We start from the raw sequence: 1,153,433 nt of genomic DNA on the forward strand, positions 1-1,153,433 counted from the left end.
AACTTTTTAAAAGTAGGATGTACTGTACCTTTATTTTTTTTTTTATTTCCAGCATAACAGTATTCATTATTTTTGCACCACACCCCGTGCTCCATGCAATCCGTGCCCTCTATAATACCCACCACCTGGTACCCCAACCTCCCACCCCCCGTCCCTTCAAAACTCTCAGATTGTTTTTCAGAGTCCATATGATCCAAAGGGGCACATGCACCCGAATGTTTATAGCAGCAATGTCCACAATAGCCAAACTATGGAAAGAACCTAGATGTCCATCAACAGATGAATGGATCAAGAAGATGTGGTATATATACACAATGGAATACTATGCAGCCATCAAAAGAAATGAAATCTTGCCATTTGTACTGTACCTTTAAATGAATAAATGAGTGAATGAGTGAAGTCCACAAAATCATGTTTGTATGTTTGTGGGAATGATATGGTAGATGAAGCAGAGAACAGTTTCTCGTTGGAAGCAGTGAAGCTCCTGTGAGAAATGAGAGCTACAAGATTCAGAGCAAACACTGAGGGATTGGCCTTTGACAAGGTAACTGTTCTTATGTTATAAAGTAAGACAGAACTTTTGGGGCCAGATGCAGCAAACTTGTAAAATTGCTAATGACAGTGTTCTTCTCTGAGGGCTTCTGTGTTTTCAAAGAAGTAAAACCAGGGGTGGGGGCAAATGAGGTGTGAGGGCTTGGAGGAAAGGAAGTGTGAAATCGTTCCAGAGTAGAGGAAGGTGAACTTCCTTTTGACCTGTACAGTACAGGAATTGAAAGCTGAGGTATTTATCCAAATGAGAACCTGAGTAGTTTATCAGCAAACTTTGAAAGCAGATTGGAAGTAGTCCAGCAGATCTGGCTGAAGCCTGGACCTAGGCCTGACTATGAAAATTGGTAAGGACACTGGTGAAGAAAGAGTAGGACCCTGAAAGTGGGGTGTGGGCCTGTGATCAAACTCAGATGTGACTAAGAAGTTTGAACTCTCAAACTCTCCTGAGCTCTCCCTTGGTAATAAACAGGAGAGCAACTTTTCTTAACCAATAGCCATTTCATGGCTGTACCTGAGTCATTTGCTTCTCAAGCTGATGTGGATTTGCCTCAAGATTCATCCCCAATACCCTCCATTTTCTCCAGGAGTCTAACAAGATACCAGTATGTTTTGAATAGAGAAGTAGAAAGTCCACTTCAAGTCAAAATATCCTGTCTACTGAAAATGTCAAACTTCACCACTCTGTTTAAGGAGCACGTAAAGGATAGAAATCTATAGGTGTCACACAGGGAGAATGAAATATAAGGCTTGAATGGACCAATATCTTTAGTCAGTGCACTCACATAGAATTTGAGATTTTGTGTGTTGGCTTGAGCACTTAGAAGACATGTCAATTTTATGCACTGGCATAGAATTGGTTAATCCTTGGCAAACAGACAAAAGAGTCCAAAGGCTCATACTAATTACTCATGACCTACCCTCTAGCCCCAAGAAGTCCCTTAAGAGAACTCATTGGTCACTTCCTTCCTGGAGAAGAGGATGTGGAAGAGGGCGTCAGTGTTGTGGGAAACCCTGGGATGGTTGTCCTCTGAAATAGGGTCACAAAAATTGAATTGAATCTTCTTTTCCCAGTAGGAATAATGGGATCCTGAGACAGAAGAAGCCAAGGAAGTGCTTCACTATTGCAGTCAGGTGGGCACAGTTTCCATAATAAGCTTCAGAGACTTACACTAAAAGGCAAATCAGTCATGGAGTTCATGGTAGTGAATTATATGAGCAGCTTCCCACATAAAATTGGGGGGAAAATCTGCATCCTAACTCAACTCAAGGATCATAAGAAGGATTAAAGACCTCAGCTACTTCCCAGATCTAAATGTGTTCCTTGAAAGGAGGCTATGTCTCTTTGAGAAAGAACACTGCAGCACAGGCAAGGATGTGTTTAGTGCTTCCCCTCACACTTTCCTCAGAGGAATGCAGTGAAAAAACACAAGTGTCTTGTGGCCATTTATCAGGGAACTTGTGCATTGGTGAAAAGAACAAGATCTCCATATATAGCTGCTAATTTTCTGCAGTCTTCAGTGACACATAATACCCTCTGATTCACTAGACAAAGAAGAGGTCTATGAAGGACAAGCAATAGATGCATTTTTGAGCTAAGTTCGTACAATAGTTGATCCTGTAGGATAGTGGACCAATCCTGTGGTTATTTCCCCAGCTCCAGAATGAGTCCCAGGAAAGATACATCAAATAATTATCAGAGTCTCCATTTTTTTCCATATTATTTTAAGAAAGTTTCCGCATTCACACCACGACAATAAAAAGAAAAAAAATATGACATCCTGATGCAAATGGCAGATGTTAGTGCCAATGATTCCTTAAAATTACTCTGCAAAGTGAGAGACAAATTGTTGCACACACACATTAAATACAAAATACAATTCTTCTTGGTCTACTTTTTATTTTATAGGCAATGTTAAGTCAGATTGGAGAATCTATTCTAACCTCATGAGGCTACATGATTTGAGGGTGACCAAAGCAAGCAAAAACCTTTCAGCAGGGCCAGGTTGTAGTGCAAGCTGCCTGGCCACACTGACCTTCTCTAATGGCACAATACATTGAGGGGAGGTCTTGACAAACCTCAATGGGAGAATCACCGTACAGATCCCGAGGATTTAGTTAAAGTCTCTGCCTTCTTATTCTGACTACTCATCTCCACTAAAAGCAACTCCTAGATGCCCTGGTTCAGATTGAGGACCTGATTATGAGAAACAGTGTGACCAGACAAGTTGAGCTGTGCATCATAACCAACCAACCATAAAGTTGGTCTTCTCTTACATGGTGGTTAAAAAACTGGGCCCAGGCATGTCTGAAAGGCACACATAATTTGCAGGAGGAAGTTGCTCAGATTCCCATGGCAGCTGTGTCTGGTGCTTTGCCACCTCTTCTTCCATGCATGCCTGTATCTGGCCTTGGGAGTATATGTGGGGCAAGGCACCTGTCAAAGGTAATACACAACTACTAATGCAAGTTCAGAATCCTCATATGCAGAAAAGAAAATACACAATGGAATACTATGCAGCCATCAAAAGAAATGAAATCTTGCCATTTGCGACAACATGGATGGAACTAGAGCGTATCATGCTTAGCGAAATAAGTCAAGCAGAGAAAGATAACTATCATATGATCTCCCTGATATGAGGAAGTGGTGATGCAACATGGGGGCTTAAGTGGGTAGGAGAAGAATCAATGAAACAAGATGGGATTGGGAGGGAGACAAACCATAAGTGACTCTTAATCTCACAAAACAAACTGAGGGTTGCTGGGGGGAGGGGGTTTGGGAGAAGGGGGTGGGATTATGGACATTGGGGAGGGTATGTGCTTCGGTGAGTGCTGTGAAGTGTGTAAACCTGGTGATTCACAGACCTGTACCCCTGGGGATAAAAAATATATGTTTATAAAAAATAAAAAATTAAAAAAAAAAAGAAAATAGATTTTCATCTTGATTTCATGGTAAATTCAGACTATAAAAGGATGTCTTCATGGTCTTTGTGTCCCCGAGGGGTTTATGCATGAGGTATCAGAACAACTCCAACAAGGATAACTGGCCTATAGTGGTGCCATAAATATAGCAAAGCTACAGTTTGTCCCTTCAATATAGCCTTTTCCTATCATGATGAAATGGGGTTTAATGAGCATTGGATTATTCACCTATTAATTCTGGAGACAGTGTCAGGAGGGAGTATAGACAAACTTGCATTGTCTCCTGGTGACAAGAAAGCTGACGGCACTTTCAATGTCTCCTTTATTGCAGATATGAGCTTTTTATCTGCTGAAGAGCAGAACTGGTGGATGGAATAGTGTATCTTCTAACTGCTCCTTCAAACCCACTTTACATGCTACTTGCCCTGCTTTGTATCCATAGGAGCTGACTTGTGTAAACAACATCAACAGTTCCTTTCCACTTCTGACTTCTGGCTGGCTTCAGTCAATGGGAAGGACATTAGAAATCAAAGGGAGTAAAAGGAGTGAAGTCAAGATAATTCACACAGCCCCCTCCCAGCAAAGTTACTGTTGCTGGCTGTAACCAACTGCAGAAGGGCACAGGTTCCATCAGAGGCCTCTGGCCATCCAGTTCCCTGCATCTCTATGTTCTGCTATTTCCCCCTCTCAACCTTCAACCAGTCTGAAGGAGTGCCACATACTGGTTAAATTCCCTCTAAGTTAACCCAATTTGAGCAGCTATGTGTTTCTAGCCAGGATTCTGACAGCTGCCCTAGGAAAATGCAAGAAATGAGTCTGGTAGATTGAGTGTCCATTTGATGCTTGTTTTCTCTATTTTGAAGTAAAACCAGTCATTCCAACTGATAAATTATCTCAGCACTATTCAGGTGCTTAAACACAGGGCCATAAAAGAGAGAGTAGTGGCAATTCATTTAAGAGTGTTTTTGAATTTAAAGCAGAAGTAGAAAACTAATCTAGGAGGGAACTGATGTGGGAGGTTAGCAGGGGAGTGACTGATGAACTGGAGACATCAGTGGAGGAAGGTGTTTATGTGGTGATCTGGAGCAGATGACCACAAGTGTCCGAGAGAGAGATGTGAGATGAAGAATTCAAGTGGCAGCTACTGGAGACAAAGTTCAGATATAGTGAAGCTTGAATATTGAGTGGGGAGTGCTGAGAAACTGAGGGGCTCAAGATCCAAGGGTATTTAAGAGTGAGAAGGAGTGACTGAGGCCTGAGGAAGGCACCAGTGAGGATAGGTGGGAGGTGGAGAGACAGAGGGTGCAGCATCATGGGGGAGGAAATGTAAAGGAGGAAAGAAGACCTGTAAATTAGAAGCAGCAGCTGGGCACAAGGAAGGCACCAATACCACCACGAGACATGAAAATATGTGGGAGAAGAGAAGACCATGGCTTTTAGTGAAAGACATTAGGGATATCTAGGCATCAGTAAGGCAACATGAAAAGGGAGCAGAGCTAGAACAGCTGTCAGGTCTCCTTCCTGGGGAAGTCTGGGTTGTAGGCTCCTCTGGAGCACTGTGTCAGGGTCACACAGCAGCTTCTATGACCAAGATCAGATTTTAAAACAAATTGGGACTTCATGTCATCTTTGCTGTCAAAGAATTCAAAGATGGCTCATGCATTCAAAGGTCATATTCTCATAAACTCTCTCCCTACCTTTCAGGAAAGACACAGGTTGCCATTTAACAAATATAGATTCTAAACTGTAGAAAGGGCACATTCATCCTAAGAGTGCCAGGGACAGAAATATAACTAGAAAGATCTCCTATTTCCCACTATTTAGTGCCCTGGGGATCCTAAACCTTTTGAAATCAGACACTTCATACAACTATCACTTCTAGGAGAGTCCCCAGTAAACATTTTCATCTCAAGGAATCACACAGAGTAGAACAAAAACTGAAGAAGAGGTCGGTTGTCTGGGCTATAACAATAGTACTGACCAAGCAAAGCAGATGAGACCTCAGATCCCCTTGCTCTTTGCTCTCACTACCTTTGTCTCACACATAATACTCCACAAAAGAACAACATTTAATAAACACTGACTGAAACCCTAGAGTCCTGTGCAGTGTGCAGAACTGGGTGCATTAACCACACTTTGTATAATCATTGGAAATAGCATGTACCACCTTCAAAACTGAAGATTATTATTCTAGATATTAAATATGTAAAATATTATTTTAAAAACACTTATGACATTCTTACAAGTCAAATTTATGCCCTTGTACATTTTTTAGAAGATTTTATTTATTTGAGAGAGAGAGAGAGAGAGAGAGAGCACAAGTGGAGGGAGGGGCAGAGGGAAAGGGAGATCTCTCTGCTCTCAGCTGAGCAGAGAGCCCAATGCAGGGCTTGAATCCTGGAATCATGACCTAAGCTGAAGGCAGACGCCTGACAGACAGCCACTTAGGCACCCTGCACTTGTAACTGAGGACTTAAAAACTCCAGAGGAAAAAATATAAATGGATAAAATACAATTTTACACAATGTAAACAACTAAAAAATTAGAAGACTAACAAATGCTAAATCTTTTGTCAAGATAGTTTATTTTTTTTTTTAACACATAAAATGTTTCCTTACAAACTCTCTTCCTTTTCCAAGGGAGAATATGTATTTGGAGAGTATACAATTTGAATGCTGATTATTTTAACATGAAAAGTGATTATATGAAAAAACTCTAGAAGGCCTCAGGAAAGTGACAGTTACATAGCATAAGCCATTTGGGTAAGAATACTGCATTTGTGTCTTTTCTTACAGAGCATAGCAAGATGTGTTTTGAAATATACATATTTTCCCATAGTGGAATCTTTAGTAAGTTATTTCATACTTCCTGTGATTTTCCAGCATTAACCTGAATAAATATGGATGCCAAAATTCTCCACTCCAGAGCACCCCCATGATGAGCACCTTTTCTTCTCCCAAGAGTGGTCTTGGGTGTTTTTCTACTGATGTTGGTGATGGGTCAAGTTTCCTTTAGTCTTCAAATGATGTATATCTATTAATTCCATCCCATCACAACATGAGCAACAAGGAGGTAGCACATTCCAACTGTGCAGGAGACAACCATCATTGGGAAGCCCAACCTGAAAAACAAAGAAAAGTGGATTGTGGTGTCTGGTATCTGGTAAGTACTGTAAGATCTAGACTCATTATTACATTTTTTATTGCATCATTATATTTGTCATGATTTAGGAGCTTTCCGTATCTGTAAAGTCAATTATTTCTTATTTCTAGAAATTGAAAAGTTGGTTTTAGTCTAGATGGTATGGATGTGTGCCTTCATTAGATATATGACATTTTGAGATGTGCTTATAATTTTTGCAAATGTTAGTTGACATTTTATAGCCTCAACTTATTCATCTATAATATTAGAGTGTTGATATTGATAATGACACTTACAACTGCCAATATTGTGTAACTGGACCATTATTTAAATCTCTGCATCATCTTCCAATTGTCCTGAGAGAACTGGTTTCCCAGAAAGGTCATATTTCCACAGACCTGGGAAGTTTGTAATGCTTAAAATTGAAGAGAGCTTCAGAGGCAGGATTGGGAAATAATATTTTGTCTTAGGAAGGGAAGATGAGAGTGTAGATAAGCACAAATACAAAAGAAGTCATAAAAAGATGAAAGTTCCCCTCACTATATGCCTCCCATAATATACTTGTATTCCCACAAACCCCTATCCAGGCTAATAAATCCCAGTCAATTCCCACTTTGCATTTGGAACTCATGCTTTGAAGACATTGCTTAGTGGTTCATTGTCACTGAGGGAAGTTACTGCAGAGATTGAAGTTTTTGTCTTGAAAAAGCTTTAAAAAATCACTGGTAAGAGCCCAGTGTGTGATAATGACAAGAATTTTGACATTTCCCTGACCTTCCTCTCCCTGACCATGGCATGAGGAGTGGCTACTCAGAAAGAGCCACAGCAAGGCTCTGTTCACAAAGCTGTAATTTAAACACAGAAACTACATCCACAAGTGAAACAGTTCCTTAAATCCCAAGCCAGAATTGGACATTTCAGGAAGGGGGTAGCTGCTGCTGCTTCTTAAAATTAAATAAATAAATAAACATTTAAAAAAATTTAAAAATGTTTATTTATTTGACAGGAAGAGAGAAAGAATACAAGCAAGTGGAGCAGCAGGCAGAGAGAGAGGGAGAACCAGGCTCCCTGCAGTGCCGGGAGTCCAATGCAGAGCTTGATCCCAGGATCCTGGGATCATGACCTGAACTGAAGGCAGACACTTAACCGACTGAGCTACCCAGTGCCCCAAGGAGGTGGTAGCTTCTATTCTGACATTTCTTTTACAAAACAGAAAACCGAAACAACAGGTTTTACTAAGATTATCTAAATTTCTTGAGATTAATAAACTTGGTTATTATTTTTTTTTTAAATACCTAGACATGTTTGCAATAAGTCAACCCTGATCATTGAATTCTGGAAAAATACACCCAGGAACAGTGTCTGGTCAACTCCAAGCACCACAGATATCATCACAAGCTTTCATACAAATGCAAACCTTTCTTCACACTGTGACAGATTGTGTTAAATTACATCAGTGTTGAGTAAGATGTTGAACACATCAACCTGGGTCCTGGGACATCTGGTATGTTTCACAGGCAAATCTGCCTTGCAACAGATGGATCCCACAAAAAGAAGACATTATACTTGGGGAGTCCAAACCCAGAGGAAGTTCCCTGTAGATGGTTCTGGTGTGCTTCCAATTAAGAGTTACTGGTGGCTCAGAGATAACACCAATCCTAAGAAGGAGCATCATCTGGGGATCTGACACCATCAGAAAAATGACTGTTTACTTAGTATCTAGACACCATGTAAATCCTCACACAGATGACCACATCAACTGCTTATATCACCTTTCAAGACTATTATCATTGCATCCACTGTACAGATGGAATTTGGAAAAGGAAGCAAATTTATCCAGGTCACTTGGGTAACCTGTTATGGTATAGACATTCAAACCCATTCAATCTAACTCTAAAGTCCATGTTCAAAATCATTATACATTCTGCTTCCCTGTGGGTATAAATAAACCATAAAATGAAATATACCACTCAGAAATAAGTGACGTACTGAATATCTGCTATACCTTGAGGGTTTCATCGATAAACATTGACATTTCCCAAACACAATACGGTAGGCCATACATATCATCCCTATTTTATAGACAAAGAAACTGAAGCTTAAATATATTAAGGAATTTCATAAAGTATACCACCACTATGATGCCGATGATATTTTGGAATATTTTTCTGGCTTCAAAACCTGCTTGCATTCCTACCACAACACATTAGTTAAGGGCCCAGCTCTTGTCCAGCTGCATGATCTTGGGACATATCCATGACTCAATTTCTTCATTTTTGAAATGGAAATAGTAGTACTTACTTACTGAAGTTATTATGAGGATTATATGAGTTCATCCCTATAAATGCCTTAGGCCAGTGTCTGGTCACATAATGAGCCACCAGAGCAAGATTGATGAGATACTCCTTTGAGTCCATTTAACATGACAGTGAGTCTCAGACACGATATTCAGGACTACAAAGGAGACATTTTAGTATTCACTGAGCTTCAGGAGACTGGAGCAGTCTAAGCCTATCCTAATACCACCTACAGTGCCTTAAATAAGGAACCCCAGAGGGTACAAACTCCAGCCAAACCAGTGGGAGGAGAGAGATGGAGACAGAGACAAAAGCAGAAACAGAGAGGCAGGTGAGAGATACAGAAAAAGAGGGAGAAGGGAAGAAAAAGGAAAGGGGAGAGTGAGGAAGGTAAAGAAGGAAGGGAGAGATGGAGAGACAGAGAGAAAGAGAGAGAAGGGAATTCACATCAGATGCCAGCTCTATTATTTTAGATTCCAGCTTCATCATTTGTTAGTTATGACATGCCAAAGTCATAATAATACTCACAAAGATATTTGCATGTACCATAAGATCTCTCAAGCCATAAACTTGCATACAGTAAGGATTCTATGAATGAAAAATGTGCTTTTCCAGTCCAAAGAGAACTCACTTAAGTAAATCACCCATTTTTACAGATCAAGAAACAATAAACTATAGCCCCAGGCTAATACTGGCCCACTGCCTGTTTTGGTAAATAAAGTTTTATTGGAACATATTCTCTCTCATTCATTTACTTATCAATGGTTGCTTTACCATCTAGGTGGCTGTGTCTGGCACAGCACAGTAGAGTTGAGTAGTTGCAATAGAAACCATGTGGTCCACAAAGCCTGAAATGTATACTATCTGACCCTTTACAAAAAATATTTTCCTCTCCCATTATAAAAAAATACAGTCTTAAGAAGGTGAAATAAAGTGTCATCTTCTTGTCAACTCCTACTCAAAATAAAAGGTACTTGCAGTCCACCAAGCAACAGAAAAGTACATGAGTCACTATGTAATTTCAAATTTCTAGTACCACATATTCAAAAAACAGCAAAAGAAAACAAATGAAATTAAATTTAATAATATATTTTATTTATTCCAACATATCCAAATTATTATTTTAACATATGATCACATAAAATTCCTAATGGAATATTTTACTTTCACTTTTGTATACTTAATTTTCAAAATCCAGTGTAGGTTTTCTATTTACAAGATATCTTACTTTGACTTGCCACATTTCAAGGCTCAATTGTGTCAAAGTGACTGGGGGCTGTGCAGTCCAATGCAGCTCTAGGAGCATCACAATTTCTGGTTGAAAACATGTGAAAAGGCAGGTTTAAGACCTTGACTAGATGGAGGGGATGCTAGCTCTAGATGGAGTTTTTGGAGAGGATACGCTCGAGCAAGGCCTTCTCAGAGAAAGCAGGTTCAGACTGCCTTACAGAGTCTCTGCCATCCTCTCTGTACATCTCCCCCAGAGGAGCAAGCTCATCAGGGTGACCTTTTCCTTATACATTTTGGAAGTCAAACATAGGCACAAAGAATCCTCTAAGGTTAGGGTCAAGACAAATGATGAAGCTGTTTATTGGCAATTTGAAGACAACACTGACAACAGTGGCTACACACCTAAGTATCTGATGGGTAAAGACAAGGGTGGGGCACCTCTTTCTGTAGAAACTGCTAATGCTGGCATGTTCCTTCTTGGGGTGAGCCCCTGCTGCTTTTTCCTGGTGGTTAGCTTGATTAGTGTTTCAATGTTTCACTCACTGCCCAGGCTGGAGTCTGCTGGAAGGAGATTTATTTGAAGAAAGGGCAGTAATGACTTCCTGTCACTGCCAGCAGTTCTCTTCGTATACACATTTATGCTCTACATTTACCAAGAGCAGTTCCATTTCCCAGAAGATCCATTTGTCTTGCTCCCCAAGCCTCTCAGAAAAGAAGTACCTTTACCAAAAGACTTAGGGAAAGCAAATTTGCTCAAAATCCAGCATCACATCATGCTTTCATTTCCCTCTGGGATTATTTTTAATCTATGGTGGCTCCAAACATCACATTCTGTTACAAAAGACAAAAACACTTGAATGTCAAAGCACAAATCAAGATGCAAAATGTCAGATGGATGCCCAGACAAATGCATTCCGTTTTAGGTTAAAAACATAACTGTGATGACACACAGTACTCCCAGGAACCAAAGCTTCCAAATTGCTGGGAAACAAGCTGCTCAGAACCATGCCATTTCCAATGGGTCAGGCATTTGCACTGAGAGTGGAATTCCACACACTGAAGACTGGCCTAGTTTCAAAAGGAAATGTTTGCTAATGAAGTCTCCTACTTGAGTTTTAGACTGAAACCATTCTTCCTATCATTCTTCCTTCCCAAAAGTCTTTATAACATACCATGATTATAGATCTTAATCAAAAGTCATTTCATTGTTTTCTTTCCACAAAGGTAATGCATGTTTCTCAGCAGAACAGCTTCAGCTTCTACAGGACTGTGGGAGCTTATCACAGGGATGGACAGCTTGCCCCACCATCCATAGACCCTGGATACCTTGAGAGCCATACTCTTCAGTCCCTTAACATGTCCTCATGTTATTCAGGGCCTCAGGACATGAATTGTTCTCTCATCCTCAGCCATCATTTGAAATTTGAACAGCCTCATACCTCATGTCTTGGATTTCTCCAGGTGACAATTAGCTAATCCACTTCACGAAGAAAGGCTGAATGAACTTCCTGCATCCTGGAAATAAAGCCCCATCATTGTATTTCCCATAGAGAGAGGAGTTCCTGGTGGGGTAGAAGGTAGTGACCCAGAGGGAAAGCTACAGAAGAGAGAAGGCACATCTAAGTTAGGAGGCGATCTTATGGTATTTTCAGAGTGTTCCCCATCATATTGTGTTGGTGATGAGCTTCCAGCAGCAGAGCTTACATGGCTAAAGACTAGAAAGAATGACAGAGGAACAAATAGAAATCATAGTAAGGAGCAAAAGCAACAAAGTAAAAAGGCAAAACTTAGAGGAAAAAAGGCAGGTGGCAATGAAATTGTTGAAATTGTAAAAATTTGCTTTTCTCCCCATCAGAATAGCCTCAAGCTTGCATGGTTTCTTTTTCATGTGTTCAAACTTATGACATGTATGTACCATCTTTATAGCAAGCAAAAGAGAAAGAATTCGAGAAAATTATGTCTTGTTCTTTCTCCTTCTGAAAAAAAAAAAAAAAAAAAAGCATTTTCATTACATACTTTGTGCCCACCTCTGCTAGTTCCCTCTGTCTCTTGACCAGTACCAGTGCTCTTGGGCCATCTGTAGAGCTGGGACTCTTATCTCTCCCTCCATGATATCTGCAGCCAGCCAGTCTCTCCCTTCCATGTTGGAGAACCCCTTTACCCATTGAGGGTCTCCACTGAACATAAATGGAAAGTCAGACAGCCCTGCAAATACTTGGCTTCATATGAAAACACTTTATAAATGTTTTTTGCTCAATACCTTTGCTGAAAATTCCTGGCTCCTCCCATATTCTCATATTTGGAATATGACCTTCCTTCTGACTTTTGTTTTTTTAATTGAATTCCACTATAGTTGACGTGCAATGTTATATTAAGTTCAGGTGTGTAATATAGTGATTCAACAATTCTGTACAGTTTTCAGTGCTCATCATGGTAAGTGTACTCTCAATCCCCTTCACTTATTTCACCCATCCCCCATACCCACTTCCCCTCTGGTAATCATCAGTTTGTTCTCTATATTTAAGAGTCTATTTTTTGGTTTGTCTCTCTTTCTTTTCCTTTGTTCATTTGTTTTGTTTCTCAAATTCTACATGAGTGAAATCATATGGTATTTGTCTTTCTCAGCTTGACATATTTCACTTAATATTGTACTCTCTAGCTCTGTGCATATTATTACAAATGACAAGACTTCATTCTTTTTATGGCTGAATAACATTCCATTGTATGTATATACTCCATCTTATTTATCCATTCATCTGTTGATGAATGGACTGTGTCTATAATGTGGCTATTGCAAATGGTGCAGCAATAAACATAGGGTTTCAAGAATCCCTTCTGACTTTTTAAAGAACATCATATTTAGCTGAGTTAAATAGCAGCAGCATTCCTCATCTATACCCAGCAAGCCTTTATCTTTACCTTTCTTTTTTCCCTCTATTGAGTATTGGACTCAAACTTTGGACTGCATCTCTTTGGCCCTCCTCTAAGAACTTTGTTCACCAAGAGCTTTTTTTCTTTCATACCTTTAATGCCTCCTTTTGACTGACATCTTCTTCTATCCTATAAACACCTGCAAATCTTCCTTTGTTACAAATAATTGTTCCTCTCCTTACTCCAACCCCTCTAAAATTACTTAATGCCTTTGTTATTTACATTACACTCTTTGTTGGATAATACCTAGGCGAGATAAAAAGAAATAATAGGCACTCCCTGCCTATAAGTAGCCCACAGTGAAAGGAGCAAATAGAAAATCAAATTTGCAACACAATGTAGTGAGTACTAAACAAAGGCCCATACTCAAGATTGTGAAGGAAAGCACCAAAAGCAAGTAACTCCTTTACCTGGTGGTGCTCAACTGTTGGTGTAAGGGGCTGAGCAGAAAGAGGAGGTTTGTAAGAAAAATAACTTTTAAGTCTGTTGTTCAACAGAAAATGGGAATTGAACAGCCAAAGAGGAGGAGAATGGACATGAGAAATTTCAGAGAGCATCCATATGGATCTACTACTTAAAATAACCTTGATGATTTATATTTTTCCTGAAAAACATTAATTTTATAAAAACTCTTTTATTAGCTCATTTATATAATATCCTAATATAATTTTAATGTTTATCTCTGTAGCTTTATTCCCTTTGTACCTAATTTTTGTATTTATTCTTTTTCTTGATTAATGCCAAAGCTTTATTTATAACATCAAAAGCATTTACAAAAAAAAAAAAAATCACCTCTTGACTTATCAGTTCCACTGTTTACAGTTTTCGTGTGTGTGTGTGTGTGTGTCTTTTTGTTTGTTTTTATTTAAATTCCAGTTAGTTAACATACATTGTAATATTTGTTTCAGGTGTTGAATTTATTGATTCAACAATTACATATAACACCTGGTGCTCATCACAAGTGCACTCCTAATGTCCACCACCTATTTCCCCCATTCCTCACTCACCTGTCCTCAAGTAACCATTGATTTGTTCTCTATAGTTAAGAGTCTGTTTCCTGATTTGCCTCTCTCTCTTTTTCTCGCATGATCATTTGTTTTGTTTCTTAAACAATCAATCAGCTGCCAGTAAATCATAAGGGTGGAGGTTTTTGATCACATCACTGGTTCAATCTCATTAATGGTTATTAGTCCATTCATATTATCAATTTCTTCCTGTTTCAGTCTTGGTAGTTTATAGGTTTCCAGGAATGCAGGCATTTCTTCCAGGTTGCTTAGTTCATTGGCATGTAGTGGTTGGTAATAATTTCTGATGATTGTTTCTATCTCCTTTGTGTTAGTCATGATCTCTCCCCTTTCATTCAAAATTTTATTAATTTGGTCCTGTCTCTTTTCTTTTGGATAAATCTGGCCAGTGGTTTATTGATCTTATTAATTCTTTCAAAGAACCAGCTTCTAGTTTTGTTGATGTGTTCTACTGTATTTCTAGTTCCTAACTCAATGATCTCTGTTCTCATCTTAATTATTTCCCTTCTCATGCATGAGGCAGGCTTAATTTGTTGTTGATTCTCCAGTCCTTTAAGATGTAAAGAGAATGTGTGTATTCTGGTTTTTTTTTTTTTTTGAGTGAGGCTTAGGTGGTTATGCATTTCCCACTTAGGACCAACTTTGCCAAATCCCATGGGTTTTGGACCAATGTGTTTTCTTTCTCACTGGTTCCCATGAATTGTTTAAGTTCTTCTTTGATTTCCTGGTTGATCCAAACATTCTTGAGCAAGGTGTTCTTTAACTTCCAAGTATTTAAATTTCTTCTAAACTTTTTCTTGTGAAAAATGCTTTCAAAGCACTGTATTCTGAGAATTTGCAGGGAATAATCTCAGTCTTTTGGGATCAGTTGAGACCTGATTCATGACCCAGTATGTGGTCTATTCTGGAGAAAGTTCCATGTGTGCTTGAGAAGAATGAGTATTCTCTTGTATTAGGGTGGAATGTTCTTTATGTATGTATCTATGAGGTCCATTTGTTCCAGGGTGTCATTCAAAGCTTGTGTTTCTTTGTTGATTTTCTGCTTAGTTGATCTGTCTGTCTTTGAGAGTGTAGTGTTGAGGTCTCCTACAATTAATGCAGATATCAATATGTCTTTATTTTGGTTAACAGTTGGCTTGTGTAGTTGGCCACTCACATTTGGGGGTATAGATATTTACAATTGTTAGATCTTCTTGTTGGACAGACCCTTTAAGAATGATGTAGTGTCCCTCTGTATCTCTAACTACAAGCTTTAGCTTAAAATCTAATTTGTCTGATATGAGAATTGCTATCCCAGCTTTCTTTTGGGTCCATTGACATAAAAGAGTCCATCCCTTCACTTTCAGCCTGCATGTATCCTTAGGTTCAAAATTAGCCTCTTATAGACAGCATATGGATGGGTCCTGCCTTTTTATCCAATCTGCAATCCTATGCCATTTTATGGGAGCATTTAGGCAGCTCACATTGAGAGTGACTAATGAAAGATAATATTTCAATTGACATCATGCTGCTTGTGAAGTCCTTGTTTCTGTGGATTATAGCTGTATATCTCTGTTCTGGATCACTGTTGTAGTCTTTCTACTTTCAGAGAACTCTCCTTAATATTTCTTGCAGAGTCAGCTAGTGATCATGTATTCTTATAGTTTCTGCTGGTCATGAAAGCTCTTTATCTCTCCATCCATTCCAAATGACAACCTTGTCAGATAAAGTATTTTTTTTAATTAATTAATTTATTTATTTTGATTTTTTAATTTCTTTTCAACATAACAGTATTCATTGTTTTTGCCCCATACCCAATGCTCCATGCAATCCATGCCTTCTATAATACCCACCACCTGGTTCCCCCAACCTCCCACCATCCACCCCTTCAAAACCCTCAGATTGTTTTTCAGAGTCCATAGTCTCTCATGGTTCACCTCCCCTTCCAATTTCCCTCAACTCCTTTCTCCTCTCCATCTCCCCTTGTCCTCCATGCTATTTGTTATGCTCCACAAATAAGTGAAGCCATATAATTGACTCTCTCTGCTTGACTTATTTCACTCAGCATAATCTCTTCCAGTCCCGTCCACGTTGCTACAAAAGTTGGGTATTCATCCTTTCTGATGGAGGCATAATACTCCATAGTGTATATGGACCACATCTTCCTTATCCATTCGTCCATTGAAGGGCATCTTTGTTCTTTCCACAGTTTGGCGACCGTGGCCATTGCCGCTATAAACATTGGGTTATAGATGGCCCTTCTTTTCACTACATCTGTATCTTTGGGGTAAATACCCAGTAAGTGTAATTGTAGGGTCATAGGGAAGCTCTATTTTTAATTTCTCAAGGAATCTCCACACTGTTTTCCAAAGTGGCTGCACCAACTTGCATTCCCACCAACAGTGTAAGAGGGTTCCCCTTTCTCCACATCCTCTCCAACACATGTTGTTTCCTGTCTTGCTAATTTTGGCCATTCTAAGTGGTGTAAGGTGGTATCTCAATGTGGTTTTAATTTGAATCTCCCTGATGGCTAGTGATGATGAACATTTTTTCATGTGTCTGATAGCCATTTGTGTGTCTTCATTGGAGAAGTGTCTGTTCATATCTTCATATGTAGAAGAATGAAACTCGGCCATTCTCTTACACTGTACACAAAGATAAATTCAAAATGGATAAAAGACCTCAATGTGAGACAGGAATCCATCAGAATCCTAGAGGAGAACATAGGCAGTAATCGCTTCGATATCAGCCACAGCAACTTCTTTCAAGATATGCCTCCAAATGCAAAGGAAACAAAAGCGAAGATGAACTTTTGGGACTTCATCAAGATCAAAAGTTTCTGCACAGCAAAGGAAACAGTCAAGAAAACAAAGAGGCAACCCATGGAATGGGAGAAGATATTTGCAAATGACAGTACAGACAAAAGGTTGATATCCAGGATCTATAAAGGACTCCTCAAACTCAACACACACAAAACAGACAATCATATTAAAAAAAAAAAAAATGGGCAGAAGATATGAACAGATAAAGTATTTTTGATGGGACGGTCTTCTCATTTAGTACCCTGAATATGTCTTGCCAGCCCTTTCTGGCTTGCCAAATCTCTATGGGAAAGTCGGGTGTTATTCTGATGTTCCTCCCTCAGTAGGTAAGGAACCTCTTCCCCCTAGCTGCCCTTAAGATGGTTTCCTTGGTTCTGAGAATTACAAGTTTTACTATTACTATTACATACCAGGGTAGTGGTTTATTCTTCTTAACTTGGGAGGGGTCCTTCCTGCCTCTAGGACATGAAATCTTGTTTCATTTCCCAGATTAAGGAAGTTCCCAGCTATGGTTTGCTCAAATATATCTTCTAGTTCTCTCTGTCTCTACCCCCTCAGGGATCCCAATAATTCTGACTTGGAATGTTTCATGGCATCATCTATTTCTTTAATTCTGTTTTCATGTATTCTAAGCTGGTTTTATCCAGTCCTCCTCCTGTTCCTTCTTTTATATCAGTTTGTCTTCTAGATTACTAATTAGCTCTTTTGTCTCATTTACACTAGCTGTTAGAGTATCTAGATTAGATTGTATCTCACTGATAACATTTTTAAGTTCTACCAGATGAACTTTCATCTCTGCCCTTAGAGAATCTATGTTGCCATTAATGGTGTCCTCTATCCCAGGTATTGTCTTCTATTTCTGACATCTTGCTTATATCTATATCCATTAGTTCTGTAGAAGAGGCCACAGTCTCTGAATATTTCCTGTGTTAGGGGTTCCTCCTTTTAGTCATTCTGTTGATGGGTGGTTGAGGGAATATACAGAATCCAAATCATTGACCACAACCTAAGCAAGATGTACCTGTTTTATAGGGACCTTAGGGTTGATGGCCTCTTGTTCTACCAGCCTGTCTTCTGGGACAGGGGCCTGCCACCATGTTACTCAGGCAACCCTGTTTGAACAGGAGTTACCCTGCCCCCTTGGGGGGATGGGCCCAGTGAAAACTGGTTTTGGGGGTCTTTTGTTCTCAGATGTCTTTCCCTGGTGGATTTCTGCATCTCTTTTGAGAGTCAAAGCAGAAGTGACTGTATCCAAACCTCTGTCTCAGAACAGAGATCGCAGTCTGTTCTTCAATGTGCATCCAAGCCACACTGTCTCCGTTTCTGTCTGTGTAGCTAAAAACCGAGTGTCCTGGGTTGTGTACCCCATGGCAGCACTCCAAGCCCTCACTTCCAGGTCCAGGCACATCTTTGCCTTTTGTGCTTCTAAAACCACCAGCTGCCCCCAATTCACATGCATGACCCCACAGCTCCAGGTTTCAGTCTGGGAGACTGCCCTAAATTCTTTCCTCTGACACTGCTATTCTGTGAGTCTGTGCCTGGTCTCCAGCACAGAGGGCTTTTTTGCTGCAGTGGTGCAGGATCCTGGAGGCCCACTCCCCCTTCCATTTAACTTCTGATATCTGCCCAGGGAATCACAGCTCCCCCCTTCACACCTGGAAACCAATCTCCAGGGATATTCTGTTTGTAGAGATCTAGATATATCTTCTTACATCTCAGGATGATTTTGTGGGTATTCAGAGTGGTCTAGTAGATAACCTGCTCAATTAAGGGGACTGGTTGAAATAGGGTCCCTACCCCTCTGCCATCTTTGCAACCACTTAAGTGACTTTTCAATGTAGACTATCAGGTGAGGAAAATCTTTAAGCACAATTAATCTATTAGGTTTCCCCATTTTTTTGGAATTCAGATTTCATTTTTTATTATTTTTTTAATTTTTTGTTTTATTTACTATTATTTTATAAAGAGAGAGCACATGGGAGTAGGGATAGAGAGAGGAAAAGCAAGAGGGGGAGAAAGAATCCCAAGCATGTTCTACTCCCAGCATGGAGCCTCACAACTCTGAGACCATGACTTGAGTCAAAACCAAGTCGGATGCCTAACCAACTAAGCTACCCAGATAACCCCCAGAGCTCTTTTTTTTTTTCCTAAACCAATTCAGGCATATCAGGATTACAATGGCACTGGGGAAACATAATTTCATCAGTTAATGTTAGTTTTTAGCATCAACTTCTTCCTGAATCTGAAACCACTAAGGCCATTAGACCTTCTAAAATCCAAATGGCTTTTCTTTCTAGTTTTACAACATTGTGTTCAACAGAGATCTTACCTGGCAGTATACATTTTTCTGACTTAACACATATGCATGAGAAGAACCCAACCATAGAAAGAATGGGGAAAAGGAGGAAAAACCCATGTGAGAGGCTTTGTTTTTGACAAGGCATCTGGGAGGTTTTCGGCTGATTAGATACTAAATAAGCCACAATGTGCACATTTTCTACAGCACCCCACATAGGAGGAGAGCCCTAGGGTATCTATTTTTAGAATTATAATGTTCAATTTATATCTGTTTAAAGTTGTATGTCATGTAGAAAACAACATGTCACACCAGAGTCATTGTATGACAGAAAAGAAAACCTGTTGGAAATTTCCCAGAACTCTCACCAAGACATCCTCATACACAGAAGCAAGTAAACACTTGAGGAAGAGGAAAGTTACAGCAACTCCAGAGGGAGAACCAGCTATCACCTGGGAAAAGCAGTCACAGAGACTGAACTCGCAGTTCAGGGAAAGGGGATTCAGGAATTTCTATGTTAATAGAAAGTTGCAAATTTGGTTCCTTACATGAAGAGAAAGGAAAGAAAACATGCAGGAATTTCACTTAAGTATTATATCCCATTGTTTTATGACTTTTTTATTCTTCCTTTATTTATTTTTTACAACAACCTGGATATTATTAGATAGCATTATCCCTACATTACAGAAAAAAAGACTGAGGTTCAAATACATTGCAAAAACAGAAAGCAGAGACAGAAATCATTCAGACTGTTAAACACTAAGTCTCTGGGGGTTTCCTTTAGTACTTAAATTGTCATAAGTGACAGAATGCATTAACACAGAATTAGAATATGGTTGAAAACAGAGTCCTTATCTTAAAGGGATTTAAAAATATTTCTGACTGCACCATCCACCCCAATTGCATTCAAGGAAGTGCTGTATCAAAATGACCAGTCTTTCCATTCCCAGAAAAAAACAGGAGAAAGTGAACTATGACCTTGATCATATGTGATCCTTTCTGCTAGGCCACCTTCTGCTTCCTGGTGCTCAAGTCCTATCTGTTTCAGTCTGTTCTGGCTGTACCCAGAGGCTGCTACTATTGTTTCCCTCATCTCCAGCCACATTTGGCAACCTAAACATCTTGTTCTGGATGGAGGGCTCTAACTTACTGCAAGGGAGCTCTGTTACCCATCAGAACAGCATATGCTGCCCATCATGCAGCCAATAAAAGCTCCCTGTGCTACAGTTTTATTTTATTTTTTTTTAAGATTTTATTTATTTATTTGACAGATCACAAGTAGGCAGAGAGGCAGGCAGAGAGTGAGAGAGGAGGAAGCAGGCTCCCTACTGAGCAGAGAGCCCGATGTGGGGCTCGATCCCAGGACCCTGGGATCATGACCTGAGCTGAAGGCAGAGGCTTTAACCCACTGAGCCACCCAGGCGCCCCCGCTGTGCTACAGTTTTAAGGCTTTCAGGGTAGCCATACCTGACTACCCTGCTTCCAACATGGGCTCATTTGAATGTCTCCAAATGTTATTCAAAATGAAATTTCAAGGTCAAATACATTTGAGAAACACTGGCTAAAGAATAGCACAGGTCACTGAGGTAATTAACTACAGGGATCCTTGAAATCCAATATTCTAATGTGGGCTGTGGTTCTCCAAGGGTTGGGTGTATTATGCAGTGTTTCCAAAATGATTTGACCTGGAAACCCTCTTTCTTGAGTTACTTCAAGGGAACAGTGCTCTGTGGGATATCCTTTAAAGAGGAATAGAGATAAATAAAGTTCTAGGACCAAGAATTAGGAAAATATCAAGACCCAAAACCTATTTTAGCTAACTCAGCTACAAAAAAAGAAAGACCAAAAGGCCATGATTCATATATGTGTCTTTGTATAAGAGTATGAGGAAAAATGCTTAAGCTCTGGCCTAATTTAGAATGATTCTAACATTGTATCAAAATACCTTCTCTATACCATTTTAAGACAAATGTCCCCTTTCATAAATTTCAGATCGTGGCCATCAAACACATCTCCATCATTTTTTCAATGCTCTAATCTTAAACTGGACATTTACAGGATTCAAGAGTTAGTTGCCTTGTGAAACGTTCCATCATGAGCTCTGATTATTAAAAGTCTTCCCTTTCACTGAGTCAAAAAAAACCCACTTGTACTCATAGGTCCCATTTCTATTCCTCGCAGTATGGAAATATTTTTCTCAGCATGTACCAAGTCCCCTTCATATTCTCTTTGCCAGTATATCTAGTTCCTTCAACTCTTTCTTAGATTGAACTGTTCTTAAATCCTTGCCCAGTCTCATTCTGTGGAAGAGGACTAGTTCAAAGTCTCTCCTACTTCAGATATTTAAAGCAGACTATCCTGTATCACTTATGGAGAGTACCCACCTCAGAAAGTTGGCTTCCCTATTATTTTGTCACTCAAAAACTACAATATATTTTTTTTTACTTTTGCCATTACTTAGTATTGACTTCTTCAAATCTCAGGAGATTTAACCTGTGATCCTTAAATCTATTTATTTATCATCTTTAAAAACTGCTTCATCCTTTCTTATATATCATATCAGAGAATAAGACATTTCTTAAAACCTTAAAAATAGCTTATCAGACATTAAGGTTATAATAAATTTCTAGAATTGTAAAGTTAAATTTACCTACTTTGGAGGTAACCTTGTCTAAAACTTCTTTTTACACATGAAGAAACTAAAACATGAGTAGTAAAGGGATTTGCTATAGTCAATTCTTTTAATACATGTTTTTGAGCATTTACCTAATATGCTCAACACTATTCCATGGCTAAAGATACACAGCAGGGGGGAAAAAAAGTTTCTGCTCTATTGTGACTTACATTCTATTTTGACAAAGAATTGAGTTGAACCCAATTCTTTCTCTTGCTCGTCTTTCTGTCTCTATCTTATCCTTTTTAATACAAAAATAGCTCTATAAAACTTTCATATATATAATGCCCAAAACTGATGAAAGAACATTTATATTTAAATTAAAGCTGAATTATTTCCAACAGGTCTCAAACTCCAAAATTTACCGTTCCTTTTCCCCCAACTTTCCAAATAACCCGTTTTATGCCCATATAACCCTTGCCTTCAAGGTTTGTCAGTTAATAGCTAATTAGGAAATGATGCTTTGTCTGCAGATATGAGCCACCTTCCACAGACTGCAGGCAAAAATACCACTCTCCTTGGGGCTGGGTATGCTCAGGTGAATACACATTCCTCACAGGATAGTGTGTAGGGACCACACTTGTAAAGTCTGTACCTGGAACTGATGGGGCAATCTCAATGAGATGAAATGGAAGGAAAAAGGATAGTTTGATCTTCCTGAGTACATGCTTCTGTAACAAAATGCAGCTGTCTAAAGAAGAAAAAAAAATGTGTGGAAAGTATCCAAAGGAACTTCACTAAGGTTATTTTCTAATGCAAGTTGAGAAGAAATCTATCACAAATTTAGTTATCAGGGACATACTAGAACTTTTGTATTTTGTAGTCAAAATTGAAAAACACAGCAAAATATTAACTCACAAAGAAGTTGACATTTCTAAGAATAATCAATTATTTACACATCTTTTGCTTATAGTAAACTGGTAGCCAACTATTCCATATAATAGGTGAAGAAAACATGTCAAAAAATGGTCAGAAGACATGAACAGACACTTCTCCAATGAAAGCATACAAATGGCTAGCAGGCATTATGATAATGATGATGGCATCATTAGCCATGGAGGAAATGCAAATCAAGACCACACACACACCTGTTAGAATAGCAAAGATTAACATGGCAGGAAACAACAAATGTTGGAGAGGATGTGGAGAAAAGGGAACCCTCTTACACTGTTGGTGGGAATGCAAGTTGGTGCAGCCACTTTGAAAACAGTGTGGAGATTCCTCAAAAAATTAAAAATAGGGCTAACCTATGATTTGGCAATGGCACTATTGGGTATTTACCCGAAAGACACATATGTAGTGAAAAGAAAGGCCATATGTACCCTAATGTTCATAGCAACAATGTCTACAATCACAAACTATGGAAAGAGCCAAAATGCTCTTTAACAGGTGAATGGATAAAGATGTGGTCCATATATGCAATGGAATATTACTCAGCCATCAGAAAGGATGAATATCCAACTTTTGCATCAATATGGATGGGACTGGAGGAGATTATGCTAAGTGAAATAAGTCAAGCAGAGAAGGTCAATTATCTCATGGTTTCACTTACTTGTGGAACATAAGGAATAACATGAAGGACATTAGGAGAAGGAAAGGAAAAGTGAACTGGGGGAAATCAGTGGGGGAGATGAACTATGAGAGACTGTGCACTCTGAGAAACAAACTGAGGGTTTTAGAGGGGAAGGAAGTGGGAAGATGGGTGAGCCAGGTGTTGGGTACTAAGGAGGGCATGTATTGCATGGAGCACCGGGTGTTGTACATAAACAATGAATCTTGGAACACTGCATCAAAAACTAATGATGTATTTTATGGTGACTAACATAAAACCATAAAAAATAATTTTGTGCACAGTAAAAAAAAAAAAAAGTGAAAGAAAAGAAAACCTCCCATAAATTAATTTGCAGGCACTATGCTGAATGGTCATGCCTTAGCAGAATGGGGACTGGAAAATGGTTGACCATAGGAGTCTTTGTGGCACCTAATTCAGCATCCTTCCTTTTCTTATCCACTTCATCATTCCCTTTCTCCTTGCTTTCCCTGAAAGTGCCACTGAGTATCAATCTTTAAAGGTTTTTGTTTATTCACTTATTAATATATATTAGAAACCTACTATCACCATAAGAACTATAAAGTAAATAAGATAAATTTTGCCTTCAGTACCTCATAAATTTGTAAAAAAGACAGATACATAAACAACTACTATAACACAATGTATATGTTAAATTATTCTTAACTTGTTCTGACTAAGCCTTGTTCATTAAATCACTCATCAGAGTTTTACTATAGTGGCATCTAGGCTAGGTGTATGGGATTATAGGAAAATGTACACAGTGTTCTGGGTAGCATAAGGCATAAGTAATTACGTCCTAAATGGGACCAGTTAAAAAACACACCCTGCTATGATGCACTATGAATATTTTATTCAGAAAGTATTGTTCCAACTGGACTTTAAACAGTGAGTTGTTACTGGCACTCAGGGAGGATCTGGGTGAGCATTCCAGATGAGAAGCACTGTGTGAACACAGGTCCCAAAACAAAAAAGTGAAGGTCATTCTGGAAAATATATGTGAAGGTGAATTACCAAAATGTTATCAAGAGAGGATTCAGTCAGTTTTTGAAATTTGTTCCCCCACATTGTATACTTTGATTTAATGAATATATCAAAGTGACTCCCATCCTGGTAAGTTAAATTTCCATGAAAGACTTCCAGTTAGAAGAAAGCAGAAAGAACATCATTCTGAATCATACAGCAGAAAAGATCCAGGCAAACTTCAAATCAAAAACTTCACAAACCTCCCTAGAGCTGAGATGTTGGAGCAGCTAACTAACCTGAAGTCTAAGGAAAAGTATGCACTTGCAAAGAGAGATGGAGGGTAATCACTTGCAGACATAGGTCAGCCAATACCACAAACAACTTAGTCAACATCTTTCAACAAATTGGCAAAAACAGAATGTGAAATAAAAACAAGAGAATATAGAAATCTTGGGGACTTCAGATGAAAGAGGAATGCAGTATCTTCATCATGGACCTCATTGAGTACTCACAGAAGAGACTGGCCAGGTCCTGAAAAATCATCCCTTGTGGTGCTGACCTGGCAGAGACATCAGCACTTCCTGCTGGAAGGAATGACACCAGGCCCAGATTTTTATCCATAATCTCCTCAGGGACTAAAGCCTACAACTATGGGCCAAAGACAGCAGCAAACAGTATACTCCCATGGTACTGAGGAGAATCCATTTCAATCAAGGGAAAGAAACAGACATAAAGCCATACGTCCAGAAGGTGAGGCAAGAACAGTGTATGGAATGAGAAACACAGCTTGGGAGGGGCAGGAACCTTAAAAGGTCACAGAGCCAAGACTCAGAGACATGGTGCCCACTTGAGAAAAAAGTATGATGCAAATAACAAAGACACCCACTACACTCCTACCAGGTGAACAAGTGTTGCGCTACAAATAATAGTATTGTGCTTTAAAAGCATGGAGAGAGATTCTCTGTAACTCGGTGCAAAGGAAAGACCTAAAAATGAGGAAGAAAAAAACGTTGAAAAAAATTTTTTGACAAACCAATTCCCAATCTTAAACACAAGATAACACTAGAAGATTGAGAATTATGGCACCTGAAGGTGATCAAGCAGCAAGACACACACCAAGTCAATTCGTGACCAGTCTGAATCAAATATCCACATGAAAGACCTAACAGAAGAAAAGGTGCATTCATTTCCAAGCATTAATGAATATCTGCCTTAGTTTCTCTCATCCACCTTTCAACAAAAAAATTGAGACATATGAATAAGCTAGAATAAAGCCAATATACTCTCAAGAGATAATGTAACTAATAAAGCCAGAATCAGTCATAACATTACCAGATTAGAAATTTTATTTTATAAATTTTTTTAATTTTTTTTTCAGCTTAACAGTATTCATTGTTTTTGCACCACACCCAGTGTTCCATGCAATCCGTGCCCTCTCTAATACCCACCACCTGGTTCCCCCAACCTCCCAACCCCCGCCCCTTAAATAACTGAGCTTAACATGTTAAAGACTCTAATGGAAAATGTGAACAATATACAAAATCAATGGGTAATTTGAGAAGAGAGATAGAAATTATGAGAAAGATTTCAATGCAAATTGTAGAAATGAGAATCATATTAGCAAAAATGAAAAGTGCCTTTGACAGACTCATCAGCAGACATGACAAATCGAGAAAGTAATTAGTGAATTTAAATACAGACCAAAAAAATTATACACACTGAAAAATGAAGAGAAAAAAGAAGAGGAAAAAAATAACAATGCATCCGAGTATTGTAGGACAATATCAAATCATCTAATGTGTGTAACCAGAATCCTAAAGGTAGGGAAAGAAAAATGAGAACGGGGCAAAAAAATAATATCCAGGAATCTCTAATGAAATCACATCACAAATCTAACAAGCATGGAAAACACCATGCTGAATAAATGTTATAAAACAAAACAACCAAAGTCAAACCTTAGATGTTGAAAATCAAAGACAGAGAAATTGGCTAAGGTAGCCAGAGAAAAGCCCACATTATGCACAGAAAAACAACCCCCTCCCAAAAAAAAATTATGGCAGAGCTCTTGCCAGACTATGCAACAAGAAGATGATGGGGAGGCATCTTTAGAGTGCTGGAAAGAAAAACATGTCTACATTAAATTCTATATGCAGCAAAAATAAATATATATTTCAAAAATAAGGGAAACCTGACAATTCCACAACTAGGAATATATACAAAAGAATTAAAAACAGGTATTCTAACAAACCCTATGTACGTTCACCCATGACTACAGAAGCACTATCTGCAATAGCAAGAAGGTAGAAATGACAGAAATGTCCATCAATGCATGAATGGATAAATAAAACATTTGGTATATCTCTACAATGGAATTTCATTCTACTATTACAAAAAGAATGAAACTAAGCAAAATGGTGAACTAGGAAGCTCCTTGCCCTTTTTCCCGCAGCAACATTAAATAAACAAATAAGAACTAACCAAAATAACTTCAGAGGAATTTTGGAAATCAGTCAAGGATCTACTGCAATAAAGTAAACAACCAATCAATAAACAAATCACCGCATTTGAAACAGTAAATATTTTTATGGTGTTTTTACTCACACTTGCCCTACACCCTCCCTGGTATCAGACATTTTGGGAGAAGCAGTGGACCAATGCCTAGATCCCTTCCATAAACCTGAGGAAATAAAGAGAATAAAACTTGCAACATTTCTAGGAGGTGCATAAGGGATTGGTCTCCATTACCCCTACCTTGAAATTCAAATGGTTAAAAGAGGCACAGCTCTGGTTCCAGACTAGGGAAAACCACAGGAACTAGCAGCTCAACTCCTGAAAGCCACAGGGGACTACAAACTCTAAGACACATGGGGTAAGAATTACTGATAGAGGAATACTACTGAACAGCTAAGGATCCAAGAAAAAGCAAGAGATGTATCTAGAAAAGTGTTTCTGTAGCCAATGTCAAAAAAATTACTATGTTTTCCTCTAGACGTTTCATAATTTCAGACCTCATCATAGGTCTTTAATCCATTTGGGGTTTATTTTTACCTGTGGCATAAAAAAGTGGTCCAGTTAGCATGTTAACTATCCAGTTTCCTAAGCATCATTTGTTAAAAAATCAGCAGAGAACCTGAATAGATATTTTTTTTTCCAAAGGAAAACATGCAGATGGACAACACACACATGAAAAGATGTTCATATCACAAATCAAATCATTAAGGAAATGCAAATTAAAACCTCAATGACATATCACTTTACACCTGTCAGAATGACTAAAATTAAAAAACACAAGAAATAACAAGTGTTGGCTAAGATGTGGTGAAAAAGGAACCCTTGTTCACTCTTGGTAGGAATGCAAATTGGTGTGACCACTGTAGAAAATAGTATAGAGGCTCTTCAAATAATTAAAAATAGAAATACCATTTTACCCAATAATTCCACAAACAAAGAAAGAAAAAAGAAACAAAAGAAAAAATAAATCTTAAATATAGAGAATAAATTGACAGTTGTCAGAGGGAATGTGGGCAGGAGAATGAGTGAAATGGATAAGGGGGTTCAAGAGTACACTCATCTTGATGAGTACTGAGAAATGTATAGAATTGTTGAACCATTATGAAAATAACATCACACTGTATGTTAATTATACTTTGATTTTTAAAGATGTGACATACTGGCCGCACCACAAAAAAAAAATAAAATGTATTAGGACAATGGAAATGAAAACACAATATACCAAAACTTATGTCATTCAGTAAAAGCACTAAGAAGACAGCTTAAGGTAGCAAATGCCTACATTAAAATAGAAGAAATATCTTAAATCAACAACTAAATTTTACACCTCAAGGAACTAGAAAAAAAGAACAAATGAAAGCGGAAAGAGTAAAATAATAAAAATTAAAACACTAATGAAGAAAATAGAAAAACAACAGAAAAGGATCAGTTAAACTAAGAGCCGATTTTTTAAAAAGATCAGCAAAACTGACAAATTCCTAGCTAGACTAAAATAAAAAAGAGAAAAAAATCAAATTTTAAAGATCAGAAATGAAAGAAGAGACATTAAAACTGATGCTATATTTTCTTTGCCAATTTGTATACATTTTATTTCTTTTTGTTGTCTGATTGCTGTTGCTAGGACTTCTATACTATGTTGAACAACAGTGGCCAGAGTGGACATCCTTGTCATGTTCCTCATCTCAAAGGGAAGGCTGTGAGCTTTTCCCATTGAGAATGATATTCACTGTGGGTGATTATGCTGAGTGAAACAAGTCAAGCAGAGAAAGTCAATTATCATATGGTTTCACTTACTTGTGGAGCATAAGGAATAACATGGAAGACATTAGGAGAAAGAAGGGAAAAGTGAACCAGGGGAAATCAGAGGGGAAGATGAACCATGAGAGACTGCAGACTCTGCGAAACAAACCGAGGGCTTTGGAAGGGAGGGGGTAAAGGGATGGGTGAGCCTGATGGTGGGTATTATGGAGGGCACATATTACATGGAGTACTGGGTGTTAGATGTAAACAGTGAATCTTGGAACACTACATCAAAAACTAATGATGTACTATATAGTGACTAACATAACACAATAAAGAATAAATAAAAAATAAATGACCCACACGTCTTGACTTTAAACCATACTACAAAGCCATAGTAATCAAAATCATATTGGCACTGTCATAAAGATAGACCTATTGACCAATGAGTAGTCTAGAGAATAGAGAGCTCCAAAATAAGCCTTTGCAGATATGATCAAATGGTCTTTGGCAATGATTCAAAGGCTAAAAATGGGGAAAAGACAGTCTCTCCAACAAATGGTGCTTGGAAAACTAGACATCCACATGCAAAAGAATGAATTTGGACCCCTCACACCATAAACAAAAATTATATCAAATTGAAGACTCATATGTAAGTCTTGAAACTATGTAACTCCTGGAAAAACTTTTTTTAAAAAAGGAGAAAAGCTTCATGACATTAGATTTTGCAATCACTTATTGCATATGACACCAAAAGCACAGACAACAAAAGCAAAAATGAACAAATAGGACTACATCAAATTTAAAAACCTCTGTACAGCAAATAAAACAATCCAGAGTGAAATGGCAACCTACAGAATAGAAAATATTTTCTAACTATATATCTGATAAGGGATGAATATCCAGAATATAAGTAGCTCCTACAAATTAACAACAAAAGAGAAACGCCCATATTTTTAGGACTAAAAATTGAAACCTTTTCCCAAGGAAAATATACAAATGAACAAGCATATGAAAAGATGCTCAATATCACTAATAAACATGGAAATGCAAATCAAAACCACGAGATAATCACCTCACCCGCATAAAGATGATCACCATCAAAATAAATAAATAAATAAATAACAACAAAATATCAAGTGCTGGCAAGAGTGTGAAGAAATTAGAACCTTTATACACTATAAGTGGGAATGTAAAATGAATAGTGCAGCTGCTATGAAAAACAGTATGGTTCTTAAAGTACCCATTGGAACTTATCAAAGCCTACTCTAGCTGTCATATATCCTGGAACACTTACTAAATGTATGGACCTTTTGTTTGATTTTTTACAAAAATACCAAAGCAGCTCAATGTAAAAGTTATAGTCTTTTCTATAAATGATGCTGTACCTGTCGCAAAAATGAATATTTACTCATTCGTTATACCATAAACAAAAGCAAGCAAACTCAAAAAAGGATCACAGACCCAGAAGAAAAATGTAAAACTTATTGAAGTATACCTAAAAGAAAAAAGTCTGTGACCTTGTACTAAGCAGATATTTCTTTTTTTTATTATGTTCAATTAGCCAACATATAGTACACCATTAGTTTTTGATGTAGTGTTCAATGATTCATTAGTTGCATATAACACCCGCCCCTTATCACCACATGTGCCCTCCCTAATACCCATCACCTGGTTACCTCAAACCCCAAGCCCCTCTGTTCTGTAACCCCCAGTTTGGTTCATAGAGCCCAGAGTTTCACATGTGTTTTTTTTTTATTTATTTTTTATTTTCAGCATAACAGTATTCATTATTTTTGCACCACACCCAGTGCTCCATGCAATCCGTGCCCTCTATAATACCCACCACCTGGTACCCCGACCTCCCACCCCCCCGCCCCTTCAAAACCCTCAGATGTTTTCCCCGCCCTGATTTCTTCCCATTCAGTTTTCCCTCCTTTCCCTATGATCCTCCACACTATTCCTTATGTTCCACATATGAGTGAAACAATATGATAATTGTCTTTCTAGCAAAGATTTCTTTGATATAACACAAAAAGCATGATCCACAATAGAATAAACTTATAAATTGGACTTTATCAGAATTTCAAAACTTTGTCTGAGAAAGATACTATTGCAAGAATGGAAAGACAAGGAAATTTTGCAAATCACAGCTGTAACAAAGAACTCATACCTTAAGAATATAATAACCTCTCAAAACTTAACAATAAGAGAATAATCCAATTTTTAGAAGGCAAAAGATTTTAATAGATATCTCACCAAAGGACATCAATAGATTAAAAACAGGTTCAACATCATTAGTCATTAGTGAAATGTAAATTAAAACCACCTACCAATACACACTCATATTAGAATGGCTAAAAATCAAATCTGACTGGAACTCTCACACATTAATGGTGGATTGATACAAAATCATACAGCAACTTCAAAAAGTTAAATGTACACAAACCACATGGCCATGCAATTCTATGGCTCAGTATCTTTCCAAAAGAAATGAAAACATACATGTACATGAAGACCTCTGGGTAAACGATGGTATACCTATGCAATAGAATACTACTCAGAAGTAAGACGAGACATTTAACTATTGAAAAGTACAAGAACATGATTGAATCTCAAAAACATCATGTCAAGTGAAGGATCTAGATTCCATTTTTATGAGATTCTGAAAACAGTGAAACTATGGGGGCAACTCCTCACTAAAAAAGATATAAAGATGGCAAATAAGCATATAAAAAGATGCTCCACCTCAGATGTCATTAAGGAAATGCAAATTAAAACAACAATGACAAACCACTACACATCTGTTAGAATAAAATCCAAAACACTGATAACACCAAATGCTGGTGAAAGTGTGGAGAACAGAAACTCTCATTCACTGCTGATGAGAATGCCAAATGGTGCAGCCACTTTGAAAGGTAGTTTAGCAATTTCTCACAAAGCCAAACATACTGATACCATATGCTCTAACAATTGCACTCCTTGGTTATTTACCCAAAGGAACTGAAAATTTACATCCAAACAAAAATGTGCACGTGGATATTTATAGAAGCTTTATTCATACTTGCCAAAACTTGGAAGATGCCTCTCAGTAGGTAATTGGATAAACAAGCTGGTACATAGAGACAATGCAATATTATTCAGTGTTAAAAAGAAATGAGCTATCAAGTCATGAAAAGACATGGAAGAACCTTAAATGAATATTGCAAGTGAAAGAAGCCAAACTAAAAAGTCTACAGGCTGTGTGATTCCAGCTATAATAAATACATTCTGGAAAAGGAGAAACCATGATGGCAGTGAAAACATCATTGGTTGCCAGGGTTTGGGGTGGGGTGATGACAGAGGGTTTTTTTAGGGCAGTGAAAATACTTTGTATGATACTATAATGACAGATGTAAGACATATAAATTTGTCTAAACTCATACAATGTAAAATACCATGAGTGACCCTTGAGGTAGACTATGGACTTTGGTGATAATGATGTGTCAGTGCAGGTTCATCAATTACAACAAATACACCACTCTGGTGGAGGGTTTTGAAAATGGGGGAGGCTGTGCTTGAGTGGAGACAGGGGGGAAATCTCTATACGTTCCTCTCACTTTTGCTGTGAACCTAAAACCACTATAAAAAATAAACTAAATATTTAAAATAATTTTTAAACCTCTAAGCTAAAAAATGTCAAACAAACAACAACCTAAAACAAACTGAAACACTACACAGACAGAAATCAGTTGAGTTCTTAGCAGTAGGTAGGAGAAGGAATTGAACATGAAGAGATACCCAGGAACCTTGGGGAGAAATATTCTGTCTCAGTTGAGATGGTGGTTACATGACTATATATATTTGTCTAAACTCATTGAACTAAACATCTAAAAAGGGCCAAGTTTATTGATGAAATTATACCTCAATTATTCTCATTTTTTAAAAACTGAATTGAGGGTCACCTGGGTGGCTCAGTGGGTTAAAGCCTCTGCCTTTGGCTCAGGTCATGATCCCAGGGTCCGGGGACTGAGCCCCGCATGGGGCTCTCTGCTCAATGGGGAGCCTGCTTCCTCCTCTCTCTCTGCGCCTGCTTGTGATCTCTGTCTGTCAAATAAATAAATAAAATCTTTAAAAAAAACCAAACTGAATTGAGATACAGAGTCTTTGTCACTAGACCCTCAAATTGCATGCAACCTATTCCCAGGCATGTTCAATAGAAAATTTATGTTCATATGAAAACATGAACATGAGTGCTCAGAATAGCTCTATTCATATTTATCTAAAATTGAAAAAATAAAAATGACTTTCAACTGGTAAATAAACAAACCGCTGATCACTCAACAACAGAATAACCCACAGAAATATAAAGGAACAAGAGTGGAGAAGGGAGTTGGGGGAAATTGGAAGGGGAGGTGAACCATGAGAGACTATGGACTCTGAAAAACAATCTGAGGGTTTTGAAGGGACGGGGGGTGGGAGGTTGGGGTACCAGGTGGTGGGTATTATAGAGGGCACGGATTGCATGGAGCACGGGGTGTGGTGCAAAAATAATGAATACTGTTATGCTGGAAATAAAAAAAAAATAAAAAATAAATTAAATATTAAAAAAAAAAAAAACAATTCCAGAAACTCAAAAAAAAAAAAAAAAAAAAAAAGAAAAGAAATATAAAGGAACAAACTCCTGATATATGCAACAGCATAGATGAATCTCAATGCATTTTGGTAAATGAAAGAAGCAGACCCAAAAGACTTTAACAAGGTACAGAGATTTCCCAACTACCCTTTGCTCCCACTTATGCTTAGCCACCCCCATTATTCCACTTTTATGACATCTTGGTAAAGGAAAAATTATAGGATGGCAATTAAATCAGTGGTTGTCAGCAGTCACAGGTGAGGGAAGGGGTTATCTATAAAGGATCAGCATAAAGGAATTTTTTTCCCAGGTAATAGAATTGATTTGTTTCTTGATCATGGTGCTAGATATGAAACAACAGATTCCTAAAAATTCATGGAACTCTACACTATAAGACTGAATTTTACTACATGTATATTGAAATATAAATTAAAAATTTAAATCTCTATGTAAAATGTGTGGAAAATGGATTCCTTGTAATTTGCATCAATTTCTTGGACTATATATTTTGCTAGGGTCTCTGAATGCTATACCTTTAATACTTGTTTTCCCTTGTGTATGTTTTCTTCTTATGAATTTCAATGTTAAGAGCAAATTTCCCTAAGAAATATGCAAAATTTACATTCTAAAGTAAACATTCTCCCATCCTTGGCAGAGCTCATTCAGGGCCTGGAGGATGTGCTATTAGAAGTGGGTGGAAGTAAAGGTTCTCTAATTGGCAGAACTTTGCAACCCCAACCTCTAAAGGCACGGCTCCAAGAAGGTGAATGTTGGGGGCCTCTGCTTTATTCATGTGTGCCCAGGCTGAGAGATAGACCAGGAGCATATCATCCCAGGTACATAAAAGGCAGAATGTTCCCCAAGTTTGCACTACCACATCTGAAATTGTCACTAACATTCTACAGCTATAGTTAAAGGACATTTTCACTATTCAATATTTGGGTTAGTTAAATAGTCAGAAGATATTTCAAACTAGTTAATTTCTGATTTTTTCACTTGAATTTGTGACTCCTGAGACAGCCTTCCTTTTAGAAATGAGTTCATTTTTGGTTTGTTTGTTTTTTTCTTTTCACAATGGTCATTTTCTTTTTCTTTATTCAAATTCAATTAGCCAATATATAGTACATCATTATTTTCAGAAATAAGTTCATTTTATTTTGTTTTAATTTTTTAGAAATAAATTCACTTTGGGGTGCGTGAGTGGCTCAGATTGTTAAGGACCTGCCTTCAGCTCAGGTCATAATCTCTGGTCCTGGGATCAAGCCCCACAGTCAGGCTTCTGGCTCAGTGGGGAGTCTGCTTCTCCCTCTCCCTCTGCCTGTCTCTTGTTTGTGTTCTCTCTCTCATCTCAAATGAATAAATAAAATCTTAAAAAAAAAAAGTTTATTTTAAAAGCCTTCAAAGACAATGCTATAAATTTACTTTTGTATTCTGCTTTCAGAGTGGTGCTACTCCATCCTGCACAACACTTTGTGGGAAACAACATGGTCACCATGTTGGGGAGGAGGAAACAGCATGTGGTGACTGCTAAAGCTGACAACTGGGCCCAGAGGCCTTGATATCAGGGCTCTTTTCATCTTCAAGGTGCCTTCAGAGCAATTATCTTCACATCTTAGAGAAAACTGCCCCACTTTAAAGTTTTGCACTTCTCTATATAGGAAATGGGTCATCAACATGGAGATTGTCTAGAACGGTTTTCTTTATCCAGGAATAAACTCTCCAAGTATTGATGTCATAATAACAATACCGGAAAAAAAAAAAAAAAAAACTAACAACATTTTCTGATGCTTGCTACATCCGCAAACTAAAGTTTGTAAATAAATTTGAATGCAAAGAAAAGATGTCCACATTGAAGTAAAGATGTGAAAATCCGAGAGTAGGTAAATCCAACAGGGATGAGACAGATGATCAATCAGGAGATAGCCTCAACAAAGGGACTTTGAACAAGATATGAGGAATACCACAAGTTTGTTTGGGAGAACACAGAAAAGAGTAAGTTAAGAATTCCTTTACATCTCCTTCCTCCGCCCTCAAAAGGAGCAAATATCTGCATATGTCCCACAGTGATAGGGAGCAAACTTTCTAATCTGAAAGTTTCTCAAGACCTCTGTGCTCCATTTCCCTGTTGCTGCACTATGATCCCAGTTGAGAAGGAGAGTGGGTGATTAACATAGGCCCGGCGCTGTACTCTGTCAGCTTCCTGTTGCCTCATTAGCTGAGGGTGAAAGTATTCATGTTTAGTTCATGCATTTCATGCATTTACTCATCATGTTCTGGTATTCATTATAGAGGCACAGAGCTGGATGTTGGTAAAAAACCATGATAAACAGCCACAGCTTCCAAGGGCTTGAAGTATAGGAGAGTCTCATAGGAAATGTAAGAGGGGAATATTGTTTCTCTCAGTCAGCTAATGTTTATCATGCACAAAAACGGAAAAGCATTATGACATTACAAAGAAACACAGAAAAAGCCTCACAGCTGGTCTCCTTGCCCAAGCTACCTTTCCCTTTCCTACTTTATCTTTTATGTGGCAGTGGATATCTAATTGGGTTTTATGGGCAAAATTACCCACTGGTTAATAAATAGAATTTCTCACCTGCATGAGACTGCAGAGTCCTTTCTGGCAGCCTGCCCACCACCCAGCCTCATCGTATGTCTTCACTATAACTATCCCTTCCTCTGTGTGGTTCTTCTGGAATTATCTGTGCAATCTGCACCTTCCCCTAAATGTGAACCCACCACAGCTGAGTTAGGAGCTTTGCTTTTCCACAACTCTTCAAATTTCCACAGTATACTGGGCTGTAATCACACTGGAGTCTACCTGTCTTTCTTCATCAGAGTTTAATCTCCTGTGCACCAAGGAAGGAAACTAATTTATTTCTGAGTCCCCCATGGCCGATAAAACTTGGCTTTGTTCCCCTAAATTGGAAGGAAAAGTAGAGTCTGAATTGAGGACTAGAGGCTGGAGAGAAGGGCAGAGAAGAGATGTGCCCTGTGCTGGCCCATGGTCACACTGAGGTCCCAGGTGAAGACAGCACAGCTTTCAGAGGAGGGGCATGCAGGGCATAAGGCAATCCTGGTATCTGCAGGTCTGACAGCTCCCCAGGTTGTTTACAAACTCTAAACCTTATCCTTATAATCACTGACAATGCTGCTTTATTTCTGGTCCAACCAGCTTTGAGTGAAGCAAAACCATGATGGAACTAATGGACTGACTAACATAGACACAGATCAATGGGGCTCTGATACTCAAAGCTGGCATCTTATAATGTGGAACACTTCTTCCATTTGGACCAAAAATTTATCACGATGTGTAGCTCAGCCAGGTTTGGAAAGTATAAAGCTGATAGCGAATTAGTTATGTGACGTCTTATGAGTGTTCAGTAAACTACTGCTAAAATTGGACTATGAAAATGTTATCTATACTCTTCAGGGATGTTTACAGTGCCCATCAAGTAAAAACAATGAGCTAGCCCAGAAAAACACAATGTGAAAACAGCTTTCACCATTTAAAAAAAATAATAATAATTGCAGATGAATCTTAGCTGGAGATTTTCTCCTGCCAAGATGGTCAGGATTTGGTTTTTTAAAAGTAAAATACTGATTCTTCTCCAGTTGCTGTTTTATTACTGAAATAACTTTCATGAGATTTTTATTTAGCTATGAAGCTTTGTTAGTTCTTGCTTCACTTCTTCCATGCATAGAATCATAGAATTTGAGAGCAGGATATCACCTCAAACTCTGTGTCATCCAGTCCTTCATATTCATTTACTCATTCATTCATTCATTCATTCACTCAAAGAACTTTTATGGTTCACTCTAACCTGTCAGTCCTCCACGCAGTGGGAAAGAGGAACTACATAAAAAGATGGAAAGCCAGGCACACAGTCAGGTTGACAGATTTGGTGTGGAGGCAGGCCTCTGTGCCTCCCCATGTTCCCATCTCACTCCTCAGCATCATTCCCTTAGATCTTCCTGGGCCTGTGATTCTGACACCAACAGAGTTCCTCCAGAGTGTACGCAATGGTTTCACTACACAGATTCCCCTTCAACTCAGCTGTGATTGTTCCACTTCCATGAAAGGAAGTCCCTGGAACACTCTGGAACAGACAAGAGTTTCACTGGAGCAGCAGCCTGACATCAAATGTGGTAAGAACAGGGATGACAGATTCTCTAAGTTCCCACGTTATGCTACAGGATGCATGGGCCTGCCTGAGAGGCAACACTGTGTAGCGGTCTTCTGGCTCATTCTAAGGGAGCCCTGTCCTTTGTGTATGCTTTCTTATGGACTGTGGTGGTGGTGTTGAGAGTGTCTGGGAGAGGCTTTCGTGGGCTGCATGAGTGGATATACCTATCCATAGGCTCTGAGACCCTCTGCAGCACTCAGGAAAGAGGACACACTGCCACATTTCATCACTGCCACATACTTGGTAGTTGGCCCTTCTGGCACCCCCACAGCACACATGGGGGCTGTGGAATACACTGAATGCAGAGAGAGGGACGTGGCAAGGGATGAGGCCCTGTTACTGAGGTGTGATTTTACCCCCTTTCCATGCACTGCTCTAAAGCTTCTTCTCTTAGGGCTGTCTGGTGAATGCCTTGAGGGAGGTAGCAGGGAGCAAAATAAGCATGAGCTTCTCCATTCTGTTTCTGCCTCTTGTTTGATCTGGTGCAGATTATCTGATTATCTGACCTTTGATCCTCAGTGTTTCAGCTCAAATAATGACACATTTCTTGCATAGTGCCTACTATGTGCCAGATGTGTCTTTATGAGTTCATATCATTATCTATCCTGTTCAGCCAATGTCATTATTGAAACTGGTATCAAACAAAAGCCTAGTCAGGGCCGAGCCCATGGCAGAGCTATGCCTCAGACCTCAACGGATTATATGATTACATTATATCCATTCAGAAAAGGCAACAGAAAGCCTTGGCTTAAACTCCCAGAAAGACATATGACATTGCACAACATACATCTGTTATCTTTCTAAATACTATCCTTCTAAATACTAAGTGATAGTATCAACCACTGTGTGTTTACTGCTTATCGTGGAACCAGGTTTTCCAGAAGAGCTGGCAAAGCCATGGGTGAGAGAGCCGGGAAAGCACCCTCAGTCTGGGCCTCTCACACACCTTCCATGCCAATTTTCTTTCACTGGTTTTGTGAAGCTGCTGAGATCCTAGATACTCAGAAGTGGCCATGAAGCCTGGAGGTTTGTCAGATACAAGTATATCTGGTGGACCCTGGGGGGGGTTCATTAGGAACCAATTAAAGGAAAGTGCTCTGGGGGGTCAGCACTCTGCTAGTTTCCTACAGAAATTCTTTCCTAGGGAAGGAAGATCTTTGCTTAGTAGATCAAACCTTCAAAAAGCCTGCATCCAAAAGGAGGAGCAAAAGCTATGTGTGATAAAATCTCACCTGGAGCTAGCAGCTCTGCATTGGGACCCCTCTGAAAACCAGAAAGAAGTCAGGCAGTTGGCTACCTTTTAGAGGTATGGCCAGCTGCCATCCTGAGTCCCATAGTGGACCACAGACACCGTGTGTGGGCAGAGGCCACTTCTGTGGTGACAGCCTGCGTCAGCACAGGTCCTGGGCAATCCCCAAACCAGAAGGCCCCAGCCAAGTGGGGATGCTGTGGGGAGGTCCACACCAACTGACTTTCTCTGGGGCACATGCATTCTCCCCTACTCCCCATTTACTACCTTAAATTCCTACAGAAGCTTATGCTTCTGTTATCTTCAGTCTTATGACTTATGAGCTATGATTTATTTCCTATTGGATTATATGATCTCCAAGCTAGATTCTTCTTATGGAAAACCATCCACTTTGGAGCACGGCTGGTTTAGAAACCATGCCTAGTGGTGTGGTCCTGACAATTAGATCCCCCCAGAAAACACGCTGCCATCTTAGATCTGATGCTAATACACACCAATTAACAGGAGAGCTCCTTCTTTCTTTTAGTATTAATTAAAGTGGAAGTAAACAGACAATACCTCCCATTCCTGCATGTGAATATCAGCAAGTGCTAGCGACACCACTTCCATAGGGAAGCTCACACAGAATTGCCTAATGGCCAACTCCGCATTATACAGAATCCATAGAAAGTACTATAGTTACACCCTACCCAGCCCCACGTACACATCTGGTGTTCAAAAGGAATCACATATGGCTCTTGGCTGAGTGGTCATACTCAGAGCAGCCATTCTTCATGCTCTAAGTGCATTGACAGTACCTACCCTTTTGTAGGCTAAAAAAACAATTTAGAATTCCACACATTTCCCTCATCTCTTGCTGATTCAGGAATGGGGTTACTGCTGTCATATTTAAATACCAGAAACACAGACAAAATGTGGAAAACTGTTTGAAGTATTGACTTAGTAGCTTCAACCACCTTGTTCTAGAGATGGTGGAGCCCATACCAATTTCAACACACGTGAAGGTCTCTCAAGGTCTGCTTCCCCTCGACCCTCACTGCTTGAGGCTGAATCTCCTGCCCCGCCACTCATTTCTAAGCTATTTTCTGTGAGAACTCCTCCACTGTCCCTTGAAGAATACAGCATGATGTGACTGCAACATCCAAGGAGGTACACCAGGAATCACAAGGCCACCATCATTTCTGAACCTTTAGCTTAGTTACATTTTAACATACAGATTGAGGATTAAGTCTAAAAGAAACAGAGAATTAAAAAGAATTTTATAGCAAGTAGATGGATGGAAGGAATCTATTATATCTAAATGAAGGGATCCAGGTTACCATTCTAACATGTAAAAAATGAGATGACACGTATCAGTGCCTGATCCAGAGCCTGGAGCAAAGCAGGCACTCAACAATGGTAGATGTTTTCAATATTAGAAATTAGATAGTTAGATAGTACTGCACTCTAAAGTGATATAGCATGATTTTTAGTGCATAAGGATTTATACACCAAGATTTTCAAGGGAGAAAATATTCTCCTTATAGACTAAGAGTGCTGGTAAAAATAACTGGTGTTAATACTCCCACCATGACTAATTACAAGCACAAATGTGATGCCACCAAACATCGAACGGGGAGTGATCGCTGCAGCGCACTTATGTAATATTTCTACCACACAGATCAAACAAATGGAAATAACCTCAAGAACATAGGGAAGAGCAAAATGTAGTAAACTCATTATAAAGAGATATATTTTGAATATTATTTTTGTTTTAGTATACTTAATTATAAGTTAACATAACTTAATTTTTAATAACAACTATGTTTAATAACTGAGTGACAAAAATTCTGAAAATTTAGCGATCAGCTCTCACAAGCCAGGTCTTGCACACACATTAGTACCAGAGTATCCAAGTTTCTGTGATCCTCCAAGAAATTCCATGAACACAAGTTCAGCAGATTTGGGTAGTTCTGTCCTCTGGTGTGTTTGCACCCTTGAGACATGCAAGTTTCAGATGAGAACGCTCTGCCCTACCATGTGGAAGGCACACAGCTCATTCACCCAAGAGGCATGAGGAAACCACACTTGGATTGGAGGAAGCTCTGGGGGACTAAATGTGAGTGTTCTAGCAATAGTAAATTCTGGAGCTGGAAATTTAGAAGTGAATTTTTATACATGGTTCTTCTTCATTCTGTTTAGGCAACACCTTCAAATGAGTTGGAGGTATATCAATAAATAGCAGGAGTATAGCCATGAATACCCTTGACATTAATATGCCTGTTGGTCTAAACCTAAAGAACCGTGACTTAAGAAATTTCCAGTAAATAATTGTGTGCAAATGCTGAAAAGTGCATCCATCACCAGTATCACCCTGAATGTTACATAAAAGGAAGTATGCTATAGAGCCAGGAACTTAAAAGGAAAATATACGCAGGCACACATTTAAATATATATCCTCACTTCCAAGCGATGGTGTAAGAAATGTATTTATAAATAATATGGTCTTAAGACTTTATTCTTGTTGAAATGCCTACATCCTTCTTAAATGCCAATTTTACCTTGAAGTCCCACATGGAAGGGCATATTTTGGATGATCAATGAAAACATAAATGCATTATTTGTCCTCAGCACAAATACCTACTTCACTAGTTTTGTCTTTTCAATTACTAGTTCTTTTCAGATTATATAGCCTGAAAATAACTTTTTCAGGCAGTTCATTTATTGTATTGAGAAAGAGAACAGAGCAGACCATTTCTATAGCACTGGGAAGAAGATGGGAAATATTGTACAAGGGGTTGATTTCTAGCTTGTTAATCATTAATGTGCTTCCTTTCATTTTATTCTGGGGGTGACTGCACTTCAACCTAATGCAAGACAACACCACCATCCATCAAATTACTGGTGCCTAGGAAAAACTTCGTTCTGGGTTAAATGAGTTTAAATTAAGCACATTTCCATCACCTCAGGCTGCTGTGATCCACTTAGCACAGAGCCCTTATCTGACATGGTGTTTTATGTAATTTACAGAGAATATTGGCATTGTTCAGAGTGGACTGGCCTGTAACAATAACTGTTTTTATTCTTGTGTCTTTATTTTTGGCTGAATATTCAAGCCATTTAAAGTCATCCATCTAACCAAGGGTTTTAGAGGGGAAGGGACTGGAGGGATGGATTAGCCTGGTGATGGGTATTGAGGAGGGTATGTATTGCATGGAACACGGGAACACTGCATGTTCCATGCAAACAATGAATCATGGAACACTACATCAAAAACTAATTATGTACTCTATGGTGACTAACATAACTTAATAATAATAATAAAAAGTCATCCATCTAACATTAGAGCTCTCCTTTCTCAATAAATGACATTGTTATTGACCCAGTTTCTCAAGCCACAAACTCAGACGTCTCCTTAAATGTTCTCTTCTTTCCCTTTCCTTGTCCACACCACTAACTCATCGCAAGCTAGTTGGTTCCCTATCTCTCACCATTGCAGTCTTCCAGCTAATGCTCCACCCAGACCAGTCTTATCTCTTCAAGAACTGTCTCTCTGCTTTCCTGTGGCTTTCAAGGAGATCTTTTAAAAATTAAAACCCAGTCAAGTGTTTCGGATCTGAGAGAAGAGTGGTCACTGGAAGCAGAGCCCTGCCTGGAAGGACTACCTCACTGTTGAACTGTCCACAAGGCTCCAACACTGCATTCTCTCATTGCTGCTCTGTGCAGCAGCTCTCCATATATACCACTGCTTGTATTAGAAGAGGAACTTCACAAATGACAGGGCTATAGCCTTTGGGAGTGTTTCACTTATAAGATTTGTAACATTGTGTAATGTACTTCAATTCATTTAAATTTTCCTATTCAAGAAAAGAAATCAATATATGCCTTAAAGTAACATTTCTTTGTGCTTTCTCCAGTATCTTAATTGAGTTCTTTAGTCTTTACTGCTTGTATACTAACCATAAGCTGATTATGTACTGGCAGAGTGGATACAGATGCTCTGAGCCATCAATGATCCCACAGGACCACAAGTGCTGCTGATGCACACATCTGCTTTCTGGGTTGAGGAATAGGCAACATTTCCTGTCATATTTACTGAATTACCACCAAGTTCTGAACATCCATGCAAATTACTTTCCACTAAAACATGTCTTTCAATACATATATGGGAAAAGTCTGTGTGGCAGAAAGAACTTGGACTTGGGGCAGAGAGAGTTGTGAAGACTCCAGCCCTGCCAGTTGCCTCTGAAATGTTTGAACAAGTTCCCATCCACTGGTCCACTGTGAGCACCAGTCCCTTCATCTAACAATGGCTCATTATGATGCCTAGGGACTTATGGAAACAGCACCTGCTGGGCACTTACTATAATGCCAGGTGAGGCAGGACCTCCAAGCATCAATTTCCCCCCACATTTGTAATAGAGCTAAAAGCAGAGTCATGTGAGAAGCATCATTTGTCATCATCAGGAGCATATCCCTTCTCAACTATTGCAGCATTCCCTAGCCCCACTTTGGAAGTAACAACTAGTAGTACCAAATTATATAAAAAGAGAAGAATCAATGAAACAAGATGGGATTGGGAGGGAGACAAACCATAAGTGACTCTTAATCTCACAAAACAAACTGAGGGTTGCTGGGGGGAGGGGGTTTGGGAGAAGGGGGTGGAATTATGGACATTGGGGAGGGTATGTGCTTTGGTGAGTGCTGTGAAGTGTGTAAACCTGGTGATTCACAGACCTGTACCCCTGGGGATAAAAACATATGTTTATAAAAAATTAAAAATTTAAAAAAAAAAATTCCTCAGGAAGCAAAGTCTAGGCAAGGCAGGCCTGCATCCCCATGCTTCCCCTATTTCTCTTCAAAGGTTTCCCATTCCTCTGCTCCTGCATGTCTTTTCCAATTTCAAATCTTAGGGCCAGAGTGCTAGACTCATTGGTCCTACTGATCAGGGCCCAAGGGCTGGACCACACAGCTGACCTTCTCTGAGTATCTTCCCCAGGGAATGGGGAGGATTCTCCAACTTTCACAAGGAGGAGCTGGGTGGCTCATTCATTAAATGTCTGCCTTCAGCTCAGGTCATGATCCCAGAGTCCTGGGATTGAGCCCAGCATCAGGCTCCCTGCTCAGTGGGAAGCCTGCTTCTCCCTCTGCTGTTCCCTCTGCTTGTGTTCCCTCTCTCGCTGTCTCTTTCTCCTGGTCAAATAAATAAATAATTTTTTAAAATTTAAAAAAATAATAATATAAAAAAAGATGCACAAGTCTTTTGAGATGGGAGGTGAGGCCAAAGAAGAGGATTTGAAGGAAGATGAAGGGCCAAGCTGTGACCAGCAGTTTGGTTTACAACAGCCTGACAAGGGGCTTTGATGAGTTCCAGCCTGCTGCCAAGGCCCCTGTGAGCGCCATCCTGATACCAAGTCCCATTCTGATGCCAATTTGGAGTGATATTTTCTCCTCCATGGTACAACAAAGTTTGACAGAGGAGAAGTGGTTTTGTTTTTTAATGTAATGTGACCTTATTCTCTGGACTTCTATTTTAAAATTTTCTGTGTAATGATGACTTAAAAGAACGCTGCAGGAGGTTATGATGAAGAGATGAACTGATGAAGGAAGAAAGACTGCAAAGTGATCTCTACCATTTTCAAGCTATGGAAGTCTTTCTGACCCTGTCTTACTGATTGGAAGAGAAAATCTTTTGGCATCAAAATAAACACACAAAAAGCACCAGGCCCATTCAAGATGCTCTTTCATTGATCACTACACAAACAGTGTATTTGAGTTTGGATGTTGATTCCAACATCTATTTGTTTGTTTTTAAGATTTATTTATTTATTTGAGAGAGAGCAAGAGAGCACAAGTGAGGGTAGGGACAGAGGGAGAGGGAGAGAGAATCTGATGTAGACTGAGTACTGACTTGCAGAGCCCAGTGTGGGGCCCAATCCCATGACCCCGAGATCTCTACCTGAGCTGAGATATTGACCTGAACTATAGCCATGAGTCAGATGTTTAACCAAGTGTGTGACCCAGACACCCCCATTTCCAACATTTAAAATAACATTGATGGTTACAGAATTTTATGCTCTTCTTTAAAATTTGTAAGCCTTTGGAATTACAAAGCATTTAGCAAACCTAGACCAGTAAGTACTGAGTCACAATGTAGCTATGTAAAAACTTGCTTTAAAAGAGAGAGAGAGGAGAGAGACAGAGAGAGAAAGGGTGCCACTTTAAAGAATTCCATTTGGAATAAGGTTTTCTTAAGAAGAACCCAGATGGGCTTTTAGATAAAAAGAGAGAACAGCTGCATGCACTGTCAGATCTGCATTACAATTGGATCTTATGAAAACCAAACAATGTTTTTCATTAAACAAGAGAGCTCTTAATAAGCTGCTTTAAAAACCATGACTATTTCTCATTATTCTACAAAATGGAAGCCATTTTCTTTGTAGTTGTCAGGGAAACTCAATGTGTAAGATAGAGGGGTGCATTTACAGAGAAGAGCCAGTCTGAGCTGAACCTGGAGCAACCCCGGGGGCTCAGTGGACAGTATTCATTCATTCACTCAATATGTATTAAACATCTATTGTAAGCAGGTACCATTCCCACCCTGGGCACCTAACAGCAAGCACTTCAGGACATCTGTTCCCAATGGCTTTACTGCACTGCAAGAGGTGGAAAGTGGTATGGATCAAAACAGGGCAGGAAAGGTGTGGGGGCTCCATGTGGTTTGAGAGGTAAATGGCCTCTTTGCTAAGGTGACACTGAATAGAACACTGAGAATCAAACTGAGGAGTCAAGCATGTGCCTGACTGATGGACAAAAATCCCAGGGACAAAGACCTTGGGTTTAGAATGTTCAAAACACAGTATAAAGATTGGACTGAGGAGGGAGAAAATGGTAGGAGATATGGTTAAACTGGAGGAGCCAGAGCTCATGAGACCTCATGGGTTCCTATAAGAGAATACAAATTATATTATTCAACTGCATGAAATTAAATTAGATATCAATGACAGGAAAATCTTTGGAAGATGCCCAAATATTTAAAAACTAAATAATACATTTCTAAGTAACCTGTGTGCTAAAGAAGAAAGAAAAAGAGAAATAGAAAGTATTATACTTTGAACTGAATGAATACATCAGAATTTGTTGGGCTGTCAAGCAGTACTAAGGAGGGAATTTATAGCACTAAAATACTAAAATTGGAAAAGTTTCAAATCAAAGACCTCAGGTTCTACATTAAGAAACCAGAAAAGAAAAATAGTAAAGGAAATCAGTAAAATCAGAAGAAGATTCTTTCAGAATATCAATAAAATTGTTGAACTCAGTCAAACTAATCAGGAAAAAAAGAGAGAAGACAGAAATTATCAATGTCAGGGATAAGAGTGACAACACTACAGATTATACAGATATTAAAAGGATAATAAGAAAATAACATAAACTATTTTAGGTAAATAAATGTGACTATAGATTAAGTGAACAAATTCTTTGAAGATAAAAATTGTCAAAATTCACTCAAGAAGAAAAGGGTAATATGAATAGCTCTGTATCTATTAAAGAAATTGAAATCATAGTAAAAATTATTTCCATAAGGAAAATCCTAGATTCAGATGGCTTTACTGGTGAGTTTTATCAAATATACAAGGATGGAATTAGAGTAATTCTACATAAACTCTTCCAAAAAATTGAATAAAAGACAATACTTCCCTACTTATGTGATGAAGCCAGAATTACACAGATATAAAAACCAGACAAAAACATTAAAAGAAAACCACAGAACAATATATCTTATAAATATAGATGTAAAATTTCTTAACCAAAATTTTATAAATCTAATAAAAAATATATTCAAAGGAAAATATATCATGACCAACTCAAATTTGTCCAGGATAAAAGAGTTAAACATTGAAAATCAATCAATATAATTCACTACATTAACAAACTGAAAGTATATATTGAATCATCTCAATAGACACAAAAGAAACATCTGAAAAATCCAACATGCCTTCTTAATAAAAACTCTCAGGAAACCATGAATAGAAGGTAAATTCCTCAAACTGACAAACAACATCTAACCACACACACACACACACACACACAGAGCCAATATCTTACGTAATGGTGAAAGTCTAAGTGATTCCCCATTAATATCAGGAACAAGACAAGATATCCTCTCCCACCACATCTATTCAATATTTTACTGGAGATAATGGTCAATGCAACCAGTCAAGAAAAGGAAGAAAAAGGAATATAAATTGGAAAGAAGTAAAATTGTGTTTATTGGATTACACACATAATAAATTTGATGACATATACAAAAAGTCTACTAGAACTAATAAATAAGTTTAATAAGGCTGCAGGATCTGAGACTAATATACATAATTCTACTATATTTCTATATATCAATAATAAGCTATCAGAAATTAAAATTTAAAGAAATATCTACAATAGCATCAAAAATATGAAATACTTTGCAATAAACCTGGCAAAAGATATAAAACACTTGTACACTGAAAACTACACAATATTTCTTAGAGAAATAAAAAGGACTAAATAAACGGAGAGATATACCTTAGCCAAGATTGGAAGAATTCAAGTGTTAGGAAGTCAATTTTTTCCAAATCGTTCTATCAATTCAAAGCAATCCCAATAAAAGTCTCAGTAGTATTTTTGTAGAAGTTGACAAACTGATCTTCAAATTCACATGGAAATGCAAATAACCTAAAATAGCCCAAACAATACTGAAAAAGAAAAACAAAGATGGAGAAATAACACTACTTTCTTCCAATAATCACTATAAATCTACAGTAATCAAGACAGTCGGGTATTGGTATAAAGATAGACAAATCACGGTTTGGAAATAAACTCTCATAAATATGTACAAGTGAATTTTGACAAAATCACAAAAGAAATGTAGTAGAAAATGCATGCATTTTCAACAAATGCTTCTGGAATAATTGTATATCCATATGCAAAACAAAAATAAATAAACTTGGATCCATACCTCACAGCATATTCAAAAATTAACTCAAAATGGATTGCAGACCTAAATGTAAAACATAAAACTGTAAAATGTGTAATAGAAAACACAGTTAAGCAAAGATTTCTTAGATACAATACCAAAAGCATAATTCACAAAAAGTACTTGGTTAATTAAAATTTAAAATCTCAAGATTTAAAAACCACTCCTCTTCAAAAGTCACTCTTAAAAGAATGAACAGATAAGCCATAAACAGGAGAAAATATTTGCAAAGTATATATACCACAAAGAACCTGTATCTAGACTATATAAAGAATTCTGAAAATTCAATAATAAGAAGACATACAGCATACACAAGAATTTGCCAAATATTTGAACACTTTAACAAAGAGGAAATACAAATATGCACATGAAAAAAGCCAAATGTGATCAGTCAATAGGATAGTGCAAGTTAAAACCATGATGAAACTGTACAATTCAGAAATTCCACTACTGGGTATATACCCAAAAGAATTGAAAACAGGGACTAGAACAGATATTTGTACACCCATGTTCATAACACTGTTCTCCCAACACTTATCTAGTCTTTAAAAAGAAAAATTCACTAACAAACTCACAGATACAATCTTCACCCAGAAATTGTTAGAAGAATGGTAAACCCTTCAAAGGGCTGATATTCAAGATCTATAAAGCTTCTCAAACTCAACACTCAAAAAACAGATAATCATGTCAAAAAATGGGCAGAAGACATGAGCATACACTTCTCCAAAGAAGACATACAAATGGCTAACAGACACATAAAAAAATATTCATCGTCTCTAGCCATCAGGGAGATTCAAATCAAAACCATATTGAGATATCACCTATACCGGTTAGAATGGCCAAAATTAACAGGACAAGAAACAATAAGTGTTAGGAGAGGATGTAGAAAAAGGGGAGGGGAACCTTCTAACACTGTTGGTGGGAATGCAAGTGGGTGCAACCACTTTAGAAAACAGTGTGGAGATTCCTTAAGAAATTAAAAATAGAGCCATCCTAAGACCCTGAAATTTCACTACGGGTATTTACCCTAAAGATACAGATACAGTGAAATGAAGGGCCATATGTACCCTCAATGTTCATAGCAGCAATGACCACAATTGCCAAACTGTGGAAAGAGCCAAGATGCCCTTCAACAGATGAATGGATAAAGAAGATGTGGTACTTATATAAAATAGAATACTACACCTCCATCAGAAAGGATGAATACCTAACTTTTGTATCAACATGGACAGGACTGGAAGAAATTATGCTGAGTGAAATAAGTCAAGCAGAGAGAGTCAAGCATCATATGGTGTCACTTACTTGTGGAGCATAAGGAATAACACGGAGGACATTAGGAGAAGGAAAGGAAAAGTGAATTGGGGGAAATTGGAGGGGGACATGAAGCATGAGAGACCATAAACTCTGAGAAAAAAACTGAGGGTTTTGGAAGGGAGAGGGGGGATGGGTGAGCCTGGTGGTGGGTATTAAGGAGGGCATATATTGCATGAGTACTGGGTGTGGTGCATAAACAATGAATCTTGGAACAGTGAAAAAATAAAATTAAATAAATGAAAAAAAAATGGTAAACTCTTGCCCTTCGTCTTTGTCTACTATAGAGTTTGGGAAACTGAACATTGATATTTTGCTCACTGACTGTAAATTTTAATCCAAACCATACTTAAGGAACATTTACACTCAAGGAATGAAAAATTAACCATATTAAAAATATCAGATTCCTTGTACTTAAATTGTAAAACTTGAAACTTAAAAGAGAAAAGTCACCCAGATTGACTTTGTGAAGTAGAAAGCCAGAATGGCCCAATTTCATATGGATGGAAATAGCATCATTTCTTAGGAATATAAAAAAGGAATTGCCTACAGCACTTTCAAATAGAATGTTCTTTTTTATTTTCATTATTTACACTGCAGTTTTATTTCCTGAGGGGCTTTGACAAAAATAGAAGCATAAAATGCTAGCACCACAAAGGACTTCAGAAACCATCTGGTTCAACCTCTTCTTTCTCGGGTGAGTAAACTGAAGCCCAGGGAAGATGGGAAGATGCTTAGGAAGACACCAGGGAGAAGGCTAGAAAGGGGGGCGGGGGGCAGGACTGCACTCCTCCTTCCCTTGGCCTAGAAAGACAACAAAATTATCAGTATCTTTGGAATCACCAGTGTCCTGGAACCTAATACACCAGTCATCATTGCTAGAACTAGGCTAATTCCTTAAGAGTTCCTTCCTTCCTTCCTTCTTTCCTTCTTTCCTTCCTCCCTTATATTTATCCATCCATATTTACTTAGCATTTAGGGCATACCAAGTCCTGTGTTAGGTTCTCTTCCAGCCATGATCATGACCCAAAACCTCACTGAATTTGCATTCCAGCAAGACATACAGACATTAAACAACTCTGTACAATTAGTTATTTAACTGCAACTGCCATCAGTGCCATAAAGAAGCACTTGTCTGGAAGCCTTGCCTTGGGAGCATGATCAAGACAGAGAGAAGTTAGCAGAGCAGGTGTGTGAGAGTGGAGAGGGCTGTCCTGGGCTGAGGAGGTGCTTGAGCAAGGTGAGGGCAGAAGCTCTGCCTAAGACGTACCAGCACCAGGGCACAGGTAAGTGAGGAGCAGTCATGTCCATGCAGGATGAAAACAGGTTACCCACTTAGATGTGATACTTAATATAATGCAAAGCTGTTATTTAAATAGGCATTTTGAAAATATTGTGTATACAGGGTGCACAAGGAGACAAAAGTAGACTAGCAGTTACTTCCACCAACAGGGTAAAAGCTGCTTTGGGCACAGCAGTAAGGAAGAGATAAGGGAAGTGGATAAGTGGGCCAGATACTTCACAGGAAGGCACAGTAGGCAGATGGCTATACAATGTGGGGACCCAGTGCAAAATGAAAATTCAGTGCCCCAGGTTCAAAAATTACTAAAAACGTCAAAATGGCTAGACTAGAAACACAGAACCCTGAGCAGAACCCTGGGAGATCTGGGTCATGCACTACACTGGCAGCATGCCAAGGGAGCTACCCTGCCCAGAATTTGGCCATTGACTAGGCATGAAGGAGGAGAAGAAGGAGGATGATGCCAATGTCCAGGGGTCTGCCTATGACTGGCAGAGCTAGGCTGGAATTAGCTACTCAGCAGATGCTCTGGACCAGCCTGGAAGCAGAGCCTGGGGCATCCATGTAGAGGTGTGGAGTAAGCAGGAAGGTGCCTAATGACCACTTGATCAGAGGGAACACCTGTCTCCAACATCTAGATGGAAACAGGAAGAGTGCACAGATGACCCAGCAACAACAGAGAAGCAGCCCAGGGAGTCTTTATGTGGCCAGATTCAAGGTACACCAGAGACAAGTGAGCTGGTGGTCATAGAGAACCAAGAAGTCAGGAGGAGCTCCAGAGCCTTTAGCATCATCTCTCCATGCCCACCTCTTAGACTGAATGGTAGAGCCTCATTCCCAAAGGGAAATTACAATGAAAGTTTTCTGAGGCAATGAGAAAACAGTAAAAAAAAAAAAAAAAAAAAAAAAAAGACTGACTTTAGAAGATGCCCACTTTTGTGTGCTGCCTGACTAAAGGTGCACAGTGGTGCTCTGACTATCCACAAAGCTGTAGGCTTTTCCACACCCTGATCTCCTGTTGGCCTTCCTCCATGGGAGAAAAACACAGCTGAGAACAGAGAGCCAAGGGCTCATTTCTAGCTTTTGTCTTCAAATATGAGTTTTAAACAATCCAAGGATTTCACTGAGAAAGGTCACAATTTTTGAGAGAGAAAGGACTTTGTTTTTATTGTGCTTTGTTTAAAGTTTCCAAATCTTATGAGCTCAAAAGAACATGATGCTTGTATCATGATTTACAGATGTGTAAAGAGTCCACAAGTCTTAAAAACTGGTTTTCCCTCCCAGAAGGATAAAATACTCCAAAGTGAGTTAGCAGAGTTTGGAGAGAATCAGGGAATCAAATGTGAATGGCTCCACCTTCTTAGGCCACACTCCCCATTGGAGAAGGGTCAGGATGTGATTCTCCTGACAGTTCTGCAGTGTGGGGAGTGGTGTTAGAAGCCCAGATTCTTTCTCCAACTCTCCTTGTCTTTTCTTGCTGACAAAAGCTGTGCCTCAACAGGGCTCTATTCCTTAACTGGCATAGCTCTACCCTGAGTGCATAGGTACTGCTTTACCAAGACCATCTTGTATGTTCATTTCTGTCATTAGATGGTCCTACTTGGACATGATGCTGTGACCAGCTGATTTTACTAGCATAAAATCACTTTAACATGGTTCTCTGGATAGAAGAGGCATGAAAGTTTGTCCCCACCATCTTATGATGTTGGTGGGAATGTAAACTGGCACAGCCACTCTGGAATGCAGCATGGAATTTTCTCAAAAAGTTAAAAATAGGGGCGCCTGGGTGGCTCAGAGGGTTGAGCCTCTGCCTTCGGCTCAGGTCATGATCTCAGGGTCTTGGGATCGAGCCCCGTGTTGGGATCTCTGCTCAGCGGGGAACCTGCTTCCCTTCCTCTCTCTCTCTGCCTGCCTCTCTGCCTACTTGTGATCTTTGTCTGTCAAATAAATAAATAAAATCTTTAAAAAAAAAAAAGTTAAAAATAGAGCTACCCTACAACCCAGCAACTGCATAACTAGGTATTTATCCAAAGGATACAAACTCTGGAGAGGACTTCTGGCTGCTTTAATAAAAGCTGACTGGTAACAAACAAGATGTGTGTCACCAAGCCTGACTAGCTGTTCACCAGGTTCCTCACACTTATCTCTGTGCTCCTTCCCTCATCCAGAATGGTCCAGACCAGACCTGGAAATCTTCCCTGATTGTTGCCCAGCCCTCAAACCCCACCTCTGACACAGCCCTCAGTCCTACCAGGAACATATGTCCCAGGTCACACCCAGCCTATGCCTTCCCCAGTCCGAACCACCAGCATTCCCAGGCTAGACAACTGCAATCACCCTAACTTCCTCTGGTTGCCACTCTGTCCATCTATAGGGCAGCCAGAATGATAATGGCAAATGAGAATCTGATCAGATCACATGCTGTCCAAACCTTTCTGATGGCTTCTTATAATACAGGAACAATTCCCAAGTTCCTGACTGGGTCTGCAAGGCTATGTCTGGCCTGAGCTGCCCCCTTACCCCCATGCTGCAGGGCCTTTACCCACTGAGGGCTTCTTTACCCAGTCCTTACTCCCCACACATCTGCTCACTTACCCTCACTTCTCTCAGAACAAAGGGCATCTCAGACAGTCTTTACTGACCTACTCCTCAAAAGAAGCACTACCCAACCTCTACCAGACACTTTCAAGCACCTCATTGTGACTTATTTTCTCAATATCACTTGTCACTACCTGCAAATGTAGATGAATATGCATGCACTTGTACACATATGTACAAGCATGCATATGCACATATATGCATACACACATACATGCACACGTGAATTCATGCAGTGATAAATGCTGTCAATGCACATGCAGTGAGGAATAAGAAAATAGAGTCGTACCCTCAGGGAACTCACAGACCTCTTCCCATGGACAGCAAATACTTCCCTGTATAAGGGGAACCTTGCTTCATGTCCTAACACCTAGTTTATATAACCAGATTAAAGGAACATTTGAAAAAAACTTTCCTTTAGAGAGTACTTCAGTAAGTTGGATGTCATGAGTGATTTTCTTTCCTGAGAATATCTTTTTTTTTTTTAAATATGAGAGAAGATTATTATTAAAGCCCATTTTCTTCAGGAGAGTGAAAAAGGCTAAGCAATAAATCCAAAGCTCTGCCACTTATTTCAAAGTAACTCCAATCCTTGCTTTGTTAGTACCCCTTCACTCAAAAGAGCAGATTTAGATCTTGTCTACCAAATAAAGGGAAGTGCGAGCTGTCTGGGGATGGGATGAAGGAGCCTCCCCTGGTGATGGAAGTAATAAGAAAGCAAAGGCAATTGGTTTTCTTAACTCACTTAGGTAATTGCTTCACACCTGTCTGCACCAGCAGACAGCAGACATACCAGGCAAAGGAAATGGAATTCAAACAATCCCTGAATCCTTTGCCCCAGCAGACATCCCTTTCTTTTTACTCCACACGGGGTTTAGTGCAGAATCAGGCTTCAGGAGTAGAGGGATAGACTATAAAACAAGGAGGAAATGCTTTCTTTCTGCTATGGCAAGGCCACACTTTATAGAGGAAATAGAAGAACTCACACTGGCTCAGATAGAAGGGACGAGAATATGACTATCTCCCAAGGATTTTAGGTGGAGAAGGGAAATTGCAGGGGAGGTGGGGGGCGATTGGCTATTTGCTATAAATGTTTGTATCTCCCCAAATTCATGTTAAATCATAAACCACAATTTGAAGGTATTTGGAGGTGAAGTCTTTGAAAGGTGACTAGGTCATGAGCGTGGAAACTTCATGAAAGTGCCCTAGAGTGTTCTCTTGCTTTCTTTCTACCACATGAAGACATATTGAGAAGTCAAGTCTGAGACCTGGAAGAGAACCTGACCATGCTGGAACACTGATCTCAGACTTCCAGCCTCCAGAGCTGTGAGAAATAAATGTCTATTGTTTACAAGCCAACTAGTCTGTGGTACTTTGTTATAGTAGCATGAACTGCCAAAGTCACTGACCAGGGGAAGAAGTTAAAATCACTTTCCTTTTGGGCTGAGCATTTCGCACTAGCACCTATGAGTAGAAAGCAAGGGAGAAGACCATTGGAGGCAGAATCCACTTTCTTATGAGGAAAAATTGTTCAACTGTGGAACTATACCCAAAACTGGCATTCTTAGGAGCTGGAAGACATGTGAAATTGGGAAATGATGCATAGTTTTGAGCGAGGATTGGAAAATGACCTATAAATTTCAGTATAACATTGACATTCTAAGACTCAGGTTTCTGGCCTGAATATTTAGGAAAAGTACCAGATTAACTAAAAAAGGGAGGACATGCCCTGAAGAAAGGGGAGGGTATGAGGTGTGTATATGGGGCAACAGGGCACCAGAGAGGATGGGCTTTAGAAAATTGGGTCTGGAGTCAAGAAGGGCACTGGAGGTGGGTTGGTGGGAGGTAGTGAGTGAGGAATCCAGATGGACTATTACTCCAAACCCAGACTGGTTTGCATCTGCCATGCCCCAGGATAATAGATGTCCTGCTCCTGCCTCAGTATCTTCTGGACCTTCTCTCCTGAGCTGAATGGACCTTCTTCACCTCAATGTTCTTGTCTATCCATCTAGCTCTCATTGTCACCTCTGGGAGAACACCAGGTTTCCTCCACATCATTTGCTTCCTCCAGCCTCCTCCAGGATCCCCAGCCTCCCAGCCCCTTCCTCTTGGCCCTCTTTCTGCTTCACATGAACATATTCTTGTCTATGCAAGCCTTTCTACCTATCTTCCAGTATCCCAGATTTCTTCAATTTCTTATAAATTCCATTTGGAGCAATGCTGAATCTCACCGTTCTGGAGTGTTTTATTCACTTTGACAATGGATGGCATTTCCCCTCCCTCTTCTGTTGCTTCCCATTTCAGAAGAACTATTCTAATTCAAAAAGTTATCAACTTTTGAAGTTTAGGAAACTCAGATCTATTGATTTTTTGTTCAATTTATAAGTCAGTCAAGAAAAGAAAATGGTATAGTGCTATTTCAGAGTCTTGAAATACCGTGATAAAATCTCATCTTTTCTCTCTATAAAGGGAGAAATGCAACAACTCTGTGTCTGGGATTGACAGCACCCACATCACCTGAGCAATAGGATGATATAGCTTTGTCATCATGATCAAGTCACAGAAATCATGTCAGCCTCAGCTACCTATAAAATAAAACTAATAAGGCCTGATCATCTAGATAATATGGTGACCAAATAGTAAAGGGCACCAATTACCATCCCTATGCCAGGTGCAGGAGGCCTCTGCAGATGTGAGTCCTTTGCCCCTGCACTGACCTTGTGGCCAGAGGGTTTGACCATGATTAAACAGGTGCAGGATAAATTCATTTTTACTTCAAACCACTTTGTAAAAATGATTTCAAATTTGGATTGGGGCATTCCATAAATAATTTTCACAACATGCTGAGCATTTTTTTTTTTATTTCCAGCATAACAGTATTCATTATTTTTGCACCACACCCCGTGCTCCATGCAATCCGTGCCCTCTATAATACCCACCACCTGGTACCCCAACCTCCCACCCCCCGTCCCTTCAAAACCCTCAGATTGTTTTTCAGAGTCCATAGTCTCTCATGGTTCACCTCCCCTTCCAATTTCCCCCAACTCCCTTCTCCACTCTAAGTCCCCATGTCCTCCATGCTATTTGTTATGCTCCACAAATAAGTGAAACCATATGATAATTGACTCTCTCTGCTTGACTTATTTCACTCAGCATAATCTCTTCCAGTCCCGTCCATGTTGCTACAAAAGTTGGGTATTCATCCTTTCTGATGGAGGCATAATACTCTATCCCCAGGGGTACAGGTCTGTGAATCACCAGGTTTACACACTTCACAGCACTCACCAAAGCACATACCCTCCCCAATGTCCATAATCCCATCTTGTTTCCTTTATTCTTCTCCTACCCACTTAAGCCCCCATGTTGCATCACCACTTCCTCATATCAAGGAGATCATATGATAGTTGTCTCTCTGCTTGACTTATTTCGCTAAGCATGATACGCTCTAGTTCCATCCATGTTGTCGCAAATGGCAAGATTTCATTTCTTTTGATGGCTGCATAGTATTCCATTGTGTATATATACCACATCTTCTTGATCCATTCATCTGTTGATGGACATCTAGGTTCTTTCCATAGTTTGGCTATTGTGGACATTGCTGCTATAAACATTCGGGTGCACGTGCCCCTTTGGATCACTACGTTTGTGTCCTTAGGGTAAATACCCAATAGTGCAATTGCTGGGTCATAGGGCAGTTCTATTTTCAACATTTTGAGGAACCTCCATGCTGTTTTCCAGAGTGGCTGCACCAGCTTGCATTCCCACCAACAGTGTAGGAGGGTTCCCCTTTCTCCGCATCCTCGCCAGCATCTGTCATTTCCTGACTTGTTTATTTTAGCCATTCTGACTGGTGTGAGGTGGTATCTCATTGTGGTTTTGATTTGTATTTCCCTGATGCCGAGTGATATGGAGCACGAAACGAATTTGTGTATTTCTATGGGCAGAAGGTTGTAATGGATTTTGATGAATGAAGACTTTCATCCAGGAATTTGCCTAATGGTAGGTCTTCACTACAACATCTACCTCATGATTGAGTCATCCACCTCATTATACACACATTATCACTTAATAAAAATGCTCAGACACATGAAAAAGTGCTGAGCATTTTTATTAAGTGATAATGTGTGTATAATGAGGTGGATGACTCAATCATGAGGTAGATGTTGTAGTGAAGACCTACCATTAGGCAAATTCCTGGATGAAAGTCTTCATTCATCAAAATCCATTACAACCTTCTGCCCATAGAAATACACAAATTCGTTTCATCAACAACATATAGAATAATATACATCTAGACATTAAATATTCAATTATTCAATTGAATTCAATTATAGTTGAATTAAAATTGAATTCTATTATAAAATTATAAGGATTTTCCAAAAGAAAAATTCTTGAGAGAAAATATTTCCTCTTGTTGAGTTCCTAGCAAAAAGAGGACAATTACATCTATTACATAATGCAAAGGTAAGAAAATGCCCTTGTTTCCCTCATTAATCTCACTTAAACTGATTACAATATAATGTAATAGAGTGGTGACACTTGGGCTGGAAAGAATTTCATAACAGATTTTAGTATTGATAGGAAGAAGAATAAAACTTTAAAAAATCTTTCACTAAAAAGATTAAAGACAATTATGTGATAAATTGCACTTTTGTCCATGGCACTACCATTTTAGTAAAGTTACTATTCATTTCCCAATTAAGGATCTAAAACTGTCAGCTTGCTTTTCTTTTTCTAAAGTGCCTAAATAATATCCAATTCCAATATGAACAAAAGAGTAGGAAGAGAAGGAAGGAACTAGAAGAAGGTAGAAATGTGTGATGTAAGGAACGCTCTAGGTACTCACCATCCCAATTAAATAGCACCTGTCTCCTACTGTGACTGTCTAACTGTAACTGCTAACTAGAGGTAAAACACACAAAGGCCATCCTTGCCTGTATTTTGCTTTGCCAAGGCCCTCATTAATACATGTCTGGCAGTCGCCCCAGTCTGTCTACAACCGCTCCTCATCATAAAAATACTTGTCTCCAAAACACATTTCTCCCACAAGCCAATTACAGATGATCAGGGGTTCCCTGTGCCACCCCAGCCAGGGTCCTAGTCAATGCTCTGGCCCCACAAATAGGGGCATAAGAACAGTAGTGGGCTCAGAGGGACCACAGGGGCCGCTGCTGGAAAGTAAATGTTTCTCTGAAGAGGGGAGAGAGAAAGGGCTGGCTTTGCAGCAGGAATGTGAGAACATTGGGCAAAGTACCTCGCCGAGCTGTAGCCACATCTGGATAAGAGGTGTGGGGCCAGGGGAGCCTGGGTGGCTCAATTGGTTAAGCCTTCGACTTTGGCTCAAGTCATGATTTCAGGGTTGTGGGATGGAGCTCTGTGCTCCCTCTCAAGGAAGAGTCTGTTTCTCTCTCCCCCTCCACCTTTCCCTCTCCCCCACCCCACTTGTGCTCGCTCTCTCTCTCCCTCAAATAAATAAATAATACCTTAAAAAAAAAAAGTCGGCCAGCCTCTCTCCAGGGTCCCAGGCAAATGGGAAAGTCCTCTCCTTCCCTGCCCCTTCTTTGCGTCTTCCGAGTTCAGTAGGGGTTTAAACCACTTCCAAGGACTTCTTTACCTGCCTTTACACAGTAATACACACACACTTATATGCACAACCTAAGAAGACAGCACACCTTAGTCAGGCTCAAGTAACACAGAAATTACAGAAAATGTCCTTAGTCTTCCAGGTCCCAATGAACCTTTATTTGAAAAATGGAAATAAGAGAATAGAAACCATCAGATATACAAGGTACTTGAGCTCATAAAAGGGGACTATTTCATCTTCTTTGTTCAAAGCTTTTCCATGAGGACAATGCATTAAGATCTGTAATTACAGTGGGGTGTAGTAGTACACCGAATATCATGATGTAGAATAAGGAGACTTCTCACTCATGTTTCATGCTCAAAAGGCTGGAAATAACAAATCCAGGGTATCATCAGTAAGCACTGATAAAAGATGGTAAAGAAACCTCTTAAACCAGAGCTGAGGAAACAGAAATATGTTGCATCTTTTAAGACCTATACATATAAGATGAACATAGGGGAAAATCAGTTTATTTTGGCAAAGACATAAATAAATAAATAAATAAATAAATAAACTAAGCAAGAGAAACATAAGAAAGATCTTATTAGTGGAGAAGAATGGGATCTTACATAAGTATGGAAAAGTGGTGAATAAGACAGCAGAATATAAATAAATAAAATGTACAGCAATAAATACAGAATGATTAAGAAATGTTTAAGACATGTGACGATGCCAATGACAAAAGACAGATGAAGATGATGTAGAATATTTGACATATCTAGGGTAGTAACACAATTATTAAAAATTCTACAATTGTCCACTGACTATTCAAGGAAAAGCTGAAACACAAAAACAAGTATTATAAATGTTAAAACATTAGTTAAGTTTGGTTCAATTTATCTTTAAGATCATTGTGTTATTATACTAAAACAGGTGTGTTCATATTAAAACAAAAATGTGACTTTGCCCACAGATAAATGAAGAAATGATTGTGGCCATCAAAAAGGAGTGTCCAGTATGCCCCGGGAAGATCCACCCCCTGGAACAGTGCTTTTGCTGTGCCTTCTGGCTGCCAACACAGCAGGGAGAGATGAGAAACACTCACCTCCAGCCAGCAATCCAAGTAAGATACCACAGAATAAAATACTGAAATATTTGAGGAAATAATTTTAACTAAATGAATGGGGAAGGTGAGAAGCTCTTTTAGTTTGCTCCAAGCCTCAGCCCATGGTGAAATCTGTGGAGAATCACCTAACAGCTGGACTTTGCTGGCATGCATCAGGAACAAGGGACACACCTTGCAGGAAAGGCTTCATGATGGCTGTGCCCAAATAATACACGTACAAAGCATATAAACTCCCCCAAAGCAGTGCTTAACCTAAGGGATTATACAATGAGATGAAATTTTTTATACATTTAATTGACAAAGATAAAAAGATAGCATACAATATTGGTACGGGTTTAGAGAACAAGCACCCCCATACTTGTGGGATGAGGTAAATTAGTATAATTTATTGAGAAAGCAATTGGGCAAAACCCAGCAAATTATTAATAACCAAGAATACTTACACTAGCATTCAACTTGTAAGAGTACGATCTAGAGACATGTACATATCCAAAGGCATCTATAACAGGTTAGCAAAATCCAGAAAAACATCTCCATCAACGGACAACACATAAAGTAAATAATGATCCATCACATAATAGAATACAAAGCAACATTAAAGGGCAGGAGAGTTATATGAATTCTAATGGGAAATGTCTTTTAAGCTTTATTGTTAACTGAAAAAATAAAGTGCTGCAAAATAGTGTACACAGTTTGCTCTCATTTTTAATCTTTTAAAAGGAATATATATTTATGTGCAAAATGTATGTATACATAAATACATATGCAAAACTGCATATGCTTTTGTATGCATATATGTGTGTTTACATACTATGTATACTGGGAGCAAGGTCCCAGCTAGCCTGGAAAGTTTGTCAAAGAAGAGCATTAATTGGCCAGCTGTAATCTGCCTCCTTCTCCAAATTCCCATAACATCCTTCCCTTGTGCCTTCAAGCCCAAGGACAGTGATGCCCTCCCTCTTACTAAATTCTCCCATGTAAATATTTCTTGTAAAAACTTCTCAAATTTCCCTGGGGTTTATACGGACAGACCTTAGCTAAGATGCTCCTAAGTTCCCACGAGGGATGCGAGCAGGACAGCATCTGAAAGATCCCCCTGCCTTTGTCTGCGACATCATTTAAGATGGGAGGGAAACCCAGAAAACTCACTATCTTAAGGGGAAAAAAAAAAGAGGAAAGACTGGTATAGGAAAGCTGGTTTTCCCTCTGTTTAAAAGGGCAAAGTTTTCTTAGGTTAGTTGATCTGTAAATGGTTTTCTCTTTGCCTGCCCAGAGTTGTAAATGAGATCTCTTTGACTCTTCAGGCTTTTCCTTGATATGCTAGGTTAGTCAGGGAGTACTTCTAAACCAAGGATAAACGTTGCCTTATGTTTGGGTAACCGCCATAAAGGAAATTCATATGAGACATGTTTGGGACAAATACAGGTCTTTGATATGTTAAAATCCTGGGAACTGAAATGGGTAAGAATTTCCAGAAGTAAAAGCTGCTTTCGGACTAAACCAGAATTAGTAACATGGGACTAGATGAACTGAAGGAAGTTGTAATGTTGTGTCTCTTAATGTGTTGTCTTATTTTAAACATGACCAGTTCTGTAATGTTTGCTCTTCCAGACTAGGGAAACTTTTTCTTATCTGTAACTTAGATGTAAAAGTGCTCATTTGTAAATGAATCAAGGCATTCAACTTTTCTCTCTATCTGAACCCTCTGAAACCAAAAGGCTTACTAAGTATTCTTTCATGGCAGTCAGTCATTTGCATAAGTTCAATAAGAATCTGTTCTCTTTGTAACAGGACAGTATTGGAAACACTGGCTATTTTACCAAGACTTTGACTGGGATGTCATATTTGAAAAGACTCCGATATGACCAGACAGTTTAAAGGAACTAAGGTTGACTTTATGAAACCTGGAGCCGTAGAGCCCTTTGGAACTGTTGGCCTAATACCTTGCTTACAGAGTTCCCAGCAGCCTTACCAGGCAAGTAAAGAATGTCACTCCCTGGCAGGGGCAGAAACTCAGGAAGAGTAATTTGCCCAAATCGACAGGTATTGCAGGCATGTCTGATGGCAACTATGTGGCTTGGCTTCTGGCCCAGAGAGGCACTAAAAGTTCAACCTAGAGATTCCTTATAAGAGGTTCCAGCAAAGCAGATTCTAAAAGATATATATGATTACTTACTGTTCTTGCTGAGCTTATGTAAATAATCAGGCCAAGTTTGTTAAAACTGTACTTGTTTTCAAGTGAATTAGTCCTGATTTGGCTATCTCTGGAAATGAGGGTTATCTTAGGGAGAAAAAGTAGTTTTAATAACATACCTTTATGGGTGTTAAATTCTAGATTTGGTTGTCTTTAAATGTTTATTTACCTAAGCTAGGCAACTTGAAGTAAACTTCAGATAAGTTGCACAATAGCTCATTTAGATGATCTTGCTTTTGCTAGTCAGTCAGCCCCAGAGATACAGAGGAAACTTCAGAAAATTGAAGGATTTGAAAGGAGGAATCTGACTGAGTTAGTGGGAATAGTGGAAATAGCCGCTGAGGACTATGGGTCATGCTTGCAGGGGACGAGGGCTGTCTTACAGAAGGGTATCAGGTGTCAGCAACGAAAGCACAGCTTTGTCAGAGATGTGCCACTTATTTAGGCTTTGATCTCCAAGAGGAAGTTTCTTGGGATGGTGGACTACTGCAGGCTGTGGATACCGCGGTTCGCAAGATGGCACGACCTCTCTACGAACTGACTAAGGGAGGTTTGACTCAGACTCTGGGGCCGTGGCAAAGGCCAGAAGCCTATCTTAGCAAGAAACTAGATCCAGTAGCAGCTGGGTTCCCCCCTTGCCTCTGCATAATTGCTGCCACAGCCCTCCTGGTCAAGGATGCAAGCAAATTGAATTTGGGTCAAAATCTCATCTTGGGGGGTGCCTGGGTGGCTCAGTGGGTTAAAGCCTCTGCTTTCAGCTCAGGTTGTGATCCCGGGGTCCTGGGATCAAGCCCCACATCGGGCTCTCTGCTCAGCAGGGAGCCTGCTTCCCCCTCTCTCTCTGCCTGCCTCTCTGCCTACTTGTGATCTCTCTCTCTGTTAAGTGGATAAATAAAATCTTTAAAAAAAAAAAAATCTCATCTTGGGTGGTTGACCACCAACCACGCTATCAAGGGCCTTCTCTGGACTCCACCAGACCAGTGGATGACAAATGCCTGAGTGACAGGGTATCAGGCCCTCCTCCTCAACAAATCAAAAGTGACCTTCTGGCCCCCAGCAGTGCTAAATCCAGCCACAATGCTACCAGAGGAGCTGACTGACCACCCACACAACTGCAGGAAGGTCCTAACCCAGGTCGCAGGAATAAGGCCAGACCTCACAGACACTCCCCTCCAGGATGCAGATATGACTCTACTCTGTTCACAGACGGGAGAGTTCACAGACTCTATTCTGTTCACAGCTACATGGTCGATGGAAAGAGGTAAGCAGAGCTACACCTACACCAAGGCGCTACAGATGGCCAAGGGTAAGACTGCCAACATCTATACGGACGGTAGGCTGGGTAGAGGATTTTTCTGCCAAGAGATGGCAAGAGTGGTAGGTAAAAAACACCTAGAGGTTTGGGTTACCTCTCGTGATTGGGTCAGACAACAGCCCTGCATTTGTGAGTTCAGTCTCACAGACATTGGCCAAGGCCATGGGCACTGATTGGAAACTACATTGTGCCTACCAGCCCAGAGCTCTGGGCAAGGAGAGAGCATGAACCGGACTCTCAGAGACCTTGGCAGAGCTAAATCTGGAGGCTGGCGGTGGAGGGATGGATCTCCTTCCTTTTGCCCTCCTCAGGGTGTGATGTACACCTTGCTTAAACAAGGTGACCCCATTTGAAATAATGTTTGGGAGACCTCCCCTGCTCTGCCCTCGGCTACAAGAGGTTCCTGTAGTAGAAATGACTGATCAGTCTGTACTCCAGTCACTGCAGGCATTACAGTCTGTCTTAGAACCCATGCAGGGATCTGGACTGCCCACACTGGGACGGAGATGGAGGTGGAGCCACATCCCTACCAACCGGAAGACTTGGTTTGGATACACTGCCACCAAGTGGGAAACTTGGAGCCTCTCTGGAAGGGACCGTTTGCTGTCATCCCGACCACCCCCACGGCGGTGAAAGTAAACATGTCAGGGCCTGGATTAACACGAGTCACGTCAAACAAGCCAAGGATGAGGATGCCCCCCAGAGGTGGATGCCACTGCAGATGGACCCTGCCGATCATGGACTAAAGCTAAGACTGGGGAACAATGAGTTCATTGAGTTCATTGTTGCTCCTATTGTTAAAGTATAGGTGGGAAATACAGACAATAAGGGTTTGATATACTATTTCTAAAAAGGGGGGCTCTGCATAGCCCTAGGAGAGAAATGCTGTTTCTGGGTAAATCACTCTGGAATCATTAAAACAGTCTGGCAGCTGTTAAAAAAGGGACATAGAACTGGCTGAAAAGTCAAAGATTTGACTAATCTCCAAAGAAAAGGGGGGAATGTAAGGGCCTATTCAGCCAGGGCAGCCCCACCCTGGTTGAACTGCCACTTTGTCATAAAACTTAAATTGACTCCCCCCCAAAAAGGGGAACTTATTTAGAAGCAAGTCCCGGAAACCAGTCCCAGGTAACAAAGTCCAAATACAAGGGTGGGTCAGGCCAGGTGGAGGTATTCAATCAGTGGGGGCACATACTGTCTCCTAGCTACCAAGGAGTATGGGCCCCCGCCCTTTGGGAGCCTTTTGGCACCAATCCTAACCAAGGTGTGATAGGCTAAATCAAATGTCTACTAGGGTAAATTGTAATTCAATTGGTCACCTGGCATCACTGTGGAGTTTCCTGTGTGTGTTACAATCTCATTGGCCACCTGTGTGTGACCAGGCCCAACCACATGGCCTTTGCTTTACAAAAGTTAGTCTTGAAAGCAAGGAGGGGTCGTCCTCTTTGTAGGGGCAGCCCCAACCAGTCTGTTTGATGGTCGGTCAGATTCCTGATGCTTGGCATGAAATAAAGCTTTGCTTGACCTTTGCTTTGTATCAGTCTCGCTCCTTTAATCACGGACCCATTATTGGGGTACCCAATCTGGGGGGACCCAACACTCACCAGGAGCTAAATCAGCTGGAAGCTTTGTCTTAGACCTTCCAGCCTCTAGAACTGTGAGAAACAAACTTCTGTTGTTTAAGCCACCTACTCTGTGGTATTTTGTTATAGCATCCCAAGTTAACTAATACAATTGAGAAAGAATATTTTTATAAGTTTTTCATACATAAGCCTTTTCTCTCAGAAAGCTTTTGAATATATAATGATAATTTTCAAAATAATAAAATTAACATTCCTGGTCATATATAAAAATTAATACATGAAACTGTGATCCTTTAAATTGATCATTCTCCCTAACATCAGGGTCTTAGTGAAGTAATAGTAAAATTTCCCATTTATAACATTAATGTTACTGACAGACTTAAGATTCATTGCCAAGAATGATATGTTAATTATTGAATCATGCTTCTCTTTAATCCTAAAATCTCAGCATTTAATCTAAACAACTTAGACTTTATACATTGATCTAAGGTAATGACAAAACTTAGATTCCTGCCAGATAAATGATAAAAGTTACGCATATTTTTAAAATAACTTACAAAATTATACAACCATTTCAGAAGACAATTTGGCAAGTATTTACAAAGCTAAACATAGTCTCATGATACAACTCAGCAATCATGCTCCTAAGTATTTACTCAACTGATCTTAAAACTCATGACTACATAGTTGCATAATTGTACAAAGTTGTACATTTATAACAGTTTTATTAATAGTTTATTCATAATTTCCAGTAACTGGAAGCTAACAAAATGCCCTTCAGTAGGTGAATGATTAACTTTAGTATAGCCATACAGTGAGATACTATTCAGTGATAACAAGCTATCCAATTAGCTATTAAGTGAAGAAAAGACATCCATAAATCTTAAGTGCATACTCTTAAGTGAAAAAAAAAAAGCCTATCTTAAAAGACTATAAACAATAAGATTAGATGTGTGTGACATTCTAAAAAGACAAAGCTATAGAGATAGTAAAAAGCTCAGTGATCCCCTGGAGCTGTGGAGGAGGGAAGGATAAACTAAATAGGTGAAGCACAAGGATTCTTTAAATTGGTGAAACAGCAACTCTAGTACATAAAGTTGGGAGTACAGGTTAAGAAATCTAATATTGAGATATATGTGTATTGGAACTGGACAATTTAAGTAGACAGACAGCAGATGGTGAGAGTTAATACTCACTGGTGGAATGAGAGGTTACAGTCAAGCAATGGGTAGAGGCTAGAATGGCCTCTAGAATGGTAGAGGCCTATACGTTAATGGATTAGAGTTGGAGACATCAATATGAACTCGTGTTTAGCTTATATAGAAGCAGATGGTTGCTTTAGAAATATTTATATACCTGTATGTGTGTGTGTATCACAGGCTCATAAAGGATGAGCCTGTGACATACTGTAATGCTAAGAAATAAGGAAGAGCTCAAAGAAACACACAATAAAACACAATGTTGGGTTATGTCAATGGGACACAAGAGACAACAGGAAGAGTTCCCAATGGCCAAAGGTGAAATAACTTGAATAAAAAAATTAAGTAGTATTGCATTGAGAAAGTATAAAATTTTACAAGTATGAGCCCATACTGATAAAAATAAAATGAGTGAATAAGTAAATAGTTGGAAGGGAATAAACAAATCTATGTAGAAGAATTCAAAATATGTTCTGTAGCTACTCCACCCTGGAGCATATCTCCACTCCAATAAGTGTGGTCTACACACACTGACTTTTTTCCAAAGAGGATAGTATGGGGAATGGGGAAGGAGCTTTGCAGTGAAGAAACCTAGAAATTACTGCTTCAGCCCAGGGATCAAGTTAACATCAAGGGTTATAAATCATGTTGATAAAATGTACCCTTGGTGCACCTGGGTGGCTCAGTCAATTAAGCATCTGCCTTCAGCTCAGATCATGATCTCAGGGTCCTGGAATTGAGCCCCATGTTGAGCTTCCAGCTCAGCAGATGAGTCTGCTTCTCTATCTGTCCCTACTACTACTTATGTATTCTCTCTCTCCCTAATAAATAAATAAAATATTTTTTTAAAAGGATAATGTGTACCCTTAACATGATGTGATGAAAATAACACTTTAAACCTGTGGTCTTCCTCTCCAAAACACATAACCCCAGTCTAGGCATGAGAATAATGTCAGACAAATCTGAAGTGAGTATTATTCACAAAACATCCGACTAATATATCTCAAAAGTGCCAAGGGCATTAAAAACATGGAAATGCAGAAACTGGCGTAGCCAAGGAGAGACTTAGGAGATACGATAACTACATATAACGTGGTCTCCTTAATGGAATCCTGGAAAAGAAAAAAGAAAAAACACTAGGGAAAAAATAAGGATATATAAATAAAGTTTGGATCATAGTTAATTAATTAATTTATTTTTTTAAAAGATTATTTATTTATTTATTTATTTGACAGACAGATACCACAAGTAGGCAGAGAGGCAGACAGAGAGAGAGAGGAGGAAGCAGGCTCCCTGCTGAGCAGAGAGCCCAACACGGGGCTTGATCCCAGGACCCCGGGATCATGACCTGAGCCAAAGGCAGAGGCTGTAACCCACTGAGCCACCCAGGCACCCCATAGTTAATTTTTTTAAACCCACTTTCCTTTTCATTCAAAAATGGCCTCAAATAAGGCCCATGAACTGGAAAAAAAATAGTTTGGATATAAAAACAGAAGAATAATTTTTCCATATTCTGGTTATTCTTCATTGTTACAGACTTTCAAATAGCAACATGCCCTGGGATTAATTATCTACTAAAACATTTCAAGACACTCACATAAGTAATCAAAGGTGTGTGCATATATTTTTCCTAGGTGGCTGGGTCAGACAGTACAAGAGAGAAATACAAGTGGCTCTTGTAGGTAGATGCAGACTCCCTCCCTCTGCTGGAAAGAAAGCAATAATCTGGAAAAAAATATCTCAAAGGATTTGTCTTTGATATTCCATAAATCTTTCTTTTTAAAATGCAACACGAACATAAACATGCACACACATACACATGAGCATGTGTTCAGGCAAACACATGGATGAATACATGCAGGATCACTTATGCATGCATTCTCATACACAAGTGTACATGTATGCACACTAAATCACAATATAGGTCACACATGTATGCATGCATTTATGTGAGCCATATGCATTTTTAGCTCTATGCATGTGTACAAATATGTGCAGAGATGTATGCAGGCTCATATGCATACATGCACCCACCCATACATACATACAAATACTCATACAAACACATTTACAAATGCACATATATAAGCTCACATGGATACACACATTCATGCACCCTATATGCACACACATACATGGACATGCATACTCACATGTACATATACACAGACTCACATACACATGCAAACACCTAGCACAAACACACATATTTGCAGCTCCATATTTCCTTGTCTATTTCTGAACAAAACTTGTTTGCCTATTTTTAAGTACTGTGGATCTGGCAACTTAACTCTCCATTATAGTATGAAAGTAGACATAGACAATATATCACTGAATGAGTATCTGTGTTCCAATAAAGCTTTAGTTAAAAAGCAAAAAAAGTCACCACCAGCCAATAGGCAGTTGATCCATGGATAGAGTATAAACACAAAAATAAGTACATGTGTACATCAATGAGATTATTACAAACTGAGCATGCACTGTCATAAAATATGACATTATTAGCACCCAAAGTCTCTCCATGATTTCATTTTTTTCAGTGTTCCAAAATTCATTGTTAATGCACCACACCCAGTGCTCCATGCAACATGTGCCCTCCGTAATACCCACCACCAGACTCACCCAACCCCAACTCCTCTCCCCACCAAAACCCTCATTCCATGATTTCTTTTTCTTTTTTTAATTTAAATTCAATTAGCCAACATATATTACACCATTAGTTCTTGATATAGTGTTCAGTGATTCATTAGTTGCATAATGCCCAGTGCTCATCACAGCACATACCCTCCTTAATGCTCATAACTCAGTTACCCCATTCCCTTACCCCCTCCCATCTGTAACTCTTTTGTTTCCTGAAGCCAAGGGTCTCTCATGGTTTGTCTCCCTCTCTGATCTTCCCATTCAGTTTTCCCTCCCTTCCTCTTCACTAGTCGTTATATTCCACCTATGAGGGAAACCATATGATAATTATGTTTCTCCGATTGCCTTACTTCACTTAGCATAATACCCTCCAGTTCCACCCATGTCAATGCAAATAGAAGGTATTCATCCTTTCTGATGGCTGAGCAATATTCCATTGTATATATGAACCACGTCATTTTTATCCATTTGTCTGTCAGAGGACATCTGGGGTCCTTCCACAGTTTGGCTATTGCAGACAATTGCTGCTATGAACATTGGGGTGCAGGTGCCCCATCTTTTCATTACATCACTCTTCAAGAGGAATCACTATTCTATCTTCTAACAACACAAATTAGTTTTCCTATATTGGTACTTAATGTTACTGAAATCATATATACTCTTTTGCATCTGACTTGTTTCACATAACATCATGCTTTTGAGATTCTTCCATAGGGTTACATATTGTATATCTAATTTGTAATGCTAGTGTTAGCATCCTAATATATTTTTAAATGGAAATAAAGTTGTGTTTCTATTAGGAATGTACTTAGGAGTGGGGCTGAGAGTGGATGTGCAAATGTTCAGCTTTAGAGTATACTATCAAGGTGTTTCCAAAACAATGGCAGCAATTTACATTTCCATTAAATGAGTATACATGGGTTCCAATTGCTTCACATCCCCACCAACATTTACTATTTTTGTCTTTTTCAATTTAGTCATTTATAGAGGTCTGTGGTTTCTTATTATGGTTTTTATTTGAATTTCCCTTATGACTAATGAATTTCAGAATCATTTCATGTGATTACTGGCTACTGGATATCCTCTCCCAGTGAAATGTCAGTCAAATATTTTGCTCATTTTTCTATTGGACTATGTGTGTAGGGATTATCACTGATTTTTAGTAGATCCTTATATATTCTTAATATGAATCCTTCCTTGTATGTAAATATTCTCTCCCACTTTTTAAGTTGCATTTTCACTCTTTTTTTTTTAAGGATTCATTGATGATCAAAAGGTCTTTAATATAGTTTGATTTCTCTTCTTTTTTTCTTTTATGGTTACTGCTTTTTAGATCCTGTTTATTAAATTTGTCCTATTGTGAGTTCACTAATAACCTTTTGAACGTTTCCTTTTAAAAGACTTACATTCTACCTTTCATGTTCAGATCTGAAATCCTCATGGAAATGCTTTTGGTGTATGATGTGAGGTAGGAGTGAAGGTACATTTTTTCCCCATATAGAGAGCCAATTGACAGAGCACCATCTATTATAATAAAAATATTTCATGACTAAACTACTGTGTAAACTTTGTCCTAAATCAGAGAACAATAATCAATTTGAGTTTCTCTCTGGGTTCTCCACTCTTTTCTGTTTAATCCCACTGAACCATTTTTCTAGTGTTGCATCAATACCACACTATTCTCTTTATTAGAGCTCATAATAGTTCTTGGTCTCTGCTAGTATTAGACCTCAAGCATTATTTTGTTTACATGTTAGTAAATGAAGGAAGAAAGGAGGGGAGGGAGGGAAAACAGAAACAAAATCAGAAGAGAGAGAGGAAGAGAAATTGTAGACTTATTTGAATTAGTCATATAGTGGTAATAGTGATGATTTTATTTGCTATTTAAGGAATGACAGTTAGTTGTTTTCTCCAAAATAATAAATCTGTTATAGGTAAAAATTAATTTAAGACCATGTTTACCTAGTGTTAACAATATAGCTGAAGATCAAAACACATTTTAACTTGAATTTTTTCACTTTTTAATCTTAGCATTTTCTGGATAATAATTCTATCCTAAGAACAGTTAATTTTTTAAATGACTAATAAATGGTACTGAAAACCCTTTATTCAATTACAGAATGAATGAACTGAAAAACACCTTTATTCAATTATAGATTTAGCACTCATTCTCCAAACACATACACAAATCATCCATAAATTCTATATTAGTTTATAATAATGCTAGTTGTCTTTGAAACTTTTAATTAGTTCTATAGCTACAACAATGAGAATAAAATGTAATGTTGACTTATTTCCTAATCAAGATGCTCATTTAAAAAGCATTTTGAAGCAGTAAAATGATTTACACTGCAATACCAGGCAGCCTGAAGTGTATATGAATTTGAATTAGATAGGATAATGAAGCTCATCAATAGCTTTAGAATATCAATGGGAATCCAGGCATGCTTCTTAAACACCATAAACTCAAAGGGTAATCTTGCTGTTCCAGTATCAAAAAGATCATGAAATCATTTTAAAAATGTGGTTGTACTTTTATTTATTTTATCTTTAAGGTGCTGGTGCTGTAAATTATGCAGCTGTCCAAGTGATGCACAAAATAAGAGAAAATTATCAAGGCCTTGAGTTTAGGGTAGTACATAAAGACAGGCTGAAGTAAAGGGAGGGAATAATTTAAATAGAATGAAAAACAATTATGTGAAATTAAACTGTCAAAAGCTTAGGTTTTCTTGAATAAATAAAATTTCAATATAAAAATTAGGTTGTTAAAATATCAGTTCTTTGTTGGTTGGCAATTTCAGGTCTAAAAATTATGACAATGGAGTACCAAATATCTATCCAACTCTCTCTTTGTATGTAAAGTAAGCTGTTATCTGACATCTTGTTGAAATACTTCAATGTTTGAAGCAGAAGTGTTAGATTGAATAGACCAAATAATTTCTCCTCTATAATTATCTGTACAACCAAATCTCACTAAAAATAACAGAACCACAATGAGATACCACTTCACACCTCTTAGGATGGCTATTATGAAGAACACAGAAAATAACAAGTGTTGGTGAGGATGTGGAGAAATTGAAACCCTTGTACTTTACTGGTAGGAAAGTAAAATGGTGTGGCCACTGTAGAGAATAGTATGGCAGGTGCCTGGGTGAGTCAGTTAAGCATTTGCCTTTGGCTCAGTTCACCGTCAGGCTCCCTGCTCAGCGGGGAGTCTGCTTCTCCCTCTGCCCCTCCTCTCACTCTTGCTAGCTCACTTGTTCTCTCTCACTCTCTCTCACAAAAATAAACAAATTAAAAAGAAAATAGTATGGCAACTTCTCAAAAAATTAATATGATGCACTAATTCTATTTCTGGGTATCTATCCAAAATAAGGGAAAAACAGAGACTACATCGCATATCTGTACGCCCATGTTCATAGCAGCATTTTCCTCAATAACCAAAAAGTAGCAACCATTCAAATGTCCATTGATCAATGAATGTATAAACAAAATGTGGTATCTTCATACAATGAAGGAGTATTCAGCCTAAAAAGGAATAGTAACTCTGACACATGCTACAGTGTGACTAAATCTTGAGGACAATATGCTAAGTGAAACAAGACAGGCACAAAAGAACAAATATTGTATGACTGCACTCATAAGAGGTACCTAGAAGAGTCAAATTTATAGAGACATAAAGTAGAATGATGGATGCCAGGGACAAGGGATAGGTGAGAAAGGCAAGTTATTTAATGAATACAGAGTTTAGTTTGACATAATGAAGAGTTCTGTGGAGATGGTTGCATAACAATGTGGATATATTTAATTCCACTGAGCAACACACTTAAAATTGTTTAAAATGGTAAATGTTATATTATATATATTTTACCAAAATAAAAAAGCAAATACACATACCCACACATGCACATGTGCACACAAACACACACAAACACACACCTCAATTGGAAGTAATCTCTGAAAGTATTATTACTAACTTAAATATTTGAGACTTAAACTGTCTCAAATAGTTATGTGTCAGGGGGCCCACAACCACTTCCAGATTCAATGATTCTGTAGGACAACTCAGTACATAGTCATAGTCAGGGCTACATTTATTATAGCAAAGCAAAATCAGCAACCAAAGGATGAAAGCAAAATCAGCAAGCTTCCAAGAGTCCTCTCTCAGTGGAGTCCCATGGAGTGTATTTAATTCCCCCCAGCAAAGAGTTGTGATAACACATGTGCAGTACTGTCTAACAAGGAAGCTCATTAGACACTCAGGTAACCCAGAGTTATCATTGGCACAGGTCAAGTAGGCACACTCACCTGGCACACCCAAGTTCCAGACCCCTGGAAGGAATTAGGTGTCAACAGAGACCACATTTCTCTGTTTAGGCACAGCAAGGCCTCTTGTCAGGAAATGATGGGAGCCCTCCTGAAATCCAGGTTCCCAGAGGCAGCTGATGGTGACCTTGCAAGAAGGCCTTTCTAAGGACAGCAGTCTCAGGGTGCTCTGTTAGCTCTTCTCTGCATGTAACACACTCAACTAAAGAGCTACACAATTTTTCTAAAGCCCACTTCGCACATGAGTCAAGATCTATCCCACAACTGAGCTCTGCAAAAGAATGATATTCATAGCCTCTCTGTGGGAGTTGGGACCTCAATGGACAGTTGATTGTATACCTGGTTATCTTACCTACATTGGCATTAATCACAGGTAACATGCACAAAAATCTCCATCAGTAAAGATAACAATTGTTCTCTACACTCATAAGTGGCCCTGTTGGGGACCAATTAGGAATTTAAGAATTTTAATTAAGACCTCATCTGTGTCTTAAATAATCCACAATCATTACCTTGTCATTACATGACACAATCATTACATTAGACAAAACTGAAAACTGACTCTAGATGATTCTCTCAACTGGGAAATGATTGCTCAGTGTCTTGATTCCTTGAGGAAGGCCAACAACCCTGCCCATATGGCCAGTGCTAAAGAGGGTAACCCCTGCACATGAGTTGTGGACATCTTCCTCCCTCCCCATACGGGTTTGAGGCCCAGCCTATTGTATGCCCACTGTTGTCTGAGGACACGTGTTTGGAGACAAAAGGAAATTTGATTTTCACATTGAATTGCCTCCTCCATCATGAGACGGGCTGTTTCTACTCTGTGTAGCAAGAGACACTAGAGAGACTTGCCACTGCGAAGCACAGGAATTGTCAGCTACCAGGGGCTTCTTAAGGGGCATGAGCCTGCCTCTGCTTCAAAGCTGAGTAGCAGTGAGGAAGGTGGGGAAGGGGCCAAGAGCTAGCAGTGGATGGGGAGGGAACTCCAGGCAAACAGGTAGATGGGTATATGGAAACCTGAGGTGTCCCCAGCGAGAGTGAAGGTGGAATGATGGAGTAGGCCAAAAGTTGCTGTGGGTATCGGCTGCAATGACAGAGCTCAGGGGGACCAAGAGAACCCACTGAGGCACTTCAGGGAGATGGCCCTGGCCAGGACAACAGAAGATGAGAACCCATGTCTACTGCAGATATACAGTGGGCCACCAGAATTTGTATAATAGATTGCCTTCTAAATTCTATTATATTTAAGGAAATAAAATAAGTTTCTGTCACTCTCTTTTTTTTTTAAGATTTTATTTATTTATATGACAGAGAAAGAGAGCAGAAGCAGGGGGAGCAGCAGTCAGAGGGAGAGGGAAAAGCAGGCTTCCTACTGAGGAAGGAGTCTGATGCAGGTCTCAGTCCCAGTACCCTGGGATCATGACCTGAGCTGAAGGCAGACACTTAACCAACTGAGCCACCCAAGTGCCCCAATTTTCTGTTTCTCAATTTCAGACTACACTGGATATGAGAGCTAAGATCAATGCAGAGAAAGCCAGACAGGACTGAGTGCACATAAAATCTGCAAAAGACGTCATCAGACAAGGTACTTTTTTTTTTTAAGATTTTATTTATTTATTTGACAGAGAGAGATCACAAGTAGGCAGAGAGGCAGGCAGAGAGAGAGAGGAGGAAGTAGGCTCCCTGCTGAGCAGAGAGCCTGATGCGGGACTTGATCCCAGGACCCTGAGATCATGACCTGAGCCGAAGGCAGTGGCTTAACCCACTGAGCCATCCAGGCACCCCAGACAAGGTTCTTTTAAATAAGGTTATAAGAATTTGTGCCCTTGTCCACCAAAGGTGGCAAGCAGTTGCCTGCCCTTTACACAGCTTTTCCCAACTGGTGAGTCACAGTTATCTGGGAGAAAGCAGAAAGTGTCTCCCAGAAAAAATACTCTTGTTTCATAAGGTATGTTGTGGGACCAGGCAGTTTTCTGAGTGCTTTTCCCTAAACTAAAGAGTGATCATATCTCATGTTTGCAACAGCATGCTGAGACAGGAGTAGATCATAGGCCCATTTTGCAAATGAGGAGCTGTAGCACAGAGAAGTCAAGGAACCTCCTCATTCATACACACTAGTAAATAGTAAGATGGGAGTTCAGGCCTAAGAGAGAGCCCTCAATCACTAGACTGCACCACAGCCAAGTGGTGCATCCTAAGCATGAAGGGGTATAGTGAAGAAGATATCAGGGCATCTCACAGATTAGGGATTCAGCTGACACTGAGAGCAGACTGGAACTGAGACATGAGCACCACTGGGTACTACCTCTGCCTCTCCTCTCATCCCCCTCTGCACAAATCATTCCTCCTTTCTCAGCACATGAGAACACATGCATGCCAAGCTCCTGTATTCATGCCTCCTTTGCGGCTCTCAGACTCAGGCCCAACATCACATTCTAAGGAAAGGAACTCAGAGGGGCCCAAATCTCCTTCACCAGACAACTGATGTCATCTTGCAAATGGGGGTGGCTTGGACAGTTCCAAAGCTGGTGGATGAGAACTCCGTCAAGATGAACCTTGAGTGGCCTAACAGCTTGAGACATTTCTTATAGTTTAGGATCCCCTTAAAGACTCACAAGCCATATTAACATATTAAAAGCTGAGACACTTTTGCAGTAAGAAAGTGTTTAGCTTTGTTTAACCAGATGTGTTCCAAACTTAAACATAAGACACTCACTTTATGACTCTTCCATTAACATCTTACAGGAGAATTCAGCAGGATTCTCAGTAGGAAGCGCTGTGTGGCATGTGCTTCCCCCTATAAGATTCTACGTCCTCAAGGACAGAGGCCTGCTGCACGTGGTTGGATGATCTTTCAAAACCCAAATGAGCACAGAAGATTAAGTTCCCTCTCACAGCATGTTTATCAGTATATTAAACCCATCTCTGGATGTTGAAATATATAATATGACAATAAGCCTGGTACATCTGACAATTACACAAACCTAGAAACTAAAAGTAGCTAGCCATGCAGAAATCACACAATCCTGAAGGAGCTGACAAACCAAGAATTGGAAAATCAAACTCTGATTTAAATTAAAACAAAACAAAACAAATAAATGGCAAGAGATCTTGTAACTAATTCTCAAAGGTCGCTATTAAGTTGCATTTTGGAAGGAAGAGCCTAAAACTCAGAAAGTCTGAGTTTACTAGAATAAAAGCAAATTCAGGAAGATATCACCTTCCACATAATGCAGACAGAGCTGGAGATTGTAATTAGCATACCAGCCATGTTTGACCCTCAAGTAGTTGTTCTACTGGGTACTTTGGTTAATTCTTATAATTCTTATGAGTCATTTAAAAAAAAGTCAGCTGAGGAAAATAAAAAGAAAACCACTAAGATGCTATGAGTTTGTTCAAAATACCCAGCTTACTGGAAGGTGGAAACAAAAACCATTTAAATTCTGAAAGGGAGAATAGTTTATTTTAAATCTTGTGGAAAATTCACAAAATAGTTAAAACTTGTGAACGAGCTAAATATAGAAATGTTTAAAATAAGCATGACTATTTTGTCATTGTTTTATTCAGGAGAAAAGTAAATCATCATTTAAAATTGGACAATCAGGTTTCTAAAAGTTGTTGTCCATTTACTTTTTTGCTCTTTACAAACTGATAGGCTTCACTGATAGACTTTTCACAATCTTTAGTGAAATTAAGACACTTGAGAGTGTGGTTGGTCACTGGGTAAGATGATCACCAGCACAAGACCCTACTTTTATTGTCAATCCTCTGACTATGAAGAGATTTTGCTGGGCTTTTTTTTTTTTTCTTATGCCTTTCTTATGGCTCTGTGTGAGTGGTGGGGTAGAAAAGAAGAGAAGAACCACATGGTCCTCTCAATTGATGCAGAAAAAGCATTTGACAAAATCCAGCATCTGTTCCTGATTAAAACGCTTCAAAGTATAGGGTTAGAGGGAACATTCCTGAACTTCATAAAATCTATCTATGAAAGACCCACAGCAACTATCATCCTCAATGGGAAAAAGCTTGCAGCCTTCCCGTTGAGATCAGGAACACAACAAGGATGCCCACTCTCACCACTCTTGTTCAACAAAGTATTAGAAGTCCTAGCAACAGCAATCAGACAACAAAGAGAAATAAAAGGTATCCAAAGTGTCAATGAAGAAGTCAAACTCTCTCTCTTCACAGATGACATGATTCTTTATATGAAAAACCAAAAAGACTCCACTCCCAAACTACTAGAACTCATACAGCAATTCAGCAACATGGCAGGATACAAAGTCAATGTACAGAAATCAGTGGCTTTCTTATACACTAACAATGAAAATACAGAAAGGGAAATTAGAGAACCGATTCCATTTACTATAGTACCAAGAACCATAAGATACCTGGGAATAAACCTACCCAAAGAGGTAAAGGATCTGTACTTGAGGAACTACAGAACACTCCTGATAGAAATTGAAGAAGACACAAAAAGATGGAAGACCATTCCAAGCTCTTGGATCGGAAGAATAAACATTGTTAAAATGTCTATACTGCCTAGAGAAATCTATACTTTAATGCCATTCTGATCAAAATTCCACCGGTATTCTTCAAAGAGCTGGAGCAAATAATCCAAAAATTTGTATGGAATCAGAAGAGACCCCAAATCTCTAAGGAAATGTTGAAAAACAAAAATAAAATGGGGGGCATCACGTTACCTGATTTCAAGCTTTACTACAAAGCTGTGATCACCAAGACAGCATGGTACTGGCATAAAAACAGACACATAGACCAGTGGAACAGAGTAGAGAGCCCAGCTATGGACCCTCAACTCTATGGGCAAATAATCTTCGACAAAGCAGGAAAAAATATACAGCGGAAAATAAACAGTTTCTTCAATAAATGGTGCTGGGAAAAATGGGCAGCTATATGTAGAAGAATGAAACTTGACCATTCTCTTACACCGTACACAAAGATAAACTCAAAATGGATAAAAGATCTCAACGTGAGACAGGAATCCATCAGAATCCTAGAGGAGAACATAGGCAGTAATCTCTTCGATATCAGCCACAGCAACTTCTTTCAAGATATGTCTCCAAAGGCAAAGGAAACAAAAGCGAAAATAAACTTTTGGGACTTCATCAAAATCAAAAGCTTCTGCAAAGCAAAGGAAACAGTCAAGAAAACAAAGAGGAAACCCATGGAATGGGAGAAGATATTTGCAAATGACAGTACAGAAAAAAAGGTTGATATCCAGAATCTATAAAGAACTCCTCAAACTCAACACACACAAAACAGACAATCATATCAAAAAATGGGCAGAAGATATAACAGAGACTTCTCCATGAAGACATACAAATGGCTATCAGACACATGAAAAAATATTCATCATCACTAGCCATCAGAGAGATTCAAATTAAAATCACCTTGAGATATCACCTTACACCAGTTAGAATGGCCAAAATTAGCAAGACAGGAAACAACATGTGCTGGAGGGGATGTGGTGGGAATGCAAGTTGGTGCAGCCTCTTTGGAGAACAGTGAGGAGATTCCTCAAGAAATTAAAAATAGAGCTTCCCTATGACCCTGAAATTGCACTCCTGGGTATTCACCCCAAAGATACAGATGTCGTTAAAAGAAGGGCCATCTGTACCCCAATGTTTATAGCAGCAATGGCCACAGTCACCAAACTGTGGAAAGAACCAAGATGCTCTTCAACGGATGAATGGATAAGGAAGATGTGGTCCATATACACTATGGAGTATTATGCCTCCATCAGAAAGGATGAATACACAACTTTTGTAGCAACATGAACGGGACTGGAAGAGATTATGCTGAGTGAAATAAGTCAAGCAGAGAGAGTCAATTATCATAATGGTTTCACTTATTTGTGGAGCATAACAAATAGCATGGAGGACATGGGGAGTTAGAGAGAAGGGAGTTGGGGGAAATTGGAAGGGGAGGTAAACCATGAGAGACTATGGACTCTGAAAAACAATCTGAGGGGTTTGAATGGGCGGGTGGGTGGGAGGTTGGGGTACCAGGTGGTGGGCATTATAGAGGACACAGATTGCATGGAGCACTGGGTGTGGTGAAAAAATAATGAATATTGTTATGCTGAAAATAAATTAAAAAAAAAAAGAAAAGAAAACTTCACATAGGTAAAGTGAGGTTAGAGCAGATAACAAATTCCAACTCTAGACTGGCATCAGGCCACTTCTGCCTCATCCCATGTCGCTCCATGCACCACCCACACTCCATTCAGGGTCACGCCTTCAGCTAGTGGTCTTCGGTAGGGACTTCCTTACCAATATACCCAGTGGGCTCTCTTCACCAGTCCTGAGGCCCCTGCACACAGCCATATTGGCCTGCCCCCTCCTAAAGCAGGTTCTCCTAGGGATAGGGATTGCACACCCTGTGCATTTTTCATTCCAAGCTTCACAAATCATCTCAGAAAGAGGCAGAGGGAAGAATTCACAGAGAAAAGCAATTTCTGCCCAAAACATTCAGCTATTCCTGGTAAGTTCTTAAAGTGCTGCCAAGTTTAGCTAGAGACTTGCATGGCCCAGATAATCACAAGCTGATAAAAATCACAGGGCTTTCAAACTGAATATAACATCACAAAATCTATGTTGTGAAAAATATCCATCAAGATTGTAGAAAATAGGGACGCCTGAGTGGCTCAGTTGGTTAAGCAGCTGCCTTCGGCTCAGGTCATGATCCCAGCGTCCTGGGATCGAGTCCCACATCGGGCTCCTTGCTCAGCAGGGAGCCTGCTTCTCCCTCTGCCTCTGCCTGCCATTCTGCCTGTGCTCGCTCTCTCCCCCTCTCTCTCTGATAAATAAATAAAATCTTTAAAAAAAAAAAAAAAAAAAAAAAGATTGTAGAAAATAAAGTGATGATTTATCTGGGACAAACTCCTATTCCAGGTTTGGATAGAAGGTTGCTTAGAATAAACCATTATAAGTGGGAGAAATTGGGAGTGTTTGTAGTCTGTCTGGGGTTGCATGCTTTAGGGAGAAGACATGCTTTAGGGTTCTCTGTAGCATCAGATAATAGCAGAAGCCAGATGTTGGTGTTCTGCCACCCACTGAGGGTGCTAGAAGATCCCCCAAGGTATATAAATTAGGGAAGGGCTACACAAGCCCACTTTCTGAGTGTTGTCTTGAAGACACATCTGTCCTGCTGACAAAATTACTAATAGAATACAGAGATAGGAACTGCCCCAAAGAAATTGCAGCCCACATGTGGAGGGGGCACAGAGGTTAGTAACCTAGGGAGAACAACCAACATGGCATGTGAATAAGCAGTTCCCACCTACTTAAAGTGAAGGAAGAGTAAGACCTGCAATATTAGAGAAGATAGAAAAATAGACAGTGAAATCAGGACAAATGAAAGACACTTTTGGAATGTTAGTAATTGGAGCACATACCTGAAGAACTGCTCACTGTGAAAGACATTTTTTTGGAATGCAAGTAATTGGAGCACATTCCTGAGGACCTGGTCACTGCCTCTCACCTAGAATTGAAGTACTAGATGCTCATTTATAGAGTTCTTTGCAGCTAAAACAAAGCACATGACCTAAGCTTTGTTCGTTAAATTCACCTGTCCAGAACTTTGAGCTCCAGATACACAGAAGCAGAGGCCAAAGAGGATCTATTCAGGTGGTTGGTCTCAGAATATAGGGCAACAGCAACATGGAGTGTCCAGAAGCAGATGGAATATGTGAGCTATGGATAGGACCAACCCTGCCTTTGTATCTGTACTACATCCCCAGCCTCATCCCTATTGAAATTAGGGAGCCAATATCAATGATAGAGTTTTCCATTAGCATTTCTGAGCTACAGATAAAGGGCCAACATTTGGCTACAAACCCCCTCTTAGTTCTCCATTTTGACTTATACAGAAGATGGAGAGCTCCTGGAAACAGACAGTATATTATGAGTATCTTAACCAAAGGGTGAATCTAATTGAAATACTCTTCTATATAACTCTCACACCTTTAAGGAAAAAACATAAGCATCTCAGCTACGCCACAATTTAATCCTCAGAGAATTTAACCAACATGACTCCACAGGGCCTATGGCTTTTGAAGACCTACGGAGCATGAAATAGCAGGGGCTTAAGAGGCTTTGATAAGACACAAGCATAACAAAGGGTGATGGCTAAGTGGATATTCGTAGACAAATCCCATAAAGATGCAGAAATTGAAGTTACTATGGGTGGGTCAATGAGCAAGGGCCTGCACAGTACCAGAGCCTGTACTTTCTAAGATGCCACAACATTTGATATAACATGCATTGTTTTGAAGGAAGTACATACCATTTGGGGGTGACTATGCTTATCTACTTGCCAGGTGACTGAAAAGGTTACCTGTGAGTAGGGTAATAGAGAATCAGTAGTTTTTTAATCATATGAAACTAATTTGCACAACTCTACAAATATATTTGAAGGCATGGATGGAAATATAATTTAACAAAACTAAGGAAAAGATTGAAAATCTAAAGAAGCTAATTTCCAAAGAAAGTATGGGAAAAAAAATTGTAAACAGATAACATCTCCTCAATAATAAAAGTATCGGGTCCAAATAATTTCACAGGGAAAATTGTACCAAATCTTTGAAAAACAGGTAAGTCCAATGCAATTCAAATTGTTCCAGAGAAAGAAAACTTTAAACTTTATGAACTATAAAGAAAACTTTTAACTTTATAAACTATAACATTGACTCCAAAATTTAACAAAGAGTATATAAGTTAAAGACAAGTAACAAGTTAAAGAAAACTTTTAACTTTATGAACTATAACATTGACTACAAAATTTTATAAAGAGTATACAATAAATACTGCATGTTAACTCAGTTGTAAATATCAATAGAAAACTCTTAAATGAAATATTATCAGAATGAATCCAGATAACACTAAAAAATATGCCATCACCAAATGACAATGATATCCACTAACATCATTGCTATTTTAAACTTGTACTTTAGCTATTAACTAAAATTAATAGATGGAAGGGGGAATTAGATGGAAGGGGGAAAAAAAGCAAAATGTAAAAACTGGAAATAATGGGCAAAACTATAGCCAAAAATTTAAATAGAAAAACACTAATTTAGTAAAATATTAGCATATAAAATTAATAGCTAAAAATCAAAGCTTTAAAATATGAAATGACAAGCAGTTAGATGTTATAATGGAAAATATAATTTCATTTGCCACTGATATTACATAGGCCAAAATACTTTCGAATAAATTTGCCATAACCATGTACATCAGACATGTGGAAAATTTTACATATAAATTATAATTGAATAACATGTTCTTTATAGGGAAAACTTGATATTAAAAAGATGTTAACTGGGGCGCCTGGGTGGCTCAGTGGTTTAAGCCGCTGCCTTCGGCTCGGGTCATGATCTCAGGGTCCTGGGATCGAGTCCCGCATCGGGCTCTCTGCTCAGCAAGGAGCCTGCTTCCCTCTCTCTCTCTCTCTGCCTGCCTCTCCATCTACTGTCAAATAAATAAATAAAATCTTAAAAAAAAAAAAAGATGTTAACCTTCTTGAAGTTAACTTAAGATTTATTATAATCCTGGGGTGCCTGCGTGACTCAATGGGTTAAAGCCTCTGCCTTCGGCTCAGGTCATGATCCCAGGTTCCTAGGGGTCCTAGGGGTCGTGGGATCAAGCCCTGAATCAGGTTTTCTGCTCAGCAGAGAGCCTGTTTCCCTTCCTCTCTCTGCCTGTCTCTCTGCCTACTTGTAATCTCTCTCTGTCAAATAAATAAATAAAATCTTTTTTTTTATCAATTTTTTTTTTATTTCCAGCATAACAGTATTCATTATTTTTGCACCACACCCCGTGCTCCATGCAATCCGTGCCCTCTATAATACCCACCACCTGGTACCCCAACCTCCCACCCCCCGTCCCTTCAAAACCCTCAGATTGTTTTTCAGAGTCCATAGTCTCTCATGGTTCACCTCCCCTTCCAATTTCCCCCAACTCCCTTCTCCACTCTAAGTCCCCATGTCCTCCATAAAAAAGATTTATTATAATCCTAATCAAAATAATAATTTTTAAAACTAATCTAAAGGATTTCTTCTTTTTTTTTTAATTAACATATAATGTATTATTTGTTTCAGAGGTACTGGTCTGTGATTCATCAGTCTTATATAATACCCATATACTCTCTATAATTTATCTGAAAAGATAAACAATTAAGGATAGCCAAAAAAAAAAAAAACTAAAAAGGAAAAACATAAAGGGATACTTTCCCTCTAACATAGTAAAACATTCCACAGAGTCCCAACAAAGTAAACCCATGGTGTTGGCACGCTGATCTCATAAAACACAATTGATTGTCCACCAACATATCCAAAACCCCACAGGAATGTTTTTTATCGTAAAGGTTATATATGAAATCAGTGAGGTGAAGATAAACATTTTATTAAAGAATTTTGGGAGACCTGCTTACCATCTTGCAAAGGATGAGTTGCGTCCATTTCTTACACCATATAAAAGAATACATTCCAAATGGATCAATAATTTAAATGTGTAAAGTGAAATCACAAAGATCTTGGTCAAATAGAAGGGCAAAATACTTTATAACATTGGAGTATACAGACCTTTTCAACTATGATTTAAAACAAAAAAAGACATGAATTTAACAGCACAAAGAAATGTAAATAACTTTTGCATGACACATTTTAAAAAGAGGAGTTGGTAATTGAAGGCAAAAGACAAAAGAAAACTATGAAAAAATACTTATAACTCATCTTACAAAGGATTAATTTTCCTAATTTATAAAGAATTTTTTATTTTAAAAATTAAATAAATAAGTTGGGTGAGCCTGGTGGTGGGTATTATGGAGGGCACGTATTGCATGGAGCACTGGGTGTGATGCATAAATAATAAATTCTGGTACACTGAATAGAAATTTAAAAAATTAAAGATTAAAACAAATTAAATAAATAAATAAACTCAATTTTAAGAAGTCCAATACTACCACAAAAAATGGGGAAAAAAAAACCCCAGGAAGAGCTCAAAAGAAAAGAAAACTGTACCCTAAGCTGTAAAAATGTATTCAACTTCACTAATTATGTTTTATTTATTTATTTATTTTTTAATTTTTTTAAGTTTTTCATTTCTTTTCAGCGTAACAGTATTCATTGTTTTTGCACCACACCCAGTGCTCCATGCAATCCGTGCCTCTCCAATACCCACCACCTGGTTACCCCAACCTGCCACCCCCTGCCCCTTCAAAACCCTCAGATTGTTTTTCAGAATCCATAGTCTCTCATGGTTCACCTCCCCTTCCAATTTCCCTCAACTCCCTTCTCCTCTCCATCTCCCCTTGTCCTCCATGCTATTTTTTTTTAAGATTTTTATTTATTGGAGGGGAGGAGTCAAGATGGCGAAGAAGTAGCAGGCTGAGACTGCTTCAGCTAGCCGGAGATCAGCTAGATAGCTTATCTAAAGATTGCAAACACCTGAAAATCCATCGGCAGATCGAAGAGAAGAAGAACAGCAATTCTGGAAACAGAAAAACAACCACTTTCTGAAAGGTAGGACCGGCGGAGAAGTGAATCCAAAGCGACGGGAAGATAGACCCCGGGGGGAGGGGCCGGCTCCCGGCAAGCGGCGGAGCAACGGCGCACAAAATCAGGACTTTTAAAAGTCTGTTCCGCTGAGGGACATCGCTCCAGAGGCTAAACCGGGGCGAAGCCCACGCGGGTTCAGCGTGGCCTCAGGTCCCGCAGGGTCACAGAAGGATCAGGGGTGTCTGAGTGTCGCAGAGCTTGCGGGTATTGGAACGGGAAAGCCGGCTACAGAGACAGAGCCGACAGTAAGCTCACAGCTCGGTGTTACCTTGAACTGGTCGCAGGCTCGGTGAGCTCGGAGTGCGGCCGGAGGTCAGGCAGACAGGAGTAACTGGGCGCTGTTCTCTGAGGGCGCACTGAGGAGTGCGGCCCTGGGCTCTCGGCTCCTCCGGGCCGGAGACCAGGAGGCCGCCATTTGTATTCCCGTCCTCCGGAACTCTACGGAAAGCGCTCAGGGAACAAAAGCTCCTGAAAGCAAACCCAAGCGGATTACTCACCCCGGCCCCGGGTAAGGGCGGTGTAATTCCGCCTGGGGCAAAGACACTTGAGAATCACTACAACAGGCCCCTCTCCCAGAAGATCAACAAGAAATCCAGCCGAGACCAAGTTCACCTACCAAGGAGTGCGGTTTCAATACCAAGGAGAGCAGCAGAATTCCAGAGGAGGAGAAAGCCAAACACGGAACTCATGGCTTTTTCCCTGTGATTTTTTTTTAGTCTTGCAGTTAATTTAATTTTTTTCTTTTTCTTTTTTTTTTTTTTTTTCTCGCCTTCGGTTAAATTTTTTTTTTTTTAACTGTTACCTTTTTCTTTTATAACGATTTTTTACTAGTTTATCTAATATATATATATTTTTTCTTTTTTACATGTTTCTTAGGTGTTTTCCTTTTTTTTTTAATTCTTTTCTTTTCTTTTTTTTTTTTTCTTTTTTCTTTTTTTTTCTTTCTTCCTTTTTGAACCTCTTTATGTCCCCTTTCTCCCCCCTCACGATTTTGGATCTCTTCTAATTTGGTTAAAGCATTTTTTCCTGGGGTTGTTGCCACCCTTTTAGTATTTTACTTGCTCCTTCATATACTCTTATCTGGACAAAATAACAAGACGGAAAAATTCAACACAAAAAAAAGAACAAGAGGCAGTACCGAAGGCTAGGGACTTAATCAATACAGACATTGGTAATATGTCAGATCTAGAGTTCAGAATGACAATTCTCAAGGTTCTAGCCGGGCTCGAAAAAGGCATGGAAGATATTAGAGAAACCCTCTCGAGAGATATAAAAGCCCTTTCTGGAGAAATAAAAGAAGTAAAATTTAACCAAGTTGAAATCAAAAAAGCTATTAATGAGGTGCAATCAAAAATGGAGGCTCTCACTGCTAGGATAAATGAGGCAGAAGAAAGAATTAGTGATATAGAAGACCAAATGACAGAGAATAAAGAAGCTGAGCAAAAGAGGGACAAACAGCTACTGGACCACGAAGGGAGAATTCGAGAGATAAGTGACACCATAAGACGAAACAACACTAGAATAATTGGGATTCCAGAAGAAGAAGAAAGAGAGAGGGGAGCAGAAGGTATACTGGAGAGAATTATTGGGGAGAATTTTCCCAATATGGCAAAGGGAACGAGCATCAAAATTCAGGAGGTTCAGAGAACGCCCCTCAAAATCAATAAGAATAAGCCCACACCCCGTCACCTAATAGTAAAATTTACAAGTCTCAGTGACAAAGAGAAAATCCTGAAAGCAGCCCAGGAAAAGAAGTCTGTAACATACAATGGTAAAAATATTAGATTGGCAGCTGACTTATCCACAGAGACCTGGCAGGCCAGAAAGAGCTGGCATGATATTTTCAGAGCACTAAACGAGAAAAACATGCAGCCAAGAATACTATATCCAGCTAGGCTATCATTGAATATAGAAGGAGAGATTAAAAGCTTCCAGGACAAAGAAAAACTGAAAGAATTTGCAAATACCAAACCAGCTCTACAGGAAATATTGAAAGGGGTCCTCTAAGCAAAGAGAGAGCCTACAAGTGGTAGATCAGAAAGGAACAGAGACCATGTACAGTAACACTCACCTTACAGGCAATACAATGGCACTAAATTCATATCTCTCAATAGTTACCCTGAATGTTAATGGGCTAAATGCCCCTGTAAAAAGACACAGGCTATCAGAATGGATAAAAAAACAAAACCCATCTATATGTTGCCTCCAAGAAACTCATTTTAAGCCCAAAGACACCTCCAGATTTAAAGTGAGGGGGTGGAAAAGAATTTACCATGCTAATGGACATCAGAAGAAAGCAGGAGTGGCAATCCTTATATCAGATCAATTAGATTTTAAGCCAAAGACTATAATAAGAGATGAGGAAGGACACTATATCATACTCAAAGGGTCTGTCCAACAAGAAGATTTAACAATTTTAAATATCTATGCCCCCAACTGGGAGCAGCCAACTATATAAACCAATTAATAACAAAATCAAATAAACACATCAACAATAATACAATAATAGTAGGGGACTTTAACACTCCCCTCACTGAAATGGACAGAGCATCCAAGCAAAAGATCAGCAAGGAAATAAAGGCCTTAAACGACACACTGGACCAGATGGACATCACAGATATATTCAGAAATTTTCATCCCAAAGCAACAGAATACACATTCTTCTCTAGTGCACATGGAACATTCTCCAGAATAGATCACATCCTCGGTCCTAAATCAGGACTCAACCGGTATCAAAAGATTGGGATCATTCCCTGCATATTTTCAGACCACAATGCTCTAAAGCTAGAACTCAACCACAAAAGGAAGTTTGGAAAGAACCCAAATACATGGAGACTAAACAGCATCCTTCTAAAGAATGAATGGGTCAACCGGGAAATTAAAGAAGAATTGAAAAAAATCATGGAAACAAATGATAATGAAAATACAACGGTTCAAAATCTGTGGGACACAACAAAGGCCGTCCTGAGAGGAAAATATATAGCGGTACAAGCCTTTCTCAAGAAACAAGAAAGGTCTCAGGTACACAACCTAACCCTACACCTAAAGGAGCTGGAGAAAGAACAAGAAAGAAACCCTAAGCCCAGCAGGAGAAGAGAAATCATAAAGATCAGAGCAGAAATCAATGAAATAGAAACCAAAAAAACAATAGAACAAATCAATGAAACTAGGCGCTGGTTCTTTGAAAGAATTAATAAAATTGATAAACCCCTGCCCCAACTTATCAAAAAGAAAAGAGAAAGGACCCAAATAAATAAAATCATGAATGAAAGAGGAGAGATCACAACTAACACCAAAGAAATACAAACTATTATAAGAACATACTATGAGCAACTCTACGCCAATAAATTTGACAATCTGGAAGAAATGGATGCATTCCTAGAAACATATAAACTACCACAACTGAACCAGGAAGAAGTAGAAAGCCTGAACAGACCCATAACCAGTAAGGAGATTGAAACAGTCATGAAAAATCTCCAAACAAACAAAAGCCCAGGGCCAGACGGCTTCCCGGGGGAATTCTACCAAACATTTAAAGAAGAACTAATTCCTATTCTCCTGAAACTGTTCCAAAAAATAGAAATGGAAGGAAAACTTCCAAACTCATTTTATGAGGCAAGCATCACCTTGATCCCCAAACCAGACAAGGATCCCATCAAAAAAGAGAGCTATAGACCAATATCCTTGATGAACACAGATGCGAAAATACTCAACAAAATACTAGCCAATAGGATTCAACAGTACATTAAAAGGATTATTCACCACGACCAAGTGGGATTTATTCCAGGGCTGCAAGGTTGGTTCAACATCCGCAAATCAGTCAATGTGATACAACACATCAATAAAAGAAAGAACAAGAACCATATGATACTCTCAATAGATGTTGAAAAAGCATTTGACAAAGTACAGCATCCCTTCCTGATCAAAACTCTTCAAAGTGTAGGGATAGAGGGCACATACCAATATCATGAAAGCCATCTATGAAAAACCCACTGCAAATATCATTCTCAATGGAGAAAAACTGAAAGCGTTTCCGCTAAGGTCAGGAACACGGCAGGGATGTCCATTATCACCACTGCTATTCAACATAGTACTAGAGGTCCTAGCCTCAGCAATCAGACAACAAAAGGAAATTAAAGGCATCCAAATCGGCAAAGAAGAAGTCAAATTATCACTCTTCGCAGATGATATGATACTATATGTGGAAAACCCAAAAGACTCCACTCCAAAACTGCTAGAACTTGTACAGGAATTCAGTAAAGTGTCAGGATATAAAATCAATGCACAGAAATCAGTTGCATTTCTCTACACCAACAGCAAGACAGAAGAAAGAGAAATTAAGGAGTCCATCCCATTTACAATTGCACCCAAAACCATAAGATACCTAGGAATAAACCTAACCAAAGAGGCACAGAATCTATACTCAGAAAACTATAAAGTACTCATGAAAGAAATTGAGGAAGACACAAAGAAATGGAAAAATGTTCCATGCTCCTGGATTGGAAGAATAAATATTGTGAAAATGTCTATGCTACCTAAAGCAATCTACACATTTATTTTTTTTTTAAAGATTTTTTCTTTATTTATCTGACAGAGATCACAAGTAGGCAGAGAGGCAGGCAGAGAGAGAGGAGGAAGCAGGCTACCTGCAGAGCAGAAAGCCCGATGTGGGGCTCGATCCCAGGACCCTGGGATCATGACCTGAGCCGAAGGCAGAGGCTTAACCCACTGAGCCACCCAGGTGCCCCAAGCAATCTACACATTTAATGCAATTCCTATCAAAGTACCATCCATCTTTTTCAACGAAATGGAACAAATAATTCTAAAATTTATATGGAACCAGAAAAGACCTCGAATAGCCAAAGGGATATTGAAAAAGAAAGCCAACGTTGGTGGCATCACAATTCCGGACTTCAAGCTCTATTACAAAGCTGTCATCATCAAGACAGCACTGTACTGGCACAAAAACAGACACATAGATCAATGGAACAGAATAGAGAGACCAGAAATAGACCCTCAACTCTACGGTCAACTAATCTTTGACAAAGCAGGAAAGAATGTCCAATGGAAAAAAGACAGCCTCTTCAATAAATGGTGCTGGGAAAATTGGACAGCCACATGCAGAAAAATGAAATTGGACCATTTCCTTACACCACACACAAAAATAGACTCAAATGGATGAAGGACCTCAATGTGCGAAAGGAATCCATCAAAATCCTTGAGGAGAACACAGGCAGCAACCTCTTCGACCTCAGCCGCAGCAGCATCTTCCTAGGAACAACGCCAAAGGCAAGGGAAGCAAGGGCAAAAATGAACTATTGGGATTTCATCAAGATCAAAAGCTTTTGCACAGCAAAGGAAACAGTTAACAAAACCAAAAGACAACTGACAGAATGGGAGAAGATATTTGCAAATGACATATCAGATAAAGGGCTAGTGTCCAGAATCTATAAATAACTTAGGAAACTCAACACCCAAAGAACAAATAATCCAATCAAGAAATGGGCAGAGGACATGAACAGACATTTCTGCAAAGAAGACATCCAGATGGCCAACAGACACGTGAAAAAGTGCTCCATATCACTCGGCATCAGGGAAATACAAATCAAAACCACAATGAGATATCACCTCACACCAGTCAGAATGGCTAAAATCAACAAGTCAGGAAATGACAGATGCTGGCGAGGATGCGGAGAAAGGGGAACCCTCCTACACTGTTGGTGGGAATGCAAGCTGGTGCAGCCACTTTGGAAAACAGCATGGAGGTTCCTCAAAATGTTGAAAATAGAACTGCCCTATGACCCAGCAATTGCACTATTAGGTATTTACCCTAAAGATACAAACGTAGTGATCCAAAGGGGCACGTGCACCCGAATGTTTATAGCAGCAATGTCCACAATAGCCAAACTATGGAAAGAACCTAGATGTCCATCAACAGATGAATGGATCAAGAAGATGTGGTATATATACACAATGGAATACTATGCAGCCATCAAAAGAAATGAAATCTTGCCATTTGCGACAACATGGATGGAACTAGAGCGTATCATGCTTAGCGAAATAAGTCAAGCAGAGAAAGACAACTATCATATGATCTCCCTGATATGAGGAAGTGGTGATGCAACATGGGGGCTTAAGTGGGTAGGAGAAGAATCAATGAAACAAGATGGGATTGGGAGGGAGACAAACCATAAGTGACTCTTAATCTCACAAAACAAACTGTGGGTTGCTGGGGGGAGGGGGTTTGGGAGAAGGGGGTGGGATTATGGACATTGGGGAGGGTATGTGCTTTGGTGAGTGCTGTGAAGTGTGTAAACCTGGTAATTCACAGACCTGTACCCCTGGGGATAAAAATATATGTTTATAAAAAATAAAAAATTAAAAAAAAAATCCAGGAGACACAGAGATCCACCCTCAAAATCACTAGAAACAGGTCAACACCCCGACATATAATAAGAAGACTTATAAGTCTCGAGGACAAAGAGAAAATCCTGAAAGCAGCTTGGAACAAGATATCTGTAACTTACAATGGCAGAAACATTAGATTGGCAGCAGATCTATCCACAGAGACTTGGCAGGCCAGAAAGGACTGGCATGATATACTCAGAGCACTAGATGTGAAAAATAAGCAGCCAAGAATACTATATCTACCTAGGCAGTCACTAAAAATAGAAGGACAGATGAAAAGTTTCCAGGACAAACAAAAACTAAAAGAATTTGCAAACCCCAAACCAGCCCTATAGGAAATATTCAAAGGGTCTTCTAAGCAAAGAGAAGGCCTAAAACTAGCATAAACCAGAAAGGAATAGAGACAATACAGAGTAAGAGTCAATACAATGGCACAAAATTCATACCTTCCATTAGTTACCCTGGATGTAAATAGGCTAAAATGTCACAGACAAAAGAAACAGAATATCAGAATGAATAAAAAACAAGATCCATCAATATGCTGTCTGCAAGAGACTCATTTAGACCCAAAGAAAAGGGTCCAGATTTAATGTGAGGGGGTGGAAAACAATTTACCATGGTAATGGAAATCAAAAGAAAGCTGGGGTATATATCAGACAAATTAGATGTTAAAACAAAGACTGTAACAAGAGATGAGGAAGGTCACTATATCATACTTAAAATGTCTATCCAAAAAGAAGATCTAACAATTTTAAATATCTCTGCCCTAAGATGATAGCAGCCAATTATGTAAGCCAATTAAAAACAAAATCAAATAAACACATTGACAATAATACAATAATATGGGGGCTTTAACACCCCATTCACTGAAATAGATCATGTAAGCAAAAGATCAACAAGGAAATAAAGGCTTTAAATGACACATTGGAACAGATGAACATCACAGATATATTCAGAACATTCCATTCCAAAGCAATAGAATCCACATTCTTCTCTAGTGCACAGGGAACATTCTCCAGAACAGATCACATCCTGGGTAACAAATAAGTTCTCAAATGGCACCAAAATATTAGGATCATTTTCTGCATATTTTCAACCACAATGCTTTGAAACTGGAACTCAACCACAAGAAGAAAGTTGGAAAGAACTCAAATACATGGAGATTAAAATATCCTACTAAAGAATGAGTGGGTCCACCAGAAAATTTAAAAAGAATTTTTAAAAATTTATGGAAACAAATGAAAATGAAAACACAACTGTTTAAAATCCTTGGGATGCAGCAAAGGTGGTCCTCAGGGAAGTGTAGAGCAATACAAGCCTTTGACAAGAAACAAGAAAGGTCTCAAGTACGCAACCTAACCCTATACCTAAAGGAGCTGGAGAAAAAACAGCAAATAAAGCCTAAATCCAGCAGGAGAAGAGAAATAATAAAGATCAGAGCAGAAATCAAGGAAACAGAAACCAAAAGAACATTAGAACAGATCAACAAATGTAGGGGCTGGTTCTTTGAAAGAATTAATAAAATTATTAAAATTACAAATGAAAAGGGAGAGATCACAACTAACACCAAGGAAATACAAACAAACATCAGAAATTATTATCAACAGTTATATGGCAATAAATTAAGCAACCTAGATGAAATGGATGCATTCCTGGAAAACTATAAACTTCCAAAATTGAACCAGAAAGAAATTGACAACCTGAATAGACCTATATCTAGTAACGAGATTGAAGCAGTGATCAAAAACCTCCCAAAACACAAAAGTCCAGGACCTGACTGATTCCCTGGGGAATTCTAACAAACTTTCAAAGAAGAAATAACACCTATTCTCCTGAAACTCATTCAAAAAACTGAAGGAGAAGGAAAACTTCCAGACTCTTTATGAAGCCTGATCCCCAAACCAGGCAAAGACTCCACCAAATAGGAGAATTTCAGACCAATATCACTGATGAATATGGATGCTAAGATTCTCAAAAAGATCCTAGCCAACAGATTAGAACAGCACATTAAAAAGATTATCCACTGTGACAAGGTGGGATTCATCCCTGAATTACAAAGATGGTTCAACATTTGCAAATCAATCAATGTGATAGAACAAATCAATAAGAGAAGAGAGAAGAACCACATGGTCCTCTCAATTGATGCAGAAATAGCATTTGACAAAATCCAGCATCTGTTTCTGATTAAAACACGTCAAAGTATAGGGATAGAGGGAACATTCCTGAACTTCATCAAATCTATCTATGAAAAACACACAGCAAATTTCATCCTCAATGGGAAAAAACTCACAGCCTTCCCACTGAGATCAGATACATGGCAAGGATGTCCACTCTCACCACTCTTGTTCAGCATAGTATTAGAAGTCCTAGCAACAGCAATCAGACAACAAAGAGAAATAAAAGGTATCCAAATTGGCAGTGAAGAAGTCAAACTCTCTCTCTTCGCAGATGACATGATACTTTATATGGAAGACCCAAAAGACTCCACCCCCAAACTACTAGAACTCATACAGCAATTCAGTAATGTGGCAGGATACAAAGTCAATGTATAGAAATCAGCTGCTTTCTTATTCACTAACAATGAAAATACAGAAAGGGAAATTAGAGAATCGATTCCATTTACTCTAGCACCAAGAACCATAAGATACCTGGGAATAAACCTACCCAAAGAGGAAAAGGATCTGTACTTGAGGAACTACAGAACACTCCTGATAGAAATTGAAGAAGACACAAAAAGATGGAAGACCATTCCATTCTCTTGGATCAGAAGAATAAACATAGTTAAAATGTCTATAGTGCCTCGAGCAATCTATACTTTTAATGCCATTCAGATCAAAATCTACCGGTATTCATTAAGAGCTGGAGCAAATAATCCTAAAATTTGTATGGAATCAGAAGAGATGCCAAATTGCTAAGGAAATGTTGAAAAATCAAAATACAACTGGGGGCAGCACATTACCTGATTTCAAGCTTTACTACAAAGCTGTGATCACCAAGACAGCATGGTACTGACATAAAAACAGACACAAAGACCAGTGGAACAGAGTAGAGAGCCGAGATAGGGACCCTCAACTCTATGGTCAAATAAACTTCGACAAAGCAGGGGAAAAATATACAGTGGAAAAAAGACAGTCTCTTCAATAAATGGTCTTGTCAATAACTGGAGAGCTAGATGTAGAAGAATGAATCTCAACCATTCTCTTATACCGTACACAAAGATAAACTCAAAATGGATGAAAGACCTCAACGTAAGACAGGAATCCATCAGAATCCTAGAGGAGAACATAGGCAGTAACCTCTTTGATATAAGCCACAGCAACTTCTTTCAAGATATGTCTCCAAAGGCAAAGGAAACAAAAGTGAAAATGAACTTTTGGGAGTTCATCAAGATCAAAAGCTTCTGCACAGCAAAGGAAACAGCCAACAAAACAAAGAGGCAACCCACGGAATGGGAGAAGATATTTGCAAATGACAGTACAGTCAAAAGGTTGATATCCAGGATCTATAAAGAACTTCTCAAACTCAACACACACAAAACAGATAATCATGTCAAAAAATGGGCAGAAGACATGAACAGACACTTCTCCAATGAAGACATACAAATGGTTATCAAACACATGAAAAAATGTTCATCATCACTAGCCATCAAGGAGATTCAAATTAAAACCACATTGAGATACCACCTTACACCAGTTAGAATGGCCAAAATTAGCAAGACAGGAAACAACATGTGTTGGAGAGGATGTGGAGAAAGGGGAACTCTCTTCCACTGTTGGTGGGAATGCAAGTTGGTGCAGCCTCTTTGGAGAACAGTGAGGAGATTCCTCAAGAAATTAAAAAAAGAGCTTCCCTATGACCCTGCAATTGCACTCCTGGGTATTTACCCCAAAGATACAGATGTAGTGAAAAGAAGGACCATCTGTACCCCAATGTTTATAGCAACAATGGCCACGGTCGCCAAACTGTGGAAAGAACCAAGATGCCCTTCAATGGACAAATGGATAAGGAAGATGTGGTCCATATACACTATGGAGTATTGCCTCCATCAGAAAGGATGAATATGCAACTTTTGTAGCAACATGGACGGGACTGGAAGAGATTATGCTGAGTGAAATAAGTCAAGCAGAGAGAGTCAATTATCATTTATTTGTGGACCATAGCAAATAACATGGAGGACATAGGGAGATGGAGAGGAGAAGGGAGTTGAGGGAAATTGGAAGGGGAGATGAACCATGAGAGACTATGGACTCTGAAAAACAATCAGATGGTTTTGAAGGGGCAGGGAGTGGAAGGTTGGGGGAGCTAGGTGGTGGGTATTATGGAGGGCACGTATTGCATGGAGCTCTGGCTGTGGTGCATAAACAATGAATTCTGTTATGCTGAAAAGAAATTTTAAAAAAGAATTAATAAGATTGATAAACCATTGACCAGATTTATGAAAAAGAAAACAGAAAGGACCCAAATTAATAAACTCATGAATGAAAGAAGAGAGTTCACAACTGATACCAAAGAAATACAAACAATTATAAGAATATATTATGAACAGCAAATTATGCCAGCAAATTAGACAATCTGGAAGAAATGGGTGCATTCCTAGAGACATATAAACTACTAAAACTGAACCTGGACCAAACAGAAATCCTGAACAGACTCATAACCGATAAGGAAATTGAAGCAGTCAACAAAAATTTCCCAACAAACAAGGGCCCAGTTTCAGATGACTTCCCAGGGGAATTCTACTAAACATTTAAAAAATAATTAATACCTATTCTCCTGAAACTGTTCTAAAACATATTAATGGAGGGAGACTTCTGAACTCATTTTATAAGGCCAGCATTACCTTGATCCCAAAACCAGAGAAAGACCTCACTAAAAGGGAGAATTAAAGACCAATATCTCTGATGAACATCCCTGATGCAAAAATTCTCACCAAAATACTAGCCAACAGGATCCAACAGTACATTAAAATAATTATTCACCATGACCAAGTGGGATTTGTTTCTGGGCTGTAAGGTTGGTTCAACATCTGCAGATCAAAAAATGTGATACAATACATTAATAAAAGGAAGAACAAGAACTATATGTGCTCTTCTTAACAGATGCTGAAAAAGCATTTGACAAAGTACAGCATCCTTTCTTGATTAAAACTCTTCAAAGTATAGGGATAGAGGGTACATACCTCAATATCATCAAAGCCATCTATGAAAAACCCACAGCAAATAGGAAAAACAGAAAGCTTTTCCCGTAAGGTCAGGAACATGGCAGGAATGTCCAGTATCACTACTGCTATTCAACATAGTACTAGAAGTCCTAGCCTCAGCAATCAGACAACAAAAAGAAATAAAAGGCATCTGAATCAGCAAAGAAACAGTCAAACTCTCACTCTTTGCTGATGATATGATACTTAATGTGGAAAACCCAAAAGACTCCAACCACCCCCAAACTGCTTGAACTCATACAGGAATTTACTAGTGTCAGGATATAAAAATCAATGCACAGAAATCAGCTGCATTTCTATACACCACCAACAAGACAGAAGAAAGAGAAATTAAGGGGTCAATCCCATTTACAGTTGCACCCAAAAACATAAGATACCTAGGAGTAAATCTAACCAAAGAAGCAAAGAATCTGTACTCAGAAAACTATGAATACTCATGAAAGAAATTGAGGAAGACACAAAGAAATAGGAAAACGTTCCATTTTCATGGATTGGAAGAACAAATATTGTGAAAATGTTTATACTATCTAGAGCAATCTACATATCTAATTCAGTCCCTATCAGAATGCCATCAACTTTTTTTCAAAGAAATGGAACAAATAATCCTAAAACTTGTATGGAACAAGAAAAGACCCTGAATAGCCATAGGAATGCTGAAAAAGAAAAGCAAAGCTGGTGGCATCACCACTCTGACTTCAAGCTTTATTACAAAACTATAATCATAAAGACATTATGGTACTGGCACAAAAACAGATAGATCAATAGAACAGAATATGACAAAGCAGGAAACAATGTCCAGTGGAAAAAAGACAGTCTCTTCAACAAATCACGTTGGGAAAATTGGAGAGCCACATGCAGAAGAATGAAATGGACAATTTCCTTACACCATACACAAAAATAGACTCAAAATGGATGAAAAACCTCAAGAGACAAGAATCCCTCAAAATCCTTGAGGAGAACACAGGCAGCTACCTTTTCCACCTCAGTCACAGCAACTTCTTTTTAGAAACATTGCCAAAGGCAAGAGAAGCAAGGGTTCATTTTTAAATGAACTACTGGGACCTCATCAAGATAAAAAGCTTTTGCCCAACAAAGGAATCAGCTAACAAAACTACAAGATAATGGGCAGAATGGGAGAAGATATTTACAAATGACACATCAGATAAAGGGCTAGTGTCCAAAATCTATAGAGAACTTATTAAACTCAACACCCAAGAAACAAATAATCCAATGGGCAGAAGACATGAACAGACATTTCTTCAAAGAAAACATCCAAGTGGACAAAAAGACACATGAAAAAGTATTCAACATCACTCAGAATCAAATCAAAACTACAGTAAGATACTACCTCACACAAGTCACAATGGCTAAAATTAACACTCTTGGTAGGAATGCAAGCGGGTGTAGCCACTCTGGAAAACAGTAGGAAACTTCCTCAAAAAGTTGAAAACAGAGCTATCCTACAACCCAGCAATTGCACTATTGGGTATTTACCCCAAACATAAAAATATAGTGACCCAGAAGGGCACATGCACCCCAATGTTTATAGTAGCAATGTCCACAATAATCAAGCTATGGAAAGAGTCTAGATGTCCATCAACAGATGGATAAAGAAGATGTGGTATTTATACACAATGGAATATTATGTAGACATTAAAAATGAAATCTTGCCATTTGCAATGATGTGGGTGGAACTAGAGGGTATTATACTAAGTGAAATAAGCCAATCAGAGAAAGAAAATTATCATATTATCTCACTGATATGTGGAATTTGAGAAACAAGACAGAGGATTATAGGGATAGGGAGGAAAAAGTGAAAAAAGATGAAACCAGAGAGGGAGACAAAGCATAAGAGACTCTGAATCTCAGGAAAGAAACTGAGGGTTGTTGGAGTGGGGGTGGAGGGATGAGGTGGCTAGGTAATGGACATTGGGGAGGGTCTATGCTATGGTGAGTGCTGTGAATTGTGTAAGGCTGATGAATCACAGACCTGTATCACTGAAACAATACATTATATGTTAGTAAAGTAATAATAATAATAATAATAAAGTAAAAAAAGAAAACTGAAAGTAAAAACTAAAAATCTATATAAAGTATGTATAAAAATTTAAAATTGGAAAGTTAATAAAAAATTTTTAAAGGAAATTGAAAAAATGGAAAATAATAATAATAAATAAAGAATAAAAATAAAGGAGGCTAGATTCTATTTCCACTATAGCTAAAGCTTTGCAGAATTCTATGATCAGTAGATATCATGGGCAAATGAATTGTTTGTGCTAATCTTCTGGGAAAAGGGCCTGCTAGGATGATTCTCAGGCTAACTTGTTTCAGTGGAAATGTGTCTCCAGGGAGCAGAGGGGAGAAGCTTGGTGTAAGCAGCTTCCACGGGACTCCTACAGCATGGATCTGAGCTGTTCCTCCATGGGAGGGTCCCCCCATGTTTTTGTCTTTTGCCAAGAGGTCCCAGGAAAGTGGTCACACGGTTTTCAGTTTATGGCAAAACTGGCCATGAAAACAGGCACCAAGACTTGGTGCTCTCAGCCAGCTTCCCTGCTACTATCCCTGGGTAAAGTGCAGCAGGTTGGTGGCACCCATTCTTCTTATGGCCCAGGGGATCCTCAGACCATTCTGTGACTTCCAGGATTCTTCACCCCCTCCCCTCACCACCTAGGCACCCTTAAGCCAGGCACATCCTGCATGATAGCAGATCTGTAAAAATTCAGTTTTTGCCCTCACTGCTTATAATACTTTACAATAGCCTCTGTAAGCAGGCTCCCTCCCTGCCATGTTATTCACAGCTCTATCTCCCCCAAGTCAACTCTGCATACCTCCTACCTTCTAAAATGTGGTTGCTTTTCTACTTGTAGACAGACTTGCAGTTTTTCTTCTCTCAGACCTCCAATTGATTTCTTCAGTGTTCAGAATGATTTGATAATTATCTAGCCGTGTTTGAGGGACAAAACAAGCTTAGTGGTCCCCTGCTCCTCCACCATCTTAACTCTTCTCTAGAAAATTATTTAAATAAATTATGTTCTATATACCATGCATTGCTGTGCAGCTCTTAAAAATAAATATACAAAAAGAATGATGAAATTCTCTATGGGGAGGTCTTAGGATATAAGAGGAAAAAGCAAAATGCATAGCAGCACATGTAATGTGCTAATTTATGTATAAGAAAGTGGGTGAAATAGGATTTACATTTAGAGTTTCATGTATCTGCAGAAAGGTAGACTGAAAAAAGCACATAAGAAAGTAATGTAAGCAGACATAATAGATGGGGAGGAAGTGAAGTAAATGGTGATGGGCTGAGAATAAGATTTCTCAATGTACTATTTTTTCTAATTTATTTAACCATCGGAATGTATTAACTATGTGACATAAAAAGGAAAACAGCAATAAAATTGATTAAAATAACTTAGATAAAATTAATAAATATTCTTCTGAATAACACCTAAATTTAAAAAAAAAATCAAAATGAATGAAAAATAATAAAGAAAGTAATAAAATGAAAAGCATTTAATATACTTCATGGGACACAGAAAAGGTGTACAATCTGAAATATACAAACCCTTTCATTACTTTCTATCTGTAGATAACTGAAAAATAAATAAAATATTTGACATTATAAGAAAACAAAAGAGCATGGGGCGCCTGGGTGGCTCAGTGGGTTAAGCTGCTGCCTTCGGCTCAGGTCATGATCTCAGGGTCCTGGGATTGAGTCCCACATCAGGCTCTCTGCTCAGCAGGGAGCCTGCCTTCCTCCCTCTCTCTCTGCCTGCCTCTCTGTCTACTCGTGATCTCTTCAAATAAATAAATAAAAATCTTTAAAAAAAAAAAACAAAAGAGCACAATAAATATTGTTTAAACAAAAGAGGGGTCAATTAGGATAAAAAAAAAAAATACCTGAAAGTAATGTAGTACAGAAACAAAGTATATAAGGACTAAAAGGCTAAAAATATACTTTCTGAAATGTCAAATAAAAACTTCTGAGAAGTTTCATTAAGGAAAAAAATAAAAAGAATACATGCATATATATGCACACACATGCATATACATATGCATATATATACCTATACTATATATATACACATATTTTATATATATATGTCTTAGAATATTTTAAGACTATATGGGGTGGGTAAGTGTGTTTCAGCAGAGAAGGGAGATATGACCGTAGATATAAGGATACTGAGGAGTTTCAAGTTATTTCCTAGCAAGATATAAGAATCAGGGGCACCTGGGTGGCTCAGTGGGTTAAAGCCTCTGCCTTCAGCTCAGGTCATGATCCCAGGGTCCTGGGATCGAGCCCCGCATTGGGCTTTCTGCTCCATGGAGAGTCTGCTTCCTCCTCTCTCTCTGCCTGCCTTTCTGCCTACTTGTGATCTCTGTCTGTCAAATAAATAAATAAAATATTTTTTTAAAAAAGGAATCACATCCAAATGGATTTACAATTACACTATTCAAAGTTAAATATGGAAAGCTCCCTGATTCATTTGATAAAGCTAATATAATTGTAAAAACCTAATATAGTACAAAAAGAAACACCATGACCAAATTTACCTCTGAATATAGGTTCAAAAATTCTGATAAAAAAAATTTCAGAAGCAAAGGGAATGTACTAAATAGGACTTATTCCAGAAATACAAAAATTATCTGATATTAGAAAATCTAAAACGTGATTCATTGCATAAATGACTTAAAAGGGGAAAAAATCATATAATTATATTAACAGATTCACTAATAGTGTATAATAAAATGCAGTGATAATTGACAATAAAAGTATAATGTGATTAAAAACTATTGACAAACTAGCAAAAAACAACAGCAAATTAAACAGTAAAATGCACAACTTCATTAAAAGCAGGAAAATAAGGATGTTTGCAATAACTGCTCTTTTGGCACACTGTTTTTGGAGATTCTGATAAATAAAATATGAAAATTATATTTTAAAAGCATAAATTCTGAAGAAGAAAAGAAAATCATATTTATGGATGATATGACTATGTTCCTAAGAAAATACAAGAAAACTTAATTTTTAAAAAACATCAGAGAATCAAAAGTATCAGCCAGATTCAAGATAAACACAAAAGATATCAATCAGTTTTTTCAAGGTTGTGAATAAAGAGTAAAAAAAGACATAAAACAACCAAATTTACAACAACTAAACAAAAGAATAAAATATCAAGGAAAAAGTCCAAAGCCTATATGAAGCCTATTCAAGTCCAAAGCCTATATGAAGAAAGAGCAAAACCTTATTAAAGTAAGATAAAATATTTTGTTAAAACAAGACTTGAATAAACAGAGAAATAAATCAAGTTTCCAAAAGTAAGGATGTTCTAATAGTGTAATGTCATTTTTAGTCAGAATCTCAACTTATAATAAAAGTAAAATGACAGAAGTCTCTTTGAAAAATTAATGATTCAAAATGTACAATTATTTTTAAAAAGAGTAAGTTGTCTTATAATATTTTTAAATTATTTTAAAACTACCTCTCTCTCTCTCTCTTTCTCTCTCTCCCTAGGTACTGGCTCTAGGACAGTCAGTCATATGACCAAAATTGAATGGATAAATCCAACTAGAGAGTGGAACTTATTATATCAAAGGATACATTGTGTCTCCATGGGAAAAGAAAGTTTGTTTACTGTAGGGTGCTCAGGGAAGCAGGCTGGATAAAAGTGAGTGTCTGCCCTTTTGGTAAGGCCAGGAAACCCCAATAGAGAACTATGTTTCTTTAAGATTCTTCCAGGGAACCTTGTGAATAAAAGCATCAGCAGTGTTAGTGCCTGGGGATTTTGATGCTAAGGGGCAAATAGGGACTTCCCCAGTGCCCTTCATATCTCCCATGCACATGGTACATGCCTACTGTTTTGAGTCCCCAAACAGCATCCACTCCCCTCTTCTGGGAGGCATACCTGCTCCCCCATGGTGAATGTGTTGCCATGGTGACTGGCAACAAGCACTAGGTACACACTGAAAACAACTTGGAATGGGTACCACAGCCCTTGGTCAAAGTGTTGCACCTAACCTAAGTTAGACCATTTAGAGCCCTTCCCTGAGAATTTTGGAAAGGATGTTAGAGAGAACCTATTTCAGTTCATCTCTGGAGCTGTAGATGGCCATTCCCTAGCATATGAAAGAAACTATAGAATCATCCCCACATTGAATGAAGCAGAGATGAAAGTTGGGGAGAGCTGTCTCCTATTGTCTCTGAAGACACTGCCCATCAGAATTGGTAGATTGCTGTCCCATTCTCCCTCTTGCCCAACCTAATTTGATGAAGCCTTCTGTCACCCACAACCAAGAGTGCTGATAAGCAGTGCATCCTCCATTCTTTCTTCTCCTTCTCCCACAGCATCCATGGCTGATTACAAATGCCCACTCCTAAGGTTTTTGCAAGATGTCCCCGCACTGCCCCATCTTTCCAACATCATTAAACACTGCTGATTCCATTTCCAAACTGTATGTCAAACTGCTCCATTTCCCCACCTTCCCTTCCTAAGGTAAACACCTTGCCCCACAACCCACCCGCCCTGCCTCAGCCTCTAACTAGTCTGCTACTACTCTTGACTCCTCCAATCTTTGCTGCTATGAAACGTGGCCTTTTTCACATAAAAATCATATCACATTGCTTTCTTGTTTAAAGCCCTTCTATATGCTCCCACCACAGCTGGAATAAACCCAGTCTCTCTCCATTGAGTCTAAGTGGCAAGGTATGCAATCTCTTTAAGGTCTCTCCCTACACCACAGTGATGGTTGCTTGGTTTCCTCAGAGAAGATACACAATTTGCCTTCTTGGAGATATTTCTTATCTCAAAAAATTAGTATTTTTAGCATAGCAGAACTTGTTTACATTAAGGTTAGTTTATGTAGTCTATGCCAGGTTGTATGTATTGCTCCTCACCTGACCAGACTCAAAGCTTACCAGGACCATGGCTGTCTGGTTTACCTGTGCACCACTTGAGCCTACTTCTTGGTAGTTACAAATATGTGTTGAGTGAACAGATGAACATAAATGAACGTTATTTATACAATGATTATTCATGAAATAAGGCTTGATTGAATAGCTGATAAATTCTTTCGTTGTCCATAAATACATAATTTTATAATTAATGTGAATCTATGTTAATATAAATGTCTAAATTCATAATCAAAAGTTTTTATTATATTACTTTCCAAAATAGGATATTCTAAGAGGAAAAGTTTAGACCAAACACTTTTTACTTAAAAAATTCAATCAATAAGGGCACCTGAATGGCTCAGATGGTTGAGTGTGTGATCTCTAGGTCCTTGGATTGAGCCCCACATTGGGCTTCCAGCTCAGCAGGAAGTCTTTCTCCATTTCCCTCTGCCTCTCCCCTGCTTGTCCTCTCTCTCTCAAATGAATCAATAAAACTTTTTTAAAAAATTTAGCCAATAAATGTACTCTCTGTCATGAAAGGATACATGAGGAATGGACAGCATTTCTGCCATCCATAATCACTGAATGGCACTCCATTGTTAATCCCAGAAAGTTGCCAAATATGCATTTTGTTTGTGGAGACTGTTTTAGAAAATGACAGAAACTGTATTGGACTACTCTGCCCCACCTTACCTTATTTCCCTCTTCCAAGATATTTACTTTTTCATCCTTCTAAGTTTCTTGTGCTTTTTTAAGTCATTGTAAATTATTTTAATTTGCACATTATTTCTGAATTCCATAATGGTTGAAAATAATTCTCTGTCTTTCAATTAATAATATATTGAAAACAAGTTGCATAAATATAATCATTTAGTATACAAGTGGTTCTACTTTATTTCTTTTCAGCTGTAGGAAATTTGATCAACGCAAAGACAAAGGGAAATTCTCCATTAGACAACTCATTTTCAGTTTTATATTTTACAGAATAAAGTTTTAGCATATGAAGAAATACTGGCAGTGAATGGCTTTCTCAGCAAACATCTCATCCCTGCTTTCGTGAACGGTCTATACAACGCTGCACTGTCCTCTGTGAACACCCAGCTGATCACTATCACACAGAGTTTGCCCTTTTCCGAGTGGTGAATAGTTAGTAAGATATTTGATCTCTGTCCCTAGTTCCTGGCATACAACTCCTAAATCCCCTGGAATTTCATGAATGATAAAGGTAATAGGAGGGTCTTTGTTCTAATGAAGCATCTCTTGGTAGGCCTTTGGATAGCTTCAGGATGGCAGGCGGTCACCAGAAAGACTACAACTTGATTAGAAACTCAGAAATTTCAGCCCCATTTCCCAATCTTCAGGAAGGGAAGGGAAGCTGAAGACCAAGTTAATCACCAATTAATTATGTCCATAATTATGCCCACATAATAAAACTCCCATAATTCTCCCTAAACAACAGGGTTCTTGGAACTACTGGGGTGGTAAACACATCCATGCACTAGGAGGATAGCATTCCCCCACCCTGCAGGAACAGAAGCATCAGTATCGGGGACTCTTCCATTCTTTGCCCTATGTACCTCTTCATCTGACTGTCCATTTGTACCCTTTAAAATAAAATGGCAAATGTAGTTAAAGTGCTTTCCTGAGTTCTGTTGGTGTTGTAGAAAATTACTGAAACCAAAGCGGGAGATTATAGAAACCTCCCAACTTATTAGAAGTGGAGTAACCTGGGGACCTGATACTTGCAACTGATATCTGAAGTGGGGCCAGCCCTGAAGACTGAGCTCTTAACCTGTGAGTCTGTGCTAACTCCAGATGGTTAGAATTGAATTGAATTATAGGATACCCAGCTGGTGTCAGGGAGTTGGAGAACTGGTTGGTATGAGGACAAAAAAATCATTCACTGGTGGTGGCAGAATTTTGCTGAATCAGCTTCTCTAACCTGTCCTCTCAGTAACCAGTGGCTCCTGGCAAGGGTCAGGAGTGTAGCCACAGTAGAAACAAAGTACTTCACAGTATATTGTGCTAAGAAATACTTGTCCTATATGACTTGACAAGGACAAATTTGTGATCAAATTACTCACCCAATTAAGACAACTACACTTGTATGAGTTCTTAAAAATGATCATAAAGTGGTGACATTGTGGGAGACCTTTCCAATAGTTAGGACTCTTATAGTTATAAGTAATGGAACATCCAAAACAGAATGGCTAAAGCAAAAGGTGAGTTACAAGATATTATTAGCTTAAAGTCTGGGGATTGATAAAATGACATGGCACCTTGCATTTTCCAAATTTGGCTACACCAATATAGTCTATCCCATATGTTCCTCTTACTATATGAAATGACTACTCCATTAGGAGGGTCCTTTCTCCAAATTTGGGAGGGCCTGTGACACACAATTACAGACTGTTGCCTAGGATACTTTAGTCATTTAGCCCTTAAGACTTTGGATCTCCATAGTCCAGTCATCAGACAAGTAAGGAAGCAAGCTTCACATGATTATAGTCTCCAGCCTTCGAGTAGACACTGATGATTCTGAGTGGGGCAGAAACAAGCTGGCACTTCCACATCCTGCAAAGATGGTACAGCTAAAGGACAAAATAATTATTCCTGTTGCTTGAAGCCACTACATGTTGGGGTAACTTATGCATCCATAATGACAGGGATAGAGGATGTTATCAAGATCCTTGCTCTGGATCTAGTTCCTCTAGGCTCAGAACACAGATTCAGGCTTCTAATAATGGCATACAACACCTTTAGGATTTCCATATTACCCTCATCTAGTGGATGGAATTTCCTTTCTCAAACAACTCAACAGTTGAGTTGTATGCCATCCTTCAATTTTTCCTTAGTTGCTTTGTATCCCTCCTACCATTCTGGGGCATGCCTTCCTGGGAAGTGCATTAGTGAGGGAAGGGTGGTTACTTTAAATCAAAACTTGGCCATTGTTTCCATAAAAATGGAAAGCAAAATCAAAAAATGCTTAGTGGAACCTTTTTTGCACCACTTCTCAGGGCATCCTCTGAGTGGATATATTGGGCTCATGTAGCTTTCTTGAACTATTTGGAACTCTTTTATTCTCAAAGATCTCAAATAATCTTCCAGTGCTCTGAACAGTCCAAATCCTGCCTGCTTATAATAGCCATACTCAGCATCACTGCTTTGAAGTGTTAAAGAACATGCTAATCATGGAGAACAAGGGGAGTTAGAGAGGAGAAGGGAGTTGGGGGAAATTGGAAGGGGAAGTGAACCATGAGAGACTATGGACTCTGAAAAACAATCAGAGGGGTTTGAAGCGGTGAGGGGTGGGAGGCTGGGGGAACCAGGTGGTGGATATTAGAGAGGGCACGGATTGCATGGAGCACTGGGTGTAGTGCAAAAACAATGAATACTGTTATGCTGAAAATTTAAAAAAAAAAAAAAAAAGAACATGCTAATCTACTCAACTAATTTCACTCCAATGCTGAAGATTTTATGTCTCAATGCAAAACCAACAGAGAATATTCCTGTTTGTCTAAGGGTAGGAGAGTGAGGAGTGGGGGTTTTAAATGTTCCTTTAGACACAAAAAGGCTCCACCTGCTCAGAGAAGCCTTAGGACCACTTCTGGTCTAAACATAAGAGAGCTACATGAAAATAACCCTTTTTTCTTAGTAAACTTTTTAAAATTTTATTTTATTTTTTCATTGTTCCAAGATTCATTGTTTATGCACCACACCCAGTGCTCCAAGCAATACATACCCTCCTTAATACCCACCACGAGGCTCTCCCATCCCCCACCTCTCTCCCCTCCAAAACCCTGTCTGTTTCTCAGAGTCCACAGTCTCTCAAACTTTGCTCCTCCTCCAATTTACCCCAATTCACTTTTCCATCCTTTTTCCTAATGTCCTCCATGCTATTCCCTATGCTCCACAAGTAAGTGAAACCATATAATTGGCTTTCTCTGCTGGACTTATTTCACACAGCATAATCTCTTCCAGGCCCATCTATGTTGATATAAAAGATGGGTATTCATCCTTTCCGATGACTGTGTAATATTCCATTGTGCATATGAACCATATCTTCTTTATCCATTCATCAGTTGAAGGGCATCTTGGCCCTTTCCACAGTTTGGCAATTGTGACCATTGCTGCTGTGACATTGGAGTACATTTGGCCCTTCTTCTCACTACATCTGTATCTTTGGGGTAAATACCCAGTAGTGCAATTGCAGGGTCACAGGGTAGCTCTATTTTTAATTTCTTAAGGAAACTCCACACTGTTTTCCAAAGTGGCTGCATCAACTAGCATTCCCACCAACAGTGTAAGAGGTTTCCCCTTTTCCACATCCTCTCCAACATTTTTTGTTTCCTGTCTTGTTAATCTTTGCCATTCTAACTGGAGTAAGGTGGTATCTCAATGTGGTTTTTATTTTAATTTCCCTGATGGCTAATGATGATGAACATTTTTTTCATGTGTCTCTTAGTCTTTTGTATTTCTTCTTTGGAGAAGTGTCTGTTCATCTCTTCTACCCATTTTTCTGACTGGATTATCTTTTTTTAGGGTGTTGAGTTTGAGGAGTTGGAGAAGATGAAGCATGAGAGACTGTGGACTCTGAGAAACAAACTGAGGGTTTTGGAGGGGAAGGGGGGAGGGCATGGCTGAGTCTGGTGGTGGGTATTAAGGAGGGCACAAATTATATGGAGCACTGGGTGTGGTGCATAAACAATGAGTCTTGGAACACTGAAAAAATAAAATAAAATTTTAGAAAAATGTTGCTTTTAGAATAATAATTTCTAAATAGGAGGAGTCAAGATGCTGGAGAAGTAGCAGGCTGAGACTACTTCAGCTAGCAGGAGATCAGATAGATAGCTTAACTAAAGATTGCAAACACCCACAATCTCCAATGGGAGATCGAAGAGAAGAAGAACAGCAATTCTAGAAACAGAAAATCAACCACTTTCTGAAAGGTAGGACTGGCAGAGAAGTGAATCCAAAGCAATGGGATGATAGACCACGAGGGGAGGGGCCAGCTCCCAGCAAGCGGCAGAGCAACGGAGCACAAAACCAGGACTTTTAAAAGTCTGTTCCGCTGAGGGACATCGCTCCAGAGGCTAAACTGGGGTGAAGCCCACACGGGGTCAGCATGCCCTCAGGTCCCGCAGGGTCACAGAAGGATCGGGGGTTTCTGAGTGTCACAGAGCTTACAGGTATTAGAACAGGGAAGCCAGCTACAGAGACAGAACCAAGGAGTGAGCTCCCAGCTTGGAGTTACCTTGAACCGGTCTCAGGCTCGATGAGCTTGGAGCATGGCTGTAGGCCAGGAAGACGGGAGTAATTGGGCGCTGTTCTCTGAGGGTGCACTGAGGAGTGGGGACCCAGGCTCTGGGCCGGAGACCAGGAAGCCGCCATTTTCATTCACGTCCTCCAGAACCCTACGGAAAGCGCTCAGGGGACAAAAGCTCCCAAAAGCAAACCCAAGTCGATTACTCATCCCAGCCCCTGGTAAGGGCGGTGAAATTCCACCTGAGGCAAAGACACTTGAGAATCATTACAATAGGCCCCTCCCCGAGAAGATCAACAAGAAATCCAGCCAGGACCAAGTTCACCTACCAAGGAATGCAGTTTCAATACCAAGGAGAGCAGCGGAATTCCAGAGGAGGAGAAAGCAAAGCATGGAACTCATGGTTTTCTCCCCATGATTCTTTAGTCTTGCAGTTAATTTAATTTTTTCTTCTTTTTCAATTTTTTTCTCTTCTTCTGCTAAATTTTTTTTAACTTTTACCCTTTTCATTTTTAACGTTTTTTAAATTAGTTTACCTAATATGTAATTTTTTTATACTTTTTCTTTATTCGTTTTCTTTTTTTAATTGTTTCTTTTCTTTTCTTTTTTTTTTCTTTCTGAACCTCTTTTTACCCACTTTCTCTCCCCTCACGATTTGGGATCTCTTCTGATTTAGTTAAAGCATATTTTCCTGGGGTTGTTGCCACCCTTTTAGTATTTTACTTGCTCCTTCATATACTCCTATCTGGACAAAATGACAAGGCAAAAAAATTCACCACAAAAAAAAGAACAAGAGGCAGTACCGAAGGCTAGAGCCCTAATCAACACAGACATTAGTAATATGTCAGATCTAGAGTTCAGAATGACGATTCTCAGGATCCTAGAAGGGCTCGAAAAAGGCATGGAAGATATGAGAGAAACCCTCTCGGGAGATATAAAAGCCCTTTCTGGAAAAATAAAATAACTAAAATCTAACCAAGTTGAAATCAAAAAAGCTATTAATGAGGTGCAATCAAAAATGGAGGCTCTCACTGCTAGGATAAATGAGGCAGAAGAAAGAATTAGTGATATAAAAGACCAAATGACAGAGAATAAAGAAGCTGAGCAAAAGAGGGACAAACAGCTACTGGACCACGAGGGCAGAATTCGAGAGATAAGTGATACCATAAGATGAAACAACATTAGAATAATTGGGATTCCAGAAGAAGAAGAATGAGAGAGGGGAGCAGAAGGTATACTGGAGAGAATTATTGGAAAGAATTTCCCCAATATGGCAAAGAGAACAAGCATCAAAATCCAGGAGGTGCAGAGAACCCCCCTCAAAATCAATAAGAATAGGCCCACACCCCATCATCTAATAGTAAAATTTACAAGTCTTAGTGACAGAGAAAATCCTGAAAGCAGCCCAGGAAAAGAAGTCTGTGACATAAAATAGTAAAAATATTAGATTGGCAGCAGACCTATCCACAGAGACCTGGCAGGCCATAAAGAGCTGGCATGATATATTCAGAGCACTAAATGAGAAAAACAGGCAGCCAAGAATACTATATCCAGCTAGATTATCATTGAAAATAGAAGGAGAGATTAAAAGCTTCCAGGACAAACAAAAACTGAAAGAGGTTGCAAACACCAAACCAGCTCTGCAAGAAATATTGAAAGGGGTCCTCTAAGCAAAGAGAGAGCCTAAAATTAGTAGATCAGGAAGGAATAGAGACAATATACAGTAACAGTCACCTTACAGGCAACACAATGGCACCAAATTCATAGCTCTCAATAGCTACCCTGAGTGTTAATGGGCTAAATGCCCCAATCAAAAGACACAGGGTATTAGAATGGATAAAAAAACAAAACCCATATATATGTTGCCTACAAGAAACTCATTTTAAACCAGAATACACCACCAGACTATAATAAGAGATGAGGAAGGACACTATATCATACTCAACGATTTGTCCAACAAGAAGATCTAACAATTTTAAATATCTATTCCCCTAACGTGGGAGCAGCCAACTATATAAACCAATTAATAACAAAATCAAAGAAACACACAAACAATAACACAATAATAGTGGGGGACTTTAACACTGCCCTCACTGAAATGGACAGATCATCCAAGCAAAAGATCAACAAGGAAATAAAGGCCTTAAATGACACACTGGACCTGATGGACATCACAGATATATTCAGAACATTTCATCTCAAAGCAACATAATACTCATTCTTCTCTAGTGCACATGAAACATTCTCCAGAATAGATCACATCCTCGGTCCTAAATCAGGCCTCAACAGGTATCAAAAGATTGGGATCATTCCCCACATATTTTCAGACCACAATGCTCTGAAGCTAGAACTCAATCACAAGAGGAAATTTGGAAAGAACCTAAATACATGGAGACTAAACATCATCCTTCTAAAGAATGAATGGGTCAACCAGGAAATTAAAGAAGAATTGAAAAAATTCATGGAAACAAATGATAATGAAAACACAAGGGTTCAAAATCTGTGGGACACAACAAAGGCAGTCCTGAGAGGAAAATATATAGCAGTTTAAGCCTTTTTCAAGAAATAAGACAGGTCTCAGGTACACAACCTAACCCTTCATTTAAAGAATCTGGAGAAAGAACAAGCAAGGAACCCTAAATCCAGCAGGAGAAGAGAAATTATAAAGATCAGAGCAGAAATCAATGAAATAGGAACCAAAAAACAAAAGAACAAATCAACGAAACAAGGAGCTGGTTCTTTGAAAGAATTAATAAGATTGATAAACCCCTGGCCAGACTTATCAAAAAGAAAAGAGAAAAGACCCAAATAAATAAAATCATGAATGAAAGAGGAGAGATCACAACTAACACCAAAGAAATACAAACAATTATAAGAACATACTATGAGCAACTCTACGCCAACAAATTTGACAATCTGGAAGATATGGATGCATTCCTAGAGACATATAAACTATCACAACTGAACCAGGAAGAAATAGAAAGCCTGAACAGACCCATAACCAATAAGGAGATTGAAACAGTCATGAAAAATCTCCAAACAAACAAAAGCCCAGGGCCAGACGGCTTCCCGGGGGAATTCTAGCAAACATTTAAAGAAGAACTAATTCCTATTCTCCTGAAACTGTTCCAAAAAATAGAAATGGAAGGAAAACTTCCAAACTCATTTTATGAGGCCAGCATTACCTTGACCCCAAAACCAGACAAGGGTCCCATCACAAAAGAGAACTACAGGCCAATATCCTTGATGAACACAGATGCGAAAATTCTCACTAAAATATTAGCCAATAGGATTCAACAGTATATTAAAAGGATTATTCACCACGACCAAGTGGGATTTATTCCAGGGCTGCAAGTTTGGTTCAACATCCGCAAACCAATCAATGTGATACAAGACATTAATAAAAGAAAGAACAAGAACCATATGATACTCTCAATAGGGTATTTGACAAAGTACAGCATCCCTTCCTGATCAAAACTCTTCAAAGTGCAGGGATAGAGGGCACAACCTCAATATCATCAAAGCCATCTATGAAAAACACACCACAAATATCATTCTCAATAGAGAAAAACTGAAAGCTTTTCCGCTAAGGTCAGGATTACGGCAGGGATGTCCATTATCACCACTGCTATTCAACATAGTACTAGAAGTCCTAAGCCTCAGCAATCAGACAACAAAAAGAAATTGAAGGCATCTGAATCAGCAAAGAAGAAGTCAAACTATCACTCTTCACAGATGATATGATACTATATGTGGAAAACCCAAAAGACTCCACTCCAAAACTGCTAGAACTTGTACAGGAATTCAGTAAAGTGTCAGGATATAAAGTCAATGCACAGAAATCAGTTGCATCTCTCTACACCAACAACAAGACAGAAGAAAGAGAAATCAAGGAGTCAATCCCATTTATAAATGCACCAAAAACCATAAGATACCTAGGAATAAACCTAGACAAAGAGGCAAAAAATCTATTCTCAGAAAACTATAAAGTACTAATGAAAGAAATTGAGGAAGACACAAAGACATGGAAAAATGTTCCATGCTCCTGGATTGGAAGAATAAATATTGTGAAAATGTCTATGGTACCTAAAGCAATCTACATATTTAATGCAATTCCTATCAAAGTACCATCCATCTTTTTCAAAGAAATGGAACAAAAAATCCTAAAATTTATATGGAACCAGAAAAGACCTCGAATAGCCAAAGGGATATTGAAAAAGAAAGCCAAAGTTGGTGGCATCACAATTCCGGACTTCAAGCTCTATTACAAAGCTGTCATAATCAAGACAGCATGGTACTGGCACAAAAACAGACACATAGATCAATGGAACAGAATAGAGAGCCCAGAAATAGACCCTCAACTCTATGGTCAACTCTATGGTCAACTAATGTTCAATAAAGCAGGAAAGAATATCCAATGGAAAAAAGACAGCCTCTTCAACAAATGGTGTTGGGAAAATTGGATAGCCACATGCAGAAAAGTGAAATTGGACCATTTCCTTACACTACACATGAAAATGGACTCAAAATGGATGAAGGACCTCAATGTGAGAAAGGAATCCATCAAAATCCTTGAGGAGAACACAGGCAGCAACCTCTTCGACCTCAGCTGCAGCAACATTTTTCCTAGGAACATCGCCAAAGGCAAGGGAAGCAAGGGCAAAAATGAACTTTTGGGACTTCATCAAGATCAAAAGCTTTTGCACAGCAAAGGAAACAGTTAACAAAACCAAAAGACAACTGACAGAATGGGAGAAGATATTTGCAAACGACATATCAGATAAAGGGCTAGTGTCCAAAATCTATACAGAACTTAGAAAACTCAACACCCAAAGAACAAATAATCCAATCAAGAAATGGGCAGAAGACACGAACAGAAATTTCTGCAAAGAAGACATCCAGATGGCCATCAGACACATGAAAAAGTGCTCCACATCACTTGGCATCAGGGAAATACAAATCAAAACCACAGTGAGATATCACCTCACACCAGTCAGAATGGCTAAAATCAACAAGTCAGGAAATGACAGATGCTGGCGAGGATGTGGAGAAAGGGAAACCCTCCTACACTGTTGGTGGGAATGCAAGCTGGTGCAGCCACTCTGGAAAACAGCATGGAGGTCCCTCAAAATGTTGAAAATAGAACTACCCTATGACCCAGCAATTGCACTACTGGGTATTTACCCTAAAGATACAAACGTAGTGATCCGAAGGGGCACGTACACCTGAATGTTTATAGCAGCAATGTCCACAATAGCCAAACTATGGAAAGAACCTAGATGTCCATCAACAGATGAATGGATCAAGAAGATGTTGTATATATACACAATGGAATACTATGCAGCCATCAAAAGAAATGAAATCTTGCCATTTGTGATGATGTGGATGGAACTAGAGTGTATCATGCTTAGCAAAATAAGTCAATCAGAGAAAGACAACTATCATATGATCTCCCTGATATGAGGAAGTGGAGATGCAACATGGGGGGTTAAGGGGGTAGGAGAAGAATAAATGAAACAAGATGGGATTGGGAGGGAGACAAACCATAAGTGACTCTTAATCTCACAAAACCAACTGAGGGTTGCTGGGGTAAGGGGGGGTGTGAGAAGGGGGATGTGGCTATGGACATTGGGGAGGGTATGTGCTATGGTGAGTGCTGTGAAGTGTGTAAACCTGGCGATTCACAGACCTGTACCTCTGGTGATCAAAATATATGTTTTTAAAATATTAAAAAAATAATAATAATTTCTAAATAGTTTATTTTCTAGATTTTTTAATCTTTCATTTAATTTAACAGCTTGTTTATTTTCCCCCCAATTTGTTTATTTATTTAAAAAGCATCGCAATAGTTCGTTGTGTCCTTATAAATATCAAAAGGAAACAAAAGAGAAAATGAAAAAGTTATGTGGAGGCTAGTTTCCACAATAAAATTCATTTTATTGTGTCTCCAAATCTAAAGAAATAGTAAAAATCTGCATCATTAACTGATGAAACAACTTTTAGTTGATGCATGTGTATTGCCTGGTAGTGTTTCATGGAGGGATACCCTATGGAAGTGTGCCCTATGAAGGGGTGCTCCATCGAGGGTTGCCCCATGGAGGGCTGTCCCATGGAGGGGTGTCCCATTGAGACTATGGTCTTTCTCAGTTAGAGAACCCAACATGAGTATAATCACCGTTCAGAAGATAATCCTCCCCAAAGAGAACAAGATAAAATTCTATTGTACCCTGGCAGCCATCACAGAAGGTCACAAGGGAGAAATGAGTAATACCAATATATTCAGAAGGAAGGCAGGGGACTTCTGGTGGCCAAGGTGACAACAGCCACCAAAATCCAGAACTCTCCAAGCAGGTCACAGTAAAATCTATAGAAAAATAATAAGCACAAATAAAACCACATAGACACTGTGCCTCTAATGTAACTGGAAGACAGAGAGCACCATAAACTTTATATTATTTGTCAGCAAAGAAATGAACACTAATTCCCAGCAGAGCTGGCTCTGCCAGTGCCCCAGGTCTTTATAAATTGCTGGAAGAATCAGAAAACTTCATGAAAAAAACAAAGAAGCAATAAAATTTGTAGGGCTGAGTAAGTAACAACAACCATAGAAAGAAACTCCAACCTAAGTGTTAAAATACTGAAAGATAACCCCCTTCAATCAGAGAAAAGACAATGGAAAAAGGATGCAAACATGCAGAGGGTAACAGGTGGCAGCCTTTGCACTCATCCTTGCTAGAAAAGAAGACAATAGAAAGGAAAGCAGGAGTGCTCATTGGAGTTTGGGAGGGGAAGGGAAAAGGCAGCAAGAGGAGGAAATAATCTTATAAGATTAAAAAAAACAAAATAACAGAAATCGATAGATATCCCTTCACCTTCAAAAATGCAAATACAATAAAACCATCCTTTAAAAAACTATTGTCTATGGCACTGATCACAGAGGGTCCTCTTGAAGTAGGAATCTTCAAACTGAGCTCAATGGCCAAACCCACCCACGAAAGTCCATGGATGAAAGAAAATTTCACCTATACAAGGCTTTAATAAGAAAACAACAGAACATGAGAATCTAAATACTGAAATTGATAAAGATTTCTCCAAAAGGCTAAACATGAACTAGGAAAAAAAAACCTGCATTAAAATCTATACTGAATTATATATATTAAATAAGTACATGGAAATCTGGAGGGAAAAAACAGCAGCAAAAGAACATCTTAAATCAAAATATCAAATCAAATATTAAGAACAGAAATATTCAAAACAGAAATATTCAAATATTAAGAACAGAAATAGGCAAAACCACAAAGAAATAAAATGATAAATCAAAGCGAAAGACCAATTCATGTGGGAAATAAAGATTAAATTATAAAGTGTCCCAGAAAAATACAATCAAATGAAAATTTAATGAGACATTAAAGAAAGAAGAAAAGAAAAGGAGTAAAAATAAATTAAGTAATAACATCAGTCCAGGGGAAAAGAGTTGAAATGGAAGACAAGTCATGAAGATCCAACATGAACAGATCCATGAAATAATGAATATTAACACTTAAAACTGATCCAAGAAAACTTTCTGAAGCTTAAAAAGAAAAAAAGGACTTTATTCTACATGTGACAAGAGCCCATGAGATATTTGAGAAAATTGACATGAACAATCAAATCCAGGGCCTATCTTAGTAAAACTATTACACTTCAAAGATAAATTAAAAGCACTCTGGCCTCAGCTCTTCACATGCTGCTCTTGCGGCTCAGATCCCACCTGCAAGGAGTCCCGGTAGCAAGCCTTATCCAAAAGGCAGGCAAAAGCTGGAGGAAGAGTCATAGGCACTGAAACCCCAGGGCCATCTTCTTGTTTTCCCAGAAGAGAAGGTGAAATCCCAGTGAAGGAAGCAACATGAGCAACTTCCTGCATTGACCAGTACAGAAGCAAAACTGGGAAGAGGAGCTCCTGACTTCCTACCTGGTGCTTTTCCTTCCAGCCACATTTCTTTTTCTCCAGTGGAGTGAAAATAAAAGTGCTTAAACTGAAAAATTTGCACTATATTGCATCAAATAAAAAACTGTGAAACACTTCATAATCTTCCACTTTAGAAAAAATGCAGAGAGGCTGGGAAGAAAGTAGAGTAGGAGAACCCTAACCTCACCTCCTCCCACAGATGTAACTAGATAACACATCAGTCAGAAAACCATCCAAAAACTGGCAGAACAAACCCCTCTACAACTGGCAGAACAAACCCCTCTACAACTAATGTAGAGAAAAGGCCCACATCAAAGAGGGTCAGAAGGGCAGAGAAGTGGTGGAGAGCTAAACGGACATCTGGCTGTCTTCCAGAGGGAAGAAGCCCTGGGCATAGAATAGGAAAAGAAATAGACTATCACACTGGGGCTGCATGGGGAAGATGAATACCTGTAACAATTGGCTTTGAAAACCAGAAGGGTTGAATTTTATGAGTTCTTAGAACCAGTGGGGCTTAAAAGCTGGAATTTTAAAAACCAACTAGCCGTGCTCCAGGAGACACTGGAGGGTGCTAGGAAATGGAATCCCTGCCCTTAAAGAAACAGCATAATGAACAGCCCACAGAGATACAGAATAGAAGCAGCTGTTTAAAAAAACATCTCGGACATAAGGGAGGTAACGTTAGTTACTCAACTCAGAGCATGTTCTGGAAGGACAGAGACCCTTGAGATACTCTTCCAGGAAAAAAGGAGCCAGTACGTGCTATTTCCCTATCCCATTCCCCAGCACAAATGCAGGTCACCTGTGGGAACTTGTGCAGCACGTACATTTGCTAACTTGCTTATGTTTCACACACTTCAGCAGATCTTCCCCCTCCAGCCAGGCCAGCATTAGTCATGATATTATAGGCCCCTTCCCCCAGAGGACCAGGAAACCTTGCTAAAACTGCATATTCAGCCCCTGTGCATGTGGATCTACCTCCTCCAACCTGGCTGGCCTTGGCCCCAGTCTTCTTACAGAGGACCAGCAGGAAAACCTTCCTAACATTGCATGCCACACATGTGCAGATCTCTCCCCTCTGGCAAACTCTTCCTAGAGCCCATCCAAAACAGTGACACAAACCTAATACTATGCAAGCAGCCCCAACAGGGAACAGAACCACTCCAAAATGATTTCTGCCCCAGGGAAAGGGAAAGATAAACACACATACAAGTCAGACTGCAGTTCCAGCACTGGACTGGGGGCAAATAGCCAGTCTTATTGCAGGCCCTGCCCACCAAAGAAAACGTCTCAGGACAACACAGGGAAAACATCAAGCAGTTTGGTGCTACTACATCTCTGGTAAACACCTGGGCTGACTCAACTCAAGCTCCTGGTGGCCCCAGACTCTTGCATTAACACCAGAGGAACTGAACACTACCCATATGGGGCAAAAAGAGTTACTGCAGACAACTTGAATGAAGGAAAAGGCAACTCAACCACAATAATAGGATGAATACAACACACATAGTACATACTCCTGAAGCACCAGGTTCCAGTGAACAAAAATATTGCACTGAAGGGTCTCTTTTATAAGGATAGCACTTTATTTAAAAAGGCATTTATTTACTTTAGCAAGAAAGAGAAAGCATGCAAGCAGGGAGAGGGACAGAGAGTCCCTCAAAGAGACTCAAGCTGACTCCTCGCTGAGTGTGGAGCCCAGTGAGGAACTCAATCTCAGGACCTTCAGGTCATGATCTAAACCAAAATCAAGAGTTGGCTGCCCAACCAAATGAGCCACCTGGTGCCCCAGAACAGCACGTACAAGAGCAAGAGGCATAGTTTACTTTCCTGACACATATAAACAAAGAGAGTTTGACAAAATGAGGTGACAGAAAAATATGTCCCAAATGAAAGAACACAACAAAATCACTACAAGAGACCTAAGAGAAATGAAAATAAGTAATATGCCTGATAGGGAACTGAAATACTGATCATAAATATACACACTGGACTTAAAAAGAGTGTAGAAGACATCAGTGAGACCTTTAACAAAGAGATAAAAAGGAGACATTCAGAGTTGAAGAACACAATCAATGTAATTTAAAATACACTAACTGCGCTGTTTCTTGAAGATGGCAGAGAAGTAGCAGGCTGAGACTACTTCAGCTAGCCAGAGATCAGCTAGATAGCTTATCTAAAGATTGCAAACACCTGAAAATCCATCGGCAGATCGAAGAGAAGAAGAACAGCAATTCCAGAAACAGAAAAACAACCACTTTCTGAAAGGTAGGACCGGCGGAGAAGTGAATCCAAAGCGAGGGGAAGATAGACCCCGGGGGGAGGGGCCGGCTCCCGACAAGCGGCGGAGCAGCGGCGCACAAAATCAGGTTTTAAAAGTCTGTTCCGCTGAGGGACATCGCTCCAGAGGCTAAACCGGGGCGAAGCCCACGCGGGGTCAGCGTGGCCTCAGGTCCCGCAGGGTCACAGAAGGATCGGGGGTGTCTGAGTGTCGCAGACCTTGCGGGTATTGGAACTGGAAAGCCGGTTACAGAGACAGAGCCGACAGTAAGCTCACAGCTCGGTGTTACCTTGAACCGGTCGCAGGCTCGGTGAGCTCGGAGAGCGGCCTGAGGTGAGGCAGACGGGAGTAACTGGGCGCTGTTCTCTGAAGGTGCACTGAGGAGTGGGGCACCGGGCTCTCGGCTCCTCCGGGCCGGAGACCAGGAGGCCGCCATTTGTATTCCCCGTCCTCCGGAACTCTACGGAAAGCGCTCAGGGAACAAAAGCTCCTGAAAGCAAACCCGAGCGGATTACTCACCCCGGCCCCTGGTAAGGGCGGTGCAAATCCGCCTGGGGCAAAGACACTTGAGAATCACTACAACAGGCCCCTCCCCCAGAAGATCAACCAGAAATCCAGCCGAGACCAAGTTCACCTACCAAGGAGTGCGATTTCAATACCAAGGAGAGCAGCAGAATTCCAGAGGAGGAGAAAGCAAAACACGGAACTCGTGGCTTTTTCCCTGTGATTTTTTTTTAGACTTGCAGTTAATTTAATTTTTTTCTTTTTAATTTTTGTTTTTTTTCTCACCTTCTGGTAAATTTTTTTTAACTTTTACCTTTTTATTTTTTAACGTTTTTTAACTAGTTTATCTAATATATATATATACTTTCTTTTTTATATTTTTCTTATTTGTTTTCTTTTTTTAAATTCTTTTCTTTTTTCTTTCTTTTTGCTTTTTTTTTCTTTATTCCTTTTTGAACCTCTTTCTATCCACTTTCTCCCCCTCACGATTTGGGATCTCTTCTAATTTGGTTAAAGCATATTTTCCTGGGGTTGGTGCCACCCTTTTAGTACTTTACTTGCCCCTTCATATACTCTTATCTGGACAAAATGACAAGACGGAAAAATTCAACACAAAAAAAAAAAAAAAACAAGAAGCAGTACCAAAGCCTAGAGACCTAATCAATACAGACATTGGTAATATGTCAGATCTAGAGTTCAGAATGACAATTCTCAAGGTTCTAGCCGGGCTCGAAAAAGGCATGGAAGATATTAGAGAAACCCTCTCAAGAGATATAAAAGCCCTTTCTGGAGAAATAAAAGAACTAAAATCTAACCAAGTTGAAATCAAAAAAGCTATTAATGAGGTGCAATAAAAAATGGAGGCTCTCACTGCTAGGATAAATGAGGCAGAAGAAAGAATTAGTGATATAGAAGACCAAATGACAGAGAATAAAGAAGCTGAGCAAAAGAGGGACAAACAGCTACTGGACCACGAGGGGAGAATTCGAGAGATAAGTGACACCATAAGATGAAACAACATTAGAATAATTGGGATTCCAGAAGAAGAAGAAAGAGAGAGGGGAGCAGAAGGTATACTCGGGAGAATTATTGGGGAGAATTTCCCGAATATGGCAAAGGGAACGAGCATTAAAATTCAGGAGGTTCAGAGAACGCCCCTCAAAATCAATAAGAATAGGCCCACACCCCGTCACCTAATAGTAAAATTTACAAGTCTCAGTGACAAAGAGAAAATCCTGAAAGCAGCCCGGGAAAAGAAGTCTGTAACATACAATGGTAAAAATGTTAGATTGGCAGCTGACTTATCCACAGAGACCTGGCAGGCCAGAAAGAGCTGGCACGATATTTTCAGAGCAGTGAACGAGAAAAACATGCAGCCAAGAATACTATATCCAGCTAGGCTATCATTGAAAATAGAAGGAGAGATTAAAAGCTTCCAGGACAAACAAAAACTGAAAGAATTTGCAAATACCAAACCAGCTCTACAGGAAATATTGAAAGGGGTCCTCTAAGCAAAGAGAGAGCCTACAAGTGGTAGATCAGAAAGGAACAGAGACCATATACAGTAACAGTCACCTTACAGGCAATACAATGGCACTAAATTCATATCTCTCAATAGTTACCCTGAATGTTAATGGGCTAAATGCCCCTGTCAAAAGACACAGGCTATCAGAATGGATAAAAAAACAAAACCCATCTATATGCTGCCTCCAAGAAACTCATTTTAAGCCCAAAGACACCTCCAGATTTAAAGTGAGGGGGTGGAAAAGAATTTACCATGCTAATGGACATCAGAGAAAGCAGGAGTGGCAATCCTTATATCAGATCAATTAGATTTTAAGCCAAAGACTATAATAAGAGATGAGGAAGGACACTATACCATACTCAAAGGGTCTGTCCAACAAGAAGATTTAACAATTTTAAATATCTATGCCCCCAACGTGGGAGCAGCCAACTATATAAACCAATTAATAACAAAATCAAAGAAACACGTCAACAATAATACAATAATAGTAGGGGACTTTAACACTCCCCTCACTGAAATGGACAGATCATCCAAGCAAAAGATCAGCAATAAAGGCCTTAAACGACACACTGGACCAGATGGACATCACAGATATATTCAGAACATTTCATCCCAAAGCAACAGAATACACATTCTTCTCTAGTGCACATGGAACATTCTCCAGAATAGATCACATCCTCGGTCCTAAATCAGGACTCAACCGGTATCAAAAGATTGGGATCATTCCCTGCTTTTTTCAGACCACAATGCTCTAAAGCTAGAACTCAACCACAAAAGGAAGTTTGGAAAGAACCCAAATACATGGAGACTAAACAGCATCCTTCTAAAGAATGAATGGGTCAACCGGGAAATTAAAGAAGAATTGAAAAAAATCATGGAAACAAAGGATAATGAAAATACAACGGTTCAAAATCTGTGGGACACAACAAAGGCAGTCCTGAGAGGAAAATATATAGCGGTACAAGCCTTTTCAAGAAACAAGAAAGGTCTCAGGTACACAACCTAACCCTACACCTAAAGGAACTGGAGAAAGAACAAGAAAGAAACCCTAAGCCCAGCAGGAGAAGAGAAATCATAAAGATCAGAGCAGAAATCAATGAAATAGAAACCAAAAAAACAATAGAACAAATCAATGAAACTAGGCGCTGGTTCTTTGAAAGAATTAATACAATTGATAAACCCCGGCCCAACTTATCAAAAAGAAAAGAGAAAGGACCCAAATAAATAAAATCATGAATGAAAGAGGAGAGATCACAACTAACACCAAAGAAATACAAACTATTATAAGAACATACTATGAGCAACTAACGCCAACAAATTTGACAATCTGGAAGAAATGGATGCATTCCTAGAAACTACCACAACTGAACCAGGAAGAAATAGAAAGCCTACATAACCAGTAAGGAGATTGAAACAGTCATTAAAAATCTCCAAACAAACAAAAGCCCAGGGCCAGACGGCTTCCCGGGGGAATTCTACCAAACATTTAAAGAAGAACTAATTCCTATTCTCCTGAAACTGTTCCAAAAAATAGAAGTGGAAGGAAAACTTCCAAACTCATTTTATGAGGCCAGCATCACCTTGATCCTAAAACCAGACAAGGATCCCATCAAAAAAGAGAGCTATAGACCAATATCCTTGATGAACACAGATGCGAAAATACTCAACAAAATACTAGCCAATAGGATTCAACAGTACATTAAAAGGATTATTCACCACGACCAAGTGGGATTTATTCCAGGGCTGCAAGGTTGGTTCAACATCCGCAAATCAGTCAATGTGATACAACACATCAATAAAAGAAAGAACAAGAACCATATGATACTCTCCATAGATGCTGAAAAAGCATTTGAAAAGTGCAGCATCCCTTCCTGATCAAAACTCTTCAAAGTGTAGGGATAGAGGGCACATACCTCAATATCATCAAAGCCATCTATGAAAAACCCACCGCAAATATCATTCTCAATGGAGAAAAACTGAAAGCGTTTCCGCTAAGGTCAGGAACACGGCAGGGATGTCCATTATCACCACTGCTATTCAACATAGTACTAGAGGTCCTAGCCTCAGCAATCAGACAACAAAAGGAAATTAAAGGCATCCAAATCGGCAAAGAAGAAGTCAAATTATCACTCTTCGCAGATGATATGATACTATATGTGGAAAACCCAAAAGACTCCACTCCAAAACTGCTAGAACTTATACAGGAATTCAGTAAAGTGTCAGGATATAAAATCAATGCACAGAAATCAGTTGCATTTCTCTACACCAACAGCAAGACAGAAGAAAGAGAAATTAAGGAGTCCATCCCATTTACAATTGCACCCAAAACCATAAGATACCTAGGAATAAACCTAACCAAAGAGGCACAGAATCTATACTCAGAAAACTATAAAGTACTCATGAAAGAAATTGAGGAAGACACAAAGAAATGGAAAAATGTTCCATGCTCCTGGATTGGAAGAATAAATATTGTGAAAATGTCTATGCTCCCTAAAGCAATCTACATATTTAATGCAATTCCTATCAAAGTACCATCCATGTTTTTCAAAGAAATGGAACAAATAATTCTAAAACTTATATGGAACCAGAAAAGACTTCGAATAGCCAAAGGGATATTGAAAAAGAAAGCCAACGTCGGTGGCATCACAATTCCGGACTTCAAGCTCTATTACAAAGCTGTCATCATCAAGACAGCATGGTACTGGCACAAAAACAGACACATAGATCAACGGAACAGAATAGAGAGCCCAGATAGACCCTCAACTCTACAGTCAACTAATCTTCGACAAATCAGGAAAGAATGTACAATGGAGAAAAGACAGCCTCTTCAATAAATGGTGCTGGGAAAATTGGACAGCCACATGCAGAAAAATGAAATTGGACCATTTCCTTACACCACATACAAAAATAGACTCAAAACGGATGAAGGACCTCAATGTGCGAAAGGAATCCATCAAAATCCTTGAGGAGAACACAGGCAGCAACCTCTTCGACCTCTGCCGCAGCAACATCTTCCTAGGAGCAACGCCAAAGGCAAGGGAAGCAAGGGCAAAAATGAACTATTGGGATTTCATCAAGATCAAAAGCTTTTGCACAGCAAAGGAAACAGTTAACAAAACCAAAAGACAACTGACAGAATGGGAGAAGATATTTGCAAAGGACATATCAGATAAAGGACTAGTGTCCAGAATCTATAAAGAACTTAGCAAACTCAACACCCAAAGAACAAATAATCCAATCAAGAAATGGGCAGAGGACATGAACAGAAATTTCTGCAAAGAAGACATCCAGATGGCCAACAGACACGTGGAAAAGTGCTCCAAATCACTCGGCTTCGGGGAAATACAAATCAAAACCACAATGAGATATCACCTCACACCAGTCAGAATGGCTAAAATCAACAAGTCAGGAAATGACAGATGCTGGCGAGGATGCGGAGAAAGGGGAACCCTCCTACACTGTTGGTGGGAATGCAAGCTGGTGCAGCCACTCTGGAAAACAGCATGGAGGTTCCTCAAAATGTTGAAAATAGAACTGCCCTATGACCCAGCAATTGCACTATTGGGTATTTACCCTAAGGATACAAACGTAGTGATCCAAAGGGGCACATGCACCCGAATGTTTATAGCAGCAATGTCCACAATAGCCAAACTATGGAAAGAACCTAGATGTCCATCAACAGATGAATGGATCAAGAAGATGTGGTATATATACACAATGGAATACTATGCAGCCATCAAAAGAAATGAAATCTTGCCATTTGGGACAACATGGATGGAACTAGAGCGTATCATGATTAGCGAAATAAGTCAAGCAGAGAAAGACAACTATCATATGATCTCCCTGATATGAGGAAGTGGTGATGCAACATGGGGGCTTAAGTGGGTAGGAGAAGAATCAATGAAACAAGATGGGATTGGGAGGGAGACAAACCATAAGTGACTCTTAATCTCACAAAACAAACTGAGGGTTGCTGGGGGGAGGGGGTTTGGGAGAAGGAGGTGGGATTATGGACATTGGGGAGGGTATGTGCTTTGGTGAGTGCTGTGAAGTGTGTAAACCTGGTGATTCACAGACCTGTACCCTTGGGGATAAAAATATATGTTTATAAAAAAATGAAAAAATGAAAAAATGAAAAATAAATACACTAACTGCAATAAATAGCAGACTAAAGGAAACAGAACAAATCAGTAACCTGGAGCTCAGAAAAGGGAAAGCAACCAAGCTGAGCAGGTGAGAGGAAAAAAAATGTGTAAAATGAGAATAGATTTAAGGACTTGGCAATATCATCATGAGTAATAATATTTGCTCTATAGGGATCCCAGAAGGAGAAGAGAGAGGAAAGGGGAAAGATAATTTATTGGAAGAAATAATAGCTGAAACACATTCTGAATCTGGGAAAGGAAACAGAAATCCAGATGCAGGAGGCACAGAATGCCCCCAACAAAATCAGCCCAAAGAACTCCCAAGACACACAGTAATTTTAAAAAGTAGTGATAAAGAAAGAACTTTAAAAGCAGGAGGAGAAAATAAAACAGTTAACTACAAGGAAACCCCATAAATCAATCAGCAGATTTCTCACCAGAAACTTTGCAGGCCAGAAGATAATGACATGATATATTCAAAGTACTGAAAGGGAAAAACCTCAACCAAGAATACTCTGTCCAACAAGGCTATCATTCCAAATGGAAAAAGAGATAAAGTTTCCCAGACAAACAAAAGTTAAAGGAGTTCATGACCACTAAACCAGCCCTACAAGCTATGTTAAAGCGGACTCTTTGAATAGAAAGGAAAGATCATAGTAAGAGCCACAAAAGTAGAAACACAAAAGCAGAAAAATAAGTATAACTGTAAATATCAGTGAAAGAACTCACAAAATATGACACCATTTACCTAAAATCTGCCAAGATGAGGAATTTAAAGAACGGGTTCAAACTTAAGTGGCCATCAACTTAATACAGACTTCCATATGCAGAAGACTGCTATATACAAACCTAATAGTAGCAACAAATCAAATACCAGCAATAGATATGCAGAAATAAAGACAAAGGAATCCAAGTATATGACTAAAGAAGGCCAGCTTATTGTGAGAGAAGAGGACAAGAGGAGGAAAAGAGAACTACAAAACTACCATAAAACCATAACAAAATGGCAATAAATACATATCTTTCAAAAACTACTCTGAAAGTAAATGGACTAAACACTCCAATCAAAAACATAGGGTAATGGAAAAAATAAAAAAGCAATACCCATCTATTTCCTGCCTATAAGAGACTCATTTTAGACCTAAAGACAGATTGAAAGTGAGAGGATGGAGAAATATTTATCATGAAATGAAAAACAAAAGAAAAGCCAGAGTTGCAATACTTACATCAGACAAAATAGACTTTAAAACAAAGACTGCAACAAGAGATAAGGAAGGACACTACAGTCCCTCATTGTTCATCTCCCTCTCTGATTTCCCCCTTCATTTCTCCCTTCCTTCTCTTATTGTCTTCCATACTACTCCTTATGTTCCACATATGAATGAAACCATATGATAATTGTCTTTCTCTGCTAGAATATGGAATCTGGAAAACAAACAGGGTTTTAGAGATGAGAGGGGTTGGAGGATGGGCTAGCCCAGTGGATGGTATTAAGGAGGACATGTATTGCATTGAGCACTAGATGTTATATGCAAATACTGAATCATGGAACACTACATTAAAAATGAATGAAGTACTGTACAGTGACTAACATAACCTGATAAATAAAAAGGACTCTATGTAATAATAAAGGGGACAATCCAACAAAAAGAAACAATTGTAAATATTTAGATACCCAACATAGGAGCACCCAAATACACAAAGCAGTTAATAAAAAACATAAAATAAGTAATTGATAGTAATACAATAAAAATAAGGGACTATAACATCTCACTTATATCAACAGACAGATCATCCACACATAAAATCAACAAGGAAACGGTGGCTTTAAATGACACATTGGACCCAAAGGATTTAACAGGTATATTCAGAACATTCCAACCTAAAAAAGCAGAATACACATTCTTTTCAATTGCACATTGAACATTCTCCAGAATATATATCACATATTAGGCCACAAAACAAGTCTCAAAAAATTTAAAAAGATCAAAGTCATACAACACATCTTTTCTGAACACAATGCTATGAAACTAGAAATCAATCACAAGAAAAAACATGGAAAGAGCACATATATATGATTAAATAATATCCTACTAATAAATGAGTGTGTCAAATAAGAAATCAAAGAGGAAATTACAAAATACATGGAGACAAATGAAAATGAAAACACAACAGTCCAAATTTTGGGATGCAGCAAAAGCAGAGAGATTCTAAGAGAGAGCTTGGTGATAGTAAAGAGAGCACATATTGCATGCAGCACTGGGTATGGTGCATAAACAATGAATCTTGGAACACTGAAAAAAAATTAAATTAAATAAGAAAAAAGGGAGTTCCATGTTGGAAGTTTATCACCATATTGTCTTACCTCAAGAATCAAGAATATTTTCAAACAAACTAAACTTACACCTAAAAGAGCTAGAAAAAGAACAAAAAACAAAACCCCTACACAGTAGAAGAAGGAAACAATAAATATTAGAGAAGAAATAAATGAAATAGAAACTAAAAATAATATAGATCAATGAAATCAGGAGCTGATTGTGGGAAATATCAACAAAATTGATAAGCCTTTAGCCAGATTCATTTAAAAAAAAAAGTGAGAGAGAGAGGACTCAAATAAACAAAATCAGAAATGAAAGAGGGAAAATAATAATTGACATCACAGAAATATAGAGGATTATTGGAGAATACTATGAAAAATTATACACAAATTAAACAACCTAGAAGAAATGGATAAATTCCTAGAAACATATGACTTTCCAAAACCAAGCCAAGAATAAATAGAAAATTTGAACAGACTGATTACCAGCAATGAAATTGAGTCAGTAATGAAAAAACTCCCACGAAAAAACCTCCAGGACCGGACAGCGTCACAGGTGAATTCTACCAAACATTTAAAGGAGAGCCAGTTTTATGTCTTCACTGGAGAAGTGTGTGTTCATGTCTTCTGCCCATTTTTTTACATGAGTATCTGTTTTTTAGGTGTTGAGTTTGAGAAGTTCTTTATAGATCCTAGATATAAGCCCTTTGTCTATAGTGTCATTTGTGAATATCTTCTCCCATTCCATGGGTTGCTTCTTTGTTTTTTTGACTGTTTCCTTTGCTGTGCAGAAGCTTTTTATCTTAATGAAGTCTCAAAAGTTCATTTTCACTTTTGTTTCCTTTGCCTATGGAGACATATCTTGAAAGAAGTTGCTATGGCCAATGTCACTTCTGATAGGTTCCTGGATTCTGATATATGACTGCCTCACATTAAAGTCTTTCATCCATTTTGAGTTTATCTTTGTGTATGGTGTGAGAGAATGATCGAGTTTCATTCTTCTATACATAGCTGTCCAATTTTCCCAGCACCATTTATTGAAGATAATGCCTTTTTTCCACTGGATATTTTTTCCTGCTTTGTCAAATATTATTTGACCATAGAGGTGAGGGTCCATATCTGGGCTCTCTACTCTGTTCCACTAGTATATGTGTCTGTTTTTGTGCCAGTAGCGTTCTGTCTTGGTGATCACAGCTTTGTAATAAAGCTTGAAATCAGGCAATGTGATGCCCAACATGATGCATTGTTTCTCCTTTTCAACATTTCCTTGATGATTCAGGGTCTTTTCTGCCTCCATACAAATTTTAGGATTGTCTGTTCCACCACTTTGAAAAATGCCACTAGTGTTTTGATTGGGATGGCATTGAAAGTATAGATTGCAAAGGAGAGTTAATACCTATTTTTTTTAATACCTACATTTTATAAACTATTTAAAAAAAAAAAACAGAAGAGAAAAGCAAACTTCCAAATTCATTCTAGGAGGCCAGGATTAATTTGATACCAAAACCAGATTAAGACACTAGAAAGAGGGGCGCCTGGGTGGCTCAGTGGATTAAGCCGCTGCCTTCGGCTCAGGTCATGATCTCAGTGTCCTGGGATCGAGCCCCGCATCGGGCTCTTTGCTCAGCGGGAGCCTGCTTCTCTCTCTCTCTCTCTCTGCCTGACTCTCCGCCGACTTGTGATCTCTCTGTCAAATAAATAAATAAAATCTTTAAAAAAAAAAAAAAAATGGCTGGCTGCCAATGCTTTAAAAAGACACTAGAAAGAAAGAGAACTACTATCCTCAACAAAATACTAGCAAACTGAATACAACAATACATTACAAAAAATTATTCACCATGATCAAGTAGGATTTATCACTGAGTTACAAGGGTGGTTAATATTCACAAATCAATGTGCTACATCACAACATGGTCATGACAGTAAGAGAAAGAATTTTTAAAAATATGATCATTTCAATAAACAGAAAAAAACATTTGAAAAAGTAAAAAAAAAAATCTATTCATGAAAAAAGACTTCAAAAATGTAGGTACAGAAGAAAATTACCTCAACATTTTAAAGGCTATCCATGAAGAAACCCCAGTGAACATCATCATCAATAAGAAAAAAATGCGCACTTTCCTCCTAAGGTCAGGAAAAAGACAAAGATATCCACTCTTACCACTTTTATTCAACATAGTACTCGAAGTCCTAGCCACAACAATCAGACAAGAATAAAAGCATCCATGCGTCTGATAGCCATTTGTATGTCTTCATTGGCGAAGTGTCTGTTCATATCTTCTGCCCATTTTTTAATATGATTGTCTCTTTTGTGTATGTTGAGTTTGAGAAGTTCTTTATAGATCCTGGATATCAACTTTTTTGTCTGTACTGTCATTTACAAATATCTTCTCCCATTCTGTGGGTTGCCTCTTTGTTTTCTTGACTGTTTCCTTTGCTGTGCAGAAGCTTTTGATTTTGATGAAGTCCCAAAAGTTCATCTTCACTTTTGTTTCCTTTGCATTTGGAGACATATCTTGAAAGAAGTTGCTGTGGCTGATATCGAAGAGGTTACTGCCTATGTTCTCCTCTAGGATTCTGATGGATTCCTGTCTCACGTTGAGGTCTTTTATACATTTTGAGTTTATCTTTGTGTATGGTGTAAGAGAATGGTCGAGTTTCATTCTTCCACATATAGCTGTCCAGTTTTCCCAGCACCATTTATTGAAGAGACTGTCTTTTTTCCACTGTATATATTTTCCTGTTTTGTCAAAGATTATTTGCCCATAGAGTTGCGGGTCCATATCTGGGCTCTCTACTCTGTTCCACTGGTCTATGTGTCTGTTTTTATGCCAGTACCATGCTGTCTTGGTGATCACAGCTTTGTAGTAAAGCTTGAAATCAGGTAACATGATGCCCCCAGTTTTATTTTTGTTTTTCAACATTTCCTTAGCGATTTGGGGCCTCTTCTGGTTCTATGCAAATTTTTGGATTATTTGCTCCAGCTCTTTGAAAAATACCAGTGGAATTTTGATCAGAATGGCATTAAAAGTATAGATTGCTCTAGGCAGTATAGACATCTTAACGATGTTTATTTTTCCACTCCAACAGCATGGAATGGTCTTCCATCTTTTTGTGTCTTCAATTTCTTTCTGAGTGTTCTGTAGTTCCTCGAGTACGGTTCCTTTACCTCTTTGGAAAAAATGTTCATCATCAGTAGCCATCAGGGAGATTCAAATTAAAACCACATTGAGATACCACCTTACACCAGTTAGAATGGCCAAAATTAGCAAGACAGGAAACAACATGTGTTGGAGAGGATGTGGAGAATGGGGAACCCTCTTACACTGTTGGTGGGAATGCAAGTTGGGGCAGCCACTTTGGAAAACAGTGTGGAGATTCCTCAAGAAATTAAAAATAGAGCTTCCCTATGGCCCTGCAATTGCACTCCTGGGTATTTACCCCAAAGATACAGATGTCATGAAAAGAAGGGCCATCTGTACCCCAATGTTTAGAGAAGCAATGGCCATGGTCGCCAAACTGTGGAAAGAACCAAGATGCCCTTCAATGGACAAATGGATAAGGAAGATATGGTCCATATACACTATGGAGTATTATGCCTCCATCAGAAAGGATGAATACCCAACTTTTGCAGCAACGTGGAGAGGACTGGAAGAGATTATGCTGAGTGAAATAAGTCAAGCAGAGGGAGTCAATTAATACATGGTTTCACTTATTTGTGGAGCATAACAAATAACATGGAGGACAAGGGGAGATGGAGAGGAGAAGGAAGTTGAAGGAAATTGGAAGGGGAGGTGAACCATGAGAGACTATGGACTCTGAAAAACAATCTGAGGGTTTTAAAGGGGCGGGGGATGAGAGGTTGGGGCAACCAGGTGGTGGGTATTGGAGAGGGCATGGATTGCATGGAGCACTGGGTGTGGTGCAAAAACAATGAATACTGTTATGCTGAAAAGAAATTTTTAAAAAAAGTTAAAAAAATAAAATTTTTTTTAAAAAAGAATAAAAGTATCCACACTGGTAAGGAAGAAGTAAAACTTTCACTGTTTGCAAATGACACAATACTCTTATATACAGAAAACCCTAAAAACACTCTACCAAAAACTTTCTAGCACTGATAAATGAATTCAGTGAAGTCATAGGATATGAAATCAATGTACAGAATCTCTTTCATTTCTATACACTAATAGTAAGGCCCCAGAAAGAGAAATTAAGAAAATAATCATGTATAATTGCACCAAAAAATAATAATACCTAGGAATAAATTTAACCAAGGAGGTGAAAGACATGTACTCTGAAAACTGTAAAACACTGATGAAAAAAAACTAAAGAGGACAATTGGAAAGACAGACATTCCATTCTCATGGATTGGAGAACACATGGATTGTTAAAATGTCCATACTATCCAAATCAATCTTCAGATTTAATGGAATCCCTATCAAAATACCACTGTCATTTTTCACAGAGCTAGAACAAAAAATCCTAAAATTTATATGGAAACACAAAAGAACCTGAAAAGCCAAAGCATTCTTAAAAAAAAAAGAAAAGAAAAATAAGCTGAAGGTATTAATTCCAAATTTCAAGTTATATTATAAAACTGCAGTAACAAAAATAGTATGGCACTTAAAGGAACATAGTAGAAAGCCCAGAAGCAAACCTTAGATTATACAGTCAGTTAATTAATCAGTGAAGGAGGCAAGAACATCTACATCCAAAAAATGAAACTGAACCACTTTTTTTACACCATCACAAAAAAACACCTCAAAATGTGTTAAAGTCCTAAATGTGAAAACCAAAACCGTAAAAATCCTAGAAGAAAGCGCAGGCAGTAATTTCTCTGACATCAGCAGTAACAATTTTTTCTACATATGTCTCCTAAAGCAAAGGAAGCAAAAGCAAAAATAAGCTATTGGGACTACATCAAAATAGAAGTTTCAACACAACAAAGGAAACAATCAACAAAACTAAAAGACAACGTACTGAATGGCAAATCATATATCTAATAAAGCATTAGTATCCAAAATATAAAAAGAACTTACAAAACTCAACACGTAAAAAACAAACAATCCAATTAAAAATGGGCAGAAGACATGAATAGACATTTTTCCAAAGAAGACCTACAGATAACCAACAGACACATGAAAAAATGCTCAACATCACTCATCATCAGGGAAATTCAAATCAAAACCACAATGAGATATCACCTCATCCTTGTCAGAATGGCTAAAATTAAAACACACACACACACATACAGAAACAAGTGTTGATGAGGATGCAGAGAAAAAGGAACCCTTATGTACTGTTGGTGAGAATGAGAAGTGGTGCAGCCTTTATGGAAGACAGTAGAGAATGAGAAGTGGTGCAGCCTCTGTGGAAGACAGTATGGAGAGTTCTCAAAGAATTAAAAATAGAACAACCATATGCTATAGTAATCATGCTACTAAATATTTACCCAAAGAATATAAGAACACTAATTCAAAAGGATATATGTACCCCTATGTTTATTGCAGCATTATTTACAATAGTCACAAACAGAAGTGGCCTAAGTGTCCATTAATGGATGGATAAAAAAGATGTGGTATGTATACAGATGATGATGATAAATATATAGGTAGACAGATAATTGATAGATATAATGAAATATTGTTCCGCCATAAAGAAAGAATGTCTTATTATTTGCAATGACATGAATGGATCTAGGGAGTATAATGCTTACTGAAATAAGTCAGTCAGAGAAAGACAAATACCATATGATTTCACTCATATGTGGAATTTAAAAAACAAAACAAATTAACATAGGGAAAAAAGAGACAAACCAAGAAACTACGGAGAGTAAACTGATGGTTACTGGATGAGAGGTGAGTGGCGGGATATGAGTGAAATAGGTATTTGGGATTAAAGAGTACTTATCATGATGAGCACTGAGTAATGTATAGAACTATTAAAATCACTGCATTGTACACCTGAAATTAATAATACTCTATGTTAACTGTAATGGCATTCAAATGAAAAACTTAACTAAACAATTCACTTAACCCACAATTGTATGTCAGGAAATTTGTCATCGGTGAGCAAGAATGAAACAGTTTTATCTATGAAGATATTCAAAACAGAATCGGTAACAAAGAATAGAAAGCGACCAACATGACCAACAAAGGTAAAATAGTGATATATCTACATGTTGTAAGCATAAATATATTCTATTTTGAAAGAATAACTAGTGGCCTGGTAAAATGTTCACAATATATTATGAAAAATGAAAGGTAAGACACAATGAGATTAAAATTTTTGTTAACCAGTATATATGTATCATGAGAGGTATGTAAAATGTAAGAAAACACAACAAATTTTTATCAGTGGTTATTTCTTGGTAGCAAAATTATGAGTTGATTTTCTATTTTATTCTTTTACTTTCAAATATTCCTTTGAATATATATTTATATAGTCAGAAAAATAGTATTTTTGATTTTTTTTTAAATAAAATGGGAAGTCAACATTTTGCACTGTGTATCGCAGGAAGCCACCTTTTTTGAAAGAAATTTTGAAATGGGGTAGATTAAAGTCAATTCAGTGCATTTGCAACTGCAAACTAAGAATTTTATGCAAATAAGGGCTGAATATTTAGATGACTATCTTTTTAATGATTTTATTTATTTGACAGAGAGAGAGCAGGGACAAGCAGGGGGAGCAGCAGGGAGAGGGAGAGGCAGACTCCACACTGAGCAGAGAGCCCGACCTGGGACTCAATTCTGGGACCCTTAACCAACTAATGATCATATTTCATGACCAAACTGCTCTGATTTGTGAACAGAAATGACCTGAGAAGAATGATCAGAGGTGGAACCAGACAAAAATAAGACATGGCTTTTGAACATTACTAACCAGAGAGACATTTTTCCTTCATCTATGAAGGTGGATGCAATTCTTAAGGCCACTAGCTAAGGAGGTTTTAGAAAAGATAACTGGCAGTCTTGCCCCAGTCTTTCTGAGGTCCCCAACTTCCTAGCTTTCACCACTGTAACTCTGCACACAAGGTGCTCATATAGAATAGAAATACAAGGCCTATTGGATAAGTTCAGTGTGCACAATATTTTACCCACTGGAGCTGAACCCTGAGCCCTGTGCATAATCTGAGTAACTGCACACAAACTCTTTCAGTCAGGCAGAAGTCCTGATGATGATGATGATGATGATGGTGATGATTAGTTTTTCGGGGGTAAAATTTAGTAACTCATCAGTTGCATATAACAACCAGTGCTCATTACATCAAATGTTCTCCTTAATGCCCATCACCCAATTACCCCATCCCCCCACCTACCTCCCATCCAGCAACCCTCAGTTTCTTTCCTATAATTAATAGTCCCTTTATGATTTGCCTCCCTCTCTATTTTCCTGTTATTTTATTTTTTCTTCCCTTCCCCTATGTTCATCTGTTTTGTTTCTTAAATTCCACATATGAATGAATTCATATGGTATTTATTTTTCTCTGACTGACTTATTTCACTTAGCATCATACCTTCTAGTTCCATCCCCATTCTTGCAAATGGCAAGATTTCATTCTTTCACATGGCTGAGTAATATTCCATTGTATATACACACCACCTCTCATCCATTCATCTGTTGATGGACTTCCAGGCTTTTTCCATATTCCTGATTATTATGTCAAAGTTACACTGGAGAAAATATCAGACTAGCACGTACTGTTGCCCTAAAAACCTTCTAATCTTTTATGAAATTACTATCAGTCCTCTGAAGCCTACTTGTGAGACCAACCAGTATTTTTAAATGGCCATGAGAGTCCCTATGGTTGAGTCCAGGTAGAGCTGTCAGCAGGTAGAAGGCTAGTGTATCATATGCTTGGCTGACCAAAGAAAATAAGACCAGGGGCATGTGAATGACAGCCTTCCAGGTCTACAGAAATTGGGAATCCAGTCCAAAGAAAAAGCCCTGGAATTTGGGGGTGCAAGTCTATATCTCCCATTGCTGCCCCTTTAAGGGCACTTGTCTCTGAAAGCTGTTGTTGTTGTTTTGGTTTTTTTAGCTGTGCTCCAGTGAAGAACCATCACTGATTACAGCAAAAATAAGATGATGAGGTGAGTTACACTGCTAAGGCCACTGATGTATTTGCTATAGTAAAAGTTGTTTTCATTAAGAAAACTCTTGTTGAACTGATCGGATTATGCCTTTTATGCTTGGCAGAGACTGATGACATCTAAACACGAAGAAGTGGTCAATTGCTAAGTTTCAGATTTTGTCTCTTAGCTGTGGGGGAAGCAATGTGTCAGAGTTCTGCTGAGAGACGTATGTTCAAGTGTCCCCTTGGCTCCCTGCCCAGTCTTGTACCTCCATCCCATGCCCAAGTCTTCCAGGAGTGTTGATTAATAAATGTTAGTGTCCCATCAAAATTGTCAAAATTATCAAGAATTGGGGCACCTGGGTGGCTCAGTGGGTTAAAGCCTCTGCCTTTGGCTCAGGTCATGATCCCAGGCTCCTGGGATCGAGCCCCGCATCAGGTTCTCTGCTCAGCAGGAAGCCTGCTTCCCTCTCTCTCTGCCCTGCTTGTGATCTCTGTTAAATAAATAAATAAATAATCTTTTTAAAAAAATTGTCAAGAATTATTAGCCACTCATGAACAACACAAATGGTCAGTATTTAAGTCTTCCAAAATTCAGTGTTATATGTAGAGGCTGATGTTGATTCTTACCTGGGTACGACAGTTGGGGTTTTCTACCAAGCTCAGCCCAGCCAAGTAGTGCCCTGCCAAAGCCCAAGGTCACAGCCTCCACAGGCTGCAGGTCACTCTGCCTCTCAGGCAGAGCTGCTGTTCCAATCTTAAGCAGGACTGGTTCTGAGAATCATTGCTGTGCATACATGAGCTGTGAGTTTACAGTCCAAGAACTTTAACGAAAACCTTGTTCAACACCAAATGAATGTCAGTTTATTTTAGCAGCACTGTTTTATGGGGACCCTCAATGTTCATTCTGCCCATTCATCTGCCTCCATGGGGCCACATGAAAACAGGCATGCTGGGAGCCAGGACCCCAACAAGGGCCCTGTTCCTTTGGAGCAGCTTCTCCTTTGCAGGAGCAAGCACTGGCCACTCTTCCCCATGCTGGACCCCATCTCTGTACTGCCCTCCTGATAGGTGCCCACTCATGTCCTTTCAAGTGCAGGCTTTTTCATTGGTCAGTCTGGTAGGAGGTCTTCAGACTCATTAAGCATCCCAGTCATATATAGTCAAGTCACAAATCTCTGTTAGAATTTTCAAGAGAACAACATAAAACACCCAGCAAGCCTAAAACTATTTCTTGACCTCTAGACTCAATCTGAATTATTCAGAATATCTGAATCATGCTCTGTGTTATGAAGCTAATCCCAGTAATAAATTTTTAATTTATTTAGCTAAACTCACCTACACTAACGTCTAATTGCTAAAATCATGCTTTTCCTACTGCTTAACACTTTGCTTTGCTATTTTTTTCTAATTAAGTGAGTTTAGGGATTAAGCAGACAAATTTAAAATGAGTTTTAAAGTACCTGAAAAATTCCATGAAAGAGAATCCATATCCATGCTGCTCTGCAATTCCTGCACAAACAACATTTGCTGATGCGCCAATCAGTGTCCCATTGCCTGGAATCAAAATTTTAAAAGTAAAATAAAATCTCAGTTTGTCTCGGTGGTAGGCTTCTGTTCTCTTTTGTTCTGAAATATGCAATCATCTCACAGGCTTTTGATTTGATGATTACTTTATAGGTACTATCAAAGTGATTGCTTTGCAAATATCTGCAGAAAAAAAAAAAACTGATAACCAGAAAATAAGTTTGCTGCTTGTAAATTCTGTAATTCATTTACAGAAAAGACTATGACTGCTCTATGTAATAGAAAAGAAGAAATGTTAAGTAGAATTGGCAAATCACTGTGGCACATGGTGACATCTATATTTTAGAGGGAAATGTAAGCCAGACCAACCACCATAGGAGAGAACAGGTATTTTCAGAGCAGTAGAATTGGGATCTCAGATAAGAACCAACTTTCTTAGGACTTCAGGCCTGGACACTCACCAGAAAACACTGTGGATAGAAAGATGGATGCAAACAAAGACGATAATAAAATACCATTCTGTGAAAGCCTTTTTAACAGTGTACATGGTCTGTGGGAAATCATAACTTGTACATGATTAAATATTAGTGAGACCTTGTGGTAAGGGATATGGCCCAAGGCCAGCCCCCAACATGTTGACTAATTCAGGGAAGGATGAATTCGCTTGATGAAACCGATCAGCATCTTCTAACTCCCAACCACAGATGTCAGGGTTCAGGAATAGGCATATGACCCAGGCTCACCCAGTTTTACTCAGTTCTGACATATGTGTATAAACCACTAAGGAAAAGACTCTCTGTTTCCTAAAGAATGGGGAACTATGAGACACAAATATGGAGCTTCTTACTGCATGTTGGCACAAGGGAGAAGACTCTCTGAAATCAGACAACATAAATAACAAAGCAGGAGGAGGAGGACCTAGGGTGAAGTCCTGGCTGCATAAGCTGAGCCCTTGTGTGCTATCTTTTCTGAGCACCCAGCATCATATTATCTCTGGGTCTTCTGGGGGCACTGAGCATGGAGAGAAGTACAGAGCAATGTGGACTTCTGAAGTTCTCTACTAGAGGAGGCATACAACCTCAGCCTATTTTCTAGGAGATCTCCTTGCAGAGAAGATATCAGTGCAGATGACACTCCACTGAACACATGCTTCTGCTCCCCTCCTTCTTCATGGTCCTTACCTTCTCCTTGAAACACATGGCAGGCAACACAACCTCCTGTCAGGCATGCAGCCTGGACTGCTTGTGCAAAGGCTCATGAAAGCAAGATCAAGCTTCATCTTATTCTCTCTGCTTTTCATCCATAGAAGACTTAGACTGGGTTTTTCAGTGAAAACCTTTGAAATGGCATGCTGCATCCATTTATCTGCTTGTTTAAAGGGTGAAATATAGTTGAGGAATCAAAATTATGAGACTTTGGTTCTTAAGAACTCGGTAAAATCTTCCAGAGTCTCCCCAGCACCCTGCAGCCACTGATCCCAAACCTTGTGATAGTAATGCCTCCCTGAGGTTGATCCACTCTGCTTGTGGCCACTGTGTTCCTGATGTCCCATTTTTGTGACAGTCCCACTATTTCTCAGTGCACTTCAGAGTATATGGCCCTACCCAGAGAATCAGGAAGGGCAGTGGAGGATTTGCCCATGACCAAGGAGAAAGTAGGTCATGACAGGCTGACATGACAGGCTACTGTGTGAAGGACAGACTTTAGGGTGGTCATAGAGGAAGCTGATTAGGAGACACACAGACTATAAGTGATACCAGCTTGCTCCAGATGATGTGGGAGGCAGATCAATGTTCCCAAAAGCCACAGCCAAGAAGTCCACACCTTAATCCTTAGAAGCTGTGCTTATGTCATCATGTTACCCTGTATGGCAAATGGGACTTTGCAGAAGTAATTTAGGTTATGGACCCTGAAAGAGAGGGATTACACTGGATTTTCTGGGTGGACCCATTGAATCACATGAACCCTTAAAAGCAAAAAACTTTCCCCAGTTAGAAACAGAAGAGAAGCCTCAAAGAGAGAGTCAGACAGATCCCAGGAGGGTCAGAGAGAACCCAGTGGGGGTGGTAGAGGAAATGGAGTGGGGAAAGTCAGAGAGATCCCAGAAGGTCAGAGGGATCCTAGGAGAGAACCCAGAGGGGAGTGGAGGTATTCCCACCATGATCAGAATTCCACAGTGTTGCTAACTCTGGGATTTAGGTCCAAGTGTCAGAATAAGAGAGGCCTTTAGGAGCTAAAGGCATCCCTTCTGACAGCCAACAAAGGATGGGGACCCAATCTTAGAACTCCAGACACCTGGATCCTAGCAATAATCTGAGTAAGCTCAGAAGCAGATCCATCCCAGAGCTACCAGAAAGGAGCACAGCCTGGGGACATCTTGATCTTGGCCTTATGAGACTCTAAGTAGAGGCATAGCTGAGATAATATAGTTTGTCTATGTGTTATGGTAGTGATAGAAAGCTCATGTAGGTGATTCCAGGATTCCAGGACCACTCTGAGACCTCTTGTCAGAGGTCAGAGAACTGAGTCTATATTTTCATCTCAGCGCTGACATCTGTCTCAACCTACCTCCCTGATTTATATTAGCTTCTTCTAACTTCCTAGCCTTAGGCAGCTCTCCTTTCCACCCAGCAGGCTGACCTCTGTGGACAGATCAGCTCATACCTTCTGGGGGCTCATTGGCAATCTATTCCTAGAGAGAATGCATAGCAGGCATGAGGTCAGAGAGGCCAAGAGAAATGTTCAGAGGGCTGGGGTCACCAGGCCATGGCCAGGTAGTAGGGCTTCCCCAAGGAGGAAGAGATTTAGGAAGCACCAAAAAAATGAGAAGAAACAACAGGTTCAACAAGACATAGGGGCATATATAGGTCTGAGTATGGGATGAGTTCTGCTGAAGGATTTGAGGAGGACAAAACCAGATTTCTGCTCAGTGTCTCTTCAGTGTCAGAAGCATTCTAAAGACGGCATCTCATCTTCACCATGACCCCTGAGGTCCCCAGTGTCTCCAAGAAGAAACTAAGGCACAGAAAGGGAACATGCTGAAATATCAGGGCTAGGAAGTGATCAGTCCAGGACTAGAACCAACTGTTTTGACTCCAGAAGAGGATCAGAGAAAGCAAGATTCAATCTGCATGATAAAGGCCCAAGGCTCTTCTATTGTCAGTCATGCAGAGCATCTGAAGTTCTCGAACAGGTGGTGATGTACAAATTCCACAACAATGATGACTCCAGAGAGTCTTCTCTTGGTGCTGTTATACCAACATACCTACCCCTTGACCCTGCCAACCCGCTGGCTCCTGCTCTGGGTGAGAAAACCTGTCAATGAAATTCCATACCCTGGTAAGCCATCAGGCCCTACAATTGTTTCCCAAAGTCTGCCAAAGCCCAGGATCCTCAGATAATCCTGCCCCACCAGCCTCCTTTGCAGACCATGACCCTCAGTGTCTGGGTGGTGTCTGCCCTGCCACCCCCAAACAATGCTACTCCATGACTTGACATGGAGAGCTCTGCTTCTGGACAACATGGAGCTTAACAGGTGGCCCAGGGTCACATTCAGCAACTTGTGTGAGCCCTAAACTAAAAAGCAACATTTTATTCTCTCCTGTTAGGGATTAATGATTGAAAAAAATACCCCCTTCTTTCCAGTTAAAATGGCATTGTCTGGATCAATAGTATCTTGTCATAGTACAGTTGGTATGAATTCCTTAATAGACCACTTGCCAGAAAATGGAAGGTCCTTTCCATTTCCCACCTCATGTTGCCAGAGTGCACTGGCTTGGTAGGTAAATTTGTTCCAGAGTACTTCTAGATTCAGGGAATGGAATGGGGATATTTTCAAGGATCCAAGGGAAGGTGTAGCAGCTTGGTCCTCTGGCTGCATGACAATGCGGGCATTATGAGGGCAGCTGGGTGGGGAGAAAGGGGTAAAGGGGAGGAGCCACATGATTCAAACTCTTTCCTTAGAGAGAAGATGTGGCAGAGAAATGAGCAAGGGCTGTGCTAACTGCTCCCATGTAAGGCAGTTGTTCAGTTTTTTAAATCAGGCTCCTAGCCACCTTTTCAGGAATATAGCACAGATGGCACAATCGCTATTCCTCAAAAGCTTTTTCTACCCTGGGATATGTCCTCACAGCCTGACCTCCTTCTCTAGACTTGCCTTTCAGTCACCTCTTTGCATGAAGTCATTTGACCTCCTAAATGCCTCATAACTTGGGAGGTGTTACATTAACTTATTAAGTTTCACTGACCAGTTTCTTTTTTTTTAATTCCTTATTTAAATTCAACTATGCTGAGTGAAATAAGTCAAGCAGAGAAAGTCAATTATCATATGGTTTCATGTACTTGTGGAGCATAAGGAATAACACAGAGGACATTATGAGAATGAAAGGAAAAGTGAATTGGGGGAAAGCAGAGGGGGAGATGAACCATGAGAGACTGTGGACTCTGAGAAACAAACTGAGGGTTTTGGAGGGAAGGAGGGTGGGGAGGATGGTTGAGCCTGGTGGTGGGTAGTAGGGAGGGTACCTATTGCATGCAGCACTGGGTGTGGTGCATAAACAATGAATCTTGGAACACTGAAAAAATAAAATTAACTTAAAAAATTAAATTCAATTTAGGTAACATATAGTATATTATTAGTTTTGGGGATAGAATTTAGTGATTCATCAGTTGCATATTAAAACCCAGTGGTCATTACATCAAATGCCCTCCTTGATGCCCATCATCCAATTACCCCATCTCCCTACTCACCTCCGCTCCAGCAACTGTCAGTTTGTTTCCTAGAGTTCAACATCTCTAGTGTTTTGCCTTCCTCTCTGTTTTCATCTTATTTTATTTTTCCTTTTTCCCTATGTTCTTTTACTTTGTTTCTTAAACTCCACATATGAGTGAAATCATGTGGTATTTGTCTTTCTCTGACTGACTGATTTAGCTTAGTATAATACCCTCTAGTTCCATCCACATAGTTGCAAATGGCAAGATTTCATTCTTTTGGATGGCTGATTCTTTTAAGAATGTTTTCAGCTATAGGTAATAGAAAACCTGGATGACAGTGCTTCACACACAAAGGAAAATAAATCTCCTCCCATGTAACAGGAAGCCTGGAGGCAGAAGGCTGCCAAGCATCAGGTCATTGTCTCATAAGTAATTTCAGAGGTGGATCTTCACAATTCTCTTGTCCTCTCTCTCCCATCACAGATGGCTTCATGGTCACATCTAAGGTAAGAAGCATGGAAAAGAACTGGCACCAGTACATTTTTGTCAGAAGGCCAAAACCCATGTGAGGAGACTCCCAAACAGGTTTCCCTCATGTCTTATTGGTCAGCAAAATGCAACTGTATAGACCAGTTACCAGAACAACTATTATAGTAGAGGGACACAAAAGAGAAGAGATTGGGAGCGGTGTTGGGTTAGTCAGAGAGCAGAGAGCAGCCAGAGAGCAATGCACACTTTGGAAATAGAGTATATCAGCAGGTAGAGTGGAAGGAATGCTAAATTTGAGTTCTAAAGACCTCCAAATAAAATTTTAAAAGCTTGATTGTCAAGGAAATTAACAACCGTAATATGTTTTACAAGTAGCTGGGTTGGAAATAGGTTTGTTCCAACTGAGAAAAACAGTCAGTAATATTCACATCATCCAAGACTATGTAAATGCCACCCCTGTAGGGCCAAGACATCAACCAGGACCAAGGCCCAATGAAGTCTCATTTCTTATGTTCTATCATTTGCTTAAGATCATGTCTCATTTTAACTTGCTTCAAATTTGAATACTAATATTTTTGTACCATTTTTTTCCTGAACCTGGTATTTCTAATTACCTGTTTTCAACACAAAGAGAGCTTAGGAAAACAAACTTTGGAGCTGAACTGCTAGATGCCCAGTTTTGAGATTTACTATTGTATGACAATTGGGCAAGTTTCTAAGCCTCTATAGAGTTCTAAAACTTCAGAAAGATGGCATTAGGTATATATCCACTCGTGTGCTGCTTTTGTTCTGGAATATCCGCTCCTAATTTATTTATTTATTTTTTTTTTTTAGATAAATTCCTTCCTTCATTTTGTTCTGTGCTTCCTGAGATTTATTTTCTTGGAGTCCAGTGTTGGATTTCCCATATTGAACTTTTGTGTTTATTATTTTTCTTCTATAATTTATTCTTTGACTTTTACCTCTAGATTCTGGAATATTTCCTTGACTTTATTTTTCATTGAGCCCCTCTATCTATATTTACTTTAGTTCAGCAATTATTTAGTAATTGTGGATTTAATCAACAAGAAAATTCTTCCCTCTGGCTTTTTCTTTTTCTATTATTGTAACTAAAGTTTTATTGTACAGAAACTATACATTTACATGAAGCTGTAAGGAATAATATGAGGACATCCCATGTACCATTTACCAGTTTCCCTCAAAGATAATATAATTCAAGACTATACAACTACATCACAGTTGGAATACTGACTTTGATAAATAAACAACATTTTCATCACCAAAATGATCCCTCCTATTGTCCTTTTATAGCAAGACAATCTTCCTTCCACCTTGTCCTGTACTTAACCCCCACTAACCACTAATCTAGTCTACATTTCTACAACTGTATCACTTCAAGAATACCATATATATAGAATCATACAGTCTGTAACCTGGGGAATCAGCACTAGCCAAAGAGGTTTCTCACCCTTTGAGACCAAGCTCAAAAGTTTCCTCCCTGGAGGACCTTCTCAGACTTTCCCTAGAGGGAACTAGACTAGACTAGAGTCTGTCTCTGGTGCTCCCTAAGCACTCTCTGCATTCCATCTTAAGAGGACATATCTGTTTAAGGCATAACCTTAGCTTAGGTGATTGTCTCCCTTCTCAAAAGCACAATGTCAAGTTATAGCAGATGCTCAGTGAGGTTTAATGAACAAAATTCCACACACAGAGAACACATTTCAGTTTCCTCTGGATACTATCAATGGTGTTAAATGTAGCTATGAACACTTTTCCAGGGGGCTAATGCATAAATGGGGGCTATTTTAACAGGTCTATAGTCTCAGAAGAACTTGAGGTCTCAAATGCTGAATGAGGTGAATTAGCTGCCTCCAGAAATCATTGCAACTTCACTGAATAACAGTAATCCCCCTTTATAAACAAAGAGATAAACTAAACAGAAAGTTATTGATTTATAGGGATCAAATAACAAAGCAAGCTGGATTATCTAAACATGTCTAGATTTAAGAATAACAACTTAAAGTGTATCTAGTATGTTTATCTAAGATTCTCCGAAATCCTCTTGTGTTCCCAAAGGTGATTAGGCCTCCTAAATATGAGAGGGACTCTTAACTCTAACACGGCTCCCTCAAAAGATTATCAAAACCTTTCTGTTTGCTCACCAGAGGTTAGTCTCTCCTGACACTTTCACTAATTCACTTCTCAAATTCTCTAAAGGACAGTATCCCTCTCCAAAAAAGAAAAACCTTTTATCTTAAATCTTTCTTCTTACTCTTAAGTTAGAGCCTCTAGTTCAGCACTTGCAACCCCTTATGGGAGGGAATAAGAAACTGCAACTGAGGATGTCTTCTGATTCAAAATCTGTTTCTAAACATAAGCCACATCTGTGTGGGCATGGTGTGGGAGCATATTCACTTTGAGATGTCAGTAATGATCATCCTCAGGTTGCAGTTTGGAATTTCTGGGGAAATTCTGCAGAGGGTGTAAAGTCACAGGCTTCACTTCACTAGATCTGCTTTAGTCAAAGCTGAAGGTGAGTTTCTACTCGGGAAATCATCCAAACTCTCCTTAATTTTCAATTAGGCATGTATAAACCATCACTTTGGGGTCACTACAGTGTAAGTAACCCCTTCCCTGCATACATCAGCACCCCCTTACCTCCCAAGCAGGCACCAAGGGCCAAGGCATACATGAGTGGTGGTGCAGGCAGGCTGACCTCGGGGTCTTGGCTGAGGCTCAGGAGCACAGGAATCTGTAGTGGAAAAAAACACTAAAATCACATCGATGGAAACCCAGAGGAGCTTCCTGTACTCTGACTGATTTGCAAGATCCAAAGCACTCCTTCAGTAAACCATAAGAAACATAGGATGTAAACGGAATCGATTCTCTAATTTCCCTTTCTGTATTTTCATTGTTAGTGTATAAGAAAGTCACTGATTTCTGTACATTGACTTTGTATCCTGCCACGTTGCTGAATTGTTTTATGAGTTCCAGTAGTTCGGGGGTGGAGACTTTTGGGTTTTCCATATAAAGAATCATATCATCTGCGAAGAAAGAGAGTTTGACTTCTTCACTGCCAATTCGGATACCTTTTATTTCTCTTTGTTGTCTGATTGCTGCTGCTAGGACTTCTAATACTATGTTGAACACGTGATTATGCTGAGTGAAATAAGTCAAGCAGAGAGAGTCAATTATCATATGGTTTCACTTATTTGTGGAGCATAACAAATAGCATGGAGGACAAGGGGAGATGGAGAGGAGAAGGAAGTTGAAGGAAATTGGAAGGGGAGGTGAACCATGAGAGACTATGGACTCTGAAAAACAATCCAAGGGTTTTGAAGGGGCAGGGGGTGGAAGGTTGGGGGAACCAGGTGGTGGGTATTAGAGAGGGCACAAATACTGGGTGTGGTGCAAAAACAATGAATACTGTTACACTGAAAAGATATAAAAATTTAAAAAAAAGAAAGAAGCATAGGATGTTCAATAGGAAACCAAAGTAAACTTCAGAATCCACAAAACCTAGAGTTTGAGCCCACTGGTATGTTTTTGTTTCCAGCCATATGACCAACTAAATGGTCTTTTTTTGGCTCAACTGCCCTGACTATGGTTTTGGATCTTAGGTGGGGTAAAGTCCTGTAGGATATCTTACAATGGCTAAGACCATAACCATAACCATCTAAATAGTGTTTCTTTCTTTCTTTTTTTTTTTTGAAGATTTTTTGTTTGTTTTGTGTTGGTAAAGATTTTATTTATTTATTTGTCAGAGAGAGAGAGCGTGCACAGGCAGACGAGTGGCAGGCAGGGGCAGAGGGAGAAGCAGGCTCCCTGCTGAGCAAGGAGCCTGATGTGGGACTCGATCCCAGCACACTGAGATCATGACCTGAGTCGAAGGCAGCTGCTTAACTGACTGAGTCACCCAAGCACCCCCTAACTAGCATTTCTTAGCCCTGTAGTGGACTAAGTCCTATACTAACTCTATGCATTTATCATTTTATTTAATCCTCAGACATCCCTCAGGTGTATTTCTTATTCCTTCAATCAATATATGAGGAAATCAAGGCATAGAAAGACACATATCTTATAAGTGACCAAACTGGAACCTGAACACAGTCCTCTGATTTCAAAGTGCAGAATGGTAAACCTGTGCTAAACCACTTCTCACAACTGCCCTCTGTGAAGTCTTCCTCACCCTGTTGATGTTCATATAATAACAGACATCGGTTCAATAATTGGAATGTAGTATTTTCTAGTAAGTCATGCCAGCATCCAGTGTACCTTTTTGACAGAGATGAATTTTACATTATTGTTATCAAAGAAACATGTATGTAGCACTTGCAACGTTTCTATAACAAATTTGTGTTCCAAAAGCATGTCCCCTTGTGATTCATGTTGCTGATGTAAAGAATGTAGCCAGAGGGAGGATGTAGCTATGAGGTCTACTTTCAGCTGGCTTGGGGGGAATGTTGGTCTATATTGTCACTGCTAGGTACCTCAGCCCACAAGATGTTAAGGAGGGACCCTTGAATCTTCTGCCTCAGGGAAGTTTCCTTGTGTGAACATCTCTAAAGAGCAGGATGAGGGGAGCTCCAATGGTAACCTGTTCAGAAAGGATTTCCCAAAGTCACAAGCAGAAAGCTGAAACCAATGTGAAGATATGGGACATGGGATTTCATTTGCTGTAGAGAATCAGGGGGCAGCAGAACCATGCTTTTCTGGAGAGCAGGTCAGTTTCACTCCCTAGTTCTTTATCCCTACAATAGTACTTCACATGAATGCTTCTGCAATATTTCCCAGTGAGGCAAAAATATCCACTCCCCCATCCCACTGACAATGGACTTGGCCAGTGACCTGCTTGAACCAATGAAAGGTAGGTGGACTAGAAAGAAGCACCCCTGTTACTGCAAGCCTCCATGGAGCTTCAGGTTAAGTCACGATAAGAGTATGCCCTAGGAAATACTGCTACTTTATGGGGTACCCAGAGGAAGGATGTGTTGAGGGGGCCCCAACAGCCCCAGAAGAGACTGACCAGTAGGCTGCAGCCAACCATCAGTCCTATGTACCTACTGCACACACTCCTACTGCATAGGTTGCTCTGCCAGCCCTGCATACAGTTATCCAGGGTAGCCTTGTAAGGTCTAAGAATGAGCTCTTACTATTTGTTGGGTCATAAGGAGCATTTCAGAAAGCTCCTTTTTCATTTTTGGTAGCCCCAAAACTGAAATGGAAAAGAAAACATCCTAGGAAATCTATCTGATACAGAAATAGAAACTCCTTGCCCAAGAACCCCTGAGCAGTTCTCATGGCAGGTTCCAATCTTAGCTTCTGTTTTCTCATAATGAACCCAAATGCTGTCACAGAGGCAGTTTCAAACTTGAAGTTTTGACTCTCTGGAGGAGCAAACAAAGTGCAACATCACATAATATTGGACATCTGTCCTCTGGAACCTTCCGTGACTTTCCCAAAGTGGCTGAGGTTTTATATCACATTATGCCCAGAACATACTTCCATAGTGACATTTAACACACACCTCACTTCACCAGGGTGGGACCATATTACTTTGTCCATGTTTCTTTGTCTTAAAGCACTCAATAATTATTCATAAATGACCAATTTGTCTGTCATTGTTATGTCCACATAGCAGCTCTTATGAAAGACAAAGTTCCCTGCCCTCATAGAGCTTACATTAGAGTAAGCAGAGAGAGAGAGAAAAATTAAATAATAAATAAGGATGTCATAGAAGATGATAGAGTAGGAATCTTTAGAAATCCACCTCTCTACCCAAACAATTATTGAAGAGAACAACTGTAAAGTAACAGTCTAAATTTCCTAGGGCTGCCAAAACAAAGTAGCTTGAAACAAGAGAAATACACTATCTTGCAGTTATAAACACTAGAAGTCTGAAATCCTGTTAGTAGAGCCATGCTTTCCCCGAACTCTAGGGGAAGATTCTTGCTGCCTCTCCTAATTTCTGATGGTTGCCACCAATCCTTGCTTATAGGTGTCTCACTCCAGTGACATAGTTAACTTCACCTTATGTGTCTTCATATGTTCTTCCTTCTTTGCATGCCTGCTTTTGCATCCAAACTCCCCCTTTTTATAAGGATACGAGTCATATAAGATTAGGGCCTATTCTAATGAACTAATTTTAATTTCATGATCTCTATAAAGACCATTTTTCCAAATAAGGTCACAGTCTCAGGAACCTGGGATTAGGACTTTAACCTATCTTTTGGGAAGATGCAATTCAACTCAAAACAATACAAGCATACCTTCTTTATCACACTATTTTTATGGTGCCTCACAGATAACTGCATTTTTTATAAATTGAAGGTCTGTGGAAACCTTGCATGGAGCAAGCCAATTGGCAAGCCATTTCTCCAACAACATTTGCTCACTTTGGGTCTCTGTGTCACAGTTTGGTAGTTTTCACAATATTTCAAACTTTTTCATTATTGTTAATTTATTTTTTATTTGATGTAGAGAGAGATAACAAGAGACAGAACACAAGCAGGGGGAGTGGGAGAGGGAAAAGCAGGCTTCCCACTGAGCAGCGAACCAGATGTGGGGTTCAATCCCAGGACCATGGGATTATGAGCTGAGCCAAGAGCAGACACGTAATGATTGAGCCACCCAGGCATCCCTCGTTATTGTTATTTTTGTTATGGTGATCTGTGATCAGTGATCTTTGATGTTACTATTAAATGCTATGGAGCACCATGAACTTCACTCAAATAAAATGGCACAATTAATTCATAAATGTTATGGGTGTTCTGACAGCTCCACTGACCAGCTATCCCCCAACTCTCTCCCTCTCCTCAGGCTTCCCTAGTCTTTAAGACACAACAACATTGAAATAACACCCAAAATGCCCAGTTCTCAACAAAAGAAAAACAAGAACAACAAATTTAAAAACATAAAAAAGAGGTAAAGTCTCATAGCTCCATACTGAACCAGCTAGGCATACATGCTGGTGCAGCCACTCTGGAAAACAGTATGGAGGTTCCTCAGAAAGTTGAAAATAGAGCTACCCTATAACCCAGCCATAGCACTACTGGGTATTTACCCTAAAGATACAAATGTAGTGATCCAAAGGGGCCCATGCACTCAAATGTTTATAGCAGCAATGTCCACAATAGCCAAACTATGGAAAGAATCTAGCTGTGTATCAAAAGATGAATGGATAATTTGGCCAAGAATACTTTATCCAGCAAGACTAACATTCAAAATGGATGGAGAGATTTAGAGCTTCCAAGACCAGCAAGGTATAAAAGAATATGTGAGCACCAACCCAGCACTATAAGAAATATTCAGGGGGTATTCTATAAATGAGGAAAAAACCCAAGAGTGTCCCAGAACAGAAATTTATGGAGCCAATCTATACAAACAAGAACTTCACAGCTAACACTATGTCAATTAAAAAAAAAAATCTCTCAATAATCACTCTCAATGTGAATGGCCTAAACACTACCATAAAATGGCACAGGGCTGCAGACTGAGTAAAACAACAGACCCTATCCATATGTTGTCTACAACAGACCCATTTTGAACCTAAGGATACATCCAGACTGAAAGTAAAGGATGGAGAAGCATCTTTCATGCCAATGGGTCTCGAAAGAAGGCTGGGATAGTGATTCTCATATCAAATAAATTAGATTTTAAACTAAAGACTATAGTCAGAGATACAGAAGGATGCACTACATCATTCTTAAAGGGCCTACCCACCAAGAAGATCTAACATATGCAAATATTATGACCCCAATATGGGAGCAGCCAACTACATAAGAAAACTGTTAGTCAAGAAAAAGAGTCATATTGATATGAATACATTAATACTAGGAGATCTTAACCCAACTCTCTCAGTAATAGACAGATCATTCAAGCAGAAAATCATAAAGAAAGAGGGGCATTGAATGACACATTGGACCAGATGGACCTCATAGATATATACAGAACATTTCACCCTAAAAGAACAGAATATTCATTCTTCTTGAGTGCACATGGAACCTACTCCAGAACAGACCACATACTGGGTCACAAATCAGGGTTCAACAGATACAAAAAGATTGAGATTATTCCCTGCATGTTCTCAGATCACAATGCATTAAAACTGGAGCTCAATCAAAAGGAAAAGTTTGGAAGGAATTCAAAGACCTGGAAGCTTAAGAATGCTTGGATCAACCAGGAAATCAAAGAAGAACGTCAACAATTCATGGAAAGCAATGAGAATGAAGACGCTTTTGTCCAAAACCTATGGGATACAGCAAAGGCGGTCCTAAGGAGGAAATACATAGCCATCCAAACCTCCCTCAAAAAATGGAAAAATCCAGAATACACCAGCTGTCTCTATACCTTAAAGAACTGGAGAATCAACAACAAATTAAGCCAACTCCACACATAAGAAGGGAAACAATCAAGATTAGAGAAGAGATCAATGAGATAGAAACTAGAGATACAGTAGAATGCATCAATGAAACTGGCTTTTTGAAAAAAATCAATAAGATCAATAAACCATTGGTCAAACTAATCCAAAAGAAAAGAGAGAAGGCCCAGATTAATAAAATTATGAATGAAAAGGGAGAGATCACAACTAACAACAAGGTAGAAACAATCATCAGAAATTATTACCAACAGTTATATGCCAATAAGTTAAGCAACATAGAAGAAATGGATGCATTCCTGGAAAACTATAAACTTCCAAAACTGAGCCAGAAAGAAATTGACAACCTGAATAGACCAATACCTAGTAACGAGATTGAAGCAGCGATCACAAACCTCCCCCCAAAAAAGAGCCCACGACCTGATGGATTCCCTGGGGAATTCAACCAAACTTTCAAAGAAGAAATAACACCTGTTCTCTTGAAGCTCGTTCAAAAAATCGAAGCAGAAAGAAAACTTCCAGACTCTCTTTATGAAGCCAGCATTACTCTAATCCCCAAGCCAGGCAAAGACCCCAGCAAAAAGGAGAATTTCAGAACAATATCCCTGATGAATACAGATGCTAAGATTCTCAACAAGATCCTAGTTATACTATCCAACAGTACATTAAAAAGATTATCCATCATGACCAGGTGGGATTCATCCTTGGGCTTCAAGGATGTTTCAATATTCATAAATCAATCAATGTGATAGAAAAAAATCAGTAAGAGAAAAGATAAGAACCACATGGTGCTCTCAATTGATGCAGAAAAAGCATTTGACAAAATCCAGCATCTGTTCCTGATTAAAATGCTTCAAAGTATAGGGATAGAGGGAACATTCCTGAACTTCATAAAATCTATCTATGAAAAACCGACAGAGAATATCATTCTCAATGGGAAAAAGCTCGCAGCCTTCCCTTTGAGATCAGGAACATGACAAGGATGCCCACTCTCACCAATCTTGTTCAACATAGTATTAGAAGTCCTAGCAACAGCAATCAGACAACAAAGAGAAATAAAAGGTATCCAAATTGGCAATGAAGAAGTCAAACTCTCTCTCTTCACAGATGGCATGATACTTTATATGGAAAACCCAAAAGACTCCACCCCCAAACTAAATAGAACTCATACAGCAATTCAGTAATGTGGCAGAATACAAAGTCAATGTACAGAAATCAGTGGCTTTCTTATACACTAACAATGAAAATACAGAAAGGGAAATTAGAGAATCGATTCCATTTACTATAGAACCAAGAACCATAAGATACCTGGGAATAAACCTAACCAAAGTTCCTGTACTTGAAGAACTACAGAACACTCATGAAAGAAATTGAAGGAGGCACAAAAAGATGGAAGACCATTCCATGCTCATGGATTGGAAGAATAAACATTGTTAAAATATCTCTACTGCCTAGAGCAATCTATACTTGTAATGTCATTCTGATCAAAACTCCACCAGTATTTTTCAAAGAGCTGGAGCAAACAATCCTAAAATTTGCATGGAATCAGGGGAGACCCCAAGTTGCTAAGGGAATGTTGAAAAAGAAAAGCAATACTGGCAGCATCACGTTGCCTGATTTCAAGTTTTACTACAAAGCTGTGATCACCAACACAGTATGGTACTGGCATAAACACAGACACATAGTCCAGTGGAAAAGAGTAGAGAGCTCAGATATGGACCCTCACCTCTATCATCAAATAATCTTCAAAAAAAAGGGAAAAATATACAGTGGAAAAAAAGCCAGTCTCTTCAATAAATGGTGCTGACAAAATTGGACAGTTATATGTAGAAGAATGAAACTCAACCATTCTCTTATACCATACATAAACATAAACTCAAAATGGATAAAAGACCTCAGTGTGAGGCAGGAATCCATCAGAATCCTAGAGGAGAACATAGGCAGTAACCTCTTTAACATTGGCCATACCAAGTTCTTTCAAGATATGTCTCCAAAGGCAAAGGAAACAAAAATGAAAATGAACTTTTGGGAGTTCATCAAGATCAAAAGCTTCTGCACAACAAAGAAAACAGTCAACAAAAAAAGAGGCAACCCATGGAATGGGAGAAGATATTCACAAATGACACTACAGACAAAGGGCTGATATCCAATATCTAGAAAGAACTCTTCAAACTCAACACACACAAAAACAGATAATCACATCAAAAAAATGGGCAGAAGACATGAACATACACTTCTCCAATGAAGACATACAAATGGCTATGATGAAAAAAAATATTCATCATCACTAGCCATCAGGGAGATTAAAATCAAAACTACATTGAGATATCAGCTTACACCAGTTAGAATGGCCAAAATTAACAAGACAGTAAACAACAAGTGTTGCAGAGAATGGGGAGAAAGGGGAACCCTTTTACATTGTTGGTGGGAATGTAAGTTGGGGCAGCCACTTTGGAAAACAGTGTGGAGAATCCTCAAGAAATTAATAATAGAGCTTCCCTGTGACCCTGCAATTGCACTACTGGTTATTTACCCCAAAGATACAGATGTAGTGAAAAGAAGGGCCATCTGTACCTCAATGTTCATAGCAGCAATGGCCACGGTCACCAAACTGTGGAAAGAACCAAGATGCCCTTCAACAGATGAATGGATAAAGAAGATATGGCTCATATAAACAATTGAGTATTATGCTTCCATCAGAAAAGATGAATACCCAACTTTTGTATCCACATGGATGGAACTGGAAGAGATTATGCTGAGTGAAATAAGTCAAACAGAGAGAGTCAATTGTCATATGTTTTTTCTTATTTTGTGGAGAATAAGGAATAACACAGAGGACATGGGGAGATGGAGAGAAGTGAGTTGGGGAAAATTGGAGGGGGAGACAAACCATGAAAGACTGTGGACTCTGAGAAACAAACTGAGGGTTTTGGAGGAGATGGGGGTGAGGGGATGGGTGAGCGTGGTGGTGGGTGTTAAGGAGGGCATGTATTGCATGGAGCACTGGGTGTGGTGCATAAACAATTAATTCTGGAACACTGAAAAGAAATTTAAAAAAACAAAAATTTAAAAAAAGAAGAGATGGTGTGTGTGTGTGTGTGTGTGTGTGTGTGTGTGTATACACACACAATGGAATACTATGTAGCCATAAAAAAACCCCTAAATCTTGCCATTTACTACAACATGGGTAGAACAGAGGGTATTATGCTAAGTGATATAAGTCAATCAGAGAAAGACAATTATCATATGATCTCCCTGATATGAGGAATTTGAGAGGAAGGTCATGGGGGGTAGGGAGCAAAAAATGAAACACCTATACCTCCCCTCTCTGGGGAAGGAGAAATCATAAGAAACTCTTAATCTCTAAACAAACTGAGCATTTTTGGGGGGTGGGGGGAGGTATAGGGTGGCTGTGTTATGGACATTGGGGAGAGTATGTGCTATGGTGAATGCTGTGAATTGTGTTAAGACTGATAATTCACAGACCTATACTCCTGAAGCAAATAATACATTATATGTTGATAAATAAATCAATAAATAATTTTTAAAAATTTAAAAATTTACAATTTATTGTTTTTAATATATTCGCAGAGCTGTGCAATTATCGCAAAAGAAAAAAGAGAGATAAGAATATGTGGTCCAGGGGCACCTGGGTGGCTCAGTGAGTTAAAGCTTCCGCCTTCACCTCAGGTCATGATCCCCGAGTCCTGGGACCGAGCCCCACATCAGGCTCACTGCTCAGCAGGGAGCCTTCTTCCCACTCTCTCTCTGCCTGCCTCTCTGATTACTTGTGATCGCTGTCTGTCAAATAAATAAAATCTTTAAAAATATATATATATATATATATGGTCCATTTGCAGGTAAAAAAAATTTAAAATACTTTGACATAAACCATCCCTGAAGCCAGACATTATAATTATTAGTCAAAGATGTTAATTCAACTATCTCAAATGCATTCATTGAGCAAAAGGAAACCATAAAGAAAAAAATGAAATCAAGAAAATGATATATAAACAAAATAAGAATATTAATAAAGAGACAATTATAAAAAAGAATGAAGTACACATTTTGGAGGTGAAAAGCACAACTAAAATAAAATCTCACTATAATTCAACAGCAGATTTTACCAGGCAAAAGGAAGAGTCAGCAAACCTCAAGATAAGGTATTTGGAATGATCTAGTCTGGGAAGCAGAAGGAAAAATGAATGAAAAAATATTTAAGAGAGCCTCAGAAACCTGTGAGAACCATCAAACATACCAACATCTGTATTATAGAAGTCCCAAAAGAAGATTAAAAAAAAAGAGGCAGAGAAAATATTTGAATATTTTACCAAAAACTTTCCAAGTCTGAGGAAATCCATGAATATACATGTCCAAGAAGTTCCACAAACTACAAATAGGATAAACTCAAGGAGACCCACACTAAGATATTTTATAGCCAAATCATCACATCCAAAAGACAAAGAAAAAATATTGAAATCAGCAAGAGAGAAACAACTCATCTCATACAAGAGATAATTGGAGTGCTGTCACCAAAACGGTGGAGTATGAGACCCAGCCTCAGTAACTTCTCAAAGATGAACAATTAGACAGAAATCCACAAACAAAAGCACCTCTGAGAGAAGACTAGGTTTTACTTAAGAAATTTCAGGGGGACAGAGCACCAGTTGGTTAAGCATCTGACTCTTGGTTTTTGCTCAGGGCATGATCTCAGGACTCTGGGATCAACCCCTGCATCTAGATCCATGTTCAGTGTGGAGTATGCTTGAGATTTTCTCTCCTCCTTCCTCTTCCCCTCCCATTTGTACTCCCAATCTCTCTTTCTCTCTAAAATAAATAAACAAACAAACAAACAAATCTATCCTTTTTTTTGGGAGGGGGGATGTCAGTGGAAAAAGAAAAACAAAGCTGGGGCATCGCATTGTCTGATTTCATGCTATATTACAAAGCTATGATTACCAAGACAGCATAGCATTGGCACAAAAACAGACACATAGATCAATGAAACAGAATAGAATCTCCAGGAAATTGACCCTCAACTCTATAGTTAACTAATCTTCAACAAAGCAGGAAAAAAATCCAGTGGAAAAAAAAGACAGTCTCTTCAATAAATGGTACTGGGAAAATTGGACAGTATGTATAGAAGAATGAAACTTGATTATTGTCTTACACTATACACAAAGATAAACTTTAAATGGATGAAAGACCTCAGGGTGAGACAGGAATCCACCAAAATCCTAGATGAGAACACAGACAGTAACCTCTTCCACAATGGCCACAACAATTTCTTTCATGACACACCTCCAAAGGCAAGGGAGACAAATGTGAAAATGAAGTTTTGGGACTTCATCAAAATAAAATCTTCTGCACAGCAACAGAAATGGTCAACAAAACAGTGGCAACCCAAAGAATGTGAGAAGATATTTGCAAATGACACTACAGATAAAAGGCTGGTATCCAAGATCTGTAAAGAATTTCTCAAACTCAACACCCAAAAACAAAAAAGAAACAAAAAATCAAGTCAAAAAATGGGCAGAGAACATGAACAGACACTTCTCCAAACAAGACATACAAGTGGCTAACAGACACATGAAAAAATGCTCAACATTAGTAGCCATCAGGGAAATTCAAATCAAAACCATACTGAGATGCCTCCTAACACCAGTTAGAATGGCAAAAATTGACAAGGCAAGAAACAACAAATGTTGGAGAGGATGTGGAGAGGGGGGATCCCTCTTTCATTGTTGGTGGGAATGCAAGCTAGCACAGCCACTCTGTTTTTTCTTACAACATATAGCCAGCTGTCCCTTGAAGCTTCTAAATATGGCCAATTTCCATAGCCTTTATCATTGCCCCCAAATCCTAGCCAACATTCCCCACCTGTGTATTGCAGTTACCTTCAAATTGTTCTGTTTCCACAGTTGAGGAGATTCCTCAAAAAGTTAAAAATAGAGCTGTTCTGTGATCCAGCAATTGCACTACTGGGTATCTACCCCAAAGATATGGATGTAGTGAAAATAGGGCACATGCACCCTAATGTTTTTAACAGCAATGTACACAATAGTCAGACTGTGGAAGGAGATGAGATGCCCTTCAACAGACAAATGAATAAAGAAGATGTGCTCCATACATACAATGGAATATTACTCAGCCATCAGAAAGGATGAATACCCACCATTTGCATTGACATGGATGGAACTGGAGAGGATTACGCTAAGTGAAATAAGTCAGGCAGAGAAAGACAATTATCATATGGTTTCACTTATATGTGGAATATAAGGAATAGCACGAGGACATTAGGGGAAGGAAGAGAAAAATGAAGTGGGGGGAAATCAGAGGGGGAGATGAAACATGAGAGACTATGGACCCTGGGAAATAACCTGAGGGTTTCAGAGGGAAAGGGGCAGAGGAATGGGTTGGCCTCATGATAGGTACTAAGGAAGGCATATATTGCAAGGACCACTCACTGCTATATGCAAACGGTCAGTCATGGAACACTCCAAAAGCTAATGATGTACTGTATTATGTTATGTATTATGTATCATGGAACACTCCAAAAGCTAATGATGTACTGTATTATGTTATGTACTAACATAACATAATAACATTTTAAAAAGTGGAGAAAAAAATAAGCAAAAAGGAAATGGGGGCATCACTTTAGCACTGGGTAATATTTTAAGAAAACTTAATGAAAGGTGAGGAGGTAAGACTAAGCTCCTAACGATCTGTGCAAGGAGTCTCAGCCTGAAGGAATAGAAAGTAAAAAGGCAGGAGCTTGCTTGACATGTCCGAGGAAAGCTGTGGAAGTCAGTGTAACTGGAGCTAAGTGGATAAAGAGAAGACTGATAGGAAGTGACATCAGAGGTGACTATGGCCAGATCAGCAAGGCATGTAGGCACTGCGAAACTGAGTTGTGTTGAGGAAAGTGGAAATCCTCAGTGGAGAATAGATGCTTGGGGGTAGAGCAAGAGTGGAAACAGAACAATTTGAAGGTAACTGCAATACACAGGTGGGGAATGTTGGCTAGGATTTGGGGGCAATGATAAAGGCTATGGAAATTGGCCATATTTAGAAGCTTCAAGGGACAGCTGGCTATATGTTGTAAGAAAAAACAAGGGCTCAGACTGGTTCTAGGATTTGGAGCCCTGAGAAATTGAGAAAATGATATTTTTATGAAAATGAGTAAGATTTGGGAAGGACACATCAGGGTTTGATTTGGGGCACATTAAGTTTGAGATGCATGTTTTAGCTCAGTGGAGAGGTGAAGGGGCAACTGGATACCTGAGCCCTGGAGTCTGCAGAGAAGCCCAGGAGTGGATGGAATTTAAAGCATGAACTTGGATAAGGCCACTTGTAATGAGTCTAGGGAATGAATTAGCCATAACTGAGTCCAGTGTTTGGGAGCTGAAAGGTGAAGAAGGCCATTGGAAGAAGACCAAGAAGGAATGACTGCATGAATAAGAGGAGAACCTTGAGGAGTCAAACAGGGAAAGGAGCACAAGGAGAAGAGAGGTTGCTTCTAACCTGCCGACAGGCCAGGTTAGAAGAGAACTAGGAGCATCACTGGATTTCTCACAAAGGTGAATATCATGAGGTCTTGAAGTGGGGTCAAGAGAAAAATGAAGAAGGATTACAGCAAGATGAGGATGGCAAGGATAGACAGTGATTTCAAAGAGTTTGGCTGTTAAAGAAAGTAGAAGAAAGGGAAGGGAGTCACAGAGTTGCATGGCTCATTGAGATTCTTCATGAGAGGGAGATGGTAGCATGTTTAGATCTTGATAAGAATGATGCAGTAGAGAGTGAAAAAAACATTACGGAGGAAAGAACTCTGGCTTTTGTGCTGGGTGGAGGTGCTGGCCTCCACTGAGAATAGGAATTCCCTCCATATAACTGGAAGGAATGTAGTATGTACTAGGCACCTACAGTGGTCATTGTTTGTGAAACCTCTACATGACTGCTTTCATCTTTGCTTCACAAAAGGGAAGCAAAGTCATCAACTTCTAGGAAGGAAGGAAAAGGCACTTGGAGGCTCAAAGGGAGATGAGACATATGCAGAAGTCGTCAAGACTCTTGGGAGAATGAGGCCCAGGGAGAAGTTGTGTGGCAGGCAGCAGTGAGGAGCCATGAGGGAAGTGCTGTGCTGTGGCTGGGAAGCAAGATGGCAATGTAGGACTTGCTGCTCCGCTCCACTATCTGTGCATATGGGGTGGGGGAAAAGGAGACAGACTTAACCTGGCAACAGGTGGTACTTTGCCAAAGGAAGGCTGTGAAACCAAATAGAGGCAAGGGAGTTGAGGATTAATACACAGAGATAATAATAGTCATGACAGATAGGTGTTTAAGGAGGAAAGAGACTGTAAAGGAGGGTGGATTAGCCAGAAGGACTGTTGAGCTGGGTCACAAAGTTATCAGCCACAAACAAGCAGGGTCCGGAACTGGGTTACATTTCTCTTTAGGGGTACAAAAAACTTTAAGGGAGCTAAAGCACATGGGTATTATTAAGGGAATCAATTACCAGATCTTCCATACATCATCAAAATGAGCTGCTTTCAGTCCTACACAATGGATGTCTGTGGAAAGAGACCCTGGAAAGAGACCAAGGAGGAGTGAATCCTGAATCATGGCCCTGTGGATGTTGAAAATCATGCAGGTGTTGGGAAAGGCTCTGCTTGGACTGATCCCAGCTGGGCCGCAAGTGATCCCCAACATAGGGAGAAATGCATGTGAGGTTGGACAGCTGCCTACCTCCAGGCCCATTGGGATGCCAGCCAGGGCTACACACACTGCTTGATGTGCTGAGCCAGGACCCTCTGTGTTCCTCTGAGATTGCTAGTTTGGATTTAGGTCTGCACAAAACAACTTCTTTTCTTGATATTGCTACAGGGTCATCCTAGGACAGCCATCACACTACCCCCTGAAATATTATTTGCAACAGCCCAGCACAGAGCCCAGTACAAGAACACCCAGCTAAGTGTCCACCACTGGGCTGGTCACTTCACCTATGTCCCCAAGGAATTCCGGGGGAAAAAAATGTGGCTAGCTCATACATTTTAAGTTAATATGTAAAATTTGTCATGCTAATTTAAAATAGTTCCCAAGAATGTAATTGCTACTGTATGTTGACATTATCAAACAAAAGCATTCCATCATTCTTTTAAATATACACACTTACATTTAAATACTGTAGTATCAATTCATCTAAAAATACATATAAAGCCCTTTTTCAGCTGTCTAAGCAGGAAGACACATGCCTTGCTGCCTGACCTCTAACCCCTACAATTAACATCCAATCCAGGACTCTGAGAATGATAGCTCCTGACTGAGTGCAAGATAATTAACAATTAAAGGGAGGCTAGAAAATGTAGTGATCTGAAGGGGCACGTGCACCCAAATGTTTATAGCAGCAATGTCCACAATAGCCAAACTATGGAAAGAACCTAGATGTCCATCAACAGATGAATGGATAAAGAAGATGTGGTATATATATATATATACAATGGAACACTACTATGCAGCCATCAAAAGAAATGAAATCTTGCCATTTGTGATGACGTGGATAGAATGAGAGGGTATTATGCTGAGCAAAATAAGTCAATCGGAGAAAGACAACTATCATATGATCTCCCTGATATGAGGAGGTGGAGTTGCAACATGGAGGGTTTGCAGGGTAGGAAAAGAATAAATGAAACAAGATGGGATCGGGAGGGAGACAAACCATAAGAGACTCTTAATGTCACAAAACAAACTGAGGGTGGCCAGGCAGAGGGGGTAGAGAGAGAGTGGTGGGGTTATGGACATGGGGGGAAGGTATGTGCTATGGTGAGTACTGTGAAGTGTGTAAACCTGGCGATTCACAGACCTGTACTCATGGAGCTAATAATAAATTATATGTTTATTAAAAAATTTTAAAATTTCAAAAAAATAAAATAAAGGGAGGCTAGATAGGCTGTCCCTTATAGGAATGAAAGAGACATGTGGCAGGAGATGCCCAGAGAGGGGCTGAGGTGGCCCAGATAGACAACAACAGGAAGAAATAGTGGTTCTCAGGGCAAGGGGCTGCCTGGGGACATGAAGCAATGCCAAAGGGGCAGCACAGCACTTTCAGGTGGACAGCTGCCCTAAGACAATGCAGTGTAATATCAGACAGTGAGTACCAAGAGGAGAGCCTGTTCTGCTAAAGAGAATGTAAAGAGCAGAAGCCAACAGGGTCAGTTTTGAAATTTGAGTTTATTGTCAACATTCGAGAATTGAGAATTTTTCATAGAAAAATAGTGATACCCTATTTTTTTTTGAAAAATCAAATGAGTTCATACACCAAGCCTACTTCCCTGCAGGGAGAAGATGCACCACACCTGGACAGGTACTGCCCTCCCTCTGACCCATCACACCTTGCCCTCCCTATGCCTATAGTACCTGCCCTTCCTGTCTTCATCACACCTCCTCTCCCTGGCCTAGCACACCTGCTCTCCCTCTACACCACCACACCTACCCTCCCTGCACCTACCACCTGCCTTCCTTAAACCCACCACCACTGGGGTCAGTGTTCACTTATCCTCAGCTAGCACTCTTGCTTGTTGTCATTTTGCTGCTGATGCCTGCGGACTCTCCCCAGGTGAGACATTAAATTTGGACACTCAGCTTAGAGACATGTTCCAGCCATCTCTGATAGAAGGGAAAGTGCTTGAGCCTGTGAGGAATTACCTACTCCTGGTTGGATTTCTTTTGTGTGGAATTTAATAAGCCATCTAAGGATGGCTTGCATCTTCACAGGGGATCCTGAGAGTAGAGAGGGTGGGATCATTATTCTGCAATGGCAGGCATATTGATAGTTGTAGGGGAACACCCCTGGTTGGAGCCTTGGCCCAGACCAGCACATCTCCAATGTACATGTGCAGGTGGTCACCCAGCATCTTGTCCAGGTAGGTTCTGACTTGACAGTTCTGACTAGCCAAGGCATGCATTTGTACAAGCTCCAAGGCTGCTGCCACCAAGACCCCACTTGAGATGGAGAGGCTGCACATTGTCAATGCAAAGCATTCCTTTTCTTCTTCCTGGAACTCCTATCATTACCATGCTTGGTCTCCTGGGTCTCACCAAATCTCTTATCTTTTTTCATGATTTTGATCCTTTGTATTTTTGCTCTGTACTTTTAGTTTTCTCTTTCACTTGGCTTCAAACCCACTTACTCAGGCCTAAAGCACTGACTCTTCAATTCATTATTCAACGTTTTTTTTTTTTTAAGTTATGGGTTTTAGTTCCAGAAAGTGTTATCACAATTTATTGTTTGTTTTCCTATGTCTCTGGGACATGTTATGATCAACCTTCTCTGAGGTTACTAGTGTCCCAAATGTGCCACTTGGGTTCCATGGAACTAGGATCTGGCAGTGTAATGACCAGTCCTTGGGTCATGGAAGGTGAAGGCACTGCAGGGTCCTCTCTCTATGCTCATAGCACCTGCCCTTCCTGTCCCCACCACACCTGCTCTCCTCAGCCGAGGCACTGCAGGGCCCCTCAGAAGTCGTTCTCTTTGGGAAGGGGGAAGCCCCTCCCAAAAAGGTGTGCACTGCCCCAAAGGGCTGACTTCCAACCTGACAGCCTGCCAGTACCACAGTGATCCAACTGCAGGAGCTCCTCCAACCTAATGGGGAAAACAGCATCTCTGCTGCTGTCATTTCTGTTTCTCTAACCCAGTGTGTTCTCAGCCTACACTATGATAGAGCTGGGATTCAAGCCCAGGCCCACCTTCTCCACAACCTGAACTATTTATTGCTACAAATGCTCATGTTATTAAACCCAACTGCAATCTGCTGGACCAGGTTCAACCCTCCACATTATTTTGATCCTGGATGTTTTAAGAAAAGATGAAAGATGAACTGGATATTGTACATAAACAATGAATCTTGGAACACTACATCAAAAACTAATGATATATTTTAGAGTGACTCACATAACACAATAAAAAAAAAAAGAAAAGATGAATGAAAACAAAATGAGATTATGTAAATAGCAAAAGCAAATGTGAAATGCTTCTGACTTTTACCACCCTGCAAGAGCATTTTTCTTTGCTAATAGTCTGCCCTCTGCCCTAGCACCTCCTGCAGGGCAGGTAGCAGGGAGGAGAAACCTAAAGGAAGAAGGTACATGAGAACAAGCCATGAAAAACTGACTTTCTCACCAAGGCTGAATGATAATACAGATAATGATGAGGATCCAAGAAGTCAGAGACAACCCACAAAATTATGTGCATAAATTACCATCCTTTGAGTTCAACATCCAGGACAAGAATAATCACATTTTAACTTGAAAATAGCCTGAGAATTCTTCCTATTCAAATGAGGCTGAAAAGATAAGGTTTAAATGGAAAAAGCTTGTCAGGGAATTCTCAATCATTAGCAATGTATTGCAGGTTTCCAATACAGTCTCTAGTACAATGTACTAGGGAGACCTAAGAAGGTGCCTACAAAATCAGGTCTGAGTTCATGTGTGGTTCCCATAGCTCCTTATCAGCTGTAGATAGGAAGGGGAAAGAAGGTAAACACAGATGTTAATGGGATTACCCTGTATGAAAATATTTGTTAAAGCTGAGAAACACAAACACCATATGATTTCACTCATAAGTGGAATTTAAGAAAACAACAACAAATGAATAAACAAAAAGCAGAATCAGACTTATAAATACAAAGAACAAACTAGTTGCTGGAGGGGAGGAAGGGAAAGGGTTGGGCAAAATGGGTGAAGGGGAGTGGGAGATACTGGTGCTCAGATATGGAATGAATAAATCACAGAAATAAAAAGCACAGCATAAATGATACAGTTATGATATGATAATAGGAATATATTGGGACAGATGATAGTTACACTGTGGTGAATACAGCATAATGTGTAAACTTGTCAAATCACTATGTTGTACACCTGAAACTGATATAACATTGTGTGTCAACTATATCTACAAAAAAAAAAGGAACACACTTAAAGCTATGGGCACTGAGTAATGTATAGAATTGTTGAATCATTATATTGTATAAAACAACATAACACTGCATGTTAACTATACTTCAATTAAAAAAATAAAAATTAAAGGGGCGACTGAGTGGCTCAGTCAGTTAAATGTACGACTCTTGTAGGCTCAGGTCTTGCCTCTCTCATGGTTGCAAGTTTGAACCCCCCACTAGGCTCCATGATAGGTGTGAAGCCTACTTAAAAATTAATTAATTGGGTGGGGGACAAGATGGCGGGGAAGTAGGAGGAGGCGCCTTTTCAACCTGTACCCTAAAGTGAGCTGATTACCTACCAAAGAACTCCAATCACCCATGAAATCAGCCTGAGATCAGAATTATACACATCTGGATCTCTACAGGGGCAGAAGACGCCAGTGGACAGGTAAAGCAGAGTGGGAATGGCGGACTGATATCGGAAGATTAACAAAAGGGGGAGGGAGCCACCAGAGGCCACCGGTTGGAAAGTAATACCCCCAATACCAGTGAGAGTGCCCTGCGTCTGGGGACCAGCATTAACTTGGAGACTGGTTGAAAGCACTCCAAAAGAGCAAAGGATCTCAGGGGGAAACTGTGGGAATTGGGGCTAGGGACAGGGGCTTAAGTCCCTGGTCCCAGGACAGCCTCCCCTGGCGCTGAGCCAGAGAGAGTGCGGTAGAGAAACCAGGTCTTTGTCCCTAAGCGCGCCCAAGAACACATGGGGTCCAGCTCCTGTGAGGGGCTGGGAGCCACACCAGATGGCAGAACGAGCGAGCCCTGCTATAGAGTCTGAGATGCGCATGCCCCTCATCCTCCCCTGAGAGAGGTACAAAGGCCCAGCTGGCGCCCTTTGATTACACGCCATTGTTTCAGAGCCTAAGACACGTGCACCAAACTCTCCCCCCAGAGAGGTGCGCAAAGGCCCAGCCTGGTGCTTTCGGACCTGCACCCCGTTCTCAGATCCTGAGACCCGTGCACAACCCACAGCCTTCCCTGAAAGAGGTGCACGCAAACCAGGTGCTCTTAGACCCAGAATGACCAGGCACTCCCAGCCCGGGCCAGCGGGAAAATCTCAGTGTGCAATCACTGCTTGGAACCTCTCTGGTGGTCTGGAGCTGCTCAGACAGCCACCGCTGCTGTGGCTTTGGGTACAAGCAAAAGATCCTGTGTCCCCAGGGACCACGACTCGGAACCTGCTCTGCCAGCGGCCAAGGGGGAACTTATTTGGGCTCTGCAGGCAGACTGAGGCTTCGCTCTGAGAGGGAGGTCAGTGTCCAGTTTATTTTCCTCTAAAACTACAAAAACCATCAAAAACGGTCAAGGTGAGAGAAAAAAAAGTGAACAAACATAAAAACCGCCAGAGAACAAAAGCTTGAAAAAAACCAGTTTCCTCAATGCCCACCCCCTTGAGGGGAGTGGGAGGACTTAACTCAGGGAACATCATTGACTGAAAACCCACGTGGCAGGCCCCTTCCCCAGAAAACAAATGAAGAAAGAGAAAGAAAAAAAAAAAGGCGGGGGGGGGGGACGACAAGAGAACAACCACGACTACTTCATAGGAAAACTTTTATTTTTTACTCGTTCCCACTATTCTGGTTCATTTTTTTATATATGGATAATTTTTTTAACCTATTTACCATCACAGTGGTATTCCATTATAACCTTCTAACCTGAATTTTTTGATACATACACCTATGTTTTTCTTTTGCATTTCAATTTTTGAAATTCTTTTTCTTAATTTTAGTTTAGTTTAGTCTAGTTTATTCCTTTTTATTTTTATTTTCTAATATTCATATAGAGTTAAACTTCACAGTAATCCCCTTTCCCCAATCAATATTGATTTCCCCAATCAATAAATAGGTTTATCCCTATAGGTAAACAAATTTATAATCCCCCTTTATCTTAGGAAAGTTGAGACCTTTAAGAAAGATATCAAGATACATCCATGAAGAATCAAAACAATGTTCCTTGCCCACACTGAGAATTTATAACAACTCTCCCACCTTTTTCTTCCACAACTGTTTCAGTGTTTTTGTGTTTGTCCTGATAGTATATAAATCTTACACTTGGGGTTCTTTTTGACAAGGTTCTAACTTTATTTGCATATATTTTTTTCTCCTGTCATGTACTTTTTTTTTTTAAGATTTTATTTATTTATCGGGGCGGGGGAGAGCAAGCACAGGCAGACAGAGTGGCAGCAGAGGCAGAGGGAGAAGCAGGCTCCCTGCTGAGCAAGGAGCCCGATGTGGGACTCGATCCCAGGACGCTAGGATCATGACCTGAGCCGAAGGCAGCTGCTTAACCAACTGAGCCACCCAGGCGTCCATCTTGTCATGTACTTTTATCAGTCTTTTTGTTTCTCTGTTTTTGTTTGTCTACTTCATAAATCTTACCATGGGACCCATTTGGGCTGAATATTCTCTTTCATCTTCCCTTTCTTTACTGTCTCTCTCTCTCTCTCTTTTTTTTTTCTTTTTCTTTTCTTTTTTCTCTTGTTTGGGTGGGGAATCCTGATTGCTCAGAAGAGTTCCAGGGTGCACCCTGACTGCACTGTGGTCAATATATCCAGCTACATCTGTTCAGTCATCTCTCACCAAAATGACTAGGAGGAGCAATGACCAACAGAAGAAAAATACAGAGATGGACGTTCTGCAACAGAGCTAATGGCTATCAACACAGACAATATGTCAGAAAGAGAATTCAGGCTAACAATTATCCAGGCAATAGCTAGGTTGGAGAAAGCCATGGATGACCAAATGCAATTGATTAGGGCTACGCTGAAAGCGACCAGACAGGATGTTCACGATGTTAGGGCAGAGCTAAAAGCTACCAGGGATGAGGTTCACAATGCTCTCAATGAGTTCCAATCTAATCAAAATTCTCTCAAAGCTAGGGTAACTGAGACAGAAGATTGAATTAGTGATCTGGAGGACAAAGAGATAGAGAGAAAGGATCATGAGGAAGCCTGGAACAAACAGCTTAGAAACCACAATAACAGAATCAGGGAAATAAATGATGCCATGAAACGTTCCAACGTCAGAATTATTGGAATCCCTAAAGGGGAGGAGAAAGAAAGAAGTCTAGAAGATATAGTGGAACAAGTTCTTCATGAAAATTTTCCCAATCTCGCGAATGGAACCAGTGTTCATGTACTAGAGGCTGAACGGTCTCCACCCAAGATTATACATTCCAAAAAAAATCACGACAGCTGATAGTCAAATTGGGGAATCATAATTGTAGGTATAATCTCTTGAAAGCCACTAGGACAAAGAAGCTCCTTATGTACAGAGGAAAGCCCATCAGAATAACTTCAGACCTGTCCACAGAGACCTGGCAAGCCAGAAAGGGCTGGCAAGATATATTCAGGGCACTAAATGAGAAGAACATGCAGCCAAGAATACTTTATCCAGCAAGACTGATATGCAAAATGGATGGAGAGATAAAGAGTTTCCAAGACCAGAAAGGCTTAAAAGACTATGCAACCACCAAGCCGACACTGCAGGAAATATTAAGGGGGGTTCTATAAAAGAGAAAAATCCTAAGAATAGCATTGAACAGAAATAAAGAGACAATATACAGAAAGAAAGATTTCAAAGGTAACACGATGTCAATAAAACCATATATATCAATAATCACTCGCAATGTGAATGACCTAAATGCGCCCATAAAATGGCCCAGGGTTGCAGATTGGATAAAACGACAGGACCCACCCATATGTTGTCTACAAGAGACCCATTTTGAACCTAAAGATACACCCAGACTGAAAGTGAAGGGATGGAGAAGCATTTTTCATGCCAATGGGCCTCAAAAGAAGGCCAGGGTAGCAATTCTCACATCAGATAAATTAGATTTTAAACTAAAGACTGTAGTCAGAGACACAGAAGGACACTATGTAATTATTAAAGGGACTATCCACCAAGATGATCTAACAATTGTAAATATCTATGCCCCCAATATGGGAGGAGCCAATTACATAAGAAAACTGTTAATCAAGATAAGGAGTCATATTGATATGAATACACTAGTAGTAGGAGATCTTAACACACCTGTCTCAGAAACAGACAGGTCATTGAAGCAGAAAATCAATAAAGAAACAAGAGCATTGAATGACACATTGGACCAGATGGACCTCATAAATATATACAGAACGTTCCACCCTAAAACAACAGAATACTCATTCTTCTCAAGTGCACATGGAACCTTCTCAAGAATAGACCACATACTGGCTCACAAATCAGGACTCAACCAATACCAAAAGACTGATATTAATCCCTGCATATTCTCAGATCACAATGCTTTGAAACTGGAGCTCAATCACAAGGAAAAGTTCCAAAGGAACTCAAACACCTGGAAGCTAAAGACCACCTTGCTTAAGAATGCTTGGATCAACCAGGAAATCAAAGAAGAACTGAAACAATTCATGGAAACCAATGAGAATGAAGACACTTTGGTCCAAAACCTATGGGATATAGCAAAGGCAGTCCTAAGGGGGAAATACATAGCCATCCAAGCTTCCCTCCAAAAAAATTGAAAAACCCAGAATACACAAGCTGTCTCTACACCTTAAAGAACAGGAGAATCAACAACAAATCAAACCAACTCCACACATAAGAAGGGAAATAATCAAGATTGGAGCTGAGATCAATGAGGTAGAAACCAGAGATACAGTAGAACGTATCAATGAAACTAGAAGCTGGTTTTTTTGAAAGAATCAATAAGATCGATAAACCATTGGACACACTAATCCAAAAGAAAAGAGAGAAAGCCCATATTCATAAAATTATGAGTGAAAAGGGAGAGATCACAACTAACACCAAAGAAGTAGAAACAATCATCAGAAGTTATTATCAACAGTTATATGCCAATAAGCTAAGCAACCTAGATGAAATGGATGCATTTCTGGAAAACTATAAACTCCCCAAATTGAACCAGGAAGAAATGGACAACCTGAAGAGACTGATATCTAGTAACGAGATTGGAGCAGTGATTAAAAACCTCCCAAAAAACAAGAGCCCAGGACCTGACGGATTCCCTGGGGAATTCTAAAATCTTTCAAAGAAGAAATAATACCTATTCTCCTGAAGCTGTTTCAAAAAACTGAGGCAGAAGGAAAACTTCCAGACCCTTTCTATGAAGCCAGCATTACCCTGATCCCCAAACCAGGCAAAGACCCTACCAAAAAGGAGAATTTCAGACCAATATCACTGACGAATATGGATGCTAAGATTCTCAACAAGTACCTACCAAACAGGATCCAACAGCACATTAAAAAGATTATCCACCATGACCAGTGGGATTCATTCCTGGGCTACAAGGATGGTTCAACATTCACAAATCAATCAATGTGATAGAACAAATTAATATGAGAAGAGAGAAGAGCCACATGGTCCTTTCCATTGATGCAGAAAAAGCATTTGACAAAATCCAGCATCCGTTCCTGATTAAAACACTTCAAAGTATAGAGATAGAGGGAACATTCCTGAACTTCATAAAATCTATCTATGAAAGACCCACAGCAAATATCCTCAATGGGAAAAAGCTTGCAGCCTTCCCGTTGAGATCAGGTACAAGACAAGGATGCCCACTTTCACCAATCTTGTTCAACATAGTATTAGAAGTCCTAGCAACAGCAATCAGAAAACAAAGAGAAATAAAAGGTATCCAAATTGGCAATGAAGAAGTCAAACTCTCTCTCTTCACAGATGACATAATCCTTTATATGGAAAACCCAAAAGAATCCACCCCCAAACTACTAGAACTCATACAGCAATTCAGCAACGTGGCAGGATACAAAGTCAATGTACAGAAATCAGTGGCTTTCTTATACACTAACAATGAAAAGACAGAAAGGGAAATTAGAGAATTGATTCCATTTACTATAACACCAAGAACCATAAGATACCTGGGAATAAACCTTACCAAAGAGGTAAAGGATCTGTACTCGAGGAACTACAACACTCATGAAAGAAATTGAAGAAGACACAAAAAGATGGAAGACCATTCCATGCTCTTGGATCGGAAGAATAAACATCTTTAAGATGTCTATACTGCCTAGTGCAATCTATACTTTTAATGCCATTCTGATCAAAATTCCACCGGTATTCTTCAAAGAGATGGAGCAAATAATCCTAAAATTTGTATGGAATCGGAAGAGACTCCAAATCGCTAAGGTAACGTTGAAAAACAAAAATAAAACTGGGGGTATCATGTTACCTCATTTCAAACATTATTACAAAGCTGTGATCACCAAGACAGCATGGTACTGACATAAAAACAGACACATAGACCAGTGGAACAGAGTAGAGAGCCCAGATAGGGACCCTCAACTCTATGGCCAAATAATCTTCGACAAAACAGGAAAAAATATACAGTGGAAAAAGGACAGTCTCTTCAATAAATGGTGCTGGGAAAATTGGACAGCTATATGTAGAAGAATGAAACTCGACCATTCTCTTACACCATACACAAAGATAAACTCAAAATGTATAAAAGACCTCAACGTGAGACAGGAATCCATCAGAATCCTAGAGGAGAACATAGGCAGTAATCTCTTCGATATCAGCCACAGCAACTTCTTTCAAGATATGTCTCCAAAGGCAAAGGAAACAAAAGCGAAGATGAACTTTTGGGACTTCATCAAAATCAAAAGCTTCTGCACAGCAAGGAAACAGTCAAGAAAACAAAGAGGCAACCCATGGAATGGGAGAAGATATTTGCAAATGACAGTACAGTCAAAAGGTTGATATTCAGGATCTATAATGAACTCCTCAAACTCAACACACACAAAACAGAAAATCATATCAAAAAATGGGCAGAAGATATGGACAGACACTTCTCCAATGAAGACATACAAATGGCTATCAGACACATCAAAAATTTTTCATTATCACTGGCCCTCAGGGAGATTCAAATTAAAACCACATTGAGATATCACCTTACAGCAGTTAGAATGGCCAAAATTAGCAAGACAGGAAACAACATGTATTGGAGAGGATGTGGAGAAAGGGGAACCCTCTTCCACTGTTGGTGGGAATGCAAGTTGGTGCAGCCTCTTTGGAGAACAGTGAGGAGATTCCTCAAGATATTAAAAATAGAGCTTCCCTATGACCCTGCAATTGCACTCCTGGGTATTCACCCCAAAGATACAGATGTAGTGAAAAGAAGGGCCATCTGTACCCCAATGTTTATAGCAGCAATGGCCACGGTCACCAAACTGTGGAAAGAACTAAGATGCCCTTCAATGGACAAATGGATAAGGAAGATGTGGTCCATATACACTATGGAGTATTATGCCTCCATCAGAAAGGATGAATACGCAACTTTGTAGCAACATGGACGGGACTGGAAGAGATTATGCTGAGTGAAATAAGTCAAGTAGAGAGACTCAATTATCATATGGTCTCACTTATTTGTGGAGCACAACAAATAGCATGGAGGACATGGGGAGTTAGAGAGGAGAAGGGAGTTGGGGGAAATTGGAAGGGGAGGTGAACCATGAGAGACTATGGACTCTGAAAAACAATCTGAGGGGTTTGAAGTGGCGGGGGTGTGGGAAGTTGCAGTACCAGGTGGTGGGTATTATAGAGGGCACGGATTACATGGAGCCCTGGGTGATGTGAAAAAATAATGAATACTGTTATGCTGAAAATAAATAAAAAATAAATTTAAAAAAAAGAAAGGAAGGAAAAAATAATTAATTAATTAAAAATTAAAGACAAAACAAAACAAAAAGGAAATATTTCCAAACAACTGGTGGACAGCCACTGTCAAAAGCCTCCAGTGCCATCATGCTCCAGCCATTTGGGTCGCACTCTGTTCCAAGCAAGTGAGAAATTAACAATGACACAAAGAGTAAGAAGAAAGGGGGCTTCAAGCTTCCTGCTTCAGAGGCTCCGTGTCTGTTCTGATTGCCCTAAACAATGATGAAATAGCAATATTAAGTTGATCTACTAATGTTAAATATTGTTTAATAGTATTACCATTAAAGATAAACAAAAGTCAAAATGAAGGGGAAAGCTCAATGAATAAGGAAAATTTAAAGGAACAAATCTAATCCCCAAAAAGCCCTGGGGTGCTCTTCCAAAGTCTGGCTGTGCTTGTGTTTTAATCTTCACTGAAGCCCCGTCCAGCCAAATTAGAGAGATAAACCCATCTATGATCTAGTTCTTTTGACTCTGGACACTGTGAAATAAGCACAAACTCAATGGCATGATCCTGCCAGTTAGAATTTAAGTCTTCTGCATTTTCTGAATTATTTAGTTTTCTATTCTGACCATTGGAGGAAGAGAAAGGTCACGAATAAAGGTGAATAGTGCTTCCTCCCTGCTCAGCTCACAGTTGACAGTATGAACACTGGAGGAATGCCCTCCAACTTAAAGATGCACTCTGGAGAGAAGACACCACCCAGAGAGAGATGGGGTTTTGTTTGTTTGTTTGTTTGGTCTATCCAACTAACTGCCTTGGAAAAATGGAATCATGCTCATAATTTTCTAAAGAAATTTTGAGTAAATGCCCCACAAACTTGTCAGGCACAGCCTCCATCTCCCCACCAGCACATCTGCCAGCATTACTAGTCATTGGAAATGCTGAATGTATCTGCCAGCTTTCTGATACTTTTTAATTAAGTTTCCACACATGTTAAAATCTCTACAGACGTGTCCTGTTGACCTGGAGAATGACTTTGGCCAGAGCATGTTCTCACAGCAGAATGAGGTTGGGCTGAAACACAGGCTCTCCTCTGCATGCTCAGCAGCAGGAACCTGGGTTGCAGCTCCAGTGTGTTTACTGCATTTCTGATGGGCACAGGCAGGCAAACCTATCTCTACCCCCATATTGACCTGATAGTATTTCCATAAAATTCTCTTGAGTCTTCTTGTTCAACCCCCAGGAAAACAGCAAAGCTGAGAACATGGGAATGTCACCAACATGAAATTCCACCCACCAGCCAGACATGTTTGGGCCCTCCAGACTAAGATGAAAATCTGTGTGGCTCCCCATGTTCTCCTCTGATGCAGCCACTGTGGACACCACCCACCAACCTGCTGAGTCACAGAACAGATTGGGCAATTTTAGAAAGCTGCATGCCAATTTATGCAATAACTGTATCTTTGGTCTCTCAGCATTTGGTGTCTGTCCATGTTGACTCACATAAACCAAGATCTTTCCTTTGGTCTGCTCCATAGTGAGCCATCGAGTGAATGGATATGCCCCGGATTCATGAGGGTAGTCCTCTCAGTACAGGGAAGGATGGACATGATCCTGGAGTTTGAGGCATGCAACAGAGAATGTCATGTTTATTTCTTAAAAATAAAACAAACAGGGGCACCTGGGTGGCTCAGTGGGTTAAAGCCTCTGCTTTCAGTTCAGGTCATGATCCCAGGGTTCTGGGTTGAGGCATCTGCCTTCAACTCAGGTCCCAGGGTCCTGAGATTGAGACCTGCATCGGGCTCTGTGCTCAGTGGGGAGCCTGCTTCCCTTCCTCTCTCTCTGCCTGCCTCTCTGCCTACTTGTGATCTTTGTCTGTCAAATAAATAAATAAAAATCTTTTAAAAACATAAAAAAATAAAACAAACAAGAAAACTCAAAGCAAAGAGAATACAATGTTTGAATTTCTTCATTTTGGGTGGTGAGCATACAGATATTTATTATACTATCCTCCATGATTCTGTAATAAAATTAACTGTTAAAATAAAAACATCAGAAGTGTCATATTTTTAGAAAATGGAGGGGCCTACATTACTAACAATAGGTACCTTCTCATTCACTCCCAGAGAGGATCTGGGTCCTAAAACCTAGAAGCTTCCCCAGGAGGCAGGTATAGCAGCTTCATGAATATGCAGAGCCCCAAGGGCAGATTAGGGTTTGCTGTGGCTGCACTGTGTAGCATCATGGGTTCACACATGTTGGGTCTTCTGGAGACTACCTCATCTGGAGAATGGAAGGAACACACAAGCTGGTCCAGTGTTTCAGAAGCCCAGAGCCCAGCTGCTTTAGTCTTCTTGAGAAATGCCACTGTTGTTGGCCCTCTGTGGGGCCACAGCATCACAGCCAGTCATGACAGTGCCTGCTGAGCCGATACCAGGACATTCAACAACATGTGTACAACTTCTCTAACACAGAACTTCATGACTAAATAACAGGCACAAAATGAGCTCAGAATTACTGAACCTGGACCATGGAAGAATAGTAGCTAGTAGAGAGTCAATCGGGTGACAATCTCAGGGAATGAGTGAGCAACATTGAGTGCCAGGTCAGCCTAAGGTCCTGTGAGAGAGAGAAGCACTGTCCTACTCCTCACTGCAGATTCTCCACTCTACTCACTTGGGCCAATGTGTTACAAGACGATGAATATCATGGAGCCCCCTGGCATAGGCTGTTGTGCAGGAGTATGGTTGGGCCCTCGACATCACAAGAACAGAGAAAATTCCCCTGTCCAGAATCCAGTCATGTCTTCATGCATTCACACATGTTTAGCACACCTGGGGCCTCAGTTGTTCATGACATTATCCCAGGTTCCTGTATGCAAGCTCCCATTCCTGCCTTTACATTGTCCATCAGGAATTAACAGTTCTACCATACACCTATCAGCAGTGTCAGAAGACAGCAGAAACTGGGCTAGTCATCCTTGTATAAGGTCTCTAATATGTATCCCAATTTCACCTGCAGTCAGGACCACACAGAAAACTCAAAATCCTGCCCAAGCCAAGCATCAGAAGCCACACAAGCCAATTAGAACACATTCTGTTTTCACAGGAAATAAATAATGAATGTCTTGTCTTCAACCAGCCTATCTTTGGTATCTTACAATTTTCTTTAAAAAAGAAAAAAATAAACATTGTTTTTTCCATGAGATGTGGCAGCTCTCAGTTGGGCTAACCCTGAAACAACTAATTACTGATGTACTACCCACTGTAGCTGCAGGCCCATGGATTCCAGCCTACAGTGTGGACTCAGCACTCCTGGTCCTGCTGGCCCCAACACTTGCCACAAATTTCCTCTATCGCTATGATTGCAGCAAAGGGACTAGGTTCATTCTCTGCTTCCTCTGGTGAGCCTAGATCATGTCCAGGCTGAAAGTCGGGTCATTATCACATGGAGGAATGGTGCAACTCACCATTGTTGCCGTGAATGGGATGTTGTCAATCAAGGATGATGCAATGGCTGAAACCCATACTACCAGGATGATGGCAGTTGTGAGACGCTGATCCTCTGGGACCATCTGGAAGGGAGCAGATAGTACCAGTGCTACATATCACAGAGGCATTGATAAATCATATACATTGAGGAGGTGATGGTAAGACACGTGGAACTCACAGGGCTATTGGTCCGTCCTTTCACACAAGAGAAGACCAAGACAGACCCAGGTGTACAAACAGGACCAGCCTGGGCTTTCCTGGCTAATACCATGAGCCTCAGCAAGGTCTACAAGAAACTGAGGAGAATGACCCTTAGCCACACCTAAGCCAATGCCCCTGGGGAGGGGAGAAGGGTCACCCCATTCTTTGTGGCAGCACACACTAATTACACAAAACTTATCTCCTGGCAGAGCCCTGTGTCTGTGCATTCATTTATCAACACTGTTGTCCCTTTTGCTCTCCTTCTTAGACAGTTTTAACTGAAGGCTAATAGCAAAATTGCAGGCATCTATAATTATATATTCTTTGGAACAATCTCCCCTCATTTCTAGGCTACACAGGAAAAAAATGTTCCCTGCTATAATTTTTACATAATCTGTGACATATTCTTAACCAGATTTTTTTTTTACAAATCAAAGTAACAGTGGATGAAACACATTCTATTGCAGTATTTAATGTACCTTTATTAGCAAAGCAGTCTGTTCTCCAACATATTCTATTAAGTGGAGATGTGCCAGTGCCTAGAAGAAATGGATATATGATGAGAATCAGTTTAAAACCCCAATATTATGTGCAAATTTTTTTTTCAAAAAATCTTTAAAATGAAAACAAGTGAACATAAGGCAAGTTCAGGCTCTCATGTCTTATGAAGGATCAAACATAAGTACACAGTCTATAAATAATTTACTATCAGGTAAACACACTGAAGATTCACTGAAAAGAAAGCACAATACCACAGGCAGGAATTTCTCATCGATTTGTGTTACTGTCCACATTAAATTTAAATTCAAATGGAATGCTTTTTAATCTCTTTAAGATTGGTGTATAGGGGCACTGTTCAACTGTACATAAAGAAATGTCATTCCATGTAGGTCATTCAAGTAAGTTGCATTTCAAATTTATTTTTGAAGTTCAACATCATAGTTAGAGTTTTAGAAGAATCAAAGAAAATGCATGGTTTTTGTAACTGTCAAAGAAAAAAATAAAAGATCTATTTAACTGAAGCATGTAACTATTTTCTCAAGACTAGACAAATTGAGAAAATTGTGTCCAAGGAAAGGTAGGAAAGAAAATTAGATGAAGGTGGTGAGTTCAAGAACTGTTTTGCTCAGGCTGCCACCTTGGTTCCAGCCAAGGAAGGGATGCTCTGCTGCTCATGATGAATCCTGAACAGTAAGCACCAATAGAGAACCAAACATGGGCATGACATAGCTTCCTTTGCACCTCTCAAGTATGACCTTTACACTGTGATGTCACCACTGAATGACTATAAATATTGAAAACTTTAGCTAGACCATGTTTAAATACATGTTTACAACTCCTCTACTCACATGTAGAGCTATTTGTTAACCCTCATTTAAAAGCTGTGGAAGGGGCACCTGGGTGGTTCAGTGGGTTAAGCCTCTGCCTTTGGCACAGGTCATGGTCTCAGGGTCCTGGGAGCGAGCCCTGCATTGGGCTTTCTGCTCAGCAGGGAGCCTGCTTCCCCCTCTCTCTCTGCCTGCCTCTCTGCCTACTTGTGATCTCTCCCTCTCTCTCTCTCTCTGTCAAATAAATAAATAAAATCTTTTAGAAAAAGTGAATAAAAGCTGTGGAAACAAAATGTTGGTTTTTTAAAATCACAATTCTCAATCAAATATGCTATTATATCAAGAAAACCACAAAGATAAATCATTTTATATAAAACTGTTCATAAATCAAGTCAGCAGTGTTGACCTTAGGAAATAAACCATTCTTTATTGCAGCAGTTATCCTATACATTGTGGGATGTTTAACATCCCTGGCTTCCAGTCCCCAGTGTGAAAATGAAAAATGTCTCCAGACTGTGCCAACAGTGCCACAAAATAAGCCCTGACCACTTGATAAGAAACACTCATAATAATTCATAATAATCCATAAATAAATAAAAATTTTAATTTGCAAAACACAATCACATTGGTCATTTTATTTCATTCTATACTATTGATTGAAAGAAAAGCCAGAGGTCTAAAACAGATTAAAATTTCCTGCTACCCAAAAAATGAATAATCAAGTCAAGAAATAGGCAGAAGACATGAAGAGACTCTTCTCCAAATAAGACATACAAATGGCTAACAGACACATGAAAAAATGCTCAACATCATTAGCCATCAGGGAAATTCAAATCAAAACCACAATGAGATACCACCTTATACAAGTTAGAATGGCAAAAATTTACAAGGTAAGAAAGAACAGATGTTGGAGAGGATGTGAAACCCTTTTTCATTGTTGGTGGGAATACAAACTGGTATAGCCACTTTGGAAAGCAGTATTGAGGTTCCTCAAAAAGTTAAAAATAGAGCTACTCTATGACCCAGCAATTGCAATATTAGGTATTTACTCCAAAGATACAGATGAACTGAAAATAAGGGGCACATACACCCCAATGCTCATAGCAGCAATATTCCCAATAGCCAAACTGTGGAAGGAGACAAGACACCCATTAACAGATGAATGGATAAAGATGTGGTCTATATATACAACGGAATATTACTCTGTCATCAGAAAGGATGAATACCCACCATTTCCATCGACATGGAAGGAACTGGAAGGGATAATGACAAGTGAAATAAACCAAGCAGAGAAAGACAATTATCATATGGTTTCACTCATATGTGGAACATAAGGAATAGCACTGAGGACATTAGGGGAAGAAAGGGAAAGCTGAAGGGAGGGAAATCAGAGGGGAATATGAACCATGAGAGACTCTGGACTCTGGGGAAAAAATCTGAGGGTTTCAGAGGTGTAGAAGGTGTAGATTAGGGTAGCATGGTGATGGGTTTTAAGGAGGCACGTGTTGCAATGAGCACTGCTATACACAAATAAATCATAGTACACTACATCAAAAACTAATGATGTTTAGTGACTAACATAACATAATTTTTAAAAAATCCTTCCTGCTAGAAATCAAATAGAGATGATTATATATGTGTGTATACATACACATACATATACACGTACATACACATACACAGGATTATGTCCACACCTTGATGTGTGCCTATAAACAACCACCTATTTATATATTTATTGTCATATAATTAACCAACATACCAATATTCATGGTATGCAGTATAAAAGAACATAAAGGAAAATCTTTAAAATACTTGAACATTACATCTAATAACTCAGATCAAAGTAACTGATTTTTTTTATTGTGTTATGTTAGTCACCATAAAATACATCATTAGTTTTTTTTATGTAGTATTCCAAGATTCATTGTTTACATATAACATGTAGTGTTCCATGCAATACATGCCTTCCTTAATACCCACCACTAGGCTCATCCATTGTGCCACACTTCTCCCCTCTAAAGTCCTCCGTTTGTTTCTCAGAGTCCGCATTCTCTCATGGTTCATCTTCCCCTCCGATTCCTCCCCGGCTTTCAATTCTCCTTTCCACTTCTTTGGAGAAGTGTCTGCTTATATCTTCTACCCATTATTTCACATGATTATCTGTTTTTTGGGTGTTGAATTTGAGGAGTTCTTTCAAGATCTTGGATATCAGCCCTTTGTCTGTAGTGTCATTTGTGAATATCCTCTCCCATTCCATGAGTTGCCTCTTTGTTTTGTTAAGTGTTTCCTTTTGCTTTACAGAGGCTTCTTATCTTGATGAAGTCCCAAAAGTTCATTTTGCTTTTGTTTCCTTTGCCTTTGGATACATGTCTTGAAAGAAGTTGCTATGGCCAATGTTGAAGACATTACTGCTTATGTTCTCTTCTAAGATTTTGGTAGATTCCTGCCTCACATTGAGGTCTTTCATCCATTTCGAGTTTACCTTTGTGTATGGTGTAAGAGAATGGGTCAAGTTTCATTCCTCTATACATAGTTTTCCAATTTTTCAAGCACCATTTATTGAAGACATTGTCTTTTTTCCACTGTGTATTTTTTCCTGCTTTGTCAAAGATTATTTGACCATAGAGTTGTGGGTCCATATCTGGGCTCTCTGTTCCATTGGTCTGTGTGTCTGTTTTTTGCTAGCACCATGCTGTCTTGGTGATCACAGCTTTGTAGTAAAGCTTGAAATCAGGCAACATGATGGCCCCAGCTGTGTGTTTTTCTTTTTCAGCATTTCCTTAGCAACTCAGGGACTTTTCTGGTTCCACACAAATTTTAGGACTGTTTGTACCAGCACTTTGAAGAATGCCAGTGGAATTTTTGCTGGAATGGCATTGAAAGTATAGCTTGCTCTTGGGGGAGAAGTCAAGATGGCAGAGAAGTAACAGGCTGAGATGACATCGGGTAACAGGAGATCAGCTAGGTAGCTTATCAAGCCATTCTGACCACCTACAAATCCAACAGGAGATCAAAGGGAAGAAGAGAAGCAATTCTAGAAACAGAAAATTGATCACTTTCTGAAAGGTAGGACGGGCAGAGAAGTGAATCCAAAGCAACGGGAAGATAGACCACAGAGGGAGGGTCTGGCTCCTGACAACTGGCAAAGCAATGGAGCACAAAATCAGAACTTTTAAAAGTCAGATCCACTGAGGGACATTGCTCCAGAGGCTAAGCTGGGGTAAAGCCCATGCGGGGACATCGTGGTCTCAGGTCCTGTGGGGTCAAGAAGGATCAGGGTGTCTGAGTGTCACAGAGTTCACAGGTATTAGAGTGGGGAAGCCAGCTACAGAGACAGAGCTGAGAAGTGAGCTCTCTTCTTGGGATTACCTTCAATTGTGATCCATGGCAAGGGCCACTGTTTGTAAGTAGGGACCCCACAAGATCCAAGATACCCCTCTGGAAGAGCACAGGGATCTGCAGGTTTTGGGGACTCCAGGCAGGGCTGTGTGCCAGAGACAGAGACAATTGGTCACAGTCTGGATGGGCTCAGAGTGCAGCTGGAGGCCAGGGAGATGGGAGTGATTGAGTGTTTTTCTCTGAGGGTGCACTGAGGACTGGGGCCCTGAGCTCTTGGCTTCTCTGAGCTGGAGATTGGGAGGCCGCCATTTTCATTCCCATCCTCCAGAACTCTACAGAAAGCAGTCAGGGAACAAAAGTTCCCGAAAGTGAAGACTATAGGATTACATAGCCTGGCCCCTGGTAAGGGCGGGGCATTCCGTCTCGGACAAAGACACTTGAGAATCAAGTGTCTCGGAACCCTCCCCCAGAAGATTCCAAGAAATTCAGCCAAGACCAAGTTCACTTACCGAGGAGAACAGAGGAATTCCAGAGGAGGAGAAAGCAAGGCATGGAATTCATGGCTTTCTCCCAATGATTCTTTAGTCTTGCAAAATTAATTAATTTTTTTAATTTTATTTTTTCTTATGCTAAATTTTTTTAACTTTTACTCTTTCCTCTTTTAATGTTTTTTAACTAGTTTATCTTAAAAATACCTTTCAAAAAATCTGTCTTGAACCTTCATTATTATAGTCGTATTTTATCCTTCATTGTATCTAACTTTATTTTTTGTATACACATTAGTGTTTTTTCCTCTAAAAAAATCTGGGATACAACTTCTTCTAATAGATCAAAATATACCATAAATCTAGCACAGGCCTTTGTTCTAGTCTCCAGCCTGAACAAATTCTCTCCACTTTCTTTTTCTTTAGTCTCCCAACCAACTTATCAACTCCATTTTTAGAAATTAAAAAAAAAAATTCTTTTGCATCTGTTTTTGTTTTTTTAAATTTTTTATTTCTTTTCAGCGTAACAGTATTCATTGTTTTTGCACCACACCATTGCTCCATGCAATCCGTGCCCCCTCCAATAACCAACAATTGGTTCCCTTTTTTTTTTTTCAGCATAACAGTATTCATTATTTTTTCACATCACCCAGTGCTCCATGCAATCCGTGCCCTCTATAATACCCACCACCAGGTACCCCGACCTCCCACCCCCTGCCCCTTCAAAACCCTCAGATTGTTTTTCAGAGTCCATAGTCTCTCATGGTTCACCTCCCCTTCCAATTTCCCACAACTCCCTTCTCCTCTCTAACTCCCCATGTCCTCCATGCTATTTGTTATGCTCTACAAATAAGTGAAACCATATGATAATTGACTCTCTCTGCTTGACTGATTTCACTCAGTATAATCTCTTCATGTCCCGTCCATGTTGCTACAAAAGTTGGGTATTCGTCCACACATAATACTCCATAGTGTATATGGACCACATCTTCCTTATACATTCATCCATTGAAGGGCATCTTGGTTCTTTCCACAGTTTGGCGACCGTGGCCATTGCTGCTATAAACATTGGGGTAGAGAGGGCCCTTCTTTTCACTACATCTGTATCTTTGGGGTAAATACCCAGTAGTGCAATGGCAGGGTCATAGGGAAGCACCAAGATCCATAATATACCTGGGAATAAACCTAACCGAAGAGGTAAAGGATCTGTACTCGAGGAACTACAGAACACTCATGAAAGAAATTGAAGAAGACACAAAAAGATGGAAGACCATTCCATGCTCTTGGATCGGAAGAATAAACATTGTTAAAATGTCTATACTACCTAGAGCAATCTACACTTTCAATGCTATTCTGATCAAAATTCCACCAGTATTCTTCAAAGAGATGAAGCAAATAATCCTAAAATTTGTATAGAATCAGAAGAGACCCCAAATCACTAAGGAAATGTTGAAAAACAAAAATAAAACGGGGGGCATCACGTTACCTGATTTCAAGCTTTACTACAAAGCTGTGATCACCAAGACAGCATGGTACTGGCATAAAAACAGACATATAGACCAGTGGAACAGAGTAGAGAGCCCCTCAACTCTATGGTCAAATAATCTTTGACAAAACAGGAAAAAATATACAATGGAAAAAAGACAGTCTCTTCAATAAATGGTGCTGGGAAAACTGGGCAGCTATATGTAGAAGAATGAAACTCGACCATTCTCTTACACCATACACAAAGATAAACTCAAAATGGATAAAGGACCTCAACGTGAGATAGGAATCCATCAGAATCCTAGAGGAGAACATAGGCAGTAATCTCTTCGATATCAGCCACAGCAACTTCTTTCAAGATATGTCTCCAAAGGCAAAGGAAACAAAAGCGAAGATGAACTTTTGGGACTTCATCAAAATCAAAAGCTTCTGCACAGCAAAGGAAACAGTCAAGAAAACAAAGAGGCAACCCACAGAATGGGAGAAGATATTTGCAAATGACAGTACAGACAAAAAGTTGATATCCAGGTTCTATAATGAACTCCTCAAACTCAACACACACAAAACAGAAAATCATATCAAAAAATGGGCAGAAGATATGGACAGACACTTCTCTAATAAAGACATACAAATGGCTATCAGACACATGAAAAAATGTTCATCATCACTAGCCATCAGAGAGATTCAAATTAAAACCACATTGAGATATCACCTTACACCAGTTAGAATGGCCAAAATTAGCAAGACAGGAAACAACATGTGTTGGAGAGGATGTGGAGAAAGGGGAACCCTCTTCCACTGTTGGTGGGAATGCAAGTTGGTGCAGTCTCTTTGGAGAACAGTGTGGAGATTCCTCAAGAAATTAAAAATAGAACTTTTTCATCATTATAGTCATATTCCATCCCTTCATTGTGTGTACCCTTATATATGTTTTTCCTTCTTTAAAATTTTGGGAGGTAGTTTCTTCTAAAAGATCAAAATACTCCCCAAAATAAGTTGGTGACCCTGTTCTATTCACCAGCCTAATATATATATTTTTTCTGTTTTATATTTTTTCCCTTTTTTAAAAAATTTTCTTTCTTTTTTCTCTTTCCTGAACTTCTTTTTGCCCCCTTTCTTCTTCCCACAATTTGAGGTCTCTTCTGATTTGGTTAAAGCACATTTTCCTAGGGCCTTTGCCACCTTTTTAGAATTTTACTCGCACCTTCATATATTCTTATCTGGATAAAATGACAAGATGCAAAACTCATCACAAAAATAAGAACAAGAGGCAGTATCAAATGTTAAGAACCTAATCAATATGGACATTGGTAATATGTCAGATCTAGAGTTCATAATGATGACTCTCAAGGTTCTAGCCAGGATCAAAAAAAGCATGGAAGATATTAGAGAAACCCTGTCTGGAGAAATAGAAGTACTTTTTGGAGAAATAAAAGAACTAAAATCTAACCAAGTTTAAATAAAAAAAAAAAAAAGCTATTCATGAGGTGCAATCCAACAGGAAGGCTCAAAAAAAAAAATGGAGGCTCTTACTGCTAGAATAAATGAGGCAGAAGAAAGAATTAGTGATATAGAAGACAAAATGATGGAGAATAAAGAAGCTGAGCAAAAGAGGGACAAACAACTCCTGGACCACAAGGGGAGTATTCAAGAGATAAGTGATACTGTAAAATGAAACAACCTTAGAATAATTGGGATTCCAGAAAAAGAAGAAAGAGAGAGGGAAGCAGAAGGTATATTGGAGAGAATTATTGTAGAGAATTTCCTTAAAATGACAAAGGAAATAAGCATCAAAATCCAGGAGGCGCTGAAACCCCCCTCAAAATCAATAAGAATAGGTCCACACCCCATCATCTACTAGTAAAATTTACAAGTCTTAGCGACAAAGAGAAAATCCTGAAAGCAGCCAGGGAAAAGAAGTCCGTAACATATAATGGTAAAAATATTAGATTGGCAGCAGACTTATCCACAGAGGCCTAGCAGGCCAGAAAAAAACTGGCGTGATATATTCAGGCCACTAAACAAGAAAAACATGCAGCCAAGAATACTATATCCAGCTAGGCTATCATTGAAAAAAGGAGAGATAAAAGGCTTCCAGGACAAACAAAAACTAAAAGAATTTGTAAACACCAAACCAGCTCTACAGGAATTATTGAAATGGGTCCTCTCAGCAAAGAGAGAACCTGAAAGTAGTAGAACAGAAAGGAACAGAGATAATACACAGTAATAGTCACCTTACAGGCAATACAATGACACTAAATTCATATCTTCAAATAGTTACCCTGAATGTAAATGGGCTAAATGCCTCAATCAAAGGACATAGGGTATCATTAAAAAAAAAAAATCAATATGCTGTCTACAAGAAACTCACTCTAGACCCAAAGAAAACTCCAGATTTAAAGGGAGGGGGTGGGAAAAAATTTCCATGCTAATGGACATCAAGAGAAAGCTGGGTGGCAATCCTTATACCAGATCAATTAGATTTTAAGCCAAAGACTATAAAAACAGATGAGGAAGGACACTATATTATACTCAAAGGGTCTGTCCAATAAGAAGATCTCACAATTTTAAATATCTATGCCCCCAACATGGGAGCAGCCAACTATATAAACCAAGTAATAACAAAATCAAAGAAACACATTTACCATAATACAATATTAGTAGGGGACTTTAACACTATCCTCACTGAAATGGACAGATCATCCAAGCAAAAGATCAACAAGGAAATAAAGGCCTTAAATGACACACTGGACCAGATGGACATCACAGATATATTCAGAAAATTCTATTCCAAAGTAAAAGATACACATTCTTCTCTAGTGCACATGGAACATTCTCCAGAATAGATCACATCCTGGGTCCTAAATCAGGTCTCAGCCAGTATCAAAAGATTGGGATCATTCCCTGCATATTTTCAGACCACAATGCTCTGAAGCTAGAACAAAATTACAAAAGGAAATTTGGAAAGAACCCAAATACATGGATACTAAACAGCATACTTCTAAAAAATGAATGGGTCAACCAGGAAATTAAAGAAGAATTGAAAAGATTCATGGAAACAAATGATAATGAAAACACAAGGGTTCAAAATTTGTGTGACACAGCAAAGGCAATCCTGAGAGGAAAACATATAGTGATATAAGCCTTTCTCAAGAAACAAGAAAGGTCTCAAATACACAACCTAACCCTACACCTAAAGGAGCTGGAGAAAGAACAGCAAAGAAAGCCTAAACCCAGAAGAAGAAGAGAAATCATAAAGGAGCTGGTTCTTTGAAAGAATTAATAAGATTGATAAACCCCTGGCCAGACTTATCAAAAAGAAAAGAGAAAGGAACCAAAAAAATAAAAACATGAGGGAAAGAGTAGAGATTAGAACCAACACCAAAGAAATAAAACAATTAAGAACATATTAGGAGCAACTATATGCCAGCAAATTTGACAATCGGGAAGAAATGGATGCATTCTTAGAGACATATAAACTACGAAAACTGAACCAGGAAGAAATAGAAAACCTGAACAGACCCATAACCAATAAGAAGATTGAAGCAGTCATCAAAAACCTCCCAACAAACAAGAGTCCAGGGACAGATGGCTTCCCAGGGGCATTCTACCAAACATTTAAAGAATTAATTCCTATTCTCCTGAAACTGTTCCAAAAAATAGAAATGGAAGGAAAACTTCCAAACTCATTTTATGAGTTTACCTTGATCCCAAAACCAGACAAGGATCCTATCAAAAAAGAGAATTACAGCCCAATATCCTTGATGAACACAGATGCAAAAATTCTCTCCAAAATACTAGCCAATAGGATCCAACAGTACATTAAAAGGATTATTCACTACGATCAAGTGGGATTTATTCCAGGGCGACATTTGGTTCAACATTCACAAATCAATCAATGAGATACAATACATTAGTAAAAGAATGAACAAGAACCATATGATCCTCTCAATAGATGCTGAAAAAGCATTTGAAAAAGTACAGCATCCTTTCCTGATCAAAACTCTGCAAAGTGTAGGGATAGAGGGCATAGACCTCAATGTTATCAAAGCCATCTATGAAAAACCCACCGCAAATATCATTCTCAATAGGGAAAAACTGAAAGCTTTTCTGCTAAGGTTGGGAACATAGCACGGATGTCCATTATCACCACTTCTATTCAACATAGTACTAGAAGTCCTAGCTTCAGCAATCAGACAACAAAAAGAAATTAAAGGCATCTAAATTATCAAAGAAGTCAAACTCTCACTCTTTGTAGATAATATGATACTTTCTGTGGAAAACCCAAAAGACTCCATTCCAAATCTGCTAGAACTTGTACAGGAATTCAGTAAAGTGTCAGGATATAAAATCAATGTCCAAAAATCAGTTACATTTCTTTACACCAACAACAAGACATAAGAAAGATAAATTAGGGAGTCAATCCCATTTACAATTACACTCAAAACCATAAAATACCTAGGAATAAACCTAACCAAAGAGGCAAAGAATCTGTACTCATAAAACTATAAAATATTCATGAGAGAAATTGAGGAAGACACAAAGAAATGGAAAAATGTTCCATGCTCATGGATTGGAAGAAAAAACATTGTGAAAATGTCTTTGCTACCTAAAGCAGTCTACACATTTATGCGATCCCTATCAAAACCTCATCCATTTTTTTTTAAGAAATGGAACAAATTATCCTATAATTTATATGGAACCAGAAAAGACCCCAAATAGCCAGAGGAATATTGAAAAAGAAAGCCAAAGTTGGTGGCATCACAATTCCAGACTTCAAGCTCTATTACAAAGCTGTCATCATCAAGTATGGTCCTGGCACAAAAACAGATATATAGATCAATGGAACAGAATAGAGAACCCAGAAGTAGACCCTCAACTCTATGGTCAACTCATCTTCAACAAAGCAGGAAAGCTGTCCAATGGAAAAAAGATAGACTTTTCAAAAAATGGTGTTGGGAAAATTGGACAGCCACATGCAGAAGAATGAAACTGGACCATTTCCTTACACCACACACAAAAATAGATTCAAAGTGGATGAAAGACCTCAATGAGAGAAAGGAATCCATCAAAATCATTGAGGAGAACGTGGGCAGAAACCTCTTCGACCTCAGCCGCAGCAACTTTTTCCTAGGAACATCACCAAAGGCAAGGGAAGCAAGGGCAAAAATGAACTTTTGGGACTTTATCAAGATCAAAAGCTTTTGCACAGCAAAGGAAACAAAAGACAACTGACAGAATGGGAGAGCATATTTGCAAATGACATAACAGATAAAGGGCTAGTATCCCAAATCTATAAATAACTTATCAAACTCAACACCCAAAGAACCAGTAATCCAATCAAGAAATGGGCAGAGAACATAAACAGATATTTCTGCAAAGAAGACATTCAGATGGCCAACAGACACATGAAAAAATGCTCCACATCACTCGGCATCAGGGAAATACAAGTCAAAACCACAATGAGATACCACCTCACACCAGTCAGAATAGCTAAAATTAACAAGTCAGGAAATGACAGATGCTGGTTAGGATGCAGAGAAAGGGGAACCGTCCTACACTCTTGGTGGGAATGCAAGCTGGCACCATCACTCTGGAAAACAGCATGGAGGTTCCTCAGAAATTTGAAAATAGAGCTACCCTATAACCCAGCAATTGTACTACTGGGTATTTACCCTAAAGATACAAATAGTGATACAAGTAGTGATCCAAAGGGGCATGTGCACCTGAATGTTTATAGCAGCAATGTCCACAATAGCCAAACTATGGAAAGAACCTAGATGTCCATCAACAGATGAATGGATAAAGAGGTATAAGAGAAGGTATTATGCTTAGTGAAATAAGTCAATTAGAGAAAGACAACTACGATATGATCTCCCTGATATGAGGAAGTGGAGATGCAATGTGGGAGGTCTGGGGGTTGGGGAAAGAATAAATGGAACAAGATGGGATGAGGAGGGAGACAAACCATAAGAGACTCTTACTCTCACAAAAAAAAAAAAAAAAAAAACTGAGGGCTGCCGGGAGGAGGAGGGTAGTGAGAGGGTGGTGGGGTTATGGACATTGGATAAGGTATGTGCTATGATGAATTCTGTGAAGTGTGTAAACGTGGCAACTCACAGGCCTGTACGCCTGGGACTAATAATACATTATGTGTTAATTTAAAAAAAAAAGAAAGTATAGCTTGTTCTCAACAGTATAGACATTTTAACTATGTTTATTCTTCCGATCCATGAGCATGGAATGATTTTCCATATTTTTGTGTCTTTCTCAATTTCCTTCATGAGTGTTCTGCAGTTCCTCAAGGACTAGATCCTTTACCTCTTTGGTTAGGTTTATTCCCAGGTATCTTATGGTTCTTGGTGTTAGAGCAAATGCAACCGATTCTCTAATTTCCCTTTCTATAGTTTCATTGCTAGTGTATAAGAAAGTCATTGATTTCTGTACATTGATTTTGTATCTTGCCACATTATTGAATTGCTGTATGAGTTCTAGTAGTTTGGGGGTGGAGTCTTTGGGGTTTTACATATAAAATATCATGTCATCTGTGAAGAGAGAGAATTTGACTTCTTCATTGCCAATTTAAATACCTTTTATTTCTTTTTGTTGTCTGACTGCTATTGCTAGGACTTCTAGTACTATGCTGAACAACCGTGGTGAGTGTGGGCATCCCTGTTGTATCCCTGATCTCAAAGGGAAGGCTGTCCGCTTTTCCCCATTGAGAATGATATTTGCTGTGGTTTTTTCATAGATAGATTTTATGAAGTTGAGGAATATTCCCTCTATCCATATACTTTGAATTGTTTTAGTCAGGAACGGATGCTGTATCTTGTTGATTTGTCCTCTCTTCTTTTATTGATTTGTTCTATCACAGTGATTGTTTTGTGAATGTGAACTTCCCCTGCATCCCAGGGATGAATCCCACCGGTCATGGTGGATAATATTTTTAATGTACTGTTGGATCCTATTAGTTACAATCTTGTTGAGAATCTTGGCATCCATATTCATCAGGGATATGGGTCTGAAATTCTCCTTTTTGATTTGGTCTTTGCCTGGTTTGGGGATAAGGGTAATGTTGGCTTTGTAAAAAGAGTCTGGGGGTAGAGACAAGATGGCGGGGAAGTAGGAGGAGGCGCCTTCTCAACCTGTACCCTAAAGTGAGCTGATTACCTACAAAAGAACTCCAATCACCCATGAAATCAGCCTGAGATTGTATGGGGTCTGTCTTTTGTGAAGGGCTGGGAGCCACGCCAGATGGCAGAACACCGACCCCTGCTACAGAGCCTAAGACATGCGTGCCCCTCACCCTCCCCTGAGAGAGGTGTACAAAGGCCCATCTGGTGCTCTTAGACCCGCGCCATTGTTTCAGAGCCCAAGACACATGCCCCAAACTCTCCCCTGAGAGAGGTGTGTGAAGGCCCAGCCTGGTGCTTTCGGACCTGCGCCCTGCTCTCAGAGCCTGAGACATGCGCGTGCGTGCCCACAGCCTCACTTGAGATTGGTGCGTGCAAGCCGGGTGCTCTTAGACCCAGAAAGACCAGGCACTCCCAGCCCAGGCCATCGGGAAAATCTCAGTGTGCATTTGCTGCTTGGAACCTCTCTGGCAGTCTGGAGCTGCCCAGACAGCCGCCACAGCTATGGTTTTGGGTACAAGCAGAAGATCCTGCATCCCCACGGACCGCGACTCGGAACCTGCTCTGTCAGCGGCCAAGGGGGAATTTATATCAGCTCTGCAGCCAGACTGAGGCTTCTCTCTGAGAGGGAGGTCAGGGTGTAGTTTGCTTTCCTCTAAACCTACAAAAACCATCAAAAGCGGTGAAGGCGAGAGAAAAAAAAAGTAAACAAACATAAAAACCTCCAGAGAACAAAAGCCTGAAAAAAAAGGTTTCCTCAGAGCCCACCCCCTTGAGGGGGGTGGGAGGACTTAACTCAGGGAACATCATTGACCGAAAACCCACGTGGCACACCCCTCCCCCAGAAAACCAACCAGGAACGAAAAAAAAAAAAAAAACTACAAGAGAACCACCGCCACTACTTCATAGGACAACTTTTATTTTTTACTTTTTCCCACTATTCTGGCACATTTTTTTATATAGATAATTTTTTAACCTATTTACTATCACATTGAGCTGTCCAGTACATCAAATTCCATAATAACCTTCTAACTTGAACTTTTTGATACATACACCTGTGTTTTTCTTTTGCATTTCTATTTTTTAAATTTTTTTTATTTTAGTTTAGTTTAGTCTAGTTTATTCATTTTTTATTTTTATTTTCTAATATTCATATAGAGTTCAACTTCAAAGTAATCCCCTTTCCACAGATGGATAAGGAAGATGTGGTCCATATACACTATCGAATATTATGCCTCCATCAGAAAGGATGAATACCCAACTTTTGTAGCAACATGGACAGGACTGGAAGAGATTATGCTGAGTGAAATAAGTCAAGCAGAGAGAGTCAATTATCATATGGTTTCACTTATTTGTGGAGCATAACAAATAGCATGGAGGACATGGGGAGTTAGAGAGGAGAAATTGGAAGAGGAGATGAACCATGAGAGACTATGAACTCTGAAAAACAATCTGAGGGGTTTGAAGCGGTGGGGGTGGGACGTTGGGGAACCAGATGGTGGGTATTAGAGAGGGCACGGATAGCATGGAGTACTGGGTGTGGTGCAAAAATAATGAATACTCCTTGGTTAGGTTTATTCCTAGGTATCTTATGGTTTTGGGTGCAATTGTAAATGGGATTGACTCCTTAATTTCTCTTTCTTCTGTCTTGCTGTTGGTGTAGAGAAATGCAACTGATTTCTGTGCATTGATTTTATATCCTGACACTTTACTGAATTCCTGGGACTGGAAGAGATTATGCTGAGTGAAATAAGTCAAGCAGAGAGAGTCAATTATCATATGGTTTCACTTATTTGTGGAGCATAAGAAATAGCATGGAGGACATGGGGACTTAGAGTGGAGAAGGGAGTTGGGGGAAATTGGAAGGGGAGGTGAACCATGAGAGACTATGGACTCTGAAAAACAATCTGAGGGTTTTGAAGGGACGGGGGGTGGGAGGTTGGGGTACCAGGTGGTGGGTATTATAGAGGGCACGGATTGCATGGAGCACGGGGTGTGGTGCAAAAATAATGAATACTGTTATGCTGGAAAGAAAGAAAGAAAGAAAGAAAGAAAGAAAGAAAGAAAGAAAGAAAGAAAGAAAGAAAGAAAGAATACTGTTATGCTGAAAATAAATTTTAAAAAAATGTAATCCCCCCCTTTTTCCAATCAATACTATCTGACAATATGTCAGAAAGAAAATTCAGGCTAACAATTATCCAGGCAATAGCTAGGTTGAAGAAAGCCATGGATGACCAAAGGGAATTGATTAGGGCTGAACTGAAAGTGACCAAAGATGATGTTCACAATGTTAGGGCAGAGCTGAAAGTTACCAGGGATGAGCTTCACAATGCTCTCAATGAGTTCTGATCTAATCTAAATTCTCTAAGCTAGAGTAACTGAGACAGAAGATAGAATTAGTGATCTGGAGGACAGATAGAGAGAAAGGATCAGGAGGAAGCCTGGAACAAACAGCTTAGAAACCACAATAACAGAATCAGGGAAATAAATGATGCCATGAAACGTTCCAACGTCAGAATTATTGGAATCCCTGAAGGGGAGGAGAAAGAAAAAAGTCTAGAAGATATAGTGGAACAAGTCCTTCATGAAAATTTTTGCAATCTTGCGAATGGAACCAGCGTTCGTGTACTAGAGGCTGAACAGTCTCCACCCAAGATTATACATTCCAAAAAAAATCACGACACCTGATAGTCAAATTGAGGAATTATAATGGTAGGTATAATCTCTTGAAAGCTGCTAGGACAAAGAGGCTCCTTTTGTACAGAGGAAAGCCCATCAGAATAACATCAGACCTGTCCACAGAGACCTGGCAAGCCAGAAAGGGCTGGCAAGATATATTCAGGGCACTAAAGGAGAAGAACATGCAGCCAAGAATACTTGATCCAGCAAGACTGACATGCAAAATGGATGGAGAGTTAAAGAGTTTCCAAGACCGGGAAGGCTTAAAAGACTATGCAACCACCAAGCCGACACTGCAGGAAATATTAAGGGGCGTTCTATAAAAGAGGAAAAATCCTAAGAATAGCATTGAACAGAAATATAGAGAAAGAAACAGAAATATACAGAAAGAAAGGCTTCAAAGGTAACACGATGTCAATAAAACCATATATATCAATAATCACTCGCAATGTGAATGGCCTAAATGTGCCCATAAAATGGCCCAGGGTTGCAGATTGGATAAAACGACAGGACCCATCCATATGTTCTCTACAAGAGACCCATTTTGAACCTAAAGATACACCCAGACTGAAAGTGAAGGGATGGAGAAGCATCTTTCATGCCAATGGGCCTCAAAAGAAGCAATTCTCATATCAGATAAATTAGATTTTAAACTAAAGACTGTAGTCAGAGACACAAAAGGACACTATGTAATTATTAAAGGGACTATCCACCGAGATGATCTAACAATTGTAAATATCTATGCTCCCAATATGGGAGGAGCCAATTACATAAGAAAACTGTTAATCAAGATAAAGAGTCATATTGATATGACTACACTAGTAGTAGTAGGAGATCTTAACGCACGTCTCTCAGAAACAGACAGGTCATCGAAGCAGAAAATCAATAAAGAAACAAGAGCATTGAATGACACATTGGACCAGATGGACTGAAACAATTCATGGAAACCAATGAGAAACAATTCATGGAAACCAATGAGAATGAAGACACTTTGGTCCAAAACCTATGGGATACAGCAAAGGCAGCCCTAAGGGGGAAATACATAGCCATCCAAGTCTTCCTCAAAAAAAGTGAAAAACTCAGAATACACCAGCTGTCTCTACACCTTAAAGAACAGGAGAATCAACAACAAATCAAACCAACTCCACACATAAGAAGGGAAATAATCAAGATTGGAGCTGAGATCAATGAGGTAGAAACCAGAGATACAGTAGAACGTATCAATGAAACTAGAAGCTGGTTTTTTGAAAGAATCAATAAGATCGATAAACCATTGGCCACACTAATCCAAAAGAAAAGAGAGAAAGCCCAAATTCATAAAATTATGAATGAAAAGGGAGAGATCACAACTAACATCAAGGAAGTAGAAACATTCATCAGAAGTTATTATCAACAGTTATATGCCAATAAGCTAAGCAACCTAGATGAAATGGATGCATTTCTGGAAAACTATAAACTCCCCAAATTGAACCAGGAAGAAATGGACAACCTGAATAGACTGATATCTAGTAACGAGATTGGAGCAGTGATTAAAAACCTCCCAAAAAGCAAGAGCCCAGGACCTGACGGATTCCCTGGGGAATTCTAAAATCTTTCAAAGAAGAAATAATACCTATTCTCCTGAAGCTGTTTCAAAAAACTGAGGCAGAAGGAAAACTTCCAGACCCTTTCTATGAAGCCAGCATTACCCTGATCCCCAAACCAGGCAAAGACCCTACCAAAAAGGAGAATTTCAGACCAATATCACTGACGAATATGGATGCTAAGATTCTCAACAAGTACCTACCAAACAGGATCCAACAGCACATTAAAAAGATTATCCACCATGACCAGTGGGATTCATTCCTGGGCTACAAGGATGGTTCAACATTCACAAATCAATCAATGTGATAGAACAAATTAATATGAGAAGAGAGAAGAGCCACATGGTCCTTTCCATTGATGCAGAAAAAGCATTTGACAAAATCCAGCATCCGTTCCTGATTAAAACACTTCAAAGTATAGAGATAGAGGGAACATTCCTGAACTTCATAAAATCTATCTATGAAAGACCCACAGCAAATATCCTCAATGGGAAAAAGCTTGCAGCCTTCCCGTTGAGATCAGGTACAAGACAAGGATGCCCACTCTCACCAATCTTGTTCAACATAGTATTAGAAGTCCTAGCAACAGCAATCAGAAAACAAAGAGAAATAAAAGGTATCCAAATTGGCAATGAAGAAGTCAAACTCTCTCTCTTCACAGATGACATGATTCTTTATATGGAAAACCCAAAAGACTCCACCACAAACTACTAGAACTCATATAGCAATTCAGTAACATGGCAGGATACAAAGTCAATGTACAGAAATCAGTGGCTTTCTTATACACTAACAATGAAAACACAGAAAAGGAAATTAGAGAAGCAATTCCATTTACTATAGCACCAAGAACCATAAGGTACCTGGGAATAAACCTAACCAAAAAGGTAAAGAATCTGTACTCGAGGAACTACAACACTCATGAAAGAAATTGAAGAAGACACAAAAAGATGGAAGACCATTCCATGCTCTTGGATCAGAAGAATAAACATTGTTAAGATGTCTATACTGCCTAGAGTTATTTGTACTTTTAATGCCATTCCGATCAAAATTCCACCATTATTCTTCAAAGAGCTGGAGCAAATAATCCAGAAATTTGTATGGAACCAGAAGAGACACCGAATTGCTAAGGAAATGTTGAAAAACAAAATTACAACTAGGAGCATCACATTACCTGATTTTAAGCTTTGCTACAAAGCTGTGAATACCAAGACAGCATGGTACTGGCATAAAAACAGACACATAGACCAGTGGAACAGAGTAGAGAGTCCAGATATGGACCCTCAACTCTATCGGCAAAGAATCTTTGACAAAGCAGGAAAAAATATACAGTGGAAAAAAGACAGTCTCTTCAATAAATGGTGCTGGGAAAAGTGGACAGCTATATGTAGAAGAATGAAACTCGACCATTCTCTTACACCATACACAAAGATAAACTCAAGCAAAGCTTTATTCATGCCAAACATCAAGAATCAACTGACCAGTCAGTGTTGCCTCTAAAGAGAGGGACCCCTCCTAATCTTACAGGCTATCTTTTATTGGGTAAAACCACAACCCATATCTCATTATCTCAACCCACCATGTTCATGTGTCTCTTGCTGATTGGCTAGTTCCATCTGCTTTGAACTAGCCTATCATTCTGGTCAGAATTGGTGGCCAAGTTTGGTGGCCAAAAGGCAGGGTTTACATTCTTTGGTGGTTAGGGAGGTTGCATATGTGCTTTATACTGATTAGATGTTTCCATCTGGCCTGACTCATCCTTGTATTCTGGGCTCCATTATCAGGAACTAGCCGACTACATTTTACTGGTTTCTTGGACTTGCTTTTAAGTAAATTCCTCTGGGGGGAGGGTTCAATTTAAGTTTACTGCATAAGCAACAAAATGGCTATTTAACTGAGATGGAGTCCCTCTGGCTAAGTAGGACCTTACAGTCTTTAACTACCAAGTGTTTGAATTCCTTACAAACTTTTTCTTGTGGTTGAGTTCCAGTTTCAAAGCATTGTGATCTTAGATTATGTAGAGAATAATCTCAATCTTTTGGTATTGGTTGAGTCCTGATTTGCGACCCAGTATCTGAGAAAATTCCTTGTGTGCTCGAGAAGAATGATTATTCTGTTATTTTAGGGTGGAATGTTCTGTATATATCTATGAGGTCCATCTGGTCCAATGTGTCATTCAAAGTTCTAGTCTCTTTGTTGATTTTCTTCTGTCTGTTGCTGAGAGTGGCGTCATAAGATCCTCTACAATTAACATATACTTATCAATATGTTTCTTTACTTTGATTAACATTTGGCTTATGTAGTTAGCTGCTCCCATGTTGGTGGCATAAATATTTACAATTGTTAGATATGTTAGATCTTCTTGGTGGATAGCCCCTTTAAGAATGATATACTGTCCTTCTGTATCTCTGACTGCAGTCTTTAAGTTAAAATCTAATCCATCAGGGTACCTGGGTCGCTCAGTGGTTGGGCTTCTGCCTTTGGCTCGTGTCATGCTCTCGGTCCTGGGATTGAGCCCTGCATCAGGGTCTCTGTTGAGCAGGGAGCCTGCTTCTCCCCTCTCTCTCTCTGCCTGCCTCTCTGCTTACTCATAATCTCTCTTTCTCTCTGTCAAATAAATAAATAAAATTTTTTAAAAATAAGTAAATAAAATAAAATCTAATTTGTCTGATATGAGAATCATTACCCCAGCTTCCTTTTGAGGTATATTGGTATGAAAGATGGTTCTCCATCCCTTCACTTTCAGCCTGGAAGTATCTTTAGGTTCAAAATGCCTTTCATGTAGACAGCATATGGGTGGGTCATTTTATCCAGTCTTCAACCCTGTGCTGTTTTATGGGAGCATTTAGGTCTTTAATGTTGAGTGATTTTTGAAAGATATGTTTTTATTGTCATCATGTTACCTATGAGAACCTTTTTCTATAGATTTTTATCTGTAAATTTCTGTTCTGTATCACTCTTGGGGTCCTTCTTCCTTTATAGAACCCCCCCTTAATATTTTTTGTAGTGCCAGCTTCATGGTCACATAGTCTTTTAGTCTTTGCTGGTCTTGGAAGCTCTTTATCTCTCCATTCATTCTGAATGTCAGCTTACCAAATAAAGTATTCTTGGCTGCATGTTCTTCTCATTTAATGCCCTGAATATGTCTTGCCAGCCCTTTCTGGATTGCCAAGTTTCTGTGGACAGGTTTGAGATTATTCTGATGTTCCCCCTAGATTCCCTTAAGACATTATCTCTGAATTTATGATTTGAGAATTTCACAATTACATGTCTGGAGGTCTCTAACCGCATTTATCTTGGAAGGTGTTCTCTCTGCCTCTAGGACATGAACACTTGATCCATTTCCCAGATTAGGGAAACTCTCACCTATGATTTTTTTTCAGCTATATCTTCTAGTCCTCTTTCTCTCTTTGCTCCCTCAGGGATCCCAATAATTCTGACATTGGAATACTTCATGGCATCATTTATTTCTCTACTCCTATTTTCATGGCTTCTGTGCTGAGTTCCAAGCCTCCTCCTGATCCCTCTTTTCTATCACTTTGTCTTCTAGATCATTAATTTGATCTTCTGCCTCATTTACCCTAGCTTTCAGAGTATTTAGATTAGATTAGATCTCACTGATAGCATTTTTTCCATTTATTTTATTTTATTTATTTTCAGTGTTCCAGCATTCATTGTTTATGCACCACACCCAATGCTCCATGCAATATGTGCCCTCCATAATACCCACCACCAGGGTCACCCAACCCCCACCCCCGCCCCTCCAAAACCCTCAGTTTGTTTCTCAGAGTCCACAGTCACTCATGCTTTGTCTCCCCCTCCAATTTACCCCAACTCACTACTCCACTCCATCTCCCAATGTCCTCCGTGTTATTCCTTATGCTCCACAAGTAAGTGAAACTATATGCTCTCCTTGACTTATTTCACCCAGCATAATCTCTTCCATCCCCTCAGCGTTGATTCAAAAGTTGGGCATTTATCCTTTCTGACTGAGGCATAATACTCCATTGTATATATGGGCCATATCTTCTTCATCCATTTGTCTGCTGAAGGGCTTCTTGGCTCTTTCCACAGTTTGGTGACTTTGGCAATTGCTGCTATGAACATTGGGGTACAGATAGCCCTTCTTTTCACTATTTCTGTATCTTTGGGGTAAATACCCAGCAGTACATTGCAGGGTCATAGGTTAGCTTTATTTTTAATGTCTTAAGGAATCTCCACACTGTTTTCCAAAACGGCTGCACCAACTTGCATTCCCACCAACAGTGGAAGAGGGTTCCCCCTTCTCCACATCTTCTCCAACACATGTTGTTTACTCTCTTGTTAATTTTGGCCATTCTAACTGGTGTAAGTTGGTATCTCAATGTGGCTTTGATTTGAATCTCCCTGGTGTCTAATGATGATGAACGTTTTTTCATGTGTCTGTTAGCCATTTGTATATCTTCATTGGAGAAGTGTCTGTTCATGTCTTCTGCCCATTTTTGGACGTGATTATCTGTTTTGTGTGTGTTGAGTTTGAGGAGTTCTTTCAAGATCTTGGATATCATCCCTTTGTCTGTAGTGTCATTTGAGAATATCCTCTCCCCTTCCATGGGTTGCCTCTTTGTTTTGTTGAGTGTTTCCTTTTGCTTTACAGAAGCTTCTTGTCTTGATGAAGTCCCAAAAGTTCATTTTCGCTTTTGTTTCCTTTGCCTTTGGAGACATATTTTCAAAGAAATTGTTGTGACTGATGTTGAAGACATTACTGCCTACATTCTCCTCTAGAATTTTGATAGATTCCTGCCATTGAGGGCTTTTATCTGTTTCAAGTTTATCTTTGTGTATGATGTAAGAGAATGGTTGAGTTTCATTATTCTATATGAGCTGTCCAATTTTCCCAGCACCATTTATTGAAGACAGGGTATTTTTTCCATTGTATATTTTTTCCTGCTTTGTTGAAGATTATTTGACCATAGAGTTGAGGGTCCATATCTGGGTTCTCTACTCTGTTCCACTGGTATTTCTGTTTGGTTTTGTGCCAGTGCCATGCTGTTGTGCCCATAGCATTTTTAAGTTCTTCCAGATCAGCTCTCACTTCTGCCCTTAGAAATTCTATGTTGCCACTAATGGTTTTCTCCAACCTTTCCATTGTCTGGGTAACTGTTACCCTGAATTCTATTTCCAACATCTTGCTTATATCCATATCCAATAGTTCTGTGGCAGAGGTCACAGTCTCTGAATTTTTCCTCTGTTGGGGTTTTTCCTCCTAGTCATTCTGTTGAGGTACAGTTGAGGGAATTTGCACGGTCCAAACTATTGACCACAATCCAAGCAAGATGCATTTTCTAATAGGAAATTTAGGGTTCTTGGCCTATTGTTCTTTCAGGCTGTTTTCAGGGAGTGGGGTGCCTACCACGCTGTTACTCAGGCAAACCTGTATGGGCAGAATTGCCTTGCTCCTTGTGGTGGGGGATGGGATCAGTGAAAACCAGTTGGGAGGGCTTTTGTTCTCTGGTGGCTTTCCCTGGTGGGTTTCCGTGTTCCTTCCAAGAGTCAGAGCAGAAATGACTGTGTCCAAACTTCTGTCTCAGAACAGAGAGACTGCAGAAATTCTGCTCTCTAGAAAGCCTTCCAGGTCACACTGACTGTTTTTGTCTAAGCTGCTAAATACCACAGTGACCTGGGTTGTGTGCCCAAGAGCACCACTCCTAGCCCCTGCTTTCAGGTCCAGGCAAGTCTCTGCCCTTTGTGCTTCTAAAACCACCAGCTACCCCCAGTTCACACACATGCCCCCGCAGCTCCAGGTTTCAGCGTGGGTGACTACCCTAAAGTCCTTTCTCTCTGGCTACTGGTCTGTGAGTCTGTGCCAGGGCCCCAGCATGGGATATTTTTGCACTCCTCTGTTATTTCACCTTCCCAGTGTCAGCACTTATGGTCACTGCCTCTCTCTTCCATTTATCTTCTGATGTCTGCCCACAGAATCATAACTCTCCTCTTCATACCTTGAAACCAGCCATTGGAGATATTCTGTTGGTATAGATCCTGATTTATCTTCTTATATCTCAGGCTGTTTCATGGGGGTTCAGAGTGGTCTGGCAGATATCCAGCTCAATTCAGGGGACTGGTTGAAATAGGATCCCCTACTTCACTGCCATCTTGCCTCCCTCCACCAGTAACTGATTCTTAATTGAAAAAAGGAAGTCAAAATAAAACTTATAAGAACTCCTTTATAAAATGGAAAATGAAATAAATATGTCACACTTTACCAAGCCTTTCAGATTGGATGACATATATTGTTCTATTTTCAATTCACTGACCTTTTCCTTGTAATAGTCATTCAATCGCTGAACCTATAAAGGGTTTTTAATGCAAGCGTTATATTTTTAAGTTCTGACCTTTGCATTCGCTTCTGTTTTATAATTTCTGTTTCTCTACTAAAAAGTCCTATCTTTTCATTCATTTGAAATTTATTTTTCTTTACTTCATTGAGCATGTTACAATAAATGGCTTAAATTCTTTGGTCATTTCAACATCAGGATCATGTCAGGATTCAGAACTCTTTATTGTTTTTTCCTGTTAGAATTAATTGTATACTCCTCATTCTTTGTATGTTGAGTCCTTTAGCATCATCTTCTGGATATTGTCAATGTTATGTCAAGATATGTAGACTCTGGGTCCTATTATAATCTTCTGGAGATTATTTTTTTCTTTTTCAGTTAGAAGTTAAGTTCAGACCACAATTTCTTTCTCACCTTCCATGGATACTGGTTCAAATTCATATTTTCCATGATAGTTTCAGTCTGTATCACATATGCTGAGTTCAGCACTTGTGCAGATGGTTCAAATTTCTGTTGAGTTCTTTAAATTTTGTTATGTTGATTTGTGCCTGTTTGGACTCTGGACTCTCTGTCTAGAGTTAGAGACTTATATGTGTGGTTCTAATCTCAAATAGTTCTCTAGGATTCACTAGGCTGGTTTTGGTCTCTACCACACATGCATTATTCAGAATTCTACTTATTCATGCACAGAACTAGGGGGTGTGGAATTCCCTGGCCCTCTTCTCTGGGATTCCTTCATTCTCCAACCCACAGGTGCTACTTTTCCTGGTTTCTCTGGATAGAAAGATGAGGATACTATGGAAGTGCTAGGCATTTATGCCACCATGCTATACTATGACTTAGGTTTGCCTGTCCTGGAGGGAAATCTAAGAGAAAGAAAAAAATCATCCCAAGAGAGTTACTTCTCCACGTATCAACTCCCTTCCACAATCCACCTGGTTTTTGTTTATTTTTCAGCATCTATGGATATTTGGTTTTTATATTTTGTGTACAGTTTCAGTTGCAATCAGAAAGGGGGAGAACAACTGGAAGTCAATATTCTTTCTTATTATGTAACTCAGTTAAAATATTCTTCCTTCAGCTAACTTCTAGATTTAAAAATAGATTAAATGTGCTATTTCTTCTCTGCCAAATCTTCTGCAATTGATCTGTGCACCCATAATCACCACCAAGGGATCTGGGAAGGGACATAGCTAGAACTGTGTCCATCCTAGAGCCAGCCCTCTGTGGGGTAACACAGGTCAGCATGAGTCACACCGTAACTCTGAATAAAGACAGAAGGATGCGAGTCAACCTGAACCCTGTCAGAATTTGAAAGGAGGTGCTTAAAAGTCCCATGACCATCAGTTGTACCAAGGTGGAAGCACAAGTATGTCAGTATTCAAGAGGTCAAATAGAATGTCATGAGCTCTTTGGGGTCCTTTTATCAGATACCTTCTGATCTCCCTTTCCCTGCTGTTTCTTTTTTTTCCATGAACTCATCTTATTTTAAAATCATCTCCATCAAAATCTGACCTAATCAAACACACACACACACACACACACACACAGACCCTGATATTTAAAACCTTTTAGTATCTGAGACCATTCAGCTATTTTCACAAACATCTAGAATATATTATAATTGAAATTATTTTTAACTGACTTAAATACCAGCACTATTTTTAGAGAACGTCACAGTTTGGTTAGAAACAGATTATTGAAATTGATAAGAGCTCATTTTAAATCCTTTTTTCTACAAACATCTAAAAATGAAAATACCTGTGTGTCCATCTCCCCCCAGAATTATGCATGTATCTTCCCAATGCACTCACTACAATCTTGTTTGTAAATGACCCTCGTGTTCAGGTGCCTAGTAGAAAAGCTAGACAACCACTATCAGTCTCTAAAAATAAATGTCATATGTTGCTCCTTCACACTGAGTCAGAAATCCATTGAAGGCATTTATAATTTTAAAAACAAATTCTATTTTTATATTCCATGGAAGAGATACATTAGAAGAAACTTGAATACTTATTGAAAAATATTAAAAGAATAAAATAAAATTTAAAAAATTTATTAAGTGTTTTTGGTAGTAATAATAGTGCTGTGTTTTCCTGTGTTTTAATTTGCTTAGTTTTATTTTTAAGGGGGGGGTAATTTCTATATTTGTTAGTTTTCCCCAAAGGCAAGAAGAATGAGTCATTGGTACTTTTGAACTTTTAATCTGAATATATTGATGGTCAATCTGAGGGTCAAATGTAGGCAACTGTACTTTCTGCCACAGAACTCCTCAAAACCAATTTTTCCAGTGAGTGAACACTCTTTTACTCATTTGCATTATTTTAATTCTCATTTGTTCTTAAAATTTCTTAACACAGTTGAGAATATAAGAAACATATGACTTTTACATTATAAACCTTGGGGCTTATAAATAAAGTTGACTTATGCCAAAAAGTAACTTATATACAAGGAAATGATGGATAGCCAAGGAGAACATGGAATGCTGCAGTGAAATGTGGTTTGGAAGCATGAGTTATTAACATGAAATTGTTACATGAAACCTACAAATTAGAGCCTTTATCCCTCTTATTATTAGCACTATTATTATTTTCAGTGACAGACTCTTGGCATAGATAAAATGTCCTACTGAAAAAGACACAAATAAATCTAGATGCACAGGAAGACTTTGCAAACATCCTGGACACCCAAATATGGAAATGTCCGCAAAGCATGAATATGCCTAAAAGGATAACTCATTGTTTAGGAACCAAGAAATCACCAAAGCTTCCTAATACTTCTTAAAGATTACATTTTTTTTTATTTCTTCTTGGTTTAAGACACCAATAAAAATATCCTTACAAGAATCCTTCTTAGATGAATCCATACAAGAACAACTCTCCACACAGCATCTGTGACAATTATTGTGAATGACTATGATATCTCTGGACACACAATTCCATTTATAAACATAAGTATTTTAGAAATGTAAAATCCTCATAAAGCAAAATTTCATGTTGCTTAGTCCCGTTCATTCCTTTACTTGTGTGACAAATATTTACTGAGTGCCTATTATGTGCCAGGCACTGTTAGGCAGCCAGCAGCATATTTAGGAAGAACACCCAGATAGAACTGACAAGTACAAATACACATTCACCTAGTAAGAAGGCCATTAGGTCTGGTTTCAGTGAAAAAGTGCACATATGATGGAAAATAATGTGTGAGTGGCAGCTGCAGCCAGATCATTCATGTTCAATAAGTTATGGTTGAGGCTTTGGATTTTATTTATTTATTTATTTATTTATTTATTTTCAGAAGAACAGTATTCATTATTTTTTCACCACACCCAGTGCTCCATGCAATCCGTGCCCTCTATAATACCCACCACCTGGTACCCCAACTTCCCACACCCCCGCCACTTCAAACCCCTCAGATTGTTTTTCAGAGTCCATAGTCTCTCATGATTCACCTCCCCTTCCAATTTCCCCCAACTCCCTTCTCCTCTCTAACTCCCCATGTTCTCCATGCTGTTTGTTATGCTGCACAAGTAAGTGAAACCATATGATAATTGACTCTCTCTACTTGACTTATTTCACTCAGCATATTTTAAGTGCAATGAGGACAACACACTGCTGTGAAAACACCAAATGTTATTATTCTTGCCAAACATTCTAAGAAAATGGATGGCACTTGCAGCAGTACAGAAGGACATCTGCTGCTTAAACATTTTTCCCAAAAGATCCAAGAAACACCTGAAGGCTAACTTTCCAATATCACAGGACAAAATTCTCAAACCCAAACCTACCACCTGAGAAATCAATAAATCTACTTAATGTCTCTCAACTCCCTAAAACAGTCAATGCTTGTTTTATTCTTGTTATCATAGATAAAGATAAGTTGAGCTATTTTCTAATGCTTTAGCTAATAATTAAGAGAATTCAAATATTATCTATAGCTTCAAAACACATGGGAAAATAGATACAAAAGCATTTTAACAATATGCTCATCAGTAGATGGGAAAAGAAAATGCCAAAGAAATATATCAAATATAAGGCATAACAGTGAATAGTTTAAAATTAGGCCCAAATGTATATTCTTTACTGGAAATCAACTAAAAACAAAATGAAAGAGATTAAAAATAAGTGAATGAGCAATTTCAGGAGACTTCCAGTCCAAACAGAATGGTATAGACCCCCTTCTATCTGCTCATCTGTGCTAAGCACAACTATAAACCCTAGAAGTAAATCAAAAGACAACCAAAAGAGAACTCTTAAAGGTGGTAATAGGAAAGCAAATTTGGTACCCCAGGATAAGAAGAATGATGAGCAGTAGGCCATCATCTGTCTCCCAGAACCAACATTTTCTGACCCACCCACCATAGAAGGACAAGGCAGCCACATGGGCTTGTTCTTCCCCTATGTGGAATGGGATCCTGCTGACAATACAAGATGATTATGGTTCCCCAACAAGAAATATCAGTAGAAGTCCTGCCAACAAAGGTAACCAGGAAAGCTATCCCTTCCCTGTTGAGAAATACCTGGTAGGCACACAGATCCTACAGAGAGATGCCACTATAACACAAACCGGGGATCTCAGTCCTTTGGACACCAGGCCTGTGGGATGCTGGTGGAAGTATCCCATCATAGTGCATGCCCCCCCAAAAATGTTCTGAGGTCCCCATGGGAAGGGGGATCCTACTATAATAAACAACCACTTAGGAGGCCTCTTCATTCCTGCAGGCCTGAGACTCCTCTTTTCCAACATAGGAAAACCCACGCAGCCCAACCTGGGGAAATCCCCTCTATCAGCTCTTTGAAAATTAAGCTGTCATTAAAATCATAGATCACAGGACAGAACTTGAGGGCTAAACTTAAAACAGAATGACTGCTTGATGAAATAAAAGATTTCAGTATGACTCGGAGTCCCCTAAAATAATGTATTAAATATTCAGGATACAACCAAAAGTCATCCATTATATCAGAAACCAAAAAAAAAAAAAAAAAAAAAAAAAAAAAACACAACAACAAGAATGACAAAACAGATTGAATGAAAAAGTACAATCAAATTGACATCAACACTAAGATAAATCAGATGTTGGATTATCTAAGCAGGATTTTAAACAGCCATCATAAAAATGTCCAATAATTAATTACAAATTCTCTTTAAAGTTTTTTTTTAATATAAAATCAGAGAGGAGAAATAGAGCTTATTATTCTTAAAGGAAATTATAGAACTAAAAAATGCAGTAAAATAAATCTTTAAAAAAAATTCTTAGTATAGGCTCGAGGTAGAGTGGATACAACAGAGGAAACAATCAGTGAATTTGAAAACAGATCAATAGAATTCACCCAGTATGACCAACAGAGAGAAAACAAATTGAAAAAAAAAAGTGAATAGAGCCTCAGGCCTGAGGGATTATTAAAAAAACATATTTCTAATATCTATGTCATTGGATTCCAAGGTGAGAATGTGGGTAGTGTTGAGAAAGTATTTTCTGAAATAAAAGCTGAAATTTCCCCAAATTTGACAAAGACATGCACCTGTACACAAAAGACACAAATCTTTAGATTCAAAAACCTAAGCAAACCCCTCAAACATAGAAATAGGATGAATCGGGGCGCCTGGGTGGCTCAGTGCGTTAAGCCGCTGCTTGAGGCTCAGGTCATGATCTCAGGGTCCTGGGATCGAGTCCCGCATCGGGCTCTCTGCTCAGCAGGGAGCCTGCTTCCTCCTCTCTCTCTGCCTGCCTCTCTACCTACTTGTGATCTCTCTCTGTCAAATAAATAAATAAAATCTTAAAAAAAAAAAAAGAAATAGGATGAATCAAAAAAGATCCACACTAAGATATACCATAAATTTCTGAAACTAAAGAAAAAAAATAATAATACTGAGAGCATCCAGACAATTCCATGTATTACATATAAGGGAACATGAATTTGAATGGCAAAATATTTCTTATCTGAAACCATGAGGGCCAGGAAGAAATGATATAGCGTTTTTTGAGGGATTAAAGAAAAGAACTGCCAACTATACATTCTATATCCGGCAAAACTATCCTTCAAGAATGAAAATGAAATAAGGATACTCTCAAATAAAGGAAAACCTAAAGAATCTGTTTCTACCTGACTTATCCTTAAATATTGCCTAAAAGGAGTACTTCAAACACAATGGAAATTATAAAGAGAAGAATTCTGAGGTATCAGGAAAGAAAGGGAACAACAGAGTAGAAAGGTGTGCATACAACAAACTATTCTTTTCCTTGTGAGTTTTATATATCATGTTTTATAATTAAAATAAAAATTATGATATCATCTGATAATCAAGATAATGATTTTAAACACAGTAGGTTAAAGAAATCTCAATAGAGATGATGTTTTCTTTGTTTTGTTGACTGTTTCCTTTGCTGTGCAGAAGCTTTTGATCTTTCAGAAAGGATGAATACCCAACTTTTGTAGCAACATAGACAGGACTGGAAGAGAGTATGCTGAGTGAAATAAGTCAAGCAGAGAGAGTCAATTATCATATGGTTTCACTTATTTGTGGAGCATAACAAATAACATGGAGGACATGGGGAGATGAAGAGGAGAAGGGAGTTGAGGGAAATTGGAAGGGGAGATGAACCATGAGAGACTATGGACTCTGAAAAACAATCTGAGGGTTTTGAAGGGGCGGGGTGTTGGAGGTTGGGGGAACCAGGTGGTGGGTATTAAGGAGGGCATGGATTGCATGGAGCACTGGGTGTGGTGCAAAAACAATGAATACTGTTATGCTGAAAAGAAATTAAAAAAAAAAAAGAAATGAAGTTTTCACACTTCACTCAAATGATAATACCAGTAAACTCTAATAAGTCACAAATGTATATTGTAACTCTCAATGTAACCACTACAAAAACTATTCAAAGAGATTATACTCAAATATACTATAAGTAAATCAAGATACAACCCCAAAACCTCAAGGAAGTCAAGGAAAGAGAAACACAGAAACTAGAAACAGAAGAAATAAACAGAAAATAAATAAGGTAAGTTGCAGATTTAAATCTTAAAATTTTTTTAAATAACTACTTACTATCTGCCAAAAAAATTATTTATAAGTAAATAATATGGGAAGATTGAAATTAGAATGACAGTAAAAGATATATCACACACAGAAATTAAGTGATTATATTAATATCAAAGTTAGTAGAGACCAAAAAGGTCATTAAATAATGAAAATACATCACTTCAATGGAAAGCCATAACAATCCTAAATGTGTACACAAGGAATAATAAAATAGCAAAAAAAATATGGTAGAGCTAAAAGAAAAATTAGACAAATCCATGCTTGTAGTAGGGGGCTTCAATAACCCCCTTGCAGGGACGCCTGGGTGGCTCAGTTGGTTAAGCAGCTGCCTTCAGCTCAGGTCATGATCCCAGCATCCTGGGATCGAGTCCCACATCGGGCTCCTTGCTCAGCAGGGAGTCTGCTTCTCCCTCTGCCTCTGCCTGCCATTCTGTCTGCCTGTGCTCGCTCTCTCCCCCCCCCCTCTGATAAATAAATAAAAAAAAAAATAACCCCCTTTCAGCATCTAATACAACTATTATATATAAAAATTATTTAAGATATAGAAAAACTGAATGACACTGGATCAAAAAAAATTTATTCACATATATGGAACATTCCAGTCAACAATGGAATACATTTTTTTTTTTCAAGTTCTCATAGATTTGCCAAGAGACCATGTTAAAGAATGGAAATCATACAAACCATGTTCTCCAAACATAATTATGGAATAAAAATAGAAATCCATAACAGGAAGACAATAGAAAAATCTCTAAAATATATGAAAACTAAACAACATACTTCTAAATAATCTGTGGGTCAATGAAGTGGCCTCAAAGTAAAATTTAAAATACAGATAAATGAATGGTAATAAAAATACAACATATCAAAATGCATAGTTGAAGAGGAACTGAAAGGAAATTTTATAGCACTAGATGTTATCATTAGAAAAGAAGAAAACTTTTGGGGCACCTGGGTGGCTCAGTGGGTTAAAGCCTCTGCCTTCAGCTCAGATCATGATCCCAGGGTCCTGGGATCAAGTCCCGTATCAGCTCTCTGCTCAGCAGGGAGCCTGCTTCCTCCCCCCGCCCTGCCTGCCTCTCTGCCTACTTGTGACCTCTGTCAAATAAATAAACAAAATCTTAAAAAAAAAAAAAAAGAAAAGATGAAAAATTTCAAATCAGCAAGCTAAACTTCTACTTCAATAAAGAAATAGAAAAAAGGAGCAAAAGACACTAAAATGAAGCAGAAGGGAGGAAATAATAAAGTCAGAGCAAAAATCAAAAAATTAAAATACAAACACAATAGAGAAAACCAGTGGTTGGGGGGAGGTCTTTGGGAAAGATCAATAAAATTGACAAACCTATAACAAGACTGACAATATGCAAATAGAGATACACAAATTACCAACATCAAGAATGGAATACAGAATTGCACTACAAAGACTGTAGTCATAAAAAAAAATAGTAAAAGAATACTAGCAGGGCACCTGGATGACTGAGTCGGTTAAGTGTCTGACTTTGGCTCAGGTCCTGAGATAAAGCTCCACATTAGATTCCATACTAAGTGGGGAGTCTGCTTCCTGCCTGCTCCTTCTCCCCCTACTCCCCACTTAAGCGCTCCTTCTCTCAAATAAATAAATAAAATCCTTTTTTCTTTTTTTTGGGTTCCAAGATTCATTGTTTATGCACCACACCCAGTGCTCCATGCAATATGTCCCCTCCACCAGGCTCACCACCAGGCTCATACATCCCCCCACCCCTCTCCCCTCCAAAACCCTCAGTTTGTTTCTCAGACTCCACAGTCTCTCATGCTTTATCTCCCCCTCTTATTTCCCCCAATTCACTTTTCCTTTCCATCTCCTCATATCCAATAAAATCTTTTATTTATTTGTTTGTTTGTTTGTCTGTTTGACAGAGAGAGAGATCACAAGTATGCAGAGAAGCAGGAAGGCGGGGAGCAGGCTCCCCGCCAAACAGAGAGCCCATTGCGGGGCTCGATCCCAGGACCCTGGGATCATGACCTGAGCCAAAGGCAGAGGCTTTAATCCACTGAGCCACCCAGGCACCCCCAATAAAATCTTTAAAAAAAAAAACAATATGGAAACCTTAATACCCACAAATTCAATAACCAAGAAGAAATGGACCAACTCCTCAAGAAACACAAAATATCAAAACTTAGCTTAGATAAACTAGATAATCTGAATATCTCTTTAGCCTTTAAAAAGGTGAACTTCATATTTTAAAATCTCAAAAAAAAAAAAAGAAAGAAAGAAAGAAAAAGGAAGGCAGAAAGGGAGGAAGGAAGGGAGGGAAGGTGGGAGGGAAGAGGGAATCTCCAGGTTCAGAAGGTTTCACTGAAGAGTTCTACCAAACATGTAAAGAAGAACACCAATTCTATACAATCTTTTCCAGAAAATAAGATGAAAGACTTCCTAACTCATTTTATGAAGGTGAAGTCATACAAAGATAGTATAAAAAGTAAAACTACATATCAGTGTATCTCATGAACTCAAACACAAAAATCCCCAGCAAAATGTCAAAAAACTGAACTCACAAATATATGAAAAAATTATATACCATAACCAAATGGGATTACTTCCAGGTATTTTTTATTATTTGAAAATCCACCCATTTTTTTATTTATTTGAAAATAAGTTTTCAAATAATATTTATTATTTGAAATCCACCAATTTATTATTTGAAAATCCACCAATGTAATCAACCAGATTAATAAGTTGAAGGATAAAAATCATGATTTTGCTGTGAAGCCTCGGAAGTAACACCCTGAGTTTAGACATTCTCTGAAACCTCCTGCCTACACTGAGTTCAAACTTCTGGTCTCCACAACTGTAAGAGAATAAATCTAGGTTGTTTAAAGGGTTCTTGTGATTAGGTTGAAAAAAAATACATGTTACAGATAAAAATTCCCTTTCTCATCTTGCAAGGCTTCAACCAGCCCCCATCATTTATTGACTTAAAGATTTTGCTTTTCAATCCTTAGTTTCCTCCCCAGTTCTTTTGATAGGAATTCCTAACACAATGAAGGAATTACATCATAACAGAATCCACTAGTCTTAACATGTGCTCTACTACCCAGAAACACTAGACTCAATAGAATGGTGGCTGGTTGAAATTTCAGCTGCACTACCTGCTGCTGCAACCTAAACCTCTGCAATATTGGGGTGTCCTCCTACATTATGCAGCATATATTTTAAACAAATGACCAATACATGTATGTCATTATCTCCTGCATACCTACTAGAAAGCATGAGTGCAAGAACCAGACGGTAGAGACAGGAGGAATCCTTCTTGCTCTAATACCCAGTAACCCAGCTAATGGATTTTTACTCTCTGTCTCTACAGTCTTGAGCTCAGGGAATACAGATAACAGAAAACACAATGAAAGTGCTGTTATTTTGGAAACTGAGAGCATCCTGTGAAATTGAAAGATCCTTTTGGGATCCTTATATGTTGTAACCAGCAAGCAGACAAGAAGAGTCCCTCTGCTATCCAGGATGATCAGTCCCAATTATTAGAGAGAGATGGGCTGCTATTATTTCATAGGGGCAAGGAGAACTATCCAGAAGTGGGGCATTCAGTCATACGTGTTTCCTTGCATTCTGTCAGTCCTAATCCATGGACACCTCAGCATTCCAGTGAAGACAGATCACCAAGGACTCAGATCCTATGGAAATGAAGGTTTGAGTCACCTCCAACAGTGAATAAAATCCATGTAGCTGAGGTGGTGGTAGGGTAAGGCAAAGATGATGTTAGAGAAGAAAGCTGGTTAACAATCCAGACTTCATTTCAGCTATAGAATCTGGGACTGAAGGAGATATGTGTTATGGTATTTCACTGTTTCTTCCCCCACCCCTGCCCTTCATTCTCCATTGCCATATATGAAGAGCACGAGAGTAACACTTTAAGCTAACACTTTAAGTTTCAGGTATAACTGATTAACATCACCCTACACTTCAAGTGGCTGATGGGATGATAAGCAACTCCTGTGTTGGGGAGAGGTGGTTTTCTCCTGGACTAGGATGAAAAATAGATCTTTTATTTATTTATTTTTTATTTATTTTCAGCATGACAGTATTCATTATTTTTGCACCACACCCAGTGCTCCATGCAATCCGTGCCCTCTATAATACCCACCACCTGGTACCCTAACCTCCCACCCCCCGCCCCTTCAAAACCCTCAGATTGTTTTTCAGAGTTCATAGTCTCTCATGGTTCACCTCCCCTTCCAATTTCCCACAACTCCATTCTCCTCTCTAACTCCCCATGTCCTCCATGCTATTTGTTATGCTCCACAAATAAGTGAAACCATATAATAACTGACCCTCTCTGCTTGACTTATTTCACTCAACATAATCTCTTCCAGTCTTGTCCATGTTGCTACAAAAGTTGGATATTCGTCCTTTCTGATGGAGGCATAATACTCCATAGTGTATATGGACCACATCTTCCTTATCCATTCCTCCATTGAAGGGCATCTTGGTTCTTTCCACAGTTTGGCGACCACGGCCATTGCTGCTATAAACATTGGGGTACAGAGAATTCAGGCTAACAATTATCCAGGAAATAGCTAGGTTGGAGAAAGCCATGGATGACCAAATGGAACTGATTAGGGCCAAACTGAAAGCGACCAGACAGGATGTTCACAATGTTAGGGCTGAGCTGAAAGCTACCAGGGATGAGCTTCAATGCTCTCAATGAGTTCCAACCTAATCTAAATTCTCTCAAAGCTAGGGTGACTGAGACAGAAGATGGAATTAGTGATCTGGAGGACAGATAGAGAGAAAGGATCAGGAGGAAGCCTGGAACAAACAGCTTAGAAACCACAATAACAGAATCAGGGAAATAAATGATGCCATGAAAAGTTCCAATGTCAGAATTATTGGAATCCCTGAAGGGGAGGAGAAAGAAAGAAGTCTAGAAGATATAGTGGAGCAAGTTCTTCATGAAAATTTTCCCAATCTCGCAAATGGAACCAGCGTTCATGTACTAGAGGCTGAACAGTCTCCACCCAAGATTATACATTCCAAAAAAAATCACGACACCTGATAGTCAAATTGAGGAATTATAATGGTAGGTATAATCTCTTGAAAGCTCCTAGGACAAAGAGTCTCCTTATGTACAGAGGAAAGCCCATCAGAATAACATCAGACCTGTCCACAGAGACCTGGCAAGCCAGAAAGGGCTGGCAAGATATATTCAGGGCACTAAATGAGAAGAACATGCAGCCAAGAATACTTGATTCAGCAAGACTGACATGCAAAATGGATGGAGAGATAAAGAGTTTCCAAGACCGGGAAGGCTTAAAAGACTATGCAACCACCAAGCTGACACTGCAGGAAATATTAAGGGGGGTTCTATAAAAAAGAGGAAAAATCCTAAGAATAGCATTGAACAGAAATATAGAGACAATCTACAGAAAGAAAGACTTCAAAGGCAACACAATGTCAATAAAAACGTATCTATCAGTAATCACTCTCAATGAAAAATAGATCTTAATGGTCACAGGAGCAGGACTAAACAGAAACAGCCCACGTTTTCCCCCATCCTCTCAGCCTTCTCTTTGGTTCTGTGAACCTGGAAGTTATGCTGCCTGGTCTACCTCAGTCAAGCTCTCCTATCTTCTAGTCTTGTGTGAGTCTGGACAATGGAACACACTGGAAAAACTCAACAGTTGGAAAGAAGAGGGAGTGTTTAATTTCATGGCTCCTTCCTGATCAGGCTCCAGACTATTAGGCAGCATCCTGCTACAAACCAGGGCTGAGCAGCACTCTCCAGAGCTACAAATCCCACCTTTCCCTTTGTCCCTTTGGGCCATGCTGTCATGACATCTGTTCTTATCTGGTGCAGAACTTCAACACAAACATTCTTTCCCCAAACACTTGACCTTCCAGTACATAATCTCTTTCTTGCTGAGACCCTACACAACAAGAGGAGTCAGAGTCACCCAGTTTCAAAAATGTTCTTTATTTTTTTATATAAATTTTTTTAGTTTATTTATTTTCAGCATAACAGTATCATTATTTTTTCACCACACCCAGTGTTTCATGCAATCCGTGCCCTCTATAATACCCACCACCTGGTACCCTGACCTCCCACCACCCTGCCACTTCAAACCCCTCAGATTGTTTTTCAGACTCCATAGTCTCTCGTGATTCACCTCCCCTTCCAATTTACCCCAACCCCCTTCTCTCTAACTCCCCATGTCCTCCATGCTTTTTGTTATGCTCCACAAATAAGTGAAACCATATGATAATTGACTCTCTCTGCTTGACTTATTTCACTCAGCATAATCTCTTCCAGTCCTGTCCATGTTGCTACAAAAGTTGGGTATTCGTCCTTTCTGATGGAGGCATAATACTCCATAGTGTATATGGACCACATCTTCCTTATCCATTCATCCGTTGAAGGGCATATTGGTTCTTTCCACCGACTGGCGACCGAGGCCATTGCTACTATAAATATTGGGGTACAGATAGCCCTTCTTTTCACTACATCTGTATCATGGGGTAAATACCCAGGAGTGCAATGGCAGGGTCATAGGGAAGCTCTATTTTTAATTTCTTGAGGAATCTCCACACTGTTCTCCAAAGAGGCTGCACCAACTTGCATTCCCACCAACAGTGGAAGAGGGTTCCCCTTTTTCCACATCCTCTCCAACACATGTTGTTTCCTGTCTTGCTAATTTTGGCCATTCTAACTGGTGTAAGGTGATATCTCAATGTAGTTTTAATTTGAATCTCCCTGATGGCTAGTGATGATGAACATTTTTCATGTGTCTGATAGCCATTTGTATATCTTTATTGGAGAAGTGTCTGTCCATATCTTCTGCCCATTTTTTTGATATGATTGTCTGTTTTGTGTGTGTTGAGTTTGAGGAGTTCATTATAGATCCTGGATATCAACCTTTTGTCTGTACTGTCATTTGTAAATATCTTCTCCCATTACGTGGGTTGCCTCTTTGTTTTCTTGACTGTTTCCTTGCTGTGCAGAAGCTTTTGACTTTGATGAAGTCCCAAAAGTTCATCTTCGCTTTTGTTTCCTTTGCCTTTGGAGACATATCTTGAAAGAAGTTGCTGTGGCTGATATCGAAGAGATTACTGCCTATGTTCCCCTCTAGGATTCTGATGGATTCCTGTCTCACATTGAGGTCTTTTATCCATTTTGAGTTTATCTTTGTGTACAGTGTAAGAGAATGGTCGAGTTTCCTTCTTCTACATATAGCTGCCCAGTTTTCCCAGCACCATTTATTGAAGAGACTGTCTTTTTTCCACTGTATATTTTTTCCTGTTTTGTCGAAGATAAATTGACCATAGAGTTGAGGGTCCATATCTGGGCTATCTATTCTGTTTCTCTGGTCAGAAGGAAAACTTCCTGACTCTTTCTATGAAGCCAGCCCAAACCAGGCAAAGACCCTACCAAAAAGGAGAATTTCAGACCAATATCAGTGATGAATATGGATGCTAAGATTCTCAACAAGATCCTACCAAACAGGATCCAACAGCACATTAAAAAAATTATCCACCATGACCAGGTGGGATTCATTCCTGGGCTACAAGGATGGTTCAACATTCGCAAATCAATCAATGTGATATAACAAATTAATAAGAGAAGAGAAAAGAACCACATGGTCCTCTCAATTGATGCAGAAAAAGCATTTGACAAAATCCATCATCCATTCCTGATAAAACACTTCAAAGTATAGGGATAGAGGGAACATTCCTGAACTTCATCAAATCTATCTATGAAAGACCCACAGAAAATATCATCCTCAATGGGAAAATGCTTGTATCCTTTGCGTTGAGATCAGGAACACAACAAGGATGCCCACTCTCACCACTCTTGTTCAACATAGTATTAGAAGTCCTAGCAACAGCAATCAGAAAACAAAGAGAAATAAAAGGTATCCGAATTGGTAATGAAGAAGTCAAACTCTCTCTCTTTGCAGATGACATGATTCTTTATATGGAAAACCCAAAAGACTCAACCCACAAACTACCTGAACTCATACAGCAATTCAGCAACATGGCAGGATACAAAGTCAATGTACAGAAATCAGTGGCTTTCTTATACACTAACAATGAAAATACAGAAAGGGAAATTAGAGAATCGATTCCATTTACTATAGCACCAAGAACCATAAGATACCTGGGAATAAACCTACCCAAAGAGGTAAAGGAACTGTACTCGAGGAACTACAGAACACTCATGAAAGAAATTGAAGAAGACATAAAAAGATGGAAGACAATTCCATGCTCTTGGATCAGAAGAATAAACATTGTTAAATTGTCTATACTGCCTAGAGTAATTTATACTTTTAATGCTATTCCGTTCAAAATTACACCAGTATTCTTCAAAGAGCTGGAGTAAATAATCCTAAAATTTGTATGGAATCAGAAGAGACCACAAATCGCTAAGGAAATGTTGAAAAACAAAAATAAAACTGGGGGCATCACGTTACCTGCTTTCAAGCTTTACTACAAAGCTGTGATCACCAAGACACCATGGTACTGGCATAAAAACAGACACATAGACCAGTGGAACAGAGTAGAGAGCCCAGATATGGACCCTCAACTCTATGATCAATTAATCTTCGACAAAACAGGAAAAAATATACAATTGAAAAAAGACAGTCTCTTCAATAAATGGTGCTGGGAAAACTGGGCAGCTATATGTAGAAGAATGAAACTTGACCGTTCTCTTACACCGTACACAAAGATAAACTCAAAATGGATAAAAGACCTCAATGTGAGACAGGAATCCATCAGAACCCTAGAAGAGAACATAGGCAGTAATCTCTTCGATATCAGCCACAGCAACTTCTTTCAAGATATGTCTCCAAAGGCAAAGGAAACAAAAGCGAAAATAAACTTTTGGGACTTCATCAAGATCAAAAGCTTCTGCACAGCAAATGAAACAATAAAAAAAACAAAGAGGCAACCCATGGAATGGGAGAAGATATTTGCAAATGACAGTACAGACAAAAGGTTGATATCCAGGATCTATAATGAACTCCTCAAACTCAACACACACGAAACAGGCAAACATATCAAAAAATGGGCAGAAGATATGAACAGACACTTCTCCAATAAAGATATACAAATGGCTATCAGACACATGAAAAATGTTCATCATCATTAGCCCTCAGGGAGATTCAAATTAAAACCACATTGAGATATCACCTTACACCAGTTAAAATGGCCAAAATTAGCAAGACAGGAAACAACATGTGTTGGAGAGGATGTGGAGAAAGGGGAACCCTCTTCCACTGTTGGTGGGAATGCAAGTTGGTGCAGCCACTTTGGAGAACAGTGTGGAGATTCCTCAAAAAATTAAAAATAGAACTTCCCTATAACCCTGCAATTGCACTACTGGGTATTTACCGCAAAGATACAGATGCCGTGAAAAGAGGGGCCATCTGTACCCCAATGTTTATAGCAACAATGGCCACAGTCACCAAACTGTGGAAAGAACAAAGATGCCCCTCAGTGGACGAATGGATAAGGAAGATGTGGTCCATATACACTATGAAGTATTATGCCTCCATCAGAAAGATGAATACGCAACTTTGTAGCAACATGGACAGGGCTAGAAGAGATTATGCTGAGTGAAATAAGTCAAGCAGAGAGGGTCAGTTATCATATGGTTTCACTTGTTTGTGGAGCATAACAAATAGCATGGAGGACAAGGGGTGTTAGAGAGAAGAAGGGAGTTGGGGAAAATTGGAAGGGGAGGTGAATCACGACAGACTATGGACTCTGAAAAACAATCTGAAGGGTTTGAAGTGGCGGGGGGAGTGGGAGGTTGGGGTACCAGGTGGTGGGTATTATAGAGGGCACGGATTGCATGGAGCACTGGGTGTGGTGAAAAAATAATGAATACTGTTTTTCTGAAAATAAATAAGTCGAAAAATATATAAATAAATAAATAAAATTTTTAGAAATTAAATAAATAAATACTTTATTGCTAAAAGTGCTAAAAAAATAAAAATAAAAATAAAATAAAACAAATCCTTCACAAACACTCCCAAAGAACACTTCTCAACTTATTCTATTGTACTCATTCAGTATTATGCTGATACCAAAGCCAGAGACATCACATAAAAATAATAATACAGACTAATATCCATCATGAATATACAAACTAAACTCAACAATTTATTATACACCATTACCAAGTGAGATTTATTCTAAGAATATAAAGTAGATTGACATCTGAAAATCCATTAATGTAATATACCATATTAGTAGATTCAAATTAATTTAATTAAGGGTAAAAATCACATGGTCATATCACTAGATAGAGACAAGGATTTTTCAAAATCCAATATTCATTTCTGATAAAAATTTAAAACCAACCAGGGATGTATTGGAACTTTTATTAAGGAGGGCACACATTGCATGGAACACTGGGTGTGGTGCATAAACAATGAACCTTGGAACACTGAAAAAAATAAAATTAAATTAAGTTAAAAGAAAGAAAACCCTGGAACAGCCATTACACATAATAGTGAAAATGCTTTGCCCCTAAACTCAAGATGGATGTCACTGCTCACCACTTCTATCCAACAGTAAACTGGAAGTTCTAGATAACAAGACAAGAGGAAAAGAATGGGAAAGAGAGGAAGCGAGAGACTGTGAACTAGTTAGAGGCATCCAGATTAGAAAAAGAAGAATATTTTTATTAGCAAATGATATGAAAGAAAATTCTAAGGAATCCAAAAATGACTACTACAATAATAAATTAGTTCAACAAGGTCACAGGATACAACATTAATATAAAAATTATTAATAATTGTATTTCTATATCATGGAAATGTACAGTCAGAATCAAATCACATATTTAGTGAAAGATTAATATATAAAGGACTATTATGACTCAAAAAAGAAAAAACCCAAATAAAAAGTAGTGAGAAGTCTTGAATAGAAATTTGCCAAACATATAAAAATGACTAATAACATGATGTTGAATATCACAATGAGATACCACTTCATACATACAGAATATCTAATAATCAAAATGAAAGCCAATAGGTGATAGTGAGAATGTAGAGACACTGGAATCCTATTTCGTTACTGGTGAGAATGTAAAATGGTGCGGCCACAGTGGCAAACATTTTGGCTGTTTTTTAAGAAGCTAACCTTATGATAAAGCCTAACATCTACCTCAAAGAAATGAAAATATATTTCCACACAAAGACTTATACACAAATGTTTCTGAAAGTAATATTCATAAAATTCAAAATACAAATATTCATCAAATGGTGACTGGGTAAATAAATATAGTATATGCACATAGTGAATTACTATTCAGTAATAAAAAATGAGATAAAGATACATATAATGGCATGAACATTACTATCATTATTCTAATTAAAGAAATCAGACAAAAGGGCTATACAGTATATGATTCTTTTAGATAAAATGTACAGGAAGGACAAATAAATAGAAACATTAGTAGTTGCCTAAAGCTGGAGTTGGGAGCTAGAATTGTAAAAGATATACAGGATCTTTTTGGATGACAAAAATGTTCTGAATTTATTAAAAAATAAAAATTTTTTTAAAAAATTATTGAATTATAAACTTACCATAGGTGAATTTCATGATATGTAATCTACATCTCAACAAGGTTGTTTTTAAAATCCCATTGTTTATTTCATTGAAACAAAGTGAAATATAAAACTAGGAAAAATATGCCCCAAACCTAGATGAGATAGCAATATATACCTGGAGTAAACATGTAATCAAGGCAGAGACTTTCAAAGTCCAGTCATGAAAACAGTAACCAGAAATTTCCCCTCCATATTCTATGAGTCTAGTGTTGGAAGAATACCCAGAAGAAAAAAGGTGAAGTTTCTGAGTAGAAAACCAAAGACCTTGAATATAATTCACAACTCCCTGAGAGATCTGAAGGGACTAAAGGAATCACTTGATTACATTCACACAATCATTATGAGTAAAGACACAATTACAAAAATTCAAGGACCTGTTTTAAAGACAATGGGTGGGGTGGGGAATGTGAAAGTTTTAATCCAGAGAGGAAATAGAACTGCATGTGTCTGTCATCAGCAAGTTAAGGTAATTAATGTGAGGTATTTGTTGTACTTGATGATATCTTTTAGGGAGTAGTATTTTTCTACATCATCAAACCTTGCATTTGAGTTCATAAATCAAGTCTCAAGACCGAACAATAATGTGAATAATATTTTAATAAATTTTGTAACAATAACTATAACTAAAACAAAACATATTATTCACTCTTTGATGTAGTCTTTTCCATGATAGCATAAAATATTTACTTAAGTATTACACAAAATAAATTGATCATCAAGATAATATTACCCTGCCAATTTTCTGTAACAAGTCATTCAGCTCAAAACACAACTTACAGCAAATTCTACTTTATAGCAAATGAAATTCAAACAAGTTTACAAGCCACAAAGATAATTTTTAAAAAGCAACTAAATAAACAGTTTCATCAGAAATATTTAGATGGCTGAGATAAAAGCTGATTTAACGTAAAATACTCTAATTACAAAATCCATCACTTTCTCATTGGTGAATATGTGGAAAGTTATAGACTTGGGTTTTTTTAATTCACTCAATAAAATATGAAATATAAAAGTCAGGTAAAAGATTACATTGCAAATGTTCTAAAGTCTTACCTCCATCAAAACAAAGAGTGCTGCGAAGAATAGAAGAGTTGCCCATTCCACTCGGTGTAGAATGATCTCAAAATCATGAATATCAGCTAAAATTAGTAACCAGATGGCACCCAGAATAGCAATCCACCCTGAAAAACAAGTGGACATATAGACATAGATGGGGTTCAGTTTTAATACACTGAATTTGTATTTTCTGATTGTTTTCTTTGTTGTTGAAGAAAATTTATATTCTGCAAGCTGAACATATTCAAAATGTACAATTTATATTTTGGTTAATGTATATACCCACAAAACCACTAATACAATCAAAATAATGAAAACATTCACGACCCTCAGCAGTTTACTAATGTCTGTATTCATTTTTTTTAATTTATTTTCAGCATAACAGTATTCATTCACACCCAGTGCTCCATGCAATCCGTGCCCTCTATAATACCCACCACCTGGTACCCCAACCTCCCACTGCCCCCGCCACTTCAAACCCCTCAGATTGTTTTTCAGAGTCCATAGTCTCTCATGATTCACCTCCCCTTCCAATTTCCCCCAACTCTCTTCTCCTCTCTAACTCCCCATGTCCTCCATGCTTTTTGTTATGCTCCACAAATAAGTGAAACCATATGATAATTGACTCTCTCTGCTTGACTTATTTCACTCAGCATAATCTCTTCCAGCCCCGTCCATGTTGCTACAAAGTTGCGTATTCATCCTTTCTGATGGAGTCATAATACTCCATAGTGTATATGGACCACATTTTCGTTATCCATTCGTCCATTGAAGGGCATCTTGGTTCTTTCCACAGTTTGGCAACCGTGGCCATTGTTGCTATAAACATTGGGGTACAGATGGCCCCTCTTTTCATGACATCTGTATCTTTGGGGTAAATACCCAGGAGTGCAATTGCAGGGTTATAGGGAAGTACTATTTTTAATTTCTTGAGGAATCTCCACACTGTTCTCCAAAGTGGCTGCACCAACTTTCATTCCCAACAACAGTGGAAGAAGGTTCCCCTTTCTCCACATCCCCTCCAACACATGTTGTTTCCTGTCTTGCTAATTTTGGCCATTCTAACTGGTGTAAGGTGATATCCCAATGTGGTTTTAATTTGGATCTCCCTGATGGCTAGTGATGATGAACATTTTTCATGTGTCTGATAGCCATTTGTATTTCTTCATTGGAGAAGTGTCTAATATGGATGCTAAGATTCCCAACAAGATCCTAGCAAACAGGATCCAACAGCACATTAAAAAGATTATCCACCATGACCAGGTGGGATTCATCCCTGGGCTACAAGGATGGTTCAACATTCGCAAATCAATCAATGTGGTAGAACCAATTAATATGAGAAGAGAGAAGAACCACATGGTCCTCTCCATTAATGCAGAAAAAGCATTTGACAAAATCCAGCAACCATTCCTGATTAAAACGTTTCAAAGTATAGGGATAGAGGGAACATTCCTGAACTTCATAAAATCTATCTATGAAAGACCCACACCAAGTATCATCCTCAATGGGAAAAAGCTTGCAGCCTTCCCATTCTGATCAGGAACACAACAAGGATGCCCACCCTCACCACTCTTGTTCAACATAGTATTAAAAGTCCTAGCAACAGCAATCAGACAACAAAGAGAAATAAAAGGTATCCGAATTGGTAATGAAGAAGTCAAACTCTCTCTCTTCGCAGATGACATGATTCTTTATATGGAAAACCCAAAAGACTCCACCCACAAACTACTAGAACTCATACAGCAATTCAGCAACGTGGCAGGATACAAAGTCAATGTATAGAAATCAGTGGCTTTCTTATACACTAACAATGAAAATACAGAAAGGGAAATTAGAGAATCGATTCCATATTCTTGTTATCAAAGCCCATGACAATTGCTGCCTCCTCCAAGAGGCATTTCCTTGCCTTTTCAGTTGGATGTGATCTCTTCCAACTCTTCCTTTTCCTGCTCCTCCCTTTCTTTCTTCCTCTTTCTCCTATTCCATTTCCTTCACCCTCCTATTTCTAGCTCTCTTTAATTCTGAGAGCAATAATAGTTCATCTGTCCCTGGATTATGGAAGTGATCACATTTGGTTTTATAACTTGGTACCCTTGCCCTGCCTCTGCAACAAACGGTGAGAGCTCTGAAGATCTGCGTCTTAATTAGCTGTGTAGTTCTCACTGCACCTTATGTGAATCAATATAGACCTCCTTTCTCTAATGGGAGACCAGTGAGAGCAGTGATAGAGTTTTTATGTTCTACACTATACCCAGCCCCTACACAACTGTTTGCATTTGTTGTACAAATGCTTGAATGGATGACTGAATTAATGAATGATGTAATTGAAATGAATTACCTACCAGATGTCAGAGTACCTGATAAAGATGCTAGGAAGCTTTGGAGATGTCTGTCTAGCTCATAATGACCCCTTTCCTCTAAGAACTTTACCTCCAGTCCCTCCCATATAAAACATGTGACCCCTGTCCTGGTCGTAATTTCTAGGTTTGAAAAGGACGTTGACACAATCTCGGCCAATCAGACTCTTCACCAGGGAATCTGGAATTCAAAATAACTTTTTCTCTCTGCGTTGCTGAAAGTGAGATTCTACAGATCAGGAAAGAAATGAGATCATCTCTATTTTGCTGTGAACAGAGAAAAGATGAGAAAATGGTGCATGGAGGAGCACCAGGCTATGAGAAGAGAATGGAGAGTGTTTGGGAATCAGGAGCATGACTTTTGTCTGGATGCCTTTCTTTTTCCTGAGTCTGCCCAGTCTGCCAGCTGAGCCCAGTATCCTTCAATAATCTTTATTTTGCTCAAGACTGATCAAGTAAGTTGCCTTATTGGTAGTTTAAAAATACTTAAACAAGGACAATAAAACTATTCAACAATAGGACACCAAGGGACAATGAGAACACTAGCAATTTTAAAACCATAATCAGGAAATAACTATAGAAAAACCTCCAAAACTGAAATCTAATCAAACATATTGTGAGAGAACTTGGGAGACATTCTAAACTAATTATCAAAGAGGAGACCTAGGAAACTGCTGATCAAAGTTATAAATCATAAGGTCAAAGACAACATTTTAAAGCTGGTTCACTGATTCTTATAGTTTCCTAATCAATTATCCACAATTCTGAAATCCTAAAGTTCAGAAAAAACAAAAACATTGTAAGTTTTATGTCCAAATTCAATAAAACCTGATTTGAACTAAAATGAGGCAATTTATGGTCTTAATTTATCCTACCCTATATAAATATTCATCTTTCACTGCAGAAATATTAATGCTTAGATAGCAAGATGCTGGCTCTGGACCTCTTGGGGGTGTTACATTATATACAATTCAGTATGTACACTGAAATGTCTTTGTAAAATACAAACAAAGATATCAGAATTTTGAAACGTGTCTAATAGCAAGAGTTTCCTGTAGGGACTATGGACCTATGTGTAACAGCTGAGCAGACTAGAATTAATTCTAGCGAATGTTGTGAGATAAAGATCCTTGCACATTGGGGAACTTCTCTTTGCCAGATGCACATGCCGGGAATCTACTACTTCACCTACGACATCACGCTGGCCGATGGCCAGGTGCACAACGGCCAATACCACATCCGGACCTTCGATGCCAACACGGGCAATCACGATGTGGCCTCGGGCTCCACCATCTTGGCTCTGAAGCAGAGTGACAAGGTCTGGCTGCAGATCTTCTACTCAGAGCAGAACAGGCTTTTCTATGACGCTTACTGGACCAACAGCCTCTTCACGGGCTTCCTCATCTATGCCGACCAGGACAACCCCAATGAAGTGTAGACAGGCAGGTGCTGGGGCTCCAAGGAGGGAACAAACTCCTGGACTTCTACAACAAGACCCCTCAGCTCTCTGCCTGGAGGGTGTGGGAACTGCCGGCCTTGGACATTCTTCCTCTGCCCATTTTCCCCTTCATCATTAAATCCAAGCTTTTTTATTATTATTTATTATTTACTACATTATGTATTATATTATTTTTTTATTTTATTACATAAATTGTAATCCGGGCCCTTTTCTTTCTTCACTATTGTAGCACCTCTTGCTCCTCTGGGTCCCTCTAAGTTCTCCTGTCTCTTACTTAAATTCTGTGGCAGTAACCAGCTCTGTGCAACTGTGCCCTCATAAAGATGTACTCTGACCGAGACTGTCCCTGAATCCATGCATCTGCTTCCCAGCTGTAGCCTTTCTGCTGCTTGACCTTCATGCACATATCAGCTGTATACATGGGCAAGTTAGCCTTCCATAATAAGGAACTCAAACCAATGGGTAGTGGAGCCCCTTGGACAGACCTGAGACATATTCTATACTTCTTCTCAGCCAGTCCTATGAGATAGAGACACCAGTGACCCACATCAGTGGCCATATAATGATGCAGTCTTGTTTTGGCTTGCTCTCCTCACTATTCTGCTTTCATGTTTCCACAGCTGTAGTGATTATCACATACTCCTGATACTACTCTGCCTCCCTATCTTTCACTTCTCTTCCCTGGAATCATACTTCCCAATAAAAAACCCCACACAAGCCTTTGCCTAGGCTTTGTTCTCTAGAGAACCTAGATCAAGTCAGCCAGATCTAATATTTTCATAATTAAGTTGGAATCTTGAGAATCAATAAGAAGTTTGTTCATGCATTCTATGACCTTATAATTTCTATTAATGTATAGGGCATTTATACAAGGCACAGGAGAGAAAATTTTAGCAGACATGGACCATGCCCTTGAGTCTAGCTGGGGCAAGGGGGATATTAGGGGACAGAGACACAAACAAATGGTTGGAATAACATGTGAGTTCTTGATCTAAGGTGCTTGGAATGCCAGGGGTGAGTGCCTAACCATGCCAAATGCTGGCAAAGATGTGGAATAGTTGGAGCTCCCAGGGTATGGGAACATGAAGTCCTAAAGCCTGGAAAATGGTGCAGCAATTTCTTTTAAAGTTAAAGATACACTCACCATATGACCCAGCAGTCCCATACTTGGGTGATTTACCCAATAGAAGTGAAAACTTAAGTTCACAAAACACCATGTACATGAATGTTTGGAATAGCTCTACTTACAATCATCAAACACTAGAAACAATTCAAATGTCCTTCAATGGGTAAATGGATAAACAAAATGTATCCATACCACAGAAGACTACTGAGCAACAGAAGGAATGAACTATTGATACACAGAGCAACTTGGATGATTTTGAAAGGTTTTATGCTGTGTGAGAAAAGCCAATCCCAAAGGTTGCATAGAGTCTGATTTGTTAGACAGACATCCTCTGAAAGACAAAACTATAGGGATAGAGAAAAATCAGGAGTTGCTGCTACAAAATGGTAACACTGAAGTTTTGGGGGGTGATGGAACTGTTCTATATTCCAATTATGGTGGTTACATAAATTTACATCCTTGTTAGAATTCATAAAATTTTGTACCAAAAGGAAAAGTCAATTTTTCTCTATGGCATCTTAAAAAATAAAATGAAAAAGAGAAGTTAATGCTGTGTTTGGTTATGATGTTTAAATGAAGGAATGTATTGTATGATACTATGTTTTGTTACATGGCAAGACCTGAGGTTAAATGATGCCACAGTGTAATTATGTTATGTCACATTGTACACAGTGCTATATGACACCAGTTTATCATGTGATATCATGCTGTTTTATGTAATGTCATTTTTCATGATGTACATTGTGTGATGTGACATCACCTCATTTTATATGACATCATATTGTATTATGCTCAACTTACACAGCACATCACATTCAAAACAGCAGTTCACCAAAAACAAATGGTCACACCTACTGACTGAAGCCCTGGGAAGATCTTGCAACAGTTTTGTTCCTGTTCCCATCAGCTGGGTTACTGTAACTCTAAGGAAACTGCACTCCATTTAAAACAGATGCTAATTGAACTTTTCTTCTAGTCAATCTAACTTTCAACATGATGAATGCAAATATATGAGTTACGTATTCCGGGATCCCCAGATAAAATCCTTCCCTTCACAAAACCTAACTGAAAACATAATATTTAAAAGCAAAAAAGAAGCCCTTTGATTACATGAAACAACCACACAAGAAGAGATTTAACATCTTAGTAAAAAGTGTCAACTTCTCAGGCTAAAATAAAATGTTTTGCAGCAATTGAGATTTTTTTAAATCCATATAGTTAAAATACATGACTAAATTTTTAAAGTACTTTTTTTTGTACAGTGTTCAGAGCCAAAATCTAAAAAAAAAAAAAAAAACATGCAAACTTCATATATTTTTTACTCCTTAAAATGCATACTATGTTCTTTAAGTGTGATCTCAAATAAAATTAGAAACAAAATATTATTTAAAAACCCAAAAGAATTACCTAATGGAACTTCTTTGCCCAAAAAACACCAGTTTTGTATTTGCTTAATTGTATTTGCTTAATTATCAGTGGTGATCACCTCTTAAGGTTTTATAATGCTAAAATTCCATTATGTCTGTAGTGTAATTTAGAATAATTACATTGCAACAATAATTTCTAGATGTAATACACCAAATACAATTAAAATTCATGACATTTTTACCAGTCTAGATTTGGCATTCTTTATTACATCAGGATTCTATGTGGATTGGCTCTCAATTGTGTATAAAGAACATTTATCAGCTTAGAACCTAGTCCACGCTGTCAGGGATATTGGATTTGAGATTATTTAAGGAAATAAATTCTGAGAGGTTCAAAATACATGATATAAAGTTGGACACCCAGTCAAAAGCATGTATATCATGTACTATATATAAGACTCTAGCAATATCTTTTTCTACATGAGACAGAAAAGGGACTGTAGATTAATTAATCTACAGTCTAAAGATTTCTGATGGTAGCCTAGAACCAAAGGAGCAATGCCATGGTGTGAATAACTGAAACTTGCTCACGTTAGCCATCTATTTTACAAAGTTAAGAGGCTCTGCTTTCTATAGAAATTGTAGTCTTCAAATGCTGTAGTAAATCAAATTTTTTATTAAAAGATATTTAAATTATCTTTTTTAAAAAGGTTTTATTTATTTATTTGACAGAGAGATATCACAAGTAGGCAGAGCAGCAGGCAGAGAGAGAGGGGGAAGCAGGCTTCCTGCTAAGCAGGGAGCCCAATGTGGGGCTTGATCCCAGGATCCCGAGATCATGACCTGAGCAGAAGACAGAGGCTTAACCAAATAAGCCACCTGGCACCCCAAATTATCTTTTTTTTTTTTACTTTTTTTAAATTAACTTATTTATTTTCAGAAAAACAGTATTATTTTTTCACCACACCCAGTGCTCCATGCAATCCGTGCTTTCTATAATACCCACCACCTGATACCCCAACCTCCCACCCTTGCTTTACATTTTTTTTTCATTTTCTTATTTTTTAATTTTTTATAAACATATATTTTTATCCCCAGGGGTACAGGTCTGTGAATCACCAGGTTTACACACTTCACAGCACTCACCAAAGCACATACCCTCCCCAATGTCCATAATCCCACACCCCAAATTATCTTAACAGAGCTTCCTTTTGAAGGAAAAAAATGAAACTTTTGGTTATAAAGAAAATATTCCTGGAAAGGATTTTAAATTTATCTTTCTCATAAATCTATAAGTTCATGTGAGGTTCATTTTGGAAGTGGTTTGGGTTTTGTTTTAAGTAATAACATCAATAGAATAATGGTTAAATCGGTGATAAAAACCTAAGGAATGTGGAAAATACTGATGAAGAGTGGAAGGATGCCGGAGTTAACAAGATATGTGGTGAGCTCAATCTGCAAGACAGGCATGTCTCAAGTGGGAACAAGCTATGCAACCTCAACAAAGGGCTTGAGAAAGTGGAAAGTGAGAGCCATAGCAACGAGAAAGTAAGAGAAAGGAAACGTATGGGAGAGGGCAGGAGAAAGGGTTCTCTGTGGAGAAAATGGATGCACCATAGGGGAAAGGAGTTTTGTAAATCTCTTTCACTCCTCTGGCCTTTTCAGTTCTTCATTTAATCCTCATGTCAAGTTGCACAAACTGCAAGATTGTGGCCTTGCTGATGGGACCTCCTGTTTTTTCTGGGGGTTCTTCTTAAGCAACATTTTAAAGATCTGGTTATCAAATTTGAGAGAGATTATAATAACCACTCTATGTTTCTTCTAACATTCAACCCTAGAAGGGCTGAGGACCATGCACTGAGACACTAAGAGCTGGAAATGCACCTCTCTCTCCGGTAGTAGATAAAGGTTTCCTTCTTTCCATCAAAGGTTGGCCACACTCCACATCAGCCCTCCTCACCAATGTCTAGGAACAAGCTTTGAAATCTCCCCTTGCAGACTGAGATAGCATGCAGAACCTATCAGCAAAATGTAACAAAAAATTAGACTCACCAAGATCAAGATGAACACCAGAGACAAAGGAATTGAGAAAGAACATGAAGATAACAAATCCCAACACCATCAGGCATTTGGTGAGCAGAATCTTGTCTGATATCCTGTGCTGTGAGAGAGGAAAACAGAATTCATTTACTGGGTTTTACTCTCTTCTGTTTCCTGCAATGTGTCCATCATCTTATGTGACTCAAATCACTACAAATTTCTCAAGATGAAAAATATAACATCTTGAAATTGAAAGATTATAAGGTAATGCATTATAAGGAAGATTGTACAGATTTGGGATTATAGCATTCAAAATTTTTGTAAAAAAATAAACACAATAAATTTAAAATATAGTACATAGGGTGCCTGTATGGTTCAGTCCATTAAGGTCTGTCTTCAGCTCCCGGTCCTAGGATCAAGCCCCGCATTGGACTCCTTGCTCAGAGGGGAGTCCGTGTCTCCCTCTCCCTCTGCCCCTTCTCCCTACTCATGCTTGCTCTCTCTCTTGCTCTCTCTCACATAAGTGAATAAAAGCGTTAAATATATATATATATATATATATATATATATATATAGCATAATCCTTTTATAAAATACTTGATTAAATATCTTCTCAATATGATGCAGAAAACGCTCCCAGTGCCACCATGAGCATTAGGTGAGATGTTGGGAAAATCACTGGAGAAACATGTAACTTCCAGGGTACTGACCATGCATTTCCACAGGTGTTACTTGCTCAAATCTTTTAATTCAACTTTCCTCCTACTACACAAATTCCTGCTCATGGTAGCATTGAGATTAACATGTTCTTGCAATAACATGACTCCTGCTGAACATTATTACTATATCCTTTCATGTTCACAGGGACCCTGGAAGGCACTTGGCAGTATCCTATTCACCAAGATAACATCTGTGGGAGCCTGACACATTTTCAGGGGTGAGGGGTGGTGACAGAAGGTTCTATAGTACCTTCATTAACTCAGAGGTACAAACCTTCCAGTGGGCTTGAACCACATGGCAAGATGGGCAAGATCCCCAGAGGGTGCTATGCTCTGGATCACTGCCATGTGGAGCTGGGTAACAGAGCAAGTTCCCACAAAACCTGTGCAGATGGGCACTGAGTTGTCCTACCCCGCCCAACCAGGCCCTCGTGTGAATCATGCTCCACCATGTGAACTGACAATGGTGTCATGTACTCTCTTAAGTGTGGTCCCACCAGCATATCTGCCTTTCTGTCTATTAAATATAGTATAGATATAAACATAAGTATGGATATAGAGACAGAGATAGATACTAGATAGTTAGAGACAGAGATAGAGAAAGATGGTACAGGTATATAGAGATAAGAGAGATCTGCATATAGGTATAGATTTTCTCTCTGGATTTCTCTGGTCATGCAATTAGAGCTGCTGCCATGAAAACCACAAGTATATTCCTCCCTGTTGCACTGGCTCTAGCTGCAGCCCCTGACCCTCTGTTCACAGATTACATGGGCTACCTCCTGAGTATATGTTTCTTTTCTTACCTACTGCCAAAACTTGTGGCTCAACTGGCCACAAGCCAACTCATCTTCCCCTTCCCACCCCTAAGGAAGGACAGTTTTGCTATCTGAGTTTGTGATGGTGAATTTTGAGGAAAAGGGCATGACAACTACCAGTTGTGAGGAGGGACACTACAAACCTTCTTGCAGTCATGTTAATCATAGAAAATAGGTATGACAATTGGCAGTTACAGAATTGGAAATGGAGGGAGCAGGCAGGTCAAAAAACATTCCAGCATCACTTGGCTGGTACAAGTAGAGATGACCTATAGTTTGTACTCATCTGTTATTTCAGGTGTCTATCAAATTTTCTCCTTTGGCTATCTGGAGCTATCACAGTTAAGAACTCCTAGATTCAATACAAACTCCTTGCTTGTCCCTTCCATCTCTCCTCAATCTTCATTCACCAGGTACACAGAGAGGTACACAATCTCTTCCCTAACTCACAGCCAGCATTACATGACTGCAAAGCAGTAAGGGTCTGCATAAACCTGGGGCCCATAAAAGTGTCAAAGGCACACCCTTTTCTCCTAACCCTAACCATTTCAAGGGGACAGAGACTGGGAAGAGACACATTACCTACCAGGAACCCGATGTCTAAACTTCCTTTAGAAAGAGACAAAATGTTCTTATCATAATTAGAAAGTTGGCACTCTCCCTCCCTCTCAGGAAAGAAACTACCTGGATTTGAAAGTTCACAAAGATAAAAATGTCTCCCAGCAGACCTGGAGCAGAGTTCTCTAGGCTAGATAAGGGGTACTATGTGTGCCCACCAGAAATGAGAGCGATATGACAGGACATACACACACTCCATCTCTGTCCCTAATGCTTCTCCATCTCACACAGCATTCCTTACCTGTCTCTACCTCCACCTCCTTATCTATACAATGGGAGCCTCAAGATTTCCCTTTTAGGATCAAGAAGAACTGCAAGAGCCAGAGGCACCCAGCCAACTTTCTCTGCAGCTACATTAACCATAGAAAGGGCCACCCTATCTCAAAGGAAATATAAAAAATGGTAACTTTTCGATTTCTGGGAAAAATAAGCCTACCATGACAGGAAAATGATTTTCCCTATTAACTCCTAGAAATAACTTATGTCTTGTGTACAACCACAGGAATAAAAGGAGAAATCGCTTTCAGTTTTAACTCCATGTGAAGCTAGAGGTGAATCAGAAATCCCTGAGAATTCTCCAATCAAGACATACAAATGGCTATCAGACACATGAAAAAATGTTCATCATCACTAGCCATCAGGGAGATTCAAATTAAAACCAAATTGAGATATCAGCTTACACCAGTTAGAATGGCCAAAATTAACAAGACAGGAAACAACATGTATTGGAGGGGATGTGAAGAAAGGGGAACCCTCTTATACTGTTGGTGGGAATGCAAGTTGGTGCAGCCTCTTTGGAGAACAGTGTGGAGATTCCTCGAGAAATTAAAAATAGAACTTCCCTATGACCCTGCCATTGCACTCCTGGGTATTTACCCCCAAAGATACAGATGTCGTGAAAAGAAGGGCCATCTGTACCCCAATGTTTATAGCAACAATGGCCACGGTCGCCAAACTATGGAAAAAACCAAGATGCCCTTCAACAGATGAATAGATAAGGAAGATGTGGTCCATATACACTATGGAGTATTATGCCTCCATCAGAAAGGATGAATACCCAACTTTTGTAGCAACATGGACGGGACTGGAAGAGATTATGCTGAGTGAAAGAAGTCAAGCAGAGAGAGTCAATTATCATATGGTTTCACTTATTTGTGGAGCATAACAAATATCATGGAGAACAAGGGATGTTAGAGAGGAGAAGGGATTTGGGGTAAATTGGAAGGGGAGGTGAACCATGAGAGACTATGGACTCTGAAAAACAGTCTGAGGGGTTTGAAGTGGCAGGGGGTTGCGAGGTTGGGGTACCAGGTGGTGGGTATTATAGAGGGCACGGATTGCATGGAGCACTGGGTGTGGTGAAAACATAATGAATACTGTTTTTCTGAAAATAAATAAATTAATTTAATTTTTGAAAAAAAGAAATCCCTGAGAAAAGAAAGCACAATACCTTTTTTTGTAGTTCCTGGATATTGGTCTCCCAATTTTTATCTTCCTGTGATATTTGTCTAAAGGAGGAAAAAGACGGACTCATTATTTTCCTGGTGATATTGAGCAGTGAGATCAGCGGGGCAGCAGTCAGCAGCACATCTAGTATGGATGTGCTGGCCTGGATACCATCTACTGATACCTAATGTAGCCACATAATGGTTCACATCTAGCTGGGTTTATGGATGGGAAAAAATGCATCATCTATATTTCCAAAGAAAAGTGATATAGGAAACGAATGGAATGTCGATTAGGTGTGTGCAAGCATGTGTACATGTAACCTGAGAATGGGGAACATCAGAAGAACACTGACCAAAATGTGAACAAGGGGAATGACAGTAAGCTACTTTTAGCTCTTTTCATTTTCTACTTTTCTAAACTTTTTTTCAAATGAGGTTATGTTATATTTACAACTAAACTACTAACAGAAAATATAGTAAAAGAAATGCCACTTGTTTTGGTGTTGACTTTCATCAATTAGAACAGTGGAGAATTTAGTTTTAATGAACACTTGTGTGTCATAAATATCAAAGGAGGCTGATCACACAGTGAGAACATACCCTAAAGGAAATCACAGCAGACCTAGATAAATCCTGAGGACATTTCTTTTTATTTTATTTCTTCAGTGTTCCAAGATTCCTTGATTATGCACCACACCCAGTGCTCCATGCAATATATGCCCCTGAGGACATTTTTTAAAAAGAATATATAAAAACTAGGCCTGCAGAGCCAACACTTACAGCACCCTCATTCTAATCTGCTCCTCAGTGACTGTGTGGCCCTGCAAAGCCACCAGCCTCTCTAGGCCTCAGTTTTGTTATCTGTAATCAACACAGAATGAGATGATGGAAGCTTGGTGAGCCTCTGGACCCCCATGGTTCTTCACATGTGTAACCCTGAGATGCACTGAGTATATCTTTAATACCCCACAGCAGAGAAAGGATGCTGAAGCTTGAAGGTCCATGAATTAAATACATTTAGGGAAATTTACTCCTGCATCTTTAATTTACAAAGTTTCTCCTTTTAAGATTCATGCCTGTTGTTGAAGCTGGGACCCACCCTGCAATTCTGGCCTCCCTGAAGCCTCAGGACCTGCTTCCTCAGCACCACTCTGTGGAGGTGGGTACTGGGCTAGGATGGAACTGAGATAACACTTTACCCTGGGCTGCCTCACTGGAAAGAATAGGTCTCCATGGACTCACCTGTGGCCTTTTCTTACACTAACAGAACGGGCTGCGAGATTGCAATACTGGATGACCCTCTAGGGTCAGTGCTTGTCTTCAGCCTGAGAACTCAGGGCTGATTTCAGCAAACTACAACATGCAAGGTCATTTACACTACATTCACAAGGACTCACAATTCCCTTGCCTTGACATATTTCTCCTTTCCACCCAGTTCCCAGCTCCGTGGCAATAAAGCTTCAATATCCCTAAGGGGTGGACAAACTCCCTACTCCATTGCTATCTTTTACATCTCAGCTTTGATTAAAAGCAAATGACAAGAAATGAATTGAGAAAGACTTAGGTATCTTTGAGATCCCTGAAAATCAACTACTGGGAGAGTACTTTGTTAGATTCCTTTGTTATATTGTTTTTTATTCTTTTTGTTTGTTTGTTTTTGATTCTTTTTATGCAACGTGTTATGTGTGGAAGTGTGACAGGTAGTAGTTGAGTGTGGATTCAGTCCCTGGTGTCATTCTTTCCTTGCTGTAGAATCCTGGACAAATTAGTGAAATTCTCTGAGCCTCAGTTTTCTCATCCTTAAACTAGGGCTAGGACCAACACACATTCCAGAAATCCAAGCAGGGGTTAGATAAAATAATGTGCCACAAGAGAATTACTACACATTGTATGGTGCTCCAAACCTGCTCACTGGCATGAAGATAGAGTTACAGTTTTAGAGTACCATGAAGTATTCTGAAGACCCATAATTTTAACTTACTTGAATGGTATACTCTGACATTTGGACACCACGGGGGTGGTAGTAAATAGGTTGTTGATACACTCCAATCACTGAGCACAACTGGTAAAGATGAGAACCACCACTGTAAACCTAAAGTAGCCTGAGCAGGGCCCTCGCTTGGTACCTGTGGAAGGTGTGCAGCCTTTGGGCCAGCAGGTGCTCCAGTGCCTGCACCTTTCCCAGGAGCAGGCCCCGAACTGCTGTCTCCTCTCGACTGGCTGGACTAATGCGCTGTGCGGTCAGGCGCCAGACGTGGATCTCGTGCTTCAGTTCTGCAGGAAAGGAAACCTGAGGCTTGAGTCTCCCACAACCTCAGACACCAGCAGACATTCCACTCTCCTCACCACCTTCCAAGATCAGAAACACATACCTCATGATGCACAGATAGCAAGGGCCAAATCAAAGCAGTGACTTCTTAGCATTCATGTCATTGTAATGGAACAGGAAACAAAGCCCACATTAAAAAATTACCATGGATGTGAAGTAATGTGATTTGGATGAGGAATAAATTCCTGAACATATATATCCATGCTAGACCCCAAGAACATCTCCCCCTCCCCAGGAAATTATGTTTTGCAGCCATAAGTTTGGGTCTCTCAGCCAAGATCCAGATATTGAAATAGTTGAAATAGATCATTGAAATAATTGTTGAAATAGATCTAGTGAACATTGGAAATACGAGTGTAGTCTGAGCAGGAGGACATCTGGTAAGAGGCAGAGGTAGGAAATGCCTCCCTCCTGACCAGGCCTCCAAGCTGAGTTTGTGTCTGTGAAAGAAAACAGGTGGAAAGATGTAGACAACCTTATGAAATGCTCAGATTAATAGAATGAGGCAAATGTCACCCTTCAATGAATTCAGACATCTTCTGGTATAGAAGAGTAGAGAGAAATGAATTGTCAATTCATTGGCTACTATAATATCAAAATCTTTTATGAAAATTTAAGCTTAAACACTATTTTATAGTCAAAGATATTACACAAATTTCTCAAAATATCCACCAAAAAAATATAAGGAATAATGTTATGTTCATAAATCACTTCTTATGTGCAATGCCCTGTACCACATATCACAAGAATTCCAGATGAAATTAAAAGACAAAACCCTTCTGAGCAGGACTAGAGCACTTGACAACTAGCTCAAAGCAGAGGCAAGGCAGGGTAGTTATCTAAACTGCAAAGGAGCATGTAGTTGTGGGTTCAATGACTAGGAAAATACCATCTTTTAAGACCCCTCTATTCAGTACACAAGCATTGATCACAGACTAGGTGAAATACCTACTGCAAACGCTGTGGGGGAAAAGTATATAAGCTAGGCAGAGACACAGACTGCAAATAAAGCGTGTCAAGAGAATTGGTTAAGGACAGGAGCACTAACACCATTTCAGTTAACACATGGTTTTCTCCAAAGAATCGGCCTTACAAAGAGGAAGACCCTTTAGTACTGAGATATGTAATGTGCTTTCATTCAGTACATATTGATACTTTGTAGCTTGCAAAATAAAGAAATTTAACACTTGGGTATAATGTAAAAGTCTCTTCAGAAAAACAAATTATAATTTCTTTTCAGAGAGCCTTATGACTCATTAAACAACCTATGAGGTTAAGATAGCATTAGAAGAAGGAGCAGGAGGAGGAGGAGGAGAAAAATGAATAAACTAGCCCTTGAAACACTAAGCACAAAAATGCCACACAGGTACCGGAAAGGGGAGATGAGGCCATCACGCCTGGGTGGCTCAGTGGGTTAAAGCCTCTGCCTTCAGCTCGGGTCATGATCTCAGGGTCCTGGGATCGAGCCCCGCATTGGGCTCTCTGCTCAGCGGGGAGCCTGCTTCCTCCTGTCTCTCCACCTGCCTCTCTGCCTACTTGTGATTTCTGTCTGTCAAATAAATAAATAAAATCTTTAAAAAAAAAAAAAAAAGTCTGCAGTGCCAGTGATTCCTCCAGTGCTCTGAAACACATTACACAGAAGATATCATTCAAAGCCCAGCCATGAAGCACAAAGATTTCCCAGCTAGTCTTTCAAGGCACGCTAGTGATGATTACTCTTCCAAATAGATGATCAGCTTTAAAGAGCTAAACAAGAGCGTGCTTAGTTTCTGGGGCTGGTCTACTGGGGGCAGGCTGGGAGTTCTCGCTCCATCTGTGTGTGAAAAGCAGAGCCTGGGAATCACTGCCACATCTGCAAAACTGCCCTTTCAGGTACCCCCTGGCTCCTTTCCATAGGTGCCCTCTCCAGGGATAGCTTCAGCCCCCTCATACACACATATACACAGAGGCTAGCTGACTTCTAACCCATCAAATCAAACAGGTGGAGCTATTCTCCCCGGCTAAACCTATGAATTAAAGGCTCAAGTTGCACACTTTTGTATTCCTAATTTTGAAATGAAATATATCATCAATTAGCAGGGTATTTAGTGAAGAGAGAGATTTTGCCCAGGGAAATGAAGCTTACTGCCTGCACCCAGAACTCATTTTACTCAAGTGTATGTGCTCCTCAGTTAGTTCCCAGACTTCCTCCACACCTCTGACATTTCCCCTCCCTGTCTCCTCTGCTAAGCTCTAAGGCCATGTCCCCTGCATCTTGTGCTGCTAGATTCAAAGATAGACATTCCATCTCCCCTGCCCCAACAAAACTCTCTCCCCTCACTTTCTTCATTTTAATATGACATCTTTATCTTCCAGGTTCACAAGCCTGAAATGTCATTTTGGTCTTATCAGTGCCACTCTCCACTATTTCTGCATTAACATTGCTAGTCATATAATAGCTGTCAGATACCATGCTAAATGTTAAAGGAGAAAAACTAATAAGTTACAGGATAAGCTTCCAACAAGCTATCAAGAGATATAAGCTACAACATAAGTAAACATGAGTCAGGACAGTACTAGGTCACAAAAGGAGTTCAGGATGTATTGGTATGGTTCTCACAGGGTCCACTTGTTCCCATCCCAGTACACCAGCTTGCCCAGGCCTCATCTCCTCATACTTACTGATTCTGATTGCTCCTCAGTAACCTCTGACTGGAGTCACTTACTACCAATCCACCCAAGGTTAGTCATAGATAGATACAATTATATAGGTAGATATACAGAAAAGAAATATATCTGTCTATGTTCTTATTTACCCATCTGCTAGGATGATAAATCTATCAAGGCTGAGCTATCTAGAAAGATAGATAAATGTAGGTAGACAGACGAATTCCTTCTTTCAAATAACCGTTGGTTCCCCCATGGACTGCAGAATAAAGCCAAAGATCTTCAGGGAAGACAAGATCCTCAAATGGCAAGCACCATTGTGATAGATAAATGTAGGTAGACAGACAGATTCCTTCTTTCAAATAACCATTGGTTCCCCATGGATTGCAGAATAAAGCCAGAGATCTTCAGGGAAGACAATATCCTCAAATGGCAAGCACCATTGTGAGCTCTGATCCTGCTGTATCATCTCTTACTTTTGTCACACTGACCTCTGACCAGGAGACATCATCAGATGTCTCATATATTACCTCCAACCCCTATTTTCCTGAGCTTCTCAACCAACCTCCTACGACATTACTTGGGGTCAATGTACACATGGTACAAACAGGCAAAGACATTACCATGTGGGATACACTCTCTCACAGGAGGTGGTGGCTGCCAGAAAGCCCAGAGGAGAGTCATCCAGCTCAAAGTGATGAATCTCAGGGGAAGATGCCTAGGCCAGAAGTTGAGAAATGGAATTCTACTATTTTTTTGTTTATGTTTGTTTGTCTTAATTGTTAGTTATGTTCAGTTAGCCATCCTATAGTATATATCATTAGTTTTTGATATAGTGCTCAACAATTCATTTGTTGCATATAACACCCAGTGCTCATCACAAAACAAGCTCTCCTTAATGCCCATCACCCAGCTACTCCATTCCTTCACACCCCTCCCTTCTATAACCCTCAGTTTGTTTCCCAAGGTCCAGGATCTCTCATGGTTTGTCTCACTCTTTGATTTCTTCCCATTCAGTTTTCCCCTCCCTTCCCCTGTAGTCCTCCAATAGCATGGAACAGCATGCTATACCTTATGCTCCACATAGGAGTGAAACCTTATGATAATTGTCTTTCTCTGACTGGCTTACTTCACTTAGTATAATCCCCTCCAGTTTCATCTATGCCAATGCAAAGTGTGGGTATTCATCCTTTCTGATGTCTGAGTAATATTCCATTGTATATTTGGACCACATCTTCATTATCTCTTCATCTGCTGAAGAACATCTCAGCTCCTTCCACAGGTTCAATATTGTAGACATTGCTGCTTTGAACATTAGGGTGAATGTGTCCCTTCCTTTCACTGCATCTGTATGTTTGGTGTAGTACCTAGTAGTGCAATTGCAGGGTTGGAGAGTACTATTATAAAATTCTTACATTCTTATGCTAAGCAGTACAATATCACTTGAAGTTAGTTGTATAATTATCACTAAACTCACAAAAGTTAGTGGTATAATTATCACTAAACTCACAAAACACAACTATACCCAAAAATGTAACAGGGAAAAAATGTATAGTTTTTTTAACCCATTTTTTAATTATTTTAATAAACATATAATATATTTTCATCCCCAGGGGTACAGGTCTGTGAATCGCCAGGTTCACACACTTCACAGCACTCACCATAGCACATACCCTCCCCAATGTCCATAACCCCATCCCCTTTCTCCCAACCCTCCTCCCCCCAGCAACCCTCAGTTTGTTGTGTGAGATTAAGAGTCACTTATGGTTTGTCTCCCTCCCAATCCCATCTTGCTTCATTTATTCTTCTCCTACCCTCTTAACCCTCTTAACCCCCCATGTTGCATCTCCACTTCCTCATATCAGGGAGATCATATGACAGTTGTCTATCTCCGCTTGACTTATTTCGCTAAGCATGATACCCTCTAGTTCCATCCACGTTGTCGCAAAAGGCAAGATTTCATTTCTTTTGATTGCTGCATAGTATTCCATTTTGTATATATACCACTTCTTCTTTATCCATTCATCTGTTGATGGACATCTAGGTTCTTTCCATAGTTTGGCTATTGAAGACATTGCTGCTATAAATATTCGGGTGCACGTGCCCCTTCAGATCACTACGTTGTGTCTTTAGGGTAAATACCCAGTAGTGCAATTGCTGGGTCATAGGGTAGTTCTATTTTCAACATTTGAGGAACCTCCATACTGTTTTCCAGAGTAGTTGCACCAGCTTGCATTCCCACCAACAGTGTAGGAGGGTTCCCCTTTCTCCACATCCTCGCCAGCATCTGTCATTTCCTGACTTGTTTATTTTAGCCATTCTGACTGGTGTGAGGTGATATCTCATTGTGGTTTTGATTTGTATTTCCCTGATGCCGAGTGATATGGAGCACTTTTTCATGTGTCTGTTGGCCATCTGGATGTCTTCTTTGCAGAAATGTCTGTTCATGTCTTCTGCCCATTTCTTGATTGGATTATTTGTTCTTTGGGTGTTGAGTTTGCTAAGTTCTTCATACATTTTGGAAAGTAGCCCTTTATCTGATATGACGTTTGCAAATATCTTCTCCCATTCTGTCAGTTGTCTTTTGGTTTTGTTAACTGTTTCCTTTGCTGTGCAAAAGCTTTTGATCTTGATGAAATCCCAATAGTTCATTTTTGCCCTTGCTTCTCTTGCCTTTGGCGATGTTCCTAGGAAAAATGTTGCTATGGCTGAGGTCGAAGAGGTTGCTGCCTGTGTTCTCCTCAAGGATTTTGATGGATTCCTTTCTTACATTAAGGTCCTTCATCTATTTTGAGTCTATTTTCGTGTGTGGTGTAAGGAAATGGTTTAATTTCATTTTTCTGCATGTGGCTGTCCAATCTTCCCAACACCATTTATTGAAGAGATTTTTCTTCCTTTGGACATTCTTTCCTGCTTTATTGAACATTAGTTGACCATAGAGTTGAGGGTCTATTTCTGGGCTCTCTATTCTGTTCCATTGATCTATGTGTCTGTTTTTGGGCCAGTACCATGCTGTCTTGATGACGACAGCTTTGCAATAGAGCTTGAAGTTTGGAATTATGATGCCACCAACTTTGGCTTTCTTTTTCAATATTCCTTTGGCTCTTCGAGGTCTTTTCTGGTTCCATATAAATTTTAGGATTGTTTGTTCTATTTCTTTGAAAAAATGGATGGGATTTTGATAGGGATTGCATTAAATGTGTAGATTGCTTTAGGTAGCATAGACATTTTCACAATATTTATTCTTCCAATCCAGGAGCATGGAACATTTTTCCATTTCTTTGTGTCTTCCTCAATTTCTTTCATGAGTACTTTATAGTTTTCTGAGTATAGATTCTTTTCCTCACTGAGAATGATATTTGCGGTGGGTTTTTCATAGATGGCTTTGATGATATTGAGGTATGTGCCCTCTATCCCTACACTTTGAAGAGTTTTGATCAGGAAGGGATGCTGTCCTTTGTCAAATGCTTTTTCAGCACGTATTGAGAGTATCATATGGTTCTTGTTCTTTCATTTATTAATGTGTTATATCACATTGATTGATTTGCGGATGTTGAACCAACCTTGCAGCCCTGGAATAAATCCCACTTGGTCGTGGTGAATGATCCTTTTAATGTACTGTTGAATCCTATTGGTTAGTATTTTGTTGAGAATTTTTGCATCTGTATTCATCAAGGATATTGGTCTGTAGTTCTCTTTTTTTATAGGATCCCTGTCTGGTTTGGGGATCAAGGTAATGCTGGCCTCATAAAATGAGTTTGGAAGTTTTCCTTCCATTTCTATTTTTTGGAACAGTTTCAGGAGAATAGGAATCAGTCCTTCCTTAAATGTTTGGTAGAATTCCCCTGGGAGCCATCCGGCCCTGGGCTTTTGTTTGTTTGGAGATTTTTTTTTTTTTTTTTTTTGTTTGGAGATTTTTGATGACTGTTTCAATCTCCTTACTGGTTATGGGTCTGTTCAGGCTTTCTAATTCTTCTTGGTTAAGTTGTGGTAGTTTATATGTCTCTAGGAATGCATCCATTTCTTCCAGATTGTCAAATTTGTTTGTGTAGAGTTGCTCATAGTATGTTCTTATAATTGTTTGTGTTTCTTTGGTGTTAGTTGTGATCTCTCCTCTTTCATTCATGATTTTATTTGTTTGGGTCTTTTCTCTTTTCTTTTTGATAATTCTGGCCAGGGGTTTATCAATCTTATTAATTCTTTCAAAGAACCAGCTCCTAGTTTCGTTGATTTATTCTATTGTTTTTTTGGTTTCTATTTCATTGATTTCTGCTCTGATCTTTATGATTTTTCTTCTCCTGCTGGGTTTAGGGTTTCATTCTTGTTCTTTCTCCAGATCTTTTAGGTGTAGGGTTAGGTTGTGTATCTGAGACCTTTCTTGTCTCTTAAGAAAGGCTTGTACCGCTACATATTTTCCTCTCAGGACTGCCTTTGTTGTGTCCCACAGATTTTGAACTGTTGTGCTTTCATTATCATTTGTTTCCATGAATTTTTTCAATTCTTCTTTAATTTCCTGGTTGGCCCATTCATTCTTTAGAAGGATGCTGTTTAGTCTCCATGTATTTAGGTTCTTTCCAAATTTCCTCTTGTGATTGAGATACAGCTTCAGAGCATTGTGGTCTGAAAATACGCAGGGAATGATCCCAATCTTTTGATACCAGCTGAGACCTGATTTAGGACCCAGGATGTGATCTATTCTGGAGAATTTTCCATGTGCACTAGAGAAGAATGTGTATTCTGTTGCTTTGGGATGAAATGTTCTGAATATATCTGTGATGTCCCTCTGGTCCAGTGTGTCATTTAAGGCCTTTATTTCCTTGTTGATCTTTTGCTTGGATGATCTGTCCATTTCAGTGAGGGGAGTGTTAAAGTCCCCTACTATTATTGTATTATTGTTGATGTGTTTATTTGATTTTGTTATTAACTGGTTTATATAGTGGGCTGCTCCCATGTTGGGGGCATAGATATTTAAAATTGTTAGATTTTCTTGTTGAACAGATCCTTTGAGTATGATATAGTGTCCTTCCTCATCTCTTATTATAGTCTTTGCCTTAAAATCTAATTGATCTGATATAAGGATTGCCACTCCTGCTTTCTTCTGATGTCCATTAGCATGATAAATTCTTTTCCACTCCCTCACTTTAAATCTGGAGGTGTCTTTGGGTTTAAAATAAGTTTCTTGTAGGCAACATATAGATGGGTTTTGTTTCTTTATCCATTCTGATACCCTGTGTTTTTTGATTGGAGCATTTAGCCCATTAACATTCAGGGTAACTATTGAGAGATATGAATTTAGTGCCATTGTATTGCCTGTAAGGTGACTGTTACTGTATATTGTCTCTTCTCCTTTATGATCTACTACTTTTAGGGTCTCTCTTTGCTTAGCGGACCCCGTTCAATATTTCCTGTAGAGCTGGTTTGGTGTTTGCAAATTCTATCAGTTTTTGTTTGTCCTGGAAGCTTTTAATCTCTCCTTCTATTTTCAATGATAGCCTAGCTGGATATAGTATTCTTGGCTGCATGTTTTTCTCGTTTAGTTCTCTGAATATATCATGCCAGCTCTTTCTGGCCTGCCGGGTCTCTGTGGATAAGTCTGCTGCCAATCTAATATTTTTACCATTGTATGTTACAGACTTCTTTTCCCGGGCTGCTTTCAGGATTTTCTCTTTGTCACTAAGACTTGTAAATTTTACTATTAGGTGACGGGGTGTGGGCCTATTCTTATTGATTTTGAGGGGGGTTCTCTGCACCTCCTGGATTTTGATGCTTGTTCCCTTTTCCATATTGCGGAAATTCTCTCCAATAATTCTCTCCAGTATACCTTCTGCTCTCCTCTCTCTCTGTAATCCCAATTATTCTAATGTTGTTTCGTCTTATGGTATCACTTATCTCTCGAATTCTCCCCTTGTGGTTTAGTAGCTGTTTGTCCCTCTTTTGCTCAGCTTCTTTATTCTCTGTCATTTGGTCTTCTATATCGCTAATTCTTTCTTCTGCCTCATTTATCCTAGCAGTGAGAGCTTCCATTTTTTATTGTACCTCATTAATAGCTTTTTTGATTTCAACTTGTTTAGATTTTAGTTCTTTTATTTCTCCAGAAAGGGCTTTTATATCTCCCGAGAGGGTTTCTCTAATATCTTCCATGCCTTTTATAAGCCCGGCTAGGACCTTGAGAATCGTCATTCTGAAGTCTACATATTACCAATGTCTGTATTGATTAGGTCCCTAGCCTTCAGTACTGCCTCTTGTTCTTTTTTTTTTTGTGGTGAATTTTTCTGCCTTGCCATTTTTTCCAGATAAGAGTATATGAAGCAGCAAGTAAAATACTAAAAGGGTGGCAACAACCCCAGGAAAATATGCTTTAACCAAATGAGAAGAGATCCCAAATCGTGAGGGGGGAGAAAGGGGATAAAAAGAGGTTCAGAAAGAAAAAAAGAAAAGAAGCAATTAAAAAAAAAGAAAACAACAAAGAAAAAGTATAAAAAAGAAAAATATATATATTAGATAAACTACTTTAAAAACGTTAAAAAAAAGTTAAAAAAATTAAAATAACTGCAAGACTAAAGAATCATGGGGAGAAAGCCATGAGTTCCGTGCTTTGCTTTCCTCCTCTGGAATTCCGCTACTCTCCTTGGTATTGAAACTTCCATCCTTGGTAGGTGAACTTGGTCCTGGCTGGATTTCTTGTTGATCTTCTGGGGGAGAGGCCTGTTGTAGTGATTGTCAAGTGTCTTTGCCCCAGGCGGAATTGCACTGCCCTTACTAGGGGCCGGGCTGAGTAATCCGCTTGGGTTTGCTTTCGGGAGCTTTTGTTCCCTGAGCACTTTCCGTAGAGTTCCAGAGGATGGGAATGAAAATGGCGGCCTCCCAGTCTCTGGCCAGGAGGAGCCAAGAGCCCGGGGCCCCACTCCTCAGTGCACCCTCAGAGAACAGCGCCCAATTATTCCCGTCTCTGTGGCCTCCGGCCGCACTCAGAACTCACCAAGCCTGCGACCGGTTCAAGGTAACCCCGAGCTGGGAGCTCACTACTTGGCTCTGTCTCTGTAGCTGGCATCCCTGTTCTAATACCTGTATGCTCTGCGACACTCAGACACCCCCGATCCTTCTGTGACCCTGCGGGACCTGAGGCCACGCTGACCCCGCGTGGGCTTCTCCCCGGTTTAGCCTCTGGAGTGATGTCCCTCAGCAGAACAGACTTTTTAAAGTCCTGATTTTGTGCACCATTGCTCCGCCGCTTGCCAGGAGCCGGCCCCTCATCCCAGGGTCTACCTTCCCATTGCCTTGGATTCACTTTGCCTCCAGTCCTACCTTTCAGAAAGTGGTTGATTTTCTGTTTCTGGAATTGCTGTTCTTCTTCTCTTCGATCTGCCATTGGATTTGTAGGTGTTTGCAATCTTTAGATAATCTATCTAGCTGATCTCCTGCTATCTGAAGTAGTGTCAGCCTGCTACTTCTCCGCCATCTTGACTCCTCCCCAAAAATGAATATTTTTAAAATACTAAATTAATCCAAAAGAAGGAATAAAGTGAGGGAAAAGGCAATAAAGAAGAGAAGGCACACATAGAAAACAACATGACAATACACTTCAATTTAATCATATCATTAATCATCTTAAATATAAATAATCTAAACATATCAATTAAAGGGCAGAGATTATAAAGTTGGATTAAAAAAACAAGACCCAAATGTTAGCTTCTTGCAAGAAATGCACTTTAAATATAAAGGCACAGTGATATCCAATATCTGTAAAGAACTTTTCAAACTCAACACCCAAAAGAAAAACAGAAAATACAGTCAAGAAATGGACAGAAGACATGAACACATTTCTCAAAAGAAGACATACAAATGGTCAAGAGACACATGAAAAAATGCTCAACATCACTTGGCATCAGGAAAATACAAATCAAGACCACAATGAGATTCCACCTCACATCAGTCAGAATGGCTAAAATTAGCAAGTCATGAAAAGACAGATGTTGGCAAGGATGTGAAGAAACAGGAACCCTCTTATACTATTGGTGGGAGTGCAAGCAGGTTACAGCCCCTCTGGAAATCAGTATGAAGGTTCATCAAAAAGTTGAAAATAGAGCTACTCTGTGACCCAGCAATTGCCCAACATAGTGACTCAAAAGGCACATACACTCTAGTGTTTATAGCAGCAATGTCCATAATAGCCAAACTACGGAAAGAGCACACATGTCCATTTACAGATGAATGGATAAAGAAAAAGTGGTATATATAGACAGTGGACTACTACTCATGCATTAAAAAAATAAATCTTGCCATTTGCAACAATGTGGATAGAACTAGAGGATATTATGCTAAGTGAAATAAGTCAATCAGAAAAAGACAATTATCATATTATTTCACTGATGTGTGGAATTTAAGAAACAAAACAGAGGATCACTGGAGAAGAGAGAAAAAATAAAACAAGATGAAATCAAGGAGGGAGACAAACCATAAGAGACTCTTGATCATGGGAAACAAACTGAGGGTTGCTAGAGGGGATGGGGATAGGGGGATGGGGTTACTGGATGATGGACATGAAGGAGGGCGCATGATGTAATGAGTACCGAGTATTATATAAGATTGATGAATCACTGACCTCTACCTCTGAAACCAATAATACATTATATGTTAATTAATTGAATTTCAATTTAAAAACTAAACAAAAAACAAAAGACGGTGAAAGGATGGAAAAGATATACTATACTACCACTAGTGAAGAGAAATCTGGAAATGCTATATTAGCAACAAAATTGATTTCAGAGCAAGAACATGATTATGGATAGGGAAGGTCATTTTATAATGATTTATATGGTGTTAATTCTTCAAGAGGAAATAACAACTTTAAATATTTACATATTCTAGTAACAGAATTTTGAAATATATAAAGCAAAAAATCACATAACTGCAAAAAAAGAGACAAATCCACAATGATAGAGATTTCTATTTCCATCCTTTAGTAATTGATAGAACAAGTGGACAGAAAATCAAATACAGAAGACTTGAATAATGTTATCAACCAACTTGACCTAACTGACTATACTGACAACGCTCCACCCAACAGAGCAGAGTACATATTCTGTTCTGGTGCACATAGAACATTTATAATGCTAGACATCCTGGCTATAAAACAGTATTAATAACTTTTAAAGGATTCAAGCTTTATCAAGGGTATTCTCTGATACAGGTAACTGCAAAATCTCTATTTGGTGAATTATTTACATGTAAAATATCCAAGGATCAAAGAAATAAATGGGAAATCAGAAAGTAATTTAAACTGTATTGAAATTAAATAAAACATATGAGAATTAGTGGCAGGTCACTAAAGTATTAATTGGACAGAAATTCAGAGCACTGAACACCTGTATTAGAAAAGAAGGCATATATAAAAACAATAACCTTAGCTTCTACTTTAAGAAACTCGCAAAAGGGGGGGCCTGGGTGGCTCAGTGGGTTAAGCCTCTGCCTTCGGCTCAGGTCCTGGGATGTGTGCAAATGTCTTGGCAAATATTTAAGGGGACAGTACTAGCAATTCTACACCATCTCGTTCAAAAAAATTGAAGAGAAGGGTGTGCTTCTATGCAGACAGCAAAAAAGCCATTATGAGAAAGTAAATTCTACACAGGTATCCCTAATGTACACAGACACAAAAATTCTGTACAAAATATTAACAAGAAGCAGCCTTAGCTGATATTTGGTGAGGAGGGCAGACTTTGGTAGTTATTTGTGCTTTTTACCAAATAAGTCATTTTCTTTTCCAATCTGGGCACTTGCTAGTCTGACTCACCCTGTGACCAGTGGAGCCTAGCGACAATCAGGATGACAAGCTATGAACAGAGTCATCATGTGTCAGTCAATAATGGGGTGGAACAAGTGGTTCTCTCTGCTTCGATGACCAACATCCCAAGGCTCTGAGAAATGATAATGCCAGCGCATGGTGGGAATGAAGCCAAAGATGGGAAAAGAATAGGGCAGCGTTACTTTTTCACTGCAACATAGCCAAGCCTGGTTCATACAGATGCTCTGGATGCCATAATAGACCTACTAAAACCAAATCTCTAGGATAGGGCTTGAGAATTTGTACTTATAATAAGCATTCTCAAATTGGAGAGCCCTATGACCCATGGTGGCCCACAGCAATTGCCCTGACACTCTGTGTCACTCTGTGCTGACTCATAGCTTGCCTTGGCCTTGCCATAGGGTTTCAGCATCAGGAAGGTCCCAGCCATCTCCTCCCACTTCCCTCAAAGCTTTTTTCAGCTCCTTACTCAGGAAGAGTGGAGGAGTTGATTATACAGACTTGTTTCATATACTTCTAAATCTGTGTATCCCAAATTCATGTTAAGACAGCATTATCCAGAAGAGCTTATTAACAGCACAGAATTTCTGGGGGTGGGCTGGTAACCTAAACCTGCAAAAATTGTTCTCAGGTAATTATGATCACTAGGGCAGTTAGGTAGAACCTGGCATAACTGGACAAGATAACTTTCTAACTCTCCACTGAAGTACAGCTATGCCCACACAATCATCCATTGTAATCAATTTCCTTAGTTCTCCAATCAGAATCCTTTCCATCAGAAAACTAACCCTATATATTAAATTATCACATTTTATGTATACTAGTGGATGATAAAACATTCTGAATATCTCTGGTTGTTATGGGTTGAATTTTGTCCCCCTCCAAAAAAAAATTCATGTGGTGAAGACTTAATCTCAAGTACCTCACAATGTGACCTTACTTAAAAATGGGGTTGTTGCAGGTATAATTAGTTAAGTGAGGTCATTAGGGTGGCTACAAATCCAAGATGACTGGTATCCTTATAAATGGGGGAATTGTGGACACAGACACAAATGGAAAAATCCATTTAAACGTAAATATGACCATCTAAAAGCCAAAGAAACAGGCCTGGAACATATCCTACGTCAGAGCCAACCAACTTACAGGCCCTTTGATTTTGGACTTCCAGCCTCCAGAACTGTGAGGAAATAAGCCATCTGTTCTGGCTTATTAAGTCCTCTTAGCATCTGTAGAAATAAGCCATCTGTTGTTTAAGCCACTCAGTCTGTGGTACTCTGTCACAGCAGTCCTGGAAAACTAATACATCAGTCAATGGCAAAAGTGGATCAAGGCATTTTAAAAAGTGAATTTTGATTAAGTTTTTCTTCAAAACAGGGAAAAAATGGGATCATGTGTAGTTACTTTCCCCATTATAAAGCTGTAAGATGACAGCACGGTCTGGGACTCTTTTTTCTCAAGAAAGGCACACAGCCTGTTCTGTAGACTGCCAGAGATGATGAATTATCAATGCTATGAAGAAAATACAGTCTTCATCCAAAAGAAGTAAACTACACTACATCAGCATGAAGTTATAGCAACCTTGCAACCAAAACCACTTTTCTATTTGGCCTCCAACACCTGTGTCTGCACCCCCTCTTCCCTCCAGTCCCCCACCCTGGGCTTATCCCCTACACTCAAATCCGGTCAGGTGGGGTCTATACCATTCCTACTCTGCCATGAGCAGCCAAAGCATAGGGAGTGTGCTCACTTGTCGTGAACTTACATCACCTTCACTTGGGGCTAGGCTGAGAGGCCACCCAGAAATTCCTTATGGCTTGATCATATTTGAAGTACCATTTCTACATTCACAAGGACACTCCAATGTCTTGTGCATGTTGTTAATAAGTATTGCCTAAAATAGAAATTTCTGCTTATCATTTCATTTCTCTGGAAGATCTGGGTGACTAAATTTTACTACAAACAAGCTTGTTTTACATAGATGACTCTTGAGAGGGTATATGAGAGGAAGACAATGTTTTCCAAACTAGAACAAAAATAGTCAACTTTCAAATACAAAAATCACACATGAAAGAAAGGCCAATCTGCTTTGTACAGTCACCATCTGATGATCAGGAGGACTGATAAGAATATACTTAGATCCTCAGCTTTTCATACAGAAATGACATTTGTTTATCTTACTAAATATAAAGAAAAATTTAAGTCCTGTACAACACAAGGACAGAGGAATAAGAGAATGAGGGGGTAAATATACAATCTATGAGCTCTGAAACCACAAAGAAACAAATGTACCTTTGTCACTGTACTCCTGTCACCCAGATATGCTGTGTTACCCAGGAAACCTGCACAACATCCTCTACAGGCTGAGGAGAGTCTGGCTGGCTGAGGAGAGTCTGGCTGTTTCCCAAATAATTTATTGCTTCTAATATATCCTGATCAGTAACTAAAACATTTACTAAAAATTTTAAGTAAGGAAAATGCAAAGCCATAAGGTGATCATGAGCCGTCTTCCTGCTGGCTGGTAACTCATCAATACACTCTTGATTGACAAGGTAAAGTATCCTCTGTGCTGGGTTATGTTGCTATTTTTGTAATCACCTTTAAACTCAAAGTATGACAGGTTTGAACACTACAGTCTCCATGCCATACTACTTGTTTTGTACATACGTGATTTAATGATGTCATGACATGCAAACTATATACAGTGGCCACTGCTTCCCACATTTCACCCTGAAGAAATAGGAAAGGCCCATGAATTTATAGCCCCTGAAAGCACAGAGCATACCAGGAGGCAGCCAGGAACATACTAAGCATGCAACATCCCAATGACTGACACTTCCCTCATGTTCTACATGTAAGAAACCTTCTCCATTGTTGTGGCAACTTCCTCTGGAAAATAATAATATTATGATAGTACACTCTGAGGCTATGTGAGGAGGTGCTTATACTCACCAACAATTTCACTGGGTTCCTTGTTATAAAGTTTTTTGTTCCAGAAAAGGAGTCTGAAGAGTGGAAAGGAGAACAGGAGAATGATGCAAATCCCAACAAACATGTGTGCAGTAAATCCTGCAAAGTCCAGGCCCTGGAAATAGGAAAGGGGGAATGAATTGACAGAAGGGATTTTCCACTGCACAGGCATAGCTCCCAATTCAAGACTGCTCCCCAAATGATGGATCCAGGGAGTGCTAAGCACTGAAAGCCAGCAGGGGCAGGCACATCAGGGTGATAGATGTTAATTCAAGGGTCACAGGGCCCAACCCAAAACCCACAGAACAGGTGTTCTTCTCTACAACTTTGAAAATGTTTAAAGTTTGTTTCCTTCTTGTCAATAAACCAATCCCTACCTGAATAGCAAGAAACCTTAGGAGAAAACAAAAACAGGCTATCACAGACAATCTCAATGTTAACTGGGTGTACACTCACCACTGGACTGACACAATCTCCCAGGATGAAAAGAGACAGATGGGGGCAAAGCATAAAACTATATGGCAATATTTGTCCATTTCAAGGCAAGTTGGGTTTTTTAAATACTTGGTTTAAGTCCCTGTAAGTTTTAATGAAAGAACATCCTTGGTTGGAGAGCACAACCCTCTTCAGGGTTGCCTCTGCAGGGAAGCCAATGGCCAACAGGACTGAGGTGGCCCAGAGCATCCCAGGTGGCCAAAATGGGTCCAGGCAGGACCTTCTCCCTCTCCTCAGACTTCCTTTCCCTCTCTGCAGAACTACTTGCCATGGTCAGCTACTGAGGATGTTTTGGAGTAAAATCCCCCACTAGGTTAATCTGTCAGGGAATAAGTTAGCAACATCACTGGCTGGTTTTTTCTGTCTTTGACCCTGTGCTTACACCTTCAGCAGATATATACAGATGATCCCTGAATGTAATTAATATTTTTTGAAGGAAGGTGTGAGGCAGAGGTGCTTGCATCCTGAGTTCTGGATCCTTTTTTGCACATGTTAGCTATAAATTTTTGTCCAATTAGAAATGATGGGACAGGGCGCCTGGGTGGCTCAGTGGGTTAAGCCGCTGCCTTCGGCTCAGGTCATGATCTCAGGGTCCTGGGATCGAGTCCCGCATCGGGCTCTCTGCTCAGCAGGGAGCCTGCTTCCCTCTCTCTCTCTCTCTGCCTGCCTCTCCGTCTACTTGTGATTTCTCTCTGTCAAGTAAATAAATAAAATCTTTAAAAAAAAAAAAAAAAAGAAATGATGGGACAATTAGGGGGGGAAAAGGGAAGGGTAAATTAAAGAAAGAAAAGGAAGGAGTTTCTGGAAGGGGCGCCACAACAAAATAACACAGCCTTGAGTGGAAGTGTTTGGTTGCTACTCAAGTTGTAATGGGTGGACTTATCAAGTGAGAACAATGCAGAGGGGGACAATCCCAGCTGAAAAATTTTAAGAAATAATACAGGCAGATGCTATATATCATGGAATGTAAATATTTTCACTAAGCTTATTAGGTGCATGTATCTGGGCTTCCCTGCTGCTTTACACACCTCTCTAATTTCCTACACTCTTCTCTTTTTTTTTTTTAAAGATTTTATTTATTTATTTGACAGAGAGAGATCACAAGCAGGCAGAGAGGCAGGCAGAGAGAGAGGAAGGGAAGCAGGCCCCCTGCTGAGCAGAGAGCCTGATGCGGGACTCGACCCCAGGACCCTGAGATCATGACCTGAGCTGAAGGTAGTGGCTTAACCCACTGAGCCACCCAGGCGCCCCCTACACTCTTCTCTTTAATGTCTTTGGTAACAAACCCAACCATTATTATAATTGCATCAGTACAATGCTTAAACACAGCATTGTGACTCTCATTAGCTGAATCTGTTGACTGTCTTAGTAAATATCATGGTGTAATCTGAAGATAGAATCATCTGTGGAGACTCAACAAGGAAAAGACCCCCAGCGCTGTAAGAATGGGTGTGATAACAGGAAGGATCTGATGTAGGACAAGCTGCATGTGAAGAATGCATTGAATATATAAAGGAGAAGTCATGACATACATGGATCTGAGGGAAGTAAGAACTTTCCATGTTCTGCAGACATGCAGAAGTGGGTGATCCCAGTACACAGAAAACAGAGCAGGCCATGGGGGCATGAGCTCTGCTACAGAATGCTGACCAAAGAGGAAAGATGATCAAAAAAGCAGAACCCCAAGGCCCACAGAAATTGAAGAGCCATGTGGAAGCAGAAAACCCACAAAGACGACAGAGAAGAAGTGACCAGAAAGAAAGAGCATGAAGCAGCTGAGAGCAACACCATCTAAGTTGTCAGTTGATGAAGTGGAAGAAATCAGCGGTAGAAGAGCACCAAAAGAACACCCCAGCATGGTGGGAAAGCCCAGAGAAACATCCCAGTGTACACATCCCTGCGACACCATGGAGGAAGCCTTCTTCTGACCTGTGAGATGTCATTCAGAAGCACCGGGGACACGGCTCCCCCTATTCACATTTTTCAACAGTTACTTAAAAGATAGTTAAGGAGCACCTAGGTAGCTTAGTCAGTTAAGTGTCCAATTTTTTATTTCAGCTCAAGTCATGATTTCAGGGTCATGAAAATTACATAATTTTAATTCTTAAGACAAATAAAATACCATTTTTACTCTCTAATACTTTGTTTTTACTTTAGTGTGCAAAGAAATTATACATTCTTTCTTTTATTTATTTTCAGCATAACAGAATTCATTGTTTTTGCACCACACCCAGTGCTCCATGCAATATGTTCCTTCCTTAATACCCACCACCTGGCTCCCCCAACCTCCCACCCCCAACCCCTTCAAAACATTCAGATTATTTTTCAGAGTCCATAGTCTTTCATGGTTCACCTCCCCTTCCAATTTCCCTCAATTCTCATCATCTCTTCATCTCCCTATGTCCTCCATGCTATTTGTTATGCTCCACAAATAAGTGAAACCATATGATAATTGACTCTCTCTGCTTGACTTATTTCACTCAGCATAATCTCTTCCAGTCCTGTCCATGTTGCTACAAAAGTTGGGTATTCATCTTTTCTGATGGAGGCATAATACTCCATAGTGTATATGAACCACATCTTCCTTATCCATTCATCCATTGAAGGGCATCTTGGTTCTTTCCACAGTCTGGCGATGGTAGCCATTGCTGCTATGAACATTGGGGTACAGATGGCTCTTCTTTCCACTACATTTGTATCTTCGGGGTGAATACCCAGTAGTGCAATTGAAGGGTCATAGGGAAGCTCTATTTTTAATTTCTTGAGGAATCTCCACACTGTTCTCCAAAGAGGCTGCACCAACTTGCATTCCCACCAACAGTGGAAGAGGGTTCCCCTTTCTCCACATCCCCTCCAACACATGTTGTTTCCTGTCTTGCTAGTTTTGGCAATTCTAAGTGGTGTAAGATGGTATCTCAATGTAATTTTAATTTGAATCTCCCTGATGGCTAGTGATGATAACATTTTTTCATGTGTCTGATAGCCATTTATACATTCATATTTATAAGAGCTTTCAAAAAATTCCTAAACACCTTCATTTTATGATCCTTTCTAAAAAAAATCTTAAATTCTTCACTATATTCATTCACTACATTGAAAAATGCAAGGGGACATTTGATAAAAGGGGACAAATGAGAAAAGATCATTTTATCCTTTATATTAGTTGGAAGAAACTTCAGTTCCCACTAATATAACATACTATGATTAAGTAGGTAATGTTATCTTATCATCAGACCACCTCACTCTACACTGCTGGATCAGTCACCTAACCTCCCTCTCAAGATAACCAATAGCACTTAATATGAAGAAGTGATATGGAAGAGGTTAGTTTCTAATAAAAGCTTCCACGTTGGGTAGAATGTTAAGTGAGCAAGTAAGCTGGGATCTATATTTATTGAAAGCAACCCTGTTACACTGGTACATACATACCATCTTCCTCAACTCCTGGTTGGAAACAATAATGACATTTGGTGGGTCCCCAATGGCAGTGGCAGCTCCTCCAATATTTGTGAAGATCACTTCTGCTATCAGGACTTGTCTGGGATTGAGGTTGAGCACCTCACATAATCTGTCACATGGAGGAAAATAAAAGTAGTAGCCATGCTATTCAATTGACAAGCCCATGTGCAACCTAAATATTCTTAAAGCACTTGCTTGTACAGGACAGGTGCACACACATACACACACACCTCTAAGAAATGCAATGTTGGGGGATAAACAAAGACAACAATGTTGCAACAATGTTGCAGTTAACGCTTAGAATTGCATTTCTCTGAAAGTTAAATGAAATTGACCATCCATCTTAACCATCCATGTGGACATATACCCCATCAGATTCCCCACATATCTGGAGGGAGCACATTTCCCTGAGTGCATGCCCTGGCACAAGTGAATGGTGCTGGCCACCAGATCCCTCTGAGTCAGGGGTGGGGCAGCACACAAAGTAACAACACTCAGTAACTCACACCAAGCCTACCACCCTAATTCTTTACCCACCTTCCCTTTCTCAGATGCTGAGCCCTTAACGTGTCTCCTCACCCTTCCTGTGGACCTCCTACTTGGAGAAGGAGTACACATTCTACAGTTGTGTGTACCTACCTTGGCTGCACACTAGATTTGTCTGGGAACCTTTGAAAATCCTGCTGTCCAGCCCCATGACAGATCAATCCCTGGGAGTGGGTTTGGACAGACAGCAGCATTCTACAGCTCCCTAGGTAGATCCAGTGAGCATGAAATTGAAAAACATTGCCTTAAAGAAGGTTTGGGAAACATATCATGGCCCACCACACCTACACATCAGCAGTGCCCACTTCTATACAGAAACCAGGCTTTGGGTCTCCAGGCTGCTGCAGTCAGGGGCCCTTCCTACCATCTCCCAGCACAGAGCATAACCAACAGCACACCTAGGTGTGGGGTGGGGCAGTAATCCACCTACAGAGCTGTGTGTAAGCTGAAGAGGAAATGGTATCCAGGAACCAGGGACAGAAATGAATCCAAAAAGAGGATCAGACCCCAAACAGTAACAGCAGCAGCTCTCAGCTGAGAAAGCTCCCAGGATCTGCCTCCAGCAAGAAAATAGCGTACACTAATCAATAATGCTGGAGCAAGCACAGAGATGGCATCTGATGTAAATGGGCTTAGCCGTTTAACTGTGAAGAATAATGCTACTCCAGACAGAGGCAGAATGTGATTAAGCTCATAAAGTCATGAATAGTACGGTAATATAAATAGTGAATCTGAGCACACTAACACTTGAATCTTGAAAGATGCCATGTTTAGATAATAAATGGAATTGCTATTCTCACAGAAAATTACAGAGTTGGCTCCTGGAACCATGAGGATATAAACAAATCCTAACAAGGCTGAGGGATGCCAGGAATATGGGCTTCCTCTGGAAGCCCACTCTCACTGGAGCTGCCATCAGAGAATGCAGTGAATGAGATGCTAGGACCTGGCACATGTAGGCAACACTATGGTTTTCAAATCAGTGACCGCAGCAGAGTCGCCCTGGTTGGAGGGGGGTGAGTGTGGCCTTCCTCTTGCCCCCTGAGGTCTCCTTGAAGCAGAGTTTGGTGCCTGCCATTAGTAGTACATTTACAGTTTAGAACACCCTTTAAACACGTTCATTCTAGCCTTCATTTGCCCTCAGAAGAACCCCACATACTAGGAGGTGCCACGTTCCCCTCACAGGAAGCCTGAGTCCAGTGTCCCTCATCCCAAATCTGTGCCTAAGTGCACAGAGGGGACAAGGCAGCCAAGTTTGCAGGAACTTAGACAAAAAACCAACTCTCCATACTGTAGGCTGCACCCATGGGGACTCTGTCTGCTCTCTGCTCCTCTCCACCCTCTTGCTCCTCTCCCCAAACTCTTCTCTCTGCGCCAATTCACTCCACCTCTGAGAGTAACCATTCTTCAAATGCCAAAGACGCAACCTAGAATTAGTACTGAGCCCTGGAAGTAGCCTTATGATTACTTTGAACTTGCTATGCCTCATGCCTCATGCCTCATGACCAGGAGGGTCTCTTGTCCAGCAGAATCCTCAAAACACTAGCTTGGGTTAGTCCCTTTGATGGTACAACCCAGATTAGTGTAGCTAAAGTGACTTGTCTGGGACCCTTCATTATGTAGCTAGCTCCCCTCAACCCCTAGAATACCTGCTTTCCTGAGACCAGCCAAACACCAGAATATGATGGGTCCAAGCAGGGAAGGACCATGATATGCTGGGGAACCAACCTCAAAATCAAGAACATTAAGTATGGATAAATGGGGATGGCTCAGTAGGTTGAGAGTCCAATTCTTGATTTCAGCTCAGCTCATGATCTCAGGGTTCTGAGATCAAGCCCTGCATCAGGCTCCAAGCTCAGTACAGAGTCTGTTTGAGATTCTCTTTCTCCCTCTGCCTTTCTCCCCACTTATGTTCTCTCTCTCAAGTAAATAAATAAAATCTTTTTTAAAAAGTATGGATAAAATTATAGTCCCATGGTCTTGCAAGAGGCCTGAATAATGACAGGCTCTGAAGCTCAAGCTTCAGAAGATTCAGGGCAACTGGGCTTTGTTGCTCAATAAATGTCTAATTAATAAAGTGGGTGGAATTAAAAGAAATAAAATGAAATCAAACTGAATCTCTCTTTCCCAAAGTTACCCTGCAAAGTCTTTTCAGGCCAGGTTCTGCAACCCTCCAAGGAGCCTGGTGAGAGCAAGATGGCTGCTCCACCCTTCCCAGACCTCCCACACTGCTCTGTCACACCTGTGACCAGTCCAGTGGACAAGAACTTCTGGCACCTTATAGTCTGCCCCCCACCCCTGGACAGAACGCCAGAGTCTTCTGACTCCCACAAGTATTTCTGTGGCCATTGCTGCTGCTGTCATAGCCATAACCACAGCCAAAACCATAGCCTTAGCTAAGAGCACTGATCACCACAGTCCCAAGGGATGCACAGGCTAGACCAGGGCAAAACAGCAAAGGAAAGTGGGGACTAGACTGAACAGTGAGAACATACCACCATGAGCCTGACCTAATGCCCAGGTAGGGGCAATCTGCCTACCTACCTTATGGTCACAGGAGTAAAAAGCAGCAATGTGGTGACATTGTCCAGGAAGGCAGACAGGACAGCGGCAATAAAACACAACATGATGACCATGGCCCATACTCTTCCTCTAGATAGTCGGTATGTCTGAGATGCACACACATAGAAAAAAACAAGCCAGGATCAGTGGGGTAGTGGGGTTGAAGAATAAATATGACTTTTCATTAGGGTTCTAAGAACGAAGGGTCCAAAAAACACTGAATGGTGGAAAAATTTAGACCCATGAATTCCTAAATTTGCTAAGATGAGGAAATGATGTTTTGTACCTGAACTTTCTGAACCCACAATGGCTTACATTCCTTCCCTCTGATTCTCCTTCTCACAGTGCCCTGTGATGGTTCACTGATTACAAGGCTATGGCCCTCTATCCCTTTAACATTATCCGTATTTTACAATCTCCTTTTGGTTAGACAGACTGGGCCATGACCCTTAACCCTGGTGATTGTTGGCAACTTAAATCTTGGGAACTTTTAGTACCAATATTGAGAGGAAGAGGCCAGATATTTGAAAGTACATGAAGATGGCAAAAATCATAGCATAGTTCTATCATTCAGAGTTTGCAAAAGGCTTTGATGAGTAAATAATGTTTTAAAAGAACTTTCCAGTTCAAAAAAAAAAAAAAATCAAGCACAACATTAGCCTTTGCATTAGTAAAGCATAGCAAGATCTCTCACCAGCCCTGAGTGTTAGCTCCAGTGCACAGTCTGGCTGTCAGAACTTGCTGGTGGATTCCTCAGGAGTACACTTATAAAAGTGAATGTTTGTATGTTCAATGATTAGAAAGTAATCACTGAAATCATTTCACCAAAAAGCAAGTAATCAGAAGTTGATAACTTAAAATATTTAGATGTTCTAAAATGCAAAACAGTATTTGATATGTAGCTTTCAACTTGCCAATTAAACTAATGCTACACAAACATTCAACTCAAATACCCTTTTCCTTTATCTTTTTTCAGTTTGACGAGAAAAGGGAAGTGTTGCTCAGAGCCACCTAACTCTGTACAACAACTGTACCAGTCTTACAGCTGTCATTTTGAAAAGGAGATGGAACTTTAAAATATTTGCTTTAAAAAAAAAGAAAAAGAAAAAAAGTATTTGCTTTAAATGGTAGTTTTATTAACTGAATATGTCATGGCAAAAAATAAATTAATTAATTAATACATAAATATAAAATATCACATCAAACCTACCTTTACAGCACAATAATCAAAAAATCCAGTTTCTGAAAATATGGCTACTAAGATCATCTGTGGGGAAAACAGAAAAAGGAGATATGGACAATCTTTGAGCAGTGCACCACACTGAACAGACATCAGAATGATCAGTTACAGATCTCAGCTCTGGCCTCTGCGTGAAAGCTGCCTCTTCATCAAGCTTCTTGCTCTCTTGCTGAGTGTAGTCCACTAACTTCCTGAATGGAGCAGGTTTGTCCCTCTATATTTTTGTCCAGGGATATATACCCAAGGTACATTATCATTCCACCTAATCTTCACAACAAACATCAGGTATTATCATTACTCTCTTTTTTTTTTTTTTTAAGATTTTATTTATTGGAGCGCCTGGGTGGCTCAGTGTTTTAAGCCTCTGCCTTCAGCTCAGGTCATGATCCCAGGGTCCTGGGATCGAGCCCCACGTGGGGCTCTCTGCTCAGCAGGGGGCCTGCTTCCCTCCTTCCTCTGCTTCTCTGCCTACTTGTGATCTCTCTCTCTGTCAAATAAATAAATAAAATCTTTTGATTTTATTTATTTATGTTAGAAAGAAAAAGAGCACACAGGGAAAGGAAGAGAGCGAGAGGGACAAGCAGACTCTGAGCTGAGCATGGAGCCTGATGCAAGGCCCAATCCCATGACCCTGAGACCATGACTCAAGCCAAAACCAAGAGCTGGATGTTCAACCAACTGAGCCACCTAGTACCCATCATTACTCTGTTACAGACCAGGAAACCACGGGACAGAGATGGAAGATGACTTGCTGGCAGTCACAAAGCTAGAAGCAGGAAAGGAAATGAGCCAGAATGTGGCCTTCTGTACCTATGTGTCCATAAAAGCAACAGCTAAATATTTTAAGATTTTTAAACAGGGTTAAATTTTGTTTCCTAAAATAAACATTTTCATCACCAATTTGATCAAGATATGCAAAAAAGAACAATTACACTGAAATGTTTATTCTCTATGTATATATGTATATAAACCCAGAACTTGTGCTTCTTTCCAGTGATGTATATAAATGTATATAAATCCAGAACTTGTGCTTCTTTCTAGTGATGACACACAGACACTAATAAAAATTATGTCCCATTTACTCTAAATCTAATCAACCAGACATTTCAACCAGCCTGAACTTTCTGGAAAATTCTTTATTCTCTCTCCCAAGATGGCACTATACCAATGTATTGAAACTGGAGCAAGAAGATGCAGGTTCAAGTACTAATTTTGCCACTTAGAAGTAGTTTAACCTTGTACAAACAAAATTATTTAATCCTCTATATTTCAGTTTTCTTGCCTCACCTTTAAATTTTTTATTCCTTGTAAGGCTGTTGTAAAAATTCAATTAAATTATGTAAATTACATAGAAAATAGTAGGTCCAATACTATCTTTCAAATAAAACGCATAAAACAGAAATTTCCAAAAATGAATTTAGACTCAATACAAATATCTGTCTCATCTATAGTGACCACTGATGTTCTTCCTAACCCAAATGACCACCTCTACCTGTTGCTGTCTGTAGAATGTGGTGCTTCACTCACTAATAGATGCTTCGCATGGACTGAATTGAACAGGTAGGTCCTGTATGGTTCTCCATTGTTGTGGGAAGCTGGCCCACACATTTGCTGCCAATACTACCCAGAAGAGACAGAGATTTGGGGATTGGGGTAAGTAGCCCCACAGGTGGCTGACTGCCACGAAATAAAGAAAAGGCAGGGGGCTGGACAGATAGACTATCTTTCCTCCTCCAAAATTCTAGAATCTTGCTGAACTGACTTCAACTGAGAAAAAAATTAAACCGTTTGTTATGGGCTCAATTGTGCCACTTTCCCCAACAAATTCCTATGGTAAAATCCTAACCCTAGTACCTCAGAATAAGTTAAAGTGAAGCCCTAATCCAGTATGACTGATATCCTTATAAGAAGAGGAGATAGCACACAGACACACACACAGAGGAAAGACCAGGTAAAGATACAGGGGAAAGATGTCATCCACAATTCAAGCAGAGACGCCTCAGAAGGTACCAACCATGCGTACACCTCAATCTCAGAAATCCAGCCTCCAGAAATGTGAGGAAATAAATTTCTGTTTTTGAAGCCATCAATCTCTGGTACTTTATTATGGCAGCCCCAGGAAACTAATACAACATCCATTTAAAGGGTTTTTTTACAAACTGTTTCAAATATTAACAAAATGGTAAATATACACTTCCCTAAGTTTTGTTTTGTTTTGTTTTTAAGACTATTTTATGAGATATCTGTTAGGTCTTCTTTCTTCTTTCCAGGTGCCCAGGCCCTACTGTATACTTTTCAGGACCAAGAGAATTATGAGTTTCTCTTTAAAGCCTAAGTTCAGAGCATTGCCTTGCCTCCTTACACCCTACCCAGAGAGGAGGCAACTAGTTTGGATCACATTAAAGCCTACAGTAGCATGGCCTTCTGTTTTGACTACCAGGGGTATAAAAATTACAAAAAAAAAAAGAAAGAAAGAAAAGAAATACAGTAACCTGCTTTATGCAAAGCAGGTCTTTTGTCCAGAAAGAGAAAACCCTCCTTCAGACCAGTTATCTGTTTTGGGGTCTGTTCAAGAACACATGCAGCATTCCCACTGCTGTCCAAGCCCTTATCAGATTTTACTTATTCTAGTTAAATCAGTTTATGACACCCAAACTATTACTTAAGGACAATTTCTTCCATTTTCCATGTAACTATAGGTGTTTTTCCAATCACCAAAATTTACTTGGTTCACTTATTTAAAATATTCCATTTTATATATTAAGAGAAGTAACTTTATATTTGAAGGTCATTTTAAAATTTTGCTAAATTTTTTAAATGGCAATATTACTTAACTATCAGACAGGCCTATGACTACAATTCTCCATCTAACTAACCAGAGCACCAATCATTCCATTCCTCCACAGAAGAAACTGTCTAGACCTGCATGAACACTTCTTAATCAAGCCCTAATTGTCAAGCAGTACAATATATTTAATATAATGAAAGATTATCAGCAGTAACAGCAAAAGGGAGGGTGCTGGGTTACAGCAGGCTTGGAGCCCTGTCCCACTGGGAAGATTGTAATTACCATGCCAAATAGCAGGGCCAAGGTCTCAAAATCAATCCACTCCACCACATGGGTCAGGCTGGGTCTCTGCAATCAAAGCACATATTTCCTAATTAATGTTGGACATTATCCTCCTGGTGATAAGTTTAAAAAAAAATGTGCTATTCTTTATGGCAAGCCCATTCATTAGGCCATAGTCAAAAATACCACCCCCTTGCCTTTGAAATTAGAGTATATTATCAAGGAAAACCACTTGTGACTGAAGGCATAATAATGTCAAGCCTATGCATTTAGTTATAAGAAAAACAAATTTCTTAAATCCTGTCCCTGGAAACTCCATGAACTGCAACCTGAATTGCAGGATTGATCCCTGAGGTTAGTGAGGTCCCCATATATCTTCCTTGGTGTTGGACCATGAAGCCAGGATGGCAATAACTGAAGGACACACATGTCCTACTCATCAGTTGTCCATCCACACTCACTTTTTCTTCTAACAGCCCTGCAGAGTAGGGAAGTCTGGAGTCATGGGGAAATGGGAACATGGAGTGTGAAGCAAGGGCACTTCGAGATTCTAGTTGTTGGGAAAGATTGCACTGTGGCTCAGGGAGCTACCCACAGCACAGGCTGTGTGCTACATTAATGTTTTCTAAATTAAATAACTAATACTATACTACTACTTCAGAGTTAATAGAAATAACAGTGGCTTATGTGTAAGCTCTAGGACTCTGGGACATTTTACCCTTAAAGTTAGTATTTGTTTATACCAACTCTAGGCTAGAAAAATTAAATAAATAAATAGATAGATAAATAAATAAATAAATAAATAAATAGCCATAGCTCCACGTAGTTTTTTAAGCCAGTTATTATTCTTTGGTTGACTGAACAGCCTGTAGTAGTGCTTTGCAGAACCCTCCTTTAGATTCTATAGAGTTGTTTTCAAATCCAGTTCTGTGTGCTGCTCCTCAAACAATGGCAGGCCTCCATCTCCAATGGGTGCTTGGCCTCTCCTGCCTCCCTGCATTCATTCCTATATTCTTGCCAGACAAGCCACACACAGACACTGATGGGGTGCCATCAACCTCCAAACACACATCTCTAGGGACTTCCTGGTATCTGCAAGACAGAACCCCAACCTCACCATTTCTCACTTCTGCTCCAGGCAGGATGGCCCCCTCTAGTTCCCAAGGGCTGACAGCATCCAGAGTCAACTCTAACACCACTCTGCTATACAGCCCGGGGCAAATGAGTGACCATGATGAGCCTTTCCTCAACTAACATGAGGAATAAAAAAAAGTGTTTGCAATAAAGTCAAATGAAAAATATTCATCAATGTTGAAGGGTTTGTTAGTTCATACTTCTAGCATGGTTCCTGAGGGATAAATGTGGGAATAGTATATAAACGAATGAAAATAATCTGCTAACACTTAGTTCCTGGACTGTCTTTGAATTTTACACTCTATCGAGTGGCAAGCTGTTGGTTCAAAATGTTACAACTTACATCTCCTATCACCGCTAGTGCTGCTAATGCCGCAAGGGAACCCAACATGGCTGCCAGGGTTCTGTGAACAATCTGGAAAGGAATATAGGAAATTATTTCATTCTGGTCCACAGGGGTTTAAAATGCACAAAAACCTATATTGCTATTTGTATCCATTAATGTCAGCCATTCTGTACCATTATCTATTGACAAAATAAATAAATCATGGGTCTTACTGTTTCAGAGCCTGGACACCCCAGAGACACACAAAAATAGCACCAGTCTGCCTTTTAAAGAAAGCTAATTCATTTCCTGAATAATTAGATGACCCAGAAGTAGAAGCAGAAGGCTAAAGTATGGTCTGTAAGGAAGTATGCTGTTAATTGTCATTAATTATTTACCATACATCCCTAGGCAACTAGACCATTAGTTCCACAACATAAATCAATTCTGCCCAATTGCTGAGACTGTTATTAAACCAAAGGCATATAATCAAATGCTTAATCTAATTGAGACTTCAGTGTTATCACTGAATCATGAAAGTACTTTTTCTATTTAATTATAATTCAAATGAACATGAAATTTCTGAGACAAAATATGAAGAAAGGCAAAGATGCAGAGAAATTGGAATCCTCCAACATTGCTGGTGGGAATGTAAAATGGTGCAGCCATTATAGAAAAGTTTGGCAGTTTCTTAAAAAGTTAAATAATAAATTACCAGATGACCAGAAATTCCACTCCTAGGAATTTACTCAAGAGAAATGAAAAAATGTATGTCCAATTAAATTAATTAAATGAGGCCATTAGACAGAAGTGGTTCCAACACCTTGGCAGCCTACATTAAGCAAACCAAAATCTAAGCCTATAATAAATGCCTCAAGGATAAGAAATAAAAATCTAAGGACAACTCATCATAAACAGCCAACTAGACATCCCAAATACAGCAAACACTTAAGCTATAGCTAATCAAATCATTTCCTTGCTGTTTCCCCCTTTACCCTGTATAAGTCTTTCCCATAACTCCTGTCGGTAGAGCACTCCTAAGCACTCCCAGTTTGGCAATGCCCAATTCAAACTTATTTTGGTCAAATAAACTCTTAGAAATTTACTATACCTTGATTTATCTTTGAATAATTCACATAAAGCATAAATGTTCATAGCAACATTATTAAAAATAGACAAAAACTGAAAACATTCCAAATGTCTATCCATGGTAAGTGGATAAAGAAAAAGTAGTATATGTTACAACATGGAACAATTGATACATGCTATGTTAAGAATGAATTGGGTAAATCTGAGGAGGAGACAAAGCATAGAGACTGTGGACTCTGAGAAACAAACTGAGGTTTTGAAGGGGAGAGTGGGGGGGATGGGTGAGCCCGGTGGTGGGTATTAAGGAAGGCATGTATTGCATGGAGCACTGGGTGTGGTGCATAAACAATGAATCTTGGAACACTGAAAAAATTAAAATAAAATAAAAATAACCCAAAATGCATAATGCACAGTGAGAGAAATAAAACACAAAAGGCTGCATATTGTATCATTCCATTTATATGAACTATCCAGAAAAGATTAATTTAGAGAGAGACAAAAAGATTGGGGTTGCCTAAGTCTGGAGGTAACAATAGAGACTGATTGCAAATGGGCCCAGATGTCTTTATGGGGTGATGGAACATTCTAAAACTGTATCATGCTAATGGTTGCTGCTGTGGTCTGAACATTTATGTCCTCCCAAAACTCATATGTTGAAATTCCAATTCCTAAAATGATGATATTAGAAGGTGGGCTTTTGGGAAGTCATGAGGTCATGAGAGCAGATTCCTCATGAATGGATTATAAAAGATAATAAAAGTGCCATTACAAAAGAGGATCCAGAGAGATCTCTTGCTTTTTCCACCATGTGAGGATACAATGAAAAGTCTGCAACCCAGGAGAGTCCCCTCACCTGACTCCTCATCTTGATCTTGCCTTCCATTCTCCAGAACTATGAAATAAATTTCTGTCATTTATAAGCCAGCCAGTTTGTGGCATTTTGCTACAACAGGCCTAAGAAATGAATACTGAAAAGTGGGGACACTCCTATAATACCTAAAAATGTGGAAGCAACTTTGGAACGGGGTAATGGGTAGACGGTGGAAGAGTATGGAAGGGCACACCAGGAAAAGCCTACATTGCTACTAACAGACCATTAAAAGCAATTTTGGTGAGCACTCAGAAAAGAACGCCCTCAGAGAAGCCTCAGTCTTCATAGAGAATATGTAAGTGATCATGAAGAAAATGTTGGTGGAAATATCAGTAAAGACCATTCTGAAGAGGTCTCAGACAGAATGAGGAACATGTTATTGGACAATGGAGACAAGGTGAACCTTGTTATAAAGTGGCAAAGGACTTGGTTGAATTGTGTTTGTATCCTAGTTTGTGTAAGGTAGAACCTGTAAGGAAAGAAATTGGCTAACTGGCTAAGGAGTTTTCTAAGCAAAAAGATGAAAAAGCTGCCTGGTTACTCTTCAGTGCTTGTAAAATGAGAGAAGTGAGAAATGACTTAAAGATGGAACTGTTAATCAGAAAAGAAAGAGCACATGCATCCAAATGTTCATGCAGCAATGTCCACAATAGCCAAACTGGGGAAGGACCCAAGATGCCTTTTAACAGACGAATGGATGAAGGAGATGTGGTCCATATATACAAGGGAATATTACTCAACCATCAGAAAGGATGAATGCTCACTATTCATTGACATGGATGGAAGTGGAAGGGATTATGCTAAGTGAAATAAGTCAAGCAAAGACAATTATCATATGGTTTTATTCATTTGTGGAACATAAGGGATTAGCACAGACGACATTAGGGGAAGGATGGGAAAACTGAAAGGAGGTGGGAATGATTAGAGGAGGAGATAAACCATAAGAGACTATGGACTCTGGGAAACAACCTGAGGGTTTCAGAGTGGAAGGGAATGGGAGGATGGGGTGGCCTGGTGATGGTACTAAGGAGGGCATGTGTTTTAATCAGCACTGAGTATTACACACAAATAATGAATCATGGAACACTAACAAAACTAATGAGGTACTGTATGGTGATTAACATAACAATAAAATGTAAATTTAACATATTAAAAAAAACTAAGATTTACTTTGGAAAATAAGACCTCTAGTAAAGATACCCCTTCCCTTCTCACCACAAAAGATAAATAAATAAATAAGAAGTTGAACTTTGAAATTTGTAATTTTCAGGCTATCCAAACTGAAAAAAGTGAGAAAGTTTATTTAGGAATGAACACAAAGGGCATGGCCAAATTTGGTAGGGTTATCAGTTTGGATCTGCCATCTCAACAGAAGCTAGGAGCTATTCAACAAGACAAGGCAGAGAATAGTCAGCCATCTAAACAGAAGCCAAGACCTACCATCCATCACCATGAAAGAACAGCCCAGAAAACATTTCGGAGATTATCAGTGTTGCCCCTCCCATTTTAGACCCAGAGTACAAGGGCCTATATTGCCATGTAGGATTTCAAAGGGTGGGCCAGTGGTGCTTGGCACTTCTTCACATTGTGGGCTCCAGTGGATCTGGTGTACTCAGTAATGCACAGGGTCATGGCTATCTCCACCTAGATTTTGAAGAATGGAAATCCTGGAGCCTCAGTTTTGGACCCAGGCATAGGATCACCAAGAGCACAAGATCATAGCAGGAAGACCCTGCTAGGGCAAACCCAGAACAGCTGTAGACCAACAGAACCACAAGCCTTTGGTTCCAGACATCAGAATGGGGTGTGCCCAGCAAAGTCATGGGGGCAGGGTTACCCAAAGCAGAAGGCAGAACCCTTACTGGTTTTAGATTTTCTGGGGGACCTATCAATCCTTTCTTCTTTCCTGTATCTGCCTTCTGGAATGGGGATATCTACCCTATGCCTGTTCAACCATTGCATTTTGGAAGCACATAACATGTTTGAGTTCACAGACTCAACATCTTTGGTTCAAAGCTGGGAGAAATTTGTTTCCAGATATACATTGACTCTCATCCAAATCTGATTTAGATGCTATTTAGATGACACTTTGGACTTTAGACTTTTAAGTTAATGCTAGAATGAGTTAGGACTTACAGGATTATTGAAGTAGAATGAATTTTGTCTATACTGCCTAGATATACTTTTAATGCCATTCCGATCAAAACGCCACCAGTATTTTTCAAAGAGCTAGAGCAAATAATCCTAAAATTTGTATGGAACCAAAATTGCTAAGGAAATGTTGAACAACAAAAATAAAACAGGCAGCATCACGTTACCTGATTTCAAGCTTTACTACAAAGCAGTGATCACCAAGACAGCATGGTACTAGCATAAAAACAGACACATAGACCAGTAGAACAGAGTAGAGAGCCCAGATATGGCCCCTCAACTCTATGGTCAAATAATCTTCAACAAAGCAGGAAAAAATATACAGTGGAAAAAAGACAGTCTCTTCAATAAACGGTGCTGGGAAAATTGGAAGCTATATGTAGAAGAATGAATTTTGCATTTAAGAAGAACATGAATTTTGAGAAGCCAGGGGTAGAATTAATTATAGTCTGAATGTTTCTGTGTCCCCAAAGCTGTGAGAAATAAATTTATTGATGATGAGGCACCCAATCAGTGGTATTGCATTATAGCAGCCCAAATAGACTTAGATAGGTGTTAAGGGCTGGTGAACACAGCAGGGAGCACTTCTGCCCTCAGCACAGATGGACACTCAGGGCCTTGAGATATGGAAGGGAGCACTTCTGCCCACCTGTCAGGGATTCCTGAGGTAAGAACCACACCATCCCTGCACAGGACCCCTCAAGGAGGCTGCTGCCTCCAAAATGAAATGCAAATGAGCCTGCTTCTTATTCACGTAACACCAAGGTACCATGTCCAGGCAGTGACAGACAACTGTGCTCAGGGAATGGCCAGGAAACTAAAGCCAACCATGCTCCCTCACGGAGTTCATGATCCACAGGGAACTAAACACAACCATTGGTCTGCACCTCAGAACAAGCTGGAGGGAGAACAGAGGGCAGATGTTTCTCCCACAGAGTCCAGAAGGGGCTTTAGGGCTAGAAACAATGAGATTTCCCAGCACATCTCTGAGAATAGCTAAAATAAAAAGTAGAAACAACACCATATGCTCATGAGGATGCGGAGACTGGCTCACTCACATGTTGAGTGAGGAGTGTTGGTAGGAATGAAAATGGTCCAAAAAACTAAACATGCAACTACCTTATAACCCATCAATTCCATCCCACACATTTTATTCTAGGGAAATGAAAACCCATGTTCACACAAACCCTGTACATGAATAATCATAGCAGCTTTATTTGTAACTGCCCCAAACTAGAAATAGCCAGATGTCCTTCAAGAGGTGAGTGGTGAAATATCTACATCATGGTGAAAAGGTACAAACCACTGATAGAAGCAACATTCTTGAAATGATAAAATTACAGAAATAGCGGGCAGATTAGTAATTGTCAGTGGGAAGGGGATTGTAAGGAATGGAAGGAATTGGATGTGGATATAAAAGGGCAACATGAGGGGTCCTTGGCAGGAATGGAGATATCCTGTATCTTGAATGGCTACATTAATATCCTGGTTGTGATTTTCTACTATAGCTTTATAAAGAGGAGCTGAATATGCTAGACCCATAATATGCCACTTTGGCATATTGATTTTTTTTCTAACATCTTAATTTTATTTTATTTTTTTCAGTGTCCTAAGACTCATTGTTTATTCACCGCACCTAGTGCTCCATGCAATATGTGTCCTCCTTAATATTACTTGAGAAACAGCTGTTACAAAAAAGACACTCTAAACGTTTTTTGTCCCCCTGAAAAGAAAAAATAAATAAATATCCTATGTGAAAGGTATTTTCCCTATACCAGGAGAATAGATGCCATCCTCATCACCAGAAATAGGGAATTCAGGGCTGAGAAGGCTATGTAAACAAGACGTGTTACTTCACTGACTTACTACCCAAACTCAAACTCTTTTTTCTTGTCAATTCTTCAAAAATGTATTATTTTCTTCTCTAAAATATGTAAAAGCTGGCTACTTTGCTTATTTCTTTGAGTCTCATATTTGGAGGGGGGCTTCTATATGTACAAAATTGGTTTGTATTCTCCTAGTAATCTACCTTCTGTCAACTTAATTAGCAAACTGTGATATAATGATGATAAAAAATATATCTTTTGTTATTTGGATGACCAACAATTTTTTCTCAGATATATCTAATCTTCATCCACAGTTCTTGAAAACATTTCAGAGCTATAAAAGTGAAATGAGATTAAAGAGTGCACTAGTGTTGATGAGCACCAGGTGTTATACAGAACACTAAATTGTACACCTGAAACTAATATGACACTATATGTCAACTAGAAGTTAAATAAAAACTTTAAAAAAAAAAAGGAGTCTACATGTCATGATGAGCACCAGGTGTTATATAGGAGTGTTGGATCACTATATTGTACACCAAAACTAATATTACACTGTATGTTAACTAACTGGAATTTAAATTGAACATTTAAATAAGTAAATATAAATTAATTAATAAATAATAAAATCGGTGTCTTATTAATGACAGTGACTTTTGGACCCCACTCAAGGGCAGGAAGATCAACCATGTGATTAGAGGATTAAAACTGCTAGTCTCACTCCCCAAACTCCAGAGAGGATAGAGGGGATGAATCAGCCAATAGCCAATGACTTATTTAATCATTATTATATAATTAAACCTCCATAAAAATCCAAAAGGATAGCTTTTGGTCCTTGTTTTCAGAGAGCTTCCATGCTTGGGGAACCAGAATACTTTCACATGCCATCAAGCTGGGACCCAAGCTCCATGAGATCAGAAGCTCTTTTCTTGGACACCTTGCCTTGTGTATCTCTTCACATTCTTTAATGCACTGGTAGATAAAAGTAAGTGTTTCCCTGAGTTTCGTGAGCCACTCCAGCAAATTAATCAGACCTAAGGAGAAAGTTGTTGGAACCTCGAATTTGTTGCCAGTTGGTCAGAAGCCTGGGGCTTATGATTGGTTTCTGAAGTTGGGAGAGGTCACTGAATGCTTAACCTGTGGAATCTGATTTTATCACTGCGTAGATAGTGTCATAATTGAGTTAAGTTCTCAGACACCAGTAGGGTGTCTGACAATTGCTTAGTGTTGGTGGGGATTCCCATGCTAGAATTGACTCTGAGAACCCTAAAAGATTAGCCAAAGAATGTAGGCTAGAAAAAAGGGAAATGTCTCCCATCTCCACAGTGACAAAACATTACCCTCAGGGGAAAGTGGATAAAGAGTACAGGGAATCACTGTATTTCTTTCAACTCTATGTGAATAGGCAGCTATGTAAAAATTAAAACTTTAATTTAAAAAAAAAAAAGGCCTACTTCTCTCCTCCAAGACACTGCTAAACTTAAAACAAGAAGAGAATGTAGGATCCTATTCAGCTCTAAGAAGCTTTCACAACAAAATGCCCACGTTAATTGAAAAAGAACAACAGTGCACTGCTCACTGCTCGAAGCACTGAGGATTCAGCAGTAAAGAGACAGGAGTGCCGTGGCTGTGTGGAGCCCACTCCTTGTAAACAAGAAATGAGTGTTTGGTAAACAGAGTGAGCGAGGTCCCGGGCCAAAGGGGCCTTAAAGTATGTCACAGTCAGGACACAGGACACCCAGAGAAGGAGGGGAGAGTCAGCTCTGAATAGGTGTCAGGGCCAAAAGGGGCTTCAGTGTCAGAGACAGAAGGGAAGGAGTGGTGGGGCCAGAGTCAGGGCCAGGCAATTGGGCCATGGTCAGAAGAGATTTAGATTTAATTTCGTATTTCTCATTCAAAACAAACCAACTACTTGCCAAAATAAGTTGCATGTATTTCCTGCTTTGTATGTGTGTATATGAGAAAGAATAAAGAACAGTGAGAAAGAATTATAGGAAAATGTTGCAGATCAACAAACTTTAAGACAGCATGGAGCCTTGAGTGAGCTCTAAGCAACCTGAGTGTATGTTAATTTCCCCTGTTTTTGTTTAATCCAATGAGGCAGGTTGCCAAGAAGCAAAGCTCTTTTCCTTCTCACCACGGTTCCAAGGCAGGTTACATTTGTCTTATTTTTTCTATTTTTGAAAAGTATTACATAGAACATTTTTCTAATTTGTCAAAAATAGTTTTTAATACACTTTACATGAAAATCTTTGAAAGCTTCATGAAAGATAATAAAGCACAGTACATAATTTCATGAAGTCTGTACATAAATGCATTCTGTTCAGAGGTTTCAAATCATTTTAGAAACAGCTTTCATGAACAACAATGTATCTCTATATTTTGCCTGCTATGTGTGATATATTACAGAAACATAAAATTAAGTTCAAAAACTACATTGAAATGCAACTTTTCTCAAAAGTGCTCACAGAGATCACTTTTATGTAAAGCAATACCTTTTTAACTATTATTTTTACAAATAACACAGGCAAAATTGTTTCAAAATGTCAATAAACTATTCTGGGCAATGCAGATTCCAACTAATCACAGAGCCTCTGGTAATAAAGACAACCACTTTCAATGTATTATGAAGTAAATTGCACAGGTGATGATAGACTTGCACTTTAACTGCATTCCTTATGATCTCATTAAGGGCTTAAATCAGTTATATTCAGTTATATCAGTTATTCTATTACATTAAGAAATACTACATATTCTGTTATTATGACAATGTAGTCTTATACTAGTGCAAGAAGGAAGAAAAGAGGAAGGAGAAGAATGAGAAGATAGAGGGAGGGAGGAGGGGGGAAAGAGAGACAGAGAAAGTGACACTATCAAACTACACCACAGTGATTCAGGTCTTCATCAGAACCAGTGTTTTGGAACCTAAACATTATCCTCACTTTGAATCACCGTTCTCTCGTCTTCTGCCCCACCCTGTCCTCAGACTAACCACTTTGGGCTGGAATGATCAGGCACTCGGAACAAACCATGACCTCTCACCCTGCACCCCACTTGACAGGCTCCCTTCTCATTAGCAGCACTTTCAGCCAATGCTCTACTGAGTCTCACATGACACAGAACATTAAGTGTGTTCCAAAGATCTTGAGTTCCCTGACGTGTTGATAATCTTAGCTCAACAGAAGACCTAGTGGGCCAACAGGCATGGGAGATGCTGGTTAAACATAGATTCACATATGCCTCTCTACAATGTTTCCAAAACCATAATTACTACTGGAATTCTCTTCTCAAGATACATCCAGAAGAAAGAGATGAAAGAACATGCACCCTGGGAGGGACCACAGGCTATCTGGGAGTCAGTACCCAGCCCCACTAATCCACTGAGGCCACACAAGCAGGCATGACAAATGCCGATCTGAGCAGAGCTTCAGATGTGCTGTGCAGACAAGAGTCTTCTCATCAAGTCCCAGCAGAGCAGAAAGCAGTGGGTTGTAAGTCACTGGGATGTTTGAGTGAGCACATCAAATGTGCTCAGAAAATGTTGACTAATTTGGAAATGGGTCCAGAAGTAGGACACTACAGATAGAAAAAACCTAAAGTACATAGCAAGGCTTTCAAGGCTGGGAAGTAGTCCATAAAAGACTTGACATCAAATGTGATAGAAAATGGCAACTCAATTTATTTGGTAGAAAATCTTTAATAAGAGGTAAGATGCCAAAAATGTATGGATGAGCTTGGAGGTTTGGGTACATGGCTGAGGCAGCTGCTAAAACACAGAAGCTGTGAGGTATGAGGTGAATGCTGGAACAAGAGGTTGTGTGGTGTGAGGTGGATGATGGAAAAGGGGGCTATGAGGTAAGAGGTGGGTACTGGAACATGGAGTTGTAAGGTGTGATGCGGATGTGAGGTGGATGCTGGAACATGGGGCTGTGAGGCGAGAGGTGGATGCTAGAAGATGGGGCTATGAGGTGTGAGGTGGTGCTGGAGCATGGAGATGTGTGACGTGGGTGCTCGAACATGGGGGCTGTGAAGTGTGAGGTGGATGCTGGAATATGGGGCTGTGAGGAAAGAGGTGGGTGCTGGAACATGGGGTTGTAAGGTGTGATGGGGGATGTGAGGTGGATGCTAGAACATGGGCTGTGAGGTGAGAGATGGTGCTGGAACATGGAGGGGTGTGAGGTGTGAGGTGGATGCTGGAACATCCTTATGATCTCATTAAGGGCTTAATGAGATCATGCTGGAACCAGGGGGGTGTGAAGTGTGAAGTGGATGCTGGAACATGAGTTGTGAGGTGTGAGGTAGAAGGTGGAATGGGCTTTTAGGCAATACCCACTGAGTAGGTTCCCTGTAGGCCTGTGGGTTTCCTCACAGTGCCCTCCCAGAGTGAAAGGTGGGTTGTATGTCATCCCCATCTCGCAGTGGTTCACAATGTGAATGAAAGAGAATTTGCACTCAAAGTTTATAGCTCTTGGATTGGACCAGGAGGCTGGAAAAGGTGAGAACTTTAGGGCATCTTGGGAGAAGTATATTTGGGTGCAGAGATAAACATTTTGGCTGGTGGGTGAACTGGGTTGGATTGTATTATATGCTCCTAATCATCACCCTTAACCCCAGGCCATTACCCTACTTTGTCAGATAGCCTGTGATCTGATGGGAGCAATCTACTACCTAGCACCCTGCCTCCAATACTTAGTTTTTTCTGCCCTTAATGTGTATGTTGTCAGTCCTGGCTGCTTGTTCTTGCTGATATCTTACCATTATTGTTATGTATATGGTATATTCCCTTTGCAAGGCCCATCATGCACTATGTGACCCAAGGAGAATGTATATGTACAAATCATATATTTTCTCTTTAGGTGTTACCCAAATAGTACCAAGTTAATTTTCTGGCATGGCTTATGTACCACAAAACTATAGATACTCAAGCTTAAAGGCACCTCAATATGTCATCTGGTATAGTCTTCAAGCATATAAAACATACTGACTCTGACCCAGAACTAAAGTTCCACAGCTGCAGGCTGTGAACATGTAGTCATATGAAGGTCAACCAAATCACCAATTGATCCTGTGTTGCCTAGGAAGACAGGTTGAGTTTCTCCTCAAAAAGGAAAATAAGAATAATTGTGTTACTGAATTTTCAGTGCTAAGTTCATAAGGTATAAATTCCTATTGCATATTGCAAACATTTCTGCTAAGAAACTACATAAGCTTGGCTACCACGGTAAAAGAAAACATGCCATTTGTTAACTCTTCTAGCCTTGGAGAACCACAAAAGGTGGCCACAACTCCCCAAATACATTTAGAGAATTAGGATGTTACCAAAAACTTTTTTTCATGTGTCTATATCTTAAAGGTTGAAATAAAGAAATATCTTAAAGGTTGAAATAAAGATTAGAAAAACACATTGTTTGAAGTTTCCCACAACTTCCTTGCAACATTTTCCAAAATGAGTGGTCTCTGGCCACACATCATCAAATGGACATTATTTCCAGGGCAGGATGAAAATACCATATTAGGTATGTCTACTTTCTTTTTCACAACCCTCAAAGAAGCCAGGTATACATGGGTGGTCTCAACTGTTTCCACCACCTTCCCATACTGTCCTCTTGCCTTGGAGGATAAGCAACTCTACAGAGTTGCTCTGGAATCAGAAATGCCAACACAGCCCAAGTGGGGTATGACCTGTTCTGCCTCAGATATGCATGAATACACCTGACCTGGGGATTTTTGTTTAGCAACATACAGTCACCTGCCAAACTGTGAGACTAAGGTGGGATCACAGTGCTTGATCTTGAAAAGAAAGCAGGTTTACTGAATTTTGTGTGAAGTGTCCATGATGCTCAAACCTCAAAAGCAGTCATGGGACTGACCTAAGTGAGGTGGCAGCCCCCCAAACAAGGAGCAACAAGGTGGGTCTCAATAACTCCAGCTAGACGCATGCCAGGCACAACTATCTGCCTGTTCTGCACATGGGAGACTCTGGAAAGGAGGAAAAGTCATGAGGGCATCAGGTGACACGGGGGATGGGCGGCAAGAAGAGCAGACACCCTCATTGTCAGGGCCACCCAATTCTATGAGGATGGTGCTATCACCCTGAGGAGCTCTGAATTTACACATCCTTCCTGGCTCATTCTGGCCCAGGTGCACTAGGTAAGGCCCACAGGACCCAGGCCACCACCACCTCCACCCCACCCTGCTCAGCAAGCACACCCCCTTCCATTCTTTTCAGAATTTCTTAAGCAAACTTCAAGCAGAGAAAGTCAATTATCATATGGTTTCACTTACTTGTGAAGCATAAGGAATAACATGGAGGACATTAGGAGAAGGAAATAAAAAGCGAAATGGGGGAAATCGGAGGGGAGATGAAGCATGAGAGACTGTGGACTCTGAGAAACAAACTGAGGGTTTTGGAGGGGATGGGGGAGCAAGGTTGGGTGAGCCTGGTGCTGGGTATTAAGGAGGGCACATATTGCATAGAGCACTGGGTGTGGTGCATAAACAATAAATCTTGGAACATTGGAAAAACAAAATAAAATTAAATTAAAATTTAAAATGTTAAAGAAAGAAAAGGTTCACATGGACATTTGCAGAAAAACATGTGTGAGCTTGGAGTAGACTCTAGAACAGTAATGGATGCTGGAAATTCCCTCTGATGGCAGTGCCAGTACTTAAGAACTGGGAACACCCAGTGCTTCCCCAAGGCACAACACCAGCTCGGCAAGAGCCATTATATTCTCTCTACTTAAGAGAGAACCAGACTCGACAGGCTCTGACACTGAAGTTCAATTGCACCATTCCTTCCAGTAGGGCCCTGATTGTCCTACACTTTCAGCTGGCCTCTTAATGTTTGTATGGCTACAGTGCATGGGGCCAGCAGGCCTCTTCCCACTGTGGTCCCTCAGTAACCCAGGCTGCCTCACCACACACCATCACTAAGGCAAGAAGAAGGGAGAGTTGCTCTGCTGATAACCCAACAACCAGGCATAAGGCAAGACAACATCTTACCTCAGAGGGGAGGGTGGTCATCCCACCATGCACTGAAGGACCAGGGTACCTTCACATCATGGGACAAAAGGATGAAGGCCAACCACCTATATAAAATGGCCACATCCTCTTCCTAAGAGACAAGGGAGGGTGGGAAGAAGACCCACCTGGCAGGCAGTGCCACCAGTAACAATATCAGAACAAACATAGATGAAAGCCTGGCCCTGGCCCAGCAGGGGTGCTGTTATGACCTGAGCTATAAGGAAACACAGAAATATAATTCAGTAGAACCAGGAAAACAACACATGAACAAAATGAGGAATTTAACAAATGGATAAGAAATCATAAAAAATAACCAAACAAATTCTGGAGCTGAAGAATTTAATGAATGAAATGAAAAATGCAACAGAGAACATCAGCAGCAGGGTAGATCAAGTAGAAGATAAAATAAATGATCTAAACAACAGAAACTTTGAAACAACCCAAACAGAGTAGAACACAGAGAAAAGAATGAAAAAAGAGCAAAGAAAACCTACATGATCTATGAAACTCCACCAAACATTCAAATAGAATAATTGGGGCTCCTGAAGAAGAAAGAGAAGGGGGGAAGAAAGTATATCTGAATAAATAACTGAGCCAAACCTGGAGAGAGATTTGGACATCTCAATGCAAAAGAACCTCTCCAGGATACATTATATTGTACAAGGTATAATGTGTAATGTACAATGTAATGAAAATTCAAAGATTAAAGAAAATTTTAAAAGCTGTGAGAGAAAAAAAAAGATTGTAACCATAAAGGATCTCCCTTTGGCTTTCAGAGGATCTTTCAACAGAAACACTGCAGGCCAGGAGAGAGTATAATGACATATTCAAAGTGTTAAAAGATATGATAGAGAAACAAAAGCCAAAACAAAAGCTGAAGGAGTTCATCACTATTAGACCTGCCTTGCAAAAAATGCTAAAAATAGTTCTTCAATAATAACAAAAAACAATCTGATTTTATACACAACTAATGAATGATTGAACACTACATCAAAAACCAATAGTGTACTATATGTTGCCTAATTGAATATTTTTTTTAAAAAAACTGATTTTAAAATGGGCAGAGGAGCTGAATAGACATTTTTTCAAAGACATACAAATGGCCAAAAAGCACATGGAAAAGGATGTTCAACATCACTAATCATCTAGGAAATGCAAATCAAAAACCACCTTACACCTTTTAGGGAACGCTTGTGCACTCTTGGTGGGACGGTAAATTGGTTCATCCACTATGGAAAATAGTATGAGAGATCCATTAAAAATAAAAATAGAACTCTTACAGGATCCAGCAATTCCCCTTATGAGTATATATCCAAAATAAATAAAAGTAAGAGTGGAGAGGGGCACCTGGGTGGCTCAGTGGGTTAAGCCTCTGCCTTCGGCTCAGGTCATGATCCCAGGGTACTGGGATCAAGCCCCACATCCGGCTCTCTGCTCAGCAGGGAGCCTGCTTCCCCCCTCTCTCTCTCTGCCTGCCTCTCTGCCTACTTGTGACCTCTGTCTGTCAAATAAATAAACAAAATCTTAAAAAAAAATAAATAAGAGTGGAGGAAGCAAGATGGCAGAGGAGTAGCAGACTGAATTATCATTAGGTCTCAGAGTTCACCTAGATAGTGATCAAACCATTCCAAACACCTACAAACTCAACAGGAGATAGAAAAGAAGAGCAGCAACTCTAGGAACAGAAAATTGACCACCTTCTGGAAGGTAGGATGTGTGGAGAAGTGAATCTGAACCCATGGGAAGAGAGACCACGGTGGGAGGGGCCAGCTTCTGGCCAGTGAAGAAGCAGCAGAGAACAAAATCAGAACGTTTAGAAGCCTGCTTCACTGAGGGACATCACTCCAGAGGCTAAGCGGGGGTAGAGGTCTCATGGGGACATTGTGGTCTCAGGACCTGCAGGGTCACAGAAAGACCAGGGGTGTAAGTGCAGTAGAGCTGCCAAGTATCAGAACAGGGAAACTGGCTACAGAGATGGAGATGAGAAATGCGCACTCTCAGCTCAGGGTTACCTTAAACCATGATCCACAGTCAGGCCACTGCAATTCGATCAAGGACCCCAAAAGTGGCATATCCAGAGAGACCCCCTCCTTCCTCTTTTGGGAGGAGAGGGACAGGAGCTCACAGCAGGAATCTGCTGGGTTCGGAGACTCCAAACAGGGCTGTAAACCAGAGATAGAAATGCTCAGTCACAGGTCAGGTGAGCTCAGAGTGCTGTTGGAAACCAGGGATTGAATGCTTCTCTCTAAGGGCACACAGAGGAGTGGGGCCTCGAGCTCTTGGCTCCTCTGGGCTGAAGATTCAGAGGCTTCCACTTTCATCCCCATCCTCCAAAGCTCTATAGAAAGTGTTCAGGAAACAAAAGCTACCAAGAGTGAACCTGAGCAGATTACTTAGCCTGGCCTCTGACAAGCGTGGTGCAATTCTGCCTTCACAAGGACATTTGAGAATCACTGCAACAGGCCCCTCACCCAGATCAGCAAGAACATCCAGCCAAGACCAAGTTCATCGATCAAGGAGAAATGCACAACTCCAGAGCTAGGGGAAAGGAATGTATAGAATTCATGGCTTTTCTCCCATGATCCTTTAGTCTTGCAAAGTTAAATTCTTTTTCTTATTCTATTTTTGAAATGTTTTCTCTTTCCTCTTAAAACACTTTTTAGCTATTTTATCTTAACAATACTTTTTTTTTAAAAATCTTTTTAAATTCTCATTGTTATAGTCATATTTTATCCCTTCACTGTATTTAACCTTATTTTTGTATATATGTAGGGTTTTTTCCTTTAAAATTTTGGGATACAATCTCTTCTAATGGATCAAAATATACCCTAAATCTAGCACAAGACTTTGTTCTAGTCTCCAGCTTGATCACATTCTCTCCTCTGTTTTTTTAATTTTTCTAACCAACTGATCTTATCAATTCCTTTTTTAGAATCTTTTTTAAATTTTCATCTTTACAGTCATATTCCATCCTTTCATCTTGTTTACCCTTATATTTGTATAAACATAAGTTTTTCTTTTTTTTAAAATTTTGGGAGGTAGTTTCATCTAAGAGACCAGAATACACCCAAAATCAAGTGTGTGTCTCTGTTCTATTCATCAGTCTAATATATATTTATTTTTCTTTTTTTTTATTCCCCCCCCTTTTCTTCTCCGCCCAGTTATGGGTCTCTTCTGACTTGGCTAGCATATATTTTTCTGGGATCTTTGCCACACTTTTAATATTTTATTCTTTCATTTACATGTTCTTATCTGGATAAAATGACAAGGCAGAAAAACTCACCAAAAAAAAATAATAAAAAAAAGAACAAGAGGCAGTACCAATACTTAGCGACCCTAATCAATATGCACATTGGTAATATGTCAGAACTAGAGTTCAGAATGATGCTTACCAAGGTGCTAGCTGGCCTCAAAAAAGACATAGAAGATATTAGGAAATCCCTTTCTGGAGAAATAAAATCCCTTTCTGGAGAAATAAAAGAACTAAAATTTAACAAAGTTGAAATTTTTAAAAAAGCTAGTAATGAAATGCAATAAAAAATGGAGGCTCTTACTGCTAGGATAAATGAGGCAGGAGAGAGACGTTGTGATAAATAAGACCAAATGATGGACATAAACCTGAGCAAAAGAGAGAAAAACAACTAATGGACATGAGGGGAGAATTCAAGACATAAGTGATACCATAAGATGAAACAATATGAGAATAATTGGGATCGCAGAAGAAGAAAGAGAGAGAGGGGCAGAAGTTACATTGGAGCAAATTATAGTAGAGAATTTCCCTAAGGGAACAAGCATCAAAATCCAGGAGATACAGAGAACGCCCTTCAAAATCAAAAATGTCCACACTCCGTCAACTATTAGTAAAACTTACAAGTCTTACTGACAAAGAGAAAATCCCGAAGGCCAGCTCTGGACAAGAAGTCTGTAACATAAAATAGTAAAAATATTACATTGGCAGGAGACTTACCCACAAAGACCTGGCAGGCCAGAAAGAACTGGCATGATATATTCAGAGCACTAAACAAGAAAAATATGCAGGCAAGAATACTGTATCCAGCTAGGTTGTCATTAAAAATAGAAGGAGTTTATTTTGTCTTTTGTTTCCTTTGCCTTTGGAGACATATCTTGAAAGAAGATGCTGTGGCTGATATCGAAGAGATTACTGCCTATGTTCTCCTCTAGGATTCTGATGGAATCCTGTCTCATGTTGAGGACTTTTATCCATTTTGAGTTTATCTTTGTGTACAGTGTAAGAGAATGATCGAGTTTCATTCTTCTACATATAGCTGCCCAGTTTTCCCAGCACCATTTATTGAAGAGACTGTCTTTTTTCCACTGTATATTTTTTCCTGCTTTGTCGAACATTATTTGACCATAGAGTTAAGGGTCCATATCTGGGCTCTCTACTCTGTTCCACTGGTCCATGTGTATGTTTTTATGCCAGTACCATGCTGTCTTGGTGATCACAGCTTTGTAGTAAAGCTTGACATCAGGTAACGTGATGCCCCCAGTTTTATTTTTGTTTTTCAACATCTCCTTAGTGATTCAGGGTCTCTTCTGATTCCATACAAATTTTTGGATTATTTGCTCCAGCTCTTTGAAGAATACCGGTGAAATTTTTTTTTTTTTTGAAGAGTGATATAAATATATATTTTATTTTTTTTTCACAGATACCTTTTTTTTTCTTCTTTTTTTATTTATTTAATTTCAGCATAACAGTATTCGTTGTTTTTGTACCACACCCAGTGCTCCATGCAATCCGTGCCGTCTATAATACCCACGACCTGGTACCCGAACCTCCCACCCCCCGCCCTTCAAACCCCTCAGATTGTTTTTCAGAGTCCATAGTCTCTCATGGTTCAGCTCCCCTTCCAAGTTACCACAACCCCCTTCTCTCTAACTCCCCATGTCCTCCATGCTTTTTGTTATGCTCCACAAATAAGTGAAACCATATGATAATTGAATCTCTCTGCTTGACTTATTTCACTCAGCATAATCTCCTCCAGTCCCGTCCATGTTGCTACAAAAGTTGGGTATTCGTCCTTTCTGATGGAGGCATAATACTCCATAGTTTATATGGACCACATCTTCCTTATCCATTCGTCTGTTGAAGGGCATCTTGGTTCTTTCCACAGTTTGGCGACTGTGGCCATTGCTGCTCTAAACATTGGGGTACAGATGGCCCTTCTTTTCATGACATCTGTATCTTTGGGGTGAATACCCAGTAGTGCAATTGCAGGGTCATAGGGAAGCTCTATTTTTAATTTCTTGAGGAATCTCCACACAGTTCTCCAAAGAAGCTGCACCAACTTGCATTCCCACCAACAGCGTAAGAGGGTTCCCCTTTCTCCACATCCTCTCCAACACATGTTGTTTCCTGTCTTGCTAGTTTTGGCCATTCTAACTGGTGTAAGGTGGTATCTCAATGTGGTTTTGATTTGAATCTCCCTGATGGCTAGTGATGATGAACATTTTTTCATGTGTCTGATAGCCATTTGTATATCTTTATTGGAGAAGTGTCTGTCCATATATTCTGCCCATTTTTTTTATATGATTGTCTGTTTTGTGTGTGTTGAGTTTGAGGAGTTCATTATAGATCCTGGATATCAACCTTTGGTCTGTACTGTCATTTGCAAATACCTTCTCCCATTCCGTGGGTTGCCTCTTTGTTTTCTTGACTGTTTCCTTTGCTGTGCAGAAGCTTTTGATCTTGATGAAGTCCCAAAAGTTCATCTTCGCTTTTGTTTCCTTTGCCTTTGGAGACATATCTTGAAAGAAGTTGCTGTGGCTGATATCGAAGAGATTACTGCCTATGTTCTCCTCTAGGATTCTGATGGATTCCTGTCTCACACTGAGGTCTTTTATCCATTTTGAGTTTATCTTTGTGTACGGTGTAAGAGAATGGTCGAGTTTCATTCTTCTACATATAGCTATCCAGTTTTCCCAGCACCATTTATTGAAGAGACTGTCTTTTTTCCACTGTGTATTTTTTCCTGTTTTGTTGAAGATTATTTGACCATAGAGTTGAGGGTCTCTATCTGGGCTCTCTACTCTGTTCCACTGATCTATGTGTCTGTTTTTATGCCAGTACCATGCTGTCTTGGTGATCACAGCTTTGTAGTAAAACTTGAAATCAGGTAACGTGATGCCCCCAGTTTCATTTTTGTTTTTCAACATTTCCTTAGTGATTCGGGCTCTCTTCTGATTCCATATAAATTTTTGGATTATTTGCTCCAGCTTTTTGAAGAATACTGGTGGAATTTTGATCGGAATAGCATTAAAAGTATAGATTGCTCTAGGCAGTATGGACATTTTAACAATGTTTATTCTTTCAATCCAAGAGCATGGAATGGTCTTCCATCTTTTTGTGTCTTCTTCAATTTCTTTCATGAGTGTTCTGTAGTTCCTCGAGTACAGATCCTTTACCTCTTTGGTTAGGTTTATTCCCTTCTCCAATGAAGACATACAAATGGCTATCAGACACATGAAAAAATGTTCATCATCACTAGCCATCAGGGAGATTCAAATTAAAACTACATTGAGATATCACCTTACACCAGTTAGAATGGCCAAAATTAGCAAGACAGGAAACAACATGTGTTGGAGAGGATGTGGAGAAAGGGGAACCCTCTTACACTGTTGGTGGGAATGCAAGTTGGTGCAGCTTTTTTGAAGAACAGTGAGGAGATTCCTCAAGAAATTAAAAATAGAACTTCCCTATGACCCTGCCATTGCACTACTGGGTATTTACCCCAAAGATACAGATGTCGTGAAAAGAAGGGCCATCTGTACCCCAATGTTTAGAGCAGCAATGGCCACAGTCGCCAAACTGTGGAAAGAACCAAGAAGCTTCAACAGATGAATGGATAAGGAAGATGTGGTCTATATGCACTATGGAGTATTATGCCTCCATCAGAAAGGATGAATACCCAACTTTTGTAGTAACATGGACGGGACTGGAGGAGATTATGCTGAGTGAAATAAGTCAAGCAGAGAGATTCAATTATCATATGGTTTCACTCTTTGTGGAGCATAACAAATAGCATGGTGGGCGTGGGGAGTTAGAAGAAGGGAGTTGGGGGAAATTGGAAGGGGAGGTGAACCATGAGAGACTATGGACTCTGAAAAACAATCTGAGGGGTTTTAAGTGGTGGGGGTGTGGGAAGTTGGGGGAACCAGGTGGTAGGTATTATAGAGGGCATGGATTGCATGGAGCACTGGGTGTGGTGAAAAAAATAACGATACTGTTATGCTGAAAATAAATAAATGAAAAAAAAAAAAAAGAATGTCCAATGCGGGGGGAAAAAAGTCTATTCAACAAATGGTGTTGGGAAAATTGAACAGCCACATGCAGAATGAAACTGGACCATTTCCCTACACCACGCACAAAAATAGACTCAAAATGGATGAAGGACCTCAATGTGAGAGAGGAATCCATCAAAATCCTTAAGGAGAACACAGGTAGCAACCTCTTCGATCTCAGCCATAGCAACTTCTTCCCAGAAACATCGCGAAAGGCAAGGGAAGCAAGGGCAAAAATGAACTATTGGGATTTCAGCAAGAACAAAAGCTTTTGCACAGCAAAGGAAACAGTCAACAAAACCAAAAGACAACTGACAAAATGGAAGAAGATATTTGCAAATGACATATCAGATAAAGGGTTAGTATCTAAAATCTATAGAAAACTTATCAAACTCAGCACCCAAAGAATAAATAATCCAATCAAGAAATGGGCAGAAAACATGAACAGACATTTCTGCAAAGAAGACATCCAGATGGCCAATAGACACATGAAAAACGGCTCCACATCACTCGGCATCAGGGAAATACAAATCAAAACCACAATGAGATACTACCTCACATCAGTCAGAATGGCTAAAATAAACAAGTCAGGAAATGACGGATGTTGCCAAGGATACGGAGAAAGGGGAACCCTCCTACACTATTGGTGGGAATGCAAGCTGGTGCAGCCACTCTGGAAAACAGCATGGAGGTTCCTCAGAAAGTTGAAAATAGAGCTACCCTAGGAGCCAGCAATCACACTACTTGGTATTTACCCTAAAGATACAAATGTAGTGATCCAAAGAGGCACGTGTACCTGAATGTTTATAGCAGCAGTGTCCACAACAGCCAAACTATGGAAGAACCTAGATACCCAACAACAGATGAATGGATAAAGAAGATGTGGTGTGTGTGTGTGTACACACACACACATACACACACACAATGGAATAGTATGCAGCCATCAAAAGAAATGAAATCTTGCCATTTGCAATGACGTGAATGGAACTAGAGGGTATTATGCTGAGCAAAGTTAGTCAATCAGAGAAAGACAATTATCATATGATCTCTCTGATATGAGGAATTTGAGAGGCAGGGCAGGGTGTTTGGGGGATAGAGAGGGAAAAATGAAACAATATGGGATTGGGAGGGAGAAAAACCATAGAGATTCTTAATTTCACAAAACAAACTAAGGTTTTCTGGGGATTGAGGGTGTAGGGAGAGGGTGGCTGGGTTATGGACATTGAGGAGGGTATGTGCTATGGTGAGTGCTGTGAAATGGGTAAGCCTGATGATTCACAAACTTATACCTCTGGGGCAAATAATACATTATAGGTTAATAAAAATAATTAAATTTTAAAAAGAAATGTTAAGAAGATCTCAAAAAGATCTTTACACCCCCATATTTACTGCAGCATTATTCACAGTAGGCAAAATAAGGAAACAACGTAACCATCCATTAAAGAATAAATGGATAAAGAAGATGTAGGGTTTGTGGGTGTGTGTGTGGGTGTGTGTGTCTGTGTGTGTGTGTGTATGTATAATGAAATATTATCCAGCCAGGATAAAAAAATGGAAATATTGCCATTTATGACAACATGGACGGACCTTGAGGGCATTATGCTAATGAAATAAGTCAGACAGAGAAAGACAAATTACTGTATGATCTCACTCATATGTGGAATCTAAAAAAACCTAACTTGTAGAAAAAGAGTAAAATGGTGGTTACCAAGGCCTGGGGGATGGGGAAATTGGAGAGAGGTTTGAGGATACAATATTGCATCTAGACGATAAATAAGTTCTGGAGACCTAATTAATGCACAGCATAGTGATTATAGTCAACAGTAATGTATTATAAACTTCATAGTTGCTGAGAGACTATATCTTAATTGATAATTATGTAACAGTGATAGAGTATTGGTTAAATTTCCAGTGGTAATCATATTGCAATATACAATGTATCAAGTTAATATGTTATACACTTTAAACTTACACAATGTTTAAAAAAACTTATACAATGTTGTATGTCAATTAAATCTCAATTTTAAAAAATATGTGCATTCTAGACCTTGGGTGCTCTAATAATGGCAAAAAAAAAAAAGAAAGAAAGGAAGAAATACTCTGTAAAATGCTAAAATAGAATCTTTTACACATTGTCAGCAAATAAAATAACTTTCCAGAAAGTTTGATATGGTACAAAAATGTACCATATCATCAAGAGACTTGCCCAAGCTAGACCATAAAAGCATACCTGATGGGGGAGAGAAACATCTTCCAACTCCCTTCACTTTCTCTACCCCCAGCAGATCTGCCATAATGTCACCTGTCCCTTGTGGCTCCCATCTCTTCCCAGTGTGGCATCAGTTCCCAAAGCACCAGAGAGAAGGTCCAGGCCAGCCCACACACTGGAAGGTCTCAGGTGGTAAAGGAAAGGAGATAAGCCAGTTTTTGTCCTCAGAGTGATGGCATGGTATGGAAGTGCCTCTTGCACCCTGACTCTGAGCTCTATCACCTACAGGAGTTAACACGGGGAAGGAATGGAACTCTGGCAAGGACCTGAGTATGGACACTCCCTGTGTGGTCAGGATTTGTCTGTCCCCAATCCTGAGAGTACCTAGGCTTCTGAGGAACCAACTCTCCAAACTTCCAGATGCAGGCAACAAGTCAGACTCTCAAACCCCTTGCCTCAGCACAGCCCAGTCATGGCACCAGAGGTGAGCCAGTGACATGAAGACAAAGTAGTATTGGGACCTATCTTGTGCATACACTCAGCACACATTCAGTCTCACATTCATGCATACACAAACACTGTCACATACCCTCACTAACTCAAACACACACAGAGATGCACAGTCTTGCACACTCACATCTCATCTTGCACACTCACACAACATCAACAGTCTCACATACCCACATTTGCCCATGCAGACACAACTCCACAACCTCCTCACACTCTCATTCACACGTAGTCTCACACATGCATACACACTCATCTCAAATGTGCTTCCAATTGATCCCCCCAGCTCACAGAAGCCAGGTCTTTTGATTACAGACAAAGCCCTGACTGATCAAACTGGGGGACAAGGCAAGCACCTGCCTATGAACTTCAGATTTCTTCTTGTATATGTACAAGAGAGTCAGTTCCTTGCATCACCCACATGTGTAAGACGTTAGGGTCAGGGGGCAGCTGGGCTGGGGCACCTACTCTCAGCTGTATACTAAAGCTCAGCAACCATGTGACACCTTTGGATACCTCCACTCCCCCTCCTCAGAGAGGGAGCTTGGTCATGGAAGAACACGAGTTCAGTCCTGCCTCTCCCACTTACCATGGCTGAGATCTGCATCAGGTCATCCTCTCTAAGGTTTCTCCACATATTCACAGGTTCTAGAAATTGGGGCATGGATGTCTGAAATGGGGGTGGGGGAGCTTATTCAACCTACCATATCTTTTTGGAATTAAATAATATAACATTTGAAAACACAAAACTGGACAATGGTGGATGCAGAAGAGATATTCATTCACCGCTTATAAGCTTTTCCTGTTGTGGCTGCAGATGTTTCCCTGCTCCTTGACAAGCAATGCAGACTAGGGAGATGCATGGGTCCCAAAAGGCAATCCACCAAGAACTGAGCTCCTACTTCATCTTTACCAGCACAGGGATTTTTAGCAAGCAATTTAACTTGAGCTTCAATTTCCTCACCTATTAAAATGGGGATAATAATAAAGCCCACCTTGTGGGATTATGGTCAGAGTCCTATTAACACACACAGAATTTTCAGAACTGTGCTTATCTGTCCACTATTGTTGAGCACCAAAAGCATCATTATTTTCTTTGAAGTCAAAAGCCTCATGTCTCACTGTGGCCCTTCCTTATGCACCAGCACTTTATGTCTGGCTTCCTACGTCTCTACAACCCCCCCCTCCCCTGACACACACACACATCTTAACTTGATCTGGCTTCAAACCAGACAATTCAGTTCACAGGCTGCATGTCCAGGAACAGTCAAGGGCATGGGTAACAGAGAGCTATCAAGAGTGCTAAACACTTCCAGCAATTCTACATAATACTGGAATTTTTTTCTAAGGAATTGCTCTAAGAAACCTTGAAATATCAAGTTGTGAGCTTGTCAGAAGAAATGTAGGCAGCATGGCCAAGTATGTTTGGAAATCCCACACTCCATCCCAACTCATTCATTACAAAAGTGTCTTTGCAATTCAGCATTTTTATCTGTTAAGTAAAAGGGCTTATATTACATAATCCACCAGCACTCTTACAGTTCTGAGGTCTCTGATTTTAAAGAAGAAAAAGCACCTCTGTAACAAGGTAAAGGAGTCTGTTAGACAAAGTCTGCCAGATGCTACTAGAAGCAATATGTTCTGTGAATCACAACACTAACTTCTCAGCAATAAGAAAAGGCTCGCAGACAAAGGGAAATGAATAAAGGGGCAAAGCCATTGGCCACAGCTATAATTTAAATTTCAGCCTTCCAAAATACAATAACCAAAATTAGGAAGGCTTGATTTGGAGGTTTCCATTGAAAAGTGGCACTGTGTTATGTACACTGCATTGTGAAAAATAGTATCTCGCCTGTCTCCAAATGCACTTCCCATTTCTAGAAATTAGAGACTCCCTGGAAGAGTAAAGGTGTTCTCTATTCATCTGTTTTGAATTTCATTTCACAGTTAATTTTTAAACCAGATTAAATATGAAAGGACCCAGGGAAATGACACATGATCTCACACAAAGGCTGTATCATTTTGCTTCAATTAGATAAAGTGAGTGAAAAGGAAAGAAAAACTTGCTTGTTTCTGGAATAAAGGAACCTGTGGTGCCAATCCTTCCTAAAACATAATTCCAGATGTTGGATGGACGGCACATGGAGGAAAAGTATTATTTTCTTTAAATTGTGAAATACTTGTCATTAAGTTTGTGCCACACAAACTTATTGTCACACAATTCAATATTATTTTATACAGTATAAGAGCATAAAAGCCTTGGCTATGATAATGGAATTTTTTAGAATGCTGCTTTGGGAAATCTCCTAAAACCCTATGAGAAATGCAAAGTTCAAGAATTAGGAAGATTGGTCTAATTTCATTCCTTGGAACTTTCAACAAGAGCTACTTTACAAGGATAAGAAATACAACTCCAAATCTTCAGGTAAGAAAGTGTCAATCAGAATTGTCTGTAGGGTAAGAAGTTTAAATAACCTAAGGAATTTCCTGAAATGATTTCATCCCATCAAGCTATTAAAAAGCTAAAGGGAACCCTAGCTGATGTTTCATTTCTACAGGGTCACTCAGGGGTCAAAAGTGGATGGTTCCCTGCTTCCAAGAGCCAGGTTAGACAAGACCCGGAGTAGGACTTTGGTACCTAGTCAAATACCTAAAGACATTCTGGAAACATTTTTGTTTAATAAATGTTCAGAGCACTTACTCTGTGCATGGTGCTGTATGAGGCACCAGGAATCAACATAGAACAAAACTGTAGACAACACATAACTCACATAATGGGTGAATTAGATAGCACAATAGAAAGTGGTAAGTATGACACAGCTACAGCAGAGCAGGCCCAGAGGGATCAAGGAGAGTACAGCATGTAAGGAGAGTAGTAGGTGGCAGCAGCAGAGAGGTAGGGCAGATGGGCAGATCGGCAGAGCAGATGGGCAGATCTGCAGGCCACCTCAAGATGCACTCTCCCTGAGTGAGGATGGAGATGGCAACAGAATGGCCTGCACACTCCTGTCTTCAGAGTCTAGAGACCTCAAGTTCTAGGAAAAGAGCTCAACCCCAAGACTTAGGACAACTTCTGAGTCCTCACCTAAAGCAAATTCTACCCCTAGGGTAGACCAGACTCCTACAGTAGATTCTAGGAATGCTACAATGTTAATTCTGCTTCTAGAAAGCCCACAGGGCTAGGTATGCATCCACCTCTCTGTTCATAATGTGCATATACCCCAATGGGATTCTGGAAGCACAAGAGTTTCAGAAACACAAGGTCAAACATACTATTTTCCTAATACCTCTGCAAAATCCTCCACATTCCTTTTTTAGATTTTTTTTTTTTTAGATTTTTTAGATGTTTGTTTGTTTATATTTAAATTCAATTAGCCAAAGTGTAGTACATCTTTTTTCTTTAAGATTTTATTTGTTTGGGGCACCTGGGTGGCTCAGTGGGTTAAAGCCTCTGCCTTTGGCTCAGGTCATGATCCCAGGGTCCTGGGGTCGAGTCCCACATTGGGCTCTGTGCTCAGCAGAGAGCCTGCTTCTCTCTCTTTCTCTCTGCCTGCCTCTCTGCCTACTTGTGATCTCTGTCTGTCAAATAAATAGATAAAATCTTTAAATTAAAAAAGAGATTTTATTTATTTGAAAGAGAGACAACAAGCAGGGAGGAGAGGCAGAGGGAGAGGAGAAGGAGGCTCCCCGCTGAGCAGGGAATCCAATGGAGGGATCTATCCCAGGACTCTGAGATCATGACCTGAGCCCAAGGCAGCTGCCTAACCGACTGATCTACCCAGGTGCCCCCTACTAGTTTTTGATATAATATTTAAGGATTCATCAGTTCAATATACCAGCCAGTGCTCATCACATCACATGATCCTCCACATTCTCTGTCAAATTACAGACAGAACAAACGTGTATTTTGGAGTTTCACAAATTTTTGCCTGGCCTAGGTATATATACAGTTTTTATTTACAAGTTACATTAGTGTTATAAAACAAAGGGAAAATCCTATTACTTCAAGCCCATGGAATATTCACCAAAATAGACCATAAACCTGGGCCATAAATAATTTTTTTCCAACAAATAGTAAAGAACTGAAGTCATACAGACTAAGTTCAATCATAACTGAATCAAACTATAATTCAATAACAGAAAAACAGGAAAATCTCCAAGCATTTGGAAATTAAAGAACACACTTCTAATCATCTATGGGTCAAAGAGGGAGTTTCAAAAGAAGATACTTTAGAAATAAAATCAAAATAGAACTAAATGAGGGGCGCCTGGGTGGCTCAGTGGGTTAAAGCCTCTGCCTTCGGATCAGGTCGTGATCCCAGGGTCCTGGGATCGAGCCCCGCATCGGGCTCTCTGCTCAGTGGGGAGCCTGCTTCCTCCTCTTTCTCTGTCTGCCTCTCTGCCTACTTGTGATCTCTGTTAAATAAATAAATAAAATCTTTAAAAAAAAAATAAAACTAAAGGAAATTGAAAATACAACCTATCAGAATTTGTAGGATGCAACTAAAGTGCTGAGAGGAAAGATTTTACAAATAAATAGTCACATTAGAAAAGAAAGATCTGTTCCAGGTATTCAAGGCTGGTCGAGAATTCTAAAGTAAGTCAGTGTAATCTACCATATCAAACAGCTAAAGAAGGAAATCAATTAACACAAAAAAGTCACAGCAAAAATTCAATACCCAATTATGGCAAAAACTCTCAGTATACCAGGAAAAGAAAGCAATTTACTCAATCTCATAAATAGCATCTGCAAAACCCACATCTAACATCATACTTAATAGTGAATGAAAGACTGAATGCTTTTCCTTTAACGTCAGAAACAGACAAAGATATCCACTCTTATTACACTTGTTTCTGCTACCACTATAAAGCCAGAAAATTAAAGGTATATAAGTTTGAAAAGGAAAAAAAAAAAAAAAACCTGTTCCTATTGCAAATGAGATGGTTATATACATAGAAAATCCCACACAATCTACAAAAAACCTCCAAGAACTAATAAGTAAAAATATTCTTAGTATTGTTATTAACAATAAAATAACAGGATAAAAGATCAACATACAAAAATCAATTGCATTTATATATACTAACAATGAAAAAAGGAAATTAAAATAAGACAAAAGCCATAGAATAGTCAATACAATATCAAAAAATAAAGTGGGAAGAATCATCCATCTCAGTGTCAGGACTTACGATACATCTGTAGTAACCAAGTTATCATGGTACTGGTGGAAGAATACACACATTCTGTTTCAGTGAAACAGAATGGAGAATTTAAAAAATATATTCACACAAATATGTCTAATTTTTTTATTATGTTATTTTAACAAAGGAGCAAAGCAATTCAAAAAACATTGCTGGAGGTCCATAAATTTAAAAGATCGTCCACAGATTAAAAAACTAATCTCCCCTAAACTTCTCACCTTAAACAATGGCTAACTTAAATGGATCAAACACTCAAATGTAAAAGGTAAAACAATATAAATTTTAGGAAAAATCGTAGGAAAAGACCTTTGGAATCTAGTTCTAGGCAAAGAGTTCTTAAACTTAACATCGAAAGCACAATCTATGACAGAAAACATTTATAAACTGAACTAGAGAAAGTATTTGAAAACCACATAACCAACAAAGCCCTCATATCTGGAATACATAAAGAACATTTAGGGGAGGAGTCAAGATGGCGGAGAAGTAGCAGGCTGAGACTGCTTCAGCTAGCCGGAGATCAGCTAGATAGCTTATCTAAAGATTGCAAACACCTGAAAATCCATCGGCAGATCGAAGAGAAGAAGAACAGCAATTCTGGAAACAGAAAAACAACCACTTTCTGAAAGGTAGGACCGGCGGAGAAGTGGATCCAAAGCGACGGGAAGATAGACCCCGGGGGGAGGGGCCGGCTCCCGGCAAGCGGCGGAGCAACGGCGCACAAAATCAGGACTTTTAAAAGTCTGTTCCGCTGAGGGACATCGCTCCAGAGGCTAAACCGGGGCGAAGCCCACGCGGGTTCAGCGTGGCCTCAGGTCCCGCAGGGTCACAGAAGGATCAGGGGTGTCTGAGTGTCGCAGAGCTTGCGGGTATTGGAACGGGAAAGCCGGCTAAAGAGACAGAGCCGACAGTAAGCTCACAGCTAGGTGTTACCTTGAACTGGTCGCAGGCTCGGAGAGCTCGGAGCGCGGCCGGAGCTCAGGCAGACGGGAGTAACTGGGCGCTGTTCTCTGAGGGCGCACTGAGGAGTGCGGCCCTGGGCTCTCGGCTCCTCCGGGCCGGAGACCAGGAGGCCGCCATTTGTATTCCCGTCGTCCGGAACTCTACGGAAAGCGCTCAGGGAACAAAAGCTCCTGAAAGCAAACCCAAGCGGATTACTCACCCCGGCCCCGGGTAAGGGCGGTGTAATTCCGCCTGGGGCAAAGACACTTGAGAATCACTACAACAGGCCCCTCTCCCAGAAGATCAACAAGAAATCCAGCCGAGACCAAGTTCACCTACCAAGGAGTGCGGTTTCAATACCAAGGAGAGCAGCAGAATTCCAGAGGAGGAGAAAGCCAAGCACGGAACTCATGGCTTTTTCCCTGTGATTTTTTTTTAGTCTTGCAGTTAATTTAATTTTTTTCTTTTTCATTTTTTGTTTTTTTTTTTTTTTCCTCGCCTTCGGGTAAAATATTTTTTTTTTAACTGTTACCTTTTTCTTTTTTAACGATTTTTTACTAGTTTATCTAATATATATATTTTTTCTTTTTTACATTTTTCTTAGGTGTTTTCCTTTTTTTTTTTTTTTAAATTCATTTCTTTTTTCTTTTTTTTTTTCTTTCTTCCTTTTTGAACCTCTTTTTATCCCCTTTCTCCCCCCTCACGATTTTGGATCTCTTCTAATTTGGTTAAAGCATTTTTTCCTGGGGTTTTTGCCACCCTTTTAGTATTTTACTTGCCCCTTCATATACTCTTATCTGGACAAAATGACAAGACGGAAAAATTCAACACGAAAAAAAGAACAAGAGGCAGTACCGAAGGCTAGGGACCTAATCAATACAGACATTGGTAATATGTCAGATCTACAGTTCAGAATGACAATTCTCAAAGTTCTAGCCGGGCTCGAAAAAGGCATGGAAGATATTAGAGAAACCCTCTCGAGAGATATAAAAGCCCTTTCTGGAGAAATAAAAGAACTAAAATCTAACCAAGTTGAAATTAAAAAAGCTATTAATGAAGTGCAATCAAAAATGGAGGCTCTCACTGCTAGGATAAATGAGGCAGAAGAAAGAATTAGTGATATAGAGGACCAAATGACAGAGAATAAAGAAGCTGAGCAAAAGAGGGACAAACAGCTACTGGACCACGAGGGGAGAATTCGAGAGATAAGTGACACCATAAGACGAAACAACATTAGAATAATTGGGATTCCAGAAGAAGAAGAAAGAGAGAGGGAAGCAGAAGGTATACTGGAGAGAATTATTGGGGAGAATTTCCCCAATATGGCAAAGGGAACGAGCATCAAAATTCAGGACGTTCAGAGAACACCCCTCAAAATCAATAGGAATAGGCCCACACCCCGTCACCTAATAGTAAAATTTACAAGTCTCAGTGACAAAGAGAAAATCCTGAAAGCAGCCCGGGAAAAGAAGTCTGTAACATACAATGGTAAAAATATTAGATTGGCAGCTGACTTATCCACAGAGACCTGGCAGGCCAGAAAGAGCTGGCATGATATTTTCAGAGCACTAAACGAGAAAAACATGCAGCCAAGAATACTATATCCAGCTAGGCTATCATTGAATATAGAAGGAGAGATTAAAAGCTTCCAGGACAAACAAAAACTGAAAGAATTTGCAAATACCAAACCAGCTCTACAGGAAATATTGAAAGGGGTCCTCTAAGCAAAGAGAGAGCCTACAAGTGGTAGATCAGAAAGGAACAGAGACCATATACAGTAACAGTCAACTTACAGGCAATACAATGCCACTAAATTCATATCTCTCAATAGTTACCCTGAATGTTAATGGGCTAAATGCCCCTGTCAAAAGACACAGGGTATCAGAATGGATAAAAAAACAAAACCCATCTATATGTTGCCTCCAAGAAACTCATTTTAAGCCCGAAGACACCTCCAGATTTAAAATGAGGGGGTGGAAAAGAATTTACCATGCTAATGGACATCAGAAGAAAGCAGGAGTGGCAATCCTTATATCAGATCAATTAGATTTTAAGCCAAAGACTATAATAAGAGATTAGGAAGGACACTATATCATACTCAAAGGGTCTGTCCAACAAGAAGATTTAACAATTTTAAATATCTATGCCCCCAACGTGGGAGCAGCCAACTATATAAACCAATTAATAACAAAATCAAAGAAACACATCAACAATAATACAATAATAGTAGGGGACTTTAACACTCCCCTCACTGAAATGGACAGATCATCCAAGCAAAAGATCAGCAAGGAAATAAAGGCCTTAAACGACACACTGGACCAGATGGACATCACAGATATATTCAGAATATTTCATCCCAAAGCAACAGAATACACATTCTTCTCTAGTGCACATGGAACATTCTCCAGAATAGATCACATGCTCGGTCCTAAATCAGGTCTCAACCGGTATCAAAAGATTGGGATCATTCCCTGCATATTTTCAGACCACAATGCTCTAAAGCTAGAACTCAACCACAAAAGGAAGTTTGGAAAGAACCCAAATACATGGAGACTAAACAGCATCCTTCTAAAGAATGAATGGGTCAACCAGGAAATTAAAGAAGAATTGAAAAAAATCATGGAAACAAATGATAATGAAAATACAACGGTTCAAAATCTGTGGGACACAACAAAGGCCGTCCTGAGAGGAAAATATATAGCGGTACAAGCCTTTCTCAAGAAACAAGAAAGGTCTCAGGTACACAACCTAACCCTACACCTAAAGGAGCTGGAGAAAGAACAAGAAAGAAACCCTAAGCCCAGCAGGAGAAGAGAAATCATAAAGATCAGATCAGAAATCAATGAAATAGAAACCAAAAAACAATAGAACAAATCAACGAAACTAGGAGCTGGTTCTTTGAAAGAATTAATAAAATTGATAAACCCCTGGCCCGACTTATCAAAAAGAAAAGAGAAAGGACCCAAATAAATAAAATCATGAATGAAAGAGGAGAGATCACAACTAACACCAAAGAAATACAAACTATTATAAGAACATACTATGAGCAACTCTACGCCAATAAATTTGACAATCTGGAAGAAATGGATGCATTCCAAGAAACATATAAACTACCACAACTGAACCAGGAAGAAATAGAAAGCCTGAACAGACCCATAACCAGAAAGGAGATTGAAACAGTCATTAAAAATCTCCAAACAAACAAAAGCCCAGGGCCAGACGGCTTCCCGGGGGAATTATACCAAATATTTAAAGAAGAACTAATTCCTATTCTCCTGAAACTGTTCCAAAAAATAGAAATGGAAGGAAAACTTCCAAACTCATTTTATGAGGCCAGCATCACCTTGATCCTAAAACCAGACAAGGATCCCACCAAAAAAGAGAGCTATAGACCGATATCCTTGATGAACACAGATGCGAAAATACTCAACAAAATACTAGCCAATAGGATTCAACAGTACATTAAAAAGATTATTCACCACGACCAAGTGGGATTTATTCCAGGGCTGCAAGGTTGGTTCAACATCCGCAAATCAGTCAATGTGATACAACACATCAATAAAAGAAAGAACAAGAACCATATGATACTCTCAATAGATGCTGAAAAAGCATTTGACAAAGTACAGCATCCCTTCCTGATCAAAACTCTTCAAAGTGTAGGGATAGAGGGCACATACCTCAATATCATCAAAGCCATCTATGAAAAACCCACCAATGGAGAAAAACTGAAAGCTTTTCCGCTAAGGTCAGGAACACGGCAGGGATGTCCATTATCACCACTGCTATTCAACATAGTACTAGAGGTCCTAGCCTCAGCAATCAGACAACAAAAGGAAATTAAAGGCATCCAAATCGGCAAAGAAGAAGTCAAATTATCACTCTTCACAGATGATATGATACTATATGTGGAAAACCCAAAAGACTCCACTCCAAAACTGCTAGAACTTATACAGGAATTCAGTAAAGTGTCAGGATATAAAATCAATGCACAGAAATCAGTTGCATTTCTCTACACCAACAGCAAGACAGAAGAAAGAGAAATTAAGGAGTCAATCCCATTTACAATTGCACCCAAAACCATAAGATACCTAGGAATAAACCTAACCAAAGAGACACAGAATCTATACTCAGAAAACTATAAAGTACTCATGAAAGAAATTGAGGAAGACACAAAGAAATGGAAAAATGTTCCATGCTCCTGGATTGGAAGAATAAATATTGTGAAAATGTCTATGCTACCTAAAGCAATCTACACATTTAATGCAATTCCTATCAAAGTACCATCCATCTTTTTCAAAGAAATGGAACAAATAATTCTAAAATTTATATGGAACCAGAAAAGACCTCGAATAGCCAAAGGGATATTGAAAAAGAAAGCCAACATTGGTGGCATCACAATTCCGGACTTCAAGCTCTATTACAAAGCTGTCGTCATCAAGACAGCATGGTACTGGCACAAAAACAGACACATAGATCAATGGAACAGAATAGAGAGCCCAGAAATAGACCCTCAACTCTATGGTCAACTAATCTTCGACAAAGCAGGAAAGAATGTCCAATGGCAAAAAGACAGCCTCTTCAATAAATGGTGCTGGGAAAATTGGACAGCCACATGCAGAAAAATGAAATTGGACCATTTCCTTACACCACACACAAAAATAGACTCAAAATGGATGAAGGACCTCAATGTGCGAAAGGAATCCATCAAAATCCTTGAGGAGAACACAGGCAGCAACCTCTTTGACCTCAACCGCAGCAACATCTTCCTAGGAACAACGCAAAAGGCAAGGGAAGCAAGGGCAAAAATGAACTATTGGGATTTCATCAAGATCAAAAGCTTTTGCACAGCAAAGGAAACAGTTAACAAAATCAAAAGACAACTGACAGAATGGGAGAAGATATTTGCAAATGACATATCAGATAAAGGACTAGTGTCCAGAATCTATAAAGAACTTAGCAAACTCAACACCCAAAGAACAAATAATCCAATCAAGAAATGATCAGAGGACATGAACAGACATTTCTGCAAAGAAGACATCCAGATGGCCAACAGACACATGAAAAAGTGCTCCATATCACTCGGCATCAGGGAAATACAAATCAAAACCACAATGAGATATCACCTCACACCAGTCAGAATGGCTAAAATAAACAAGTCAGGAAATGACAGATGCTGGCGAGGATGCGGAGAAAGGGGAACCCTTCTACACTGTTGGTGGGAATGCAAGCTGGTGCAGCCACTCTGGAAAACAGCATGGAGGTTCCTCAAAATGTTGAAAATAGAACTGCCCTATGACCCAGCAATTGCACTATTAGGTATTTACCCTAAGGATACAAACGTAGTGATCCAAAGGGGCACATGCACCCGAATGTTTATAGCAGCAATGTCCACAATAGCCAAACTATGGAAAGAACCTAGATGTCCATCAACAGATGAATGGATCAAGAAGATGTGGTATATATACACAATGGAATACTATGCAGCCATCAAAAGAAATGAAATCTTGCCATTTGCGACAAAATGGATGGAACTAGAGCGTATCATTCTTAGCGAAATAAGTCAAGCAGAGAAAGACAACTATCATATGATCTCCCTGATATGAGGAAGTGGTGATGCAACATGGGGGCTTAAGTGGGTAGGAGAAGAATAAATGAAACAAGATGGGATTGGGAGGGAGACAAACCATAAGTGACTTTTAATCTCACAAAACAAACTGAGGGTTGCTGGGGGGAGGGGGTTTGGGAGAAGGGGGTGGGATTATGGACATTGGGGAGGGTATGTGCTTTGGTGAGTGCTGTGAAGTGTGTAAACCTGGTGATTCACAGACCTGTACCCCTGGGGATAGAGTATTATGCCTCCATCAGAAAGGATGAATACCCAACTTTTGTAGCAACATGGACGGGACTGGAAGAGATTATGCTGAGTGAAATAAGTCAAGCAGAGAGAGTCAATTATCATATGGTTTCACTTATTTGTGGAGCATAACAAATAGCATGGAGGACATGAGGACTTAGAGTGGAGAAGGGAGTTGGGGGAAATTGGAAGGGGAGGTGAACCATGAGAGACTATGGACTCTGAAAAACAATCTGAGGGTTTTGAAGGGACGGGGGGTGGGAGGTTGGGGTACCAGGTGGTGGGTATTATAAAGGGCACGGATTGCATGGAGCACAGGGTGTGGTGCAAAAATAATGAATACTGTTATGCTGGAAATAAAAAAAAAAAAAAAGAACATTTAAAATTCAACATTAAAACATCATTAAAAATGCTTTTTAAAAAATACTTTCAAGTGTTCATAGCAGCTTTATTTATGATAGCCCAACACTGAAAAAAAAATTATTTTAGTCTTTCTTTTTTTTAACCTTTCAAATGATGAATGCTTAAACACAGTATTCCATTCATATCACAGGATATTGCTGAATAATAAAAAGGAAAAAAACTAGTGATTTAAGCGACACTTTCAAGGAGCCTCAAGGAAGTCATGCTGAGTGAAAAAAGCCTATCTCAAAGGACATATACTACATTATTCCATTACAAAGCACTGGTGAAATAACCTAATTATAGAGAAGGAGAACAAATTATAGTTGCCAGGCCCTAGGAATGATGGGGAAGAGGAAGACTGTGGCTACACAGAGCTATCACAGGGACTTTGTGGTTATGGTACAGTTTGAGTATCATTATTGGAGTGGTGGTTACACAAGGCTATACACATAAAATTGCATACAGCCACACATGCAAATACACATACACACACACACACACACACACACACACACACGCATATGTATAACTCCTGAAATCTGAATAAGCTTTATGGATTGTACCAATGCCAATGTTTGGTCTTGATATTATTAAATCATAGTTGTATAACATTTTAATATTTAGGGAGGCTAGGGAAGTGTGTACAGGACTTCCCTTCGCATTTCTTTGCAAGCCTCTGTGAATCTGTAATTATTTCAAGAAAAAAACACAAAAGGTTTTTAACAGAAAATATAGCCAGTACATTACAATATGGAGCAGCAGAGTAGTGATGCATTATCCTGAGGAGCACCTGCTCACCTGACTGACTACAGAGTCTGGGGGTGGAGTTAAGATGGTGGAGGACTACAGGACTCTAAGTTTGGCCTTCAAACTTAGCTAGATAGCTATCAAATCATTCTGAATATCTGCAAAATTAATCGGAGATATGAGAAAAGAAAGAAATGTTACAATTATGCAAGCAGAAAAGCTACCACTTTTTGGAAGGTACAAAGACTTGTTTCCAGGGAGATCTATCTGAGGATACAATGGAGGAGAGGGAGCCTGCTTAAGGGGGCTACCACAAAGTATTTTGAGCAGCAGAGCACAAAATCAGAACTTTCAGAAGTCTGCAATAGTGGGGGACATCCCTGACTTAAGGTACTCCGGTGGCAAAATGGGGTGGAATCCCAGGTGGGACAGCATGGTCTCATGATCCCAGTAGTCACAAAAAGAACAGGGGTGCCTGAGTGCAGCAGAATCCCCAGGCACAAGAGGGGAGAAGCCTGCTGAAAACAGTAAGCTTGGATGTGGGCTTTCTGCTCTGTGCTGCCATAAACTATGAAATCCTGCACAGTTGTATGACTGCTTTCCCAGAAGGGGTCCAGCAAAAAGCAGAAGCGTGGCAAAACCTCTGCTTCCATCCTCCAGAGGAACATCGCAGGGTCTGTGAGCAGGATTCCATAAAATTTGAAGTTTTGAAACTCAGTCACCTGCTGAAATAAAAACACTGGGTCACAGGTTGGGTGCACACAGAGTTTGGATGTAAACCAGGGAGACAAGACTGCCTTTCTGTCAAGGGTCACTGAAGAGTAGGGAGTGTGAAATTTCACCTCCAGGTCTAGAAAGAGGGGTACCACCATATTAATCCCACCCATTAGTGCTGAGAGCCTTCAGGGAGCAAAACAGCACCACATAGTGAAATCCAGAGCTGCTTACAATGAGTCCATCCTCCTGGCAAGGGAGGCACAATTACAGTAGGGTGAGTGCACCTGATAATCAGTGCAACCAGACCCTCTCCCAGAAGACCCACAAGAACAGGTGGCTTAATCAACTTTACAGATCATAGAGGGCTACAAATTTTCAATCAGTTCTTCGGTAAAACAGTATATAGCATATTTTTTTTATTCTTTAGTTATTCAGTATTAAATATTCAGTTATTTTTTATTTTTAACTCATTTTTATTCTTTTTTATTTATATATTTTTTAAATTTTTTTCTTCTCATATTTTATTTTATTTCATTTTATTTGGGCATGCGTGTGCATGTGTGTGTGCTTATAGATGATAGATAGATAGATGATAGATAGATAGATAGATAGATGATAGATATAAAAGAAAGAAAAACATACATATATAAGTTTTTCTTTCTTTATTATTTTGGGATCTAGTTTATTTTAACAAGCACACCAAAACACACCCAGGATATAGGTTGCTGTTTTGTTCTGTTTTTGTTTATTTACTTTTATCTTCTTTTATTTTGTTTCTGTTTTTTTTCTGATTTTGGTTTGCTTTGTGGTGGTGGTGGTGGTGGTGATGATGATTTTCTCTTTCTCTCTTCTATTCTTTTCTGGACAAATTGAAAATACAGAGACAGTCACCCCAAAAGAAAGAACAAGTAGTATACTCACTGCCAGGAAATAAATCAATATGGATATAAGTAAGATGTCTAAACTAGAATTTAAAATGATTATAAAGATACTAGCAGGACTTGAATAAAACATAGAAGACACTAGGGAATCTCTTACTGTAGAAATAAAAGAACTGAAATCTAGTAAGGCCAAAATTAAAAATTATATTACCAAGACACAGTACCAAATAGAAGTTCTAAAAAGTGAGGATGAATGAAACAGAAGAAAGAGTGAATGATACAGAATATAAAACAATGGAAAATAAGGAAGCCTATAAGAAAGAAAAGAGGAAGAAAACTACTGGATCACAAAGGAAGCCTTAGAAAACTCAGTAATTCCACAATTGGAAATAATATCCAGATAATAGGGGCCCCAGAATATGAGGGGAGTGAGAGAAGGACAGAGGTTTATTTGAACAAATTATAGCTGAGAATTTCCCTAATATGGGGAAGAAAAAGGGTATTCAAGTCCAGGAGGCAGAGAGAACACCCCTCAAGATCGATAAAAATAGGTGAACACCTCGACATATTCCAGTGAAGCCTGCAAATTACAAAGATAAAGAGAAAATCCTGAAAGCATTACAGAACAAGAGGCCCTTAACCTACAAGGGTAGAATCATAAGCTGGCAGCACTCCTGTCCACACAGACATGGCAGGCCAGAAAGAACTGATATGATACATTAAACATGCACAATGGGAAAATATGCAGCAAATAATACAAGCCAGTCTGTCATCCAGAATACAAGGAGAGATAGAGTTTCCAGGACAAACAAAAACTAAAGGAATTCAAGAACACTAACCCAACCCTGCAATAAACATTAATGGGGATCCTCTCAGCAGAGAGAGAACCCAAAAGTAACAAAGACCAGAAAGGAAAAGAGACAATCTACAGGAATAGAACTTTACAGGTAATAAAATGGCACTAAATTCATATATTTAAATAATTACTCCAGTGAAAATGGACCAAATGCTCCAATCAAAAGAAACAGAATATCAGAATGGATTTTTAAAAGGAGCTATCAATTTACTGTTTACAAGAGACTCATTTTAAACCAAAGGCACCTCCAGATTGAAAGTGAGGGGATGGAGTAATTGATCATGCAGATGGACATCAAAAGAAAACTGGATTAGCCATCCTTGTATCACACAAACGAGATTTGAAACAAAGACTGTGATAAGAGATGAAGGACACTACATCAAACTTAGAGAGTCTATCCAACAAGAGGGTCTAGCAATTGTAAATATGATCCTCTCAACTTGGGAGTAGTCAACTATATAAACCAACTAACAACAAAATTAAAGAAACTCATTGATAAGTATACAAAAATAATAGGGGACTTTAACACCTTACTCACAGCAAGGGACACATCATGTAAGCAGAATTTCAACAAGGAAGCATATGCTTTGAATGGCACACTGGACCACATAGACTTAACACATATATTCAGAGCATTTCATCCTAAAGCAATAGACACACATTCTTCTCAAGTACATATGGAACATTCTTCAAAACAGATCACATACTGGGTCACAAATCTCCATTGGTACAAAAAGACTGAGATCATACCATGCATATTTTTAGATCACAATGCTTTAAAAATTGAAGTCAACCACAAGAAAAAATTTGGAAGGACCACAAATACGCAGAAGTTATGAGCATACTACTAAAGGATGAATGGGTCAACCAGTAAATCAAAGAAGAATTTTAAAAATACACAGAATCAAATGAAAATGAAAACACAACAGTTCAGAAACTTTGGGAAGAAGCAAAGGCAGTCCTAAGAGGGAAGAAGCAATACAGGCCTTTCTCAAGAAACAAGAAAAGTCTCAAATACACAGCCTAGCCTTACACCTAAAGGAGCTATAAGAAGAACAGCAAATAAAGCCTAAATATATCAGGAGAAGAGTAATAAGATTACTTATTACTCTTATTAATAAGACAGATTAAGATTAGAGCAGAGAGCAATGATACAGAAATCAAAACAAAACAGTAGAACAGATCAATGAAACTAGAAGCTGGTTCCTTGAAAGAATTAATAAAATCAATAAACCCCTAGCCAGACTTATCAAAAATTAAAGAGAAAGGACCCAAATAAATAAAATCATAATGAAAGAGGAGAGATCACAACTAACACCATGGAAAGAGAAATAATTATAAAAGAATATTAAAAGCAATTATATGCCGCAAAATTAGGCAATCTGGAAAAAGTGGATACATTCCTGGAACATGTGACCTACCAAAACTGAAACATGAAGAAACAGAAAATCTGAACAGACCCATAGGCATCAAAGAAACTGAAGCAATAATCAAGAATTTCCAAAAAAACAGGGGTCCAGGACCAGATGGCCTCCCAGCAGAATTATACCAAATGTTTAAAGAGGATTTAATACTTATTTTTCTAAAACTGTTCCAAAAAATAGAAATGGAGGAAAACTTCCAAACTTGTTCTATGAGGCCAGCATTACCTTGGTCCCAAAATCAAAGACTCCACCAAAAAGGAGATTTACAGACCAATAATCCCTGATGAACATGAATGTAAAAACTCTCACCAAGATACTAGCTAATAGGATCCAACAGTGCATTAAAAGCATCATTCACCATGACCAAGTAATCTGTGCCCCACTAAATGGGATTTATTCCTGGGTTCAAGGGCGGTTCATAGCCACAAATAAATCAATTTGATACAACACATTAATAAAAGAATGTACAAGAACCATATGATTGTCTCGATAGATAAAAGGCATTTGACAAAATACAGCATCCTTTCATTTTTAAAAAAGATTTTATGTATTTATTTGATAGAGCACAAGTAGACAGAGAGGCAAGAAGACTCCCCATGGAGCAAAGAGTCTGATGTGGGGCTCGATCCCAGGACCCTGGGATCATGACCTGAGCCAAAGGCAGAGGCTTTAACCCACTGAACCACTCAGACACCCCCAGCATCCTTTCTCAATAAAAACTCTCTGCAGTGTAATGAAAGAGGGACCGTACCTCAAAATCATAAAAGCCATATATGAAAGACTCATAGCAAATATCATCCTCAATGGGGAAAAACTGAGAGCTTTTCCCCTAAGCTTAGGAAAATGAAATGGATGTCCACTCTTACCACTGTTGTTTACCATAGTACTAGAAATTCTACATCAGCAATCAGACAACAAAGGAAATAAAAGATATCCAAATCACCAAAGAAGTCAAACTTTCACTCTTCACAGAGGACATGATATTTTTTGGAGAAAACCCAAAAAACTCCATCCAAAAATTGCTATAACTCGTACAGGATTTCAGCAAATTGGCAGGATATAAAATCAATACACGGAATTAATTTGCATTCCTATACACTGAAAATGAAGCAGAAAAAAAGGAAATCAATGAATTGACCCAATATACAATTGCACCAAAAACCATAAGATACCCAGGCATAAATATAACCAAAAAGGTAAAGGATCTGTGCCCTGAAAACAATAGAATACTTTTGAAAGAAATTGAGGAAGACACAAAGAAATGGAAAAACATTCCATGCTTGTGGGTTGGTAGAACAAACATTGTTAAAATGTCTATGCTACCCAGAGTGATCTACACATTCAATTCAATCCCTATCAAAATACCATTGGTATTTTTCACAGACCTGGATCAAATAATCCTAAAATTTGCATGGAACCACGGAAGAACTATCCTATCCCCCCAACCAAATCATCAAAGTAATGTTGAAAAAGAAAACTAGAGCTGGTAGCTTCACAATTTCAAACTTTAAGCTGTATCACAAAGCTGTAATCATAAGGACAGTATGGTACTGGCACAAAAACACACAGATCAATGGAACAGAATAGAAACCCCAGAAATGGACCCTTAACTCTAGAGCCAACTAATCTTCAACAAGGCAGGAAAGAATATTTGATGGAAAAAAGACAACTTCTTCAACAAATGGTGTTGGGAAAATTGGACAGCCACATGCAGCAGAATGATAATGGACCATTTTCTTACACCATACACAAAAATAAACTTAAAATGGATGAAAAATGTAAATGTGAGATAGGAATCCATCAAAATCTTGGAAGAGAACACAAGGAGTAACGTCTTTGACCTCAGCCACAGCAACTTCTTTCTAGACACATCTCCAAAGATAAGGGAAACAAAAGCAAAAATGAACTATTGGAACTTGAAGATAAAAGTTTTTGCCCAGCAAGGGAAATAGCCAAAAAAACTAAAAGGCTCCACAAATAACTGAAACCATATTTGTGGAGCATAAGAAATAACATGGAAGGCGGGGAGATGAAGAAGAGAAGGGAGTTGGGGGAAATTGGAGGGGGAGACAAACCGTGAGAGACTATGGACTCTGAAAAACAATCTGAGGGTTTTGGAGGGGTGGGTGGAGGGAAGTTGGGTGAGCCTGGTGGTGGGTATTATGGAGGGCAAGTATTACATGGAGCACTGGGTGTGGTACATAAACAATGAATTCTGGAACACTGAAAAGAAATTTTAAAAATAAATAAAATTTTTTAAAAAACTAAAAGGCAACCTATGGAATGGGAGAAAATATTTGCAAATGACTTATAAGATAAAAGACTAGTACCCAAAATCTATAAAGAACTTATCAAAAAAAAAAAAAGAACTTATCAAACTCAACAGAGAAAAAAACAAATCCAGTCAAGAAATGAACAGAAGACATGAACATACCTTTCTCCAAAGAAGACATACAAATGGCCAACAGAGAGATGACTGGGTGCCTCAGTTGGTTAAGTGTCTGTCCTAGGCTCAGGTCATGATCCCAGTGTCCAGGGATTGAGCCCTTGTTCAGGCTCCTTGCTCAAAAGGGACTCTGCTTTTCCCTCTGCCCCTCCCCTGCTCATTCTCATTCTCTCTCTCTCTCTCTTTCTCTCTCCTGAATAACTTATATTCTCTCATTCTCTCTGTCAAATAAACAAATTTAAAAAAAAGTCCAACAGACCCATGAAAAATGTGCCACACCACTCTGCATCAGGAAAATACAAACCAAAACCACAATGAGATACCACCTCACACCAGTCAGTATTGCTAAAACTAATAAGTCAGGAAACAACAGATGTTGATGAGGATGCAGAGAAAGGGGAACCCTCTTACACTGTTGGTGGGAATGAAAGCTGGTGCAGCCACTCTGGAAGACAGTATGAAGGTTCCTCAAAAAGTTGAAAGTAGAGCTATTTTATGACCAGAAATTGCACTACTGGATATTTACCACAAAGATACAGATGTAGTGATCCAGAGGGACACATGCACCCCAATGTTTATGGCAGCAATGTCCACAACAGCCAAACTATGGAAAGAGCCCAAATGTCCATCGAAAGATAAATGGAGGAAGAAGAAGTGGTGTATATAGACAATGGAATATTAATTGGCTGTCAAAAAAGAATGAAATCTTGCCCTTTGCAATTATGTGGATGGAGCTAGAGGGAATTATGCTAAGCAAAATAAGTCACAGAAAGACAAGTATGAGATGATTTCACTCACACGTGGAATTTAAGAGACAAAACAGATGATCTTATAGGAAGGGATGGAAAAGTACAATAAGAGAAAAATAGAGAGGGAAACAAACCATAAGAGACTCTTAACTATAGGGAACATAGTGAGGGTTGTTAGAGGGGAGGTGGGAGGAGAAAAGGGGTAATTAGTTGATGAGCATTAAGGAGGGCACTTGAAGTAGTGAGCACTGGGTGTTAAATGCAACTGATGAATGACTAAATTCTAGCTCTGAAACAAATAATATAGTATATGTTAATTGAATTTTCAAAAATTATTAAAAAGAATCTAAGGGTATCCTTAATGAGCCATATCAATGAATTAATTTTCTGGTTTCTTCTCAACAGTTTGCTTTTTGTTTCTGTCAGTGTAGAAACCATGTTGAACTGACTTCTCTTCAGGACTTTTATTACCTTTAACATGGCTGCTGAGAGGGAGGGAAAAGTTTTTTCTGAATGGTTATTAATACAGCTATTGACTTGGGATGGGAAAGATGGTAAAGAAGTAGAAGACCCTGTTTCAACCACTCCCCTAAAGTGGAGTGGGATCTATAAAAGAACAAAGAACCCAAGAGTGACATAGAACAGAAATTTACAGAAACAATCTATAGAAACAAGGACTTCATGGGCAACATGATGTCAATAAAAACTTATCTTTCTTTTTTTTTTAAGATTTTATTTATTTATTTGACAGACAGGGATCACAAGTAGGCAGAGACACAGGCAGAGAGGAGGAAGCAGGCCCCCTGCTGAGCAGAGAGCCCGATGCGGGGCTCGATCCCAGGACCCTGAGATCATGACCCGAGCAGAAAGCAGAGGATTAACCCACTGAGCCACCCAGGTGCCCCAAAACTTATCTTTCAATAATCATTCTCAGTGTGAACGGCCTAAATGCTCCCATAAAACAGCACAGGATTTCAGACTGAATAAAATGACAAGAACTGTCCATGTCCTGTCTACAGGAGACACATTTGGAACCTAAAGCTACATCCAGACTAAAAATTAAGGGATGCAGAAGCATCTTAAATGCCAATGAGCCTCAAAAGAAAGCTGGGGTAGTGATTCTCAAATCAGATAAATTAGATTTTAAGCTAAAAATTGTAGTCAGAGATACAGAAAGACATAACATCATTCTTCAAGGGTCTATCCACCAAGAAGATCTTATGATTATAAGTATTTATGCCTCCAATACGGAAGCAACCACCTATAAAAGCCAACTGTAATCAAAATAGTCATATTGATATGAATACATCAATTATAGGTGATCTTAACACATCACTCTCAATAATAGATCATCCAAGCAGAAAATCAATAAAGAAACAAGAGCTTTGAATGACACTTTGGACCAGATGGACCTCATAGATATATACAACAGAATACTCATTCTTCTCAAGTACACAGGGAACTTGCTCCAGAATAGACCACATACTGGGTCACATATCAGGTCTCAACCAATACCAAAGATTGAGATTATTCCTACATATTCTCTAATTATAATGCTTTGAAACTGGAACTCAACCACAAGAGAAAGTTTGAAAGAAATTAAAACACTTGGAACCTAAAGTCCATCATGCTTAAGAATGTTTGGATCAACCAGGAAATCAAAGAAGAACTTCAACAATTCATGGAAACCAATGAGAATGAAGACATTGGTCCAAAACCTATGGGATACAGCAAAGGTGGTCCAAGGGGGAAATACATAGTCATCCAAGCCTCACTCAAAAAAAATGAAAAAGAAAAAACAGAATACACCTTAAAGAACTGGAAAACCAACAACAAATTAATTATTTCCCACGCACAGGAAGGGAAATAATCAAGATTAGAGTAGAGACCAATGAGATAGAAACTAGAGATACAGTAGAGCACATCAACGAAACTAGAAGCTGGTTCATTGAAAGAATCAATAAGATCAATAAACCACTGGCCAAACTAATCCAAAACAAAAGAGAAAGGACCTAAATTAATAAATTATGAATGAAAAGGGAGAGATCACAACTAACACCAAGGAAATAGAAACAATCATCAGAAATTATTATCAACAGTTATATATTATTAACAGTTAAATTATTATCAACAGCCAATAAGTTAAGAAACCTAAAAGAAATGGATACATTCCTGGAAACCTATAAACTTCCAAGACTGAAACAGGAAGAAACTGACAACCTGAATAGACCAATATCTAGTAACGAGATTGAAGCAGTGATAGAAAATCTCCCAAAAAACAAGAACCCAGGACCTGAGAGATTCCCTGGGGAATTCTACAAAACATTATTTCTTTAAAAAAGAAATAATGGTTATTCTTCTGAAGCTGTTTCAAAAAAACAGAAAGAGAAGGAAAACTTCCAGTCTCCTTTTATGAAGCTAGCATTACCCTGATCCCCAAACCAGGCAAACACCCCATGAAAATGGAGGATTTCAGACCCATATCCCTGATGAATATGTATGCCAAAATTCTCAACAAGATCCTATCTAATAGGATCCAACAGCACATTAAAAAGATTATCCACCATGACCAGGTGGGATTTATCCATGGGATGCAAGGGTGGTTCAACATTCACAAATCAATCAGTGTGACAAAACAAATCAATAAGAGAAGAGAGAAGAACCACAAGGTCCTCTCAATTGACACAGAAAAAGCATTTGAAAAAATACAGCATTTATTCCTGATTAAAACACTTCAAAGTATAGGGATAGAGGGAACATTCCTCAACTTCATCAGATCTATCTATGAAAAACCCACAGCAAATATCATTCTCCATGGGGAAAAGCTAACAACTTTCCCATTGAGATCAGGAACATGACAAGGATTCCCACTCTCCCCACTCTTGTTCAAAATAGTACTAGAAATCCTAGCAACAGCAATCAGACAACGAAAAGAAATAAAAGGTATTCAAATTGGCAAAGAAAAAGTCAAACTCTCTCTCTTCGCAGATGACATGATACTTTATATGGAAAAACCCAAAAGACTCCACCCTCAAACTACTAGAATTCATACAGCAATTCAGTAATGTGGCAGGACCCAAAATCAATTCCCTGAAATCAGTTGCTTTCTTATACACTAGCAATGAAAATATGGAAAGTGAAATTAGAGAATCGATTCCGTTTACTATAGCACCAAGAACTGTAAGATATCTGGGAATAAATCTAACCAAAGAAGTAAAGGATCTGTGCTTGAGGAAATACAGAACACTCATGAAAGAAACTGAAGAAGACACAAAAAGATGGAAAAGCATTCCATGCTAATGGATAAGAAGAATAAATATTATTGAAATGTCTATGCTGCCTAGAGCAATCTATACTTTCAATGCCATCCTGATCAAAATTCCATTTTTGGCATTTTTCAAAGTGTCGGAACAAACAATCCTAAAATTTTTATGGAACCAGAAAAGACCCAAAATTGCTAAGGAAATGTTGAAAAAGAAAAACAAAGCTGGGGTATCATGTTGCCTGATTTCAAGCTTTACTACAAAGCTGTGATCATCAAGACAGCATGGTACTGGCACAAATATCCAGTTGAAGAAAGAAAGTCTCTTCAATAAATGCTGCTGGGGAAATTGGACAGCTATGTATAGAAGAATGAAACTCAACCATTCTCTTATACCATATACAAAGATAAACTCAAAATGGATAAAAGACCTCAATGTGAGGGAAGAATCTATCAAAATCCTAGAGGAGAGCACAGGCAGTAACCTCTTCGATATTGGCCACAGCAACTTCTTTCAAGACACATCTCCGGGCGCCTTGGTGGCTCAGTGGATTAAGCCGCTGCCTTCAGCTCAGGTCATGATCTCAGTGTCCTGGAATCAAGCCCCGCATCGGGCTCTCTGCTCAGCAGGGAGCTTGCTTCCCCCACTCTCTCTGCCTGACTCTCTGCCTACTTGTGATCTCTCTCTCTCTCTGTCAAATAAATAAATAGAATATTTAAAAAAAGACACATCTCCAATGGCAAAAGAAATAAAAATGAAAATGAATTTTGGGACTTCATCAAGACCAAAATCTTCTGCAAAGCAAAGGAAACACTCGACAAAACAAAGAGGCAACCCACAGAATGGGAGAACATATTTGCTAATGACACTACAGACAAAGAGCTGATATCCAAGATCTAGAAAGAACTCCTCAAACTCAACACTCAAAACACAGATAATCACATCAAAAAAATGGGCAGAAGACATGAACAGACACTTAAACAAAGAAGACATACAAATGGCTAACAGACCCATGAAGAAATGCTCATTATTAGCCATCAGAGAGATTCAAATCAAAACCACATTGAGATCCCACCTTACACCAGTTAGAATGGCCAAAATTAACAAGACAAGAAACAACAAGTGTTGTAGAGGATGTGGAGTAGGAGAACCCTCTTACACTGTTGGTGGGAATGCAAGTTGGTGCAGCTACTTTGGAATATAGTGTGGAGATTCCTCAAAAAATTAAAAATAGAGTTACCTTATAACCCTGCAATTGCACTACTGGGTATTTACCCCAAAGATACAAATGTAGTGATTCTAATGTTTATAGCATTATTAACTCATTAGCTGAGTTGATAAACATAACAGATAATAATCTCTCCCTCCATGCGGCCTAAGTGGCCTATAATATATACAATCCTCTGAAGCAAATAGGAGGCATTTTAATATGCATTTCAGAGAGATTCAACACTCACACCCTCCGCGTCACACTTCAAGTGAACAGCAGAGTGAGAGTGAGAAAAATCACATACATATTCAGTTTTCTCAGGTAACTTTTGCTGGGGCCTGCTAAAGCCAGTTGCCAAGATTCAGTGAATATTCCAGTACAGATCAATTCCTACCTAGAATGATGGAAATCTTCCTTTTTAGGAAAAATGTCATTGCAGTGTGATTAAGAAGCAGAACTGAGCCCATCCAGAGCACCTGTATGTTGAAAGACACTTACCTGTGAGCACAAATAAATCTTAGAGAGCTGGCATGAAAGTTACCTCAAATATAATCAGCATGTAGACCCCAGCAAGGATGACCACAGCAATGGTCACTTGTGCTTCTATGCTTGCACGGAGGTACTGATGAGCCATCAACAGAGGAACGGTCTGTGTCTGCTGGAGGGAGGCTCGAATGCTGATAGAAACAGTATCTCTGCAGAATGAAGCAAAGATATTACCACTAGTAAGGGAAACCACACTCTAATGGACAGTTAGTGCTTGCTTCTTTGGTGTTCTTCCCAATGCAAGTCATCCATGGCCATAACCAGAGCCCAAACTGACCTCACAGTGATTTAGCCCAATGTCTTACCCGGCAGATGAGGAGATCTGACTGCGTATGAGCAGTGTAAGATGCAGGCACAGCCTCCTTATAGCCAGATCCATTTGACATAGGCCCCTCAGCCCTCATCTGGCAGTGTCTGCCTTGTGGCAGGTGCCATTCCAACAATTAACAGGGAGGAAGGAGTTTCAGATTGGTTCTAGCCATTTAATTTTCTCTCTTCTCATTACACACTGACTGCTTTACCTGCTAACAATAGAATAGCCAATATTCTCACATGTGGGAGATTCAAAAGAGGGTCACGTGCAACTTGAGAACATGTAGACAGGTTGTCCCCAGATGGTGGGGAAAATTTCCCAGAACAAGAAGCATCTAAGTAATCAACAGTATGTGGCATGATGAAACGAAAATACTTTTCTTAAAGTTTAGTCAGTAACTATTCTGAGCTGAACCATGTCCCCAAAATATAGATGTTGACACCCTAACCCTCAAAACTTCAGAATGTGACTGTATTTGGAGAGAGAGTCTTTATAGTTAAAATGAGGTAACTAATGTGGTCCCTAATTCAGTACAGCTAGTGTCCTTACAAGGAAGGATTGGGACACACACACACACACACACACACACACAGAGAGAGAGAGAGAGAGAAAGAAAGAAAGAGAGAGAGAGAGGTCCACAGAAAAACACAGGAAGAAGCAGCCAAGGAGAGAATACTTGAAGAGAAAAATCCTGCTGAATCCTTGAGGAAATAAATTTCTACTGTTTAAGTCATACGTTCTGTGGTATTTGTTATAGCAGGCATAGCAAACTCATAAAGAAATAATATAGAGGGGAATTAAAGAAAGAGGAAGAATCCTAAAATTTCCTGGAATTCCCCATTGTGGAGTTTCATAATATTAATGAAATTAAAGCATCAGCTATAAAATACCATTTGCTTCAAAATGGACCCTGCAATCAATCCTCATTTCTTGACGCTCATGGCTATGATGTCCTCCTACATCCTTCATGTTTGTCGTCTATACAGTTAAAGCATTCCACCCAAACCACATAACTGATCTATTTCTGTCAAAATTGGAGTCCCACGGGTCAAATATTTTAAGTGAAAATGTCCAGAGGAGACCTTCTCCCCAAATCCTTGATCACCTGAAACCCACCTGCTCAGTATCTCAAAGGTCCTGCTCACCACCAACCGCTCACTTCTTTTTGGATTTAAAAATACTGTCCAATTCTGAGTGACCTGTAAAAGTTGAAATGTAATATCAGAGTAAGTCTTTGAACTTGAACCATCACCTGGGATTGATTCAGTGCTATTCAGTGTAGATGTTAGTTTAGAATAAGAAAAGAAGAAAAAGAAGAACAGCAAGGACTTTGTACACTATCCCTGACACTAGCAATTCCAAGCTGTGCAGAACTGGAAATTTACACAACATAGAGGGCTTTAAGAAAAAAAAGAAAAGAATACAGAAATACAAATACAGAATTAGTATAAAAGGTACAAAGTTATAGAACTAACTCTGATTTATTATGATAAAAAGATATCACTGCACTTTATATGAGAGTTGGGATCTTCTGAGCCCATTGAGGCAATTCATAAGAAATGCATGCTTAGCATTGCTTTCTGCTTGCAAACTGGAGGCAGAAAAGTCTCCATACCCATGTCATAGGAGCCCATGGCAGGTAGGACCCAAGGATGAAGCTTCCTTTGCTGCAAGCAAACCCAACCCACATGTTCCTGTCCTAAGCAGAGCAGTGGAGAAACCAGCTGAGAGGGCCAGATATGAGCAGAGAGGGAAGGGCTACCTGGGCTAGCCAAAGGGCCAAGGAAACTTCAACAGGAAGACAGGCGCTTTGCTGCTCACAAATCATAAAGTAAATGAAAATAGGAACTCTGAAATTGGTCAAAGCATAAAAGAGAGTCCATAAGTTCTCTTAAAACACTTCAGTATTTATAATGAGTATATCAGAAAAAATCTATTAATGTTCTTCATGTTTCTGAGCAGGATTTGTGTGTGAGCACTAGAGCAGAGTAGAGCCCCATGGACAGGCAGCTATGTCAGCAGGCTGCAAAAAGTCCCATCTTCCTCCACACAAGGCCCACAGAGCAGGCAGATGTGTGCCCACCTTGCCTTTACCAAAAAGGCCTTGCCAGCTGGTTGTACACCGCACATGAGGAAGTAAAGTTTACATGCTAAGACCATGGCCAAGGCAACTGGTTTAGAACACTGGTACTGCACAGACCATCACCCATGAAATGGCACCCTCATTCATAATGAGGTCTTTGCTCTGTGGACCCTGCTTTGCATGGCAGGAAAATGCAAGGGGTACAGTAACCCATCAGATGCTTCATTTTTGATGACACAGTATCGTGCACCAGCAGGATTTCCTTTATTGATTATAATAGGGAAAACCCACGAACTTCACAAACAAGTCACCATGATAATCCTGAGAAGTCATCAAGCCCAGGACATGGGGTACAGGTGAGGATGCACACAGAGGGGCCAGGACTTGTCTAGGCTCTGGGTCATGGTAACACCACCACTGTTGGCTCTCCTTGCCTTCAAAAGACAGGAGCTAAGGGTTTTTGTCTAGGAGATGCTAGGCACAAGAGCCTATCACTTTAGAAACAGAATCTTTGGGAAACTATGCAAGTCTAGCCAGGGGTTTCCAAACTCAAGGGAACTATGATGTTGAAGTACCTACTATACCAAAGGGTAAAGCCCAGGTTTAATGGTGCTTTAACAACAAAAAACTACTTTCAAATATAGAATGTTTCCCCCCAGTAAAATCATCTGAATAAAAAAACTTGCAAACCTGATTTTACTGAAATGGCAAGAGTTTTATAATTGTCTTAAACAAAGGAGAAAAGAGTCAAAGACAAAGCAGAAGATGGGGCTTGCCTAATAATGGTGCCATTGCCTCATGGCTCCCCATCAAATCCATTCAAAAGGAAACTCAATTTATAAAGCGATGAAATAAGTTTTTACAATTCTTTTCAAGTAACTTATAAGTGTAACCTGCTGTGGCCGCCGCCTCCTGGAGCCTGGAACATCAGCCTGGGTCACCTCCAGCACGACATGTTCTTCTCTCTCAGTATGACTGGGGCCACCGGCCAGCAGGGCCCCTGCCAAATCCACCTGGAGCAATGTGGAGTCCACATGGCTGGAGAGGTTCAAAGCTGAGGCAAAGTCAAGGTGAACCACAAAGCAAGGAAGAGAGGCCTGAAGTCCCCTCACCACCCACACACAGTCACCCTCCTTAGAAGGTGCACAGAGAAATACCTATCCAGGCTGTTTCCTCCAACTGTACTGCAGCCCTTGAGCACTCCTTCTCTCCTTGTACCTCACTCCTGACATGGAGTTGGTTTTGCACAATGTCTGACCGTATGTGTTTCAAATCCTCTGTTTTAACCTCTAAGTGGTATCCCCCAACCTACCATGATCTCTGCTTCCACTTCTTGCAGCCAGCATAGAACTTCTCCCCAAGTTTTTGGACCCACCGTGAGCTAGTAGACAGGATGGCTGCATGAATGAGCAGATACACTGACCCACAACCATGTCCAAATCCTTAGGTGCCAGGTCTCTAGTTTTAGAATGGGAAATCACAAAGAGAATTGAAAATAAGAATTCCGAAGTCATCTAAATAAGTGACATGCACTGCAGTGAAAGGAGACAAATTTCTTCAAAGCATGTGAAGGGCTCTTGATCAGGGAAAAATTATCAGATAAAGAGGGTTTCCCCCTACAAAATATAATTCCATGGTACTTAAGCCCTGTTGTAGTCTTCCCCTTAACACCAACATCCTGCATTTGGGTGTTGCACAAAAGTAGGAGCCTGTGTTACCCAGCCCTTCTCCCTCTGGTCTGGACAAACTCTTGCCTCTGGTTCTGGGGTCATGACATGGACTCTACACAGCAACTAGCCCAGTCATTTTAATCCAGAACCAAAAACTGTTGTAGGCGGAAAAATGAATCTCAAAATAGTCCATGCTTTTTATGAGGTCTCAAAAGTCTTAACAGCACCTCACTGGTTGCAGGAGGATTCAGTAGCCAATTCATTTACTCTTCCTTAAAAACCTAAAAGAAACAGGCAGTTTATGGAACAGACTTAGGGAAAAGGCAGAACCTCACTGTTGCCAGAGCATACACAAGATTTACTTTGACTATCAAGGGCTAGTGAATGGTTAATCTTTTTTCATTATCTATCTCCTCTAGCAAAATGTACTGGTTTAAAAAACCAATTGTACAAAAAAAATCCTGGTTTAAAAAAAAAAAAAAGGTGTTTTATCAGCACTATTGTCCATATGAGAGCCCAGAATGAGCAGGGGTCCCCAGCACTTTTGTCGGAAAGCCTCTCCACACACTTAGGCTGCTACTTGGGTTCCATCAAGGAGAAATGGAAAACAGAAGTCATGCAAGGCGGGATGTACCAAGAGAAGGCCCAAAAAGACAGTGCTGCTTCTGCGAAAATTACTCGTGTACCAGTCTTTCCCCAGGGCAAACACAAGATACAGGGTGGGGAGAAAAATTTCAGTTCAGAAAAGATTCTAGGGACCTTGCAGAAACTCAGGAGGTGGAACAGCACCACCTAGAGGCTAATATTGGAAAAGCAGAGGCTTCACCTTCAGATTTAATGAATGTTTGTGGAGCATTTATTGCGTTCCAAAAAATAAATGAATAAAACAAGACCTTTGTCCTGGGGGCCAGGGGGCATCTCATACCCTGTTAGGGAGACAACCATGTAACAAAGCACCCTATGATTAACCAACCAAATGGAGTACATACAAAATCACATAGACACAGGACAACATGTATTTGCATCATTCCTTTTTTCTGTCTTTCTACATGCCCACCACGCACTAGGATTCAAAGCCCACTAGGGTGCGCTGGTGTCAGCTGTGCCTTCCAGATCCCAGCAACAGGAACCTCTAACTGAGCCTCACCCTCACAGGCAGCTTCAATCCTGGCTTTCCCCCATGTTGAACTATCTGCCATGTTCCTAACATATAGTCCTCTGCCTTTGCCTCAAATGCCTTCCCCAAATCTGAAGAACTTCTACATTTTTTGAGTTCTCACTCAAGCTTCCCTCTCCTTAAATCTTCCCTTGTCATCCATGATTCCAGCAGATCCTCTGGCCTTCTCCAGTGTGTTCCTCTGTAGATTGGGCTCATGCCATACTACAGTTGTTTTAGACTTTTCTCCCCAAATGGTCTCACTCCTCAAGAGGAATAACTGTACCTTATTCATTTCGTTACTTCTCCAGAAAGTAATGTAGTTCTCACCACATTAGATGCCCCCACTTGTTTCACCAATACCCTGCCAGGTGGGGGCATGAAGAAGTCAGAGAGAAAGCGCCTTCTTCTTCTAGCTGCATCAAAGTAGTCTACTGCCTTTACCACTACCTCAATCACAGCCATCTTTCAAGAGCTAACTTGACATGCCTTCTATGAACTTTATTCCCACTGTGTGAGCTCCCTAGACACCATTCCTCTGAGTTCCTACTTAATCATCTTCCTGTTGTACATCTAATGAGTGTGACCATTAACTCTTCTCTGGCTGTCCCAGTGTGGGCGGCTGTTTTGGCGGCCTCTGAGTGGTAGGCAGAAAAACAAATGAGCAAAGCACTTCTGAACAGCAGGCAATGTGCTGCTCTTGGGCATGGAACAAATCCACAAGAGTCTGAAAAAGGGCCTTCATTTCCACCTAGACTGTAGAGTCCTTTTGGGCTTATGCTTAAGTTTTCTACAGAGCCTGTCTTATGCCAGGTTCAGTTAACACTGGCCAGAACTCCTCCTGGACCAAACTCAAGTCCTCTGAACCCTCTTCTTGATTAATGTTCAACCTTGGCCTGGTGAGCCCAGTTTATCAAGAATCCCTTCTTTTTTTTTTTTTTTTTTTAGAATGCCTTCACTATCCCCAGCCAAGTACCCTTTTGGTAATTTTCCATTATCCCTCTCACCCTTCTGTAGATTTCCTGTTTATTTGAAGTTCAGTTCAGTCTCTTCCCTATTCCCTCAGCCTTTCAAAACCAGACCTGTATCCATTCTTGCCCCAGTCTTGAGTAAAGTCTTCCTTACCTGCTTACCTGATACAATTTTTCTTTGACACAACTTTTGCTTATTTGAATGGAGGTAAGAAAGTGGGTTTCCTTTTGACCCAACTTCTTGATAAAAATGGGAGCAATGTCATCTGATAAAGTATGAAACTTTTAAGATTGATCCATTCACAAAAATAATCTACCTAGTGCTAATATATTTTCTCCAACATTTGGGACCAGATGGATGAAAGACTGCCCTTACTTTCTAGAGTGGTGCTGGCCAATAGAATTTTTTCTGTGGTGATAGAAATGTTTTTATCTGTGCTGTCTGATACAATAGCCACTAATCACATGTGGCTATTAAGCACTTAAAGTGTGGCTGGTGTGAATGAGGAAGTGAAACTTTAATGTTATTTACTTCATTAATACAAACTTAAAGAGCCACAGGTGACTAGTGGCTATCATATTGGACAACATAATTATAAGCTTACTACCTAAGGAGCTTAGGATGTAAGAAAGGAAGAACAGAAGGGAACAAAATCCTTTGTTTTCTTTTTGCACTTTAAAAACCCAGGGCTACTATGAAGGCGGCGATGGAAAAATGAACTGTATGTTAAGAAACAAAGAAAAAGATTGGAAGGGAAGGAGGGCGGAAAACGGGATAGAAGGGAGGAAAAGAGGAAGCCTAATTACCCTGCTTATATATAACCTGGATTGCTGACCATTATTCACCTATCTACTGACCTAAGAGACTTGAACAGGTCTCCCCCATAATAAGCACAGAGAACAATTCAGAGACAAAGAACCTCGGGTGTCTGCAATCACAGCCATTTCCTTTCATAAATCTTCTAAAAAAAAAACCCACACTTACTGAGGTGAAAAATCCCGACTATTCCAAAGTAAACATCACAGGGGAAAATGTAGCTTTGTTATTCTCCAGTTAAAGGATAGTGGGGCTTTCTCCAAAAGCACTTCCCACCAAAACACACATCCCTGGTATCTGGCCAGAAGTCAAGAAGGAAGAACTGTAGGGCTCTTCACCCATGAGGACAACAATGAGAACACTGCTACTGGCCTTTCAAAACCAGACCTGAATCCATTCTTGCCCCAGACCTGCACAATAACATCCCTTTGCTGAGAATCACCTTCAAAGGTCCAAACTCTGGTGCACAGGATAGCCTCCCTTGACTCTGTCCCCACCTTCGATACCAGCTGCAATTGGCTCTCTGGGGACATCTAGGGGCACTTCTGACCTCTGATCTCTCCTTTCACAAACCCCCACAGCACGTTCTCAGCCTACGGTCCTGAGAGAGGGTCTGTGAGCTTCCAGAAATGTACAGAAAATCTACTGATACCAATGTACATTTTCTAAGGAGCCCACGGGAAGCTTAAATCAGCCTTAATATTGGTAAATGACTGACAAGAGAGTCTCTCTTTGGCCAAAACTTTAGTTATGTTCCTTTGAACTCTCTTATCTAAGACTAAGTCCTGACTTTGGGGCGTCTGCATTCATCTGTGTGTGGTCCAGTTTTAGCAAGAATCCTGCTAGGTTAATTTGGTCAGAACCTTCATTCTCCATATCTAATCACAGTTAATATCCAATCACGTTCTATCCCCCCACGTGATGTCTGGTAACTCTGCCTGACTTCAGCAAGAATCCTGTGAAGTCAGTTTGGCCAGGATCTTCTCTTATCCATGATGCTTCCTCTTACTAGTTTTTCACCCACTGCCTCCCCACCCTGCTCCTTGGCTTTAAAATCCCACTTTTTAAAGCTCATTCTCTCTCCCACTGCAAGACTTCACTGCTGTGGTCTCTACAGATATCACTAAGTTCCTGGTGACTTGCCATCTTTAACAAGTGTCACAGAACATTTTTTTTTCCTCTTCAACAGATCCACAGACATATAAGAACCACTCTGCAGCAACCTACCATCTCACACAGCTCTTGCCATCTCTTCCACTTCTCTTTCTCTTTAGCAAAGTACACACACAGCTCAGAGAACAGGAGAGAAACTGCCCAGTTACTCTTGCTGCTGAGAAAAAACATTTGTCTGCCAGCCACTAGGATTGGCTTGGGTTCATTCAAGTTCAGGAAAGAGCATGTGTACTTGAGCTGCTCTAGAGGTAACACTGTGCACAAAGCTGTGGAGGTAGAGTGACACAGTACAGTTCTTGGTGGGTTGAATAGAGGACTCTCATTTGTCATTATCTGAATTTATCCTGGTATTATCCTTACTTGTTATGCTTACTTAGAATTTCTGCTGACTGATAAGCTTCATACAGGAGCAGCTACAGTACACCAGCAACCTACAAATATTTCCCCTTCCCTGTCTGGTTCTCACCGAAGACTGTTTCTGCATAGGATCCCTCCAAGTTCTTGGCTCAGCCTGGACAGTAGGTTATGATCACTTACAGTGAGGTCACATGAACTGAAGGCAGGATCCATCTCCTGGGGACATCATGAAGCCAGGCCTCCACACTGACACTTGCTTTGAGAAGTCCCCAGGGGAAGCTGAGGAAAGCAGGAGGACGTCTTATTGTTTTTAACCCATGAAGATGATATGGAGGTAAGGGATGGGAAATGAAGTTCATTATTATTATTATTATGGAGGTAATAAGATGGGAAATGAAGTTCATTAAAATCACAGCTCTCTCTAGTTCTCTCAGAGGGAGACACATCTTCATCTAAACTGAGAAACAATTTTAAAGTGGTGAAGCATATACCAAGATTTTAGCAAGCTCTCAGATAGACATCAGAGCTACCCTGTCCTGAGAGCAGGTACAGATAAGCACTCTCATTCACTTAAGGGCAGGGATGCACCATGCCCTGCCCACCAGAGCCATCTCATGAGCCCACCTGAAGGCCTTGAGTGCCAGGTCTTTCTGGAATGTTGCTGGTACCCTGTGTGTGGAGAGTGGCTCAGCTGAGTGAGAGGATGTCCTAGGAAGACACAGGGGGAACTCCCCCAAAGAACCAGAGGAAATAAAAATATACAAAAGACTACTGATGACTGCAAGGAAAACAACCCAATTTTCTAAAATTTCAGTTCACCCAAGCTTATCAGTTGAAGATACTAAAGAAAAAAAAATCTGTGAATGATTTAATTCCTTTTTAAAAGGCGATAATCAGGGCGCCTGGGTGGCTCAGTGGGTTAAGCCGCTGCCTTCAGCTCAGGTCATGATCTCAGGGTCCTGGGATCGAGTCCCGCATGGGGCTCTCTGCTCAGTGGGGAGCCTGCTTCCTCCTCTGTCTCTCTCTGTCTGCCTCTCTGCCTACTTGTGATCTCTCTCTGTCAAATAAATAAATAAAATCTTAAAAAAAAAAAAAAAAGGCGATAATCAGGGGAAAAGTGAATAATCAGAAATACTTGAGCTGGACACAACTGTCTCCTTTTCTTCCTCCTCTTCTACAAGCCTTCTCCTCTACTTGCTTCCTCCTCCTCCCTACTCCTTTCTCTTCCACGTCCTCCTCTCCTTCCTGGCTTGCTTTCCAAAATGCTTCCTCTCCCAGGACTGGGAGTTTTAGGGAATTTCATGCATGATTATCCTCATCCAAATATCTATTCAAGAGAAGCTCTGGGCTCTGGACTTTCAGTTTCAGCTGGTATGACCTGAGAGCTAGAAACACACTCCTATTCTCACAACCTGAAAAGGCTGGACAGATGTTAAATTGATGACTTGTTCTGTCAAGAATGAGGTTGCATCATAAACCTCTAACTTGAAATCTAGACTGAGACAGGTAACTGCAGAGAAGAATAAGGCCAAGTGTTTGCTTCCCTGAGACAGGTGCTACTAACACACAGAGAAGCAAGCAAGATTAAATCTGAAAATTTTTTTAAACTGCTCAACGCCAAGTGTGGGCTAGTGTGATAGTAGACAGACCTTGGGAGCCACAGAATTGGGGTGTCCACATGTCCATTATAATAAGCTTTTGCTCCTGGAACCCGAGCAGGTACTTACAAAGAAGATGGAGAGATTGAGGAGACTCATGAAAAAGCCTTAATTTGCTGGGGAAATATATCAAATCTGGTAGCCTAGGACACAGTGGAGCTCCAACACCTGGGAGTGGTGGGGAAGAGGAAAAAGTAGTTCTCCCCTGTGGGAGGAGTAGGAATAATGCACAGCCTGGCAGACAGCAGGAGAAGCCAGGCAATTCCAAGTGTCTGGGATGCTGGAGGTTACCATGGCAACCACACACTGCAACACTGTCAACCTCTGACTAGATTTCCACAGACCCCCAACCAAAACCCACAGTGCTATGGAATGAATGTTTATGTCACCCACAATATTCACATGTTGAAGGCTGGCCTCCCAATGTGACTATATTTGGAGATAGGGCCTCTAAGAAAGTAATTAAGGTTCAATGAAGTCATAGGGTGGGGTCCTGATCTGAGAGGATTTTGTCCTTATAAGAACAGCCATTAGCGGGGCGCCTGGGTGGCTCAGTGGGTTAAAGCCTCTGCCTTCAGCTCAGGTCATGATCCCAAGGTCCTGGAATCGAGCCCCACATCGGGCTCTCTGCTCAGCGGGGAGCCTGCTTCTGCCTCTCTGCCTACTTGTGATCTCTGTCTGTCAAATAAATAAATAAAATCTTTAAAAAAAAAAAAAAAAAAAGAACGGCCATTAGAGAATGCTCTCTCTCCATACATACACACACACAAACACACACACACACACACACACTGAGGAAAGGCCTTGTGAGGACATGGCAAGAAAGGCAGCCATCTGCAAGTCAAAAAGAGAGTTCTCACCAGAAATCCAACTGGCCAGTACCTTGACTTTGGATGTCCAGCCTCCAGCACTGTAAGCAATGTCTGTTAATCCCCAAGCTGTGGTATTTTGTTATGGCAGTCCGAGCTAACACACTCAATATCTATTATCCTATACAACACATCTAGCTTTTCAGTGACAAGCACAAAAGCAGGAGGAGAAAACACAGTATGAAGAAATCAAGCAATCATCATGCCCAGATGACACAGCCAAGGAAAAGAAGCAATGAACTTAAAAATAGGACAGTAGAAACTACCAACACTGAAATGTGAAAGGAAGTGGGGATGGGGTACAAAACAGAGCATGAAAGAGCCCAGGGGAGCCAAGCTGTAACTGGAATGTGCCACTTGGCTATCATCTCCCCAGGGGGAACCTCACCACCAACCACCCAAAATAGTCTCACTAGTGCTCCTCTCCCTTTCTCCTCTGGACTCATCTTTCATCAAATGTCCTGAAGGAACAAAACAGGCATGGGAAGAGCAGTGATCACCTACCCTGGGACCTTCAGCAACAGTTGTAATGGTTCTCTAGTGTCTCTTTGTGACTCTCAGCCATGGGCAACTATCCATCTCAGTATAGACTGGATACAGTAGCTTTGCAGGGGTGACACAGCCAACAACTGCCAGAACTTTCCTTGATCTGGATACAGGCTGAATAAAATCTGTAACAATCAGAAACACTTCATGATAAATTTGTGCCAGGAGAACATTGGGATTTAAATAATTTTGACAAAAGTTAAAAATACAGGAATAATAATGGTATTGACTGATGTATCGAACATTCACCAGCTCACTCTAAACAGTTTTTCTTAGATATTAAGAGATAAAATTCTGATTCATTTTATAATTCTCCACTACAATGGGTCTTGATTACTGATATTTGTTGATTTTAAGGATTAACCACTCAGTCACAAAATTAAATCATCAGAGGAAGGTAAACATGGTTTTCCCATACTGGAGAAAAGGGAATACAACCCATGTGATGGTTAAAGTATATGTTTGTAGAATTTGCACAGCACCTTATACCTCATCAGAAAGTACACTGATGTAGTTATGACAGATTATAGAAGTTCAAAACAAATTCCTCAAATCGCCAAAACTTGAAATCCCAGAAAAAGGCTGAAGACTAAACACAGAGCAGAGGTCAATCCTCAGGAGATCAGGGACAACCTGGCCCACCCTGACCTTCTCCGTGGAAATCCCAGTGCACCACCTACTGGGCCCTGGTAAGCAGCCAGAGCTTCAGAACCACACAACTGTGTGAACTGGTAGCCAAAAAAATAAAAACATGAAGTTTTCAGAGCTCAATGTATTTGTTTCTTTTTTCATGCATAATTTCCTTTCTCTGGGCCACTGCTCCCTTCCCTTGTAGGTTTTTAAAGGGTTGCAGGTATTGACTTCATGAACCACCCTCACTGCTCAATAGGTAATATTGCTCTTATATTTCACACTGAGAAGAGGAGCCTCTTCTCATGCATAATCCTGCATGCACGCACACAGAGCTCTGATATTCATGTCCACCTAGGCAGATAATGAAAACCAAGTATTCACAACCAAATATAGTCATGTGCAGTTTCCAGTCATTCAGGGTTCAGCATGGCCATAACCTCAGGCTGCCTGCACAGAAACGGCACAGCCACACATGTCTTAGAGTCCACAGGGCACAGGCATGAAAACACCACTCACATACCCCATCCTTGCTCACAGTCTCACATGCTGTCAGAGCAGCATGCACCAGCCACTCACTGGAGTCCCCCAACAATGGTGCAGACAAAACTATCTGATGCCAATGCTGTAAATTTGTACACACTCAGCAATAAGACCCCAATCACAGACACAATCTCAAAATGATCACAGACCACAAATGACCCACATGTCCCACACAGGCATGAAGACACACAAACACACAGCAAGCACAGAGAACCTCACATCCATGCATGCACAGACAGACACACACAGCCAAGCATGTACACACACATTTGTGCACAAACAGATATGCACACCTGAGCACAAAGAATCTCACACTCATTCATTTGGCAAAATATTGAGCACCTGAAATGTGATTCCCACTAGGCTACATCAGGATACACACCACACAAATGCTGGCAGTAAGACACATTCTTGGGGCCACCCAGGATGCCGGGCATGCCCAAGACAAATAAAGACTTCCATTGCATGTGGTTGAAACAGAATTGGTAAGATGCTTTCAGGTGGAAAGTTAGACCCAAGGATGAAGCTAACTGCCTTCTATAGAGCAAAGCTTCTATTGTATCACAGCAGAGGAGCACTGCTAAGGGGAGGCCTCCCTCAGCAACCCCAGCCCACAATCCCACATGCATTCAGCATCTCCTCCAAAGAAAGGTGTGAGCCCCATACCTTAGGTGCCTTGCTATCTAGCCCAAGGCACCCAGGGGCTCTGCTGACCCAACAGCAGAGCTCTGTAGTACTCACAGAGCACACCACCACAAAGACAAACAGGCTCGCAACTTTCAGCCACCGTACACAGCACCTGCAAGAGAAAAGGAAGGACCCAAGTCACACCAAAGCAGTCCTATTTGTATGTGCCCAGACTGCCAAGTTGATAGACACCTTTCTGAAGCTTTGGATAATATCAATCTCAAAGCACATGTTAGGAATTCTTTCCATAACGTGGCATAAAGGAAGACACTGCTGACCTATAAATGTATGGCCTCATGAAAAGCAGCTTGGTACAGGTAACAGAGGAGAGCAAAGTTAACCTAGGGTGTTTGCACATGTTTCTTGCTGTAGATGCTAAAATTCAAACTTGGTGGCTCTTCACTGGCATTTTGAAAGCTGAATTTCCTGGAAACAAGCCTTATATGGGTTCTCAGATTCATATTTTCAATTGTATTCCCCTAACTTTTCTGGAAAGTGAGAAAATAGATTTGATCATAGATGATGGCAGATGAGAGATAGATAGATAGATAGATAGATAGATAGATAGATAGATAGATAGATAGAAGATAGATAGAGATTATGATTGTATATAAATATAACATATATAAAAACACTGATGGAAATATAATCAAACAATTCAAAAAAGAAATCGGGGTGCTGTCACTGGTTGTACTAGCAGTTTTTTAAGAATTACTTCAGAGATAATTTAACAAGCAGTCCATGTTCTTGGCACATTCTGCAGTCTCCTGATGGTGTCCTGACCCAGTGACCATCTCACTTTTCTTAACTGCAGCTCTCAGAGCCCAGGTAAATCTGAGTCTAGCCAACCCTTTGCAGTCTTTCCAGTCCCACTCTGCTCATATCACCTCCTCAGATCCACGGATCCCACCTTCTAATGACACTATCATTGCCCAGCCCCAGGGTGTGCTCTACCACTGGCCGCCCCTCAAGAGTGGGCATTTGGTGTCTGTGCTCTGTTCCTGTATGTGGAAAGGTGCTGGCCCACAGCCTGTGCTTGTGTAGAATGTAGAAGGTCTATGTTAGGACATCTTTTTCAGTATCTTTCTGATATTTTGCATTCTCTTAGATTTAATGATTTGATGAATAAGCATTTCACATTTCCAAATTGTAATTTAACAGCCCCTATTTTAATTTAATTTTATCTTTTCAGTGTTCCAAGATCCATTGTTTATGCACCACACCCAGTGCTCCATGCAATACATGCCCTCCTTAATACCCATCACCAGGCTCATCTGTTCTCCCCACCCTTCTCCCCTCCAAAATCTTCAGAATCCACAGGCTCCCATACTTCATCTCCCCCTCCTATTTACCCCAATTCACAATTCATTTTTCCTTTCCTTCTCCTAATGTCCTCCATGTTAGTCCTTATGCTCCATAAGTAAGTGAAACAATATAATAATTGACTCTTTCTGCTTGTTTTTCTTCACTTAGCATAATTTCCTCCAGTCCCCTCCAAGTTGATACAGAAGTTGGGTATTCATCCTTTCTGTGTAATATTCCATTGTATATTTGGACCATGTCTTCTTTATCCATTCATTTGTTGAAGGGCATCTTGGTTCTTTCCACAGTCTGGCAATTGTGGCAATTGCTGCCATGAACATTGGGATATAGATGGCCCTTCTTTTCACTACATTTGTATCTTTGGGGTAAATACCAAGTAGTGCAATTGCAGGGTCATAGGGTAGCTCTATTTTTAATTTTTTGAGGAATCTCCACCTGTTTTCCAAAGTGACTGCACCAACTTGTCTTCCCACCAACAGTGTAAGAGGGGCCCCCTTGCTCCATATCCTCTCCAACACTTGTTGATTATTGTGTGTTAATTTTGGCCATTCTAACTGGTGCAAGGTAGTATCTCAATGTGGTTTTTATTTTAACTTCTCTGATGCAACAGCCCTATTTAAATGGGAATCAAAGCTGGAGGTATCAGAATCCCAGATTTCAAGATATACTATAAAACTATAGTGATCAAAACAATATGGTACTAGCACAAAAACAGATACATAGATTAATGAAACAGAAGAGAGACTACAGAATAAACCCATGCTTATATGGTCAATTAATCTACAACAAAAGATGCAAGAATATACAATAGGGAAAAAAAACAGTCTCTTCAATATATGGTGCTGGAAAAACTGGACAGCTACATGTAGAAGAATAAACCTGGACTACTCTTCTGACACAATACATAAAAATAAGCTCAAAATGGATTAAAGACCTAAATGTGAGATGTGAAACCCTAAAACTCCTAGGCAATAATTTCTTTGACATTGCTCATCGTAACATTTTTCTAGATATGTTTCCTAAGGAAAGTGAAACAGAAGCCAAAATAAACTACTGGGACTACATCAAACTAAACACACAATCAACAAAACAAAAGGCAACATACTGAAAGGGAAAAGACATTTGCAAATGATACAACTGATAAAGTTTTAATATCCAAAATATAGGATAAACTTACATAACTCAACACACACACACATTCACACACACATCCAATTTAAAAAAATGAGCAGAAGACTTGAATAGATGTCCTCCAAAGAGGGCATACAGTTGGCCCACAGACACATCAAAAGATGTGAAAAAATTAATGAATACTGTTATGCTGAAAATAAATAAATTTAATTTAAAAAAAAAAAAAGATGTTCAACATCACTCATCATCAGGGAAACACAAATCAAAACCACAATGAGATATCACCTAACCCAGTGGCTGAAATTAAAAAGAGAAGAAGTAAGAAGAGTTGGTAAGGATGTGGAGAAAAAGGAACCTTCAAGCACTAATGGTAGAAATGTAAATAGATATAGCCATTGTGGAAAATGGTATGGAGATCCTCAAAAAAATTAAAAATAGAAATACCATATGATCCAGTAATTGCACTACTGGGTATTTACCAAAAGAAAGCAAAAACATTAATTCAATTTGCTTTACTACCAAAAAAAAAAAAAAAAAAAAGCATTAATTCAAAAAGATATATGCGCCCTTTTGTTTATTTTAATAATATTTACAATAACCAAGATATGGATGAAGCCCAAGTGTCCGACAGATAAATGGATAAGGAATATGTGGGGAGGTGAACCATGAGAGACTATGGACTGAAAAACAATCTGAGGGGTTTGAAGTGGCAGGGGGGTAGGAGGTTGGGGTACCAGGTGGTGGGTATTATAGAGGGCACGGATTGCATGGAGCACTGGGTGTGGTGAAAAAATAATGAATACTGTTAAGCTGAAAATAAATAAAAAATAAATTTAAAAAAAAAAGAATATGTGGGTGTGGGGGGGGTGTTTACATTTACATATAATGAAATATTACTGTGACAACATGGATGGATTTAGAAGGTATTATGCTAAGTGAAATAAGTCAAACAGAGAAAGACAAATAACAAATGATTTCATTCATATACGGAATCTAAAAAACAAAACAAATGAATAAACAAACAGAAAGCAGACTGAAACCTATAAATACAGAGAATAACTAATGGTTGCCAGAGGGAGGGAGGTAGGGGGATGGGCAAAATGGGTGAGGAGGAGTGGGAGATACAGTCTTCTAGTTACAGAATGTACAAAACATGAGAATAAAAGGTACAGCATAGAGAATATAGTCTGGTATTTTAAGAGCGTTCCATGGTGACAAATGGTAATACACTTGAAGACAGCATAACATATACATTTGTTGAAACACTGTGTTGTATATCTGAAATTAATGGAACATTCTATGTCAATTATACTCAAAAAGAGTAACAAATAAATGGGAATCAAAATGATACTTCTTTTTTAAAGCATGAGACATTGATTTAGCTATCCTAAACACAAATTGTTTTCTACATAATGGCCATATACAGCAAAGCTGACAACCCAAAATATGTTTTACAAGTTTCCCAATGACCATACATGGTATGTTTTAAACTGTTAAAAAGAATGACATTGGGGCGCCTGGGTGGCTCAGTGGGTTAAGCCGCTGCCTTTGGCTCAGGTCATGATCTCAGGTCCTGGGATCGGGTCCCGCATCGGGCTCTCTGCTCGGCAGGGAGCCTGCTTCCCTATCTCTCTCTCTCTCTGGCTGCCTCTCCGTCTACTTGTGATTTCTCTCTGTCAAATTAATAAAATAAAAAATCTTTAAAAAAAAAAAAAAGAAAGAATGACATTAAGTCTTTTAGTTCAGTGGCAAGCTCAATGCAACTATTCCATGAATCCTAGAAGATAAAGCAACTACAGAAAGTAAGGTCCCAAATGTACTTGGTTTAATTTCTCCATGGTATGGGACAGTCGAAGTACCTGGCATCTTCTCAAGCTGTGAACCAATCAGTTAAGGCAGGGTGTTAATAGTGTCAGAGCTCACCATCCTGGTGGTCCTTAGGGCCAGATCCCTATTTACACACTTTCACACAATTTACTGAATTTCATAGCAGACCCTGTGGCCAAATATTTGTCACATTTATGCAGGCAGCTGAGATCAGCAATCATGAAAAAACAATGCATGGCTGGGAAACATGTTGGGAAACACAATCTCCATAGTCAAGAACAGGTGGAGGATATGGAGGACACATCCCTGCCTACCCACCCCCAGCTTACAAGCTGCAGGCCCCCAGGCAAAATCCTTATCCTCCCTAAAGTCCCTTCCTTCATCTACCTCTCAAGATTGATAGAAGGGTCAACAGAACAATGAGAGTGGGCCTCTCAGCATACAAACAGGTGCAATTTGGGCATGCGGATAGGTACATTTCTAATCAGGTCTACAAACAGCTTCAGAAAAGACAGGTACCCTAATGTAGACAAATAATAATACTATTGTTTGATAGCTACAAATTGTCTTCTCACCTATGCATGAGCTTTCCCACAGACCATCTTAGTAGAAGCCCATGCAAGGTTGTGTAGTGAGGGAAACAGAAAGAGACAAGGAGATAGTTGAATGGATGTGTCTGCCTCTGCTGGTGCCTCAGCTACCTCAGAGCATATCTGGAATGAGGATCTGATAGTCCTGGTCCCCAAGCCTTATTCTGTTCTTAGAGATGCCACTTTCAAATATGTGTCTCTCAACAAAACCTTTCTTTAAGTAAATGTACCTATAAAGCCCAGTAGACAAAGCAAAGAGAGAGCAAAAGTGCTCCAGTTCTGGCTAGACCATTCTCTTGGTCCAACATAATGCCCTCAGTGTTCCCACATACATGCATGCCTAAGCCCTCCTCTGTGTGTGCAAGCATAGCCTTTCTACCACCACTACCAGAAACCCCCTTTCTCACAGCCTCAGGGTCCCAACTCACACCAGGCTGGACAGCAGTTTCCTGAAGGATGAGCCCTGGCACTAGAGCCAACCCTTCTAATAACATGTTTCATCACCAACTACCAGGGATAATATCAGTTTTTAAAACACCATGGTGGGGGGACACCTGGGTGGCTCAGTCAGTCAAGTGTCTGCCTTCAGATCAGGCCATGATCCTGGGGTGCTGGGATTGAGTCCTGCATCAGGATCTCTGTTCAGCAGGGACTCTGCTTCTCCCTCTACCTGCTGCTCCCCCTGCCTGTACTCACACTCTCTCTCTCTCTCTCTCTGTGTCAAATTAATTAATTAATTAATTATTTTAATAAATGAATAAATAGATACATATAAAGATAGAGATAGATAGATGATGGGTATAGATAAATGATAAGCTTAGATAGATAGAATGAACAAACCCCACAGGAACTGCTAAAGTGAACTGATTCCATCTGCAAACCGAGGTCATGCCATGAAAACCCCCCGCAACACAAACTAGAAGGAGTGTAGATAGATAAATGTTAGTCATTTATGTCTGTAATCGGGCTGTCCTGTAGCCCTACAGGTTCCATGCTGATTAGCAGTGGTGCTTCCTTACATATCTTCTAGGGCCTAGAGAAGATGTAGATAACCTTTCAGGAAAAGAACAGCCTGGCCAAATGTGAAAACCCTTCTTCCTCAACTTCATTCTGCTGGTTGGGAAGGATGCAGTGAGGCTGAGAACCACCCCCAGCCCATCCTAGGGATGCTCTGTGCAACCATCACCCTGTGCCAGTGCCAGCACTGGAAGTCTTCCTACCTCAGCTTCAAAGGACGGAACCTGATATGAGCACTGTCCAGAGGTTTCCCCTTCTCTTGGGATCCAGAGGAACCAGCCAAGTCTTTGATCAGCAGGGATCCTCCCTCCCACTCAGCTGAGCTGTTTCCCCAAGATTCTTCAGCAGTGATGAAATCTGGGTGGCAAATAGGCATGCGCCATGACCTGGAAAGCAAGTCTTTGTGGTTATTTTCACAGAAATAGTAGCATCTCTAAAATAAGATTTCATTTCAGTGGTAAGTCTGAAATGTGAAACCAATTCTGGTTTTTAAAAGGACCACAGACATTTTAGTGCTGTCATACTGGTGGGACTGGGTCTTTCTTGACATCACAGAGCATTTAGCTTAAGGAAAATCATTTGAGGTCATGCATATGACCTCAAATAAAAACATTAGTTTGTTCTGAGTTTGGAACTTTCCAATAAAGCTGTTTCTGGCTCAGACCAACTCCAGTTCATTTCAGTATTTGCTTTCTCTTTGATTGTGCTGGAGTTCTCAATACCTAGTTGTCACACTCTTCTTGAAGGAGAATGAGTGGTATATGCCTACAGTTGTCTTTCCATAATAGAGCTATAGGGAAGATGGTCTACCTGGCTTTTCCATTCAACCTATACATGAGCATGAGCAAGTGGAGAACATCAGTGCTGGACTCGATGGGCCCAAGAACGGAATCTCTCTCTAGAAGGATGCTTCAAAAGGCATCACAAACTTTTCTCAAAATGACATGTGGACACATCCATTTACTTTTAGTTGAATCTCTGGGCTTCTGAACAAACCTTCAGTTCAGATACACTTGACTCTAGTGAAGTTGCACTAAAGCCTAGTATTTTCATGTATTTCCAGGAATATTCATGGGATAACCGCACTGACATAATGGGCTGTGATCTTAGAAACCAATGATGCCTCTCAAGCCCAACTAGCTCAACAGGTGTAACTGCTTTCAAACTGGTTTACAATAAGAAAAAAAAATAGTCTTATTCATAAAGAGAAGCCCAAAGATGGAAATTAGGCTATGTGAAACCAATGTGTAGCAATAACAAATGAATGCTGACCGTGCTGCAAACTAATCAATATTGAAAATAAAGAGTTTTGTGACTGGGAAATACTTACGTGTAAGGAATGATTATCAGGACTCCCTCAACTGGTGAACAAATACAACTGTAACAAAAACTGAAACCAAGGAAACTTCTTTTAGAAGTGTCCAGAAGAAAGCTAACGCCAGTGTAACTAGAACAATGCTGTGCAATAGAACTTTCTGTGGCAATGGGCATCTTCTCTGTCCTCTCCAGCACGGTAGTCACACATGCTCATTGGCCACTTGAAGTGTGTAACTGAAGAACTGAATTTTTAACCTTACTTAATTTTAATTAATTTAACTTTGAATAATGCCTGTGACAAGTAGCTACTAGGCTGGTCAGTGCAGGCACACAGCCTGCGCCGACCTTTATACCATCAGCTGCACATTCCTGCCCTCAAAACCTTGAAAGGAAGAAAACCTGACCCATGTTCTGTTCCTCTGTAGTGGTTTTTGGTATGAGGCACTTGGAGTTACTCTTAGAAAATATGTTGTAAGCCCTAACGAGTGACTGTGGAAGCAGATGGAAAAGCAGCAGAGTTCTTGTTCTCGAGCTATTGAACGCAATGGTGGGGTAAGAGCGGGACCCCATGATCCCTGGGGGTAGGGCATAAGTTAGGAGCTAGGAAAGAATGTAACCCCCAGTCTCCTCTTTCTGCACCTGGCAATTGCCAGCCCATACAACCCACTCCTCCCTTATCCCATGAATGACTCCCTGCATGCCTTTGCACATGGGAAAATGCAAATTTGCTTCAAGATATTTGCCATCCCTTTGTACTTCTTACAGTTTCTTTTTATTTATTTATTTTCAGCATAACAGCATTCATTATTTTTGCCCTTTGTACTTCTTTCCCACACTTGGAGGCATCTGTCCTTGCATTTCTGACATAAATAAATAAATGAGCAAATAAATAAATAAATGGTATGTGCAGGACTCAGCTGCTGCTGCTCTCCATTGCAGAGGCAGCCCTGCACAACCGCTCAGATTGGTGTCTGAGAACTTTATTTCAGTGTGCAACGACAAGGAACAGCTTGGCATCCCAGGTCATGTTTCTGTGCCCCATGTGCCCAGGACAAATGCTTACACATTATGCTTTTCCAATGAAACATGAGTTCTTTTAGTTTTTAATTTTTCAGTGTAACAGAATTCATTGTTTATGCACCACATGCAATGCTCCATACAATATGTGCCCTCCACGATACCCACCACCTGGCTCCCCCAACCTCCCACACCCCGCCCCTTCAAAACCCTCAGACTGCTTTCCAGAGGCCATAGTCTCTCATCTCCCCTTCCAATTTCCCCCAACTCCCTTCTCCTCTCATTCTCCCCATGTCCTCCATGTTATTTGTTATGCTCCACAAATAAGTGAAACCATATGATAATTGACTCTCTCTGCTTGACTTATTTCACTCAGCATAATCTCTTCCAGTCCTGTCCATGTTACTACAAAAGTTGAGTATTCATCCTTTCTAATGGAGACATAATACTCCATAGTGTATATGGACCCCATCTTCCTTATCCATTCATCCCTTGAAGGGCACCTTGGTTCTTTCCACAATTTGGCAACCGTGGCCATTGCTGCTATAAACATTGGGGTACAGATGGTCCTTCTTTTCACTACATCTGCATTGGGCTAAATACCCAGGAGTGCAATTGCAGGGTCATAGGGAAGCTCTGTTTTTAATTTCTTGAGAGAATTCCACACTGTTCTCCAAAGTGGCTGCACCAACCTTCCCACCACCAGTGTAAGAGGGTTCTCCTTCCTCCACATCCTCTCTAACACACGTTGTTTCCTGTCTTGCTAATTTTGGCCATTCTAACTGGTGTAAGGTGGTATCTCAATGTGGTTTTCATTTGAATCTCCCTGATGGCTAGCGATGATAAACATTTTTTCATGTGTCTGATAGCCATTTGTATGTCTTCATTGGAAAACTTTCTGTTCATATCTTCTGCCCATTTTTTGATAGGATTATCTGTTTTGTGTGTGTTGAGTTTGAGGAGTTCTTGAGCAATCTATACTTTTAATGCCATGCTGATCAAAATTCCACTGGTATTTTTCAAAGAGCTGGAGCAAATAATCCTAAAATTTGTATGGAATCAGAAGAGACCCCGATTGTTAAGGAAATGTTGAAAGAGGAAAACAAAACTGGTGGCATCACGTTGCCGATGCCACCTTGGTGGCATGCCACCATGCCACCATGTAGCTTTACTACAAAAGACAGCATGGTATTCATAAAAACAGACACATAGACCAGTGGAACAGAGTAGAGAGCCCAGATAGGGACCCTCAACTCTATGGTCAAATAATCTTCGACAAAGCAGGAAAAAAATATACAGTGGAAAAAAGACAGTCTATTTCAATAAATGGTGCTGGGAAAATTGGACAGCTATATGTAGAAGAATGAAACTCAACCATTCTCTTACACAAAGATAAACTCAAAAACCTCAACGTAAGACAGGAATCCCTCAGAATCCTAGAGGAGAACATAGGTAGTAACCTCTTCTATAACAGCCACAGCAACTTCTTTCAAGATATGTCTCCAAAGGCAAAGGAAACAAAAGCAAAAATGAACTTTTGGGACTTCATCAAGATCAAAAGCTTCTGTACAGCAAAGGAAATAGTCAACAAAACAAAGGGGCAACCCACGGAATGGGAGAAGATATTTGCAAATGACAAATGACAAAAAGGCTGATATCCAGGATCTATAAAGAACTTCTCAAACTCAACACACACAAAACAGATAATCCTATCAAAAAATGGCCAAAAGACATGAACAGACACTTCTCCAAAGAAGATATACAAATGGCTATCAGACACATGAAAAAATGTTCATCATCGCTAGCCATCAGGGAGATTCAAATGAAAACCACATTGAGATACCACCTTACACCAGTTAGAATGGCCAAAATTAGCAAGACAGGAAACAACGTGTGTTAGAGAGGATGTGGAGGAAGGAGAACCCTCTTACACTGGTGGTGGGAAGGTTGGTGCAGCCACTTTGGAGAACAGTGTGGAATTCTCTCAAGAAATTAAAAACAGAGCTTCCCTATGACCCTGCAATTGCACTCCTGGGTATTTAGCCCAATGCAGATGTAGTGAAAAGAAGGACCATCTGTACCCCAATGTTTATAGCAGCAATGGCCACGGTTGCCAAATTGTGGAAAGAACCAAGGTGCCCTTCAAGGGATGAATGGATAAGGAAGATGGGGTCCATATACACTATGGAGTATTATGTCTCCATCAGAAAGGATGAATACTCAACTTTTGTAGTAACATGGACAGGACTGGAAGAGATTATGCTGAGTGAAATAAGTCAAGCAGAGAGAGTCAATTATCATATGGTTTCACTTATTTGTGGAGCATAACAAATAACATGGAGGACATGGGGAGAATGAGAGGAGAAGGGAGCTGAGGGAAATTGGGAGGGGAGGTGAACCATGAGAGACTATGGCCTCTGAAAAACAGTCTGACGGTTTTGAAGAGGCGGGGTGTGGTGGGTTGGGGGAACCAGGTGGTGGGTATTGGGGAGGGCACATATTGCATGGAGCACTGCGTATGGTGCAAAAACAATGAATACTGTTACGCTGAAAAGAAATTTAAAAAAAAAAAAACTCAATCTTTATCTCAAAAGAAAAAAAAAGTATAGATTGCTGTAGGCAGTATAGACATTTTAACAATGTTTATTCTTCTGATCCAAGAGCATGGAATGGTCTTCCATCTTTTTGTGTCTTCTTCAATTTCTTTCAAGAGTGTTCTGTAGTTCCTCGAGTACAGATCCTTTACCTCTTTGGTTAGGTTTATTCCCAGGTATCTTGTGGTTCTTGGTGCTATAGTAATGGAATCGATTCTCTAATTTCCCTTTCTGTGTTTTCATTGTTAGTGTATAAGAAAGCAACTGATTTTTGTACATTGACTTTGTATCCTGCCACTTTACTGAATTGTTGTATGAGTTCTAGTAGTTTGGGAGTGGAGTCATTTTGGTTTTCCATATAAAGTATCATGTCATCTGTGAAGAGTGAGAGTTTGATTTCTTCATTGCCAATTTGGATACCTTTTTTTCTCTTTGTTGTCTGATTGCTGTTGCTAGGACTTCTGATACTATGTTGAACAAGAGTGGTGAGAGTGGGCATCCTTGTCGTGTTCCTGATCTCAAAGGGAAGTCTGTGAGCTTTTTCCCAATGAGGATGATATTTGTTGTGGGTTTTTCATGGTTTATCAAGTAATTCAAAGGAAAGAATTAAAGGAATTGATGTTTTAAGTGTTTGTTTTTAAAGTTATGTATTAGGAGAAATGGAGAACAAATAAGTTATCCTCCTGGTTGCAGGGGCTGTGCTGGACACTAGGATGTGAGACGAAGAAAAGGTAGGCTGGTAGGCATAACTATGGAACATAAGGCATGTTCTAAAGTATGGGTAAGAGTGTGGTATTTAAGAGCACAGAAGAAGAATTGACTCTTGATGGATTTGGGAGGGGAACCAATGGTGACATTTGAGCCCCTCTGAGTGAGACTTCCCTGGAGAGCAAGAAGGGGAGGAAGTTTGTCTAGTCAATGGTCTTAGTGGGAACTTTTGCAGGAAGACACAACTTGTCATCAGGAATCTCCCGGAGGGAGCCAGACTGTCCCTACACTGGGAGGTGATTAAACCCATATTCTTTCACCCTGTCTAAATGGAGTGAGTCTTCGGCAACTGAGCCTAGAAATCCATATTGCATACAAGTACCCCAAAAAAATTCTGATACACTCTATAAAGTATGAAGTCCCCCCCACAATGTTTGCAGACAGGGCTGAAAAGAGGGTAGGCAACTCCTTAGAGGATGGGAGGGAGGGGTGTAGGTAACACAGCAGCCTGCCTGCTGATGCAGGTGCATGGGGTCAGGCGACAGGAAAGGAAGGGTCTGTCACAAAGCCACCAAGTTTGCAATGTGTGGGATGTGAGGGGATACTGAGCAGGCAGTTCAGGCTTCCAGAAAGTTTGTCTGCAAAAAGAAAAAGAGATGAGCTTGGATACCTGGATCAGGGACCTTTATCCTAGGGGACAGAGTTATCCTCCAGATCAGCTCTGATCAGAGAGTCCAGAACAATCCTATCTGTCCCCAGTAGGACTTTCAAACTTGCAGGGAGTGGAGGTTCCTCTTAAATCATACATTTTCAACCTCATCGCTAATGACATTTGAGACAGATAATCCTTTGTTGTGGAGAAGTGTCCTGTGCTTTGCAAGATGTTAAGCAGCATCCCTGGCCTTTACCCTTAAATGCCAGTAGTACCCCTGCTCCAGCTGTTACAACAAAAAATAACTCTGGACTGTGTCTTCCTCACCCAGCTCAGAATCCCTGGCCTGGTAAGATGGCCCATCAGAGCTGTGTACATGCATGAATGTGTACACGTGTTATTTAAGGGAACAGGGATATGCTCAAGGAAATTCACAAGCTATAGACTACAACTACTAGAATCATGAATGTATACTACATTGAACTGACAAGGATCTGGCAGAGACCAAAAATATGTCAGGTGAAAATTCACATCTCGGGGAGAAATTCTCCAACATAAATGCCAAGGGCAAAGCTCAGAGATTTCTTATTTTACAAGTGGGTTGGGGGGAAACTCACCTTTTCTCTTGTGAGGAATTTCTCAGCAAAGGGGTGTTTTCTGTAAAATAGGGGTCTTTTGACCTGGAGCTGAAGAACTGAGGTAAAGAAGAGTGAGACCTGAAAGACACAGTGAAGGAAAAAGGATCACCAACACAAAAATGGTGGAAGTGTTCACTGGTAATTGGGGCTATATCCAAGAACATCCCTGAAATTCAGTGATAAATTTTACATAAGTTATAACTGAATTGTAAAAAGCTATAGTTTAAAAGAGACCATTAGAAACAACTCTCCTAAAAAAAAAAAAAAAGAAAGAAAGAAAGAAAATGGAAGAAAAAAAGAAACTCTCCTCGCCAGCATAAACCAGGTTGGCAATGCAAAACAGAAACACATAAGAAACCAGACACTGTAGGAGTAATACTTTCAGGCTTTGCAATTCCATGCAGAACTTTTCATGGAGAAAACTGTTCAGAGTCTGATGGGCCTTTCTATACTCGGAAAATTCTACTTCCTAAGATCACAGTATTTAAATATCACACATTTAAAATATCCTACTGGAAAAAAAAAAAAAATCCTACTGGCTCCCATTGAAGACCAGCAAAACTCAGCACCCACGGGGTCAAAATGAAATGACAAAATGGCAACGATGGATCTCTCATGGGGATGGAAGCCACAAGTGAAACAAAGCCAAGCTTCACACTATAGGGACACCCCCTCCACTGTGCTGGCCTGCACTAGAGGAAGGGCTACCATAAACTTATCCAAATCAGGAGCTCAAGAGAGCACAAGAGAGCCCACAAACATATATGGTCCTCATTCAAGGACACGTGATGTTTAAAAGCAACCAGCTTTTCATGAAAAGCTGCAGTAATAATTTTCATTATTAACTGTTGGGAATATGTCATTTTACACACAAATACATTGCCTTTCCTAAAGGATCCCAGGCCACACAGAGCTGCTGTGGATGCCGTGAAACACTCACCAGGGACAATAACAGTAAAGGCAGAGAAAGGAAAAAAATATATTTCCACCCTCTTTCTCCTTTCATTCCAGCATGCACCTGTGACAACAGACAATAAGACTCTGGTCTCATGGGTGGATAAAACCAGGGCCCTGAGCTGTGCCCAACCACACCTACCATTCCACACCAGAGCCTGGAAGGGAGTCTGTCTTGGGCCAGCAATGTGTTCTCTGAGTACACCTCTGGGCAGCCCTGCATACTTTACTGGGGAACACAGATAAGAGAGGACTCTGTCTTCAGGAGCTTAAATAGCCAGGAAGAAGAGCACAGCAGAGAACAAGGTATAGAATAGATGCCCTAACTAGCACACATGAGAGCAAAGATGGAAGATGAATTCCACTTGAGTGATTTAACAATTTATACACTTTAACTGTTAGCTGCTCAAAGTGGTTTAAACAATTAGTTGGGTTTTAAATTTTTCATGTCTCATAACTGTAAATAAAGAAGGGCCTTAGGCACATTTAGATAAATGTCTCAATGAGTCAACTAATAACCAGTGTTTTCCATTACTCCCTGAGGTGGTCTGTTAGATAGCATTCCTGGGAAAGGTGACTGTTACCGAGACCTCACTCACATTATTTAACCACTCTGAGCTTCCATTTTCTCATCTGTATAATGTGGATTAAAAGGAAAAACTCACTAAAGTGAGTCACACTAAATTAGGAGATATAAATGGTAAGCATAGTTTGGCTTCAATTCAATTCAATTATTTCTATAACACTGTGAGCCTCTTATGAATGGCTGCCATGATATTTCCATCTTGTTTTATTGGGTACCATGACTGGTACCCTGTTCAATGTCAGTGCTTAAATACTTAATGAATTTGTTTAATCCCAGTAATCATAGCTTATTTGCATGAGTTGCCTTTTTGACTCCATGAAACAGTTTTGTAAATCATTATCAGATCAATAATGTGCTCAGAAATACCACCTACCCTCTGAAGAGCAGAGCATGTTCAAGAGAATGGAGGTGCCATTGCTCCTTAGAAAGCATTATCCACAGGCTCTCCGCAAAGCTCATGGCAGTGCCACATTGAACAATGCTGAGAATTCACCTTATGGCCACGAAGGAAAAAAATCAAAAATGGGGAAAAGTCAAAGTCCATTTTATTTTCTCTGAGGTGAACACATCTGGAAGATATTAGAGAAACCCTCTCGGGAGATATAAAAGCCCTTTCTGGAGAAATAAAAGAACTAAAATCTAACCAAGTTGAAATAAAAAAAGCTATTAATGGGACGCCTGGGTGGCTCAGTTGGTTAAGCAGCTGCCTTCGGCTCAGGTCATGATCCCAGCGTCCTGGGATCGAGTCCCACATCGGGCTCCTTGCTTGGCAGGGAGCCTGCTTCTCCCTCTGCCTCTGCCTGCCACTCTGTCTGCCTGTGCTTGCTCTCGCTTCTCTCTCTATGACAAATAAAAAAATAAATAAATAAATAAATAAAAAATAATTTAAAAAAAAAGGCTATTAATGAGGTACAATCAAAAATGGAGGCTCTCACTGCTAGGATAAATGAGGGAGAAGAAAGAATTAGTGATATAGAAGACCAAATGACAGAGAATAAAGAAGCTGAGCAAAAGAGGGACAGATGGCTGATTTCATTTTTTAACATTTCTATTGCACTTTGTTTACACACAGTATTTTATAATTGTAGTTAAGTATATAGGAAGTAGTTTCTAAGCTTTTTAATATTTAGTTATGATTCTAAAGAGCCAAAAATAAAATTAGTTTTGCTAGGAAATTTCCCAAAGGCTTCAGGCTATTCCAAATTTAAATTTAATTTTACATTGTCCAGGCATTATTTTCCATTGTTCCCAGTCCTTTTCATTTTTGGAAAGAAGGGAGGCTCAGAGAGGGCTTCAGACCAAATTACTTCACAGGATCCCTGACCTTCTGTCCTTGAAGACAGAAAACTCACAAACTGCATATAAAAAAGATTCAGGATTACCCAAGAAACGTATTTCACAGTGATTTTTCTTTCTGACTTAATTAAGGTAGAAAATATTAATGAGATCTATATTATTCCTGAACTTTTTTCCTTCTGAAAAAAAATCTCATTGACATTTCTCTGACTTCATATCTAAGCCCAGGTTGTTGTCAAAATTCACAAAATTCAAGTGTCTATTTTCCTAGTGTCTCAACAACTCTGTGTATACATGTGTAAAATTCATATATGCCTGTAAACTTATAAGCAGGCAATACTTATTTGGATAATTTGGAAACTACAGAAGAGGATAACAGATAAAATTATTATATATAATTCTGTATTTCAAAGATACACGCTTATCTATAGATGGTTACCAGAGGGGAGGTGGGTGGGGGGATGGGTGAAATAGGTGATGGAGATTAAGGGGTGCCCTTGTCATGAGGAGCACCAGGTGTTGTGTGGAAGTGTTGAATTACTATATTGAGAATATTACAATGTTTGTTAACTACGTGGAATTTAAGTAAAGAGCTAAAAAATAAAAAATAAAGAACATCCTTTCAATCTTTAGTTTTCTACATATAAATGAATATTTTTAAAGTAGCACTTGATGTTATATGCAACTAACAAATTGTTGAACACTACTTCTAAAACTAATGATGTACTATATGTTGGCTAATTGAACATAATAAAAAAAACAATAAAGTCATCCTCAAATATATGAGTTTCCAGACATACATTCAAACAAATAAGTTGCTTTGTTCTCTAATTGTTTAACTTAGATAAGTCATTAACATTTCTGTGTTATTAAATGTTATTCTACAATATTCATATTCCATTACGTGGATCCCCATATTAAGCATAACCATTCTCTGCTATTGGAAATTTAGGGAATTTTTACTTCTTTACTAATATAAGTAACAAACATTATGAAAGTCCTAGTAGATAAGTCTTTGTATGTGCCTCCAAAAGTTTCCTAGGACAGAATCCTAGAAGTGGAGTCACTGGGCAAGAAGTATCTTGGTGCTTATGGTCCACAGAGAGCCTTACTATGCCTTTCAGTTATAGAAGAGAACAAATCCTTGTCCCCAAAGCCCTGGGTATTAGCCACATTTTATTTTTTTTATTTCTTTTTTGTTTTGTTTTTTAAATATTTTGTTTTATCTGTGGAGAAACAGATGAGTCATATGTGGGTGACACCTGTCTTAGGAGCTTATGACACACTTTTTGGGTTTCTTTTTGGCATTTTTTAAAAATTTTTTCAATTTATTTATTTTCAGAAAAACAGTATTCATTATTTTTTCACCACACCCAGTGCTCCATGCAATCCGTGCCCTCTATAATACCCACCACCTGGTACCCCAACCTCCCACCCCCCCGCCACTTCAAACCCCTCAGATTGTTTTTCAGAGTCCATTGTCTCTCATGATTCACCTCCCCTTCCAATTTACCCCAACTCCCTTCTCCTCTCTAACACCCCTTGTCCCTTAAGCAGTAAATTTTAAACAGCTAGAATTGATTCAGGTCCACCATTATCAAGAAACCTTGCTGCCATGATTGTAAATAAGACCCATCTATGCCAACCCGCAAGATGGATACAGTGTGTTTGCAACACCTCCCAGCCCTCAACTGTCTATAACCGTAATCTTAGCTCCAGACACCCTAGTTCTTTCTAGATCCAAACACTGGGTAGTCCTATGGTACTTATGTCATTTTATCAAGGAAAAAAGTATCTAAGAATGTTAAAAATATTAAATACCTAATAAACACTTCTGAGAAGATTCACATTTCTAAAGACCAGATATGAGACAATGATTAATGCAAAGAACATGCTGGAGAGGTAATGGTTTGATCATCAGTGTAGAGAAAGTGGTTTGATCTCATTCTTTCCTCAATCTCTGTATCATGTAGACACCATCAATACAGGACAGAAGCCAGCTCTGCTTGGCAGGGAATCCAGAGCCAGTAACAAGGAGTGCAAAATGATGCCACTGCCTTCCTCTGTCTCTCTTTCCCTCTCTATCTCTGACTCTTGTTTCTGGCCTATTTTATCCTGGATTCACTGGTCCAAGATACCTTTCCAGAAGGAAAAAAGCAAACCAGCAGGCTAGGAAAAGCTGGATTTGCCCCAAAAGTGATCACACGGACAACAGCCAAGTGTGTCCATTGACAGAAAGCAGATCTGAGGAAGGAAAGTGAGCAGCAAACCTGCCACCCACTCATGTGCCATTTTTTAGAAGATTTGGGAGGAAACTGTGATTTCTCACCCAGATATATACAGAGCTTCAGAGAAACTATCCTTGTTCTCTGCAAGCATAACCGGGCTTTTAAGTTTATTTAACTGCAAAAAAGAGAACCTACAGCTCAGGCTGCTCAGAGACAATGTCTATCATCAGTTGTAATCATGAAGGCTGTTTCCCACTTCCTCAGCCTAACACACCACTAGTTATTTTCTGCAAGATTTAAAAAATAAGTCCATAAAAACTTATAAATCTATGATAATGGGTACACAATGTAGAAAAAGGTAATTTGTGATATCGATAACAAAGGGCAGCAGAACTATATAGAAGCAGAATTTTTGTATGCAGTTGAAGTTAAGTTGGTATCAATTCAAATTAGGTTGTTATAACTTTAGAATGTCATACCTAATTGTCACTGTAAACACAAAGAAAATATAATAAAACATACACCAAGAAAATGAGAAGGGAATCAAAACATGTCACTACAAAAGTCAACTAAACACGAAGGAAGGCAGTAAAGGAGGAAGACAGTAATGAAGGAAATGAGGGACAAAACAGAAAACAGAAAACAAAATGCCAAAAGTAGTTCTGTTTTTATGAATGATAACCTTAAATACCAATATACTAAACTTATCAATCAAAAGGCATATAATCAAAGGGATTAAAACGGAAACAAAACAAAACAAAACAAAACAAAAAATATGACTCAACTATATGCTGTCGATAACAATCATAAATAATATACACCAAACATCAGAGCTCCAAAAGATATGAGGCAGACAACTTAAAATTGAAGGGATAGATAGTTCCACAATAATGACTAGAGACTTCAATGCCCCACTCTCAATAATGGTTAGATATCAAACAAAAGATACATATGGCTCTGGAGGCCTCACACTACCCTATAGACCAACTGGACCTAAAAAACCTACAGAGAGCAACCTACCCAACAACAGCAAAATTATACATTTCTCTCTAGTACACATGTAACATTTGCCAAGATAGACCATATGTTATGCCATGAAACCAGTTTTAATAAATTTTAAAAGACTGGAATGATACAATGTATCTTTTCTGATCATAGTAAAATTAACTATTTTTAAATCAATAGCAAATCAATAAAATATCTATTTTATAGCTAGTTTTATAGCTATTTTATAGCTATAGGGAATAGAAATTCCCTAAATTTCCAATTTATTGCTATTTAAATCAATAGCAAAAGGAAAACTGAAAAATTCACAAATACATGAAAATTAAACCAAACACTCAACCAACCAATGGGTAAAAGAAGAAATCACAAGGGAAATTAGAAAATATCTTCTGTGGGCTGAATTGTGTATGCCCTCCAACCAAAAAAGCCCCTCATACGTTGAAGTTTTAACCCCCAGTACCTTATATATAACTGTGTTTGGAGTTATCTTTAAATAAGTGATTAAGTTAGATGAGGTCATTAGGGTGGATTCTAATCCAATTTGACTACTGTCCTTGTAAGAAGAGGAAATTTGATACAGAAAGAGACACCAAAGACTCATGTACAATAACAGTGTGTAGGGGCAATAGGAAGGCAGCCACCTGCATGCCAAGGAGAGAGGCATTTGAGGCAACTGACCTTGTCAGCACCGTGATCTTGGACTTACAGCCTCCAGAACTATGAGGAAATAAATTTGTTGTTTAAAATGCCCTTTCCATGTCACTTTGTTATGGCAGCCCTAGCAAACTAATACAGTTTAAGACAAATGCCCTGAGACAAATGACAATGAAAATGCAACATACCAAAATTTATAGGATGAACCGAAAGCAGTACTAAGAGGGACACTTATAGCTGTAAGTATTTACATTTAAACAGAAGAAAGATCTCAAATCAACAACCTAAATTTATACCTTAAAAAAATTGAAAGTGAAAAATAAACTAAACTCAAAATCTGAAAGAAGTAAGAAAATAAATATGAGAGGTGACTAATAAAGATGAGAAAAGCTATAGAGAAAATCAGTGAAACCAAAAGTAGGTTCTTTACAAAGATCAATAAAATTGACACATCTTTAGCTAGATTGACTAAGAAAAAAAGAGAGAAACTCAAATCACTAAAATCAGAAATGAGAGCAGGAATATTACTACCATTTTACAGGGGGAAAAAAGGATTATAAGAGCATAGTTTGAATGATTATATGTTAACAAATTGGATAACCTAGACAAAATGGGTAAATTCCTATCTATACACAACCTACCAACACTGATAATGAAGAAGAAGAAAAATCTGAATAGACCTACAACTAAATAAGAATCAGACGAGATCGGGCGCGTTCAGGGTGGTATGGCCGTAGAGAGAGTCAATTATCATATGGTTTCACTTATTTGTGGAGCATAACAAATAGCATGGAGGACATGGGGAGTTAGAGGAGAAGGGAGTTGGGGGAAATTGGAAGGGGAGGTGAATCATGAGAGACTATGGACTCTGAAAAACAATCTGAGGGGTTTGAAGTGGCAGGGCGTGGGAGGTTGGGGTACCAGGTGGTGGGCATTATAGAGGGCATGGATTGCATGGAGCACTGGGTGTGGTGAAAAAATAATGAATACTGTTATGCTGAAAATAAATAAATTTAATTTAAAAAAAAAAGAAATAGAATCAGTAGTCAAAAACCTCCCAACATGTATTACATGGAGCGCTAGGTGTGGTACATAAACAATGAATTCTGGAACACTGAAAAGAAACTTAAAAAAATAAATAAAATTTTAAAATAAAAAAAACAAACGAACAAACTTCCCAACAACAACAAAAAGCCCTGAACCAGACTGCTTGGCTGATGCACTCTACCAAAGGTTTAAGGAAGGAGTAACATCACCTCCTCAAACTCTCTTAAAAAACTGAAAAAGAGGGGACACTTATTCAGTGAGGTTAGCATTACCTTGATATCAAAGACACTACAAGAGCAGAAAACCACAGACCAACCTCCCTGGTGAATACTGATGCAAAAAATCCTCAGCAAAATACTAGCAAGTCAGTTCAGCAGCATATTAAAAGGATTATACACTATGACCAAGGGGAATTAATTCCTGGTATTTGAGGATGGTTCAAAATATGAAAATCAATTGATGAAACACACATTAACAGAGTGAAGGAAAAAAAACACATGATCATCTCTTGATGCAGAAAAGTATATGACAAAATTCAACACACTTTCCTTATAAAAATATTCAGCAATTAAGAATAAAAGGAAACTACAGCACAATAAAGGCCATAAAAAACAGCTAACATCATACCCAAAGGTGAAATACTGAAAGATTTTCCTTTAAGATGAACAATTTGAGAATACCTGTTTTGCTTCTAACAAGTGTAGTACTGAAAGCTCTAGCCAGATCAATTAGGCAAGAAAAAGAAATAAAATGCATCCAAATTGGAAAGAAATGCATAAAATTATCTCTGTTCACAGATGACATGATCTTATATGTAGAATATTCTAAAGATTATACACACGTGCATGCACACACACACAACTGTTAGAACTAATAAATTCAAATTCAGCAAAGTTGGAAGATACAAAATCAATATGCAGTAGAATATTCATACAGATGAAATTTTACACAGCAGTGTAACTGGATGTACTACAGCTAAAGAAAGCAATATGGGTAAGTGTTAGGTACATAATGTTGAGTGAAGAAAGGAATTCACGGAAGAATACGTGTAAGATGTAACTTCTATAAAGCTTAAAAATAAGCTTGTTTAGGATCCTTTTACATGGTTTTAGATAGAATAAATAAAGAGATGGGGAGAGAGAGAGAGAGATGTGTATACAAACACACACACAGAGGAATTATAAATACAAAGTTCCAGGAAGTAGTCCCCGTATTAGGAAGCAAAGGGATCAGGCAAAAGAGGTGCCAATTGGTTTATGAAAATTAAACTTCATAACTTACCGATATTCACCCAAATGTGGAATATAAGAAATAATGAAGAAGATCATGGGGGATTAAAAAGTAACTTACTGACACATCACATATATTATTTTGTCTACATAAAATATTACATGCTATTTTATTTTATTTTTATTTAAATTCAATCAGTCGGGGCGCCTGGGTGGCTCAGTGGATTAAGCCGCTGCCTTCGGCTCAGGTCATGATCTCAGTGTCCTGGGATCGAGCCCCGCATCGGGCTCTTTGCTCAGCGGGAGCCTGCTTCTCTCTCTCTCTCTCTCTGCCTGACTCTCCGCCGACTTGTGATCTCTCTGTCAAATAAATAAATAAAATCTTTAAAAAAAAAAAAATAAATAAAAATAAAAAATAAATTCAATCAGTCAACATATAGTAAATCATTAGTTTCAGATGCAGTGTTCAATAATTTATCAGTTGCATATAACTACTTTATTTTATTTTTTTAAAAGATTTTATTTATTTATTTGAAAGAGAGAGAGATCACAAGTAGGCAGAGAGGAAGGCAGAGAGAAAGAGGGAAGCAGGCTCCCTGCTGAGCAGAGAGTCCAATGTGAAGCTCAATCCCAGGACCCTGAGTTCACGACCTGAGCCAAAGACAGAGGCTTAACGCACTGAGCCACCCGGGCACCCGTTTTCTTTTTCTTTTATTTTTTTTTTTAAGATTTTATTTATTTAACTTTATTTTATTTTTTAAAAGATTTTATTTATTTATTTAACAGAGAGAGAGAAACAGCAGAGAGAGAAAGAGAAGCAAACTCCCTGCTGAGCAGGGATCCGAAAGTGGGACCTGATTCCAGGACTTTGGGATCACAACCTGAGCCAAAGGCAGATGCTTCACTAACTGAGCCACTCAGGCACCCCCATATAACTATTTAAAAGGAAAAATGAATTTATCAGTTGTAACAGAAGGGAAGTTATACACAGAAAAGAAATAACATAGAGATGATCAGGTAGAAAATTGGAATTCAAAAAATGGTAAGATGGAAAGCTGTACTGATATCCTGAAATAGAGAATGAAAATAATATATTCTCATAATATATTTAAAATATGTATCTCATGATATTTTCAAGTAACTGATTGTTTCCACTTATCATTCCTAGTTAGTCTAGGAAATAATTATTTTTAAAAGCCTCCTAAAACCAAGCAAGCCAAAGGGGAAAATAGGTATTACAGAACCACTTAAGTCTCAAAAGAGTCACCAAACCAAGAGGTCCTGTACATTATGCAGAAGTAGAAAAAGGGAATTTTAAAAATTCATTCTTTATAAATAAATAGTCCTTTCACTTTCTGTTTGCCAAAATAATGTTCATGTTAATCTTTGTTTAAACAACTAGTTTTGCTACAGATGGTGCAACTTGATATTAAAAAGAATTTCTAGATACTGTTTAAAAATTTTCCCATAAGATGTGTAAGTACAGTTAACACAAGAATGTTAAATATGAATGGATATTACTCATCACACAAAGGGTTAACAGGATACCCAAAGGCTTGGGGAAGTCTTTTTGACGGAGGTTTACCAGGACAATTTAAGGATTTACTTGAATTAAAAACAATCAGATGCATTTAAGATCCAATTTGAATTATTTCCCCCAAGGAAAATAGTTCAAATAGCTAGTTGGCCTGGTGGTGTGATTTTTGCAGTTTACAGTTCAGGTTTGTAGTTTAAAAAGATGGGCTTGCAACAGTCAGGTGGTGACTGGGCCCAGTGAGGCATACAAAGTAGACATATTAGTAATAAAGCCAAGCATGCGTGGTTGTCCTTAGCTAGCTTGCAGCAGAAGACGGTGATTGTTCAGTATAGCCCCCAAAAAAATCACAATAAAAAAAGACTGGTGCCCATTTTTTCCAGGGTTAACACAAATGTAGCAAGATAGAAGTGCTGGTCCTTGGGCTAAGTAATACTTTGGACATAAAAGATGCAATCCCTTTTTTCAAAGCAGATGGTTGGAATGGGAAAGACTTCCATTTGGAAAATTCACTGCAGTATAAAAAGTGTTAAAATCTCAACCAAATAAGCAAAAAATCCGTTTTGGAAAGATTTTTTTAATCAGAAAAAAACCTGTGAGAGGAAATCAGACTAACATTCACTCCAATTGGCTGGAAAATTCAGAAAATAAATCATTAACATTGGATAGGCTTATGACAAATCTGGTTTTTAAAGAGATAAGTCATTTCTATTCTATTACCTAAAAAAACAAAAGTATACTCCTCCCAAAACAAACCAGAGAGACTTGTGTGTTTTCAAGGGAGATGATATAAGACCTCACGTTAATGAAAGGAGTATGGGCCCTGAGAAAAGCTAGATTTTTTTCTTTCATAGTCATTTTTCCCAGGTAGACCAATGAATGTGTGAGTCCAAGGATAAAAAAAATCAGCATTGTTAATAGGAATACAGATTAACTGTAAGTGTCTTAATATATTACCGTATGAAACATAAGATCATTATTATTTTGATGGGTTAGACAGCTCTCTGGAAGACCATTTTACACTTTTTGTTAATATTTTTGATACTGTGTGTGCATGTATACCATATGCTCAGCAGTGATATCCCATATAAGAAAAAGGAAGGCTATTTTTAACAAACTTTTCTGACCTCCCTTTAATTTGAAATCAACAAGATATTCAAGTGTACATGGCAGATTTAGTCCCTATCTCATGTTCCTAGATAGACCCTGCTGGCAACATATTTTAGTCTATTTCCTAAGCTCTTCTTAGAAAACTGCCTGGATAGAGGAGATACTCATCCTGGTGGCCTAGAGCAGACACATGGATCGGAAACATCACAGACAATGATGGACCGCGCCAAATTTCTCTATACACCACAAATCTCTCCCCTGTGTGTGACATACATTTGAATAATTCCAGGCTTCAGGGGTTCCATCAATTAATGAGAGAAGGTCCTGGAATCTCCAACTATGATTTTGGGTTTATCTATTTCTTCTTGTGATCTATCACTTTTTGCTTCATAAATGTCATAGCTCTTCTTAAGTCCATGCCCCTTTTGGGGCACCTGGGTGGCTTGGTCAGTTAACCCTCTGCCTTCGACTCAGGTCATGGTCCCAGTGTCCTGGGATCAGTCCCTCATCTGGCTCCCTGCTCAGCAGGGAACCTGTTTCTGCCTCTCCCTCCCTCATTTTCTCTCACTCTCTCTCTCTCTCCCCCTCTCTCACACAAATAATAAAGTCTTTAAAAAATTATTTTTTTTAAAAGTATTATGCCCTTTTGATAGATTACCCCTTTATGACATGGCCATCTTTATTCCTAGTAATATTCTTTCCTCTATAATCCACTTGTTCTAATATTAATATAGCCACTCTACTTTTCTTGTATCCATTTTAGTATTGTATGTTTTTTTCCCTCTTTTTACTTTTAACCTATCTGTGCCTTTATACTTAAACTGGGTTCTTTTAGGGGTGCCTGAGTGACTCAGTCAGTTAAGTTTTGGCTCAGGTCATGATCTCAGGGTCCTGGGATGAAGCCCTGTGTTGGGCTCCTTGCACAGTGGGGAGTCTGCTTCTCCCTCCCCCTCTCCTTCTGTTCTTTCTCTCTCTCTCTCTCTCTCAAACTAATTAATTAAATATTGTTTAAAAAATAAAGTGAGGGGGAGAGCCTGGGTGGCTCAGTGAGTTGGAGCCTCTGCCTTCAGCTCAAGTCATGATCCCAGGGTCCTGGGATCAAGCCCCGGGTCAGGCTCTCTACTCAGCAGGGAGCCTGTTCCCCCGCTCCCTGCCTCTCTGCCTACTTGTGATCTCTGTCTGTCAAATAAATAAATAAAATCTTCAAATAAATAAATAAATAAAGTGGGTTCCTTTATACATAAGGTATTCAGTCCATTCTCATATAATGTGATTATTGCATATTTAGGTTTAAATATACCATCTTGCTATTTGTTTTCTATTTATTCATCTATTCCTTGCTCCCTTTTTCTCTTTTTCTGCCTTATTTTGCAGTAACTGAGTATTCTGTATGATCCATATTATTCCTTTTGTAGCTGGCTTATTTGCTATAATTCCTTGTTAGCTTAGTTGTTGCCTTAGGATTTACAATATACATCTTTAGCTTCTTACAGTCTAAGTTAAAACTGTATTATACCTGTTCCTCTCTAACACAAAATACTAATATTTGTATTCATAACTATATACATCTATAATGCACAAAGGTACACTTAAAATAATATGCTCCCCTTTCTTTCTTCCCAACCTTTGTGCTCTTGCTGTCATACTTTTACATGTGTTATAAAACATGTACTGCATTTTTATTATTTTTTAAATTATTATCTTTTGAAGACAATAAGAAGAAATACACTTATTGACTAAAACCATTTACATTCTTGGCACTCTTCGTTCCTTTGTGTAGATCCATTTTCCTCCAGGAGAGCTCACCCCACTCCTGCCCTTGCTGTACCTTGCACTCCCCTCTGTTGTGTCACTTACTGCACACTTTGCATACTTGTTTATATATCTACCCCTCAACTATACCATGAGAACAATACCTAGCATTGCACAAACCAACACCAAGCTTAAGATAGAGGGACAAGATCAGCTATAACAACTCACATGATTAGAGCCAGGGAAAGCCATCCATTCCATGGAGTAGGAGAAACTAGCATGTTTTAGCATCTCCCATGCACCTAAGCACAATAGATGGGATGCTGCCACAGCTATGTCTATGTATAGACAACAATATGGTCTGGCCATGCTCACACTTCAAATCAGCATGCCTACAAATGATTAGTGTGCTCCTAAAATCCACTTGCTGAAGTTTCCCTCTTATCACCCTCTTTTTAAACTCTGGGGTCCTAGAATTATCAGGAAAATTCCAAGGGTGTTAGATTCCCATTCCCAAGTCTGCCAACACATCCTCCTCCTGCCATTCTCATTCCATTCTCTTCCTCTGTGACAGTGCTTCCAATTGTAAGCCTACAAGCAAACCCTCTGAGACTCTGCTTCAAGACAATTTCCCATGACCCTATCCTACAGATCCTGATTCAGAAAAGTGGATAGCTCAGGGAGCTATATTTTTACAACACCCAAGGGATTTTGAAATAGTACCACACTGTGAGAAACACTGGCACAGAAGATGAATCTCATACTCTCCAGCGTGATATCAACATCTGCTCATGGTATCATCCTCAAATCTTTCCAAAATAAATCTCCATTTAGCTTTTTTTTTTTAATTTTTAATTTTTTATAAACATATATTTTTATCCCCAGGGGTACAGGTCTGTGAATCGCCAGGTTTACACACTTCACAGCACTCACCAAAGCACATACCCTCCCCAATGTCCATAACCCCACCCCCCTTCTCCCAACCCGGGTGGCCGGCTCCTGGCAAGCGGCAGAGCAAGGGAGCACAAAATCCTTTTAGCTTTAACAGTCTCTAGGGAACAACATGGTCTCAGCCACTGTTCCCCAGTGGTTATGTCTTCTTGTCATCTTCCATCTTAAGCATAACTTCTCTGGGAGAAGGAAGAACACTCAGAAAACTAGGAATAGAAAGAAACTTCTCTCATATGGTAAAAAGAATTTGTGAAAAACACACAGCTAACATCAAATTCAATGGGAGAAGACTGAAAGCTTCCGTGCTAAGATCAGGAACAAATCAAGAATGCCTGTTTTCACCACTGTTGTTCAATACTGTACTGGAAGTTCCAGCCGAAGCCATTAGGCAAGAATTAAAAACATCCAAATTGGAAAGGAGAAAGTAAAACTATCTTCATTTGCAGATGATATGATCCTATGATCCTACATATAGAAAATCCCCCCAAAAAAATTGTTTCATAGGAAAACTACTAAAGCTAACAAATGAATTTAGCAAGTTGCAGGTGAAATAGCAACACAAAAGTGTATTGTATTTCTCCATACCAACAATGAACAATCTGAAAAATAAATTAACATGATTCCATTTACAACAGTAACTAAAAGAATAAAATAAATTTATCTAATAATAAATTTAATAATTAATTTAATTAATTTAATGGTTAATTAAATTAAATGATTCATTAATTAATGAAATAAATTTAACCAAGGAGGTGAAAGATTTGTTTACTGGAAACTTCAAAACATAGCTGAAAGAAATTAAAAAGACTTAAATAAATGGAAAGACATCTCATGTTCATGGCTAGAAATACTTAATAACGCTAAAATGTCAGTTCTCCCTAAGGCATGGGTGCCTGGGTGGCTCAGTCATTAAGCATCTGAGCCTTTGGCTCAGGTCATGATTCCAAGGTCCTGGGGTTGAGCCCCACATCAGGTTCCATGCTCAGCGGGAAGCCTACTTCTCCCCCTCCCACTGCCTTGTTTGTGTCCCCTCTCTCACTGTGTCTCCCTCTGTCAAATAAATAAAATAAAATCTTTAAAAGAAATACTACAATCTACTAAAACAATCTACAGATTCAATACAATCTCTATCAAAGTTCCCATGGCCATTTCTGCAGAAATGGAAAAGCCAGTCCTCAAACTCATGCAATCTCAAGGAGCTCCAAAAAACCCAAAACACCTTGAAAAAGAACAGTTTCAGCACTTAGATTTCCTGATTTCAAAACTTACTACAAAGCTACAGTACTATAAACAGTGTGGTACTGGTATAAGGATAGACATATAAACTTAATGGGATAAAATTAAGAATCCAGAAATAAACCCATAATTTATGGCCAATTGATTTTCCACAACAGTGTCAAGACTATTCAATAGAGAATGAACAGTCTTTTCAATAAATGGGGCTAAGACAACTAGATTCTCACATGCAAAAGAATAAAGTTGGATCCCTTATACCTTATGAAATAACTCAAAATCGAGCATCTATTTAGATAAAACCATAAAACTCCTAGAAAAAACATGGAGGTAAATCCACATGACCTTAGATTTGGCAATGGATTCTTAGATATGACACTGAAAGCATGAAAAGAAAAAAAAAAACCGATAATTGGACTTCATCAAAATTAAATTCTGTCAGTTGTATCTCAGTAAAACTGAAAAAAATAAATTTTAAAAAATGATTCTCTGTGCATCAAAGAACACTATCAAGAAATTGAAAAGACAACCTATTTAATGGGATAAATTGTTTGACTCATATATACCTGATTTAATACTCTGAATATATAAAGAACTCCTACAACTTAACAAAAGACAACCCAATTTTTAAATGGGCAAAGGACTTGAATGGACATTTCTCCAAAGAAGACAGAAGCACAGGAAAAGACTCTCAACATCATTAGAGAAAGGCAAATCAAAACCATGATGAGATATCACTTCACACCCAAAAGGATGGCTAAAATCAAAAGGACAGAAAATAATCGATATTGGCAAGTAACGGAGAAACTGGAGCCCAAATACATTAGAAATGGTAATATAAAGTGTGGAAATATTTGTAAAAAGTATTCTGGCAGATCTTCAAAAAGTCAAATATAAGTTACCACTCAACCCAGCAATTCTGCTCGGTAGATATCCAAGATAATTGAAAACAGGGATGCAAACAGATAACTGTATGACAATGTTCATTGCAGCACTATTCACAATAGCCAAAATGTGGAAAGAACCCAGGTGTCTACAGGTAGGTAGATGAATGGATAAACAAAATTTGTATTCATACAATAGAATGTTAATTGCCCATAAAAAGGAAGTTCTAATACGTGCTACAACATAGATGAACTTTAAAAAATATATATTGTTACTAAGTAAATAATCCAGACACAAATGGACAAATATTGCTTGATTTCACTTATATGGAATATCTGGAATAGATAAATTCATTAGAGATGGAAGGTAGATTAGAGGTACTGGGGGCCAAGAAGGGAGGAGGGAGAGTTACTCCTTACTGGATACAGAGCTCCTGTGGAGAGAGAGAAAAATGTTTTCGAATTAGATAGTGGTGATGGTTGCACACATGTAATTAGTACCACTTAAGTATACAAGTAGTTGTATACTTAAAGAAGGTTAAAATGGCAACTTTTATGTTACATATTGCAACACAAGGAAAACAATTTTAAAAACTAATTTAAACCTTGTAATTTATATAAACTAGCATTTTTATACCCATCTCCTAGGTGAGAAGATAACAGAGTAAGTAGCTCTGCAGAAAACTGAGTAGCTAAAAATGAGTAACGCTGAAAAATAAAGCAATGAGGTTATTTCTGTACTAAGGTCTTAGATCCACACCCATCACACAGATGTGTTCCATGCAGATAAACACCTTGGGCGGTGCAGGGGAGGAGCAGCGCTGGAGATACAACGCAACTAATGCTGGCCCTGAACCCAGCCTCATCCAGCCCCATCCAGTTCCATCTCTCTCCCATCCTGCCCCTAGCCCCTGTCCTATCCACCACCACCACCACCCACCCACCCCGCCTCCCAACAGGTCCTCCTTGGTGTCAGTCCCGCAGAACCTGGCACAGAGGCTCCGAGCTGGGTGCAAGCTCAGCTCCACCCGTGGCGCGGTATCCTGGGCTCTGCCAGGCTCATGCCCACAGCGGAGCAGAGCTCGGACCTGGCGTGGAGGTAGCACAGCCAGCCGGGGCCTCTACCGGAGGGGTCGAGGCAGGAGGGAGCCCTCTGTGGACGTAGCGCGCCTGCAAGGAGGCACACACGACTTAAGGCAGGACAGTGTGGGGTCTGTGGACGCTTGTGGAGTCTCCCCAGAAGAGATGTGAGGTGATCCGGCAGGTCTTACACACAGAGAAAGTCGTAGCGGTGCGCTGACATCCCGAGGACAGGGAGAACGGCTTAGACAACCTAGCTCGCCGTTTGCCAGCACGACCACTTTCCAGTATGTTAAACTCTCTAGGCAAGCGACAAGTGTGGTTGAAAAATTGGCGAAGACATTTGTCCATCTCCCCCCCTCCCCCCGCCTTGAGGCTTCGCTGGATCCTATCTTATTTTTAATTCGGATAAACCTGATCACAGAAGCAAATATTTCTAGAACCTTCCTGGGAGGGAGGAGGCCAAGCTCCAGAGTAGCCTCTGAAGGGTGGACACACACAAGCTGGGACTTTGGGGGCACTTGCCAGCAGAGGGCAGGCAGGGCCTGCTCATGTGAGGATTGCGCAGTTTCTGTCAGCTCTGGTCCACACGTCCCCAGGTGTGACACACGCTACCTTTCCCACAGCTGTGTATTCTCTGGCACACCATTCTGCAGAATGTTCCAGAATGCATTCTGAGAATAAAAGCCAGACTTCTGTAGCTGCCTAACCCCTCTTGCCTGATGGAGATGGAGAAAGACCTCTTATCTGATGCCCAGTGGCCCAACTGCACTGGGACTGCTCTCAGGAACAGGATCTCATATGCTGGCCGGATGATGAATGGCCTGGACCATTCACACTCTGAGCCCTAAGATTCAGCTCCTGCAGCAGAATCCTACAAAGCAGCCTCCTGCCCAGCTCAGCATCACCCTTCCTGAACTTCACTACAGTTCTTCTTTGAGCTCAAGCACCAAAGCTCCCCTTATGAATCCAGAGTCCAAGTCTGCCACAGGCTTATAAAATCACAGATATCAAGGATACTGTGGATTATACACCAGATGGACCCAATTAACTCCCCAACTAATGTGAGTGGGGAAGGAAATAGCTCATTAGACACTTGTAAACTACCAACTCTCACAGCTGTGTTCTAATTACAGTACATTCACATAGAAAAATAATTGGGCCTTTGCTGATAGGCTGTTCATGACCCTTCTAAACTTGGAATCATACAGTGCCCAACTTCAGTCTAACTACCAGCACTGTTGGCCTTAGGGCTAATTGACCAAATGTTAATCTGCCAGTTAAAGATAGCAATCAGTAAGAGTTGATTGGAGAACATGAAAATAAATCCATAAACCCCCTAAATAATTCCACCCTATCATATACTCTATAAACTATGAATAGATGCAAAGCAAATAATAATACTATGAAATGTTACAATACTATTTCTCCATTTTTCACAGATGTATATGCCTCAAATTAAGAAAGCTCACAAGCATAGACAAAATTCCAAACTAAGAAATATTAAATTTTGGAATTCTATATTTCATAATAGCCTACAGTTGTTCTTTTGTGAGTATTAACCCAGGCACTGTTCTGGGAAGGGGATTATGAAAATTGAGTTGGTTGGCCCATCCCCTAATTGAGCAGGTAAATCTCCAACAAGCATACCACAAAGTAAAAGTGTAAAAAAACAGACAGAGGGATATCAGAGGACTTCCCACAAGAACTGCTAGATGAAGCTTCACACAGAGAATTGAAGATTAGTCTTCAAAATAGAGTCAAGTTTTAAGACATAGATAGAAATGAAAATTTTAAATGGGATTCCACTCTCAAAAATCAGATCCAAAGGCAGTTGTCTAATCACCTAAGTTAAGATGCATATGAAAGTACAGTAACATCATAAAATCACCAAAAAATGCTGTTTTGAGAGACTTGCAGCCACAGCTGCTTCATTACCAGAATACCCGCTATCATCATTGGTACCGTTCATCCTCATAATGTGGAGTGTCCACCTCTTGTGAGGAAGTATCACCAGGAAGCTGCCCTGTGAGTGAGCCAGGGAAAGCCACCATGGCCACCAGCTCACCTTCACTCTCCTAGGAAGAAGAATGTCTTAGGAGATATCAGGGTCAGAGAGACAAGAAAGCACTGGCATTACTTCAGCAGCCTGACCTAGAGGATGCCATGCTTCTTTCATCCCAGTAGTGTGTCACACTACAACCCTCTCCCAGCCTGAGTGACAGAAATTAGACCACTTTAAGTAGCTTGGCTATTTCCAGATGTTTCTCATATTATCTCCATAGCGCCCAAAAAGTGATCACTGTGCTGGGCATAGCTTCTCTTCTCAGAGCTGTGATAACTACCTCCCTTTAACCTCCTGAAATGAGTCTAGGCTCTTGCTAGTAAGGTCTCCAGAGTCCAAACATACCACCTGTAGACTATGCAACCAGCCAAGCCCATGCTGAACATTTATTTCTGTCTCATAATGCTCATGTAACCACCAGACATGGATTATTGGTACGCCCACCTTAAAATAAAGGGAAGGAGACTGAGACCTGGTATAAGCAGCAGCCCCAGGTTTGATTACAGGTTGCAGGGCACTGAGGTCTGCTCTCAACTACCCCTCAGACAAGCAGACCATTCCTGGTACACCGTCTTCTTAACCCACAATTGCCCAGGCTAATAGAAACAACTGTGCTGGGGGGTGGCTGGGTGGCTAGGTGGCTCAGTGGGTTAACCCTCTGCCTTCGGCTCAGGTCATGATCCCAAATCTTGGGATCAAATCCCGCATCAGGCTTTCTGGTGAGTGGGGAGTCTACTCCCCCCACCCCACCTGCCTCTCTGCCTACTTGTGATCTCCGTCCGTCAAATAAATAAATAAAATCTTTAAAAAAAAAAAAAAGAAACAACTGTGCTCGTGTATGACATGTATAAATAAGTATGCATGTGTATGTATATGTGAATGTGTATGCATGTAAATATGTGTGTATATGTGTCTCTGATACATGTGTAAATGTGTATGTATATACTGCACACATGTATATATATGTGAGAAATGGATGTAATGTATATGTGTATAAATATGTTCATATGTGTGAATGTACGTGCACATATGCATGTGTATGCAGGTGTATGTCTAAATGTATACATGTATGTATAAATGTGTGCATGTGTATATATGTGTCTACATGTATAAAATATATATGTGTATACATATATAAATGTGTCTATATACGGTTGCATGCAAGTGAGTGTGTATGTGTGTGCATGTATGTGTATATATGCCTGCATTCTTCTATTTATGGTGGCCCTCCAAAGGTAGCTGCACAATCCCTGTTGGTTGAGCAGCATAATTATGGCAAGGAGGAAGATATGCCCCTGTTTTCTGATGCATATAGCACCTCCCACACATATTTGGATTGACCTGACCCCTCATGACAGTGACATTTGCTGACCCTTAGGGCATATTCCTGCCCATATCCTGTCAATGGCCACCAATGGCCACCAATCCATGGCACAAGGCCTCCCAATGTGCCTCCAAGGTACTGAGGGCCCCACCTCTCAACCCAGGACTCTTGGGATGGCCTAAGTACGGGTGGAGCATCAGGGGCACCTGTCTAGTGAGCACTGTATCACTGGGGCTTGTTCTCTACCTAAGTTCATGTACCTCCACAGATTTATACACCTGGGTAATGCTTGGTGGAAAGTGAGATTGACACCTAGCATGACATCTTCCTAAGAGGAGAATAACTTCTGCCACAAACAAAGCATGAATTTTATTTTGAAAACATCTCTCATCAATACCCAATACAAACTCTCAGCAGAGTCAGGAGGACAGTGGACTTCAGATGGGCAACTGGAGAGAGGACACTACCAGATCACCAAACCACTGATGCTTATCCTGCCTACATCACCCAAAGTTGTCTCCAGAAGAAATACAGGATTGAAAGAGCCCTTAAAGGTACTCTCTGCTTACTCAGCATGGCCAAGTTCTGCAGAAACCTGCAGACTGCCTGCTCCAAGCTCAAAATAAGTGAATAAGGCAAAGGCAGTGTGGCTGCCCCAGCGTAGCTGTCTGTCCCATAGTGGTGGGGATCACCTCCTTCTCATCCCTGTTCTTGGCTCTACCTCATGCCTTACTTCACCTAGATGGGGTGATGGGTGTGAATACAGTCCAAGCCCTTCCTCCTTGAGTGAAAGACCAGAAGGAAAAACAACTCTTCCTGGGGGTTGGAGCAGCTGGCAGCCTGAATAGGACCATGATCTAAAACTTTCAGCCTTCAGAATTGTGAGAAATAAATGTCTGTTGTTTGGGCTACCCGGTCGGTGGCATTCTGTTATAGCAGCCCAAGCTGACCAGAACAGTGGCTAAGATTGGAGTTACATGGTTCATTTGGGAGGTCACCCCATGAAACCAGCAAAGCAGTGAAGTTCTTTTTTTTTTAATTAATTTATTTATTTTCAGCATAACAGTATTCATTATTTTTTCACCACACCCAGTGCTCCATGCAATCCATGCCTTCTACAATACCCACCACCTGGTACCCCAACCTCCCACCCCCTGCCACTTCAAACCCCTCAGATTGTTTTTCAGAGTCCATAGTCTCTCATGGTTCACCTCCCCTTCCAATTTCCCCCAACTCCCCTCTCCTCTCTAACTTCCCATGTCCTCCATGCTATTTGTTATGCTCCACAAATAAGTGAAACCATATGATAATTGACTCTCTCTACTTGACTTCTTTCACTCAGCATAATCTCTTCCAGTCCCGTCCATGTTGCTACAAAAGTTGGATATTCATCCTTTCTGATGGAGGCATAATACTCCATAGTATATATGGACCACATTTTCCTTATCCATTCATCCGTTGAAGGGCATCTGGGTTCTTTCCACAGTTTGGCAACCATGGCCATTGCTGCTATAAACATTGGGGTACAGATGGCCCTTCTTTTCACTACATCAGTATCTTTGGGGTAAATACCCAGGAGTGCAATTGCAGGGTCATAGGGAAGCTCTATTTTTAATTTCTTGAGGGATCTCCACACTGTTCTCCAAAGAGGCTGCACCAACTTGCATTCCCACCAACAGTGTAAGAGGGTTCCCCTTTCTCCACATCCCCTCCAACACATGTTGTTTCCTGTCTTGTAAATTTTGGCCATTCTAAATGGTGTAAGGTGATATCTCAATTTGGTTTTAATTTGAATCTCCCTGATGGCTAGTGATGATGAACATTTTTTCATGTGTCTGATAGCCATTTGTATGTCTTCATTGGAGAAGTCTCTGTTCATAAATTCTTTTTTTTATTTTTTTTATTTTTTTTATTTTTTATTTTTTATAAACATATATTTTTATCCCCCGGGGTACAGGTCTGTGAATCACCAGGTTTACACACTTCACAGCACTCACCAAAGCACATACCCTCCCCAATGTCCATAATCCCACCCCCTTCTCCCAACCTCCCTTCCCCCCAGCAACCCTCAGTTTGTTTTGTGAGATTAAGAGTCACTTATGGTTTGTCTCCCTCACAATTCCATCTTGTTTCATTTATTCTTCTTCTACCCACTTAAGCCCCCATGTTGCATCACCACTTCCTCATATCAGGGAGATCATATGATAGTTGTCTTTCTCTGCTTGACTTATTTCGCTAAGCATGATACGCTCTAGTTCCATCCATGTTGTCGCAAATGGCAAGATTTCATTTCTTTTGATGGCTGCATAGTATTCCATTGTGTATATATACCACATCTTCTTGATCCATTCATCTGTTGATGGACATCTAGGTTCTTTCCATAGTTTGGCTATTGTGGACATTGCTGCTATAAACATTCGGGTGCACGTGCCCCTTTGGATCACTACATTTGTATCTCTAGGGTAAATACCCAGTAGTGCAATTACTGGGTCATAGGGCAGTCCTATTTTCAACATTTTGAGGAACCTCCATGCTGTTTTCCAGAGTGGCTGCACCAGCTTGCATTCCCACCAACAGTGTAGGAGGGTTCCCCTTTCTCCGCATCCTCTCCAGCATCTGTCATTTCCTGACTTGTTGATTTTAGCCATTCTGACTGGTGTGAGGTGATATCTCATTGTGGTTTTGATTTGTATTTCCCTGATGCCCAGTGATATGGAGCACTTTTTCATGTGTCTGTTGGCCATCTGGATGTCTTCTTTGCAGAAATGTCTGTTCATGTCCTCTGCCCATTTCTTGATTGGATTATTTGTTCTTTGGGTGTTGAGTTTGCTAAATTCTTTATAGATTTTGGACACTAGTCCTTTATCTGATATGTCGTTTGCAAATATCTTCTCCCATTCTGTCAGTTGTCTTTTGATTTTGTTAACTGTTTCCTTTGCTGTGCAAAAGCTTTTGATCTTGATGAAATCCCAATAGTTCTTTTTTGCCCTTGCTTCCCTTGCCTTTGGCGATGTTCCTAGGAAGATGTTGCTGCGGCTGAGGTCGAAGAGGTTGCTGCCTGTGTTCTCCTCAAGGATTTTGATGGATTCCTTTCACACATTGAGGTCCTTCATCCATTTTGAGTCTATTTTCATGTGGGGTGTAAGGAAATGGTCCAATTTCATTTTTCTGCATGTCGCTGTCCAATTTTCCCAGCACCATTTATTGAAGAGGCTGTCTTTTTTCATTGGACATTCTTTCCTGCTTTGTCAAAGATTAGTTGACCATAGAGTTGAGGGTCTATTTCTGGGCTCTCTATTCTGTTCCATTGATCTATGTGTCTGTTTTTGTGCCAGTACCATGCTGTCTTGATGATGACAGCATCAAAAAAGAGAGCTATAGACCAATATCCTTGATGAACACAGATGCGAAAATTCTCATCAAAATACTAGCCAATAGGATTCAACAGTACATTAAAAGGATTATTCACCACGACCAAGTGGGATTTATTCCAGGGCTGCAAGGTTGGTTCAACATCCGCAAATCAGTCAATGTAGTACAACACATCAATAAAAGAAAGAACAAGAACCATATGATACTCTCAATAGATGCTGAAAAAGCATTTGACAAAGTACAGCATCCCTTCCTGATCAAAACTCTTCAAAGTGTAGGGATAGAGGGCACATACCTCAATATCATCAAAGCCATCTATGAAAAACCCACCGCAAATATCATTCTCAATGGAGAAAAACTGAAAGCTTTTCCGCTAAGGTCAGGAACACGGCAGGGATGGCCATTATCACCACTGCTATTCAACATAGTACTAGAGGTCCTAGCCTCAGCAATCAGACAACAAAAGGAAATTAAAGGCATCCAAATCGGCAAAGAAGAAGTCAAATTATCACTCTTCACAGATGATATGATACTATATGTGGAAAACCCAAAAGACTCCACTCCAAAACTGCTAGAACTTATACAGGAATTCAGTAAAGTGTCAGGATATAAAATCAATGCACAGAAATCAGTTGCATTTCTCAACAACAAGACAGAAGAAAGAGAAATTAAGGAGTCCATCCCATTTACAATTGCACCCAAAACCATAAGATACCTAGGAATAAACCTAACCAAAGAGGCACAGAATCTATACTCAGAAAACTATAAAGTACTCATGAAAGAAATTGAGGAAGACACAAAGAAATGGAAAAATGTTCCATGCTCCTGGATTGGAAGAGTAAATATTGTGAAAATATCTATGCTACCTAAAGCAATCTACACATTTAATGCAATTCCTATCAAAGTACCATCCATCTTTTTCAAAGAAATGGAACAAATAATTCTAAAATTTATATGGAACCAGAAAAGACCTCGAATAGCCAAAGGGATATTGAAAAAGAAAGCCAAAGTTGGTGGCATCACAATTCTGTTCATATCTTCTGCCCATTTTTTGATATGATTGCCTGTTTTGTGTGCGTTGAGTTTGAGGAGTTCATTGAAGTTCTCATGAATCACAGTCATCCTAAACTACATCCTAACTACAGCAACTACTCTGCTACTTGAAGGCTCTACAGTCCATCAGTGCCTGCCCTGGCTCCAGGCCCAGACATGGAGCCCTTGAGACACCCAGTTTCATGAGGTCAATCGTATGTTACTGCCATAGTTGTAGATATCCTAGCCCAAAATTACATATATATTTATTCATAGATACTTGAATTTCAAGTACTTTATGCTATTATTCTTTTCTTAAAGATTTTGTTCATTCATTTGAGGGACAGAAAGCATTAGAGGGGGTAGGAAAAGATGCAGAAGGAGAAGCAGATTCCCCCCTAGCTGGGAGCCCAAGGTGGAGCACAATGTGGGGCTTGATCCCAGGACCTGAAGATCATGATCCGAGCTGAAAGCAGATGCCTAACCATCTGAGCCACCCAGGCACCCCTCATGCTATTAATCTTTACACTTAAATATAAACTTTATTTTGGTGTAAGATTAAATTGAACTTTTTATTCCTCTTCAAAAGTATGTCTGGTTTCATAATATGAATGATCCAAATTTTATCCAATCTCCTGAAATGTTAGGTCATCAAGTTAATTTTCACACATAATTTGGGAGTTTAACTTTAATCTGTTGTTTCCTGTTATTCCTGCTTTAGTACCAGGTTACTGAAACTATGGTAGTTTACAAGACAAATTTCTCCTTATTCTTTCTTATTTTTCATGTTTTTCCAGATGTCTTGCCTTGCACTTAGATTTTTTTTCACATTTTTATCTGGAAAAACATTTTTATCAGGTTGTAAAATGATTGCGTTGAGACTTTCCCCAGTATTGCTCTCATTTTTTTATTCGTGTCAGCATGACTGACATCCTAACATTCATCTCAGTTTTCTCCTGAAAGCCACTAACTGCAGAAGTTCTGGAGTTTCTAAAGCTTCCTAAAGTCTCTTGGAGTTTGCCCTCAGTGTAGGTCTTGAATATTCATAGGAAGTATATTCCTACAGGTTCGTTTGGAGTGGCATTTTCAATAGGAAAATTCTTGTATGTTTTCCTAGTGTGTATTGTGGAGAATGGCTCCTCCAAAGACTCCCTCTACTCACAGTCAGAAGTCTATGGAAATCAGATGTCAGAGGCTGGGATCAGGGATGGAGTGTGTGTCTTGAGTGTGTCCACTGCAGACACAACAGAAACCACAATATGAAAAGGCCAGCACTACCAAGAAGTGCCATCCCAGGTCACCGAGTACAACACAGTCCTCCTTCCCACTCAAAATCCCATTTCAAATTTATCTCCCAAGTCTGGGTTTCCTAAACTGTACCAAGAACACAAAAAGGTGTTTGCCACTGTACGAAGACTAGGATACTGGGCCCTTAATAAATTCAAAGGTGCTGAATGCCTCACTCAGAGTCAGGGATGGAAAAGAGAAGATGACTGCCATCTGCATCTCTGGCGAGCCTGTGTGAGCTGGGGCAGCCCTGTGCCCTCTTGGACTCCCTTCTCTCCTGAGAAATGACCAGCTCAGACAAGGGAGCCACTATACTTCTAGAAGAGAAGAGCCTGTGGAAATGCATGTGTTGGGTTTTTATTGCTTTTCTGAACACACTTCCTCTATTGCAAGTGAATGACTGGTGGTCCAAATGAAACACATGTTTCAGAAAGATAGGATTGGGGCATAACAAGTTTGTTTTCTAAGAGCTTCAAACAGATAATGTATTTAGACTTTATATATTTTACCAAAATGTTGAAAAAGAAATCGTTTTGAACCTACTCAAGTCTTTAGTGCTCTTGGTTGTCATTATTTTTAACTCACAGGAACACCTACAGGAGATATGGTCCAATGCTTATAGAAACCATCTTTTAAAAGCAATGATTCAACTCCATGAAACTCAAAGACATTGCCTTGTGATGCTGCCTTGGCCCTCAATATCATAATAACAGCTCTTCTTTCTGGAATCCTGAAGAAGCTCCCTCCTGTCCTTGTCAGGACCCATGTGGCAACTTGGCCCTCCCAAGACATCCTGGAGTCCAGTGGGCCTCTCTTGCTGCCCAACTACCATCACCACTGTAGTCTGCTCCCGGCAATACAAAGATCCCCTGGAAAATACTTGCTCCTTGCCTGGAAATGGTCTTTCTATACACTCCCCAAAACAACTGGCTCAGAAATACATATACACACATCTCTTCCATTCAAATATTTAATAAGAATTTACTATGCCAGGTGTGTGGAGGGGCAGACATGAATAGGACATGCTCCCTACTTCCAGAAAGAGGGAAACTTCCCTGGGGTATAACCCATCTGAGAACAAAGCAGAGGGTATATATGGCCACTGCCACAAAAGCACGGGTCAGAAAGTCATTATCCTGTGAGAGGAGTGGGACTTTTTCTCAAGAAACTCAGAAGTAAACTCAGAGGGGAACATAGATTGTCCAACAAAATGACCCCTCCCCAGATAAATCTAACTAACATCTCCAGAGAGGGCCTTGAGACACAAATCTATATAAATAGCTGCCATACATGGAGAAGCATTGTAACTCATCTTGGGGTGGCAGGGGATGGGGGTGTCATGTGGGGCCCCACCCAGAGCTGGGGTGCTACAGCAAACTGCCCTAACCCACAAATGTCTCCTCTTACTGGACCAACAGACATTTTCTTGGGGACCTATGAGGGTCTGAAAAACAAGGGAATCCTGACCCTCTTAAGCTTGAGGGTCTGCCCAATGGTGAAATAATAATTTTGGGAAAATGCTATATATATATATATATATATACATATATATATATGTATATATATATATATATATATAGCATTATTTTTTGGGATGCTATATATATATATGAATAGCATTTTCCCAAAATGCTATTCAGAGGCCAAACCTAGCCAGCTGCTGTCCTCACCTCTTGCACTTGCATTTCCTTTAAAATCTTCCTTCTTCTGTGGTGAGGTCTTTATCCCCTTTTTCTGAGTTCTGCCAGAGATTAAGGAAGGAAGAGAGCTGGGAGTATTTAATGGGTTCAGAGTTTATTTTACAAGATAAAAAGAGGTATGGGGGTAGACAGTGGTAATACCTACACAACAACGTGAATGTATTTAATACTGTCAAACTACACACTTAAAAATAGTTAAGATGGTAGATTTTCCATTATGTGTATTTGCAGTGTGTCTGACAATGAGTTTTGATTGTTATGTAAGTGCCAGACATTAAGCATTTGATTGTTGAAGCACCTACTTCAAAGACATCTACCTCAAATAAATACACTCTCGGCTACACAACTAGATAAAGAGCCAGGTGGCCCTGTATCCAACAAGTTCCCCTTTTAGAAAGCTATGGTTGGTCTAGATAACTGACCATTTGACTAACCACTTGCTTCCCCCTTCCTTGCTTTTACTCTTGCTTTTACGTTTTAAATTCACCAATAAAGAGTGAACCTGTGTAACCTTAATACACCCCCCTCTTGACCCGAATAAAGGCAGACACTCAGGTCCACAATCCCTTTCTCTCTACTTTCAACCTTGCTTTTTGGCTCCAGACATGCAGCACATCCTCCAGGACTTGTGAGTAATAAACTTTGCTTTTTCAAAGTTCCCTGATGGTTGCTGCTGAGGTGTATCTTGCAGTCCTAAGAACCACAAGGGCAGGTCCAGCCTCAACTTTGACTGCAATCAAGGAAATGCCTGTAGGGGTTGTCACAAGTAATATGGAGCCAAGGGAGTGCCTCAACATTGCTTACCAATAACATCACCATCAACAGGCTGAGTCTCACACAAAATAGCATATTAACCCAATAAAAAAGTATAAAAATCTTTTTAAAATTGGGACAAAAGGATAATATAGAAATTGAGACATAAAACAAGGAAGACAGCTTAAAAACAAGGGTGAGAGATGTCCAAGCTCCACCTGCAGGTCACCTCCAGCTCTCCAGCATTCCCCCTAATCATACTTGAGACTGCAGGCCCCCTGGTGGTCCTAGTGGGCAAGTGCATCTCCAGCCTTGCACATCTGGTTTCCAGCTATGCCCACTCAATCCACAGAAAGTTCACCTCTCTCTCAGACCTACCTCAAACCTGGATTCGCAGCACAGCTCTTCCTCATTCCGCATAGCTTCCTACCCTGAAATTTTTCTGGCATAAGTCAGAAGTGTCCCTCCGTTTCCTCAGAAGGTCACCCTTGCACAGGACCCTCAGAGTCTCACCCCTGGCCCATGATTCCCAGTGGCTTTGGCCCCTAGTGGGATGGGGTAGGTGGGATTAGGTGTTTTGAACATCTCTCTATCCATGCCCTGCCCTAGGTGGCTGAGTTTTTCCTCCTGGGACTTCCAAAAAACACCAAGATGAATGGCATTTCAAAGCCTTTTATGACAATTGAATTGCTATTCAAAAAAGAGTACATCAATAGAAAACAAACTTGCATATCTATGAGGAGCTTTAGGCGTGCTCTCCAAACCCACCCTGTCAGTACCCCAAGCATCAGGGGGGTGCTCACCAGGAAGGTGCTCACCAGGAAGAGGAGCCAACAACTCCTCTTTCATGTGAGACCAGTGCAGTGTGTCCTTGGGAAGTTGAATAGGGCCCAGGTGAAGCCCAGGATAAAGGAGTCCACCCAACATGCAGGCCAACCCTCTGAAGACCCCCAGAATCATAGCTGAGGAGCAGGCTATTCTACCTGCCCTTAATGTTCCATATGGTTTAGCAGGGTCCTGAGGTTTGATGGGGAGGAACATGAATAATTGCACCAGCCCTTCCATAGAGTCCAGGGTCAGGCAGGTACATAGGAATTAGGAAGCTCTCACCAAACATCTGTATGAGAGGCTTAATGAGGAAGAATTGAATATACACCCAGAACACAGACACTGAGGACCGTGGGGAAGAATGGTCAACCCTTCCAAAGAGAAAAAAAAAAAAAACCTGGATTCACCCATAGGAGTAATATCAAATACATAAGCTTAGGACAAGAGGGGTATGGCTTATTGACTGCCCAAGTGATGTGGACACAGAGCACTGGTTCCCACCAAACACAGGACACAGGCAGAGCAGGTAACATTTCAGAAGTGAATGAGGTTTGGAGATGGTCAAGACCATAGGGGCAGGTGACACAGCGTGGCAAATGTGAAGGAGTGAAAAGTCCTAACACTGGAGTTTTGGCCAGCATGAAGAGAGAAAGGACAACAATGTAACTTGTTGTGACCACTGCATATTAGACAGTACTAGAACTCCTTCCTTGAGTACAGGGAACCAGTTCAGACCTGTACATTCTCTGGGAGACAGAAAGGAGGACACTCACTCCCGTGCCCCCAAAATAACAATGAACAGCACCCCTCTTGCAGACCAGTGGGACTGGAAGAAGTAAGAAATGTAACATGCCAAAGCCCAGCCCAGCCTTGGCAGATGTTTATCAAAGTCCCTGTAGTAGTTAAAGGTTGTCCCATGGTGACAAACCCCTGAGGAACTGACATCTGCGGACAGCTCTGCTAGTACTGGATGAAACAGCATACTCCTACAAGATGCAGAGAAAGTGTAGTGATGCCTCGCTCCCCTCCACCCGGAAAGGGATTCATGCAGGACATAAGAAGATCACATGTTGGTAAAAAATGCACCTCTCTGTTTAGAAGTTGAAAAAATTGCCATCTCTGAAGATGTTTGAAAGAAAGCACGGTCCCTTTGAGCCCAGGACCCTTCCTGTCCCCACACAGAGTGCAAGAGAGCAGAGGTGAAAGACTGGTCCCTGTTTCCAGAATGATAGGGACCACACAGGGCTAGGGCAGGAGAGAGATGAAGCCGCTCTGCATTTGGAGGACATTCAGGTAGTTCTAGGGAGGGTGGGCTCAGGTCCAGCAGCCTTTACTATAGGTCTGGCCAGGGACCAGGCAACACCTTTAAGTGGAATTCCTCCTGATCCAGGAGTGGGGACAGGGCAGTCAAAAACTTCTTCCCTGCTTATATACCACCAGTAGAAATGATGCTGAAGCCACTGACATGACTCCTTAACATAACAGAAAAGTACATACTGAATTGCCCAAATTTATACTGTCTTAATTTGCTGTGAGGAAAGACAAGAGCAAATCCAAGAGCCAACCCTGGTTTCCATCCTCTACTGATTGCATTTCCCCTTACAAACCCCCACCAAAGCCACTCAGCAAATCAAAGGGGGGGAGTGGCAATCTTGCTATGCTCGTTGCCATTACAGATGTCCCTGTGTACTTCACACCATGATCCTACCATGTGGAATGAATAGCACAGAAAGGAGTGGATCCAGTCCAGGTAGCAGCCTGGGTGACAGAGCAGCCCTGCCACAGAGACAAGGGGGGGGGGCAAGGGGTGTGAGCTCAGAGTTGGAAGGGTAACCTAAACTCTTCAGAGTCCAACACTTCAGATTCACCAGCTTCATCCAGCGTCAACAGTTCTGTGCACAAAGCTGAGACACAGAGTTGAGGGTATTCAAGACTGGTGGCCCAAATTCACTCCCTGAAGTAGGAGATAGGGCCATCTGCTGGAAGAGAGGAAGCATGGAAAATGTAGGGAAGGTTTGGAATAACTGCCATGGGTCATAAAATTGAGAGTACAGAATCAAATCATGAAAAAAAATGGGTTGCTCCTGGAAAGCCTGTGAGGTGGCATTCTCTGTTTTGGGGCATTCTCTGTCAGTGCACTCAGCACACTGAGGGTCCAAGTGGGAGAGCCAAAGCTGAGGTACAGCTGGAAGAGAAGGCACAGGTGGCAAGAGTCACAAAGTGACACAGCCCTGGGAACAGGCTGGAGGAAGAGGAAAACACACCCTTGGTGCCAAAAGGAAAAAAACAGCATGTGCCTGAGAGAAGGCTGGGAAGCTTAAAGAGCTCAAGGAAATGTTGGGCATAAGAGAAAAAGAAAGCCGGAAGAGCAGGATGCCAAACAGCTTCAAGACACACACAGGCAAAGACAGTCATGGGCATGAGCTAGTGACACTGAACACGGAAAAAAGGCACCAGGGGCAAGGAGGTTGAGAGGACTTCAGAGTTGGAATTGTCCGTGAGAGAGTAACTCATGAGAATGACCATAAGTGGAGGAAAAGGGAAAACAAAGACTCAAGTGTCAAAATCCTCACAGGGATGCAATAAATGACCAGAATACCAAAGATGCCAGCCAGCAAGGGAAAAGATGCTAATGAGCACTTAGATAATTTAGTACCACCATAATGAAATTTTATTCAAACAAGAAACCCAACAGATGCTAAAGCTATTGGGTGAAAAAATCAGATGATGAATGAGACACTGATATTTCCACAAAGTATTAATTACAGAAAGGAAAAGAGCAACAGCACAGTGAGGAAGCCTGATAGACATCATCTCAATCAAGTGATCAAAGTGAAGAGCAAAAGTAATGGCACATAGTGAAATCAAGCACCACCTAACAGGATGAAATGAGAAGGGCACAGCATCACTTCTCTGATATTGCTGCCAAAAATGCATATCCTGGATCCAATCAGAAGGACACATCAGGAAAACGAAAATGAAGGAACCTTTAATAAAATAACCAGACCCTAGTCTTCAAAACTTTCAACATCATGAAAGTTAAGAAGCGATTAAAAAAAAAAAAAGTTCCAGACTGAAGGAGATAAAAGAAACATCACAACAAAATGCAATATGTGCTTCTGAATTGAATCCTTTGCTATAAAGGCTAAGCACCATTCAGAGAGTTGGCAAAACTGACTGAAGTTTTTAGATGAAGGGTATACAGGAGTTTTTCATATTATGCCATAAATTTTCTGTAAGATTAAAATTATTTCAAAATAATAATTTGTGAAAGCCTAGAAATAAGCCCAAAGTGAGCGAAAGAATAAGCTAAAACCACTCATGAATCTAAGTAACTAAGGAGATTAAATGATATTCTACATAAAACTATGTAAAAAGGAGAATAAGTTTTAAAGACTTCACAATGTTTTTTGCTTCCCGATAATAGTCTTTTGCGGATTTTCCATCATATTGACCTAAGGGAGGGAAGAGCAAATACCATCTGAGAAGGAAGAATGTTTGAGCAGAGTTAGGAATACCCAACCATATCACTTCCACATGTTTAGCAATTAATTAACTCGGGTTCTAAAAGTGGGTCCCCCATTCATTTGATAAATGGGAGAATGGAATGCCAATTGGTAGTTGCTCAGCCTTCGCCTATTTTAAACAGTCTATTTTTGTCTACATTCATTTAATTGAAGGTTCAAACTCCTGATTAGGAGAGTTGTTCCCCTTCAAAGAAATGCCACACACACACAATTGCACTCCATGTTGAAAAGGTTATGAGAACAAGCTCACACCTACATGCCTCTCATCACAACTGTGCTGCTTCCACCACAACCTGGGGGCACTGTACAAGCTTCTAGTGCCCTCTTTATTATCTGTCCTACAAAGTCCTCACATTTTACTTTTCTGATCCCTGTGAGACTCCTCAGGTGTGCTGGCAAGTGGGAGCTATAAGTCCTCAGCATGTCTGCCCAGGATTGAATACCAGGGTTCTATTTCATACCACCTACATGGGCATCTCTTGAGCAATGCTGACATACCCTCTCAGTGGAGCACTGCAAGCAGTGCCCAGCCAGACCAGCACTTCCCTCTCAGCCTTGCAAGCTGCCACCCTGATGTTATGCATTTTTTTTTTAATTCTAGCCTGAAATACAAATGTGAACAATGACTTGTTTCTAAGCCAAACCCAAACTACCTGTACTCTTGCAGAGACAAAAAAGTACTTCCAATTAGTATCTCGAAAATATCATCTTTATGAGATGAGATTTTCTTTCAAATAAAATCAATAGGAGATAAGAGTAGGAATGGCAGAGTAAGAACTGGTAAAATTTTTCTCTTCCATATAAAGCAATGTTGAGACTGGAAGAGATTATGCTGAGTGAAATAAGTCAAGCAGAGAGAGTCAATGATCATATGGTTTCACTTATTTTTGGAGCATAAGAAATAACACGAAGGACATGGGGAGATGGAGAGGAAAAGGAAGTTGAGGGAAATTGGACGGGGGAGACAAACATGAGAGACTATGGACTCTGAAAAACAATCTGAGGGTTTTGAAGGGGAGGGGGAGTGGGAGGTTGGATAAGCCTGGTGGTGGGTATTATGGAGGGCACATATTGCATGGAGCACTGGGTGTGGTGCATAAACAATGAATTCTGGAACACTGAAAAGAAATTTAAAAAATAAATAAAAATTTTAAGAAAACAGGCAAAAATTGGGCAGAATAATATTTTCAGAACTTTAAAAATTAACCAATCTAAAACAATCCAAAGAGCACTTATTGAAAAAAAAAAAAAACCTGAATCATTTTTCTCTTTTTTTTTTAGGATAGTTAACACACAATATTACATTAGTTTCAGGTATGCAACATTAGTGATTCAGCAAGCTTATATGTTATGCTATGCTTAACATACTCGCAAGTGTAGCTACCATCTGTTACCATACAATACTATTACAATTCCCATGACTTATTCATGGGAAGCCTGTAATTCCCACTTCCCTTCACCCATTTTGCCCTTCTTCCACCTCCCCCCACCCAGTAACTACCAATTTGTTATAGGTCTGATTCTGCTTTGTTTATTCATCTCTTTTTTTTTTTTTTTTTAGATTCCACATATGAATGAAGTCATATAGTATTTCTCTTTCTCAGTCTGACTAGTTTCAATTAGCACAATACCCTCTAGGTCCATCCATGTTGTCACAACTGGCATAATCTCATTCTTATTTGGAGATATATAATATATCCTCTGTCATATGTGGAATTTAATAAAGAAAACAAATGAACATATGAGAAGGGGGGAGAAAAAAGGTAGTAAGGAACTTCGCAAACTCAACACCCCAAAAAACAAATAATCCAGTCAAGAAATGGGCAGAATACATGAACAGACACTCCTCCAAAGAATACATACAAATGGCTAACAGACACATGAAAAAAATGTTCAACATCAGTAACCATCAGGGAAACTCAAATCAAAACCACAATAAGATACCACCTTTGCACCAATCAGAACAGGAAAAATTAACAAAACAGGAAACAACAAATGTTGGCAAGTATGTGGATAAAAGGGGAACCGTCTTACATTGTTGGCGGGAAGGCAAGTTGATAGAGCCACTCTGGAAAACAGTATGGAGGTTCCTCTAGATGTTAAAAATAGATCTACACTATGACCCGGCAATTGCACTACTAGGTTTTGTTCCAAAGATACACACAGTTAAAAGAAGGGGCATGTGCACCCCAATGTTCATAGCAGCAATGTCCACAATAGCCAAACTGTAGAAGATGCCCTTCAACAGATGAATGGATAAAGAAGATGCAGTCCATATACACAATGGAATATTATTTAGCCACCCGAAAGGATTAATACCCACCATTTGCATCAACATGGATGGCACTGGAGGGGATTATTCTAAGTGAAAGGAGTCAAGCAAAGAAAGACAATTATCATATGGTTTCATTCATATGTGGAACACAAGGAATAGCATGGAGGACCATAGGGGAAGAGAGTAAAAACTGAAGGGAGAGACATCAGAGAGGGAGATGAACTATGAGAGACTGTGGACTCTGGTTCTGGGAAACAAACTGAGGGTTTCAGAGGGAAGGGGAGTAAGGTTAGGGGGTAACTAGGTGATGGATATTAAGGAGAACACTAGGTGATAGATATTAAGGAGAACACAACTCATCACGTTGTGATGAGCACTAGGTGTTATATGCAACTAATCAATCATTGAACACTACATCAAAAACTAAAGATGTACTATACGGTGGCCAACTGAACATATTTTTAAAAAAAAAAGATAAAAAGAGAGAGAGAGAGGTAAAGAATCCATAAGTGACTCTTAACGTCAGAGAATAAACTGAGGATTAATGGAAGGAAGTGGGTGAGGGATGGGTTGGGTGGGTAATGGGTATTAAAGAAGGCATTTGTTGTGATGAGCTCTGGGTGTTGTATGTAAGTGAGGAATCACTGAACTCTACTACAGAAACCAATATTACACTATATGTTAACTAACAAAATTTAAATTAACAAATGAAATAATTTCACTAGAGTGGCTCAAAACCATGTTCAGAGAGAAAGTCTATCAATTAATAATTCTCCAGACAGTAAAATGACTCCTCAGAATAAAGAAGAGAGAAAAATGGCAATCTGGGAAGCTCTATGCCTTCATTCCCCCACAGAAACATAGAAAGAAAGATGGACAGAAAAAAGGAAGGAAAGGAGAAGGAAGGGAGAGAAAGAAAGGAAGGGAGGAAGGATGGACCAGAAGTTTTCTGAAGCAACTTTGTAGGTGCTCTGGAAAACTGTCAAAGGTTTACAGCAAACAAACAAAACCCTAAACAATAAAAAGCATTTTCAAAAGGCTAGGAAAGTTTGGGGACATTTTACTTGCTTTGACCCACACCCTCCCTGGTATGGAGGTGATCTGAGTCTTAAGCAGGTGGCAGTCTTCTTCTCAGTTCCCCTAATCCTTCAAATTAGAGGGAGCAAGAAAGACTTCACTTAAAACATATTGAGTATGTCCATTCTAAGTTGTCTGGGGGCTATTTGAGAGACTCATGCATGCTGAAATTTGTTCATCTCTGTTTCACATACCTCAAAATGCAAGCGGGAAAAGCAGCAGGACCTCTTCATAAAAACTTCAAGATGGGCTACAAACCCACAAACACCTGGGGCAACAGACTACAAGTGGAGATACACAATAAATCATCTAAGGCCAGAGAAGAAACTGGGGTAAAAGTCTCGGAGAAATTAGGATACTCAAAAGCAGCCATGTATACAAGGAAATTTAGAAAGACACACATATACACAGGCCAGACAAATGCTCGAAAAATTCCTGAGAAAACTTAAAGTTTTACCTCAGGCTGATTTCTAACTCAGAGGAAGTCCAGCTCAGTGTAAAGAAAGAAAAGAAGGGCTGGAGGTTGAGTTCAATCACCAATGGCCAATGATTTAATCAATCATGTCTACATAACAGAATCTCTGTTAAAAAAAAAAAAAAAAAAAAACTAAAAGGTTGGGAGAGCTTCCAAGTTGGTGAATGCATTAAGTTGCTGGAAAGGTGGTTGCACATGGAGTGTCCACAGAAGAAATACCTAGTGCCTAGTATTTATCCCAAAGATACACATATAGTGAAAAGAAGGACCATATGTACCCCCAATGTTCATAGCAGCAATGTCCACAGTCAACAAAATGAAGAGGCAACCCACAGAATGGGAGAAGATATTCACAAATGACACTACAGACAAAGGACTGATATCCAAGATCTAGAAAGAACTCCTCAAACTCACCCAAAAAACAGATAATCATGTCCAAAAATGGACAGAAGACATGAACAGACAGTTCTCCAAAGACATACAAATGGCTAACACACACATGAAAAAATGTTCATCATCATTAGCCATCAGGGAGATTCAAATCAAAACCACACTGAGAAACCACCTTACACCAGTTAGAATGGCCAAAATCAACAGAATAGGAAATAACAAGTGTTGGAAAGGATGTGGATAAAGGGGAACCCTCTTACACTGTTGGTGGGAATGCAAGTTGGTGCAGCCACTTTGGAGAACAGTGTGGAGATTCCTCAAGAAATTAAAAATAGAGCTACCCTATGACCCTGCAATTGCACTACTGGGTATTTACCCCAAAGATACAGATGTCGTGAAAAGAAGGGCCATCTGTACCCCAATGTTCATAGCAGCAATGGCCGCAATCACCAAACTGTGGAAAGAGCCAAGATGCCCTTCAAAAGATGAATGGATAAAGAAGATATGATCCATATATATAATGAAATATTACTCAGCCATCAGAAAGGATGAATATCCAACTTTTTTATCAACATGAACAGGACTGGAGGAGATTATGCTGAGTGAAATAAGTCAAGGAGAGAAAGTCAATTATCATATGGTTTCACTTACATGTGGAGCATAAGGAATAACATGGAGGACATTAGGAAAAGGAAAGGAAAAGTGAATTAGGGGAAACTGGAGAATTAGGGGAAGCATGAGAGAATGTGGACACTGAGAGACAAACTGATAGTTTTGTAGGGAAGGGGGGTGAGGGGTGGGTGAGCTTGGTGGTGGGTATCAAGGACGGCATGTATTGCATGGAACACTGGGTGTGAAACAATGAATCTTGGAACACTGGAAAATTAAATTAAATTTTTAAAAAAGATACAAATTCCCCCTGAACTCATCATATAGATTCAGCGCAGTTCCAATCAAAATGCATGGAGGTTCCTCAAAATGTTGAAAATAGAACTTCCCCATGACCCAGCAATTGCACTACTGGGTATTTACCCTAAAGATACAAACGTAGTGATCCAAAGGGGCACGTGCACCCGAATGTTTATGCCAGCAGAGTGTTTTTAATTGACATAGTTGTGATAGTATTTATACAGAAAGGCAAAGGGCCCAGAATACCCAAAGCAACATGGAGAACAAAGTTGGAGGACTCACACTATTTGATTTCAGAACTTTCTACAAAACTACAGGATACAAAACAGGGTTGTATTAATGATATGATAGTCACATTATCGATATCCTGCCTTGTTTCACAAAGATTTTAATAGTTTTGGGGAAACATTTACTAACCAGTTTGTACACAGGTGATGTAACTGATCCCAGAAACTGCCCCTAGACTTCCTGGAAGTGAAAGGACAAAAGGGTTGCAAAAGGCTGCAAACCTCTGCCTCCTTCCCTTCCATTCAGAATTAACCGCAAATGATCTGTTTCCAAGGGGCATGTTCTCAGAGAGTTCAAAAATATGAAATCCCAAATAACCTTTTCAGCAAAATTTCTTAAGCAATGTATTTGTAGCATCTCAGAACATTCTTTCCTTTCATTCTCTTCATAAACTAACCTGTAATACTGAGTTTTAAATTCTCTGAAGCTAAAGAGTTGGTTGTTTTTTGCATATCCAGTGATTTCCATCTTGCTTCATCTCCATTAAGTTTAAAAATCTCTGTTTTATCATCAATATGAACACATCTCTTTCCATTTCATACTTATTTTCATTAAATAAGAAATGCAAAATGTAATGAATCCCACAAATAACCTTTAAAAAGATGCATCTGGGGTGACCACACAACACTAGCACATGCCTGTTCAGGAGGAGCATGTTGGTTCAGGGACTCACGTAAGTGCACATATGAATAGCACTAAACACTCTGTACTCACACAGACACTCACACCGAGCTGGTACTTCTCCTATGGGCCCACATCATAGGAGAACTAGCCAATAGATATCCTCCCAGGTCTTCTATGAGCTGTCCCTATAGGTTTCCTGATTACTATTGCTCTAGCTCCTGGAACAAGCTCAGCAGGAGAAGTTGTGGCTCAAGAGTGCTCATCTTTACTGGCCCTGGGACCTGCCTTCATCATGTAGGACTTTTTTGCACCGCCCAGCTAGCAGGGCTGTCATAGGACATATGGCAGGCCACTGCTAGCTCACGGGAGCTCTAGTCTCCAGAGATGAGCATATCCTGAGCAACAGGTGGTCAGATTTAGCAAATAAAAATAGAGTGCCCAGCCAAATTTGGTGACAGATAAACTACAAATAATTTTTTAGTACAAGAACTTCCCCCAAAATACTCATTTTTACCTGAAATTCACATTTGCAACCTGCATTCTATCTGGTGACTCTCAGAGCACAGGATGTGACTCTGACCTCCAGTTTGTTGGTGAGATGTTAGCAGACATGAGGTGGCAGAAGCTTATGACCAGCTTCCACACTGGAGTCATGAAACCTCTGGAAGGACGAGAGGTAGGTGACCCATGAGACCTCTAAGTTAGCTGGCAGCCAAGCCTGCACTGGCCTAAAGAGTTAGACTACCACCCTACAACCCACATGATGAAGTTTGTGTTTGGGGTCTGCACCATTATTCTGGCAAGAGATAGCTGAGGTCAATACAGCTTCCAGAGAAGATCTCCAGCCCCAGCTTCCCAACAGTCTGCCGTAATCCAATCCTACATGGAGATTCTGGAGGTACTCCTTCACCTTCCAATGATGCCCTGAATTATTCTTGCATTTCAGACCTAAAATTGTTATCAAAAACTGTACTGGGTTTGGTTTTTATTTTTTGGTATGTATTATTATATTTTTAAGCACTAAAGAGAGAAAGATGAAAGAAGAGAAGGAAAAGAAGGGTGATTTAAAAATAAATTCCAGGTTGGTAAAGGACTAAATCTAAAGAGCAAAGTTTAAAACTTTCAGAAAACAGGAGGAAATTTTTGTGAAATCAAAGAGAAAGTTGAGTTCTTATAAATATCTGAACTTTGAAATACTAGCCCCCCAAAAGAACACAAAACCATGAAAGATTTACAAATATAATCATCTTAATACGTTATTAAAATAAAACATAAATGGGGCACCTGGGTGGCACAATTGGTTGAGCATCTGATTTTTGGTTTCAACTCAAGTTGTGATCTCAGGATCATGGGATCAAACCCCACACTGGGCTCCATGCTCAGCATGGTATCTGCAGGTTCTCTCTCCCTCTCCCTTTGACCCTCCCACCTGTGCACGCTCTCTCTCTCTCTTTCTTTCTCTCCAAAATTAATAAATAAATTTTTTTAAAATCATAAATAAAAAGAAAAGATGATCTTCTGGCTTGGAGAAGACCCTGCAACACAGGACCAAAGAGGGTTAATATGAAGAATCTTAAGAAAAAAGAGAGAGAGAGAGAAAAGTATAAACAAATCATTGTAAAACTGAGCAAAATGTACAAGATGGCACATTATGAAAAACAAACTTAACTGCTTAGTAAACAAGTGGGAAGAAGGTCTGCTTTCCTGGTCAACAAGGAAATACAAACTTCCTTGCAAACCATGACATAGCATATCACATGTATCACATCTTCTCATGTTAAAGTCCCCTGGCACCAAACACTGGAAAGGTGAGAGGGTAAACTGACACAATTATGAATCTGGTACATCTAATAAATCCTAAGGTGCAGACATTTTAGGAACCAACACTTGTTATCAAGTAGAAAGGTACTCTAGAGAATCCCCCCCAACTCATACCCCCAAAAATCTATACAAGAAAATGCATTGTAAGCAGTTTTTAATAGCAAAATACTAGGAAGTGGGGTAGACATTGAATGGCTACCTACAGGAGAAGACATATAAACTGTGGAATATTCAGATACTGACGTTTTAAGTGAGCACTCCAAATGAATTAACAAGAGCTACAGGGAGACACACTGACAAATCCCAAAAAACAAGTTGGACCAAAAAAAAGCAAGTCAATGTTTAACCACTTGCAAGACAAGAGCACATACTATTAAGTGATACATAAACAGTAATAGTATGAACATGCACATTGGTGATATCAACAGTAAACTGGGATAGGTGCTACCCTAGAAAGGAGGAGGGGACAGGATCATGGCAGGTGGTGGGGCTGTACACCACACTTCAATGTATTTTTATGATGCTTTGCCTTTTTCAACATTAGACCACTGGTACTGTGTGGGTCAAGTTCTGGCTGAGCAACTGCTCTGAGCAGGACTTATTGCCTGTGGGGACAAGGATACCCAGATCTTCAGGGTAAACAGTATGTCCCTACATGGGTATGAATTGACACTTATAGGATGCTTTTTATATCTATACATTGGTTTTACTCTGGTAAATATTTAAGGGTTTATCAAAAGTTCCTTTTAATGTAATCTAGATTTTTCTAACATGAAAAATGATATTCAACTGATTTACTTGACATATTTGTAAGACAATGCATGTTCTAAGACATATATATATATTCTTATATGTATATATATCTTATATATAAGCATATGCTTACATATAAGAATATTTTATATATAAGTATATAAATACTATCCTTTTTAAAGTCATGTAATACTTTTAATGCCTTAAAATAATATAGCAAATGCAAATTTCATGAAAAATCTCTATTTTTATAGAGTTTTTAGAGTTTTAGAGTTATATTAGCCACATTTTAGAAAGAGCATTCATTCAAAACAGGCCAGGAAAGTGCTAGAGTATTCTTGCATTTCTTGCATAATATCTGAAAATTTTTCCACAAAAAAATGGAGGAACAATGCTTACAAAAAATCCAGTATTTGTGAATTCCACATTTATAAGATAAAATTCTTATAAATTCACCTCTGCTCTGTGAGAAATGAGTCAAAATCTTGGTCCACAGAAGCCCAACAGCTCTTTCCAGCTGCCCTGCTGGGGTAGGGGGTTGAGGGGTCTTCCCTGTTGACTCCACGCTGTAGCCTGTAGTTGCTGGTGGCAGGTCCTGCCAGCTTTGGCCTTCCCAGGGCAGCACACATGGGAGCAGATGTCTGATGTAACTCCATCTCCAGCACACCAGAGGTCAGCCCACCGTCTTTGTTCTCTAGATGCATGTTCTGTTGTCACTCTTCTCACTAGATCAGTCAGAAAGAAAGCACTCTTGATGAAAAGCAAACTGGGAATATTGTTTGCCCCTTGAGGAATCCATATGGAATCCAGTCAGTCTCTCTCTACCCTTGTTATTTTTTTGGCCTCTTATAATGGAGCCCTTCCAGTGTTCCAGCATTCTACATCACATGGGAAACAGTGTATGCTCAACTCTAAGGATGAACATTGTAGCACATTTCACACTAGTCATGACCTAAGTATTCAACAAGAAAGCATTAGTTAAGTAAGTTACAATATGTGCATAGTATAAAATACTATACAACTAAAAATGCTCTAAAAGGATACTGATTTATAGTGGGAAATATTAAGGATACAGAAAAAAACACGGATAGAGCAGGATATTTTTCTTGAAATAAATATATACATAGCATATGCATAGAACGGGACACCAGAAAGACCCAGCCTCCAAAACATGACCATCTCTGTGTGGTAAGGACTTTCTCCTTTTTTTCTAACTATGTTATGGTTTTATGGGTTTTTGCATCCAGCAAATTAATACTTTTGCAATGAGAAAATAATAATACTTATTATAAAAATGAAAACAATTACTCATTGAAAGTAATAGAGTAATTGAAAGTGAAATTTTAAAAAAAAGTTATGAGGTCCTACTCTTTGGATTACATTTATAACCATTACCATTTTATTCTTTTACATTTGCCAGCTTCCCATGACCCCAGAAATGACCTCTGATTTGCAGCAGAATGGTTTGCTATCAAGGGTTGCTATGAAAATTCATTGTGAGCTTTGGTTAAGGAGGATTTGCAACATGAGAAGCAATGTTCACAACCCATAGTTGGAATCGGTACAATACATGGGCCTGCCATTCTTTGTGGCTCACCATCAGTAAGGAGAAGGTAGAGTGTTAGTAGAATGTGCCTCTATCAAAAATTAAAAAACATTTTAGTTTCATGCAATTGTTTCCATTGTCTAGTAAGTACAAAATCCACATGCATGTATGAACTACAGAATACAAATTTTACAACTTTCCTGATTCTACCTACGAGTTAATGCTCTCATATTTGCATTTAAAATAATGATTCAGATTATGAGACTGAAGCTGAGAATACTTCCCTTTAGATCAGGAACACGACAAGTATCCCCACTCTCTCCAATATTGTTCACCATAGTACTGGAAGTCCTAGCAACAGCAATCATACAACAAAAAGAAATAAAAGGTGTTCAAATTGGCAAGGAAGGAGTCAAACTCTCTCTCTTCACAAGTGACATGATACTTTACATGGAAAAAACAAAAGACTCCACCCCCAAATCACTAGAACTCAGACAGCAATTCACTAATGTGGCAGAATACAAAATCAATTCACAGAAATGAGTTCCTTTTCTATACACTAACAATGTAACTGTAGGAAGAGAAATTAGGGAATTGGTTCCATTTATAATACCACAAAAATCCTTAAGATACTTTGGAATAAACCTAACCAAAGAGGTAAGGGATCTATACTCTAGGAACTGCAGAAAACTTATAAAGAAAAATGAAGAACACACAAAAGATGGAAAAACATTCCATGCTCATGGATTGGAAGAATAAACATTGTTAAAATGTCTCTGTTGCCCAGATCAATCTATACTTTCAACGTGATCAAAATACCAATGGCATTTTTCAAAGTGCTAAAAGAAACAATCCTAAAATTTGTGTGGAACGAGAAAAGACCCCAAATCACCAAGGAAATGTTGAAAAAGAAAAAACAAAGCTGGGGACATCACGTTGCCTGATATCAAGTTATATTACAAAGTTGTGATCATCAAGAAAGCATGGTACTGACACAAAAACAGACATATAGATCAATGGAACAGAGTAGAGATCCCAGATATGGACCCTCAACTCTATGGTCTACTAATCTTTGACAAAGCAGGGGAAAAAAAAATCCAGTAGAAAAAAAGACAGTCTCTTCCACAAATGGTGCTATGAAAATTGGATAGCTATACCCAGAAGAAAGAAACTGGACCATTTTCTTACACCATAAACAAAGACAAACTCTAAATGGATTAAAGACCTCAACTGAGACAGGAATCCATCAAAATCCTAGAGGAGAACATAGGCAGTAACATTTTTGACATCAGCCACAGCAATTTATTTCAAAACACGTCTCCAAAGGCAAGGGAGACAAAAGCAAAGATGAACTTTGGGGACTTCATCAAGATTAAAAGCTTCTGCACAGCATAGGAAACCATCAAACAAAATGGAATGGGCGAAGATATTTTCAAATGACATTAGAGATAAAGGACTTGTATCCACAATCGGTAAAGAACTTCTGAAACTCAACACTCAAAAAACAAATAACCCAGTCAAGAAATGGGCAGAAGACATGAACAGACACTTCTCCAAAGAAGACATACAAATAGCTAACAGACACATGAAAAAATGCTCATCATCTTTAGCTATCAGAGAGATTCAAATCAAAACCATGTTGAGATACCACCTTACACCAGTTAAAATGGCAAAAATTAACACAACAAGAAACAACAAATATTGGAGAGGATGTGGAGAAAGGGGAACCCTCCTACACTGTTGTGGGAACGCAAGTTGGTGCAGCCACTTCGGAAAACAGTGTGGAGGTTCCTCAAGATGTTAAAAATAGAGCTATCTTAAGACCCTACAATTGCACTACTGGGTATTTACCCCAAATATACAGAGGTAGTGAAATGAAGGGACACATGCATGCCAGTGTTCATAGCAGCAATGTCCACAATAGCCAAACCGTGGAAGGAGCTGAGATGTCCTTCAACAGATGAATGGATAAAGAAGATGTGATCCACATATATATAATGGAATATTACTCAGCCATCAAAAATAATAAATAACCACCATTTACATAAACGTGGATGGAACTGGAGGAAATTATGCTAAGATAAGTCAAATATAGAAAGACAATTATAATATGGCTTCATTTATTTGTGGATCATAAGGTATACATGGATAATAAGGGATGAGAAGGAAGGGAAAAATGAAGAGGGGGAAATTAGAGGGGGAGATAAACCATGAGAGACTATGGACTCCAGTAATCAATGAGGGTTTTAGAGGGGAGTAAAGAGGGGGGATGGGTGAGCCCCATGATGGGTATTAAGGAGGGCACATATTGCCATAGCACTGGGTGTTATATGCAAACAATGAATCACAGAACACATCAAAAACTAATGATATACTGTATGGTGACTAACCCAATATAATAAAAAATTATTAAAAAATTAAAATTTAAAAAATTAAATGATGCTTCACAATAAAGATGAATGGTGACTTTCATCCTAATAATTTAAATTTTTATTTTTCCTTACTTAGAATAATGACATTAAGTAGCAACTTTGAAATATTGTGACAAGAAAGGAACTACAAAAGAAAGGAAAAAGCTTTATATTTTAGTATTGTTAACATCACTTTTTCCTGCTTTTTGAACAAGCAACCCCACATGTTCATTTTTCACAGACCTCCACAAATTATGTAATTAGACCTGCTGAGAGTTTGGAAAGGTCTTCTCCTTATTCTCCACTGCCATCTTCTCCACTGCTGCTTTATAGAATGTGCCATTAGAATGCTCCACCAACCCCTTACTACAACAACTATCTACATTCCTTGTCATGTTTCTTCATTCTTTGAAGATCAGAGTCTTAACTGTGGTCTAGATTTCTCTGCCTCTATAACCCAAGGCTTTCTATAATTCTTGTAATATTTTGGCTTCAACATTTACAGAGATGATGTTTCCCACTGCCCAGACTCTCAGTTACATGATCACTTCATTGGCAAGAACTTGTCTGTTTCCAAAGATATGAACAGACACTTCTCCAAAGAAGACATACAAATGGCTAACAGACACATGAAAAAATGTTCATCATTAGCCATCCATGAGATTCAAACCAAAACTACATTGAGATACCATCTTACCCCAATTAGAATGACCAAAATTAACAAGACAGTAAATAACCAGTGTTGGAGAGGATGCAGAGAAAGGGGAACTCTCTGACACTGTTGGTGGGAATGCAAGTTGTTGTAGCCACTTTGGAGAACAGTGTGGAGATTCCTTAAGGAATTAAAAATAGAGCTACCCTATGACCCTGCAATTGCGCCACTGAGTATTTCCCCCAAAGATACAGATGCAGTGAGAAGAAGGGCCATCTGTACCTCAATGTTCATAGCAGCAATGGCTACAGTCGCCAAACTGTGGAAAGAGCCAAGATGCCCTTCAACAGATGAATGGATAAAGAAGATATGGCCCATATATACTATGGAGTATTCTCCACCAGAAAGGATGAATACCCAACTTTTGTATTAACATGAACAGGACTGGAGGAGATTATGCTGAGTGAAATAAGTCAAGCAGAGATAGTCAATTATCATATGGTTTAGTTTATTTGTGGAGCATAAGGAATAACACGGAGGACATTGAGAGTTGGAGAGGAGAAGTGAGTTGAGGGAAATTGGAGGGGGAGATGAACCATGAGAGACTGTGGACTCTGAGAAACAAACTGAGGGTGTTGGAAGGGAGTGGGGTGAAGAGTGGGTGATCCTGGTGGTGGGTATTAAGGAGGGCACATATTGCATGGAGCACTGCACTGGGTGTGGTGCATAAACAATGAATCTTGGAACACTGAAAAATAAAATAAAATATTTTATAAAAGAACTTCTCTGCTTCCACAACAGCCAAACACCCCCTGTCCCCACTCCCTTTCCCAGCTGAGATTCCATAGTCCAGCAAAGACTCTCCTCTTATTTGCCCCAACTCATTGTGTCAAGCTCACCTGTTATGTGAGCTATATGTGAGTTTGCTATTCCTGCGTAACAAATCACTACAAAATTGGTAGCTTAAAACAACACATTTATAATCTCAGAGTTTCTGTGGGTCCAGGGCTGGGGCAGGCTTCACTGGATCATTTACTTAGGATTTCAAGGTGTAATCATGCTGTGTTATCATCTAGAGGCTCAACTAGGGGAAAAATCTGCTTCCAGAATGACCCAATGTTGGCAGAATTCAATTGCTGGTGCTACAGGACTGAAGGCCCTGGCTTCTTGCTAGTTGTTGACCAGAGACCACACTGAGCTCTCAGAAGCCACCCTCACCTTCTACAGGATGCCTGAAGTTCTGTGCCATGTGGACTCCCCAAACATGTCCACTTCATCAAGAACAATGAAGAGTCTCCAAAGTGAGTCAACTAAGAAGGCAAAATTTTACATATTGTAGCACAACCATGGGATTGACCTCCCATCGTCTTTGCTCTATTTTACTGTTTGGAAGTGAGTCATAGATCCTACCCTACCCTCAGGGGAGGGAACTACAAAAGGGAATGACCACCAGGCAATGAGGATCATGGGGACTACCCTTGGGTCTGCATGCTACCCATGAAAAATCTCAAAAGACTGGCTTTCCTGTCCTGTGTCACCATCCAAGCAGCTGACTATAGCCATAAAGAACCTTCTGTGGTCCTGACATTCTGATGTGACCTCCATATGCAGTGTTCCCACTGGGTCCTAGAACTGCCCAGTGATTTTAACATATCTCCCAAGACAATTTTCACTTCTGTTCTCCTCCAACTTCTCCTTTAACATTCATTATGTCCTCTCTCCCTTTCAATCTCAGCTATTGCCCTTGCCTCTTCCTTCCTACACTAACTGAGTCAGCCAGGGTCCAAGAAGGAAATAGAAGCTTCTCTGAATACATAATCATAGAAACTGGTAACACAGGAGATGGACATGGTGAGATGCTATCTAGAGGCTAGAGAAGAGTGGCAGCAAGAAAATTTCCAACCCACCATAGCTAAGGAGCAGAGGGAGAAGGTGAGTGCAGAAACTATGCTGAGCCTTTCTGGAAGAAGCTGGAGTCCACGAAGAGATGCCCCCAAAAGCAGGGTGGAATGGGAAGAAGTACCAACTTCCCCCCCTACCTCCATCAATCTCCCGGCAGAGCTTCCCAAACTCAGCAGGAAGATACTGACCTGAGAGCCAAAGTATGAGCCAGAAACTGAGACTTAGACATGAGTAAAGTGAGGGTGATGAATGTCTCCAAGAGCAAAAGTCCCAGAACTGGCACACTGACAAAACTAGAAGCAATGAGAATAAAATGTCCAGCCTCCTTATTACACGCCTGCCTGCAACACTACTGGGTACGCTGGAGCCCACCCACTCTCACCGACTCAGACTGTGCTGTTGCAATTCTCCTCTCCTGAATCATTCAGGCCACAATGGAAACATAAAGTGATATCTGCCAAAACTAAAAAGATACATCTCCAGGAGGAATTAAGATGGCAGAAGATTAGAGGATCCTAAATTTGTCTTGTCCCTCAAGTACACCCAAATAGCAAATAATTCTGAATACCAAAAACAGAGCACAATATCAGAACTTATGAGGAAGTGGTGATGCAACATGGGGGCTTAAGTGGGTAGGAGAAGAATCAATGAAACAAGATGGAATTGGGAGGGAGACAAACCATAAGTGACTCTTAATCTCACAAAACAAACTGAGGGTTGCTGGGGGGAGGGGGTTGGGAGAAGGGGGGTGGGGTTATGGACATTGGGGAGGGTATGTGCTTTGGTGAGTGCTGTGAAGTGTGTAAACCTGGTGATTCACAGACCTGTACCCCTGGGGATAAAAATATATGTTTATAAAAAATTAAAAATTTAAAAAAAAAAGTCTACTACAGTGGGAGACATGCCTGGCTTAAAGGTGCCCAGGTGGTGAAGTGGGGGCAGAATCCCAGGTGTGACACCATGGTCTGAAGATCCCCTTGGTCACAAGAAGAATGGGTGGTGCCTAAGTGCTGCACTGTTACCAGGCCCATGGAAGCTGGCTGAGAACAGCGAGTCTAGTTTCGGGTTTTCTGCTCTGTATTGCCATAAACTGCAAACCACTGTGTGGTCATGGGACCTTGCCTGGGACAGGTCTAGCACGTGGCAGAATCATGGGGAGACCCTTCCCAGGAGCAACAATAAAGGCCTATGTCATAGGAGTCCCTAAAATTTATAGTTTTAAAACTCAGTCACGCACTTGAGATAAAAGAGCTCAGACACAGGCAGGAAGAACACAGGGTTCTGATGAAACCAGGGAGACAAGAATGATTGATTGTTCTTCTGTAAGGGCTCACTAAAGAGTGGAGGGTGTGAATTTTCAGCTCCAGGATGAAAAAATGGGGTGCCACCATATTCATTCTGACTATCAGTACTGAAAGCCTTCAGGCAGCAAAAGAGTTTCACCTAGTGGAGTCTGGAGCCTCTTATACCAAGCCATTCCTCCTAATGCCCTGGAAGCATATTTCCACTATGGCAAGTCCACCTGAGAATCAGCACAACAGGCTCCTCCCCGAGAAGACCAGTATAAACCACTTGCTCCCACAAAGTTTACTGAGTGTAGAGGAATGCAAATCTTCAGGTCTAGAGGAAAATAGTATCTAGCCTCCTTTGTACTTTAATTCTTTATTTTTATGGTTATTTTCTCATTTATTTTCTTTTTTGTTATTTTATGGTAATTTTTTAATTTTTAATTTTATATATTTTTTGGTTAACTTCACTATTTTTTTTTATTTTTTCTTTCTTATTTTAGGATCTAGATTCTTTTAACAACAGGCTAAAACACACATAGGATCTAATTTTTTTGGTTTTGCTGTTGGTTTTGTTAGGCTTTTTTTGTTTGTTTGTTTTTTCTTTTTCTTTCTTCTTTTCTTTCCTGGACAAAATGACAAGATGGAGAAATTCACCCCAAAAGAAAGAACAGGAGGTAGTACTCACAGCCAGGGATTTATTTAATCAATACAAATGTAAGTACAATTTTGGAACTAGAATTTAAAACAATGATTATATGGATAGTAGCTGGGCTTGGAAAAAAAAGAAAAAACAGAGAAGACACTAGAGAATCCCTTACTATAAAGATAAAAGAATTAAAATATAATCAGGCTGAAATTAAAAATTAAAAATGCTATAACCAAGATTCAATCCCAAGTGGAGGCCATAAAAATAAGGGTGGACAAAGCAGAGGAGTGAATCAGTAACACGGAATATTAAATTATGGAAAATAATGAAGCTGAAATGAAGAGTTAAAGGTAATGGACTAGGAAGGTAGACTTAGGGAACTCAGTTTCTTATTAAAACAATAATATTTGTATCATAGGAGTCCCAGAAAATGAAGAGAGAGATATAGGCACCAAAAGTTTATTCAAACAAATGATAGCTGGGGAAGGACACAGACATGAAAATCCAAGAAGGACAGGAACTCTCATTAAATTTAACAGAAGTAAACCATCGCCAAGGCATATGATGGTTGAATTCATAAAATACACAGACAAGGAAAGAATCCTGAAACCAGAAAAGGAAAAAAAGTCCTTAACCTACAAAGGAAGACAGATCATGTTCACAGCAGATCTGTCCACCAAAATCTGGCAGGCCAGAAGGAAGTAGAGGAAATATTCAAAGCGCTGAGTGGAAACAATATGCAGCCAAGAATTCTTTATCCAGCAAGGTTGTGATTCAGAATAAAAAGAGAGATACAGAGTTTCCCAGACAAACAAAAAGTAGAGTTTGTGACCACTAAGCCAGCCCTATAAGAACTTTCAATAGGGACACTTTGGGTGGACAGAAGAAAAAGACCAAAAGCAACAAAGACTAGAAAGGATCAGAGAACATCAACAGAAACACCAACTCTACAGGTAACACAATGGCACTAAATTCTTATCTTTCAATAATCACTCTAAATATAAATGGTCCAATCAAAAGACACAGGGTACCAGAATGATAACACTATGAGACCATGACAAATAATGTATATATAATTTAATACCTAGAGAAACCACTTGAAAAAGCTATAAAAGAGATACATTTAAAAATACTAGAGATACCACCTTACACCAGTTAGAAAGGCAAAAATTAACAAGGCAAGAAACAACAAATATTGAAGAGGACTTGGAGAAAGGGGAACCCTCTTACACTGTTGTGGGAATGCTAGTTGGCGCAGCCACTTTGGAAAACAATGTGGAGGTTCCTCAAGATGTTGAATTTAGAACTACCCTATGACCTGGCAATTGCACTACTAGGTATTTACCCCAAAGATAGAGATGTAATGAGAAGAAGGGACATATGCACCCCAATGTTCATAATAGCAATGTCCATAATAGCTAAACTGTGGAAACAGCAGAGATGCCCTTCAACAGACGAACAGATAAAGAAGATGAGGTCCATACATATAATGGAATATTACTCAGCCATCAGAAATGATGAATAGCCAACTTTTGGATGAGACTGGAGATTATGCTGAACGAAGTCATTCAAGCAGAGAAATTTAACTATCATGTGGTCTCACTTACTGGTAGAACATAAGGAATAGCATGGAGGACATTAGGAGAAGAAAGGGAAAAAATGAAGGAGAGGTGGAATCAGAAGGGGTGATGAACCATGAAAGACTTGGACTCTGAGAAACAAACTGTGGGTTTTAGAGGGGAGGAGGATGGGTGGATGGGTTGGCCCAGTGATGTGTATTAAGGAGGCACATATTGCAAGGAGCACTGGGTGTTATATGTAAACAATGAATCTTGGAACACTACACCAAATCTAATGATGTACTGAATGGTGACTAAAATAACATAATAAAAAATAATAATAATTTAAAAATACTACAGATATAATGGAATTACAAAATATGTCCACTTAACCCACAACCCTAACATATTAAAATTTCATTGACTATAAATGGTCTGAATACAACAATTAAGACAGAGGTTGGAAGAGTGGATTATAAAACATGACTCAGCTATGTGCAGTCTATAAGAAATTAACTACAAAAATAATTTAAGTAGGCTAAAATGTGAAAGGATGGAAAAACATATATCATTCAAGAGTTAATCCAAAGAAAGGTCATGTGGCTATGTTGATATAAGATAAACTTCAGGGTAAACAAAATGTCTAGGTACAGAAAAAGAGTTTATAGAATAATAATAAAAGGGTCAATTTATCAAAATGACATGGAAATTTTAAATGTGTATTACCAAACAACAAAGCTGCAAAATTAGTGATGAAAAACTAACAAAACTGAAAGGAGAAAGAGAGATGTACAGTTGTATTGTTAGAGAATTCATTTCTTTCTCAGCAGTTAATAGAACAATTACACAGAAAATCAGCAAGTATATAGAAGAACTGAAGAACATCATTGACCAAGAAGATCTAAATGATATGTGTAGAAAACTCTGCCCAACAACAGCAGAACATTCTTTTTAAGTGCCCAAAGAACATATACCAAGATATACTACAACTTGGGTCATAAAGCAAACCTCAGAAAATTTAAAAGAATTGAAACCACACAGTATGTTCTACAGTCACACTCTAATCAAATCAAATTAGAGATTAATAATAGAAAAACAAGCAGAAAGTCTACATTTTTTTAAATTAAAATTAAAACTTCTAATTAATCCAGAAGTCAAAGAGGAAGTCTCAAGAGAAACCAAAATTATACTGAACCAAACAAAATGAAAATACAACATATCAAAATGTGTGGAATAAAGCTAAAGCAGTGATGGAGGGAATTTTACAGCATTAAATGTTCATATTGGGAAGGAGAAAAGGTCTCAAGTCAATAATCTAAAATCTCATCTCAATAATCTAGGGAAAAAATAGCAAAATAAACCTAAGGAAAGTAGAAGAAAATAATAAACATAAGAGCAAGAAAATCAATGAAATAGAAAACAGAAAAACAACAGGGAAAATCAATGAAACAAAGACCTTCTTCTCTGAATTGACAAACACCTCTAGCATGACTGACAAAAAAAGAGAATAGAAATTACCAATATCAGGAATTAAATGGGGAACATTACTACAGACCTTACAGACATCAAAAGGATAATAATGGAATACTGAAAAACTCTACACACATAAATGTGGCAACTCAGATGAAAGGATCAATTCCTCAAAAAGCAGAAGTGAACACAATTCACCCAATATAAAATAGATAATTTGGATAATACTCTAATTATTAAGTAGACTGCATTTGAGTTTTTAAATTCCCAAAATGTAAATCTCCAGACTCAGATAGTTATCTGAAAAGTGCTACCAAACATTTAAAGAAGAATTAACACCAATTCTACCCAATTTCTTCCAGAAAATAAAAAGTGAGATACACTTTACAGGTAATTTTAGGAAGTTAGTGTTATCCTTATGCCAAAATCAGAGGAAAGAAAGAAAGTGAGAAAGAGAGAGAAGAAGGGAGGTAAGAAGAAAGAAAGGAAGGAAGGAAGGAAGGAAAGGAGGAAGGGAAGATGGGAGGGAAAAAGCAAGGAAGGAAGGAAAAGGGAAATGGAAAGGAAGGAAGAAAGAGAGAGAGAGAAGGAGGGAGGGAAAAATGACATAAACAATGACTCTTGGAACACTGCCTCAAAAACTAATGATGCATTTTACGGTGACTAACATAACACAAAAAAAAATTAAATAGGTGTACATCTAATAATACATGTACTGACTCAAACACTGGAAACAATAAAACACTAATGAAAGCAATCAAATATCTATAAATAAACGGAAGGATAAATCATGTTTAGGGACTAGAAGATTCAACATAGTAAATATGTCAACTCCCCCCAAATTTATATACAGATTTAATGCAATTCCTATCAAATTCCAGAATGATATCTTATAGCTATAAACAACATTATTTTATAATTTATATGGAAAGGCAAATGATCTAGAATATTTAACACAATTTGAAAAAAATGGGAGGACCAATCTACAAATTGCAAGATTTACTCTATAGTTATTACAGTAACTAAGAGTGTGTGGTGTGAGCAGAGTCATACACACACAGATCAACAGAAGAGAGGACTCAGAAAGAGACTCGTGTAAATATGCCCAGAGGATTTTGACAAAGGTGCAAACGCAATTTAACATAAGAAAGATAACCTGTACGATAAATGGTTCTTGAGTAATAGGATATTCATAGGCAAAAGAAAAAGCACCTTTATCTATGTCTCATAATTTATATAAAAGTTCACTCAAAGTGGATCACAGACTTAAATGTAAAATCTGAAACTACAAAACTTTAAAAAATCAACATGGGGGCACCTGGATAGCTCAGTGGGTTAAGCCTCTGCCTTCTGCTCAGGTCATGATCTTGGAGTCCTGGGATCGAGCCCTGCATCAGGCTCTCTGCTCAGCGGGAAGCCTGCTTCCCTCTCTCTCTTTCTGCCTCTCTGCCTACTTGTGATCTCTCTCTCTCTGTCAAATAAATAAAATCTTTTTAAAAAACTAACACAGGGAGAAACCCTCAGAATCTAGGGCTAGGCAAAAAGCCTTAAACTTGACACCAAGAGCACAATCCATAAAAAGAAAAAAAATGATAAACTGAACTTAATCAACATTACAATTTTTTGTTCTGTGAAAGGCTGTTAGGAGGTTAAAAAGACAAGCCATGTACTGGAAGAAAATACTTATCAATCACATATCCAGAAAGAGACTGATATCCTGACTACATAAAGAACTCTCAGGGAAGGGAAGATGGCAGAAGAGTAGGAAAACCTTAGGCTCAGTTTGTCCCACAAATACAAGTAAACAACCATTAAATCATCCTAAAGACCACAGAAATTGACCTGAAGATTGGCAGAACAAACTCCATAACTAAAGGTAGAGAAGAGGCCACACTGAAGAAGGTAGAAAGTGCAAAGATTCAGTTTGGGAGAGAAATGGATGATGGGTGCTGCAGTGGGACGTTAACCATCATACTGGAGAAGGGTTAAAGACAGATTAATGCATAAGGGAGCCGGCACAAGGAAGACAAAGCTCCAAAGCAACTGGCTTAGAAAGAAAGAGGAGCCAAAACTTCATGAGTTCTTGCAACCAATGGGACTTAAAGCTGGAGTTTTAAAGGTTGGCAGCCTTGGCTCAGAGAGCCTGAAGGGCATTGGTCTACTCTTGGAGAGAGGTCAGGGAAATAGCATGTGGACATACAGTGTGGAAACAGCGATCTGAAAGTGACTGGGGCCCACAGAGGGGAGGTTATTTGCTCATCTCAGAGCATGTCCCAGAGAGGCAGCATTCACAGAGAGACCCCTCTAAAAACAAAGGAATTGGCATGCACCATTTCCTTCCCCTGCCCCTCAGAATAAGCACAGGGCCACCTGCATGAACCAGTGCATCACTGACACTTGCTACCTAACTTTCTTACACCAAGCCTTGTCCCCCAGGTTCTGGTAGAGCCACCCTTCACATCACACATGCTTCAATCCCAGTGTAGCATCCCCCTCTTCCAAAAGACCAACAAAACCCCTGCTCACAACACATCTCCCAGCCCAGGAGTTTTGGGGGGCTTAATTCTGGCATTGGTGGCAATATGTCACAGTTCAAAAGTGGACTACAGCACACCTAGTTATAATTCAGCACATTCAGGCCAGGGACCAAACACTGCCTATAACAGGCAGAGAGCTTCTGCAGTTCACTGGCCTAAAGCATAAAAAGACCAAGACACAATAGCTGAGAGCCCAACACACTTTGGAGACACTTACTGAAGCAACAGGCCCTTGGGAACAAGGGACACTACACTGCAGGGCACTATAGGACCACTTCATAAAACTATTACTCTAAGAACAGGAGACAGAGCTGACATCTTAAAATAAAAACAGGCACAGAGACATAAACAAAATGAGAAGATAGAAGAATTTGAAAAAATTAAAGAACAAGACAAGGCCACAGCCAGAGATCTAATCAAAACATATATAAATAATGTCTGATAAAGAATTTAAAGTAATGGTTTCACTTACTTGTGGAGCATAAGAAATAACACCAAAGACATTGGGAGATGGAGAGGAGATGTGAGTTGGGGGTAATTGGAGGGGGAGGCCAACCATGAGAGGCTGTGGACTCTGAGAAACAAACTGAGGGTTTTGGAGGGGAGAAGGGAAGGGGGTTAGGGTGAGCCTGTTAGTGGGTATTACAGATGGCACGTATTGCATGGAGCACTGGGTGTGGTGCATAAACTGCTGGAACACTGAAAAGAAATAAAATAAAACAAAATTTTAAAAAATTAAAATAATGAGCATAAAGATATTTGTTGGACTGGAGAAAAGAGTGGAAATCATCCATAAAACCCTTAACACAGATATAATGAATTTTATAGCAAAGATGAACGGTTCAATAAATGAAATGAGAGACATGCTTGATGGAATGAACACCAGGCTGGAAAAAGCAGAAGAATGAATTAATGACCTAGAAGATAGAGTAATGGAGAGTAATCAAGCTGAATAGAAGATACACAAATGATGATAGGGAACTCAGTGACTGCACTGAAATGTAGTAACATTCATATTATAAGAGTCCCAGAAGAAGAAGAGAGAGAAAGGGGGTAGGAAATTTATTTGAAGGAAAACAGCTGAAAACTTCCCTAATCTGGGGAAGGAAACAGATATCCAGATTCAGGAGGCACAGACAACTCCCAACAAAATAAACAAAGCAGATCCACACATGACATAATTAAAATGGCAAAATGGTAGTGATAAAGAAAAAAATTTTTTAAGTGGCAAGACAAAAGAAGAGTTACATACACATACACAGAAAACCTTATATGGCAAAAGACAGATTTTTCATAAGAAACTTTGCAAGTCAGAAGAAAGTGGCATGATAAATTCAAAGTGCTGAATGGGAAAAATATGCAGCCAATAGAAGGAGAGATAAATAGTTTCCCAGACAATCAAAAACTAAAAGAGTTCATGACCACTAAACTGGCCCTGCAAGAAATATTCAAGGTGACTCTTCGAGCAGAAAGGAAACATCAGAAGTCACAGTATGAAAGTACAAAATACAAGAAAAAAAAAATCTGTAAAAAATCAGCCAAGGAATTCACAAAATAAAAAGATGTGAAATATATATACCTAAAACATGGGAAAGAGAGAAGTAAAGAAATGGGTTCAAACTTAAGTGACCATCAACTGCATTTACACTATTCTATGCAGAGTATGTTATATACAAACCTAATGGTAACCACAATCAAAAACCACTATTAGATACACAAAGAATAAAGAAAAAGAAATTCAAATATATCATTAATGAAAACCAGCAAACCATGGAAGAAAGAAGGATCAGAGAAAAACCACAGAAACTACCACAAAACAAGTAATAAAATGGCAATAAATACATATCTATGCATAATTACTTTGAATGTAAAAGAGTTAAATGCTTCAATCAAAAATACAGCACAGATAGAAAAAATCAGACCCATCTCTATGCTACCTACAGGAGACTCACGTTAGGCCTAAAGACACCTGTAGATTGAAAGTGACAGGATGGAGAAACATTTATCATGCAAATGAATGTGCAAAGAAACCCAGATTAGCAATACTTATATTGGACAAAATAGATTTAAAACAAAGACTATAACAACAGACAAAGAAGGACAGCAGAATACACATTCTTTTCAGGTGCATACAGAATATTCTCCAGATACTCAGAGATACCACAAAACAGGCCTCAACAAATACAATAAGACTGAAGTAATACCATGCACCTTTTCCGAACACAATGTTGTAAAACGGGAAGTCAACTACAAGACCTGGAAGGACCACAAATACATGGAGGTTAAATAACATGGGTTAACCAAGAAATAAAAAAATACATAGAAAAAAGGAAAATGAAAACATAACCATCCAAAACCTTTGGGATGTAGCAAGATCAGTCTTAAGAGGGAAGTTCAAAGCCAAATAGGCCTACTTCAAGAAGCAAGAGTAAACTCAAATAAACAGCCTAACCTTACACCTAAAGGAGCTAGAGAAAGAACAAACAAAACCCAAAACCAGCAAAAAGAAGGAAATAAATAGGCAGAAATAAATGACATAGAAACTAAAAAAATAGAACTGATAAATGAAACCAGGAGCTAGTTCTCTGAAAAAATAAAGAGAATTCATAAACCTCTAATCAGACTTATCCAAAAACAAAAGGACACAAATAAATAAAATTCCAAATGAAGGAGGAGAAATACAAGCCAATACCACAGATACACAAACAATTCTAAGAGAATATTATGAAAAACTATACATCAACAGACTGGACAACCTAGAAAAAAATGGATAAATTCCTACAAATATATAACCTCCCAAAACTGAAGCAGGAAGAACTAGAACTAGAAAATTTCAACAGGCCAATTCCAGCAAGAGATTGAATCAGAAATTTTAAAACTCCCAACAAATAAAGTCCAGGACCAGATGGCTTCACAACCAAACATTTAAAGAAGAATTAATACCTATTCTTCTCAAACTATTCCAAAAAATAGAATATGAAGGAAAGCTACCAAACTCATTCTATGAGGCCAGTATCATCCTGATACCAAACCCAGAGAAAGACACCACAAAAAAGAGAACTACAGGCCAACATCTCTGACAATCATGGATGCAAAAATCCTTAACAAAATACTAGTAAAGAGAATCCAACAATACATTTTAAGAAATTATTCACCACGATCAAGTGGGATTTATTTCTGGGATGCAAGGGTTGTTGAATATTTGCAAATCAATTAATGTGATGCATCACATCAATAAGAGATGAGATAAAAGCTGTATAATCATTTCAATAGACTCAGAAAAACTTTTGACAAAGTACAACCTCTATTCATGATAAAAATCCTCGACAGAGGCACCTGGGCGGCTCAGTGGGTTACGGCCTCTGCCTTCGGCTCGGGTCATGATCCCAGGGTGCTGGGATCGAGCCCTGCATTGGGCTCTCTGCTCGGCGGGGAGCCTGCTTCCCCCTCTCTTTCTGTCTGCCTCTCTGCCTACTTGTGATCTCTGTCAAATAAATAAAACCTTAAAAAAAAAAAAACCTCGACAAAGTAGATTTAGAGGGAATATACCTCAGCATAATAAGGTCCTATAAGAAAAATCCACAGCAAACATCATACTTAATGGGGGAAAATCAAGAGATTGCCCCTAAGGTCAGGAACAAGACAATTATGTCCACTCTCACCACTTTTATTCAACATAGTACTGGAAGTCCTAAGCACAGCAATCAGACAACAAAAAGAAATCAAAAGGACCAAACCAGTAAGGAAGAAGTAAAAATTTCACTATTTGCACATGGCATAATACTCTATATAGAAAAGCCTAAAGATCCTACCAAAAACTACTAGAACTGAAAAAATGAACTCAGTAAATTCATAAGATATAAAATCAATGTGAAAATCTGTTGCATTTCTAGACACCAAGAAGAAGAAGAAGAAGCAGAAAGAGAAATCAAAGAATTGATCCCATTTACAACTGCCCCCCAAAATTGTTAAGATACCTAGGAATAAATGTAACCAAAGAGGTAAAAGACCTGTATCTGAAAACTATAAAACATTTGTAAAAGAAATGAAGATGACACAAAGAAATAGAAAGACATTACCTGCCCATGGATTGAAAAATAAATATTGTTACAGTATCTATATTACTCAAAGCAATCCACAGATTTAATGTAATCCCTATCAAAATACCATCAGTATTTTCCACAGAGCTAGAACACACAATCCTAAAATCTGTACAGAACCACAAAAACCCTGAATACCCAAAGCATTTCTAAAAAGAAAAACAAAACTGGAGGCATCACAATTCTGGATTTCAAGCTCTTTTAAAAAGCTGTGGTCATCCAGCATGGTACTGGCATAAAAACAGACACATAGACCAGTGGAACAGAGGAGAGAGCCCAGATATGGACCCTCAACTCTATGGTCAAATAATCTTCGACAAAACAGGAAAAAATATACAGTGGAAAAAAGACAGTCTCTTCAATAAATAGTGCTGGGAAAACTGGACAGCTATATGTAGATGAATGAAACTCAACCATTCTCTTACACCATACACAAAGATAAACTTGAAATGGATAAAAGACCTCAACGTGAGATAGGAATCCATCAGAACCCTAGAGGAGAACATAGGCAGTAACCTCTTCAATATTAGCCACAGCAACGTCTTTCAAGATATGTCTACAAAGGCAAAAAAAAACAAAAGCGAAGATGAACTTTTGGGACTTCATCAAGATCAAAAGCTTCTGCACAGCAAAGGAAACAGTCAAAAAAACAAAGAGGCAACCCACGGAATGGGAGAAGATATTTGCAAATGACAGTACAGACAAAAAGTTGATATCCAGGATCTATCAAGAACTCCTCAAACTCAACACATACAAAACAGATAATCATATCAAAAAATGGGCAGAAGACATGAACAGACACTTCTCCAACAAAGACATACAAATGGCTATCAGACACAAGAAAAAATGTTCATCATCACTAGCCATCAGGGAGATTCAAATGAAAACCACATTGAGATATCGCCTTACACCAGTTAGAATGGCCAAAATTAACAAGACAGGAAACAACATGTGTTAGGAGAGGATGTGGAGAAAGGGGAACCCTCTTACACTGTTGGTGGGAATGTAAGTTGGTGCAGCCTCTTTGGAGAACAGTGTGGAGATTCCTCAAGAAATTAAAAATAGAACTTCCCTATGACCCTGCAATTGCACTACTGGGTATTTACCCCAAAGATACAGATGTAGTGGAAAGAAGGGCCATCTGTACCCCAATGTTTATAGCAGCAATGGCCACGATCGCCAAACTGTGGAAAGAACCAAGATGCCCTTCAACGGACGAATGGATAAGGAAGATGTGGTCCATATACACTATGGAGTATTATGCCTCCATCAGAAAGGACAAATACCCAACTTTTGTAGCAACATGGACGGGGCTGGAAGAGATTATGCTGAGTGAAATAAGTCAAGCAGAGAGAGTCAATTATCATATGGTTTCACTTATTTGTGGAGCATAACAAATAGCATGGAGGACAAGGGAGAGGAGAAGGGAGTTGAGGGAAATTGGAAGGGGAGGTGCACCATGAGAGACTATGGACTCTGAAAAACAACCTGAGGGTTTTGAAGGGGCGGGGGGTGGGAGGTTGGGGGAGCCAGGTGGTGGGTATTAGAGAGGGCACGTATTGCATGGAGCACTGGGTGTGGTGCAAAAACAATGAATACTGTTATGCTGAAAAAAATTAATAATTTTTTTTTAAAAAGCTGTGGTCATCAAGACAGTATAGTATGGCACAAAAACAGATACACAGGTAAGCAGAACAGAATAGACAATCTAGAAGTAAACCCACAATTATACGGTCAATTAATATCTGACAAAGCAGGCAAGAATATGTAATGGGAAAAAGACAAGTCTCTTCAGCAAATGGTATTGGGAAAACTGGTCAGCTACATGCAGAAGAATGAAACTAGACCACTTCCTTACACCATATACAAAAACAAACTCAAAACAGATTAAAGACCTAAATTTGAGACCTAAAACTATAAAAATCCTAGAATAGAAAATAGGCAGTAATATCTCTGACATTGGCTATAGCAACATTTTTCTAGATCCATCTCTTGAGGCAAAGGAAATAAAAGCAAAAATAAGCTATTAGGACCATATAAAAATAAAACCTTCTGCCCAGCAAAGGAAACAATTAACAAAAATAAAAGGCAACCTACAGAATGGGAGAAGATATTTGTAAATGATGTACCCATAAAGGGTTAGAATCCAAAATCTATAAAGAACTTAACAAACTCAATACTCAAAAAATAAAAAATCCAGTTAAGGGCATTTTTTTGAAGAAGACATCCAGATGGCTAACAGATATATGAAAGATGTCCAACATTTCTCATCATCAGGGAAATAAAAATCAAAACTACAATGAGATATCCCCTCCCACCTGTCAGAATGTCTACAATCAACAACATAAGAAACCACAAGTGTTGGTAAGGCTGTAGACAAAAGGGAACCCTCCTGCACTGTTGGTGGGAATCCAAACTGGTAAAACCACTCTGGAAAACACTATAGAGTTTCCTCAAAAAAGTTAAAAGTAGAACTAGCCTATGATCCATTACTAGTTATTTGCCAAACAAACAAACAAAATACAAAAACACTAAGTCAAAGGGATACATGCACCCCAATGTTTATAGCACCATTATTTACAATAGACAAATTGTGAAAGCAGCTCATGTCCATCTATAGATGAGTGGATAAAGAAGAAGTAGTATGTATATAATGTAATATTATTTGGCCACAAAAAAGAATTAAATATTGTCATTTGCAACAACATGGATGCAGCTAGAGAGTATATACTAAGTGAAATAAGTCAGTAAGAGAAAGACATATACCATATAATTTAACTCATATGTGGAATTTAAGAAACAAAACAAATGAGCAAAGGGGAAAAAAGAGAGAGGGAGAGAGAGAGCGCGTGAGAAGAGAGACAAGCCAAGAAAAAGACTTAGCTGTTGGGAACAAACTGATGATTACCAGGCGGGAGGGGATTGAGGAGATGGGTGAAATAGGTGATGGGGATTAAGGAGTGCACTTGTGACGAGGAGCACAAGATAATGTGTGCAATTGTTGAATCACTACACTGTACACACGAAATTAATATAACACTGTATGTTAACTATACTGAAATTTAAAAATATATTTCTAAAAATAATAATATTAAGAATTCTCAAAACTCAACAGTAAGAAAAATTGAAAAATTAAACAAATACTAAATGAGAAAAAGTGCAAAGACAAGAATAGTCACATCACTTAGGAGGATATAAGATAGTAAAGGAGCACATGAGAAAATGTTCAACATCATTAGCTATTAGGGAAATGCAAATTAAAACTATAATGACATGCCATTACATGCCTATGAGAATAGCTAAAATGAAAAAATTAGAGACAACAGCAAGTGCTGGCAGAGGATGCAGAGACAACCCCTCACACAGTGCTAGCAGGAATATAATACAGAATAGACCCTCTAGAAAGCACTTTGACTGTTTGGTTTTTTTTAAAGCTACCCTACAACCTAGCAATTAACCTAGCAATTGCCCTCCTGAACATTTATCCCAGGGGATGAATGAAACTTACATTCACACAATAACCTGTACATGAATGTTCCCAGCAGCTTTATCCATAGTAGTCCAAAACTGGAAATAAACCAAATGGTTGTCAATGGATGAGTGGTTAACTGAACTATAGTACATCTATACCATGGAATCTTACTCATCCTTACAAAGGCACAACTAGTGATACATGCAACAACTTACGTGGATCTACACAGTGAAAGCACTGGGTTAAAAAAAAAAAAAAAAAAAAGCAAAACCTAAAAGGTCATACACTGTATGATTCCCTATGTATAGCACTCTTGAAATAACAAAGTTACAGAGATGGATAATAGATTAGCAGTTCGGAAGGGGGTTTGTTAAATAGGTGGTGTAGGCAGAAGGGATCTGGGTGTAGCTGAAAAAGGTCTCCATGAAGGGTCCTTGCAGTGATGTAAATTCTATCTTCACTGTGTCAATGTGAATATCCTTGTGTGATACTGTATCATAATTTTGCAAGATGTTACCATCAGAGGAAACTGGGTAAAAGGAACATGTAAATCTACCTCAAAATTAAAAAATTAATCTCTCTGTATAGTCACAGAGTTTTCCAGCCACTACCCAACTTTTTTCCCGTCCTTTATATCACAACTTCTCAAAAACACTGTATTCACTTCTCCTTTCTTTCTTTCTTGAACCCACTTCAACTAAGAGAGGAGTCATCTAGACTCTGACTAGACATCTGACTAGAGACTAGTCAGAGTCATCTCTGATAACATCAAAGTTCCGGCCTTTTGTCAGGTTCTCAGCAGCCTTCCCTGCACTGCCTTCTTTTTTAGTCTCAGGGCTTGCTAACGCTCTAGCTTTTCCTCATTCTCCTTTGCCGGCTCCTTCCACTCTTCCCACCTTGCACCTTAAGCCCACCCTCCCTAGAAGATCTCAGTCTTGGCTTTAAACACTGACAACTCTCTGAAGATGTCTGTCTTCTGACCCAACTAGCTCCGAATGAGTCTCCCACCCACAGTGTCCTCTGTACCCTGGCTCAGCACTGCCCAGTGCCTCTGCTCTTGTTCATCTCAGTTCCTAACTCAGTTCCTGAGTCACAAAGGGCTCTGCTCACCCACAGGTCTCTCTTTTTCTCTTACCTTTCTCATTCATTTCTTCTAAACATATCCCAAATCCCGCGGCTTGCACCTGGTCATTAATTTTCATGTGGATGGCTGGAACACTCCAGTTCCACAGTCTGTCCTCTGAGGGGACCCCAAAACCCCAAACCATGGATCACTCTCTTGGAACACCTTCCAACACTCCAGTCCATAGTCTGTCCTCTGAGGATCCCAACATCCCATCCCACTACCCATCCTCTCGGAATGCCCCCCCCCCATATCCCAGGCCATAGCCCATCCTCTGGAAGGACTCTCTGAACATCCTAGACCATGGACTAATCTCTGGGAACAACCCCCAGAACCCCAGTCTGTCGCTGCACTTTTCTGGGACCCACAGTCTCAGTCTGGCCTCTCCCCACGGAGCCCAATATGTCTGACCTACAGAGGGACTCACCTCTGAAGACTCCACAGAACCTGCCCTGAGCATTGGGCTGAGCTCAGACTGGGAGAGACACCTGCAGTCAGCAGAAGAAGGGCTGCACCCCTGAGACCCTGGGTGCAGTTGTGTCCTGAGCAGGAATAGAGATGGGAGAGCCACTATGTGAGGTCTGAGTGGTAACAGAGGGGCAGTGCTCCACTATGCCTCCACTATGGCTGAGCCCAGGCCTTTACTTCTGAGTAAGATTCATACCAAAGTGACCAACTTGCCACCAACTTTTAGAAAAATATAGATATTATAACTGATATTTCAAACTCCATGGAATGCTCCTATCTTCCTACCTGGTCCTGAATCTGTCTGTCCTCTGACTCTGCTTCCCTCCCCAACAGTCTTGTAGCTGTGCTTCCCCATCCCTCCAGGTCCTGTGAGAGCTCTGCCCACCTAGGCCCCTCCTGCTAAGGGCTTGGTCTGTCCTGCTGCAGACTTGACACCCTACCCATGCCTTGCCTGAACACATAGCTGAAGCTAACCAACCCTGCTTTGGGTTGTGCTGTTTGGTCTTGCTGCTCCTCCTGCAAGTATGTTCACAGCATGGAGAGGAGCTAGCTTATTGAGAGGACAGGTCTGGGTTACAAGAGTGGCCAGAGGCCAAGGCTCAGTGCACAGGGGCAGAGCACCAGACACTGGCTCCAACACCTGCCCTTACTGAGGAGTAAATGGAATTGTGCCTTTGGCCCCTTCTCAGCGTGGTCCAGCAGTTGTTAGTTGCTCTAACTCTGACCTGAGAAAATGACCAGACAATTGAGGCAATGTAACAAGGGAAGGTGGGGAGTACATGTGAGCTGTGTTCCCAGATGCTAAAGCCAGGCCTGGGTACCCCCCAGCTCCTTCTGATGGTTCTTGACAGCATAAGTTGGCTGGAGGTTTGTAGGCATGGTGGGGTTTGCTGACATTATGGATCAGAGCTCAGGTTTGGTGCAAATGAGCCGGCAAAGACATGAGGGACAGGAAGCATGAGTATGACCGAGATCCCGAGAACCTGCCCTCAGTGGCCCTCAGTCCAGCAAGCTGCACCTAAACTGTCTCTTTGGCGCACTGTGTTTCCTCCTGTTCTGAGGATTAGGTGCCGTCCCCTACACAGGCGTGCCAATTAAAAAAACTGAATTACTGAATGAAGACCGACACGCTGGTTTTACAGTAGCGCATAAATCAGCAGCAGCAATATACATCATTTGGAATACAGTAACTTCGGAAATTTTAAGGGCACTTTTCTTCAAGTTCTTTATTTTGTTTTTAAGATTTTATTTATTTATTTGACAGACAGAATTACAGGTAGACTGAGAGGCAGGCAGAAAGAGAGGAAGGGAAGCAGGCTCCCTGCTGAGCAGAGAGCCTGATATGGGGCTTTATCCCAGTACCCTGGAATCACGACCTGAGCCAAAGGCAGAGGCTTTAACCCACTGAGCCACCCAGGCGCCCCTCTTCAAGTTCTTTAATCACTTGACATTACACAATAATGAAAAGAGAAGAAAAATGTATATTGGCTGCTGTGAAAATATTAAAAAGAAATCGCTTCGCAGCTAATGCTTTCCTCTTGTGGGCAGTCTAAGGTCCAAGGAAACACTCCAGTCAACTACCTTAAGCACTACTCAGTCCCAAAGCCTCGCAGTCACTTCAGAGCTGTCCAGGGGGCTGTGCCTCCAGGGGTGTGGCTGCCTCTGCCAGTAATGAGGGCGTTTGCAGGGTCGTGGCTACAGTTGCAGGGGGCTGGGGTAGGAGGATCTGAGTCTGCAGGGACGCGTCTGTCCGTGGGGGCGTGGCTACGTTGGAGGTGTCTGAGTCCGTTGAACTTTCCCAGTTGATGAAGCTGGAAAAGTAACAGGCCCAGCCCCTGGGGGGAGAATGGGGCGTCAGCCTCCTTTTCAGCTCCCCCAGGAAAAAACAGATGTGCCTCTGCCCCACGCCGCACCAGCGCACAATGTGACCCTGTGTCCCTTCGGATGAGATTTGCAACATATGAATTTCCGTAGAAGCTTCTAGAACGCTCAACCCAACAGCATCGTCTGTTTCTTTCTTTCTCTTTCTTTCTTTCTTTCTTTCTTTCTTTCTTTTCTTTTTATGCTCTGGTTTTAAATAGTCTCTTAGCCTATGGCGATAGTTGTCCTTCCTGTGCTGTGCCCAGGGAAGGTAGCAAGTGAGTTGTACTCAGAAGCACACCTAAGAGGCCTCCAGGGGCGATGCCACCCTGCTGCAGTCTGGAATTGGGCCGCCCTGGGCTGCCTCCTGCTCTGGACAGGACCCCTTACGCCAGCCCCCACGGCCAGCCGCCACGTGAGAAAGAGGCCGTCTCTTCTACCTTCACTTCAGGCTGTTGCCCTTACTCTTGTAGAAAGGAACTGCAGTGTTGTTGACTTTGGTCCAGCCTGCAAACCAGTTTGAAACTGTCCTTTGCCCCTCAAAAAACAGACTTGCGCTGGGGCGAGTCGTCACTACCGTCTCCTGTGGAGTGTGCCTCCTGCTTGGCAGTGCCCATCAGATTAGGACACTGAAACCACAGCAGTGTGGCCAGAGCACCGACCTCACCACTGAGTGGCCCAAGAGGCCACTAAGTCCGGCCTCACAGCCCGCGGGACTGGCCACTTTGGTAGCACCAGAGCCTGGGCGACTTTATGAGAGGAGCCTGTTCTCTGAGGGTGCGGCCTGTGGGCGGCCCCAAGAGGCAAAGAAAATGCCTCCGCAAGGTGGTGCAGCCACCCACAGGAGTTAACCAGAGAGACTTTGTCTGAGGGGTTTCTTCCTGTATTTCCAATATATAGGAAAGATGGAAAAGTCTCCGAGTTCCTCTACAGGCCATCTCCTCTGAGCCTCTAAGTCTCTAGGTTATCCTTTCCTTTCTCTGGCCTTACATGTCTCCATTGCAGGCCCAAATCCTCCCCACCACACCCCAACCCTCCCTTCAACCCCATCCTCTCCCTGACGCCCTGGAGTTGAAAGGCTCTACTCCTCTCCCCTTTCCCAAGAGGCTTAGATCTCTCTGGTGGACAGTCAATACCCCAAGCTCCCCTCTGCAGCCTAGATCACTATGTGCAGCTGTCTTTTTGTCTCCCTGATGTCTCGAAGGTGCTCACAAACCCAGAGCCTGAGGGCTGTCCTCACCCTGCAGACCCTTTACCTAAGAAGTGCCCCCCAACTCCCCACCCCTGGGCTATGCAGCCATCTCCCAGTGGGTGATCTTTCCAAAATACACATCAGACCATATATGTCCTCTGGCTTAAAACACTTCCCAGGTGTCCCAGGGGTGGGCACTGCTGAATCTGCAGCCAGGGCTCTCCTTTCCTCCATAATTCGCGATGTTCCTCAAACCTGAGCTATCTTCAAAGGGGTCATGAACTTCTCAAAAAACAAAAACAGTATCAGCATTTGCTTTTGCATCAGTATAATAAAACTTACATTCCTAAATCACTTCCACTTTATATCTGATGTGAACAACTACACTCAAATGTTTGTAAACTAAATTGTGGTAACAAGCAGTTCTTGTACAGTCCTTTACAGTTTATCTAGAGCTTTCTTTCACCTCTGTTGTTTTTAATGAGATTTAATCCTCATTGGCAATTATGAGAGTTGGTATCACCAGCCCCCACAAGTTCTGCCCCAGGAGCCTGAACGCAGAGCTTTGCATTCAAACTGAGCAAACTTCAGGGGTAGCATTTTCTAGGTGGTTTGTATTCAGGAGGTAACAACTGCCTACAACTGGTAGTAACAGCCTCCTGGTTTGCTTTTCCTCAAAATCACTGCATATTGTGAACTTGACACATCCTGAAGTCACAGCTCAAAGGATCACCTGGGGACTTCACAAGCAGTCCTGTGTGGTGGACTGCTAGGCACCTGCTGAGCTCCTGGCCCAGGTCTGGGTCTGTAAACACAAAAATGTCCACACACATGGAAGCTGGTGCTTAATATCCATATCCTTGGAAGGAACTAGCGACATGAAATCCATTTATTCCGCTGTGTGTGGCCAGAGTGGGAAAAAAGAGGCTCTGGGGGATTGAATGCCCCCCCCCCCGCCCCGCATTCCATTGCACAGAAACGCCTGACTAGCGCTCACGTGTGTGAAGCCAGCGGTGGGGGCAGATGCCGCCCTGCAGTTCAAGCAGAACATTGTCTGTCTGAACACGTCCAAACTCCGCTCAATATCCCCATGGCCCACCCCAGAGTGACGGACCCGGTTTGTCCTGCGAACCTGCCTCCTAGGGAGCTGCTCCCATCAAATCCGGAAAATGCTTGGTGTGGGAGTGCGCGCCCTGTGCTCATACCAACTACTCATTTTTCCCACAGACCTCCCTTGCTCCATAAAGTAACAACCGAACACAGGATTATTAAAACCCTACCTGCTCCCCAGAATAGACAGGTTAGGTTCCTCACCTCCTGTTCCCCCACTGGCCTGAAGACTTGATCTTTCTCAACAAAAGTGAAGTCGTAAGGTCCAAACTGATAGCTCCGGAAAGCCGAGTGGAGAGCAATACTCCGACTAAGAAAAAGTCTGCAGGCGCTGGACGTGGGCCTGGGCGCCCCGGGGGCGGGGCGATCCCTTCTCCGCACCTCCCGGCCTGACCACGCCCACAGACGTCACAGGAGGCACTGCCCCCCCCCAACCCGGGCAGCCCTCGGGTCTCAGAGAAAGGGGATCCCTCACCCCCTCACCCTTCACCCCGAGAGCTACAGGAGACTCAGGAAACGGAGAAAAAGGCTCTTGGTGAAAGGCCAGACCCTCTCTGAAAGTTGACAATGTCTGCTCGTTATGCCCAGTACAAGTTCTAGTTTATAGAATGTAGCCAAGTACAGGTTTTTCTTTATGAACAAGAATTTGGAAAACGTAAACTGCGTGACTATTTTGACTTCTTTTTTCTCTTCTGCCTTTGAAGAGTTCTCAGCTATTGCTGATAAACCTGACCAGCACTCTTCGTATTTTCTCTTTGCCTGTTCTTCTCCAGCCTAGGCCTGGGCCAATGTTCCATTTGTGGGAAGCTCACTCTTTCTCCCATACAACAGACACAAAGAGAGGTAAACACAGAGAGACACAAACACACGCACAGACACATCAGATACCCAGGCACACAAACTAAACACAGATACAGATAGGTACACACATAGACACACACACCACACAGACACTACACACACATAGACACAAATTGCATACCCTCAGAAGGAAATGCAAGCATACATATAAACACACAAACATACACACAGAACAAAAACTGCACAGACACACACACACAGACACACACATACCACAAGTATACACTATACACAGACATATTAACCACACACAGAAACAGGTCACACACAGAAACACACACAAAAATATAAACAGGCACATAGACACATAAATACACACATACCAACACACATGCACAGACACACACAAGACACACAGAGGCATACATAAACACATACACTACACACAGACACAGACACCCAGGCCTGCAATGCACCAGGCAGCTCAAGTGGGGGGCTAAGGCCCAAGGACTGACAGGAATTCAGAAGCTCCTAAGTCCTCCACCATGTAACAGACAAACCCCAAAAGTTGCCCTTCTGGGAAATGTCTAAACCTCTCTGGGAGAATGATTTCTTTATGGAGTCTGGCTACATTAGGTATATGGGAGGCATAGACTTGATAACAAACACATTGCAAAGGACAGGGTGTGGTCAGGTTACCCAGGAGCCGTTCCAAGGATCCAAAGAGCCTCTGGTCCTCCTGGAGCCTGTGCTCCTCGAGCACAGTCCAGGGCTGGCCACAACCACAAGAGAGCCCAAGTAGTCTGATATAAGGTCCGGTATGGCATTTCAGACCCCTTGTGTCAGATTACTGTACACATCGTGTGTAGACACAGCCCACATGTGCTGTGCCTGGTGACTCCATTCACGTGGGGCAGGGCACCTGTGGAGTTCGTGACCAAAGCAGAAATGCAGATGCATCCACGCTCATCCGTGAGCCTGAGCATCCTCCTCAAACACTGCAAGAAACACAAATAAAGGAGAGAAAATGTCACAGGGAGCAGAGAGTATGAATGTGCAGGCCATCCTTACAGAATGATAGCCACACCTGGGGAGCCTTGGTGTGCAGGCCGACAGGTCCAAAGGAGGATTGTGAAGCACCAGGAGGGCAACTCTGGCTGGCCAAACACATAGTTTACTAATGCCTGTGTTACTAATGTTCACCTGTGTTACTAACATTCACCTGCTGACTCAGCCTGGCCACCGGGCTGACTGCATCCTTCCTTCTTCTTCCTTCATCACAAGCCCCTAATGTTCTTTATGTAGCTGTTGAATGTTTGTGGTGGGATCAACTATCCCTGCTCCAGGAATGAGTGCATACTGCCTAATTATGGAAGAAATCCCACCCCTGCCAGGGATTGGCATCTACATGTCCCAACACACTTGGCAACAAAGCCCACACAGAGCAGAGTTCCATGCTGGACCAAGTTTTAAGCTCTCCATCTCTGGGCTCTTTAGTCATTGCTAACCCATCCTTTTGGTTGCTGAAGCCAGGTTCAATTAGGGATTCCAGCAGTTAAGAATGAGGATTGGATGGAGGTAATGTTGTTGGAAACTACAGCATAATTCATAGTGCTGGTGCTGTACCATGGAGAGGTTCTGAATTTCTTCAGTCAGAAGTGACAGGGGACAGTCTCAGAAATGATGTGGTGATTCCTGAGCTGGGCAGGAACACTTCACCAAAATCTAACCATAGAGTCACTTTTCTCAGATGACTTGAGAAACTCCTGAGAGAAACTCCAAAATAGGAGCTATCTAAATGTTCTTAGCAAAGAGATGCATCATTGGAATCAGATATAAAGGCTAAAAAAAGGTGGCTCTTTCCAAGTATACAGTACTTGGATGTATAAATTCTGAAATACCTGAAATAAAATCCATTTGCTTATAAGATGTAAGTAGCGGTGGGTTTTATATGGATGTGTGGATGTGCATATTTTATGTGTTTGTGGGTGATCCAGTGAAGTGCCCTGGACTGCTCACCCTCAACAGACAGGTATGACTCAGAGCCATTTCCATCCCAGTCTTCCACTCCCACTTCACATGGAAATCTTCCTGCAGCTCCTCTTTGGAAATCCAACCTTCTCTCAGGGGTTGCTGTGATCACCCACTGTGCAAGCCTCTCTGGCCACCAGGCTTTGCCTGCTCTGACTGCATAGGCTGCACATCCTGTTCACGCACTGCTGCCCACAGATTGTTCTACTCAGCCCAGCCTCACTGACCCCTAAGAGATATAGGAGAGATGGGACACTGGCCAGACAGCCAGGGTAGATGTCTTCTGTCCAGCCAAGAGAGGGACCTGAGAAAGAAAAATCAAATGCAGACTTACATGGGTTCCTTTATCTACTGCTGTGTAACAAAGTAACAACGAAAATAACAACCATTTTATCATGCTCCCAGATGCCATGGGTCTGGAACTCAGGCACCATGGAAAGAGATCATCTGAACCCCAGTAAAGTCAAGGTGGCACAAAGGACTGAAAGCAACTTGAGACTGGAGACTGGAATCATCAGGAAGTGGCCTCACTCATTTCTATTGTGGGATTGCATGCCCTACCATGTGGCTGCTGCCCTGATCCTTGGACTTCTTCACAGCATGGTAGCGGGGGCCCAAGGACAGGAAAAGCTGCCAGTTCCTTCAGCCCTGTACCCAGGACTGGCAGATATCACTGTCATCATACTCTACTGGTCAAGCAATCACAGAGGCCAGGTTCAAAGCGTTCTTGATGGGAAAAATGTCAGAGAACATTAGAGCCATATTTTAAATCACCACAGACTGCATCCTAGCCAAGGATTCAGTCAGGGAACAATGAAGGCATGATGCAAACAATGGGAGGAATTCTAGCCTCCAAGTCTGCACTTTGAAGGCAATTTAAAATGTAATGAGCTGTGGAGCAATAGGAACTCATTGTTGGTGGAAATGCAAAACGGTGCAGTCACTTTGGAAGGCAATTTGGCAGTTTCCCACAAAACTCAACATACTCTTGCCACATAATTCAGCAGTTGTATTCCTTACTATTTACCCAAGGGAGTTCAAAACTTACAGGCACAAAAACCTGCACACAGATGTTTATAGCAGCTTTGTTCATAACTGCCAAAACTTGGAAGGAAACAAGATGTCCCTCAGTGGACGAATGCATAAACAAACCATGGTATATTCAGACCATGGAATATTATTCATCAGTAAAATAAATAAATAAATAAATAAATAAATAAATAAATAAAGCTATCAAGTCATGAAAAGACATGAAGGAACCTTAAATTCATTGCTAAGTGAAAGAAACCAATCTAAAATGATTCCAACCATATGATATTCTGGAAAAGGCAAAACTTGAAGGCAATAAAAAGATCAGGGGTTTTGTGGGGAGAGGTAAAGGTAAGTAGAGTACAGAGGATTTTTAAGGTAGTAAAACTGTTCTGTGAAACTACAATGATAAATATGATAAATATATTGGTTGCAAAAAGTGTACTGTTAGGCCGGTGGGCTCCGGGAGTGCAGGAGGAACGAAAAAATGACCGCCGGGTCCCACCGTCTTCCAGCCTCCTCCCTCACCTTTCCTTCACGCTTGACTTTCCTGCCAAAAGGATGTGTGCCCAGATCACGTCTCCATAGGAAACAGATAAAAGACACCACCCCCCGCCCCGCCAACTCCCTCCCAGTGCCACTTCCCCCACTCCCCTTTCCGGAGTCAAGGAACCTGGCCCAAGGGTGCCCACCTCCTCCCGGCGCAACTTTCCTGGCTCCCCTTCTCCTGAGCCCTGAAACTTCGCGGGAGAGTGCCTTGCACCCACTTCACCTGGTGTCATGTTTATCTCGCCTACAAAACCTTACATGTACCACTCTGGTGGGGGCAATGCATGTGTGGGAACAAGGCATATATGGGAAATCTCTGGACCTTCTGCTCAATTTTGCTATAAATATAAAATTGCTCTAATAAAAGTCTGTTTTTAATGGAAAGTGCTAGAAGAAAATTCATTATGTAGATTCCACGGTCTGTGGAAACAAAAATCTTTGAAAAGTGGATGGGGTGGGGCCCACCAGGCATGGCTCTCTGTGGCTGAGAAGAGCCTGCTCCTCACACCTGCTCACCCATGAGGACAGTGTCCCTGAGTCTCCCCACCAGCAGTAGGTCTACCCCCACTCCAGCCCTGGTAAGTCAGGAGGGTAATGCTGAGAGTCCTGTTCCTGTGCCAGCTCCACTAGGACCAGTGTGTTGACCACAGGTTTCCCTCTGCCCTGCCTTGAGACGGATGTTACTGCTTTGAGAAATTATGGTACCTCCAAGGGCTTCTTTCCAACCAAGCTAACTAAAGGAGGAGAGATAGCAAAGGGAACCAGGCAATGGTGCCTCCATTGGGCATGCATATGCACAGGAGAGTGTAAAGCTGGGACTGCGGTCATAGCAATGCTGTACAAGGAATTTCCCATGGACAATAGTGACATCAAATGCCTGTGGCCACTATGACATGCCAGCAAAACCAAGCACAGGAGGCCAGGGACCACTCTTGACCCAGTGGGAGAGTTTACAGTGTGTGGCCCATGTTGCACACAGCAGAGTTCACCTGCCAACAGGCCAAAAGACCCCGCAGTGAAGCAGGGCTGGAGGAACCAGTTCTCAAGCCTTCTGATCTGCCTCTCCCCACCCCATGTTCCTGCACTTCAGCAGACAGCTCAGGCACCCACCTCATGTGGCCTGCAGCCAGGGAGGGGTGTCAGCATTGGGACATCTACCTGTACCTTCTGAGAGCAGTGCCAGGCTGTCCAGCCTGCAGGGTGATGGAATAACCAGGTATCCTGGGGTACTCCCGTGGCCACTTTAGTCTCAGATGGGCTCCCTGTGTGTTGGAAGTCCCTTGGTTGGGGGACTTCTTCAGATCCACAAAGGGGAAGAGGTTCAGCGTGGGTGGCCCTGTGTGGTGGGAAGGACCTAGGGCTAATACCGTGGGAGTGGGTAATCCCTTGTGGCCTATTCCTGAGTGACTGTACAAGCCCTGGCCAGCCTGCCTGGCACCCTGGAGCTCTGGCAGGAAGGAGGCTAGGCTCTCAGGTCAACATACCCACAGAAGGAGCCGTGGCCCTAGCCCCTCCATGCCCAGGACACATGCCCTTCTTACTGAGCCTATCAGGATTTCTGAGAGACATGTCCTAGCAGAGATCCTTGCTATAAAGTATTTACCTACAAAAATACAAATGATTAATCAGCCTTGTGAGTGCCAAAGCTTGAGGTGTACTGAGATTAAGAGCTAGGAAGGATCAGATCAGAAGACCCCAGGCCACAGAGCAGACTAAAACCCCAGGGGTCTCCCACTCCATGTTCCCTGCCTGGGCTAGCAGACGCAATGAGAAGGGGGCCCCAACTCCAGTGCCTGGCCACAGATGTGAATAGCCAGCATGTAGAAACCTAGTTGCCCATACCTCAGACTTCTCCATTCTCTTCCACTATCCCTAAATTAAAGTATCTTGGCTAGTTTTGCAAGTCAAAACAATTTACCTGTACATGGACTTAGGAAGCTTTGTCTGGAATTACTTAGATTTCTAGTCAACCCAGATGTTTCTAGTTAACAACCTCAAAAGCCAGTGGTCCCCTTGATGCTGGACAGTATTCCATGCTGATGAAATGAATAACCCACCTTAGTGTTCATTGTTGAGTACCTGTCAGCCAGGTACTGCTTCCACGTTCTCTAGTGCTCAAACAGCCACTGGGGAGATTGTCACCACTTGTAGACGATGAGTTGTATCTTTCAGAACTGGACCTGTCTGAATCGGGCCCCGTGTCCAGCAACAACACAGAGCCAGCAGTCACTCCTGCAGTCATGGATCACATGGTAGAGCAGGGACTACCTATAATACAACCACCCTGCACTGCTGTGCAGTAGTATAGTACTACTGTATGTATACTATATGTATACTGTAGTATACTGTATGTATACTGTGGTATAGTAGGTACTGCTGGGTTGTCCAGAGCTGGGACAAGCTCAAGAAAACCAATTCCAGCTCCTGAAGTTTGTACTTGGGATCTGAAGGATGGAGCGTACCAAGTGAATAAACTCAGAGCCAAGCAGATGGCCATTTGGTTGTATGGAGGGCAGACAAGTTCAAACAGAGGCATGAGAGGCTGGCAGCCCATGAGCAAGCACTAGGGAGGGGAGGCTATCAGACCCCAGGGGACAATACTGGAGGTGGTCTATGCTAAGAAATTCAAAAGAATTTGTCAGGGATTCTAAAGGTGAACACTAGTGTCAGGCACCATATTAAGTTTTTATAAATTTAACAGAGGCAGCTTCATACGCATTGTAAATGTGTATCTGCTACTTTTATTGGTAGAAAAACACACGAGGGGCACCTGGGTGGCTCAGTGAATTAAGTCTCTGCCTTCAGCTCGGGTCATGATCTCAGGGTCCTGGGATAGGGCCCCGAATCGGGCTTTCTGCTCAGCGGGGAGCCTGCTTTCCCCTCTCTCTCTGCCTGCTGCTCTGCCTTACTTGTGATCTCTCTCTCTCTCTGTGAAATAAATAAATAAAATATTTAAAAAAAGAAAGAAAGAAAAACACACTATACATCACACCATCTAATTGCCTCTGCAGGGATTAATCCACAATTCAAAATGTTAATGGAACCTGCTAATAAAATTAAGGAATCTTCATCAGTGAATGAAGACTTCCACTCCTAGCACAGTTTGGGTCTGTCTTTCCCACAATTTATGTTTCCATAGGTTCTGCCACACTAATTTCAGTCTGCCAAAATGAACCATAACTTCAGGCCGCATACATCGGGTAAGATTGAAGAGTTAAATTGAAAAGGATAGGTAACTTAGAGACTGTCTTGGACAAAAATGAAGAAACTGTTACTATGAAAATCAGTCTTTTTTTTTCCTTGAGTGGAAAAAATGTAGGAAACAGATAATCCCCCAGCATTTCTGAAGGTAAAGGAAAAGAGCTCCTAACAAGTAGGTCCCAGGTAATTGCTTCTGAACAATGTAAACACAACAGAGACAAAGCCTGGTAGGTGGAAGGCATGGCTGTCCAAGCTGTTTGCATTTCCCTGGACCACACTTCCAGTAATGACTTTGCAGTTCCCTCCTCTGCAGCAGTTTGACTCAGAACGCTTTTTCATTCAGTAATTTTTATCTAGGTTCTATCTATCAATAATTACCATATTTGAAATTAAAATTAAAATGTTTTAAAATATTCATTCATTTTTGGGGCTCCTGGGTGGCTCAGCGGGTTAAAGCCTCTGCCTTCGGCTCGGGTCATGATCCCAGGGTCCTGGGATCAAGCCCCGCATCAGGCTCTCTGCTTGGCAGGGAGCCTGTTTCCTCCTCTCTCTCTCTTTCTGCCTGCCTCTCTGCCTACTTGTAATCTCTATCTGTCAAATAAATAAATAAAATCTTTAAGAAAAATATTCATTCATTTTTAAATAGAATAAGCCCATTCTTTTGAGATCTGAGAGAGTGAGAAAAAGAGCGAGTGAGTACAAGTGAGAAGGGCAGATGGAGAGAAAGAGAATCCCAAACAGACTCCATGCTGAGAGTCGAGCCCAATGTGGGGCTTGATCCCACAACCCGAGTGGAACTGAGAGTCAGATGCCTAACCAACTGCACCACCCAAGTGTCCCAACAAACCCATTATTTATTAACATGAATACTATTCTGAAAAACTATATTCCAAAATTAAAAACATTAGTGATTTTCTGAGAAGTAGCATTAAAATGTTTATTAATCTTTTTACTATCTGGCTTATGAAAAGATAGTTGGAATCTCTTTTCTGTTTCTGCCATCCATATATTGCAATACAGTTTAGGTTGCGAGGTATGAAAAAAAATGTTGTTTCCTGCAGATATATAGTTGGAAAGAGGAGGACCTCATGGGACACCATGAAAGGGAAATGGAGGGGTCCTTGAACAAGACTTTCAGAGCAGCTATTCTAGAGGCAAAAGATATTTGTCAGTCCACATGTTTGGGGGTTGGCCCACAGAATGTGGATTGAGGGACAGTTCAGTTATGAACATAGGCCTTGACTGTTTTCAACTGTTCTCTTGCCTTGGGTAGTCAGAAGAGCATGTGAAAAAGAGCCTGGCCCATCCCACTGTCTAAAGCCATTCAGCCAAAACTAGCCAATCCAGATATGTGAAAAAGAAATGTTGCATCTTGCATGCCACCAAATTTAGGAGTAGTTTGTTATGCAGCAAAAGGTGACTGATAGGGGCGCCTGGGTGGCTCAGTTGGTTGGACGACTGCCTTTCAGGTCGTGATCCTGGAGTCCCAGGATCTATTCCCACGTCGGGCTCCCAGCTCCATGGGGAGTCTGCTTCTCCCTCTGACCTTCTCCTCGCTCATGTTCTCTCTCACTGTCTCTCTCTCAAATAAATAAATAAAATCTTTAAAAAAAAAAAAAAAAGGTGACTGATAACAAAAAGGTTGGTGATTTGAAAAACGCCTCACAGATTATAGAGATTTTGAGCCAAGGTAAAAAAAAGATTAACCTGGGCATTCACAAATTTGGTCATAGATAAATTCCCAGAAACTTTTTCTTTGGATATTCTAATGCAAAACATTGTGTCCCTGAATAAAGAAATAACCCCTCAACATAAACATCTTTTGCCTTCATCTAGTTTACCTCAAGTTTGAGCATACCAGGCCCGTTAGCCAACTTTCCTATCCTATTCCCAGTCTTTCCCTTTGCAGAGAACTTACCATTCACACAATTCTAGAACATGCAGCTCTCAAATCCTATCCCATGGCCAACTGGACCAGAAACACACCCCCTGGCCCCAGACCAATGGGATGGGAACCAGGACAGGCGGGAGTGGAGGACAGGGGAACAGATCCTGAAGGCTCCTGGTCTTCAGATCCCAACACCAGCCACTCCCTTTGGAATGTTCCCATTCTTTTACCCATTCCTCCTTTGTCACTGGAATGGATTTTTTTTTTTTTTAATCAAAAATGCATAAACTAGATTGGAATGGCTTTAACTAATGCTCTATCCAAAACTATTTTTTGGATGTAGCACATCCACCAGTGCTAGTCTAACCAGATAAGACTCAGCTTACAATTTTATGACAGATGTTTTATTTATAGGGAATTAAAATTTAGAGATATACAGGACACAAACATTATATATAGTATACTTTCTATGATAGATATTGCTCACAGAAAGGCCTCAATTCAAGTTACATACTGCATATGCTAAAATGTGCACCTGGGGAGAAGAGGGAGATCAACTTTTGTTTTGGTTTTGGTTTAAATAACCTCTAGATGCATTTAAGTAATACTGATCATTTAATGTTCAAAAAACTTTTAATAAACAAATTCAGGGTAATATTAATTGAAATATTTATAATATGATTTAATCATTACACAGGATTTCCAATGTACAATCAAGACAATGCACAACACTTGAAGAAAAAAGAAATAAAAACAATCTATTGCACCCACAAGTAAAAAGGCTTTTTATTCATTTTGGGGATGCTGCAATTCAGTATTTATATAAACATTTACACATTGTAGTAAACACAGAAGTCCTACATGTAATGCAGCATTATGGGTAAGACCCTTTTAAGTCTCAAAAATAAATGTTAGTGTCCACATAGTCCCCCCATGTGCAAGGTTGATTTCCCAATCATTATTCCATTCATTGTTCAATCATGAGTGATCAGTCACCCTGCCCACCCCCATGCATTTTAGAGACCTAATATTTCTCATCAAACACACTACCTCCTGTACTCTAGTCTGCAGCACCCTGCCTCCTTGCTTAGTCTCCTGGTGGCTTGCGATGAATGGCATTTCTCCATCTCAGTGTCCTGTTAAATAATCCTGTGTAGAGTCTGAAGCAAATGAATCCACATCCTCATTCTCTGAGTCGTCACTGCTGTCATCCGCAGCTGGCTCTCCTGTAAGGGCTATGCGAGCATAATCATCTGTGTCTATCGATTTGCAAAAATGGATGGCATATTTTAATTTCTCCTCCAGCACCTGCTTACAGGAATATCTAGGCAACTTCAGCAAAAAGAAGCAGGTGTAGGACTCAGGAAGGAAGTGGTCAGGAGGGTTGTATTTATCCAATACCTGTTGATGAAAAAGATGTTAAATAATCAGAGACTATGTACAAGGACAGGTAGAACTGTTAATCTATTTTATTATGTTCATTAGACTCCTTACTCTCACAAAAATCATAATATTTTTGGTTAAGAATAATGAAGTATCAGAAAACAAATACTCTAGCCCATTTTAGAAATTAAAAGGAGCAACTCAGTAATTCCTAGGACTTATAGTTAAGAATAGTAATTGGTTACTGTGGCAATTACTTTTGACAAATCAGTGCTGAGAACAGGGTCTGGCACAAGGCAGGCAGAAGACACAGGCTCAGCACGCACCCACATGGGGAATTCTCCTTAAACCCATTAGCCCCTTTTGACTACTACAGATAAAACACTATAAAGCCAGCAAGAATTCTGGACCCAGAAATTACCTACTTTTGGAGAGAAAAACTACAGGTTGGTCTCAAAGATCTCTCTGGCACATGACTTCTATTGCAACCCCAGTCAGAGACTGGAGTTAGGCTGTGCTCAGGAAGGAGCCCATCCCCAAATCCTTTCAAATATGGAGGAAGAAAGGATGCTCCACCCTAATCTGCCCCTCCGGGAAGTCCCCCATCCCCATGGTATTGCTACATGGAAAATCACACTTGTTGCCTCAGGATAGAGGAGGGAGGGGGGATTACATCACTTCACCCCATGACTCAGCAGATAAACAAAGCCTGTTTCTGACCATTGGACCACAGAGTTAGAACTCAAAGCAAAACTCTTGTTCTCAATCTGATGGGTGCTCTTACTTTTCCCAATAAGCAACATTACTTAATTCAACCAAAGAATCAAATACATGTTTTAAAAGACATGTGTGCTCAAAATCTCAAATATGCTGACATAATAGCACTATCTTCGGTGGTGGCCAGATAAATTTTCCAGAAGTAGAAAGTGAGATTTAATATCTATAGTCATGAAATTTTGAGCAATCAAATCAAAGAAGTTGTGGGGTGTGCTTTTTATTATTTCCAGGAAGAAGGAAAAAAACCACGTTAACACAAGAGTCCCATTTTCTAATGAGCTGTAGGATCATGTGCAAGGAGCCTACCCCTACAGCTGACACAACAAGATATACAGGAATCGCACCTGGATGACGAAGTCTCTGCCCCGGAAGTCGGCGATGGTCCTGGGCAGTCTTGTCCGACCCCACACAAAGCGAAGGAAGAGGGAGCGCTCTGTGTTGGAGAAGGACTCCATCACCTCCCAGAACCACTGGATCAGGGATGCAGAAGGCTCGATTCCTTTGTAGGTAGCCACTGACTTTAGGAGATGCAGAGGGATATCTGGGCTGCCACATACCTGCAGAAGGACATACCGTCAGGGCTGGCTGACACTTCTGACTTTTCGCTTCAGTATAGAGTCAATCCCTCTTCCTACCAAGGCTTGTTTCAGGCAGGATGTACGTGAGAGCCAGAGTGGACAGTTGGGGGGTTGGGTCCCATGTGTTTGGGTGGATGTGTACTTGACCCTGTGCTCCACCCTGGTGTGGGATGGGGGCTGCAAGGAAAGGAAGGACATAGGCCGGGAACACCCACTTTTCAAACGTGTTTTCACCTCATCTACCAGGCATAAGCATATTTCAGATGTAAATTAAGTGCAAGATTTAACCAAGAAATTAACTAGCGGCACTGATTTAGTGGCTCGATATGAAAAGGCAGGTGTAGGGCAGCAGCTTTCAGGGGCATACCATCGTCTCCAATTCATATCCAGTGAACAGAGAAAGAAGGGGGACAGGCACGACTCGGGCCATTCCCTCCCGAACAGCAGCCACCTGCTCATCAAATTCATGGAGTCTGAAAGAAAAAACTCACTTTGCATTTCTATCTTTGGTAATGTAGGTCTTGTCCTGCTCATAACAAGCCTTACCCCACAGATGACCAAGGCATGTAGCTCATAAAAATAGCATCACAGAGCTTCTCATAGACTGAGTTCAGCTACACTGGCACATAGAGGATAATCTTAAAAACTACCTAGAGCTTCCAAGACACAATTCTTAATACTTATTGCATACCCAGGAAGGAGCCAGAATTAGATGTGCACCAGAAAACCAGGCTCCACAGCACCCACAGTAAGATCCCTCTGGAAGCAAATACTGTGCTCAAGGCCTTCATGACTGGTGAGTTAGGGCATAAGGCAGAAATGAATACAAAGGGACAGCATAGCACACTTGCCGGGACTACCCACAACCAGAACTCAGCAGGCAAAGCCCAGCCAATGTGCAATCTTACCAAGTACCTGGCCAGGTGCTTCTGGAGAACAAAGACTGTGTGGACTTGTAATGTCAGGTGGAAGGAGCAAGGAGCAGCAGAAGCTAGATGGGTCGCTTTGCTGAGGGCCAGGCAGCGGCAATGCTGCCCAGGAGAGCTCACAGAGGGGCATCTACAGGAGGGTACCCACAGGTCCTCTGAGTTCTGCCTGGAGAGCTCCCAAAACAGCACAATTCTAGCCACCTTGGTTTTCTAGTCAGAGCCAGGAATCTCAGACAAAAATAATGAATACTCTGATTTGGATTACAAAATAAGCTTTGATAACTATAGATGTAGTTGTTAGAACCAAGTCTACTAACATTTTACTGTATGGGATTTCTGAAAAATGCAGCCATCCAAGCAAACTATTTCCTATTTTTGCTACTTACTGAACCAAAACAGTAGAAGGCAGATGACCCCACCTGTAGTTTATTGCCAGCCGGACATACTCTGCACGGTTGTCCAGGGTGATGTGTGTATACTTAGAGCTCAGCTGGATGTCCTGGCCACTTGCACTTGGCACAGTGAAGGGCAGGCTCATTGCCTCAAACTCCTCTGAGGTGGCTTCATTGTCACGGATGTACATGAGCCCAGGGATAAAATCTTTATCAACCTTTCGAGGGAAAAAAGGGAGCCCACATGTTAAGCCAGGGTCTTTACCCCACTTCTGACTGTAGTTCAGCCCTGACGGCACCTCAGTCTGCACTGGGTATACCTCAAGGCTGCTGGTGCATTATAAATGCCAGAAAATAAGAGACCAGCAGTGAGAAAGCACTTCACACAGGGAGCTAAGGAAAAGAGCTTGTAATTCAAGGAAGTCCTTAAAATTAACCAACAGCCACTGGTTGGAGACAGATCCCCCCCTATAGTCGTAGTACCAAGGGAAGTATGGCCACAGGGAAGATGCTGGCTGTGGTCAGCCAGTCATGCTTCCCCACCTGAAAGCCAAAGCCACCACCCAGCCATTCACAAGCTCTGATCTTCCACAGGAAAATTGGGTGAATTTTCTTATCTGACAAGATTTCAAGTTGCAAAAGCACCACCAAACAGATGGTCTATCAAGTTCCAGAGGCAAACTGGCCTAACATCCACAGACCTTCTTTGCTACTAGAAAGCAGTCTGTAGCCAGGGGTGCCCCTTGCACTCTGTACCAGGTACACTAGGTGTCACATTTCCCCATCCCCACTTTCCTGGTGGTTACCTCACTGAGGTCTGCAATGGTGAGGCTCATCCCAGCCAGTTGCTTCCAGACAGGCTCAGCCAGGTTGAGGCTCAGGGGACTCCCAGTCCGGATAGCGATGCCCAGTAACACACCTGCTCAGTCAAGGCACAAGTAACAGGAGATACTTGAAATCAATGATAAAACATATAGTTCAATTAACACCACAGAATAGCTCCACACTGGGCCTCAGTGCCTTCTTAACCAATGTTACCCAAATTCATGGAGACAGGTCCATCCTTAATACATTTTGTCCTGTTCTAAATTCATTGTTTCCTTTTGTTCCTATGGGCCTAGTTTCTAACTCTTCTATTTGTACCAATAAGTATAAGCCACACAGAGGCCAATCTCCATTCCTTTAAAACAGATGGAGTTTCTCAAGGAAGGTAGGCCGTACCTGGAGAGGAACAGGCAGCAATAGGAGGACTCAGCATATATATTTAATGGAACAGGAGGGAGGGAATGACCAACTACCAAAACCCTTCAGATCTGACCCCAAGTTTCAGACACATTTAAGCTGCAGAAACATGGTATTTCAGATCCTTGATGCGCCAGACATTTTCTGACCCTTTGCACCTAGCCACTCACTGATGGTTGGCTCTACATGTCCCTGCACCTGTACAGTGAAAAAGTTAAAACCAAATACTCAAAATATTTGTCATTCCCAAGACAGAACAGACATTAAGTAACTGGGGCACACAAAGCCACATAATTGAGGCACCATGCCCGTGCAAGAAGGCTCACCCAGAAAGCGGAACATGTTGGTGTGTACGGGTGCCCTGGCAGCGGGGCTGAACAGGTAGCAGTCGCGGTTGGCCCCTGACTCATCTCTCCCATTGGGCGTCACGATCAGAAGTGGGGTGAGTCCATTCTGCAGTTCTTCACAGATCTCAGCTATGGACTCACTGTAGCCACCACCACAGTCATCCACAGATTCACCTTGAGGGAAAAGAGAGTCAGCAACACTTAGTCACACCAGCAAAGCCCTGCAGGGTGCAGCCAGATGAACTTCTCAGCTCCCCTGTAATAATGCCCACTGCACTACTGTCTGTGCTCAGACTGCCAACCCTCAGGACCACAGGCCTGCTAGTGCATGCAAGTTCTCACCCACAAATTTGACTTTCCAGACACGGTGGGGGAGGAGGAGGCTGTCGGGGCTAAATGAGCTCATCTTAGCACACATCTGCCCAAAGACAGACTTGGTCCCATCAGGGCCTGCTAGGCCGCCTTTACTCCTTGAACGTTTGACCTAGAGAGGAGAAAAGAAATAAATATGAAACAGCCACAGCAGCAGAAAGCACACAGCTACTATCTTCCACAGCTAACCAGCCCTGGGACATCTGTGGCAACAATGAGCCCTACAGCCTCTCCCCCATCTTGTTACCCTTTACTCCTCTGCCCTGGTCACCAGTGTAGAAGTCCAGCCAGCATTCTGCTGCTGGACCTAAAGAGCTGTCATGAGTGGAGCCCACAGTGAGGGGAAAGGAGTGTGAAACCAATCTTTGAGGTTCTCAGAGGGTTTGTGTCCTCAGGCCTCAAAAACAAGGTGCTCGCTGGACAGCTGTGCTAATGGAAGCTGTGCTATCACGATGGAAGACACGGCCCCTGCTCACCATATGCATGCAGCATGTTGCCACAGCATAGCACCCCTCACGACTGGTGGTATCTAAGTAAACATTCCCTCAAGAAAATATAGACCTCGGTTGGCCATTCACATGGGTGCAGCAAATGTGGTCAGTAACCATATGATTCACCCTCACACTTCATAACTTTAACCACGGCCAACCACTTTACCACACTGCCTCGGCCTCCATGAATAGGACGCCAGCAACCCCAAAAGCAGCCCTCCTTAGAAGACTATCAGGACTCTGAGCTTCAAACCAAATGGCTGAGACCAAACCTGGAGGCACCATGTCATCCAAAACAGAATCTTCCCCCCTCCCTTACTCATCTGCACGTATCCTACTCCAACCCTTGGGGGTCACTGCCCCCCCCCAACTACAATCACTTTTTCTACCTGTATTTCTCACCCTAGGCTAAGATTTTCAAACAGATCAGACCAAGAGATCTCCAGGCCCTCACCTAGTAGGGGCTCAGTAACCCTGCAGTTTTGTAGGCTACATAGTGCTTCAGAATCACTTTAGAAACTCAGTCTAAAATAATGGCAAAATGGAAAGTTAAGAAAAAATGTTCATAAAAATGCACTTTTCTGTTACCTCGTCCAGCTAAACTCTCACAATCCTTAACTTCTTAAGTAAGTTCTAGGCTGAGTTTAAATAGCAAATACTCACAAACAAATAATCATAAACAAGACTTATGAATAATGACAATAATGAATTAGCTTCCTATGGAATGAAATGTTCTTTGTGCCACATATTTGACTGTATGTTCACAAATGTGATTTCATTTAAACCTCACAGCAGTTCTTCAAGGTACCCAAAATCCCTGGAGGAAACTGAGCTACAGAAAGGAAGATGGATGTGTCCATCCATGAGAAACAAGATGCAGACCCATCTTCCTACTCTGAATGTCACATCATCTCCATTTACAATACCAATTAAACTGATGCTCTTGGCTCCTCTGAGGGAAATGGCTATGAGAACACAGCTATGACTCTGCAAGGACAAACAGGCACCTGTGTACCTGTGGCTACTTCTGGACAATAGGAATAGAAGTCATTTTAATTGCCTTTAATCTGAATTTTCCAAATTTTCAGAAATGAGCATGCTCATTAATTCTGCAATAAATTTTAAATAAAAAATTTTTATGTACAGTGATATTCATATTCTGTTATAAAACTAAATCATATTCAAACAAAACCCTCCAGGAACATGCCTATGTTTTACTGTCTCTAGAATACTCTGCACAGACAGTATGAGAATATCTACAATGGCATTCCCATGGGAGAAGGTGGATGCCAGCAGCAATCTGTGGCTACAGGACAGCTGACACCACCTTTCTGGATCAACTGGTATCTTGAGCTCAACTTGGATTCATGGAATGCATCCCATTATCATCCTCCATTCTATTTTTGATTAAAAAAACAATTCTATCTTTGTGGAGGATCTTTCTAGCTTCAGGAGGAAGTATGAAATCTGAACTGAAAAGGACCTAACTCTCATACCAGAGGGCCCCAAGGTATACTAGAGCACCCATGGTATAATGCATTGAATGCTGTTTATGTGCATTTTAAAAATGCTAATATGAATTTGTCCTTTACCCGTTCTATTTTTTCAAACATGTACTGAACATTTTTGACACAAATGCTGGAACATAAAGGCAAGAAGGAAAGAGGTGTCCAAACATGATGAATGCAAAATCAACATAAGAGAAAGACAGAAAAGGCATGTTTAACATGGGTTCCACATCACCAAGGCTCAATGATGCCAAAAGCCCGAGATCTGAATACCCATATCAGGCTGCTGTCCCTGGCTAGGCACCTCTGTGTGTGGCTGGGGCAGGCATATGATCTAGGAATGCCCAACCATCTGTGTTAGTTGAACTTTCCTCACTTATAAACTTCAGTGTTTAAGACCTAATAACATAGAACAAACCAAAATGATCCTCAAGGTGAGAAAATAAAAACATTTTTTATAAACCTAATTAAACAGCCCATTTGTTTGTAGAGTGGGCTGACTGACCTCCAGCTTAGCATTAAAGAGTCTGACGTCAGTGAAGGGACTACTTCCATCAGTGTGGTCACATGTGTTCTCCAACAAATGACCAGAGTTTGTGTCTTAATTCAAAAATGCCCCCAAGAGCAACTCTAGAGAAATGTCTAGTCATGCAACCAACATCAGGGTAAAAATCATGTGTTAATATAAAGGAACAAAGAATTTGTTCTTAGTAACTCTCTGTTTCTGTTCCAAGAGGTGGGGCTATTTCATTTGCATGTTAAATGTCAAGTATACACAACATCATATTCAGTGGTGGAGTTCTGTTTTAGTTAATTTTTTAAACTGTTAAGTGTATCTACACTTAGCAGCAGGTTTAAGTCAGAGATGGCTTACTTTTCATTTCTCTGATTACTACAGAACAGTATTAGTGATTCTGGTCTATTAAATAGGCAAAGATAGGTATCAGAGCCAGAAAGGGTGTGAGGCTGGTAGGAATAGGAATTGTCCCCACATACAATTTGATGTATGGAGTGCCTCTGACTGGCCCTGCTTTTCAGAACCTAATACAAGGAAGGCAACTGAAGACACATCTGTAGTTGGGACAGTGCTGAGAAGCCCCGCTATATCCCAGAAAAGTGGGCACAGCCTTCCAGCACCCTGCAGAGAAATCTGACAGACGAAACTAAGAGAACATGGGGTAGGTGGTCAGCGAAAATAATCCCACGGTCTCACTGTAAGGCAAGGAGAGGTGCTTACAACGTTATAAGAGGAAAAAAGGGCAAGTTACAAAAGAGACGAATCCAGTTTCAATTATGACAAACATACAAACACATCTCCAAATGTCAGCAGTAGTTACTACTATTTGGTAGAAATACGGTCATTTTTACTTCTCTCTCTTTGCTTACCTGTATCCATCCTTTTGGATTATCTGAAATAAGTCTTTCTGACTTCTGTTACAAAGAAAACAATTTACATTCCCACTGGAAGCCTTAGCACCACAGAATATCACAGATAGGTAGCACCTTGCTCTCTAAAGCAAGGACACATGAGAAAGTCTGCTCTCATCCCAAGCTGTGGGGGGCCATGACTCCCAACGACAAAACCATCCTATCTAAGAATTGTTAGTTAGACTAAGAACAGTTTTCACTTGTTACCTGAATCCGGTTCAATTCTACCACAGGACCATGCTGGCGATCTCGCACCATAGTTGCTTGTACTACTTTTCGGAAAGCTGCCTCCTAAAACATGACAGATGGACAAAATTTAGAATCTGCTATAGGAAATATTATTACCCATAGGTTTGTTTTAAATATCCTTTCCTAAGTCAAATTTTCTTTTTTTATTTTTATTAAGCTCAATTAGCCAACATGCGATTTTGATGTAGTGTTCAACAATTCATTAGTTGCATATAACACCCAGGGCTCATCACAACCCAGGGCTATCCTTAACACCCATCACCTTGTTACCCCATCCCCACACGCCCCTTTCTACAACCCTCAGTTTGTTCCCAGAATCCAGAGTCTCTCATGGTTTGACTCCCTCTTGGATGTCCTGCTTCAGTTTTCCCTCCCTTCCCCTATGGTCCTTTGTGCTACTTCTTATATTCCACATATGAGTGAAACCATATGATAATCGTCTTTCTCTGCTTGACTTATTTCACTTAGCACAAAACCCTCCAGTTCCATCCATGTCGATGCAAATGGTAGGTATTCATCCTTTCTGATGGCTAAGTAATATTCCAAAAAGTCAAATTTTCTTAAGAACAGTAACTACAAATGCTCTTTTCTGAATCGTGAGGTGGTGTGGGGGCACAGCCTGGAACCCATCCACAAATCTATGCAGAGTCCCACCAGTGCTACATGTCCCCTATTTAGAGGCAAGAGGAGCCCACCACACTCTGGTGGAGGTCCAGATGTCTGCTCTGACTTGGGACTCAGGCCAAGCCCAGAGGATCGACTAGAAAACCAAGGGCTTCCAGACGAACTACAAGTCCACATGGAAGGACTGACATTAAACACTATGCCTCACTGTCATTGTCCTGACAAAACCACTAAAGAGCAGCACGGCCAGGGGGTCCTACAGGTCAGGATAGGCTCAGGGTGGGGGTGGGGAGACCAATGAAGGAGGGAACATATAGTTACCATATACTGAAAGAAACCTGGAATACCCAGGGCAAAACAGCAAAAAAAGAGAATGGGGCCCAATATCACCCAGGTAGAGGCAGGCCCGCCATGCTCATATGGACTAGGGCATAGGCAGCAGCAGTGAGGACAGAAATAGGGAAGGAGACTCAAGAGACTCAAAGAAGGTAGGATCAGTGGGAGTCCCAGATCTCTGCCAAATGGATAACCCTGCTCTTGTCCAAATACAACATGGCCAGGGAAGCCCAAGGTACCTGTAACAGTATCTAGTCCCTCTCCCAGGTCAGAACTCCAGCCTCTGAAAGCAGGAGGGGCAATAGCCCTAAGCAGCCCAAGGAGGTGGCCTCAGAAGCAGAGAAGATCAAGTGAAGGTGTCAGAGAGACAACCAGCCCATAGAGGCGAACCTACCACAGCACACAGGGTCTCAAAGAGGTGCATCCATCACCACGCACCCTTATATAACACCTACCAGCTACTTTTGCCCTCTCCTCTGCCTAACTTCTGTTTTACTAATTGCCCAGAACCAAGGCCAGTTCCTCCTCCACAGGAACATTTTTTTTCTCTGAATGGTCTCACCCAGCTGGCTCTCCTGTGGTGCTCTCTCACTTCTGTGCTCTGAATTGCATCCTGGTAATAACTCTCCATGGTCACAAGCAACATACAGTCCCAATTTTCCAACAGGTATGATCCTTTCCTACCCAGGACCAGAACAGAGGCCTATTACACATCCACACCCACCCTGAGGGTGCCTGCTGGACTCCCTCAGCATTCCTGCTGTCCCAGCCATGCTCACAGCCTCCAGAACACTCATGCAGTCTGTGTGGAACACATCCTGCCTCTCACTTGGTTTTCTCCCTATGTGGGAAGGCTTTTTTCCCCTAGCTGCCTATTCTCACCTCTACTCTGACAGATTAAAAAAAATGGTAAAAGGGATAAAATTTCCTACTTTTATTATTAAAAAATGGTTGAAGTTTCGTATCAATGTTACCCACACACAACTTTTTCTTGTTTCCCACCATCGGAGAGATGTTACCATTACCACAATCCTTATTAATGTCCACCTGCCTCTAAGCTATCCATTAAAATAAAATGTGTGGAGATGCCTATGTGGCCCAGTCGGTTAAGTGTCTGCCTGTGGCTCAGATCATGATCCCAGGGTCCTGGGATCAAGTCCCACATAAGGCTCCCTGCTCAGTGGGGAGGTTGCTTCTCCCTTTCCCTGCTGTTCCCCCTGTTTGTGGGCACTCTCTCTCTAACAAATAAACAAAATCTTTAAAAAAAAAGAGAAAAGAAGATGTGTGTACCAGTCTCCTTCAGCTAAGTGCCAACAAAGCCAATCCTGGGGGGAGAAGGGGAGGATCTGCTCAGATGGGACTCCAAAACATCTAGATTTTATTATTTAAAAAAACAACAAACAAACAAATAAACAAAAAACAATATGGGACGCCTGGGTCTCAGTCAGCTGAGCATCGGACTCTTGGTTTCAGCTCGGGTCATGATCTCATGGGTCATGGCATCAAGCCCTGCATGGGACTCAATGCTCAGCAAGGAGTCTGCTTGAGAGTCTCTCCAGCAGATTCTTCCCCTACCTGCATGCGTGGGGGCTCTCTTTCTAATAAATAAATAATTTTTTTAAAAAAATAAAATAAAAATTAGGGGCGCCTGGATGGCTCAGTTGGTTAAGCGTCTGCCTTTGGCTCAGATCATGATCCTGGGGCCCTGGGGTTGAGTCCTGCCTCAGGCTCCCGGCTCAGTGGGGAGCCTTCTTCTCCCTCTCCCTCTGTCTGCTGTTCCCCTTGCTTGTGCTCTCTCTCTGTCAAATAATTAAATAAAAGTCTTTAAAAAATTAAAAAATTAAATTAAAAATTTAAAAAACCGCAATCTTTGATAACAAAATAGGCTACAAAATAGGTCTCAGAATCAGACTCTTCAGAATTAGGAGTCCTCAAATCTAACCTCTGTGCTTTTTTTTCGGCACAAATATTTCCCCTATTACACAATGGTTCTGTTAGGATATCCTGTCAACTTGCTTGCCAGAAACTTAACTCCTGAATCAGACACCCTATTTCTAAAAAGCTCAAGTTATTACAGATGTCGATGGGTCAAAATCTGTCTGGTGATTTTTATGTGCCCTCTTTCATGATTCTATTCACAGCCTGTTAAAAATTATCCTTTGACAAGGAATCTCTATACATCCTGGTAGTGAACTTTCATCTAAATCATCTAGACTATCAAAGCACCCTCTCCTGGACTTCCCTGGGGAAGAAATTAGCTTCTTTTTCCTTCCTGCTGCCAGTAGGGATTTGCTATAATGCCTTAGGCTAGCCAAGTAGAGAACATTGCCAAGAAGGCTTAGTTTTGCAAACCACCCCACCCTTTTGGGGAGGTGGGAAGCAAGTGGGAAAATACCACACCACACTAGTAATTTTTAATGTAAGCTCTAAAAGAGAAGACATTTTTATCTGTTTTTCACTGATACATTCTGAGCCCCCAGAACAGAGCCTGCCGTATAGTAGGTGCTCAATGAACATCTCCTGAATAAGCTTTACTCTATATATTCTCAGTTCAGGAATTTTCATTGGATTAAAACTGAAATACCAGTTTTGCCTATAGCAAAGCTTGCTACAAGAGTACCTTTCCCTGGGATATCAGAATTCCTCGCAGAGTGTCAAACCCCACAGAAGGCCCAAGTCCAGTTTCATCAAGAGAGCCTTCCAGGTCGAACATGGGGATACAGGGGCAGAAGAGCTCTGAGATGTGATGTAGCAGCAGCAGCCGATTCCGCAGTGCTATTATGGGGATTTCCTGCAAGTGATTGTATTCCATGGGAACCTGAAACATTGAAGCTGCATTAAGTCAACTTAGGTGTCAAATGCACAGATAAGCCATAGTTTGTAGATGAATTCTGAAAATATTTTTTTCAAAAACACCTCTGTAAATATACAATGGAAAATGAAGTGTGAGTGTGGCCTACATGCATAATTCGATACACAGATAGTAACTTTGTCACTACTTATACACTCCTAGCCCAGCTGGCCAAATCTGTACTTACCTGTGCAGGAAGTTTCCCAGCACTGGCAGGCTTGCTGGTTGACCAGGCAAGGGTATGTGCTGAGCCACAGGCCACACGGTTGACCTTCTTACCCTGAAGGGCAGCTACCAACCGAGGCCTCTGAATGGCATTTGTAGTTCCATCTCCCAGTTGCCCCTCATCATTGTCGCCCCATGTATAAACTTCTCCTAAATGAAGTGAATTTAGAATAAGTACTTGTATACTGGGACTAATGAATGCACAACCACCATTTTCCCATCACAATCATACTTCCTTCAATGGGGTGTTGATGATCACCTGTCTTGAAGGTCAACTTCATGTGCGACCTACATGTCTCATCATAACACCCAAAGAGGTAGAGTGCTTCTTAGAACTCCTGACAGTCCCTGCTGGCCAATGTGCCTTTTCTAGTTAAGAGGCACAAGATTCTGGTCTTAAAATAGCATTTGTTCACAGGACCAAGCACATAACTGCAACAGTTCTTAATCAGAACAGTAATAGTAAAACAGATGATAATACCTTAATTGCCCAAATTAATTTTTTATGTTAAATGGAGAGGAAAAAATATCAGTTTTTTTTTTTTTTAAAGATTTTATTTATTTGTCAGAGAGAGCGAGCGAGAGCGAGCACAGGCAGACAGAGTGGAAGGCAGAGTCAGAGGGAGAAGCAGGCTCCCTCCGGAGCAAGGAGCCCGATGTGGGACTCGATCCCAGGACGCTGGGATCATGACCTGAGCCGAAGGCAGCTGCTTAAGCAACTGAGCCACCCAGGCGTCCCATCAGTTTTTTAAAACAACACAACCAGTGGTGCCTGGGTGGCTTAGTGGGTTAAAAAAACACAACCCCCAGGACGCTGGGGTGGCTCAGTTGGTTAAGTGGCTGCCTTCGGCTCGTCATGATCCCACCGTCCTGGGATCGAGTCCCACATCGGGCTCCCTGCGCATCGGGCTCTCTGCTCAGCGGGGAGCCTGCTTCCCCCTCTTCCTCTGCCTGGCTCTCTCCCTACTTGTGATCTCTGTCTACCAAATAAATCAATAAAATCTTTTTTTAAAAAAATATTTTATTGATTTATTTGACAGAGAATCACAAGTAGGGAGAGAGGCAGGCAGAGGAAGAGGGGGAAGCAGGCTCCCCGCTGAGCAGAGAGCCCGATGCGGGGCTCGATCCCAGGACCCTGGGACCATGACCTGAGCGGAAGGCAGAGGCTTTAACCCACTGCGCCACCCAGGCTCTGAAAACTGTTCTAAGGGTCAGATCACTGGGTGACTAAAATAGAAATGAAGTTAGTTGCCATATCCACAAAGATTCCTCAGGGAGCCATGCAGCCACAAGCAGCACTCTGTATAGTGTGATGCCTGCATGATCAAGGACAGTGTGCTTGTGCCCTGCCCCTTCCCAATCTGGACAGCTGGACAGTTTACTCCTAAAGCCATTTGGTGGGCATCATAGCACAATAAGGAGAGGAGGACTTCTCTGCAGAGGTACAGATGGATGCAAAGAATCAGAGTCCACTAATGACAAAAACTTCCATATAGCAGGTGTCCCTGTGTGGGGAATTGGCCTAAGCAGAGAGACAAGTACCCCATGTGTAGGGGTGGCCCAGAGTGGGCAGTCACAGCCCGAGATGCATGAGGATTCATTCAGGGGAGAGGGCAAAGGCAATGGCCAGACACTGGTCACATGAGGCAGAGTAACTGAATCACTGCATTAGGGATAAAGAAACCCAAGATTCTCATCAAAAGAGATGGAAAGAAAGAAAACTAGAATGAACCCTGTGGTACAGAACTGGAACCTGTGGTCTTAGTGGGAATGTATGGTATTCAATATACATATATAGATACAAAAATAACATAGATATAAATTTGTATATTATTTACGTAAGTATTCCCTGGCTCTATCCACTCAGAATGCCTGGGAGCAGTGACATCCCAAAAGCAATGAGCCCATCCATCGACCTGATCTGTCTTCTAAAAACCATTCTCCTCTAAAGACACCACGACTCCTTGGGGAAATGGCCAACGCTAGGCTTGGGCCATGGGGAGTGAAGAAGATACTGTGTCTCATTGTGTCAGAAAGCAAGGAAGTATTCCATGAATGATGGGCACACACCAGCAAATAAAGCTAGCACAATAGGGCCAATCTGAGCATCAAAATTTGTAACAGTAACAGATTATATATATATCCCTTGAATAAATTAGGAAACCTGGCATCTCACATAGATGTAAATGAAAAAATAAACATCTGATGAGAATAAAATATTCAATGAGAAAAGGGATATTTAAATAGTTTCAAATACCGTCCCAAATACTCATTTGTTACAAAGGATACTCAGTGTGGAAAAGCCTGGCAGCTACCACCTTAATCTAGTGATTAAAGTTAACAACACTGGTAATGGGACCAAGAGAAATTGCACAACACCTGATGAACTGAGAATGAATTAAGAACAGAGCATGAATTAAGATCAAAGATGAGAAATTGAATCTACTGAGGAAATATCAGACAAACTCACATGAGGGATGTTCTACAATATAACAAGTCTACAATCTTCAAAGGTGTCACAGTTCAAAAAATCAGGAAGACTGAAGAAGTGTCAAAGAATAATGCTCATGGTCAACTGAAGATTGTCTCAGAGTAGAAGAGACATGAACATGTTTCAGCTAAATGTAACTTGTGTTGTATCATAAAAATGGGCATGAAGATCAGGTGTAGTAATAACCAGTGGGAATTTCCCAAATGTACATTTCCCAAATGTTGGGATTGTTCAGTAGTGTCCTGGTTTGTAGGAAGTAAACACTCAAATGTTCATAGTGATGGGCAGTACCCAACTCTCACATGGATCAAAAAAAGGTCTTTGTACTGCACTACAAACTGTTCTCAAAGTGTGTGATTTGCTTCAAAAATTTAAAGAATGAAAATGAAGTAATTAAAAAATGTGTTCTAAGTTCTTGATTAAGAACGAACAATGTCAGTCCACAATACACCATAAAAATTACTTATTCATATATGAAACTCCTCCATTAATGAAACGATTGAAGGGTACATGTTCATATAATTCACCAAAGGCTTTAAAAGGGAAAAATGGGGAAATGGCTGTTTTAATGAAAGATGGTACACTAGTTTTCTATCATTACCATAACAAATTACCACAACTTACTGGCTTAAACGGTTCTTTCAGTTCTGTGGGTCAGAAGTCCAACATGAATCTGACTAGGCTAATAGCAAGCTATCAGCAGGCTGCGTCCTTATTGGACACTCTAAGGGAGAGAACCCACTTCCTTGTTCATTCAGGCTGTTGGGACAATTAAGTTCTTTGGAGGACCAAGGTCTTACTTCCTATGGGCTGTCAGCTGTCACCTGTTCCTAGCTTCCAGTGCTCACCCACATTCCCTGGCCCCTTTCCTCCATCTTTGTAGCCAACAATGAGGATCAAGACCCTCTCACACTTTGAAAAATCTCTCCTGCCTCTTCTCTGTCACATCTTTGACTGACTCTTCTGCCTCCTTTTCTGCTGTGAAGGATCTGTGTAATTACACTAGCCCATCTAATAATCCAAAATAATTTTCATATTGTAATGTCAGCTGATCATCAACCTTAATTCCATCTGTACAGACCCTTTTGCCATTGTGCTGGGGTCCTCAAGACCACCTTCAGGTTTCCTCATTCACTGGGTAAACTCCCTGGGCTCAGCATACAGTCATACTCAGCTACAATCACAGTGAAAGGACACGAAGAAAAATCAGCAAAGGGAAAAGGCACATGGGGTAAAGTACAGATAAACCAGATACAAGCTTCCAATGATCCAATGCCAATGGAGTTACACAGGACAAGTTTAATTCCTCTAGCAATGAGCTGTGACAACACATGTAAAGTGCTGTCTACTAAGGAAGCTCATTAGAAATTTCGGTGAGCAGAGATTTCACTAGGGCTGTCACATGGACACTTCTGCCTGGCACATACCAAGGTTCTAGGAAACAGGTTTCAGCAGAGACCACATTGTGCTGTTTAGGCACAGCGAGGACTTTTGTCAATTAGGGAAGGGAAGGAGTCCCCCCAAAATTCAGGTTCTCAGAGGCCAGCTGAGGGCCACCTTGCAAGCAGCCCTTCCTAAGGACAGCAGTATCAGATGTGCTCTGTTAGCTCTTTTCTGCACAGCCATGAAATGTAACATATTCACAAGTGTTAATACCAGGGGCTGAAGATGACAAGAGCCAGAGTCCTGCTCACCAGAGAAATTCTCAGATATAATATAATTGCTCCCCGCCCGTTACGGCTGAATGTATTATTCCTGAGCAACCTCTTAGATTTCAAAGGCCTCTGTGTTGCAACATTGGGCCTCCCACCTACCATCCTCAGTGCAGCAAACACAGTGCAGGGAGCCAGTGGCAATAGCAATGACTTTCTTCCCCTGCAACCCTTGGACCTGCCGTGGTCTTCTAACATGGTCATCGGATCCATGGCCCAACCTGTGATAGTCACCTTTGCCCCTGTACAAAAGGAAATATAGAATTATGAGTGCCAAGGCCCTGTCGTTTACCACCTGCCCCACCCTCTTGGCTTAAGCATCATACTTCAGGACACAAATCACAGCCTGCGATAGAAGTTACATCTCAATCTATGAGATGTCAGTTAATATAACTTCACATTAGTAAACTAGTTTTGGTGATATTAAACAAACAGAATCTTACATACCAAGTATAAACAGCACCAGATTTGGTAAGGGCGACAGAAAACTGGGACCCACACTCTACTTTAACCACTCCAAGGCCTGTAAGAGAATCAATCTAGAAGGAAAAAAGATTCAATTAGACTGACTCAAGGTTATTGCTGACTGCTGCAACCACATAGAGACTGAACTAAATCTTCTAAGGAATTCTGAAAATCGTTACTCAGGTCAAATAAAGACCCACTAAAAATGGACATATCACAGTTCAAGGTCTGTGATCATTTTCCCCTAAAATCCACTCTCCCAATTCCATTTCTCTTTGCAGTGTGGTGATTCCATTCTCCAGAAAGCCTTGTACTTCTCCTCTGCCATCCAGCCCTCTCACACCCCATAGGCCTACAGGCAAGGAGCAATAAGCAATGGGGAAGAGGGTTGGCCAAGAGGACCAGAGCTCTGGCCTCCATCTATCTAGGTTTATTAAATTAAATATGACCTTGGTCAGCTAGTACTGGAACTCACCTCCATCCCTGGACACTTAGGTTCCAGGCCCTTCACAGCCAATACCCAGAGGTCTCACTACGGCTCACTAACCTAGTCATCACCCTTTCTCATCCAGCAAGCTATGCTCTTATTATCTGTGACTGTTTTCAGACTTAAGGTTCTCATATTTGATTTTAAATTTAATTAAAACAATCTATTCTCTTAGTTCTCCCCTCACCCTCATCTCTGTCACAATCACATCACTAATGACCTCCAACCCCCCAATGTCCAACATCCTAATCCCTGATGGTTCAAAGCCTGTGTCTAAGCTTTCCTAAGCATAATAAAGTCCATAACAGACAGTTTTCCCATAAATTTGGAAACCCTAAGTAAACTGTAACATGGTTAAAATACCATACAAGAGAAAAGGAACAAGAGATGATAAGACTGAGGAAGAAGCCCTGAGCTTCTAGTTTTCCAGCAGTGCCCAGCAGGGCACAGGGATGCCTCCAAGCACATCTCCACCAGGCTTTGGCTGTAGGTAGCATCAGCCAAAACTACTCTCTGCAATGATGTTAATGTGCTGTGTCCACAATGCCCAAATGGAAGCTACCAGACACATGGAGCTACTGAGCACATGAAATGTGGCCACTATGAAAGAAGAAGTGAATTGTAAATTTACCTACTCTTAACTGAGTTAAATTTAAACTTAAATAGCCAGGTGTGGCTAACAGCTACTGTACGGGGCAGCACAGCTGTGGGAAGAAAAGCTATGTAGCTCTAGCCTGGCTCTCATCCCATCTGAGGGGGCCTCTGGTAGAATGCTGCCTCCCAGGGCTGCCAGTGCACAGTGAGGGTCTCTATTCCACACACACAGTCCCAGATCCCTATCAAGATTAGACACCAAGCAGCAACAGTTTCTATTGTTCTTTCACAGCACACACACTCGCAAATCCACAGCAAAGCACCTCAGCTAAATGACCCGGTCGTGTTCACACACACTGCAGGCAGCACAGCAGTCAGCACATGATCTAAACACATCAATGAACTTCATCTCTGCCAACTGCCCATTCACAAGGGCAAGACAGTCTCACAAAGTTAAGAAATTGCTCAGAATCATGCAGGTCACATGGAGAAAAGCAATCTGACCCCCAATCCAGGCCTGTAGCCTCTTCTCTTAGGCCATCACAGGATGTCCATTTAACACAGGATGTCCTCTGGCTAAACCAGATGCAACCCTTTCAGCAAGCACTATTATATTCATAGCTATAGAACTCTGTAAATTGAAAAGACTATGAAGAATTTGTTACTCTTTTCCTCAAACAGGTCTACATACTACATAAAAACACAGGTCTCACAAAATTACATAAATTTCAGATAGCACTTAAGGTATCTCAATACCTTTGGGCCTTTCACTCACTTTTTACCCAATTATCCATTATATTTTCTGCAAAGAAGGTAAGATGTGCTGAGAGACACATAATGGGGGATGGGGCAGTGAGACTTGGTGCTCCTGAGAGGGTCCAGGGGGCTCTAAGAGCTCCAGAAAGACCTGATACCATCCCAAGATCTTTGGGAATGGTGCCTTTCTCTCACTGCGCAGACACAAATACCTTCATGGGTACTTTACAGCCATCACTGCCTCCTCGGCCAAGTTTGCCATAGTCCCCGTCCCCCCAGGACCAGACAGTATCATCATCAGTGAGGCAGAGGGTCTGGGCATCTCCACTGCCACAGGCAACGTCAACCACGCGGTGGCCCTGTAGCGCCTCCACCTTCAGAAAAAAGGAATCAAAGTTATCCGACTGTAGTAGAAAGGAAGTTTACCTAAGGAAAGATTTTATTTTTCTTAATTTTTAAAAAAAGATTTATTTATGATTGCCTGGGTGGCTCCGTCGGTTAAGCATCTGCCTTTGGCTCAGGTCATGATTCCAGGGTCCTGGGATTGAGCCCCACATCAGGCTCTCTGTTCCACAGGGAGCCTGCTTCTCCCTCTCCCTCTGCCCCTGCTTGTGTTCTCTGTCAAATAAGTATATAAAACCTTCCCCCCACCAAAAAAAGATTTACTTATTTGAATGAAAGAGACAGACGGAGAGAGCAGATGCCCACTCGAGAGTAGGCGATGGGGAGGGAGAGATAGAGAATCTAAGCAGACTTCCCACTGAGTGCAAAGTCTGATGCGGGGCTCAATTTTGCAACCCTGAGATCATGACCTGAACAAAAATCAAGAGGCAGTCACTTAATCCACTTAAACACTCAGGCATCCCAGGAAAGGCTTTAAAGTACTGTGATGCTCTTTCTGTCTGTGTGGAGGGCGGGGAGGGAAGCCTTTGCAAAGAAAGTGCAATTTTAATAATCTTGTAAGATGAGACAGAAACACCTTCATCTGAATGAACCAAATAAATCTAAACTATAGGAGGCAGGAATCAGTGTCCCCAATCAGCCAGTCCTACCACACCAAGAAGTCTTACTTACTGCTTCACCCAAAATACAGTGGGCCTTATAGCAGCCAAAGCATTCAGCTAGATGCCAAGTAATACTAATTTATGTTAATAAATACTATTATATATTTATTATATATATATATATAATAAAATATAAATAAAAGGTAGTATTTCAAATACTACCCTGTTTAAATGACTCACTGAATACAAAACCTGTTTGTATGTGCTTTGGTGAGTACTGTGAAGTGTATAAACTGGGCGATTCACAGACCTGTACCCCTAGGGATAAAAATATATTATGTTTATAAAAAAATATTTTTTTTTAAATGAAAAAAAAAAAAACCTGCTTGTAAATAATGAGTGTAAGGCCATCAATCTAAAATAAAAGAAACTAGAAGAGGAAATACTTTTGACTTTTAAAAATCACAATGGCATAGCTACCTCCCCCACCACCTTCAACAGTGAGGGTGTGAAGAGCCGCCCTAGACCTCTGAGCACCTTTTCAAGGTGCCTTCTCACCAGCTTTGGCTTTAACTGGTCCTCGCTGTCGCTGTGTCCCAGGCGGCCATACCGGCCTTTGCCCCATGTGTAGAGGTCCCCTGCTGCTGTGACGCAGGCACTGTGGGCTCCACCAGCAGCAACATCAACCACTTCAATTCCTCTCAGAGACTCAATGACTCGAGGGCGGTCACATGGACTGCAAATAAGGTCAACAAGGATAACTGTAATAGTTTTATTCTTAAATATTTTAAAAGTATTAAATATTAGACTTTTGGTTTGCTGTTCACTTATTTAATGTACACCTCTCAAATCAGTTAATTAAGAACAATCATTCAGACCTGAAGTCAAAACTTCATTATTTTCTAACTGTCTCCTTTTATACCAGCTACCCTAATGCCAGAGAGCAGAGACTTTCAATCGAAATGAGAAGCCAGGAGAGTAGTGCCCAATGCAGGCCAATCTGGCCCATGGCCTGTTTTTGAAAGGCCAATTAACAAGAATGAATTTTATATTTTTAAAGGGCTATTAAAAAACAAAAACAAAAACTGAAGCATATACAACAAAGACTGCATGTGGCTGGTCTAAAATATTTATTACTACCTGACTCTACCAAACCAAGTTGCCCACCCTTGCTATAAATCAACATTTCATTTAAGGAGTTTTATCATTTGAATGTTAACTAGCCTACAATGGGGCAAACACTGATAGCAAACTTATTTTCTTATTACTGAGTTTTGAAAGACCTTAGCCAGATGTATCATTACAAATAATGTTTTCTCAGTCTGTATGCAGCATGTCTTTTCAATCTATCTTTCGAAAGCCTGAAGTTTACATTTTTATGAAGTTCAATTTATCCTATTTTTCTTTACTGGATTATGTTTTTGGAGTTTTATCTAAAAATCCTTATCTGACCTAAGTCACAAAGGTTTTCTCTCATGTTTTCTTCTAGAAGATTTTGGATTTAGGTTTTACATTTATGATTACCAATCCTTTTGAGTTAAATCTGGATGTGGTGCAAGAAGTTCACTGCTGCTATATGGTAATCCAATTGTTCAAGACCATTTGTTGAAAAAGTTCTGTTCTCCAATAAAATGTCTGCACTTTTGTAAACTGTGCATTGGAAGTTATAAGAGAGAAATCAAGCTTCATTTTTCCAGTCATTATTCAGTATTTGTGATACATTTTTAGACTCTTGTGTTTCACTGGTACCTTTCTCTTTTTACAATACTATACTGTCTCGATTACCGTAGCTTTAAAATGAGGTTTGAAATAATGTCAGTCCTCCAACTTTGCTCCTTATTTTTAAAATTGTTTTGATTATTCTAGGCACTCTGAATTTCCATATGAATTTTACAATCAGTTTGTCAATTTTTACACACATTTTAATTGGGAAGGTAAAGCATGTAGGTTAATTGGAGGAAAACTGACAAAATAATATTGTCTTCTAATCCATGAACACAGAGTATACTCTCCTCCATAATTTTAGGTCTTTTAAAATTTCCCCCACCAGTATTTTACAGTTTTCTGCCTATAAATTCTCCACGGTTTTTTTTTTTTTGGTTTTTTTTTTTTTTACCTCCTCCCCCGACCAAGTCAAATTTGTCCCTTACTATTTCAATTCTGGGAGGAGGATAATATAAATGGTATTTTTAAAACTTTAATTTCTGATTACATTGTGTATGCATAGACACACAACTGCCTTTTACTTAGTGATCTATCCTGCAACCCTGCTAATCTCACTTATTAATTCTAGTAGCTTTTTTGTTGATAGCATGGATTTTCTCTATCAACAATTATACTACATGTAAATAGCTTTAATTCTCTTTCCAATCTGAATGCCTTTTTTATACTGCTATACTGCACGTGCTAATCTTGAAGTACAATACTGAATCTTGATAGTAGATGTCCTTGTCTTTTTCCTGAAATTGGAGGAGGTTCAGTCTGTCACTCTTAAGTATTGTATTAGCTCTATGTGTAACAGAGATGCTCTTCATCAAGTCACAGAAGTTCTCTTTTTTATTCCTAGATTAGTGAAAACTATTTGTCAGGAACTGATGAAGTCTGTCAAATGTTTTTCCTTCCTTCATCTACTAAGATGACCATATGTGGTTTTTCTTTATTACTGGATTCATTTTCCAATGTTAAAAGACAATTATGCAATTTCTGACATAAAACTCACTTGATCATGGTGGTGTATTATCCTTTTATATATTGTCAAATTTGATTTTCTAAAATCTTAAGAATTTTTATATCTACTTTCATGAAGGACATTGGTCTGTATTTCTCTATTAATGTCTAAGTCTAGTTTTGATGTAAGACTAAAGCTATCCACAAAGGAGAGTTGGGGAGAATGCCCTCCTCAATTTTCTAAAATAGTTTGTTAAGAATTGGTATTATCTGTTACTTATACATGTGGCAGAAACCATATCACCCGTTTATGGAGATTTATTTATGGCAAACTCATTTACTTAAATAGACACAAAGCTATCTGAGTCACCTATTGTTTCTTGAGTGAGCTTTAAAGAGTATGTGTCCTTTGAGGAATTTGTCCATCTCATCTAAAAAGCTGCATTTGTTGTCATAAAGATGTTCATTATATTTTTCAATAGCTATTCATTCTGCAGTGATTAAATGCCCTCATTCCTGATATTGCTACAATTTGTATAATCTTTTTTCTTGATCAGTCTAGAGGCAGGTTTTATACTGACTTTCTCAAAAAACTAACTTTTGTTTTCTTTGATTTTTCTCTATTGCTCTATTTTCTGTTTCATGGATTCTCACTCTGATCTTCCTTATTTCCTTTATTCTGCTTATTCTGGGTTGCATTTGTCCTTATTCTAGGTCTCAACATACAAACTGAAGTCATTAAAAAATATGTTTCTTTTATAAATTTTTTTAAAAAGGCATTTTATGCTATAAATCTCCTAAGTACTGCCTTTGCTGGATCACATACATTTTTATACTCTGTTTACATTTTCACTCAGGGATCGCTTCTCGGCCTTTTGGCTAAGATCAAGTGTACATTTTCACTCAGGTGAAAAATCTTTTTCCTTTCTTTCTTTCTTTCTTCTTTTTTTTTTTTTTAAAGATTCTGTTTATTTATTTGACAGAGAGAGAGCATCTGAGCAAGGGGAGTAGCAAGCAGGGGAGAGGGAGAAGCAGGCTCCCTGCAGAGCAGGGAGCCCAATGTAGGGCTTGATCTCAGAACCCTGGGATCATAATCTAAGCTGAAGGCAGACGCTTAACTCACTCAGCCACCCAGGAGCCCCATGGTCAAAATCATTTCTAATTTACTTCTGATTCCCTCTTTGGCCAGTTATTTCAAAAGGTTTTATTTACTTTCCAAATATTTGGAAGATTTCCCAGAGATTTTATTGTTATTGGTTTCTAATTAATTCCATTAGGGTCACAGAATATAATTTATATTACTTGAGTACTCTTGATGTGTATGATTTGGTTTTTTGGCCCAAATTATGGTCTATGTTGGTAGTTGTTACATATGCAGTTGAAAAGAAAGTGCTTTTGCTAAATTGAATGTTCTGTAAATGAGTATTTGATCAAGTTAGTTGACAAGAGTTGTCTTCTGACAGATTTTCTATTTACATGTTTTATTGCTTATTGAGAGAAGGGTATTAAAATCTCCAACTGTAACTGTGGATTTGTCTATTTTTACCTGCAACTCTGTCATTTTGTTTAATTTCATGTATTCAGAAGGTCTACCATTAATTGTGTCAACATTTAAGATATTATGTCCCCTCGATGACTGACCACTTCATCATTACTAATTGACCCTTTTTATCCCTCTCAATATTCTTTGCTGTGAAATCTACTTTGTATGATATTAATACAAGCATACCAGCTTTCTTTTGATTAGTGTTAATATGGTATATATTTTTCCATTTTTTTACTTATAATCTATTTATGTGTCTAATATTTAAAATTAGTTTTAAAATAGATTTAATCTTGCTTTTATATCCCTTCTGACAACCTCTGACTCTTAAATGAAGTGCCTAAACCATTTACATTTGATGTTACTGTTGATATATTTTTGCTTATATCACATCTTGCTATCTTTTTCCTACTTGTCTCCTTTGTTTACTCAATTTTTTTTCTTCTTATAGTATGTTTTACAATTTCACTTTAGCTTCTTGGTTGGTTTATCAAGTAAAGCTTTTTGTTGCATTATATTAATGTTTGTTTTAGGGTATGCAGAATACCTATTACAGTTTAATCTGGTCACATACTACATCATGTATAATATAAGAGCATCACAGTGGAATACTTCTATTTCCTACCCCCAAAGCCTCTGTGTTGATGTTGTCTTCCTCTTATTATTGCTATATATTTTACTTCTGTGTCTCAATTCATTTTTATTATATCCTTGAAATACTTAATTACCTTTTGAAAATATTTATATATTAAGGAAAAAGTCATGATATTAATTAACCCATGCAGCTATTTCCTCATTCATTTGTATAGAACCCTAATTCCATCTGATATAACTTTCCTTCTGTTTGAATAACTCCTTTAACATTTTTGTTGTGCAGGTCTGCAGGTGTTGAATTATCTCAGCTTTTGTTATGTCTGAATGAGTCTACTTCAATTTTATTCTTGAAAAAATATTTTCCTAGAGTAAACAAATTCTAGGTTGACAGTTATTTTTACTTTCAGTACCTCCACCATCTTCTAGCTTGCATTGTTTTCTGTAAGAAATTTGCTGTCATCCTTTGTCTTTTTTCTATATATGTAACATGTATTTTTCCCTCTAGCTACTTTTATGATTTTTTTCTCTTTATCAGCAGTCTTGAGCCTTGACCATGTGCCTTGGTAAGTTTCCTTCATGTTCCTTTTGCCTTAAGTTCTTTGACCTTCTTGAATCTTTGAGTTTATAGTTTTCATCAAATTTGCATATTTTTCGCTATTATTTTTCAAAATCCCCCCCCCCATCCTCCACTGGTGGCTCCAAACTATTCATAGAATAGGCCACTTAAGACTGTATATCCACAATTCACTGATGCTATGTTCATTTTATGTATGTGTATTTCATTTCTGTGTTTCAGTTTCTATTGTTAGGTCATCAAGTTCATCGATCTATTCGTCTGCAATGTTTAATCTACACTAAACATTGTATATACATATACATTAACCTGTATTAAACAGATTATACATTAATCTGTATTAAACATGTACTGTACTTTTCATTTCAGACATATTTCATATCATTAAGACTTTGGTTAAAGCATTTGGTTAAATATCTTTCAGTCTCTAAAATGTTCAAATTTTCCAAAAGTTTCTTAATAACATAGGATTGTGGTTAAAATACTGTTTTAACATTCTTATCCAGTAGTATCACTTATGTCATTTCTGGGTCAGTTTTAATCGACTGATTTTTCTCCTTATATGGGCTCTATTTTCCTGACTTTTTGTATCCCTGATAATTTTTATATAGCTTTGAGATATAACTGACATATAAAAATAAATAAATTCAAGGTGTATAATGTGATGATTTGATACATGTATACATTACAAAATGATTATTACAGTAAGTTTAGTTAACAAACCCATCACCTCACATAATAATATTTTTGTGCGGTGAGAACATTTAAGATCTACCCTCAGGGCGCCTGGGTGGCTCAGTCATTAAGCATCTGCCTTCGGCTCAGGTCACGATCCCAGGGTCCTGGGATGGAGTCCTGCATCAGGCTCCCTGCTTAGCGGGAGGTCTGCTTCTCCCTCTCCTGCTTCCCCTGCTTGTGTTCCCTCTTTCGCTGTATCTGTCTCTGTCAAATAAATAAAAATAAAATCTTTAAAAAAAAAAAATCTACTCTCTCTTAGCAACTTTCAAGGATACAATAAAATGTATTGTTATCTATAGTCACTATACTGTACGTTAAATCCCCATAACTTATTCACCTTATAACTGGAAGTTAGTACACTCTGTCAACATTTCCTCAATCTCCAACCTCGAGCCTTGGGTAACTCCCAACCTACTCTATTTCAATGAGTTTAGCTTTTTTAGATTTCACATATAAGAGAGATCTTAGCGTTTTCTCTTTCTCTGACTCATTTCACTTAAGATAATGTCTTCAAGGTTCATCCAAGTTATCACAAATACCAAGATTTCCTTTTCTATGGCTGAATAATACACATACACACACACATACACACTCCACACACAACCCCACATTTTCTTTATTCATTCATCTGCTGATGAACACTTAGGTTGTTTCCATGTCTTGGCTATTATAAACAATGCCACACTGAACATGAGAGTGCAGATCCTTTCAAGACAATGATTTTGTTTCCTTCAGATATATATCCAAAAGAGGGATTGCTGGATCATATGGTAGTTTTATTTTTTTACTTTTTTCTATGTTTTTCTATAGTTGCTGCACCAATTTATATTCCCACCAACATTGTACAAAGTTTACCTTTTCTCCACGTCCTCACCAGCACTTCCTATTTCGTGCCTTCTTGATAATAGCCATTCTAACAAGTGTGAGGTAATATCTGATTGTGGTTTTGATTTGCATTTCCCTGATGATTAGTGATGTTTAGAAACTTTTCATGTACCTATGAGTACATCTGTATGTATTCTTCGGGGAAAAAATGTCTATTCGGGTCTTTTCCCATTTGTTAATCATGTGGTTTGGTTTTTTTGGTTTTTTTTCTATTGAGTTATATGAATTCCTTACACATTTTCTACATTAATCCCTGACTGGTTATATGGTTTGCAAATATTTCCTCTTATTCTACAGGCTGCTTTTCATTTTGTCAATTGTTTCTTTTGCTGTTTGACGCAGTCCTACTTGTTTATTTTTGGTTTTGGTGCTTGCACTATGAGTGTCATATTCAAAAAGTCACTGCAAACACCAATGTCAAGGAGCTTTTCCCTGTTTTCTTCTAGAAATTTTACAGCTTCAGGTCTTACACTTACATTTAAGTTTTTATTCCACTTTGAGTTAATTTTTGTAAGTGATGTACATGAGGGACCCAATTTCATTCTTTTGCATCTGAACACCCAATTTTCCCAACATTATTTCTTGAAGACACACATGCCTGATAATTTCTGATTGGATGTAGAACACTGTAAAGTTTATCTTGCTGAATGCTTGATATGTTTGTATTCATAAAGATACTCTTGAGCATGGTTCCTTGTAAATAGTATAATCTTTTCATGTCTTGCTTTTAAGCTTTATTGGCAGGATCAGAGCAACACAGTCTATGTTTAATTTTTTCCCCCACTTTTGTGCACATTCTTAATCCTCTAACCAATGCCCTGGGAATTACGAGGTTTTGGGAACAAGGTCTATCATCTGCCCTCTATAAGCTCTGTGGACCATTCTGTCTAATCCTTTTAGGTCGTTTTTCCACTGGCCTCTCAGTTATTCTCCTCATACACATGACTGTCAGCATTCACCTCTGCAGATCACCGTACGTAATTTTACTTCCTCTTATCCAGTATCTTTAGAGCTGCAGTGTCTGGTGCTTTAAGTTATTTGTATATGAAGGTCCTTGTTACTCCCAACTGGGCTGTTAGTTCCCATTAATTTCTAAAACCTAGAGGGTTTGTTTGCTTGCTTTGTTTAAAAAATACTGTCATTTGTGTGTCCCATTCCATTTCCTCTGTATTTACAGCTTTAGTATCACATATGGTACCAAAGTGCCAACTGTGATTCAGTGAATTACTCAGGATCAGAGGAAGGGGAGAAGGACAAAGAGAAACTCAACATACTCAGTACTTAAAAATCAGAAATTCAGAATTGATTTTCTCCTCAACTAGGAAGGTCACGTAGGCAACCCCACACATTGGAACAAGAACTTATTTCTGCCAAATGAGTCATTAACATTTAACTTGAGTAGATACTATAAATGCTGTTCTGAAAAACAAAGTGCCAATATATTACACAAAAATTAAAATAAGAAAAGAAAAGCATAACATCAAAAATGATGTTTTCACATAATACCTTCTGTTGCCATGCCCCAACTTCCCATCTTCTGCCTCACCCCAAGAGTAAACTTCTCCTTCTGAAGAGAGGGCAAGACAGTGTTTTCCTCCTGAGTTCACAGCTACTTTTTTAATAAACACATGCTGAATAGATTCAAGTAACGTTGGGGTAGATACCGACTCTGTCCCTCCAATTCCTAGTCTGCCACCTGCACCATATCCAGTGGCATAAAGCTAAGAAAAGAAAAATATAATTATCAGGTTTTTAATCCAAATTTATCCCTATATTTTAGTAATTAACAAGCTCAATCAGTGTCACAGACATTTTTATCACAGAGAAGTGAAATTAAAAATTAAAAACTACAAGAATATTTAACATTTTTTGTGTTTTATCAAAACTCTAAAAATGAAAGAAATAGTTATGACTATTAGAAATCTCAAATTCACAAGAATATATTCTGAAAAGAAGATCCTAACACTGGAACAAATCCCTAATAATAACACTCACAGAAAATCTTAAATATATTTAATATTTCAGCAAAACAGCATTAAATCATACAGTAGAATACACTATTTTTCTTTCACCTTCAGTGGGTAATTATTTGAGGACACAAGGTTTATCATTAATTTTTTTTAAATCAGACTGCCTTTTTCAAATGCATATCAAACATCCCTCCTATAGAAACTTTAATGTTTCATACTGTTTCAAATGCATTGCTGCACTGACACAAGAGTAAGGAAACCTCAAGGACTAAAACGGGGAATGAAATCAAGAACTCTGGTTGATAGATGAGCCCAGCCAATGTCCCCTTAAAGGTTTTGAGAATCTTCAGCATACTGGATGTCAGGGGAAAAGTGCCAAAGCCTAAAAGGAGACTGTAGAAAGGTGAGGCTCCAGTGGGCCAACAGCAAACAAGAACTAAGAGAACAACAAAGCAAGTTGCTTTTCTCAATCTTAGCACTGAATTAGACAGGGGAAAATCTCTCCTAAGAATTCATAATGACAAAAGCTGGTCATTAGGTTGGTTTTCAGCCCGAATTTATGTTACATTTGGTCTAAATTCCTTAGATAAAGAATTTAATTTATTATGTCTTAGACTGGTAGTACATTAGGGGTTATAAATTCTCTTTTGATGAGTAATTTTAAACTGAGCCTTAAAGAATTTCTAAATAAAATATTCTAAGGAAAATGGTCAGTTCATAGTTGAAAGAAGACACCATGTGGGAGTCAGCAAAAACAACAGTCTAATACTACATTTAAAGAAACGAAAGCTGGAAGGTATCCCCAAGGAATAAGAAAGTACAAAATTACCCAAAGCAGGACTTCCAGGACTTAAAAAGACAATAACTGAAATTTAAAAAAAAAAAAAAAAAACCCAGATATATTTAACAGCAGATCATATAAACAGGTGGTGAAGAGATTACAGAACTAGAAGATGGGTCTGAAGATATTCTCTAGCATAAAGCGCAGAAACAAAGAAAAGAAGAAACATGAAACAAGGTGTTAGAGACAGAACTCATAGTTTCAGGTAGAGATCACACAGTGAATATAAGAGAAGCAACACTGGGAGGTAAGAAAGTCTAGGAATTTACCAGAGTTACTGAAAAATCACTTTTCAAGAGTCAGAAACCCTCCCTCTTCCATTCCTTATCACCTGGCAAAAACAAAGTAAAACAAAAAAGATGCAAAAAAATAAAAATATATCATAGCAAAATTATAGATCACTGACGAAAGATATTAAAAGCAGCAACATTACCTTCATTTGGGTAAAAATCAGTCTGACTGTTGACATCTCATTAGCAACAATGAAGGCCAAAAAACCAGAAAAATTAAGCTTTTAACAGGCTGACTGAAAGTAAGTCAACTGAAAATGTTATACTCTAGAACAGGGGTTGGCAAATTATGGCCCATGAGCCAAATCAGGCCCTACCATCTACTTTCATAAATAAAGTTTTATAGGAACAGAGCCACATACATTCATTTACATACTGTTCACAGCCTGCTTTCATAGTTTCAACAGAGACGATATGACCCATGTAGCCAAAAATACTACCATGACCTTTCCAGAAAATTGTAATCCTTACTTTAAAGAAGAACAAAATACATATTCAAGTAAAGAAAAACAATCTGAGGATTAACCAACAAGAGAATCTCACTAAAAATTGAAAATACATGCTTAAAGTAGAAGAAAAATGATTAAAAGACGTAAGGTCTGAGACATAAGAAACAATGAGACAAAGATTTGTACAACATTGGGTAAATCTGGGGAAAAAAATACTTGGGTCTATATATAAAAACAACTAAAATAATAATACCTATCATTCCCTAAAGGGTTTGCAACAAAACACAGGATAACAAAAGATCAGTATTTGTATTATTTGGAAGGAGGATAGAAATACTAACTCACTTCAGATTTTAAATATACAAGTTAAAATAACCAGGAAACAACTAAAGGACAAAGAATTTTCCAGAGAAGAGAAGAAGGAGGATATACTTCAACCTTTTTAATGAGACCAGCACAATCTTGACACTCTTGGCAGGCAGCTTCTGATGTGGTTCCCAAGGGTCCCTGATTTCCACCCCGTGTAATCTCTTCTCCCTGAACATGGGCTACACCTAGCGACTCAATTTTAATGAACAGACTATGGCAACAGGGATGGACTGTCACTTTTGGATTAGGTCACACAGACTGTGACTTGGTCTTGTTATCATGCTCTCTTGCCCCATCCCCCTTCCTTGCTCTAATTAAGCCAGTGGCCAAGTGTGAGGTGGCAAAGAACTGAGGGCAGCCTCGACCAACAGCTCATGCCAAATCCTCGGTACAGCCTTGAGGCAACTGCAGCCTGCTGAGAGATCCTGGGAGGGAGGACCGAGCTAAACCACCTCCAGAGTCCTGACTCAGAGAAATTACAAGATAATAAATGTGTATTTAAATTAATTGTTGTAAGTTAAACACATAATAGAGTATCAGAACCAGACAAGAAGTGTTTAAGACAGGAACATTGTAATGACTGAATTCATGATCTTGGAGCTCCCCAAAATCCCAAAATATTCACAAATCCCAAAAAAGTTAAACCTATCTTGACCAAGCTGGGTTTCCTCAGAGAATGGAAGAGGGTTTAATATAAGGAAACCAATTAATGTGGCGCCTGGGTGGCTCAACTGTTAACCATCTACTTTCAGCTCAGGTCATGATCCCAGGATGTTGGGATTGAGCCCCGCATCAGGCTCCCTTCTCAGCAGTAAGCCTGCTTCTCCCTCTCCCCCTCACCCTGCTTGGTTCCCTCTCTCGCTGTGTGTGTCTCTCTCTCTCTGTCAAATAAATAAATAAATAAAATCTTTAAAAAAAAGAAAGAAAGAAAACCAATTAATTCAATTCACTATATTAATCCACTAAAAGAGAAAACAAATATAAACAGTTTTTTAAATGCAGAAGGCAAAAGAAATATTCTCAATCTCATAAATAGCATCTACCAAAACCTCATAGTAAGTGGGTGGAATATTCAGAGTTTGCTTTGCTGCCTGGATTAAGAACAAGCCCATGACCACCAACCCTGCTCAATATTATACCATAACTCTTATCCAGAGCAATGAGCTTCCTTTCCTCCACACCAAAGGAAAAAAATAAAAGAGAAGTGAACTGAGAAGGAACAAAATCCATTTATAGATGACTTTAAAGAAGATACAAGAAATACACAATGGAAAGAAAAGAGTAGAATAAAGTCACCAGACATAAAGCCAATAAATAAATATCAACCATTTCATCATACTAAAAGCAATTAATTTTTTTAAAAGAACATTACAATAGCAAACAAAAAATGAATACTTTAAGGTATTACTGATATGCAAATAGTATACTTTTTTATGTAGCCTGTATTTCAAAAACTATAAAGTTATAAAACACATTTATAAAACACACACAGAAATATTTAGAATAATAACCACTTCCAGCACAACATAAATACTATTAACCTTGAGATAATGTTTCAATATAGAATCCTTACACATACTGTGGACCCAACAATGCACTCTAGCCATAGCTGTCTCTTAGTTTTAATGTCATGACACAGAAAATGTACCCTTACCTTTCCATCAGCTGTCACTGCAAAGAGAGTCTGTTCTCCTCCAATTAACTGTACAGGTCTGAGAGTTGCAAGGGCTTCACATGGAGTGGGAACTTTAACTTTTGCACCTTCAATGCCCCCAAGCTGTCCCCTATGATTATGCCCCCATCCATAAATTGTTCCACTGCCACCAGCAGAAAGAATCCAGTCATCTGGTCGCCTACAACAAACATTAAGTGAACAACTGACATGGTAAAGAACTGCACATAAAACATCTTTCTCCAGTACATATTATTCTTGGTTCTGATATAATAACCTGTTCATCCACTGCACAAGTTGCTCATCTTGCTCTCTTTTAAAAATGTCATGGCTCTCATGGAGAACATCCATGGGTTCGCTGTCTGCCATTAACTCACGAATCTTCTTAGCCACCTAGACAATATTATTATGAGATTATCAAACACTCATCTCTCAAAAATAAAACAAATAATATTAAGAACACAGAAGTAATCCCCATCCAACAATCTGAGAGAATAGCAACATCAAAATTGTGATTTTATAGTTAATAAGCAAAACCAATACGATTATATCAAGTCTAAGATATTTGAAAATACCTATTATATCCTTATAATGCCATTATATCTTTAATTAACTAAAAATAAACTTTAACTGAAATTCACAGTGACTGTTTATTCAGTTTCACCTGTGTGCTTTTTTCTTTACGGTACACCTTTGTAAGAGAATGTTGCTGTGTCTCATAAATATCGGCATCTTTTTATACCACAGCTGAAAAAGAAAGTTTTTACATTCCAGAAGTGATTTCAAAATAACATGCAATACCTCATCAAGAAAAAGACGTGGCAATGGTGTTCTTTTGTCCAGGGCCACAGCAACACGGGAGGCCATGCAGTACCTTCGGAACCAAGCCCACTTGTGTGTCTCAGCACAGCAGGGGAGAGTGTCTAGTTCCAGGTCACAAGCAAGAGCTACCAGTACCTGAAGCAACCAAAAATTAATAACACAAGGAAGCTAAAAAATGTAGCTAATACTCTTATTTAACCAATACTGCGTACTAAACACAGACATCATTATAGGATTTCTGTGAATCCTCATTCAGGAGCTCCTTATTCCAAGAGACTGCTATGTACCAACCAAATATTTCACCATCACCAGTGACGTGGATTATTCCTACCCAGCCCCTAGTGATGCACCTGACACATAGGAGCTCAGATCTGACAACTGACAATACTTGCTGCCTAAGTCAAGCATCTTATCAAGTATACTAATACTTACTTAAAGTATTAAGGGCTTAGGTTACATAGTCATTTCTGGACATTTTTCATACCCAACTTCAGCAATACCTACATCTGTCCCCAATGAGGCCTAAAATGCAATGTACTACACATGACCACTCTCAGTGGCTCTCCTTATCACTTTAAAACAAGTCATGCATTACCTTAAAGAACGGGCTGTGGAGCAGCTGCTTGCCACCTCTTACAATAGGATCTTCATATTCAAACTGCCTTTGCAAAGCTTCTGGAAGGCCTTTTACCAAAGCAGCAAGGGCACTACCTGTAAAACTCTAAGAAAACAACAAAATTATATGCTAGTAATCCAAAATGTAGGGAAGATAATAAGCATTTTGTTTCTATACGTCCAATATTTTGTTATGTTGGTACTATTTCCCCTAAAAAAATATGTATTGATATTTTTCAAATAGGTTTGATGAGCACTAAAATTAAAAACAAAGAACCCTTTTTAATGAGACCAGCAACCCTTTTTAATGAGACCAGGTGAAAATTCACCTCAGAATGCTTGGTCTTGATTTCAGTATAGCCACTTGCAGGGAACCAGTCCCCTTCTGGCCTTAAAGCCCCATCTCCTAAGATGGTTAAGATCAAGCATCCTTTCAACAATAACTATCTCATACAGCAAAAACAAGGCGATGCTGTGGGCCAGACTTTTTGCAAAGTCTAACAGACATAATCCTATGCTCATAGCCACTGACACATCTGTTTCTAAAAATCACAAGCCAATCTGCACTGAGTATATGGAACAACATAAAGGAGTCTAGAAGGGACAAAGGCGGCCTTATTCCTATGTAGAATTTCTCAACTCTTCTCAGTGACTTAGAAGCTTAAACTAATTAAACAATATTTTATTCCCAAAGGTCAAATATCTAGAAACTTTAATTTAACGTTCCATACCAAAGCTCTTGCTTCCCCATCATTATCTCCAAGTAGCCTGTTTATGTTGATTGACTGTCCAAATTCAGTTGTAAGCAGCTTCCTCAGTCTTTGGAGGGCCCACATTCTGTGACTGGCAGCTAAAATGAGCAGACAGAAAATATCAGAAGCTTGACCATTTTTCCCACCAAGTACAACAGATGTGATAATAAAGGTGCTATTTACCTAAGGCACTCAGCTGTGCACAGGCTGCCAGCGATGCCGCAAGACGAGGGACAATGCTTCTGTTTGAAGTGAGATTGAGTCGGAAGTCTAACAGACATGTCACCAAGTCCATGGATGGACAGGAGAGGACGCAGCGATCAGAAAGGAGGTCTTTAGGGCCTGGGAAATGAGCACTGTAAATGTCCCTGTGTTGAAAAGGAAGAGGGCTATCCCACAAAAAGACCTACACAAATCTGACCCAGTGGGCCTTGTCTACACGGATGCTGTGATTAGAGGGTACTATGTACCCATGGTACTGCCACTGTCTGTGTCACATAACTACACTCTGTACATTAACATTTTATCTGAAAATCAAACAGATTAAGAAGTGCAAGCAGTGGAGTGCCTCATGGCTCAGTCAGTTAACTGTCTTCAGCTCAGGTCATGATCCCAAGCCGGGGATCGAGCCCCGTGTTGGGCTCTCTGCTCAGCAGGGAGTCTGCTTGTACCTCTCCCTCTGCCCCAGCCCCCACTTTTGCTCTCTTTCTCTCTCAACTAAACAAATAAAATCGAAAAAGAAGGAAGAAGGAAGGAGAAGAAGTGGTAGTAGCAGTAGTAGCAGCAACAGCAGTGGTGGTGGTGGTACTGCAACAGCAGTAACTCCTTCCCCATTAGGTGATGGACTGCTAACACCCCAACAACTGGACAGCTCAGGTGGCTCTTTGGAGTTCTGATCATCACTGCAGTGGGACCTTGGGCAGGGCAGGCTCCCAACACATTAGGAGAAGGCAGACTACAAAGCACTAAATGAAAATGGTTTGTATGTCCACCTTGCTTGAGTCATTAGGACCTGGATGCTGCCAGGCCCCCAACTTACCTGCAGCTGGCATGATGGGATAGACTGTGAAGCGCCAGCCCCACCCATTCACAGACCCATCACTGATGAACTTCCACTTCAACTCATCCCCTGGGATGCGCAGCTCACTGGACCAGTCAGACCATTCTCGGCCTAGCAGAGAAAAGCATGCCGTGGGGTTGGGTCCTATCACGTGATCAACACAAACTTCTTTAGATAAAAAGCAAAATCATCTACATTATATTTGAAGAACAGCTGGCTCCTCCAACCCAAGTTCTCCCAAATTTGAGTTCACACTACTCGTAGTGAATAACATTTAATACATACTGTCTTTCCATACACACTATACCAATTACTAGGGAAACTGAGGACAAGTAGGCAATGCCCTGATGGAAACGCTCATATATAACTACAACACAGTGTGAGAGGACAGCACAGTCACCCAGCACACACATCAGGTCAAGGGCTTACAGGGAGGTTTCCAGGGCAAGGTCTTATATGATGGCAGTTACCCAGGAAACAGGATAAAAAGCCCCAGCTTTCCCTGCAGAGGGTGCAATTTTACAAAAACCTGAGCCCAGCCCTCACTGAATCAATGATCAACTCAGTCCCTTTAGGTAGCTTCCTCATACATCAACCTTTACCTTGCATAAGCCTGGTACTCCCACGTCTTACAGCACCATCTCTATCTGGGTGAAACTGGGCTTACCAGACTGCCCGTGTCCCAAGGACCCAACTGTAATCCCCCCCATCACTGGTGAGGTGCACAAACCACTCATGTAATTATCTTACTGAACATGCTAGAAAGATGCAGATAAAACCTACTAAATTTTGCAGCAATATAGCTTATTGTCCCTTCCTTAAGTGCCACATAAGAATGAAGCAGTAGTGTTCTGTTTAGTAAGTTAACAGTTCTGTTTTATGAAGGCAAGCAGACAGCATCCTGCTCAACCCTCCTTCACACCTGACCGCACGGAGACAATCCTGTTGACACCGTCCATGACTGTGAGAGGGTCGTGGCGCCTCTCTGTAGAGCACTGCCGGTCAAACTCCACCCTCAGTCCTTCTGCTCCTGGAGGTCAAGTGAGCACAAAACACACAATGATTACTCCCAACTGATATACCACAGACAAGGCCATAAGCCACAACACACCACACAGAAACGGTGAGACTAAAATGATGTTTAACAGCTAATGAAAAGCAGAAAGCAGAAAGAACTGACCTCAAAGACAAGAGCCTAAGACTAACTGCCCCATTGCCCTCACCTTGTCTCACACAGAAAACTTCAACTGTGATGGAAAGGTCAAGAAGAAGCTTCCACTTGGCTAATTCATTTTGTGCTCTCACTTCTGGGCAAACTTTCATTGCCAGACCAAGCTTTATTATTCCTCCCACCCCGCACAGTCACACATTTAAAATGCCACTTGAAATATTCATCAAACATTTAGCATTTGATTTATAGTCTTCTTTGGGACAAATTAGCTTACAAAATAATTAATGAAAGGCAAGACATAGGTTATGGTGGAAAGAAGAGGTTAGCGAATCCTTCTTTGAAAGCAGCTACAAAAACAAGCAAAATTATAAAAGATGATGATACCAGGGCTCTGAAAATAAAGTAAAGGCAAACAACATTTCCAAACTAGGAACAGAAAGAAATTTCCTCAAGCTAATAAGGGCATCTATGAAAAATCTACAGTTAATGGACATAACACTGACAGACTAAACGTATTCACCTTATTGGAACAAGGAAAGGATTTCCACTCTCATCCTTAGTATGCAACTGATTCTAGACAGTCTCTGCTCTAGTGTAAGGAACAGATGATGTCTGTTAAATGTCACAGGGTGTTAACTGTTATGAAGAAGGAAGGGTGTGAAATGAGATTGGGGAAAGGCTGTTTCAGCATATGGTGGTTAAACCGGAAAGGATTCTCTAAACAAGCGGGATATGGCCGTTAAGTATTGCCTAGAGGAAGAATATTTCAGGCAGATGGCAGATACAAAGTGAGACAAAGAGTCTAAATCTGGAATATACTTCAGGACTGGTAAAGAAGACGATGTGGAGGGGCCTGGAGAGAGAGACAAAGGAGTGAGGAAGCAATACATTGAAGAGGTGACCAGAGCTCATACAGTTATACAGAACGTGGTCAGAAGTTCAGTTCTTATTTTCAAGTTATAGTTATAGGGGCATATTGGTGGGTTTTAAGCAGAGGACCAGTAGGTTCTGACTGGTTCACAAGGTGGTTTTAAAAGAGTATCTCTGGATGTCCTGTAGGGAGATGATTCTGGGGGACACAGGAGGTTATGTGCTAGTATAGTATGTGGTGCTAGTGTAATACACTGGGTAAGACCAGCTGGCTGGACCCAGAATGGCCAGGAGTTAGAGAGAAATGACTGAGTTAGTAATATATTTTAAAAGTAGAAATGACAGGTACTTCCAGGAAAGATGGCAAAGTAGGAGGACCCTAAACTCACTTCACCCCACAGATACAACTAGATAACTACATACAGTAGATACAACTAGATAACACTCACATCAGAGCAAACAACCCAGAAAAGGACCCAAAGACTGGCTGAACAAACATCACAACTAAAATCTGTCAAGGGATTCACAAAATAAAAAGATGTAAAATCTGACACTATATACCTAAACCATTGGGGGAGAGAAGAGTAAAGAATGGGTTCAAACTTAAGCAACCATCAACTTGACATAGACTGCTATATGCAGAAGATGTTATATATAAACCTAACAGTAACCACAAATCAAAAACTAGTAATATGCAAAGATATGCAAAGATAAAAAGAAAGGAATCCAAGTATATACTAAAAGAAAACCAGCAAACCATGGAAGAGAGAAAGAAAAGGATCAGAGAAACTATACGAAAACAACCACAAAACAAGTAACAAAAAATGGCAATAAATAAGCATTTATCAATAATTACTTTGAATCTAAGTGGACTAAATGCCCCAAACAAAAAATATAGGGTGACAGAGAAGATGAAAAAACAAGACCCAACTGTATGCTGCCTACAACAGACTCATTTCAAATTTAAAAGACACCTGCAGATTCAAACTGAGAGGGTGGAGAAATATTTATCACACAAATGGATGTCAAAAGAAAGCTGCAATGCTTCTATTGGACAAAACAGACTTTAAAACAGCCTGTACCAAGAGACAAAGAAGGACTCTATTAAATAATAAAGGGTACAATTCAACAAGAATATATAACAATTGTAGATATTTATGCCCCTAACATGGGAGCACCCAAATATATAAAAGAGTTAATAACAAACATAAAAAGGAACTAATCAACAGTAATAACAGTAATTATAGGGGACTTTAACACCCCACTTATATTGATGGACAAATCACCCAAACAGAAAATCAACAAGGAAACAGTGGCTTTGAATAACACACTGGACCAGATGAATTTAACAAATATATACAGGATAGCAGAATACACATGCTTGTTAGAGGCACAAAGAACATGCTCCAGAATAGGTCACATATTAGTCCACAAAACAACCCTCAACAAATTCAAGATCAAAGTCATACCACTCATCTTTTCTGATCACGATGCTATGAAACTAGAAACCAACCACAGGAAAAATGTGGAAAGAACACAAATACATGGAGGTTAAATAACATGCTACTGAAAAATGAATGGGTTAACCAAGAAATCAAAGAAGAAATCAAAAAGTATATGGAAACAAACAAAAACGAAAACACAATGGTCCACAACTTTTGGGATACAGGAAAAATGGTTCTAAGAGGGAAGTTTATACCAATAAAGGCCTACCTCAAGAAGAAAGAAAAGTCTCAAATAACCTAACTTTACACTTAAAAGAGCTAGAAAAAGGACAACAAACAAAACCTAAAACCAGCAGAAAGAAGGAAATAATAAAGATTAGAGCAGAAATAAATGATACAGAAACTAAAAAAACAAACAAAAAAAAATAGAACAGATCAATGAAACCAAGAGCTAGTTGTATGAAAAGATCAACAAAATTGATAAACCTCTAGCCAGACTTACCAAAAAAAAAGAGAGAGAAAGAACCCCAATAAATAAAATCACAAATGAAAGAAGAGAAATAACAACAAACACCACAGAAATACAGTTGTAAGAGAATATTATGAAAGACAATATGCCAAAAAATTAGACAATCTAAAAGAAAATAAATTCCTACAAACATATAAACTACCAAACCCGAAGCAGGAAGTAACAGAAAATTTGAAAAGACTGATAAGCAGCAAGGAGATTGCAAGAGTAATCAAAAAACTCCCAACAAATTAAAGTCCAGGACCAGATAGTTTTACAGGTAAATGCTACCAAACATTTAAGAAACAGTTAATACCTATTCTTCAAAACTATTCCAGATATTAAAAGAGTAAGGAAAACTTCCAAGCTATTAGGCCACTATCACCCTAATACCAAAACCAGATAAAGACACCACACAAGAGAACTAGAAGCCAGTATCTCTGATAAACACAGACACAAAATCCTCAAAAAAAAAAAAAAGTACTACCAAACTGAATCCAATAATACATTAAAAAAGTCATTCACCACAACCAAGTGGGATTTATTCCTGGGATGCAAGGGTGATTCAACATTCACAAATCAATCAACATGATATAATACATCAATAAGAGAAAGGATTAAAAATCCATGTAATCATTTCAACAGATGGAGAAAAAGCATTTGACGAAGTACAATATCCACCCATGATAAAAGCCCTCACCAAAGTGGGTTTAGAGGGAACATATCTTTTTTTTTTTTTTTTTAAAGATTTTATTTTATTTTTTTGTCATAGAGAGAGAAGCGAGAGCAAGCACAGGCAGACAAAGTGGCAGGCAGAGGCAGAGGGAGAAGCAGGCTCCCTGCCAAGCAAGAAGCCCGATGTGGGACTCGATCCCAGGACGCTGGGATCATGACCTGAGCCAAAGGCAGCCGCTTAACCAACTGAGCCACCCAGGCGTCCCTAGAGGGAACATATCTTGACATAATAAAAGCCATATACGAAAAACCCACAGTGAACATCATACTCAATGGGGAAAAAACTAAGAGCTTTTCCCCTAAGGTCAGCAATAAGATGAGGATGTCTACTTTCCATAAAGTTGGGTTTTTTAAAGACTTTATTTATTTATTTATTTATTGGGGGGATGGGCGAGGGGAGGAGCAGAAGGGGAGGAAGTAGAAGGAGACACTCTCAAGCAGAGCCCAACATGGTGATCGATCCCATGACACTGAGATCATGACATGAGCTGAAAGCAAGAGTTGGATACTTAACCTACTGAGCCACTCAGGTGTCCCTACTACACCACTTGTATTCAACTTGCACTGGAAGTCCTAGTCATAGCAATCAGACAACAAAAAGATATAAGAGGTATTCGAATTGGTAAGGAAGAAATAAAACTTTCTGATTTGCAGATGACATGATACTCTATACAGGAAATCCTAAAGACTCCACTAAAAAACTACTAGAACTAATATATAAATTAGTAGAATTACAAGATACAAAATTAATATGCAGAAATCTATTGCATTTTTATACACTAATAATGAAGTAGCAAAAAGAGAACTCGAAGAATCAATCCCAATTACAACTGCACAAAAAATAATAAGATACCTATGAATAAACCTAATCAAAAAGGTGACAGACCTATATACTGAAAACGATAAAACACTGATTAAAGAAACTGAAGACGTAAAGAGGGGCGCCTGGGTGGCTCAGGGGTTAAAGCCTCTGCCTTCGGCTCAGGTCATGATCCCAGGGTCCTGGGATCAAGCCTCACATCGGGCTCTCTGCTCAGCAGGGAGCCTGCCTCCTCCTCCTCTCTCTTTCTGCCTGCCTCTCTGCCTACTTGTGGTCTGTCTGTCAAATAAATAAAAATCTTTAAAGAAACTGAAGACATAAAGAAATGTACAGATATTCCATGCTCATGGATTGGCAGAACAAATACTATTAAAATGTCTTTATTACCCAGAGCAATCTCTACCCAAATACCAACAGCATTTTTCGCAGAACTAGAATAAACAATCCTAAAATTTATATAGAGCACAAAAGACCTCGAACAGCCAAAGCAACCCTGACAAAGAAAACCAAAGCTGGAGGCATCACAATTCCGGACTTCAAGTTATATTACCAAGCTGTAGTGATCAAAATAGTATGAAACTAGCAAAGAAACAGACATACAGCTCAGTGGAACAGGACAGAAAACCATAAATGGGCCCATAACTCTACCATTAATTTATCTTCAACTAAGCAAGAAAGAACATCCAATGGAAAAAAAAAACTATATTTTCAAGAAATGGTGTTGGGAAAACTGGACCGCTACATGCAAAGAATGAAACTGGACCTTTTTCTTAAACCATACATAAAAATAAATTCAAAATGGATGAAAGACCTAAATGTGAAGGGCTCCTAGGGGACTCAGTCAGCTAAATGTCTGCCTTAGACTCAGGTCACAATCTCGAGGTCCTGGGATCACGTCCTGTGTCGGACTACTGCTCACTGGGGAGTCTGCTTCTCCCTCTCCCTCTGCTCTCTCTCTCAAATAGATACATAAATAAATCTTTAAAAAAAAACATAAATGTGAGACCTAAAACCATAAAAATCCTAAAAGACAGCATAGGCAGTAATGTCTCTGACATCAGAAAAGCAAAACTTTTCTAGATGTCTCCTGAGGGAAGTGAAATAAAACCAAAAATAAACTACTGTGACTTCATCCAAATAAAAAGCTCTGCACAATGAAGGAAACAATCAATAAAACTAAAAAGCAATCTACAGAATGGAGTAAGATATTTGCAAATGACAAGTCTGATAAAGGGTTAGTACCCAAAATATAAAGAACTTATAAAATTCAACAGTCAAAAAACAAATAATCTAATTAAAAAATGGGAAGAAGACTTGAACAGACTTTTCTCCAAAGAAGACATACAGATGGTCAACAGACACATGAAAGGATACTTATCACCAGGGAAACACAAATCAAAACTACAATAAGGTATCACCTCACACCTGTCAAAATGGCTAAAATCAAAACCATAAGAAACAGTTAAGTATTGGTGAAGATATGGACAAAAAGGAACCTTCTTACACAGTTAGTGGGAATATAAACTGGTACAGCCACTCTGGAAACAGAATGGAGGTTCCTCAAAAGTTAAAAACTGGGGCATCTGGGTGGCTCAGTCAGTTAAGCGTCTGATCCCAGGGTCCTGGGATCAAGCTCCACAACAAGCTCAGTGGGGCGGGAGGGCTGCTTCTCCCTCTGCCCCTGCTTGTGCTCTCTCTTGCTCTTTCTCTCACAAATAAATAAATAAAAATCTTAAAAAAAAAAAAAGTTAAAAATATAGCTACGCTATGATCCAGTAATTGCACTACTGGGTATTTACTCCCAAAATACAAAAACACTAATTCAAAGGGACACATGCACCCTGATATGTATTGCAGCATTATTTACAATAGCCAGGATATGGAAGAAGCAGCCCAAGTATCTATCCATAGATGAATGGACAAGAATGTAATATGTATACACACACACACACACACACACACAATGACAACTACTCAGCCATAAAAAAGAATAAAATCTTTTTTCATTTGCAATGATATGGATGGAGCTACAGAGTATAATGCTAAGTATAACAAGTCAGTCAGAGAAAGACAAATACCATATGACTGTACTCCTACATGGCATTTAAGAAGTAAAACAAATGAGTAAAGGGAAAAAAAGAAAGAGAGAGAGAGAAACAAGAAAGAGACTCTTAACTATAGAAAACAAATGGATGGTTACCAGAGCGGGGTGGGTGGGAGAGTAGGTGAAACAGGTGATAGGGATTAAGGAGGGCACTTGTGAAGAGAACCAGGTGATGTATGGAAGTGATGAATCACTATATTGTACACCTAAAACTAATATAATACTGTATATTAACTATACTGGAATTTTTTTTTTTAAAGCAGGAATTATGGGATTTGCTGGTGGAGTAGGTATGAAGTAAGAGAGAAACAGAGAAGATGAAGAGGGCCACCAAATTTTTGTTGTAGGCAAATGATCAGTAGCAATATCTTTTGTTTTTTCAATTTCTATCATGAGTCATAGCTTAAAGAAAGCTTTTCTAAAAGTTATAAAAATGTACACAAATATGAGCAAGATAAAAGCATCAAGGTCAAATCCAATACAAAGTTATTCTTAGAAAAGAGAAAATAAGAAACAGAATAATGTCCTTTCAATGAACACAGACCAGAAAGATATGCCTATGAAAAATATCAAAACTATAATCTATTACTTCTAAAAAAGTTCTTAAAAATTAACAAAATTATCAAAATATGAAAGAAATAATGCAACTTAAAATTAGGACAACCAAAATATTAAATAATAAAATTCATTTAAAAAATTACTAAAAAAATTACAAAATTCAGACTAAACTAGAAAGAATATAGGAGTAAATGAACACAATGGATGGTGCCTTAAGACAAACAGAAGGCGGAAAGGAGGAAAAAGAAAGAGATAGAAAGTATTTGAGAGAAGTAGTCAGCACTGACTCTAAAAGTTATCCAACCCAAGATGACCCCATTACATGAAAGAGAGCTGAAGGATGCAAACAGTACAAACTGTAATAGAGAGAAAAGATCTGAAACTACATTTTAAAGGACCACACCCCTTACTGATGACTATCACCTACAGTACCCAATACGAAAACATATTCTAGTAAAATTACTAAAACAAAGCACAGCACATAAGGGGGAAAAAACAGATTATCACCATCACGCTTTCACAGAGGAAGAATATGTGATCCAAAGATTTACCACCAAGAAAAGCTAACTTTCAGGTTTGGGCCCAAACTGTCATGAACAAGCTGATCCCAAGGCTGCCATCCTCTGAGTCCTGCTGAATAACTGACTAGAGAGTGAGCTTCAGACAATCATAATGAAAAAAGAGGCAGACAAAGGACTAGAAGTGAGCATTAAACAGAGTAAAACTGAGACTGAAAGAAGTATAGTGTGTAATAGCTATTATGCTTTAGTAGACATAGTATATTTTAATACAGTTGGGAGAAAGAAGAGAGCTAAGACAAAAAGTTTTTTAGCCACTTTTAGGAATTATATTCATGTTTGTTTGTATTAGAATTGAATCGTGAGTCCATTTCTTATGCAACATGAGAGAAAGCAAATGAATAATTGTGAGATATTCTAATTCTGTCATCCCTGTCTAACCAGGATTTTCAGTATAGAAGAAAACAGATGTAACAGAAGAGGCTAAATAGAAACCTTGCAGTTCTGAATTTGAATCTAATGTATCAGTATGGACTCAAAAGAAAGTCAGTGGACTGCCCAAGCATTCATCCTATCTCTGTTTACTGAAAAGGTCTAGAAACAATGATAGCCCAGTAATCTGAAATGCCATCTCCATTAAAAGACACCAAGGAAAATTTCAGGTGGAGGACAGGAACTACCTGACAAGCCTAAAGCATCTTGTCATATCATACTGCATGGAGGTTATCAATGGTCCATCAAAGTCATTTCTACAGACAAACTGAAGAGGTTTCTATGTCTAGAGATGAGATAATTTGAGCTTCAATAGGATCATAATCACAATTATCAAAGCCCGTCATATGTGTTTAAATCCATGAATTCACAATGATATAAAAGAAAAAAAAAACTCTAACTGACCACCTTCAAAGAATGACGGGGAATCAATTCATTCTCTTAAAAATAGAAGTGGGAGGGAAAAAGAAAAAACAACTCAAGCTTTTAATCCCTTCTTGCTTATGCAAACAGCACCCCACCCCTGGGTAACCAACTAAAGGATGAGGGAAAATATCTCTTTATAAAGTATTCCAGCTAATAAGAAAGAAAGAAATGAAATAACTACCAATGGTCTTGCCAAAGGGACTAAACCAATTGCAGCTCAAATCAAGGCAAATTTGCAGAAAGACAAGGTTGAGGAACAGGCTGAAGTACAGCAAGGGTATGCAAATCCAGGCTGTAGGGAAGCCCAAAGGGTCAAAAGCCCAGGTTCCTCAACAAATACCTTGTTGAAAAATGGAAAAAGAAAATAAAGGAAGAAACTAAAGTTACAATAAGAAACTTAAAAGACAGAAACTAATTAAAAAGAGACTTAAGAAGAGGAAGCACTCTTAGGTAATAAAAACTGTCCAGGGGCGCCTGGGTACCTCAGTGGGTTAAAGCTTCTGCCTTCGGCTCAGGTCATGATCCCAGGGTCCTGGGATGGAGCCCGGTATCAGGCTCTCTGCTTAGCGGGGAGCCTGCTTCCTCCTCTCTCTCTCTCTCTCTGACTGCCTCTCTGCCTACTTGTGATCTCTGTCTATCAAATAAATAAATAAAATCTTAAAAAAAAAAAAAAACAAGAACAAAAAAACAACTGTCCAGAAATACAAGTCAGCCTTATTTCCAAATGAGGACAGCAATCAGTTTAGTGGGAACACAATAAGGGCTTCTAGAAATGGGCAAAGGACTTCCAAATCTGAGTTTTGGTGACTAAGACATCCACCTAATAATTAAGCTGAACATTCACTTTGCATGATTATCTGTGTCATATTTTGAAAAAAAAAAAAAGTTTTTATGGGAAAAGTGGGAGAAATCATTCTAAACCAATTCTGCAGCTTCTTTTCTATAAAATGATGATGGTTACTTCTACTGATGCAATTATAATGCTCTAAGGGCAATCCCCCACCCCCACCCCCACCCCCGGCCAGCACTGAATACCTGGTATCTTCACTGTGCCACTGGAAGAAGTGTCGTCCGTGTAGGGATGGCTACTCTCTACCACCACAGGCTGAGAGGACAAGCGGCCGCTCTGCGAGTCTGTGGCTACGTCCTCCAGTTCGGTGACACAGAGCTCCAGCAACATATCTGCCACCTGGTGGAGGAAACAAGGGCACAGATCAAGTCATCAGGATGCTACCCCTGCTAACCCTGCTCCAGGTCTTTCCACAGGGACAGGGTGGCAGAGGGGAGCACTTGGGAATTTGAGAAAGCTAGTTCAAACCAGGGTTTGGTTCCCTCACCTATAGCATCAAAATAGCACAGAGCTCACAGAGGTGCCTATATATGTATACATGCAGCTGGGAGGTGCCGGACATATGTAAGAAACTCAATAGATGCCAACTGAAGAAACTGTGATCACAACAGTTTCTTTCTATACCAAGACAAGATTACTTCCTTGGGAGGAAAAATCTTTGTCAGGAATAAAATATCAAGGGAAGGAGCAGAAAGGTGATAAAAATGACCAAAATCCAGGAAGACACCAGGGGTCAAGCAGGAATGGGCAGGAATAAAGAAGAATGATCAAGCCATCCAGGCCAAACAGCAGCAAAGTATCTGGAATGAGGGACTACAAACAGAAACATAAGCAAGAATTTCTCTTGACCCAGGACATTAAGAGGCAGCCCCCCGTACCATATTCCCTCAACAATCCATGATGTCCTTATTTCATTTTAAAATTTTAGTGATTAACATCACTGAAGTGGACAACACTGGTGATTATAAATTCCTTGATTTCCATTTTTAAAAACAAATAAGAACAAATAAGAAGGGGTGCCTGGGTGGCTCAGTCAGTTAACCATCTGCTTTTGACTCAGGTCATGATCTCGGGGTCCTGGGATCGAGCCCCATTTTGGGCTTCCTGCTCAGCAGGGAGCCTACTACTCTTCCTTCCCACTTGTGCCCTCTCTCACTCTCTCTCTTTAAAAAAAATAAAACCTTTTAAAAAAATAAAAACATGTTATTATAACCAATAATGACCAGCAAATTTTCTAAATTCAGAAAAAAAAAAACAACTATTCTCTAGTCCATACTTTTCAGGAATAATCCTTTCCTCTATTTTTTCTCATATCTAGATAACAAACAGATTAGCTTGGCAAACAGTTTTTTATTGATGGCAAACTAAAATCACTGCCATGTAGGTATAAGGACTATAAATTCATACATCTCTCTTTCAAGAGTTCCAAACATTAGGTCAGGAGAGGACACAGGACTAGCATCTTGTCACTAGTCAGGACAGTTTGAAGACAATCCTATCTTTGCTTCTGCCTCTCCTTGAACCTGCTATGGATTTGTGTCACTGAAACACAGATGTTGGTGTCATCAAACACTTATTGCACAGCCCACAAGGGGTCTTCTGGGCTACATAATCTTCCTCTGACAAAACCATCATTCCTTCAGGAGGGATTAACAAAGCTTCTCAGGAGACAATGACATAGGGGTCATAGGTGTGGCTCTGCCCTCAAAGTACCAGGGTCCAACACGATTTCTCCCACCCACCTGCAACCTGAGTGTCCATGAGACAGAAAAAACCCTCTCAGAGCCTCAGTTTCCTCATCTTTAAACAACACCTAATCTCGTAGCAAGAATGTACCAGAACTGGACCTGGCAGGTATGTGTGTAACAAATGCTGGGCATTATGACTTTAAATCCATGTCCTCATTCATATCCTTTCCTCTCACAAATACAGTAAACTTATAAAAAAATTAAACTTTTGCTTGCGGCAATTCATTTTGATTTAAACTCTCAGAATTAGCAAAGTAACTTGCCTCAAAAAACTAGAAAGTAGGAAACCTACTTCCTCTTCTTCCTGAATGCAATTAAGAAATAACAAACCCCAAACCATTTACCATCTACCAAACCATTTACTGTTTTCAAGACCACTCAACCATACGTAAGTACCTTCTTGTTTGGGTGGTAGTGATATGGGGCCCAGAGAAACACAGATTACGTATCTGTGGAGAGCACATGGCATCAGACTCCGTGATGTGGCCAGCTCTAAAAGGCAGAGCAAGGCCACTGATAAATAATAGTCCTTAAGGAAGCCAGAAAACTTTAGGACTCATCAATCCAATTTCTAAGATACACTGATAAGATACTGACTTTAATATCCTACACTAGCCACATGTGCCTACACAAATTTAAATTAATTAAAGTTAAGTAAAATGATAACTTCAGTTCCTCAGGTATACTAGTGATATTTGAAATAGTCAACAGCTACACGTGACTAGAGGCTATCACACTGAATGGCTTAGCTATAGAACATTGCCACCATAGCAGAAAATCCTATTGGATCCAGTGTTAACATTGTAGTATTGGACCATAAAGAGTGAGGTTGATGGAATAAAAGAGTCCATAAACAGACTGAAATATATACAGGAATTTTTTCAAATCATTGAGAAAAGGATGGATTATTCGATAAATGGTGTTGGACAACCATTTATTCGATAAATGGTGCTTGCCATCTAGGAAAAAATAAAGCTGGATCCCTACCTTATTTCTTACATTAGGATAAACCCCAGACAAGGCGCCGGGGTGACTCGGTTAAGTTTTTGACTCTTAGTTTCGGCTCAGGTCATGATCTCATGGGTTATGAGATGGAGCCTCATGTTGGGCTCTGTGCTTAGCAAGGAGTCTGCTTCAAGACTCTCCCTCTGACCCTCTCCCCTACTCGCTCACACTCTCCCTCCTTCTCTCTCTCCAAAGTAAATAAATAAATCTTCAAAAAAAAAAAAGATAAATCCCAGATGGCTCAAAAATATAAATATAATAAACAAAATCATAAAAATAATGAGAAGAAATCTGAGAAAATTTATTTAAATAATGTCACAGAGGTAAACATTTGTTTTAGCATAATACAAACTCCAGATTTCACTAATGAAAAATACTGGCAGATCTGACTTCATAGAAATTAGAAATTTCTAAATGGCGAAAAGTACCAAACTAATGTCCAAAGGCACATTGGGAGGACAACTGAAGCACATAAGACAGAGAAAGACTCTAAACTGCTATCTACTAGAATAAAATCAAGCACAAGATACAGTATGATGACAACAGTAGCATATTCCCTAGACAGGAGGCCCACAGTACCCATCATGTGGCTCACCTGTGGGTAGGCGGTACCCATGCCAGACAGCACAGCTGAAAGCACGTCCCTGCCCTTTTCCCCTGCCCGGCTACACACGGACAGCTTGAGCAAGTCTACCATGACGCGGGTGTCATCCGCAACCAGCAGACTGGTGAACTCATCCAAGGACTGAGGTTCAGGGCCTGATGCTTTATTTTGGCTTTCAACATCCTAAAAAGTCCAACAATTAAAATGAGGAGTAATACATTTAGAAACAGTCACCAATTTATTCATGAACTCAAAGGATATGTAACTATTACTGATGAATAAAGGGCTGTAGAAGGCCTTTAAGATTATGAAATGCCAGATTAAGAAATGACATACCCATAACATTTTCATCACCATGTACTATGCTTTCAAGACCGATTAAATATTTTTTAATAGAAAGTTATTCTTTTTATTTATTTTGTTTTCTTTTTTTAATTATGTTGTTAGCCACCAGAGTACATCATTAGTTTTTGATATCATTTACAAAATACCAACAGTATCTGTGAAAAGTATGACTAAACTACAAATCACAATTTATACTTTAACCAAGTTCATAAGGTAGCTTGGAATGAAGTCACACCATGTAAAATCTACCACCCATCCATAAGACATGCATAGGAATTTCGTAAAACTAAATTTGGAATTTACATATTTTATCTATAGCCTCTCCATAATTATTTCATAGAATCTCATTTAAATTGACTTGTTGGCTGGTATATAGCACATTAACCACCTACTCTTTATCCTTGGGTTCTTTGAAAATGAAAATAGATATTCTCCTTTTTACTTTTCATTTACAGTATGTCAGCTAAAACTCATTGCACCTGTGATCATTTTCTTCTTTCCCCTCTTTGGGAGGAGAAAGAAGCTACTTATTTGTCTGCATAAGAAGCTACTTATTTGTCTGCCTGACCTCATGACGATGTCCCACCCAGGACTGCCCCATCAGAGGGGAAGTACCCCCAGCAGCCCAGCTTCAAGAGGGTTCCGTGACCGTGGCCTTTCTAAGCAACCAAGGTCCGTGTGGTCCTCTGCTCTGCAGGGTGATTCTGTTGCTGACCAATTCCTTTGACCTGGAGGATGGCTTTCTGACCACCAGCAACCTGGAGCAGGTGAAGGGCTACCTGGCATCCACTTTCCTCAGCAAATACAGCGAGGTGCTCCCACAGAAACCATGAAGACATTACTTTTGCAGTGGGAAAGGACACTACAAGATTCCATGTAATGCCAGAAAACTAAGACCTGGAGCAGAGAACTAAAGTGAAGAGCAGCCAACTGGGGCCTGGGGCCAGACCACGTGCAGTGTCAGGCAGAGCCCTCCTCCAAGAAGGTTCTCAAAGCAGACCCAGCCAGGAGAGAAGCCCCCTCACCTTCTGGAGTAACAAACAGACCCAAAGCCCTAATGGTCGTAAAAGCACAAACTGCCTCACAGCCTCCTATCTAACACCCTAAGAGCCTCTTGGGAGCTGGCAGTGGGATCTGACTTATAGAAAGGAATAAGAAGACATCAGAGGGGGGAAATTTTGAGCTTAGAGGGAGTGGGAAACACTGAGACCCAGGACCTTCTAGTTTCCCAGACAGAGTTTGGCTCACCAGAGGAAGAACAAGATGCCAAAAGTGCCTTTCTTCTTTTCTCCTGCTTTCAGGATCTCAGCAAAACTAGTGCCAACTCTTTCTAGAAACAGCAGTGAACTAGGGGAAGCACAGCCCCACTTAGGAAATTTAAGGGGAATGGGACACATCCAATGTGCAAGTTCCATTGACTTAGGTCCTGGATACCACACTTCTCTGAGCTAGAATAGTTTCTCCCTTTAAAGAAACAGACCCTGCTCCTACCTCTGCATGGAGACCCAGGAAACCCATTAAGTGAAGTTGGTCAGAAATTGTAACATCCCAACATCTCTCTCACTGAAAAGCAACAAAAGCATTCAGTGGAATATATTAACCACATATAATACATGTGATTAATACTAGCCTAAAACTAATATGCAAATTACCATGATTTATGAATCATACCAAAACTGAAACAACAGGAATCTAGGGGTATAATAATCTGGATAATGCCTACATCTTATAAATAAATTGGTAGGAAAGAAATTCCTCTCCTACCCAAAAGCAAAAATTTTGAATAATTCAGCATAATTTCTGCATTAAATCCTCACCCTAGGAGACTGCCAAAAAGTTAAATATAGATATCTAATCTATAAATAATATTTTTCATTACCAAAGATGGTTACCAGTAATTTCTATAGGACACATTTTTGTCAGCATTAATAGCATAATAAACCAAGAGTTCCAAGTATAACTGAAAATAATGCATATTAAATAGATGTAGGGACTAAGGAGTGTACTTGTTATGATAACCACCAAGTGGAAGTGTTGAATCACTATATTGTACACCTGAAACTGATATTATACTGTATGTTAACTGGAATTTAAATAACAACTTAAAAAATTAAAAAAAGAATGGATATTTGTCCCCAAAGGCGAATATGCTGGCAAGGGAGAGAGTGTTAGCATGTACAATGGCCTGGCATAGGGAGCACCTAAGTGGCTCGGGAAGGTGTCCATATGTGGGGGTGGCTGGTGTGGCCAGCATGGGAGGTGAGAGAGAGGTCACAAATCAAGCAGGTGAAAGGTCTTCCTTGCAGAAGTTAGACTGGTTCTGAGTGTGAGAAGCTGTGCAGAGAAAGGAGTGTACCCAGGTGGGGGAGGTGTGGCTACTTATGGGGAACTAAATAAACTGCCAATAACAGGGACCAGGTTTCTCACTTTCAGAGAAGAGAGTTATAAACACAGAGGGGGAGAAAAGAAGAATGAGTCCTGTGCTGTTAGAACTGATTGTATTGTTGTTGTGAACCAGTGGCTCTCAAAATATGCCATTTATAAAGAAATAAATAAGTGTACATCTCTGTTGTGTATGTATACATACATATACATTCCCTACCTCTGTCCACTTGGAAACAGCAACACCCAAGAGCAATGAGCACTTGAAGATCTTGCCTTTTAAATACCACTCTCTACTAAAAAGAACCAAGACCTCCTAGAGAAACATCTGATTTCTGGGCTGGAGGGTAAAACATTTTGTTGAGCTTATCTAGAATCTTGTGTTGTGCCAGAAAGCAAGAAAACACTAAAAAAAAATGATGAGAACATCTTAAAGGGGCAGATAAAATTCTATAAAATAGTTAAAGAAGAATTAATATTAATCCTTCAAACTCTTTAAAAAACAAAACAAAAGATAGGGGCGCCCGGGTGGCTCAGTCATTAAGCATCTGCCTTCTGCTCAGGTCATGATCCCAGGATCCTGGGATAGAGCCCTACATCAGGCTCCCTGCTCAGTGGACAGCCTGCTTCTCCCTCTCCCTCTGCTGCTACCCCTACTTGTGCACGCACATGCATTCTCTCTCTCTATCTGTTAAATAAATAAAATCTTAAAAAAAAAAATGAAGGAACACTGCCCAGCTCATTCTATGAGGACAGGATTACTCTAATACCCAAACCAGGCAAACACATCACAAGATAACTACAGATTAGTATCCCTTATGAACACCAGTATAAAAATCCTCAACAAAAAAGCAAATCAATCCAGCAACGTATAAAAAGGATTACACATTTCAAATACAGAAAGAGACAGTGCAAGCATAAATTCCGTGGTGTTGGACTGAAACTGAAAATAGTAGTTTGAACTATTCATGGTTTTTATTATAAAGATAAGATGCTGAAGTAGAAAAAAAATGTGCATATGTATGCATGCTTGCTGAGAAGGTGTAAACCAAGGACATCTGGTAGCAACTAACTTACCAAGTTTCCAGATCTTGTTTCTAAATTCTATGATCCACTAAAAGGAACCAGGGCTCCTTGGAGAAATAGAGGATTCCAGAGCAGGGAGAGGGTAAGTTAAAGTCTGGAACACGTTTTTGCGCCAAAAAGTAAATAAGTGTTCGAACAACTATGGGGACATGTCAGAAGGACAAATGAACCAGCCAGAAAGGGATCCCCATGGCCATGTCTGGTACAATTTGAGTGTCAAATGATAACAGTAATGGATGTCATTATTTGAGTAAAGTACGATCCCATGATTCCATACCAACATAGATGGATGGATAGACAGACAGACAGACAGACGAAGATGAAAAGGGAAAGTTCTCACAGAAGAACAGCAACAATTATGTTCAAAAATGAATGATGAAATTTGCAAAATCACCATGTGACAACTACCACAGTAATAATGGATTCAGCTAGAATCATCAATAGATACTAAAAACCAGTGGGTAAAATAGGAGGAAAAAGGTACTTACAGGTATTTATAGTCTCAAAGTATCTCCCCATGAATACATCCTAACCCACTTTTATTAACTTCTGGTGTTAAAACCTGGCAGACACTCTTGACCAAGCAATAAGAATTAATATCACCAGACTCAGCAAATAAACAATGCACACACATCAATGGGATGCATTGAAAAGAACTCTACATCCTTCCTGTAGTACCCATCCAAAGGAAGAATTAAAAAATGTCCCATACTGAATACTAAAGAGACAACAGTCAACCCTGAATTGCGTTCTAGACCTATAAAGAATACTATTAGGACAATGAGCAAAATCTGATTAGATCTGTGGATTAGAAAGTAATCCTGGATAAGTGTTAATGCCCTGACACACTGAAGCCTTGGGGATGAATGGGGACTGTGCCCTGCAGCTACCCACCAATGGTTCAGAAATACCAACAGCTAGAGAACCTAGGTGAATAGTATATGTAAGTATAATGTGCTATAATTCTATGTACTACTTCTCCAACTTTTGTGTGCATTTAAGATTATTTCAGAGTCCAGCAAATTTAAGATTATTTCAAAATAAAATGTTAAAGAAGAAAGCTCCTTGACCTCTTTGGTTTTTGTCATAGTTTCTGCAATGATGCTGGCAGCTCCTGGGTCGTCCGTCACTGGGATAAATGGTCGAGAAGAAGCTGAGGAAGCAGATGGGGTCACTGCAGAGGGGGTCACAGCATCCTCAGAAGATATCATCTAGTTTAAAAGTATACAGGAAGAGGAAAAACTGAGCGGTGTGGCACACCTCCTACACAACTCCAAAAAGCTTTCCTTCAAACCCCTTAAGCCAGAGGTTAACAAGGTGCTTCTACCATCCTGGGGTACAGGGCAACCCTCCAAAGTCAAACACATTAATATTCCCATGAAAACCTATTAATATTCACAAAAGGCCACATGAAGAAGATTAGAAATGAGTTCGCATCTCTTCAAGTTGGGTTTTCCCCAAAAATAAGTTACAAAAACTCTTGGCCTTCAGAGCTTTAATGTTCCAGAATCATGGATAAAGGACTGTGGACTTGTATTTCACAACTTTTTAAAAAAATTAAGGTATTTCTATTTAAACATGATAAAGATCCTTTTAAAATTGCATATTTTTAAATTCAATCCAAAAATCACAGCAGTAGGAACAAAAGCAGTCTGAATTAATAATACTTTCCTAAACACAAAGTTTGATCTAATGTTGCATTATTGTTTCACTATTTATTTTTACCTCTCCTCTCTTTTCTTGCCATGGATTTGGACTCAGTCTGTCTTCAATATCAATAGCCAGCACACATTCCTCTCCGTTCACAGGACTGGCCATAGCAGATGCATCGGAAGGAGGTGCCGAGGAGGAAAATGAAGGACACTCCACCGGGGCAATCATGCCAGCTGGCATCAGGGCCCCAACCACCGCATCTCTGTCAGGAGAGAAAGCCAGGCCTGTGGTGAACTGCCCTTCACCAATGCAGGAAAGAAGACCCAGGAGTAGGGACGAACACTTACTGAGTGACTCCCTCATTTTTATAGGATACACATAAAGCAGTTCTGGGAAAATACTAAACCAATATTCATCAGCTAAAAGCTACAATGTTTACTTATGATCTTATGACCTTGGTAATCACAGGTGAAAAAATACCAAATATAAAAATCAGACCAGAGGGGCGTCTGGGTGGCTCGGTGGTTTGGGCTGCTGCCTTCGGCTCGGGTCATGATCTCAGGGTCCTGGGATCGAGCCCCGCATCGGGCTCCCTGCTCCGCAGGAAGCCTGCTTCCCTCTCTCTCTCTCTCTCTCTCTGCCTGCCTCTCTGCCTACTTGTGATCTCTGTCTGTCAAATAAATAAATAAAATCTTAAAAAAAAAAAAAAATCAGACCAGAATAAACCCCCAGATTCCCTTGAGAAATCTTCTAGGATTGTTAGAACCTGAGGATAATGTTTTATTTACTAAAAGCTGTGTATCAAGGATGCCTCACATAAGGCAGCTAAGACTAAATGTCCTCTCAGTGACACAGTTGGCCTTCAGTATGAAACTAATGTTCCTGTGTAATTTATTTCTACTCATCAGGCCCATAATCATGGGAGATGAGCAACTAACTCAGACAGAAAATAGCAGCAAAATGTTGAAAAAGATAGCATTATTAAAACTCTGTTTATCAAGTGTTTGAGTGAAGGAAATGACAAGTGGTCTTAAACATCACTGTATAGTTTTATCAGTTATTTCTTCCTCTCATTCCTCAAATAGTGATGCTTAGAACTTACTGGCCATAAAAATAAAAAATGATTTTTAATTTGGATTTCTTTTTTTTTTTTTTTTGAGAGAGAGAGAGAGAGAGCAAGTAGGGGTGGAGGAGGGGTAGTAGGAGAGGAGGAGAGAATCTTAAGCAAGCTCCACACCCACCACCCCAATTTGGATTTCTGATTCATACTTCAACCCCCATTAAAAAAAGCACAGGGCTGCCTGGGTGGCTCAGTTGGTTACGTGTCTGACTCTTGATTTCAGCTCACAGGGAGTCTGCTGGAGATTCTTTCCCTCTGCCCCTCCCTCTGGCCCTCTCTCCCCACAAATGCATATGTGTTCTCTCATGTTCTCTCTAAAATAAATAAACAGATCGTAAAAAAAAAAAAAAATCACCATTCACGAAGGGTATATGATCTAAAACTCACAGTATTTAAAGACAATACTATAACATTCTCTGAGACATATAATCAACCAAAAATACAAAACCCAAAGTTTAAATAACTGCAGGATTTCAAAAGCTAGTCAACAAGCCTACCTGGCATACATGATTTGCAATGCTGTAAGTATATGAGATAAGGCCTGCTGTTTGGCCAGATTTCCATCCAATGACAGGAGAATCTTGGCAAGAGAAGGGCGATTTGGCTTAGAATTATTTGCACCACTGATTTTATTGCTGGCAGCAGAAGAATCAGCATCTGAAGGCACACCTGAAAAAGGAAAATAAAATTTGGGATCAATTTTAAAGATCAGAGTTTGCTCTATTCCTATTTGACCTTTCCAGTTTATTTCTAAAACACACTCCAATCTTCATTTTGCTATTTCACAGATTAAGTATTAGGTTAATGGTCTTCCAGAGTAAAAACAAAAACAATAAACAATAAAAACAAAAACAATAAACCTATTTACTTATACTTCTATAAAAAAAGTTATTTTCATCAAAGCTTCATTGTTTAGCTACAAAAAAAAAAGTGATTAAAATATAGTGACTACCCGTATTTACTTACCACTGAAATGCAAGACAAAAAATAACACAAAACAATGGAGAGAAGACAAAATGTTCACCAACGAACAGTCTTACTAGACACATGATCCAGGTCATCACTGCCCTAAGAGTTCGCAGGCTTTAGCCAAGGGAAGGGAACCAGGTGGAGCTCAGTGGTCTATATGAGTAAAGGAGGAACAGCTCTGAGGAGAGAGGCCAGTGTGGTCAGAGTTCACAAAACAGAAGCAGAGAAGACACAGTTGCCCAGATAAGTGCGCCAGGAAGTTATGCAGGTACCCTCACTCCCACAGCTGAGGATGCAGCAAAAGGTGCCTACATGAGAGGAAGTTCCCAAAGACAAAGAAAGAACTACATGAAAGTACTACAGACCCCACACACAGGCTGGAAGAATGCAGAGGAACCAGCATAGGAGTTGCTCCTGTCAGCCAGACATGAAGACCTCATTTTTCTCAGAATGTCTTGTCTCAGTGGTGGGGAATTATTAGTCTCAGACTAATATCAGGTCTGAAGCCACTAAACAAATCCAAAACCAAGACCCAAAAGGAACAAAATGTTATAGAGTAACTTAACCGTAAGCTAAAGAAGATTTACAGACAAACAAAAATCTCCAGCAGGCATTTTTTTTTTTTGGACACAGAGAGAGAGATCACAAGTAGGCAGAGAGGCAGAAGGGGGTGGGGGGGAAGCAGGCTCCCCGCTGAGCAGAGAGCCTGATGCAGGGCTCAATCCCAGGACCCTGAGACCATGACCTGAGCCAAAGGCAGAGGCCCAACCCACTGAGCCACCTAAGCGCCCCTCCGGCAGGCAATTTTATAAAAATTGACAAGCTTATTCTAATACTCAAAACAGCATTTGAAAAAGAACAAAGTTAAAGAATTACCACAGCCTGAATTTGGGTCTTTTATAAAGTTATAATAATCAAAATATTGTGGTATTGGCAACAAAATACAAAAATAAGTCAACAAAACTGAGCATCCAGAAATAGATCCATAACATGCAAAGACAACTGATTTTTTACAAAGGTGCAAACAGCAACTCAACAGAGAAAGGATAGTTTTCTTAAGTAAATGAAACTGGAACAACTGGATATCCACACACACACACCTCCACCAAAGAATTCAGTACACATCTCACACAATATATAAAATTTAACTTGAGATCAAGCATAGATTTAAATATCTAAAACTCTAGAAGTTACATAAAAAAATACAGGAAATGAACTTCTGATTTTGAGTACACAAGGTCTTTTTAGATGTAACCCCAAAGTATGAGCCATTAAAAAAATGGACTTTATCAAAATTAAAAATTTCTGCTCTTTAAAATTCACTTGTGGAGAGAATGAGAAGATAAGCAACACTGGGAGAAAATATTTACAAGCCACATATCTGACAAAAGACTTGTACCCAGAATATATAAAGAACACTCAACACTCAATAAGAAAACAACCTAGTTTTAAATGTAGGCAAAAGATAGGAATAGACACTACCCAAAAAACAACAAAAAAAAAAACCACCATATTTGGATGGTAAATACACATGATGCTCAACATCATTAGTCATCAGGGAAATGCAAAGTAAAACCACAATGAGATACCACTACATATCTACACAAATCTTAAGTTCAAATCATAAAGACTGACCAAACCAAGGGTAGACAAAAATATGGAGTGAGCTGGAGCTTTGGAACAATGACTTTGCAAAAACAGTCTGTAGGATTCTTGAGAAGATAAACCTATACCTACCATATGATTTAACCATTCCTCTCCTAGATATTTACCCTAGAGAAATCCAAGTATAGGTCCACATAAAGACTTGTACATGAATGTTCATAGCAATTTTATTTGTAAAGCCAAAAACTGGGAACAACCTCGAAGTCCACCCACAGGCAACTAATAACAAACTGAAGTACATCCATAAATGAAATACTACTTGACAAAAAAGAAAAGAATGAATTATTAGTATATGCAACATGAATGAATTTCAAAATAATGATGCTGAATGGAAAAAGTGAGATTTAAAAAGTACCCACTGTATGATTCCATTTATATAAAACTCTTAAAAATACAAACTTATATACAGTGTCAGAAAGCAAGTCAAGGGGTTGTAGGAGAAAGAGAGGCTGAGAAGGGGCACAAAGAATATGTATATTTTCACTTATCTTGACTCAGTGATGCTTTCACAGGTGCACACATGTCAAAGCTCATGGAAATCACACTTTAAATATGTAAGGTTTGTTGAATGTCAATTATATCTGAGTCAAGCTGCTAAAAATACCAAGTAGCCCAGCCCAGCACAGTGCTTATGTATGTCAAGTAGTTATTATACAGCACTGCCAGAGGTGACCTGATCATAATATAAGAATCAGCATCATACTTCCTTTCAAAATTCTCCTTCCAGCATGCAAAAAGCAAAGTACCATGGTTATTTTGTGACCCTAGTAAAGAATGCAGTTAATGCAGTGCTACAACCTCTAATCTGGTGGTCTTATTAAATATTCTAACTATGATGTTCTTGTACCCTACAGAAATATCTTATACTAAATACAAATCTGTGTTACCTAAATAGGAAGCACCTAAAGGGTCTCTTGCAGTCTGAAAGAGAACGGGCTCATGGACAGAGGGTGTTGCCACATCAACGGTAGTCCATGCCACACTGTGTGAAGACCCACAAGCCACTCGTGTGATCTTCTGACCTTCTAAGCCTTGCACAAGTGTAGGCTTTCTATTAACTGTGGTCGTGCCATTGCCCTGTTGGCCATGGTCGTTATCTCCCCAAGCATAAACCTGTTACAGGGAACAAAAACAGAATTTTTCAACATTTGAGAACATTGTCTTTAAATTTACTTCAAAATTCTCTCCAATAACTATAAGTAAGTATTTATTTACTATCAATCCAATAAATTCATCTGTGCTGTTTTATTTTAGGAAACAGGGAGATTCTCCTCTTCAACTAAGTTCAATACTTATTTATTTTCCTTTGTTTTGCAAAGCAAAGTGATCAAAAACAATATGCTTACTTTTCATGTAATTCACTTCTTGGCTTTACAGATTTAGAAGGAAGAATTCATTTTTAATTCATTTTGATTTAAAAAAAACAAACAGTGTGCTCTTGTTGCAATGAGCACTGGATGTGATATGTAAATGATGAATCACTAAATTCTACTCCTGAAACCGATGTTACACACTATATGTTAACTAACTAGAACTTAAATAAAATTTGGGGGGGAAAAATGTGCTAATTTGTTGTCATAAATGAATTTTTAAAATATAACATAAGCCTAAAAATATATATATATGTATATATATATATATATACATATATATATATATATATTTATTTATTTATTTATTTATAAAACATAAGCCTGTCATGATATGGATTCTCAAAGCAGAAGAATGAGTAATACTTGCCATGGATGACTTTATTTCTAAAATGACGAACATATCTCTCAATTGGTTATCAATTTCTCAAGTAAAACACTGTTAATACCTTAGCAGTAGGAGCTTCAATGACAATAATATTTCATATTTTTCATGTGGACTTTAGAATAGGAAAGCCCACCACTTTACAACATCTGTCAGTCAACAACTCTTCAATTTACCAGGTGTTCCTGCCTAAGCTGACAACTGGGCAGATATACACAAGAACAAAACGGGTACAGCCTGTCCTCCTGGTTCTTCAAGTACTAAGACTCACTTCATTTCATCATGAATTATATTTTCAACACAAGGACTTGTCTTCTTAGCTTACCTGCCCTGCATCTGTGACTGCCAGGCAGTGCAGGGCCCCAACAGCCACATGCACAATCTTCTTCCCTCTCAGCCCTTCCACCACCTGTGGCTTCCGTACGTGCACATCAGAGCCATGGCCCAATCTGAAGTAATCCCCCTTCCCCCTGCAAGGAGGTCAAGAGTGTGCATTTTAATATATGGCTACCATCTAGCAATGTTCCACAGGAAGACACTCATTTGTTTACAGCATTAGAGCCAGCTCATTAACATCACATACAGTGCCCACAGTCTCTGAAATTATGTTATAAAATAGTATATCATTAATTCAAATTAATTCTTTAATTCTACAGCAAGATCCTTAATGTGTGCTGTATAACATTTAAGTTACTGATGTAGGTCAATTCTTCCTTAAGCTGCCTCTGAGATACAATACTCAAGTTAAGGCCCATCACATTGTCACAAGGTCAGCTGGTTGTCCCTCTCCTTTAAATTTAATAAAATAAGCTTTCACAAGAAAGGCATGGACTTTTTAAGGATCAAAGAAATCAGAAGTCTGCTTTCTGCCCAATTGATCGCTAGTCTTCTGGCATGGTAAGAAAGAAGAAACCTTCTACATAAATCTCACCGAAACAGGGAAGACAACCAGCTGGGCTAGAATTTCTCTAGTCTTCATTTCCAAATGACCCAGTTACAAGAAAAATTTCTTATTATAATACTGTCACTAATCCCAACTTGAAATAAATAAAAGAAAAAAGATGCTGGATGTAAGAAAATGAAGGTTTGGGGCACCTGGGTGGCTCAGTTGTTAGGTGTCTGCCTTCAGCTCAGGTTATGATCCCAAGATCCTGGGATCGAGCACTGCATCAGGCTCCCTGCTTGACGGGAGTCTGCTTCTTCCTCTCCCACTCCCCCTGCTGTGGTCCTGCTCTTGCTGTCTCTCTCTCTTCGTTTTTTTCTTTTTTAAAGATTTTATTTACATTTAAAAAAAAAAGATTTTATTTATTTATTTGACAGAGAGACAGAGATCACAAGTAGGCAGAAAGGCAGGCAGAGAGAGACTCAGGCTGCCCACTGAGCAGAGATCCCACTTTGGGACTCAATCCCAAGACCCTGAGATCATAACCTGAGCTGAAGGCAGAGGCTTAACCCACTGAGCCACCCAAGTGCCGCTCTCTCTCTTTCTAATAAATAAACAGAATCTTGAAAAAGAAAAAAAGAAAGAAAGAAAGAAAAAAAAAAAAAGAAAAAATGAAGGTTTAACCATCCCTGCTGGGGGGGATGGGACACAGGGCAGAAGCTCCACCACTGTCTCACATGGACACATACACACTGATGGGTGACAGAGAGTTTACATACCATGTCCACACCACTCCTGACTTGGTGAGAGCCAAGGAGAACTGAGCTCCACATTCGATCTGACACACTCCCTGTCCATTCAGTCTCTCAATGTTCTGGGGAATATTACAGCCTTCACTTCCTCCCCGGCCCAGTTTTCCAAAGTCACCATCACCCCAGGAAAATACTAAACCTAGGGTTAAAAAATGCATACTTCAGGCCAGTGCTTCATGATGTTCCTACCCACCCAGATAGAGAGTCAGGTAGGAGCTTACCTTCATCAGTCAGAGCCAGGGTCTGTGCATCTCTACTTCCACATGCAACCTGGATTACTCTGTGACCAAGAAGGACTTTCACCTACTCAATTACAAATTTAAAAACAGAATCAAGCACAGGCACTGAGAAAACAAAGGAAATTTTTTCCACAGACTGAAAGCCAATAATGCACATGTCTTTATGAACTTTCCTAGACTCGAAGCTTATCTTCCTTGAAATCAGCAGATGGTAAGCTTTCTGTAAGCAACAAAAATGTGTATAATCACCATTTTGGGCTTCAGTTGTGTTGTATTATCCCCATGTCCCAACCGGCCGTACTCTCCAAGGCCCCAGGTGTATAGCTCCCCACTGGATGTGAGGGCTGCGCTATGTGAGCTCCCACAGGCAATATCCCGGATACGCTTGGTTTTCAAGGCCTCAATAAGCCGTGGCTTGTCACAGTTCCTAAAACAAGATTAAATAATATTCCCTAAAATCAATCCAATCATTTTTAAAGAAGAAAAAAAGGACATCTACACTGGTCCACATTTAGTCAAAACAACATCTGCAGATCAACTTAACTATCAAACATTAAAACAGATCATGTGAGGCCAAATCACATTCATAGATATTTTTTTTTTAAGATTTTATTTATTTATTGACAGAGAGAGATCACAAGTAGATGGAGAGGCAGGCAGAGAGAGAGAGAGAGAGAAAGAGAGAGAGAGGGAAGCAGGCTCCCTGCCGAGCAGACAGCCCGATGCGGGACTGGATCCCAGGACCCTGAGATCATGACCTGAGCCGAAGGCAGTGGCCTAACCCACTGAGCCACCCAGGCGCCCCACATTCATAGATATTTTTAACAGATATATTTTTAGGTTCCATTTTCAAAAATGACCTATCCTATTTAATTTTCTGAAAAATAACTACCACAAAGATAATCACTATTATCATCAGTAACCTCGTCTCATTAGCAAGTAATGAAGAAAATATTCTTACATTCTGCTGAAGTGTCCAAGTTTGCCATCGTCACCTTCACCCCAGGAAAACACTTTCCCATCAACAGTTAAAGCCGTAGCATGGCGGCCACCTGCAACATTCAGACAGATATGTGCTGCCAAATTTAGTTTACAAGAAGCTCACAGCCTTATTACTTTACTCTGCCTGGCATGCAGCATTTGCTCAATGAATATGTGTTCAACAAATGAGTAGATAGGATTAGCTTTTCAGGACGACAAATACATAAAGTCAGTGAACGTTAAGCAAACTACAAAGTTTAAATCCTAGAATGAATTTTACTTGTAAAGAGGCAGCAAAATATAAAATCAACAAGTCAGGAAATGACAGATGCTGGCGAGGATGCGGAGAAAGGGGAACCCTCCTACACTGTTGGTGGGAATGCAAGCTGGTGCAACCACTCTGGAAAACAGCATGGAGGTTCCTCAAAATGTTGAAAATAGAACTGCCCTATGACCCAGCAATTGCATTACTGGGCATTTACCCTAAAGATACAAACGTAGTGATCCAAAGGGGCACGTGGACCCGAATGTTTATAGCAGCAATGTCCACAATAGCCAAACTATGGAAAGAACCTAGATGTTCATCAACAGATGAATGGATAAAGAAGAAGTGGTATATATACACAATGGAATACTATGCAGCCATCAAAAGAAATGAAATCTTGCCATTTGCGACAACAAGGATGGAACTAGAGCGTATCATGCTTAGCGAAATAAGTCAAGCAGAGAAAGACAACTATCATATGATCTCCCTGATATGAGGAAGTGGTAATGCAACATGGGGGCTTAAGTGGGTAGGAGAAGAATCAATGAAACAAGATGGGATTGGGAGGGAGACAAACCATAAGTGACTCTAAATCTCACAAAACAAACTGAGGGTTGCTGGGGGGAGGGGTGTTGGGAGAAGTGGGGTGGGGTTATGGACATTGGGGAGGGTATGTGCTTTGGTGAGTGCTGTGAAGTATGTAAACCTGGCATTCACAGACCTGTACCCCTGGGGATAAAAATATGTTTATAAAAAATAAAAAATTAAAAAAAAAAGAGGCAGCAAAATAGTACCATGTTTAATAACGGGGTTCCTATTACATTAAATATATAAAAGATCAAAATTCAGACAGAAAAAAAGTAAAAATAAGTACATTTATGACTAGGCAAATTATCAAATACACTGGCAATTAAGCTTTAGAGAAATGTACTCCAACTGTGGAGCTATTTAAGCAAAAGCGCCATCAATCACAATTAATGCCTTATACCCATTCTTTCATGGTCATGCTCTTCCCCAGTGTAGACCATTCTTCCAGTCCATCTAGTCTGCCCCAAGACTGAAGTACACTATCTTTATTGGCGTTTTCTCTCTGCCACCTTCGTCCCTGCCAACTCCTGGGCTCTCAGTCCCCCAAATCATTCATTCTCCCCTATTCTTTACAACAGAACCCACACTAATGAGAGTAACAATGTGCTCAGCTAAAATCTCCCTTGCCCAGAAAGGATGGTGACAGAGATCCAACAGAAGTGAGCTAGGCTTCCTAAAAAGCCCTTTAAAGGGGCTAAGTGGGCTGAGGAAACATCTGTGCTCACCTAGACAGAGCTGCATGGCCATCTATCAACAAAGGTGGAAAGAAAGACCAAATGGCACTTGTGTTCCTCATGGGCACAGAGCTACCGTACTAGTCCAGGAGCCCACCCCCAGACTTATACAAAGAAGAAAAGCAAAATTCTATCTTGCTCAAGCCTCTACTGTTTAGACCTGCTTTGATATGGGGTTAAACCTAAACCTACTCAGTGCAGACGTGAAGTGAGTTTTATACCTAATTTAGTTCCATTCCTCAGAGGCCTAGCATAGTACTTTGAAATAATTCTCAGTAAAGGTTTCCTAAACTGAGAGAGGGTGATTTTTTTTTTTTTTCAAAGGATCTTTCTTATCACTGGGGTTCACAGACACTTGAGAAATCTGATGAAAGTTACAGGCTCTTTCCCCAGAAAAATAACACATATATAAGCAAGGAACATGATGATTTCGAAGATGCCATCAACCAGAGACCACAGCTCTGAGACTGAAAATCCATACCTTGGAGAGGGGTAGTACCTATCACACACCTGGAATGCCAACAACTATTGATCTCTAGAAAGCCTTGTGTGGCAACAATAATTAAATTCTAGACCACCTGGAGATTTACATTATCCAACTTTTATTCTTAATAATTAAGTAAACTTGAAAAAGAATATAAAGGCACCCTAGAGAAAATTATCTAAAGGCTGCAATTATTTGCAGAGCATGAGCAACAGATTTATCTGCATATGAGTGCCAACTCTGGTGTGTTACCTGAATGAACAGCCACCTTCTTGACCACGTAACTGCTAAGAGCTGTGATCTGCCGAGGGATGGGCACAGTCCCACTAGAGATGCCCAGCCCCAGTCGGCCATTCGTAGCTTCTCCACAGGCATATACCTTCCCTTCCACAGTCACTGCAAAGAACAAGAGAAAGGACAAGACTCACTTCTCACAAGATGTTTTTGGTGGTAAGCATAATTTATAAAAATTTTTAGTACAAGAATAATCATACCTGCAAACAAACTTTTAGAACCACCAGCCACCTGTACCACATTCAAAGCAGACAGTGTCTCAGAGAATGAAGGAACCTTTATCTAGAACAGGATTTTATTTTGTAAGCAAAAGAAGGAAAAAGATCATTTTATTTATGTTTTTAGAATTACAAGTATCCTTATTACAAGGAATATATAAGGAATTACCGTTAATTTACATGGTTATATTAACCAAAGAAGTTCTCTTCTCTTAGAGATACACTAAAGTATTCTAAGGAGGAAATAATATATTGAGATGTACTTTGCGGGGGAGGGGGTGTAAAATAAATAAATAAAATAAAGACAAAAAATGTGACCCTCTACTATTAACTGTTGGAGCTGGTACAGTAACATGAGGACTCAGGTCCCTAGTCTTTCTACCTGCTATATTTAAACAGCTCCATAATAAAAGGTGAAAAATAAAACATACATAATGTAAAGATATAACCAAGCATCTGGTAAACTACATTTTATTTCAGGTGTTGTCCTACTGATTCTTATTGATTCTGATATCTCTAAGAAATTATATACTTCAACTTCCCATTATAGATGGGTGTGACTTAATTTAAAATTCATAAAACCCTTGTCTAAGAAACCCTTTATGATTCCTAGAAATTATCGGATAGTCACCACTACAGTACAAGAAAGAATCATCATCCCAACCAAAGAACGCCAAATCTATCCTTTATGTGTAAACTCCAACAAAGGGCCATGTACCTCAGGATCACCCAGGCAGCCCTGCACTATCACAACTGAGACTCCAGACCTTACTGCCCCCTACCCACCTCCAAATGGAGTCTAGGGGCCTTAAAACATAAATGCAGTCAAGGCTGTTCAAATAAAGATGAAAATCTTTCTTTTCTTGAAAGGAAAGACTTAAAATGAGTTCTAACTTTCCTTCTCAGCTTCTCAGCAATGCAGATAATAAGGGTGGGTGAAGTCTCACAGAATACTAAAAGGAAGCAGAGACACTTACTGAAGAGAAACTGTGTCTAGGCACTAAAACTTGGAGGAATTTGTTTTGTGGCACCTCAGTAAAGAGACACTAAGTAACATAATGGATACGGAATTCAACACTGGTTCAAATGCATCATTTGTTGTATCTACTTTTTAAATGATATCTTGCCCATCTTCACACCACCATGACATTTTTTTACACTTTATTCTGTTCATGGTAAGCAAAAGAGCTTACTGTACCGATGGCAAAATAAATATAATTAAAGTCTATAATTTTCATCTATATGCTTGTCAAATCTTTTCAACACTGCATTTTGTAGTTTATAGAACAACTAAAATGCACTATTTTCCAAGGACAGAGGCTTTAACTGAAACTAAATTTGATAATGTCTGCAAGTTCAAATTAAGCATTTCTTCAGAAAAGTCAATTTAAAACACAACTTACAGAAGGTAAACCACCATAAAAACCTTAAAGAGGTCTGATTATTATTAAGCCTCTCTAGAACAAAGGCACCAGCAATCCTTCTCAATCATGTGATTACAGATGACATAGAAGAAGTGGAGGGGGGGAGGATACCTTAGAGCCCTTCAGGCCGCCCAGCTGGTCCTTGTCATTCAGTCCCCAAACAAACACTTTGGTTCTTATCATAGCTGCTGATTCCAGCCCTGCAGCTTTCTTTCTAATAAGGCTAACCAAACAAAAGAGACAGAAACAGAGGTCATTCAACATAAAATATTTTTTTTAAAACAAAAAGGAAAGCAACCTCAAGCAAGCAAAGTTTGTAGAATACTATCAAAAATTCTAAAAGCTTTGTTTTAATATAATGAAACCTCAAGTAAATACACAAGTTAGTGTACCAGAGGGTCAAAATTTCTAGATACCAGCATGCTACCTTTTAATACTATAATTTAACTCTAGCCTTGTTTTTGGTGGAGACCATTCTATGACAGACTGCGCAGCTCTTTTCTTCTTATACACCAAGCTGAACACCACAGCTGTTTTACTGATTCATAGATATTTCCACCCAATGCGTCAAAACATAGCTACTACAGATGTTAAATGCAGAGAACACTAATTAAACAGGACTCACCAATGGACCTGGCATTTTGACAATGTCATTAAACCTAAACATCTGGTCATTTTTTTCCTCTCACACGAACTAATAAAATAGATACAACCATACAATTTTTGAGGTACTCTAACATATATATATGCCCCAAACCAAAATGCAATTTTCTTCCTTCACACCCTCTGCCCACCATATAGGCCAGCTGGGCTAGATCTCCGTTACTTCCTTTCTCTCCTGAGAGGCCTGCCTCACACCCCAAGGCTTTTGAAGCATAGCTCTGGCAGCTGGCTCCCACCACCTTGCTCATTCCATCTCCTGACCTGCCCTCAATGGGGTGGAAGTTTAATCAACAGAGCACTCTAATTCTTGAACTTGAGACCACCAAGTACATGGGACAGTGTTAGATTTTCTTGGTTGTTAGTCAGTGCCAGGTACTAAGGAATCTGTATTTGATTTTGTTTGCTTTTGTTCTATTTTTATAAACTAGGATGAACAACTAAAGGCTCCAGAGTCTAGGTTCTAGATAGGTAAGATTTTTTAACATATTATATACTAATAAGTACTTACTTGAAGGGATAAAAATCTTATGATTTGGGGATTAAAATGTAGGAAAATCCTTTCATCTGATACCAGGCACAAGAAAGCAAGTATATGTATATTGTAATTACAGAGCTTCCTCTACTTATAATAGTATTTAACTTAAATAAACTCATTACAAATTGAAAATATCATAAGGTGAAATGTATTTTAAAACTACACCTAATCCACTCAACACCATAGCTTAGCCCTGCCCACCCTGAACATGCTGAGAACACTTACATTACTCTACAGTTGGACAAAATCATCTAACACAAAGCCTATTTCATAAATAAGCATTGAATATTGCATGTAATTTCTTGAATACTATCCTGAGAGACAGTATGGTATGAGTACAGAATGGCTGTAATAAGTATATTGGCTATTTACCCTTGTGATTGCAGGATGGGAGCTATATAGCTCATGGCTGCTGTCCAGTATTGTAAGAGAGGATTGTACCACAGATTACATGGATTTTTCAGGCAAAGATCAAAATTCAAAGTTCAGTTTCTATGGAATGGGTATTACTTTTGCAACTATTATAAAGTAAAAAACTTGCAAGTCAAATAAATTGCAGACTATCTATACTTGACGTATCTTGTAACACATTTCTGGTCAAAAATATGTATGGGAAACAAAGACTTATATTCAAGATACGTAGTGACTGGTACCATGTCACTGTTAACCAGTCAGAACGGAGGCCAGCAGGTAGTCAGTGTGGGCATACCCCAGTTGTACATGTGCTCTGCAGGAGACTGTATTTGGACAACTTACTCACGCTGCAATTATTAGCAGATAACTATCTGACAAGAAAAGAAAAACCTTACATTCAAATATCTAGAATTCTTTTGTTAATGTATTCAATTAGATAAAAATTTAATCAATGAGTAAACCTCAAACTTTTTTACACTTGATCTTAGCCAAAAGGCCGAGAAGTGATTTTTTGCTTATCTCATATATACATGTATTTATGTATTTGTCCAAATCATTTTTGCAGTTAACAAGAACATGCAAACCTATAATCCTTTCTCTTGAAAATCTCAATGATTCATTTAAGTGAACTGGTATTTTCCTTCCTTACGTAATGTATATAGGTACTATCAGTTTAAATTATAACATATAGTACAACATATATTCTAGATGAAGTAATGTTACATATACTATTTTCTTTTCAGTTCCAGTGCGAAGTTTCCAAAATAAATCAGGACTGAATCCAAACCCAAGCTTACAGAACCATAGAATAACGTGATTTATTATCTTGTCACCCATTCATGACTAAGAAAATGTGCTTTAATAGCAGTGAGAGGCAGAGCTCCTATTTCTAAAAGAAAGACAACTTACATCACATTCTAGAAAGCACTTAGTGCAAAGGGCAGTGGTCAGAAGAACTCAGCAAGCATGGTACCAGCCTCCTTCATGTATCTACAAGGACCAGGCTACACCAACAGGACAACAGAAACACACATAAACTAATTTTGCATATCCTTTGACTTACCAATTCACTTTTAGCAATTTATCTAGGAAAATACAACTTATCTGAGGAAAGAGATTATCTATGTTGTTTTCTGCTGGGACATGAACAAGGCTCAGAACAATCCCCTGCACATACCTATAAACATCTTAGATTAAAAAAAGCAAATGTGCAGAAACCTGGCAGGTATCTTCCTTCATCCTTGGTATATGTTATTGTCCTGCAAAAAACACCTTTTCCTGCCCATCTGATTTTGAAAACTCTGACTTTTCCTGAAAGTTTGCCTTTAGAGGCTGTTTTCCTTGTCCTCCTGACAAATCAACGCTCTTTGGCAGGTTCTCAAAAGACCGTGCACTTCTCCTCCACGCACTTTCCATAGTCGTAAAGCCACTCTGATGTGTGTGAGTTTGTCTTATTTTATTGTGCATATTCACTACAGCATTCAAAGGATGGAAAACAGGGCTTAGCCCACAACAGGTATTCAATAGATGGATGGTGAAGGAATAAATACGGTAATAGTTGTCACTATAGTACTCTTGCAAAATACTGAATTGAGTAAATAAATGAGAACATAAGACGAAATACTGCGCTCAATAAAATTACAAGACAAAACACTAATGACATATTTTGGAGATGAATGTTGCTCACAACTGCACAATAATGTGAATGTACTTAATGCCACAGAACTAGACATTTAAAAATAGTTAAGAGGCTGATATGTCGTTTGCAAATATCTTCTCCCATTCTGTCAGTTGTCTTTTGATTTTGTTAACTGTTTCCTTTGCTGCGCAAAAGCTTTTGATCTTGATGAAATCCCAATGGATCAAGAAGATGTGGTATATATACACAATGGAATACTATGCAGCCATCAAAAGAAATGAAATCTTGCCATTTGCGACAACATGGATGGAACTAGAGCGTATCATGCTTAGCGAAATAAGTCAAGCAGAGAAAGACAACTATCATATGATCTCCCTGATATGAGGAAGTGGTGATGCAACATGGGGGCTTAAGTGGGTAGGAGAAGAATAAATGAAACAAGATGGGATTGGGAGGGAGACAAACCATAAGTGACTCTTAATCTCACAAAACAAACTGAGGGTTGCTGGGGGGAGGGGGTTTGGGAGAAGGGGGTGGGATTATGGACATTGGGGAGGGTATGTGCTTTGGTGAGTCCTGTGAAGTGTGTAAACCTGGTGATTCACAGACCTGTACCCCTGGGGATAAAAATATATGTTTATAAAAAATAAAAAAAAATTAATTAAGAAAAAAAGAAAAAAAAAGAAAAAAAAATAGTTAAGAGGCTATGTTTTATGTTGTATGTATTTTATCATAATAAAACTACTCTCATGAAATACACTCTTATTAAATATTTACTTTTAAAAGTGATAATTTTGGAATGAGCACCACCAATAACAAATGGCTCTAACCTCCCACTATTGCCTTTTTCGTCTTCTTCCTCTTCATTATCCGAGGCTAAGAAAGGAACTGCTGCCAGATCTTCCTCCTCTGCACGGATCCGTCCCAGCAGGATAAGACCATGGATTTTACAATCAATTCCTGAGCTCCTGCACTGCTTTATAGCAATTTCAATATACCTGTGATACTAGACACAAAAACAGTAAACTAGAGACTTTTTAGAATCAAATACATGAGATCCTTAAACTGGAGACCAGCATATTTGAGACATGGAATGTGTGGAAAGTTAGATGTGTGGAAAGTCTTTTTACTTAAATTCTGGAAATAGCAAGCAAGTTAGGCAAAATTAATACAGTCACGATTGAGTACAGACTAAAAGAACTCATTAATCACCAAGTAGGCCTATCCAAGGCATGGGACTCACACTGATTTTCTGACTAAAATGAAACAATATGATAGTTTTACTGAATGACTGCAAACTTTTCTGTCTTAAAGCTTTCTTGAGGGGCGCCTGGGTGGCTCAGTCCCTTCAGCATTTGTCTCTTAATTTCAGCTCCGGTCATTATCTCAGGATACTGAGATTAAGCCCCACACTGGGCTCTGCACTTCAGTTGGATTCTCTCCCTTTTCCCAAGCCTGCTTAGGATTCTCTCTCTCCTTTTCCCTCTGCCCCTACCTGGCTTGCACTTGCATGCACACGCACATGGGCCCTCTCTTCCTCTCTCTCTTGAGAAAAGAAAAAAAGAAAAAAAAAGCTTTCTTGAATCAAGAAGTATTAGGAAAGAGATTAAATGTCAGGTAGTTCAGAGCCTTGATAATTTTTAAAACTAATAAAAAATTCAAATATGTATAAATTAGAGACAATCATACAAAGAGCCCAGCAACACTTTCACCAAGTTTCAAGTTATAAACATATAAGCAATTGTATTCATATTTGGATTATATTAAGAAATTATATTAAGAAAATTCCAGACAGCGGGGTGCCTGGGTGGCTCAGTCGTTAAGCGTTTGCCTTTGGCTCAGGTCATGATTCCAGGGTCCTGGGATTGAGCCACGCATCAAGCTCCCTGCTAGGTGGGGAGCCTGCTTCTTCCTCTCCCACTCCCCCTGCTTATGTTCCCTCTCTCGCTGTGTCTCTCTGTCAAATAAATAAAATCTTTAAAAAAAAAAAAAAAAAAGAAAGAAAGAAAAAAGAAAATTCCAGGCAGCATGTTGTTTCAAAACTTCAGTAGCTATCACTGAAGTATAGGCATTTAAAAAAAAATCCACATTACTATTATCATAGCTAAAGCAATAATTTCTTATATCATCTAATATGCTATTAGTAATTAACTTTTATGATCATCTTATAAACTTTTTCTACAGGTGCCTCATTCAAATCAGGATCCAAATAGGATGCAACCTCTCCGTTATACCTTTGACACTCAATTGTTAAAGTTGTTTCTTTGCCCTACAGAATCCCCAACATCCTATATTTGCCATATATAGTATTCCTCTATTCCTGCATGTCCTGTGAACAAAGAGTGATGCAGCAGGAACCACACATACTGCCTCAACTGGACTTGCTCAAACCTCAAGCTCTACCACCTATGATCTCACAGGAAGCACATGCAGAAGAAAGCCACTGAGATGCAAAAGACAAATTAAAAAATGAAAAATTCTACAGGAAAAGGAGACCCAGTTTCCTTCTTTAGCAAGGAAAAAACAAGAGAATTAAGACTTAAATGAAGTACAAAGTGCAGGCACATAAACCAACTACAAAAAGATATTTATGGGATAACTGGGAAAATGTAAACACTGGCTGGATATTATATGATTATTAAAGAATAACCATTAGGAGTGATAATGGTATTGTGGTTACATTTTTTAAGTCCTTGTTACAGATTAATATTGAAGCATACAATATGGATAAGGTCATAACTCGGACTTGCTTTTAAACATTCTAGGAATTTAAAAAATGGGGGACATGAAAGGAGACAATGAAATACAACTGACAAAAATGTTGATAACTGCTGAAGATGGGCCAGAGGATTGTGGGGGATTTCTATTTTTGATTATGTTAGAAAATTACCATAATGGGCCATTTTTATGGAAAAGACAATCCTAGAATGTCCACTGGCTTCCCCAAGAATGATAATATTCTAGTTCTTAAATTGGTTAGAATGATGGAGAGTGGGTCATGAGTTTTCCAATTACTCACAGTCCTTCATATTTTTCACATGTGTCATCTATATTACTTTATACTTATCAAATATTATGTAATAAACTGTTCTGATTTGAAAAAATTTTGGACTATAATATACCTTTTATGAATAATAATCTCAGCTAGTTACTGATTTAATTAACTCTAGTTATTGATTTAAAGTATAAGAATATTCAGGAGTATAATGAAGACTTAAGCTGTTTTCAGTTGCCTAGCAATGAGTTAACAATAAAATGGATTAAAATTCAATATTATCTTTTTTCAGAAAAACTCTGTATTATCTTCCATTTTAATAATTTGCCAGTGTATTCATTTATCAACACCCCGGTATTAATTGGTATGTAAAAAAAAATAGATATTTACCATCTACCATTCATTTAAGAATGAATGGTATCCCAAAATTCTTTTATTGAAGATTAGAAATAAAGGCCAGATCATCAGTTCTTGGACCTGGGAAAGGAGCTGGTACATTCCCATAGATTGGACACAAGTTATAAACCTTTTACCCATGAACAAATTAACCTAATGGCTATGTATCAGCTTCTTTTAAGTAACACACTAGCATGAACTTGAACTTGTCTACCCCTATGAGGGCAGACTAATAATAACAATAATAATAATAAATGGTGAACTACATTTAATAATTTTAAAATACTCACTTATAAAAAACTTTAGATGAGTAAGAGTCAATTATCTAATACCTTTATCCACTATCATTATACAAATTAAATAAGTTCATGAGACAATAGTATAGGCAGTATTATTTTAACTATATTAAATTTATTAAAATAATATTGACATCTGTGTAGAAAAATTTATGGGAAGATCTGAGAGACCGTCTCACTGCTGTGTGACATAAAAGTACTACATAAAAGAACCTTCAATGATTCAGCATTTTCAAGATTTATAAATCTTGAAAATCTTATAAATATAAATGTATTCATTTTGAAAAATTACCTTATAACCCATCAAAATAAATCAATAGCTCAGCACTTGATGCCAACAGATATGAAAACGAAAAAGCAATTTCAGTGTCATTTACGCAGTTAGAAAAAAACCCTCACACATTAACAGATACATAATGAAAACAATTTGGATCTAAAGAACAATCTAAGGTGCCTAGTAACAACTTTTTCTAGGAGTTTTATCCTCACTTCTTAGTTAAGATAGTGAAGATGAAACTTTTTTTCTCTTTTCAAGCTGATCTGATTAACAGCAAATTCAAGTTGTATACCTGTCAAATTTAAAAACAGAATTACTTAATGCAGGGGGAAAATAGGCTCCCTGTTAATACAGAGACAGTCAACAAAGTCATCTCCTCTTACCTCTGTACAGTCATTCAGAAGGGACACCGTGGTATCAGTGGGGTTAATATTGATCGTCTTTAGTTCAATTAGATTATTTAGGGAGTTTCCGCCTAAAGGGAAGAAGGGGGATAAAAGAATCAGACAAAGGAGTTTTTACCATATGAGAGAAGTTACTGAGTAAACTAATTCAATTACCTGACACCACCACTAGGGAAGGCATGTAGCTACTGTCCGCGGGATCCACTATCATTTTTAATCTATGAACAAGAACATCTGGAAAAATCTCCAAACGAATCCAATGCTTTAAGAAAACACAACAATAAAAATGTATTATCAGTTAACAGAATTCAGCCATATTTTAGCTATTAAAATAGTGTCACTAAAGCTTGAATCTACATAAGATTTTCTAAATATATGATATGGCCTGAGAGAGAGGAGTATTCTACTCCACTATTTACTTGTTTATTAAAAGAAAGTCTCACTCGGAACCCCAGAAATGATTTATTTATAGACTCCTAATCTAGGGTGGTCCATTTACACCCATTAAGGAGTGGGTTATAGAAAACACTACAATCAAGATGGAAAAACAGCCCCTCGGGCGCCTGGGTGGCTCAGTGGGTTAAGCCGCTGCCTTCGGCTCAGGTCATGATCTCAGGGTCCTGGGATCGAGTCCCGCATCGGGCTCTCTGCTCGGCAGGGAGCCTGCTTCCTCCTCTCTCTCTCTCTCTCTGCCTGCCTCTCTGCCTACTTGTGATTTCTCTCTGTCAAATAAATAAATAAAATCTTTAAAAAAAAAAAAAAAAAAAAAAAAGAAAAACAGCCCCTCTTTTCAAGTCTGACCACAAGTTCAGATGATGGGCACCCACACTTGAGTGAAATTACAATAACATTCTGAAGAGCAACACCTATATGTTCAGATATATTAGAAAAACTGTTCACCAGAAGCAGAATCTGAACTCATCCATTTTATGTGGGAGAGTAACAAAAATAACAGCACCCTCTATCAAGTGGTCAGTTAGATAAAATCTATCACATACATCATTTAAAGTCTGACAATAAAAAATGGATCGTATATTACTCAGCAGCTATAAAAATAATTATGAACTAAAATATGAAATCAGTACTGACAGGTGCCATCCCAATATAACTTAGTAGGTTTTTCAAAGTTGATTTTGAAGCTTAAAAGATAAAGCCGTCTAAATAAAAGCATTTCTGGAAATGTCCCCATGGCACATTACCTTTCCTTGTGAACCAGATGACTGCCAGCAGGGCTCACTACCATCAATAAGACGAGAAGCCTGGTTGACAGAGGATGACACGTTCAGGCTCTTTACCATCCGGGACCAGCTGTCCAGGAGCATTCCTGGCTGACTGCTATGACAACGCTTCAGCTGTTTTCCAGAACGGCCACAAAATATTGCAGACTGTCCTATTTAATGATAATGGAACAGTGTTAATACATGTAAGGCAAAGCTTTCCCAACCAAGGGGTGCCTGGGTGGCTCAGTGGGTTAAGCCTTTGCCTTCGGCTCTGGTCAAGATCTCATCAGGGTCCTGGGATTGAGCCCCGAATCCGGCTCTCTGCTCAGCAGGGAGCCTGCTTCCCCCTCTGTCTCTGCCTGCCTCTCTGTCTACTTGTGATCTCTCTCTCTCTCTATCAAATAAATAAAATCTTAAAAAGAAAAGAAAAGAAAACCCTCCTAACCAAGAAATAAAGAATACTACATAGTGATGAGCTTCTTGCTTCAAGAAAAGAGTAAGTTCTCAAATTAAAAGAAACTAACAGGGGTGACTGGGTGGCTCAGTCGGTTAAGTATCTAAATCTTGATTTCAGCTCAGGTCATAGTCTCAAGGTCATGAGATGGAGCCCTGTGTCAGGCTCCATGCTGGGTATGGAGCTTGCTTAAGATTCTCTCTCTCCCTCTCCTTCTGCACCAGCTGGCTCACTCACTCTCAAATAAATAAATGGAACTAATAAATACCTAAAAGAGCTTCAGAAAGCTCAATGTATTTTATACCAATTTATGAAATGAAGCTCATATAAGGTTATGATTTATTCTATCTGACTCTCAAGTAACAACAGAGTTATATATTTCCAGATGGAAGGGTACACAGAGGTGGGTGAGGTGCAGAGCTCAGTAACAGTGCTAACAAAAAACATTGTCATTAAAAATGCTGTTTCAGGGGTACCTCGGTGGCTCAGTCCGATATTAAACATCCGACTCTTGGTTTCTGCTCAGGTCATGACCTCAGGGCCATGGGACAGAGCCCCATGCTCAGCAGGGAGTCTGCTTGGGATTCTCTCTTTTTCTCCCTCTCCCTCCTGCCTCACTTGCACACAAGCATGTGCCCTTTCTTTCTCTCTCTCTCAAATAAATAAATAGAATGTTTTTTAAAAAATGTTGTTACAGGGGCACCTGGGTGGCTCAGTGGGTTAAGCCTCTGTCTTCGTCTCGGGTCATGATCCCAGGGTCCTGGGATCGAGCCCTACACTGGGCTCTCTGCTCAGCAGGGAGCCTGCTTCCCCTGCTCTCTCTGCCTGCCTCTCTGCCTACTTGTGATCTCTGTCTGTCAAATAAATAAAATCTTAAAAAAAAAAAAAATGCTATTACAAATGCAAAGCAAAAACAAATCTGCAGAGTTTCTACTTCCATGAATGGAGAATCTGGAAATTCACCTAGCCCTCCCATTGAGGACAACTAGAAGAGGCAGACAAAACATTTAAAGATGAATAAATCTTGAAAGTATCAGAAATAACAAGATGGCAAAGAATTATGAGGCCAGAATCTGAAGAAAGCTAAGATGAATAAAGAAGTCCAGATGAGCAATGCCACTTATCTGAGGCTACTGTTACCTGATGGTAACTGTCAGCAAGGAAAGCCTCAAAAAAAAAAAAAAAAAAGAAAAGAAAAGAAAAGAAAACAAACAAAACAAACTACTTTTGAAAGGCTAGGGAGGGAGGGGGCGACCAAGAACTAGAGCTCAGAGCCTACCAAAAGAGAAGGACAGAGCCATAAAAAAAACCCCATACTTTGGTTTGGGATCCCAATAGGAAAAACCCCAACAGGAAGGGTTAACTATGCAGTGCTGTTTTTACAGATTATAGCTTAGCATGGAATCATCTAAGTCAATGAAACTGGATTGAGATGAGCCCAGATAATTACTTACCCCAACTACCTAGAAGACCAACCCTCCCTCCTCCAATCTCTGGAGAATAATATCATCTTAGGCCTCAAATAGATTCAAGAAATAATTCTGTAAATATAATGTCTAGTACATAATAGCATATGAGACTAGAAAACATGACTTAAAAAAGTACCAGAAATAATAGACAATAGAAAAAGATCCACTGAGTCTCCAGATATTAGAGCTGTAATACACGGTTTTTTATTATTTATTTACTTATTTAAAAGATTTTTATTCCTTTATTTAACAGAGAGAGCGATCACAAGTATGAAGAGAGGCAGGCAGAGAGGCGGGGGGGGGGGGGGGACAGGCTCCCTGCTGAACAGAGAGTCCAATGTGGGGCTCGATTCCAGGATCCTGAGATCATGACCTGAGCCGAAGGCAGAGGCTTAACCCGCTGAGCCACCCAGGCACCCCTGTAATACACATGTTTTAAAATCACCATACTTAGTTATGTTTAAAAAGACACTGAGTATTTCAGAAGAGAACTGGAAACTATTTTTAAAAACAGAAAGATTAAAGCTATTAAATATAGTAATTAAAATTAAGAATTCAATGAATAGGTTTACTAGCAGCCTAGACTCAGATGAAAAGTGAATTACTAAACAATATTTAGAATGAAAAACCAAGGAGCAAAAGCTTAGAAAACATAAATGAGAAGGTGAAAGACTTACAGGATACAGAGAAGGTCTGACACATGTGAGAGAAGTCCCAAAAATAGAAGAGATAATAGGACACAGACAATATTGGAAGAAATACCGACTGACTGAAAAATTTCCAGAACTAGCAAAAGATATCAAGCCACAGATTTACAAAGTCCTGCTTTGAAAGTTTCTGAGAGTAGATCTTAAATATTCTTACCTACCCAACACACACACACCGGTAATTATGTGAGGTGACAGATTGGTTAACCAACCAACTAACCTCACTGTGGTAATTATTTTGCAATATATATATATACCAAATCATTACACTGTACATCTTAAGCTTACACAATGTCATATGTCAATTAATAAAGAAAAAAAAATAACGAGTCCTGCTAACCCCAAGGAAGATAAATAAAAAGAAACATATTTCTATGCACATGTAAAATTTGTGTAAGATAAAAACAAAAAAAAGGTCTCAAAAACAGACAGGAAATACAAAAATCGATTGGCTTTAATGGAACAATAACTATACTTACAGCTGACTTCAACAGAAATAAACTGAATTACAATGGAAGACTATTTTTTTAAAAATATTTTATTTACTTATTTGACAGAGAGAGGGAGATTATAAGTCGGCAGAGAGGCAGGCAGAGAGAGAGGGAAGCAGGCTCCCTGCTGAGCAGAGAGCCCGATGTGGGGCTCTATCCCAGGACCCTGAGATCATGACCTGAGCTGAAGGCAGAGGCTTAACTGACTGAGCCACCCAGGTACCCCTGGAACACTACTTTTAAAGAAAATTCCTGCCAAAAATCTTTTTCTAAAATGAAGAAGAAATAAGACATTTCAGACACACAAAAATGTAATTCATAACCACGGAGACACATTAAGAAAACTATTAAGGGCTATTCTTCAGGTAAAAGAAAAACGATGACAGATAAAAAATGAAAGCTAGAGGAAAAAAATGAAAAAGTATGTGAAAAAAACTAAAGAAATACTGGCTATATACAATAACAATACTATATCTTATATGGTTAAAATGTGTATGTGTAAAATTGTAAAACACAATAAAAACATGATAATTTTTTTTAAGTTTTTATTTATTTGAGAGAGAGAAAGTGAGAGAGAGCATGAGAGGTGAGCGGGTCAGAGGGAGAAGCAGACTCCCAATGGAGCTGGGAGCCCCACGCGGAACTCGATCCCGGGACTCCAGGATCATGACCTGAGCTGAAGGCAGTTGCTTAACCAACTGAGCCACCCAGGTGCCCTAAAAACATGATAACTTAAATCAGAATTGTGGAGGCCTAGAAAAATTAAGGCCATCCCACCTCAGGTTTAGCCTTAGCAGAAGTATAGCCATCTTAGCTCCAGCAGCCATCTCAGACCCCTGCGCCCAAGTGCTGAACTTTCCCCTACTTTACTTTAGTTCCAGAAAGCCCCACCCTCCTTTAGTAAACAGGAAGCCCCACCCTGCTTTGGTTCCAGAAACCCCCACCCTGCTTTAGTAAAGGAATCCCCATCCTGCTTTAGTAACAGGAACCCATAAATACCCCTGCCTTAACTAAGCTCAGGATCCAAGTCCCGTCTCTGCTGTGTCCGGTATAGCTGGCCCCAAGCATAAGCTTGTCAAATAAACCCTCGTGTGATTGCATGGGTGTTGGCTCCTTGGTGGTCTCTCGGACGTGACTGGGGCATAACAGAATGAGGCTAGATAAAGTTATAGGGATCTAAAGTCCTTGCATTGCTTAGGAGACAGTAAAATTACTAAATAATGTTAGATTTTGAGAAGTCAAAATGGATTTTTTAACATTCTAACTACTAATACTGTAAGTGTGCACAACATATACACTTATATAGATGAAATATATACTAAGAATGTGTGTAACTTCTAAGCCAAAAAGGGGAGGGCGGGTGTTAACAAAAAAAACATCAGTCCAAAGAAAGATAGAATATAGAAAGAGGAACAGAGAAGAGGAGGGACAAATAAAAAACACTGAGAAGTGGTCAATGTAAATAAAAATACATCAGCAATTGCCTTAAATACCTAAATGACCCATATAAAAGACAAACATCATCATATTGGAATTTTAAAAAACTATTTACAACTTATAAGAAATATATCAAAAATAGAGGAACACAGAATGGCTCAGAGTGAAAAGCCAGAAAAAGAGATCACCAAGGGGCACCTGGGTGGCTCAATCTTTTAAGTGTCCAACTCACTCTTGATTTTGGCTCAGGTCTCCATCTCAGGATCCTGGAATTAAGACCAGTGTCAGGCTCTGGGCTCAGCTGAGAGTCTGCTTCAGATTTTCTCTAATTCTCCCTCTGTCCCTACCCCTTCACATGTGCTCCCTTCTCTTTCTCTGTCTCTCTCTCTCAAATAAATAAATCTTTAAAAATAGTAAATAAATAAAGATACACTAAGCAAACACTAACTTTGCCACAGAACTGCAATAGATTTTTTTTTAGATGCACATAAAACATTTATAAAATCCCATCATATACTAAGTTACATGATCACACACAAGTTTCAAAAACTGTCAAAGGTCAATCAGGATACATACTCTGAATACAATGCAGAAACCAGTAAAAATACTGAAATGTTTGAAAACTTAAAAACTATACAATACAAAATAATAAAAAAATACAAAAAATAATAAAATACAAAAAATGCTATTATTTTTATATATAATTAAATATATAATTAAAAATAATTTTAAAACTACTTTGAAATAAATAATGAACTATCACTATACAGCAGTATTGCAGGATACAAATTAAGCCTTGCTTAAAAGCAAATCTAAAATTTTTTTAAGATTATATATTAGAAAAGACAGAGTGAGAAAATGAGATAAGCATTAATCTCAAGAAGATGAGGGAATCAACCTAAATCCAAATTCCATAGGAAAAAGAAAGAAATAATAAAGATATGAGAAATTGCAAAAAAGCAAAAACTTGTCTCTTTGAAAAGACTAATTAAACTGATAAAACCATGGCAGGCCAATCAAGACAATAAAATAAATTACTCTAGATTAGTCTTGAAAGGTAGATAATTCTAGATTCTACAAGTCACCGACATAAGAAAATAATACAAATTAGAACTACAAAGGAACTTCCTCAACATGAGAAAGTCTATTTATGAAAAACCCATAGCTAACCTTATACTCAATAGTGAAAGAGTAAAAGCTTTCTCACCCTACATTCAGGAGCAAGACAAGGATGGCCACCTTTTCTACTTCTATTCCACTTAGTCCTGGAACAACTAGCTAAAGCAGGAAAAAGTAATATAAGGCATCCAAATTTGAGAAGCAAAACCATCTTGGTTCTTAGATAATGTGATCTTTTATGTGGAAAACCCAAAGGAAACCACACACAAAAAAACTGTAAGAGACAATAAATAAAACTCAGCCAAGCTGCTGGATATTAATTCAACATACAAAATGTGTTCAAAGTATAGTGTGTATTTCCATATACTAGCAACAAACATTCCAAAGGGAAATTAAGAATTCCATTTAATATGGCATAAAAAAGGGGGGCCTGGGTGGCTCAGATGGTTAAAGTGTCTACCTTCAGCTCAGGTCATGATCCCCAGGTCCAGGGATAGAGCCTAGCTTTGGGCTCCCTGCTCAGTGGGAAGCCTGCTTCTCCCTCTCCCTGCAGCTCCCCTTGCTTGTGCTCTCTCTCCATCAAATAAATAAATTAATTAAATCTTTACAATAAAAAGTATGGCATAAAAAATACTTAGAAATAAATTTAATCAGAAAGCCACAGGACTTGAATACTGAAAAATCAAAAAACATTGCTGAATAAAAAAATTGCTGAAAGGTCTAAGTAAACGGAAAATACATCCCTTGTGCATGGACTGGAAAACTTAGTAATATTAAAATGACAATTATGGGGGCGCCTGGGTGACTCAGTGGGTTAAGCCGCTGCCTTCAGCTCAGGTCATGATCTCAGGGTCCTGGGATCGAGTCCCGCATCAGGCTCTCTGCTCGGCAGGGAGCCTGCTTCCTCCTCTCTCTCTCTGCCTGCCTCTCTGCCTACTGTGATCTCTCTCTGTCAAATAAATAAATAAAATCTTTAAAATAAAATAAAATAAAATAAAATGACAATTATGCCCAAATCAATACACAAATTCAGTGTAATTCCTATAAAAAAACTGCTTACCAAAGTACAAAAATTGATCCCCACATTTATATTGAATTTCAAAGGATACCAAATAGTCAAATCAATCTTGTAAAACAAGAACACATTTGGAGGATTCACACTTCCCAATACCAAAACTTAGTAGAAAGCTCACATAATCACAATGTATGGTTTACTACTGAAATGAGGATAGGCAAATAGACAAATAGAACAGAACTGGGAGCCTAAAAATAAACTCTCACATCAAGGGTCAAATGATTTTCAAAAAGGATGCCAAGACTATTCATTGGTGAAAGGACAGTCTTTTCAATAAGTAGTGCTGGGAAACTGGATGCACACATGTAAAAGAATGAAATTGAACTCTTAACTATACCATGTACAAAAATTACCTCAAAATGGATCAAAACCTAAGTTCAAGAGCTAAAACTATACCCTCTTAGAAAGAAAAACAGGTGCTAGACTTCAGGACTTTTGATTAAGCAATGTACACCAAAAGCAAATACGTCACCAAAGGCACAGGCAACAAAAGAAACAATAGATTAAATGGACTTCATGAAAATTAAAAACTTATGCATCACTGAATCCCATCAAGAAAGTGAAAACACAACCCAAAGAATGGGATGAGATATTTGCAAATCTCCTGATAGGGTTTCAATGTGCAGAATATTTTTAAAAAATTTTTTTCCTTCTTTAAGATTTTATTCATTCCTTTGAGAGACAGTGCAAGTGAGAGAGCACAAGACCAAGGAGCAGAAGACTCCCCACTGAGGTTTGAGGAAGAGGACATGACACATGACCTAAGCCAGCCAAAGGCAGCTAAGTAAGTGAGCCACCCAAGGCACCTCTTAAGGAATTTCTAAGACTCAACATCAAAAGTTTAAAAAATGGGCAAAGGACTTTAAAAGACATATCCCCCAAAAAGATACACAAATGGCCCAAATGACATGAAAAGAGGTTCAATGTCATTTGTCTTTAGGGAAAGTGAAATGAAAATCACAAGGTAATACTTCTCACCCATTAGGATGGCTGAAATTTAAAAAAAATGAAAAATAACAAAAGTTGGTGAGGACATGGGGAAATTGGAACCCTTATATACTGCTGGTGGTAGTGCTCGCTTTGGCAGCATATATACTGCTAGTGGGAATATAAAATGTTTTCCACTGTGGAAAACATTTTGGAGTTTCCTCAAAGAACTACCATATAACCCCATATTTTTACTCCCAATTTTAAAAATAAGAACTCAAAACAGATCTGTACACCAATGTTCACACTAACATTATTCATAATAGCTGAAAGATAGAAACAATCCAAATGTCCATTAATAGATGAATAAACAATATGTGGTATATATGAAGTATTATTCAGCCATAAAAACAAATGAAGTTCTGACACATGCTACCACCTGGAAAAAAAACCCTGGAAACATAATCCTAAGTAAAATAAGCCAGATACAAAAAGGAGAATTTTGGTTCCACCTATATATGGTACCTGGTGTCATCAAATTCATGGAGACAGGAAGCTGATTCCCAGGGACTGGGGGGGCGGGGAAAATGGGGAATTATCACTTAATGGTACAGAGTTTCTGTTTGGAGTGGTGAAAAGTTTTGGAAATAGACAGTGGGGATGGTTGTACAACATTCTCTGAATTGTACACTTCAAAGAAATTAAAATGGCAAATTTTATGTTGTACATATTCTGCCACAATAAAGATATACATCTATCGGTCGCCTGGGTGGCTCAGTGGGTTAAGCCGCTGCCTTCGGCTCAGGTCATGATCTCAGAGTCCTGGGATCGAGTCCCACATCGGGCTCTCTGCTCAGCGGAGAGCCTGCTTCCCTTTCTCTCTCTCTGCCTGCCTCTCCAACTACTTGTGATTTCTCTCTGTCAAATAAATAAATAAAATCTTTAAAAAAAAAAAAAAAGATATACATCTCTCCAATGCCACACTCCATGCAACAAAACATTAGTTTCTTGAGACCCTTTTAATGTTATTTAGGGAAATACAAGCAAACAAACCCCATTATTCTAGTTCCAGCAGTCCCTCGTTGCTTGAAAAAAAAAAAAAAGATAGCAAGTTTTCAAGTATGTGCACCTCTCTTCTTTCACTGCATATACTGTGCAGTTTTCACCACATAAAGATGAACCTTAAAGAGCAAACTAAATAACATTCGTGTGCACAATAATGATTTCATTAATAATATTTTAATGAAAATGAGCATAACCATTAAATCATACCTGGTTCATTTATTCTGCCAAATGTATGCCTAGTGTTGTGTTTTCTGGTCTTGAAACATGTTTCACAAAAATCAAAATCATCACAGTTTCTGCATTTGAATCTAGATCCATTGATAGGAAACATCTGACAGCCATCACACCTATTTGTAAAACAACCATTGGGTTGACAAGAAAAAGATAATGTCATTTATTAAACTAAGGCAATTTATTAAATTTAATTCCAAAGAAAACTATTCCTCCCAAACAAATCCAACAATATGAAAATTAACTCACGTAACCCCAGGATGAACACTAGGCACCAACTCCATTTCTGACAACAGCCCAGTCCAGTGAGACTGCTGAGGAAAGTCGACAATGATATCTTTTCCATTTGCACTGAAAGCTGGGACACAATAGAAACTGCTGAAACATCTTGGTCGCCAATAAAAACCTACTGTTAATATTTAAACTATACCTAAACATGTGATAATTATACTGTAGCTATTTATGTTTTTCAAAGAATACTTCTCTTTGAGAGACACATTCTAAGATACTTATGGATGAACAAACACATGATATATTTTCATTAGCTTCAAAGTAATCAAGGGAGGGAATCATGAATGAAACAACTTTGGCCAGGGGTTGACAACTATTAAAGCCAGGTGATGGACACAAGGAGGTTCATTATGCTATATTCCCTACCTTTGTATATGTTTGAAATTTTCCACAATAAGTTTGTTTGGTTTTAATTACATCAAGTCAAAAACTCCATTTAGTATTTTAGGAAATACAATTCACAATAATAATGTTAAAAGATCTCTTGTCCTTTGGTGAGAATACTTTGCTACTCAGACATTAGATTCTGAACCAAGTTCTTATTTTTAAAATCTATCTGTGTTTTGGGGAGCCTGGGTGGCTCAGTGGGTTAAAGCCTCTGTCTTCAGCTCAGGTCATGATCCCAGGGTCCTGGGATCGAGCCCGGCATCGGGCTCTCTGCTCAGCAGGGAGCCTGCTTCCTCCTCTCTCTCTCTCTCTCTCTGCCTGCCTCTCTGCCTACTTGTGATCTCTGTCTGTCAAATAAATAAATAAAATCTTTAAAAAAAAAATTTATCTGTGTTTTGACTTACAAAGCTTTTAAGAACTTTTTAAGTAAAGAAAAATGTTAAACTAAAGTAAAATGTTAAATAAACTATTTGTTCTTACGTAACCTGAGACATTCTAACACTCCCACACACTGGGGAAGCACCACCATTATAGCCATTTCTAATCTAAGCTCTTCAACAGTAAGAGAGTTTCGTATAAGGTTCAAACAAAATGAAACAGATCTCTTTATGGCCTTAAAAGACTTTAAAGATAAAATAAAATCACATGCATTTTTAGTAACTTCTCATGCAATTGTTTAAATGGACATAGGATACCTTTTAGAGTATACCATGTGTTTGATTTGAAATCTCAATAATATCACATTAAGTAAAAACTGAAAAGAATTTTATGTTTCTAATCCTTAACTCACATCATTTTCACATTTCCATTTCTTAAATTTAGTCCTAAATTTTATTATAGCAGAGAGAGAGAGAGAAATAGTCCCCAACTGAAGGAGTTGGCCAGACACTCACATACAGGCCATTTGGCAGAATGACAGAACAAGTTTACAGAACACCAACATTAAACAAGTTTCCCCTGTAACTGTGATAAATCAAGACAAAAGCAAAACCACTCTTTAGTCAGTCTGATCAAGTTCAAATCTAATCCAAACCACAAACACGACCAGACACCCTCCCCAACGCCCCACTTCTCGCATCCTGGTTAGTATGAACAACTGCTTCCTTGCCAATCATTAACTCCATCCTAGCTCCATTTTTTTCCTGTTTAATAGATTAATATTTATTAAGACACTCATTCTTAGAATTATCCCACTCCTTTGAACCCTTTCCAAAATATCCAACACAAGCCCCATTCATTGTCCTTTGTTATACCCACTTATGTAGACACCCTATTTTCCAGGGCATGCATCCTCCTCAGTGGTAATGAGTTAATAAACCTCACTCTGTTCAACTACAGGTGTGTTCCTGGTCTAGAGAGCACTGACAAGCAAAAAAAAAAAAAGATATTCATATGTCATAACTTTCTTCATACTTGTTTTTCTTGCCCTTGAATGAAAAAAATCACTTTATTACATTAGCTGATGAAAAACTGACACCTGGAATTTTGCTGTCTAGATTATATTACCTTTCACAACCCCCACACTTTGATGAGTCACAGATCCCCATTTGTATTTTGGTGTGGTAACTGAGGCTTTAACACGAACTTTATCACCAATCTTTATGTGAGAAGGAGAACTTGGTGGAGGGTAGCCTAGAGATTACAATAATAAGTGAACCATAGTTAGTATTTATTCCTGAGAACTCTGTCTCTACTTAAGAAAAAGCAAAAGAACTTACTTAAGAATGTGCTCACCTATAAGTTCCACATGAATATACCTAACCCAGTAGGTGCCTCCTTTCTGCTGCCAATCACACTGCACATTGAGGTCATGTAGTCCATCTCTATCCAATTTGATAACTTTGCCCACATCTCCTTCACACACTTCTTCATATGTTCGACAGCATCTAACCATCATTCCTACCTAAGATTAAAATTAAAATAAAAATCCAATCCAGTGTATAGATGAAACGAACAACTCTAAGTAGCACTATTCTAAGAAAGGATTTCCTTTAGCACCCAGAGTGTACTCTCAAAATCATTTTATACTAAATGAAATCAGGGCTCTTTAGAAAACTGGCTGGCTCAATGTCTGGGGCAAGAAACACATAAGACGCACAGAGATTAACTTATGCCATAAAGCAAGGGAGCTCTCAAAGATCAAAGTGTTCACTCAAAAGAACAACCTGATCACTAGGAATAATGGCTGAAACACATCAAATACATATCAGCCAATAAATTCATCTCAATTGATAACAAGCAAAGTTTTTTGGTCACCTTTGTAAGGTCCATGGCACCAATTCACCATTTCGAAAATTGAAAAAGCAAAACAGAAATAAAAATAAAACAAGCACTTATTCTACCTTTCCTATATACACTGCATTATAAAGATTAACTAGAGGTGATTTAAAGAGTTCTTCCAAGAATAAACCCCAGCTAATAAGTTTGGAAGGCATGACAAAGTTAGAAAACCACTACTGCTCAAGCCCTCGTGATGACACGAATGACTATCAAAGCACCAAAATGAACAACAGAAACTCTTTCACAGATGGAAATAGACTAACATGACCTAACCAACAACACTGCATGGTGGTCCATATGATGCATTCATGCCTAAGATAATGCCTGAGTCCAACAGCTTCCCTTAACCCCACCAAACCTTATCCTGACTTTACAAGAAATGCAGAGGAAGGAGGAAGATATGATCCAACCACGTTTAGCCACAAATAAATGACATGAAAAAGAAAAAAAAAAGAGGGGAAAACTGTTCCAGGTTAAAAGACACTTCAGAAAGACATCACCCAAATTTAAGGTGTATGACCTTGATTGTATCCAAATTCACAAACATTACTGTCTCAAAAAGCAATTTCTGAGAAAACAGGAAATCTGAGCAAGCTCTGAATATAAGATGGTATTACGGAATTATTGTTTATTTTGTTACCTAATGTTAGGTAATAGTAATGTTGTTATGTTAAAAATAAATCCTTTATCAGGGTGCCTGGCTGCTACACTGAGTAAAGCATGCCACTCTTGATCCTGGAGTTCAAGCCCCACACTGGGCATACAACTTACTTTAAAAAAACAATAAAGACAAATCCTTTATCTATTAGGAATATATTCTGACATATTTACAGATGAAATGAGATGGTGTCTGGCATTTTCTCTGAAGTATACTAACCAGAAAAGAATTAAAACGAGGAAAGAAAGCATTTAAGATGTATGAAGGACTACATAAAGCCTAGCAAGATTTTAAAAATTACTTGGCAGTAAGAATGATGTAAGAAAAACAAGCAAAAATAGATTTTTAGAAGTATCCAAAATGGGGATAATTGAGAAGCACATGTCTCTGTGCCACATCATTATGGACAAACCACCTTTTCCTCTCTAGCTCTGGTACCCCTGTTCATCTTCTGTTCCTTTGTCCTCTTTGGTCCAGTGACAGTGGCCTCCCTGCTGTGCCCTCCCCCACCAGGCTTCTGACTTTCCAAGATGCTCGAACACTGCTGACTAGAAACCTGAGCAAAGCTCCAGGCTTTATTTACTCACCTGAATATTCTCTCTCACATACACAGCATAATCATCATTACTCAAGAAATCACCTCGTTTTTTGTATGTCTGGCTCTCTGTTACAACAGCACCAGTAGACTACAAAAGATAAATATATATTTTAAAAACTCTGAGCCAGAAAAACCTACTTAAATAGAAGTATGTGAAATCTTAAATATTAAAAAATAAAGTCTGAAATATTATGCTGTATTTTTACTATAAAATTTTTCATTTTAAAAATATTTTAAAATACAGTAAACAGAATGAATATGAAAAGATAAAAGAAAATTTCTGAGACATTTCTAAATTAATCCCATGAAATGATTTACTTAAATCAGAAAGTCACTGTGTCATATAAAACATGTCTACCCAATATCATTAGGTGTTGGAACAAGGGTCTGCTTTAAAGCTAAAGTAATTAAGGCACAGAAAACCCAGTCAGCACTTAGCAGCTTCATTATGTGCACGGCCAAACCGCAGAGAGGCCCCATGGGACAGACAGTACACAGGAAACCCAGAGCACAGATCAGGTTGACACAAGAGGTGGGGCAAACACATAGGAGGCACTGACCACAGCATAGGCCGAGTCGTCCACATCTTCCACCACCTCCTCATCTGAACACTCTTCAGACCCCGTGTCTACATCTGAGAGATCTGTGACCTGCACATCAGCATGGTCCAGCAGCCACCCAACCAAGGCCTCCACACCTACAAGCAAGCACAGACAGCACACCCACAGTGAGGATCCATAGCACCAGCCTGCCTGCAGGCTGCTGCTGTTAGCATTTCAAGGTAAACCTACAAACAAATGTGTGTGAAGCACCCACAAAAGAAAACAAGATACCTGGCAAGCCAGCAGCATTCCCAGAGGCACCGGTGAGTGACTTCAGTGCAAACTCTATGTTCCTTCTAGGAAATCCCATTTCCATAAGCTGAACCACAATAGGCAGAGCAGGGGCAGGTGACTGTTTGCGCTTCTTTGCTCTGACAGGGCGAACATGCTGCACAGGGACAGGTGTTGTGGCCTCACTGGAGCTACAGTCTTCAAACACTGGGCTTGACGGGTGAGTAGACTCCACAGCCAAACACTGACATACAGCCAGAGCTGCAGCCTGGACAAATGAGAGTGGAGCTGGGAGGTTTATAAAAGTCAAAAGACTGGGGTGCCTGGCTGGCTCAATTGGTAGAGCATGCAGTTCTGGATCTTGGGGTTGTGAGTTCAAGCCCCCCCTTGGGTATAGAGCCTACTTTAAGAAAATAAATAAAAAGTATTTTTTAAGAAAAGTCAAGATACTTAAGCAGCCTGAGAAAATGGAAATTACAAGCTTCTGCTATGAAATGTGGTACAGAAGTATAGGAAACTCAGACTTACATATGTTATTTTTAAATGAATGGATCAAACTGTTAAACAACAAAGACAACTTTCATAGTTTAAAGCAACAGAAAGACATGATGGTCAAATAACTCCTGCTTCAGTATACACAATGTCCAGTAAATTAGCCAATTATCAATGCCCATTAAAGAAAACTTCACAGCCACTCTGTTAGGAAACAAGGTGAGCAAGTTAAATGCAGAGTGAGTGGGGCTGGATGGGAAGGAAGGAATCCCTTCCGTACCCATGACCAGGAAGCATCCACACTCTCTTGTTCTTTTCCTCTCTTCCTCTGTAAGATAAGCCAGAGATGACATGGGATTCTCTCATGAACCATCAAGTCAACTCTCAATGATTCAAAGGTAAAAGAACCACTTTGAGAGTTAAACTTGGTATAAAAAATAAGGTAAATAAAAAATACGGGGAAACATTACAATCAATCAATGAACATATGCGTTCCTGGGGTCTATAGTTGGGACTCCCTATCTCCAGTACACATAACCCTTTCCCTGAACTACCTGAAACTCGCTGCTCCTCATCTCCAGTTACTCATAGGACCTAAGATTTGCTATTTTTTTTTTTAAACTGAGCATGTGAGAAAGAAATTTAGAAGAAATAGAGGACTCCCTTAAGCCTTTCGGTGCTTAGGAAGTGTCAAAAACGAAAGGTTTGCTGTGAAGTGTGAATAATTCAGAAGTGACAGGCTTCATCCTAAAAGCTTACAGTTTTGAACCAGACTGAGTTAGAAGTTCTGGTAAGACTCAGAGTGCATTGGACTAAGTTTCTACAAATAATAACTATGAACCCTGAACAAAATATTTTCAAAAACTGTCTGAAGTTCCTAGGGAGCAGCCTAAGCAATCAAAACTGGAAATGGTACAACCCTTGACCACAAGGGAAACCAGCACACAAGCTGACAGGGCAGTGTGTACTGGACTACAGTTAGAGGCTGGAATTCAGTCCTACCAGAGCAACTAGAAGTGAGGGAGAAATCATAAAATGTGCATACAGACTACCCAAATTACTGACTGATTCCAAAACTAAGCATTTGTGAGACCCTGAAGAACCTAGCAAAAAGGAAATCCTGGAAGACTAGAGGGATTCTACAGCTAAATATACATAGAGTAATATACATAAATATACATACAGTAAAAAAAAAATAGAGAGTGAAAAGATAAGAACTGTCAGGAAAGCTTTATAGAACTCTAAAGTAAGGATCCAAATAGAAATGTAAGATCTGAAAATGCAAAATAAAGAATTTTTTAGATGGCTTACAGCAGATTTAGACCCAATGAAGCAGAACAACCTGACCCTGAAAACAGATACATTTATAATTAGCCAAGCTGATTAACCAAAAGAAAGACCTTCGAACAAGGAGAATCACATTAATAATCTTTCTTACCAAAGAACAAAATGAGAACAGAACAGAAAAAATGGCTAATAAGTTTCCAAATTTGGTGTGTGTGTGGGGGGTGGATATCAAGCCAAAGATGCAGATAACTTAAATGCACCCCAAGAGGATGGGGCAAAAATTACATACACATCATAGTCAAATTGCAGAAAACAAAACAAAACAAAATAAAAAACAAACAAAAAAATCATGAAATATTAAGTGCAACCAAAGGGGGGTTAAAAGGCATTTCATACAGAACAGTAAGAATGACGGTTGGGGGCACCTGGGTGCCTCAGTTAAGTGTGTGCCTTCAACTCAGGTCTTGATCTCAGGGTCCCAGGATGGAGCTGGGCATCTGGCTCCCTGCTCAGCAGGGAGTCTACTTCTCCCTCTCCCTCTGCCCCTTCCCTCTACTTCTGCTTGCTCTCTCTCTCTCTCTGTGTCAAATAAATAAAATCTTTAAAAAGTAACCATAATAATCTAAAAAAAAGGATGATAGTTGAATTTCCATCAGAATCAATGGAGACAAAACAATGAAAGATCTCTCTTTATGGGGCACCTGGGTGGCTCAGTTAATTAAACGACTGCCTTCAGCTCAAATCATGATCTCAGGTTCCTGGGATAGAGCCCCATATTGGGCTCCCTACTCAGTGGGAAGTCTGCTTCTCCCTCAACTTGTGCTCTCGCTCATGCTTTCTCTCTCTCAAATAAATGAATACAATCTTTTTTAAAAAAATCTCTCTTTGCTAAAATAGTCCCTCTCAATTCTTAAAGGATAACTCCGCACTTCCTTCTACATCTTTCCTTTTAACACTGGGCACCTCCCAATGTGATTGTTGCATTCTGCCCAATTCACTCTTCAATTGCTCTGTGTCCTCTTTTTATCTTTACAGGTGACTAGAAACACTGCCATACTGAGGTCACTTTAACCTGAACTTTCATCTTAGTGGTTTTCAGACCTAACAAGCAGTTGGCATTCGGCCATTTCAAAGAAGTCACTGCTCCTTACCCTCATGCCCAACATTTCTTGCCTTCTCCCTTCGTATTCTACCTTCCTCACACCTGACTGCTGTCAGCTGTTGCATCAGACTGAGCCAGCTGCTTCCTCACTCCCTCAACTCCCTGCAGTCTTGGTCTCTAAGGATTCCTATTAGGATGTGTTCCACCTGCCAAACTGAGCACTGGAGGTTTTGTTTTTGTCTTTGATGTTTTATCCAGAGTTTTTTACATATTACATAGAAAGAAGGATTTTTTTTAAAGATTTTATTTATTTATTTGAGAGAGAGCATAATTAGGGGGAGAAGCAAAGGGAGAGAGAGAAGCAGATTCCCTGCTCAGTAGGGAGCCTGATGCAGGCTTGATCCAGGACCCCGAGATCATGACCTGACCCAAAATCAGACGCTTAACTGACTAAGCTACCCAGGGGCCCCAAGAGAAGGATTTATAGAAACATCTAATTCTTCATGCTACAGTCCATGAAAATCCACATCACTCTTAAACCTGATCACATGTCATACTTCTATGGGAACCTGCCCATAACCCCAGTCCCAAGTTACACTGTGCAGCACATATGCTCTGCAACAGGGCAAAGACTGCAAGCCTGGCAGCAACACAGCATGGCCAAGAAAGCCTTTGAAGTGAGTGAAACAAACATGTCAGTGCAATATTCCTAGGCCTAATGGGGCTCCTTCAGTAACAGTATTTCCTAGAAAAAGATCACACCATAAATATTTGAGTATCTGATCCATGTTGAGCCTCATTAACTTTTTCAAATAATTCACACATATTCAAAACTAATGTTAAACTTTGACATGCCTGGGTGACTCGATTCATAAACCATCCAACTCTTGATTTCAGCTCAGTCATGAGCTCAGGGTTGTGAAATCAAACCCTGCATTAGACTCCACATTCAGTGCAGAGTCTGTTGTCCCCCTCCCTCCCCTGACGTGCTCTTGCTTTCTCTCAAATAAATAAATAAAATCTTTAAAAAAATGAAATAATAAGGTTAAATTTCAACTCACTCATCCTCTAACTAGTATTATAATGCTCTATGACAAACATGGTTAAAGCCTAAATAGTCACAAGAATTATTCTGACATATCATTTAAAATTCAGAATATATCCTTAAGGAAACACATTATCTAGAAAAACTATTGTTTCCAATTTAATGTGCCAAATTAAAATTGCCAAGGCTGTTACTGTACCTCTAGCTCCTGTTTGTCAAATATGGCCTTCACTGGAGATGGCTGGGTGGCCGAGGCCAGTAACTGCTGCAAGAGGATCATTGGAGGCTGTGGCCCCTCAGGGGACATGTCCCCAAGGTCAGGGGATGCAGCTCCTCCATCATCTGAATTTAAAGAACAAAATACAAGTACATTACATTTTCAATTCCTAACATCTCTTTATTATTAAAGATAATGCATTAAACATGTTAAACCAAATATGATCTCTACCTCTTCAAGCACAGGACCATCAAAATCTTCAAGGCTCAGATATCAAAAACTAGTTTCTAAAGAATTTTCCACTCCCTGCTTTTGGCATCTATCCTTTGTTAGTTCATGTGTCTAATGGGGGGGGGGGGGCTATCTCCCATATTTTTGCCTTTGGTTCAATTCTTATACCTTCTCCTTCTTGGTGTACACTCATTGCTTCAGAAACCCCCCTCCTTCCAGGGACACTCCCAAGTTCGTATTTTTAGCCCTCGCTTTTCCTGCTAACCCTGTTCACACCATAAATTGACACTAATTCTAAATATGTTATGTGGTCAGGGTAACATCTTTTTGTCTGTTTTAATCTGAGTAGCTCTGGGTCAAGAATTTAGCACCTCCTATATGCCCCAGACCCTCTGAGTCCCACTGCCTCAAGCCCACTCACCATTTGAATTTGCTGGCAGGTTGGTGATAACTTCAACTAATCCTCTAGATAAGGAGTTGGACAATCTTTCTCTTAAAGGGACGGAGAGTAAAGAGTTCAAGTTTACTGGCCACATATCTATCACAGCTACTCAACTCTACCACTACAGAATGAAAGCCAGCTAAGATGACATGTAAACAAACGGGCATGGCTGTGTTCCCACAAACTTTATAAAAACAGGTGGCCATGGTAATTTGTAAAGCCCTGCTCTACCTGTCTGGCCCAACTGTCCCAAGCATGGGATAGTAACCCTGATTCAGTGCCTCCAGAGCTACTCATCAGAGAGACAGAGAACAGCCAAACCAATTCCCTGGGCTCTAGTTTCCTGATCTTCTACAATTGTGGATTATTGTTAAGGTCCCTACTGTCAAATACAGAATAAATCCGCACTTTGATTTACCTGATACTCAGCACATTAAAATTAAATTCAAAATACCCTCTTAAGATTAAGAAACAAAACACCCCAAACTCCACTGACTCCCTAATTTTTGTCAAAGGCACTCCCCCCTGCCCTCCCTGTAACTCAAGCTTAAAATACCAGCCATCTTTGACTTTTCACTGGTTTCCCATGTGGTTATCATCGAAAAGACTACATTATCACAGCATCTACTGGAACCTTCTTTCAATTTTTCATGCCTTCCCCCAGAATACACATTATCACTTGACACAAAAGCAATTCTCTCATCTCCATGGCCTTCCTTTTTCAAATACTCCTATACCTCACTAGTAGATATCATCTTGAATATCAGTCCTTACCATGTGGGTCCTCACTGCAGGAGGACCCTAAGTCAGCATTAAGTTTCACTCCAGTATTTAAGGCATTCTATCACATGAATTCAGCTGACTTCTCCAGCTTTTGGCCCACGCTCATCAATAAACCCCGAGCTTCTTGCAAAAAGCAAAGCACTTCAACACTCACCCATATACTCACTGCTATGTCTGTGCCCCTACTGTCTCCTCCACCAGGACGGACATTCCCCATCAGAAGCTGCCCTCCCCAGCCCTTAGGCACCAATGTCCCTAAGACACTTGTGGAACTGCAATTACACATTTCACAGAGCACTGGCATCATACCCTTCACAGAACCATTTGCATTCATTTTCTCTTTTCACTCTGACCCCAGAGAGTTCGGGATCACAAATAAAGACTATCTTGTTCCCCATAATACTTTAGCACACGTCTCTTAATAGTAGATGATCAAAAAAATATTTCATAACTTTGGGGTTTTTTTTTAATTCAAGGTGATATAAGGTTATTCTAGAAAACTGAAGTAATACAGGAAAGTACAAAGCAAATAAAGTCAGCTAAATTCCACTGTCACTACCTAGTAAGCTGAATCTACAGCATATCTACATAGTAAGATGAATCTACGGCATATCTACAAAGAAATATATATAGCAATGTCCTTTTTTATTTATCATTGTCACGTTTCCATGGCAACGAACATATGTATGTATCATCATTGTGAATGATGCCATGGTATTCCACCATATGGATACACCACCCAATAATGCATGTTTAGGTGTCTCCAGTTTTCAACCTAAAAACAATACCAACAAAGAAGCCATAATGAGCATCTGTAAACACATACCTTCATGCCTTTTCATGTGATAAATTCCCATAAGATGACTCACAGGTCCAGCTGAGAGATACAGGTATAGCGTCTGTGTATGTGTGTGTATGCATTTCAAAGGGTAACATTTCCTCAAATGCCCATTAGATGATTGTACCCACTTAAATTCCCACTAGCAATGTGTTAAAGCTATACTATTTTGTATGTGTATAAACCCCCTGAGGGCCTTATTAAAAGGCAAACTCTGATTTCTTAGGTCTGGGGTGCAGCCTAAGAGTCTTGTGTGTCTAAGATGGTCTTCTGTGCCATCAGTGCTGCTGGTTCCTGAGCCACACTTTAAATAAGAAAACAGAACACTGTTTTTCCTCCCTTCCTAGCAGATCCCCTCAATCTTTTGTCTTATTAGACAATGACACTGTCATTTGCACTTCGTCAATTATTGGCCAGGCTGCACATCTCTCTCATATATTTAGAAGTCATCTCTGTTTCCACTTTTATGGACTACTTATTCACGTTTTTTGCCTGTTTTCTATGGGAGTATACACCTTCCTTACAGATCTAAAAGAGCTTCCTTTAAAAGATACCTGAATGAGCAGCTGTGACCTCCTGAACAGCTGGCTGAGACAAGATCTGCCTGAGCTGGTCCTGGTGGGAAAGCAGTGCACGGCCCGCCTTCAAGATGTACAGTTTTAACTGCTGGCCCCTCAGCAGATCCAGGTCTACTTGTCCTGTGGGAGAAAAGGACTCAACAGGAATGTCACACCTTGCTTGGGCTCTTCTAACCAGCTGTATGGCCTTGGGGAAGGTGTTCCGCTCCTTCCACCATGATACCATGGCTGCAAAGTGGCATAAATAATGCCCTGCCCTGTGGGCATTAGCCTGCTATGCCTAATACTGTTAGTAATGAAGTACTTATCTTTCCCTGTGTTATGACTAGTGCTTCTGGATAAGCATCCTCTACCTTCCCCAGGTCTTCCCCTTTTCTTGCTCCCCATGCAGCTACTTTGATGGGTTGGGGTGAGAATTAAATGGTTTAACACAGTTAGATCCATGTTAATTATTATTAGCATAATCAACTGTTCCTCCACATTGCTGAAATTTCAACCAGATACCTATGTCGCAAACAAAATAGTTTTTGTTGCCAAGACTTCTCCAAGATGGTTTTGCCGGGTACTCACAACATACAGTTCTCTAACTCAACAAGATCATTTCACTCCCTGGAGTCTTTTCTAAACAAATGACTGCAGTGGTGCCTGAGAGCAGACTGAGGAGGAAACTAAGATAGCTGCCATAAAGAGGCAGGCCCACCAAAAGAACAGCTGGACTACAGTGCTGGTAACAGTGTTTCAAGGCAGGACAGGTTGGAAGCCATGGAAGGCAGCATAAGCAATGTGGGATGGAAGAGGATGGAAGAGCAGAGGTGCCTTTCAGGCATCAAGTCTGATTGCCTGCAGGCAGGTTTATTCACTGTGATGGGAAATGGGGACCAAAGGACAAGTTTAGTGGAATTCTGAACATGTTGTGGTGTACATGCACATGGCCCTTCAGCCAGAGATGTGAGCTGAATATCCAGAGTTAAAGGTGGTCATCATAAATGCTGCAGCAGCAACCAAAATAGGAAGAAATGGGTAGGAAAACTCAATAAAAGTGGGCACAATGAGCCAGAATTTATGGAGAAAACCGAAAGAATTTCCAATGTGCAAAGAATAGTCAAGGAAAAGAACTCTTAAAGGTCATGCAAGGAGCAGTGTAAGGAAAATTAAAGGAGCACTATTCCAGACCAAAGGAAAGAAGGCTTTAAGCACAGGTGACCTTGGTCTTAGCCCAGCATCCAGAGATATGAAGCAAGGCGGGTCCAAACACGCAGGTGTTACTGGGTCTGGGGGTGATAAGGCCAAGAACAAAGCTCCAAAAGGGCCATTGAGCCAAAGGGCCATGGCTGGGGGCGACTAACAAGGAGGGAGAGAGAACACAGATTCCTCTTCAAAAAGCTTGTTCAGAATAAATGCTGGCACTGGAAAATAGGCTTGGAGGGAAGCCTGGGACTCTTCGGGGCCACTCCCACCGTTCTGTCATTCTTTATATTACACACTCTTATCACCACATTCAAGGTTTCACGCCCACTGTAACTTAACAAATGGTCAATCCACTGGAACCCAAAGACTTTGGCAGTGGCAGGAACTTGCTCTGACAAAATGCCAAACATTGTCCTAGCAATGCCAGTTAAGACTAGCTATTCCATCAAGAAGCACCACGTACTGACCTGCAAAACCCTGCTTAGGTGATTTCTTCACTTTATGCTTTTCCAATTTGCTTCCAGCGAGGTTTACTAATTGAGCCCAGACAGACAGCATCGGCTCTGTGAAGGGCAGGTTGGTGACACTGAATGCCACAGCAGGGAGCTAAAGCAAGAACACAGAAATCTTCAAAGTCTGTCCAAAAATGAGCAAATGAAATGTTCTGAAAATTATCATAACCATGAATCTTAATTCTGAAATTATCACATATATGCATAAGTCTTCCTCTATCTGAGAATAATCATTTTAAAAAGATGACATTAAAGGCAAAATAGAGATTTGTATGTATAGTAAACATAACTTAAATTGATTTTTTCTTTAACAACTTATCAACAATAATTATGTCACGGTAGCCCTGATTATATTCTTAGGCATTTTCTACCCATTTCAAATTTTCTACAACATGCATATCTTCATTTCTGTAATAATCAGAAACAGTATTTTATAGGCAGATAGCGTGACTACACTTAGATCACATTGAATATAAGTCATTCACTTTCCCTACAAAACCGTAACTCACAGATTTAAGATTAACTCACAGATTTAAGTAGTTGCTACATAAGCTATGTCACTCAACACAATTAATAAGCATTTTCTACATGAAGAAAGGTCATTTTTTAAGGAATCATCTTTAGGTTTTTTTAAAAGTTGAGTTGTTCGATAAAAAATAAACTTCAAAATTTGCATTTTAAGATAATCAAAACTAACATAGTTACAAGTATCTTCTACATTGCTAATGTCCTTTTATGTCTTTTGTGGCTAAAATAAGACATGAACTACTAATCCATGTAACAGCATGAGACAGGCCCTATTTATCACAGTAGCATAAAGCAAATGAGAGTAGACAGATGGCTTTCCTTGGGTTGCATAACTTCCTAGATGGCAGACACAAACTATGAAAATCAAGTTTATTCTAGCACTAATGTTAGAACCCAGTTCTAGTTTAAAATTCCTCTGCCTTGGGTGCCTGGGTGGCTCAGCTGGTTGGGCAACTGCCTTCGGCTCAGGTCATGATCCTGGAGTCCTGGGACTGAGCCCCGCATCGGGCTCCCTGCTCGGCAGGGAGTCTGCTTCTCCCCCTGACCCTTCCCCTTTTCATGTTCTCTTCACTCTCTCATTCTCTCTTTCTCTCTCTCTCTCTTTCTCTCAAATAAATAAATAAATAAATAAAATCTTTTAAAAAACAAAAACTCCTCTGCCTTATTACCAAGTAACTGAACGCAAGTTCACCTACTGGTTTCAGCTGATTCAATGGGCAAACACGACACATCCGCATGTCTGAGAACTGTACAGTGATTCTGCCCTTCGGAGTGATGCGAGTCACAGTGCCTTCTCCAAACTCATCGTGCATGACTTGTCCCCCTAGGCGCAGGCGACCATCAATGCCTCCGATCACAGCCAGGACTGCCATGAGGCCCCCTACCTCAGGGTTTTCAGAGTCAGGAAAGTAGTCCTCTAACAGGGCCTAATACAGACAAATAGCCAGCTTGAAGAAGAGAGCCCAGAATGCTGCCTATTTCTTAAACATTTACAGCTAAGCCAAGTTCATTTTTATATTAGTTTCTTCAATAGTTATTTCCAGTAAAAATATATTTTAAAATATCTTTAAATAAAATACTTGTCACTTAAAAAGATAATTTAAAGTTTAAATCAACATTTTACAGAAAGAAATGATCAGATCTGAAAACACGGCACCCACCCCCTCTGATGGCTTTCCTGTGCAGCTGTGGGTGACAGAGTGGAGCTGTGAGTTGATATACTTGTTTATGAGTCCATTCCACTGACCCAGGGAGTGCAGCGTGCGGAGCAGCGCCACCACCTCTTCTGCCAGGGTGCTGCTATGGGTGGCAGTCAGAGAAGCCTGTGGCCTTGCCCTCCGCCGCCTCAGAGTAGATTCTGAAACAGACAGATGAGAAAAGAGCTACATGGTGCCCTGCTCACTTAACGAGGACAGAAATAAGGAAAGCTGCCCACCTCTGAGGAATGGGATATCTGAAGAACAGGTGGTAAGCAAGCTGCCCAGGAAACCAAATAGCTTTTCCACAAGGCATTTCATATCCCTTGCCCTTTCAGTCTTGTCCCATGATGGAAGCACTGCTTGCAGTAAATGCACAGCTAAGATCTGATAAAAAGACAATTTAAAATGGCAAACATTAAAGAAAACCACTATCTGTGATTTTAGATTAAGAAATAAGATTTTTACTTACTTTTTTTTGTTCCTAAAATGCAATTAATTATGTGAAAATTCAGATACTCATTATTTTCCAACCAGGTAATTAAGTTGATAAAAGATATAGATTACCAGGGTTTTTTTTTTTTAAAGGTACATTACAGATGCAGATATCTATTTAATTAAAAAGTAATTCTTTTCAGCTTAATTCTTCTAAAGACAGTTATACTACAAACTCCTATGAGGCACTTAAGAGCAGCTGGCAGGGTTTATCACTTCAAAGAAAAGCAAGTCAACTAGTTTAGCAACTTAATCAATTAAAATAATAAAAAACTTCAGCCCCTTGCACTAAAAAATCTACTTTGGGTTGGTTCCAGCTCTTTTCTGCACTCATTATCATTATTGAGTACTGGCACCTAATCATGACTAGGAGCATCAGTATCTTGATGCCACCTCTTAAGAGGGTCATGCAGTCCCAAAACACACTAAGCAGGATCAGCCCAGCCGCATAATTACCTGCCGCTGCAGTGAGGCAGCAGTGAAAGGTGCATGTCCCTCCACGACCTTCATAAGCAGAGCAATCCACTGTGGGGAGCTGAGGGCAGCACACATGTGTGGTGTAAGCGCAATGCTCCGTACAAAGCCCAGCGTGCACCAGCTCCGGTGCTGTTCCCGGCACACCAGCCTGTTTGGGGAAGCTGCCAGAGTGAAACAAACTAGCTTGGCACCAAATTTCTAGAAATAAATACTCAGTACAATCTACACTTTTAGTTTACTTAACATGTTATTTTCAAAAATAACTTACTTCACAAATATATTAAAATTTCACTCATTCAAAGTAAGAGAAATGGGAGAAGACCCTGCAGTTAGCTCAAGGAACACTACACTTTACAACACTCTTAATGCCTTTAAAGTATATGAGTAACTCAAACTAGTCAAGAAGTTTCAAGTACTTTTTATTTCTAGACAGTAAGAAAATGACTCACTATTCAAATAGTAGTTACCAGCAAGTAAGAGCGTACCAGTTATAGTCTTACTTACAAGTAAGAGTGTATCTTGTATATTTTTTATAACCTCATGTGTTTTAAATATCTCCCATCATCTTGTTTACATTTAATCTGCACCACAAATCTCCAATCCAAGTTTAAGAAGTCTGCATTAATAGAACAAGACTAGGAGGCTTTCGTGAGGTTTATCTAGTTTGACTGATGCAACTGACCCTCTCTGCTCCTCCTGACTTCCAGGTCTCCTCTCAATGGGCACTCCAAGCTTCCACTCTTTCCTGGCAGAGGCCCACCTACTCTCTAGGCTCTCTAGGCTCTCCTGCTCTCTAGGCTCCCACGAGCACTGCCTTCAGACACATGTTAATGCCTGCACTCAATCACACACACACACTCACACACACATCGACTTTCACACAGTCACACTCTTAACCACAGTTATACATGCTCATTCTCGTAACCACTGATATACTCACATATAATCACTCATAATTACTCATAAACAAACATACCCATAATTAGTCATCCACTTCACACTCACACCTGTAGCCACTCAAATACTCAGTCTCAGAGACAAACTCTCACACACTCACACCCAGACTCACATACCCTCAAGCACTCTCACATTGACACATACACTCACTCCTCCCACTTCATCAACTCATTCTCTTCACACTCATATACAAATATTTCAGTGGGTTGAACTCTATCCCCCAGATTTCCATGTTCACCCAAAACCTCAGAATGTGACCTTATTTGTAAATAAGTTCTCTGCATATATACTTGAAGTAAGGATTCAGATGATTCACGGTGGACCTTAAATCCAATGAAAGTCTTTATAAAAGGCAGAAAAGGACACAAAGAGACACAGGGAACTCCTTTGTGTGAAAATGAGGCAGAGCCTGGAGTGCTGTGGCCTCAAGCCAATACTGCCTGGAGTTACCAGAAGCTGGGAAGAGACAAGAAATGATCCTCGCCTGAAGGCTCTGCAGGGAACTGAGCCCTGCAAAAACCTTGATTTTGGACTTCTGGTCTCCAAAAATGTGAGGCTCCATAACTCTGTTATGGGCTGAACTATTTTCTCCCCCTCCCTAAAACAGTTAACCCTAATATCTCAGAATGTGACTTATTTGGAAATGGGGCCATGGAAGATGTAATTCCTTTAGAAGAAGTTAAACTAGATTAGGGTGGGTCCCTAATCCAAATATGACTAGTGTCCTTTAAAAATATGAGATTTGGACCACATCTTCCTTATCCATTTGTCTGTTGAAGGGCATCTTGATTCTTTCCACAGTTTGGCGACCGTGGCCATTGCTGTCCATATACACTATAGAGTATTATGCCTCCATCAGAAAGGATGAATACCCAACTTTTGTAGCAACATGGACGGGACTGGAAGAGATTATGCTGAGTGAAATAAGTCAAGCAGAGAGAGTCAATTATCATATGGTCTCACTTATTTGTGGAGCATAACAAATAGCATGGAGGTCATGGGGAGAATGAGAGGAGAAGGGAGTTGGGGGAAATTGGAAGGGGAGGTGAATCATGAGAGACTATGGACTCTGAAAAACAATCTGAGGGGTTTGAAGTGGAGGGAGGTGGGAGGTTGGGGTACCCGGTGGTGGGTATTATAGAGGGCACGGATTGCATGGAGCACTGGGTGTGGTGAAAAAATAATGAATACTGTTATGCTGAAAATAAATTTTAAAAAATTTTAAAAATATGAGATTTGGAGACAGACACATACACAGGTGAAGATGAGGGCAATAATCTACAGCAAAGGAATGCCAAAGATTGCCAGCAAACTACCAGAACTTAGGCTAGAGGCCTGGAACAGATCCGTCCCTCAGAGCTCTCAGAAGGAACCAGCCCTGCTGACACCTTGATCTTGAACTGCTAGCCTCCAGAACAGGGAGAAAAAATTTTAGGCCACCCAGGTGTATAGTACTTTCATGTGGTAGCCCAAGCAAACCAACCAAATGTGCAGTAAGTTGTTATGGCAGCCCTAGGACACTAGTACACATGCACACTCACCCATATGCACACACTCACTCACATACACATATGCACACACACCAAATTCATAGCCCCAGTACTCTGTAGGCCCACAACTATTCATTGCATACATGTCTTGTCCGTCGTTCCACTTTCCACTAACATTCGCAGCAGTCCACACAGGGTCTTGGTGGCTTCACTCTGCATGATTTCAGCGTGGACTCCAGCAGAGAGACAAAGAGTTTGCAATAAATTAACAGTACTGGTAAGCATCATTGCAGTGGGATGAATGTTCCTTTCAATTTGTTCAGCTTCTGGAATAAAGAATCAAAATAAGAACCTACGCTCCCAAATAGAACTGGAAAATGTCCCTGCATGTAATTTAAGGGATTTTAATAACCCAGTCTTCTAAGGAATTTCATATCATAATTTTTACTGTGGAAAGGAAAATGGCTCTTTATAGGAAAAGATGGCATTCAGGATACACTAAAAATCCCAATCATCTCTGTCCCCACCTTCCTCAAAGAAAATAAGTCTTCTAAATTAGACTTTACTTTTTTGAAACAATCTCTGCACATAGCTCAGAAGCACTATAACAATCTCCAGGATTTACTCTTTTAGAAAGACAACTTATCAAATGTCAAGAGCTGCTTGCTATCAAGCTAGCTATGCCCTGGATGAAGATGGAAGTGCCTGAGCCATGGAGAGGAACCAGAGGCTCATGTGTCCAAGGCACTGACTTTCTGACAAGGAGGCACATGATAGTAGAGCGACAGTTCTTTCACTTAGCCAGCTCTGCTCAGGCCCTGATTTCCCTGAGTGAAAGCAAAACCAGCCCTGACTAACTACATGTGACTCCAGGTTTCACATATGGTACTCCAACAGCCCCAAAAGGCAGGCATCACTGCCTTGGGCCTGGACCCCCACAAGTGACATGGATGAAACATAGTCTTTTCTACTCTCCACACCACCCGTTCTCTACTGAGCTCAGCCTCTCAGGTTTCTTCCCCTGACCATACAAATGACTTCCAGAGCCGGATCATGCAGTGCATACAGCCAGCACCTGAGCCCTGAGAATCAGCCCTGGCCTCCTGGACAGTCTCACCGAGACCAGCTGTGGGAAGTTTCATTCATACATCCCAATGTTTGTTGGACACATCTAAAAATGTCATGAAGTCCTCCTCCCATAAGCCTGGATCTCCTTAGATAGGATTTCACTTTCTGGGTTCACTCCAAATTCTCACCTCTAGCTTCTTTAAGGCAATACAGTAATGACTAAGTCCACATTATTCCTAGTCCACCAGGCACTGGCTCACTACCTCACACACAGATTCAGAGCCAACCAAGAAGGTCCACCAGATGTGAAGACATAGCCAGCCCTACACTGCCAAACCCTACTGCACTGTCCCCAAAGGGAGCAGGAGAGTCAATTCAGCCAGGCTGCCAGTTACCAGATCCATGCTTTTAACCCCTGCATCAGAATCACCTGGGGCTAATTTAAACTGATCCTTCAGGGTCAAATCCAAAACTACAGACCACGGTCCACAGCTGAGTCCTAACACTGTTCTCATTCCCAAATGAAAAGGATGGCCAGCTGCCATCAGCACACAGCTTGCCAGGTTGCCCCAGACTAAACAGCCCCAAGGCACTGACCAGAGTCATCCTCTGTGTCCGAGTCCTCTGCAGAGGGCTGTGTGGAGGTCGGCAGCTCTGCCAATTTGAGGTCATACTTCCCCTCCTTCCCCATCCTGTAGGAGTTGGTGCTGCCTGTGTCCCACTGGACCCTGATCCATCCGTCCTCTCCCAGTTCACCAATCACACGGCCAAGACCAGGAGGAGGTCCATCCTGAGAAAGCCAAAACAAAGATTAGTTAAGAGAGCATATGCCTATTCTGTCACACAGACAGAGCCTGTAAGGACTGCCATGATACTGTTCACAGGCTTTATGCCCACAGACTGCTCCAAACCCACCTGCACCATGCACAGCTCGCACATTACCTCAAATCAAACATCAGGACATAACTTGCTCATGCTCTTTTACCAAAAAGTTAAGTGGGAAAAGCAACTTCTCAATTAGCATCCTCCCTAAGCCAATGCAGAGATGAGGCTTTCCAGTCTAGTCCTGGTGCCCTGTTCCTTGGTTTCTTCAATCCCCCCACAGGGCTTCAAAAGACCAGAAACTTGAAACAAACACCTGCATCTCCTCAATTCCTCTTATTCAGTCTTCCCTCTGGAACCTAAAATGGAACCTTGTCTTTCATTTCCATGAGTGAAAGCTGCTTTTAGGATGCTGTTACATTATTCCAGGACACTATGAGTGAAAGCTGTTTTTAGGATGCTGCTACCTGTTCCAGGACACTTCTGAGATAATTGTTATGAGGCCCATGCTTTAAAAATGAGGTTGAGAAAACCTAGAAATGAAGGTGAGCACTGCCCTTCATTAGTAACTATGGTAATGACACAGATACCAGTCCCCACAATCTCTACCCCATGAGACTTGACAGAAGCTTGGAAGTGATGTGCTACAAAGAGAAACAGAAATGGCCACTGACTAACTGGTACACCTAAAACTGCAAGGTTGGGGCACTTAATGGACACATGGCCATATCAGCTCCCAGAGGCAGCACCTGGGTTTTTCTACCTCAAAGCTTTCAGCACTGTTACTAAGATGCGGTTTGCTCTCTCCTACTTACTCGTGCTCCTACTCTGGGCTGCCCCTCAAATTGAGCCCATGCCAAGGAGTTTTCTGAAAACAGCCATTACCCTTTGAAGACCCGATCCTACTTGAAGTGCCCCTACAGCCACTGTTTTGACTCCATTTCCCTGCCCACGAACTAACTACATCACCAACTACGTCATCTGTCAATTGCATTGGCCCTAAGTTAAGGTAGTTATTCGTTCCAATTTCCATGCACTAATAGCATGCAAGTAAGGGCAGTGACTAAGGTGTCGCTAATGTGTTTAAAATCAAATCTGAGTACCTGATCACCCCATTTCCAATCAACACCTCTCATGACCCTGGTTCCAATCTTCATCATGGCAGCCAGTTCTGGCCCTGAAACTGGAAGCTGCACAGGAGCCGTTTCCTTCCTTGTCTCTTCCAAAACTGTAGCAGAAGCCCCTCGGGCAGAAGCATTCATATCCTCTTCAACATTATCACAACTAGGACCTATCAGAACATCAAACACAGCAGGTGAGATAGTAAGTAGTTACAACTTCCTAATCTTAATAAACTTTTTCAAAACTTAGTAAGTACTGAAGATAATTTTTAAGAAATCTATAGTGTATACTGTATTATTTTATCAATACAATAAATACCATGAAAGATCTATTGATGAGAATTTAAAATGGTAAAAGAACCAAGTATATAAATATGTATCAGAACATATAAAAGATATAAAACGAGGGCGCCTGGGTGGCTCAGTGGGTTAAGCTGCTGCCTTCGGCTCAGGTCACGATCTCAGGGTCCTGGGATCGAGTCCCGCATCGGGCTCTCTGCTCAGCAGGGAGCCTGCTTCCTCCTCTCTCTCTCTGCCTGCCTCTCTGCCTACTTGTAATCTCTCTCTGTCAAATAAATAAATAAAATCTAAAAAAAAAAAAAAAAGATATAAAACGAGCAACAGAGACATTTACTCTACTAGGAATTATGCCCCTCCCCAAAAAAAGCAAAATAATTAAGTTAGAAAAACTCTCATCACATATTTTTACTAGAATAGAAAAAACAAAAGATAACCATCTAAAATGTCTAACAATGAGAAACTAACTAACGTTAATTATGGTACCATGCATAAAAGAGCTAAGACCAGCAGGCCTGATACTGCTATCCTTAGGAAGGGCTGCTTGCAAAGCAGCCCTCTGCGGGGATCTGGTAACCTGGAGTTTAGGAGGACTCCCACCCTTCCCTAACTGGTAAGAGACCCCACTGTGCCTGAACTGTTGGCACAACGTGGTCTCTGCTAAAACCTGCTTCCTTCTGGGAATCTAGGACTTGCATTATGTGCCAGGCCCCAGTACAAACATTGAACTTTCTAGGCAGACATTTCGTACATGTATTCACAACTCTTTGCCGAGGGAATGAAGTTTATCCTGTGTGATTCTACTAGGAAAGGACTTGCATCAGTTTCTCCCAGATTTCTCCCACGTGCCCTTCCCTTCACTGATTTTGCTAGAATTTCTAGTCTTGTACTGTAGTAAATCTTAGCCCTCAGTATGACTATACACTAAGTCCAGTGAGGTCTCCTCACAAATCATTGAATCTGGGAGTGGTGTTAGGGACCCTGGCACAGAGATGGCAGCAGTGGGGATACTTTAGAACAACCCTAACTTGCTGAAATACTGCAAAAGGGCTGTTTGGTAAAAGGAAGAATGAAGGGGGTAGAGCATGATGAATATTTGGTCCCTAACTGCTATGAAATCATCTATAGTATAAAACAAAGTTGAGTTATCAGCTACAAGAAGAAAAATTTAGGAACAGATTTTAAAATAGTAAAATTTAACCCTAGGAGTCAGCATGCTGAATTCCCTTGGCTGCTTTTGGCCTTACTGGCTAATGTTGGTTGGGGCGGGGCGGGGGGCGGGGGCAACACAGCCCAAGTAACTCCTTCAGTCTTTGTTCTTACAAGGGGGAGGAAAAGGTGCCCAAATATTCCCAAAGGTGGGCTTGGTGGGTCAAAAATGTACAAAGTTCATGATCCTCTTTCCTCCAAAACAGAGGAAAAAAGGTTATTCAATTCCGAGGGCTGGAACAAGGCTTTAGATAAAGTAAAGATTTTTCCTAGTTTTACTGGGGCAAAAAATATTCTTTCTTCAGCCCACCCAGTGGGTACCTCAGTGAGGCCCTAAGAAGGACAGGGGTTGCATTCCAGGTAGGTTCTCCCCTGGCAGCTATAATGTTAACCCTGCAAATGCCAAATTTACTGAAAAGGGCTTGAATACATTCATAATAAGAAAAAGGGAGGCCTTTTTTCCAAGTGGTTTTATATTTTGTGCTCTTATATCTGGATACATACATAAAATTAATATAAAATATTATGTGCTTATAATTTCTTCTATGAAAGAAAAATAACCCTGATCAAGGAAAATCAATATACAAAAAGCTAAAAATTGTATTTCATTTATATGAAATACCCAGAATAGGAAAATCTATAGAGATAAAAAGCAGATTTGTTGTTGCCAAAAGCTGGGGGAGTGGGAAGTCAGGAATCACCACTAAAGAGGTATGGCTTTCCATTTTGAGTGACAAAAAAGTTATGGAACTAGATAGTAGTAATGTTTGTACAACATTCTGGATGTGCTTAATGCTACTGAATGATAAAGTTGTTAAAAGGGTAAATTTTATGTTATTTTTATTTTACAATTTTAAAAAAAGGTTTATAAAGAGAAAGAAAGACATGAAGGAAAAATCCTGACATTTTCATAAACGACTTAAGGCAGTGCCAACGTACCAATAAGCCGAAGCGCTGTCTGTGTGAGGGCGAGTGTGCCAGAATTCAGCAGGAGGTTCAGGTTGTTTGCACCGTGCTGCAGGGTGAGCATACTGAGCATAACTAAAAGAAAGCGAGCTTGTGGGGTCGTCCCCAGGCTTGGTCCTGATGGATTCTCATTGGTAATGGTTTGTAGGGGGACAGGCTGGATACCTAAAAAGCATTGGCACCCACATAAATTTCTTGTGTGAAAATAGAAGCACACATGATGCTAAAAGCAGTAGCAATTTTTAAAAATTTCTGTTTTTCAGTGGGTTTCCAAAGTGTATGGACATCAGGCAGCTGTGCGTTACTCTGTAATAATCCTACCACCATCAATCCACATATAGCCATTTTCAGTTGCCTGTAAAACTTATCACCTGCTCCTCTAAAAGTCTCTGGTGGCTTATTCGTTTCATTTCAAATATAGGAGTCATATTTCACTTCTCTTCCACAAGACCAATCCTAGCATTTCTCTGTAGGTACTTACATTATCCAAGAAATTAAGTATTAATACAGGATATACACTTTAGGGCATATGGTATCAATGATACACATGAAAATGTTAGAATGTAAAAGCTTAATATTAAAATACTACAAAATTGTGTCTTCTGCTGAATTTTGAAAGTTTTGTTTAAAATTTGAGAAAGCTCAAGGCAGCTTAATTATTCAGATGTACCCCGTAACAAATACACTATATAGCTAAATTGAATTTGAAAAAAAAAATTAAGATTATTCTTCTAATGTACAAAGTTGTTAAAGTCTTCTCAAAGAGCAAAAATCAGCATCTGCAAGTTTCTACAATATATAATTAAGAGTCAAACTATAAAATAATGCTAATGTGATCACTGACATTACTTCAATAGCAACCTTAAAACAGCCTTTTAAGCATCAGATTTCTTTTTCAACTCACCAAGCTCCTTAAATTTGGCATTTGCATCCATCAAAACATTTCGAATATTCTGAACAGCCCAAGCATACAGCTTGCCAAAAGTTACTTCCAGTAGCATCCGATTAAAAGGTGGGATTAAATCAACATCCTTTAAACAATCTGTAAGGGGTTCCCTTTCAAACAAAGATAAAGAATATTACTTAGAATACTGCCAGATTTAATTTTAACTTCAGTAGAATAAGGCTTTGTTGCCAGTTTCCCTTAATTAAGAAACAAATGTTATGAAGTTTTTACCCTATATCAATCCCCTCAGGAATAAGTCTTTGCCATCCACAGAACATAGCATACTGTACAGATGGAAGTAAGAAATTTTTGGTTGCCAGTTTTAAAATTGTATCTATCCCCTCCAGACGAACCTCTGCTCTCTCCAACTGTAAAACATGAATGCATACAGTTAAGTGTTGTGTATATTATCCTATGCAGAGAAGAATGTTCTTAGCAAATTTTACCTGTTTTAATAGGCACTTTCTCATTTTTTCCACATCCACTGGCTCTTCCTTAAGGGCAAATTCTGTAATTGTACTGAGGAGTGCAGACTGTGGATAAAGACCCTGAACATTCTGCTTCAACCATTTGTATTTGTGAACACCTGTAACTGTACTCAACAGCGGCTGCCATTTATCCTGACAAAGGAAAACCATTTTCACCATTAGCTTACCTTACTGATATTAGTATGTGCTTTAAAACATTTATTCAAATAAAATATAAATAAATGCAAATAGGTTGAAATTGGTAAAATACTTTATGTTTAATAAGTAATCAAATGGCAAAAATATGCCATAAATAAGCTTATAAATGAATTTATAATCTCTATAATTATGTACCTTGGAACAGACAAACATGGCATCCAATGTTAAATTATCAACCATGTTAACAGCCTAACACACCAGGACAGTTTCTGGAGCAAAGTACACATTCAGCAAATGAATGGTTAATGAGTAATGATACAATGTACCACTAAACAAAAAAGCGAACACTTTTCCAGCTATCAATCTGACCAGGACACCACAACTGTGCCTTGGAATGTCACCCATACTTTCAGTAACGCACTACACTCTCTGTCCAACAGATAATCAAGGACAAAGTGTTTCTTTGTTTCTACTCAGCCAGCCTCAGTATCACAGAAAATACTTCACCTTAGGTGATTTAATTGTAATTGGTCTTTTGTCCACATTTATAGGACTGTGAGGCAAAATGCAAGCTTCTTCTAAATCACTCTCTTCATTTCCAATTTTCTCTTCATCATCAGTAGATTCTGGCTTCTTTGGAACTATGATTAAAAACATCATTTATTATAAAAATCATTTACTTAAACACAATTTTAAATTAAGATATATTAAATATGCATGAAGCCAAAGGACTTGAATATTTTACCCAAACAAATATGTAAATATCACTGTCAAGTGAAATGCTCAAACAATGAAAATTAAAAACCATCATGATTATTTTCACATGACATTCAATAATACTCTTGCCACTTCACATCATGAACAGAAAGGCAGTGAGAGTGCTATGATGGGGCAGATCCTATAGAAAGGGAAGCTCAGGAGTCAGCAAACATTTTCTCAAGGGCCAGATGGTGAATATTTTAGTCTCTGCTGGCCATTCAGTCTATTGAAAATACTCAATTCTGTTGTTGCAGAATCAAAAGCAGCTAACTTTATTTATGGATGCTGGAATTTAAACTCCATATAATTTCCATGTGTCAAACATATTACTCTCTTGATTTTTTTTAAAAAAACATTTTAAAATGCAAAACTGGTCTTAGCAGTGGACAGTAGACAACGGCAGTAGACAGCAAGCAGCAGGCTACTTTTGCCCCCAGACCATAGCTTGCTCACTCTGGACCAGTGCAATGAATCTCTTACCATTGTGTAAGTGAATTAAGTGGATGCCTTTTATTTACTATGTTAGTATCTTTAATTAGGGAAATTTCTATTAAATTTGCAATGTGATATGTATTGTTGCTTCCATATTTTTGCTCCCTTTCAAGATTTTTAGTCTATTTCTTCTCAGCGTATAATATAATAAGCACATAATTAATAATATACACCTAGACAGTAAAACACTAACACAGCAGGTCTGGGTTGCCCATACCCCGCAAATTCCCAAGAAAGACTGTTCCTTCAGCACTTGGCCAGCAACTGTGAACTGAGCTCTGAGTCCTTGGCATGTTCTGCCTGATAAAAGTGTTTCTGTATGCCTGAGATCTGGGGCCATATTTTCCAGTGTGACCAGACAGTTTATGTGAACTGTGGGACTTACGGTTCTCACCTGTTTCCACTGTGAAGGCTGAAGTCTTTAGTAACTGAGAGCACCCATGCAGGTGAGCATCCCTGGCTGACGGCCCTTCACTGTTGTCTCTCACTGCTAACAGAACTAAGCATGGCTCTGTGCAGCTCCACTGGAAGCTTAGGCCCAGTTTCCTTTGGATGTCCCTCAATGCACCTTTCCTTTTACTAATTCTAACTTGTATCCTTTCATAACAATAAACCGTAACTCTGAGTTTAACAGCTCTTCTGAGTCCTATGGAGCCAGTGAATCATTAAAATTAACGGTGCTCTTGGTGACCTTAACACAGCACCAATAATACTGATCATTTATAAGTTATTTAATTTTCTTTAAAAAAAAAAAGCTTCAAACTTCACACAACTAAATATTTAAACCCAAAACAAGAAACTTTAAGAGGTGACAATGTGGGCTCAGAATCCATGGAGATGATGGCTGGATAGTGAGAACATCATTCCCCCTCAAGCTGAGATGGCTATCTCCCAGCCTGTGCCTCTGCTGCGAGGATCTCAGAAGCATTCTTACCATGATTTTCTGACCAAGAGCATCTCTAGGATTTAGGCAAATTATTGTGGCTTAAGTGTTTGCTCAAGAACAATCAATTTAGAAAAAAAAAAAAATCAATTCAGGATAGCTTCTAACCAAATTAATCTTTCCTGACATCATTGTTCATAACATCCATCTAAAACTCAGTAATTTAAAAAAATTCAGTAACTAATATTTAATAAGCTAATCTGTGAATAAATCAGTATAATTCATAAGAATACAATCAGAAATTTCTGTAGATATGTTTATAATCACAATTAACCAAGTTCCAAAGTATTTTATGTACTTATACTCAGATTCTAATTATTTAATACAAAGTCTTTTCCAGATCCCAGCAACTGTTTAGCTGCTTCCTGAAAATATTAGTAACTCTTCTAGCTATTTTTAAGACAATTCCCCATATATCAGAATACTCAATATTTCCAAAGGAAGAACATTTCTTTACAAGAATGGCAAGATTAACTATAAAATTAAATGTTTCCATAAATCTCATTTACCAGGACAAGTGATTAAAAAAAAAAAACAACTTCCTTTTCCCCATCAATTTAATAAAGCTTACAGTATTTACCTTCTTCAATAACAACTTACTAGGTACCAAATCATAACACCCTCAATCCCAAAGTTGCATCATTATCTGATGTCTTGGAAAAATAAGCAGGATCTGTATATTTAATCATAAATACACATAACAAATATTATGACAGTTGTGGAAATCCACATGTACTGACCAGCAGTGAAGAGCATCACTCAAATCACACACTCAGATATATATGGGCAAACCACACATCTTGACAGCACTTTCCTACCTTTTACATTCTTACCTCTCTTTTTCCTTCGTTCTCGAATTATCTTCTGAGCTATCCTCCTCCAACGGGGCAAAGAACTTAACAGTTTAAACTTGGACATTATAGAGAGATCATTACAAACTGCAGGTCTTAGTTCATTAAAGAGGAATCTCAAACGTTCGATGACTGGAGCACAGACTTCCTTGTAAGAACGACCCTGCTCTTGATGTGTCTACAATGTTAAATATGAAAAGACAACTTAACAACAAATATTTTACCAACAGTCTGCAAAGCACAGAAGAAAGAAAATAAAAATATACTTACCTTAATGAGTGAGCATTTTGCCTGGTAGACAACTCTACAAACATCTACTACTGATTTAGGCAATGTTCTGTGCTTTACTTGCTCAATACCAAGTGTTCCTGCATGAACTAAAGATAATGCCACGTGACCTGTAAAAACATTTTTAAAAAGGCAAGGGTAAGAATGAATGCATATTGCATGTTAGTCAAAAAATGCACAATATAGCTAAAATATCAAGCTTCATACCTAAATCTTCATGCTTTAAAAGGCAACATAACAGTAAGCGGCCAACCTCTTCCACAGGATGCTCAGGAGGAAATGTGATTGGTGTAGTCAAGTGGCACTGCCTACAATACCTCTCTATCTGACACAGAAAGTCCTGTAACAGAAACAGCTGGAGGTAACTTCAGAGCCATACTAACATGCTATCATGAATTCCAAACTACATGCCACAATTTCTGATGCACTTGCATTCAGCAATCCTTCTAAAAATCACTGGCATATTGCACTGAACCAACCTCCCTACCTCAAAACCTGCCCCACAAATAATATGTAAATAAATTGAGTCTGTGCTAAGCCAATCAAAGAACATGAAGGCATTCACACATCAATGTCTTAAGATAAACCAAAGGACACTAAGTGCAGGAAGGCCTCACTCACCTTTACATTGTGATCCTGGATGTTATTATCAGCAATAGCTTGCAGGAATGCCTGGGAATGGTCGCCCAGGGCCCGTCTGTGGGAGCAAAGTCGGGACTTACTGGCAGGAGTACCCCCAGGAGAGCTACAATGGTCCTCATCTTTCTCTTCATTGTAGCTATAGTGGATCTGGCTGGTCTGCAGGCCTCCAGAGAAGATGGATGACTGAAGCCACTCTAGAAAATGCATATGAAAACATTAAAAAGAAACTTGATTGCACTATTCAGAAATAAATATTGAAATAAAAGATAAATGAATAGCTGATGTACAAGGAGAAATTTTGTATCATTCATATTAAAGAGTCACATATAACATATTTTCAGAAACTGGCTTATAATTCCTATACCTACAGGAAAACAGTTAACATTTCTTGTTCTTTACTACATCTTAAGCATGGTGTCAGAACTCAGTGTAATAGTTTCATTACAACATTTACTTAGATATGTGGTCAAGCATGGAGCTGACAGATTCCACAGATACTGTGTGAAGACTGGGGCTTTGCATTCTAACAGGGAGAGCACGATTTGGGCAACATTTATAGAAGTAATCATTCAACTTGAACTGGGATAACTGCTACAAAGTACTACAGTAGGTATAGCATCAAGACCTCCACTATTCAAAAAGTCAGTAGAGGATGTGCTATGGAAGTGGCAACTGAGCTGAAATCTAGATAAAGACAGAAACACTGAGCATCCAGGTAGAAAAACAGCACAGGAAGAGATCTACAAAGAAAAACATGGTCAAGGCAGGCCAATTTCCCTAGAACATTAAACCAGTAACAAAAATGAGCAACTACTAGATATATAACACAGGATCTTAGTAAGACACAGATCCTTGGGAGGCTGGAGATCCAGTGGACTATAAAGGAAACCTGTGTGTGGCATGGCCAGACCTTCAAGAACATGCTATTCCTCAGTGCAAATGTGAATGCTCATTCTAACTGCTATAATAACTAGAGTAAAGGTTCACCAAAAAAATGAAAAGTCAGTTTGTACATTGCTACAAAGTTTTTTCAGTGACTTGTGTTATCAAAATAATCCTCTAAAACCCAAGCAATCAAGTCTAGATATACTCAACATTCTTTTACTGGAAATTTGGATGTTAGAGCATTCAGGAACATTCTCCAAAGTGCCACATTAATTCTAAAACACAAATCTGATCATGACTGTCCCTGGTTCTCCACATTTAGAACCCTACCCACCCTCCAACACAAAGACACTGCTGTAAAGGTATCTTATGTTGTCCTAGAGAGGATTAGCCCCCCTCCACTAGGGCCCACAGCACCTTCTGCTCTCCTCTACTCTGACTCTTCTCATTTCCCACCCTCCTTGCTGATTTACAAGAAGCCTATCTTTCCCACAGTACAAGTCTTTGAGGGAGAGGATGAGTCTAACCCTCATCCTCTCCACCCTTAGAGGCTCTGTAGGCAGCAAAATGCCCAGCATGCACACCAAAGGCTTGCTCCAGATGGCTGGGCTGACCAGGTACCAAGTCCATCCTGCCCACCAGCCTTCTCTCCTGACAGTGCACATATACAAGCAACTGGAAGCCCTGATTTTTTTCAACAATGCCCCTCACACACATGTGTTTCTGCCCAGAAGGTTCACATATCCAGTTTGGTGAGACTCCCAATTTCATGATTCCTCCACCCACCCCTGATGGGGCTTTCCTCCCCATCAGAACCACTTACAAATGTCTCTATTTTATCTTCTGTCACACTGCGTATTGAATTATTATACTGTCTGGCTCATCATCACACAAAAAGCACCTAAAGGCAGAGATGTATTTAATTCCATGCCTAATACACTGAGCATCTAGCAAAGTAATTCATAAGTATTTATTCAATAGATGCTTGGCGGATGGTTGGTAGAGAAATCTACAAATACATAAAGACAACTTTAATCCATTTACATGGAGAAATTTTATAACTTTCGGTGATTAAAAAGGTTGCAATCCTAATATATATTTGATATGAGTCTAGTAAAAACACAGTCCTCAAACAGAATGCTATTCCCAATAGAAAGAGCCAATCCATGTCACAAGGAGATGACAGCCAAGTTGAGCCCATCTGTCACAGAAGACAAAAAAGAGCAGGCACAGGATTGATCTTCCTATGCACCTGTTAATTTCCTCTGCAGCCATGGGTCATGAGAGCAAATGAAAACCATTAACATCTATTTCTATTTAATTGGTTAAGTCTCTTAGTTTCACTATCCTTATTTTTACTCCCCAACAACTACGTTGATTCTTCATCTCCTATTCTAAATGGCACTTACGTCTCAGCTAAAATAACTTGCTAATCTGTTAGCAGAAAGCAAAATTTTTCTTACTGGCACATTCGATCTCAACTGGAGACAGCGGTGTGCTCATAGCTAAATAGGAAGCATGCAATCCGAGAAGCAGGCCCAGATTCCTCTCTGTGTCTATCAGAGGCGAAGAGAGACTTCCCAGATCTGGTACGGTAACAACTTCTTGGTCAGGCTTGGAAAGATAAATTTCATCATCAGTCTGAGAAAATAGGGTTAATTATAAACATAAAACCATAAAGAGCTTCAGCTTATATCCCTAAATAAGACAAAGTTCCATCAGGAAGAGAAGCAGGTGCTCCAGACACCCTCTTTCTACATGCTATTGCAGTAAGCTCATGCTGCTGCCAAAATAACAGAAGATATAAACCATGTACACCTTACAAAGCAGACAGTAAACACACAGGTCTACTGGTGTAAAACCAAAGCTCAGATAAACAAGTTAGTTAGAGAATTCCTTACAAAAATCAAGTAGAAGTGTCCAGAGTGACTGTATAACAATACTTCAGAAAATATACTGAATTGTTACATGCATAAAAAACCCCAAGAAAGACAAAAATATGACAAGGATTGCTGTGGGTAGTGAACTGTGACTACATAAGTGGAAGAAATATATTGATGCTAACAAAAAGGAAACCCAATCAGAAAGAGTTCAAATGAAAATAAACTTTGCTAGTCATTCCAGATAATAATTTACAAGCAAAGTCAATCTTTCCCTTCATGAATGCTTTAAGTACTACTACCCAAGTGGCGCTTAATAAATTTTATTACTTCTGGATCCATACCTGGAAAACCAATCCCAATACATAAATTCCAAAGGTCATGCATATATAGGACACATTTCTATTCTAAAGAATTATGCTATTAGATAGTTCTTTCCAAAAAATGTATCTCAAGATGGTAAGCCATTTCAAATTTCTACATAAGCTTATAATGAAATTGTGAAGACCAAAGGTTAATAACCTCTTTTTTGTGTGTGGAAAATTGTCCACATTTCTAATAATTTAACAATTTTTTAAATAATTTTTCAAGACCAGTCCTTCATAAATCTTAACATGAATAAATGTAAAATAAAAAAAAAAACCTCTAAAGGATCTTCACTTGTGTCACTTAATGACATCTACCCCACCAAAAGGCTCAGCTCTCAGTACTTCAGGACAAAAACCACCTATCACAAATATACAGGGAGGGTCTGCCCTGATGTCCACCATGATGCCTACTGCACTCAGCCTCACCTCCAGATACTGGCCAACACAGAATGCGTGCATCGATTCCCGAGTGTCTTCAAACTGCAAAGCAGCTTCCAAAGCTACCACTGGATCTTCCCCTGCAAATTGAGCTAAAACAAAAAAGGAGAAAAGCATCATTACTTCAGTGGAATTTACCTAGACACCTATAGTAGAAATGTCAAGTAGGAAATAGATCAGGCTGGTTAACTCCAATGTGAGGGTTACCAAAGTATAATGATCTTTCACCCTCTCCCAGAGCTGCTTGGGCCAACTCAGACTTGAAACAAGTTCCAACAAGTGTTGAAACAAACACACACAAAAAAATGCATAATGATGAGAAATTCTTCAAATGTGCTTGAATTCACTGACAGGATAGACACTAAAGTTACCAGCAGATTTAAAGGTGTAGGGGCTGAAACAATACTCAAATAATCACTTAAGAGCCAAATGCTCTGCTCAAAATGGCATGTGCTACAACTTTTAACCATGAAGTAGAAAGTGAGGCCTTACCAAGAATACTATTTCCTGTTAATGACTGTGTCTGGAAGTCCTTTATATCATACACTTTCCCATCAATCACTGTCCAGAAGCCTCCATCTTTATTGTGGTTCTCCAAATCAGCTTTACGTATCTGTGTCACCTCCTCATTATTTCTACAGTTCTGACCTGTAAAAAATGACTCTGTATATACAGAAACCAAAATCAATGAATCAATAGATCAACAGATAAAACCACTAGAACAAATCATGCAAAAGAACTACAAACGGAACTAGACAAATCCATAAACATAATGGGAGATTAATATACCTCTTGCTATAACTAATACCACAAACAAAAATTCACTAAAGATACAGAATGATTTATAAGAAAACAACATCACCTGAGTGGTATGAATAACAAATCTGACCATATACCAAGCAATAAAGCAAATCTTAAAAATTTTAAAGAAATAAAGCTACAGAGCATATACACTGACTACAATGCAGTTAAATTACAAATAGGTAACAAAAATAAAATAAAAATTCTCTATTTGAGAATTATGAAATTATGAAATAAAATTCCCAGAAAAAAATCATTATGAAAAAAAATACAATGGATGATAATGAAAATACTATAGATCAATCAATACTATAGATCATACAGCTAAATATATGTTTGAGGGCATTTATACTTTTAAATATATGTAATCAGAAAAAGGAAAATCGTGGGGCGCCTTGGTGGCTCAGTGGGTTAAGCCTCTGCCTTCGGCTCAGGTCATGATCTCAGGGTTCTGGGACTGAGCCCCACATCGGGCTCTCTGCTCGGCAGGGAGCCTGCTTCTCTCTCTCTCTGCCTGCTTCTCTACCTACTTGTGATCGCTCTCTGCCAAATAAATTAATTAATTAATTTTTTAAAAAAAGAAAAAGGAAAATCTAAAAAGCAAATAAATTAGTAAATATCAAATCAGTAAAATTTTATGAATGCATAATGGGACGAAAGATAGGAGAGGGTAGGGAAGGGAAGGGAAAAAATAAAGGAAGGGAGGAAGAGAGGCAGGAGGGAAGTAGGAAATCTCCTCGGTCATTTTTAGAGTACTAAGACACTAACTCAATGTTTGAACAGAAAATGACATTATGATTTCCTTACTAAAAAAAGTTCTGTTCATTAACAGGTAATATCTGTCAAAATGTTTTAAAGAGATATGCTTTAAAATGATTCAACCATTCATTCAATAAATCAATAAGATAAGTGCAGGAGAGGCTAATGATGTGAATATTTCTAAATCCAGGTTCATTATCCTATTCTGCCTACTTTTATCTGTGTTCTCATAGTGCTACTACTCATTTCTCTAAAAGTCAGAAAAATATCAGATTAAACCTTAAGAAAGAAGGTTTAATTATTTCTTCTTTCTTAAGATGATGCCACCAGTGTGGCATCAGCATAAAGACAGACATTTAGATCAATGGAATAGAATACAGAGCTCAGACATAATCCTCACATATATGTATGGTCAAATGATTTCATATAAGAGTGCCAAAACCATTCAATGGGGAAAGGACAATCTTTTCCATAAATGGCACTAGGATAACTGAATATCCAAGTGCGAACAAGTAAAGTTGGACCCTTACCTTATACTATACCCAAAAATTAACTCAAAATAGATCAAAGAGCTAAATAAAGAGCTAAAACTACAAAATATCAAACTCTTAGGGAAAAAAAAAACAAAACAGGAGAAAACTTTCATTACATAGGATTTGGCAATGATGTCTTAGACAAGACACCAAAAGCAAAGGCAACAAAATAAAAAATAGGTGAGTTGGACTTCATCAAAATAAACATCACAGGACACTATAAGATGAAAAGTCAACCCACGCATAGAAGAAAATAGGCACAAATCATATATATCCAAAATATATAACAAACTTTAACAAACTCCTACAACTCAATAACAATAAAACCTGATTCAAAAATAGGAAAAACACTTGAATGAACATTTCTCCAAAGATAAGCAAATAGCCAATAAGCACAAGAACAAATGTAGAATATCACTAACCATTAAGGAAAATCACATCAAAACTACAATGTTTTCATCACATTAGGATGGCTATTATCAACAAAACCAAAAAAAAGGGGGCACTTGGGCTCAGTCCTTAAGCATCTGCCTTTGGCTCAGGTCATGATCCCAGTGTGCTGGGGTCAAGGTCCACATCAGGCTCCCTGCTCGGTGGGAAGCCTGCTTCTCCCTCTCCCACTCACCCTGCTTGTGCTCCCTCTTTCTGTGTGTGTGTCTCTTTCTCTCTGTCAAATAAATCAATAATCTCCACCCCCCAAAAAAAAAGTATTGTCAAGGATGTGAAAAATTAGAACCCTTTCTTGTACCTTGCTTATGGGAATGTAAAATGGAATAGTGACTATGGATAACATGGTGGGGTTCCTCAAGAAGTTAAACATAGAATTACCATATGACTCAGCAATTCCACTTTTGGCTGCATACCCAAAAGAAGTGAAAGCAGGGATTCAGACAGACATTTGCACACCCATGTTCATAAAAGCATTAGTCACACCAGTCAAAAGGTGGAAACAACCCAAGCGTCCATCAACAACTGACTGGTTAAGCCATTTCATTTGAAATATTATGAAATATTATTCAGCCTTAAGAAGGAAGGAAATTCTGACATATGCTACAACACAGATGAGCCTTGAAGACATGCTAAGTTGAAAGACCCCTGCCCTGGAGAGTCCCCTCCCTTAAGAGATAAATAGGATGGCTTTAGATGTCCTGACAGCAGCCCAGGGTGGCACATGTGCAATTATCAAGACAGAATGTTGTGTGTACATCCCAGACTATCACAAAAATGTCACAGGACTAATAAAAGATATGAATACCCAAATTAAGGCCCTACAAGATCCTTCTCACTCTCAGTGAACGGTTAAGTTCCTGGTTTGAAGGAGGACTATGGCCGAATCTCCTTTTCAGGCTTCTCATTCTTATCGCCTTATTAACCTTAAATATGTTGCTTTGTTCCATGTTTCTCTACTTGGTGCCGAGACTCCATTGCTACAATGACTACACCACGACAGATGATCCTTATCGCACACGAGGACGCCTCTTCACTGTCAGCGCTGGATTCAGCTGCCTCCACCTTTCGTAACTCCCTTATACATTCCTACCCTGATCAATAGTGACCCCAGTAGGTAGGGACAGCTCTACACCCCTATTCAGCACGAAGAAGTTATAGAAGATGAGACCTTCCACCTTCAACCACCTTAAAGATTTAAGGGTCAAAATTGTTCAGGGGGAAATGATGAGGGAGCAGGAGGCTGGCTGAGGATGGAGAAGGGGCTGATGCCTTGCACCCCCTCTCCACCCACTCCCCTTGGTAATATGTGTGACATTCCTCAGGCACCCCTGACTGCCATAAAATGATAAATAGTTAACTTGCTGAGATCGCAGTCCTGCAGGGCGGGAGTCTCCCTTGGTTTGCAAATGTCCTTGAGATTTACAACAAAGAAGTTACCTTATCAATAGCCCTAATGTCACCCTCCCCTCCATGAGAAACGGAAGGAGGCGGAGGTAGAAGGAAAAGTAAATAAAGTTCAATTTCTTCTAAACCTAAATCTCATTAACAAGGATGCTTGATAGCAGGAATGTAACACTCCACCAGGAGACTCCCAATTGTCTTTACTTGATAAGTAACCAGGCCTTCAATATCCTGGTAGTGTTTTTTTCGCATGCATGGGCTAACCGGCCAGTTCTGCTTCTGTAAGATTGCTTTGTCTGCTTTCCCGCGGGTCCCCTGACCCAATCCACTGACGCCAAGTATGCCTGTTCAAACTATCAATCAATCAGCGCCGTCCCCCCCAAAACTTGTTTGTACCTGTCTATATAAACCCTGCTTTCCCCTCGGTCGGTGTGCTCGGTTAGCTGGAGCTGCCGACCACCCGCCGGTACCTGCGTCCCAATAAACCTCTTGCTGTTTGCATCCAGTGGCAGTGTTGGATTCCTGGGTAAGGGGATCCGCGGGTCTTTCAAAGTAAAATAAACTCATTACCAAAGAACAAATACCATATGACTGCACTTACATGACTTACCTAGAGTAATCAAATTCATAGAAACAGAAAGTTGAATGGTGGTTGTCAAGGGCTGAGGGGGAGTGGAGAACGGGGAGTTAGTGTTTAAAGGGTACAGAGTTTCAGTTAAGGTAAGATGAAAACGTTTTGAAGCTGGATGGTGGTTGCACAATAATGTGAATGCACCTAATGCCATAGAACTGAAAACTTAAAAATGGTTAAAACGATAAGCTTTATATTATGTATATTCTACCATAGTTTAAAAAAAAAAAAAAAGTTGGGTTTCCACTCTACCTCACTGCCCCCAAATCAAGAGAAATTTTTCACAAAGAACACTACAGATCAAGATGTCTACCTGGCAAATTCCACCAATCTTATACATACCCTTCTCAAAAAAAGAAGAGCAAAGAACATTCTCTAACTAACTCTAAGAGATTAACATAACCTGCCTTATCAAAATTTGAATGTCAGTTATACTTTTGTACTACTGAATGCATCAGCTTTTCCCAATTAGCTACCATTCTCAACTGACAGATCATAACAGAAATTAAAAGAGATTGCATGGGAAACTGCCATGTTCCTAAATTATAGCTTGTTTGTTAGTGGAGGGGTGATTATCAGCAACTTAGATACAGGGTATTAAAAGAAAAGAAAATTACAATTCATAAACACAGATGCAAACTGCTGGAAAAAGAAACAAAAACAAATAAACCAGGGCCAGCAATGTATATTAATATGAACAATACAATGTAACCTAAGTCGTTTTATTCCAGAAATGGAAAAGTGATTTAACTTTTGAAAAATCAATAATTCACAAGTTAATAGAAAAAAAAAGGAAAAATTACAGATCACTGAGATGCAAAAAAGCATTTGATGAAATCTAGTACCCATTCACAATTAAAACCTCTATACAAAATAGAATAAAAGAGAACATCCTTAATATTTAAAGGTTTCTACAAAGAAATCCCTTAACAAACTTCGTACTTCATGTGAAATTTGGAAAGCTTTTCTTCTGCTCTTAACAAGACAAGACAACCCACCAGCATAATTTCCACTCAACAATGCACTAGAGGGTGCTAGCAAGTACTGAAGTCACAGGGGGAAGCTGCAAAATCAGAAACAAACACAGGCAAAGACACTCAACTGACAAAAGTGCTACTCCCAAAGAGTCCTTTCACCCAAAAGTGCTGGTATGATGACCCTATGGAAAAAATGCCTATGGAAAAAATGACATCTGACTTCCTGGCGCAGAGGTGGAAAAGTGAGAACTCATACTTAATGGAGATAAAAATCAGCACAATCACTATGGAAACCTATGGCATTCCATACTGAAGCATACCCTACAAACCACCAAGAAACAGACATAAGAATGCTTAAACAACTAAATTGTTAAGGGGTACATCCCTGTACAACAAAATGATAAAGAGAAGCAGAGGAGCAGCAACTACACAAGACCAGAGAGGGGAATCTTTCAGGAGATGGTCCTGCCAACATTTCATTTCTTCATCTGGATGGATGTTAAATGATTTTCTCTGTGATCAATCACAAAAGCTATTTTCTGTACTTTTGAGTGTGTGCTACATTTCACAATTTACTAAAAGGTTTTTAAATGAGTGAGTTTGAACTGTTAATTGGATTAAATGCCCTCAACCATACAGAAGGCAGACAAAAGTAACATTTAAATTCACAAAAGTAGAAGAATGGTGCTTAAAATATTGGTGATATAAAAAATTAAAAACTATGCTCAATATCCTAATGTTATTTTCTTCACCACACTTGTTACTTTTTATCTGAAACTCCTATGGTACAAGATGACAGTTTACAATGGGAGAAGAAAAAGCCCACCTTGCTTGAGCTTTCCTATAAAATCAAAGTTGGACCCCAACTTCAACTGTATTTTATGAGCCCAGGAAGTCAGAACCATATACAGTATGGTAACGTAGACTTAGATTCAAAAATGTCAAAGCTAGATTCCTTGAGAAGACAAGTTCTATTCCAATTTGGTAAGCATTATAGACCACACCTATAGGGAAGTGCTCAGCTGACTATGGGAATTCCATAACTCAGTAATGTCAGATAGAAACAAGAATAAATGAAACAAGATGGGATTGGGAGGGAGACAAACCATAAGTGACTGTTAATCTCACAAAACAAACTGAGGGTTGCTGGGGGGAGGGGGGTTGGGAGAAGGGGGTGGGGTTATGGACATTGGGTAGGGTATGTGCTTTGGTGAGTGCTGTGAAGTGTGTAAACCTGGTGATTCACAGACCTGTACCCCTGGGGATAAAAATATATGTTTATAAAAAATAAAAAATTAAAAAAAAAAAAAAAGAAAGAAAGAAATGAGTTTAGAAAGTCATCCCATATTGATGTCTGCCTCCAAAGCCAGACCACATCTAATCATTTCAACAGTAACTTCTGGAGACACCACCCAAGAAAGGGCTTTCCAGAACTTTCTAAAATAGTTCATTTCTGAAAGTAACAACCATTATTAAGAGAAATATATATACATATATTTTTAAGATTTTATTTATTTATTTGACAGAGAGAGAGATCACAAGTAGGCAGAGAGGCAGGCAGAGACCAGGTGGGAGGGGGGAGCAGGGAGCAGGCTCCCCGCTGAGCAGAGAGCCCAATGCGGGGCTCAATCCCAGGACCCTGAGACCATGACCTGAGGCGAAGGCAGAGGCTTAACCCACTGAGCCACCCAGGTGCCGAAGAGAAAAGTATTTCTTAAATATAACTTAAATCTCTTCTGATTTGGATTATCTTCATTTTCTACTTACACTGCCATCAATGAAAATGGCAAATAATTGGTCTCTCTTTGTGAAGTATTCTTTTAAATAAAAAGGCAAGAATAGGTTAGATTAAGATAAAACTTTTCTGAATAGAAGTTCTTCTTTTTTTAAGATTTTATTTATTTCTTTGTCAGAGAGAGAGAGAGAGAAAGAGCACAAGCAGGGGGAACAGCAGGCAGAGGGAGAAACAGGCTTCCCCCTGAGCAAGGAGCTAGATGTGGACTCGATCCCAGGACTCTGGGATCATGACCTGAGCTGAAAGCAGACACTTAACTACTGAGCCACCCTGCGTCCCCTGAATAGAAGCTCTGTAAGTTAAGATGCCATACCCATGATGCCAGGCCAGGCTAATTCTTCATGGTCATCCCTTTCCTTTCCCGGTGCCAGGTGGTTGAACCGATCCAGATGTTCTAACAAGCCACCCAGCAAAGGGACAGCTCCAGCCTCCTGCATGAGACCAGCATTTTTACTGAGCAGAAGCACTATAGAAACTACTAGTTCTGGAAGGAGAACACCTACATTTTAAAAGAAAGGAAAAAAGCATTAAAATTTAAATATAAATAAATAAATATAAATATAAATATAATGTAAGATATATTAAATACAATATATCCTATTAAACCACTTCATAAGCTCATTCTGTGTTTAAATTCTGATAAAACACAAAATAAAGAATGTTTGACTTTTAGCGTATTTCTACAGGATTATTTTGTCTTTCATCTTGAAAGAACAGAAAAAGGTATCAAACAAAACCCTCTGAGTTACAAGAATGCTTTCCAAAAACACTGTTTTAACAGAAGTATTAACTAGAGTCTTTTGTTCAGAAAATTAAGTGTCTCCAGAAAACTAAGTTTACTATCAGAAAAAAAGCACTCAATAATAATGCTCTACTGTCACAAAATTAACTTGAAAACATATTAAGCAACAAAGGAATTTATTAAGGTCCTGAAAGGAGCAACTAACTTCTATGCTGCTGAAATAACATTAGACAATTACTAATGGCCTCATTATTGAAATGTTAATAAAGGCGGTATGACTCTAAATCACCGATTACATTTATATTGACACAATTCCTGCACCAGGTTGCTTAACAACAGAATCGTGAAGTGAAAAAAGAAAAGGAGAAAGGCCAACAGGACTAGAAAAAGTATGGGGCAAAGGCATGCAGGTTTATCAGCAAAGGATAAATTTTAAGTCTCATCAATCTCTGAAAATAAATACATGTCTAAAGGGAGGATATAAAAAAGGTACCAGTAAAGTCCCCTTCCACAATGCAGGCCACCTCTGCAAAGTGCCGCCAGCTGGTGGAAGCAATGCTGGCTGCCACAGGCAGTATATCACCAATGTGTGTGCACAAAAGGGCTGTGTACTTCTTCAGTAACGAACCGACACCCATAAGCTCAGGACCTCAAAGAAAGATTAAAAATTTTCCATTTTTACCATTAAAATTTACTTTGTAAATAAACTGCATTGCTTCAATATTCCACCCTCATCTATACACCTTTTACTTATAATAATTATCTCAAACAGAAGCTATTAAGCCTTAATCTCTGGCTCTTTTTATATCACATAGTTTGAGAAACAAGTGAATTTGGTTGTCAATTTTTATACACTGTACTACATAATACCTAGAAACTTTGGGTGTATAAATACTAAAGTCATAGTTTATAGATTGTTTAAATCTTATATCCACTACATACAAACGTTATCAAATTTCAAGTCTTAACACTTGCAAATAACTCCCAATGAACAAAGTTAGGCATTTTTCAATCTCACAAAATCTTTAACTTTTCTTCCTATGTGGCTCTTAATGGCTTTTCAGTCCCTGTAACTTTAAGTCTTTGAGATGGGCACCTCTTTCAGACTCTAAGTTTATCTATTTCAACCTGAAATTTTCTATGATCTACAAATGCCTAACTCTTTCAGGAACTAAAATATTTCAAACAAGGGTGCCTGGGTGGCTCAGTCATTAAAATATTTCAAACAAAAGCAGCAGACCTTTCCATCCTTAACAGAGAAAGCCAACTTATGGAGAGCCACCTACTACTACCTTTGAAGATTATGGAAAGTACTCTCCTCTATATCATGCACAGAGCTGAGCAGTTACATATCATCCTATTTTAATCCTCATAGGCACCCTCAGATGTAATTGCAATTCCACAGATAAGCAACATACAGCACCCAGTTAACTTGGGCCCATGTCCAGCAGCTAATAAACCAGCTATAACTGAGACCCAGTCTTCCTCCAATGCTGATTCATTCCATGCATCACACCTACTGGCTGTCCAGTGTGACATACCAATACTGTTGCTACTTGGTTCTCATATTATGTCAGTATCTAACATCCCATAACAGATACTTACAGTAAGTCTGATAAATCTTCTATAAAACTAATATGAACATAATGAATACTATTTTTGATGCCCAAAGAACTTAAATATTAAGACAGTGAAAAAAAATACTGGTAAGTCTAATACTCACAAAAAAAAAAAGTGGATGCAAAATGAAGTCCCCCTAAATTGGTGTAAGATTTAACAGTATAAGAACTACACATCTGGGAATGTAAAATAAGCATGTCAAAAAGCCTAAATTAGAAAGCCAAATACAAACAAGATATTTTAATTTTAATCAACTTACTAGAAATATCTGAAGTCTGACCAATACTTTCTCCTGGATAAAGTTTACTGATAAGTAGGCGCTGAAAGCGCAGCAACAAATCCAATGAAGCAGTTCTTTCACGACTATGTTGCTCAAAGTCCAGACATGATGAAATCCGACGGGCAACATCTTTCAATCTGGCTATTGTCTGAGAAGCAATGTTTCTATGGAGGGGAAAGAGGATTGCAAAATTAAAGAAGTTATGTCTCTTTTTTTAAAAAGTATTAAGAAATCACAACATAAACTAAAATCATAAATATAGGTCATACACCCAGGTGACCTACAGTCGGCTTCCTTCCCCAAATACGTGTCACATGTGTCTGCAATAAACACGACCTCAGTTAAAACTGAGCAGAGAAGTACAGAATTTACAAAAGAAATAATGACACCCTTTGCTTTACAATACACTCCTAAGAGCTGTGTGGAATGGTCCAAGATGATAGAAAACTCTTGTACAAAGCTTTGAGGAAAAAAAAAAAAAGAACCTGTATCATTTTTGTCCAAAGCTGCATTTCACATAAAGATATGACACTATTCTTAAAGACATGATTCACTCGTCATTTCTGCATCTACCTCACAAATCTGCCCTGAGACCTATTCAGGTAAGTAATCTAGGTGGGCAAAGCAGGGAGTATCCAGGACTCTGAAAGTACAGGAAGAAAGACTAAGGTGGGTACAAACAGGCCAGGTCAGGATAACAGATGCTTGCAGAATACTGCAGCAAGGAAGGGAGCAAAGGCTCTACTTCCAACTGTGGGATCTGACTTGAACCACAAACTGTAAGTTAATAAGGTAAAAAAGGAAGAAATGTGAAACAAGAGAAGGAAGGGGAATGGACACTGCAAGTGATAGAGTGCCAGGCTGCTGAGACTAGATTTCACAATGTTCAGCCGCTAAAACTTCCAAAGGGGAATATATCTTACTTGTGCTTGAGGGAGGTAAGCTTGGTATGAGTGTGAAGGTATTAGAGGGGATATGGAACACCAGGTAACACTCTGCCACCTAGAGACAGTCCCAGCAACAGTTGAACCAGACCTGATCCCTGGTACTAAGAACAGAAGGAAGTTGGTTAGTGGGGGAAAAGAAACAAAGTAGAGCCTACTTCTGGGCTGGTGTCAAGTAGCTCCATCACATCAACCCCATCCCAGCCAGGTAAGTGAGGACTAGCTAGCTGACACCAAGCACTGCCACTGAGCAGGTGAATCTGGGATCTCCGGCATTCTATCACCTGCCGCATCCATTCCCCTTCATTCTCTTGTCTTGACTTGATTCTCTGCCCTTATTCCTTTGCAAGGTGCTCATGGAACCAGAACATTTTGCTACTGTTGTAAATGGACCTTTTGGAACTCATATTTCTTCCCTTTTTGCCCTATTTAACTGATGGTTTGTGGCTCAAGTCAGATCCCACAGTAGAAAAAATAGGTCTAGAATCCAGGTTTTATCCTATACAAGAAGGAGCAAAAGACATATAAAATATAATAAAAATTTTAACTCATTTCCTTAATAAAATTCAGAACCATAATTATAATGTGTAATTCTGACAGAGTTCACAAGTTTAAAAAATTTTCATAGCTCTTGATTTTCAAATATAAATGCTTTTCTGTGGCTTCCTGACAGCTTAAGACTGAAGAGGTACTCTGAAATCTGTTTCATGGCTTATTCTTGGCAAGCTACAATTCCTTCAACCTGCTTTCCAAGGAATAAAGTACACTAAATGACTATAATCTCTTCCACTTTTAGACTATTTTTCAACACTGCATCAGCTAAGTCAATACACTAAGCTACCTTTAGTCACACTTAAGCTAAGAAAATTAAATGTCAAAGTCTTCCTCTACACTGGGAGAGGCACATTATCCACACTTATGAAAGAAAAGAGCCTGGATTATTGGCACTCTGTAATAAGAAAGGTGTTGATGCATCTTCCTTTCTCTATTTTCCAAAAACTTTTCTAAGATGTTGTTTACTTCCATGCTTAGTTTTTGTTTTGTGTTTTTTTAAGCAGGTATATCTTTATTACAAAACCGCTGGGGAGCAATTCCTTCCTGCATGCCAAAGGTTCAGAAGACAAACTATAGGAGTGGTCTAGAAAGTACTGTCCAACAGTAACATAATGCCAGGGAGCCACATATGTTATTTAAAAGGTTCTGCTAGGGGCACCTGGTGGCTTGGTCGGTTAAGCATCCAACTCTTGCTCTCAGCTCAGGTATTGATATCAGGGTCATGAGTTCAAGCCCCGTGTTGGGCTCCACATTGGGCATGGTGACTAATTTAAAAAATAATAATAATAAATAAAAAATAATAAATCAGGGACGCCTGGGTGGCTCAGTTCGTTGGACAACTGCCGTCGGCCCAGGTCATGATCCCAGAGTCCCGGGATCGAGTCCCACATCAGGCTCCCAGCTCCATGGGGAGTCTGCTTCTCCCTCTGACCTTCTCCTTGCTCATGCTCTCTCTCACTGTCTCTCTTTCAAAAAATAAATAAAAATCTTTAAAAGATAATAATAATAATAATAAATCAATAAATAAAAAGTTCTGCCAGTCACATTAATAAAGATAAATTAATAAAGATTAGTAAATCTTTAATAAAGATAAAAAGAAACAAAAAACCAGTATTAATAATGTATTTATCCAAATACACTGAAAATATTACTTCAACATAAAATCTAAACCCCAAGAAAAAGTATTAAAATATTTCTTATTAGTTTTCTCAGTTAAGTCTTCAAGGGCCAAAAAAAATTAAATTCATATGGCCCAGCTAACCCAAACATACTTAAGTTTTAACACAGTTGAATCAGGTCTAAGTTTTTAAATTTGAGTTTTAATAAATAAATAATAATTAAGAATTCAGTTAAAATAACTGAATTTTAATTAAGAACAAATAAAAATTCAATGTCTCACCTATCTTTGACACATTTCAAGTGCTAATCAGCCAAATGTGGCAAGTAACCATGAGACTGTACAGCAACAGGCACAGGTGGGTAAAACAGACAGGTGTCTCCACACTGATGAACAAACAGTCTGAGCAACATACTTTAGGCTGAAGTCAGGGAACCCCGCACTCACTCTCTGCCAGAGACAGCAGGGGACCAGACACAGCTTCCTTAGCCAAGGATGAAGCATTCAAGAACTCAAAAAAGTTCTTCTCAAAATACATGCTTAATGCTTTAAAACTTTTGCATAGAACTTTACCTTTTAATTACACAGCACTAAACAACCATTCTCATCTGATCCTTAATTAACTGTAAACACTACTCCTGATAGTACTCCTCCACAATGAAGAGAGTTTCACTTGCCAATTTTATACAAGCAGTTGCAACTGAAATTTTCTAAGAACAAATTCCAAGCTCTTTCCACTACCACCAATTACACAGAGTTAATTCATTTATAATTTGTTGTACTCAAGATCAGAATGTATGAGATATTATCAGTAAACAATAATTTAAAAAAAAAAGAACAAGTGTTGTTTTAATTAGACTTTACTAAAACCTATGTAAAGAACTAGCTCTATAACTTCCTCTTAAAAGTTCAGTGTGTCCAGTAAATTCTGGTGCTTCCATATAGAAAGCAGGCTGCCTCAACACCAGCAGCATACCAGGTGGTAACCTGCCACTCTTCTAGATATGCGGGCAGAGCTCCCTGCTCTCTTGGACTTAGCTGCTTAAGCCAATACTCCAGAGCTGTACTTTCTCTATGTGGAGAAAATGAAACAAACCAGAAGCCAAGTTTACCCAGATAGCTTTGTTAGGGGAAAACAGTTTTCAATTGTCTAACAAATGCCTTTCAGAAATCACCTTGATATTTTTTTTTTATCTTTTTGATTTGAATGACACTGAAACACTGGTTGACAAGTTTCACCAAGAAGTGTATGATCACTTCAACCTAAAGTTTCTATGTCTATATTCTGACTCTAGTTAATTCTTATCTACTCCTGATAGAGCCTTCAGAAATAATGTTCACCATTCTTTTATTTCAGCTTCTAAATTAGAAGTTGTCTTAGAAAGTAATACACATAAATCTGTGATATACACAATGAGGCAATGATATGTTTTAAAAGAAATAACTCTACCACAATGATTTTCATTTGCGTCTACTGTTTACTAAGCAGAATAAGAATCTTTTTCTGTCTCATACACTCCAATTTTCTCTTGTGTGAAAATCTTTAGAATCTCTAGTTCTAACTCACACACTCCAACCTCTCCTCTATCTATGAAAAGTTTGCTCTTGAAACAGTGTGGCGGTTCCTCAAAAAAGTTAAAAATAGAATTACCTTATAACCCAGCAATCATACTACTGGATTATTTACCCAAAGAATATAAAAACATTAATTCAAAGGGATATAGGCCCCCCCTATGTTTATAGCAGCATTATTTACAATAGCCAAATTATGGAAGCAGCTCAAGTGTCCATCAATGATGAATACATAAAGAAGATATATATACACACACACACAAGCAATATTGGTTCAGCCATAGAAAAAAGAAATCTTGCCTTTTACAATGACATGAATGGAGCTAGAGAGTACAATGCAAAGGAAAATAAGTCAGATAGAAAAAGACAAATACCATATGACCTCACTCATATGTGGAATTTAAGAAGACAAATGAGCAGAAGGCAGGCGGGAGACAGACAAACCAAGAAACAGATCTTTAATTAGAGAACAAACTGATGGTTACTAGAGGAAAAGGGGCAGGGGGGCGGTGGGCAAGGAGGATTGGTTAAACAAGTGACAAAAATTAAGGAGTGTACTTGTGATGAGCACACGGTAGTTTACAAAACAGTTGAATTACTATATTCTAATTAGTATATTGTACACCTGGAACTAATATATAACATTGTAAGTTAACTAACTGGAGTTAAAATTAAAATTAAAAAAAAAAAAAAAAAAGTCTGCTCTTTATACCAAAACCTATCTAGGGAACTTTCAGAGTATTTCCTCAATACCCAAACACACTTTTGAGACCCTAGTGCTAGACCTCACTATCTTACTGTGAAAACCAATAATCCTCCTGTTAAAATATATCTAATACTATTTACCTAAGAAGTTGTTGTATGAGTTGAACCAAAGGCAAACACTGTTTTCCAGAAGATTCATAGATCCCTGTATTAATAAGATCCTTATCCAATGGAGTCCTACTTCTGTGAAATGTTGAGGCACTGGCTTCTTGTTCATCAATTTCTTTTTCTTTCTGTGCTTCTTTTTTGGCTTCTATATCCTGTAATTCATAAAACAGAACTGGTTACCAGTTACCTTAGAAGCAAGTGTGAAGGCACCCTGGACCAAGCCCTGATCCCACAGTCTAGATGTCCCAGCCTCTGTGCACTAACTCACAAACCACCTGATGACACTGGTCCATGCCCACTTCTCTGAAATCACATTACTCAGGTGCCCAGTTTCTAAACACACTACTTGTCCTAAAAATCCAATGGCCAGGGTGCCATTGCTGATGGTCTCCACCTTCCTTTTGTGAAGTCCCTGAAATCTTTATTCCTGATCTCAAAAATACCCAATACAATCGTCCCCTTACATGCACAGTCTGTTTTGCAAACATGAACCAAGAACCCAAGAATGAGAGGATATATTCCAAATGAGACATGTGTTCAGAATACAAAAAATTCTTACAACTCAACAATTAAAAGATAAATAAACCAATTTAAAATAAGCAAAGGATTTGAAGAGACGTATCTTCAAAGAAGATATATAAATGGCTACTAAGCACATGAAAAGATGTTCCACATCATTAATCATCAGAGAAATTTACACCATTAGGATGGCAATAATAGAAAAGTTGGACAATAGCAAGCATTAACAAGGATGTGAAAAACTAGAACTCTCTAATATTCCTACTGGGAATGTAAAATGGCACAGCCACTTAAGAAAAAATACGACCATTCTTCGAAACATTAAACACAGAGTTACCATAAAACTCAACAACTCCATTCCTAGGCATACAGTTATAAGAAAAAAAATTTGTCCACACAAAAATCTATATACAAATGTTCATAATCGCAGTTTCATAAAAGTAGAGACAACTGGGGGCGCCTGGGTGGGTTAAAGCCTCTGCCTTCAGCTCAGGTCATGATCCCAGGGTCCTGGGATTGAGCCCCACAGCGGGCTCTCTGCTCAGCAGGGAGCCTGCTTCCTCCTCTCTCTCTCTGCCTGCCTCTCTGCCTACTTGTGATCTCTCTCAAATAAATAAAATCTTCAAAAAAAAAAAAAGTACAGACAACAGAATGTCCATCAGTTGCTGAATGGATAAACAAAAAATATACAATGGAATATTATTTAGCAATTTCAGAAAATGAAGTACAACATAATAAACTTAGAAAAAACTAGGCTAAGGAAAAAGAAACCAGATATAAAAGGTCACATATTGTATAAATTGGTTTATACACAAAGCCCAGAGCCAGAAAATCTTTCAGAGAAAGTACATTAGTAATTGTCAAGGGATGGAAGGAGTTGGGAATAGGGGTTGACTGTTAAGAGGCACAGAGTTCCTTTCTGGAATAATGAAAATGTTCTGCAATTAGATAGTGGTGATGATGGTTGCACAACTCTGTGAATACAGAAAAAAGTGAAAAAGAAAAATAAGAGATATCTTTGCCAGTCAAATGCGACCAATATTCCTAAAAACTGTACCAAGCATTGCTCTACTGACCAAATATACAGTGAAAAAGCCAGAAAGTTCTTTCTTTCTGGGCTTTGTTTCCTTATTCATTTATTTATTTTATTTATTTTCAGTGTTCCAGAATTCATTGTTTATGCACAACACCCAGTGCTCCATGCAATCCATGCCCTCCATCATACCCACCACCAGGCTCACCTAACCCCCACCACCCTCCCCTTCAAAACCCTCAACTTGTTTCTCAGAGTCCACAGTCTCTCGTGCTTCATCTCCCCCTTCAATTTCCCCCAACTCACTTTTCCTTTCCATCTCCCCATGTCCTCCATGTTTTTCAGGCTTTGTTTTCTAATGACAAAAGCCAGAACAGTCTTTAACCCCAATAGTCCATCCCAGTTCTGAGGAGTGTGGGGATGAAGACCTGATCTCACTGGTGGGACTGGAATGGGGCCACCCACCCTTAAGCATAAGAAGGTAACATGAATCAGAAAGGTAAAAAATATGCATGCATGGGGTGCCTGGGTGGCTCAATTGGTTAAGTGTTTGCCTTCAGCTCAGGTCATGATCCCAGGGTCCTGGGATTAAACACTGCACTGGGTTCCCTCCTCAGCGAGGAACCTGCTTCTCTCTCTCCATCTGCATGCACCTCACCCTGTTCGTGCTCTCTGTCAAATAAATAAATAAATCTTAAAAAACAACAACAAAAAAAGTGCATGCTTTTGACCCAGCATAATTTCATTTCCGGAACCTGTTCCTATTTATCATTCTTATATTCAATGACTTATTATCTATAAGAATATGATTAATAATTTATAGTAGTAAAAATATCTAGAACTTAAATTGTCAATAATAGGTTGTTAAAAAAAAAAAAAAAACAGCAATAAGAAGGAATTCCCTTTCCATATGACAGACTTCCCCAAAGCAACAGAACAAATGGACATAATAAAATATTCAAAATAGAAGACATGGGAACCTCATGAGTAAAAAAGATGCAAACTGATATATCATTGAGACTAATGATAGCACCATAATCAGTATTATTAGTAAACATCTGCATCTTTAAAAATCTGGAAGACTTTACACCAAAACTATTAACAATGAACTGGGTACATTAACATTTCCTAAATGATGAGATTTTTGTTTATGCCTTTTTGTAGCTTCATAAAAATTTTAAATTAAATGGCCATTAGTTATCTTATTTTAGGCATCTTAATTAGTATATAGATCATAATCTATATATCTCTGTAGCCTCTCTACCCCCAGCAACACTTTTCCTCCAACACCCCCCCAAAAGTCCTTCCCTTTCTCCAACAGGAAGTGAAGAATAAACATTTGCTAACTAAATTAATGGGTTCTAGAGTTCAATGTCAGTTATGAGTTGTCTCCCTCTCAATTTTCATCTTATTTTTCCTTCCCTTCCCCTATGTTCATGTGTTTCTTAAATTCCACATGTGAATGAAATCATACAATATTTGTCCCTCTCTGACTGACTTATTTTGCTTAGCATAATAACCTCTAGTTCCACTCACATCATTGCAAGTGGCAAGATTACATTCTTTTGATGGCTGAGTAATATTTTGTTGTGTGTATATATATATGTGTGTATATATATGTATATATTTATACATATATTATATGTGTATAAATATATACATATATATTTATACATATATATTATATTATACATGTTCTTTATCTATTCATCTGTTGATGAACATCTGGGCTCTTTCTATGGTTCAGCTATTGTGGACACTGCTGCTGTAAACACTGGGGTACATGTGCCCCTTCAAGTCACTATGTCTGTGTCCTTTGTATAAACACCTAATAGTGCAATTGCTGGGTTGTAGGGTACCTCTATTTTTAACTTTTTAAGGAACCACCATACTGTTTTCCAGAGTGGCTGTACCAGTTTGCATTCCTACCAACAATGTAAGAGGGCTCTCCTTCCTCCACATCTTCATCAGTAACTGTTGTTTCCTAAGTTGTTAATTTTAGCCATCCTGACTGGTGTGAGGTGGTGTCTTACTGTGGTTTTGATTTGTATTTTACTGACGCTGAGTGATACTGAGTTTTTCCTATGTCTGGCAACCATCTGTATGTCTTTTTGGAGAAACATCTGTTGAGGGGAGATAGGTGGAAGGGATAACTGGGTGATGGGCATTAAGGAGGGCACTTAATGTAAAAAGCATTGGGTATTATATGCAACTGATGAACACTGAACTCTACCTCTGAAACTAATAAAATAAATAAATAATAAGCAAATTAATTAATTAATTAATTACTAGGTTCTAAAAATACTGCTTGGGTCACGTCAAGGTTGCTTGACATTGTACACCTGGAACTAATATGACACTGTAAGTTAACTAACTGGAATTAAAATAAAAACTTAAAAAAAAAAAAAGAGTCTGCTCTTTACCCTAAAACCTAATTCTGACCCACATGTGGACTGCCTCGGCCTGTTCACTATCACTGCTCCCATTAGGCAAGCTTTCACATGGAGCTTTATGGAGAAGAAGAAAAAAAAAATCTGCCACTAACTCATCTTGACACCTTAGCAAATCACTACATTTCCAGGGTACTTATGTTCACATCTGTAAAATGGAATTTTAAACTACTTTTCCACTCAACAAGGTTGACAAAGTTAAAAGAGAAAATGAAAGTAAAGTACATAGCACAGTACCTGAAAAATAAGTTACTCAAAGAATTTTCATTGTTCCTAACATTATATACTTGATTTCTTCTATTTTTTTTTCAATTTAATCAAAGTATTTAAGTATGTTTTCAAAGACAGGTTTTTTAAATTTAAATTCAATTAATTAACATACAATGTATTATCAGTTTCAGAGGTAGAGGTCAGTGATTCATCAGTCTTATATAATACCCTGTGTTCATTACATCCCGTGCCTTCCTTGATGTCCGTCCCGGTTACCCCATCCCTTCACCACCATTCCCCTCCCCTGCAGAAACTCTCAGTTTATTTCCTATGATTAAGAGTCTCTTATGGTTTGTCTCCCTCTCTGATTTCATCTTGTTTTATTTTTTCCTCCTTCTCCTATGATCCTGTCTTGTTTCTTAAATTCCACATATGAGTAAGATCATGATAATTGTCTTTTCCTGATTGACTTATTTTGCTTTTAATGTACTTACTTCATCTAATTTCATCAGTGTGAGTTTTATTTTTTTAATTAAGATTTTATTTGTTTATTTGACAGACAGAGATCACAAGTAGGCAGGCAGAGAGAGAAGAAGGGAAGCAGGCTCCCTGCTGAGCAGAGAGCCTGATGTGGGGCTCGATCCCAGGACCCTGGGATCATGACCTGAGCCGAAGGCAGAGGCTTTAACCCACTGAGCCACCCAGGCGCCCCCAGTGAGTTTGTAAATAAAAAACTATTGCAACTATGAGAGCAACAAAACAAGCTATGAATGACTATTAAGTACATGGAAATGCAAATTAAAAACCACACTCCCCCAGCCAGCATAGCTAAATTAATGAAGAAAGACATGACTCATGTTGGTGAGGTCAAGAAAGAGCTAGAACTCTCTCATAAGCTGGTTCAAATTAAATGGCCACTCTGGGAAACTATAAAAACACATTCACCCTAAGACCTAGCAAATTAAAATTCAAAGTATTTACCCAAGAGAAAAAACACATGTTCACTAAAGAACTGTACACAGCATAATCAAAGCAGCTTTAGACAATCAAAAAAAAATCAAATGTCTGTTAACAGGAGAACAGATAAACAGTGCCGTAATCATAAAATGAAACACTCCTCAACAGTAAAAGCAATGTAGAGGAGTTTGAAAATTATCAAGGCAAAATAAAGCAGACACAAAACAGTACATACTATAAGATTCCATATATATAACATTGAGAACTGGCAAAACTAATTTAATCTGAGGGAGGCAGGGGAGCCCTAACTTTGAGTGCAAAGAGGCACAACGGCACTTTCTAGGGTGATGGAAATGATTCATAATATGATTAGGGTATCTGTCACATTCTTTTAAATAGATAAAAGTGGATATATTTTATCATATTTAATATCTCAATAAATTTTTAACCAGTAAGATTAAAAAAGCTTTAATTATAGAAAATATTTGATGTTACTAAAAGTTTTATGCTTCAGTTTTTTTATTCTGGCAATAGGCTGCTATTTCTTCACACGGGTACAGTGTTTCAATCTCAGCTGACTGCCAGGTAAAAATTGCCTCTGTCAGTTACATACACATTCGTAGAAACATACCTGGATTTCTGCAGTAATGGCTGCATTTAAGGCTGACTCTAAGCCTCCATCAGCCATCAAGCTGCCCACCAGGAGATCAATCATGAATCGACGACCTGGACTTATGTTAACTTCATTGCCTGAAACTTGAAAGGGAAATCACTTTTGCCATTGCAAGGTAAGCACCAACGCCTCTTCACACCCTCTTATGCACCCAGAACCCATCCCCATCCCTGCTCCTCACCCAAGCCCACCTGCACAGGGCAGGAGAGCAGAGAGTGCCCGGGCCCTCTCCTCAGCAGTGGGCAGAAGCACGGACCACCCGCTCTGCAGCACAGCCTGGGCAGCTGCCTGCACAGTGCTCAGCACGCCTGCACTGCTGGCCAGGGCCACCACGGTCTGTTTCAAGCTGTTGAGGAGGACGCTGCCCAGACCTAAACCAAGGAATTCTGGGTCAACCTGGTGACTAATGGCAGCATGCAACTGAAAGGAGAAAAACAATTAATTTAGAAGCCCTAAAAACAAGTGGATTTCAAAACTTATTAAAGATTAAATAATATCTCAAATTGCATTTTATTTAAATAATAAAGGAAAAGTTCTGATACATGAATTTTTTTAACCAGACTAAAAAATTTTACCCATACTAGCTGAGAAATGATGATAAGGTATTTTTAAGAGGAACTGTTTAAGCCCAATTTAAATACATATATGGAAGATGTCAAGATCAACAGAGAGGTTATACAGCAATCTCTACCCCACCCCCAACATCTGTACCAAACAGAGGAAGAACTTTTAAAAGATTATACAGCCAAGTTGAACTTTTAAAAGATTATACAGCCAAAGTACACAAGGAAACTCCTCAAGGGCCAAACCAGAAGTCAGACACACATAGCAGGAGCTAACAGGTTCTGGGCTCTCTCTGAGAGCAGATCAAGATCTTCAGGCATGAAATCTAAACTGCTCATGGCAGCCCACTGAACCATTGAAGATCACTGGTCTATCACCAGTCAGGACTTGAAGGCAACACTACCCATGAAGGCTCTGGGTACAAAGAGACCCCATAAGAAATCAGAGACCTGGCCTGCCCTGTGAGCGGATGTAAAATCAAATTCATCGCAACCAACTAGATCTAGATATCACAAGTCAAGAACTGAACACCGAATCATCTAGAATCTGAGAAACACATGACACTTCAGAGACACAAATACAAAACTGTCCTCTAGGGACATCACCATAGCCAAAGGTAAAGAGAGACCTCTAGCAAGACCTCCCCTGAAAGTGCTGTTACAGTCACAAAGGACAAGCCACACTAGGTCACAAGGGAAAATCAAAGACAAAGCTCTTATACGAGGCAGAACTCATGCCCCTAGAGTAGGCAGCAATACAAACACTGAAATTAATGCAAAAAAAGAGTAAATGTTCTGGGGTACATGGGTAACACAGTCATTTAAGCATCCAGCATTTGGCTTTGGCTCAGGTTGTAATCCTGGAGTTGTGGGACTGAGCTCCATGCCAGGCTCTGTATTCAGCATGGAGTCTGCTTGGGAGTCTCTTTGTCCCTCCCCACCCTCTCAAATAAATAAATAAATAAAATCTTTTAAAAATATAAATAAATAAATGTTCTTAGAGATCAAGGAAGGCACAAAACCTAGAAGATAAGAATGTAAAGAACAAATGAATGCCTTGAAAAAACCCAAATATAAATTCTAAAAACGAGAAAAACAGCTACAAAAATAAAAACCTCAAGCAAAACTGTGAAAAGCCTGGGCCCAGGTTTTAGCCCTGAATCTCCATGCAATGGATACCTGACCTGGGCCACATTCCTGAACTTCTCTGTACATCCTCATCTAGCAATACACATCAAGGGTCCTACCTCTCAGATGGTGGCATATGGATTTAATGAATTAATATGTGTAATGCTGTGATCATGCAAGTACTTATTAAATAATGGACAACTCAAAAATATGGAACAATCAGCTAAAGGATTTGGGGACTAAATGAGAGAGCACTGGAGAAAAAACAGAAGGCAGAATGGAAAGACAGAAAGTGAACATTATAAAGAAACAGTACTTGGGAAGATGAGAAAAGTTCAAAACACATGAGGAAGGAGATCTCCAAGGGAAAAGTAGATAAAAAAGAGAGCAATTTCAATGATAAACAGGGAATGTTTTTCAAAAACTTAACAAAAATATGTAATCTCAGATTAAATGAGAATCATAACCTCAAGTTATACATACAAAAATAAATCCTCATCCAGACAGAGTATGTTAAAATTATAAAACAAAAAAACATCTAAAAGGCTACCAAAAAGAAAGGCAAATTAGTTACAAAGAAACAATTAAGCCAATGTAACAGTTCTGATCAGCAACAATAAAAATCAGAAGAAAGCACACCTTCAAACTGTTAATAAAATAACAGGTAACCTAGAAAGCTAAGCCCTATTAAATTATCTTAAGAGTATTCAAGCAGAGTTTTCAGACTTTATAACCCACAGACCTTGATGGAGAAACTTACTGCAGGAGGTACCCAGGTGGAAGAGGATGTAAGCCACAATGACAAAACAAATTGGTTAAAATAAATAAATAAAAAGACTATAGAAGTATGGTCTCTTAAAAAATGATTATGATGATAATTAATTGGAGGACAATTTCTTTTCATGTCTTAAATCAGAAGAAATATATCTTGCGTATCACAACTGGGAGCATTTTTCTTTTAGGGACACATACACATCACAAATCAGTGTGTTTTAGATCCAGTGTAACAATAAACTACCTGACAATTTAAATACAGAAGGTGGAAAGGGGAGCATAGGTTTAATGCATCCTATAACCCCTATGTTTTTCAGGAGGAGAAGTACTGGTTAACTTAACACTTTGTGGAATTAAGAAATATTTTATTTTTTTGTAACTTGATTAATGTCCAGAAATCAAACTGAAAAGCTTAGGAACAATGAAAGGTATTTGAAAAGAAAAAACTGTTTTGGAAACTTTATCAAGAAATAAGAAAATGAAGAATAACCTTACACAAAACTAATCAGAAAATCTAAATTCAAATACACGAGCAATCAAAATAACTCTAAAAAAATTAATTAACATAGTGAATAAAGATTCTCAAACTAGATGCTTTTTAAGACTCAAGCTTTGTTAAGTGAATATTTAAATTTTAAAATGATACAACTAAAGCATAAGGACCTAGAAAGATGTAACAAAGCAACAGAAAAACATAAGGCACAAGGCAAATATGGGCCAAAAAAAACTCAAGCCTGAGACATGTACAAGATCTTTCTCCATAGTACTGACCAGACAGCAAGAATGCTACAAACAACAGGAAGCGACAAACAACTGGGTAGATTCATGAAGGGGACCACAATGGGCCTAATAAATGAGCTCCTACAAAAGACTTTTGGGAAAGAGAAGTACTCTCCAAACTTCTGTTGATTTGATTAATGTAACTAAACATAATATTCATCTATGTGCTTTTTAGAAACAAGGCAAAAATGGGGAGAGAGCAGAGGGGGACACGATTGGTTATATAGAAATCCTTGTATTAGAAAGGGAAAAATTACTTTGTTAAAAAAAAAACAGTCTATTGACATTAAGTCGTAGATTTTATTACCAAGAAAAATGGGATGACCAAAGATTTCAGCTATAGTTTTATACAAGGAAGAAAGGAAAGAGGAAGGAAGGAAAATTTTTGTTGCTTTTCTTATTTTGACTTTTAACCTCAACCTTCCCTGTAACAAAGTAGAGGTCCTACTGGAGGGAGCCCAAGCTGACTGTGTTGAACTTTCACACTCCAGAAATTGGCTAGCACATTCAGCTGGTCTCTCAATTATCTACTGCCTCACCCAGTTGTTCCTCCACACAGAAGAACAGTAAATTCAAGACTGACTCCACTATGAATGCAAGCTGATTACTGCAGAAATAATACAATCCATACATAGACACTTACCTGCATGCAAAGACTGACTTCCAGAATAAATTTAAGATAACTAGACTGATTTTTTAAACCTCATTTAAATTATACTCCATCATAATCTAAATAACCTAATCTAAGTAATCTAAATACAAATAATTTAAAATTTTCATTAGCAGTTCACTTAACAGGATAAAACCCATTCCCATCAATATACAGAAACATTATTACAAATACCTAAGACACTTACAAAGGGAGGCAGAGGAAAGGAAATCATTAATACCTGAAGTCGTAGAAGATTCAGCGTTGCCACAGCCATGCACTCTTTCTCTTGAGGTGGAGGCCAGTCAGCAGTGCCATCCATCCCTTCACTCACTTGACGCAATAGGAGGTCCAGCTGCTCAAAAGTCATTGAGCAGATGTCTACCACAAATGGGACACGGAGGCCAATGGACCACTCAGAACACGATGACCAAGCAAAACTCTATGTTAGAATCATAAGAAACTAAAATGAATCTACACATTCAGCCCTTAGACTGTTTCACAGGTGAGATTCACTATCATTATTCACAAGAGCCAAAAGGTACAACTCATGAGTCCACTGAAGGAGGAATAAATGAACATAATGTAGGCTATAAATACAATGGAATATTACTAATCCTTTACAAAGAATAAAATCCTGAAACATACTATAACATGGATCAACCTTAAAAATATGAAATGAAACAAGTTAGACACCAAAGGTCAAATATTATATGATTCCATTTATAAGAGGTATCTTTTTAAGACTTTTATTTATCTTATTTATTTATCAGGAGAGAAGGAAGCAGGCTCCCCGCTGAGCAGAGAGCCTGATGCTCGATCCCAGGGACCAGGCAGAGGCTTTAACCTACTGAGCCACCCAGGCACCCCTATAAGAGGTATCTTGAATAGGCAAATTCACAGAAACAGAAAATAATTTTGAGGCTACGAGGGACCAGGAGGCAGGAGAAATGAAGAGTAATTGTTTAATGGGTACAGAGTTTCTATTTAGGATGATGAAAAATTCTGGAGATGGATAGCAGTGACAGTTATACAATTTCATGAATATACTTAACGCCACTGCACAGTGCAACCATAATTTTTTCATGACCAAAAGCACTGATATTTAAAAAAACTGACAGAACTGAAAAAAGACATGGAGAAATACATAATTATACTTGGAAATACAAACACTAGCCTCCTAGAAAAAGACAGAAAATCAGCAAGGATGTAGAATAGAATACCATCAATGAACGGAATTTAATTGACATTATAGAACACTTCACCCAACAACAGCAAAACACATCAACAATAAAATACACAATTCTTTTTAAACACACACACCACCTGAACATTAACTTATAAGGGAACATATTCTGAGACATAAAACAAATCTGAACAAATCTAGAAGAACTGAAATCACATAGTCTATTCTCTAACCACCAGAAAATTAAACTAGAAATCAGTAACAGAATAGTAGCAGAACAATCTCAAAATACTTTGAAATTAAATGACACAATAATCCATAGATCATAGAGCAATTTTCAAGAGAAATTAGAGAATTTTTGAACTGAACAAAAATGAAAATACATCAAAAAAAGGGGCGCCTGGGTGGCTCAGTGGGTTAAAGCCTCTGCCTTCGGCTCAGGTCATGATCCCAGGGTCCTGGGATCGAGCCCCGCATCGGGCTCTTTGCTCCGCGGGGAGCCTGCTTCCTCCCCTCTCTCTGCCTGCCTCTCTGCCTGCTTGTGATCTCTGTCTGTCAAATAAATAAATAAAATCTTTAAAAAAAAAAAAAAAGAAAAAGAAAATACATCAAAATGTGTGGGTGCAATTAAAGCTTAGAAGGGAATTTATAGCAGCAGCTGCTTAAATATTACAAAAGAAGAAGGGTCTAAAATTAACCTAAGCTGAAGAAACAACAACAAAAAAATAAAATAAAATGAACCCAAAGCAAGCTGAAAAGGGAAAAAAAATAACAAAGACAAGAGAATTAACCAATGAAACAAAAAGCAAAAAACCAAGGGAAAATTAATGAAACTAAAATCTAGTTCTTTAAAAAGATCAATAAAATGGATAAACCTCTAGGTAAAACTGGCAAAGAAAAATAAGAAGAAAAATACCAATACAATGTTACTGCAGACCCCAAAGACTTCGAAAGATTAGTAGATGAATACTAAGGAAAACTTCATACACAAAAATCAAACAACTTAGATGAAATGGAACAACTCCTTGAGTGCCGCAAACCAAGAAAACCCACTCAAGAAAAAAAAAATTCTAAATATTAGCTCTGTCTCTCTTAAGGAAACAATTTTTACTTAAAAATCTCTTGAGAAAGAAATCTCTTGGCTCAGATGGATTCGCAAAAAAACATTTAAAGAAGAAATAACACTAATTCTACACAATCCCTTCTAGAAAATAAGAGAAAGGAACACCTGTCAATATTTTTTATAAGGCCAATTTTACCCAGATAAAAGACAGACATACAGTATAAAACCACACACACACAAAAAATCCACAAACCAATTACCTCTGATGACCATCAGCAGAAAAATCTTCAAAAATGTAATTAGTAAATCAAATAAAACAATATATAAGAAATAACCAAGTGGGGTTATCTCAGTAATGCAAGGTCTGATCAATATTTGAAAAGCAATTAACATATTCTACCATATAAACAGACTAAAGAAGGAAAATTACAAGATCATATCCTTTGAGAAGAAAAAAGCATTGACAAAATTAAGCATCTATTCAGTTTTAGAAAAAACTTTCAAAGAAGGAGGTAAGTGGGGCGTTAGGTGAGCCTGGTGGTGGGTATTAAGGAGGCCACGAATTGCATGGAGCACTGGGTGTGATGCATAAACCATAAATCTTGGAACACTGAAAAAATAAAGTTTTGGTTTTGTTTTGTTTTTTTAAAGATTTTATTTATTTATTTGACAGAGATCACAAGTAGGCAGAGCAGCAGGCAGAGAGAGAGGGGGAAGCAGGCAGGCTCCCTGCTGAGCAGAGAGCCTGATGGGCTTGATCCCAGGACTCTGGGATCATGACCTGAGCCAAAGGCAGAGGCTTTAACCCACTGAGCCACCCAGGCGCCCCTGAAAAAATAAAGTTAAAAAAAAAAAAAGTAGGAGTTAAAGGAAACTTTCTTAATCTGATAAAGCATCTACTAAAAAAAAATCCTACAGCTAACATCCTAGCAAATGGTGAAAGACTAAATGCATTCCCTCTCACCACTCTTCAACATCATACTGACTGCAACTACAGGATATAAGGATAACACACACAAGTCAATGCTCTTTCTACATACTAGCAATGAAGGACAGAAGACAAAATTCCACAAAATACCTAACGACACTATCTACTCAGTACCTGAGCAGGTCCACAAGCAATTCCAACTATGTGTTTGGTATCCAGTCCTGGCAGTGCGGCAGGTTCTGGCTTGGTCACACGCAAAGTGTCAAAGTGCTGGCACTGGTCGTTGCTCCCCCAGCTATGGACCTCACTGTCTTCCGTCAGAGCCAGGCAGTGGGTGGAGCCTGCAGCCACATCAATTACCTTCTTCCCTAGTAGGAAACAATGATGCAATACAGCTTCACACCTGACTTCTGCTGTAGGTCATCCAGGTAAGGAGGTATTTAATGTCAACTTCTAAAGGATAATTCATTGCTTTAATATTTTGTATAATTCATCTGCTTCATGTATGTTATTAAAACCCAATACATTCTACTAACTACAATTTATTAAGACCTACAGCCTGAATATTAAATAATACTAAGGTATGAAAAGGATTTTTTCATACTTTTTTCTCCTTATTCAGATTTTCATTCAGAAAGAGACAACTGTACTTTAATTAATCATTAAATCATATTCTCTTGTCCCAAGGTATAATCACGCAAAGTATATTCTTTTTGCCTCACTGAAACTTTCTATTTTTAGAATATTTTTAGGTTCACAGCAAAACTAAGAAAAAGGCACAGAGATTTCCCATATACTTCCCACCCCAACACATGCATAGCCTCACCCATGATCAATTATTCACTGTTTCTTTTTGGGTTTTTTGCATTTTGGGTTTTTTTTTTTGTTTTTGGCATGTGAATGTCTACTTGTTCCAAAACCATTTGTTGAAAAAGCTACCTTTGCTTCATTGTATTGCTTTGGCTCCCTTCTCAAAGATCAATTAACTATACTTATGCAGGTCTATTTCTCAGCTATTTTGTTCCAATGATCTATTTGTCTATACTTTAGTCAATGCCATGCCTTTTTTTTAATATAAAGATTTTATTTATTTGACAAATAGACATCACAAGCAGGCAGAGAGGCAGGCAGAGAGAGAGGGGGAAGCAGGCTCCCCACTGAGCAGAGAGCCCGATGCAGGGCTCGATCCCAGGATCCTGGGACCATGACCTGAGCTGAAGGCATGACCACTGAGGTAACCAGGTGACCCAATGCCATGCTTTCTTGATTACTACAGCTTTATATATATTTTTTAATTTTATTTATTTATTTGACAGAGAGAGAGATCACAAGTAGGCAGAGAGGCAGGCAGAGAGAAAGGGGGAAGAAGGCTCCTGCTGAGCAGAAAGCCCAATGTGGGGCTTGATCCCAGGACCCTGAGATCATGACCCGAGCCGAAGGCAGAGGCTTTAACCCACTGAGCCACCCAGGCTCCCCATTACAGCTTTATATTAAGTCTTGAAGTTGGGTAGTGTCAGTCCTCAACTGACCTTCTCCTTCAATACTGTGTTAGTTAGCTATTCTAGGTCTTTTGTCTTTCCACATAAAATTTAGAATCCGTTTGTCTTGCATTAAATGTATAGATCAAGATAGAAAGAAATTAGTGTTCAGTCTTCCTACTCATGAACATAGAATATCTCTCAATTTATTAGTTCTCCTTCGATCTCATTCATCAGTTTTATAATTTTCCTCATAAAGGTCTTATACTTACTTTGTTAGAATTAAACCTATGTATCTCACTTTTTTAATACTAATGTAAATGGTATTTTGTTTTTATTTCAAAATCCACTTCTTAGTTGCTGGTATATATAGGAACTAAGGTATACACCAAGTGACTTTGGTACATTAATTAGCTTTGTATCCTGCAAGTCTTCCTTAATCATTTACTACTTCCAGTTTTTTTTGTTGATCCTTTCAGATTTTCTACATAAACATTCATGTCATATGTGAACAAAGATAGTTTTGTTTCTTCCTTCTCTATCTGTATACCTTTAATATCCTTTCGCTGTTTTGTTGCATTAGCTAGAACTTCCAGTATGATTTTGAAAAGAAACAGTGAGATGAGACATCTTCCCCTTGTACTTTATCTTAGTGGGAAAGCTTCAAGTTTCTCACCACTAAGTATGACATTAGCTGTAGGATTTTTATAGATATTCTTTATCAAGTTCATGAAGTTCTCTCCATTCCTAGTTTGCTGAAAGTTTTTATCATGAACAGGTACTGGACTTTACCGAATGCTTTTAGGCAGCTATTAATATGCTCATGTGATTTTTCTTCTTACTCTTTCAATTCCATTGATTACATTAATTGGTTTTTGAATGTCGAACTAGCCAGCATTGCATATGTAGAATAAATTCAATTTGGTCGTGATGTTTAATTCTTTCTATACATTGTTGAATTTAATTTGCTAATATTTTGTTGAAGATTTTTGCATCTATATTCATGAGAGATGTTGGTCTGTAATTTTCTTTTCTAGTACTATTTTTGTCTGGCTTTGGTATTAGGGTAATGCTGGCCTTGCAGAATGAATTAAGAAGTATTCCTTTTGCTTCTATTCTCTGAAAGATATTAGAGAGAACTGGAATAATTCTTCCTGAAATTTTTGATAGAATTCAACAATAAACCCATCTGGGCCTCGTGCTTTCTGTTTTGGAAAGTTATTAATTATTGACTTAATTTCTTTAAGAGATGTAAGCCTATTCAATTTGTCTATTTCTTCTTATATGAATTTTGGCAAATTGTGTCTTTTAAAAATGGTTCATTTCATCAAAGTTACCAAATTTGCGGGCATAGAGTTGTTCTTAGTATTCCTTTATCACCTCTACAATGTTAACAGGATCTGTAGTAATGTTTTCTCTTTCATTTCTGATATTAGTAATTTGTGCCATGTTTTCCTTTTTTCTTAGCCTAAAGTATACGTTTATATTTATATTTTATATAAAATATATTTTTATATAATATATTATATATTATATAATATATTATATAAAGTATACTTTTATATTTTATATTTTTCTTAGCCTAAAGTATACTTTTAAAAGTATATTAATCTTTTCAAAGAACCAGCTTTTGGTTTCCTTGAACTTCTCTATTGATTTTCTGTTTTTAATTTCACTGATTTCTTCTCTAATTCTCATTATTTCTTTACTTCTTCTTATTTTGGATTCAATTTGCTCTCCGACATCTAGTTACCTAAGGCGGAAACTTAGACTATTGATTTTTTTTTTAACATCTATAACCATACATGATCACAAATTTTTTTTCCGGTGATGAGAGCTTTTAAGATCTGTTCTCTTGGCAACTTTCAAATATACAGTAAGGTGTTAATAGCTACAGTCACCATGCTATATAGTATATCTGCAGGATTTATTTCACAACTGGGAATTTGTACTTTCTGACCACCTTCACCCACTTTACCCACCCCCTGCAATCCCCAACTCTGGCAACCACCAATCTATTCCCAACATCTAAGAGTTTTGTTTGGTGAGGGTTTGGGGGGAATTTGGGTTTTTTTTTTTAATTTCACATACAAGTAGAATTATACAGTGTTTATCTGTCTCTATCTGACCTATTTATTTAGCATAATGCCCTCAAGGTCCATCCATGTTAACACAAAAGCATTACCTTCTTTTCTATGGCTGACTAATATTCCATCATATGTATATACTACATTTCCTTTATCTACTCATCTATCGATGGGACACTTAGGTTGTTTCCTTCCATATCTTGGTTACTGTGAATAATGCTGCAACAAACATGAGGATGCCAATACCTTTCTGAGTTCGCATGTTTACATCCTTCAGATAAACACCCAGGAGTGGAATTACAGAATCATCTGGTAGTTCTCTTTTTAAGTTTTTGTAAAGCCTCTTACTGTTTTCTACAGTTGCTATACCAATTCACATTCCCATCAACATTGCACAACAGTTTCTTTTTCTCCACATCTTCACCAACACTTTCTTGTCTTTTTGATAATAGCCATTCAAACAGGTTTGAAGTGTTCTCTCACCTGTAGTTTTGATGTGCATTTCTCTGAAGATTAATGATGTTGAGCAACTTTTTCATGTACCTGCTAGCCATCTAGAACTCATCTTTGGAAAAATGTCTACTCAGATCCTCTTCCTAATTTTTAATAAAATTGGCTATGGGGTAGGTTTTTGTTTTGCCACTGAATTTTAAGAGTCCTTTTTATATTTTGGATGTTAATCCCTTATCAGATATATGATTTATAAATATTTTCTCCCATTCTATATTGTATAGGTTGCTTTTACATTTTGGTGGTTTGCTTTCATTGTTGTTGTTGTCGTTTTGAGAGAGGAGGGATGCAGAGAGAGAGGAAGAGAGAGAATCTTAAGCAGGCTCCATGCCCAGTGCAGAGCCCAATGGGGGCTCAATCTCACAACCCTGAGATCATGACCTAAGCCAATATCAAGATTCAAATGCTTAACCAACTGAGCCATCCAGGCTTTACATTTTATTTATGGTTTTCTTTCCTGTACACAAAGATTACTTACTTTAGATTTTTCTTCTTTTCTAACATATGCTTTCAATGTTATAAATTTCCTTCTAAGCACTACTTTCACAGCATCCCACAAATTTTGGTAAGTTGTTCTCATTTTCATTTAGTTCAAAATATTTTAAAATTTCTCTTAAGATTTTGGTTTGACCATGTGTTATTTGGAAGTTTGTTTTTTAATCTCTACATATTTGGGGATTTTCCAACTATCTTTCTGATACAATTTTTAGTTTAATTCCCTTATAGTCTGAAACCAGACATTGTTTGATCTCTCTTCTTTTAAATATGTTAGCATGTGCTTTATAGTCCAGGTTGTGGGCTATCTTCACTAACAAAGATTTCTAAAACAAAATCTTTTTCTCCACAGTAAAATGATACAAGTATATTTTTTCCTATTTAAATAGTATTAAAGCATTGTATTTTTGCTTAAAAGTAAATCTAACATTACCAACACAAGGGATGTTTTCAAAAATGTCAACATCAAAAGTAATTCAGCTACAAAACTCTACCAGAGTAAGGAGAACAATTTTATCTTGAGCTTATCATACGCTGACATAAGTGATGACCAAAATGACTGTATCATCAATCATTTAAATGCTTTCATATTAACATATTTCATCTCTGTATCTAGTAAGTGTAGCTGAGGAAGCAGATTTCCTTTACTAAGTGAAAAAAAATTATAAACAAGAAGGCTAACAAAATTCAAACACAGCTCCATAACATACAACCAACTGTATTACCCTACAACTTATCTCAGAAACTTAGAAAATAACAAATACTATAATATCTTCTTGGTATTAATATGTTTTAAAGATTTTACGATTTTTTTTTTTTTAGAGAGAGGGAGAAAGCACATGCATGTGCAAGCAGGGAGAGGCAGAGAGAGGAAGAGAGGGAATCTCAAGCAGACTCCTTGTCAAGCACAGAGCCCAATGGGGGGGCTCCAATCTCATGACCCTGAGATCATGACCTGAACCAAAACCAAAAGTCAGATACTTAACTAACCCAGGTACCCCAAGGTATTAATATGTTTTAAAATAATGATGATGGTGAAAGAAACAAGCAAGTCCCATGTAAAAGTCTCAATTCCAAACTCCCTTGATAAAAAAGCAAAAACATAAACAAAGTAGAATCTAGCTCAGGGATTCAACAAACTCCATCCCTCATGCAAATAAGGCCAAGGGCTGTTTTTATGAATGAAGTTGTACTATAACACAGCCAGGCCCAATGTGTTTAAATTTATGTATTATCTATGGATCCTTTTGGGCTACAACACCAGAAACAGTAGTTGAGACATACAATGTATGATACTCAAACCTAAAATATTTACCATCTACTCCTTTAAAAAACAGTCTGGCCACCCCCTTTAGCACTACAGGCTACCTGATACACCTATCACCAACCTGTCCCATACTTAAGAAGGCATCTTCAGGGGCGCCTGGGTGGCTCAGTGGTTTGGGCTGCTGCCTTCGGCTCGGGTCATGATCTCAGGGTCCTGGGATCGAGCCCCGCATCAGGCTCCCTGCTCCGGAGGAAGCCTGCTTCCCTCTCTCTCTCTCTCTCTCTGCCTGCCTCTCTGCCTACTTGTGATCTCTGTCTGTCAAATAAATAAATAAAATCTTAAAAAAAAAAAAAAAAAGGCATCTTCAAAGTACACCTACATGCCTTGGCTCCCATTCTATCTAGAATGCATCTTGGCTGCCCTTGAAACCAAACAAGCATCATAAGTTCAAATGAGACCACTCCACACACCAATCTTATCTCCTACTATGCTCGCAGCACCATGCGTATCTATCATCTTAGCCATATCTCCAGTATAACTACTGGTAACCTCACCGACAGAAGTTAACTTCACTAAGGGTAGCTTACTTAATGATGAAAAGATGCCTGCCACAAAAAGGACTTACCAATATTAGTATAATTGAATGAGTTTCAAATGAAATCTGGGGAGAATAATTCTACACCATTTTTTAAAATATATTTTATTCAGGAGAGACAGAGAGAGAGAGGTAGAGGCAGAGGGAGAAGCAGGCTTCCTGCAGAGCAGGGAGCCCGATGTGAGACTTAATCGCAGGACTCTGGGATCATGACCTGAGCCAAAGGCAGACACTTAACGGACTGAGCCACTGAGGTGCCCTACACCATTTTTTAATAGAGATAAACTACTTTCCATTATTATCCATACCTACGAAAATGTGGGTCAAAGCCTTCTAATGTAAGTCATTCATGAAATATTAGGTTAAAAAAAAAAAAAAGAAAAACCTACAAACTTTAAAAGATTACTAAAGAAAAAGCTTCAAAGAGTTTTAAAAGTTTACATTTTGCACTCACCTTGCAAGCCTTCCAAGAGTTTGGGATAACGAACATGTTCTTCTGTTCCATGCCCAAGTCTCTGGTTGTCACCTTTTCCCCATGAATAAACTTGGCCATCTTTCGTCAGAGCTATAGAAAATTGACTTCCACATCGAACCTTCACGACATCCAAATCCTGAAGCTTTTCAATAAGCTTCGGTGTTTTGCAGCCATCACTACCACCTCTGCCCAATTTCCCATAGTCACCATCTCCCCAAGACCACACTTGACCTAAAAAAAACCACAAATATATTTCAGTAAAAGTAACTGTATATCTTAATGCAACTTTTAAATGGCTGAAAATACTCAATATAACCCATAACAAACCTAGACCACTAATATATTTTGTTAACACTACACAGGTGACTTCCGACCAAATGAAATCTAGTTGATACTTCAGGTGGATACAGAAGCAATTAAGAAAAGGATAGCTGGGTTTTCTTTTTGTTTTAGTTAAATTTTAACAAACTCCTGACCCTTACTAGTTTGGGCTCAACGAGTGGGTTCAGTTCAAGCTAGTAGTGAAAACAGAACAAAAACCCCACTGCCTCCATAAAAATACCTTAACTTGAACCACCACAAAAAGTTACAGCTCCTTGACCACTGTCTCCCAGGTCTGCCCCACACACTGTTCCTGTTATGCTCACCACAAGTTAACTGCATGATAGCATTTATTTACAATAACATTTGTTAGCATAATCTAGTTAAATATTACATAAAGGGATAAAACAAATTACAGAAGTGTGGTTGCATTCTTTCAACTCTGATAACTAAGCTAAAAACTCTGCAAAAATGTAATAAATGTGAATTACTAAAAAAAAACTGCTAAAAATTGTAAAGTAAGAAAAAAGAAATTCTATTTTAAATAATCTAAACTAAAGATCAACAAACTTTTTTGTTAAAGTTCAGATGGTAAATATTTTTTTAGGCTTTGTGGACAATGTGATCTCTGTCACAAGTATCCAAGCGTTCCACTGTCACAGGAAAGCAGCCACAGACAATTAGTAAGCAAGGCGGCATTCCAATACAAATCTATTTGCAAAAACAGCCAATCCCTGATCTAAAATTGTAGATGATACACTAGTGGGTAGTCATTGACATAAACACACCAATGCTCAATGCAACAAACCCACACACAAACATCAGAGAATGTGTATACACTTTGATGTCTTGCAAAATGCCTGTTGTTCACATAGCTCAGCTGGCAATTCCCACTTCCTCCAATGTTTTCAATGACCCTGTCACCCCAGAACCAGATCTCACAGGTCAGGATGCTTCTACTGTATCAATAATACAGTAATGCAAATACAAAATACAGTAATGTAGCAGGGACCTTTCCCTATCTGACCAAACACCAATGTGAGGTAAACAGCATGCATAGTTACCAATCACAACGACTTAGTCAAAACTTCACACAGCTTTACTTACATAGCAGTTTCACACGAAGAATTCAAGAACAATAATAAGGCTTATTTAAGGAAAGACTTTCTGGTTAAGAGGTTTATAAAATCTACCAATCACTCAACATGGAGATTTAAAAACAGTAAGATGTCAAATTGAAAGCTTCATGTCAGAAGAAAACTTCAAGATGACTGATAAGACCATCTTTTCTCAAAGACTTACAATAGCAGAAGATGCCTCTATGTCTATCCTTTTAGGCGAGGAGTCCTATGTGGGCATGAAAATGCTCAAAATATCCTTTCTCCTCTCACTAAAGAAATCCCCAGGGAGGGGAGTTAAGATGGTGGAGGAGTAGCGGACCCTAAGTTTGTCTGGTCCCTGGAATTCAGCTAGATAGTTATCAAATCATTCTGAACACCTGTGAAAAGAGGCGATCTGAGAAAAGAAATGCTACAATTCTACAAACAGAAAAGCAACCACTTTTTGGAAGGTAGGCGGTGTGGAGACTTGGTATCCAGGATGATATATTTGAGAAAGCTACAGAGAGGAAGGAGCCTGCTTAAGAAGGCTACTGCAAAGTATTAAAAGCAGTAGGATGCAAAATTGGAAATTTTAGAGGAGTCTGCTACAATGGGGGACATCCCTGGATTAAAGGCACTCAGATGGCAAAGCAGATTGGAATCCCAGGTGGGACAGCATAGTCTCAGGATCCCCACAAGAAGAATGGGAGTAGCTGAGTGTGACAGAGTTCCAAGGCAGCGGAATGGGGAAGCAGAATGAAAACAACAAGTCTAGATGCCAGCTTTCTGCTGTGTGTTGCTGTAAACTGTAAACAGTAAACTATGAACAGCTGCATAGTCACACAACCACTCTCTGGACAGGGTCTCGGCAAAAGGCAGAAGCTCAGCAAGACATCCCACAAACTTCCATGAGGAACAGCATGGGACCAAGTCTCAGGAGTCCATAAAAGTTTGTGGAGACCAGAAACTTCAGCATATACCTGAGATAAAAACACTCCGTCACAGGCTGAGTGAAAAGAGTTTGGACAGAAACCAGGGAGAGAGTCATTGACAGCTTTTCTGTGAGGGTTCACTGAAGATGAGAGGTACAAACTTTCAGCTCTAGGGATAAAGATTCGGGCACCATGATTTTCATCCAGCCATCAGTGCTGAAAGCGTTGAAGGAGCAAAACAGGGTCACACAGTGCAATCAGAGCCACTTAAACAAAGCGCAATCAGAGCTACTTAAACAGAGCCCAGCACCCTGGCAAGGGAGGCGCAATTTCACCAGGACAAGAGAACCTGAGTATCGGTGCAAAAGGCCCTTCTACCAAATGACCAGCAGGAAAAACTGAATAGCACCATGTCTACAGATGATAGAGAAGCGCAAAACTTCGGTTCTTAGGGAAAAGAGTACATAGCATTGGTGGGGTTTTTTCAGTTCTTTCATCTTCCAGCTTTATTTTCATTCAGTTATTTTATTTTTTCAATTCTTTTATTCTTTCTCAATTTTTATTTTTTTTATTATTAGTCACCATAGAGTACATCATTAATTTTTGATGCAGTGTTTCATGATCATTATTTGCGTATAACACCCAGTGCTGTGCCCTCCTTAATACCCATCACATGATTAACCCATCCCTTCATTCCCTCCCCTCTGAAACTCTCAGATTGTTTCCCAGAGTCCAAAGTCTCTCATGGTTCGTCTACCTCTCTGATTCCCCCCCCCTTGAGTTTTTCTTCCCCTAATGTCCTCTGTGATATTCCTTATGTTCCACATATAAGTGAAACTATATGATAATTGTCTTTCTCTACTTATTTCACTTAGCATAATCTCCTCCAGTTCCATCCATGTCAATCAAATGGTGGCTGAGTAATATTCCATTGTATATATCAACCATATCTTCTTTATCTACTACCCTTTAACAGATGAATGAATAATTTTTATATATATACTATTTATATATAGTATATATATATAAAATTTTTGGTTTACTTTCACTGTATTTTATTTTTCTATATATATACAATTATCTTTCTTCGCTGTTTTGGGATATAGTTTCCCTTTTTTTTTAATTAACATATAATGTATTATTTGCCCCAGGGGTACAGGTCTGTGGATCATCAGGCTTACACATTTCACAGCAGTCACCATTATCACATACCCTCCCCAATGTGCATAACCCAACCACCCTCTCCCTACCCCCCTACCCCCAGCAACCCTCAGTTTGTTTTGTGAGATTAAGAGTCTCTTACGGTTTGTCTCCCTCCTGATCTCATCTTGTTTCATTTTTTTTCTTCCCTACCCTCCAAACCCCCCGTCCTGCCTCTCAAATTCCTCATATCAGAGATCATATGATAATTGTCTTTCTCTGATTGACTTATTTCACTCAGTATAATACCCTCTAGTTTCACCCACTTCATTACAAATGGCAAGATTTCATTTCTTTTGTTGGTTGCATGATATTCCATTGTAGGATATAGTTTCTTTTTCTTTTTATTGGATATAGTTTCTTTTAACAAACAGACCAAAACACACCCAAGATCTAGTTTATTGTTTTGTTTTGTTTTACTTCTTGTTTGATTTTTTTCTTATTTTGCTTTGTTTTTGTTTCTTCTGGTTTGTTTTCTTTTTTCCTTTGTTATTTTTATCTATTTTCTTCTATTTTTTCCTCAACATAACAACAAGATGGAGAAACTCACACCAAAAGAAAGAACAGGAGGTAATACTCACTGCCAAGGATTTTATCAATAACAGATATAAATAAGATGTCTGAACTAGAATTTAAAACAATGATTATAAAGATACTGGTATGGGCTTGAAAAAAATCAAAGAAGACAACCGAGAATTACTTACTGTATAAATAGAAGAGTAAAATCTAGTCAGGCCAAAATTTAAAATGTTATTACTCAGATGCAGTCACAATTGGAGGCTCAAACAGCAAAGATAAAGTAGGCAAAAGAGTGAGTCACTGATTCATAAGAAAAATCATGTAAAATAAGGAACCTGGGAGGGAGGGACTACAGGATCATGAAGGATGATTTCAAGAACTCAAATACCATAAAGCAAAATAATATCCAGATAATGGGGGCAGTCCCAGAAGATAGGGGGAGGGGAGATGAGCAGAAAAATTCATTTGAACAAATTAGAGCTAAGTACTTCCCTAATTTGGGGAAGGAAATGGGCACTCAAGTCCAGAATGCCCAGAAAACCCATTCAAGATCAATAAAAACAGGTCAATACCTTGACATATTAACAGTGACGCTTGCAATTTCAGAGATGAAGAGAAAATCCTGAAAGCAGCTCAGGACAAGAGGTCCTGAACATACAAAGGCAGACACAAAAAGCTGAGAGCAGGGGCGCCTGGGTGGCTCAGTCAGTTAAGTGACTGCCTTCGGCTCAGGTCATGATCCCGGAGTCCTGGGATCAAGTCCTGCATCGGGCTCCCAACTCCATGGGAAATCTGCTTCTCTTCTCACCTTCTCCTCACTCATGCTCTCTCACTGTCACTCTCTCAAATAAATAAATTTTTTTTAAAAAAGCTGAGAGCAGACCTGTCCACAGAGGCCTGGCAGGCTGGAAAGGACTGACATAATATATTCAACATGCATGCTAAATGGGAAAAATATGCAGCCAAGAATACTTTATCCAGCAGGGGTCTCATTCAGAATAGAAAGAGAGATAAAGAGTTACCAGGACAAAGAGAAACTAAAGGAATTTGTGAACACTACACCAGCTCCACAAGAGATATTAAAGGGGATTCTTGAGCAAAGAGAGAACCCAAAAGTAACAAAGGCCAGAAAGGAACAGAAACAATATACAGAAACAGTGACTTTATAGGTAATACAAAGGCACTAAATTCATATCCTTCAATAATTACTCTGAATATAAAAAAAGACTAACTGCTCCAATCAAAAAACAGAAGGTAACAGAATGGATTAAAAAAAAAAAAAAGACCCATGAATATGCTGTCTATAAGAGATTCATCTTAGACCCAAAGACACATCCAAATTGAAAGTGAGAGGTTGGAGAATCAATTTATCATGCTAATGAACATCAAAAGAAAGCTGGAGTATCCATCCTTATACCACACAAACTAGATTTTAAACCAAAGACTATAATAAGAGATGAGGAAGGACAATGAGTCATAATAAAAGGGCCTATCCAACAAAAAGATCTGACAGTTGTAAATATTTATGCCCCTACATTGGGAGCAGGCAAAGATATAAGCCAATTAATAACAAAATTAAAGAAACACTTTCATGATAATAATAATACAATAAAAGTAAGGGACTTTAACTCCCCCACTCACAGAGAGGAAAGATCATCTAAGTAGAACAAGGAAACAAGGGCTTTCAATGACACACTGGACCAGAGGGACTTAACAGAAATATTCAGAGGATTTCATCTTAAAGCAACAGAATACACATTCCTCTCAAGAGCACATGGAACATTCTCCAGAATAGATCACATACTGCATCACAAATTGGGTCTCAACTAGAACCAAAAGACTGAGATTATACCATGCATATTTTCGAACCACATGCTTTAAAACTTGAACTCAATCACAAGGTAAGATTTAGAAGGAACACAGATACACGGGGGTTAAAGAGCAACCTACTAAAGAATAAATGGGACAACCAGGAAACTAAAGAACAATTAAAAAATACATTGAAGCAAATGAAAATGAAAACACAATAGTTCACATATTCTGGGATGCAGCAAAGGCAGTCGTAAGAGGAAAGGATATAGCAAAACAGGTCTTTCTCAAGAAACAAGATAAGTCTTTTTTTTTTTTTTTTAAAGATTATTTATTTATTTATTTATTTGTCAGAGAGAGAGCGAGCGAGAGCGAGCACAGGCAGACAGAGTGGAAGGCAGAGGCAGAGGGAGAAGCAGGCTCCCTGCCGAGCAAGGAGCCCGATGTGGGACTCGATCCCAGGATGCTGGGATCATGACCTGAGCCGAAGGCAGCTGCTTAACCAACTGAGCCACCCAGGCGTCCCAAGAAACAAGATAAGTCTTATACACACAATCTAACTTTACCCTAAAGGAGCTGGAAAAAGAACAGCAAATGAAACAAATCCAGCAGGAGGAAAAAAATAATAAGACCAGAGCAGAAATCAATGAAATATAAGTCAAAAACAGTAGAAGAGATCAACAAAACTAAGTGCTGGTTTTTTGAAAGAATTAGTAAGATAGATAAACCCCTGGCGAGCCTTATCAATAAGAAAAGAGAAAAGACCCAAATAAATAAAATCATAAATGAAAGAGGAGAGATCACAACCAACACCAAAAACATACAATTATAAGAGCATATCACGGGCAAATACATGCCGACAAATGTGGCAATCTGGAAGAAACGGATGCACTCCTAAACATGAAAACTACCAAAACTGAAACAGGAAGAAATAGAAAACCTGAACACACCTGTAACCAGGAAAGAAACCCAAGCAGCAATCAAAAATCTCCCAACAAGGAAGAGTCCAAGTCCAGGTGGCCTCACAGGGGATTCTACCAATCATTTAAGAAAGATTAATACCTATTCTTCTGAAGCTGATTAAAAAACAGAAATGGAAGGAAAACTTCTAAACTCATTCTATGAGGCCAGTATTACCTTGATCTCAAAACCAAAGACCCCTCCAAAAAGGAGAATTACGGACCAAGATCCCTGATGAATAGGGATGCAAAAATTCTCACCAAGATACTAGCTAATAGGATTCAACAATACATCAAAAGGATATTCACCACAACCAAGTGGGATTTATTCCTGGGCTGCAAGGGAGGTTCAACATCCACAAATAAATCAATCTGATATACCACATCAACAAAAAAAGGACAAGAACCATGCGATCCTCTCGACTGATGCAGAAAAAGTATTTGACCAAAATATATCATCATTTCTTGATAAAAACTCTCTGCAGTGTAGGAATAGAGGGAACAAACCTCAGTATCATAAAAGCCATTTATGAAAAGGCCACAGAGAATACCATTCTCAATGGGGAAAAACTGAAAGTCTTGTCATGTCAAGAACATGACAGGGATGTTCACTCTCACCACTTCTGTTCAACACAGTACTGGAAGTCCTAGCCACAACAATCAGACAACAGAAAGAAATAAAAGGCATCCAAATCAGCAATGAAGTCAAACTCTTACTCTTCACAGATGACATGATACTCTATGTAGAAAACACAAAAGACTCCACCCAAAAATTGCCAGAACTTATACATGAATTCAGCAGAGAGTAGCAGGATATAAAACCAATGTACAGAAGTCAGTTGATTTTCTATGCACTAACAATGAAGGAGAAGAAGAAGAAACCAAGGAATCAATCCCACAATTGCACCAAAAACCATAAGATCCCTAGGAATAAGCCTAACCAGAGGTAAAGGATCTGTACTCTGAAAACTATAGAATATTCATAAAAGAAACTGAGGAAGACACAAAGAAATGGAAAAACATTCCATGCTCATGGATTGGAAGAACAAAATATTATGAAAACACCCATGCTATCTGAAAGCAATCTACACATTTAATGCCATCCCTATCAAAATACTATCATCAGCATTTTTCACAGACCTGGAACAAATAATCCTAAACCTTATATGGAACCTGAAAAGACCCCAAATAGCCAAAGGAATGTTGAAAAAGAAGACCAAAGCTGGTGGCATCACAAATCCAGACTTCAAGCTGTATTACAAAGCTATAATCATAAAAACAGTATGGCACAAATACACACACATAGATCAGCTGAACAGAACAGAAAACCAAGAACTGGACCCTTAACTTTATAGTCAACTAATCTCCGACAAAGCAGAAAAGGATAACAATGGAAAAAGGCAGTCTCTTCAACAACTGGTGTTGGGAAAATTAGCCACAGGCAGAAGAATGAAACTGGACCACTGTCTTAAACCACACACAAAAATAAACTCAAAATGAATGAAAGACCTAAATGTGAGACAAGCACCCATCAAAATTGTAGAGGAGAACATAGGCAGCAACATTTTTGACCTCAGCCTCAGCAAATTCTTGCTAGACACATGTACAAAGGCAAGGGAAACAAAAGCAAGAATTAACTATTGAGACTTCATCAGGATAAAAAGCTTTTGCACAGCAAAGTAAACAGGCGACAAAACTAAAAGACAACCTACAGAAAGGGAGAAGATATTTGCAAATGATGTATTAGATAAAAGGCTGGTATCCAAAATCTGTAACTTATCAAACCAATATCCAAAGAACAAATAATCCAATCAAGAAATGGGTAGAGGGCGCCTGGGTGGCTCAGTGGGTTAAGCCGCTGCCTTCGGCTCAGGTCATGATCTCAGGGTCCTGGGATCGAGTCCCGCATCGGGCTCTCTGCTCGGCAGGGAGCCTGCTTCCCTCTCTCTCTCTCTGCCTGCCTCTCCATCTACTTGTGATTTCTCTCTGTCAAATAAATAAATAAAATCTTAAAAAAAAAAAAAAAGAAATGGGTAGAAGAAGTGAACAGACATTTCTCCAAAGAAGACATACAAATGGCCAATAGATGCATGTAAAAAACATTTAACATCACTTGGTATCAGGGAAATACAGATCAAATAAGAACCACCTCATACCAGTCAGAATGGCTAAAATTAACAACTCAGGAAACAACAGATGTTGGTGAAAATACGGAGAAAGGGGAACACTTTTACACTATTGGTGGGAATGCAAACTGTGCAGCCACTCTAAAAAACATACTGGAGGTTTCTCAAAAAGTTAAAAGTACAGCTACCCTACAATCCAGCAATCACACTACTAGGTATTTATTCAGAGGATACATAGTCACTGGAAGGGGCACATGCACCCCAATGTTTATAGCAGCAACGTCCACAATAGCCAAACTATGGAAAGAGCCCATATGTCTATCAAGAGATGAATGGATAAAGAAGATGTGGTGTATATATATGCAATGGAATTATTACTCCACCATCAAAAAGAATGAAATCTTGCCATTTGCAAAGATGTCGATGGAACTTGAAGATATTACGCTAAGCAAAATAAGTCAGTCAGAGATGAACAAATACTGGATTATTTCACTCATACATGGAATTTAAGAAACAAAACAGATGAACATAGCAAAGGGAAGAAAAAATAAGAGGAAATCAGAGATGGAGACAAACCATAAAAGACTCTTAACTATAGGAAACAAACTAAAGTTTGTTGGAGGGGAGGTGGGTGGGGGAATGGAGTAATTGGTGATGGGCATTAAGGAGGGTACTGGATGTAATGAGCTCTGGGTGTTATATGCAACTGATGAATCACTAAGTTCAATCTCTGAAATGAGTAAATAAATAAATATTTTAAAAAAAGTAATCCCCAGAAGTAAATCAGTTCCCAATCTGACATTCAACTTCTGCAGCAGGGCAGAGAGAGAAGTTCCCCAGCTGATTCTGACAAACCCCCACAATACTAACAAATAAATAAAATTCAGTAAGATTCAAACCAACAAAACTAGTAAATGTACCCTCAAAAGAAAAGCAAAATGAGTATAATCTTAGTAATAAACACAAATATAAAAGTGAAATTAAAAATAAGCCAACAATGTAACATCATACTAGAATCCACACCGACTAAGCAGGACTTACCACAGCAAATCAAAGGTAGCTGAACATTAGGAAATATAATAAGAATAACCAGAAACAATTCCGAATGTCAATTATTTCACTGTAACTCTCATTTTTTTATTAAAAAATAAAATGCAAAATGGGAAGGATATAGCTGTTAACTAGCTCTCTGAGTGCGGGCAACAGATGTTTAAATTCCTGTAACTTCTTGGAATGCCTGGGTGGCTCAGTCATTATGCATCTGCCTTCAGCTCAGGTCATGACCCCGGCGTCCTGGGATCGAGCCCCAAATGGGGTTCCCCACTCTGTGGGAAGCGTGCTTCTCCCTCTCCCACTCCCCATGCTTGTGTTCCCTCTCTCACTATGTCTTTCTCTGTCAAATAAATAAATAAAATCTTAAAAAAAAAAAAAAAAAGGCCTGCAACTTCTTAACCTCTGCCATAGACCCAGAGGTGCACATCACTTAAAGATGGACAAAAGGGCAGCCATGGAGTGAACTCTACTTCAACGCTCACTCCCTTAAGGAAAGCGGCACTCCTCATCCTAAAGACCAGCCCAGGCAGCATATGCCCTGCATACCATTCTCCGTCACCGCCAGGGTTTGAGCATCCCCGCTCCCGCATGCCACATCAATGACCTTCAATCCTTTAAGCCCAGCTACCAGCATTGGGATGGCTTCATCTTCACTGGAGCCTTCAAACAGATAGGACAATCGTTACTGCAAAATCCACAAGAGAGGCAACCTCCCACTGCAAGCTTGAGCTGGCTCAAGGCAAATGTACCGTGGCCTAGTCGGCCGTAGTTCCCTCGGCCCCAGGTATACAGTTCCCCCTCGGCAGTGATAGCCGCACTATATGTGCTTCCACATGCGATATGCACCACATGCTTTCCAGCCTGTTTTCCAGAGAAAGCAGATATCACCTTAGGCTCTTCCAAAGGCCTGCGGAGAGAAAGGAAACAAATGTGAATGTCCTTCTACACATGCCCTATTGGTGTTAGCAAAGAAAATAACTATCAGGGTTCCAAGACAGTTTGTCCTTCCAGGCACCTTATGAAATAATTAAGAAACACAGAATTCAAATACCCAACACTTCCATGATTAAATGTTTACTGGGCACCTAATGCCAAGCATGGCATCCAGCAGGAATATCAAAACAGGTTTGTTAAAGACTCATACAATCAAGTCTCGAGCAGCTTTGTTCATAGTGGTCCAAAACAGTGACCCATCCATAGACCACTCAGCAACAGGAACAAAGCAACTACTGACATACCTAACAACTTGGCTGAAGTTCAGGAACTCTGCTAAGTAACAGAGCCAGGAACAAAATACCACATAGTGAGAGAAGGCAGATCAGGAACTGGAAGTAGAGAGCAGGGGTTGATTGCAAAGGGGTCCAAAGAAAGTAGCAGGGGCATCAGAAATGTTTTCTCAGTTGTGGTGGTTCCCCAACTGTGTGCATTTGCTGAAACTCATCAAATTTTACTCAAAACAAATGGATTGTAAACCTCATACCGACAGTTAAAATTCATACATTTGTTAAAAAAAAATGAGGAAGGAATGAAGGAGCAAGGCTTACTAATCACCTTCCAATCTATATTTTGTAAATGAAAAGTAGGAGGCAGTAAGGATTCATTAGATTGAAGTCTTAGTAGTTGGCTCTTCACTTTCAGAACTAGCAAAATGCCACATATTTATAATCCAGAATATGTGTACTGTGATTGGCAACACGCAACTCTACCGTCTCCAAAGACATGGTTTACTAGCTTTGTGAACCACTATTCTGCAAAATAAATAAATGCACATGTTTATAAATATAAATAAAATAATACAAATATTAATAAATGCATGGGCACACACAGGCACAGGGAGTGCTGAACAACCCTAATCTGATACTTCTCCCTCCTGTTCAGCCCAAGTTTCAATCCTCCAAAGTTTCCTTCCAACTCCTACCATCTTCACTGATCTCTTTTTCTTCCCTCAATTTCTCGAACAATGGACAAATAATTTAATTTAGCATCTAGCACTTAATCTCAACTCAGTATTATATTGTTACTAGTTTTTTGTAGTTTAGTACAAATTACAAATAACATAAAAGAAGCAAAAAACTAAGGTCTCCAGTTTGTATCTCCATGTGAATGGAAAGTTCCATAGAACTTTCAAGTTCTAGGTGTCCCACACATCTAACCCCCTTTAAGAGTCTGAGAATAGGGGCACCTGGGTGGTTCAAGGCGTTAAGCCTCTGCCTTCAGCTTAGGCCATGATCTCAGGGTCCTGGGATCGAGCCCCTCATCTGGCTCTCTGCTCATCAGGGAGCCTGCTTCCCCCTCACTCTCTTACTGCCTCTCTGCCTACTTGTGATCTCTGTCAAATAAATAAATAAAATCTTTTTAAAAAAATAAGTAAATAAAAATAAAAAAGAGCCTGAGAATAACAACAATTCTAAATTCTACAATTTCCATTCCTTTGTTTCACACAATCATTTTATCACATTTGTCTGAATCCCTTACAGCACTACCAACTTTGGAATATTTCTCCTGAATACTAATACATAATACACATTGCTCAGCTTTTTTCACAGTCTGAGAGTCTACCCAGGGGATGTCCACTTCCATACCACCATACTGATAAGGGGCTCAGACTCCTCTCAACTCTGCTGTTCATGCCTCTTTCCCCCTTGAAGTAGGGATGCATCTTCAATTTTAATCTAAGGCCAAAGTTTTTCTCTACCAGGCTCCCCACTCAAGCCAGCAACATATTAAATGGTTCCCACCACTCTGTGGCAGCTGTGGGAACTCTCCATTTTTACAACCCTGCACTTAGAACAACCATTTTGTTTTATTCCTGGTCTCTCACAATAATCAAAAGCTCCCACAAAATAGGACACTAAGAAATTAGTGAGATTTGTACCATGAAAATGGAATGGCTTAAGGAAAGGAGGACCTTATCTGACAGAGAAGTGTTTGTGAATGAAGAAACAAGTAGTATGGGATTTGCCTTAGGAAACTCCACAGTGTGGGGTGTTGATATGTGCAGTTAAAACGGGAATAGCAAAAGCTGGAAGCCATGAATCTGGGAGAGAAGAACAGGATGGCCAACTGATGTCATCCTCTGTGCTCTGGGCAGAACTCCCATAGCATAACCCAGGGGCTGACATATCTTGACAGTCTTTCCATCCTAGCCCTACATGTTCGAGCAGCTGGAAAACAACAAGCCACAATTTTCTTTTCCATCCTATTTTGAATACAGCAATTCAAAGGGAAAGCAAGTCAATTATAAGAATCAACCATACGTACACAGTATCCCCATGGCCCAGTCGTCCACCATCCCCACAACCCCAGGAGTACACTTCTCCCGTCGCTGCCAGAGCCAAGTAGTGGTGACCATCAGAATGGGCAGCGATCTTTACAATGTTTCTGGAGGCAAGACCCTGGACCAGCTGTGGGGCCTAAAAGGGTAAAAATGGGAAGAAAATTACTAAGCAGTCCAAGGACAATGAAAACAGCATAACTCTTCTCAATTATGCATCTCATTTTAACAAACTCTCCTCAAACTAAAAAACATGAACTTCTAGAGGCTGCCATCCAATCATCCAGATGCCTTGCCCACTACCAACAGAAGAGCAGGCAGCCTCCAAGTGCTCTGTGACATGATTAGGCTACCTCCACACAAGTGAAATTCACAACTCAAGGTAAACAGCACCTTCCTTTAACAGGAACATGCTCTATCCCCAGAAGGCCCAATTCCCTCATTTGTTACTATCTGGACCCCAAAGTATACTGAGTTTACACATGGAAAATTAACTTACAAATGGGAATCATGATGGGCAATGCATGTTACTGTAAAGAGCTCCTGATCTTTAACGACTAAGAAATTCTTCCCCAAATGATCTCAATTATTTAAGATTATTAAGTACAACTAGTAAAACACAATGAAAAGATGTTTCTAAATCTTCAGAAATCAAAATGGCTTACAGACTAGAATTCTGTAGCACCTGTAAAAGAAAAGTGCCCACAAAGGGAAGTGATCTAGGCCCCAGAACACCCACCAGCGTGTCACTGTTGTAGGCCTGAGTGTACACACGGCCATTCCTGGACAAGATCAGGAAGCGCTTCTCTGCACAGGCAATCTGCGTGACCCCCAGGTTGGCAAGTCCTTCACACTGAATTGGACCAATCACATTGGCATAGTATTTCCATCCTATTAACCCCCATCCTATGACTTCTTGCAATGATCCCTGTAAGATAACAAGATAAGGAAACATTTTCTTATAGTGGCAAAAATACTTCTTTCTTCAAGACGAAACCAGAGAGGGAGCCAAACCCATAAGAGACTCTTAATCTCAGGAAACAAACTGAGGGTTGCTGGAGGGGAGGGGAGTGGGAAGAATGGGGTGGCTGAGTGATAAACACTGGGGAGAGTATGTGCTATAGTGAGTACTGTGAATTGTGTAAGACTGACGATTCACAAACCTATACCCCTGAAACAAATAATACATTGTATGTTAATAAAAAAAGTTATATTGCACTTTATAAAAGCAAAAGCAATGAAAACTTCAGGTATCTACATAAAGTGTTTTGAGAAACTAAGAACAAAACAAAACAAAACAAAAGAGTATTTCTTTCTTACTTCAAAAGAAAGAAAAATTTATGCTAAGAGTAACACTGAGGTATCATAGAATAAAAACAAAGCATGTAAAGAAAGCTGATCTAAAACATCAAAATAAGTTATAACATTCCATATTACCTCATTTAACAGGTAAGATGATGAAGAAACTGAACAGGCTATTCTTCCACACCATTTCATTTTAACAGAAACCACTAAAAAGTAATATAAGTAGAACTTAAACATACTTTTAAATGCTTGGCCTGTATCAGGTTACCATTTTTGTCATAACAGGAAGAAACCTGAAAGCCTAAGTACGAGGCTGAGAAACAAGTAATCCTAATGCTGGGTGTGGGTGAGAAGGATCAAGTTGTATGTGAGCAGTTTTGTGATAATCAGCTAATGTGTCCACCCACATCAAGTACATCACCACTGGTGTATGCATATGCGCAAACAGAACAAATGTACAAGGCTAATCATTGCAGCAGTATTTGAGCAGCAAACTTCTGGCAACACAGTGTCCACCAAAAAAATCATGATAGATCCATACATAGAATACTGAGTTGCTTTAAAATAAACAAAGAAGTTCTATTTATTAATAGATAAAGCTCCTCAGTATATACTGTGTAGTGAAAAAAACAAGCTACGACAGGCTACCACTATTGCTAATACCAGAGATATTAAAAGGATATGTAAGAGATAAGTTAAAAGCAGCAGGTACAAAACCAGGCAGACGAGGGGACAGGAAAAAGAATCTAACAGTGTCCTTGCACTTAATTTTGACTTTTGAATCATGTGAATATACTTATTTGGGGGAGAAAAAAAAAAGACTCTGAAATCATACATAAATCATATTAAAAATAAAAAGTTAGACCTGGATACAAATCCAGGATTATTCTTCGTGATCCTGGCAAAATTCACTGCCACTACAAATGGCAGTCTTCTCGTCAATATAATGGGACAGTACTGTGATGAACAGATGTAACTATGTATGTGAAGTCCTCAGGGGGCCTACACTGGCAGGCTCTTCACACATATAGATTAGTGCTACCACTGCTCTGAGTAGCATCAAGATAGTCCATGGTCTAAGCTCCTATGTACAAAAAAGGCACTGGAACTTCCCTGAGGAAGGCAGGGTGGTTGTTTGCATAAAGGAGAGCTCTATGGGGACACATCCCCTGACAGTGAAACCTGGGACAGTGGATTGGGTCCTACACCCCTGTGCACCTCAGCTTGCTCATCACTCACTGTGACCACTGACAACACTTTAAACTGTATACATGTTTAAAAGCTGTAACCAGCTCCACCCCCAACACCAGAAAAAGTCTCCATATTGGCACAGGGTGAGAATCTAGGAGTGCTACTAACTGTAGAACATACAAAGAACACCGGTTTCTCACATACCTTATGAGATGTTGGTGAGCTACACAGAGGCGGCATACAGGGAGTAGCGAGGCGGTCTAAATGGGCCATGACAACAACTGCAGTTTGTCTTAAGTCAATGGCAAGCTCATTGTCTTGTGGAAGAGTAAGGTACCTCAGGAAACTCTCGTTGGGGCTCAAAGGACCAGACAAAAGCTGGGAAGAAAAGTAAGTAGACTTCGTGAGAATTGTGGAAAAATTAAAGTAACACAATTAGCCCTTAACCACTCTTTATATTTTGGTAGTCACAGTTATGCATTATCTGTAAATCTACTCCTTTTGGCCATTAAATGAGAAGTGTTACTGATGCAGTGACTCTATATATCCACATGTTTACACACTTGCTACAAAACTACACAGAGCAGTGCCTGCATATCTATACATGCATACTCCACACAGGTCAATGTGGCCCAGTTACCCTGCAAACTCACCCCTCCAACAGCCCTCAGAATACAGAGCAAGCTTCTTAGGAACACAGCAATGCACCGCAAACTGGCTTTGCAAACTGAAAACCAAAACCACTTGTTTAAACTTAAATGCCACCTACCCTTGAGAAAACCTAATGTTACCTACACATTAAGTAACAAATTTCATTCTTCTAAAGGCAGAATAAACTTACTCCCATTAAAGACTACCAAGTGATAGAAAAATTAATTTTAATGGAATGGCTGCCTTTCCAGGAAAGACCTACAGGATCAGACTTGTACCTCTAAATAGAAACAACCCCAGGAATTCAGACCCAGGAACTAAGCAGGCCCTCCTCTGCCACCAGTCTCACTGTTCTAGGACTAAACACAGTGATGACTTAGGTGATATGCTCCACACAGCGCTCTGCATATAGGAAGGGCCAACATAGTAAGTCACTATTTTTAATGCTCCTTTTCTAATATATACTTAAAAGTGTGTGTGTCAGGGGCACCTACTGAGTAGCTCAGTTAAATGTCCAAACCTTGATTTCAGCTCAGGTCATGATCTCAGGGTTGTGAGATCGAGCCCCCCAACTGGGCTCTGCGCTCAGTGGGGAGTCTGCTTGAGACTCTCTCCTTCTCTCTCTCTGCCCTCCCCCTGGGCATGCACATTTTCTCTCATTAATAAAGAAATAAATCTTGGGGCGCCTGGGTGGCTCAGTGGGTTAAGCCGCTGCCTTCGGCTCAGGTCACGATCTCAGGGTCCTGGGATCGAGTCCCGCATCGGGCTCTCTGCTCGGCAGAGAGCCTGCTTCCTCCTCTCTCTCTGCCTACTTGTGATCTCTCTCTGTCAAATAAATAAATAAAAATCTTAAAAAAAATAAAAATTAAAATTAAAAAAAAATAAAGAAATAAATCTTAAAAAGAAAAAGAAGTATGCATATCAGATTTCGTTCTGTGCTGAAGTGCAGCTGGCACTTACTGATCTGAGGTCTTCTCCATAAATGGCATATGGAGGAAGATGTATCTGACTTCACTAAGCAGGGTCAAAACAAATAAACATTAACCACTAGGCAACTACATGACCTCACAGTAAAGCACATCCTCTGGCCCAGGCACACTCCATCCCACACAGCTGAGCCTCAAGTCCTCGTGCCGCCTCCCTACATTATCAGTGCAAGTGACCATAAGGATGTGCTTGACTTTGCTTCTGAAATATTGTCAGAATGTTTACCCTACTAACTAACTCCTTCATGGAGGTAAGCATGCCTTCTTTACATCTTCCAGAGCATCTTAAACTTACTCCCCATCACAAACAAAGCAGAGCCAAAGCAAGTTTCTAGGCTGCTAGAAACACACAAGCACTAAACCTACAAACACAAAGGGCTCAATGGCTCCAGTTCAGCAGAAAGAAAACTGCAAGGTCAAAAAGGAGCAGAGGAATCTCTCTAAAAGTACAAGTTGATAAATGCCAAGAAGTACATTCTTCCTACAGAGTACACACAATCCAGAAGACACACACAGAGGCCACGCCATCTGAAACTCACCCTACGACATTCCACACCTATCCCACATCTGACTCACTCTCTCCCCTAAAGACAACCACTGCCAAAGACATGCATTCTGGTCTTTTAATTTATAAAAGTCTAACTCTTTTAGGATAACTGAATCAAGACAGCTATTTAAATGCAAAATCTTGTTATGATACTTACGTGAGTATCACCCTCTGTATGAGGGGCATCTTTACTGCAGATGATGCTCTGGAATCTTTGCAGCAAAGGGAGAAGGGGAGCGCTGGTGCCCTGGGCAGACCGCTCATTGTCAGTTTCCTGGGTCCCACTGTCCCACAGTTGAAGCAACAACAGGATGGCTGATAACATTTGGCTGAAAGAGAAAATACCTTTATTCTCTAGCAAAAACAAATTAGCTTTTATTGCCATGGTCTGTCAAAAATAAAAGGCAGGTTAACTAACTAAAATAGAAGAAATACTTTATATTTGAAAGGATACTACTAAAATAATCCCATGAAACCAATTCTTGGCAGTAAAATCACTGAATCAATGTCAAGATTTTAGCACACTCGAAGATATCCATACACAAGATATCCACACTCGAAGGATAAGAAATATAAAATCAGTTAAGAAACTCAAACAAGAATTTTTTCTATGTTAAAGGAAGCTCCACACCAAGCATGGAGCCCAACCCAGGGCTTGAAATTACAACACTGAGCCAAAATTAAGTCAGATGCTTAGCCGACTAAGCCACCCGGGCACCCCTCAAACAGCTTTCTAAAGGGAAATCCTAGGACCTTAATTAATGGAATAAAAATCACTTGTGAGAAAAATTAAAAGAAAAAAAAAAGAACAGCTCCTACACCACTAAAAAGTTAAACACATACATAGTTAAACACTACTAGAAAGTTAAAAACATAAAAAAGGAAATAAAGAAAACCTAAGCATAACCACGTCTGAAAGAAGAGGAAGTCCTGGGATGGGATATGGCTCTTTGATTATAGAAGACCACCACATGCTTTATACAATTACAAATATTTAGTGAAATCCCATAAAATGAAACAAATGTTCAAATAGAGACATTTCCCTGAAATGCTCTCAGCCTGAGGCACCCCTCACCTAAGAGTGCCTCTCTGCACAGCCAGCTCTAATAGGATGGCCAGGGCCAGGTGCTGGTCCTGCAGGGGGATGGTTCCTGGCCCTTTGGTACCAGGCGTTCCATGAACATCCCTGAAATGAAAGAACAAAGTAACATGAGAGCTTAAAGATAGCATGTATATTTTTAATATTTAAAATCAAGTTTCTGAGACTTATTACTCGAATTTAATAAGAGATTTTAAAGCATATAATTAATTTGTAAAGATATTTTCTTATTAAAAGAATTAATTCAGATACTATAAGATGACTACATTAGAAAACATATTCCAGTTTCCATAGCATAAAATTATTTTTATCAATATTCAAGTCATGAGTAGAAAAATGTTTAGATATGTCTCCACTTTCAAGGACATGTATGGCTATTAGAATATCCACATTCCTCAATGGAAATGGAGAAACATTAACTTCTAAAACTATCTGGCAAATAAAGGAAAATGTCTATGCTTATTTTTATCTCTGATCAAAGGAATATTTCAACTTTCCCCCAATAAAAAATAACAAGTCTTCTTGGGTTAACCAAGATAGGAAGGGAGGACCTTCCAACATCACCATTACGGTTGAATTTTGAAATTACAGTTGACCCTTGAACAGGTTTGAACTGTACTGGTTCGTTTATACAAAGATATTTTTCAATACGTATGTTGAAAAAATTTTTAGAGATTTGCAATAATTTGAAAAAACTCACAGATGAACCATGTAGCCTAGAAATACCAAAACTTTTAAGAAAAAGGTAGTATAATAAGAATACAGTAAATAATAGATATAAAATATGTGTTAATCCACTGTTCAGGTTACCAGTCAGGCTTCCGATCCACAGTATGCTATTAGTTTAGTTTGGGGGAGTCAAATGTTATATGTGGATTTTTACCTGTGTGGAGACTGGTACCCCTAGGCCCCATATTGTTCAAGGATCAACTGTAATTCCAAGGCTATTTTCAGGGCCCCTAGCCTTAAACCTTGTTGAAATGCCCTCATCAGCACGCTAGGGTGCTGAACTCACAGCCTGTTGGCATAGAGACCAGAGGTGTCCCTGAGTACTAGACAGGACACAGCAGTGACCTCTGGCAAAGGAATGAGAAAACACTCACTTTTCCTTTAATTATGTCCTTACTGCTGAATTATGTCTTGAGTACATACATTTTCTTTATTTTTTTCTTTTATTTTTTCAATGTTCCAAGATTCATTGTTTATGCACCACAGCCAGTGCTCCATGCAATACATACCCTCCGCCTGACTTTATATTTAAAAACTCTTAACAAAAATACATAGCACCCAAGACCAGAGTTCATGGCTTTCCTTACCAAAAAATGATTCACATTCAAAAAATTTTTAACACTAACATGAATAGATGTAGGTTTAAACATTTTGATCTTGAGTAGTTGTTTAATCCCACATTGTCCATCAAGACAATACCCCTCACTCAGAATGGTAACATCCACATTCTCACTGAGAGGCCCATAACAGGTGCTCAAACACTTTATGAATGACTAATTTCCAAATCATAAAATATCTGAAAAAAATACATTACAAAAGCATCTTTCATTTTCCACCTGATTCAATATGACAGCCTCCTGGGTCTAATCAGAATATCAAAATCAAATCTTTGAAAACCTAAAAACCAAGATCTAGAATCACAGAGCTGAGGATGGCCTGGAAACACATACCACAAACCTTCTGCTCTAAAGAGAAGAAAGTGAGACGAGACTTTGAAGCATGTTAGAACCATTCATGTAGTAAGATAAAAAAACAAAAAAACTCACCCTGTCACGACAGATCTGAGGAACCTGGTTGCTCTCTCTACCACTTCCAGCCACACAGAAGACACGGTGCTCTCATCAAAGAGTGAAGCCTCAGGCAGGGCTCTCAAGGCATCCAGGGACTCCTGCAACAGCTCGCTGCAGAGATCCGCATCCTCCCCTGGGCACACACATGCATCAGAGGAGGCCACCAATTCCTCAGGCAACAATGACAAGTAAAGCCCTCCCCACTTTCTCAGACGGGCCTCCTACCCCATCATGTGTGAGGAAGCCACTGTTCCATTTTCAATCCCTCACTTTCCTCTCAACAAGATACTCCAAGAACTCAGGAGATTAGAACTTAATACTAAGTGCCCCAAAGTCAGTTCTTTATTTTATGACTCTGTCATGTGCAATCCTAACTTCTTGTTCTAGAAAATAAATCAGCATTGATGTACACTGTAGTGGTTTAGCTGGGATGTATGCACATACATACTTTTTCTTTCTTTCTTTCTTTTTTTTTTTTTTTTAAGATAACAGTCCTAGAAAATCAGACAGACTGAAGCCTCTCATTCTACAAACAAGAAAAATGAGGCACAGAGAGCATACAGGATCAGCCCAAGGGCATGTGGTGGCAGAACTGAGAAGATAATCCAAGTCTCCTGATGTGGGGAACTGAACACTCTGGGCCCACATACCTGACCGCCAGGCCCTGCGTAAGAAGGCAAAGGCAAAGGAGAGAGCTGCTCGGGATCCAACTCTTGCAAGACCTTCCACTCCTTTGCCTGTGGGCCGGGAACTGTGGGCAACACACATGGGAGATGTGATAACTGGTTAGTCAGAGGAATGTGCAAATACTAAAATAAAATAAGTAACATGTAAGGATGTGTATAAAAAAATGTGATGAGGGCGCCTGGGTGGCTCAGTGGGTTAAGCCGTTGCCTTCGGCTCAGGTCATGATCTCAGGGTCCTGGGATCGAGGCCCGCATCGGGCTCTCTGCTCAGCAGGGAGCCTGCTTCCCTCTCTCTCTCTCTGCCTGCCTCTCCATCTACTTGGGATTTCTCTCTGTCAAATAAATAAATAAAAAATCTTTAAAAAAAAAAAATGTGATGAATAGATTTCTTTAGACAGCAGAATGTCAATGTGTGACTTTTAGTTTCATATATAAAAACTTTTATCAAATGTTCTTTGTAAAGGAAGTTTTCTCTTTAAGAAAAAGATATTTAGAAAGAATTTTAAATGACCTGCTGAAATGTCCACAAAATGATCTCTGGGAACTGATATTATGAGTCAGGGAAAGACACATGATAAACAGAAAATTAACTGATAAATACATAAATGGGAGGTTAAAGGTCATGAAGTAATGAAAAGGCAGTGAGGGGGTTGAAGAACACACAGAGAACAATACGACAAATGCCTGAGACAGCACCCAGAAATATGCAATCTGTATTTGCTTTGGACTCTCTTAGGTCTATATGATGACCAGATTAGAGACCCATGTATACATCCTATTCTCTTTCACCCCCATCCTGCTGAGCTTATCCTCTCCTGAATTTAGTACTTATCATTCTCATGTTTTTTAAGTTTTTTATTACTTATATTGTAAAGTTAACAAGATATGCTTGTTTAAAAAAGCTATACAAATGGCATACCATAGAAATCATTCTAAGAAAAACTAGAATATAAAAAGTGTACACTATAAACTCAATCATGCCTAGCAAGTAATTTTATTTTCAACTTTACACTGTTGAGTATTTCTACTATAGACCATATTCTTCAAACTTACTAAAACTCGCTTTCACTATTGGGGGAAATGCTATTAAAAATGGGTAATGATATGGAATCACTGTCCCAAGATACAACAGCAAGTAAAATTAGCAGTGAAGAATGTGGGGACCCCAGAAAGGCAGCTAGTATGCACATATCTATGAATCCTGAGCTTTAGGAGGGGGGCTCATGAGGAGACACAGAAAACCTTAATGAGTGACTGCCTCTAATAAGGGGACTGAGTGTCTGAGAGACAGGAATAATAAAATTTAAACTTTATTTCTGAATGAGAAATACAGCGGTCTTTGAAACAGAAAGAAACATGCTGAGTCTATTCAGATGAGGTAGGAGGAGCCCTCACCAGGAGAAAACTGCTTCAGAAGAAACATGAAACTGGGGTTCCCCCTCAGGCAGTTGTAACCTTGGCCCTAGAGAAAGAGCCCAACAGTCCTAAATCTGTACAGTGGAAGAACTGCTATAACTTCAGTAAGTCACTATTTTACAGATACTCAAGGAAAACAAACAAACATTAAAACAGCTTGGTCCCACACCCATCCACAGCAGTCAACTATCCAACCCACTGCTCCTTGGTAAAACCCATCACTATCCAATTAAGCTGAGAAATGAGGAAAAGAAATCTACAAAAACTTAGAAGATATCACTACACACCTAACAGAATAGCTAAAACAAAGAAGCAACAACACCAAATGCTGACAAAGATGTAAAACAACTAGACCACTGATACACACTGATGAGACTGTAAAACTGTACAGCTATTTTGGAAAGAGTATAGCAATGTCCTACAAACCTAAACGTAAGACATAAGAATTGAACTCTAGGGCATTTATTCCAGAGAAAGAAACAGGTTCACACAAAAACCTGTCCACAAATACTCTCAGCAGCTTTATTCATAATGCTCAACAACTGTTAATAACTGAGCTGTCCTTCAGTTGACGAATGGCCAAACAAAATGAGGATCACCTATGACACAGAATTCTACTATGCGATGATGATACATGCAACTACTTGGAAAAATCCCAAGGAGATAATGCTGATTGAAAAAAGCCAAGGTTACATACTAGACATAAAGAATAGATTAGGGGCTGCCAGAGGATAAGGCAGAGGGGAGGGGAAAAGGAGGTAAGTGTAATTTAAAAAGAATCCTGGTCCTGTACTCTAACTGCCTCAGTGGTAACAGAAATCCACACCTCTGATAAAATCATATGGAAACACATGCAAATATGCATGTACACACAAAAAGAGGTAAGAACATGTACAACTAAGGAAATCTGAGTGAGAGAGGTAATCTGTATCAAAGTCAATATTGTCATTGTGATAGTATACCACAGTTTTGCAAGTGGCTACCATCGGGGAAAAGTAGATGAAGGGTAGAAAGAATCTGCACTATTTCTTACAACTCCATGTGAACCCACAATTATCTGAAAATACATTTTTTTTTTAAAATTAGGAATTTGGGGCGCCTGGGTGGCTCAGTGGGTTAAGCCGCTGCCTTCGGCTCAGGTCATGATCTCAGGGTCCTGGGATCAAGTCCCGCATCGGGCTCTCTGCTCAGCAGGGAGCCTGCTTCCTCCTCTCTCTCTGCCTGCCTCTCTGCCTACTTGTGTTCTCTGTCAAATAAATAAATAAAATCTTAAAAAAAATAAAATAAAATAAAATAAAAATAAATTAGGAATTTGGCTGATTTAGTGAAAGGCAGATTACAATTAATCCATCAATACTTATGTAACCACAAAGGAAAAAACACAGAGAAAAATCAGTTGGGGTTTCAGCCACTTCTGCATCTTAGAGAATTCAGTCTCATTCAACAAACACACAGGAGTGCTTAGACAGTCTCAGAATCTACCACCCGCATATGCAGAACCCCTCTCTGATCAATGATCTCCATGATCATCAAAGGATCACTCACTTCCCAGTCAAGAAGGGAAGAAAAGACTGTGCTGCTCACTAACACCACAAAGGTAGGAATCCTCTGTCGCTTGGTTTAATTTACCTTAAAACTACTATCAAATACAGCACATGTAAGTGATTTCAACTAGATTTTTAAAAAAGTGAAACATGTTAAATTTAGCAAACAAAACTGGTAGACAGCTACATTTTGAAAAAATAAAACTTCATACAAGCCTTAACCATTCAGTTAATGTCTCAGAAAATGTGCTGATGTATACCAATATATTAAAAAAGATTTGCCTGAAAGAATCTCTTATAATAAAAGAATATCACATTAGGAAGAAAAAAATAAGCATCTAAACTACGTAAATATTCCCTATCCAGTAGTAAAATAAAAAAATGTATATATAATATTCAGACCCCATTTGCAAAAATCTAGACATGCATATCTACACTCTTGCTGGCTTCCAGTTACTAACAGGAAAGGATTTTAAAATAGGGGCACAAATTATGAAGCATAGTCTGTTAATCTGAGCAAATTAGCAAACCCATTCTCCATATTATACGAAACATACAAAAAAAAAATACAAGAACAAAATATCTTAAGATGAAAAACGGAACTATAGTGCAAGCTGTACTTAAACTTTCTTAAACAAAACAGCCTACATTTTATATTTAGCTGGTATCAAGATTCCTTCTTCATTATATTATTACCTTTTTTTGTCCACAGGAGGCAAAGAAATGCTGCTACTTTTCCACTTAACTTTAACATTCTCCTGGAAAACAGTTCTATTCAAGGCAATGAAATATCGTTCCAAGATGACCAGCCTCTGCTTGAGTCTCAGGGCTGAAAGAGTAGTAGTGGCTGACTGGATGGCCAGAGCTTGCTGCTCTTTAACCAACACAGAAAGACATTCCTTCAATTCATTCACATCTAGAAAATAAGAGAAGAAAATACCCAACCTCTCAATATCTTGCCTATAGTTTGCTACAATGCTGATAAAATGGATAATAGCAATAATATATAACACCTGAGTACTTAATATGTGCCAACAGTTTTAAGCACCTTACACACCTTACACCTTAAGCACCTTACAACTTACCTATGAGAATTAAGTAATTCTTAATTACTTAATACTCTACATGATTTTAAGGAGCAGGAAACTGAGGCACAGAGAATTTGCTCAAGGTGACACAGAGGATTATGGCACATGAGACAGACCACTCTTAGTCACCATGGTATGCTGTCTCTCTGAAGCACTGTAATAAAGCTTTTAATACAAAATTATAAAGCCAATGCTTCTCGGCAGCACATTTCCTACACACACAAAAAAACTCTATCCATTATATTCATGTTATGTAACCAAACTCAAAATAAAAATGTTTCAATAAAATTGTCTAGCATATATGATTCATGAAAGGTAATAAATTTACAGGAATATTTTGGAGGAAGATAAAATAATTACAATTGATGCTTAAACAACACAGTCTTAAGCTACACAGATCCACTTATACACACTTTTTTTCAATAAATACATTGGAAAATTTTTTGAAGATTTGCAACAATTTTTAAAAACTCACAAACAAATCACAAAGCCTAGAAATATCAAAAAAAACTTAAAAGGTATGCCATAAATGCAAATATATGTGTAACTACTATTCTATCATTTACTACCATAAAATATACACAAATCTATTATAAAGTTAAAAGTTATCAGCTTACACACAAAAATACTTACAAAACCCCTACAAGGTTAAGAGAAGTGTAAACAAACCTAAAGATGCAGTATTAAATCGTAACAGCATAAAATTAACCACAGTACATACCTAATGTAATGTACTACTCTAATAATTTCATAACCACTCCTGTTGCTATTGCAGTGAGTCAAGTGTTCCAAGTATCCGTTTAAAACAACACTAAATGCTAATCATCTCCACATGAGCAGCTGTCCCAGTAAATTGTGTATTACAGTAAAAAGTGATCTCTAGTAGTTCTGATGTATCTTTCACTTTGTTTAGTGCAATACTGTAAACCTTGAATAACACCATGGGATCCATACGTAGTGCCACTAATGATGCCGGATGTGCACCCAAGAAGCAGAGAAAAGTCACAACATTACAAGAAAAGGTTGAATTGTTTGATAAGTACTATAGATGGAGGTCTGCAGCTGTGGTTGCCTGCCGTATCAAGATAAATGAATCTGGTATAAGAACCAATGTTAAGAGGCACTTGGGTGGCCCATATCAAGACCCACATCAGCCTCCCTGCTCAGCAGGAAGACCGCTTCTCCTTCTGCCACTCCCCCTACTTGTGTTCCCTCTCTCACTGGGTCTCTCTCTGTCAAATAAATAAATAAAATATTTTTTTTAAAAAAAGAAGAGGAGGGGCGCCTGGGTGGCTCAGTGGGTTAAGCCGCTGCCTTCGGCTCAGGTCATGATCTCAGCGTCCTGGGATCGAGTCCCGCATCGGGCTCTCTGCTCAGCAGGGAGCCTGCTTCCCTCTCTCTCTCTCTGCCTGCCTCTCCGACTACTTGTGATTTCTCTCTGTCAAATAAATAAATAAAATCTTTAAAAAAAAAAAGAAGAGGAAATTCATGAAGCTGACAAAGTAGTCACACCAGCAGACACAAAAACATTGTACTTTCTACGAAATACCTTTTCATGCAGTACTAAAATTGCAGCTTTTTTTTTAAAGATTTTATTTATTTATTTGACACAGAGACAGAGATCACAAGTAGGCAGAGAGGCAAGCAGAGAGAGAGGAGGAAGGAGACTCCCTGCTGAGCTGAGTGCCGGATGTGGGGCTCAACCCCAGGACCCTGAAATCATGACCTGAGCCAAAGGCAGAGGCCTAACCCACCGAGCCACCCAGGCACCCCAAAAATGCAGCTTTTATGTGGGTGCAGAATTGCTGTAAGAAAGGAATACCTGTAGAGACTCTAATGATATTTGAGAAAAAGCAAAGTCATTATATGATGACAACCTAAAGCAAAAGAAGATGAAATTCAAAAGCTGGAAAATTTGATGCCAGTAAGTTGGTTTGGTAATTTCAGAAAGAGATTTGGCTTAAAAAATGTCAACAGGAAAAGCAGCTTCTGCCAATCAAGAGGAAGTAGACAAGTTCCCATATGCCATTCAGAAAGTCATTGAGGAGAAAGAAAACATGCCTGCACAGGTTTTTGATGCAGATGAAAGTGTCCTATTTTGGGGGGGAAAAAAAATTCCACAAACAGCATTTATTACTGAGAGAAGTGAGCACCAGGACTTAAAGCAGGCAGGGATAGATGAATTACACTGTTTTATACAAATGCAGTAGGTTTACAATCAGGACTGCCCTTATCTATAAAGCTCCTAACCCCCGACCAAGATAAGGGGCCAAGATAAACACCAACTGCCAGTTTTTTAGTTGTCCATCAAGAGGCCTGGATGAAAACCCTTTTTCTGGAAAAGAAAGGGAACTAATCAGTAACAAGAAAACATATGAAAGTACAAATCTCACTGGAAAGATAAATACATAGTAAAGGTAAGTGATTAATCACTTATAAAACCTCGCATAAAGGATAAAAGACAAGATTAGTAAAAATAACTACAACTACAATGACTAAAAGATACACAGGATAAAAAGATGTAAATTATAACATCAAAGCATAAAGCATGAGGGTGAGGGTAAAAATTCAGAGCTTTAGAATACTTTCAAACTTATGCTGTTATCAACTTAAAATAGACCGTTATAAATATATAACGGCATGCTAACCATAAAACAAAAACCTATAGCACATACATAAAATATAATGATAAGGATATCTAAGCATAACAATAAAGGAAGCCATCAAACCACCAAGGAGGAAAGCAAGAGGAGAAAAAAGGAACAAAGGAACTATAAATCAGCCAGAAAACAATTAACAAAACGGCAATAAGCACATACCTATCAATAATCAGTGTACATGTAAATACAGAGAATTCTCCAATTAAAAGACACGGAATGGCTGAATAAGCTGTCTACAAGAGATTCACCTACAGACATAAGGACACAGACTGAAAGTGAAGGGATGAAAAAAGATATTCCATACAAAGGACAACCAAAGCTAAGTGGGCATACTTACGCTTTTATCAGACAACACAGACTTAAAATAAAGACTGTATAAAAAGCCAAAGAAAAAGAAAAGCATTACATAATGATAAAAAGTAATAAAAAAAAAATAGTCCACCCAACAGAAGATATAACAGTTATAAATATTAAGGCACCCAATGTAGAAAAAATTAATATATAAAAGCACACCTCAACAAACATAAGGGAGAAAAAATATATCAGTACAGTAATAGCAGGGGACTTTAATATTCTACTTTCACCAATGAACAGATGATCCAGCCATAAAATTAATAAGGAAATATCACCTTAAACTATATATCAGACTAGATGGAATTAACAGATGTATACAGAAAAAAAAAAAAAGAATATACTTTCTTGTCATGACAACATGGAAATTCTCTAGGACAGATCACATATTAGAGCATAAGAAAAGCCTTAATAAATTTAAGGATACCAAAATCACATCAAGCAACTGTTCCAACCAAACTAGAAATCAATTATAAGAAAACTGTAAAATTCACAAATATGTGAAGATTAAACAACATGGTACTTGGCAACCAATGGGTCAATCAAGAAATCAAGAGGAAACAGAAAATACCTTGAGACAAATGAAAAGAAAAATACAGAAATACAGCCTACCAAAACTTACAGGATACAGCAAAAGCAGTTCTAAAAGGGAAGGTCACAGAGATAAATGCCCACATCAAGAAACAAGATACAGGGACGCCTGGGTGGCTCAGCTGGTTGAGCAGCTGCCTTCGGCTCGGGTCATGATCACGGCGTCCTGGGATCGAGTCCCACATCGGGCTCCTTGCTCCGCGGGGAGCCTGCTTCTCCCTCTGCCTCTGCCTTCCACTCTGTCTGCCTGTGCTCGCTCTCACTCGCTCTCTCTCTCTCTGACAAATAAATAAATAAAATCTTTAAAAAAAAAAAAAAAAGAAACAAGATACATATCAAATAATCTAACTTCACACCTCAAGGAACTACAAAAAGAACAAATGAAGGATAAAGTTAGTAGAAGGAAAAAAAAAAAACAAGAATAATGAAATAGGTAATAAAAAGACAATAGAAAATATCAATGAAATCAAGAACCGGTTCTTTGATAAGAAAAATGAAATTGACAAACAGGTAGCTAAAGTTACCAAGAAAAAAAAGAGAGAACTCAAATAAAATAAGAAATGAAAGAAGACTTGTTAATTTTAGCCATTCTGACTGGTGTGAGGTGATATCTCATTGTGGTTTTGATTTGTATTTCCCTGATGCCGAGTGATATGGAGCAGCACTTTTTCATGTGTCTGTTGGCCATCTGGATGTCTTTTTTGCAGAAATGTCTGTTCATGTCTTCTGCCTATTTCTTGACTGGATTATTTGTTCTTTGGTGTTGAGTTTGCTAAGTTCTTTATAGATTTTGGACACTAGCCCTTTATCTGACATGTCGTTTGCAAATATCTTCTCCCATTCTGTCAGTTGTCTTTTGGTTTTGTTAACTGTTTCTTTTGCTGTGCAAAAGCTTTTGATTTTTTTTTTTCTCTAGCTTCCTTTCTAGTCTTTTTTTTTTAATTTTTTATTTTTTATAAACATATATTTTTATCCCCAGGGGTACAGGTCTGTGAATCACCAGGTTTACACACTTCACAGCACTCACCAAAGCACATACCCTCCCCAATGTCCATAACCCCACCCCCCTTCTCCCAACCTCCCTCCCCCCAGCAACCCTCAGTTTGTTTTGTGAGATTAAGAGTCACTTATGGTTTGTCTCCCTCCCAATTCCATTTTGTTTCATTGATTCTTCTTCTACCCACTTAAGCCCCCATGTTGCATCACCACTTCCTCATATCAGGGAGATCATATGATAGTTGTCTTTCTCTAAAAGCTTTTGATCTTGCTGAAATCCTGATAGTTCATTTTTGCCCTTGCTTCCCTTGCCTTTGGCAATGTTCCTAGGAAGATGATGCTGCGGCTGAGGTAGAAGAGATTGCTGTCTGTGTTCTCTTCAAGGATTTTGATGGATTCCTTTCTCACATTGAGGTCCTTCATCCATTTTGAGTCTATTTTCATGTGTGGTGTAAGGAAATGGTCCAATTTCATTTTTCTGCATGTGGCTGTCCAATTTTCCCAACACCATTTATTGAAGAAGCTGTCTTTTTTCCATTGGACATTCTTTCCTGCTTTGTTGAAGATTAGTTGACCATAGAGTTGAGGGTCTATTTCTGGGCTCTCTAATCTGTTCCATTGATCTATGTGTCTGTTTTTGTGCCAGTACCATGCTGTCTTGATGATGACAGCTTTGTAATAGAGTTTGAAGTCCAGAATTGTGATGCCACCAACTTTGGCTTTCTTTTTCAATATTCCTTTGGCTATTTGACGTCTTTTCTGGTTCCATATAAATGTTAGAATTATTTGTTCCATTTCTTTGAAAAAGATGGATGGTACTTTGATAGGAATTGCATTAAATGTGTAAATTGCTTTAGGTAGCACAGACATTTTTACAGTATTTATTCTTCCAATCCAGGAGCATGGAACATTTTTCCATTTCTTTGTGTCTTCCTCAATGTCTTTCATGAGTACTTTATAGTTTACTGAGTATAGATTCTTTGCCTCTTTAGCTAGGTTTATTCCTAGGTATCTTATGGTGTTGGGTGCAATTGTAAATGGGACTGACTCCTTAATTTCTCTTTCTTCTGTCTTGTTGTTGGTGTAGAGAAATGCAACTGATTTCTGTGCATTGATTTTATACCCTGACACTTTACTGAATTCCTGTACAAGTTCTAGCATTTTTGGAGTGGAGTCTTTTGGGTTTTCCACATAGAAGTCCTGAGGCTAGGACTTCTAGTACTATGTTGAATAGCAGTGGTGATAATGGACATCCCTGCTGTGTTCCTGACCTTAGTGGAAAAGCTTTCAGATGTTAGCGAGGATGCAGAGAAAGGGGAACCTTCCTACACTGTTGGTGGGAATGCAAGCTGGTGCAAACATTCTGGAAAACAGTGTGGAGGTTCCTCAAAAACTGAAAATAGAGCTACCCTATGACCCAGCAATTGCACTACTGGGTATATATCCTAAAGATACAAACGTGGTGCTCTGAAGGGACACGTGCACCCGAATGTTTATGGCAGCAATGTCCACAACAGCCAAACTATGGAAAGAACCTAGATGTCCATCAACAGATGAATGGATAAAGAAGATGTGGTATATATACACAAGGGAATACTATGCAGCCATCAAAAGAAATGAAATCTTGCCATTTGCGATGACGTGGATGGAACTAGAGGGTATCATGCTTAGCGAAATAAGTCAAGTGGAGAAAGACAACTATCATATGATCTCCCTGATATGAGGAAGTGGTGATGCAACATGGAGGGTTAAGTCGGTAGGAGAAGAATAAAGAAACAAGATTGGATTGGGAGGGAGACAAACCATAAGTGACTCTTAATCTCACAAAGCAAACTGAGGGTTGCTGGGGGGAGGGGATTTCAGAGAAGGGGGGTGGGGTTATGGACCTTGGGGAAGCTATGTGCTATGGTGAGTGCTGTGAAGTGTGTAAACCTGGCGATTCACAGATCTGTACCCCTGGGGATAAAAATATATTATATGTTTATAAAAAATAAAAAATTTTAAAAATAAATAAATAAATAAAATTTTAAAAAAAGAAATGAAAGAAGAGCTGTTACAACTGATACTACAGAAGTACAAAAATTGTAAGAAACTACTATGAACAATTATACACCAACAAACTATACAACCCAGAAGAAATGGACAAATTCCTAGAAACATACAACTTTCTAAAACTGAATGAGAAAGAAACAGAAAATATGAAAAGGAGATTTAATCAGTAATAAAAACCTCCCCGCCTGGGTGATTCAGTCGGTTAAGCATCTCTCTTCAGCTCAGGTCATGATCCCAGGGTCCTAGGATCAAGCACCACATCAGATTCCTTACTCAGTCCCTCTCCTTCGGCCTGTCACTCCCCCCTTGCGCTCTGTCAAATAAATAAATAAAACCATAAAAAAAAAAATTCAGAAACAGATGGCTTCACTGTTGAATTCTGCTAAACATTCAAAGGAGAATTAATACCAACCCTTCTCAAACTCTACCAAAAAACTGAGGAGGAGAGAACACTTCCTAATTCATTTTATGAGACCAGAATTACTGATCTCAAAGCAAGATAATGACACCAGAAGAGGAAAAAAAAAAACAGTTACAGGCCAATTTCCCTAACTAACATATACACCAAAATCCTCAGAAATTAGCAAACTGATTTTGTCAATACATTAAAAGGGTGCTACTTCATGATCAACTGGGATTTAGTCCCAGGGACACAAGGATAGTTCAATACCCACAAACCAATCAATATAATATACATTAACAAAATGAAAAATAAAATCATAATATAAAATAAAAAGAAAAAATAAAATCATAATATAAAATAAAATTAAAATTAAAATCATAATATAATATAAAATAAAATAAAAATCATATGATAATTTCAATAAATGCAGAAAAAGCATCTGACAAAATTCAACATCCATTTAAGATAAAAGTTCTCAACAAAGCAGGTATAGACAGAATGCACTTCCAAGATAATAAAGGCCATATATGACAAGCTCACAGCTAACACTGACTTAACACTGAAAAGCTGGAAGCTTTCCTTCGAAAATTAGGAACAAGACAAGGATGCTCACTCTGACCACTTTTATTCAACACAGTATTAGAAATCCTAACCAGAACATTTAGACAAGCAAAAAAAACAAAGGTATCCAAACTGGAAAGAAAAAAATAAAACTGTCATTATTTGCAAATGATATGATACATAGAAAATCCTAAAGACCACAAAAAAAAAGAAAGAAAAGAAAGAAAAACTGTTAGAGTTAATAAACTCAGTAAAGTAGCAGGATATACATTAAGGAGGGCACTTAATGTAATGAGCACTGGGTGTTAAATTATATGCAACTGATGTATCACTAAATTCTACCTCTGAAACTAATAATACATTTTATTCTAATTAATTGGCTTTGACTTTTTAAAAAATTAATTTTATAAAAGCAGAATACAATTATCAATACACACAAATCCTAGTCATTTCTATAAACTAATAATGAACTATCACAGAAAACAATCCCATTTATAACTACAACAAGAAGAACAAAATACCTAGGAATAAATTGAACAATGAAGGTCAAAGACCCGTAAAAAGTATAAGACAATGATGAAAAAAATTAAAGATGGTGACATGGAAAGATAATCCATGCTCATGGACTGGAAGAATTAATATTGTCAAAATGTCCACACTACTCAAAGCAATCTACAGATTCAAAATCCCTATCAAAATTTCAGTGGCATTTTTACAGAAATAGAATGATCCTAATATTTATATGGAACCATAAAAGACCAAACAGCCAAAGCTATCTTGAGAAAAAAGAACAAAGCTAGAGGTATCACACCCCCTAATTTCAAACTATAATACTATGGTAATCAGGGCGCCTGGGTGGCTCAGTGGGTTAAGCCGCTGCCTTCGGCTCAGGTCATGATCTCAGGGTCCTGGGATCAAGTCCCGCATCGGGCTCTCTGCTTAGCAAGGAGCCTGCTTCCTCCTCTCTCTCTGCCTGCCTCTCTGCCTACTTGTGATCTCTGTCTGTCAAATAAATAAATAAAATCTTTAAAAAAAAAAAATACTATGGTAATCAAAACAGTATGGCACTGGCATAAAAACACACAAATCAATGGAACAGAAAAGAAAGTCCAGAAATAAACCCACACATGTTTGGTCAATTAATTTGTAACAAAGGAGCCAAGAATATACAATGGGGAAAGGATAGTCTCTTTAGTAAATCTTATTGGAAAAACTGGACAGACACATCCAAAAGAATGAAACTGGACCACTATCTTATATCACACACAAAAATTGACTCAAATGGCTTAAAAACTTGAACATAAGACCTGAAACCATAAAAATCCTAGAATTCAACATTGATGGTAAGCTTCCTGACACAAATCTTAGCAAGGATTTTTTTCAATCTGATACCAAAAGCAAAAGTAAACAAGTGGGACTCAACAAACTAAAAAGCTTCTGCAGAGCAAAGGAAACCATCAATAAAACGAAAAGGCAACCTACCAAATGGGAGAAAATATTTGCAAATGATGTATCTGATAAGGGATAAAAGGTTAACATCCAAAATACATTTAAAAAAAAATTCTAAAGGCGCCTGGGTGGCTCAGTGGGTTAAGCCGCTGCCTTCAGCTCAGGTCATGATCTCAGAGTGCTGGGATCGAGTCCCGCATCAGGCTCTCTGCTCAGCGGGGAGCCTGCTTCCCTCTGTCTCTCTCTGCCTGCCTCTCCATCTACTTGTGATTTCTCTCTGTCAAATAAATAAATAAATAAAATCTTTAAAAAAAAATTCTAAAACTCAATAGCAAAAAAAAAAAAATCCAATTAAAAATGAGAAGGGAAGGGCACGTGGGTGGCTCAATTGGTTAAGCCACCTGATCCTTTGGCTCAGATCATGAACCTGGATCGCAGGATCAAGTCCCAGGTCAGGCTCCCTGCTCAGTGGGGAATCTGCTTCTCCCTCTGACCCTACCCCCCTCTTATGCTCTCTCTCAAATAAATAAGTAAGATTTTTTTTTTTTAAAGATTTATTTATTTATTTGACAGAGAGATCACAAGTAGACAGAGAGGCAGGCAGAGAGAGAGAGAAGCAGGCTCCCCGCCAAGCAGAGAGCCCGACATGGGACCCGATCCCAGGACCCCGAGACCATGACCCGAGCCGAAGGCAGCAGCCCAACCCACTGAGCCACCCAGGCGCCCCAGTAAGATAATTTTTAAATTTTTTTTTAAAAAGAAGAGGAACTAAATAAACTAAGATACTATATATCTGTACCTATATCTATTATACCTCATTTTTAAAAAAGGAAAAATGAGAGTCACAGGCATCTGTGTAATGTAACAAAAGATCTAACATTCTTCCCTTTGAATTTTGGGTTGTTAAAGAAGGGGTGGGGTTGAAAACTTCCCAAATTCAACAAGATGTAAATCTACAAATCCAAGAAGGTGAGCAAATCTGAACAGGATGAAATCAAAGAAATCCAAATAAAGACACAGCATAATTAAACTAAAAACAAAGAAAATATCTTAAAAGCAGCCAGAGAAAAACACTTTAAATATGGTAGAATAACAATTCATGTAACAGCAAATTTTTCATCAGAAACCCTGGAGGACTAGTGAAAGCAACAAAATATTTTTGAAGTGATGAAAAAAGAATCATCAACCTAGAATCCTAAATCTAGCAAAAATGTCCTTTAGGAATGAAAGGAAAATCAAATATTCTCAAGTAAAGGAAAACTAAGAAAATACATCATCAGTAGAGCCACACTAAAAGAATGGCTAAAGGAAGTTCTCTAAACAGAATGGCAACAATAAAAGGAAAACCTTGGAGCTCAGGAAGGAAGAACACTGTAACACAGGGGTGAATACAATAGGCTTTTCTTCATCCCTTGACTTTTCTAAATTATATCTGAAGCTTTAGCAAAAAATGCTAAATGTGGTTATAAACATATGCAACAAAAATATTTAGGGAAATCTCTTGAACAGAAAAGAATAGAGGGAAGTAAGATTTCCATGTGTCAACCAAACTGGTTAAATGACACAACCAGCAAAATGTGCTTAGTTATGTATATGTAATGTATTAGACAAATCACTAAAAAGGCTACATCAAAAAAAATAAACTTAAAAACACTACAGATAAATCAAAATGGAATTCTAAAAATAGTCAAGTAAACCAGAGGGAGGCAGTATAAACAACACAAAAATGAAAAAAACAGAGCAAACAGAAAACAAAACAGCAGTCTTAAACTCTAATTTATCAAAAATTACATGAAATTCAATGCAAACAGTCTAAATATTCCAATTAAAAGACAGACATTGGTAGAGTGGACTAAAAACATATGACCCAACTATATGCTATCTACAAGAAAGTGACTTCAAATAGGCAAAATAAAAGTAAATGCATAAAGGGGTGCCTGGGTGGCTCAGTTGGTTAAGCACGGACTCTTGATCTCAGCTCAGGTCTTGATTTCAGGGTCATGAGTTTCAAGCCTTGTGCTAAGCTCCATGCTGGGTGCGGAGCCTACTTTAAAAAAAAAAAAAAAGTAAATGGATAGAATTAACAAAAAGCATACAAGCAAAAAATCAAAGGAAAGCAAGAATGGGTATACTAATGTCAAATAAAGCAGATGTCAGAGCAAAGATAATTACCCGGAATATAAAGCAATATTAAAAATAAGAAAATGGTCAATCCACCAATAAGACATAACAACTCTAAATGTACGTGCACCAAACAGCAAAAGATGCGACAAAAAAAAACAACAACTATATAGTCTTAGAGTTGGAGACCTAACATTTCTCTCAACAGCTGACAGAACAAGAGAATAAGGAGACAGAAAATTAGCAAGGTTATAAAAAAACACAACACCATAACCAACAGGATCTAATCAACATTTAGAAGACTCCAGCCAACAGCAGAATATACAACCATTCAGATTGTGTATACACAAATACACAAATATCAAAACAGATCATATCCTGGGCACAAAACAAACCTCAACAAATTTAAAAGAAGTGAAATCATACAGAGTATGTTCTCCGAAACAATGAAAAGAAACTAGAACTCAGTAACAGAAAATACTGAGAAAATTACCAAACTCTTGGGAACTAAACAACACACTCTTAAATAATCCATGGGTCAGAGAAAGAGGGAGATCAAAAAAATACGGACCTGAATAAAAAGGCAAATAAAATACATTAGAATGTGTGTGGCAGGGGAAGCTAAAGCAATCATGAGAGAAATGCATAGTACTAAATGGGTCACTTGAAAAGTGGGAAACTTTCAAATCAATAAATATAAGCTCCCATCTCAGCAATCTACGAAAAAAAACTAGCAAAATAAACCAAAAAGTTAGCAGAAAGATGGAAATAATTCAGAGCAGAAACTATGAGAATGAAAATGGAAAAATAGAGAAAAATCAATGAGACAAAGAACTGATTCCTGCAAAAGATCAATAGAACTGTTATACCTCTACGCAGGACTGACAAAACACAAAAAAAGAATAAACATAAATTACCAATATCAAGAAAGAAACAGGATCTACATATAATTAGAAGATACTAGGGAAAAACTCTACACATATAAATTATACAACTTAGACAAAATGGACTGATTCTTTAAAAAATACAAACTACCTCAATTCAGCAAATATGAAACAGATCATTTAAATTGCTGTACAACTATTGAGAAACCTGAATTCATAATTTTAAGAATCCCAAAAGGTAAATCACAAGGTCCGTATTGCTTCACTGGAGAATGTTACCAAACATTAAAATAGAATTAATACAGATTCTAAACAAATGCTTCTGGAAAAAAGAAAAAGAGCTACTTCACAATTCATTTTAAGAGACTAGTATTAGCATGATATCAAAACCAGAGACAGTACAACAAAAAAAAGTACAGAATATTGTTCTCGGGGCGCCTGGGTGGCTCAGTGGGTTAAGCCACTGCCTTCGGCTCAGGTCATGATCTCAGAGTCCTGGGATGGAGCCCCACATCGGGCTCTCTGCTAGGCAGGAAGCCTGCTTCCCCCTCTCTCTCTGCCTGCCTCTCTGCCTACTTGTGATCTCGCTCTGTCAAATAAATAAATAAAATCTTTAAAAAAAAAGAATATTGTTCTCATGAATATAGGCACAAAATCCTTCTCAAAATATTCATAAGTAGAATTAAGCAACATATAAAAAGAATTATACATCATGACCAAGAGGTTTATTCCATGATTGCAAAGCTGATTTAACAGTCAAAAACCAGACCCTTCATATTAATAAACTAAATGGAAAAAAAAATCATCAAGTGTACATCAAGTGATGTACAAAAAGCATTTGACAAAGTTCAACACTTACTCTTGATAAAACCTCTCAGGAAACCAGAATAGATACGAACTTCCTCACCTTTATAAAAAGCATCTACAAAAACTTACATTAATGTTATACTTAACAATGAAAAGACTGACTATTTTCCCCCTAAGATAGGAATAAAGTAAGGTTATTCTCCCCACTCTTAAAGAACATAGTAAAGAAGTTCTAGCCAGAGCAGTAAGGCAAAAAAAAAAAAATGTAATAGAAGGCAAATGGATTGAAAAGGGAGAAATAAACTGTCTATGTAGAAAATTTTTTAAAAATTTCCTAGTCAATTCAGCAAGGTTGCAGGACACAAGACAAACATAAAAAAAAAACTGTATTTCTATATACTAGAAATTAACACATAGGTATTAAATTACCAAAAAGTTATTTAAATATTTTTTAATTTAACAATTTATATGGAAAGGCAAAGGAACTAGAATTGCTAGAACAATAATGTAAAAAGAAGAAAATGGGAAGAACCAATCTATCCAATTTCAAGACTTACTCTTAGCTATAATAATAAAGACTGTGGTGTGGGCAGAGAGATACGTGGATTACTAGAACAGAAACAAGAAATGAGAAATAGAACACACAAGTATACCCAACTTATTCTTGACAAAGGTGCAGAAGTAATTCCATAGTAGAAAGTTAGCCTGATTCAAAAAAAAAAAAAAAAAAAAAATGGTGTTGGAGTAGTTATTGTAAGCATTAAAAAACAAAAAATACCTTGACCTAAACCTTACATTGCACACAAAATTTAACTCAAATGAACAGGAACATATATGAAAAACATAAAACTACAAACTTTTAGGAAAAAGCACAGGGCAAAATCTTCAGGCTCTAGGGCTAGGCAAAGAGGAGGAGGAAGAAGCAGGGGAAGGGGAGGAAGAAGAGAAAGAGGAAGAAGCAAAGTCCACACTGAAGTTTATCAAAATTTTACAATTGCTGTGCTTAAGACACTGCTGAGAGGATGAAAAGATAGGCTATGAACTGAGAGAAATTATTTGCAAACCATATCCAAGACAAAGGACTACTATCTGGAATATATGCAGAACCCCCAAAACACAAGATAAAGAAAAAGAAAAATCTAACTAGAAAATGGGTGAAAGACATGAACAAGTATTCCACTGAAGAGATACAGAGGTAAAGAGCCACAGGATATACCCCAAACTAAAACCACAATGAGGTATCACCACACACTTAACAGAATGGCTAGAGTTTTTTAAAAAGTGACAATGCCAAATGATGATAAGGACACAGAGAAACAGAATCATTCATAAGTTGCCAGTAGGGATATAATCTGGTGTAGTCACTGTGGATAAGTTCACCAGGTCCTTAAAAACTTAAACAGAGAACTACCACACGATCCAGCAACTCTACACCTGGGTATATACACAAATAACTGAAAGCAGAACTTGTGTATACTTACACTCATAGCAGCATTATTCAAAATAGCTAAAAGGTGGGGGCGCCTGGGTGATTCAGTGGGTTAAAGCCTCTGCCTTCGGCTCAGGTCATGATCCCAGGGTCCTGGGATTGAGCCCCACAACAGGCTCTCTGCTCAGTGGGAAGCCTGCTTCCCTTCCTCTGTCTCTGCCTGCCTCTCTGTCTACTTCTGAACTCTGTCTGTCAAATAAATAAATAAAATCTTTTTTTAAAAATTAGCTAAAAGGTGGAAGCAACATAAATGCCCATCCATGGATGAATGGATAAACAAAATGCAATATATACATATTACAGAATACTATTCAGTTTTTTTGTTTTTGTTTTTTGGTTTTTTACTATTCAGTTTTTTAAAGGGAGGAAATTCTGACACATACTACAACATGGACAAGACTTGAAGACATTAGGCTAAATAATGAAATAAGCCAGACATAAAAAGACAAATACTATATCACTGCACTTACACCAAGTAACTAGACTAGTGAGAATTCTAAAAACAGAAAGTAAAATTGTAGTCTCCAGGGACTGAGAGTAGAGAAGAAAGAGGAGTTACCATTTAGTAAGTACAGAGTTTCATTTTGGAAAGATGAAAAGGTTTTGGAAGTGGATGGTGATGGTGATTACAAAACAAGGTGAACATCTTAAATGTCCTTGAATTGTATACATAAAAATAATTGAAATGGTAAATTGTAGGTCATGTAGAGTTTATCATAATATCAAAAGATTTTCAGTTAAATTTTTAAGAATTCCATAACAACAACAAAAAAATCCATTTATGGTATCTAGAAAAGAAGTGCCAGATCAAGCTTTTCAAAGTATTAGAATCTCAGTTTGTAATACCTGGTTGCTTGCCCCATACCCAGCTCTCTAGGATTAATTTGGCCCTACATGCAGGTGCAGGAGTTTCTTCTTCATCTTTTTTCTCTTTGTCATTCAGATCTTCTTTCTTTGTTCCACTTTGAGTATCAACACCATCATCTGGAAAATCAAAAATTTTTTTAAATCTATTAAATTCCTTTTCAGAACGTAACATCCACTCATCAGTCTCTTCGCAAATGTCCCTCCCAGAAATGGAAAGGTTAAGTTACAATATACATTATTAGTTGAATATTTGATGATTAAAAGAAAACAATATGAGTCATCACCACAAAGGTACAGTGTGATTTATGAAGTAATGAATAGTTTAGTGGCCCTTTAATAAAGAAATCAATATATCATTCAAATTCTTCTTTGAAGCAGGTCTCCTAAAGTATTCCATTAATTTCCTATTACATTTCACAACTAACAAACTTAGTCTTTGGTATTACCTAACTGAATTTCATATGAACTGCTTTTATCCAGTGATCCCCAATTGCGGTGTCCAAAAGAGAGGAGGATGTGAAATGGTAGCATGATTCAAAAACCATTTTTAACTCTATATATTACCATACTCCACCAACTGAGAACCACTGCTACACAGAATCACTGCCATTGACAAAATATAATTCAGAGCATTCAGACACACAAAAAGGCTGAACACCAGGACTTTGAGCCACTGACAATTTAAAGTTTCAGTCAAGAACAAATGTCATGAAACTCCTTACGCACAGCAAATAAAGACAGAACCTAACCTTGAAGTATAAATGTGTCCTATCCTAGAATGCCCTTACTAAATGAATTATTTTCTAAATGAAAGAAATAAACATCTAAATCTGTGAAAGGGATTATATCATATTACAAACAGTAAGAAGTATCTAAAATTAACTGAAACCAACAAGTAACAAATATTAAGGAACTCCTGCAATTTATAAGAGAAATACCAGATATCAAACAGAAGGAATCCCAAATAACTAATGCTATGAAGAGATACTCAAATTCTGTTTAGAAAAATTTAAATTAAAACAATGAAATATTACTTTACATTCACCAAATAGACAATTGTTGGCTCCAAAACAGGAATTTTTTCCCATTTCATCTGGTTTTATTCACTGATAAAACCCAAGTGCCTAGAACAACACATGCCCAGAAGTAAGCTTTCAATGATCTGTTTGATAATTAAATAATGTCAAATAATTGGAGCCAGGGACATAAACCTTCAGGCACAACTGGCCAAAGGGGTGGACCCCATATAACTAGACTGGACAGCAATCAACTGAGTTACATACAAAGTCCTCTAATCCCTTCCAGGGGCTATGCTCACAAAATTCCCATACAGGCCCACAATTAGAAGAATGCAGAGGGCAGAAACCCACAGCAATCCAATGTACTATGAATATGACTTTAAAATACAGTACTAGGGGCGCCTGGGTGGCTCAGTGGGTTAAGCCTCTGCCTACAGCTCGGATCATGATCTCAGGGTCCTGGGATCGAGCCCCGCGTTGGGCTCTTTGCTCAGTGGGGAGCTTGCTTCCCCACTCTCTCTCTCTGCCTGCCTCTCTGCCTACTTGTATTCTCTCTCCATAAAAAAAAAAGAAAGAAAAAAAAATACAGTACTGAATAGCAAAGGGACAAACTCGGGCTAAGGAACCATACATTCCATTAACGCAACCTAAAAATGCATGCATTTAACACTAGAATGTTTCATAATGATACACAAACACATTAGAAAGGAAAATCTTTTTTAAAGATTTTATTTATGTATTTGAAAGACAGAGAATAAGAGAGAGACAGAGCACAATACGGGGAGGGTCAGAGGGAGAAGCAGACTCCCCACCAAGCAGGGAGCCTGACGTGGGACTCGATCCCGGGACTCCAGGATCATGACCTGAGCCAAAGGCAGTCAGTCACCCAACCAACTGAGCCACCCAGGCACCCAAAAAGAAAGGAAAACATTTTAAAAGATGGGAGTTGAAATGGTGTGCCAGGAACTATGAAGCTGATTAACTTAACCCGCAGATCCTGAAGCTGAAGAAAGGACCTCTGTCACTGGTACACATCAGGTGTCCCATTCTTTCAACTTCTTATGACTAACAGTACCTCTACTATTTACAGAAATATCCAACTGGGCATTAAATACAGATTTTTTGGTAATATGTTCAAGTCCTAACTTCCTGTACCTATGAGTGTGACCTTATTTGCAAATAGGGGATTTCCAGATGATCAAATTAAGAAGTCATAAGGGTAGGCCCTAATCCAATCTGACCGGTGTCCTTACAAAAAGAATGAATTTGAACACAGACAGACATACACAGAGGAAAGACAATGTGAAGACATGGGGAAAAGGCAGCCATCAAGAAGGACAAAGGCTTGGAACACAGCCTTTTCTCATAACCTTCAAAAGGATGCAATCCTGCTGACACCTTGATTTTAGACCTGTAGTCCCCAGAACTGTGAGACAATATGTTTCTGTTGTTTAAGATTTCCCAGCCTGTAGCACTCTGTTACAACAGCCCTAGGAAACTAATACAAATACTCCTTCTTAGCACTCTCAGAGACATCTTCACCAAGAGGCTTTAGGAAGTTCATCTCATGCACCCTGGAGTCTCTGGACCACCTGTGATGACATGTTGCCTACAGGATTCAGATGCAGGAAAAAAACTGCCCTTCCCAGACAAATGCTATTTATCATTAGTGGAAAATGCTAACCATATACTCAGCTTTCCGGGAAACAAAGGCTCTCAAAGACCCTGAGCCTATAACCCTCCACACACCCAGCTCCCCACTACACTTTGGGTCATGAAAGCAGCATCCTACAAGCTTGATTTAAAAAAAAAAAAAAAAAAAAAAAAAAAGACCCAACCACAAGCTATCTTTTTTTTTTTTTTAAAGATTTTATTTATTTATCTGACAGAGAGAAATCACAAGTAGATGGAGAGGCAGGCAGAGAGAGAGAGAGAGGGAAGCAGGCTCCCTGCCGAGCAGAGAGCCCGATGCGGGACTCGATCTCAGGACCCCAAGATCATGACCTGAGCCGAAGGCAGCGGCTTAACCCACTGAGCCACCCAGGCGCCCCACAAGCTATCTTTAAAAAACTCATTAATAGGGGCGCCTGGGTGACTCAGTCAATTAAGCGTCTGCCTTCAGCTCAGGTCATGATCCCAGGGTCCCAGAATTGAGCCCTGTATCAGGTTCCCTGCTCAGTGGGGAGCCTGCTTCTCCCTTTCCCTCTGCCTGCCACTCTGCCTGCTCATGTTCTCGCTCTGCCTACTTGTGCACTCTCTCTCCCTCTGTCAAATAAATAAATAAATAAATAAATTTTTAAGAATAAAAATAAAAAACTCATTTATATATAATGATACAAAGCAATTAAATGTAAATGAGTGGAAAAAATAAATAACAAGAAACACTAATGAAAGAAAGTTGAAACAGCTATATTAATGAGACAAAACAAATTCCACAGCAAAGAAAATTACCAGAGATAAACAGGAGTAACACATAATAATAAAGGGGTAAATTCACCAACATGTGTACGAAGTCAACAGTAACACCTCAAAACACAAACTAAGAACTGAATAGAAAGATGGACAAATCCACAATTATATTAGAGATATCAACACTTCCCTCTCAGTAACAGAACAAGTAGAAAGAAAACCAGCAAAATTAAGGAACTGAACATCATGATCATCAATCAAAAGGAAGCAATCAACATTTTACACATTGAGCCACCCAACTACAGTAGAATATCATTCCTTTTTTTTTCTAAAAGATTTTATTTATTTATTTGACAGAGAAAGAGACAGCAAGAGAGGGAACACAAGCAGAGGGAGCAGGAGAGGGAGAAGCAAGCTCCCTGCTAAGCAGGGAGCCCAATGTGGGGCTCAATCCCAGGACTCTGGGATCATGACCCAAGCCAAAGGTAGACCATAACAAATGAGTCACCCAAGCACCCCAAGAATATCATTCTAAAAAAAAGTGACACCTTGATTTCAAGATTTGTATCCTCTAGAATGGTGAAGTACATATTGACTATTCACCAAGACAACACCACATCTTAGGTCATAAAACAAATCTTAACAAATTTAAATGAGTTGAAATCAACCACATTAAATATGTCCTCTCCATATGCCATTAAAACTAGAAATCAATAACAGAAAGACGACTAGACAATGTCAAAAGACCTGGAAATTAAACAACACATTTCAAAGTAATGCACAGGTCTCAGCAGAAATGTAATTAAATATTAAATAAAGAAATAAAGAAATAAATGTTTTTAATTGAACAAAAATACACCAAAATATGTAGGGTGCACTTAAAATACTGCTTACAGGGAGAATGTGTATTATTAAAAGTTTATGTTAACAAAGAAAAAAAGGTCTGAAGTCTACAATCTAAACTTCTACCTTAAGAAACTAGAAAGAGAAAAGCAAAAAAAACCAAAAGCAAGCAGTAAGAGGGGAATAAGAACAGAAATAAATAAAACTGAAAACAGAAAAACAGAAAATAAATCAATGAAACTAAGCTGATTTGTTGAAAAGATCAGTAAAATTGATAAATCTTGCATAAGACTACTGGTGGGGGGGGAGAGAAACACAGTAATTAAAACATCAAGAATAAACAAAGGCTATCTCTACAGCCTGTGAGGATACTAAAAGGAAAAAAGAATACTACATCAATTCTAAACACATAAATTCAACAATTTAGTAGACATTGACCAGTTCCTCAAAAACAAACCACAGAAACTCATCCAAGACGAACTGCATAAGCTAAATAGTATGATAACTATTCAAGAAATTTACTTCCGAATTTAAAACCTTTTGAAATAGAAACCTCAAGACCTAGAAGATTTCAATGGAGAATTCAACTAAATACTTACATAAGAAATTTATACCAATTCTATACAATCTCTCTCAGAAAATGGGAGGAGGAACATTTCCCAACTCATTTTACAAAACCAGTATTACTCTAACACCAAAAGTAGACAAACAAGAGTACAATTAACCTTTGAACAACAAGGGGGTTGGGGTGCCAATTCCCTGCCTGTTGAAAATCTGCACATAACTTTGGACTCCCCAAAAACTTAACTACAAATATAGCCTACTGTTGACCATAAGCCTTACTGATGACATAAATCACCAATTAACACACATGTTTTGTATATGTATTCTATACTGTACCATTACAATAAAGTCAGCTACTTAAAAGAAAATGTCAGGAAAACCATAAGGAAGAGAAAATACATTTATAGTACTATAAATTATGTGCATAGAAGTGAACAGGCACAGTTCAAACCCATATTGTTCAAGGTCAATCATACAGAAAATGCAGCTATAAATAAATATCCCTAATGAACATACATGCAAAATTCTCAACAGACTATTAGTATACTGAATCCAACAATACATATAAAGAATAATACACTATAACCAAGAGAAGTATATCCCAGGAATACAATGCTGGTTCAATGTTTGTAAATCAATCTATGTAATCCCCAACAGAAATAAGAATCACTTGATACTAGTGATGTATAAAAAGCTTTTGACAATATGTATCATTCATTCAGGACAAAAATTTTCAACAAATTAGGAAGAGATGAGAACTTCCTCAACCTGATAAAGAACATCTACAGAACTCTATAGTTCATCACACTTTATAATAAAAAAAAAGAATCCTTTCCCTTAAGATAAGGAGTAAGGTAAGGATGTCCATTCTCTTTATCCCTATTTGATACTGTACTGAAAGTCCTAGTTAAAGCAGTAAGATAAAAGAAGATAAAAACTGTTCCTCTTCACAAACTACATGATTGTCTTCAAGAAAATCCCAAGAGATCTACAAACAAACAAACAAAAAAACACTGCCTTATGAGTTTAGCAAGATCATAGGAGACAAAATCAACACAGAAAAATGTAATAAACAGTACCAGCTACATACTGTTTTCTATGTAACAGATACAATGCAGAAATTACACCATATAATATCACCATACAGTTGGAAACCAAAAAAAATTTAACATTTATAATAGCTCCAAAAGAAGTAAATTCTTGGGTACACACTATCAAAAACATAGCCCACTTAGGAAATGTATGTTGTATAGTACAAAATCCTGATGAAAGAAATAAAACACTACCTAAATAAATGAAGATATACTATGTTCATGAATTAAAAAACAAAATACAGCAATGATGTTAACTCTCCCCAAACTGATCTATAGATCTAGCACAATACCAAGCAAAAACCAAGCAAGAATTTTTTTGCTGGTATTAGATAAGCTGATTTTTCTTAAAGATCTTATTTATTTGAGAGCAAGGAAGGGAGCACAAGCAGGGTGAAGGACAGCGGTAGAAGCAGACTCCCCTGCTGAGCAGGGAGTCTGATGTAGGGCTCGATACTGGGACTCTGGGATCATGACCTGAGCTGAAAGCAGATGCTTAACCGAGTGAGCCACCCAGGCACCCTAGATAAGCTGATTCTAAAATGTACACTTAAGAGCAAAAACTAGAATAAATAAAACAACTACAAAAAGTAAGAATAAAGTTGGAAGAAGCAATTTAATACTATAAAGCCACAGTAACAAAACCAATTTTAATACTATAAAGCCACAGTAATCAGTGTGCCATTAATAAAGAAACATATCAATAACTGGAAAGTCCAGGAATAATCACATACAAAAGGAGTCAATTAATTTTGACAAAATACAAAAGCAACTCAATGGAAAAAGGACAGTATTAGAAAAACTGGATATCCGTATGAAAAATAAAAAATAGCTTCAACCCAAACCTTATACTTTATACAAAAGTTAACTCAAAATGAACCAAAGATCTAATAACAAAATGAAAAACTATAAAACTCTTAGTTGGAAGAGAATATAGGAGAAAATCTTTGTTACCAAACACTAATCAAAAAAATTCTTATACATGAGACCAAAAACACAATTCATAAAAGAAAAAATTACAAAATACATATTAAGAGAATGAAAAATTAGGTACTAGACTTGAGAGAAAATATTTATAAATGATGTATCTGAGAAAGAACCTAGAATGAAAATACAAACCATAAAATATTCTCAAAACCAAACAAAAAGAAAACAAACAACCTAATTCACCAATTAATAAAAAGATGTAAACAGAAACTGCACCAAAAAGGATATAAGGATGAAAAATAACCACATGAAAGGGTATTCAATGTCATTTGCCATTAAGGTGATGAGCTCATAGTACACGATGAGCTCATACTACATAATTATAAGAACAGCTAAAATTAAAAGTGCCGATAATACCAAGCGCTGACAAGGATACAGAGCAACAGGCACTAACACACAGTGCTAGAGGGAAGGCAAAATGATAAAGCCACTTTGAAAAACAAAATGGCAGTTTTGTATAAAATGAAAATTGCCCTTACCATATCGACCAACAATCACACTACTAAGTATTTATCCTAGAGAAATGGAGACTATATCCATGAAAAATGTGTACAGAAATGTTAATAGCACCATTATTATAATTACAAAAAAATGGTAACAACCAAAATGTCCTTTAGTAGATAAATGGATAAATACACTGTCATATATTCAAATTATGGAATATTACTCAGTAATAAAAAGAACTGCTGATACAACAATATGGATGAATTGTAAAGATACAACTAGTGAGTAAAGGAAGCCAACTTTAAAATGTTACATAATGTGGATTTGGAGGAAGATGATAGAGGAGTAGGGGACCCTAGCTTCACCTGATTCCTGGAATTCAGCTAGATAGCTATCATTCTAACCACCTGTGAACTGAACTGGAGGTCTAAGAAGAATTGTTTTAATTCTACAAATAGAAAAGTGATCACATTTTCAAGGTAGGAGGTGCTGAGAAGTCAATCTGATGCAATAAATCACAAGATTAAACCATACGGGGAGGACCCTCTGCAAGCCCACTACCAGAAAGTGATAGAGGAGTGGAGCACAAAACCAGAACTTAACAAAAGTCGTATTGGGTGAGAGACGTCCCTGCCTGAAAAGTGCTCAGGTGGCAAAACTGACAGAACTCTAGGTGGGAGAATGTGGTCTCACGATCCCTGGGGTCATAAAAGAATGGAGGACCTGAGTGTGGCAGAGTTCCGAAGCATCAGAGTAGGGAAACCAGCTACAGTCAGGGAGCCCAGGAGTGGGCATAAATCCTGAACTGCAGCACAGCTGGGCAACTGCTCTCTGGGCAGGAGCCCAGCAAGTGACAGAACCAAGGGGAGACCTTCCTCCTTCCCCGGACAGGAGTGGTGAGGTGAGGTGCATGCCAAAGGAGTCTGCTAAGTTTGGAGATTCAAACCAGAGGCCCATACCTATGATTAAAAAAACACTGTCAAAAACTCAGTGAACCCAGAGTGGGGAAGGAAAATCATGGAGACAAAAGTGATTGAGTGCTTTTCCTTGAGGGTGCATTGAAGAGTGGGGGCTTTCAACTCCTGGAGATGGGGTGCTGCCATTTTTATTTTCATCCTTGAAAGTGGTGGGAAAAGCCTTCAGGGAACAAAAGTTACACAGAGCAATCTGGAGGTGCTTATACAGAGCCCAGCCCCCTGGCAAGAGGGAAGCAATTATGCCCCAGCAAAGACAACTGAGAATCAAAGCAACAGGTCCTTCCCCCAGAATATCAGCAAGAAAATCTGGCTAAGACCAAATTTACTGATTACACACAGAACTGAAAACTACAAAACTCCAGTGCTAAGGGAAAACTGTAGATAGAATTTATAGCTTTTTTTCCTCATGATTCTTTGTTTCAATTTTAACTTTTTTCTTTTACCTTTTCAATGGATTTCTTATCAACTCTCTTAACTTTATTAATTTTCATTTTTACAGTTACATTCATTTTATTTCTGTATATATGTGTGTGTTTTCCTTTACAATTTAAGGATGTAGTTTCTTCTGACAGACCAAAACATAATTGCTCTGTTCTGTTCACCTGACTACATTCTTTCTTTTATGTCTTTTTTAATTTTCATTTTATAGTTACTTTCTATCCTTTCACTGTATTTAAATTTATGTATATAAATACATATATTTTTATATATTTACTTATAAATATATAAATGTTTATATAAATTTATAAAATTGTAAGTTTATATATAAATATATACATATATTTACATGATATATGCATTTTATACACATAATGTGCACATATATAATAATATATACATACACATTTAAATAATATACACATAAATATATATGTGTATATACATATATGTATACATATATATACACACACACACACATTCTTTTGTATAACATATATATGTATATTGCCTTTTTTGTTGTTGTTACTGGTTTCTGGTCTCTCATGATTTGATTAGTGTGTAATTCTCTGGAGTCATTTCTATTTCAGTGTTTTGATCTCTCATTCCTCTATTCTTATCTGGACAGAATACCAAGACAAAAAAATCACCTTAAAAAAAGAAAAGAGGCCATATTGACTGCCAGGGACCTAATCAGAGTGGATAGACGTAAGATGATAGAACCAGGGTTCAGAATAACAATTATAAAGATACTAGCTGGTCTTGAAAAAAGCCGTACAATTGATTAGAGAATCCTTCCTGGAAAAATAAAAGAACTAAAATCTAATCAGGTTGAAATAAAAAAAGGCTGTTAATGAAATGCAATAAAAAATGGAAGCTCTAGGTGCTAGGATAAATGAGGCAGAAGAGAGAATAAGTTATACAGAAGACAAAAGATGGAGAATAAAAAGCTGAGAAAAGGAGAGATAAACAACCAATGGAGCACAAGGGGATAATTCAAAAGATAAGTGAACCATAAACCAAAACCATATTAGAATAATTTGGGTCCCAGAAGAAGAGGAAAGAGAGCGAGAGAGATGAATAGAAGATATATTTAAGCAAAATATAGCTGAGAACTTCCCTAATCTGGGGAAGAAAACAGGCATTCAAGTCCAGGAGGCACAGAGAACCACCCTCAAAATCAATACAAATAGGTCAACAACTGGACATATAATAGGAACGTATAAAATCTTGCAAATTTCAGAGACAAAGAAAATCATGAAAGCAGCTTGGGAAAAGAGGCTCTTAACCTACAAGGGTAGAAACATAAGACTGGTAATATAACTATCCACAGAGGGGCCAGAAAGGACTGCCATGATGTAATTATTCGATGTGTAAATAGGAAAAATACACAGCCAAAATACTTTATCCAGCCAGCCTGTCATTCAGAATAAAAGGAGAGATAAAGAGCTTCCAGGACAAAGAGAAACTAAAGGAATTTGTGAACACCAAACCAGCCCTGCAAGAAATATTAAAGGAGCTCTGTTATTTGAAGAGAGGGCTCCAAAGTAAAATGCACCAGAAAAAAAAACAGAGACAATATACAGAAAGTAATTTTATATGTAATACAACGGCACTAAATTTATATCCTTCAACGGTTACACTGAGTGTAAATGTGTTAAATGCTCATTCAAAAGACAAAGGTATCAGACTGAATAAAAGCAAGACCCATCACTATGTGGTCTATAAGAGATACACTTGGAGCCAAAGACACCTCCAGATTGGAAGTGAAGTGGGGTATAAAAACTAAGAGCTTTTTCCCCTAAGATCAGGAACATGACAGGGATATCCACTCTCACCACTCCTGTTCAACATAGTCCTGGAAGTCCTAGCCACCTCAACCACACAATAAAACATAATAATAATAATAATAATAATAATAATAATAATAATAAAGAAGAAGTCAAACTCTCACTCTTCATAGGTTACATGATACTGTATGTGAAAAACACTAAAGACTCCATCTCAAAATTGCTAGATCCCATACAGGAATCCAGCAAAGCAGCAGGATATAAAATCAATGCACAGAAATCAGTTGCATTTCTATACACTAACAATGTTAACTGAAGAAAGAGAAATTAAGGAATCGATCCCATTCACAATTACACCAAAAATCACTAGATACCTAGGAATAAACCTAACCAAAGAGGTAAAAGATCTATACTCTGAAAATTATAGAACACCTATGAAAGAAACTGAGGAAGACACAAAGAAATGGAAAAACATTCCATGCTCATGGATTGGAAGAACAAATATGGTTAAATATGGTTAAAATATCGATGCTACCTAGAGCAATCTACACATTCAATGCAATTCCTATCAAAACACCATCAACACTTTTCACAGAGCTGGAACAAACAATCCTAAAAATCTGTATGTTACCAGAAAAGACCCTGAATAGCCAAAAGAAAGTTGAAAAAGAAAACCAAAGCTGGTGGCATCACAATTCCAGACTTCAAGCTGTCATCATCAAGATAGTACAGTACTGGCACAAAAAAAGACACACGTATCAGTGGGACAGAATAGAGAACCCAGAAATGGACCCTCAACTCTATGATCAACTCATCTTCAACAAAGCAAGAAATAATATCCAATGGAAAAAAAGACAGTCTCACCAACAAAAGGTGTTGGGAAAATTGGACAGCCACATGCAGAAGAATGAAACTGGACCATTTCCTTTCACCATACACAAAAACAGACTCAAAATGGATGAAAGACTGAAAATGTGAGAGAGGAATTCATCAAAATCCTAGAGGAGAACACAGGCAGCCACCTCTGTAACCTCACCCACAGCAACTTCTTGCTAGACATATCTCCAAGGCAAGGGAAGCAAAGGCAAAAGTAAACTATTGGGACTTCATCAAGATAAAAAGCTTCTGCACTTCAAAGGAAACAGTCGACAAAACCAAAACACATCAACAGAATGGGAACAGATACTTGCAAACATCTTATTGATAAAGAGCTAATATAGTATCCAAGATCTATAAAGAACTCACACTCAACACTCAACACCCAAAAAATGAATAATCCAATCAAGAAGTGGGCAGAAGACATGAACAGACATTTCTCCAAAGAAGACATACAAATGGCCAACAGACATATGAAAAAATTCTCAACATTAGGGAAATCCAAATGAAAACTACAAAATACCACCTCACACCAATCAGAATGGCTAAAATTAAGTCCAGAAACGATAGTTGTTGCTGAGGATCTACAGAACTCTTACACAGTTGGTAGGCATGCAGGCTGGTATAGCCACTCCGAAAAACAGTATGGAGGTTTCTCAAAAAGTTAAAAACAAAGCTAATACGACCCAGCAATTACACTACTAGGTATTTACCCAAAGATACAAATGCAGTGATCCAAAGGGGAACCTGCACCCCAATGTTCATAGCAGCAATGTCCAAAACAGCCAAACTATGGGAAGAGCCAAGATGTCCACCAATAGATGAAGAGATAAAAAAGAACTGGTGTGTGTGTGTGTGTGTGTGTGTGTGTGTGTGTGTGAGAGAGAGAGAGAGAGAAATGGAATATTACTCAGCCATCAAAAAATAAATAAATCTTGTCATTTGCAATGAAATGAACAGAACTAGAGGGTACTATGCTAAGCAAATAAGTCAATCAGAGAAAGACAATTATTATATGATTTCACTCATATGTGAAATTTAAGAAACAAAACAGCATCAGAGGGGAAGGGAGGGAAAAAAAAAAAAAACAAGACAAAACAGAGAGGGGGGGAAACCATAAGACATTCTTCACTATAGGAAACAAACTGAGGGAAGGGGAGAAGGGAGAGGGATGGGGTAACTGGGTGAGGGACAATAAGGAGGGCCCGGGATGTACTAAGCATTGGGTATGATATAAGACTGATTAATCACTAAACTCTACCTCTGAAACTAAAAATAAACTATATGTTAATTAGTTAAATTTACATTTCAAAAAAACTTGAAAAAATTAAAAGTAAAAAAATCAATGTCATATATATATATATCATTCCATTTATATGACAGTTCTCAAAATGGCAAAACCACAATGATGGACAACAGATGAGTGGTTGCCAGAAATCAGGAGTTGGGGGACTGTGTGACTCAAGGAGCAACAGGAAAGAGTTTTCTAAGGATGATGAAACTGTTCTGAATCATGATCACAGTGGTGGTTATGTGAACCTGTATATCTGTTAAAATTCACTGAACTAAATACCTAAAAGGAATAAACTATACCCTATTAATTTTAAAAACAGAAACTATTTAACTGCTTTTCCCTAAAATTACAATAAAATTTCAATTAAGTTCAAACATGTATTTACCACCCAGCACATCAAAGCACCATGGTAAACACTTTGATACAAAAGTAAGACAACTTCTATAGCCCAAATGAACCTCTAGAAGAGACATAGCACATAATCAGTACAAATCTGGATTTGGCAAGTGTCCTGAGTCAAGTATCAAGGAGCAGGGAGGATAGCTGGAAGACAGTCTGGAAGAAGTATTTTCAGTCAAAAAGCTGGTCCTGAAAGCTGGAGCAGGACATAGCGTTGGGCCAGTAAGACATGAGGAAATGTATTAAGGGTGAGGGGAGAACTAGTCTGCACCTGCAACAGATAATCAGCTATCTTTTTATTTTTTAAAGATTTTATTTATTTATTTGACAGACAGAGATCACAAGTAGGCAGAGAGGCAGACGGGGTTGGGGAGGAAGCAGGCTCCCTGCTGAGCGGAGAGCCAGATATGGGGCTTGATCCCAGAACCCTGAGATCATGACCTGAGCCGAACACAGAGGCTTAACCCACTGAGCCAACCAAGCACCCCAATAATCAGCTATCTTGACCACAGAAACTAAACACAAATCTAAATAAGTCTGATTTATTAAGTCCCTTATTTTAAACTAATAACATGGAAAGTGTGACAACAAAGTAGAATCTTCAATGAGATATACGGGCATCTGGGTGCCTCAGTCAGTTAATTGCCTGCCTTTAGCTCAGGTCACAATCCCAGGGTCCTGGGATTGCATCCTGCATCAGACTCCATGCTCAGTGGGGAGTCTGTTTCTCCCTTTCCTCTGCTTCTGCCCCACCCCTCTACTCGTGAGCACACCCTTTCTCTAATAAATAAAGAATTAAATAAAAAACAGGATATATTTAATTCTCAAAAATCATATTCCAGAAAGTAGTGAGGGGTGGGGCAGTTAATGGAAAATGAAAATAAGTTGTTGTGAACTACATACAACTACATAAGAGTACCTAGCGAAACAACATTATACTTTTTAATCTTTACAAATGACCCTTCAAGGAGATAGGCTTTCCTGTCTCTGGTTCACAGATGTAAAAACTGTGCTTCACAGAGTAGGTCCTAGCCAGGGAAACAAAGCTGGGATAGAACACAGTGCTAGCTCTAACTACAAGGATCTATTTTCTGGGGGGTGAGGGTCCACTGACAGAGCCAGGGGCCAATTCTAATTCAAGGCTTGCTTTGTGTCTGACCCAGAAGCGAAGATTTTATGATTTTAAATGACTGAAAAATAATCAAAGAACTATAATAGTTTGTACTATGAACATTATATGAACTTCACATGTTAGTGTCTGTTAATAAAGTTTTATTGGCATGCTGCCACATCCATTTGCTTATTAGTTTTATATATGGCTGCTCTGGCACAACAACTGCAGGGTCCCATAGTTACCACATCATTATGGCCCACAAGGCTTAAAATATTTGCTACCTGACCCTTTACAGAAACTTTGAAAACCCCTGATCTGCACCATTCTACAAATGTTACAAATAAGAATACAAAATTCTCATTTTATTTTTTTTTAAGATTTCACTCCCTTGATAGAGAGAGAGAGAGAGAGAGAAAGAGCACAATCATGGGGAGCAGCAAAGGAAGAAGCAAGCTCCCCATTGAGCAAGGAGCCCAATGTGGGACTTAATCCCAGGACCCTGGGATCATGACCCGAGCTGAGGGCAGACACCTAACCAACTGAGCCATTCAGGCGCCCCCAAAATTCTCATTTTAAAGTTGATATACTGGTCATGTAATCTCTTGTCCAGAATGAAAAGCTTTGTTTGACAGTCACCAGGAAGCAGACAAGAAGCAACACTAAGCACCCGTAATATTTTACTCTCAGGAACATAAATGAGAACATCCACAACAGCAAAGGCAGGATAACACCACTGGAGGTTAAAAAAACAACACAGAATAATAATGAAAAATAATTAGAAGAATTAGGATGACCAGTTCAGAGACAACATTTCAGTATTTGCTCTCTTTTTTATGGATGTAGGGTTCATAGTTTATAGAGAGAGAATTAATAGAACACACACTGCCCAAACAAATCACAGATCATGGAAAGCTCAGAAGGGGAAAGTGGGGAAGCTGACCTTCCTATGAACCCAGAACAATAAACCCTGAGGGGCCACTGATGGGAGACTGCTCTGCCACCTGGTCCCTGAAAATGGAACTAGAAGTAGATGACCTCAGGACTTTTAAGACATTCCTGTCCAATTACGTGAGGAGGTTTTTTACAAACCATCCAAAGTGATTTCCATTCAAATCGCTGTGTCTTAGACCTACAGAAGGAGTTTCAGGGTGCAAAGGCTTGGCCAAGGCTTGGGGCCCAAGGGCAGCAGCAGCCTAGAGGTAGGAGAGGCTGTGAGGCTCCCCCAGGGCTGGCAGGAAAGGCATAGCTGCGACAGCCCTGGGCCACAATCACGAAGACCAGCATCTCGATGTTGGAGAAGGTTCACTTGTGTTTTGTTTTTACCTTAATCACTACCATTAAGAAAGCTTGTTCACTATCATTTACTTCTCAAAAATAGACTGTAGAAGAAAAGTTTGGTTAACTAAGCATATTAGTCAGTGTTCTCCACAGAAAGAGAACCAACAGAATGTGCAGGGGGAGAGAGAGAAAGGGAGAGATGGAGAGAGAAGGCATTTATTTTAAGGAATTGGCTCATACAATTATAAAAGTACAAGTCTGTGGCAGGCTCAAGACCCAGGAAATAGTTACGCTATAGTTTGAATCCAAACGCAATCTGGAGGCAGAATTCCTTCTTGTTGGAGGTCAGTCTTTATGCTATTCAGGCTCTTCAACTGACTGGATAAAGCACACCAACATTATGAAGAATAATCTGCTTTACTCAAAGTCCATGGATTTATATATGAATCTCATCTAAAACACACCTTCACCTGGAAATATCCAGAATAATATTTGATCAAATATATTCAAACCATGGCCCAGCAAACTTGATACATAATTATCACACTAAGAGTCCCAATTAATCAAATACTAGTTAAAAAGAGGGGGTATAGCTCAATGGTAGAGCATTTGACTGCAAATACTAGTTAAAAAGAGATATATTGTATGTTTTTGTATGACATTGAAATTTTTTTCTATTTATAAGGAAGTACAATTTTAAGAGATTTTAGCTATGAAAACTTTCTAACACAATACAAACATAGAAGTGGCCATTCAAATTTCCCTTGAGATTCTACTGCATTATAAAGATACAATGTAATATCTTCTGTCTATCTCATTATTAGTAACATAATACATGTAACATGGCACCCTTACAATTTGAAGGTTTTAGCAGCAGATTAAATACAAAGATGCATGTGTTCAATTGACAGGAAATTTTAATTGTCAAGTGAAAGAGAAAAGGTGATCCATCAAATCAATAATGGAGTTTTAAAAGACAGAGAAATAAAATTAAGGAAGAATACTCAGTAGAATGGATAACAGAGTAAGAAAAGCTTAAAGTATCCACATGAATGACATAAAAGGGCACTTACCCTCAATGTCCCATCCTCCTCAGGTAATTTGTATGCCCCTAGTCGGCCTGAAGCTGAGAGCACACACTAACTCACGACACAAATTGGATCCCTCTTGGATGGTACTCTGCTCAGTGCTGGGGGGTACTACGGTGAAAAAACAGAGCCTATCCTCACAGGTCATGGCCATTATAAAGTTGTTACGGGCAGGGTGAGGGACATCAATGTCAAGGCACAGCAGGGTGAGGGGATGTGAACAAGGCACAGGGCCTTGGCATGTCATATGAGACCTTCCCTGGGAGCTTCTGGAATCTCCATGTTCTGTTTTCTTCATATCTCTTTTCTTCTTGCTGACACTTTTTTATTGGTTGTCGCACTTTCAATGTAAGCTCCCGGAAAGCAGGGGGCATACCTGGCTCATTCACCACCAGATCCTAGCACCTACAACTACCCTCACTGACAGAAGAGGAAACCCGACAAGCTGGATAAGACTGTGACTCAATGACCAAATGAATGAATGACCCACATGTTGCACAATTCACTGCATCTCCCAGAAGGAGAGTACTTTTTAAAGAAGTTCCACGGACTGTGGTGTGGAGAAGGATCTGAATGGCTAACACAAGGAGCAAAGAAGAAGCTACAATTCCGCAGCACAGCTCAGGATGATCCATGATCCTAGGCAGTCCACCCACAGTCCACAGGACCACTGCAATATGGGTTGTGCTTCTCACCCACACACTCATCTCTCCTTGACTCAGTGCAGAAGGGCACAGGAGGAGTAAATCTACTGATTTCAAAGAAAGATAAACTAAAGTCAAGAACAGAGATTGAGAGACTCTCTGATAAATTTTTGTACATTTCTCCTAAATTATGATATACCTCATATCCTGGAATACTTTAATTTTTATTAAAATGAAGTACATGTTACATATATATACTTATATGTCCATATATCATCTCTGGAAATATTCTAAAACTAGTAATACTACTACTAAGAAGCAGGAAAAAAGTGGTGTCTGGAGAACAAGATTGGGAAGAAACTCACTCTACTAAAAATTCTGGCTATAATCTGGGCATCAGTGTAAATACTTTTAATAAGATAAAAATGTTTAAAAGGTCTAACACTAAACTTAGAAATAAATATGTAATATAAAAGATTTGAATTCATTCTTGCTGCACCTCCTCTAATCAAAAACAGGAGTTTCAGTCTCTCAGGCAGACATGTCCCTTCACCAGCTGACTCATTTAACATGGGAACATGGACATCATTCACCCTAGGTACTCAGCACAGGGGATTCAGAGAGACAAAAGAACCAATGAACAGACAGGACACTGACAATTCTGCCTGCACTTATACACCACTATGAGAATCACAAACTATTAAGCAGCACAAACTGGGAGCCAGGTACTGTTCTATGCACACCATAAATCAATTCAATAATCAACTTCAACCCCATGAAGTAGGTCTGTCTTTCACCAATCCCGAGATGCACCTTTCCCAAAAGTCAGCATGCCAAATGGGATGAGTCAGATTCATAGGCAGTGAAATTCTCTCCTGGTGATAAATAACAGCACATCTTACTGTTGAGGCATCTTAAACTTGTTGAAATGTACTTCTTACCACCCAGATAGTGCACAGAGCATATATCTCACCCAGAGCCCTGGACTGGTAAGAGCAGCACCACCCCACCGCAGGCCCCAGGGTCTGTGTACCCCCCCACCTCATAGCCACTGCAAGGTCAGATACTAATATGCTGACCAGATTTGTTTTGGGTGGATGAGACTATGGTGAAACATCGGACAAAAATATTTCAGACTCATTCAATGGAAAACCCTATATAGTCTAACAGACCTTTAATATAAAATACCACTCCAAGTACCCTTCACTAGGTATGTATGTATTTTCTTACCTTTGCAAGGAATTATTAACCATGAAGTCTATTAAATCTACTGGTACTCCTATTCTGATTCTTTTAAAAGGAATAATAAAGGCCTACAAAATCTAATAAAATGGAAATCAAGAATGCCCAGAAAACAAAGAAACTTCTAATACTTAAACAGTAGCCAGCCTTTTAAGGAGGGGGAAAAAAATCTCTCAGAAATGAAAACATTGTGCACTATCGGTGGGAAGGTAAACTGGTACAGCCACTGTGGAAAACAGCATGGAAGTTCCTCAAAAAAACTAAAAACAGAACTACCATATGATCTGGCAATACCACTCCTGGGTGTATATCTGAAGCAAATGAACAAATTCAAACAGTATCTGTACCCCCTTATTTCATTGCAGCATTATTCCCAATAGCCAAGAAATGGAAACAACCTAAGAGTGTGTCAACAGATGAATGGATAAAGATAGATGTGGTGTGGAATGGAATATTATCTCAGCCATAAAAAAGGAAATCCTGCCATTTACAACAATGGATGATAAGAACATTATGCTAAGTGAAATAAGTCAGAGGAAGACAAGCACTGTATGATCCACTTATATGTAGAATCTAGAAAAGGTAAATTCACAAGGAATTGATTGGTGGTAGCCAGGAGCTGCAGGAGTGGGGGAAATGGGGAGATATTAGTCAAAGGATATAACCTTGCAATTACAATAGGAATCAGTTCCAGAGATCTAATGTATCTTATAGTGACAATGGCTAACAATAGAGTTTTTGTTGGGGCGCCTGGGTGGCTCAGTGGGTTAAAGCCTCTGCCTTCAGCTCGGGTCGTGATCCCAGGGTCCTGGGATCGAGCCCCACATAGGGCTCTCTGCTCAGCAGGGAACCTGCTTCCTCCTCTCTGTCTGCCTCTCCGCCTACCGTGATCTCTGTATGTTAAATAAATAAAATCTTTAAGAAAAAACAATAGAGTTTTGTTTACTTGAAATCTGCCAAGAGCATAATGCTTAAATGTCCTCACCACACACACAAAAAATAATAATTATGTGATAGAGGTGTTAAGCAACCTTACTAGGGTAATCACTTCACAATGTATGTGGGCATTCAAATCATCACACTGTACAGCTTAAACTTACAAAATTTTAATGTATCATTATATTTCAACATAGCTAAGGAAAAGAAAAAAAATCTCTTAGAAACTGCTAAATCAGAAGCACCTTTATACATAGAATTCAGATTCACATAATCCAGATTTCCCAGAATTCACATTAATTCCCAGGATTCACATAATCCTGATTTCTCTGCAGAAATTAGACTGACTAGATAATACTGATTAAAAACAGCTCTAATTCCATTCCCTGATGTGCTACCACAATGGCATACAACAGAGCATGTAAGTTTTCTAAACCTTGGGTTTGTTTACTCAAGGGACTTTTCTAAATCTTCTACATGAGTTTTACTCATCAAGTAAACCTGATACGACTTTCGTATGTGTAAGAGGGTGAAAATGTAAGATTATAGGCTCACTCTAATTGAATATAAAATTCTGACAAACTTTTTTTTTAAAAGATTTTACTTATTTATTTGACAGAGAGAGAAACAGCAAGAGAAGGAATACAAGCAAGGGGAGTGGGAGAGGGAGAAGCAGGGTTCCGGCTGAGCAGGGAGCTTGATATGGGACTCAATCCTGGGACCCTGGGATCATCACGTGAGCTCAAGGCAGACGCTTAACAACTGAGCCACCCAGGTGCCCTAAATGTACATTTTATTTTTTATTCTTTTTTTTTTTTAAGATTTTATTTATTTATTTGACAGAGAGAGAAACAGAAAGAGAAGAAATACAAGCAAGGAGAGTGGGAGAGGGAGAAGCAGGCTTCCCACTGAGCAGGGATCCCAATGAAGGGTTCGATCCCAGGACCCCAGGATCATGACCTGAGCCAAAGGCAGATGCTTAACAACTGAGCCACCCAGGCACCCCCTGAGAAACTTTTTTATAACAGCAAAAATTATGCTGTTCTATAGTGTATTAGCTTAAAAACAATATTCAAGTCTTTCATTAACTTGAAGACACTTGTCCTAATATTAAATTGATTAAATCAATAGCTAATCTGTGAACCCCTGAACTAAAGCTAAGAGAGAATTCTAGCTTATCAGCCACCAGGTTAATAAACAGAAGCACATATATTTTTCTCTCAGATTGTTACTACAATAGCAGGATGAAAAAACAACTTTGCAACTCTTTTTTTTTTTTTTTTTTAAAGATTTATTGAGATATGTGAAAGAGTTAGAGAGACAGAGAGAGCACATGCCCAGGAACAGGGGCAGAGGGAGACAGAATCCTCAAGCAGACTCCCGGCCTAGTGCTGAGCCTCATACAGGGTTCAATCCCAGGACCCTGAGACCATGACCTATGCTGAAATCAAGAGTCAGCTACTTGACTGAGTCACCCGAAGCACCCCCCACTTTGCAACTCTTAATAAGCATATTCTTTTTTGTTCATTAAACATGCAAGATGGGGGGGTCTTATAATGTGGACTTCAGAGCTCTGCTAAAATGCTCTAACACCTACTTCCTGCCTTTTTAAATCTGTGGTATAATAAAAATATATATTTGGTCTCAGAGCTCCTAAAACCCTTGGAATTTACTGAGGATAGGCATGTTTTTGGTTATTCTTAACAAACCCCTTTCCACCACACCAGAGTTTATACTAATGAGCTGACTTGGGGTAGAGCCATTAGATAGCCTCAGTGTGGGCTAGTCACCGGAAGGAGAAGTGATTAGAGAGTAACAGCTGTCAGCCTTACCTCCTGACCTCCAAGAGGGGAGGGAGGCTGTGCATTAAATTATAGAAACTCCTGCACTATCAGATTGGGGAGTTTCCAGGTTGGGGACACTCGGATGTGCTGAGAAGTAGAGGGACCAAGAGAGGGCACAGAAGCTCCAAGCCCCTTCCCCAGTTTACATTCCCACCGACAGTATAGAAGTAAGTTTATGTCTTCTAGATAAGTGGATCATAAATAAACTATTAGCTTCCCCATTCCTTGCTCTATGCATCTTTTCCATTTGCCTGTTCCTGAGTTGTATCCTTTATAATAACCCAATAAACATAAGTAAAGTGTTTTCCTCCATTCTGAGTGGTTCTAGAGCATTATGGATCCTTTAAAGAGTCATGGAACCCCTGAATTTGTAGTCAGCCAGGTAAAAGTGTGAGAAGCCTGGGAATCCCATTTGTGGCTGGCACCAAAAGTGAATGCAATCTTGTAGGACTGAGACTTAAATTCATAGGGCCTGTGCTAACTCTAAAATTGAACTGAATTGCTTGACACCCAGTTGATGCAGGAGAATTACAGGACTGGTGTGGAAAAACACGTATCTGATATCAGAAAAAAATATTATCTAAATTAGAAGTTACTTAATTTGGATAAAAGTAATACGGATGATTGAGATTAAACCAGAAAGAATGCGGCAGAGAAATATAAATATATATGCAAATGATGAATGTTTCTACCAAGGAAAAAAGATAGCATTTTTGTCTTAAAGAAAAATGTCTAGTTATACCAGAATATGAAAGATGATGGTAAGGGCCAAGTGAGCAGATACAGTAAAATGTACAAGATTCCAGGGAAAATGAAATTTATCTGCCTTGGTTTACAAAACCAGCAAAAATGTGTCAGAATTCACAAGCTGATCAATAAACAAAACTGTGAGCCTTTTACTGACTAACAGACTGGGCTTCCTCTCTTCCTCTCTCCCATGTCAGCGTGGAAAAGTCAGAGTACGCCATTTTCTCTCAAGCCAGGTCAGCCTATCCTGGAAGCTGTTTGATACCATCTTCCCAGGATCAGATACTAAATTCTGAACTAAAAAATCATCAAGGTGTTTTTATATCCAAATGGTCTTTGGCACTTTCCAGATCACCAGAAAAACAAACATGGGTTCCCACATCACAGAATTCATGATGAAATGCTCACAAGCAGGAGGAAGGCTGAACATAAAATTAGTTAGAGCTGGGATGTTCCTTATTTCTCTATTAGCTCACCACTATCATTAAAGTTTCCCTATGTTCCAGGTCTGTAAATATGGGAAGAGCTAGTAAATCACAAAAAGAAAATTAAGGTACCTAGATTAATTTCATACAAGTATAATGTTATGCAAACAAACACTCTACAGTTCCCAGTACAGTGAGAGGCCCTAGAGATGCAACCATGCCTCACTGCCCTTGCTATGTTCTAACCACCGGGGTGGACAATAACCAAATCCTCACACACAGCCATGAAGCCCACCCTGCCAAGAATTTTAGTCCTATCCATTCTGATACTGGTGCTACCTATAATTAATTAACCAGAGCTTTATGTATTACCTGTTTCCTTCAAAGTTAAAGGCCAAAAATGGGTCTTCAACAAACAAGAACACAGAGCCTCAGTGGAATTACCAATCCTGTAGGGAACAGACTCCCGCAGAAGCTGACATCACCCCTTCCAGTAGACACTAGGCAGACTCCCAGAGGTGGTTTAAGCCTTCCATCAAGGACTCAAGATCCAAAGCAACAAGAATTAATTATGGAGAGGCACCTGGGTGGCTCATTCGTTAAGTGTCTGCCTTCAGCTCAGGTCATGAACCCAGGGTCCTGGGATCGAGCCCCACCATGAGGCTCCGTGCTCGGCGGGAAGCCTACTTCTCCCTCTTCCACTCCCCGTGCTTGTATTCCCTCTCTCGCTTTGTCTCTCTGTCAAATAAATAAAACAAAATTCTTAAAAAAAAGGGGGGGGCTGCATAAATAATGAATCTTGGAACACTGAAAAAAATAAAATTTAAAAAATAAGAATAAAATAAATAAAAAAGAATTAATTATGGAGGACGGAATAAAATTATCAGGGAAATCTAATTTGCTTCAGAATATCGTTGGGTTTTTTTAATAGTCTTATTTCTGAAGCCGCTCATGAGACTTTTTTCCTTTCCTGTATGTCTCTAACTCCTAATGCAATAGACTGTGCCTATACAAACAGCATGACACAGCCTTTGAAAAGCAGGCCTCATCAGAGGGACTTGGAAATGTGCTAGAAATGCACATTCCCAGGCCCCATCACAACTCTAAGGAATCAGAGACTCTGGAGGTGGCGCCAGCCATGGGAATCTAACCAATCCCTCCAGGTGACTCTAAAGAACAACAAAAGCTGGGGCGCCTGGGTGGCTCAGTGGGTTAAAGCCTCCCCCTTCCGCTCAGGTCCTGATCTCAGGGTCCTGGGATCGAGCCCTGCATTGGGCTTTCTGCTTAGCAGGGAGCCTGCTTCCTCCTCTCTCTCTCTGCCTGCCTCTCTACCTGCTTGTGATCTCTGTCTGTCAAATAAATAAAAAAATCTTTAAAAAAAAAAAAAAACAACAAAAGCTAAGAAGCCTTGGGCTAGGGATTCAAGATTTAATTCTTTGGAATTCCCACTGCAGGAGAGAGTCTTGATTAATTTTCCTAATACCTGTGGCCCTCCGTACAGTGGCTTTCAAACTTCAGGGTATAAATATGCAACTTGGAGAGTGTGTCCACTGCATGAACATACATACTTCCCAGGATTTAGATGCAACAGGGATGTGAAAGAATACATTTCACTCCAGTATGGCACAACCCACCTCTGCCGTTTCTTGCTCCCTGCTCTCTTTTCTGTCACCCCTACGCACCCACTGCCTGTTCTGATTTCCACAGTTCTCCACTTGGAGGCCAGTGCCCACTTCTCTTCTATGACCCCAAACAACACTATCCGTCAAGCACAAACCAGGTCTCTGTAACTGTTGCTCAAACTTCAACCAACACTCCACGCCTAAGATGCTCCCACCCTGCATATAGGTGACTCACAGGGTCTTTGTCCTCCGTTACACATCCTGGTATATGGATGCATTTTTTTGCCCATAATCATGACTTATTACGGGAGAAAGTCCACATTTAATGCTTTTTTACAACCTCCAAAGAAAGCTATAAAACCAGCAGGAAAGCTGCCAATCAGCACAGAATATAATGGAAACATTCCTGTTCCAAAAAGAAAAAAAATCAAAAACTTATCTTTGAGCTCTTATAATTAAAACACATAAAGAGTACTGACTAGATGCCACACACATACAAAAACCTCCAAACAATTACCATATTTATATGTAATATGAAGTCATAAGCTCCATGGAAATATAAAATGTTGATCCTAATGTCAATAAATTAGTTATAGCATAAAAGAAATAGCAGTGACATTTTCTCAAGAGGCCTGGCTTCAATTTCCAGCTCTGCTCCCGTTATTTGTGCAAACTGTGGGTTCTGTTACTTGGTAGAGGTGAGGATTAAAGGAACTAATGAGAAAATACTTTCAAGAAAACATGTAACAGCTAAGCAAAGTACTGAGTATTATCATTTCTACTATCTGCATAGACTGAAAAGGTTTATAATAAATAAAAAAGTTCAGGGCGCCTGGGTGGCTCAGTGGGTTAAGCCGCTGCCTTTGGCTCAGGTCATGATCTCAGGGTCCTGGGATCAAGTCCCGCATCGGGCTCTCTGCTCAGCAGGGAGCCTGCTTCCCTCTCTCTCTCTCTGCCTGCCTCTCTGCCTACTTGTGATCTCTGTCTGTCAAATAAATAAATAAAATCTTTAATAAATAAATAAATAAATAAATAAGTTCATACTTAATTCTTCATACAAGGCCGACCTAGACAAAAACAAAAAATAAGTTTAGCGTATCTTTTAGTAGCCTCTTTAGCTTTCCTTTTTTTATATACTACATTCCCTCAAAATAATAAATATAAAATCCCTAAATGAGGTGTTAATAAGAAACAGTCACTTGAAAAAGTCTAAGACTATATAATCCAGTCTGTTTTTTGTGAGGCAGGTCCAGGGTGGGTACAAGCATCCATTTCTTTTTAAAAGCTCAACAGTTTCTGTCTCATGGCCAAAATCAAGAGCAAATGAATTGTGATTGAAAGTCTTGCTGTTGGGGGAGCCAGGTGGTGGGTATTAAGGAGGGCACGAATTGCATGGAGCACTGGGTGTGGTGCAAAAACAATGAATTCTGTTATGCCAAAAAGAAATTAAAAAAACAAAAAAAAAGAGTCTTGCTGACTTCACCTACACAAGAGTATTTACTGGTATTTCCCTGTGAAAAATATAAGATTAAATAAAATAAGGGGCGAAGTGCAGTCCACAGGCCAAAGGCTTCCAAAAAGTGTTTTCTATGTTGCCACAGGAGAGTGATACAAATTTCAAGAATAACTATTTCCACTGAATCTTAAAATAATCACTATTTATAATTAGTCAAGACAAGATATATTATAAAACTTAAAAGAAAAAATATTAACTGGGAAGGACACCACACCAAAGTAGCTTTGCAACAGGAAGACCCTCATTCACAAAGAGCAATGAAATCCAAGTGGCTCATAATGTTAACTACAATGTAGACAACAATCTCCAAAATGAAAACAAAATTTCAGAATTATGTTTAGACACTCCTATTCCTATTGCATATTCCAAAATTTCTATAAAATATAACTTATAAAGGTCTCTACAAAATGAAAACTACTAATAAAAGGTACTTACCTTTTCTAGGAGGAAGCTCTCCATTCTGGTTTAATTCTGTTCCCGTATATACAATTTCTCCATCTTTAACCATTTCATTCCATAAGCCACAGAGCCCATCTCTTGTGAATGCAAGCTGGTAATGATAAATAACATAAACTTACAGAACAATCATAGAGTGCAATTCTTAAAGAATGATATATTAAAAAAACAACTCATTTCCTCTCATTTATTCAATCATTAACATTTAATAAAAATCATCCCAAAAAATATAATTAAGTGAAAAAGGCACAGTGCATAATAGTATATAAACAATGCTAGTTTTGCATAGATACAAGAAAAAAGACATGCACATGTGCCCTAGAAAGATAAACCAGAAACAAATAATAATGATTACCTATAGAGAGACACCTGTGACAGAGGAACATGGGCACCAGAGATTAACAAAAGATTTTGAGTAAACTTTATGTATTTTTACTTCTAAAACATATAAATAATTTTCATCTTCAAAAATTCAAATTAAATCATATAAAGGAAAAATCTACAACTGGCAACAAGCAAATTAACCTATGTTTATCACAGAGAAAAGTATTTCAGGGATCTTTTCAATTATACATCTTCAGTCAAATATACTCTAAGGGAAAAATATCTTCAACATTATTCACTGGTCTTACTGATAATCATAGTATTAATATTAAAATCTTAGAACTGTCTCATACATATTGTGTGATACAGCAATGTTAACAAAATAAAACATATGTTTATAATAGTTATGTTAGTGTTATTAGAAACAAAGGTTTTAATAGTAAAAGAAATAAAAAACCAAGGACATTTTTTTAAGAACAAATTGGACTACATTTGAACATATCTGCCTGGGAAGGACCCAGAATGAATGACAGGCACTCTGAGAGTAATGAGTACACCCAGAATCCAGACATCAGTTTTTTGTTTTTTTTAAAGATTTTATTTATTTATTTGACAGAAAGAAATCAGAAGTAGGCAGAGAAGCAGGCGGGGGGCGGAGGGGGTGCGGGGGGAAGCAGACTCCCTGCTGAACAGAGAGTCTGATGCAGGGCTCGATCCCAGGACCCTGGGATCATGACCTGAGCCGAAGGCAGAGGTTTAAACCACTGAGCCACCCAGGCGCCCCTCCAGACATCAGTTTTTAAGTTTCACTTTCTAGTAAACAAAACCTGGGCTCTTGGGAGAAAAAAGGCTGATGTCATGGTCAGGGCAAACAAGATGAGCCTAGAATATTTTGTGTTTGCACCCCCACCCCAAAAAAAGCTGTGTAAGGCCTTATGGGAACTCTACTGGCCAAAATTAAAACAATTTGAGCATCAAAATACATAACTGCAGTGGACTGCAAAAGTAAATAAAAACATGAGTCCACACTGATATTCAAAGAAAAAAACATAAAACATAAGTACTCTCACTTGTCAGTATTTGGAGTAAAAAAAGGCTCCCCAGAGCAAGCAGCCAACGAGGGCAGGGGCACGGTAGACACCCAGATGAGGCATCCATTCTGAAAAGTGTAGGCAGTCTTATCAGAAACATAAAACACTTTTCACTAAAATAGGCACATCTGTTTGGCCATCTTTTAATGAAAGGCCAGCACCTTTCCTTTATTTTTAAGTCCACTAACTCATTCCTTGTTATCATTTCAGCATGCACCACCCTTATGAAGCATCCACTATTTCCAGTCTCCATTTCTTTACTTTTTTTTTTTTTTAAGATTTTATTTGTTTGAGAGAGAAAAAGAGAGCATGCAAGCACAAGCAGAGGAGAGGAAGAAGCAGACTCCCTGCTGAGTAGAAAGACCAACGTTCGACTCAATCCCTGGACCCCAAAATCATGACCTGAGCCAGAGGCAGATACTTAACCCAGTGAGCCACCCAGACACTCCTCCAGTTCTTTAAATGTAGCAAGAATTAAAGGGCACTCTGTCAGTAATTTCAATATAGAATTCCTCTAGACTTTTAAGACATTTTCCCCAATCCTTTAGAGTTCTTTTACCTAACCTATTCAAGTAACTTTTTTAGCATCTCACTTTTATCCAAAGCCCATGTAGTAAATAAAACGATAAGACAGCCCTTAAGATCCTCATCCCCTGGTTCACACATACTCTGTGTAATGCCCTCTGAGTGTGGGTAAGACTCATGGAGAATAAAATGGGACATCACACCTGTGACCAGGTTTTGTTTCCATCTACGGCAAAGGTAAAGGAACTTCTCATATATAATTAGCGTCCCACAACTGTTGAGGAACTTCTCATATATAATTAGCATCCCACAACTGTTGATTTCTAGTTATCAAAAGGAAGATTATCCTGGGGCCTTACTTAATCAGGTGAAAGCCCTTAAAATATAGGGGCCATCCAGAAGAGACATTTTCTACAGTCACAAAGAGGTGAGCTGCCATGGGCTACCTATGCAGAGGGGTAGCATCTAGGAGCCCATGACTTCAGTTCCCAAACTGCAAGGGACTAAATTCTGCCAAGGAGCACCCAATGAGACCCCAGATAAGAGCACAGCATGGCTGACACCCTGACTACATGCAGCCTGTTAGACCCAAAGCAAAAGACCCTGCTAAGCCTTGGCCAGACTCCTGACCCACAGAAACTGGGAAAGAGAATAAACATGAGTTCTTTTAAGCTGCTAAATTTATGGCCAGTAGCTTTTAACATAACAAAAAACCCAATTCAGCATCCAACTTAGTTTTCATAAAAGCAACCGCTTTCTTTCAGCACACATATTTTATTTGTTCACCTCACTAACAAGATAATTGCCATAAATACACTTAGAACTAAAACATAGGACTCTTGATAAAAGTATCAACTGGCAGGGAAAAAGTAAAGAGTGAGGCACAAACATTCATCACCCCTTGTGTTTTAGTGAGGGAATGGAAAAGCTTGGCTCATTTGCTCATTCAGGTAAGAGGAGAGCTAATACTGCTAGGGTTCAATCCAGTTCCCACACAACCACATAAGGATGGGAGGCAAATAGGAACCAGACTAAACAGCCCCATGTGTGCTGTACCCTGGCAGTTATATGCCATCTTTAGATGGTCCAGGGAATAAATGAGCATAATGTAAAGCATAATTCAGTATCAGTGCAACAGATGGAAGCAGAGGAAGAAACTAGAAACAGAAAAGAATTTAGGAGGCCTCTGCCAAGAGTCTCCCCAAAAAAGGGTGACAGCCTAAGCCAAGATAAGGAAAGTACCTAAGACCTTTCAGATCAAATGAGACAGATCAGATGTGAAAAGAAAGGAGACAGGGAACACAATCAGATAAAAAAGAACCAGCTCAGTGTTAACGATTCAGATTTGCACTATGAACATGAGCTTGGAGAACCTCTCCCCACTCACACCTGCATACACTCATACGCACAGCCACATATGTATATACATATGTGTGTACACACACACACACACACACACACACACACACTGCAAATACAAATCCAGTTCTTAGTGTCAGGAATTAGGACACTAATTAGGAATTAAAGACACTAATTAGGAATTAGAGATTCAAATCTGGAGTCACCAGCAAATGGGATATAGACCATGACCTGGTGGAAATGCAAATGTCCAAAGAGAAAGAGTAACCAACATCCTCAACCCTGATTGCACATTGGGATTACCCACGAGGTGCCTCTATCAGTGTTTTTGTATACAGTCCAGGATGAATAACATTAGTGTTTAGAGCTAGAAAAAAGAAAAACAAACATGAATTAAAGAATAAGCCAAGGAAGAAGCCCAGTTTATGTGGAAACAAGAATTGCTACTATCATGTCAAGAGGAAGAAAAGTAGAGCAGAAGCTGTGTGGAAGGTGGAGCCTGGGTATCTGGAGGGACACATACTGTAGAAGCCTCCTAGGAACTGAGGACACAAAGATGTAAATGAGCCATGGACCTGAATAAACACCATTTAAAGCACAATGGTCTGGGCATCTTAAGGATTTGAGTAAAGAGGAACATTACTAAGGCAACAAAGCAAGGCTCCCTGGAGGAGGGAATGAAAGAGCTAGGATGAGGAAGGCAAAGATGAAGCTTAGGGGAAAGCATTCCAGAGCAATGGAAGAAAGCACAGAATCCCAAAGAGAAAGCCAGGAAATCAAAAATATACACAGCACTGTAAGAACAGCCTGTACACGAAATAAAAATTAGCAATCTGTGAATTTAAGAGTATCTGTACAACAATTATTAACTTGTCCTCTTTTTTTTTTTTTTTTAAGATTTTATTTATTTATTTGACAGAGAGAGAGACAGCAAGAGAGCGGAGTGGGAGAGGGAGAAGCGGGGAAGTGGGGGAGGGAGAGTGAGAAGCAGGCTTCCAGCAGAGCAGGAAGCCTGTCCTGGGCTCAATCCCAGGACCCTGAGATCAAGACCTGAGCCAAAGGCAGATGCTTAAAGACTGAGCCACCCTGGCACCCCAAACTTGTCTTCTTTAATAGCTAACTTACATTTAAAAATACCCAATAGGTATTAAATTTTAACTGTTTTTTAGACAGAATCCAGATGCTTCTAATTAGTTTACTTGGTTTTAGGTTCCTTTTCCAATTTCTTCTCACAGTCTTACTTTATACCTCTAAAATGACATAGCAGATAAAGTCATTTTCACCCTGTAAAGCAGACAATAAGAGGAGTATTAACAGGCCCAGTTCTAAGGGACAGTAAACTCAAACTCAGAGGCTCAATTATTTGACCAGGATCACACAATACTGAGGCTATGAGAAGAAGGATTTGGAAAAAGGCCTTATGCCCAAGCTTGTTCTTCTCTCACCAACACCATAACATTCACCCACACATGCACGAAAAAGGCCTGGGAGAGCCAATGAATCCCCCACTACTACTGCTGGTGCTACTGACACTTAAACACTAAACAGGATTGGGCAAGGGTTAGTCTATTAAAATGACTACTTCAGAGGGTGCCTGCCTGGCTCAGTCAGTAGAGTGTGCCATTCTTGGTCTTGGGGTTGTAAGTTCAAGCCCCATGTTGGGTGTAGAAATTACTTAAAAATATATATATTTTTTTTTAATTTATTTATTTGATAGAGAGAGATCACAAGTAGACAGAGAGGCCAGCAGAGAGAGAGGAGGAAGCAGGCTCCCCACTGAGCGGAGAGCCCGATGTGGGGCTCAATCCTGGGACCCTGGGACATGACATGAGCCGAAGGCAGAGGCTTTAACCCACTGAGCCACCCAGGTGCCCAAAAATAAAATATTTTTAAAAAATAGACAAAATGAAGGGCGCCTGGGTGGCTCAGTTGGTTGGACGACTGCTTTCAGCTCAGGTCATGATCCTGGAGTCCCGGGATCGAGTCCTGCATCGGGCTCCCAGCTCCATGGGGAGTCTGCTTCTCCCTCTGACCTTCTCCTCGCTCATGCTCTCTCTCACTGTCTCTCTCTCAAATAAATAAATAAAATCTTTAAAAAAAAAAAATAGACAAAATGATTACTTCAGAACTGTATAATTATGTAACAGAATCCAAAACAGAATATACCAAACGCTTAAATGACATTTTGATTAACTTATAGGTTAGAAAACGTTTTACTTTATTTTATTTTATTTTTTCAGTGTTCCAAGATTCATTGTTTATGTACCACATCCAGTGCTCCATGCACTACGTGCCCTCCTTCATAACCACCACCAGGCTCACACAACCCACCAGCCTCCCCTCTAAAACCCTCAGTTTGCTTCTCAGAGTCCACAGTCTCTCATGGCTCATCTCCCACTCCAATTTCCCCCAATTCACTTTTCCTTTTCTTCTCCTAATGTCCTCCATGTTATTCCTTATGTTCCACATATTTTACTTATCTTTAAAACATGCCTGATATGTAATCTGTTCAAATACTTACAGATACTAAAGTACAGATATCTGGCTTTTTTTCCCAGCCTAGCAGAAAAATAACAAGTATCTGTTAAACACAGGACAACATATCAACTCCAAAAAAATTTTAAGAACAGGTTTCTTAAGCAACTGGGGAGGTCAGACAGCAACATAAACTACCTCTGTTTTAAGACATAGGGCGGTTAGGAATAGAAAGCCTGAGACCCAAGAGAGGAGTACAGCACAAAGAACCTAAGGCTGCTTTCCTGAGAGGCACCTGACAATTCTGTGAGCATAGCTAAGACCAAGAACTGAGCAGAGCTGCTGAGGGACAGGCTTCAGACAGGGTCCTCATGGGGGAAAGGCCTGTTAAACACACCATGCTTTGAATTAACCTTCAAAGGGCCACATACCAGAAGTAGGTAGGGGTGAGGTAGAAGCAGATGGCCTTCCTAGGGAAGAAGCCCAGTTTTTAATCATCTCAGCCCCCAACTGCACTGCAGTGACCTGGGACTGTTAGTGCTATTTGATTGGTAGATCTCCTCCAGAGGAGGAAACTGTCACCCAGGGCCTCAAATGATCACAGTAATTTGTCATATATAGTATCTGAAACTCAAACAAAAATAATAATGGGTAAGGCAAGATGATATGACAGAAAAATGAAAAAAATATATAGAAGACAACAAAAACAGATCAAGAGTAGATGCAGAAGACAGAAATACAGAAATGGACTTGTCCTCAAAAGGAGAGCCTAAGCAATGGATTTACTTGGCAGACACCAGCCCAGAGCAGTGGGAGGCAGGGAAGGGGGGACAAGAGAACACACGACGCACAAGACACAACATGTTACCACATGGGTAAGCAAACTAAGGCCTAGATTACAGGCCAAATCTGGCCCACCATCTAATTTCATATGGCCCCTGAGCTAAGAATGGTTGTTGAATTTTTCAATGGTTGAAAAATAATCAAGGAAAATATTTTGTGACACATGAAAATTATGACATTCAAAGTTCAGTATTTATAAAGCTTTACTAGAACTCAGACACAGTTGTTTATGTATTGTCTGTGGCATGACAACAGCAGAGTTAAGTAATTGTTACAAAGAACAGAAGACTCACAGAAATATTTGCTATCTAGCTCTTTACAGAAAGTTTGCTGACTCCTATTTTACTGCACTGGCCCCTACTCCACAGTGAACAGAAGATATAGAAAGTTGTCTACTAGGCACATTCACTAAGCACGTGGGACTCTTATATAAGTTTTATAAGAAGAAATCAAGGAATAGTCCAAGGAGGGAAGAAAAAAAAAAAGAATTAAAATACCAGTGCCCTTATCAGTCCTTGCAAAGAGGTGAATGTTCAGTCCATGGGGAGCTAACTCCTACTCCCCAGCACCTTGTAGCCTATATCACTGGCTCCATGGTAGCAGCTGGGATGCGGTAACCCACACCCTGTTGTGTAACATTACATTCAAGACTGAAATGGAAGGGTCACCGATGGGCATGCTAGGTGTCAACCCAGAGGGAAGAGAGACATAGTCAATGAAACCAGAACATGGTAAGTTTAAAAAAAAAAAAAATACAAAACACTTGAAACAAAACATTTAAAATAGATGCATCTCACTAAACTATACCTTATAGTAACTATAAGTAACTATACATTATTAAAATTCATTTAAACGAAACCACGGAAATTTGAGAACCAAAAAATACATTAACTATAATTAAGAACACTGAATGAGAAGAAAAGCAGACTAGGAAGTCCTGTGCTGCTTCTGCCTATGAGGGATTAACTTCTTTATGAATTACCTCTACACTAAAATGAACTAGAAAATCAAACAAAATATACTGCAGCCCAGAGCTATCCCTAAGAAGGGCAATGAATGAAGCCCTACAGCTGCCCAAGCTTACTGCCTAGAAGCAGCTTCCAGGATCCATCACGGAAAAGGGGAACCAAAATAGAGCCAAGAGCCAACGAGACAGATCAGCTATAAGTAGGTTAAAATGACAAGGGAAGGGGCGCCTGGGTGGCTCAGTGGGTTAAAGACTGCCTTCAGCTCGGGTCATGATCCCAGGATCCTGGGATCGAGCCCCATGTCGGGCTCTCTGCTCTGCAGGGAGCCTGCATCCTCCACTCTCTCTCTCTGCCTGCCTCTCTGCCTACTTGTGGTTTCTCTCTCTGTCAAATAAATAAAATCTTTAAAAAAAAAAAAAAAATGACAAGGGAACAGTGAAGGGGGATCTGCAGAGAAAGAGTGAACTCCAAAGATGGGCAGAGGGGACCCCTTCAGTCTTGGGCTAAATACTGATTTGGGCATGGGCTGAGAAAACTACCAAGGCTGGGAAAAGAAGCACTAGAAAGTAGAAGGCAGAATCCCCATGATTCCCAGTCTGAGAAAAACTTGTTTCCATCAACCAGAATGAAATCACACCATTGAAAGAGTCCTAAGAAAGCAGATAAATTAGTGCATGACTAGAAGTTGTGCTAGATCAGCCTGAATAAACCTGAGGATCAAGCTTCGAAAAAATTAAATTGATCCCAACTAACTTACTTGAATCCCAAACAAAACTAATGTTCTTTAAAGAAATAAAGCAAAATCCAGCACAGAACAACATAATATATACAATGTCCAACATTCAGTAAAAAATTACCTAGTATGCAAACACACCCCATGACCAAAGCAATCAATCAAATGACAGAAGCAATCAAGAGAAATAAATCCAGATGTGATAGAGATGATGGAATTAGCAGACAAGAACATTAAAAGCTCATTATAGATACATCCAGATGCTCACAAATAGGAAACTATGAACCTGATAACAAGTGAAATGGAAGATATGAAAAGGATCCATATGGAACACCTAGAGATGAAAAATACAACTGAAGTGAAAACTTCAATGCACAGGATTAAGAGATTAGGTACTGCAAAACAGATATACTATAATGTACCATGTCTAAGCAGACAGCTATTATATGTTATCTCCCTTTTAAAATTCATTTATTCTAGGTTCCAAACATAACTGCAGGTGTAATGACCACCATCAGACTTCATGTTAATCTACAGTCATTCAGTCATCTAAAGATCCTTCTCTAGAATCCTTCTCTAGGAAGAGCTCATGGGAACAGTATTTATTAATTGATAAAGTTGTGTCCTTTTTACCTGAAAAGTCAGTTTTGCTAGAATATAACATCCTTGCCTCACATTTACTTTTCTTGGGAGTCATACATATGTTACTGAATTTTCTTCTCCAAAAAAGTCTTCTGATTAGATCTGATGGTAACCTCATTATCTTTCCCTTATAAATATTATTAGTCTTTTCTAAAAACCAAAAGTTAATTTTTTTTTAAAGATTTTATTTATTTGACAGACAGATCACAAGTAGGCAGAGAGGCAGGCAGACAGAGAGGAGGAAGCAGGCTCCCTACTGAGCAGAGAGCCCAATGCGGGGCTCGATCCCAGGACCCTGAGATCATGACCTGAGCTGAAGGCAGAGGCTTTAACCCACTGAGCCACCCAGGCGCCCCAAAAGTTAATTTTTTAAAGATTTTATTTATTTGACATACAGAGATCATAATAGGCAGAGAGGCAGGCAGAGAGAGAGAGGGAAGCAGACTCCCTGATGAGCAGAGCCCAATGCGGGGCTCATTCCCAGGACCCTGAGATCATGACCTGAGCAGAAGGCAGAGGCTTAACCCACTGAGCCATCCAGGTGCCCCGCAAAAGTAAATTTTTTTAAAAAGACTAACAAAATGTATAAATCCCTGACAAGATTAATCCAAAATATAGAGAAAATACAAATAACCAAAATCATGAATAAAAATGTGAGCTATGCTACCTATCCTACAGATAAGAAAGTAATCAGAAGACGTCATTATGAATATTAAGTTACCTGTATTTATAAAATTCTTTAATTTCTACATCTCATCTGTCAACTGGAAAACCTGAGAATAGAATTTACCAAGATGATCATGTTTATGTTCTTTAATCTACTGATATCCTAAGCATAAAGTAACAATATATACATTTAACAATTTTAATTTTAAAATTTAACTTTTATCTTTACTCATTGTAAAGTGATTAGAAGAAGAGACAAATAAATGATTCGAATTATTAGTATACTCAACAACTCTGACGAACTGCAAGGGCATTTACACTCTGAACAAAACCATACTACGGGTGCCTGGGTGGCTCAGAAGGTTAAGCCTCTGCCTTCAGCTCAGGTCACAGTCTTGGGGTTTTGGGACTGAGCCCCACATCAGGCTCTCTGCTCCACAGGGAGACTGCCTCTCTGCCTACTTGTGATCTCTCTCTCTCTCTCTGTGTCAAATAAATAAATAAATCTTTAAAAAAAAAAAAATAGGTCACATACCATATGACATTCTCAAAATGGCAAAATTAAAGAGATGGAAAACAGATTAGTGATTGCCAGGGGTCAGAGATGATGGGAGAAGGATGGTGTGACCTATAGAGGGGCAAGAAGAAGGAAATCTTTGTGGTGTGATTACACAATTGGCACAGAACTCTGCACACACTCTATGTCAATTTCCTGATTTTGATATTGTACTGATAGTTACATAAGATGTAACCACTGGGAGAATCTGGATGAAGAGTATACAGTGACGTCTCTACTTTCTTTGCAACTTCATCTGAATCTATAAATTACTTCAAAATAAAAAGTTAAAAAAATTGCATCATACATATCTAATATCATGCTCTACTTCAAAGAATCCAAAAATAGAAACTGCAGGAGATTCATCTGAGTACAGATTATGCAAGAAAAAGAAAACACCATTCTTGGATCCATGCTCAAAGACACACCCTTAGACTTACATCAAAACTAGCAAATAAATGTGCATATATGATTTAAGAATTAAAAAGCTTTTAAGGTATCATATACCATTTTTTATAGGTTCTTTGATTAATTGACTTTCCGGTCCATTGAGAAGCAAGCAATCACATCAGACAGGACTTTTACTTTAAATATAAGAATGGTAATGGTAGTGATTATGTAGCTAACATCTCTTAGCTCTATTTTATTGCCTGTTCAAGAGAGTTGCAAAGGAAATGACAATTCAAGGTACTCCACACAACAATCGGAAAAGACTACTAAAAAAGTAAGAAGTATTATACGTAAAAACCACTTATATGACTGCCATACAACTGCCACTCCATTTAAGGCAGCTTGTTGCAACATTGTAGACCTGATACACCATAGATCTAAACATCTATCAACAAGAAAGCCTAGGATTAGTATTTGTGTTCTTTATAATATACACTTATTAAAAGTTGTCACAGCCTCCAAAAATATTTCCTTTCTAAAGTCACTAAAACTTTCATAGGCATTTCTTTTTTTTTTTCTTTATAGGCATTTCAAACAAAAATAGCCATAGAAAATAGTTTGCTAAATCCTGTGGCTAAGAAACACATTTCTACCCCACAAAATATAATTAAGGTGTCAATTCTGTTCCCAATACAAAAGCCCTACCTAAGGAATGGGACACATCCCACTCCAGATGGAAGAGATATCCCCAATAGGGTAAGAGTAAAAGCTGTTAGTATAAGGCTTGCATCTGCAATGCGTACCTGCAAGAAGGATTCCAAATAGTGAAAATAAGTCTAAAGTCATTTGTTAGGGTAAAACAACATTTGTTCCTCGCATTTAATTAGCAATGCTGGAAAAACTATATAAAAACAAGGTCAGCGATCACTTTTTTCACATTAAATAGCTTCAATACCTACAATACATTTTCCCGCTGGGGCACACTCCAAAACCTAGGTCTTGGGGCATATGGGTAGCTCAGTGGGTTAAGCCACTGCCTTCGGCTCAGGTCATGATCTCAGGGTCCTGGGATCAAGTCCCACATCGGGCTCTCTGCTTAGCAGGGAGCCTGCTTCCCCTTCTCTCTCTCTGCCTGCCTCTCTGCCTACTTGTGATCTCTGTTAAATAAATAAATAACATCTTTAAAAAAAAAAAAAAAAAAAAAACCTAGGTCTTCTTCATGTATTCCTAAGATGAGCTTGGATGGCTTTTGACTAATATTTGAAATGTCTAAGAAGAGTTAAGTACTGCGTATTACACTAAATAAATCAATCAAAAGTAAAAGAGTAAGCACTCTAAGGCATAAGCGGTGTTTCTTTTTATTTATATCTGCCTAACTCATCATAGGCACTCAACTCAGTATTAAACTGGTCTTAGATCAAGATGCTAAAACTCCTATTAAGGAGTTGTTCAATTATGATTAGAAAGAAAAACTTCATTGGATAAAGTTCTTTACCTCAACAAGTTCTACAAAATACACAAACACTAATAAAAAAAATTAAGTCTTGAAGTCAGTTTGCCGAATCTCAAGATTTCAGAAATAAGAAATTACTCATCTCACCTCCCCGCCGACCACGCTTTAAAAAAAAAAAAAAAAATGACAAAGGAAAACAAACAGTAACTGCTAAGTAAAAAGCAACGTGCAAACAAAAACCAAACAGTCACTACTATGCCAATTCTTGCCCCAATTCTTTGTGCTTTAATCTAACGTTTACCCCATTATTAATAACTATCCCAAAATCCACAACATAGTTCTAAGCACTTGGCTCTCACACCTACTAGGATGCAACACTTAAAAATAAATAAATAAATAAATAAAGGTAACAATACTTCACTACAGGTATCTATGATCAAGTGCTTATAGAATATATGAGTCTTGATAAACTGTGATGCACTATGTAAAAGTGTATTGAAAAATGTAGGTTACTTGAGAAATACTTAAAATGGTTAACCTTAGGAAAGAGAAAGAAAAGCCATATATACTATGAAATATTTCAGACATTTTTTTTTTTTTTGCTGTCAATATGGAGTTACAAAAGTGGTTTTTCCAAACCATCTGCAAAGAAAACTAAGTTGGGGTAAAAAAAAAAAATTTTTTTTAAGTCTATAGAAACATTACTGCTATTATTTACTTGATAATTTCTGGACAAGCTTACAATTACATTATTAAAACATTAGGCAAAAAAAAAAAAAAAAAAAAAAAACATTAGGCAGTCTAATGCCAACATTGTGTTTCCACACATTCTTTATGTGAAAAACTGAGCACTCCTCTTAATAAGACCAGTCACAAAAATAAAGATCTCAACTGCACTCTTGTCTCCCCAGAAAGACAAACACAGGGTCCCATGAAATGAGTTTCTTCAGGACATAATACATTACTACATGTTCCTTCCCTCATTAATTGAACATCTCAAAACAATCACTAAACAGTCAACAAGGTATGGTTAAGAATACTACAGACCTGTTAAAAATAATAATACGAAAAATGTTTGCATAACCAGATCTCAAGTTTCTTGCACTTACACATAACTGCAATTAAAATGTAGCCACACACAATCTATAAAAACTGATACAATAAAGGTGCATTTTAAATTATAGTTAATAAACTTGCTTCCCTAATATGCAAGATACGATCTGCATCCCCTTATTTATCCTATACAAAACCTTAACCAGAAATTTAAATATGGAAGCAGGAACACACCAAGAAAAAAAGCATGTCAAAACCCCACCTGTATATCTGTTTTCAACCATTTGGAGTCAAGTCGAGTCTGGGCAGCCAAACAGAAAGAATCAGAGGGCATCTTTCCTCCAGTTCCCTCCCAGTTGTCAGTCCTGCAAGTAAAACATAAATGTTGGAAGACCTAAAGCTTTTCAAAATTGTACAAAGACCCTCCCGCAAGGTTTAATGCGGCAAAAAGAACAGAAAGATGGGAGAGGAGAACAGGTGGGGGAGGGGAGGAGAAAGGAAGAGAAAGATGGAGAGAGACAAGGAGAAGGATGGAAGAAAAAGCCTACTTCCTATACAAGTAAGAGCCACACACGGGATTCGCTGGTTTCTGTACTACGTCGGCGAGACCTTGAGAATAGACGGTCACCGGAGACCAAATCACAATGTCATCCCCTTCCCTTAAATCCAAAAGGTAAACACACAGACGAGAGAGCAAGCCCACATTTCAACGACAAATGACAGTAGCATGCATCTGCCGCTTTATCCCATACCAGTAAGTGGTGCGTGAAACACATTAATCAAAAGACACGTCGGTGGAAAAATCCAAAACAATAATCACTTTGAAAATGGAAAGACAGCCCGAGACGCGCGCCCCGGGCAGTCCGCGCAGGCCCAGGTCGGGCGGCCGCGCCAACGCCCGCGGCGCCCCAGCTCGACCGTACCCTGGGTTCCGACCCGCACCGCCCTAGCGGCTGGCCGCCCTCGCCGCCCCCGAGGACGAGGACCTGAAGCGCAAAGGCCCCACCGCCTCTTTCCGGCAGCGCGCGGACAGAGCCTCCAAGCCGCCACTGGCTCCGCCGGCGCTGGCGATCCCGGTATCTCTCGCGACCCGAGGGGCGGACCAACTCCGGACTACCGCCCCCGCAGGCCAGCAAATCACAGCGAGGCTGTTGCGTTGGACCAGCCAATGAGAAAGAGGAGCCCTCTCGCCCTTCCTCCCTACTCCCCTGTTTCCTTCAATCCCGCTCATCTTCCTCCTTGGGGTTCATTCCTTGCGGTCATGGCCAACCGCAGGCGCCGGGGGGCGGGATTTCCGCCGTACGCAGGGACTACTGTCCTGGGTTCCGCACCGCGCTCGCGAAAAATCTGAGGGCGCTGTAGAACGTGAGGTGACTGAGGAGCTTCAGCCTGGAGGGGCGAGGGTGTGTGCCATGGACGCACGTACCGGGCAGAAGAGACCCGAGGCTGGCTCCAGTCGGCTAGAGCCTCCCCCGTCTGACCCAGTGAAAGCCGCTAAAATCCTAGGCTGAATTCATGGAGTGGCTGGTAACAGGGGACTTGGAGAAGAAAATCAGAGTTTTTTGCACTTACACATAACTGCAGTTATACACCATAATACCACCATAATACAAATCTTGAGAAATTTCAAACAATTGAAGTCATACTTATGTACTCTGGCCATAATGGAATTAAACTACAAATCAGTAAAAGATAACGGGGCGCTTGGGTGGCTCAGTGGATTGACTCAGGTGTTGAACGCAGGGTATTGAGTTCAAGCCCCGCATTTGGCTCCACACTCAAAAATAAAAATAAAAAATTAACAGGACTATCTCCAAACACTTGGAAATTAAGCAATACACTTTGGGTAATCCACAGGTCAAAGAAGAAATCTCAAAGGAAGTAGAACTATTTTAACAGAACAAAAGTAAAAAGATAACGATTTATGGGATGCAATTAAAACAGTGATAAACATTAACATTATAACATTAACTGCTTTTCTTTGAAAAGAAAGGTCTAAAATCAAGGATCTAATCTTCCATTTCAAGAAACTAGAAAAATAAAAGTAACAGTACATCCAAAGCAAGAAGAGGGAGGAAATGAGGCAAGAACAGAAATAAAGGAAAATGGAAAAACAGCAGAGAAAATCGTTAAAACTAAACGCTAGTACTTTGAAAAGATAAAAGGCAGAGGACACCTGGGTGGCTCAGTGGTTACACATCGCACTATTGATTTTGGCTCAAGTCAAGATCTCAGGGTCCAGAGATAGAACCCCCCACATCAGGCTCACCGCTCAGCAGAGTCAGTTTGGGATTATCTCATTCTCCCCCTTTCTCTGTGCCTCCCCGAGCTCTCTCTCTCTAAAATGAATAAAGCCTTTAAAATAAAAAATAAAAATAAAAAGACAAAAGATATCTGATAAGGCTGCCAAAAAGAGAGAGAGAGAGAGAAAGAAAACATACAGGTTACCAATATCAGGAATATCAGAGAAGATATCACTAAAGACCCCCACAGGATTAAAAAAGAGGGTAAGGGAGGGGCACCTGGCTGACTAGGTCAGAAGAGGTGTGATTCTTGACTTCAGGGTTGTAAATATCATTCCTCCGCTGGGTGCAGACATTACTTAAAAATAAAATCATCAAAAGGAGAGTAGGAGAATACTAGGAAAATTCTACACATACAAATTTGATTATTTATATGAAATGTACTAATTACACAGAAGTCGTACACTGCCAAAATGAAAAAGATAACCTGAACAGTACTATACCCACTTTAAAATTTGAATTCACAATTAAAAACTTTCCAAAAAAAGAAATCTCCAGGCCCAGATAGTTTCCATGGTGGATTCTGGTTCTACCAAATATTTAATAAAGAAAAAGCATCAATTCTATATAAACTTTCCCAAAAGATTGAAGAGAAGTAAAAACTTCCATTATATAACCACAGCATTACCCTGATAACAAAACCAGAAAAAGACATTGCAAGAAAACTTAGAACCAGTACCTTTCATGAACATTATATATAAAATTTCTTAGCCAAGTTTTTGCAAATGGGTTCCAGCAACATTAGAAAGGATAATACATCATAACTGGGGTTTATCACAAGAGTTCAAGATTGGTTTAACATTCAAAGCTAAGTGTAATTCATCATGATATCATCTCAATAGATGAAGAAAATGCTTTTGGCAAAAATCAACATCTCGTAAAAACTCTGCACAAACTAATAAGAGAAGGAAACTCCTCAACCTGCTAATGAACATCTATGAAAACCTACGTCCAAGTCAAAACAGTCTTGAAAAAGAACAAAGTTGGAGGACTCACATTTTCTGATAATAAAATTTACTACAAAACTATGGTAAACAAATTAGTGTGGTACTTCCATGAGGATAGATATGTAGATCAACGGAATAAAACCCAGAACCCAGAAATCAACACTCATATATCTGATCAATTGATTTTTTTGGTTCTTTGTTTGTTTTGTTTTTGTTGTCATTGTTGTTTTAATTAACATATAATGTATTATTTTTTTCAGGGGTATCAGTCTGTGAATCCTCAGTCTTACACAATTCACAGCACTCACCATAGTAGTCAATTGATTTCTTTCAAGGGTGCCAAGACCATACAATTGTGAAAGAGTAGTCTTTTCAAAAAATGGTACTTGGAAAGCTGGATTTTCACATGCAAAAGAATGAAGGTGGATGCTTACCTTTCACCATATATGAAAATTAACTCAAAATGGATCAAACTTAAATGTAAGGCCTACAAGTATAAAACTTTTAGAAGAATACATGGAGAGCAAGTTTTATGACATTGGATTTGGCAATGATTTTGTACATATGGCACCAAAAGCACTGGCAACAACAACCCAAAAAGGATGAGTATATTTAAAGATTTGTATATTACTAATCTTATTTCTTATCCCTACTTTTATCTCTATCTTTAGGTCCCTATTTCTCATCTATTCCTTAACCCCCACCCCAGAGCCCTGTGGAATTTACAGGCATATTCTTTTTTTTAATTTTTTTATTTAAATTCAATTAGCCCCCCAAAAATAAATAAATAAATTCAATTAGCCATCATACAGTACGTGATTAGTTTTAGATGTAGTGTTCAATAATTTATCAGTTCTGTATAACACCCAGTGCTCATCACATCATGTGCCCTCCTTAATGCACATCACCCAATTACCCCATCCCTTCCCATTTAGTTTTCCTTCCCTTCCCTTGTGATCCTCTGTGCTGTTTCTTATATTACACATATGAGCGAAACCATATGGTAATTGTCTTTCTCAGTTTGACTTATTGCACTCTACATAATAACCTCCCATTCCATCTGTGTCAATGTAAATGGTAAGTATTCATCCTTCCTTATGGCTGAGTAATATTCCATTGTATATAGCACATCTTCTTTATCGATTCATCTGTTGGTGGACATTTGGACTCTTTCCATAGTTTGGCTATTGTGGACATTACTGCTATGAACATTGGGGTGCAAGTTCACTACATTTGTATCTTTGGTGTAAATACCTAGTACTGCAATTGCTTGGTCATAAGGTAGCTCTATTTTTAACTTTTTGAAGAATCTCAAAACTGTTTTCCAGAGTGGCTGTACCAGATTGCACTCCCACCAACTGTGTAAGGGGGTTCCCTTTTCTCCCCATCCTCACCAACATTTGCTGTTTTCTGTCTTGTTAATTTTAGCCATTCTGACTTGTATGAGATGTTATCTCATTATGGTTTTGATTTGTATTTCCCTGATGCCAAGGGAAGGGGAGCATTTTTTCATGTGTCTGTTGGCCATTTGCACGTCTTTGGAGAAATGTCTGTTCATGTCTTCTGCCCATTTCTTTGACTGGATTCTTTGTTTTTTGGGTGTTGAGTTTGATAAGTTCTTTTTTTTTTAAGATTTTATTTATTCATTTGACAGACAGAGATCACAAGTATACAGAGAGGCAGGCAGAGAGAGAGGAGGAAGCAGGCTCCCCGCTGAGCAGAGAGCCCGACGCGGGGCTCGATCTCAGGACCCTGAGATCATGACCTGAGGCGAAAGCAGAGGCTTTAACCCACTGAGCCACCCAGGCACCCCAAGTTTGATAAGTTCTTTAATAGATCTTGGATACTAGCTCTTTATCTGATATATCATTTGCAAATATCATCTCCCATCTGGTAAGTAGCTTTTTAGTTTTGTTGACTGTTTACATGCATGTTCTTATCATGTTACTGTTCTAAGATGTATAGTCTTCTGTGTAAAGCAGTGGCTTTTTGTTCTTCCACATGCATACATCTTAGGGCTTAAGTGGATCCCTGCCACTTTTAGACCATTATTCCATCTGCTTCACTTAAAACAAAACAACTTCTTTGAAACACTTGATATCAGATTATATCACTCTCAGATCCTGATTGCAATAAAACATGCTACTATCCATCAGTTTCCATGTTCACTGAAGATTCGCACTCCACTCATGACCTTTATATCACTGCTACCACTGGCCCATTCTCAGGGCCTTTCCTAACACAGGTGTCACTCGCTCAGTGTCCCTGCCTCTCTGTTCCTCGTGGCCTTACTTTTAAACCTCCTGCTTCCTGCTCCACCTGCACCACTCACCACCCTGATCTGTTCCATTCATGAAATCACCTTGAAGATCACAATTGTGAGCCTCTGACTCTTAAATCACTGCATCTTATCTTTCTAGTTCAATTCTTCTAGTAACTATGCAAACAAACTTCAACCCTTCTAGAAGTCTGGCCCACAACCTCACTTTCCTTTTTTGCCAAGTTAGATTTTACAGCCCAGCATATGCCCATAATCTCTAATCACTTATTCCTCTTTCTCTCCACCCTGGCAAACAGCATCCATTCCACTCACTTAGTATGTGGCTGAACTCCTGAGACACACATCTGCGTATCTGCTCCATGGACTCTTCCCTTCCCCTTGTGCTGCACAGCCATCTGGTACCAAGGATACAACAGGCCTAAGAAAGAAAAGTCAGCCAGCTGGGGTGGCAACAAAGTGGGAAAATGGAAGAAGGCCCTGGAAATCATACATGCACTATTGGCCCAATCTTAGGTCCATCCACCCCAAGACTTACTGAGGTTAGAAGTAGATAACAAGCAGATATTATCACAGCCAGGAACACCCTAACTGATGAAACAGTTCTCACAATTAAAATTGCCACAATAACTGCAGTTTCCGCCTTCCCTTCTGTTACTGTGAATAAATCTTCCTATATCTTATGGATAGACAATCTCCCTACTAGTGCTCTGGGTCCACCCCTTCACCTATCAAGGATGCCACTCAGGTATTAGACTCTGCCTTGCCTCCCTCCACCCTTCCATGAGCATCTCCTTCTCTGCTGCATTGGTTCTATCAACTTACAAATATGCTTAAGATACTAATTTTAAAGACCTTCCTTTGAACTCCATGTATCTTTCCAGAAGCCATCCTATGTCTCTGATTTTTTTAACAGAAAAATTCCTTTTCAAATGGTCTCACTTTCTACTTCTACTTCACCTCACTCTTACTTAAAGCACAACAGTCAGGCTTTGTTCCTATCACTTCACTTGAATTCTCTTACTGAGGTTAATAATGACCATCAGTTGGCCAAATTTCATGTCAGCTATCAGTCCTCACCATATGTATGCTCCCAGTAGTATGTTCATGGTTGCTCACAACTTCGTAAATGAAACATTTTCTTCACATTTTCCATATTCCTCCTATGTGATGGAAATCCCTCATCAGGTTGTTTATTTTCCTGATCTTGCTCTGTTGGAATGACCCAAGTTTATTCCTCAGCTCTCTTCTTTATCAACACTCCCCAGGTAATGTCATCTAATCTCATGACTTTCAACATACTAATAACTCCCAAGTTTGACATCTTTCATTAAATCCAGATGCACTGATGCCATTATTTTCTTTATTTTACTAAAAGATGTCAAATAAAATGTCATAACTATGTCACAACTGCCACTTGTCTGACAGCCCATGATAATGGGATGTACCCTGATTTCAGAGATAATAATATACAGAAAATGCATACCTCAAAATTGAAGACATAAGATATATAGCTCTCCAATTCTAAATTCCATAGTCCTACATCCACTGACCCACTTGGAAGAATAATATGTATCTCAAAATTTAATAAATCCAAAGCCAAATGTAGAATCTCCCCTCTACATTGCCTATTCCTCTCAGTAAAGAGACACCATTCACCCAGTTACTCAGGACAAAAATTTTGTAATCATCCTTGACTCCTTTCTTTCTTTCACATCCAAGATCCAATCCAACAATAAACCTTATTGGCTCTATCTTGAATTAGACCACTTCCCGTCACCTCTACAATAATGTGAACCAAAACACCTTCATCCTTCAACTGCAACGCCTGTTTCCATAACTGTGCTCTATCCTCCATTATCCACCCAGAAACCAATAGGATACTTTTCAGATATGTTTCAGATTATCTCTCTTACTGACCAAAACCCTTCACTGACTTCTCATAATACTTTAAATTATATACAGGGTGAGGCCTTACATGATCTACTTCTGGCTCCTTCTCTGTTCTTACCTCCGCTTTCCTCTTCACCCAATTCACTTCAAATACATTCTTCCTACTTCTCCAACATACCAAACATGCTTCTGTCTCAGGACCTTTGCATTGTTATTCTCTCTACCTGGAATGATCTTTCCTTAGAAATTTGTCTGGCTGTCATCTGTTTGTACATGGCTCAAAGGCCCACTACTATCTTTCTGACCCCATATCTCAACTCCTGATTCCCAGATGAATCTCTTTGGCTATTCCAGAGCTATTCTCTCTCTCTTGAGGAAAGTGTCCTTCCTTGGGTCAGTCACCAGAGCCAGGAAGAAAGTCGTATGGTGCAAAATTCCTACTTGGACCCAGTCCTTCAGCATAAGCTATAGGTTTGATGCATTTTCAAATAAAATGTGTGAGCTGGGTACGCACTTATAACGTACCTGTTCAAATTTATTTCTCTCTCTTAATAAAGTCTAAGGCAAAGCCAGAACTGATTGATTGCATTTGTAGTGATTAAGAGGAAAATCCTTGCAATCAGACTGCCTGTGTCAAATCTTGTTTCTATACTTACTAGCTATGCGAGTTTTTGCAAGTTATTTAGCCTCCTTCTAAAATGAGGACATTAAATTAATTTATCTCATAGAGCTACTTCAGAGATTGAAGCAACTGATGCCTAACAACATCTTAATATATGTTATCATCATTGTCATCATCATCATCACCATCAACATTATCACCATCATTTTCCTTGGCCTCATCCTAATTTCAGTTATACTTAGGGTTATCCAGACCCTAAGGAGACCCCAAACTCCAAGACTGACCCTAAGGGAAAGATAAGAGAAAAGAAGATATTTTCATCCCACTATCCCCCCCGCAAAAGATTCCTCCATAAGTTGTAGAGTCACAAAGACCTGGACTTGAATTCTGAGCTTGATATTTTCTATGCGACCTTGTGGAAATCTTTTAACTTCATTTTCTTAGTTTATGGGACAGGGATATCACTACTTACCTATTGGAATGTTCAGCCAGTTGGAGACAATGTATGGTAAGTGGCAGGCAAAAAGTAACTTGTTCAATAGCCAGTAGTAGTACCAACAATAGTTCTACTTCCTTTCCAGGCACATGGGAAGATTGTATTTCCCCTTGAAGTGAGGTAGTATCAGTGGTTGTGTCTAGAAGTGATGTGTGTTGTTTCCAGGCTGGAACAGTAAGTTGATAATGTGAAACCTTCTAGAATCATGGGAGCAGGTGTTGAATTTGAGCCTCCATCAACCTGAGTCCCTCAGTGTTTGTGAGTGTCTCACCACCAACCCATGTTTGACATAAAGTCTGACCAAGAACTAAACTTTATTTTTAGTCCCTGAATTTAACAGTTTGTCATTGCAACATATCCCTACCTATTCTGATGATATGCTTTCAGAACAAGTCAGATAATAAATATAGACATAGTGACATACTTAAGAAATCATTCACTCTTTGGTAAATTCTAATAACATTGACTCGGGCAATGCCTGCTAAACCATTAGATAAATGGTTAATAAGGAACTGGGCATTCCTACAGCAACACCACCTAAATGGTTTCCTTGTCATAAGGGGAAAGCCTTAATGGTCCTGACTGACATCATCCTAATTCAGTGGCCACTCTTAGCATCACATATGAAGAGTCAACTATATATTTTGAGTCTTCTGACACAATATTTAATGCACAATATTATCATGATACATACTAGTTTTTTAAAAAGTGTTTTCATTAACCCAAATCTTTAGGCTCTATAAATTTGAGTAATTAGAAACACGGGAAGCAGAGGTATATGCTAAAGTCAATAAAAGAAAAGAACATGACCTAGTCTCATCTACAAGTCAATGGTGTGAATAAAAGTTCTCAGATAAAAAGAAAATTAAGAGCTAGTTAATCAATTTAAGAGACCTAATATAGATGCAGAATCCTGGCTTAGATACATTTGACTATTTGTATGTCAGGGCTGTTTGGAAAATGGGAGAAATCTGAATAAAATCTGGATTTTTAATTATGTGAATATATACCAACATTGAATAGGTGGATATCACTGATGGGGAAAAAATAAGTTGCAAAACAGAATGTATAGAATGGAAATATTTTAGCAAGGAGTATATGTATGTGTGTGTTCATACATAGAAAAAGCTCTGGAAATGTATATTCTAAGGGATTAATAGTGATAAATTTTGGGAAGTGGGAAATGCTGTTATTATTCTCTTAGTTATGCTTGTCTGTCTTTTCTAATTCTTCAAACATACAAAGATAATATTATATTCTTAAAAATAATTAAAACTTCAAAAGAAAAAATTGGAGGGTAGACGTTTATTTTAGTTATCTAACAAAATTTGACTACTGGAAGTATGATGGAATAGATATTCTGAGGAAAAGAAAACCCTACCACAAAAACCACCTAGACATAATGGAAACGATATTGCATGTTCAATATAGCCAAGTTCAAAAATCTCAAGAATATTTCTAGGATCAAATGCAAATAGAAATGAGAGCTAAAGCAATGATAGAGAAAGTGTCTGTGACATAAAGGTAGTTGACCATATTTGAAATGTAGACACCTGGGAACCCAAATCTGACAAGATTTGGAGCACAGAGAAAAGTTGCTTATCCTGGGACCCTAAATCTAGGACCAGCAAGCAGAGGAGACAAGGCTGTGTGAAGTTAGCCATACTCAGAACCTAGATGTCTGAAATCTACCAAGGAGAGAAACATGGCCTTGTTGCCCATAGAGTAGAAGCTCATTCCCAGAAATCAGAGGCCAGGGATGCAACAAGCAGAAGAGACAGGACCTCGACAACCTAAGGGTAGGTAACCCTATTTGGAACATAGATATATAGAATCCTTATAATCTGAACCTGAATAACTTGATTCAAACAAGCAGTAGAGATGCTATAATGCCCTGATAATAGTTATCCATAGTTGGAACAAAGACCTGAGATCTAACCAGCAGATGGCCTTTGTGTTTCTGGGTATTAAACCATATTAGAACCTGGGGACCGATTTCCATCAAGCAGAGGAGACAAAGCCTTAAGGCTTGGCCCTCGGCAGAAAAGCTTTGATTCAATAACCAGAGACAAGGTCTTAGTTGCCTGAAAATAGATATCCATACTTGGAACCTCAGCTCATAAAATCAAACTAGCAGTGGAGACAAAGATTCAGAGTCCTGCAAGTAGTAGTCAACCCCCAGAATATATACTAGGAATCCAAAAGGCAGAGGGGCCAATGCCTTAGTGCCGGGATATTTTCCCATAATTAGAACATGAGATCCGACAAGCAAAGAAGAAAACTTTGTGTCCTGGGAATACTTGCCAACTCTCAGACTCTAGAGAACTGGGGCCCACAAAACAGAAAATGTCAGATTTTCTTGCGTGGGGAGGAGTTGCCACTATTGAAAAAATATGTATTGAAAACATATGGACCTGGAATCCAACAAGGAGAGGACACAGGTCTTGGTACCCTGGGAGCGGTTGTCCATACTCAGCTCAGAGATCCAGAGTGTGAGAAACAACGGAGATACCTTGATGCCCTTAAAAGAGTTTTCTGAATCATAGAAATGAGATCCATCAAGAAAAAGAGACAAGGCTTTGATGCCCTGAGAATAGGTTCTCATACTTAGGAAGAAAAAATTAGAGAACACAGAGAGGATATAGCTTTTGGTACCCAGGGAATAGTGTCTCATAATCTGAACCTGGAGGGCACCTGGGTGGCCTCAGTCAGTTAAGCATCTGCCTCTGGCTCAGGTCATGATCTCAGGGTCCTGGAATTGAACCTTGTATCAGGCTCCCTGCTCAGTGGGGAGTCTACTTCTCCCTCTACCCTCCCCCCACCTCACTCATGCTTACTCTCTCTTGCTCTCTCTTTCTCACACACGTGCTCTCTTTCTCAAATAAATAAATAAAATCTTTAAGCAAAATAACTATCTGAACCTAAAGTCCTGAATTCTTTCAAGCAGAGGAGTCAGAGGCTTTGTGCCCTGGGAACAGTTGTTTATGCTCAGATCATAGAATTTCAAAGTCTGTTAAGGAGAAAAAAACAAAGTCATGGGTGCCCTTGGTATTGTCGTTCCTTCTGGGATCCTAGATATTTAGACTCAACAAGCAGAGAAAACTATGCCTCTGTGTCTAGAGATTATTTGCTCATAATCAAAACTTAAAGATATGATATCTGACAAGCAGAGGAAAATAGATCTAGTGCTCTAAGGGCATGTAACAATTTTTGCAATCTAGAGACCTGGAGTCCAAGAAGCAAAATATGTGAGACCTTGTTGCCAGGAAAGAACTTACCCCAACCCAAAACATAGATACCTGGAATCCAACAACTGGGGAAACACAAGAATATTGTGCCTTGGGAATAGTTCTGCTGCTTCCTAGAAAACTGGGACCATAAAGAAAGGAGACAAGCTTCTGTGCCCTGGAAGATATATGTACTCAAGACTTAGAGACCTGGAAAAAATAGCAAAGGAGGCAACTTACTGGTGTTGTGTAAATAGTTTCTCATAATCTGAATTTAGAGATTAGGATTCCAACTAGCAGAGGAGATGTACTCTTAGCACCCTGAGAATATTGCCCATACTCAGAACATAAATATCCAGAATCTATCAAGCAAAGAAGGTGAGGTCCTGATGCCCTGAAGATAGTTACCCATGCTCGGGACGTAGTTACCAGGAATCCCATAAACTGAGGAGAAAAGGCATGATGTCCTCAAAGTCACTGCCTGTATCCAGAACCTAGAGACCTAGAGTCTAATGAGGAAAAGAATACCTAGTTTCATGCCTTGGACATGGCTTCTCTTAGTCAAACTCAGAAGACTTCACATGCAATAAATTGACTTTTTTTTTTTTTAAAGTTTTGATGTTTAAAGATTAGTGGCTCATACTCAGAAGCTCTAGAAGCTCATTTTTAGCAAAGAGATTTGACCAGATCTTAGTGCCCTGGGAGTATTTTCCCAAACTTGAATAGACACCTGGGATGCAACACAAAGGACACAAGCGTTGTTGCTCAGATTGATTCCTACATACCAGAGATCCAACAAGCAGAGTAGAATAGGCCTTGTTGAACTGGGAGTAGTAGCCCATATTGGGAACCTAAAGTCCTGCTACACAAAAACACAAAAAGGCCTTAGTCTTAAATTATGGCAAATATTTTTAACCCACAGCCCTAAGATTCAACAGACAGAATTCAGGTCTTTGCACACTGGGGTTTGTACCTTCCGTGTAAACATAGACTTTGGTACCAATGAGAGAGAAGGTCAGCCCTGTAAGTAGCTGTCTATACTTGGTACAAACACAGAAACTACCCTGTGAGTACCTGTCAATATTATGAACCTAGAGACTTTGGATCCAAAAAGTATGTAGTACAAGGTCTGGGTGCCTAGGAAGTATGTTCTCATACTTGAAACCTAGACATTTTGTTTTGTGTTTGTCTCAGCTATAGAATAGTGATACTCTCAGCTAGGAATGCTTGGGTCACTCATCTGGACCTGTATTACCTGTGGCAGCCCCCACAGACAATTCTCCAACTGCAACCAATGTTGTGGCTGGACAAACTTTTGTGGTTTTTATTATGATTGTTAAACACACTTCAGCAACAGCAATTGGGGAAATTTGTAAAAACAAGTTTTATTATTCATAGGTCCTAGAAGGTAAACTGCATGCCCAGACCTTTATAGTCAGGTGAAGGTAGAGATATAGAGAAAGCAGACCTGGGGTACTGACTTTATTGGAATTGAGGGTGGGGTGTCTGGGGTTTCACAAGTTCACTATTTAAAACATAAGAGCAGGAATTAAAGTGTGGGAAAAGAAAAGCAGGGTCACTCAATCATTCAGTTATCTAGCTCACTATGGACTTTCTAAAAGGGAAACTTCATGAGGAAGACAGCCTGGCTCTTTATCTAGTTGTGTAGCTGGTACTGTGTCACATAGCTGGCGATATATCTATTTAAAATGTATATCTTCAAAATGGATGCCTTAGCAACTGAAAGCTTAATGTTAGGCACTTACAAATAGAAAAAAAAACCCTAATTGTCAGGCACTTAGACTACATATCTGGGACCTAACAAGCAGTGGAAACAAGCTTTAAAGCCCTGAAAGTAGGTACATATATTGGAAAACTAGAGATGTTTAGTCCAACAGGCAGTGACCTTGCTGACCTGGAAGTTGTTTCCTATATTCAGAACCAAGACCTGGGATCAAACAAGCAGAGAAGACAAGGAGTTAGTCATACTTGGAACAGAAAAAACTGTTATATAACAAATAGAAGGGAAAAGACCTTGGTGCCCTGAAACTAGTTAGCCTCTCTTGTGTCCAACAGTTAGAGGAAATGAGGACTTAGTACCCCGAGGTGTTAGTATCCATAATTGAATCCCACCAATTTAAGACCTAGCAAACTGTGGAGAGATGGCTTTGGAACTCTTGAAAGAGTTATACGTATTCAGAAACTAGAAATGTATAAACCAACAAAGAAGGAGCAAGTCAATCGTAGTGGGAATTGTTGCCCATTCTTGGAACCTAGGTCTGAAATTTGAGATGGAAAAAAATTAAAAAGGGCATGGTCTGTCGCTCCCAGGAGTGGATCCACTTATTCATGTCCAAAGGACCTTTGAGTGATGAAGCAGTGAGGGAAAGTCCAGAGTAACTAGAAGTAGTTACCCATTCTCACAACATATATATTAGTTTTTCTACCAAACAGAAGATTCAATGTCTTGATGTCCTGAGTACAGTTGCCCATTCTCAAAACCTACACAAAGAGGAGATAGAGCTTTTTTACCTAAGGAATACTTGTCCAGGATCAGATCTTAGACACAGAAATTTGCAAGAAGAATATAAGAGTGAAAGAATCCTCCATGTTTGCTGTAGACTAAATATTGATATCTCCCCAAAATTCATATGTTGAAATTAATTCAATCTCAGGTTCTTGGTAACAGCAATTACTCCCAAAACATCAATGCCTTGTTTTCTCTGTGTGCCAAATCCCAAGTTAAAGGTTCTGAGTATGAGCAAGTATTCCCATTACTCAATGTGATGTTATTAGGAGATGGAGCATTTGGGAGATGCTTAGGTTGAGGTTGGAGCCCTCATGGAGTACTCTAATAAAAGAGACCCCACAGAGCTCCCTTGCCTCTTCCACCATGTGAGGGCACAGTGAAAAGACAGCCAGATATGAGGAAGTGGACCCTCACCAGACGTTAAATCTGCCAGTACCATGGTCTTCAAATTCTAGCCTCTAGAAATATGAGGAATAAATTTCTGTTGTCTATAAGCCATCCAGTTTATACAAAGAGAGGATGTTTTTTGTTACAGCATCCCAGACAAAGACACACTTGTGCTCATATTCAAAACCTATAGAACTTGCAAAGGGGTACATGTACCATGATGTTTATAACAGCATTATCAACAATAGTCAAACTATGAAAAGAGCCCAGGTGTCCATCAACTGATGAATGGATCAAGAAGATGGGGAAGATGTATTCCACACATACAATGGAATATTAGTCAGCCATCAAAAAGAATGAACTCTTGCAATTTACAACAATATGGATGGAACCAGAGTATAGTATGCTAAGTGAAATAAGTCAGTCAGAGAAAGACAAATACCATATGATTTCACTCATGTGTGGAATTTAGGAAACAAAACAGTTGAACACATGGGAAGATAAAGAAAAAGCGTGCACATGCAAAAGGAAGAGAGAGAAAGGGAAGCAAATCATAAGAGACTCTTAATGATAAAGAACAGAGGATTGATGGAGGAAAGTGGATGGGGGATGGGCTAAATGGGTGCTGGTTATCAAGGAAGGCACTTGTGATGAACGCTGAATGTTACATGTAAGTGATGAATCACTAAATTCTACTCCTGGAACAAATATTACACTATTTGTTAACTAACTAGGTTTTAAATAAAAATTTGGAAGAAAAAAAACCCCACGAAACCTACAGAACTTGGATCCAAGAACCAAAGGTACAAACCCATAGCATGGTAACAGAAATTGCTTTTCCTTAGAACCTGGAAACATTAGTTCTAACAAAAAAGTAGATAAGACCTTGCTGTCCAGTGAAGAGTTGCCAATAGTCAGATCCCAGAGATAAGAGAAATAACAAGGAAAGGAGATAAGATCTGTTATCCTAGGAATACTTGCTCATATGCAGAACCTATAACTAGTCAACAAACAGAGGAAACAGGTCTTTTTGTCATGGGGATAATTGCCCTTACCGAAACCTAAGGGATTTAAGTAGCAAAACCTAACTGTGACTGCCAAGGTATCAACTAAAAAAAATAACAAAAAATTATATGCTAAAGAAACAACAAGAAGGGCGCCTGGGTGGCTCAATGGGTTAAGCCGCTGCCTTTGGCTCAGGTCATGATCTCAGGGTCCTGGGATTGAGTCCCATATCGGGCTCTCTGCTCAGCGGAGAGCCTGCTTCCCTCTCTCTCTCCCTGACTGCCTCTCTACCTACTTGTGATCTCTCTCTGTCAAATAAATAAATAAAATCTTTAAAAAAAAAAAAAAAAGAAAGAAACAACAAGAAAATTATAATGACACTCTAGAAAATATTTATTTAACATAAAATGGCAATAACTGAGGAATAGAATAAAAAAAGGACATAAGACATATCAAAAAACAGCAAAATTAAAGACATATTTCTTACCTTCTCAGTGATTGCACTAAATAAAAACAGATTAAACTCTTCAACCTAAAGGCAAACACTAGCTGAATGGATTTAAAAAGAAAAAAACAAAACCTAGCCTGCATGATCCAGCAATATATTATCTGTAAGAGACACACTTTAGATTCAAAGACAAGAATGGGTTGAAAGTAAAAGCATGCAAAAAGATACACATGCAAATAGTAACCAAAAAAAGCTGAAGTGACCATACTAATATCAGACAAAATTAACTTTGTTTTTTTTTTTTAAGATTTTATTTATTTATTTGATTGACAGAGATCACAAGTAGGCAGAGGCAGGCAGAGAGAGACGGAGAAGCGGGCTCCCTGCTGAGCAGAGAGCCCGATGTGAGGCTCGATCCCAGGACCCTGGGATCATGACCTGAGCCGAAGGCAGAAGCTTTAACCCACTGAGCCACCCAGGTGCCCCCCAAATTAACTTTAAATCAAAAAATTTCCAAGAGATAAAGAAGGACCTTATATACTAATAAAATGTCAACTATGATAAAAAGATGTAGTAGTTATAAACATTACGTAATAAGAGACCATCAAAATAAAGCAAAAACGAACAGAATTGAAGAAAGAAATAGATAACTCAAATTAATTGTTGGAGATGTCAGTACACCACTTTCAATAATGGAGAGAAGAACTGGGCAGAATATCAACAAGGAAACAGAAGACTTAAACAACGCTATAACCAAACAGACTTAACTTGAACATTCCATCCCACAACAATAGCATAATAGATATTCCTCTTTGGTGTACATGGCACATTCTCCTGGATAGACCATATGTTAGGTCATGAAACAAGCAGCAATAAAATGAAAATGATTGAAATTAAACAAAGTAATTTCAATTCTACTGAAATTATAAGTTAATAGAAAGAAATTTGGTAAGTCAAAAGCATGCAGAAACTTAAAAAAAATTTTATTTTTTTAATTTAATTTTATTTTTTCAGTGTTCCAAGATTCACTGTTTATGCACCACACCTAGTGCTCCATACAATATGTGCCCTCCATAATACCCACCACCAGTTTCACCCATTCCCCACCCCTCTCCCCTCCAAAACACTCAATTTGTTTCTCAGAGTCCACAGTCTCTCATGGTTGGTCTCCCCCTCCAATTTCCCCAGCTCACTTCTGTCCATCTTCCAATGTCTTCCAGGTTATTCCTTATGCTCCACAGGTAAATAAAACCATATGATACTTGACTCTCTCTGCTTGACTTATTTCCCTTAGCATAATATCTTCCAGTCCCATCCATGTTGTTGTTACAAAAGTTGGGTATTCTTCTTTTCTTTTTTTTTTTTTAGATTTTATTTATTTATTTGACAGAAATCACAAGCAGGCAAAGAGGAAGGCAGAGAGAGAGAGAGAGCAGGAAGTAGGCTCCCCGCTGAGCAGAGAGCCAGATGCGGCTCGATCCCAGAACTCTGGGATCATGACCTGAGCCGAAGGCAGAGGCTTTAACCCACTGAGCCACCCAGGCGCCCCGTATTCTTCCTTTCTGATGGAGGCATAATACTCCATTGTATATATGGACCATATCTTCTTTATCCATTAGTCCATTGAAGGGCATCTTGGCTCTTTCCACAGTTTGGCGACTGTGGCCATTGCTGCTATGAACACTGGGGTACAGATGGTCCTTCTTTTCACTACATCAGTTTCTTTGTGGTAAATACCTAGTAGTGCAATTGCAGGGTCATAAGGAAGCTCTATTTTTCTTAAGGAATCTCCACACTGTTTTCCAAAGTGGCTGCCCAACTTGCATTCCCACCAACAGTGTAAGAGGGTTCCCCTTTCTCCACACCTCTCCAACACTTGTTTAAAACATACTTTTAATAAATGAGTCAAAGAAGAAACCAGATGGAAAATTACAAAATACTTTTGAGATGAATGAAAATGAAAACACAGAATACCAAAACTTACAGCATCCAGGAAAAGGAATGGGAAGAAAGGGAAATTTATAGCTGTGAATGCCTATTTTTATAAAAGAAGAAGACCTCAAATAAATAATCTAAGATTCCAACTTAAAAACTAGAAGAGCAAACTGAAGTAGACCAAACAAAACCCAAAACAAGCAGAAGGAATGAATAATAAAGATTAGAGTGGAAATAAGTTACAGAATAGAAAATCAATAGAAAAGCTCACAAAACCAAAAATTTGGTCTTCGAAAGAATCAAACAAAATTGACAAGTCTTTTGTCAGACCAGTAAAAAAGAGAGATGACTCAACTCACTAAAATCAGGAAAATATCTGGGGATATTATTTGCCAACTTTACAGAAATATAAGGGAATACTATAAAAAATTATCTATCAACAAATTAGATGACCTAAATGGAATGAAGAAATTCCTAGAAAGACAAAAACTGACTTGAGAAGAAATGGAAAATCTGAATGGACCTATAAAAAGTAAAGATATTGATTAACATTCAAAAAACTTTCCACAGAGATAAACTCAAAACTAGATGCCTTCATTGGTGAATTCTACCAAACATTTGAAAAATTAACATCAACTTTTCACAAATTCTTTCAAAAAATAGAAGAGGTAACATTTCCCAACTCATTCTATGAGTTCGATATTATCCCAATACCAAGACCAGACAAAGATATCACAAACAAACAATAAACCAATATCCCTTATAAATGTAGATGCAAAAATTCTCAACAAAATACCAGCAAACCAAATCCAGATATATATATATATATAAATAAATTTATATATATAAATCCAGCTATATATATTATATATATAACTATATATAGTTATATATATATATATATATATATATATATATATATATATATATGACTATACATTTTGAGCAAGTGGGATTTGGTTGTTTCAACATATGATAACTTTTGTAAAACATCATATTAATCCGGAAAAAAAGGAAACACATAATCATCGCAATAGACTCAGAAAAAGAATTTAACAAAAGCTAGCATCCATTCATGATTAAAAAAAAAAAAATCTCTCAACAAGTTAGAAATATAAGAGAGGGGCTCCTGAGTGGTTCAGAGGGTTAAGTCTCTGCCTTCAGCTCAGGTCATGGTCTCAGGGTCCTGGGATAAAACCCCTCATCGGGCTGTCTGCTCAGCAGGGAGCCTGCTTCCCCCTCTGCCTACTTGTGATCTCTCTCTCTCTCTCTCTCTCTGTCAAATAAATAAATAAAATCTTAAAAAAAAAAAAGAAGTATAAGGGAATTTCCTTAATCTGACAAAGAGCAGCTCAAAAAAATTTGCTAACATCACAGTTAACACTGCAAGACTGAAATCTTTGTCCCTAAAATCAAGAATAAGATAAGATGTCTGCTCTTGCTACATCTATTCAACAAATTCAACATGAGGTTCTAGGTAGTGTAACTAGGCATGAAAAAGAATGAAAGGCAACCTGATGGGAAAGGAAGATGTACAATTTTTTTGCAGATGACATGAGCTTTATATAGAAAACCTTAAGGAGTCTACTAAAAATTTATTAGAGGTAAGAAGAAACAATTTCAGCAAGGTTACAGGATATAAGACCAATATTTAATAATCAATTGCATTTCTCTACATTAGCTATAAACAATTTAAAAGAGAAATTAAAAGACATTTACACTTATAAAAGCATCAGTTGACTGAGGGTTGTGCCAAGAGACTCTGTCACCAGGTTTTCCCCAACCTAACTGCCAGAGAAGTAGGCAGCAGTGAATTCCCAGTTGCCAATCCTCCCTGCAGCTGGAGGAAATTGGTAAAGCTCTCACTACAAATTACAAACTACGAACTACACCTGGGAACCTCAATTTTTTTCTGAAGAATCAGGTGGGAAATATTTTAGGCTTAACTGGCCATCTGGGTCTCTGCAGCAACTACTCAACGCTGCTCTTGTAGCCTGAAAGTAGTTATAAACAGTATAGTACATAAAGGAATGGGTGTGATTATATTCTATCAAACCTTAATTTAAAAACAGACTAGGTTCCAGATTTGGGAGGCCATAGTTTTACAATCCTTGAACTACCCTTAGGATGTAAAGCTCTAAAGAAAAACAAGAGAGTAGTTCCTTCTAGTATGGGAGGAGGTGGCTCTGAGACAGGAGCAGTCAGGTTCTTCTGGGCTGTGGTCAACCATGTAGATCATGGCCCAGTTGATGGTTACCTGGGAATTGACTTTATAATACTTTGTTTCACTGTACATTTGTTTTATGAACTTTTCCAGCTGTGTTATATTTTATAATAAAAAAAGATAAAAAAAATAACTGGTAGCTATGCACAGTCATTCCTCATGAAGAATTCTTTCTTCTCCTCACTAGATAGTTCCCTCTGCAGAAATGCTGAGAGAGTTTCAGAGGTGAGAGATTTTTAAAAAAAAATTTTTAATGGGTCTAACTCAAAATCTTATTTTCAATTTACCCATATCACCCTAAAATATATACATCTTTCTTTCCTAAAATCTTAAAGCCCACACCCCATTACTCCCATTGCACTTAAAATCCAATCCATTTGCCAACACCCCTGAATAGGCTGTTGCTAGCCCCTTATGGAACCTCCAGTTTGTATATCATGCATAATGCATGTGTTGACTTAGAACAGATCTTCTCAAGGCCTTTTTTAGCTCTAGAAATCTATTATTCACTAGTTGGTACATGGGCCAGTATTTCTAGATATTGTTAGAAATTATAGAGTAGGTGCCCAAGGCTCATCTAGACCTGCACCTGGGATGGCTTTGTTTCTTTCAAGCTCAGAGCTGCTGGACCTCCCTGTGCTCCATTCTGCTCTGCTTATACCTAGTTGACTCGGCCCAGAATGCCACAACCCCAAGCCCACCTCTTGAACTTGTATGAGTATTCTTTAGGATGGAGACAAACACTGCCTTCTCAAGGCCACTTGGCTCCATCACTTGCCCAGAAAGATTTTTCTGGGGAACATTACTCCAATCACAAGACCTGGAGGCTCAAAGACTTTGAACAAAGGGCTGGCACCTTCAAGAAAGGACCCCTTGATGGTCCTGGCTCCCCTCATGGGGACCCCTCCAACAGAGCTGGGAGACTTTGCTTTAAACCTTGCTTAATAAATGAACATATGAAAGACCTATGGATTTCAGAATTCCTGAAAGAGGAGCCAGAGGACTGGCCTCTCATAGCAGGTGAGGCAGGAGACACTACTCTCTGGCCACTGGGTGTCAGAGCTTTCTTTCTCTCTCTCTCTCCCTCTTCCTGTCTCAGAAGCCCAAGGGTGAAAAAGACCAGAGGAGACAGCATGCCCAGAAGGAAGCTTCTCAATCCCTTCTCATCCACTTGGGACTTGAGGGTATAGGATACATATCAAAGCAACATGTGCTTCATTGGGAGGGTTTTGTTAGGCTTCTTTCCCCATTCTGGCCACATCATGGTTTTTGGTACCAGAATTAGGTAAACAAAATCAATGTTTTACTGAGGTTTCTTCAGGAACATGCATACTATTCTGGATCTTCGCATTATTTTATCTCTGCTGGGAGTTAAAAGTGATTAAATGTGAATATCAGAAAGTTGTGGTGGTACCAGAACTGTCAAACAATGCTGGTGGGAGTATAGAGTGGTATAATCACATTGGAAAACTGGTGTTTTCTATTAAGACTAAACATATGCTTACCTTCTGAAATTCCACTCCTAGGTATGTACATATGACTGCATATGTTCACAGAGAGGCTTGTATAAGAATGTGCATAGCTGTTTTCATTCATAATAATCCCCAAATGGATACAACCTAAATGTCCATCAATAAGAGAAAGGATAAATTGTGTGTGTGTGTGTGTGTGTGTGTGTGTGTTTAAAGATTGTATTCACTATTGAGAGAGAGTTATTTGAAAGAGAAATAGAGCACAAGCAGGGGGAGCGGCAGGCAGAAGGAGAGGGAGAAGCAGAGAGCAGAGAGCCTGATGCAGGTCTTTGGGGTCTCCATGCAGGGCTCAATCCCAGGACCCTGGGATCATGACCTGAGCCGAAGGCAGACGCTTAGCTGACTGAGCTATCCAGGTGCCCAGGTAAATTGTGTTATATTCACCTAATGGAATATGACCCCACACACAAAAGAATAAAGTAGTGGAGCATTCAACAACATGGGTGGATTTCACATACTAGGTTGAGTGAAATAAACCAGCTATAAGAGAGAATGTACTGTATTTCACTTGTGAAGTTCAAGAAGGCAAATCTAAATAATAATTATAGAAGTCAGAATAATAATTTTATTGAGGAAAGGTGTAGATTAGGAGGTAACTTCTTTTATTTTCTTTTTTAAAAATTGTACTTTATTTAAATTCCATTAATTAACATATAGTGTATTATTTGTTTCAGAGGTAGAGTTTAGTGATTCAGCAGTCACATACAACACCCAGTGATCATTACATCATGTGCCCTTCTTAATGCCCATCACCTAGTTACCCCATCCCCCCCCAGGAACCCTCATTCTGTTTCCTATAGTTAAAAGTCTCCTATAATTTGTCTCCTTGATTTCATCTCATTTTATTTTTACCTCACTTCCCCTATGACTCTCTATTTTGTTTCTTGAATTCCACATAGGAGTGAAATCGAATGATAATTGTCTTTCTCTGATTTATTTCACTTACCCTCCTACCCTCTAGTATGTTCCATTCGTATGGTTGCAAACAGTAAGATTTCATTTTTTGATAACAGAGTAATATTCTCTTGCATATATATATACCACATCTTCTTTATCCATTCATCTATGGGTGGACATCTGGGCTCTTTCCATAATTTGGCTATTGTGGACATTGCTGCTATAAACATTGGGGTGCATATGCCCCTTCAATCATTACATTTGGTTTTTTTTTTAATTTTAATTTTTTTTTATAAACATATATTTTTATCCCCAGGGGTACAGGTCTGTGAATCACCAGGTTTACACACTTCACAGCACTCACCAAAGCACATACCCTCCCCAATGTCCATAATCCCACCCCCTTCTCCCAAACCCCCTCCCCCCAGCAACCCTCTGTTTAATTTTTTTTTTTAATTTATTTACTTGACAGAAAGAGATCACAAGTAGGCAGAGACACAGGCAGAGAGGAGGCAGAGAGGAGGAAGCAGGCCCCCCGCTGAGCAGAGAGCCCGATGCGGGGCTCGATCCCAGGACCCTGAGATCATGACCTGAGCCGAAGGCAGAGGATCAACCCACTGAGCCACCCAGGCGCCCCCAATCATTACATCTTTGGGGTTAAATACCTAGTATTGCTGGGGACTAAAGCAGCTCTATTTTCAACTTTTTGAGGAATCTCCATACTGTTTTCCAGAGTGGCTGCACCAGTTTGCATTCTCACAAATAATGTCTAAGGGTTCCCTTTTCTCCACATCCTCTCTAACATTTGTTGTTTCCTGCCTTTTAATTTTAGCCATTCCTACTGGTGTGAGGTGGTATCTCGTTATGGTTTTGAATGACATTTCCCTGATTCCAAGGAATGTGGAATACCTTTTCATATGTCTATTGGCCATTTGTAGGTCTTCTTTGTAGAAATGTCTGTTCATGACTTCTTGACTGGGTTCTTTGTTTTTTGGGGGTGTTGAGTTTCATAAATTCTTTATAGATCTTGGATACTAGCCCTTTATCAATAAGACATATGCAAATATTTTCTCCCATTCTGTTGATGTCTTTCGGTTTTGTCAGCTGTTTCCTTTGCAGTGCAGAAGCTTATTATCTTGAGGAAGTCTCAATAGTTTACTTTTGCCTTTGTTTCCCTTGTCACTGGAGACATGCCTAGCAAGAAGTTACTGTGGCCGAGATCACACAGGTGGTTGCCTCTGTTCTCCTCTAGGATTTTGTTGGATTCCTGTCTCACATATACGTCTTTCATCCATTTTGAGTTTCTTTTTGTGTATGGTGTAAAACAGTGGTTCAGTTTCATTCTTCTGCCATGGCTGTCCAATTTTCCCAACATTTGTTAAAGAGACTGTCTTTTTTTTTTTTTTTCCATTGGATATTCTTTCCTGCTTTGCTGAAGATTAGTTGACCATAGAGTTGAGGGTCCATTTTTGGGCTCTCTATTCTATGCATTTATTTTTGCACCAGTAACATACTTTCTTGATGATTACAGTTTTGTAATATAGCTTGAAGTCTGGAATTGTGATGCCACCAGCTTTGGTTTTCTTTTTCAAATTCCTCTGGTTACATGGGGGCTTTTCTGGTTCCATATAAATTTTAGGATTGTTTGTTCCAGCTCTGTGAAAAATGTTGATGGTATTTTGATAGGGATTGGATTGAATGTATAGATTGCTCTGGTTAGCACTGAGATTTTAACCATAGTTGTTCTTCTAATCCATGAGCATGGAATGTTTTTCCATTTCTTTGTGTCTCCCTCAATTTTTTTCATAAGCGTTCTATAGTTTTCAGAGTACAGATTCTTTACTTCTTTGGTTAGGTTTATTCCTAGATATCTTATGGGTTTTGGTACACTTGCAAATGGGATTGATTCCTTAATTTTTCTTTCTTCTGTCTCATTGTTAGTGTATAGAAAAGCAACTGACTTCTGTGCATTGCTTTCATATCCCGCCACTTTGCTGAATTACTGTATGAGCTCTAGCAATTTTGGAGTGGAGTCTTTTGGTTTTTCCACATAGAATACCATGTCATCTGTGAAGAGTGAGAGTTGACTTCTTTGCTGATTTGGATGCTGTTGCTTCCCGTCGGGGAACAGGAGAAGAATGAGGCACAAACAAGGCAGCTGCAAGAGAAAGGGAACAGGGGACAACAGTAGAAAAGACTGTTGCCCCAAACAACGCCTCAGTCTTGCTTTTATTAGATAGAAACAGTAACCCACAGAAGAGCCAAAGAAGGCCAAACATTAGTCATATTCCCTGTAGATAAACAAGAAGGAGGACAAAATATGTCTGTACAAGCAGTATAAAGTTTATAGTTGAAAAAGCATATTCAAAGGATTTATCTAACTAGACACAGGTGCTTTTGGGAGGAGAAAGGGGAGATAACGGAAAAATGAAGCAGGTGACGTTCTGCCCTGAGCTAGCCGGGCATCCCCTGCTGCTCAGCTTAAAGGCTGTATATCGTATATCGTCCTCGATATATCGGCCTGTTGCTAGTATGTGTTTTTCTTAAGGCTATATCTAAATGTGCTTGGTAACTAGTAAAATTTCCCATGGGTTATATTTTAAATAATACATTGTTCTGAAGGACAGTTGAAGGATGCCTTTTATTTCTTTTTGTTGTCTGATTGCTGAGGTAGGACTTCCAGTACTGTGTTGAACAGGAGTGGTGAGAGTGAACATCCCTGTCATGTTCCTGACCTTAGGAAGACTCTTAGTTTTTCCCCATTGAGAATGATATTCATTGTGGGCTCTTTGTAATATGAATTTTATGATATTGAAGTATGTTCTTTCAATCCCTACACTGTGGAGTTTCAATCAAGAAAGAATGCTGAGGGGCACCTGGGTGGCTCAGTGGGTTAAATCCTCTGCCTTCGGCTCGGGTCATGATCTCAGGTCCTGGGATCAAACCCCACATCAGGCTCTCTGCTCAGCAGGGAGCCTGCTTCCTCCTCTCTATCTCCACCTACTTGCGATCTCTGTCTGTCAAATAAATAAATAAAATCTTTAAAAAAAAAAAAAGAAAGAATGCTGTATTTTTGTCAAATGCTTTTTCTGCATCAATTGAGAGGATCATACAGTTCTTCTCCTCTCTTTCGTTAATGTAATGTATCACATTGACTGATTTGCAGATGTCTAACCACCCTTGCAGCCCAGGAATAAATCCCACTTTGTGTTGGTGAATAATCCTTTTAACTTACTCTTCACGCTATTAGCTAGAATCTTGGTGAGAATTTTGGCATCCATGTTCATCAGAGATATTGGTCTGTAATTTTGCAATTATAATGGTGGGGTCTTTATCTGGTTTTGAGATAAAGGTAATTCTGACCTCACAGAATGAATTTGGAAGTTTTCAGGCAGAAACTTTTGGGGGTCTTAGAAATCTGCTGTATTTTGATTTGGGTAGGGGAGGTGATAGATATAGATATAGATATATAGATATGGGTAGACCAAGCTGTACACAACCACAGATTTAATGAAAAATGAAATTTCAGAGCTAATGAAACAAATAGAATATCACCGTTACTGTATTAGTGATTATAGGCATAGAGGATAAATATCGAGATTGTTAAGAAGAAAGCAAATGTAAGAAAAGACTATCCAACATAGGGATAACCCATGTTCTTAAAATAGGAAACTCACCTTATAGGACATAAGAAGGGGAGGGTTATCTTGGAGATATTTAAAAATACAGTGGTGGAAAATTGCTGGAGGCCCCTGGATAGCTCAGCCAGTTAACATAAGCATCTGCCTTCAGCTCAGGTCACGATCTTGGGGTCCTGAAATGATGCCCCACCCACATTCTCCCTCCCCCTCTGCCCCTTCCCCCCTTGTGCTCGTTCTCTCCCTCAAAGAAATAGATAAGATCTTTTTTAAAAAATTGCTGAAAGAAAGAAAAACAATCTACAAAAGAAAGGATATACTTTGTACTAGGAGAAATGGTACAGATTGGTTAATACTGTGATATATCCTAAATGAGTTATTGAGCTTCAAGGATAATAACTAATTCTGCAGATGCCGGGCAGAAAAAAGAGAGATGGAATAAAAGAGAGCCTTTGCTATTGTATATTGCCTTTAAAATTTTGAAGAAAATACATTAAAATAATAAGATTAGATAGATTTGAAGGGATGAGTACATGGCTTTTTAAAAATGTTATCCTCTGCACTTTGATATACATTTGAAATATTTTATTTTTATTTTTATTTATTTATTTTTTAAAGATTTTATTTATTTATTTGACAGAGAGAAATCACAAGTAGATGGAGAGGCAGGCAGAGAGAGAGAGAGGGAAGCAGGCTCCCTGCTGAGCAGAGAGCCCAATGCGGGACTCGATCCCAGGACCCTGAGATCATGACCTGAGCCGAAGGCAGCGGCTTAACCCACTGAGCCACCCAGGCGCCCTGAAATATTTTATAATGAAGGGAAAAAAGCAGATTATTCAATCTTTCCTGATTTCTTATTTTTATTTAAACCCTTCTCATAGAAATAAAAAAAAAATTTTTTTGACAATCAGGCTGACATCAAAGTTAAAAAAATATACAAACCCACAAATACTTCTATTAAGAATGTTTGCAGGGACATCAAAGGAAACAGTCAACAAAACAAAGAGGCAACCCACAGAATGGGAGAAGATATTCACAACTGACACTACAGACAAAGGGCTGATATCCAAAATCTATAAAGTACTCCTCAAACTCAACACACACAAAACAGATAAACATGTTTAAAAAAATGTCAAAAACATGTCAAGAAAAGCAGAAGACACGAACACACACTTCTCCAATGAAGACATACAAATGGCTAACAGACACATGAAAAAATGTTCATCACATTAGCCATCAGGGAGATTCAAATTAAAACCACATTGAGATATCACCTTACACCAGTTAGAATGGCCACAATTAACAAGACAGCAAACGACATGTGTTGGAGAGGATGTGGAGAAAGGGGAACCCTCTTACACTGTTGGTGGGAATGCAAGTTGGGCAGCCACTTTGGAAAACAGTGTGGAGATTCCTTAAGAAAAATAGAGCTTCCCTATGACCCTGCAATTGCATTACTGGGTATTTACCCCAAAGATACTGATGTAGTAAAAAGAAGGGCCATCTGTACCCCAATATTCATAGCCGCAATGGCTATTGTGTATTCCTCAACTTTTGTATCAACATGGACAGGACCGGAAGAGATTATGCTGAGTGAAATAAGTCAGGTAGAATGAGTCAAGTATCATATGGTTTCACTTACCTGTGGAGCATAAAAAATAACCCAGAGGACATTAGAAGATGGAGAGGAAAAGTGATTTGGGGGAAATTGGAGGGGGGACCAACCATGAGAGACTGTGGACTCTGAGAAACAAGCTGAGGGTTTTGGAAGGAGCTGGGTGGGGGACTGGGTGAGCCTGATGGTGGGTATTATGGAGGGCACATATTGCATGGAGCACTGGGTGTGGTGCATTAACAATGAATGCTGAAACACTGAGAAGAAATAAAATAAAATAAAATAAAATAAAATAAAATAAAATGGAAAAAAATAAAAGAATGTTTGCAGGAGTGTCTGGGTGGCTCAGTCAGGTTTTGATCTCAGGGATATGAGTTCAGGCCCCACATTAACTTCCATGCTGGCCATGGAGCCTACTTAAAAAGAAAAAAAAAATGTTTTCAAACACATAAAGAGAAAATAGCATGCAATCCTCATGCTCATAGCATACAATCCTTTGTACTTGTCGCCCAGCTTAATTAGCAATTTTCTGGTGTTTTTACTCTTTCAATCTGGAGGGGAAAAGCAATTACATGTGTGCCGTCTTCTGGCCCCTGTTTGGCTGAATGAGAATGGATGTAGGGCCTAGAATTCTTTTTCAAGACATATAGAGCCTTGGCAGCCTTGCTGGGTTTATCAACTTGTATGACAATATCTTTCCCTGCCTCAGATTCTATGCAGTCCTTTGTTCTGCTTAAGATGTGGGGTCCTTAGTTTGTAGCCAAAGAGGGGTGAATACAGGCCATTGCCCCGCATTGGCCACAGGCTGGGACTTGATGACCATGACGGACTAAAACCCATTGTTGAAGCTGATCTTGCTTTGTTTCCTCTGTGTGAGAGTTAAGTGTTGTTCTATCCAGTGCCAATGTGAATCATGTCTCTCTTGGTGACCCTGGCATTTATAAACTATAGGGTGAGTAGACATCTTGTGACTACTGCTCTTGGTGGCAAGTATCCATACCCTATTTTGCTTTCCTCCCTGCAGTAGGAATCTTCTTGCGGGGAGGTGGTAACAGGTGTCATTTGCTTGATAAATCCATTTGCACATATGCTTACACACTCATTTTATCTCCTCATGAAATTTTTTTTTAAAGATTTTATTTATTTGACAGAGATCACAAGTAGGCAGAAAGGCAGGCAGAGAGAGGAAGGGAAGTAGGCTCCCTGCTGAGCAGAGAGCCCAACGCAGGACTCCATCCCAGGACCCTGAGATCATGACCTGAGCAGAAGGCAGAGAGGCTTAACCCTCTGAGCCACACAGGCGCCCCTCCTCATGAAATTTTAAAGAGCAAATCCCCAATGTAATCATTTCATATGTAAATATTTCAGTAGTATTCTGTAATAAAGATATTAATACAACTACAATTTCATTAGCACACCCAACAAAATTAACAATCATTTTTTAACATTAACATTAACATTCTTTAACATTAACCCCATTTGTATTCAATGTGACTTCAGGCTCTTAACATAACATTTAATGCCAGAAGATGAGATAATGCCTACAATGTTTTAGGGAAAAAATGTACAGTTTGAAAATATTATGTTTTCCATTTTGTTGTTCAGGCAAACATTCCATAACAAAAGAACTCAAAGATTACAACACCCATGGTTGTTTATTTTTAATATATGCTCATTGAAAATTTTCTAGGGAATTAAAAAGAGAAAATTGGTTAAAGGATGATGTGACTATGAACCCAGTTAAATGTATATGTAAGATTATAAAAATACAGAATTATGAATACAGGGTAGTCTACAAATGTTATATACCTTGACAAAATTTAAAAAAAAAACCACAAGGAGCTGGTAAGTGAGCAGATTTCCTCATTTGTCATTGCAAGGAGTTAAGTCATACTGTCTAAAAGTTAAGAGTTAAGAGAAACATAATAACTCCCATCTCATAGCGTTTTTCACTCACCTTAATTTTAGAGGCATCTTTTAGGAACCAGAATCTCTTGTGGTAGAATAGTACTTATCTCAGCTTTGGCGGTCACTCTATTTTTATACCAGCTTTTTAAATGTTAAAACCAGATAATATATAGTGTTTGCTTTCAAATTAAAATACCACATGTGCCTTCCCATTTGATAAATGTCTATCCTTTTTCTCATATACTCATGCGGAAAAATGTTTGGAGTGGAGATCTTAATGGTTGTAATAGTTATTTTAGGGTGATAGAATTTGGAGTGAGGTTTTATATTCTCTGGCATTTATTGAATTCACTGAGTTTTTGTTTTTGTTTTTGTTTTTTTAATGAGCATGACTATTTTTGCCAAGAGCTCTAATGGCATTATTTAAAGTTTACATATATACATGTATTAAATAATACTGGAATTATTAGAAAAGTAAATAATGTGATTATGTTGGCAATGCTGTTGCTGCTGCTTTCATTTGCTTGTTTCTGCTAAGATTTATGGTAGAAGTTAGTATTTATTTCAGGAAACATCACTTATGCTCACAGGTATATTTAAAAAGAATAAGCAATCACTTCACACCTACTACGATAACTATTAAAAAAAGACAACTAGAAAACAACAAAATTGGTGAGAATGTGGAGAAATTGGAACCCTTATATCCTGCTGGTAGGAAAATGGTGCAGAGACTATGATAAAGTTTGGCAGTTCCTCAAAAACATAAACATAGAATTACCATATGACTCAGCAATTCCACTCTTAAGTACACTATACCCAAAATATTTTAAGTCAGGTACTCAAAGAGATACTTTCATGCTTATGGTCTTTGCAGCATCATTCACAAAAGCCAAAGGGTGGGAACAAATCAAATGTCCACCAACAAATAACAGATAAAATGTTGTGTATATGTACAATGGAATAATACTCAGCTATAAAAAGGAATCAAGTTCTGACAGATGCTACAATATGGATGAATCTGAGAACCAAGGGAAAATCAAGCTAAGTGAAATAAGCCAGCCGCAGAAGGACAAATATTTGTATAATGCCATTTAAACAGAAAGCTAAAATGGGCCAATTCATAGAGACTGAAAGTAGATTATAAATTATCAAGGAATAGAAAGAAGGAGAAATGGGGATGACTGCTTAATGGCTACAGAGCTTCTGTTTCAGATAATGGACAAGTTTTAGAAATAGTGGTGAGAGTTGCACATCGTCAACATAATTAATGCCAGTGAACTGTACATTTAAAAATGGTTAAAATGGCAAGTTTTATGTTTTACATAACTGACTTTTGAGCAAAGTGGGGGTTAAGGGCCAGACCCCTTCCCTACACAGGAAAATCTGTGTATTCCTTTTGATACCCTAAAAACTTAACTACTACTAATAACTTACTGTTGACTAGAAGCCTTATCAAAAACATAAACAGCAGATGAACACATATTTTATGTTATAAGTATTATATACTGTAGTCTTACAATAAAGTTACAGAAAACATCAAGAAAATCATAAGGAAGGAAAAATACATTTATAGTCCTATATATATATTTTTAAGATTTCATTTATTTATTTGACAAAGATCACAAATAGGCAGAGGGGCAGGCAGAGAGAGAGAGAGGGGGAAGCAGGTTCCTTGCTGAGCAGAAAGCCGGATTTGGGGCTTGATCCCAGGACTCTGGAATCATGACTGCAGGCCAAGGCAGAGGCTTTAACCCACTGAGCCACCCAGGCACCCCTATAGTACTCTATTGTTAAAAACACGAGTATAAGTGGACCCAAGCAGTTCAAACCTTGGGTTGTTAAGAGTCAACTGTTACAACAAAAAAGAATAAACAATGGGCTACACTCATTCAGCATAAAAGTTTTCATACAGAATAGTGTATGATTTCATATTGCTCCACAAGCTAATAATGCTGTATAGATTTACACACTTTAACCTAGTATTTAAAAATTTAGGAAGATGTTTATTACAGCATCATTTACAGTAGAGAAAAAACTGGTAGCCAAAACAACCAACAATTGCTAAATAGTTAGACAAATTATGGTAATTAACTTTATGGGAAATTATACTGTCATTAAAATAATAATTATGTAGCAACATGGAAACTGACTATAACATTAAATAAAATGGATATTTTATATATTGTAATTGTAAATATGTAAAATTGTGTACCTAAGGGAAAACACCTAAATAGTAATTAGGCTAGGGTTGTGGGACTGTGGAATTTCTAAATAACTATTTCCTCATTCCCGAAATTTGATATATTTTATTAAAAATAAATTGGGAAATTAGTACGGTTACAAGCTCACTGCTCCACTGTGGAAGCAGCTTGATTTCACCCTGGTCAGTCGTCCATTTGAGCGTCTACAGCTGAGTCGTCCAGGTATCTCACGCCCTACTAGAGATTTCCTCATTGGCCTCCGCCGAGAGGCTTTGTGGGAATCGGGATCCCAGCAAAGGCTGCGTCCTGCCGGTCCGGGGTGGTCCCAAGTATTGCATGGGAGACATACTAAAAGATTATTTATCTGAGATAAAACTTAGTGTGTTTTCATTTGCCAAATCTGGGAACGCTACCTGCACCCACCCTCCTACCGCCTTTCCCTTTCCCTTTCCTCAACACCGCCCCTTCTATCACTCCCCTCTCTCAATTCCTTCCTCACTGTCAACTCCTCTCCTCTCCACTCCCACTGTCTTCCCGGAGCCCCGGATCCATCCTCCATCTCCGGGTCCGCGGAACCCGGGCTCCAACCCCACTAGCCGAGTCCCGGGTCCCCTCACCGCAACCTTGTCGCGGAGCCCAAGTTCCCCTCCTCCTCTTTTCCGCCTCGGCGGAACTCGGAAATCTCTCCACCCCCCACTCCGTCGCTGCCCCGCAGATGCTCAGATCCCAACCCCAACCTCCACTTTGTCCGGTGCCAGCGGATCCCCGGGTCCACACCCCCACCCCCACCTCCGGACCGGGCGCACGCGGCGCGCAGGCGCAGGCGCGGAGGGCGGGCGCGGGCGGAATGGGGACTGCAGCGGCGGCAGCGGCGGCGGCCGGGGAGGGGGCGCGCAGCCCGAGCCCCGCCGCCGTGTCGCTTGGCCTGGGCGTGGCCGTCGTGTCGAGCCTGGTGAATGGGTCCACGTTCGTGCTTCAGAAAAAGGGCATCGTGCGCGCCAAGCGGCGAGGTAGGGCGGGCCGCGCGGGCTGTGCTCTGAGTTGGGGTGGGGGTGGAGGGAAGAGCGGCCGGGCGGTGGGAAGGGGGAGCGGCCGCAAGTTGGGGGGCGTTTGGGTCGCCGTTTGGGGCCGGGCACAGGGAGAAGGCGGAGCATCTCGGAGGGGCGCGCTGCGCGGGCTGGAGACTCCTCGCCCACCTGCGCGCAGGCACGGTCGCGGCCCTGCGCCCCAGAAGCGTAACAGTGGCTGGCGTGTTTTGCCCACCCGCAGTTCCAGAAGCGGCCCGCGCCCTGGTAGTTGTGTGTCCCCCACGCTTTTTCTCCCTCCCTAGCGGCTGGAGAGGCCTTGTTCAGTCTGATAGGGTTTGTCTAGCTGACTTCTTCCTTCCTTCCCAGACCCTTCCACTCCTTCTGCAGCCGCGCAGCCGACCAACCTGCCCTCCGGTTGGAGCCAGGTGTCCCTGTCACCCGCATCCACCCGCTGCTAGGGAAACCTTCCCGTTTATCGTATTCCCGAAATGGTCGAAGGGCAGTGCTTGTCCAGAAGGAGAGACGACCCTTTAGCCTTGGCTGTGGCCCTGGCCTCGTGTGCACTTGGGAGAGCAAGACCCGCTCATTTGCGGCGCCCCCCCCCCCCCCCGCAGTTCCCTCGCCAGTGCCCAAATAAGTACTGTGCACTAGGAAAGGCCAGGGCGGGACCGGTGGGCCAAGGAGGCGCCCACTCTCAGGGTCAAGAAAGAGGTCTGTGCTTTGCTTTAGCTTCTGTTCCTGGAGTCCTTGATGGAGCCACTCTAGTTTAGATTTGAGCCATCTGATTACAAGTGACCTTTTACTGTGAAGAAAGCGCAGGGCAGATTTTTTTTTTTAAAGCAAAAAAATGGACCAAGTTGGTATTCCTCTGGTGGATACACCACCAAACCCCACTCCTTAGTAATGTGGAAAGAGAGAGATGTAGCACAGTTCTTTGCCACTGTCCCTCTGTTTTAAGAGAGGCCTGAGACAGTTTCCTGAATGCAAAATGTAGCATGCTTTGAAACTGAAAAGAAATGCTGCTCCCAGAAGGACAGAGAAACTTGTGGTTGTTAGCTGTATTTTCACAAGAATGGTGTTAAGAGTTCTCTGGGGGAAAACAAGACCACCAGGTCATGCATTTGATAGTTTTGATTCCAGATCATAGGTGAAACTTTCCCTGAGTGTCCTGAATGGTGAGCCAGGAGTCCCTTCAGGAAAGAGATAAAGGGGCCTGTAATCTCAAAGGACAATGTAAAATCAGGGATATTCATTTAAAGAATTAAACTTTGAAGTGAAAACACTGAAGTTTACATAAAATCTAAATAAAAGCAAATATGACTTCCTTAGGATGCAGATGTGAAGACTCATCTGGCAGTGGTACGTTCACAGGGAGCACGTATCAATTTGATTGGCTTCAGGTGTGTGTTAAGTGTTTGCAGTGACTCAAAACTAAGCAACACATGTGCCTACTGGTAAGATGTGTGAAAGGAGAATTCCACCTCTATGGTGGTCCTTCCAAAAACCTACAACCCCAGTCTCACCATGAGAAAAACATCAGACGAACATGGATTGAGGAACAGCCTGCAAAATGTCTGACCAGTCCTTTGCCGAGGTTGTAAAGTCTGAGAGACTGTCACAGGAGGAGTCTGAGGACACATGACAATATTAGGAAAATCTAAGGAAACCTTAATACAGACTTTAGTTAATTAAAAAAAATTTTTTTTGAGTAAAACTTAAGTGTTATTTTAGCTCAGCTTATGTGTTTGAGGGAATTAGTGAATAAGAAAATAAAAAACAAATCAACCAGAAAAAAACCCAGCCATGATTGAGTCTGTTATTTTTTTTTATTTTTTTAAAGATTTTTATTTATTTATTTGATAGAGATCACAAGTAGGCAGAGAGGCAGGCAGAGAGAGAGGAAGGGAAGCAGGCTCCCTGCCGAGCAGAGAGCCCGATGTGGGACTCGATCCCAGGACCCTGGGATCATGACCTGAGCCGAAGGCAGAGGCTTAACCCACTGAGCCACCCAGGCGCCCCTGATTCTGTTATTTATAACTACATACTATGCGTTTAAATGAATAAAAGTGAAAATGTGATATTTGCTAATTTCATACTTTGCCACTTAACCCCCACTGCCACAGATTCAAGTTAGGTTTGTTGCTCATAGTGATAGAAGGCAGACATATACATTTGTTTTGATAAATTTAGTGTTGATTTGTTCAGTAAATATTCATGAAGCTCTTATTATGTGCCAGGTACTGTAGGTACTGAGGATATGCAGTTTTAGAATCTATTCTCCCTAAAATCTTTTCCTACCTCTGCTAACAAGCAGCAGAGTTGACCATTATGAAATGTCTGAAATAGAGAAGATAGGAATGAAGAGGTAGCTAAGGACTAGGAGGTCAAGTTCCTGCATTAAAGGAGACTGGTCAGTTTCTTATACTATAAAAACCTGTCTCACTGAAAATTACCCCTTTATTTTCTTTAAAAATTTTATTTCTGTATTTGACCGAGAGAGTGAGAGAGAGTACACAGCAGGGGAGTGGCAGGCAGAGGGAGAAGGAGAAGCAGGGAGAGAGAGAAAGGGAGAAGAAACAGGCTCCACACTGAGCAGAGAGCCAGAGGTGGGGCTCCATCCCAGACTCTGGAATTATGACCTGAGCCGAAGGCAGACTGAGCCACCCAGGTGCCCCCTGAAAGTTTCAACTTTAAACGAATTGCCACAAGAGAGCATTTCTTTGGAGTTTTAACTTCAGGAGAGGTAAGTTCTAGTCTCAGCCCTTCTACTGGGGGTTTTAGGGCAAGGCTTTCTCTGTTACAGGCTTTCACACACTTTTGAAAGGCCCTTCCCAGTGAATGGAGTTTGCAGATAGTCCAGGAGCACTCTCCACAACACAAGCTCATGGGGGACTGTCTGACTCCTGGGAAGGACTCTGCATGGGAAGAGGGAAGAGGACACACAGATTGTTTACAGTGTTAGAACCCATTTAAAGCAGGACTTAAGTGAGAGAAACAAGGTAATCATTGGGTGTGAAGGCACTTGTGGAAAGCCAGTTACAACTTTTAGAATTTCTGTGCGCATAGGTGAGGATGCCCAAAGAGACTGATGGCATGAGGGTGGTATCCTGCCCTCAAACAGGCTTTGTGGAAGCAATCTCGGGAAAGTCATGTGTTTGAATTGGCTGCAGGCTTTGGAGAATTGCATAGTAAGTTATTGTATTTAGAATGCCCTAGACCAGGATGAACCAGCTGATCTTTTTAAAATCCCTTTCATCGGGCGCTTGGGTGGCTCAGTGGGTTAAGCCTGTGCCGTCGGTCAGGTTATGATCTCAGGGTCCTGGGATGGAGGCCTGCATTAGGCTCTCTGCTCAGCAGGGAGTCTGCTTCCCTCTCTCTCTGCCTGCCTCTCTGCCTACTTGTGATTTCGTTCTCTGTCAAATAAATAAATAAATAAATAGAAATCTTCATAAAAACCCAGAGATGCCATTTCATACCCATTAGAATGGTTATTGTAAAAATAAAACATAAAATCACAAATACAGGTGGGGATGTGGAGAAATTGGAACTCTTGTGCACTATTCATGGGAATGTAAAATGACGCAATTGCTATGAAAAACAGTATGGAGAGTCCTCAAAAAATTAAATACAGAATTATTTATTATATGATCCACCAATCTACTTCTGGGTATAGATCCAAAAGAAGTGGAAGCAGGGTCTTGAAGAAATATTTGTACACCCATGTTTATAGTGGGAACAAAAGGATATAGCATAGGCAAAAGGTAAAAACAACCCAAATATCCAGATACTGACAGATGAATGGCTAAACAAATTGTGGTATATACATTCAAGAGAATGTTATTTAGCTTTAAAAAGCATGGTAATTCTGACACATGCTACAACATAGATCAAACTTGAGGACAATATGCTGTGTGAAATAAGCCAGTTAGAAAAGGGCAAATACTTTATGATTTCACTCATATGAGGTAGGTAGTCAAATTCACAGACAGAGAAAGTAGGATGGAGGTTGCAGGGACGGCAGGAAGCAGGGAATGGAGAGTTAGTGTTTAATGGGTACATTGTTTCTGTTTGGGAAGATGAGAAAGTTCTGGAGATCAGTGGTGGTAATGGTTGCACAACAATGTGATTGTACTTAATGTCATAGAATCACATACTTAAAAATGTTTTAAAATGGTAAATTTTATGTTACATATATTTTACCATAATGAAAAAATCCATTTCAGATTTCAAAGTCTCCTTGCTGAGGAGTACAGCCTAGAGGTATAGTAACACTGTTAAGACACTCAGAAGTTGAGTGAGTTGTCTTGTGAGAGTGGAAACTGGTAATTCAGGTGTTCCACCTGTTACCCCAAGCCTTCTATACCTCATTTCTAAAGGGCGCATTTTCCCTGGCTATGGTATATATGTGTGCTTTCTCCTTGCCTCTTCAGCCATCTCCAGAGACACACTTAGGCACATGTGCCTCTACACCCAAAGACAAGACAAGCACATGTTGTCTTCATGTAGCTCTTTGGTCTGTGGTTAGTGTCCACTGCTTCTGTGAACCCTCCAGATCTTGACAAATGAGGTCAGTTGTCTCTTCCCTGTGCTTCCTTAGCACTAGTCCTCAACACTCTTCTGCCCCTGAAACCCATGGGTTGATGGCCTGTTTACTTGTCTGTGTTCCCCTGGATCTTGGCTGGTCAAGGCAGGGCACAGCTCCTGTCCACTTGGGATGCATGTGGTGGACACTCAGTAATGCTATCTGACTGGCCATGAGTAACTGTGGAGTGAAGAGGGTAAAACTGAACCTTACATTTCCTGACAAAATTGCAGCATGTTCTTCAGTCTACTTAAATCTAACCTCATTTATCTGTGGCCTCTACTAAGTAAAGGAGGCCAGAGTTATCGCTAGATCTGAACATCTACACCTATCTGATCTCTGTCTAGTCCTGAGGAGAGAGCATGGATAAGGAATATGGTGAGAGGTAGCAGGAGAGCAGCTCTGCAGCTTGTCCCTGGTTTAACTGAGACTGTTTCTATAAGAAGAGAAGATAAAGAAGACTGACAGAAGACCCATGGTGTCCCAGACTCATGTATCCATCAGCTTGCTGAGCCCCCTCTCTCTTTCTGTCCCTTCCTCCTTTCTCCTGTCCTCCATCTCTCCATGTACTCTCTTCACATGTTGCCACCTTGGGCTTCCTTACACTATGGTGATCTCAGAGATGTCAGACCCCTTACACAGTGGATAGTTTCCCCTAGACCAAACTTCCAGGACCATAGTGGAAGCTGTGTAGGTATTTGTGGCCTGATCTGAGAAGTCTTGCCACATTTTATTAGCTTACTCAAGGCCTAGCCAGGTTCAGTGTGGGAGGGGAATATATGAGAGAATGAGGTGTGATACAGAAGACAAAGTTGAGGCTTGCATCTGATGTGGGGACTGCTGGTGTCAGGATTTGAACCCAGTTCATGCTGATTATGAAGATCATCTATTTAACCCCGGTCACTGTAGGGAAGGTAAGGGGGAAGACAGACAAATTTCACCTGCAGAGGATAAGGCTTTTCTTTTTAAAGGTCTTCACAGTTTATTTGTTAATATGATACTGAGTTATAAGTGTGGATAATACCCAAAGATACGAGGGCAAATAATTTATTCTTGGGGCACCTGGGTAGCTCAGTTGGTTAAGTGTCCAACTCTTGATTTTGGCATGGGTCATGCTCTCATGGTTGTGGGATCAAGTCTGGAGTGGATGCTCAGCACAGAGTCTGTCCCTTTGCTTCGTGGTCTCTCTCCCTTTCTGTCTCTCTTTAAATAAATAAATATTAGAAAAATAATTTATTTTTATTTTCATATAAGCAAAATACCCTTGGTCTTATTGGACTCGTGTTGGACAGAGTATATTTTTCCCTCAAAAATATTTATAAATATAGTATAAAATATATTATTTATATTTTAATCTTTTAATTAAGTCCTTAGTGAGTAAACAGTCCTTAAAAAATTTTTTTTGACCCCGAGGCACTAGAAAAGACTACTCTTCACATTAAATAGCTAATGGAGATTAAGCAGTTCACTTGTGATGAGCACTAGTTGATGTATGGAGGTGTTCTATTGTTCTATTCTATTCTACACCTGAGACTCATACAACATTGTATAATTGGAATTTGAATACAAACTAAAGTACCACTTTTCAAAAAGTAATATGCACAATCTCACACACCCTAGGCCCACACAACCTAATACTTCTGTGCCAGGAACTTGTGACTGTGAATTGATCCCATTTAGACATTGCCCTTGACCCAGGAGACAGCAGGCAGGCAGAGGGTTTACCTTGCTTGTTCATGCCCAATCAGAGCTCTTTAGGGTGATGTAATTATTCAGCAGAGTGTATCATGAATTCCCAGAACCTGGGCATAGTCATGTTCTTTTAAAAAAGCATCTTATTCCTGACTGTAGAGTTTTTGGTCATTGTTTAAAATCTGGGAAGTACATAAAACTATGAATAGGAGTGTAAAAAGTATCACTTCCTCAACTTGAGATAACTGCTGTTATATTTAGGGTGTACTTATACCTCGTCACTTTCTTTCTTTTTTTTTTTTCTTTAAAGATTTTATTCATTCATTTGGTAGAGAGAGAGCAGAAGCAGAGGGAGCAGCAGGGAGAGAGAGAAGCAGGCTCCCCTCTGAGCAAGAATCCCAATGTGGGGCTCTATCCCAGAACCCTGGGATCATTACCTGAGCCAAAGGCAGGCACTCAACAACCTGAGCCAACCAAGGTGCCCCTCTTCTTAGTCACCTTCAATAATTATCTTTCAAAATAGAATTTTTTAAAATATTTTATTTATTTATTCGACACAGAGAGAGATCACAAATAGGCAGAGAGAGAGAGGAGGAAGCAGGCTCCCTGCTGAGCAGAGAGCCCGATGTGGGACTCGATCCCAGGACCCTGAGATCACGACCTGAGCCTAAGGCAGCGGCTTAACCCACTGAGCCACCCAGGCACCCTCAAAATAGAATTTTAATGAAAAATTTCAACATACAAAATATATCTAACACTGATTTAGGGTATAGAGTAATAAACACCACCCATCAGATATTCCAAAAATATATGTACCCTTAAAATCTCAAAAAACCCCATTTTTTATTTTGGAAAATATCAAACACATACATAGAAAAAATAGTGTAGTAGACCCCAAGGGTACCTAACACTCAGCTTCAACAGTCATCAGTTTGGCCATTCTTATTTGATCTACACCTCAAGGGCCATCCCCTCACCCCCACCCCAGTAGAATTTTTTACCCAAATTTCAAGTGGAATACTATTTCATCTAGATATTTCAATAAGTATCTCTTTCTTAAATAAAAACATAATATATTTATTGCACTTAAAATTTAACAATCTTTGTTTAATACTGTCATGGTCAGTGTTTAATATTCTGTGATTATCTCGAGTTTTCCCTCACTTTATCTTTAGAATCAAGATCCAGTTTCGGCCCATATATTGCTCTTAGGTAGTACATCTCTTCATGTACTTTTTAAAAAATTTAAATTCAATTAGACAACATTTAGTACATAATTAGTTTCAAATGTAGTCTTCAGTAATTCATCAGTTGTGTATAACACCCATTGCTCATCATATCATGTGTCCTCCTTAATGTCCATCAAATGTACTTTTTTTGTAGTCTTTTTTTTAAATTTAATTTTATTTTTTCAGTGTTCCAAGATTCATTGTTTATGCACCACACCCAGTGCTCCATGCAATACATGCCCTTCTTAATACCCACCAACAGACACCATCACATGTACTTTTAAAAATGAGACTGAACATACACGAGTCTGTGCTCTGTGTGTCACTTTATATCCTGTGGTTATGCTCCATCTGTCATGAATTCATCCCATGTTGTTAAATATTCTTTGAAAAAATATTCAGTGGCTATATAAATGTTACCATTCTCCTTTTGTAGGACATGGGTGTTTCTAGTTTCTTTGTTTGTGTAATATGTTATATTGAATATCCTTACATCTAAATCTTTGTGGGTTAGTTCCTTTGGGTAGCTCCCTTGCAATAGAATTTTGAATGTGATGTTCTTATAAGCTAAATTAATTTCCATGAAAAAAATACATGATATCTATTCCTTTCCCACCGGCAGTGCTTGAGAGGAATGCTCATGTTTAAATGTAGTAGAAATATAAACATGTATGCCCAAATTTCATTTTCCACAATTTTGGCTTATCTCTGTTATAGTTCCATTCTAGTAGTCATGACTGAGAGCTCATTATCCTAGATTGTTCTCTTCACATCAGTAAAGCACACTAGTACAGGTATAAATATCTGACATCTACCTTCATGAATGCAGGAATCAACTACCTTGGCTTCTCTGCCCTCAAGGTGTGTCGGGGGCAGCCTCCATCTGTGTGAGGAAAAAACTGGGAGAGAAAGCTCTGCAGTTATGGCAAGGAGAAAGTGCATGCTCTTTAAGGGTAGAAACCATGCCTTGGGAATCCTTTTAAGTCTGGTATTCACTAAGGACTGTGTACCTGATGGTTCTAGTAAATACTTAATAGATCGGCAGAGCAAGGAAATAGATTACAACTATTGCAGTGAGCTTCCTGGAGGGAGTAGGATGAGAAAGGAGAATGTGTTGATATATACCACATTAATTCTCCTTTGGAAGCACGGAGTGTCATTTTCTGAAGAAACAGAGAATCTTTATCACAGAAGTTAATGCATTATAGTCAACATTGTGTGGGACAACCTAGAAGTTTAAGTATTGTTTATAAACTATTTTTAAAAATATTGGAGTATAATTACATAGAGTAAACTGCACAGATCATAAGGGTACAGTTTGATGAGTGTTGACAAATATACTTGTGTAACCAACACCTCAGTAATGATTATTGCCATAACACTAGAAAGTTCCCTCATGACCTTTTTCATTCTGTCCTCCCCACTCTTCTGATACCTACCTGCATAGAGTGAATTAGTTTTGCTTATTCTTGAACTTCGTATAAGTGGATTCATACAGTAGGTATTTTCTTACATCTACTTTTTTTTTTTTTTGGTTCAGCATGGTTTGAAGATTCATCATGATGTGTTTATCAATAGTACATTTCTTATATTGCTTAATAGTGTACCATTGTTTGAATATACCATAATTTGTTTATTCATTTTCCTGTGATGAACATTTTGGTTGTTTCCAAATATTTACTATTTGAATAAAGCTGCAATGACAATTCTTACATAATTCTTTTTAAAGCAAAATGTTTTCATTTCTTTCCAGTAAGTGCCTTGGAGTAATAGTGTTGGATCATGGAGTAGGTATTTAATTAAATTTTAAGAAACTACTAAGCATTTCCCCAGTATAATTGTACGATTTTATGTTCTCATTAGCAGTGTATGAGGGTTTCAGGTGTTCCACATTCTCTTCAGCATTTTGTGTCCTCACCTGTTTAACTTGAGCCTTTCTGGTGAGTGTATAGTGGAATCTCGTGACTTTCATTTGCATTTCCCTGATACCATATGATATTGAGTGTCTTTTTTTCAAAGATTTATTAGAGAGAGAGAGAAATTGAACGTGTGTGTGCACACAAGCTAGAGGGGCAGAGGGAGAGAGAATCTCAAGCAGATTCCACGCTCAGCGTGGACCCTGACATGGGGTCACGACTTGAAACAAAAACAAGAGTGGGTTGCTTAACCAACTGCACCATCCAGGTGCCCCAATATTGAGTATCTTTTAATGAGTTTATTGGCCACTTGTATATGCTCTTTAGTGAGGTGTCTTTTAAGGAGTTTTGCCTATGTTTTATTGGATTGTATCTTTTTATTATTTATTGTTTGTGTATATACACACGCACCATATATATGTATGTGTACATATATATATTCTGGATACAAGTCCTTTGTCAGATTTAGGAATTGAAAATCTTTTTCTGTGGCTTGCCTTTCATTTTCTTAATGGTGCATTTGGAAGAACAGAAAATTTAAGTGTTGATAAAGTGTAACTTTTAAAAAAAATTAAAAAAAAAATTCTAGTTAGTTAACATACAGTGTTATATTACTTTCGGATATACAATATAGTGATTCAGCAATTCCAAAAATCACCTGGTATTCATCACAAGTGGTAAGTACTTAATCCCCAACCCCTATTTAACCTATGCCTACCCTATTCCCCTCTAGTAACCATCAGTTTGATCTCTGTAATTAAGAGTCCTTTTTCTTGGTTTGTCTCACCTGCTTCTGCACCCCCCCCACCCCCCACTTTGCTTATTTGTTTTGTTTCTTATGTTCCACATATGAATGAAATCATGTGGTATTTGTCTTTTTCTGACTGACTTATTTCACTTATAATTTCTAGCTCTATTCATGTCCTTGCAAATGGCAAGATTTAATTCCTTTTAATGGCTAAATAATAATCCATTACATATATACATACCACATCCTCTTTATCCATTCATCTATTGATTCATAGATGACCTTTATTATATTGAGGTATGTTCCCTGTATCCCTACTTTGTTGTAGGTATTTATTATGGATGGATGTTGTACTTTGTCAAATGCTTTTTCTGCATCTATTGAAAGGATCATATCCTTTCTTTTATTAATGTGGTGTATCACTTTGATTTCGGAATATTGAACCACCCTTACAACACAGGAATAAATCTCACCGATTGTGTTGAGTAATTTTTTTAATGTATTGTTGGATTGGGTTTGCTAGCGTTTTGTTGAGGATTTTTGCATCCATGCTCATTAGGAATATTAGCCTGTACTTATCTTTTTTTTTTAAATTTTATTCTTATTTTTTAATTTTTTTTTAAAGATTTTATTTGTTCATTTGACAGAGAGAGAGAGAGAGAGAGAGACCACAAGTAGGCAGAGAGGCAGGCAGAGAGAGAGGGGGAAGTAGGCTACCTGCTGAGAAGAGATCCTTGATGCGGGGCTTGATCCCAGAACCCTGAGATCATGACCTGAGCTGAAGGCAGAGGCTTTAACCCACTGAGCCACCCAGGTGCCCCTGTACTTCTCTTTTTCAGTGTTATTTTTATCCTGTGTTGGTCTCAAGGTAATGCTGGCCTCATATAATGAATTTGAAAGTTTTCTTTCCTTTTCCTTTTTTGGAACAGTTTGAGAAGAATTGGTATTAACTCCTCTTTAATTCTTGGTAGATTTTGTTTGTGAAGACATCTGGCCCTGTGCTTTTGTTTGTTGGGAGATTGTTGATTAGTAGTTCACGTTCTTTCTTGGTTATCAGTTGGTTCAAATTTTCTGTTTCTTCTTGTTGCAGTTTTGGTAGTTTATATGTTACTAGGAATTTATCGTTTTCTTCTAGGTAGTCACATATAGTTTTTCATAATATTTTCTTTTTTTAAAATTTTTATTTATTTATATATTTATTTATTTTTATTTTATTTTATTTTATTTTTACTTATTTATTTGACAGACAGAGATCACAAGTAGGCAGAGCGTCAGGTGGTGGTTGGGGGGAAGCAGGCTCCCTGCTGAGCAGAGAGTTCAGACCTAGGACCCTTGAGATCATGAACTCTGGTGAAGGCAGAGGCTTAACCCACTGAGCCCCCCCCCCGCGACCCCTTCATAATATTTTCTTATGATTGTTTGTATTTCTGTATGTTGGTTGTTATTTCTCTTCTCTCATCTGTAATTTTTGTTTTTTTTAGTCTTTTTTTTTTAAATAAGTCTAGCTAGAAGTTTATCGATTGTATTAATTTTTTTATCAAAGAACCAGCTCAGTCATCTGTGTCTGTTGTTTTCATTGATTTGGTTTCATTGATCAGTTCTATTTGTTTGTTTGTTTGTTTGTTTTTTAGTTTTATTTTCTATATCATTTATTTCTGCTCTGATCTTTATTATTTCCTTCCTTCTGGTTTTGGGTATGTTTGTCATTCTTTTTCTAACTTCCCTAGGTGCTAGAAAGGGTAGGTTGTATTTTTTTTTGTTTTTGTTTTTGGGATTTTTCTTGCTCCTTAAGATAGGCCTGTATTGCTATAAACTTTCCCTGTTAGAACTGCTTGCTGCAGCTCAAAGGTTTTGGACTGTTGGGTTTTCATTTTCGTTTTCATTTGTTTCCACATACTTTTTAGTTTCTTCTTTGATTTCCTGGCTGACCCTTTCATTGTTTCATAGCATGTTACTTAACCTCTGTGTATCTTAGGTGTTTCCAAATTTTTTCTTGTTGTTGACTTCTGGTTTCCTAGCATTGTGGTCAGAAAAGATGCATAGTAGGATTTTGGTCTTCTTGAATTTGTTGCAGTTTGTTTTGTTGGCTAATATGCGATTTATTATGGAGAATATTCCATATGCATTTGAAAAGAATGTGTATTCTGCTGTTCTAGGATGCAGTATTCTGAATATACCTATTAAATCCAAACCTTCCAGTATGTCATTCACACCATTTTTTCCTTTATTTTCTCTTTAGATGATCTGTCTATTGATGTAAGTGGGATGTTAACATCCCCTACTATTGTATCAATTAGTATCAATTAGTTCCATTATGTTTGTTATTAACTGTTTTATATATTTGGGTGCTGTCATGTGGGGTGCATAAATATTTACAATTGTTGTATATTCTTGTTGGATTGCCTTCTTTAGTGTTATATAGTGTCTTTCTTTGTCTCTTGTTACAGCCTTTGTTTTAGTCTATTTCGTCCAATATAAGTATTCTTGCACACTTTCTTTTGACATCTATTTGCATGACAGATGTTTTTCCATTCCCTCACTTTCCATCTGCAGGTGTCTACATCTGAAATGAGTTGCTCTCCCTTATAGAGCCGTCTTGTTTTTATGCATTATACCACACTGTGTCTTTGATTGAAGCATTTAGTTCATTTACATTCAAAGTAATTATTGATAGATATGTATTTATTATTATTTTATTATTTGTTTTGTGGTTGTTTCTGAAGAATTTCTCTGATCTCTTCTTTTTCTTTTTTAAAGTTTGCTGATTTTCTTTAGTGATACATTTTCTTTCTCTTTATTTTTTCCATGTTTATTAATGGTTTTGATATATTATGATATATATGTATATATACATATATATATAAAATCTCCTTTTATGGTTATAGCAGTGTATATTAAGTTGATGGTTAAGTTTGAATCCATTCTTTACTCTTCTCCCACATTTTAGCTATATGTCGTTATATTTTGTATATTTTTTTGTGAGTTCCTTGACTGACTTTTTACAGAAACATTCATTTTTTACTGCTTTTGTGTTTTTTATCTCTATACTGTTACTTTTGGTCTCTCCTTTCCACTCAGAGTCCCCTTTAATATATCTTGCAGAGCTAGTTTAATGATCACAAACTCCTTTAGTTTTTGTGTGTATGGGAAAATCTTTATCCCTCCTCTATTGTGAATGATAGCCTTTCTGGTTAGAATATTCTTGGTTGCAGGGGTGCCTGGGTGGCTCAGTGGGTTGAAGCCTCTGCCTTCGGCTTGGGTCATGGTCCCGGGGTCCTGGGATCGAGCCCCATGTCGGGCTTTCTGCTTGGCGGGGAGCCTGCTTCCTCCCCTCTCTCTCTCTGCCTGCCTCTCTGCCTACTTGTGATCTCTGTCTGTCAAATAAATAAATAAATAAAATCTTAAAAAAAAAAAAAAGAATATTCTTGGTTGCAGATTTTCCCCATTCATTACTTTGACTATATTACGCCACTCCCTTTTGACTTGTGGGGTTTTTGCTGAAAAATCTCCTGCTAGCATTATAGGTCTTCCCATGTAAGTTACTGTCTTTTGTTTTACACTTAAAATATTTTATCCCCCACTATATTTTACCAGTTTAATTACAATATGTCTTGGTGTGGATCTTAATTATGATATGTCTTGGTGTGGATCTTTTGTTGATTTTGTAGGTGTTTCTCTGTGCCTCCTGAATCTGGCTATCTGTTTCCTTCCCCAGGTTAGGAAAGTTTTCAGCCATTATTTCTTCCAATTACATTTTCTTCTCCCGTTTTACTCTCTGCTTCTGGCACTGACATAATAGAAATCTTAGTGTTTGATGGAGTCACTGAGTTCCCTAAGTCTAGCCTTGTTTTACTTAATTCTTTTTTCTTTTTTCATCTTGATTACTTTCCATTATTCTGTCTCCTAGATCACTAATTCATTCCATTAAGCTTGTTTCTCATTTCGTTTATTGAGCCCTTTATCTCTACTATGTTATATTTTTTCAATTTAAATTTTGTTAGGTAACATATAGTGCAATATTGGTTTCTGGAGGAGAATTCAGTGTTTCATCACTTATATACAACACCCAGTGCTCATCACAGCAAGTATTCTCTCTAGCCCATCCCCCACCTCTCTCCATCAACCTGAAGTTTGTTCCGTGTCATTAAGAGTCACTTATGGCTTCTTTTCCTCTTTCCCTTTTTTCTTCTCCCTTCCAATATGTTTATCTGTTTTTTTTTTTTCTTAAATTCCACATATCCTTGAGCGCATATAGGGATTTGTCTTTCTCCAACTCACTTATTTCATAGATAGCTATGTTATGCCTTATTTCTGTGTTAAGGGTCTCACTAATGTCTTCCACTCTTTGCTCAAGTCCAGTGAATATCCTTATGACGGTTATTTTAAATTCTCTTATCAGGCTACTTATATCTGTTTTACTAGATCTCTGGCCATGACTTGTCCTGTTCTTTTATTTGGGATAAATTTCTCTGTCTTCTCATTTTGTCAGTCTCTGTGCATCTCTTGGTCTAGAGAGTAATGATCTTATGAAGACTAGGCCATGTAGTGCCCTGGAGTGTTGTGTCCTCTGTTGCCCAGGGCCTGGCACTTCAGAGAGTATCTCCAGTGTGTGCTGCATATGTTCTGCTGTTTTGTCCTAGCTGCTTTATTGTTCAGGCCAGTCATTTGCAGAGGTTGTCTTTGTCTGTTGTGGGAGGTTTGCTCTGGTCTGTTTGTGAAAGGAGACCTGTCACCACTACCACCTAAACCAAGGCTCTGCAAAACCTCCAATGTTGAGGAGGCACAGTGTGAACAGGGGTTTGTGCTGGTCTTCTGAGGGTGGGGGCCTGATGTGCTGGGACTAAGGCAGGGGTGGCCGAGAGGGGTCGTTCCACCAGAGTGTGTATGTGGGGGTGAGGCTTGGTGTAAGCAAGTTAGGTAATTTCAGTGCTGTGCTGGTACCTGCAGGTGACCCTGTGCTTATGAGAGGCAGGGGAGGGATATGGCACCAGCCTGTTCCTTTGTTTTTGGAGGGATCTCTCTCTGTGGACACTGTCTTTCTGGGATGAGCTCTGAGAGGAGTGAATGACCTTCTCACTGTGTGTCCTAGGCGCTCTTTGGATTGCTTGTTTCCACATTGTATGTCCCTGGATTATTGCCTGCCTTCTCTCTAAGACCAGCAGAATGCCCTCTGGTCTCTAGCCCAGCCAAGTCTGATGACCTTTAAAACTCCAGGTTTTGAGCCTGGCTGGTTGCCACAATTCAAGAAATTTGGCCCCTCTTGCTTTCCAAGCTGATTGCTCTGGGGATTTGTTTTCCCTGAGGGCTTCCCTGTATGTTAACCTGTCTCTCACCCTTCTCCATGACTGTGGCTACCTCTCCACCACAGTTGCCATGGTTTCTCTCCCAAAACATGTCTCTGCACTTCCTACCTTCAGTGATGTGGCGTCTTCTCTACGTTTAGTTGTGGAGTTTGTTCTGCCAGGCTTCAGGTGGATTTCTGGGGGTATTTAGGATGATGGGATAGTTCTCTAGTTGTATTTGAGGGATGAGGAGAACCTAGGGTCCTACTCTGCCAACATCTTCTAACCTCTGTATTTTTTTTTTTTTTCTTCTATGTCATTGGTGCTTTTAGATTTGATTTCTGCCCAAGAACTCATTGTTTCTTCTCGGGTCATGGTGGCATCCTTCTGTATTTCATAGCTTTTACCTTTAGGTCTGTAAGCTATCTTGAGTTAACTTTTGTGTATAGGTGAGGCATGATTCAAGGTTCAGTATTTTCCTTACCAATATCCAGTTGATGCAACACCATTTGTTAAAGAGACTTCCCCATTGAGTTATACTGCTGCTTCACACTATGATTTGACTGTATGTGTGGGTCTATTTCAGAAGTTTGTTCTGTTTCTTTGTATATATCTATCCTTATGCGAGCGCCACAGTCTTGATTCTGTAGTTTTATAGTAAATCTTAAAGTCAAGTAGTGTAAGTCTTACAACTTTGTTTCTCTTTTTCAAGACTGTGAAACTATTTCTTTAGGAAAATAAATTCTACATATTTAATCATTAAAGTACAAAAAGACTTTGAGTACTAAATCCCTGTATAAGTGAATACTAGTGCTCAAATTGATTTTTTTTTAAAGATTTTATTTATTTATTTGACAGACAGAGATCACAAGTAGGCAGAGAGGCAGGCAGAGAAAGAGGAAGGAAGCGGACTCCCTCCCAAGCAGGGAGAGAGCCTGATGCGGGGCTCGATCCCAGGACCCTGGGATCATGACCTGAGCTGAAGGCAGAGGCTTTACCACTTAGGCACCCAGGTGCCCCGCTCAAATTGATTTTAATGCATACCTTCATCTAGGTATGTTGGTGTTTGGAAATAAAGTTTCTTTATTCTTAGTACTTTTTACAGAATTCTTTTTACACATTTTTTGAAGTCAAGGTGTAACTTCATTAGTAAAGGACATAGTGATGGACTAGTTTTGCTGTTTGCAGCAACTTCTATTTGTTGCTGAAAGAGCACATGAATTGAAGCAATTTTTCTGTAGTATAATCCAGAAGGTAAATAAACTAGATGGCTATCTGTATTTTTATGCTAGAGAATCATATCTTAAGGATATTTCTGATGCACTTATATAACTAAATGGAAGGTTTTAGAAGCCACAAGTCCATGGTTGGACAGTGTCCCTGCCAATTGATGTTATCATCCTGACAAGTCTCTTTTGTATTTGCACAATATTTCTTTGTTTTATCCTTCAACTGTTATAAACTGCCATTCAACCCCCAGTTAGCACCCACGTTTTCCAATGTGAGACAAAAACCTATACAACTTAGGTATTGGTACCTCTGCAGCCCTTACGTCGGAGTGGAAGGTAGAGGACCCATAAGTGTAATCAAACAGACAAACAGAAAATCTTCAGTGTCCTACAATTCTGTGGCTCTCTGTTCTTGCGGAGTCCAGAGGACTTTTGAGGTGTCTTGGGCATCAGCTGGGAAGAGGAGTGTGGGTATAGGCTTGAATGAGTGCCTCCTGAGGTTATCAGGTGAGTGACTTTAGGATCTTTAGGTACAGTGATGTTTGAAGATGAAGCTGTAGAGACCAGTAGAACACAAGAGAAAAATATCTATGATGAGCTGAAGGGTATTATGGAATGCAAGCACCCAGGAACTCACGGCTGCAGAAGTAGGAAGAAACCTGAGGCAGCCAGCTCAGTGAGGAGGCTGTGCACAGGTGGATAGGTAAGCAGAGCAATGGACCTCCTTCAGGGCAGAGCACAAGGGATGCTACTGGTTTGAGGCCTTTGGGGACAACCTGGAGGAGCTTCACATGGTCTGTAGCAAGGGGTGGTGGGACAGGTATCCAGATAGAAAATATGACTTAGTAAGTATTCATAGAAGTTGAAAAATTTTGCCTAATGGCTTAAAATGTGAGGTGATCTAAACAGCTTTTAGATTTCAGCAAATACAAGCTCTTCCTGGAGTGTGTGAATGGAAGGACTGAAAGATTTGGAGCTGATTTGTACCCTTTGACAAAAGGGTGACCAGAAGCTTGTCATTTTCCCATCTCTTAGTACGTGGTATCCCAGGTGTCTCTCCATTTTAGTAACATATTTTTTTTCAAACCTCCAAATGCATGTGCTATATGGTGGTCAGTGGTGCTGGGAAATGTAACAATGAAATAAGAGAGCCCATGGTTCCCATTGCATTGGCCACTGGCATCCTTGGACCAGTTTTCACTTCAGGATGGTCACTCACACTCCAGCTACTGCTGTGGCAGCAGTCCCTGGCTTCATAAGCACTGATTACCAAACTATAACCATTACAATAAAAGCAATTGGTGTTCCCTTCCCCCAATGTTCTGTGTACCTCACTAGGAAAAATTATTTGTGATTCTTAGAATTTAAGACCCTAAAATCTTTTTATATCATATACAGAACTTTAAAAAGTTGTTGAGTACATGATTGTGTGCATCTGCCATAAAAATGAACTTCAAGAGGGGCGCCTGGGTGGCTCAGTTGGTTAAGCAACTGCCTTCGGCTCAGGTCACGGTCCCGGAGTCCCGGGATCGAGTCCCACATCAGGCTCCCAACTCCATGGGGAGTCTGCTTCTCTCTCTGACCTTCTCGCCTCTCATGCTCTCTCTCAAATAAATAAATAAAATCTTTAAAAAAAAAAATGAACTTCAAGATGTTATAGAATGATAATACATTTATAATTATTTGAATTAATGAATAAGATATTAAACTGATAAGAACAGCTGCTACACTTGATCTTAGCCAAAACGCCAAGAAGTGAAAAAATTATTGAATAAGAATATTTACTTATACACAAAAGAGAACTGGGGTTATACTAATTATACTAATATTATAGTATAGAACTGGGGTTATACACATTATACTAATGTGAAACAAAATAGATTTTTAAGACAAAAATTGTTATCAGAAACAAAGGACATTTTATAACAATGAAATGGTCTATCAGGATGATGTAACAATTATAAATCAATATGTGCCTAACAACAGTCTCAAAATACATTAAACAAAACTAACATAATAAAGAAATAGGAAATTAAATAATAATAGTTGGAAGAATCAGTACCCTATTTAAAAAATTTGTTTTAAAAAATCTTTTAGAAAAACTAGGCAGAAGATCAACAAGGAATAGAAGACTTTGATGACACTATAAACTAACTGATTTTAGTATTTTAATTATTATAGTTGGATTTATGTATGCCATTTTCTCTGTTGTATTTGTCTCGTACTTTCTGTTTGTATACTCATTATTTTATTTGCATAAAATGAAATTTCCTAATGTTTTTTAATTCCTTTAGTCATTTTTCACTATATATATTTTTGTTATTGAAGTATTTTATTGAAGATGACATTCAACATATTAGTTTCAGCTGTACAACATAGTGATTTGATATTGACATACACTACAAAATGATCATGACGAGTCTAGTTACCATCTGTCACCATACAGTTATTAAAGTATAACTGACTATGTTTTCTGTGCTGTTCTTTATATTCCCATAACTTATTTTATAACTGGAAGTTTAGACTTCTTAATCCTCTTCACCTGTTTTGCCCATCTCCCCACACTTCTGCTCTCTGGCAGTAGTTCTTTTTATGAATCTGCTTCTATTTTGTTTTCTTTGTTAATTTGTTTTGTTTTCTAGATTCCACATGTAAGTGAGATCACACTATATTTGTCTTTTTTGTCTGACTTCATTTGGCATAATACCTTCTAGTCTATCCATGTTGTCACAAATGGCAAGATTTCATTCTTATGGCTGAGTAGTATTCTACTGTATGTATATATCTATGTATCTGTGTCTATATCTATCTACATTCCCCCCCACAGCCCACATTTTCATCCACTCATCTGTCAGTGGGCACTTTAGTTGCTTCCATAGTTTGGCTATGGTAAATAATGCTGCAGTAAACATGGGTGTATATAGCTTTTGAAATTAGTATTTTTGTTTTCTTTAGGTAAATACCTAGCAGTGGAGTTATTGAATCACATGGTAGTTCTATTTTTAATTTTTTGAGGAAGCTTCGTACAGTTTTTCCTAGTGGCTACACAAGTTTACATTCCCACCAGCAGTGCATGAGGGTTCCCTATATCTGTATCTTTATTGACACTTGTCATTTCTGGTCTTTTTATTAATAGCTATTCTGACAAATGTGAGATGATATCTCACTGTGGTTTAGATTTGCATTTCCTTGATGACTATTGATGTTGAGCATCTTTTCATGTATCTGTTGGCCATCTGTATGTCTTTGGAGATATATCTATTTCAGGTCCTCTGTGCATTTTTTAATCAGATTGTTTGGAGTTTTTTGGTGTTGAGTTGTGTGAGTTCTTTATATATATATTTTAGATGTTAATCCCTTATCAGGTATTTCATTTGTAAATATCCCAGTCATCATGGTGCCTCTTTGTTTTGTTGATTGTTTGCTGTACAGAAGATTTTTAGTTTGATACAGTCCCAGTATTTTGTTTTTTTCTTATGTTTCCCTTGCCTGAGGAGATGTATCCAGAAAAATGGTGTGGAGCCTTATGTCCACAAAATTACTGCATATTTTTTCTTTTAGGAATTTTACAATTTCAGGTCTTACATTTCGGTGTTTAACCCATTTTGAATTAACTTCTGTATATGGTATAAAAAAGTGGTCTAGTTACATTCTTCTACATGTAGCTGACCATTTTTCTGAATATCAGTTATTTTCTCCATTATTTTTCTCCATTGTATGCTCTTGTCGTCTATGTTATAGATTGACTATGCAAGCATGGGTTTATAACTTTCTCTGTATTCTTTTGATCTGTGTGTGTGTGCGTGCGTGCATATGCGTGTGTGTGCCTGCACACCAGTACTGTCTATTTTGATTGCTATAGCTTTGAAGTATAGTTTGAAATCAGGGAACATGATACCTCCAGTTTTGCTCTTTCTCAAGAACACTTTGGCTCTTTGGGGGTCTTTTGTGGTTCCATAAAAATTTTAAGATTCTTTGTAATATTTCAGTGAAAAATGCCATTAATATATATTTTTAAAAGATTTTATTTATTTATTTGACAGACACAAGTAGGCAGAGAGGCAAGCAGAGAGAGAGGAGGAAGCAGGCTCCCTGCTGAACAGAGAGCCTGATGCGGGGCTCAATCCCAGGACTCTGGGATCAGGACCTGAGCTGAAGGCAGAGGCTTTAACCCACTGAGCCACCCAGGCACCCCGCCATTAATATTTTTGATTGAGATTATATTGAATCTATAGATTGTTTTGAGTATGCACATTTTAACTATTAATTATTCCAGTCCATGAGCAGGGTATGTCTTCTATTTGTATGTGTCATCTTTAATATCTTTCAGCAGTGTCATAGTTTTCAGCAGTGTCTTATAATTTTCTTTCACCTCCTTGGTTAAATTTATTCTTAGATATTTTATACTTTATGATGTAGCTGTAAAAGGGATTGTTTCCTTAATTTTTCTTTCTGCTAGTTTATTATTAGTGTATAGAAACACAACAGAGGAGTTAAGATGGCAGAAGAGTAGGGGACTTTTAAGTTTGTCTCGTTCCTCAGATACAAACAGATAGTTACCAGATATTTCTGAACAACCAAGAAATCAATTAGAGATCTGAGAAAACGTATGCTGAAAGTCTACAAGTAGAAAAGCAACCACTGTTTGGAAGGTAAGAGGTGCAGAGACTTGAATCCAGTGTGATACGTGTGATGGCTTAGGATATGTCAGTGGGGAGAGAGCCTGTTTAAGGAGGCTATACAAAGTATTGTAAACAGCAGAGTGCAAAGTTGGAACTTTTAGAAGTCTGCTATACTGGGGTATGTGCCTGGCTTAAAGGTGTTTAGGTGGTAAGTGGGGTGGAATCCCAGGTATGATGTTGTAACCTCAGGATCCTGGGGGTTACAAGAAGAACAGGTGGTGCCCGAGTTTAACAGAGTTCCCAGGTATAGGAGCTTAGAAACTGGCTGAGAACAGTGTGTCTATGTGCTGACTTTATGTTCTGTGTTGACATAAACTGCAAACTGCTATGCAGTCATAGGACTATTTTCTGGGAGTAGTCCAGCAAAGGGCAGAAGTGTAGAGAGGCTCTCCCTCCCCCGGGAGGAAAGGTGCAGGTCTGTGCTGTGGGAATCCCTAAAATTTGGAGTTTTGAAACTCAGTGACATGTCTGAGATAAAAACGCTGGATCACAGGCTGGATAAGCACAGAGTTCTGATGGTAACAGCAGAGACAGAGTGATTGATTGTTTTTCTCTGAGAGCTCACTGAAGAGTGGTGGGGAGGGCATGTGTGTGAATTTTCAGCTCTGGGGCTAGAGAGAGGTGCTGAAAGCCTTCATGGAGCAAAACAGTGCCACCTAGTAGAGTCTGAAGCTGCTTACAATGAGCCCTGCCTCCCTATGCCCTGGAAAAGCATTTTTACTAGGGCAGGTCTTTTGCAAGTGCAACAGACCCATCCCCCCAGAAAACCAGCGCAAACAACTTGTTCTCGCCCATTTTACTGATCATAGAATGCTGCATACCTTCAGCTCTTGTGGGAAACAGTATATAGCATTCTTTGTGTTTTTATTCTTTATTCTTTTAGTTATTTTCTTACTTTCTCAATTCTTTTTTTACTTTTTAATTTTTATTTTTATATATACTTTACATATTTTTTAATTTTTTTGTCTCCTTTCATTGTAATGTATATATTTTTCTTATTTTAGGATCTAGTTTCTTTTAACAAGCAGACCAAAACACACCTAAGAGCTAGGTTTTTGTTATTGGTTATTGTTGTTATTGTTTTCTTTTTCTCTCTTCTTTTCTTTTCTGGAAAAAAATGAGGAGTTGGGGAAGCTTACCCCAAAAAACAGGAGGTAGTACACACTAGCAGGGACTTAATCAATACGGATGTAAGTAAGATGTCTGTACTAGAATTTATTTATTTTTGTTTTTTAAATTTTTTAAAAAAGATTTTATTTATTTATTTGTAGAGATCTCAAGTAGATGGAGGGGCAGGCAGAGAAAGAGGAGGAAGCAGGCTCCTTGCTGAGCAGAGAGCCTGATGCGGGACTCAATCCCAGGACCCTGGGATCATGACCTGAGCTGAAGGCAGAGAGGCTTTAACCCACTGAGCCACCCAGGCACCCCAAGAATTTATTTATTTTTAAAGATTTTATTTATCTGACAGAGAGAGAAAGAGAGAGCACAAGCAGGGGGAGTGAGAAAGGGAGAAGTAGGGGGAGCCCAATGTGGGGCTCAATCCCAGGACTCTAGGATTATGATCTGAGCTGAAAGCAGACACTTAACTGACTGAGCCACCTGACACCCCTCTGAATTAGAATTTAAAACAATGTTTATAAAGATACTAGCTGGGCTTGAGAAACACATAGAAGACCAAGAAAATCCCTTCTGTAGATGTAAAAGAACTAAAATTTGGCCAGACCGAAATTAAAAATGCTGTTTCATGGAGGCAATCCCAAGTGGAGGCCATAAAAATGAGGATGAATGGATCAGTGGAGCCAATCAGTGATATGGAACATAAAATGATGGAAAACAATGATGTTGAAGAGAAGAGGGAAAGAAAACTATTAGATCACGAAGGTAGACTTAGCGAACTAAGTGATTCCATAAAGCAAAATAATATCCATATTATAGGAGTCTTAGAAGATGAAGAGTGGAAAAAACGGGTGGAAAGTTTATTTGAACAAATTATAGCTGAGAACTTTCCTGATCTGGGGAAGGAAACAGGCGCTCAAGTCCAGGAAGCACAGAGAACCCCCCTCAAAATCAATAATAATAGATCAAAGTTTGCAAATTTCAAAGACAAAGAGAAAATCCTGAAAGCAGCTTAAGACAGCAGGTCCTTAACCTAAATGTTAGACACATAAGTCTGGCAGCAGACATATCCATGGAGACTTGGCAGGCCACAAAGAACAGGCATAATATATTCAAAGTGTAAATGGGAAAAATATGCAGCCCAAAGTACATCATCCAGTAAGGCTGTCCTCAGAATAGAGAGAGAAAGAGTTTCCAGGGCAGACAGAAACTAAAGGAAATTAGAGCCCAAAAGTAACATAGACTAGAAAGAAGAGAAATAATCTACAGAAACAGTGACTTTATAGGTAATACAATAGCACTAAATTAATCTTTCAGTAATTACTCTGAATGTAAATGGACTAAATATATCAATCAAAAGACATCGGGTATCAGAGTGGATTAAAAAAACAAAATCAATTGATATGCTATCTACAAGAGACTATTATTATTTTTTATTTTTTTAAAAGATTGTATTTATTTATTTGACAGAGATTACAAGTAGGCAGAGAGGCAGACAGAGAGAGAGGAGGGGAAGCAGGCTTCCCGCTGAGCAGAGAGCCCCATGTGGGGCTCAATCCTAGGACCGTGGGATTATGACCCCAGCCGAAGGCAGAGGCTTTAACCCACTGAGCCACCCAGGTGCTCCAAGACTATTTTTAGACCCAGAGATACCTCTAGATGAAAGTGAGGGGATAGAGAACCACTTATCATGCTAATGGACATCAAAAGAAAACCAGAGTAGCAGTCCTTATATCAGACAAACTAGATTTACAAGTAGGCAGAGAGGCAGGCAGAGAGAGAGGAAGGGAAGCAGGCTCCCCGCTGAGCAGAGATTCCCGACGTGGGACTTGATCCCAGGGCCCTGGGATCATGACCCGAGCCGAAGGCAGAGGCTTTAACCCGCTGAGCCACCCAGACACCCCAGACAAACTAGATTTTAAGCCAGAGACTATAATAAGAGATGAAGAAGGACACTATATCATAAAGGGGCTTATCCAACAAGAGGATCTAACAATTTAAATATTTATGCCCCTAACTTGGAAGCAGTCAAATATACAAATCAATTAATAACACACTTAAAGAAACTTGTTGAAGAAATACAACAACAGTAGGGGACTTTAACACCCCACTCAGCAATGAACAGATCATCTAAGCAGATGAACAGAGAAATGAAGGCTTTGAATGACATGCTCGACCAGATGGACTCCACGGATATATTCAGAGCATTTCATCCTAAAGCAGAATACACAGTCTTCTTGAATGCATATGGAACATTCTCTAGAATTGATCACATACTGGGTCACAAATCAGATCTCAACCAGTACAAAAACACTGAGATCATACCATGCATATTTTAAGACCACAATGCTATGAAACTTGAAGCCAACCACAAGAAGATATTTGGGAGGACCCCAAATATTTGGTGGTTAAAGAACATTCTACTGAGGAATTAATGGGTCAACCAGGAAATTAAAGAATTTAAAAAATACATGGAAACAAATGAAAATGAAAACACGACAGTTCAAAATCTTTGGGATGCATCAAAAGCAGTCCTAAGAGGGATGTATATAGCAATACAGGCTTTCCTCAAGAAGCAAGAAAAGTCTCAAATATATAACCTGATCTTATATCTAAGGAAAAGAACGGCAAATAAAGCCTAAATCCAACAGGAGAAGGGAAATAATAAAGATAGGAGCAGAAATCAATGATACAGAAATTAAAGACTCCAGGAGAACAGATCAACAAAACTAGGAGCTAGTTCTTTGAATGATTTAGTAAGATTGATAAACTACTAGCCAGACTTATCAAAAAGAAAATAGAAAGGACCCAAATAAATAAAATCATAAATGAAAGAGGAGAGATCATAACCAATACCAAAGGAATACAAACAATTAGGGTATTATGAGCAATTATATGCCAACATTAGGCAATTTGGAAGAAATGGATGCATTCCTAGAAACATATGAACTACCAAAACGGAAACCGAAAGAAATAGAAAACCTGAACAGGCTCATAACCAGCAAAGAAATTGAAGCAGTAATCAAAAATCTAACAAACAGGAGTCCAGTGCCAGATGGCTTCCTAGGATTATTCTACCAAATATTTAATGAGGAAGTAATACCTATTTTCTGACACTTCCAAAAAATAGAAATGGAAGGAAAACTTCAGATTTATTCTCTGACGGCAGCTTTACCTTGATCCCCAAACTAGACAAAGATCCCACTAAGAAAGAGAATTACAGACCGTTATCCCTGGTGAACATGGATCCAGAAATTCTCACCAAGATACTAGCTAATAGGATCCAGTAGTACATTGAAAGGATTATTTACCATGACACGTAGGATTTATTCTTGGGCTGCAGTGGTGGTTCAAACCCAGAAATCATTCAATGTGATACTCCACATTAATAAAAGAAAGGGTAAGGACTGTTTGATCCTCTCAGTAGATGCAGAAAAAGTATATGACAAAATACAGCATTCTTTATTGATAAAAATCATCCCCCTTATAGAGATAGTGGGAACATACCTCAATATCTTAAAAGCCATGGCAAAAGACTCACAGCAAGTATCATCCTCAAAGGAGAAAAATTGAGAACTTTTCCCCTAAGTTCAGGAACATGACGGGAATGTCCATTCTCACCACTGTTGTTTAGCATAGTACTGGATATTCTACCTCAGCAATCAGAGAAGAAAAGGAACTAAAAGGCCCCTGAATTGGCAAAGAAGTCAAACTTTTACTCTTCACAGAGGACATGATACTTTTTGTAGAAAACCCAAAAGACTCCACCCCCAAATTGCTAGAGCTTATACAGGAATTCAGCAAAGTCACAGGTTATAAAATCAATGCACAGAAATCAGTTCCATTTCAATACACTAACGATGAGACAGAAGAAAGAGAAATCTAGGAATCAGTCTAATTGTACCAAAAACCGTAAGATACCTAGGAATAAACCTAGCCAAAGAGGTAAAAGATCTGTACTCTGAAAACTGTAGAATGCTTATGAAAGAAATTGAGGAAGATACAAAGAAATGGAAATCATTCCATGCTCATGGATTGGAAGAACAAATATTATTAAAATGTCTATGCTATCCAAAAGCAATCTATACATTCAAGGTAATCCTTATCAAAACACCATCAGCATGAAATAAGTCAAGCAGAGAGAGTCAATTATCATATGGTTTCACTGATTTGTGGAGCATAACAAATAGCATGGAGATCAAGGGGAGTTAGAGAGGAGAAAGGAGTTGAGGGAAATTGGAAGGGGATGTGAACCATGAGAGACTATGGACTCTGAAAAACAATCTGAGGGGTTTGAAGGGGCGAAGGGTGGGAGGTTGGGGGAACCAGGTGGTGGGTATTGGAGAGGGCACGGATTGCGTGGAGCACTGGGTGTGGTGCAAAAACAATGAATACTGTTACGCTGAAAATAAATTTAAAAAATTAAAAAAACAAAACAAAACAAAAACACCATCAGCATTTTTCACAGAGCTGGAACAAACAATCCTTAAATTTGTGTGGAATCAGGATTAAAAAAAAAAAACAACACCCCGAAGCCAAGAATGTTGAAAAAGACCACCAAAGCTGAAGGCATGACAATTCCAGACTTTAAGCTGCATTACAAAGCTGTAGTTGTAAAAACATAATGGTTCTGGCACAAAAACAGACCTATAGATCAGTGGAACAGAATAGAAAACCCAGAAATGGGCCCTCAACTCTATGGTTAACTAATCTTTGAGAAAGCCGGAAAGAATATCCAATGGAAAAAAAGAGACAGTCTCTTTAACAAATGGTGTTGGGAAAATTGGACAACCACAGGCAGATGAAACTGGACCACTCTCTTACACCATACACAAGAATAAATTCATAATAGATGAAAGACATAAATGTGAGACAAGCATCCTTTAAAATACTTTAAAACACAAGCAGTAACCTCTTCAACCTCAGCCACTGCCACATCTTGCTACATACATCTTCAAAGGCAAGGGAAACAAAAGCAAAAATGAACTATTGGGACTCCATCAAGATAAAAATCTTTTGCACAGCAAAGGAAACAGTTGACGAAACTAAAAGGCAACCTACAAAATGGGAGAAGATATTTGCAAGTGTCTTATCAGATAAAGGACTAGTATTCAAAATCTATAACTTATTAACCTCAATGCCCCAAAAAACTAGAAAATCCATCCAGAAATGGGCAGACAACATGAAAACATTTCTCCATACAAATACATACAAACATGACATGAAAACACATTTCTCCATATAGAAGACATAACAAATGGTCAACAGACACATGAAAAATGCTCAACATCACTCAGCATCAGGGAAATACAGATGAAAATTCCAGTGAGATACCATGTCACGCCAGTCATGGGTAAAATTAACTCGGGAAACAACAGATGCTGGAGGGGATATGAAGAAAGGGGAACCCTCTTACACCGTTGGTGGGAATGCAAACTGATACAGCCACTCCAGAAAACAGTACGGAGGTTCCTCAAAAAGTTAAAAATAGAGGTAACCTAGGACTGAGCAATTGCACTACTAGGTATTTATTCAGAGGTTACAGTGATTCAGTGGGGCATATGCACCCCACTGTTTATAGCAGTAATATCCACAATAGGCAAACTGTGGAAAAAGCCCAGATGTCTGTCTCTCTCTCTCTCTCTCACACACACACACACACACACGCACATTGGAATGTTACTCCATTAAAAAGAATGAAATCCTGCCATTTGCAATGAGGTGGATGGAACTAGAGGATAGTATGCTAAGCACACTAAGTCAGAGAAAGACAAATATGATGATTTCACTCATGTGAAATTTAAGGAACAAAACAAATGAACATAGGGGGAAGGAATGAAAAATAAAATAAGACAAATTCAGAGATAGAGACAAACCATAAGAAAGTCTTAACTATAGGAAATGAACTGAGGACTGCTTGTGGAGGGGTAGGTGGAGGGATGGAGTAACTGGGTGATGGGCATTAAGGAGGACAGTTGGTGTAATGAGCACTGGGTGTTATATGCAACTGATGAATTACTAAATTCTATCTCTGAATGTAATTATACACTATATGTTAATTTAAATTTAAATAAAAAATTACTAAAAAGCTAGCAAAGAAAAGCAAATACAGATTTATAGAGTTCTGTGTGTTAACCTGCTTATTTACCATTCCTTGTTTTCTTTATTTTTATGGCATCCAGGGTATCAATTACCATGTTCTTAACTCTTATCATGTTCACTTACTTTACGTGAGCCATAAAACTGCTCACTCCTATATCCTTTGTGTTGTTATTGTAAAGTATATTACAGTTTTATGTTATAGATCCAACAACACATTTATATGCATATTTACCCCATAGTTTTTCAAATCAGATAAGCTGAGAAAGGAGAACAAATTTGTGTTTTGTAATTAAACATTTTATTTTATTTTAAGATTTTATTTATTTATTTGACAGACAGAGATCATAAGTAGACAGAGAGGCAGACAGAGAGAGAGGAGGAAGCAGGCTCCCTGCTGAGCAGAGAGCCCGATGCGGGACTTGATCCCAGGACCCTGAGATCGTGACCTGAGCCGAAGGCAACGGCTTAACCCACTGAGCTACCCAGGCGCCCTATAATTAAACATCTTAAATTTAAGTTTTAGTTAAAATTTGTTGAGATATCTGTTATCAATCTTACTTAGATTCTCTTGCATATTATCAGTCATTTTTCTATTCTTTTAAAATTCTCTCTTCATCTTTGAGCGCTTTTATTAACACGTGACTTGTGTGTGGAGCTTTTCAGAGCTTGTTTAGCTTTTTGGATTTTCATCACATTTGGTAAATTTCAGCCCTTTTTTTTTTTCTTGAATTTTTTTCCTATTACTCTTTTCTCTCCTTCTATTAGTAACATTATGAGTCTGCTGATTTGTGTGATGGTGTCACATTTCTCTAAGGTTCTGTTCATTTTTCTTTATTTTTTTCCTTTTTCTTTAGAATGTATGATCTTTATCAATCTATCTTCAAATTCACCGACTCTTTCTTCTGCCAGAAATATTGAAATGTGGTATTGATTTCTTTTTTCATTCTAGTTATACATTTCAACTCCAGAATTTCAGCTTGGGCTTTTAAAAAAAATCGCTTCTATTTCTTTATTAATAGTCTCTATTTGATAAGTTGTTCCTTTACTTCTTTAAGCATACTTTCATTAGTTATTTGATCTTATGAAGTTTTTATTTTAATTCCAGTTTGAATATATTTTTAATGGATGGTTTGAAGTTTTTGTTAAGTCTAATGTCTAGGCCTTCTTATAGGCAGTTTTTGTTGCCTGCACTTTCCCTATATGTATAGTATATGTGATATAGGTCACATTTTTCTGGGTTTTTCACATGTCTTGGTTTTGGGGGTCTTTCAGGGACTTTTTTTAGTTCTTATTTTTATTATTACATGTCCTCTCCCAGCACTTTTTCCTCTCAACTTTTACACCTAATACAATGGAAACCAACATCATTCAAGCAGTTAATTGTAGTTTTATCTTGTATTCTTCTCTTCTGTTTCATGTGTAACAAAAGGAACAAGAGTATTTTATCTATAATCATGACATTGGGGAGCCTGAGTGGCTCAGTGGGTTAAGCCTCTGCCTTCGGCTCAGGTCATGATCTCAAGGTCCTGGGATCAAGCCCCACGTGGGGCTCTCTGCTCAGCGGGGAGCCTGCTTCCCCCCCCCCACCTGCCTCTCTGTCTACTTGTGATCTCCTTCTCTCTCTGTGTCAAATAAATGAATAAAATCTTTAAAAAATATATAATCATGACATCAGTAAACAATAGCTTTCACATAAGTATAAAATGTTCCTCATTCCCAACATGCAGAATAAGCAGAAAAACTTGCTTTGTTTCTTCCTGATACTACTTAACCCCTAAGAGACCTACAAGGAAGAAGATGAAGACAGATTGTGAATAACACAAAGGCACAGAATCTCTGCAGAACGGTCCTTTTACCCATCTTCTTGGTAAATTTGAACACCAGAAAGAAATTTTGAAAGACACAGTTTTCACATGAAGAAGCACAGCCTGCAGTGATTTGATTGGCCAGCAACTGCTCCTCCTGAAGTTAAATAGCATCTAGGTTATAGGAGACCCAATGATATAGGGTTCAAGGACCACTAGATGTCAATAGTATCAGTGTAAGATGGACTGCAGATATGAAGGTTCCAGGCACTCCTACTATGGGCATTCTGGTTTATGACTCAGAATGTTGGAAGCTCTTAAATCAGTTCCTACCTTAAGATGAAAGGGGAGTCATGGGGCTTAACATTTTCAGGCCTCTATTCCTCCAGCTATTTTTTTGTTGGGGTAAAATATATATATTCTATTAATGCCATAACATTTACTATTTTAACCACTTTTGATTGTACAATTCAGTAGTATTAAATATATTTATGTTGGGGGCGCCTGGGTGGCTCAGTGGGTTAAAGCCTCTGCCTTCAGCTCAGGTCATGATCCCAGGGTTCTGGGATCGAGCCCCGCATTGGGCTCTCTGCTCAGCAGGGAGCCTGCTTCCTCCTCTCTCTCTGCCTGCCTCTCTGCCTGCTTGTGATCTCTGTCAAATAAATAAATAAAATCTTTAAAAAATATATATATATATTTATGTTGTACAAAATATCATCAGTATCTATCTCTAGAACTCTTTCATAATCCCTTTATGAAACACTACCCATTTAACAGTAACTCCCATTCCCACTCCCCACCCCTGGTAACCACTGTTCGCCATTCTATCTCTATGAATGTAATTACTCTAAGTACCATACATAAGTACACTCATAAAATATTTGCCTTTTTTAAAAAATATTTTATTTATTTGACAGACAGAGATCACAAGTAGGCAGAGAGGCAGGCAGAGAGAGGGGAGGAAGCAGGCTCCCCGCTGAGCAGAGAGCCCGATGCGGGGCGCTATCCCAGGACCCTGAGATCATGACCTGAGCCGAAGGCAGAGGCTTAACCCACTGAGCCACCCAGGTGCCCCTATTTGCCATTTTTTTTAAAAGATTTTATTTATTTATTTGACAGACAAAGATCACAAGTAGGCAGAGAGGCAGTCAGAGAGAAAGGAAGCAGGCTCCCTGGCTGAGCAGAGAGCCTGATGCGGGGCTCCATCCCAGGACCCCGGGATCATGACCTGAGCCAAAGGCAAAGGCTTAACCCACTGAGCCACTCAGGCAACCCCTATTTGCCATTTTTTGACTGGTTTATTTCACTTAGCATTATGTCTCCCAGGTTCATCTGTGTTCAGGTATATATCAGAGTTTCATTCCTTTTTAAGGCTGAATAACAGTCCTTTTTATGTTGCTGCTTACTGCTCAAGTATAACAATAAGTACCATGTCCCTTTTATTTTGTCTATCCATTTGTTTGTACATTCATCTGTTGAGGGACACTTGGGTTGTTTCCACCTTTTGCCTATTGTGATTAAAGCTGGTATGAACATGGTTTACAAATAAATATATCCTCAAGTCCCTGCTTTCAGTTCTTTTGGATATATACCCAGAAGTGGAATTGCTGGACCTTATGGTGATCCTATATGTAACTCTTTGAGGAACTGCTGTTCTGTTTTCCACTGTGGCTATACCATTTTCCATTCTTACCATCAGTGCACAAGGTTTCCAGTTTCTCCATATTCTCACCAACACTTTTTTTTGTTTTGTTTTGTTTTTTAAAGATTTTGTTTATTTATTTGACAGAGAGAAATCACAAGTAGACGGAGAGGCAGGCAGAGAGAGAGAGAGGGAAGCAGGCTCCCTGCTGAGCAGAGAGCCCGATGCGGGACTCGATCCCAGGACCCTGAGATCATGACCTGAGCCGAAGGCAGCGGCTTAACCCACTGAGCCACCCAGGCGCCCCCTGTTTGTTTGTTTTTCAGTAGTCCCTGTAATAAGTGTGAAGTGATAGGGATTTGATTTTTGTGTTTCCCTAATGATTAGTAATGTTGAGCATCTATTCATGTGCTTATTAGCCATTTGTGTGTCTTTTTTGGAGAAGTGTCTATTCACATCTTTTGGCTATTTTTGAATTGGGTTGTTTTGTTGTTGTCGTCTGATGAATTTTGTTGCTATCTGGGCATTTTAGGTAATATGTGGTATCAGCTCTGGAATCTGATTCCCCTTCCTCTCTCTTGTGGATTGTTGTTTGCTTGTTTGTTTGTTTAGTGGCCTGAGTGGAGTATTTTGGTAGTCCATTTCCCCTGCAGTGTGAAGCCTGTAATGGTATACCTCAAAGGTTACAGTCTTGGCTATGTACATCTTTATTTGGGATGACTAGCTGGGCTATCTTTGACTATTTCTCTTCCCGGTTTTTCTCTTATCTGTCTCATTGGGTATTATCTAGCTGTTAGGCTCTACTAATTGCTGGATAATTAGTCTGTTACTTTGACAATGTTCTGGTGTATAAATTGCCTTACAGTCTTGTTCAGTTGACTCCAGGCTGGTATATTCATTGATACTAGTTATTGGGAGTGGTTGGTAACATCTGATCTTGCTTGCCTCTCCGGGTATGAGATCTTTACTCTACTTTCAAGCTTGGAACAGGATGATCAGGGCCTGTCCTAGCAGAGGTAGAGCCTCTGGGTAGGCATTGAGTTGGGGAAAGAAGCCCCCAAATTCTTGGATGCACTAACCAGATATTTAGCCTCTTCACAGTGGGAAAGGGGGATGAGAAATGCTGAAGGACTGCTCTTCCTGGTGATGGAGAATTGAGAGGAGAGGAGACGCCATTTTGTTTGTCACCATTCTGGAGTACAGCTTCTGTGAAACTGAATTGCAATGCGGGAGAGAAGGGGAGTGGGTAATGAGCTAAGGACTTACAGGGTTTTCACTGAAATTTAATAGATTTTTCTTTAGTACATGTTTCTTCATTTGCTATATACTCTTAGAGCAATTTCAGAGCCTTGAAAAATGTTTTTAATATTTTATTCTCCAGTTGTTGTTTCACTGGGCAACTCGTCCATGGGGTGTTCACACCAGCATTCTGGAAGTAAACTTTATGAACTTGCATCCTTCAGCTTTTTTTTTCTTATTATTATTATGTTCACTTAGCCACCGAGCCAGCCCTGCAAGAAATTTAATGAACTTGCACCCTTAAAATTCAGCATGCAGGGACGCCTGGCTAGCTCAGTTGATAGAGCATGTGACTCTTGATCTCAGGGTCATGAATTCAAGCCTCACATTGGATGTGGAGCCTACTTAAAATAAAAATTAAAAAAAAAATTAAAAATTCAGCATGCATTTTTGGGATACTGGGACATTCTCTTAAATAGACACTGTGTGATTAGCACATTCAGGAAATTCGACATGAATTTTGTACTAATAGCTGATAACTGTTCTACAGTACTTACTGGGAGGTGGCTTTCTTAGGCTTGGCTCTACTTTCCTACTTATAGGACGACGTGGTCCACATTTACCTCAGACACACTCTGAGGGACACAGGAGAGGAGCCATAGCCAATGTCACGCCCTTTCCTGCTGGAGGTTGGCAGCAGAGGCAGACTTTGTCTCAGGCCTGGAGGCAGAGCTGCAGCAGGCATTGCTACAGCAGGCATTGCTACAGCAGCCCTGCCTTATGAACCCTGTTAAAGTCACAGAGGCAGAACTCCCAAGCCTGACAGGACATACCTGTTCCCAGAGACATTGCTCTCTGGGCAGTCCAAGTAATAGGATCTCTTTCAGATGTTCATCCCAGTTATTTGTCCATCAAAAGTCATTTCTAGGTGCTATCCTCTGGCCACATAGCTATCAGGTTCCTAGCCAGAAAGTGAACCTAGAGTCACATTCTCACGCAGAAAGAGAAGGGGTTTGGGAAGTCTTTTATTTACAACAGTCCCTATTCATATTTTGCCAGTTGCCCCAATACTGTCCTTTATAGCATCTTTTTTTTTTTTTTAAACATTTAGCATCTTTGTGTTGAGTCACCATATCTTCTTAGTTTTCTTTTGTCTGCAACAGTCGTTTAGCCTTTTGTTGTCTTTAGGACCTTGCCTTTTTTGAAGAGGGGAAGCCAGCAAATTTATAGCCTGTTTAATAGTGTTATGATTAGATTCAAGTGATGCATTTTGGCGGGAATACCAAAGATGTGATGTTGTATCCTTTTCAGTGCATCCTCTCAGGAGGCATGCGATGTTGGTTTGTCCCATTGTTGATGTCTACTTTGACCGCTTGGTTAAGGTGATGTCTATCAGGTTCTACAGAGTACTGTAAAGATAAATTTTTCTCTTCATAATTAATGAGAAACTGGTAGAGGTCATTAATGGAGACTATGTGGCAATCCTGCATTCTTCCTCAACAAACTTTTACCCACTTGCTTTCATTTCCACTGATGATTCTTGCCTAAATTGGTTTTTATTGTGATGTTGCCAAATGGTGATATTCTAACTCACCATTCTTCCTACTGTGTCATTACTTATTAGCCCAATTTTATTTTTTTCAAGTACTTATTGTAATATCTGTAGCTCTGTTCCTCCATGAGACAGGCTGAATTCCTGTGTTCATTATACAAAATTACTATGAATTAAAATGTCCGATTAGATTTATTTTATTTTTTTTAAATAATTTCTCTACAAAAGTAACTACAGAGTTACTTTTTTTTTGATGTAGTTGACACAGAATGTTACATTAGTTTCAGGTGTACAGCTTAGTGATTTGATAAGTTTATACATTATGCTATGTACATCATAAGTATAGCTACCATCTGTCCCAATCACATTACTATTATAATATCATCAGCTACTGAATGGGAGAACATATTTGCAAATGATATATCTCGTAAGGGTTAATATCCAAAGTATATCAAAATAACTCAACACCAAAAAAACCCAAACAATATGGTTGAAAGAATGGGTTGAGGACCTAAACAGACATTTTTCAAAAGAAGACATACTGGTGGCCAACAGACACATGGAAAGAGTTTCAGCATCACTCATCATCAAGGAAATATAAATCAAAACCACAATAAGACATCACCTCACATCTGTTAGAATGGCTAAAATCTAGAATTAGCTATTTTATTTTATTTTATTTTTATTTTTATTTTTTTTAAAGATTTTATTTATTTATTTGAGAGAGATTTTTATTGATAGAGATCACAAGCAGGCAGAGAGGCAGGCAGAGAGAGAGGAGGAAGCAGGCTCCCCGCTGAGCAGAGAGCCCGATGCGGGGCTCGATCCGAGGACTCAAAGTTCATGACCTGAGCCAAAGGCAGTGGCCCAACCCGCTGAGCCGCCCAGGCGCCCCTAGAATTAGCTATTTTAATCTGAAGTGAAGAAACCTGTCAGAAGAGCATTTTGACCTATCTGAAGTAGTACAGCTGTGTGTCTCAAAGATTGTGAGACTATCTTGCTGCAGGTTCCTGTTATACAGGCAGGAAGAGGGACCCATCTGATGGGGAGACCCGGGCCCCTGCCCATGTTTCTGTCTGACTATACATGGGGATAGATGAGGGTAACCTAAGAGAATATGGTTGACTGTGTAATGTCATATCTATGTAATGTCAAATCACTGAGTGAGTGAAAAGTCTGCTGCCCATATGGTTGAAAAAAGAGCCATATCATAAAGGTTTCTACTTTATGAAATTTGAGTAACTTGTTCAGGCACTAAGTCATTGAATTCTATGTTCATAATTATCATATAAATGGGTTGCTCTAATGTATGAAAGAACTGGACTTCAATATAAAACTTCATGCCAAAGAATATTTGTATCTCTGGGTGGCATGATGAGCCAAAAAATATTTTTTTAATAAAGGTTTCACTTGTTGTTTGAGTTAGCTTGTTTTCATTGCAAAAAATATCTGTATTTGCCACTTGTAGTGGTTTCTCATGCTGCTATCTATAGACTAAACGATTCTTTAAAGGGTGAATAAGCAGTATGGCATTCATTATTCTTCTCAATTTTATTTTCATGTAAAAACTCCTCTTCAAGTATATAGTTTGCAAACCTCTTGCTTTGTACTTTTCTCTCATTTTTATCTCACTCTCTCATAGGTACCTCCTATTTAACAGACATTGTGTGGTGGGCAGGCACAATTGCAAGTAAGTACCCAGTGTGGTGAAGCGCTTGGTTTGCTTGCTTTCTTAAGATCAGTCATTCTTCTGGCAGGACTGGAGGAGGTGGAATGAATGCAGCTCCATTCTTTGGACTGAGGACTAGGCTGGGAGGAATTGAAGGGAGGAAATAGAGGTTCCTATTGCCTGCAGTTAGCTCTGAATTTAGTCCAGGTCAGACTGTCCGGGGCCCAAAGAAATTGAAATGCTCCTTCTTACTCATCTGTAATCATGCTGTTGATATTTGGTGAAATTATGCTTTGTTAAACATAATTGTTTTACAAAGGAGAGTTTCTTCACTTAGCCTTAAGTACAGGATCATATGCTATTGTATAAAAGAGGTCATGTGCAGAGGTTATATAGTATCATATAAAAATAAATAATAAAATTGAAGTTCAGAACCCTAAATATATAAAGAAAAATTATATTAGAAAATTCAGAAATATCATGAGGTTTATTTGTCACACATTATCTTTTAGGCAAGCTGTTGTCTAGCAGATGTTGTTTCCTTTCATTGAGGAGCTCATCTTTAAGCTCTGTCTCAGTATAGCTCTGGGTGCAGTCCTGTGCAGGCAGTATTTTTTCCAGTTGATGTGCCTGCAGCATGTCACTATGGCCAGTAGACTCTACTGGAGTAGATCCCAGACCATTGAAAGGACAAGAAATTCTACAGGATTAGTGTTAAAACAAGGATGTGTTAAGGAGAGAGTGGAAATATACTTTGTTGCACCCACTGTCAATCACGGCCATTTAGTTTGGGAATTTCCACAGAGGGCTGAAACTACTCCTGACTGATTGGGTCCATGATGCTGTGGGGCCTGCTCTCTCTGCTTTCAGGACCCTTAATTATGCAGATGCCCCACATTTGCTTCCTCACAAGTAATGAAAAGAAGTAGCCCTTTCAGAACAGAGCCTTGCCAAATTAAACTCTGTGATCATTGCTAAAAGAGAGCTGTAATTGCAAGTGGTATCCTTGTGATTCTCTTGACAGTGGCTGTTGGCCAGATTGGAAACTTTCTGGCTTACACTGCAGTCCCCACGGTCCTGGTGACTCCACTGGGTGCCCTCGGAGTGCCGTTTGGGTAAGAACTGGGATTCTGTGTTTTCGTTTTTATTTTTTAAAATTTTTTATTATTTTTTAAATTTTATTTTATTTTTTCATTGTTCCAAGATTTATTGTTTATGCACCACTGGGTGCAATACATCTTCTCCTTAGTACCCACCACCAGGCTCATCCATCTCCCCTCTCCTCCCCTCCCAAACCCTCAGTTCGTTTCTCAGAGTCCACAGTTTCTCATGCTTCTCTGTGATCACCAAGACAACATGGTACTGGAACAAAAACAGACACATAAACTGATGGAATAGAGTAGAGAGTCTGGATATGGACCCTCAACTCTATGGTCAAATAATCTTCGACAAAGCAGGAAAAAATATCCAGTGGAAAAAAATGATCTCTTCAATAAATGGTGCTGGGAAAATAGAAAAATGTGTTTTGGTTTTTAATGTGTAGTTTGAGTTTTAAACAAACTTTCCATTTAAATGTTTCTGTTCAAATAATAAAAGCAAAATTATAACTGAAGGTAGGTTTTCAGTATTCTACTCTATATGGTTTAATTTTAACTTCAAATTTAGTTGTTGTTGTTGTTTTTAAGATTTTATTTATTTATTTGACAGATCACAAGTAGGCAGAGAGGTAGGCAGAGAGAGAGAGAGGAGGAAGCAGGCTCCCTGCAGAGCAGAGAGCCCGATACAGGGCTCGATTCCAGGACCTTGGGATCATGACCGGAGCCTAAGACAGAGGCTTTAACCCACTGAGCTACCCAGGCGCCCCTCAAATTTATTTTTTTGAGTTAACCATTCTTTTAGAAATTTGCTTTAGTATATTTCAGACCCTAACTTATGAGTGGACATCAATGGATGTGATTCTGTCATTCTCCTAGTCTTTGCCCTGGAAGACTTCCAAGAGACTGGAGTCTTCCTGGTACCTTGACAAGTGATTCTGAGAACTCATTAAGCAAAACTAGTCTCTTGGTGTTTTATTTGTGTGCCTGGCATCCCCTACCAGACACTGAACAATTCTCCCACTCACTCCAACCTGGGAAATTATGGAAGTGGGACAGATGACACGTGGGCACCAATGGGTATAAAATAGAATCTATAACTCCTAGCAGTTAACTTAGATGGATCCCCATGCCCAGGGGAAGGGCTTCTGTGTGGTCCAGAGAGAAAGGAGGAAGGTGGAGCTTTGGGTTTTTAATTGTAGTTCAAAAAGGAGTGAGTGGGGTGAAGTTTCACACACTCAGGAGGGACTTGGATGGTTTGAAATTTCTGCCATTGCCAAGGGCTGGAGGACACCAGGGTCTGAGCGTGCTTTCTTATAAGGTTGCCCAGATGTGGGGCAAAGGGAGTAAAGTAGAACTGGGGACTTGATGGCTGCCAGCCACCATGCATTACAAGTGAAGTCTTTATATTAGCTTTGGCTTACTTACTAAAGTGATTTTATGAGACATTTATTGAATAGCTCAACACATATCTTCCCATGAACCTATTTATATTCTGTTTTACCTTTGAAGAAATTACTAAGAAACAGATATAATAGAAGAGAAATAAAATCCCAGTTTCTAACTCATTTATATAGCGATACTCTGCTGTATTCTAGACGGATTTCCAGATTCTTTCAGAGAAGTGTGTCTATGATGGATATATTTAAATTATACTTCAAGTCAATTAGGCTTTAAGATTCTATAGCCTAAAAAGCATAAATATGTTTTATACAGGTTAACCTTTGGAAATGTGTTTATAGAATGTTTTTCTTATCCAAACAAAAGACTAATATAATATGTAGCTTCATGTCACTTTGTGTTTGGATGGTCCTGAAGAGCTTGGATTGTGTGAGTGGTACTCACTTCAGGGAATAACTACTCTAGCTTCTCACAGACCAGCCTCACTCTTTGATTTGTTCTCCTGAAAAAATGTCAAGCAAATAAGTAATCTGACCCTAGGGTCTTTGCACATTGCACATTTAATATGCATATATTAAAATATCTTGCCTAGAATAGGCAAGAACTAGTCTCATGCCTTTGAAAATTAAGTCACCTCACCAGAAATGTTCAATGCTGCAAGTCTTCAGGAGACAGACTAGGAATAGAGAAGAGAAATAGAGAAATAAAATAGACTAGAAATAGACTAGGAAGCCCCAAAACAGGTCCACTTTTCTCTGTGATGATTCATTGTATGACAAAGTAAACCTTACAGCACAGTACTTTTAAAAGAAGTTTAAAAACACCTTATTTGGAAGTAATTTCCAAATTACAGAAAAGTTACAAGATTAAGAATAATCGAAATGGGATGGTTAAATGGGTGGTGGGGATTAAGGAGTGCACATATTGTGATGAGCACTGACTGTATTATGTAAGTGTTGAAACACTATATTGTACCCCTGAAACTAATATTACACTATATATTAACTAACTGGAGTTAAAATGAAAACTGGAAAATAAAAAGAATAATCACAACAACACCTGTATATCCTTCACCTATGCACACCTGTTGATATTTTATCTCACTTACTCCATTATTTGCTTTCTCTGTATCAAGGTTTCTCTGCCTCAACACTGTTGACATTAGAGTCCAGATCATTCTTTGTTGTGAGGGCTGATTTTTGCATTGTAGGTTGTTTTGCATCCCTAGACTCCACCAACCAGATGCCAGGAGTAATCCCCGCAAAAATGTGTCCAGACATGGCAAATGTCCTGGGAGGGGACAAATCATCCCCAGTTGAGAACCATAAATGTGGTATTTGCTTTGGGTTTTTTTTTGTTCCTTTGTTTTTTATTCTTTTAGACTACTTCTGTCATGACTCTTCACCCTTAAATAGGTTGATTGTGTTTCCTAACACTACAAATATGCTTTTAATAACCACAGTACAATAATCAATTTCAATAAATTTAACATTATAGTACATGTATCTAATCTGCCTTCTGTATTCCAGTTTTGTTAATTGATCCATTCTATCCTTATTTTATGCCATTATCCTTTATGCCTTTATTTTTATAATATGCCATTACTTTTATACCATTATTTTTTATTTTTTCCTTTGTACCGTCATTTTTCCTTCTATTAAAAGATCCAGTCTAGTATTGGGAGCTGCATTTAATTGTCATGTCTGCAATCTAAAAGAGAGATTTTTTTTCTTTAAATAAATAATATTGGGAGAACTGGTAAGCAATTTATAGGAACATCAATTGAAGCACTGTCAAAATATGACCTAAGTGAATTAAGTATTATATACAGAATGGCCATCAAATGTGGAAATAGAGGCAAATACAACCTTGAATGGTTTGTTGATACTATTCCAGTGCATGACTGAAGTGGTGTATTGAAGTATGTTGTCCTGCTCAGTCATGCAGAGTTCAGTGTTCTGTATAAAGCTGTGGTAAGCCCAATAAATAAATGTGCCCAATTATCTGTTGCATACAGTTGTAGACATTTTCTGTCTCTGATTTTCACTGATAAAGACTGCATCTCTAACATAACCCAGAGTATATATTACAGAGGTTTAATCTGTAAAGGAGGAGGAAAAAAAACTTAGCTATGTTTCCATGGTTTATGGCCTATGTATAAGAAAAATATTTTTAGGGATGCCTGGGTGGCTCAGTTGGTTAAGCAGCTGCCTTCAGCTCAGGTCATGATCCCAGCGTCCTGGGATCGAGTCCCACATCAGGCTCCTTGCTCGGCGGGGAGCCTACTTCTCCCTCTGCCTCTGCCTGCCATTCTGTCTGCTTGTGCTCGCTCTCTCCCCTCTCTCTCTCTGATAAATAAATAAAATCTTTAAAAAAAAAAAAAAAGAAAAATATTTTTACAACTTGAAAATACAGAAGTCTTTTAGATCTTAAAAGGATAAGAAATTTCTAAAGTTTGAAGTAATAAAAATGAAAAGTTTAACTTACTACAGTAAAAAAGTAAAATGGGGAAAAAATTTAAATCAAATATGACAGTAATTAGTATGACATAAGGAGTTTCTTAAATTGGTCGGAATAATATGAAAATCCCAGTAGATAAAATGACAAAGGGCAAAACTGACAATTTGTTCATAAGAAAACACATTTATTTCAGTAATATTTACCCTCATTTTCAATAAAATGCACATAAGCAACCTGATATAGTGTAATAAATACGCAAGTATTTCAAAACTAATAAGAATATTTGAAAAGATACCTGCTAACTATAACAAACTATAAATACATATTTGTTTTCCTTTTTTTTCTCAGCTTTTTGAAAATAGACATAAATTTTACAAAATAATAATTACAATAATGTATTATTGGGTTTGTGAAAGACCCAAGTAGCACAAAAAAACAGTGCAAAAAGAAAGAAGTAGGAATTGAGCTATAGAGGAATAACACTGTAGGAGTAACACTGAGGTTAATTTAGTATCATTTTGAAAGGTATTCTGATAAGCCCTAGAGAAACCACTAAAAAAATAACAAAGAAGTGTGGTGAAAAAAACCAATAAGGAACTAAAATGTTATGCTGGAAAGATTCATTTTTTTTTTTTTTTTTAAGATTTTATTTATTTATTTGTCAGAGAGAGAGAGCGAGAGGGAGCACAGGCAGACAGAGTGGAAGGCAGAGTCAGAGGGAGAAGCAGGCTCCCTGCGGAGCAAGGAGCCTGATGTGGGACTCGATCCCAGGACGCTGGGATCATGACCTGAGCCGAAGGCAGCTGCTTAACCAACTGAGCCACCCAGGCGTCCCTGGAAAGATTCATTTAATGTAGGAGAAGGCAGTAAGTGAAGAATCAGGAACAAAATGTAAAAAATAAAAAGTAAAATGGCAAACACACAACTAACAGTATCAATAAAAACATTTAATGTCAGTGAATAAAACAATCCAGTAAAAAGGCAGAGATTAGGAGCACCTGGATGTCTCAGTCTGACTCTTGATTTTGGCTCAGGTCATGTCTTGGAGGTGAGATTGAGCCTGGAATCAGACTTTGCACTCAGTGTGGAGTCTGGTTTGGATTCTCTCTCTAACTCTCTCTCTGCTCCTCCCCCTACTCTCTCTCTCACTTTCTCTCTCTGGAATAAATAATTTTTTTTTTTAAAAGCAAAGATTGTCAGGCGGGATAAAGATCCAACTTATGCTTCTACACAAGACATTTTAGATTCAAAGATGTAAATGAATTGAAGGTAAAAGGAAGGAAAGAAAATATATTATGCAAACAATCCCATAAGAGAGTTGGAGAGGCTTCTATCAAAGTAGATTGTAAAACAAAAAATATTATTCCTGATAGAGACATCTTGTAATGACAAAATGTCAGTCCATCAGAAAGGCGTAACAATTATAAACAAATATGCACCTAAAAACAGAGCTTCAAAATATATGAAACAAGGACGCCTGGGTGGCTCAGTTGGTTGGACGACTGCCTTCGGCTCAGGTCAGATCCCAGAGTTCCCGGATCGAGTCCCACATCATGCTCCCAGCTCCACGGGGAGTCTGCTTCTCCCTCTGACCTTCTCCTCACTCATGCTCTCTCTCATTGTCTCTTTCTCAAATAAATAAATAAAATCTTAAATATATATATATATATATATATATATATATATATATATATATATATATGAGACATACCTGAACGAATAAAGAGTAACAGACAATTCAAGAATAATAGTTACGACTTTCAATACCCTACTTTCAATAATGGATAGAAAAACTAGGCAAAATATCAAGAAGGATATAGAAGACTTGAATGACACTATAAGTCAACCAGACAAAATAGACATCTGTAGAACACTCCACCCATCAAACAGTGGAATTCACATTCTTTCCAAGTGTATATGGAACATTTTCCTGGATAGACCATATACTAGGCCATTAATGAAATCAGAAAGCAAAACCAGTGAAATTTGTGAAGTTCACAAATAGTGGAAATTAAACAACTTATTACTAAATGACCAGTCAGTCAGAAAGAACCTCACAAGGGAAGTTAGAGGACACTTTGAGACGAATAAAAATCGGAGACACACATCAAAGCTCACGTGACTCAGGTAAAGCCATACCCAGAGGGAAATTTATATCTGTAAATGCCTGCATTAAAAGGAAAAATCTGAAATCAACAACCTTTAGAGGGCCAACTAAACCCAAAGGAGGAAGAAGGAAGGAAAAAAATAAAGGTCAGAGTAAATAAATGAAATAGAGATTAAAAATAAATACTGAAAAGCAGAAAAACCCAAGGATTGTCCTTAGAAAAAATTAACAAAATTGATAACACTTCAGTTAGACTGACAGAGAAGACAAGTTACTAAAATCAAGAACAAAAAGGGGATATTGCCACCAATTCTACAGAAATTGGAATTATAAGCAAATACGATAAACAACAGTATACCAACAAATTAGATGACTTAGATGAAATGGCCATATTCCTAGAAAGACTCAAACTAATGACAATGTTTTAAGAATAGAAAATCTGAGGGGCGCCTGGGTGGCTCAGTGGGTTAAGCCGCTGCCTTCGGCTTGGGTCATGATCTCAGGGTCCTGGGATCGAGTCCCGCGTCGGGCTCTCTGCTCAGCAGGGAGCCTGTTCCCTCTCTCTCTCTGCCTGCCTCTCCGTCTACTTGTGATTTCTGTCAAATAAATAAAAAAATCTTAAAAAAAAAAAAAAAGAATAGAAAATCTGAATAGACTTAGAGAAAGTAAAGAGACTGAATTGGTAAAAAACAAAACAACTTCCAGCAAAGAGAGGTTCAGGTAGAGGGGATTTCACTAATGAATTCTTTCAGACGTTTAAAGAAGAATTAATAAAATTCTTCACAAACTCTTCCCAAAAAATAGGAGAGATGGGAACTCTTCCCAACTCCATGAGGTAATACTATCTTGTAAAGAAACCAAAGAAATCACCAGAAAGGAAAACTACAAACCAGTTCTCTTATTAATACAGGTGGAGGGAGCCTCAACAAAATACTAGCCAATTGAATTCAGCCATATATAAAAAGGATTATACACCCTGACCAAGTGGGATTTATCTCAAGAATGCAAGGTAGATTTAGCATCAGAGTAAATTATTTAATATACCTCATTGATAGAATAAAGGTTAAACATATCTCAACAGACACAGAAAAGTCATTTTATAAAATTCAACACCACTTCATGATGAAAACAATCAATATGCTAGACATAGAGGGACCCCTGGGTGGCTTAGTTTAAGCATCCAACTCTTCACCTCAGCTCAGGTCTTTATCTCAGCTCAGAGTTGTGAGTTTAATCCCTGAATTGGGTTCCACACTGGGCCTGGAGACTACTTTAAAAAGTGCTAGAAATAAAGGGTAACTTCCTAAACTGGCAGAGTATCTCTATGAAAACACCCCAGCTAACATCATACTTAATGGTTAAGGAGTGGATGATATCCCCCAGGGGATCAGGAACAAGACATATACTATTGCCACTTGTATTCAGCTTTGTACCTTTGTATCAATTGTTCAAGCCAATATAGTTGGGCTAGCAAATTGAATGAATGAGAATGAATTAAAAGACATCTTGATCGAAGGATGAATACCCAACTTTTGTATCAACATGGAGGGGACTGGAAGAGATTATGCTGAGTGAAATAAGTCAGGCAGAGAGAGTCAATTATCATATGGTTTCACTTATTTGTGGAGCCTAACAAATAACATGGAGGACATAGGGAGATGGAGAGGAGAAGGGAGTTGAGGGAAATTGGAAGGAGAGGTGAACCATGAGAGACTATGGACTCTGAAAAACAACCTGAAGGTTTTGAAGGGGCGGGGGGTGGGAGGTTGGGGGAGCCAGGTGGTGGGTATTAAGGAGGGCACCTATTGCATGGAGCACTGGGTGTGGTGCAAAAACAATGAATTCTGTTCCTCTGAAAAGAAATGTAAAAAAAAAAAAAAAAAGACTTCTTGATCGGAAAGGAAGGAGTCAAACTATCTCTGTTAGCCAAGCTGACTTGATCTTATATATGGGAAATTCTAAGAAACTATTGGAACTGATAAGTTCACCAAGGATGCAATTGTATCTGTATACAATAGCCGTGAGCAAGCCAAAAATGAAATTAAGAAAGCAATTCAGTTATAGAATAGTACCAAAACAAACAAAATACTTAAGGACATATTTTTAAAAAGAAGCACAGAACTTGGACTCTGAAGCCATAAAAAACATTTTTAAAATAAATTAATCCTAAATAAATGGTCCATATTCACATATTCCATATTCCAGTATTAACAAGACTTAATATTGTTAAGATGATGATACTGCCTCATCTACAGATTTAGTGCAAGCAGAATCTTAGGGGGCTTATTTGAAATTGACAAGCTGATCTTAAAATTCATATAGAAATGCAATAGACCAAGAATAGCCCAGTCATGATAAGTAAATACACAATTGGAGGACTCACATTTCTTAATTTCAAAACATTTTATAAAACTACAGTAATCAGAACAGTGTGGTACTGAGTTAAGGAGATACACACACACACACACACACACACACACACACACACATATAAAACTGAGATTCCAGAAATAAACACTAACAGTTATAGTCAACAGATTTTTACAGGTGGTTAATGACAATTCAGTAAGGAAAGAATAGTCTTTTCAATAAGTGGTGCTGATATAACTGGGCATTCAAATTCAAATGAATGAAGTTATACTCCTACCTCACAATATATACAAAAATTAACTCAAAGGGGGTCAAATACCTAAATTTATTTATTTATTTATTTGTTTATTTTTAAAGATTTTATTTTTTTATTTGACAGAGAGAGAGAGAGAGCGCGCACAGGCAGACAGAATAGCAGGCAGAGGCAGAGGGAGAAGCAGGCTCCCTGCCGAGCAAGGAGCCCTATGTGGGACTCTATCCCACGACGCTGGGATCATGACCTGAGCTGAAGGCAGCTGCTTAACCAACTGAGCCACCCAGGCGTCCCAAGTACCTAAATTTAAAAGCGTAAACTATAAAACTCTTGAAGGAAAGGTATAAATTTTTGTGACATTGGATTAGGTAGGCAATATTTTCCTAGATTTGACACCTAAAGCACAAGCACAAATTTATCTAAAATAGATAAATTTGGCATTATATAAATTTAAAACTTTTCTGCTTTAAAAAATCCCATCAAGAAAGTGAAAAGTCAGGAAAAAACACAGTGTCACCAAAATGGTTATATGTGGGAACCCACTCTCTGTCCCCTCAGAAAGATTAATGATTAGACAGTTATCCATGAAGAGAAACATTTCTGGGAGAGCTCTGGGAGAGGTCTGGAATCTGTTTAAGAAACTTCAGCAATACTTTAGAACAAAAAACGTGAAAATAGCCACAAAAGAATAGAAAGAAGACAACTTCATTTTGCCTGCATCTTTCCTTCCCCCAAGCTGACATTGCACAGCACCAGGAGGGAACTTCTCAACTGGAAAGAGTTTCCCTTGCCAGGAAAGGAGGAGCAGAGTGAGCAACCAGCTTTCCCAGCCTTTCAGGACATTGCCACAAGGTTCTGCTTTGGTTTCACTGCAAAAGCTGAGACAGACAGAGGTGGCTAGGAGGAACAAGGCAGAAAAGGGATACCAATAGCAGCCATGCAGTGAGAATGGTTGTGGCTCACTCACCTGCTCTGCAGACAAACCCAGCAGATTTTGCTGCTGAAGAAGCCAATGGCAAGCTCAGTTGCCACGGACACCTGGAGCTTTCATCAGCTTATACCCCAGAGGCATTCACATTCAGTGATACTGAATCAGAATCCCCCCTCATTCAATTCCCACCCCACCGTTGCCAGCTCCCAGGAATCACTTGAGCATCCATCCCAGAACTCTGTAGCTATATGAGTACAAGACATCACCCTAGACTCCTCCAACTGACCAAGTGTGTGTTCAGGGTTAGCCTTTCCAGCTGTGCCCTTCCATACTATAGGGTGCCATGTGTGAGTTTGGGGCTAGCCTGTCCATTCGTGCCCTTCCATACTGTAAGTCTGAAATCTATCACCAACTTCCACTTCAGTCTGCATGTATGCAGGGGTACTACTGTGCAGCCATGACAAAATATGCTGACAACTGGAGTCTGCAGCAGCCTGTTGGCCCGATTAGTCCTTACCATCTGTCACTGCCCTGCACCATTATGTTCACCTGAAGCTAGATCCTCCACTTTTGCACCTGCATACCTCCAGCCTGACCCCTATGACTGGCATACAATATAGGCACACCAATAGCCAGGGCCCTTGTAGCTGTCAGTGAGCTTGTAGTTGGCCCTGGCCTTTACTGCCTGTGTTAGGCCTGAGCACTATATATGTGTCTACAACTGGATCCTGTGACTACACAGGCATATGCAGCTGGCCCCTGCAGCCAGCCATGTGCACACCAGCCCTGGTTATCACCACTGCCTGCCCTGTGTGCTCTCATCCACAAGTAAAAGTCTTCAGTAAAGCTTCAGTAAAGCTGATACCATTTTCTAAGTTCTGGAAGAGGTGACAACATTTTCAAATGCACAGACACCTACACAAGGCTACAGGGACTCCTCCAAACAATACAGAAACTTCTGGTTACTGGCTCCAAAGAAATACAGATCCAGGAATTGCCTGACCAAGAATTCAAAAATAGTTCCCTTAAAGATGCTATGAGAATACATATAAATAATTTAAAGACATTTGGAAAGTAACCCAAGAACAAAATGAGAAGTTCAAAAAAGAGGCAACCTAAAAGATCCAAACCAATTTTGGAGCTGAAGAATAAAATTGATGTACTGAAGAATTCAATAAAGAACCTCAACAGCACCCTTGACCAATAGAAGAAAGAATTAGTTAGCTAGAAGACAGATCAGTTGAAATCATCTACTCAGAGGAGCAAAAAGCAAAAAGAATGAAGAAAGACTATAGAACTAATGAGGCACCTATATGGAAACAGTACCATTGTTGGAAAAAGAGAGAGAGGGAAAGGACTTAGAAAGCTTATTTAAATAAATAGTGGTTGATGGGGCACCTGTGTGGCTCAGTGGGTTAAAGCCTCTGCCTTTGGCTCAGGTCCTGATCCCAGGATCCTGGGATTGAGCCCCACATCAGGCTCACTGCTCAGCAGCGAGCCTGCTTCCCCTTCTCTCTCTCTGCCTGCCTCTCTGCCTAGTTGTGATCTCTGTCTGTCAAATAAATAAATAAAATCTTAAGAAAAAAGAATTTAAAAATAAGCAAACACACACACACATAAATAAATAAATAAATAAATAAATAAATAAATAAATAGTGGTTGAGAGCTTCCTAAATCTGGGGAGAGATTTTGGACATCCAGGTTTTTGAAGCTCATAAGTCACCCCAAATTTTCAATCCAAAATGGTCTTCACCAAGACATATTATAATAAAACTGCATTCATTATTATATAATTATTATTATAGTAAAACTATTATTATAATAAAACTACTTTAAGAACAGCAAGAAGGGGGTGCCTGGATGGCTCAGTTGGTTAAGCATCTGCCTTCCACTCAGGTTATGATCCCAGGGTCCTGGGATCAAGCCCCATGTTGGGCTCCCTGCTCAGCAGAGGAGTCTGCTTCTCCCTTTTCCTCTCTACTGTTGTGCTCTCTCTCTCTCTCTCTCTCACTTCTCTCTCAAATAAATAAATAAAAATCTTGAAATAAAGAAGAAAGAAAAGAAAAAAAAACAAGAGAAAAAAGATTCTCTCACACAAGGAAACTCCCATATTATCATCAGATTTCTTACAAAAGACCTTGTAAGCCAGGAGGTAATGGGATGGTATATTTGAAGTGTTGAAAGAAAGAAACTGTATAGCAAGAATACTTTACCCAGCAACGTTTCCTTCAAAATGAAAAAGAGATAAAGACTGTGCAAAAGCTTTTTATTTGGATACCAATAGTTTATTTTTGCTTTTGTTATCTTTGTCTCAGGAGACATATCTAAAAAAATGTTGCTATGGCCAAGGTCAGAAATGTTACTGCCTATGCTCTCTTTTAGGATGTTTATGGTTTCATAAATGGTTTCAGGTTTAAATGGTTTCAGGTTGCACATTAGGTCTTTAATCCATTTTGAGTTTATTTTTGTGTATGGTGTAAGAAAGTTGTCCAGTTTGTTTGTTTGTTTGTTTCTTTCTCTCTTTCTTTCTCTTTCTTTCTTTCTTTCTTTCTTTCTTTCTTTCTTTCTTTCTTTCTTTCTTTCTTTCTTTCTTTCTTTCTTTCCATAGAGCTGATCATTTAAAAAAAGATTTTATTTATTTATTTGACAGAGAGAGCAAGGGAGGGAACACAGGCAGGGGGAGTGGGAGAGAGAGAAGCAGGCTTCCCGCTGAGCAGGGATCCTGATGCAGGGCTTGATCCCAGGATCCTGGGATCATGACCTGAGCCAAAGGCAGATGCTTAAAGACTGAGCCACCCAGGTGCCCCTGATCAGTTTTTCCATAGAGAACAAACTGATGGCTACCAGAGGGAATGTGGGTGGGGGAATGACTTAAATTGGTGGTGTATATTAAGGAGTATACTTGTGATGAGCACTGAGCAATGCATGGAATTGTTGAACAAATATATTGTACACCTGAAGCTAATATAACACTGTATGTTAACTATACTGGAATTAAAATTTTTCAAAAAGAGGTAAAGACTTTACCTGATGAACAATAGGTAAAGGAGTTCATCACCACTAGACCTGCCTTATAAGAAATGCTGAAAGTTCTTCAGCCTGAAATAAAATGGTGCTAGTTAGTAACATGAAGATATATAACATATGGGTAAAGGTAAGCAGATAGTCAGATTCAGAATATTCTACTACTGTAAATATGGTGGTGTGTTAATACTAACTTCAGTATACTGGTTAAAGGACAAAAATATTAAACATAACCATAACTACAATTATTTGTTAGTTGATACACAGTATAAAAAGTTGTAAATTGTGCCAGCAAAAACAAAACACGGGTAGTAAAAGGAGGGTAGAGTTTTTGTATGGGATTAAAGTCAAATTGCTATCGTTATAAAATAGACTGTTAAAAGTATAAACTGTTTCCTCTGTGCCTCATGGTAAACATGAAGTGAAAGCCTACAGTGGATTCACACAAGATAAAGACAAGGGAATCAAAGTATATCATTACAGCAAACCATCAGTTCAGTTCATAAAGGAAGATAGAAAAAATTTAAGTTAGGAACAAGAGAACCACAAACAACCAGAAAACAATGAATTAGATGACATTAGTAAGTCCTCACCTATCAATAATTACTCTAAATGCATGTGGTGTGAGTTTTCCAATCAAAAGACAAAGATTAGCTGGGTGGGCAAAAAAAACAGGACACTACAATATACTGCCTACAATAAACTCAATTCATCTTTAAGGACACACATAGGCTCAAAGCAAAGAGATGGAAAAAGCTATTCTAAGCAAGAAGAAGCCAAAAGGGAACAGGGATAGCTGTACTTGGGCAAAATAGACTTTAAGTGAAATACGGCAATAATGGACAAAGGACAAAATAGACTTTAAATGAAATATGGTAATAAAGGACAAAGATGTAATGATCAATTTGTCGAGAAGATATAACAGTCATATATGCACCCAGCGTCAGAGCACCTAAATATATTAAGCAGATATTAACAAATACAATGGGAGACAATACAGCAATACAGTAATAGTAGGGGACTTTGATATCAAACTTTCAGTAATGGATAGATCATTCCAGCAGAAAATCAAAAGGGAAACGTGAGACTTGAAACACACTTTAGACCAAATGGACCTAAGAGACATATACAGAACATTCTATCCAACAACAGGAGAGTACACATTCTTCTCAAGTACACATGGAACATTCCCCAGAATAGATAAAGTCATAGGTCACTGAAGAAGTCTTAGCAAATTTAAGAAGGTTGAGATCATGCCAAGTATCTGACTATAATGGTATTGAATTAGAAATCAATAATGGGAAAGGAGCAGGAAAATTCACAAATATGTGAAGATGAAATAACACCTAAACAACCAAGGGTCAAAGAAGAAATCTAAAGGGAAATAAAAAGATCTTGAAACAAATAAAAATGGAAATTCAACATATTAAAACCTGTGGGATGCTGCAAAAGCATCCCTAAAAGGGAAGTTTATAGTGATGAATGCGTGTTTTAAGAAAAAAATTATCTAAACTTAAATTTACACCTCAAGGAATGAAGAAAAAGAACAAGGTAAACCCAGTACAGTCAAAAGGTAGGAAATAAAAAAGATCAGAAATAGAGACCAGAAAAACAATAGAGAAGATTAATGAAACTAGGAGAAGCTTTTTAAAAAGGTAACATGGACATAGCTTTAGTTAGATTAAGAAAAAGGAAAGAAGACTCAAAATTAGGAATGAAAGAGACCTTACAAGTGATACCACAGAACTACAAAGGATCATAAAGCACTACTATGAACAATTATACGGCAACAAGTTGAACAGCCTGGAAGAAATGGATAAATTCCTAAAAATATACAGCCTACCAAAGACTGAATAATGAAGAAGCAAAATCAGAATAGACCAATAATAAGTAAGGAGATGGAGTCAGTAATAAAAAACTAATAAAGAAAAGCCCAGGGGCGCCTGGGTGGCTCAGTGGGTTAGGGCCTCTGCCTTTGGCTCAGGTCATGATCCCAGGGTTCTGGGATCAAGCCCTGCATCAGGCTCTCTGCTCGGCAGGGAGCCTGCTTCCTCCTCTCTCTCTGCCTGCTTCTCTACCTACTTGTGACCTCTGTCTGTCATATAAGTAAATAAAATCTAAAAAAAAAAAAAAAAAAAAAAACCAGGACCAGATGGCTTTGTGAGTGAATTCTGCAAAATGTTTGAAGAAGAATTAATGCCAGCCAGTCCTTTTCAAATTCTTCCAAAAAACTGAAGAGGAGAGAACACTCCTAAGCTCATTTTATGAGCCGGCATTACCCTGATACCAAGGCCAGATCAAGACACTACAAGAAAAGAAAACTAACCACCAATATCCCTGACACATTTATTCTCAATTCATCAACAAAAATTCTCAACAAAATATAAGCAAGCCAAATTTAGTAGTATATTAAAAGGATCATACAGCATCATCAGGTTGGGATTTAGCTGTGTGATGCAAGCATGGTTCAACATATGAATACTAATACATGTCATATACCATACTAATACAGTGAAAGATCAAAATTAAATTTTATCTCAGTATATGCAAAAAATTTTGATAAAAATCAACATCATTTCATGGTAAGAAGCTCTTAAACTGGGTATAGAGGTAACATATCTCAACATAGTAAGGGCCATATATGACAAGTTTACAGCTAATCAGCAGTGAGTGTTTGAAAACTTTCCTCTAAGATCTAAGACAAGTGTGCCCACTCTCACCACTCCTATTAAACTTTAGAACTAGAAGTCCTAGTCAGTGGACTTGGGCAAGAAAAAAGAAAGAAAAGGCACCTGACTCAGAAAATGAGAATTAAAATTTTCTTTGTTTGAACGCGACATGATCTTATATACAGAAAATCCTAAAGACTCCACCAAAACACTATAAGAACAGATTTTAAAAATTCAGTAAAGTTTCAGGATAGAGAAATCAGTTGTGTTTCTCTACATTAACAACAAAATACCTGAAAAACAAATAAAACAATTCTGTTCACAGTAACATCAATAAAATCCTGAGGAATCCATTTCATCAAGGAGGTGATCTGTACACTGAGAGCTACAGGAATTTTTTTTAAGATTATTTGTTCGTCAGAGAGAGACTGAGAGAACACAAGCAGGGTGAGTGTCAGGCAGAGGGAGAAGTGGGCTTCCCACTGAGCAAGAAGCTTGATGCGGGATTTGATCCCAGGACTCTGGGATCATGACCCAAGCCAAAGGCAGATGCTTAACTGACTGAGCCACCCAGGCATCTCAAGAGTTTTTTTAAAATTAAAATTGACCTGCAATGTTATATTAGTTCCAAGTACACAACATAAATGATTCAACATTTCTTTTTTTTTTTTTTAAAGATTTTATTTATTTATTTGACAGAGAGAAATCACAAGTAGACTGAGAGGCAGGCAGAGAGAGAGAGAGAGGGAAGCAGGCCCCCTGCCGAGCAGAGAGCCCGATGCGGGACTCGATCCCAGGACCCTGAGATCATGACCTGAGCCGAAGGCAGCGGCCTAACCCACTGAGCCACCCAGGCGCCCAATGATTCAACATTTCTATAAATTACACAGTGCTCATCACAATAAATGTAGTTACCCTCTGTCACCAGTTATTACAGTCTTACAGACCGTATTTCCTGTGCTCTACTTTTCAACCCCGTGGTTTATTTTATAACTGGAATTTTAATCTTTTTTTTTTTTTTAAAGATTTTATTTATTTATTTGACAGAGAGAAATCACAAGTAGATGGAGAGGCAGGCAGAGAGAGAGAGAGGGAAGCAGGCTCTCCGCTGAGCAGAGAGCCCGATGCGGGACTCGATCCCAGGACTCTGAGATCATGACCCGAGCCGAAGGCAGCGGCTTAACCCACTGAGCCACCCAGGCGTCCCTGGAATTTTAATCTTAATCCCCTTCACCTATTTCACCTATCTCTCCACACCCCTTTCCCTCTGGCAACCACCAGATTGTTCTCTCTGTTTATGAGCCTCCAGGGTTTTGTGTGCTTTGTTTTGTTTTGTGTGTTTGTTCATTTTGTGATTTAGATTCCACATGTAAATGACATCATACAGCATTTTTCTTTCTTTGTCTGACTTTTTCACTTGGCATAGTATTCTCTTAAGTCCTTCCATGTTGTCACAAATGGCAAGATTTTGTTCTTCTTGTGGCTGGGTAATATTCTATTGTGTGTGTGTATGTGTACATACACATACCATTCCTTCTTTATCCATTCATCTATCCATAAGGACTTAGGTTCCTTCCATATCTTGACTCTTAAAAATAATTCTGCAGGGGCGCATGGGTGGCTCAGTGGGTTAAAGCCTCTGCCTTGGGCTCAGATCATGATCTTGGGGTCTTGGGACAGAGCCTCACATTGGGCTCTCTGCTCAGTGGGGAGCCTGCTTCCTCCTCTCTATCTCTCTGCCTGCCTCTCTGCCTGCTTGTGATTTCTGTCTGTCAAATAAATAAGTAAAAATCTAAGAAAATAATACTAATTCTGCAATGACATGATACTTTATATGGAAAACCCAAAATACTCCACCCCCAAACTACTAGAACTCATACAGCAATTCAGCAACATGGCAGGATACAAAATCAATGCACAGACATCAGTTGTTTTCTTATACACTAACAATGAAAATAGAGAAAGTGAAATTAGAGAATCGATTCCACTTACTAATAGCACCAAGAATCATAAGATACCTGGGAATAAACCTAACCAAAGAGGTAAAGGATCTGTACTCGAGAAACTACAGAACACTCATGAAAGAAATTGAAGAAGACACAAAAAGATGGAAGAGCATTCCATGCTCAAGGATTGGAAGAATAAACATTGTTAAAATGTCCATACTGCCTAGAGCAATCTATACTTTCAATGCCATCCTGATCAAAATTCCACCAGCATTTCTGAAAGAGCTGGAACAAACAATCCTAAAATCTGTTTGGAACCAGAAGAGACCCCAAATTGCTAAGGGAATGTTGAAAAAGAAAAACAAAACTGGGGCATCACGTTGCCTGATTTCAAGCTTTACTACAAAGCTGTGATCACCAAGACAGAATGGTACTGGCACAAAAACAGACACATAGACCAGTAGAGAGCCTAGATATGGACCCTCAACTCTATGGTCAAATAATCTTCGACAAAGCAGGAAAACATAGCCAGTGGAAAACAGTCTCTTCAATAAATGGTGCTGGGAAAATTGGATAGCTATGTGTAGAAGAATGAAACATGATCATTCTCTTACACCATACACAAATACAAACTCGAAATGGATAAAAGACCTCAACGTGAGGCAGGAATCTATCAAAATTTTAGAGGAGAACATAGGCAATAACTTCTTCAACATCGGCCACAGCAACTTCTTTCAAGATATGTCTCCAAAAGGCAAAGGAAACAAAAGTGAAAATGAACTTTTGGGACTTCCTCAAGATCAAAAGCTTTTGCACCACAAAGGAAACAGTCAACAAAACAAAGAGGCATCCCACAGAATGGGAGAAGATATTCGCAAATGACACTACAGACAAAGGGCTAATATCCAAGATCTATAAAGAACTCCTCAAACTCAACACACACAAACAAATAATCACGTTAAAAAAATGGGCAGAAGACATGAACACACTTCTCCAAAGAAGACATACTAATGGCTAACAGACACATGAAAAAATGTTCATCATCACTAGCCATCAGGGAGATTCAAATCAAAACCACATTGAGGGGCACCTGGGTGGCTCAGTGGGTTAAAGCCTCTGCCTTCAGCTCAGGTCATGATCCCAGGGTCCTGGGATCGAGCCCCACATCGGGCTCTCTGCTCTGCGGGGAGCCTGCTTCCTCCTCCTCTCTCTCTGTCTCTGCCTACCTCTCTGCCTACTTGTGATCTCTGTCTGTCAAATAAATAAATAAAATCTTTAAAAAAAAAAAAAAACCACATTGAAATACCACCTTACACCAGTTAGAATGGCCAAAATCATCAAGACAGTAAACAACAAGTGTTGGAGAGGATGTGGAGAAGGGAACCCTCTTACATTGTTGGTGGGAATGCAAGCTGGGGCAGCCACTTTGGAAAACAGTGTGGAGATTCCTTAAGAAATTAAAAGTAGAGCTAGGTTATGACCCTGCAATTGCACTATTGGGTATTTACCCCAAAGACACAGATGTAGTGAAAAGAAGAGCCATCTCTACCCCAATGTTCACAGCAGCAATGGCCACAGTTGCGAAACTGTGGAAAGAGCCAAAATGGCCTTCAGCGGAGAAATGGATAAAGAAGATATGGTCCATATATGCAATGGAGTATTATGCCTCCATGAGAAAGGATGAATACCCAGCTTTTGTATCAACATGGATGGTACTAGACGAGATTATGCTGAATGAAATAAGTCAAGCAGAGAGAGTCAAGTATCATATGGTTTTGCTTATTTGTGGAACATAAGGAATAACACGGAGGACATTAGGAAATGGAGAGGAGAAGTGAGTTTGGGGAAATTGGAGGGGGAGAACAACCATGAGGGACTGTGGACTCTGAGAAAAAAACCGAGGGTTTTGTAGGAGGAGGGTGGGGAGTTGGGAGAACCTACTGTTGGGTATTATGGAGGGCATGTATTGTATGGCACACTGGGTGTGGTGCATAAACAATGAATTTTGGAGCAGTGAAAAAAAATAAAGTAAAACTTAAAAAAATTCTGCAGAAGACATTGAAGTACACATATCTTTTGAATTAGTGTTTTCCTTTTATTTGGGTGAATACCCAGCAGTGGAATTATTGAATCATAATATAGTTCTATTTCTCATTTTTGAGGAACCTCCACACTGTTTTCCATAGTGCCTGCACCAATTTACATTCCACCAAAAGTGCATGAAGAGTTCCCCTTTCCCCTTATGAACACTAAGTTTTTCTTGTCTTTTTTAAAAATTTAAAATCAATTAAATAACTTATGGTGTATTCTTAGTTTCAGAGGTAGAGTTCAAAGATTCATCACTTGCATATAACCCCCAATGCTCATTATGACAAGTGCCCCCCTTAATGCCCATCACCCATTTACCCTATTCCTCCACCTGCCTTCCCTCCAGCAACCCTCTATTTGTTTCCTATAGTTAAGAGTCTCTTATGGTCCCTTTCTAATTTTGTCTTATTTTGTTTTTCCTTCCCTTCCCTTATGTTCATCTGTTTTGTTCCTTAAATTCCACACATGAGTGAAATCATCTGATATTTGTCTTTCTCTCACTTATTTCAAATAGCATACCTTCTAGTTTCACCCACGTTATTGCAGATGGCAAGATTTCAGTCTTTTTGATGACTAATACAATTTCAGTGTATATATATACACCACATCTTCTTTATCCATTTTTTTATTGGTGGACATCTGGTCTCTTCCCATGTTTTGGCAATTGTGGACATTTCTGCTATAAACACTGGGGCGTGTGTGCCCCTTTGAATCACTATGTTTGTATCCTTTGGATAAATATCTAGTAGTGCAGTTGCTGGGTCATAGGGTGGTTCTATTTTTAACTTTTTGAAGAACCTCTATACTGTTTTCCAGAGTGGCTGCACCAGGTTGCATTCCCAACAACAGTGTGGTAGGGTTCCCTTTTCTCCACATCCTCACTGGCATCTGTTGTTTTCTGAGTTGATAATTTTAGCCATGCTGACTAATGTGATGTATCTCATTCTGGTTTTGATTTTTATTTCCCTGATGTTGGGTGATGTTGAGCATTTTTTCCTGTATCTATTGACCGTTTGGTCAAATTTCCTGTATTTGTCGACCATTTGGTCTCCAAAACACATTTTGGAGAAATGTGTTTTCTTCATGTCTTCTGCCCATTTCTTCACTGGATATTCTGCTTTTTGTTTTGTTTTGTTTTTATTTTGGGTTTGTTGTTGTTGTTGTTGTTATTGCTCTTGTTTGTTGGTTGGTTTTTTGTGGGGAAGTGTTGAGGTTAATAAGTTACAGATTTTGGATACTAGTCCTTTATCTGATAAGACAAGGAAAATATCTTCTCCCATTTTGTAGGTTGCCTTTTAGTTTTGTTAACTGTTTCCTTTGCTGTGCAAAAGCTTTTTATCTTGGTGGAGTCCCAGTTCATTTTTGCTTTTGTTTCTCTTGCCTTTGAAGATGTATCTAGCAAGACATTGCTATAGCCGAGATCAAAAAAGTTGCTGCCTATGTTCTCTAGTATTTTGAAGGTTACTTGTCTCACATTTAGCCATCCATTTTGAGTTTATTTTTGTGTATGGTGTAAGAGAGTGGTCCAGTTTCATTCTTCTGTACATGGCTGTCTAATTTTCCCAACACCATTTGTTAAAGAAACTGTCTTTTTTTTCCATTGGATATTCTTTCCTGCTTTTTCAAAGATAAGTTAACCATAGAGTTGAGGGCCCATTTCTGGGTTTTCTATTCTGTTCCACTGATCTATAGGTCTGTTTTTGTGCCAGTACCATACTGTTTTTATTACTATAGCTTTGTAATACAGTTTAAAGTCTGGATTTATGACGCTTCCACCTTTGATTTTCTTTTCCAACATTCTTGCCTCTCTTCTTTCACTCATGGCAGCCAATTACCACTTTCGCATAGCCTTCCCATCAACCCAGGCTCTCCTCTTTCTCTCTCTGAGAGCCTCCCACTCCTGTGGTTTCCACCTATGTGCCGTTATGTGTAACCCCTCAAGTGAACACCCAGTTGTGTATTCTGATATATTTTGTTGGTTCTTTTAGGGATGTTGTTTATTTCTCCAAGTATACTGGCAAGGTTTCCTTGAGGACCAGGCTATCTAGAGATAGACACAAAATGATATAAGTAAAAGGAATTTTGGCTTTATGTTGTATCATTACCATGATTTCGTCTCTTCTTAGCCTTGTGGCGTTGAGTTCAGTGCTTATCCTTTAAAATGAGGATTAAAAAGGAAATAATCCCATATATCTACTGTGCTCTCTTGGTGGATATTTGTGTTCCCTGAGTGCCTTTGGCAAACACAACAAAGTGACAGTTACTAGTCCCATGAATACTAAAAGTCTAGAATTTCCAATTCATACTGCATACTGATGTTACATGGGGAATTAAGAAACATATTATGAATCTTTTTTCTAAAGAGAATTTATTTTATTTTTTTTTAAAAAGATTTTATTTATTTATTTGATAGAGATCACAAGTAGGCAGAGAGGCAGGCAGAGAGATAGAGGGAAGCAGGCTCCCTGCTGAGCAGAGAGGCCGATGTGGGGCTCGATCCCAGGACCCTGAGATAATGACCTGAGTCGAAGGCAGCAACTTAACCCACTGAGCCACGCAGGCACCCCCATATTATGAATCTTGAGATTATAGAAGTTTTGGGGCGCCTGGGTGGCTCAGTAGGTTAAAGCCTCTGCCTTCGGCTCTTGTCATGATCCCAGGGTCCGTGGATCGAGCCCCGCATCGGGCTCTCTGCTCGGCAGGGAGCCTGCTTCCCTCTATCTCTCTGCCTGCCTCTCTGCCTACTTGTGATCTCTATCAAATAAATAAATAAAATCTTAAAAAAAAAAGGATTATAGAAGTTTTAAAAGGAATACTTTTTTTTTTTGAATTATAAAAGTAATGTGACCACATTTATAAGGATTGGGATATTGGGGCACCCAGGTGTCTCAGTCAGTTAAATGTCCAATGCTTGATTTTGGCTCAGGTCATGACCTCAGCATTGTGAGATCAAGCCCCAATGTGGGCTCTGCACCAGGTGTGGAGCCTTCTTAGATTCTCTCTCTCTCTCTCTGTCCCTTCCTCCCTCCTTCCTTTTCCCCTTCCTTCCCTCCCTTTCTGCTCCCCCACCTCTCTCTTTAAAAAAAGTATTATATAAGAGAAAAATTAGCAATGACTCACACATAATACAAATACTATTAGCATTTTGGTTTTTTCCCTTTTTGTGTGTGCATTTTATCAATTTATTTTAACTTAAGTGTTTTTATCATCAATGGCTTGTAATTATTTTAAGTTTTTATATCTACTTGCCCACTTAACATAGTTTGATTGTTTGCTTTCATTTTTTTATTTTAAAAAATACTTTATTTATTTATTATAGAAAAAGCAGGAGAGTAGAGAGAGGAACAGAGGGAGAGAGAATCTCAACAAAACTGCACTGAATGGGGAGCCTGAGGGAGGGCTTGATCGAACAACCCTGAGATCATGACCTGAGTCGAAACCAATAGGTGGATGCTCAACCAGCTCTGCCACCCAGGCACCCCAAGTGTTTGCTTTTAAAAATAAGGAAGGGCAGATTGGAGTAGGATGGTAGAGGAGTAGAAGACCTTAATTGTTTCTGGTCCCAGAAACTCCGCTAGATCGTTACCAAACCATTCTGAACACCGACAAACTCAACAGGAGATTGAAGAGAAGAATAGCAACAATTCTGTGAACAGAAAAGCGACCACTGTCTGTCAGGTAGGACACGTGGAGAAGTGAATCCGAGGCAATATACAGGAAGATAGACGGAGGTGAGGAGGGAGCCTCCCTTAGCCAGCTTCCAGCAAGTGATAGAACAGTGCAGCACAAAATCGGAACTTTTATATGTATGCTCCACTCAGGGACATTGCTCCAGAGGCTCAGCAGAGGGTGGTGCCCTTGCTGAGACAGTGTGGTCTCAGGTCCCTTGGGGGTCACAGAAAGACCAGGGGTCCCTGAATGCAGCACAGTTCCCAGGTATTGGAGCAGGGAAGCTGGCTGCAGAGATAGAGCCAAGGAGTGGGCTCTCAGCTCAGAGTTGCCATAAACCGTGAACCCCAGCACAGTTGTGCCACTGCTTTTTGAGCAGTGACCCCACAAGTGGCAGATACAGGGACACTCCCCCTTCCTCCACCAGGAGGAGTGGTGTGAGAGCGCACTGCCAGAATCTCAGAAACTCTTGGTCACAGGCCAGGTGAACATGGAATGCAGGAACACAGCTGGAGACCAGGGAGATAGGCCTGATTGACTGCTTTTCTCTCAGAGCTCACTGAAGAGGGGGCCTCGAGCTCTTGGCTCCTCTAGGGCTGGAGATTGGGGTGGCTGCCATTTTCATTCTTGTCCTCCAAAGCTGTACAGAAAGCGTTCAGGGAACAAATGCTACCAAGAGCAAAACTGAGCAGATTACTTAGCCTGGCCCCTGGCAAGGGTGATGCAATTCCACCCCATTTGGGTGGCAAAGACATTTGAGAATCACTGCAACAGGCCCCTCCCCCAGAAGATGAGCAAGAACATCCAACCAAGACCGATCAATGAGAACTGCAAAACATCAATGCTAGGGGAATATAGGACATAGAATTCATGGTTTTTTTCCCCATAATTCTTTAGTCTTTCAAAGTTAAATTTTTAAAATATTCATTATTTTTTCTCCTTTTTCTATTTTGTTTAATTTTTCCTCCTTCCTATTTTAACCTATTTTAACTATCTTATCAATACCTTTTTAAAAATATTTTTAAATTTTCAGGGAGCACCTGGGTGGCTCAGTGGGTTGAAGCCTCTGCCTTCAGCTCGGGTCATGATCTCAGGATCCTGGGATCGAGCCCCACATCGGGCTCTCTGCTCAGCGGGGAGCCTGCTTCCTCCTCTCTCTCTCTGCCTGCTTCTCTGTCTACTTCTGATCTCTGTCAAATAAATAAATAAAATCTTAAAAAAAACTTTTTTTTTTAATTTTCATTTTTATAGTCATATTCTATCCTTTCATTGTATTTAACCTTATTTTTTCTATATATATGTTTTTCTTTCTTTAAAATTTTGGGGTACAGTTTTGTCTGTTAAGAAGAACTTTGGTCTGTTAAGACCAAAATATACCTTAAATCTAGCATATGGCTTTGTTCTGGTCTCCAGCCTGATCACAACCTCTCTCGTTTTTTTTTTTTCCTTTTTCAACCAACTTCTTATCAATTACTCTTTTAAAATCTTTTTAAAATTTTCATCTTTATAGTCATATTCCATCCCTTAGTGTTTACCCTTATTTTTGTATCTATGTAAGTTTTTCTTTCTTTACAATTTTGGGAGGCAGTTTGTTCTAACAGACCAAAATACACCTAAAATCAACTGTGTGGCTCTGTCCTATTCGTCAGCCTAATCATATATTCATATAAATGAATATATGACAGATATTCATGTATGGTAATATATAATATAATAGATAACATTGTAATATAATATATATATAAATATAAATATATGTATATTTATATTTATTTTTTTTCCCCCTTCTCCCCCTAGTTTCATGCCTCTTCTGATTTGGTTAGTGTATATTTTTCTGGGATCATTGTTACCCTTTCAGCATTTGGTTCTCTCATTCATCTGTTCTTCTCTAGACAAAATGACAAGGTGGAACAACTCACGTCAAAAAAAAAGAACAAGAGGTAGTACTGACTGCAATGGACCTAATCAATACGGATATTAGTAAGATATTAGAACAGAGTTCAGAACAACGATTATAAAGATGCTAGCTGGGCTTGAAAAAAGCATAGAAAATAGAGAATCCTTTTCTGGAGAAATAAAATTCCTTTCTGGAGAAACAAAATAACTTAAATCTAACCAAGTTGAAATAAAAAAGGCTATTTATGAGGTGCAATAAAAAATGGAGGCTCTCACTGCTTGGATAAACGAGGTAGAAGAAAGAATTAGTGATACAGAAAGACCAAATGATGGAGAATAAAGAAGCTGAGAAAGAGAAAGACAACTACTGGATCATGAGGGTAGAATTTGAGAGATAAGTGATACCCTAAGATGAAACAGTATTAGAATAATTGGGATCCCAGAATAAGAAAGAGAGAGAGGGGCAGAAGGTATATTGGACCAAATTATAGTGGAGAACATCCCTAATTGGGGGAAGTAAATAGGCATCAAAATCCAGGAGGCACAGAGAACCCCCCTCAAAATCAATAAAAATAGGTCATCACCCTGTCATATAATAGTAAAATTTACAATCTTCAGAGACAAAGAGAAAATCTGGAAAGTAGCTTGGGACAAGAGGTCTGTAACCTACAATGGTAGAAATATTAGATTGGCAGCAGACTTATTCACAGAGAACTGGCAGGCTGGAAGGGACTGTCATGATATAATCAGACCACTAAATGAAAAAAATATGCAGCCAAGAATACTATATCCAGCTAGCCTGTTGCTGAAAATAGGAGAAATAAAAAGCTTTAATAAATAAATTTAATAAATAAAAAGCAGGACAAACAAAAACTGAAAGAATTTGCAAACACCAAACCAGCCCTACAGGAAATATTGAAAGGGGTCCTCTAAGGAGAGAGCCTAAAAGTAACAAAGACCAGGAAGGAACAGAGACAATATACAGTAACAGTCACCTTACAAACAATACAATGGCACTAAATCCATATCTTTCAATAGTTACCCTGAATGTAAGTGGGCTAAAATGCCCTAGTCAAAAGACACAGGGTATCAGATTCGATTAAAAAAAAAAATAATAAGACCCATCGGTATGCTGTGTGCAGGAGACTCATTTTAGACCCAAAGACACTTTCAGATTTAAAGTGAGGGGGTGGAAAACAAATTACCAGGCTAATGGACATCAAAAGAAAGCTGAGGTGGCAATCCTTATATCAGACAAATTAGATTTTAAGCCAAAAACTATAATAAGAGATGAGGAATGACACTATAACATACTTAAAGGGATTGTCCAACAAGAAGGTCTAACAATTTTAAATATCTATGCTCCTAACATTAGAACAGCTAATTATATAAGCCAGTTAATAACAAAAGCAAAGAAAAACATTGACAGTAATATGATAATAGTTGGGGACTTTAACACTCCCCTCCCTGAAATGGACAGATCTTCTAAGCAAAAAATCAACAAGGAAATAAAGGCTTTAAATAACACAGTGGGGGACCCCTGGGTGGCTCAGTGGGTTAAAACCTCTGCCTTCAGCCTAGGTCATGATCCCAGGGTCCTGGGATCGAGCCCCACATCGGGCTCTCTGCTCAGCAGGGAGCCTGCTTCCTCCTCTCTCTCTGCCTGCCTCTCTGCCTACTTGTGATCTCTGTCTGTCAAATAAATAAATAAAATGTTTTTAAATAAATAAATAAATAACACAGTGGACCAGCTGGTCATTACAGACATAGAACATTCCATTCCAAAGCAACAGAATACACATTCTTCTGTAGTGCACATGGACATTCTCCAGAATAGATCACATCCTGGGTCACAAATCAAGTCTCAACTGGTACCAAAAGACTGGGATCATTCCCTGCATATTTTCAGACCACAATGCTTCGAAACTAGAACTCAGTCACAAGAGGAAAATTGGAAGTTACTCAAATACATGGAGGCTAAAGAGCATCCTACTAAAGAATGAATGGGTCAACCAGGAAATTAAAGAAGATTTGAAGTAATTCATGGAAACAAATGAAAATGAAAACTAAACTGTCCAAAATCTTTGGGATGTAGGAATAGCAGTCCTAAGAGGGAAGTATATAGTAATAAAAGGCTTTCTCAAGATACAAGAAAGGTCTCAGATACACAACCTAACCCTACACTGAAAGGAGTTGGGGAAGGAACAGCAAATAAAGCCTAAGCTCAGCAGGAGAAGAGAAATATTAAAGATTGGAGCAGAACTAAATTCAATAGAAACCAAAAGAACAGTAGGACAGATCGACAAAACCAGGAGCTTGTTCTTTAAAAGAATTAATTGTAAGGGCCTGGTTGGCCAGAGGGAGTCATTTTGTGTTTATATAGTGAATTTGATTGACCCTATGCAGTAAACTTAGATTGACCCTGCCCCTCCCAGAGGAACTTACTTGCAAAGCCTAGATACAGGGACCGGTCAGGCCAGGTGAAGACGTCCAATCATGGGATATGGGCGTGCATATATCTACTAGAGTAAATTGAAATTCAGTTGGCCACCCGTGTGTTACCTAGAAGTTTTTTTCTGTGTGTGGCAGACCTAGCATGACTGTGTAGTTTTCTCTGTGTATTGCAATCTCATTGGCCACCTGTGTATAGCCCAGCTAAACTACCTCTATAAAAGTTGGTTTGTGAGGCTGGGAGGGGTCGCCTCTTGGCAAGAGACGGCCCTATCGGTCAGTTTGATTCTCGATGCTTGGCGCGAAATAAAGCTTTGCTTGACCTTCGCTTTGTATCAGTCTCGCTCCTTTGATTACGGACCCTAACATTAATAAGATTGATAAACCCATAGCCAGATTTATCAAAAAGAGAAGAGAAAGGACCTAAAGTAATAAACTCATGAATGAAAGAGAAGAGATCACAGCCAACACCAAGGAAATAAAAACAATTATAAGAACATGTTATAGACAAGTATACACCAGCAAATTAGACAATCTAGTAGAAATGGATGCATTCCTAGAGACATATAAACTACCAAAACTGAACCAGGAAGAAATAGAAAACCTGAACAGACCTATAACCAGCAAGGAAATTGAAGCAGTAATCAAAAGTCTCCCAACAAAATGCTCAGGGCTAGATGGCTTCCCAGTGAAATTCTACCGAACATTTAAAGAATTAATACCTATTTTCCTGAAACTCTTCTAAAATAGAAAACAGAAATGGAAGGAAAGCTCCTAAACTCATTTTATGAGGCCAGGAGTACCTTGATCCCAAAACCAGACAAAGACCCCATCAAAAAGGAGAATTACATACTAATATCCCTGATGAGTATGGATGCAAAAATTCTCATCAAAATACTAGCCAATAGGATACAACAGTACATTAAAAGGTTGTGGGATATATTCTGGGTTGCAGGCTTGGTTCAAGATCTGCAAAGTTGGCTCAACATCCACAAAACAATCTATGTCATACAATACATTAATAAAAGAAAGAACAAGAATTTATGATAGTCTTAATAGATGCAAAAAAGCATTTGAAAAAATACAGCATCCTTTCTTGATTAAAACTCTTCACAGTGTAGTGATAGAGGGTACATACCTCAATATCATAAAAGCCATTTATGAAAAACTCACAGCAAATATCATTCTCAATGGGGAAAAAAACGGAAAGCTTTTTCCCTAAGGTCAGAAATGCAGGGATGTCTACTATCACCACTACTGTTCAACATAGTACTAGAAGTCCTAGCCTCAGCGACCAGGCAATAAAAAGAAATAAAAGGCATTTGTATCGGCAAAGAAGAAGTCAAACTCTCTTTGCAGATGACATATCCTTTATGTGGAAAACCCAGAAGACCCTATCCCAAAACTGCTAGAACTCATACAGGAATTCAGTAAAGTGTCAGTATACAAAATCAATACACAAAAATCAGTTGCATTTTTATATACCTACAACAAGATAGAAGACAGAGAAATTAAGGAGTCGATCCCATTTACAGTTGCACCCAAAACTATAATACCTAGAAATAAATCTAACCAAAGAGGCAAAGAATCTATACTCAAAAAGCTATAAAATACTCATGAAAGAATTTGAGGAAGACACAAAGAAAAGGAAAAACGTTCCAAGCTCATGGGTTGAAAGAACAAATATTGTGAAAATGTCTGTACTACCTAGAGCAGTCTACACATTTAAGGCAATCCCTATCAAAATACCATTAACTTTTTTCAAAGAAATTTCACAAATAATCCTAATTTTATATAGAACCAGAAAAGCCCCCACCTAGCCAGAGGAATTTTGAAAAAGAAAACCAAAGCTGGCAGAATCACAATTCCAGACTTCAAGCTATATTACAAAGCTGTTATCATCAAGACAGTTTGGTACTGGCATGAAAACAAACACATAGATCAATGGAACAGACTAGAGAGCCCAGAAATGGATCCTTAGCTCTATGGTCAACTAATCTTCGACAAGGCAGGAAAGAATGTCCAATGAAAAAAGACAGTCTCTTCAACAAATGGTGCTGGGAAAATTGGACAGACAGTTGCAGAAGTACGAAACTGGGGAATTTCCTTACACCACATGCAAAAATAGACTCAAAGTGAATGAAAGACCTCAGTGTGAGACAGGAGTCCATCAAAATCCTTGAGCAGAACACAGGCAACAACCTCTTCGACCTAAACTGCAGCAACTTCTTCCTGGACACATTGCCAAAGGCAAGGGAAGCAAGGGCAAAAATGAACTATTGGGACTTAATCAAGATAAAACTCTTTTTCACAGCAAAGGAAAACAAAACCAATAGACAACTGACAGGATGGGAGAATATATTTGCAAATGACATATCAGATAAAGGGCTGGTATCCAAAATCTATAAAGAACTTATCAAACTCAATACCCAAAGAACAAATAATTCCATCAAGAAATGAGCAGAAGACATGAACAGACATTTCGGCAAAGAAGACATCCAGATGGCCAACAGACACATGAAAAAGTGCTCAGTATCCCTCAGCATCTGGGAAGAAGAAATCAAGACTATAGTGACATACCACCTCACACCAGTCAGAATGGCTAAAATTAACAAGTCGGGAAATGACAGGTGTTGGCAAGGATGCGGAGAAAGGGGAACTCTTCTACACTATTGGTGGGAATGTAAGCTGGTGTAGCCACTCTGGGAAACAGTATGGAGGGCCATCAAAAATTGCTACCCTAAGACCCAGCAGTCACACTACCCTAAAGATACAAATGTAGTCACCTGAAGGGGCACATGCACCCCAATGTTTATAGCAGCAATGTCCACAATAACCAAACTATGGAAAGAGCCTTAATGTCCATTAGCAGGTGAATGGATAAAGAAGGTGTGGTATATATATATACAATGGAATACTATGCAGCCATCAGAACCCCGAAATCTTGCTATTTGCAATGGCATTGATGGAACTAGAGGGTATTTTGCTATGCGAAGTAAGTCAATTAGAGAATTACCATTATATGATTCTCACTGATTTGAGGAATTTGAGAAACAAGAGATCGGATCGTAGGGGAAGGGAAGGAAAAATGAAACAAGACAAAACCAGAGAGGGAGACAAACCTTAAGACACTCTTAATGTCAGGAAACAAACTGAGGGTTGCTGAAGGGAAGGGGAGTGCAAGGAATGGGGTGGCTGGGTGATGGACATTGAGGAGGTTATGTGGTATGGTGAGTGCTGTGAATTGTGTAAGACTGATGAATCACAGACCTGCACCCCTGAAACAAATAATGCATTATATGTTAATAAAAAAATAAAAATAAAGAAACTATTTTTATTTAATAATAAAACTTCATTTTTATGAATGATAAATTTACTTTCCTATTCTGGTATATTTCATATTTACTGAAATATATAGCAGTATGGGTTAAGAGTCATTAACTATATACTGACTGCATGGAATTGGTATGAAAATCCTTCATGTTTAAGTAAAATTTCAATAAATTTCTAATGTTTTCTACTCTTAAAAACTGAATTAAAAACAAATATGGCTATCAAGAAAACACAGCTTTTCCAAAATATATATAATTAGTAGATACAGTTCAAATATATGGTTTACATTTTAAAGATTTTTCTCTTTTTTTAAACAAAGGTCCATTTTAGCTTCTTATCTTCTGAAGGAGAAGCTCAACATCTTGGGCAAGTTGGGGTGTCTGCTAAGCTGTGCAGGTTCTGTTGTGCTGATTATCCACTCCCCAAAATCCGAGAGTGTCACTACTCAGGCTGAACTGGAAGAGAAGCTGACTAATCCAGGTAACTCCTTTGTAGCAACACTGCCAAGAGAACCTGCTTGTCAGTATGATCCTTCCAGGCATAGGCTGGAATTGACTTACCTATGGTCTGTTCTCCTAGACCCTCTGTTTGACTTTGCCTGTGAGTGGCCCTCAACTGTGTCCTGCAGGCTATAGCATCCCTCACTCCTGCTGCCCCAGGTATGGGAATAGGCCTGGTGGTCCCTGTGTTCCAGACCTTGCATATGCACTCCATGATGTTCCGGACCTCTTCTGCTTTCTTCTGGACCTTGGAGGCCTGGTGCGGGTCACTGCATCATCTGGCCCCCTCCACAACAGTCTCATCCATTCCAGCCTCCCTTCCACTCCCACCCAACTCCTGTTTACCATGGCCTTCCCATTCCCCTACCTCCCATGACTCACATTCCCCGCATATCTCCCCCTACAGCCTCCCACTTCTCCCCACTTCCCAGTTTTCCTACCCTACCTCTTTCTTGCATTCCTGCTATCACTGTTTCTTGGTGTTATTCCTTCTGGGGTCTGGTTGGGTCAGGTTCCTTTCAGGTCCACTTTGTGTCCAAGCCTCTGCACTTCCCTCTGATGTGAAGCTTAGAGCTGAGAGCCAGTTTGATTTATCTTTAGATATCCCATAGAAATCTCTCTGTGTTTTTTTGACATACTATATATTTCTTGACAAATGCTATATAAAAAAAAGCAACAGTCTACCAAATTATACCAGCCTAAAGTATAGATTCTCTTAAATTATTCCCAGTAGACAATCTTAATGTTGTTTACCAACAATTTTAGACAGGTACCAGCACAAAACTGCATCCATGCGAATATCCCAAATCCAGACATCTCTGGGCCACAAAAAAGCTGACCATTCTTTTACATCTCTCAACAGGCCATGACTGAGTTTGCAGCAGAAATTTATGTAAAATATAAAATTTCTGTAAAATAATAAAAATTTCATAATGAAATTAGCCAAGGCTATTTTTCTATAATCTGTAAATACTTAGTATTATTTTATTTACTTCATCCTATAAAAGCCAAAATATTTCCAAAACTGTGAGAAACGAGAGTACAAATACATGAAAAAAATCAGAAAACTGGATATGAATGTCCTGCTGAATTTACTTTATGTAATTTTCAGAACGATGTATCTTGTTTTGTTTTGTTTTCTTTGAGTGGGGGCTGCAGAGGGAGAAGGAGAGAGAATCTCAAGCAGATTCTTCTCTGAGCCTGGAGCCTAACTCCAGGCTTGATCTCACAACCCTGAGATCATGACCTGAGCCGAAACAGAATCAGATGCTTAACAGACTGGGCCACCCAGGTGCCCAAGGGCCTCTTACTTTTTGATAAATCTGGATGTTACCAGTATATTCAGGTACTAACTTAAAAAAAAAAAAAAGTCTAATTTGAATACTACCATAACAATTTGATGTGAAGATACAATGCCAGTAAAAAGATCTTTTTTTTTTTTTAGAGATTTTATTTATTTATTTGACAGATAGAGCTCACAAGTAGGCAGAGAGGCAGGCAGAGAGAGAGGGGGAAGCAGGCTCCCTGCTGAGCAGAGAGCCGCATGTGGGGCTCGATCCCAGGACCCTGGGATCATGACCTGGGCCGAAGGCCGAGGCTTATCCCACTGAGCCACCCAGGCGCCCCAAGATTTTTGTTTTTAACATGAATAACTTTGTTTTAACCTGGAATATAAATTGATATTATCTTATGCACTTAATGTATTAAGTTAAAGAGGTTTCTAGTTTTTAAAAATTTTTTAAAATATATATTTTTTAAAGATTTTATTTATTTATTTGACACAGAGAGATCACAAGTAGGCAGAGAGGCAGGCAGAAGGGGTGGGGGAAGCAGGCTCCCTGCTGAGCAGAGAGCCCGATGCGGGCCTCAATCCCAGGACCCTGAGATCATGACTTGAGCTGAAGGCAGAGGCTCAACCCACTGAGCCACGCAGGCGACCAAGGTTTCTAGTTTTCTTTCTTTCTTTTTTTTTTTTTTTTTAAAGATTTTATTTATTTATTTGACAGAGAGAGATATCACAAGTAGGCAGAGAGAAAGGAAGGGAAGCAGGCCCCCCGCTGAGCAGAGAGCCCACTGCGGGGCTCGATCCCAGTACCCTGAGATCATGACCTGAGCCGAAGGCAGCGGCTTAACCCACTGAGCCACCCAGGCGCCCCAGGTTTCTAGTTTTTAAAAATTTTTTTCTAAGGGTGGAAAACCAGAATTAATTTTTTTTAAAAATGATTTTATTTATCTATTTGACAGAGAGAGAGAGAGAGAGCACATCTAAGTAGAGCAGCAGGGAGAGGGAGAGAGAGAAGCAGGCTCTCTCCACTGAGCAGGGAGACCGACGTGGGGCTCGATCCCAGGACCCTGAAATCATGATCTGAGCCGAAGGCAGTCACTTAACCAACTGAGCCACCCAGGCGCCCCCAGAATGAATTTTTTGTCAAATAATTGCCTGAGAAGAAATTTTAAGGTCATTTTCCTGGATCCTCCCCCAGAACAGAACTCCATAGTTCCTTTTTCTTACCTTTGTTTGATAGGGGACTCCCACAGCCTGTCTGGTGCATGGCCATGCTCTTCCTATCCCTGTCAGGCCCAGCTCCTAGTACCTCCTTTACAATCTCAGATTGAAGTGGAAATTACAACCTCTTTGTTCATGTAATTTCAAAGCAGATTTTCAATATGATGCCCTAACTAATATGAAGGGGAAATTGCAGGTTGGTACTTTATAATAAAACAATGCTCAGGGGCGCCTGGGTGGCTCAGTGGGTTAAAGCCTCTGCCTTCAGCTCGGGTCATGATCCCAGGGTTCTGGGATAGAGCCCCGCGTCGGGCTCTCTGCTCCGCAGGGAGCCTGCTTTCTCCCCTCTCTCTCTCTGCCTGCCTCTCTGCCTACTTGTGATTTCTCTCTCTCTGTCAAATGAATAAAATCTTTAAAAAAAAAAAAAAAAAACAATGCTCAGGTATGACTATAGAAGACATACTAAAACCCGCAGACCCCATGCCATGTGGAGTTGCTGACACCCTGGCAGCTACAAATACAGACACATAGGGGGTGTCATGCTGTTAACTAAAACACTCAGCGGATATTGCCATCAGCAGTGGAATCCTCTGAAATGGAGAATAACTCTTGATGAAGTTCTGAAAAATGCAGTGCTTATTAAATATATGAAAAAATTATTTTATTTTATATATAAACTGGGTCCTAGACTGTGGTAATTTAAAAAAAATATTTTATTTATTTATTTGACAGAAATCACAAGTAGGCAGAGAGGGAGGCAGAGAGAGGGGGGAAGCAGGCTCCCCACTGAGCAGAGAGCCCAACGTGGGGCTCGATCGCAGGACCCTGAGATCATGACCCGAGCTGAAGGCAGAGGCTTAACCCACTGAGCCACCCAGGTGCCCCTAGGCTGTGGTAATCTTAAGCGTATTTTTCACTTACAAGTCCAAGGAGACAATCAGAAGTTGTGAGGAGAATGGGATGATTTTTGATTGTGTGAAACTATCTCCATATCCTAGGCTCCATGGCCTTTATCTACTATATGTAGTCTTTGATCACTGCAACAGCCACAGATACTCCTACAGTTTTTTCACATGTTCCTTAAGAAACCTCCCATTGTGGCCACACACACTGGAACACCGTCTGCCTAGGTTTTTTGAATTGACTCTAAAGTACAATCATCTGTTTTCCAGTGTTTGTGGGCTATCTGTGCATCGTGCTGCTTATGCTGCTGCTGCTCATCTTTTGGATTGCACCAGCCCATGGGCCCACCAACATCATGGTCTACATCAGTATCTGCTCCTTGCTAGGGAGTTTCACCGTGCCTTCCACCAAGGGCATCGGGCTGGCGGCCCAAGACATCTTCCACAACAACCCATCCAGTCAGCGGGCCCTCTGCCTGTGCCTGGTGCTTCTGGCTGTGCTCGGTTGCAGCATCATCGTCCAGTTCAGGTACATCAACAAGGCGCTTGAGTGCTTCGACTCCTCTGTGTTTGGGGCCATCTACTACGTCGTGTTCACCACCCTTGTCCTGCTAGCCTCGGCCATCCTCTTTCGGGAATGGAGCAACGTGGGCCTGGTGGACTTCTTGGGTATGGCCTGTGGGTTCACCACTGTCTCTGTTGGGATTGTCCTTATACAGGTGTTCAAAGAGTTCAATTTCAACCTTGGGGAGATGAACAAATCTAATATGAAAACAGACTAGGATGCAACAGGGGTTTGGGTGGCTCAAGGAATAGGAAATGAATGTGGTTTCTGGCTCTTGTTTGATGTGAAGTGGAAGAGACCCTAATCAATGGTATTAAAGTTGCTTGCATGTTAATGGGTGGTCTGATGGACAGTGGGAGCATCACTCAGCACCAGGGCGGGGGCTCAGCCCTTTGCAGTCTGAAGTTGCTAAATGGTTGCCTGGGCATCATCTCTCTCTGATGAGAGGAATCTCATGTTCATTGCCATTAACCTGGAAGCTTTCATGAATACCTTTTCCTTTTAAAATATTTTAACATTATTTAATAGAAAATAAAAATGGGCTCTTTCTGATTAGTCTTTGCAGGGAGTAGATATTCTTATTTAGAAGATTACTTTGGAAATGGGAGAAATTGTTGTCTTGAAGTATGACTATGACAATACAGTAAATGTGTCCGTAGTTGTGTTATTTTGCATTAAGCATGTATAACATTCAGGTACCTCATCCAAATGAGAAGTATATACATTTAATTTTTTTTAATCCTCTAATGAGCTGACTCTCCCACCCCCGACTCCAAGACATTTTAATTGAAAATAGAGAATACATGAACATGATACAGAGTTCCATTCACAGGATGACTTTCAACAGCTCAAATCAATTTCAGTGCCTTTATCACTTGAACTCTTCACTTAATTTGATGATTACTATGTGTATGTTCTCTTAGATTAGAATAACTCTTTGATTATACTTTAATATTTCACTAATCCAAATATAAATATGTAAAGCATTTAGAAATAACAATATATTCATTTGTTGGAAGAAAGTCAAGGCGAAAGACACGTAAGAGCAAATTGATCCTTTTAGCATGTAGTTATTATCCAATTAAAGACAATTGACTTAAATAGCATAAGATTTTATTTGCATTCAGTCTATGCACCTGGGACCCAGTATCACATATATCCATGTTCTCTTTCAGTGGCCATTCAGAAGAAATAAATTATTTAACTTGATAATAACACTGTTAGATGAGAGAGTAACTGTTTAATAGCATATATATCAAGTTCCCTATAATAAAGGAACAGATTAAAGGATACAGTGAAGCTCAGTCTAATTTCTGCAAATTGGAACACATATAGTAAGTTTTCAAAAGAATTTCTATCAAAAATGAAAACAATTAACATATCTATCTCCCTGTTGTTTGAGATGGCAGAGCATCCTACAGTTCATCACCCAACCTCTCATTAAGCTTCTGAAATGCAAAATAGCCACTAACTATGCCAGTATTCAGATCAAACAGATCATTCATCTGTTTATAGTAACCTTGTATGTATATTAAATGGGAGCAAAGCACAAAGTGATGCAAATTATTTCATTAAGATATAATGTACTTCATGTGCAGTGTTTTATCTAAATAGGGAACTGTGTCAAGTTGGAAGATGGGATTGGGTAAGGTAGAGTTGGAGAACTAGAATATCAAATTTAATAATACCCAATTGAAGTTACTAAGGGAAAAAAAAATTTTTTTCAGGCAAAAAGAACATTTCTAAAGACCAAAGAAATTGTTCCCCAGAGTGTTGAACGAAAAAGCTAAATGAAATGAGGATAGTTTAACATAAAGTGAAGAACACCTTTATGAATTAAAAGTAAATCTGATGATTGTGGGTTGTCAGGGCTTAATGAACTGAGAGCAGCAACAAAATTGTTTTAAAATTTTTTACATCTTATATTCAGTTAGTTAATAAATATTCAAAAGTCCCTCACTCTTTTTATCAGCTCTTGAAGGTTTTTTTATTACGTGGTATTTTTAGGAATGCAAGCCTTAATTTATTGAACTGAACTTTGGAAAATGTTATGTAGTTGTATCAGTATACTTTTAGGCATGAAAATAGTTTCCTAGATAAGGAGTTTGAGATATTAAAAGAATACATGTGATAACACAAGTATACTGAGAAAGTACATGTGTCTTATAGAAATTATCTTATTTATTTTGTTATAATTTACAGGTGAAGATTAGTTTAAATTCATTTATTAGTGTTTCTCATTATATTTTAATTCACAGTTTTACCATGGGTATTCAGGGGTGATATTTTCTGGATGATTACCCCTATGATTTTTTAGAGTATAACAAAATCTGAAAGTAGTAATAGCAGGTCTCTTCTTCAGGGTGACTTGTTCTGGAACAGTTAGACTCTCCTAGTTTTAGCAGATTATTTTGGTAGGATGCACAGCTTTCCTTCCAGTAAACAAAGTTCTTATGATTGTATTTCAAGTGTGTGACTCTAGCCTCAAATAGTTGACATGACCAGCAGTCTAATAACCTAATTTTCAAGTTTGACATAGAGCATATAACTTGACTTGAAATTATTATTATTTTTACAGATTCACATTTCCATAATTTGGAATTGCAAAGAAAAAAGCCTCAAGGGAGAGTTTAGGGGAGGGCCTACAATGGGAATGGGTCTCATTGGTCTCTCCAAAAGTAAATACATATAAAACATTTCCATTATTATACTATTCCTTGGGTTTTATCTCTGATAAAGTAAGAAAAAAAATACCTACTGTCTATTTGTTTTCAAGCTTCCTCTAAAATCTTATGTTTCTGATCACAATTTGCAAATTTATTCTGGATAGATACTTAAATAAGCCATTTCTCTCCTCTACTGTTCAATCAATGCTTTGTTTTCTTATCTCAATCTTTATATTTAAAAAGATTGCTTTCTTGTTTTGTTCATTCGGAGTTATCACTGAGACCACCCTGGGCATTTTGCTGTTTGGGAGGACCATTCCATGTGTTTAGAGAAGGTTCATAAGAGGAAGGGCATTCTCCTCCTTGCCACACATACAGCAAGAATGTCACTATGATATTTTCATACTGGAATGTTAGTGAAATATATTTTCCTGTTTTTGGTTCAGCAATAAGAAATACTCTTTCAATTCCTAATTTTCAAGCCAATTAGTTATACTCAGTTTTATTTCCAGAAGTTCATTCCAGCTGTAGTAGGTTGAGTTTTGTTCTTTTTCTTTGGGTTTCATGTCTGATGGAAGAGAACACTATTAACATGTGCAGTTACCCCTCCCCCTCCTCCTTCCTTGACAGCTCCTCTCTTTGTAAATACTGTGCTCACTTCTAGAAGCTAGTTCCCTAGGCATTTATAAAGCACTGAGATGCAGGATCTCCCAGGTATGGACAAACACTTTGGTTCATGGAGACCAAGATGTTGATGAGCTGCGTAGTTCTTGTTGGAACATGATACCTCTCTTTTCCAAGCTGCTCAACTAATCTAGAAGAGGGGAGAAAGTGCTCCGATTGTTTACAGAGCCATGCCCATTGCTCTTCTTTGTTGCCTACTTGATCCTGATTTAGGCCTCTTGTACAGAGTAGGAAACCAGAGAGAGAAAAATGCTTTAGTTTAGATCTGTTCACAACTATCTGATTGGTTCCAGTGGTCTGAAGGATTTGTCCTTCTCACTGTGTTTGAGACACCAAGGAAGTAGTAGTTCACCCATCAAGCAGGATTAGATGGAATCTTGGTGTTCCGCCTTCTCAGGGACCAAAAATGTAACATTAACAACTTAGCATCAACCTTCTTCCCAAGGACATGTCCATGTTAGTTTTCATATGTTTTACTCATATTCATAGCTAGAGGTCTGTTAACCTGAGTTGGAAAGAGAAAAGATCTAGTTACACACCAGTCACACACCATAAAACAGTTTATCATATAAAATACCTCAACTTTCTGTATTCCTCATTTCCACCTCACAGTTGTACTGGTGATGAATTTTAAGGGTCTGTCCTTTAGCTTTGAGGTGATTTTTCACATCTGGCCAGATTCTTATACCTCCATCATATACTTGAAAAGATTAAGAATTAGAGGAATGAGAATGAGAATTTGGCCCAGTATCACTACCTGTTTATTTTCATACACATTTCTCACATGCTATTAAATGCAACAAGAGAATTATATTTTAAGAAAATGTAACTTTATGTTACATCAAAAAATGTTGTCTAGTAAAAAATTGATACTCCGTAGAACAATGATCATGTAAATAAATCTATTTCAAATGTACCCAATGTGATAAAAAGCATAGTCTAGGGCCCAGAGCATGAGCCAGGGAGAAGGATTTATTTGTTCTTTTCTCTATTTTTCCTTGAATTGTGCAACTCTAGGTGAGTCACTTAACCTTTCTGTGCCTCAGTTTCTCTACCTCTAAAGGGGTGAGATGGTTCTCCAAATCACCTGTTTTAGAGTGCTCACACTTTCAGCGTGTGTTGATAGCTTCAGACAAGAGTGTTCTGTGCAGGATTGCTCTGGAGTGATACAGTGGAAGCTTAGCTTGCACTGGGCATCCTGTTTGCTCAGGACTGTGTTACTGACATGCAGCTTCAAGCACTGAGTAAGCAAAGGAAGTGCTGGGTGTAAAGTTTGCACGATTCCACGAAGCTTTAATTTTCCTTTTTTTTATTTTAAAAGGAAGGGTTTTTTTTAAAATATTCTATTATAAAATATGGAAATTAAACAGGGACTTTAAAAGGCTGCACTGAAAGATCACATTCTGTTGGTGTGATGAGATTTTCTGACATTCTGCATAGGTTTATGTTCTGCAGAAGATTCAGTGACCTGTGAACCAGATCGATTCTGTTGTGTTAGATTTATAATGAATGATGCTGAACTTCCTGCTTGCAAGCAACTCAACCCTGACCATGAACTACCTGATACCAGGTAAATGTCAGGAGCTCCCAAACCACTAGTGCCAAAAGGTCACGTTGAAAAGTTCAGACTCTTTCTTTTATTTGTCAAAATATGATAATTTGACTCCCACTCCCATGTCAGTGTTTTTGCACTTTGGAATAATTTAAGGGTACTGTTTTTCAGTAGTATTCCCTAGTGTTTTTGCCTTTTTAAATGATAAACATTTCTTTCTTGTAAAATGGAATATAACCGTGAAGGAGATGATGACTAGATTTAAAAAAAAAAATGTAACATGTTGATTGTTTGCTTAAGTTTTTTTTTCCTGTAAATGTATCAGGGGAGCTTCCAATTAGCATACATACACACATTGTCAATGGCTAAGACTTGCTTATATTTTGCTTTATAGAAGTAGTCACAGCATGTTGTAATTGCCTTATGTAAATATGAAAGGCTATTTATTAAGTTTTCCAATAATATTTATTAATCTGTATGTGTTTTAAAATAAAATAACTTATTTCTAGCTGAACACTCGTTACTTTTTTTTACCCACTACTTGAAATGTTCATGCAGTCTCAGGTTCCCTATCATTCTAATGAATTCCTCAATTAAATGTTTCCCATTTTCTTTATAGAAACAAATAGCCCAGGTCCCCATCATGATATAGAAAATGTCTACTTGTGAATATCTTAGGGAGCAAATCCATGATATGTTTAGGAATTTATCATCTAGTGATTACCTTCTGATAAAATGAAATGATGGTATTAAAGAAAAGCAGCTATGTTTTAACATGTTAATGCATTTTACATGTTTGGGAGCATGGAACCTGACATTTTATCATATTTTAAGCACATAGAAAACTAGAGAATCATAACATATTTTAAAACTATAAGGGTCTTTGGAAATCTTGTTATTAATCTTTATTAGTGTCCTGTAAGTCACTTTATTAAGTGGAAAAATATTGGATGCCTGGGTCTCATTTTGGGTCAGGTCAGGATCTCAGGGTCATGAGATCGAGTCTCCATTCTGGGTGTGGAGCTCGCTTAATTCAGTCACTTCTTCTCCTTTTGCACCCCCACAAATAAAAAAAGGAAAAAAGTTTTATTTGAACAAAAATATGTATTTTTGAGGCTCTGTCCAGAAGGATTTAATTACTCACACTTTTATTTTTTATTTATTTTTTTTTAAAAGATTTTATTTATTTATTTGACAGACAGAGATCACAAGTAGGCAGAGAGGCAGGCAGAGAGAGAGAGAGAGAGGGAATCAGGCTTCCTGCGGAGCAGGGAGCCCGATGCGGGGCTCGATCCCAGGACCCTGAGATCATGACCCGAGCCGAAGGCAGCAGCCCAAACCACTGAGCCACCCAGGCGCCCCTACTCACACTTTTAAAAGCAGATTTTATTTATGTGTTTATTTTTTAAATATTTTATTTATTTATTTGAAAGAGAGAGAATGAGAGAGACAGCATGAGACAGGGGAGGGTTAGAGGGAGAAGCAGACTCCCTGCTGAGCAGGGAGCCCGATGTGGGACTTGATCCGAGGACTTCAGGATTATAAATGAGCTGAAAGCAGTTGCTTAACCAGTTGAGCCACCCAGGCACCCCATAAGATGGACCCCATAAGGCGGACTTTACTTAATCTCTACACCCAATGTAGGGCTCCAACTTAAACCCCACGAACAAGAGTTGCATGCACCATCAGCTGAGCCAGACAGGCACTTCTAATAACTTATATTTTGATCAAAGTATAACTATATAGAAATTGGGAAAAAACATTTTTAAAAACCATCAAATGTTTCTATGGATACCCCTTTTCACATAGGTTTTTGGGGTTGTGAAATGGATAAGTGCTAAATTCTACAAAGACCTGCCCTGATTGGTTACTAGCACGGAACTGTTCTAGCTTCTAGCCAAGAACAGTAGTAACTAGTAGCTCTGTATCTAGTTCTGAGGTTTATATAAAATCAGGCATGCTCCCTGCCCTCCAAAGAGCTTATGTTCTAGTTCCTCTGTTGCTAAATCATGTGCCTGTCTGATGACCCTGAGGCATGACATTTATTGACAACTTTGTTGTAATGGTAATCACACTGGTACACTGTATTTCCAACCTCATGTGGTAGTTTCATAAAGGTTTTTTATGTTGGAGAGCTGAGGCACAGTCAAGAAATAAGTAAAAAGATATTTTTTATCTGTATTAGCAGTTGAGAAGGAAAGGAGTCATTTCAGCTGAGAAAATTTGAAAGTTGGGATTGGAATTGCACCATGGCAAACAGGATAGGAGGGATGATGTTAATCAAGTAACACAACAAATCCATATGAAATAACTGAGATGAAGGAACAGAAGATGGAGAATAATTCAAACCATAGTTACCTGTCTATAAAATGGAATCCTTTTATTTTTAATGATGATGTTTGGGGGATCTTAGTGTCCTCCTTACTCTAATTTGGTATGCTTATTCACTGTATTGTTTTTCTATTGCTGCTCCAACAAATTACCACCAACTTTTTGGCTTAAAACAACACAAATTTACTATCTTACAGTTCCAAAGGTCAGAAATACAACACAAATTTGGGCTAAAATCAAGGTGTGGGCAAGATAATATTCCTCCTGGAAGCTCTTAATAAGAATCTGTTCTCTGCCTTTTTCAGAAGAGGCCTTGCATATTCTTTGGTCCATTCTCCTTTCTCTATCTCCAAAGCCAGCAATGTTGCACCTCTCTGACCCTTCTTCCATTCATATCTCATTCTCTGACTCTGACACTTTTGCCTTCTTCTTACAAAGACCTTTGTGATTATTTTGGACCGACTTAGACATCAAGGATTATCTCCCCATCTTGAGACCCTTAATTTAATGATGCCTGCAATGTTCCTTTTGCCTGTAAGGTAAAAGTCACATGTTCTGAAGGTTAGGACTGTGGACATCTTTAGAAGGTGGGGCATAATTCTGCCTACCATATCCGCTCACCATTTTATTAAATGAGGCAATTATTAAAAGCCAATTCCTGGCTTTTAATGAATATCCTAGTACTCAACCTAAATTTACTTCAAGTTATTACTGTCTTTTTCATAGAAATTTCCTCTCTCCTCCCAACAAATGTTTTGGAAAATGCCCTACTACATTTCTAAGTCATCTATGGTCTTGAGTAAACTTAATAATATTAATTGGAAAACATTTATATAATACTAACCCTTTAAAATACAAAAGATACCAGAGGGGAAGTGGGTGGTGGCGGAGGAGATGGGTTAAACAGGTGGTGGGGATTAAGGAGGGCCCTTATTGTGATGAGCACATAGTGATGTGTAGAAGTATTGAATCACTATATTGTACACCTGAAACTAATATTACACTGTATGTTAACTAACTGGAATTTGAATAAAAACTTTTAAAAAATACATACATACATACACACATATGTACGTAAAATGCCACTATCTACTTTGGAAGGACAAAAGGCAAATTTAGTGATAGGGAGTTGAGCTAAAGAAAAAATAACAATCTATTTTGCTGTTATGCTCCTGGCTGGCCTCTGTGGTAACAAAACCAAAACACAGAAGAGCAACTAAAGAACAATTTATATATGAGAAACTATTTGATTTACATAATTTTTAAAAACACTGTTTATTAAAGAAGTCTTGCTTATACTTCTATAACAAAGATTTTCATAGCTTTATTGAGGTGTAATCAACATACTCTAAATTGAACATATGTAAAATATACATTGGGTAGGTTTTAATACATGTTGTATTATAGGATGAAAGCATCACCATGAGTAAAACTGAACATATCCATCACCTCAAAGTTTCTTTTTGCCGCATTGTAATCCTTCTGCTCTTACTGTCTCTTTTACTCCCAGTCAACCATCTACTTTCTGCTGCTACATTATTACCTTCCATTTCCTAGAATTTTATAGAAGCATATAATTGTTCATTATATACTTTCAGACTGGCTTCTTTCACTTACCAAAATTATTTTGAGAATTAGCCATGTTATAGCATGTATTGACAGTTCATTCCTTTTATTGTTCAGTGGTATTCTATTATATGGATATACCATATTTGTTTTGTTATAGGATATTTGAGTTATTTCCATTTTTTTAGACATTACAAATAAAGCTGCTATTGAATGTTCATTTACAAGTCTTTTAATGGATATATGCTTTCATTTCTCTTGGGTAAATATCTAGGAATAGAAAAGCTGGGTCATATGGTTGATATATGTTTAACTTTTTAAGGAACTGCCAAACTGTTTTCCAAGGGCACTGTTTTATATTCCAACAGCAGTATATGTAAAGGAAATTGATTTTTAAAAAATGTAAAAATATTTATGGTCAATGCTTGAACACTATGTAAGTTGTGTAACATCGTGTGCTGGAGAAGTGGTCTGGACATTGAAGGAGCGTGCATAATGTTAGCAGGTATATTATATACACTTATAAAAACAATGTACTGAGTAATGTGACTCTTAAGTGGGAGGTCCAAATAAATGTGAGAGGAGACTGTGAGCTACAACAAAGAAAGAAAGCTGATTAGATGAGACAGGGCTTTGCCGGAATGATTAGAATACTGGCAGAAAAGACCCGCAAGCAAATTCCTTAGGTTAACATAATTTGTAAGCATTTTCTTTTTTTTAAGAGTCTATCTATTTGAGGGGTGCCTGAGTGGCTCAGTGGGTTAAAGCCTCTGCCTTCAACTCAGGTCATGATCCTGGGGTCCTGGGATCGAGCCCCACAACAGGCTCTCTGCTTAGCAGAGAGCCTGCTTCCCTTCCTCTCTCTCTGCCTGCCTCTCTGCCTACTTGTGATCTCTGTCAAATAAATAAATAAATAAATCTTTAAAAAAAAAAAAAGAGTCTATCTATTTGAGAGAGAGAGGGAGAAGCAGGCTGCCTGCTGAGCAGAGAGCCTGACATAGGACTCCTTCCCAGAACTCCATCATGACCCAAGCCAAAGGCAGACGCTTAACCAACTGAGCCACCCAGATGCCCAGTTTCTAAGCATTCTTGTTCACACAAACTAACCACTTCTTTCATTGCAGTCATCTGCGTCCTACATGTATCTAATGGCACTTGTTACTTATTGCTACATACCATCTCTATCAAAACTGGTGGCTTAGAACAGTCTTTTTCATATGTCTGTGGATCAACAGTGCACATTTGTGGACCTCAACCAATCAAATCAGTCTGTTGTTGGATCAGTCTCTGGTGTCTAGACATAGTATGCTTCATCTGGGTAGCTTTGCAAGTAGTCTGTTCTATGTAGTCTCCCCCAGCAAACTAGTCCAGGTTTCTTAGCATAATTTAGGCTGGGAACCACCACATTTTCTTGGCCAAAACCAATCCCACGGCCAAGGCAGAATCAGGATGGGGTGGAGCTGCAAAGTACCTCTGCAAGATGTGTGGACACATGGATGGGTAGAGAAATGTAGCCATTTTTCATCAATTTACTATAGCATCAGAGACCAACATGCCAACCATCTTTCAATATTTAATGTAATTCCTTATTTGACTATGTAATCTAGCTAGAATTTGGCTGAGACCAAAGAATTAAGCAAAAAAAAAGTTCTCTGAGCCAGTTCGAAATGCAAGGTTGGCTGGTTACCAAGCTCACGGATTAAAAGCTTTTAAATTAGTAACTGCAATAAATAAGTAAGTAGGTGCACAGTCACCTATAATGAAACTGGAGGTTGGTGCCTACTCCAATTAGTCTGAAAAGCAAACTACATTTGTTATTTTCTGGTTCAACAAGCATTCACTTAACTAATATTCCCACCTAACATGATTTACATTTCTAGTGTTTTTGTATCTACTCAGAAACAGGAACAACATACCCAAAGGACCTTGGCACCTGTAACTGAGATATTATTAACAGGTCTCACTCCTGATCTGGCTTGTTCTTCGCTCCTACATATCCTCCCCTTTCCTTACCCGCCTTCTTAAAAATGAGCCCTCTTTGTCCATTTTATTACTTAAACAAACAAGAAAAAGATTTATTTACTTCTTTTCAGAGAGAGAGCAAGCCAGCTGCAGGAGTGGCAGAAGGAGAGGGAGAAAATTCTCAAGCAGGCTCCCAGCTGAGTGCAAAGCCCAAGGCCGGGATGGATCCCAGGACCCTGAGATCATGATCTGATAGAAAAAGAGTTGGATGCTCAACCAATTGAGCCACCCAGGCACCCCTCTCTCAGCCATTTTAGAGAAAACTAGGGTGCCTGGAAGGCTCTATCAGTTGGGCTTCAGACTCTTATTTCAGCTCAGCTCATGATCTCAGGATCCTGAAACAGCCCCAGGACCGGCTTAGTGCGTGTGATTTTCTCTTTCCCTACCCTTCTGCCTGCCTGGCATGTGTAGGCGCTCTGTTTCTAAAATAAATCTTTAGAGAAAACCATGATGGTGGGTCCTAGGGAAGTTTTCCAATGGAGAAGCCAAGGCGGGATAGCCTAACAGTAAGTTTCCTATGCATCTCATGAAAAACACATCTCTGCTCCAAGTGTCTCCAGACGCGCTTTCACCAAACCACGTAATTCGCCCAAAGAACGCATCTTTCTGGGTTTCGGTTAGTTAGGAAAGCGCCCTACACTGAGCCCCGCCACTCCGCGTTCCCGACTCACTCCCGGCCTCCTGGCCCAGCTCTAGTCCACCGCTTGCCCCTTTCGGGGCGCCTTTTCTCTAGGAGATCGCTAGGGACAACTGCTTAAAATGCAGCTTCACATGCTAAATGCGCCTGGGAATTCGCATTTTAAGAAAGCGGCAGTTACTCTGATTTTGATCGCCTGGTCGGCGAACGTAATTTGCAAAATACTGCCCCCAGTTCTTCTCCCTTGCCCCGCCCTCCACCCTCCTCTTTTCGCTCCCCGCTACACAGGGCCAGCTAAAGAAACCGGAAATCTACGGGAAGGAGCCCCGGAGGCGGGCCTTTGCTGCGTTGCACTGCGCGTGCGCGCGCTGTCTCTTGCGTCACTGGGCCGCGCCCAGGCTCTCCGTGACGGCCCTTGGTCCTGACCGCAGCAGGGGTCGCAGGTCGTCCGGGGCAGGTCTTCTCTTCGCTCCCCCATGGAGGAGGCGGCGCTCACGGTTGCAGCACCGGATGCTCTCACCTCCTTCTGTACGGCGACGAAGGCGCTGGCCGCGCGAGCTCAAGAGGCGGCGGCCCGTGCGGCCTCTGTGGGCGTGTAAGCGGAGGTGACCAGGGCCAAATAGTGGAGGGGAAGCCGCATGGCCGGCCTCCAGCTGGGGTGAGGTGGCCACTCTTTCTTTCTTTTTTTCTTTCAGGCAAGCGCGAAGGGGCTAACTGGGCGACTCTGCCGGTCTTGGGTTGGTAGGGGCCCTTCAGGGGCGCTTTTCTCTGCCCTGGGGACACGTGTGTTCAGAAATGGAAGGGCTTTTTCTCATCCTGCATCTAGTAATCCCGCCGTGAATTGGATTGCTGTTAAATCCCTTTGGAAGCCTGACTTGGCCATATCGGGCGCGTGTTCATTAAGCTCATTCAAATAGTTCCGTTTTGTTGTGGTGAGTTTTAGATTGTTTCAGCTACTGCGGAGATAATTAACTGACAACTGAACAAGCCTTAGGAGTCGGCCGTAACGTTTTGAACATAACTGTTTTAATTCCTAACTTTTATAAAGTCACTTAATCCTGTCTTCCTCTCCCTACAACTGTACAAAACTTTTATTAGTTTTGTATTTGTGTCTCTTTAGTTTCTCCACTAGATTTTTCAGTTCGTTTAATACAGGATTATGTTTTAGTTATATTTCTAGAAATCCTCTGTATGCCGTATGGCTAACTAGTAATAAAGGTAATATTAAAAGTAATAAAAGGACATATGAAAGAATAGAGATCTTTGTTTCATTGGAGTAAGTTATCTGTTGAAGCAGTGTGTTGTCCTTGGATGAGTAGGTTTCACGTTGGTAAGTAAAAGTATGCAGGCTAGTAGCCAAATTTTTGTAAGTATTTATTAACTATGTAGTCCTTTTGCCTACTCCTGTATTTTCTTCTTTCCAGGCCGGAGCTACTCTGTCAGGGTTTAAAACTTTAAATGAGAATAAAGAGTATTAAATAATACAAGGAAATGAAAGTGAATAAGTCATCTCTAACTGCTTCCAGACTTTTTTTCCTAAGAGACCATATTAAAGTTACATGTAAGTTAAAATATTAATTTATAACTAATGTTGCTAAATTAGGTTTAGAGATTTAGATTCTGTAGTATTTATAAGGACTGCTTTTAAAAATAATGAACTAAATAAGAGATTGGAAATATTGAAGTAGTGGAAACCAAACAGAAGTAAAGATTAAGAGCTCTTAAAGTTTTCCTTCAGTGTGGGCTGCCATATAGAAATAGAGCCAGGACATTTAGGTTCTGTTTCAGGCTCTGTAAGTTTCTCTGTGTTCCTCTGTATGTGATTTAACCTCTTGGAAGTTTTGTTTCTTTAGTTGTAAGGTGGGGATAATGATACCTTCTTCTCATTGCATGTATTAGAAATAACGTGATTCAGTAACCTGGAACAGTGCTTCACAGGTGTGTGCAGTAAGTGGTAAATATTACTATTAGAAATATTAAAGGAATTATACTTATTTTTAGGATATTTGTTTTACATAAAAATATCCTGCAGTGGTATCCTACTTACCCTTGTTCACTCAGTGTCAGCCACAGTGGCCTTTATTTTCCTAGAAAACTGCATACCAGTTCATACCTCTCTGCCTTTGCATTTTTTTCTCTGCTTTGTTCTTTTTCCTCTCTCTCTGAAGCCTTTGCTCAATGTTACCTTCTCCACTAGGCCTCTTAACCAACCTAGTTCGTTGGTTAAATAGAAGTCCCCTAACCCAACTCCCCAGTGCCCTTAACCATAGCATTTACCATCTTCTGAAATAATGTTCTCATTTATTTTGTCTTGCCCTACCTCCAACACAAGGTAAACTCCATGAAAGCAGTGATTTGGTTTGTTTTATTCACTGCTGTATCCCCATTCCCAGTGCATAGTATGTATTCATGTAAATGTTGGCTGAGTAAATGAGATAAGCACCTGCCCACAGTGAAAGGGATATAAGTAATATATATATAAATAACTGTAATACAGGCTAGGAAAATGTCCAAAGAGAAGTGTAGGTTGAAGGCCAGGAAATTCAGGAAAGGTTGGTTAATCTGGCTTGCAGAATTCAAGCAGTGTTTCATTGTGGAGGTGCCTTTTGAATTGGCTCCTTAAAGATGAAAGAAATAATGTAAACAAAGATAGGAAGGATGAATAGGAGTAAGTAAGAATGGGAGTGGTATGTTGACCTCGGGTGGAATACAAGGTATATGAAATGTAGTATTGGGAAATAAGATTGAAAAGTTAGATTTGGAACAAATATGAAAGATCTTAGTGGATTACAAAATTTGAGTTTCTTTCTTTAAACAGAGGGTAGCCAGAGAACGAGATGGCACAGATGTGTTTTATAGAGCAGTGTGACAGCATCATTTATTGAAGCTGGATGAGCATTGGGAGAGACATGGAGGTGCAAGGCTGTATTTCACAAAGGTAGACTCCATCTGGCACTCTTGGCCCTTGTATCCAGTTTGGGTAATGAGGATGGGGAAGCCATGGTCACAATACAAGGAGGAACAGATTGGGGAGGAAGATGATAACCTACACGGAGAGCCTGTTGGAGCTGCCACTTGCTTGTGTTCCACTTCTGAGACTAAATGGAGACCCAGGGGGCAAGGCAAATAAGGAGAATCCAGCTGCTGGAGAAGTTGCTTAATACCTTTGTGCCTGTTTTCTAATCATGGGGCCCTCACCATGTATCTTTTTCAAGTTTTTGTGAAAATGAAATGGTAAAAATGCTGTGACAAGTTTAAAGCTGTAAATGTATTTCTGTTGGTATATTCTTAAAAATTATCTAATTTTGGTGATTGTGTTGCCTACTGTTAGTCATTTTGCAAAGCAAATCTTAATTTCAGCTTACCTTATAGATGTTAGAATACTAGTTTATTTTTTCCTGTTCCTTAAGTTATGTGTTCTCTGTGTTTTAGAAGTAGACCAATTTCAGAATTTTATTTTAAAATTTATTTATTTCATTTTCTTTTTTTTTTCTTTTTTTTAATTTATTTCATTTTCAATGTAACTTGTATTTAATGAAAATTAACATAAATATTCATAAATATTAGTAAAATAAGCTGTGAGAATTCAATTAAAATTAAAATTTAGAACAAGCTGGAAATTCTAAGCCTTTTAAAGTTTGTTTAAAATTAAAATGGGTCATTTTAAGAGTTTTCAGTTCACTCAGCTGTGGAATCCTTGAGGACGGGGACTTGTGATCATCTTTATGACTTATAAAGTTTGGCACATTAGAGCTGCCCCATATATGCATATTGAACAGATGGCCACATGTAAGTAATAACAACAGCTTGGAGGGGAGGAGTGTGGGATGGGTCCTTCCACCTATGTCCCCCTCAGAGGTAAGATGGGCAGGTTACCATCTGGAGCTTGTTCTCTCTGGGTTAGGAAAATAGTTGAAGTGAAACTTAGCAAGTTTTCTTGTTTAGCTGCCCTTAAACCTGGCTCTACTTCATAGTTAATCCTTAAGAATAAAAGATAATCTGTTTTAGGCTCTCCCAGCTGTGATTGACCTTTATAGTTATAGAGTGGGAGCAGATCTGAGAATAGTGAAGCAAACTCATTCCTTTTGGGACATTCACACTGATGTCCTATTTTCAAACAAATGAGAAAATTAATTTACTTAGTGGTGAAGACTGCTTTATAATTTGAGGGTTTGCAGGTTCTATGTTGTTTGTCCCCACCCCCACCCCCTTTTGCCTACCACCACACTGCTATAGTTCCATGAGTGAACAAACAGATAACCTTAATTATATAAAGGCTTATAAATCAGATTTGCCACTTAAATGAGTGCCTTTTGTGGAATAGGAAAACCACCACTATGAACCAAAGTCATTGTCTTTAAGTACCTTTTATCTTCAAAGATAGGAGAGTAATTGAGACTTTAATTTTATAAGGCTGACTGAAAATAAGTGCAAAGGAAAGAGATGCCTTTGGGCTAATGAGGAAGTCTTTGTAGCACAGCTTGACTTGTGAACTGGTGTTGAGTGAAGAGCAGGCTTTAAGTATTGGGAACAGGACAGGAGGGCTGTGGTGTATCTGGGCAGTGATGACACTTGTCTGAAGGGAGCCTTGGTCCTGTGTTGTAAGTGAGAGGGAGAGTTGCAACTCTCCAAAACTAGCATACATTGACCAACCTGTCAAAAAAGGTTTTCTGTCTACTTTTGTGTGTTCAAAATTTTCTATAATAAATAGGTAAAAGGAAGGGGCGCCTGGGAGGCTCAGTGGGTTAAGCCTCTGCTTTTGGCTCAGGTCATGAGCCTGACACCCCCCCCCCCCTTTGCCTGCCTCTCTGCCTACTTGTGATCTCTCTCTCTCTTGCTCTCTGTCAAATAAATAAATAAATAAATTGAATAGGTAAAAAGAAGAAAATAGATTTTAAATAACATCATGAAATTCTATGTAAAATCAATACGGAGAAAATTCGTACATAGGGATACATAGGTACATGTTAAGAACAATGAACTTTCAATGGCTTTAAGATAAAATGAATAAGATTCTATTATAATGTATTGTTTTAATCACCTCTTTTTCACCTTATTCATAGGGCTAGAATTCCTTCCCCATGGCACATGACACTGGGTACATGAGAGTGAGGTGGTTTATTAATCTCACTCAGCCCAGGCAGAAGGACATGGCACATTGCACAGGGCCACAAGGGGTGGTGGTGGGGGACTGCAGAGTGAAGAATGAGTTGCTGTGGAATGTAGACCTTGAGTAACAAGTGTTTGAGGTGCACCCCTTGGATCCTGCAGGCGAGTGTGATTGGCTTGCTTTAAAATAATTCTACAGTCTGGGAGGGCAGTGAAGCCTAGTACTTCGATATAAGCAGGAAATATGCCAAGTCTCTGCAATAAGAAGGGTTATTTAGCCTCTTTTTAAAAAGTAATCTCTACACCCAGAGTGGGACTCGAACTCATGACTCCAAGAGCAAGAGTCATAGGCTCTACTGACTTAGCTAGCCAGGTACCTCAAGAAGGGATTTGACTTTGGGACCTTATCTACAGGAGCAGAGTTGGAAGGGGAACATATAGTTAGGCCATTAAAAGCCCTCCCCATTTTACCAGATGTCAAAGCAGCACAAAATATTGGATCTTTTATTTTTTAAATTTTTTTAAAGGGAGTGATTTATTTAAGTAGGTTCACACCTAACATGGGGCTTGAACTCAAAACCCTAAGATCAAGAGTGGCATGCTATGCTGACTGAGTCTTCCAGTAGCTTGAATCTTAATTTTTGACCTTATACTGCATGTATGTAATTTGCATATAGTGCAAGTTAACATTAAGTGTTAATAAATTAAATATTACTAAAGTAATAGTTACACATTAATAAATTAATAGTTACTCATTTGGTATTTGAAAGTCAGGTTTATGTGAGTGCAGTCTAAATTTGGATTTGTGAGGCTATCATACTGGGATTGCAATTTTAGATAAACCTGACTTGTTTCTGGGTATCATATTTGCAGATAATGTTATATTTTATTGATTCCAGAATATTCAGACTTACACTTCAGTTCATTTTCTTCAGACCTTCAAAAGGGGAATTTTATAGACCGGGGAACTTTAAGTAGTAGTCACTTCCTCAGTAGAATTCACATGATAATTAACATTGCTTTGATGATGATAATAGTTAAAGGGGTTGATTTTACATTAAGGTGTGCTTTAAAGAATCTTATGGTGACCCATGATCATTGGAATACAGAGTGGGCTGCAAGTGTTTTGTAGCTGGGTTTTACTCCCATTTTCCCAGATTTTATTATTATTACCTTTGCATTTTCACTTGTATGTAGTGCTGTCACTTCCCAGCATACTTGAGCAACTTTTTACAGCTTTAAGAAGTTTTATGAGCTGTAAGAAAGTTTTTAAATCTTAGGATGCTCATCTAAATGACGCAGCTTTATTTTTAGGGCTATAGGGTTATAATTATTTTCATTTATCTATATTAACCCAGAAAACATATATTAAGATACATTTTTGAGACTGCCAGATAGCTAGGTGCACAGGATTATAAAGGTGACTCGTAGGAGTCTAGGGGCTGGCAGTCTGGTGAGGGAAACTGGGTCGTAAACACTGTTAAGCCAGTCATTTAGATGTAGTGGGAACACTGTAAACACATTTTCTTGTTGTTGTAATAGTCTTTTTATAGTCTATAGAAGTAATTCTTGCTGCTAACCATTTTGTTCCCAAATTATCTGCCTCCCACTATCACTGCAAGTTTATGTCTTCATCCATACTGATTGTCACAGTCCAGAATTATTCCAGAGGCAGGCTGATGAGTCTTGAGGTTACCAGTGTTTGGCACATAAAGAGACCATAGTTTATTTTATTTTAAATTTAAAAATCAGTAGTAACTTTATAGATTGTTTAGTTTCTTTTGTTAGTGTGTATGTTAAGGTTGTGACTCATTCAAGGTCATGCACCCAGCTAGAGGTAGGACGGAGTCTCCAGATTTTCCATGTAGGACTTCTGAATGCATATTCTTGCTTTAAGAGTGGCATTAAGAGGATTGGGAGTACTTCTCCAAATACCTTGTAAGAGGGATTGATTCTGGAAAGGTGTCAAGTAGACAGCTAATCTCATCCATACTGTACATGACTGATAGTTAAAAAGCTCAGAGCACCTCCCTGACTTGAGATCTTTCCACGTTTCAGTATTATCTTATTCCAAATTATAAGGTGACTTTGCTTTTCAGATTGTTAGGGTTTCTTTTTTCTTTCCTCCTTCCCTCCTCCCTACTGTGGGCTCCATACCAGCACAGGGCCTGAACTCATGATCAAACGAGTTGGCCCTCCAATGGACTGAGCCACATAGGTGCCCCTTGTTAGTCGGTTCTTTCCTGACGTCCCTGCAACTCTTGGGAAACAGCCCGTGTTTTAAAAACCTTAATATGGAAATGTCCAGACATACATAGTACATGCAGTAGAGAGAATAGAATGATACAGTGAACCCTGGGTGTGCCTACAACCCATCTTTACCACTGATCCCCATTTCTGCAGACAAGTTTTGGCTTTTCAAAAATCTGATGGGAATTTTACATTTACCCTGTAATAAGCCTGTTCAGGTATGTAAGTTAGCTATTCCAATAGCATTTAGCAATAACCATTTGTGATTGTGTTCACAGGTCTTTAGGTCAGCAGGGATGACTCTGTTTTGCTCTGCACGTAATGGAAGGGTGCCAAGGGGCAAACAAAAATACAAAGGTTCTCTTTATATGTACACTCAGTACTGGCAGTCCTGTCACACCTACCTCCTATTGGCCAAAGTAAGGCTCGGGGCCACACCCCAAGTCAGTGGGGGTGGGAAGGACCGTCTTAGGAAGTGTTCCAGGAACCATAATGTGACTCAACAGGCAAATCTAAACACTGGTCCCATTGTCAGTGTCATCTCAGTGTGAATACATCTTCCATTATTACAGAACATTATCCCCATTTTTTAACTGCCTTTTGTCTGTCTCCCCACTGAAGACTAAAATTTAGCTATCACTATTTTATCCATAGAGCTTAGCATGTTTAATACACACAGCATTGGTTTGGTAAATACTATTTGAGTAAATGGATAACATAATTGAGGGGCTAGGTGAATAGGAAGTTGCTTTTGCTAAAGGCCAGAACCTCATAACCTCTGAAGAACAAAAAAACTTGTCTGGTCAGCAAGGGTTAATGGGTGAGGATCCTTCTGAATTGCAGATTAGTTCTGGAACTCAGTAGTTGTACTAAAAATACCAGAAAGTTGAGCTGGTAGTTAGTTATAACCAATCCTAAACCTTGTTGCTGAGTAATGTTTTTCCCTCTGCTTTCTGCACTTTGCTTTAGTTCATTTGTTAGCAGTGTTCATGAGTTGGCCGTTTGAAAAAAAAAAAAAAATTTGCAGTCTTTGGTAAGCCTCTGCTTCCTATCTGGTCTTGTGGATGGAGCGTTCTAGGTCCATAGTCGTCATGTTCTCTGAAAAGTCCGTCAGTATCACACTTGCACCTTGGCAAATTTCTGTCTGCTAGAATCATCATCCTCTGCTAACAAAATGATAATGACAAATGATAAATCTGCATACCTCCAAATAGCCTAAATAAGAAATAAATTCCATTTGCTTTTATCTACATAGATTTTTTTAATGAGTGCAAGAGAATCTTTTATTTATTTTTTAAATAATGTTCAGTTAGCCACTGTATAATATATCATTAGTTTTTGTTTAGTGTTCAGTGATTCATTAGTTGTGTATAATACCTAGTGCTCATCATGACCCATGGTCCCCTCTTTTTTTTTTTTTTAAAGTATTTTATTTATTTATTTGTCAGAGAGACCGAGAGAGAGCACACAAGCAGGCAGAGTGGCAGGCAGGCAGGCAGAGGCAGAGAGAGAAGCAGGCTCCCTGCTGAGCAAGGTGCCTAATATAGGACTTGATCCGAGGACCCTGGGATCATGACCTGAGCCGAAGGCAGCAGCTTAAGGGACTGAGCCACCCAGGCATCCCCCCATGTCCCCTCCTTAATACCCATCATCCTGTTAGCTATCCTCCCATGCTCCCCCCATCAGAAACCCTCTCTTTGTTTCCCAGGGTCCATAGTCTGTCATGGTGTGTCTCCCTCTGATCTCTCCCCTCTTCAGTTTTCCCTTCCTTTCTCTATGGTCCTCCTGGTATTCCTTATGTTCTGCATAAGGAATATGAGTGAAACCATAGTATAATTGTCTTTCTGTGCTTGACTTACTTTACTTGGTATAATCCCCTCCAGTTCCATCCATTTTGATGCAAATGATGGGTATTCATCCTTTCTGATGGCTGAATTATACTCCATTGTATTTATGTACCACAGCTTCTTTATCTGTTCATCTGTTGAAGGGCATTTTGGCTTCCACAGTTTGGCTATTGTGAACATTGCTGCTATAAACATTGGGGGTGCATGTGTCCCTTCTTATCAAAGCATCTGTATCTTTGGGGTAAATACCTAGTAGGGTAATTGCTGGGTTATAGGGTAGCTCTATTTTTAACTATCTTGAGGAAGCTCCCTACTGTTTTTCAGAGTGGCTGTACCAGCTTGCCTTCCCACCAAGAGTGTCAGAGGGATCCCCTTTGTCCCTATCCTCATCAACATTTGTTCCCTGTTTTTTTAATTTTTGCCATTGTAACTGGTATAAGATGGAATCTTATTTCTGGTTTTGATTTGTGTTTCCCTCATGGCTGGTGATGTTGAACATTCTTACGTGTGTCTGTTAGCCATTTGTATGTGTTTTTTGGAGAAGTGTCTGTTGCGTCTTCTGCCCATTTTTTGACTGGGTTATTTGTGTTTTGAGTGTTGAGTTTGAGAAGTTCTTTATAGATCTTGGATATCAGCCCTTTATGTGTAATGTGATTTGCAAATATTTTCTCCCATTCCATGGGTTGCCTCTTAGTTTTGTTGACTGTTTCCTTTGCTGTGCAGAAGATTTTATCTTGATGAAGTCCCAGTAGTTCATTTTCGCTTTTGTTTCCTTTGCCTTTGGAGACATGCATGTCTTTTTTTTTTTTTTTTTTTAAGATTTTGTTTATTTATTTATTTGACAGACAGAGATCACAAGTAGGCAGAGAGGCAGGCAGAGGGAGAGGAGGAAGCAGGCTCCCTGCCGAGCAGAGAGCCCGATGTGGGGCTCGATCCCAGGACCCTGGGATCATGACCTGAGCTGAAGGCAGAGGCTTTAACCCACTGAGCCACCCAGGCGCCCCTGGAGACTGCTGCAACTGATGTAGGAAAGGTTACTGCCTATGTTCTCCTCTAGAATTTTGATGGATTCCTTTCTCACATTGACGTCTTTCATCAGTTTAGAATTTAGGTTTGTGTATGGTGTGAGAAGATGCTCCAGTTTAATTTTTCTGTATGTAGCTGTTTTCCCAGCACCACTTATTGAAGAGACTCTTTTTCCATTGGATATTGTTGAAGATTCTTGACCATAGAGTTGAGGGTCCATTTCTGGGCTCTATTCTGTTCCCTTGATTTATATGTCTGTTTTTGTGCCAATACCATGCTGTCTTGGTGATCACAGGTTTGTAATATAGCTTGAAGTCAGGCAGCATGATGCCCCCAGCTTTGATTTTCTTTTTCAACATTCCCTTGGTGATTTGGGGGTCTTTTCTGGTTCCATACAAATTTTAGAATTGTTTGTTCCAGCTCCTTGAAAAATGCCAGTGGTATTTTAGTAGGGGTACTATTGAAATTGTAGATTGTTCTGGGCAGGATAGACATTTTCACAATATTCAGTCTTCCAGTCTGTGAGCATGGAATGTTTTTCCATCTTTTCGTGTCTTCCTCAGTTTCTTTTATAAATCTTCTGTAATTACTAGAGTGTATTAACCTCTTTGGTTAGATTTATTCCTAGGTATCTTACGGTTTTTGTTGCTGTTGTGAATGGAATTAATTCCTTTATTTCTCTTTCTGCAGTTACATTGTTAGTGTATAGTAAAACAACTGATTTCTGTGCATTGATTTTGTATCCTGCCACATTGCTGAATTGCTGTATGAGTTCTAGTAATTTGGCGTTGGAGTCTTTTGGGTTTTCCACCTAAAGTATCATGTCATCTGTGAAGAGAGAGAGTTTGACTTCTTCTTTGGCAATTTGGATGCATTTTCTTTTTGTTGTCTGATTGTTGATGTTAGGACTTTAGTACTGTGTTGAACAATAGTGGTGAGAGTGGGCATTTCTGTCATGTTCCTGACCTTAAGGGAAGAGCTTTTCCACATTGAGAATGGTATTTGCTGTGGGCTTTTTGTAGATGATTTTTATGAAATTGAGAAATGTTCCCTCTATCTCTACACACTGAAGAGTTTTAATCAGGAAAGGATGTTGTATTTTGTCAAATGCTTTTTCTGCATCAGTTGAGAGAATCATACTGTTCTTGTCTTTTCTTTTATTAATATGCTCTATCATGTTGATTGATTTGCGAATGTTGAACCACCCTTTCATCCCAGGAATAAATCCGACTTGGTTGTGGTGGATAATCCTTTTAATGTTCTGTTGGGTCCTATTGACTAGGATCTTGTTGAGGATTTTGGCATCTGTGTTCATCAGGGCTATTGGTCTGTAATTCTCTATTTTGATGAGCTCTTTGCCTGGTTTTGGGATCAGGGTAATACTGGCCTCATAGAAGGACTTTGTTTACGTAGATTTCTAAGAAGAAGGTGTATTCATGAGAAAACTCCGAGCTTCTCTGTATACATTATTCAAAAAGGACACATGAATTTGGTAAATGTATTGATAAACTAGATTTGTATCTTCTCATGCCTGATTTTCATTCTACGGAAATTTTTTTCTTATTTCTTTTTTTCTCTAAGATTTTTTTTTTTTTTTAAGTTATTTATCAGAGAGAGAGAGCACAGGCAGACAGAATGGCAGGCAGAGGCAGAGGGAGAGGCGGGCTCCCTGCCGAGCAAGGAGCCCGATGTGGGACTCGATTCCAGGACTCTGGGATCATGACCTCAACCAACTGAGCCACCCAGGCGTCCCTGGAAATTTTTTTCTTAACAGCAAAGTTTTGTTACTAGGAACTGTCAACTAAGACGGGAGACATTTAAATATGAAACTAGAGTTCATAAAACCAATTTAAATTTTAAACAGTATTGGCATATAAAAGTAGTTGTATTTTTATTTCTTTTCAGTTTTACTGAGTTATTTGTTGACATATAACATTGTATTAGCTAAGGTATGCAACATAGTGATTATATGTGTATTGTAAAATGATCACCACAGTAAGTTTAGTTAACATCACACATACAAATTTATTTTCCTGTGATGAGAACTTTTAAGATCTCTCTCAGCCACTTTCAAATACGTAATACAGTATTGTTAGCTGTAGTCACCATGCTGTACATGAACATCCCCAAACTTTTAACTATATCTTTTTACCACCTTCGCCCATTTCTGTCACCTCTCTACCCCCTCACCCATTTTAGTCACCCTTTCACCCCTGCCTCTGGTAACCACCAGTCTGTTCTCTGATTTTATGATTTTGGTTTTTAAGTATGGCCTTACATCACAATCCTGTCTTTTGCCATAAGTATGAGAAATAATTTTACATTGTTGGTAAATTATAAATGGTAAATATATTATCCATGGTAGTAATGAAAATACTCCTTTATGAATGGAGAAGTGGAGTAAAATTTTTGATGATGGATTATCATCATTCTGTTTAAAAATCAAGTTTTGTTTTGTTTTGCATTTTTTAGATTTGAAGATTGCATAGTCCTGCGTCTGGCACCAGTGGTTTCTCTGTTTTGTGATCAATGTGATTCACAAGAACTTCTTTAGTAACAAACGAAATGATCCAGGGCCGTGGAAAATATGACTTTTACATTGGTCTGGGATTGGCTATGAGCTCCAGCATTTTCATTGGCGGGAGTTTCATTTTGAAAAAAAAAGGTCTTCTTCGACTTGCCAGGAAAGGCTCCATGAGAGCAGGTAGGCTGTGTCTTATGTGACTGTGAAATGACATCAGTGTGTGCTTGTGTACTGAGGTTCTTTGTTGGTAGACAACCATATCTTTGTTCCTACTTAGTATATTTGAAACTTTGAACTTTGCAAGCCTTGTAAATGTTTATAGAGAATTAGACATCAGTTTTGTGATGAGAAAAATTAAAAGTGAGACGATGTCAAAATAAGCTATTAACTTCTGCAGTTATTATCAAAGTGGAAATAGGGACCAAGGCCCAATTAGCATCCAGCCTTATCTTTAAATTTTGTTATGTCTGTAGTGAAGGAGCTAAGGGTTTATGAACAGAATCAGAATATTACTGAATCCTAGGATTTTTTTAATCTAGGATACTGAAATTTTACTTTTACCTTAAGACATTTTACCTGATAATCTTAAGTTGACATGAAGGAAAGAGAAGGCTTACTATGGTTAAAGAGTATTCTATTCAGTGATTTTTCTGAAGGGTGATATAGGTTATTTCCCCCAGACGTGTCCTGCTGACAAGTCATGAGACCTTGGGGGAGATTCAGTGTGATAAAACCCCACTCTGACTTCTTTTGGTGCATTCATGACAGCATTATGTTGCTTTCTGGTTCTATCATTCAGCCTCTGCTTTAGTTCCAAACCCGATTCTGACCTCATAGGAAGATCTGCTTTGGCAGTTTAAAAAAAAAAAAAAAATCGAACTTCTTCCTCTTTCCTGTGCCATCTTTATGGCCAGAGCTAATCAGTTTTAAAATAGTAGCCTCTGTTAGCGGGAAGAGAAGAAAGTATTAGCATATGCTGCTTGAATAAGTATGTTCCTCATTCTTGTCTTAAGGACGGTACTCTCAATGTCCATGATAGATATGCTTGTCAGAGGGTTCATTTGCATTGGCTTTTCTTTTGGACAATGGCTTAAGTACCAATTGCTTCCTGATTTTATTAATTTTGGGGGGAGGAAAGTCAAATAGGAAGATGAAGATCCTGGCAGCTCCAGACTGTGATGAATGCTCAGTCTTTTTATGTATGGTCAATATAAAACCCCTTCTACAAGGTTACTTCCTCATAAGTAGGACTAACCCACACCTATATGGCTTATCCACATTCAGACTAATTTATTTGAAGTTGGGTTACTTCTTACTGGTTCTTTTTCTTTGTTTATTGAAGCTGAGTTCACAAAACAAAAGAATGATGCATAGACTGAAAATAAGGATTGATTTTAATTCTTTTGCTGAACAGTATAGTGCAAACCTAAACATTTTTAACATTTTCGTGATCCTGATCCCCTTTTCTAAGATAATCATAAAAAGATTATTTTAGAAATCTGCTTACACAGTCATGGTGGAACCTTTATTCAGAATAATAATAACAAATGAGGTATTTCAAAATCTATAATTGATAATAGTTGTCATAAATTACAAGAGTCTGATAATCTTCCAAAAAAGCTAAATGTTACTTTTTCATTTGCAGGTCAAGGTGGCCATGCATATCTTAAAGAATGGTTGTGGTGGGCTGGATTGCTATCAAGTATGTATAGAGAACATTTCAAGGATATTTTATAGTTGTATATTAAATATTTGCACATACTAATACTGCCTCTTACTAGCACATTGTTGTTTGTTTATTTAATTTTTAAAGATTTATCTATTCTAGAGAAAGAGAGACAGAGCAAGTAAGGGCGGGGAGGGGCAGAGAATCCTGAAGCAGCCTACCTGCTGAGCACAGAGCCTGATGCTGGACTGGAATCCAGCACCCCAAGATCACTACCTGAGTCAGTCAAGAGTCTGCTGCTTAACCGACTGAGCCACGCAGGTGCCCCTTTACAATTTTTAAATAAATCCTTGCTTTTTTAATGAATAGTACTCAAAATACATAAAATTGAAGCCAGTAAAAGTCATTTAGCAGTTTAATAGTTTAATTAATTTGAATGAGAAGCCTTTCTTTTACCTGTCCGATTGAAATATGTGTGATATACCTATGTGTTTTTTTTAAGGTTCTCAGTTTAAGAGGTAACTTTGTTAGTAAAATATCCTGTTTAAAATATCCTGTATTAAAATATCCTGTAGGGACGCCTGGGTGGCTCAGTGGGTTGGGCCGCTGTCTTCGGCTCGGGTCATGATCTCAGGGTCCTGAGATCGAGTCCCGCATCGGGCTCTCTGCTCCGCAGGGAGCCTGCTTCCCTCTCTCTCTCTCTCTCTGCCTGCCTCTCCATCTACTTGTGATTTCTCTCTGTCAAATAAATAAATAAAATCTTTAAAAAAAAATCCTGTATATCCTGTATATTTATATCCTGTATAAAAATTCCAAAAAATACAGATAAATTAAAATTTAATTAAGTGTTGGATATAAAGTCAACATATAAAACTAAACTGCATTATGAGCAGCAATTAGAAAATGAAATGTTGGGGTACTTGGGTGGCTCAATGGGTTAAGCTGCTTTTCTTTTCCATTAATGAGGGGAGCAACAGGCCCCTGATTACAGTTCCAAAGTACTAAGATGTTAATTATAACTCAGCCAGTAAGTACAGGTCTCCTGTTGGGAGGATTTGGTGTAATAGACACCAAACTGCTAGCCTAGTATTGCAGAGATCAACATGATGTAACTTGCAATAGAATAGTTAATGAATGAAATTAGTTTCTGTAACACCTTTATTTAAAAAGCTTAGCCTGCCTTAAAACTAGAGATCAAACTTTTCCAGCTGCAGAAGCTTCTTAGCCTTTTGGCTCAGGTCATGATTTCAGGGTCCTGAGATCGAGTCTCACATTGTGCTCTCTGCTTAGTGGGGAGTCTGCTTCTCCCTCTCATTCTCTCTCTCTGCTCTCCTTCTCTCTCTCTCTCTCAAATAAATATCTTTTTAAAAATGTTAAAATGGTACCATTTTCATATAATTTTTAAAAATAGGAATTATTTAATTATAAATGTAACAAAAGGTGGGAAAGATACCTATGGAGAAATGAAATCATTACTGAGAAAAAGACGACAAATAGAGGGATATATTATTTTCATGAGTTGAAAGATTCATTATTGGAAAGTCATCATTTCCACAGTGACAGACAGTAGGGCACCTGGGTGGCTCAGTCAAGCATCTGCCTTCGGTTCAGGTCATGATCCTGGGGTCCTGGGATAGAGTCTTGCTCAGCTTGGAGTCTGCTTTTTCCTCTCTCTCTGCCCCCCCTCCCCGCTTATGTTCTCTATCTCAAATAAATTGGGGGGGGGAAGACCCTAAAATTCAAAACACATTTTAAAAAAATAAGTAAAATTTGTATGGTAGTACAGAAGTCTGAGTAAAGCGAACTCTTTTTTTAATTTAAATTTTGATAGTTAACATGCAGTGCAGTATTGGTTTCAGGAGTAGAACTCAATGATCCATCACTTATATACAACACCTAGGGTTCATCACAAATACCCTCTTTTTTTTTTTTTTTTAAGATTTTGTTTATTTATTTGACAGAGATCACAAGTAGGCAGAGAAGCAGGCAGAGAGAGAGAGAGGAGGAAGCAGGCTCCTGCTGAGCAGAGAGCCCGATGCGGGGCTCGATCCCCAGGACCCTGAGATCATGACCTGAGCTGAAGGCAGAGGCTTTAACCCACTGAGCCACCCAGGCGCCCCACAGATACCCTCTTTAATACCCATTCACCATCTAACTCATTCCCCACCCACCTCCCTTGGTCAGCCCTCAGCTCTCTACCGTTAAGCTGCTCTCCTTTCTTTCTTTTCCCCCTTCCCTTATGCTCATCTGTTTTCTTTCTTAAATCCCACATATGAGTGAGATAAGGTATTTGTCTTTCTCTGATTTATTTCACTTAGCATAATGCACTCTTGCTCCATCCATGTCATTGCAAATAAATTGTTAAAATGGTACCATACATACCACATCTTCATTATCCATTCATCAGTTGATGGACATTTAGGCTCTCTCCATAGATTGGCTATTGATAATGCTGCAGTAAACAAGGGGGGGGGGTGTATGTACACCTTTGAATCTGTATTTTTGTATCCTTTGGATAAATACTTAGAAGTGCAATTGCTGGATTGTAGGATGGTTCTCTTTTTAACTTTTTGAAGGACCTGTAACCTGTTCTCCAGAGTAACTACACCAGTTTACTTTCCCACCGACAGGCAAAAGGGTTCCCCTTTTTCCACATCCTCAGTAGCATCTCTTATTTCTTGTGTTGTTAATATTAGATCGTACAGGTTTGAGGTGGTATCTTCTTGTGGTTTTGATTCATATTTCCCTGATGATGAGTAATGTTGAGTATCTTTTCACGTGTCTCTTAACCATCTGGATGTCTTCTTTAGAAAAGTGTCTATTCATGTCTCTTGCCCATTTATTAACTAGATTATTTGTTTTTTGGGTGTTGAGTTTGGTATGTTCCTTAGAGATTTTGGATACTAACCCTTTGTTAGTATGTGATTTACAGAGTATGTTTTACTGTTCTGTGAGCTACCTTTTTTTTTTTTTTTTAAATTTATTTTCAGCGTAACAGTATTCATTGTTTTTGCACCACACCCAGTGCTCCATGCAATCCGTGCCCTCCCCAATACCCACCACCTGGTTCCCCCCACGTCCCACCCCCCGCCCCTTCAAAACCCTGAGATTGTTTTTCAGAATCCATAGTCTCTCATGGTTCACCTCCCCTTCCACTTTCCCTCAACTGCCTTTTCCTCTCTAACTCCCCTTGTCCTCCATGGTATTTGTTATGCTCCACAAATAAGTGAAATCATATGATAATTGACTCTCTCTGCCTGACTTATTTCACTCAACATAATCTCTTCCAGTGCCGTCCATGTTGCTACAAAAGTTGGGTATTCATCCTTTCTGATGGAGGCATAATACTCCATAGTGTATATGGACCACATCTTCCTTATCCATTCGTCCGTTGAAGGGCATCTTGGTTCTTTCCACAGTTTGGCGACCCTGGCCATTGCTGCTATACACATTGGGGTACAGATGGCCCTTCTTTTCACTACATCTGTATCTTTGGGGTAAATACCCAGTAGTGCAATTTGCAGGGTCATAGGGAAGCTCTATTTTTAATTTCTTAAGGAATCTCCACACTGTTCTCCAAAGTGGCTGCACCAACTTGTATTCCCACCAACAGTGGAAGAGGGTTCCCCTTTCTCCACATCCCCTCCAATACATGTTGTTTCCTGTCTTGCTAATTTTGTCCATTCTAACTGGTGTAAGGTGGTATCTCAATGTGGTTTTAATTTGAATCTCCCTGATGGCTAGTGATGATGAACGTTTTTCATGTGTCTGATAGCCATTTGTATGTCTTCATTGGAGAAGTGTCTGTTCATGTCTTTTGGCCATTTTTTTGATATGATTATCTGTTTTGTGTGTGTTGAGTTTGAGGAGTTCTTGATAGATCCTGGATATCAACCTTTAGTACTGTACTGTCATTTGCAAATATCTTCTCCCATTCCGTGGGTTGCCTCTTTGTTTTCTTGACTGTTTCCTTTGCTGTGCAGAAGCTTTTGATTTTGATGAAGTCCCAAAAGTTCATTTTTGCTTTTGTTTCCTTTGCGTTCGGAGACATATCTTGAAAGAAGTTGCTGTGGCCGATGTTGAAGAAGTTATTGCCTATGTTCTCCTCTAAAATTTTGATAGATTCCTGCCTCACATTGAGGTCTTTTATCCATTTCGAGTTTGTATTTGTGTATGGTGTAAGAGAATGATCATGTTTCATTCTTCTACACATAGCTATCCAATTTTCCCAGCACCATTTATTGAAGAGACTGCCTTTTTTCCACTGCATATTTTTTCCTGTTTTGTCGAAGATTATTTGACCATAGAGTTGAGGGTCCATATCTGGGCTCTCTGCTCTGTTCCACTGGTCTATGTGTCTGTTTTTATGCCAGTACCATGCTGACTTGGTGATCACAGCTTTGTAGTAAAGCTTGAAATCAGGTAACGTGATGCCCCCCGTTTTATTTTTGTTTTTCAACATTTCCTTAGAGATTCGGGGTCTCTTCTGATTCCATACAAATTTTTGGATTATTTGCTCCAGCTCTTTGAAGAATACCAGTGGAATTTTGATCGGAATAGCTTTAAAAGTATAGATTGCTCTAGGCAGTATGGACATTTTATTCTTTCAATCCAAGAGCATGGAATGGTCTTCCATCTTTTTGTGTCTTCTTCAATTTCTTTCATGAGTGTTCTGTAGTTCCTCGAGTACAGATCCTTTGCCTCTTTGGTTAGGTTTATTCCCAGGTATCTTACGGTTCTTGGTGCTATAGTAAATGGAATCGATTTTCTAATTTCCCTTTCTGTATTTTCATTGTTAGTGTATAAGAAAGCCACTGATTCTGTACATTGACTTTGTATCCTGCCACATTGCTGAATTGCTGTATGAGTTCTAGTAGTTTGGGGGTGGAGTCTTTTGGGTTTTCCATATAAAGAATCATGTCATCTGCAAAGAGAGAGAGTTTGACCTCTTCATTGCCGATTTGGATACCTTTTATTTCTCTTTGTTGTCTGATTGCTGTTGGTAGGACTTCTCATACTGTGTTGAACAAGAGTGGTGAGAGTGGGCATCTTTGTCGTGTTCCTGATCTCAATGGGAAGGACGCAAGCTTTTTCCCATTGAGGATGATATTTGCTGTGGGTCTTTCATAGATAGATCTGATGAAGTTCAAGAATGTTCCCTCTGTCCCTGTACTTTGAAGTGTTTTAATCAGGAACGGATGCTGGATTTTGTCAAATGCTTTTTCTGCATCAACTGAGAGGACCATGTGGTTCTTCTCTCTTCTCTTATTAATTTGTTAACAAAATTAATTTTGTGATTAATTTGTATCACAAAATTAATTTTGCGATTAATTTGTATCACATTAATTGATTTGCGAATGTTGAACCATCCTTGTAACCCAGGGATGAATCCCACCTGGTCATGGTAGATAGTCTTTTTAATGTGCTGTTGGATCCTGTTTGCTAGGATCTTGTTGAGAATCTTAGCATCCATATTCATCAGTGATATTGGTCTGAAATTCTCCTTTTTGGTAGGGTCTTTGCCTGGTTTGGGGATCAGGGTAATGCTGGCTCATAGAAAGAGTCTGGAAGTTTTCCTTCTGCTTCAATTTTTTGCAACAGCTTCAGGAGAATAGGTGTTATTTCTTCTTTGAAAGTTTGGTAGAATTCCCCAGAAAATCCATCAGGTCCTGGGCTCTTGTTTTTGGGAGGTTTTTGATCACTGCTTCAATCTTGTTACTAGATATTGGTCTATTCAGGTTGTCAATTTCTTCCTGATTCAATTTTGGGAGTTTACAGTTTTCCAGGAATGCATCCATTTCATCTAGGTTGCTTAGCTTATTGGCATATAACTGTTGATAATAACTTCTGATGATTGTTTCTACTTCCTTAGTGTTAGTTGTGATCTCTCCCGTTTCATTCATAATTTTATGAATTTGGGCTTTCTCTCTTTTCTTTTGGATTAGTGTGGCCAATGGTTTATCGATCTTACTGTTTCTTTCAAAAAACCAGCTTTTAGTTTCATTGTTATGTTCTTCTCTATCTCTGGTTTCTACCTCATTGATCTCAGCTCCAATCTTGATTATTTCCTTTCTTAGGTGTTGAGTTGGTTTGATTTGTTGATTCTCCAGTTCTTTAAGGTGTAGAGACAACTGGCGTGTTCTGGATTTTTCAATTTTTTTGAGGGAGGCTTGGATGGCTATGTATTTCCCCCTTAGGACCGCCTTTGCTGTATCTCATAGGTTTTGGTCTGAAGTGTCTTCATTCTCATTGGTTTTCATGAATTGTTTCAGTTCTTCTTTGATCTCCTGGTTGATCCAAGCAAAGGTGGTCTTTAGCTTCCAGGTGTTTGAAATCCTTCCAAACTTTTCCTTGTGTTATGAGAGCTGTGTTAAGATCTCCTACTATTGATGTATTCATTTCCATATGACTATCTTGATTAACAGTTTTCTTATGTAATTGGCTGCTCCCATATTGGGGACATAGATATTTACAATTGTTAGATCATCTTGGTGGATAGTCCCTTTCAGAATGATGTAGTGTCCTTCTGTATCTCTGACCACAGTCTTTAGTTTAAAATCTAATTTATCTGATATGAGAATCGCTACCCCAGCCTTCTTTTGAGGCCCATTGGCATGAAAGATGCTTCTCCATCCCTTCACTTTCAGTCTGGGTGTATCTTTAGGTTCAAAATGGGTCTCTCGTAGACAACATATGGATGGGTCCTGTTGTTTTATCCAATCTGCAACCCTGTGTTGTTTTGTGGGCGCATTTAGGCCATTCGCATTGAGAGTGATTATTGATAGATACGTTTTTATTGACATGTTACCTTTGAAGTCTTTCTTTCTGTAGATTGTCTCTATATTTCTGTTCAATGCTATTCTTAGGATTTTTCCTCTTTTATAGAACCCCCCTTAATATTTCCTGCAGTGTCGGCTTGGTAGTTGCATAGTCTTTTAAGCCTTGCTGGTCTTGGAAACTCTTTCACTCTCCATCCATTTTGAATGTCAGTCTTGCTGGATCAAGTATTCTTGGCTGCATGGTCTTCTCATTTAGTGCCCTGAATATATCTTGCCAGCCCTTTCTGGCTTGCCAGGTCTCTGTGGACAGATCTGACATTATTCTGATGGGCTTTCCTCTTTTAAGTTAGGAGCCTCTTTGTCCTAGTGGCTTTCAAGGGATTATACCTACAATTATGATTCCTCAATTTGACTATCAGGTTCCTTGATGTTTTTTTTTTTGGAATCTACAATCTTGGGTGGAGACCGTTCGGCCTCTAGTACATGAACGCTGGTTCCATTCGGGAGATTGGGAAAATTTTCATGAAGAACTTGTTCCACTAAATCTTCTAGACTTCTTTCTTTCTCCTCCCCTTCAGGGATTCCAGTAATTCTGACGTTGGAATGTTTCATGGCATCATTTATTTCCCTGATTCTGTTTTCGTGGCTTCTAAGCTGTTTGTTCCATACTTCCTCCTGATCCTTTCTCTCTGTCTGTTTGTCCTCCAGATCACTAATTCTGTCTTCTGTCTCAGTTACCCTAGCTTTGAGAGAATTTAGATTAGATTGGAACTCATTGAGAGCATTGTGAACCTCCCTGGTAGCTTTTAGCTCTTCCCTAACATTGTGAACATCCTGTCTGGTTGCTTTCAGTTCAGCCCTTATCAATTCCGTTTGGTCATCCATGGCTTTCTCCAACCTAGCTATTGCCTGGATAATTGTTGGACTGAATTCTCTTTCCGACATATTGTCTGTGTTGATAGCCGTTAGCTCTGTTGCAGAAGGCCCATCCTCTGTATTTTTCTTCTGTGGGCATTCCTCCTCCTAGTCATTTTGTTGAGAGATGACTGAACGGATGTAGCTGGATGTATCGACTGTGGTGCAGTCAAGGTGCACCCTGGAACACTTCTGAGCAATCAGGATTCCCCATCCAAATGAGAGGAAAAAGAAAAGAAAAGAAAAAGAAAAAGAGAGAGAGACAGGAAAGAAAGGGAAGATAAAAGAGAAGGTTCAGCCCAAATGGGCCCCAGGGTAAGATTGATGAAGTATACAAACAAAAACATACAAACAAAAAGACTGATGAAAGTATATGACAAGAGAAAAAAATATTTATATATATATTTATATATATAAATATTTGTATATATTTATATATATATGCAAATAAAGGAAGAACCTCGTCAAAAAGAACCCCAAGTGTAAGATTTATATAGTATCAGGACCAACACAGAAACACTGGTGGAAGAAAAAGTTGGGAGAGTGGTTATAAATTCTCAGTGTGGGCGTGTAAGGTTGTTTTGATTCTTCCTGGATGTATCTTGATATCTTTGTTAAAGGACTCAGCTTTCCTAAGATAATGGGGGATTAAAAAGTTTACCGGGTGCCTGGGTGGCTCAGTGGGTTAAGCCTCTGATCTCAGGGTCCTGGGATCGAGTCCCACATTGGGCTCTCTGCTCAGTGGGGAGCCTGCTTCCCTTCCTCTGTCTGTGCCTGCCTCTCTGCCTACTTGTGATCTCTCTCCCTTTGTCAAATAAATGAATGAAATCTTTAAAAAAAAAAAAAAATTCATTTACCTGTAGGGGTAGTATTGATTGGGGAAAGGGGATTACCTTGAAATTTAACTCTATATGAATATTAGAAAATAAAAATAAAAGAATAAACTAAACTGAAATTAAAAAAATAGAAATGCAAAAGAAAAACACAGGTGTTTGTATCAAAAAGTTCAGGTTAGAAGGTTATTATGGAATTTGATGTACTGGACATCTCACTGTGATGGTAAATAGGTTAAAAAATTATCTATATATTGGGGCGCCTGGGTGGCTCAGTGGGTTAAAGCCTCTGCCTTCGGCTCAGGTCATGATCCCAGGGTACTGGGATCGAGCCCCACATCGGGCTGTCCGCTCCGTGGAGAGCCTGCCTCCTCCTCTCTCTCTTTCTGCCTGCCTCTCTGCCTACTTGTGATCTCTGTCTGTCAAATAAATAAATAAATAAAATCTTTTTAAAAAAAAAATTATCTATATAAAAAAAAAATAGAGCCAGAATAGTGGGAACAAGTTAAAAATAAAAGTTGTCCTGTGAAGTAGTGGTGGTTCTCTTCTAGTCTTTTTTTTTCTTTTCTGGGGGAGGGGCCTGCCATGTGGGTTTTTAGTTAGTGATGTTCCCTGAGTTACGTCCTCCTGCCCCCCTCAAGGGGGTGGGCTCTGAGGAAACCGGTTTTCTTCAGGCTTTTATTCTCTGGAGATTTTTTTTTTTAAAGATTTTTTATTTTTTTATTTGACAGAGAGAGCTCACAAGCAGGTAGAGAGGCAGGCAGAGAGAGAGGAGGAAGCAGGCTCCCTGCTCGATCCCAGGACCCTGAGATCATGACCAGAGCCGAAGGCAGCGGCTTAACCACTGAGCCACCCAGGCGCCCCTCTCTGGAGATTTTTATGTTTGTTCACTTTTTTTTTCTCTCTCGCCTTGACCCCTTTTGATAGTTTTTGTAGGTTTAGAGGAAAGCAAACTGCACCCTAACTTCCCTCTCAGAGAGAAGCCTCAGTCTGCCCTCCTGTGGGTGCTGCAGAGCCCATCTAAATTCCCCCTTGGCTGCTGGCAGAGCAGGTTCCGAGTCGCAGTCCCTGGGGTCGCAGGATCTTCTGCTTGTACCCAAAACCACCGCAGCGGCGGTTGTCTGGGCAGCTCCAGACCCCCAGAGAGGTTCCAAGCAGCGATAGCACACTGAGATTTTTCTGCTGGGCTGGGCTGGGAGTGCCTGGTCCCTCTGGGTCTAAGAGCGCCGGGCTTGGCGTGCACCTCTCTGAGGGGAGGTGCTGTGGGTGGAGCGCATGTCTCAGGCTCTGAGAGCAGTGCGCAGGTCTGAGAGCACCAGGCTGGGACTTCCGAGTACCTTTCTCAGGGGAGGGTGAGGGGCGTGTGCGTCTCAGGCTCTGCATTCTGTTGTCTAGTGAGGCTCCCAGCCCCTCACAGGAGCCGGACCCCACGCGTTCTTGGGCGTGCTGGCGACTCAGGGACCAAGACCTGGTTTCTCTGCTGCACTCTCTCTGGCTCAGCACCAGGGGAGGCTGTCCTGGGTCCGGGGACTTAAGCCCCTGTCCCTACCCACTCCGATTCCCACAACAACCCCCCCCTCCCCCCCCCCCCGCGATCCTTTGCTCTTTTTGAGTGTTTTCAACCAGTCTCCAAGTTAATGCTGGTCCCCAGATGCAGGGCACTCTCGTATTAGGGATATTACTTTCCAATCTGTTGCCTCTGGTGGCTCCCTCCCCCTTTTGTTTATCTTCTGATATCAGTCCGACGTTCCCACTCCGCTTTACCTGCTCATTGGCGTCTTCTGCCCCTATAGAGATCCAGATGTGTATAATTCTGATCTCAGACTGATTTCATGGGTGATCGGAATTCTTTGGTAGGTAATCAGCTCACTTTAGGGTACAGGTTGAAAAGCCTCCTCCTACTTCCCCACCATCTTGTTCCCCCACCTTTTTTTCTTTAAAGATATTATTTATCTGTTAGAGAATGAGAGGGAGAGAGAGAGCGCGAGCACAGGCAGACAGAGTGGCAGGCAGAGGCAGAGGGAGAAGCAGGCTCCCCACCGAGCAAGGAGCCCAATGTGGGACTTAATCCCAGGAAGCTGGGATCATGACCTGAGCGGAAGGCATCTGCTTAACCAACTGAGCCACACAGGTGTCCCATGCCTTTTGTTTTGTGATTGTTTTCTTTGCTGTGCAGAAGTTTTTTATCTTGATGAAGTCCTAAAAGTTGAGTTTTGCTTTTGTTTCCCTAAGCAGATATTCGCAAAGGTCCAAGTATTTGCTATACTGGGCCATCGAGCTTTATTATGAAGCTGCACTAATTAAGTCAGTATGGTAGCATGTCAGAATACATAAGCCAGTAGAATAGAATGGAGAACCTTGAAACACCCACACACTGTGTGTTTATTGCAAAGGTGGTATTGAAATAGGGAAATGTGCTTTACAATAAATATTGCTGTAACATTCCATATGGAAAAATTACAGTTTGATTTCTACTGTACTCTATTTGTAAAGATCAACTCCAGGTGGTTCATAAGCTTAAACGTGAAAGGTAGAACACTAAAAGAATTTTAAGAAAGATCTCTCATTACAAGAAATGGGTAAGATAGGGGATTAGAAGTACACTTAATTGTACACTGAAACTAATAGCACTGTATGTTAACTATTCTGGAATTAAAGAATAATTAAATAAAAATGATTTCTTGGGCACCTAAGTGGCTCAGTGGGTTAAGCCTCTGCCTTTGGCTCAGGTCATGATCTCAGGGTCTCATGATCGAGTCTTGCATCAGGCTCTCTGCTCAGAAGGGAGCCTGCTTCCCTCTCTCTCTCTCTCTCTGCCCACTTGTGATCTCTCTCTCTCAAATAAATAAAATCTTTAAAAAAATTATTCTCATACAACTTGTATGAAGCACCTACCACAAAGGAAAATATTTTAAAATTTGATGTTAAAATTAAGAACTTTTGGTCAAGAGTATAAAAGAACGAAAAGGCAAATTACAGAAAGTTTAAAAAAAAAAAAAGGACATGTTTTTAACCCACAGAAGTTTCATGTCCAAAATATGTAACGAATTACCTCATTTCGGTAAGAGAAAACAAATAGTTTAAGAGCCCAGCAGGAAAAATAGTTGACCAGCTGCTTCACTAAAAGATTTTACTTGGCCAGTGAACACATGAAAAGGGGAAATGCAAATTGAAAGAATAATAAAATAATTCCATTTTCCATTAACAGATTAACAACTTTTTGTTCCAAGTGGGACGAAAGGAACTATCATATTCTGCTCAGTGAAACTTGATATAACCATTTTGGAAAATACAGTAGCCATAAGTGATCTTTCTGTAAGATTACATCCCCTGCATAAGATTCCCTAGTGTCTTTTCAATTCAGATGAAATTTGTATCAGGATTCACAAAGGTTGTGTACCATGAGGCCCTGGCTATCTCTGACCCCAGGGCTGCCTTCACCAACACTCCATTCCTTTGTACACTTCATGTTAAGTACTTGACATGTATTTTGCCTGTTTTCCTTCACTAAAATGTAAATTTTTAGGAGAACAGTATTTTCATTTTTTAAAAATATTTGAGAGAGCACGAGAGAGAGAGAGAGAGAGAGAGAGAGAGTGAGCAGAAGCAGGGGGAGGGGCAGAGGGAGAGGGACAAGCAGAACCTGGAGGCAGGACTCCATCCCAGGACTCTGGGATCATGACCTCGGCCAAAGGCAGATGCCTAGCTGACTGAGCCACCCAGGTGCCAGGAGAACAGTATTTTTGTTTTGTTTACTGCTCTGTTTCCTGATCCTAGAACAGCATCTGGCCCATTATAGGTACCTAAGGATGTCTTTAAATATGAGTTGGGTTAAAAAAAACCCAAACTAATGAAAAAGACTTAGGAGAGATGTTTTCACACAGTTTTAGCTGCTTTTAATTGATTTCTGTTTGTTGTGATAGGGTATAAGTATTTATTAAATTAAAAAAAATTATATGTAAGATAAATTGGATCTCTTCAATTAAAATTACAGATTATTATTTTTTCTAATTGGTTTGGATTCTGTTCTAATGTTGATAATTTACAGGAGAACCCTTATGAGTAGATGGGAAAAAATAAAGAAATTACTAAATACAATTGAAGTAGCATATAAAAAATATAAATGTACCTTTGACCCTTCAGCAGCATGGTAGTTGGGGCAGTGACCTGTGCAGTTAAAAAGCTGCATATAACTTTTGACTCCCAGAAGCTTTACTGTTAGCATACTATTGACCAGAAGCCTTAGTAAAGGCTTTTGTTAACACATACTTTGTATAAGTATTATATACTGTATTCCAAACAATAACCTAGAGGAAAGAAAATCATACAAAATAACCTTGAGTGGATCCTGAAAGTTTAAACTCCTGGTAAGTTCAAGGGTCAACTGTATATGAAAATAACATACAGACCTTTTCATTTTGAGTGATTTGTTCTGACAGTTTTCTTTTGTTGTCTATCTCCAAGTGGGAGCCGGTGAGGTGGCTAACTTTGCTGCATATGCCTTTGCACCAGCCACCCTAGTGACTCCATTAGGAGCTCTCAGCGTCCTAGTAAGGTAAGGATGCTATGCTGCTTGTGTAGGGACAGTAGTCAGTATATTAGTCCATAAAGCATTCTAATTGCACATGCTCAGCATAATTGACATTTAAACAATCTTGAGAACTTTTTTTTTAAGCTGTGCTTTTAAAGGGTTCTCTTTTGTGCACAGGCGTGCTGTCAATTTGTAGCAGAAATTACGCTCCCATGCTTTGTCTCGCTTTTATTAAAATTTTTTAAAATTTCAAGTTTGACTTGTCACAGCACTTAACATTTGAGACATAGACACTTTGGTAAAATGGTGGTTGGTGATAAGTCAGTTTCCATACCTACAGTAAAACAATGATTGGTACAAGGTTGTGTACCTCTGAAGACTGCTCTGGGGGTACCCCTTTGGAAGGAGCAGTCCAAAACTTGTCCTTTTTCTATTATTTTAATGATTAGCCCAAACGGCAAAGCCCATATTGAAGTTTGGATTTTGGTTACTATTCTCAAAGTTTTTGATAGGTTTTTTTTTAATAAAGTCTTTGTTTCCCCCAGGGTAGTGTGTTTGTGTATAAGTCAGTATTATATTTAAGTTACATAATTTTTCAAGATACTGTATAATCTAGTATATAAAGATGCATTGTGGTATATGTCTTTTACCCTTAATTTTCTGTATGTTATGTCATATTTATAGGTTTACGTTATATGTTTTTTAGATTTGGTTAAAACTGGCTTTTAAGTATTAAAACTTTTTCATTTAATAGGCAAATTATATAGAATGACATGAACGCATAGAAAGGCTGCATCAACCAGTATGGATAAATTAAAGTTGAGCAAATTTTAAGCACTGGTTTGGACGTAGAGTCTTAGATTATAAATTTATATTATACCTCCGTTTATTGTGAATTTCATACTGATTTTCTATAGTAGAAATATGGGAACTATACTGGTTTAGTGTGCCATTGTTTTGCTGGAAACTTCCATTTTATGATTGAATGTGCCTTTTCTGAAAGCCAGAGAACCTTCACAAGTTTGTAGTGTTAATAGTTTTTTAATAATTTAAATTCTGTGTTATGTTGATTTTTAAAAATGAGAGAAGTAATTCATAATTTTAATGTTCTCCACTCCCCTCCCCCATTTTAGTGCCATTCTTTCTTCATACTTTCTAAATGAAAGACTTAATCTTCATGGGAAAATTGGATGTTTGCTAAGTATTTTAGGATCTACAGTTATGGTCATTCATGCTCCAAAAGAAGAAGAGATTGAGACTTTAAATGAAATGTCTCACAAGCTGGGAGATCCAGGTAAGAAATAAGAAAAGCTTTATTAGTCTCACTATTTTACTTTTTTAAAAAAAAATATTTTATTTATTTATTTGAGAGAGAGGTAGTGAGAGAGAGCATGAGTGAGAAGGTCAGAGGGAGAAGCAGACTCTCCGTGGAGCTGGGAGCCCGATGTGGGACTCATGACCTGAGCCTAAAGCAGTCGTCTAACCAACTGAGCCACCCAGGTGTCCCACTATTTTAGTTTTTAATTTAGTTTTTATTTTAACCAAAATTTTATGTGCATATAAAGAGGCAAATTGTTCTTCATGGCTTATTATGAAAAATTATGGTCATTTTCTTCTTCTACCAGCCCCAGATGCCTTGTTTATTTTGTTCTTTAACTCTGTGTGTCTAAGTAACATGCTTAAGGTGCTGCTACTCTTGGCTTTAGGCATCATCTGTGTATCTGCCTGATTTTGTTTAAATGATTTATTTACATTATAGTCATTATATAACTTTTATTCCCAGCTTAGACATATACAACTACTTTTCCTTCTTTGTATTTTTTTTTTCTTAACGGATAATGATCTTTTTTGATCACTTTTCTATGAATTTATCAATCTGTCTTAAAACTCTACTCCAGGGTCTTAATTCTACCCTCAGTAATTTCAAACACATTAGGTATTCTGCAGTTTCATCTCTTCTGGAAATTTCTCCCAAAATCTTATTTGGCCTTAGTCCAGGCTGGTATCTTGAGCTGCTGGCACATTTGTTATTGTGGACTTTTCTTCATTAGCATCCTGAAGGGATCCCCTTCACTTTTTTCTTGGCTCTGAATCCTGGGTTTGCGCCTTCATTTTGGTTGGAGCCACTATTGCAGGAGACAAGAAAGGCACAGAAGAGATGAGACTTTTTAAGTCCTTGTATATATAAAAATGTCTTTAGTCCATGTAACCTCATTGTCTTCTCACTTCCAGTGTTGCTAAGAAATGACAGTCAATTCTTTATCTTTTATATGTTACCATATTTTGTCTTTAGCAACCTTTAGGATGTCCTCTTTGCCCTCATCATCTGAAATTTTCCACTGAGGTACTTAGATGTGGGCTAGTTTTTATCCATTGTGCTAGGTATTTGATGGATTTTTTAAAATTTGGAAATGTCTATCTTATTCTAGGAAATCAAATTTGTTCTTTGATATTCTTTCTTTTCTCTTTATGAAATTCTTCTTACTCTTCTGTTGATTGGACCTCCTGCAATATACAGTGACTTTTCAGACGCATGCATGCGCGAACATATACACATGTATATATACACATGTACATATATACGTATACACACAATATGTATAAATACGTACATATATACGTATATGTATATATGTATGTGTATATGTGTACGTGTGTATTTACATTATATATTTATATATTTATTTTATAATTATATAAATATATAGTAATTTAATTTATATATTATACATATTTTTTTTTCATCTTCCTGTTTTTACTGCTTTTTCTTTTTAGCTCTGCCTTCAGGGAGATTTCCTCAGTTTTATCTTCGCAGCCCCTTTGAGTTTTTATTTCTGCTATTACATTTTTAATTTCCAAGAGCTTGCTTTTGCTCTTTAGTTGTGTATGTGTCCGAAAAACCAAACAAAACGTGAAATTCACCTTCAACATTTTGCAGATGTACAGTACACTATTGTTACCCACATGTGTTGTGTTGTGCAGCAAGTCCCCAAAGAGACCTGGTTATTTAAAAGTATTTCTGCAAACTTCAATATTGGGATTGTTTGTGGGCTCTGTTTTTTCTTTTGCTTTAGTCATTTAGTTTTGTTTTTAGGCAGTTTTGATTAAATACTGGGCATAGAATATTAAAAAGTGTAAAGGCTCTAAGTGATGTTTTATTCCTTCAGAATAAACCTAAATTTTTTTTTTGTTGGACACTTTTTCTTTCTTTCTTTTTTTTTTAAATATTTTTTTATTTTATAGAGATCACAAGTAGACAGGGAGGCAGGCAGAGAGAAGGGGAAGTAGGCTTCTCACTGAGCAGGGAGCACAATACAGGGTAACCGGGTGAGCCACCCAGGTGCCCTGCAGATCACCTTTAACTTGAAGTGTTGTTTCACTCTTTGTTGAGGCTGGTTTCTTTCCATTTTGCATGTATTTCTTAATCATAGATTCTCAGCTGATACCCTGGGATGTTTACTTGGACCATCCACCTGGATGAACTTTTAATGGCAGTGTCTGTGTCAGCATTCCAAGACTGTAGGTGTCTTCACTCCACTCTCTGGCATTTTTGTCTATTTGGTTTCTAAAAACCTAGGCATATATAGCTTCTCTTCCCACAAATGCCTTTTTTTTTTAACGATTTATTATTTATTTGACAGAGATCACGAGTAGGCAGAAAGGCAGGCAGAGAGAGGAAGGGAAGCAGGCTCCCTGCTGAGGAGAGAGCCCGATGTGGGGCTCGATCCCAGGACCCTGAGATCATGACCTGAGCTGAAGGCAGCAGCTTAACCCACTGAGCCACCCAGGCGCCCCTAGCATCTGTAAATTTTTGAGTGTTCAAGGTCATCTTGTGATTTCTCTCCATTAGTTTGATTGTTTCCATTCTTGGAGTTAGGGCATTCCAGTGGGTGGGAAGTGTAGTGAGCTATTCTAGAGTGGATGGCTGCGAATCAGCCTCATCTCCATTTTCCGTGATCTAATTATCATGAGCCTTAAAGTGCTATGTTAAAAATGTTAGTAACAGTTTATGAATATGAAGCATCGTGTAATCTTCCAGTATATACATCTAACTAAATTTTTATGGCTATACTTTTGCTGGGGCAGCAAAAGGAAGAAAATACTTATTTTAAGGTTACACCTTTTCTCCTTCCTATTGAGTTAATACTTGTTTTGGATTCTCAGGGTTTTTTTTTAGTACTTACGCATTTGACTAAATACAACTTTTCTTTGCCTCCCCCAGGTTTTGTGGTCTTTGCAACACTTGTGGTCATTGTGTTATTGATACTAATCTTGTGGTGGTGACCTCGCATGGACAGACAAACATTCTTGTGTACATAACAATCTGCTCTGTAATTGGAGCATTTTCAGTCTCCTGTGTTAAGGGCCTGGGCATTGCTATCAAAGAGCTGTTTGCTGGAAAACCTGTGCTAAGACATCCCCTGGCCTGGATTCTGCTGCTGAGCCTTATAGTCTGTGTGAGCACACAGATTAATTACCTGAACAGGGCCCTGGATATATTCAACACTTCCATTGTGACTCCAATATATTATGTATTCTTTACAACATCAGTTTTAACTTGTTCAGCTATCCTTTTTAAGGAATGGCAAGATATGCCTATTGATGATGTCATTGGTACTTTGAGTGGCTTCTTTACAATCATTGTGGGAATATTTTTGTTGCATGCCTTTAAAGACGTCAGCTTTAGTCTAGCAAGTCTCCCTGTGTCTTTTCGAAAAGACGAAAAAGCAATGAATGGCAATCTCTCTAACATGTATGAAGTTCTTAATAATAATGAAGAAAACTTGACCTGTGGAATTGAACAACACAGTGGTGAAAATATCTCCCGAAGAAATGGAAATCTCACAGTTTTTTAAGAAAAATGTAATTAAAAGGTTAATCTGTAATTGTGTTATCAAGTGAATTTGAATATCAGAATGTGTCTGAAAAAGCATTGTTGTCAAAAAATGTTCTCTGGAGACAATCTTTTATAAGTTTCACTGATTTGGACCAAGAAATTATTATATTTACATGATGGTAGCTCACTAAAATGACCTCAGTACATGGCCAATTTCTATTAACATTCTATTATTATAGAGGTATTTTAAATTTTTCTTTCACCACAATCTAAATGCACTGACAGTTTTAAGTCGATAAAAATGCTTTATTTTTTCATTGGTGATTAAAATCTGAAATGTACATTTGTCATCCCCAGTCCATCAATCCCTGACCATTTGAAGGCTTTTTGATTTAAAAGGAACAAAATTTTCCTAATACCTTATCCGGTGATTTACCTTACCTGTAAGAATGACTCCAGTTTGATGAATTTTTTTAAATTTTGAAATGTTGGTTTAAGAGAATCCTAAGTTATGAAATGAAGAAAAATTCAAATTTACCAAACAATAAAGGGTAGGAACTTGCCCCATGGGAGATGTTTCTCACATTGTGACTTAATCACCCCACATTTGATGGTCTTCCTATTCCTTGATGGCACCTTGCTAAACCAGTGCATCCTACATATGTCAGGCTGCAGCCTGACTGGTTTCATTCTTTACTTACTCTAATTCCTTGATACTTGGAATATTGATTTACCATTTTACATCAGCTCTTGTACTTTTCAGTGTATTTTCATAATGAGTTACATTGTCATTTAGATCTTCTAACAACTCTGGGAAATAAAGTCAAAAGACTAATTTCTTAAATTTAGCTCATGTTATAATAAAAAGACAAATTGAAACAGTTCCTTTCTAAGTCTGAATGCTTAGAACAAACAAGGTGGTTATAAAATAATGGTTTCTTTGTACCCAGTATTTTACTTTGCTTTAGTGTTTGTTCAGACCATTGTATATATATATATTTTTTTGTTTTTTGTTTTTTTTTTAAAGATTTTATTTATTTATTTGACAGAGAGAGATCACAAGTAGGCAGAGAGAGAGGAAGAAGCAGGCTCCCTGCTGAGCAGAAAGCCCGACGTGGGACTTGATCCCGGGACCCTGAGATCATGACCCGAGCCGAAGGCAGCGGCTTAACCCACTGAGCCACCCAGGCGCCCCTAGACCATTGTATATTTTGGTCTTTTAAAAATGTCCATGAAAAAATGTATATGGAAACTTTCAAATGTATGCAAAAAAGGTAGACTAGTATAATGAACTCCATCCAGCTTCAGAACCTATCATCATAGCAATCAACTGGGTTTTAAAAAAGTAAACCATTTCCACCTAGGTTGCAGGAAGAACATGGGCTTGCTCCCACTGTGCTGCTCCTGCCCAAGGTCCTACAGCTTGATCCCTCCTATGTAACCAGTCACCACTGGTGCCTCACTGTCCTTGCCAGGGGATTGCCAGAGCCTCACTATAGTGATGGTGTCCTGCCACACAGCTCTCCACTGGCTTTATTAGGGCAGAGTTAATGGTCTCCACGTTTCACGAAATAAAATCCCTTTCCCCAGCATTTTTTAATCTTCTAAGGAGCCTTTGTGGACACTGTTTTTCTAACTGCCTCCCCCATGTAATCTTAATATCACAGATACACTATGTGTTTATTTACTATATATACTTTGTACAAAAGTATATATATTTACTATATATATACTTTTGTACAAAGTACAGATATATAGTAAATAGAGTAAGAACCAATTTTTCACCCCCATGGCTGTGATATGGCACTCAGAATGCAGATTAATATAAATTCTTAATTCAACATTTAAAAAAACATTTTTTTTAAAGATTTTATTTGTTTACTTGGCAGACAGAGATCACAAGTAGGCAGAGAGCAGGCAGAGAGGGGGAAGCAGGCTCCCCGCTGAGCAGAGAGCCCAGTGTGGGGCTCGATCCCAGGACCCTGGGATCATGACCTGAGCTGAAGGCAGAGGCTTGAACCCACTGAGCCACCCAGGCGGCCCCTTAATTCAACATCTTAATAGCACTGGAAATTGCATTAATGTTTAAAAAATGTTTAAATTTGGTTTATAATGGAGTCTTAGAGAATTTAGCATTAATCATAATTCCTCATAGTCTATACTTCAGTATAGGGTGAGCAGATACTGCCCTCAGTCTGTGGCAGAATGCTGGTCCCAGTGTTAGTTACATTACCTAAAGCAACATTTTTAGGTAACTTGGTAATGAACAGTTCTATTTCATAGTAACTCAAGATTAAAGAGTCCAATGGAGTAGTTCACAGACTTTATCTTCAGTAGCTGTATGATGGGTTTTAGTGTTCTGTTTCCAAAGCCATAAGGCAATTACTCCCTATCATGATCTTGTCCCTTCTTTCAAGGTGGCAGGTGACCTAGACTAGATCTCCTGGGCCAGGTCTGTACAAATAAGTAAAGTATCTTGCCCCAACCAGGGCACCGGGTCACAATACTAAATGAATAAACACAAGTAAGTTTTATTAGCTTTATTTCTGTAACCTTTAAATCATACCCTACAAATTAGATTCTGTCACAACTGGATTTAGTAGAAGCAGAGGAATCAAGTTCACTATTTTCTGAAACACTGACACAAAAAAGGGAAGGGAACAATGACTTAGAAAAGGTTACTCATAAAAGACCTATCAGGAAAAATCCCCGAACAAAAGCTAAATAATTAAGTTTAATTCTAATTGGTAGTGCATTTTATTACAATGAGCTGGTAGTATGTTTCTTAAGTCTGTAAATTTTTCCCCAAACATTATCGATCCTTTGCTAAGGAATAAATGGATGACCTCAGCAGCAATTTGACATAGCTAGCTGTTGGAACATTCCATAGAAAAAACGGAAAATTACTCTGTAAGAACATGATGGCAACAATCAGCAGCCAATATTCTCAGACTTTCTAATTACCAAAGGCATATACAATTTTAGTCTAGAAAAATAAGTCAATTTTATAAAATTTAAGCTTTTAAATTGAAAAGTACCCCCTTTAACAGGCACAGAGATAAGGAAAAATAGTCCCTAAAAATCTCACTAAATAGTTTATGGAAAGGAAAACATGCCCTTAAAAGTTATTAAATGCAGTCAGTACTGAGACTCTTCAAAAACCTGATGTACATGTCCTCAGCTGCTGGCCAGGGACTGGTGGATAGGTGGCTGAAAGCAGCGAACATGCTCCACGGGGGTGCTTTCTCCATCACCAGACTTCAAGTACTTGTCCAAGATAGTAATTATTTCATCATTTAGAATCTGGAACTTGCGAATTCTCTCTACCATCTTCTTTAATGGCTGCAACAATTAAAATTAGGATGTTTTATTATCAAAACATGTACATTTATTCATGTTTCAAAATGGCAGGATTTTCACATTTTCTCATAAAAATTACAGCAAACTAGCACACATATCTATCTCTCTAATGTACCTGTTGGAACAATGAATACATTTTGAATTTAAGCACATCTCCATTGGTTTCATGCTACTAACTATATTACCTGTACAACTGATAGACCTATTCATTCAACACATAGGTATTAACCTGCTGTGTACTTAAAACTGGGAATGTACAGAATGTCAGTGGAGAAATGCCACTATAAGTCTTAGATTCCAGTTCTTGTCAACAGGATACTTGATAAGACTGCTAGTATAACAGAATTGGATAACACACTCATGTACACACACACACACACACACACACAAGATGACACTTTAAAAAGCATTGCAGGTTTTGTCTATGCAGGAGGTAAAGCGGAAGCCAAGACCTCCTAAGGGACAGATGACACCAGTGGCAATGGGATGGAGGTATAACCAAGTGGGATTACACCGAGAAACTCCCAATAATGCTAGGCCCCTCTAAAGTGACTCCAATTTTGCTAACAGTCTGTGGAGATGAGAAGCAAATAAAAATCCAGGGAGGAAAAAAAAAAATCTAGGGAGAAAAGCAATCCATGGGATGCCTGGGAGGTCAAGTCAGTTGAGCATCTGACTCTTGGTTTTGGCTTCGGTTGTGATCTCAAAGTCATGAGATTGAGCCCCACGTGAGGCTCCAAACATCATGCAATCTGCTTGAATTTTCCTCTCCCTCAAATAAAGTAAATTTTAAAGAAAAGAAAAGCAATCTAAGTTCAACTGGACAAGAGCTGGCAAATAAACCCAGCACACAAAACATTTCAGAGTTTAAGATAACCTTTGAGGCTTCAGATACTAGAATTACAGGGGCACCTGGGTGGCTCAGTGAGTGAAAGCCCCGCATTGGACTCTGCTCAGCGGGAGCCTGCTTCCCCCCTCTCTCTCTGCCTGCGTCTCTGCTTACTTGTGATCTCTGTCAAATAATAGAATTACAAGATATACATGAAATTTGTAAAAAAAAAAAAAAAAAATTAATCGAAGACAAAATTATCAATTACCACCAAGATTTGAAGAACCAAATCAAACTTTTAAATATAAATTCATTCAAAATTAAAAACAGTAGAGCTGAAGTGAATCAGTTAACTAAATAATACACTTTTCTGGGAACAGACCAGAGAGATCAGAAAATGAAGATATGGGAATTAGAATGGCCCCTCAAAGACCTCCACGCCCCAATCCCCAGAACCTATAGACATGTTGCCTTCCAAGGCAAAAGAGACTTTGAGAATGTAGTTAAGATTATAGACTTTAAAAATGGGGAAAGTACCCTAGATTTTCCAGGTGAGCCCCCAATCTAATAAAATGAGAAAAGAACTTGCTCTAGGTGGAGGCAGGAGATATGGCAGAAAGAAAAGTTGAAAGACTGGGAAGCGAGGGAGGGACTTGAGATACGGGCTAATGGTCAGCAAGGAAATGGGGACCTCAGTCCTCCAACTTCATGGGACTGTGTCCAGCCAACCACCTGAATGAGCCTGGAAGCAAATTCATCCTTAGATGCTCCAGAAAGGAGCACAGCCCTACAGATACATTAGTTTTGGCCTTGAGATGATAAAGGACCCAGATGAGTCAAGCTGTGCCCAGATTTCTGACTGAGAGAACTGAGAGAATGGGTGTCATTTTAAACCACTAAGTCTCTGGCAGTCTTTTGTGGATTAGGAAACTAATTTGAAAACTAACATGGTAAGGGGTAAGGGAACCAGAAGAATGTCTAGCAAGTACGTAACTGCAGTCCTAAAAGAGGAGAATAGAGAGAATGGGAGAAAAAACTAAAATATTTGAAAAGATAATGGCTGAGTACTTTTAGAATTCAATTACAAAGAATCCATAAAATGACAAAGAGAAAATGATCTAAAGGCAGCCAAAACAAGCAAACCAACCAACAAATCAAACAAAAACCACACACCCTTTGGCCACAAAAAAAGAAACTGGAATGGTACGCCAATAATCTGAAAAGGCAGATCCTATAAGGCTGTATAATATGAAGCAGATCTAAGTACCCTAAAAAGAGAAAGAAAATGGAAAAATTAGCACTTTAACTGCCTGACTGCTTTACTTATCAAGTATATTTAGATTCATTTTGGAAATGAAAAGAAAGCTGCTTCAGTTGTTGTCAGCTTATGTACCGGGATGAAAAGCATTCTAATGTACCGGGATGAAAAGCATTCTGTAAAAAGGCCTTTTAATAAGTACAAAGTATGATTATTTTGTGAAACTTCCACATATGGTATAAGTCTCTTTCACATACCACATTTTTTATAATCTCATCTTTGCCATCATGTTTCTGGACTTTAAGTAGATGGTAGCAGAAATCCAGGACAGCAAAGCGCCGCTGTTGCCCAAGAAGTACAATGATCATACAGCCAGCCCAGTGGAGCCCGTCGCCAAAGCACTGCCTAGAAACAAGAAGGAACAAGTACAATGGGTAATCAACAAAAAAAATAATAAACTCTTCTCTAAGTTTGTGTCCAGAGGTCAATGACCAAGGAATCTACTTGCAACAGGCCAGCAAGGGAACGGTGAGCAGCAGATGTGTCTTTCTTTTTGATAAACATCTCTTTTGGGTTCCTCTGGCACATTCTTAACCATTTTTTAAGATCATGGACTCCTTTAAAGAAGAATGACTTTGGGAAGCTATGGACACTCCTCGCCTCCTCCCCCTAGAAAAATGCGTACCCAACTTGCCCAAGTTTCCATGGGTTCAGAGAACACCCTGAGTCACCTCCTGAGCATGAAGTAAGTACTTCCACTTAATGGCTTTAAAGCAGCTCAGCAAACTTTTAGTGAACTTCCAGAGGAATGCAGTCTTCTGTGTTAGCCTGCTCCCACTTCCCCATCCACTGAACACATACTTACTCGACTGTAAACTCGTGGGTTCCCACAGGAATACAATAGACAAACTGCATGGCACTCCAGAGTCTGTGAAACTCAACACACTCATCCACATGCATGACTCCATTGCTGGGCAGAGGCCCACGCCAGATGGGGTCATCCAGAAAGGTCCGGATCCGAGTCAGGATGACTTCAAACATAGACAGGCCACAGCAGAGACGCTCCTTTGTCAGCAAGTCCCCCTCTCTTGCTATTGCAATTTGCTGCACAAAGAATAGAACGTTATGAGCCAGGGTAGGAGGGCTGCTGAAACCAAACTACCCAGATTTGTTTCTGACTTACTGGAAAACTATCTTAATTTGCAGAAGAGGATTTTTATAAATAAGCATCAACAACATAAATATATCAGCTATTACATAAAGGTCTTTGTAGCTTAAATATATTTCAGTCAAGGAGAACTGTCTAGTACAGTTATTCTTAACTGGAAGTGCTTTTGCCTCCAAAGGACATGTGGCAAGGTGTGGAGACATTTTTTGGTTATCATAGCTTGGGGTCAGGTGAGTGGCATCTAGTTGGTAGAGGCCAGGGATATTATGTTTTTTTTTTTTTCAAAATTTTTTCTTAAATTTTAATTCCAATATAGATAACATATAGTGTTATATTTGTTTCAGGTGTACAATACAGTGATCCAAAAATTCCATGTACTACTCAGTGCTCATCAAGTATACTCCTAATACCCTTTACTTACTTCACACATCACCCCATCCAGTAACCATCCATTTGTTTGTTGTAGTTAAAGAATCTGGTTTTTTTTTTAATTTTTTTGTTCCTGTATTCATTTGTTTTATTTTTTTATTTTTTTTTTTAAAGATTTTTATTTATTTATTTATTTGACAGAGAGAGATTACAAGTAGGCAGAGAGGCAGGCAGAGAGAGAGAGAGAGAGAGAGAGAGAAGCAGGCTGTCTGCCGAGCAGGAGCCCGATGCGGGACTCGATCCCAGGACCCTGAGATCATGACCTGAGCTGAAGGCAGCGGCTTAACCCACTGAGCCACCCAGGTGCCCCCATTTGTTTTATTTCTTAAATTCCACGTATGAGTGAAATCATATGGTATTTGTCTTTCTGACTGGCTTATTTCATTTAACATTATACGCTCGAGCACAATCCACATTGTTGGAAATGGCAATATTTCATTTTTCATGACTGAATAATATTCCATTTTGTGTGTGTGTGTGTGTGTGTGTGTGTGTGTGTGTGCGCGTGTCTGTGTAAATACATATATACCACATTTTCTTTATCCATTCATTTATCAATGGGCATGTGGGCTGTTTCCATAATCTACCTTTTATAATAATGTTGCAATAAACACGGGGGTGCATATAACCTTTCAAATTAGTGTTTTGTATTCTTTGGGTAAATATCCAGTAGTATGATTACTGGATAATATGATAATCCTACTTTTTAATTTATTGAGGAACCTCCATAATGTTTTCCAGAATGGATCCACCAGTATGCATTCCCACCAATAGTGCAAAGTGTTCCTTTTCCTGGGCATCTACAGGAACACTTGTTTCTTGTGTTTGGGGCTTTTAGCCATTCTGACAGGTGTGAGATGATACCTGATTATAGTTTTGATTTGCATTTCCCTGATGAGGAGTGATGTTGAGCATCTTTTCATGTGTCTATCTGGATGTCTTCTATAGAGAAATGTATGTTCATGTCTTCTGCCCATTTTTAATTGGATTGTTTTTTGGGGTTGAGTTGTATAAGTTATATATATTCAAGAATAAACCTTTATCAGATGTCACTTGCAAATATCTCCTCCAATTTAACCAGCTGTCTTTTGGTTTTGTTGGTTGTATCCTCTGTTATATGGAAGTTTTTACTTTGATGAAGTCCTAACAGATTATGTTTTGTTTTCCTTGCTTCAAAAGACATATCTAGAAAGATATTGTTATGGGCAACGTTAGAGAAATTACTGTATTCTCTTCTAGGATTTTTATGGATTGAGGTCTCACAGTGAAGTCTCTATGTTTGCATGTAGTTATCAAGTTTTCCCAACACCATTTGTTGAAGAGACTTTTTCCCATTTCATATTCTTTCCTCCTCTGTCAAAGATTAATTAACCACATAATTGTGGGATTGCTTCTCGTCTTCCTATTTGGTTCCACTGACCATTTTTCTGCTGGTACCATACTTTTTGATTAGTACAGCTTTGCAGCCTAACTTGTAATCTAGAACTGTGACACCTCCAACCTGGTTTTGCTTTCTCAAGATTGCTTTGGCTTCTTGGGAGTTTTTTGTGGTTCCATACAAATTTTAGGACTATTTGTTCTAGTTGTGAAAAATGCTCTTGGTACTTTGACAGGGATTGCATTAAATCTGTAGGTAGCTTTGGATAAAGGATATTTAACAATATTTATTCTCCCAATCCATGAGCATGAAATACCTATCCATTTGTTTGTATCATCTTCAGTTTCTTTCAGCAATATTTTATAGTTCTCAGAGTACAGGTTTTTCAACTCCTTGGTTAAGTTTACTACTAGATATCTTACTATTTTTGGTACAACTGTAAATGGGACTGTGGTCTAAATTTCTCTTTCTGCTGCTTCATTAGTGTACAGAATGCAATGGATTTTTGTGCACTGATTTTGAATCCTGGGACTATACTGAATTCCTTTATCAGTTCTAGTCATTTTTTGGTTGGTGTCTTCAGGGTTTTATATATATAGTTATCATGTCCTCTGCAAACAATGAAAGTTTTACTTCTTCCTTACCAATCTGGATGTCCTTTCTTTTTGTTGTTTTGAGTGCTGTGGCTAGAACCGACAGTAACTATGTTGAATAAAAGTGATCAGAGTGTACATCCTATCTTACTCCTAACCTTAAGGGAAAAGGTCTGTTTTTTACAACTGAGTATGATGTTCACTGTGGGTTTTTCCATGTAAGACCTGTATTATATTGAAGTATGTTCCCTCTAAACATACTTTCTTGAAGGTTTTTATCATGAATGGATGTTGTACTTTATCAAATCCTTTTTCTGCACCTATTCGAACAATCATGTTTTTTCTTTTTCTTTTTTTGGGGGGGGGGCTGGGGCACAGGGAAGGGCAGAGGAAGAAGGAGAGAGAATCTTAAGCAGGCTCCACAAAAACACGGAGCTTGACATGGGGCTTGATCTCACAACCCTAAGATCATAACCTGATCTGAAATCAAGAGTCGATGCTTAATGGATTAAGCCACCCAAGGTGTCCCGATGATCATATGGTTTATATCCAATTTTCTTATCAATGTATCACATTGACTGACCTGTGGATACTGAAACACTCTTTCATCCCAGGAATGAATCCCACATGATTGTGAATGACTTCTAATGTATTTGTTGGATTTGGTTTGCTAGTATTTTGTTGAGGACTTTTGCATCTATATTCATCAGAGATCTTGGCCTGTAGTTCCTTCTTTTTTTTTTTTGGTGGTGTCTTTATCTAGTTTTGGTATCAGGGTGATGCTATCCTCATGCAATAAATCTGGAAGTTTCCTTTCTTTTTCTATTTTTTGGAATAGTTTGAGAAGAACAGAGTTTGGTAAAATTTACCTGTAAATTTGTCTGTTCTTGGACTTCTGTTTGTTGGGTTTTTGATTACTGATTCAATTTCATTGCTGGTAATTGGTCTGTTCAAATTTTCTGTTTCTTCCTGCTTCGGGTTTGGGAAGTTAAATATTTCTAGCAATTTATCTATTTCTTCAAGGTTGTCCATTTGTTGGAATATAATTTTTCATAATATTCTCTTATAACTGTCTTTCTGTGGTATTGGTTGTGATTTCTCTTTTCTCATTTTTTTTTTTTTTAAAGATTTTATTTATTTATTTGACAGAGAGAAATCACAAGTAGATGGAGAGGCAGGCAGAGAGAGAGAGAGAGAGAGGGAAGCAGGCTCCCTGCTGAGCAGAGAGCCCGATGTGGGACTCGATCCCAGGACCCCGAGATCATGACCTGAGCCGAAGGCAGCGGCTTAACCCACTGAGCCACCCAGGCGCCCTCTTTTCTCATTTTTAAAAAAGATTTTATTTATTTATTTGACAGAGAGAGATCACAAGTAGGCAGAGAGGCAGGCACAGAGAGAGGAGGAAGCAGGCTCCCTGCTGAGCAGAGAGCCTGATCCCAGGACCCTGGGATCATGACCTGAGCTAAAGGCAGAGGCTTTAACCCACTGAGCCACCCAGGAGCCCCTTTCATTTCTAATATTTATTTGAGTATTCCCTCTCTTCTTTTGTAAAAATGAATGGTTTTAAAATGAAAGGCTAAAGGTTTTTCAATTTTGATTTTTTCAAGGAACAAGCTCCTGGTTTCAGATTTATTACATTATATATATTTTAGATTCTATCTCATTTATTTCTGCTCTAATATTCATTCCTTCCTTTCTTCTGCTGGTTTTGGGTTCTGATAGCTGTTCTTTTACTAGCTCCTTTAGATGTAAGGTTAGGTTGTCTGGGACTGTTTTTGCTTCTTGAGGTAAGCCTACATTGCTATAAACTTCCTTCTTAGAACCACCCTTGTTGCATCCCTAAGACTTTGAACTATTGTTTTCATTTTCATTTGTTACCATGTAATTTTTTATTTCCTTTTTGATTTCTTGTTTGACCCATTTATTGTTTAGTAACATGTTATTTGTGATCTTTCCAGATTTTCTCCTGTGGCTGACTTCTAGTTTCATAGTGTTGTGGTCAGAAAAGATGTATGGCATGACTTCAATCTTTTATAATTTGTTGAGACTTGTTTTGTGGGCTAATATGTGATCTATTCTGGAGGATGTTTTGTGTGCACTTGAGTGTGTATGCTGCTGTTTTAGGAGGGATGTTCTGAATATATGTTATATACTTTAGTGTGTTATTCAAAGCCATTGCTTCCTTGTTGATTTTGTTTGATGTCCACTGATAAGTGGGGTGTTAAATTCCCCTAATATTATTGTATTACTGCCAGTTACTCACTTTATGTTTGTTATTAACTCCTTTATGTATTTGGGTGCTTTCATATTAGGGGCATAAGTATTTACAATTGTTTTATCTTCTTGTTGGATTGTTCTTTTTACGATTTATACAGTGCCTTTCTTTATATCTTGTGACAGAATTGTTTTAAAGTCTGTTTTGTCCACTACAAGTATTGCTACCCTGGCTTTACCCTCACATCCATTTGCAGGATAAATGTTTCTCCATGCCCTCACTTTCAATCTACATGTGTCTTTAGGTCTGAAATGAGTCTCTTGTAGGCAGCACATAGATGGGTCTTTTTTTTTTTTTTTTAATCCATTCCATCGCCCTGTATCTTTTTATAAATTTTTAAAAATATATTTTTATTTATTTATTTCACAGACAGAGATCACAAGTAGGCAGAGGGGCAGGCAGAAAGGCGGGGGAAGCAGGCTCCCTGCTGAGCAGAGAGCCCGACGTGGTTTACAAAATTTTTTTTTTAAGATTTTTATCACCCTATATCTTTTGATTGGAGACTTTATACATTTACATTCAAAGTAATTATTCATATATGTGTATTTATTGCCAATTTGGTACTTGTCTTGTGGTTGTTTTTGTAGTTTATCTCTGTACCTTTCTTCTCTTGCTCTCTTCTCTCAGTTTGCCAGCTTTCTTTAGAAATTTACTTTGATTCATTTCTCTTTATTGTTTTGCCTGTGTGATACTGGTTTTTGATTTGTGGTTAACATTAGGTTTGTATTTAACATCTTCTGCATATTGCAGTCTATATTAAGATGATGTTCGCTTAAGTTTAAACCCATTCTTTACTCCTTCCGCCCATATTTTAGGTATATGGTATCATACTTGACATCCTTTTATTTTGTATGTCCTGGGACTTTTATGGATATGTTTATTTTTATTGTTTTTGTGCTTCCAATTTTTCTTAGTCTTAATTATGGTTTTTCCTTCCTTCTCAAAGAATCCCCTTTAACATTTCTAGTAGGGCTGGTTTAGTGGTCATAAATTCCTTTAACTTGTGTTTTTGTGAGAAACTTTTATTCTCTCCTTCTGTTCTGAATGATAGCCTTATGAACAGGGTATTCTTGGCTGATTTTTTCCTTTTAGTATGATGACTCTATAGATCATCCCACTCCTTTCTGTTCTTCGAAATTTCTGCTGAAGAATCTTGATAGTTTCATTTGGTTTCCCTTGTACATAACAGTTTTCGCTTTCTGCTTTTAAAATTCTCTATCACTACTTTTTGCCATTTTAATTACTACGGGTCTTGGTGTGGACATCCTTGGGTAGATTTCGTTGGTGGCTCTCCGTGACTCCTGGATCTGGACTTCTCTTTCCTTTCCCAGATTTGGGAAGTTTTCATCTATTATTTCTTCAAATAAATTTTCTGCCCCCCTTCTCTCGCTTCTTCTGGGATCCCTAATAATACAAATGTTGTTATACTTGATCATGTTGCTGTGTTCCCTACATCAAATCTCATTCCGCATAATTTTATTTCTCTAACCTGCTCAGCTTGACTATTTTATATTTCTCTGTCCTGCAGGTCACTGGTACGTTCTTCTGCTCTTCTAACCTTCTATTTATTCCAGCTAGTGTATTTTTAATTTTATTTATTGTGTTCTTTATCTCTGATCGGTTCTCTTTGTTGTTGTTAAGGGTCTCATTGATGTGTTCCACTCTTTTTTTTAAACCCAATGAGTATCTTTATAAGGTTGCTTTAAATTCTCTATCAGGCACATTACTGATCTCCATTTGCTTAGGTCTCTCGTGGGTTTTTTTTCCCCTATTCTTTCATTTGGGACATATTCCTCTCTCTCTTCATTTTCTTTAATTCTCTGTGTCTGTTTCTAAGTGCTGGGAAATTCAGCTATGTCTCCTGCTCTTGAAAGTAGTGGCCTTAGGGGCGCCTGGGTGGCTCAGTGGGTTAAGCCTCTGCCTTCAGCTGAGGTCGTGATCTCAGGGTCCTGGGATCGAGCCCCACATCGGGCTCTCTGCTCAGCGGGGAGCCTGCTTCCCTCTCTCTCTTTGCCTGCCTCTCTGCCTACTTGTGATCTCTCTCTGTGTGTCAAATAAATAAATAAAATCTTTAAAAAAAAAAAAGAAAGAAAGAAAGTAGTGGCCTTATGAAGAAGGTCTCTGCTATGCAGTGTCCCCTGTTCACCAGAACCTAGCACTTCAGGGGTATCTCCTCTATGTGTTGTGTATGTCCTGCTGTTGTGGCTGAGCTGCTTTTTCCTTCAGTCTAATTGTCTTCAGTGGCTCTCTCTGTCTGTTATGGGGAGTACTTGGTCCCTGGGTTGTTAGTGGGCTAGTCTTGCACCACCTACAGATTGAATTGAGTCAGACTAGGCGTTTGCCAGAGATGCAGTAGCACCAAAGTTTCCCTGTGTTGTCCCCTGAACTTTTGTTGGTGGGCAGAGCTTGCAGACAGACCAGCTGTCTGCCCCAACCCACTGCTGGGCCCTCTGTCTGACTGATGTGTGTGGTTATCTTTTTCTCTCTGCGGGGTAAGAGTTACTTGGAAGTGGTGCTGGCCCCTGTTAAGGCGCTTGCATACTGCCAGGCTGTGGTACCCCCCAGATGAGCTCTGGCCAAGGGGTACTGAGGGGCAGAGCTGCAATGGTGAGCAGTGGGGGACCATGGTATGGTGGTGTTAGCAAAGTTTGTGCAGCACCAATCCTCTGCAGGATGGTTCTTCCTGAGACAGGAGTGAAGCGTATTTGTCTAAAGGGTGCAGATCTGTTGTAGCATAGCACAGGGGAGTGGGGCAGCAGTGTTAGCAAGTGAAGGAGTTGAGTGTCAGCATGGTGCTGGTTATTGCAGGAGGCCATGTGTTTATGCTGGGGGGCAGGGGATGGACATGGCACCTGCTGCTCCTTTGTTCCTCGAGAAGTCTCTCAAGGATTTCTGTTTTGCATGACAGTTCTGAAATAAGTAAACTACTCTCCCTTTCATTTGCCCCAGGCATTTTTCAAACTGCTGCTTCTAAGTTATGTCTCCATAAGGCTGCTGTACCAAAGACACTGCTAATCACCCTACAATTCATAGGAAAATCCCCACAATAAAAAATAACTGGTCCAGGGGCGCCTGGGTGGCTCAGCGCGTTAAAGCCTCTGCCTTCGGCTCAGGTCATGATCCCAGGGTCCTGGGATCGAGCCCCACATCAGGCTCTCTGCTCAGCAGGGAGCCTGCTTCCTCCTCTCTCTCTGCCTGCCTCTCTGCCTACTTGTGATCTCTGCCTGTCAAATAAATAAATAAATTCTTTAAAAAAAAATAAAATAAAAAAAAAAAACAACTGGTCCAAACTGAGGACAGTACTGCATCTGAGAAACCCTGATTTAGCTTAATTTGATATAAAATCATGGAACTATACCCTGATATCTTGCCTCCTGTATGAGACTCCCACTTTTTTCTGTTATTAAAAAACTGTGGGGGTGCCTGGGTGGCTCAGTGGGTTAAAGCCTCTGCCTTCGGCTCGGGTCATGATCCCAGGGTCCTGGGATCGAGCTCTGCATTGGGCTCTCTGCTCAGCAGGGAGCCTGCTTCTCCTTTCCTCTCTGCATGCCTCTACCTACTTGTGATCTCTGTCTAATAAATAAATAAAAACAATCTTAAAAAAAAAAAAAACTTTGAAAAAGTCTTCTTTATGAAGAGATAGACAACAAAAACAAGTAACATCTATTGTGTATGTCTTCTGTGCCAGATAATATTCTAAGCCCTTTGTACATCCCAACCACCCTGTGACAAGGTCTTGTTATGAACTCCACTGGAGACACTGAGGCCCAAGAAGGCCCACCGAACTTCATGATGCCTTCCAGGGAGGGTCACCCAGAGCCTGTAATCTGAAGCTTCAGCCCCAGGCCTGATGTGGACAACAAACTTGCAGCAGTGACAGCTGTCACAGTATGCATTACCTGAGGGGTCCCCAGTCTTTCAATCAGAGGGACAAGATGCAGTGGTGCATACTTTGATTCCAGTCTTTTCATTTTGGCATCAAGTCTCTCTCCCTCTGCAGTGGAAAAAATATTTTAATTTCTGCATTTTTATTTTAATTTTTTGCATGAAAAACGATTGCTGAAGTTTAATTTTGTCAAAGAAACAAATGAAAGATTTCTTAAGTTAACATTATATATAGAGATTCTCTCTGAACATTACAGAATTGGCTTATTTTAATTCAAAATGATAAGACTGACTTTCTGTTCAATATTCATTTTTGGAAACATAAAAATTCCAAATGTAATCAAAATAAGAGAATAGTACAAAACCCTCTGTACCCACCCGCTGCATGAGTATCAACTCATGACATTCTTGTTTCATAGATACTCAACCATTATGAAACAACAGGATAGTAGCTATTCTGAAGCACATCCAAGACATATCTTTTCAGCCTTTAATACTTCAATTATTCAATATTAATCTAACCATGTTACTTACCAATTACCTCCAGTTATGATGGAACAGGCACTGAAACTCAAACAAAACTGGCACTAAGTTCTCTGGTCACAAGGACTAAGTGTCACCACTACAAAGGTTAGTCTGCACTCCCTGGTAAGAGATACACAGACTTACCTTTCACGTGGACTCTCGGCAGGATGTTCTGAAATGGGGCTGCGTGCAAGAGGTCACACACTTCTTCTAAAGACTAGACCAAAAGAAGAGGACTGCATTAGGACATTTACCTCATCCAAAGACAGAAAAGTTGTGCTGAAAACAAGATCTCTATTTGCCATTTAGTGTAAAACAAATACTCTAAGTGGCACCATGCAGTAGAATTCTCTGGGATGATGGAAATGTTTTCTGTTTGTGTTATACACTGAAATGCTACCAGCCACATATGGCTAGTATACCTGAATAACTGAATTTAAATTGTATTTACTTTTAATTAATTTAAATATAGACATGAGTAAAAACCAGTGTTGAATACTGAAAAACAATGGCCTTTGTTTTCCAGGATTTACCAGTCTGGCAGCCCTGATCTGCTAATTTGCTACTAGCCTCTTAAGAAGTTTGTAACTTAGTTATAACAGTTTACAACAATATACTACTACATAGACAGGAGGAAGGGTAATTCCTCTGTGAACAGCACTAGACGCAGAAGGCAAGGCAGCATCATCTTTGTACACAAACGAAGTTTTGAGCAGTCACTCTGAACCTGCTTTTGGATCACAACACCTCTAAAGACTTGGTAATAAAAACCCTGCAGAAGACCCATTCTCCAGAATATCGCTGTGTAAAGGGCAAGTTTACCTCTGATATCACAGGGGTTACAGAACTCCTAAAAACTTACCAAAAACCCAAATGTAGTCAAGAACAGGGTATTTTGCAGACTCAGAGGCTCTTAAACTATAGAGAAGGGCCCTGAAGACTGGTGTGTTCCCCAGGGGGCCGGTAGAAGGTATGAATGAGTTCTCTCACGCCTCCTACTCTATAGCCATCCTGAAATCTTATAATCCCACAGTAATAAGACAAATTTCTTTTTTTTTTTTTTAAGATTTTATTTATTCATTTGACCGACAGAGACAAGTAGGCAGAGACAGGCAGAGAGAGAGGGGGTGAAGCAGGCTCCCCACCAAGCAGAGAGCACAATGCAGGGCTCGATCCCAGGATCCTGGGATCATGACCTGAGCTGAAGGCAGAGGCTTTAACCCACTGAGCCACCCAGGCACCCCAGTAAGACAAATTTCTAAACAAAGAAACTGTTTTCAGAAAGTCAAGACATATATCAAATGATGGTATTTTTCCTTCTGAAAATTTCCCTGAATGATGGCAAAGCTAAGACCAAGAAGGGGAAGAGAAGACTTTTTGTACTTACCAAGTGAGGCTCCTATTGTCACAAAACATAAATCTAGTGCGGCTGCCCCTTGTTCCACCTCCAGAAGGAGATGTATCCCTCCGTACCATGTCTCTGTTCCTGAGGCCAGCAGCAAAGCATGAACTCCCACACGCAGAATATATGTAGTAGAAGCTACCTCTAGACCAGTGTACCCAGGACCTGTTCCCCTGGGCCTTCTATTCTAGGTGAGGACGATGTTGGGGGAGGAGAGAGGAACAAGCTAAAAAAGGGGACAAGATGAGATGATGATTCTGTGTTATGCAAACACATTAGAGGGCGATATCAATGGAATTCTATGCAGCTACAAAAAGGATAAGGAATGTCACCACTTCCTAATGTACAATGATCTCCAGGATGTATTTACTGTTGAGTGAAAAAAGCAACATGGAGAGGAATGAATGCTGGCCTGCACCAACAGAGTGTGGAAGGTGGGTGACTGACTGCCAGAAATTGGTCGGGCGAATGGATGGCAGGTGGGAGACTTGGTTAAGGAATGACAGCTGCCAAGCAGGAATGCTGGGGCAGAGCACACAAGAGAGATCTGCAGGCAGTTCAAGGAGCCTACAGGCCAGCAAAACCACTCAAGTGGGGAAGGGCGCATCCAGCTGTGCTGCTTCCTGGTTCTATTACCAATGAGCTCAAATTTCTGCCCCCAAACCAAACCAGAAAAATTGAGAATAGTTACAAAAACCAGCATTTATTAAATTTTTTTTTTTAAAGACTTTATTTATTTATTTGACAGAGAGAAATCACAAGTAGATGGAGAGACAGGCAGAGAGAGAGAGAGAGGGAAGCAGGCTCCCTGCCGAGCAGAGAGCCCGATGCGGGACTCGATCCCAGGACCCTGAGATCATGACCTGAGCCGAAGGCAGCAGCTTAACCCACTGAGCCACCCAGGCGCCCCAAAAACCAGCATTTAAAACAAGCAATTGACACTATACTAAAATAAAAAGTTTATTAAACACACACATACATAAACTAAGAACAAGCAAACAAACCAACCCTAAAACCCAAACAAACAAACAAAAAACCCCAACTACATTATCAAACTTTCTGGGCTAGGTTATTTTTGGTTTTTAGAAGTTTTTAAATTTAAATCCCATTTAGTTAGGAATGCCTGGGTGGCTCAGTTGGTTAAGCGTCTGCCTTTGGCTCAGTTCATGATCCCGGGGTCCTAGGATTGAGCCCCACATCAGGCTCCCTGCTCAACAGGGAGTCTGCTTTTCCCTCTCTCTCTCCCTCTGCCCCTCCTCTACTTGTTCTCTCACTTTCTGTCTAATAACATCTTAAAAATAAATAAATAAATCCAATTTAGGGGACATACAGTGTATTACTCGTTTCAGGGGTAGAATTTAGTGATTCAGCAGTTGCATATCAAGTGCCCTCCTTAATGTCCATCACCCAGTTACCCAATTCCCCCACCTCCTTTCCAGCAACTCTGTTTGCTTCCTCGAGTTAAAAGTCTCTTATGGGTTTGCCTCCCTCTTGTTCTTATCTTATTTTTCCTTCCCTTCCCTTATCTCTTTTGTTCCTTAAACTCCACATATGAGTGAAATCATCTGATATTTGTCTTTCTCTGACTGACTTATTTCGCTCAGTATAATACCCTCTAGTTCCATCCATGTCATTGCAAATGGCAAGATTTCATTCTTTTTGTTGGCTGCATAATACTCCTCTGTGTGTGTGTGTGTGTGTGTGTGTGTGTGTGTGTGTACTTTTTTATAACAGGCTAGGTTTGTAGGGAGCAGAATTTGAAAAGCAAAATTAAATTTCTTCAGAAAGTTAAATGTATCCACACAATGCACGGATTTGGTAAGATCAAAATTTTTGGCTACTGAATCCAATCCTGGCACTGGCTGGGGCCACTACTGCGCAATAGCATGGTCAGGCCCATGGGCCCCACATGCCTGCTGCCCTGGCAGCTGGGTCACAGTGGCCACACTTTTCTAACGTGACAATCTGATTTACCCCGATTATCTCCAGTCATAATAGTGGGAACCCACACAAATACCAAAACACACTACCACCTTCCTCAGAGAGTCCAAAATAAGCACCAAGAACAGATCAATGTCTGGAGTCTTCAAAACTGGACTTGGGTTTGATGGGATTTGGGCATAACCACATGAGATGGAGTGAGAATAGCCATGCCGTCTTCAACCTTGGGGAGCTTCACACTGATGGGTCTACAGGAAATAGCACCTCCTACTTCCAAAAGGACAAAAGCAACACCATAGAATTCCAATCTGGGGCCAGGTCTGCTGCCCAACACAGAAAGTTTGGCTTCTCACCACTTGCACAAGATGCATGGACAAGGGAATCCAGAGAAAGGAGAAGTGAAGGGGTGACAGTGAGCAGAGGGCGTGAGGAGGGGTGGTGACAGGCATTCCTTTGAAGCAGGGCCACTGCTTCCATAAGAGAGTAATGCATGATGCTCACTATGCCTCAGGCATGGGCCCTGGAATCTGCTGCACTCAACTCGGATGTAGATGATGCTCTTTTCATTCAGTTTCAGAAATATTCACACACTCATAAGCCAAAGTTTGCTCTCAAATCAACTGACAAATTTATAACATTTTTTTAAAAAGATTTTGTTGGGCGCCTGGGTGGCTCAGTGTGTTGAGCCTCTGCCTTCGGCTCAGGTCATGATCTCAGGGTCCTGGGATCGAGTCCCACATCCGGCTCTCTGCTTGACAGGGAGCCTGCTTCCTCCTGTCTCTCTCTCTGCCTGCCTCTCTGCCTACTTGTGATCTCTGTCTATCAAATAAATAAATAAAATATTTAAAAAAAAATAAAAAAATAAAAAAGATTTTGTTAATTTATTTTTTTGTCAGAGACAGAGAGAAAGTGAGAGCGCACAAGCAGGCAGAGAGGCAGGCAGAGGCGGAGAGAGAAGCAGGCTCCCTGCCGAGCAAGAAGCCCGATGCAGGACTCGATCCCAGGACCCTGGAATCATGACCTGAGCCGAAGGCAGCAGCTTAGCCAACTGAGCCACCCAGGTGTCCCAAAAAATTTGTAACATTTTATAACATTTTCCCTAGGTGCCCAGTACTGTCCTTACCACTCAAAGGAGCCAGGCACAAGAGTATTCACCTAAGACACAAGCCTGGTTCCAGAAGGGAGAAGATGAGGGGGATCTGTGTCAACTGTGTGCTAGAGACCCAATACTCACCAGCCCCCAAGGCCTAGAGGATCCCTTCACTGATGAGACCAATTCCCACTGAATGATGGTGAGGTCTTTAAGAGTACTACACGACTCCCACAAGGGATTTGCTTTTCTTGAGATATATGTAACAGGCATAATTGAAGGAACCAGATAGCAAGGATCACACTGGTTCAAGATCCCTCTTTTTCTAAGTTTCTAATACAGCATCACACTCCACCCTAAAGCCAAGGAGTGTCCAATTGTTGACCTGACAATGGGTGTACACTGTTCCTCTGAGCTGATGAGAGAGAAGTTCTGCCCTTCCAGCATTGAACCTCTATGGTTCTATGATTCTTTTATGTCCATACAAGGATCCTTGACATCTTCTATTTTGTAGGTGAAGAAAAGCTTTTGATAGTTTATTTCCTAAAAGCACAGCTAAACCAGAGGAAAAACCAGCCTTCTATGGTTCCCTGCCATTAAGTGAATTCCATAAGCCAGTCCTCCCTCAGTAAAATTTGGGGCCTCCTGCCATAACCCAAAAACCAGGGACTAAAAGGCACCTTTAGACTTAGACACATATGGACAAGAAAAATTTCACTTTATGTTGCATGTTCAGGAAAAGTCAGTACATTAACGGAATCTTCCTATAATAAATATTTAAAATTCATGATAAGAGATTATGATTTAAAGTAATTCTTCATGGGGTACTTGGGTGGCTCAGTCAGTTAAGTGTCTAGCTTCAGCTCAGGTCACGATCCTGGAGTCCTGGGATCAAGCCCCACGTCAGGATCCCTGCTCAGTGAATCTGCTTCTCCCTCTCCCTCTGCCCTTCCACCCTGATCATGCCCTACTCCTTCCCTCTCAAATAAATAAATAACATCTAAAAAATAAATAAATAAATAAAGCAACTCTTCCTAACTTTTCTGGTTGTTAAGAATTCACAAATATTGGGGCACCTGGCGGGCTCAGTTGGTTAAGCCTCCAATTTAGTTTTGGCTCAGGTCATGATCTCAGAACCATGGGACTGAGCCCTGTGTTGGACTCTGCTCTCAGCAGGGAGTCTGCTTCTCTCTCTCTCTCTTTCTGCCCCCCCCCCCGAGTCATATGTACTCTCTCTCTCTCTCTAAAATAAATAAATCTTTTTAAAAAAAATTCACAGATAGTGCAATAGAAGATTCAGTTCTCCCTAATGTTCCTGGAGCAAGGCTGGCCTGGATGTCAGCTGCTTGCTGGCCCCACAGCCAGCCTGCCTGCTCTTTGCAGGGCTGCCCAGCCCACCCTGTGACTTTGGTGGGTCCTCCACCTCATGCTGTCACTCCTGCTGTGGGAGAGCGTGGAACATGAGGGGCTGTTCACTCAGAGTCCATGCTGACTTGCAGATGGCCTAGGGTGCCCTCTCATTGTTACCATGTGGAAAGGGTCTACCCAGGACCACAGCAACAGAGGGGAAAGCCAAAAGATACAGGTCCCGATGGGAGGCCAAGAGCTCCCAGAGGTATCCACATCCAACCTTGGACTACCTGACAACATGTATCTATGTATCTATATCTATATCATCTGTATCTATATTTTTGTAATTGGATGTAAGGTGGCCAATCCAGTAGCTTGGCCCCTAGAAACATGGCAGTCTGAATGCCATACCCTGATAGGCATATGGGCACCATGGTCCCAGTCACTGCAAAACATGACCCTGTCCCCGTCAAGCTCCCAGGGCCCTGAAGAAAGGAGAGTGTGTTAAGAAGCAACACAGCAGAAGATTTTCCCAAATAGGTCTAAAGACATAACCAATTAACACTGAAATGCCAATATGCTTCTTCAATACATCTGGCAAGCTGATACTGATACTCTGAACTTTCAGAGCAGAGCAAAGATATATGAAGATACAATATACTCTTGAAGAATATGGTAAGGAAACGTGTCCTGTCAGTGAGTAAGACTTAAGTTAGAGCTATACGTCACATGTTTTTTAGCTGGAGCAAATAGTATATAATAAAACATTCCATAGGGCTCCTCACATAGTAAAACATTCTTAAATGATGAATTATCTTGCATTTTTGTTTTTTAGTTATAGGAAACAAATTCAAATTAAAATCTAAATAGTCACACACAAAAAAAGAATGGTGCTTTACCCTCATTAAATAACCCTAATAAATCTGGCCTCTAGAAAAATGCCTTTTTTAGGCACCTGTGGGGAATGACTCTGCGTGGCCTGGGGTTTGGCTGGGCTGAGCACTCACCAGGCTTTGCTCGATGAGCAGGCAGAAGAGGACAGCATTGCCCACTTCCCGCAGGTTTTGGAAGCACACTGTCTTCAGCTCCGCATACTCAACAATGTCCTTCAGCTGGTGGTGGAAGAACTCTAGGATGCCTGTGGTATCAGAGAGTGAGTAGAGAGACTGAGGGGGTTGGAGGCACAGTCTGGGGTCTACAACTAGGAGCACTCATGCTGGCCATGAAACATCCTCGGACACTGCCACTGTGCCTGCTATGAAGATGGCCACATGTCCCCTGACCCCAACAGCTTTCTTGTTTGTCCATCACCGAGGCCTTGGGCCTTGGCTCCAAAGCCTCCATCTCTATCAACCCTGTATCTTCGGAGGAAGCACCACATTACAAAAATAAAGGAAAAAGACCACATCTCCAGCAGAAACAGAAAGGGCTTTGAAAAATTCAGTATCCCCTCACAGGCACAGAAGGGAACATACTTAATCTGATACACGGCATCTACAAAAAACCTGCAACTAATGTCATACTCAGTGGTAAAACCTGCATACTTTCTCCCTGAGCTCCAGAATAAGACAACACATTTTCTTCACTGTTCTAGAGATCCTGCACATTGTAAAGGGCACAACAAGACCAGGCATAAAAGCTGGAAAGAAAGTTAATATTCCTTAATTTTGATCTATACATTCAAATGACGACCCAGTCAAAAATCCACAAACTGACCCCAGAATTTATGTGGTCATGCAGAAGACCTAGAATAGCCAAAACAACTCAAAGAAGAACAAAGTTAGAGACTTAACAGGTTTCAAACTCCTCAGGCCAACATGCCTGGTCCCAACTGCCATTTTGCAAGGACAACCAGGGCAGTTGACCCAGCAGATGAGTTTCCTGCCCCTCTCTGGTTGGTGATCTTCAAGGTCCCGGTGCTGTCCAGGAGTCAAGGTCTCCCAGTGTTCAGAGCCCCATCATGTAGCTGACCAAGGGTGCTGCCTCCCCACTACCAGCTTCCTCCCTCAAATGTGGTAATTCCAGCACACCTGCCTACCCACCTGCTCCCTGATGGAAGGCTGGTTTGTTTCTTCTACTGGAAACTGATTAATCAGACTTTGATTAGATTCCTGGCTTCCTCCCACCCAGGCAAAGCAGATCCTATCCTTACCAGTAAATTTCGACTTGATTTCCTACATTGGGGTTTGACCTCTCATGCTGTTCCCTCCATGCTGCGCCCCCATGGAGGTGCCACACTCACCAGGAGAGCCATACTCATGCCGGGGCAGGCGGCAGATCTTGGGCATCACCTCCATCAGTGTCTTCACGTACTGCAGGATTGTGCCTTGCAGCTGCAGGAGAGAGAGGCTGACATCATTGTCCCAGAGGTTGTGAGTGGTGCATGGGGCTTGTAAAAAGGAGTCTGTTTGTAAAACACACAGCAATGAGCAGGACCGAAAATCACGTTGGCTGGGAAAGGAAATCCTATCCACAGAACGAAAACAACTGCCACCAGGGTGACTTAACAAGACTAACTAAATGCATGTTCTAAAACACGATTCCCCAGGGCGTACCTGGGTGACTCAGTAGGTTGGGGCCTCTGCCTTTGGCTCAGGTTATGATCCCAGGGTCCTGGGATAGAGCCCCACATCGGGCTCTCTGCTCAGCATGGAGCCTGCTTCCTCCTCTCTCTCTGCCTGCCTCTCTGCCTACTTGTGATCTCTATCAAATAAATAAATAAAATCTTAAAAAAATAAAACACAATTCCCCTTTCAGGAGGCAAATGGTGTGAGCTGTGACAGTGGGAAGGCAAGGGACTCCAACTTTGGTGAGCACAGTGGCTCTGGGGAAGCAACATCCTCATGGGGTGGTTCCTGTATTCTTCTGATCGATTTGGTGCAGCTCCAACACTGGACTCTGTCACCTCATGCGCCTAACAGCTTCCAAGTTATGTGTTTTGGGGCAAAGGCTCTAGAGACTGAGTGGGTCATGTAGTCATGGCTGTGTCAAAAGACCCAACTTTTATATATTCTAATTGATTTTTGATCCAAAATGATCGTATATTTTGTCAACTTCTGAGAATTCTGTCAACTTTTGCTTTACATTGTTAATAATCATATTATCTCCTTGAGGATTGCCAGTTTTATCTATGTGGCCAAAAATTCAGCTTTAAGTATGGAAAAGACCTGAAGAATCTTAAAGAAATGGGCTCAACCACAGAAAGACAATTAAAATAGGGGCATCTGGGTGGCTCAGTCAGTTAAGCATCTGCCTTTGGCTCAAGATCTTGGGGTCCTGGGATCAAGTCCTGCTCTGGGCTCTCCGCTCAGCAGGAGTCTGCTTCTCCCTTTCCCTTTGACCTTCCCCCTGCTCATGTCTTTCTCAAATAAATAAATAAAATCTTTTAAAAAATGACTAAAATAATGGAAAAAGATTAAAGATTAAGATTTTATGAAGTTGTTTCTCAGTTAACAGAAATAATACATAGAAAACTAAATCTATGTAGTCTACAAACATCATTTTCTCACTCTCTTTCCAAAAAGACTTAAATAAAAGACTTGTAAACATAACTTCTGACCTCAAGTTACAAAGATGAATGTCTAATCCTTTATTCACAGTTTAATCCCTGGCACCCAGGAAAGGGGCATATACCCTGTAAGGGGGTAGGGAAGGCTACTTCTTCATATAAAGGCCACATTTTCTTATAAGGAAATGTCTATTTGGGCACTTAGCTTTTTCTATGAATTACTTAAAATGGACAGGGCTTTTCCACCCCAGTGAATTCAAGGCTGTGTGAGATGCTGTTTTTTTTTTTTGTAATAAAAGCTTCATATATGGTCTTACCTGTTCCTAGCATAGAGCTCCTAAAACCCTTCAAATTATCCTAAAAGAGCTTCTTAAAGGTGTCTCTTGTTATGTTAATGAGGTGACTTTCGGAAAGCACCTACCCATGGGGGCTGGTTGCCAGAAGAACCAACCCCATGGTAAGATTTGGGACTTTTAGTCCCACCCCTAGACCTCTGGGGATGGGGAAGGGGCTAGAGGTTCATTCAGTCACCAAAGGCCAATGATTTAATCAGTCCTGCCTATGTAGTGAAACTCCCTTAAAAACCTAATAGGGTGGGGTTTGGAGAGCTTACAAGTTGGGGAACCAGAACAGTTCCAAAAGTCACCTTGAGGGTACCCAAACTGCACGAGGACAAAAGTTCCTTATTCGGGACCTCTAGCTATGTAGGTCTTCACCTGACTGTTGATTTGTATGCTTTGTAATAAACTGGTAATCTAGTGCGTAAACTGGTCTCCTGAGTTTGTGAGCTGCCCTAGCAGTTAACTGAACCCAAGAAGGGGGCTGCAGAAACCTCGGATTTATAGACAGTGGGTCAGAGGCACAGGTGACAAATTATATTAAGAGATTGAATGAGGGTGGGCGTGGGGCAGTGTGGGTAAAAGCCCTTGAACTGTGCGATCTGATGCCACCTCCAGGTAGACAGTGCTAAAATTGAGTTGAACTGCAGGACACCCAACTGGTATCCAAGAATTGCTCAGTGGAGTGTTTGAATCCTTTATTCCCCTCCTCACAGGACATTTGGGTGCAGAACCCTTCACCATGTAAAGGAAGTCCGTGGAAGGAAACGTACCAGGCTCTTCACCACCTTCAGTAGCTCCTCCATGACCACGGCAATACCCTGGTAGCCGAGCAGCCGGCAGATGACCTGGAAGTGAGGAGGCCCCACGAAGTTCCGGTAGCTGCCATAAATGCTAGAGTACGCCAAGTTCAAAGCCTGGGGGATAAAGAATGTAAGTGTTTCATGAAGTCTCCAGTGTTCTCCATATGCTTACTGTGCCCATAAGATGAAGAACTGCTGCACCCAAGATCCAGTCACCATACATACCCTTAAGGCGGAGAACACCAGGGAATTTGTTACACTCCCCCTTACTGGTATTTATGTCTTCAACATAAAGACATGACTAGCAAGCTTGTTAAAACAGAAAGAAAACCAATTTCAAAGATTTATCAAACTGCCAGTTCTACAGAAGCCATTTTGAGATCCTGGAAAGAGAGACAAGCACATCCTCACTGCTGCCTCCTCAGAGCTGCACCCAGTCTCCAGAGGACAGAGTACAACAGAGCAGTGGAAACTGTCTTCTCAGGGACACACATGGAGCTGGAGACAGAGGCTCCCACAAGGCGAGCAGGTGACAAAGGCAATCAGGGTGGTTTCCGGTAGGAGGGCGCCTCCAAGCTTATCTAAGGACATGGTGCACACTCAGCAGGAGGATGCCTAACAAGTATTCAGTGCTGTGTGTTTCCCTATGGGCACTTATTCAGCTGCATCCCACAAATTCTGATAGATTTAGATTTCATTTCCTTAGGTGTCTTTTTAAAAAATTTCCCTTGAGACTTCCTCTTGACCCATGGATCATACAGAAACGCAGTAGTTTCCAAGCCTTTGGAGATTATCCTGTCATCTTATTATTACTGACTTCTAGTTAAATCCACTATGGTCAGAGAACACATTCTGTATGACTTCAACTCTTTTAAAATTTCCTTGAGGTTTGTTTTATGGCCCAGAATATGGTCTATGTGGGGGAATGCTCCCTGGGCACTTGAAAACAATGTACGTTTTGCTGTTGTTGCGTGGAGCGTTCTAGACATGTCAATAATATCCTTTTGGTTGATGCTGTAAACACCTAAAGTTCTTTATTGTTGCTGATTTTCTGTCTAATGACTTTATTGATGACTAAGAAGAATGTTGAATTCCCCAACTATAATTGTGGACTTGTTCTATTGCTCCTTTCACTTATGTCAGTACTTGCTTCAAGTATTTTGAAGTTCTGTTGCTTGGTACACAAACATTTAGGATTGCCGTATTTTCTTGGTAGCTGGACCCTATAATATAATGTCCCTCTTGGGTTTCAATCTTTGCTTCAAAATCTACTTTATGTTATATTAATATAGTCACTCCTTTCTTCTAATTAATGTTTGCATGATGTATTTTTATCCATCCTTTTACTTTCAACCCACCAATATAATTTATTCGAACTGCATTTCTTGTTCAATCATGTTTTTTGAATTCACTCTGCCAAACTTCAGTATTTTAACTGTATTTAGATCACTTACATTTAGTACATTTATATTTAGTAATTATACATAATGTAATTATTGATAGATAATTAAGTAGTGTCTGCTTCATTCTTCCTGACTTCTTCTGGGTCACTTAAACATTTCTAGAATTCCACTGTGAATGATCTATAGTAATTTCAAGAGGATCTCTTCACCCAGATGTGTTAGTTGTTGTTCTAGGTCTTATATTATGAGTTATCACAATCCATTGTTATCAATATTTTACCACTTGGATTTAAGTATATCAACCTCCTCTTCATTTAGGTTCCCTGAATCCTCCCCTGCCCCCTTTATCATTGTCTTAAATATTTCCTCTACATACACCAAAAACCACATCAAAAAGCTGATTCTCAAGAATCAGCAGAGCAGGCCTGGATGCTCAGCTCTTGAGTATCCTCAGAAGCCCTGCTTCCAATTCCTGGGAATTTAGCCTGTAAAATGTTATCAACTGATAAGATTGTTTTCTACTACTGGGACATTTAACCATGCTACAACTTGTATAGGCTGGATGTATAAATAGTAATTTATGGGGGCTCCTTTCCTTCTGGGAGTTCTGGAGTTTTTAGTAGCTGTGAACAGTCAAGACAGGAAGCATGTGCCTATGTACCCAGCCCTAGTGAAAGCCTTGGATCTGAGCAATTGAGTGGACTCCTATTCTCCAGGCAGAAAAACTGCATGAACCATGCAATTCCCATAAGGGACAATGTTGGTAGCCTGTCCTTGGTTCAACCACCATCTGACGTGTCTTTTTCCCTTACTGGTCCTGCTTTGCATCCTTCTGCAATAAGGACTACAGCTGTGAGTATAACTGACTGAGTCTGTGAGTCCTTCTGGACAATCAGAATGTATGGGTGGTCCTAGAACTCAAAAATAGAATGTATGGGACTAAACAATTACCAAACACAACAATGACCAGGTTGGAAGCTCCGCTAAGTGCCCTTCCTGTGCCCAAGCCTACAACCCCACTTACAACCATAATCCCACTTGAAAGGGGGCATATTTTGATCAACAACTTACATATACTTTCCTCTTCCCAATTACTCCTTAAAGCACCACAATGTGTATTTAAATGCTAGGATTCAGGGTGAGGTTTTTGCTTGATAATAAACTGTAATGTTTAAAAAGAAAACCATGAGAAATATCAGTGATATCTGATGGCCTCAGGAGCTTGGGAAGGTGCTGGAGGAGGACCCTTAGCTTACCCCCATCTCATCTCCAAGACAGCATCTATCTCCAAGTCAGTAACATGGAGAGCGATCTGAATCCTGGAAGAACAAACTCCAGAGAAGAAGCTATATCTGAAATATTAGGAAGATCAGAAAGGCAGAGGGAGGCTGCCCACAAGAGGAGGGAGCTGTCTGTCCAAAGAGGGCAAAGAAATAGGACCTTGCACCAGGAAGCTCACATAGGGAGGACTAATCTCCATAACTTTTGGCTTTAAAAACCAGAGGAGCTGCATCAAAATCAAAAGCAAGCCAACACCAATCATATTATAGTTAAATTTGCAAAATATAGTGATAAAGAAAAAAATCCTAAAAACAGCAAGACAAAGGAAGTCCCTAACTTACAAGGAAGACCCCATAAGGTTAGCAGCAAATCTCTTTGTAGAAATGTGGCAAACCAGAAGGGACTGGCATGATAAATTCGATGTGCTGAGTGGGAAAAATCTGCAGCCAGGAATACTCTATCCAGCTAGGCTAGCATTCAGAATAGAAGGAGATGAAAGAGTTTCCCAGAAAACAAAAACTGAAAGAGTTCATGACCACTAATCTAGCCCTGAAAGAAATATTAAGAGAGATTCTGTGAGTGGAAGGAAAGACCAAAAGCAACAAAGACTAGAAAGGAACAGAAAAAATCTCCAAAAACAATGACAAAACAAGTAAAAACAAGGTACTAAATACATATTTATAAATAATTACTCTGAATATAAATGGACTAAATGTCCTCACCTCCGCTGAGGGACATTTGAAGCCAGCCTGGCTATGGCCAGAACACTCAGCAGGGCAGCATTATCCTCCACTCACAGCAAGGTCTGTGACATGTGGCACAAAGAGACCTGGGAAGAGGAGTGGACACAGGCTCTAGGGATAAAGGCCTCTTCCCTTTAACCTCTCTAAATCTAGCCCTCCCTGACTTCAAAAACTGATATCTTGACTCACCAACTGCCAGAAACCTAGGAAAAACATCTTGGGTCTTCCTTTTCTGTCACCCTCCATCTTCAGGTCATAAGCAAGTCCCATCAAGTCCACTTCCAAAATATCCCCTGAACCCATCTACTTCTCTTCACCTCTGTCAATGCCACTTAGTCCAAAGCACCACCTCCTGCTTGGACTAGGGTAACATCTCTCCACCAGCCATCATTCTCCATTTACCTCCTGATGCCCCATCTCCCCGGCCCTCAGTTGCCTACCATAAACCCCTACCCACCCCATCTCATGACAGAGCCTTGGCCCTCAGGGCCCCCTGCAGGATTGGTTCCTCCTCAGCATCCAGACCTTGCCAGAGCGAGACCTCTCAAAAAACCAGCTCTGTCACAACATCCTAGCATGTGGTACCAGCTAAACGCAGAAAACAGAGATAGCATCAATTTCAGCTTGCAATTCCGCGTATCCTTGCAAAACACAGGTGGCTTCTATTAATGCCAATGCTTGTTTCCCCTTCATCCCAAATATATCCTCTACTTAACCCTCTGGCTTGTCCCACTAAGACATCTATTCTTCTTGGCTGACGGGCTGAAAACTTTAAATGGACACATTAGTTTGTAAAGTGTTGTGAGGTTGTGATTAAGACAGAGCGGGCGGCTAAAGGGAGATGACATCACAAGCCTGGAGAAGTTGGAGGAGAGACGAAGACTGAGCCAAGGACCTGTCTCTTCAAAGACCTGTCATAAGGGAAGACTGACATGTTGACACCCTCCTGAGAGCCACCACAAAGAGACCTGAAGGTAGTCCTTTTATGTAATTATGTTAATAGGCTCATTTCTGCACCTTTGAGAATAACATGCAGAAAATACAGAGAAGATACTGCTCAAACCTCAGTCGCTCAGAGCTTCAGAGCAGAATGAGCAGCAGCTGCTCAGTGCTAAAGGCTCAGAGGCTGCAGGGCCTAGTGTGTACAGCTGGGAAAGGGGGCGACCCCCCGCTTCCCTACACAGCCCACAGGCTGGGCCGTGTAAAGACCGAGACCAAAACCAACACTGGAGTGAGCAGTTTAAAATCCTAGTGAGAACAGTACAAACAGAGTTCAGAAAAAGAAAACCTTTCTCAGCCTTAGCCCTCCCAGAGACAGCCACTGTTTAGCATTCCAATAATCTTTGCTCTGCATATATCTTTTTGTAATTAGGGTCATTCTATTTGGAGTATGATTTAAGTTAATAAAATACAGAACCCACAAGATGTCACAAGATTTACATAAGTATTTGTAATGAGTATATTGTATTCCACTGAACAATAAGATATTCTAATATTCTTGATGGTTAGTTAGGCTGCTTCCATATTTTTTATCACAATGTTGTATGACCACCCCCATAACAGACCTTACTTTATACTTGTCTTACTCCTTAGTTGTCCAGCTTCCTACAAGTGAGAACATTTAAATATTTTTTCTTTTTAAAAAATTATTATTAATATATAATGTATTATTTGTTTCAGGGGGACATGTCTGTGATTCATCTTATCTAATAAACAGTGCTCACGACAACACATACCCTACCCAATGTCCATCACCCGGTCACCCCATCCCTCCCATGCCCCTCCACTCCAGCAACCTCAGTTTGTTCCTGAGATTAAGAATCTCTTATGGTTTGTCTCCAGAGCTCTCTGGTTTCTTCTTATTTCATTATTTTCCTCTCTTCCCATATAATCCTCTGCCTTGTTTCTCAAATTCTACATGGCAGTGAGATCATATGATAATTGTCTTTCTCTGATTCACTTATTTTGCTTAGCATAATACCATCTAGTTCCATCCACATCGCCATTGCAAATGACAAGATTTCATTTTTTTTTTTAAGATTTTATTTATTTGACAGAGAGATATCACAGGTAGGTAGAGAGGCTGGCAGAGAGAGAGAGAGAGAGAGAGAGAGAGAGAGAGAAGCAGGCTCCCCGCCGAGCAGAGAGCCTGATGTGGGACTCGATCCCAGGACCCTGAGATCATGACCTGAGCCGAAGGCCGCGGCTTAACCCACTGAGCCACCCAGACACCCCAAGATTTCATTTTTTGATGACCGCATAATATTCCACTGTATGTATATGTATACACACATATGTATATATATGTATATATGTATATATATACACATACACACTCACACACATACATACCATGTCTTTGTTATCCATTTATCTGCTGATGGTCACTTGGGCTCTTTCCATAGTTTCACTATTATGGACACTGCTGCTATAAAAACATTGGGGTAAGTACCCAGCAGTGCAATTATCATAGGGTAGTTCTGTTTTCAACTCTTTGAGGAATCTCCATATTATTTTCCAGAGTGACTGTACCATCCTGTATTCCCATCAACAGTGTAGGAGGGCTCCCCTTTCTCTCCGTTCTTGCCAACATCTGTTGTTTCCTAATTTGTTAATTTTAGCCATTCTGCTTGGTGTGAGGTGGTATCTCACTGAGGTTTTGATTTGTACTTCCCTGATGCCAAGTGATGTTGAGTACTTTTTCATGTGTTGCTGGCCATTTGGATGTCTTCTTTGCCGAAATGTCTGTTCATGTCTTCTGCCCATTTCTTGACTGGATTATTTGTTTGTTAGGTGTTGAGTTTGATAATTTCTTTATAGATTTTTCCTTTATCTGCTATGTCATTTACAAATATCTTCTCTCATTCTCTCAGTTGTCTTTTGGTTTTGTTGACTGTTTCCTTTGCTGTGCAGAAGCTTTTATCTTGATGAAGTCCCAATAGTTCATTTTTGCCCTTGTTTCCCTTGCCTTTGGCGATGTGTCTAGGAAGAAGTTGCTGCGGTTGAGGTTGAAAAGGTTGCTGCCTGTGTTCTCCTTTAAGATTTTGATGGATTCCTAACTCACATCAATTTTGAGGTTATTTTTGTGTATGGAGTAAGGAATGGTCCAGCTCCATTCTTCTGCATGTGGCTGTCCAATTTCCCCAACATCATTTGTTGAAGAGACCATCTTTTTTCCACTGGACATTCTTTCCTGCTTTCTCAAAGAATAGTTGACCACAGAGTTGAGGGTCCATTTCTGGATTTCCTAATCTGGGTTTTCTGATCTGTGTGTTTGTTTTTGTGCTGGTACCATACTGTCTTAATGACTACAGCTTTGTAATAGAACTTGAAGTCCGGAACTGTGATGCTACCAGCTTTGGTTTTCTTTTTCAACATTTCTCTGGCCATTTGAGGTCTTTCCTGGTTCTGTATAAATTTGGGGGCTATATGTTCCATTTCTGTGAAAAAAGTTGACGGTATTTTGATAGGGATTGCATTGAATTTGTATATTGGTCTAGGTAGCACAGGTATTTTCACAGTATTTGTTCTTCCAATCCATGAGCATGGAACGTTTTTCCATTTCTTTGGGTCTTCCTCAATAACTTTTATGAGTATTCTATAGTTTTCTGAGTACAGGTTCTTTGTCTCTTTGGTTAGATTTGTTCCTAAGTATCTTGATGTTTTTGGTGCAAATGTAAATGGGATCAACTCCTTAATTTCTTTTTCTTCTGTCTCATTGTTGGTGTATAGAAATGCAACTGATTTCTGGCATTGATTTTATATCCTGCCATTTTACTGAATCCTTGTATGAGTTCTAACAGTTTTGGGGTGGAGTCTTTTGGGTTTTCCACATGAAGTATCATATCATCTGGAAAGAGTGAGAGTTTGACTTCTTTGCTGATTTGGATACCTTTTCTTTTTGTTGCCTTTAACTTCTAGTACTATGTTGAACAGCAGTGATGATGGTGTACAGTCTTGCTGAATTCCTGACCTTAGGGGAAAAGCTCTCAGTTTTTACCCATTGAGAATGATATTCACTGTGGGTTGTTCATAAATAGTTTTTATGATATTGAGGTATGTACCCTCTATCCCTATACTATGAAGTTTTAATCAAAAAGAATGCTATACTTTGTCAAATGCTTTTTCCATATCTACTGAGAGTATCAAATGGTTCTTGTCCTTTCTTTTATTAATGCAGTGTATCACATTGATTGATTTGTGGATACTGAACCAACCTTGCAGACCAGGAATAAATCCCACTCGGTTGAGGTGAATAATCCTTTTAATGTACTGTTGGATCATACTGGCGAGTATTTCAGTGAGAATTTTTGCATCCATGTTCATCAGGGATATTGGTCTGTAATTCTCCTTTTTGGTGGGGTCTTTGTCTGGTTTTGGGATCAAGGTAATGCTGGCCTCATAAAATGAGTTTGGAAGTTTTCCTTCCATTTCTACATTTTGGAACAGTTTCAGGAGAATAGGTATTCATTCTTTTTTAAATGTTTGGTAGAATTCCCCTGGGAAGTCAACTGGCTCTGGGCTCCTGTTTGTTGGAAGATTTTTGATTATTGCTTCAATTTCCTTGCTGATTATGGGTTTGCTGAGGTTTTCAGTTTCTTCCTGATTCAGTTTTGGTAGTTTATACATCTCTAGGAATGCATTCATTTCTTCCGGATTGTCTAATTTCTTGGCATACAGTTGCTCATATGTTCTTATAATTGTTTGTATTTCTTCAGTGTTAGTTGTGATATCTCCTCTTTTACTCACTTAATTTATTTATTTAGATCCTTTCTCTTTTCTTTTTGGTAAGTCTGGCCAGGGGTTTATCAATCATATTAATTCTTTCAGCTCCTAGTTTTGTTTATCTGTTCTACTGTTTATTTCTATTTCATTGATTTTGACTCTGATCTTTATTATTCTTCTCCTGCTGGGTTTCAGCTTCATCGACTGTTCTTTCTCTAGCTCCTTTAGGCATAACGTTAGGTTGTGTATTTGAGACTTCTTTTGTTTCTTGAGAAAGGCTTGTATTGCTATATAATTCCCTCTTAGGACTGCCTTTGCTGCATCCCAAGATTTTGAACAGTTGTGTTTTCATTTTCATTAATTTTTAAATTCTCCTTTGATTTCCTGGTTGATCCATTCATTTTTTAGTAAGATGCCCTTCAAGATCCATGTATTTGAGTTCGTTCCAACTTTCCTCTTGTGATTAAGTTCCAGTTTCAAAGAACTGTGGTCTGAAAATATGCAGGGAATGATCCCAATCTTTTGGTACTGGTTGGGACCCGATTTGTGATCTTGTATGTTAATATTTTGGAGAATGTGCTATATGCACTCATGAACAATGTGTATTCTGCAGCTTTGGGATGGAAAGTTCTGGATATATCTGTGAAGTTTTTCTGGTCCAGTGTGTCATTTAAAGCCCTTATTTTGGGGCGCCTGGGTGGCTCAGTGGGTTAAAGCCTCTGCCTTTGGCTCAGGTCATGATCCCAGCATCCTGGGATCGAGCCCCGCATCGGGCTCTCTGCTCTGCGGGGAGCCTGCTTCCTCCTCTCTCTCTCTCTGCCTGCCTCTCTGCCTACTTGTGATCTCTGTCTGTCAAATAAAAAAAATAAATAAATAAATAAATAAAGCCCTTATTTCCTTGTTGATCTTTTGGTTAGATAATCTGTCCATTTCAGTGAGAGGGTGTTAAAGTCCCCTACTATTATTGTATAATTGTTGATATGTTTCTTTGATTTTGTTATTAATTGGCTTATATAATTGGCTGCTCCCATGTAAGGGGCATAAATATTTACAACTGTTAGATACTCTTGTTGGACAGACCCTTTAAGTATATTATAGCATCATTCCTCATCTCTTATTACAATGTTTGGCTTAAAATCTAATTTGTCTGATATAAGGATAGCCACCCCAGCTTTCTTTTGATGTCCATTAGCATGATAAACGGTTTTCACCCCCTCACATTAAATCTGGAGGTGTCTTTGGGTCTAAAATGAGTCAGCATAAAGATGGGTCTTTTTTTTTATTCAATCCAATACCCTGTGTCTTTTGACTGGGGCATTTTAGCCTATTTATACTCAGCGTAACTATTGAAACATAGGAATTTAGTGCCATTGTATTATCTGTAAGGTAACTGTTACCGTGTATTGTCTCTATTCCTTTCTGGTCTCTGTTACTTTTGAGCTCTGACTTTGCTTGGAGAACCCCTTTCAATATTTTTTGCAGGGTTGGTTTGATGACTGCAAATTCTCTTAGTTTTTGTTTGTCCTGGAAGCTTTTTATCTCTCCTTCTATCTTCAATGACAGCCTAGCTGGATAAAGTATTCTTGGCTGCATATTTTTCTTGTTTAGTACCCTGAGAACATTTAAATATTAGAAGTATTTCAGGTGGTCCCCTAGAATCATACAGTTCCATGTGCACTCATTTTTCTTTAACTACTAGTGAGGCTAGATATCTATTTCTATTTTTTTTTTAAAGATTTTATTTATTTGTTTGACAGACAGAGATCACAGGTAGGCAGAGAGGCAGCCAGAGAGCGAGGAAGGGAAGCAGGCTCCCTGCTGAGCAGAGAGCCCGATGCGGGGCTCGATCCCAGGACCCTGGGACCATGACCTGAGCCAAAGGCAGAGGCTTTAACCCACTGAGCCACGCAGGCGCCCCTCTATTCCTATTTTTTACTACATTTTTGGGAAATGCCAGCTCATCACTTGCTTCCTTTTTACTAGAGTGTTTATTTCTTATGAAAGTGTAAGAGTGCTTTAAACATTAACAATACTATTCTTTAATAATACTCTCAACTTGTTGCAAATCCAGCCACCCTCAGCCTGGACATTTGTCTCATCTTACTAGACAGATAGCAGGTGTTCTGTGCCTTTTGTCTGCTTGCCTATGGTTTCTGGAAATCAATTCTCTTCTGCATGCTCCTTCTCACCTCATCCCTCCTTTCACGGCATCACACCTGGACAAGATATTCTGATCCCTCTATCAAAGATGAGCCTCTGAGCCTATTACACACCCTTTCCTTGTTTGATATTTTTAAACCTTTAACTATGCTGACAATCTCACTTATTTTAGGGCCAGGATTGAGGCCAGGCCTAGCCTGATACCCAACACTACATTCCTTTTTAGGAAGTTGCTAATGGAAGAAGACAACAACATTTCACACATAGCAAGATATATTTAAATTATTACAACTCACCTAATTTAAACTAAACTTGAAAATATGCTTCATTATGAACTTAAAAAATCATAACACAAACACAAAAGAACCTACTTTTGATCCATGCAAATACTGGGGTTGTGCATTAGGCTGTTTATCTCTTTGAAATTCTTGAGAAAATGGTAATACTGTCCGAACAAATCTAAACAAAAAGGATAAAAATAAAAAAGAAAAGAAATTTAATGGTAGTTCTTTAAAATTCAGAACTTTTACATTACCCATCAGTTACATCTTCTCCCAGTTAACTAATCTAATCATCACATAGGAAAATTCTAAGAAATCAAATACCATGAGATATAAACACTCCCAAGTATAATACAAGTATCCAGAGTTCATCAAAAGAATGAGAACCCCGGTGTCCTTTCACCATGTATGCAGTCTCCAAACTCCGGGAGACGGTCTGGTTTATTGGCACCAGGGCCATTTCATGCCCAATGCAGTCCTTTAACAAGTGATAATGACCAAGCACTCAGGTCTTGTTGGCATCTGGCCACACCAGTGACCTCATGAATAGGAGTGGGAAGGCAGATACAGTCAGTCATGTCCAGTTACTCAAATCACTAGTTTTGAGGATTTAAAACTCAAAACAGGAAGTTTTGAGTTAGCAGGAAGAATGAGCAACCTAAGTACTTATAACCACACTCACAAAACCATGAGACTGTGGCTTAATAAAGGATTAGGAGGCACTGAAAATCAAATGCTTGGATTCTAAAGCAAACCTGTCAAATTTGGCTGACTTTCAAATCACAAGGGTTCATTTAAACATATGAAACTTTTTTTTTTTAAAGATTTTACTTATTCATTTGACAGAGAGAGCAAAAGTAGGGAGGAGGGGCAGAAGAAGTATGCTCCCCATGAAGCAAGGAGCCCGATGTGGGGCTTGATCCCAGAACCCCAGGATCATGACCTGAGTGGAAGGCAGATAGATACTTAGCTGACTGAGCCACCCTGGTGCCCCTAAAATATAAAACTTTTATAAGAAGCATCGTTAAGAAAAATATATGGATTTGCTAATTATTAAATTCAAAGAATCTAACTGACACATATTACACTTCAATAAATAAAGAGGGACCTAACTGGCAAAGTATCACCAGTGCATGAAATGAACATGAACATCTGAGGGGAGGCCAGTGGCCGGTAGCCAACAGGTGTCTGGATTTTGTTGTTATCCTTTAAAGTGCTGAGTTATTTTGGGCAGGCTGTTAACTGATTTCAAGTCAGCTGGAGCCTTTCATAATTAGGGTGGCACAGTAGTCAGCACCTGACGAATAGTACTAAGGCAGGGCCTCTGGCAATTCTGTCGAATGTGCAGATACTCAGGAAGGTTTCCCCATTCTTGCTGGAAGGGCATCAAATGGCTCCTCACTCTATGTCAGCTTTGGGAATTATTTGGCTCACAGCTCCCAAAAAGTTGCTCTTTGACTATTCTTGTGGAGTTCCACCCAATGCACACACAGTTTAAGATTCAAGCAAAGACTAAAGGGCCTGTAACTTGGTCTCAGGAGCTATTTCACGATGTAGCTCTCTCCTCTCCCATACTGCGGATCTGCCATGCAAATCCCAGCTGCTCCAGCTTCCTCAGTTTTGAATCTGCCTCCTCCACCAAACAAGACTTCCAAGCTGTATTTGGGATATCCCCCTTCACAATGAGGCCCAGAAAGTGCTTCCACGCAGGAAGCAGGGAAATCAAAGGGTTCACCGCCTTTGTTTCCTTTCCCTCAAGAAAACGCAAAGTCTGAGAACAGTGGTTTCATAAATTTTGTCTAATTTTTCACTTGTTTAAGGCAAAAGAGTAAATCCAAACACTGTTACTCCATTATTCCAAACAACTTTTATATATATATATATATATATATATATATATATATATATATATACACACACACATATATGTTCTCAATGTATAGACAAAAACACTGGAAACAAATATTGAATTCCAGTTAGTAGGCTTGTGTTTCATGGTAGGAAGGATCAGTAATTTTGAAACTATTTTCTGCATTTTCTAGAACTGAGCAAGCGAGTTAATATACCAAGAATAATGAAACAGGATTCCCAGTGTACAAGGGAGTTACAAAAATGGAAAGGGAGGGAGAAAACAAGAATAAGACACCCCAGGGCTGAACTGGAACTGAAGATATCAGTGTGGATTCATAGATAAAATATGTAGACAGCTACAGAGAAGCCCTGCATACACATGCTTCATGGGTTTGTATCCCCAGAAAGATAATTTGGAGTCTTAACTACCAGTACCTCAGAATGTGATCTTATTCAGAAAGAGGGACATTGCAGATGTAATTAGTTAAGATGAGATCATACTGAGGTATAGCAGGCCCTTAATGAGTCAATATGACTCAGGTCCTTCTAAGAGGAGAGACACACACAGGGAAAAACACCACATGTCTAAAGAGGCAGAGACTGGAATGATACAGCTACACACTAACGAAGGCCAAGAATTGCTGGCCACCACCTGAAGCTGGGAAGAGGCAAGAGAAGATTCTACCCAGAGTCTCGGAGGAAGCAGCACAGCCATGCTGACCACTGATTTTGGACATTTAGCCTCCAGAACTATGAGAAAAGAAATTTTTGTTGTTTGAAGCCCCATGGTTTATGATAATTTGTCAGAGAACCCTAATATGGTACATAGTCAGGAACTTCCTAGCTCTGAACATCAAAAGGGTCTAGAAACAATGATATCCCACTAACAATGATCATACCCAGGCTTACTTTTTAATATTAAGCCTAGTTCTAAAATATTCTCCACTAGAAGGAATTCTGTGGAAGTGACAAGTTGCAACGATAGGGCCTGAGAAGTACAAGATAAACATGGGACTTCTTGAGGTACAAGAAGTGCTTCAAAATGATGGGGATAGGGGGCGCCTGGGTGGCTCCGTGGGTTAAAGCCTCTGCCTTCAGCTCAGGTCATGATCTCAGGGTCCTGGGATTGGGCCCCATATTGGGCTCTCTGCTCAGCGGGGAGCCTGCTTCCCCCTCTCTCTCTGCCTGCCTCTCTTCCTACTTGTGATCTCTGTCTGTAAACAAATAAATAAAATCTTTTTTAAAAAAAAAGATGGGGATAGCTAATAGGACACAGAAATGACAATGATTTTTAAAAATCGGTCATAACACACACAGGCACACACACACATACACATACATCCCTAGCATGTGCTCACAGGAAGCAGAAGCTAGGGCACATGGAACAAACCTCAAATAGACGACTACCCAGTGCACAGAGGCCAAGACAGGGCTGTTCCAGGATTTGGACCGTTATCATGAGGCTGAATCACATGAAACTGCTGCTGTCAACCATGCCACTCTCCTCACTGGCCACTGTGTTGTTCAACATAGTAGCAAAGCACAGGTTGGTGAGAGAGTGGCTAACTGATAGATCTTTATATACCCCAACATTCCAGAATGGATGAAAAATAGAGTCAGTGACTACTTCCCAACATCAGGTACAGAACCGGTAACCACATGCACCTTGAGATCAAGCCCTGAGCTACAAGCAAGTGCCCCAGACGGGAACTCCAGCCTGCTGTACAGTCTCCACATGGAAAGCTGTAAGACATGCCCAGGACTACACTTGTAAAAAGAGGAGACTGGAAGAGCCTGAATAAATGGACATGAGAAATGATAGGGAACAGTGGAGGGGACAGCAACCTAGTGAGTAATGTAGAGGCTCTGAGATCATCCCATTTAGGAACCCTTTAGCAAAAACATCCATGAGGTGGCATGCTCACCGGTTGGTGGAGCCATTGTAGCAGTAGTTGGGCAGGAAGTCATAGTTGAGCTCCCAGAAGACATGGAGGGTGATTCTTCCATAGGGCGCGGACACATTGTGGTTGGCCTCCCGGAACATGGCGTCAAAGCTGTCCAGTGTCAGGTACTTGCTTAGCAGCTTGTGGGTCATGCGGTTGATTTCCAAAAGGCCATCCAACTCCTACAGGACCACAAAGACAGGGTGTGAGGACAGAAATGGGCCCAGCACAGTGGCCTTGATTCCTCGCATGGGCAGTGCCATGGCTGGGGGCAGAGCAGAATGGGCAGAAGACAGTGGGACACACGGAGGTGAGACTGGTGAGCGAGGCAAAGAATACACACAGTGGGGGTCTAGTGGCCCGCAGGAGCTTGCTTCTTACACCTAAATTCATTATGTCCTCTCCACTGCCTCTGAAACATACCTTTTTACTGTGGTCACACCCAGAGTCATCATTCTTTCTCCACTGACGTCACTTCTGCATTGCAACCCCCCCCCCCCCGCCTCCAACCACCCACAGGGTACAGACCATTGGGATGTGTCCACCCCCACCCTTGCTGCAGCACTGAGTCCTCAGGCATTAGCCTGAGTCAGCCTAACGTGCCTGGAATTACTCAAAAGCACAGCTGTGTAGCAGAGTCAGCAAGCACATTCACAGATGGCCTTCCAAGCTTTCCGAGTTTGCTCATAAGCATGCCTAGGTCTGTACTATACGTTCCAGCAGCCATGGGCCACAGATGGCAATGAGAATGTGGCTGGTCCAAATGGAGGTACACTGTGCATGTGAGTTACACACCAGATTTTAAAAATCAAGTATGAAGATAAAGAATGTAAGATATCCATGTCAATAATATTTTAATTCTGTGGAAGAATATGAGGAGCACAGCTCATCCTATGTTGGAGATGCTCGAACCTGAGTTTGTCGTGCCCACTGCTTACTGAAGCCTCTCTTGGTCTACCCAGAACTGCATCTCTAGAAATGAACAATCTTCCCTGAGTTCTTGCATCTTCACTACCATTTGCCTGCAGGCTTCATTCCTGGGAAATCTATTTGGCTTTGCATGAAATCCTTAATTCATACTTCCTTTCCTTGGCTTTCAGCAGGAATTGCTAAGGACAAAGCCCTGAGGACAAATTTTCTTTCTCTGATCACTCTGCTCAGATTATCTAGAGGATTTTTTCTTTTCCTTTAAAGTCTAATACTTTTACTGCAATATTCCTTAGTGTTGGCCACTTTGAGTCGGTTTTCCCAGGCACATGCCATAAGCTTTTAATAGGTATTTTATAGCATGTCTTAATTTTGTTAATATATACATTTTTTCATTCAAATTTTAGGTAGTTAACATACAGTGCAATATTGGCTTCTGGAGTAGAATTCAGTGATTCATCACCTACATTCAACCCCCAGTGCTCATGCTAACAAGGGTCCTCTTTAATACCCAACATCTATCTAGCCCAACCCCACCCACCTCCCTCCATTAACCCTCAGTTTGTTCTCTATCATTGAGGCTCTTATGGTTTGTTTCCCTCTCTCCTTTTTTCTTTCCCCCTTTCCCATATGTTCATCTGTTTTCTGCTTTAAATTCCACATAGGACTGAGATCATATGGCATTTGTCTTTCTCTGAGTTACTTCACTTAGCATAATATACTCTAGCTCCATCCACATCGCTGTTAATGACATGATTTCCTATTTCTTTGATGGCTGAGTAATATTCCATTGTGTATACAGACCACATCTTCTGTATCCACATTCATCAGTCAATGGACATTTGAGCTCTCTCCATAGTTTGGCTATTGTTGATAATAGCACAAGTCTGAAATTCTATCAATGTTTTCTTGAAATACAATTTTTAATATTTATTCCATCCTGTTGCTTTGGTTTTTCTTTATAATATGTATGTTCCCTGTATGTATGTTACATCTTCATTACTATTATATTGTTATTATTTATTATGTACAATATAGAACATATTATATATATTATATATTATTATTATATCTTCTGTATCATTTTTTTCAAGTACTTTTTCTGTGTTCACTTCTTTTTGATTTTAAAAATTTTTCTTCATTCTCTTGCCATAGTTACATGTAACTTACTCAGGGTTCGGATTACTTGTTCTTTGAAGTCAATTTAGAATTGTGACTACTAAGAGCAGACACTAAAAAAGGGATTGGATAGGTCACGCTTGATCAGTGCATACCTTTTGAGTCCTATGCAAAAACTAGGACAAAATTAAAATTAGCTCCAATCTTTGTAACTAGTTTTCTACAAATCTGCTGAACCGGACAAAAGGAAGAGCTCTTACAACTATTGATGTCAAGTCTTCACTTTCAAATCGTCCAATAGCCAGTTCCAGAGACTTATACATGGCTGCTGAGACACGCTGAGTAATCAGGCGATTAAGGTCAATGGATCTTCCTAGGAGCTGAAAGATGGAAAAAGGAAAAAAAAAAAAAGCTAACAATAAAAACAAACAAGGGCACCTGGGTGGCTCAGTTGGTTAAGTGTCTGCCTTTGGCTCAGGTCACAGTCCCAGAGTTCTGAGACTGAGTCCCATGTTGGGCTCCCTGCTCACAGGGAGTTTGCTCCTCTGTCCCTCTCCTTGCTCCTGCTCTCTCTCTCAAATAAATAAATAAAATTTTTTTTTTAAAAACCCAAGAAACAAAAAAGTATATATTCTCTCAGAATCCAATTCTAAGAGAAAGAGCAAACAAACAACATACAAAATGTAAACATTTTAGATCAAATGACTTATACAGATGTCATGATCAAATGGCCTACCTTCCTGGAGCTGAAATTCTGCAAGTCAAAACCATAAAGCACTTTTGTATTATCATCCTTTGCATTGAACTTACACTTATGTCATGGACAGAAACCCTAAGTTTCACCAAACACCCTGGAGACCTTGGGTTTGCAGTGAGGACACCTCATGCTGCTGTTCAGGACCATCTGCCAGCATGCAGCAGCTTGAGCTGGCGGAAACTCCACAGTGGTACAATGAGTAGGAGAAAATTATTCCTATTTCAGAGTCCTAACAAAGTATCTGTGCCTCAATATCATTTCAGTAACAAAAATATGGACAAAATCCTGGTGCAAATGTATCAAAATGTGAATGGTGATTATCTGCAGAATTAAATGGAATTTTCCCTACAGTTTTGTGTACTTTCCCAATTTATGACACATATACACACACACACATATTTGTAAGGAAACAAAAAATAAGAACTGTATTTTTTATTCTTTGTGCTGGCCAAGAAAAAGCTCCTCTTCAACACGCAGCTGACAAGTGTTTCTCACCTTCATTCTTTTTTAAAAAGTTCTAACTTTTGGGCTCTTGGAGAGGACCCAAGTCCTCTGGGGCCATGCCTTCGCCCTGGGAGCCAGAGCAGAGCAGGGTGCGGAGTGCTGCAAGCCTTCCCTTGGGTTTCAGGGTATCCAAAAGAAACTGTCTTTAAAATCTCCACACTTTATAAGGATGTATGTAGCTGCAGTCACAGAACATACTGACATCTAGTAAAACTCAGTCAGCTCTAAAAAAACCTCACCATTCCAATGCCAGCTCCACCCCCAACCATGACCCAGAAAGGTGACTCACCTGCACATGCCTCTGCTTAAGTAGGGTCTCATAGCGGTTAGATGGTGGGAGATGGATTGTTGCCCCCTGATTCTTGCATTCTGATCGTAAACGTTTATCAAGAAGCAAACTAGTATGGAAGAAGAGAAGACATTTCTCATATTCTGTGAATTTTAATGGAAATGTCAGAGCAAGTTATCCTAGATTTCATGTCCAAATCATAAACCATATACTCACCTTCCTGCCATAACCTTATAATATGCAAATATCTGGTCTGCCAGCTTATAAACAAATTGGTCAAAGCACAGATTCACCTGAAGAAAAATAAAGCATATATTAGAGTTTTACTTCCTAAAGATCAAACAAGACAACTTAAAAAAAAAAACAAAAAACAAACCTTTTGATCCAGCAAATTCCATTTCTAGGTATTTAACCAGAAAGACTGAAAATACTAACTTGAAAAGATATATGCACCCCCATATTTACAGCATCATTTACAATAGTCAAGACATGGAAACAGCCTAAGTGTCCACTGATGGATGAACACATACAGAATTGTCTCTCTCTTCATCTCCCCCCCACCCCAGACACACACACACAGGAATGCTCTTTAGTCATAAAAAAGGAAATCCTGCCATTTGCAACTGTATGGATGGACCCTGAGGACATTACATTCATTGAACTAAATCAGACAAAGACAAATACTGTATAATCTCAATTATATGTGGAATCTTAAAAACAAACAAACAAACAAAGAAATGAATGCATAGAGAACAGACTGGTGGTTCCAGAGGTAGAGATGAGAAAATGGTACAAATTTCCAGTTAAAAAATGCGTAAGTTTTGGGAATATAAAGTTAAAAGCAAAATTTTTGTTAAGGCAATTAACAAAGGCTCCTTTATTAGAAAAGAAAAACAGGAAACAACCTCATTGTCCAAAACAACAGGTTAAATATATCACAGTGTGGCCAGGAGTGACCACTACGTGTAGCCACTGAAAACTGTATCAGAACATCTCTTACTAATGGAGAAAAATGCTCCCTGACTCTTAAAGGCAAAGGAATATGAAAAAGTCTCCCTTCATCATGTGTTCCCACTGGCTAATGTGCACTGGATTTGGGTTCTGCTCCTGCCACCAGACTGTGTATCCCAGGAACTGCATGTGGCCTCCCCTGGAACACAGATGACTGCTCTGGGCACTGGGTCAGGGAGGAGACACAGGATGGATACAGCCTTGTGACTCCACCCCCAAAACTGAATTTTCCTTGCAAATGGAGTTAGCCTCTCTATGCAGAACTCTGATAAGGATACCACATGCTCAAAGGGAAACCAACCCCAGGACCTGCAGGTCTCTGCTATATGCCCACCCTACATGGCCCAGGAGCCTATGACATCTCCCTGAAGAAGCACTTTCTATATCTCTGTGAGGAGGCAGAGAAGGACATCTAGATGCACAATGCAATTTGTTGAGGTTAAATGCTCTTCAATCTTAAGGTACAAAATAAGATTTATCTCCTTAGCTGCAAAATAATTCCACTTGTAGGAATTCGTCCTCAAAAAATAATTGAACACAGCTAAAAAATTAGGTGCAAGAAAGTTCTTCAAAGCATTACTTACAATACACAAAAATAAAAAGCTAAAATGAAAGAAATAAAATAGGGGTTGGCTTAAACTGTGTTCATAAAAGAAGACAGGTGAGGATACAGAGGTGCTTATGACATGTAATCAAGTATTATGTTGTAAGACCCCAATAACACATGCATAGATGCAGAGAGAAAAATACAGATAGAAGGATTTACTCCAAAATGTTTTTTCAGAAGTTCATTCTATTGTTTAAATCTCCTTGTATTATAAAGAAAATTTGCTTCCTTTAATACTCAGAGAAAAGGGAAATTAAAGTTTGTTGAAAGTGCCTGCGCCTTCACCTCTGCCTCAATTTCGTCGTAGAGAAACTGCTTGTTGAACCTGGTGAGGGCATAGTGTGCGCTGTCATTGTACAGGTCCAAGGAGTAGAGGACGTACCTGCAGAGGGGGCAAATGGTCAGCCCAGCCTTCCACATAGGGCCCCTCAGCTCTCACATCCCACACTCCAGATGAAATTTAACATTCGTTGTTGACCTCTCATATGAGGAGAAACAATCTCTTACTTCGGAAACCAAATGGGGTTCCTATCAAGGACCCTAATGGACCACGGCAGATGATCCCACAAATGGGATGCATTTACTTAGGCCATGCCCAGACCCCTGGAGGGTTCACAAGGGCCTCCTGTAATGGCATCTTCTCACTTAAGTATGTTTCAAAAACTTTCACCACAGAATACAGTATTTTTTATAATCACAAAAACAAGTTATTTGCTTTTTTCTAAGCATAAAGTGTCGAACTTAATAAGAAAAACATATGAAGATCCTGGGTCCAGAGCTGACCACCATCATGTCCAGCATGGCCAAAAGCCCCTCTCCCCTACCTAGCCCCGTATCTGGACAAAAGGCAGCAGCCAGTAGTCTCCAGCAGTAAGGTCCTTCTGAGGGTACAAGACCACTTCACAGCAGGAAGGCTGTGTAAGGAGTGGGGCCAAGCTAAACTCCAAAAACACAACACAGAGGCATGCCAAGGCCTTTGTGTTAGATCTCCATGTTCCTCCTCCGTCTCTGGTACTGCTGAATGGATGTTATGGCCACTCCAGAGAAAATAAAAGGCCATCCTCCTGGCCACATAAGAACTGACGTGCATGGGAAAAGACGAGGTGCTATACATTTGCTCTGTATGCTGAAGAACCTGCTGGGTCAGTTCCCAGTCTGTTCATAAGACATCTCCCTTTCCTATTACTTTATCTTCGTGGACCTTCTATTTTGAAAGTCTCCAACCCCGTACCCTGGCCTTGAGCCCTGACCTCAAAAGAACGCTTTCAATTAATACTTTCTCTCCCAAATTCATCTGTCTCAGAGGCTATGCCACATGACAGGCCAGGCCACCTCAACTCTTGCTGACAGGGTCTCACCTAACATGGTGGGACTTACTGATTCTTGCTGCCTGAGTTCTTGATTTTAGTCTAAAGCAAGAAGCCTGTTACCTGTATTAATCGCTGAAGTCTTACCCCAAGTATGACAACTTTAAATGAAGTGCTGAAAACAGCCCAGCCCCCTCCTCCATCTCCCAGCTCCCAAATGCCACGAAGGACCCTGGTCATCACAAAGAACTAAGACATGCCCAGAGGGTGCTCACTCCATCATTGACGCCTCCTTGGTCTCCAGGATGTGGTCTGTCAGGATCCAGGGCATGGACATCTCGATGGGAAACTGGATCCTCCTGCCCATTGTCAGTTCCAGAAAGAACTCTCGGAACCACAACTGTGAAAGGTCACAGCACTGCTGGAGTGTTTCTTGAAGGATTCAAATGATACCATGTTAATCTTCTGCAAGCAGAAGGAAGTCGGCAGGACGATCTAGGACAGGGAGGGGCATGTGCAAGGTCCGGCTCCTTCAATCTCAGCCCTGAGCCATGCGGGAGTAGATGTGAGCAGGGAGGGGTGACACAGCGTCTCACACTAGAGATGAGACAACCATGATGTGGCTGCAAGCAAAGCCACCCTAGACTGTGCACATTCTCGGTCATAAAAAGAGCAGAGTCAGCATCTGGCCCCTGCTGGTCTGGCATGGACAACACCACCATCAATGGGAACTTGTCAACCCTGTGAGCTTCTCTGAGGGACTGGGAGAGGAGGAAAATGCCCTTCTTAAAAGGAGTAATAAAGACCACATTATTTTATTTCACTTAGGATAAAGATATAGTATTACATGCATATTCAGTACAAGTTTATCTAATGTAAAATAGAAACAAATGAAAAAAAAAATGTGTCCATCATTTGACAAGTGAACAACAAAAGCTTTGGTCTTTACTCCAAACTTGCAGCACTCACAGCCAAGATAGAGGCTTTCTGCTCTGAGCGAGCTGCGGCATGCAGCACCAGAGGAAACATGGACTCCACAATGACAAAGGGTATCCACCCAGTGTCCTGCTCAATGTGACTGCCACCTTCCACATGTCACTACTCATGGGGACTGTTTCTGATATTTATCACTATTTTGTTCTCAAGCCAGGTGACAGATTACATTCACCTGTGCTTCTGACCTCATATGGGTTACAAAGACCACATTCAAGTCACAGAGCCAGCCACAGGCCCGTGGCCCTCATTCTTCTAAGGGCTACGCCACATGGAGGGGACCCCTGGCTGGCTGTGCATTTAAAGCGACAGGTGAGGGAATATCATGAAGGTTACAACACAGGTCACCGTCTGGGTGTGTGAGGGGACCACAGCAGGGGAAGGTCAGCAGAAGCATTCTAGACGGTGTTAGCAGTGTTAGAACATGCTGGGCCAGATGCTGGTCAGCAGTATCTCTTACCACTGAAATTTATCAAGTGAGTGTAGAAGAATGACTCTCGATGAAATTTTTCTATGTCCAATATGGTGGGCCCCTCAAGGCTACTTCTCAAGGTTTTCTTGGAACCACTTTTGTCTGCAATGAGGGACTCTAGCATGGTTCTCACCATGTAAAGCTGCATTATCCAAGGAAACATTTGTAGGGGGAGAAAATATACATGGTACATTAGTTACACCAAATTTAGATAAACCACAAGAGGAAGACTACTCCGCTATGCCCTGACCAGAGCCAGGCTGGGGTGGTAAGCCTACCACTATACCAGCCCCTAAAAGTGGGTCTGGGCACCCATCTAAGTGCCCAAGTTGGTGCTGCTTGGGAGAAAGAATTTGTACCAGAGCAGTTCACCTCCGTGCCATAAACATCAACAAGAAAAACAAATGATGTCTTACCACCAAAGGTTAAAAGAGGCGGATAGGTGTAGGACTGCCTCAGAAACGCGTTTACCACATGCAAGAGTCTTTCCATGCCCAAAGACTTGAGCTGCCTCAGCAGCTCAGCAGAGCTCAAGGACTCCGCCATGGTGCGCACCAGGTAGAGCTAGACACGGACAGATCGGGGGGGAGAGGTGGGAGAGAACCATTAGTCACAGGACACACACATCATGGGATGGGGAGACACACATGGGAACAGAGGGTGGGGAAGCTGCATGCACATTGGACAGACCCAGGACAAGCATCCTCCTTAACTGGGCCAAATGCCTTCCTCCCAGATATTTGAGAGGTTTCATATAAAGCCAACAATGTGCTTTGCTGGTAGTTCTCTGAAAGGCTGGCAGAAGAGATTATAAAAGCCCCCAACAGAAGAACAATGAGTAAGAAGTACTAAGCCCCAAAATGGGAAGGAAAAAGCAGAAGGACGTTTTAAATCAGGTGTGAGAGTCAGAAGAAAGCTGCTTTTGGGGGTCAGGGGGCTGAGCATGCCAGAAGAGAAAACAGCAGTGGTGGCTTAAGACCAGGGACACAAAAAAGCTACATTCTTAAATTTCTAAAAGTTTATCTTCAGAAACGATCATTTTTAGTCCCAACATAGAAAGTATAACCATACATTTAAACACCCACGAGGAAACACAGCGTAAATATGGACACATAGACTTTCACCCACATTTTGGAAATGGGAGTTGATGCAGTCAAATTAAATTTTGCGTGCAAATGATTAAATCTGAGAATCACAAGAACATCTTGGCTAATGCTCCAGATTCACATGGGCAGGGAACAGAGGAGCAGAAAAGGTACAGGCAGTACTTGATCATCTTGAGCAGAGAGTGGTTATGTCATTTTACTCCCGACCTTGCTTATCAACCCTCAGCTCAGGGTTAGCCCACTTAGGGGAACAGATGGAACAGGGGAGCAGGGAGGATGAGAACCTGAGTGCTGGAGGGTCCTACAGCGCGCCGGGGTACTTTGATGTCAAAGCCGCTCTTGGGGTCCTTCTCGCCTCGCAGGGCTGGGTCGTTGAAGGGCTCATGCCCCGTCTCCCAGTCGCACACAGTCTTCCTGATGGCCTGCAGGACACTAAACAGTCCCATCAAGTCATCAGTGAGGTACAGAGTGCTGACACCCTTACCACTTTAAAAATCACAGCATTGCCTCACCTAACACATCGCTCTCAGGACAGCCAATTCTCAAACGTGATTTCCTCTGGGGGCGGTGGAGGACATGGTAATGGACCAATTCAAAGCAAAATTTTGGATAGATCATTTTCTGGGGGATATTACTAGCCCCAAAAGATCTGACTTAGCTGCAGTTTGCATCAATTAATCTGAAAGTGATGTTTTATTTCCTGAACACTGAGTCATGCAAAGGTGGCAGGAGACAAACCACAAATATCCACCCAGGGAGCTGAAACTCAACTTCCCCTGGCTGATTCCCTGATTTCTAACAGGAACATGTCACCAACACAACTGTACGAACTGGGCCTATGTCTCAGACACATTTGGAACACGTTCCCATTCCCACCAGGGCTCTACCATATGGAGAGCCCCCCAACCCCTACCACAAGCAGGGGTAGATGTACCTATGTGCCTATCCTATCACCTCGTGGGGAAAGCTCTGGCTAAAACCTGAGTTACTCTTAGACTACACTTCACATTTCCCATGTGGTGAGCCTCCCATTATGGCAAACATGAGCAAAATGGGAAGACTAACAGTATCAAATTTTATTAGTGCAAAAAGTCATACCAAGCCAGGTGTCAAACATCAACTGTAAAGCAACAAAATGAAATCAATATATTTGTGAGCCCCAGTAAGCTTCATTTTACATAGATGTCTCTGAAAGACAACTTGAAAAGGCTGTATTTTTTTTAATTAACATATAATGTATTACTTGTTTCAGGAGTACAGGTCTATGAATCATCAGTCTTATACAATTCACAACACATACCCTCCCCAATGTCCATCACCCACGCACTCCATCTCTTAGGCTCTCCTTCCCTCCAGCAACCCTCAGTTTGTTTCCTGAGATCAAGAGTCTCTTAGGGTTCCTCTCCCTCTCTGGTTTCATCTTGTTTCATTTTTCCCTCCCTTCCCCTATGATCCTCTGTCTTGTTTCTCAAATTCCTCAAATCAGTGAGATCATATGATAACTGTCTTTCTCTGATTGACTATTTCATAAAAGGCTATGTATTAAGAGTAAACTAGCTCAAGATCACTACAGGATCTCTGCGATATCTGTGTTAGTCTCTGACCAATTTGTAGGATAGGTCAAAAGGAACAGAAGCAAAAATACTGAAGATGACACACTTGAGATGGGAAATCTGATACTGGGCTTCCTGTTCCCACAAGCCTGGTGATAAGAATCACTAAACAGATATTGAGACACTCTCCTGCCCCAAGATAAACACACCCTTGACCCTGCATCCCCACTGCTCAGACATTCTGTAGTCGATTTATTACACGTTGGTCAGGTGAATAGTTGGACCTATCACATCACATTTAGAGAAAAATCACCAGAAGGGCATCTTCTGGAGGAGGTTGAAGATAAATGCACTGAGCATATTTATGAAAATCTAACTATATAGTTGTTTAATCTTAAACTGATTCTACAGCTTCAGACTCTGAGCTCACAGGGAGGTATTACACTGAGGCTGACCTCTGGATGACGTTCTTCTTCTTCTTGATGGCCTGTCTGAGTGGTTCCCGAAGGGTAACCTGGGAAAAGTCCTGCAGTGCAGCATAGACGGTGTGCCGGATGGCATGGTTGAAAACACTCTCCATCCTGCCCATCAGCACCTGCAGACCTTTGATCATGGCAATCACCTGCAGAGGGAGACGTAACTGTCAGTGTGGTGGATGGTGACAGGAAATGGCTCCTTCTCAGGGGATGCCAAGTTGCACCTGGAAGCTGCCTCTCCCTCAAACACAGCACCTCTGTCTGGCTTCCCAGGTTTCTGCTCAGAAGCTGCTGCCAGTAACTCTTCCCAAGAACTGTGAGCTTAGCTCTATATCAGCAGCTGTCCATATGCCTGGGTCTGACACCATTAGACCATGAGTGCCTTAAGGACAGTGATGGATCTGCTTAGCTTGGCATGGAGCTAACAGGAGCGTTTAGTAACTCACTCAGAATACACCCAAATGCATAAGGGTATCTCTTGTGAAGGACTTTAAAGGAAAAAGAATTAAAAAGATTCATGAAAGCATGTATGTTACTAGCTGGAAAAGAAAGAAGTTTTTTAGAGTTGATAGCCCAAATCCCATCTATTAAACAGTAACAGTATGCTGAATTAATAGGCATATAAAGGCCTGGAAGAACATATATACTAAAATGCTTAAACTTCATCTCTGTAATAGCATCACAGACACTATAATGCCCTCATGTGTTCCATTCATTTGCTTTAGGGATTTGTTAGGTGGTTCTCTAATAAGGAAAAAAAGAGGCATTTTTATGAAAGGAAAAAAAAAAAAAAAGCAAATACCCCAAATCAAATTCAAAAAGAACTGAATTCAAATTCAAATCAACTTGAAAAAAATACTATATATTCAAATTTATGGGATGTAGGAAAAGGTATGCTAAAAAAGTAAATTTTGAACTCTAGAGGCATACATTAGGAAACAAAAAGTCTGACAATAATAATCTAATAGTCATCATAAACCTGTAAAAAGAACAGAAAAATACACCTTCCCCAAATTAGAGGGAAATAAATACTGACAAGTAAAAATTAACGAAACAGAAAACAAGCATATCATAGAAGGTGATCAACAAGGGCATCTGGGTGGCTCAGGTCACCATCCCCGGGTCCTGGGATCAAGCCCCACATTGGGCTCCCTGATCAGTGGGAAGTCTGCTGCTCCCTCTCCCACTCCCCGTTTGTGTTGCCTCTCTTGCTGTCTCTCTTTCTCTCTGTCAAATAAATAAATAAATAAATAAATCTTTAAAAAAAAAAAAAAAGTTGATCAACAAAGATAAAGCTATTTAAAAAAATAAGTAAGTAAATAATAGAATTGACAAATTTCCCGAAGGACTAACCAAGAAAAACACAGGCAAAGGCACAAACTACGAGCATTAAGAATAAAAAGGGGGGCATCGTCACAGAGTTTACAGATAGTAAGAGATTATGTGACTATATCAGCATAGGATAAACATACAGATCAATGGAATAGAAACAGACATTTACAGTCAACTGATTTTCAATAACTGTGTGAAAACAATTCAACAGAGAAATATTATTTTTTCAACAAACAGTACTGACATGCAAACAATGAAGTTAGTCTCCTGTGCAGGACCGGGTTAACTGCTGAGGCCTGGGATGATGAAACCCTCCATATACCCAGGAAAGACCTGTTTTCAGGACTGGCCCTTGGCCAGCTCCAAGGGATTGAGCTCTCAGCCCTGGGACTATCCTGCCTAAATAAAGTGTCTGTGTACACCCAAGGCTCTGGACCATTGCAGTACCAGTGTTTATGACAATAATGTAATTTATGGTGAACAGCTATATTTGCACTGGGAGTCTGGAGTCTGAGTAGTCCAAATCAATCACGAAGTTGTGTTGCATGCCAACAGTACTGACCCCCAATAAAAAACCTGGACACTAAGATCTTGGGTAAGCTTCCCTAGATGGCAACACTTTCCACGAGTTGCCACCCCTCTCTGCTGGAAAAATTAAGCACATCCTGCATAACTGCCCTAGTACGGGATTCCCAGAAGTTTGCACCTGGTTTCTCCTGGACTTCGCCCATGTACCTTTTGCTGATTCAAATCTGTCTCCTTTCACTGTAATAAATTATAACCTCGAGTAAAACAGCTACTCAGTCCTGTGAGTCCCTCTAGCAAATCAAGCCCGAGAGCAGTTTTGGGAATCTCTAACATAGCCCCTACCTCACACCATACTAAAAAATTAACTCAGAATGAATCACACATTTAAACTGAAGAGGCAAAACTGTAAAATTCTTAGAAGAAAACATAAGAGTAAATCTTCATTACCTGGGTTGGGAAATGGCTTCTTAGATATGATATCAAAAGCACAAGCAGCAAAAGAAAAAAACAGGTAAACTGAACATAATAAAAATTAAAGACTTTATGCTTCAAAGGACCCCATTAATAAAGTAAAAAGACAACCAAAGAATGGAAGAATATAAATCATATGTCTGAAAAGAAACAAACTCTTATCTAGAATACATAGAGAACTTAATAAGATAAATAATCCAATTTAAAAATGGACAAAAGGGCGCCTGGTGGCTCAGTGGGTTAAGCCGCTGCCTTCGGGTCCTGATCTTGGGGTCCTGGGATCGAGTCCCGCATCGGGCTCTCTGCTCGGCAGGGAGCCTGCTTCCTCCTCTCTCTCTCTGCCTGCCTCTATGCCTACTTGTGATCTCTGTCAGATAAATAAATAAACTCTTTTTTAAAAAAAAATAAATAATTAAAAATGGACAAAAGATCTGAATAAACATTTCTCCAAAGAAGATATATAAATTGCCAATAAGCATATGAAAATATACTCAGCATCATAGTTTTTAGGAAAATGTGAATAAAATCATAATGAGATAGATTTCACGTGATAGGATGGCTAGAATCAATCAGACAGACAATAACAAGTGTTGCTAAAGATTCAGAGCAAGTAGAAGCCTCATACACTATTGGTAGGAATATAAAATAGTGCTGCCACTTGGGAAAACCCATCTGGTAGTTTTTCAAAATGTTAAATAAATAGAGTTACCGTATGACCCAGACTTCTACTACTGGATATATCTTGAAAAGAAATAAAAACATGCATTCATAAAAACTAGTATACAAAAGTTAATAGAAGCATTGGTCTTTTTTTTTTTTTTTTTTAAGATTTTATTTATTTATTTGTCAGAGAGAGAGAGGAAGAGAGCAAGCACAGGCAGACAGAGTGGCAGGCAGAGGCAGAGGCAGAAGTGTAAGGGCCTGGTTGGCCAGAGGGAGTCATTTTGTGTTTATGTAGTGAACTTAGATTGACCCCGCCCCTCCCAGAGGAACTTACTTGCAAAGCCTAGATACAAGGTCGGGTCAGGCCAGGCCAGGTGAAGACATCCAATCAGTGGGGCACGCATATATCTACTAGGGTAAACTGAAGTTCAATTGGGCACCCGTGTGTTACCTAGCAGTTTTTTTTTCTGTGTGGCAGACTTAGCATGACTGTGCAGTGTTCTCCGTGTATTGCAATCTCATTAGCCGCCTGTGTATAGCCCGGCTAAACTACCTCTATAAAAGTTAGTCTGTGAGGCTGGGAGGGGTGGCCTCTTTGCAAGAGACGGCCCTGACTGGTCAGTTTGATTCTCGATGCTTGGCACGAAATAAAGCTTTGCTTGACCTTCACTTTGTATCAGTCTCACTCCTTTGATTATGGACCCTAACAAGAAGCAGGCTTCCTGCCGAGCAAGGAACCTGATGTGGGACTCGATCCCAGGACGCTGGGATCATGACCTGAGCCAAAGGCAGCTGCTTAACCAACTGAGCCACCCAGGCGTCCCAGAAGCATTAGTCTTAATAGAAAAGTAGAAACAGTGTTGGAGGGGATGTGGAGAAAGGGGATCCCTCTTACACTGTTGGTGGGAATGCAAGTTGGTGCAGCCTCTTTGGAGAAGAGTGTGGAGATTCCTCAAGAAATTAAAAATAGAGCTTCCTTATGACCCTGCAATTGCACTCCTGGGTATTTACCCCAAAGATACAGATGTTGTGAAAAGAAGGGCCATCTGTACCCCAATGTTTATAGCAGCAATGGCCACGGTTCCCAAACTGTGGAAAGAACCCAGATGCCCTTCAACGGACGAATGGATAAGGAAGATGTGGTCCATATACACTATGGAGTATTATGCCTCCATCAGAAAGGATGAATACCCAACTTTTGTATCAACATGGACGGGACTGGAAGAGATTATGCTGAGTGAAATCAGTCAAGCAGAGAGAGTCAATTATCATATGGTTTCACTTATTTGTGGAGCATAACATGCTTATTTGTGGAGCATGGAGGTCATGGGGAGATAGAGAGGAGAAGGGAGTTGAGGGAAATTGGAAGGGGAGGTGAACCATGAGAGACTATGGACTCTAAAAAACAATCTGAGGGGTTTGAATTGGCGGGTGGGTGGGAAGTTGGGGTACCAGGTGGTGGCTATTCTAGAGGGCACGGACTGCATGGAGCACTGGATGTGGTGAAAAAATAATAAATACTGTTATGCCGAAAATAAACAAACAAACAAACAAACAAATAAATAAATAAGTAGAAACATCCAAACTAAAAAATCAGCTAAAAGGTAAATAAAAAGTAAATAAAATGGAATGGGATCCAGCAATAGAAAGAATAAAATACTGATACATGTGTGAACCCTAAAAACATGATGTTCAGTGAAAGAAGCCAATCACAATTAGCCACGTACTATAGAATTTCATTTATAGGGGCGCCTGGGTGGCTCAGTGGGTTAAGCCTTCGGCTCGGGTCATGATCTCAGGGTCCTGGGATCGAGCCCCGCATCAGGCTCTCTGCTCAGCGGGGAGCCTGCTTCCTCCTCTCTCTCTCTGCCTGCCTCTCTGCCTACTTGTGATCTCTCTCTGTCAAATAAATAAATAAAATCTTTAAAAAAAAAAAAAAAAAAAAGAATTTCATTTATATGAGGTGTTCAGAATAAGCAAATCTACAGTCACAAAGCAGACTAGCAGCTGCCTAGGGCTGAAGGGAGAGGAGAACTGGGGGTGAAGGGTGTGAAGTTTCTTTGTGACATAACAAAAATGTCCTAAATTTGACTGTGACTGTACAACTCTGTGAATATGTATTTTAAAAAGGCACTGAATTTTTATACATCAGCAAGTTAATTGCATACTGTGTAGAAAAAAAAACCTGTTACTAAAATAAGATGAGAATTTATTTTGAAAAACTTTATGACAAATGTTAGAAAATTTTAAGATTCTCGGAAAACTCCCTGAGAATTTAACTTACCATGCCTGAAAATACAACTTAACAAAGCTGATACAAATAGAAAGAGAAAATGTACATGGTAAAGAAACTGAATGTTTCAAAAACCATCTCATAAAGGGAAAACTTTACTAGTAAATACTAGCAAACACTGAAAGAAGTAACATGAACCTTATACAAACCCCTTCAGACAATACAAAAAGGGAGCCCCCTATGAATTGTTTTATGAAGCCAGCAACCAGAAAACTAGAATGGAAAGTTATAACTAATGACAGTGTATGTTAAGTATACTTAAACAAAAATAAATAAATGAATAAATAAATAGCAAATAGAAGTAAAAAAAAAAGTAATGTTACTCTACACAGGTGTGGGCTGTGTGTAGTAATTTCCTTCTCTAAAGTACATTATGAAAAGGGGAAAGGAGAGAGGAAGATGTAAGGGAACTTCCTAATAGAGAAACCTGACAATACATCCTTGGCCAGACAAGCAAGGTCGATACCAACTGTGATGAGTTTGTTAACAGTATGTACTCTTGATGTGATGTGATGGAAATGATGCTTCACACCTCCGTGGTCCAACTTCCTCAAACCTGTAATTCCAATCTAATTATGAGAAAAAGTCACAAAAATACCAACTGAGAAACATTTGACAAAATACCTGACCAGTGCTCCCGAAAACTGTCAAGGTCATCCAAAACAAAGGAAGTCTGAAAAACTCACAACCCAGATGAGCCTAAGGAGATATGATGACTTAATGTAATGTGGGATCTTAGATCAGAACTAAGACATTATGGAAAGACTGAGGAAATACAAATAAAGTATGGACTTTGGTTAATAATAATGTATAATACTGGTTTATTAATTATAACGACACTAATGTGAATTGTTAACAATAAAGAAAAACGGCTGTGGGATATATAGGAACTCACTGTACCATCTTTGCAATTTTTCTGTAAATCTAAAAATGTTTTAAAATAAAAGGTTTATTTAAAAAAGTGACAGTAAAAGACACTCTCACTCATCAAGTTTGATATAAAAGTCCTAAGCAAAATACTAGCAAACTATATCCAACAATATATAAAGAGGATAATCTGTCATGATTGAGTTGAGTTTAGACCAGGAATGCAAGGCGACCTCAACAACAAACCTGATTTAAAAAAAAAAAAAAAAAAAAAAAAAGGGGGGGGGGAAGAAAACCTACAATCAATGTAAATTCACCACATTAATGGAATAAAAGAGAAAAGTCACAGAAGTACTTTACAAAGTGTTTAATAGAATTAATATCAACTCAAAATCTCTTAGCAAACAAGGAACGGGAGGCAAGTTTCTTTATCTGATGAGAGTTGGCTATAAGAAACCTACGGCAAGGTGCGCCTGGGTGGTTCAGTCGGTGACGCATCTGCCTTGGGCTCAAATCATGATCCTGGCGTTCTGGGATCAAGCCCTTCATCAGGATCTCCCTGCTTAGAGGGTTGTCTGCTTTTCCCTCTTCCTCCTCTGACCCTCCCCCTGCTTGTGCTCTCTCTCTCAAATTTAAAAAAAAAAAACAACCCTATAGCAAACACATTAGATGAAAGGTTGAAAGCCTTCCCTTTGAGATGAAGAACAAGACAAGGATGGCTGGTGCCTCCTATTTAACAAATAGGGGTCTGAACCCTTGTGATTAAAAACATAAAAATGGAAAGTCGGGACAAATAAAACTGCCATCATTTTCAGGTGATGATTATATTGGTAGAAAATCCAATGGATAATTTGTTACAATTAACAAATACTTTAGACAGGTTGGTACATAACTGAAAAAAAAAAAAAGAAAAAAAGGAAAAAATACAAAAAATAATTTTCATTCTAAATACCAATGACAAACATTTAGAAAAAACTTAAAACATTATCATCTAATACCCAAATGCCTAGAAATAAAGCTAACACAAGATTTTTAAGAGTTTTACAGATTACAAAAGAGAAATTAAAGAGAATCTAAATAAATGGAGGGATATACCATGTTCATAAAAGGCTTAATATTCTATATTTATCAATTCTCCCTAACATGACCTATATATTTATTCATATCCCCATTAAAATTTCAACAGATTTCACTTGAGATATGAAAAGATCATTCTAAAATGTATATGAAAATGCAAACAGCAAGAATAACCAAGGAACTCTTAAAGACAGAAAAGCTTACTTTACCAGACACAGAATCAGCTATAGTAATTAAGACAGAGGGGCATGAGAACAAGGATAGACCAACTGACCAACAGATTAGAACAGTGAGAAAAACACATCCATACATGAATGGTTACTTAACTGACAACAAAGGTGAGAGAGAGCGGTGGAGGCAGAGTGTTTTAAAAACTAACTTCGGGGGACACTTGGATGGCTTGGTTAGAAGAGGGCATGACTCTCGATCTTGGGGTTGTGAGTTCAAGCCCCACATTGGGTGTAGAGATTATTTAAATAAATAAATAAACTTAAAAAAAAAAAAGAAAAAAGAAAAACTAACTTCAGGTGCACTTCAGATCTAAACGTGAAAGCCAGAAAAATAAAACATTCAGAAGGTGATAGAGAAGAACATCTTATAACTTAAGGGTATGCAAAGTTTTCTTAAACAAGACAAAAAAAGTCCAACTATAAAAGAAAAGAAACTCAATGGCATGGAAATTATCTATTCATAAAAAAGGCTCATGAAGACAGTACAGAGCTGAGGGAGCCAGAGCCAACATATGTGAGAGCAAAGAGCTTGGTGGTAATAGCTGGAAATATGGGGGCTCCTCTCTCTCAGGGTACCAGGGTTACATCTTGTTCCTCTTCTCTCCCAATCAAGAAGATATGCCCCACTCCCGGACACTTGTGAGTGCACCCCTGATCTACCCAGAGGAGTCATCAGTGCAGAGACCAGGAACCTACATTCTATTTCAGTGTTCTGCTGGCAACTAAGAAAGATGCAGAGGGCTGCCTTACACAGAAACGACAACATGAAACTGTGCACTGAAGTTTTTGCCTTTGCTTTGAACGGGAAGATAGTCTGAGGTGAGAGCAAAAGGAGGAAAAGAAAGCCAACCATACCTCTACCAGGGCAAACTTTTCCTCACTGGTGTAGTTGTAGCGGGTGGCACGCTCATACTCCTCAGCATTGTCGGGACAGTCCTTGTTGGAGTACTTGTCCGTTGGGTGCACAAGTTTCCATGAATACTGTTATGGTCAAAAAGGGGGAGACAGGCACACTGAATGCAAAATGCTTACATTCTGGTCATACCGACATGACTATCACCAAAGTGACCAAAGCTCAGCCTTCTAATATTAGCTGCATCTGAATATCACACACATACATGCATGCTCACATATACACGACACACACATACATTCACACAGTAAGTCCATCTCCATAAAACCACAAGACAGTCTGGCACCATGACTTCAGCCTTAAGAAATACATAGGATAAAATGTCCTGGATATTTTGTGTTGCATATCTAAAGACTAAAAAAAAAAAAATCATCCTTTCCTATGATCACATACTCATCCAGCTTAGTAATTTTTATCTGGTCAAAATAAACAACAAAAGGAAAAATCTTCTATGACTTAGAGGTATCCAAATCTCCAAGAAACTACTTTACTAAAGCTAAACAAAAGAAACCAATGGCTGGAACTCTATAGAGAAAATATTTTTTAAAACTGAGAATTAAAAATCATCATAATGGTACAAATTCTATCTATATGGTTTAAAAGATGAGGCCCTTTATTTGTAACACACATAAATGAAATGTACTTTGAGCCACCTAAGAAACATTTATAGTGATACAGAATTTTTTGTTCTTGGGATCAAAGATTAAAAAAAGTCAATTTGTTCTTGATCCAAACCGAAGTTAATGCAGAAACAATACCAGTCAATTTCTTGGATGATTTTGGGAAAAGCACTTCTAATCAACCAGGGTAGGTTTCTTCCAGATCTCCGCATTTCCAAAGGAAAAAAAGTACAGAGTGCCTACCACTTCCATCACATGAGCACTCCACTGGGACAGCAGCTGCAGGCCCTGAAGTGCCAGGTCAAACAGCTTCCGGTACTCAGTGTCTGTCTTCTGAGTCTCCTGGCGGCCCGACCCTGTGACAACCTAGAGCACCAGAGGAGCATAGAGAAGTCACCTTATATCTAGAAAAACCAGTTAGGCATTTACCCCATGACCTAGCAAATCCACTAGGAATCTGCCGGAAAGGTGCATCTGCAAAATTATGAAATGACAGGGGCATAGGAGCCTTTACCACAGCAAAAGGCTGGTAACAGCAGAGCCTTGACAATGGACATTCTGTAGTTCTCTGAGAATGTCTCTGCAGACTGTGCTGGAGGGATCTCTAGGACATGGTGTTAAGAGAACCATGTGCATAGTTACTCTTCTACTTAGCTAATAAAGGAAAACATGCCACATCATGTGCATTTGCTTATATCAAAAAATGCAAAACTTGTATTTAAGAATTGTTACCTAAAGGGCAGGAAGGTGTAGGGTAGAGAGGAAAGCAGATTTCTTTGAATATACCTCCTATTGTACATCTGAGTTTGGAACCACATAAATATTTAATATAATTATGATATAAAATTAAATTATGGGACACAAGCAATCCCTAAAACTCAGAAGCAAAATGAAAGCATGAATTAAAGTGTGTACTGAATTGGGTTCATGACCGTGCTGAAGAACAATGTAGTACAGGTACCTAACAACCAGCTTTTTTGATTACAGTAAGTGCCTGGCATTAAGCTTTTGATTGCTGAGGCATCCAATTCAAGGACATCCATCTAGAATAAACAGAGTGCCAGCTATACAAACAGATAAAGAGCCAGGCAGCCCCATCTATGAAGCTCCCCTCTTAGAAAGCTCTGGTTGACCTAAAAAACTGATCACTTGAATGACCCCACTTTAGTGCCCTAATTCTTGCTCTTATGTTTGAAATGTGCCAATGAAGAATAAGCCCATGAAATCCTACGTACCCCACCCTGAGCCCCAGTAAGGGCGGAGTCCCAGATCAACATGCCTTCTCTAGCACCACTTCACTTTGTGGCTCTAGGCATGCCATGTGCCTTCCAGAATTTTTAAGTAATGATCCTTCTTTTTTTCAAAATGCCCTAATGGTTGTTGCTGAGGTACATCTTGCAAGCACAATAAGAACCACAGGGAACTGTCCAGCCACAATATTGGCTCTGCTTAGGGAAATGTCTATGGGGGCTGCAAAGATAGATAAGTCCTTCAGGCATCACTATCAGCAGGCTGAGACCAACACAAAACAAACCACTTCAAGGGACTTTGAAAAACAATGATTTAAAAGAAGGAAGGAAGAAAAGAAAGAAAGAGAGAAAGGAACCAATGATTTGTTCTCCATCCCTAGAGGGAGCAAATCTAAGAGCAAAATTAACTTACAAAACAAATTTAAAAACAACTTTTAGTAATTATATTGTCATCATAATACTGTAATGTTATATATTACAATATATAATTATAGTTTCTAGTAATTATATTGTTATTAGCATTGGTATTGCCTATTTTAAGACTTTTTTTTTAAAGGTTTTTTTTTTTCTTTTTTTTCCTTTTAGATAGAGAGAGATCTCAAGTAGGCAGAGAGGCAGGCAGAGAAAGAGGGGGAGGCAGGCTCCTTGCCAAGCAGAGAGCCCGATGCGGGGCTCGATCCCAGGACCCTGAGATCATGACCTGAGCTGAAGGCAGAGGCTTAACCCACTGAGCCACCCAGGTGCCCCTCTATTTTAAGACTTCTAAGAGTATACTAAGATATCAAGTCAAAATATGTGTAGTCATTAAGAACCAGGATTCTCAGCATGAAAGCAGGTGGGGAGAGTGGGGGGAAGGGGGAAAGAAACAAAGTAGATGAATTTTAAAACAGTACTCCAAAAAGTTTACCTTAGATAATGATAGAGAATCAATTATTTGAAAAACTGATACACATAGCAATAGAATCCAGCTCTGACTCTCTCTCCTGAAGGAATCATACTGCAGAGAAAGGCTCAGCTGTTAGAGGAGGAGTTGAGGAATGAAAGGACTAGAAGACCATCATGTTGCAGCCCTAATGAATCATATACTTGGCAGTGGACGATGGCTGTCCACACTCCAAAGAGAGACAGCCAGACACTCTAGTAGTTTGCAGCACCGCCAATGAAGGCCCAGCTGCACTGAGAGGAAGGAAGCAGAGTCTGAGCAGGCCTCCAGATCTAATCACCCATGCAGAAGAAGCACAGAGGACAGAAGTCACGCCAAAGGACCCCACAGGGAGCAAGAGGGATGGAGAAGGGACACATCTTCAAAGATATGTCACCAATCAACTACAGTGTATAATACTCATGTGGATCCTGAGACAAATCAAGTCGGAAAAATAAAACCATCCGTGACTCAACAGAGGAAACTGAACAAGGACTCTGATATTAAGGAATATTTGAATTTTTTTTTAGGTGTGATAATGCTATTACAGTCATGTTTAGCATTGGTGGTATAGTGGTGAGCATAGCTGCCTTCCAGTCATGTTTAAAAAGAGCCCTAGTAAAATGTAGCTTTTGGAAAAAAAAAAAAAAAAAAAAAGAGCCGTGATCTCCATAAGACATATGAAAAACCCAAGGAGGGTGGTTAGAACCTCTGATCTATATAGAGATCAGAAGCACATGAGTACAGCGTTGCTTTTGGGTGTAATGAAAATGTTCCAATAATGGACTGTGGTGGTAAACAATTCAGTGAATAAACAAAAACCTTTGAATTATACATTTTAAATGGGCAAACTGTACGGTATGTGGATTAAATCCCCATAAACCTGTTTAAAAGTAAACTGAGCAGAGCATTCAAAGATCTCTTTTTTTCTTATTAAAACTATTATCTTAATTATAAAGGTACTATAGCAGACATCAGAGGGAAAATAGACAGGAGCCATATGTGCTGTCAGACACACCTATTTTAAGGGTAGAAATCAACTCTACATGTCGTCTGAGAGCTTCCCACAAATTCGGTTTTCAATTACATCAGCACAGCACCTGCCTCTGTCTCCACCCTGTGGGCTGAGCTGTCAGCTGGGGAGACCGTGAGACAGCACCTCCTCCTGGGGGCACCAGAGGTATGCTTGGAGCTAGCGAGTGCTCTGAACCATCTGGACTGTCTTCCAGTCATTCTGGTTACATGATGGCTAGTGTTTGCTGGCTGGGGAATAGGGGACCTTATCATCCTGAAATGGATGGGGCCAATACACAGAACTTTTCCCTCCAAATGTTAATGATCCTACTGAGAATCTTGAGGTACCAGATTCTCAAAGACCAGAGAGGTGTGTATGTGGTCTCAGGTCTCCAGGTCCCTCTAAGACTCTGTGTAGCACACATACTGTGGACCATTGCCACATCCCTGACCTCGCTTCCCTCCCTGCTCACATGTGAGAAATGACATTCCCATTGCTCCTCTGCACTCAGAACTACCCCTTCCTGTCCACCCCACATGCTGGCAGGACTGGCCTGGAGCTGTGTTTGGCAAGTAGAGAGAATGTGACCAGCCCAAGCAAGGGCACAGAAAACCCAGCTGCCAAGCTGGAAGGAGTTAAAAAGACCCATAGCTAAGAGATAGTGCTTCCTCCTAGCCCCAACTCCAGGCTCTCCTCCTCTGGGCACCTAGGATATACCCGCCCATCTAGCCAAAGGTTCTCGCACATCTCTGGCCTTAGCTACTGGCACAGATGGGCACTGAAGGCCCACTTACCTCGCTATTGCTGTAGCGTGCCAACTCTGAGATGAAGCGCATATGGTCCTCCCGGATCTGGATCATCTGCTCACAGATGTTGTACTGCGGGCTGCTGCTGGACGATGTGCACGTCCACCTGGCAGTGAAGAGGAAATGTGTGTTACCTGAAGAGGTGCCTGCAGAAGATTCATGCTTCACAATGCGGGGTGCCTGGGGACACAGGCATAGCAGGCACACAGGATGGCCACTGCATGCTGGCCAGGACACAGAGGCTTGGAGAGAACATGAATTCTCAGCAAAGAAACAGCTGGGCCAGCCCCATTCCCCTATGTCAGAGCCACTGTCCTACCTTCTCACATCTGTGCTTTGGAAAAGGAATTGTAATTTCTCCTTAATCAGCCAACTACTTTCAAAAAAGCTAGGAGTTGTTGCTACATCACCCTTGCAAGGAAGGGCCCCTTAACTCCTATCTTTATTAATCACATATGAAAACATAAGCTATAGCAGAAAACAAGTCTGCCAAAGACTCAGAAAAGTTACCCTTACAGGACTGAAAACTGACATTACTTGGAAGTTAGACAGTGTTGCCATAACTACTTATGTGTACAACATACCACTTCAGCAGCAAACAGATAGTCAATTTAGTAGAAAAGAAGCTTATTAACAGGGCGCCTGGGTGGCTCAGTGGGTTAAAGCCTCTGCCTTCGGCTCAAGTCATGGTCTCAGCATCCTGGGATCGAGGCCTGCATCATGCTCTCTGCTCAGTGGGGAGCCTGCTTCCCCCTCTCTCTCTGCCTGCCTCTCTGCCTACTGGTGATCTCTCTCTGTGTGTCAAATAAATAAAATCTTAAAAAAAAAAAAAAAAAGCTTATTAACAATTAAAGCTGCTGGAGGTCCCAGGCAGAAAGCATGGGCTTTGGGGCTCTGACCACTGCTCCCTCACACTCAACATCAATACTCTCGCCATGTTTTTAATGAGCTGGTCCTCTTTGCTTGAAGAGAAGGGATGCAGGTTATCCCTTGTCAAAATAATGGGTACATTGTCTCAAGCCGCATCCCTTTCTTACTTTCTGATTCAACTGTAGGATGATGCAATGATTATGTCGGCATCATCCAATGTGGCTCCGAGTCTACGATGAGCATCTGAGGCCCAGGCTCTATACTGGATTCCGCCCTCCATATACCTGCCACCCATGCAGGCCCCAAAAGCATGTCTACCTCCAGCAAGACCCTGCAGCCCAGAACTTGACTGCTGACACCGCACCCTCTGACCACCCCTTCTGGACCCAGATGCTGGTGCAGGGCTGCTGGGCTGGACTCTCAAAGCTGACTGCTACATGCTCAGGCACGTCCAAGGTGGCTGTTAAACATACCCATTACCACCAATTAAATGCTATTGACTCATATCAAAAACGTCCAAATAAGAATGCAAAACTCATTGTTTCCTGATTCTCTTACTGGTTTTGCCATTACCTATCATCTAGAGCTCATCTGTGTTAGGCTAGAAGCACTGTGTAAGGACATGTTACTAGAGTTGTCACATTGTTAGCTTGCAGTCAGTCACGGCAGGGGTATTTACACCACGGAAAGCAGAGCTTAAATTGGTGCTGAATAATGAATGTAACTTAGAGGAGAATGAGAAATCACCTAACTGGATTTAAAGGCAGATTTATTAAGAAATAAGCTAGGACAGAGCTCAGCAAACTACAGCACAGGCCAAATACCACCTGTATTCGTATGGCCCTAGAGTCATGTAAAATGGTACATATATTTTCATTGTTTAAAAAAAGAAAACCACAACAACAGCAAAGAAGACTATATGACAGATACCAAATGTGGCCTGCAAAGGCTTAAAGTGTTTACAATTCAGAGTTTATTAAAAAAAAAAAAAAAAAAAAAATTGGCTGACATCTAAGTAGGTAGACTGAGATGTAATTGCGTTTTTCCAAAATCATGGATGAATTGCAACTGTCAGTTGGCTACAGGTACACGTGTTTGGCAAGGGTCAACAAAAGCACCCTGCAAGACTCAGCTGGCTATGTAGAATCTCCAGAAAAATATAGTACGTTGTTTATCATCTGTAATTGTGAGCCAAGGATCCTTTATGACAATGACGGGCTAGCTCTCTCTCTACAGGACCAGAAGGTAAATAAATACTTCAGAATTTCCAGGCTATATGTCTCAGTCACATAGCCATTGTCTTCATTTTATTTATTTATTTATTTTTTAAAAACCCCTTAAAAATATAAACACCATTCAAAGCAACTGAGATCTTACAAAAACAGCCCTGGGCTGGATTTGGCCTTTAAGTAATAGTTTTATAATCTCTGTGATATAAATGCAAATGTCCTCATGCCCCCAGCAGAGATAGTTGTTAGGCATTTACCAGCATACTACTTTTGAGCTTATATATTCTCAAGTCATTCTACCCAACAGAACTCTCTGAGATGATGGAAAAGCTCTCTATCTGTGCTGTCCAACATAGTAGACACTACCGAACATTTGAAATGTGGATGCTTTAACCAAGAAACTTAAAAAAAAAATTTTAATGAATTTAAATGTAAGCAGTCACCAGTGACAAGGGCTACCATATGGGGCATTTGGTTCCAGATGGTTAAAAATGTCAAAGGTGTTCTCTCTAGATAAGTAAGTGTTATAAAACCACAATGAGAACATTTCAGAATGTTCCAACTGGACAGCTCACTCTCCTCCTACCGAGATTTATTTTCCTCATAGTGGGCGCTGGTCTTGATGTATCTTGCCAGTTCTATTTGCATGTCCCCGAACAGTGGAACCACCTGGAGCTGCTATATTTAAAGAACAAAAAAAAAACAAGGTCACTAGGTATGTTTAGTCACCAAATACAATCACAAGAATGAGTAATGCTGGTAATTACTATGTGCTGAATACTATCTCTGTAAATCATTTACTAGAAAAAAAATGTAAGGAACTTACATATTCACTTTAAGAAGGACCATATACAACTGTAGAACCAATATTCATAAAACCAATTCAAATATTAAAATTAACTTACCTTGCTGCTAGACCCATGGTCATTAAAAAAAAAAAAAATCAATTGCATTTCTATATACTAGTACCAAATAGAAAACGAAAATATAAAGAGAAACAATTTGGGGCACCTGGGTGGCTCAGTCAGTTAAGTGGCTGCCTTTGGCTCAAGTCATGATCCCAGAGTCCTGGGATCAAGCCCCAGGTCAGGCTCACTGCTCAGTGGGGAGTCTGCTTCTCCCTCTGCCCCTTTCCCCTGGTCCTTCTCTCTCTCTCTCTCTCTCTCTCTCAAATAAATAAATAAATAAATAATCTTTAAAAAAAAAAAAAAAAAAAGGAGAGAGAGAAACGATTTATAATTGAATTTAAAAAGAACTATAAATATGTATGAATAAATTTAACAAAATATGGCCAAGACCTCTAAACAAAAATACTACCAAAAATTCTAGAGAAAGTTTTGAAGTTTTAAGTGAATGGAGAAATATATCAGGTTATGGATTAGAAGACTTGGTATTCTACTCCCTAAATTGAGCTATGGAATTGATCTATGGAAGCCCAAACAATATTCCAAGAAGAAAAATGGTTTCATGGGTAGTGTGTATATGGAAATCAGCAAGCCAATTTATTTGAACAGTAAAGGGATGACACCCAAGACAATCTTGAAGAATGTAACTTGAAGGCTTTCTGATAATGATAAGCAGATCTGTTCTGTTACCAGAGAACTTGTATACATTAAGTCACCTGGATGCCCATAATGGGGAAAAGAAAAAGATCTAAAAATGTCAACCCCCATTCCTCACATCATACATAGAGGCCAGGTTGAGAAGGAATATAGATCTAGATAGAAAAGGAAATGGTGCTGTTTCTAGAAAGTAATAAGAAGGAAATTCTCATAAGCCTGCCTTATACAAAGATTTCTAATAGTGGATATTAAAGGGATGTCTGGGTGGCTCAGTCAGTCAAGCATCTGACTCTTGGTTTCGGCTCATGTCATGATCTTAGGGTCCTGGGATCAAGCCCCACCTTGGGCTCCCCACTCAGCAGGGAGTCTGCTTGTCTCCATCTCTCTCTATCCCTCCTCCTGCTCTCATGTGCTCCTTACTAAAATAAATAAATCTTTTAAAAAAAAGTAGATATTAAAGATTGATATACTAGACTACAATAAAATTAAGAACTTTTGTTCACTTAAGACACTCTTAAGAAAGTGAAAAGGAGAGCCACATAGGGTAGAATGCATGTATTTCAGAACACATGAACCCAACAAATAACACGTACCTGCATACATAACGAAACTTGAAATGACACTTCACAAGACAACACACAAAACACTAATAGAGTGAAAAGTCACCAGGGAAATATCAACTAAAACACGAGGAAATACCAGCCAAAAATATCACCATGATGTACCACATTTCAGGATGTTCTTTCCCAAAAGAGTGACAGTGCCAAGTGTTGGTGAGGATGTGGAGTGGTGAGAATGCAAATCAGCAGTCATTAGGCTGTATCTACCACTGACTGTGGCCCCTAATCCTAGCCCTGGATATACATATGTTCAACAGAAACATGCACAGACGTGCACTAAATCAAAGCCGCATTGTTTGTGCCAGCCAAAACTCAGAAATGACCTCATGTTCATCAGAACAGAACGGATAAATAAGTTGAGGTTTTATCATAAAATGGACACCATGAAGAAAACCTAAGGACTATCTATAGCTGCGGGATCTCACAGGGATGAATTTAACGAATGAGTGAAAGCAGCCGGATGCAAAAGAATACACATAGCCATGATTCCCTTTACACAAGGTTCAAACCCAGGCAAAACTGATGCAGAACAGGAGGGAGGGTGGCCACCTTTGCAGACAGAAGCCAGTGACATCCCCCATTCCCGCTGCCTATGCCCACATTTCCAGATGCAGGTCACAGAATTGACCTCCCAAAATTCAAATTATTTACACTTGATAAAAAGGCTTATCTAAAAAAATGTAACTCACCTTGAAGTACTTATCGATTTTGGATAAGTTTATTCTTTTCTTGGCATCAAGTTTATAGATGTTGCTGACACTCCCATCCATCAAGTATAGACCGAACCCCATGACCTGAAAATCACAAAACGGCACAAAAATACTCAGTCCTGCAAGTTTAACTACCCCTAAGATCATAAATGGAGAGTTCACTCTTCTTTCAAAAAGCACTTTCTCACAAGTTCCTTATAAATAAATAGCTACCCCTTCATATGAAGCTATTCTTCTATGCGTGTCATTTCTTGCGGCTATTTTAAAGTCCTCCCCAGGCACAAACACCACCTCCACCTCTCATCAAGCAAATGCAATACTAAATGTGGATTTCCATAAACATTCATGGCCAGAGGCTCCCGCTCAGATGGCACAGACAATTTCCACCGTCACAGAGTGCTCCACTAGACAGAGCACCTCCAGCACGGTGCTCTCCTGCAAGAAGAGGTATTGGGCTGGGCCCACTCTTACATGGAAGGTTTGGGGCTGACAAGACACCTAGCACAAGGTCCTTCACGGCTGTTCTCCCCAAAGGTGGAAAGCAGAACAAATGCAATGGCAGAACTGGCTTCTCCTCTTTCCAGTAAGAAAGGTCACTGAAAACCTCCCCAGGACACCAGGGTGGCTCAGTCAGTTAAAGCACCTGCCTTCAACTCAGGTCATGATCCCGGGGTCCTGGGATTGAGTCCCACATCTAACTCCCTGCTCAGTGGGGAGTCTGCTTCTCCCTCTATCCTTCTCCCCTGCATGTGATCTCTCTCTCTCTCCCTCTATCTCACTCAAATAAATAGGTAAAATCTTGAAAAGAAGAGAAAAGAAAAAGAAAGAAAAGAAAAGAAATTCACCAATATGGTGAATAGCCATGTTCTTGACCAAAATGAGTCTACTATAATCATGGAGATATAGTATTCTTCTTTTTTTTTTTTTTTTTTAAAGATTTTATTTATTCATTTGACACAGAGAGATCACAAGTAGGCAGAGAGGCAGGCAGAGAGAGAGAGAGAGGAGGAAGCAGGCTCCCCGCGGAGCAGAGAACCCGATGCGGGACTCGATCCCAGGACCCTGAGATCATGACCTGAGCCGAAGGCAGCAGCTTAACCCACTGAGCCACCCAGGCGCCCGAGACATAGTATTCTTAATTCCTAAGAATCATATCCTTAACAAGCAGAACCTCTGCTATAAGAAGCTAATGCTGGGGCGCCTGGGTGGCTCAGTGGGTTAAGCCGCTGCCTTCGGCTCAGGTCATGATCTCAGGGTCCTGGGATCGAGTCCCGCATCGGGCTCTCTGCTCAGCAGGGAGCCTGCTTCCTCCTCTCTCTCTCTCTCTCTGCCTGCCTCTCTGCCTACTTGTGATGTCTCTCTGTCAAATAAATAAATAAAATCTTTAAAAAACAAAAAAAAAAAAAAAAAGAAGCTAATGCTGAGAAAAGCCCTTGACCCCAGACCTCCTTACCCATGGGTACATTTTCCAGAGGGTGGCATATGATCCCAACTGGCACTGGGGTCAAGCCTGAGACACGGTCATAGGAATGTGTTGAGAGCCTGTAGTGCATGCTGTGGGCACCAGAGAAGATACTGTGTGTGTGTACACACACACACACACACACACACACACACACGGCAAGCGTACACACACACACACACACACACACACACACACGGCAAGCATGAGAATAAAAAAAGGTTGGCAAAAGGATCATAATCAAAGCACAGCCTCTTCTCTCTACAGTTATGTAAGCAGTCATGCCCACACACGTACTTTGAGAAGCATGTGTTTCTCGCTGGGTGTCAGGTACATCCTATTCTCGTAGTAATCCACACACAGATTCACAATATCGGCGAGAAGCTCTTCATAGCCAGAAATCACTTCAAGCTGTTGCTGCAACGACTGAAACACACAGTGTGAGATCCATGGCAGGGACTGCTCCCGGGGCCCCAGACCCCAGCAATGCGTCCCATCAGCCAGAGCAGCAAGAGTGCGAGCCTTACTTGTGTGATTTTGTTGTGGTTGGCCAGGAACATGGACAGATTTTGTGATTCCTGGATGGACTGTGGGTCTGCCATTTTCCGTAAAAACTGAGCAGCCCTTTGAAAGCAAAAAAAAGAGTTAAATAACCAGTGTGCTTAATGACTTAAAAAGAAAAAAAAAAAAGGCAGGGAAAATACAGATTACTTTATCTGGTGATAGTTACCTATAAAAATGTGGGTCTTAGTAGCTAGTTATAATTTCAGCCTCCTCGAGCTTGTCTACCCTGGAATCCAGGTCACTCTTTTGCTAGCCTAGACAGCTCACCACTTCAATGTCCATAGTTGATGGACCTCCTCAGAGATCTGGCAGTGTTGGCCATAGGCCTTCCTGAAGGGTCCCTGTATACTGGCCTCTCCCCATGGCTATCTGTTCCCAACTCTGAGAAAGACTGCCTCCCCCACAGTGTCTCCCACAATGTGGTAATGAAGATGGGTCAGCACAGCCCAGGTTCTCTGCCAAGAATCCTCCAGGCTACCATGCCTCTCAAAAGTCAGGGACCACACATAGTTTTGGTGCCAAACCTCAGGGATAGAATCCCGGTTTCCTCCACCAATATGCTGCTCAATCTTGGATTAATCTCCTGAACTCTCCTGAACCTCACTTACCACATCTATAAGAACAACTGTCCATCTGTCCTACTCACAGGGCAGATGTGAGGGGAGAGGGAACAGCATACACATAATTACCTATACATTCAGGTCCAATAAGACTGCAGGGTACACATGATTCTCTCCCTGGGTCTTGCAAAGAAATGCAAAGGTGGGTATGAGCATTGTGCTCATCTGGGGAGCCCCCAAAAAGTTTAGTGGAAACTTGCCACATAAGAACATGTCTGTAACCTAAAAACTTGGGAGTTTTAATGAAGAATTCTCATGGTAAAGACTGATAACCTACACCAACAGTCATTTACTCTGTGCCTCTTTAGAAATAACCCCCAAATTTCCATGCTACAGCAATGTGCATCATGTCCACATGACCAATGGTTGAGCCATGAGATATAACGAAAAACACTGCAAGGCACTTAGAATTTTACTTATAAAAGATAGTATAACCCCTTCTATTCTCCTTCCTCCCTGTAGACTGGAATGCAGAAATGATAGCTGGAGCTCAAGCCACCATCCTGGACCATGAGATAACACATGAAGACCGCAGAGCAGCAAGACAGCAGGAGCCCTGGTGTGAACACTGTAGAATCCTCTCATTAGCTGCAGACCATCTACCTCAGGACTTTCAGGTGAGAGAGAAATGATCTGCAACCTTGTTTAAGCCACTGTTATTTCTGCAGGTTTTTGAAAAATTATAGACTTAAACCTAACTTGAACTCTGATAATGATAACATTCTTTTTTATTTATTTTTTATATATATATATTTATTTATTTTTATTTTTTTTAGCATAACAGAATTCATTGTTTTTTGCACCACACCCAGTGCTCCATGCAATACGTGCCCTCTCTAATAGCCACCACCTGGCTCCCTCAACCTCCCACCACCCCCCGCCCCTTCAAAACCCTCAGATTGTTTTTCAGAGTCCATCGTCTCTCATGGTTCACCTCCCCTTCCAATTTCCCTCAACTCCCTTCTCCTCTCCATCTCCCTATGTCCTCCATGTTATTTGTTATCCTCCACAAATAAGTGAAACCATTAACATTCTTTTTTAAAATGTTCACTTTACTGATTTGAATAGTTGCTAAGACTAATGAAGGGGTCAAAAATACTGTTTTCTATTTTCCTCAAGCCTCTCCATAACCCCATGGGTTATCCTGGCATTTATACTCAGATGATTAGCTATCACTAGGCGCAAAAAAAAAGTTCGAGTGCAAATATGTGAGGGCTGAGAGAAGTGAGGATAAGATGATAGGGGGTCCCAAACAGAGGTCGCAGGAAGAAGCCACTGGAAGGCAGGAGGGATGCCCCAAGCCCCCTCTGTGCTCAGGAGAGCCGGGGTGACTCTTGGAGGGGGTGCTGGCCCCCACACACATACCTTTCCAGAGAGCAGTCCCATCTTTATACTATTTTATAGACTGGGCTTTCAGAATAAAGTTGCCGCTACTAAGGAAAAAAAAAAAAAGCTTTTTTGAAATTGAAAACCACTGATGCTGTCTACCTCCTCTACTTTCCTAAGTCAGAAAGGTTGAAACAGCTGCTCAAAATCATGTGGCAAGGGACTTGTGTAGCCAGGAGAAGAAGCTGCTCTCCTGGGCAGGGTTCTATCCTCTACCCTCAGAAGCCCCCATGCTCCACTTACAATCTCACAAACACATCAGATAAGGTCAACTCCAGGCTTTCCTGTTCAAGAGAGGTTAACAGATCAAGATCACCAGAGCTAACTCTAGGTGATGGATACATACACTTAACTTCATTATGGATCAAGCTTAAACCCTGGATGATCTAGCCCAACTCCCACCAAAACCTCATCCTCAAATCTCAGTTTGGCACCATATCCCATGTTGATTTTATTTTAAAGACACGGCAACAATTTTATGATTTCAGATACAACGTAACTACAGCCTATTCCAATGCAAAGTAAAATCTCATCAAATTTAATTTCATAGTGAAGATTTCTAGCAAGCAGAAGAAACAGAAGTCAGCATCTCATTCCAGCTACTCATGCCTTCAATAGTACCAAGCACAGATTAACTAAAGCAAGTCTATTAGAAGAGAGTTTGCGTTTCTCTGCTCGACCACCCTCCATCTTCCTGCCACCATCTGCCCCTCACAATTTTCCAGAAGCACACTATCATGCCACACCCACCTTTCCAATTCTCTTCTCCAGAAGGTCTCTCTAGCTCTGAAAAAGAGCTAGTCTCAGGGACCTGAAAGCTCAGTATGACTCCATGACAGTCCACAGGCCACCTCTGCCCACTGCTGTGATGGTGTGTACCTTCCAGGGATGTGCAGCCAGGAAATGACATACACAGGTGGCGCCCTCACGCTGTAGAACCTGCCTGTGCCCTTACCAAGATGCCTACTGAGCCAAAAGCCTTGCAGTGGCCCTAAGCCTCTGTAACAGGGACTTGCGTACTTCTGTGTTCCTACACAAGCTGAGCACCCACAGGTTCTCAACAAACCTTTGAGGATGACCAGATCCCACTCTAGTGTCATGAAACTACAACGTACACACACCTGTGAGGACATACCTTGATGCATCGCCACACACATCAACTGCCAGCTACCTCACATACCCTCACATACCTAGGTTTGTGTATTCAAACTATCCGAGGCTGCCAAATAATTGCTAACAACCAGCTGCATTATTTCAGCACATGAGATGCACACCTACTGTGTGTAGAGCGTGCATCTCACCAGGAACCACCCTGCCTGCCAGAGCACTCTCTGCAAGGACCTGGGGGAATGAAGTCAAAGCTCACCTCTTGTACGCCGAGTGGTCGTTCTTCACGCTGCACTTCATGTTCTTCAGTTCATCCAACACAGCAAACATGTTAATGAACTTGCCCAGTGTGATCAAGTAGGCTTCAGACACAAAGTCCTTCCTTCTCTCCGCATGGCACAGGCGCCTCACCTCCCCACAGAATCGCTCAATGGCATTTCTCTGAGCAGAGGAGTGGAGGGCGTAAAGGCTGTTATCAGTGACGGTCTATCTCCATGCCCAGCTACAAGCATGTTATCTGGACTCACTATTCCTTTTTGATGAAATACCCACCCAAATGAGTGGATTTTACAGCTCAGTTAAAGAGACTTGTTTACTAAAGTAATTTCCACATGCCTTTGCTCAGTGACAATCATCATTTATTTTCTACTTTACCAACTACATCCTAAAGCAAAAGAATTTCGTTGATTATACAAGCAAAGTTACTGAGAAAAATGCTCCAATAGAAGGTCTACAAATAGACGTTTTAGCACTCAGAGGTGCAAAGGGGTGTTAGGGAAATTTTCCCTCTTGACAACCCCGAAGATAAAACAAAAATTCTTCTAGTAAGTTCTATCTTCTTCCTTTCCTGAAGAATCTATAATAAAAACTTCATACATGTCCAAAATAAATCTTTAAAAAACTATCAAATCTCCTTCCTGTGGCTACTCTGCCTAACCAGTGGGCCAAAGGAGCCAAGGCAGAGCAAGGACCACTAAGTGGACAATTAGGAGAAGCTGAGAGAAAGAAAAGACCTGAAAAACAAGATGAATAAAAAGTATGAATTAACAGAATGACAAACGCATTTAGAACTAACAGAAAACAGTCTTCATGGAGGAAATACAAATTTACTCGCAAAGAGACAAGAGAAGTGAAACACAAAAAGAGGTATTTATTCTAGAAGGGTCAGTAAAGCTTTAGACTGACAAAGGCTTTGTTCCTTTTTGTCTCAGAAGCTGTTATGGTTGCTTTAATTCACATGCATTTTGTTTAGTAAGTCATGGTGATGGGTGAGAGTGGGCCAGATTCCTACTTCTCTGCATTAAACTCCTAGGATTATTTCACTGTTTTACCTGGAAGTACATAAAATTCATCAGTTTTGTGACCTCAGGCTCCAGGACCTCTACGGTTTTCTCATAAATTTCCACTCTATTAGGCTGCTCGTTACATTTCACCTAGGAATAAACAAGTATGACATAAAGAGGCTTCAACTTTGCTAGAAGTGAGAGGGCAGGGCACTGTTAGGGCAGAGCCAGCAGTGCCAACCCACTGTAGGGTGGAATGGGGTGGGGTGGGGGATAGGACTGGTGGAGTGGGGGTGTGGTCTGGCTGAGATGGGGGGAACCAGAAGGGTAGGAGCATTGTCTGTAGTGGGAGAGGGGGGCTGCACAGCCATCAGGGATGGAGTGAGGCATGGCTGGGATGGGGACACCTGTGGGATGGCCCGAGAGCAGCTTCTCCAGGTGTACAGCATGACCGCGTACTCTTGGCCCTCCTCCAGCATTTCATTCTGCAAGAGAATGAAATTTACACAGGGCAAATCAAAGGTAAGCAGGAAAACAATCGTAAAAAAGGAGATGCCATTTTGCTTAAGTCCAGAGGCATAAACTATCCTGACTCTCACTTTGAGGGATAGACAAGTACCAAGAACTGCACACACCAGACAGTTGGTAAGAAGCTGATGATGCTGCAGTGCAGCACTGAAGCCATAACGCCCGCCCAAAACGCTCCCGTGGCTTCCCTTGGCTGGAGAGGAGCCAGCATGCCCCAGGGTACCTGCCACAGACACTATTCCTCAACTCCACTCACCCCTAAACAACCTGCTGGCACTGCAGACCTGAAGTTGAGAACAGTATAGGGTAGATTTGCATAGGGTCTTAAAGGCCTTACCACCAGGCTACAGAGAGCCTCTGGGCTCATAAGACCGAGGCAACTCTGTCATCCCTAGTGCAGGGGAGGAAAAGCTATAAGTATTTCTGCAGCACTTAAAATCCAGAGAGAGTATCCATGCAAAGACTGCCATTATTTAAAAAACTGCTTTCGGGGCGCCTGGGTGGCTCAGTGTGTTAAGCCGCTGCCTTCGGCTCAGGTAATGATCTCAGGGTCCTGGGATGGAGTCCCGCATCGGGCTCTCTGCTCAGCGGGGAGCCTGCTTCCTTTCCTCTCTCTCTGCCTGCCTCTCTGCCTACTTGTGAACTCTCTCTGTCAAATAAATAAATAAAATCTTTAAAAAAAACAAAAAACAAAAACAAAAACTGCTTTCGTGTCTACTCCTTCCACATTGTTTTCTTTGGCAAAATGGTAAAAGGTGCAGAGATATTCTAAACATGTCAACTATATTTCATCATGTTCTTGAGATCCTTTAAAATGTTTACAGCTGGGGCGCCTGGATGGCTCAGTGGGTTAAAGCCGCTGCCTTCGGCTCAGGTCATGATCCCAGGGTCCTGGGATCGAGCCCCACGTCGGGCTCTCTGCTCTGCAGGGAGCCTGCTTCCTCCTCTCTGCCTACTTGTGATTTCTCTCTGTCAAATAAATAAAATCTTAAAAAAGAAAAAAATTAAAAAAAATGTTTACAACTTTTGACCCAGTAACTTCACTTTGACAAATCTAGCCAATGGGAATGTGTTTGGAATGATATTCACCACTACATTTTTTATTACAAAGAAAAAAGGGAAACTAAGTAAACATGCAAAAATAATTAAACTGAGGAAGTTTACAAAATGGGACTTGACAGCTATTAAAAATTACTTTATCTGGCACATTTTCATGACATATGAAAAGTTTATGAAATCATTAAAATATCTACCAACAGTGTAATTCATTCATGCAATCTGAATCACATTTAAGTGTATTACTGCTTGTATGAGTACAGATATAAATAATGAGAGAGAACGGACTCCCTCTAAATGCTGACAAAGGTTTTTTCTCTTTGTTTCATCTACAGATGCTCAATATTCAGAAAGAACATTTATTATTTTTATAATAAGAAAAACAAAGCCTTCTCTAAAAACAGAAGGCATTTTCATCCACTTTCTTCTCTTTTTCCTTACTATATACCATATCAGGATAACACCAAAAAAGTGTACATTTGCCATCACAGGTACTCTTCCCCCAAGGAAAACAAAAACATGCAGAAGGAATTACCATGCTAGAATGGACAGTCGCCTGTTCAATATATCTTGCAATACCAGTAACAAATGCATTTCTGTCTTCAAAGTTAGTGTTGAAATTTGGCTGAAAGGAAGAGAAAAACCATCATGTGGAGGTCAGCATTGTAGGTAGTGCACCCCACTCCTACCCAGCACAAACCTGGTAGAGCAGGGAGGATGGTGGGGGCTCAATGCAGGGCTGCTGGTCAGGCAAAGGGAGCTCTTCCAGGAGGTCCACATTGGACAGTGCATCCTCCAGCGTCACCTGGGCCGCCATCTTGGCCTAGAACAAAACACAAAGCTACCTGAGCTGTGAGGAAGGGTGGAGATACTCTGACAATCATTCCAAAGTGGGGAAATCAGACCCCCACTCGCCTGACCCCTCTCTTGAGGGCAATGGAGATGGCTGAAGTGATTATGGCCAATCTCTTCTAGGCTTGCTCACAAAGGAGTCATGATGTAGCCTCTTCTGGCCTCCAGGAATGGACCACCACATACACTGTTGCTTCCTGTCACCCTTCCCACCTTGGAGCCATTGTCCCTAGTAGGATCTCTGGGAGGGTCTGACAACCCCTCATGGAGCCAGAGGAGGGAATGTCCTCTTCTTTCAACAGTTTGTCTGCCCCAATGAAGCCAGCACAGCCTCCAAGGGGGCAACAGTGCTTCCCTGCCTACAGACACTTCCTAGATGGTTCCTCTAAGCAAGGTTACACACTAATGATAAAGATGGTAAAGGTCAGAGCTCTTCCTCCAGGGACAGACTGTAGGGACTACTAAGGTGAGTGACGAGGGTCAACATGAAAAAGGGAGGGGGCTGTTGGCAAAGGACTGAAAGCACAAACAAGGCCCCGTGCAGGGAAGCACAGAAACTGAGGTGGATGTCATCTAAACACATCTGTGCCAGCTCCAGGGGAGAAGAAACAGCACACACCAGCCTGCCTCCTGCTGAATGCTGCTCTGACCCTGGATGGGATACAGGGAGTAGTAGCTCCATCCCCATAGGCAATACAGCAAGAAGCTCTGACCCCAGATGGGACATGTGGGGCAACTCTGACCCCAGATGGGACATGTGGAGCCACTATATGTATTGTAAGGAAAGAGTAGCAGGCAGGTTGGCGAGAACACTAAATGGAAGAGGTACCCAGTTGTTCCTCCCAACACTGGGCACCAGACAAGGTGTGGGTGTAGAAGTGCGTGGTGGAACTAGTTACTAAACCCCGAGCTATTGGCTAAAGAACCAAAAAGGGAACCCCAGGGGACTGGAAAGCCCCAGGGACAATGTGGAGAGGAAGAAATCTCAAAACAGCAAGTCCATAAAGTTGCTCATGAACTTTGGGCCCACCCCCAAGCTGTATGTGTATGAATCTGATCCTCTCACACCACAACCCCTGAGACCACAGCTGGCTCCCAGATGGCAACAGGCGTCACTCATGGGACAGACACAAATGGCACTGCAGAGGCTCTGAAACAGAACTGACACCAAATCATACCCCAGAGAAGGCAGGTCAGAACCATAGCCTAAATTGAACCAAGTAGTTTGCCTGCTAAAATAAAAAATCAGCATTTTCCCAGGACTTAAGATACAGAGTCCCATTCCATAATATCCACAATGTCCAGTTGCAGTCCAAACTACTCAGCACACAAAAAACCAAGAATGTCTTAACTCCTATAGGAAAAGACGATTAACATATACTGACAATGAAAGAACACAGATATTACAATTATTTAGCAGAGTTTAAAGCAATGACTATGAAAATGCTCTGACAAATAATGATAACACTCTCAAACTGAAAGAAAAAACAATCAAAAGCAAGGGAAAAAAAGATACCATATAAAAAAAATTAATAGAAATTTAAAAACTAAAAAGTACCATACGAAAATTTTAAAAACCCCCTACACAAGCTCAAGGCAAAAAAAAATTCCATGAACTTGAAGACAGAACAATAGAAATTATCTAATATGAACAATAGAAAAAAAGGTTGGAAAAACATGAGGAGACTTGGGGGACCTTTGGTACAAGAGAAATCGCCTAATATTTGTGTCATTAGAGTGCAAGGGGTGCAGAAAGTGGGTGAAAACAATGGCCAAAAACCTCCTACATTTGGCAGAACACCCATGTATGAATTCAAGAAACTTAATGGATTCCAAAAAGGATAAACCTAAAGGAATCCATACCAAGGGCACCTGGTAGTCACTTAAGCATCTGCCTTTAGCTCAGGTCATGATCCCAGGGTTCTGAAATCAAGCCCTGCATGGGGCTCCCCGCCCAGCAGAGAGACTGTTTTTCCTTCCCCCTGTTTGTGCTTCCCCTGCCCCACTCACTCACTTTCACTCAAATAAAAAATCTTAATTAAAAAAAAAAAAAGAAAGAAATCCATACCAGACACATCATAGTCAACTGTTATAAACTAAAGTAAAGAAAAAAAAAAAACATCTTGAATGAATAATCACAGGGCTACAAGGCACAGCATAAGGAATGGTCAACAATATTGTAATACTGATGTATCGGGACAGATGGTAGCTATACTTGCCGTGAACACAGAATAATGTAAAACTTGCCAAATCACTAAGTTGTACACCTGAAACCAGTGTAACGTTGTGTGTCAACTATATTCAAATTCAAAAAAAAAAAATTGACTGATGAAATAAAGAAAGAATATTTTGGAAACAGAGGAAAAATGCTTTATTACCTAGAGAAGAACAATTTGAATGAGGTTTTCTCCTCAGACACCAAGGAGACCTGAGACAGTAGAACGACACTTTTTAAGTCTGCAAGAAGTGTCAACACAGAATCCTACAACAAATAAGAATATTCCCAGATGAAAGAAAATAAAAAGGATTCATAGGCAACAGGTTAATCAAAGTTCTTCTAGATAAAAGGGAAGTAATATCAGAAGGACTTGGGACACAGAACAAAGCAAAAGCAATCCAAAGGTTAAACAGGGAGCAAAGAGAATAGATTATTTCCTCCACAGTTCTTTAAACAATGTTTAGGGGTTGAAATAAAAAATTAAAACACTAATAGGGTTTCACTGATTATAAATGTAATATGTAAGAGAACTATGATATTAGAGGGGAGGCAAAAGGACCTACATGGTGTAAGATTTTTACATTCCACTTGAACTAGTGAAATACGGATTTGAAGTACACCAAAAGGTTAAGCTTATGCTTTATAATCCCCAGAGCAAGCAAAAACCAAAACAACAACAACAAAAAACACCACCAACAAAAAAACAAACATGAAAAGCAATATAACTTACGAAACGATCATATGTAATAAATTATAATGGAATACTAAAAATGTTCAGACAATCGAACAGAAGGCAGGAAAAGGAAGCAGAGCAGTGAAAAAAATAGGGATCCTCTCTCTGCTATTTAAGGACATAATGAGAAGTTGCAACATACAAGAGGTCCTCTAAGTCTGTGACCAATTCCAATATGTGGCTTTTTCCCCCCACACCACCAAGTAATTCTTGAATACCAACTGGGTGTCCTACAATTCAGCTTAATTCTGACACTATCTACATGCAGACAGCATCAGATCCCACAAGTTAAGGACTCAGTCCTACAAGGCTGCTCCCTCCTCCACTTCAGATACCAATCAAAAGTCTGGGTTCTCTAGTGTGCTTCTGATCAACCAGCCATAAACCAGCGGTTCCCATGACCCCCCTCCTTGGGTTCAATTAATTTGCCCGAGTAGCTCACATGACTCAGGAAAATGTTCTACTTACTAGATCACCAGTTTATTATAAATGATGTAACTCAGGAAAAGCCAGATGAAGACAGACAGAGGGTAAGTTATGAGGAAAGGGTGCTGAACTTCTATGCCCTCTCTGAGTGCTGTACACTCTTCTCAAATGTCCACATATTTCATCAGTCCAGAAATTCTCTCAACTCTGTCCTTGTGGGCTTCCTTACATGAGTAAGAATGACTGGTTAAATCACTAGTGGTTGGCAAAAGATTTAACCTCCAAGGTCAGGAAGGTGGAAAAGTTCCATCCTCTAATCACATGCTGCATCTCCTGACAATCAGCCCCCCTCTTAAGGGGCTTTCCAAAAGTCACTTCATTACCATAAACTCAGGTGTGGCTGAAAGGTGTTTGTTATGAATATCAATATCTTCATTACCACTTAAGAAACTATTAGGGTTGTAGGAGCTCTCTGTCAGAAACAGATAAAGACCAAATACGTATTTCTTATTAAAAATCAGAATGTTTGGGCGCCTGGGTGGCTCAGTGGTTTAAAGCCTCTGCCTTCGGCTCAGGTCATGATCCCAGAGTCCTGGGATCGAGCCCCACATCAGGCTCTCTGCTTAGCAGGGAGCCTGCTTCCTCCTCTCTCTCTCTCTCTCTCTCTCTGCCTGCCTCTCTGCCTACTTGTGATCTCTGTCGAATAAATAAATAAAATCCTTAAAAAAATAAAAATAAAAATCAGAATGTTATAGACCCTCACCAGACAAGACCATGCTGGGTCCTTGACACCCTGATCTGAGACTTCTAAGCCTCCAGAACTGTGAGAAATAAATTTCTACTATTTAAAAAAAAAAAGTGTGTGTGTGTGTGTGTGTGTGTGTGTGTGTGTGTGATGTCCAAACATATCAGGAATTACACTGATTATATATATATATAGCTGGCAGAAGAGTAGGAGACCTTAGTTTCATCTAATCCCAGGAATTCAAGTAGATAGCTATCAAATCATTCTGAACTCAACTGGAGAACTAAAAAAAGAATAGCTGCAACTCTACAAATAGAAAAGCGACCACTTTATACAAGAATGACAAGATGGAAAAACTCACCTCAAAAAAGAGAACAAGAGGTAGTACTAACTGCCAGGGACCTAATCAGTAAGGACATAAGTAAGATGTCAGAACTAGAGCTCAGAATAACGATTATAAAGATACCAGCTGGGCTTGAAAAAAGCATAGAAGACACCAGAGAATCCCTTTCTGGAGAAACAAAAGAACTAAAATCTAATCAAGTCAAAATCAGAAAGGCTATTAATGAGACGCAATTAAAAAAATGGAGGCTCTAACTGCTAGGATAAATAAGGCAGAAGAGAGAATTTGATATAGAACACAAAATAATGGAAAATAAAGAAGCTGAGAAAAAAAAAGACAAAGACAAACAACTACTGGATCACAAGAGGAGAATTCAAGAGATAAATGATACCATAAAATGAAACAGTATTAGAATAATTGGGATCTCAGAAGAGGAGGCTTAAAAAAAAAAACCTGAACAAATTAAAAGCCAGAGATTGTCAGAAAGGATGAAAAAATCCTTAACTATATGCCAGCTATAAGAAACTCACCTCAAATATAATGACATATGTTGAAAGTAAAAGGGGAAAAGATAAACCATGCAAGTACCAGTCCAAAGGAAGCTGGAGTGGCCACGTAAGTAGTAAACTTCAGAGCCCAGAAGACAACCAAGGATAACGAGGTGGACTGCGCAATGACAGAAGGTCGTTCACCAGGGAGACAGAACAAGGCTCAATGTGGATGCATCTAATAGGAGAAAGAGCTTCAGACTACATCAAGCCAACACCAACAGGACTGAAAGGAGAAGTAAATCCATAAGTGCACTAGTGACAGCAACAATTCTGTCTTTGACAGGAAATCGGCCAGAACACAGAGGAACTGAATACTGGGAGCTAGGGGGCCTAAATTGGCATTTACACAAAACTCCTCTTGACAAAAGATCTCTACTCTGTATGTTTCTAACTATAAATTTAAAATGTAGCAGGTAATTTTTCAAAATATCTGGTCCTTTTACAGACAAGGAAAGCAGCCTTTTAAAAACTTCCATGATCAACTTCCTTCTATTATCAGGACTTCCCATTCCGCATACTTAAAAAAGAAGACGCCCAGGATAGCAAAGCCCTGAGTAGCAAGGGCTGGTTATCGCCCTTGCCACTGCCCTTGCAGAGTCAGTGTGGGGAGTCCCAGTGATGGCTTTTGAGGCACCAGGCTGCCAAACGACATACCTCCTACGGATCCAGCCCTGAGTCCCACTTACGGCCCTTGGCATGGCTGGAAACCATGCTGTGCCAAGAGAGGCTTGGGGGCTCCTGCAAACCTTCCATACCCTCACGCCACCCATGCGGTCACTGAGAAAACTAGTCAGGCCAACCACCTAGGGCAGCTACACTGCCCATGTGACCAGTCACCTTGGCCTCCTGCCCCAAATGCATAGGACCCTTCCTCCTCCCCCTCCTCTGCCCAAGAGAGACTACCCTTAGTAGGAGAAGAGGTAGTGCAGGAGGCTCACAGACAGGGTCAGTGACACACTTAGGTCACATCCAAGGAAAAACCTAAATGTTCAACTTAATCCAAATAAGTACTTAAGGACACTTTTCTCATATAAAAATAGCAGTATTTGTGTGGTACATACACACAATGAGATATAATTAATAAGGAAGGAAATTTTCACAAAGGCTACAACATGGATGAACCCTGATGACATCATGCGAAGTGAAATAAATCCGTCACAAAAGGACAAATAATGTATGGTTCCACTTAGGTTAGTACCTAGAGTAGTCAAAGTCACAGAAAGAAAGTAGAATGATGGTTGTCAAGGGTTGGAAATGGGGAGTTAGCGTTTAATATGCAGAAAGTTCCCATCTGGGAAGATGGGAAAAATTCCGGAGAAGACAGTGGTGATGATTGCACAATACTGTAAATGCACTCAATGCCACTGAAGTGTACGCTTAAAAATGGTCAAAATGCGGGGCGCCTGGCTGGCTCAGTGGGTTAAGCCGCTGCCTTCAGCTCAGGTCATGATCTCAGGGTCTTGGGATCGAGTCCCGCATCGGGCTCTCTGCTCAGCAGGGAGCCTGCTTCCTCCTCTCTCTCTCACTCTGCCTGTCTCTCTGCCTCTTGTGATCTCTCTCTGTCAAATAAATAAATAAATAAAATCTTAAAAAAAAAAGTGGTCAAAATGGTAAATTTGACCTTACAATTTTTAAAAATCAAGACCAAAAAAAGTAGCAATGCTTATTGTACATAAATCAGGAAATATGGAAAAGGAAAAAAAAAAGCCATAATCTCCCCATCCCCCACAGAGAGAAGATAATATGATACAAGCTGTTTTTTAAGCTGCTTTTTTCTTCCCACTTCCATAAAAATGTCCAAGTTGTTGAACATTTATCTGCAGCACCTTTCACACTTTCTGTGGACCACCAGCCAAGGACCTGCTATAGGTCACTGCTGTTCTTTCCCATCTGTGACATTTTCATATTTCATCTTTTTCAGCCATGAACATTTCCCTAACAAACACTGCCATGTGGAGCCCTGTAGTTGCCATGAACACACATGCACATACACACACACGCACATACTCACAAACCTAGGACCGCACAAACACTCCCATGTCTCTCCATCCTGTTCCTCTTCCACAAATGCATTTCTGCATGGCTTCTGCCTCAACCACAGTAAGGAAAGGTGGGAACAGTCAGCTCTGGGTCCAAGCTTCCAAAGTCTTGGTCCTGACTTGTTCTTTGACACCTCACAATTCTACCTCCAAGATTTCTTTTAAATCCATTTACTTTCTCCATCTCTAATTGCCACCAACAAATTCTATCCTTATCATGGGTATCACACTACTCTAGAAAAAAAGTGCACACTCAGTGCAACCACTCTGGCCACAGGTACTCGCCCCTTCCTGTCTCATCCCCTCAGGCCCACTGGAGTTTTCTCCCAGTGTGACATCTGCCTCGTGGCTGCTGGTCCCCTTCCCTGCTCACTGCCAATGCTGTTGCCAGCCCCCACAAAGCTTGTGTTGTGTCCCCAAGACAAGGGACCCCATCTCCCTAGCTATCACGTGACCCATGGGGCAGAACCTCCAACTGCACCTGAAGGAGTGATGAGACTTTCTAACCAGCTTCCACAATGCCAAAACCCCAAACCATAATTAAACGACTTATCTGGAATGGTACTCAACACTGCCAGCGCTGCCAGGTGGGAATTTACAGTTTAACAACTCCATCACATTTCTGTCTTCACCAATTCAGCTCACATGAACATGTACAGAGGTGTACACCAGTTGGGGGTCTGGTCACAGCAGGATGGCTTGTGACCATAAGTACAAAGGGAAGAACATGTGGGAGCAGAGAGTGAAGGCAGCCATCTGCAAGCCTAGGACCTTGGAAGGAATCAACCATGCTGACACCTTGATCTCAAACTTTCAGCTTCCATTAACTGTGAGACAATACATTTCTGTTGCTTAAGCCACCTGGTCTGTGGCATTTGTTCCAGCAGGCCAAGCAAACTAACACAGAGCTGAGAATGAGTCAAGAATTGCCCCAACAGGAGAGGAGTCAAGAGGGTAGAGAAGTAGCAGGCTGAGATGACATCAGGTAGCAGGAGATCAGCTAGACAGCTTATCAAACCATTCCGAACACCTACAAGTCCAACAGGAGACCGAAGAGAAGAAGAGCAGCAATTCTAGAAACAGAAAATCGACCACTTTCTGAAAGTAGGACTGGTGGAAAAGTGAACCCAAAGTAAGGGGAAGATAGACCATGGGGGAGGGGCCGGCTCCCGGCAAACAGCTGAGCAATGGAGCACAAAATCAGAACTTTAAAAAGTCTGCTCCACTGAGGGACATCGCTCCAGAGGCTAAGCCGGGGTGAAACCCACGCAGGGACAGCATGGTCTCAGGTCCCATGGGGTCACAGAAGAATCGGGGGTGTCCGAGTGTTGCAGAGCTCACAGGTATTAGAGCGGGGAAGACAGAGCTGAGGAGTGAGCTCTTAACGTGGGGTTACCTTAAATTGTGATCCGCGGCACAGGCCACTGCTCTATGAGCAGGGACCCCACAGGATCCGGGGAGACCCCCCTGGAAGGGTGCAGGGATCTGCAGGGTTTTGAGACTCCTGGCGGGGCTGTGTGCCAGAGACAGAGATGCCTGGTCACAGGCTGTGAGCTCAGAGCGCAGCCGCTGGAGGCCAGGGAGACTGGCGTGATTAAGCGCTTTTCTCCCAGGGCGCACTGAGGAGTGGGGCCCCGAGCTCTCGGCTCCTCCAGACGGGAGATTGGAGGCTGCCATTTTCATTCCCATCCTCCAGAACTCTACGGAAAGCATTCAGGGAACAAAAGCTCCTGAAAGCGAACCCCAGCAGATTACTTAGCCTAGCCCCTCGTAAGAGTGGTGCAATTCTGCCATGGGAAAAGACACTTGAGAGTCACTACAACAAGCCTCCCCAACAAAAGATCAGCAAGAAATCCAGCCAAGACCAAGTTCACTTACCAAGGAGAACAGTGGAATTCCAGAGGAGGAGAAAGCAAAAGCATGGAATTCATGGCTTTCTTCCCATGATTCTTCAATCTTGCAAAGTTAATCTTTTTTTAATTTTATTTTTTCCTTCTGCTAAAATTTTTTTAACTTTTACTCTTTCCTCTGTTAGTGTTTTTTAATGAGTTTATCTTAACAATAACTTCCATAAAAAAAAGAATCTTTCTTGAACCTTCCTTATTATAGTCACATTTTATCCCTCATTGTATCTAATTTTACTTTTTGTATACACATAGGGTTTTTTCTTCTAAAAAAATCTGGGATACAACTTCTTCTAATAGAGTAAATTATATCCTAAATCTAATACAGGGCTTTGTTCCAGTATCCAGCCTGAGCAAATTCTCTCTACTTTCTTTTTCTTTATTCTCCCAACCAACTTACCTTACCAACTCCTTTTTTAGAAATTAAAAAAAAAATTTTCATGTTTATAGTCATATTCCATCCCTTCATCATGTTTACCCTTATATATGTTTTTCATTCTTTAAAATTTTGGGAGGCAGTTTCTTCTAAGAGACCAAAATTCTCCCCAAATTACGTGGGTGACCCAGTTCTACTCACCAGTCTAATATATATATATATATATATACATATATATATTTTTTTTTTTAATATATTTTCTTTTTTTTTTTTCTTAAAAAAAATTTTTTTTTTTTAATTTCTTTTCACCCCCTTACTTCCCCCCATGATTTGGGGTCTCTTCTGATTTCGTTAAAGCACATTTTCCCAGGGTCTTTGCCACCCTTTTAGTATTTTATTTGCTCCTTCATATATTCTTATCTGGATAAAAAGACAAGGTGGAAAAACTCACCACAAAAAAACAAAACAAAACAAAACAAAAAACAAAACAAAACAAAAAAACGCAGGAGGCAATACCAAAGGCTAGGGACCTAATCAATACGGACACTGGTAATATGTAAGATCTAGTGTTCAAAATCATCATTTTCTCAAGGTGCTAGCCAGGCTCAAAAAAGGCATGGAAGATATTAGAGAAATGTTGTCTGGAAAAATAAAAGCCCTTTCTGGAGAAATAAAAGAACTAAAATCTAAGCAAGTTAAAATCAAAAAAGCTATTAATGAGATGCAATCAAAAATGGAGGCTCTTACTGCTAGGATAAATGAGGCAGAAGAGAGAATTAGTGATATAGAAGACCAAATGACAGACAATAAAGAAGCTAAGCAAAGAGAGACAAACAACTACTGGATCATGGGGGAGAATTCAAGAGATAAGTGAAACTATAATATGAAACAACATTAGAATAACTGGGATTCCAGAAGAAGAAGAAAGAGAGAGGGGAGCAGAAGGTATATTGGAGAGAATTACTGTAGAGAATTTCCCTAATAGTGCAAAGGGAACAATCATCAAAATCCAGGAGGTGCAGAGAACCCCCCTCAAAATCAGTAAGAATAGGTCCATACACTGTCATCTAATAGTAAAATTTACAAGTTTTAGCAACAAAGAGAAAATCCTGAAAGCAGCCCGGGTCAAGAAGTCTGTAACATAAAATGGTAAAAATATTAGACTGGCACAGAGTTATCCACAGAGACCTGGCAGGCCAGAAAGAACTGGCATGATATAGTCAGAGCACTAAATGAGAGAAAAACATGCAGTCAAGAATATTATACCCAGCTAGGCTATGCAGCCAAGAATACTATATCCAGCTAAGCTATCATTGAAAATACAAGGAGAGATTTTAAAAAGTTTCCAGGACAAAAAAAAAAAAAACAACAAAAAAAAAAACCCTAAAAGAATTTGTAAACACCAAATCAACTCTACAGGAAATATTGAAAGGGGGGCCTCCAAGCAAAGAGAGAGGCTAAAAGTAGTGGATCAAAAAGGAACAGAGACAATATACAGTTAATAGTCACCTTGCAGGCAATACAGTGGCACAAAATTCATATCTCTCAATAGTTACCCTGAATGTTAATGAGCTAAATGCCCCAATCAAAAGACACAGGGTATCAGAATGGATAAAAAAAACAAGACCCATCAATATGCTGTCTAATAGAAACTCATTTTAGACCCAAAGACAACTCCAGATTTAAAGTGAGGGGGTAGAAAACAATTTCCCATGCTAATGGACATCAAAAGAACGCTGAGGTGGCAATCCTTGTATCAGATCAATTAGACTTTAAGCCAAAGACTATAATAAGAGGATCTTATTATAGTCCTTAGACTATAGACTAATATAATATATATAATATATACTATAATATATAATATAATATGATATAATATTATATTATATAGTCCTTAGACTATAGACTCAAAGGGTCTGTCCAACAAGAAGATCTAACAATTTTAAATATCTATGCCCCTAACATGGGAGCAGCCAACTATATAAACCAATTAAGAACAAAATCAAAGAAACACATCAACAATAATACAATAATAGTAAGGGACTTTGACCTCTCCCCTCACTGAAGTGGACAGATCATCAAGCAAAAGATCAACTAGGAAACAAAGGTCTTAAATGACACACTGGAGCAGATGGGCATCACAGATATATTTAGAACATTTCATCCCAAAGCAACAGAATATACATTCTTCTCTAGTACATATGGAACATTCTCCAGAATAGATCACATCCGGGGTCATAAGTCAGGTCTCAACCAGTATCAAAAGACTGGGATCATTCCCTGCATATTTTCAGACCACAATGCTCTGAAGCTAGAACAAGAGGAAATTGGGAAAGAATCGAAATACATGGAGACTAAAGAGCATCCTTCTAAGGAATGAATGGGTTAACTAGGAAATTAAAGAAGAATTGAAAAAATTCATGGATAACAAATGATAATGAAAACACAAAATCTGTGGGACACAGCAAAGGCAGTCCTGAGAGGAAAATATATAGCGGCACAAGCCTTTCTCAAGAAACAAGAAAGGTCACAAATACACAACCTAACCCTACACCTAAAGGAGCTGGAGAAAGAACAACAAAGAAAGCCTAAACCCTGCAAGAGAAGAGAAATAATAAAAATCAGAGCAGAAATCAATGAAATAGAAACCAAAAAAACAACAGAACAAATCAACGAAACTAGGAGCTGGTTCTTTGAAAGAATTAATAAGACTGGTAAACCCCTTACCAGACTTATCAAAAAGAAAAGAGAAAGGACCCAAATAAATAAAATCATGAATGCAAAAGGAGAGATCACAACCAACACCAAAGAAATACAAACAATTATAAGAACATATTATGAGCAGCTATACTACAGCAAATTTGACAATCTGGAAGAAATGGATGCATTCCTAGAGACTTATAAACTACCACAACTGAACCAGGAAGAAATAGAAAACCTGAAGAGACCCATAACCAGTAAGGAGATTGAAGCTGTCATCAAAAATCTCCCAACAAACAAGAGCCCAGAACCAGACGGCTTCCCAGGGGAATTCTACCAAACTTTTAAAGAAGAATTAATTCCTATTCTCCTGAAACTGTTCCAAAAAATAGAAATGGAAGGAAAACTTCCAAATTCATTTTATGAGACCAGCATTACCTTGATCCCAAAACCAGACAAGGATCCCATCAAAAAGGAGAATTACAGACCAATATCCTTGATGAACACAGAGGCGAAAATTCTCACCAAAATACTAGCCAGTAGGATCCAACAGTACATTAAAAGGATTATTCACCATGACCAAGTGGGGTTTATTCCAGGGCTGCAAGGTTGGTTCAACATCCGTAAATCAGTCAATGTGATACAATACATTAATAAAATAAAGAACAAGAACTATATGATATTCTCAATGGATGCTGGAAAAGCATTTGACAAAGTACAGCATCCTTTCCTGATCAAAACTCTGCAAAGTGTAGAGGTAGATGGTACATACCTCAATATCATCAAAGCCATCTATGAAAAACCCACTGCTAATATCATTCTCAATGGAGAAAAACAGAGCTTTTCTGCTAAGGTTGGGAACATGGCAGGGATGTCTATTATCACCACTGCTAGTCAACATAGTATTAGAAGTCCTAGTCTCAGCAATCAGACAACAAAAAGAAATTAAAGGCATCCAAATCAGCAAAGAAGTCAAACTATCACTCGCGGCAGATAATATGATACTATATGTGGAAAACCCAAGAGACTCCACTCCAAATCTGCTAGAACTTGTACAGGAATTCAGTAAAGTGTCAGGATATAAAATCAATGCACAAAAATCAGTTGCATTTCTTTACAACAACAAGACAGAAGAAAGAGAAATTAAGGAGTCAATGCCATTTACAATTGCACCCAAAACCACAAGATACCTAGGAACAATCCTAACCAAAGAGGCAAAGAATCTATACTCAGAAAAGTATAAAGTACTCATGAAAGAAATTGAGCAAGACACAAAGAAATGGAAAAATATTCCATGCTCATGGATTGGAAGAACAAATATTGTGAAAATGTCTATGCTACCTAAAGCAATCTACACATTTAATGCAATCTCTATCAAAATCCCATCCATTTTTTTCAAAGAAATGGAATAAATAATCCTAAAATTTATATGGAACCAGAAAAGACCCCAAATAGAGGAATATTGAGAATGAAAGCCAGAGTTGGTGGCATCACAATTCCAGACATCAAGCTCTAGTACAAAGCTGCCATCATCAAGACAGTTTGGTACTGGCATAAAAACAGACACATAGATCAATGGAAGAGATTAGAGAGCCCAAAAATAGACTCTTAACTCTATGGTCAACTAATCTTCGACAAAGCAGGAAAGAATATCCAATGGAAAAAAGACAGCCTCTTCAATAAATGGTGCTGGGAAAATTGGACAGCCACATGCAGAAAAATGAAACTGGACAATTTCCTTACACCACACATGAAAATAGACTCAAAATGGATGAAGGACCTCAATGTGAGAAAGGAATCCATCAAAATCCTTGAGGAGAACACAGGCAGCAACCTCTTCGACCTCAGCCTAAGCAACTTCTTCCTAGGAACATTGCCAAAGGCAAGGGAAGCAAGGGCAAAAATGAACTACTGGGACTTCATCAAGATCAAAAGCTTTTGCACAGCAAAGGAAATAGTCAACAAAACCAAAAGACAACTGACAGAATGGCAGAAGATATTTGCAAATGACATATCAGATAAAGGGCTAATATCCAAAATCTATAAAGAACTTATCAAACTCAACACCCAAAAAAACCAATAATCCAATCAAGAAATGGGCAGAGGACATGAACAGACATTTCTGCAAAGAAGGCACCCAGATGGCCAACAGACACATGAAAAAGTGCTCCACATCACTCGGCATCAGGGAAATGCAAATAAAAACCACAATGAGATACCACCTCACACCAGTCAGAATAGCCAAAATTAACAAGTCAGGAAATGACAGATGCTGGCGAGGATGCGGAGAAAGAGGAACCCTCCTACACTGTTAGTGGGAATGCAAGCTGGTGCAACCACTCTGGAAAACAGCATGGAGGTTCCTCAAAAAGTTGAAAATAAAGCTCCCCTACGACCCAGCAATTGCACTACTGGGTATTTACCCTAAAGATACAAATGTAGTGATCTGAAGGGGCACGTGCACCCGAATGTTTATAGCAGCAATGGAAATAAGCAAAAGGAAATAAATATCAATGAAGTTTGAACCTAGAGACAATGGACATCAGCTTGAGAAGGTGACTCATTTAGAAGGATGGCTCAAAAACACTAAGAGAAACAGCTCAAAATGTAATCATAAGTAAACTGATTCTGGTTACTTCTGTTTCTAATACAGCCTCTAAATTTAAATCTTTATTAAATCTAACATTTAACTCCAGTAGGTCTCACATATTCACAAAGGAATTCAGCACAAGTTCCACAGATCTGTAACTTTTATCAAGGCAAGGTCTTACTTAGATGAATTGCTGTCCAGAAAAACAGAAATGAAATAAAAACTGTTACACTAGGTATATGCCTATTAATAAATATTAAGCTTCCAAGGGCCAGGAACTGGACTGGGTTGGGTCTCACTATCAGTAAGATACGGTGGCAGCTAACTCAATTAACAGTCAGGACTAAAAATTGACCCCAAAGCCCTGGAGGGGCGGGTGGTAGTATGTGTAGCAATAGCTAGCACTCGATGCACCAAGGAAGGAATGAGGCACTGGGACACCAACTCAGGCCAGAAGTTGGGGACTTGGGGGTAAGCTGAGAGGTGGGCACAGCACTAGCACCATGTACACGTGTGGTCAGAGTCTTAGATCCAGAGGCTCAGTCAGCACAGTCTTAGATCCAGAGGCTCCCTCTGGGGGCATCCAGAAGGAGTGTAGCCCAGCAACAGACACAAGCCAAGTATGGGTACATCTTATCCAAGAATCAACAAGCGGGAGCTCCGCATAGGTAATGAAAGGAATAATCTTTGTTTAAAATAGAAACTGTTAGGGGTCATGATCTCTGGTTCCTGGGATCGAGCCCCACATTGGGCTCCCAGCTCAGCAGGGAGTCCACTTCTCCTTCTCCCTCTGCCTCTCCCCCTGCTTGTGCTCTCTCTGTCTCTCTCTCAAATGAGTAACTAAAATTAAAAAAAAAAGAGAGAGAGAGAGAAGAAAAAAAAAGAAACTGTCAGGGAAGCTCAACACCAAGATTACAAAACATGGTGAAACCACAGGCAGTAAAATGCGGGACTGATCACTCTGGTGCCCATTCAAGCTTCCTGCCTGTGGTATCCACAGTGGGAGTGCTGTGCATGTGTTGATTCCACCCTGAGTCAATGTCACCAAGTGGAGTTTCCTAAGTATTTTTAAGCTTTTATTTTAAAAACTGAAAAGTATTTTGCTCATCAAATTCCACAACATAACCAAATAAGAAACTATGAAATCATTCTGCTAACATGTCTAAAATGAACACTGATTTTCTTCCTCTTCTATATGCAAATAAAGGTACTTCCCAGAAAGATAGAAATGTCCAATATTTTTGTGTAATCTGCTCACACGTAAAATAAATCATGCATACACATGATGTATACACACTCACACACACACCCACAAACATACAGAGGGGTATTATTCAGCCATGAAAAAGAATGAAATCTTGCCATTTGTGACAACATATAGATAGAGCTAGAAGGTATTAAGCCAAGTGAAATAAGTCAGTTAGAGAAAGACAAATACCATATGACTTTATTCACATGTGGAATTTAGGAAATGAAACACACAAGGCAGTTGGGGGAAGAGAGGCAAACCAAGAAACACTCTGTTAACTATAAAGAACAAACTGAGGGTTGCTGGGGGAGGGGGGGTGGATGGATGGGTTAAATAGGTGATGGGGATTAAGGAAGGCACTTGTGGTGAGTGTTGAATCACTAAACTATGTACCTGAAACTAAATTTACACAGTATGTTAACTGGAATTTAAATAAAAACTTGGAAAGAAAAAAAAAATAAAACACTGTGCTTTTCTATATCACCAACTAGCATGGAATACAACTCATTTCTCCAGGTTAATTGGGGCGATGAAGTGTGGGGATGGGGCTGCTGTGATTACCAGGCAAAAAGTTCCTAATTAAAAACCAAACATCATTTTCTAGCCAAGCTTGAGCACTGAAGAAACTCAATTGTTTTAATGCACAAAAACTTCAAATTCATTCTCAAAAGCAGCACTTGTCTCTTTTATAATCACCTCAAAAGAACTGTTTGCACTGACAGAGAAACAATCAAGTTTGCTTGAAAATCACAACAAGGTGAAGTCTGAGATGGAGTCCGCTTGGGAATCTTGTATCTCTGGGTTCTTCCTTCCAGGACACTGCTGTCCAGTGCCATGGGGTCTTCCCAAGACAAGAGCTGTCTGTCAGTCTTCTAAGCACTCTCGCCCCCTCTACAATTTCTGGCTACTGTCTCACTCTGTTGGACCAGCTCCTCTCTAGTCTGGAGTACTTCAAAGCTGTACTCATGTCTGCCACTCTTTTTCACTTCTTTTAACTGTACAAAGCACAACGCTGATCATGTTACTCTTCTCACATTTGTACTACCTACAGCTGTGGCATTCAAACCACGTTCTATGAAACCAAAGGAAAGCAGCCCTGCTTTTAGCTATTATATACTGGTACACCTCCTGAGAGTTCTATGAAGAAACTACTCTTATGCTAAACTGATCAATCAATAAAAGGCAGAATGGGTCCAGTATTTCAGAATAAAGTCTTTTTTTTTTTTAAGATTTTATTTATGTATTTGACAGAGAGAGATCACAAGTAGGCAGAGAGGCAGGCAGAGAGAGAGGAGGAAGCAGGCTCCCTGCTGAGCAGAGAGCCCCATGCGGGACTCGATCCCAGGACCCTCATGACCTGAGCCGAAGGCAGCGGCTTAACCCACTGAGCCACCCAGGCGCCCTCAGAATAAAGTCTTAATCCCTGAGGTAAAGTCAGGGGCCCTCCTCACAGCCTGCAGCTGCCCTTCCTCAGCTCCCTAACACCCAGGCTCAGCCTGACATGCCTATACTGTGCTCTCCTACTCCCAGGGCCCCATGTGGGTCTCTTGGGAAAATGGAAATGCTAAAAATGCATCCCCCCAGACAAATGCAGGCACATGGGTGAGCACCACAGAACCTGATACAGTGCCATTTGACACATGCTCAGACTGGGCAAACTCTCCTTGGTGGGGTGGTTGTCTTTCTCCATGGTTTGGGATCTAGGGAGACATCATGGTCTACTAATTAATTACTGGAGGTTTCCTTGTGTGAATGTGGTGGTCCTTCATCTTTCACATAGCATCCAGTAGATGTTTAAGAGACACCAAAGGAAAACAAGAATTTGTACAGCTCAGGACACTTTTTCTCGTAGAATATAGCCTGCTGTGGCAGTCTCTGGTGCTCAGAGTAGGGGCCACATCCAGAAGCCAAGCATCACAAGAGCTCTGGGCACTGTGTTAAGCACTTGGTGAGGAATACTACTGCTCATCATTGTGGCTGGGCGTTCTTAGCCTTCTCAATTCCTGACACACACACACCCCCGCCCCGCCTTAAAATGTGACATGCTCTGTGGGGCCAGATCCTGCAGGCACCTCAGGAACGTATCTCATGAGGATCAAACCCATGAGGTCTGCTTCTCCCTGGCATTACCTACAAGTGCTAGGACAGCTTCCTAAGTTCTCCTCCGAGGGCAGAGGAAACCACAGGAATATGACCAAGAGGCACAGAAGTTGCAGGGTTAACCTTCACTAGGGACCCCACATCACTTGAATGTGCTCTTTCTTCTCTCCTTGTCCTTTCCCTGATGCAGCAAGGACTGTGGCCTCCCACATCGCCATCTAGCTGTCTGGGTGTAGATGGGCACAAACAAGGATTCTGAAAAGCTTTCCAGTGGTTCTGGAGCAGCCTGATAGCAGTCCAACCTCATCCCACTCCAGGAGCAACCTTTTAGGGGCTTCAGACTGGCAGTGGCCCTGGGCCAGACTCCACCTGGTACCCTCTGAGCTCCTCAATGGCATGTAGCTTGAGGTCAAGACCCTGACCTTGGTTACCTTACCTACACCCCACTCCCCAATTTCTACCAAGGATACTGCTGTTCAAGCCATTCAGGCTGAAGGTATTCACATCAGCCTGCTGTCTTCCTCCGTGCCCTGTGACGCCACTGTTCCCATGGAGCTGGTATGCCAAGGGGTCCTGGGACAGACAAGAGGCTTTCCCACAGAGATGCCAACTCTGCAAGCTGGGAGGAACTCAGAGGAGATCTAGCTTTCTGGAAACCAAAATCCTGATTCTTACAACTAGCTAACTCCTAGCCCTCTCCAGAACTGCAGGAAATCTGTCCAGGCCAATGAAGTGATCAATTGGCTCTTAGTCTCAGGGGGACAAAGACAGAGAGCAGTTCTTTCACGGAGCTCATGCATTTCTTCTGCACCATCACTGAAACATCTGCACAGCCAGAAACTTAAGAAACTTAGGAAGGGGGCGCCTGGGTGGCCCAGTCGGTTAAGTGGCTACCTTTGGCTTGGGTCATGATCCTGGGGTCCTGAGATTGAACCCCACATTGGGCTCCTTGCTCAGTGGGGAGCCTGCTTCTCCCTTTCCCTCTCCTGCTGCTCTGCCTACTTGTACTCTCTATCTATGTGTCAAATAAATAAAACCTAAAAAAAAAAAAAAGAAAAAAGAAAAAGAAAGAAAAAGAAAAGAAACTTAGGAAGGAAACACACTAGTCTTCGGCCCCTAGGAGTGCACAGAAGAGGCCTGTCCTCCTAGCCTGTCTCAAGCTCAGTCCCCATAAATGGGAACCTAGATGCTTCCTGCTTAGGTTGCATCACCAAGAACCATCTGTGATAGATGGCAGTCTCATTCTCATGTACACAGCCTCATAAATGCTTGCCAAGGACATGGACCCTTCTTGTTAACCATTTAAGTTAATAAATTTTCTCTTCTAGAAAAAAGCCTAAATTAACCTTGCCTAGGCAAAAAAGTCTGTTGACTTTTTTTTTTTTTTTTTCATGCTTTCAGATGATTTTCCTAGCAGAACATCCCTGGAAGAGATTCTTAAATAGAACTACTGTCTTCAGTGCTGCAAGTGATGATCCAAGAATCCCTCGAGTAGAAGGAAACAAAGGAAACAAAAGAAACAAAATCACTGCCTCAGAAAGATATATGCAGCCTATCTTCACTGCAACATCATTCATAATAGCCAAGACATAGAAGCCACCTAAGTGTCCACTGACAGAAGAATGAAGATGTGGTGCATATATATTATGGCATGTTATTCAGCCATAAAAAAAGGAAATCCTGTCATTTTCAACAACATGAATGGATCCTGAGGGCATTATGGTGAGCAAAAAAAAAAAAAAAACAGAGTAAGATAAATACCATAAAATCTCACTTATGTGTGGAATCTAAAAAAGCAAAGAAAAAAACAAGTGCAAAGGTAGAGCATAAAAGATCAGTAGTTGCCAGAAGCAGGGACTGGGAGATGCATGACACAGGTAAGGTAGTCAAAAGGTACAAACTTCCAGTTACAAAATAAATAAATCCTGGGGCTGTAATATACAGCACAGTGACTACAGTTAATAATGTACTGCATATTTGAAGGTCCCTAAGGTAGTAGACCTTCAAGTTCTCAACACAGGGCATCTGGGTGGCTCAGTGGGTTAATCCACTGCCTTCGGCTCAGGTCATGATCCTGGGGTCCTGGGATCGAGTCTGGCTCTCTGCTTCGGCGGGGAGCCTGCTTCCCCCTCTCTCTCTGCCTGCCTCTCTGCCTACTGGTGTTCTCTGTCAAATAAATAAATAAATTTAAAAAAAAAATTCTCATCACAGGAAAAAAATTTTCTGTAACTATGTGAAGTGGATGGATATTGCTTACACTTACTGTGGTGACCATTTTGCAGTATATGTATATAACAAATTATTACATTGTACATATAATGTTGCATGTCAATTATATCTCAATTTTAAAAAGCTGCAAGTAGATTTATGTGAGGTGCCCTCCCACAGGGTCCCACAGACAACAGACTGGTGCCTCAGCACAGCATCTAGAGATCACTTTCATTTTTATAATTTAGTAAGTGAAACCATATCTAAATGTTCTTTTAATATGCAGATGTGTTGTTATTAAGGTTGAATACATTCCTATACAGAAACCCACTGAGTTTTTTTTTCTTTTTCCTTGTGTGACTTGACCGTTTGTTTTCCTGTTACTTTGTCCTTGGAAATTTTGGCATATTCTTTACCAATTTATAAGGCGTTCACTATAGCACTATTTAAAGACATTAAAGCCATGTGAAAGTTGCTGCAAACATTTTTTTCCAGATCAGGCTACTTGCCTTTCTTTCTATGCCACATTTTCCTTTGAAACTTCAGTTTTAAATTTTTATCATATTGCTCTTTTTCAGCCTTTTCCCATTGGAATTTCCTCTTTCACTTCTAAATTTACCCAGAAGAACTCTGCCAGCCCCACCCCAAGAAGGAAGTAGTTTCTAATCCTTGGCCTACACCTCAGCAAACTGCTGACCCACTAGCATAAGTCAAACACTGCCCATCTGAGAAGCAGTTTTGAGGCAATAGTTAATCCCTAAGCATTAACTTGAAAGTAATGCTGAGATTCACAGAAAGTTTGGTAAACTGATTAATGGTAGCATTTTTATTGGACCTCAGATACACATAGTTCTGAGGAAAGGAATTAAAAATATTCAAAACAGATCTGTCCTAAGTGCTTGAATGGAGGCGTGTTTCCGTAGTTCCTCACTGCTATGACCCATGGCAAGTTAACACACCTGCATCCACTTCAGAGTAAAATCCATCTTTCCAACTACAGCACCTGTTTTGGAAATCCCTGTGTCTGGGAAGAGGAGTTTTGCCCAGGGTCCTACACTCCTAGAAGAAAGCTTCTAATAGAGCCAGGAGAATTGGGCCTGGTAAGCCACACATCCTCAGGCAGAGCTTTTAGAAAGGCTCTTCCAGGTTGCCTGGGTGGCTCAGTTGGTTAAGTGTCTGCCTTCAGCTCAGGTCATGATCCCAGGGTCCTGGGACTGAATCCTGCATTGGGCTCCCTGCTCAGTGGGGAGTCCGCGTCTCCTTCTCCCTCTGCCCCTCCCCCCTTTTCATGCACACACATGCACACGTTCTCTCCCCCCTCCTCCGTGGGTGCACTTTCTCAACTAAATAAAATCTTTTAAAAAATCTTAAAAAAAAAAAAAAAAAAAGACTCCTCCACACAAGTCAGTCCCCAGGAGTGATCATTTTAGTACTTTAATCAAAATGCTTCAGACCACTGCAAAATGCTGGGCTTTGTTTAAAAATACACAGTGCTCCAAATTTTGAGTTTCAGTTACTTAATAATTTTATACTCCCCAGATATTCTGGATCAGAAAAAAAATAGTTTATAGAAAATAGTGAAAGATCTTGAAAGTGCAAAACCATTTCCACTTCTGACCCAGAAAAAAGGAACAAAACTCCCTACACTATCTATGCGCTTAAAAAGAACTCTATCTTTTGGAATATGTACTGAAGCATTCATAAATGAGATGAAATGCTGCATCTGGGATTTGCTTCAGAACACTGCATATGTCAGACAAACGGAGATCACTGTTGAGGGTTCATAACACTATTTTCTATCTCTGTACATTTTGTAATTGCCAGCAATGAACAGTTTAATACACATGTATATGACAGTTCAAATCCCTCGTCCCTGTGAGTGATGAGGCAGTAGCTAGTGGCTTTGCCTACAGACACGAAGGGTCCTCATGAAAAGGAACAGAAGGCTAGCTGAGGACAAAGCAGAAGCTGGCACCTTACACTCCCTCTCCCCCCACCTTGGTGACATGTGTGACATTCCTCAGGCACTCCTGGCTCCGCTAAAAGAAAAATAGGGTGCCTGGGTGGCTCAGTGGGTTAAGCCGCTGCCTTCGGCTCAGGTCATGATATCAGGGTCCTGGGATCAAGTCCCGCATCGGGCTCTCTGCTCAGCAGGGAGCCTGCTTCCCTCTCTCTCTCTGCCTGCCTCTCTGGCTACTTGTGATCTCTCTCTGTCAAATAAATAAATAAAAAATCTTAAAAAAAAAAGAAAGAAAAACAAATAGTTAACTTGCAGAGATCACCATCCTGCAAGACAGGAGTCTCCCACGGTTTACAAATGTCCTAGTGATTAAAACAAAACAAAACAAAACAAAAAACAAATGTCCTAGTGATTTACAACAAAGAAGCTATCTTACCAATAGCCTAACTTCCAGAGACAGTAACTCAGTTCCTAAAGCCCTAACATCACCCTCCCCTCCATAAAACTGAAGAAGGCTGAGGTGGAAGGAAATGTAAATAAAGTTGAATTTCTTCTAAACCTAAACTCATTGACAAGGATGTGTGATAGGAGGGGTGTGACACTCCACCAGGAAACTCCCAGCAGTCTTCATGTTAATGCCTCATTAGAGGAAAAAACAGTCTTGGCTTAACAATAACCAGGCCTCCAGTATCCTGACAGTCTTCTTTACAGTGACAGCCCTTCTGAACACCCGCTTTGTCTTCACCTACCCAACTCCTTGTATATAATCAGCCACTCCTCAGGATATCAGGGCAGCAGCTCTTCCTGCCCATGGGTTCTGTGCCCGGACTTTAATAAAATCACTTTTTTTGCACCAGAGATGTCTTAAAAATTCTTTCTTGGTTGTCGGCTCTGGACCTCTACTTATATTCTAAAACTTTATCACTCAAGCCAGGCAGATAGTTTGGCAACCACTCCCACCTATTTAAAACTCTTAAGTTCCTTCCAGCTTAGTTTTAATTGTCCACATCTTTTTTTTCTCCTGTGGTCATTTAAAAGTCTTTCAGAGTTAGGAGTTTTTGCAAACAGCCATTTTCAGGCTGCTAAGGTGAATACCTTACGTTAGGTGAATACTTTATTAAGAAAAACATAAAACCCTGAGTGGACTCCTCCCACCCAATGCCCCAAGGGTCCCCAGGGAGTTGGGGTAGGAGCTGGCTGTGACTAAACACTGCAGAAAATCACCAGGGAGGGTGAGCGCAAATGCCAAATCTCGGACCTCACCCCAATTGTTTAGGGGTACAGTGGCTCTGGTCACCTGTGGTTTTAGAGCCCGCCCACATCTCCCCCCACCACCTCCCCCGGCCAACATCTCCTGTTCCCCATCCCCTCACCCCCACCTTGATTTAAGCAAAGAGTCTCTGGTCCACACTTTGAGAAACTGTTTCAGGACACTGGTCTCCCATATGAGGTGTACCATATCATACTCTGAAATGGTGTAAGAAAACAGTGGAACAACTGTATTTTTACCTAACAAGGACAAGGAATTAAGCCACTCTAAGAGCTACTCACCTGGCCTCAGCCCTCCCTTACCCTGTCTCCTCAAGAAGCAGTGAGCGCCCACAAGTCTGAGGCCTCACAGGTGCCCCATCACTGAGGGCCTGGCCCAGGGAATAGAGGATTGCCACTGCTAACACTGAGTTTTAACTAAATGAACTGCAATGGGCTGAAATGTTCCCCCACCCCAAACCCATATGTTTAAGACCTAAGACCTCAGGGGAGTGGGTTTTATAGGACTAATTAAGGTAAAATAAGGTCAAGGTGTGGCCCTAATGCAATATGGCTAGTTTCCTTATAAAAAGACATTAGGACACAGACAGATACAGAGAAAAGGCCATGTGAAGACAGAAAATATGACCATTTATAAGCCAAGGAGAGGCTTTGTCAGGATAAACCACCCTTTCTGACACCCTGATCTTAGACTTTCAGCCTCCATAACTGTGAGGAAATAAATTCTTGTTGTTTAAGACACCCAATCTGCAGGACTTTGTTACAAGAGCCCTAAAGGACTAACACACAAACCCTGTGGCAAGGTTTCATTCCTGCAAAGATACTGGAGATCGGAGGAAATCAGGTGTACTGGCAGCGCCTGGCACCTTCTACAGTTAACAACTGGCCTCACTCCAAGTTGTAAGCACAGGAAGTACTGAACAGCTAGCAAAGGCCACCAAAACCAACAAGCACACACAACACCATCTCCTACATCTTCGCCATGTCCTTTTCAAACTACTATGTATTATCAACTAGACATACTCGATGATTCACCCACCAAACCGGACACAGACACTGTTCACGCTTATAAACCACCAACTGGAATTCATGCTTAGAGTCATTTTAGGGATGGAGCAAGCAGATGAGAGGACAGGGATGTGAAATGCTGTGCTTGCCAAAATCACTTTTTTTTTTTTTTTTCAGGAGGAGCTAATAAAGCAGATAAAAGATGAAAGGAGAAATACCGAGGAAGTGTGTATAATTTACTTAAACTAAATTTTCAGGCAACATAAGGAACTCAGATGCATCGACTTGGCATATGGGTAGAGATATGGGATGAGAGGGCACTACCCCATCACTCCTTCATGGGAACTGCCAGCTGAAGGCAGAGGCTGGGAACCAGCATGGGGCTACAATCAGCAGGAACCAATCAGTTCTTAAGCTTGGAGAGCAGTGCAAGAGTGTGAAGATGGCCTGGACAGATCTTGGCTGAGCAGGCCAGCTAAGGAACTTGGAAGAGGTAACATGGCTTTCAGGCATGCATATCCCCTCCTGTGGCTACTATGTGATAACAGGATCTTCTAGGAGAGCTGGCAGGGCTGTCTCGTGGGGGCATGTTCTCCAATTACTATAAATGAAATCAAGAAGCTCCTGAGGCACACAAGTTCTAAGCACATTCTCAAATACATCATCTTGGCTAACTATGAAGAAAGCCACATGACCTGCGTAAAAAGGGAGAATTCAGAGGGAACCTGAGACTTTCACACTTAAGAGTCTGCAGGAAGGGCATGCGTGACCAAGGTGCACAAGGCCACCCTTACCCATCTGAGGGGGACCCTGAGGTTGAGTCACACCTCGAGATCAGACAATATAGCACATCTCCCTTCCTGCCTTGACCCTGTGGCAGAATCAGGGCAATAGAGAGATCCAAAAGCTTCTCAAAAGCCCTTCCAGAATCACAACTAATTCCACACAACCTATGGGGTAAGCCCAAAATGTGTGACTGGAATATAAATGATATATAAAAAACCCAGCACAGGGTCTCACAGAAGTGCAAGTCAGGAAGTCACATCCTCTATGGCAGCTGTCCCAGTCCTTGGCCATCCTGGCAGACACATCCCAAAGTGGGCTCACCCCACTCTGTTCATTTCTGGTGTGGGGTGTGCTGTATGTGGACATGGAAAAGGTTATAGCTCCCCACATCTCATGTGTATGGTCTGCCAGACATATGTGAAAGGATGTGTTCCCTTTCTCTGGTGGAGGGCAGTGGGGAACTGCTGATTCTCTCTTTACTCAGCTGGCAGTTCTGGAGGGCACGGAGCTCCCCACCTCAACATGTGCACCCTTTGCATGGGCTTACCTTGCAGGATGCACTCAGCCAGTCTTATTTGGAAGAGGCATTTATTTAAGAGGCAAATTATTAAAACACAAAAGAAAAGTTAAATGAAAATTAATCTTTAAATTAAAAAATTAAAAAGTTAAATATTATTAATTCAGTGGGAAAATGTGATGGCTAACTTTATGTGGTAACTTGGCTATGCTATGGTATTACTTCATTTTTGTCAAATGCCAGTTTAGATGTTGCTATAAAGGTATTTTTTAGATGTGATTAACATGTAAATCAGCAGATTTTGAGTAAAGCAGATTACCCCCCACACTGTTGGGGGGTTGACAGTTGACAGCCATAAAAGAAAACATAAGATGACTGAGGTCCTCTGAAAACGTGGGAATTCTGCCTCCAGCCTGCCTTTGGACTCAAGTAACCACATTAACTCTTCTCTGAATCTCCAGCCTATCTACTGTGAATTTAGACTTGCCAGCCTCCACATCATGTGAGCCAACTCCTTAAGATAACTTCATCTCTCTTCCTCCCTCTCTCTCTCTACACACACACACACACACACACACATTTTATAGATTCTGTTTCTCTGGAGAATCCTAATACACACCCCGTGTCCATCAAAACAAAGGAAAAAAGAGAATTCATGTGTACAAAAACATTACCAGTGTGGTCTCCAGAGCAGCAGCAAGGCTGACTTTCCAGAGTGTGAAATTATCATGCACATGCATAAGTTTGCTTGATTTAGCACACTTAAGTTATTCAATGATCTCTGGGGACAGCTTACCACAAGGAATCAAGAGCTGAGGCAATTTTAGAGCTTATTGGTTTTGTGAAGACTGGTCCTTATTTGTGGAAAAAGAAGAAAATTATTTAAAATAAGTAGCTGGAGTAGGGATTTAAATACAACACAAATCCTCATCAGTACTTCTGACTTGAGGCTACAAGATTTTTTAGAGCAAAGTGTCCCTTCTTCTGAAGATTATCTTGAAGGATAAATAAATGCCCATTCCCACTGTTCTGGCCAAGACAACATGTGCGCAAGGAATCATCACGATAGCTCTGGGCACAAAATTCTGGGTATAGAATCAGGATCCAAGAAGGGAACTGAGTGCTCTCTAAGCACTGGTTCTTTTCCACTGTGGAGTAAAACATACCCAAAGGAGAGCAAAGAACTGGATCTAACAAGTTTGGCTAGTGAAGTATTCGAGATATAAATACAAATCACAAATATTCTGGTTTCTAGATTATAGTAGTTATCACTATCCATCTGTCTTATTCACAACTAAAAATTCTGAAAGCCATGTTCAAGATCCATCATTTCTATCCCCACAACCACGCATAGAGAGGAGGCAGTCATGATAAAACTGGGTGGGGGAGCAACCAGTTAAATGAATGCTTAATGAGCTTCTGCTGAACAGTACAAATGCACACCAGGCTTAAACCAACAGAGATAAAAAACACATCCCTATTTCCTTGAGACCATGCTCAATGCAGAAAATTTATACAAATGCAAATCTTATCCCTGGAATGTTCAGAAATCCTATTAGATAACCTAAAATTAGGCCAGAGCTGACATGTTTACACCCCACTTGTGGCCCAGGTTCTCCAACAGTGCTTGCAGAGTTCCTGTGCTTAGGGCCCCCACTTGCAGCCAAAGGTTCTCCAGATATAAGGAAGACAAATAACAAAATGGCAGCTATAAATCCTACTAAGTAAGTATTTATATGAAATATAAATGGACTAGACAATCCAAAGGCAGACACTGACAACTTGAATTTTTAAAAATGAACCAATTATATGTTATCAGAGACATATTTTAATTCAAAGTTAAAAACAAGGTGAAGCTAAATGCACAGAAAAAGATACAACACATAAGGAGAAACCAAAAGTGGGCAAAAGTAGTTTTACTAATATTAGATAAAATAAGACAACACAGACTTGAGAATAAAAATCAATACTAAAAACATAATAAAAGATCCAATCTCTCAGCAAGATTTAACAATTATAAACACATATGCATCTAACAACACAGCTTTATAATACATGAATATAATCTTTTATGTACAATATCCCAAAGATTCTACAAAAAAAAAAAAAAGTTAGAACTAATGAATGAATTCAGCAAAGCTTCAAGATACAAAAGCAACACATAAAAATCTGGTGAACAACCAGAAAATGTATTAAGAAAACATTCTAGGGGTGTATGAGTGGCTCAGGTGGGCAGCTGCCTTTAGCTCAGGTCATGTACTGGGATCAAGACCTGGTTTGGACTCTATGCTCAATGGGGAGTCTGCTTCTCTCTCTCCCTCTGCCCCTCCCCCCAGTCATACCCACTCTCTCACACACATGCTTGCTCTCTCTCAAATAAATAAATAAATAAAACCTTAAAAAAGGAAAGAAGGAAAGGAGGAAGGAGGAAAGAAGGGAGGGAGGGAGGGAATGAACATTCCATTTACAGTAGGATCCTATCATTTCTTGACCTTTTGGCTAAGATCAAGCGTAAAAAGGAGGATCCTGAGTTTACCTCATCCAGTGGATACAACTAGGTAACACCCACATCAGTGTGAATAACCCAGAAAATGACCTGAAGACTGGCAGAACAGACTTTCCATAGCTAAATGTAGAGAAGAGGCCACAGAAAAGGTAGGAAGAGCAGAGAAATGGTTGAGAGCCACATGGACCCATGGGACTGTCCTCCAGAGGGAGGTACACTGTGGGCATGGAAAGGTGAAACAGACCCCTCCCTGTACAATGCACCGGCACAGGGCAGACGACTGCCCATAACATTTAGCTCTGAAAACCAGAGGGGCCTAACTTAGCAAGTTCTTACAATCAGTGGGGCTTAATACCAGGAACTGTAAAAACCAGGAAGCTCAGCTTTGAGAGCCTAAGGGTGACAGGAAACTGAGTCCTCAGCCTTCAAGAGACCTCACAATAAACTGAAGTGCCACTAAAGCAACATTTTGAAATGCCTGCGGTGTATGAGAAGATTTGTTTACTAATTTGTGACATATGCTAGAATGACATGGATCTTTGGGAGACTTCTCCAGGAACAAAAGAACTGGTGGGTGCCATTCCCTACGCCCCCGCAACCAACTCCCCACAGCATAGATATAAGGACAGCTTCAGAAGCCAGTGTAGCACCAACACTCTACACCTAGCTTGCTTATAGCACACCTCACCCCCATGTACACCTCCACCAAATCAGCCAGCCTAGGCAGTTTACCCAGGCAGTAGCAGGTCCTGCACTGGGCCAGCTCAGACTCTGCAGGCACTGTGGAGCTCCATTCTGGCATTCTCCTAGGAACTGCCTCATCCAATACACCCTTGGCTCACCCAAAGAGGTGCCACAAGGCTGGCAGTATACAAGCTGCCGCAATAGAGGCCAGCACCACTTCAAAGTGACCCTGCGCAGGGAGAGGAGAAGATAACCATACACACCAGTTAGACAGCAGCCCCAGCGGTGAGTGGGCACAGACATTTGGTCTGACCGCAGGCCTCACCCACCAATGAAAGATCCTCGGCAGACAACACAAGGGAAGCACCCTTCAGTTCAGTGCTACTAGAGTTTTGGCAAATGCATGATCTGACTCAACTCAAGACCAAGAGAGCCCCAGACTAACCCCCTAACAACAAAAGGACCAAAACTTGACCACAACAGGCAAAGAGAGCCACCGCACATAACTGGACTGAAGGCAAATGCAGCTCAGCCACAAAAGCAGGGAAAATGCAATATACATAGAAGACATTTCTGAAATGTCAGGTTCTGGCATTTAGGAGACATTGCACCATAAGGAACTTCAAGACCTCTTTTTTCATAAGGCCATTATTTTCAGGAGCAGGAAACATAGCTCTCCTAACACACAGAAACAGACACAGAAAGTTAGACTAAATGAGAAGACAAAGGAATATGTCCCAAATGAAAGAACAGAAAAATCATGGCAAGAGACCTAAACAAAACAGAGACAAACAATATGCTTTATAGAGAATTTAAGGTAATGATCATAAAGATACCAGACTTAAAAAAAAAAAAAAAAGAAAGAAAGAAAGAAAAAAAAGAAAAGATACTTGGTGGACTTGAGAAAAAAGTGGAGGATTTCAAGGAGACTCTCAAAAAAGAGAAGACATAAAAAAGATTCAGAGATGAAGAACTCAATAAATGAAATTAAAAATAAACTAGAGGAAACAGAACAATGGATCAGTGACCTGTAGGATACAGTAATGAAGAACAACCAAGCTGAACAGGAGAGAGGGAAATAATAATAATAAAAAAATGAGAACAGACTAAGGGAACTCAGCAATATCATCAAGCATGATATAATTCTCGTTATAGGTATCCAAGAAGGAAAAGAGAAAAGGAACAGAAAATTTAAGAAATAACAGCTGAAAACTTCCTAAATTTGGTGAAGAAATCTACATCCAGGAGGCACAGATAGCCACCAACAAAACCACCCAGGAAGGTCCACAGACAGACACAATAATTAAAATGGTAAAAAGTAGTGATAAAGAAAAAAAGTTAATGCAGCAAAAGAAAAGGAGACAGTTACATACAAGGAAAACCCCATAAGGCTATCAGTGGATTTTTCAGGAGAAACACTGAAGGCCAGAAGAAGAGTAGCATAATCCATTTAAATGCTGAAAGAAAAAAAAACCTGCAACCAGGAATATTCTATCCTGCAAGACGGAAGAAAAGACAGTGTTTCCCAGACAAAAGATAAAGGAATTCATCACCATTAAATCAGCCTTACAAGAAACGTTCAAGGAGACTCTCTCTGACTGGAAAGGGAAGGCCATAAGTAGGAATAAGAAAAGCAGGAACCATAAAGGTAATACAATTAAATATATCTATACAATGATACTGATGGCAAAGGACTCACAAAAGGATGTAAAGTTGATACCATATACATACATAAATGTTGAGGGGAGAGGAGTAAAGAAAGGGTTCAAACTTAAGCAACCATCAACTTAACATAGCTATATGCCTAAGATATCATATATAAACCTAATGATAACTACAAATCAAAAACAAGTGATATGTATAAAATAAAGAGAAAGGAATCTAAGTAAATCCTTAAAGAAAGCCAGCAAACCATGTAAGACATTAAGAGAAGGAACAGAGAACTATAAAAACAAGTGCAAAACAAGTAACAAAATGGCAATAAACTCATATTTATCAATAATTAAATGTAAGTGGACTAAATCTTCAATTAAAGTGTAACAGAATGGATAAAAAAAAAAGATTCATTTATATGGTTCCAACAAGAGACTTATTTCAGGGACGCCTGGGTGGCTCAGTTGGTTGGACGACTGCCTTCGGCTCAGGTCATGATCCCGGAGTCCTGGGATCGAGTCCCACATCGGGCTCCCAGCTCCATGGGGAGTCTGCTTCTCCCTCTGATTTCTCCTTGCTCATGCTCTCTCTCGCTACCTCTCTCTCAATAAATAAATAAAAATCTTTAAAAAAAAAAAAAAAAAGAGACTTATTTCAGACCTAAAGACATGCAGATTGAAAGGGAAGAGATGGAAAAGTATTTATCAAGCAAATTAGAGTGAAAAGAAAAACAGGTTATCAACCCATACATGGCACAAAACAGACATTAAAACAAAGATGGTAACAAGAGACAAAGAAGGACACTATATAATAACAAAGGGGACAAATCCAACAATTGTAATATTTATGCCCCCAACTTGGAAGCACCCAAATACATACAACAATTCATAACAAACATAAAGGAAATAATCAAGAGTAATATAATAAAAGTAGGGGACTTTAACGCCCTGCTTTTTTTTTTTTTTTTAAAGATTTTATTTATTTGACAGACAGAGATCACAAGTAGGCAGAGAGGCAGGCAGAGACAGAGGAGGAAGCAGGTTCCCCACGGAGCAGAGAGTCCTATGCGGGGCTCGATCCCAGGACCCTGAGATCATGACCTGAGCCAAAGGCAGAGGCTTTAACCCACTGAGCCACCCAGGTGCCCCTAATGCCCTGCTTTAATCAGTGGACAGATCATCCACACAGAAAGCCAACAAGGGAACAGTGGCTTTGATTGACTAAACGGATTAAATGGATTTAACAGATATACTCAGAATATTCCATTCTAAAACACCAGGTTACACATTCTTTTCAAGTATACACAGAACATTCTCCAGAACAGATCACAGGATACCACAAAACCAAATCTCAACAACTTCAAAAAGACTAGTCATACCATGCATCTTTTCTGACCATGATGCTATAAAATGAGACACTGACCACAAGAAAAAATCTGGAGAGCACAAATATACGGAGGTTAAGCAACACGCTACTAAATAATGAGTGGGTCAACCAGGAAATCAAAGAGAAAATACTAAAATACCTGGAGACAAATGAAAATGAAAACACAACAATCCAAAATCTTTGGGATGCTGCAAAAGCAGTTCTAAGAGGTAAGTTCCCAGCAATGCAGGTCTGCTTCCAGAAGCAAGAAAAATCTCAAATAACTTGCCCTAACATCTAGAAGAGCTAGTAAAAGAATAACAAACAAAACCCAAAACCAGCAGAAAGAAGAAAATAGTAAAGATTAGAATAAATATATATGATAAAGAAACAACAACAACAAAAACCCACAATAGAACACATCAATGAAACCAGGAGCTGGTTCTTTGAAAAGATCAACAAAACTGATAAACTTCCAGCAAGACTCATTTAAAAAAAAAAAAAAAAAAAAAAAAAAAAAGGTGGGGGGAGGCAGAGAGAGGACTCAAATAAACAAAATCACAAATTAAAGAGGAGAAATAACAACTGACACCACAGAAATACAAATGATTTTAAGAGACTATTAAGAAAAACTATGTCAACAAATTGGAAAACCTAGAAGAAACGGATAAATTCCTAGAAACACATAACCTCCAAAATTGAAGCAAGAAAAAGAGAAAATCTGAACAGGCTGATTAGCAGCAATGAAATTGAATCAGTAATCAAAAAACCAAAAAGCAAAAGTCTAGGAATAGATAGCTTCACAGGTGAATTCTACCAAACATTTAAAGACTTAATACCTATTCTTCTCAAACTATTCCAAAATATAGAAGAGGAAGGAAAACTTCCAAATTCATTCCATGAGGCCAGCATTACCATGATATCAAAAGCAGATAAAGACACCACTAAAAAAAAAAATCTCTGGAACACACATGCAAAAATCCTCAACTGTTCAAGAGTTAAGTGCTGGAGGAGTAGGGGACCCTAAGTGTGTCTTGTCTCTCTTTTTTTTTTTTTTTTTAAGATTTTATTTATTTATTTGACAGAGAGAGATCCCAAGTAGGCAGAGAGGCAGGCAGAGAGAGAGAGGAGGAAGCAGGCTCCCCGCTGAGCAGAGAGCCCAATGCGGGACTCGATCCCAAGACCCTGAGATCATGACCTGAGCTGAAGGCAGCGGCTTAACCCACTGAGCCACCCAGGTGCCCGTGTGTCTTGTCTCTTGAATACAGGTAGACTGCTATCAAATCATTCTGAAAAACCCAATAAATCATTCAGAGGTCTGAAAAAACAAAACTGTAAATCTACATGTAGAAGCTGGGTGGCTCAGCTGGTTAAGCATCTGCCTTTGGCTCAGGTCATGATCCCAGGGTTCTGTGATCAAGCCCCCCATCCCCTGCTCAGCAGGGAGTCTGCTTCTCCCCCTCTCTCTGCCCCTCCTGCACTCATGCTCTGGTCATGTGCATGTTAATTCTCTCTCTCTCATATAAATAAAATCTAAAAAAAAAACCTAAACAACAACAAACATAATCATATTTATATTATAGAGTCCCAGAAAATGAAGAGAGAAAAATAGCTGAGAACTTCCCTAATCTGAGGAAGGACACAGACATTGAAATCCAAGAAGTACAGAGAATTCCCACTAAATTCAACAAAAGTCAACCACTGTTAAGGTGTATAACAGACAAATTCAGGAATGACAGGAAATATTTAATGGGCTGAATGGAAAAAATATGCAGCCAAGATTTCCTTACCCGAAAGGCTGTCATTCAGAAGAGAAGGAGAGATAGAGTTTCCCAAACAAAAACTAAAGGAGTTCATGACCACAGACCAGCCCTGCAAGAAATCTGAAGAGGGACTCCTTGAGTGGAGAAAAAAACCCAAAAGCAACAAAGACTAGGAAGGACCAGAGAATATCACCAGAAACACCAACTCTATAGGTAGCACTATGGCACTAAATTCACATCTTTCAAAACATCTCCGAATATAAATGGACTAAATGCTCCAATTAAAATACATAGGATATCTGAATAGATTAAAAAGATCCATCTACATGCTGTCTCAAGAAACTCAATTTGGGCAGACACCTTCATATTGAAAGTGAAGGAAGAGAGAAACACCTGTCATGCGAATGGATGGTAGGATTTATTCCTGGGCTGCAAGCCTGGTTTGATATTCACAAATCAATCAATGTGATACACCACATTAATAAAAGAAAGGATAAGAATCACATAATCTTTTCAACAGATAGAGAAAAAGCATTTGACAAAATACAGCATCCTTTCTGGATCAGAACCCTCAACAAAGTATGTATAGATGGAACATACCTCAACATCTTAAAGGCCATTTATGAAACATCCACATTCAACCAACTGAACTCCACAGGCACCCCTGCAAACAACATATCTGATAAAGGGTTAGTATCTAAATTCTATAAAGAACTTACACCACCAGGTATTTATTGAAAGGATATAAAAATACAGTTTCAGAAGGGTATGTGCACCCAGATGCTTATAGCAACATTATCAACAATAACCTAACTATGGACAGAACCCAAATGTCCAACAATTGGTGAATGGACAAAAAAGATGTGAGGTATGTGTGCATATACGTGTGCATGTGCATGTGCGTGTGTGTATGCATGCATGCATGCATGCAATGGAATATTACTAAGTCATCAAGAAAAAGGAAGTCTTGCCATTTGCCAAAATGTGGATGGAGCTACACTATATTATGCTAAGTGAAATAAGTCAGTTGAGAAAGACAAATACCATATGATCTCACTCATATTTGGAATTTAAGAAAGGAAACAGATGAACATACAGGAAAGGGGAAAAGAAAAAAAGGAGAAAAGGAAAGAACCATAAGAGACTCTTAACAATAGAGAACAAACAGGGTTGATGGAGGGAGGAGGGTGTGGGGTGGGCTAGATGGGTGATGGGTATTAAAGAAGTCACATAAGAGACCCTGGAAACAAAGTGAGGGCTGCTGGTTGCATGGGAGGGATAGGATGGCTGGGTGATGGGCATTGGGGAGGATATGTGCTATAGCGAGTGCTGTGAATTGTATAAGACTGATGACTCAAAGACCTGCACCCCTGAAACTAACAATACATTACATGTTAATAAAAAATAAATAAATAAATAAGAAGTCACTTGTTGTGATGAGCACTGGGTATTGTATGTAAGTGATGAATCACTGAATTCTACTCCAGAAACCAAAATAGTAAGTAAATAAAAATCATCAGCAAAATACTAGCAAACCAACCAACTATGCACTAAAAATAATAATTTGCCACGATCAAGTAGGATTATTGCCAGGATGCAAGGGTGGCTCAATATTTGCAAATCAATCAATGGGATATATCATATCAATAAAAGAAAGGGTAAAAACCATATGATGCTTTCACCAAATGCACAAAAAGCATTTGATAAAATGCAACATCCATTCATGATAAAAACTCAACAAAGTAGAGTTAGAGGGAACATATAACTTAATAAAGGCCTTATGTGAAAAATCCACAGTGAATATCATACTCAATGGGAAAAAATAGAGCTTTTCCCCTAAGATCAGGAACAAGATGAAGACGTCCACTCTCATCACTTTTTCCCAACATAGCACTAGAAGCCCTTGGTATAGCAATATAAAAACAAATAAAAGGCATCCAAATTGGTAAGGAAGCAGTAAAACTTTCACTATTTGAGGATGACATGATACAATGCATAGACACCTGGAAGACTCGTCAAAAAACTATTAAAACTCATAAATTCAGTAAAGGCCCAGATACAAAAATCAATATGCAGATATATGTTTCATTTTTATACAGAACAATGAAGCAGCAAAAGAGAATTTTCAAAAATTCCCATTTACACTTATACCAAAGTAGTAAGATACCTGAGAATTAACCTAACCCAGGAGGTGAAAGACCTGTACTCTGAAAACTATAAAACACTGATGAAAGAAATTAAGATGACATAAAGAAATGGAAAGACATTCCGTGCTCACGGATTAGAATATTGTTACAATGTCTATACTACCCAAAACAATGGACAGATTTAATACAATCCCATCCAAACACCAACAGAATTTTTCACAGAACTAGAACAACCTTAAATTTATACATAACCACAAAAGTCACCAGAGAGTCAAAGCAATTTTGGGAAAGAAAAACTGGAAGTATCATTATTCCAGACTTCACATTATATTACAAAGCTGTAGTAATTAAAACAGCATGGTACTGGCACAAAAACAGACACATAAATCAATGGAACAGAACAGACAACCTAGAAGTAAACCCACAACTATATGGTAAACTAATCTTTGACAAAGCAGGAAAGAATATGCAATGGAAAAAATACAGTTTCTTCAACAAAGAGTTTGGGGAAAACTGGTCAGCTACAAGTAAAAGAATGAAACTGGACCACTTTCTTGTACCATACATAAAAACAAACTCAAAATGGATTAAAGACCAAAATGTGAGACATGAAACCATCAAAATCCTAGATAAGAACACAGGCAGTAATTTCTTTGACATTGGACACAGCAGTATTTTTCTAGGTGGGTCTCCGAGGGAAATAAAAGCAAAAATAAACTATGGGACTACATCAGAATAGCTTCTGCATAGCAAAGGAAGAATCAAATAAACTAAAAGGCAACCTATGGATTGGGAGAAGTTATTTGCAAATGACATATCAAAGGGTTAGTATTCCAAATACGTAAAGAACCAATAAAACTCAACACCCAAAAAACAAATAATCCAATTAAGAGTTAAGTGGAAGACATGAACAGACATTTCTCTAAAGAAGACATACAGATGGTCAAGAGACACATCACTCAACATCTGGGAAAATCAAACGCAAATCAAAACTACAATGAGATATCACCTCACACCTGTTAAAATGGCTAAAATGAAAAACACAAGAAACAAATGTTGGTAACAATGTGGAGAAAAAAGAACCCTTGTGCACTGTTGCTGGGCATCAAACTGGTGCAGCCAATCTGGAAAACAATAAACACACTCCTCAAAAAGTTAAAAACAGAATTTTCCCTATGATCCAGTAATCCCACTACTGGGATTCTTCACTGGGTATTCTTCACTGGTATACTTCACTGGGTATACTTCACTACAATGAAGAGCAAAACACTACTTTGAAAAGATGGATGCACCCCTATGTTTACTGCAGCATTATTTTCAATAGCTAAATTGTGGAAGCAACTCAAGCGTTTGTCAATAGATAAATAGATAAAAAAGATGATATATATATCTATAGCTATATATATATGTGTGTGTGTGTATAAATATATATATGATACAATATTATTCAGCCATTAAAGAAAAGAATGAAATCTTGCCATTTACAACAACATGGATGGATTTATAATGTTAACTGAAATATGTCAGTTAGAGAAAGACAAATACTATATGATTTCACCCATGTATAGAATTTAAGAAACAAAATAAACGAGAAAAGAAAAAACAAGACAAACCAAAAAACAGACTCTTAACTACAAACAAACTGCTGGTTGCCAGAGGAGAGGTGGGTGGAGGGATGGGCGAAATAGATGAAGGAGATTAAGAGTACACTTAACTTGATGAGCAGTGAATAATGTACAGAATTGCTGAATCACTATATTAGACACCTAAAACTAATATAACACTGTATGCTAACTACACTGAATGCCAACTATACCAGAATTAAAATAAAATTTAAAACAAGCAAGAAAAATATATTTAAGAATAGATTTAACCAAGAGGTGAAAGATTTGTACACTATAAATACAAAACACTGCTGAAAGTAATTAAAGACGCAAATAAATCTATTTCACATCCCTGGACTGGAAGGCCTAATATTGCTAAGATGACAACATAAACCCCAAAGCTGTCTACAGATTTGATGTGATGTCTTTCAAAATTCCAACAGTATTTTTTGCAAAAATAGAAAATCACACCCCAAATTAATATGGAATTGCAAGGTACCCAGAATAGCCAAAAGAATCTTGAAAAAGAACAACAAAGTTGAAGGTATGACACTTACTGAATTCAAAACTTACTATAAAGCAATAGTAAACAAAAAAATGTGGTACTGGCATAAAGACTGACACACTGACTGATGACACAGAACAGAGAGCCCAGAAATAAACCCTTGTTTATAAGTCACTGATTTTCAACAAGGGTGTCAAGACCATTGCATGGGAAAAGGACAGTCTTTTTAACAAATAGTGCTGGGAGGGGCGCCTGGGTGGCTCAGTGGGTTAAAGCCTCTGCTTTTCAGCTTGGGTCATGATCTCGGGGTCCTGGGATCAAGCCCCACATCGGGATCTCTGCTCAGCAGGGAGCCTGCTTCCCCCTCTCTAACTGCCTGCTTCTCTGCCTACTTGTGATCTCTGTCTGTCAAATAAATAAACAAAATCTTAAAAAAAAAAAATAGTGCTGGGAAAACTGGATATTTGCATGCAAAGTATTAAACGGCCATTAGCTTACACTATCTATAAAAGTTAACTCAAATAAATAACAAGCTAAACATAAGAGGTAAAACTATAAAACTCTTGTAAGGAAATATATAGGAAAAGCTTCATGACACTGGATTTGGGAACAATTTCTTAAATACGTCACCAAAACATCAGCAACAAAGAAAAAAATAGATAAACTAGACGTGAAAATTAAAAACGAGCACACCCACCCAAGGATGATGTCAATGAGTGAAAAGACAACTTGCAGAATGGGAGAAAATATCTGCAAATCATGTATTTGATGAGAGACTGGTATCCAAAATACATAAAGAATTCCTCTAACTCAACAGCAAAAAGACAAACAACATGATTAAAGAGTGTACCAAGGACTTGAAACTGAATATCTTTCTTCAAAGATATATAAATGGCACATATGTACAGGAAAAGATGCTCAACATTACTAATCATTAGAAAAATGCAAATCAAAACCAGAATGAGATACCATTTCACACCCATCAGGATGGTGTTATCAAAACCAAAAAAACCAACAAACCAGAAAAAAGTGTTGGTAAGGATGTGAAGAAATTGGAACCCCTGTACATTGTTGGGAATGTTGGTGCAGCTGCTGTGGAAAACAGTATGTCAATTCCTAAAACAAAAACAAAAAACAAAAACTAAACACAGCATTACCATATGATCCAGCAATTCCACTTCTGGGTATCTAACCAAAAGAACTGAAAACAGCATCTAAAAGAGGTTAATTGTACACCCATGTTCGCAGTAGCACTCTACAGTAGCAAAAGGTGGGAACAACCCAAATGTCCATCAACAGATGAATGGACAAAGAATACAGTATATACGTACAATGGAATATTATTTGACCTTAAAAAGGGATTAAAATGCGATACATGATACAAATGGCTGACCATACCAAATGGTCATACCAAATGACATACCAAATAAAATTAGCCAGAAACAAAAGGACAAATAATGTACAACTGCATTTTTATATATGGCTGTAATAGTCAAGTTCATAGAAAGAAGAATGGTAGTTGCCAGGTACTAGAGAAATACACGAATGGAGATTTTTTTTTTTAATGGGCCAGAATTTCAGTTTGGGATGATCAAAAAGTGCTGGAGATGAATAGTGGTGATAGTTGCACAACAATGTAAATGTACTTAATTCTCCTAAACTGTACACTTGAAATGGTCAATAGGGTAAATGTTAACATTTTTCTTAGTAAAATAAAATCAGGTAGAGTGATTCCTCTAATTTATTTTTGTTTTTAAACATTTTTAAAGCTATTCTAGCTTATTTCCCCCTTCAGAATATAAAGTGTAAAACCAGCTTTTTTTTTTTTTTTTTTAAATTTACTTGACAGAGATTACAAGCAGGCAGAAAGGCAGGCAGAGAAAGAGGGGAGGAAGCAGGTTCCTCACCGAGCAGAGAACCTGATGTGGGGCTTGATCCCAGGACCCTGGGACCATGACCTGAGCCGAAGGCAGAGGCTTTAACCCACTGAGCCACCCAGGCGCCTCAGCTTGTCTTTTATTTATAAAAACATCCTGTTGAGGTTTCTTTTTAAAAAAATTAAACATAGGGGTACCTGGATGGCTCAGTCAGTTGAGTGTTCAACTCTTGATTTCAGCTCAGGTCCTGATCTCATGGGTCACGAGATTAAGCCCAGCATCGGGCTCTGCACTCAGCAAAGGGTCTGCTTGAGACTCTCTCTCTCCCTCTGCCCTTCCCCCCCTTGTGTGTTTTCTCTTTCTCTCAAGTAAATAAGTAAATCTTTAAAAAAATTCTTTTAATTCAACAGATTTTCTTATGACCCTGCAATAACACTATTAGGTTTCTACCTAAAAGAAAATAAAACATATATCCATATAAAGACTTGCACATGGGTCTTTACAGCAGCATTATTTGTAACAGGTAAAAAAGTGAAAACAACCAATAGTTCATCATCTGGCAAATGGATAAAGGAAAGGGTGATATATCCATACAATGGAATACAATGTACCAAAAAGGAATGAATTACATGCTACAACAGAAATGAACTCCAAAAATGGTATTTTCAGTGAAAGAAGCCACACATAAAGAATATAAATTGTATACTTTACTTTATGTTAAATGGTCAGAAAAGGCAGAAGACAGAAAATAAATTAGTGATTAGCTAGAGTAGGGTTAGAAATGGGGATTTCCCTTTTGGGTCATGTGGAATCTTACTGGGCTAAAAAGTATGTTCTAAAACTGGTTATGGTGATGGTTGTACAACCCTATAAATCTACTGTAAATCACTGCATGACTCAAGTAGGTGAATTATGTATGTTATACCTCAAAAAGGAGCTTAAAAATATCTCTTTGCTGAGATATTTGATTAGAATTATGTTAAATATAGAGATCAATTTGGAGAGAACTGCCATCTTTACTATGATGAGTGTTCCAAACCCTGACTTCTCTATTTATTTATATCACCTTTGTTTTCATTCATCAGTGTTCTGTTGTTTTCAGGACATAGATCCTGTGGTTTTAGATTTATATCTAAGTATTTAATTTTTTTGAAGCTACTGAAAATGGTATTTTAAAGTTTCACCTTCTAATCATACATTGCTAGTATGTAGAGTGACTGACTGACATGTGTTGACTTTGTATTTTGTGATCTTACTATAATCTCACTTACTAGTTCTAATAGCATTTTCATAAATGCCTTGGATTTTTATGTAGATTATCACGTTGTCTGCAAATAAGAGTTTCATTTCCCCTGCCAACTTGCATGCCTTTTCTTTCTCTATCCTTATTGAAGTGGCTAAAATAAAATTCTTAAATTATGTAGGTGTTATTAATCCATACTATCCCATGACTGCTAAGAGATGGTTAAATTTTAGTAGCAAAAACAATAAAAATAGCTTCAACGGGTTACTTAAAAGTTCACCTTTATAAAATACATTTTTCTAGTATAAAAACTTCAGAAAACATAGCACTAATAATAACCGTTCCTTCTACAGTATTTTCCTATATTGTCTCATTTGATCTTCATGAGCATCTAAGAGGTACTTTTCCCATGTTACCAAAGAAGGAAAATGTGTCAAGGTAGGCCAAGCAATGTGCCCATTTGACCTCAGATAATCACACTGGAGCAGACAGAATCAACAATCAAAGCAGAAGACTTGCCAGGACCCAACCTGATCTCACCTGCTCAAGTCTCTGTCTTCTAGGCATTGACCTGATCTCTCTAGAAGGCAGTGCTAGTGCAACGCAAACCAAAAGCCAGAACACAGTCACGGAGTGAGAGAACAACAGCGGAGTGGGGAGGCAAACGCTTCTGGAGTGGTACCTGAGCAAGCACAGTGCCTTAAAAGAATCACAGGTGATTCAGTAAGTGTGTGAGGGTCAGATCGTAGATTATAACATCTGGGGCAAGGTATATTGGGCAGATTCTTTCTAATTTTTAAACTGAAGTATGTGAGTCAGGTGACTGGATTCAAAGTCTGGCTCTGCTACTTATCAGGCATATAATCTTGGACATATACTCCATTTCTCTTTGTCAATTTCCTCATCCAATAACTGCACCTACCTTTGATGGTTGTGAGAATAATTAGTATGTAAAGTACTTAGAACAAGAATTAGCAACAATGCCTGTTTCTATAACTAAAGTTTTATTAAAACACAGCCACGCTCTCATCACATATTGTCTATGCTGCTTTGATGTTACAACAGTAGAATGAGATAGTTGTAATAAAGACCATATGGCCCCAAAAGGCATAAATATTCTCCATCTGGACCTTTACAGGAAAAATAGCCCTGGCTTAGAACAATGCTGGAGCATAGGTGCTCAAGAAATGTTAGCATTATTTTAACCCAAACTCACTACCAGAATAGTAGGCTTGAGTATGTGCACAAAGTTATAAACAAAAGCACGGAATATGGTGGTGACAAATATGAAAGAACAATGTCAAATAACAAGAGGCTGATTAAATAAATATACCCACACCATACAACACTATACAACCATTAAAAAGAATGAAGAAGGGGCACCTGGGTGGCTCAGTGGATTAAGCATCTGCCTTCGGCTCAGATCATGATCTTGGGTCCTAGGATCCCTGCTCAGTAGGGAGTCTGCTTCTCCCTCTCCCTCTGCCCCTCCACCTGCTCATGCATATGTGAGCTCTCTTGCTCACTCTCTTTCAAATAAATAAAATCTTTAAAAAAAAAAAAAAAGAGTGAAGAAAAATCTGTGTATACATACCGCATATGCCAACACGAAAGGATCTCCAAGATCTTAAAATGAGCCAAAATCATTAGGTGGAAAGGTATGATGATATATGCAATATAATCTCATTATGTTACTAAAGGACTAAAAAAACTAAAAACTACATGTATGCATAGAAAAGGCTATATAGTACCACAGAAATACTGAAGGAATTTCACTTTTAACATACATGGTTCTGTGCTTTTCTAATTTTTAATAAGTGGGCATTTTATAATTTTTCTCATGACCTAAAAATACTATTTGAGGGGCACCTGGATGGCTCAGCCAGTAGATCGACAACCTCTTGGTTTCTCCTCTAGCGGTGATCTCCGGTGGTGGGATCCAGCCAACCAGGGGCTCTGGGTTGGTGGGAGTAGGCTTGAGATTTCCTCCCTCTTCTCTTACCCCCATTCACATAGGAAGGCCTGCTCTCTCTCTCTCTCTCTCTCTTTCTAAGAAATAGATAAATCTTTAAAGAAATATATTATTTCAATCTTTCAGGTTGTATCCTAAATGTATACTTATCAAAACTTTATGTCTTTACCCTCGGGGACAAACTAGAAAATAGATTAATCTCAAATGCTTTCCAGTAAACAAACTAAGCCACACTCAAAGGCCACATATTCTGGAAAAAGCAAAATGTAGGAGTGGAAAACAACTCAGGTGTTGCCAAGAGTTGTGAAAGTGGAGAGAGGCTGCTTACAAAGAGACAGCTGAAGGAATTTTGGGGGTGACAGAACTGTTCTGTATCTTTTTTTTTTTTTTTTTCTGTTCTGTATCTTGATTGCGATGGGAGTCCTATGACCGTGTATTTGTCAAAGCTCGTGATCATACACCGAAAAACAAACTTTACTACATTGAAATTTAAAAATAAATCCAAATAAACACACATACAAAAAAACAACAGAAAATTTTTCTTTGAGCGGCCTATCAGCATAGGAACATACATGTTAACACAGGAAATGTTTTCCACCACAATTCTGTTTGCCTCTGTCACGGAGATGCTGCTGCAGGGGAAGAAGGCAGCAGGGAATCAAAATATTAGCACCAAATTCCTACTGAATTCCTACAAATGCATACTTGCTGTGGTCCAAGTTTAAATAATAGTGACTTCTTTTCAGCTCTGTGCCTGCACATTGACACTTCACATGGAAAACCACTATGACATTCAGGGATAAGGAACAGCAAAGGTGGGGCTCTCAGTGGTAAAGGCACCACAGCGCACAGCAATCAGAAAATGCAGGCTCTGGCTGCTGAACCTGGAGATTTTCTGGCACAATCACTAAGCTACTCTGAGTTAGTGATGGAGTGTCAAGCACAGCAATCTGATATATGGCACCAGGTACTACTGCTGCTTCAATCACGAATCATTTAAGGAATAGTATTAGAAAAAGGCCAAGAAATTCCCCTGGGCTCAAGAAGCAGCAAAAACTGTCCAATGCAGCACACAGTACCCTCTACTACTAGAAAAGAAACACTCCAAAGTCTCAGTTACCCACAGAAGCGCAGATCATCCAACCCTGGGTTTAATAAGCAATTGCTATCTGTACTGTTCAGACATAACACGAGTGGACATGGTCTGGACGCCAATCCCAGCTTAAAAAACATTCCTTAAACCCCATTTCCAAATTACTCTCACCATTTTTCTCACACCCGCAACATGCTGCAAACTAAACGCACGCATTTCAGGCTTAAAATACACAATTCAGTATGGCTGTGTGAACAGCGCTGCCCACGTTAACAATCCTGGCGCCTTAACAAAGCCCAAAACTCATCTCCAAGAATCTGTAAAATGGTTTCGCTAGCCAGTCTCCCTCCTTCCCTCAGAGAGGGGCACAAAGAAGCAAAAACTGGCTCGGGTCTAGTCGTACGGTATCAGTCCCAGCTGTCTGCGCCTTACTTTCCAACAATAACTACAAAACACCAATATACATACCCTCCCCACTGGAGCTCTGCCACGTGCCAGGGGCTACAGACGCGGGAAGCCCGGCGCAGGGGCCGGGGGCGCGGGGTCAGGGGTCAAGGGTCGAAAGGCTTTGGGGCAGGGAATGTGAGGGTGTCCACGGGCGCACAGACCGGGATGAGCTGCAACGGGGGGTTCGGAGGCTCGGAAACTGGCGTGCCAGGGCCGCCGGGGCGATTCCCGGGAGGCCGCGCCGGCGGGGAGGCCGCGCCGCGGAGAACCAAGTCCGGGCCGCCCGCGGGGCCGGGGTGCGGCCCCTTTGCCGTAATGCCCGATTGGGTTCCAGGGTCCGCCCGTACCCCACAGAAGTTGCAGGACTGGGCAGGGTCAGCAGCCTTCCTCACCTGGGTCGGGGCGGCGGTGGCTCCGGGGTCCCAGTCAGGCTCTGGGAGTTTCCAGGCTGAGTGAGTCACTCGGGCGGGCCGGGAATGCGCCAGGAAACACCCGGCCTCCTCCCCTTCCTCCCGGGGCGGGGGCTCTCCCGGCTCGGCCTCTTCCTCCTGGCGCTCCTCCCTCCGCGCTCCGGCCGCGGCCTGGCTGCGCCCTCCTTTGCCGGGTGAGTTCTCACAGCCCCGCAGATCCCGGCCGGCAGTGCACGCCTTATGCCTCTCCGTTGTAAGGAGGCGACGGAGAGGCCCTGGCCGTGCTCTCCTCTGGCTGCCTAAGATGCTCTCTGGGGAGATCTCTGAGAGCCACCTGCCGGCTTAGACGACCTCAGCTCAGCGTAGGACTGCTGGGCAGCACTGCCGTGGGACTCCCCACCAGGGCAGCGGTTGGGCTCGTGGAGGAAAAGGGGCGGAGATCTGCACCCTGCACCGGGTCTCTACCGGATCAGGGCTGTGGGTGGATGGGCTGCTGAAGAGGCTTGGCGGGAGCCGGGGGCGGTGGGCGAGCACCCAGCGCGCTCCCACCCGGCGCCACTGCCAGGTAGGAGGTGCGCACACCTGCGCTTCGCAGGCCGTAGTGTGGCAGGCGGTGAGGTACTGGGTGCGACAGGCACATACCGCCAGAGCTCAGCCAACTAGGAGAATATGACTTCGACGGGCCCTTGCAGTGATCCCATCTGTACAACGCCATCTCTCTCTGAGCCAGGGGTAAACCCGCGTGCAGACCTGTGGGGATGGCTGACAGAAGAAAACTTGATTTGACAAGTCCCCCAGAACAAGCCTGAGACAGATCAATTCAGTAGTAACAAATTATATGAAAACAGTGAATGGAGTAAGCTTGTCCCAAGCATGGTTACGAGAAAAATTACCCTAAACTCCGCACCGACCACCACCTATCCACTTCCCCTTCACCCACCCACTGGCATTCTGGTTCTAATGAAGAACAATAATGATGGGCATCAAGTATTCTAATCCGGCCACTAGACTATGAAAACCACAAGAGGTTTGCTTACTTCCGACTGTCCTCTGGATAATGCAGAAAGCCACAGCAAATGGATCCTAACTAGACCAGAATCTACCGGTTGTCTAAATTTTCAGAGAACATTTTTTTAAAAGAAGTTCCTGGAGGTCCCTGACACTCCTACAAAGCATGCGTTTTGAGTGACATTCTGGTTCCCAGCCCACACATTTTCAGTCAGATTACTGTTTCTCTCTGCCCAGGGCTGAGCCTCAACGTTAGGTTCCAAAGGGGTTTGTTTTGTTTTATTTTGTTTTACACTGCAGGTGAAGTGATAGAATACAAATTCAAGGTGTATTGTGATATTTTAAAAATATTGTAATTCCTAAAACAACTAATTAAAAAAAAATAAGAGGCACAGCTAAAAATCCAAGAGAAGAAATAAAATAGAATGCTGAAATATACTCAATCCAAAGAAGGCAGCAAAGAAGGAAAAAGCACATAGGATAAGCAGTAACAAATAGCAAGCTGTTGGGCTTAAATCCAACCATATTAGCAATTATATTAAATATACATGGACTAAACACTCCAATTAAAGATAAATTGTCACGTTGAATAAAACAAATCCCAATTATATGCTATTTAAAAGAGACATACTTTTGAGGTGCGGACCGGGGTGGGGGGATTCTGTAGGTTAAGCAGGTAAGGGTCTGCCTTCGGCTCAGGTGGTGATCCCCAGGTCCTCGGATCCAGCCTTAACTGGACTCCCGCTCAGCGGGGTCTGCTTCTCCTTCTCCATCGCCCTCTGCCCCTGCCCTCACTCATCATGCTCTCTCTCTCTCAAAAAGTCAAATAAAATCTTAAAAAAAGAGAGAGAGAGATGCTTTATAAGGACACAAAGAAATTGACATTAAAAAGATGGAAAACAGGGACACCTGGGTGGCTCAGTGGGTAAAGCCTCTGCCTTCAGCTCAGGTCATGATCTCAGAGTCCTGGAATCGAGTCCCCCATTGGGCTCTCTGCTCAGCAGGGAGCCCGCTTCCTCCTCCTCCTGTCTCTCTCTCTCTCTCTCTCCCAGCGCGCTCCCACCGGGCGCCACTGCCAGGTAGGAGGTGCGCACACCTGCGCTTCGCAGGCCGTAGTGTGGCAGGCGGTGAGGTACTGGGTGCGACAGGTACATACCGCCAGAGCTCAGCCAACTAGGAGAATATGACTTCGACGGGCCCCTGCAGTGATCCCATCTGTACAACGCCATCTCTCTCTGAGCCTACTTATGATCTCTGTCAAATAAATAAATAAAATCTTAAAAAAAAAAAAAAGATGGAGGGGCGCCTGTATGGCTCAGTGGGTTAAAGCCTCTGCCTTCGGCTGGGGTCATGATCCCAGGGTCCTGGGATCGAGCGGGACATCTGGGTCTCTGCTCAGTGGGGAGCCTGCTTCCCCTTCTCTCTGTCTCTCTACCTGCTTGTGATCTCTCTCTCTGTGTCAAATAAATAAATAAAATATTTTAAAAAAATAAGGGTGCCTGGGTGGCTCAGTGGGTTGAAGCCTCTGCCTTCGGCTCAGGTCATGATCCTAGGATCCTGGGATCCAGCCCTGCGTCAGGCTCTCTGCTCAGCAGGGAGCCTGCTTCCTCCCCTCTTTCTGCCTCCCTCTCTGCCTACTTGTGATCTCTGTCAAATAAATAAATAAAATATTTAAAAAAACAAAAAATAAAAAAGATGGAAAACAATATACCATTTACATAATAATCATAAGAAAGTTGGAGTGACTCTATAAATATCAAAGTGTCACCAGAAATAAAAAGGACAGGGGCTCCTGGGTGGTGCGGTAGGTTAAGTGTCACACTCTTGGTTTCAGCTCTGGTTCTGTTTTCACAGTTGTGAGATGGAGTTCCCTACCCAGGGCTCCCCCTCCCGCCCCCCACCTTGGCTTGGTAGGGGCCCTGTATTGGGTGCACTCAAGTGAGGAATTTGTTTAAAGGACTCTCTCTCCCTCTCCCTCTGCACCTCCCCACCTGCTCTCTCTCTCTCTCTCTCTAATAAATCAATCTTTAAAAAAAGAAATTAAAAGGGACATTTGATAAAGATAAACAGATCAACTAATTAAGAAAAAAATGTTAAGTATGTGTACACAAAATAAGCTGTGGAATGCTTGGGAAAAAGAATCAAAAGAGGAAGTGCGTAGTCATAATTAGAGATCCTAATCCTCTTTCAGTAATTGATAGAACAGGCAGACACAAAAATAAGTAATGATACAGAAAACTTTAAGAAGCAATTAGCTGGAGGGCCTGGCTGGCTCAGTTGAAAGAGCTATGGGATTCTTGATCTTTGGGTTGTGAGTTTGAGCCCCACATTAGGGGCAGAGATTACTTAAATTAAAAATATTTTTTAAATAAATAAAATAAAAAACAATTGATCTATTTGACCCAAATAGTATCCTCACAAAACAGAATACAGAATACATTGTATTTAATAAAAGATGTTCAAAACCTTTATACTGAATCTTCAAGATATTACTAAGAAGAATCAAAGTTTTCAAATATGTACATAACAGTCACAAAATGTACCATATGCTAGGAAGTAAAACAAATCTCAACAGATTTCAAAGGGTTGAAATCATACAGTACCTTCTCTGACCACGATGGAATTAAACTAGAAACAATAATAAAAGCACAACTTTGCAAATGCTCCAATATTATAGAATAAAATAATGTACCTCTAAATAACCTTTTGATAAAAGGAGAAATAAAAATGGAAAATTTTAAATATGCTGAATTAATAATGAAAAAGCAACATCCAAATTTGCAAGATGCATCTAAATGAATGCTCAGAGGAAAAGTTTATATATGAAATGCGTATATTATAAAATAGGAAAGGGTTAAAATCAATCATCTAAACTTCCACCTCAAAAACATTAGGGAAAAAAAAAGCAAATGAAATCCGAAGAAAATAGAAGTGAAAGAAACAATAAAGTTAAGGACAAGTATCAGTGAACTAGAAAACAGATGATCGAACAAAAAAGCTTCCTTTTAAAAAATTATAGAGGGGCTCAGGCAGTGGAGTATGCAACTCTTAATCTTGGGGTTATGGGTTCAAGCCCCACATTGGGCATAAAGCTTACTTAAAAAAAAATTAATAGAGTTGTTATATCCTAGTAAAACTGATTTTAGAAAAATATAAATTACCAACTGCAAAAATAAAAAGGGAGACACCAGTGATTTCTTATCAAATAAAAGGATGTTAAAAAGAATTGTATGAAAAACTTCATGGCGGTAAATTTAAAAATTCAAAAGAAACATAAATTTCTTAGAAACATGACTTTCCAAACAGATGAAAGAAAAAAAAAAGTAGAAAATCTGAATAATTCCATATTGGTAGGAGAAAATAATTGAATCTGTAATATAAAACCTTCCTTCAAAGAAAATCTCTATTTAGATTCACTGGTGAATTCTATAAAACGTCCAATGAAGACACAATACCAGTTTTATAAAACCACAGTAATTAAAAGTGTGGTCTGGAATAAGGATGTACAAATAGATTAACAAAGAAGAATAGTGAGAAATAAATCCTGCTATAAACTGAATCTTTTGTCCCCCCAAATTCATATATTTTTAAAATTCTTAAGTAACTTCTACACCCAATGTTGGGTTTGGACTCAAAATGCTGAGATCAAGAGTTGCATGCTCTACCACCTGAGCCAGGCAGATGCCCCTCATAATTCCTATCTTGAAATTTATGTTGGTTGCTTTGAAAGTTGATTAGGTCGTGATGGTGGAGTCTTCATGAATAGGATTTGTGTCCTTAGCAAAGAGATCCCAAAAGGTTCCTTCATCTCTTCCACTTATGTGAGGTTACAGGTCTATGAGCCAAGAAGTAGGCTCTTACCAGACACCGTATCTGCCAGCACCTTGATCTTGGGCTTCCCAGGCTTCCGAACTTTGAGAAATAAAATTCTGTTGTTTATTAGCCACCCAGTCTACGATATTCTGTTATAGCAGCCCAAATGAACAAAGACAAGCCCTCCTGCATGGTCAGTTGATACTCTGTAAAGTTGCTAAAATAATTCAATGAAAGGAGAAATGGAAAGGGTCTTTAAAAAAAAAGTGCTTCTAAATAATGCCATAACCATGTGGAAAAAACCTGAAGCTTCTCCTTTCACACACCATCTATAGAAATTAGCTCAATACGGGGGCACCTGGGTGACTCATTGGGTTGAGCCTCTGCCTTCGCTCAGGTCCTGATCGCAGGGTCTTGGGATTGAGCCCCGCATTGGGCTCTGCATCGGACTCTCTGTTCAGTGGGAAGCCTACTCCCCCTCTCTCTCTGCCTGCCTCTCTGCCTACTTGTGATCTCTCCATCAAATAAATAAATAAAATATTTAAAAAAAAAAAGAAATTAACTCAATATGGACATAGACCTAAATTGAAACCTCAAGATATAAAGAAAGGTTCCAGAAGAAAACATAAGAGCATAATTTCATAATCTTAGAGTAGATGTAGCTAAAACTTCTTAAGACAAAAAAAGTACTAACCTCTTTAGTCAATATTTTTTTAAAAAATGATAAATTGATTCTATCAAAATTGTAAAACCTCTTATCAAAAACAGTGTTATATATTTTTCCTAATTTATGTATATATGTGCATGTGTGTTTATGTATTTATATTTACATATAAAGGAAAGAATGATCCAAGTTTTATCTTATTTACACACACACACACACACACACACACTATGGTATAGTAATTCTATTTGTATGTATTTACCCAAGGGAAATGAAGATTTACCTCTACACAAAGATTTGTACATGAATGTTCTTATGATAGTGAACATTCATGATAGTGAAAACTAGATACAACTCAAAGTACATAACTGGGAAAAATGGATAAATAAATTGTGCTATATTCAGACAATGGAGTATTACTAATTATTTAAAAGGAGAAAATGACTGGTCCAAGTTTTATCACAAAATGGATGAATCTCAAAATTATTACATAATTTTACCACATAGAAAAGATAAATATTGGTTGGTGTGAGCAAGATGGCAGAATAGGAAACCCTAGGCCCTTGTTCTTCCACAGAAATACCGAGTAAACATCATACTGATCAAAGTAGCTTTGTGAGTATTCTATAGACCAGTTAAGAACCCACAGCAACATAGGGCACCTGGGTGTCTGACTCTTGATCTCAGCTCAGGCCTTGATCTCAGAGTCATGAGTGAATTCAAGCCCCCTGTTGGGGTCCACACTGAATAGAGAGCCTATTTAAGAAAAAAAAAAAAAAAGTGGGGTTGGGATGGGGAGTGCACACGTCACCTGGGTGGCTTAGCTGACTAAGCATCTGAATCTTAATTTCTGCTCAGGTCAGTGCTCTACACTCGGATCAGAGTCTGCTTAACATTCTCTCTCTCCCTCTCCTTCTGCCCTTCTCACCCCTCTCTCTGTCTCTCTCTAAAAAAGAAGAAGGAGGAAGAGGAGGATGAGGAGGAGAAGAAGGAGGAGAAGAAGGAGAAGAATCTGTAGCAACAAACAAGTACACAATCAAGAAAAAGTTGAACTCAAAACATTCTAAACAAAAATTTCATCGCATTTTTTACCACCCTTGCCGACTTCCTCCCTGGCATTGATTTAAGAGGAAGCTGCTTAATTTCTGGTCCCTCCCTTAGGGTGAAAGGAAAAAAGTGGGAGTTGTCTACAATGTTATGACTCATCTGGGGGTTGTTGGGGGAACTGGTTTTTGTCTTGCCTGGCTCAGAGTGGTGACAGAAATGGTGGATTAGTTTGGATATCAGGTTGGAGGCTGATGAAAGACAAGACTCCCTCCTTTCCTTTCTGAGTCTCCCAGACACTCTGTCTCTATCTGCACTCCCTCTATATTTTCAGTAAACTCCACTTTTACCTCCTGCTATCTCAAGTTTGATTTCCATATGCGTAGCCCTGCTGACTGGTCCTGCAGGACTCTCTCTGGGACCCTGGAGCCAGCCTGCCAGCATCGCCACTACATCATATACATGTTTAAACAAAAATTACAAGCATACTAACACGCAAAAAACAGTTTAAAGTGGTAGAGCAAGCAAAAGAACCAGACTCACATATGGCAGGGATGTTGGAATTATCAGAGTACGATTTTTAAAAACTATTATTAAAATGCTAAGGACATATTGTCCAAGTATTCTATTTCCTTATTTGGTCAAAAATCATTTGACCACTTATCTGAGGGTTTCTTTATGAGATTTCTATTCTATTTCATTGGTCTATATGTCTGTCTTTGTGCCAGTACCACATGGTTATGATTACTGTATGTTATGATCATTATAGCTTTGTAGTAAGTTTTAAAAAAATCAATCTGACCTAAAAAACACATACAGAACACTACTCAACAACAGAAGAATACACATTTTTCTTAAGTGTATAAGGAACTTTCTCCATAATAGACCAGATGTTGGGCTACAAAATAAGTCTTTAGAAAATTTAAAAGACTGCAATCATACAAAACATCTTTTTTCATAATGATGAAACTGGAAATCAACACCAGAAGGAGCTCTCTGCTCTGTTTAATACATAGTGGCATCTTCTGGTGCAATGCCAGCCATGTCCCTGACACATGATGGTGAAGGTTGGAATAAAAGAATTTTGGCCATATTGGGCACCTGTTTACCAGGGCTGCTTTTAAGTCTGGAAAAGTGGACCACTAATGATCCCTTCACTGACCTCAACTACATGGTCTTCATGTTCCAGTATGAGTCCACCCACTGCAAATTCAACAGCATGATTAAGACAGAGAATGGGAAACTTATTGTCAATGAAAACCCCATCTCCATCTTCCATGAATGATATCCTGCCAACATCAAATAGGGTGATGCTGGTGCTGAGTTTGTTATGGAGTCTCTTCCCCACCATGGAGAAGGCTGGGGCTCCCTTGATGGGTAGGGCCAACAAGGTCATCATCTCTGCCCTTTCTGCTTATGTCCCTATGTTTGTGATGGGTGTGAACCATAAGTATGACCACTTATTCAAGATTATCCACAATGTCTCCTGTACCATCAACTATTTGACCCTTCTGGCCATGGTCATTCATGATAGCTTTGGTGTCATGGAGGGACTGATGACCACAGTCCATGCCCACACTGCCACCCAGAAGACCATGGATGGCCCCTCTGGGAAGCTGTGGCATGATGGCTGAGGGCCTGTACAGAAAACCATCCCTGCTTCTACTAGCACTGCCAAGGTTATAAACAAGGTCATCCCTGAAATGAATGAGAAGCTTAATGTCATGGTCTTAAATGTCCCCATAACCAATGTGTCAGTCATGGATCTGACCTGCTTCCTGGAGAAAGCTGCCAAATATGATGATATCAAGAAAGTGGTGAAGCAGGCATCAGAGGGTCCCTTCAAGGGCATTCTGGGCTACACTGAAGACCAAGGTGTCTCCTACAACTTCAACAGTGACACCCACTCTTCCACTTTCAATGCCAGGGCTGGCATTGCTCTCAATGACCACTGTGTCAAGCTCATTTCCTAGTATGACAATGAATTTGGCTACATCAAATGGATGGTAGACCTTACAGTCCACATGACCTCTAAAGAATAAGAGTGCCCTGGACCACCTGTCCCACCGAGAGCAAGAGGAAGAGAGAGGTCTTCAGCTGCTGGAGAGTCTTGGCTCCAATTCATCCCCCAACACCCTGAGAATCTCCCCAGCCCTACACAGTTTCCATCCTAGACCCTCTGAAGAAGGGGAGGGACTTGGGGAGCTCTACCTTGTCATATACTATCAATACCATCAATATAAAGTATATTGTACAAAGCCCTCCCTCTAAAAAAAAATAACAGAAGGAAAATGGAAATATCCACAAATATATGAAAATAAAAAATACACTCAAATACCAATGAAGAAATCAGAAGAGAAATTAGAGAGGCAGCTGGGTGATACAATTTGTTGGGCATGCAACTCTTGGTTTCAGCTCAGGTCATGAAACCAGGGTCCTAGGATTGAACCTTAGGTTGGGCTCTACACTCAGGGCAGAGTTTGCTTGAGATTCTCTCTCCCTCTCCCTCTGCTCTCCCACTCCTACTCTCTCTCTCTAAAATAAATAAATGAATCTTAAAAAAAAAAAGAGAGAGAGAGAGAAATTATGGGGTACCTTGGTAGCTCAGTGGTTTAAAGCCTCTGCCTTCAGATCATGATCCCAGGGTCCTGGGATCGAGCCCCACATTGGGCTTTCTGCTCAGCAGGGAGCCTGCTTCCTCCTCTCTCTCTGCCTGCCTCTCAGCCTACTTGTGATCTCTGTCTGTCAAATAAATAAATAAAATCTTTAAAAAAAAAGCGAAATTAGAAAATATTTTGAAACAAATGAAAATGAAAACACATCCTTGTCGTGTTTCTGATCTCAACGGGAAGGCTGCAAGCTTTTTCCCATTGAAGATTATATTTGCTGTGGGTCTTTCATAGATAGATTTGATGAAGTTCAGGAATTCCCTCTATCCCTATACTTTGAAGCGTTTTAATCAGGAACGGATGCTGGATTTTGTCAAATGCTTTTTCTGCATCGATTGAGAGGACCATGTGATTCTTCTCTCTTCTCATATTAATTTGTTGTATCACATTGATTGATTTGCAAATGTTGAACCATCCTTGTAGCCCAGGGATGAATCCCACCTGGTCATGGTGGATAATCTTTTTAATGTGCTGTTAGATCCTGTTTGCTAGGATCTTTTTGAGAATCTTAGCATCCATATTCATCAGTGATATTGGCCTGAAATTCTCCTCTTTGACTTTTGGGACTTCATCAAAATCAAAAGCTTCTGCACAGCAAAGGAAACAGTCAACAAAACAAAGAGGCAACCCACGGAATGGGAGAAGATATTTGCAAATGACACTACAGACAAAAGGTTGATATCCAGGATCTATCAAGAACTCCTCAAACTCAACACATACAAAACAGGTAATCATATCAAAAAATGGGCAGAAGATATGAGCAGACACTTCTCCAATGAAGACATACAAATGGTTATCAGACACATGAAAAAATACTCATCATCACTGGCCCTCAGGGAGATTCAAATGAAAACCACATTGAGATACCACCTTACACCAGTTAGAATGGCCAAAATTAGCAAGACAGGAAACAACATGTGTTGGGGGGGATGTGGAGAAAGGGGAACCCTCTTCCACTGTTGGTGGGAATGCAAGTTGGTGCAGCCTCTTTGGAGAACAGTGTGGAGATTCCTCAAGAAATTAAAAATAAAGCTTCCCTATGGCCCTGCAATTTTACTATTGGGTATGTACCCCAAAGATACAGATGTAGTGAAAAGAAGGGCCATCTGTACCCCAATGTTTATAGCAGCAATGGCCATGATCGCCAAACTGTGGAAAGAACCCAGATGCCTTTCAACAGAGAAATGGATAAGGAAGATGTGGTCCATATACATGATGGAGTATTATGCCTCCATCAGAAAGGACGAATACCCAACTTTTGTAGCAACATGGACGGGACTGGAAGAGATTATGCTGAGTGAAATAAGTCAAGCAGAGAGAGTCAATTATCATATGGTTTCACTTATTTGTGGAGCATAACAAATAACATGGAGGATATGGGGAGTTAGAGAGGAGAAGGGAGTTGAGGGAAATTGGAAGGGGAGGTGAACCATGAGAGACTATGGACTCTGAAAAACAATCTGAGGGTTTTGAAGGGACAGGGGGTGGGAGGTTGAGGTACCAGGTGGTGGGTATTATAGAGGGCATGGATTGAATGGAGCACTGGGTGTGGTGCAGAAATAATAAATACTGTTATGTTGAAAATAAATAAAAAATAAATTTAAAAGCATTAATGAATTTATTGTTGGGTTTTAAAAATAAGCTTTAATGTCAATGGTATACCTATGCAAAATTAAAATGTAATTCTTTCTTTTGTTGAAAAAAAAAAGAAAATGAAAACACGTCATACCAAAACTTGTAAGAAGCAGTTCCCATTTCAGGAATAGAATCTAGCGATTCATCACCCACATATAACACCCATTGCTCACCCCCAAAAGTGCCTTCCTTGAAACCCATAACCTATTTAACCCATCGCCCCACCTGCCACCCCTCCAGCAACCCGCAGTTTGTCCTCTTAACCATAGTCTCCTGTGATTTGCCTTCATCTCTGTTTTTATCTTATTTTACTTTTCCTCCTCTTCCCTTATGTTCATCTGTTTTGTTTCTTAAATTCCACATATGAGTGACATCATCTGACATCAGTCTTTCTCTGACTGACTTATTTCATTTAGCATAATACCCTCTAGTTCCATCCACATTGTTTCAACTAGCAAGATTTCATTCTTTTGGTGGCTAAGTAATATTCAGTATATATATATATATATATATATATATATATATATATATATATCACATCTTCTTTATCTAGTTATCTGTCAATGGACATCTGGGCTTTCTATATTTTGGCTACTGTGGACTTTGCAGTTATAAAAATTGGGGTGCATGTGCCCCTTTGAATCACTATATTTGTACCTTTTGGATAAATACCAAGTAGTGCAATTGCTGGGTCATAGGGTAGTTCAATTTTTAACGTTATGAGGGAGCTCCAAACTGTTTTCCAGAGTGACTGAACCAGTTTACATCCCACCAACAGTATGAGTGCACCCCTTTTTCCACATTCTAGCTAATGTCTGTTGTTACCTGAGTTGTTGATATTATCCATTCAGACTGGTGTGAGGTGATATCTCATTGTGGTTTTGATTTGTATTTCCCTGATGCTGAGTGATGTTGAGCAATCTGCATGTGTCTGTTAGCCATTTGTATGTCTTCTCTGGAGAAATGTGTTTTCATGTCTTCTGCCCATTTCTTGACTGGATTTTTTCTTTGTTTTTTTGGGTGTTCAGGTTGATAAATTTTATATATATATATATATATATGAATGATACTAGCCCTTTATCCGACAAGACATTTGTGTGCTCGCTTCGGCAGTACATATACTGAAGTTGGAATGATACAGAGAAGATTAGCAAGACATTTGCAAATATATTCTCATATTCTGTAGGTTGCCTTTTAGTTTTGTTGGCTGTTTCTTTGTTATGCAGAAGCTTTTTATCTTGATAAAGTCCCAAAGTTGTTTCTCTTGCCTTTGGAGATGTGTCTAGAAAGAAGTTGCTGTGGCCGAGGTCAAAGAGGTTATTGTCTGTGTTCTCTTCTAGGATTTTGATGGATTCCTGTCTCACAGGACAGGAAGGCCTTTCACCCATTTTGAGTATTTTTGTGTTTACGGTGTAAAGACAGTGTCCAGTTTCATTCTACCTGTGGCTGTCCAGTTTTCCCAATAATATTTGTTGAGGAGACTGTCTTTTTTGCATTGAATATTCATTCTTGCTTTCTCAAAGAGTAGTTGACCATACAGTTGAGGGTCCATTTCTGGATTCTCTGTTCTGTTCCATTGATCTATGTGTCTGTTTTTATGCCAGTACCATACTGTCTTGATGACTACAGCTTTGTAATGTAGCCTAAAGTCCAGTATTGTGATGCCTCCAGCTTTGGTTTTCTTTTTTTACTTTCCTTTGGCTATTTGGAGTCTTTCCTGGTTTCCATACAAATTTCCATACAAATTTTAGCATCAGTTGTTCCAGCCCTGTGAAAAATGGTGATGGTATTTTGGTAAGAATTGCATTAAATGTGTAGATTGCTTTGTGTAGTATAGACATTTTAACAATGTTTGTTCTTCCAATCCATGAACATGGAATGCTTTTCATATTTTTCTTTGTGTCCTCTTCAATTCCTTTCATAAGTGTTCTATAGTTGTCAGAGTATGGATCTTTACCTCTTTAGTTAGGTTTATTCCTAGTTATCATTTTGGTTTTTTGTGTAATTGCAAATAGGATCAATTCCTTGATTACTTTTTCTGATGCTTCATTGTTGGCGTGTAGAAATGCAACAGACTTCTGTGTGTTGATTTTATATCCTGAAACTTTGCTGAAATCCTATATCAGTTCTAGCAATTTTGGGGTGGAGTCTTTGGGTTTTCTACAAAGAGTATTATGTCATCTGCAAAGAGTGGAAGTTTGACTTCTTTGCTGATTGGATGCCTTTTACTTATTTTTGTTGTCTGATTGCTGAGGCTAGTACTTCTAGTACTATGTTGAATAACAGTGGTGAGAGTAGACATCCCGGTTGTGTTCCTTACCTTAGGGGAAAAGCTCTCATTTTCCCCTCTTGAGGATGATACTAGCTGTGGGCTTTTCATATATGGCTTTTATGGTATTGAGGCATGTTCCTTATATCCCTACACAGCAGAGAGTTTTTATCAAGGATAGAGCTGTGTATGGAGGATATGGGGAGTTAGAGAGGAGAAGGGAGTTGGGGGAAATTGGAACGGGAGGTGTACCATGAGAGACTATGGACTCTAAAAAACAATTTGAAGGGTTTGAATTAGTGGGTGGGTGGGAGGTTGGGGTACCAGGTGGTGGGTATTACAGAGGGCACGGATTGCATGGAGCACTGGGTGTGGTGAAAAAATAATGAATACTGTTATGCCGAAAATAAATAAAAAATAATTTTTTTTTAAAAAAAGGATAGAGCTGTGTTTTGTCAAATGTTTTTCTGCATCTATTGAGAAGACCATATGTTTCTTGTCTTTTCTTTTATTAATTTGCTGTATCACATTGTTTGATTTGTGGATGTTGAACCAACCTTGCACCCCAGGAATAAATCTGACTTGGTCATGGTGAATAATCTTTTTAATGTACTGTTGGATCTTATTAGCTAGTATCTTGGTAAGAATTTTTCCATCCATCTTCATCAGAAATTTGGTCTGTAATTCTCCTTTTTGGTGAGGTTCTTTTTCTGGTTTGGGAATCAAAGTAATTCTGGCTTCATAGAATGAGTTTGGAGATTTTCCTTCCATTTATATTTTTTGAGACAGTTTCAGAAGATTAAGTATTAATTCTTCTTTAAATGTTTGGTAGAATTCTATTAGCAGGTCATCTGGCCCTGGATTCTTGTTTGTTGGGAGATTTTTTTTTTCAAGAGAATATTAAATCGTTTATTGATTACACATGATAATGGATGATACACAAGCTTCAATCCCATCTATAATTTTATCTGATACCATAATTCAATTTAGATATATTGCATAGCAATTAGATATATTGCACAGCACATTAACTGTCAGTTCAACTACACCAAAGTTTGTGGAGACAATGGCTTCTGTGCCCAAGCAGGTTGCAAATAAATTTCGAATGGAACCTGGCATCACCCTGAAGGAATTCTAACTTCACACTGTTGGGGTAGTATACCAAGATGGCTCCAGAGTAGACTAACTTTACACAGCACATTTAAAAAAAAGACACATTTATTCAGCGTCATGATCAGACTATTACATTTAGCAATCAACAGCATGGGTGCAAAAAAAAAAAATCTACATTAAAACCCTTTGTTGGAATGATTTACACTTTCCACAGAACAGAAACTAAAATAACCTGTTATGCATTAGTCACAAATACAGTCCTCGAGTTTTTTTGCCCATACACATGAGTATTGTCTAAAACATGTTTTCTTTGTAGCAGCTAGGCCCTGCCACCACTGTGTTTGGCTGAGTTCACAAATCTGTTGTAACCTGTAGCTTCCCTGTCACTTCTCTGGCTCTCCTCTCCTTCCAAGCTTTGTTCCCTGGCAGTAATTAAAACCTTCTGCCACTGCCATAGCTGCTGCTGCTGCTGGAACCACCATAGCCACCTTGGTTTTGTGGTTTGGCGAAGTATTGGCCTCCACCACCATAAGGGCCAGAGCTTCTGCCTCCAAAATTGTCTCCTTTCATGGGTCCAAAATTTGAGGATTGATTGTTGTAATTGCCAAAATCATTATAGCTTCCGCCACCTCCAAAGTTGCTTCCATCATTGCCAAATCTGTTATAGCCATCCGCACTGCCACACCACCTCGAATGCCACCAAAGCCACCTCGACCACTAAAGTTTCCTCCGTGACCAAAGTTGTCATTCCCACCAAAACCACCTCCACAACCACCACCAAAGTTTCCAGAACCACTTCGACCTCTTTGGCTGGATGAAGCACTAGCCATCTCTTGCTTAGAGAGCGCTTTCCTTACTTCACAGTTGTGGCCATTCACAGTATGGTATTTTTGAATGACAATCTTGTCTACAGAATCATGGTCATCAAATGTTACAAAAGCAAAACACCTCTTTTTGCCACTGCCTCAGTCAGTCATGATCTCAATCACTTCGATTTTCCCATACTGTTCAAAATAATCTCTTAGATGATGTTCTTCAGTGTCTTCTTTAATACCACCAACAAAAATCTTTTTCACAGTTAAGTGGGCACCAGGTCTTTGAGAATCTTCTCTTGAGACAGCCCTCTTTGGTTCCACAACTCTTCCATCCACCTTCTGTGGCCTTGCATTTATGGCTGCATCCACCTCCTCCACAGTGGTGTATGTGACAAACCCAAAGCCTCTGGAGCACTTGGTGTTCGGATCTCTCATTACCACACAGCCCGTAAGTGTTCCCCATTGCTCAAAATGGCTCCTCAGACTCTCATTGGTTGTTTCAAAGCTCAGACCTCTGATGAAGAGCTTCTGGAGCTGTTCAGGCTCTTTGGGAAACTGACTTAGACATGACGGCGGTGAGAGGGGAGACTTTAACGATGCTTACTAGGCGGCGTCCACGGGCAGAAAGCTGTTGGGAGATTTTTGATTACTTATTCAATGTCTTTGCTGATTATGGGTCTGCTCAGGTTTTCTATTTCTTCCTGTGTCAGTTTTGGTAGTTTATGTTTCTAGGAATGCCTCAATTTCTTCCAAATTGCCTAATTTGTTGCCAGTATAATTGCTCATAATATTCTCTTATAATTGTGTTTCTTTGGTATTGGCTCTGATCTCCTTTTTCATTCATTATTTTATAGTTTTGGGTGATTTCTCTTTTCTTTTGGACAAATCTGGCTAGGGGTTTATCAATCTTATTAATTCTTTCAAAGAACCAGATTCTAATTTCAGTGCTGTTCCATTTTTAAAAAAATTTCTGTCATTGGTTCATGTTCTAATCTTTATTATTTCCCTTCTCCTGCTGGATTTTGGCTTTATTTGCTATTCCTCTTTTGCCTCCTTTAGATGTAAGGTTAGATTGTGTATTTGATGTTTTTCTTGTTTCTTGAGAAAGGACTATATTGTTATGTACTTCCCTCTTAGGACCACCATTGCTGCATCCCAAAGGTCCTAAACTGTCCGTGTTTTCATTTTCATGTACTTTTAAAAAGATTTTATTTATTTCTTTGACAGTCACAGATCACAAGCAGGCAGAGAGGCAGGCAGAGAGAGAGGGGAAGCAGGCTCCCTGCTGAGCAGAGAGCCCAACAGGGGGCTCAATCCCAGGACCCTAAGACCATGACCCGAACCAAAGGCAGAGGCCCAACCCACTGAGCTACCCAGGCTCCCCTCATTTTCATTTATTTTTAAAATTCTTCTTTAAGTTCCTGCTTGACCCATTCATTCCTTAGTAGGATGCTCTTTAACCTCCATGTATTTGTGTTCCTTCCAAATTTTCTCCTGTAATTGAGTTCAAGTTTTAAAGTGTTGTAATTTGAATACACATGGAATAATTACAATCTTTTGGTACCAGCTGAGACCTGATTTGTAGCCCAGTATATTATCTATTCTGAAGGATGTTCTATGTGCAGTTGACAAGAATGTGTATTCTGTTAGGAGGAAATGTTCTAAATATGACTATAAAGTCCATCTGGTCCTTTGTGTCATTCAAAGCCCTTGATTCTTCATTGATCTACTAAGATGATCTGTCCATTATTGTGAGTGGGGTATTAAAGTGCCCTACTATTGTATTATTATCAATGTGTTTCTTTAATTTGGTTATTAGTTGGTTTATATAATTAGCTGCTCCCTGGTTAGAAGCATAAATATTTATAACTTAGATCTTCTTGTTGGATAGAGCCCTTTATTGTGATATAACGTCCTTTTTTTTTTTAAATTTTATTTATTTATTTGACAGAGAGAGATCACAAGCAGGCAGAGAGAGAGAAGGAAGCAGGCTCTCCGCTGAGCAGAGAGCCCGATGCGGGGCTCAATCCCAGGACCCTGAGATCATGACCTGAGCCGAAGGCAGAGGCCTTAACCCACTGAGCCACCCAGGCACCCCTATAATGTCCTTTTTATCTCTTATTACAGTCTTTGGTTTAAAAGCTAATTTATCTGAGATAAAGATTGCTATTCCAGATTCTTTTGATGTCCATTAGTATGATAAATAGTTCTCTATCCCCCCACTTTCAATCTGGAGGTGTCTTTGGGTATAAAATAGGTCTCTTATAGATAGCATATTTATGGGTCTTTTTAAAAAAAAATCCATTCTGATATCTTATGTCTTTTGATTGGAGCATTTAGCCCATTTGCATTCAGAGTAATTATTGAAAGTTATGAATTTAGTGCTGTTGTATTGCCTATGAAGTCACTGTTCCTGTAGACTCTGTTCCTTTCTGGTCTATGTTTCCTTTGGACTCTCTCTTCATTCAAAGGATCCTCTTTAGTATTTCTTGCAGGACTGGTTTGATGTTCACAAATTCCTTTAGTTTTTGTTTCTCTGAGAAACTCTTTATCTCTCCTTCTATTCTGAATGGCAGCCTTGCTGGATAAAGTGTTCTTGGCAGCATATTTTTCCCATTTAGCACCTTGAATATATCATTCCAGTCCTTTCTGGATTACCAGGTCTCTGTGGACAGGTCTGTCACCAGCCCTAGTGTCAAAGACCTCTCATCCCCAGCTTCTTTCAGGATTTTCTCTTTATCTCTGACACTTATAAGCTTCACTATTATATGTCAAGGAGTTGACCTATTTTTTATTGATTTTAAGGTGTAGGTGTTCCCTCTGCTTCATGGATTTGAATGCTTGTTGTTTCCTTCCCAAGATTAGGGAAGTTCTCAGCTATAATTTGTTCAAATAAACCTCTGGCCCTCTCTCTCTTCATTTTCTGAGACTCTTATTATCTGGATATTATTTTGCTTTATGGAATCACTTACTTCTTGAAGCCTCCCTTTGTGATCCAGTAGTTGTTTTTCTCTCTTCTTTTCAGCTTTTTAAATTTCCATTACTTTATCTTCTTATCACTGACTTCTCTTCTACCTCATTTTCCTTTCTGTTAATGCCTCTTTTATTGACTGCATCTCAGAAATAGTTTTAATTTCAGCCTGATTAGATTTTAGTTCTTTTGGTTCTACAGGAAGGGATTATCTAGTGTCTTCTATGCTTTTTTCAAGCCCAGCCAGTATCATCTTCATAATCATTGCTTTAAATTCCAGTTCAGACATGTTACTTATTTCCATATTGATTAAATCCCTGGCAGAGAATACTACCTCCTGTTCTTTCTTTTGCAGCGATCATATGTGGAATTTAGGAAACAAAATAGATGAACACACGGAAAGGGAAGAAAAAATAAAATAAGATGAAATGGAGAGGGTAACAAACCATGAGAGACTCTTAACTATAGGAAACATACTGAGGGTTACTGTAAGGGAGGTGGGTGGGAGGAAGGTATAATCTGGTGGTAGGCATTAAAGAGGGCACTTGAACTAATGAGCATGGTGTTTTATGCACCTGATGAATCACTAAATTCTACCTCTGGAACTAATAATACAATATATGTTATTTCAAATTGAATTTAAATAAAAAAAATTTAAAACCAGCTAAATTGAGGAAACAGCAAAGGACTTGAATAAATATTCTCCAAAGAAGATATGCAAATGCCTAATAAGCACAGGAAAAGATGTTCAACATCACTAATTATTAGAGAACTGTAAATCAAAACAACAGTGAAATTATACCTCACCCACATTAAGATGGTTACTAGAAGTGAAATAACCACCCTCCCATCCCACCACCAAAAAAACAGAAAATAGCCATTGTTGATGTGGATATGGAAAAATTGGAACCCTTATGTGTCACAAGTGGGAATGTAAAATGGTGCAGATGCTATAAAAGAGAGGTATGCTCTCTCCTCGAAAAAATGAACATAGAATCACCATATGATCTAGCAATTTCATTTCTGGGTATATATGTAAAACAACTGAAAATAGGGTCTCAAAGGGCTATTTGTACAACCATATTTATATTAGCTTTTTTCACTATGGTCAAAAAGTGGAAATAACCCAACTATCCACCAACAGATGAAGGGATAAACAAAATGTGATATATACATACCAGGAAATGATATTCAGTCTTAAAAAGAAATGAAATTCTGATGCATGCTATGTGGATGAACCCTGATCATAAATTTTTAAAAGATTTTATTTGATAGAAAGAGAGCGAGAGCACAAGCAGGGGAAGTGAGAGGCAGAGGAAGAAGTGACTCCCCACTGAGCAAGGGAGCCAAATGTGGTACTCAGTCCCAGGATCCTAGGATCGTAACTCAAGCTGAAGGCAGATGCTCAACTGACAGCCACTGAGACATCACCTTGATCATAATTTTTAAAAAATAACAGAAAAATCCTCAATTAAATACTAGCAAATGGAATTCCACAACATACAAAAAGTTTTACACCATAATGTGTACATATGTGTACATACGTACAATGGGATTTATCCTAGGAAATCAGTTATTTAAACATAAAAAAATTAATTAACATCATTATCAGTAGATTAATAACAAAAATCACACAATCAACTCAATGATACAGAAAAAGCATTTGATCAAACCCAGTAACCTTTCATGATAAAAACATTTAACAAACTATGAATGGAAGTGAACTTCTGCAACATGAGGAAAGGCATCTATAGACATCTAACACACAGACTGGATACTTTTCCCATAAGATTACTTCCACTGAGCATTGTACTTAAATTCTACCTAAGATAATTAGAAAAAAATGAAAAGTATCTGTACAGGAAAAGAAAAGGTAAAAACTATCTCTACTAGCAAATGAGATAATTTTGTGTGTAGAAAATCTTTAAGAGTCCACTAAAAAACTACAAGAACCAATATATGAGTTTAGCAAGGTTGCAAGATACAAGATCAGTATCTAAAAATTAATTGTATTTGTATGTACTTGCAATGAACAATCTGGGAAGGAAATAAAACAATTCCATTCACAATAATATCAAGATGAATAAAATTATTAGGAGTAAATGTAACCAAGGAGGTTAAAGACTTGTATACTGAAAGCTATAAAATGTTGAGGAAAGGAATTAAAAATAATCTAAGTAAATTCTATTAAGGCAGCTGCTCCAGGATGATGATAGAACCAGTTAAATCCAAGAGCATGGGCCCATTGGTGCATTTTTTTTTTCCTAAGTGAGTTCATTGATCAGAAAGAATGTTGTGTCTAAAACCATAATGACAGATAAGTGTGTTTATTGTGGAAAACTTTGGAAACCAGAAAACATTTTCCTCATTGCAAATGTTTCTATAACAACTTTCTCCATCTTCTCCTTCTATTTCTCTTGGCCAGATCTGTCTCAAACTGACTCTTGTGTATTTCTGTCATGCAAGCACTCAACTCAAACATTCATAAAACTATTTTCACCTCTCCCTCCCAGCCTCCATATCTGCTCAGCCACATTTATCACCATCTCATGGAAGGGTACCAATCTTCATCCAGTTGCTTAAACTATAAAATGAAGACTCATTCTCCTTTTTCATTTAAATGAAGACTCATTCTTTACTCCTCCCCCTCATCCTCCATTTGTAATCAAATTTGGCTTGGATTTGAATCTAGTTTATTGGTTTAGATAGAAAGAACAGTTGTGAGGTAAGTGCTGATGAAGATCATTGGTGCCTCTCAGGGCAACTATCTTAGTGAGGACTATTAGAGCAAAGAAGCGCTAACATCCTCAGGCAGTGGTTGAAAGCTGTTTGGGTTGTCAAAGAAGATTCAGCAGACTTTAGAAGTTTGATATCCCCAGCTTCATTTGGGATCGTCCCATATGGCCCCATTCCAATTTTTAGGACCCCATCCTTCCCAATCAATTTCCTAACTTTAACAAGAGACACTGTGAAGTTAGGAATTTGAATTATATTGTAATTCAGCTACTCAGTAAAGATGGTAGGTTTGATTTTCAGAAATCTCGGGCTTGCAGAGTATAAGATTTCTTTCAGGGCCAGTATAGAAGCTTTTAGGTCCTTTATACAGAGCTTTGGCTGGAAGTTTGAGGCTTTCAACTCTGTTTTTTTATTCCTGTTTAATTAACATACAGTGTTATATTAGTTTCAGGTGTACAGTATAATGATTCAACAATTCCATACATTACTCAGTGCTCATCATGGTAAGTGTACTCTTAATCCCCTTCACCTATTTCATCCATCTGGTAACCATCAGTTTGTTCTCTACAGTTAAGAGTCTGGTTTTTTTTTTTTTTTACTTGCCTCTCTCTCTATTTTGTCCCCTTTGTAGTTTGTTGTGTTTTCTTCTTCTTCTTCTTTTCCTTCTTCTTCTTCTCCTTCTCCTTCTCCTTCTCCTTCTCCTTCTCCTTCTCCTTCTCCTTCTCCTTCTCCTTCTCCTTCTTCTTCTTCTTCTTCTTCTTCTTCTTCTTCTTCTTCTTCTTCTTCTTCTTCTTTTCCTTCTTCTTCTTCTCCTTCTCCTTCTCCTTCTCCTTCTCCTTCTCCTTCTCCTTCTCCTTCTCCTTCTTCTTCTTCTTCTTCTGGTTCTCCTTCTGCCTCTGCTGCTTCTCCTTCTCCTTCTCCTTCTCCTTCTCCTTCTCCTTCTCCTTCTCCTTCTCCTTCTTCTTCTTCTTCTTCTTCTTCTTCTTCTTCTTCTTCTTCTTCTTCTTCTTCTTCTTCTTCTTTTTTATAAAGGGATAGAGCAAGCACAAACAGGGGTGGAGGGGAGGGGCAGAGGGAGAGGGAAAGAGAGAATCTTAAACACATTTCATGGCTCAGTCTAAAAATGCTGAGATCATGATCTGAGGCAAAATCACGAGTCAGAGGCTTAACTGACTGAGCCATCTAGGTTTCCCTCATTTGTTTTGTTTCTTAAATCCCACATATGAGTGAAATCATATGGTGTTTGTCTTTTTCTGACTGACATATTACACTTAGCATTATACCCTCTAGATCCATCTATGTTGTTGTAAACGGTAAGATTTCATTCATTTTTATGGCAAATATATATAAATATATGCATATTATATATATATATACATGTATATATATATATACATATGTATATGTATATATATAATACATGAGCTGAAGATAGACATTTAACTGCCTGAGCCACCCAGAGAATTTATTTGTAAGATTCTATTTCTCTGGAGCCATGCTTAGTATCAAAATGTGTATCAATCAGAATTCAACCAAAGAGAAAGGAACACTAGGAGATATACATGTGCATATGTAACACTTATATTAAAAAATTTATTACAAGGAACTTGCCTACTTATTGTGCAGCCTGGAGCTAAGCAAGTCCAAAATGTGTAGGACAGGCCTTTAAGAGGGGAAGTTAGTGGGCAGCCAGGAATTCTTAGGTATGGACCAATGTTGTTGTTCACATACTATCAGAAAAGGATGATCACAAGCAGTATGGAACCCTACAGTCACAAGCTAAATTTGGCATTCACAACTAATCAGGAAAGGAAGAACCAGCTAAGAGAGAACAACTATAGACCCAGCTGCTGTTCATAGTCTAGTTCAGACATAGGGGAAAGGAAGGAAAAATAAAATAAGATGAAATCAGAGAGAGAGAGGGACAAACCATAAAAGACTCTTAACTATAGGAAACAAACTGAGGGTTGCTTCCTTTATAAAGGAAGACACGATGCAATGACCACTGGGTATTATATGCAACTGAAGAATCTGAAAGTAACAATACACTATATGTTAATTAAATTAAATTTACATAAAAATTTTTAAAAGAGTCTAATTCATAGAACGTCTAAGCCTTCTTTTACTGTGCTTCCACTGATTGATAATTAGTTGACTTATAGTCAACTAATTGGGAACTTAATCACATCTGGAAAATTATTTTCATGCATCAAAACTGATCATAGTAATATTAGCAGAATTGGATCCCTTGGATTCAGCAGCAGTAGATATGCTGGACCCAAAACTGAAAAGCACAGGCAAGGATTTATTGGGTCAACAACTACAGATAAGGGGAGACACAGTTACAACAAAGGTGTCAAGACTAGCTCTTCCAAATATAGGGAAAGTTTTCAAGGGACTGAGGTGGGAAAGGAGTGATGTATAAGCATGTAAAGATATGGAATACAGGAAATTGGGGGTGGAGTTGCAGTTGACACAACATTCTTCATCATACATTATATGTTTCATTTGCATGTTAAGTCTCCACCTCTGGGTGTGATTTTTAACATTAAAATGAGGGGAAAGGTCAATAAAAGGTCATATTCCCTGCAATTGCACTACTGGGTATTTACCCCAAAGATATAGACGTAGTGAACAGAAGGGCCACCTGTATCCCAATGTTCATAGCAGCAATGGCCACAGTTGCCAAACTGTGGAAAGAGCCAAGATGTCCTTCAACAGACGAATGGATAAAGAAGATATGGTCCATGTATACAATGGAGTACTATGCCTCCATCAGAAAGGATGAATACCCAAATTTTCTATCAACATGGATGGGACTGGAGGAGATTATGCTGAGTGGAATAAGTCAAGCAGAGAGTCAATTATCATATGGCTTCACTTATTTGTGGAGCATAAGGAATAACACAGAGGACATTGGGAGATGGAGAGGAGAAGTGAGTTGGGGGAAATCAGAGGAAGAGATGAAGCATGAGAGACTGTGGACTCTGAGAAACAAACTGAGGGTTTTGGAGAGGAGGGGGGTGGGGGGTTGGGAAGGCCTGGTGGTGGGTATTAGGGAGGGCATATATTGCATGGAGCACTGAGTGTGGTACATAAACAATGAATCCTGGAGCACTGAAAAAATAAAATTAAATTTAAAAATAAAATAAAAGGTCATATTTTATGACAATCCTGTCTCAGTCTTGCTTCTTGGTTCCTGCTCTCTGCTCTGCAAGAAAAGCAGTAGCAGCCAACAGGGAGTGTCCTGGGTGTATAGGGGCTTGTTCTCAAGGTCCCTGACTATCTCACTACTGTTGTCCAAGTCTTTATTTCTTCATTCCAATCTCCATGACTAGAATAATCATCTACTTGAAGTTTCTGTCTCTCTTTTTCATTAATTCTGCATACCACTCCCAAATTAAACTTTCAAATCTACAATTTTTTAAGTGAAATGAAATTCACACAACATAAAATTGACCATTTTAAAAGAAATGATCTGGGGGCATCTGGGTTGCTCAGTGGGTTAAAGCCTCTGCCTTTGGTTCAGGTCATGGGTCCCAGGATCCTGGGATTGAGTCCCGCATCAGGCTCTTAGCTCGGAGGGGAGCCTGCTTCCTCCTCTCTCTCTGACTGCCTTTCTGCCTACTTGTGTTCTCTGTCTGTCAAATAGATAAAATCTTCAAAAAAAAAAAAAGGAATAATTTGTAGCATTTAGTACATGCACAATGTTGTACAACCACCTCCTTTATCTAGTTCCAGAATCTTTCATGATCCTAAAAGGGACCCCCATTCCAATTAAGGATGCTACCTTTCCTCTAGTCTGGCACTCACCAAACATTTATTTCTGAGCCTGCACCTTCCCTAGGTTTGCATGCTTACTTTCTAATTTTTCTTATATATGCAGTTGTTTTTGATTGTCCTAGTCTTTTTTTTTTAAAGAAAGGGAGGGATATAAAGAGAGGAGGGGGAAGGCTAGAGGAAGAGGGAGAGAGAGAGAATCTCAAACAGGCTCCATGCCTAGCATGGGGCCCAACTTGTGGCTGCATCTCACAACTCTGAGATCATGACCTGAGCCAATATCAAGAGATGGCTGTTTAACTGACTGAGCCACCCATGTGCCCCTGAATGTCCTACCTACTCTTTAATGTCTGGCTCCTGAAAGGGGAAAAAGTGAAAAATGAAGGGTGGGGCTAAAGAAAGGATTATATATCATGAAAATAATTTCAGACAGAAGGGAAAAGGCTTTCAACAAGCGTTGGCTGCCCACCTCTTCACATCTTGTGATCAGAAGCACAATCAGCAATAAGAGCATAGATTCTGATATTTGGAGGACAGGGTCATTTTTTGCCCATCCTGGCTCCTGTAAATGCTATGCAAGCTGCTCTTGGAATACATGCACAGCTGCCTGTCATGTTGCTGGGGTGGAGAGTGGTAGGTACTATTGTGCTAAGAGCTAAAATGGACTTAAATTAACTGCAAGTTAACTGTCCCAGTTTTCCCCCTGGATGTTGCAAGTAACAGACCCCAGAGTTCTAAAATAGTTTTATCAGACAGATTCTGCCAGAGCAATTGCTAGGTGTGGAGACAGACTTCTTGTCCTTCCCACTCTGCCAACTTCCCTAATTCATAAACATTTGAAGTACACTTAAAGTAATTACTGAGAAGAAGTACTTATGACATTTTGTTATTTGCTATTTTGTATGTCTTTTATCTTTTGTATTCCTCATTTCTTCCATTACTGCCTTATTTGGTATTTAATTGGCTTTGTGTGTACTGTTTTAATTATCTTCTCATTTATTTTATGGGCATTTTTAAAGATATTTTCTTTCTGATTACCATGGAGTTAAAATAACATTATAAATTTATAACAATATAGTTTAAATTAATACAAACTTAGCTTCAATAGCATATAAACCTCTGCTCTTATAGAGTTTTGTTTCCTCCCATCAGGTAATCACAAATTACATCTCTTTATATTTCTTGCCCATTACCATAGATTTATAATTATTCTCTTATGGATTTGTTTTATTTTATGTAATTTATTAATTTCTAGCTTTTGAGATATAATTGACAAATAAAAATTTAAAATATATTGGAGGATATAATGTGATAAAAAAATTTTTTTTATTTATTTGAGAGAGAGACAGTGAGAGAGAGCATGAATGAGGAGAAGGTCAGAGGGAGAAGCAGACTCCCCATGGAGCTGGGAGCCCGATGCGGGACTCGATCCCAGGACTCCAGGATCATGACCTGAGCCGAAGGCAGTCGTCCAACCAACTGAGCCACCCAGGCGTCCCTGTGATAAAATTTTTTAAAGATTTATTTGTCAGAGAGAGAGAGTGCACAAGCAGGGGAAGTAGAAAGCAGAAGGAGAAGCAGCAAGGTATCCCATGTAGGACTCTCTCCCAGAACCCTGGGATCATGAACTGACCTGAAGGAAGATGCTTAACTGACTGAGACACCCAGGTGTCCCTACAGTGTGATAGTTTGATATACACATACATTATGAAATGACTACTATAATCAACCTGGTTAATATATCCATCACTGAACATCTTATCTTTTTTTTCTAATAAGCACATTTAAGATTTACTGTTCTAAAGCATGCATTTTTTAAACAATCAAGTAGGAAGTAAAAGAAGGAGTTACAAACCAAAATACAAAATTATAGGGACACACACACACACACACATTTTTTATTTATTTGAATGTCTTTAATTTATTATCTAATGTCTTTTTTTTAAGTTTCAAAGATAGAGTTTAGTAGTCCATCAGTTGCATTTAATACCCAATGCTCATTACATCAAGTGCCCTTCTTAATGCCCATCACCCAGTTACACCATCCCTACAACCACCTTCCCTCCAACAACTCTGTTTTGTTTCCTATAGTTAAAGAGTCTTTTATGGTTTATCTTACTCTCTGATTTTGTCTTATTTTATTTTTCCCTCCTTTTCTCTATGATCCTCTGTTTTGTTTCTTAAATTCCACATATGAGTGAAATTATCTGATATTTGTCTTTCTCTGACTGTCTTATTTTGCTTAGCATAATACCCTTGAGTTTCATCCAGATCATTTCATTTTTTTTGATGGCTAAGTTTTATATATCACATATATATAGCACATTATATATATCTCACATCTTCTTTAACGATTTATCTGTCAATGGACACATGTGGGCTCTTTCCATAATTTGGCTATTGTGATCATCTGATGTCCTTTCATTACAGCCTGATGAACTCCCTTTTAGCATTTCTTGTAAAGCAGGTCCACTAATGGTAAAATTACTCAGCTGCTGTTCATCTGAAAGTGTCTCCTTTTCTCCTTATTTTTCAAGAGTAATTTGTCCAGATATAGAATTTTTGGTGGACAGTTTCCTTCTTTTCTTTCCTTTTCTTTTTTTCTTTCCTTTCCTTTCTTTTCTTTCTTTCTTTCTGTCTTTCCTTTATTTTAGTTTCCTTCTTTAAGCATTTAAAAAATGCCATCCCATTACATTCTTGCCTCTATAGTTTCTGATGGGGAATCAGTTGATACTCTTTTTTAAAAAATTTTAAAAATTTCTTTTCAGCGTAACAGTGTTCATTGTTTTTGCACCACACCCAGTGCTCCATGCAATCCATGCCCTCTCTAATACCCACCACCTGGTTCCCCCAACCTCCAACCCCCAAATTCAAAACCCTCAGGTTGTTTTTCAGAGCCCATAGTCTCTCATGGTTCACCTCCCCTTCCAATCTCCCTCAACTCCCTTCTCCTCTCATCTCCCCTTGTCCTCCATGCTATTTGTTATGCTCCACAAATAAGTGAAACCATATGATAATTGACTCTCTCTGCTTATTTCACTCAGCATAATCTCTTCCAGTCCCGTCCATGTTGCTACAAAAGTTGGGTACTCGTCCTTTCTGATGGAGGCATAATACTCCATAGTGTATATGGACCACATCTTTCTTATCCATTTCTCTGTTGAAAGGCATCTTGGTTCTTTCCACAGTTTGACGACCGTGGCCATTGCTGCTATACACATTGGGGTACAGATGGCCCTTCTTTTCACACATCTGTATCTTTGGGGTAAATACCCAGTAGTGCAATTGCAGGGTCATAGGGAAGCTCTATTTTTAATTTCTTGAGGAATCTCCACACTGTTTTCCAAAGTGGTTGCACCAACTTGCATTCCCACCAACAGTGGAAGAGGGTTCCCCTTTCTCCACATCCTCTCCAACACATGTTGTTTCCTGTCTTGCTAATTTTGGCCATTCTAACTAGTGTAAAATGGTATCTCAATGAGGTTTTCATTTGAATCTCCCTGAGGGCTAGTGTTGATGAACATTTTTTCATGTGTCTGATAGCCATTTGTATGTCTTCATTGGAGAAGTGTCTGCTCATATCTTCTGCCCATTTTTTTTTATATGACTGTCTGTTTTGTGTTTGTTGAGTTTGAGGAGTTCTTGATAGATCCTGGATATCAACCTTTTGTCTGTACTGTCATTTGCAAATATCTTCTCTCATTCCGTGGGTTGCCTCTTTGTTTTGTTGACTGTTTCCTTGGCTGTGCAGAAGCTTTTGGTACTGATGAAGTCCCAAAAGTTTATTTTCACTTTTGTTTCCTTTGCCTTTGGAGACAAATCTTGAAAGAAGTTGCTGTGGCTGATATCGAAGAGGTTACGCCTATGTTCTCCTCTAGGATTCTGATGGATTCCTGTCTCATGTTGAGGTCTTTTATCCATTTTGAGTTTATCTTTGTGTACGGTGTAAGAGAATGGTCGAGTTTCATACTTCTACATATAGCTGTCCAGTTATTGAAGAGACCATTTATTGAAGAGACTGTCTTTTTTCCACTGTATATTTTTTCCTGATTTGTCGAAGATTATTAGACCATAGAGTTGAGGGTCCATATCTGGGCTCTCTGCTCTGTTCCACTGGTCTATGTGTCTGTTTTTATGCCAGTACCATGCTGTCTTGGTGATCACAGCTTTGTAGTAAAGCTTGAAATCAGGTAACGTGATGCCCCCCGTTTTATTTTTGTTTTTCAACATTTCCTTAGTGATTCGGGGTCTCTTCTGATTCCATACAAATTTTAGGATTATTTGCTCCAGCTCTTTGAAGAATACCAGTGGAATTTTGATCGGAATAGCTTTAAAAGTATAGATTGCTCTAGGCAGTATAGACATCTTAACAATGTTTATTCTTCTGATCCAAGAGCATGGAATGGTCTTCCATCTTTCTGTGTCTTCTTCAATTTCTTTCATGAGTGTTCTGTAGTTCCTCGAGTACAGTTCCTTTGCCTCTTTGGTTAGGTTTATTCCCAGGTATCTTATGGTTCTTGGTGCTATAGTAAATGGAATCGATTCTCTAATTTCCCTTTCTGTATTTTCATTATTAGTGTATAAGAAAGCCACTGATTTCTGTACATTGACTTTGTATCCTGCCACGTTGCTGAATTGCTGTAGGAGTTCTAGTAGTTTGGGGGTGGAGTCTTTTGGGTTTTCCATATAAAGGATCATGTCATCTGCGAAGAGAGTGAGTTTGACTTCTTCATTGCCAATTTGGATACCTTTTATTTCTCTTTGTTGTCTGATTGCTGTTGCTAGGACTCCTAATACTATGTTGAACAAGAGTGGTGAGAGTGGGCATCCTTGTCTTGTTCCTGATCTCAGCGGGAAGGCTGCAAGCTTTTTCCCATTGAGGATGATATTTGCTGTGGGTCTTTCATAGATAGATTTTATGAAGTTCAGGAATGTCCCCTCTATCCCTAACTTTGAAGCATTTTAATCAGGAACAGATGCTGGATTTTGTCAAATGCTTTTTCTGCATCAATTGAGAGGACCATGTGGTTCTTCTCTCTTCTCATATTAATTTGTTCTACCACATTGATTGATTTGCAAATATTGAACCATACTTGTAGCCCAGGGATGAATCCCACCTGGTCATGGTGGATAATCTTTTTAATGTGCTGTTGGATCCTGTTTGCTAGGATCTTGTTGAGAATCTTAGTATCCATATTCATTAGTGATATTGGTCTGAAATTCTCTTTTTTGGTAGGGTCTTCGCCTGGTTTGGGGATCAGGGTAATGCTGGCTCATAGAAAGAGTCTGGAAGTTTTCCTTCTGCTTCAATTTATTGAAACAGTTTCAGGAGAATAGGTGTTATTTCTTCTTTGAACATTTGGTAGAAATCCCCAGGGAATCCTTCAGGTCCTGGGCTCTTGTTTTGAGGGAGGTTTTTGATCACTGCTACAATCTTGTTACTAGATATTGGTCTATTCAGGTTGTCAGTTTCTTCCTGGTTCAATTTGGGGAGTTTACAGTTTTCCAGGAATGCATCCATTTCTTCTAGGTTGCTTGGCTTATTGGCATATAACTGTTGATAATAACTTCTGATGATTGTTCCTACTTCCTTGGTGTTAGTTGTGATCTCTCCCTTTTCATTCATAATTTTATGAATTTGGGCTTCTCTCTTTTCTTTTGGATTAGTGTGGCCAATGGTTTATCGATCTTATTGACTCTTTCAAAAAACCAGCTTCTAGTTTCATTGATACATTCTACCGTATCTCTGGTTTCTACCTCATTGATCTCTGCTCTGATCTTGATTATTTCCCTTCTTATGTGTGGAGTGGTTTGATTTGTTGTTGATTCTCCAGTTTTTTAAGGTGTAGAGACAGCTGGTGTATTCTGGATTTTTCAATTTTTTTTTTATTTTTTTAAACATTTTCTTTTTTTTTTTTTTAAGATTTTATTTATTTATCAGAGAGAGAGAGGGGGAGAGAGCAAGCACAGGCAGACAGAATGGCAGGCAGAGGCAGAGGGAGAAGCAGGCTCCCTGCCGAGCAAGGAGCCCGATGTGGGACTCGATCCCAGGACGCTGGGATCATGACCTGAGCTGAAGGCAGCCGCTTAACCAACTGAGCCACCCAGGCGTCCCTGGATTTTTCAATTTTTTTGAGGGAGGCTTGGATGGCTATGTATTTCCCCCTTAGGACCGCCTTTGCTGTATCCCATAGGTTTTGAACCGAAGTGTCTTCATTCTCATTGGTTTCCATGAATTGTTTCAGTTCTTCTTTGATCTCCTGGTTGATCCAAGCATTCTTAAGCAAGGTGGTCTTTAGCTTCCAGGGGTTTGAGTTCCTTCCGAACTTTTCCTTGTGCTTGAGCTCCAGTTTCAAAGCATTGTGATCTGAGGATATGCAGGGAATCATCTCAGTCTTTTGGTATTGGTTGAGTCCTGATTTGTGACCCATTATGTGGTCTATTCTAGAGAGGGTTCCATGTGTACTTGAGAAGAATGAGTATTCTGCTGTTTTAGGGTGGAATGTTCTGTATATATCTATGAGGTCCATCTGGTCCAATGTGTCACTCAATGATCTTGTTTCTTTAAGGTTTTTCTGCTTCAATGGTCTGTCTATTTCTGAGAGAGGTGAGTTATGGTCTCCTACTATTAATGTATTCATATCAATATGACTCTTTATCTTGATTAACAGTTTTCTTATGTAATTGGCTGCTCCCATATTGGGGGCATAGATATTTACAATTGTTAGATAATCTTGGTGGATAGTCCCTTTCAGAATGATGTAGTGCCCTTCTGTATCTCTGACTACAGTCTTTAGTTTAAAATCTAATTTATCTGATATGAGAATCACTACCCCAGCCTTCTTTTGAGGCCCATTGGCATGAAAGATGTTTCTCCATCCCTTCACTTTCAGTCTGGGTGTATCTTTAGGTTCAAGATGGGTCTCTCATAGACAACATATGGATGGGTCCAGTCGTTTGATCCAATCTGCAACCCTGTGTCATTTTATGGGCGCATTTAGGCCATTCATATTCAGAGTGATTATTGATAGATACGTTTTTATTGACATCGTGTTACCTTTGAAGTCTTTCTTTCTGTAGATTATGTCTATATTTCTGTTCAATGCTATTCTTGGGATTTTTCCTCTTTTATAGAACCCCAGGCTGGGCCTTTGCGCACCTCTCTCAGGGGAGGGCTTGGGTCACACGTGCGCATCTCAGACTCTGTTATAATGGTGCAGGTCTAAGAGCGCTGGGCTGGGCCTTCTCACACCTCTCTCAGGGGAGGGTGAGCGGCATGCGCAGAAGACAGTCTCTTTAAGACAGTGGGAAAATTGTGCTGGGAAAATTGGACATCTATGAATAGAAGAATGAATCTCAATCATTCTCTTACATCATACACAAAGATAAACTTGAAATGGATAAAAGACCTCAACTCAACATGAGGCAGGAATCTATCAAAACCTAGAGGAGAACATAGGCAGTAATTCCTTGACATCAGCCACAGCAACTTCTTTCAAGACATGTCTCCAAAGGTAAAAGGAAACAAAAGTGAATATGAACTTTTGGGACTTTATTAACATCAAAAGCTTCTTCAGAGCAAAGGAAACAATCAACAAAATAGAGAGACAACCCACGGAATGGAAGAAGATATTCACAAATGACACTACAGGCAAAGGGTTGATATCCAAGATCTATAAAGAACTCCTCAAACTCAACACCCAAAAAATAGATATGTCAAAAAATGGGCAGAAAACATGAACAGGCACTTCTCCAAAGAAGACATACAAATGGCTATCAGACACATGAATAAATGTTCATCATCATTAGCCACCACAGAAATTAAAATCAATACCACATTAGGATGCCACCTTATACCAGTCAGAATGACCAAAATTAACAGGACAAGGAACAATAAGTGTTGGAGAGATTGTGGAGAAAGGGGAACCCTCTTACACTGTTAGTGGGAATGTACATTGGTGCAGCCACCTTGGAAAGCAGTGTGGAGATTCCTTAAGAAATTAAAAATAGAGCTACTCTATGACCCTGAAACTGCACTATTGGGTATTTACCCCAAAGATACAGATGTAGTGAAAAGTGTAGTGAACAGTAATAGCCACAATACCAAACTATGAAAAGAGCCAAGATGTCCTTCAATGGATGAATGGATAAAGAAGATATGGTCCATATACACAATAAAATATTACACCTCCATCAGAAAGGATGAATACCCAACTTCTGCACCAACATGGATGGGACTGGAGGATATTATGTTGAGTGAAATAATTCAAGCAGAGATAGTCAATTATTATATGGTTTCACTCATGTGGAGCATAAGGAATAACACGGAGGAGATTAGGAGAAGGAAAGGAAGTTGGGGGAAAGGAATTGGGGGAAATTGGAGGAGGAAAAGAACCATGAGAGACTGTGGACTCAGAGACAAACTGAGGGTTTTGGAAGGGAGGGTATTGGAGGGATGCGTGAGCCTGGTGGTGGGTATAAAGGAGGGCACGTACTGCATGGAGCACTGTGTGCGGTGCATAAACAATGCATCTCGAACACTGAAAAAATAGAATAAAATTTAAAAATGAAATACAATTCAATTGCAAGCAGCCTGTGCTTGCAGAGGGGCACTAGCAGCTCCTGGATCCTCTCTCAGTACTTCTTTAGGGCCCTTTCCCTGCCACTACCACTCTGCGAGTTTTTGCCTGGTCCCTGGTACAGGATGCTTTTGTGCTCTGGTGTTATCACTTTCCAGGCACCAGCTTATGGAGGCTTTCTCTCTATTCTGTTTGTCTTCTGATATCTCCCCTTCTCTTTTTTTAAGAGAAAAGTAAATGAAAAAACAAACTAAAAAACAAACAATCTGATTACAAAAGAAAAAATATAGAGCCTGATCCCATTTCCACCAGAACTGCCAGACTCTTTGAAGCAGTGCATGATCAGTAGATTTGTTGCATTTGCTGCCTGTGCTGGTCTTCTGAGGAAGAGGCCTACTTGCTGGCTCATAGTCCTGCTCCAGTATATATGCACTTTCCAGGCACTGGGGGATGGGGTTTGGTATAAGCAGCTCCCACCTCTACTGCAGGCTGTTGTGTTGTTCTCTGTATTTTGATCATGTTGGTCTCAAGGGACAATGGTGTCATCTCACTCTTGTCCCTGGACAGAGGCTCCCGCCACCCCTCTCAACTATTCAGAGAGCCCTCCCAGAAAAGCAAGGGCTGCCAGCACACCTGGCCCCACAGCTCTCTTGCATCTTACCTTTGGCACATGGCTGGGATTCAAAACTCCAAATCTTAAAGGACCAGTTACCACGTGGATTCACTCACTTCTCTGGAGTAGAGGCTCCCCGACATGCTATGTCTAGTGTACTTTGTCCCAGAAAAACAATCCCATACCTGCACAGTGTACAGAATGTATGTTGTAGGACTGTAAAAAGCATCGAATAGGTTAGCCACCCTCTGTCCCCTGCCAATAGAAGGCTGTTTGCTGGTACCTATAGGGTCTTTTGTCCTTGGCGAGGCAATAGATCCTCCACCAAATGTATTCCAGGAGGGGGGATGTTTTCTCCCAGTGCAACCCAGGAGAACCCTACACCACTTTGTGCACTAGCAACAGCTCTGCTCCAGCAAAAGTCATGTACTTCCAAAACCAAAGTTTGAGATCCATACATACTGTTTGCAAAAAACCTGTGATACTTACTCTTTACTCACCAGTTGTTGGTACTGAGAGGGCTCTCTTATGGTGTGGACCCAAGGCCATACTCTCAACCATTACTTCTCTCCCTTTATTTTCCCAGTGGAAGGGACTCCCTCCTCTCTGCACCATGACAGTTTTTCTCCCCACCAAATCACGTCCACATATTTTGCTCCTGTCACATTGTCTCCCTCCAATAGTGGAAATCCTTCTTCCAATCCTCAGATGGATTTCCTGGGTATTCTGAGTGATCTAACCTCAATAGAGCTGTGTTTGATGGATAAGGAAAATCCAGGGTCCCCCTACTTCTCCACTGTCTTAACTCCTCTCTCCTACATAGAGTTTTACATGCTGTTGCCCATAAATGTTGTCTTAGATTTGGCTGTCTGAAAAATGTATTTTCATGTGCCTGGGAAGCTTCAAAATGGAAAATAACTTTGACCATTATCAATAAATGTAAAATCCAGCTTCACTTTGGGCCGACTGTTGGTACATACTATTAGTTCTGAGGAATTTTTGTAAACTAGCTATTTATATCTTAAATGAAATTAATCTTCTTCAAATTTTCCATTTTCTTTGTAGACTTCTTGGTATTTTTTTTTTTAGTACTTATTTTTAAAAGCAACCACTAAAATCCAAGTAGCCTCAGAGCTGAGCACCAGGGATCCACCATCGCCCATGCTCCCAGTCCCCACCTAAGATACAATCTCAGTCATCTTGCAGCACCAGCATTTTCTGCATGTAGATGGCAAAGTCTGGGTACAACTCCTCCTGGGAGAAGCAAAGATCTGGGGCTTTACTCCAAAGTTTTGGAAGAAATTCAGTGAGGGGGCCTTCAGACGTCAGGAGATGAAGAACTACTTCCATGTCTCAAGAAAATACACCAGTATAACCTAACAAGTGTAAGATATGTGAAGTTTCCAAAGACCTGGTCCTGTTACGTCAACATCGTCCATAAAGCAGTCATGATGGACTTGAGTTTTAAACAATGATGGGTTGACTCTTTTGGTAAAGTTCTTTTTACAAGCATACCTCGTAGATAATCAAAGGTTCAGTTCCAGTCCATAGCAACAAAGCAAATTTTGTAATAAAGTAAGTCAAATTAATTTTTTGATTTCCCAGTGGATATAATAGTCATGTTTACACTATACTGTATCTATTAAGTTTCCAATAGCAAGTGGTAGGTGTCTAAAAACAGCAATATACACATGTCAATTATAAAAGACTTTATTGCTAAAAAATGTTGACCATCATATGAGCTTCATAATCTTTTGTCATAATCTTTTGCTGGTGGAGGGTCCTACCTTGATGTTGATGGCTACTGACTAATCAGGGTGGTAGTCACTGAAGGTGTGGGGAGCAGTGGCAATTTCTTCAAATAAGATAAACTGATGGGTTAATTTGGCTGACTTATACCACAGCCTTTTTCTCTTTGGCCAGTCTACCTTTCCCCTCTTTCCACTGGGCAGTCTACAGGTCTAACTCCATCTTGGAGGCTGCTTCTCAAAGAAACTAACTGGTGACAGTTAGTAGTTTATTCTTCTTCTAATTTATTTTATTTTTTAAAAAGATTTTATTTTAGAGCAAGAGAGAGAGAGAGAGAGTGAGCTTGCGCAGGATTTGGGGGAGGGGCAGAGGGAGAAGAAGGACAAGCAGACTCCCTGCTGAGCTGGGAGCCCAATGCAGGCCTCCATCCCAAGACCCTGAGATTAAGATTCAAGCCGGTCACTTAACTGACTGACCCGCCCAGGCACCCCTTTTTCTCCAATTTAAACTTGCTAATATTTCCTTGGTAACTCTTAAAATAATTAAAATAGGTCAAATATAGATATGATGTAAAGTCGGAGAGTACAGATTTCTAAATTTTTACTGAGGAGACAAAATGTTGGGAAACCACTGAGTTAGAGCATAATTTCACTTTTGTAACAGACCAAAGTACATTTCTGTGAAGAAAGTAGTATATTCTCTCTCCCATAATAGTGCAGAGATCAGAGGGTGATTCAGGGTGGATGAGTGGCTCCACACCCTAAGGTTGTTCACAATACAGGTTCCTTAAATTTGGTCTGCCATTGCCTTTGGTGGTGCCCTTGTTTCCAAGTTCAAATGGAAATGGAGTTCTGGTTGGCGAAACTGTCCACCTTCCAGCCCATAGGAGGAAGGAAGAGAAGCAGAGGGCAAGGAACTTTCTTACATGGTTATACCTAGTTGCAAGGAGGCTGAAAATTTAGTTAAGGTATTTAGAGTTCCAGGTTTTTGAAATACTGATGTATTTACAAGTACTCACTTTCTTTTATGTTTTTTTAAATTAATTAATTTATTTTCAGCATAACAGTATTCATTGTTTTTGCACCACACCCAGTGCTCCATGCAATCCGTGCCCTCTATAATACCACCACCTGGTTCCCCCAACCTCCCACCCCCACCCCTTCAAGACCCTCAGATTGTTTTTCAGAGTCCATAGTCTCTCATGGTTCACCTCCCCTTCCAATTTCCCCCAACACCCTTCTCCTCTCTAACTCCCCTTGTCCTCCATGCTATTTGTTATGCTCCACAAACCATATGATAATTGACTCTCTCTGCTTGACTTATTTCACTCAGCATAATCTCTTCCAGTCCTGTCCATGTTGCTACAAAAGTTGGGTATTCGTCCTTTCTGATGGAGGCATAATACTCCATAGTGTATATGGACCACATCTTCCTTATCCATTTGTCTGTTGAAGGGCATCTTGGTTCTTTCCACAGTTTGGTGACCATGGCCATTGCTGCTATAAACATTGGGGTACAGATGGCCCTTCTTTTCACTACATCTGTATCTTTGGGGTACATACGCAATAGTAAAATTGCAGGGCCATAGGGAAGCTTTATTTTTAATTTCTTGAGGAATCTCCACACTGTTCTCCAAAGAGAACACCAACTTGCATTCCCACCAACAGTGGAAGAGGGTTCCCCTTTCTCCACATCCTCTCCAACACATGTTGTTTCCTGACTTGCTAATTTTGGCCATTCTAACTGGTGTAAGGTGATATCTCAATGTGGTTTTCATTTGAATCTCCCTGATGGCTAGTGATGATGAACATTTTTTCATGTAGTCTGAGAGCCATTGGTATGTCTTCATTGGAGAAGTGTCTGTTCATATCTTCTGCCCATTTTTTGATATGATTACCTGTTTTGTGTGTGTTGAGTTTGAGGAGTTCATTATAGATCCTGGATATCAACCTTTTGTCTGAAGTACTCACTTTCTAAAAAAGATTTTATCTGAGAGAGTGAGCATGTGTGTGAGAAAGCAAGTGCATCAGCCAGCACAAGTGGGGCCACTGGGGTGTGGGGAAGGGCAGAGGGAGAGGGAGAAGCAGACTCCCTGTTGAGCAGGGGGCCTGAAGCAGGCCCTGATGCCAGGATCCTGGGATCATGACCTGAGCTGAAGCGACTGAGCCACCCAGGCGCCCTACAATTATTCACTTTTATCAGAGATTTGTCTGAGACTTGATTCAAATTCTATCTCAAAAAATGTTCTGCATACTTCTGCTTGGGGTTAGGATATAAAAGACGCTAAAGACCTTCATTCCTGTGGTTAACAAGGCAAAATAAAATTTATACTCTTCTATGGAATTAGTGCAGATGGTCTATACAGGAAACTTGAACTGAATTCCAGAGAGAGATAAGCCCTTTGTAAAAGAGTGAAGAGCTTTGCAACGTCCATACCCTGGGAGGGATGAATGGGGAAGATGTGAGTTGGCAGTAGGATCTAGTCTGCCATCAATGGAGGGAACATACAGGAATGAGAAGGATTATATCAGTTGAGCCTTTAACAAGCAGTGTGGTCTGCTAAGATGGATTGGAACACAAAAATTGCAAATACAAAATCAATCACTGTTCTAACAATTTTCTCCCCCAATTCTGCCCTAATTTTGCGAAAATGGCAGTAGATAGAAAGCTGGGAGTGTAGGCCTATTCATTTTCAGAGTGACTGGATTCTGAAGCCCTAACAAAGCTAAATCCAAAGGCAAACCAACAATATCTGAAAAGGCAGCTCAACCCCTCCTATTTCAAAAACTCATGAGATAAAAAGGTAATGATATTGGAGAGTAGAGATTGGAAATTCAGCTGACTTAAATATAAAGCTGAAGTCCAGCTGCAATTAACTCAAATCTAGAAGGAATCTGAGAGGGGCGCCTGGGTGGCTCAGTGGGTTGGGCTGCTGCCTTCGGCTCGGGTCATGATCTCAGGGTCCTGGGACCGGGTCCTGCGTCGGGCTCTCTGCTCAGCAGGGAGCCTGCTTCCTCCTCTCTCTCTCTCTCTGCCTACTTGTGATCTCTGTCTGTCAAATAAATAAATAAAATCTTTAAAAAAAACAGAAGGAATCTGAGAAATTCTTTCCTGTCACAAAATATAGGACTCAGATTTTGCATTCCATTTCTGATGTGTATGTGTTTTTTCCCTACACAAAGCAATTTTCCAACACCTGCTAGCTATCTTACAATTCAACTCAATTCTGACACTATCTACCTGCAAATAGCTTCCTGTAAGTTAAGGGCACAGTCCTACAAGAATGCCTTCCACTCCCACTTCAGACACCAATTGGAAGTTCAGATTTGTCACTTCTGACTTACCAGATATAAATCAGAGGTTCCAACAATCCCTTCTTTGGGTTTGGCTAGTTTGCTAGAGCGGCTCACAGAACTCAGAGAAACATTTTACTTAGTAGATTACCAGTTTATTATGAAAGGATATAATTCTGCAACAGCCAGATTAAAGAGACACATAGTGCAAAAGACATAGGGGAAGGGGCACATAGCTTCCATGCCCTCTCTGGGCACTCCACAATTCTAGAACCTCCATGTGTTCACCAACCCAAAAGCTCTCTCTGAACTCTGTTGATTTTAGGTATTTAAGGATTTGTTACATAAGCATGATTGATTAAATCTTGGCCATTTGTTATTGAAGTCAATATTTAGTTCTTCCAAAAAAAAAAAAATTTAGTTCTTCTCCCCTCCCCAAAGGCGAGAAGTGAGACTGAAACTTCCAACCCTCTAATCACATAGTTGGTTCCTCTGGTGACTAACCTTCATCCTTAGGTTACCCAGAAAGTTTATAAAAGTCACCTAACATAGCAAAAGATACATTTATTGTTTCCAACATAGGAAATCCTAAGGGTTTTGGGAGATCTGTGCCAGGAATGGGACAAAGACCAAATATATGTATTTATTATTCTAAATCACAATACTGCCAAGGACAGACTTGTATTCTCTGGAATAAAGTAATATTATGTTATAATGTGCAATATTCTTTTTTTTTTTTAATTTCTTTTCAGTGTTCCAGAATTCATTGTTTATGTACCACACCCAGTGCTCCATGCCCTCCATAATACCCACCACCAGGCTCACCCAACCCCCCCCCCGCCACTCCTCCCCTCCAAAACCCTCAGTTTGTTTCTCAGAGTCCACAGTCTCTCAGGGTTTGTCTCCCCCTCCAATTTCCCCCAACTCACTTCTCTCCATCTCCCCATGTCCTCGGTGTTACTCCTTATGCTCAACAAGTAAGCAAACCCATACAATAATTGACTCTCTCTGCTTGAATTATTTCACCCAGCATAATCTCTTCCAGTCCCATCCATGTTGATACAAAAGTTGGGTATTCATCCTTTCTGATGGAGGCATAATACTCCACTGTATATATGGACCATATCTTCTTTATCCATTTGTCCATTGAAGGACACCTTGGCTCTTCCCACAGTTTGGCAACTGTGGCCATTGCTGGTATGAACACTGGGGTACAGAATGCCCTTCTTTTCACTACATCTGTATCTTTGGGGTAAGTACCAAATAGTTGTGCAATGTTCTTTTATAGACATCTAGAATAAACTCTCAAAACGTAAAGACATTTAACTAAGTGTGATACATACAAAAAAAATGTCATAATTGAGGAAAAACAGCCAAGTACTTTGAAATAATTACAGGTGTGTTGAGGAATTTGCAGGACTAGATGGCATACATGGCAAAGAAAATAGGTATTTCAGGAAAGAAATGGGAAATTAAAAAAAAAACAACTTTAGAACTGTAAAATACAAATTCTGACAAAACATTATTCTGACAAAAGATTAATAAACTTGACAGGTCACTAAAAATTAGAGAATGAACAAAAGAAGGCAAAAATTAAGGGTACTTACCCTTGAAAAGGGAATGATACTAGGTGAGACCCACATCTATATGGCTTTCTCTGAGAGCACTTCCAGAATGCACAGCACAGAGCAGACCAATCTCAACCAGAAAGCTGAAGTCTCATTGACCTTGGACTTCAGATATTAAACTCTTCTTGGATCTTTGATTCCTAACCTATGCATGTGTATGGTAAGATATCAAAGATCCAAGGAATAGCACAATAGCTGGTAGTCAAAAAAACTGAACAAAGATTCTGAAAGATACTCCTGAAGAGAAAGTGTTAAGTTGGAGGCCCATTTGGTTAGACTCAAGAAAAAAAAAAAAAAGGAAATTAAACCAAAAGAAAGTTGAGGCTAAATAATGAGAACAATTAAGGCATAAGGCGATAAAAGGGATAAAACATTTTATGAGTATGACATAACCCTGATAACAAATTTATAGGGGACTGCAAGAAAAGAAAATTACAGAAAAAAATCCCTCATTAGATGGACCCCAAATTCCCTAATGATATCAAGTATTTAAGTAAATCAAATTTATGAGAGGATTTATCTCATAAATGCAGGGTTGACTCAACATTTGAAAATCAAACAATGTAATCACATATTAACAACCGAAGGGACAAAAACCATCTAATCATCTTAATAGATGTGGAAGTATATTTGAAAAAAATCCAACAACCATTCATGATTAAAAACTCTCAACAAACTAGGAATAGAAAAATACTTTCTCAACCTAATAAAAAAAAACCTGTAAAAAAAATGCCATACTTAATGGTAGATCAAATGCTTTTACTTCTATGGTCAGGAACAAGGTAAACCTATTTGCTCCCAACACTTCTGCAATATTATACTGGAGGTTCTAGCCAGTGCAATAAAGAGGAAAAAGAAATAAAAGGCATAAAGATTGGAAAATAAGTGAAAACTGTCTTTATTCATAAGTGTCTTTATTCATATTCTTTCCAATTCATAAAGATTGGAAAATAAGTAAAAACTGTCTTTATTCATAAGTGACATAATTGTGTATGTTGAAAATATAAAGGAATCTCAAACTACTAAAACAAATAAGTGAATTTAATAAGTTCGTAAGATTCAAGGTCAATATAAAAAGTATTTCTATATTAGAGCAGCATCCTGAAAAATTTTAAATAAGCAAATATAATAAAGTGGTATTTATAGGATAAAACTAGGTGGTGGGTTCATTGTAAAATTCTTTCAACTTTCCTGTATGATTGAAATATTTTTTTTGATTGAAATTTTTATAATAAAATACTAGAAGCCAAAGATCATAAAATATAACATTGAAAATATTAACATAGGGATGCATTTAATACAAGATATACAAGATCTGACAACTATAAAGTTGCTCAGAGCAACTATAAAGCATTATTCAGAGAGAATAAATATCAAAATGAAAAGATATACCATATTTATGAAGTAGAAGATTCCATGTGGATGCCAGTTCTTTCCAAATGACATACAAAATCAGCAGAACCCAAATTAATTCCAGCAGGCATTTTGTCAATGACAGGCTGATTCTAAAATTTTTATGAATATGCAAAAGACCTGGAATAATCAAAGTAATCTCGAAGGACAGTATTAGAGGACTTCATTACCTCATTTCAAGACTTTCTATAAAGCCACACTAATCAAGATTAGTGTGGTACTGGCAAAAAGACAAACAGATTAATGAAACAGAGGAGTCCAGAAATAGACTTATAGATTGATTTTTTAAAACTAAAATGCCAAAAAAGTTAATGGAGAAAGAACTGTTTTTAAACAAATGGTGCTAGAACTGGATTATTTAAATTATATGACATTCTGGAAAAGGCAAAACCAGAGAAAGTAAAAAGGTCAGGGCTGGAGGGATAGAAGAATGAATAGATGGAACAGTAAGGGATTTTTAGGGCAGTAAAACTACTCTATAGGACACTATAGTGGTAGGTACAAGTCATTATACACTTGTCAAAAACCACAGAATGTGTAACACCAAAAGTTAATCCTAATGTAAAGAATGGACTTTGGGTGAGAATGTGTTAATAATGTAGGTTCACTGACTATAATAAATATATAAGTAAATGTATAGCTCTGGTACAAGATGTTGATAGTATGGGAGGGTGTGCAAGGAGAGCGGGTATATGGGAAATCTCTACCTTCCTCAGCGAATTTTGCTGTGAACCCAGAACTGTCCCCCAAAATAAAGTGCATTTCTAAGAAAGTAACACATTGTTGACACACACAACAACCATTTCAAGATCTTTACGCTGATGAAAAAGAAACCAGACTTAAAAGGATTCATGGTATATGATTCCATTTATATAAAGTTAACAATAAGCAAAACTAATGTATATTGATGCAAACTGGAGCAGTGGTTGCCTCTGGGTAGGGCATCATGCCAAAGGGGCAAGAGGCAGCTTTCTAGGGTAATGGAAATGTTCTATAGCTTTTTTGGTTACACAGGTATCCACATTTGTCAAAACTTATCAAACTACAGCTGTAAGATCTGTACATTTTACTATATATGTTATATCTCAATTCTAAAAAGTAAATTTTAATTTTTATTTATTTATAAGATTTTATTTATGAATTTGAAGAGAAAAAGAGCAAGCACAAGCAGGGGAAGGGTAGAGGGAGAAGCAGACACCTTGCTGAGTGGGGAGCCTAATGTGGCATTCGAACCTAGGACTCTGGGATCATGACCCGAGTCAAAGGCAGACACTTAATGGACTGAGCCACGTAAGTGCCCTAAAAAGTAAATTTTTAGAAAATTCAACATAATTAGGGGCACCTCCCTGGCTCAGAAGAGCCAGAAGAGCATGAAACTCTTAATCTCAGGGTTGTGAGTTCAAGCCCCACAATGGATGTAGAGATTACTAAAAAATAAATTTAAAAAATTCGGCACAATTACAAACCATTTACACACCTATTAAAGTGGCAAAATAAAACAAGAAACTGACAATATGGAGACCTGATGTGAATGCAGAACAACTGGAATTTTCATACTTTGTTGGTGGGAATATAGAATGGTATAACCACTTTGGAAAAAGGTTTTCTATAATATTAAACAAATACTTATGGCCTACCAAGCCCAGTCCCAGGCATTTACCCAAGAGGAAGTAAAATTATGTTCACATGAAAACCTGACACAAATGTTTACAGCAGCTCTATTCATGAGGGCCCAAACCAAGAGCCCATCCACATGTCCATGACTTGGTCTATGAATAAATAATACCAATTCATACAACACAATACTGTTCAGCAATGAGAAGACATAAATTAACAACCTGGATGAATTTCAAAAGCAGTGTTATGTTAACCCATCCTCAAATGGCTACACAGAAATATATGGTTTCTTTTATATGATATTCTGGAAGAGACAACACCACAGGACAGAGAACAGATTAAGTTGTTGCCAGGGGCTGGGGGAAGACTGACACAAAAGGGCATGTGAGAACTTCTGGAGATTATAAAACTTCTCTATTTTGACTGGAGTAATGGGTACATCAGGATTCACAGAGCTGCATATCTAAAAAGATTAACTTTAACCCAAGTTTTACCTCAATAAACTTGGCTTTAAGGTAGAAAGTAGAGGAACCTGTCTGGCTCAGTTAGTAGAGCATGTGACTCTTGATCTTGGAGTTTTAAGTGAGCCCCATGTTGGGTATAGAGATTATTAAAAATAAAAGTTTAAAAAATAGAAAAAATAAAAAGAGAAAGTCAACTTACAAACCAGTAAATGGAAAACTTAATTCAAACTGAAGTTCTAGGGATGCCTGGGTGGCTCAGTTGGTTAAGCAGTTGCCTTCGGCTCAGGTCATGATCCCAGCGTCCTGGGATCGAGTCCCGCATCGGACTCTTTGCTCAGTGGGGAGCCTGCTTCTCCTGCTGCCTCTGCCTGCCATTCTGTCTGCCTGTGCTCACTCTCTCCCCCTCTCTCTCTCTGATAAATAAATAAAATCTTAAACAAAAACAAACAAAAAAAACAAACTGAAGTTCTAACTAACTCAATGCAAAGAATCTGACCTGATTTGTAAAAGCGAACAAACAAAAACAAGAGCATTGTCACAAGAAAAACTCTTCCCCAAAACTACTGCCTGGGAAAAGGAAAGGGGCTTACTACTGCAAACACTGATAAGCAGTGGAGCACAAAGTCTGAAGTTTTGGAGGTTTTGCCTGGTAGGTTTGGCAGTGGGAAAGGAGGATGGAAGCCTGGGAGCAGGCCGTGTGGTCTCAGGATCCCCACAGTCCCACAGGAAGAAACAATTTTCCTGCTTACAGTGCATTTGGGAGAGGGGACACAATTGCTCTGGGGACAAAAGACCTCATAAGCACTACTGAGCTGCCCTGTTCCCCTGCATAGGGACAAAGACACTAGGTGAGGGCAGCAAACCACGGTGCTGTCTTTTTGCCGATCTTTACCATAAACTCCAAACTGCTGTACTATCAAACTACTGACTTCTGGGACAAACTGGCAAATGGCAAAAGCGTGGGGAGACCACCACCCAAAGAATCAGCATTGCGCCTCAGGGATCTCTAAAATTTGGAGTTTTGAAACTCAGCTCCGTGCCTGAGGTAAAACACAGGAGTACTGTACCACCTAGCAGGCGGACAGCTCGGAGGCAGGCAGGGTGAAGGCAGGGATCTGAAGGAAGCTGGGGACACAAGAAAGGTGATTGATCTTTTGTGAGAGTTTCCTGAAGAGTAGTGGGTATGAACTCAGGGATCAAGAGAAGATGGCAATCCCATTCCCCCTACTGCCCTCCAACCCCCACCCATCAGCACTGAATTAGTATCTTTAAATAGTCACTTTGAATGTAAAATGGACTAAATGCTCCAATCAAAAGACATAGAGTATTAGAAGGAATAAAAAACAAGACCGTCTATATGCTGCCTACAAGAGACTCATTTTAGACCTAAAGATACCTATGGATTTAAGGCGAGGGGGTGGAGAACCATTTATCGTTACTGGATATCAAAAGAAAGCCAGAGTAGCCATGTTTATAACAGACTACATTTTTTTTTTTTATTTTTTAAAGATTTTATTCATTTGACACAGAGAGGGAACACAAGCAGGGGGAGTAGGAGAGGGAGAAGCAGGTCTCGGGCTGAGCAGGGAGCCCAATGTTGGGCTCAATCCCAGGACCCTGGGATCATGACCTGAGCCAAAGGCAGATGCTTAATGACTGAGCCACCCAGGTGCCCCCAGACTACATTTTATTTTTATTTTTAATTTTTATTTATTTATTTTTTAAAGATTTTATTTATTTATTTGACAGAGAGAGAGATCACAAGTAGGCAGAGAGAGAGAGGAGGAGGAAGCAGGCTCCCTGCTGAGCAGAGAGCCCGATGTGGGACTCGATCCCAGGACCCTGAGATCATGACCTGAGCCGAAGGCAGCGGCTTAACCCACTGAGCCACCCAGGCGCCCCCCAGACTACATTTTAAACCAAAGACTGTAATAAGAGATGAAGAAGGGTACTATATTATAATTAAGGGGTCTATCAAACAAGTATATCTAATAATTGTAAATATTTATGCCCCCAACTTGGGAGCACCCAAACGTATAAATCAATTAATAACAAACATAAAGAAACTCACTGATAATACAGTGATAACAGAGGATTTTAACACCCCACTCACAGCAATAGACAGATCACCTAGGCAGAAAATCAACACGGACAATGGCTTTGAGTGATACTGAACGAGATGGTCCTAACAGATATATTCAGAACATTTCATCCTAAAGCAGAGGAAAACACATTCTTTTCAAGTGCACATGGAACATTCTCCAGAACAGATCACATACTGGGTCATAAATCAGGACTCCACAAGTATAAAAAGATAAAGATTATACCACGCATATTTTCAGATCACAACACTATGAAACTTGAGGTCAACCACAAGAAAAAATTTGAAAAGACTACAAATGCATGAAGATGAAAGAACATCATACTAATGAAAGAATGGGTAAAAGAGGAAATAAAAGAAATTAAAAAAAAACACATGGAAGCAAATCAGAATGAAAACATGACAGTCCAAAACCTTTGCGATGCAGCAAAGGTGGCCCTAAGAGGTAAGTATATTGTAATACAGGCCTTCCTCAAGAGGCAAGAAGAGTCTCTTACATTGTTGGTGTGAATGCAAATTGGTGCAGTCACTCTGGAAAACAGTATGGAGGTTCCTCAAAAAATTAAAATAGATCTACCCTATGACTCAGCAATTGCACCACTACATATTTATCTAAAGGGTACAGACATGGTGATTCAAAGGGGGCACATGCACCCCAATGTTTACAGCAATATCCACAATAGCCAAAATATGGAAAGAGCACAAATGTCCATCAATAGATGAATGAATAAAGATGTGATATATATGGAGAGAGTGGTATATACTCAGCCATCAAAAGGAATGAAATCTTGCCATTTTCAATGACATGTGGATGGAACTAGAGGGTATTATGCTAAGGGAGATAAGTCAGTCAGAGAAAGACAAATACCATATGATTTCATTCCTACGTGGAATTTAAGAAACAAAACAGATGAACATAGGGGGGAAGAGAAGGAAAAATAAAACAAAATCAGAGAGGGATCATAAGAGACTCTTATCTATAGGGAACAAATTGAAGGTTGCTGGAAGGCAGGTGGGTTTTAGGGATGGATAACTGGGTGATGGGAATTAAGGAAAGTGCTTTAAGTAGAGCTGTCAGTGATGAATCACTAAATTCTACCCCTGAAATTAATAATAGAGTACATGTTAACCTACTTGAATTTAAATAAGACCTAAAAAAATAACAACAACAACAAAAAAACAGAAACAAAGAAAAACTATACAAAAGTTTCTGTGGCCAAGCAAAAGGAGAATAGAATCTAAAATGCTTTCTTTTTAGGCTGCATTTCCAAATATGACATAATTCACACTTAAATACACATAAATGTATTTTACAGTAGGACATATAAGTATAAACAGCTTATATACATTTTGCTTTATTGATATAATTTTATACACATAGGCTTATATACTATGCGATAATCTCCAAAGAAAACACCTATAAATGTACTTGTCTAGACAATATAGACAACTTTTTAAAATGAACCAAAATAGAGATTCTGATTTCTCAGCTGCATGTGGTGGAATTATTTATGTATAAAGATCAAATCTTAGGTATTTACTACATTAAAGAGATTTAACTTTGTTCCATGCCAGCCATGAGTGACAGTGCGAGAGACTCCACTGTGGAAAGAATAAAAATAAGGTTAAAAAATAGGTTTAAATATTTGAAAATAAGGCTTCAATAATTTCAGAACTGAAAGTATTTGACTTTCCAATTTTTAATTATTTTAAATGTAAATAAAGATGATAATTGGCTTATTAAATACAAATTGAAAAAGTAGCATTTATTTCATATTTCAAATTAATGTTGAAAACAAAACACCTGGCATTTCACTGAACAAATCACAGTTGTCCCCTATGTTATAGAATCTGGAGTCAGTTCATAACAAAATGCTATGTTCTGTGAGATTAAGAGTCACTTATGGTTTGTGTCCCTCCCAATTCCATCTTGTTTCATTGTTTATAAAAAATTAAAAATTAAAAAAAAAAAAGCTATGTTCTAATCTATGAATGGATCCTATTTGCGTAACAATCACCCAGAGCAAAAATGGGCGAGTAAGTCAGTGTTTCCTCTAACATTTTTCTAACAGAATTTTTAAAAATGTTCAGCTATTCTTAACTAGTACATCATGATTAGAATATGCAGAAAAAGGAAAGAGATTAACCCTGCATGCTTAAAAAAAAAAAAAAAAAGGCCGTGCAAAGAGAGATTACTTAGTCTTCTGTTTCTACAAATGAAACAGATCTCTCCTCCCTGTGACTCAATCCACAGACTTGTCTCCTCACATGGTATTTTGAACACCTGTACTTTTGAAATCGCCAAAACAAAACAAAAACCTCAATTCTTATTTTTTGAAAAGAAATAATTATAAAATCTATGCGTAATAGTAAAATATGACTGAGATCTAGTCTGCCATCTGCTTTACTTAGTAATAGTTCTAGAGGGACGCCTGGGTGGCTCAGTGGGTTAAAGCCTCAGCCCTCCGCTCAGGTCATGATCCCAGAGTCCTGGGATCCAGCCCCACATCCTACTCTCTGCTCAGCGGGGAGCCTGCTTCCCTTCCTCTCTCTCTGCCTGCCTCTCTGCCTACTTGTGATCTCTGTCTGTCAAATAAATAAATAAATAAAATCTTAAAAAAAAAAAAACAGTTCTAGAAATCCACTAGTGTAACATATCATATACTAAAAAGCAATATCTTTAGTCCCAGCGTTTTACATCCGATATTCACTCACCACATTGTGATTCTGAAAAAACAAGTCAAAGCATGGCACAACTGCTGAGGGATTTTTTTATGTTGGAAATGGTGAAATTTTCTAATTCTTCATGAGATTAGTACCAAAATAGTAACATTAGCCTTAGGTACAAGAAAATATAAAAGCGGTTAATAATTTAACATGGTATACTCACGATGGGGAAAGGATCCTCTACAGACAGCTTTGTTTAAAATGGTTACAAGAAACATATGGCAGTTTTTAAAGTCGGACTCCATTTTCTCTATAGATTCCATTCTAGGAAAGAAAGTAAACTGCAATTTAGTAAGTATATAAAGGGTTAAGGGTAGGCTACAAAATGCCTTTGGATTAATTTCAAATGTACTTCAGTTTAATTTCCTAAGTCTAAAGATTATGAAATATAAAATTTCCTCTCCCACTTTAAAATATAAATTTTCCAAATATTTGAAGGAAAAAGTCATTATGACATATAACTATGCTCTTTTTGGGTGGTACTGAGTTCTGAAGCTGGGATGACTGGGGATGTTCCGTTTTCCATTACACATTTCTGTATTTTTCCTTTGCATATCTTCTTTATGAAACAACAAATACATTAAAGATATAAAACCCTACATTTTAAAGTTATTAAAAAATGGGAAGGAAAAATCAAGTAAGACGAAATCAGAGAAGGAGACAAACCATCAGAGACTCTTAACTATAGGGCACAAACAGAATTGCTGGGGGGGGGCGGGTGGGAGGATAGGGTAATTGGGTGATGGGCATTAAGGAGGCTGCATGATGAAGTGAGTACTGGGTGTTATATGCAACTAATGAATTACTGAACTCTAACTGAAACTAATGATACACTATATGTTAACAAATTGAATTTAAATAAAATTTATAAAAAATAAAATCTTTAAAAAAATAAAAACTTTATTATGGACAATATGGAACGTACATAGGAGAGAGTGCAGAGGACACTCACATACCCACATCCAGCCTCAGCAGTCATCTACTGCAAAGAGGCTCTGTGCATAGCCCATATCCACCACATATAGAAACAAATTTGAGACCTCATAGCCCTTTGGTCATAAATATTTCAGTGTGTATACATTAAAGATACAGACTCCTTTTAAAACAGCCACAATACAATGAATACTGTTATGCTGAAAAGATATTAAAAAAAAAAAAACACCATAATACCATTTGCTTGAAAATATTTAACAATGATTTTTTAATATCACCAAATAACCAGTGTTCAAAATTCACATTGCTTTTGAAATTTTTCACTCTTCTACTCTACATCTGAATCAGGATCAATTAATTTCCATAAACTATAATGGCTCATAATGCTTCTAAAGTCTTCCTTACTCCGTGTTGTTGTTCTCACAATTTACTTTTTGAAGAAATTGAAACAATTCAATTTTAGCCAAGCAAATGCAGCAGTGTTATTATTTCCACCTCTATGTCCCAGTGATATGGAAAGAAAAATGTGCTTTACATACTTTGAGACAGCCATAACAAAGCAAGTAAGAATTTTATTTTCATCCTGCAATTAAGAATTCTAAACTACACTTAGTTTCCTTATTCAGAGCATTCTGAAACAGCGTAGATTAAGGTTTTAATTTTTTTTTTTTAAAGATTTTATTTATTTGTCAGAGAGAGAGCGAGCGAGAGCGAGCACAGGCAGACAGAGTGGAAGGCAGAGTCAGAGGGAGAAGCAGGCTCCCTCCGGAGCAAGGAGCCCGATGTGGGACTCGATCCCAGGACGCTGGGATCATGACCTGAGCCGAAGGCAGCTGCTTAACCAACTGATCCACCCAGGCATCCCAAGGTTTTAATTTTGATTAGCACTATCATGAATTCTTACCTCCTTACTGACATGTACAAGCTATTATTCCAACAGTCTGGTCAATCAGACTTGCACTTTCATTTTAGGGAAGTAACAGAGGAATTATCATGAATTTTATGAACAAGACAGGGACAAACTACTGAACTGTACATTAACAGTAGAGGATGGCACTTTAGATATGAAAAGCAAGCTCCTGGCTCCACAACTGTCCTCTGACTTTATGGCATCTGTCTTTCTGTATGATTCTGGACAATACTCTATCAAGACATGCAGAATTTGCTTTAAAATAATTCAGCAAGTTATGAATGGAGTTGGGCACCTAAAGTTTGTTAGGCAGTTTGCTCTAATTGTGTATGTTTCAAAGTATTCATAATGAACAAAACTTTTACAAGTAAACATGAATGCAATCTAAGAATATCTACTTGTTCCAATTAAAATTTTCAGGTAATTGTTTTACAACTCAAAAAAAACTGCACACTTTTGATGCTGCCTAGTTAAAATGAAAAAGTTCAACTCTTACTTTCGTATATGTAATATATGATATGTGATATGTGACATGGGATATGTGATATAAGTGATATGTAATATATTGCACCAAGATGTAAAAAGACTCCCAGAATGTACTTTACAAAAAAGTTTTGAGAATAAAGCCAGTTTAAAAATTTTTTAAAATTTAAATTCAATTTAATTAACATATCCTGTATTATTAGTTTCTGTGGTAGAATCAGTGATTCCTCAATTGCATTCAACATCCACTGCTCTTAACTTCAAGTCCTTTCCTTAATGTCCATCACCTAGTTACCCCATCCCTAAACCCACCTCCCCACCAGCCACCCTCAGTTTGTTCCCTATAGTTGTTCGTTATGGTTTGTCTCCCTCTTTTGCTCTTATTTTTATTTTGCTTAGCATGATACCCTCTAGTTCCATCCATATGTTGTTGCAAATGGCAAGATTTCATTCTTTTTTTTTTTAATTTAATATCAAGAGTGTAATACAAAAGCCCCAAATACAATGAAGGAAACACATTCCCCCATTAATACCAACAACAATGCTCTTTCAACATGTGCCTGTTGAATGGAATGGGGATTTAATTTCACTACTGAAAAAAAATAATGCAGTGAGTCTCTTCACAGCCAATATCCTTATACAATCTAGTAGTGAAATGAATGTTTATAATGCTTCAAACAGTTTCAACCTGCAGTTTGATACCACATCTTTTTGTTTGTACAGTCCTCAGTAAGATGATCTACAGTAATAGCAACCATTCAAAGAACAAACCATTGATTAAAACCACACTGATTTAAGGCTCAATCAAGTAATATAGAGCCCCAAACTAAATGGTTAAATATATGAACTACTTGTATTGAAATCTATTATTTGATTCTCTCATGACTATTAAATTGGTTCTTAGCAAATAAACTCTTTAAAGGCAAAATTCACCTCATTTGAGTTTTGACCCAGAAGTTCAACAACAATCACGAAGTCCGCAGTCTTATTGGCAAAACTGATATACAGTGTCTCTAAGTCACTATGCTCAAGGTTAAGAGCGATGCATATTCCATTTTTACATTTTACTGGAATTTTACATGTTCAATTCATGATTTTAAATCTCTAGGTTTTCGTTCCTCCAAACTGTCTGAAGACACAGTGTGCCACAGACTTAAGACTTCTGTTTCTCTCTCTATTTTCTTCAAACAGAAACATTTATCAAGTGTCTACATGTTCTAGAAGGGGAATTTTTCGGAGGTGGCCACTTCTTCGGAATAGTCCGACGCCATCAGGCCTCTGAAGCAAGAGGAGGGGGAAGAGAAAAAAGCTGAAACACAAGGTTCATCTGGTAAGTTTTACATTAACCATTACAAGCTGGATAGTATAAGAATGTGGCTTTTTTGGCTCAAAAAGTCTGAGTCTTGGTGTGGAAACGAGTACTTGGCTGTCCCACCACAGCTTTCTCGTAGTGGGACTGTCAGGGAAGTCTTGACTGGGGAGTATGATTTGTTTACCTATCAGGCGTAAACTTCCAGGCACTCAGTTCATTTTGGGCTTGTTCCAGTTTGTCTTTAGTCTGTTCCAGTTCACCTTTCATTTTTAGGAAAAACAAGTTGATCCCTGGGTCTACCATTGTTGATCTCAGCTGGGCAACGCTAGGCTGCTGGACTTGCTTGAGGTACTGGATTTGAGTTGTACACTCTTGCATCTCTTGCTCCTTGGTTGCTAGTCGCATTAAAAGGATGTTTTCCCTGCGAGCAGACTCTTGTTGCTGTTGCTTTAATTTTTCTTCAGATTCCCTTAACCCAGTGACACCATTAGAATTAAGATCTGTGTACTTGCCCTCCAAAGCTTGGACATATGCTTCATATTGTTTCCATCTTAGAATTAACTCATCTCGTGCCATAACTTTGAAGTCTGTTTCACTCAGCCGAACCTTTTTGGGAAGAGGTTCCTCGTTGGTCATCTTGAATCCTCTCCAGACGGAGGCCGCGCCGGCGCCGCCCAGTCACATAGGCCAAGGCCGCGCTGCCCGCTCGCCAGCCGGGCCTCCAGACCGCACTACCCCCAGCCCCCGCGCTCCTCCAAGATTTCATTCTTTTTGATGTTTGAGTAATATACCATTCTTTGTGTGTGTGTGTATGTGTATACACCACATCTTCTTTGCTCATTTATCTGTCGATGGACATCTGGACTCTTTCCATATTTTGGCTATTGAGGACATTGCTAGTATGAACATGGGGGTGCATGTGTCCTTTTAAATCACTATGTCTGTACCCTTTGGATAAATATGTAGTGGTACAACTGCTGGGCTGTAGGGTGGCTCTGGGCTGTAGGGTAGCTCTATTTTAACTTTTTTTTTTTTTTAAGATTTTATTTATTTGAAAGAGATCACAAGTAGGTGGAGAGACAGCAGAGAGAGAGGAGGAAGCAGGCTCCCCACTGAGCAGAAAGCCCGATGCAGAGCTCGATCCCAGGACCCTGAGATCATGACCTGAGCCGAAGGCAGTGGCTTAACCCACTGAGCCACCCAGGCGCCCCTATTTTAACTTTTTGAGGAACTTCCATACTGTTTTCCAGAGTGACTGCACCATTTACATTCCCACCAACAATGCAAGAGGATTCCCTTTTCTCCACATCCTTGCCAACATCTGTTCCTTCCTGACTGGTTAATTTTTAGTCATTCTGCCTGGTATGAGGTGGTATTTCATTGTGGTTTTGATTTCTATTTCCCTGATACTGAGTGATACTGAGCATTTTTTCCTGTGACTACTGGCCATTTGTATGTCTTCTTTGGAGAAATCTTTCATGTTTTCTGCACATTTCTTGACTGGGTTGTTTTTTGGGTGTTGAGTTTGATTAGTTCTTCTTCTTTTTTTTTTTTTTAAATAAGATTTTATTTGTCAGAGACAGACTGAGAGAGTGAGAGAGCACAAGTAGGGGGAGTGGCAGGCAGTGGAGAAGCAGGGTCCTGGGATCCTGACCTGAGCTGAAGCCGGACACTTAATGACCAAGGTACCCAGGTGTCCCTTTTAAGTTTGGATACTAGCCCTTTATCTGATGTCATTTGTGAATATCTTCTCCCATTCCATAGGCTGCCTTTAGTTTTGCTGAAGTTTTGCTGTGCAGAAGCTTTTTATCTTGATGAACTCCCAATAGTTAATTTTTGCTTTTCTTTCCCCTGCCTTTGGAGATGTGTCTAGCAAGAAGTTGCTGCCTCTGTTCTCTTTTAGGAATTTAATGGATTCTTGTTTCACATTTAGGTCTTTCATTCATTTTGAGTTTATTTTTGTGTATGGGGTAAGAAAGTGGTCCAGTTTCATTCTGCATGTGGCTGTCCTATTTTCCCAATACCATCTGTTGAAGAGACTGTCTTTTCTCCACTGGATATTCTTTCCTGCTTTGTTGATTAGTTGGCCATGCAGTTGAGGGTCCATTTCTGGGTTATCTACTCTGTTCCATGATCTTTGTGTTTATTCTTATGGCAGTACCATATTGTCTTGATGATTACAGTTTGTAATACAGTGTGAAGTCTGGAACTGGGATGCCTCCAGCTCTGCCTTTCTTTTTCAACATTCCTTTGGCTACTCAAGGTCTTTTCTAGCTTCCATACAAATTTTAGGATTGTTTGCTACAGCTCTGTGAAAAATGCGAGTGGTGTTTCGGTAGGGATGATTGCTCTGGGTAGCAGACATTTTATTTTTTTTTTTTTTATTTTTTTTTATTTTTTTTTTTTTTTAAAGATTTTATTTATTTATTTGACAGAGAGAGATCACAAGTAGGCAGAGAGGCAGGCAGAGAGAGAGAGAGGAGGAAGCAGGCTCCCTGCTGAGCAGAGAGCCGGATGCGGGACTCGATCCAAGGACCCTGAGATCATGACCTGAGCCGAAAGCAGCGGCTTAACCCACTGAGCCACCCAGGCGTCCCAGGGTAGCAGACATTTTAAACAGTATTTGTTCTTCTAATACATAAGCATGGATTGTTTTCCAATTTTTTTCTTAAGTGTTCTATAGTTTTCGGAGTACAGATCCTTTTACTCTCTGATTAGGTTTATTCCTAAGTATCTTATGGTTTTTGGTGCAATTGTAAATGGGATCAATTCCTTGATTTTTCTTTTTTATGTCTCATTGTTGGTATACAGAAATGTGATCAACTTCTGTACATTGATTTTATATCGGCCACTTTGCTGAATTCCTGTATGAGTCCTAACAGTTTCTGGGTGGAGTCTTTTAGGTTTTCAACATAGATTATCATGTCATCTGTGAGTGAAAGTTTGACTTCTTTGCCAATTTGGATACCTTTTATTTCTTTTTGTTTTCTGTTGAGGCTAGAACTGCCAGTACAATGTTGAATAGCAGTGGTGAGAATGGGCATCCCTGTTATGTTTCTGACCCTAGGGGACAAACTCTGAGTTCTTCCCCCTTGAGGATGACATTTGCTGTGGGTCTTCTGAATGTTGAGGAATGTTCCCTCTATCCCTACTTTTTGAAGATTTTAATATAGAAAGGATGCTCTATTTTGTCAAATGCTTTTTCTGCATCAACTGAGAGAATCATGTGGTTGTCTTTTCTTTTATTAATGTGGTGCATGATCTTGATTGATTTGTGGATGTTGAACAACATCCGCAGACCAGGAATAAATCCCACTTCGTCCTGCTGAATAATCCTTTTGATGTATTGTTGACTTCTTTTTCTTATATTTTTTATTAATATATAATATATTATTTGTATGGTTAGATTCTATTAGCTAGTATCTTGGTGAGAATTTTTGCATCCATCTTCATCAGAGATTTGGTTGGTAATTCTCTTTTGGTGGGGTCTTTAGTTTTTGGGATCAAGGTAATGCTGGCCTCATAGAGTGAGTGTGGAAGTTTTCCTTTCATTTCTGTTTTTTCACACAGCTTCAGAAGAATAGGTATTAACTCTTTAAATTTTTGGTAGAATTCTGCTGGGAGGCTATCTGGCCCTGGACTCTTGCTTGTTGGGAGATTTTTGATTACTGCTTCAATTTCATTGCTGGTTATGGGTCTATTCAGGTTTTCTATTTCTTCCTGTTTTAGTTTTGGTAATTGTAAGTTTCTAGGAATGCATCCATTTCTTCCAGATGGCCCAATTTGTTGCCATATAGTTGTGCATAATATTCTCTTATAATTGTTCGGTTTTTTTCCAGTGTTGGTTCTGATTTCTCCTCTTTCATTCATGATTTTATTGCTTTGGGTCCTTTCTCTTTTCTTTTTGATCATCTGGCTAGTGGGTTATCAATCTTATTAATTCTTTGATGGAAACAGCTACTAGTTTCATTGATTTATTATTTTTTTATTTCTAGGTCATTGATTTCTGCTACAATTTTTATTTCTCATCTCCTGCTGGTTAGGCTTTGCTACTCTTTTCCCAGATCCTTTAGGTGTAAGGCTAGGTTCTGAATTTGAAACTTTTCTTGCTACTTGAGGAAGGCTTGTATTGCTATATACTTCCCTCTTATAATCAGTTTTGCTGTATCTGAAGTGTTTTTGAACTGTCATGTTTTCATTTTCTTCCACATGTTTTTAAAATTCTTCTTAATTTCATGGTTGACCCATTCATTCCTTAGTAGGATGCTCTTTAACCTCCAAGTGTTTGTGTTCCTTCCAAATTTTCTCTGGTGATTAAATTCAAATTTTAAAGCACTATGGTCTGAAGTAGGCATGGCATAATCTCAGTCTTCTAGTACCAGCTGAGACCTGATTTGTGACCCAGTATGTCATCTATTCTGGAGAATGTTCCATGTGTACTTGAGAAGAATGTGTATTCTGTTGCTTTAGGATGAAATGCTCTGAATATATCTGTGAAGTCCATCTGGTCCATTATGTCTTTCAAAGCCCTTGTTTCCTTGCTGATTTTCTGCTTAGATGATCTGTCCATTGCTTTGAGTGGAGTGTTAAAGTCCCCTACTGTTTTTATATTATTATCAATGTATTTCCTCAATTTTGTTATTAATTGGTTTATATATTTGGCTGTACACATGTTAGGAGATAAATACTTACAACTGTTAGATCTTCTTATTGGATAGACCCTTTAATTATGATACAGTATCCTTCATCTCTTATTACAGTCTTAGATTGAAAATCTAGTTTATCTAAGGATCTAGTTTATCTAAGTCATCCTTAGATAACTCTGGCTTTCTTTTGATGCCCATTAACATGATAAATGGTTCTCCACCCCTTCCCTTTCAATGTGGAGGTGTTGATGGATCTAAAACGAGTCTCTTGTAATCAGCATATTGATGGGTCTTGTTCTTTTATATACTAATACCCTCTGTCTTATGATTATTTAGTCCATTTACATTGAGTTATTATTTAAAGATATGAATTTAGTGTCATTGTATTACTTGCAAAGTCACTGTACTTGTAGACTGCCTATTATTTCTTGGTCTTTGATAAGTTTTGGGCTCTATCTTTGCTCAAAGGATTCTCTTTAATATTTCTTGCAGGGCTGGTTTAGTGTTCACAAATTCCTTTGGTTTTTGTTTTCCTGGATACTCTTTATCTCTCCTCTTCTGAATGACAGCCTTGCTGGATATTTTTGGCTGCATATTTCTCCCATTTAGTACACTGATTATATAACATGCCAGTCCTTTTGGACTGCCAGTTCTCTGTGCCCAGGTCTGCCACCAGCCTTATATTTGTATCCTTGCAGATTCAGGACCTCTTTTCCAGAGTGGCTTTCAGAATTCTCTCTTTATTTCTGAAATCTGCAAGCTTCACTATTATATGTCAAGGGGTTGACCTATTTTTATTGATTTTTGAGGGTGGAGTTCTCTGTGGTTCCTGGATTTGAATGCTTGTTTTCTTCCCCAGATTAGGGAAGTTCTCAGCTATAATTTGTTCAACCTTAATTCAACCTATAAACCTTCTGCCCCTCTCTCTCTCTTCATTTTTGGGGACCCCTATTGTCTGCATATTATTTTGCTTTCAGGAATTGCTAATTTCTTGCAGTCTCCCTTTGTGATCCAGTAGTTATCTTTCTCTCTTCTTTTCAGCTTCCTTATTTTCCATCATTTTGTCTTCTGTATCACTAACTTCTCCTCTGCCTCATTCATCCTTGGCATTAGAGACTCCAGTTTTGACTGCATCCCAGTAATAGCATTTTTAGTTTTGGCCTGATTAAATTTTAGCTTTTATTTCTCCAGTAAGGGATTTTATAGTGTCTCCTATGGTTTTTTCAAGCCCAGCCAGTATCTTTTTAATCACTTCAAATTCTAATTCAGACATCTTACTTATATCCATATTTAAATTCCTGGCATTGAGTGCTACCCCTGTTCTTTCTTTCATGCTGAATTTCTCCATCTGGTCATTATGTCCAGAAAAGAATAAAAGAAAGAGAAAAGACAACATACCAACAAGAACAACAGAAAAAAAAAAATAACAAAACAAACCAGAAGAAAATAAAAACAAGACAAAATAAGAAAAAAAAAAAACCCCACAAATAAACTGAATGAAACAAAATACTAGATCCTGGGTTTATTTTGGTCTGCTTATTAAAAGAAACGAGATTCCTAAATAGGAAAGAAAGGAAAATATATATATGAAAATAAAGTAAAATAAAAAAGGAAAATAAAAGTAAAGTAAGATAAAATATACAATGTATAAAAGTAAATATATGTATATAAAACATACAGGTAAAAGTTAAAATAATTGAAAAAATAAGAAAACAGCATAGAAAAAATAAAACTGAAAGACTAAAGAATAATAAACTGCAAATGTTATATACGGTTTTCCCCACAAGCTGAAGTTGTGCAGTTCTGTATGATCAGTGAATTTGGTGCTGGTTGGATGTTCCTGTTGGTCATCTTGGGGAGAGGCCAATTGTGCTGATTCTCAGGTGCCCTTGTGGTGGTGAAATTGCACTTCCCTTGCTAGGGGGCCAAGCTCAGTGTTAGCGGTTCTAAATTCCACTTTGTGGTGCTGTTTTGCTCCTTGAAGGGTTTCAGCACCAATGGGGGCAGGGAATGAAAATGGCGGCGCCCCACTCTCTAGCCCCAGAACTGAAAGTTTGTGCTGCCCACTCTTCAGTGAGCCGTCAAAGAAAAGCAGTCATTCATAAGCCAGTTTTAAAAGGGAAACTGAAATGGTCAAAACGCAGAGGCTCCACAAGCTACATACTTACTTCCATGCTCCCAGACCTGCTTGCCAACCATCTGCAAACATGAGAGCCAAATTCAATACCTTCATGATGGCTTCTTTCACAAAACTGACCTAGAGATTAAAGCCACAGACAGAATATAGGCTCTGTAACTATGTGTGGACACTGACACCAACACTTTTATTCAATCTACATGAGTCACAGAAAAAGTTCATCAATGCAATGACAGCCTTCAATATAATATGGAAGGGTGCTGGTTGTGAATAAGTGCACCTGGAATCAGGCCACATATCTAATGCACCTGTGATATAGGGAGTATTAGCAGCAGAGTCTGACCAACAGAGCAAGTGACTATTTCCTCGGCTGGCCATTTAAATGCACCAACAAAAGGGAGCAAGTAATCTAATGGCTATAAATTGACTTAATTCTGTATATTCTCACTAAGCTGGTTGCACTTCCTGACTAAAGCACTACTATTCCACAACTGCAGACACAATCTTCCAATTGAATCTAAGTGCAGTGCAGGGTGCAGATGACTGTAATACAGTTCATATCTGTTTCTCTTAGATATAATTTCTCGTAATATGGCACAAATTTGTAACTTAATTTAGTCATTCCTGATAGACTATTCTGCTTATTAAGTATAAAATTCTGAAGTGGAGAGACAATCTCCCTTGGCCAGCTTCATTCCTGCCTCATGGCCAAATCTGCAGACACCATCTCACGTACCTTTTCTCTCAGCAAACAACGATCATGGATGGTTGATAAGTATCTATAGTGAATCTTAATCAACTGATCTAAATCCTTGGCTTCCTCGACTTGATGTTGAAACTCCAGCCCTGTACTGTGAAGAATCTTGAAGAGAAAGATGAAAAGTTTATTAATCATCAGACTTCTATGAAGACGTGTACACTAGACATAAAACTTTATATCAATCTCTTCTACTCCTCTCAAATTCTTTTTTCAATAATTACATCTGTAAAATTTACAAAATGCCTTCTTTAAAGGCTGACATTCTTATCTTAGAATAATGATGGGGGGCCAGTTCTTTAGGAAATCCATTCACAGAGTAAACAAATGCCTTACTCTGGACTAACAGACTGTTCCTGGTGGGAAGGGCCAAGTGTATCAAATCACATACAAAAAGCATTTTTAAAAAAAATTATCGGGTAAACTGAACTTATATGTTTTCAGAAGTTTCAATGTTTTTATAATAATCTTCTTTATAAGAAGCATAGACGTAATTTAACTAGAAAATAAGAAGCAAAAACTTAAACTCCTACCATATACTCTCAATAATAAGGGTTTAAGGCTGTCTCTGAAAGCCAATGTATGGTAATCAGAAAGCACCTCTGCCATATGCATCACATCTAAAACACAGGCTTCAAAGGCTCACTTCTTCCAAATAAAACGAGTTTTAGAACTTGTATACAAATAAGTTTTTCTTTTTAAACCAATCATTTTAAATCCCAAATGTCTTCTTAGAATTCTGCTATTGTTCAATTATCTGAACTTCTCTTTCAGACCTCCTCTAGATCTGGTTTTAAGATGTGTAAGAAAAGCAGTTTCATTTAGTTTGTAATGAGTTGTTTCTTGCTTGTAGGAAAAAAATGTATTTATATAATCTGGCTGCATCTTCCTCCTTACATACCACACTAGCCTGACTGTAACTGGCTGTTACTAAAATTTGAAGCCATTTTTTAGGGACAGATCTGTCACCACTGATAAAGTTTAAAAGACTATACTGCAAGTTCAGAAGGCAATTCCAGAAGAGGAGCTTTGGGTATGCCCATCCTAAGAGGCAGCTGGACAGGAGGGACAGAAGTCTCCAGATGCATGTGCTCTGGCATGTTTAAAAAAACATTTTCCGGGGTGCCTGGGTGGCTCAGTGGGTTAAAGCCTCTGCTTTGGCTCAGGTCAGGGTCCCAGGGTCCTGGGATCGAGCCCCACATCAGGCTCTCTGCTCGACGGAAAGCCTGCTTCCTCCTCTTTCTCTGCCTGTCTCCTCTGCCTACTTGTAATCTCTGTCTGTCAAATAAATAAATAAAAATCTTTAAAAATTATTAAAAAAAAATTTCCCCCACTATCATGTTATTTTATGATCAAATATTTTATATGCACTATTGTTACACTTACAGTCTATAAGTACTTTGTGGGCTCTTATAAATATATCACAAGTAATTCAGACACAAACCCTGGTCATGATGTAGTTGTGTAAGCTGTTCACAAAGTGCATGAGCTTTACTCTCAAGAGGAACATACGATGAATCTGCTGTCTTATTGGTTCCTTTTGTGATCCAAACTGAGCAGCTGTGCCTTGTTCACATAAAAATCCTTCTCTGAGTTGTGGTTTTCCAGCAGTACTAGCTAGTTCTGTGCAAGATTGAAAGAGTAGAGTAAGTGAGAAGAACATCTACTCAAATGCACCTGTGCCACTGCACAGGGGTGGGACTTATGATGTGGTCATCACCTGCAAAAGGTACTCTACAGGAGGCATATTAAGGACCTACCTTCAGTGTCTCTGGAAGGTAAAGTAGTGAAAAGTTCCCCTTATCACTGTCATTAAAACCTAAATGCCAACTTAAGAAAAAAACAAACAAACAAAACCCAACTAAATGCCAAGTCCCAATACTCTGTCATTAAATTTTTTTTTTCATAATTTAAGAATATTTATTCTGGCTACATTCCTCACCAAGCTGTTATATTTCAGATTGACTGCAGTACAATTCCCTGGTATTTCATTCAGGGAGGTTAATTTTGAGAACTGCAAAACTGTTGCTATAAATACTTGTCATCTGGGCACTTGTGTATACATAAAAAATGACCAAAGATTACCCATTTCTTTATTTCAGGGCTAAAATGCAACTATAATTTATCTGTTGAAAACAAATCTTACCACCAAATAGTAAAACATCCAGACTATATTTTGCCCATTTTATTTGCAATAAGAGAAGGAACACCTGATTATAAATTTTTTGACATTCCAAACTTATAACAATATCCACAGGCCATGGGATCTATAAAAACAAAAACAGAAAATTAGAGTAGAACGTAACCTACCTATTACTTGCATGGTCTAATTTAATAGAAAATAATATTCTTACAAAATGTATCAGCACATACCTTATAGCTCAGGGTCAGACCATCTAAGATATGAACAGGGAGTTTCTTCTTGGTTGTGTCAACATTTTCATAAGATATAGACAGACTAGACAAAGAAATTTCAGTTTTAGTTTGTGAAAGTACTAAGCTCAAATAAAAATACTCTTTAAAAAACCATCAGCATTTTAACATTTATATCATATTTCAAAGAAGACATATTTCATAAAAGGAATGCAAATATTCCAATAAAGGTTTTCTATCATGTATGGTTTTAGAAGTAAGTAAGAGGAGCAAAGTTGTTTTTTTCGAAGATGGCGGGGAAGTAGGAGGAGGTGCCTTTTCAACCTGTACCCCAAAGTGAGCTGATTACCTACCAAAGCACTCCGTTCACCCATGAAATCAGCCTGAGATCAGAATTATACGTCTGGATCTCTACAGGGGCAGAAGACGCCAGTGGGCAGGTAAAGCGGAGTGGGAACGGTAAACTGATAACGGAACATAAACAAAAGGGGGAGGGAGCCACCAGAGGCGACCGGTTGGAAAGTAATACTCCCAATACGAGGGAGAGTGCCCTGCATCTGGGGACCAGCATTAACTTGGAGACTGGTTGAAAGCACTGCAAAAGAGCAAGGGATCGAGGCGGGTAAATTGTGGGAATGGGGTGGCTAGGGACAGGGGCTTAAGTCCCAGGTCCCAGGACAGCCACCCCTGGCACTGAGCCAGAGAGAGTGCAGTGGAGAAACCAGGTCTTGGTCCCTAAGCCACTAGCACACCCGAGGATGCATGGGGTCCGGCTCCTGTGAGGGGATGGGAGCCATGCTGGATGGCAGAACACGGGAGCCCTGCTATAGAGCCTGGGATACTCACGCCCCACATCCTCCCCTGAGAGAGGTACAAAAGCTGGCGCCCTTTGATACACACCATTGTTTCAGAGCCTAAGACGTGTGCACCAAACTCTCCCCCCAGAGAGGTGCACGAAGGCCCAGCCTGGTGCTTTCAGACCTGTGCCTCATTCTCAGAGCCTGAGTTCTGCGCGTGACCCACAGCCTCCCCTGAAATTGGTGCGCAGCCGGGCACTCTTAGACCCAGAAAGACCGGGCACTCCCAGCCCAGGCCAGCAGGAAAATCTCAGTGGGTGATCACTGCATGGAACCTCTCTGGCGGTCTGGACCTGCCCAGACAGCCGCCACTGCCATGGCTTTGGGTACAAGCAAAAGATCCTGCGTCCCCAGGGACCGTGACTTGGAACCTGCTCTGTCAGTGGCCAAGGGGGAACTTATTTGGGCTCTGCAGCCAGACTGAGGCTTCTCTCTGAGAGGGAGGTCAGGGTGCACTTTGTTTTCCTCAAACTACAAAAACCATCAAAAGCGGTCAAGGTGAGAGAAAAAAAAAAGTGAACAAACATAAAAACCGCCAGAGAACAAAAGCTGGAAAAAACCAGTTTCCTCAGAGCCACCCCCCTTGAGGGGGGTGGGAGGACTTAACTCAGGGAACATCATTGACTGAAAACCCACGTGGCGGGCCCCTCTCCCAGAAAACAAAACAAGAAAGGAAAAAAAAAAAAGAGAGAGAAAAGAAAAAAAAGGACTACAAAAGAACAAACACTACTTCATAGGAAAACTTTTATTTTTTACTCGTTCCCACTATTCTGGTTCATTTTTTTTTTATATATAGATAATTTTTTTAACCTATTTACCATCACAGTGAGATGTCCAGTACCTCAAATTCCATAATAATCTTCTAACCTGAACTTTTTGATACATACACCTACGTTTTTCTTTTGCATTTCTATTTTTTGAATTCCTTTTTTAAAAATTTTAGTTCAGTTTAGTCTAGTTTATTTCTTTTTATTTTTATTTTCTGATATTCATATAGAATTAAACTTCAAAGTAATCCCCTTTCCCCAATCAATACTACCCCAATAGGTAAACCAATTTTGAATCGCCCTTTATCTTAGGAAAGTTGAGTCCTTTAACAAAGATATCAAGATACATCCAGGAAGAATCAAAAAAAACCTTCCTCGCCCACATTGAGAATTTATAACCACTCTCTCATCTTTTTCTTCCACCAGTGTTTCTGTGTTTTTGTGTTTGTCCTGATAGCATAAAAATCTTACACTTGGGGTTCTTTTTGACGAGGTTCTTCCTTTATTTGCACATATATATATATATTTTTTTTTTTTCTCTTGTCATATACTTTTATAAGTCTTTTTGTTTGTCTACTTCATAAATGTTACCTTGGGGCCCATTTGGGCTGAACCTTCTCTTTCATTTTCCCTTTCTTTCCTGTCTCTCTCTCTCTCTCTCTTTTTTTCTTTTCTTTTTCTTTTCTTTTGTCTCTCATTTGGGTGGGGAATCCCGATTGCTCAGAAGTGTTCCAGGGTGCACCTTGACTGCACCACGGTCAATACATCCAGCTACATCTGTTCAGTCATCTCTCACCAAAATGACTAGGAGGAGGAAGGTCCAACAGAAGAAAAAAACAGAGGATGGACCTTCTGCAACAGAGCTAATGGCTATCAATATAGACAATATGTCGGAAAGAGAATTCAGGCTAACAATTATCCAGGCAATAGCTAGTTGTGAAAGCCATGGATGACAAAAAGGAATTGATTAGGGCCGAGCTGAAAGAGATGAGAGATGATGTTGACAATGTTAGGGCGGAGCTTAAAGCTACCAGGGAGGAGGTTCACAATGCTCTCAATGAGTTCCAATATAATAAATTCTCTCAAAGTTAGGGTAACTGAGACAGAAGATAGAATTAGTGATCTGGAGGACAAACAGATAGAGAGAAAGGACCAGGAGGAAGCCTGGAACAAACAGCTTAGAAACCACGAAAACAGAATCAGGGAAATAAATGATGCCATGAAACGTTCCAACGTCAGAATTATTGGAATCCCTGAAGGGGAGGAGAAAGAAAGAAGTCTAGAATATATAGTGGAGCAAGTTCTTCATGAAAATTTTCCCAGTCTCGCAAATGGAACCAGCGTTCATGTACTAGAGGCCGAACAGTCTCCACCCAAGATTAAAGATCCCCAAAAAACATCAAGACACCTGATAGTCAAATTGAGGAATCATAATTGTAGACATAATCTCTTGAAAGCTGCTAGGACAAAGAGGCTCCTTACTTAAAGAGGAAAGCCTATCAGAATAACGTCAGACCTGTCCACAGAGACCTGGCAAGCCAGAAAGGGCTGGAAAGATATATTCAGGGCACTAAATGAGAAGAACATGCAGCCAAGAATACTTTATCCAGCAAGACTGACATTCAAAATGGATGGAGAGATAAAGAGTTTCCAAGACTAGCAAGGCTTAAAAGACTATGTAACCACCAAGCCGACAGTGCAGGAAATATTAAGGGGGGGGTTCTATAAAAGAGGAAAAATCCTAAGAATAGCATTGCACAGAAATATAGAAATAATCTACAGAAAGAAAGACTTCAAAGGTAACTCGATGTCAATAAAAACATATCTATCAATAATCACTCCGAATATGAACGGCCTACATGCACCCATAAAACGACACAGGGTTGCAGATTGGATCAAACGACAGGACCCATCCATATGTTGTCTACGAGAGACCCATTTTGAACCTAAAGATACACCCAGACTGAAAGTGAAGGGATGGAGAAGCATCTTTCATGCCAATGGGCCTCAAAAGAAGGCTGGGGTAGCGATTCTCATATCAGATAAATTAGATTTTAAACTAAAGACTGTAGTCAGAGATACAGAAGGACACTACATCATTCTGAAAGGAACTATCCACCAAGATAATCTAACAATTGTAAATATCTATGCCCCCAATATGGGAGCAGCCAATTACATAAGAAAACTGTTAATCAAGATAAAGAGTGATATTGATATGAATACACTAATAGTAGGAAATCTTAACATGTCTCTCTCAGAAATAGTTCACCGAAGCAGAAAATCAATAAAGAAACAAGAGCATTGAATGACACATTGGACCAGATGGACCTCATAGATATATACAGAACATTCCACCCTAAAACAACAGAATACTCCTTCTTCTCAAGTGCACATGGAACCTTCTCAAGAATAGACCACATACTGGGTCACAAATCAGGACTCAACTGATACCAAAAGACTGAGATGATTCCCTGCATATTCTCAGATCACAATGCCTTGAAACTCGAGCTCAATCACAAGGAAAAGTTCGGAAGGAACTCAAACCCCTGGAAGCTAAAGACCACCTTGCTTAAGAATGCTTGGATCAACCAGGAGATCAAAGAAGAACTGAAACAATTCATGGAAACCAATGAGAATGAAGACACTTCGGTTCAAAACCTACGGGATACAGCAAAGGCGGTCCTAAGGGGGAAATACATAGCCATCCAAGCCTCCCTCAAAAAAATGGAAAAATTCAGAACACAGCAGTGGTCTCTACACCTTAAATAACTGTAGAATCAACAACAATCAAACCAACTCCACACATAAGAAGGGAAATAATCAAGATTAGAGCAGAGATCAATGAGGTAGAAACCAGATACAGTAGAACGTATCAATGAAACTAGAAGCTGGTTTTTTGAAAGAATCAATAAGGTCGATAAACCATTGGCCACACTAATCCAAAAGAAAAGAGAAAAAGCCCAAATTCATAAAATTATGAATGAAAAGGGAGAGATCACAATGAACACCAAGGAAGTAGAAATAATCATCAGAAGTTATTATCAACAGTTATATGCCAATAAGCTTAGCAACCTAGATGAAATGGATGCATTCCTGGAAAACTATAAACTCCCAAAACTGAACCAGGAAGAAACTGACAACCTGAATAGACTGATATCTAGTAACGAGATTGAAGCAGTGATCAAAAACCTCCCAAAAAACAAGAGCCCAGGCCTGACGATTTCCCTGGGGAATTCTACCAAACGTTCAAAGAAGAAATAACACCTATTCTCCTGAAGCTGTTTCAATAAATTGAAGCAGAAGGAAAACTTCGAGACTCTTTCTATGAGCCAGCATTACCCTGATCCCCAAACCAGGCGAAGACCCTACCAAAAAGGAGAGTTTTAGACCAATATCACTGATGAATATGGATGCTAAGATTCTCAACAAGATCCTAGCCAACAGGATCCAACAGCACATTAAAAAGATTATCCACCATGACCAGGTGGGATTCATCCCTGGGCTACAAGGATGGCTCAACATTCGCAAATCAATCAATGTGATACAACAAATTAATATGAGAAGAGAGAACATGGTCCTCTCAATTGATGCAGAAAAAGCATTTGACAAAATCCAGCATCCGTTCTTGGTTAAAACCCTTCAACGTACAGGGATAGAGGGGACATTCCTGAACTTCATCAAATCTATCTATGAAAGACCCACAGCAAATATCATCCTCAATGGGAAAAAACTTGCAGCCTTCCCATTGAGATCTGGAACAAGACAAGGATGCCCACTTTCACCACTCTTGCTCAACATGGTATTAGAAGTCCTAGCAACAGCAATCAGACAACAAAGAGAAATAAAAGGTATCCAAATTGGCAATGAAGAAGTCAAACTCTCTCTCTTCGCAGATGACATGATTCTTTATATGGAAAACCCAAAAGACTCCACCCCCAAACTACTAGAACTCCTACAGCAATTCAGCAACGTGACAGGATACAAAGTCAATGTACAGAAATCAGTGGCTTTCTTATACACTAACAATGAAAATACAGAAAGGTAAATTAGAGAATTGATTCCATTTACTATAGCACCAAGAACCATAAGATACCTGGGAATAAACCTAACCAAAGAGGTAAAGGATCTGTACTCGAGGAACTACAGAATACTCATGAAAGAAATTGAAGAAGACACAAAAAGATGGAAGACCATTCCATGCTCTTGGATCAGAAGAATAAACATTGTTAAAATGTCTATACTGCCTAGAGCAATCTATACTTTTAATGCTATTCCGATCAAAATTCCACCGGTATTCTTCAAAGAGCTGGAGCAAATAATCCAAAAATTTGTATGGAATCAGAAGAGACCCCGAATCACTAAGGAAATATTGAAAAACAAAAATAAAACTGGAGGCACCACGTTACCTGATTTCAAGCTTTACTACAAAGCTGTGATCACCAAGACAGCACGGTACTGGCATAAAAACAGACACATAGACCAGTGGAACAGAGTAGAGAGCCCAGATATGGACCCTCAACTCTATGGTCAATTAATCTTCGACAAAACAGGAAAAAATATACAGTGGAAAAAAGTCTCTTCAATAAATGGTGCTGGGAAAACTGGACAGCTATATGTAGAAGAATGAAACTCAACCATTCTCTTACATCGTACACAAAGATAAACTCAAAATGGATAAAGGACCTCAACGTGAGACAGGAATCCATCAGAATCCTAGAGGAGAACATAGTCAGTAATCTCTTTGATATGAGCCACAGCAATTTCTTTCAAGATATGTCTCCAAAGGCAAAGGAAACAAAAGCGAAAATAAACTTTTGGGACTTCATCAAAATCAAAAGCTTCTGCACAGCCAAGGAAACAGTCAACAAAACAAAGAGGCAACCCACGGAATGGGAAAAGATATTTGCAAATGACAGTACAGACAAAAAGTTGATATCCAGGATCTATAATGAACTCCTCAAACTCAACACACACGAAACAGACAATCGTTCAAAAAATGGGCAGAAGATATGGACAGACACTTCTGCAATCAAGACATACAAATGGCTATCAGACACACGAAAAAATGTTCATCATCACTAGCCCTCAGGGAGATTCAAATTAAAACCACATTGAGATATCACCTTACACCCGTTAGAATGGCCAAAATTAGCAAGACAGGAAACAACATGTGTTGGAGGGGATGTGGAGAAAGGGGAACCCTCTTCCACTGCTGGTGGGAATGCAAGTTGGTGCAGCCTCTTTGGAGAACAGTGTGGAGATTCCTCAAGAAATTAAAAACAGAACTTCCCTATGACCCTGCCATTGCACTCCTGGGTATTTACCCCAAAGATACAGATGTCGTGAAAAGAAGGGCCATCTGTACCCCAATGTTTACAGCAGCAATGGCCACAGTCACCAATTGTGGAAAGAACCAAGATGCCCTTCAACGGAAGAATGGATAAGGAAAATGTGGTCCATATACACTATGGAGTATTATGCCTCCATCAGAAAGGATGAATACGCAACTTTTGTAGCAACATGGACGGGACTGGAAGAGATTATGCTGAGTGAAATAAGTCAAGCAGAGAGAGTCAATTATCATATGGTTTCACTTATGTGTGGAGCATAACAAATAATATGGAGGACATAGGGAGTTAGAGAGGAGAAGGGAGTTGGGGGAAATTGGAAGGGGAGGTAAACCATGAGATCCTATGGACTCTGAAAAAACAATCTGAGGGGTTTGAAGTGGTGGGGGGATGGGAGGTTGGGGTACCAGGTGGTGGGTATTATAGAGGGCACGGATTGCATGGAGCACTGGGTGTAGTGAAAAAATAATGAATACTGTTATGCTGAAAATAAATTAAAAAAAATAAAAAAATAAAATCTCTGTGACTTAAAAAAATAAAATGTATTATTTATGTTAGTATAAAAAAAAGTGGAGCAAAGTTTTTTAATAATGGGTTTAGCTGTGAAATAGAAGAGATACTTATATGTAGTAAGTTAGGAAAAAAGATGCTCTCAGGGAAGAAGATATAATGGTAACAGGCTGGGTGCTTAATTCAGATAAAATTCAGGCAACAGGGCAGTAGAGGGAGACCGCTCTCGTTGCCTTGGACAGTGTGTTCAAGTCCGTCGACAGCAGTGGGGCCTAAAGTATTATACACACTGCTTTACCTACTCTTTACTAACAGTGGTTTGAATGTGACTCTCAAAAGAAAGAAGCAACAAATGTGCATGGAAACATCTTTGCACCAGGTGCCACATGGGCACTGCCCTTACTCATTTAATTCTCACAGTAGTCCTGTAAGTGGACTGGGAAATGATGTAACTTTCCCACAATAACACGTGATGAAACCAGGATGCGGACCATGGAAGTTTTAAGTGTAACACAGAGGTGGGGAGGCAGCCTTACAACCAGAGATGGAAAGCACAGTGTGTTACTTATAAATTAGTCAGTTCATTCCATGTCACAGGCACTAGTTAGGATTTTTTTTAGCTTATAAGTTATGTGCCTCCACTGCATACTTAGTAGGCACTTACAGAAGACCTTATTTGTCAGTCATCATGCCAAACAGGTGAAAGAAAGTCAATCCCCAGAGAAAATCCCAGAGCAGACACACAGTGCTGCACCAATGCAGGCCAAGCAGGACTTTGTAGGAGAACAGACCGTTGCCAGGCCATGCAAATAGAAGAGCATAAAACTAGAGCAGGCTATGAATCAGGGCAAGTAAAGCTCTTCAGCAAACCAGAAATATTCCAAATTCCTGAAATGAAAAGTTTGGTAGGAGAATATGATGTGTCTGTATGTGTACACATACTAGAATTGAGGCTGGGAAATGAACCAGATAGTAAAACTTGCCCTCTCATGAGAAGAAGCTCAGCCCATCTGTTACAAGGAGCCAGTGAGCCTGAATACAGCTGGTGGAACGAGTTGCTGTAACACTGTAGTCACTCTGGTGGCCCTGTCTGGGTCAAATGGAAGGGAGTGAAGCTGAGACACAGAGACAGGAGATGTCAGGGAGGAGCTCTTGAGTGAGCACTGAGCAGTAAGGGGAAATGTTACCTAGGAGGCAGAACTGAACAACCAGGGAGATGTGGGAGCTAAGACAGAGGAAGGAATCTAGGGTAAGCCACACTGCTTTTGGGTATTGGGATGAACAATAGTGCTTGACAGTGATGAGCTCAGTTTTGGAAAGATGACATCTGAGTGTAGCCACAAGCTGCTGCCTGTGCTGGCACCAGGGCTAAAGGTACTGATGGTGCGTAAGGGGTCACTAAAGCCATTAACAGGGACTGGAAGTCCCAGGCAGGAGTACTGAGGCTGTGCCAAAGGCAGGTGGGAAGCACGAGGCCCAGAGAGAGATTACAGAAAGAGCAAGAGGGATGTAGAAGGGTTGTAAGGCAGGGATTCTAGGCAGGGCAGGGGAGCAGCATTGGCACTGATGCTGGAATTGAGAGGGAGACTGGAGGGCCAGACAGCAAGCCTGAGGATGCAGATTGCTGCTTACAACATATGCAAGCCACAGCGGAAGGGGTGGCTCACTTCTCCTGAATTAATCTAGGAATAGAATGCAATCTCAATAAAAATACCATCAGAGTTTTTGTTTTGGTGGAGCCAGACAAGTTGACAATAAAGTACATTTGGAAAAATAAACAAGAATAGCCAAGAAAGCTCTATTATTAAAACAGGATGTTATCAGCACATCAATAAATAAAACAGGGAAATAGAATGGAAAATCTAGAAAGATATTCAAGTACATATGAAAATTTTATGATAAAGGGGCATGTCAGATAAATGCAGGAAAGATGGATTTTTTTTTTTTTTTAAAGAAATAAGTGATGGGAAAAGAAAAGAAATAAGTGATGGGAACTAATCAGTCATTTAGAAAAAGATAAAACTAGATCTACTTCTCATGTTTTTAGCTGGATAAATTCCAAATGGATCAATATCATATGTAAAAACAATCTATTCAAGTATCAGAAGAAAAGATGGGTGAATTTCTTTGTAACCTGGGAAAAAGTAAAACTTTTTTTTAAAGGATTTTATTTATTTATTTGAGAGAGAGAGAGAATGAGAGAGAGACCATGAGACGGGAGAGGTGAGAGGGAGAAGCAGACTCCCCGCTGAGCAGGGAATCTGATGTGGGACTCGATCCTCGACCTCCAGGATCATGACCTGAGCTGAAGGCAGGTCATGCTGCCTAACCAACTGAGCCACCAGGTACCGCAGGTAAAACTTTCTTAACTCTAACCCTAAAAGTAGTAAGAGAAAAGACTGGTAAGTTTTCTGTATCACAAATCTGTGATCTGTATCACAAAAATATGTATCTGTTTCACAAAACAACAACAAAAAAATCTGTATCACAAAACAACAACAAATTATTATACCATAAGCAGAATGGAAGGACAAATGTCTAACTGGGAAAACATATATAATATAAACAGCTTCTAAAAATGGAGAGAATAAGAGACCAGTAACCTGATACTAACAGAAATGGTGGCAAAAGATATGGATAGTTTACATTAAAAAATTCAAAAATAAACATATGGAAAGATGATAAAGCTCACTCTTAGTAGAACGATTAAAATGAACACTATACTGAGATACCGTTTCTCATCAGACTGGTAAAATTCCAAAAGTCTGACAACCTATTCTGTTGGTGAGGCTGTGGAGAAAGCCACTCTACACATTGCTGGTGGGAATCAGAAATAAGACAGTCCATATGAAGAGAAATTTGGGAATAGCTAGCAGAATTATATACACATTTACCCTTTTACCCAGCAATCCCATTCTAGGAATATATTCCAAAGTTACACTGGCAAAAATATGAAGTGAGATGTATAAGACTACTCAGTCATTGCAGATATGCACAGCAGAAAAACAGAAACCCAAATGCCCACCAAAAGAACGACTGATTGAAAGAATACAGTGGAAAGCCAGTCAGCTGTAAAGGAGTAAGGACAAGCTCTCTAGCTTATAAATGGAGTGGGTGTGAGATACATTAGTAACCTAAGAAAAATAAAGATGCCAGAGTGGGCAATGCATGTTACCTTTTGTATTACATGCAACAGTTGCCTAAAGGAAAGGGAGGAAAAGGGCAGAAACAAAAACAGAAGATAGATCTTCCTAGAAGTACCACTGTACCAATGATTTTAACTTGGGAAATACACAGCTGCTTACATAATTAAGAAACAAAATTGGGGCGCCTGAGTGGCTCAGTGGGTTAGGCCGCTGCCTTCGGCTCAGGTCATGATCTCAGGGTCCTGGGATCGAGTCCCGTATCGGGCTCTCTGCTCGGCAGAGAGCCTGCTTCCCTCTCTCTCTCTCTCTCTCTCTCTGCCTGCCTCTCCATTTGCTTGTGATATCTCTCTGTCAAATAAATAAATAAAATCTTAAAAAAAAAAAAGAAAACAAAATTGAATCAAGAAATAAACAAAACAAAACAAAGCAGTTCCTAAAAGTAGAAAGTAAACTAAAACAAATGAACTTGACCCTATGTTAAATTGGTGGCATAATCACATAGAGAATTATTCCAAGTGACCTGGAAATAGAATATTCTGATGATCTGACAGTGTAGGAAGAGAAAACAATCACAAACAGTAATTTAAACTCTCAGTGGGCTTGTTGCTATTATGGTTATTTTTGGAACTATTACATATTATAGAATTTAAAAAACCATTAGTTATGTCAGTGTGTTAATAAGCACTCAAGACAAGAAATACAAAGAGGGGCACCTGGGCGGCTCAGTGGGTTAAGCCTCTGCCTTCAGCTCAGGTCATGATCTCAGGGTCCTGGGATGGAGCCCCGCATCGGGCTCTCTGCTCAGCGGGGAGCCTGCTTCCCTTCCTCTCTCTGCCTGTCTCTCTGCCTACTTGTAATCTCTCTCTCTGTCAAATAAATAAATAAAATCTAAAAAAAAAAAAAAGAAATACAAAGAAATAAGTGAAAACTAATCTTTAATATAAACTAGAAATATCAATATGAAATTATGATTAATTTACTTTTCCTACACATTTCATTTCACTCTCCACAGAGAAAACCTAGTAGTACTGACAATCCAATACTGATGAATACTCTGGCACCCGATAAAGGCTTTGAAAGCCACCAAATAGATGGGCCCAGTGCTCCTGGGAGAGGTGTACAGGCCTAAGGCAGAAGGTGCACAGGACAAACATGTACATCTGTCTAGTCTTGAAAGTAAGGACTGAAATTATTAGGGTCATATGAAGGGGTTCTCTCTGGCTAAAAATGCGAGTCTGAGCAACAAAAAACCCAAAAACTATAATAGACTGTGGCATTATACATAACAAATCCATGAGTTTCAGCTGATAGTGAAAAACAACTTTTTTTAGGGGGTTGCTGGGCACCAATTCCTTCAGCTGTTAGTCTGCTTTTACTAACCACATAACTGATAAAAATTCTTCTTTTATGCATGAATTAAAGATAATAAATAAGGAATAAATCCACTAAGTAGTAGCTTGGTAACCTGGCATGTCTGTGAGGAAAAGAATGTCACGTCACGTTAATTATTCTGACTACTATTTTGAAGGACCAGTGAGGGAGCCGAGAAAGGAAGCAAGGTAAGAGAGCTGAGCAGGGACATGGATAAGGAAAAAGGATTGCCAGGCAGTGTAGAAGATGAGTCTGCTTCCCAAAGATCTGGTGGTACCAGCCCATAGACCTGGGTGATTGAATGTTCAGCAGGCAGACTGATAGGGAGACAGGGCTGATTAGCTCCACAGCTGGGCATAAGCTGACATAACAGCTTGAGAGCGAGCCACTAGACCACTAAGGATGACGTAAGAGTCTGAAAACATGCAACTCTGTCCAGTAAGTGGTGGAATTTATTTTCCACTCCTAAACCTGGCCTGACCTGTGACTCGGTTTGACCAATAGCATGTGGTGGAAGTGAAGGTCTATAAAGCCTGGAGCTCAGGCCTCAGCAAGCCCTTAGGGTTTTGTACTCATTGTCTCAGAACATCGCTTAAGACTCCTATGTAAGGAGGCCAGCACAGCTGGCTGGAGGGCAAGGCCAGTGGAACAGAGAGGTGCCACACCCAGTGGCTAGCACTGACTCCAGTCTTGTGAGAGAGCCCATGAAACCCTAACAGCCTACATGGTCTCATCTTAGTGAGTAAAATCTCATCTTAGTGGGTAAATCATTTAGCTATCTTCTGCTTCGGTTTTATGAAAAAGAATACTGCAAAATTCATAGGGTTAGTGTGAGGATTAAATAATATATGTAAAAATTCATAGAACAAAAATTCATAGAAGAAAATACATACATGTAAAAATTCATATGTAAAAAAACCCAGAATCTGTTGTACATGGATATATATATATATTTTTAAAGATTTTATTTATTTACTTGAGAGAGAGACAGTGAGACAGAGCATGAGCGAGGAGAAGGTCAGAGGGAGAAGCAGACTCCCCATGGAGCTGGGAGTCCGATGCAGGACTCGATCCCGGGACTCCAGGATCATGACCTGAGCCGAAGGCAGTCGTCCAACCAACTGAGCCACCCAGGCGTCCCTACATGGATATTTTTATATTATTTAAAATAAAAAGGTGCCTCCTATATTTTACCGTGAACTATCTTCAGGATACCGTTGTCCTACTGCTTCTTGAAGCTGGACATTAAGAAAAGACACATTCTGCCAGGTTTCCTTTTCTCTTATTTTATCAAAAATTGATGTATAGAAGTCATACATGGTATCTCCACCTTCCATTAAGAAAAAATTCCTCATGGCCTGCAAGTACTCAACCAACCTAAATGGAGAGAAAATAAGTGACAGAAAGATCTTATACTCATGAGACAGAACTCTGGACAAGTACCAGTTTTTGTAAACTATTTTTGTAAACTAGTTTTAAAATACGTTTACATTCTACATTTAGTAAAAACATTAACTGTTTTAGTATTAAACTGTTTTAGTTTACTAAAACAGTAACTTTTTAGTAAAACATTAAATGTTTTAGTAAAAACATTTAGTAGAAACATTAACAACTTTTAAAGAGTTATAAAATAAAAAAAATAGTATATGGCTGCCTTTAATAGTCAGAAAGAAATAAATTACTTTTCTATAACATTGTAGAAGGATAGGAAATGTCAAAAAAGTAAAACAAACTAAAGTTAGTCCAAAGCCTGCTATTCATAGAGAATTTCTATTGTTAAAATTGGGGTTTTTCTTTCCAGTCTTTTTTTCTATGCATTAAAAAATAGTTCCCACCATATTATATATTCTGCTTTTTAAGCTTTAAGAACATTTTACATTATTTAAAACTCTGGATAAACATAATTTATAACATGAACTTTATAAAGTTCATACATGACATGGATATGCTTTTATTTAAAGAACTAGTCATCCATTACTAAGTAATTTCATGTTCTTCCCTCTCACAGCAAACTTTCTGATGGGTATTTTTGTGCAACAAGCTTTTTCTGCATTACTTTCAGGACAGAGTCTCAGATATAAAGGATTAAATTTTGCAATATAATGGTGTGAAACACTGATGATTAGTTGATTCTCTCAAAAGAAAACCATTTACTAAATACCCATTTCCTACTCAATTAAAATTAATGATTAACTTGAAATACAGGTTTTAAAATAATTTCAACTGTTCTTAAAGTACAATAAGCTATCTAGTTTAAACTACTCCCTTATACCTGTAATCTTTTTTTAGAGTTCGCATGAGGTTTCCACAGCACTCTAGGTATTGCTTATCAATATGAGGATAGAGGCAAGATCTCAGTGTTAACTCAAAAGTCTGGCACGTCACAGATTCTGATGATCTATCCACACATATATCTCCACCAGCAAACTTCTCATGAAAGTCACTCTGTTCCAAATACAACCTTTAGGAAAAAAATGTGAGTCTCTTTTTATGAGCTGCTGTCAACAGAATTCCCTTAATCAAAACTTCAGAGTCCCATTTTTATATTTAGTGTTAAAAGTACCAACTATTACAGAAAGAAGATTTTCCCCCCAAAATATCCTTCAATGAAAGTTTTTCAGCCACTTCTGCCTTAAGGGTCAAGTACTGGGTAGGTCTTTTTTAGCTACTGGCTTCAGGCAGTGAAATGGCCATTAGATAATAGGGTGCTGTGTGGGCATAAATGATTTACTTCACTAGGCTATACACCTAAAAGCAGCTAAGGGCCAAGATGCATTTTAAGCAGGGTGTGTGTGTGTGTGTGTGTGTGTGTTTATCTGATGCGTGCACACGACCCAGACTTTCAGAAATATCTTCTGTTTGAGCAACGGCAACTCCCAAAAGATATAGGGTACATGAAAGTCTGTGGACTTTAACAAACAAGGAGACCAAATTGAATGCAAAGTCTTCTTGCATTCCATTCATTAGAAAGGATAGATTTTTATTTTTAGTTGAAAAGCCCTACCCGGCAGAAATAAATGGTTACTAAATAGTAACTGCACAGATTTCTATTTCAGTCATCCAAAATCTTGCAGGTATGCATCACCTTGCAAAGTTAATTGCCAGGAGTGGATCGTGAACATCATCCAGTTCAAGATGTCTTTCAGCAAAGGACTGCATCTTAATTAGGTTCTCTTTGGTTGCCTGCTGCTCAGTGAGGACCTGTGCAGTAGAATCTTCTCCATGTCGAAGACGTGACTGTACAGATTCCAGAAACAGGGTATATAAGCTTTTTCTTTCTGCATCTGAAACATAAAAAAATATGTACAGTGAACTGTGTTCTGGTATATAATAGTAAGTAATGTTAAGAAATATTAAGTAGTTTTATCTTAATATAGTATTTTTGGTATAATTTGGTATTTGGTATGTGGAACTTATTATCACTGCCTCTGAAACACAGTGCTAAAAGTTTCCATTGAGGACAATCTTTTTAATCAGGAGCACTAATTTGATCAAGGGCACAATTTCCACAAAAATAAAAGGCTTTGATAATTTTCAAACTACAAAATAATTACTATCTATCTCAGGATGACAAGAGTAAAGAGAGAACAGATGCCTGAATGCTGAGGGATACAGGAAGAAGGATACTGCTACCTCTGGCTGTGTCCTGGGATGTGGTGCTCTCCACACACTGCAGGTTCTTCAGCAGCTGCATTGACTTGCCAGCCATAATTATCTGCTTAAGGACAGGTTTGAGGAAGGACACCATGGTATGCTGCCTGCTGGAGGGCCCCTGGTCACTGCCAGAACTTGCACTAGCATTATCACTCATTTTTTCTTCATTTTCTGTCTTTTCCGATACGCTGTATAGTGTATAAGTTGCATACCAAAAGTCTCTGTGATTTACTGGAACATTTTTGTTTCTATAGAGATTCAAAAGAATTATAAAATTCAACTTTTCTGCCATAAAAACAACATGTCTGTTCTAGCTGAGAACATTGCCCAGACATTCCAAAACACAGTAATATCTATTATTAGTAAAATGAAGCAATCTTCAGGCAAATGGTGCAAAGGTTTTATTTGACTTCAGTTCAATACAGAGAAGTGGATAAATACTCTGAATGGCACAGGTAAAATTTAACTAAGTAGAAAGTTTCCTGAATTGAAATTAAACAAAATATGATTACTTTGATTCTCTTTACAGGTGGAATAACAATTTACCTATTTTGTCATTTCTTACAAAAATAATCTCTAGACTGCTCTTTTTTTCTACATAGATTTTTTTTTTTTTTTTAATGTACGCTCCACACCCAGCATGGAGTCCAACATGGGGCTTGATCTCAAGATCCTGAGATTAAGACCTGAGCTGAAATCAAGAGTTGGACATTTGACTGACTGAACCACCTAGGTGGCCCTCAACATAGATTTTTTTTAAGAAAATGATTTTATTTATTTGTCAGAGAGACAGCGAGGGGACAAGCAGGGGGAGCAGAAGTCAGAGAGAGAAGCAGACTCCCAGCTGTGCAGGAAGCATGATGCAGGACTCCATCCCAGGACCCTGGGATCATGACCTGAGCCAAAGGCAAATGCTTAATCAACTGAGCCACCCAGACGTCCCTCCACATAGATTCTTAACTGAACTGCTTTTAACAATGAAACAGTGCTCACTAATCACCCTTTAAGAACAACCAGAATCCCATTTTCGCAAAAATTATCATGTAAAATCAATGAAAAACAATATAATGACAGACATGACTCAGAGAAGGTCTGCTAATTTATATGAGCAGTGCATAAACAGGGTTACCTTTTCAGAGCTGTAAGGACTTAATGTTCTCCTTCCTGATAAATTAAATGGATAGCTATCCATAAAAACCATATATCTAAACAGACTGCATAATTTAAAACTGAGTTAAGAGAGCTCTACACATTGTAGTTTGTATGATTCTGTTCAGAAAAATCAATGAACTGAAGGGGAAATCATAATAAATAAATTATGATTTTCCATAATTGTTTTATTTAATATTATATTAAGAAGGTTAGCAAAAAAACATAGCCAATTTGGAGAAATAATGTTTTTTTGTAATATTTTCATATCTTTTAGCCTATTGATAATTTATAATGGGAATTAGTTGAAGCCATTTGATATCACCTAAATTCATTCTATGGAAAGCAATGTGCCTTTTATAGTACCAGCGAACCATAAACACATTGCCACTTAAAAAAAAAGAATTTGCTAAGAAAAGCTGTAAACGGACATTAAAATTTGGAAACTTTTTTGGGTACCTGACATCTCCTATAAAAATGCAAAAGAACTTGTTTATGGGAAAAACACAGCTCTGTCACTCACACTGGTCTCCCCCAGTATTACCTGAACTAACAAAATTGCATGATTTTCCTGTGAGAGAAAAGAGGTACAAGCAGCACCCCACACTTCCCAAGCTGTGCATGGGACCTGACCTCTGGATGATGAACTCCCTTGCGCAGTCACATAGGTGCCCATGCACGATCCACTCATCCACAATCTGCAGGTAGGGTCGCACTGTTTCCACCCAGAGAGAGAATAGCAGTGAAACCTGAGGACAAAGTCAATTCTCAGAACTCCCTTGTCTCTGGATAAAATGAAGTTTAAACATTTCTGATACACTTTTTTTTTTTTTTTTTTTTTAAAGAGAGGGAGAGAAAGAGAGAGAGCATGTGCTTGAGGGGGCAGATACAGAGAGGGAGAGAGAATCCTGAGCAGGCTCCATGCAGAGCAAGAGGCTTGACGGGAGTGGGAGGGGGGTTGATCTTAACAAGTCTGAGATTATGACCTGAGCCAAAATCAAGTCAGATGCTTAACCAACTGAGCCATCCAGGCACCCCTCTGAAACACCTTTTAAAAAGTGATCGGATTTCTGTTTATTTAAAAATTTTTTTTATTTGACAGAGATCACAAGGAGGCAGAGGCAGGTGGAGAGAGAGAGGAGGAAGCAGGCTCCCCGCTGAGCAGAGAGCCCGATGCGGGGCTCGATCCAAGGACCCTGGGATCATGACCCAAGCCGAAGGCAGAGGCTTTAACCCACTGAGCCACCCAGGTGCCCCCGGATTTCTGTTTTTTGACACAAAGAAAGTAAAAATCCAAAACATACCCTATAAAATCCTTATGAAAACTCAACTAATATGAGATGACCACATTGTCTGTAGTCCATATCAGGAGTCTCTTGAGAGTGAAAGTTAAAGAGGGACAACAGCTCTAAGCTGGATCATCCAAAATCAGATACAGCTACCCTACCTAATGTACGCAAAATGAGGAAACGAGAGATGCCTGGGTAGCTCAGTCAGTTAAGCGACTGCCTTTAGCTCAGGTCAGGATCCCAGGGTCCTGGGATTGAGTCCCATATTAGGCTCCTTGCTCAGCTAGGGAGTCTGCGTCTCCCTCTGCCTGCCTTCTCCCTCTGCTTCTGCTCTCTCTCTGACAAATAAATAAAATCTTAAAAAGAATAAGGAAATGATTTCATTTTACTGTAGTTCCCAGTAGGAAAAAAAGTGCATAGCTGAAAGAAATCAACCTGTTTTATACTGAAGTGCAGTACCAAAATGGTGAGAAAACTGTTCTATCAATAAACTAGGAAAGACCTAAAATGTGTATCCAAACAAACATGCAGCTTTCTAGATTATATTCTCTTGAATTTTTTAAAAATTGTGACCAAAAAAAGTAACACAAAAATACACTATCTTAAGCATTTTTAAGTGTGCAATTCAGTAGTGTTAAGTATATTTATATTGTTGTGAAAACAGATCTCTGGCAATATGCTGAGAAACCCAAACTCTGTACCTATTACACATCTTCCCTTTTCTCCTCTCCCCAGTCCGTGGCAGAACCATTCTTTCTGTTTCTATGAAATTTGACTACTCTAGATACCTTATATAATAGATTTGTATTTTTATTGAAAAAAGAGCTGTTGCAAATATCTATGTAAGTCAGCTAGCTATTTTTCAAATCTAGCTTTTATGTTTTGCTTTGTCCTTGTTGCACTCTCCCCATGACCTCTGTGATTAAAGCCAAGAAGCTGGTTTCTTGTAGCCTTGAATTTAGAAGCTAATTTTTAAACTAACTTTTTCTTTTTTCAGTGTTTAAAAACTCTGAACAGCTGTCTGACACAGCGTGATTTAAGCCCTATTTTCACAAAGAGCTATAATAGGCTATCCACCACTCCTTCGGCTGAACAGAATGGAGTCATACAACTTAGGATGAAGGTCTTACGTACTGTTTGCTCAGAGGCTTCTCCAACATTGTCATATTCGAGAATGGCCTTGTACAGTGTGTTGAGTAGGTGAGATGCCCGAACAACATTTCGAGTGTCAGGTGGAACTTCTGCTACTCCAGTACTAAATACTTTATGCAAAACCTTGAGCTGAGCCAGTCGAGGTGCCAACTTGTCTACCACTATTGCAAGAGTTATTGTAGTGTCTGCAAAATATTAAGAAATCAAACTCATTAGCAAGGAAGAATATCTGTATTGAGAATGTGATATAAATGCTAAGTCACTTATGGAAAGACATGGCAAACTGGTGGGTTTTAATCTCATATCATAAGGAGCTAATTTCCCTAAAGAAAGAAAAAACAGCTTCTCAGAAGAAAAATAATGTGTAAAGGAACTGACAGTTAAGGGGAGAGGAAATAAAAGTGATTCTTAAACATATAGAGATATTCAATCTCAATTATAATAAAAGAAAACAAATTAAAGCTATACTGGGCAAATAAAAAACGGACTTCAGTGGGCTACTTTGTTAGTGAGGGGGTGGTTACTACAAAGGGGAATAAGAATAAGTTTTTTCATGGGGATGGCAGAACTCTGTATCCTGAAGATGGAAGAAGATATACAAATATATACATGTGATAAATGTCACAGAACTATACATGAAGATATTACTCCCATCCCCACAAAACAGCAAATACCTATAAAACTGATGAAATTCATGTCAGGTCTGCAGACTAATTAATGTATTGTGCCAATGTCAATTTCCTAGTTTGGATAACCTAATAAGATTATGCTAGGGTGGGAATTATTGAGAAGTTAGGTAATGGGAACCCAGGACTTTTGGGTACTATTTTTTGTAGTAGTTGAAAATGAAAGTAGAGGGCAAGGGAAAGCTGACACTGGTTAACATTTTATACCTGTTTGATAATATACTTTTGAAAACACGCTGTTCATTCGCAAGAGGGTGAGGAAACAGATATTCATATACATTGCTAGCAACTAGTCTCTATGGAGAGCCATGGCAATATGTATCAAAATCACACATGCCATCACACACACACATCACATGCCATCACATAACATAGGAATTCCATTAAGAATTTATGCTATAGGGATGGGAAAAGATGGAGAGGACTAGGGGATCTGATTTCAATTGGTCCCCTGAATTTAGTTGGATATCTACCAAATGATTCTGAATACCCACAAAATCAGCCTCACATCTAAGAACATATATCTAGATCTCTACAAACAGAATATCTCCCACAGTCTTGAGGTATGATACAGGGAGCCACAATTCTGCATGTAGATATTGGAAGATAAAGAGAAGGGGGAGGGATATAACACTGGAGCACAAAGGCTTCTGGGCTGGGGGCTGGGCACAGACTTGCAGACCAGTAGTGGTGGGGAAAGGACTTTAGTGCAGCCCCCAGACAGGATCCAGGATCCAGGAGCCGTGGGTGTGTGTGTGTGAACCTGGGTGGCCTGTGGTTTTAGAAACACAAAGGGCAGAGATGGGCCCAGGCCTGGTTGCTGTGGGATGCACAACTGGAGAGGCTGTGGTTTTTAGCAGCGCAGACAGAAAGGGAGATAGTGTGGCCTGGTGAGCTCAGTGAAGAGTACACTGTGACTTCTCTGTTCTGAGACAGAGGTTTGTAATCAGTCACTTATGCTTTGGCTCTGGGAAGAGATGCCATCAGAGAACAAAAGCCCCTCAAAAAATGGTTTTCACTGAGGGCCTCCTTCCCCCACTCCCTCACCAGGGGGCAAGGTAAGTCTGCCCAAGCAAGGTTGCCTGAGTAACAGTACGGCAGGCCCCTCCCCCAGAAGACAGACTGGAAGAATAAAACGATGACAGCCCTAAGGTTCCTTTAAACCAGGTGCATCTTGCTTGCGTCATGGTTAATACTTTGGACTCTGTACATTCCCACAACCACCCCCCAACTGAATGACTAAGAAGAGGAACCCCCAACAAAGAGAAGAATCAGAAACTGTGGCCTCTGTCACAGACCGAATGGATATGGATATAAGCAAGATGTCAGAAATAGACTTCAGAGTAACAATTATGAAGTCTATATCTAGCCTTGAGAAAAATATTAGTGACAATATAGAATCTTTAAGGACAGAAATGAGATCTAATCAGGCCGAACTTAAAATGCTGTGAATGAGATGCTCTCTAAACTGGATATTCTGACAGTCAAGATAAATGAGGCAGAAGAATGAATTAGTGAGCTAGCAGATAAGATGATAGAAAAGAAGGAAACCAAGGAGGCATGGGAAAAACAGATTAAAGCCCAAGAAATCAGACTGCTAGGATAAATAATGCAATGAATCATTTCAATGTCAGAAGTATTGGAATCCCTGAGGGCTGGGGAGAGAAGAGTCTTTCTAGAGGGGTCTAGAAAATATATTTGAGCAAATCATAGCTGAGAACTTCTATAATCTGGAGAAGGAAACAAGCATCCTTATCGATGAAGCAGAGAGGACCCCTCCCAAGATCAATGAGAACAGACTGACTCCCTGACATATGATTGTACAATTTGGAAATCTTAGGTCCAAGGAAACAATCTTGAAAATGGCTAGGTTCCCCTAGAAACTTCTTCTGTACAGAGGGAGGAACATCAGGATAATGTCAGACCTGTCCACAGAGACCTCGCAGGCCAGAAAGGGGTGGCAAGACATATTCAGGGTACTAAATGAGAAGAACATGCAGCCAAGAATACTTTATCCACCAAGGCTACCATTCAGAATGGATGGAGCGACAAGGAGCTTCCAAGACTGGCAGAAACCGAAAGAATATGTGACCACCAAGCTGGCCCTGTAAGAAATATTAAGGGGGGGCTCTATAAAAGAAGAAAAATGCCCCCAGAATAACATAGATGGTTTACAGAGACAATCTATAGAAACAAGAACTTCACAGGCAACATGATGGCAATAAAAAATCGTATCTTTCAATAATCACTCTCAATGTGAGTGGCCTCAATGCTCCAATGAAATGGCACAGGGTTGCAGACTGGATAAAAAGACAGGACCCATCCATATGCTCTATACAAGAAACTCACTTTGAATCTAAAGATACATCCAGACTGAAGGAATGGAGAACCATCTTTCATGCCAAATGACTGCAAAAGAAAGCTGGGGTAGCAATTCTCAGATCAGACATATTAGATTTTAAGCTAAAGACTGTAATAAGAGATAGAGAAGAAGGTTGAAGACAAGACGGCGGGGAAGTAGGAGGAGGCGCCGTTTCAACCTGTACCCTCAAGTGAGCTGATTACCTACCAAAGAACTCCGATCACCCATGAAATCAACCTGAGATCAGAATTATACACGTCTGGATCTCTACAGGGGCAGAAGACAGCAGTGTGCAGGTAAAGCGGAGTGGGAACAGTGAACTGATATTGGAAGATAAATAAAAGTGGGAGGGAGCCACCAGAGGTGACTGATTGGAAAGTAATACCCCTAATACGAGAGTGCCCTGCCTCTGGGGACCAGCATTAACTTGGAGACTGGTTGACAGCACTCAGAAAGAGCAAAGGATCGCAGGGGGTGGGAAATTGTGGGAATCAGGCAGCTAGGGACAGGGGCTTAAGTCCCCTGTCCCAGGACAGCCTCCCTGGTGCTGAGCCAGAGAGAGTGTGGCGGAGAACCAGGTCTTGATCCCTGAGCTGCCAGTGTGCCCGAGAACGCATGGGGTCCGGCTCCTGTGAGGGGCTGGGAGCCTCGCCAGATGGCAGAACGCTGAGCCATGCTACAGAGCCTGAGACGTGGGCGCCCCTCACCCTCCCCTGAGAGAGATGCACGAAAGCCCAGCCTGGTGCTCTCTGACCTGCGCCCTGCTACCAGAGCCTGAGAAGCGTGCATGACCCACAGCCTCCCCGGAGAGAGGTGCATGCAAGCCAGGCGCTCTTAGACCCAAAAAGACCAGGCACTCCCAGCCCGGGCCAGTGGGAAAATCTCAGTGTACCATTGCTGCTTGGAACCTCTCTGGCGGTCTGGAGCTGCCCAGATGGCTGCCACTGCCGTGGTTTTGGGTACAAGCAGAAGATCCTGCGTCCCCAGGGACTGCGACTTGGAACCTGCTCTGCCAGCGGCCAGGGGGAATTTAGATGGGCTCTGCAGCACCCACAGGAGAGCAGACTGAGGCTTCTCTCTGAGAGGGAGGTCAGGGTGCAGTTTGCTTTCCTCTAAACCTATAAAAACCATCAAAAGCGGTCAAGGTGAGAGGAAAAAAAAAAAAAGTAAACAAACATAAAAACCTCCAGAGAACAAAAGCCTGAAAAAACCGGTTTCCTCAGAGCCCACCCCCTTGAGGGGGGCGGGAGGACTTAACTCAGGGAACATCTCTGATTGAAAACCCATGTGGCAGGCCCCTCCCCCAGAAAACCAACAAGGAAAGAAGAAAAAAAAAAGACTACAAGAGAACAACCACCACTATTTCATAGGACAACTTTTATTTTTAATTCATCCCAACTATTCTGGCTCATTTTTATTTTTTTAAAATATATAGATAATTTTTTAACCTATTTACCATCACAGTGAGCTGTCTAGTACATCAAATTCCATAGTAACCTTCTAACCCGAACTTTTTGATACATACACCTGTGTTTCTCTTTTGCATTTCTATTTTTTAAATTTCTTTTTTTAATTTTAGTTTAGTTTAGTATAGCTTATTCCTTTTTTTTTATTTTCTAATATTCATATAGAGTTAAACTTCAAAGTAATTCCCTCTCCCCAATCAATACTATCCCTATAGGTAAACCAATTTTTAATCCCCCTTTATCTTAGGAAAGTTGAGTCCTTTAACAAAAATATCAAGATACATCCAGGAAAAATCAAAACAACCTTCCTCGCCCACACTGAGAATTTATAATCACTCTCCCAACTTTTCTTCCACCAGTGTTTCTGTGTCTTTGTGTTTGTCCTGATAGTATATAAATCTTACACTTGGGGTTCTTTTTGATGAGGTTCTTCCTTTATTTGCATATATATATGTATATATACATATATATACACACATATACATATATATATGCTTTATTTGCATATATATATATATATTTTTTTTTTTTTTTGCCCTCTTGTCATATACTTTTATCAGTCTTTTTGTTTGTATACTTCATAAATCTTACCTTGGGGCCCATTTGGGCCGGGCCTTCTTTTTTATCTTCCCTTTTTTCCTATCTCTCTCTCTTTTTTTTCTTTTTCCTTTCTTTTTTTTTCTCCTTTGGGTGGGGAATCCTGATTGCTCAGAAGCGTTCCAGGGTGCACCTTGACTGCACCATGGTCAATACATCCAGCTATATCCGTTCAGTATTCTCTGACCAAAATGACTAGGAGGAGGAATGGCCAACAGAAGAAAAATACAGAGGATGGACCTTCTGCAACAGAGCTAATGGCTATCAACATAGACAATATGTCGGAGAGAATTCAGGCCAACAATTATCCAGGCAATAGTTAGGTTGGAGAAAGCCATGGATGACCAAATGGAATTGATTAGGGCTGAACTGAAAGCGACCAGAGATGATGTTCACAATGTTAGGGCAGAGCTGAAAGCTTCCAGGGAGGAGGTTCACAATGCTCTCAATGAGTTCCAATCTAATCTAAATTCTCTTAAAGCTAAGGTAACTGAGAGAGAAGACGGAATTAGTGATCTGGAGGACAAACAGATAGACAGAAAGGATCAGGAGGAAGCCTGGAACAAACAGCTTAGAAGCCACGAAAACAGAATCAGGGAAATAAATGATGCCATGAAACGTTACAATGTCAGAATTATTGGAATCCCTGAAGGGGAGGAGAAAGAAAGAAGTCTAGAAGATGTAGTGGAGCAAGTTCTTCATGAAAATTTTCCCAATCTCGCAAATGGAACCAGCGTTCATGTACTAGAGGCCGAACAGTCTCCACCCAAGATTAAAGATCCCCAAAAAAAACATCAAGACACCTGATAGTCAAATTGAGGAATCATAATTGTAGATATAATCTCTTGAAAGCTGCTAGGACAAAGAGGCTCCTTACTTAAAGAGGAAAGCCTATCAGAATAACAAGTCAGACCTGTCCACAGAGACCTGGCAAGCCAGAAAGGGCTGGCAAGATATATTCAGGGCACTAAATGAGAAGAACATGCAGCCAAGAATACTTCATCCAGCAAGACTGACATTCAAAATGGATGGAGAGATAAAGAGTTTCCAAGACCGGCAAGGCTTAAAAGACTACGCAACAAACAAGCCGACACTGCAGGAAATATTAAGGGGGGGGGGGGTTCTATAAAAGAGGAAAAATCCTAAGAATAGCATTGAACAGAAATATAGAAATAATCTACAGAAAGAAAGACTTCAAAGGTAACTCGATGTCAATAAAAACGTATCTATCAATAATCACTCTCAATGTGAATGGCCTAAATGCGCCCATAAAACGACACAGGGTTGCAGATTGGATCAAACGACAGGACCCATCCATATGTTGTCTACGAGAGACCCATTTTGAACCTAAAGATACACCCAGACTGAAAGTGAAGGGATGGAGAAGCATCTTTCATGCCAATGGGCCTCAAAAGAAGGCTGGGGTAGCGATTCTCATATCAGATAAATTAGATTTTAAACTAAAGACTGTAGTCAGAGATACAGAAGGACACTACATCATTCTGAAAGGGACTATCCACCAAGATGATCTAACAATTGTAAATATCTATGTCCCCAATATGGGAGCAGCCAATTACATAAGAAAACTGTTAATCAAGATAAAGAGTGATATTGATATGAATACACTAATAGTAGGAGATCTTAACATGCCTCTCTCAGAAATAGACAGATCATCGAAGCAGAAAACAAGAGCATTGAATGACACATTGGACCAGATGGACCTCATAGATATATACAGAACATTCCACCCTAAAAAAACAGAATACTCCTTCTTTAGTGCACATGGAACCTTCTCAAGAATAGACCACATACTGGGTCACAAATCAGGACTCAACCGATACCAAAAGACTGAGATTATTCCCTGCATATTCTCAGATCACAATGCTTTGAAACTCGAGCTCAATCTCAAGGAAAAGTACAGAGGGAATTCACACACCTGGAGGCTAAAGACCACCTTGTTTAAGAATGCTTGGGGCAACCAGGAGATCAAAGAAGAGCTGACACAATTCATGGAAACCAATGAGAATGAAGACACTTCGGTTCAAAACCTATGGGATACAGCAAAGGTGGTCCTAAGGGGGAAATACATAGCCATCCAAGCCTCCCTAAAAAAAATGGAAAAATTCAGAACACAGCAGCTGTCTCTACATCTTAAAGAACTGGAGAATCAACAACAAATCAAACCAACTCCACACATAAGAAGGGAAATCATCAAGATTAGAGCTGAGATCAATGAGGTAGAAACCAGAGATACAGTAGAACGTATCAATGAAACTGGAAGCTGGTTTTCCGAAAGAATCAATAAGATTGATAAACCATTGGCCACACTAATCCAAAAGAGAGAAAACTCAAATTCATAAAAGTATGAATGAAAAGGGAGAGATCACAACGAACACCAAGGAAGTAGACACAATCATCAGAAGTTATTATCAACAGTTATATGCCAATAAGCTAAGCAACCTAGATGAAATGGATGCATTCCTGGAAAACTATAAACTCCGCAAACTGAACCAGGAAGAAACTGACAACATGAATAGACCGATATCTAGTAACAAGATTGAAGCAGTGATCAAAAGCCTCCCCAAAAACAAGAGCCCAGGACCTGATGGATTCCCTGGGGATTTCACCAAATATTCAAAGAAGAAATAACACCTATTCTCCTAAAACTGTTTCAATAAATTGAAGCAGAAGGAAAACTTCCAGACTCTTTCTATGAAGCCAGCATTACCCTGATCCCCAAACCAGGCAAACACCCTACCAAAAAAGAAAATTTCAGACTAATATCACTAATGAATATGGATACTAAGATTCTCAACAAGATCCTAGCAAACAGGATCCAACAGCACATTAAAAAGATTATCCACCATGACCAGGTGGGATTCATCCCTGGGCTACAAGCATGGCTCAACTTTCGCAAATCAATCAATGTGGTAGAACAATTTAATATGAGAAGAGAGAAGAACCACATGGTCCTCTCAATTGATGCAGAAAAAGCATTTGACAAAATCCAGCATCCGTTCCTGATTAAAACACTTCAAAGTGTAAGGATAGAGGGAACATTCCTGAACTTCATCAAATCTATCTATGAAAGACCCACAGCAAATATCATCCTCAATGGGAAAAAGCTTGCAGCCTTCCCGTTGAGATCAGGAACAATACAAGGATGCCCACTCTCACCACTCTTATTCAACATAGTATTAGAAGTCCTAGCAACAGCAATCAGACAACAAAGAGAAATAAAAGGTATCCAAATTGGCAATGAAGAAGTCAAACTCACTCTCTTCGCAGATGACATGATCCTTTATATGGAAAACCCAAAAGACTCCACCCCCAAACTACTAGAACTCCTACAGCAATTCAGCAACGTGGCAGGATACAAAGTCAATGTACAGAAATCAGTGGCTTTCTTATACACTAACAATGAAAATACAGAAAAGGAAATTAGAGAATCAATTCCATTTACTATAGCACCAAGAACCATAAATACCTGGGAATAAACCTAACCAAAGAGGTAAAGGATCTGTTCTCGAGGAACTACAGAACACTCATGAAAGAAATTGAAGAAGACACAAAAGATGGAAGACCATGCTCTTGGATCAGAAGAATAAACATTGTTAAGATGTCTATACTGCCTAGAGCAATCTATACTTTTAATGCTATTCCAATCAAAATTCCACCGTTATTCTTCAAAGAGCTGGAGCAAATAATCCTAAAATTTGTATGGAATCAGAAGAGACCCCAAATCGCTAAGGAAATGTTGAAAAACAAAAATAAGACTGGGGGCATCATGTTACCTCATTTCAAGCTTTACTACAAAGCTGTGATCACCAAGACAGCACAGTACTGGCATAAAAACAGACACATAGACCAGTGGAACAGAGTAGAGAGCCCAGATATGGACCCTCAACTCTACGGTCAAATAATCTTCGACAAAACAGGAAAAAATATACAGTGGAAAAAAGACAGTCTCTTCAATAAATGGTGCTGGGAAAACTGGGCAGCTATATGTAGAAGAATAAAACTCGACCATTCTCTTACACCGTACGCAAAGATAAACTCAAAATGGATAAAAGACCTCAATGTGAGACAGGAATCCATCAGAATCCTAGAGGAGAACATAGGCAGTAATCTCTTTGATATCAGCCACAGCAACTTCTTTCAAGATATGTCTCCAAAGGCAAAGGAAACAAAAGCGAAGATGAACTTTTGGGACTTCATCAAAATCAAAAGCTTCTGCACAGCCAAGGAAACAGTCAAGAAAACAAAGAGGCAACCCAGGGAATGGGAGATGATATTTGCAAATGACAGTACAAACAAAAGGTTGATATCCAGGATCTATAATGAACTCCTCAAACTCAACACACACGAAACAGACAATCATATCAAAAAATGGGCAGAAGATATGGACAGACACTTCTCCAATAAAGACATACAAATGGCTATCAGACACACGAAAAAATGTTCATCATCACTAGGCATCAGGGAGATTCAAATTAAAACCACCTTGAGATATCACCTTACACCAGTTAGAATGGCCAAAATTACCAAACAGGAAACAACATGTGTTGGAGAGGATGTGGAGAAAGGGGAACCCTCTTCCACTGTTGGTGGGAATGCAAGTTGGTGCAGCCTCTTTGGAGAACAGTGTGGAGATTCCTCAAGAAATTAAAAATAGAACTTCCCTATGACCCTGCCATTGCACTCCTGGGTATTTACCCCAAACATACAGATGTAGTGAAAAGAAGGGCCATCTGTACCCCAATGTTTATAGCAGCAATGGCCATGGTCACCAAACTGTGGAAAGAACCAAGATGCCCTTCAACAGATGAATGGATAAGGAAGATGTGGTCCATATATACAATACATACAGATGTGGTCCATATACATCAGAAAGGACGAATACCCAACTTTTGTAGCAATATGGATGGGACTGGAAGAGATTATGCTGAGTGAAATAAGTCAAGCAGAGAGAGTCAATTATCATATGGTTTCACTTATTTGTGGAGCATAAGAAAAAGCATGAAGGACATGGGGAGTTAGAGAGAAGGGGGTTGGGGTAAATTGGAAGGGGAGGTGAATCATGAGAGACTATGGACTCTGAAAAACAATCTGAGGGGTTTGAAGTGGCGGGGGGGTGGGAGGTCGGGGTACCAGGTGGTGGGTATTATAGAGGGCACCGACTGCATGGAGCACTGGGTGTGGTGAAAAAATGATACTGTTATGCTGAAATTAAATAAATGAAAAAAAGAAAAAAAGAGATACAGAAGGATACTGTATCATTCTTAAAGGATCTATCCAACAAGAAGATTTAACAGTTATAAATATCTATGCCCCCAACACAGGCGCAGGCAACTACTTATTTATGTATGCCAACTGTTAACTAAAATAAAGAAAAATATTGATAATAATACTTTTATAGTAGAAGACCTCAACATTTCACTCTCAGCAATAGAGTGATCATCTAAGCTTAAGATCAACAAAGAAACAAGAATTCTGAACGACACACTGGTCCAGATTGACTTCATAGATATATATAGAACATTCCAACCTAATACAATAGAATACTCATTCTTCTTAAACGCACATGGAACTTTCTCCCGAATGGAACACATACTGGGTCACAAATCTGGTCTCTACTGATACCAAAAGATTGAGATTATTCCCTGCATATTCTCAGACCACAGTGCTTTGAAACTGGAACTCAACTACAAGAGAAAATATGGAAGGAATTCAAACAATTGGAAACTAAAAGTCCATCATGCTTAAGAATGTTTGGGTTGCCAGGAAATTAAAAAAGAACTCAAACAATTCAAGGAAACCAATGAGAACAAAAACACATCAGTCCAAAACCTGTGGGTAATGGCAAAGGTGGTCCTAAGGGGGAAACAGATAAGCCCAACCCCCCAAAACAGAAAAATCCCAAAAAGAACCAGAAGAACAACAACAAATAGACCCTAAGCCACCCATAAAAAAGAGATATAATTAAGATCAGAGCAGAGATCAGTGAATTAGAAACCAGAAATACAATAGAACACATCAATGAAACTAGAAGCCGATTCTTTGAAAGATCAGTAAGATTGATAAACCACTGCCCAGACTTATACAAAAGAAAAGAGAAAGGACCCAAATTAATAAAATTATGAATGAAAGGGGAGAGATCACAATTAACACCTAGGAAACAGAAACAATGTTTAGAAATTACTATCAACAACTATATGCCAATACATTAAGCAACCTAGAAGAAATGGATGCCTTCTTTGAAACCTATGGACTACCTAGAGTGAAAGAGGAAAAAAACTGACAATCTGAATAGACCAATAACCAGTAATGAAATTGAACCAGTGATCAAAAACCTCCCCAAAACAAAAGAGTCCAGTACCTGATGGATTCCCTGGGGAATTCTACCAAATGTTTAAACAAGAAATAGTCCTACTCTACTGAACCTGTTTTAAAAAATAGAAACAGAAGGAAAACCTCCAAACTTGTTCTATGAGACCCCATTACCTTGGTCCCAAAACCAGACAAAGAACCATCAAAAAGGAGACTTACAGACTAATATTCCTGATGAACATGGATGCCAAAATACTCAACAAGATCCTAGCCAATAGGATCCAACAGTACATTAAAAAGATTATTCACTATGACTAAGTGGGATTTATTCCTAGGATGCAAGAGTGGTTCAACATTCACAAATCAATCATTATGACAGAAGAAATCAGTAAGAGAAGAGAGAAGAATCACATGGTCCTTTCAATTGATGCAGAAAAAGCATTTGACAAAATACAGTATCCTTTCCTATTTAAAACTCTTCAGAGTGTAGGAAAAGAGGGAATATTTCTCAATATCACAAAAGCCATCAATGAAAAGCCCACGGTGAACATTATTCTCAAGTGGGGAAAAGCTGAGAGCCTTTCTGTTAAGATCAGGAGTATGAAAAGGAAGCCTACTCTCACCACTATTGTTGAGCACAGTACTAGGATGTCTAGTAAGAGGTATTCATATTGGTAAAGAAGTCAAACTCTCTCTCTTCATAGATGACATGATACTTTATGTGGAAAACCCAAAGACTCTGCCCCCCGCTTACTAGATATCATACAGCAATTCAGTAATGTGGCAGGATACAAAACCAATGCACAGAAAACAGTTGCTCTTCTGTACACTAACAATGTAACTGTACAAAGAGAAATTAGAGAATGAATTTCGTTTATAATAGCACCAAAACTCAGGAGATACCTACGAATAAACCTAATCAAAGAGGTAACGGATCTACACTCTAGAAACTTCAGAAAAACTATGAAAGAAATTGAAGAAGACACAAGATGGACTAGGGGACTCTGTTTCAACCATTGCCTGATTTCAAGCTGTATTACAAAACTGTAATCACTGTAACAGCACGGTATTGGCACAAAAACAGACATACAGATCAAAGGAACAGAATATAGAGACCAGATATGGACCCTCAACTCTATGGTCAAATAACCTTCAACAAAGCCGGAAAAAATATCCAATGGAAAAAACACCATCTCTTTAACAAATGTGCTGGGAAAACTTGACAGCTATGTACAAAAGAATGAAACTTGACCACTCTCTTATACCATACAGAGATAAATTAAATGGATTAAAAACCTCCATGTGTACCAGGAATCCATCAAAATCCTAGAGTAGAACAGAGCAGTAACCTCTCTGACACTGGGCACAGCAACTTCTTTCAAGACACGTCTCCAATGGCAAGGGCAACAAAACCAGAGATGAACTTCTGGGACTTCATCAAGATAAAAAGCTTTTGCACAGCAAAGGAAACAGTCAACAAAACAAACAGGCAACATATGGAATGGGAGAAGATCTTTGCATATGACCCTACAGATAACAGGCTAGTATTCAAGATGTATAAAGAACATCTCAAACTCAACACCCCAAAAAACAAATAATCCAGTCAATAAATGGGTAGAAGACATGAACAGACCCTTCTCCAGAGAAGACATACGAATGGCTGACAGACACATGAAAAAATGTTCGACCTCATTAGCCATCAGGGAAATTAAAATCAAAACCACATTGAGATACCACTTTACATCAGTTAGAATGTCAAAAACTAACAAGGCAGGAAACAACAAGTGTTCGAGAGGATGTGGAGAAAGGGGAACCCTCTTACACTGCTGGTGGGATTGCAAGCTGGTACAGCCACTCTGGAAAACACTATGGAGTTTCCTCAAAAAGCTAAAAATAGAGCTACCCTAAATACCCAGCAATGGTACTACTGGGTATTTACCCCAAAGATACAGGCATTGTGAAAAGAAGGGGCACATGCACTCCAATGTTCATAGCAGCAATGTCCACAATAGCCTAACTATGGAAGGAGCTGAGGTGCCCTTCAACAGTGAATGGCTAAAGAAGATGTGGTACACAATGGAATATTACTTAGCCATCAGAAAGGATGAATACACATCATGTGCACTGACACGGATGGAACTGGAAGGGATTATGCTAAGTGAAATAAGTCAAGCAGAGAAAAACAGTGAAAAAAAAGTGAAATATGGTCTGACTTATATGTGGAAGATAAAGAATAGCATGGAGGACATTAGGAGAAGGAAAGGACAAAGAAGGTGGGGAATCAGAGGGGGAGATAAAACCATGAGAGATTATGGACTCTGGGAAACAATATGAGGGTTTCAGAGGGGAGGGGGGCTGGGAGGATGGGGTAGCCCAGTGATGGGTATTAAGGAGGGCATGTACTGCAATGAGCACTTGGTGTTATATGCAAACAATGTTTCATGGAACACTACATCAAAAGCGAAGTGCTGTATATAGTGACTAACACAACAATAAAAAAAAAAGTAAAAAAATATCTTGAAAAGAAGAATCATGCTGCAACTTGCTGCACATGTATATAATTACTTACATGTAAGTGGTTATCACTATAGCAGTGTTGGCAACTGAAGTTTAGAAACAACTTAAACGTTCATCAAAAGAGGACTGGTCTGGAGTCGGGTCAAGATGGCGGAGAAGTAGCAGGCTGAGACTACTTCAGCTAGCCGGAGATCAGCTAGATAGCTTATCTAAAGATTGCAAACACCAGAAAATCCATTGGCAGATCGAAGAGAAGAAGAACAGCAATTCTGGAAACAGAAAAACAACCACTTTCTGAAATGTAGGACCGGCAGAGAAGTGAATCCAAAGCGACGGGAAGATAGACCCCGGGGGGAGGGGCCGGCTCCCGGCAAGCGGCGGAGCAATGGAGCACAAAATCTTTTAAAAATCTGTTCCGCTGAGGGACATCGCTCCAGAGGCTAAACCGGGGCGAAGCCCACGCGGGGTCAGCGTGGCCTCAGGTCCCGCAGGGTCACAGAAGGATCGGGGGTGTCTGAGTGTCGCAGAGCTTGCGGGTATTGGAACGGGAAAGCCGGCTACAGAGACAGAGCCGACAGTAAGCTCACAGCTCGGTGTTACCTTGAACCGGTCGCAGGCTCGGTGAGCTCGGAGCGCGGCCGGAGGTCAGGCAGACGGAAATAACTGGGCGCTGTTCTCTGAGGGCGCACTGAGGAGTGGGGCCCTGGGCTCTCGGCTCCTCCGGGCCGGAGACCAGGAGGCCGCCATTTGTGTTCCCGTCCTCCGGAATTCTACGGAAAGCGTTCAGGGAACCAAAGCTCCTGAAAGCAAACCCGAGCGGATTACTCACCCTGGCCCCTGGTAAGGGCGGTGCAATTCCGCCTGGGGCAAAGACACTTGAGAATCACTACAACAGGCCCCTCCCCCAGAAGATCAACAAGAAATCCAGCTGAGACCAAGTTCACCTACCAAGGAGTGCGGTTTCAATACCAAGGAGAGCAGCAGAATTCCAGAGGAGGAGAAAGCAAAGCACGGAACTCATGGCTCTTTCCCTGTGATTTTTTTTTAGTCTTGCAGTTAATTTAATTTGTTTCTTTTTCATTTTTTGTTTTTTTTCTCGCCTTCTGGTAAGATTTTTTTTTTAACTTTTACCTTTTTCTTTTTTAACGTTTTTTAACTAGTTTATCTAATATATATATTTTTTTCTTTTTATATTTTTCTTATTTGTTTTCTTTTTTAAATTCTTTTCTTTTCTTTTCTTTTTTCTTTTTTTTTTCTTTCTTCCTTTTTGAACCTCTTTTTATCCCCTTTCTCCCCCCTCACGATTTGGGGTCTCTTCTAATTTGGTTAAAGCATATTTCCTGGGGTTGTTGCCACCCTTTTAGTATTCTCCTTGCTCCTTCAATTACTCTTATCTGGACAAAATGACAAGACGGAAAAATTCAACACACAAAAAAAGAACAAGAGGGTATACCGAAGGCTAGGGACCTAATCAATACAGACATTGGTAATATGTCAGATCTAGAGTTCAGAATGACAATTCTCAAGGTTCTAGCCGGGCTCGAAAAAGGCATGGAAGATATTAGAGAAACCCTCTCGAGAGATATAAAAGCCCTTTCTGGAGAAATAAAAGAACTAAAATCTAACCAAGTTGAAATCAAAAAAGCTATTAATGAGGTGCAACCCAAAATGGAGGCTTTCACTGCTAGGATAAATGAGGCAGAAGAAAGAATTAGTGATATAGAAGACCAAATGACAGAGAATAAAGAAGCTGAGCAAAAGAGGGACAAACAGCTACTGGACCACGAGGGGAGAATTCGAGAGATAAGTGACACCATAAGACGAAACAACATTAGAATAATTGGGATTCCAGAAGAAGAAGAAAGAGAGAGGGGAGCAGAAGGTACACTGGAGAGAATTATTGGGGAGAATTTCCCCAATATGGCAAAGGAAACGAGCATCAAAATTCAGGAGGTTCAGAGAACGCCCCTCAAAATCAATAAGAATAGGCCCACACCCCGTCACCTAATAGTAAAATTTACAAGTCTCAGTGACAAAGAGAAAATCCTGAAAGCAGCCCGGGAAAAGAAGTCTGTAACATACAATGGTAAAAATATTAGATTGGCAGCTGACTTATCCACAGAGACCTGGCAGGCCGGAAAGAGCTGGCATATTTTCAGAGCACTAAACGAGAAAAACATGCAGCCAAGAATACTATATCCAGCTAGGCTATCATTGAAAATAGAAGGAGAGATTAAAAGCTTCCAGGACAAACAAAAACTGAAAGACTTTGCAAACACCAAACCAGCTCTACAGGAAATATTGAAAGGGGTCTCTAAGCAAAGAGAGAGCCTACAAGTGGTAGATCAAGAAAGGAACAGAGACCATATACAGTAACAGACACTTACAGCAATACAATGGCACTAAATTCATATATCTCAATAGTTACCCTGAATATTAATGGGCTAAATGCCCTGTCAAAAGACACAGGGTATCAGAATATGGATAAAAAACAAAACCCATCTATATGTTGCCTCCAAGAAACTATTTTAGCCCGAAGACACCTCCAGATTTAAAGTGAGGGGTGGAAAAGAATTTACCATGCTAATGGACATCAGAAGAAAGCAGGAGTGGCAATCCTTATATCAGATCAATTAGATTTTAAGCCAAAGACTATAATAAGAGATGAGGAAGGACACTATATCATACTCAAAGGGTCTGTCCAACAAGAAGATTTAACAATTTTAAATATCTATGCCCCCAACGTGGGAGCAGCCAACTATATAAACCAATTAATAACAAAATCAAAGAAACACATCAACAATAATACAATAATAGTAGGGGACTTTAACACTCCCCTCACTGAAATGGACAGATCATCCAAGCAAAAGATCAGCAAGGAAATAAAGGCCTTAAACGACACACTGGACCAGATGGACATCACAGATATATTCAGAACATTTCTTCCCAAAGCAACAGAATACACATTCTTCTCTAGTGCACATGGAACATTCTCCAGAATAGATCACATCCTCGGCCCTAAATCAGGACTCAACCGGTATCAAAAGATTGGGATCATTCCCTGCATATTTTCAGACCACAATGCTCTAAAGCTAGAACTCAACCACAAAAGGAAGTTTGGAAAGAACCCAAATACATGAAGACTAAACAGCATCCTTCTAAAGAATGAATGGGTCAACCAGGAAATTAAAGAAGAATTGAAAAAAATCATGGAAACAAATGATAATGAAAATACAACGGTTCAAAATCTGTGGGACACAACAAAGGCAGTCCTGAGAGGAAAATATATAGCGGTACAAGCCTTTCTCAAGAAACAAGAAAGGTCTCAGGTACACAACCTAACCCTACACCTAAAGGAGCTGGAGAAAGAACAAGAAAGAAACCCTAAGCCCAGCAGGAGAAGAGAAATCATAAAGATCAGAGCAGAAATCAATGAAATAGAAACCAAAAAAACAATAGAACAAATCAACGAAACTAGGAGCTGGTTCTTTGAAAGAATTAATAAAATTGATAAACCCCTGGCCCGACTTATCAAAAAGAAAAGAGAAAGGACCCAAATAAATAAAATCATGAATGAAAGAGGAGAGATCACAACTAACACCAAAGAAATACAAACTATTATAAGAACATACTATGAGCAACTCTACGCCAATAAATTTGAAAATCTGGAAGAAATGGATGCATTCCTAGAAACATATAAACTACCACAACTGAACCAGGAAGAAATAGAAAGCCTGAACAGACCCATAACCAGTAAGGAGATTGAAACAGTCATTAAAAATCTCCAAACAAAAGCCCAGGGCCAGACGGCTTCCTGGGGGAATTCTACCAAACATTTAAAGAAGAACTAATTCTTATTCTCCTGAAACTGTTCCAAAAAATAGAAATGGAAGGAAAACTTCCAAACTCATTTTATGAAGCCAGCATCACCTTGATCCCAAAACCAGACAAGGATCCCATCAAAAAAGAGAGCTATAGACCAATATCCTTGATGAACACATATGCGAAAATACTCAACAAAATACTAGCCAATAGGATTCAACAGTACATTAAAAGGATTATTCACCACGACCAAGTGGGATTTATTCCAGGGCTGCAAGGTTGGTTCAACATCCGCAAATCAGTCAATGTGATACAACACATCAATAAAAGAAAGAACAAGAACCATATGATACTCTCAATAGATGCTGAAAAAGCATTTGACAAAGTACAGCATCCCTTCCTGATCAAAACTCTTCAAAGTGTAGGGACAGAGGGCACATACCTCAATATCATCAAAGCCATCTATGAAAAACCCACCGCAAATATCATTCTCAATGGAGAAAAACTGAAAGCTTTTCCGCTAAGGTCAGGAACACGGCAGGGATGTCCATTATCACCACTGCTATTCAACATAGTACTAGAGGTCCTAGCCTCAGCAATCAGACAACAAAAGGAAATTAAAGGCATCCAAATCGGCAAAGAAGAAGTCAAATTATCACTCTTCGCAGATGATATGATACTATATGTGGAAAACCCAAAAGACTCCACTCCAAAACTGCTAGAACTTGTACAGGAATTCAGTAAAATGTCAGGATATAAAATCAATGCACAGAAATCAGTTGCATTTCTCTACACCAACAGCAAGACAGAAGAAAGAGAAATTAAGGAGTCAATCCCATTTACAATTGCACCCCAAACCATAAGATACCTAGGAATAAACCTAACCAAAGAGGCACAGAATCTATACTCAGAAAACTATAAAGTACTCATGAAAGAAATTGAGGAAGACACAAAGAAATGGAAAAACGTTCCATGCTCCTGGATTGGAAGAATAAATATTGTGAAAATGTCTATGCTACCTAAAGCAATCTACACATTTAATGCAATTCCTATCAAAGTACCATCCATGTTTTTCAAAGAAATGGAACAAATAATTCTAAAATTTATATGGAACCAGAAAAGACCTCGAATAGCCAAAGGGATATTGAAAAAGAAAGCCAACGTTGGTGGCATCACAATTCCGGACTTCCAGCTCTATTACAAAGCTGTCATCATCAAGATAGCATGGTACCAGCACAAAAACAGACACATAGATCAATGGAACAGAATAGAGAGCCCAGAAATAGACCCCCAACTCTACAGTCAACTAATCTTCGACAAAGCAGGAAAGAATGTCCAATGGAAATAAGACAGCCTCTTCAATAAATGGTGCTGGGAAAATTGGACAGCCACATGCAGAAAAATGAAATTGGACCATTTCCTTACACCACACACAAAAATAGACTCAAAACGGATGAAGGACCTCAATGTGCGAAAGGAATCCATCAAAATCCTTGAGGAGAACACAGGCAGCAACCTCTTCGACCTCAGCCGCAGCAACATCTTCCTAGGAACAACGCCAAAGGCAAGGGAAGCAAGGGCAAAAATGAACTATTGGGATTTCATCAAGATCAAAAGCTTTTGCACAGCAAAGGAAACAGTTAACAAAATCAAAAGACAACTGACAGAATGGGAGAAGATATTTGCAAACGACATATCAGATAAAGGACTAGTGTCCAAAATCTATAAAGAACTTAGCAAACTCAACACCCAAAGAACAAATAATCCAATCAAGAAATGGGCAGAGGACCTGAACAGACATTTCTGCAAGAAGACATCCAGATGGCCAACAGACACATGAAAAAGTGCTCCATATCACTCGGCATCAGGGAAATATAAATCAAAACCACAATGAGATATCACCTCACACCAGTCAGAATGGCTAAAATCAACAAGTCAGGAAATGACAGATGCTGGCGAGGATGCGGAGAAAGGGGAACCCTCCTACACTGTTGGTGGGAATGCAAGCTGGTGCAGCCACTCTGGAGAACAGCATGGAGTTTCCTCAAAATGGTGAAAATAGAACTGCCCTATGACCCAGAAATTGCACTATTGGGTGTTTACCCTAAAGATAAAAACGTAGTGATCCAAAGGCGCACGTGCACCCGAATGTTTATAGCAGCAATGTCCACAATAGCCAAACTATGGAAAGAACCTAGATGTCCATCAACAGATGAATGGATCAAGAAGATGTGGTATATATACATAATGGAATACTATGTAGCCATCAAAAGAAATGAAATCTTGCCATTTGCGACAACATGGATGGAACTAGAGCGTATCATGCTTAGCGAAATAAGTCAAGCAGAGAAAGACAACTATCATATGATCTCCCTGATATGAGGAAGTGGTGATGCAACATGGGGGCTTAAGTGGGTAGGAGAAGAATCAATGAAACAAGATGGGATTGGGAGGGAGACAAACCATAAGTGACTCTTAATCTCACAAAAGAAACTGAGGGTTGCTGGGGGGAGGGGGTTTGGGAGAAGGGGGTGGGATTATGGACATTGGGGAGGGTGAGTTTGCTTTGGTGAGTGCTGTGAAGTGTGTAAACCTGGTGATTCACAGACCTGTACCCCTGGGGATAAAAATATATGTTTATAAAAAATTAAAAAAAACAAAAAATTAAAAAAACAAACAAACAAAAAAAACAGAGGACTGGTCTATGACATATTCACAAAATTAAATACTCAATTTGTAAAAAAGAACGAGGAGGCTCTTTACATTTTTTTATGGTATAATCCTCACAATTTAAATTAGACAATAATTTGAAAGGAGAAGTTAACGGACTACTAGGTATGTATATATGAATATGCATTGTCTGCGTATGTTTACATTATTTCTGAAAGGATGCAAAAGAAACTTAGGACTTGGTTGCCTTAGGGGAGAAGAACCAAGTACTTGGCTGGAGAACAAACACAGGAAGAATAATTTTCACTGTAAACTTTCTGTTCTATTTGCATTTTTAGAGAATGAATGGCTTAAAATACAAATTTAAAATGATCCTTAGTATTACTTACTTGTCATTGTTATTTACAAACACTATAAATTAATAACATGGATGGCATTCAAAATATGACTTATGTGTACTATGAGAAAAAGGGAAGGAAATTTAAATACCATTATTAATGATGTACTTCTCAATGTCCGTAAGTTCCTTTTTGAAACTAATGAAGTATTTGTATAGGGCCCACATGAAAGCCTGGTATGTCCTAAAGGGAGCTTCAGTTAACTTCTTAGGAAGAGAACCATTTCCAGGTAACATGCCTTCCGAGCTGTGCCCCATAACTTCATCGATGAACTCCTGGAGTCGAAACACAACCTGACCATATGCTGCCATTTGTTCTAGCACTGATCGTAAACAGCTCTGTAATAGAAGCAAACCACAAACATTTGAAGCCTTCTATAAACATTCATATACATACTCTTTCACTAATATTTATTCTGTGACTGTTTTATAAAGTATGCTTAGTATAAGAAAATAAAACAAATTGTTTCATACTCAAAGGAAATAATGTAAGCGTTAATTTCTACAGAATAGAGAATTCTGGCTTATTCTGGCTTAAAAAACACATATAAAGTAAATAAATATACTACAATCAAAAAAATTTATAGTACAGAGCTTCCCAATACAGAACTGACAGAATTAAAAAGGAGAAAACACAAAATGAAACTAAATGTAACTATAACAAAAATATTTAGAATTCTCTTAACACTGTAAAGATGCACAATTTAATTCTGCCTTTTGGATCTTCAGTGTATTTCATAATTAATTTTAATATTGCAAAATGTTTTAAAGTTACAGAACAGTTTACATAAATCCTATTATTTAATATTACTTGCAATAAATACAAATAACTTACATGTGTCAAATGAGTTACTACAATACTGTTTCTCACAGTTACCTTCCCATCTGTCAACTGAAATATAAAGAGCTTTTTTACCCCCGAAAGTAACCTGAAATGAAATAAAAAAGATGAATGTACTTTAAGTTTACAAAAATATTACAGTAATGCCTAAGAAATTCTTTTCTTATAAATTTTTATTTAAATTCTAGTTAGTTAACATATAGTGTAATATTGGTTTCAGGAGTAGAATTTAGTGATTCATTACTTACATCTAATACACAGCACTCATCATAACAACTGACTTCCTTATCAGCCCATCCCCCACCCATCTCCTTCAATAACCTTGTTTGTTCTCTATTGTTATGAGGTACTTATGGTTTCCCTCCCCACCTCTCCTCTTTTTTTCACCCTTCCCACACATTCATCTGTTGTTTCCCAAATTCCACATATGAATGAAATCATAAGATACTTGTCTTTCTCTGATTTTATTCACTTAGCATAACACACTCTTAGCTCTATCCTTGTGATTGCAAACAATGCTTAAGAAATTTTAATGAAAGATTGAGAATTGGGGGTTGGACAGATCTTCCCATTTTCAAAAATGTCAGTACTCAGAGAGGAATGATGATGGAAGAGTAAGGGACCTCATTTCATCTGGTTCCCTGAATTAAGCTAGATAACTATCAAATCATTCTAAGCATCTAGTAATTCAACCTGAGATATAAGAAAATAATTGCTGGAATTCTGCAAATAGAAAAGTGAACACTTTTTGCAAGGTAGGGGTGTGGAGAAATGAAACTGATGGGATATACTGGAAGACAAATGGCAGGGTAGGGAGCCTCAGAAAGTCAGCTACTGGAAAGTGATATAGCAGCCCCCAAGTACAAAAAAGCAGAACCTTTAGAAATCTGCGTCAGTGACAGACATCCCTGCCTGAAAGGTGCTGCGATGAAAAGGGGCAGAATCCTAGCTAGGACACGATGGGCTCAATATTTCCGGGGTGACAGGAAGAATGGGGGGTGCCTGAGCTGGTAGAGTCTCCAAGCACTGGAGCTGCGAAACCAGTTATGGTCAGCGAGTCCCGGGGGCAGGGGGCTCTCAGCTCAGTTCACCATAAATTGCAAACCAATGCCTAATCTGGTGACTGCTCTCCGTTTGGGGGCCCTGCAAAGGACAATGACCCAGCAACCCTCTGCCTTTCCCCAGAAAGATCAGTGTGGGCACACACAGCAAAAGCCTGCAGAATTTGGCACATAATGAAATTTTTCAGCTCTAGGGCTGCAGATGGGGGTGTGGCCATTTTTATTTTCATGCTCTAAAGAGGTGAATGGAATGCCATCTGGGAACAAAAGCCACACAGAGAACCAGCTTACACTGAGACCAGCCCCCTGGTAAGGGGGCAGTAAAATTCCACCCAGGCAAAGACACCTGACTATCAGCACAGCAGGACCCTCCCCCAGAGGAGCAGCTGGAAGAACAGGTGAAGAGCAAGTTTATGGATGAAACAGGAATGTAGAACTCCAGTGGTAGGGTAAAATAGTATATAGAATTTAAGGTTTTTTTCTCATGATGCATTTATCTTTCAGTTTAATATTTTCCATTTTTTCCCTCTTTTTCCCTTTTCAACTAGTTTCTTATTTTACAAACTCTTTGTTTTTAAGCCTTACCTTTCATTTTTTTGCATTTGCTTTTTTGAGATATATTCTTCAACTTTGGGTTCTGCTCACTGTATTCATTTCTATTTTTCATGTATATAAGTCCTCTCTGTAAGACAATTCTCTTTACAATTTTGGGATCTAGTGTCTTCTAACACACAGACCAAAATACATTCAGGACCAAGTGGATCACCCTCTCTTGTCCACCCTGAGATTATATTCTCTCTTCCTCTGCCCCTTCTCTTTCCTTCTTTTTCTTTTTGTTTTGGTTTCTGACCTCCTGGGAATTGTCTAGTGTGTATTTTACTGGGTTGCGGTTGATATTTTTTATTTTGTTCATTCATTCATTCATTCTTCTCTGGGCAAAATGACTAGAAGGGGGAATTAACAACAAAAGAAAGAACAAGAGGTAATAATACTCTCTACTATAGATCTAATGAATAAGGCTATAAGTAAAACAGCAGAGATGGAATTCAGGATAACAATTATGAAGTTAGTAGCTAGGCTTGAAAATCGCATGAAAGAAACAAGAGAATCTTAGTGCAGAAATGAAATCTAATCAAGCCAAAATAAAAAATGCTCTAACTGTGATGCAGTCTAAATTGGATGCTCTAACAGCTAGGGTAAATGAAGCAGAAGAAAGAGTAACATAGAAGACAAGCTGACAGAAAGGAAGGAAGCCAAGGAAAAGAGAGGAAAAACAACTAATGGACCATGAGGAGACCATGAGGCAAGGAAAAGAGAGGAAAAACAACTAATGGACCAAGAAATCAGCAATGCCATAAAATGAAATAATATTAGAATTACTGAAGTCCCCATATGTGGCATGTAAGGAATAGCATGGAGGACATTAAGAGAAGGTAGGGAAAAACGAAAGGGGGAATCAGATGGGGAGATAAACCATGAGACTATGGACTCTGGGAAACAATCTGAGGGTTTCAGAGGAGAGGGTGGTGGAGGGATGGGGTAGCCCGGTGATGGGTATTAAGGAAGGCACATGTTGTAATGAGCACACAAATAATGATTCATGGAACACTACATCAAAAATAAATGAAGTACTGTATAGTGATTAACAAACAAAAAAATAAATGTTTTACTTGATCTTATTAGTTTCTAAGACATTTATAAAGCATGTAAAGAGCTCTTATTATACTATGTAAGCAATTTGTACTCAATAAATGATATTTTAGGGGAAAAAAGCAAAGAACAACAAAAAAGAATTATTGGAGTCTGTGAGGGAAAAGAAAGAAAAAGGACATTAGGAGAATGAAAGGAAAAGTAAACTGGGGGAAATTGGAGGGGTAGACGAACCATGAGAGACTGTGGACTCTGAGAAACAAACTGAGGGATCTGGAGTCAGTGGTGGGGGGGGGATAAGTGAGCCTGGTGGTGGGTATTGAGGAGGAAATGTATTGCATAGAGCACTGGATGTGGTGCATAAACAATGAATCTTGAAACACTGAAAAAAATGAAATAAAATTAAAAAGAGGGACAGAAGGTATATTTGAAGAAATCATAGCTGAGAATTTCCCTACGTTGGGGAAGGAAACAGGCATTCAAGTCCAAGGGGTAGTGAGGGCCCCTCCCCAAATCAATAAAAACAGATTAACACCCCAACATGTAAAGGGAAGCTTGCAAATTTCAGAGATAAAGAGAAAATCCTGAAAGCAGCTCAAGACAAGGGGTTTTTAACATAGACTGGTAGGAACATTAGGCTGGCAACAGACCTATCTACAAAGACCTGGCAGGCCAAAAGGGACTGGCATGATGTCTTCAGGGTGCTAAATGAGAAAAATATGCAGCCAAAAATACTTTATCCAGGAAGGCTGTCACTCAGAATGGAAAGAGATAAAGAGCTTCCAGGACAGAAAGAAACTGAAAGAACATGGAACCACTAAATCAGCTGTTCAAGAAATATTAAGGGGGATCCTGTAAGCAAAGAGAGAGCCCAAAAGTAAAAAGACCAGAAAGAAATGGAGATCATCTAAAGAAACAGGGACTTTACAGGTAATACAATGGCACTGTTTGTATCTTTCAACAATTACTCTGAGTGTAAATGGGCTAAATGCTACAATCAAAAGACACAGGGTATCAGACTGGGTAAAAAAGCAAAAACCCATCGATATGCTTTCAACAAGAGACTCATTTTAGACTTAAAGATACCTTCAGATTGAAAATGAGGGGGTACAGAACCATTTATCATTCTAATGGGCATCAAAAGGAAGCTGGGGTAGCAATCCTCATATCAGACAAATTAGACTTTAAAGCAAAAGACTGTAGTATGGGATAAAGAGGTATACTACATCATACTTAAAGGGTCTTTTCAACCCTTTAAGATCTAACAATTATAAATATTTATGCTCCTAACTTGGGAGCAGCTAATAATATAAACAAACTAATAACAAAATTAAAGAAACACATTGATAATAATACAATAATGGAAGGGGACTTTAACACCCCACTCACAGTAATGGACAGATCATCTAAGCAGAGATCAACAATGAAACAAGGGCTTTGAAAGACATAATAGACCAGATGGACTTCACAGATATATTCAGAGAATTCCATCCTAAGGTAACAAAAAATGCATTCTTCTCGAATGCACACGAAACATTCTCCAGAATAGATCATATACAGGATCATAAATCAGGTGTCAACCAATACCAAAAGTTTGAGATTATTCCCTTAATATTTTCAGACCACAATTCCTTAACCTTAAACTCAATCACAAGCAGAAATTTGTGGAACGCACACAACTGGAGGTTAAAGAGCATCCTACTAAGGAATGAATGGGCCAACCAGGAAATTAAAGAACAATGTAAAAAATTCATAAAAGTGTATGAAAATGAAAATAACAGTTCAAAACTTCTGGGATATAGCAAATGTGGTCCTAAGAGAACACTGCAATATAAACCTTTCTCACAAAATTAGAAAAATCTCAAATACACAAGCTAACACTGAACCTAAAGAAGCTGGAAAAAGAACAGCAAATAAAGCCCCAAACAAGCAGGAGAAGAGAAATAATAAAGATTAGAGAAGAAATTAATGAAATAGAAACCAGAAGAACAGTAGAACAGATTAGAAAGAATCTGGTTCTTTGAAAGAATTAATAAGATTGATAAACCCCTAGCTCCTTATCAAAAAGAAAAGAGAAAGGACCCAAATTAATAAAATCATGAATGAGAGAGGAGAGATCATGACCAACACCAAGGATACAGAAACAATATTAGGAACGTATTATGAGTAACTATATGCCAACAAATTAAGCAATCTGGAAGAAATGGATGCATTCCTGGAAACTTATAAACTACCAAGACTGAAACAGAAGAAAAATCTGAACAGACCAATAACCAGCAAGGAAACTGAAGCAGAAATACAAAACGTCCAAAAAAAAAAAAAAAAAAAAAAAAAAACAAGTGTCCAGGGCCAGATGGCTTCCCAGGGGAATTCTACCAAACATTTATAGAAGAAATTAATACCTATTCATTTGAAGCTGTCTCAAAAAACAGAAATGGAAGGAAAACTCCTATACTTGTTCTATGAGGCTGGCATTACCGTGATTCCATAACCAGGCAAAGACCCTATCAAAAAAGAGAATTACAGACCAATGTCCCTGATGAACATGGATGCCAACATACTCACCAAGATACCAGCTTAATTTGTTGGCATACACTTGCTGATAAAAATTTTCTAACAATTTTTTCTGTATCCTTGGTGTTGGTTGTGATCTCTCCCCTCTCACCCATCATTTCATTCATTTGGGTCCTTTCTCTTTTCTTTTGGATAAGTCTGGCCAGAGGCTTATCAATCTTATTAACATTCTCAACAAATACCAAAAGTACATTAAAAGGATTATTCCCCACAGCCAAGTGGAATTTATTCCTTGGCTGTAAGGGTGGTTCAACATTCAGGTATTAATCAATGTGATACATTAATAAAAGAAAGGACAAGAACCATATGATTCAATTGATCAGAGAAAACATTGCATCAGAGAAAGCATTTGACAAAATACAGCATGCTTTCTTGAATAAAACTCTCCACAGTGTAGGGATAGAAGGAACATACCTCAATATTTTAAATGCCATCTATGAAAAGCCTACAGAGAGTATCATTCTCAATGGGGAAAAACTGAGACCTTTTCCACTAAGGTCAGGAGCATGAGAGGGATGTCCACTCTCACCACCGTTGTTTAACATAGTACTGTAAATTCTATCCTCAGCAGTCAGACAACAAAAAGTAATAAAAGGCATTCAAACTGGCAAAGAAGTCAAACTCTCTCTCCACAGATGACATGATACCTTATCTCCTCAGGATGTAAAAAACAGAACTACCCTACAACCCTGCAACTGCACTACTGGGTATCTACCCCAAAGTTACAGACGGAGTAAAAAGAAGGGGCACCTACACCCCAATGTTCTGGTAGCAATAGCCAAACTGTGGAAAGAGCCACGATGTCTCCCGACAGTTGAATGGATAATGGATAAAGGAGATGCGGCTTGTATATACAATGGAATATTACTTGGCCATAAGAAAGGATGAACACATTATTCACATCAACATGAATGAACTGGAGGATATTATGCTAGTGAAATGAGTCAGAGAAAGACAATTATCATGTGGTTTCACTCATATGTGGAGTACAGGAAACATCATAGAGGATCATGGGGTAGGGGAGCGAAAACTGAATGGGAAGTCATCAGAGAGGGAGAACCATAAGAGACTCTTGACTATAAGAAGCAAACTGAGGGTTGCTGGAAGGAAGGTGGGTGGGAGGATGGGGTGATTTAGTGATGGGCAGTAATGAGGGCACGTGATATGATGATCACTGGGTGTTACATGCAGCTGATGAACTGCTGAACAATACACCTGAAACTAAGTATGTACTATATGTTGGCTAACTGAATTAAAAAAATAAAGCTGCAGAAGTTGCAGAAGTATCGGGGGAAAAAAAAAAGAAAAAAAGAATGTCAATATTATCCTTTGTGGCTGAGAGCACCAGAATCTGGAAATCTTAGTAGTACTAGCACTACATGCTGCATTTCTCATTTTCATTTTTATGTGAACACAATTTAAATTAAAAATGTTTTTTTTCTCCACAATGTAAATTCATAGATTCCTGGTTTCCAGGTATAGGACACAGGCTCTCACTGATATACTCTGCCTAGCAAACTAGGAGTCTTTCGTTTACTCAGTCGGACTGAGTAATTAAAAAAAATAATAATGGTGTAACCTAATTAAATAGCATACTACATGATTTAAAACAGAAAAGAAGTAAATATCAAATTTTCACAATCTCTACAATTGACTTTGAAGTTTAGGTTTTCTCAGTCCCACATTTTATGCTTTAGGTGCCCATTAGAAACAGTTTTGGGTTAAACCCAATGGCCTATTTCTAGTATGTATGTGAATACTTAACGAATACTTTTCCTTAAAAAATGAATACTTTTCCTTAAAAAAACAAAATTCTGCCTCTTAGTAAGAAAGTCTTCTATACTAGTAATTAGCTTAACAGGTCTTACCATAAGGTTTCTCGAATAATCTGTGTCTCAGTAACAAAAACTCTGTCATCTGGAACATATAACAGGTCACTGCTATACAAGTGCTGGTCCCTATTAGCAAACATCAAATGTCAATAAAATGGTTTCTCATGAAGTAAAATGCATTAAGGAATACATGCATTTAGTGGTAATTTAACCAGTAATCAATAAGCAAATAAACATAATAAAATGTTTTAAATGCCCTCGCACACTCATTTCTACATGTCAACCGTAATATTCTCAGAGAAGTACTTTCAGAACAATTCCAATTTTTTAAAAAAGATAATATTTATTTATTTCAGAGAGAGAGAAATAGGTAGAGAAAGCATAAGCTGGGGGTGGGGGTGGTGAGATGGGGAGAGAGGGAGAAGAAGGCTTTCTGCTGAGCAGGGAGCTTGATGTGGGGCTCAATCCCAGCATGCTGGAACCATGACTGGAAGTAAAGGCAGATGCTTAACCAACTGAGCCATCCAGGCAACCCAGAATAATTCCAATTATTATATTCTTTGCTGATTTAACCAAGTGTTTAAAACTATGTATTGTTTTAGAAAAAGATTAACTGTATTTTTAAGTAGGTGCATTAGATTTTAAAAAAGATCTCAAATAGGTGACCTAATTCATTAGCTACCAATCCATTAGCTTTGAAAGTAACAAATAAAAAACAGACTATAATTAAATAATAATCTTATTTTAAAAATAAATAGCTGAAAATGTGTTAAATTAGAATTGCTAAAAAATTTTTTAAATTTCAGGGAAGTTTTTTATTTAACTCATAAATCAAAAGCAAATATTAAAATATAAAAGCTTCTTAACACATTAAATGAAAAACTTAGCTTCTTACCAGACAGCAGCTAAATTGGAGTGCAAATGTAAACTATGAGGAAACCTTGAGGATCTGGCTGTCCAGTACTGATGAACCACATGCTGTTCCAGCCAGCTTCGGCCATCTGTCTCATCTACTGGAAGGATATTTAAAGAGTTTAAATTATAAGAATTAACAAAAAAACACTTGAGCAACTATGCCACAATTCTGGATTTATGACCCCATTCAAATAGTCAATTGAGAAAGGCTCTTTTACTTATCAAACTCAACACCTATGGAACAAATAATACGTTACTAAATGGGCCGAAGACATGAATAGACATGTTTTCAAATAAGACACCCAGATGACTAATAGACACATGAAAAGATACTCAACATCACCATCATCAGGGAAATACAAATCAAAACCATAATGGAATACCACATTATACCTGTCAGAAAGGGGTAAAATTAACAACAGAAGAAGAAACAACAGGTGTTGGCAAGGATACAGACAAGGGGAATCCTCTTGCACTGTTGGTAGGAATGCAAACTGGTATAGCCACTCTGGAGAACAGTTTGGAGGTTCCTCATAAAGTTAAGAAGAGAACCACCCTACGATCTGGCACTTGCACTACTAGGTGTTTATCAGTATATAAAAATACAGATTCAAAGGGGTATATAACACACCCTGACATTTATAGCAGCATTATCAACAATAGCCAAACTATGGAGACAACCCAAATGTTGATCAACTGATGGATAAAGAAGATATGGTATCTATACACAATGGAATATTAGCCATAAAAAGGATGAAATCTTGCCATTAGCAGCAGGTGGATGGAACTAGTGTGTATTATGCTAAGAGAAATAAGTCAGAGAAAGACAAATACCATATGATCTCACTTATATGTGGAATTTAAAAAAGAACAGAGATGAGCATATGGGAAGGGGAAACAGAAAAAAAGGAGGAAAACAAGCCATAAGAGACTCTTAACAACAGAGAACAAACTGAGGGTTGAGGGAAATTGGTGGGGGATGGGTTAGATGAGAATTAAAAAAGGCACTTGTGATGAGCACTGGGTGTTGTATAAAAGTGATGAATCACTGAATTCTACCCCAGAAATTAATATTGCACTGTATGTTAACTAACAAAATTTAAATTAAAAAATAAAAAGGCTCTTTATATGTAAATATCAAATTATATATAGAAATGCACATACAAAAATGTAATTAAGTATCATTGGCTATAAAGAAAAAAATTACTCAATTTTAAATGACCCCATGAATAAGAAGACATGAACAGTATATTCAAACAGTTCAATAATCATGAAAGAAATTGAAATGGTAACCAAAGATATTCTCAAGAACTCCCAAACCCTCAGGACTGGTAGTAAGCTTTAAAGAATTATAATCTATTAATATTATAAGGCTAATATAACCTTGCTTCTAAAACCAGATAAAGACAGAAAAAAAGTTCATAGAATAAAAATGGAAAATCCTAAATTAAAGAATAGCTAACCCAGGGGCACCAGGGTGCCTCAGTTGGTGGATCACGTGACTCTTGATCTCAGGGTCTTGAGTTTGATTGAGCCCCACATTGGGCATAGAGCTTATTTTTTTAAAAATGTAGTAAAAAGTAACAGAATCATTATGTGAATTCAGCTCAGGAATTCAAGGATGATTCACTATCAAAATCTATCTATGTAGGAATAGAACAAAAGAGAAAGATTATATATAGGATTATCTCACAGACAAAGAACATTTGATAAAGTTCAATATTTATGATTAAAGACTCCTAGAAAAAGAGGAATAGAAGGAAATTATCTTAATTTGATAAAGACCACACACCCAGAACCTATACCCAAACCCAACACACTTAACAGAGGAATTTCAGGTGCAACTTTCTTAGACTGAGACCCATTCCAGGAAAACAGCTCTGACTGCTGATGCTTCCTCTGCAGACTAAAGGCCTGACCAGAACAGACACCATTAATGTGTCACAAAGAAAATACAAGATATAAGAATTTACATAAGACAAAACTGTAGCTGATAATCATCATTTATATTAAAAACCTAATGGGAGAGAAGTCCAAGATGGCAGTGTAGGAAGACTCTGAACTCCCTTCCTCCCACAAACACACCAAATGTATACCTGTATATGGAGCAATTCCTCTTGAAGAACAGGGCTGACTGAACAGCTTCTATACAACAAAAGATGAGGGACCATGGAGAGAGGGGTAGAAGAGACAGAAACACAGTAATGATAGGAATCTGACCTGTGATGCTGTGAAATGCAGTGGGAGTGAAAGTACCGAGGGACCAGTAGAAGAGATGCCCACCCTAGGTCACAGAAAAAAGCTGCAGATTAAAGGGCAACTACATTAGAAGTGATGGAAACCTTTTTACTACCCCAGAGTGTCCACCAAACAGCAGAGGAATAGCTAGAACTCTCTCTAGATCAGAGGTGCTGGTGAACACCATTGTTTATGTTCCTTCTCCACCTTGATATTCAGACGGGAGCAGAGTCTGGGTGCTTCAGGTAGCCTGTTGCCTTGGTGAGTCTTGGGCACCCAGTCTACACCAACTCCAGCTGCATACCCAAGGTGGTACCCCTGCCAGTACCATCCCAGCTTTAGTCTCCCAGTAAGGCTATCCCAGTGTGGTAGGTAATGGAACAACCCTAGCCCGCACTGATTATAGTTCCAACCCTCTTGCCAAAATGGCCCTGATGTGGAGCACCTCGGGGACTCCCTGGTCTGTGCCTGGTCCAGAAGCAGCTTTTCTGAAATGACAACCCCTATGTGGCGCAACCAGGTTTGTGGCTATTCATCTGTCCATCAGGGTGTCCCTGATGTAGAGTGCCCTCATGCCCCTAGCCTGTACCTGCTACAGCTCCAGCCAGCCAGCCTAAGTTGCCAGGCATACACAGTCCATGCAGGGGATATTCCTACACTTGGCCATACCTCCCAGACTGGGAGATGTAACTGTTACATCTAATTCATAGAATCAAACACAGAAAGTAAAACAGAATGAGACAAAGAAATATGCTCAAAATGAAAGAACAAGGGCCCCCTGGGTGGCCCAGTCAGTTAAGTGTCCAACTCTTGATTTTGGCTCAGGTCGTGATTTCAGGATCATAAGACTGAGCCCTGCATCAGCCTCCATGCTCAGTGGGGAGTCTGCTTCTCTCCTTCTGCCTCTACCCCTCCTCCTCCTATTCTCTCTCTCTCTAAAATAAATAAGTCTTTAAAAAAGTAAATGAGAGAACAAGACTAAAGAACCAAATGAAACAGAGATACGCAATCTAGCTGATAGAGTTGAAAGTAATAATCATAAAGAGCCTCACTGGACTTGAGAGAGGACTGGAGGAACTCAGAACTTCAACAAAGAGGCAGAAAATATAAAAAAGAACCAATCAGAGCTGAAGAATACAATAACTTAAATGAAATATATATTAGAAGGAATCAGCAGCAGATTAGAGGACATATAATAATGGAGCAGCTACCTAGAATACAGAATACTGTAAAGTATCTAAGCTGAACATCACAAAGAAAAAAAGAATTAAGAAAAAGCCCACCAAGGATAGGTTAAAATACCACTGAAACAATAAGCATACTAACATTAATATTATAGTAATCTCAGAAGGAGAAGAGAGAGGGAAAGGAGCAAAAAAAACACCTTGAAAAAATAATAGTTGAAAACTTTCCTAACCTGGAAAAGGAAATGGACATCCAAGTCCAAGAAGCACAGAGAACTCCAAAAAAGATGAACCCAAGGAGGATCACGCCAAGTCACATAACAAGGAAAACGTCAAAAATTAAAGATTAAGAGAAGCTCTTAAAAGCATTAAGAGAAAAACAACTAGTTTTGAACAAGTGGAACCCCATAAGACTATCAGCTGACTTTTCAGCAGAAACCTTACAGATAAGAGAGTGGCATTTTATATATATATATATAATAACATATTTTATATATATATATATTCATATTTATATATATATATTCATATTCCAAGTGCTGAAAGAAAAAAAACATACAGCCAAGAATACTCTACCTAGCAAGATTATCATTCAGAATTGATGGAGAGATATTATCTAAAACAAAAGTTAAGTAGTTCATCATGACTAAACTGGCCTATGAGTAGAAGAAAATTATGAAAGGAAAACAATTTCACTAGCAAACAATAAAGTTGGTAGATCAATCACTTATAAAGCTAGTATGAAAGCTGAAAAGACAAAAGTAGTAAACTACATAAAAATTAGTTAAGGACTCATAAAATAAAAAGATGTAAAATATGACATACATAAAACATTAAGGAGTGAAAATGTGCCTTTCAAATGTGTTCAAACTTAAGCAACCACCAATTTAAGTACAAAATGTTATATACCTAGGATGTTATATATGAACCTCATGGTAACCAAAACCCCAAAAAAAATATATAAAAAAGATATACACACAAAAAAATCCAACTTTCATAAAACTAAAGAAAGACATCAGTCATGAGGGAAGATAGCAAGAGAGGAAAGGAATGAGGGAAGACAGCAAGAGAGGAAAGGAACAGGAAAGAACCACAAGAACAAACAAAACAATTGACAAAATGGCAATATCATTTTGTATATACCTATATACATGTCAGTAATTACTTCAAATGAAAATGGAGTCAATACTCCAATCAAAAAACACAGGATAGGTGGGGCGCCTGGGTGGCTCAGTGGGTTAAGCCGCTGCCTTCAGCTCGGGTCATGATCTCAGGGTCCTGGGATCGAGTCCCGCATCGGGCTCTCTGCTCGGCGGGGAGCCTGCTTCCCTCTCTCTCTCTCTGCCTGCCTCTCCATCTACTTGTGATTTCTCTCTGTCAAATAAATACAAAAAAAAAATCTTATTAAAAAAAACACAGGATAGAGACGCCTGGGTGGCTCAGTTCGTTAAGTGGCTGCCTTCGGCTCAGGTCATGATCCCAGCGTCCTGGGATAGAGTCCCACATGGGGCTCCCTGTTCTGTAGGGAGCCTGTTTCTCCCTCTGCCACTCTGTCTGCCTGTGTTCGCTTGCTCTCTCTCTCTGACAAATAAGTAAATAAAATCTTAAAGAGTCTGTTTCTAAAAAAAAAAAAAAAACAAAAAAACACAGGATAATTGAGTGGATAAAAAACAAGACCCATCTATATGCTGCCTACAAGAGATTCACTTCAGATCCTAAGACATATTCAGACTACCAAAAATGAGAGGATGAAAAAGATATTCCATGTAAATGTAAGACAAAGGGCAAAAGACAAAAAGAAAAAAAAAAAAAAGAAAAGGAAAAAAGCTGGGGCAGCAATACGTACACAAAGGAAAACACTTTTTAAACAGATTCTGTAATAAGAGACAAAGGGCATGATGTAATGATAAAGGGATCAATTGCTAACAAAAGGACTTAACAATTACACATACTTATGCACCTAATATAAAGCAAATATTAACATACATAAAGGGAGAAACTGACAATAATACAATAACAGTAGGAGACTTTAACACCATATTTACATCAATGGACAGATCATTCAGACAAAAAATCAATATGGAAACAGCAGCTTTGAACCACACAACAGATCAGATGAACTTAATAGATGCATGCAGAACATTTCATCCCAAATCAGCAAAATATACTTTCTTCTTGAGGGTACATGGAACATTCTCTAGGACAGATCACATGTCAGGCCACAAAAAAAGTCTCAATAAATTTAAGATGGAAATCATATCAAGTATCTTTTCTGAGCACAATGGTATGAAACCAGAAATTAATTATAAGAAAAATGGAAAAACACCCCGCACACATATGCAGGCTAAACAACATGTAGTTATACAAGCAATGGATCAATGAAGAGATCAAGGAGAAAATTAAAAAATACATGCAGACAAAGAAAATGGAAACATAAAAGTTCAAAATCTGTGGGATGTCATAAAAGTAGTTCTCTGAGGGAAGTTTATAATGGTACAGGCTTTGCTAAAGAAAAAAGGGAAATCTCAAATAAGCAATTGAACCTTATATTTAAAGAACTAAAAACAAAACAAAACAAAAACCCAAGAACAAATATAACCCAGTTAGTAGCACTAATAAAAATCACAACAGAAATAAGTGAAATAGAGACTAAAAAAACAACAGAAAAGATTAATGAAATTAGAAGCTGGTTTTTGAAAAGATAAACCGATAAACCTTCAGCCAGAATCCTCAAAAAAAAAAAAAAAAAGTGAAGAAACAATTTAAATTAATAAAATCAGAAATGAAAGAGAAGTTACAATCAAAACACATAACTACAAAGGATTATAAGAGACTACTAAGAAAAATTATATGCCAGGCGCCTTGGTGGCTCAGATGGTTAAGTGTCTGCCTTCGGCTCAGGTCATGATCCTGGGGTCCTGGGATCAAGTCCTGCATTAGGTTCCCCGCTCAGTGGAGAGCCTGCTTCTCCCTCTGCCTCTCTCTTTCTCTCATGAATAAATAAATAAAATTCTTTTTTTTTCTTTTTTAAGATTTTATTTATTTATCAGAGAGAGAGGGGGAGAGAGCAAGCACAGGCAAACAGAATGGCAGGCAGAGGCAGAGGGAGAAGCAGGCTCCCTGATGAGCAAGGATCCCGATGTGGGACTCGATCCCAGAATGCTGGGATCATGACCTGAGCCAAAGGCAGCTGCTTAACCAACTGAGCCACCCAGGCGTCCCAATAAATAAAATTCTTTAAAAAAAAGCCAACTATATGCCAACCAACTGGACAACCTAGAAGAAATGAATAAATTCCTAGAAACATACAATTTTCCAACACTGAATAAGGAAGAAATAGAAAATCTGGATGGACTAATTACTAGTAACAAAATTAAATCAGTAATACAAAAACTCTCAATAAATAGAGGTCTAGTACCAGATAACTTCTAGATAACTAGGTAACTAATTACCAGGTAATTTTACCAAACATTTAAAGAATAGTGAATAATTATTCTTCTCAAACTATTTCAAAATAGAAAAAAAAAAATGAAACCAAATACATTCCATGAGGACAGTATTACCTTGATACCAAAACCAGATAAAGACACCACAAAGCAAAATTACAGGCCAACATCCCTGATGAACACAAATGCAAAAATCCTCATCAAAATACTAGCAAGGTAAATTCAGCATATATTAAGAGGATCACCCACCACCATCAAGTAGATTTTTTCCCAGAAATTCAGGCATGGATACATATTTGCAAATCAATCCACATGATACACATTAACAAAATGAAGGATAAAACTCATATGATCATCTCAGTGGAAGCAGAAAAAGCATGTGACAAAATTCAACATCCATTCATAATAAAAAATTCTCAATAAAGTAGTTTAGAGGGAACATACCTCAACATAATAAAGGCTGGATATAAAAAAATCCCACAAGTAACATCAGCTGAAGTAACATCTCCAAAGAAGACATCCAGATGGCCAACAGACACATGAAAAAGTGTTCCTTATCACTCAGCATTAGGGAAATACAAATTAAAACCACAATGAGATATCACCTCACACTAGTCAGAATGGCTAAAATTAACAAGTCAGGAAATGACAGATGCTGGCGAGGATGAGGAGAAAGGGGAACCCTCCTACACTGTTGGTGGGAATGCACGCTGGGGCAACCACTCTGGAAAACAGCATGGAGGTTCCTCAAAATGTTGAAAATAGAACTACCCTATGACCCAGCAATTACACTACTGGGTATTTACCCTAAAGATACAAATGTAGTGATCCGAAGGGGCACGTGCACCCGAATGTTTATAGCAGCAATGTCCACAATAGCCAAACTATGGAGAGAACCTAGATGTCCATCAACAGATGAATGGATCAAGAAGATGTGGTATATATACACCACGGAATACTATGCAGCCATCAAAAGAAATGAAATCTTGCCATTTCCTCTTGCCATTTCCTTTCCCCTTGCCATTTCCTGAAAGCGTTTCCTCTAAAATAAGGAACAAGACTTGCCCCTTTTATTCAACATAATACTGGAAGTCCTAGCCATAGCAACCAGAAGAGAGAGAGCTAAAAGTCATCCAAATTGGTGAGGAAGAAATAAAATTGTCACTATTTGCAGATATGATACCATATATTGAAAACCCTGAAGGCTCCACCAAAAGAAAACTATTAGAACTAATAAATGAAGAGGCAAGATGTTGACAGAGTAGGGGACCTTGTCTCATCTAATCCCTCAAATTTAGCTGGGTATCTATCAAACCATTCTGAACACATATAAATTCAACCTGAGATATATATTTATCTGAATCTGTACAAGCAGAGAAACCACTTTTTGCATGGTAGGAGGTATAGAACCTTGAATTTTTGGGAGGAAATGGAAGATAAACAGCGGGGAGGGAGCCTCCATAAACTGGTCACCAGAAAATTATAAAACACGAGAGCACAAAATCAGGACCCTTAGAAATCTGCTCCAGAGATATCCCTTTCTGAAAAGGGCACAGGGTATGAAGAACAGGGCAGAATTCTAAGTGGATCACTGTGGTCTCGGGATCCCAGGAGACTCAGAAAGAATGGGGTGCCTGAACTGATAGAGAGTCCAAGCAGTGGAGCAGGGAGACTGGTTACGGTCAGTGAGCCCAGAAGGGACTCTTAGTCTGGTCACCATAAACTGTGAGCCGGGTTGGTAGGGAGACCACTCTCTGCCTGAGCACCCTGAAAAGGACTAGAAGGTTCAGGCTGTTTAATATCCTAAGGGAGATATGAAATGGCTTGCACCCACAACAGGGCAACAGGTTGGTGTGGCCCCAAAAGGACACTGGGGCAGCACCCAACCATGACCTGGGAGCTGCGGAAGAGAGCTGCATGTACAAGCCCACAGCTGCTTGCAATTGCAAAGGTACAAAGCACACAGACATTCATGGTTCCCTGGAATTCTCCCGGGGAGAGATGCAGCGGTGTGAAGAGCGCGAGTCTATGGAGACAGTTACACACAGATGTGGAAACTGTTTGACCTGGAGGTTTTATCGGAAGAAAGGAGACTGAAACCCTGCAGCTCTGGGCCAGACACTCCTGCATGACCATATTTTCTCTGACTCTCTAAAGAGGAGTGGAAAGCTGCCAGGGAACAGAAGCCACACAGACAGCCCATCCCCTTGACAAGGGGTGGGGCAACTCCATCCAGGCAAAGACACAGAGCAGCTGAGCAGCAGGCCCCTCCCCCAAAAGATAGACTGGAAGAACAGATGAATGACAAGCTTATTTCCCACAGGACCGTAAAACTCCAGTGCCATGAGAAAATAATATATTGAGCTTCAAGTATTCCCTCATGACTCATTTGTACTTGAGGCTAGATTTTACATTTTTTTTTAGTTTTTCTTTTTAGTCCCCCCCCCACCCCGCTTTTTTACCCTCTTCTGGTTTCATATAGATTATTTCCCAACTTATGTTTTTAAGTACTTTTTAACTCCCCCCACCACATCTGTGTTTTATAGATTTATTCCACATACAAGTCCACTCTATTCAATTTTATCTTGATATATATATACATTCTAATTTTTTTGCAATTTTGGGATACAGTGTCTTCTAGCACAGAGACCAAAAATTAATCAAGAACAGGCAGATCACTCTGCTTTGTCCCCCCAAGAGATTATAGTTTCCAGTTTCCTCCCTCTTTTTTTTTTTTTTTTTTGGTTTTGTTTTGTTTTGGATCATCTTGGTTATGCGGCTCTGTGATAGTTTCTGACCACTTTGAATTTTTTTCTAGGGTGCATTTTGTTTGGGTCATGGTTGATATTTTGGACGCTGTTCATTCACTCAACCATCCCCTCAACAGAATGACAGGGAGGAGGAACTCTCAACAAAGAAAAGAACCAGAGACAATGTCCTCTGCCACAGAGCTAATGGATATGGATATAAGCAAGATGTCACAGACAAAATTCAGGATAGTAATTATAAAGCTAATAGCTAGGCTTGAAAAAAGCACACGACAATACAGACTCTCTAAGGGCAGAAATGAGATTTAATCAAGGCAAACTTAAAAATGCTATGAATGAGATGTAGTCTAAGCCAGATACTCTAATGGATACGGTAAGTAGGGCAGAAGAGAGAATAAGGGATCTAGAAGACAGACTGATGGAAAGGAAGGAAATTGAAGAAAAGAGAGAAAAACAACTCATAGCACCTGAAGAGAAACTTAAGAGAATTTAATGATACATTGAGAAGAACCAATATCAAGGTCATCGGGATCCAAGAGCGGGTGGAGAGGGCTAGGTCTATTTGAGCTGATTACATCTGAGAACGTCCCTACTCTGGGGAAGGAAACAAGGGTCCACATCCAAGAGGCAGAAAGGACCCCTGCCAAAATCAATAAAAATAGATCAACACCCTGATATATGTTAGTGAAGCTTGCAAATCTTAGAGCCAGGGAAACTATCCTGAGAGCAGCTGGGGGAAGAGATTTCTCACATATGGAGGGAGGACATCAGAATAACATCAGGCCTATCCACAAAAACCTGGCAACATATATACAGAGTATTAAATGAGAAGAAATAGCAGCCAAGGATACTTTATTCAACAAGGGTATCATTTAGAATGGAAGGAGAGATAAAGTTTCCCCAACAGAAAGAAACTGGAAGAATATAGGACCATCAAGACAGCCCCACAAGAAATATTAAGGGCAATACTATAAGCAAAGAGAGACAACAAAAGTAATATAGACCAGAAAGTGTCAGAGACAATCTACAAAACAGGTACTTTACAGGCAATACAATAGCACTAAATAAATATCCAAAAGTTAGTCTAAATTGAAAATGGACTGAATGCTCCAATAATAATAATAAACACCCCCCCAGATATCAGACTGGATAAAAGGCAGGACCCATCAATATGTGTCTATAAGAAACACATTTTGAACCCAAAGACACCTCTAGATTGAAAGTGAGAGGATGCAGAACCATTTACCATGCTAATGGACCTCAAAAGAAAGCTGGGATAAGAATCCTCCTATCAGACAAATAAGATTTCAAACTAAAGACTGTAGTAAGAGAGTAGAGGGCCACTGTGTCCTACTTAAAGGGTCTATCCAACAAGATGATCTAATTATTGTAAATATCTATGCCCCCAACATGGGAGCAGCCTATTATATAAACCAATTAATAACCAAAGAAAAGAAACATGTTGATAATAATACATTAATACTAAGGGACTTCAACATCCCACTCACAGCAATGGACAGATCTTTCAAGCAGATCAATAAAGAAACAAGAACTTTGAAAGAGACATTGGACAAGATGGGACTTCACACACACATACAGAACATTCCATCCTAAAACAACAGAATATACATTCTTCTAAAGTGCACAGGGAAATTTCTCCAGAACAGACCACATACTGGGTCACAAATCAGGTCTCAACTGATACCAAAAGGCAAAAAACTAAGATTATTCCCTGCATATTTTCAAACCACGGTGCTTTGAAACTGGAACTCAATCACAAGAAGAAATTTAGAAGGAACGCAAACACCTGGAGCCTAAAGACCATCCTACTAAAGAACAAAAAGGTCAACCAGAACTTAAAGAAGAACTTAAACAATTCATTGAAACTAATGAGAATGAAAACTTATTGGTTCAAAACCTGTGGGATACGCAAAAGTGATCCTAAGAGGAAAGTACATAGCTGTCCAAACCTCTTTCAAAAAGTTAGAAAAATCCCAAGTGCACAGCTAACCTTATACCTAAAGGACCTAGAGAAAGAACAGCAAATAAAGCCTAAACCAAGTAGGAGAAGAAAAATAATAATGATTAAAGCAGAAATCAATATAACAGAAGCCAGAAAAACAGAAAAGATCAACAAAACTAGAAACTGGTTCTTTGAAAGTGTTAATAAGATTGATAAACCTCTGGCTAGACTTAGCCAAAAGAAAAGAGAAAGGACCCAAATTAATAAAATCATGAATGAGAGAGGAGAGATCATGACCAACACCAAGGATACAGAAACAATATTAGGAACGTATTATGAGTAACTATATGCCAACAAATTAAGCAATCTGGAAGAAATGGATGCATTCCTGGAAACTTATAAACTACCAAGACTGAAACAGAAGAAAAATCTGAACAGACCAATAACCAGCAAGGAAACTGAAGCAGAAATACAAAACGTCCAAAAAAAAAGAAAAGTGTCCAGGGCCAGATGGCTTCCCAGGGGAATTCTACCAAACATTTATAGAAGAAATTAATACCTATTCATTTGAAGCTGTCTCAAAAAACAGAAATGGAAGGAAAACTCCTATACTTGTTCTATGAGGCTGGCATTACCGTGATTCCATAACCAGGCAAAGACCCTATCAAAAAAGAGAATTACAGACCAATGTCCCTAATGAACATGGATGCCAACATACTCACCAAGATACCAGCTTAATTTGTTGGCATACACTTGCTGATAAAAATTTTCTAACAATTTTTTCTGTATCCTTGGTGTTGGTTGTGATCTCTCCCCTCTCACCCATCATTTCATTCATTTGGGTCCTTTCTCTTTTCTTTTGGATAAGTCTGGCCAGAGGCTTATCAATCTTATTAACATTCTCAACAAATACCAAAAGTACATTAAAAGGATTATTCCCCACAGCCAAGTGGAATTTATTCCTTGGCTGTAAGGGTGGTTCAACATTCAGGTATTAATCAATGTGATACATTAATAAAAGAAAGGACAAGAACCATATGATTCAATTGATCAGAGAAAACATTGCATCAGAGAAAGCATTTGACAAAATACAGCATGCTTTCTTGAATAAAACTCTCCACAGTGTAGGGATAGAAGGAACATACCTCAATATTTTAAATGCCATCTATGAAAAGCCTACAGAGAGTATCATTCTCAATGGGGAAAAACTGAGACCTTTTCCTCTAAGGTCAGGAACATGACAGGGATGTCTCACATGAGACATCACATGAACAGACACCTCTCCAAAGAAGACATACAAAAGGCCAACAGACACATGAAAAAATGTTCCACATCACTTGGCATATACAAATCAAAGCCACAATGAGATACCACTTTACACCACTCAAAATGGCAAAAATTAACAAGGCAGGAAACAGCAAATGTTGTGAGGATATGGAAAAAGGGGAACACTCTTACACTGTTGGTGGGAATGCAAGCTGGTACAGCTACTCTGGAAAACACTATGCGTCTTTCTCAAAAAGTAAAAAAATAGAGCTACCCTTGGGACACCTGGGTGGCTCAGTGGGTTAAGCACCTCTGCCTTTAGCTCAGATCATATCAGGGTCCTGGGATTGAGCCCCACAACGGACTCTCTGCTCAGCAGGGAGCCTGATTCCTCCTCTCTCTCTCTCTGCCTGCCTCTATGCCTACTTGTGATCTCTCTGTCAAATAAATAAATAAAATCTTAAAAAAAAAAATAGAGCTACCCTCGACCCAGCAATTCCACTATTAGGTATTTACCCCAAAGATACAGATGTAGTGAAAAGGAGGAGCACGTGTACCCCAATGTTCATAGCAATGTCCACAACAGCCCAACTGTAGAAGGAGTCAAGATGTTCTTCAACGGATGAATAGATAAGAAGATATGGCTCATATATACAATGTAATATTACTCAGCCATCAAAAGGATGAACAGCTACCACTTACACTGACATGGCTGGAACTAGAGAGTATAATGCTAAATGAAATTAGTCAGAGAATGACAATTATCATTTAGTTTCACTCACATGGGGAACATAAAGACTAATGCAGAGAACAACAGGGGCTGGGGGGAACTAAATGGGAAGAAATAAGAATAAAATACCATTTGAGACTCTAGACACTAGGAAACAAACTCAGGGTTGCAGAAAGGAAGGCCAGTGGGGGGATGTGGTAACTTGGTGATGGGCAGTAAGGAGGCCACGTGATGTGATCAGCATTGGGTGTTACACTGAACTGATGAGACATCGAACAATGACATGCTATACCTGGGCTATTTGAATTTAAACAAACAAACAAAAAAAAGATTAACGAAAAAGAACTAATAAATGAATTCAGTAACATTTCAGGAGACAGAATTGATGTAAAGAAAACTATTGTGTTTTATAGAGAAAAAATTTAAGAAAACAATCCCATTTAAAATTGCACCAAAAATAATAAAATACTTAGGAATAAAACTAAGCAATGAGGTAAAAGACCTGTATTCTAAAAACTATAAAATACTGATAAAAGGATCTGAAGATGACACAAAGAAATAGAAACATACCCTGCTCATGTATTGGAAGAATACTATGTTGTTTCTTTAAAATTTCATTTATTTATTTGTTAGAAAGAGAACACAAGCAGGGGGGATGGCAGGCAGGCAGCAGGAGAAGCAGGCTCACTGAGAAGTAAGGATCCCGATGAAGGACTCGATCCCATGACCCTGCTATCATGACCTGAGCCAAAGGCAGATGCTTAGCTGACTGAGCCAGGCATTCCTGGAAGAATATTGCTAAAATGCCCATATCATCCAAAGAAGTCTACTGAGTCAATGCAATCCCTATCAAAATACCAAGAGTGCAATGGCAGGGTCATAGGGAAGTTCTATTTTTAATTTCTTGAGGAATCTCCACACTGTGCTCCAAAGAGGCTGCACCAACTTGCATTCCCACCAACAGTGGAAGAGGGTTCCCCTTTCTCCACATCTCCTCCAACACATGTTGTTTCCTGTCTTGCTAATTTTGGCCATTCTAACTGGTGTAAGGTGATATCTCAATGTGGTTTTAATTTGAATCTCCCTGAGGGCTAGTGATGATGAACATTTTTTCATGTCTCTGATAGCCATCTGTATGCCTTGATTGCAGAAGTGTCTGTCCACATCTTCTGCCCATTTTTTGATATGATTGTCTGTTTTGTGTGTGTTGAGTTTGAGGAGTTCATTATAGATCCTGGATATCAACGTTTTGTTTGTACTGTCATTTGCAAATATCTTCTCCCATTCCGTGGGTTGCCTCTTTGTTTCCTTGGCTGTGCAGAAGCTTTTGATTTTGATGAAGTCCCAAAAGTTCATCTTCACTTTTGTTTCCTTTGCCTTTGGAGACATATCTTGAAAGAAGTTGCTGTGGCTAATATCAAAGAGATTACTGCCTATGTTCTCCTCTAGGATTCTGATGGATTCCTGTCTCACATTGAGGTCTTTTATCCATTTTTAGTTTATCTTTGTGTACGGTGTAAGAGAATGGTCCAGTTTCATTCTTCTACATATAGCTGCCCAGTTTTCCCAGCACCATTTATTGAAGAGACTGTCTTTTTTCCACTGTATATTTTTTCCTGTTTTGTCGAAGATTATTTGACCATAGAGTTGAGGGTCCATATCTGGGCTCTCTGCTCTGTTCCACTGGTCTATGTGTCTGTTTTTATGCCAGTACCATGCTGTCTTGGTGATCACAGCTTTGTAGTAAAGCTTGAAATCAGGTAACGTGATGCCCCCCATTTTATTTTGTTTTTCAACATTTCCTTAGAGATTTGGGGTCTCTTCTGATTCCATACAAATTTTTGGATTATTTGCTCCAAATAATCCAAAGAATACCGGTGGAATTTTGATCGGAATAGCATTAAAAATATAGATTGCTCTAGGCAGTATAGACATCTTAACAATGTTTATTCTTCCAATCCAAGAGCATGGAATGGTCTTCCATCTTTTGTGTCTTTTTGTGTCTTCTTCAATTTCTTTCATGAGTGTTCTGTAGTTCCTCAAGTACAGATCCTTTACCTCTTTGGTTAGGTTTATTCCCAGGTATCTTATGGTTCTTGGTGCTATAGTAAATGGAATTGATTCTCTAATTTCCCTTTCTGTATTTTCATTATTAGTGTATAAGAAAGCCACTGATTTCTGTACATTGACTTTGTATCCTGCCACGTTGCTGAATTGCTGTAGGAGTTCTAGTAGTTTGGGGGTGGAGTCTTTGGGTTTTCCATATAAAGGATCATGTCATCTGCGAAGAGAGAGAGTTTGACTTCTTCATTGCCAATTTGGATACCTTTTATTTCTCTTTGTTGTCTGATTGCTGTTGCTAGGACTTCTGATACTATGTTGAACAAGAGTTGTGAGAGTGGGCATCCTTGTCGTGTTCCTGATCTCAACGGGAAGGACGCAAGCTTTTTCCCATTGAGGATGACATTTGCTGTGGGTCTTTCATAGATAGATTTGATGAAGTTCAGGAATGTTCCCTCTATCCCTATACTTTGAAGCATTTTAACCCACTGAGCCACCCAGGTGCCCCCATGAAGCATTTTAATCAGTAATGGATGCTGGATATTGTCAAATGCTTTTTCTGCATCAATTGAGAGGACCATCACATTGAGGTCTTTTATCCATTTTGAGTTTATCTTTGTGTACGGTGTAAGAGAATGGTCCAGTTTCATTCTTCTACATATAGCTGCCCAGTTTTCCCAGCACCATTTATTGAAGAGACTGTCTTTTTTCCACTGCATATTTTTTCCTGTTTTGTCAAAGATTATTTGACCATAGAGTTGAGGGTCCATATCTGGGCTCTTTACTCTGTTCCACAAACTCATTAAACTCTTTAAAATATCACTTTGCATATTGTTGGCTTTCTGTGAAACTGAATTTTGGTGCAAATAATATTTAAATATTACCAAACAACAGTGACTTTATTTTTCTAACTAAAAATTAATTAAATAAAATATAGTGTGTTCTTAGTTTCAGACGTAGAATTTAGTGATTCAAGAGTTGCATATAATACCCAATGCTTATTACATCAAGTGCCCTCCCTAATGCCCATCACTCAGTTACACCATTCCTTCAATCACCCCCCCCCCAGTAACCCTTTTTGTTTCCTATAGTTGAAGAGCCTCTTATGGTTTGTTTCTCTCTATGATTTCCTCTTATTTTATTTTTCAATCCCTTATGCTCACCTGAAAAACTGGTTAACTTTAAGATACTTCTACAAACAGTAAATTCTATATGAGTCCAAAACTTAATATACAGGCATTAAATACGAATCAGTATTAAGAAGAGTTCAGCCAAAAATAGTAAAAAGCTATTAACATATCAAAATACTCATTTTGAGAACCACACTATTTTCAAATATAACTAAAATCATTTAGTTAAATGATCTAATAGTTCTGGGATCTCAAGTAGCATTCTAATACATAAACATCTATCTCAATGTTTTCCAAAGTGTGATCTATGACAGATTTCAGAATCACCTGGAATGTTAGTTTAACATACAGATACCTCAAGCTGAACCTACTAAACATCAGACCCCCCGTGCCCCAAATACAGTGTTTTATAAGTTTCTCCAGGTGGCTTCTTATGCGTAATAAAATTTTAGAAATAATTACTTTCAACACCACAAATATAAATTCTCCTAAGTTGTCTTGACTCTAGTCAACGTTTCCTGCCTCTCAGATAAAGGTGTTCCATCCTTTAGGTTCTCTAAATCATTACACTTTACTTATAGCACTTACCACACTGAATCACAATTTACCTGTTAACAATATAGTTTTCCACACTAGACTGTGAGTTCTTCATAGGAAGTAATCATGCTTTTTGTTTTTGTACCTTTAGCCCAACAACATCTGATGAACAAAAAGAGCTCAATGAATCTGGTTAAATGAATAGATGAATACATGAAAATTCACAGTTCTAAAAAGAACATGTGACTTTCACTTGTCCTTAGGATGAAAAAACTTACCATTTCCAACCCCAAATGGTATAAAATTAGCATAATATTAATCTTCCCAATAATCAGTTAAAATTTGGGAGGGCGTAGTGAGGAAAACAGAATGTTTAAAAATTCTAGATACACCTTTAAAACTTCAGCTTTCTTAAGTTCTCAAAAAAGAAAAAAAAAGAGAGAGAAAAGTCCCATGGAACCAACAAACTGTAATTAATAAGTTTAGTAAGAATGCTGGATATAGGGGGACAAGATAGCGGGGGAGTAGGATGAGGTGCCTTTTCAGCCGGTACCCCAAAGTGGGCTGATTATCTACCAAAGAACTCCATTCACCCATGAAATCAGCCTGAGATCAGAATTATACACGTCTGATCTCTACAGGGGCAGAGGACGCCAGTGGGCAGGTAAAGCAGTATGGGAACAGTGGACTGATATCGGAAAATAAACAAAAGGGGGAGGGAGCCACCAGAAGCGACCGGTTGGAAAGTAATACCCCAATACGAGCAAGAGTGCCCTGCATTTGGGGAATAGCATTAACATGGAGACTGGTTGAAAGCACTCCAAAAGAGCAAAGGATCGAGGGGGTAAATTGTGGAAATCGGGGCGGCTAGGGACAGGGGCTTAAGTCTCTGGTCCCAGGACAGCCTCCCCGGCGCTGAGGCAGAGAGAGTGTGGCTGAGCAACCAGCTCTTGGTCCCGAAGCTGCCAGCACACCAGGGGAATGCGTGGGTTCTGGCTCCTGTGTGGGGATGGGAGCCACGCCGGTCAGCAGAACGCACGAGCCCTACTACAAAGCCTGAGATTCACACGCAAGTTACTCATACTCCCCTGACAGAATTACAAAATCCCGGCTCTTTGACCCACGCCTTTGTTTCAAAGCCTAAGCCGTGCGTCGCAAACTCTCCCTGACAGAGGTGTGCAAAAGCCCAGCCTGGTGCACTTGGATCTGTTGCCCCGTTTTCAGTGCCTGAGTCGCGCGCGCGACCAATAGCCGCCCCTGAAAGAGGCCCGCGCAAGCCGGGCTCTCTTACACCCCAGCAAGACCAGGCACTCCCAGCCCAGGCCAGCGGCAAAATCTCAGGGTGCAATTGCTGCTTGGAACCTCTCTGGCGGTCGGGAGCTCCCAGAGACTCCACTGCCTTGGCTTTGGGTACAAGCAAAAGATCCTGCGTCCCCAGGGTCTGCAACTCGCAACCTGCTCTGCCAGCGGCCAAGGGGGGAACTTATTTAGGCTCTACACCCAGAGTGAGGCGTCTCTCTGAGAGGGAGATCAGGGTGCGATTTGTTTTCCTCCAAAACTACAAAAACCATCAAAGGCGGTAAAGGTGAGAGAAAAAAAAGTGAACAAACATAGAAACCGCCAGAGAACCAAAACCTGAAAAAAAAACAGTTTCCTCAGAGCCCACCCCCTTGAGGGGGCAGTAGGACTCAACTCAGGAAACTTCATTGACTGGCAACCCACGTGGCAGGCCACTCCCCCAGAAAACAAACCAAAAAAAAAAAAAAAGAGGAAAAAAAAAAGGACTACAAGAGAACAACCACTACTTCATAGGACAACTTTTACTGTTCACTGACTCCCACTATTCTGGTTTATTTATTTTGTTTTTTACACATAGATAATTCTTTTAACCTATTTACCAGAACAGCGAGCTGTACAGTACATCAAATTCCATAATACCCTTCTAACTTGAACTTTTTGGTACATACACCTATGTTTTTCTTTTGCATTTTTATTTTTTGAAGTCCTCTTTTTTAATTTAAGTTTAGTTTCGTCTAGTTTATTCCTTTTTTATTTTATCCTTTAATATTCATATAGAGTCAAGCTTCAAAGTATTGCCCTTTCCCCAATCAATAATACCCCTATAGATAAACCAATTTTTAATCCCCTTTATCTTAGGAAAGATGCGTCCTTTAACAAATATATCAAGATACATCCATGAAGAATGAACACAAACTTCCTCGCACACACAGAATTTATAAGAACTCTCCCATCTTCTTCTTCCAGTAGTGTTTCTGTGTTTTTGTGATAGCATATATATCTTACACTTGGGGTTCTTTTTGATGAGGTTATTCCTTTATTTTGCATATATATATATTTTTTTTTTCTCTTGCAATACACTGTATCCAGTCTTCTTCTCCTCTTTTTATTTGTCTACTCATAAATCTTACCTTGAGGACCATCTGGGCTGAACCTTCTCTTTCATCTTCCCTTTCTTTCCTGTCTACTCTCTCTCTCTTTTCTTTTTCGTTTTCTTTTCCTTTTCTTTTGTCTCTCGTTGGGTGGGGAATCCTGATTGCTCAGAAGTGTTCCAGGTGCACCTTGACTGCACCACAGATGATACATCCAGCTACATCTGTTCGTCAATCTCCCACCAAAATGACTAGGAGGCGGAAATGCCCAACAGAAGAACAATACAGAGGATGGACCTTCTGCAACAGAGCTAACGGCTATCAACATAGATCAATATGTCAGAAAGAGAATTCAGGCTAACAATTATCCAGGCAATAGCTAGGTTGGAGAAAGCCACGGATGACCAAACAGAATTGATTAGGGCTGACCTGAAAGCAACCAGAAGGATGTTCACAATGTTAGGGCGGAGCTTAAAGCTACCAGGGAGGAGGTTCACAATGCTCTCAATGAGTCCCAATCTAATCTAAACTCTCTCAAAGCTAGGGTACCTGAGACAGAAGATAGAATTAGTGATCTGGAAGACAAACAGATAGAGAGAAAGCATCAGGAGGAAGGCTGGAACAAACAGCATAGAAACCACGAACACAGAATCAGGAAATAAATGAATGCCATGAAGCGTTCCAACGTCAGAATTATTGGAATCCCTGAAGGGGAGGAGAAAGAAGGAAGTCTAGAAGATATAGTGGAACAAGTCCTTCATGAAAATTTTCCCGACTCACGAATGGAACCAGCCTTCATGGACTAGAGGCCGAATGGTCTCCACCAGATGAACATTCCAAAAAAAACCTCCCGACACCTGATAGTCAAATTGAGGAATTATAATTGTAGGTGTAATCCCTTGAAAGCCGCCAGGGCAAAGAGGCTCCTTACTTACAGAGGGAAGCCCATCAGAATAACGTCAGACCTTCCACAGAGACCTGACAGTCAGAAGAGGCTGGCAAGATATCTCAGGCCACTAAATGAGAAGAACATGCCATGCCAGAATACTTTATCAGCAGACTGACATTCAAAATGGATGGAGAGATAAAGACTATTCAAGACCGCAAGGCTTAAAAGACTATGCAACCACCAAGCCGACACTGCAGGAAATATTAAGGGGGGGTTCTATAAAAGAGTAAAAATCCCAACAATAGCATTGGACAGAAATATAGAGACAGTCTACACAAAGAAAGACTTCAAAGGTAACTCGATGTCAGTAAAACGTATCTATCAGTAATCACTCTCAATGTGAATGGCCTTAATGCACACATAAAATGGTACAGGGTTGCAGATTGGATAAAACTGACAGGACCCATCCATATGCTGTCTACAAGAGACCCATTTTGAACCTAAAGATACACCCAGACTGAAAGGGAAGGATGGAGAAGCATCGTTCATGCCAATGGGCCTCAACAGAAGGGCTGTTACAGCGATTCTCAAATCAGATAAATTAGACTTCAAACTAACACTTTAGTCAGAGATACAGAAGGACACTACATCATTCTTAATGGGACGTTCCACCAAGACGATCTAACAACTGTAAATATCTATAGCTCCCAATATGGGAGCAGCCAATTAACATAAGAAAACTGTTAATCAAGACAATAGTCCTGTTGATATGATTACACTAACAGTAGGAGATCTTAACACACTTCTGTCAGAAATAGGTCATCGAAGCAGAAAATCAGTAAAGAAACAAGAGCATCGAATGACACATGGACCAGATGGACCTCATAGATATATACAAAACATTCCACCCTAAACAGCAGAATACACACTGCTTCTCAAGTGCACATGAAACTTTCTCCAGAATAGACCATAGACTGGGTCACAAATCAGGACTCAATTGATACCAAAAGACTGAGATTATTCCCTGCATATTCTCAGGTTCAACAATGCTTTGAAACCTGGAGCTCAATCCCTGGGATAAGTTCAGAAGGAACTCAAACACCTGGAAGCTAAAGACCACCTTGCTTCAGAATGCTTGGAACAACCAGGAGATCAAAGAAGAAATGAAATAATTCATGGAAACCAATGAGAATGAAGACACATCGGACCAAACCTATGCGATACAGCAAAGGCGGTCCAAAGCGGGGAATACATAACCATCCAAGCCTCTCTCAAAAAAACTGAAAAAATCCCAACTACGCCAGTTTTCTCTACACCTTAAGGAACTGGAGAATCAAAAACAAATCAAAACAACTCCACCCATAAGAAGGGAAATAATCAAGATTAGAGCTGAGATCAATGAGCTAGAAACTAGAGAAACAGCAGAATGTATCAATGAAACTAGAAGCTGGTTTTTTGAAAGAATCAATAAGATCGACAAACCATTGGCCACAATAATCCAAAGGAAAAGAGAGAAAGCCCAAATTCATAAAATTATGAATGAAAAGGGAGAGATCACAACTAACACCAACGAAGTAGAAATAATCATCAGAAGTTATTATCAACAGTTATATGCCAATAAGCTTAGCAACCTAGATGAAATGGATGCATTCCTGGAAAACAATAAACTACCAAAACTGAACCAGGAAGAAATCGACAACCTGAACAGACCGATATCTAATAACGAGATTCAAGCAGTGATCAAAAAACAAGAGCCCAGGACCTGACAGATTCCCTGGGGAATTCTACCAAACTTTCAAAGAAGAAATAACACCTATTCTCCTGAAGCTGTTTCAAAAAATTGAAGCAGACGAAAAACTTCCAGACTCTTTCTATGAAGCCAGCATTACCCTGATCCGCAAACCAGGCAAAGACCCTACCAAAAAGGAGAGTTTTAGACCATTATCACTGATGAATATGGATGCTAAGATTCTCAACAAGATCCTAGCCAACAGGATCCAACAGCACATTAAAAAGATTATCCACCATGACCAGGTGGGATTCATCCCTGGGCTACAAGGATGGTTCAACATTCGCAAATCAATCAATGTGATACAACAAATTAATATGAGAAGAGAGAACATGGTCCTCTCAATTGATGCAGAAAAAGCATTTGACAAAATCCAGCATCCGTTCCTGATTAAAACACTTCAAAGTGTAAGGATAGAGGGAATATTCCTGAACCTCATCAAATCTATCTATGAAAGACCCACAGCAAATATCATCCTCAATGGGAAAAAGCTTGCAGCCTTCCCGTTGAGATCAGGAACAAGACAAGGATGCCCACTTTCACCACTCTTGTTCAACATGGTATTAGAAGTCCAAGCAACAGCAATCAGACAACAAAGAGAAATAAAAGGTATCCAAATTGGCAATGAAGAAGTCAAACTCTCTCTCTTCGCAGATGACATGATTCTTTATATGGAAAACCCAAAAGACTCCACCCCCAAACTACTAGAACTCCTACAGCAATTCAGCAACGTGGCAGGATACAAAGTCAATGTGCAGAAATCAGTGGCTTTCTTATACACTAACAATGAAAATACAGAAAGGGAAATTAGAGAATCGATTCCATTTACTATAGCACCAAGAACCATAAGATACCTGGGAATAAACCTAACCAAAGAGGTAAAGGATCTGTACTCGAGGAACTACAGAACACTCATGAAAGAAACTGAAGACACAAAAAGATGGAAGACCATTCCCTGCTCTTGGATCAGAAAAATAAACATTGTTAAAATGTCTATACTGCCTAGAGCAATCTATACTTTTAATGCCATTCCGATTAAAGTTCCACCGGTATTCTTCAAAGAGCTGGAGCAAATAATCCAAAAATTTGTATGGAATCAGAAGAGACCCCGAATCGCTAAGGAGATGTTGAAAAACACAAATAAAACGGGGGGCATCACGTTACCTGATTTCAAGCTTTACTACAAAGCTGTGATCACCAAGACAGCATGGTACTGGCATAAAAACAGACACATAGACCAGTGGAACAGAGCAGAGAGCCCAGATATGGACCCTCAACTCTATGGTCAAATAATCTTCGACAAAACAGGAAAAAATATACAGTGGAAAAAAGACAGTCTCTTCAATAAATGGTACTGGGAAAACTGGGCAGCTATATGTAGAAGAATGAAACTGGACCATTCTCTTACACCGTACACAAAGATAAACTAAAAATGGATAAAAGACCTCAATGTGAGACAGGAATCCATCAGAATCCTAGAGGAGAACATAGGCAGTAATCTCTTTGATATCAGCCACAGCAACTTCTTTCAAGATATGTCTCCAAAGGCAAAGGAAACAAAAGCGAAAATAAACTTTTGGGACTTCATCAAAATCAAAAGCTTCTGCACAGCCAAGGAAACAGTCAAGAAAACAAAGAGGCAACCCACGGAATGAGAGAAGATATTTGCAAATGACAGTGCAGACAAAAGGTTGATATCCAGGATCTATAATGAACTCCTCAAACTCAACACACACGAAACAGACAATCATATCAAAATATGGGCAGAAGGTATGAACAGACACCTCTCCAATCAAGACATACAAATTGTTATCAGACACATGAAAAAATGTTCATCATCACTAGCCCTCAGGGAGATTCAAATTAAAACTACATTGAGATATCACCTTACACCAGTTAGAATGGCCAAAATTACCAAACAGGAAACAACATGCGTTCTAGAGGATGTGGAGAAAGGGGAACCCTCTTCCACTGTTGGTGGGAATGCAAGTTGGTGCAGCCTCTTTGGAGAACAGTGTGGAGATTCCTCAAGAAATTAAAAATAGAACTTCCCTATGACCCTGCCATTGCACTCCTGGGTATTTACCTCAAAGATACAGATGTAGTGAATAGAAGGGCCATCTGTACTCCAATGTTTATAGCAACAATGGCCACGGTCGCCAAACTATGGAAAGAACCAAGATGCCCTTCAACGGACGAATGGATAAGGAAGATGTGGTCCATATACTCTATGAAGTATTATGCCTCCATCAGAAAGGATGATTACCCAACTTCTGTAGCAACACGGATGGGACAGGAAGAGATTATGCTGAGTGAAATAAGTCAAGCAGAGAGAGTCAATTATCATATGGTTTCACTTATTTGTGGAGCATAACAAATATCATGGAGGACAAGGGGTGTTAGAGAGGAGAAGGGAGTTGGGGTAAATTGGAAGGGGAGGTGCATCATGAGAGACTATGGACTCTGAAAAACAATCTGAGGGGTTTGAAGTGGTACGGGGGTGGGAGGTCGGGGTACCAGGTGGTGGGTATTATAGAGGGCACGGATTGCATGGAGCACTGGGTGTGGTGAAAAAATAATGAATACTGTTTTTCTGAAAATAAATAAAGTAATTAAAAAAAAAGAATGCTGGATATAAGAGCACTTTATGAAACCCAACAGTGCTCTTGTACACCGGCAATAAAACAAAAAAGGTATCATTCACAGCAAAAATATCAAAATTAACAAATACTTACGATTTTTATAAAAAGAATTTCCAAATCTATTAAAATGAAAAATGAGAATTAATGTAGATATTCTCATAATAAAAATATCAAATCTTCCCAAGCTAAATATGTAAATTCAATGCAATCCCATTAAATTCCAGCTGGATTTTTAAGAAGAATTTACTGCTTCTAAAAAGTCATGGAAGAGTAATAGTTCAGGGGCGCCTGGGTGGCTCAGTGGGTTAAGCCGCTGCCTTCGGCTCAGGTTATGATCTCAGGGTCTTGGGATTGAGCCCCACATCGGGCTCTGCTCAGCGGGGAGCCTGCTTCTCTCTCTCTCTCTGCCTGCCTCTTGGCCTACTTGTGATTTTTCTCCGTCAAATAAATAAAATCTTTTTTTCTTTTTAAAGAGTTCACAAATAAAGTCAAATTTTTTGTTCTAATACATTGAAATTACTTAAATATATGTGTAGATTATATATAACATATACGATATATAAATACTGTATATAAATATTTTCCCTTTTTTTAACTTAAATTTTGATAGTTAACATATAGTGCAATATTAGTTTCTGGATTAGAATTCAGTGATTCATTATCTAAAAGAAACACCCAGTGCTCATCATAAGAAGTACCCTCCTTAATCCCCATTATCCATCTAGCTCAGTCCTACTTGCCTCCCTCCATCAAACTTCATTGTTCTCTGTCATTAAGAGTCTCTTAAAGGTGTTATATGCAACTGATGAGTTGTTGAACGCTGCATCAAAAAGCAATGATGTACTGTACGCTGGTTAACTGAACATAAAAAAAAAAGTCTTTAATGGCTTGATTTCCTCTCTCCTTTTTTTTCTTTTCCCCCTTCCCATTTGCTCATCTATTTTCTTTCTTAAGTTCCACATATGAATGAGATCATATGGCATTTGTCTTTCTTTGATTTATTTCACTAGGCATAATACACTCTAGCTCTATGCATATTATTACAAATGGTAGACGGCTTTCCTTTCGATGGTTAAATAATATCCCATTGTGTGTACGTGTGTGTGTGTATGTGTGCCACATTTTTTCAAATTTTTAAATATTCAATTAACATACAGTGCATTATTAGTTTCAGAGGGAGAATTTAGTGATTCATCAGTTGTGTATAATACCCAGGTTCATTACATTACATGCCCTCCTTAATGCTCATTACCACATCCCTCCACTCACTTTACCTCCAGCACCTGCAATTTACTTCTTACAGTTAAGAGTCTATTATGGTTTGTTTCCCTCTATGATTTAGTCTTATTTTATTTTTAACTCCCTTTCTCTATGATACTTTGTTTTGTATCATAAATCCCACATTTATGAGTGAAATCATATAATTGTCTTTATCTGCTTGACTTATTTTCCTTAGCATAACACTCTCCAATTCCAGCCACATCACTGTGAAGGGCAAGATTTCAATTTTTTTTTTTTTTTAAGATTTTATTTATTCATTTGACACAGAGAGATCACAAGTAGGCAGAGAGGCAGGCAGAGAGAGAGAGAGGAGGAAGCAGGCTCCCCGTGGAGCAGAGAACCCGATGCGGGACTCGATCCCAGGACCCTGAGATCATGACCTGAGCCAAAGGCAGTGGCTTAACCCACTGAGCCACCCAGGCGCCCAAGATTTCAATTTTTGATGGCTAGGTAGTATTCCTGTGTGTATGTGTGTGTGTGTGTGTGTGTGTGTGTGTGCTATAAACACTGGAGTGCAGGTGCCTCTTCAGATCACTAAGTTTGTATCCTTTGGGTAAATACTCAGTGGTGGAGTTGCTGGGTCCTATGGTGGCTCTATTTTTACCTTTTTGAGGAACGTCCATACTGTTTTCCAGTGTGGCTGTACCGGCTTGCATTTCCACAGGCAGTGTAAGAGGGTTCCCTGTTCTTTGCATCCTTGCCAACATTTGCTGTTTTCTGACTTGTTCACTTTAGCCATTCTGACTATGTGAGTTGGTATCTCACTGTGGTTTTGATTTGTATTTCCCTGATGCCAAATGATGTGGAGCACTTTTTCATGTGGCTGTTTGCCATTTGCATGTCTTCCTTGTAGAATGTCTGTTCATGCCTTCTTCTCATTTGACTGGATTGATTTTTGGGTGATGAGTTTGAAAAGTTCTTTACAAATATTAGATACCAGCCCGTTATCTGATAGAACATTTGTAAATGTCTTCTCCCATTTTGTAGATTGTCTTTGGTTTAGTCAACCTGTCCTTTGCTATGCAAAGCTTTTCTCTTGATGAAGTCCCAAAAGTTCATTTTTGCTTTTGTTTCTCTTGCCTTTGAAGATGTGTCTAGCAAAAAGTTGCTGTGGCCGAGGTCAAGAGCTGCCTGTGTTCTCCTCTAGGATTTTTGATAGATTCCTATCTCACATTTAGGTCTTTCATCTATTTTGAGTTAATTTTTGTGAAGGTGTAAGACAGTGGTTCACTTTCATTCTTCTATACATGGCTCTCCAGTTTTTCCAGTACCATTTGTTGAAGAGACTGTCCTTTTCTCATCAGATATTCTTTCCTGCTTTGAGGAGGCCACACATTTCTGGGTTACCTATTCTGTTCCACTATCTATATGCCTGTTTTTGTGCTAGTACTATTCTGTCTTGAAATGATGATTACATCTTTGTAATTTTGCTCAAGGTCCAGAGTTGTGATGCCACCAGATTTGGTTTGCTTTTACAACTTTCCTCTGGCTATTTGGGTTGTTTTCTCAGTCCATACAAATTTTAGGGTTGTCTGTTTCTTTTTTTTTTTTTTTAAAGATTTTATTTATTTATTTGACAGAGAGATATCACAAGCAGATGGAGAGGCAGGCAGAGAGGGAGATAGAGGGATGCAGGCTCCCTGCTGAGCAGAGAGCCCGATGCGGGACTCGATCCCAGGACCCCGAGATCATGACCTGAGCCGAAGGCAGCGGTTTAACCCACTGAGCCACCCAGGCGCCCCGGGTTGTCTGTTTCACTTCTGTGAATAATATTGATGATATTTCCATAAGGACTGAATTGAATGTACAGATCACTCTGGGTAGCACAGACATTTCAAAAATGTTTGTTGTTCCAATACATGAACATAGGAAGTTTTTCCATTTCTTTTGTGTCTTCCTCTATTTCTTTCATAAGTGTACTATAGTTTCCAGAGTACAGATCCTTTATCCCTTTGGTTAGGTTTATTCCTATGTATCTTATGGTTTTTGGTGCACGTGTAAATGGGAGCAATTCCTTGATTTCATTTTCTGTTGCTTCACTGTTGGTGTACAAAAATGCAACTGATTTCTGTGTATTGATTTTACATCCTGCCACATGACTGAAATCCTGTATGAGAGCTAGCAATTTTGGGGTGGAGTCTTTGGATTTTCAACACAGAGTGTCATGTCATCTGTGAAGTGTGAGACTTTGACATCTATTGTGCTGATTTGGATGCCTCTTATTTCTTTTTGTTGTCTGATGCTGAGGCTAGGACTTCTAGCAATATATTGAGCAACAGTGGTGAGAGTGGACATCCCTGTCGTGTTCCTGACCTTGGGGGGAAAGCTCTCAGTTTTTCCCCCTTGAGGATATTCACTGTGGGCTATTTGTAGATGCCTTTCATGATACTGAGGTGTATTCTCTCTATCCCTACCCTGCACAGTTTTTATCAAGAACAGATGTTATATTGTCAAATGCTTTTTATGCATCAAGAAGATCATACGGTTTTTGTCCTTTCTTTTATTAGTGTGATGTATGCACATTGCTTGATTTGTAGATGTTGAACCAGCACAGGAATAAATCCCACTTGGTCCTAGTGAAAAATCCTTTTAATGTATTGTTGGATCCTAATAGCTAGTATTTTGATGAGAATTTTTCTATCCATCTTCATCAGAGATTTGGTCTGTAATTCTTTTGGTGGGGTCTTTGGTTTTGGGACCAAGATAATGGGGGGCACCTGGATGGCTCAGTTGGTTAAGCGTCTGTCTTTGGCTGAGGGTATGATCCCAAAGTCCCAGGACTGAGTCCTGAAATCAAGCCCCACATCGGGCTCCCTGCTCAGTGGGGAGTCCGCTTCTCCCTTTCTCTCTGCTCCACCCCCTACTCATATTTTCTGTCACTCACACTCTTAAATAAATAAATAAAATATTAAAAAAAAAAAGGTAACACTGGCGTTACAGACTGAGTCTGGAAGTTTTCCTTCCATTTCTACTTTTTCAAACAGCTTCAGAAGAATATGTTTTAATCCTTCTTTAAATGATGGGTAGAATTCCGCTGGGAGGCCCCCTGGACCTGAATTCCTTTGTTGGTGTTCAGGTTTTCTATTTCTTCCTGTTTCAGTTATGGTAGTTTATGTTTCTAGGAATGCATCCATTTCTTCCAGATTACCTAATCTGTTGCAACACAGTGGCTCACAATATTCTCTTAAACTTTTTTTTTTGTTGTTGTTTTTGTTTGTATTATCAGTGTTGGTTCTGATCTCTTTATGATTTACTTGGGTCCTTTCTCTTTCTTTTTGATAAGTATGGCTAGGGGTTTATCAATTTTGTTAATTCCTTCAAAGAACCAGTTCCTTGTTTTGTTGATTTATTGGGTTTCTTTTTTGTTTGTTTGTCTCTCATTGATTTCTGTTCTAATCTATATTATTTCTCTTCTCCTGCTGGATTGAGGTTTCATTTGCTGGTCTTTCTCTAGTTCCTTCAGGTATAAAATTAGGTTTTGTATTTGAGACTTTTCTTGTTTCTTGAGAAAGGCTTGCATTGCTATATACTTCCCTCTTAGGACAACCTTTGCTTCCTCCCAGAGGTTCTGAACTGTTGTGTTTTCATTTTCATTTGCTTCCATGAATTTTTAAATTCTTCTTTAATTTCCTGGTTGACCTGTTCATTCCTTAGTAGGATGCTCTTTATCCTCCATGTATTTGTGTTTTCTCCAAATTTTTCCTTGTGATTCAGTTCAAGTTTCAAAGCACACTGGTTTGAAAATATGCAGGCAATATTCCCAATATTTTGGTACCAGCTGAGACCTGATTTGTGATCCTGTACGTTAATTATTCTGGAGAATGTCCCATATGCACTCAAGAAAAATGTGTATTCTGTTGCTTTAGGATGAAATGTTCTGAATAGATCTGTGAAGTCCACCTGGTCCAGTGTATCATTCAAAGCCCTTTTTTTCTTGTTGATCTTTGCTTAGATGATCTGTCCTTTGCTATGAGTGCAGTGTTAACGTCCCCTAATATTACTGTATTATTTTCAGTGAGTTTATTTGGTTTGTATAATTGGCTGCTCCCAATTTAGCAGTATAAATATTTATAACAGATTTTCTTATTAGATAAACCCTTTAATTATGATACAGTATTCCTCTTCTTCTCTTATTACAGTCTTTGGTTTAAAATCTAACTTGATATAAGGGCTGCTACTCCAACTTCCTTTGATGCACATTAGTATGATAAATGGTTCTCTATCCCCTCACTTTTTTTTTTTTTTAAGATTTTATTTATTTGACAGAGAGAGAAAGAAAGAGGGAAAACAAGCAGGGGGAGGGAGGAGGGAGAAGCAGGCTTCCTGCAGAGCAGGGAGCCCAATGTAGGGCTTGATCCTAGGACCCTGGGATCATGACCTTAGCTAAAGGCAGACACTTAACGACTGAGCCACCCAGGTGCCTCCCTCCCCCTCCAATCTGGGGGTGTCACTGGGTCTAAAATGAATCTCTTGTAGACAGCATATCAGGGTTCTTTTTAAATCTACTCTGTTACCCTATGTCTTTCGATTGGAGCATTTAGCCTATTTACATTCAGAGTAATTACTGAAAGATATGAATTTAGTGCCATTGTTATTACCTGTAATGTCACTGTTTTGGTGTAATGCCTTTATTCCTTTCTGGTCTTTGTTACTTTTGGGCTATCTCTATGCTTATAGTACCCCTTTTAATATTTCTTACAGGGCTGGTTTAGTGATCACAAATTCTTTTTGTTTCTGTTTGTTTTGGCAGCTTTCTATCTCTCCTTCTATTCTGAATGACAGCCTTGCTGTATCAAGTATTCTTGGCTGCATTGTTGAATGTTGAATATATCATGCCTGTCCTTTCTGGCCTGTCAGGACTCAATGGCCAGGTCTGCTGCCAACCTTAAGTTTCTACCCTTTGAGGTTAAGAACCTCTTGTCCCGAGTTGCTTTCAAGATTTTCTCTTTATTTCTGAAACTTCTAAGTTTCACTATTTTATGTCAAGGTTATTGATTTTGAGGGTGGTTTTCTGTGCTGCCTGGACTTGAAAGCCTATTTCCTTCCCCAGATTAGGGGATATCTCTGCTTTAATTTGTTCAAATAAACCTTCTGCCTCCCCGCCTTCCTTTGGGACCCCAATAATTCTAATATTATTTTGCTTTATAGTATTGCTGATCTCTTGAATCCTCCCCTGGTGATTCAGTAGTTATCTCTCTCAGTTTCCTATTCTCCATCCTTTTGTCTTCTATATCACTGATTCCCTCTTCTGCCTGATTTATCCTAGCAGTTAGAGTCTCCATTTTTTAATTGCATCTCAGTAATACCCTTTTTGATTTTGACCTTATTATATTTTAGTTCTTTTATTTCTCCAGTAAGGGATTCTTTATTGTCTTCTATGCTTTTTTCAAACCAGGCAGTAGCTTTATATTCATTGTTTGAATTCTAGTTCTGATATCTTACTTATCTCCATATTGATTAAATAACTGGAGTGAGTACTGCCTTTTGTCCTCTTTTTTGGAATGAGTTCTTCCACCTTGTCATTATGTCCAGAGAACTAAAGATGAAAGAGAGGGAAGATACAAAAACAGCAACAATGAAACCAGAAAAATACACACTATACAAATCAGTAGAGAACAGAAACCAAAGAAAAGGAAAGAAAGAAAAATAAGAATAAATCAAACAGAATGTTGAACAGAAGAATAAACTATATTGTGGGTGTATTTGTTTGTTAGAAGAAACTAGATCCCAAAATGGGAAAGAAAAACTTATATACACACAAAATGTGGTTGAATACAATGAAAGAAAGCCAAAAATGAAAAAAATATTTATAACCTTAAGTGAAAAAATGAAAATTAAAAAGACACAAGTAAAGAATTGATATGATAAGAAAACAGCTGAAAAGGATAAAATATAAAACTGAAGGACTAAAGAATGAGAGCAGAAAAACATACATTAATCAGAAGAGAACAGAACCAAAAAGAAAGAAAGGAAAAAAATGGGAATAAAATCAGATAAGTTGAACAGAATATTAAACTAGATCCTGAGTGTATTTTGGTCTGTTTGTTAGAAGAAACTAGATCCTAAAATAGGTAAGATAAACTTATGTATATACAAAAAAATTTAGTTGAATACAATGAAAGGAAGCAAAAAATAAAAAAATACATATATAAACCATAAGTGTAAAAATAAAAATTAAAAATGACTTAAAGAAAGCATTGATAAAATAAGAAAATAGCTGAAAAGGCAAATAAAATATAAAACTCAAAGACTAAGGAATAAGAATAAACCACAAATACTACATAAACTGGAGTTTTACAGTTCTGTATTATCAGTAAACTTGCTATTTACCAGAAGTTGCTGATAAGACTTCTGGGCGAGGGGCCTGTTGCATATTCCCTGGTGTCTTGCCTGGTGGAACTGTACCGCCCTTGCCAGCGGGCCAGGCTCAGTGTATACAGATCCAGACTGCACTTTGTAGTGCTCTTTTGCACCTTGAAGGCATTTTGCACTGATGTGGGGGATGAAAATGGTAGTGACCCAATCTCTAGACCCAGATCTAAAAGTTCATGCCTCCTACTTGTCAGTGAGCCCTCACAGAAGAGGAGTCAATCACTCATGTCTCCCTGGCTTCTGTCCAAACTATGTGTTCACCCAGCCTGTGATGAACATTTTTCTCTCAGGCAAATAACCCTGATTCAAGTTTCCAAACTTATGGACTTTTGTGGCATGCACCCATACCACACCTCCTGGGAGACAGAGGAGGGTCTCCTTGTGGTTCTCCCTCTTGCTGGACCCCTGCTCAGAAAGTGGTGGCACAACTATGCAGCGGTTTGCAGTTTATGCCAACACCAAGCAGAAAGCCAGCACCTGAACTCACTGTTTGTAACCGGTTTCTTTGCTGGAAAGCTTGGGATCTCTGCTGCACTTAGGCACTCCCTTTCTTTTTGTGACCCCAGGGATCCTGAGACCATGCTGTCTCACCTGGGATTCCACCCTGCTCTGCCTCCTGAGCACCTTTCAGGCAAACTTCTAAAAGTTCCAATTTTGTACTCTGCTGCTTGTAAGACATTTTGGTACCTGGCTTATGGAGGGTCTCTCCCCCAGTGGTTTATCTTGGGATATATCACCTCAGATTCATGTCTCCATACCTCCTACCTTACAAAGTGGTTGTTTTTCTATTTGTAGAATTGTGCATTTCTTTCCTCAGATCTCTGGTTGCAGGTTTTCAGAATGATCTGACAACCATCTAGATGCTTTTAAGGGACAAAGAGCCCCTGAGGGAAACTAAGATCTCCTACTCCCTTGCCATCGTACCTCTGTTGCTTACCACATCTTCTTTATTGGACATTTGGGCTCTCTCCAAAGTTTGACTATTGTTGATAATGCTGCTAAGCCAATTTTGAGAAAGTATAAAGGAGGTGATAGGGCAACTTGCCTTCTTGTGTTGCAATACATTATTATAAAGCCATATAAACAAAAACATTCTGTTCCTCAGCAACTCAGACTGAAGGGAGAGAACACAGTGTTCAGAAATACATATATACATGAAAATTTGATGTATAATAATAGAATCACAGAACAGTGTGGATAGAATGGGCTATTTACTAGATGCTTCTGGGAAAATTGGCTCATGATATTAGAGAAAGGTAAGTTAGACCCTTTAATCTCAGTTCATACGTAAAAATGGACCTGCTGGTCACTAAAGAACTAAACATAAGTTATAAAAAGGCAAACAGAAGAAAATACAAGGAATGTTTTTGTAGAAAAAAATATCAAGACCTAAATGTTTACTGTATCATGAAAAAATTTACAGGTTTGAGTACAACAAAATAGTGAAAAATATCACAGATTTTGTTTGAAGTATCTCATGAAAAATGCTAATAGTAAGGTGACCAGATAACTGCAATGTCCACACCTAGGAATTAATATCTAGAGATACAATGAACTCTGGAGGATGGGGTTGGGAAGGAAATCATGAAACCCAAAAGAAAACAGGCAGAAAACCCAAAAGAAAACAGGTATCAATGGGAACTTCACAGAAGGGGCAAGACTGAAGGACCTGAGGAGCCACAAGCACTTTTACTGAACACTAAGACAAATGCAAATTAAAACAAAAGCAGCCCAAATCAGAGAGGTGGATCTTACCAAGTAGGGAGTAGACGGTAGGCCAAGTCCAAAATGGGCATGGCACTAGGTAGAGGGGGCAAAAGCAGCTCAGGGACTGTCCACAGGGAAGTGATAATTTAAATGTGGTACTGCAAACTGCAGAAACCTATACAGCAGTTAGGGTAACAGAAAAGATGTTCACAGAGTTGACAGAAGCAGATTTAAAACAGAGATAAATAATAGAACAAAGTCTGCACATGGAATAATACCAGTACATAATTTTAAAACAGAAAGCACCGAACAACAGAGTGTATTTTATAAGAATGTGACTTGTGTGAGAATACAGGTATCAAATGCATTACAACAGGCACCTAGAACTGCGCTAGCCAAGAAAGGGAATGGGGAGCAAGAATCAGAAATAGCAGAACAGATGACATAAACCAAACTAAAAGTTCCTGCATAGACTAATAATGGCCACACTCTGCCATAAAGGTCTGATATAAAAACTAAAAAGGAAAGGATAGAAAAAACATGCCAGAAAATCATTAGGATGCTAAATCAGCTTTAAATACTTTGTCTGTTTACAAGGTTTGAGTTCAGTGATCAGTCCGGTTACATATCCCAGCTTCTGGGGTTAGTTTCACAGCTACATGATCACAGAAATACCAATGTCACTAGGACTTTGTTTCCTTACCTACAAAAGGAGGAGTAGGATTAGATAATCTAATCTCTGAGGTTGCTTCCAATTCTTTCTAGAGTCTACCCATTCATAGTTCTTCACTAAAACTCAAACATTGCAATTTAAAATTCAATTGTACCAATCTTTCTTCTTTTTATTTGGTTACTAACTTTAGCAAAGTCAACCCTCCTCCAATAAAAAAAAACTGAAATATTTAGGATTAGTAAAGTTCTCGGAACTATCAAAAAAAACCACAACAGAATTTCACTCTAAATCACTTCAACATTAATTTTGTAGTGCCACTTCTTAGACACTACAGATCTACTAATGGTTTAAAAAGATTTATGAGGATGGCAGAGCTTTTCATATCTTAAATCACACAGAACTAATTCTCAAAGCGTGCTTGTACTATCATAAGAAAATGATGCATCTGAGAAAACAAAGTACCTTTCCAGCTGACACAAGGCCCCAGTTTTCTGTTTTGATCTTGTTCTTCTAATGGTGTCCTGTCCACCTGAATCCCAGAGTCTTCTCTACTTAAGGGATGTTGACCATCTTCATCTTCGCTGTCTTCAGACCAATTCTGATTAAAAAGGGAATACATCTTACTCTTAAGAATGTATGGTGACTGGAGCTATTTAGATGAAAAGATTAATAAAATTTCAGAAAAAAAGCAAAAATTACACCTAATGACACTTCTTTCTAAATGTGTTGAAAATTACTATGACAGCCTGGAATTATTTTTGGTGGCAAAACCTCCAAGGTTAAAAGATACTCCTTCAAGGATACTTACTTTCATTCCATTCAGCTTCCTAGTACTATTGATTCAGTGCAAAATCTTAATAAATCTTTGATAATAAACTAATTTAGTGAAGAGTGTTTTTGCTTTAGTTAAGTTGCTCTAGGGTGGAAGGAGCCACAAAAATAATGTATCCCTTGGCATATATTTATATTTTCAATAACAAAACTAATGCCACTTACTGGTGTGTCTACATTTGGACCAAGATCAATTTCTTCACCTTCCATCAAGTATTTTCCCCAGTCAAAATCATCTTTCTTTTCTAAAATGTAACAGAAATATTTTATCAGCATTATCACAAATATGTGGGGGAAAAGATCCCCAAACTATAGGAAAAAAGTCTAACAAAACTCAAAATAAAATGCACCCAGGAGATGACAAAGTTCAAAAATACTGAAACACTCAATAAATTGATATTCTAATACATTTTAAAATTTAACTTTATCTTCAAAGTGATTTTTCTCTTTATATAATCAAAACTAGTTTAAAGTCAGAACTTAAAATCTTAAATTATTTGTAATATGCAATTTGTGATACAATTTGCAATATAAATTATTTGCAATACAAATTTGTACAATTTGCAATACAAATTTGTAATAAAATTTGCAAATGTATCCAAAGCAAGAGAAATTTTTACAAGTTTTTATAAAATGTCTGATAAGTAATAAAAACAATTTCACTTTTGTTATATATTAAACATTTGGCAACATACCCACTTCTTTATCTCTTGGTGTTTCCACATAATTGCTGTTTGAAGGAGAATCAGATAGACACAGAAGAAGTGACAGTATGGAATAATGTGCATCTGTCTTTAAAACAAAAAATGAAGATATGAATCACTGAGGTTGGTGAGAGCTTTCAAAAGTAGTTTAAGAAAAGATAACCCTTTGTCAGTTATGTCCCCAATACTTTTTCTAGCTTGAGAAAATGTGAATTGTATCTAAATAAATCCTAATCTCTAAACCTTTTTTAGAGTTCAAATGTGTACACATAAAAAAACATGTCAAAAATGCATTACCTGGGCTAGGCAAGATTGCAGAGGAGTGGGGGACTCTGTTTCAACCAGTCCCCTGAATTTAGCTAGATTATCTACCAAGCCACTCTGAAATCCATGAAATTAGCCTGAGACGAAAGATTATGTGTCTGGATCTCTACGAGGGCAGAGGGACTGATGAGTCAAGAGGTATGAAGGACAGAATTGTGACTGCATGGGCAGATGTCAGAGGATAAACAGAAAAGGGAGGGAGCTACCAGAAGCTAGCCACTGGAAAGCAATACCCCAGTGTAAGAGCGTCCTGTGCCTAGGGACCAGTGATAGCTTCCAGAGCAGTGGTGGAGGCATGGAAAGGGCTTGATAACGGCACCTAAACAGAATCTAGGAGCTTAAGGGGAAAATGTCAGACCTGGGCAGCTGCAGGTGTGGACCTGTGTCAGCAGACCCAAGAGGCCCACCACCACCACCACCGGTTCTGTGACTGCCCATGCCCAAGAGGATCCAGTGCAGACCTGGGGGCTAGCTGCTGCCACCTGCCCAGACTGGGATTGCTCATGGTTTTGGAGGCACAAGGGGCAGAGACAACTGGGGCCTGGGTCAACCACTGAGAGCATCGATGGGGACGTGTACCACCTATGGGAGACTGCAGTTTCCAGCGGCGCTTACAGAGGGAGAAACTGTTCCAGAGGATTCAGAGAGGAGCAGACTGTAGCTTCTCTCCTCTGGGGCAGAGGTCTGGATGCAGATATTTTCCTTTGCTCTGACCCCTTGAAAAGGTACGAAAGCCAGAGAACAAAAGCCATCAGAGAACAAAAGCCCAAAACACCAGTTTCCCAAACCCTTGATAGGGGCAGGGCAACTCCTCCCAAGCAGGGTTACCTGAAAAATAATGTGGCAGGCCCCTCCCCCAGAAGACAAGCTGGAAGAACAAGAGGAAGACAACCTGAGGGTCCTCTAAAACTGTAAAACCATGGATGGGACTGGAAGAGATTATGCTGAGTGAAATAAGTTAAGCAGAGAGAGTCAATTATCATATGGTTTCACTTGTTTGTGGAGCATAACAAATAGCATGGAGGATATAGAGAGATGGAGAGGAGAAGAGAGTTGAGGAAAATTGGAAGGGGAGGTGAACCCTGAGAGATTATGGACTCTGAAAAACAACCCGAGGGTTTTGGAGGGGCGTGAGGTAGGAGGTTGGGGGAGCCAGGTGGTAGGTATTAAGGAGGGCACGGATGCATGGAGCACTGGGTGTGGTGCAAAAACAATGAAAAAGAAACACTGAAAAGAAATTTAAAAAACAAAAAAAAAGAAAGAAAAAAAAAACTGTAAAACCCCAACACCAGGGGAAGAGTATATTGAGTACTGGTCTTGCCTCATAGCCTGTGTATTTCTTAGACACAATTTTTAAAAAATTCTTTTTCATGATTCTTCTGTGTTTTTTTTTCTTTTTACCTACTTATCATTCCAACTAGATGTTTAATACAACATACTTCATAGTAATTTTTAACTTGTACTTTTTCACACCCATACTTTTTTTTGTTTTACTTTTTTTATATATAGGGATATAAGCTTCCATGTAGTCCTTTTTTCCCTATTCAGTACTACCTTTTTTAATCCCCTGTAACTCTGGGAAGTAGTGCTCTCTAACAAAGAGAACAAAAATACACCCAGGAAGAACTGAAACACCCTACCTCAACTGAGAGATTATAGCCCCCTTCACCTCACCATCCCCCCCACTTTTTTTGAACTTTATAAATCTTATTCTTGAGTTCATTTTGGCTGGGTTTTTTTGGATAGGCTTCTGATTGCTCTACATTTTCCCAGGGTGCTCCTTGCCTGGATTGTAGTTGATATTTTCAACTCCATATATCCCCTCAACCACCACTCAACAGAATGACAAACAAAAAAAAGAAAAGAAAGGAAAAAAAAGAAACAGACACAATGGCCTTTCCTGCAGACCTAATGGATATAGATATAAGCAGGATGTTTGAAATAGCCTTCATGGTAACAATTATTAAGACGATAGCATTGAGAAAACCACTGATGGCAACACAGAATCTCAAGGGCAGAAATGACAGCTAATCAGGCCGAACTTAAAAATGCTATGAATGAGAAAGAGTCTATAATAGATACTCTAATTGCTAGGGTAAATGAGGCTGAAGAACAAATTAGTGATCTAGAAGATAAACTGATAGGAAGGAACAGGAGGAGGTCTGGAACCAACAGCTTAAAATCCATGAGAACAGACTTAGAGAAATCAATGACGCCATTAAACATTCCAATGTCACAATTTTGGCGATCCCTGGGCGGGGGGGTGAAGAGAGAAAGAGGACTAGAAGATATATTGGAGCAAATCGTAGCTGAGAACTTCCCTAATCTGGGGAAGGAAAGAAGCATTTGTGTCCTAAGACTGGGAAGAACAGACCAATGCCCCCACATGTAATACCAAAACTCACAAATCTTGGAACCAAGGAAGCCGCCCTAAGCGCAGTTAGGGGGAAGAGATTCCTTATGTACAGAGGAAGGAATGTCAGAATAATGTCAGACCTGTCCACAGACACATGGCAAGCAAGAAAGGCTTCTGTATATGGGCCAGTACCCTAGAAATACTGAACATTGATGAAAGAAATTGAGGAAGACACAAAATGATGGAAAAATATTCCATGCTCATGGATTGGAAGAATAAACTTTGTGAAAATATCTATCCTCCCCAAAGCAATTTACACTTCCAATGCCATCCCTATTAAAATACCATTGGCATTTTTCAAAGAGCTGGAATAAACAAGCCTAATGTTTGTATGAAACCAAAAAAGATGCCGAATCACCAAGGGAAAGATGAAAAAGAAAACCACACCTGGGGGCATCACGTTGCCTGACTTCAAACTATATTACAAAGCTGTGATCACAAAGACAGCATGGTATTGGCACAAAAACAGAAACACAGACCAAGGGAACAGAACAGAGCCTCCAGATATGGACCCTCAACTCTATGGTCAACTAATCTTTGATAAATCAGGATAAAATATCCAATGGAAAAAAGACAGTCTCTTCAATAAATGGTACTGGGAAAATTGGACAGCTACACACAGAAGAATAAAATTGGACCACTGCCTCACACCATATACAAAGATAAACTCTAAATAGATGAAAGACTTCAATGTGAGACAGGAATCCATCAAAATCCTACAGAACACTGGCAGTTACCTCTTTGACGTCGGCCACAGTAACTTCTTCCAAGACATGTCTCCAAAGGCAAGGGAAACAAAAGCAAAAATGAACTGCTGGGACTTCACCAAGAAAAAAGCTTCTGCCCAGCAAAGGAAACACTCAACAAAACTAAGAGGCAGCCCATGGAATGGGAGAAGATATTGGCAAATCACATTACACATAAAGGGCTCATATCCAAGATCTATAATGAACTTTTCAAACTCACACTCAAAAATAAATAACCCAGTCAAAAAAGGGCAGAAGACATGAACAGACACTTCTCCAAAAGAAGACATATGAATGGCTATACAGACACATGAAGAAATTTTCAACATCACTAGCCATCAGGCAAATACAAATCAAAACCACAATGAGATACCACCTTACAACAGTTAGAATGGCAAAAATTAACAAAACAGGATACAAACTGTTGGCGAGGATGTGGAGAAAGGGGAACCCTTTTACACTGCTGGTGGGAGTGCAAGCTGGTACATCCACTCTGGAAAACAGTATGGTGGTTCCCCAAAATGTTACAAATAGAGTTACCCTATGACCCACTAGTTGAACTAGTAGGTACTTACCCTAAAGATACAGATGTAGTGAAAAGAAGGGGCACCTGCACCCCAATGTTCATAGCAACAATGTCCACAATAGCCAAACTGTTGAAGGAGCCAAGATGCCCTTTAACAGATGAATGGATAAAGAAGATGTGGTACATAAAACAATAGAATACTACTTAGCCATTAGAAATTATGAATATCTATCATTTGCATCAACATGGATGGAACTGGAGAGGATTATGTTAAATGAAGTTAAGTCAAGCTGAGAAAGACAATTACCATATGGTTTCATTCTTACATGGAACATAAGCAATAGCACAGAGGGCCATAGAGGAAGGGAGGAAAATCCAAAAGGGGAGAAATCAGAGAGGGAGATGAACCATGAGAGACTATGAGCCCAAGAAACAATCCACGGTTTTCAGAGGGAAGCAGGGTTGCAGGAGGGGATAACAGGGTGAAGGGTATTAAGGAGGGCATGTGCTGTGATGAGCACTGCGTGTTATACTTAAACTAATGAATCAATGAACACTACATCAAAACTAATTATGTACTACACAGTAGTCAACTGAACATTAAGAAAAAAAAAGTTGGATGCCTAATCGACTGAGCCACCCAGGTGACCTGCCATTTTTTAAAAATTAATATTATGGTGTCATAGGGTTTAAATTAGTAAATCCTAAAGTCTAAAGTCTACCCAAGGAGCTATATAAAATAAATCAAGAAAAGATCTAAAAAAGATTTACCTTCTCTTTAAAAGTGGTCCTTGCAGGAATAATACACAGAGGTGTATTTCTAATCTTTAGGGCATGGGTTCAGAGCTCTATGCAGCTCTCTTTTCCAGAAGTATTTTTATAGCATTTCCCTAAATTGACAGACAGTTTCAAAAATTATCTAAAGCTCTCTTCCTTATGAAGAAGGAAGCTCTCTTCTTTACCACTTCCCACAGTACAAAGGGAAACCCTAACGATTACAGAATACTTAAAAATATTTATTGTGAGGATGAGTTAATACATGTGTAGAGTAAAGGGTTTACTCAGGATGCCTGAGTTGCCCAAACTCTGAACATCTCAAAGGTCGTTAGGACTGGCCCTTGACTAGCTCCTGAGAGATAACCTCTGAGCTCTTGAAATATCCTCTTGAGAAGAGTGTTTCTGTATGCCAGAAGCTTTGGGCCATGCAGTATCAATTTGACTAGTTAGCTTAGGCTAACAATGTGACTTACATGAACGTATTTTCTTATGCCTGACCTCTGGGGCCTGGAGACTGAAAAGCTATGGTCAGCCACATGTGCACTGTACATCCATGTGAATGACCCCCAACCAAGATACTAGACACTGAGGCTCAGATGAACTTCCTTGGTTTGCACACTTTGCACATGTTGTCATATGTTATCACTGGGAGAATTAAGTGCATCCTCATGCAACTCTATGGGGAAGGCACACCTGGAAGCTTATACCTGGTTTCTTCTGAACTTTATTCTATGTATCTTGTCCCTTTGATTATTTTTAAATTCATATCCTTTTACTATAAAAAAAAAACCTAACAGTGAGGATAGCAGCATTTTTAAAGTTCTGTGAATCCTTCTACTGAATCATCACGTCTAAGGGTGATCTTAGAGACCCAAAACTGAACATGAATGTGCTTAGGATAGTACATGGCATTTGGTTAGCATTACATAAGTAGTTATTATTACCAAGTGCTGAAAAGCCATTTAAAAGTTTTAAGACAGCCAGATGGTACTATTATTTGTGCTGATCTCTGATCTCAATTTCCAAGAAGGTTCAGCTAAGGAGAGAATTAAACAAAAACATGCTTTTTCAACACTGGGTTTGATGACAATGCTTAAGTCAATTTCCAGAAGGTTCTGCTCCAATTAGTAGATAATTATAAAACAGAATGAATGTTTAAATAGTTAACAGAAAAAAGGTGATGATAATAGATTTGAAACAGTACAATACATAGATGTCACAATCTATGCATACCTTTGTTTCCTTTATGCTCAGAAGTGATGCATTTAGAAATTCTTCAGTTAATCTCTTCCAACTAGCAGCTTTGCTGAGATCAGAATGAATGATGAATTTTTCATAAATTCTAAAATATATTCAAAAATAAACCAATAGTTAAAAGCTTACATTAATAAAAAGATCTACAAGTAAATACATATATTCCTAAATATACATATGAAACTAACTTACCCTTCTATTGTCTTTTCCACTTTGTGGCTATTAACATCCAAGAAACGATGAAATCTAAAAGATAAAATGCAATTCTTATATGAATCTTGTCATATACCTAAGAGGACTAGTCACAGAGCCCTACATATCCCTACAGATATACTATATTCAGCAATATTACTTCCAGGAGTGCCCCTCTCCTCCTATTACCTCTACCATCTAGGCAAACAGCCACTCAGTGGTCTTAGAGACTGCTCAAGCACATGTCATCTTTAGCCTCCTTTGTCCTCTGATTTCCTTATCTTCCCCTAATGCCCTGCATATAAGACTAGCACAGCACATTCTATAGCAGGGGTTCCTAATCTTTTTATGCCATAGTGAAGCCCACAGAAGTTTAGGGATCCCTTCTCAGAATAATGTTTTTAAATCAGAAAATGAGATACAAAGAAAACCAAGTATACTGAAATATAGTTGTGAAATATTTTTTAAAGTTTGCTGATATAGTAAGATACATATTTATAAAAGCATTAAATAACAAGATCTAGCAGTAGATCCATAACTATCATTAAAGTAGTAGTAAAAAATATTTAGAAATATCTGCCACAACTTTGTGATGTGAACTATGTGATTTGTACAGTTGACACAGTCATAGGTAAACCAGTATCGCTTGTTGCTTTCATTCATAATTTAAGAAAATGCTATTTTTTAGTTAGAGGTTAGTGTTAATTTTTTTCTTATCCAAATTCATAACACCCGAATTCTATCTTCAGGCTCTCAGGTTAAAAACTCCTATTATACATCGTATGTAATTAACTTTTGTCTCTGTTTTCCTTTAGGATAGAAGCTGGATCTCACTTATCAGAATTTCTAGGGCCTAGAACATGGCCGCAATTTAAAAAAATAAAACCAAACATGAATAGTTCATTTTTCTGATGGATTAAAGCATTATAAAATTGTAATATAGTTAACCAACTCTTCTTTTCCATTTTTTTAGTATCAAAGACAACAATCTGTATTTAAAAGAATTTACATACTAAATAGCATACTTAATTCTTTCACAGTAAATGGCTGAGTAGAACACCACTTCAACCTATTATTTAGTTTCTTTTTTTTTTTTATCTTTAGTTTCTCAATGTGTAAAAGGAGATAGTAAATTCTAATGTCTCTCCCAAGTCTGAAATCATGTCCATCTACTTAATGCCATTGAGAAATTAATTAAAAGAGAAATTATTTGGGATATAGCACTTAAATTTCCATCTTATATGACCTATCCAGACAGTTATAGGTTACACTTAAGAATTGAGCTTATTATTTCAGAAACTTGGTGAGCTTTTAGACTAATTGTTCTCATTATAAACCAAGTAGGTGCTGTATGTATGATTGTTAAGGCTGATATTCAAGATTACAGATACTGAAAAACTGTTTATTATTCAAGATTTCTACTGTAAGTGACGCCTAGATGGCTCACTCAGTTGAGCACCTGCCTTCAGCTCAGGTCATGATCTCAGTGTTCTGGGATGAAATTCCTCCCCATTGTGCTCCATGCTGGGGGGAGCCTGCTTCTCCCTCTGCCTGCTGCTCCCCCTACTTGTGCTCTCTCTCTGACAAATAAATAAATGAAATCTTTACTTAAAAAAAGAAAAGATATCTACTGAAATTAAACAGGCAGAATATTAACACTGAACATTCTTTTAGACATACTTCCATTAAAGGTAATGATGACAGTAGACAACTTCCATAAATAAAAATAAGAGCTCTAACTTCACCTAAATATCTAAACCAGATAAATCTTGAAAAATTACACGAGAAACTATATTAGAAGTTGTATTATTGGGTGGCTTAGGACTATGTGCCAGGAACTACTCTACGTGTTGGGATAAGAAATGAACAAAACCGACCAAGATCCCTAACCTCGAGGAACTTAGATTCTAGCTAGAGGTAGCGGTGAAGGAGACCAACAGTAAACAACATATAAGTTATCCAGTGTATTATGCTGTGTGTTTTTGAAAAAGAAAAAAAGACGAAGATAAGAGAAATCTGGAGTGGCCCAAGAAGAGACAGGGTATCAGTAAGAATACAGTGTTAAGTAGAGTGTAACCATTATTCTGCTCTAAAATTTCACTTAGCAATCCATTCAAAAAATGATCTGCAGTGTATCGTGCTAAGCGCGTTGGTGGAGCAAGGAACAGACAAACACAGACCCGTTCTCCAGAAGCGCGCTTCTAAGGATAAGGACCTCGACAACCCACAACCTCCTCTTTCAGTATGCTTGTGTCACACCGAAAGAGATCCAGGGGGCATTAGGGCACCAGGCTGCTACGGGAGCAGCAGGGCCCGCGAAAGCTTTGCTGGGGGTGGGGAAACCCGGCCGCGCGCCCAGGATACTGCTTGATCCCTTCCTGTCCCTAGCCTCGGCCCGGGAGCCGCGCCCGCACCTGAAGTTGGACCAAGCAAAGTGCAGGGCGAGCTGGAAGTTAGGGTCCGCCTCGTCCTGAAGGCCCGCCACATGGCGAATGAGCTCGCGAACGTCGCGCTCCTGCTGCGGGTCCAGTTGGCCCCAAGACACTGTCGGCCGCGACATATTGCCGGAACTCCCACGGCAAAGCACCTCGGCAGTGTTGTGCCCGTTCTCGCGAGAGTTCACGCTCCCGGTGCTTTGCGACTCGGAGAGGCTCCGGAAGCTGTCGCGAGAGTTCGCGCTCCTGAGACGTTGAGTGTGCACGCTGGTCCTTGCTGGCGGTTCCCATTGGCGTTTTCCAGCTTCATCCCGGTATCTTTAGGAGCGTGTTGAAAGAGCCGTTAGATTAATAATAATAATGATGATAATAATAATAATAGCGTGCTTAAAGAATTAGCCGTTAGGTTAATAATAATAATAACAATAATAAAATAATTGATCATCTCTGGCAAACCTTGGTTGTGGTTTAACTTACGATATGTCGAGAGAAGCCAGTTAGTTTTCATTCAGTGCACCTATTAGCATCTGCCTTTCAGATCCCGTGACCAGTTATTTCAGATCCCGTGATCATCTGCCTTTCAGATCCCGTGACCATTCTTATCCCAGCTTTAGTTTCTCCTTCTAGTGGTGATCTCTAATGATCTCTCAGTTTCACTCTGTCTACTCATGTCACACGACCTGGTCCACACTACAGCATATGTCAGCAAAAAGGATTGTCTGGCAGAGGCAGACAGTGAGCGCTGCTCCACTACGATTGGGAGCAGCCAAAGGCGATTTTATAATCTCTCTTGATCAAAGATGGAGTACTGTCTTTGTTGTTCATAATTAAAACCTTTGAACTGACTTTTTGTTAAATATTGTATATAACCATTCCAGAAACCTGTTACATACACCTCTGTTTTTTCTTTTAGTGATCTGTTGGGTTTTCACGTGGTTTATCATATTGCATTACTGTAGTAATGGATAGCTGATACACCACTGTCAATTCTTTGGGGCTCTTGAAACAAAATACCACAAACTGGGTGGCTCATAATTCTCACAGCTTTGGAGGCTGGAATTCAAGATGAATGTGTCAGCATGGAGTTGATGAGGGCCTTCTTCCTGGAGCAGACTTCTAGATGTATCCTCAATGTGGTAAAATGGGCAAGAGAGCTAACTGGGGCCTCTTTTATAAGGGCACTAGTGCCATTCATGAGGGCTCCATCCTTATGACCTCATCACCTCCCAAATGCCCAATCTGCTAATACATTGGTCATAAGGATTTCAATATATAAATTTTGGGGGTACCGTTCAAGACACCATAGCAACTACCTAAAACGTGGACTGCAGGCGATTGCACAAATCTCACAAGGAGAGAATCTTAGTATTAGAAATGGTTCTGTGGAAGGGGATTTTTACTCTTTTCCTGGGGATTCTTTTCTACTCCAGTTTCACCTATCATCTCTATGTTTATAACTCTCACATCTGTGTAAGAAGTTTGCATTTTTCTTAGCTCCTCAAATCTATAATCGCTTACCATACATCTCTAAAAATCAAAGTATGTACACACACTTGCATGTGTCTCCATTTCCTTGTCCAGATAGTTGGTCCTAGCTTTTGGAGGGAGTCTTAGAAAACTTTCCACAGGTTACTCCCAGTAATTTGGACCTCTTAAAGACTGAGCCCCTCTCCTGAACTTCTCTGGTTGGCCTGAGTCAGTATCTTCTTTCTGAAGAGGGAGTTGGAAAAATTTTTAGAGGTGCCCTGGATGACCAAGCCCCATTCAAAATACCACAGGACTCTCGATACCTTCTGTAGACCTCTAGGCTGGCCCTTGCTGGTCATCCCTTCTATAGTGGACATGGAAATTTTGGGAAGTACAGATGAAGATAGGACAGCAAACAAGTCAAGCACACTGCCACCTTTTCCTTGCTGACCTGGATCAGTGCTGTCCTCTGGAATGGCACTTAGATAAATTTTCTGGAAGTGCACTCAAAGTCTGGGCTCCATGCATGACTACAGCCTGGCCAAAAGAGCCATCCTCGCCCTACTTGTCCATATTGTCCCAACACTTCCCACCACACGCTTGCTTAAAGGCTCTTAGAAATATTTAAAGGGTGTTTCTGTCAAATATGCTGCATTTGAGACTATGCCAGTCAGGGGATACCTATCACAGAACTGCGTGCCCACCCAAGTCTGTATTGGCTTCTGAAGGGGACTTACAAAATTTGGGGGAGATATAATCCCCTTCTCTTCATCCATAACCAGCCTGAGGCAGTGCCTCCCTCTGGAAGGGAAATTGGAAATGTTTAGGGATACAGAGTCAATGACCTGGACTTATATGGGAATTGTGGCTGACAGAGTGCACTCCCCAGGCCTGACTGTACTAAGTGAGCTGGTCCTGGTCTTTGGAGGGGGAATTAGAAACCTTTTTTTAAATTTATTTTTTATTTATTTTCAGCATAACAGTACTCATTATATTTGCACCACACACAGTGCTACATGCAATCCAACCCTCCTTAATACCCACCACCTGGTACCCCGACCTCCCACCCCCTGCCCTTCAAAATCCTCAGATTGTTTTTCAGAGTCCATAGTCTCTCATGGTTCATCTCCCTTTCCAATTTCCCCCAACTCCCTTCTCCTCTCTAACTCCCTATGTCCTCCATGTTATTTGTTATGCTCCACAAATAAGTGAAACCATATGATAATTGACTCTCTCTGCTTGACTTATTTCACTTGGCATCATCTCTTCCAGTCCCGTCCATGTTGCTACAAAAGTTGGGTATTCATTCTTTCTGATGGAGGCATAATACTCCATAGTGTATATGGACCACATCTTCCTTATCCATTCATCTGTTGAAGGGCATCCTGGTTCTTTCCACAGTTTGGCGACTGTGGCCATTGCTGCTATACACATTGGGGTACAGATGGCCCTTCTTTTCACTATATCTGTATCTTTGGGGTAAATACCCAGTAGTGCAATTGCAGGGTCATAGGGAAGCTCTATTTTTAATTTCTTGAGGATTCTCTGCACTGTTCTCTAAAGAGGCTGCACCAACTTGCATTTCCACCAACAGTGGAAGAGGGTTCCCCTTTCTCCACATCCTCTCCAACACATGTTGTTTCCTGTCTTGCTAATCTTGGCCATTCTAACTGGTGTAAGGTGATATCTCAATGTGGTTTTAATTTGAATCTCCCTGAGGGCTAGTGATGATGAACATTTTTTCATGTGTCTGATAACCATTTGTATGTCTTTATTGGAGAAGTGTCTGTCCATATATTCTGCCCATTTTTTGATATGATTGTCTGTTTTGTGTGTGTTGAGTTTGAGGAGTCCATTATAGATCCTGGATATCAACCTTTTGTCTGTACTGTCATTTGCAAATATCTTCTCCCATTCTGTGGGTTGCCTCTTTCTTTTCTTGACTGTTTCCTTTGCTATGTAGAAGCTTTTGATTTTGATGAAGTCCCAAAAGTTCATTTTCGCTTTTGTTTCCTTTGCCTTTGGAGACATATCTTGAAAGAAGTTGCTGTGGCTGATATCAAAGAGATTACTGCCTATGTTCTCCTCTAGGATTCTGATGGATTCCTGTCTCACGTTGAGGTCTTTTATCCATTTTGAGTTTATCTTTGTGTACGGTGTAAGAGAATGGTCAAGTTTCATTCTTCTACATATAGCTGCCCAGTTTTTCCAGCACCATTTATTGAAGAGACTGTCTTTTTTCCACTGTATATTTTTTCCTGTTTTGTCGAAGATTATTTGACCGTAGAGTTGAGGGTCCATATCTGGGCTCTCTACTCTGTTCCCCTGGTCTATGTGTCTGTTTTTATACCAGTACCATGCTGTCTTGGTGATCACAGCTTTGTAGTAAAGCTTGAAATCAGGTAACGTGATGCCCCCATTTTATTTTTGTTTTTCAACATTTCCTTAGCGATTCGGGGTCTCTTCTGATTCCATACAAATTTTTAGATTATTTGCTCCAGCTCTTTGAAGAATACCAGTGGAATTTTTATCGGAATGGCATTAAAAGTATAGATTGCTCTAGGCGGTATAGACATTTTAACAATGTTTATTCTTCCGATCCAAGAGCATGGAATGGTCTTCCATCTTTTTGTGTCTTCTTCAATTTCTTTCATGAGTGCTCTGTAGTTCCTCGAGTACAGATCCTTTACCTCTTTGGTTAAGTTTATTCCCAGGTATCTTATGGTTCTTGGTGCTATAGTAAATGGAATCGATTCTCTAATTTCCCTTTCTGTATTTTCATTGTTAGTGTATAGGAAAGCCACTGATTTCTGTACATTGACTTTGTATCCTGCCACATTGCTGAATTGCTGTAGGAGTTCTAGTAGTTTGGGGGTGGAGTTTTTTGGGTTTTCCATATTAAGAATCATGTCATCTGTGAAGAGAAAGAGTTTGACTTCTTCATTGCCAATTTGGATACCTTTTATTTCTCTTTGTTGTCTGATTGCTGTTGCTAGGACTTCTAATACTATGTTGAACAAGAGTGGTGAGAATGGGCATCCTTATCTTGTTCCTGATCTCAATGGGAAGGCTGCAAGCTTTTTCCCATTGAGGATGATATTTTCTGTGGGTCTTTCATCGATAGATTTGATGAAGCTTAGGAATGTTCCCTCTATCCCTATACTTTGAAGCGTTTTAATCAGAAATGGATGCTGGATTTTGTCAAATGCTTTTTCTGCATCAATTGAGAGAACCATGTGGTTCTTCTCTCTTTTCTTATTAATTTGTTCTATCAGATTGATTGATTTGCAAATGTTGAACCACCCTTGTAGCCCAGGGATGAATCCCACCTGGTCATGGTGGATAATCTTTTTAATGTGCTGCTGGATCCTGTTTGCTAGGATCTTGTTGAGAATCTTAGCATCCATCTTCATCAGTGATATTGGTCTGAAATTCTCCTTTTTGGTAGGGTCTTTGCCTGGTTTGGGGATCGGATAATGCTGGATTCATAGAAAGAGTCTGGAAGTTTTCCTTCTGCTTTAATTTTTTGAACAGCTTCAGGAGAATAGGTGTTATTTCTTCTTTGAACGTTTGGTAGAATTCCCCAAGGAATCCGTCAGGTCCTGGGCTCTTGTTTTTGGGGAGGCTTTTGATCACTGCTTCAATCTCATTATTAGATATCGGTCTATTCAGGTTGCCAATTTCTTCCTGGTTCCATTTGGGGAGTTTATAGTTTTCCAGGAATGCATCCATTTCATCTAGGTTGCTTAGCTTATTGGCATATAACTATTGATAATAACTTCTGATGATTGTGTCTACTTCCTTGGTGTTCATTGTAATCCTCTCTTTTCATTCATAATTTTATGAATTTGGGATTTCTCTCTTTTCTTTTGGATTAGTGTGGCCAATGGTTTATCGATCTTATTGATTCTTTCAAAAATCCAGCTTCTAGTTTCATTGATATGTTCTACTGTATCTGTGGTTTCTACCTCATTGATCTCAGCTCTAATCTTGATTATTTCTCTTCTTATGTGTGGAGTTGGTTTGATTTGTTGTTTAACCTCCAGTTCTTTAAGGTGTAGAGACAGCCGATGTGTTCTGGATTTTTCACTTTTTTTGAGAGAGGCTTGGATGGCTATGTATGTATGAGTATTCTGTTGTTTTAGAGTGTAATGTTCTGTATATATCTATGTGGTCCACCTGGTCCAATGTGTCATTCAGTGCTCTTGTTTCTTTATTGATTTTCTGCTTCAATGATCTATTTCTGAGAGCTGTGTTAAGATCTCCTACTATTAGTGTATTCATATCAATATCACTCTTTATCTTGATTAACAGTTTTCTTATGTAATTGGCTGCTCCCATATTGGGGACATAGATATTTACAACTGTTAGATCATCTTGGTGGATAGTCCTCTTCAGAATGATGTAGTGTCCTTCTGTATCTCTGACTATAGTCTTTAGTTTAAAATCTAACTTATCTGATATGAGAATCACTACCCCAGCCGTCTTTTGAGGCCCATTGGCTTGAAAGATGCTTCTCCATCCCTTCACTTTCAGTCTGGGTGTATCTTTAGGTTCAAAATTGGTCTCTTGTAGACAACATATGGATGGGTCCTGTCATTTTATCCAGTCTGCAACCCTGTGCCATTTTATGGGCACATTTAGGCCATTCACATTGAGAGTGATAACTGATAGATACGTTTTTATTGGCATCGTGTTACCTTTGAAGTCTTTCTTTCTGTAGATTGTCTCTTTGTTTCTGTTCAATGCTATTCTTGGGATTTTTCCTCTTTTATAGAACCCTCCTTAATATTTCCTGCAGTGTCGGCTTGGTTGTTGCATAGTCTTTTAAGCCTTGCTGGTCTCGGAAACTCTTTATCTCTCCATCCATTTTGAATGTCAGTCTTGCTGGATAAAGTATTCTTGGCTGCATCTTCTTCTCATTTAATGCCCTGAATATATCTTGCCAGCCATTTCTGGCTTGCAAGGTCTCTGTGGACAGGTCTGACGTTATTCTGATGGGCTTTCCTCTGTAGGTAAGGAGCCTCTTTGTCCTAGCGGCTTTCAAGAGATTATACCTACAATTATGATTTCTCAATTTGACTATCAGGTGCCTTGATTTTTTTTGGAATCTATAATCTTTGGTGGAGACCTTTCAGCCTCTAGTACCTGAATGCTGGTCCATTCGCAAGATTGGAAAATTTTCATGAAGAACTTGTTCCACTATATCTTCTAGACTTCTTTCTTTCTCCTCCTCTTCAGGGGTTCCAATAATTCTGATGTTGGAACGTTTCATGGCATCATTTATTTCCCTGATTCTGTTTTTGTGGCTTCTAAGCTGTTTGTTCCAGGCTTCCTCCTGATCCTTTCTCTCTATCTGTTTGTCCTCCAGATCACTAATTCTATCTTCTGTCTCAGTTACCCTAGCTTAGAGAATTTAGAATAAATAAATAAGCTGCTTGACCTTATTCCTATAAAGTAAAGAGATGCCTCCCAAGAATGTTTCTCAACCCACCTCCAGTGGCTGAGATGGAAACAACCTACCAAGAAGGTAGACTTGACAGCCTACCAAGACTCTGACTTCTTCAAGTCTGAGAAGGCACTGAGGATCATGCCCTGGTCCTGTGTGGTCATTGGATGGCATCTGGATATCCCTCTGGGAGGATATGGGTACTGGCTGGGCAAGTAAGAGCTGTCCAGAGAGGGTACCTCATATGAAGGCTAGGTTGTGCCCCCAGAAATATTATCTATGTCCTCTCTCGAGGTGGACATGAGCCTGTGACTGACATGGGGGCCACAGCAGGGCATCTTGGTCCTGGCCATGGTTGCCAGGTGCCCCTTGCAAACACAGATTGATCCAAGCTGGCCAGAGAGGATTTAAGTGGGTTCCTATGGCCCAGCTGTGGCCCTGCATGGGACACAGTCATAAAAGGCACTCCCAAAACATTCCTAAGTGCCACCTGAAAGATGGGGAGCCAGTGAGAACCAAAAAGGGGATCCCAGGCCTGGCAGTTTCCATGTGGGACTACTTGCCACATGTAGCCCCCCACATATTTTTATGTCTCTCACCAGAGAAGGGAGCACTACAGATAGGTCAGATACACTCTGAGATGGCCCTTCAGGCTTATTGAGATCTTGTGGAAGTACTACACAACACATTTCTTAAGCTCTCTTTGGAGACCCAGCCTGGCTTCGGTGCATAGAGAGCCTTGTGAAAGTGTCCTGACCATGGTCAAGTGTGGGTACTCATTGTGCCTGTGGAAAACATTTCTGAGTCCTGTAGGTTGCACTGGGTAGGGATGCCATGGGATGGTACGGGAACCCAAACACAGTCCTCTGAGAGGCCTGGCTACCAGATAGGGCTCTTGTATTTCTTTTTAAGTCACATTTTGAAGAAGAGATCAGCCTGGGATTGACAAGGAGGCCCAGTGATAGCATGGTCTTGGTCATAGTACTGGGTGTGTTTAGGTGGTCTGATGTGCCTTCTAAATATTTTTCAAAATGTTCATCATCACTAGCCATCAGGGAGATTCAAATCAAAACCACATTGAGGTACCACCTAACACCAGTTAGAACAGCCAGAATTAACAACACAGGAAACAATGTGTATCAGAGAGGATGTGGAGAAAGGGGAACCCTCTTCCACTGTTGGTGGGAATGCAAGTTGGTATGGCCACTTTGGAAAACAGTGTGGAGATTCCTTAAGAAATTAAAAATAGAGCTTCTCTATGACCCTGAAATTGCACTACTGGGTATTTACCCCAAAGATACAGATATAGTGAAAAGAAAGGCCAATGTTCATAGCTGTGGAACTATGGAAAGAACCAAGATGCCCTTCAATGGATGAATGGATAAGGAAGATGAGGTCCATATATCCAGTGGAGTATTATGCCTCCATCAAAAAGGATGAATACCCAACTTTTGTATCAACATGGATGGGACTGAAAGAGATTATTCTGAGTGAAATAAGTCAAGCAGAGAGAATCAATTATCATATGGTTTCTCTTATTTATGGTGCATAAGAAATAACACGGAGGACATGGGGAGATGGAGAGAAGGGAGTTGGGGGAAATTGGAGGGGGAGACGAACCATGAGAGACTGTGGACCCTGAAAAACAATCTGAAGGTTTTGGAGGGTTGGGGGTGTGGGAAGTTGGGTGAGCCTGGTGGTGGGTATTATGGAGGGCATGGAACACTGGGTGTGGTGCATAAACAATGAATTTTGGAATACTGAAAAGAAATCTTAAAATAAATAAAAATTTAAAAAATTTTCAGATCTCTGGAGTGTCCAGCCAGAGACATATGTGGAGTGGTCAGTGGTCTGGCCATAGTCCTGCATGGACTCCTGTCATCACATGCCCATCTAGAAAATGTTTCCAGGTCCATTTCTGGACCAGGCAGGGAGGCCTGGAAGGGGTGTCTGGGTACCAGCTTCCCACTTCGAGGGTTGGCCGTACCTCAAAAGACATTTCCTAGAGCGTTGGAATGATCTGGATAGAGAGGGGTGAGCATGGAATTTGTCATGGAATTTCCAAGCCCAATCACACACCTGCATGGGGCCCACTCACCTCTGTGTTGGTAGAAACAGAGTATTTTGGGAGGTCCTGGGGGCTGAAGACTGCAGAACTCTCAGCACATAACAATTCCCTCTAAACCCCTGAACTAAGAGACTTGACCAAACTCTAGCATGGCTTTTTGCAGCACAAGGCTATATCCCTAGGATGACTTCCCAAACCCTCCACCCCAAGACCCACCTGCTGGAGCCCCTCTGTAGAATTCACCTTGCACCTGTTGCACAGCCAGGCTGTTTTCTCCATTTCCATACTTTTCATACACACTGTACCTTTCAATTATAATTTACAGAGAAATAATTCTTTGCTCACCCATTCTACATCATCCTAACCTGACTCCTTGCACATATAGATGTTCCAGGCACCTAATAATTTGCTCATGAATTGTGTTATTCAGTTTATAGGCCTTATGCCCATTATAAGCCATCACATTTCCAGCCATTGCACACTGTCTTTTAGCTGTTTGAAGATCCACTTCTGCTTCTTGGACTCAACTTTCACTTTCAGTACCTGGGCTATGTTGACTCAAAATCACTGTCTGAATACCAATTGGCAATGACCGATGTCTGCATTTTTTAAAGATTTTATTTATTTGACAGAGAAAGACATAGCGAGAGAGGGAACACAAGCAGGGGGAGTGGGAGAGGGAGAAGCAGGCTTCCCGCCAAGCAGAGAGCCCGATGTGGGACTTGATCTTAGGACCCTGGGATCATGACTTGAGCTGAAGGCTGACACTTAAGGACAGAACCACCCAGGCACCCTCCAATGTCTGCATCTTGCACACCTGCAAGATTCATTCAGATATCAGTCTTGCATTCCTACTGTGTGTGATTCAGTAGTCACCTCTTGTTCATTCATCTGCACTATCCAACATACACTTCATGCACACCCTTGTTGGTGCCATTTAACCCTCTTTTCCTTGCCCACCCATTGTACTCACTACAATTTCCCTTTGATGCCCACCTCTGTGCTATTCAACTTATACCCAGGTAGACTGTACTTCCAATTACTGTTCATCAACAATTTCCCAACTAAAAACCATGCCCCTCAAACTTGCTTGTGATTCAGCCACTCTATTCAGAACCATTCTGTATCATTTAGCTATCACTCCTTGCACACCCAACATGTACTATTCAACTTGACTCCTTGCACATCTAGTGGATTCCATTTTCTCTAATGCTATTCAACTTCTATGTATTCCCCAGCAAAACTATACTATAAAATTATGCCAATAGCACATACAGTTGACCCTTGAACAATCTGGAGGCTAGGGTTCCTGGTTCCCACACAATTGAAAATCCCAATATAACTTTTGATTCCCCAACAACTACTAATAGCTATTGATCAGAAGCCTTAGCAAATAACACAAATAGTTGATTAAGCATATTTCATATGTTATATGTATTGTATACTGTATTCTACAATAAGGTAAATTGGAGAAAAGAAAATGTTACTAAAATCCTAAGAGCTTCCAGGCTCATGCCTCAACTGCACCATGGTTTCCAAAGGTGGTTCCAAGCATCAATCCAAGGAGGCACTGCTCCTGCAGGATTTGGCCATGTCCTCAGTGTTCTTTTTTGGGAATACATTCATCATGTCTACCATCCCTGGCCAGTTATCTTGGTGAGCATGGCATATGGATCCTGGTCAGTCTGCTGTTCTCTATAGTGTGATGATCCTAGTAAGCACTTATTTGGTAGCCTTTGCAGACAAAAATGTGAAATTTATTCTCAAACACAAAGTAGCACTAAAGAGGAAGGATGCTGTTTCCAAAGAAGTGACTCAAAAACTTTCTGAAGATGATTAAAGAAAGATGTCTCAAAAGAAACAAGAAGAAAGAATCTTGTGGAAGAAGAACAAAATTACCAGTTATGAAGCTACAACATTTTCCATCTTCTATAACAACCTCCTATTTCTGGCCTTTGTCATTGTTGCTTCTTTCTTTATAGTGATGAACTTCAACCCCACAGTGGACTATATTTTGTCCATAACTCTTTCATCAGTCCTCATTGCCCTCCTGCCTACTAGCTCCTAATTGGACATGTCAGCTTTGCCCCCCTGGATTTGTAATTATTTGTGGCCCGTGGTATATGGAAAAATAGCAGGGTGGTCAGGGTGAGAGACACAGAAGATGTTTTTATTTTCTTAATTATTTTTCAAATTTAAATCAATTATCCAACATATCCAACATCATTAGTTTCAAATGTAGTGTTCAAAAATATATAGCACCCAGCCTTTCACCTCTGGAGAGCTGGAGTCAATTCCGGCGAATCCGGTCCCGCCGTGCATCATGGCAAAGTGAGACTGTTGTCTTACCACCTGGTTCAGCTTGGCCAGATCGAGCGGAGGAATGGTGTGTTGTCCTTGAATCGAGTAGGCATCTAGAGGTGGTCCCTCCAGGTCATGGGTGGCATGGGGGTAGCCCGCAGCGTCGCTGCACCGATCTTGACCGCCCGCGCAGATGACTGGAGAGCTGGCCGGCATGGGCTGGTACGGAATGGTCATGACTCTCCCTTGCGGAGACTGGGAGAGCGTCTCCAGCATGACCAGGCAGATCTGCTTGACACACTCGGTGACAGACTGCGGCACGCCAGCAATGGTGATGGCCCGCTCAGTGGAGTTGGACAGCATATCCCCCGCCACCTGGACCTGGGCCCCCGTACTCTCGCGGATCTCTTTGATCTTACACCCGCCTTTCCCAATCAGGGAGCCGCACTGGGTGGCCGGCACCACCAACCTCAGGGTGACCGGGGGCCTGCTGGCCGCCGTGCTGTTGGTCATGGAGCTGTTGATATCTTCTTCCAGCTTATCGATGATCATAGCGAAGGCCTTAAAGATGGCATTGGTAGGGCCGGTCAGAGTGATGATCCTCTCCGGACAAATATATAGATGTAGTGTTCAATAATACGTAACACCCAGTGCTCATCACATCATGTGCCCTCCTTAATGCCCATTACCCAAACCCACCTCCCCTACAGCAATCCTAAGTTTGTTTCCTATAGGTAAAAGGGTCTCTCATGGTCTGTCTCCCTCTTTGATGACTTTCATTCAGTTTTCCTTCCCTTACTCTCTGATCCATGGTGCTATTTCTTATATTCCACATATGAGTGAAAACATGATAATTGTCTGTCTGAGTGACTTACTTTGCTCAGCATTATACCCTCAAGTTCCATTCAATTCGATGTAAATAATAAATATTCATCTTTTTTGATGGCTGAATAATATTCCATTGTGTATATATGTGTGTACACACACACACACACAGATCACATCTTTTTAAAAAAATTTTATTTATTTATTTAAATTTCTTTTCAGTGTTCCAAGATTCATTGTTTATGCACCACACCCAGTGCTCCATGCAATACATGACCTCCATAATACCCACCACCAGACTCACCCAACCTCCCACTCCTCTCCCCTCCAAAACCCTCAGTTTTTTTCTCAGAGTCCACAGTCTCTCATGGTTAGTCTCCCCCTCCAATTTTCCCCAACTCCCTTCTCCTCTCCATCTCCCCATGTCCTCCATGTTATTCCTTATGCTCCACAAATAAGTGAAACCATATGATAATTGACTCTTTCTGCCTGACTTATTTCACTTAGCACAATCTCCTCCAGTCCTGTCCATGTTGATACAAAAATTGGGTATTCATCCTTTCTGATAGAGGTGTAATACTCCACTGTATATATGGACCATGTCTTCTTTTTTTTTTTTTTTTTTTTTTTTTTTTTTTTTTTATCTTTTTTAAAAATTTTTTATTTATTTTCAGCATAACAGTATTCATTATTTTTGCATCACACCCAGCGCTCCATGCAATCCGTGCCCTCTATAATACCCACCACCTGGTACCCCGACCTCCCAACCCCCGTCCCTTCAAAATCCTCAGATTATTTTTCAGAGTCCTTAGTGGACCATGTCTTCTTAATCCATTTGTCTGTTGAAGGGCATCTTGGTTCTTTCCACAGTTTGGCGACTGTGGCCATTGCTGCTATGAACATTGGGGTAAAGATGACCTTTCTTTTCACTACATCTGTATCTTTGGGGTAAATACCCAGTGGTGCAATTGCAGGGTCATAGGGAAGCTCTATTTTTAATTTCTTTTTTTTAAAGGTTTTATTTATTTATCAGAGAGAGAGAGGGGGAGAGAGCAAGCACAGGCAGACAGAATGGCAGGCAGAGGCAGAGGGAGAAGCAGGCTCCCCGCTGAGCAAGGAGCCCCATGTGGGACTCAATCCCAGAACGTTGGGATCATGACCTGAGCCGAAGGCAGCTGCTTAACCAACTGAGCCACCCAGGCGTCCCTCTATTTTTAATTTCTTAAGGAATCTCCACACTGTTTTCAAAAGTGGCTTTCCAGCCACTTTCCAAAAGTGGCTGTACCAGCTTGCATTTCCACCAACAGTGTAAGAGGGTTCCCCATTCTCCACATCCTCTCCAGCACACGTTGTTTCCTGTCTTGTTAATTTTGGCCATTCTAACTGGTGTAAGGTGGTATCTCAATGTGACACCACATCTTCTTTATCCATTCATCTGTTGACAGACATCTCAGCTCTTTTCTTAGTTTGGCTATTGTGGACATTGTTGCCATAAACATTGGCGTGCATGTGTCCCTTTGGATCATTACATTTGTCACAAGATGTTTTTATAGTCTGCAGTTTGAGAGTTTAAAAAACCCAACACAATATAACTCAATATTTATTGGCTCTTTTTTGACAGATTGTTGAAATTAAATGAATTGAAAGGGAAGTCAAAGTACCAGGACATTTATTAAAAGGCAAAAGCTTGTCTGGCAATGTGCTATAATCACAACAGGAGAAAATAACTAGCTTCCTTGATCTATCAGAGGTCACAGTAAGCTGGACTAAACTATTATTTCTTGTAATAGTAGCAAGAGGTTAATAACCAGTTCTGTGTGTTCTAGCCATAATATTACAACTTTTTCTGAACCATAATTATCAGAATGAATCCTTTCCCTTGAAGCCTCATGTTTATAAGTCTTTGAATTTGTGATTTGAAATAACTCAAAAATAAGGTGTCTCCAACTTGGAGAAGAGAGACTTATGGAAGAGCCTTTTTAAAGAAGAAAGACAGCCAAGGTAATAACCTAAAAATAGTGACCAACCACATGAGACTCGTGTTTTGGTATTGAAGCACATACTTTTCTGCTGTAAAGCTTTGGCCTTGGGTGGCCAGGGAGGTCAATTCAGCCCTATCATGTTGGATTGAGCTGTTAAAAGATGGAAATCATTGTTTTCCTTGACTAGGTCTCATACTACTAGAGGAATGTTTAGTAGAGAACCTCTTTACTGAATATTGATATGTAAAAGACCTAAGTAATGTTTATGATCTTATTTCTAGAATTCTAAGAACTCTCTGAGGAACCACAGTGGTTTTAGTGCTTGTCAACATCTTTTCACTAGGACTTTCATAAATTTGACCCTTCAGTCCATGGATTTCCATCCATTGTGAACAAAATATAAACCTCTAAAGCCTGGGGTCCAGCCAAAAAAAAAAAAAAAATCACAAGGGAGGATACATTTACAGTTCTGTAATGTATTTATTTTAAAAAATCTGCATATAAGTGGACTCAGACGATTCAAGCTCATATTGTTCAAGGATCAACTGTACTATACCTGTTGTCCAAATGTACATCCAGACAATGGGTCTGTAATTATAGCCATTACACAACACTGTGAGATGCTGTGTATAGTGGGATATGTGTGTGAGACACTGTTCTGTTGTGTGAGTGTGTGCATGTGAGATACTTTGTTTATTATGTATATAAGACAGTGTTTTGTATTGTGGTGTGTGAATGAGACCTGCTGTATGACACTGTTTCATGGTTTTTATGAGGGAACAGAAGGCTGGCTGAGGACAAACAAAAGCTGACATCCTGCAACCTTCCCCCACCCCCACTCCTGGGTGGACATATTGTGACATTCTTTAGGAATCTCCCAACTATCTTAACGTTAATACCTTGTTAAAGGGAAAAACCCTGACAGTGCCAAGGCCTCTTTGTCATTGGTTCTTTTTAGCATATGAAAGTTCTATTGAAAGCTTTTTCCTTACCTCCCCTAACCCCATCGTACACTCTTCACAACTGGGGCAGCAAGTCTGCCCACGGGTCTTGTCCTATGCTTTAGTAAACCACTATTTTTGCATCAAAGATGTCTCAAGAATTCTTTCTTGGTCTTTGGCTCTCTACTCCACCCCACTGAACATCACCTATATTCTAAAACCTCATCATTTGGTGGCCAAATGTGGGGCTTTGAGTCTTTACATCTGGACTCTGAGCTTTGGTGCAAAATTGGTGAGTACTTTCTCTCCTCTTCCTTTACTCTTATTTCAGGGGCTCATCAAGGAGTACAGTCTTATCGGAACACATTCATGTCAATTGCTCGGGCTGCAATCCTCTAGCCTGTGGCTATTCTACAGGGAGGAGAAAGTCTGACTTTTGGCTGGAAGTTTGGCTGTGGTCAGAATGGTAATAAGACCCAGTAACTTGATGCCCTCTCTCTGTTCCTGTTCTTATACAAAGTTGTCTCTCTTGGGTACGGGACAGCCACCTGTCACCAGGAGGGCTGCCAATCTTAAGACTTGTATGTATGCTTTCCTCCTGATTGATCTAATGTGATCCCCTCCACATTCCTGGTCTAGCCACTTCTGGTCTCGGGAGCTCCACTGGAAGCCAGCGGAAACCAGTACCTGATTGAATTAAAACAGCAACCATTTCCTAGGGAAGTTGGCTGTAAGGACCACTTGTGTTGGAATGTCGCTTAAACCACGATGGATTTCAACCTTGTACTGTTTCTTGTCAGTGTCCTCTACTAACTACTAAAAGCTGTAAAATAGGGTAATTTCCTCTTGTAAAACTTTTCTAGTATTTTCCGTGGGTTAAAATGGCAGGGCAGTACAAAACCTTCAGGACATAAGATGGCATGGCATGGCACAGCACGGTATTTCAGTCCACTCACCAGGCACCTATCTGTAGCCTAGGATGCAATGGGGAAGGGGAGGGATGCCAACACTCCTCCGGGGCCTTTTATGGCAGGAAAGCCTTCATGAGAAGGTAGGATTGTGTTTAATAGCAATGTCTTGTTTGAAGAACACCTCCGGTTGCTTTTGACACATGGGAACCTCTGACATATCCTGCGTGGGAAGCCACCCAGGAGTCAGGGGATTTGGTAATGGACTTTCTTTACTTTTATGGGAACATGGCCTCAGTAGGCTTCTTCAGTTCACAAGGACTCTACCTTGGAATGCCTTTTAACCCACTGGAAGCAAATTGCATTGCAAAACTTAGGAAAGGACTGAACTCCTGGAACACTCTATGGCCTCAGTGGGATCTATCAGTTAGATCTCCACAGGAAATAGAGCAAATGTACCTAGGGTACCTTCACTGCTCTACACCAAGACCCCAACCTAAGGGCCTCTTGCAGAATGCATTTTCCTGAATATATCTGTCTAGCAAACCCCATCCTGAGGTATTGGATGATAATTATCTAAATAAACCTCCCCCTGGTAAATCCATGTTGCCAGAGGATACACAGGCCATCCCTAGCAAAGGGTACTGGGACTCTCTCTCTCCCTCTCTCTGTTCCTCCTAATAGAGGTCTCTGTCTCAAGCTAGACTAACCACAGTTGGATCCAGGTATAGCCACTAACTGGATATAGAGACTTTAAGGAATATTCTCAAGCAGCTGCTGAAACTCCCTTTGTTTTGGGGAAATTCCCTGTGTTCTCTGGCTGGACGTGGAATGCCTAACCCCCCTCCCCCATCCCTTGGTGGGAAAACATGGTGTCTGCTCCTCTGTTGGAGTTGATGAGCTCTAAAACCGGGAATCCTTTCTCTGCCATCTGGCAGCACTTTTATCTCTTCTATCTCCCCCTTCTGTTCCTGCCACCTCTTGTGTGGCCTGCATAAATGGCCTGCATACCATCCTTGGTGCTTCCTGCACCATGGCTCCTTTTTCCTTCATTGTCAAGGAGCAAGAAGAGCACCCCCTGGACCTAACACATTCCACTCCAGATTTCCCTGTGTCTCAGGTAAAAATTGAAAGTGCTGTGGGCCCCAGTGGAACACAAATAAGTATTTAAACTAAATTAGTTTGTTGTTTTAATTAAGATAGACATGTCTTTGAAGTTACAGCAGTAAATGTGAAACTTTTATTCTATCAAGGTTTACTGAAGGTCAAATAAGCTCGTGTTATCTCTGTTGCAATATGTTAGCAAAAAGATGACTAAACTGATGGTTAATTATCTCAAAGTTTTCATGTGTAATTGTTAATATAGCTTTCAAAGTCTTTGGTAACCTGAAACTTTAATGTTTTGCTTGGGTGATAAATGGAATTAAATTCATTGGACATCTAGGTCTTTCAAATAGGATAAAATGCTAAGTCATTAATTACTGGACATACGTTTGTGCTTTGACTTACTGCAAAGAAACTAAGGGTATTTAAATCTGTTGGCAAACATGTTTTGTGCTTAACTGATTCACAAATTTGCTATCTAAAGGATTCTGGTGTAACAGTTCACAATTGGTTAATACTTAGTCTTCACTAGAAATTAAGGTTTGTAAAGAATGCAAAATTCTGAATGACTGATGGGAATGCATTTTTGTTGAAGGTAAAAATGGTAATTTTGTTCTACATGAGATGGTTGTTTGGAAAGAAGTGGCGTGGGACAAAATCTGAATGCAAAGGAGTTGTAGGAGGTTTATGACAGAAAAACTTGGGAAAGGAATTTTAGGTGTGGTCAGGACAGACTAAGATGAAAACAAATGGGTTTTAAAGTGCTCTGGTATAAGGTTGAATTTCTCTCTGTTCAAAAAGACAAAGTTTTCTAAAATTAATTTATCTGCTGTTAAGAAAATGTAAACAGTTTTTTCCTCTTTACCTGTCCAGAAAAACCATTTTCCACATTTTGCCCATGTCAGATCTTTAACATCCCTAATTATATTTAGGCATGTGCTTTAAAACTTTCTAAGATTATAACAAGTGTTGACAAGATTTAAACTGTAAATGAAATCTCTTTAACTTATTAAGTGTTTCCTTGGTATGCTAAGTTACTCAGGAAGTACTGCTAAACAAATGATAAACCCTGGGTTACATTTGTTAAATGCTCTAACTGTTCTAGAGGTTCTAAGCATTTCCTAAAGTTTTAGTTTTTTGAAAAGTTCATTGCTTGATATTTTAATTATTGAAGTGTTATGTGTCAGAGAAATAACCTGATTTCCTTGCCAGCTCTATTGTAAACTCTTATCTTATCAGCTCTTTAACCATATCTATTCTGAGTTTTTGTCATTTATAATTGTTATAATTCTTTTGTAAAATGAGTTTCATCTTAAAGGAGATTCATACAAAGGACTTTTAGGACAATACAGGTATTCAATATCTTTAAGATCAGAACTTAAGTGAGTAGAAATTTCCAGAACTAACTAAAACTTCATACTAAACCAGAATTAGTAACATGGGACTAAATAAACTAAAAGATTATAGTGTTGTGACTCTTGTTTGAAACTTTGCTGGTTCTCTAATGTTTGCTCTTCCAGACTAAGGAAAATTTTTCTTAAGATACCTGTGACTTACAGAAATGTAAAAATACTCATTTGTAAACAAATCAAAACATTCAACTTTTCTCTCAACCTGAACCCTCAAACTCAAAAGGTCTCAGCGAGTATTCTTCCATGGCAATCCTAATCATTTCCATAAGTTCAATAAGAATCTGTTCTCCTTGTAATAGGACAGCATTGGAAACATGGGTTAAAATAACAAGGCTTTGACTGGGATGTCATATTTGAGAAAGACATGCATAGGCTCAGATATGACCAGACATCTTTAAGGAACTAAGGTGGACTTTATGAAACTTGGAGCCATAAACCCCTTGGGACTGTTGGCCTGGTACCTTGCTTACAGAGTTTCCAACAGCCTCACCAGGTGACTAAAATATGTCACTTACTGGCAGGTGCAGGAACCTCAGGATACTCTGGGAACCTCAGGAAGAGGAATTTGTCCAATCTACACATATTGCAGGCATGTCTGATGGCAAATACTTGGCTTGGTTTCTGAGATTCCTTATGAAGAAGTTCCAGCAAAACAGATTCTTTTTTTTTTAAAAAAAGATTTTATTTATTTATTTGACAGAGATCACAAGTAGGCAGAGAGGCAGGCAGAAAGAGGGGGGGAAGCAGGCTCCCTGCTGATCAGAGAGCCTGATGCGGGACTCGATCCCAGGACCCTGAGATCATGACCTGAGCTGAAGGCAGAGGCTTTAACCCTCTGAGCCACCCAGGCGCCCCACCACAGTAACTCTTATATAGACAATCTTTTTACTATTCCGTGGGGCTAATAACAGAACCCCATGGACACATAATTATTTAAACAGCTGGAAAATGGGATTAATCCCCCAACAATTATATAACTCAAGTAGCACCTTGACCAATTCTGTGTGGTTGGGATGATGACATCATTCCTAAAAGCCAGAGCATACCCCAATCCACAGGATTAACTACAAACTTGTGGAGATAATGGAGGGCTCCACCTCTTTATGATTGGATTGGATGATGCACTTGGTGATGCCCTTATCCCCAGAAACAAGATTTCTCCCAGTTATACTTTATAATTATGATATTGTTAAGACTGGATCACTCAAAAAGGACTTTTTAAAAAATAGATTTTATTTATTTATTTGACATACAGAAATCACAAGTAGGCAGAGAGGCAGGCAGAGAGAGAGAGACAGAGAGAGAGAGGAAAGCAGGCTCCCATTGAGCAGAGAGCCTGATTCGGGACTTGATCCCAGGACCCTGAGATCATGACCCGAGCTGAAGGCAGAGGCTTAATCCATTGAACCACCCAGGCACTCCTCAAAAAGGGCTTCTTAGTGGTTTCCTTCCTTTAGTCATATTTATCCTAGAAGCCACCTCTACTGAAATACAATTGCAAACAAAGGCTTTAGCTAAGCATATAACAGTGCTCTTGGTAAAAGGAGCCTCAAATCTCATTATGGGACAGTCCCTGACTCTAAAGACTTCACATCAGGTCCAAAATGTCTTCGAAACCAAAAGCCACCAATGGATGATGGAGGTCGACTTAATAAATACTCGGCTACACTTACAGATATGCCAGAAATAATACTTAAAACTTGTCAAACTTTAAACCTAGTTACCTGTATGCCTGAACCTGACCATTGTACTTCTTTATAGAGCAAAACTGTTCACAGGTTATTGATCTTGCTTACTCCCTAGTTGACCAGATGTATTTGTATTAAATATAAATGTATTTGTATTAAAAATACAAATAACAGTTGGTTCAAACATGTTCCCAAATAATAGTGGTCTGCTACAGATTGGGTTAGGTGACCAGGCATCAGATGGCTAGCTCCAAATGGAACCCATTGATATGTGGAACTAACCTGCTGTGGTGCTGGCTTCCTCTGCCTTGATGGATAGGTGGCTGCACCTTAGGTTTTGCCTGGATTCATGGAAGCATTTCTAAAACCATCATTACTCCAGTTAATTTCCCCAATTTAAACAATGGTGGACACAGATTTTGTTACATTGGTAGGACACCTAGCATCCATCTTGTTCCTCTTTGAGACTGGAGGATGTTTGACACATGAAAGCTCTTAATAAGTAAATGGTCCACCCTAAATGACCCTCAAAGTAGCATTTCTCTATTAAAATGCTATGGTAATACAAATGTGAAGCAGCTTTGCAAAATAGAATGACATTGGATGTTTTAACTGCTACACGAGGTGGAAGTTGCACTACCACAAAAACAAAACACTATGTATATGTTCCAGATTATCACAAAATATTTCTGGGGTTCTGGAATACTCAAGTTGGCACTATAAACAGTCCCTCTGTCTTTTAATGATTGATTAAACTCCAGACTGGAAAAGAACCCTTGTCAACTAGCAGAAAACTTATTTGAGCTTCATTTTATTTTTGTTACACTAATCTTGTTTTTCTGTTTTCCATCAGGTCTCCCCACCTGGTATTGACTCCCTCACTGTCATAACTTCCACAGATGATCATTTACACTTGGGAAGATCACTTGAGCAGTCTATCCTGGACTCAGCTGATGCTGCCTTTTACAACTCCCCTATACATTTCCCAAGTGGCCGATATTGACCCATAGGTAGGTGTTGGGTCCATGGTCAAAGGAGTGAGACTGATACAAAGCAAAGGTCAAGCAAAGCTTTATTTCGCATCAAACATCAAGAATAAAACTGACCAGCCAGGGCCATCTCTTGCAAAGAGGCGACCCCTCCCAGCCTCACAGACTAACTTTTATAAAGCAAAGGCCATGTGGTGGAGCCTGGCCACACACAGGTGACCAATTGAATTACAATTCATCCTATAGTAGCTATTTGAACTAGCCTATCACTCTGGTCAGAATTGGCGCCCAAAAGGCAAGGCCCACATTCTTGGGTGGTTAGGGAGGTGCTTTCCTGATTGGATGTCTCCACCTGTCTTGATTCATCCTTGTATTCTGGGCTCTGTTACTTCCCCCTGACCTGACACATCCTGTTATATGGGCTCTGTTATCAGGGGCTGGTCAGTCATATTTTACTGGTTCCCCAGACTTGTTTCTAAGTAAGTTCCTCGGGGGGAAGGGTCAATCTAAGTTTACTGCATAAACAACAAAATGGCTCACTGTGGCTAGCAGGACCTTACATTCCCCCCTTTTCTTTGGACATTAGTCAAATCCTTAACTTTTTAGCCAGTTTTATGTTCTTCTGTTGTAAGGGGTTTATACTGAGCATGTACAATTAGCATGTTTATTGCTCTAAATTTTTTTTTGTACAAATGACATTAGGGCATTTATAATGCAGGGGACAAAAAGTAACATTAGTAATTATAAAACCAGGGGGCCTGCAATTGCTGATTTTAGGGAAGTCATCCACGGAGACCAGTTGAACAAACTTTTATAGCATCCCTATTGTGCACAATAGTAATCTGGTGGGCCCCCAGGCTCTTCCCCCCACTGCATTGGGGAGGCCCAGTGTTAGGGCACATGTAAAACTGTAATGCATCTAAACAGGAGTTAATGGGTGCCAATTGGCATTAGGTTACATAAAATTGCACAGTTGGCTGATGAGTTAGCCATTCACCTCTTTGTAAAACCTTTTCCACTTCTTCTAATTCTGTTAGTTTAATTTCCCACCTATACTTTCCTGTCTTATGAGGTGACTTAGAAGCTCTTACATAAACAGGTAACAATAGGAGCAACAATGAACACATAGTCTTTTGAGTCTTAGCTTTAGTCCATGGTCAGCGGGGTCCATCGGCAGCAGCTTCCCTCTCTGGGGGGCGTCCCTGTCCTCGGCTCATTTGATGTGACCTGCATGAATCCAGGCCCGGATGCCTTCTACTTTCACTGCCATGAGGGTGGTCAGGATGACAGTAAATCTCCCTTCCAGTGAGGCCCCAAGTTTCCCACTTGGTGGTGGCATACCCAAATCAAGTCCCCGGGTTGGTAAAGATGTGGTTCCAGCTTTGTCTCTGTCTCAGTGTGGGCAGTTCGGATCCCTGTGTGGGCTAGACAGATCATAATGTCTGCAATGACTGGAGTACAGACTGACCAGTAATTTTTGCTAGGGCAACCTCTTGTAGCTGAGGGCAGAGCTGGGGGGAGGGTGTCTCCCGAACATTATTTCAAATGGGGTCACCTTGTTTAAGCAGGGTGTACATCATGCCCTGAGGAGGGCTAAAGGAAGGAGATCCACCCATCCACTGCCAGTCTCCAGAATTAGCTTTGTCAAGGTCTCTTTAAGAATCCAGTTCATTCTCTCTACTTGCCCAGAACTCTGGGGCTGGTAGGCATAATGTAGTTTTCAATTAGTGCCCGTGGCCTTGGCCAATACCTGTGAGGCTGAACTCACAAATGCAGGGCCATTGTTTGACCCAATCACAAGAGGTAACCCAAACCTCTAGTAGTTTTTTGGCTACCACTTCTTCCATCTCATGTTTGGCAGAAAATGTCTCTACCCAGCCTGAAAAGGTATCTACAAAAACTAACATATACTTTTTCCATATTTTCCCAGTTTCATCTCTGTAAAAGCCATTTCCCAATAGATTCTTGGCTCCTTATCTCTTTTTCTCTTCCCTCTTCCCATTCTAGTTCTTTCCACATTTACTGCCTGACATTGAGCACATCTATAAACCACATCCTGAGCCATACACCATAATTTAGAAACCTGAAACTGCTTGCCCATAAGCTCCTTAAGCTTGTGTGTCCCCAAATGAGTGCCCTGATGTATTTGGCTTACTAATTTCTTCTAGTTTTTGAGGAAGAATTAACTTTCCTGTTCTAGTCTTAGCCCAATCCCCTTTATAGTCTAATTTAGTCCATTCTGTAAATATACCTACATCCTTGACCAGGAGGGCCATGGCAGCAATTATGCAGAGGCAAGGGAGAACCCAGCCACTACTACATCTAGTTTCTTGGTAAAATAGGTTACTGGCCTTTGCCAAGGCCTCAGAGTCTGAGTCAAAACTCTTTCAGTCACCCCTGCAAGCATGACCCTTAGTCTTCAGTGGCTATTTCTACTATTCCCACTAACTCAGATTCTTCCTTTCAAATCCTTAAATTCTCTGGAGTTTCCTCCTTATATCTGGGGCTGACTGACTGGCAAAAGCAAGATTGTTTACACAAGTTATTGTGCAACTTCTCTGAAGTTTACCTTAAGCTGTCTTGCTTAGAAACAAATATTTAATAATAATATAATCTAGAATTTAACTCCCATAAAGGCATGTTATAAAAACACAATTTTTTTCTCTAAAATAACCATTCCCAGAGATATCCAAATCAGAACTAATTCATTTGAAAACAAGTCCAGTTTTATCAAACTTGTCCTTATTATTTACATAAGCTCAGCAAGAACAGTAAGTAATCATATAGATCTTTTAGAATCTGCTTTGCTGGAACTTCTTATAAAGAATCTCTATTAGTAGCCTCTCCGCACCAGAAGCCAAGCCATGTAGCTGCCATCAGACATGCCTGCAATACCTGTTGACTTGGGCAAATTCCTCCTCATGAGGTACCCAAAGTATTCTGAGGCTCCTTCTCCTACCAGGGAGTGACATTCTTTACTCACCTGGTGAGGCTGCTGGGAACTCTGTAAGCAAGGTATCAGGCCAACAGTTCCAAAGGGCTTTATGGCTCCAGGTTTTATAAAGTCAACCTTAGTTCCTTTAAGCTGTCTGGTCATACCAGAGTCCTTTCAAATATGACATTCCAGTCAAAGCTTGGGTAAAATAACCAGTGTTTCTAGTGGTATCCTGTTACAAGGAGAACAGATTTTTTTTTAAATTTTATTTTTCAGCGTAACAGTATTCATTGTTTTTTGCACCACACCCAGTGCTCCATGCAATCCGTGCCCTTTCCAATACCCACCACCTGATTCCCCCAACCTCCCACCCCCCCACCCCTTCAAAACCCTCAGATTGTTTTTCAGAGTCCATAGTCTCTCATGGTTCATCTCCCTTTCCAATTTCCCTCAACTCCCTTCTCCTCTCCATCTCCCCTTGTACTCCATGCTATTTGTTATGCTCCACACATAAGTGAAACCATATGATAATTGACTCTCTCTGCTTGACTTATTTCACTCAGCATCATCTCTTCCAGTCCCGTCCATGTTGCTACAAAAGTTGGGTATTCATTCTTTCTGATGGAGGCATAATACTCCATAGTGTATATGGACCACATCTTCCTTATCCATTCATCTGTTGAAGGGCATCTTGGTTCTTTCCACAGTTTGGCGACCGTGGCCATTGCTGCTATACACATTGGGGGTACAGATGGCCCTTCTCTTCACTACATCTGTATCTTTGGGGTAAATACCAGTAGTGCAATTGCAGGGTCATTGGGAAGCTCTATTTTTTAATTTCTTGAGGAATCTCCACATTGTTTTCCAAAGTGGCTGCACCAACTTGCATTCTTATTGAACTTATGCAAATGACTGATTGCCATGGAAGAAAGAATACTTACTGAGACCTTTTGGTTTCAGAGAGTCCAGATAAAGAGAAAAGTAGAATGTCTTGATTCATTCACAAATGAGTGCCCTAATTATTTACCACCTGGTGCCCTGAAGGGGAAAGCAGCTGCCCAGAAATGTGTGAAACCGCTTGAAGAAAAGGCCAGCTGCTGCCCGGCCAGGAAAGCCATCTGTGCGGAAGGCGACCACAAGTACCTTCACACACTGCCAACACGGGGAAGGAGGCTCTCTGAAACCTCTGCCTGGGAGCACAATGAGAACACCCTGCCCTCCACTCTGAGAAACAAGGCCCAAGGCCAGCAGCCGTTGGCAAGCACCACACTTCCCTGAGGAGGAGAAGAGGAGCCGCTTGTGTGTGGCACGGGGAAGCCTAAGGAAAAGGCCGGGTGCTGAGGCCTGGGGATCTACGAGAAAGCCCTCTGATTACTGGCCCATGCAAGAGGCAGGCACACTTCCATAGACCCGGCTGCGACCCTTTCCTCGGCCGCAACCCAAACCAGGGACCTAGGCAGCAGAACCACACTGGCTTTCAACCACACTACCCTTACCACGTTTGAAGCCTTTTACAGATGTAGACAGATTGGTTGACCACAGGTCGTGCTCTGCCATTTCATGTTTTGGAGGCCTAAGTGCCTTGGCCTGCACTTAACCCAGAGTATCCAACCTGCCCAGAGTCCGTCCTTGTTCTATCTTCGTTCCTCAGCTGAGAACACACTGTCACAAATGGGGGTCCACCTAGTTACAACAGCTTCCCTGAGTCGACCGTCTCAAAATAGTCACGGGTCCTTCTTAAACTACACTTCCCTTACCATGTTTAAAGCGTTTTCAACAGAGGTGACGTTTTGAATAACCACAGGACGTGCTCTGCCATTTCATGTTTTGGAGGCCTAAGGGCCTTGGCTTGCATTTACCCAGAGTATCCAACCTGCCCAGAGACCATTCTTGTTCTAACATCTTTCCTCATTGGGAACATACTGCCATGAATGGGTGCCCTCTGGAAGATGTTTCACTGAACACGGGTCATCCTATGGTCACTGGTATGGATTTTAGAGACTAGGGTCCTTTAAGCGACTGACCATGGTTTCAACACAGCCACGTCCAGCAGATTCCATGTTTCCACCGTCTTAAAACATTCACAAGTCTTTTCTCAACCACACTTCCCTTACCACATTTGAAGCCTTTTCAACAGAGGTAGACTGTTGGATGACCACAGGTCGAACTCTGCCATTCCATGCTATGGAAGCCTAAGGCCCATGGCAAGCACGTTATTCAAAGTATCCAACCTGCCCAGAGTTCTTTTATCCTCTACTGGAAACACACTACCATGAATAGGTGTCCATCTGAAGTCGTTTCACTGAACACAGAGTTTCTAAGCTCACTGGTATGGATGTTCGAGATGAGGGCTCTGGAGGCAACTCACCATGGTTTCAACCCAGGCACCCCCAGCAGATTCTATGTTTCCACAGACTAAAACAGTTGCGAGTCTTTCCTAAACCACACTTCCCATCCACGTTTGAAACTTTTTCGACAGAGGTAGACAGTTTGGATGACCTGAGGTTGTGCTCTGTCATTCCATGTTTTGGAGTCCCAAGGGCCTTGGTCTGCACTTACCCAAGAGTATCCAACTTATCCTGAGTCCGTCTTTGTTCTAGCTTATTTCCTGAACTGGGAAAACTGCCACGAATGCATGTCCACCTGAAGAAGTTTCATTGAACATAGAACATCCAGTGGTCACCGGTATACGACTCTTCATGTTTTCAGCACAGTCAGTTTTAACAACTTCCAGATTTCCACGGTGGGAAAACTGCTGTGAGCCCATTCAAAACCAGACTTCCCTTACCACATTTGAAGCCTTTTTGACAGAGGTTGACAGGTTGCATTGACCACAGGTCCTGCTATGCCATTCCATGTTATGGAAGTCTAAGGCCCATGGTCTGCACTTTACTCAATGTATCCAACCTGCTCAGAGTCTGTCCTTGTCCTTTCCTGTACTGGGAACACACTGCCACGAATGGGTGTCCTTCTGATGTCATTTCACTGAACACAGAATTTCTAAGCTCACTGGCATGGATGTTCGAAATTAGGGCCCTGGATGCAACTCACCATGGTTTCAACACAGGCACCTCCAGCAGATTCCATGTTTTCACAGACTAAAACAGTCGCGAGTTTTTCCAAACCACACTTCCCTACCACGTTTGAAGCTTTTTCGATAGAGGTAGAAAGTTTAGATGACCTGAGGTCGTGCTCTGCCTTTCCACATTTTGGAGTCCCAAAGACCTTGGCCTGCACTTACCTCAGAGTATCCAACTTGTCCTGAATCTGTCCTTGTTCTAGCTTCTTTCCTGAACGGGAAAACTGCCATGAGTGGGTGTTGACCTGAAGAAGTTTCACTGAACACAGAACTTCCAATGGTCACTGGTATGCAATTCTTCCTTTTTCAACACAATCAGTTCCAACACCTTCCAGATTTCCACAGTCCCAAAACAGCTGTGAGTCCTTTCAAAACCAGACTTCCCTTACCACGTTTGAAGCCTTTTTGGTAGGTAGACTGGTTTCATTGACCACAGGTCATGCTCTGCCATTCCATGTTATAAAAGTCTAAGGTCTATGGCCTGAACTTTACTCAAAGTATCCAACCTGCCCAGGGTCCATTCTTGTTCTCTCTTCCTTCCTCTACTGGGAACACACAGTCATGAATGGGTGTCTGTCTGAAGTCGTTTCACTGAACACAGAACTTCTAAGCTCAGGGGTATGGATGTTCGAGATTAGGGATCTGGAAGTGACTCACGATGGTTTCAACCCAGGCACCTCGAGCAGATTCCATGTTTCCACCGAATAAAACAGTAGTGAGTCTTTCCTAAACCACACTTCCCTAACCATGATTGAAGCTTTTTCGAATGAGGTAGACAGTTTGGATGACTTGAGGTCGTGTTCTGCCATTCCATGTTTTGGAGGCCCAAGGGCCTTGGCCTGCACTTACCCCAGAGTATACAACTTGTCCTGAGTCCATTCCTGTTCTAACATCTTTCCTGAACTGGGAACACTGCCATGAATGGGTGTCCACTTGAAGAAGTTTCATTGAACACAGAACGTCCAATGGTAACCGCTATGCGATTCTTCATGTTTTCAGCACAGTCCCTTCCCACACCACCCAGATTTCCACAGTCGCAAAACTGCTGTGAGTCCTTTCAAAACCAGACTTCCCTTACCACGTTTGAAGCCTTTTTGACAGAGGGAGACTGGTTTCATTGACCACAGATCGTGCTGTGCCATTCCATGTTATGGGAGTCTAAGGCCCATGGCCTGCACTTTACTCACAGTATCCAAACTGTCCAGAGTCCGTCCTTGTTCTATTGTCTTTCCTCTACTGGGAACACACTGCCATGAATGGGTGTCCATCTGAGGTCATTTCACTGAACTCAGAACTTCTAAGCACACTGGTATGGATGTTCGAGATTAGGGCCCTGGATGCGACTCACCATAGTTTCAACTGAGGCACCTCCAGCAGATTCCATGTTTCCACAGACTAAAACAGTCACGAGTCTTTCCTAAACCACACTTCCCATAACACCTTTGACGCTTTTTTGACAGAGGTAGAGAGTTTGGTTGACCTGTTGTCGTGATCTGCCATTCCATGTTTTGGAGGCCAAGGGTCTTGGCCTGCACTTACCCCCGAGTATCCAACTTGTCCTGAGTCCGTCCTTGTCTAATTCTTTCCTGATGGGAACACTGCCATGAATGGGTGTCCACCTGAAAAAGTTTAATTGAATACAGAACTTCCAATGGTCACCGGTATGCGACTCTTCATATTTCAGCACAGTCAGTTCCCACAGCTTCCAGATTTCCACGGTGGCAAAACTGCTGTGAGTCCTTTCAAAACCAGACTTCCCTTACCATGTTTGAAGCCTTTTTGGTAAAGGTAGACTGGATTCATTGACCACAGATCGTGCTGTACCATTCCATGTTATGGAAGCCTGAGGCTTGACCTGTACTTTACTCAATGTATCCAACCTGCTCAGAGTCTGTCCTTGTTCTATGTTCTATGTTCTTTCCTGTACTGGGAACAGACTGCCACGAATGGGTGTCCGTCTGATGTCGTCTCACTGAACACAGAACTTCTAAGCTCCCTGGCATGGATGTTTGAGATTAGGGCCCTGGATGCGACTCAGCATGGTTTCAACCCAGCACTTACAGCAGATTCCATGTTTCCACTGCCTAAAAAGTCTCGAGTCTTTCCAAACCACACTTCCCTTACCGCGTTTGAAGCTTTTTTGACAGAGGTAAACAGTTTGGATGACCTGAGGTCGTGCTCTGCCATTCCATGTTTTGGAGGCCCAAGGACCTTGGCCTGCACTTACCACAGAGTATCCAACATGTCCAGAGTCTTTCCCTGTTCTAGGTTCTTTCCTGAACTGGGAACACTGCCTTGAAGTGTGTCCACCTGAAGAAGTTTCATTGAACACAGAACTTCCAATGGTCACTGGTATGCAACTCTTCATGTTTTCAGAACATTCAGTTCTAAGACCTTCCAGATTTCCGCGGTCGGAAAACTGCCGTGAGTCCATTCAAAACCACACTTCCCTTACCATGTTTGAAGCCTTTTTGACAGAGCTAGACAGGTTGCATTGACCACAGGTCGTCCTCTGCCATTCCATGTTTTGGAAGTCTAAGGCCCATGGCCTGCACTTTACTCAAAGTATCCAACCTGATCCATGTACATCCTTGTTCTCTCTTCTTTCCTCTATTGGGAACACACTGTCACGAATGGCTGTCCCTCCAAAGTCATTTCACTGAACACAGAACTTCTAAGCTCCCTGGTTGGATGTTCGAGATTAGGGCCCTAGAAGCAACTCACCATGGTTTCAACCCAGGCAACTCCAGCAGATTCCATGTTTCCACCGACAAACACAGTCACGAGTTTTCCCTAAACCACACTTCCCTAACCACGTTTGATGCATTTTCGACAGAGGTAGAGTTTGGATGACTTGGGGTCGTGCTCAGCCATTCCATTTTGGAGGCCCAAGGGTTTTGGCCTGTACTGACACGAGAGTATCCGCTTGTCCTGAGTCCGTCCCTGTTCTAGCTTCTTTCCTGAACTAGGAACACTTCCATGAATGGGCGTCCACCTGAAGAAGTTTCATTGAATACAGAACTTCCAGTGGACACCGGAATGCGACTCTACATGTTTTCAGCAGTCAGTTCCAACACCTTCCAGTTTTCCACGGGCACAAAAATGTTATAAGTCCTTTAAAAACCAGTCGTTCCTTCCCGCTTTTGAAGCCTTCATGACAGAGTTAGACAGGTACGTTGACCACAGGTCGTGCTCTGCCATTCCATGTTATGGAAGTCTAAGGCCCATGGCCTGTACTTTACTCAAAGTATCCTACCTGCCCTGTGTACGTTCTTGTTGTATCTTCCTTCTTCTACAAGGAACACACTGCCAAAAATGGGAGTCCCTCTTAAGTCATTTCACTGAACACAGAACTTCTAAGCTCACTGGTATGGATGTTTGAGATAGGGCCCTGGAAGCGACTCACCATGGTTTCAACCCAGGCATCTCCAGCAGATTCCATGTTTCCAACGACTAAAACAGTCGCGAGTCTTTCCTAAACCACACTTCCCATACCACTCTGAAGCATTTTTGACAGAGGTAGAACATTTGGGATGACCTGAGGTCGTGCTCTGTCATTCCATATTTAGGAGGCCCAAGGGCCTTGGCCGGCATTTACCCCAGAGTATACAACTCGTCCTGAGTCCGTTCCTGTTCTAACTTCTTTCCTGAACTGGAAACACTGCTATAAATGGTTGTCCACCTGAAGAAGGTTCGTGGAACACAGAACTTCCAATTGTCACCGGTATGCGACGCTTCATGTTTTCAGCACAGTCACTTCCAACACCTTCCAGATTTCCATGGTCACAAAACTTCTGTGAATCCTTTCAAAACCAGACTTTCCTTACCACGTTTGAAGCCTTTGTGACAGAGGTAGACAGGTTGCATTGACCACAGGTCGTGTCTGCCATTCTTGTTATGGAAGTCTAAGGCCTATAACTTGTACTTTACTCAACGTATCCAAGCTGTTCAGAGTCCGTCCTTGCTCTATCTTCCCTCTACTGGGAACGCACTCCCACGAATGGGTGTCCCTCTGAAGTAGTTTCACTGAACACAGAACTTCTAATCTCCCTGGTATGGATTTTTGAGATTAGGGTCCTGGAAGCGACTTACCATAGTTCAACCGAAGCATCTCCGCAGATTCCATGTTCCCACCGACTAAAACAGTCGTGAGTCTTTCCTAAACCACACTTCCCATACCACTTTGAAGCTTTTTCAACAAAGAACAGTTGGGATGACCAGTGCCATTCCATGTATTGGGGGCCCAAGGGCCTCGGTCTGAACTTATACCAGAGAATCAAATTAGTCCCGAGTCTGTCCCTGTTCTAATTTCTTTCCTGAACTGGAAACACTGCCAGGAATGGATGTCCACCTGAAGAAGTTTCATTTAACACAGAACTTCCAATGTTCACTGGTATGACTCTTCATGTTTTCAGCACAGTCACTTCTAATGCCTTCCAGATTTCCACGGTCGCAAAACTGCTGTGAGTTCTTTCCAAACGAGAGTTTCCTTACCACGTTTAAAGCCTTTGTGACAGAGGTAGATAGGTTGCATTGATCACAGGACGTGCTCTAACATTCCATGTTATGGAAGTATAAGGCCCGAGGCCGTCACTTACTCAAAGAATGCAACCTGCCAAGAACAATCCTTCTTCTATCTTCTTTCCTCTAGTTGGAATACACTGCCATGAATAAGTGTTCCTCTGAAGACGATTCACTGAACACAGAATTTCTAAGCTCCCTGGTGTGGATGTTCGAGATTAGGGCCCTGGAAGCCACTCACCATGGTTTCAACCCAGGCACCTCGAGCAGATTCCATGTTTCCACTGACTAAAACGAGTCGATTCTTTACTAAAACACACTTCCCATACCACTTTGGAGCTTTTTCAGCAGAGGTAGAAGAGTTGGAATGACCTGAGGTTGTGATTTGTCACTTGCCTAACCACGTTTGAAGCTTTTTGACAGAGGGAGACAGGTTGCATTGAACATAGGTCATGCTCTGCCATTCCATTAGATGGAAGTCTAAGGCTCATAGCCTGAACTTTACTCAAAGTATCCTACCTGTCCTGAGTCCGTCCTTGTTCTATCTTCTTTCCTCTACTGGGAACGCACTGCCACGAATGGGTGTCTGAAGTCATTTCACTGAACACAGAACTTCTAAGCTCCCTGGTATGGATGTTCGAGATTACGGCCCTGGAAGCGACTCACCATAGTTTTATCCCAGGCACCTGCAGCAGATTTCATGTTTCCACCTACGAAAACAGTGGTGAGTCTTTCCTAAACCACTTACCATGTTTGAAGAGTTCTCAATAGAGGAAGACAGTTTGGATGACCTTAGTTTTTGCTCTACCATTCCATGGTTTGGTGGCCCAAGGGCCTTGGCCCGCACTTACGCTAGAGTATCCAACTTCTCCTGAGTCTGTCCCTGTTCTAGCTTCTTTCCTGAACTGGGAACACTGTCATGAATGGGTGTCCACCTGAAGCAGTTTCATTGAACACAGAACTTCCATGGTCACGTGTATGCTACTCTTCATGTTTTCAGCACAGTCAGTTCCAACACCTTCCAGATTTCCACGGTCGGAAAAATGCTGTGAGTCCTTTCAAAAGCAGACTCCCCTTACCACATTTGAAGCCTTTGTGACAGAGGTAGACAGGTTTCATTGAACTGTAGGTCATGCTCTGCCATTCCGTGTTCTGGAAGTATAAGGCCCATGGCTTGCATTTTACTCACAGTCTCCAATCTGTCCAGATTCCGTCCTTCGTCTATCTTCTTTCCTCTACTGGGAAATCACTGCAACGAAAGGGTGTTCGCTTGAAATTTTTCACTGAACACAGAACTTCTCAGCTCCCTGGTATGAATGTTCGAGATTAGGGCCCTGGAAACGACTCATCACGGTTTTATCCCAGGCACCTGCAGCAGATTCCATGTTTCCACCGACAAAAACAGAAGCGAGTCTTTCCTAAACCACACTTCCCATACCACTTTGAAGCTTTTTATACAGGGGTAGAACAGTTTGGAAGTCCTGTGGTCGTGCTCTGAAATTCCATGTATTGGAGGCCCATGGGCCTTGGTCTGCCTTTACCCCAGACTATACAACCTATCCTGAGTCCGTCCCTGTTCTAACATCTTTCCTGAACTGGGAACACTGCCATGAATGGGTTTCCACCTGATGACGTTTCATTGAACACAGAACATCCCATGGTCACGGGTCTGCGACTCTTCTTGTTTTCAGCACAGTCTCTTCCAAATCCTTCCAGATTGCCACGGTCGCATAACTGCTGTGAGTCCATTCAAAACAAGAATTCTCTCACCACGTTTGAAGCCTTACTGACAGAGGGAGCAAGGTTGCATTGACCACAGGTCGTGCTCTGCCATTCCATGTTATGTAAGTTTAAGACCTATGGCCTGCACTTTACACACAGTATCCAATCTGCCCAGAGTCTGTCCTTCATCTATCTTCTTTCCTCTACTGGGAAAACATTGGCATGAATGGCTGTCTGCTTGAAGTCGTTTCACTGAACACAGAACTTCTCAGCTCCCTGGTATGGATGTTCGTAATTAAAGCCCCGCAAGCGAATCATCATGGTTTTGCCCCAGGCACCTGTAGCAGATTCCATGTTTCCACCGACTAAAACAGTCATGATTCTTTCCTAAACCACAATTCCCATACCAAATTGATGCTTTTTCGACAGAGGTAGAACACTTTGGAAGCCCTGTGATCGTCCTCTGCCTTTCCATGTATTGGAGGCCAAAGGGCCTTGGTCTGAACTTACCCCAGAGTATACAACTTGTCCTGAGTCTGTTCCTGTTCTACGTTCTTTCCTGAATTGGGAACACTGCAATGAACACAGACAGGTCCCACAGCTTCCAGCTTTACTCAGACGCATCCCTGTCATGAATATGTCCTAGAGCACAGTTACATCACAACTTTTGAAGTGTTTTGAGCAGAGGTAGACACTGTGGAACATCACAGGTGGGGAACTTCCAGTATGTGTCTGAGAGGCCTAAGTGCCTTACCCTGCCCTTCCCTCAGAGTATGAAACCTGCCCTCTGTCCGTCTTTGTTCTGTCTTCTACCCTCCCCTGGAAAGACACTGTCAGAAATGAGAATCCGCCTGAAGGAGTTTGCCTGAAAAAGAACTTCTTATGGACAAGGGGATGGACTTCTGAGACTAGAGCCAGATAGGCGCCTATTCCTGTTCACCACACAGTCAGTCCCACAAGCTACCTTGGTTAACAGACTCAACACTGCCACGAATCCCTCCTAAAGCACACTTTCCTCACAGGGTTTGAAGAGTTTTCGACACAGAAACAGAGTGTAGATTATCACAGGTCATGAACGTCCAATATGAGTTTGGGAGGCCTAAGCGCATAACCAGCACTTCACTCACAGTACCTAAAGTGTCCATAGTCCGTCCTTGTTCTATCTTCATTCCTCAAAGGAGGAAACACGGTTATGAATGAGTATCCACCTGAAGTAGTTTCCCTGAATAGATACTTTCCTATGAACACCTGTAAGGGCCCTGTATGCGACACTTCATGAAGTCAACACAGACAGGTCCCACAGCTTCAAGCTTTACTCAGAAGCATCCCTGTCAGGAGTACGTCCTAGAACACAGTTCCTTCGTGAAATCTGATGTGTTTTGAGCAGAGGTAGGCACTTTGGAACATCACAGGTGGTGAACTTCCAATATGCATCTTAGAGGCCTAAGTGCCTTACCCTGCCCTTCCCTCACTGTATTCAACCTGCCCTATGTCCGTTCTTGTTCTCTCTTCTACCCTCCACTGGAAAGACGCTGTCAGAAATGAGATTCCGTCTGAAGGATTTTGCCTGAAACAGAACATCTTAGTTCAAGGTGATGGACATCTGAGACTAGAGCCCTATAGGCGCCTATTCCTGTTTACATCACTGTCAGTCCCAACAGATTCCTTCTTTGACAGACTCAACACTGCCACGAATCCCTCCTAAAGCACACTTTCCTCACCAGGTTTGAAGCATTTTCGACTCAGAAACAGAGTGTGGATGACCACAGGTCAGGAACATCATATATGAGTTTGGGAGACCTAAGCACCATAGCCTGCACTTCACTCACAGTACCTAAAGTGTTCACAGTCCGTCCTTGTTCTATCTATATTCCTCAAAGGAGAAGACACTGTTATGAGTGATTATCCACCTGAAGTAGTTTCCCTGAATAGATATTTTCCTATGAACACCTGTAAGGGCCCTGTATGCGACACTTCATGATTTCAACACAGACAGGACCCACAGCTTCCAGCTTTACTCAGACGCATCCCTGTCATGAGTTCATCCTAGAGCACAGTTCCCTCGCGACTTTTGAAGTGTTTGGAGCAGAGGTAGACACTGTGTAACATCACAGGTGGTGAACTTCCAGTATGTGTCTTAGAGGCCTAAGTGCCTTACCCTGCCCTTCACTCACAGTATCTAATTTGCCCTCTTCCGTCCTTGTTCTATCTTCTTTCCTCCACTGGAAAGATACTGTCAGAAATGAGAATCCGCCTGAAGGACTTTGCCTGAACAGAACTTCTTATGGTCAAGGGGATGGACGTCTGAGACTAGAGCCCTATACACGCCTCTTCCTATTTGCGACACAGTCATTCCCAACAGCTTCCTTCTTTGACAGACTCAACACTGCCACAAATCCCTCCTAAAGCACACTTCCCTCACAAGGTTTGAAGCATTTCAACACAGAAACAGAGTGTTGATGACCACAGATCATGATCACCCAATATGTGTTTGTGCTGCCTAAGTGCCATAGCCTGCTGTTCACTCACAGTACCTAAAGTGTCCATAGTCTGTCCTTGTTCTTTCGTCATTCCTCAAAGGAGAAGACCCTCTTATGAATGAGTATCCACCTGAAGTAGTGTCCCTGAATAGATACTTTCCTATGAACACCTGTAAAGGCCTTGTATGCGACACTTCATGATTTCAACACAGACAGGACCCACAGCTTCCAGATTTACTCAGACGCATCCCTGTCATGAGTACGTCCTAGAGCACGTTCCCTCGCGACCATTGAAGGGTTTTGAGCAGAGGTAGACACTGTGGAACATCACAGGTGGTGAACTTCCAGTATGTGTCTTAGAGGTCTAAGTGCCTTACCCTGCCCTTCCCTCAGAGTATGCAACTTGCTCTCTGTCCGTCCTTGTTCTATCTTCTACCCTCCACTGGAAAGACACTGTCAGAAATGAGAATCCGTCTGAAGGTGTTTGCCTGAAACAGAACTTCTTACGGTCAAGGGGATGGACGTCTGAGACTAGAGCCCTATAGGCGCCTATTCCTGTTTACAACACAGTCAGTCCCAATAGCTTCCTTCTTTGACAGACTCAACACTGCCACGAATCCCTCCTAAAGCACACTTTCCTCACAGGGTTTGAAGAGTTTTCGACACAGAAACAGAGTGTGGATGACCACAGGTCATGATCACCCAATATGTGTTTGTGCTGCCTAAGCGCCATCACCTGCTCTTCACTCACAGTACCTAAAGTGTCCATAGTCCGTCCTTATTCTATCTTCATTTCTCAAAGAAGACACTCTTATAAATGAGTATCCACCGGCAGTAGTTTCCCTGAATAGAAACTTTCCTATGAACACCTGGAAGGGCCTTGTATGCGACACTTCATGATGTCAATATAGAAAGGTCCCTCAGCTTCCAGCTTTACTCAGACGCATCCCTGTCATGAGTACGTCCTAGGGCACAGTTCTCTCGTGACATTTGAGGTGTTTGGAGCAGAGGTAGACACTGTCGAACATCACAGGTTATGAACTTCCAGTATGTGTCTTAGAGGCCTAAGTGCCTTACCCTGCCCTTCCCTCACAGTATTCAACCTGCCCTCTGTCTGTCCTAGTTCTATCTTCTTTCCTCCACTGGGAAGATACTGTCTGAAATGAGAATCCGCCTGAAGTGAGAAGTTGCCTGAAACAGAACTTCTTATGATGGACGTCTGAGACTAGAGCCCTATAGGCGCCTATTCCTCTTTACCACACAGTCAGTCCCAACAGCTTCCTTCTTTGACAGACTCAACACTGTCGCGAATCCCTCCTAAAGCACACTTCCCTCACAAGGTTTGAAGCGTTTCGACACAGAAACAGAGTGTGGATGACCACAGGTCATGATCACCCAATATGTGTTTGTGCTGCCTTGCACCATAGCCTGCTGTTCACTCACAGTACCAAAAGTGTCCATAGTCTGTCCTTGTTCTTTCGTCATTCCTCAAAGGAGAAGAACCTCTTATGAATGGGTATCCACCTGAAGTAGTGTCCCTGAATAGATACTTTCCTATGAACACCTGTAAAGGCCTTGTATGCGACACTTCATAATTTCAACACAGACAGGACCCACAGCTTCCAGCTTTACTCAGACGCATCCCTGTCATGAGTACGTCCTAGAGCACAGTTCCCTCATGACAATTGAAGTGTTTGGAGCAGAGGTAGACACTGTGGGACATCACAGGTGGTGAACCTCCAGTATGTGTCTTAGAGGCCTAAGTGCCTTACCCTGCCCTTCCCTCAGAGTATGCAACCTTCCCTCTGTCCGTCCTTGTTCTATCTTCTACCCTCCACTGGAAAGACACTGTCAGAAATGAGAATCCATCTGAAGGTGTTTGCCTGAAACAGAACTTCTTAGGGTCAAGGGGATGGACATCTGAGACTAGAGCCCTATAGGCGCCTATTCCTGTTTACATCACCGTCAGTCCCAATAGCTTCCTTCTTTGACAGACTCAACACTGCCATGAATCCCTCCTAAAGCACACTCTCCTCACAGGGTTTGAAGAGTTTTTGACACAGAAACAGAGTGAGGATGACCACAGGTCATGATCACCCAATATGTGTTTGTGCTGCCTAAGCGCCATAGCCTGCTCTTCACTCACAGTACCTAAAGTGTCCATAGTCCGTCCTTATTCTATCTTCATTTCTCAAAGAAGACACTCTTATGAATGAGTATCCACCGGAAGTAGTTTCCCTGTATAGATACTATCCTATGAACACCTGGAAGGGCCTTGTATGCGACACTTCATGATGTCAACATAGAAAGGTCCCTCAGCTTCCAGCTTTACTCAGACGCATCCCTGTTATGAGTATGTCCTAGAGCACAGTTCTCTCGCGACATTTGAAGTGTTTGGAGCAGAGGTAGACCCTGTCGCACATCACAGGTTGTGAACTTCCAGTATGTGTCTTAGAGGCCTAATGCCTTACCCTGCCCTTCCTCACAGTATTCAACCTGCCCTCTGTCTGTCCTAGTTCTATCTTCTTTCCTCCACTGGAAAGATACTGTCAGAAATGAGAATCCGCCTGAAGGAGTTTGCCTGAAACAGAACTTCTTATGGTCAAGGGGATGGATGTCTGAGACTAGAGCCCTATAGGCACCTATTCCTGTTTACCACACAGAGGTAGACAGGTTGCATTAACCACAGGTCGTGCTCTGCGATTCCATGTTATGGAACTCTAAGGCCCATAGCCAGCACTTTACTCATACTATCCAACCTGTCCAGAGTCCGTACTTCTTTTGTCTTCTTTGCTCTACTGTGAATGCACTGCCACGAATGGGTATGCCTCTGAAGTCCTTTCAATGAACACAGAACTTCTAAACTCACTGGTATGGATGTTCGAGATTAGGGCCCTGGAAGTGACTCACCACTGTTTCAACACAGGCACCTCCAGCAGATTCCATGTATCCACTGATGGAAGCAGTCGCGAGTCTTTCCTAAACCACACTTCCCATACCACTTTGAAGCTTTTTAGACAGAAGTAGAACAGTTGGGATGACCTGAGGTAATGCTCTGCCATTCAATGTATTGGAGGTCCAAGGACCTTGGTCTGCACTTACCCCAGAGAATACAACTTGTTCTGAATCCATTCCTATTATAACTTCTGTCCCTGAACTGGGAACACTGCCATGAATGGGTGTCCACCTGAAGAAGAGTCATTGAACTCAGAACTTCCAATGATCTCCGGTATGCGACACTTCATGTTTTCAACACAGTCACTTCCAAAACCTTCCAGTTTGCTACAGTCACAAAACTGCTGTGAATCTTTTCAAAACCAGACTTCCCTTACCATGTTTGAAGCCTTTGTGACAGACGTAGAGAGGTTGCATTGACCACAGGTTGTGCTCTGCCATTCCATGTTATGGACGTCTAAGGCCCATGGCCTGCACTTTACTCAAAGTAACCAACTTGCCAAGAGTCCATCCTTCTTCTATCTTCTTTCCTCTACTGGGAAAACACTGCCATGAATGGGTGTCCGCCTGAAGTCGTTTCACTGAACAGAGAACTTCTCAGCTCCCTTGTACGGATGTCGAGTTTAGGGACCTGGAAGTGACTCACAAAGGTTTCAAACGAGACACCTCCTGCAGATTCCATGTTTCCACTGAGTAAAACAGTTGTGGGTCTTTCCTAAACCACATTTCCCATAACACATTGAAGCTTCTTCGACAGAGGTAGAACACTTTGGATGACCTGTGTTCGTACTCTGCCATTCCATGTATTGGAGGCCCAAGGGCCTTGGCCTGCACTTACCCCCGAGTATCCATTTAGTGTTAAGTCCATCCCTGTTCTAACTTCTTTCTTGAACTGGAAACACTGCCATAAATGGGTGTCCACCAGGAGAAGTTTCATTGAATGCAGAACTTCCAGTGGTCTCCGGAATGTGACTCTTCCAAGCTCCGTGGTATGGATGTTCGATATTAGGGCCCTGGACGACTCACCATAGTTTCAACCCAGGCACCTCCAGCATATTCCATGTTTCCACTGACTAAAATATTCATGAGTCTTTCCTAAACCACACTTCCCATACCACACTGAAGTTTTTTCAACAGAGGTAGAAAAGTTGGTATGACCTGAGGTGGTGCTCTGCCATTCCACATCTTGGAGGCCCCAGGGCCTTGGCCTGCACTTAACCAAGAGTATCCAACTTTTCCTGAGTCCATCCTTGTTCTAGCTTCTTTCCTGAATGGGGAACACTGCCAAGTGGGTTTCACCTGAAGATGTTTCATTGAACACAGAACTTCCAATGGTAACTGGTATGCGACTCTTCATGTTTTCAGCACAGTCACTTCCAACACCTTCCAGATTTCCACGGTCCCAATACTCCTGTGATTACTTTTAAAACCAGACTTTAACCACGTTTGAAGCCTTTGTGACAGAGGTAGACAGGTGGCATTGGCCACAGGTCCTGCTCTGCCACTCCATGTATGTAAGTCTAAGGCCCATGGCCTGCACTTACTCAAAGTATCCAACTAGTCCAAAGTCTATCCTACTTCTATCTTCTTTCCTTTACTGGAAACACGCTGCCATGAATGAGTGTCCCTCTGGAGTCGTTTCACTGAACACAGAACTTCTCAGCTTCCTGGAATGGAAGTTCAATATTAGGGCCCTGGAAGCGATTCATCATTGTTTTAACAAAGGCACCTCCAGCAGATTCCATGTTACCACTGACGAAAACAGCCATGAGTCTTTCCTAAACCACACTTCTCATACCACTTTAAAACTTTTTCGACAGTTTGGGATGACCTGAGGTCGTGCTCTGCCATTCCATGTATTGGAGGCCCAAGGGCCTTGATCTGCTCTTACCCCGAGTATCCAATTACTGTTGAGTCCGTCCCTGTTCTAACTTCTTTCCTGAACTGGGAACACTGCCATGAAAGTGTATCCACCTGAAGACTTTTCATTGAACACAGTACTTCCAGTGGTCATTGGTATGCCACTCTTCATGTTTTCAGCAAAGTCACTTCCAAAACCTTCCAGATTGCCATGGTCGCAAAACTTCTGTGAGTCCTTTCAAAACCAGACTTCCCTTATCACGTTTGAAGTCTTTGTGACCTAAATAGGTTACATTGACCACAGGTAGTGCTCTGCCATTCCATGTTATGGAAGTCTAAGGCCCATAGCCTGCACTTTACTCAAACTATACAACCTGTCCAGATTTCATCCTTCTTCTATCTTCTTTCCTCTACTGGGAACACACTGCCATGAATGGGTGTCCCTCTGAATTCTTTGCACTGAACACAGAACTTCTAAGCTCACTGGTATAGATGTTCAAGATTAGGGCCCTGGAAGTGACTCACCAAGCTTTCAACCCAGACACCTCCAGCAGATTCCATGTTTCCACCAAGTAAAACAGTCGCGAGTCTTTCCTAAACCACATTTCCCATACCCATCTGAAGCTTTTTCGACAGAGTTAGAACAGTGGGGATGACCTGAATTCGTGCACTGCCATTCTATGTTTTGGAGGCCCCAGGGCTGTGGCCTGCACTTACGGAAGAGTATCCAACTTGTCCTGAGTCCGTCCCTATTCCAACTTCTTCCTGAACTGGGAACACTGCCATGAATGGGTGTCCACCGGAAAAATTTCATTGAACACAGAACTTCCAATCGTCAAAGGTATGCGACTCTTCATGTTTTCAGCACAGTCATCCCCAACGTCTTCCAGATTTACATGTTTGCAATAATCCTGTGAGTCCTTTCAAAGTCAGACTTCCTTAACCACGTTTGAAGCCTTTGTGACAGAGGTAGACAGGTTGCCTTGACCACAGGTTGTGTTCTACCATTCCATCTTATGGCAGTCTAAGGCCCATGGACTGCACTTTACTCAAAGTATCCAACCTGTCCAGAGTCCGTCCTTGCTCTATCTTCTTACCTCTACCTCAACACTGTGCAACAAATGTGTGTCGGTCTGGATTCGTTTCACTGAACACAGAACTTTCAAGCTCCGTGGTATGGATTGTTCAGTATTAGGGCCCTGGAAACGACTCACCATAGTTTCAACCCAGGCACCTCCAGCATATTCTATGTTTCCACAGAATAAAACAGTCACGAGTCTTTTTTAAACCACACTTCCCATATCACATTGAAGTTTTTTCAACAGAGGTAGAAAAGTTGGGATGACCTGAGGTTGTGCTCTGCCATTCCATGTTTTGGAGGCCCCAGGGCCTTGGCCTGCACTTAACCAAGGGTATCCAACTTCTCCTGAGTCCATCCTTGTTCTAGCTTCTTTCCTGAATTAGGAACACTGCAATGAACGGGTGTCCACCTGAAGAAGTTTCATTGAACACAGAACTTCCAATGGTCACCAAGATGTGACTCTTTATGTTTTCAGCACAGTCACTTCCAACACCTTCCAGATTTCCACGGTCCCAATACTCTTGTGAGTCCTTTCAAAACCAGACTTTAACCACATTTGAAGCCTTTGTGACAGAGGTAGACAGGTTGCATTGACCACAGGTCCTGCTCTGCCATTCCATGTTATGTAAGTCTAAGGCCCATAGCCTGCACTTTACTCAAAGTATCCAACCTGTCCAGAGTACGTCCTTCTTCTATCTTCTTTCCTCTAGTGGGAATGCACGGCCATGAATGGGTGTCCATCTGAAGTCATTTCACTGGACACAGAACTTCTCAGCTCCCTGGTATGGATGCTCGAGATTAGGGCCCAGGAAGCAATTCACCATGGTTTCATCTGAGGCACCTCCAGCAGATTCCATGTTTCCACCGACTAAAACAGTTGAGAGTCTTTCCTAATCCACACTTCCCATACCACTTTGAAGCTTTTTCGACAGAGGCAGAAGAGTTGGGATGACCTGAGGTCGTGTTCTGATATTCCATGCCTTGGATTCCCCAGGGCCTTGGACTGAACTTACCCCCAAGTATCCAATTACTTCTGAGTCAGTCCCTGTTCTAACTTTTTTCCTGAACTGGGAACTCTGCCATGAATGTGTGTCCACCTGAAGAAGTTTCATTGAACACAGAAATTCCAATGGTCTCCGGTATGTGACTTTTCATGTTTTCACCAAAGTCACTTCCAAAACCTTCCAGATTTCCACGGTCGCAAAACTGCTGTGAGTCCTTTCAACACCAGACTTCCCTTGCCACGTTTGAAACCTTATGAAAGAGGTAGACAGGTTGCATTGACCACAGTTTGTTCTCTGCCATTCCATGTTATGGAAGTCTAAGGCCCATGGCCTGCATTTTACTCAATGTATCCAACCTGTCCAGAGTCCGTCCTTGTTCTATCTTCTTTCCTCTAGCGGGAATGAACTGCCATGAATGGGTGTCCCTCTGAAGTCGTTTCACTGAACACAGAACTTCTAAGGTCCCTGGTATAGATGTTTGAGATTAGGGCCCTGGAAGCGACTCACCCTGGTTTCAACCCAGGCACCTCCAACAGATTCCATGTTTCCACCGAGTAAAACAGTCGCGAGTCTTTCCTCAATGACACTTCTCATACCACTTTGAAACTTTTTGACAGAGGTAGAAGATTTGGGATGACCTGAGGTCATGCTCTGCCATTCCATGTATTGGAGGCCCAAGGGCCTTGCCTGCACTTACCCTGAGTATCCATTTAGTGTTGAGTCCATGCCTGTGCTAACTTCTTTCCTAAACTGGAACAATGCCATGAATGTGTGTCCACCTGAAGAAGCTTCATTGAACACAGAACTTCCAATTGGATGAGGAATGCGACTCTTCATGTTTTCAGCTCCGTCTCTTCCAACACCTTCCAGATTGCCAGAGTTGGAAAACTGCTGTGAGTCCTTAGAAAATCAGACTTCCCTTGCCATGTTTGATGACTTTGTGACAGAGGTAGACAGGTTGCACTGACCACAGTTCATGCTCTGCCATTCCATTTTATGGAAGTCTAAGGCCATGGCCTGCACTTTACTCAAAGTATCCAACCTGCCCTGTGTACGTCCTTGTTCTATCTTCTTCCCTCTACTGCGAACACACTGCCACAAATGGGTGTCCCTCTGAAGTCGTTTCACTGAACACAGAACGTCCAAGCTCCCTGGTATGAATGTTCGTAAAAGGGCCCTGGAAGTGCCTCACCGTGGTTTCAACCTAGAAACCTTGAGCAGATTCCCTGTTTCCACTGACTAAAACAGTCGGAGGTCTTTCCTTAACCACACTTACCATACCACTTTGAAGCTTTTTCGACAGAGGTAGAAGAGTTGGGATGATCTGAGGTCGTGCTCTACCATTCCATGCTTAGGAGGCTCAAGGGTCTGGGCCTGCACTTCCCCCAGAGTATCCAATTTGTCCTGAGTACGTCCCTTTTCTAACTTCTTTCCTGACTGGGAACACTGCCATGAATGGGTGTCCACCTGAAGAAGTTTCATTGAACACCAAACATCCAATTGTCTCCGGTATGAGATTGTTATGTTTTCAGCACAGTCACTTCCAACACCTTCTAGATTTCCACAGATGCAAAACTGCTGTGAGTCCTTTCAAAACCAGACTTCCCTTACCACGTTTGAAGCCTTTGTGACAGAGGTAGACAGGTTGCATTGACCACAGGTCATGCTCTGCCATTCCGTGTTATGGAAGTATAAGGCCCAAGGCCTGTACTTTACTCAGAGAATGCAACCTGCCAAGAGTCCATCCTTTTTCTATCTGCTTTCCTCTACTGGGAATACACTGCCATGAATGGGTGTTCGTATGAAGTCGTTTCACTGAATACAGGATTTCTGACTCACCTGGTATGGATGAAACCACTAACCATGGTTTCAACCCAGGCTCCTCCAGCAGATTCCATGTTTCCACCAATTAAAATAGTCACAAGTCTTTCCTAAACCACACATCCCATACTACTCTGAAGCTTTTTCAACAGAGGTAGGACAGTTTGGATGACCTGGGGTTGTGCTCTGCCATTCCATGTATTGGAGGCCCAAGGGCCTTGGTCTGCACTTACCCCAGAGTTTACAACTTGTCCTGAGTCCGTCCCTGTTCTAACCTCTTTCCTGAACTGGGAACACTGCCATGAAAGTGTATCCACCTGAAGACTTTTCATGGAACACAGAACTTCCAATGGTCACTGGTATGCGACTCTTTTTGTTTTCAGCACAGTCATTTCCAACACCTTCCAGATTTACACAGTCACAATACTGCTGTGAGTCCTATTGAAACCAGACTTCACTTACCACGTTTGAAACCTTTGTGACAGAGATAGGTTGCATTGACCACAGTCCGTGCTTTTACATTCCATGTTATTGAATTCTAAGTCCCATGGCAGCACTTTACTCAAAGTATGCAACCTACCCAGAGTCCATCCTTCTTCTATCTTCTTTCCTCTACTGGGAACACACTGCCATGAATGGGTGTCCGTCTGAAGTAGTTTCACTGAACACAGAATTTCCAAGCTCCCTGGTATGGATGTTCGAGATTAGGGCCCTGGAAGCCACTCACAATGGTCTCAACTCAGGAACCTCGAGCAGATTCCATGTTTGCACCGAATAAAACAGTCATGAGTCTTTCTTAAAGCACACTTCCCATACCACTTTGAAGCTTTTTTGAAAGAGGGAGAAGAGTTGGGATGACCTGAGTTCGTGCTCTGCCATTCCATGTTTAGGAGACCCCAGGGCCTTAGCCTACACTTACCCAAGAGTATCCAACTTGTCCTGAGTCCATCTCTGTTCTAACTTCTTTCCGAACTGGGAACACTGTCATGAATGAGTGTCCACCTGAAGAAGTTTCATTGAACACAGAACTTCCAATGGTCACCGGTATGCGACTCTTCATGTTTTCAGCACAGTCACTTCCAACACCATCCAGATTTCCACGGTCGGAAAAATGCTGTTAGTCCTTACAAAATCAGACTTCCCTTGCCACGTATGATGCCTTTGTGACAGAGGTAGACAGGTTGCATGGACCACAGGTTGTGCTCTGCCATTCCATATTATGGAAGTCTAAGGCCCATGGCCTGCATTTTGCTCAAAGTATCCAACCTACCCTGTGTAAGTGCTTGTTTTATCTTCTTCCCTCTACTGAGAACACATTGCCATGAATGGGTGTCCCTCTGAAGTCGTTTCACTGAACTTCCAAGCTCCCTGGTATGGATGTTTGAGATTAGGGACCTGGATGCCACCCACCGTGGTTTCAACCAAGGAAACTTGAGCAGATTCCCTCTTTCCACTGACTAAAATAGTTGCGAGTCTTTCCTAAACCACATTTTCCATACCACTTTGAAGTATTTTCGACAGAGGTAGAAGAGTTGGGATAACCTGAATTCGTGCTCTGCCATTCCATGTTTAGGAGACTCAAGGGCCTTGGCCTGCACTTACCCAAGAGTATCCAACTTGTTCTGTGTCCATCCCTGTTCTAAATTCTTTCCTGAAATTGGAACACTGCCATGAATGGGTGTCCCCCTGAAGAAGTTCCATTGAACAGAGAACTTCCAATGGTAACCAGTGTGCAACTCTTCACGTTTTCAGCACAGTCACTTCCAACACTATCCAGATTTACACGGTCAGAAAAATGCTGTGATCCTTTCAAAATCAGGCTTCCCTTGCCACGTTTGATGCCTTTGTGACAGATGTAGACAGGTTACACTGAACACAGGTCGTGCTCTGCCATTCCATTTTATGGAAGTCTAAGGCCCATGGCCTGCACTTTACTCAAAGTATCCAACCTGCCCAGTGTACGTCCTTGTTCTATCTTCTTCCCTCTACTGCGAACACACTGCCACGAATGGGTGTTCCTCTGAAGTTGTTTCACTAAACACAGAAGTTCCAAGCTCCCTGGTATAAATTTCGAGATTAGGGCCCTGGAAGCAACTCTCCATGGTTTCAACCCAAGAATCTCGAGCAGATTCTGTTTCACCGACCAAAACAGTTGCAATTCTTTCCTAAACCACACTTCCCATACCTCGTTTGAAGCTTTTTTGACAGACAAAGACAGTTCAGATGACCCAAGGTTGTGCTATGCCATTCCATGTTTTGGAGGCTAAGGGCTGTGGCCTGCAATTACCCCAGAATATCCAACTTCTCCTGAGTCCGTCTTTGTTCTAGTTTCTTTCCTTTACTGGGAACAATGGGTGTCCACTGGAGTCGTTTCACTGAACACAGAACTTCTCAGCTCCCTGGTATGGATGTTCGAGATTAGGGCCAGGATGTGACTCACCATGGTTTCATCCCAGGCAGCTCCAGCAGATTCCCTGTTTCCACCGACTAAAACAGTCATGATTCTTTCCTAAACTAAACTTCCCATACCACTTTGAAGCTTTTTCGACAGAGGTAGAAGAGTTGAGATGACCTGAGGCTGTGCTCTGCCATTCCATGCTTTGGAGGGCCAAGGCCTTGGCCTGTACTTACCCCAGAGTATCCAATTAGTACATCCCTGTTTGAACTTCTGTCCTGAACTGGGAACACTGCCATGAATGGGTGTCCACCTGAACAAGTTTCATTGAACACAGAACTTCCAATGGTAACCGGTATGCGACTCTTCATGTTTTCAGCACAGTCACTTCCAACACCTTCCAGATTTACACGATCACAATACTCCTGTGAGTCCTTTCAAAACCAGACTTCGTTTACCACGTTTGAAGCCTTTGTGATAGAGGTAGACAGGTTGCAATGACCATAGATCGTGCTCTGCCATTCCATGATATGGAAGTCTAAGGCCCAAAGCCTGCATTTTATTCAAAGTATTCAACCTGTCCAGAGTCCGTCCTCGTTCGATCTTCCTCACTTACTGGGAACTCAATGCCCCGAATGGCTGTCCACCTGAAGTCGTTTCACTGAACTCAGAACTTTTCAGCTCCCTGGTACGGATGTTCGAGATTAGGGCCCGGAAAGTGACTCACCATGGTTTCATCCCAGGCACCTCCAGCAGATTCCATGTTTCCACCGACTAAAACAGTAGTGAGTCTTTTCTAAACCACAATTCCTCTACCACCCTGAAGGTTTTTTGACAGAGGTAGAAAAGTTGGGATGACGTGAGGTCCTGCTCTGCCATTCCATGTTTAGGAGGGCCCAGGGCATTGGCCTGCACTTACCCCAGAGTATCCAATTAGTCCTGAGTCCATCCCTGTTCTAACTTAGTTCCTGAACTGGGAACACTGCCATGAATGGGTGTCCACCTGAAGAAATTTCATTGAACACAGAACTTCCAATGGTCACCTGCATGTGACTCTTCATGTTTTCAGCACAGTCACTTCCAACACCATTCAGATTTCCACAGTCGCTAAACTGCTGTGAGTACTTTTAAAACCAGACTTCCCTTGCCACGTTTGAATCCTTTGTGTTAGATGTAGACAGGTTGCAATGACCACAGGTCATTCTCTGCCATTCCATGTTATGGAAGTCTAAGGGCCATGGCCTGCACTTTACTCTAAGTATCAAACCTACTCAGAGTCCGTCCTTCTTCTATCATCTTTCATCTACTGGGATTGCACTGCCACGAATGGGTGTCCCTCTGAAGTCATTTCACTGAACCCAGAACTTCTATGCTCCCTGGTATGGATGATCGAGATTAGGGCCCTGGAAGCAATTCACCATGGTTTCAACTCAGGCACCCCAGCAGATCCCTGTTTCCACCGACTAAAACAGTCACTAATCTTTCCTAAACCACACTTCCAATACCACTTTGAAGCTTTTTCAACAGAGGTAAAATATTTGGGATGACCTGAGGTCGTGCTCTGCCCTTCCATGTTTAGGAGACCCCAGGGCCTTGGCCTGCACTTACCCCAGAGTATCCAATTCGTCCGAGTACGTCCCTATTTGAACTTCTTTCCTGAACTGGGAACACTGCCATGAATGGGTGTCCACCTGAAGAAGTTTCATTGAACACAGAACTTCCAATGGTCGCTGGTATGCGACTCTTCATGTTTTTAGCACAGTCACTTCCAACACCTTCCAGATTTCCACGGTCACAAATCTGCTGTGAGTCCTTTCAAAACCAGAATTCCCTTACCACGTTTGAAGTCTTTGTGACAGAAATAGGTTGCATTGACCTCAGGTCGTGCTCTGCCATTCCATGTTATGGAAGTCAAAGGCCCATAGCTTGCACTTTACTCAGAGTATCCAACCTATCCAGAGTCTGTCCTTGTTCTATCTTCTTTCCTCTAGTGGTAATGCATTGCCATGAATGGGTGTCCACCTGAATTCGTTTCACTGAACACAGAACTTCTAAGATCCCTGGTATGGATGTTCAAGATTAGGGCCTGGGAAGCGACTCCTCATTGTATCATCCCAGGCACCTCCAGCAGATTCCCTGTTTCCACCAACTAAACTGTCACGAGTCTTTCCTAAGCCACACTTCCCATACCGCTTTGAAGCATTTTCGATAGAGGTAAAAGATTTGGTATGACCTGAGGTCGTGCTCTGCCATTCCATGCTTAGGAGGCCCAAGGCCCTTGGCCTGCACTTTCCCCAGAGTATCCAATTTGTCCTGAGAATGTCCCTTTTCTACCTCTTTCCTGAACTGGGAACAATGCCATAAATCGGTGTCCACCTGGAGAAGTTTGATTGAACACAGAACTTCCAATGGTCACTGGTATGTGACTCTTCATGTTTTTAGCACAGTCACTTCCAACACCTTCCAGATTTCCACGGTCAGAATACTGCTGTGATTCTTTTCCAAATCAGACTTCCCTTGCCACGTTTGATGCCTTTGTGACAGATAGACAGGTTGCATTGACCACAGGTCATGCTCTGCCATTCCATGTTATGGAAGTCTAAGGCCCATGGCCTGCACTTTACTCAAAGTATCCAACCTGTCCAGAGTCCGTCCTTGTTCTATCTTCTTTCCTCTACTGCGAACACACTGCCATGAATGGGTGTCCCTCTGAAGTCATTTCACTGAACACAGAATTTCCAAGCTTCCTGGTATGGATGTTCAAGATTAGGGCGCTAGAAGCAGTTCACCATAGTTTCAACCCAGGCACCTCCAGGAGATTCCATGATTCCACCAACTAAAACAGTCACGAGTCTTTCCTAAACCACACTTCCCATACCACTCTGAAGCTTTTTCAACAGAGGTAGAAAAGTTAGGATGACCTGAGGTCGTGCTCTGCCATTCCATGTTTTGGAGGTCCCAGGGCCTTGGCCTGCACTTAACCAAGAGTATCCAACTTCTGAGTCCATCCTTGTTCTAGCTTCCTGAACTGGGAACACTGCCATGAATGGGTGTCCACCTGAAGAAGTTTCTTTGAACACAGAACTTCCAATGGTACCCGTTGTGCGACTCCTCATGTTTTTAGCACAGTCACTTCCAACACCTTCCAGATTTCCACGGTTACAATACTCCTGTGAGTCCATTCAAAACCAGACTTCCTTAACCACGTTTGAAGACTTTGTGACAGAGGTACACAGGTTTCATTAAACACAGTTCGTGCTGTAACATTCCATGTTATGGAAGTGTAAGGCCCATCGCATGGCCTTTACTCAAAGAATGCAACATGCCAAGTGTCCGTCCTTCTTCTATCTTCTTTCCTCTACTGGAAATACACTGCCATGAATGGGTGTTGTTTGAAGTTGTTTCACTGAACACAGAATTTTAAGCTCTCTGGTATGGATGTTCGAGAGTAGGGCCCTGGACGCCACTCACCTTGTTTTCAAACCAGGCACCTCAAGCAGATTCCATGTTTCCACCAACTAAACAGTCACGATTCTTTCCTAAACCACAATTCCCATACCACCCCGAAGCTTTTTCGACAGAGGTAGAACAGTTGGGATGACATGAGGTCCTGCTCTGCCATTCCATGTTTAGGAGTCCCAAGAACCTTGGCCTGCACTCACCCCAGAGTATCCAATTAGTCCTGAGTCCGTCCCTGTTCTAACTTCTTTCCTGAACTGGGAACACTGCCATGAATGGGTGTCCACCTGAAGAAGTTTCATAGAACACAGAACTTCCAATGGTCACCAGTATGCGACTCTTCATGTTTTCAGCACAGTCACTTCCAACACCATCTAAATTTCCTCGGTGGTAAAACTGCTTTGAGTCCTTTAAAAATCAGACTTCCCTTGCCACGTTTGAATCCTTTGTGTCAACAGTAGACAGGTTGTAATGACCACAGGTCTTGCTCTGCCATTCCATGTTATGGAAGTCTAAGGCCCAAGGCCTGCACTTTACTCAAAGTATCCACCCTCCCCTGTGTATGTCCTTGTTCTATCTTCTTTCCTTTACTCAGAACACACTGACATGAATGGGTGTCCCTCTAACGTCGTTTCACTGAACCCAGAACTTCTAAGCTCACTGGTATGGATGTTCGAGATTAGGGGCCTAGAAGCGACTCCCCATTGTTTCAACCCAGGCACCTCCAGCAGATTCCATATTTCCACTGACTAAAATAGTCGCAAGTCTTTCCTAAACCACACTTCCCATACCACTTTGAAGCTTTTTGACAGAGGTAGAACAGTGAATGTCCTGAGATCGTGCTCTGCCTTTTCATGTTTTGGAAGGCCAAGGGCCTTGGCCTGCTCTTACCCTAGAGTATCCAACTTCTCCTGAGTCCGTCCCTGTTCTAGCTTCTTTCCTGACCTGGGAACACTTCCATGAATGGGTGTCCACCTGAAGAAGTTTCATTGAACACAGAACTTCCAATATTCACCGTTATGCGACTCTTCATCTTTTCAGCACAGTCACTTCCAACACAATACCATGTTTGAAGCCTATGTGACAGAGGTAGACAAGTTGCATTGACCACAGGTCGTGCTCTGCCTTTCATGTTATGGAAGTCTAAGGCCCATGGCCTGCCCTTTACTCAAAGTATCCAACCTGCCTTGTGTACATCCTTGTTCTGTCTTCTTACCTTTACTGGGAATGCACTGCCACAAATGGGTGTCTGTCTGAAATCGTTTCATTGAACACAAAACTACTAAGCTCCCTGTATGGATGTTTGAGATTATGGCCCTAGAAGCTCACCATGGTTTCAACACAGGCAGCTCCATCAGATTCCATATTTCCACCAAATAAAACAGTCGCGAGTCTTTCCTAAACCACACTTCCCATTCCACGTTTGAAGCTTTTACAACAGAGAAAGACAGTTTGGATGACCTTAGGTCGTTCTCTGCCATTCCATGTTTTGGAGGCTCAAGGGCCTTGGACTGCACTTACCCCGGAGTATCTAACTTATCCTGAGTCTTTCCTTGTTCTAGCTTTTTCCTGAACTGGAAACACTGCCATGAATGGGTGTCCACCTGAAGAAGTTTCACTTAACACAGAACTTCCGATGGTCACCTGTGTGCTACTGTTCATGTTTTCAGCACAGTCACTTCCAACACCTTCCAGATTTCCATGGTCGTAAAACTGTTGTGAGTCCTTTCAAAACCAGACTTCCTTTACCACGTTTGAAGCCTTTGTGACAGAGGTAGACAGGTGGCATTGGCCACAGATCGTGCTCTGACATTCCATATTATGAAAATTGGACACTCATGGCCTGCACTTTACTGAAAGTATCCAACCTGCCCTATGTACCTCGTGTTCTATCTTCTTTCTTTTACTGGGAACACCCGGCCTAAAATGGGTGTCCCTCTAAAGTTGTTTCACTGAACACAGAACCTCTCAGCTCCCTGCTATGGGTGTTCATGATTAGGGTCCTGGATGCGACTGACTGACCATGGTTTCAACCCAGGCACCACCAGCAGATTCCATGTTTCCACCGACTAAAACAGTCATGAGTCTTTCCTAAACCACACTTCCTAAACCACTTTGAAGCTTTTTCGACAGAAGTAGAACAGTGAATGACCTGAGGTGGTACTCTACCATTCTATGTTTTGGAAGCCCACGGGCCTTGGCTTGCACTTACCCCAGAGTACCCAACTTGTCCTGAGTCCATCCCTGTTCTAACTTCTTTCCTGAACTGGGAACACTGCCATGAATGGGTGTCCACCTGAAGAAGTTTCATTTAACACAGAACTTCCCATGGTCACTGGTATGTGACGCCTCATGTTTTCAGCACAGTCACTTCCAACACCTAGCAGATTTCCATGGTCACAATATTGCTGTAAGTCCTTTCAAAACCAGACTTCCCCACCATGTTTGAAGCCTTTGTGACAGTGGTGACAGGTTGTATTTACCACAGGTCGTGCTCTGCAATTCCATGTTATGGAATTCTAAGGCCAATAGCCCACACTATACTCAAAGTATCCAATTTGCCAAGAGTCTGTCCTTCTTCTATCTTCTTTCCTCTATGGGAACACACTGCCATGAATGGGTGTCCCTCTGAAGTCGTTTCACTGAACATAGGACTTCTCAACTCCCTGGAATGGATGTTCGATATTAGGACCCTGGAAGTGACTCCCCATGGTTTCCACCCAGGTGCCTACAACAGATTGCATGTTTCCACTGACTAAAACAGTCGCGAGTCTTTCCCAAACAACACTTCACTTAACACATTTGAAGCTTTTTCAACAGAGGAACACAGTTTGGATGACCTCAGATCCTGCTCTGCCATTCCATGTTTTTGAGGCCCAAAGGCCTTGAGCTGCACTTACCCCAGAGTATCCAACTTGTTCTGAGTCTGTCCCAGTTCTAGCTACTTTCCAGCACTAGGAATACTGCCATGAATGGGTGTCCAAATGAAGAAGTTTCATTGAACACAGAACTTCCAAAGGTCACCGGTATGCGACTCTTCATATTTTCAGCACAGTCACTTCCAACACCTGCCAGATTTCCATGGTCGCAAAAATGCTGTGAGTTCTTTCAAATCCAGACTTACCTTACAAAGTTTGAACCCTTTGTGACAGAGGTAGACAGGTTGCATTGAACACAGGTCGTGCTTTGTCATTCCATGTTATGGAAGTCTAAGACTCATGGCCTGCACTTTACTCAAAGTATCCAACCTGCCAAGAGTCCGTCCTTCTTCTATCTTCTTTCCTCTACTGGGAGCGCACTGCCACGAATGGGTATCCCTCTTAAGTCGTTTCACTGAACACAGAACTTCTAGGCTCCCTGGTATTGATGTTCAAGATTAGGGCCCTTGAAATGACTCACCATAGTTTCAACTGAGGCACCTCGTTTCCACCGACTAAAGCAGTCATGAGTCTTTCCTAAACCATACTTCTCTTAACATTTTGAAACTTTTTCGATAGAGGTAGAACAGTTTGGATGACCTGTGGTCGTGCTCTGCCATTCCATGTATTGGAGACTCAAGGGTCTTGGTCTGCCCTTACCCCAGAGTATATAACTTGTCCTGAGTCTGTCCCTGTTCTAACTTTTTTCCTGAATTGGAAACACTGCCATGAAAAGGTATCCACCTGAAGAAGTTTCATTGAACAGAGAACTTCTTATGGTCACTGGTATGCAACTCTTCATGTTTTCAGCACAGTCACTTCCAACACCTTCCAGATTTCCATGGTCACAAAAGTGCTGTAAGTCCTGTCAAAAACAGTCTTCCCTAAGCAAGTTTGAAGCCTTTTTGATAGAGGCAGACAGGTTCCATTGAATACAGTTCTTGCTCTGCCATTCCATGTTATGGAAGTCTAAGGCCCATAGCCTGCACTTTACTCAATGTATCCAACCTGCCCAGAGTCCATCCTTCTTCTATCTTCTTTCCTCTACTGGGAATGCACTGACATGAATGGGTGTCCGTCTGAAGTCGTTTCACTGAACAGAGAACTTCTAAGCAACCTTGTATGGATGTTCGAGATTTGGGACCTGGATGTGACTCACCATGGTTTCAAACCAGGCACCTCCAGAAGATTCCATGTTTCCACCAACTAAAACAGTCACGAGTCTTTCCTACACCACACTTCACATACCACTTTGAAGCTTTTTCGACAGAGGTAGTAGAATAGTTTGGATGACCTGTGGTCGTGCTCTGCCATTCCATGTTTAGGAGGTCCAAGGGCCTTATCCTGCACTTACCCCAGAGTATCCAATTTGTCCTGAGTCCAAACATGTTCTAACTTCTCTCCTGAACTGGGAACACTGCCAGGAATAGGTGTCCATCTGAAGAAGTTTCATTGACACAGAACTTCCAATGGTCACCGGTATGCGATTCTTCAGGTTTTCAGCACAGTCGCTTCCAAATCTTTCTATATTTCCACAGTTGCAAAGCTGCTGTGAGTCCTTTCAAAACCAGACTTCCCTTACCACGTTTGAAGCCTTTGTGACAGAGGTAGACAGGTTGCTTTGACCACAGGTGGTGCTCTGCCATTCCATGTTGTGGAAGTCTAAGGCCCAGGGCCTGCACTTTACTCAGAGTATCCAACCTGTCCTGTTTATGTCCTTGTCCGCTTTTTTCTTTTACTGGGAATGCACTGCCACAAATGGGTGTCCCTCTGAAGTTCTTTCACTGAACACAGAAATTCTATGCTCCCTGGTATGGATATTCGAGATTACGGCCCTGGAAGCGACTCATCACAGTTTCCACCCAGGCACCTCCAGCAGATTCCATGTTTCCACTGACTAAAACAGTCGCGAGTCTTTCCTCAACCACACTTCCCATACCACTTTGAAGCTTTTTTGACAAAGGTAGAACAGTTTCGATGTCCTGTGGTTGTGCTCTGCCATTCCATGTTTAGGAGGCCCAAGGGCCTTGGCCTGCACTTACCCCAGAGTATCCAACTTGTTATGAGCACGTCCCTGTTCTAACTTCTTTCCTGAACTGGGAATACTGCCATGAATGGGTGTCCACCTGAAGACGTTTCATTGAACACAGAACTTCCAATGGTCACCAGTATGTGACTCTTCATGTTTTCAGCACAGTAACTTCCAACACCTTCCAGATCTCCACGGTCGTAAAACTGTTATGAGTTATTTCAAATCTAGACTTCCCTTACCACGTTTGAAGCCTTTGTGACAGAGGTAGACAGGTTGCACTGACCACAGTTTGTTCTCTGCCATTCCATGTTATGGAAGTCTAAGGCCCATGGCCTGCATTTTACTCAATGTATCCAACCTGTCCAGAGTCCGTCCTTGTTCTATCTTCTTTCCTCTACTGGGAATGCACTGACACAAATCGGTGTCCGTCTGAAATTGCTTCACTGAACACAGAACTTCTAAGCTCCCTGGTATGGATGTTCAAGATTAGGACCCTGAGCTCACCATGGTTTCAACCCAGGCATCTCCAATAGATTCCATGTTTCCACCGACTAAAACAGTCGTGAGCCTTCCTAAACCACACTTCCCTTACCATGTCTGAAGCTTATTCGGCAGAGGAAGACATTTGGATGACCTGAGTTCGTGTTCTGCCATTCCATGTATTGGAGGCCCAAGGGCCTTGGCCTGCACTTACCCCAGATTATCCAACTTGTCCTGATTCCGTCCCTGTTCTAGCTTCTTTCCTGAACTGGGAATACTGCCATGAATGGGTGTCCACCTGAAGAAATTTCATTGAACGCAGAACTTCCAATGGTCATGGGTATGCGACTCTTCATGTTTTCAGCACAGTCACATCCAACACTTTCCAGATTTACACGGTCGCATAAATGCTGTGAGTCCTTTCAAAACCAGCCTTCCCTTACCAAGTTTGAAGCCTTTGTGACAGAGGTAGACAGGTTGCCTTGACCACAGGCCATGCTCTGCCATTCCATGTTATGGAAGTCTAAGGCCCATGGCCTGCACTTTAATCAAAGTATCCAACCTGCCCTGTGTACGTTTTTTTTCTATCTTCTTTCTTTTACTGAGAAAACACTGCCATGAATGGGTGTCCCTCTGAATCGTTTCACTGAACACAGATCTTCTAAGCTCCCTGGTATGGATGTTCGAGATTAGGGCCCTGTAAGCGTTTCACCATGATTTCAACCCAGGCACCTCCAGCAGATTCCATGTTTCCACTGACTAAAACAGTCACGAGTCTTCCCTAAACCACACTTCCCATACCAATTTGAAGCTTTTTCAACAGCAGTAGAACAGTGTGGATGACCTGAGGTCATGCTTTGCCATTCCATGTTTTGGAGGCCCAAGGGCCATGGCCTTCACTTACCCCAGAGTATTCAACTTGTCCTGAGTCTGTCTCTGTTCTAACTTCTTTCCTGAACTGGGAACACTGCCATGAATGGGTGTCCACCTGTAGAAGTTTCATTGAACACAGAACTTCCAATGGTCACCTGCATGCGACTCTTCATGTTTTCAGCACAGTCACTTCCAACACCTTCCAGATTTACACGGTCACATAAATGCTGTGAGTCCTTTCAAAACCCTCTTCCCTTACAATGTTTGAAGCCTTTGTGACAGAGGTAGACAGGTTGCATTGACCACAGGTCGTGCTCTGCCATTCCATGTTATGGAAGTCTAAGGCCCATGGCCTGCACTTTACTCAAGGTATCCAACCTTCCCTCTGTAGATCCTTGTTCTATCTTCTTTCCTTTACTGGGAACACAGTGCCATGAATGGGTGTCTATCTGAAGTTGTTTCACTGAACACAGAACTTCTAAGCTCACTGGTATTGATGTTCAAATTAGGGCCCTGGAAGCGGCTCACCATGGCTTCTACCCAGGTACCTCCAGCAGATTCCATGTTTCCACTGACTATAACTTTCGCAAGTCTTTCCTAAACTATACTTTCCTCACCACGTTTGAAGCCTTTTCGACAGATGTAGACAGTGTGGATGATCACAGGTTTTGTTCTGCCATTCCATATTATGGAGGCCTAAGGGCCTTTGCTTGCACTTAGCCCAGAATATCCAACTTGCCCAGAGTCTGTCCTTGTTCTATCTTCTTTCCTCAGCTGAGAACACACTGTCATGAATGGTGTTCTGCCTGAAGAACTTTCACTGAACACACACCTTCTGATTGACACCGGTATGGATGTCAAGACTAGGGTCCTGTATGCGACTCTTCATGTTTTCAGCACAGGCAGTTCCAAAGGCTTCCAGTTTTTCCTGGTCTCACCACTGCAGCAAGTCCTTTCAAAACCACACTTCCCTTACCACATTTGAATCCTTTTCAACTGAAGTGTACAGATTGAATGACCACAGGTCGTGTTCTGCCATTTCATGTTTTGGAGGCCTAAGGGCCTAGCCTGCACTTAATCCAGAGTATCCAACCTGCCCAGAGTCCATCCTTGTTCTATCTTCTTTACTTAGCTTAGAACACACTGTCACAAATGGGATTCTGCCTAGTTCCAACACCTTCCCTGAGGTGACGGTCTCAAAACAGTCACAAGTCCTTCCTAAACTACACTTCCCTTACCATGTTTAAAGCGTTTCCTCAGCTTAGAACACACTGTCATGAATAGGGTCCACCTAGTTCCAGAAACTTCCCTGAATCGACCATCTCAAAACAGTCGTGACTCTTTCCTAAACCACACTTCCCTTACCACGGTTAAAGGGTTTTCAACTGAGGTACACAGTTTGGATGACCTGAGGTCGTGCTCTGCCATTCCATGTTTTGGAGGCCCAAGGGCCTTGGCCTGCACTTACCCCAGAGTATCCAACTTGCCCAGAGACCGTCCTTGTTCTAGCTTCTTTCCTCCACTGGGAACACACTGCCATGAATGGGTGCCCGCTGGAAGATGTTTCACTGAAAACGGACCATTCTATGGTCACAGGTATGGACGTTCGAGACTAGGCCCTGTAAGCGACTCACCATGGTTTTAACACAGGCACGTTCAAAAGAGTCCATGTTTACACTGTCTAAAAACATTCATGAGTCTTACCTAAACCACACTTTCCTTACCACAACTGAAGCCTTTTCGACAGAGGTAGACTGTTTGGATGACCACAGGTTGTGCTCTACCATTCCATGATATGGAAGCCTAAGGCCCATGGCCTGCTTTAATTGAAGTATCGAACTTGCCCAGAAACCGTCCTTGTTCTATCTTCTTTCCTCACCCGGGAACACACTGCAATGAATTGGTGTCCACCTGAAGACATTTCAGGGAACACAGAACTTTTAAGCTCACTGGTATGGATGTTCAAGATTAGGACCCTGTATGTGACTCTTTATGTTTTTAACCCAGGTACATCCAAAGATTCCATGTTTCCACTGAACAAAAACTGCCACAAGTCCTTTTGAAACCACACTTCCCTAACCATGTTTGAAGCCTTCTTGACAGAGGTAGACAGTTTGGATGACCACAGGTCCTGCACTGCCATTCCATGTTTTGGAAGCTTCTTTCCTCAGCTGAGAACACACTGTCACGAATGGGGTCCACCTGAAGTCGTTTCACTAAACACAGAACTTCTAAGCTCACTGGTATGGATGTTCGAGATTAGGGCCCTGGAAGCAACTCACCATGGTTTCACCAGGCACCTCCAGCAGATTCCATGTTTCCACTGACTAAAACTGTCGCAAGTCTTTCCTAAACCACACTTCCCTTATCACGTTTGAAGCTTTTTCAACAGATTTCATGCTCTGCCATTCCATGTTATGGAAGCCTAAGGTCCATGGCCTCCACTTTACTCAAAGTATCCAACCTGCCCAGAAGCCCTAGCTTCTTTTCTCAGCTGAGAACACACTGTCACAAATAGGGGTCTGATTAGTTCCAACAGCTTCCCTGAGTCGACCATCTCAAAACAGTCAAGGAGTTGCCCAGGAACGTGTGGGACCCCTTACGGCAAAGGCCAGCTGCCTCCCCTTGAGAAAAGCCATCTGTGTGGAAGGCGACCGCAAGTCCCTTCACACGCTGCCAACACCGGGAAGGCGGCTTTCTCAAACCTCTGCCTGGGAGCCCAGTGAGAGCACCCTGCCCTCATTTCCGAGAAACAAGGCCCAAGTCCAGCCACCATTGGCAAGCACCGCCCTGCCGTGAGGAAGAGAAAAGGAGCCGCTGGGGTGCGCGGGGGGAAGCCTAAGGAAGGGGCCGGGCGCTGAGGCCTGGGGATCCGCGAGAAGGCCCTCCGCTCACCAGGGCACGCAACATCCAGGCATGCGGCCATAGCCCCGGGGTGCGGCCCTCTCCCCGGCCGCAACCCGAACCAGGAGCCGAGGCAGCAGAACACAGAGTCTGGTTGAGGGCGCAAAGACCACTCCGCAAGCTCCCGCTCCCTCAACCTGACCGAAACCATGGGCGGTCCTAAGCCAGAGTGCAGCCTCCGAGAGTTCTGTGGTGGCGACGAAGCTCTAAGAGAGCACGCAGAAGCGAGTCCCTCCTTCTGGTTGACATCGCCCTGGCCCCTTGGCTAGGGATGTCTTCTGACACCGGCGTGGGGAAGCGCAAGGCAAGCGCCACTGGCTTACCATGAAGTGCAGCCGGGTACACGCTGATCCTGGTCTGTGGAGGTAGAAGCATTTCGAAGGTGAACTGGGCAGGAACCTCAGAGGAGAAAGAGGGAATCTCTCAGCCCCAAGACGGAGCAACGGCAGGGGGAACGCCTTCGGCTCCCGTTGACCCCGGCTGCCAGGAGGCATCAGCCAGACACTGGCCTGCACGCCTCTGTGCTGACGGCCTGAGCTCCATGCCAGGCACCACAGGCTTGAGAGCGTCCTTCAGGGTGACGGTACCGTGTGTGCACAGCTTCCTGGCAGTGGCGGGAGCATGTAGGCTATGAACTCTGAGGAACAACTCTCTTCGGGGGGATCCTCTGCCCACAAACACATCTGTAAAGGAGAAAGAGTAGCTGTGCCAGGGAAATGGCACGGAACTTCAGGCGGGTGATGGGGCTTCTCCGCTGGCCTCTTTCATGTACCGCCTGGCACCCTGCGGTGGGAAAGCAGTTGCCCAGGAATGTGTGGGACCGCTTGTGGTAAAGGCCAGCTGCCTCCCCTTGAGGAAAGCCATCTGTGTGGACGGTGACCACAAGTCCCGTCACACGCTGCCAACACGCGGAAGGAGACTTTCTCAAACTCCTGCCTCGGAGCCCAGTGAGAGTGCCCTGCCCTCATTTCCAAGAAACCAGGCCCAAGGCCAGCCACCATTGGCAACCACAGCACTTCACTGAGGAGAAGAGGTGCGGCTCTTGTGTGGTGCGGGGAAGCATAAGGAAGGGGCCGGGCGCCGATGCCCGGGAATCTGCAGAAGGCCCGCTGCTAACCCGCTCACGCAAGAGCCAGGCGCACTGCCTTAGCCCCGGCTGCAGCCCTCTCCCTGGCCGCAACCCGAACCAGGAGCCTGGGATGCAGGACACACTGCAGAACACAGACTATGGTTCTGAGGGCGCAAAGACCACTCTGCAAGCTCCGGCTCCTTCAACCTGACCGAACTGTCAGCATGTCCTACGCCAGAGCTCGGTGGCTACGTAGTTCGCAGAGGGCACACTGAAGCGAGGCCCTCTGTCAGGCTGACACCACACCCAGTACCCAATGCAATATATGCCTCCATAATACCCACCACCTGGCTCCCCCAACCTCCAACCCCCGCCCTTTCAAAACTCTCAGATTGTTTTTTAGAGTCCATAGTCTCTCATGGTTCACCTCCCCTTCCAATTTCCCCCAACTCCCTTCTCCTAACTCCCCATGTCCTCCATGCTATTTGTTATGCTCCACAAATAAGTGATAATTGACTCTCTCTGCTTGACTGATTTCACTCAGCAGAATCTCTTCGAGTCCCGTCCATGTTGCTACAAAAGTTGGGTATTTGTCCTTTCTGATGGAGGCATAATACTCCATAGTGTATATGGACCAATCTTCCTTATCCATTCGTCTGTTGAAGGGCATCTTGGTTCTTTCCACAGTTTGGCGACCGTGGATATTGCTGCTATAAATATTGGGGTACAGATGGGCCTTCTTTTCACGACATCTGTATCTTTGGGGTAAATACCCAGGAGTGCAATGGCAGGGTCATAGGGAAGTTCTATTTTTAATTTCTTGAGGAATCTCCACACTGTTCTCCAAAGAGGCTGCACCAACTTGCATTCCCACCAACAGTAGAAGAGGGTTCCCCTTTCTCCACATCTCCTCCAACACGTGTTGTTTCCTGTCTTGCTAATTTTGGTCATTCTAACTGGTGTAAGGTGATATCTCAATGTGGTTTTAATTTGAATCTCCCTGAGGGCTAGTGATGATGAACATTTTTTCATGTGTCTGATTGCCATTTGTATGTCTTTATTGGAGAAGTGTCTGTCCATATCTTCTGCCCATTTTTTGATATGATTGTCTGATTTGTGTGTGTGGAGTTTGAGAAGTTCTCCATAGATCCTGGATATCAACCTTTTGTCTGTACTGTCATTTGAAAATATCTTCTTCCATTCCGTGGGTTGGCTCTTTGTTTTCTTGACTGTTTCCTTGGCTGTGCAGAAGATTTTGATTTTGATGAAGTCCCAAAAGTTCATCTTCGCTTTTGTTTCCTTTGCCTTTGGAGACATATCTTAAAAGAAGTTGCTGTGGCTGATATCGAAGAGATTACTGCCTATGTTCTCCTCTAGGATTCTGATGGATTCCTGTCTCACATTGAGGTCTTTTATCCATTTTGAGTTTATCTTTGTGTACTGTGTAAGAGAATGGTCGAGTTTCATTCTTCTACATATAGCTGTCCAGTTTTCCCAGCACCATTTATTGAAGAGACTGCCTTTTTCCCACTGTATATTTTTTCCTCTTTTGTCGAAGATTAATTGACCATAGAGTTGAGGGGCCATATTTGGGCTCTCTACTCTGTTCCACTGGTCTATGTGTCTGTTTTTATGCCAGTACCATGCTGTCTTGGTGATCACAGCTTTGTAATAAAGCTTGAAATCAGGTAACGTGATGTCCCCAGCTTTATTTTTGTTTTTCAACATTTCCTTAGCGATTCGGGGTCTCTTATGATTGCATACAAATTTTAGGATTATTTGCTTCTGCACAGAAAAGGAAACAGTCAAAAAAAAAAGAGGCAACCCATGGAATGGGAGAAGATATTTGCAAATGACAGTACAGACAAAAGGTTGATATCCAGGATCTATAATGAACTCCTCAAACTTAACACACACGAAACAGGCAAACATATCAAAACAAGGCAGAAGATATGAACAGACACTTCTCTAATGAAGACATACAAATGGCTATCAGACACATGAAAAAATGTTCATCATCACTAGCCCTCAGGGAGATTCAAATTAAAACCACATTGAGATATCACCTTACACCAGTTAGAATGGCCAAAATTAGCAAGACAGGAAACAACATGTGTTGGAGAGGATGTGGAGAAAGGGGAACCCTCTTCCACTGTTGGTGGGAATGCAAGTTGGTGCAGCCTCTTTGGAGAACAGTGTGGAGATTCCTCAAGAAATTAAAAATAGAGCTTCCCTATGACCCTGCCATTGCACTCCTGGGTATTTACCCCAAGGATACAGATGTCATGAAAAGAAGGGCCATCTATACCCCAATGTTTATAGCAGCAATGGCCACAGTCAGCAAACTATGGAAAGAACCAAGATGCCCTTCAACAGACGAATGGATAAGGAAGATGTGGTCCAATACACTATGGAGTATTATGCCTCCATCAGAAAGGATGAATACCCAACTTTTGTAGCAACATGGATGGGACTGGAAGAGATTCTGCTGAGTGAAATCAGTCAAGCAGAGAGAGTCAATTATCATATGGTTTCACTTATTTGTGGAGCATAACAAATATCATGGAGGACAAGGGGTGTTAGAGAGGCGAAGGGAGTTGGGGTAAATTGGAGGGGGAGGTGAATCACGAGAGACTGTGGACTCTGAAAGGCAGCCTGAGGGGTTTGAAGTGGCGGGGAGGTGGGAGGTTGGGGTACCAGGTGGTGGGTATTATGGTGGGCATGGATTGCATGGAGCACTGGGTGTGGTGAAAAAATAATGAATACTGTTTTTCTGAAAATAAATAAATTGAAAAAAAAAAAAAAAAGAAAATGAAGGTTTCCCAGTATGGGGAATGGAACCAGCATTCATGTCCTAGAGGCAGAAAGGTCTCCTCCCAAGATCATAGAACCTAGAAAGACCTTGAGACACCTGATTGTGAAACTGATGAATCATAATTTTAGACAGGAGCTCTTGAAAGCAGCTAGGAGGAAGAGATTTCCTAAGTACAGAGGTAAGCCTATCAGAATAGCATCAGACCTGTCCACAGAAACCTGGCAAGCCAGGAAGCACTAGCAGGATGTATTCAGGATGATAAATGGGAAGAACAGGCAGCCAAGAATACTTTATCTAGCAATACTGACATTCAAAATGGATGGAGAGATAAAGAGCTTCCAAGACTGGCAAGGTTTAAAAGGATATGTGACCACCAAGCTGGCATTGCAAGAAATATTAAGGGAGTTTCAATAAAAGAGGAAATAACCCAAGAATGTCATTGAACAGAAATTTATGGAGACAATCTATAGGAAAAAAAAAAGACTTCAGAGGTAACACAATGTCAATAAAAACGTATCCCTCAATAATCACTCTCAATGTGAATTGCCTAAATGCGCCCATAAAACGGCGCAGGGTTGCAGACTGGATAAAATGACAGGACCCATCCATATGTTGTCTATAAGAGACCCATTTGAGCATAAGGATACATCCAGACTGAAAGTAAAGGGATGTAGAAGCATCTTTCATGCCAGTGGGCCTCAAAAGAAGGCCAGGGTAGTGATTCTCATATCAGATAAATTAGATTTTAAACTAAAGACTGTAGTCAGAGACATAGAAGGACGCTGCATCATTCTTAAAAGTTCTATCCACCAAGAAGATTTAACAATTGTAAATATTTATGCCCCCAATATGTGAGCAGCCAACTACATAAAACAACTGTTTATCAAGATAAAGAGTCATATTGATATGAATACATTAATAGTAGGGGATCTTAACACACCACTCTCAGTAACAGACAGATCATCCAAGCAGAAAATCAATAAAGAAACAAGAGCATTGGATGACACATTGGGCCATATGGACCTCATAGATATATACAGCACATTCCACCCTAAAACAACAGAATACTCAGTCTTCTCAAGTGCACATGGAACCATCTCCAGAACAGGACACATACTGGGTCAAAAATCAGGGCTCAACTGATACCAGAAGACTGAGATTATTCCCTGCATATTCTCAGATCACAATGCTTTGAAACTGGAGCTCAAACATAAGAAAAAGTTTGGAAGGAATCCAAACACCTGGAAGCTAAAGACCACTTTGCTTAAGAATGCTTGGATCAATGAGGAAATCAAAGAAGAACTTAGATAATTCATGGAAACCAATGAGAATGAAGACACTTCAGTCTAAAACCTATGGGATACAGCAAAGGCAGTCCTAAGTGGGAAATATATAGTCATCCAAGCCTCCCTTAAAACTATTGAAAAATCCAGAATACACCAGCTGTCCTTACACCCCAAAGAACTGGAGAATCAACAAATTAGCCATCTTCACACACAAGAAGAGAAATAATCAAGATTAGAGCAGAGATCAATGAGATAGAAACAAGAGATACAGTAGAATGCATTAATGAAACTAGAAGCTGGTTTTTTGAAATAATCAAAAAGATCAATAAACCATTGAACAATCTAATCCAAAATAAAAGAGAGAAGGTCCAAATTAATAAAATTGTGAATGAAAAGAGAGAGATCACAACTAACACCAAAGAAATAGAAACAATCATCAGAAATTATTATCAACAGTTATATGCCAAATAAGTTAAGCAACCTAGATGAAATGGATGCATTCCTGGAAAACTATAAACTTCCAAAACTGAATCAGAAAGAAATGGACAATCTGAATAGACCAATATCTAGTAATGAGATTGAAGCAGTGATCAAAAATCTCCCAAAAAATAAGAGCCCAGGACCTGACAGATTCCCTGGGGAATTCTACCAAACTTTCAAAGAAGAAATAATACCTATTCTCCTGAAGCTTTTTCAAACAATTGAAGCAGGAGGAAAACTTCCAGACTCTTCTTATGAAGCCAGCATTACCCTGATCCCCAAACCAAGCAAAGACCCCACCCAAAAGGAGAATTTCAGACCAATATCACTAATGAATGTGGATGCTAAGATTCTCAACAAGATCCTAGCTAAGAGGATCCAACAATACATTAAAAAGATTATCTACCGGGGTGCCTGGGTGGCTCAGTGGGTTAAGCCTCTGCCTTCAGCTCAGGTCATGATCCCAGGGTTCTGGGATCAAGCCCCGCATGGGGCTCTCTTCTTGGCGGGGAGCCTGCTTCCCCCTCCTCTCTCTCTCTGCCTGCCTCTCTGCCTACTTGTGATTTCTCTCTCTGTAAAATAAATAAATAAAATCTTAAAAAAAAAAAAAGATTATCCACCATGACCAGGTGCATTTTATCCCTGGGTTGCAAGGGTGGTTCAACATTCACAAATCAATCAATGTAATGGACAAATCAATAAGAGAAGAGAGAAGAACGACAGTGTTGTCTCAATTGATGCAGAAAAAACATTTGACAAAATCCAACATCCATTCCTGAGTAAAATGCTTCAAAGTACAGGGATAGAGGGAACATTCCTCAACTTCATAAAATCTATGAAAAACCCACAGCAAATAACATCCTTAATGTAAAAAAGCTGACAGCCTTCCCTTTGAGATCAGGAACATGACAAGGATGCCAACTCTCACACTCTTGTTCAACATAGTATTAGAAGTCCTAGCAACAGCAATCAGACAACAAAGAGAAATAAGAGGTATCCAAATTGGCAATGAAGAAGAAAATCTCTCTCTCTTCACAGATAACATTATACTTTATATGGGAAACCCAAAAGACTCCACCCCCAAACTACTAGAACTCATTCCGCAATTCAGTAATGTCGCAGGATAAAAAAATCAATGTACAGAAATCAGTTGCTTCTTATGCACTAACAATGAAAATGAAGAAGGGGAAATTAGAGAATTGCTTCCATTTACTCTAGGACCAAGAACCATAAGATACCTGGGAATAAACCTAACCAAAGAGGTAAAGGTTTGTACTCGAGGAACTACAGAACACTCATGAAAGAAATTGAAGAAGACACAAAAAGATGGAAGACCATTCCATGCTCTTGGATCAGTAGTATAAACATTGTTAAAATGTCTATACTGCCTAGAGCAATCTCTACTTTCAATGCCATTCTGATCAAAACTCCACTGACATTTTTCACAGAGCTGGAGCAAACAATCCTAAAATTTGTATGGAATCAGAAGATACCCTGAATTGCTAAGGGAATGTTGAAAAGGAAAAACAAAACTGGGGCATCATGTTGCCTGATTTGAAGCTTTACTACAAAGTTGTGATCACCAAGACAGCATGGTACTGGCATAAAAACAGACACATAGACCAATGGAACAGAGTAGAGAGCCCAGATATGGACCCTCAGTTCTATGGTCAAATAATCTTCGACAAAGCTGGAAAAAATATATACAGTGAAAAAAAGTCTCTTCAATAAATGGTGCTGAATAAACTGGACAGCTATGTGTAGAAGAATGAAACTCGACCATTCTCTTACACCATACACAAAGATAAACTCAAAATGGATAAAAGACCTCAATGTGAGGCCGGAATCCATCAGAAACCTAGAGGAAAACATAGGCATTGACCTCTCCAACATTGACCACAGCAACTTCTTTCAAGATATGTCTCCAAAGGCAAAGGAAACAAAAGCGAAAATAAACTTTTGGGACTTCATCAAGATCAAAAGCTTCTGCACAGCAAAGGAAACAGTCAACAAAACAAAGCAGCAACCCACGGAATGGGAGAAGATATTTGCAAATGACAGTACAGACAAAAGGCTTATATCCAGGATCTATGGAGAACTTCTCAAACTCAACACACACAAAACAGATAATCATGTCAAAAAATGGACAGAAGACATGAATAGAGACGTCTCCAATGAAGACATACAAATGGCTATCAGACACATGAAAAAATGTTCATCATCACTAGCCATCAGGGAGATTCAAATTAAAACTACATTGAGATATCAGCTTACACCAGTTAGAATGGCCAAAATTAGCAAGACAGGAAACAACGTGTGCTGGAGAGGATGTGGAGAATGGGGAACACTCTTCTACTGTTGGTGGGAATGCAAGTGGTGCAACCACTTTGGAAAACAGTGTGGAGATTCCTCAGGAAATTAAAAATAGAGCTTCCCTACGACCCTGCAATTGCACTACTGGGTATTTACCCTAAAGATACAGATGTTGTGTAAAGAAGGGTCATCTGTACATCCAGTGTTCATAGCAGCAATGGCCACGGTCGCCAAACTTTGCAAAGAACGAAGATACCCTTCAACGGACAAATGGATAAGGAAGATGTGGTCCATATATACTATGGAGTATTATGCCTCCATCATAAAGGAACAATACCCAACTTTTGTATCAACATGGATGGGAATGCAAGAGATTATGCTGAGTGAAATAAGTCAAGCAGAGAGAGTCAACTACCATATGGTTTCACTTATCTGTGGAGCATAACAAATAACAAGGAGGACAAAGGGAGATGGAGAGGAGAAGGGGGTTGGGGGAAATTGGAGAGGGAGATGAACTATGAGAGACTGTGGACTCTGAAAAACAATCTGAGGGTTTTGGAGGGGCAGGGGGTGAGAGGTTGGGTGAGCCAGGTGGTGGGTATTATGGAGGTCATATATTGCATGGAGCACTGGGTGTGGTGCATAAACAATGAATTCTGGAACACTGAAATGTAATTAAAAAAAAAATAAAAAATTTTTTAAAATCTTTATTTCTTCTCATGGCTTTGAGTTCCTGTCCTTTGTCCTTTCATTTTAACCAAAGAAACTCCTGTTAGCACTTCTTGCAGGGTAGGTTGTAGAGGAATCCATCTCTTTCATTTTCTATATGGTGATGTTTTAATTTCTCCTTCATTTTTGAAGGATTCTTTCCAGATATATTTTTGATGGTCAGGTTTCTTTTCTTTCTAACAATTTGAATATGTCAAACCGACTGCCTTTTAACCCCCAAGATATCTTATTTATTTATTTAAGAAAGAACGAGTGGGGTAAGGGGCAGGGGGAGAAGCAGACTCCTTGCTGAGCAGGGCTCTGTCTGCGACATCATGACCATGACTTCTACGATCATGATCATGATCATGAACTAAGGCAGATGCTTAACTGCTTGAGCAACCATGCACCCTAGCCCCCAAGGTTTTTGATGTGAAATCTGATAACCTTATTGAGGATGCCTTAAAATTCTTGTTTCTTTCAAGATTCTGTTTTCCACTTTGGGTCGATTGATTTTAATGTGTCTTGGTGGGTCTCTTTTGACTTTCCCCTTTTGGAGTTCAGTGAGATTTGCCTATTCAAATCTGCTCTTGAAATTCACCCTCTAGTGTAAATTTTTATTGTACCTTTCTGCTGCAGAATTCTTTTCTTCCTTTTACATTTTCTCCTTTTTGGCATTTTCCTGATTTCCTTTAGTTCTTTGAGGATATTTAAAAGTGTCTGTCTAATAAGTTCTAAGCGGTGCTTCCTTGGCGCCAGTTTCTGTTTCTCTAAATAGACCTAGTTTATCTTTTTCTTCATATGCCTTGTAATTTTTTGAAAATTGGTAGTTTCACCATTATAATACAGCAATTCTGACAGAGATCTCCTTGAATGCCAGTTCTCTGTCTTTGCAGAGTAGCTGGGTGCTCCAGCACTCTTGCAGTGCTTAGCTAGGCTTGCTCTGAACATAGGAATCTGACTGAGGTGAAAACCTAATGTCTTAGATCTTTGTTGAGTATGTGTTTTGCCTGGGTGTTCATATGGCATTCTAAATCTTATCCTCCCTCCGTTCTTTTCTCTCGCCCCCTTTTTATAAAGATTTTATTTAAGAGGGAGCACAAGCAGGAAGGAGTGGCAGACAGAGAGAAAAGCAGACTCCCTGCTGACTATGGAGACAGATGCGGGACTCAGACCCAAGACCCTGAGATCATGACCTGAGCCAAAGGCAGATGCTTAACTAACTGAGCCACCCAGGTGTCCCTCATCCTTCCTTCTTACAGAGCTGCTTCTCAATGTCCAATTTCCAAAAATTCTCACCTCAGTTTCTTTCCTAGGCCTTATGTGACCTATTCTATCTCTACTCATAATCTCTTGCCCTAGGTGTCTGAGTCTGTAGTCACCTTGCATCTTTTAAAACTAATGCCTGCCATTTTTCCTGCCTGAATTCTGAGTTAATAGTAAAATAAAGATGAACACTTTGAGTAAGTCCTCCAGGTATCCTCCAGACAGATAAGGCATACACAATGATTTGTAAATAAAGTCTACTCTACCTCCTCTGGTTTGAGCATAGGAACTGGGAACCAGGCTTCTGCCACTTCTTTTTTTTTTTTTTTTCATTTATTTATTTTCAGCATAACAGTATCATTATTTTTTCACCACACCCAGTGCTCCATGCAATCTGTGCCCTCTATAAAACTCACCACCTGGTACCCCGACCTCCCCCCCCCCCACTTCAAACCCCTCAGATTGTTTTTCAGAGTCCATAGTCTCTCATGATTCACCTCCCCTTCCAATTTACCCCAACCCCCTTCTCTCTAACTCCCCATGTCCTCCATGCTTTTTGTTATGCTCTACAAATAAGTGAAACCATATGATAATTGACTCTCTCTGCTTGACTGATTTCACTCAGCATAATCTCTTCCAGTCCCGCCCATGCTGCTACAAAAGTTGGGTATTCATCCTTTCTGATGGAGGCATAATACTCCATAGTGTATATGGACCACATCTTCCTTATCCATTCATCCGTTGAAGGGCATCTTGGTTCTTTCCACAGTTTGGCGACCGTGGCCATTGCTGCTATAAACACTGGGGTACACATGGCCTTTCTTTTCACGACATCTGTATCTTTGGGGTAAACACCCAGGAGTGCAATGGCAAGGTCATAGGGAAGTTCTATTTTTAATTTCTTGAGGAATCTCCACACTGTTATCCAAAGAGGCTGCACCAAATTGCATTCCCACCAACAGTGGAAGAGGGTTCCCCTTTCTCCACATCCTTTCCAACACATGTTGTTTCCTGTCTTGCTAGTTTTGGCCATTCTAACTGGTGTAAGGTGATATCTCAATGTGGTTTTAATTTGAATCTCCCTGATGGCTAGTGATGGTGAACATTTTTTCATGTGTCTGATAGCCATTTGTATGTCTTGATTGGAGAAGTGTCTGTTCATATCTTCTGCCCATTTTTTGATATGATTGTCTGTTTTGTGTGTGTTCAGTTTGAGGAGTTCATTATAGATCCTGGATATCAACCTATCAACCAACTCCACACATAAAAAGGGAAATAGTCAAGATTAGAGCTGAGATTGATGAGGTAGAAACCAGAGATACAGTAGAACGTATCAATGAAACTAGAAGGTGGTTTTTTAAAAGAATCAATAAGATTGATAAACCATTGGCGACACTAATCCAAAAGAAAAGAGAGAAAGCTCAAATATATAAAATTATGAATGAAAAGGGAGAGATCACAACGAACCTCAAGGAAGTAGAAACAATCATCAGAAGTTATTATCAACAGTTATATGCCAATAAGCTAAGCAACCTAGATGAAATGGATGCATTCCTGGAAAACTATAAACTCCCAAAATTGAATCAGGAAGAAATTGACAACCTGAATAGACCAATATCTAGTAATGAGATTGAAGCACTGATCAAAAACCTCCCAAAAAACAAGAGCCCAGGACCTGATGGATTCCCCGGAGAATTCTACCAAACGTTCAAAGAAGAAATAACACCTATTCTCCTGAAGCTGTTTCAAAAAATTGAAGCAGAAGGAAAACTTCCTGACTCTTTCTATGAAGCCAGCATTACCCTGATCCCCAAACCAGGCAAAGACCCTACCAAAAAGGAGAATTTCAGACCACTATCACTGATGAATATGGATGCTAAGATTCTCAACAAGATCCTAGCAAACAGGATCCAACAGCACATTAAAAAGGGGCGCCTGGGTGGCTCAGTGGGTTAAAGCCTCTGCTTTCGGTTCAGGTCATGATCCCAGGGTCCTGGGATCGAGCCCCACATCGGGCTCTCTGCTCAGCAGGGAGCCTGCTTCCTCCTCTCTCTCTGTCTGCCTCTCTGCCTACTTGTGTTCTCTGTCTGTCAAATAAATAAATAAATCTTTAAAAAAAAAAAAAAAAAAGATGAATCGACCAGGTGGGATTCATCCCTGGGCTACAAGGATGGTTCAACATTCACAAATCAATCAATGTGATAGAACAAATTAATAAGAGAAGAGAGAAGAACCACATGGTCCTCTCAATTGATGCAGAAAAAGCATTTGACAAAATCCAGCATCCGTTCCTGATTAAAACGCTTCAAAGTATAGAGATAGAGGGAACATTCCTGAACTTCATCAAATCTATCTATGAAAGACCCACAGCAAATACCATCCTCAATGGGAAAAAGCTTGCATCCTTCCCGTTGAGATCAGGAACACGACAAGGATGCCCACTCTCACTTTTTTTTTAATTTAAGATTTTGTTAAAGACTGCCACTGGACTGGGGCAAAGGCAAGTAAAACATCTTCAAACTTTCATACCATTCTGAAGATGGGTTTTTCTTTACTGGTCTTTGCTGCTGTAAACCTTTTACTGTTTTCCAAAGCTCTGACAATGTAGGTTCATATAGTTGCAGCTTTTTTTTGTTTTGTTTTGTTTTGTTGGGGAACAAGAGATCAGAGTGTCCTAGTCCACCATTTTGCTGGTGTCATTCAGGTCACTGATGTTTCCCTCCTGTCTGTCATTCTACTATCATGATAAGGCCTTGAACAAAATTTGTTTTATATATGGTGAATTTTGGTTAATCAGACTTGGAAGTATTTTGTAAATGTTAAGAAAATAGTCTAAAAATTCTCCTCACTCTGATCATTTTGTTTAAAATTAAATTAAAAGGAATATGTTTTCTTCAAATTCCTTGTCAATCTTGACTTTTTTGCTGGTTGTGAGGACAGTTTATATAGACTTTCTGAGATGAAAATACTCCACACCCTCTTAATATCAAAACATTAAATGAAGTTTACTGGCTTCTGCTAATCTTTACTCTGTAGCAGCATATATTCTTATAACCTGTCTCAGTTTCTGGGTAGGGAAAAAGTGAAATATATAAAATGAAAATAATGTTTTTCAAATGTTCACTATTCTTTACATAGGGCCAACATATTTTTTGTACTTTCCTTTTCTTTTTCTTTCTCTATATGTTATTGTGTTCAGTTAGGCAAAATATAGTACATCATTAAATTTTGATGTAGCATTCAACGATTCATCAGTTGCTTGTAACACCTAGTGCTCATCACATGATGTGACCTCCTTAATACCCATCACCCAGTTACCCAATCTCCACACACACCCTCCTTTTGTAACCCTAAGTTTAAGTTTTCTGGTCTCCAGAGTCTCTCATACTTTGTCTCTCTCTCTCTCTGATTTCTTCCCATTCAGTTTTCCCTCCTTTACCCTATGGCCCTCTGTGCTGTTCCTTATATTTCACATATGAGTGAAACCATATGATAATTGTCTTTCTCTGCTTGACTTACTTTATTAATATAATCCCTTCTAGTTCTGGCCATATTGGTGCAAATGGTAGGTAATCATCCTTTCTGGTGGCTGAATAATATTCCATTGCATACATGGACTGCGTCTTCTTTATCCATCCATCTGTTGAAGAATATCTCAACTCCTTACAGTTTGGCTATTGTGGACATTGCTGCTATGAACATCGGGGTGCATGTTCCCCTCTTGTCACTACATCTGTATCTCTGGGGAAAATATCCAGTAGTGGGATTGCTGGGTTTTAGGGTAGCTCTATTTTTAATGTCTTGAGGAACCTTCATACTGTTTTCCAGAGTGGTTTTACCTGCTTGCATTCCCACCAACAGTGTAAGAGGGTTCCCCTTTCTCCACATTATTGCCAACATTGGTTATTCTTAATTTTTGCCATTCTAACTGGTGTAAGGTGGTATCTCATTGTGGTTTTGATTTGTATTTCCCTGATGGCTAGTGATGTTGAACATTTTTTCATGTGTCTGTTAGCCATCTGTAAGTCTTCATTGGAGAAGTGTCTGTTTATGTCTTCGGTCCATTTCTTGATTGGATTACTTGTTTTTTGGGTGCTGAGTTTGAGAAGTTCTTTATAGATCTTGGACATGAGCCCTTTATTTGTAATGTAATCTTCAAATATATTCTCGCATTCCATGGGTTGCCTCTTAGTTTGTTGGCTATTTCCTTTGCTGTGCAGAAGCTTTTTATCTTGATGAAGTCCTAAAAGTTCATTTTTGCTTTTGTTTCCCTTGCCTTTAGGAAGAGTCTGGAAAGAAGTTGCTGTGGCCAAGGTCAAAGAGGTTGCCCCCTGTGTTCTTCTCTAGGATTTTGATGGATTCCTGTCTCATTTAGGTCTTTCATTCATTTTGAGTTTATCTTTGTGTATGTTGTAAGGGAATGGTCCAGTTTCATTCTTCATGTTGTGTCCAATTATCCCAGCACCATTTATTGAAGAGACTGTCTTTTTTTCCATTGGATATGCTTTCCTGCTTTGTCAAAGACTAGTTGACCATAAAGTTGAGAGTCCGTTTCTGGAGACTATTCTGTTCCATTGATCTATGTGTCTGTTTTTGTGCCAATACCATGATGTCTTGATGATCTTAGCTTTGTAATATAGCTTGAAAAATTTTAGGATTGTTCCAGCTCTGAAAAAAGTTGTGTTTTGATATGGATTGCATTGATTGTGTAGGTTGCTCTGGGCAGCATAGACATCTTCAATGTTTATTCTTCCAATCCATAAGTATGGAATGTTTCTCTATCTCTTGGTGTCTTCCCTAATTTCTTTTATAAGTGTTCTGTAGTTTCTGAAGTATAGATTCTTTACCTCTTTGGTTATGTTTATGCCTAGGTATCTCATGGTTTTTGCTGCTATTGTAAATGGAATTGATTCCCTAATTTCTCTTTCTTCATTTACATTGTTAGTGTATAGAAATAGAACTGATTTTTGTGCATTGATTTT

General features: G+C 39.7%; 8 protein-coding genes, 1 non-coding gene and 3 pseudogenes across 24 annotated transcripts; 5 read left to right on the top strand and 7 right to left on the bottom strand.

The window, feature by feature from the left end:
- Positions 1–5,825: 5,825 nt before the first annotated feature.
- OCA2 (OCA2 melanosomal transmembrane protein) lies at positions 5,826–405,239 on the bottom strand. Of its 4 annotated transcripts, XM_032342311.1 has the most exons (25): positions 405,095–405,239; positions 400,688–400,802; positions 378,010–378,278; positions 335,490–335,588; positions 328,788–328,970; positions 322,751–322,808; positions 320,889–320,961; positions 312,513–312,673; positions 310,653–310,735; positions 309,219–309,372; positions 261,022–261,093; positions 259,545–259,610; positions 256,445–256,501; positions 255,217–255,341; positions 252,097–252,235; positions 248,155–248,287; positions 232,555–232,702; positions 230,431–230,488; positions 226,838–226,946; positions 218,474–218,601; positions 174,903–174,962; positions 174,201–174,305; positions 144,395–144,488; positions 136,471–136,564; positions 5,826–6,589 (listed from the first exon to the last, which is right to left on the bottom strand). In XM_032342311.1, exons 3-25 carry the CDS (start codon positions 378,255–378,257, stop codon positions 6,505–6,507), a joined length of 2,532 nt encoding a protein of 843 aa, XP_032198202.1. In that variant the 5' UTR covers positions 378,258–378,278; positions 400,688–400,802; positions 405,095–405,239; the 3' UTR covers positions 5,826–6,504. The 4 variants fall into 4 exon arrangements, with proteins under 4 accessions (XP_032198202.1, XP_032198201.1, XP_032198203.1 ...); XM_032342310.1 differs by lacking the exon at positions 400,688–400,802; XM_032342312.1 differs by lacking the exons at positions 5,826–6,589; positions 400,688–400,802 and adding an exon at positions 135,876–136,185.
- Positions 405,240–414,942: 9,703 nt separating this feature from the next.
- Positions 414,943–650,458, bottom strand: HERC2 (HECT and RLD domain containing E3 ubiquitin protein ligase 2). Of its 10 annotated transcripts, none has more exons than XM_032342316.1 (93): positions 650,356–650,458; positions 649,632–649,734; positions 636,271–636,385; positions 610,228–610,365; positions 594,626–594,845; positions 590,934–591,034; positions 590,260–590,416; positions 588,461–588,571; positions 587,543–587,714; positions 585,406–585,579; positions 583,445–583,633; positions 582,693–582,844; positions 580,181–580,338; positions 579,978–580,091; positions 569,392–569,643; positions 562,680–562,873; positions 559,570–559,770; positions 555,626–555,854; positions 555,393–555,517; positions 549,566–549,744; positions 544,511–544,695; positions 543,125–543,280; positions 542,203–542,388; positions 535,035–535,190; positions 534,531–534,634; positions 533,320–533,497; positions 530,951–531,165; positions 530,537–530,669; positions 530,312–530,439; positions 530,024–530,219; positions 527,504–527,637; positions 526,817–526,990; positions 526,602–526,738; positions 526,329–526,480; positions 525,398–525,589; positions 522,935–523,122; positions 521,607–521,799; positions 520,085–520,267; positions 517,474–517,655; positions 516,762–516,909; positions 516,487–516,683; positions 516,022–516,252; positions 514,754–514,892; positions 513,075–513,218; positions 510,209–510,351; positions 506,084–506,351; positions 505,811–505,947; positions 505,240–505,338; positions 503,449–503,617; positions 503,221–503,346; positions 501,286–501,394; positions 501,013–501,152; positions 492,041–492,231; positions 490,998–491,103; positions 490,821–490,912; positions 487,304–487,479; positions 483,334–483,445; positions 481,781–481,862; positions 481,539–481,682; positions 479,196–479,286; positions 478,484–478,661; positions 478,217–478,298; positions 477,963–478,134; positions 476,626–476,770; positions 475,433–475,658; positions 472,409–472,580; positions 470,864–471,053; positions 470,209–470,349; positions 465,317–465,508; positions 462,154–462,307; positions 452,394–452,501; positions 451,451–451,582; positions 450,595–450,753; positions 450,391–450,509; positions 449,640–449,765; positions 449,024–449,179; positions 448,500–448,615; positions 448,205–448,403; positions 444,138–444,352; positions 436,189–436,366; positions 434,839–435,000; positions 432,772–432,863; positions 432,427–432,566; positions 428,084–428,271; positions 427,666–427,863; positions 424,044–424,127; positions 420,380–420,521; positions 420,017–420,211; positions 419,255–419,367; positions 418,476–418,666; positions 417,495–417,600; positions 416,894–417,106; positions 414,943–415,790 (listed from the first exon to the last, which is right to left on the bottom strand). In XM_032342316.1, exons 2-93 carry the CDS (start codon positions 649,701–649,703, stop codon positions 415,518–415,520), a joined length of 14,526 nt encoding a protein of 4,841 aa, XP_032198207.1. In that variant the 5' UTR covers positions 649,704–649,734; positions 650,356–650,458; the 3' UTR covers positions 414,943–415,517. The 10 variants fall into 10 exon arrangements, 9 of the variants coding, with proteins under 9 accessions (XP_032198207.1, XP_032198209.1, XP_032198206.1 ...); XM_032342318.1 differs by having other exon boundaries at positions 533,320–533,470; positions 535,035–535,205; XM_032342315.1 differs by having other exon boundaries at positions 520,085–520,264; positions 535,035–535,205.
- Positions 650,459–682,136: 31,678 nt separating this feature from the next.
- Positions 682,137–760,549, top strand: NIPA1 (NIPA magnesium transporter 1). Its single transcript, XM_032342324.1, has 5 exons — positions 682,137–682,465; positions 718,942–718,989; positions 719,993–720,083; positions 750,980–751,140; positions 754,839–760,549. Exons 1-5 carry the CDS (start codon positions 682,171–682,173, stop codon positions 755,348–755,350), a joined length of 1,107 nt encoding a protein of 368 aa, XP_032198215.1. The 5' UTR covers positions 682,137–682,170; the 3' UTR covers positions 755,351–760,549.
- Positions 700,811–700,921, bottom strand: LOC116592291 (annotated as a pseudogene).
- A 7,494-nt stretch (positions 760,550–768,043) lies between the features above and the next one.
- Positions 768,044–799,792, top strand: NIPA2 (NIPA magnesium transporter 2). Its single transcript, XM_032342327.1, is given in 7 exon segments — positions 768,044–768,152; positions 779,296–779,527; positions 780,993–781,049; positions 794,005–794,095; positions 795,205–795,365; positions 798,294–798,341; positions 798,344–799,792. Coding segments are annotated over 6 exon segments (1,080 nt in total). The 5' UTR covers positions 768,044–768,152; positions 779,296–779,388; the 3' UTR covers positions 798,928–799,792.
- A 1,641-nt stretch (positions 799,793–801,433) lies between these two features.
- CYFIP1 (cytoplasmic FMR1 interacting protein 1) lies at positions 801,434–922,479 on the bottom strand. The gene is made up of 31 exons (XM_032342325.1): positions 922,358–922,479; positions 877,233–877,355; positions 877,068–877,157; positions 875,356–875,433; positions 874,997–875,098; positions 873,925–874,106; positions 870,516–870,612; positions 870,286–870,414; positions 868,506–868,610; positions 866,221–866,312; positions 863,524–863,641; positions 859,786–859,908; positions 858,865–858,990; positions 850,528–850,694; positions 848,804–848,951; positions 847,402–847,555; positions 846,224–846,380; positions 844,927–845,023; positions 843,240–843,316; positions 843,024–843,132; positions 841,734–841,853; positions 839,410–839,609; positions 835,724–835,811; positions 825,011–825,154; positions 822,634–822,724; positions 821,399–821,529; positions 814,753–814,825; positions 814,098–814,192; positions 805,221–805,459; positions 804,613–804,760; positions 801,434–802,250 (listed from the first exon to the last, which is right to left on the bottom strand). Exons 2-31 carry the CDS (start codon positions 877,347–877,349, stop codon positions 802,086–802,088), a joined length of 3,762 nt encoding a protein of 1,253 aa, XP_032198216.1. The 5' UTR covers positions 877,350–877,355; positions 922,358–922,479; the 3' UTR covers positions 801,434–802,085.
- Positions 922,480–929,993: 7,514 nt separating this feature from the next.
- LOC116589904 lies at positions 929,994–930,946 on the top strand (annotated as a pseudogene).
- Positions 930,947–934,305: 3,359 nt separating this feature from the next.
- On the top strand, positions 934,306–934,410 carry LOC116592186. The gene has a single exon (XR_004286359.1). It is a non-coding gene; the product is annotated as a U6 spliceosomal RNA (small nuclear RNA).
- A 35,062-nt stretch (positions 934,411–969,472) lies between these two features.
- On the bottom strand, positions 969,473–1,079,405 carry TUBGCP5 (tubulin gamma complex associated protein 5). 4 transcript variants are annotated; one of them, XM_032342329.1, is made up of 24 exons: positions 1,079,318–1,079,405; positions 1,078,841–1,079,179; positions 1,076,427–1,076,480; positions 1,076,214–1,076,322; positions 1,070,183–1,070,279; positions 1,069,653–1,069,732; positions 1,069,119–1,069,254; positions 1,033,571–1,033,685; positions 1,032,712–1,032,801; positions 1,025,553–1,025,646; positions 1,024,810–1,025,056; positions 1,003,853–1,004,055; positions 1,002,063–1,002,178; positions 1,000,260–1,000,528; positions 999,712–999,910; positions 998,899–999,087; positions 997,821–998,003; positions 984,628–984,712; positions 984,401–984,521; positions 983,699–983,877; positions 982,234–982,359; positions 981,529–981,617; positions 971,240–971,340; positions 969,473–969,951 (listed from the first exon to the last, which is right to left on the bottom strand). In XM_032342329.1, the coding sequence occupies exons 2-24, from the start codon at positions 1,078,984–1,078,986 to the stop codon at positions 969,905–969,907; spliced, it is 3,075 nt and encodes a 1,024-aa protein (XP_032198220.1). In that variant the 5' UTR covers positions 1,078,987–1,079,179; positions 1,079,318–1,079,405; the 3' UTR covers positions 969,473–969,904. The 4 variants fall into 4 exon arrangements, with proteins under 4 accessions (XP_032198220.1, XP_032198219.1, XP_032198221.1 ...); XM_032342328.1 differs by having other exon boundaries at positions 1,033,571–1,033,688; XM_032342330.1 differs by lacking the exon at positions 1,032,712–1,032,801 and having other exon boundaries at positions 1,033,571–1,033,688.
- LOC116590500 (pre-mRNA-splicing regulator WTAP-like) lies at positions 974,282–975,464 on the bottom strand. Its single transcript, XM_032342332.1, has 2 exons — positions 974,899–975,464; positions 974,282–974,680 (listed from the first exon to the last, which is right to left on the bottom strand). The coding sequence occupies exons 1-2, from the start codon at positions 975,348–975,350 to the stop codon at positions 974,620–974,622; spliced, it is 513 nt and encodes a 170-aa protein (XP_032198223.1). The 5' UTR covers positions 975,351–975,464; the 3' UTR covers positions 974,282–974,619.
- Positions 1,079,406–1,089,373: 9,968 nt separating the features above from the next.
- On the top strand, positions 1,089,374–1,089,913 carry LOC116590064 (annotated as a pseudogene).
- Positions 1,089,914–1,090,077: 164 nt separating this feature from the next.
- LOC116590065 (poly(rC)-binding protein 1-like) lies at positions 1,090,078–1,090,755 on the bottom strand. Its single transcript, XM_032341736.1, has one exon. The coding sequence runs from the start codon at positions 1,090,696–1,090,698 to the stop codon at positions 1,090,078–1,090,080; it is 621 nt and encodes a 206-aa protein (XP_032197627.1). The 5' UTR covers positions 1,090,699–1,090,755.
- Positions 1,090,756–1,153,433: the final 62,678 nt, after the last annotated feature.

This window comes from Mustela erminea, chromosome 5, assembly GCF_009829155.1.
Source record: "Mustela erminea isolate mMusErm1 chromosome 5, mMusErm1.Pri, whole genome shotgun sequence".
NCBI lineage: Eukaryota > Metazoa > Chordata > Mammalia > Carnivora > Mustelidae > Mustela > Mustela erminea.

Bases quoted from the DNA above. Each gene is read 5' to 3' on its own strand.
- NIPA1 (XM_032342324.1), top strand. From the start codon at position 682,171: ATGCTCAGATCCCAACCCCAACCTCCACTTTGTCCGGTGCCAGCGGAT. The intron at 718,990-719,992 runs GTAAGTACCCAG...TTCTCTTGACAG, and splicing joins GTGGGCAGGCACAATTGCAA to TGGCTGTTGGCCAGATTGGA. The intron at 751,141-754,838 runs GTAACTCCTTTG...TCTGTTTTCCAG, and splicing joins AGAGAAGCTGACTAATCCAG to TGTTTGTGGGCTATCTGTGC.
- OCA2 (XM_032342310.1), bottom strand. From the start codon at position 378,257: ATGCATCTAGAGAACAAAGACGGTGGGCTGACCTCTGGTGTGCTGGAG. The intron at 328,971-335,489 runs GTGAGTTTCCCC...CTTGCTTTCCAG, and splicing joins AATTCCTCACAAGAGAAAAG to GTCATGGCGCATGCCTATTT. The intron at 322,809-328,787 runs GTAGGAAGACTT...TTTCTCTTGCAG, and splicing joins TTCCGTCCTTTGAAGCTGAG to GTGCTGTGTACGGTGGCTGA.
- LOC116590500 (XM_032342332.1), bottom strand. From the start codon at position 975,350: ATGACCAACGAGGAACCTCTTCCCAAAAAGGTTCGGCTGAGTGAAACA. The intron at 974,681-974,898 runs GTAAACAAATCA...CTCTTGCTTCAG, and splicing joins TGGAAGTTTACGCCTGATAG to AGGCCTGATGGCGTCGGACT.
- TUBGCP5 (XM_032342328.1), bottom strand. From the start codon at position 1,078,986: ATGTCGCGGCCGACAGTGTCTTGGGGCCAACTGGACCCGCAGCAGGAG. The intron at 1,025,647-1,032,711 runs GTAAGACCTGTT...ATTTCATTTCAG, and splicing joins ATTATTCGAGAAACCTTATG to GTTACTTTCGGGGGTAAAAA. The intron at 998,004-998,898 runs GTATAAGGGAGT...CTCTCCATTTAG, and splicing joins ACTCTAAAAAAAGATTACAG to GTTGGTTGAGTACTTGCAGG.
- CYFIP1 (XM_032342325.1), bottom strand. From the start codon at position 877,349: ATGGCGGCCCAGGTGACGCTGGAGGATGCACTGTCCAATGTGGACCTC. The intron at 875,099-875,355 runs GTGTCCCCATCC...GTTTATTCCTAG, and splicing joins GCTCTCGGGCCATCCCACAG to GTGAAATGTAACGAGCAGCC. The intron at 814,826-821,398 runs GTGAGTGCTCAG...CTTTTGGTCTAG, and splicing joins TGCTCATCGAGCAAAGCCTG to TCTTTAGAAGAAGTGTGTGA.
- LOC116590065 (XM_032341736.1), bottom strand. From the start codon at position 1,090,698: ATGATCATCGATAAGCTGGAAGAAGATATCAACAGCTCCATGACCAAC.
- HERC2 (XM_032342314.1), bottom strand. From the start codon at position 649,703: ATGCCCTCTGATTCTTTCTGTTTGGCTGCCCAGACTCGACTTGACTCC. The intron at 523,123-525,397 runs GTACGTTGGCAC...ATGTTCTGATAG, and splicing joins GACAGCGCTTCGGCTTATTG to GTCCTAGTTGTGATAATGTT. The intron at 478,662-479,195 runs GTAAGAATATTT...ATCTTGTTTTAG, and splicing joins CTTGGACACTTCAGCAGAAT to GAACTGTGACAAGCCACGGC.